Source organism: Chiloscyllium plagiosum, unplaced genomic scaffold (assembly GCF_037043375.1).
Source record: "Chiloscyllium plagiosum isolate Xiang-an unplaced genomic scaffold, Cpla_swu_hap1 HiC_scaffold_5, whole genome shotgun sequence".
NCBI lineage: Eukaryota > Metazoa > Chordata > Chondrichthyes > Orectolobiformes > Hemiscylliidae > Chiloscyllium > Chiloscyllium plagiosum.
Genome location: NW_028270143.1, coordinates 10,333,095 through 11,458,057, shown reverse-complemented (window position 1 = coordinate 11,458,057; position 1,124,963 = coordinate 10,333,095). Strand labels below are relative to the sequence as shown.

The 1,124,963-nt window shown below is 41.7% G+C and overlaps 6 protein-coding genes, 3 long non-coding RNA genes and 1 pseudogene across 23 annotated transcripts; 4 read left to right on the top strand and 6 right to left on the bottom strand.

Moving 5' to 3' along the window:
• Window positions 1–119,042: 119,042 nt before the first annotated feature.
• LOC122548194 (antizyme inhibitor 2-like) lies at window positions 119,043–244,471 on the bottom strand. 6 transcript variants are annotated; one of them, XM_087986993.1, is made up of 12 exons: window positions 244,315–244,471; window positions 243,095–243,191; window positions 180,600–180,727; window positions 175,045–175,218; window positions 154,638–154,810; window positions 135,408–135,542; window positions 133,500–133,581; window positions 132,977–133,060; window positions 125,400–125,562; window positions 123,219–123,331; window positions 120,557–120,771; window positions 119,044–120,401 (listed from the first exon to the last, which is right to left on the bottom strand). In XM_087986993.1, exons 3-12 carry the CDS (start codon window positions 180,696–180,698, stop codon window positions 120,287–120,289), a joined length of 1,353 nt encoding a protein of 450 aa, XP_087843119.1. In that variant the 5' UTR covers window positions 180,699–180,727; window positions 243,095–243,191; window positions 244,315–244,471; the 3' UTR covers window positions 119,044–120,286. The 6 variants fall into 6 exon arrangements, with proteins under 6 accessions (XP_087843123.1, XP_087843119.1, XP_087843120.1 ...); XM_087986994.1 differs by lacking the exon at window positions 243,095–243,191; XM_087986992.1 differs by lacking the exons at window positions 243,095–243,191; window positions 244,315–244,471 and adding an exon at window positions 204,672–205,605.
• A 39,612-nt stretch (window positions 244,472–284,083) lies between these two features.
• On the bottom strand, window positions 284,084–321,516 carry LOC122549713 (gasdermin-E). 3 transcript variants are annotated; one of them, XM_087986990.1, is made up of 10 exons: window positions 321,170–321,512; window positions 317,795–318,026; window positions 312,329–312,521; window positions 308,799–308,967; window positions 304,919–305,039; window positions 300,493–300,663; window positions 295,068–295,195; window positions 288,768–288,966; window positions 288,123–288,196; window positions 284,084–285,656 (listed from the first exon to the last, which is right to left on the bottom strand). In XM_087986990.1, the coding sequence occupies exons 2-10, from the start codon at window positions 318,003–318,005 to the stop codon at window positions 285,417–285,419; spliced, it is 1,506 nt and encodes a 501-aa protein (XP_087843116.1). In that variant the 5' UTR covers window positions 318,006–318,026; window positions 321,170–321,512; the 3' UTR covers window positions 284,084–285,416. The 3 variants fall into 3 exon arrangements, with proteins under 3 accessions (XP_087843116.1, XP_087843115.1, XP_087843117.1); XM_087986989.1 differs by having other exon boundaries at window positions 321,027–321,510; XM_087986991.1 differs by lacking the exon at window positions 300,493–300,663 and having other exon boundaries at window positions 321,027–321,516.
• A 39,905-nt stretch (window positions 321,517–361,421) lies between these two features.
• Window positions 361,422–580,330, bottom strand: osbpl3b (oxysterol binding protein-like 3b). Of its 3 annotated transcripts, none has more exons than XM_043689591.2 (23): window positions 580,138–580,330; window positions 530,676–530,891; window positions 500,839–500,955; window positions 493,672–493,725; window positions 492,837–492,950; window positions 492,579–492,749; window positions 482,137–482,269; window positions 478,449–478,552; window positions 478,196–478,288; window positions 476,876–477,032; window positions 473,613–473,746; window positions 457,035–457,142; window positions 426,075–426,212; window positions 424,368–424,461; window positions 421,884–422,131; window positions 416,969–417,106; window positions 415,511–415,574; window positions 412,381–412,459; window positions 402,042–402,186; window positions 398,418–398,562; window positions 386,430–386,556; window positions 372,040–372,162; window positions 361,422–365,064 (listed from the first exon to the last, which is right to left on the bottom strand). In XM_043689591.2, exons 2-23 carry the CDS (start codon window positions 530,772–530,774, stop codon window positions 364,959–364,961), a joined length of 2,691 nt encoding a protein of 896 aa, XP_043545526.2. In that variant the 5' UTR covers window positions 530,775–530,891; window positions 580,138–580,330; the 3' UTR covers window positions 361,422–364,958. The 3 variants fall into 3 exon arrangements, with proteins under 3 accessions (XP_043545526.2, XP_043545525.2, XP_043545529.2); XM_043689590.2 differs by having other exon boundaries at window positions 580,158–580,330; XM_043689594.2 differs by lacking the exon at window positions 457,035–457,142 and having other exon boundaries at window positions 580,158–580,325.
• Window positions 580,331–580,523: 193 nt separating this feature from the next.
• LOC148149871 (uncharacterized) lies at window positions 580,524–700,541 on the top strand. Its single transcript, XR_015757161.1, has 3 exons — window positions 580,524–580,674; window positions 599,343–599,663; window positions 700,446–700,541. It is a non-coding gene; the product is annotated as an uncharacterized LOC148149871 (long non-coding RNA).
• Window positions 601,477–607,510, top strand: LOC148149872 (uncharacterized; annotated as a pseudogene).
• On the bottom strand, window positions 633,984–642,370 carry LOC122549711 (cytochrome c). 2 transcript variants are annotated; one of them, XM_043689588.2, is made up of 3 exons: window positions 642,236–642,370; window positions 640,162–640,343; window positions 633,984–636,532 (listed from the first exon to the last, which is right to left on the bottom strand). In XM_043689588.2, exons 2-3 carry the CDS (start codon window positions 640,328–640,330, stop codon window positions 636,384–636,386), a joined length of 318 nt encoding a protein of 105 aa, XP_043545523.1. In that variant the 5' UTR covers window positions 640,331–640,343; window positions 642,236–642,370; the 3' UTR covers window positions 633,984–636,383. The 2 variants fall into 2 exon arrangements, with proteins under 2 accessions (XP_043545523.1, XP_043545524.1); XM_043689589.2 differs by having other exon boundaries at window positions 642,258–642,280.
• spmip4 (sperm microtubule inner protein 4) lies at window positions 658,260–718,506 on the bottom strand. Of its 2 annotated transcripts, XM_043691013.2 has the most exons (9): window positions 718,252–718,506; window positions 701,333–701,512; window positions 696,811–696,882; window positions 693,657–693,686; window positions 687,130–687,320; window positions 678,843–678,925; window positions 671,775–671,949; window positions 671,352–671,443; window positions 658,260–661,829 (listed from the first exon to the last, which is right to left on the bottom strand). In XM_043691013.2, exons 1-9 carry the CDS (start codon window positions 718,392–718,394, stop codon window positions 660,960–660,962), a joined length of 1,836 nt encoding a protein of 611 aa, XP_043546948.1. In that variant the 5' UTR covers window positions 718,395–718,506; the 3' UTR covers window positions 658,260–660,959. The 2 variants fall into 2 exon arrangements, with proteins under 2 accessions (XP_043546948.1, XP_087843114.1); XM_087986988.1 differs by lacking the exons at window positions 671,352–671,443; window positions 671,775–671,949.
• On the top strand, window positions 683,422–687,631 carry LOC122550263 (uncharacterized). Its single transcript, XR_015757162.1, has 3 exons — window positions 683,422–684,026; window positions 685,339–685,529; window positions 687,172–687,631. It is a non-coding gene; the product is annotated as an uncharacterized LOC122550263 (long non-coding RNA).
• Window positions 718,507–748,963: 30,457 nt separating the features above from the next.
• LOC122549710 (uncharacterized) lies at window positions 748,964–767,984 on the bottom strand. 3 transcript variants are annotated; one of them, XR_015757159.1, is made up of 4 exons: window positions 766,214–767,984; window positions 765,391–765,519; window positions 764,106–764,222; window positions 748,964–749,230 (listed from the first exon to the last, which is right to left on the bottom strand). It is a non-coding gene; the product is annotated as an uncharacterized LOC122549710 (long non-coding RNA). The 3 variants fall into 3 exon arrangements; XR_006311646.2 differs by lacking the exon at window positions 748,964–749,230 and adding an exon at window positions 759,761–760,698; XR_015757160.1 differs by lacking the exon at window positions 748,964–749,230 and adding an exon at window positions 759,761–760,541.
• Window positions 767,912–1,074,365, top strand: LOC122549709 (dual 3',5'-cyclic-AMP and -GMP phosphodiesterase 11A-like). 2 transcript variants are annotated; one of them, XM_087986987.1, is made up of 20 exons: window positions 767,912–768,899; window positions 877,638–877,796; window positions 923,850–923,939; window positions 927,462–927,602; window positions 934,094–934,158; window positions 938,449–938,569; window positions 964,650–964,725; window positions 966,366–966,433; window positions 969,050–969,142; window positions 984,202–984,252; window positions 993,074–993,220; window positions 999,702–999,809; window positions 1,000,945–1,001,054; window positions 1,013,172–1,013,262; window positions 1,040,978–1,041,078; window positions 1,042,124–1,042,201; window positions 1,043,457–1,043,520; window positions 1,045,589–1,045,663; window positions 1,055,401–1,055,484; window positions 1,074,157–1,074,365. In XM_087986987.1, the coding sequence occupies exons 1-20, from the start codon at window positions 768,144–768,146 to the stop codon at window positions 1,074,190–1,074,192; spliced, it is 2,514 nt and encodes an 837-aa protein (XP_087843113.1). In that variant the 5' UTR covers window positions 767,912–768,143; the 3' UTR covers window positions 1,074,193–1,074,365. The 2 variants fall into 2 exon arrangements, with proteins under 2 accessions (XP_087843113.1, XP_043545520.2); XM_043689585.2 differs by lacking the exon at window positions 1,074,157–1,074,365 and adding an exon at window positions 1,070,547–1,072,419.
• The last annotated feature ends 50,598 nt before the right edge of the window (window positions 1,074,366–1,124,963 follow it).

The following is a 1,124,963-nucleotide window of genomic DNA, read 5'->3' as shown; positions in this document are numbered from 1 at the left end:
GGCATGGCCCTGTCCTTTTAAATAGCCCAAGCAGGGGTTTGTGGTCCGTCACTATTACAAATTTACATCCTTAAAAGGTATCGCAGGAACTTTCTCACACCAAAGACGACTGCCAAACTTTCCTTCTCTATCTGGGCATATTTTCATTTAGCATTATCCAACGTCTGGGGAGCGTATGCTATCAGGCATTCCTGTCCATTGGTCCACCAGCGAGCCAATACTACCCCAATATCATATGGGCAGGCATCACATGACAACACCACATCTTGCTTGGGATCATGTGTGCCAACACCTTTGATGACACTAGCAGTTTCTTCACTTCTGTAAAGACTCCACCTTGGCTATGAGACCATTTGTAAGAGTGACGTTTTTACAATAGCAGGTTTCAGGGTGCCACGATGCAAGCCAGGTTACATGTGAATTTTCTGTAATAATTCACCACCCCAAGGAAAGACCTAAGCTCCAATACAGACGTGGGAGCTGGGAACCTTTGATCAGCTTCATTTTATCTTCCAACGAATATAGCCCAATGTGGTCGACTGTGTAACCCAAGGAGGTCATTTCAGTGTCCGGAACACACAATGTTTCCCTTCTAAGGCATATGCCCGCTTGGGACAATCATTTAAGCACCAACTTCCCCAAGTGGCCTTTAGTGGTCTTCCCAGTCATTAGCGCATTGTCCAGCAAACTAGTTACCTGGGGTTGACATTGTAAAATATTCACCATCATCCCGTGGAAAATGGCACAGGTTGATGATATCCCAAAAGACAATCGCTTGCACACTGGTACAAACCCTTCTGGCATACTCTTGGGAATCCTCCTCGAACTGAAATTACAGGCACACAAGGCACCCGTCTAGCTTTGTGAACAACAGGCCCCCAGCTAGGTTTGTATATAAATTATCCAGGTGAGGGATTGGGTATTTATCCAACTGCGAAAAGTAGTTTACCGTTTGAAATCCCCACAAAAGCGAACCAACCCATCAGACCACACAATCAGTAAGAGACAGTGCTGTCCATTCTGCAAACTATACTGGTTTGATGATTCCTTCGCTTTCCAGCCTTCTGATTTCTGCCTCTACTTCTGCACATAAGCCAAATGGCACTGTGTCGGCCTTGCAGATTCGTAGTATTCTTTTTGGTCAACCAAACTTGAAAAAAATGGTGTCCCATCAGAGAGAAGCGAAAGAACAATTGAGGCCATTGAACATTATTTCAAAAGGGAAGATGGTTAAAAGTAGGGGCGGAGCGCGGAGGGGGGGTTTGTGAGGCTCACAAATTAGGGAAGAAATCCAGAAGTAAGGGATATCCCCCAGGCTGTGAGTTATAATCAACTGTAGTCTGTGCTTATGGGGGTTGTACAGTTAGAGATCATTCAGATAAGGTACAGCAAGGCCATAAGAGGGATTTGAAAATGAGGAGCATTACCTTAAGTTCTGTTTACGGGACACAGCTAGCAAGTGTAGAATACATGAACTGTTCAAACTCTGAATATATTACTGAATTTGTTAACAGTAACCTCTCACAGGAAGAGCATAAAGGAAATCACTCCTTGAGACGAAACTGGGTTTGACAAGTGGAGGTGTGAAAGTGACAAAATCATCTTAAGTAAATACAGACATAATTCTGTCAATGTCACTTATATAGTATGGGAAATATTATACTATGTGAAAATAATGTAGTTATCAGACATACATTTCTGTAATTTTCTAAGCTTTTGACCCAGTCCTACCTTACTGGCACAGTCAAAGCCGAGTCCCATTTGAGCAAGAATCTGAGCCACTGGTTTGCTGTTGTTACATTTCACAGCGTAGAAAGGTTTCACTCGGGGCAGAGCCCTCTGCCATCGGAGATGCTGATGTACAAGATCACCCAGATCAGCAACAGAGAAAGCATCTGTGTTCTCCTGTCATAACAGAAACTTCACTCAACTCAATATGATACACATACTTCTTCAGTGTTCCTGTGTTCTTCAATGGACATCATAATTTCAATGCAAAGTATTGAGTAGGTAATGAGAACATAATTATTCAATTCAGCATTTCAATGGTTTTATTAAAATCATTCCAGATGCTCGTTCCAGGACTTAGCTTGTAAATTTGTAAATTTGCTGCTCTTCAAGGAACTCAACCAAAGGTCGGAATGGTGATAAGATAAATCTGTGAGCTGTTCTGGACTATACTTTATCATTACTAACTTGTTAATATTCTAAAATAGGCTGCCTTGAATTAACCTGTGGATTATGGCAGGTTTATAAACTTGACATCCGGAATACTAAATGAGACACAGCCTGTGACGAAGGTTGCACAGTAGAAATACTGAGAGTACAATCTTTCAAGATGGTAATTACAGTCAGAATACACTCCTCTGTTTTACTCATCCTGTTTGTCCTTTTGTGTAGTTTCTTCAGTATTGTTGGACCTGCACTAACACATGAGTATTCTACAGAATTCTCATCCTCTTAACTGTTGTTGTCAACATAGAATATATGTAACTGTTAAGTTCAGTTTCTGGTGAATGTAACCTTCAGAATGTTGATAATGACATTTTCTTTGCGGAATCCCTCACTAAATGTCACAGAACATCCAGGTCTTGTTGCATATGGATATGGACTGCTAATCAAATCATGGATGGTGTTGAACATTGTGTAATCATCAAGTGAACATGCCCATTCCTGACCTTATGATGATGAGAAAGACATTGATGAAATGGCTGAAGATGGTTGGGCTGAGGGCATTACCCTGAGGAGCTGACATGACTGACCTCCAACAACCACAACTATCTTCCACCTAATTTCCATTGATTTCACTTTTGCTAAGATGCCTTGATGACACATTCACAAAACTGACGTAAATAGGAATCAAAGGGAAAGCTCTTTGTTGTGGTTTGGGCAAGAGATGCAGGCGAAATGTGTAAGAGAAAATTTTATACAGGGGCAGTAATAATCTTGAACCTACTGCCTACAAAGCTGGTGGCTGCCAAAAAAATAAGAAATCAAACATTTGAAGAGGAAATCTGATGGTCACTTGAAAGAAATAAATGTGCAGGGCAATGGGGATTGAGAAGCACAGTGGGACTGACTGGATTGCTCCATGTACAGCTGCCATGGATTGAACAGGATGAATGGCCTCTCCTTCTTTGCCATAAATTACTCTAAGATTGAATGCCTTATTTTTTAATTCACTTGTGGGAATGTGGTCACTGGCTGGCCAGCATTTATTTTCCATCTCGAGTTGTCCTTGAGAAGGTGGATGTGAGCTGCCTTCTTGAACCACTGTAGTCCATGAGCTATAGGGTGACCCATAATGCCTTTAAGGAGAGAATTTCACCATTTTGACACAATGACAGTGAAGGAACAGCAAAATTTTTCCAAGTCAGGATGGTGAATGGCTTAAATGCAAGCTTGCAAGTAGTGATTTTTCTATGCATCTGTTCCCTTGTCCTACTGGATGGAATTGGTCGTGGATTTGCTATCTAAGGATCTTAGGTGAATTCTGTTGTGCATCTTGTAGATAGTACATAGTAATGCTACTGAGCGTTGATGCTGGAGAAAGAGAGTACTTGTGGATGTGGTACCAATCAAGCATGCTGCTTTGTCCTGGATGGTATCAAGCTTCTGCAATGTTGTCAGAAAGTGGGGATTATTCCATCACATTTGTGTCTTGCAACTGGTGGACAGGCTTTCAGGAGTCAGGATGTGAATTACCTGCCACAGTCTTCTTCTGCTTCTGACCTGCTCTTGTGGCCACTGTGTGTATGTGATGAGTCATTAGTTTCTGGTCAATGGTATGTTGATTATGGGGTATTCAGTGGTGGTAACACCATTTAAAGTGGTTAGATTGACTCTTATGAGATAGTCATTGCCTGGCATTTGCGTGGCGCGAATGTTACTTACTATATTTCAGTGCAAACCTGGATATTATTCATATCTTGTTACATTTGAAAATGAACTGCTTCAGCACATGAGGAGTCACAACTGATGCTGAACAGCAAGCATTCATTGTTGAACATCCTTATGATGGAGGAAAAGTCCCTAATGATGCAGCTGAAGATGGTTGGGCTTGAGACACTATGCTGAGGAATGCCGGTAGAAATGTCCTCGAGCTGAGATGACTGACTTTCAACAACCACAACCATCTCTCAATGTGCCAGTAGAGAGTTTACCCCCTGATATAAATTGATTCCAGTTTTTCTGGAACTCCTTGATATAACACTGAGTGAAATACAGCCTTGATGTCAATGACTGTCACTCTCACCTCACCTGCAGAATTCAGCTCTTTTACCCAAGTTTGAACCAGGGCTGGAAATCAGGAGCTGAATGGCCATGACAGAACTCAAACTGGAAATCACCGAGTAGGGCATTGGTGAACAGGTACTACTTGGTAGCATTATTGATGACACCTTCCATCACTTTACTGATGATTGAGAACAGACTAACGGAGCATAACTGGCTAGGTTGGATTTGACCTGCTTTTTCTGTACAGGACATACCTGGCCACCTTTGAACATTGTTGGGTTGATGCCAATATTGTAGCAATACTAGACAACTTGATTAGGGGAATGGCAAGTTCTGGAGCACATGTTTTCAGTACTATTGCTGGAACTTGATCCAGGTCTATTGCTTTTGTAGTATCCATTACCCCAACCATTTCTTGAAAACGTGAAGTGAATCGATTTGGCTGAAACCTGGTATTTGTGATGCTGAAGACCACTGAGAAAGATCCATCCACCTGGCACTTCTGGTTGATGACTGCTGCTGAACATGGTCATTCAGTTGGTTAAGGGCACCATTTGGTTTCGAGATGTATGTTCTGATATCTCCCTTAAAAGTGGCATCCCTAGACTATTTCTGTGACCTGAGATCAGGGCTGTTAATGGTTATTTCTGGTCCTTCATAATCTCTGTTTGGTGCAGTTTGAAATGTTACTTCAGTCTTGGGGAAATTGATATGGAATCTGATGTTTTTGAGAGCCTTTGTGAATCTCTCTGACGTAGTCTGGATGCCTTCACTGTTGTGAAAAGCTAAGGGACAGTAACCTGTCTTCAGATTGTCTGTCTTTGTTGCCTCTGTGACCTTGGGGGGACCTGCAGAGATTGAATAGCTGCCTTGGACCAAATGTAATGTTGACTGCTGTAGGTCTGTCATCAGTGTCATACATGTTACAGCAAAGGAGAGGTTCAATGAGAATTTAATTAGAATATGGAAAGAAAGAGTATAACTGAAATAAATGCTAGTCACTTAAGAATGGGGAATTAATGTGAAACAAAGACAGGGCAGCAAACTAAGAAAAACATTTTGTCGAGTTTTACAGTGGAAGACACTGAAAGTGTTTCAAAAATAGTAGATAATGTGAGAGCAAAATGGAGGGTGAAATTGAAAATAATAATTTTCACCTGAGAGAAAATGTGAGATAAGTTCAGAGACCAAAGGCTGATATTTCCCTGGTTTTGATGGCTTGCTTCTCAGGGTCTTAATGTGGCTAGAGAGATAGTGGATGCTTTGGTTATAATTTCCCAGAATTCCCTAGAGTCTGGAAAGATCCCTGTGGACTGTAAAGCCACAAGTATAACATCTCCATTCAGAGAAGAAGGAAAAAACAAACCAGAAAACAATAGACCAGTTTGTCTACTGAGAACAGTAACCACTGCTATTCACCACTGAACAGTCTGCAGAGAGCTCAGGAGGACACGAGTTACCAAGTCAAAGAAGAGCTTCATGTGAAATAGGATCCTCAGACTTCAATGTTGCGACCTCCAGATGAGTGACTGCCAGAGTAGATGATGCCTCACGATGATCCATGTCTCTGCCAAATGCTAGTCAAAGTGCAGTCCCTATCTGGTTACCCTAAATGTAACACTGCCCTTTGCTTCGGAAGCTGCTGGGGGCCTCTGTAGCAATTGGTAGATACCACCTCTTTCAGAGCTCACTGATTCTCTCTTCACAAGAACTGACTACTGAATTTATTTTAAACAAAAATAGAAGTTGCTGGAGAATGTCAGCAGGTCTGGCAGCATCTGTGCAAAGAAAGCTTCTGATGAAGAGACACCATACTCCAAACGTTAACTCTGCTTTCTTCTAGGACATTCTTGCCAGGGCACTTTTATAGCTCAGAATTAGTGATACTGATTATTCTCAATAACTGTCATCTTGTAAAGTGCATAGCTTGATTATATTCATTAGTTTGTGATGTTTTATTAATTTAGCCACTCAACTCATCTTTTTTAAATGCTTCTTGGGCCATTGCAATTCATGAATTGTCACTTCCATGTCAACCATCATTTTTGGATTTCGAGGTTTGTTTTTAAGCTGTATGCCCTTCTTGCTGCCACCCTCCTCATTTATACATGGACTCGAACTGATTCACATTGGTTTGCCTGCACTCAATTTGGACTCTGTCCCAACCAACAAGTCCTGGAGTCAGACTTGAGTCTGAAGACATCTGGCTGATAGGCAAGAAAGTTACCACTTTAGTTCCTGCTTCTTTAGTTTCGACATAAAGCTAAGTGAGTTAATGATTAGCTAACTGATGAATATTTATTGTTGTATATGTAGGTATTACTTTTTTGATACAAAGCGAGATGTTATATAGTTATAAAAGGAGTCAGGAACTGTACTGTTATGTCGATGTAAAGATATATCTCCAGAATGCCACATTAAGACAAGCAGGCAGCAGACAGCATACCAAACTTGCATTGTCCCAAACACGTGAAGAGTTCCGAAGAAATACACTTGATAACAGCTTCAATATTTGTGTCTAAAAGTGTGATTATTTTAACCTTCTACCATAAGACATAACACACATTACATTGACAGGATTATGGGACCTCTGTTCAGAAAAGTACAGAAATTTTAAACAACTGTTTGCTTCCATTGAACTAATGAAACAAATTACTTTGAAAAAAGTGTTAATACTGTGCGTAGAAGATCATTTACTTTCTCAATATTTATCTTTTCATCAACATGCTGCAAATCTCTGTAATTTCAAACATTGCAGAATATGATTCAAATAAAGATTTTGGGAGGAAAGAAAAGCTACAATGAGGAGAAAGAAAGAAGGCAAAGGGTCTGGCAAGCAGAGGAGCCCTGACTGAAGCAGCGTACTCTGCTGCCATCTTGAAACTACTAGGCTATATTACTGGAATTTCAGATGTTTCGATACAGTTGAATGAATATTAATCAACCTACTGATCATGTCTAACAATGAAAACTAATAGATTACTGCCAACAATTACCATTGTATCAACACTCACCCTAAGCATTTGCTCTTTGATCTTCTGATGAACGACATCCATTATAGATTAGATTAGATTACATTACAGTGTGGAAACAGGCCCTTCGGCCCAACAAGTCCACACCGACCCGAAACCCATACCCCTACATTTACCCCTTACCTAACACCACGGGCAATTTAGCATGGCCAATTCACCTGACCCTGCACATCTTTGGACTGTGGGAGGAAACCGGAGCACCCGGAGGAAACCCACGCAGACACGGGGAGAACGTGCAAACTGCACACAGTCAGTCGCCTGAGGCGGGAATTGAACCCGGGTCTCAGGCGCTGTGAGGCAGCAGTGCTAACCACTGTGCCACCATGCTGCCCACATTATAGTGACACCTTTCTCCAAAATGACAAATTCAGATCCATTAATGATGTTTTCCATTTCTCAGCTTGCAAAGGTTTGACTTCAGACTGTAAAAGAAATTAGAACTTCTGAAAAATCCAAAACCATTTGTAGTATGACAATAGGGAACAGAAATAAATGTATACTAAGCATCTAGCTTTACATTCCAGATAAAGCTTCTCCCTCCCACTGTTTAAAGATTGATATGGAATACAGTGCATTTTCATTTCAGAACATTTGAGTGGTAGGGTCCTGTGAGTGTTGCCAAACAAATTGACCTTCGAGTCATTGGTAGACGTGGTGATGAAGAAGGCATTTGGTACTTACCTTTATTGGTCAGTGCGTTGAGTTTAGGAGTTGGGATGTCATGTTGTGGCTGTATAGGAAATTGGTTAGGCCACTTTTGGAATATTGCATTCAGTTCTGTTCTCTCTGCTACAGGAAAGATGCGAGACTTGAAAGGGTTCAGAAAATATTTACAAGGATATTCCCAGGGTTGGAGGTTTGAGCTATAAGGAGAGGCTGAATAGGGTGAGGCTATTTTCCCTGGAGTTTCAGAGGCTAAGGGGTGACCTTATTGAGGTTTACAAACTCATGAGAGGCATGAATAGCCAAGATACTTTCCACTGTAGGGGAGTCCAAAACTAGAGGGCATAGGTTTAAAGTGAGAGAGCCGTCAGGGGCAACTTGTTAATGCAGAGGGTGGTGCGTGTATGGAATGAGCTGCCAAAGGAAGTGGTGGACGCTGGTAGAAGTACAACATTTGAAAGGCATCTAGATGGGTTCCTGAATTGTAAGGGTTGAGATGGATGTGGGCCAAATGCTGACAAATGGGACTAGATTAATTTAGGATATCTGATCAGCATGGACAAGTTGGACTGAAGGGTCTGATTCTGTGTTATACATCTATGACTCTAAATGATCTCTTCTCAACCAGAATATACAATTGTATGCATGACAGCATTTTAGATACAACATAATTATTACAAGAGGGCTTAATATATCCTCTTAATTCCATGGAGTCTATAGCAAGCAATTTGTGCTGTCCTATTAAAACTTGTTTGAAATTATCTAGAGAGTTTCAGTCCAACATAAGGTTCAAGGTAAATTGTTATCAGAAGGAACACCAGTTACTGATGCTTCTGCTTTGATCTTTTTTGTAAACATTTATGGAATGTAGGTATGAGGAATGCCCATGTCTGAAGTCAACATAAAATGGCTGAAAGTGGTTCTCAGTTGACATAAGTGCCTGGGGAAGATTTTTGGCTGAAACAGCAACTCGCTCATTCTGCTGTTTCAAGCTAAACTGCTGGGAGTATATACTTGGTAATAAGATTAGAATAACATTCAAAGGGTCTTATGAAATGCATGCAATGAATTTTGTTGAAACAAAAATAACCTGCTGCCTGTATAAAGGCTGTTTGATAAGGTATAACCTTGAAAAATGCTGATAGAAACCTTCATACCAGGTTGGTCCAAAATTGAGATCCCCCCACCCCTGAATCATTGCCACAGGTGATATATTTTTAAAAATGGAGTTTTAAGTATGCAGGCATTAAGAAATTTGACTGCATTCTCATGGATTCTCAGACTAGGGTAGAGAAACCCCCTTTCATTGAGCAGGTGGGTACTGAATAACTGGTGCAGAAGCTACGGTGGCACAGTGGTTAGTACTGCTGCCTCACAGCGCCAGAGACCTGGGTTCAATTCCCGACTCAGGCGACTGACTGTGTGGAGTTTACACTTTCTCCCCGTGTCTGCGTGGGTTTCCTCCGGGTGCTCCGGTTTCCTCCCACAGTCCAAAGATGTGCAGGTCAGGTGAGTTGGCCATGCTAAATTGCCCCTAGTGTTAGGTAAGGGGTAAATGTAGGGGTATGGGTGAGTTGCGCTTCGGCGGGTCGGTGTCTCTTAAGCTTGTCCCAACCAAACATTCCCAGAACAAGTACAGCACAACATTAGCTACCCTGTAAAGCTCCCTCTGCACTGTCCCCATCAATCACTCCCAGGACAGGTATAGCATAGGGTTACATAAAAGGTTTAACACACTGATTACCTTAATGGCATCAGTTCAATGAACAGTGTCAACCATTCCGCTGCAGAGATGTCATCAGACCAGTTGCTTTAATGTTTCAGAAATATTTTACTATGATGCAATTTGTGATCATGAAGTTCTAGATCAACCAATTGGCTTTGAGGCTGAGACAGAGATGCAAAATGTATGTATCCACACTCAAGATAAAGTGATTCATTTTACCAGAGCCCATAGTCTACTGAGTCACAGTGCCTTGCACTAATGCAGTCTGTATTCCAGTAGAGACAGCACTGGCACTAACACAGTCTGTATCCCATTGAGAGATAACACTGGCACTAACACAGTCTGTATCCCATTAAGAGATAGCACTGGCACTAACACAGTCTGTACCCCGGTGAGAGATGACACTGGTGCTAATACAGTCTGTATCCCAATAAAAGGTAATACTGGCACTAACACTGTACTCTCGTGAGAGACAGCACAGGAAGTAACACAAACTGTACTCCAGTGAGCGATAACACTGACACTAATGCAATCTGCACCCCAGTGAGAGAGAAAATTGGCTCTAACACAGCCTGTATCCCAGTAAGAGACAGCAATGGCCCTAACACAGTCTGTAATCCAGTAAGAGATAGCACCAGCACTAATACAGTCTGTACCTCAGTGGGAGATGGCACTGGCACTAATACAGTCTGTATCTCAGTCAGAGACAGCACTTGTACTAACACATTCTCTATTGCAATGAGAGACAGCACGGGCATTAGGGCACCCTTTATCCCAGTCAGGAACAGCACTGGCATTAACACAGACTGTATTTCAGTGAGAGACCGTAATAGCACTAACACACTCTGTATCCCAGTGTGAGACAGAACTGGCATCAACACAGTCTGTACCTCAGTGGGAGATGGCATTGGCACTAACACAGTCTGTATCCCATTCAAAGACAGCACTGGCACTAACACAGTCTGTACCCCAATGAGAGACAGCACTAATATGAACATATTCTGTATTGTAGTGAGAGACTGCACTGACACTAACACAGTCTATATCCAAGTGAGAGATAGAACTAATATTAACAGTCTGTATCCCAGTGAGAGATAGCACTGACACTAAAACACTGTATCCAGTGTGAGACAGAACTGGCACCAACACAGTCTGTATCCCAGACAAAGACAGCACTGGAACTAATACAGTGATTATCCCAGTCAAAGACAGTACTGGCACTAACACATACTCTATCCCAATGAAAGACATCACTGGCAGTAACATAGTCTGTACCCCAGTCACAGACAGCACTGGCATGAACACACCCTGTATCCAAGTGAGAGACAGCATTGGCACTAACACAGTTTATATCTAAGTGAGAGACAGCATTGGCACTAACACAGTTTATATCTAAGTGAGAGACAGAACTAGCATTAACAGTCTGTGTCCAAGTGAGAGACAGCACTGACACTAAAACACTCTGTATCCCAGTGTGAGACAGAACTGGCACCAACACAGTCTGTATCCCAGACAAAGACAGCACTGGAACTAACACAGTCAGTATCCCAGTGAGAGACAGCACTGGCACTAACACAGTTTGTATTCAAGTGAGAGACAGAACTAGCATTAACAATCTGTGTCCAAGTGAGAGACAGCACTCACACTAAAACACTCTGTATCCCAGTGTGAGACAGAACTGGCAGCAACACAGTCTGTATCCCAGACAAAGACAGCACTGTAACTAACAGTCAGTATCCCAGTGTGAGACAGCACTGGCACTAACGGACACTGTATCCCAGTGAAAGACAGCACTGGCCATAACACAGTCTGTACTACAGTCTGAGACAGCACTGGCACTAATGCAGTCTGTGTCCCAGTCAGAAACAGCACTGGCACTAATGCAGTTTGTGTCCCAGTCAGAGACAGCACTGGCACTAATGCAGTCTGTATCACAATGAGAGACAGTACTAGCATTATCACAGTCTGTACCCCAGTGAGAGGCAGCATTCGCATTAACACAGTCTGTACCCCAGTGAGAGACACCACTTGCTCTCACAGTCTATCCCAGTCAGAGTCTGTTCTGAAATTAGGGACAATAAATAAACATGAAACCAAGGCTGAGTTCAGTGATTTTCAAAGGCTAGGCAGTTTGAAATTTCCCTTTTATAATGCAAAAGACCGGAAAATAAGGGCAATCCTGGGAGCACTGTTTCGAGATGGTATCAGCAACTGGTATCTCATGGCATCAGCAATTGGTTCCAGATGGTGTCTCACAACCTAGGAATCAAATCAAAGCTCTGTAGGCTGATGATTGAGAGTAGACTGATGGGAGATAATTGGCTGGGTTGGATTTGTCCTGCTTTTTTGTGTGCAAGTCACACCTGGGCAATTTTCTACAGTGTCAGTTGGGTGCCAGTATTGTAGCTGAACTGGCACAAGTTGCCTAGGGGTGCAGTATGTTCCAGAGGACAGGTCTTCAGTACTATTGGAGTGGCACAATGGCTCAGTGGTTAGCACTGCTGCCTCACAGCACCAAGGTTCCAGGTTCAATTCCAGTCTTGGGTGACTGTCTTGGGAAATCATGCTTGACTAAACTTCTGGAATTTTTTGAGGATGTAACTCTGAAGATGGACAATAAATTGTGGGCAGCACGGTGGCACAGTGGTTAGCACTGCTGCCTCAGAGCGCCGAAGACCTGGGTTCAATTCCCGCCTCAGGCGACTGACTGTGTGGAGTTTGCACGTTCTCCCCGTGTCTGCGTGGGTTTCCTCCGGGTGCTCCGGTTTCCTCCCACAGTCCAAAGATGTGCAGGTCAGGTGAATTGGCCATGCTAAATTGTCCGTAGTGTTAGGTAAGGGGTAAATGTAGGGGTATGGGTGGGTTGCACTTCGGCGGGTCGGTGTGGACTTTTTGGGCCGAAGGGCATGTTTCCACATTGTAATGTAATGTAATCTAATCTAATCTAAAATGGACGAGGGAGATCCAGTAGATGTAGTGTACCTGGACTTTCAGAAAGCTTTTGATAAAGTCCCACATAGGAGGTTAGTGAGCAACATTAGGGCGCATGGTATTGGGGGCAAAGTACCAACTTGGATTGAAAGTTGGTTGGCTGATAGGGAACAAAGAGTAGTGATAAACTGCTCCATTTTGGAATGGCAGGCAGTGACCAGTGGGGTACCGCAGGGATCAGTACTGGGACCGCAGCTTTTTACAATATATGTTAATGATATAGAAGATGGTATTAGTAATAACACTAGCAAATTTGCTGATGATACTAAGCTGGGTGGCAGGGTGAAATGTGATGAGGATGTTAGGAGATTACAGGGTGACCTGGACAAGTTAGGTGAGTGGTCAGATGCATGGCAGATGCAGTTTAATGTGGATAAATGTATGGTTATCCACTTTGGTGGCAAGAACAGGAAGGCAGATTACTCCCTGAATGGAATCAATTTAGGTAAAGGGGCAGTACAGAGAGATCTGGGTTTTCTTGTACACCAGTCAATGAAGGTAAGCATGCAGGTACAGCAGGTAGTGAAGAAGGATAATAGCATGCTAGCCTTCATAACAAGAGGGAATGAGTATAGAAGCAAAGAGATTCTTCTGCAGCTGTACAGGGCCCTGGTGAGACCACACCTGGAGTACTATGTGCAGTTCTGGTTTCCAAATTTGAGGAAAGACATTCTGGCTATTGAGGGAATGCAGCGTAGATTCACGAGGTCAATTCCTGGAATGGCGGGATTACCTTACACTGAAAGACTGGAGCGACTGGGCTTGTATACCCTTGAGTTTAGAAGACTGAGAGGGGATCTGATTGAGACATATAAGATTATTAAAGGATTGGACACTCTGGAGGCAGGAAACATGTTTCTGCTGATGGGTGAGTGCCGAACCAGAGGACACAGCTTAAAAATACGGGGGAGACCATTTAGGACAGAGATGAGGAGAAACTTCTTCACCCAGAGAGTGGTGGCTGTGTGGAATGCTCTGCCCCAGAGGGCAGTGGAGGCCCAGTCCCTGGATTCATCTAAGAAAGAGTTGGATAGAGCTCTCAAGGATTGTGGAATCAAGGGTCATGCAGATAAGGCAGGAACAGGATACTGATTTAGGATGATCAGCCATGATCATATTGAATGGTGGTGCAGGCTTGAAGGGCAGAATGGCCTACTCCTGCCCCTATTGTCTATTGTTCTGTGTGGAGTTTACACATTCTCCCTGTGTCTGCGTGGGTTTTCTCTGGGTGCTCTGGCTTCCTCCCACAGTCCAAAGATGTGCAGGTCAGGTGAGTTGGCCATGAGAAATTGCCCGTAGTATTTGGTGCATTAGTCAGAGGGAAATGGGACAGGGTGGGTACTCTTCGGAGGGTCAGTGTGGACTTGTTGGGCCTGTTTCCACACTGTAGGGAATCTAATCTAATCTACAGAATGCTGGCAGGGCCTTAAGGCCTTTGCTGTATCCAGTGTCTTCACCATGTGGACTAAATCAAATTGGGTGAACACTGATTTCTGTGATACTGGGGATCTTTGGAGGAAGCCAAGATGGATCATCCACCTGGCACTTCTGGCTGGAGATTGTTGTGAATGCTTCAGCCTCATCTTTTGCACTGACATGCTATTGAGGATTGAATGGTTTGCGGAGTCTACCCCTTCAGTAATTTGTTTAATTGCCAATCAGCAGCAAGTTTTGTTGTCATGCTTAACGTGATGTCGTAAGACTTCATGGAGTCCAGAGTCAATGTTGAGAACTCCCACTCATATTGGTAGCCTGGTACACTCCTTCACTCCCAACACGTGCACACAATCAAGCCCAACCCCCATCACCACCAATGGCACCTTCCACTGCAATCACAGAAGGTGTAACCCTTCTTCCCTCCTCATTATCCAAGGGCCCAAACACATTTTCCAGCTACACTTCACTCAATCTATTCAACTGCATTTGCTACTCACAAGGTGGTTTCCTCTACATTGGAGTGACTACTTTGCAGAACACGTATATTCTATATTCTGTCCAAAATAAGACCCTGAACTTCCAGTTGCCTGACATTTCAACACACCACCATGTTCCATGGCCAACATCTCTGTTTCAGGCTTGCTGTAGTGCTCCAGGGAAGCCCAGTGCAAGCTGCAAGAACAGCACCTCATTTTCCACTTGAGAACTCTACGACTTCTGGACTCAATATCGAGTTCAACAACTTTAGGACATCAGGCACCTTCTCCCTTGCCCTTACTGCAACCCTAACACACTAGGCCTTGTTATCACATGGTCTGCTATTTCACACAACTCAGCCCCCAGTAGTAGCTATTCATCCTCCTACACTGATTGTTATACACTCTTTTGTCTGTCCAACTGATCTTCTCTCTCTTTGGCTCTATTTTCACCCATCCTTTACACCTTACCCCTCCTCCCACTCTACCTTCTGCATAAAAACACATTTTTTTCCTCACTATCATCAGTTCAGAGGAAGGGTCTCTGGACCCAAGACATTCACTCTGATTTCTCTTAACAGATGCTGCCAGACCACTGTGTTTTCCCAGCAGTTTCGATTGTTGTTCTCTCCTGATTTTCTATGTTAGTGCCACCAGGTCTTCAGGGATGGTGTTGGCGTTGGTCTGGAATGTTTTGTGCCAGGTATAATTCTGTAAGTATGCCTCTTCCAGACTGTTGCTTGACTAGTCTGTAAGGTGGGTCTCCCAATTTTGGCACCAAATCCAGGGGCTAGTAAGGAGAACTTTGCAGGTTCAACAGAGCTGTGTTTGCATTTGTCATTTCTGATGACAGTTGATCAGTTTTTATTTTTGTTTTTTCCTTCATAGAGTCATAGAGATGGAGAGCACAGAAACAGACCCTTCGGTCCAACCCGTCCATGCCGACCAGATATCCCAACCCAATCTAGTTCCATCTGCCAGCATCCAGCCCATATCCCTCCAAACCCTTCCTGTTCATATACCCATCCAAATGTCTTTTAAATGCTGTAATTGTACCTGCCTCCACCACTTCCTCTGGCAGCTCATTCCATATACGTACTACCCTCTCCGTGAAAAAGTTGCCCCTTAGGTCTCTTTTATATCTTTCCCCTCTCAACCTAAACCTATGTCCTCTAGTTCTGGACTCCCCCACCCCAGGGAAAAGACTTTGTCTATGTAACTTATCCATGCCTCTCATGATTTTGTAAACCTCTACAAGGTCACCCCAAACAGTCCCAGCCTGTTCATCCTCTCCCGAAAGCTTTCCAATAGGAAGGAGACCAGAATTGCAGACAATATGCCAACAGTGGCCTTACCAATGTCCTGTACAGCCGCAACATGACCTCCAACTCCTGTACTCAATACTCTGACCAATAAAAGAAAGCATACCAAACACCTTCTTCACTATCCTATCTACCTGTGACCCCACTTTCAAAGATCTCTGAAACTGCACTCCAAGATCTCTTTGTTCAGCAACACTCCCTTGGACCTTACCATTAAGTATATAAGACCTGCTCAGATTTGCTTTCCCAAAATGCAGCACCTCGCATTTATCTGAATTAAACTCCATCTGCCATTTCTCAGCCCATTGGCCCATCTGGTCAAGATCCTGTTGTAATCTGAGGTAACCCTCTTCGCTGTTCACGACACCTCCAATTTTGGTGTCATCTGCAAACTTACTAACTGTATATCTTATGCTTACATCCAAATCATTTATGTAAATGACAAAAATTAGTGGACCCAGCACCGGTCCTTGGGGCACTCCACTCGTCACAGGCCTCCAGTCTAAAAAACAACCCTCCACAACCACCCTCTCTCTTCTACCTTTGAGCCAGTTCTGTATCCAAATGGCTAGTTCTCCCTGTATTCCGTGAGATCTAACCTTGCTAACCAGTCTCCTATGGGGAACCTTGTCGAATGCCTTACTGAAGTCCATATAGATCACATCTACTACTCTGCTCTTATCAATCCTCTTTGTTACTTCTTCAAAAAACTCAATCAAGTTTCTGAGACATGATCTCCCATGCATAACTGAGTGGTTTCCTCAGCCATTTCAGAGACACATAGGTGGGTCTGAAGTCACACGTAGGCAGTTTGTTGGTATCAGGTAATGAGTTTGTTTAAAGTCCACATAGTTTGGCCACACACGTAGTAACCATTTCACATCAGCAACTTGTGGGTCTTTGTACGTCCTGAACTATTACAGCCTTGGGAATCATTTACATTTGAATTGTTGTTTCTTTAACTTTGGGAATAAACCGATTAGATATTTTAAAATAACGAGCTCCCTCCACAGTTGTGGCAATGTACTTTAGCTTTTAAAGTCACAATGTCCATGTTACACAGCAGCTTGAATGATTAAATCTCGGTAACTTCCCTCAAGCCTGGATCTACATTTCTGAAGTTTCGATTGATCAGGTCTCTTCAAACATCTCGCTACTTGTTTATCTTTGGAATCCAATTCTCCTGTAATGTTTGTTTCTAAATCACAATGAGCAGCATCTGAAATTAAAATAAATCCTCCCAAATCTCTGAACAACTGCCCAACTCTTTAAATCCTTAAACTTTGCGACAAATTTTTAACCCCAAAGTCTGTCCAACCAATGCAGAATTCGTTACAATTACTCCAACATTTAAACACATTCATTTGTTTCACACAGAGGTGGAAAAGCCGAGCATGTGCTTTGAAAATAAATGAAAATAGACAAATCAATCGTGACAGCCGAAGCAGCAAACTGCTTTAAAACCACATCCACAATGTCCCAGAAAGGGAACACACTTGGAAGTGACAGACGATGACACGCAAAACACGAAACTACAGAAGCTGCTTCTCGCTCTAAATGATTTTAACGGAGTGTTAGAGATTCAGCAGCAGCATGTAACAGTCCGTCTCTGGCGCGTATTCACCGAGAGTAATTGATTTCTCTCTGCTCCTGTAACTTGTCTTTACAACTACCTGGGATTCAGTCACATCATGCATGTCTTGCCCTGAACTCGTCTTTCGACTGCAGACCCCGGGAGGTGGTCTCTTTCTCTCTCTCTCTCCTGCTCTATTTGAATATTTTCTCATTCAGCTCCCTCCTTTCATCGATATTGCAGCACTTCAGGAACCTCACTTTGCCAGCTCATTGATCTGTTCGGCAGTTCTGAATTGCGCCTCGTTTATCCCTTCCTTTCTGGAACAGATCCTCCTCAAAGAGACAAAAATCGACACAGAAACACACAAACTAATCTTCCTCTTTTGCCTTTTCCAAAGTACTGAGACAGCCGCGGTAGTTGCATGAAGATAATTTCTCCCAGTCTTTGCCAGACTCCTGTGTGAGTTTGTTTTGGCTCCTCTTCACCCGCTCCCCTCCCCAGATCTGTTGCTTTTCTCACAGGACCCTGAGATTCCAAATCGTTTTCTTCGTTTTATCTATTAAAGTTATTCTTTAATCCACCCTGAAATGTAGTTACTCAGACCTTGGCTCTCCAACTAAAGGTGTCATCTTAGACATGGCTCTCATTTCGCTCCTTAACCACCACCCCAAAAATGTCCTTCATCTCCGGCTCTGTCCCACGACGATTCTCGATCCTCTTAGGTTCCTTTTAAATCTTTCCCCTTCCACCTTCAACCTGTATCCTCTAGTTTTAGACTCCCCTACCCTGGGAAAGATTCATCTTGTTCATGTCCCTCATGATTTTCTAAACCTCAATAAGGTCAAGGCTCAGCCACCGATGCTCCAGGGAAAATAGCCCCAGCCTGTTCAGCTCCTCCCTATAGCTCAAACCCTCCAACACTGGCAACATCCTGGTAAATCTTTTCTGAACCCTTTCAAGTTTCACAACATCCTTACTATAGCAAGGAAAATAGAATTGAACACAGTATTCCAAAAGTGACCTATCCAATGTCCTGTAGAGCTGCAACATGACCTCTCAATTTCTATACTCAGAGCCCTAGTCAATAAAGGCAAGCATGCCAAGCGCCCTCTTCACTATTTGCTCTGCCTGCAACTCTACTTTCAAAGAAATATGAGCCTGCACTCCAAGGTTTCTTTGTTGAGCTTATCACTACATGTATAAGCCCTGTACTGATTGCATTTCCAAAATGCAACACCTCATATTTATTTAAATTAAATTCCATATGCCACTCCTTGGCTGATCAGCCTATCTGATCAAGGTCCTATTGTACTCTGAGGTAATCTTCTTTGCTGCCCACTACACCATAAATTTTGGTGTCATCTGCAAATGTAGATGTACCTACTAGAGAAGGTGCAAAACTTGACTTAGTGTTGGGAAGTAAGGCAGAGCAGGTGAGTGAGGTGTAAGTGGGGGAGCACTTTGGGGCCAGCGACCATAATTCTATTAGTTTTAAAATAGTGGTGGAAAAGGATAGACCAAATCTAAAAGTTGAAGTTCTAAATTGGAGAAAGGCCAATTTTGATAGTATTAGGCAAGAACTTTCAAAAGCTGACTGGGGACAAATGTTCATAAGTAAAGGGATGGCTGGAAAATGGGAAGCCTTCAGAAATGAGATACCAAGAGTCCAGAGACAGTATATTCTTGTTAGGGTGAAAGGAAAGGCTGGTAGGTGTTGGGAATGCTGGATGACTAAAGAAATTGAGGGTTTGTTTCTGAAAAAGAAGGAAGCATATGTCAGGTATAGACAGGATAGATCAAGTGAATCCTTAGAAGAGTATAAAGGCAGTAGAAGTATACTTAAGAGGGAAATCAGGGGGCAAAAAGGGGACATGAGATAGCTTTGGCAAATAGTTAAGGAGAATCCAAAGGGTATTTACAAATACATTAAGAACAAAAGGGTAACTAGGGAGAGAATAGGGCCCCTCAAAGCGCAGCAAGGCAGCCTTTGTGTGGAACCGCAGGAAATGGGGGAGATACTAAACAAGTATTTTGCGTCAGTATTTACTGTGGAAAAGGACATGTAAAATATGGAAGCTCAGGAAGCAGATGGTGACATCTTGAAAATTGTCCATATTACAGAGGAGGAAGTGCTGGATGTCTTGAAATGCATAAGAGTGGATAAATCCTCAGGACCTGATTAAGTGTAACCTAGAACTCTGTGGGAAGCTGGGGAAGTGATTGCTGGGCCTCTTACTGAGATATTAATATTATCAATACTCACAGTGAGGTGCCGGAAGAGTGGAGGATGGCCAACGTGGTGCCACTGTTTAAGAAGGGTGGTAAGGACAAGCCAGGGAACTGTAGGCCAGTGATCCTGACATCAGTGGTGAGCAAGTTGTTGGAGGGAATCCTGAGGGACAGGATGTACATGTATTTGGAAAGGGAAGGGCTGATTAGGGATAGTCAACATGGCTTTGTGCATGGGAAATCAAAGTTTTTGAGGAAGTAACAAAGAGGATTGATGAGGACAGAGCAGTTGATGTGATCTATATGAAATTTGATAAGGTGTTTGACAAGATTCCCCATGGGAGACTGGTTTGCAAGGTTAGATCTCATGGAATACAGGGAGAATTAGCCATTTGGATACAGAACTGGCTCAAAGGTAGAAAACAGAGGGTGGTGGTGGAGGGTTATTTTTGAGACTGGAGGCCTGTGACCCGTGGAATACCACAAGGATTGGTGCTGGCAGGTGGGACTAGATTGGGTTGGGATATCTGGTTGGCATGGACAAGTTGGACCAAAGGGTCTGTTTCTGTGCTGTACGTCTCTATGACTCTATGAGTCTACTGAACATACTTCCTATATTCTCATCCAAACAATTTATATAAATGTTGAAAAGCAGCCAACCATCATCAATCCTTGTGGCAAACCGTTGATCACAGCCTCCAGTCTGAAAAGCAACCTTCCACCACCATCCTCTGTATCCTACCTTCGAGCCAGTTCTGTATCCAAATGGCTAGTTTTCCCTGTGTTCCATGTGATCTAACCTTGTTAACCAGTCTACCACATGGAGCTTTGTCAATGCCTTACCAACGTCCATATAGATTACTTACACCACTCTTCGTTCATCAATTCAATTTGTTACTTCTTTACAAAACTCAATCAAGTTAGTGATACATGATTTCCCATACATAAAGCCATATTGACTATCCCTAATCAGTCCTTGCCTTTCCAAATGCATGTAAATCTGTCCCTCAGGATCCCTTCCAATAACTTGCTCACCAGTGATGTCAAGTTCACCAGTCTATCGCTCCCTTTACCACCTTTCTTAAATAGTGGCATGATGTTAGCTAACCTCCAGTCTTCCAGCATCTCACCTGTGGTTATCGATGATAGAAACATCTCATCAAGGGCCAAGCAATTACTTCCCTTGCTTCCCACAGAGTTTTAGAGTAACCTGATTAGGTACTGAGGATTTATCCACCTTTCTGCATTTTAAGACCTCCAGCATGTCCTCCTCTGTAATATGGACATTTATCAAGATGTTGCTATGTTATTTCCCCAAGTTCTCTAGCTTCCATATACAATATTCAAAAAGGGAGGTAGACAGAAACCAGGGAATTATACACCAATTACCCAAACATTAGTAGTGGGGAATATTCTCAAATCCATTATACAGGAGTTTATAGGAGAGCATTTAGAAAATGGCAGGATCAGACAGAGTCAGCATGGATTTATGAAGGAGAAATCATGCTTGACAAATCTGTTGGAAATCTATGTCAGGAGTGTGGTGCTGGAAAAGCACAGCAGGTCAGCCAAATCCGAGGAGCAGGAAATCGACATTTTGGTCAAAAACCCTTCATCAGGAAGGACTTTTGCCTGAAACATCGATTTTCTGCTCCTCGGATGCAGCCTGACCTTCTGTGCTTTTCCAGCACCACACTCTCAATTCTAATCTCCAGCATCTGCAGTACTCACTTTCGCCCTGTTGGAATTCTATGACAATGTGTCTAGTAGAGTCGACAAGGGGGAACCAGTCAATGTGTATATTTGGACTTTCAGAAAGTGTTTGACAAAGTCCCGCATTAGAGATTATTGTGCAAGATTGAGGTTCATGAGATTGAGGAAGTGTATTGAGATGGATAGGAAACTGATTGGCAGAGAGGAGACAAAGAGTAGGAATTAATGGGCCTTTTTCAAATTGGCGGGCAGTGACTAGTGGAGTGCCATAAGGATTGGTATTGGGATGCCAGCTCTCTATATATATAATATCACAATATATATTAAAATGTTTGGAACAAAATGTAACATCTCAAAGTTTGCAGATGACACCAAGTTGGGTGAGCGGATGAACTATGATGAGGATGCAGAGATCCTTCAGCATGGTCTGGACAAGTTGAGTGAGAGGGCAAATCAATGGCAGATGCAATATAATTTGGAAAAAAATGAGATTATTCACTTTGGAAGCAAAAACAAGAAGGCAGATTACTACCTGAATGGCTGTAAATTGGGAGAGGGGAGCATGCAGCGGGTCCTGGGTGTACTTGTACACCAGTCACTGAAAGGTGCAGCAAGCGGTAAAGATGGCATATGGTATGTTGACCTTCATTGTAAGAGGTTAGTAATGCAGGAGCAGGGATGTGTTGCTGCTTTTATACCGGGCCTTGGTGGGGCTACACCAAGAATGTTGTGTGCAGTTTTGACTTCCTTTCCTGAGGAAGGATGCCCTTGCACTCGAGGGAGTGCAGCGAAGATTTTCCAAGCTGATTCCAGGGATGGTGGAATGCTGAGGGACTGACGTAGGAGGAGAGATTGACTAGGCTTTAATAAGCTGTTCTGGACTTCTGATGAATGAGGGGGGAATCTCATAGAGACTTATAAAATTCTAATAGGACTAGACAGGGTAGATGCAAGGAGGATGTACCCAGTAGTGGGTGCATCCAGAATCAGGGGTCACAGTCTGAGAATTCAGGGTGAACCATTTAGGAAGGAGATGAGGCATTTCTTCACCCAAAGAGTGAAGCCTGTAGAGTTCATTATTACAGGAAGTAGTTGATGCAAAAATATTGAATGTATTCAAGACGTGGCTAGATTTAACACTTAGGACAAATGGGAGAAAGCAGGATTAGTTGGATGATTTGCTGTTGAGTTGGATGATCTCATGATCATGATGAATGGTTGGAGCATGCTCCAAGGCCCAAAAGCCTCCCCTTGCTCCCATCTTCCATGTTTCTATTTTTCTCCACAGTAAACACTGCAGCATATTCATTTAGTATCTGCCCCAACTCCTGCAGTTCCACACATAGGTGGTCATGCTGATCTTACAGGGGCCCTATTCGCCCCCTAGTTACTCTTTTGTCCTTAATGTATTTGTAGAATCCCTTTTGATTTTCCTTAACCCTATTTGCCAAACTATCTTATGTCCTATTTTTGCCCTGTTAAGTATACTTCTACTACCTCACTCTTCTAAGGATTCACTTGATCCCTACTGTGTATATCCTTTTTCTTGACCAAAATCTCAATTTCTCTACAGCCATAATGTTATCCCTCATCAAAAAGAATATTCCCCCTTGGCTCTTGGTCCCCTTTCTATCCTTCCTATTGCCATCCATACCCTGGAACATTAAGCTGCCAATCCTGTCCTCTCTGATACCCCAGTCCAATGTTCCCAACCATGCCCTGAGTTCACCTGCCTTACTTGTTAGGTCTCTACCATTGAAATAAATGGAGTTTAATTTATCAGTCCTACCTTGTTCTCAACTTTGTTCCTGCCGGACTGTTTGACTTGCTCCTTTTCCCACCTGCAACACTCTCAGACTGGTGCCTTTTCTCAGTATTTCCTTGGGTATTTACACCCCCTCCCCCCCACACTAGTTTAAATCCTCTCGAGCAGTTCTACCAAATCTCTCCGCTAATATGTTAGTTCCCTTCCAATTTTTTGTGCAACCTGTCTTTCTTATTCTGGTCACTTCTGGCTCAGAAGAGATTCCAATGGTCAAAACATGTGAATCCTTCTCCTCTGTACCAGCTCCTCAACCACGCATTCATCTGCTCTATCTTCCTAGATCATGGCACCAAAAGTAATCCAGATATTACTACCTTTGAGAATCTACTTTTTAACCTCCTGCATAATTTTCTATATTCTCTCCTCAGAAACTCATCATTTTCTTTTCCTATGTCATTCATTCCAATGCATACAATGACCTCCTGCTGGTCCCTCTACTCTTTGAGAATATTCTGCATCCTCTCCAAGATATCCTTGAACCTGGCACCAGGGAAGCAACACATCATTCTGATGTCTAATTATTGGCCTCAGAAACATCTGTCTGTGCCTCTGACTAGAGAGACCCCCATCACAATTGATCTAGGAGAATGTGAGGACTGCAGATGCTGGATATCAGAGTCGAGAGTGTGGTGCTGGAAAAGCACCGCATTCCTGACCTGCTATCGTTTCCAGCACAACACTATCACAATTAATCGTTTGGAACCTAACGCACCCCTCATGATGGTAGAGCCAATCTCAGTACCAGAAACCTGGCTATCAAAGCTACATTTCCCTGAAGATCCATCTTCCCCTACATCTTCCAAAACAGAGACGGGGATAGCCATAGGAGACTCCTGCACTACCTGCCTTACTCTCCTATCTTTCCTGGAGGTAACCTATCTACCTGACTGTATCTGCGGTTTTTCTGCCTTCCTGAAACTGCCACACATCACACTCCAGCTCCTATAAATTCCTTCTTGCTTCCAAATGAAGTTCCAACCCATCCATGTGATCTGATAGGCTTCACAACCAAACACTCTTCTTGCAGACATAAGCCTCCGGAACATTGAAATGTTCCCTAATCCTCACATCTAACAGGAAGAGCAAATCATTGTTCTAAAGGCTATCTTTGTACCTTAACAATCTACAATCCAGAAAATAGCACTATCTTATTGCTCTAAAAACACTGCTCAAGAATAACTTAGAACTTATGTTTTATCTTTTCACTGTTTAATCAAGCTATAGAGCTCAATAAACCATATGATCAAACAACCCCACTTTACATGCTGTGGTGAACTTACAAAATAAAAGTAAGGTTACACTCTATAGAAAAGCCATTTAGCTGGTCCCCTGCTGTGAGCTCTCCAAGGTTTCTCCAAGGTCAGCTGTGAATGTTTGTTTAACTCTATTATCCAGAGAGACTTGAAACTATCAGCAAAGGCAGTCAGCTGTGGAAGTTCACTGCTCAGTCAGACTCCTATGTAGGTCCACTGATCTTTTTCTCACCTCCCAAGTGGTATTTGCTCTCTCTTCTTTTTTAAAGTGCCATTGTTTTGATCTCTTTTTGTCCCAAAGTTCCAAAACAATGCAACAACTCATAAAAGTGTAATTACTGCTCTAAGAATTCAAGGAAATAATCTCTAACACTTAAAATCCCTCAAAAAAGGAGCAGCTCTTACAACCACAATTTTTCCCATCCTCTATCTTCGATTGCCCAGAATCCTTTATTCCCATAACCATTGATTCTGTGACTGATTATTGAAAGCTGTAGCAGTCACCTTCATCCCCAGGTTAAATATATCCTTTCACTTCCAAACATTAGTGGGATCCCTCTTCCAATTTGTTGCAAAGGAATTTCTCTTTGACTCATCTTTCCCTATAGCCCTCCAGTAAATTACAATTAGTACCTAGCAGTTCATGACAGAGTATTCCAATCACAATGCCTCTTTTGGACTTGAAACATTAACTCGAGCAACTTCTGCAGAGTGAGAGACAGGCCTGCTGTGTTTTTGCAACACATTCTGTTTGTGGTACATATTCCAGCATCCACAGTTCTTTGTTTTTATTATGGTGTCTCTTTGCGTGTGTAGAATGATTATCTTTCTTCTTATTCTTCTTATTACTCTAATGTTAAATGAATCAATTACAACATACATATTCAAGTTCTCTTACCTTCTTGTTGGTATCGTTAGCTTTGTGACATTTATTTGAGGCTTAATTTCTTTGTCTATTCTTTCTATGTTAACTGTTTGACTGGTCAGAAAGGTATGGGAGGAGAAAGTGAGGACTGCAGATGCTGGAGATCAGAGCTGAAAATGTGTTGCTGGAAAAGTGCAGCAGGTCAGGCAGCATCCAAGGAACAGGAGAATCGACGTTTCGGGCATAAGCCCTTCTTCAGGAATGAGGAAAGTGTGTCCAGCAGGCTAAGATAAAAGATAGGGAGGAGGGACTTGGGAGAGGGGCGTTGGAAATGTGATAGGTAGAGGGAGGTCAAGGTGAGGGTGATAGGCCGGAGTGGAGGTGGGGGCGGAGAGGTCAAGAAGAAGATTGCAGGTTAGGAAGGCGGTGCTGAGTTCGAGGGATTTGACTGAGACAAGGTGGGAGGAGGGGAAATGATTTAGTGTATGAATTCTTCTGTGGATGAAGAAGAGTTTAGTGTATGGATTCTTCTGTGGTGAAGAAGAGTTTAGTGTATGGATTCTTTTGTATGGATTCATTTCCCCTCCCCCCACCTTGTCTCAGTCAAATCCCTCGAACTCAGCACTGCCTTCCTAACCTGCAATCTTCTTCCTGACTTCTCCGCGCCCAACCCCACTCCGGCCTATCACCCTCACCTTGACCTCCTTCCACCTATAGCATTTCCAACGCCCCTCTCCCAAGTCCCTCCTCCCTACCTTTTATCTTAGCCTGCAGGACACACTTTCCTCATTCCTGGAGAAGGGCTCATGCCCGAAACGTTGATTCTCCTGCTCCTTGGATGCTGCCTGACCTGCTGCGCTTTTCCAGCAACACATTTTCAGAAAGGTATGGGGTAGAGACACTGCTGCCCTTCCAACACCTGCATCCACGAAGTTCCAGGTAAGAAGGATAACAGCAGTCTTCCTCCCCAGAGCCAAGATAATGCTCTTGAGTAATCACTTCAGTTTCTCATCATGACCAGTGATTAATGAGGATCTCAAAATCCAGGAGACAACCAAGCAAAGTCTTCAGATTTGGCAGCATCTTAAACAAGAGGGAGGGCCATGGCATGGAGGGCATGGTGCCTAGCTGAGGGTATTTTATGTCTGACTGATGGGCTTGGCATTGAGAATCCTGAAAGCCATTGTTCCTGTCCTTGTTTCCTACCCCCTTAACTCCAACATGCTGATGCATCATTTAAATATGTTGCCTGGACATTGCCCTATGAGTTAGTGACAGGGTCACTTATTTCCTGACCAACCCCTACCCAATTTGCCAGGCACCTCTTCCATGGCAGTATGATTAAACATGTCCAGCCTTCCTGCCTACAAAGGAAGTTTTACCCACTTACAGCTGTGCAATTGTATCATTTCAACTGTCCTCTATATCTAGTAGTTAATTAATGAATAACTACTAATTAAGTACTTTATAACCAGTACTTACACCTCCACAAAAGCTTTAGCATTGTATTGTTCAAATCCTGATAAAGTATGCACTTTCTAATAATAGCAGTTATTAGTGCGTTTGGAGAAGATTTGTGACTCAGGTTGAGTTTCTGGATGCAAGTTTGCTCGCTGAGATGCAAGATTTCAGATGTTTCCTCGCCATACTATGTAATGTCATCAGTGAGTCTCCATTGAAGCACAGGTGCTAGTGACCCGCTTTCTATTTATGTGTTTAGATTTCTTTGGTTGGTGATGTCATTTACTGTGATTGTGTCATTTCCTGTTCTTTTCCTCAGAGGGTGGTAGATGGGGTCCAAATCAATGTGCTTGTTGATATGCCTGCTTCCAACTGGAATTCTATCAACAAACACATTGATTTGGACCCAATCTCGCACCCTCTGAGAAACAGAGCAGAAAATTACATCATCACAGCAAATGACATCACCACTGGAACTAAGGTCACCACAGGAAATGGCATCATCAACCCAAGGAAACCAAAACACATAAATAGAATGCACGTCCCTTGCACCAGTGCTTCACTAGAGGCTCACTAATAATGTCTGGTGATTGTATGGTGATGCAATGTCTGAAAACGAACCTTCTAGCTCAGCGAGCAAACTTACATCCAGAATAGCAGTTATTGATTTACCTGCTCCATTATATGGATAAAATTGGGAATCAAATGGTGGAGGCTGAATAAAAAGTTGGAGAAAAAATACCTCCTCTCTGTCCTTCATCCAGGACACTGCTTATTGCTGAAAACATTATTTAAAGAACCTCTTTAGTCTATGGACTAAATTTGCACTTTGAACTCAACTCCTAAAAATGCTCACTTGGTCTCTGTCTTGCATGAGCAGCATCCCCTTCACATTGACTTCCTATTCTTGTTATGTTTAGAGTTCAAGCATTCAGCAAAACATTTGATAAATATCTGTACAGACAACTGCTCAGAATCACTTCTCCACTGGTCCCACAAACCCTGGGTTTCATCCCATATTCAAGGTACATTTGTGTGGTATTCTGTGTTAAAAGATGCTGCCACCATTATTCTGTCCTTAACAGGGCTAAAGGCCATTTGAATTATGGTAGCGGAGGAACAAGGTAAAATGAAAGCTTAACAAGAAGAAATTCTTGACTGATCAAGATGAAATTTACTGCATGATAGCAATTAGGTGAAACTTATATTAGAATTTGTTATTTACACTTTTGGCAAACATTTATGATACATCTGGAGCCTACAAGATCTAAAACTATTTTCCCAATTTTCCCACTTAAAAATGTATGACATTGGGAGACTATATTATGCCCCGCGCAGCCTCCAAGATCAACCCTTTCAGAATCACTACCTTTTACAACTTTCCCCCACCTCCACCACTTTCTTTATCCCTAAAGTTAACATTTGTACAATCATGAATCTAATTGCATTTATCTCTACCCCAATTCTTCCAAGATCTCCAATTTCTCAAATTCAGGTGATCTGGAGATCTCACAATTCTTCCAGATACATTTGCTTCCAACTCTATCAACAAACACATCTATTTGGACCCAATGGTTGGTTCTTGGGTTGAGGACTGTTGATCCTGATTCTAATGTTGGTGATGGTTCTGATCTCGACCTCCCATGTTCTATAAAATGTCTGTTTTTTTGGATAAACTTCTATCTTTTGGATATACTTCACAGAAAATATCACACCTGTTAACCCAGGGAGTTGTTGCATTGTCTAATCTGGAGGATCTGTAATCTATTGAATGTCTTTCATAGGGGAACCTTTCCCTGCTGAATCAAGCAGTTTCCCAAGACAACTGGGGGACCTTAATCTCTTGAATTTCCAACATGAAAGTTGGTTGCTCAGTGGAAAGAAGTACTTTATTCCTTGCATTATCATGTATTTAATAACTCAGTTTTCTTTTTCTTCCGTTTGACTATATCCCAGAAATCTGGAAATATTGGTCATGCTTTGCTGGACTTATAGGCAGCTAATCTTCAGTTTGTGCAAGTTTATTCTCAATCTGTTGCTAGATCTGTGTTGAAGTAAATAATCTCCTTACTTCAACCTGTTGCTGAGGTTGGACATCTTCATTCCCTTTTTGTGGTTGTTATATTGATGTATCATCATTTTCCTATCCTCAGTCATGACACTGAGGATTGCTGCCTTTTCTAGCATGACCTCTATCACTGGTACTGATAACGCTACTTTGGAATATGAGAAATTGAAATGGATCTTGAATTTTTTTGTTATCTCATTATATAACACCAAAATCAAATTTGCAATAACAATTTGCTCTGCAAACAAATTCTATTCCCGATCCCTCGATGAGTTCACCTGGATGTACTCTTCATTTTTATTGTCAGTATTTGCTTCAGCTTGCAAACACCTCCACCATCTGAGAGTTCATCAGTGATGATAGGAATCAAAAATATTGCCACCAATGATGTACTTCTGACTGTTAGCAGTTTGCATCAATTCTCTCATGCCAACATGGGTAATGTCTTTGGATTGCGTCTTTTTGCATTTTGCTATGAGTCTGTGAGGCCCAGTGAAATCTTCTATCAGTTGCCTGTTAACCTCTTAGATGATTAGAGTTTGTTCCTGACTGGTTTCTCTTTGTGGAGGAGCAAGCGAGGGCTGCAGATGCTGGAGATCGGATTCGAAGGGTGTGGTGCTGGAAAAGCACAGCAGTTCAGGAGCATCTGAGCTTCCTGATGAAGAGCTTACGCTTGAAACGTCGACTCTCCTGCTCGTCGGATGCTGCCTGACCGGCAGTGCTTTTCCAGCACCGCACTCTTCGACTCTGGCTTCTGTTTGAATCGACTTACCATAATTATGGTTTCCGTTGATTTATTCTCTCTCGTTTTGAACTTGCTGAAGAGCTTCTGCTCCCTTGAGGACGTTGAGGTCAAAACGTGTTCGCTCAAAAGTGGAAGTAGTTTTTGTAAATTATATGTACATTCTTAACTCTCTTACACTCTGTATGGCAGACGGACGTGTACAAAACTTGAGAGTAATAGTTTCATACCTGTTGACTGTAAATTTTATTTCTTCAAAAAAATTTTGGTCTTATAAGATAGAGACAAACACCCGAATATAAAGTTTAAAATGAATAAAACGTTATTGACAAACAGGTTCTGTTGAACTCAAATCTCTTGGAACATGAATTTGCCGAAAAGTGGTTTCTTTTTTTCTAATTTTCTAATGCATATGGGGTGGGGGGTGGTGAGTGTCTGCGAGAGAGAGTGTGTATGTGTGTGTGTGAGAGTGTAAAGTGGTCTAAGTCTGTGAGAGGATGCATGTGCGAGTGTGGGAGTGTGTGTGTCTGTGTATATGTGTGTCTGTGTATATGTGTGTATATAGGAATGCATGTGTGTGTGTGTGTATAGTGCAATGGTGGTCACCTGTAGTGTGACATGAACCCAAAGTGCCAGTTAAGGCCCACCCTATGGAACTTAGCTATCAGCCTCTACTCAACCACTTTTCACTGCTGCCTGTCCCAAAGTCCGACTTGGAGAATGGTCACCCGAAGGTCCGAGGTCGAAGTTCCATACCCATAGGGAGGGCCTCAACCAGGACTTTGGGTTCATGTCACACTACAGGTGACCACCATTGCACTATACACACACACAGACACTCCTACACACATGCGCGCACATACACAGGTACTCCTATACACACACATACACACAGACACACGCACACAGACACTCACATACATTCCTACAGTCACACACACTCCCACACTCAAACATGCATCCTCTCACAGACTTAGACCACTTTACACTCACACACACATATACACTCTCTCTCACAGACACTCAAAACCCCCACCCCAGACACACACATTCCTGCAGACACACACACTCCCACACTCACACATGCACCCTCTCACGGACTTAGACACTCTACACTCACATACACACACATATACACTCTCTATCACACTCACAACCCCCCACCCCAAACACACACACACACCCACACAAAAACCCACATGCACACATATACACACACGTTTGTGTGGTGAATTTGTACTTGCAGAGTTACATTGTACTTTGCTCAAAAACTGCATGAATCCATGTAAGACTCTGTTAACTCACTTTTTAGATTAGAATCAGTCTAAACATTATGGCACAGACAGGAAACACAGGGGGCTAACACCTTCAACATATTGTCTGGCTGACACCAATAACCTGAGAATGTAACTTTTAAAAAAAAAGTTTTGTGATTTACATATGAAAGAAGTGACACTATCATGGTATTCTAGCAGATGAGAGACTTAACAAACAATCAAGATATTTTTCAATGTATAATTTCAGTTACATCACACTGTAAACTTTTGCTATAAATTCTGTGTCTTACAATTGTGTCCTCCACAACCACCTGATGAAGGCACGGCGCTCCGAAAGCTAGTGCTTCCAATTAAACCTGTTGGGCTATTTCCTGGTGTTGTGTGATTTTTAACTATATGTCTGTGATATCTCTAAACATCTCTTGAAAATCCTATAGCTTTACAAACTTAGCATTTCGTGGTCACAGTGGACACTGCTTGTGCTTGTGAGGTTTATGCTGTTCCAAAGCACTGACACTGACATTTAGTATATGTTGCCTGGTATAGTCTTTGTGTTGTCTTGTCTTGTCACATGCCTTTTTTTAAGTATTTAAACCTTATAAAGTGAACAGATTGTGATGCTGTCCTTTGATAAGTCTGCCATCATTTCAACATTTGTTTGTGATTTTCCTGGTTTCAGTTACCAGCACAATCTAAATAGTTTTCTCCCGTGTGGTATGTTGAAATGTAATAATTCTGACAAAAACCTATTGATAAGTTCATCATTAATTCTCTCCCTTGTGAATTTTGATTTCAAACCTCTCTCGTCATAATCTTCCACTAATCATTAATCAAATTATAAATGATTCCCCAAGATGCTGACCTCTTCTTATAAATCTTGTTTTTCTTTCAAGACTTTAATTTATTTTCAGATTAAAGTAATTGTCATTGTTCTGTAGCATCTCTTTAAAGGTATTTGTGAATTGTTTATGTTTTGGTGATTTATAATGTTAAGAACTATAGGTCCTGTTGAATGCAATAGTATATTTACTTTTTCCATGTAATTGCCAGATGTGACTAATCTTTAAGCTTCTTCTGGTTCACTGTTGGAAAAGGCTGAAAATAACAGGAATTGATAAGAGGCTTTTCAATGTACTGTTGTGTGAATGGAATTATGCTGAGTCATTCAGGTCTGCTAAGAGCTAAGATTGCAGGAATTTAGGAACTATTGTTACTTGTAAATAAGGCATAAACTGGATGAAACATTCAGGATTGGTCCTCAATTGAGGAGGTCACATTTGCAGACAAGGCATCATTTGCAATTCCCATGGCCTTTGGCCCAAGTCACACATTCTCTGAAATTTGCAGCAGATCTTCACAGAGTTCATGCTGAACCTCCATCATCTGCTACCTCATGGATAACTCTGGAGTCATCAGCCAAGGACTCAGCCGGAGCCTGACTTTCCATGTCAGCCCAGCCACATCCAGTTGTGAATGATGGTGGACAATTAAATGACTCACTGGAGGGGGAGACTCCATCTTCCGCCATTTGAATCAAGTTGTGGATCCATTTTAGACTCCATAGGCAATGTGTCAATCTTTAGCCAATTCAATTCACTCCACATTATATCAAGAAAGGACTGAATGTGCTGGGTTCTGCCAAGGCTAAGGGCCCTGACAACACTCTGACAATAATACTGAGGATCTGTGCTTTGGAACTTGGTACACCCCAAAGCAAACTGTTCTTGTTATTTCCATGGAGTCTGGCTTGGATTCAGATTGTGAAGGTGAGAAATCCTAACTAGAAACTGAGGTCAGAGCACAGATCAACTAATACAAAACAAGAGATCGTCTGGTGGGCTTCATGTTTGCAACACTTCTCACAGGGCCACAGGCCCTAAACTCAGCTCAGCATCAACATTTCTAAAATGCTCCAATGAAGAAGAGATGAGTTTTCATAGCATTATACATTTTACTACAGAGGATAATCAATGGAAGATCGATATAACATAATACCTCAGAAATATCAGAATTCCTAGCCAAGTCACTAGCATTACAATTATAAAGTACTTGTAAATTTGAACAAAATGTTAAGAAGTTACAAATACCGGTGCACAATCCTTTATCCGAAAGGCTCGGGACCAGCTGTTTTTTGGAATTCAGAATTTTTCAAATTTCAGAATAAGTGGCAGTTTCATGGTGAAATTTGAAAAGTATTTCCAAAGAACAGACTTACTGTGAGTAAAACAGGCCCTGAAACAAAATTGAGGCCAGCCAGTGCTGGGTCACGCCCCCACAAGTCACATCTGAGTGACACACATCGAGTTGGTTTGGAGTTGGGTTTCCTGTTTGCACGCCAAACAACCTTGTTAATGAGAAAAAAAACTTCACAAAAAAGCCTTCAGACTTTGGACTTTTTCAGATTTCGGGATTTTGGATAAAGGTTGTCTACCTGTATGTGAATCAGGAGCAGGAGTAAGAAATTTATCCCATCAAGTGTGCTTCACCAGTCAATAACATCACTGATCTGGTTGTAATCTGATTGTAACCTGAGAGAAGATATTTCACTTAATCTCCATTTTAATGAGTTGACTCTATTTTTAAAAAGTGCACCCTTCTTCTAGATTTATCCATAAATGGAAACATCCTCCTCTCATTTACCCTTTCGGGCCCTTCAGAATTTTATGTTTCAATCAAATCACTTCTTATGCTGCTAAAATCCAGCAGAGACAAGCCCAACTTGTTCAAACCTTCCTCCTCAGAAGATAACACACAATTTCCAGGTATTAGTTCCAAAAACCTTCTCTGAATTGTGAAATTATTCAACAGAGGCCGGTATCCCCAGTCACCATGTCGCCCTTCATATGTATGTGGAGAATCCTTGACACTGATTCAGCTTGCTCAGAGCCAGCTTTCAGTGATAAGGATATCTGACACTCCTGCCTATGTCTGTCAGCCAGATCTTCATGATTGAACCCATTTAACAGCCCCAGTCAAGGAACTCCTATTCTATGACGTCGACCTGGCTGACCTCATTACAATGAGTACAAACTTCCCCCAGAAAGTTAATCCTTCCATAAATAAGATGACCAATATTGTTCATGAACTCGAGATGTCAGTTCCCCAGTGCACTGCAGGTAATATAGAGGAACCTTGATTGTCCAAACGAGCTGGGTGGGCACTATTTTGTTCAGATAACTGATTATTTGGATAATCTCTTTTTCTTAAACATGGGAAGCCATACTGATCTAATGCTGTGCTCTACCGGAGAGTCAGTTTAAATCTATAATTTTGATGAGTCTGCTATTTAACCAAACTAATTTTTGCATTCTGCAAATTGCAGGTTAAACAGAGAAGGACTAAATCCTTACCATCACATAAATATATGAAATCTCAGCATTAAACAAGGTCCCACACAGCTTCTACAAACACAAGAGCGTTTGTCAGTTTCTGTGAACTCCGTGTTGCGATAGAAAGACAGAAGCACAGCCTCACACGTGCATTTACTTTCTCTGCCATTTTTTTTCATGAATTCAAATAATGATCTGCCTTCCTGTTTTTGCTACCAGTGTGAATAACCTTACATTTACCGACATTCTCCTTCATCTGCCATGCATTTACCCACTAACTGAACTTGTCCAAATCACATTGAAACATTTTTGCAGCTTCCCACTTGACTTCATGTCATCTGCAAGCTTGGAGATATTACATTTAGTTCCCTCATCTAAATCATTAATATATTGTGAATAGCTGGTGGTCTTAGCACTGATCCATGTAGTAGCCCACTGGTCACTTGCTAGTATTCAGAAAAAGACCAACTTATTCCTGCAGTTTGTCAACTAGTTCACTATCCATGTCAGTTACACTATCCTCCAACCCCATGCATTTTAATTTTACTTGTTAATCTCTTACAGTAAGCTTTCAATAAGGTATCATATGTAAGTCCAAATAAACCACATATACTGGTTCCACCTTATTAGCTCTGCAAGTTACATTCTTGAAAAGCATGTTCTCCCTTTCCAATCCAGTCACTGTTTACCAAGTGCTCTGTTATTAAATCTTTTATAACGGACTCCAGCATTGACCCCACTATTGTTGTCAGGCTAAATGACCTATCACTCCCTGATTTCTCTCTACCTCCTTTATTAAATAGTGAGGTTACATTAGTGACCTTAGTGTAAATCCTAAATGATGATGCTCTAATTTTATAAGATTTATGACCTCTTGTTTTAGATAGATGTGCAATTCCACCTTTGATTAGGTTGATCAAAGATATTTGCCAGTGAAATGTCAATGCATTGGTTTCTATAGCTCTTTAATTGTTGTCTTAAATGGAGCTGTTCGCCAAAGAAAATCCTGTGGTACACAAAGAGTATATACAGTACACAATGTCCTCTGGATTAACACACGGCTACCTTTATTTCTGCAGAATGAGTATTTATCCACTTCAAACAGTTTCTAATGCCACATTTTACTATGTTTAGCGTAGAAATTTATGTATTTGATGATGAACAGCTCAAAAAAATCACCATACAAATTGAACCTGGAATAATTTGTTAAATGCGTTTGCACACACCTATTCCCTAATATCATCTGCACTCATTGCTTTTGAGTAAATAAGGGCAAGAAAGATCATTTAAAAGATAGTAGAACTTATGGATATGTTTGGCATATAATTTCATGATTGAAAGTGTATTTTTCAGCAGTCTTTAAGGTCAAAAGATTTGAACACATCAAAAAAAGGACAATTTTACTTACAATAAATTTTTGAAGCTCAGTTTCAGACAAAGTGCCATCAATTCGACACCACCTTCAATTTAAAATAGCATATTATTCTTTCCTTTGAATGCATATGCTATGGTAACAATCCTGTGAAACAGAATATGCAAATTGACACATTCAATTAGCTGTTTGAATGGAATGCCCAAAATTAGGTTGGGCCAATTAGTGAAATGTTACACAAATTTCTGGAATCCAATACATAAAATAAAAAGAATTAGGCTGTAGGGCCAGGAATGGGAGAGGGGTGATAGAAAAAGACACCTGTTAACTGCTGTATAATTGCAAAAGTTCCAATTGCAATCAATTCAAATTTTCTTTTTGGGTAAAAAAAAGGTACTGTCCACGAAGATTCAGTTACAATGGTAATTCAATCTAATTTTAGTTACATTAAGTCATGTGTAAACAAATATTTCCTCTACACCTAATGATTGAATTGAAAATTCAATTGAAAAAAAACAATTAATTTTATGCAGTCAAAATTTTATGCAGGGTGGCACAGTGGCTCAGTGGTTAGCACTGCTGCCTCACAGCACCAGGACCCGGGTTCAATTCCAGCCTCGGGCGACTGCCTGTGTGGAGTTTGCACATTCTCCCTGTGTCTGCGTGGGTTTCCTCCGGATGCTCCGGTTTCCTCCCACAGTCCAAAGATGTGCAGGTTAGGTGAATTGGTCATGCTATAATTGCCTGTAGAGTTAGGTGCATTAGTTAGGGGGAATGGGTTACACTTCGAAGGGTTGGTGTGGACTAGTTGGGCCGAAGGGCCTATTTCCATACTGTAGGTAATCTAAAAAAATATTAATTTTACAATAACATGTCTAAAGCATGAATGCTTTAGTAGGACTTGTGTTGTCAGCTGGGTCTTAAAGCCAGGCCTCCCAGTTCATTCCTGCAAAAAATTAATCAAATAATATAACCAGTCTCCAATTTATTTCAGCTAATAACACATTTGTTTTTTTTACAAAACCTGTTTAAGTAGACTAGGCACCCCTGAGCCTTGTTTTTACAATGATAGTGAGTAGAGTCTTAGCCACTAATAGGAATAACCTGCACGGACCATTTATTAAAGTTTTCCAAACAGTTAGCACATTTCAGTAAGCCTGTGATTGCTGTTTGGAAGGTGTTGTTTCTGAATCAATCACAAGATGTTTAGTTTTCCATTGTCTAACCCACAGGACTAACAGTGTCTCAGAAAATGATAACTTGCAAGTAATTTGCCACATTTACTTCACAGTTTCAGGTCTTGGCCTCCTGCTCTTTCAAATCTGCAGAGTCTCCAATGCTTCCCAGTGAATTGTACAGCCATGCTATTGGAATATTTGCAGCTGGGAGGCACATGTAAAATAGGACGATGGCTAAGCGTCCCAACTTTCTTCTCAATCCAGGACCCCCACGCCCCCCATATCAAATGTAACACTTTGGGAAGGTGGAGCATCGTGCAGCCTGTTCCCTCACAAACCAATCACTAGCCAAATTAAACGTCTGTATACAGACCTGCTGTAATACAAAGTATGGCTGAGAAAGTTGCAACAAAAAAGGCAAGCCCACCATTTTATCATCCCAGCTATAAAAATGGGAAGGAAGGGCGTAATCTCCACTAGTGGCTGCTGTATTCCAGTTGAGGTTCCCCATACCCAGGACATTCCTTCCCCTTTCACTTTAGCCTCCTAAACCTCGCTGTGCCTCCCATTCTTCTCAGGCTTTCTAAAGTCTCTGATCCCTTCTTGACAATAAAACATGAACTCACTGTAGACTGGTATACATGTTGGTCTTCCTTCTCAAGATGTCTTGTAGTCTCAGCAGTAGCCAGTGCTAAACCTGACACTGCCAGGACTGTTCAGAAAGAAACTTTGAAGATTAATTCAAGAGTAATAGGGAAAATGGAGCATAAAACAGAGATTTGCTGGGATGTGAGGTTTAAGAGAGCAAATGTGTGTGTATATGTGCTTGTGTACACACGTTCAATTTCAAATATAAATAAAAGAATATTATTGCATCTTCAATATTAATTTAAAGCATTGTCTTGTGTGATGAAATGTATGTTTTTTTTGTTAGTGCTTAAACTTTAAACTAGTGATATTTTTGTGTAAGGTTTATAAATTAATTCGGTCAATCTTTCCAGAACCATGAGTTTTAAACCATATGTGTCAGGGAGCAGGTGACTGCAAGGATGTCAAATGTTAATAGGAATCGAGAGTGTGATGCTGGAAAAGCACAGCAGCTTAGGCAGCATCCGAGGAGCAGGAGAATCGATGTTTTGGGCATAAGCCCTTCATCGTGAATCAGCCTCATTCCTGATGAAAGGCTTATTCCTGAAACGTCTATTCTCCTGTTCCCCTGATGCTGCCTGACCTACTGTGCTTTTCCAGCAGCACACTCTCAATTCTGATTTCCAGCATCTGCAGTCCTCACATTCTCCTCAGTATTAATAGGAGTTTGCTGACACTGAGGAAATTTACAACGAGAGAGAAAACACCAAGCCATCAGAATCCAGATTTTGTAAGTATCTGTTTTGATATTGTCAAATGCTTTGGTTCAGTTTGATGGAGACTTGATTGGGATTGGAAGTTTGTGCAGTTTATCCGAGACAAGAATATTGTTCAAAGCAATTAAAGAGAGTAAATGCCCCCAGTGAAAGAGTGCAGTTTGTGAATCATCCATTCCAGCAATGTTTGTTTAGAATTCTGCAATAATTAAAAGTTGAAGAAAGTTTAGTCTCTCAGTTGTGGGAGTATTTCAGAAAAAAGACTTCACAATCCACAGGGCAGGAAGTGAGAAGAAGCAGTTAAGTCAAATCTATAGATTGAATAGGAAGAAAAAGGTTCTTGATGAAGTGTGAAGGGATGGTTAAAAGATTGGACTTTGTTTTGCTCTGTGTTTTCAATCTTTTGAACTTTATTGTGTTTGGATCACTTGGTTTGTTTTATTTTATCTTTATTTCTTTGCGTAATAAATTTCTGTTTTATTGTTAAAATCATATCTGCAGCCTTGTGTGCTTATGTTTCAATAAAAGCATAAACAAAATATGAGCAATCAAGCCAGGTATCATTTTGGGATCTGGCATGTCCACTAGTAACATTAGCAGGGATCATAACTGTTCTACCTCTTCAAATGTAACTTTGTCTTCTGCAGTTCCTGGAAAACCACCTCCAATATCAAGTAAATACATCTGAAATCCAAGATGAATCTGTAAAATAGGGAAATAGGTATCCAATTTTGGCATAATAAATAATGATCAAGCATCAGATTTTCTGTGGTTTCTCATGCAATTATACGCCACGGTTAATGGGGTTATCACAATGCTGATGGTTATTGCAGTTTGTTGTCCTTCCTGTTGCTAATACTCTTTCATTTACCTCAGCTGGGTTCAGCAACTGCAATATAATCACCTGGATTTATCTTTAATGTAAAATTTACTGTTTTTATCCCAACCACCAAGTGTAGTAGTCTCAAAGTTCAAGAGTTATGAAGTTTTTTTTATATAATTGTAACAGAAGGATCATCTTTATGAAATAAATGCACTGATTGCTAAAATGACACAAATTGTTTTCGGTCTCATCATAAACGTATCATTAAAAATTTCTTCTTGTTCATCTTTCAAATGAAACTCCAAGTAAAACATACCCCAATATCAAAGACAGCACGTGCATCAGCTATAGCCTGAGCATAAATCTTTGGATCAGCACAGCCACTTCCAACATGAAAACTGTGAAAAGAAGACATGATTTGGAGATGCTGGTGTTGGACTGGGGTGTACAAAGTTAAAAATCACATAACACTAGGTTATAGTCCAACAGGTTTAATTGAAAGCACACTAGCTTTCGGAGCGACGCTCCTTCATCAGGTGATAGTGGAGGGCTCGATCGTAACAGAATTTATAGCAAAAATTTACAGTGTGATGTAACTGAAATTATACATTGAAAAATTGATTGTCTGTTAAGCCTTTCATCTATTAGAATACAGTAATAGTTTCACTTCTTTCATGTGTAAAAGGTTACGACAACGGATGAATGGGCACCGCAAAACAATCAACAGACAGGAGAGTTCCTTCCCAGTTGGGGAACACTTCAGTGGTCCAGGTCATTCAGCCTCGGACCTTCGGGTGACCATCCTCCAAGGTGGACTTCGGGACAGGCAGCAGAGAAAAGTGGCCAAGCAGAGGTTGATAGCTAAGTTCGTACCCATAGGGAGGGCCTCAACTGGGACCTTGGGTTCATGTCACATTACAGGTGATCACCATTGCACTACACACACACACTCTCACATACACACGGACACAGGTACACACAGACACGACACAGACATCCACACACACCCTTATAGACACACACATTCCCACACTCACACATGCACCCCCTCACAGACTTAAGACACTCTGCACTCACTACACACACACACACACAATTTCTCACACTCACAACCCCCACCCCAGACAGACACACACACACAGACAGATAAAGACCCACATGCACACATCTATTTTGTGGGGTGAATTTGTACTTGCAAATTACATTGTACTTTGCTCAAAAACTGCTTGCATTCATGAAGAACTCTGAGCTCAAAAGCTGCATGAATTTATGTAAAACTCTGTTGTCTCACTTTTTAGATTAGAATCAATCTAAACATCATGGCATAGACAGAGAACACAGGGGGCCAAACCTTCAACATATTGTCTAGCTATCACCATTGTTAACAGCTAACCCAAGAATGCAACTTTAAAAAAAGGTTTTGTGATTTACACATGAAAGTAGTGAAACTATCACTGTATTCTAACAGATGAAAGGCTTAACAGACAATCAATTTTTCAATGTATAATTTCAGTTACATCACACTGTAAATTTTTGCTATAAATTCTGTGTTGCGATTGAGCCCGCCACTATCACCTGATGAAGGAGCGTCGCTCCGAAAGCTAGTGTGCTTCCAATTAAACCTGTTGGATTATAACCTGGTGTTGTGTGATTTTTAACTGTGAAAAGAAGAGATATCATCAAGCTCCAACTGAAATCCAGGACTTTTAAAATTTGTTTCATGTGATGTATTGTTGCTGGCTTAGCCAGTATTTATTGCCCACCCCTAATTACCCAAGTGCTGACATGGGCTTGGAGACAAATGTAGGCCAAGCTCGGTAAACATGGCAGAGTTCCTTACCCAGATTTTGTGAATTAGATAGGTTTTGCAACAATCAATAGAGTTAAATTGTCAGCGTTAGACGAGCTTTTTTTATCGCAGAATGTTATTGACAGCAAACGTCATTCTCTGTCAGAGTGAGATTCAAAGCCGTGTATCCAGAACATTAGTAAGAAGTTCTGGATTAATTGTTCAGTGACTATGTCACACCTAAGGAATATACAGACATCCATTTTCTATAAATTTGTTCAGTAACTGGAACTCTTAGCCACACATATCATTTCGAAACTCAAATGTAGCTTGAACCTACCAGCAGTGCAACCAAAGATGCCCAATTTTCTATATTTCATAATATAGCACACTGTTATTTGACCTCAATCCTCTCTGTCTATTTTAGAATCCCACTTCCCTCTAACTGCATGGGCTGCATATCAGTAATAGAGAGCTGCATTTTCTAGACAGAGTCCAAACCCGACCTCAAGTAGTTTTCTGCATCCAAGTTTGCTCATGGTCCTCATACAGGAGGCACCCAATTACTGTGTCATCTCTTCAGTCATCACCCAGCTCAGGATGGAAGTCACATTCAAGAGCAAAAGCGTTATTGGCAGGCCCTATTTAATGGACCTCCATCAGCTGTCAATGTGGCTGTCGGCAGATTGATTAATAACTGATTGTACAAGACCCTAGAAACCCTAACCACCCTACCATACATCAAAAAAGTTTCAGAAATGACAGCCAGACTACTAAGACCCCTCGGAATCCTAGTAGCACACAAACCCACCAACACTCTCAAACAAAAACTAACAAACTTAAAAGACCCAGTACAACCCATGGACAAAACCAACGTTGTCTACAAAATTCCATGCAAGGACTGTCACAAACACTACGTAGGACAATCAGGAAGAAAGTTATCCACCAGGATACATGAACATCAGCTAGCCAGAAAAAGACATGACCCTCTCTCCCTTGTAGCCCTACACACGGATGAAAAAAAAATCATCATTTCGACTGGGACAACACATCTATTCTGAGACAGGCTAAGCAAAAACATGCCAGAGAATTAGATTAGATTACTTACAGTGTGGAAACAGGCCCTTCGGCCCAACAAGTCCACACCGCCCCTCCGAAGCGCAACCCACCCATACCCCTACATTTACCCCTTACATAACACTACGGGCAATTTAGCATGGCCAATTCACCTGACCTGCACATCTTTGGACTGTGGGAGGAAACCGGAACACCCGGAGGAAACCCACGCAGACATGGGGAGAATGTGCAAACTCCACACAGTCAGTCGCCTGAGGCGGGAATTGAACCTCCTAGAGGCCTGGCACTCCAACCACAATGCCATAAACAAACACAGAGATCTAGATACCATCTATCAACCCCTCAGAAAACAAACAGGAAATGACATCACCACAAACCCCAGGAACCCCATCCAGGACAAACATATAAATAGAAAGCAGGAGACAACAGCTTCGCTTCATTTGGAGGTTGCCACTGATGATGTTACCTAGCCAGGTAATGAAACGTCTGGATATCAAACCTACAGCTCAGTGAGCAAACCTATACCCTAAACCCTAGTGCATGGTTTGCGGTCACGGAAGTGCAGATCAAAGAAGCAGCATAAACTACCTCGAATTTAGGAGGAGTAAAAATCAAGAGAAATGTATAATTTCTGGAGAACAGCAGGAGGAAGCTGCTCTGCCGGAGTAGGCACATATGACGAAAGGATGTTAAAGGGGTGAGAGGTTACAGTAAGTGATCAGTATCTGCATTGAGTACAGGAAGTCCAGCAAATCCTCTCTGATGTAAGATGCTGGGCCCAGCTGACAGCCATGAAGTAGCTGCATGATCTGAACCTCACCACCTAACAAAGGAGCAGTTCTTGGAAAGTTTGTGACTTACATAATCCTGTTGGACTGTAACCTGGTGTGATGTGACTTCACTGAGCACAATTGGATTTCAAAACAGCCATTGCTCAGGAAAGCTGAGGACATGTGTGACCATGTAAACCTCACCTGGGGGAAGGTCTCACTCTGCTGCAGCTTTTTGAGAACGTTGACTACTTGCTTGAATTAATACATGCAAATGTGTCTTGTGATGATCAGTTAGAGATTATTGCAGCCTTAAGGACTCTTGATCTTTACATAACAAGGATAAAGAGTATGCAATACCTGCCAGAGGAGTGGGAATGGGCAGCTTCCCTCACAATTTTAATGCTAAGAGAGAAAGAGTGTTTACCTGTCATTGGCTTCTTGTAGTAGTGCCTCATGTCACAAAGCAATAAAATAAATAATTTTGTAGCATTTGCACATTATCATTGTAAATGGTGCAAATCTTGCAATTGAAGCAGCATCTTCCTCCGAAGAGGGAATAATAACACTGATAAACTCTTACCTGGTGCCTGAAGAAGGGCTTATGCCCAAAACGTCAATTCTCCTGTTCCCTGGATGCTGCCTGACCTGCTGCGCTTTTCCAGCAACACATTTTCAGCTCTGTATGTAAAATCATTAAAGCGAACCAGTCAATTCAAGAGTAAATACAGATAGACAATCAATGCTTGTTTTGCCAGCAACTTCACTTCCCATGAAAAAGAATTAAGAATTTAAAAAAAGTATTTCCGACCTAACACCAATGGTGTCCAAATTCAAGGCCTTTGCATATTCCATTAGCTGTCCGCACTCAGTTATTGATGCTCCAAACTTTTCATTCAAGGGCAATTGGGATGTAAAATCATTTACAGCAATGTGTAGAACCATTCTGAGACAGCTGTAGGACAATGAATTTAGCATTGCTGAATAAAACAGAATTGCAAGAATCATCTCAAACATGGAGATGAAACCAAAGTAAACGACCATGTTTATTACCTACCATGCCTCTGTAATGTCTCTCATATGTGATTTCTGCTCATCTTACAATGTGCATTCCTGAACAACTTGCCTGTCCGACAAAATGTTGGCACCTCTTATATTTATGCCATGTTTAGAAAGCCACTGTCCACCTGGATGAGCACTGGCAATCCAAATTTGCGCAGCTCAAACAGAGATGCAGTGGTAACATGGCAGAGAAGAGTTATTAAACTGGAGAGGGCTTAGAAAACGTTCACCAGGATATTGCTGGAAATAGAGGGTTTGAGATATAACAGTAGACTGGAGGGGATGGGACATTTTTTCACTGGAGCTTAGGAGGTTGAGGTGTAAGACCATAAGGCACAAGAACAGAAGTTAGGCCATTCAGCCCATCAATTCTGCTCTGCCGTTCAATCATGGCTGATAGGTTTCTCAACCCCATTCTCCCACTTTCTACCCATAACAATTGGTCCCCTTGACAATCAAGAACCTATCTGTCTCAGTCTTAAATACACTTAATGACCTGGCCTCCACAGCCTTCTGTGGCAGTGATTCACCACTCTCTGACTCAAGAAGTTTCTCTTCATCTCCGTTCTAAAAGGTCTTCCCTTTACTCTAAGGCTGTACCCTTGGGTGCCAGTCTCTCTTACCAAAGGAGACATTTTCCCAGCATCCACACTGTCCAGGCCATTCAGTATTGAGTTTTTGATTTTATTGAGTAATTCAGTTTCAATTAGATCCCCCCTCACTCTTCAAGAATAGACCCACAGTCCTCAAATGTTCCTCATATGTTAAGCTTTTCATTCCTGGGACCATTCTCGTGAACCTCCTTTGAACATGCTCCAGATCCAGTGCATTCTTTCTGAGAGATGGCACCCAAAACTGCGCACAATGTTCCAAATGTGGTCTGACCAGAGTCTTATAGAGCCTCAGCAGTGCATCCCTGCTTTTATATTCAAATCTTCTCAAAATTAATCACATCATTACATTTGCTTTCCTAACTACTAACTCACCCTGCAAGTTTATGTTGAGAGTCCTGGACCAGAACTCCCAAGTCTCTTTGCACTTCACACTTCTGAATTTTCTCCCCATTTAGAAAATAGTCCATGCCTCTATTCTTCCTATCAAAGTGCATGACCTCACACATTTCCATGTTGTACTCCACCTACCACTTCTTTGTCCACTCTCATAACCTGTCTAAGCCCTTTTGCAGCCTCTCTGCCTCCTCAATGCTACCTGTCCCTCTACCTATCTTTGAATCTTCTGCAAACTTAGTCAGAATGTCCTCAGTTCCTTTATTTAGATCATTAATGCATAAAGTGAAAAGTTGTGGTGCCAACACCAAGCCTTATGGAACACCACTTGTCACTGGCTGCCATCCTCAGAAAGACCCCTTTATCCCCATTCTCTGCTTTCTGCCAGACATCCAGGCTTCTATCCATGCTGGCACCTTGTCTCTAACATCATGAGCCTTTATGTTACTGAGGGGCCTCCTGTGCGACACCTTGTCAAAGGTCTTTTTGAAGTCCAGATAGATAACATCCTTGGTCTGACATGCTCATTACTTCCTCAATGTTATGGTCCTGTTACACAATCACTTGATGAAGAGGTTGCACCTCAAAAGTTAGTGCTTCCAGATAAACCTGTTTGAATATAAGCTGGTGTTGTGTGATTTTTATCTTTGTCCACCCCAGTCCAACACCGGCACCTCTAAATCAAAGAATTCTATCAGATTTGTCAGGCATGATCTCTCCATGATGAAACCATGCAGACTTTGCCCAATTTTACCATATACTTCCAATTATTCAGAAATCTCATCCTTCACAATGAATTCCAGTATCTTACCTACGACTGAATTTAGGCTAATCAGTCTGTAATTTTCCATCTTTAGCCTTACTCTCTTTTTAAACAGGGTTGTAATGTTTGCAATCTTTAAACAGGGTTGTAATGTTCGCAATTTTCCAGTCCTCTGGGACTGTCCCTGACTCTTACAATTCGTGAAAGATCACCACTAATACTTCCACTATCTCTTCAGCTATCTCCCTTAGAACTCTGGGGTATAGTCCAGCTGGTCCATGTGATTTATCCACCCTCAGGCCATTCAGTTTTCCTAGCACCTTCTCCTTGGTGATGGCCACCATACTCAGCTCTGTCTCCTCAATCTCTTGAATGCTTGGGAAATTACTCATGTCTTCCACTGTGAAGACTGATGCAAAGTAATTATTTAGTTCCTCAGCCATTTCCTTGTTCCCCACTAATATTTCTCCAGCATCATTTCCAGCAGTCCAGTGTCCATTTTTGCCTCTCTTTTGCACTTTATATAACTAAAGAAACTCTTACAGTCTTCCTCTATATTACTGGCTAGTTTACCCTCATATTTAATCATTCCCCTCTTTATTTTTTTTTTGTTGCTCTGTTAGTCTTTGTAAGCATCCCAATCTCCTGGTTTCCCACTGCCCTTTGCAACAATGTATGCTTTCTCGTTTGCTGTCATGCTCTCCCTGACGTCCCATGTCAGCCATGGTTGCTTCATCCTCCCTATACCGTGCTTCTTTTTCATGGGGATGAGTTTCTGCTGTGTCTCCTGAATTACTCCCAGAAACACCTCTCATTGCTATTCCACTGTCTTTCCTGCTTGGCTCCTCTCCCAGTCAATTTTACCCAGCCCTTCCTTCATACCTCTATAATTGCCCTTATTCAGCTGTAATATCGTTATCTCTGATTCTGTCTTCTCCCTCTCAAATTGCATCATAAATTCAATCATTATTATCACTGCCTCCTAAGGGTTCCTTCACTTCCACTCCCTTATCAAGTCTGCCTCATACTAAATGTAGTATTCCCTGTGTCCTGGTTGTCTCCACCAAACTTTGCTCAAAACCAGTCTTGTAGATGCTCCACAAATTCCTTTTCTTGAAATCCAGTACCAACCTGATTTTCCCAGTCCACCTGTATATTGAAATCCCCCATGATTACTGTAACTTTGTCTTTCCTATCCATCTTTTCTATCTCTTGGTGTATCTTGCGCCCCAGCTCCTGACTACTGTTTGGAGGCCTGTACATAACTCCAAGCTTTTTTTCACCTTTGCAGTTCCTCAATTCTACCCACATAGATTCTACACCATCTGACACTACTTCATTTCTTAATACTGATTTAATTTCATTTCTTACTAATAAGGCAACCCCACCCCGGCTGTCCACCTGTCTATCCTTGAATATTCAGCTCCCAATCCTGATCTCTTGCAGCCATGTTTTTGTGATGCCCACCATATCGTACTTGCCAATTTTGAACCATGCCACAAGCTCATTTACCTTCTTCTTTATACTTCATGCATTCAGAGAAAACACATAGAATATAGAACAGTATAGCACAGTACAGGCCCTTCAGCCCTTGATGTTTTGCCTTTTATCCTATTCTAAGATCAGACTCACCTCCATACCCTTCATTGTACTATCTTCCATGTGCCTATCCAAGAATTGCATAAATGTCTCTAATATATCTGACTTGACTACCACTGCTGGCAGTGCATTCCACACACCCACCACTGTGTAAAGAACCTACCTCTGACATCTCCCTTAAACCTACCTCCATTACCTTAAAATTCTGCCTCCTCGTGACAGAAACTTCCGCCATGGAAAAAAGCCTCTGGCTATCCGCTCTATCAATGCCTCTCAACATCTTGAATGCCTCTGTCGAGTCACCTCTCAATTTTCTTTGCTCCAGTGAGAAAAGCCTCAACCTTTCTTCATGATACATGCCCTCCAGTCCAGGCAGCATCCTGGTAAATATCCTCTGCACCCTCTCTAAAGCTTGCCTATAATGAGGTGACCAGAACTGAACATAGTATTCCAAGGGTGGTCTAACCAGGGCTCAAAAGAGCTGCAGCATAACCTCACAGCTTATAAACTCAATTCCCTCTAATGAAAGCCAACACACCACACACCTTTTTTTTATATAGGTATTTTTATTGAAAATTCAACATATTTTTACAAGCTTACAAATAAAAAAAAACCCCAAGTATAAACATTGATATACAATTAAATCTTAAGTAAATAATAATCAAAATTTATCGAACAGATAAAAAAGGATACCGAGAGAAAAAAAACAAAACTCAACTAACTACTAATCTAACCTACAACTAACCAGAGTGTATAATTAAGTCTGTTACATTATTCAAAGAAGAGAAAAACAAAACGACGGATTACACAGAAATTGGGTAATGAGATACATGCTCGGAATGTATTAACATCAAATCGTAACAAAACCCGTATTCGTACGGGATTCCTCTTCCAAGTGGCCCCGGACCAGCCAGGTTCGCCATCTCAATTAAATAAAAGCTCTTGTTAGAATGGCTGAAATATCTGTATTTATGTAATTCAAGAAAGGCTGCCATATTTTATGGAATAATGCAGTCTTTTGGTGCACCATATTTGTAAGGAAGTCAAGGGGAATACATTCCATGATTAATCTGTGCCAATTTGAAAGTCCTGGGGGGCCCTCAGCCACCCAGTTTACCAAAATATTTTTCCTTGCACAGAAAGAGAGATTAGAAAATAATCTCTTCCCGTGCATATCCAGGGAGGGTAAGTTCGAAAAGCCCAAAAGGAGAGATACAGGGTCCACTCTAATTTCCATTCCTAAGATTTCTGTCAGAGCACTTGCTACTTTAGTCCAATATCTACGGATCTTATAACAGGTCCATAAGCAATGTACAAGAGTGCCCACCTCTGTTTTACATTTGGGACACATTGGAGATGCTCCTGCCTTAAATTTTGCCAATCGGTCCGGTGCTATATGGGCCCTATGAAGTATCTTCAACTGAATGGCCTGAGTTCTGTTGCAGATGGTGATTCTTCTGGCGTTTTCCCAAATGTCATTCCACGTTTCTATAGAGATTTCCAGTCCCAAATCTTGATCCCATGTTTTAAGCAGATTGTCCATATCTCCCGATACTTCATCATGTAATAAATTATAAATAGTACTGACGGAAGATACCCCCATTGGCCATAACACTCTACGTTCTCTATCTGATTTATAAAGACTATCTAATAACGTAGTCTTCTTCTGTATGTAATCTTGAATTTGGAAGTATCGAAAGAGGTCTCCATTAGGTAATCCAAATTTCTGATGCAGCTGTTCAAAAGACATCAGGGCCCTTTCTTTAAACAGATCCCCTAAACATGAGATACCCCTGGATCTCCAGAGTTTGAAAGTGGCATCTGTAAGCCCTGGTTGAAATCCCCATGCTCCCACTATCGGAGCATAGAGGGATGTTTTATGTGAGTTGCCCTCATTTTGCTGCATTATATTCCAAGCTTTAATTGTGTTTAGTATTATAGGGTTTTTACATTGATCCGTGATGATTTTCCTCTTGTCTGAAAATAAGAGATTAACAAGTGGGCATTTTACTTGAGAAGCCTCGATGTCCAACCAGATTGATTGTGGGTCAGACAAGACCCAATCGGCTATGTAACCTAATAGGGAACTTAACTGATATTTCCTAAAATCTGGGAAATCCAATCCTCCCCTTGCCTGTGGAAGCTGTAGCTACTTCAGCTTAATGAGGGGCTGTCTATGATTCCAGATAAAGGAACCCAACCAGCCATATAATTTACGTAGTGCCAGCCTCGGCAACATCACCGGAAGCATTCTCATAGGGTATAGGAGACGGGGCAGGACATTCATTTTAATTAGTGCTATTCTACCTAGCCAGGAAATTGGAATGTCTCTCCATTGCTGGAGGTCCTGCCTTATCCTTTCCAGTAAATGCACAAAGTTAGCCTTGTATAACTGACCAAATACTGGGGTAATAAAAATGCCTAAATATAAGAAACCCTCCAGGGACAACCAAAAGCGAAAGTGGGATCCATCCAATAAGTGGGGCATACTAGCAAGGCCACCCATTGGCATAGCCTCCGATTTTGAGAAATTAATTTTATAGCCTGATAATACACTCAATGTATTAATAACATGGATTAAGCGAGGCACGGACTTCAAAGGATTACTGAGAAATAGAAGAACATCATCAGCATAAAGGGTAATTTTATGTTTACCTGTACCAATCCTCGGGGCCGTTATATTAGGGTCAGCCCATATAGCTTCTGCTAGTGGCTCAATTATAGCGTAAATAGCAATAGCGAAAGAGGACATCCCTGACGGCAGCCCCTATCTACACTGAAGCTGTCTGAGCCTAGTCCATTGGTAATCACAACTGCTTTGGGATCACTATACAGTGTTGAGACCCATTTGGTAAACACCTTTCCAATGCCAAACCTTTCCAACGTGTAAAACAAATGTGACCATTCAACCCTGTCGAATGCCTTTTCCGCGTCTAATGGGACTACTACTCCTGGTATCTTTCTCTGGTGGCAGGCTTGAATCACATTCAAAACCCTTCTAACATTATTGGATGATCTATGGCCCTTAATAAACCCCGTCTGATCCTCCTTTATGATATGTGGCAATACCTTTTCTGGCCTCAATGCTAACGTTTTAGAGAGTATTTTAAAATCTACATTTAGCAAGGATATTGGTCTGTATGACGCGCAATCTTCTGGGTCCTTTCCTTTTTTGAGGATAAGAGAGATATTCGCCTCTTTCAGCGAAGGCGGGAGACAACCCTAACTGTATGAATAGTTATACATGTCCATAAGTGGGCCAGTCAATACTCCTGTAAATTCTTTATAGAATTCAGCTTGGGGAGATACTAAATGAATATTTTGCATCAGTATTTACTGTGGAAAAGGATATGGAAGATATAGACTGTAGGGAAATAGATGTAAATTCTTTATTGAATTCAGCTTGAAAGCCATCTGGGCCAGACGCTTTACCGCTCTGAAGTTGCCTGATTGCGTCAAGTATTTCTTGGATTGTTAGAGGAACATTCAAGACCGATACCTGTTCCGGAGTTAAGTCCGGAAAGGTTAGGTTTTTATAAAATGACTGCATCCTCCTAGTTCTATCTTCGCAATCCTGCAATTTATATAAATTAGAATAAAATTTCTAAAGATTGTGTTAATCCTTTTATGATCATGAGTCAGAATACCTGTACTTTCCTTGATAGACGTGATAGTTTGAGGGGCCTTCTTTTTCTTTGCGAGAATTGCTAAGTATCTACCAGGTTTATCGCCAAATTCATATAACCTTTGTTTTGTTTTGTAAATAATATTTTCCTCTTAGCCGTTTGGGTAAGCATGGTGTTTACAGCTGTCCTAAGGGCTGTTATCCTTTGTAATTTGATAATAGGAGGTCTGTCAGCATATGCTGTTTCAGCTGCTTTTAAGCGAGCTTCAAGCAGACGCTGTTGTTCTCCTTTAATGTTTTCTGGGTTGCTAAGTATGAGATGATCAAACCTCGTGCGTAAGCTTTGATGGTCTCCCACATCATTGATGGGTTGCTAGCCGTACCTGAATTAATTTCTAAAAAATTTTTAAATTCTTGAGGAAGGGGTCCATTGGCCAATGACGGGGGGATGTCTCATTGTTCCTCGCCTTGATTTCCATATATACAGCAGTGTGATCGGAAATTGCTATACTGCCTATTTTACAGGATGATATGGAATTTTAAAAAATTGAGGGGGCAAAAAACGTATCGATTCTGGTAAGGCAGCTATGTGGATTGGAGTAAAAAGAAAAATCTCTGCCCTGTGGATGAAGGCATCTCCATACATACACTAGTCCTAATTCTTTATTCAAATCCATCAATTGTCTAGATCTGGGAGATACTCCTGCAGTTCTCTTGGGAATCCTATCTATTTCCGGATCCATAATACAATTAAAATCTCTCCCAATAATTGTGTGACGAGTACTGAGTGCCATCAATTTTGAGAAGGCTTCCATGATAAATTTAAAAGGATGTGCCAGGGGGCAATACAAATTTAAGATCCCATATTCCTCTCCATTTATAAGGGCTTTAATCAGAATATATCGTCCAGATTCGTCTTTTATCTGATTTAGGATTTTGAAAGGGAAATTCTTCCGAATAAGAATAACAATCCCCTACTTTTTGAGCTGAAAGAAGAAAAAAAGGCCTGATCAAATTCACCCTATCGTAATTTCAAGTGTTCTTTATCCAATAAGTGTGTCTCCTGTAGGAGAGCTATATCAACCCTTTCTTTCTTGAGGTTTGATAATATTTTCTTCCTTTTGACTGGTGAATTACTCCCCTTGACATTCCAGGTGCACCACTTAACCGACTGATAGGAAACCCTATCCAGAACATCCCGAGCATAGAGCATATAAAATTCACAAAAATAAAGGCTCTTTAATACACTCACATCAATATAATAAAAAACTATTTCTCAATTAAAAAAATATAAAACGTATTTAAATGGAAATTTTCCCCCTTGTTCCCAGGGCGTATCACTTCCTTTCCAAAAGTCCATCATATCCTCTCCCAACCAGTGCCCCACTGTTGACACCCCCAATCGATAGGATGAAGAAAATTCAAATATACTACAGAGCTAGAGTTAACAGTGAGCACCTTACCACCACCCACACCAACACCTGGATATATTTGGTAATGTTAATACCATGTATAAACATATATAACTATAAAATTACAGCTTCAACAAGTAATAATTAAATATAATAATACAAAATAACTGGGGAAAACAACCCCACTCCTAAAGACAGAAATAAAATAGAGTAAGGTAACCACCTCCCCCCACCAACATTAACCAGACCCCCCGGCCTTTCTATATATATAAAAAAAGGGGAGAAAATCGCTAAGTAGAGAATGAATAAATAAATCCCTCTCCCTACCCCCCTAAGATAATATTAAACAGTAAGGTAAAACAAGGGATTAATATATAAAAAAAGGAGGGGGGGATGTAAACCGGAGTGGGGGGACAGCAAAACAACATCAATCAACTCTTACAATTTATCTAAGAGAGTCCAAAAATTCCTTGGCCTTTTCCGGCGATCCAAAGTTATACACGGACTCTTCATGGTTAAAGCGTAGCGTCGCTGGGTAGCGCAAGGAGTACTGAATATTTAAGTCCCTTAAACACTTCTTTGCTTCATCAAACGCCTTCCTCTTTTGGACCAGAGCTGGGGAAAAGTCCTGGAATAACATAATTTTGGATCCTTTATAAATCATAGTTTGGGGATCTTTCTCAAGATTTCTGGAAGCTTCTAAGAGCACCTGCCTCCCCTTATAGCTCTGCAGCCAGAACAGGACCGGGCGGGGGTGCTGGTTTGAGCCAGGCCCGCGTATTGCAACCCGGTAGCCCATTCCACCCTTACCTGGCCTGATCCAGCCTCCAGATTTGAAAGCTGTGGAAGCCAGTGTTGGAGAAATGCTGTAAGCTGGCCTTCCTCTTCCCGTTCGGGAAGGCCCAGCAAACGAATATTTTTTCGACGACCTCGATTCTCGCTGTTCGAGAGTCCGGACCCGACCCACAGCCGATTCTGATATGGTCTCGGAGGTCGTGGCCTTTAGCTCCACCCCGGCGCTCAATTTCCTGGATGTCTTGGTCGTGCTTTTGTAGTGCAGCCGAGAATGAGTCCCATCGGCTCCGAGACTCTTCGATGAAGGCGTCGATCTTCGCATCGAGTTTAGAGATTATTTCCGCGAGGCTCGCCACTGTAGGTATGTCACCCGGGGCAGCTGCGGATGCCTCTGCTGCAGCTGGAGAGGGTGGGAGATGGGTTCCTGCCTGCAGAGAATTGCGGGCTCCCTTCCCTTTTGTCATTTTTACTGGAGATTAAATTGTTTAAATTCAGTACTGAGCAACGAATTACATTAAGTAAAAACTATTTTAAATGATTTGGTGAGTGTGGTGGAAGCGGGTGACCCACTTTGCCCAAGTCTTGGGAGGAGCACTATAGACTCAGACTTGCTGGGTCGCCGCTATCTTGGATCCCCACCACACAACCTTATCAACTTGGAAGGATCTATGGACATGGACCCCAAGATCCATCTGTTCCTCCAGACTGCCAAGAATCCTGCCTTTAACCCTGCAATATGCATTCAAATTTGACCTTCCAAAGAGAATTCCAGGTTGAACTCCATCTGCCACTTATCAGCCCAATTCTGCATCCTGTCAATGTCCCGTGCAATCAGCAACAGCCCTCCACACTATTCACAATTCCACCAACCCTAATGCCATCAGCAAACTTACTAACCCACCTTTCCACTTCCTTGTCCAAGTCATTTATAAAACTCACAAAGAGCAGAGGTCCCAGAACTGATCTCTGCAGAATACCACTGGTCACTGAGCTCCAGCCTGAATACTTTCCACATACCACCACCCTCTGTCTTCTACAGACCAGCCATTCTCTGTCCAGATAGCCAGGTTTCTCCATCTCTAATCAAACTATGCTTTTCCAAGTAATCCTAAATCCTGTCTCTCAGATTCCTCTCCAATACTTTGCCCACCACTGAAGTAAAACTGACTGGTCTATAATTCCCATGATTATCCGTAATCCCTTTCTTAAACAAGGGAATAGCATTGCCACCCTTCAGTCATCTGGTACTACCCCAGTGGACAGTGAGGGCGCAAAGATCATCAACAAAGGCACAGGAATCTCTTACCTCACTTCCTGTAGTAACCGAGAATACATCCCGTCTGGCCCAGGGGTTTTATCTATTCTGATGTTTTTCAAAATTTTCAGCACATCCCCCTTCCTAACGTCAATCTGTTCTAGCATATCAGTCTGTTTCACGCTGTCCTCAGAAAAGTCAAGGTCCCTCTCAGTAGTGAATACTGAAACAAATTTATTCATTAAGGACCTCTCTACTTACTCTGACTCCAAGTGCAACGTCCCTCCACTATCCCTGATGAGTCCTGCCCTCACTATGGCCATCTCTTGTTCTTAGGGTTTTCCTTCATCCTACCTGCTAAAGCATTTTCATGCCCCCTTCTAGCTCTTCCAAGTCTACTCTTCAGTTCCTCCCTGCAATCCCCATTCCTGTCCACACCGGGAGCAAAACTCTTGAACCTGTTGAGCACCTGTTGGTGAGCAACTCATGTTTTGCTGGGTTGCCACCATCCAGGAAGCTGTTTGTCCTGAAACCTAAGCCACAAAATTTTTGATATGTTCATATTCATCTGTGGCAATTTTCCCTGGTGGTTTACTCCCCTTTATCCAGGGAGGTGGCATATATCTCCCAATCCCAATACTGCAAGCTCCAAGCCCAGGCCATCTTCACTGCTATTTTACGTTTGCCAACTTACTGCCTCTCCAACTTGCTGTTCTTAAGGTTCATCAAGCACTGCCCACCCTCATCACGCTTCTCTCATTTCCTTCCCTTTGCTCCCCCCTCATCCAGCTCTGCCAGCATTGCTCCTGCCGAGCCAACTTCTCTAAAAGACAGACAGCTGTCTATCACCATGCTCAAAACTGCCAAACTCTCTCCAGCCCTTCTGCTTTCACATGTCTGCCACTCACCCCCCACTATCAACCCATCCCATACATGCTGACATACCAATTTTAATGGCAAGGAACCTTGAAGTTATTTGTCTGAGACTTAGTCACCTTGTGTCTCCTCAAATCTTTGCTGTTCTTATAATAATAAATTGTTTCCCTTATAGTTTTATACTCAGTGATAGTAGAGTATCACATTAAGGTCATATTCCCAGTTTAGGGAGAGAGTTGAACAGACAAACTAACTTTCACTCCTAAATTCAAAGCAGCAAATATCTCAGATCATAGAAACCCCACAGTGTGGAAACAGGCCCTTCGGCCCAACAAATCCACACCGACCCTCTGAGGAGTAACCCACCCAGACCCATTATCCTACCCTATTTTTCCTATATTTACCCCTGACTAATGTGCCTAACCTACACATCCCTGAACACCATGGGGAATTTAGCATGGCTAGTTCAACTAACCTGCACATCTTTGGATTGTGGGAGGAAACCAGAACATGCAAATACAGGGATAATGTGCAAACTCCACACAGACCTTTGCCTGAGGCTGGAATCAAACCACTGCGCTGTGAGGTGCAGTGCTAACATTTGAGCCACTTTGCAACCCCAGTGCGGAGGATTTGGAGTGGAAGATTTTGGTGAAATGGCAGGAAGCATTTGAGAAGGGTTTAAGCAGAGGGGGAATGTCATGAGACACAGAGTTTACAAGAAAGAATTCTAAAAATGGAGCAAGACAACTGATGTTTTCTGCCACTGGTGACAGAGGGAATAGAGAACTGTGCCCACAAGATTGGAGTTGAAGATGTGGAGGCTCGTGTGACTGGGATTTTTTTCATTTGCAGCATGGTGGCTCAGTGGTTAGCACTGCTGCCTCACAACACCAGGGTCCCAAGTTCAATTCCAGCCTCTGGCGACTGTCTGTGTGGAGTTTGCACATTCTCCCCATGTCTGCGTGGTTTTCCTCCGGGTGCTCCGGTTTCTTCCCACAGTCCAAAGATGTGCAGGGCAGGTTAAATGGCCATGCTAAATTGCCCGTAGTGTTAGGTGCATTAGTCAGAGGGAAATGGGTCTGGGTGGGTTACTCCTTGGAGGGCCGGTGAGGACTGGTTGGCCCGAAGGGCCTGTTTCCACATTGTAGATAATCTAATCTAATCTAATCTAATCAATTCAAGTGTGATGACTATAAGACCATAAGATATGGGAGCAAAATCAGGATGTTCAATCCATCTTGTCTCCTCCATCTTTTGTTTATGACTGGTATGATTCTTAACCTCATCACCCTGCCTTCTCCCCAATAACCAATCTCTCTCTCTCTCAAATACACTCAATGACTTGGTGTCCACATCCTTCTGCAGCAATAAATTACACAGATTCACCACCACGTGGCTGAAGCAATTCCTCCTCATGTTAGCTGTAAGGGTCATCCCTTCACTTTGAGATTGTGCCCGAGGGTCCCAGTCTCTCCTACTAATGGAAACATCTCCACATCTACTCTATCCAGACCTCTCTATAAGTTTAAATGAGATCCCCCCCAACCTTCTAATCTCCATGAAGTACAGACCAAGAGTCCTCAACTATGGCTCATATGACAAGCCCTTCAACCTCGGGATCATTCTTGTAAGCTTCTCTGGAGCCAGCACATCCTTCCTTCAATACAGGGCCTGAAATGGCTCACAATATTCCAAACATGGTCTGACCGGAACCTCAGCAATACATTTCTGCTCTTGTATTCTCGCCCTCTCAGAGGTGAATGCTAACATTATATTTGTCTCCTAATTGCCAAATGAACATAAGTGTTAACCTCAAGAGAATCCTGAACCAGGACTCACAAAGTCTTTTGTGCTATAGTTTACCCCCTTTTCGGAACCACAGTGTATGGCCTCAAACTTTCCAACATTGTCTTCCATCTGCCACTTCTTCACCCACACGCCTATCCTGTCCAAGTCCTGTTGCAAAGTCCCTGCCTCTTCAACACAACCTGCCCCTCTACCTGTCTTTATGTTATCTGCAAATATAGTGACAATGCCCTCAATTCCTTTGTCCAGATCATGAATGTATAATGTGAATAGTTGTGGTGCCAACACGTACTGCTGTAGAACTCCACTTGTCACCGGCTGCCATCTTGAATAAGACCTCTTTATCCCCACTCTCTGCCTTTTGCCATTCAGACAATCTTCTGTCTATGCCAGTATCATGCCCCTCACACCATGGGCTGTTAGCATACTAGGGAGCCTCCTGTGCAACACCTTGTCAGTGTGGTGAGTGAGTTCCAGTCTATCATTGTCCTGAACAAAGTTTCTCACACATTTCTTTAGTTTTCATCTATTTTAATTATGCAACTGAGCTATTGTGTACAATTTACAGGGAACCCTGTGATGGGAAGACAGAAGTCCTCAGCAATGGTGAGACCTCCTGTATTATATGCCTCTGGGGCATGTCTAATGCCTAGCTGCATTGCATACCTAATGCTGGAAGCCAGACACTACCTCTTCAACTGCAGTGCAGAATTTAATAATGCTGTAGATGAAAGGCAAAGCAGCTGCTGCTTCCAGGTCAGAGATCTGGAGGTGCTGGAGAGGAGGGCTATCCTTGTTCCTGCAGACTGATAAGGAAACCATGTCAATCGACCCAGCCAGGCTGGACCCAAACAGCAGCATGTGTCAGTGACAACATCACTGATGTCCTGCCCTCTCTAAGGGTATCTTCTCTTTAACTCTGCCAATGCACATCTTAACTGGTTTGGCCAAAGAAGAGCCCAGTCACTCATTTGAATATCAGGACAGTCCAGCAGGCAATCGACCCACTCAGTCTCATTGTGATGTGCTGTGCAACTCTACCATTACCACCAGTATTAAGCCATTCTAAAAATGCACAATCTTTCATGCATCTTCTACAACTAAACCCCCTTCTTACGAAACAGCACTGGCATTCAGTGAACTGCTGCTTAGATGTGTCCTGCACTGAACAACCTGAGCTCCGACTCCAGCTTGAGCAGGAAGCTGATGAATCATCAGAGGATGCACTGGGAAGGCTTTCACCTGCATCTTCCAAAAGCTGAGAGAATTTCACCTCAGAGGGTCCTCTGAGGTGTCTAGACAACACAGTCTGGTGATCACACCATTGATATCTCTCAGCAGCTGGTCAAGGAAGGTCTCTGACTTTCAGAGACTGCCAGAGGATTGGTACCTGCTCAGCAACAGGCAGAAGACACGCCCTTGTCCTTCCCAGAAATGGCTTGGTCAAAGTACAGTGCCAGGCACAGGTAGATCAAGTGGTTTTAATAAAGGTACTCAGTAAACCGAATGAAGACTGGAAGAGTCTATCAATGTTATCAGTGCTGTGCTGGCTTTGTCATGCAGACACCTTGCTGTCTCCAGGAATTGGTTGGTGGCCAGGTCCAGAAATGCAGACTGCATCTGCCGATATGAACACAGACTTTCATTTCATCAGGCCAGATGTGGATGCTCAGCATTGACAGCAAGGCAAGAGGGACTGGAGGTACCTTGATCTCCAGGAGCGCCTTCCTCTTGGAGACAGAGTGATGCTAGCAGACATTCTCAGTGAGGAGGAGTGACAGACAGATCTCCGAGGGGCTTCTTCTTGGCCACTGCACCTCCCCTCTTGCTGCTGTTTCTATAGTCTATATAGCGACAAGGGTGAGCTATAGCCTATATATCGAAAAGGATGAGCCTATAACTGGCCAGGAGACTGTTAGCATGCCTGGGCAATCTCGGCTGAAAGGTATTAGTGGATGACCTCTAATATCATCCAGTCCAATAGGGTCAACCACATTTGAAACTCCCTCCGTGCTGGTACACATGAGAGCATTCAGTGCAATTAATCCACATCAGTAGAATTGAGGCTGGCCTTTGAACCCTGTCCTTATGTATTCTTCAAAGTGAAAAACACAATGTGCCCATATTTTGGAAATATATTCTGCAGGAAATGGCTTATTATCTTTGTAGTCTCAAGACAACAGACTAGTCTGCTTTGGATTTCCTCTTTCACCTTTGAAGGAACATTATTGGAAATTCCTTTCACATGCATAGGTGTGACATTTTGTGGGTATCTCTCTCTGCAGACAGCTACGTATTTTACATCTACAGGCATTTTTGGCTGTACCAGCCCTCTTTTAAAAACATATTTGGAATTACAAGTGAAAAATATCCCCAGCACTTCAGGGCTGTGATCCATGGTCATGACAGTTGCTGAGCATTGCTTATCTCTCAAAAGTAACCAGCATATAAAGGGCAGCAAGCTTCAAGCGTCAGGTATCCTTAACTACTGCATCCATGTGCGGATATTTGAAAGCAGGATCAGATGAGTGGCTCATGCACTCAATCAGATGGATATCAAGGCATTTATTCAGCAACATGAAACATCAAAGATCACTAAATAATAGCAGCAGTGGAGCAGGATCTCAGTGCTTAGGCTGTTTGACTCTCTTCAACAAATGAGAAGAACTTGAACAGCCTGGGGATCCTCTGATCAATGAAGTTCACCTCCATTATCCTGACTTTGGTCTACATCCCACCCAATACTGTAGTGAAGAGTTCACTTGATAAACTATACAATGCTGCAAACAGTCTTGAGATGGAATTGCTTGAAGCCTTGTTCATCGTAGTCAGTGACCTCAACCAGACCAACCTGAGGAATGTGCTACTAAACTTCCACCAACACCTCTCCTGTCCTACCAGTCATCCAAACATCCTTGACCATTGCTTCACAACCATAAAAGATGCCTACCCTCTATTTCCTGTCCGCATTTTGGAAAATCAGAGCACAGTGCTGTGCTCTTCCTCCTGACTTACAGCAGAAATTGAAGCCTGAGGACACAGTACAGAGAGTATTACAGTGCAGGTCTGAGGAAATAGGAGGACTTCTATGGGGCTGCTTAGAGTCAGTGGACTGGACCTAAGTCAAGAATTCAGTGGCCAACCTAAACGAGTATGCCATTACTGTTACAGAATTCATTAGGTACAATGTTCATAAGTCCATCAGGAATGCCAAGAGGCAATAACAAACTAAGCTTGAGATCTAGACTAACCACGTGGACACCGACCATTTTGTGCCTAGGCTTATGCATCATTGCAGCTACAAAGCAAAATTAAACAGAATGATGGGCATCAGTTCATCCCTACCTGAATGCATTCTACGTTTACATTGAACTGAAAGACAGTGAAACAATGTCACCTGTCCCACCAACCTTGGATGCACCTGTTCCTATTAGATTGGCCTTCTACAGGGTGAACCCACAGAAAGTGACCAGCCCAGATGAGGTGCCCTACTGTGCATTCAGGCCTTGTGTGGACCAGCTGGCTGGAGTATTCGCAGACATCTTCAACCTTTCAATAATACTATCCTTAGTAAATCCTCACCTGCTTCAAGAAGACAACCATAATCCCAGTGCCAAAGAAAAATTGTAAAGCATGTCTCAATTACTCCCTGAATATTACTCTGACATCCATAATTATGGACTGCTTTGAGATGTTGGTCATGGCTCACATCAACCCCAGCCTCCCAGATCACCTTGATCCTTTGCAATTTACCTATTGGCGCAACAGGTCCACGGCAGACATTATCTCCCTGCACTTACACTCATCCCTGAAACATCTGGGGAACAAGGATACCTAAGTCAGGCTCCTCCTAATTGACTACAACTTCGTAATCAATACCATTATTCCAAACAAACTCACTTCCAAACTTCTTCCTGTAATTGTATTCTTAACTTCCTGACCAACAGACCTCAGTCCCAAATAATCTTCAACATCAGTGTCTGCCAACAAGACTGTGTACTCAGCTCTTTACTATTCTCCTTATGGACATATGACTGGGGAAATTCCGCACCAACTCCATTTACAAGTTTGCTGACAACATCATCATTGAAGGCTAGATCTCATACATCGAAGAGACCAAGTACAGCACATAAATAGAGTGCTTAACAGCATTGTAAAAAAAACACAAATTTCTCCATCAATGTCAGCAAAATAAGGGAGCTGGTCACTTACTTCAGGGCATGCTTCTGTATGCATCAAGAATGCTGAGGTGAAGGTGGTTAAGAGCATCAAGTTTCTGAGAGAAACCATCACCAACAATCTGTCTTTGTCCATCCACGTTGACACTATAATCCAGAAAGCACAGCAATGCCTCTACTTCCTCAGGAGTCTAAGGAAATTTGCAGGTACATAAAGACTCTTATAAATTATTTGTAGGTACACTATAGAAAGTATCCTGCCTGGACACGTCACAGCATGGTATGGCAACTGCTCTTCCCGAGACTGAAAGAAACTACAGAGAGTTGTTTCAATCCATCACACAAACCAATCTCCCATCCACTGACTTCACCTATACTTCCCACTGCATTGCTAAACCAAACAGCATAATCATAGGTCTCTCGGCATCCGCTTATACACTCTTCAACCCTCTTCCATCAGGCAGAAAATATAAAAGCTTGGGTACACATTTGAAAAGATTCAAGAATGGCCTCTTCTCCACTGTTATCTAACTTTTAAATGGACATCTTTAATGATAAGTTATAGGCATAGAGTCAAAGAGATGCACAGCATGAAAAGATCATGCTGACCAGATATCCTAACCCGATCTACTCCCATTTGTCAGCACTTGGCCCATATCCTTTTAAACCCTACATATTCATTTACCTTTTAAATGCTATAATTATACTAGCCTCTATCACTTCCTCTGGCAGCTCACTCCATACATGCACCACCCTCTGCGTGAAAAAGTTCCCCCTTAGGTCCCATTTATATCTTTCCCTTCTCACCCTAAACCTATGCCCTCTAGTTCTGGACTCCCCCATCCCAGGGAAAAGACTTTGTTAATTTATCCTATCCATGTCCCTCATGATTTTATAAACCTCGATAAGGTCTCCCCTCAGCCTCTGATACTCCAGGGAAAAAAGCACCAGCCTATTCAGCCTCTCCCTTTAGCTCAAATCATCCAAACCTGGCAACAACCTTGCAGACCATTTCTGAACCCTTTCAAGTTTCACAACATCCTTCTGATAGGAAGGAGACCAGAATTTCATGCAGTATTCCAAAAGTGGCCTAACCAATGTCCTGTACAGCCGCAATATTACCTCCCAACTCCTGTACTCAATACTTGAACAAATAAAGGAGAGCATACCAAATGCCTTCTTCGCTATCCTATCGACTGGGACTCCACTTTCAAGGAGCTATGAACCTGCACTCCAAAGTCTCTTTGTTCAGCAACACTCCCCAGGACCTTGTCATTAAGTGTACAAGTCCTGCTCTGATTTGCTTTTCCAAAATGCAGCACCTTGCATTTATCTAAAATGAACTCCATATGCCACTTCTCAGTCCATTGGCCCATCTGATCAAGATCCCATTGTACTCTGAGGTAACCTTCTTCGCTTTCTGCCAGTGAGTGATCCTGGTGTCACATAGAAATGTGTCCATCTCCTGTCTGACTGTTTAGTACTCCCCACAGTCACAAGCTGCTTTCGTTTCCATCTGTTCCAAAAAGCTCCAATCCACACAGAGAGGCTGGGAGCCTGTAACTGAGTTCCAAAGACCTCATGCACCAAAACATAATGTGACCTCGAGAGATTGTCAGCCCATTGGCTCGTGCTGATGTCGGATTGCTCTAAGAAAACAATGTGAAATGGATAGTCTGGCAACTTTCAAATAAGCACTGAAGTTGTGAGTGCTAAGAAGACAACGAGACAGTAAATGCATGACCATTTCAACCAGAGAATGTCTCGCCAAAAATCTTTGTACACTAACGCGACAGACCATGAGGGGACAAGCACACTAGAACGAGCCATCAACATCAAAAAACAGCAGACCAAGAAAAAGAAAAGTCTAGCCCTACAAGAAAAATTGGACAAGCTCATTCAAAAGAACACCACAGAGAATTCAGAAGCTTGGAATAAGAACCTATCAGACGACCACTAACAAAAACGGAAAAAGCCATCCAAGTAAGAGGGATGAACTACAACCACAGGGATGCAGACAAAAAAGGACTTCTTAGCAGCATTACTTGATAAACACAGTCAGCCGATTCTGAAACAACAAGCCTAATAAGTAAACACAACATAGGCAGTAACTCTAGGCGCACATCTCAGAAATGAATACCAGACTACTCTGATCCCTTGGCATCATGGTAGTCCACAAACCTACCATCACACTGAAACAGCTACTGATGAACCTAAAGGTCCCTATACCCACAACCAGCAAAATGAATGTCATTTTCAAAATACCCTGCAAACAAACACTACATCAGACAGACAAGCAGAAAACTAGCTACCAGGGCACATGAACACCAACTAGTCACCGAAAGACATGACCCACTATCACTAGTATCCTTACATACAGCCAAAGAAGAACACAACTTCGACTGGGACAACACATCCATACTAGGACAGACACGACACAAATTCCTAGAGGCCTGGCATTCAAACCGGAATTCATAAATAAACACATCGATTTAGACCCTATTTACCAACCTCTGAGAAAAAGAACCGGAAATGATTTCACTCACCTTAACAGACCAAGACACATAAATAGAAAGTGGGACATACCACCAGTGCTTCACTTGAGGCTCACTGATGATGTTACCTAGCATGGTGACAAAACATCTAAAAACAAACCTGCCACCTCAGCAAGCAAACTTAAAACTTGAACCTCAACCTGAACTACAATCTTATCAAAAATCACAAATGACCATTTCAGCATGAAAGATGAATGACTGTCCCTGTGTACAAAGCGACCTGTCAGACATTCAAGTCATTGTTGTCATTGAACTCCAAAGTGTTTAAGGGGTTATGTAGTGTGTGAGTTGGTTCCACAGCAGGCATAATGAGGTGGTGAGATTGATGGTTTGTGAATGCAACTTGCATGGATGTAGATTCAAGGAAGATGGTGGCCATAAAGCATGCAGAAATGTAGTTCAGTAGTAGTTCATGATAGCCAAGGCAAGCATTCTACAAGCAGGAGTCACTCGGTACCCGTCCCGAGTTATCTATTGAGAATTTGCACTGATGATTCCTTAGTGGAGGAGAGGAGGATTGGAAGTGAGGTCTGAATAAGGTGGGATTTTAATGAGGTGCAGATGTATGGAAATATTTTCCCACCTTTCATATCACTGATCAGGCCACAACAGAGAGGAAAGCTTCACTAATAGTTACTGTTTACTGACTCAAGGTGTTGCAGCGATATATAAATAAGAATGATTACAATGCATTTAACATGTTCTGCACAAAGACCAGAGAAGCTATGCAAGAACAGGCATATATCAGAGAACTATACTGAAATTGCTGAGTTTAACATGCAATTCAGGCAGAGAGAGAGATGCTGCCTACTTACTTGGCAGTCGGATGGATCATTGCATCTTTGAGCAGTTCGTCTTTGTTATCGAATGTCATCATCTGCTCTCCACGGCTGACAGCATATTTAATATGAGAGACCTCCTTGCAGGGATTTGCATAAATGATTCTCTCTGCTGGTACACCAATATCTAGTATTGTCACAATTTCATTCTGGTTAGGAAAGAAAAGCAAGTTAGTTTACACAGTAAGCAGTGTTGTTCCAAGTTTTGAATGTGCATTTGCCACATATTAGAGCCATAGAAAATAATTTGAAAGGGATGTGGAAACAATAGACTCAGCACTCACAATACGGTGATCTAAATGAGGGACCACATGGGGCCTTGCAGTCATGCACCATACAACACCTCAGGGTCTGCTTTACTGTGGTAATTCCTTTTGATGAAATGTAATGAAAGGGATATGATGTGAAGCAAGTATTGGAGATGGTATGTAATCGATTGTTCTTCTGCATTATATATCCACCACACACTTAGACCCATGACTTTAGGGAATGGTTGAAAGTTTCCTGGAAAAAAAGGTCATGCTTTGCACAGAACTCTTTGTAAGGAAAAAGTCAGCAAATTAAAAATAACCAGGCAGCATCTTTAAAAAAAAATTTCAAACTTAGAAAGCCAATCAGGCACTGTAATCTTTTTTTGATTGGTAAGTTTATCCAGGATTAAACAACAACCTTTGCCACTATGATAACTGTAGTGATTGTAACGAGGTGAGTCAGGTGGGTTTCATAGAATGAGTTCCCCCGATTTTGGCTGTTAACCTGGTTAATCCAGGAGCCCTGTCTGATAGATAAAATCAGGAGTGTTAAAGGTTCTGTTCACTCTGAAAGCTGTCTCTAAGGAAGCTGGATCAGTGTCAAGGACTCTCCACATGTAAATGAAGGGTGACTTGGTGACAGGATACCAGCCTCTGCAGAGTTATTTCAATAAATTTCTTTAATAATTTCAACAATAGATGTGTGAACTTTTGTTTTTAATTCATTCATGAGATGTGAATGGTGGTGGCCAGGCTAGCACTTATTGACATCTCTAATTGCAATGAAGAAGGTGGTGGTGAGCTGCCTTCTTAAACTGCTGCATTCCTTGTGGCGTTAGCACACATTATTCATACTAGTAGGAAGAACACTGCAGGATTTTGACCCACTCACAGAGAAAGAACAGCAATGTACTTTTAAGTCAGGATGGTGTGTGGCTTGGAGGGCAACTTGGAGACAGTGGTGTTCATAAGCTTGTTGTCTTTGCCTGTATCGATGATACAGGTTGTGAGTTTGGATATTGCGAACTCACCGAGCTTTTCCTAATCTATACATTCTTGTAGACTGTAAGATTGTGTGATTTAGACTTTGGCCTGCAAGTCAGGCTAATTAAAAGTTACAGTGAAAATTTTATTTGATTAAAGAATCTCAAACTTATACCTTCTCGATAGAAAAGAAAGTAAAATTCTGACTCTTTACTGACTGTTTTAATCGTAAAACCCAACCAAGAAACATTGTATTATGTATTCACACAGTTTCAACCATCAATATAAATTATAGTCTATCTCTTGATGAGCTGAGGTGAACTGATGATTTGTTGGATTTGCTGCAGTTGAGGTCACTCCTTCAAACATTATCTCCTTAAGGCAGGGGACTTCCCATAACCTGGCAGATTGTGTTACACCAAAGATCACAGGGTCATTTCTGGGGTGACCATGTTCATTCCTGGGCAAATTTGGGAGTACTCATTGAAACCCCTGCATTGAGAACTCCAGCATGGATAGAAGGATACCTCAGGACAGCTGGTCTGAATGGTAGGGATGTGCTCATAAATCCTTTTTCCACTCCTTACAGGATGGCAGCATTTGTGCTCCCATACCAGCCACTCCATACTGCCTTTGTTGTTTGCCAACCAACCAGTACAGACTGCTGCCACTCACCCTGAGGTGGTGCAACAAATACATTACACTACAGAAAAGAAACTGAATTAACTTTTAGCAGGACAGAAAATCCCATGTCACACCATTATTTCCATCCTGCTCTTGGCATTATGACAATTTTCACAAGAACAAGGACAAAAACATCCCAAGTTCTGATCGATTTACTCCTCCCCAAATAAATTGAGTTGTAACACCTTATATTGTGACAATCACTTTTCTGATGGAGTCTTTTGGTCTTTAGTCCACAGGATGCATCTCTTCAACCAGAGTACATCCCCCTTCCACAAACTGCTTCTGTGGTTTGCATAGAATTTGCAGTTTCTTCTCTCTGCTAAGCACACTGGCTGTTTTCCTTATCCAATATATACAGGTACTCAGTATACAATACACACTCAGCTCAGGCAGGAACTTCAAAAAATTGCCTCTGATTGAAATGTCATTTTTCATTATTTATACATTTTTGATCTGCACTGACTCATAACACTCGGCAACGCTGACATAAGAACTTCAGGCTCCAGCAAAGACCGAAATTTGACTGACCGACTACCAAAGCCTAGAGCATTTGCAATCATCAGCATGCTATCACACCAAATATACTGTGGGACAGTCACCTCATCGCATCACCTCTTCATCCACAGAATTTGTTTCTATTTGGTCATAATTTATACTCAAATTTCTACAGAACTGTCTATGCTGTCTGTGCTATTTGCAAGTGAATTAATGCATGATGGATTTAAAGGGGATTTAAGTCTGCATATTAATAATTAACAATTCATTTTTCTACTTGTTAAAGAATAAGATTTATTTTCTTCTTTATTGATGAAGCCTGACTCTATCCTAGTCAGCAAATAACATCTTAGTTATTCAATTGGTCACGTATATATTTGTGGTAGATCATGGAATAGTGGAGCATGATTATCAGCACACTCTTACCCCCAGCATATTGCCAATCCACGACATATACATAACCTGGACATGGTGCACAGAGCGTGATGGCATGGGGTGAGGGCCAAAGTTCAGTCTCCTCACATACTGAAGGACCCCTTATCTATAGCCAGCAAGACCTAGACAACATCCAGGCTTACAATGATAAAATTGTGAGTAATATTAATGCCAGGTAATAAACATCTCAAATAAGGAGTTTAAATTATCACCCCTTGACATACAATGATTTTACAAATACTGAATCATCCATTATCAACATCCGAGAGGGGTTCCTATTGACCAGAAGCTTACTCATATTTATATGGGCCTGATGTGAAGATGCCGATGTTGGACTGAGATGGACAAAGTCAGAAATTTCACATCACAGATTATAATCCAATAGGTTTATTTGAAATTACAACCATTTGGAGCATTGCTCCTTCATCAGGTGAAATTCACCTGATAAAGGAGCAGTACTCCAAAAGCTTGTGATTTCAAATAAATCTGGAGGGGTATAACTTGGTATCATGTGATTTCTAACTTTATATGTACCAGTTATGTTCAGACTGTGGCTACAAAGAACCGGTCAAAGGCTAGGAATTTTGTGGTGAACAACTCACCTCCTGTTTCCACACTGCCTATCCACCATCTAAAACTCTGGAGTCAGGTGTGTGATGGAATACTTTCCACTTATCTGGAAAGTTCCTCCATCATTTCAAGAAGTTCATCTCCATCCCAGATAAAGCAGCCCACTTGTCTGGCCCCGATTCCATTACATTACATTCAGTCTCTTCACCACAAACACATAGTGGCAGCTGTGTCATCTACAAGATGTACTGCAGTAATACAACTTCTGGCAGCATCTTCTAAACCTCCTAATCCCTATCCTTGGAAGGGCGTACCAGCACCTGCAAGTTGGCTTTCAAGGTATGCATCACCCTAATGTGAAACTATTTTATTATTCCTCAATACTGCTGGGTTAGCACCCTGGAATTTTCTTCATAGCACTGTGTGCATCTGTGAATGAATAAAAGAAAATTCATGATTTTAAAGTCCTCTATTTAACGTTTTGTGTTGAATCTTATGACTTTTTAGCTAAGTCTGAGTTGTGCTGAATTTTTTGGGGATTTTTCGGCATGAGGCTCTGCTCGTGTTTTGTTTTATTAAACTAAGCATGTTAATTGCCTTATAATGCTTCTAATACCTGATTTCTGTTCATCTTACAACTCACATTCTTACAATTTACCTGTCTGTGCTTTTCTGCCAAAAAACTGGCACCTCTTACATCTGTGCCATCTCTGAAAAGCCACTGTGCACCTGGATGAGCATGGGCAGTCCAAAGCTGCCAAACTCATTCAAAGACAGAGTTGGAACATGGCAGAAAAGGAAAGGATATTATTCAACTGGAGAGGGTTCAGAAAAGATTTACCAAGGTAATGCCAGGAATGGAGGGTTTGAGTTAGGAAAATAGGCTGGATAGGTTGGGACATCTTTCACTGGAGTGTAGAAAGTTGAGGGGTGACTGTTCAGAGGTATATAAAATCATGAGGGGCATAGATAAAGTGAATAGCAAAGCTCATTTCCCTAGATGAGGGAGTTCAAATTAGGGGTATATTTTTAAGGTGAAAAGAAAATGATTTGAAAAGGACATGAAGAGCAACTTCTTTTACACAGAGTGGTTTGTGTGCGGAATGAATTGTCAGATGCAGGTATAGTTACAATGTTTAAAAGATATCTGGACAAGTACATGAATAGGAAAGGTTTGGAGGGATATGGGCCAAACACAGCTAGGTGGAACAAATTTAGTAGAGGAAAATGGTCAGCATAGACTAGTTGGACAGAAGGATCTTTTCCCATGCTGTATGACTGTGTCTCTAAAAGTAACCTGGAGGTCTTAGTGGTCGAAAAGAGAAGTGTCGCCTTTCCAGAGAGCTGGCAGAGGAGGCTGTACCACCTGAACCTGCCAGCTTATTCCATAGTTGCCACCTCAGAATTGCATTAAACATATTCTCTCATTTGTTCTCACCCTTGAACCTCCCACATCATCAACATTGTATGCCCTCAGTGCTGCCTCCTCATTGCTTTGGGAGACCTTGTTTTTCCTTTATTCATTCACGGGATGAGGGCATCACTGGCTAGACAGCATTTATTGCCTAGGCCTAATTGTCCAGAGGGCAGTTAAGAGTCAATCACATTGCTGTGGGTCTGGAGTCACACATAGGCCAGATCAGGTAAGGCTGGCAGCTTCCTTCCCTGAAATACATTAATGTGCCAGATGGGTTTTTCCCAACAATTGGCAAGGATTCATGGTCATCATTAGACTCTTAATTCCAGATTTTCATTGAATTCTAATTCCACCATCTGCTGGGGTGAGATTCGATCCTGGGTCCCCGGAACAAGAGCTGGATCTCTGGATTATCGGCCCAGCAACAATACCACTAGGTCACCACCTCATCATCATTGGCCCACATGCACCAGGACAATCAACCATCTCACTCATTCCTCCTCTTTCTATTGATACAGAATACAGCCCACAGCTGAACAGCATAAACCCATATGGGTGTCCACATCCAGATCCACACCCTTTATGACAAGAGAATCCTTGTCCTTGCAGGAGATGATTGGGACCATTCCCCTGTCATTGAGATGGCCATATCCTGCCCAATGAGTAAGTATCACTCTTCATTCCTTTGCCATTCTCACAGTAACAATGCTGTCAGTCTCATTCACTGCACATCACTTTCAAATCACTGGCCATGATACCATCTTTCTCTTGTTCTACAAGTACAGTTTCTGCTGATCTTCCCATTAACTCTGCAGAAAAACAGCCAGATCCTCTGGAAGTGCCATTCTGGAGCTCTGAAAATGGAATTATTTAAGCGTCTGAGGAAGCTCTCTTCTGAAGGAATGCTCAGGGGGAATAATAATCAGACAGCGTGTGGGAGCACAATCTGGTGAACACATCACAGCAACAGCTCTACAGAAAGTGGAGCTCTAGATGGAGGTCTGTGCTGCGAGTCTACTACTGCATCAATTGGAAGTAGGGAGGGTACAATGTGTAGGCATGGCTTCATGCCATGATGAGACCTTTGACCCTCCTCATACAACATCCCAAACAGTCCCTCTGTGCATAAAGGTGTACCCATCAATGAATCAATGCTGAGGGATATCCAGGAGGTAGGCAGCCTGCGTACTTGTGTGCTGTACATTGTGAGGGTCTATGAACAATGTTCTCTCCCTTTCAGAGCCCTATAATTGGTGGTTGCAACAGACCTTCCCTCACAGGTGAGTCACATCCAGGTGGGTTCACAGCCATTTTCTTCCCATTGAGCAGTTGCCAGCACAATGTGAGGTGACATGGAGTGTTCGTTTACCTCAGCCTGAATGTGTTGGTGAGCTGCAAAACATGCACATCCCCTTTCTAATAGCTCATCCTGAACACCCGCAGACTTTACATTGCTGTAAACATCCACTCCAACTTTCACATGCCCCTACACCTGCCTATCTTTCACACCCAGATACTGGCATATGAGGTAACCATACTAGGTGCAGTCAGACATTGCTTCTCCCACTGAAACCAGGGTGTTCCTGACTATGGATGACATCCACCTCCCACATTACACTCTATCCAGCCATATTTTAATGCATTCCCCTCACCCAACCTATTGTTCTACTACCATTCACAATTGTACTTGAAATAACTCCACAGAGGCTGGTATCCTGTCACCAGGTCACCCTTTGATTACACGTGCATAGTACCTGACACTGACCTAGCTAGCACAGAGCTAGCTCCAAGGTTGAGCAGATATCCTGTCAATCTTGTTTATGTCTGTCAGCCAGGACTCCGTTATTGAACCAGGTTGACTGCCCCAATCAGGGAACACATATTCTATGAGGGCCACCTGACTGACTTTGTTCCAATCACAATAGCCGCCCTTCCTCTATATTCTGGGACATAGGCCCATTCTTTTTCCAGTGACATCCCCATGGGCATTTTCACACCAATCTAATGCCCCTCACTCTGCCTTAGATACTGGGGGCATGTATCAGACTTTAGCCCACCTCTTGCACCCAGAGAGCCTCAGCCAAATATCATCTTCTTCAGGCAATAATAGTGTCAATATTGCAACATCTGCCATGTCGCTCTGGTCCTCGGAGGTTTCTTTGATGCTTGGCAGACAGGAAGAACCCATGGGTTCTCTCAGTCTTGCCAGATGTTCAAGGGGTCAGGTGTGTTTTGCTTCTGCCGTATTTGTGTGGTTACCACTTTCATGTGGTCTACGTGTCTGTTCAGGTCTGTCCCCCCTGCCAGAATTTAAGCTTGCATTGACCATCCCTCTTACCCAAGCAGGGTATGGTTTTTACACCAACTTTCATCCCCTGAAGAAAACTGCCTCCCTCACATAGATGGGTCTTGTGTCCAGCACTGGCATTCCTGATGGTGTGGCACTGTCCGCCACCACCCACACAGGTCCAGGAAGATTAGGTTTGACCTGATGCGGAGTCTTCTCCCTATTAGTAACTCTTCTAGAGCTATCCCTGTAGTTGAATGACATGTATCCTAAACAGAAATCAGGAGAATTTGGCTTCTTTAATCCTCTCAAAGTTTGGACTTCTCTTTCTGCCAGACCTTTGGAGAATGGATGGTATGGAGGTGTCCTTGAATACCTTTAGGAAATAATTGAATTCTTTGCTCTTAAATAATGGCCCGTTTTCTGTGACCAATACATCTGTTTGTCTATGACAAAAGATGTTAATGGTGACTGAAAACATTAAGGTCTCGAAAGGACTTCAAAGTTGACATGTAATGGAATCTAAGGTTTACCTGGCCATTACAACGAATATGAGGGAGCTGCTGGCAGTGATTTTTGACCATGTTGAACTCTTGGCACTGCCCCACGCCACCCTTGCAGCTCTGTCCACATCTAATCGTGACCACTAGGCATAACCTCTCAACAACATCTTCATTTTGGAAACACCTCAATAACCCTGATGGAGTTCAGCCAGTACCTGGTGGTGTTCTTTGCTTGGGACAATTATTCTTGCTCCTAATTATATGCAGTCTTCTATGGTGATCTCGTCTCTCCACGTCCAGAAAGGTTTCAGTTCTAGTTGCGATGGCAACTTCTGTTTCCCCCAACAAAACTAGCTAGTTTAGTTTGGCTAGAACAGAATCTTTTGTGTCTACAATCTAATATTGTCAGCAGTGACCGGAAAGGAGTCCAGAAAGTTTAAGACCAGACTGGACTCTTCCAGTGGTGTCACCAGCGTTGGTGTATCTGCCAGTGGAAAGCAGCTCAAGGCATTTGCCACTTGGCCATCTGGATGGTGTTCCAATTTGTAATTGTAAACACTCAGAATAGGAGTTTCCCACTGAATTTGACCTGAAGCTATGGGCGGCATGGCCCTGTCCTTTTAAAGAGCCCAAGCAGGGGTTTGTGGTCTGTAACTATTACAAATTTACATCCTTAAAAGGTATCAGAGGAACTTTCTTACACCAAAGATAACTGCCAAACTTTCCTTCTCTATCTGGGCATATTTTCATTCAGCATTATCCAACGTCTGGGGAGCGTATGCTATCAGGCATTCCTGTCCACTGGTCCACCAGTGAGCCAACACTACCCCAATATCATATGGGTAGGCATCGCATGACAGCACCACATCTTCCTTGGGATCATGTGTGCCAAAACCTTTGACGACACTAGTTGTTTCTTCACTTCTGTAAAGACTGCATCTTGGCTATGAGACCATTTGTAAGAATGGCTTTTTAACAATAGCAGATTTCAGGGAGCCAGGATGGAAGCCAGATTATGTATGAATTTTCTGTAATAATTCACCAACCCAAGGAAAGACCTAAGCTCCAATACAGACATGGGAGCCGGGAACCTTTTATCACCCTCATTTTATCTTCCAATGGGTGTAACCCAATGTGGTCGACTATGTAGCCCAAATTGGTCATTTCAGCATCTGGAACACACATTTTTCCCTTCTAAGGCATATGCCCACTTGGGAGAAACATTTGACCACCAACTTCTCCAAGTGGTGTTCTTTGGTCTTCCCAGTCATTAGCACATCATCCAGCAAAATAGCTACCTGGGGTTGACATTGTAAAATATTCACCATCATCCCCTGGAAAATGGCACAGGTTGATGATACCCCAAAAGGCAATCTCTTGCACATTCGTAAAATCCCTTATGAATATTAATCGTAGCATACTTTTGGGAATCCTCCTCGAACTGCAATTTTAGGTACACAAGGCTCCCGTCTGGCTTTGTGAACAACAGGCCCCCAGCTAGGTTTGTATATAAATTATCCAGGTGAGGGATTGGGTATTTATCCAACTGCGAAAAGTAGTTTGCCTTTTGTTTGAAATCCCTACACAACAGCGAACCAACCCATCAGACCTCACAATCGGTAAGACAGTGCTGTCCATTCTGCAAACTATACTGGTTTGATGATTCCTTCGCTTTCCAGCCTTCTGATTTCTGCCTCTACTTTTGCACATAAGCCAAATGGCACTGTGTGGGCCTTGCAGAATCATAGTATTCTTTTTGGTCAACATGTTCGGTGGCCTTGGCCCCTTTCAAAATCCCTCGACCTTCCTGAAAAGCCTCCTGCTATTTATTCTGGACTTTACACAGGCAGCCATTTTCTAATCAAATAATGTTGAGCCAACGAAGTTGAATCTTTCTCAATCAATTCTGCCCAATCAAGGTTGGGCTGAGCCTTTTACTACAATCTGTGGTAACTGAACTAGCTGCTTCTCATAAGAGACCGAAACCAGAGTTGTACTGTTAATGTGTCAGGGCTCCCCAGTGTAGGTTCTCAACCTGCCCGAGGTCTTACACAAAGTTAAGGGTTGGAGTCCAGACCAAATTTTGTTAACGACTTCTTCTGTGATCACTGAAATGGCAGCACTGATATTGACTTTCATTTGCAGTGGGTAACCATTTGACCAGATGTTTATTTTCATTGGCTCTGATTTGAATGTGGTGAAGCAATTTAACTGTTTAGACCAGCTGGAGGTGGACTTTCAGGATGTACACTCTCCTGGATATCACCCTATGAGATCTCTTACTCAATTCAGGCTGAGTGGGACTCTTTTGCTGTCTCACATCTGCATACCAGCAGCAATTACAATGGTCTGCCAGCCTGGTCCTGAAGAAAATGTTGACTGTTTGGCCGAGACTTGGCTTTGTTTTGGGGTTTTGCTGTGGGCTGACCTAGAGTGCCTCTATACAGGATATGTCCTGAGTGAGGCTGCGCAATTGCCTTCAGCCACGTGGTGTCCCTCAAGTTGACCTGAGGAAGGTGTCCACTTGCATCAGAATACCCTGCTCCACCTGCTGCATTATCTTTTGACAATGCCAGTTGTAATGCCCACTTGAAGTCCAGTTGGGCTTCAGCTTGTAAGTGGTTACATCAATAATCACACAAACTAAACAGTCTCTCAGAATCTCAACATGGTTAAATCAAAGGTACGTGCTTCTGCTAGGCATCTTAACCTCGTCAAAAGTTGCAAACCGATTTCCGCAGTTCTTGAACTGCTGAGTAAAACCAATAGTGTGTCAGAATTAGTGGTGGCTTTGGGCCACAACATTTCTTAACCATATCCACCAACTCTTGAAAGATTTTCTTATCTGGTGCCTCAGGAAACATTAGACCCCCGAATAATTGAAAAATAGCAGGTCTACAAGCTGTCAGGAGAATTACTTGTTGCTTTTCATCTGCCCAATGCAATTTGCCTGGAAAAAATAACATCTTTTCCATCTACTGAGCCCAGTCTTCAAGAGCAGGATTGACTGGGTGAAGCTTCCTAAGTTGCAGCATGATGCCAGAAATTCTTACCCCAACTCAAAGATAACTGTTACATGCAAAGTTCTTCAGGGACATGTTTTTCCTCTCATCACCAATGAAATAACTCCCCAGAGGCTGGTATCCCGTCACCAAGTCACGCTTTATTTAAACATGCAAAGTACTTGACACCGGTCCAGCTTGCACAGAGCCAGATCCTCGATTGAATGGAATGCCTGATATTCCTGTTTTTTATATATTTTGTGAAACAATTTACAGTTTACAAATCAATTAAAGTTCAGAGCTGCTTACAGAGAAACAGCAATTTTATAAGGGTGAGGGACAGCAAAGCCAGGCCCAAAACCCTACCGTTCTACCAGTTTTCAGGGAAATGAGGACAAACCTCAAATCCCAGTTTCAAACATTACAAAACAGTAACAATGACATTTGTACATACAAGACAGTTTAATTACATAAAAACCAGTGCATACAATACAGACCCCCAGAAAACCCAGCAAGCACCCTCATCCCTCCCGCCTTCCAGCCACTCTAAGGCAGCCCGCCCCCACACACATTCCGGTTCTCGGTCCACCCCATGCCCCTTCCAGTTCCCACTCCTGTTTATTTTATTTTTTTTTTTCTTTTTTCTCCCATAAAAGGACAATGCTGTGTGAAATCCCCTGTTTATATTTTTTAATTAATTTTATCATTTTTAAAAAAAATTTTCCCCAGATCTCCTGCTTTTTTTTTAAACCCCCCCCCCCCCCGCCTAACCGCGGTAGTGCTTATTTTTTCCCCAGCACCATGGTGTGTGTGTGCAGGTGTGAGACACAGTGAAAGACACAAAGTGCACAAATCTTTATTCAATTTCCACCACCAGGGAGATAGGAAAACACGCGGATGGCCAGTGACAAGCAGTGCCCTTCACATCAAAGGGCAATGCTGTGTGATCAAAACAGTGAAGGGGAGGGTAGGGACTAAATCAAAATAGAGTTGGAGGGAGAAATAATGCACTCCACTCACTGCGGCGCCCACCTCTCCCTGAACAACTCCAGGGTGTTGGTGGACACCGCGTGCTCCTTCTCCAAGGACGCCCGGGCTCTAACGTAACCGCGGAAGAGTGGCAGGCAGTCGGCCCTAACGACCCCCTCCACGGCCCGCTGCCTGGATCTGTTGATGGCCAAGCCCTGTTGATGGCCAGGCCCAGGAGCAGACCCACGAGGAGGTCTTCAGACCTGCCCTCCCTCCTCCGTACCGGGTGCCCGAAGATCAGGAGCGTGGGACTGAAGTGCAACCAATAGCAGAGGAGGAGGTTTTTCAGAAAATCAAAAAGTGAGTGCAAACGCCCACCCACTCCTGTTTATATATTTTTTTTCTTTTTTCTCTTCTTGTCAGAACCTCTGACACTCCTGTTTTTTTTAATTTAAACGCCCCCCCCCCCCCCACTACCGCCTAACTGCGGTAGTGCTTATTTTTTACCACAGCAGCTTATCCTTTTTTTTAAATTAAACCCCACACTACCACCTAAGTACGGTAGTGCTTATTTTTTCCCCAGCACCCATGGTGTGTGTGTGCGGGTGTGTGACACAGTGAGAGACACAAGGTGCACGAATCTTTATTCAATTTCCACCACCAGGAAGATAGGAAAACACCCGGGTGGCCTGTGACAAACATTGCCCTTCACATCAAAGGGCAGTGCTGTGTGATCAAAACAGTGAGGGGGAGGGTAAGGACTAAACCAAAATAGAGTTGGAGGGAGAAATGATGCACTCCACTCCCTGCGGCGCCCACCTCTCCCTGAACAACTCCAGGGTGTTGGTGGACACCGCGTGCTCCTTCTCCAAGGACACCCAGGCCCTAACTTAACCGCGGAAGAGGGGCAGGCAGTCGGCCCTAACGACCCCCTGCACGGCCCGCTGCCTGGACCTGTTGATGGCCAGTTTGGCCTGGCCCAGGAGCAGACCCACGCGGAGGTCTTCAGACCTGCCCTCCTTCCTCCGTACCGGGTGCCTGAAGATCAGGAGCGTGGGACTAAAGTGCAACCAAAAGCAGAGGAGGAGATTTTTCAGAAAATCAAAAAGGGAGTGCAAACACCCACCCACTCCTGTTTATTTTTTTTTCTTGGCAATGCTGTGTGATCAAAACAGTGAAGGGGAGGGTAGGGACTAAATCAAAATAGAGTTGGAGACACTCTTATTTTTATTTTTTTTTATTTTTATTTTTTTAAATATTTTTTTTCTTTTTCCCTTTTTTTCTTTAACCCCCACACTACCACCTAAGTGCGGTAGTGCTTTTTTTTTCCCAGCACCCATGGTGTGTGTGTGCAGGTGTGAGACAGTGAAAGACACAAAGTGCATGAATCTTTATTCAAATTCCACCACCAGGAAGATAGGAAAACACCCGGGTGGCCAGTGACAAACACTGCCTTCACATCAAAGGGCAGTGCTGTGTGATCAAAAACAGTGAAGGGGAGGGTAGGGACTAAATCAAAATAGAATTGGAGGGAGAAATGATTCACTCCACTCCCTGCGGTGCCCACCTCTCCCTGAACAACTCCAGGGTGTTGGTGGACACCGCGTGCTCCTTCTCCAAGGACACCCGGGCTCTAACGTAACCGCGGAAGAGGGGCAGGCAGTCGGCCCTAACGACCCCCTCCACGGCCCGCTGCCTGGACCTGTTGATGGCCAGTTTGGCCAGGCCCAGGAGCAGACCCACGAGGAGGTCTTCAGACCTGCCCTCCTTCCTCCGTACCGGGTGCCCAAAGATCAGGAGCGTGGGACTGAAGTGCAGCCAAAAACAGAGGAGAAGGTTTTTCAGAAAAGGGAGTGCAAACACCCACCCACTCCTGTTTATTTATTTTTTTTGACTCCTGGTTTTTTTTTTCTTAATAATTTAACCCTCACACTACCACCTAAGTGCGGTAGTGCTTATTTTATCCCCAGCACCCATGGTGTGTGTGTGTGCAGGTGTGAGACACAGTGAAAGACACAAAGTGCACGAATCTTTATTCTATTTCCACCACCAGGAAGATAGGAAAACACCCGGGTGGCCAGTGACAAACACTGCCCTTCACATCAAAGGGCAGTGCTGTGTGATCAAAACAGTGAAGGGGAGGGTAGCGACTAAATCAAAATAGAGTTGGAGGGAGAAATAATGCACTCCACTCCCTGCGGCGCCCACCTCTCCCTGAACAACTCCAGGGTGTTGGTCGACACCGCGTGCTCCTTCTCCAAGGACACCCGGGCTCTAACGTAACCGCGGAAGAGGGGCAGGTAGTCGGCCCTAACAACCCCCTCCACGGCCCGCTGCCTGGACCTGTTAATAGCCAGTTTGGCCAGGCCCAGGAGCAGACCCACGAGGAGGTCTTCAGACCTGCCCTCCTTCCTCCGTACCGGGTGCCCAAAGATCAGGAGCGTGGGACTGAAGTGCAGCCAAAAACAGAGGAGAAGGTTTTTCAGAAAATCAAAAAGGGAGTGCAAACACCCACCCACTCCTGTTTATTTTTTTTTCTCCTGTTTATATTTTTTTCTTTTTTTTTTTTAAATTTTAACCCCCACACTACCACCTAAGTGCGGTAGTGCTTATTTTATCCCCAGCACCCATGGTGTGTGTGTGCAGGTGTGAGACACAGTGGAAGACACAAAGTGCACGAATCTTTATTCAATTTCCACCACCAGGAAGATAGGAAAACACCCGGGTGGCCAGTGACAAACGCTGCCCTTCACATCAAAGGGCAGTGCTGTGTGATCAAAACAGTGAAGGGGAGGGTAGGGACTAAATCAAAATAGAGTTGGAGGGAGAAATAATGCACTCCACTCCCTGCGGTGCCCACCTCTCCCTGAACAACTCCAGGGTGTTGGTCGACACCGCGTGCTCCTTCTCCAAGGACACCCGGGCTCTAACATAACCGTGGAAGAGGGGCAGGCAGTCGGCCCTAACGACCCCCTCCACGGCCCGCTGCCTGGACCTGTTGATGGCCAGTTTGGCCAGGCCCAGGAGCAGACCCACGAGGAGGTCTTCAGACCTGCCCTCCTTCCTCCATACCGGGTGCCCAAAGATCAGGAGCGTGGGACTGAAGTGCAGGCAAAAACAGAGGAGAAGGTTTTTCAGAAAATCAAAAAGGGAGTGCAAACACCCACCCACTCCTGTTTATTTTTCTTTTTTTTTATGCTGTGTGAATCTCCTGGTTATTTTTTTTTTTTGCTTTTTTTTCCACAAAGTGCACCAATCTTTTTTTTTATATATTTTTTTCCTTTTTTCTTTTTTTCTATTTATTTAACCCCCACACTACCACCTAAGTGCGGTAGTGCTTATTTTGTCCCCAGCACCCATGGTGTGTGTGTGCAGGTGTGAGACACAGTGAAAGACACAAAGTGCACGAATCTTTATTCAATTTCCACCACCAGGAAGATAGGAAAACACCCGGGTGGCCAGTGACAAGCACTGCCCTTCACATCAAAGGGCAGTGCTGTGTGATCAAAACAGTGAAGGGGAGGGTAGGGACTAAATCAAAATAGAATTGGAGGGAGAAATGATGCACTCCACTCCCCGCGGCGCCCACCTCTCCCTGAACAACTCCAGGGTGTTGGTGGACACCGCGTGCTCCTTCTCCAAGGACACCCGGGCTCTAACATAACCGCGGAAGAGGGGCAGGCAGTCGGCCCTAACGACCCCCTCCACGGCCCGCTGCCTGGACCTGTTGATGGCCAGTTTGGCCAGGCCCAGGAGCAGACCCATGAGGAGGTCTTCAGACCTGCCCTCCTTCCTCCATACCGGGTGCCCAAAGATCAGGAGCGTGGGACTGAAGTGCAGGCAAAAACAGAGGAGAAGGTTTTTCAGAAAATCAAAAAGGGAGTGCAAACACCCACCCACTCCTGTTTATATCTACCAGCTAGGGCTCCCTGATTGGACCAGAATAACAGCCCCACTCAGAGAATTCATATTCTCTGATATCCACCTGGCTGCCCTGGTTACAATCTCTACAGTTTGTGTACTCCCCAGTACCACATCTGCCTCTCTGCATGTTCCCAACATCTCTCAATGCGTTTGGACCTTTCCACATCAGCCTTCTCTGAATTGACCTATCAATGGCCATGGCAGGGATGTTTCACATCTTCAAGAACGTTTTTAGGATATTCCTAAATAGTTTCTACTGTCCTCTTCAGTGTCTCCTGGAGTGACTATTTTCCAAATAGAGCAGTCATTTAGAGATTCTGTTATCAGGGACTGAACTACACGACCCTTACACTTGGACTGGTTTTACGTGATTTGTGCTTCAATGTTAAACAATTCGATTTGGGAGACAATGCTGTTGACTGGATCAATTTTCTTGTCTGGGATTTGGAGGATCTTGTGAAGTAACCACTCACAATAATACTCCAGTGATTTGATGTGCCTGATAAAGTTGTCCAAGTCTCCAAACATATATAGCAGTGCAGGGATCAGTACTTAATGATTTGATTCCCTACAGTATGGAAACATGACCTTCGGCCCAACCAGTCCACACCGACCCTCGAAAGAGTAACCCACCCAGGCCCATTTTTCTCTGACTAATGCTCCCAACACCATGGGCAATTTAGCGTGGCCAATTCACCTGACCTGCACAACTTTGGATTGTGGGAGGAAACCCATGCAGACACAGGCGAATGTGCAAACTGCACAGTCACCAGAGGCAGGAATCGAATCTGGGTCCCTGGTGCTGTGAGGCAGCAGCGCTAACCACTGAGCCACCATGCTGCTTAATCTTGGGTTTAGGATCTTGATCCTCAAATATACATTTTCTCAGTCAGTAAACCTCTGGCACAATGGAGTCAAAGAGTGTGGCACTGGAAAAGCACAGTTGGTTAGGCAGCATCCGAGGACTAGGAAAATAGACATTTTGGGCATTCGCCCTTCATCAGAAATGTAGGGATGTGGAAGGGGGCTGAGATATAAATAGGAGGGTAGGGTGGGGGGGAGGGGTAGCTGGGAAGGCAATAGGTAGATGCACATGGAGGGGGTGACAGGTTGGAAGCAGAACAGTTCAAGAGAGCGGTGCTGAGTTCGAGGGTTGGATTTGGGATGAGGTGGGGGGAGGGGAGACAAGGAAATAGGTGAAGTCCACATTGATGCTATGTGGTTGGAGGATCCCAAGGTGGAACGTAAGGCGCTCTTCCCCTAGTCGTTAGGTGGCCGGGATTTGGCGGTGGAGGAGGCCAGGACCTGCATGCCCTTGGCAAGTGAGAGGGGGGTGTTGAAGTGATGTTTAGATGTGCAGGAAAATCTCTGCTGGATGTGGAAAGATCCTGTGGGGTCTTGGAAAGAGGTGAGGGGGGAGGTGTGGGTGCAAGTTTTAACCTCTTGCAGCGGAAAGGGAAGGTGCCGAAAGTGGAGGGTGGGTTGGTGGAGGTGAGGACCTAACAAGGAAGTCACGGAGGAAATGGTCTCTACGGAATGCACATGGGGTGGGGAGGGAAATATATCTCTGGTAGTGGGTTCTGACTGTAGTTGGCAGAAAGATAATGCGTTGCGGCTCCCTAATTACTTGGCATCTGAATGGTTCATTGCAACATTGAGTTATTCATCTTCATTGTCAAATCTCATTATTTGAACCCCTATCATATTTAATATGATAGACCTCCTGGCATAATTTGCATAAATGATTCTCATACAGGGATGCAAATGTGTTGTATCACTGCAATTTAATTCTGGTTAGGAAATAAAAGTGAGTTAGGTTACACGTCGGATGGAGCTGTCTTTTATCTTTACTCACCACACATTATAGACATGGCACAAAGCTGGACAACTGCTGGGGAAACAACACACTGAGTAGGCACATTATAATGATATAATTGAATGGTGTGATATGTGATCTCCAAGCTCTGCACCATGCAAAATGCCATGTTGAAACTAAAATGAGAGTCACCTCTTCCTCAAAAACTAATGATTCAGCATCAAAAATCTGCAGATTATAATAACATGTTAATTATTATTAATGTTAAGATGCATAGTTTGATTAACTACCTTGAACACATTATAAAGAGAGACCAATAGGAAACTGGGTCATAGAGAGACATTTGATATTTGTGATGTTGCATTGCGTAAATAAATCTGACATTAAGTAAAAAATATTAGTGCCTGGTGTCTTACTTCATTATCTGACTTCAGAATGAATTAATAAGGTAGCAGAGGATAGTTGCTTAATTGTGCAGTTTGGAAACTTAAGAACATTTTTATCGGACTCTAATGATTTCCCTCTTTTTGTAAGCATTTCTTTGTGTTACAGAAGACAGCATTCTGTGAGAATATAATGTTCAAGGCACATTTCATTCCAGGTTATTACTTTTGGCTGCTTCAAAATATTAATTACACTCAATTCTGCTTAGAAATAGATGTAGGATTAATTGCAAAGTTTTCGACAGGTCACTTAGGCCAGTTAAAGGTCATTGAAGAGAAGTTCAAAGGAGACAGATGAAGTCTGGCAGTTTGTGAATACGTCAGGGAGCGAGAGAGAAGACTCCATGTCTGGTGCTTTCATTCTGTACCTCTGGGAAGATAGCTGAACTACACACAGATTCTGTGCAGGGAATTCAATAAGGATTCCCAAGAGCTGTTGGATGTCTCTGTGCTGTTCGAATTCAGGCAGAGTTTATGGAGTTAGCAGGCAGCAATATGTCATGTACTGGAAGCTGTGGGGTCTCAGAAGAATCTGTGTGCCATGAATAGTCCTGTACAGCTGAAAATAGAGGTTTAAAAGCCACAAGTGCTACTTACTCGGTGCAGCTGTAAAAATGAGATCTCAGGGTGATATTTCCTGAATCCAAATTTTATGGTCAGTGGATAACTGACGTAATGATATGGACATGAGTTATGTACTTATTGAGCAGAAAGTAAGAAATGGATTTGGAATCGCTGCTGTCTCTCCACAGATGCTGGAGACCACCTACATTTTTCGAACAATTGTTGTTTTTGTCTAGGAATAGACAAGTCTTTTTTCAAATGGGAGGTAGTCTCTAGTGGGGTATCAGAAGGACCAGTGCTAGAATCCCAACTACTCACAATATACAACAATCAGTTAAATGAAGGAACTAAATGAAATATCTCCAAAGTGGCAGATGACAAAAAGCTGAGTGCGAGAGGGAGGTGCGCAGAGGTTGCAGAGATGCTTCAGCAGTGTTTTGGGCAAGCTGAGAGGACAGGCAAATGCAGTATGATGTGGATAAATGTGAGGGTATCCATTTTGGTAAAAAAAAACAGGAAGGCAACTATTATCTGAATGGTCATAAGCTGAGAGAGGGGAATGTGCAACAAGACCTGTGTCATACATCAGTCAATTAAGGTGCAGCAGGCAAGAGGATTGAAGTACACGACAGGAGTGTTTTGTTGCAATTATACAGACCACTGATGAGACCACACCTGGAATAGTGTGTGCAGTTTTGCTCTCCTTATCTGAGAAAGGATGTTCTGATTATACAGGGAGTGCAGCAAAGATTTACCAGACTGATTCCTCAAATAGCAAGAATGATGAATGAGGAGACATCTTGGTTAAGATTATATTCACTGGGTTCAGACGAATGAGGGGAGATTGCACAGAAACCTACAAAATTCTAACAGGATTAGACAAGGTGAATGCAGGAAAGATTTTCCCAATGGTGAGAGAATGCAGGACCAAGGGTCACAGTGTATAAATATAGGGTACACCATTTAGGATTGAGAGGAGGAGAAATTTCTTCACTCAGAAAGTGGTGAGCCTGTGGAATTTGTCACCACAGGAAGTTGAGACCAAAACATTGTATGATTTCAGGAAGGAGTTGGATATAGCACTTGGGCCTAAAGGCATCAAAAGATGTAGGGAAAAGGCAAAAACAGGCTATAGAGTTGGATGATCAGCCATGATCATTATGAGTGGTGGAGCAGTAACAAAGGGCTAAATGGCCTACTCCAGCTCGTATTTTCTGTGTTTCTATGGATTCCATACAAGCTGAACATTTGAATCTGAATTAGGTTTATTGTCACACGTACTCACATGAGTACAGTGAAAAGTTTACAACTTGCCACTTACAGCGTCATCTTAGATACAAAGGTACTTAGGTACATTCCTGAAGAAGGGCTTATGCCCGAAACGTGGATTCTCCTGTTCCCTGGATGCTGCCTGACCTGCTGCGTCTTTCCAGCAACACATTTTCAGCTCTGATCTCCAGCATCTGCAGACCTCACTTTCTCCTACTTAGGTACAGAGTCTTAGTTTCAAGGAAAATAAGGAAAACAAAATTAAAAGGTTAAACATTACAGTCCTTTTCACTAAAAAGTAGAAAAACAAAGAAACACAGTTAATAGTTCAACACCACATTCCATAAATGCCTGGCTATGCTGGGCTCACAATCCTCACAAGGCTCAACTTTGCCCCCACCTGCACCCCAGGCTGCCTGCTCCTGCTCTCGCCTCTGACCACCCCAGGCCACCTGATTCTGCTAATGCTGCCTTCAATCATCGTTGCCGCCTGTTCGGGCTGCCCATATCTGAGAGACACAAAATGGCTAACAGTTAAGCTGTCCCTCGAGCCATGCAGAAAATAGCTGACAAGTGGTTAAACAGAATGAAAATTCTGATCCAGCATTTAAGTGAGATCATGAGTTGACACAATGGTATTTTTGAACAGGGGTTATTCCAAGGTAAAGAGAGTCTTGCACAAAACAACAGCTGTAAAAGGTTTGTGAGAGACAGTTTGAAGATTTGTAACATTGAAGGGAAACACAAGTGAACGAATGGGTTTATGGTTCCTAAAAATCTAGAGGATCAAACAACTGCATTAAATTATATAACAGTGATTGACTCCAGTCTCCCTCATGAAAGGATATTGTCCTATTAGGCGAAAAGAATTAGTTAGGACAAGGGGTGTAAATCTCATCCCAGAAGACAGCATGCAGTCAGCCTAGGTCACAGTATGGCTGCGAAAACAATGAGTAACAGCATTTTGCAGTAGTTAGCTGTTTCTACGAAATTATTCACAATATTAAGAAATAGGTTCTAGTCAAAGATTCTTCGGATAATCAGAGATACATATTAACATGATTATAAATACACATATATAACAATACAAAGATCACTAAAGCCATTGGGGAAAAGATGCAAATATAGATGTGAGTGTTAACTGGTCTCAGATGACTTTCCCTTTATCATTAAAGGAACGCTTAGTGCACACTGAGAAACAAATTGCTCACAACTCATTAGCTAAAGATTGCTAACAGGAGGGGTAGATATAAAAACTGTACATACAACTAAATTTCTGATAGAACTAGTAGTATGAATCGTATAGCACTTCGTAAGAACCAATTATCTTTTATATCTTTTATAATTAGGACAGTGGGAAATATAAGAGGAGTAATACATTTGATGGAGATAGCAAATGAATATAATGAATAACAGAATTCAAGCAGTCCTTAGAGATAAGCAAGTCTGGGACATGTGCGAAGGAGTATAGCTAATAACTTTAAAATGCAAATTAATAGATGCATTGAAAGATCTCAAGACCTGGTGATTACAATGTCTGTTGAACATCATCAGATTACGGGGAATTTAGGGCTGTCCATCAGAATATGACTGAGTACTATTGACAAAGTACTTCACAGGATTGGATGTTTAGAATAAGGGGAAGGGCACGGTAACCATGTTGTATGTGATTAGTGTAAGAGAAAATGTATTTTAAAAACTATGTCTTATTGGGAAAATCAGAGCATCATTGACCTCTCTTCCGGTCTTAGCCAAAGACTACAGGAATAATTGTAGCCTCACATTGAGGCCAGATGTGAGAGTGGTCTTTGGCTCTCTCCCTGCATGACCCTGTGACTGCTTGAATAAAGACTGCCATTTGCCTGAATTCTGCCTGCCTCCTGCGTCTTTGTCCCAGTAGGGGTTTTCTTTCCTTTCCCTCAGAAAAGATGATGATGAAGAAAAAAAGAGAAAAGAAGAAAAGGAGAAATAAGGATGCGGGCAGCCTGCTTTTGGGGAGTGGATGGGCTTAGGTGTCAGAACGCTGCCTACCCTGCTGCGGCCGTCCTGGCAAGTGAGAACATAAACTCAGTACTTTTAAAATTTATATGTATAAAATTAAATCCCAGTGAATTTTAAGCATTTTAATTGCTTTCCTAACCTGCAATTCTGCTTTTAATGACCCACTAATCTGCATTCCTAGAATCCTTTGATCTTCTACCACATTCAGTTTCTTATTTTCTGAAGTATAGGTGGTAACAGGACATGAGGAAAAACATAACACATTGGGTGAAGTTATTATGGATTGGTCAAAGCTGTTAGCATGTTTGAGGTTATTGGTATGGGTTAGGGTTCGCCATGGAGTGGATGATTGCGCCATATTCTGGTCTGTCCTTCTCAAAGGCTCAGTTTGTGTCTCTCCCCAAAATTTGGCTTTGAGAGATTAGGGGTTTGAGTTTTTTTTTCATACTTACTTGAGAAATTAATGGGGATGTTGTGGTGGGATTAGCTGGTTGATAACACAGTGTTTCACATTATGAGTCCTTCCATGGCTAACAAGTGCTGGAGTGAGACTTAAACCCAGAAAGGAGAAAGTGAGGTCTGCAGACGCTGGAGATCAAAGCTGAAACTTTATTGCTGGAACAGCACAGCAGGTCAGGCAGCATCCAGGGAACAGGAGATTCGACGTTTCGGGCACATGCCCTTCTTCAGAATTGGGCATGTGCCCGAAACGTCGAATCTCCTGTTCCCTGGATGCTGCCTGACCTGCTGTGCTGTTCCAGCAATAAAGTTTCAGCTTAAACCCAGAAAGCCAAGGTCAGTGGCAGGGGCACAACCTACAGAAACACAAGATGACCACTGTTTTGGGGGTAACACCATATCGCGGATTGAAGTTGGTTAAAGGAATAAGAATACATGAATCATTTTTGTGTTGGCATGATATAACTAATCAGATTTTTTGAAAATCCAGAGATTAGAAGATGGCCCTAAGAGGAGCAATTGAGTACTCATACCCTATGTTCCTCAAAGATGACCTCATTAAAATGACTAAAACGCTTTAAGAGCCTCTGTAGGTAAATGCTCAGGAACATTTCCTTTAGCCAGAAGTCTAGAACCAGGTGGGGCCCATGTATCAGAATAAGGAATTGGGTAATTCACACTGAGATAAAACATTTCTTCATCAAAACTGTTGCAAACCTTTGGATGCTCATTTGAGTACATCAAAGACTACAGATAATTGATTTTTGGATACTAAGGGAACCAATGGATAAGGGGATGATGTGGGATGATAGCAATGAAATAGGAGATCAGTCCATCATTCCCCCCTAGCTGCTATGGTCCCTGCCACCTAACTTGGTATCAGTTGCACATATGAATATTGAATTAAGATCCTAAATCCAGATTCGGATAACAGTAGTCCCAGCTCTGACCTTTGTGGAAGACCACTTTCTACCTTTGCAGTTTATGGCTTGGTAGCTTTATCCTGAAGCGAGAGCACATCAGCACTAACATCAGATCAGATAGAACTGGAAACTAAGTGAAGACATTGCCACAGAAGTCTAGGCCTCGACACATAGTGTAAATAGTTAATAAATGTTTATCAGTGTGGTGTCCAGTCCTCATCTTTCAATGGCTCCTCTAACTTGCCTGTGATATTAATATATCTTCTTCCAAGTACCATTACTTTACTCTGTTTTCTACATTTTTCCATTTGGATTTTGAACCTCGTATCAGCGGAAATTAAGCAGCTTCTTTTTCCCATACAAAATTAAACTTCCTGAGGGCTGCTGTACCTGTAATCAACCAGTTCCATGAAATTCCATCAGCTTTCTGATTGGAGGTTCATAGATGGTTAAGAGCTTTGCAAACCCCGAGCCAAGTGACATTAAAAGTAATAATTTCTGCCATTCCCTTTTCACCTTTTAATGATTACTTGGGACTACAGATTTAAGAGGGAATTTACTGATGTTGGTGCAGTTGAAATTCAGTATTGGGGTAGGTTTTCTCTTGTATGAGGTGGTCATTATGACAATTATGTGGCAGGAATATTGCTTAACAACCCAAGACCAAGTACATCCAGGTTCTCTTGAAGGTTGCATGGGCTGTTTCAACCTGATCCATTTGCTCTCTTGATTCCCCTATGTTAGTTCACAACAAAAATGGCATAAAACCTCCGGGAAAACTAACTCTCCTTGAATTTTTTTTAAAAAAGGACAAGAGCATATAACAAGCCTATTTGATACTGACCTGGAAAGAGCAGATGTGTGAAGGAGTAAGCAGAAAATGAGCTTAGGCTAGATGCTGAGTGGAAGGTTCAGCTCAAGCTGGAGTCGTTGCAGCTGCTCTAAGTTTAGCCTAACACGGCAACTGGAAAAATTGGAGGACTCAAAGTCGATTTAACTTTGGAAGGAAATAAATCTCTGTAGGTACACACTCTCAACTTTTAAAATAAATGTGCAAGTGCTTTTTAATCATTGTCACATTGCAATACATGAAAAATTTTAAGACTTTGATAAAATACCATAGTTTCATGTACACATTATTAACAATATTAGCGGATATAAATACATGTAGGTTTCTGATAGTTTTTCACCCAATCCTACCTTAGTGGCACAGTAAAAGCAGAGTCCAATTTGGGTCACTGGTTTGTTGCTGTAACAGTTTAATGTAGAATAGTTTCACTCAGGAAGCACTGACGAAGGAGCAGTGCTCCAAATACTTGTGATTTTAAATAAACCTGTTGGACTATAGCCTAGTATAATGTGACTTCTGAATTTGTCCACCCCAGTCCAACATCAGCACCTCCACATCATATTAATTTTGAAGCAAAGTATAGAGCATAACATGCAAACATTATACAATTCAACATTTCTATGTCTTTATTTGGGGGGTTTTGTTAAGCAGGAGTGTATGCTGACTTGGTGACTGATGGACAGCCTCACAAAACCACATCATGGATTCATTAGAACCTTTTATCTACCATGTAATGTAGAACGTATCCATACTGAGTAGTCTCATTTGGCTAAACTGGTGTGTGGTTTGCTTGCCTCGTAGAATATCTATCCATCATTGAAGGTGTTGACACCCCATCAGTCAACTCTGTCCACACTAAGGTGGTGTGGAAATCTACTGTGGCTGGAGGACACTCATATGGATGAAATATTGAGGCAATGGTTTGGTTTGGCGGTTACTTCCAGATCATGTGGAGTTATTGCCAATATCCTATGGTATGGCCATGTTACCAGTCAATACAGGATCTTTAGCGGAGTATGTGCACTATGAACTATCAACTTGCTGAAACCAGGATGTAGGTGAAAAGCTGATGGCCCAGAATGTCTGGCTGACAGGTATTTCTCATCAAATAAGTAGGTTCAGACAGGAAGCACTTTTCTCCGAATCACTTTGCAAAATATAGGTGTGTAACGTTTTAGTGTAGCACCAACTTGTTCAGGGTTGGGAGCAATAAGACATGCTGTCTGGGCAACAGCTCTTTTCTGCTGTATAGTCTCCTCACTGGATTTTTGAGTCCATTCCGACTAGACTTGGTCACCACAGCCTTTATGTGGTGTCTAGGGTTGTTTCCAGACATTGAAGAATAAAAATCCAATGATCCTCCACTAGCCCAAGGAAGGAAGATTGTGCAGTCTTTGAGATAGGCAAAGGCAGGTGTTGAATAGTCTCTTTTCTGTGCCCACCAGCGCTAATACCAGATGAACCAACGTGGACACCCAGGAAGGTTGGTGATCCCATATTAGCCACGCTTTTTGTGGATGAGCTTTAAACCCAGCCTTCCGGAGTGACTGCAGTCATTCCTTCGCGAGGATTAAGTGTTGGAGGCAGTCTTCACTGGTTTTGAGGAGGGGGTGGCCCATCAAAGTAACCAGGAGAGCCGATAAATTTACGTAAGACTGGATGGGTGTTAACAATCTGGCGGCAAGCTTAACTTGGTGTATCTCTGGCCTTCAAAGGTAAAAGCAAACTTAAACTGGTTCTTGTTGTTTCACTGAATATATTTCAAAGAACATTTCATAGAGTCATAGAGATGTACAGCATGGAAATAGGCCCTTCGGTCCAATCTGTCCATGCCGACCAGATATCCCAACCCAATCTAGTCCTACCTGCCAGCGCCCGGCTCAAATCCTTCCAAACCCTTCCTATTCATATACCCATCCAAATGCCTTTCAAATGTTGGAATTGTACCAGGCTCCACCACTTCCTCTGGCAGCTCAATCCATACATTTCACCAGAGATCCTGATATAGTGACAGTGTAAAAAACCTGGAATAATAATCTAGTCTAATAGCAACATCACACAGTTTACCATCATTTTAAAAATCTGGTTCAGTAATACCCTTCAGGAACTACTATCCTTACCTTGTCTGGCCTACAGGTGACTCCAGACCCACAGCAATATGATTGACAAGTGCCCCCCTCCCAGGTAATAAATGCTAGTCTAGTGAGCAACATCTGCATCTAATGCATATATTTGAAAAACATTGGTCAATGACTACTTTTTTAAGACAGTGCTCCCTACTAAGTCCAAGACCAGGAGCAGCCCATTCAGCTGTGCACCTGCTCCATTATTCTATATAACCAATAATAACTGGCGAATTGAAGATTTCAAAGCCTTTACCCACACTGCCTCCGTAACCCCTTACCATTGGTGATCAGAGATCTACTAATCTCTTACTTTAACTATACACACAGACTGGGCTTCCACAGTTCTTTGTATTAGAGAATTCCAAAGATTCACAACTCAGTGACTTAAAAAGAACATTCTCTTCATCTCAGTCCTAGATGTCATCACTCATTAAATTCTGTCTTCTGGTTCCTTCTCAACACCTTACCTGTCTATCCTTAAATATCTTTGTGAATACACAAAGTAAGTGTGTTTGAAACAATTTGTAAATGTCATGGTTAGGAGTAGTAGGCCTTAGAGAATATTGTAAACAACATTTTGATTATATTAAACAAATGAAATGAATTACGTTGTCATAATATTGATACTTTGAGCACAAACTCATTTGTCCCCCTAATTCCCTTGTGAAAAAAAAACTATATAATTATTTTCATTTCAAATTTTCCTGACTCCCCTTCCAAATATACCATCAGGTGAAACACAACTTCTCCAAAACCTGAATTTGAGATATCTTTATCAGGTTGAATCAATCATTTTAACTCTTTAAAACCGTTGAGCAATGAAATTGCTTAATTTTCTGCCAGCAATTATCATCACATGGACACTCATACGGAGCGTTTAAGAATTCATTCTTAGGATAAAGCAGGATAGGTATCAGTGGGGGAACACTTTGGGGCCAGTGACCATAATTCTATTAGTTTTAAGATGGTGGTGCAAAGGATAGGCCTGATCTAAAAGTTGAAGTTCTAAATTGGAGGAAGGCCAATTTTGACAGTATTACACAAACTTTTAAAAAGTTGATTGGGGGCAGATGATTGCAGGTAAAGGGATGGCTGGAAAATGGGAAGCCTTCAAAAATAAGATAACGAGAATCCAGAGACAGTATATTCCTGTTAGGGTGAATGGCAAAGCAGGTTGGTGTAGGGAATGCTGGATGAGTAGAGAAGTTGAGGTTTTTAGTTAAGAAACGGAAGAAAGCATATGACAGGTATAGACTGTAGAGATTGAGTGAATCTTGAGAAGAGTATAAAGGCAGTAGCAGTATACTTAAGAGGGAAATCAGGAGGGCAAAAAGGGACACGAGATTGCTTTGGCAAAGGAATTCTATAAATACATTAAAGGCACAAAGGTAGCAAGGGAGAAAATAGGGCCTCTCAAAGATCAGCAAGGCAGCTGACATGTGGAACCGCAGGAGACTGGGGAGATATTAAATGAGTAGTTTGCATCAGTGTTTACTGTGGAGAAGGACATGGAAGATACAGAATGTGAGGAAATAGACAGTGACATCTTGAAAAATGTCCATATTACAGAGGAGGTAGTGCTGGGCGTCTTAAAATACATATAGGTGGAAAAATCCCTGGGACCTGATCAGGTTTACTCTGAAACTCTGGGAAGTTAGGGGAGTGATTGAGGTGGTTGAAGACTGGAGGTTGCTATCATGGTGCCACTATTTAACAAAGGTAAAGAAAAGCCAGGGAACTATAAGCAGGTGAGCCTGACATTGGTGGTGGCTAAGTTGTTGCAGGGAATCCTGAGGGACTGGATTTGCGTGTATTTGGAAAGTCAAGGACTGATCAGGGATAGTCAACATTGCTTTGTGCGTGGGAAATCATGTCTCACAAACTTGACTGAGTGTTTTGAAGATGTAACGAAGTGGATTAATGAGGGCCGAACAGTGGACGGTGATCTGTAAGGACTTCAGCAAGGCTTTCGACAAGGTTCCTCATTGTAGAATGGTTAGCAAGGTGAGATCTCATAGAATATAGGGAGAACTAGCCATTTGGATACAGAACTTGCTCCAAGATAGTGGAGACCTGTGACCAGTGGTGTGGCACAAGGATTGATGCTGGGTCCCCTGCTTCTCGTCAGTTATATGAAGGATTTGGATGTGAACATAGGAGGTATAGTTAGTAAGTTTGCAGGTGACACAAAAATTGGAGGTGCAGTGAACAGTGAAGAAGGTTCTCAGCGTACTGAAGAAGGGCTCATGCCCGAAACGTCGATTCTCCTGCTCCTTGGATGCTGCCTGACCTGCTGCGCTTTTCCAGCAACACATTTTCAGCTATCTCAGTGTACAATGGGATCTTGATCAGATGGGTCAATGGGCTGAGAGGTAGCAGATGGAGTTTAGTTTAGATAAAAGTGACATTCTGCATTTTGGAAAGGCAAATCAGTGACTTCTATACTTAATGGAGAATGTTGCTGAACAAAGAGACTTTGCAGGTTCATAGGTCCTTGAAAGTGGAGTCACAGGTGGATAGGATAGTGAAGAAGGCATTTGATATGCTTTCCTTTATTGGTCAGAGCATTCAGTATAGGAGTTGAGAGGGCATGTTGCAGCTGTACAGGACATAGGTTAAGCCATTTTTGGAACATTGTGTGCAATTTTGGTCTCCCTCCCATCAGAAGGATGTTGTGAAACTTGCAAGAGTTCAGAAAATATTTACAATGATGTTGCCAGGGTTGGAGGATTTGGGCGATAGGAGGAGACTGAATAGACTGTGACTGGCACATCAGAGGCTGAGAGGTGACCTTATTGAGGTTTATAAAATCATGAGGGGCATGGATAGGATAAATAGACAAGGTCTTTTCCTTGGGGTCGGGGAGTACAGAACTAGAGGGCATTGGTTTACTGTGAGAGGGGAAAGATATAAAATGGACCCAAGGGGCAACTTTTTGTTTACACAGAAGGTGGTGCATGTATGGAATGAGCTGCCAGAGGAAGTGGTGGAGGCTAGTACAATTACAACATTTAAAAGGGATCCGCATGGGTATATGAAAAGGGTTTCGAGGGATATGGATGAAATGCTAGCAAGTGGAACTAGATTGGGTTAAGATATCTCATCAGTGTGGACGAGTTGAACCGAAGGGTCTATTTTTGTGCTATACATCTCTATGACTCTATGGGCATCGCTGGCTGGCGAGCATTTATAGCCCATTCCTGATTGCCCTTGAGAGCTTTACTCTTTGATGTTCTGGTCAGTGACATCCTTTTTGTGACACCTCCTCCAAAGTGAGGAAGTCAGATCCATTAGTGCTGCTTTCCGTTTCTCAACTTGTGAAGGCTTGAATTCAGACGAGAGATGTAATTTTAATAACGTTAAAATGTCAGAAATATCCTGATAGGAACAGAAGTCCATCTCTAGTAAACATTTAACTTCGCATTTCATATAAACTTCTTCACCTCCCTACTTCCAAGATTTATATGGCAGGCAAGGCACTTTTGTCTTAGAATATTTTCACAACACAAGGATAGTTTATTTTCAAATAGAAGATATAATCTGAAACATAGCAGCATGTTAGCCATTACACAATTGGACAAGAGGATCCAATACATTCATTCAACTCCAACGGATGACGTGAAACTGCAAAAAAGCCTCGTGGTTCATTAATGTCCTTTAAGGATGGAAATATGTTATCAGTGACTGGTCTAGCCTACATGTGATTCACGATCTACAGTAATGTCATCGACTTTTAATTACGCTCTGAAATGGGCTTGGAAGTCACTTTCCTGTTTAGCAGTTGATATTTTAAAAAAAGGATCCAGACAGACAACCTGGCATTGACTAAAGCACCAAAAATGACAATTTCAAACACAGCCCTGTTGACCCTATAAAGTCTTCCTTTCTAATATTTCAGGGCTAGTTAGAAATTTGGGGTGATCTGACTACCAGTGTAGTTAATCAATAGCTTGACATAGTCACACTCGCTGAATCACACAGATTACACCATCATCATTCTGTGGTATGTCCTGTTGCAGGCTGCAGTGGTATGCAGTCAGGAGGGTATTGCCCTCGGAGTCCTCAACATTGACTCCGGACTTCATGAAGTCTCATGACGCCAGAACAAACATAGGTGAGGAAAGTTCTGAGTGTTACTGCATTCCGTTACACATTCCAGCCCTTCCCGGTCGATAAATCTTTCTCTGTGCTGAACATCTCTTGGAGGAAGCACTGAGGGTTGGAAGAGCACAGAATGTACTATGGGTGTGGGCCTTCAAATTCCATCATCAAGAGCGGCACCACAACTGACCAAGCTGGTCAAGTCCTACTGGACATAGTTGCTAGGTTGGGTCTGAGGCAGGTGGTGAGTGAACAACATACTTACCTTATCCTCACCAAACTGCTTGCAACGGATGCATTTGTCCATAGTTGTACTGAAAAGAGAGACGGCTGCACAGTCCTTGTGGCGATGAAGTCTTAGCTTTACATTCAGAATATCCTCAATCATATTGGGATGCACTATTGTCATATTAAATGGGACTTGGAATACGTATAGTCACATGGGGAGGTGATGGCCTAATGGCATTATCACTAGACCATTAACTCAAGAGACCTAGGTAATAGAGTCATAGAAATGTACAGCAAGGAAACAGACCCTTTGGGCCAACCCGTCCATGCTGACCAGATATCATAACCCAATCTAGCCCCACCTGCCAGCACCTGGCTCATATCCCTCCAAACCCTTCCTATTCATATACCCATCCAAATGCCTCTTAAATGTTGCAATTGTATCAGCCTCCACCACATCCTCTGGCAGCTCATTCCATACACGTACCTCCCTCTGTGAAAAAGTTTCCCCTTAGGTCTCTTTTATATCTTCCCCCTCTCACCCTAAACCTATGTCCTCTAGTTCTGGACTCCCCGACCCCAGGGAAAAGACTTTGCCTATTTTCCCTACGCAAGCCCCTCATAATTTTGTAAACCTCTATAAGGTCACCCCTCTGCCTCCAACACTCCAGGGAAAACAGCCCCAGCCTATTCAGGCTCTCCCTATAGCTCAAATCCTCCAATCCTGTCAACATCCTTGTAAATTTTTTCTGAACCCTTTCAAGTTTCACAACATCCTTCTGATAGGAAGGAGACCAGAATTGCATGCAATATTCCAACAGTGGCCTAACCAATGTCCTTACAGCCGCAACATGACCTCCCAACTCATGTCCTCAATACTCTGACCAATAAAAGAAAGCATACCAAATGACTTCTTCACTATTCTACCTACCTGCGACTCCACTTTCAAGGAGCTATGAACCTGCACTCCAAGGTCACTTTGTTCAGCAACACTACCTAGGACCTTACCATTAAGTGTATCAGTCCGGCTAAGATTTGTTTTCACAAAATGCAGCACCTCGCATTTATCAGAATTAAGCTCCATCTGCCACTTCTCAGCACATTGGACCATCTGGTTAAGATTCTGTTGTAATCTGAGGTAATCGTCTTCGCTGTCCACTGCACCTCCAATCTTGGTGTCATCTGCAAACTTACTAACTGTATCTCTTATGCTCACATCCAAATCATTTGTATAAATGACGAAAAGTAGTGGACCCAGCACCAATCATTGTGGCACTCCACTGCTCACAGGCCTCCAGTCTGAAAAACAAACCTCCACCACCACCCTCTGTCCTCTACCTTTGAGCCAGTTCTGTATCCAAATGGCTAGTTCTCCCTGTATTCCAAGAGATCTAACCTTGATAATTAGTCTCCCATGGGGAACCTTGTCAAACGCCTTACTGAAGTCCACATAGATCACATCTACTGCTCTGCCCTCATCAGTCCTCTTTGTTACTTCATCAAAAAACTCAATCAAGTTTGTGAGACATGATTTCCCATGCACAAAGCCATCTTGACTATCCCTAATCAGTCCTTGCCTTTCCAAATACATGTACATCCTGTCCTTCAGGATTCCCTCCAACAACTTGCCCACCACCGACGTCAGGATCACTGGTCTATAGATCCCTGGCTTGTCCTTACCATCCTTCATAAACAATGGCACCACATTAGCCAACCTCCAGTCTTCCGGCACCTCACCTGTGATTAGTGATAATACAAATATCTTAGCAAGAGGCCCAGCAATCACTTCTGTAGCTTCCCACAAAGTTCTAGGGTACACCTGATCAGGTCCTGGGGATTTATCCACGTTTACACGTTGAAGACATCCAGCACTTCCTCCTCTGTATTATGGACATTTTGCAAGGTGTCACCATCTATTTCCCTATATTCTATGTCTTCCATATCCTTTTTCACAGTAAATACTGATGCTAAATGCTCGTTTAGTATCTCCCCCATTTTCTGCGGCTCCATACAAAGGCCGCCTTTCTGATCTTTGAGGGGCCCTATTCTCTCTCTAGTTACCCTTTTGTCCTTAATTTATTTGTAAAACCCTTTGGATTCTTCTTAATCCAAATACAGTCATAGAGATGTACAGCATGGAAACAGACCCTTCGGTCCAACCTCCGGGATACAAACAGAGAGCCTGAAGGGTGGAGTGGTGGAGACATCTCTCCACCCTTCAGGCTCTCTGCTTGTATTCCTGATGAAGGGCTTTTGTCCGAGACGTCGATTTTACTGCTCCTCGGATGCTGCCTGAACTGCTGTGCTCTTCTAGCACCACTAATCCAGAATCTGGTTTCCAGCATCTGCAGTCATTGCTTTTACCTTCGGTCCAACCTGTCCATGCCGACCAGATATCCCAACCCAAACTAGTCCCACCTGCCAGCACCTGGTCCATATCCCTCCAAACCCTTCCTATTCATATACCCATCCAATTGCCTCTTAAATGTTGCAATTGTATCAGCCTCCACTACATCCTCTGGCAGCTCATTCCATACACGTACCACCCTCTGTGTGAAAACGTTGCCTCTTAGGTCTCTTTTATATCTTTCCCCTCTCACCCTAAACCTATGCCCTCTAGTTCTGGACTCCCCAACCCCAGGGAAAAGACTTTGTCTATTTATCCTATCCTCATAATTTTGTAAACCTCTATAAGGTCACCCCTCAGCCTCCGACGCTCCAGGGAAAACAGCCCCAGCCTGTTCAGCCTCTCTCTGTAGCTCAGATCCTCCAACCCTGGCAACATCTCATGTCCCGTTTTTTCCCTCCTGATTTCCCTCTTAAGTATACGCCTAATTCCTTTATACTCTTTGAAGGATTCACTCGGGTATCCTGCCTTTACCTTACATATGCTTCCTTCTTTTTCTTAACCAAACCCTCAATTTCTTTAGTCATCCAGCATTCCCAATACCTACCAGCTTTTCCTTTCACCTTAACAGAAATATACTTTCTCTGGATTCTCGTTAACTCATTTCTGAAGGCTCCCCATTTTCCAGCCGTCCCTTTACTTACGAACATCTGTCCCCAATACCGTCAAAATTGGCCTTTCTCCAATTTAGAACTTCAGCTTTTAGATCTGGTCTATCCTTTCCCATCACTCTTCTTGGGACCTGGATTTGAATTCCTCCATGGCAGATGGTGGATATAGACGTTAATTCCAATTTTTATTTCCTTATTAAGAGTCCAATGATGATCATGAAACCATTGCCGATTGTCAGGGAAAGTCCTTCTGGTTCAATAATGTCATTTAAGGAAGGAAACTGCCATCCTTACTTGGTCTGGCCCACATATGATTCCAGCCAATTCTTAAAGAACAACGACACTTAAGACTCCAACAATACTTAACATCTTGAAACTATTCAAGACAAAGCAGCACATCCACAAATATTTACTCCCTCTGCCACTGACACCCAATAGCAATAGTGCATACCATCTACAAGATTTCCTGCAGAAATTCACCAAAACTTCTCAGACAACACATTTCACCTCACAACTGCTACTATATAGAAGGACAAGGGCAGCAGTTACAAGGGAAATCCATCAGCTGCAACTTCCCTTCCAAACCTCTGATTTGGAAACATATCATCGTTCATTCAGTGTTGCTGGGTCAAAATCCTGGAGCTCTCTCTTTAACAGCATTGTGGGTTGATCTGGACAAATGGATTATAGTGATCAAGAAAGAACTCAGCACCACTTCCTCAAGGGCAACTAGGAATGGGCAATAAATGCTGGCTCAGCCAGTGATTCCCACATCCCACAAATGAGTAAAACCAAATGTAGTCTATAAGAAATAATTCATGTTGGTCCTAATTAACAACATGCTTTTGCAATTCCCAATGTCAACTTCAATCCGAATATGAAATTCAAATGTAATTAGTTTTCGGAAGCATTAACATTTTTGTTGCTGTAATAAATGTATCAATCTTCAAATGTTTGCCATTTACAACTCCAAATACACATGCAGCCACATTATAGGCGGTAAATGATGTTTCCTTCTGGGTTCCTTAGACAGTAAACACATGGAAAATTATACCTGTGAAGAAGTAGCTACACAGTTTTCCTTGCCAAATTGTTTTAGATTTGATAAAGAAAACAGTAAGGGACTGGAAGGTTTGGTATTTGCTGTGTTACATGAGGACAAAGGATTAGGGAGCCTGAGGCATTACAGGCCTGGATGTGACTTGTGGGACCTCGAACAACTTGCTCCTTCAAACCCCAGTATATCAAGGATTGTTAACCTACAGAATGTAATGAAAGTTTTTTTTTAATCTATACTAAATTTTGGGATTTGGATTTTAAAATAGATGCGAGTCAGTTATGTTAAGGTTGTTTTTAAAAAGAAAATCAGAAAGTCCTTTGTATCAATAACCTAAGTGCATCAATTCAAAGAAACCATATGACTGCAGTCAAGAACCTGCATGTCCATGTGTGGCAGCAACTTTCACAAGTGACAGCCATTATGTTGGCATGCCGATCAACATGGATCCCTGTCATGTTAACGCATGGAATGTTTATACTGCTGAGTTTATAGACCAGGAACTCATTCATTTCATATTTTGAGTTTTAGTTTGGAAGAAGCAAGAGTTCAGTTCAGAATATTGAACATTTTCTTCCATTAGGATGGTCAAAGTTTCAGTTCAACTTATCACGCAAAGTAAATTGTATTTTGTATGTGGAACTTCCATGCCAGGAGAGTTTGGATAGAACCAACATTCCTAGAGTCATGTTTTCGAATGCACAGACCTCCAAGGTCCGTGTGCTGCAGCGGCTTCTACATGTGGAAGCCAATATGGGTGAGATGAAGTAGGGAGGGAGAAGCTTGTGAAGATCATAAAGACCAATATTGAAAAATTAGACCAAATGGCCTCTTTGAGCACTTGTAACTTCTCTGTAGTTTGATGCAATTCCGTTTCCATCAAAATTATGTTGCCCCCTTTCAAAATTTAGTGAATAAGCTCCAGTTCTGGCTTAACCAGCATATTATACAGTTCTAGCGTAACCTCTTTGCTCTTGTATGCTGCAGCTAACAAAAGGAAATATCCCATGTGCCTGCTTAACCATTTTGTCTCCTCACCCTGCTTCTGTCAGGCCTCAGTGGATATGCATACCAATGTCCCTCTGATCTTCAGTACTTTTCAAGGGCTACCATTCAATGTAATCCCTTGCCTTGTTAGACCTCCACAAATCCTTTCCATCTCAGTTTGCCACCAATCACCCACATGGCCAGTCCACTGATATCCTTCTACAGTTTACAGCTGTACCCTTCACTATTTATCTATGTTACCAGTTTTCATATCATCCACAAGCTTTTTAACATTTCACCCTACAGTCAAGTCCAAATCATTAATGTACAGCACAAACAGCAAGGACCCCAGTACCAAGTCTGTAAAATAGACTTCCAGTCACAGAAAAAAAACATTCTACCATCTTTCTATGCTTCCTGTCACTCAGCCAACATATCATGCTGCCTTGGATCTTAAGGGCTCTTACCTTCCTAACCAACCTGTCACAAGGGACCTTATCCATCTGTGTCTTTCTTTATCACCACAAAGTGAGCATTATGCCCAAGTCTTTTGGGTCCATTCAGGGACTATTTCTGATTCTTAATGGGCTCTACTTTTTCCCTATTCTACTCAGCAATGCTTTCACTTTTCTCCCCAACTTTATTTTTCAATTTCCCTCCCTATACTTCTCCAGGATCTCTTCTATACTGAGCCCTCCAGCATCTGCAGTCCTCACTTTCTCCTTTTCCTCAGATTCCTCCTGTATCTCTTTTGCACAAAATCTGAATCCAGTTGCCCTTGTACCAGCAGCCAATGGAACAGCTTCTCTGTCTACCTTACTTAAAAATGTCATAATTCTGTTCACATCTATCAGATCTCTCCTTTATCTCTTTTGTTCTAAGGAGGGATAGGGTTGGGAGAAAGCTCTATGTAGGATGCTTTTCGGAGGATTGGTGTGGACTCGATGGATCAATTAACCTGGGATTCTATGATTCTGATAAATCTCCTCTGCCCACTCAAAGATTTTGATATCTTTACTAAAGCGTGGCAACCAGTACTAGGCACAATACTGTCATTTATTTTTAAGAGTTTGGCACAATCTCCTGACTTTTGTACAGAACAGCATTACATATGAAACCTCTCCTTTTATCTTTCTGCCTTTGCTAACTACTTTCTCAACATGTTCCAACTGTCTTCAAAAATTGGTACAAACAAAACCCTAGTTCCCTTCATCTCAACATCTTTAGATCTGTGTCATTAATCATATATAGGCTCTCCTTACCCCTTCCGCCAAAATGCATCACTTCATATTTGTAGGTATTAAATTTCATCTAGGCGAAAGTGAGTACTGCAGATGCTGGAGATTAGAGCCCTGGGCTTTTGCCCGAAATGTCGATTTTCCTGCTCCTCGGATGTTGCCTGATCTGCTGTGCTTTTCCAGCATTACTCTAATCTGGACATTAAATTTCATCTGCCAGTTATCTTCCCTTTGTAATTTTACTCCTTATTCCAATATCTGAATCATTCCTAGTACATCCTTGTGTAAAAGACAAATTGTTGAGACCAACATTTTTGGTCAAAAGTCATGAAGTTGACATTTACACAGATAATGTCATTGAGCTATTTACATGCATGCTTGATTTGATCTTACAAAAGACCTTCACAATTAAATCAAATAATATATTTACTTATTTTATAACATTACAGACACTATACATTTCATGCACGTTGCATCCAGAGAATAGTATGCATCAATCACTTGGCATTGGATGTATGGCGGAAACACTAATGAACTGTATTTACACACTTAATGGTAAGGTCCTCGGGAGTGTTGCTGAACAAAGAGACCTTGGAGTGCAGGTTCATAGCTCATTGAAAGTAGAGTCGCAGGTACATAGGATAGTGAAGAAGGAGTTTGGTATGCTTTCCTTTATCAGTCAGAGCATTGAGTACAGGAGTTGGGAGGTCATGTTGCAGCTGTACAGGACATTGGTTAGACCACTGTTGGAATATTGTGTGCAATTCTGGTCTTCTTCCTATCAGAAAGATGTTGTGAAACCTGAAAGGTTTCAGAAAAGATTTACAAGGATGTTGCCGAAGTTAGAGGATTTGAGCTATTGGGAGAGGCTGAACAGGCTGGGGCTGTTTTCTGTGGAGTGCCTGGTCTATCCTTTTCCATCACTATTTTAAAACGAATAGAATTATGGTCGCTGGCCTCAAAGTGCTCCCCCACTGACACCTCAGTCACCTGCCCTGACTACCTTGAGTTTCAGGTATTGCAGTTGTTATTTATCTTTTAGTGATTGTGAACAGTTCAATGAACTACTGGGGCCTGCATTTCAGAACAGTTCTCCATTTCAGTTTTGCCAGGACAATAGATAGTAACTGTTAGTAATTCCTCTGGGAAAACTAGTCTCCCAAATTGCAGTCCTGTTAGGGATTCTTCTTTGATTAGTTAATATACTGATCACTCGTGTCAATGTGAGTTTAATATAGAGGCACAAAAATACACTAATTATTCTGTTTACACAATGAGATTGTGGTTTCTTAACGACATATTGTGATAAGATTTGACTTTTGGAGGCATTTATCTTCAATTTGTCTAGGAGCTTTGCCAGCAGACCTTTAATGTCCTGGGGAAACCTTATTTAACCCTTTTCTAAAATCCAGAGCCTTGCACACAAGATGTTAAATCATCACCTGATGTTCAACGATATGTACAGACTTCAGGTTATACTACAGTGGCTATTCCAAAGACAAATTAACAGTAAATATCATTGCTATACTTATCCATTAACACTTTCCACCTAACCATTGTTAAAGCCAAACTACAATGATTAAATCTATGCACGCTTGACAAGATTGAGTTGTGAACACATTAAAATGGATAACTTGACACAAAGCTAAGAATAATTTGGTTTAGAAATATAGCAAAGCAGATTTAACAGTATTGTAACCTCCAGGAAACACCATAGGATTGCGTGTTTTGGCACTCCAAGAAGGTTCATCAGTACTGAAAAACCAGTGTGTGATTCTTGAATATTTTAACATTCCTATCATGGTATGGCCATGGCATATCTCAGCCTCTGCAGCTTTATTGCTGTAACACATAGCATCTTGAACTGATAATTCCCCGTGCATCCAGGGCTTCACTCAGTACTAATCCAAAAAGACAAGAAACTTATTTTTATTCATATGCAACATGAGGATGCTGTCATGGCCAACATTAATTTCCAATCTTGTCCATGTTTTGGACACTTCAACAAGTTAATGTGTTAGAAAACTTCATCCAAGCACTCTTGTTGGCGAGGCAGACAAAAGGGCACAAAACCCGATTTGTGGCTCAACGTGACTTTATTAACAAAACATTCCTTATTAGAAACACCTTGTATGCATTTCCCAAACTGCCACATTTACTCTCTATCCATCTGAAAAAAGATATTACCTGCAATGATCCATGTGTTGGAGCTGGGCTTTTGGAATATCCTGCCTCTCCAACATGAGACTGGCTCTCTTCCACAAAGGTAAGTCTCGCAGGTTAGGGTGGATCTTTTCTCTCTCCAGGTGTGAGAGCTCTGCTGCTGGGCCAGATTGTGCCTTCACTGTGAGTCTTCACAGAGGGGGTGGTTGCCAGGTGTGTGTTTTTATCCACCTCACTCCAAACCTTCCAGAATGTTCTGTGGTCTTTGGCCAATCGGGTCATGAGTTGTGTTTGAATTATCCAATGGGGTTGTGCTGACACCTTCCCTGTTGCCATGTCATGCGGTGTAAAGTACATGTCCTCAAGCAGTCAAGATGCCAGAAAGTCTGACTTCTCCAATACACAGCCATTAGGTTGGTTAAAAGTGTTATCCTGAACGTTTGTGACATCGGTGACCTTGCTTTCCACTCTTCTCTCTCACCAATAGCTGCTGGTTGCTATTTAATTTAGTTCAGACAATTTTCTGTCAGACCCGATTTCTCTAGCTGTGGGTCAATTTAGAATATTCCCAGTAGTCAGTGGGAAATTGTGGATCAAATGTGTATGGAGATTGCATAAAAATAATAGGGTTATAATGGGAGGGGATTTGAACTTTCCAGGCATAGATTGGGACAGCCAGTGTCAGGGGCTTGGATGGGCGGGAAATGTGTTAAGAGTGTTCAAGAAAAACTCTCTCAATTAATATGTAGATGGTGCTCCTAGAGAAGGAGCAAAATTAAATCTCCTCTTCTGAGGTATGGTCAGGCAAATGACTGAGATGTTCTTGGGGGAGCAGTTTGGGACCAGTGACTATAATTCTATTAGTTTTAAAATCATTATCATAAAGGATAGCTTGGTCCCAAAGTTAAAGTTCTAAATTGGGGCAAACCCAATTTTGATGGGATTGGATAGTAACTTTCAAAAGTTGACTGGAGGAGGCTGTTCACAGTTGAAGGGATGTTTGGCAAATGTGAGGCTTTCAAAAGCGAGTCAATAAGAGCTCAAAGAGCATGTTCCTGCCAGTGTTAAGTGCAATGCTGGCTGGAGTAGGAAACACTGGATGAATAGAGATATTGAAGCTTTGTTCAAGAAAAAGGAGGTAAATATCAGGTCTGGACAGCTGGGATCAAATGAATCCCTTGAGGGGATTGTAGGGTGTAGGAGTACCCTTAAGAGGGAAACCAGGAGGACAAAAAGGTGCACATGAAATAGCTTTGGCAGATATGAGGCCATCTATGTGTGGAACTACAGGAGATGGGCAAGATTCTAAACAAATATTTCTCATCAGTATTTATTATCGAGAAAGACATGGAACTCAGGGAAATAAATACTGATGTCTTCAAAAGATTTCATTTTACCAAAGAGGAGGTGCTGGAGGTCTTAAAATGCATGAAGGTAGATAAATCCCTGGGAACTAATAAAATGTAACCCTGAACATTATGGGAAGCTAGGGAAAAAATTGCAGGGCACCTACCAGAGAAAGTTGTATCATCAACAGCCTTGGGTGAGATGCCAGAAGACTGGAGGGTGGCTAATTTAAAGAAGTCTACAAAGAAAGCCAAGGAACTTTTGACTGGTGAGCCTGACATCAATGGTGGATAAGTTGCTGGAGGGGATTCTGAGAGACAAGATCTGGTAAAGCAAGGACTGATTAGGAATACTCAGCATGGCTTTGTGCATGGAAACTTGTGTCTCTAAACTTGATTGGGCTTTTTGAAGTAGTGCATAAGAAGCTAGATGGAGACAGAGTGGTAGATGTTGTCCATGTAGACTTCAACAAGGCCTTCCACAAGGTTCCACATGATGGACTGGTTAGTAAAGTTGGACCCATGGAGAGCTAGCCAACTAGATACAAAATTGGCTTGACAGTAGGAGACAGAGATTGGTGGCAGAGAGTTGTTGTTCATACTGAAGGCCCGTGACCAGCAATGTGCCACAAAGATCGGTGTTGGTTCCACTTTTGTTTGCCATTTACACAAATGATTTGGATGAGAACATAGGGGGCATGGTTAGAACGTTTTTGAATGACTCCAAAATTGGTTCGATAATGAACAGTGAAGAAGGTTATCTAAGAATACAACAGGATCTTAATCAGCTGGACCAGCGGGCCAAGGAACAGTATATAATTTAATTTAGATATATGTGAGGTGTTGCACTTTGGTAAGACAAACCAGGGCAAGACTTACACAGTTAACTCTGTTTCTCTTTCTACAGGCTCTACCAGACCCGCTGAGTTTCTACAGCATGTTCTGTTTTACTTCTGATCTGCAGTACTTTGCTTTTTTTTTAAAGGATGTTTTGGGTGGCTCTCAACAGACATGGGAGTCCCATGAGAGTTCAGTTCAATCCCTGAGCCTCCTCTAAACCCTGGCGCACTCACGGTAGTGCAGCAAGGTAATGTTTGGTAAGTGGATTCTGATTGATCAGTGCATTACCAAGAAGAATGTATCAAGCAACAATGAAAGCAAAAAAATGTTTATTTAAATTCAAACCAGGCATGGCAACTCTGAATGCTCAACGAATAGCCAGAGGAGGAAAATGTTATATATTATTTTGATATCTCCTTTCCCAACTGTAGCAGACATCTTTTCAGGGTGTTACATATTTTAATATAAGTTAACAATGATTGGGATTAATTGGGTTACTGGAATAGCCACTCTTAGTGAACAGGGTATCAAAATGCCACTTATAATTGATTCTGGGATGGAGGAGGGGAAAGATGGAGGAGGGGAAAGATTTCTGGCTGTAACAGCTGTTCCTTTTTTGAGGTATTTTAGGTGTTGGAGGTGATTTCCTTAAAGTTCAGGGGCAGCAATTACTGTTTTATATGCTGTTGCATTGTTTTGGAACTTTGGAAAAAAAAGACAAAATAACAGCAGTTTTAAAAGGGAGAAGAACAGACAAAGGAAGCACATGGTGAGGTCAGTGCACCACAGCGTAACTGCACAGTTACTGCCATTGCTATTTAAATTCATGTATCGCTGGACATCGGAGTGCGTCTGGGAAAATTACCACAGGATCTTGACCAGTTGGGCCAAGGGGCTGAGAAGTGGCAGATGGAGTTTAATTCAGATAAATGCGAGGTAGGAAAGCAAATCTTAGCAGGACTTGTACAGTTCATGATAAGTTCCTAGGGACTGTTGCTGAACAAAGAGATCTTGGAGTGCAGGTTCAAAGCTCCTTGAAAGTGGAGTCACAGGTAGATAGGATAGTGAAGAAGGCGTTTGGTATGCTTTCTTTTATTGGTCAGAGTATTGAGTACAGGAGTTGGGAGGTCATGTTGCAGCTGTACAGGACATTGGTTAGGCCACTGTTGGAATATTGTGTGCAGTTCTGGTCTCCTTCATATCAGAAGGATGTTGTGAAACCTGAAAGGATTCAGAAAAGATTTCCAAGGATTTGCCAGGGTTGGATGATATGAGCTATAGGGAGAGGCTGAACAGGCTGGGGCTATTTTCTATGGAGCGTCAGAGGCTGAGGGGTGACCTTATAGAGGTTTACAAAATTTTGAGGGGCATGGATAGGATAAATAGACCAAGTCTTTTCCCTGGGGTCAAGGAGTCCAGAACTAGAGGGCATAGGTTTAGGGTGAGAGGGGCAAGATATAAAAGATACCTACAGGGCAACATTTTCACACAGAGAGTGGTATATGTATGGAATGAACTGCCAGAGGAAGTGGTGGAGGCTGGTACAATTGCAACATTTAAAAGGCATTTGGGAGATCCAAGATGGCAGTGACCCAGCAAGTCTGAGTCTCCACCCAAAACTCAGGGAAAGTGGGCTACCTGCCTCCACTACACCTTCCAAACCATTCAAAATAACTGTTACCTAATTCATTTGGTCATTCTGCATCAGATGTGAGTAGTTTTGTACAGTGCTAAAATAATTAAAGGAAAGAATGCCCGCAGCTCGCAGGAGGCAGGAACCCCTCTCCCAACTCCTCCAGCAGCAGCGGAGACGTCCGCGGCCGCCCCGGGGGACTTAACTACGGTGGCGAGCCTGTTCTCTGTAATTAACAAACTGCAGGAGAAGATCGACACTTTCATAGAGGAATCCAGATCCAGGTGGGAATCGCTTTCGGTTGCACTGCAAAAGCACGACCGAGATATTGAAAAGCTCGAACTTCGCATGGGAGGGGCGGAGCTAAAGGCCGCGACCTCGGAAGTTGCTGCAGAGTCGGGCGTGGGCCGGGTCTGGACTCTCGAACAACATGTCCGGGCCTTAGAATCGAGGTTGCCGAACAAATATTCGTTTGCTGGGCCTTCCCAAATGGGAAGAGGAAGGCCAGCTTGCAGTCTTTTTGGAGCAGTGGCACCCTCAGATATTGAAGCTGGAGTCTGGGTCAGGCCAGGTGCGGGTAGAGTGGGCCCACCGGGTTGGTGTACGTAGGCCCGGGTCAGACCAGCCCCCCAGCCTGGTCCTGTTCCGGCTTCAGTGTTACAGAGAGAAGCAAATACACCTGGAAGCCTCCAGAATCCTCAGGAACGATCCCCAAGCCATGACATATAAGGGATCTAGGATTATGGTCAGCAAGAAGAGGGCGTTTGATGAAACAAAAAAGGGTCGAAGGGACTTAAACATCCAGTATTTCTTGCGTTACCCAGCGACGCTGCGTTTTAGCCATGAAGGATCCATCTATAACTTGGGATTGCCGGATAAGGCCAAAGAATTTTTGGACTCTCTTAAATAGACTGTAAGAATTAATCCGTGTGGTTAATGATGCTGTTTTGCACCCCCCCGTCTCACCTATTTTTTCTTCTTATTTCCTTTTATTGTTTAATATCGTCTCCGGGGGGTAGGGAGGCGGGCTTATTTGTTCCCCAATATGCGATTTCCTTTTTATTTATATAGGCCGGGTGGTTTAGCTGATTCGTGTGGGGGAAGGTGTTTGCTTTGTCCTATCTCATTTTTTTCTTAGAGCGGGGTTTTCTTTTTCTGTTATCATACTTAATTATTACCTGCTGAGATTGTAACTTTATAGTTTTATATGCTTATGCTTTGTAGTGTCTTCACTAAATGTATCTCGGTGTTGGTGTAGGTGGGGATCTCACTTTCAACTTTCGCTTTATAGTACACTGGAATTTCTGTATTTTACTATGTGGTCCTGGATTAAGGGTGGGGCATTGGTTGGGAGAGGATACGATGGGTTTACTGATAGGAAGTGATGCCCCCTGGAAGCAAGGGGGAAAATCTCCTTTTAAATGTGTTTTATATTTTTCTTATTTCGAAATAGTTTTTCACTATATTGGCGTGAGTGCATTAAAGAATTTCTATTTTTGTGAGTTTTCTATGGTCTACGTTCGGGGTATTTTGGGTGGGGTTCTTCCTCCCGGGGGGGGGGTCTTGGACTTACCTGGACGATAATGGTTAGTCATTCGATTAAGTGGTGCACCTGGAATGTCAAGGGGAGTAATTCACCAATCAAAAGGAAGAAAATACTATAAAACCTCAAAAAAATGGTTGATATAGCTCTCTTACAGGAGACACATTTACTGGATATAATGATCAAAACCCTTATAAATGGAGAGGATTATGGGATTTTGAATCTTTATTGTCCTCCGGCACACTCTTTCAAATTTATAACAGAAGCATTCTCTAAACTGATGGCTTTCGGGGCTCGTTACACAATTATAGGAGATTTTTATTGTATTATGGACCCAGAGGTAGACAGGACACCCAAGAGTACTGCGGGTATATTTCCTACATCCAGACAATTGGCGGATTTGAATAAGGAGCTAGGATTAGTAGATGTGTGGAGGTGCCTTCACCCGCAAGGCAGAGATTTTCCTCTTTATTCTAATCCACATATGTGTCGCACTAGAATTGATATGCTTTTTTACTCCCTCTACCTTTCTGAATTCCAAACTATCCAGCAAAATAGGTAATATAATAATCTCTGATCATGCCGCAGTGTACATGGAAACCAAGACTAGGGACAATGAAACGACCTCCCGACATTGGCGTATGGATTCTTTCTTAATGAAGGATAGTAAATTCGTAAAATATTTTCCTCAAAAATTCAAAACCTTTTTGGAAATTAACTCAGGTACAGCCAGTAACCCGTCGGTGATATGTGAGACCTTTAAGGCCCGTTCGCGGGGTCTGATTATTTCATACTTGGCGACCCAAAAAAAAACAAAATGGAGAACAATAGCGTCTACTCGAGGCTCGCTTTAAGGCAGCTGAGATAGCTTATGTTGATAGGCCCTCTGTTGCTAAATTACAAAGGATTACAGCCCTTAGGACAGCCCTGAATACTGCACGTACCCAAATGTCAAAGAGGGAAATATTATTTGCAAAGCAAAGATTATATGAATATGGCGATAAGCCTGGTAGATACCTAGCGTATCTTGCAAGGCAAAAAAAAGCTCCTCAAGCTATCACTTCCATTAGGGAAAGTGCTGACACTATGACTCATGATCATAAAAGGATCAACACAATCTTCAGGGAGTTTTACTGTGATTTGTATAAATCGCAGGACTGTGAAGACAGAGCTAAGAAGATGGACTCCTTTTTTTAAAAGCCTGGCCTTTCCGAACTTCACCCTGGAACAGGTGTCGATTTTGAATGCTCCCCTGACAACCTAGGAAGTACTTGACGCAATCAAGCAGCTTCAGAGCAGTAAAGCACCTGGCTCAGATGGATTCCAGGTTGAATTCTACAAAGAGTTTACAGGAGTACTAGCTGGTCCACTCATAGACATGTATAATTACTCGTATGGTTAGGGCTGCCTTCCCGCCTTCATTGAGAGAAGCGAATATTTCTCTCATTCTCAAAAAAGAAATGGCCCCAGAAGATTGTGAATCATCCAGACCAATATCTTTGTTAGTTGTAGATTTTAAAATTCTTTCTAAAACATTAGCATTGAGGTTGGAGAGGGTGTTACCACACATCATAAAAGAGGACTAGAGGGGGATTATCAAGGGCCGTAGATCATCTAATAATATTAGAAGGTTTTTGAATGTGATTCAAATCTTTCATCAGAAAAGAATACCGGGAATAGTAGTCTCGTTGGATGCGGAGAAGGCATTTGACCGGGTTGAATGGTCATACCTGTTTTACACACTGGAAAAGTTTGGTGTTGGAAAGGTATTCGCTAAATGGGTCTCAATATTGTATAATGACCCCAAAGCAGCCGTGATTACCAATGGTTTCGGCTCGGATAGCTTCAGTGTGGGTATGGGCTGCTGTCAGGGTTGTCTCCTCTCACCGCTGTTATTCACACGAATAATTGAGCCACTAGCGGAAGCTATACGGGCTGATTTTAATATAATGGCTCCGAGGGTTGGTACGGGTAAACAAAAAATTACTCTTTTTGCAGATGATGTTCTCCTTTTTCTTAGTAATCCTTTAATGTCCATGCCGTGCCTGATCCAAGTAATTAATTTATTTAGTGCATTTTCAGGTTACAAAATTAATTTCACAAAATCGGAGGCCATGCCGATGGGCGGCCTCGCTAGTATGTCCCACTTATCGGACAGATCTCACTTTCCCTTTCGGTGGTCTCTGGAGGGTTATTTATATTTAGGTATTTTTATCACCCCAATATTTGGCCAGCTGTATAAAGCCAATTTTGTACAACTATTGAAGAGGATAAGGCAGGATCTTCAACGTTGGCGAGATCTTCCAATATCTTGATTAGGCAGAATAGCTCTAATTAAAATGAATATCTTGCCCCATCTCTATTCCCGATGAGAATGCTCCCAATAATGCTACCGAGGCTGGCATTGCGCAAACAATGTGGTTGGCTTGGCTCTTTCATCTGGAATCATAGACGGCCCCTTATTAAGTTAAGGAAGCTGCAGCTTCCACAACCAAGGGGAGGGCTAGATTTTCCAGACTTTAGGAAGTATCAGCTGAGTTCTCTATTAAGCTACATAGCTGATTGATTGCAGGTCACCTGAGACCCAATCTGGATGGACATCAAGGCCTCTCAAGCAGTGTCCCCTTACTATTCTCCTATTTTTAGATAAAATGCAAGTCATTATAGACTACTGTAAAAACCCTATTGTATTAAACACAATTAAAGCCTGGAGAATAATGCAGCAAAACGAGGGCAACTCACAAAAAACCTCCCCTTATACTCCTATAGTGAGAGAATGGGGTTTTCAACCGGGGTTCACAGACATTTAAACCTGGAGGTCCAGGGATATTTCTTGCTTAGGGTATCTGTTCGATGGGGAGGTTATGATGTCTTTTGAACAGCTACACCAGAAATTTGGACTACCTAATGGAGACCTCTTTTAGTACTTCCAAATTCGAGATTACATACAGAAGACTACGTTATTAGATTGCTCTTATAAATCAGATAGGGAACGAAGAGTGTTGTGGCCAGTGGGTTTGCCCTCGGTCAGCACTCTCTATCATTCACTACATAACGAAGTATCGGAAGACATGGAAAGATTGTTTAAAACATGGAATCAGGAATTGGGGTTGGAAATCTCTTCAAAAATGTGGGACGACATTTGGGAAAATGCCAGAAAGATCTCGATCAGTAATAGAACCCAAGCTACTCAATTAAAGATACTCCATAGGACTCATGTAGCACCAGAGCAATTGGCAAAATTTATGACAGGAGCATCTCCAATGTGTCCTAAATGTAAAATAGAGGCTAGCACTCTCACACATTGCCACAAGATCTCCAAATACTGGGTCGGAGTAGCAAACGCTCTGACAGAAATCTTGGGAGCAGAAATTAGGGTGGATTCACTATCTCTTCTCCTGAGCTTTCCGAATCTGCCCTCGCCGGATGTACACAGGAAGAAATTATTCTCCATTCTCTCCTTTTGTGCAAGGACAAATATCTTAGTAAACTGGGTAGCTGAGGGTCCTCCAGGACTTTCGAATTGGTATAGGTTGGTCGTGGAATGTATTCCCCTTGACTTCCTTACAAATATGGTGCACCAAAAACCTAAATTATTTTATAAGATATGGCAGCCCTTTCTGAACTATATAGATAGATATTTCAGCCATTTTGTCAAGGGCTTTTTGCTAGTTGTAGTAATGGTTCTGGCTGGTCCTGGGACCCCCGCAGGGGGGAGGAATCCCGTACGAATATGGATTTTATTATGACTTGATATTAATTTGTTCTGAGCATGTACCTCATTATTTAATTATGTTTTTTTTCCCTTTTAAGTAATGTAAGATATTTTATTATACGTACTAGTTAGTTATAGGTTAGATTGGTAGTTAGTGGAGTGTTTTTTGTCTCTTATCTTTTCTCTTTGCTATGTTTTGGCCATTATTTATTTAATATTTAATTATGTATTAATGTTTGTATTTGTGTGTATTATTTTGTAAGTTTATAATAATGTTATAAAACATTTTCTTTTCATCAATAAAAATATCGAGCAATAGAAAAAGAAGGCATTTGGATGGGTATATGAATAGGATGGGTTTGGAGGGATATGGGCCGGGTGCTGGCAGGTGGCACGAGATTGGGTTGGGATATCTGGTCAGCATGGACAGGTTGGAAGGGTCTGTTTCTGTGCTGTATATCTCTATGACTCCATAATCCAGCGCAAATCACAATCTTGCATCATAATGTTTAACATTTATTCAGTCAACATTGTAGCCGAATAAGGGAGGTCTGGGACGTCTCCGAAACAGTTTTTTTTGTTTCATCGTCCACGTTGTCCCGTTGTCAGGCTGGGTGGTGGCGGGGCTGGTTAGGGTTAGGTTTAGGGGATTGCTGACTGAATTCCCGCTCCTTACCGCGGAGAGAGCTCATCACTTGCTGCTCGAGGACAATCCCAACTCCTCACAAAACATGACAACCGGATACTTCCTTTCCCCGATTCAAGATCCTCTACAAATCCAAGAGCGTGTCCACAAGACTGACAACAACAACCTGCGTGGACCTTACACTCTCTTTACCGCAGGGAACGGTCCTGCTCCGCGGTGCAGGTGTCTCGAGCGCCTCGCGGACGCACTTACACCCCGAAGCGCGAGATGAGTTTACCCAGGTACCTTTGCGTGCCACGAGCCGGCAGTTAGCCTAACGGTCGCGGCTTTATTTGAAGACAGCACAGGCAAGAAATAAACTTTAACATTTTTACACCTTTATTTACAAGAGACCTATTCTTTGGGACTGGTGACTTTCGCCGTTAGTCTCCCTCCACGGGTTGATTTTCTCTCTCTGGTCTCTACCCTGCCCCAAAGTGCCACGAGGTCCGCTGGAGAGCGGGTACCTTCTCGAATTTTCCAAGGACTTGACCAATCAGAGTCCGTGCCGAACATAATCCTCGAATCCCGACTATGGGGAAACAGGCCATTCGGCCCAACAGGTCCACACTGACCCATTCCCCATCCCTATTACACTGCATTTACCCCTGACGGGGAATGTAGTAATTCTAGCATGAACAAATAGACCTTGGAGTGCAGGTTCATAACTCCTTGAAAGTGGAGTCGCAGGTAGATAGGATAGTGAAGAAGGCGTTTGGTATACTTTCCTTTATTGGTCAGAGCATTGATTACAGGAGTTGGGAGGTCATGTTGCGGCTGTACAGGAAATTGGTTAGGCCAATGTTGGAACATTGCATGCAATTCTGGTCTCCTTCCGATCAGAAAGATGTTGTAAAATTTGAAAGGGTTCAGAAAAGATTTCCAAAGATGTTGCCAGGGTTGGAGGATTTGAGGTTGAATAGGCTGGGGCTGTTTTCCCTGGAGCGTCAAGAGGCTGAGGGGTGACCTTATAGAGGTTTATAAAATCATGAGGGACATCGATAAGATAAAAAGACAAGATATTTTCCCTGGGGTGGGGGCCTCTAGATCTAGAGGGTATTGGCTTAGGGTGAGAGGGGAAAAATATAAAAAAAGTCCTAAGGGGCAAATGTTTCACAGAGAGGGTGGTATGTGTATGGAAGGTGCCAGAGGCGGAGGCTAGTACAATTGCAACATTGAAAAGGCATCGAGATAGGTATTTGAATAGGATTTGGAGGGATATGGGCCAGATGCTGGTAGTTGGGACTAGATTGGGTTGTGATATCTGGTCGGCATGGGCCAGTTGGACCAAAGGGTCTGTTTCCGTGCTGTCCATCTCTTATGACACTATGACTTATTTACCTGACCTGCTCGTTTGGATTGTGGGAAGAAACTGAAACACTCAGAGGAAAACCATGCAGTCACAGGGAGAATGTGTTAACTCCACACAGACAGTCTCCTGAGGAGGGAATTGAACCCAGGTGCCTGACGCTGTGAGGCAGCAGTGGTATCCACTGAGCCACTGTGCCACCCAAATTAAACTAGTACCACCGACCTGCCCCTGTCCTGAATCCCTCCAAATCTTTTCTATACGAGTATCTTTCCAAATGTCTTGTAAACGTAATTGTGTCCGCACCCACCACTTTCTCAGAATGTTCATTCCACATGTGAATGACCCTCTGTGTTTGGATGTACAGGAAAATCTCTGCTGGAAATGGAAAGAACTTTTGGGGACTCGGATGGAGGTGAGGGTGGAGGTATAGGTGCAGGTTTTACTACCTCCTGCAGTGGCAAGGGAATGTGCTGGGTGTGGAGGGTGGGTTAGTGGGAGGAATGGACTTAACAAGGGAGTCATGGAGGGAATGATCGCTGCAGGTAGAAGTGGGGAGGGAAATATATCCTTGGTGGTGGGGTCTGACTGTCGGTGGCTAAAATAGCAGTTGTACAGGGTGACCCTTGTGTCCATGGGTCCTGTTATCGCGATTTCAGTTACCCGCAGTTTACCACAGCCCAAACATATTACAGGGAACATTCCAGAACCAGGGGCTGCCGAGAAGGTAAATTTCCCATTTAAATGAATGGGTTTGCTACGATTCGTGGTTCTGTGCTTTTGGAACGTATCCCCCACGAGTACAGGAGGGCTTGTCTCCAGACTGAATTATCTCTGTGTTTGTATGTCTTGGACTGAGGTGTTCCCAGCAAACCTTGCTTTTTGGCAGATTTCTGAGCCCTGTTTATTTCAGTTGCTTTGCCTGTATTTCTTGCTTTATGGTTGTTGTTCGTGGTTACATTTTAATTATTTTATTTTACTTGAGCAGTCACAGGCTGCTACACCACTCCTCCTTCAATGAAAAGAGCAGTAGTGGATGTTATTTGTTATCTAAAGGTACAAAGCTGAGTTGGGCTTGTCACGAGAGAGAAGTGTTTATGAGGTAAAGGTGATCTGTAACATAAGCCATTGTAGATGTGAATCAGGTACTTAAATGAGCATGTAAAATAAGTGTGGCACATCACAGCTACACACAGTAATTTTACATGGTTACATGTAGCAGTAAATCATTGCGATACTGCACATTATTGTAATACAGTATTCATTAAAAAATCACACTATAGTGTACATAATTTAGAATTTAAAAACAAGTAACATAATAGGAAGGATTAAAAAAAACGAGGGAGTTCCTTGAATCCTAGGATCTCCTGACTTTTGGCGTACACATTGCCCATCGTGATTGTGCCCATGGTGATTGTGTCAAGCTTATGGGATATCTTTTTTTTCTCGTTATTGATCTTAATGTTTATAAATATCAAATACACTGGAGTAACTGTAATTATAATGACAACCAGATGGGAGAGGAGATGGGTTTGAATATCTGCATTCATTGATGAATCATTTGAAGATGGTTGTGCCTTTGACTGTACCCTGAGGAACCCCTGGAGAGATGCCTTTCAACAACCGCAACAATTTTTTGTGTCAGGGATGACTCCAACAGTGGAGAGTTTGCCCCCAATTTCCATTGACTCTGGTTTTGCTAGGGCCCCTTGATGCCACACTTAATCAGTGCAGCCTTGGTGTCAAGGGCTGTCACTCTTCCCTCACCTCCAGAACTCAGCTCTTGTCTATGCTTGAACCAAGGGTTCAAAGTTTGTGAGAAGATTTGCAGCTCGAGTGCTCATTGTTGTGGTTCTGTTCGTCAAGCTGGGAATTTGTGTTGCAGATGTTTCGTCCCCTGTCTAGGTGACATCCTTAGTGCTTGGGAGCCTCCTGTGAAGCGCTTCTGTGATGTTTCTTCCGGCGGAGGAAATGCCGGTGGATGATCCATCTTGGCCTCCGGCGGAGGAAATGCCGGTGGAAATATCACAGAAGCGCTTCACAGGAGGCTCCCAAGCACTGAGAATGTCACCTAGATAGGGGACGAAACGTCTGCAACACAAATTCCCAGCTCGGCAAACAGAACCACAACAATGAATCGAGAGTGTAACGAGGTCAGAAGCTGAATGGCCCTGGCAGAGCCCAAACTGAGCATCTCTGAGTAGGTTATTGCTGAGTGAGTGCTGCTTGATAGCACTGTTGGTGACATCTACCATCACTTTACTGATGATTGAGAGTAGATTGGTGAGGTGATAATAGGTTGGATTAATTTGTCTTGTTTTTTTGTGTACAGGACATATCTGAGCAACTTTCCATATTGTCATATGAATGCCAGTATTGTAGCTGAAGTGGAACAAGTTGCCTTGGGGTGCGGTACGTTCTCGAGTACAAGATTTCAGCACTATTGCTGGAATGTTGTCAGAGCCCACAACCTTTGCAGTATCCACTGCCTCCAAGCATTTCTTGATATCACAGAAATGAAGACTGGGATCTGTGATGCTGGGGATCTTTGGAGGAGGCCAAGATGGATCATCCACCTGGCACTTCTGGCTGAAGATTGTTGCGAATGCTTCAACATCATCCTTTGCACGGACATACTGGGCTCCCCCATTATTGAGAATTGGGCTGTTTGTTGCACGCACCCCTTCAGTGAGAGAATTGGTGACTAGCAACAAGTTTCCTTGCCCATGTTTGTCATAATCCCATGAGGCTTCATGGGGTCCAGCAGATGGAGTTTAATTTAGGTAAATGTGAGATGCTGCTTTTTGGAAAGGCAAATCAGAGAGGACTTATACATTTAATGCTAAGGTCCTGGGGAGTGTTGCTGAACAAAGAGACCTTGAAGTGCAGGTTCATAGTTCCTTGAAAGTAGAGTTGCAGGAAGATAAGGTAATGAAGAAGGCATTTGGTATGCTTTCCTTTTTTTGAACAGAGAATTGAGTGTAGGAGTTGGGAGGGCATGTTGCAGCTGTACAGGACATTAGTTAGGCCACTTTTGGAATATTGCATGCAATTCTGGTCTCCTTCCTATAAGAAGGATGTTGTGAAACTTGAAAGGGTTCAGAAAAGATTTACAAGAATGTTGCCAGGATTGGAGGATTTGAGCTACAGGGAGAGCTGAATAGGCTGGGCCTATTTTCTCAGTAACATTGGAAGCTGAGGGGTGACCTTAGAGGTTTATAAAATCATGAGGGGCATGGGTAGGATAAACAGACAAGGTATTTCCCCTTGGGATGGGGAGTTCAGAATTAAAGGGCATAAGTTCAGGGTGAGAGGGGAAAGATTAAAAGGGACTTAAGGGGAAAGTTGTTCACGCAGTGGGTGGTGCGTGTATGGAATGAGCTGCCAGAGGAAGTGGTGGAGGCTGGTACAATTACAACATTTAAAAGGCATTTGGATGGGTATATAAATAGGAAGGGTTGAGAGGGATATAGGTCAAGTGCTGGCAAATGGGACTAGATTAGGTTAGGATATCTAATTGGCATGGACGAGTTGAACCGAAGGGTCCGTTTCCATGCTGTCCATCTCTATGACTCTGACTCTTGCAGCAGTTCCCTCTTTACTGTCTACCAGGTCAGGACGGATGGTGATGGTGTAGTCTGGAATGTTTTGTGCATCATATGATTCTGTGAGTATGACCATGTCAGGCTGATTGACCCCCTTGTCATCCAAAAAAAAGTCTATCTCAGCATTGAAAATATTTTCAAGTCTCCATTGCTCACGGAGAGAGACAATTCCAAACTTTAACAACTCTCTAAGAGAAATTCGTCCAAATACACTACTCACTTGCTATATCTGCATGCTGACTTTTTGTCATTAGCATACAAGACAACCCAGATCTGTCTATGACGCAGGACTCTGTAGTCTTTCTCTATAAATAATGTTCTTCTTTACTGTTCTTCCAAGCAAAATAGGCCATCTTTCACTTTCACACATTTCACTTCAGCTTGCACACTCACTTAACCTATCTTTGTTCCTTTGCAGACTCTGTGAACCTCCTAATGTTCAGACCTTTTTTTGCATCATCAGAAACTATGGTTACAATAAAGTTGGTTCTTTCATTCAAATTATCAACTTAGATTGAACGGTTGAAGTCCCAGCGCTACAAGAATTCAGATCAATTGGTCAAGTATGACTCCCTTTCATAAAGCTGTATTGACTGTTTCTAATTTTCGAAATGTTCTACTGCTACAACTTTAATTTGGAATTCTAGTATGTCTCAATGACAGACATTGGGCTAAATGACCTATAATAGAGATGATACATTTGCAATTTTCTATCTGTGTGGACCTTTTCAGAGAATTTTGGAAGATTACTAATGCATCCACCATGTCAGCAGTCACTTCTTTTAAGAGTCTAGAATGTAGGTCGTCAGATCCAAGGGATGTGGCAGCTTAATATCCAACAGTTAACCTGTTACTTTTTATCTGATGATAATGGATGTTTTAATTTCCCTCTAAATCTCCACTACTCTTGAATAGCATCTTGTGTTTTACTGTGAATATGAAATCAAAGTACTTATCCAAATCCTCTTTTATTTCCTTGTTTCCCATTAATGCCCACAAAGGAAAGAAAAATGAGTAAAATTTAGGTAACATTGTTACCTAATGAAAACCTAACAACATGATCTTCCTGTCTGAGCCCAAAGCACAAGGTTTCTGTGTGGAACTGAGGCACATTGTGCTTTTCTGGAGCTAAAATATGTACCAGATTTTAGAAATCATCTCATAAAGCCTTCATAAATATGACAAGCAGCAAAAGACGTGCAAACATGAATATTTGTTTTGCCAATTATAACACTTTGATTTGTATAAAACAGATGCAAAATACTTTCTTTAATGACATGATTTAATACAAGAAATTATGAGAACGATAAGTTATTGAAATCTTTACTTCAGTTGGTCAACAGGTTACGAATCACCTCGTAGATTTAGATTATGATTAATATACAGTGCACTACGGGGAGTAGGAAAATGCACAGTACTATCCTATTGACATAAGCACAATCTTGCACAAGTGTTTCTTTAAATGATGATAAATGATAAATTCTAAACATTTAGTAAAATCCCGGAATTGAATGCTTGATGATTAAAATAATCACTTTCACCTTACAACGTAATAGAAGACAAGAGAATACTAAGCTGGGAAAATGTTGGAGAAAGCGTAATTCTTTCCATTAGTTTGTTGATGATTAAATTATCCTATTAAATTAACTTGTGTCCATTAACATACATTTAATTTTGAAAACCAAACAGTGTAGCAGAAGAAAATTTATTTTTAGAACTGCTTTTCTGGCTTTCTGACGATTCATCTGGATGGTATAACTCGGAAAGTGAAAAATTGTCATAACAATGAAGCTAAACATTTAACATTGATTGTTAGCAATTTAATACATCACAGTATATCAGCAAGGTGTAAATTAAAGCCAAGCTAATGTATGTTTATACAAATGTTGGAGGAATAAGAATTATTTTCATCACTCATATTGATGATAAAAGGGATATGCATCACTGTTTCAAAAGAGAGAATTCTTGTTAAAATGTTGCAGATCACACCTAGAATACTCTGAACCGTTTTGATACCCTTATCTAAGGAAATATACATGGCATTGGAGGCAGTGCAGACATTCACAACGCTTATTGCAGGTATGGAAGAGTCACAGATTGAATACATTGAGTCTGTACTTATTGGAGATTAGAAGGAATGGAGGCCTTATTTAAACAAAGTTCTTTAGCAGACTTGACACAGGAAATGTAAAAAGGTTGTTTTCCCTTGTGGGAGATTATGGGAACAGAGGGCATAATCCCAGACTATGGGACATACATTTAAGACAGGGATGAGGAGGAATTTGTTTTGTCAGAGGGGAGTAAATTTGTGGAATTCTTGATCACAGGCTGGATCATTAAGAGTGTTGAAGGCTGGGAAAGACAAATTTTAGTCAGTAAGGGAGACAAGGATTTTAGGGAAAAAGCAGGCAAATGGAGTTAAGGATTATCCGATTAGTCTTGATCGCAATAGGTGATAAAGCAGCAACGACGGGCTAAATGGCTGCTTCAATCCTAAATCTTATTGTCTGATGACCAGATTGAGTGTCTACATCATCCTGTTCTTCCACTGGAGATTGTATTTCTTTCCTTATATTCTGAAGGGTTTCCCTGTGTGGAAAATTTCACAGATTAAATCCCAAATATCACTAAACATATCTGTGTAAATAAACTGTGCAAAGGAATCTATTTGCAACAATAAGATGTAACATAATATCCAGCATCACAGTTTCTAAAATTATGGAGTGCCATTCTCTTTTCCTTACCAGGCCTCCTCTGATATTGCATAGTACGTTGGGGCTGCATGAAAACCATTGAACATGGTTGAGATGCTGATGGTGTATGCTCCATTGTTTTTAAAGAGCAACCAGTCTCCAATCTCCAGTTCAGGCAGCATCCAGGCATCGGAAATATGATCCCTTGCATCACAGGTGGGTCCCCAAATCCTGGTGTTATACAGCTTTTGGTCCAGGGAGTATTTCTGTGAGAAATAAATACCAGGTCAACTTTCTTAAAAATGTAATCTGTGGGGAAGTGAATGGAAATATAATGTGGAGAGATGTAAAACATAAGGCTGATTGACTACCACCCATTTTGCATCAGCACGCAAAGACAAGATCCTGTATGTGTTGGTCATTGCTATTTCCTTTCTCATTGCTATAAATTTATGGGTTCTCATTCCTTTGTTAATCACTGTATGAGCATGTTTAAGTTACAAAGCTAAATACAGATGGCAAAGGCTGTTTCCCAGCTGAGTTCAACTTTACATGAGGCCCCATGTCACTTGAGAGCATTCTCCGAGCTCCTGAATACTCCAGAGTTTTTTTTATGTCCCAGTATCTGTTCATTGTTAAGATTATCATGAATCATTTTCACATATAGATAGGGTGATTAAGAAGGCCTTTAGCACGCTTGCTTTCATTGCTGAGACCTTTAAGTATAGAAGGTGGGACATTACGTTGCAGTTGCACAGGATGTTGGTGGTTGGTGAGATCTTTTCTGGAGTACTGTGTCCAGTCTGGTCACCCTGTTATAAGAGGGATATTATTAAGCTGTAGAGGGTTCAGAAGACATTTGCCAGGATGCTGCTGAGAATGGAGGGCTTGAGTTATATGGATAGGCTGGGACTTATTTCATTGGAGCATAGGGAGTTGATTGAAGTGAGAAAGGTTGATAAAATAATGAGGGGTACAGATAAGGTGAATGGCAGGTTTCTTTTCTATATGAAGGGGGATTTTGAGATGAGGGGGATTATTTTTAAGGTGAGAGAAGAAATATTTTAAAAAGACATGAGAGGCAATTCTTTTCCACAGAAAATGAAGCATGTGTGGAATGAACTTCCAGAGGAGGTGGTGTGTGCAGATATAATACAGCGTTTAGAAGTCTTTCAGGTAAGAACATGATCCGGGCCAAGTGCAGACCGGTGGGAGTAGTTTAGTTTGGGAATATAGTGAGCATGGACTAGTTGGACTGAAAGGACTGTTTCCTTGCTGTATGATTCTGTGACTCTATCCTTGCATACTGCGTTCTTGCACTGAAGTATTTTGTGCTTAGGTTCCTTTGTCCATCGTTGTTGAATGCAATAAGCTTGAGAAGCAGAGGTGGGCCATTCTGTCCATTTAGTCTGCTGCATCATTCAGCATGTCCGTGGCTGATCTGATGATCCTCAGCTCTACTTTCCTACCTTGTGCCCATAACTCTTGGTTTCCTTTTTGGTCAAAAATCTGTCTGGATCGGACTTGAATATACACGTAACAATCTAATCTTGACCTGTGTGGTAAACCTTTCCATAGATACACCATCCTCTGACAGAAAAAAAATTCTTCCTCATTTTTGACTTACATTAAGTCTCCTTACTCTGAGATTCCACCTTCTGGTCCTAGACACTCTCACAAGGAGGAAGAACCTCTTCATGTTTACCCTGCCAATCTGATATGCTCCGATGAGGTCTCCCCTTATTCATCAAAATTGCCAAGTATTAGTGTCAAAATTGATGCCTTGGCAAAATAGCCCTCACCCTGACGCATTGCCCTCCACGCCTTGACAGTATTGATGACTGTTGGGCTCTGGCAATCTTCATTAAGTGTCCTCATTTTTGTCTAAGAACAGCAGGCTAATAAGGGGGCATCTTGCCTGAGATGTGGGCCTGAATAGTTTTAGGGTTAGGGCTAACCTCTACCTTTACTCCCATTATCACAGCCTTTAAATTGCCCTCTGAAAAATATTCCTAAATATCAGGGAAGCTTCTACAATGCAATGTTTTTATGTTATTTCTATGGTCCTATATGTGATCCAGCACAACATCAGAGGTCTATTTCTGTATTGGACCAGTTCATCTTCTACTGCAACCACCGTCCATATCCTTGTTCTCTTGACTATTTCAACACTGTCCTAGCTGGTTACTTCCACACTCTATAAATGTGAGCTATTTCAACACTCAGCCTCCTGTTCATCCTTCACACTGGGCCTACATTGGTACCTAGTCCAGTAATGTTTTGATTTTAAAATCTTCAACATTGTTTTCAATTCTTCAATGGCCCAATTCTTCCTCATTTCTGTAACCATCCAGCTTTGCATCCCTCACTGATCTCTGAGCTCCTCGGATTCTAATTTCCTTTTTTATGTTCTTTCTTTCTTACATAAGTCTGGTTTTAATTCTTCCAATATTTTCAGCTGGAACTTCAGCTACCTTGGACTTAAGCTTTCAAAGTCCCTCAACAGCACAAATTTCCCAATTTCTCTATTTTAATCTCTTTTAAGAAGCTTCTAATAACCTAAGTCTTTGAACATGTTTTTGTTCACTTCTTGTTGGTGCTAAATAATTAGAAATAATTGATCTTCAGTAGGCTGCAACGATTTACAGCAATAAAACATCATTCTTATATTATGCAATGCTTATATTATAAAAGTCTTTTCTAAAACTCTCACTTTATAGAGGATTGGCTTCAATAGGTCACGATAGTTTGCAGAGTTACAGAAAGAACCATACAGCCCATCATTTAAATAATACATCATGGTCTTCTCATTCCCGGCCTCCTCATCTAAGGAAAAAAGAATTGAAAACTTATTGAAAGACTCACAAATAGATTTCTAAATTGCCATTGTGATGGTCAAAAAGGATTATGAAGGTAAAGAAGAAAGTTCTTCTTCTTTGTTGACATTTGTGCCACCTTGTCTCCCACAATCAGGAAAGATAATTGGTAGAACAGGTGCCTGATTTCATTTTAGTTTCTAATGTTTTCCATTTCTGGAAGGAATTGTCTGCTTGAGTGCTGCCAAGATGCAGCATCACTTCTCAGTTGTCATTGTTTACATGGGCTGCATGTGTCCAAATTACTGGATTGTGAACTAGAAAGATTTAATGACAGTAACAAATAAGTGGAAAAGGACTTTATTGGTTCATTTTGATGTTGCACTTAACAAACAGTGCATACTCTTACCCTCAGCTGACACGTCTTTTCATGCGAATTACAACAGGCTACATTCATCTGGTGTATACAGTTTGAAAGGGTGGGGGAAACAATTTTCATTGTTAGTTTGACAAAAAAATTGGATAAATACTTATAAAGAAAAGAATTATAGGGTTATGAAGAAAAAGAACAGTGGGGAATGAAACTAATTAAAATGTCAGCACAGACTCCAGTGGAGTGAATGGCCCCATTCTTTGCTATATAATTTTATGCTGGGTGCATCAGATGCTAGTCTGATCCTGTCTGTTTCAGAAAACACATAAAATAAGTTACTGAACAACAATCAAGGAGTAAGAGCCTGACCAATTTTATAATCAGATTGCTATCCCTTGTTAGTGATTCCCACTATGACGAGGCACTGCATTTTTGACCAAGATTTCTGAATCCAGCCTCTTCAGAAATGTGGAGCAGACCAAATATCAGCATCCCCCTTCGTCACGGAAACCAAGCCTGCACCCTTATGGCACTAGATGGCATATTCTGGTATTGGTTCAATCACCAGCATATTCGAATACTTTGGGATATTTAAACAGTTTTCCAGTGTGTTAGTGAATGAATGTGAATTGGTGAGATGGCATGATGGTGGAATGGCAGTTTGGCAGCTGGATGGTTTGGTGAAGTGTTTGGCAGTATTGGGTAGAGTGGCAGTGAGTTAGGTTGAGTTGAGGAAGATGGGATGAGACATATGGTCAATGTGAGGTTTTGGAGGAGGGCCCATAGGGTTGGAAGGTCAAGAAGGCAGAGGTTTGAGGAATTTGTTGGGTCAGAGGGAGCAGGTGGATGGACATAAATCAAGGTTCAGGAAACGGGTGTTGGGTTCAGGAATGCAGGTTATCGTAAATATGATTCTTTTCTTCTTATACTGATGTCCACCTAATTCTTTATTCATGCAAAAGTGACTGTGGCAGTGGCAGCGGGGTGGCTGGTGAGCTCGGAGCGGGTCTGTAGCAGCAGTGTCTTGGGGGCATCTGGCAGAGGAGCAAGGACACAGCCGAACATCAGCTGCATTAATCCTCACCCTTGATCTGCTCTTTTCCCTATTGTATTTAGTTTACTTCCTGGAGAAAGGTCAGTGGACCCAAATTGTTATCTGTGATTTCTTCCACTGATGTTACCAGACCTCCTGAGTGTTCCCAGCAATTTCTGTGTTTGTTTCTAAATATCAGGTAAGTAAGTTAGATCTCTCCCAAAACTCACTAACTCAGAGATGGAGACGTTTGCACAGATCCTGGCACTGTGGCTCAGTGGTTAGCACTGCTGCCTCAGAGCGCCAGGGACCTGGTTGTGATTCTAGCCTCAGGAGTCTGTGCATACTCCACATGTTCTCCCTGTGTCTGCATGGGATTCCTCTGGGTGCTCTGCTTTCCTCCCCCGATCCAAAATTGTCCCTGAACACCATGGACAATTTAGCATGGCAGGTTAGGTGATTCGGCCATGCTAAATTGTCCATGGTGTTCAGGGATGTGTAGGTTAGGTGCATTAGTCAGAGATAAATATAGGATAATAGGGGAGGGTCTCAGTGGGTTACTCTTTGGAGGGTCGGTGTGAACTTATTGGGCCAAAGGGCCTGTTTCCATACTAGGGATTCAATGATTCTATGATCCTAAAATTTTCATCTTTTGATGAAGATGAAAATTACCATTGGAGTTGGGTTGAGACTTTTCAACTATTTTTCTCGCGATGATATTCACAACCAGTGTGAAAGGTGAGGTCACATAATACCGGCCTGGTTCAGCGATTATCTGCACTTCAGTTTTGTCAGGAAAATAAATATCCAATGCAGGATTGATCTCTGCTGCTACCTAAAACGAGGAAAAGAATGAGAGATTATGGTCAGATAACTAGCGTTTGGATTTAATTTAAAAATCACATGATACCAGGCTATAGTCCAACAGGTTTAATTGGAAGCACTGCTGCTTCACCAGGTGGTTGTGGATAAAGGAGCACCACTCCAAAAGCTAGTGCTTTCAGTTAAATCTGTTGGACTATAACCTGGTGTGGTGTGATTTGTTTTAACTTTGTACACCCCAGTCCAATACCGGCATCTCCAAAGCAGGATTTAATTTAGTTTGATTTAATTTATTATTGTCACATACCGAGGTACTATGAAAATTACTGTTCTGCATGCTAACCATACAAATCATACCTTACATAAGTACATCAGGATAGTAGAGCAGAATGCAGCACATAGCATTCCAGCGAGGGACAACGTACACAGAAAAATTAACTCTAATATGTGAGAGGTCTGTTCATAAGTATGATAACAGTGGAGAAGAACATGTTCTTAAATCTGTTGGCTTTAAGCAAATTAATAGGGATAGCATAAATGAAGTTCTCATGAAATTTAATGAAGGATAATGGATTCATATATTCCATCATTCATAATTAATTATTATTTGACAAAGTGTGACATTACTTTTCAGAATGATCTCTTAAGAGCACAGAAATGACCTTTAAGCTGTTATTTTGTGTCACAGCCAATAATGGGAGCAGGACAAAGGTGCAACCTGCACGACAAGAAACATACTGCATTAATATTGCTGGGAATTCCTTAAATAAAACTGACCTAAAACTGACAATAATCAACTACCGACACAAACAAAGTTGTCTCCAAATGCTGAGACTATGCCACATTTTGCTGGAGAAAATAAAAATTTGCAGGGCTAAATGAAAAAAAAAGTAAGGGGTTCACCGAATTGTTCTTATAGTAAGCAAACACATGCAACACAAGCTGAATGACCTCCTTCTGCCCTATAGTCATTCTGTTTTATAAGAAGCTGCTTTTGAACGGATGAAACTCACTGTCAAGGGATATACCGCATAGATTGGAGAGGCACTGTGTTTCCTTTAACAGCCTGGACGACCTCGATAAATGCAGTGGCTACAAGAGCAGATCAGAGCCTAAGAATACTGCCTCTGTGACGTACTTCTGACTCCCCAGAGCCTGTCCTTCATGGACAAGATACAAGTCATGAATGCGATGGAATATTCCCCACTTGCCTGGATGAGTACAGCTCCAACAACTCTCAAGAAGCATGACAGCATCTAGGACAAAGTATCCTGCTCGATAGGCATCGTCTCCACAGGCATCTACTCCCTGAAACATGGACTCTCTGCCGTAGAGTATATACCATCTACAAGATGCAGTGCAGAAATTCATCAGCAGATACATGGGAACACTACCAGCTGCAAGTTAACCTCCAAGCTACTCATGGTCCTAATATGGAAGTATATCACTGTTCTTTCAGTGTCACTGAGTCAAAATCCTGGACTTCCCTCCCTACCATCATTGTGGGTCAACTTACAGCATAGGACTATAGTGGTTCACGATGGCAGCTAGGAATGGGTAATAAATTCTGAACCAGCCAGTGATGCCCATATCCCAGGAAAGAATAAGGAAAAAGTGTGGTGCTGGGGTTATGGTTGTAAGGAAAGTCAATGGTGATGTGGATTGCGTTTAGAGCTGAAGGCTAAACCTTCATGGGTCAGTCTTTTTCAGTTAGAATCCTGGTCAAAATATGCATTGTCACCATTACCTTAACTATAGGTTGACCTGTACATTGTGAAAGTGGAACCAAACTGCTTCTTCTAGGTCTCATCTAATTCGCAGTTTCTATCTTTGAAATGAGATAAGAAATGTCTCTCCAGTCAGTATACTGTTCACAACAGTGACAGGGATACAGACACCTGTAGGCATTGTTGGTTAGAGATAAAACATCTTTGTTGCTGAAATTGGTAATCTGGACGGGTACCCAACTTTTTCTCCCACAATGATGAGGGCAGCTTCCTGAGTTATACCAACTGGGAGTTCTTCCACATGTGGCAAAGCCTGATGTCAACCAATTGGAGACAGCTGGCATGAGCCTTTAGACGTAATTGTTGCGTGGGTGAGAAAAGAATGTGCAGATTTGCTGCTATTTGAATACTTCTAGCAACCTGGATAGGCCAAGTCTTTGACCTTGCCAGTGCATGTTTTCCAACGACTCACAAATATCTCTTAATGGGTACTCTCGTACTCTCCGCTTCCTTACTTCCATTGGAGTATTATCTATTAAAAACCTCAGGCTATGAAAAGGGTAATAAAAGACAGGCAGGGTCAGTTTGATGTAGCCATGATAAGGAATGTTTGACCCTGTTGAAGCAGAGATATGGATGCCCTCAAGGCTCTGCAATGAGACGAAATATGCCCATTGACTCATCAAAGACTCTGGCTTTTTACTGACTAAAATGGAGAAGGTTTATTCAAGATGACAACGACCACATTGAGAGGTTGAGAAACCTTGTTGAGAATATGCACCGTGAGGATGGAGTATCTGGGAGGAGAGAAATCTTCAAACAATCCGTCTCCCCAACCTTTCATGCCCCTCCTGCCCTGTATATGGCTGAATCTACAGATTACACATCTGAGTAATTGATCATTCTAGAAGGGACTGAACAGGAATGGAATTGAATTATCTACAATTCTGAGGAATTGCCTACAAAAGAATGGTTCTATCAGAGACTGGTTGAAAGGGCAGGTGACCAGTTCCTTTCAGGAGGCATGGCAGAAATATTTGTGCCCTCAGTTTAACTCTATTTATATTGTTTAATCTGCTGAGGCCATACTCAGTCACAGGAGGCAAAAGGAGGTGCAAACAGGCCAAGACATCAGCTAAGCCTCCAAAATGTTTTTATCAATCTGCTCAGAGATCATATTATCCCTACACTGAGAAAGCAGGCCATTTAGCCCATTGAATCCATGCTGGCCCTCGAAAGATTGTCCCACCCAGACAAGACCCCCCTCCCCCTTTCTTGTAACCCAGCATTTCCCATGGTTAATTCACCTGCCCTGAACACTATGGGCAATTTAGCATAGGCAATCCAACTAACCTTACACCTTTTGAATTATGAGCTGAAACTGGTGCACTAGAGGAAACCCACTGAGACACTGGGAGAATGTGCAAACTCCAAACAGCCAGTCACCCAAGTCTGGAATTGAACCCACATCCCTGGCACTGTTGGAGCAGCACTAACCCACTGAGTCTCTGTGCCACCCATTACTGCCATCACAGGAATCCACCTGGTAAACTTTGCTGCACTCACAGCCATAATCACAACCTCCTTTTTCAGATAATTAGACCAAAAGTGCAAACAATACTCCAGGTATAGTCTTACCAAGACCATGTAAGATTGCAGCAAGACATCCCTGCTTGTGGACTCTCACCCCATTGCTAAGGCCAACATATCATTTGCCTTCTTTATCCGGCTGTGCCTGCAGGCTTACTTTCAGCAACTGGTGGACAAGAACACCTAAGTCTTGTGGCACTTCCCTCTTTTCCAATCTATCAACATTCAAATAGCGATCTGCCTTCCTGTTTTTACTACCAGTGTGAATAACCTTACATTTTCCCACATTCTCCTTCATCTGCCATGCATTTACCAACTCACTGAACTTGTCCAAATCATACTGAAGCATTTCTGCAACTTCCCACTCAACTTTGTGTCATCTGCAAGCTTAGAGATATTACATTTAGTTCCCTCATCTAAATCGTTAATATATTGTGAATAGCTGGTGGTCCTAGCACTGATCCATGTCGTAGCCCACTGGTCACTTATTGGTATTCAGAAAAAGACCAACTTATTCCTCCTGTTTGTCAACCAGTTCATTATCCATGTCAGTTACATTATACTCCAACCCCATGCATTTTAATTTTGCTTGCTAATCTCTTTCAGTAGGCTTTCAATAAGGTATCATGTAAGTCCAATTAAACCACATACACTGGCTCCCCCTTATTAACTCTGCAAGTTACAATAAAAGCATGTTCTCCCTTTCCAATCCAGTCGCTGTTTACCAAGTGCTCCATTATTAAATTTTTTTATAGTAGACTCCAGCATTGACCCCACTATTGTTGTCAGGCTAAATGACCTATCACTCCCTGATTTCTCACTACCTCATTTATTAAATAGTGAGATTACATTAGTGACCTTAGTGTAAATCCTAAATGGTGATGCTCTAATGTGATAAGATTATGACCTCTTGTTTTGGATAGATGTGCAATTATACCTTTGATTAAGTTGATCAAAAAATATTTGCCAGTGAAATGTCAATCCATTGGGTTCTATAGCTCTTTAATTGTTGTCTTAAATGGAGGTGTTCACCAAAAAAAAATCATTGTGGGTCACAAATAGTTTATACAGTATACAATGTCCTCTGTATTAACACACAGCTGCCTTTATTTCTGCAGAATGAGTATTTATCCACTTCAACCAGTACCTAATACCACATTTTACTATGTTTAGCATAGAATTTTATGTATTTGACCATGAACAGCTCAAAAAAAAATCACTGAACAAATTGAATCTGGAATAATTTGTTAAATGCATTTGCACACACCTATTCCCTAACGTCATCTGCACTCATTGCCTTTGAGTAAATAAGGGCAAGAAAAATAATTTAGAAGATAGTGGAACTTAATGGATATGTTAGGCATAAAATTTCATGATTGAAAGTGTATTTTTACAGCAGCCTTTCAGGTCAAACACATCAAAAACAGGCCAATTTTACTTTCAATAAATTTTTGAAGCTCAGTTTCAAATGAAGTGCCATAAATTTGACACCGCCTTCAATTTAAAACAGCATATTATTCTTTACTTTGGATAAATATGTTATGGTAATAATCCTGTGAAACAGAATATGCAAACTGCCACATTCAAATAGCTGTTTGAATGGAATGCCAAAATTAGGTTGGGCCAATTAGCATAAAATAAAAAAAATTAGGCTGTAGGGCCAGGGATGGGAGAGGGGTGATGGAAAAAGACTCCTGTTAACTGGTGTATAATTGCAAAGCTCCAATTGAAATCAATTCAAATTCTCTTTTTGGGTTAAAAAAAGGTACTGTCCGTGAGGATTCAGTTACAATGGTAATTCATTCTAATTTTAGTTGCATTAAGTCATGTGGAAACAAATATTTCTTTTACACCTAATGATTGAATTGGAATTTCAATTGAAAACACAATTAATTTAATGCAGTCAAAATATTAATTTTACAATGAAATGCCTAATGCATGAATGTTCCAGCAGGACTTGTGTTATCACATGCCTCTGGAGCAGTTGGGTCTTGAAGCCAGGCCTCCCGGTTCATTCCAGTAAAAAATTCATCAAATAATATAACCAGTCTCCACTTTATTTTAACCAATAACTCATCTACTTTTTCTTACTGAAACCTGTTTAAGTAGACTAGGCACCCCCAAGCCTAGTTTTTATGATGATAGTGAGCAGAGTCTTGGCCACTGATAGGAATAACCTGCACGGACCATTTATTAACCATTTATTAAAGTATTCCAAACAGTTAGCACATTTCAGTAAACTTGTGATTGCTGTATCAGTAGGTGTTGTTTCTGAATCAATCACATGACATTTAGTTTTCCATTGTCTAACCCACAGGACTAACAGAGTCTCAGAAAATGATAACTTGCAAGTAATTTGCCATATTTACCTCGCAGTTTCAGGTCTTGGCCTCCTGCTCTTTCAAATCTGCTGAGACCCCAATGCTTCCCAGTGAATTGTACAGCCATGCTACTGGCATATTTGCACCTGGGAGGCACATGTAAAATAGGACGATGGTAAACGATCCGACTTTCTACTCAGTCACAGCCCCTCGCCCGTCAAATGGAATACTTTGGAAAGATGGAGCATCGTGCAGCCTGTTCCCTCACAAACCAATCACTAGCCAAATTAAATGTCTGTATACAGACCTGCTGTAATACAAAGTAAGGCTGAGAAAGGTGCAACGAAGAAGGCAAGCCCACCATTTTATCATCCCAGCTATAAAAATGGGAAGGAAGGGCGTAATCTCCACTAGTGGCTGCTGTATTCCAGTTGAGGTTCCCCACCCCCAGGACATTCCTTCCCCTTTCACTTTAGCCTCCCCTTCTTCTCAGGCTTTCTAAAGTCCCTGATCCCTTCTTGACAATCAAACATGAATTTGCCGTAGACTGGTATACATGTTGGTCTTCCTTCTCAGGACTACTCAGAAAAAACTTTGAAGATTAATTCAAGAGTAAAAGGGTAAATGGAGCTGAAAACAGAGGGTAATGTGAAGTTTAAAAGAGCAATTGTGTGTGTATATGTGCTTGTGTACACACATTCAGTTTCAAATGTTAATAAAAGAATATTAATGCAACTTCAATATTATTTTAAAGCTTTGTATTCTATGTTGAAATGTATGTCTTTTGTGTAGTGTTTAGATTTTAAACTCGTGATATTTTTGTATAAGGTTTACAAATTAATTAGTTTAATCTTTCCAGAACCATGAATTTTAAAGCAAATGTGTCAGGGAGCAGCTGAGTCCAAGGATGCCAAATGTTAATAGGAGTCGAGAGTGTGATGTTGGAAAAGCACAGCAGTTCAGACATCATCCGAGGAGCAGGAGAATCGAAGTATCTGGCATAAGCCCTTCGTCAGGAATAATCCTCATTCTTATGCCCAAAATGTCTATTCTCCTACTCCTCAAATGCTGCCTGACCTGATGTGCTTTACCAGCACCACACTCTCGACTCTGATCTCCAGCATCTGCAGTCCTCACTTTCTCATCAGTGTTAATAGGAGTTTGCTAACACTGAGGAGGTTTACAACGAGAGAGAAAACACCAAGTGTCAGAATCCAGATTTTGCAAGTTTTGTTTTGATATCGTTCAAATGTTTTGGTTCAGTTTGATGGAAACCTGATCGGGATTGGAAGTTTGTGCAGTTTATCCTAGACAAGAATATTGTTCAAAGCAGTTAAAGAGAGTAAATGCCCCCAGTGAAATAGTGCAGTTTGTGAATCATCCATTCCAGCAATGTTTGTTTAGAATTTTGCAATAACTAAAAGTTGAAGAAAGTTTAGTCTCTCAGTTATGGGAGTATTGATGGAAAAAGACTTCACAATCTACAGGGCAGGAAGTGAGAAGAAGCAGTTAAGTCAAATCTATAGATTGAATAGGAAGAAAAAGGTTCTTGATCAAGTATGAAGTGATGGTAAAAAAATTGGACTTTTTTTTGCTCTGTGTTTTGAATCTTTCGAATTTTATTGTGTTTGGATTGCTTGGTTTGTTAAATTTTATCTTTATTCTTTGTGTGCCTTGCGTGCTTATGTTTCAATGAAAGCATGAACAAAATATAAGCAATCAAGCCAGGTATCATTTTGGGATTTCGCTTGTCCATCAGTAACATTAGCAGGGATCATAACTGTTCTACCTCTTCAAATGTAACTTTGTCTTCTACAGTTCCTGGAAAACCACCTCCAATATCAAGTAAATACATCTGAAATCCAAGATGAATCTGTAAAATAGGGAAATAGGTATCCAATTTTGGCATAATAAATAATGATCAAGCATCAGATTTTCTCTGGTTTCTCATGCAATTATACGCCACGGTTAATGGGGTTATCACAATGCTGATGGTTATTGCAGTTTGTTGTCCTTCCTGTTGCTAATACTCTTTCATTTACCTCAGCTGGGTTCAGCAACTGCAATATAATCACCTGGATTTATCTTTAATGTAAAATTTACTGTTTTTATCTCAACCACCAAGTGTAGTAGTCTCAAAGTTCAAGAGGTTATAAAGTTTGATTTTTTTTTATAATTGGAGCAAAGGAATCATTACAAAATAAATGCACCAATTGCTAAAATGACACAAACTGTTTTCGGTCTCATCATAAACGTATCATTGAAAATTTCTTTTCGTTCATCTTTCAAGTGACATTCCAAGTAAAACATACCCCAATATCAAAGACAACGCGTGCATCAGCTATAGCCTGAGCATAAATCTTTGGATCAGTACAGCCACTTCCGACATGAAAACTGTGAAAAGAAGAGATATCATCAAGCTCCAACTGAAATCCAGGACTTTTAAAATTTGTTTCATGTGATGTATGGTTGCTGGCTTGGCCAGTATTTATTGCCCACCCCTAATTACTCAAGTGTTGACATGGGCTTGGAGATAAATGTAGGCCAACATGGCAGAGTTCCTTACCCAGTTTTTGTGAATTAGATAGGTTTTGCAACAATCAACAGTGTTAAATTGTCAGCGTTCGACAAGCTTTTTTATCGCAGATTTTTATTGACAGCAAACGTCACTCTCTGTCAGAGTGAGATTCAAAGCCGTGTATCTAGAACATTAGTAAGAAGTTCTGGATTACTTGTTCAGTGACTATGCCACCACCTAAGGAATGTACAGACATTCATTTTCTATAAATGTGTTCAGCATCAGCGCACAGTGTGACTGGAACTCTTAGCCACACATATCATTTCTAAACTCAAATGTAGCTTGAACCTGCCAGCAGTGCACACAAAGATGCCCAAATTTCCACATTTCAAAATATAGCGCACTGTATTTGCCCTTAATCTTCTCCATCTATTTCAGAATTCCACATTCCTCTCAGTACATGGGCTGCATATCAGAAATAGAGGGCTGCATTTTCCAGACAAGAGTCCAGAACCTGACCTCAAGTAGTTTTCAGGATCCAAGTTTCCTCATGGTCATTGCACAGGAGGCACCCAATTACTGGTTCATTTCTTCAGTCATCACCCAGCTCAGGATGGCAGCCACATTCAAGAGGCAAAAGCTTTATTGGCAGCCCCTATTAAATGGACCTCCATCAGCTGTCAATGTGGCTATAGGCAGATTGATTAATAACTGAGTGTACAAGATCCTAGTGCATGGTATACGGTCATGGAAGTGCTGATCAAAGAAGCAGCATAAACTACCTCAAATTTATGTTAGGAGGAGTAAATATCAAGAGAAATGTATTCTTTCTGGAGAACAGCAGGAGGAAGCCATCCAGCCCAAGTAGTAGGGCACACATGACGAAAGGATGTTAAAGGGGTGAGAGGTTACAGTGTGGGAACAGTATCTGCATTGAGTACAGGAAGTCCTGCAATTCCTCTCTGATGTATCACAAACTGAGTGAGATGCTGGGCCCAGCTGACAGCCATGAAGTAGCTGCATGATCTGAACCTCATCACCTAACAAAGGAGCAGTTCTCAGAAAGTTTGTGACTTACATAATCCTGTTGGACTGTAACCTGGTGTGATGTGACTTCACTGAGCACAATTGGATTTCAAAACAGCCATTGCTCAGGAAAGCTGAGGACATGTGTGACATGTAAACCTCACCTGAAGGAAGGTCTCACTCTGCTGCAGCTTTTTGCGAATGTTGACTACTTGCTTGAATTAATAAATGCAAATGTGTCTTGTGATGTTCAGCTAGAGATTATTGCAGCCTTAAAGACTCTTAACACAACAGGGATAAAGAGTATGCAGTACCTGCCAGAGTAGTGGGAATGGGCAGCTAACCTCACAATTTTAATGCTAAGAGAGAAAGAGTGTTTACTTGTCATTGGCTTTTTGCAGTAGGGTCTCGTGTAACAAGGCAATAAAATAAATAATTTTATTTCACTTGCACATCATCATTTTAAATGGTGCAAATCTTGCAATCGAAGCAGTATCTTCCTACGAAGAGGGAATAATAACACTGATAAACTCTTACCTGGTTGATGTAAAATCATAAGAGCGAGCCAGTCAATTCAAGGGTACGTACATATCGACAATCAATGCTGGTTTTGCCAGCAATCCTCACTTCCCATGAAAAAGAATTAATTTTAAAAAAGCAAAAATATGTGTCCTACCTAACACCAATGGTATCCAAATTCAAAGTCTTTGCATATTCCATTAGCTGTCTGCACTCACTTAGTGATGCTCCAAACTTTTCACTCAAGGGCAATAGGGATGTAAAATCATTTACAGCAATGCGTAGAACCATTCTGAAACAGCAATAAGAAAATGAATTTAGCATTGCTGAATAAAACAGAATTGCAAGAATTATCTCAAACATGGAGATTAAACCAAACTAAATAACCTTGTTTATTACCTACCATGCCTTTGTAATGTCTCTCATATGTGATTTCTGCTTATCTTACAATGTGCATTCCTGAACAACTTGCCTGTCTGACAATAGGTTGGCACCTCTTACATTTATGCCATATTTAGAAAGCCACTGTCCACCTGGATGAGCACTGGCAATCCAAATGTGTGCAGCTCAAACAGATGCAGTGGTAACATGGCAGAGAAGAAATATTAAACTGGAGAGGGCTCAGAAAAGTTCACCAGGATGTTGCTGGGAATAGAGTGTTTGAGTTATAACAATAGACTGGATGGGATGGTAGGTTTTTTCACTGGAGCTTAGGAGGTTGAGATTTAAGATCATAAGACACAAGAGCAGATGTTAGACCATTCAGCCCATCGATTGTGCTCTGCCATTCAACCCCATTCTCCCTCTTTCTACCCATAACACTTGATCCCCTTCACAATCAAGAACCTATCTCCCTCAGACTTAAATACACTTTTTTTCACTGGAGCTTAGGAGGTTGAGGTGTAAAACTATAAGGCACAAGAACAGAAGTTAGGCCATTCAGCCCATCAATTCTGCTCTGCCATTCAATCATGGCTGATAAGTTTGATAAGTTTCTCAACCCCATTCTCCCACTTTCTACCCATAGCACTTGATCCCCTTGACAATCAAGAACCTATCCATTTCAGTCTTAAATGCACTTAGTGACCTGGCTTCCACCAGGTGATTCACCATTCTCTGACTGAAGAAGTTTCTCCTCATCTCTGTTCTAAATGTCTGACTTTTACTCTAAGGCTGTACCCTTAGGTCCTAGTCTCTCCTACCAGACACTTCCCAGCATGCACTCTATCCAGCATTCAGTATTGTGTAAGTTTCAATTAGATCCCCCCTCATCCTTCTATACTCCATCACGAATAGTCTCACAGTCCTCAAACGTTCCTCAGATGTTGAGCTTTTCATTCCTCGGACCATTCTTGTGAACCTCCTTTGAACTGCTCCAGGGCCAGTACATTCTTTCTGAGATATGGCACCCAAAACTCCACACAGTATTCTAAACGTGGTCTGACCAGAGTGTTATAGACCCTCAGCAAAGCATCCCTGCTTTTATATTCAAAATTAATGCCATCATTGCATTTGCCTTGCCAACTACTAACTCAACCTGCAAGTTTACGTTGAGAGAATCCTGGACAAGAACTCCCAACTCTCTTTGCACTTCACACTTCTGAATTTTCTCACCATTTAGAAAATAGTCCCTGCCTCTATTCTTCCTACCAAAGTGCACGACCTCGCACTTTTCCATGTTTTACGCCATCTGCCAGTTCTTTGCCCACTCTCCTAGCCTGTCTAAATCCTTCTGCATCCTGCCTGCTTCCTCAATGCTACCTGTTCCTCTACATATCTTTGAATCTTTTGCAAACTAAGCCAGAATGCCTTCAGTTCCTTCATTTAGATCATTCATGCATAAAGTGAAAAGTTGTGGTCCCAACACTAAGACTTGTGGAACACCACTTGTCACTGGCTGCTATCCTGAGAAAGACCCCTTTATCCCTACTCTCCGCTTACTGCCAGACATCCAGGATTCTAATAATGCTAGCACCTTGTCTCTATCACCATGAGCCCTTATCTTACAGAGGAGCCTCCTGTGCGGCATCTTGTCAAAGGCCTACTTGAAGTCCAGATAGATAATATGCATCGGTTCTCCATGGTCTGACATGCTCATTACTTCCTCAATGTTATGGTCCTGGTTCGCAACCACCTGATGAAGAGACAGCACCTCAAAAGCTAGTGCTTCCAAATAAGCCTGTTGGAATACAACCTGGTGTTGTGTGAATTTTATCTTTGTCCACCCCAGTCCAACACTGGCACCTCCAAATCAAAGAATTCTATCAGATTTGTCAGGCATGATCTCCCCTTGATGAAACCATGCTGACTTTGCCCAATTTTACCATATACTTCCAAGTATTCAGAAATCTAATATTTCACAATGAATTCCAGTATCTTACCTACAACCGAATTTAGACTAATCGGTCTGTAATATTCCATCTTTTGCCTTTACCCTCCCTTTTTAAACAGGGTTGTAATGTTTGCAATTTTCCAGTCCTCTGGGACCCTCCCTGATTCTAGCAATTCCTGCAAGATCACCACAAATACTTCCACAACTCTTCAGCTATCTCCCTTAGAACTCTGGGATGTAGTCCATTTGGTCCAGGTGATTTATCCACCTCAGGCCATTCAGGTTTTCTAGAACCTTCTCCTTGGTGATGGCCACCATACTCAGCTCTGTCCCCTCACTCTCTTGAATGTTTGGAATATTACTTGCGTCTTCCACTGTGAAGATTAATGCAAAGTAATTACTTAGTTCCTCAGCCATTTCCTTGTTCCCCACTAATATCTCTCCAGCATCATTTCCAGTGATCCAATGCCCACTTTTGCATCTCTTTTGGCCTTTATATATCTAAAGAAACCTTACAGTCTTCCTTTATATTACTGGCTAGCTTACCCTCATTTAATTATCCCCCTCCTTTTTTTTTGTTGCTGTGTTGGTCTTTGTAAGTTTCCCAATCTTCTGGTTTCCCGCTGCCCTTTGCAACAATGTATGCTTTCTCGTTTGGTTTCACGCTCTCCCTGACGTCCCATGTCAGCCATGGTTGCTTCATCCTCCCTGTATCGTGCTTCTTTTTCCTGGGGATGAATTTCTGCTGTGTCTCCTGAATTACTCCCAGAAACACCTCTCATTGCTATTCCACTGTCTTTCCTGCTTGGCTCCTCTCCCAGTCAATTTTACCCAGCCCCTCCCTCATACCTCTATAATTGCCCTTATTCAGCTGTAATATCGTTATCTCTGATTCTATCTTCTCCCTCTCAAATTGCATCGCAGAATCAATTTTTATCACTGCCTCCTTAGTGTTCCTTCACCTTCCACTCCCTTATCAGGTCTGCCTCATTGCACAACACTAAATCTAGTATTGCCTATGTCCTGGTTGTCTCCACCAAACATTTCTCAACAGCAATCTCTTAGATATTCCACAAATTCCTTTTCTTGCAATCCACTACCAACTTGATTTTCCCAGTCCACCTGTATATTGAAATCCCCCATGATTACTGTAACTTTGTCTTTCCTATGCATCTTTTCTATCTCTTGGCATATCTTGTGCCCCAGCTCCTGACTACTGTTTGGAGGCCTGTACATAACTCCAACTATGTTTTTTTTACCGTTGCAGTTCCTCAATTCTACCCACACAGATTCTACACCATCTGACCCTACTTCATTTCTTACTATTGATCTAATTTAATTTCTTTGTGATAAAGGCAACCCCACCCGGCTGTCCACAAGCCTATATTTCCGATAGGATGTATATCCTTGAATATTCTGCTCCCAATCCTGATCTCTTGCAGCCACCGCATCATATTTGCCAATTTCGAACCATGCCATAAGCTCATTTACCTTAATCCTGAAACTGCGTTCATTCAGAGAAAACACATAGAACATAGAACAGTACAGCACCGTACAGGCCCTTCAGCCCTAGATGTTGTGCCTGCCTTTTATCCTACTCTAAGGATACCTTCATTGTGCTGTCTTCCATGTGCCTATCCAAGAGTTGCATAAATGTCCCTAATGTATCTGACGACTACCACTGCTGGCAGTGCATTCCATACACCGACCACTCTCTGAGTAAAGAACCTACCTCTGATATCTCCCCTAAACCTTCCTCCAATTAACTTAAAGTTATGACAGACGCTTCCACCATGGGAAAAAGCCTCTGGCTATCCACTCTATCTATGCCTCTCAACATCTTGTACATCTCTCATCTTTCTTTTCTCCAATGAGAAAAGCCCTAGCTCCTCAACCTTTCTTCATGAGACATGCCCTCCAGTCTCTCTCTAATGGTTCCACATCTTGCCTATAGTGAGGTGATCAGAACTGAACACAATATTTATTCTATGTGTGGTCTAACCAGAACTCAAAACAGCTGGAGCACAACCTCACAGCTTATAAACTCAATCCCCCTGTAATGAAATCCAACGCACCATACACCTCCTTAACAACCTTATCAACTTAGGTGGCAACTTTGAAGGATCTATTGACATGGACCCCGAGATCCGTCTGTTCCTCCAGCCTGCCAAGAATCCTGCCTTTAACCCTGTAATCTGCATTCACATTTGACCTTCCAGAGAGAATTACTTCACACCTTTGCAGGTTGAACTCCATCTGCCACTTATCAGCCCAGTTCTGCATCCTGTCAATGTCCTGCTGCAATTAGCAACAACCCTCCACATTATCCACAATTCCACCAACCTTTATGCCATCGACAAACTTACTAACCCACCCTTCAACTTCCTCGTCCAAGTCATTTATAAAAATCACAAAGAGCAGAGGTCCCAGAACTCATCCCTGCAGAACACCCTGGTCACTGAGTTCCAGGCTGAATACTTGCCATCCACCACCACCCTCTGTCATCTATAGACCAGCCATTCTGTGTCCAGACAGCCAGATTTCCCTGTCTCTTATCAAAGTATGGTTTTCCAAGTAATCATAAATCTTGTCTCTCAGAATGTTCTCCAATACTTTGTCCACCACTGATGTAAAACTGGCTGGTCTGTAATATCCAGAATTATCAGTAATCCCTTTCTTGAACAAAGGAATAACATTTGCTACCCTCCCGTCATCTGGTACGACTCTAATGGACAGTGAAGACGCAAAGATCACCATCAAACGCGCAACAATCTCTTATCACACTTCCTGTAGTAACCGAGAATACAGTCCATCTGGTCCAGGGGATTTATTTAACCTGATGTTTTTCAAAATTTTCAGCACATCCCCCTTCCAAACATCGACCTGTTCTCGCATATCAGTCTGTTTCACGCTGCCCTCAGAAAATTCAATCCCCTCTCAATAGTGAATACTGAAACAAAGTATTCATTAAGGACCTCTTTACTTCTTCCAACTCCAAGTGCAAGTTCCCTCCACTATCCCTGATCTGCCCTGCCCTCACTCTGGCCATCTCTTATTCTTCACATAAGTGTAGAACGCCTTAGGGTTTTCCTTCATCCTACCCGCTAAACTATTTTCATGCCCTCTTCTAAGTCCACTCTTCAGTTCCTCCCTACAATTCCCATTCCTGTCCACATGGGGAGCAACGCTCTTGAACCTGTTGAACAAGGACAGGGGAGGACGCTCCTGTACCTCTATCTCCTGGATTCCTCTACCTGCCTCTCTCACAGCCACACCATCCTGTCCTTGACCACAGGCTAATTTGGTATTAGTTAGTCTAAGGGGTGTGACTGTCTCCTGAAACGCAACATCCAGGTAACTCCCTGATATGTCACAATGTTTGAAGCTCAGACTCCAGCTGATCGACTCTGAGCAGGAGTTCTTCCGGCAACCAAGATTCACGAGAGAGCTGGTCACTGGGAACCACAATGGGGTCCACCAGCTCCCACATCACACAGAAACAACACATCACGTGACCCTCCATCTTTTTTTTAGTTTGGAATCTTGAAAAAACACTTCACTGTTTTTATACCTCTGCATGGGTGACCCTGTAGAGGTTTATAAAATCATGAGGGACGTAGATAAGATGACTACCAAAGGTCTTTTCCCCAGACTGGGGAGTTCAAAGCTAAGGAGCGTATTTTTAAGGTGAGAGAAGAAAAATTTAAAAAGGACATGAGGGGCAACTTTTTTGACCCAGAGAGTGGTCAGTATGTGAGATGAACTGCCAGAGGAATGGTAAATGCAGGTACAGTCACAAATCTTAAAAGACATTTGGTTAAGTACATGAATTGGAAAGGTTTGGAGAGAAATGGGCCAAATGCAGGCAGGTGGAATTAGTTTAGTTTGGTAACATAGTCAGCATAGACTGGTTGGATTGAAGGATCTGTTTCTATGCTGTATGAGTCTATGGCACTCTGTGTAGAACATCAATACTTCTTGGTCTCTTGGAGAATGGAGAAACAGAGTGGTTTGGATATATCAGACTCTCTGGATTCTTGTGGTGCAGAGAGGAATTGGCTGCTTCCAACTGTCTCTGCACGTTCCAGCTAAATGGGGAGAGGTAGAGGAACGAAGGGTTACGATTCCATCAAAGTGTAGCTGGTGAGCAACTATCCCATAAATTCATGATTTGCTGGGTTGCCACCATCCAGGAAGCTGTTTGTCCTGAAATCTACGCCGCCTAATTTTGATATGTTCATATTCATCTGTGGCAATTTCACCTGGTAGTTTACTCCCCTGTCTCCAGGGAGCTGGCATGTATCTCCCTACCCCAATACTGTATGCACCAAGCCCATGCCACCCTCACTGCTATTTTAAGTTTGCAACTTACTGTCTCTCCAATTTGATGTTCTTACAAGTTCATCAAGCACTGCCCACCCTCATCACGCTTCTCTCATTTCCTTCCCTTTACTTCCCCCTCATCCAGCTCTGCCAGCATTGCCCCTGCTGGCAGAGCTGGATGAGGGGGAAGTAAAGGGAAGGGTGGATCCCATTGTGGTTCCCAGTGACCAGCTCCTCTCACACCCCAGCATCTCACCATGCTCAAGTTTGCCAAATTCTCCAGCCTTTCTTCTCTCATATGTCTGCCACTTAGCCCCACTATCAATCCATGCACATACTGACATACCAATTTCAATGCCAAGGAGACCTTTAAATTATTTGTCATCTTGAGCATGTCATGTCAGTGAATTTTACTCGGAATCTGGAGGCTACCTTGGAACAGGAGAAAGAGGAGGTGGGGGAAAACGTAAGAAGCAGGCATTCACTCCTAACAGACTGTTCAAGAGGGCTTGTGGAAACTCTGCTCCTTATGTAATAACTTCACTTTGCCACTCTCACTCTATCCTTTCACTGTTTTGATGCTTGTAAATTTCCTTGCATGTTGGCTGCCAGTGTCTTCTCAAATCTTTTCTTTGCTGTTCTTACAATATTATACTGTTTCCTTATATTTCTATACTCAGTGATAGTGGAGTATCACATTAAGTTCATATTCCCTGTTTAGGGAGAGAGTTGAACAGTCAAACTGAACTTTCACTCCTAAATTGAAAGTTTTCATATGGGCTTTGATGGACATCATCTGATCATTCGCACTCACTGTTCAGGAGCAAAAGTCAAGAATGATAATTTGACAAGTGTCATAACTTGCAATTACATAATGCCTTTCAAAGCAGCAAATATCGCAAATCATAGAATCCCTACAGTGTGGAAACAGGCCCTTTGGCCCATCAAGTCAACACCGACCCTCTGAAGAATAACCCGCCCAAAATCCATTATCCTACCCTATTTTACCTATATTTATCCCTGACTAATGCACCTAACCAACACATCCCTGGACACCATGGGCAAATTAGCATGGCCAATTCAACTAACCTGCAGAGAAAATGCTGGAAAATCTCAGCAGATCTGGCAGCATCTGTAAGAAGAGAAAAGTGCTGACATATCGAGTCTAACTGACCCTTTGTCAAAGCATTTTCTCTTTTGGTTTCAGATTCCAGCATCCGCAGTAATTTGCTTTTATCAACGAACCTGCACATGTTTGGATAGTGGGAGGAAACCAGAGCATGCAGACACAGGGATAATGTGCAACTCCACACAGACGTTCACCTGAGGCACAGAGACATTCGCCCGAGGCTGGAATCGAACCCAGGTCCCTGGCACTGTGAGCAGCAGTGCTAATGACTGAGCCACCACGCGATCCCAGTGTGGAGGATTTGTCGTGGAAGATTTTGGTGAAATGTCAGAAAGCATTTTGAGAAGGGTTTATCAAGAGGGGGAATGTCGTGAGGCACAGAGTTTACAAGATAGAGTTCTAGAAAATGGAACAAGTCAACTGATCCTTTCTGCCACTGGTGACAGAGGGAATGGAGAACTGTGCTCATGAGATTGGAATGAAGATGTGGAGTTGAGTGTGATCTGGATTTTTTCATTTGCAGTTCAAAACTATAAGATATAGGAGCAGAATTAGGATGTTCAGCCCATCTTGTCTCCTCCATCTTTTATTCATGACTGGTATGATTCTGAACCACATCACCATGCCTTCTTCCCGTAGCCTTTGATCCCCTTACTAATCAATAACCAATCTATCTCTGTCTCAAATACACTCAATGACTTGGTGTCTACATCCTTCTGCAACAATAAGTTGCACAGATTCGCCACCACTTGGCTGAAGCAGTTCCTCTTCATGTCAGTTCTAAGGGTCATCCCTTCACTCTGAGGTCATGCCCGTGGGTCCCAGTCTGTCCTACCAATGGAAACATCTCCACATCTAATCTAACCAGGCCTCTCTATAAGTTTAAATGAGATCCCCGCTCCCCCCAATCCTTCTAAACTCCATGAAGTACAGACTAAGAGTCTTCAACTATGGCTCACACCACAAGCTCTTCAACCGCAGGATCATTCTTGTAACCTTCCCTGGACCCTCTCAAACGCCAGCACATCCTTCCTTAGATACAGGGCCTGAAATGGCTCCCAATATTCCAAATGTGGTCTGAACACAACCTCAGCAATACATTTCTGCTCTTGTATTCTAGCCCTCTTGAAGTGAATGCTGACGTTATATTTGTCTCCTAACTGCCAAATTAATGTAAGTGTTAACCTTAAGAGAATCCTGAACTAGGACTTGCAAAGGCCATTGTGCTCTAGTTTGTCCTCATTTAGAAACCTCAGTGTATAACTTCAAACTTTCCAACATTGTCTTCCATCTGCCACTTCTTCACCCACACGCCTAACCTGTCTAAGTCCTCTTGCATTGCCCCTGCCTCTTCAACACGACCTGCCCTCTACCTGTCTTTATGTTATATGCAAATATAGTGACAATGCCCTCAATTCCTTTGGCCAGATCATGAGTGTATAATGTGAATAGTTGTGCCAATACATACTGCTGTAGAACTTCACTTGTCACCGGTTGCCACCTTGAAAAAGACCTCTTTATCCCCACTCTCTGCCTTTTGCCATTCAGACAGTCTTCTGTCTATTCCAGTATTATACCCCTCACACCACGGGCTATTATCTTATTGAGCAGCCTCCTGTGCAACACCTTGTCAGTGCGGTGAGTGAGTTCCAGTCTACCATAGTCCTGAACAAAGTTTCTCACACATTTCTTTAGTTTTCATCTATTTTAACTGTGCAACTGAGCTGTTGTGTACAATTTACAGGAACCCTGTGATGGGAAGACAGAAGTCCTCAGCAATGGTGAGACCTCCCATATTATATGCCTCTGGGAGCATGCCTAATGCCTAATGCTGGAAGCCAGGCACCACCTCTTCAACTGCCGTGCTTGACCCTGAATTTAACAATGCTGTAGATAAAAGGCAAAGCAGCTGCTGCTTCCAGGTCAGAGATCTGGAGGTGCTGGAGAGGAGGGCTATCCTTGTTTCTGCAGACCGATAAGGAAACCATGTCAACAGACCCAGCCAGGCTGGACCCAAACAGCAGCATGTGTCAGTGAGAACATCACGATGTCCTGCCCTCTCTGAGGATACCTTCTCTTTAACTCTGCCAATGCACATCTTAACTGGTTTGGCAAGAGAAGAGCCCAGTCACTCATTTAGATATTGGGACAGTCCAGCAGGCAATCAAACCACTCAGTCTCATTGTGATGTGCTGTGCAACTCTACCATTACCACCAGTATTAAGCCATTCTAAAAATGCACAATCTTTCATGCATCTTCTACAACTAAACCCCCTTCTTATGTAGGCAGCACAGGCATTCCGCGAACTGCTTAGATGAGGCCCGCACTGGACAACCTCAGCTCTGACTCCACCTTGAGCAGGAAGCTGATGAACCCGCTGCTGGGAAGGCTTTCACCTCTAAAAGCTGAGAGAATTTCACCTCAGAAAGTCCTCTGAGGTGTCTAGACAACACAGTCTGGTGATCACACCATTGATATCTCTCAGCAGCTGGTCAAGGAAGGTCTCTGACAGTCAAAGACTGCCAGAGGATTGGTACCTGCTCAGCAACAGGCAGAAGACATGCCCTTGTTCTTCCCAGAAATGGCTTGGTCAAAGTACAGTGCCAGGCACAGGTAGATCAAGTGGTTTTAGCAAAGGTATTCAGTAAACCGAATGAAGACCGGAAGAGTCTATCAATGTTATCAGTGCTGTGCTGGCTCTGTCATGCATACATCTTGGTGTCTCCAGGGATTGGTTGGTGACCAGCGTGAAGACTCAGGTCCAGAAGCACAGACTGCATCTGCCGATATGAACACAGACTTTCATTCCATCATGCAAGCTGTGGATGCTCAGCATTGACAGCAAGGCAAGAGGGAGAGGATGTACCTTGATCTCACTCCAGGAGCTCCTTCCTCTTGGAGACGGAGTGATGCTAGCAGACACTCACAGTGCGGAGGATTGACAGACAGATCTCCGAGGGGCTTATTCTTTGCCACTGCACCTCCCCCTTGCTGCTGTTTCTATAGTCTTTCTATCAACAAGGATGAGCCTATAGACTACATATCAACAAGGATGAGACTATAACTGGCCAGGAGACTGTTAGCATGCCTAGGCCATATAGGCTGAAAGGTATAGGTGGATGACCTTTAATATCTTCCAGTCCAATAGGATCAACCACAGAGGAAACTCCCTCCGTGCTGGTACACATGAGAGCATTCAGTGCAATTAGTCCACACCAGTAGAATTGAGGCTGGCCTTTGAACCCTGTCCTTATGTATTCTTCAAAGTGAAAAACACAATGTGCCAATATTTTGGAAATATATTCTGCAGGAAATGGCTTATTATCTTTGTAGTCTCAAGACAACAGACCAGTCTGTTTTGGATTTCCTCTTTCACCTTTGAAGGAACATTGTTGGAAATTCCTTTCACATGCATAGGTGTGACATTTCGTGGTTATCTCTCTCTGCAGGCAGCTACGTATTTTACATCTACAGGCATTTTTGGCTGTACCGGCCCTCTTTTAAAAACATATTTGGAATTAGAAGTGAAAAATATCCCCAGCATTCAGAGTTGTGATCCATGGTCATGATAGTTGCTGAGCATTGCTTATCTCTTCAAAGTAATCAACATATAGACTGCAGGAAGCTTCAAATGTCAGGTATCCTTAAATACTGACATTGAGGACAGCAGCCAAGGTGTTTAATTTTCATGTAGAAATCATGGAAGCTAAACACAATCAGCAGAGACTTTACTGGGGCTTAGCCTGACATATCAGCATTTACACCCATCTCATGAGTGAAAATATAGAATCAGTAATGATTCTACACATATCTGCAGTGGAGAGTACATTTTCTGTCACAGTTTTTCAAGGCAGACCACTGGCATTCAAGGTTGGGAGATGTATTATGGGCAGTTCACAGATCCATTCACCTCAGTACAATTGTCAGCCAAGAGCAACTGCACAAGCTGCTGCATCTCACAGGTTTAACACTGCCCTGGAGAATGCTCAAGCATTTCAAATTTAGCAGTCTACACAAGATGTAAAATCTGAAGGGTTACTGATGATGGAAGAGACAAAACAAGATTTCTCAGGATTGCTGACAACGTGGTGGCAATGATTCTTGAAATGATACTCAAATCTCATAGCCAAACAGATGTGAGAGCTACATATACTTAGATCCATGCAATGTTATTGAACTGTCTTACTACTTTTCCATAATGTTCATGCAATGCATCTATGTGCGGATATCTGAAAGAAGGCTCAGATGAGTGGTTCATGTCCTCAATCAGATGGATGTCAAGGCATTTTTTCAGCAACATGAAAGGTCAAAGACGGCGAAATAATAATAACAGCAAGGATCTCAGTGCTTGGGCTGCTTGACTCTCTTCAACAAATGAGAAGAACTTGAACAGCCTGGGGATCTCTGGTCAATGAAGTTCACCTCCATTATCCTTACTTTGGTTGACATCCCATCCAATACTGTAGTGAAGAGTTCACTTGATAAACTATACAATGCTGCAAACAGTCTTGAGATGGAATTGCTTGAAGCCTTGTTCATTGTAGTCAGCAACACCAACTGGACCAACCTGAGGAATGTGCTACTAAAATTCCACCAACACCTCTCCTGTCCTACCAGTCATCCAAATATCCTTGACCATTGCTTCACAACCATAAAAGATGCCTACTGTTTCTTTTCTGTCCGCATTTTGGAAAATCAGAAGACAATGCTATGCTCTTCCTCCTGGCTTACAAGCATAAATTGAAGCCTGAGGACACAGTCCAGAGAGTATTGCAGTACAAGTCTGAGGAAACAGAAGGGCTACTATGGGACTGCCACCAACATTGGATGCACCTGTTCCTATTAGATTGGCATTAGATTGGCCTTCTTCAGGGTGAACCATCAGAAAGTGACCAGCCCAGATGAGGTCCCAGCTGTGCACTCAGGTCTTGTATGGACTACTGGCTGGAGTATTCGCAGACATCTTCAACCTTTCCTTAATACGATCCTTTGTAAGTCCCCACCTGCTTCAAGTAGACAACTGTAATCCCAGTGCCAAGGAAAAATTGTACAGCATGTCTCAATTACTCCCTGAATATTGCTCTGACATCCTTAATTATGGAGTGTTTTGAGATGTTGATCACGGCTCACATCAACTCCAGCCTCCCAGATCACCTTGATCCTTCGCAAATTACCTATAGCTGCAACAGGTCCACGGCAGACACTATCTCCCTGCCCTTACACTCATCCCTGGAACATCTGGGGAACAAGGATACCCAAGTAAAGCTCCTACTTATTGACTACAACTCCATGATCTATACCATAATTCTAAACAAACTCACTTCCAAACCTCCCCCAGTAACTGGATTCTCAACTTCCTGCCCAACAGACCTCAGTCAATAAGAATAGGTGACAACACCTCCTCCCAAATAATCTTCAACACCGGTATCCTGCAAGACTGTGTACTCAGCTCTTTACTATTCCCCTTATGGACACGTGACTGTATGGGCAAATTCTGCACCAACTCCGTTTACAAGTTTGCTGACAACATCACTGTTGTAGGTTGGATCTAAAACATCGAGGAGACCAAGTACAGGAGGTAGTTAGAGTTCTTAACAGCATTGTGAAAAAACACCAATTTCTCCATCAATGTCAGCAAAATAAGGGAGCTGGTCACTGACTCCAGGAAGCGGAGTGGAGGGCATGCCTCTGTGTGCATCAATGGTGCTGAGGTGAAGATGGTTAAGAGCATCAAGTTCCTGGGAGAAACCATCACCAACTATCTGTCTTTGTCCACCCACGTTGACACTATAATCCAGAAAGCACAGCAATATCTCTACTTCCTCAGGAGTCTAAGGAAATTCGCAGGTACATAAAGACTCTTATAAATTTTTATAGGTACACTATAGAAAGTATCCTGCCTGGACACGTCACAGTGTGGTATGGCAACTCCTCTTCCCGAGACTGAAAGAAACTACAGAGAGTTGTTTCAATCCATCACACAAACCAGTCTCCCATCCACTGATTTCATCTATACTTCCCACTACATTGCTAAACCAAACAGCATAATCAAAGGTCCCTCTGCGTCCACTTATATGTTCTTCAACCCTCTTCCATCAGGGAGAAAATATGAAAGCTTGTGTACACATTTGAAAAGATACAAGAACGGCTTCTTCTCCACTGTTATCTAACTTTTGAATGGACATCTTTAATGTTAAGTTGCAGGCATAGAGTCAAAGAGATGCACAGCATGGATAACTCATCCACGCTGACCAGATATCCTAACTCACTCTGCTCCCATTTGCCAAAACTTGGCCCCTATCCTTCTCAGTTCTGGATCAGTGGTGCTGGAAGAGCACAGCAATTCAGGCAGCATCCGGTGAACAGCAAAATCGACGTTTCGGGCAAAAGCCCTTCATCAGGAATGCTGCCTGAATTGCTGTGCTCTTCCAGCACCACTGATCCAGAATCTGGTTTCCAGCATCTGCAGTCATTGTTTTTAAGGAGAAAGTGAGGTCTGCAGATGCTGGAGATCAAAGTTGAAACTTTATTGCTGGAACAGCACAGCAGGTCAGGCAGCATCCAGGGAACAGGAGATTCGACGTTTCGGGCACAGGCCCTTCTTCAGGAATTCCTGAAGAAGGGCCTGTGCCCGAAACGTCGAATCTCCTGTTCCCTGGATGCTGCCTGACCTGCTGTGCTGTTCCAGCAATAAAGTTTCAACAGTCATTGTTTTTACCCTATCCTTCTAAACCCTTCCTATTCATTTACCCAGGCAGATGCCTTTTAAATGCTGTAATTGCCTCCATCACTTCCTCTGGCAGCCCATTCTGTACGCGCACCACCTTCTGCATGAAAAAGTTGCCCCTTAGGTCCCATTTATATCTTTCTCCTCTCACCCTAAACCTCTGCCTCATCCAGGGAAAAGACTTTGTTTATTTATCCCATCCATGTCCCTCATGATTTTATAAACCTCTATAAGGTCTCCCCTCAACCTCTGACACTCCAGGGAAAACAGCCCTAGCCTATTCAACCTCTCCCTTTAGCTCAAGTCGTTCAACCATGGCAACAACCTTGTAAATCTTTTCTGAACCCTTTCGAGTTTCATAACATCCTTCCTATAGGAAGGAGACCAGAATTGCACACAATATTTCCAAAAGTGGCCTAACCAATGTCCTGTCCAGCCACAACATGACATCCCAATTCCTGTACTCAATGCTCTGACCAATAAAGGAAAGCATACCAAACACCTTCTTCACTATCCTATCTACCTGCGACTCTACTTTCAAGGAGCTATGAACCTGCACTCCAAGGTCTCTTTGTTCAGCAACACTCCCGAGGACCTTACCATTAAGTGTATACGTCCTGCTAAGAGTTGCTTTTCCAAGATGCAGCACCTCGCATTCATCTGAATTAAACTCCATCTGCCACTTCTCAGCCCATTGGTCCATCTGGTCAAGATCCTGTTGTAATCAGAGGTAACCTTCTTTGCTGTCCACTACACCTCCATTTGCAAACTTACTAACTATACCTCTTACTCGCATCCAAATCACTTATATAAATGATGAAAAGTAGTGGTCCTTGTGGCACTCCACTGGTCACAGACCTCCAGTCTGAAAAACAACCCTCCACCACCGTCCTCTATGTTCTACCTTTGAGCCAGTTCTGTATCCAAATAGCTAGTTCTCCCTGTATTCCATGTGATCTAACCTTGCTAACCAGTCTCCCATGAGGAATCTTGTTGAATGCCTTAATGACATCTATCTGGATCACGTCCACTGTGTTATTGCTTCAAAAAACTCAATCAAGTTCTTTTGACATGATTTCCCACGCACAAGTCATTCTGATTATCCCTAACATTCCTTACCTTTCCAAACACATGTAAATCCTGTCCCTCAGTTTCCCTCCAACAACTTGCCCACTGCCAATGTCAGGCTCAACGGTCTATAATTCCCTGGCTTTTCCTTACCACATTTCTTAAATAGTGGCACCACATTAGCCAACCTTCTGTCTTCCAGCACCTCACCTGTGACCATCGTAGATACAAATATCTCAGCAAGGGGCCCATCAATCACTTCTCTAGCTTCCCACAGAGTTCTTGGGTACACCTGATCAGGTCCCGTGAATTTATCCACTTTTACGCATTTTAAGATATCCAGCACCTCCTCATCTGTATTATGGACATTTTTCAAGGTGTCACCATCTATAATCCCCATATTCCATATCTTCCATGTCCTCTTCTGCAATAAACATTGATGCAGAATACAGCGTGACCACCCCTGTATCCACGGGTCCAGTTACTGCGGTTTCAGTTACACGCAGTTTATCATGGCCTGAACATATAAAATGGAACATTCCAGAACCAGGGACCAGGAGGCTGCCGGGAAGGTACGTTTCCCATTTAAATGAATAGGTTCGCACCTGTCCGCGATTTTGGGCTTCTGCATTAGGTCCTGGATACGGGAGGGACTGCTGTACTCGTTTAGTATCTTCCCATCTCCTGTGGCTCCACATACAGGCTGCCCTTGCTGATCTTTGAGGGGCCCTAATCTCTCCCTGGTTACCCCCTTGTCTTTAATGTATTTATAAAATCCCTATGGATTCTTCTTAACTCCAGTTGCCAAAGCTATCTCGTCCCCTTTTTGCCCTCCTGATTTCCTTCTTAAGTATACTTCTACTGCCTTTATACTGTAAGGATTCACTCGATCTCTCCTGTCTATACCTGACATATGCTTCCTTATTCTTAGCCAAAACCTCAATTTCTCTAGTCATCTAGCATTCCCTACACCTACCAGCCTTACCTTTCACCCTAACAGGAATATACTGTCTCTGAACTCTCATTATCTTATTTTTGAAGGCTTCCCATTTTCCAGCCATCACTTTACCTGCAAACATCTGTCCCAATCAGCTTTTGAAAGTTCTTGCCTAATACCATCAAAATTAGCCAACTCCAATTTAGAATTTCAGCACTTAGATCTGGTCTATCCTTTACCATCACTATTTTAAAACTAATAGAATTACGGTTGCTGGCCCCAAAGTGCTCCTTCACTGACAACTCAGTCACCTGCCCTGCCTTATTTCCCAAGAGTAGGTCAGGTTTTGCACATTCCCTAATAGGTACAGCCACATACTGAATCAGAAAATTGTCTTGTACACACTTAACAAATTTTGATATCTCTCTCTGCACCTTCCCATTGGCTCTAACATTGTATCCTGTCCTCTGTTCAGTGAACCTGTTGGACTTGTACATTGTGATCTGCCTGTAAAGCATGTAAGACAAAACTTTTCACTGTACCTCAGTACAAGTGACAGTAATAAATCAAATTAAATCAATTGTGACCTTGACATCCTTCACTCGTTTTGATCTCCCTGTAATATATTGCAAAGTTCAGCAATGATGGGACGGGGTATTCTTTACCTTGACCTGCACTAGACAATTGAAGAAAATGACAATGGGGCTTATAGATTTGGGATGACCTCATTCTCCTCTGCTTCCTCGGTGGATCTTCATTTGCTGTTTCTTCCTCTGCTGCTGGTTGCTATTCTTGCTGGATTGCTGGCTCAAAGATGTGGGTCTTTTTCAGTCTGGAAAAATGTTGTGACTGGTGTGCCATAGAGATTAGATTACTTCCAGTGTGGAAACAGGCCCTTCGGCCCAACAAGTCCACACCGCCCCACCGAAGCGCAACCCACCCATACCCCTACATTTACCCCTTACCTAACACTACGGGCAATTTAGCATGGCCAATTCACCTGACCTGCACACCTTTGGACTGTGGGAGGAAACCGGAGCACCCGGAGGAAACCCACGCAGACACGGGGAGAATGTGCAAACTCCACACACTCAGTCGCCTGAGGCAGGAATTGAACCCGGGTCTCTGGCGCTGTGAGGTAGCAGTGCTAACCACTGTGCCACCGTGCCGCCCATTGAGATCTGTGCTGGGATCTCAACTCTTTACAATTCATATCAATAATTTGGATGAAGGGACCAAAGTATGGTAGCTAAATTTGGTGATGACATAAAGATAGGTGGGAATTTGTGTTGTGAAGAAGACATAAGGAGCCTAGAAAGGGATATAGCTAAGTTAAGTGATTGGGCGAAGATCTGCCAAATGGACTACAATGTAGGAAAATGTGAAATTGCCAATTTTTTCAGAAAGAATAAAAGAAGAAGCATATTACATAAATCATGAGATGTTGCAAAACTTGAAATGCAGAGAGATCTGAGTATATTGGTGTATGAATCACAGAAGGTTAATATGCAGTTCAAGCAAAGAATCAGGAAAGCTGTGTTATGTTTTATTGCAAGGATTAGTGAATGTAACAGTAGGTTATGCTTCAATTGTACAGAGCATTGATGAGACTGCATCTAGAGTATTGCATAAAGTACTGATCACTGCACATAAAAGAGTGATCTTAATTCACTGGAAGCAGTTCAGAGAAGGTTTATGAGACTCATACCTGGAATGAATGAAATGGGAACAGAAAGTGCTGGAGAAACTTAGCAGGTCTGGCAGCATCTGTGTAGAGAAAGCAAGTTAATATTTTGAATCAGGTGACCATTCTGCAGAAATGAAAATGAATGGATTGGCTCAAAAAGAAAGGGTCCACATGCTAGGCCTCTATCCTCTGGGGTTTAGAAGAGTCAAACTTGATTTAAATGAAACTTATATGACCCTGAAAGAATTTGACTGGGTGGATGTAGAAGGAATGGTTTCTCTTGTGGGAGAATCTAGAACATTGCCATTTGTTTGAAGTACATCCATTGTATTAGCCACAAACTGCCAGCACATTCTGCAAGTCTGCCAGTGAGTGATCCCGGTGTCACACAGAAATGCGTCCATCTCCTGTCTGATTGTTTAGTACTCCCCAAAGTCACAAGCTGCTTTCGTTTCCATCTGTTCCAAAAAGCTCCAATCCACAGAGAGAGGCTGGGAGCCTGTAACTGAGCTCGAAAGACCTTGTGCACCAAAACCTAATGACCTACATAGAGATTGTCAGCCCATAGGCTCGTGCTGATGCCAGTGTGCTCTAAGAAAATAATGTGAAGTGGATAGTCTGGCAACTTTCAAATAAGCACTGAAGTTCTGAGTGCTAAGAAAAAACAGCAGGCATAATGAGGTGGTGAGACTGATGGTTTGCGAATGCAACTTGCATGGATGTAGATTCAAGGAAGATGATGGCCATAGAGCATGCAGCAGTGTAGTTCAGTAGAAGTTCATGTTAGCCAAGGCAAGCATTCTACAAACTGGAGTCACTAGGTACCCGTCCTGAATTATCTATTGAGCATTTGCACCGGTGATTCCTTCGTGGAAGAGAGGAGGATTGGAAGTGAGGCCTGAATAAGGTGGGATTTTAATGAGGTGCAGATGTACGGAAATATTTTCCCACCTTTCATACCACTGCTCAGGCCACAACAGAGAGGAAAGCTTCACTAATAGTTACTGTTTACTGACTCAAGGTGTTGCAGCAATATATAAATAAGAATGATTACAATGCATTTAACATGTTCTGCACAAAGACCAGAGAAGCTATGCAAGAACAGGCATATATCAGAGAACTATACTGAAATTGCTGAGTTTAATATGCAATTCAGGCAGAGAGAGAGATGCTGCCTACTTACTTGGCAGTTGGATGGATCATTGCAACTTTGAGCAGTTCGTCTTTGTTATCAAATGTCATCATCTGCACTCCACGGCTGACAGCATATTTAATATGAGAGACCTCCTTGCAGGGATTTGCATAAATGATTCTCTCTGCCGGTACACCAATATCTCGCATTGTCGCAATTTCATTCTGGTTGGGAAAGAAAAGCAAGTTAGTTTACATAGTCAGCAGTGTTGTTCCAAGTTTTGAATGTGCATTTGCCACATACTAGAGCCATGGAAAATAATTTGAAAGGGATGTGGAAACCGTAGACTCAGCACTCAGAATACGGTGATCTAAATGAGTGGCCACATGGGGCCTCGGAGTCATGCAGCATACAACACCTCAGGGTCTGCTTTACTGTGGTAATTCCTTTTGATGAAATGTAATGAAAGGGATATGATGTGAAGCAAGTGTTGGAGATGGTATGTAATCGATTGCTTTTCTGCATTATATATCCACCACACACTTAGACCCATGACTTTAGGGAATGGTTGAAAGTTTCCTGGAAAAAAGCTCATGCTTCGCACAGGACTCTTTGTAAGGAAAAAGTCAGCAAATTAAAAAGCTCGGTGAGTTAGCAGTATCTTTATGAAAACAATTTCAACTTAGAAAGCCAATCAGGCACTGTAATCTTTTTTTTGATTGGTAAGTTTATCCCGGATTAAACAACAACCTTTGCCATTATGATAACTGTAGTGATTGTAACGAGGTGAGTCAGGTGGATTTCATAGAATGAGTTCCTTCAATTTGGGCTGTTAATCTGCTCAGTCAAGGAGCCCTGTCTGATAGATAAAATCAGGAGTGTTAAAGGTTCTGTTCACTCTGAAAGCTGTCTCTAAGGAAGCTGGATCAGTGACAAGGACTCTCCACATGTAAATGAAGAGTGACTTGGTGACAGGATACCAGCCTCTGCGGAGTTATTTCAATAAATGTCTTTAATAATTTCAACAATAGATGTGAACTTTTGTTTTTAATTCATTCATGAGATGTGAATGGTGGTGGCTAGGTAGCACTTATTGACATCTCTAATTGCAGTGATGAAGGAGGTGGTGAGCTGCCTTCTTAAACTGCTGCATTCCTCGCGGTGTTGGCACACACTATTCATACTAGTAAGAAGAACACTGCAGGATTTTGACCCACTCACAGAGAAAGAACAGCAATGTACTTCTAAGTCAGGATGGTGTGTGGCTTGGAGGGCAACTTGGAGACAGTAGTGTTCATAAACTTGTTGTCCTTGCCTGTATCGATGATACAGATTGTGAGTTTGGATACTGCTAACTCACCGAGCTTTTCCTAATCTATACATTCTTGTAGACTGTCAGATTGTATGATTTAGACTTTGGCCTGCAAGTCAGGCTAATTAAAAGTAACAGTGAAAATTTTATTTGATTAAAGTATCTCAAACTTACACCTTCTAGATAGAAAAGAAAGTAAAATTCTGACTCTTCACTGACTGTTGTAATTATAAAACTGAACCAAGAATCATTGTATTACATATCCACGCAGTTTCAACCATCAATATAAATTATAGTCTATCTCTTGATGAGCTGAGGTGAACTGATGATTTGTTGGATTTGCTGCATTTGAGGTCACTCCATCAAACATTACCTCCTTGAAGGCAGGGAATTTCCCATAACCTGGCAGATTGTGTTACACCAAAGATCACAGAGTCATTTCCGGGGTGACCATGTTCATTCCTGGGCAAATTTGGGAGTACTCTTTGAAACCCCTGCATTGAGAACTCCAGCATGGATAGAAGAATACCTCAGGACAGCTGGTCTGAATGGTAGGGATGTGCTCATAAATCCTTTTTCCACTCCTTACAGGATGGCAGCATTTGTGCTCTCATACCAGCCACTCCATCGTGCCTTTGTTGTTTGCCAACCAACCAGTACAGACTGCTGCCACTCACCTGAGGTGGTGTAACAAATACATTATACTACAGAAAAGAGACTCATTAATTAACTTTTGACAGGACAGAAAATCCTGTGCCACACCATTATTTACATCTGGTCTTGGCATTATGACAATTTTCACAAGAACCAACATAAAATCACTCCAAGTTCTGATGATTCACTCTTCCCCGAATAAGTCACAGAGTCATAGTGTCATAGAGATGTACAGCATGGAAACAGACCCTTCAGTCCAACCTGTCCACGCCGACCAGATATCCCAACCCAATCCAGTCCCACCTGTCAGCACCCGGACTATCTACCTCCAAACTCTTCCTATTCATATACCCATCCAAATGCATCTTAAATGTTGCAATTGTACCAGCCTCCACCACATCCTCTGGCAGCTCATTCCATATACGTACCACCCTCTGTGTGAAAACGTTGCCCCTTACGTCTCTTTTATATCTTTCCCCTCTCACATTAAACCTATGCCCTCTAGTTCTGGACTCCCCAATCCCAGGGAAAAGACTTTGTCTATTTATCCTATCCATGCCCCTCATCATTTTGTAAACCTCTATAAGGTCACACCTCAGTCTCCGACGCTCCAGGGAAAACAGCCCCAGTCTGTTCAGCCTCTCCTTATAGCTCAAATCCTCCAACCCTGGCAACAACCTTGTAAATATTTTCTGAACCCTTTCAAGTTTCACAACATCTTTCCAATAGGAAGGAGACCAGAGGTGCACGCAATATTCCACTAGTGGCCTAACCAATGTCCTATACAGCCGCAACATGACCTCCCAACTCCTGTACTCAATACTCTGACCAATAAAAGAAAGCATACCAAACAGCTTCTTCACTATCCTATCTACCTGCGACTCCACTTTCAAGGAGCTATGGACCTGCACTCCAAGATCTCTTTGTTAGCAACACTTCCACTGACCTTACCATGAAGTGTATAAGTATTGCTAAGATTTGCTTTCCCAAAATGCAACACCTCGCATTTATCTCAATTGAACTCCATCTGCCACTTCTCAGCCCATTTGGTCAAGATCCTGTTGTAAACTGAGGTAACCTTCTTCGCTGTCCACTACACCTCCAATCTTGGTGTCATCTGCAAACTTAATAACCGTACCTCTTATGCACGCATCCGAATCATTTATGTAAATGACAAAAAGTAAGGACTCAGCACCGATCCTTGTGGCACTCCACTGGTCACAGGCCTCCAGTCTGAAAACAAACCTCCACCACCACCCTCTGTCTTCTACCTTTCAGCCAGTTCTGTATCCAAATGGCTAGTTCTCCCTGTATTCCGTGAGATCTAATCTTGCTAATCAGTCTCCCATGGGGAAGCTTGTTGAACGCGTTACTGAAATCCATATCGATCACATCTACCACTCTACTCTCATCAATCCTCTTTTTTCCTTCTTCAAAAAACTCAATTAAGCTTGAGAAACATGAACAGTGGACAGTGATCTGTAAGGATTTCAGTAAGGCGTTCGACAAGGTTCCGCATGGTAAAATGGTTAGCAAGATGAGATCTCATGGAATACAGGGAGAACTAGCCATTTGGATACAGAACTGGCTCGAAGGTAGTGGAGGACTGTGACCAGTGGTGTGCCACAAGGATTGGTGCTGGGTCCACTGCTTATCGTCAATTATATGAAGGATTTGGATGTGAACATAGGAGGTATAGTTAGTAAGTTTGCAGGTAACACAAAAATTGGAGGTGCAGTGGACAGTGAAGAAGGTTACCTCAGTGTACAATGGGATCTTGATCAGATGGGTCAATGAGCTGAGAGGTAGCAGATGGAGTTTAGTTTCGATAAAAGTGATGCGCTGCATTTTGGAAAGGCAAATCAGAGTGATTTCCACACTTAAAGGAGAGTGTTGCTGAACAAAGAGACCATGCAGGTTCATAGGTCCTTGAAAGTGGAGTCGCAGGTAGATAGGATAGTGAAGAAGGCATTTGATATGCTTTCCTTTATTGGTCAGAGCATTGAGTATAGGAGTTGGGAGGGCATGTTGCAGCTGTACAGGACATAGGTTAGGCCACTTTTGGAACAGTGTGTGCAATTTTGGTCTCCCTCCTATTGGAAGGATGTTGCGAAACTTGGAAGGGTTTAGAAAAGATTTACAAGGATGTTGTCAGGGTTGGAGGATTTGAGGTATAAGGAGGAGACTGAATAGGCTGTGACCATTTTCCCTGGCATGCCAGAGGCTGAGGGGTGACCTTATTGAGATTTATAAAATCATGAGGGGCATGGATAGGATAAATAGACACAGCCTTTTCCCTGCCTGGGGGAGTAGAGAACTAGAGGGTTTAGGGTGAGAGGGGAAAGATATAAAAGGGACTTAAGGGGCAACTTTTTTTTTACACAGAAGGTGGTACATGTATGGAGTGAACTGCCAGAGGAGGTGGTGGAGGCTGGTACAAATACAGCATTTAAAAGGGATCTGCATGGATGTATGAAAAGGGTTTTGATGGATATGGATGAAGTGCTGGCAAATTGAACGAGATTAGGTTTAGATATCTGATCGCCGTGGACGAATTGAACCGAAGGGTCTATTTCTGTGCTGTACATCTCTATGACTCGATGACATGGGTATCGCTGGCTTGCAAGCATTTTCAGCCCATTCCAATGGAATGCCCTTGAGAGATATGCTCTTTGATGTTCTGGTCAATGATATCCTTTTAGTGACACCTCCTCCAAAATGAGGAAGTCAGATCCATTAGTGCTGCTTTCCACTTCTCTACTTGTGAAGGCTTGAATTCAGACGAGAGATGTAATTTTAATAACATTAAAAATGTCAGAAATATCCTGACAGGAACAGAAGTCCATCTCTAGTAAACATTTAACTTTGCATTTCATATAAACTTCTTCACCTCCCTACTTCCAAGATTTATATGGCAGGCAAGGCACTTTTGTGTTAGAATATTTTCACAATACAAGGATAGTTTATTTTCAAATAGAACATATAATCTGAAACATAGCAGCATGTTAGCCATTACACAATTGGACAAGAGGATCCAATACATTCATTCAACTCCAATGGATGATGTGAAACTGCAAAAAAATCCTCATGGTTCACTAATGACCTTTAAGGAAGGAAATCTGTTATCAGTGCCTGGTCTGGCCTACATGTGACTCCCAATCTACAGTAATGTCATTGACTGTTAATTGCTCTCTGAAATGGGCTTGGATGTCACTTATACTGTTTAGCAGTTAATATTTAAAAAAAAGGAACCAGACAGACAACCTGGCATTGACTAAAGCATCAAAAATGACAATTTCAAACACAGCCCTGTTGACCCTACAAAGTCTTCCTTTCTAATATTTCAGGGCTAGTCACAAAATTGGGTGATCTGACTACCAGTGTAGTTAATCAATAGCTTGACATAGTCACACTCACTGAATCACACAGATTACACCATCATCATTCAGTGGTATGTCCTGTTGCAGGCTGCATAGAGGTATGCAGTGAGGAGGGAGTTGCCCTCAGAGTCCTCAACATTGACTCTGGACTTCATGAATTCTCATGACACCAGAACAAACATAGGTGAGGAAAGGTCTGAGTGTTACCACATTCCGCTACACATTCCAGCCCTCCCCGGTCGATACGTCCTGCTCTATGCTGAACTCACTTGGAGGAAGCACTGAGGGTTTAAAGGGTACAGAATGTACCTTGGGTGTGGGCCTTCAAAGTCCATCATCAAGAGCGGCACCACAGCTGACCAAGCTGGTCAAGTCCTACTGGACATAGTTGCTAGGTTGGGTCTGAGGCAGGGGGTGAGTGAACAACATACCTTATCCTCACCAAACTGATTGCGACAGATGCATTTGTCCATAATTATACTGAAAACAGAGACCGCTGTACAGTCCTTGTGGAGATGAAGTCTTCGCTTTACATTCAGAATATCCTCAATCATATTGGGAGGCACTATCGCCATATTAAACGGGATTTCGAATAGGTGTAGTCACATGCGAAGGTGATGGCCTAGTGGTATTCTCACTAGACCATTAACTCAGAGACCCAGGTAATAGAGTCATAGAGTTATACTGCATGGAAACAGACCCTTCGGTCCAACCTATCCATGCGGACCAGATATCATAACCCAATCTCGTCACACCTGCCAGCACCCGGCCCATATCCCTCCAAATCCTTCCTATTCATATACCCACCCAAAAGGCCTCTTAAATGTTGCAATTGTACCGGCCTCCACCACTTCCTATGGCAACTCATTCCACAGACCTCTGTGTGAAAACGTTGCCCCTTAGGTCTCATTTATATCTTTCCCCTCTCACCTCAAATCTGTGCCCTCTCGTACTGGACTCCCCAACCCCAGGGAAAAGACATTGTCTATTTACCCTATCCATGCCCCTCATAATTTTGTAAATCTCTATAAGGTCACCCCTCAGCCTCCGGCACTCTAGGGAAAACAGCCCCAGCCTGTTCAGCCTCTCCCTATAGCTCAAATCCTCCAACCCTGGCAACATCCTTGGAAATCTTTTTCTGAACCCTTTCAAGTTTCACAACATCTTTCCAATAGGAAGGAGACACGAGGTGCACGCAATATTCCAATAGTGGCCTAACCAATGTCCTGTACAGCCGTAACATGACCTCCTAACTCCTATACTCAATACTCTGACCAGTAAAGGAAAACATACCAAATGCCTTCTTCACTATACTATCTACCTGTGACTCCATTGTCAAGGAGCTATGAACCTGCACTCCAAGGTCTCTTTGTTCAGCAACACTCCCTAGGACCTTACCATTAAGTCTGCTAAGATTTGCTTTCCCAAAATGCAGCACCTCGCATTTATCTGAATTGAACTCCATCTGCCAGTTCTCAGCCCATTGGCCCATATGGTCCAGATCCTGTTGTAATCTGAGGAAACCCTCTTCGCTGTCCACTACACCTCCAATTTTGGTGTCATCTGCAAACTTACTAACTGTACCTCTTATGCTTGCATCCAAATCATTTATGTAAATGACAAAAAGTAGAGGACCCAGTAATGATCCTTGTGGCACTCCACTGGTCACAGGCGTCCGGTCTGAAAAACAACCCTCCACCACCACCCTTTGTCTTCTACCTTTGTGCCAGTTCTGTATCCAAATGGGTAGTTCTCCCTTTATTCCATGAGATCTAACCTTGCTAATCAGTCTCCCATGTGGAACCTTGTTGAATGCCTTACTGAAGTCCATATAGATCACATCTGCCCTCATCAATCTTCCTAGTAACTTCTTCAAAAAATTCAATCAAGTTTGTGAGACATGATTTCCCACGCACAAAGTCATGTTGTCTATCCATAATCAGTCCTTGCCTTTCCAAATACATGTCCCTCAGGATTCCCTCCAACAACTTGCCCACCACTGAGGTCAGGCTCACTGGTCTATAGTTCCCTGGCTTGTCTTTACCACCCTTCTTAAACAGTGGCACCACGTTTGCCAATCTTCAGTCTTCCGGCACCTCACCTGTGACTATCTATGATACAAATATCTCAGCAAGAGGCCCAGCAATCACTTCTCTAGCTTCCCACAGAGTTCTCAGATACACCTGATCAGGTCCTGGGGATTTATCCACCTTTAACCGTTTCAAGACATCCAGCACTTCCTCCTCTATAATCTGGACATTTTGCAAGATGTGACCATCTATTTCCCTACAGTCTATACCTTCCATATCCTTTTCCACAGTAAATACTGATGCAAAATATTCATTTCGTCACTCTCCCATTTTCTGTGGCTCCACACAAAGGCTGCCTTACTGATCTATTCTCTCCCTAGTTACCCTTTTGTCCTTAATGTATTTGTAAAAACCCTTTGGATTCTCCTTAATTCTATTTGCCAATGCTATCTCATGTCCTCTTTTTGCCCTCCTGATTTCCCTCTTAAGTATACTCCTACTTCCTTTATACTCTAAGGATTCACTTGATCTATCCTGTCTATACCTGACATAAGCTTCCTTCTTTTTCGTAACCAAACCCTCAATTTCTTTAGTCATCCAGCATTCCCTATACCTACCAGCCTTCCCTTTCACCCTGACAGGAATATACTTTCTCTGGGTTCTTGTTATCTCATTTCTGAAGGCTTCCCATTTTCCAGCCGTCCCTTTACCTGTGAACATCTGCCCCCAATCAGCATTCAAACGTTCTTGCCTAATACCGTCAACATTGGCCTTTCTCCAGTTTAAAACTTCAACTTTTAGATCTGGTCTATCCTTTTCCATCACTGTTTTAAAACGAATAGAATTATGGTCACTGGCCCCAAAGTGCTCCCCCATTGACACCTCAGTCACCTGCCCTGCCTTATTTCCCAAGAGTAGGTCAAGTTTTGCACCTTCTCTGGTAGGTACATCCACATACTGAATCAGAAAATTGTCTTGTACACACTTAACAAATTCCTCTCCATCTAAACCTTTAACACTATGGCAGTCCCAGTCAATGTTTGGAAAGTTAAAATCCCTGACCATAACTACCCTATTATTCTTACAGATAGCTGAGATCTCCTTACAAGTTTGTTTCTCAATTTCCCTCTGACTATTCGGGGATCTATAATACAATCCCAATAAGGTGATCATCCCTTTCTTATTTTTCAGTTCCACCCAAATAACTTCCCTAGATGTACTTCCAGGAATATACTCCCTCAGCACAGCTGTAATGCTATCCCTTATCAAAAATGCCACTCCCCCTCCTCTCTTGCCTCCCTTTCTATCCTTCCTGTAGCATTTGTATCCTGGAACATTAAGATGCCAGTCCTGCCCAACCCTGAGCCTTGTTTCTGTAATTGCTATGATATCCCAGTTCCGTTTTCCTGAGTTCATCTGCCTTCCCTGTTAGGCCCCTTGCATTGAAATAAATGCAGTTTAATTTATTAGTCCTACCTTGTCCCTGCCTGCCCTGACTGTTTGATTCACTTCTGTTCTCAACTGTACCAGTCTCAGATTGATCTCTTTCCTCACTATCTCCCTGGGTACACCCCCCCCACCCCCCACCCCCACCTTACTAGTTTAAATCCTCCCAAGAAGTTCTAGCAAATTTCCCTTCCAATTTAGGTGCAATCCATCCTTCTTATACTGGTCACTTCCAACCCAAAAGAAATTCCAATAATCCAAAAATGTGAATCCTTCTCCCATGCACCAGCTCCTCAGCCGTGCATTCATCTGCTCTATCCTCCTATTCCTGCCCTCACTAGCTCGTAGCACTGGGAGTAATCCAGATATTATTACCCTTGAGGACCTCCTTTTAAAATTTCTGCCTAACTCTCTGTAATCTCTCTTCAGTATCTCAACCTTTTCCCTTCCTTTATCGTTGGTTCCAATGTGGACAATAACCTCCTGCTGGCCCCTCTCCCCCGTGAGAACATTCTGCACCCTCTCTGAGACATCCTTGATCCTGGCACCAGGGAAACAACACTCCATTCTGCTTTTTCTCTGCTGGCTACAGAAATGTCTGTCTGTACCTCAGACGACAGAATCCCCTAACACAATTGATCTTTTGGAAGCCGACGTACCCCTCGTTGCATTAGAGTCAGTCTCAATACCAGAAACTTGGCTGTTCATGCTACGTTCCCCTGAGAATCCATCACCCCCTACATTTTCCAAAACCGCATACCTGTTTGAAATGGGTATATCCACAAAAGACTCCTGCCCTAGGTGCTGACCTCTCTTACCCTTCCTGGAGTTAACTCATCTATGTGACTGTATCTGAGACTCGCCCCCCTTCCTATAACTACTATCCATCACATACTGTTGCTTTTGCAAATTCCTCATCGCTTCTATCTGCCTCTCCAACCGATCCACTCGATCTGATAAGATTCGCATCCAACAGCATTTATGGCAGGTATAATCCGCAGTAACCCTTAAACTCTCTTTAAACTCCCACATCTGACAAGAAGTACATATCACTGCAAAGGCCATTTTTGCTCCTTCACAATCTACAGACCCAGAAAATAACACCGTCTTATTCCTCTACAAAACACTGCACCAGGTTAAATTAAGAGCTATGGCTTATATTTTAAGTTTAATCAAGAGAATTATCTCCACAAACATATAATCAAGAAAGAACCCACTCACTAATACAACCTTTCTCTTGGACAGACTTAAAACAACAATTAACTTATCTGATTCTGTGTTGTGAACTTCGCCCAAACTGGTTCCTCCAAGATTAGTTGTGAAATTCACTGTTTGTTAATTTTCCCAGATGCACTCCGATGTCCAGCGACACATTAATTCAAAAATAGCAAAGGCAATAACTGTGTTCTCTCTCTCTCGGTCTCTCTCTCTCTCTCCTGCACTGTCCTCACCATGTGCTTCCTTTGTCTGCTCCTCTCCCTTTTAAGACTGCTGTTGTTTTGACTTTTTTTTCCAAAGTTCCAAAACAATGCAACAGCATATAAAACAGTAATTGCTGCTCCTGGAATTCGAGGAAATCACCTCCAGCACCTAAAATACCTCAAAAAAAGGAGCAGCTCTTACAGCCAGAAATTTTTCCCGTCCTACATCTTGGATTACCCAGAATAAATTGAGTTGTGACACCTCATATTGTCACAATCACTTTTCTGATGGAGTCTTTAGGTCTTTTGTCCACAGGATGCATCTCTTCAACCAGAGGACATCCCCCTTCCACAAACTGCTTCTGTAGTTTGCATAGAATTTGCAGTTTCTTCTCTCTGCTAAGCACACTGGCTGTTGTCCTTATCCAATATGTACAGGTACTCAGTATACAATACACACTCAGCTCAGGCAAAAATTCCAAAAAATTACCTCTGATTGAAATGTCATTTTTCATTATTTATACATTTTTGATCTGCACTGACTCATAACACTCGGCAACGCTGACATAAGAACTTCAGGCTCCAGCAAAGACCGAGATTTGACTGACTAACTACCAAAGTTTGGAACATTTGCAATCACCAACAACATGATATCATTGCAAAAAACAAATGAACTGTGGGACAGTCACCTCATCACATCCTTCTGGTTTAACCTCTTCATCCACAGAATTTGTTTCTGTTTGGTTATACTTTATACCCATATTTCTGCAGAACTGTCTATGCTGTCTGTGCTATTTGCAAGTGAATTAATGCATAATGGATTTAAAGGGGATATAAGTCTGCATATTAATAATTAACGACTCATTTTTCTACTTGTTTAAGAATAAGATTTATTTTCTTCTTTATTGATAAAGCCTGATGTGAGTCGCTTTACCCTTGTCAGCAAACAACATCTTAGTTATTCAATTGGTCACGTATATATTTGTGGTAGATCATGCAATAGTGGGGTGTGATTAACAGCACACTCTTACCCCCAGCATATTGCCAATCCACCAAGTACACTTAACCTGGACACGGCACATAGAGGATGACCACATGGGGTGAGGGCTGAAGTTCAGACTCCACACATACTGAAGGACCCCTTATCTATAGCCAACAAGACCTAGACAATATCCAGACTTACGATGATAAAATAGTGAGTAGTACTCGTGCCAGGTCATAAAAATCTCAAATAATGAGTTTAAATGATCACCCCTTGACATTCAACGACATTACAATCACTGAATCACCGATAATCATCATCCTGGAAGTGTTGTCATTGACCAGAAGCTTACTATATTTATATGGGCCTGCTGTGGAGGTGCCAGTGTTGGACTGAGATGGAAAAAGTCAGAATGTTACACAACACAGGTTATAACCCAATAGGTTTAGTTGAAATCGCAAGGTTTTGGAGCATTGCTCCTTCACAGGGTGAAGTTCATTTGATAAAAGAGCAGCACTCCAAAAGCTTGTGATTTCAAATAAACCTGTTGGGCTGTAACCTGGTGTCTTGTGATTTCTAACTTTATATGTACCAGTTATGTTTATACTGTGGCTGCAAAGAATCGGTCAAAGGCTAGGAATTTTGTGGTGAACAACTCACCTCCTGTTTCCACACTGCCTATCCACCATCTAAAACTCTGGAGTCAGGTGTGTGATGGAATACTTTCCACTTACCTGCAATGTTCCTCCATCATCTCAAGAAACTCATCTCCATCCCAGATAAAGCAGCCCACATGTCTGGCCCCCATTCCATTACATTCAGTCTCTTCACCTCTAACACAGAGTGGCAGCTGTATCATCTACAAGATGTACTGCAGTAATACAACTTCTGGCAGCATCTTCTAAACCTCCGAATCCCTATCCTTGGAAGGACATACCAGCACCTGCAAGTTGGCTTTCAAGGTATGCACCACCTAATGTGAAATTATCTTGTTATTCCTCAATACTTCTGGGTTAGCGCCCTGGAATTTTCTTCATGGCACTGTGTGCATCTTTACCGCTAGAACTGCAGCAGATCAAAATGGCAGCTCACCACCACTTTCTCCTGGGTAATTAGAGAAGGACAACAAACACTGGTCCAGCCATTGATGGCCAGTCACATGAATGAATAAAAGAAAATTCATGATTTTAAAGTCCTCTATTTTAAGTTCATGACTCTCATGACTTTTTAACTAAGTCTGAGTTGTGCTGAATTTTTGGGGGATTTTTCACTATGAGGCTCTGCCAGTGTTTTTTTTATTATACTCACCATATTAATTGCCTTATAATGTTTCTTATACACAATTTCTGTTCAACTTACCTGTCTGTGTTTTTCTGCCAAAAGACTGACACCTCTTACATCTGTGCCATACTTAAAAAGCCACTGTGCACCTGGATGAACACGGGCAGTCCAAAGCAGCCCAGTTCAGTCAAAGACAGAGTTGGAACATGACAGAGAAGGGAAGGATATTATTAAACTGGAGAGGGTTCAGAGAAGATTTACCAGGATAATGCCAGGAATGGAGAATTTGAGTTATGAAAGTTGGCTGGATAGGTTCGACATCTTTCACTGGAGTGTAAAAAGTTGAAGGGTGACTGTTCAGAGGTTTATAAAATCATGAGGGGCATAGATAAGATGAATAACAAACATCATTTCCCTAGTTGATGGAGTTCAAAATAGGGGGTATATTTTTAAGGTGAGCGGAGAATGATTTGAAGAGGACATAAAGGGCAACTTTTTTTACACAGACTGATTTGTGTGTGGAATGAATTGTCAGATACAGGTATAGTTTCAATGTTTAAAAGACATTTGGATAAGTATAAGTATATGCATAGGAAAGGTTTCAAAGGATATGGGCCAAACGCAGCTAGGTGGAACGAATTTGGTATAGGAAAATGGTCAGCATAGACGAGTTAGACAGAAGGATCTTTTCCCATGGTGTATGACTGTGTCCTTATAAACGTTACGTGGAGGTCTTGGTGGTCAAGAGGAGAGGTGTCGTCTTTCCGGAGAGCTGGCATAGGAGGCTGTACCACTTCACCCTGCCAGCCTATTCCTGATGAAGGGCTTATGCCCAAAACGTCAATTCTCCTGTTCCTTGGATGCTGCCGGACCTGTTGTGCTTTACCAGCAACACATTTTCAGCTCTATTCTGTGGTTGCCACCTCAGGATTGCATAAAACATCTTATCTCATTTGTTCTCACCCCTGAAACTCCCACACCATCAACCTTGCATGCCCTGAATGCTGCCTCCTCATGCCCTGGGAGACCTTTTTCTCCTGTATTCATTCACGGGATGAGGGCATTGCTGTCTCGAGAGCATTTATCGCCTAGGCCTAATTGCCCAGAGGGCAGTTAAGAGTCAATCACTTTGCTGTGGGTCTGGAGTCACACGGAGGCCAGACCAGATACGGTTGGCAGCTTCCTTCCCTGAAATACATTGTTTTTCCCAACAATTGGCAATGGATTCATGGTCATCATTAGACTCTTAATTCCAGATTTTCATTGAATTCTAATTCCACCATCTGCTCGGGTGAGATTCGAACCTGGGTCCCTGGAACAATGGCTGGATCTCTGGATTATCGGTCCAACAACAATACCACTAGGCCATACCTCATCACCATTGGCCCATATGCACCAGGACAGTCAACCATCTCACTCATTCCTCCTCTTTCTATTGATACAGAATACAGCCCACAGCTGAACAGCATAAACCCATGTTGTTGTCCACATCCAGATCCTCACCCAAACGAGTCCTTGCAGATGATTGGGACCATTCCTATGTCATTGAGATGGCCATGTCCTACCAAATGAGTAAGTATCACTCTTCATTCCTTTGCCATTCTCACAGTAACAATGCTGTCAGTCTCATTCACTGCACATCACTTCAAACCACAGGCCACGGCCCCATCTTTCTCTTGTTCTACAAGTGTAGTCTCTGCTAGTCTTCCCATGAGCTCTGCAGAGAAACAGCCAGATCCTCTGAAATTGCCATCCTGGAGCTCTGAGAATGGAAGTATCTAAGGCTCAGAAGAAGCTCTCCTCTGAGGGAATTCACAGGGGAAATCATAGTCAGAGAAAGTGTGGGAGCATAATCTGGTGAAAACGTCACAGCGACAGCTCTACAGAAAGTGGAGCTCTAGATGTAGGTGTGTGCTGAGAGTCTACTACATCAACTGGATGTAGGGAGGGTACAATGTGTAGGCATGGCTTCGTGCCACAATGAGACCTTTGACCCTCCTCACACAACATCCCAAACGGTCCCTCTGTGCATAAAGGTGTACCCATCAATGAATCAATGCTGAGGGATGTCCAGGAAGTAGGCAGCCTGCGTGCTTGTGTGTTGTACATTGTGAGGATCCATAAGCAATGTTCTCTCCTTTCAAAGCCCTATGATTGGTGGTTGCAACAGACCTTCCCTCACAGGTGAGTCAAATCCAGGTGGGTTCAAAGCTATTTTCTTCCCCATTAAGCACTGTCAGTTGCCAGCACAATGTGAGGTGACATGGAGTGTTCCTTTGCCTCAGCCTAAATGTGTTGGTGAGCTGCAAAACATGCACATCCCCTTTCTAGTAGCTCATCCTGAAGACCCGCAGACATTACATTGCGTAAACCTCCACTCCAACTTTCATATGCCCCTACACCTGCCTATCTTACACACCCAGGCACTGACATATGAGGTAACCACACTAGGTGCAGTCATAACTGCTTCTCCCACTGAAACCAGGGTGTTCCTGACTATGGATGACATCCAAGTCCCACGTTACACTCTATCCAGCCATGTTTTAATGTATTCCCTTCCCCCAACCCACTGTGCAGCCACCGTTCACAATTGTACTTGAAATAACTCCACAGAGGCTGGTATCCTGTCACCAGGTCAACCTTTGATTACACATGCATAGTACCTGACACTGACCTAGCAAGCACAGAGCTAGCTCCTAGGTTGAGCAGAAATCCTGTCAATCTTCTTTATGTCTGTCAGCCAGGACTCCGTTATTGAACCAGGTTGACTGCCCCAATCAGGTAACTCATATTCTATGAGGGCCACCTGATTGACCTTATTCCAATCACAATAAGCACCCTTGTTCTACATTCTGTGACATAGGTTCATTCTTTTTCTAGTAACAACCCATGGGGCATTTTCACACCAATCTGATGCCCCTCACTCTGCCTTAGATACTCGAGCATGTACCAGACCTTAGCCCACCTCTTGCACCCAGAGAGTCTCAGCCAAATATCATCTTCTTCAGGCAATAACAGTGTCAATATTGCAACATCTGCCATGTCCCTCTGGTCCTCGGAGGTTTCTTCATTGCTTGGCAGACAGGAAGAACACATGGGTTCTGTCAGTCTTGCCAGGTGTTCAGAGGAGCAGGTGTGTTTTGCTTGTGCCCTGTTTGTGAGGTTAATGCTTTCATGTTGTCCTCTTGCTTGTTCAGGCCTGCCTCCCTTTCCAGAACTTAAGCTTGCATTGATCTTGCCTCTTATCCATGCAGGGCTATTCCCATGGTTTCTATACCAAATTTTATCCCCTGAAGAAAACTGCCTCCCTCACATAGATAGGTCTTGTGTCCAGCACTGGCATTCCTGATGGTGTGTCACTGTCCACCACCACCCACACAGGTCCAGGAAGATCAGGTTTGACCTGGTGCGGAGTCTTCTCCCTATTAGTAACTCTTCTGGAACTATCCGTGTAGTTGAATGACATGTATCCCCAATAGAAACCAGGACAGTTTGGCTTCTTTAATCCTCTCAAAGTTTGGTCCTCTCTTTCTGCCAGACCATTGGACAATGAATGTTACGGTACAAAGCTGTTATTGAATGCCTTTAGGAAATCATTGAATTCCTTGCTGATAAATAATGTCTGTGACCAATACATCTGGAAGTTTGTCTATTACAAAAGATGTTCATGGTGACTAAGAACATTAAGCTCATGGAAGGACTGTCAAAGTTGACATGTAATGGAATCCAAGGTTTACCTGGCCATTACAACAAATATGAGGGACCTGCTGGCAGTGATTTTTGATCATGTTGCACTCTTGGCACTGCCCTACCCCACCCTTGCAGCTGTGTCCGCACCCAATCGTCACCACTAGGCATAACCTCTCAAGAACATCTTCATTTTGGAAACACCTCAATGACCCTGATGGAGTTCAGCCAGTACCTGGTGGTGTTCTTTGCTTGGGACAATTATTCTTGCTCCTAATTATATGCAGTCCTCTATGGTGATCTCGTCTCGCCACATCCAGAAAGATTTCAGTTCCAGTTGCGATGGCAACTTTCTGTTTCCCCCATCAATACCAGCTATTTTAGTTTGGCCAGGACAGGATCTTTTATGTCCACAATCTGATATTGTCAGTAGTGACCAGAAAGGAGTCCAGAAAGTTTAACATCAGACTGGATTCTTCCAGTTGTCACCAGCGGTGATGTATCTGCCAGTGGAAAACAGGCACTTGCCACTTGGCCACCTGGACGATGTTAGAGCTTACCACTGAACTTAACTGAAGCTATGAGCAGCATGGCCCTGTCCTTTTAAATAAACCAAGGAGGGGTTTGTGATCTGTCACTTTTACAAATTTATATCCTTAAAAGGTATCAGAGGAACTTTCTCACACCAAAGATGACCACCAAACTTTCTTTGTCTATCTGGGCATATATTCATTCAGCGAATTTTGAGAAGATTTTCATTCAACATTAGCCAACGTCTGGGGAGCATATGCTATCAGGCGTTCCTGTCCACTGGTCCACCACTGAGCCACCACTACCCCAATACCACACAGACAGACATCACGTGACAGCACCACATCTTGCTTAGGATCATGTGTGCCAACACTTTTGATGACACTAGCTTTTTCTTCACTTCTGTAAAGACTCCACCTTGGCTATGAGACATTTCTAAGAATGACTTTTTTACAGTCACAGATTTCAGGATGCCAGGGTGGAAGCCAGGTTACGTGTCAATTTTCTGTAATAATTCACCAACCCAAGGAAAGACCTAAGCTCCAATACAGACGGAGGAGCCGGGACATCTTTGATCATCTTCTCTTTATCTTCCAATGGGTGTAACCCAATGTGTTAGACTGTGCAGCCCAAGTAGGTCATTTCGGTGTCTGGAACACACATTTTTCCCTTCTAAGGCATATACCCAATTGGGAGAAACATTTAAGCACCAACATCTCCAAGTACTCTTTATTGGTCTTCCCAGTTCTTAGCACATCATCCAGAAGAATAGCTACCTGGGATTGACATCGTAAAATATTCACCATCATCTCCTGGAAAATGGCACAGGCTGATGATACCCCAAAAGGCAGTCTCTTGCATATTGGTAAAATCCCTTATGAGTATTAATTGTAACATACTCTTGGGACTCCTCGTCAAACTGCAATTCCAGGTGCACAAGGCTCCCGTCTGTGTTTGTGAACAACAGGCTCCCAGCCAGTTTTGTAGACAAATTTTCTACTTGAGGGATTGTGAAAAACGGTTTACCATTTGTTTGAAATCCCTACACAAGAGCAAACCAACTCATCAGGCCTCACAATCGGTAAGACAATGCTGTCCATTCTGCAAACTATACTGGTTTAATGACTCCTTCGCTTTCCAGTCTTCTGAGTTCTGCCTCTACTTTTGCACATAAGCCAAATGGCACTGTGTGGGCCTTGCAGAATCATAGTCAGCATGTTCGGTGGCCTTGGCCCCTTTCATAGTCCCTCGACCTTCCTGAAAAGCCTCCTGCTATTTAATTGGGACTTTACACAGGCAGCCATTTTCTAATCGAATAATGTTGAGCCAACCAAGTTGAATTTTTCTCAATCAATTCTGCCCCATCAAGCTTGTGCTGAGCCTTTGACTACAATCTGTGGTAATTGAACCAGCAGCTTTTCATAAGAGACCAAAACCAGAGTTGTACCATTAATGTGTCAGAGTTCCCCAGCGTAGGTTCTCAGCCTGCCCGAGGTCTTACACAAAGTTAAGGGTTGGAGTCCAGACCAAATTTTGTTAAAGATTTCTTCAGTGATCACTGAAATGGCAGCACTGACATTGACTTTCATTTGAAGCGGGTAACCATTTGACCAGATGTTTATTTTCATTGGCTCTGATTTGAATGTTGTGAAGCAATTTAACTGTTTAGACCAGCTGGAGGTGGACTTTCAGGATGTACACTCTCCCGGATATCACCCTATGAGATCTCTTACTCAATTCAGGCTGAGTGGGACTCTTTTGCTGTCTCACATCTGCATACCAGCAGCAATTACAATGGCCTGCCAGCCTGGTCCTGAAGAAAATGTTGACTGTTTGGCCAAGGCTTGGCTTTGTTTTGGGGTTTTGCCATGGGCTGACCTAGAGTGCCTCGATACAGATATGTCCTGAGTGAGGCTGCGCAATTGCCTTCAGCCACATGGTGTCCCTCAAGTTGACCTGAGGAAGGTGTCCACTTGCATCAGAATACCCTGCTCCACTTGCTGCATTATCTTTTGACAATGCCAGTTGTAATGCCCACTTGAAGTCCAGTTGGGCTTCAGCTTGTAAGTGGTTACATCATTAATCACACAAACTAAACAGTCTCTCAGCATCTCAACATGGTTAAATCAAAGGTACGTGCTTCTGCTAGGCATCTTAACCTCATCAAAAGTTGCAAACTGATTTCCCCAGTTCTCGAACTGCTGAGTGAAACCAATAGTGTGTCAGGCTTTGGGCCACATTATTTCTTAACCATATCCACCAACTCTTGAAAGATTTTCTTATCTGGTGCCTCAGGAAACATTAGACTCCTCAATAATTGAAAAACAGCAGGTCTACAAGCTGTCAGGAGAATTACTTGTTGCTTTTCATCTGCCCAATGTGATTTGCCTGGAAAAAAACCCATATATTTTCCATATACTGGGCCCAGTCTTCAAGAGCAGGATTGAATGGGTGAAGCTTCCTTATTTGCAGCGTGATGCCAGAAATTCTTACTCCAACTCAAAGATGACTGTTGCATGCAAATTTCTTCAGGGGCATGTTTGTCCTCTCATCACCAATGAAATAACTCCCCAGAGACTGATATCCCGTCACCAAGTCACACTTTATTTAAACATGCAAAGTACTTGACACCGGTCTAGCTTACACAGAGCCGGATCCTAGAGTGAACGGAATGCCTGATATTCCTGTTTATATCTGTCAGCCAGGGCTCCCTAATTGGACCAGGTTAACAGCCGCAATAGAGAATTCATATTCTATGAGGTGCACCTGGCTGATCTCATTCAAACTATTACAGTATTGTGCCCTTTCCCAAAGCCTAAAAGTCCTAAGTGCCAAAGAGAAACCTGCTGAAATTCAGTACCATGACAAAACTGCCTTTTCCCCCTCCCACCCTCAACCACGCACTCTTCCTTCCTTTTTTTTGGACAGATAAAATTTAGGCTGTGGCCCATTCCCTTGATTTGAAATGGAATTATAATGGAATAACTTGACCCCATTGCTTTTTTGGCACTTCCAATCATCCTGTTGGTCCATTTTATAAGCAGAGCAAATTGTTCACTCAATGGGAGATATTCATCTATAGGTCTCTTCATATAATACAATACTGACAACAATATGTAACAAGAAAATATCACACTGAACCTGAAGAAAATGGTGTCCCGTCAGAGAGAAGTGAAAGAACAATTGAGGCCGTTGAACATTATTTCAAAAGGGAAGATATTTAAAAGTAGGGAGGGTGCTTGTGAGGCTCATAAATTAGGAAAGAAATCCAGAAGTAAGGGATATCCCCCAGTATTGCAACTGAGACAGGAAGGAACCAGGCTGTGAGTTATAATCAACCGTAGTCTGTGCTTGTGGGGTTGTACAGTTAGAGATCATACAGATGAGGTACAGCAAGGCCATAAGAGGGTTTGAAAGTGAGGAGAATTACTTTAACTTCTGTTTACAGGACACAGCTAGCTAGTGTAAAAGACATGAACTGTTCAAACTCTGAATATATGATTGAATTTGTTAACAGTAACCTCTCACAAGAAGAGCATAAAGGAAATCAGTCCTTGAGACGAAACTAGGTTTGACAAGTGGAGGTGTGAAAGCGACAAAATCATCTTAAGTAAATACAGGTATAATTTTGTCAATGTCACTTATATAGTATGGGAAATATTATACTATGTGAAAATAATGTAGTTATCAGACATACATTTCTGTAATTTTCTAAGCTTTTTACCCAGTCCTACCTTACTGGCACAGTCAAAGCCGAGTCCCATTTGAGCAAGAATCTGAGCCACTGGTTTGCTGTTGTTACATTTCACAGCGTAGAAAGGTTTCACTCGGGGCAGAGCCCTCTGCCATCGGAGATGCTGATGTACAAGATCACCCAGATCAGCAATAGAGAAAGCATCTGTGTTCTCCTGTAATAACAGAAACTACACTCAACTCAATATGATACACATACTTCTTCCAGGTTCCTGTGTTGTACAATAATTGCTCTTCACTGGACATCATAATTTCAATGCAAAGTATTGATTAAGAAATGAGAACATAATTATTCAATTCAGCATTTCAATGGTTGTATTAAAATCATTCCAGATGTTCGTTCCAGGACGCAGCTTGTAAATTTGCTGCTCATCAAGGAACTCAAACAAAGGTCGGAATGGTGCTAAGATAAATCTGTGAGCTGTTCTGGACTATACTTTACCATTACTAAATGGTTAATATTCTAAAATAGGCTGCCTTGAATTAACCTGTGGCTTACGGCAGGTTTATAAACTTGACATCTGGAATACTAAATGAGATACAGCCTGTGATGAAGTCTGCACAGTAGAAATACTGAAAGTACAATCTTACAGTCAGAATAGACTCCTCTGTTTTACTCATCCTGTTTGTCCTTTTGTGTAGTTTCTTCAGTATTGTTGGAACTGCACTAACACAGACGAGTGAAGAGTATTCTACAGAATTCTCATTCTCTTAACTGTTGTTGTCAACATAGAATATGTGTAACTGTTAAGTTCAGTTTCCGGTGAATGTAACCTCCAGAATGTTGATAATGACATTTTCTTTGCGGAATCCCTCACTAATTGTCACAGAATATCCAGGTCTTGTTGCATACAGATATGGACTGCTAATATCCAAGGAATCATGGATGGTGTTGAACATTGTGTCAACATCAAGTGAACATGCCCTTTCCTGACCTTATGATGATCAGAAGGACATTGATGAAATGGCTGCAGATGGTTGGGCTTAGGGCATTACCTTGAGGAATTCCTACAGATTTGTTCTGGAGCTGACATGACTGACCTCCAACAACCACAACTATCTTCCACCTAATTTCCATTGATTTCACTTTTGCTAAGATGCCTTGATGACACATTCTCAAAACTGACGTAAATAGGAATCAAAGGGAAAGCTCTTGGCTGTGTTTTGGGCAAGAAATGCAGGTGAAATGTGAAGAAGAAAATTTTATATAGGGGCAGTAACATTCTTGAACCTACTGCCCACAAAGTTGGTGGCTGTTGAAAAAAAATCAAAGATTCGAAGAGGAAATCTAATGGGCACTTGAAAGAAATCAACATGCAGGGCAATGGGGATTGAGAAGCACAGTGGGACTGACTGGATTGCTTCATGTACAGCTGCCATGGATTGAATAGGATGAATGGCCTCTCCTTCTTTGCCATAAATTACTCTAAGATTGAATGCCTTATTTTTTTTTAATTCACTTGTGGGAATGTGGTCACTGGCTGGCCAGCATTTATTTTCCATCTCGAGTTGCCCTTGAGAAGGTGGATGTGAGCTGCCTTCTTGAACCACTGCAGTCCATGAGCTATAGGGTGACCCATAATGCCTTTAAGGAGAGAATTTCACCATTTTGACACAATGACAGTGAAGGAACAGCAATATTTTTCCAAGTCAGGATGGTGAATGTCTTAGATGCAAGCTTGCAAGTAGTGATTTTTCTATGCATCTGCTCCCTTGGCCTACTGGATGGAATTGGTCGTGGATTTGCTATCTAAGGATCTTTGGTGAATTCTGTCGTGCATCTTGTAGATAGTACATAGTAATGCTACTGATTGTTAATGCTGGAGAAAGGGAGTACTTGTGGATGTGATACCAATCAAGCATGCTGCTTTGTCCTGGATGGTATCAAGCTTCTGCAATGTTGTCAGAAAGTGGGGACTATTCCATCACATTTGTGTCTTGCAGCTGGTGGACAGGCTTTCAGGAGTCAGGATGTGAATTACCTGCCATAGTCTTCTTCTGCTTTTGACCTGCTCTTGTAGCCACTGTGTGTATATGATGAGTCTAGTTAGTTTCTGGTCAATGGTATGTTGATTGTGGGGTATTCAGTGGTGATAACATCATTGAAAGTGGTTAATTTGTCTCTTATTGGAGGTCGTCATTGCCTGGCATTTGCATGGCGTGAATGTTACTTACTATATTTCAGTGCAAGCCTGGATGTTATTCATATCTTGTTGCATTTGAAATTGGACTGCTTCAGTATCTGAGGAGTCGCAACTGATGCTGAACAGCAAGCATTCATTGGTGAACATCCTTATGATGGAGGAAAGGTCCCCAATGATGCAGCTATAGACGGTTGGGCCGAGGACACTATGCTGAGGATCGCCTGTAGAGATGTCCTGGAGCTGAAATGACTGACTTTCAACAACCACAACCATCTCTCAATGTGCCAGTAGAGAGTTTACCCCCTGATATAGATTGATGCCAGTTTTTCTGGAACTCCTTGATATAACACTGAGTGAAATGCAGCCTTGATTTCAACGACTGTCACTCTCACCTCACCTGTAGAATTCAGCTCTTTTGCCCATGTTTGAACCACGGCTGGAAATCAGGAACTGAATGGCCATGGCAGAACCTGAACTGGGCATTCACTGAGCAAGTTATTGCTGAGCACGTGCTGCTTGATAGCATTATTGATTACACCTTCCATCACTTTACTGATGATTGAGAACAGACTGACGGGGCATAACTGGCTAGGTTGGATTTGTCCTGCTTTTTCTGTACAGGACATACCTGGCCACTTTTGAACATTGTTGGGTTGATGCCAGTATTGTAGCAATACTAGACAACTTGATCAGGGGAATGGCAAGTTCTGGAGCTCATGTTTTCAGTACTATTGCTGGAAGTTGATCCAGGCCCATTGCTTTTGTATTATCCATTACCTCAAACATTTCTTGATAACGTGAAGTGAATCAATTTGGCTGAATCCTGGTATTTGTGATGCTGAAGACCACTGAGACAAATCATCCACCTGGCACTTCTGATTGAAGACTGCTTCTGGACATGGTCATTAAGTTGGTTAAGGGCACTGTTTGGTTTCTAGATGCATGTTCTGACATCCCTGTTAATAGTGGCATCCCTAGACTATTTCTGTGACCTGAGATCAGCGCTGTTAATGGTTATTTCTGGTCCTTCATAATCTCTGTTTGGTGCAGTTTGAAATGTTACTTCAGTCTTGGGGAAATTGATACGGAATCTGATGTTTTTGAGAGCCTTTGTGAATCTCCTTGACATAGTCTGGGTGCCTTCACTGTTGTGAAAAGCTAAGGGACAGTAACCTGTCTTCAGACTGTCTGTCTTTGTTGCCTCTGTGACCTTGGGGAGACCTGCAGAGATTGAATAGCTGCCTTGGACCAAATGTAATGTTGACTGCTGTAGGTCTGTCATCAGTGTCATACATGTTACAGCAAAGGAGAGGTTCAATGAGAATTTAATTAGAATATGGATAGAAAGAGTATAACTGAAATAAATGCTAGTCACTTAAGAATGGGGAATTAATGTGAAACAAAGACAGGGCAGCAAACTAAGAAAAATATTTTGTCAGATTTTACAGTAAAGTGTTCCAAGAATAGTAGATAATGAGACAGCAAAAGGGAGGGTGAAACTGAAAATAATAATTATCACCTGAGAAAAAGTGTGAGATAAGTTCAGAGACCAAAGGCTGACATTTCCCTGGAATTGTCGGCTTGCTTCTCAGGGTCTTAATGTGGCTAGAGAGATAATGGATGCTTTGGTTATAATTTTCCAGAATTCCCCAGAGTTTGGAAAGATCCCTGTGGACTGGAAAGCCACAACTATGACATCTCCATTCAGAGTAGAAGGAAAAAACAAACCAGGAAACAATAGGCCAGTTTGTCTATTGAGGTATTATCCCACAAGAACAGTAACCACTGCCATTCACTACTCTACAGTCTGCAGAGAGCTCAGGAGGACAAGAGTTACCAAGTCAAAGAAGAGCTTCATGTGAAATAGGATCCTCAGACTTCACTGTTGCGACCTCCAGATGAGTGACAGTCAGAGCAGATAATGCCTCACGATGATCCATGTCTCTGCCAAATGCTGGTCAAAGTGCAGTCCCTACCTGGTTACCCTAAAGGAAACACTGCCCTTTGTTTCGGAAGCTGCTGGGGGCCTCTGTAGCACTTAGTAGATACCACCTCTTTCAGAGCTCACTGATTCTCTCTTCACAAGAACTGACTTAATGAATTTATTTAAAACAAAAATAGAAAGTGCTGGAGAAACTCAGCAGGTCTGGCAGCATCTGTGCGAAGAAAGCTTCTGATGAAGAGTCACCATACTCAAAAAGTTAACTCTGTTTTCTTCCAGGATATTCTTGCCAGGGCACTTTTATAGCTCAGAATTAGTGATACTGATTATTCTCAATACATGTCATCTTGTTATGTGCATAGTTTGATTATATTTGTTAGTTTGTGATGTTTTATTAATTTAGCCACTTAACTCATCTTCTTTAAATGCCTCTTGGGCCACTGCAATTCATGAATTGTCACTTCCATGTCAACCATCATTTTTGGATTTCGAGGTTTGTTTTTAAGCTGTATGCCCTTTTTGCTGCCACCCTCCTCATTTATACATGGACTCGAACTGATACACATTGGTTTGCCCACACTCAATTTGGACTCTGTCCCAACCAACAAATCCTGGAGTCAGACTTGAGTCTGAAGACTTCTGGCTGATAGGCCACTTTCAGGTTCACGAAAAGGATACCACTTTCATTCCTGCTTTTTCAGTTTCGACATAAAGCTAAGTGAGTTAATGAATAGTTAACTGAGGAATATTTATTGTTATATATGTAGGTATTACTTTTTTGATACAAAGCGAGATGTTATATAGTTATAAAAGGAGTCAGGAACTGTACTGTTATGTCGATGTAAAGATATATCTCCAGAATGCCACATTAAGACAAGCAGGCAGCAGACAGCATACCAAACTTGCATTGTTCCAAACACGTGGAGAATTCCGAAGAAATACACTTGATAACAACTTCAATATTTGTGTCTAAAAGTGTGATTATTTTAACCTTCTACCATAAGACATAACACACATTACATTGACAGGATTATTGGACCTCTGTTCAGAAAATTAAAGGAGTTTTAAGCAACTGTTTGCTTACATTGAACTAATGAAAAAAATTACTTTGCATAAAGTGGTAATACTGTGAGTAGAAGATCGTTTACTTTCTCAATATTTATTTTTTCATCAACATGCTGCAAATCTCTGTAATTTCAAATATTGCAGAATATGATTCAATTAAAGATATTGGGAGGAAAGAAAAGCTACAAAGAGGAGAAAAAAGAACGGAAAGGGTCTGGCAAGCAGAGGAGCCCTGACTGAAGCAGCGTACTCTGCTGCCATCTTGGAACTCCTAGGCTATATTACTGGAATTTCAAATGTTTCGATACAGTTGGACGAATATTAATCAATCTACTATGAAAACTAATAGATTACTGCCAGCAATTACCATTGTATTAACACTCACCCTGAGCATTTGCTCTTTGATCTTCTGATGAACGACATCCATTATAGTGACACCTTTCTCCAAAATGACAAGTTCAGATCCATTAATGATGTTTTCCATTTCTCAACTTGCAAAGGTTTGACTTCAGACTGTAAAAGAAATTAGAACTTTTGAAAAATCCAAAACCATTTGTAGTTTGACAATAGGGAACAGAAATAAATTTATACTAAGCATTTAGCTTTGCATTCCAGATGAAGCTTCTCCCTCCCACTGTTCAAAGATTGATATGGAATACAATGCATCTTAATTTCAGAACATTTGAATGGTAGGGTCCAGTGAGTATTGCCAAATAAATTGACCTTGGAATCACTGGTAGACATGGTGATGAAGAAGGTGTTCGGTACTTGCCTTTATTGGTCAGTGCATTGAATTTAGGAGCTGGGATGTCATGTTGTGGCTGCACAGGAAATTGGTTAGGCCACTTTTGGAATATTGCATTCAGTTCTGTTCTCTCTGCTACAGGAAAGATGTGAAACTTGAAAGGGTTCAGAAAATATTTACAAGGATATTCCCAGGGTTGGAGGTTTGAGCTATAAGGAGAGGCTGAATAGGCTGAGGCTAATTTCCCTGGAGTGTCAGAGGCTAAGGGGTGACCTTATTGAGGTTTACAAAATCATGAGAGGCATGAATAGTTAAGATCCTTTCCACTGTAGGGGAGTCCAAAATTAGAGGGCATAGGTTTAAAGTGAGAGACACGTAAGGGGTAACTTTTTCATGCAGGGGGTGGCGCGTGTATGGAATGAGCTGCCAAAGGAAGTGGTGGACGCTGGTAGAAGTACAACATTTGTAAGGCATCTAGATGGGTTCCTGAATAATAAGGGTTTAGAGGGATGTGGGCCAAATGCTGACAAATGGGACGAGATTAATTTAGGATATCTGATCAGCATGGGCGAGTTGGACTGAAGGGTCTGATTCTGTGTTGTACATCTGTGACTCTAAATGATCTCTTCTCGACCAGAATATACAATTATATGCATGACAGCATTTTAGATATAACATAATTATTACAAGAGGGTTTAATATATCCTCTTCATTCCATGGAGTCTGTAGCAAGCAATTTGTGCTGTCCAATTAAAACTTGTTTGCAATTAACCAAAGAGAGCTTCAGTCCAACATAAGGTTCAAGGTAAATTGTTATCGGAAGGAACACCAGTTACCGACACTTCTGCTTTGATCTTTTTTGTAAACATTTATGGAATGTAGGTATGAGGAATGCCCATGTATGAAGTTAACATAAAATGGTTGAAAGTGTTTCTCAGTTGACATAAGTGCCTGGGGAAGATTTTTGGCTGAAACAGCAGCTTGCACGGTCTGCTGTTTCAAGTCAAACTGTAGGGAGTATATACTTGGTAACAAGATTAGAATAACACTCAAAGGGTTTTATGAAATGCATACAATGAATTTTGTTGAAACAAAAAAAAAACACTGCTTCCTGTATAAAGACTGTTTAATAACCCCTGAATCATAGCCACAGGTGATATATTTTTAAAAATGGAGTTTTAAGTATGCAGGCATTAAGGAATTTGACTGCATTCTCATGGATTCTCAGACTTGGGTAGAGAAGCCCCCTTTCATTGAGCAGTTGGGTACTGAATAACTGGTGAAGCTAAAGCCTGGAATATGGTTGAATATGATGTATTGTGGAGGCCCAAAAGTAAAAGATAAGCCTGTCTTGTAAACATAAAACCATGGGAAGTGCGAGAACTGTCCATCAACAGATTACATTGTCACATGATTAACCTGATGGACCTATATGTAATCAATTAAAAATATGAGTGGTTTCTAACTACCAAAGGCAGGCTAAAAACAAAAGAATAAAAAGTATGTTTCCCTTTGTCCAGGGGAGAATTGGTTCTGCACTGCCAGAGGTATCTTCCCACTGGTGTAAAATGATAAAACTGTCTGTCAATCGAAGTGGACCTCTGAGTTGAGTGGTTCATTTCGTCATTTTGTCCTCAAAGTAAGTATCACTGGAGAGGTCAACATTTATCGCCTATCCCTAAACTAACTGGATTGCTAGGTTAGATAAATAGGAACTGAGCTAATTACATTGTTGCTTGTCTGGACTTACATTATGAACAGACTGAAGTGAACATGTTCACATATTCTCACGTTCTACTCCATCTGTCAACACTTTCCTTCTCACGTAACTATCTATATCCATTGTAGACTCCATGTATTGTCCTCCATACTTTTGTGTCATCAGCAAATTTCGCATCTATGCATCAATCCTTCCTTCCAGGTAATTTATATGGACTATAAATTATAGCAGTCCCTGCACTGATTCCTGTGGCATTCGACTTGTTACATTTTAGCAGCCTCAACATGAAGTATATATGCTTACTCTCTGTTTCTTGTCAGCTAACCAATCCTCCATCAGTGTGAGCATTTTATCCAGTATACCATGAGCTTTTACTTTATGTAGTGACCTTTCATGTGGAACCTTATCAATTGTATTCTGGAAGTCCACATCTACACATTCCCCTTCATCCACCTTGCTTGTTTACTATCTTGCTATCCAACAGTCACAATGAAATCCAACAAGGAATTCAGTAGTGACATCTTCATCCAAAGAGTGGGAAGAATGTGGAACTCACCGCCAAGAGAGTAGCTGAAATGAATAATGTTGATGCATTTAAGGAGCAATCAAACCAATATTCGAGGAGGAAGGGAACAGTTGGTTAACGATAACAGATTTAGATAGGAAAATGATGGGAGAAGACCCAACTGAAGCTTAAACATTGGTGTGGACAGACGGACCGAATAGCCTGTTTCTGTGCCATATATCGTATGCAGTCCTGAGTAATCATAAATCAAAGCATCTGCATTACAGTGCAACAATCTTCAACAATCCCCAGTTCAATTCCCAATAAACATGTTAGCAATATTTCTTGCTGCATTCCTGACACAGCACCCATAAATGAACTGTACCTCAGCAGAAGTGACTTTTTTTCTCACCAAATCAATTTATTTGGGGAAAGAATCCAGAAAAATGTTTTAACAGCCAGGCAAAACTTTTTTTTTGAGTTACAGAGCTATAGAATAGTGGGATCCTGGGGTGTCAGATAACATAGGAACATAGAAGTAAACGATTCATCCCCCTCCATGGCTGGTTATCCAGCGCAGTGCCATATTCCTACACTAGCTCCATATTCCTTGATGTCGTTATTAAGTAGGAATCTATCAATCGCTGTCTTGAATTTACTGAATGATTGAGCTTCCAGACTCCTCTGGGATACAAAATTTTAAAGATTCTCCATCCTCTGAAGTTCCTCCACATCTCAGTCCTAAATGGCTTACCTTGTATTCTGAGATTGTGTCCTCTGTTTCTAAACCCTAATGGTCTGGGGAAACATCCTTTCTGTATCTACTCTGTCCAGTACTTTAAGAATTTTGTAATTTTGTCTGATGTTGTCTTACCTTTATTTTTGAAATCCAGAGAATATAAGCCCAGATTCCCCAATCTCCTCCAAGACAGACTCACAATCCCATGAGTCAGTTTGATGGATCTCTGCCCAACCCTGCCTATCATAAGAACATCTTTCCCTATTCAAGGGAACCAGCACTGCACACATTCTCCAGGGGCAATCTAACCAATGTTTCAGGCAATTGAAGCAAGATTATTTTGCTCCTGTACTCAAACTGACTTGTAATAAAGGCTAACATACCATTTGTAGCTCTAAGTGACTTATAAACCGAGGTCTCTTTTGACATCAACATTTCCCAATCTCTCACCATTTAGGAAATACCTTGCAAATCCATTCCTTCTTACAAAGTGGATAATCTCAATTTACTATATTGCATTCCTACTTTTGTACACTTAGTCTGTTAAATCTCCCCAAATCTTCTTTGCATCCTCCTCACAACTCATATTTCCACAAAATTTCGTATAAAGTTGAACATATTGCAATTCATCCCCACATCCAGATCCCAACAGACTGTGAAAACTGGACCCATGCATTTACCCTTGTAGTCCACTTGTGATCACAGCCTGCCAAACTGAGAATAACCTATTTGCTCCTATCATCTATTTTTGCTGCTTAAACAATCCTCAATCCATTCTAGTACATAACCACAAACTCTGTTTACTATTCTCATCATCAAAAACTTCTGAAGATCCAAATGCACCACATCCATTGGTCCCTCTGCCTGTCTCTGCTTGTAACATTCTCAGAAAACTCATCAGTTTTGTCAAACACAATTTCCCCTTCATTAATCCATTTTGACTAAGTGTATTCAGAAAATTATTTTCTAACTTCCAGTAATTACGGTCTTTGCAATAGATGAAAGTATTCCTCGCTCCCATTCCATTCCACTCCCTCACCTTTGATGATCTGCATTGTCATTAATGGTCTTTGCACATAAATTAATCAATTAGGAAATATGGGCAATTTACTGGTGGTAGTTAAAGGAAGGCAAAAGAACACCATGGATGATTTGGTGATGAGGAAAAGAATGTTCAGTTGTGTGTACAAGCACTTCTGGATATAGAAAAATGATACGTTCCTAGTATTTTTCATGCTACCGATGTCAGGCTAATAGGTCTGTAATTCCCCCTTTACTCCCTACTTCCTTTGGTGTATTGCCAACCTTCTAATGCATAGGCACCATTGCAGAATAAATAGAATTTTGAGGAATGATTACAGATGCACTCATTAACTCTCGCCATCACTTTCCGCGTCTAGGCTGAAGGTTATTTGGTCTCAGGGATTTTTAACTTTAGTTTCCATTCATTTCTTACTAATATTAATTTTTCCAGTTCTCAACTTCACTACACCCTCCAATGTTGATTATTTCAGAGGGACTTTTTGGGCTGCATCCTTCATTTTTTTGACGATATGAATGTACCTCACAATGAGGCCTAGTAAGATAAATTGCTGTACCTTAACAAAGTTGTTAAGTACCTACTTTGCCCTCATATTTCGAATTCCTACTGCTCTGGGTTGCAGTTCAGACTTGTCATTCAGAAACAAATTGAACCAGCTTGATTTTACCCAGATGACATCAGTCACTGTACTGATTTATTTGTGGGAGCATGACAGAGAGATCCCACACAGGTCACCCATCTTTCTCTGGAAGGCACGAACAGACAGGAGTTCAGACAGCAGTCACCTTCACTGAAACGTTAAAGGATGGCTCCCCATTCCTGCTGCCCTCAGGTCCCACTCCAGCATCTGACACAGTTCCATCATAGTGTTCTTAGACATATGGAGTCTGGGCCAAAAAGCTCTGGTCCTCCAGCAGATCTTGTGAGGCTGTGACCTGTCCCTGAACTGCTCCTGGAATTGTCATTGGCCCTGATCCCCCTGCATCCACCCTCACCTTCCCATTAAGACAGCAAGTTGTACCTAGAGCAATTCAGATTTAAGTCAGAGTCAGACAGATATATCTGATGAAGTGGAAAGTTCATTTGAAGGTTAAGGACAAACACCACCCTTTACAAGAAACCTTCTCCTCAGTCTTAGACTTCACCACATTCTGAAAGTTTGAGTCAAGCAGGGAGGTACCTCTAAGAAACAGGTTAATTCCAATTTTTTAAGTTAGGTTTGCAAATAATTGGAAAACAAAATATGTATTTAAGTTGTAGTTAAGATACTTACTAATCTTTAGCTTCTGTGCATCAGAGGAAACCTTCTTTTCCCCATTCTACAGCCATTCTAAAGTGAATGAATTACTGGAATATCTTTTTTGTGAATTGCCCATAATTATGTGACCAATATTATTATTGGATCGAAATTAACAGATAAAATATCTTTGCTTTTTCAATATGATGAATATTAAGGTCCTCTTTTGATCGTAAGCTTGGGAAGTGCATTTTTCTGGATTGCAATCAGTTCACAATTGACCTTTCAATTTGTGTCAAACTTATCATTTTGTTTAATGATTCTGAGATACAGAATTAACAGTTTTGCTACATTACTAGGAACATGATATTAACTTCTAAGAAAACAAATAAAGCATTTGGTATTAATAAAATATAAAGTAAATAAAACTTTTATTTTCAAATGAATTAGCTATCATGGACTCCTTATTTAGATTATACTGTAAACTCATTAAATATTAGTACTTGTGAATGTACCATTGAATGGCCTCATGAAATATTGCGAGGGCTCCTCAGTGTCGTCATCATTAATGTGATTGACAACATGCAAAGTTTAATCCTACAAAGGTTAGCTAAGTGTCTTCTGACCAACAGTGCAGCAGGATGGCTCAGTGGTTTGCACTGCTGTCTCACAGTGCCAGGGACCCAGGTTCAATTTGAAACTCAGGTGACTGACTGTGTGGAGTTTGCATGTTCTCTGTGTCTGTGTGTGTTTCCTCTGGGTACTCCAGGTTCCTTCCCACAGTGCAAAGATGTGCAGGTTAAGTAGATTGGTCATGCTGAATTGTCCATAGTGTCCAGTGATGTGCAGGTTAAGTGGATTTGCCATGCTAAATTGCCCGTTAGATCCAAGGATGTGCAGGCTAGGTGGACTAGCCATGGAAAATGCAGAGTATATGGATAGGATGGGTTTGGATGGGATGTTGTTCAGAGGATGTGAACCCAATAGGCCAAACTGCCTGATTCTACACTATAGTGATTCTATGATTAAATTCACTCCAGCACACTTTCCTTCTTGTTGGCATGGGATTAGATTTGTTCATTCCTTTTGAGAACATGAACATTGTTTCAGGTGCAATCCTGCATTGCCTGGTTCCCCATTGCAAGATTCTGTGAGTTTCAGAGATTTTTCCTCTACCTCTGCTGTTTACTAACCTGCCTGAAATACCACTAATAAGCTGCCTGCCAGGTGTGGTATTTCATTCAATAGGACAGCATTGGCAACAACAACCTCAGCCTTTGTTTGTGTCCAGAAAATCAATGTGGCCTCAAACAGTGAATACTTCAATTTAAGTCATGTACCTCAAGATCCCCAAGATATCCTGACAAATGCACATGCGCAGACTCACACAATAATTTTGCCTTCCTTCTTGGACCCTGATAATGTCAAACCTGTCTCTCTCTCCTTCCATCATCTTGGCGCATTTCTGATCCCCTGTGCACCCTGAAAAATATTCACACCCTTCCTCACCTTCCCAAAAATGCTCATCACATCCTGCCCTTGAAAATTGCTGTTACTTGCTGATTTTCAGTCCAAACCAGGATTTTGTCCAGGTCTTGCTATGTTTGGGCATTGACTGCTTCAGTGTCTGAGTGTCACAAAGCTGTTCTTTTTCTCAAGGATAATGTGTCCTTGAATTTTTTTCAGAGGGGTCGTAAACGGGCTGGGCTCCGTTTAGACTAGTTTGTGCAAAGATTGAAGGGTATTGAGAGGCTTTTTTTGTTTGTATGTAAACAGTTGAAACTTAAGACCAAAGTGGTCATGTTTTGGAAGTGACCTGTATAATGGAAGGGGAATGGTCAGCTCTCTAGCTGAGCAGTTCAGGCCAGAGCTAGTTGGAATTTCAACAGTAAGCTGTGTGGAAACAGGTTCTCTCTCCTTCTGCCCTTCTAGCTTCAACCTGTAAGCATTTGTTCCCTTTGTACATGTTTTAAAGGGGTTTGCTTATTGGGACTGTTGCATATATTCGGAACAGCATAATTAAGTTTGGTTTGGATGGACTGAGTTCTGTAGGGGTTCTTTATTCTGTTATTTGTGTTTCATTGTGTAATTTTGTGAATAAATTTTTGTCTGTTTTAAAACCTGGTAGTCAACCTTCCAACTTACTCCAGGTAAACATTGGGCAGCAAGGGGTATATCTTGCATGGGTGATTTATTTGAGGGAGATGTAATGATGTCCTTCGATCAGTTAGTACGGAAGTACGAGTTATCTAATAGAGACCTCTTTCGTTTTTTTCAAGTTGGGGATTTTATTCAAAAAAGGACCACACTTTTGACTGATCCCTACAAATCTGACATAGAAAGAGGGGTACTAAGGGCTAACAGTACACTCTCTGTCAGTACTCTATATCACTAATTGGGGGATGCCACCTCAGATGAGTCTGATCGACTCTGCAAGATGTGGGAAGAGAGCTGGGCATTGAAGTTTCTTCAGAGGCATGGGAGGATATTTGGGAGAATGCAAGGAAGATATCAATTTGCAATAGGACCCATGCTTTACAGTTGAAGATTCTCCACAGGGTCCACTTAGCCCCAGACCGTTTGTCAAAATTTAAACCAGGGGTATCTTCAGCATGCTCCAAGTGCAAGATCTGTTCAGGTATTCTTACCCATTGTCTTTGGTCTTGTGACAGGCTTCAAACATATTGGAGCGCTGTGGTGGGTGCAATGGAGAGGATTTTAGGTGTAGGGGTGGAGAAGGATCCTATTTCACTCCTTTTGGGCCTATCCATTGTATTTCCTGCAGACTCGCATAAGGCAAAACTTTTCAATATTCTTACATTCTGTGCAAGGAAGAATATCTTGCTAGGTTGGATATCAGAAAACCCCCCAGGCCTGTCAGGTTGGGGAAAGATTGTTATGGAGCATATTCCCCTGGATTTTCTCACAAATACGGTACACCACAAAACTGAGAATTTTTACATGACATGGCAACCCTTTTTGAAATACCTGGACACAGATTTATCTGCCATACTAACAAGGGCTTTTATATAGCTGTAACGATTGTGTTTCATGAGTCCAATATCCAGGGAGGAGGAACTGTGAATGTTTGGCTGGGCTGAGTTATTACTATTTATTTGTTTGTTGTTAGGTATTTATTTATTTAGTTAAATAGCTCGTTTAGGTTTTTTTTTAATTTTATACTTCTCTATATATGTTTATACATTCGTATAGGAGGGTGGGTTGGGGAATTTTTTTTATTATTTGGGTTTAGTTTTGTACTATTTTTGTACTGTTTTGAATTGCATTGTTTTGTATTTGTTGTAATATTTAAAAATCTATTTTTCTTCACAAAAATATATTATAAAAAAAACGACAATAGTAAATGAAATCTCATGACCCAGCTGCGAGCAGTCACCATCTACCCTTTTATTTAATGCACGTACAATTTCTCACTTATTTTAACTTTAAAGTCAAAAGAACAAACACTTCTTAGTTATGCAAGTTCATTCTAATCCAATCAGGAGTAACAGCCAGCATTTAGCAAATGCTTAAACCATCTCCTGCTTCCCCAGGATAGATGTCATGCAAGCTTGTGTACAATAGATGCAACAATGTGACACCATACTGTTAAAATTTTAATGTACATAAAAGCTGTGCATACACAAGACTACTGTAAAACTGTACTTCGGATTCCATTGCTGCCTCGAGCTGTGCTACTGTGGATGCTCAATATAGAGGCTAGTTTTGCCACTCCCTGATCTCAGTTGTTATTGAACATGATCCCACAGGTCCAACCCATCCATGCCGACCAGATATCCTAAATTAATCTAATCCCATTTACCAGAATTTGGCCCATATCCCTCTGAACCCTTCCTATTCATATACCAATCCAGATGCCTTTTAAATGTTGTAACTGTGCCATCCTTCACCACTTCCTCTGGCAGCTCATTCTATACATGCACCACTCTCTGTGTAAAAAAGTTGTTCCTTAGGTCCTTTTAATATCTTTGCTCTCTCATCTTAAACCTATGCCCTCTAATTTTGGACTCAACTACCCTGGGGAAAAGACCCTGCTGGTTGTTACGTTACAAATTTCTGGATGTCAGTTGGGATTAAATTGAACTCATTTGCATTTTCAAGACATGAACACATCAAGGAGGGGTGTCAGAAATGAGGAATTTCAGTTATATGGTAAATAGGAGTAGGTGAGACTGTTTTCTTTGGAGACAGAAGACTGAGAGAATGAAAGGAGATTTGATCAAGATGTTCAAAGTCACAAGGGATACTGGCAGAACAGAGAGGGAGAAAGTGGTCCCACAGTTGGAGGGATCAAGTTCGAGAGGACACATTTTTAAGTTAATTGGTAAAAGAAACAATGAGGAAATGGGGAAATCATTTTCAGGGGACATGAGTGGTTTGGATCTGGAATGCACTGTCCAAGGGTGAGGAGGCAGCTTCAATTCAGGCTTTTGAGAGCAAATTGGATTATCCAAAGGTGAGGGGTTACACAATGAAGGTCAGGAACTAGCCTAAGGTGAACTGATCATTTAGTAGAGTCAGTGTAGACATGCTGGACTGAATGGCCTCCTCCTGTGCTGTAACCATTGTGCGATTCTATAAGTCAACATCTCAAAAGCATTACCTGCAGGAGAGTCAACTCTGTGACGTTTGATCTAAACAATGGCAGTGAAAGTTTTATTTTTAAACAGCTATATATGGTAAATGGAAATCTTTATACCCAGTTTATGTTAGCAAGTGTGGAATTGTGGCTGGGACAACCTACCATATGCACCCCTCACAAAGGCAGCACAGTGGCTCAGTGGTTAGCACTGCTGCCTTACAGTACCAGGGACCTGGGTACGATCCCAGCCTCGGGCGACTGTCTGTGTGGAGTTTGCACATTCTCCCCATGTCTGGGTGGGTTTCCTCTGGGTGCTCTGATTTCCTCCCACGGTCCAAAGATGTGCAGGTCAGGTGAATTGGCTATGCTAAATTGCTCATAGTGTTAGGTACATTAGTCAGGGGTAAATATAGGGGAGGGGAATGGGTCTGGGTGGGCTACTCTTTGGAAGGTCGGTGTGGACATGTTGGGCCAAAAGGCCTGTTTTTTCGCTGTAGGGAATCTAATCTATACAACAGGCGAGAACACACGCTATTCTGCAAGGAAATGTGCCTGGCTTGACTGAGCACCTGTCAATGCAAAGAAGCTCAGGTCAGTGCACAGGACAGTATTTAGCTTGAACTATGAGCCCAGTTCTCTTCAAGTATTTTGCATCAGATGCAGCACTTCTCTGTGTCTCAAGTCTAAATGTCAGAGCTATCTAGTTATTTTCATTGCTTACACTTCATTTACATGATATAAAGCACTTTTATCAAAATAAATGAGATATTTTATCCCTGTTACTGTTTTCAGTTCTAATGTCAGACTCCCTGATGGTGAGAGATACAGGAGAGAGAGTTGCATTCACTGCACATGATCACCACCTACAGGTCACTACTGATCAGATTCATTGCCTGGTTTGAGCTGTCAGTATAAACCCTTCTGAAGGCTCCATGTACAAACTCTTAGGATTCAGTCACCCATTTGCAATCACCTACTGTAGTACTCTCATTGGTATTCAGTCAATCAACATCCATCCACATTCCAGGGCAGGTACAGCACGGACAGAGAAACTAAATTAAAGAAGTAACTGCCTGCTTATGATAGTAAACGTGATGGAGAATCAAGCCAAATGCAGAAGGTTTGGAAGGGAGATGTCAAAACAAAAAAAGAGAGGCAAAGAGGGATTATGAACAAAGAGTGTCAGTTAAGATAAAGGGAAATTGAAAAATCTTCTAGAAGCACATAAATAGTAAAAGGTTGATAAAAGGAGCATCATGACTGATCAGGGGATCAAGAAAAGAGATTTACATCTAAAAAGACTGCGGTGTTAAATTAATATGTTGCATTTTTCTTGAACATACAGCCTGGGTAAAGCTCAGTCATTAGAACGGTTTAAGATTGAGAAGGGAATATTGGTTAGCTATCGGTATTTAAAGTGTTCCTTATTCATTCATGCGATGAGAGCGGCACTGGCTAGATCAGCATTTATTACCCATCCCTAATTGCCCAGAGGGTAGTTAAGAGCCAACCACATTGCTGTGGGTTTGAAATCACATGTTGGCCAGATCAGGTGAGGATGGTGGTTTCCCTCTCTGAAGGACTTTCGTGAATCAGATGGGTTTTTAGAACAATCGACAATGGATTTGTAGCTATCATTAGACCTTTTCAATTCCAGATTTTTACTGAATTCAAATTCCACCATCTGCAATGGCAAAACTGGGTCCCCAGAACATTGCCTGGATCTATGGATTAGAACACTCGGCAGTTGTCTTCCCCCATTGAAAAGGCATTGGGACTGGGTGAGATGTATCCAAGGATACTGAATGGAGTGAGAGTGAAAATTTGCAGAAATACTAGTCATTACCCTTTAATCTTCCCTGGATTCAGAAGTGGTGCTGGAGAAATGGAGAATTTGAAACATTATGCTCTTATTCAACAAAGCTTATAAATACCAGTTCAGCAATTACAGACCATTCGGTCTAACTTTAGTCACGGGAGGATCTTCTGGAAACAGTTGTTCAGGATAGAATTAAGTGCCACGTGGAAAAATGTGGTTTAATTCAGAAATGCCAATGTTAAGGAAAAATTGTGTCAAACTAACTTACTGGAGTTTTTGAAGAGGTCACAGAGAGGGTTGATGAAGACAGAGCTGATGATGTGATGGAGATGGGTTTTCAAAAAACATTTGATACAATGCCACAGACCAGATTTATGAGGAACTTTACAGATCATGGAATATAAGGAACATTAGCAACATGGATATAAGATTAGCTCAGTGATAGGAAAACAAGAGTATTGGTTAATGAGGTTTTTTCCAGGCGAGTGGAAGATTTGTAATAGAGTTTCCCAGAGGATTATATCAGGACCCTTTCTTTTTCTGATGATACATACAGATGACATAGATCTTGTTACGCAGCGAATAATTTCAAAGTTTGTAGTCAACACAAAATTTGGGAACATTCTAAACTGCGATGACCACAGGACTCCAAAAGGATGTTGAAAAGTTGGTAGATTGGGCAGATAGGTGCCAGGTCAAGTTCTTTGCGAAGAAGTGAATGGTGATATATCTTGATACAAAGTGCATGGAGGGACAGTATAAATAAATGGACTCTTTTTCAAAAGGGAGCAGAGAGATGTGGGTGTATATGTGCATAATGGAAAGCTTGAGTTATAAAGAAAGCCTGGATAGGCTGGGACTTACTTCATTGGAGCGTAGGAGATTGAGGGGTGACCATACAGAGGTTTATAAAATCATGATGGGTATAGATAGGGTTAATGGTCAGGCACCTTTTCCCTACAGTAGGGGATTTCAAGTCGAGAGGGCATATTTTTAAGGTGAGAAGAGAGAGATTTAAAAAAGACATGAGGGGCAAATTTTCTACGTCGTGGTTGGTTCATGTGTGGAATGAACTTCCTCAGGAAATGGTGGATATGGGTATAATTATTATGTTTAAAAGACATTTGGATAAGTACATGAATAGGAAAGGTTCGGAGGGATATGGGCCAGGAGCAGGAAGGTGGGACTAGTTTAGTTTGTAATTATGTCAGGCATAGATGGGTTTAACCGAAGGGTCTGTTTCCATGTTTACTCTATAATGGGTAAAGAGAGCTGTAAATAGAGCAGACAGTATTGTAGATTCCATAAATAGGGGCACAGAATACAAGTGCAGAGAGATCATGAAGAACTTGGATAAGACAGTCCCATTTGACCTCAGTCCCGTTCAAGGCACCACACATTGGGAAAGTTACAAATGCGATGGAGAGACAACAAAAAAGGTTGGTGTGATTTTTTACAGGGATGAGAAACTTCGACGGTGATAAGAGATCGAAGAAGTTGGGTGGAGAGGCCAAGGCTGAGGGAGACGTGATTGAAGGTTTCAACATCGTAAGCATTGAGATGGAGTATCCAGAGAGAAACAGGTGGGGAACCAGAGAGCGCCATTTTAAAATGTTTTACAAAAGAAACAAATGTGAGGTGCGAAAAAAACATTTTCACACACTGAGTGGGTCCAGGTTTTGACTATGCTGCCTAAGATTATCGTGGAAGCAGGTTCATCAAGTTATTCAAAAGTCCCTTTCGATAATTATTCAAACAGAAACAATAGAACGTAGAACATTACAGCGCAGAACAGGCCCTTCAGCATTCGATGTTGCGCTGACCTGTGGAACCAATCTGAAGCCTATCTATTCTACACTATCCATTTTCATTCATACGTTTGTCCAATCACCATTTAAATGCCCTTAAAGTTGGCAAGTCTACTACTATTACAGGCAGGGCGTTCCACACCCCTACTACTCTCTGAGTAAAGAAACTACCTCTGACATCTGTGCTATATCTATCAGCCCTCTATTTAAAGATACATCCCCTCGCGCTAGCCATCACCATCCGAGGAAAAAGGTTCTCACTGTCCACCCTATCTAACCTTCTGATTATCATATATGTCTCAATTTAGTCATCTCTCAACCTTCTTCTCTCTAACGAAAATAGCTTCAAGTCCCTCAGCCTTTCATCATAAGACCTTCCCTCCATACCAGGCAACATCCGAGTAAATCACCTCTGAACCCTTTCCAAAGTTTCCACATCCTTCCTATAATGCGGTGACCAGAACTGTACGCAATACTCCACGTACGGCCAAACCAGAGTTTTGTACAGCTGCAACATGACCTCGTGATTCCAAAACTCAATCCCTCTACCAATAAAAGCTAATACACTGTATGCCTTCTTAACAATCCTATCAACCTGGGTGGCAATTCTCAGGGATCTTTGTACCTGGACACCAAGATCTCGCTGCTCATCCACACTGTAAAAAAACTTACTATTAACCCAGTACTCTTTATTCCTGTGTGTGAAAAAGGGGAAATGGCAGGAAATTGGCACAAAGTCCAAATGTTCAGAGTGCCAGTGCAGACACACTCCCGGGACAAACACAGCACCAGGTCAGAGACAGGGTAAAACTCTCTCTACTCCTTTCGATAGAAATTAACACTCCCTCAAACTTTCCCAACCAAACATTCCCAGAACAGGTACAACACAACTTTAGCTACCCAGTAAAGCTCCCTCTGCACTGTCCCATCAAACACTCCCAGGACAGGTATAGCATGTGGTTACATAAAAGGTTTAAAACACTGATGACCTTAATGGCATCAGTTCAATGAAAGGTATCAACCATTCCGCTGTAGGGATGTCATCAGACCAGTTGCTTTAATGTTTCAGAAATATTTTAATATGATCCAATTTATGAACATGAAGTTCCAGATCAACCAATTGGCTTTGAGGCTGAGACAGAGACACAAAATGTATGTATCCACACTCATGACAAAGTGATTCATTTTACCAGAGCCCGTGGTCTACTGAGTCACAGTGCCTTGCTCTAATGCAGTCTGTATTCCAGTAGAGACAGCACTGGCACTAACACAGTCTGTATCCCATTGAGAGATAGCATTGGCACTAACACAGTCTGTATCCCATTGAGAGATAGGACTGGCACTAACACAGTCTATTTCCCAGTGTGAGACCAGAACTGGCACTAACACAGTCTGTATCCCATTGAGAGATAGCACTGGCACTAACACAGTCTGTATCCCATTGAGAGATAGCACTGGCACTAACACAGTCTGTATCCCATTGAGAGATAGCACTGGCACTAACACAGTCTGTATCCCAGTGTGAGACAGCACTGGCACTAACACAGTCTGTATCCCATTGAGAGATAGCACTGGCACTAACACAGTCTGTATCCCAGTGTGAGACAGCACTGGCACTAACAGTCTGTATCCCATTGAGAGATAGGATTGGCACTAACACAGTCTGTATCCCATTGAGAGATAGCACTGGCACTAACACAGTCTGTATCCCAGTGTGAGACAGCACTGGCACTAACACAGTCTGTATCCCATTGAGAGATAGGATTGGCACTAACACAGTCTGTATCCCATTGAGAGATAGCACTGGCACTAACACAGTCTGTATCCCAGTGTGAGACAGAACTGGCACTAACACAGTCTGTAGCTTGGCGAGAGATGACACTGGTGCTAATGCAGTCTGTATACCAGTAAGAGGTAGCACTGGCACTAACACCGTCTGTACTCTGGTGAGAGACAGCAATTGGCAGTAACACAGCCTGTACTCCAGTGAGCGATAGCACTGATGCTAATTCAGGGACAGAAGTGGGTCCTGCAGATGCTGGACATTTGAGTCAAGATGAGAGTGGTGCTGGAAACGCACAGTAGGTCAGGCAACATCCAACGAGCAGGGAAAATCGACATTTCAGGCAAAAACCCTTCATCAGGATGCTGTCTGTCTTTTCCAGCACCACTCTAATTCTGACACTAATTCAGTCTGTACCCGAGTGAGAGAGAGAACTGGCTCTAACACAGCCTGTATCCCAGTCAGAAACAGCACTGGCACTAACACAGTCTGTATCCCAGTGAGAGACAGCACTGACACTAATGGACACTGTATCCCAGTGAAAGACAGCACTGGCTGTATCCCAGTCTGTCTCCCAGTCAGAGACAACACTAGCACTAATGCAGTCAATCGTAATGAGTGACAGCACTGGCATTATCACAGTCTGCACCCCAATGTGAGTTGCACTGGCCCTAATATAGTCTAGATTAGAGTGGTGCTGGAAAAGCACAGCAGTTCAGGCAGCATCCGAGGAGCAGTAAAATCGACGTTTCGGGCAAAAGCCCTTCATCAGGAATACAGGCAGAGAGCTTGAAGGGTGGAGAGATAAGTGAGAGGAGGGTGGGGGTGGGGAAAAAGTAGCATAGAGTACAATAGGTGAGTGGGGGAAGGGATGAAGGTGATAGGTCGGGGAGAGGGGTGAGTGGATAGGTGGAAAAGAAGATAGGCAGATAGGACAAGTCATGGGGACAGTGCTGAGCTGGAAGTTTGGAACTGGGGTGAGGTGGGGGAAGGGGAAATAACGAAACTGTTGAAGTCCACATTGATGCCCTGGGGTTGAAGTGTACACCTCCAATCTCCTCTCACTTATCTCTCCACCCTTCAGCCTCTCTGCCTGTATTCTTGATGAAGGGCCTTTTGCCCGAAACGTCAATTGTACTGCTCCTCGGATGCTGCCTGAACTGCTGTGCTTTTCCAACACCACTCTAATCTAGACTGATGGGAGATAATTGGCTGGATTGGATTTGTTCTGCTTTTTGTGTGCAGGTCACACCTGGGCAATTTTCTACAGTGTCGGTTGGGTGACAGTATTGTAGCTGAACTGGCACAAGTTGCCTCAGGGTGCAGTAAGTTCCAGTACAATTGCCAGAATGCTGGCAGGGCCTAAGGCCTTTGCTGTATCCAGTGTCTTTACCATGTGGACTAAATCAAATTGGATGAACACTGATTTCTGTGATGCTGGAGATCTTTGGAGGAAGCCAAGATGGATCATCCACCTGGCACTTCTGGCTGGAGATTGTTGTGAATGATTCAGCCTCATCTTTTGCACTGACATGCTTGGCTCTCCCATAATAGAGGATTGGATGGTTTGCAGAATCTACCCCTCCAGTAATTTGTTTAATTGCCAATCAGCAGCAAGTTTTGTTGTCATGCTTAACATAATGTAAGACTTCATTGAGTCCAGAGTTAATGTTGAGAACTCCTACTCATACCGAACAGCCTGATACACTCCTTCACTCCCAACACGTGCACACCATCAAGCCCAACCCCCATCACCAGCAATGGCACCTTCCACTGCAACCACAGAAGGTGTAACCCTTCCTCCCTCCTCATCATCCAAGGGCCCAAACACATTTTTCAGCTGCACTTCCCTCAATCTAGTCGACTGCATTTGCTACTCACGAGGTGGTTGCCTCTACATTGGGGAAACAAAGTGTAGACTGAGTGACTGCTTTGCAGAACACCTACATTCTGTCCAAAAAAAGACCCTGAACTTCCAGTTGCCAGACATTTCAACACCCCACTGTGTTCCCTCAGCAACATCTCTGTTTCAGGCTTGCTGCAGTACTCCAGGGAAGCCGAGAACAAGCTGCAAGAACAGCACCGCATTTTCCACTTGGGAACTCTACAGCTTCTGGACTTAATATCGAGTTCCACAACTTTAGGGCATCAGGCATCTTCTCCCTTGTCCTTACTGCAACCCTCACACACCAGGCCTTGTTATCACATGGTCTGCTGTTTCACACAACTCAGCCCCCAGTAGTAGCTATTCATCCTCCAAGGCTGATTGTTATCCATTCTTTTGTCTGACCAACTGATCTTCTCTCTCTTTGGCTCTATTTTCACCTATCCTTTACACCTTACCCCCTCCCCCCACTCTATCTTCTGCATAAAAAAACATTTTTTCCTCACTATCATTAGTTCTGAGGAAGGGTCTCTGGAGCCAAAATGTTAACTCCCGATTTCTCTCAATAGATGCTGCCAGACCACTGTGTTTTTCCCAGCAGTTTCTATTTTTGTTCTCTCTTAATTGTCTTTGTTAGTGCCACCAGGTCTTCAGGGATGGTGTTGGTGTTGGTCTGGAATGTTTTGTGCCAGGTATGAATCTGTAAGTATACATACGCCAGGCTTGTGCTTGATTAGTCTGTAAGGCAGCTTTCCCAATTTTGGCACCAACATCCAGGGGCGAGTAAGGAGGACTTTGCAGATTCGACAGAGCTATGTTTGCATTTGTCGTTTCTGGTGACAGTTGATCAGTCTGGTTTTTTGTTTTTTCCTTCTTAGCAATTTGATATAACTTAGTGGTTACCTCAGCCATTTCAGAGACACATAGGTGGGTCTGAAGTCACACGGAGGCAGTTTGTTGGTATCAGGTAATGAGTTTGTTTAAAGTCCACATAGTTTGGCCATACAAGCAGTGACCATTTCACATCAGCAACTTGTGGGTCTTTGTACGTCCTGAACTATTACAGCCTTGGGAATCATTTACATTTGAATTGGTGTTTCTTTAACTTTGGGAATAAACCGATTAGACATTTAAAAGTAACGAGACCTCCATCCAAAGTTGTGGCAATGTACTTTAGCTTTTAAAGTCACAATGTCCATGTTACACAGCAGCTTGAATGATTAAATCTCGGTAACTTCCCTCAAGCCTGGATCTACATTTCTGGAATTTAGATTGATCATGGCTCTTCAAACATCTCGCTACTTGTTTATCTTTGGAATCCAATTCTCCTGAAATGTTTGTTTCTAAATCACAGTGAGCAGCATCTGAAATTAAAATAAATCCTCCCAAATCTCTGAACAACTGCCCAACTCTTTAAATCCTTCAACTTTGCGACATTTTTAACCCCAAAGTCTGTCCAACCAATGCAGAATTCGTTACAATTACTCCAACATTTAAACACATTCATTTGTTTCACACAGAGGTGGAAAAGCCGAGCATGTGCTTTGAAAATAAATGAAAACAGACAAATCAATCGTGACAGCCTCAGCAGCAAACTGCTTTAAAACCATATCCACAATGTCCCAGAAAGGGAACACACTTGGAAGTGACAGACGATGACACGCAAACCACAAAACTACAGAAGCTGCTTCTCGCTCTAAATGGTTTTAACGGGGTAGAACATAGAACATAGAAGAATACAGCGCAGTACAGGCCCTTGGGCCCTCGATGTTGCGCCGATCCAAGCCCACCTAAACTACACTAACCCACTATCCTCCATATACCTATCCAATGCCCTCTTAAATGCCCATAAAGAGGGAGAGTCCACCACTGTTACTGGCAGGGCATTCCATGAACTAACGACTCGCTGAGTGAAGAACCTACCCCTAACATCTGTCCTATATCTACCCCCCCTTAATTTAAAGCTATGCCCCCTTGTAATACCCGACTCAATACGCGGGAAAAGGTTCATACTGTCGACCCTATCTAACCCCCTAATCATCTTGTACACCTCAATCAAGTCACCCCTAAACCTTCTTTTCTCTAGTGAAAACAGCCCCAAGTGCCTCAGTCTTTCCTCATACGATTTTCCTTCCATACCAGGCAACATCCTGGTAAACCTCCTCTGCACCCGTTCCAATGCCTCCACATCCTTCCTATAGTATGGCGACCAAAACTGCACACAATATTCCAGATGCGGCCGTACCAGAGTCTTATACAACTGCATCATGACCTCAGGACTCCGGAACTCAATTCCTCTACCAATAAAAGCCAGTACGCCATATGCCTTCCTCACCGCACTATTTACCTGGGTGGCAACTTTCAGAGATCTGTGTACATGGACACCAAGATCCCTCTGCTCATCCACACTACCAAGTATCCGACCATTAGCCCAGTACCCCATCTTTTTGTTATTCTTCCCAAAGTGAATCACCTCGCACTTAGCTACATTGAATTCCATCTGCCACCTTTCTGCCCAGCTCTGCAGCTTCTCTAGGTGTTAGAGATTCAGCAGCAGCCTGTAACAGTCCGTCTCTGGCGCGTATTCACCGAGAGTAATTGATTTCTCTCTGCTCCTGTAACTTGTCTTTACAACTACCTGGGATTCAGTCACATCATGCATGTCTTGCCCTGAACTCGTCTTTCGACTGCAGACCCCGGTAGGTGGTCTCTCTCTCTCTCTCCTGCTCTATTTGAATATTTTCTCATTCATATCCCTCCTTTCATCGATATTGCAGACTTCAGGAACCTCACTTTGCCAGCTCACTGATCTGTTCGGCAGTTCTGAATCAGTCTGAATCAGTTCTGGAATAGATCCTCCACAAAGAGACAAACATCGACACAGAAACACACAAACTAGTTTTCCTCTTTTGTCTTTTCCAAAGTACTGAGACAGCCGCGGTAGTTGCATGAAGATAATTTCTCCCAGCCATTGCCAGACTCCTGTGTGAGTCTAGATGAGAGTGATGCTGGAAAGGCACAGCAGGTCAGTGCAGCATCCGAGGAGCAGGAAAATCGACGTTTCGGGCAAAAGCCCTTCATCAGGAATAGAGGCAGGGTGTTTGCAGAGTGGAGAGATAAATGAGAGGGGGGTGGGGGGTGGGGAGAAAGTAGCATAGAGTACAATGGGTGAATGGGGGTGGGGATGGAGGTTATAGGTCTGAGAGGAAGGTGCGGGAAGGGAGCAACGAGTACAATGGGTGAATGGGGTGGGGAAGAAGGTGTTAGGTCAGAGAGGAGGGTGGTGTGGATAGGTGGAAAGGAAGATAGGCAGGTCGGACAGGTGCTGAACTGGAAGTCTGGAGCTAGGGTGAGGTGGGGGAAGGGGAAATGAGGAAACTGGTGAAATCCACATTGATGCCATGGGGTTGAAGTGTTCAAAGGCGGAAGACGAGGCGTTCTTCCTCCAGACGTCGGGTGGTGAGGGAGCGGCGGTGGAGGAGACCCAGGACGTGCATATCCTCGGCAAAGTGGGAGGGGGAGTTGAAATGTTGGGCGGTGTGGTTGATTGGTGCAGGTGTCCCGGAAATGTTCCTTAAAGCGCTCTGCTAGGAGGCATCCAGTCTACCCAATGTAGAGGAGACCGCATCGGGAGCAACGGATACAATAAATGATATTGGTGGATGTGCAGGTAAAACGATGATGGATGTGGAGGGCTCCTTTAGGACCTTGGATGGAGGTGAGGGAGGAGGTGTGGCCGCAGGTTTTGCAATTCCTGCGGTGGCAAGGGAAGGTGCCAGGAAGTGGGGAGGATGGATTGTTGGGGGGGCGTGGACCTGACCAGGTGGTCACGGAGGGAACGGTCTTTGCGGAAAGAGGAAATAAGTAGGGAGGGAAATATATCCTGGTGGTGGGGTCCGTTTGGAGATGGCAGAAATGTCATTGGATGCTGTGGTTTATGCGAAGGTTTGTAGGTGAGCACCAGAGAGTTCTGTCCTTGTTAAGGGTGGAGGGGTGGGGTTTGAGGACGGAGTGGCGGGATGTGGACGAGATGCATTGGAGGGCGTCTTCAACCATATGGGAAGGGAAATTGCGATCTCTAAAGAAGGAGGCCATCTGGTGTGTTCTGTGGTGGAACTGGTCCTCCTGGGAGTAGATACGGCGGAGGTGGAAGAATTGGGAATACGGGATGGCATTTTTGCAGGAGGTAGGGTGGGAAGAGGTGTAATCCAGGTAGCTGTGGGAGTCGGTGGGTTTGTAAAAATGTCAGTGTCAAGTGAGTTGTCATTAATGGAGATGGAGAGGTCCAGGAAGGGGAAGGAAGTGTCAGAGATGGTCCAGGTAAATTTAAGATCGGGGTGGAATGTGTTGGTGAAGTTGATGAATTGCTCAACCTCCTCGCGGTAGCACGAGATGGCGCCAATGCAGTCATTAATGTAGCGGAGGAAGAGGTGGGGAGTGGTGCCGGTGTAACTATGGAAGATGGACTGTTCTACGTAGCCAACAGAGACAGGCATAGCTGGGCTCCATATGGGTGCCCATTGTTACCCCTTTGGTCTGAAGGATGTGGGAGGATTTGAAAGAGAAATTGTTAAGGGTGAGGACCAGTTCAGCCAAACAAATGTCGTTGGAAGGTTAGTGTTGGGGACGTTGGGAGGAGAAGAAATGGAGGGCTTGGAAGCCCTGGTCATGGCGGATGGAGGTGTAGAGGGATTGGATATCTATGGTGAAGATGAGGCGTTGGGAACCGGGGAAGCGGAAGTCTTGGAGGAGGTGGAGGGCATGGGTGGTGTCTCGAATGTATGTGGGGAGTTCCTGGACTAGGGAGGATAGGACAGTGTCAAGGTAGGTAGAGACGAGTTCAGTGGGCAGGAGCATGCTGAGACAATGTGTCGGCCGGGTTGGTCAGGCTTGTGGATCTTGGGAAGGAGGTAGAACAGGGCATTGCGGGGTTCCTGGACTATGAGTTTGGAAGCTGTGGGTGGGAGATCTCCTGAGCTGATGACGTTCTGTATGGTCTGGGAGATGACAGTTTGGTGCTGGGGTGGGGTCATGGTTGAGGGGGCAGTAGGAGGAAGTGTCTTTGAGTTGACATCTGGCTTCAGCAGTGTAGAGGTCAGTGTGCCAAACTACCACTACACCCCCTTTATCTGCTGGTTTGATGGTGAGGTTGGGATTGGAGCAGAGGGAGTGGAGGGCTGTGTGTTGTGAGGGTGAGAGGTTGGAATGGGGGAGAGGGTAGATAGGTTGAAGAGGTTAATGTCTCGGTGGCAGTTGGAATGAAGAGATCGAGGGCAAGCAATAGGCCAACACGGGGTGTCCAGGTAGATGGATTAAGTTGGAGGTAGGCAAAGGGGTCCTCAGAGGGTGGGCGGGAGTCCTGATTGTAAAAGTAAGCACGGAGGTGGAGGCGGCGGAAGAAGTGTTTGATGTCACGGCGTGTACTAAATTCTTTGATGCGTGGGCGGAGGGGGATAATGGTGAGGCCTTTGCTGAGGACTGATTGTTCCTCCTCAGTGATGGGGAGGTCAGGGAGAATGGTGAAAACTCGACAGGGCTGGGAGCTAGCACCTGGTGTAGGTGTGGAGCTGGGAGTGAGGGTGAAGCCTGTATCTGGAGTGGGCGTGGTGTTAGGGTGAATGGGGGTGGAGTCATGAGCAGGGGTGATTTCCCCTCAGGGTTCTGTGGGGCAGGGATGGTGACAGTGGGATCTGTGAGGGGTGTGTCAGCAGAATGCAGGTGAGTGGTGTTGGTGGGGCCAGAAGTGGTGGAGAACATGGCAGGAAGGGCTGAAGTCACTGAACGTGTGACATCAGCGATGATGTGAGGTGTGGAAGTGATGTCATGTGTGGTGCATGAGGAATAGTGAGCGGCGGAAGTGGCTGTGGAAGCGGCCATGATGAGGGCAGAAGTGACGTCTTTCAACACCATCTCAAACATCAAAAACTGTAAGTACAACAAACTTTTATATACACCCTTTCATAACCAGCACTCCTCAAAAATTCCAGAGGATTCCTCCGGCCTCTGGAACTGCTCAGACGCCATTAGCCATGTGGCTGCTGCATCTACCATCCCCACGGTGATGGATGACCCAATTCCCAATATCCCCGCCTCTGCCGTATCTGCTCCCAGGAGGACCAGTTCCACCACAGAACACACCAGATGGCCTCCTTCTTTAGAGCCCGCATTTTCCCTTCCCACCTGGTTGAAGATGCCCTCCAACGCATCTTGTCCACGTCTCGCTCCTCCGCCCTCAAAACCCACCCCTCCAACCGTAACAAGGACAGAACCCATCGGTGCTCACCTTGCACTCCACCAACCTTTGCATAAACCACATCGTCCAAAGACATTTCTCCCACCTCCAAATGGACCCCACCACCAGGGATATATTTCCCTCCCCACCCATTTCTGCCTTCCGCAAAGACCGTTCCCTCTGTAACTACCTGGTCAGGCCCATGCCCCCCAACAACCCATCCTCCCTTCCTGGCTCCCTCCCCTGCCACCGCAGGAATTGCAAAACCTGCGGCCACACCTCCTCCCTCACCTCCATCCAAGGCCCCAAAGGAGCATTCCACATCCATCAAAGTTTTACCTGTACATCCACCAATATCATTTGCAGGACTTTGCAGGTTCGACAGAGCTGTGTTTGCATTTGTCGTTTCTGGTGACAGTTGATCAGTCTGGTTTTTTGTTTTTTCCTTCTTAGCAATTTGATATAACTGAGTGGTTTCCTCAGCCATTTCAGAGACATATAGGTGGGTCTGAAGTCACACATAGGCAGTTTGTTGGTATCAGGTAATGAGTTTGTTTAAAGTCCACATAGTTTGGCCATTCACGTAGTGACCATTTCACATCAGCAACTTTTGGGTCTTTGTACGTCCTGAACTATTACAGCGTTGGGAATCATTTACATTTGAATTGGTGTTTCTTTAACTTTGGGAATAAACCGATTAGACATTTAAAAGTAACGAGAGCTCCCTCCACAGTTGTGGCAATGTACTTTAGCTTTTAAAGTCACAATGTCCATGTTACACAGCAGCTTGAATGATTAAATCTCGGTAACTTCCCTCAAGCCTGGATCTACATTTCTGGAGTTTAGATTGATCATGTCTCTTCAAACATCTCGCTACTTGTTTATCTTTAGAATCCAATTCTCCTGAAATGTTTGTTTCTAAATCACAGTGAGCAGCATCTGAAATTAAAATAAATCCTCCCAAATCTCTGAACAACTGCCCAACTCTTTAAATCCTTCAACTTTGCGACATTTTTAACCCCAAAGTCTGTCCAACCAATGCAGAATTCGTTACAATTACTCCAACATTTAAACACATTCATTTGTTTCACACAGAGGTGGAAAAGCCGAGCATGTGCTTTGAAAATAAATGAAAACAGACAAATCAATCGTGACAGCCTCAGCAGCAAATTGCTTTAAAACCATATCCACAATGTCCCAGAAAGGGAACACACTTGGAAGTGACAGACGATGACACGCAAACCACAAAACTACAGAAGCTGCTTCTCGCTCTAAATGGTTTTAACGGAGTGTTACAGATTGAGCAGCAACCTGTAACAGTCCGTCTCTGGCGCGTATTCACCGAGAGTAATTGATTTCTCTCTGCTCCTGTAACTTGTCTTTACAACTACCTGGGATTCAGTCACATCATGCATGTCTTGCCCTGAACTCGTCTTTCGACTGCAGACCCCGGTAGTTGGCCTCTTTCTCTCTCTCTCTCTCCTGCTCTATTTGAATATTTTCTCATTCAGCTCCCTCCTTTCATCGATATTGCAGACTTCTGGAACCTCACTTTGCCAGCTCACTGATCTGTTCGGCAGTTCTGAATCAGTCTGAATCAGTTCTGGAATAGATCCTCCACAAAGAGACAAACATCGACACAGAAACACACAAACTAGATTTCCTCTTTTGTCTTTTCCAAAGTACTGAGACAGCCGCGGTAGTTGCACGAAGATAATTTCTCCCAGCCTTTGCCAGACTCCTGTGTGAGTCGAGATTAGAGTGATGCTGGAAAGGCACAGCAGGTCAGGGCAGCATCCGAGGAGCAGGAAAATCGACGTTTCGGGCAAAAGCCCTTCATCAGGAATAGAGGCAGGGTGTCTGCAGAGTGGAGAGATAAATGAGAGGGGTGTGGGGGGTGGGGAGAAAGTAGCATAGAGTACAATGGGTGAATGGGGGTGGGGATGGAGGTTATAGGTCAGAGAGGAGGGTGGTGTGGATAGGTGGAAAGGAAGATAGGCAGATCGGACAGGTGCTGAACTGGAAGTCTGGAGCTGGGGTGAGGTGGGGGAAGGGGAAATGAGGAAACTGGTGAAATCCACATTGATGCCATGGGGTTGAAGTGTTCCAAGGCGGAAGACGAGGCGTTCTTCCTCCAGACGTCGGGTGGTGAGCCAGCGGTGTTGGAGGAGACCCAGGACGTGCATATCCTCGGCAAAGTGGGAGGGGGAGTTGAAATGTTGGGCGGTGTGGTTGATTGGTGCAGGTGTCCCGGAAATGTTCCTTAAAGCGCTCTGCTAGGAGGCATCCAGTCTCCCCAATGTAGAGGAGACTGCATCGGGAGCAACGGATACAATAAATGATATTGGTGGATGTGCAGGTAAAACGTTGATGGATGTGGAGGGCTCCTTTAGGGCCTTGGATGGAGGTGAGGGAGGAGGTGTGGGCGCAGGTTTTGCAATTCCTGCGGTGGCAAGGGAAGGTGCCAGGAAGTGGGGAGGATGGATTGTTGGGGGGGCGTGGACCTGACCAGGTGGTCACGGAGGGAACGGTCTTTGCGGAAAGAGGAAATAAGTAGGGAGGGAAATATATCCCTGGTGGTGGGGTCCGTTTGGAGGTGGCGGAAATGTCATTGGATGCTGTGGTTTATGCGAAGGTTGGTAGGTGAGCACCAGAGGGTTCTGTCCTTGTTAAGGGTGGAGGGGTGGGGTTTGAGGATGGAGTGGCGGGATGTGGACGAGATGCATTGGAGGGCGTCTTCAACCATTTGGGAAGGGAAATTGCGATCTCTAAAGAAGGAGGCCATCTGGTGTGTTCTGTGGTGGAACTGGTCCTCCTGGGAGTAGATATGGCGGAGGTGGAAGAATTGGGAATACGGGATGGCATTTTTGCGGGAGGTAGGGTGGGAAGAGGTGTAATCCAGGTAGCTGTGGGAGTCGGTGGTTTTGTAAAAATGTCAGTGTGACGTGAGTCGTCATTAATGGAGATGGAGAGGTCCAGGAAGGGGAAGGAAGTGTCAGAGATGGTCCAGGTAAATTTAAGATCGGGGTGGAATGTGTTGGTGAAGTTGATGAATTGCTCAACCTCCTCGCGGTAGCACGAGATGGCGCCAATGCAGTCATTAATGTAGCGGAGGAAGAGGTGGGGAGTGGTGCCGGTGTAACTATGGAAGATGGACTGTTCTACGTAGCCAACAGAGACAGGCATAGCAGGGCTCCATATGGGTGCCCATTGCTACCCCTTTGGTCTGGAGGATGTGGGAGGATTTGAAGGAGAAATTGTTAAGGGTGAGGACCAGTTCAGCCAAACAAATGTCGGTGGAAGGGTAGCGTTGGGGACGTTGGGAGGAGAAGAAATGGAGGGCTTGGAACCCCTGGTCATGGCGGATGGAGGTGTAGAGGGATTGGATATCTATGGTGAAGATGATGCGTTGGGAACCGGGGAAGCGGAGGTCTTGGAGGAGGTGGAGGGCATGGGTGGTGTCTCGAATGTATGTGGGGAGTTCCTGGACTAGGGAGGATAGGACAGTGTCAAGGTAGGTAGAGACGAGTTCAGTGGGCAGGAGCATGCTGAGACAATGTGTCGGCCGGGTTGGTCAGGCTTGTGGATCTTGGGAGGGAGGTAGAACAGGGCATTGCGGGGTTCCTGGACTATGAGTTTGGAAGCTGTGGGTGGGAGAGCTCCTGAGCTGATGACGTTCTGTATGGTCTGGGAGATGACAGTTTGGTGCTGGGGGTGGGGTCATGGTTGAGGGGGATGTAGGAGGAAGTGACTTTGAGTTGACATCTGGCTTCAGCAATGTAGAGGTCAGTGCGCCAAACTACCACTACACCCCCTTTATCTGCTGGTTTGATGGTGAGGTTGGGATTGGAGCAGAGGGAGTGGAGGGCTGTGTGTTGTGAGGGTGAGAGGTTGGAATGGGGGAGAGGGTAGATAGGTTGAAGAGGTTAATGTCTCGGTGGCAGTTGGAAATGAAGAGATCGAGGGCAAGCAATAGGCCAACACGGGGTGTCCAGGTAGATGGATTATGTTGGAGGTAGGCAAAGGGGTCCTCAGAGGGTGGGCGGGAGTCCTGATTGTAAAAGTAAGCACGGAGGTGGAGGCGGCGGAAGAAGTGTTTGATGTCACGGCGTGTACTAAATTCTTTGATGCGTGGGCGGAGGGGGATAAAGGTGAGGCCTTTGCTGAGGACTGATTGTTCCTCCTCAGTGATGGGGAGGTCAGGGAGAATGGTGAAAACTCGACAGGGCTGGGAGCTAGGACCTGGTGTAGGTGTGGAGCTGGGAGTGAGGGTGAAGCCTGTATCTGGAGTGGGCATGGTGTTAGGGGGAATGGGGGTGGAGTCATGAGCAGGGGTGATTTCCCCTCAGGGTTCTGTGGGGCAGGGATGGTGACAGTGGGATCTGTGAGCGGTGTGTCAGCAGAATGCAGGTGAGTGGTGTTGGTGGGGCCAGAAGTGGTGGAGAACATGGCAGGAAGGGCAGAAGTCACTGAGCGTGTGACATCAGCGATGATGTGAGGTGTGGAAGTGATGTCATGTGTGGTGCATGAGGAATAGTGAGCGGCGGAAGTGACTGTGGAAGCGGCCATGCTGAGGGCGGAAGTGACGTCTTTCAACACCATCTCAAACATCAAAAACTGTAAGTACAACAAACTTTTATATACACCCTTTCATAACCAGCACTCTTCAAAAATTCCAGAGGATTCCTCTGGCCTCTGGAACTGCTCAGACGCCATTAGCCATGTGGCTGCTGCATCTACCATCCCCACGGTGATGGATGACCCAATTCCCAATATCCCAGCCTCTGCCGTATCTGCTCCCAGGAGGACCAGTTCCACCACAGAACACACCAGATGGCCTCCTTCTTTAGAGACCGCATTTTCCCTTCCCACCTGGTTGAAGATGCCCTCCAACGCATCTCGTCCACATCTCGCTCCTCCGCCCTCAAACCCCACCCCTCCAACCGTAACAAGGACAGAACCCATCGGTGCTCACCTTGCACTCCACCAACCTTTGCATAAACCACATCGTCCAAAGACATTTCTCCCACCTCCAAATGGACCCCACCACCAGGGATATATTTCCCTCCCCACCCATTTCTGCCTTCCGCAAAGACCGTTCCCTCTGTAACTACCTGGTCAGGTCCATGCCCCCCAACAACCCATCCTCCCTTCCTGGCTCCCTCCCCTGCCACCACAGGAATTGCAAAACCTGCGGCCACACCTCCTCCCTCACCTCCATCCAAGGAGCATTCCACATCCATCAAAGTTTTACCTGTACATCCACCAATATCATTTGCAGGACTTTGCAGGTTCGACAGAGCTGTGTTTGCATTTGTCGTTTCTGGTGACAGTTGATCAGTCTGATTTTTGATTTTTCCTTCTTAGCAATTTGATATAACTGAGTGGTTTCCTCAGCCATTTCAGAGACACATAGGTGGGTCTGAAGTCACACGTAGGCAGTTTGTTGGTATCAGGTAATGAGTTTGTTTAAAGTCCACATAGTTTGGCCATACACGGAGTAACCATTTCACATCAGCAACTTGTGGTTCTTTGTACGTCCTGAACTATTACAGCCTTGGGAATCATTTACATTTGAATTGATGTTTCTTTAACTTTGGGAATAAACCGATTAGACATTTAAAAGTAACGAGAGCTCCCTCCACAGTTGTGGCAATGTACTTTAGCTTTTAAAGTCACAATGTCCATGTTACACAGCAGCTTGAATGATTAAATCTCGGTAACTTCCCTCAAGCCTGGATCTACATTTCTGGAGTTTAGATTGATCATGTCTCTTCAAACATCTCGCTACTTGTTTATCTTTGGAATCCAATTCTCCTGAAATGTTTGTTTCTAAATCACAGTGAGCAGCATCTGAAATTAAAATAATTCCTCCCAAATCTCTGAACAACTGCCCAACTCTTTAAATCCTTCAACTTTGCGACAATTTTAACCCCAAAGTCTGTCCAACCAATGCAGAATTCGTTACAATTACTCCAACATTTAAACACATTCATTTGTTTCACACAGAGGTGGAAAAGCCGAGCATGTGCTTTGAAAATAAATGAAAACAGACAAATCAATCGTGACAGCCTCAGCAGCAAATTGCTTTAAAACCATATCCACAATGTCCCAGAAAGGGAACACACTTGGAAGTGACAGACGATGACACGCAAACCACAAAACTACAGAAGCTGCTTCTCGCTCGAAATGGTTTTAACGGAGTGTTACAGATTGAGCAGCAACCTGTAACAGTCCGTCTCTGGCGCGTATTCACCGAGAGTAATTGATTTCTCTCTGCTCCTGTAACTTGTCTTTACAACTACCTGGGATTCAGTCACATCATGCATGTCTTGCCCTGAACTCGTCTTTCGACTGCAGACCCCGGTAGGTGGCCTCTTTCTCTCTCTCTCTCTCTCCTGCTCTATTTGAATATTTTCTCATTCAGCTCCCTCCTTTCATCGATATTGCAGACTTCTGGAACCTCACTTTGCCAGCTCACTGATCTGTTCGGCAGTTCTGAATCAGTCTGAATCAGTTCTGGAATAGATCCTCCACAAAGAGACAAACATCGACACAGAAACACACAAACTAGATTTCCTCTTTTGTCTTTTCCAAAGTACTGAGACAGCCGCGGTAGTTGCACGAAGATAATTTCTCCCAGCCTTTGCCAGACTCCTGTGTGAGTCGAGATTAGAGTGATGCTGGAAAGGCACAGCAGGTCAGGGCAGCATCCGAGGAGCAGGAAAATCGACGTTTCGGGCAAAAGCCCTTCATCAGGAATAGAGGCAGGGTGTCTGCAGAGTGGAGAGATAAATGAGAGGGGTGTGGGGGGTGGGGAGAAAGTAGCATAGAGTACAATGGGTGAATGGGGGTGGGGATGGAGGTTATAGGTCAGAGAGGAGGGTGGTGTGGATAGGTGGAAAGGAAGATAGGCAGATCGGACAGGTGCTGAACTGGAAGTCTGGAGCTGGGGTGAGGTGGGGGAAGGGGAAATGAGGAAACTGGTGAAATCCACATTGATGCCATGGGGTTGAAGTGTTCCAAGGCGGAAGACGAGGCGTTCTTCCTCCAGACGTCGGGTGGTGAGCCAGCGGTGTTGGAGGAGACCCAGGACGTGCATATCCTCGGCAAAGTGGGAGGGGGAGTTGAAATGTTGGGCGGTGTGGTTGATTGGTGCAGGTGTCCCGGAAATGTTCCTTAAAGCGCTCTGCTAGGAGGCATCCAGTCTCCCCAATGTAGAGGAGACTGCATCGGGAGCAACGGATACAATAAATGATATTGGTGGATGTGCAGGTAAAACGTTGATGGATGTGGAGGGCTCCTTTAGGGCCTTGGATGGAGGTGAGGGAGGAGGTGTGGGCGCAGGTTTTGCAATTCCTGCGGTGGCAAGGGAAGGTGCCAGGAAGTGGGGAGGATGGATTGTTGGGGGGGCGTGGACCTGACCAGGTGGTCACGGAGGGAACGGTCTTTGCGGAAAGAGGAAATAAGTAGGGAGGGAAATATATCCCTGGTGGTGGGGTCCGTTTGGAGGTGGCGGAAATGTCATTGGATGCTGTGGTTTATGCGAAGGTTGGTAGGTGAGCACCAGAGGGTTCTGTCCTTGTTAAGGGTGGAGGGGTGGGGTTTGAGGATGGAGTGGCGGGATGTGGACGAGATGCATTGGAGGGCGTCTTCAACCATTTGGGAAGGGAAATTGCGATCTCTAAAGAAGGAGGCCATCTGGTGTGTTCTGTGGTGGAACTGGTCCTCCTGGGAGTAGATATGGCGGAGGTGGAAGAATTGGGAATACGGGATGGCATTTTTGCGGGAGGTAGGGTGGGAAGAGGTGTAATCCAGGTAGCTGTGGGAGTCGGTGGTTTTGTAAAAATGTCAGTGTGACGTGAGTCGTCATTAATGGAGATGGAGAGGTCCAGGAAGGGGAAGGAAGTGTCAGAGATGGTCCAGGTAAATTTAAGATCGGGGTGGAATGTGTTGGTGAAGTTGATGAATTGCTCAACCTCCTCGCGGTAGCACGAGATGGCGCCAATGCAGTCATTAATGTAGCGGAGGAAGAGGTGGGGAGTGGTGCCGGTGTAACTATGGAAGATGGACTGTTCTACGTAGCCAACAGAGACAGGCATAGCAGGGCTCCATATGGGTGCCCATTGCTACCCCTTTGGTCTGGAGGATGTGGGAGGATTTGAAGGAGAAATTGTTAAGGGTGAGGACCAGTTCAGCCAAACAAATGTCGGTGGAAGGGTAGCGTTGGGGACGTTGGGAGGAGAAGAAATGGAGGGCTTGGAACCCCTGGTCATGGCGGATGGAGGTGTAGAGGGATTGGATATCTATGGTGAAGATGATGCGTTGGGAACCGGGGAAGCGGAGGTCTTGGAGGAGGTGGAGGGCATGGGTGGTGTCTCGAATGTATGTGGGGAGTTCCTGGACTAGGGAGGATAGGACAGTGTCAAGGTAGGTAGAGACGAGTTCAGTGGGCAGGAGCATGCTGAGACAATGTGTCGGCCGGGTTGGTCAGGCTTGTGGATCTTGGGAGGGAGGTAGAACAGGGCATTGCGGGGTTCCTGGACTATGAGTTTGGAAGCTGTGGGTGGGAGAGCTCCTGAGCTGATGACGTTCTGTATGGTCTGGGAGATGACAGTTTGGTGCTGGGGGTGGGGTCATGGTTGAGGGGGATGTAGGAGGAAGTGACTTTGAGTTGACATCTGGCTTCAGCAATGTAGAGGTCAGTGCGCCAAACTACCACTACACCCCCTTTATCTGCTGGTTTGATGGTGAGGTTGGGATTGGAGCAGAGGGAGTGGAGGGCTGTGTGTTGTGAGGGTGAGAGGTTGGAATGGGGGAGAGGGTAGATAGGTTGAAGAGGTTAATGTCTCGGTGGCAGTTGGAAATGAAGAGATCGAGGGCAAGCAATAGGCCAACACGGGGTGTCCAGGTAGATGGATTATGTTGGAGGTAGGCAAAGGGGTCCTCAGAGGGTGGGCGGGAGTCCTGATTGTAAAAGTAAGCACGGAGGTGGAGGCGGCGGAAGAAGTGTTTGATGTCACGGCGTGTACTAAATTCTTTGATGCGTGGGCGGAGGGGGATAAAGGTGAGGCCTTTGCTGAGGACTGATTGTTCCTCCTCAGTGATGGGGAGGTCAGGGAGAATGGTGAAAACTCGACAGGGCTGGGAGCTAGGACCTGGTGTAGGTGTGGAGCTGGGAGTGAGGGTGAAGCCTGTATCTGGAGTGGGCATGGTGTTAGGGGGAATGGGGGTGGAGTCATGAGCAGGGGTGATTTCCCCTCAGGGTTCTGTGGGGCAGGGATGGTGACAGTGGGATCTGTGAGCGGTGTGTCAGCAGAATGCAGGTGAGTGGTGTTGGTGGGGCCAGAAGTGGTGGAGAACATGGCAGGAAGGGCAGAAGTCACTGAGCGTGTGACATCAGCGATGATGTGAGGTGTGGAAGTGATGTCATGTGTGGTGCATGAGGAATAGTGAGCGGCGGAAGTGACTGTGGAAGCGGCCATGCTGAGGGCGGAAGTGACGTCTTTCAACACCATCTCAAACATCAAAAACTGTAAGTACAACAAACTTTTATATACACCCTTTCATAACCAGCACTCTTCAAAAATTCCAGAGGATTCCTCTGGCCTCTGGAACTGCTCAGACGCCATTAGCCATGTGGCTGCTGCATCTACCATCCCCACGGTGATGGATGACCCAATTCCCAATATCCCAGCCTCTGCCGTATCTGCTCCCAGGAGGACCAGTTCCACCACAGAACACACCAGATGGCCTCCTTCTTTAGAGACCGCATTTTCCCTTCCCACCTGGTTGAAGATGCCCTCCAACGCATCTCGTCCACATCTCGCTCCTCCGCCCTCAAACCCCACCCCTCCAACCGTAACAAGGACAGAACCCATTGGTGCTCACCTTGCACTCCACCAACCTTTGCATAAACCACATCGTCCAAAGACATTTCTCCCACCTCCAAATGGACCCCACCACCAGGGATATATTTCCCTCCCCACCCATTTCTGCCTTCCGCAAAGACCGTTCCCTCTGTAACTACCTGGTCAGGTCCATGCCCCCCAACAACCCATCCTCCCTTCCTGGCTCCCTCCCCTGCCACCACAGGAATTGCAAAACCTGCGGCCACACCTCCTCCCTCACCTCCATCCAAGGAGCATTCCACATCCATCAAAGTTTTACCTGTACATCCACCAATATCATTTGCAGGACTTTGCAGGTTCGACAGAGCTGTGTTTGCATTTGTCGTTTCTGGTGACAGTTGATCAGTCTGATTTTTGATTTTTCCTTCTTAGCAATTTGATATAACTGAGTGGTTTCCTCAGCCATTTCAGAGACACATAGGTGGGTCTGAAGTCACACGTAGGCAGTTTGTTGGTATCAGGTAATGAGTTTGTTTAAAGTCCACATAGTTTGGCCATACACGGAGTAACCATTTCACATCAGCAACTTGTGGTTCTTTGTACGTCCTGAACTATTACAGCCTTGGGAATCATTTACATTTGAATTGATGTTTCTTTAACTTTGGGAATAAACCGATTAGACATTTAAAAGTAACGAGAGCTCCCTCCACAGTTGTGGCAATGTACTTTAGCTTTTAAAGTCACAATGTCCATGTTACACAGCAGCTTGAATGATTAAATCTCGGTAACTTCCCTCAAGCCTGGATCTACATTTCTGGAGTTTAGATTGATCATGTCTCTTCAAACATCTCGCTACTTGTTTATCTTTGGAATCCAATTCTCCTGAAATGTTTGTTTCTAAATCACAGTGAGCAGCATCTGAAATTAAAATAATTCCTCCCAAATCTCTGAACAACTGCCCAACTCTTTAAATCCTTCAACTTTGCGACATTTTGAAACCCAAAGTCTGTCCAACCAATGCAGAATTCGTTACAATTACTCCAACATTAAAACACATTCATTTGTTTCACACAGACGTGGAAAAGCCGAGCATGTGCTTTGAAAATAAATGAAAACAGACAAATCAATCGTGACAGCCTCAGCAGCAAATTGCTTTAAAACCATATCCACAATGTCCCAGAAAGGGAACACACTTGGAAGTGACAGACGATGACACGCAAACGACAAAACTACAGAAGCTGCTTCTCGCTCTAAATGGTTTTAACGGAGTGTTACAGATTCAGCAGCAGCCTGTAACAGTCCGTCTCTGGCGCGTATTCACCGAGAGTAATTGATTTCTCTCTGCTCCTGTAACTTGTCTTTACAACTACCTGGGATTCAGTCACATCATGCATGTCTTGCCCTGAACTCGTCTTTCGACTGCAGACCCCGGTAGGTGGTCTCTTTCTCTCTCTCTCTCTCCTGCTCTATTTGAATATTTTCTCATTCAGCTCCCTCCTTTCATCGATATTGCAGACTTCAGGAACCTCACTTTGCCAGCTCACTGATCTGTTCGGCAGTTCTGAATCAGTCTGAATCAGTTCTGGAATAGATCCTCCACAAAGAGACAAACATCGACACAGAAACACACAAACTAGTTTTCCTCTTTTGTCTTTTCCAAAGTACTGAGACAGCCGCGATAGTTGCACGAAGATAATTTCTCCCAGCCTTTGCCAGACTCCTGTGTGAGTCGAGATTAGAGTGGTGCTGGAAAGGCACAGCAGGTCAGGGCAGCATCCGAGGAGCATGAAAATCGACGTTTCGGGCAAAAGCCCTTCATCAGGAATAGAGGCAGGGTGTCTGCAGAGTGGAGAGATAAATGAGAGGGGGGGTGGGGAGAAAGTAGCATAGAGTACAATGGGTGAATGGGGGTGGGGATGGAGGTTATAGGTCTGAGAGGAAGGTGCGGGAAGGGAGCAAAGAGTACAATGGGTGAATGGAGTGGGGAAGAAGGTGTTAGGTCAGAGAGGAGGGTGGTGTGGATAGGTGGAAAGGAAGATAGGCAGGTCGGACAGGTGCTGAACTGGAAGTCTGGAGCTGGGGTGAGGTGGGGGAAGGGGAAATGAGGAAACTGGTGAAATCCACATTGATGCCATGGGGTTGAAGTGTTCCAAGGCGGAAGACGAGGCGTTCTTCCTACAGACGTCGGGTAGTGAGAGAGCGGTGGTGGAGGAGACCCAGGACCTGCATATCCTCGGCAGAGTGGGAGGGGGAGTTGAAATGTTGGGCGGTGTGGTTGATTGGTGCAGGTGTCCCGGAAATGTTCCTTAAAGCGCTCTGCTAGGAGGCATCCAGTCTACCCAATGTAGAGGAGACCGCATCGGGAGCAACGGATACAATAAATGATATTGGTGGATGTGCAGGTAAAACGATGATGGATGTGGAGGGCTCCTTTAGGACCTTGGATGGAGGTGAGGGAGGAGGTGTGGCCGCAGGTTTTGCAATTCCTGCGGTGGCAAGGGAAGGTGCCAGGAAGTGGGGAGGATGGATTGTTGGGGGGGCGTGGACCTGACCAGGTGGTCACGGAGGGAACGGTCTTTGCGGAAAGAGGAAATAAGTAGGGAGGGAAATATATCCTGGTGGTGGGGTCCGTTTGGAGATGGCAGAAATGTCATTGGATGCTGTGGTTTATGCGAAGGTTTGTAGGTGAGCACCAGAGAGTTCTGTCCTTGTTAAGGGTGGAGGGGTGGGGTTTGAGGACGGAGTGGCGGGATGTGGACGAGATGCATTGGAGGGCGTCTTCAACCATATGGGAAGGGAAATTGCGATCTCTAAAGAAGGAGGCCATCTGGTGTGTTCTGTGGTGGAACTGGTCCTCCTGGGAGTAGATATGGCAGAGGTGGAAGAATTGGGAATACGGGATGCCATTTTTGCAGGAGGTAGGGTGGGAAGAGGTGCAATCCAGGTAGCTATGGGAATCGGTGGGTTTGTAAAAATGTCAGTGTCAAGTGAGTCATCATTAATGGAGATGGAGAGGTCCAGGAAGGGGTAGGAAGTGTCAGAGATGGTCCAGGTAAATTTTAGATCGGGGTGGAATGTGTTGGTGAAGTTGATGAATTGCTCAACCTCCTCGCGGTAGCACGTGATGGCGCCAATGCAGTCATTAATGTAGCGGAGGAAGAGGTGGGGTGTGGTGCCGGTGAAACTATGGAAGATGGACTGTTCTACGTAGCCAACAGAGACAGGCATAGCTGGGCTCCATATGGGTGCCCATTGCTACCCCTTTGGTCTGGAGGATGTGGGAGGATTTGAAGGAGAAATTGTTAAGGGTGAGGACCAGTTCAGCCAAACAAATGTCGGTGGAAGGGTAGTGTTGGGGACGTTGGGAGGAGAAGAAATGGAGGGCTTGGAACCCCTGGTCATGGCAGATGGAGATGTAGAGGGATTGGATATCCATGGTGAAGATGAGGCGTTGGGAACCGGGGAAGCGGAAGTCTTGGAGGAGGTGGAGGGCATGGGTGGTGTCTCGAATGTATGTGGGGAGTTCCTGGACTAGGGAGGATAGGACAGTGTCAAGGTAGGTAGAGACGAGTTCAGTGGGCAGGAGCATGCTGAGACAATGTGTCGGCCGGGTTGGTCAGGCTTGTGGATCTTGGGAAGGAGGTAGAACAGGGCAGTGCGGGGTTCCTGGTCTATGAGTTTGGAAGCTGTGGGTGGGAGATCTCCTGAGCTGATGAGGTTCTGTATGGTGGGAGATGACAGTTTGGTGCTGGGGGTGGGGTCATGGTTGAGGGGGCTGCAGGAGGAAGTGTCTTTGAGTTGACATCTGGCTTCAGCAATGTAGAGGTCAGTGTGCCAAACTACCACTACACCCCCTTTATCTGCTGGTTTGATGGTGAGGTTGGGATTGGAGCAGAGGGAGTGGAGGGCTGTGTGTTGTGAGGGTGAGAGGTTGGAATGGGGGAGAGGGTAGATAGGTTGAAGAGGTTATTGTCTCGGTGGCAGTTGGAAATGAAGAGATCGAGAGCAAGCAATAGGCCAACACGGGGTGTCCAGTTAGATGGAGTGTGTTGGAGGTGGGCAAAGGGGTCCTCAGAGGGTGGGCGGGAGTCCTGATTGTAAAAGTAAGCACGGAGGTGGAGGCGGCAGAAGAAGTGTTTGATGTCACGGCGTGTACTAAATTCATTGATGCGTGGGCGGAGAGGGATAAAGTTGAGGCCTTTGCTGAGGACTGATTGTTCCTCCTCAGTGAGCGGGAGGTCAGGGAGAATGGTGAAAACCCGACAGGGCTGGGAGCTAGCACCTGGTGTAGGTGTGGAGCTGGGAGTGAGGGTGAAGCCCGTATCTGGAGTGGGCGTGGTGTTAGGGGGAATGGGGGAGGAGTCATGAGCAGGGGTGATTTCCCCTCAGGGTTCTGTGGGGCAGGGATGGTGACAGTGGGATCTGTGAGGGGTGTGTCAGCAGAATGCAGGTGAGTGGTGTTGGTGGGGTCAGAAGTGGTGGAGAACAAGGCGGGGGGGCAGAAGTCACTGAGTGTGTGACATCAGCGATGATGTGAGGTGTGGAAGTGATGTCATGTGTGGTGCATGAGGAATAGTGAGCGGCGGAAGTGATGTCTTTCAACACCATCTCAAACATCAAAAACTGTAAGTACAACAAACTTTTATATACACCCTTTCATAACCAGCACTCTTCAAAATTTCCAGAGGTTTCCTCCGGCCTCTGGAACTGCTCAGACGCCATTAGCCATGTGGCTGCTGCATCTACCATCCCCACGGTGATGGATGACCCAATTCCCAATATCCCCACCTTTGCCGTATCTGCTCCCAGGAGAACCAGTTCCACCACAGAACACACCAGATGGCCTCCTTCTTTAGAGACCACATTTTCCCTTCCCACCTGGTTGAAGATGCCCTCCAACGCATCTCGTCCACATCTTGCCCCTCCGCCCTCAAACCCCACCCCTCCAACCGTAACAAGGACAGAACCCATCGGTGCTCACCTTCCACTCCACCAACCTTTGCATAAACCACATCGTCCAAAGACATTTCTCCCACCTCCAAATGGACCCCACCAACAGGGATATATTTCCCTCCCCACCCATTTCTGCCTTCCGCAAAGACTGTTCCCTCTGTAACTACCTGGTCAGGTCCATGCCCCCCAACAACCCATCCTCCCTTCCTGGCTACCTCCCCTGCCACCGCAGGAATTGCAAAACCTGCGGCCACACCTCCTCCCTCACCTCCATCCAAGGCCCCAAAAGAGCATTCCACATCCATCAAAGTTTTACATGTACATCCACCAATATCATTTGCAGGACTTTGCAGGTTCGACAGAGCTATGTTTGCATTTGTCGTTTCTGGTGACAGTTGATCAGTCTGTTTTTTTGTTTTTTCCTTCTTAGCAATTTGATATAACTGAGTGGTTTCCTCAGCCATTTCAGAGACACATAGGTGGGTCTGAAGTCACACGTAGGCAGTTTGTTGGTATCAGGTAATGAGTTTGTTTAAAGTCCACATAGTTTGGCCATACACGTAGTGACCATTTCACATCAGCAACTTGTGGGTCTTTGTACGTCCTGAACTATTACAGCGTTGGGAATCATTTACATTTGAATTGGTGTTTCTTTAACTTTGGGAATAAACCGATTAGACATTTAAAAGTAACGAGAGCTCTCTCCACAGTTGTGGCAATGTACTTTAGCTTTTAAAGTCACAATGTCCATGTTACACAGCAGCTTGAATGATTAAATCTCGGTAACTTCCCTCAAGCCTGGATCTACATTTCTGGAGTTTAGATTGATCATGTCTCTTCAAACATCTCGCTACTTGTTTATCTTTGGAATCCAATTCTCCTGAAATGTTTGTTTCTAAATCACAGTGAGCAGCATCTGAAATTAAAATAATTCCTCCCAAATCTCTGAACAACTGCCCAACTCTTTAAATCCTTCAACTTTGCGACATTTTAACCCCAAAGTCTGTCCAACCAATGCAGAATTCGTTACAATTACTCCAACATTTAAACACATTCAAATGTTGAGCATGTGCTTTGAAAATAAATGAAAACAGACAAATCAATCGTGACAGCCGAAGCAGCAAACTGCTTTAAAACCATATCCACAATGTTCCAGAAAGGGAACACACTTGGAAGTGACAGACGATGACACGCAAACCACAAAACTACAGAAGCTGCTTCTCGCTCTAAATGGTTTTAACGGAGTGTTAGAGATTCAGCAGCAGCCTGTAACAGTCCGTCTCTGGCGCGTATTCACCGAGAGTAATTGATTTCTCTCTGCTCCTGTAACTTGTCTTTACAACTACCTGGGATTCAGTCACATCATGCATGTCTTGCCCTGAACTCGTCTTTCGACTGCAGACCCCGGGAGGTGGTCTCTTTCTCTCTCTCTCTCCTGCTCTATTTGAATATTTTCTCATTCAGCTCCCTCCTTTCATCGATATTGCAGACTTCAGGAACCTCACTTTGCCAGCTCACTGATCTGTTCGGCAGTTCTGAATCAGCCTGCGCCTCGTTTATCCCTTCCTTTCTGGAATAGATCCTCCTCAAAGAGACAAACATCGACACAGAAACACACAAACTAATCTTCCTCTTTTGTCTTTTCCAAAGTACTGAAACAGCCGCGGTCGTTGCATGAAGATAATTTCTCCCAGCCATTGCCAGACTCCTGTGTGAGTCTAGATTAGAGTGGTGCTGGAAAGGCACAGCAGGTCAAGGCAGCATCCGAGGAGCAGGAAAATCGACGTTTCGGGCAAATGCCCTTCATCAGGAATAGAGGCAGGGTGTCTGCAGATTGGAGAGATAAATGAGAGGGTGGGTGGGGAGAAAGTAGCACAGAGTACAATGGTTGAATGGGGGTGGGGATGGAGGTTATAGGTCTGAGAGGAAGGTGCGGGAAGGTCGCAAAGAGTACAATGTGTGAATGGGGTGGGGAAGAAGGTGTTAGGTCAGAGAGGAGGGTGGTATGGATAGGTGGAAAGGAAGATAGGCAGGTCAGACAGGTGCTGAACTGGAAGTCTGGAGCTGGGGTGAGGTGGGGGAAGGGGAAATGAGGAAACTGGTGAAATCCACATTGATGCCATGGGGTTGAAGTGTTCCAAGGCGGAAGACGAGGCGTTCTTCCTCCAGATGTCGGGTGGTGAGAGAGCGGTGGTGGAGGAGACCCAGGACCTGCATGTCCTCGGCAGAGTGGGAGGGGGAGTTGAAATGTTGGGCGGTGTGGTTGTTTGGTTCGGATGTCCCGGAAATGTTCCCTAAAGCGCTCTGCTAGGAGGCATCCAGTCTCCCCAATGTAGAGGAGACCGCATCGGGAGCAACGGATACAATAAATGATATTGGTGGATGTGCAGGTAAAACTTTGATGAATGTGGAGGGCTCCTTTAGGGCCTTGGATGGAGGTGAGGGAGGAGGTGTGGCCGCAGGTTTTGCAATTCCTGCGGTGGCAAGGGAAGGTGCCAGGAAGTGGGGAGGATGGATTGTTGGGGGGGCGTGGACCTGACCAGGTGGTCACGGAGGGAACGGTCTTTGCGGAAAGAGGAAATAGGTAGGGAGGGAAATATATCCCTGGTGGTGGGGTCCGTTTGGAGGTGGCGGAAATGTTGTTGGATGATGTGGTTTATGCGAAGGTTGGTAGGTGAGCACCGGAGGGTTCTATCCTTGTTAAGGGTGGAGGGATGGGGTTTGAGGGCGGAGTGGTGGAATGTGGACAAGATGCATTGGAGGGCGTCTTCAACCATATGGGAAGGGAAATTGCGATCTCTAAAGAAGGAGACCATCTGGTGTGTTCTGTGGTGGAACTGGTCCTCCTGGGAGTAGATATTGGCGGAGGTGGAAGAATTTGGAATACGGGATAGCATTTTTGCAGGAGGTAGGGTGGGAAGAGGTGTAATCCAGGTAGCTCTGGGAGTCGGTGGGTTTGTAAAAATGTCAGTGTCAAGTGAGTCGTCATTAATGGAGATGGAGAGGTCCAGGAAGGGAAAGGAAATGTCAGAGATGGTCCAGGTAAATTTAAGATCGGGGTGGAATGTGTTGGTGAAGTTGATGAATTGCTCAACCTGCTCACGGGAGCACGAGATGGCGCCAATGCAGTCATCAATGTAGCGGAGGAAGAGGTGGGGAGTGGTGCCGGTGTAACTATGGAAGATGGACTGTTCTACGTAGCCAACAGAGACAGGCATAGCTGGGCTCCATATGGGTGCCCATGGCTACCCCTTTGGTCATTTTTTTTTTAGATTACCTACAGTGTGGAAACAGGGCCTTCGGCCCAACAAGTCCACACCGACCCGCCGAAGCGCAACCCACCCATACCCCTAACCTAACACTACGGGCAATTTAGTATGGCCAATTCACCTGGTCTGGAGGAAGTGGGAGGATTTGAAGGAGAAATTGTTAAGGGTGAGGACCAGTTCAGCCAAACAAGTGTCGGTGGAAGGGTAGTGTTGGGGACGTTGGGAGAAGAAGAAATGGAGGGCTTGGAGGCCCTGGTCATGGTGGATGGAGGTGTAGATGGATTGGATATCCATGGTGAAGATGAGGCGTTGGGGGCCGGGGAAGCGGAAGTCTTGGAGGAGGTGGAGGGCATGGGTGGTGTCTCGAACGTATGTGGGGAGTTCCTCGACTAGGGGGGATAGGACAGTGTCAAGGGAGGTAGAGATGGGTTCAATGGGGCAGGAGCATGCTGAGACAATGGGTCGGCCGGGTTGGTCAGGCTTGTGGATCTTGGGAAGGAGGTAGAACAGGGCAGTGTGGGGTTCCTGGACTATGTGTTTGGAAGCTGTGGGTGGGAGATCTCCTGAGCTGATGAGGTTCTGTATGGTCTGGGAGATGACAGTTTGGTGCTGGGGTTGTGGTCATGGTTGAGGGGGCAGTAGGTGGAAATGTCTTTGAGTTGACATCTGGCTTCAGCAGTGTAGAGGTCAGTGCGCCAAACTACCACTACACCCCCTTTATCTGCTGGTTTGATGGTGAGGTTGGGATTGGAGCAGAGGGAGTGGAGGGCTGTGTGTTGTGAGGGTGAGAGGTTGGAATGGGGGAGGGGATAGATAGGTTGAAGAGGTTAATGTCTCGGTGGCAGTTGGAAATGAAGAGATCGAGAGCAAGCAATAGGCCAACACGGGGTGTCCAGGTAGATGGAGTGTGTTGGAGGTGGGCAAAGGGGTCCTCAGAGGGTGGGCGGGAGTCCTGATTGTAAAAGTAAGCACGGAGTGGAGGCGGCGGAAGAAGTGTTCGATGTCACGGCATGTAGTAAATTCATTGATGCGTGGGCGGAGGGGGATAAAGGTGAGGCCTTTGCTGAGGACTGATTGTTCCTCCTCAGTGAGCGGGAGGTCAGGGAGAATGGTGAAAACTCGACAGGGCTGGGAGCTAGGACCTGGTGTAGGTGTGGAGCTGGGAGCGGGGGTGAAGCCTGTATCTGGAGTGGGCGCGGTGTTAGGGGGAATGCGGGTGGAGTCATGAGCAGGGGTGATTTCCCCTCAGGGTTCTGTGGGGCAGGGATGGTGACAGTGGGATCTGTGAGGGGTGTGTCAGCAGAATGCAGGTGATTGGCGGGATGGGGGCACAAGTCACTGAGCGTGTGACATCAGCGATGATGTGAGGTGTGGAAGTGATGTCATGTGTGGTGCATTAGGAATAGTGAGCGGCGGAAGTGGCTGTGGAAGCGGCCATGATGAGGGCGGAAGTGACGTCTTTCAACACCATCTCAAACATCAAAAACTGTAAGTACAACAAACTTTTATATACCCCCTTTCATAACCAGCACTCTTCAAAAATTCCAGAGGATTCCTCCGCCCTCTGGAACTGCTCAGACGCCATTAGCCATGTGGCTGCTGCATCTACCATCCCCACGGTGATGGATGACCCAATTCCCAATATCTCCGCCTCTGCCGTATCTGCTCCCAGGAGGACCAGTTCCACCGCAGAACACACCAGATGGCCTCCTTCTTTAGAGACTGCATTTTCCCTTCCCACCTGATTGAAGATGCCCTCCAACGCATCTCGTCCACATCTTGCCCCTCCGTCCTCAAAGCCCACCCCTCCAACCCGTAACAAGGACAGAACCCATCGGTGCTCACCTTCCACTCCACCAACCTTTGCATAAACCACATCATCCAAAGACATTTCTCCCACCTCCAAACGGACCCCACCACCAGGGATATATTTCCCTCCCCACCCATTTCTGCCTTCCGCAAAGACCGTTCCCCCTGTAACTACCTGGTCAGGTCCATGCCCCCTAACAACCCATCCTCCCTTCCTGGCTCCCTCCCCTGCCACCACAGGAATTGAAAAACCTGCGGCCATACCTCCTCCGTCACCTCCATCCAAGGCCCTAAAGGAGCATTCCACATCCATCAAAGTTTTACCTGCACATCCACCAATATCATTTATTGTATCCATTGCTCCCGATGCAGTCTCCTCTACATTGGGGAGACTAGACGCCTCCTAGCAGAGCGCTTTAGGAAACATCTCCTGAACACCCGCACCAATCAACCACACCGCCCTGTGGCCCAACATTTCAACTCCCCCTCCCACTCTGCTGAGGACATGCAGGTCCTGAGTCTCCTCCACCGCCACTCCCTCACCACCCAACGCCTGGAGGAAGAACGCCTCGTCTTCCGCCTTGGAACACTTCAACCCCATGGCATCAATGTGGTTTTCACCAGTTTCCTCATTTCCCCTTCCCCCACCTCACCCCAGCTCTGGACTTCCAGCTCAGCACCTGTCCTCATGACCAGTCCGAGCTGCCTATCTTCCTTTCCACCTATCCACTCCACCCTCCTCTCTGACCTATAACCTCCATCCCCACCCCCATTCACCCATTGTACTCTATGCTACTTTCTCCCCACTCCCCCTCTCATTTATCTCTCCACTCTGCAGACACCCTGCCTCTCTTCCTGATGAAGGGCTTTTGCCCGAAACGTCGATTTTCCTGCTCCTCGGATGCTGCCCTGACCTTATGTGCCTTTCCAGCATCACTCTAATCTAGACTCACATAGGAGTCTGGCAAAGGCTGGGAGAAATTATCTTCATGCAACTACCGCGGCTGTCTCAGTACTTTGGAAAAGGCAAAAGAGGAAGATTAGTTTGTGTGTTTCTGTGTCGATGTTTGTCTCTTTGAGGAGGATCTATTCCAGAAAGGAAGGGATAAACGAGGCGCAGGCTGATTCAGAACTGCCGAACAGATCAGTGAGCTGGCAAAGTGAGGTTCCTGAAGTCTGCAATTTCGATGAAAGGAGGGAGCTGAATGAGAAAATATTCAAATAGAGCAGGAGAGAGAGAGAGAAAGAGGCCACCTACCGGGGTGTGCAGTCGAAAGACGAGTTCAGGGCAAGACATGCATGATGTGACTGAATCCCAGGTAGTTGTAAAGACAAGTTACAGGAGCAGAGAGAAATCAATTACTCTCGGTGAATACGCGCCAGAGACGGACTGTTACAGGCTGCTGCTGAATCTCTAACACTCCGTTAAAATCATTTAGAGCGAGAAGCAGCTTCTGTAGTTTTATCGTTTGCGTGTCATCGTCTGTCACTTCCAAGTGTGTTCCCTTTCTGGGACATTGTGGATATGGTTTTCAAGCAGTTTGCTGCTGAGGCTGTCACGATTGATTTGTCTGTTTTCATTTATTTTCAAAGCACATGCTCGGCTTTTCCACCTCTGTGAAACAAATGAATGTGTTTTAATGTTGGAGTAATTGTAACGAATTCTGCATTGGTTGGACAGACTTTGGGATTAAAAATGTCGCAAAGTTTAAGGATTTAAAGAGTTGGGCAGTTGTTCAGAGATTTGGGAGGATTTATTTTTATTTCAGATGCTGCTCATTGTGATTTAGAAACAAACATTTCAGGAGAATTGGATTCCAAAGATAAACAAGTAGCGAGATGTTTGAAGAGACATGATCAATCTAAACTCCTGAAATGTAGATCCAGGCTTGAGGGAAGTTACCGAGATTTAATCATTCAAGCTGCTGTGTAACATGGACATTGTGACTTTAAAAGCTCAAGTACATTGCCACAACTGTGGAGGGAGCTCTCGTTACTTTTAAATGTCTAATCGGTTTATTCCCAAAGTTAAAGAAACACCAATTCAAATGTAAATGATTCCCAACGCCGTAATAGTTCAGGACGTACAAAGACCCAAAAGTTGCTGATGTGAAATGGTTACTACTTGTGTGGCCAAACTATGTGGACTTTAAACAAACTCATTACCTGATAGCAACAAACTGCCTATGTGTGACTTCAGACCTACCTATGTGCCTCTGAAATGGCTGAGGAAACCACTCAGTTATATCAAATTGCTAAGAAGGAGAAAACAAAAAACCAGATTGATCAACTGTCACCAGAAACGACAAATGCAAACATAGCTCTGTCGAACCTGCAAAGTCCTCCTTACTAGCCCCTGGATGTTGGTGCCAAAATTGGGAAAGCTGCCTTACAGACTAATCAAGCACAAGCCTGGCGTATGTATACTTACAGATTCATACCTGGCACAAAACATTCCAGACCAACACCAACACCATCCCTGAAGACCTGGTGGCACTAACAAAGACAATTAAGAGAGAACAAAAATAGAAACTGCTGGGAAAAACACTGGTCTGGCAGCATCTGTTGAGAGAAATCGGGAGTTAACATTTTGGCTCCAGAGACCCTTCCTCAGAACTGATGATAGTGAGGAAAAAATGTTTTTTTTAATGCATAAGATAGAGTGGGGGGAGGGGGTAAGGTGTAAAGGATAGGTGAAAATAGAGCCAGGATAGAAGAGTGGATAACTCTCTGACAGAAGAGTGGATAACAATCAGCCGAGGAGGATGAATAGCACCACTCTAATCTCGACTCTGGTTTCCAGCATCTGCAGTCCTTGTTTTTACCCAGACTCCTGTGTGAGTTTGTTTTGGCTCCTCTTCACCCGCTCCCCTCCCCAGATCTGTTGCTTTTCTCACAGGACCCTGAGATTCCCAATCGTTTTCTTCGTTTTATCTATTAAAGTTGTTCTTTAATCCACCTGAAATGCAGTTACTGAGACCCTGGCTCTCCAACTAAAGGTGTCATCTTAGACATGGCTCTCATTTCGCTCCTTAACCACCACCCCAAAAATGTCCTTCACCTCCGGCTCTGTCCCACGACGATTCTCGATCCTGTCCCACAAAGGTTTCTTGATCCAGCCGCTGCTGATTCTGGATCTGAATTGTGGACGTGGGTTCACTGAGATGGCGGATCCGCCCAACTATGTGTTTGTCTCCTGATATGCCTCCGCCTTCAATTTCACTGCCGACTGTCCTCAAATCTCGCTGCCTGACAGACTTCAGCCTTCCTTTGTGAAGGAAATAAAGGCACTCCTTCCTTTCTGCGTCTCCTCGCTTCAAAGTGCCAGCTCCGAGAGCTCTATCCTGTTTACTCTGCCAATTGGTGGATTCTAACATGATATTATAGCCAGAGGCAGTTTACTGAAAAAAAACAGGGCAACGGATCTATCCTCCACCGACCAACAGACTGTCTCCCTGAGCTTCATTTGAGTCACATATTACTGCACTTTACATTGTGTAACCTGGTTATAAGGTTTCTCTGGTATCATAATGTGCAATGAGTACACAGTTTGCAAAGTCCTTAACATATATCTGCTTAATGTGCTGTATTCTCCTATCATGATGGACTTTCCTCAGCCCTGACTCCCTCTTTGTCCTGATAATGGAGCCCCTGAAAGTGTGCATTCCACAACAGTTGGCATCCTGAGTGTTTTAGACAGCACCCCACCCCACTCATAATGAAGACCATAAGACAGAGCAGAAGTAGACATCCAACCTATTGAGTCTACTCTGCGATTAAACAGTTTGTACCTGATGTGATAATCCTCAACTCCACTTTCCTTTTTGAGTCATAGAGTCGTACAGCTATACAGCATGGAAACAGATCCTTTGGTCCCACTCGAATTTGCTGACTAGATATCCAAAATTCATCTAGTCCCATCGCCAGCATTTAGCCCATATCCTTCTAAAACCTTACTATTTGTGTACCTTTCCATTTTAAATGCTGTAATTGTACCAGCCTTCACAACTTTCTCTGGCAGCTTATTCCATATACAGACCATCCTCTGCATGAAAAAGCTGCCCCTTGAGGTTCCTTTTAAATCTTTCCCCTTTCACCTTCAACCGATATCGACTCCCCTATCCTGGGAAAAAGATCTTGGCTATTCATCTTGTTCATGTCCCTCATGATTTTCTAAACCTCAATAAGGTCACGCCTCAGCCATCGATGCTCTGGGGAAAATAGCCCCAGTCTGTTCAGCCCCTCCCTATAGCTCAAACCCTCCAACACTTGCAACATCCTTGTAAATCTTTTCTGAACCCTTTCAAGTTTCACAACATCCTTACTCTTGCAGAGAAAATAGAATTGAACACAGTAAAAGTGGCCTAACCAATGTCCTGTACAGCTGCCACATGACCTCCCAATTTCTCTACTCAGTGCACTGGTCAATAAAGGCAAGCATGTCAAGTGCCCTCTTCACTATCTGCTCTACCTGTAACTCGAAGGTTTCTTTGTTGGGCAACACACCACATGAGCTTATTACTACATGTATAAGTCCTGTACTGATTGCATTTTCAAAATGCAGCACCTCATATTTATTTAAATTAAATTCCATATGCCACTCCTTTGCCCATCAGCCTATCTGATCAAGGTCCTGTTGTACTCTGAGATAATCTTCTTAGCTGCCCACTACACCATACATTTTGGTATAATGTGTAAATGTGGATGTACCTACTAGAGAAGGTGCAAAGCTTGACTTAATCTTGGGAAATAAGGCAGGGCAGGTGACTGAGGTTTCAGTGGGGGAGCACTTTGGGGCCAGTGACCATAATTCGATTAGTTTTAAAACTGTGATGGAAAAGGATCAACCAGTTCTAAAAGTTGACGTTCTTAATTGGAGAAAGGCCAATTTTGACAGTATGAGGCAAGAACTTTCAAAAGCTGATTGGGGGCAGATGTTTGCAGGTAAAGGGAAATGGGAAGCCTTCAGAAATGAGATAATGAGAGTCCAGAGACAGTATATTCTTGTTAGGGTGAAAGGAAAGGCTAGTAGGTGTTGGGAATGCTGGATGACTAAAGAAATTGAGGGTTTGGTTAAGAAAAAGAAGGAAGCATATGTCAGGTATTGACAGGGTAGATCGAGTTAATCCCTAGAAGAGTGTAAAGGCAGTAGAAGTATACTTAAGAGGGAAATCAGGGGGCAAAAAGGGGACATGAGATAGCTTTGGCAAATAGAATTAAGGATAATCCAAAGGGTTTTTACAAATACATTAAGGACAAAAGGATAACTAAGGAGAGAATAGGGCCCCTCAAAGATCAGCAAGATGGACTTTGTGTGGAGCCGCAGGAAATGGGGGAGATACTAAACGAGTATTTTGCATCAGTATATGCTGTGGAAAAGGACATGTAAAATATGGAAGGTCAGGAAATAGATGGTGACATCTTGAAAATTGTCCATATTGCAGAGGAGGAAGTGCTGGATGACTTGAAATGCATAAGAGTGGATAAATCCCCAGGACCTGATCAAGTATACTCTAGAACTCTGTGGGATGCTGGGGAAGTGATTGCTGGGCCTCTTATGAGATATTTGTATTATCACAAGTGAGGTGCCGGAAGACTGAAGGTTGGCTAATGTGGTACCACTGTTTAAGAAAGGTGGTAAGAACGAGCCAGGGAACTGTAGACCAGTGAGTCAGACGTCGGTGGTGAGAAAGTTGTTGGAGGGAATCCTCAGGATATACATGTATTTGGAAAGGCAAGGACTGATTAGGGATAGTCAACATTGCTTTGTGCATGGGAAATCAAAGTTGTTGAACAAGTAACAAAGAGGATTGATGAGGGCAGAGCGGTAGATTATATCTATGTGGACTTCAGTGAGGCATTTGACAAGATTCCCCATGGGAGACTGGTTAGCAAGGTTAGATCTCACAGAATACAGGGAGAACTAGCCATTTGGATACAGAACTGGCTTGAAGGTGAAAGACAGAGGGTGGTGGTGGAATGTTATTTTTCAGTCTGGAGGCCTGTGACCCATGGAATGCCACAAGGACCTGTGCTGGGTCCACTATTTTTTGTCATTTATATAAATGATTTGGATGTGAGCATTAGAGGTATAGTTACTAAGTTTGCAGATGACACCAAAATTGGAGGTGCAGTGGACAATGAAGAAGATTCCCTCAGATTACAATGGGATCTCAAGAAGATGGGCCAATGGGCTGAGAAGTGGCAGATGGAGTTTAATTCAGATAAATGCGAGGTGCTGCATTTTGGGAAATCACATCTTAGCAGGACTTATACCCTTAATAGTAAGGTCCTGGGGAGTGTTGCTGAACAAAGATATCTTCTTGAAAGTGGAGTCGCAGGTAGATAGGATAGTGAAGAAGGCATTTGGTATACTTTCCTTTATTGGTCAGAGCATTAAGTACAGGAGTTGGGAGAGCATGTTGCGGCTATAAGGACATTGGTTAGGCCACTGTTGGAATGTTGCGTGCAATTCTGGTCTCCTTCCTATCGGAAAGATGTTGTGAAACTTGAAAGGGTTCAGAAAAGATTTACAAGGATGTTGCCAGGGTTGGAGGATTTGAGCTATAGGGAGAGGCTGAATAGGCTGAGGCTATTTTCCGTAGAGCATCAGAGGCTGAGGGGTGACCTAATAGAGGTTAAAAAAATCATGATGGACATGGAGAAAATAAATAGACAAAGTATTTTACTTGGGGCGGGGAAGTCCAGATCTAGAGGTTTAGGATGAGAGGGAAAAGATATAAAAGAGACCTAAGGGGCAACATTTTCATGCAGAGGGTGGTACACATATGGAATGAGCTGCCAGAGGATGTGGTGGAGACTGATACAATTGCAATATTTAAAAGGCATTTGGATGGGTATATGAATAGGAAGGGTTTGGAGGTATATGGGTCAGATGCTGGCAGGTGGGACTGGATTGGGTTGGGATATCTGGCTAGCATAGACAAGTTGGACTTGTCTATGCTAGCCATATTGACGATCCCTAATCTGTCCTTGCGTTTCCAAATGCATGTAAATTTGCCCCTCAGGATCCCCTCCAATAAGTTGCTCACCAGTGATGTCAAGCTCAACTGTCTTTCGGTCCCTGCCTTTTCTTTACCACCTTTCTTACATAGTGGCACAATGTTAGCCAACTTCCAGTCTTCTGGCACCTCACCTGTGGTTATCAATGATACAAATATCTCAGCAAGGGCCCAGCAATTACTTCCCTAGCTTCCCACAGAATTCTGGAGTACACCTGATTAAGTACTGAGGATTTATCCACCTTTTTGCATTTTAAGACATCCAGCATTTCTCCCTCCATAATATAGATATTTGTCAAGATGTTGCTATGTTATTTCCCCAAGTTCTCTAGCTTCCACACACAATATTCAAAAAGGGACGTAGACAGAACCCAGGGAATTATAGACCAGTTAGCCTAACATTGGTATTGGGGAAAATTCTCAAATCCATTATACAGGAGTTTAAAGCAGAGCATTTAGAAAATGGCAGGATCAGACAGAGTCAGCATGGATTTATGAAGGGGAAATCATGCTTGACAAACCTATTGGAAATCTATATCGAAAGTGTGTTGCTGGAAAAGCACAGCAGGTTAGGCAACATCCGAGGAGTAGGAAATCGACATTTCAGTCAAAAGCCCTTCATCAGGAAGGACCTTTGCCTGAAACATCGATTTTCCTGCTCCTCGGATGCAGCCTGACCTTCTGTACTTTTCCAGCACCACACTCTCGATTCTAATCTCCAGCATCTGCAGTACTCACTTTCACCCTGTTGGAATTCTATGACAATGTAACTAGTAGAGTTGACAAGGAGGAACCAGTGATGTGGTTTATTTGGACTTTCAGAAAGTGTTTGACAGGGTCTCGCATAAGAGATTATTGTGCAAGATTAAAGCTCATGAGATTGGGGAAGTTTATTAAGATGGAGAGGAAACTGATTGGCAGAGAGGAGACAAAGAGTAGGAATTAATGGGTCCTTTTCAAATTGGCAGACAGTAACTAGTGAAGTACCATTGGGATTGGGATTGAGATTCCAGCTATATATATCACAATATATATGAAAATGTTTGGATGAGGGAACAAAATGTAGCATCTTAAAGTTTGCAGATGATACCAAGTTGGGTGAGTGGATGAACTGTGATGAGAATACAGAGATCCTTCAGCATGGTCTGGACAAGTTGAGTGAGAGGGCAAATTAATGGCAGCTGCAATATAATTTGGATAAATGTGAGGTTATTCACTTTGGAAGCAAAAACAAGAAGGCAGATTACTACCTGAATGGCTATAAATTGGGAGAGGGGAGCATGCAGCGGGTCCTGGGTGTACTTGTACACCAGTCACTGAAAGGTGCAGCAAGCGGTAAAGAAGGCATATGGTATGTTGACCTTCATTGTAAGAGGTTATGAAGGCAGGAGCAGGGATGTGTTGCTGCTTTTATACCGGGCCTTGGTGGGGCCACACCTAGAATGTTGTGTGCAGTTTTGGTTTCCTTTCCTGAGGAAGGATGCCCTTGTTCTCGAGGGAGTGCAGCGAAGATTTTCCAAGCTGATTCCAGGGATGGTGGAATACTGAGGGACTGACGTATGAGGAGAGATTAACGAGGCTTTAATAATCTGTGCTGGACTTCTGATGAATGAGCGGGGGGATCTCATAGAGACTTATAAAATTCTAATAGGACTGGACAAGGTAGATACAAGGAAGATGTACCCAGTAGTGGGTGCATCCAGAATCAGGGGTCACAGTCTGAGAATTCAGGGTGAACCATTTAGGAAGGAGATGAGGCATTTCTTCACCCAAAGAGTGGTGAGCCTGTAGAGTTCATTATTACAGGAAGTAGTTGATGCAAAAATATTGAATGTATTCAAGAGGTGGCGAGATTTAGCACGTAGGACAAATGGGAGAAAGCAGGATTAGTTGGATGATTTGCTATTGAGTTGGATGATCTGTCATGATCGTGATGAATGGTTGGAGCATGCTCAAAGGCCCAAAAGCCTCCCCTTGCTCCCATCTTCCATGTTTCTATTTTTCTCCACAGTAAACACTGTAGCATATTCCTTTAGTATCTGCTCCATCTCCTGCAGTTCCACACATAGATGGTCATGCTGATCTTAAAGGGGCCCTATTCGCTCCCTAGTTACGCTTTTGTCCTTAATGTATTTGTTAAATCCCTTTTGATTTTCCTTAACCCTATTTGCCAAAACTATCTTATCTCCCATTTTTGCCCTATTAAGTACAACCTCACTCTTCTAAGGATTCACTTGATCCCTACTGTGTATACCTGACGTATGCTTCTTTTTTTTGACCAAAATCTCAATTTCTCTAGTCATCCAACATTCCATACACCTACGTGTCTTTCCCTTCACCTTAATAGGAACATACTGGCTCTGGATTTCTGTTATCTCGTTTTTGAAGGATTTCCACTTTCCAGCATGACCCTCTACTTGCAAACATCTGAACCCCCCACCCCCACCAACTTTTGAAACTTCTTACCTTATACCATCAAAATTGGCCTTTTTTTCAATTTTTACACTTTAAGATCCGGTCTATCCTTTTCCATCACTATTTTAAAACTAATCACTGGCCCCAAAGTTCTCTCCCGCTGACACCTCAGTCACCTGCCCTACCTTATTTCCCAACACTAGTTCATGTTTTGCTCCTTCACTAACAGCTGGATCCACATGTTCAATAAGAACATTTTGTTGTACACACTTAACACATTCCTCTCCATCCAAGTCCTTAACACTATGACAGTCCCAGTTTATGTTTGGGCAGTTAAAATCCCCTGCTATAACTACCCTGATATCCTTACAGATAACTGAGATCTCCTTACTTCACAATTTCCTGCTGACTGTTGGGGGATCTATAGTACAATCCCAAAAAGGTGATCATCCCTTTCTTACTTCCCACTTCCACCCGAATAACTTCCCTGGATTTATTCCCAGGAATATCGTCCCTAGGTACAGCCATAATGTTATCCCTCATCAAAAAGAACATTTCCCCTCTGCTCTTGATACCCTTTCTATCTTTCCAATTGCCACCGATACCCTGGAACATTAAGCTGCCAATCCTGTCCTCTCTAATACCACAGTCCCATGTTCCCAACCATGCCCTGAGTTCACCTGCCTCACCTGTTAGGTCTCTACCATTGAAATAAATGGAGTTTAATTATCAGTCCTACCTTGTTCTCAACTTTGTTCCTGCCGGACTGTTTGACTTGCTCCTTTTCCCACCTGCAACACTCTCAGACAGGTGCCTTTTCTCAGTATTTCCTTGGGTATTTACACCTACCCCCACTTACTAGTTTAAATCCTCCCGAGCAGTTCTCGCAAATCTCCCCGCTAATATGTTAGTCCCCTTCCAGTTTTTGTGCAACCTGTCCTTCTTATTCTGGTCACTTCCGGCTCAGAAGGGATTCAAGTGGTCCAAAAATGTGAATTCTTCTCCTCTGTACCAGCCCCTCAACCTTGCATTCATCTGCTCTATCTTCTTAGATCATGGCACCAAAAGTAATCCAGATATTACTACCTTCAGGGATCTACTTTTTAACCTCTTGCATGATTTTCTATATTCTCTCCTCAGAAACTCATTTTCTTTTCCTATGTCATTAATTCCAATGCATACAATGACCTCCTGCTGGTCCCTCTGCCCTTTGAGATTATTCTGCACCCTCTCCAAGATATCCTTGAAACACATCATTCTGATGTCTAATTGTTGGCCTCAGAAACATCTGTCCGTGCCTCTGACGAGAGAACCCCCATCACAATTGATCTAGGAGAAAGTGAGGATTGCAGATGCTGGAGATCAGAGTCGAGAGTGTGGTGCTGGAAAAGCACCGCATTCCTGACCTGCTATCCATTTGCAGCACAACACTATCACAATTAATTGTTTGGAACCTAACGCGCCCCTCATGATGGTAGAGCCAATCTCAGTACCTGAAACCTGGCTATCAATGCTACATTTCCCTGAAGATCCATCTTCCCCTACATTTTCCAAAACAGAGACAGGGACAGCCACAGGAGACTCCTGCACTACCTGCCTTACTCTCCTATCTATCCTGGAGGTAACCCATTTACCTGACTGTATCTGCGGTTTTTTTTTACCTTCCTGAAACTGCCACCCATCACACTCCAGCTCCTATAAATTCCTCCTTGCTTCTAAATGAAGTTCCAACTCATCCATGTGATCTGATAGGCTTCACAGCCAAACACTCTTCTTGCAGACATAAGCGTCTGGAACATTGAAATGTTCCCTAATCCTCACATCCATCAGGAAGAGCAAATCATTGTTCTAAAGGCTATCTTTGCACCTTAACAATCTACAATCCAGAAAACAGCACTGTTTTATTGCTCTAAAAACACTGCTCAAGAATAACTTAGAACTTATGTTTTATATTTTCACAGTTTAATCAAGCTATAGAGCTCAATAAACCATATGATCAAACAACCTCACTTGCGATGGAGAATTTATAAAATAAAAGTAAGGTTACACTCTATAGAAAAGCCACTTAGCTGGTCCCCTGCTGTGAGCTCTCTAGGGTTTCTCCAAGGTCAGCTGTGAATGTTTGTTTAACTCTATTGTCCAGAGAGACTTGAAACTAACAGCAAAGGCAGTCAGCTGAGGAAGTTCACTGCTCAGTCAGACTCCTATGTAGGTCCACTGATCCTTTTCTCATCTCCCACTGTTATTTGCTCTCTCTCTCTTCATCCTTTTTTAAAGTGCCATTGTTTTGATCTCTTTTTGTCCCAAAGTTCCAAAACAATGCAACAACTCATAAAAGTGTAATTACTGCTCTAAGAATTCAAGGAAATAATCTCTAACACTTAAAATCCCTCAAAAAAGGCGCAGTTGTTACAGCCACAATTTTTCCCATTCTCTATCTTCGATTGTCCAGAATCCTTTATTCCCATAACCATTGATTCCATGACTGATTATTGTAAGCTGTGACAATCACCTTCATTCCTAAGTTAAATATATCCTTTCACTTCCAAAAATTAATGGGATTCCTCTTCCAATTTGTTGCAAAGGAATTTCTCTTTGACTCATCTTTCCCTTAAGCCCTTCAGTAAATTACAATTAGTACCTAGCAGTTCATGACAGAGTATTCCAATCACGATGCCTCTTTTGGAATTTAAACATTAACTCTAGCAACTTCTGCAGAGTGAGAGATAGGCCTGCTGTGTTTTTGCAACACATTCTGTTTGTGGTACATATTCCAGCATCCACAGTCCTTTGTTTTTATTCTGGTGTCTCTTTGCGTGTGTAGAATGATTATCTTTCTTCTTATTCTTCTTATTACTCTAATGTTAAATGAATCAATTACAACATACATATTCAAGTTCTCTTACCTTCTTGTTGGTATCGTTAGCTTTGTGACATTTATTTGAGGCTTAATTTCTTTGTCTATTCTTTCTATGTTAATTATTTGACTGGTCAGAAAGGTTAGGGGCAGAGACACTGCCGCCCTTCCAACACCTGCATCCACGAAGTTCCAGGTAAGAAGGATAACAGCAGTCTTACTCCCCAGAGCCAAGATGATGCTCCTGAGTAGTCACTTCAGTGTCTCATCATGACTAGTAATTAATGAGGATCTCGAAATCCAGGAGGCCACCAAGCAAAGTCTTCAGATTTGGCAGCATCTTAACAAGAGGTAGAGCCATGGCATGGAGGGCATGGTGCCTAGCTGATGGGTATTTTATGTCTGACTGATGGGCTTGGCATTGAGAATGCTGAAAGCCATTGTTCCTGAACTTGTTTCCTACCCCCTTAACTCCAACATACTGATGCTTCTTTTAAATATGTTGCCTGGACATTGCCCAATGAGTTAGTGACAAGGTCACTTATTTCCTGACCAACCCCTACCGAATTTGCCAGGCACCTCTTCCATGGCAGTATGATTAAACATGTCCAGCCTTCCTGCCTACAAAGGAAGTTTTACCCACTTGCAGCTGTGCAATTGTATCATTTCAACTGCCCTCTATATCTAGTAGTTAATTAATGAATAATTACTAATTAAATACTTGACAACCAGTACTTATACCTCCACAAAAGCTTTAGCATTGTATTGTTCTAATTCTGATATAGTGCACACTTTCTAATAATGGCAGTTATTAGCGCATTTGGAGAAGATTTGTGGCTCAGGTTAAGTTTCTAGATGTAAGTTTGCTCGCTCAACTGGAAGGTTCGTTTTCTTATGTTTTGTCACCATACTATGTGTCATCAATGAGCCTCCATTGCAGCACTGGTGCTAGTGACCCGCTTTCTATTTAGGTTTCTATTTAAGTGTTTACATTTCCTTGGTTGGTGATGTCATTTCCTGGTTAACATTGTTGTGGAGAAAATGTAGAGAATCACCAGGAGACGCAGAGAGTTCTTCAAGAAGTAGGTCTTTTATTTGCAAACAAAAAACCTTGACACTGAGAAAGCAGATTCTCGGATGCCCACGAACCTCAGGGTCTGTGGATTTTTATATCTATTTTTGTCATGTTTCTGTTAGCTTATCAGCATGTCCAACTATATTAATCAAAGTACCTCACTCTAGCTACACATTAAACCAGTGATGTTAGTTCCCATTATCTCTTTAGTTGTACATTCTACTTAATGTTATTCTAATGTCTCGGTTAGATATTTAGTGCTAACTCTTGCAACGATGGTCTTTCATTCCAGACCCTACTTAATATTTTCCTAATGTCATGATTAGGTATTTAAAATCACCTCTGCTACAGTGATCTTCTGTTCCAGACTAACCTGTCATGATAGATATTTAGCTATTCCATCTATTACAATAGTCTCCTGTCTCAAGCTGACTCTACTAACTATTAATTAGATATTTAATGTCATGTCCCAAATATTTATGGTCCCAATCTTGTCATAATGAAACTTAACAGGGAAACTAGCTCTACTAACTGTTATCTCATCTCGCCACAGTGACCTTTCAGCTTCAACCTTACTCTGCTAATTGGTGTAAGAGCATTCCACTATTCTTATCCCATCCTGTCTTTCACAGACCACAGATTGCCAGTAGTCTTCATACTTTAACCCTTCCCATGCTTTCCATAACATCAGGTTATGTGGTGATGTCATTTGCTGTGATGTCATTTGCTGTCATTTCTTGTTCCTTTCCTCAGAGGGTGGGAGGTGGGGTCCAAATCAATGTGTTAGTTGATATGTCTGGTTCCAATCGGAACTCAATCTACAAACACATTGATTTCCTCTGAAAAACAGAGGAAATTACATCACCACAGCAAATGATATCACCACAGAAACTTGCGCCACCACAGGAAATGGCATCACCAACCCAAGGAAACCAAACACATAAACAGAAAGCGGGTCGCTAGTTCCAGTGCTTCACCGGAGGCTCACTGATGATGTTAGCTAGAATGGCGAATGCAACATATTGAAAACGAACCTTCCAGCTCAGCGAGCAAACTTACATCCAGAATAGCAGTTGTTGATTTACCTGCTCCATTAAGTGCATAAAATTGGGAATCAAATGCTGGAGACTGAAAAAACAGTTGAAGAAAAAAATGCTTCCTCCCTTCCTTCATCCAGGACACTACTTTTTGCTGAAAACATTATTTAAAGAACCTCTCTAGTCTATGGACTAAATTTCCACTTTGAACTCAACTCCTAAAAATCGTCATTGGTCTGTGCCTTGCACGAGTGGCATCCCCTGCACATTGACTTCCTTTCTTTGTAAGGTTTAGAGTTCAAGCATTCAGCAAAACATTTGATAAATATCTGTGCAGACAACTGCTCAGAATCACTTCTCCACTGGTCCCACAAACCCTGGGTATCATCACATTTTCAAGGTACATTTGTGTAGTATTGTGTGTTAAAAGATGCTGCCAACATTATTCTGTCCTTAACAGGGCATAAAGGCTATTTGAATTATGGTAGTGGAGGAACAAGGCTTAATGAAGGCTTAACAAGAAGAGACTCTTGGCTGATCAAGATGAAGTTTACTGCATGATAACAATTAGGTGAAACTTATATTAGCATGGCAGAATTTGTTACTTACACTTTTGGCAAACATTTATGATACATCTAGAGCCTACAAGATCTAAAACTATTTTCCCAATTTTCCCATGTAAAAATGTATGACAACAGGAGACTGGATTAAGTCCCACACAGTCTCCAAGATTAACTCTTTCAGAATCACTACCCTTTACAACTTTCCCCCACTTTCACCGCTTTCTTTATCACTAAAGTTAATATTTATACATTCATGAATCCAATTGCATTTATCTCTACCCCAATTCTTCCAAGAAATCCAGTTTCTCAAATTCAGGTGATCTGGAGATCTCACAATTCTTCCAGATACATTTGCTTTCAACTCTATCAATAAAGACATCGATTTGGACCCAATGGTTGGTTCTTGGGTTGAGGACTGTTGATCCTGATTCTGATTTTCTTGATGGTTCAGATCTTGACTTCCCATGTTCTCTAAAATGTCTGTTTTTTGGATGAACTTCTATCTTTTGGATGTACTTCATAGAAAGTATCACTCCCTTTGACCCAGGGAGTTGCTTCACTGTCATATCTGGAGGACCTGTAATCTATTGAATGTCTTTCACAGGGGAACCTTTCCCTGCTGAATCAAGCAGTTGCCCATGACAGCCTCTGGGGGACCTTAATCTCATGAATTTCCAACATGAAGATGGCTGCTCAGCGGAAGCAAATACTTTATTCCTTGCATTATCATGTATTGTATAACTCAATTTTTTTTCTTCTGTTTGACTATATCCCAGAAATCTGGAAATATTTGCCATTTTTCGCTGGACGTAAGGCAGCTAATCTTCAGTTTGTGCAAGTAAATCTTTATTCTCAATCTGCTGCTAGATCTGTGTTGAAGTAAATAATCTCCTTACTTCAACCTGTTGCTGAGGTTGGACATCTTCATTCCCTTTTTGTGGTTGTTGTATTGATGCATCATCATTTTCCTATCCTCAGTCATGATATTGAGGATTGCTGCCTTTTATAGCATGACCACTGTCACTGGTACTGATAACGCTACTTTGGAATATGAGAAATTGAAATGTTTCTTGAATTTTTTTGTTATCTCATTATATAACACCAAAATCAACTTTGCAATAACAATTAGCTCTGCAAACAAATTCTGTTCCTGATCCCTCGATGAGCTCACCTGGATGTACTCTTCATTTTTATTGTCAGTATTTGCTTCAGCTTGCAAACACCTCCACCATCTGAGAGTTCATCAGCGATGATAGGAATGAAAAATATTGCCACCAATCATGTACTTCTGACTGTTAGCAGTTTGCATCAATTCTCTCATGCCAACATGGGTAATGTCTTTGGAGTGCGTCTTTTTGCATTTTGCTATGAGTCTGTGAGGCCCAGTGAAATCTTCTATCAGTTGCCTGTTAATCTCTTAGATGATTAGAGTTTGTTCCTGACTGGTTTCTCTTTGTGGAGGAGCAAGCGAGCGCTGCAGATGCTGGAGATCGGATTTGAAGGGTGTGGTGCTGGAAAAGCACAGCAGTTCAGGAGCATCTGAGCTTCCTGATGAAGAGCTTACGCTTGAAACGTCGACTCTCCTGCTCGTCGGATGCTGCCTGACCGGCAGTGCTTTTCCAGCACCGCACTCTTCGACTCTGGCTTCTGTTTGAATCGACTTACCATAATTATGGTTTCCGTTGATTTATTCTCTCTCGCTTTGAACTTGCTGAAGAGCTTCTGCTCCCTCAAGGACATTGAGGTCAAAACATATATGTTTGCTCAAAAGTGGAAGTAGTTTTTGTAAATCATATATACATTCTTAACTCTCTTACACTATGTGTGGCAGACAGACCTGTACAAAACTTGAGAGTGATGCCACTGGAGTAATAGTTTCATACCTATTGACTGTAAATTTTATTTTTTCAAAAAAATTTTGATCTTATAAGATAGAGACAAACACCCCAATATCAAGTTTAAAATGAATGAAATATTATTGACAAACAGGGTCTGTTGAACTCAAATCTCTTGGAACATGAATTTGCCTAAAAATGCAGTTTCTTTTTTTCTAATTTTCTAATGCTTATGGCTTGTGGTTATCCATGAGGTTGTAGTTCTCCCACATTAAAAGCATTACAAAAGTTGGCATTTGACATTTTACTGCTCTATATGTCTACGATATCTCTAAACATCTTTTGAAAATCCTATAGACCATAAGACATAGGAGTGGAAGTAAGGCCATTCGGCCCATCGAGTCCACTCCGCCATTCAATCATTAGCTTTACAAACTTAGCATTTTGTGGTCATAGTGGACACTGCTTGTGCTTGTGAGGTTTATGCTGTTCCAAAGCACTGACACTGACATTTAGTATATGTTGCCTGGTATAGTCTTTGTGTTATCTTGTCTTGTCACATGCCTTTTTTTAAGTATTTAAACCTTATAAAGTGAACAGATTGTGATGCTGTCCTTTGATAAGTCTGCCATCATTTCAACATTTGTTTGTGATTTTCCTGGTTTCAGTTACCAGCACAATCTAAATAGTTTTCTCCCGTGTGGTATGTTGAAATGTAATAATTCTGACAAAAACTTATTGATAAGTTCATCATTAATTCTCTCCCTTGTGAATTTTGATTTCAAACCTCTCTCGTCATAATCTTCCACTAATCATTAATCAAATTATAAATGATTCCTCAAGATGCTGACCTCTTCTCATAAATCTTGCTTTTCTTTCAAGACTTTAATTTATTTTCAGATTAAAGTAATTGTCATTGTTCTGTAGCATCTCTTTAAAGATATTTGTGAATTGTTTATGTTTTGGTGATTTATAATGTTAAGAACTATGGGTCCTGTTGAATGCAATAGTATATTTACTTTTTCCATGTAACTGCCAGATGTGACTAATCTTTAAGCTTCTTCTGGTTCACTGTTGGAAAAGGCTGAAAATAACAGGAACTGATAAGAGGCTTTCCAATGTACTGTTGTGTGAATGGAATTATGCTGAGTCATTCAGGTCTGCTAAGAGCTAAGATTGCAGGAATTTAGGAACTATTGTTACTTGTAAATAAGGCATAAACTGGATGAAACATTCAGGATTGGTCCTCAATTGAGGAGGTCACATTTGCAGACAAGGCATCATTTGCAATTCCCATGGCCTTTGACCCAAGTCACACATTCTCTGAAATTTGCAGCAGATCTTCACAGAGTTCATGCTGAACCTCCATCATCTGCTACCTCATGGATAACTCTGGAGTCATCAGCCAAGGACTCAACCGGAGCCTGACTTTCCATGCCAGCCCAGCCACATCCACATGGTGGACAATTAAATGACTCACTGGAGGGGGAGACTCCATCTTCCGCCATTTGAATCAAGTTGTGGATCCATTTTAGCATCAACATTTCTAAAATGTTCCAATGAAGAAGAGATGAGTTTTCATAGCATTATACATTTTACTACAGAGGATAATCAATGGAAGATCGATATAACATAATACCTCAGAAATATCAGAATTCCTAGCCAAGTCACGAGCATTACAATTCTAAAGTACTTGTAAGTTTGAACAAAATGTTAAGAAGTTACAAATACCGGTGCACAATCCTTTATCCGAAAGGCTCAGGACCAGCTGTTTTTCGGAATTCAGAATTTTTCAAATTTCAGAATAAGTGGCAGTTTCATGGTGAAATTTGAAAAAGTATTTCCAAAGAACAGACTTACTGTGAGTAAAACAGGCCCTGAAACAAAATTGAGGCCTGCCAATGCTGGGCCACGCCCCCACAAGTCACATCTGAGTGACACACATCGAGTTGGTTTGGAGTTGGGTTACCTGTTTGCACGCCAAACAACCTTGTTAATGAGAAAAGAACATCACAAAAAAACCTTCAGACTTTGGACCTTTTCGGATTTTGGGATTTTGGATAACGGGTTGCCTACCTGTATGTGAATCAGGAGCAGGAGTAAGAAATTCATCCCATTAAGCGTGCTTCACCAATCAATAACATCACTGATCTGGTTGAAACTTGATTGTAACCTGAGAAGAAATTTCACTTAATCTCCATTTTAATAAATTGACTCATTATTTTTAAAAGGTGCACCCTTCTTCTAGATTCACCCATAAATGCAAACATCCATTTCACATTTACCTTTTCAAGACCCTTCTGAATTTTATGTTTCAATCAAATCATTTCTTATGCTGCTAAACTCCAGCAGAGATAGGCCCAGTCTCAGAAGACAACACACCATTTCCAGGTATTAGTTCCAAAAACCTTCTCTGAATTGTGAAATTAGTCAACAGAGGCCAGTATCCCCAGTCACCATGTCACCCTTTATTTATATGTGGAGAGTTCTTGACACTGAGAGCCAGCCCTCAGAGCCAGCTCTCAGAGTGATAAGGATGTCTGACACTCCTTTTTATATCTGTCAGCCAGGGTTTCATGATTGAACTCAATTAACAGCCCCAATCAAGGAACTCCTATTCTATGAGGACGACCTGGCTGACCTCATTACAATGAGTCCAAAATTCCCCCAGAAAGTTAATTCTTCCCGAAATAAGATGACCAATCTTGTTCATGTACTTAGGATGTCATTTCCCCAGTGCACTGTAGATAATATAGAGGAACCTTGATTGTCCAAACGAGCTGGGTGGGCACTATTTTGTTCAGATGACTGATTATTTGTATAATCTATTTTTTTTAAACATGGGAAGCCATACTGATCTAATGCTGTGCTCTACCGGAGAGTCAGTTTAAATCTATAATTTTGATGAGTCTGCTATTTAAACAAACTAACCTTTGCATTCTGCAAATTACAGGTTAAACTGAGAAGGACTAAATCCTTACCATCACATAAATATATGAAATCTCAGCATTAAACAAGGTCCCACACAGCTTCTACAATCACAAGAGCGTTTGTCAGTTTCTGTGAACTCCGTGTCATGATAGAAAGACAGAAGCACAGCCTCACACATGCATTTACTTTCTCTGCCATTCTTTCATGAATGCCCAGTAAAGTGACAGGAATAAAGCACTTACTTTTGTAAAGGGCTGTGTAACTAATCTTTACGTAAAAAATATCCAGATTGAGGTGATTGTGTTCCTTTATTTTTGCCAGTGTTTTCACATGTTCTTCAGTACAGTTAATCCAAATCGACTTACCTCTTTGATGTAACGTTTTTGCAGGACCTTGAGATCTTCTTTGGATAATCCGAAATTCGGATAATTGATATTCTGATAATCGAGGTTCCTCTGTATTCTTCTTTGTTATACTTGCTTCCAAAATGAATGATTTCACATTTTCCCATAGTATATTACATTGCCTGATCTTTGCCCACTCACTTAACCTATCAATATATTTTTTAGCATCTATGTGCACTCTTCAAAGCTTATTTTCTGACCTATCTTTGTGTCATCAGCAAAATTGGCAATCATATCTTGCAATCCTTTGTCTAAGTAATTTACATAAATTATAAACAGTTGAGGTCACAGCACCAATCCTCAAGGCTTGGAAATGCCGGTGTTGAACTGGATTGTACAAAGTTAAAAATCACACAACACCAGGTTATAGTCCAACAGGATTAATTAGAAGCACACTAGCTTTTGGAGAGCTGCTCCTTCATCAGGTGATTGTGGGTTTTTGGGTCTGAAACTCTGTCAATTAGATATTGCAGGTGGAAATTAAATGCTTTCCTACACAATAGTTGTGGTTACATTTCAAAATAACTCACAGTATAATTGCATGCTTTGAGGCATTCCAGTGAGCCAAGGGAATGATCATGCTCTGATTTCAAATGTTCTTCAGTATGAAAAGCTTGTTGGGCAAGTTTTCCTGTGTCTGTTCTCTATCAATAATGCACTGAGCTCAGGAATTTACTATTCTGCCCTGATATCAGAAACAAGTTGTTCAGCATATTTCCCTCCCATTCAATGCATATTTCATGGGAGTCATCCTAAAAAGTTACTATTGATTCAAAGTTTCCAACTATACAGGAATCTTAACCTTGCTCGAAACTTAAACCACATGCCTTCAGCAATTTTCAAAGATATAGAATGCTATGAAAATAAAGTCCTATATAAGTAGATGAATGCTTCTGCATTCTTGATTTCTCGCATTGCTCAGATACTAAGAGGAGACGTTAATCTAATTTTAAAGGGTTTCACCCTGTGTAAATGTTTGTTTTATTGTGCAAGCAGCAGATACAGAAAAATATCTGTTGTCTAATGGCAGACACACCTGTCATATTATAGTGAATGGCACAATCCTTCCCTGACCCTTTTGTTCCCAAGATAGACATCCTAACACCATTTGGTTTATCAGCTGGAATTCATTTAAATCATCATATTAAAGCAGACCCAGCAAGGTCTGATACAATTATAGCCACTTTGAACCCATTCGATTGAATTTCAACCTGAATCGTGCAAAAAATGAAAGCTATTCCCTTGTACATCTCTTCAGTTTTTTTTCACAGTGATCAAACTCCTTTTGGATAGACGTAGGCTTGGACTGAGATTACCCTCTAATCACTTTTCAGAATAGTTGTGGGGGCAAAATGGGGGCATTTTTTTCTGTACAGACTCTCCACAAGGTTTTGAAATAGCCATCTGACACACTAATATGATATATGCATACTGTAATGCACACAGGAAAAATATACAAGTGACATAAATTATGGCATACTGACAATTATATTTAAAAAGCAAATTTTATAGTGATATTGAAATAAAATTTGAACATGTCCTAAAGTTACCCAATTTTACAATGTGTAGATTTAGTTAAAATTGAAACTACCAGCTATTGTGGGCGCATGTACAAATCAAATCCTAATTGTCATGTAGGGAAAGGGTTAAGACAAATATTATTGGAAAACCTTTAGTGCTATAGGCAATACAATCATAAAAGTAAATTTCTTCAACACTGACCCAATAAGACCTGTTTGTAAAATGGTTATAAAGGTTCACCCTACTGGAATTTTGACTCAAAGTCTGGAGCAGCTCCCAAGCTTTGATGTCTGTGTAGTTGTCACTTGTCCGACACAAAGGGCTTGTGTGCTGATAGCTATTCCAATGTCCTCAGCAGTGCAAAGATCTTTAACTAAAGTGTATCATCAGGCTTTGCTTTGTTCAGAAATGTCTGCTTGCAAATTGCGGAGAATGAGATTCAAGTTGTATCATTGTATGTCCATTAGATATATTATTTTGTTGAACCGTAATTCTGCCAACACATATCCCTGACTCCATGCTGAGAAATTGTCCACTAGTAAGGGGATGGCTGAAATGAACACAAATGATGCATATTCCTAACTCCCTACCAACTTATTCAAAGGACTGCAGCTATCAGAACAGCATAATGCAGAAACAACGTAAATCAAAAGACACTGCAAAAAAACAACTGACCAAGTCATCCTTGGAAGAGAATCTGATCAAGCAACAGATTTCATCAGCTGTGACTGATTAAAACAAGCAGGAAGAGAATTAATTGATTTCACCCTGTCACCTCCTGAGTGCACAATGAGATGTCATCCCATCCTTTAAGGATAAGATACAGTGAATCTCACAAACATCCAGTTCAGGCTTCAAGTAGCTACTTTAGGCTTCCCCCACATTATGACATACTAGATGCTGCGATGATACTTACTTGCTGAGTGCTATTAGATGCAATTATGTGTCAATGGTTTATGCATAATTTGTCAGAACCTTACATATCTTGTTGACGTAGGATCCCAACATCACCTTAAAGATTTTCAGTAATACATAACACATTTATTCAAACCTATTTTATTATTTGCGGGAACTCTGAATGATAATATTGACATGGTCAACATTCAGCACAGCTGGATTAAGAATTTGTGGGCTCATAGATCTGAAGAAAATTTGGGACTTCACTGCAATCCCGCATACACAGGAATGTGGTAAAATGTCTGAAGGAATAAGCTGGAAAAATGTTTAATCACTGCACCAGTAAGGAAAATTGTAGTGAAAGTTCAATATAATGTGCATCAATAAACCACAAATCCACTCAGAGCACAGCGATCCCATGGCTTATTCCAAATGGAATAGGAATGGCATTCCAAATTACATTTGTATATCTTCCTTTGATATCAGAAAGATTTCAGCATTGCAAGGTAAATCATGAAATACATGTACAATCCTAACCTTTCCACTACCAAACAACTTCACCAAATATGTGCAAGGGCCACATATTCTCACAATTCATTTTGGTAACCACTACATTCACTCATGATGATGTTCTTTCACCTTCATCTTTAGGTTCTGCTTCAGACTCACTCTACTCCTACTCTTTCTGTCAGGGCTGTTTCCTGTACTGATTGTGCTAAATGTGGCCTCAGCAATGAAAGTCTTATCTTTGGCTGTCTCGAATGTCCTTTACTCCTTTCATTTCCATGAATTTTATGAAATTTTCTGTCATCAGTTGGTCAGACATAATTTCCTCTGGGAACCCATATTGAGTGAAGAAACTAGGCAAAATTTCTTGGGTTTTGCTAGCTGTTTGATTCATGAGAAATCTCTCAACGTATTTTGAATGGCTCTGTATGACAACAAAAACTATGGCCCTTTTTATTTTACAAAATCTATGTGTCTTGGATAGCAGAGTGCATCCAAGCAGTTCTTTTGAATTTGGTTAAACGTAGTTAAGAGAAGAGTTGACAACAGTAATTTGCTTAAATATGATCATTTATTGGGTAATAATAAAAGATGAAAAATGAAGGAGAAATAAAAGACTGAACTATGACCATCTATTAAGTAATAAACAGAGACGAAAAGGGAAGGAAAAGAGAGCAATGAGCCTCATGCTATCCTGCACATCGGGGACCCCTCTATCGATGGCTGGCCTGGAGGCTTAGGTTTTTTGGTGGCACCATTCCCAATCCAGGTAGATTAGATTAGATTACTTACAGTGTGGAAACAGGCCCTTCAGCCCAACAAGTCCACACCGACCCGCAACCCACCCAGACATGTTCCCCTACACCTAACACTACGGGCAATTTAGCATGGCCAATTCACCTGACCTGCACACTTTTGGACTGTGAGAGGAAACCGGAGCACCCGGAGGAAACCCACGCAGACATGGGGAGAATGTGCAAACTCCACACAGTCAGTCACCTGAGGCAGGAATTGGCGCTGTGAGGCAGCAGTGCTAACCACTGAGCCACCGTGCCACCCATGGTCTGAGGTGAAGTCCAATAACTTGGAACAAAACTTTCTCGCTCTTATATAAACAGCCAGTACAGAAAACAACACAGGAAAATAACATTGATTGTGCTGTCTTTGACACGTACAGGAATGTTCACAGGACTCATTCGAAGTCATGCAGATGTTGAATATCACCAACAGGCTTAGCCCTTCAGCTGATCTTATACACTATGTATAACCTCTGTCACATTCTAGCTAGCCATTTCCAGTGTTACAAAGGTACCAATGGTGACTTCTTTCCTACTGTCTGAGGTATCTACACTTTTTCACTGTGTCTTCTATGTCTTTATCTTAGTCTGGCCATCAAAAATAGCTTCTTGCTAGACTCTTTGTCAAGCTCATCCCTACGTGTTCATCATATAAATCATATAGTAACAAGAATCTATATTCTTTAGGAGTTTAAACTTTGGTTCCCATGAAGATGGCTCATTCTTATGCATAAAATATGGATGGATTTCTAAAACCATTATCTGTGTTGACCATCATTTATGAAATAGTTGAACATCCTCCTGACTGGGCTCTATCTCTTATAGACTTGGTAATCTAAATATAGCATTTGCATTACAGTAATCTTTTTCTCCTGATCATCTGTATGTAATGTTGTACTGATCAACAGACAAAAATCAAAGCCTGTCTCCGCATTTAATTTGCAACGAAAGTGAGTTCATAGCGTTTGGAGTCAAAATAACTTTCAGTGACTTCAGATCAGTTTCTAATGTAAGACTATGACTGGATAAGTCTCTAAGCCAGGAGACTGCACCAGAAGTGTGAAATAACATCTATGAACAGGTTGATTTAAAATAATTATGACTACACAAGTAGAATTCTTATTCCAATGAAATCAAAAAGAAGGCTTCACTGTGTATCAGGGCATCATTTTACTCATTGGTGCTAAGGGTGCATGCACCAAATACAATCCATCTCTCCTCACCAATATTGACATGAGAGAACACAGCACCCACACCATTTGGAGAGGCATCATGTGCTAGACTTTTCTTTTAGGACACGCCATAATGTAGAAACGTTGTACCATCTACTAATGCATGCAACCGGAATGCTTTGTTACACTACCTTGTTCAATTTCATAGACCATCCTTCTTCAAAAGTTCATTCAACGAATGCAATAATTTTTTAAAATTTTGGATGAATTTCCTATACCAGTTCATTAAACCCTAAAAAAGATCTGAACTCAGATATAATGTGAGCCTATAAAACATATTTAATTGCTTAATACTGACTTATTCCTGGTAGAATGCAATCCATTCTTACCTAACCTATAAGCCAACTACAGAATTTAAAAATACGGATTGTAAAAATTAAAGATGTATTAATGGTCAACTATGACCTTGACTCATCACTAAACTGCAGATAGACATCTTTCATACCTAAGATTGACAAAACCTGGTCTCCTGACGAAATTGTGAGGAGATATTCCATATTTGACAAAGTATCAGATGGACTATATTCTAGGACCTGAGTTGTTTTTTTCCTATAATCCCTATATAATTCCTGCACTACCATCTGAACGTGATGCTACACTATGGGATTACTGGTAGTTCTCGTATAAAGCGTGTTCCAGCAGTACAATTTGGCTATAACGTCGCTGAAGAATTAGTGAATAGTATTTTCAAGAATGCATACCTCTGTTCACAACAGCATAATTCCAGCAGTGATCATTTCACACACTTCAATCTGAGCATGAGCATGAACCCCATTATTTCTATTAAGCGATGTTCTAGTAAGCAAGGTTATAGGAGAACTATGGCATTATAGGAGAACTACCTGTATCTCCGCTTTTATACATTAGACATAATGGGCAGAATCTTATTGGGGTCTGAACAACATGGACCATGGTGGGATGTGTGACAGAATTGGGCAACAAGTGTGATAATGCTCATCTCCATGTCAGGAACAACTCACGCCATCAATTTACTTTTCACAGGTGGCATGGTGGAGTTCTCACTAGGTAGCATTGAGTTGGCAGTTGATGGTGGTTATCATAAATTAAACACCATGTTGAAAGCCCAACTTGCCTCTTTAGTGTGCAGCCTCCCATCTAGCCCAACTTGCCAAAGAAGCTTGATGTTGGGTAAACTCAACAAAGAAACCAAAGTGAGTACCTGGCAAGTTCAGCTTGGCACATGTTCTAAATAGGCAAAACTGAGGACTGCAGGTGCTGGAGATTAGAATTGAGAGTGTGATGCTGGAAAAGCACAGCAGGTCAGGCAGCATCCTAGGAGCAGAAGAATTGATGTTTCAGGAGAAAGGCCTTCATCAGGAATGAGGTTATGAGCCGAGGGGATGGTGAGATAAAATGCTCTGAATAATTTCCATGTTGAACACTGGGCACTGACATTTCAGAGCATACTCCCTGGGCACCTGCAATATGCACACCACATCCACATTGGTATTCAATATATACCAGCCTCTGAGAACCCTCATGGCACATCTCCGATAGATTGCTTCTGCATTCAAACACTACACCTGAGGCTGCATGGGCAACTATCATTGTAATGCTGCAGCAAGCTCAGGGGCATGCACTCAGCTCATGGACTGGATCCAACTGCATTTCTGGGCTGCAACAACCCAGTGCTCTTTCACAACTGTATGCCATGTTTGTATTCCCTGCAGCCAGCGTTTTCTTTGTTTACATTTTTTTGATGTGCCTTAGCAAAATAACCTTTATCTTGCTGCCACAGTATTCTTCCTTCTATCCCCAAATTCACAATTCTATCCCCAAAAGCAATAGAAGTTGTTGGAGAAACTCAGTAGGTCTGGCAGCATCTGTGGGAAGAAAACAGAGTTAATGTTCAAGTCCAGTGATTCTTCATCAGAGCTGTAGAACAGAATTTTATCATCCAATATTGGTCTAAGTCCTGGCAACAGGGTTTAGTAGTTCTATAGCTGCTAACTGCAGCTTACTCACTTCCAGCTTATTATCTTCACCAGATGACTGGTGGCTGTTATGACTTCTTTTAAGTCAAGTTCTGCCATACCTTGGCAAATTAAGTTTGGCAAACTATGTCAAAAGTAACCTTGGCAATATAAATAGCTTACAATGAATTATTTCACGTTTTAAATCACACACAGATCTGTCCTGAACTTCCCTCTCTGCAAATTACAATACATGAACAACCTGTTCAAAATCACAATAAATTCTCCAATGTCCTCAGTATTCAATTGATTTTTAGTGCAAGTCAATAGCTTTCGGCAATCTTGCGTTCCTCTGTCTCTTTTAGTTCCCGATTTACAGAATGCTACTTGTATCCTGGCTAGTGAAGACTGATGCAAAAAGATAGTGTCTCCCAACACTGACATTGTGGGGCAACTGCAAATGCACGCTTACTCAGAAACGTGCCCACACATGCTGCCACACCCTCTAAAAGACCAGATGAATGGACGGGGTTAGAACGGAGGTTCTACCATTTTTCCACTACCTGGGAACCACCCTCTCGTCCACCTCCCACCACCAACCAATCCCCCACCTCACCTCTGACCACTCTGGTTCTCTCCCCCAACAAGATCAATGTCTTCCTTACTGAAACAGTTCCCGAATTTGTTTATGTGCAAGGGTGTATTTACGTAGAACAGCGCCCATGCTCCATGATATCAGCACATGTAACCTTACTTGTTACTTTCTAAAGTGTAAAATGTAGGCAGAGTTTATTAAAACATCAGTCCAACTTGCTATCTTTAATAATATGAGGTTTGTGTCTCCTGAGTTAGGGCTATGTGTCAGGGTTTGGGACGAGGGCAGGCTGAATTCCTGACCTGCTAGAAGTCTGCTGAAAAGAGGAGAACCCCAGATTAGCTCTTCCCGTTTTTGATGTTATTCTGTTATCACCAGAACCGAGGTGAGGTTCCCCAATTGCTTATGGTTTCAGATGGGATACCCCAAACTGTTAAGCTTAGTTGCTTGTAGTAAGGCAATTTAGAAAGGATATCTTCTCTTCTGGACAATATTCTCCCAGATCCAAATGAACTTATTATTTAAAATGGTACCCCAATTTAACTCAACCTTCTTGATTTAAGGGAGTGAATCTATTAATCAAAAAATTTAAGAAGAATTAGTAATGTCATACAAATACACAGATTAGAAATAACAGGTGAGATTGTTTACCTGGAACACCAGGGGACTAGAGAGAATTCATTAACTGTGGCGTTCATAGTGTACTGACACTTAAAAGCAGTCTGGTACACATGAGAGTATTCACTCCCACTAGCCTATTCCAATAGAGTTAAAGATTTTACAAAGTTAATCTCCATTTTGTATTGTCCTGGAGAGTATATACAAGTGGTGACTTTCTGCTGACAGGGGACAGATAATCCCCACCTCCCTGTTTGAAGTGTCCGTGTTAATTGACATGTGTGATATTCCATGGACTTCATGCTGGACAGTCATTGAATTTAAATCCACAGCTTTTCATGATAAGGCTGCACAGATCGGGCGAAACCGTTCCCACATCTAAAAGAATCAAGAACAAGAAAGATTTGAGATGATTATGAATCGTAATTCATTTGGAGAGAATAGGAAAGACAGGGTAAATCCAGAGTCATTTTTCCACAGCTTGGGGAACTTAAGGCCAGACCATTTTGGAGAGATGCTAAGATGCACTTTTACACACAAAGGTTGGGAGAGATTAGATTTTCCACAATGGCAGTTGATGCTGTAGATCGTTGTTCATTTCAAAAATGAGATAGATAAATTCTGTTAAGCAAAGATATTGATTGATATGGGCCAAAGGCAAGGATATGGAGTTAGGCCACATATCAACCATGATGTCATTGAGTGGTGGAACAGACTCAAAGGACTGAATAGCCCGTTCTAGTCTTCCTATGTTCTGTTATTGACTAGACCAGACCCTCTCAAAATATATTAAGAGGATAGTCTACCTCTAAGTTTTCTTATTTTAAAGGTAAGTATAAGGTGCCACATTCCAGCTGCAATTTGATTAGTCAGCCTAATCGATGTTATTCAAAACACAATTTATTCATACACTGTAGTTAAAATACAACCAAAGAAAAAGAAAAGAATTGGCTGAGCTGTAACTCTATTCAAATGCTTAACAAAATAATTGATGCAGCAATTATAAATAATTAACTGTTCCATAAACACACACAAAAAAAACAGAAGTTGCAGAAAAAGCTCAGCAGTTCTGGCAGCATCTGTGGAGAGAAATCAGACTTAACATTTGGGTTGATTGGCCTTTCCTCAGAACTGATGATGTGTAGGAAAATGTCAGTATATATGCAGACATATTGGGTGGAAGGTAAGGCATAAATGATAGGAGGGATAGAGCACAAAGAGAGAGAACAGTTGGACTGACAAAGGAGTGGATAATAATCTGGCTGGGAAGGTGAATAGACTATTAACGAGATTGTTTGTGGCTAACAATGGGTTATATGTAGAAACAGACGATGTGACAACAACTGATGAAGGGCTTATTCCCGAAACGTTGATTCACCTGCTCTTTGGATGCCGCCTGAGCTGCTGTGCTTTTCCCCCACCATGCTTTCGACTCTGATCTCCAGCATCCGCAGTCCTCGCTTTCTGTTGATGTGATAACAAGGCCTGGTGTGTGGAAGTTGGGATAAGGACATAGGAGAGCTCAAGCCCTAAAATTGTTGAATTCGATATTGGTCCAGAAGGCTGCAGGGTCGCCAAGTGGAAAATGAGGTGCTGTTCTTCCAGCTTGGACAGGTGGACATTTTAGAGGCTTCCTTGTTGAAGATGGCATCATTGGAACAGATGGAACCCAGATGGAGGAACCGGGAGAATGGAATAGAGGCTTCATAGAAAGCAGGGTGTGAGGATGTGTACTCAAGGTAACTGTGGTAGTCAGTGGGTTTATCATGGATATTGGTGACCAGTCTATCCTCACAAATGGAAACAGACATCTCTGGACCAGATGAAGGTGAGAGCTGGGTGGAAATTGGAAACAAAATCGATTAACTTTTCCAATTCTGATGAGAGCAGAAGGCACCATCAATGTATCATTGATATACTGGAGTAAGAGTCGTGTGTGGGGGACGGAATAGGACTGGAACAAGAAATATTTCACACATCCCACAAAGAGACAGACATAACTGGAGCCCATGTGGGCACCCATGGTCACACCTCACTGCATCTGGGAAATTAAGGGACCCTCTAAAATGTCCACCATCTTCTTCAGCACTGTTGTTGACAGGGCCCTTAGCCGGGTGCAAACAATCTCCTGCACATCAGTCCTCACCCTCTCTCTTACTTCCCACAACAGCAGAGATCCCCCTCGTCCTTAATTACTATCCACTGGCACCCACATCCAGAAGATCAGTAGACACCATTTCTGCCACCTTCAGATGAAGATCTAAAATCTGGAGTTAGACCGTTGTCAGGAGTAATCATTTTTATGCATGCTTTTATTAACCACAAAATAGCTTCTTAATACAAAGTAACATAACAAAATGGCTTAACCATGCAAATTAATACTGTATTTAAAATGGTGTCTCAAGGCTGCATTCTTGCATTGCTGGGCTAACTGAATTAACAGCTTCCAACCTCATAGTCCGGGAACCCCGCACTGCCCGGTTCTACCTCCTTCCCAAGATCCACAAGCCTGACCACTCTGGCCGACCCATTGCCTCAGCATGCTCCTGCCCCACTGAACTCATCTCTACCTACCTCGACACTGTCCTATCCCCTCTAGTCCAGGAACTCCCCACATACGTTCGAGACACCACCCACGCCCTCCACCTCCTCCAAGACTTCCGTTTCCCCGGCCCCCAACGCCTCATCTTCACCATGGATATCCAAACCCTCTACACCTCCATCCGCCATGACCAGGGCCTCCAAGCCCTCCATTTTTTCCTCTCCAGACGTCCCCAATAGGACCCTTCCACCGACACTTTCATTCGTTTGGCCGAACTAGTCCTCACCCTTAACAATTTCTCCTTTGAATCCTCCCACTTCCTCCAGACCAAAGGGGTAGCCATGAGCACACGTATCGGCCCCAGCTATGCCTGTCTCTTTGTTGGCTACGTAGAGCAGTTGATCTTCCGTAATTACACCGGCACCACTCCCCACCTCTTCCTCCGCTACATTGATGACTGCATTGGCGCCACCTCGTGCTCCCGCGAGGAGGTTGAGCAATTCATCAACTTCACCAACACATTCCACCCTGACCTTAAATTTACCTGGACCATCTCTGACACCTCCCTCCCCTTCCTGGACCTTTCCATCTCCATTAATGACGACCAACTTGACACTGACATTTTTTACAAACCCACCGACTCCCACAGCTACCTGGATTACACCTCTTCCCACCCTACCTCTTGCAAAAATGCCATCCTGTATTCCCAATTCCTCCGCTTCCGCCGGATCTGCTACCAGGAGGACCAGTTCCACCACAGAACACACCAGATGGCCTCCTTCTTTAGAGACCGCAATTTCCCCACGAGGTTAAAGATGCCCTCCAACGCATCTCGACTACATCCTGCACCTCCGCCCTCAGACCCCACCCCTCCAACCGTAACAAGGACAGAACGCCCCTGGTGCTCACCTTCCACCCTACCAACCTTCCCATAAACCAAATCATCTGCCGACATTTCCGCCACCTCCAAACAGACCCCACCACCAGGGATATATTTCCCTCCCCACCCCTTTCCGCCTTCCGTAAAGACCGTTCCCTGCGTGACTATCTGGTCAGGTCCACACCCCCCTACAACCCACCCTCCCATCCTGGCACTTTCCCCTGCCACCGCAGGAACTGTAAAACCTGCGCCCACACCTCCTCTCTCACCTCTATCCAAGGCCTTAAAGGAGCCTTCCACATCCATCAAAGTTTTACTTGCACATCCACTAATATCATTTATTGTATCCGTTGCTCCCAATGCGGTCTCCTCTACATTGGGGAGACTGGGCGCCTCCTAGCAGAGCGCTTTAGGAAACATCTCCGGGACACCCGCACCAATCAACCACACCGCCCAGTGGCCCAACCTTTCAACTCCCCCTCCCACTCTGCCGAGGACATGGAGGTCCTGGGCCTCTTTCACCGCCACTCCCTCACCACCAGACGCCTAGAGAAAGAACGCCTCATCTTCCGCCTCGGAACACTTCAACCCCAGGGCATCAATGTGGACTTCAACAGTTTCCTCATTTCCCCTTCCCCCACTTCACCCTAGTTCTAAACTTCCAGCTCAGCACTGTCCCATGACTTGTCCGGACTTGTCCTACCTGCCTATCTCCTTTTCCACCTATCCACTCCACCCTCTCCTCCCTGACCTATCACCTTCATCCCCTCCCCCACTCACCTATTGTACTCTATGCTACTTTCTCCCCACCATCACCCTCCTCTAGCTTATCTCTCCACGCTCCAGGCTCACTGCCTTTATTCCTGATGAAGGGCTTTTGCCCGAAACGTTAATTTCGCTGCTCCTTGGATGCTGCCTGAACTGCTGTGCTCTTCCAGCACCACTAATCCAGAATCTGGTTTCCAGCATCTGCAGGTCATTGTTTTTACCTCGGAATTCAAGACAAAGCAGAACAATGGACTCTTCACAGCATGAAATTAACTAAAACTAGATAGGACATTACTAACTGTTTTAATTAACCTTGAAATGCAGGTGGGAAGAGATAAATGTGTGGTAAACAACTTTGTTTCCACAAAATACCTTTGGGTTAATCTGCTGTCCATTATGTCATTTGTTACATTTTATTGGATTTATTCTGTAATTAAAGCTGTACTATTTCTTAAGAAACATATAAAAAATTGCCTGATTCTAGTGAATGTGCGCTGCTTTTCCAGCAAACACAGGGGAGTTTAATCTCTGTGTTGCTGGATAATCTAATAAATTGTTCAAACTTGCTGAAGCACACCACAAGCAGACACAGACCATGATTATTTGACCGATCGCAGAGCCGAGAGACCCCTCTCCCGCGGGGTCGAGATCTACACAGCAAGATACCACCACCAAACACACACTCCCTCTCTCTTGTCACTTCAGGACACACTTGTCAATTCTTCCTTCACTTCCAACACCCATCCCACAGCATTACTGCACCTTTTCCTGCAACCGCAGAAGGTGTAACGCCTGTCCATTTATTTCCTCCCTCCTCAGTGTCCAAGGGCTCAAACCCATCTTCCAGGTGAAGCAGTGCTTTCACCTCCATTTCACATAATCCAGTCTATTGCATTTGCTGCTCACAATATGGTCTCCTCTACGTTGGGGAAACAAAGCATAGATTGGGTGACCGCTTTGCAGAACGTCTACTTTCTGTCCACAAAAAAGAGATCCTAAGTCTCCAGTTACCTGCCACTAGTGACCTGTTGTTCGCCACTAATATCTATTAATAGCTATTCACACTCCTAGCCAGATCGTTATCCTCTCCTTTGTCTATCCAACTGTTCTTCCCTCTCTTCGGGCTCTATCCCAACCTAGTCTTTACTCCTGGCCCCATCCACCCATATTTACCTCCACCCTATCTTTTGCATACATACTGATATTTCCTGGACACCATCAGTTCTGAGGAAACCTTCACACTGATTTCTGTCTGCAGCTGCTGTCAGACCTGCTAAGCTTTTCCAGTAATTTCTGGTTTTGTTTCTGATTTACAGCATCCACAGTTCTTTCAGTTATTACTCCATGAACACACCTCAGGCAAAAGGCAAGTTCATGAAACTGATTGTCTCATGTGCAACTGCAGCAGCTCAGGAGGAAAAACATCAAGAGACCTGTATGAGAATGTAGCAGGGAGAGATATACTGCAGCAACAACTGCTACTGAAAAACTAAGAAACTAAAAATCCTGATTCTGTGAGAGTTCGACCACAACCATTCAGGTTGCTTCTGTTTTCAAAAAATACTGGAGGCCTCACAAGCTGTTTATGAGTTTTCAGTAGACATCTTGGCACCTTTCTCCTGAAGTCTTTCTATTAAAGAAGGATGAAAAAGACCTCCTGAAGTCATAGTATCGACGCAGTTCTTATGAGAGACAGAAAAGTGCATGATGGGCTGAATGGACCTCTTCTATGCCATGACACTGCTGTGGTTCAGTCCTTCTTTTAAAAAGCAACCATTTTAAATTAAAAGTAAGCAATATGGTATAATAGCAATAATTGTATTCAAATAGTGTCAATAAATACTTTGGGGTTCTGATTCATCATCATAACTGTTAGATCTTCCACCCTCACAGCCCCCCTGCTCCCTCCAACCCCCACTCTTGAGTCCTGATGTTCCATTGACTTGTGAAGCATTGTTATTATCTCTTTAAGTTCTAGCTTTTTTGACTTCCTGCTTCCAGCCGTGTATGGCTCACTTGTTTTCTGTCAAATTTAACTGTTCGATCAGTTTTATTATATTGCCAGCTGCACTTGTAATTTAAATACCACTGAACTCAGCTTCTGCAGCACTGTAGCAAGGTTGGTTCAGAAGCCTTGCCTTTAACAAGGTTTTAGTGAGTAGTTAGGGTATGGACTGCATTCCCTGGAACCTTGCCAGGATGCAGGTTAAAGTGACACATTCAAGAGGGCATTGGATGGTTGGGTGAAAATAAGGTTCAAATCATAGAATCCCTGCAGTGTGGAAGCAGGCCATTCGGCCCCTCGAGTCAACACCAACCCTCCAAAGAGCATTCCACCCAGACCCAGACCCCTGGCCTATTCTTGTAAACCCACGTTTAACATGATTAATCACCTAGCTTGCACATCTGTGGATACTATGGGCAACTTAGCATGGCCACACACACGGGGAGAATGTGCAAACTCCAAACAGCCAGTCGCCTGAGGGTGGAATTGAATCAAGGTTCTTTGTTCTGTGAGACGGCAGTGAGTCACCATGCTACTCACAATATATGGGAAAAAAAGCTGGAGATTGATACTACTTAATGATACTCATTTAACAAGGTGGTGCAGGCACAATTCTACTGCCTTCTCCTCGTAACCTTTGATCCCCATACTCATCAAGAATCGGCTGCCATCCTGAAAAAGATCCCTTTATATGGTGAGAAATTCCAAATGAGTGCATAAGCAGGCAGGGTCCATGTAGGGGTTAGTCGTGTATAGGATTTGGTGACTGAGAGCAAGTGAGGGAAAATGTTAAGTGCAATAGTGAGAGTGGTAGAGCAGGAGCCTTTGTGGGAGGTGGCTGTAATAACAAAGATAGAATTAGTGTGACACAGAAGCGAGAAGATGGTGGTATATTATAAGACTATAAGACCATAAGATATAGGAGTGGAAGTAAGGCCATTCGGCCCATCAAGTCCACTCCACCATTCAATCATGGTTGATGGGCATTTCAACTCCACTTACCCGCATTCTCCCCGTAGCCCTTAATTCCTTGTGACATCAAGAATTTGTCAATCTCTGCCTTGAAGACATTTAGTGTCCTGGCCTCCACTGCACTCTGCGGCAATGAATTCCACAGGCCCACCACTCTCTGGCTGAAGAAATGTCTCTGCATTTCTGTTCTGAATTTACCCCATCTAATTCTAAGGCTGTGTCCACGGGTCCTAGTCTCCTCGCCTAACGGAAACAATTTCCTAGCATCCATCTTTTCCAAGCCATGTATTTTCTTGTACGTTTCTTTTAGATCTCCCCTTAATCTTCTAAACTCCAATGAATACAATCCCAGGATCCTCAGCCGTTTCTCGTATGTTAGACCTACCATTCCAGGGATCATCCGTGTGAATCTCCGCTGGACACGCTCCAGTGCCAGTATGTCCTTCCTGAGGTGTGGGGACCAAAACTGGACACAGTACTCCAAATGGGGCCTAACCAGAGCTTTATAAAGTCTCAGTAGCACAACGGTGCTTTTATATTCCAACCCTCTTGAGATAAATGACAACATTGAATTCGCTTTCTTAATCACGGACTCAGCCTGCATGTTTACCTTTAGAGAATCCTTGACTAGCACTCCCAGATCCCTTTGTACTTTGGCTTTATGAATTTTCTCACTGTTTAGAAAGTAGTCCATGCTTGTATTCTTTTTTCCAAAGTGCAAGACCTCACATTTGCTCACATTGAATTCCATCAGCCATTTCCTGGACCACTCTCCCAAACTGTCTAGATCCTTCTGCAGCCTCCCCACTTCCTCAGTACTACCTACCTGTCCACCTAACTTTGTTTCATCAGCAAACTTCGCTAGAATGCCCCCAGTCCCTGCATCCAGATCATTAATATATAACGTGAACAGCTGCGGCCCAAACACCGAACCCTGCGGGACACCGCTTGTCACCGGCTGCCATTCCGAAAAAGAACCTTTTATCCCAACTCTCTGCCTTCTGTCAGACAGCCAATCCTCAATCCACACCAGTAGTTCACCTTGAAAACCATGGGCCCTCACCTTGCTCAGCAGCCTCCCGTGTGGCACCTTATCAAAGGCCTTTTGGAAGTCCAGATAGACCACATCCACTGGGTTTCCCTGGTCTAAGCTACTTATCACCTCTTCAAAGAATTCCAACAGGTTTGTCAGGCATGACCTCCCCTTACTAAATCCATGTTGACTTGTTCTAATCCGACCCTGCTCTTCCAAGAATTTAGAAACCTCATCCTTAATGATGGATTCTAGAATTTTACCAACAACTGAGGTTAGGCTAATTGGCCTATCATTTTCCATCTTTTGTCTTGATCCTTTCTTGAACAAGGGGGTTACAACAGCGATCTTCCAATCATCCGGGACTTTCCCTGACTCCAGTGACTTTTGAAAGATCTCAACCAACACCTCCGCTATTTCCTCAGCCACGTCCCTCAGAACTCTACGGTGTAGCCCATCAGGGCCAGGAGATTTATCAATTTTAAGACCTTTTAGCTTTTCTAGCACTTTCTCTTTTGTAATGGCAACCATACTCAACTCAGCCCCCTGACTCCCTTTAATTGTTGGGATATTACTCATGTCTTCCACTGTGAAGACTGACACAAAGTACTTATTAAGTTCTCCAGCTATTTCCTTATCTCCCTTCACTAGGCTTCCAGCATCAGTTTGAAGTGACCCAGTGTCTACTTTTGCCTGTCGTTTGTTTCTTATGTATTGAAAGAAACTTTTACTATCATTTCTAATATTACTGGCTAGCCTACCTTCATATTTGATCCTCTCCTTCCTTATTTCTCTCTTTGTTATCCTCTGTTTGTTTTTGTAGCCTTCCCAATCTTCTGATTTCTCAGTGCTCTTGGCCACTTTATAGGATCTCTCTTTTCCTTTAATACATTTCCTGACTTCCTTTGTCAGCCATGGCTATCTAATCCCTCCCCGGATAATCTTTCTTTTCTTGGGGATGAACCTCTGTACAGTGTCCTCAATTTTACCCACAAACTCCTGCCATTTTTGCTCTACTGCCTTCCCCGCTCGGCTCTGCTTCCAGTCTATTTTCGTCAGTTCCTCTCTCATTCCCTCATAATTACCTTTATTTAACTGTAACACCATTACATTCGATTTTGCCTTCTCTCTTTCAAACTGCAGACTGAACTCTACCATATTATGATCGCTGCTTCCGAAGTGTTCCCTTACTTTAAGACTTTTTATAAAGTCTGGTTCATTACATAGCACTAGGTCCAGAATAGCCTGCTCCCTTGTGGGCTCCATGACAAGCTGTTCCAAAAAGCCATCCTGTAAGCATTCCATGAATTCCCTTTCTTTGGATCCACTGGCAACATTATTTACCCAGTCCACCTGCATATTGAAGTCTCTAATGATCACCGTGACCTTGCCTTTCTGACATGCCTTCTCTATTTCCTGGTACATGTTGCGCCCTGGTCCTGACCACTGTTAGGAAGTCTGTACATAACTCCCATTATGTTTTTTTTGCCTTTGTGGTTCCTCAATTCCACCCACACAGACTCCACATCATCTGACGCTATGTCATTCAGTGCCATAGATTTAATTTTGTTCTTAGCTAACAAGGCAACCCTGCCCCCTCTGCCCACCTCCCTGTCTTTTCGATAAGTTGAAAATCCTTGGATGTTTAACTGCCAGTTTTGACCGCCCCTGTAACCATGTCTCTGTGATGCCTACCACATCATAATCATTCATGATGATCTGTGCCATTAGTTCATCTGCTTTGTTACGAATGCTACGAGCATTCAGGTAAAGTGCCTTAATGCTAACATTCTTATCATTCGAGATATTGGAAGTCATAAGATGTCCTAAGTTATCCTGCCTTTTTGCTGCATTCCCAGTCTGCCTCAAGTTTAAATCCGCCTGCACACATGCTATCCTGCTGCTTATCTTTCCATTTAACTCCATACTCCCTGTCGCTTTCACTTTCCCTTCCCCCCAACTCAGAAGTTTAAAGTCCTACTGACCACCCTATTTATCCTCTTCAATAGACAATAGGTGCAGGAGTAGGCCATTCTGCCCTTCGAGCCTGCACCACCATTCAATATGATCATGGCTGATCATCCTTAATCAGTATCCTGTTCCTGCCTTATCTCCATAACCCTTAATTCCACAATCCGTGAGAGCTCTATTCGACACTTTCTTAAATGAATCCAGAGACTGGGTCTCCTCTGCCCTCTGGGGCAGAGCATTCCACACATCCACCACTCTCTGGGTGAAGAAGTTTCTCCTCATCTCTGTCCTAAATGGTCTACCACATATTTTTAAGTTGTGTCGTCTGGTTCGGCACTCACCCATCAGCGGAAACATGTTTCCTGCCTCCAGAATGTCCAATCCTTTAATAATCTTATATGTCTCAATCAGATCCCTTCTCAGTCTTCTAAACTCAAGGGTATACAAGCCCAGTCGCTCCAGTCTTTCAGTGTAAGGTAATCCCGCCATTCCAGGAATTGACCTCGTGAATCTACGCTGCATTCCCTCAATAGCCAGAATGTCTTTCCTCAAATTTGGAAACCAGAACTGCACACAGTACTCCAGGTGTGGTCTCACCAGGACCCTGTACAGCTGCAGAAGAATCTCTTTGCTTCTACACTCATTCCCTCTTGTTATGAAGGCTAGCATGCTATTATCCTTCTTCACTACCTGCTGTACCTGCATGCTTACCTTCATTGACTGGTGTACAAGAAAACCCAGATCTCTCTGTACTGCCCCTTTACCTAAATTGATTCCATTCAGGTAGTAATCTGCCTTCCTGTTCTTGCCACCAAAGTGGATAACCATACATTTATCCACATTAAACTGCATCTGCCATGCATCTGACCACTCACCTAACTTGTCCAGGTCACCCTGTAATCTCCTAACATCCTCATCACATTTCACCCTGCCACCCAGCTTAGTATCATCAGCAAATTTGCTAGTGTTATTACTAATACCATCTTCTATATCATTAACATATATTGTAAAAAGCTGCGGTCCCAGTACTGATCCCTGCGGTACCCCACTGGTCACTGCCTGCCATTCCGAAATGGAGCCGTTTATCACTACTCTTTGTTTCCTATCAGCCAACCAACTTTCAATCCAAGTTGGTACTTTGCCCCCAATACCATGCGCCCTAATTTTGCTCACTAACCTCCTATGTGGGACTTTATCAAAAGCTTTCTGAAAGTCCAGGTACACTACATCTACTGGATCTCCCTCGTCCATCTTCAGAGTTACATCCTCAAAAAATTCCAGAAGATGAGTCAAGCATGATTTCCCCTTCATAAATCCATGCTGACTCTGACTAATCCTGTTACTACTATCCAGATGTGTCGTAATTTCATCCTTTATAATAGACTCCAGCGTCTTTCCCACCACTGAGGTCAGACTAACTGGTCTATAATTTCCTGCTTTCTTTCTCCCACCTTTCTTAAAAAGTGGTACAACATTAGCCACCCTCCAATCCGCAGGAACTGATCCCGAATCTATTGAACTCTGGAAAATAATCACCAACGCATCCACGATTTCTCAAGCCACCTCCTTCAGTACCCTGGGATGTAGACCATCAGGCCTTATCAACTTTCAGACCTAACAGTCTCTCCAACACCAATTCCTGGCAAATATAAATTCTCTTCAGTTCAGGTCCTTCAACCACTGTTACCTCAGGGAGATTGCTTGTGTCTTCCCCAGTGAACACAGATCTGAAGTACCAATTCAATTCTTCTGCCATTTTTTTGTTCCCCGTAATATATTCCCCTGCATCTGTCTTCAAGGGCCCAATTTTAGTCTTAACCATTTTTTTGCCTTTCACATACCTAAAAAAACTTTTACTATCCTCCTTTATATTATTGGCCAGTTTACCTTCGTACCTCATTTTTTCTCTGCGTATTTCCTTCTTAGTAATCCTCTGTTGTTCTTTAAAAGCTTCCCAGTCCTCCGTTTTCCCACTTAGCTTTGCTATGTTATACTTTTTCTCTTTTAACTTTACATGTTTCTTAACTTCCCTCGTCAGCCACGGCCACCCAAGCCTCCTCCTAGGATCTTTCTTCCTTTTTGGAATGAACTGATCTTGCATCTTCTGCATTATACACAGAAATATCCGCCATTGGTTCTCCACTGTCATCCCTGCTAAGGTAGGGGGAGGGGGAAGGGGAGGATCGCTAGAACATTGGTACCTGATCGGTTCAGGTGGAGACCGTCCCAATGGTACAGATCCCCCCGGTTCCAAAACTGATGCCAATGCCGCATGAAATGGAATCCCTCTTTCCCACACCAATCCCTTAGCCACGTGTTTACTTCCCTAATTTTCTTATCCCTATGCCAATTGGCACGTGGCTCGGGCAGTAATCCGGAGACTATGCCTCTTGAGAACCTGTACTTCAATTTCCTTCCCAGTGCTTGATAATCCCCAAGCAGGTCCTCCACCCTAGCTTTGCCTACGTTGTTAGTCCCAACGTGGACCACAACAACTGGATCCTCCCCCTCCCGCTCCAATATCCTTTCAAGCTGGTCGGAGATGTCCCGCACCCTGGCACTGGGCAGGCAACACACCATGCGAGACTCCCGATCCGGCTTGCGAAGGATACTATCTGTCCCCCTAATTATAGAATCCCCTATAACAACTACTTGTCTTTTTGCTCCCCCCTCTTGAATGGCCTTCTGCACCATGGTGCCGTGGTCAGCTGGCTCATCCTGTCCAGAGAGCAAGAATCTCATACTTGTTGGACAAGGTCAAGGGCTGAGGCTCCTGCACTCCTGAACTCAAGTTCCCCCTGCCTGCCTCACTTACAGTCACACTCTGATGTCCCTGATCACTAACTGAATGTGAATTACTTAATCTCCCAGGTGTGAATGCCTCCTGAAACAAAGCATCCAGGTAACTCTCCCCTTCCCGGATGTGCCGCAGTGTTTGAAGCTCAGATTCCAGATCATCAACTCTGAGCCGGAGTTCTTCCAGCAACCAACACTTGCTGCAGATGTGCTCACTGCCATTCACAATGGGATCAGCCAGCTCCCACATCATACAGCTACAGCACATCACCTGCCCAGCCATCTCTGCTTAGTTAATTACTTTATTACTTTGTATAAATTTGAGTTAAAACACTTTCTGATACCTCTCTGCTATAGTCTTTTTCTAAAAACCAATTAATAGGTAAACCAAAAAAGTAAATTTTTAACCAGTCGCTGATAAAGAAATAGAAAATACCTTAACAAACCAGAGTCCTTATTAACTGGGTTAGAGGAGGGGGGCGGGTGGGAGACACTACAGTTGGAGAGTCTCGGGTTTAGCCACCTTCCTGATTTATATACTCTCTGCTTATGGAGTGGAGAAGGTCTTGACCTTCTTGTGGAAGGAAAAGATCATTTGTCCCATCGAGTCTGCAGCAACCCTCTGAACAGCATCTTGCCCTGATGCAGCCCCCTACCTTATCCACGTAACCCCACATTTTCCCTGGCTAATCCACCTAGCCTACACATCCCTAGACACAATGGGGCAATTTAGGATGTCGAATCCACCTAACCTGCACATCTTCAGACTGTGGGAGAAAATTGGAGCACCCAGTGGAAATCCATACTGACAAGGGGAGAGCATGCAAACTCCACCCAGTCATCCAAGGCTGTAATCATACCCATATGAATCAAATTTAAGAGGTTCCTGGCACTGTGAAGCAGCAGTGCTAACCACTGAGCTAGCATGCCCTCCCCATCTCGACTGTGAACATTGGACCAGGTTTGGAGGGTCTGTTGCTGTGGTCTCTTTTGCGGGTCCTGGGGGAGGAAGATTGCCTTCCTCTATCAATCTGCTTTCACTCCACCCTCTCCATCAGTACCTGCAGGTTTGTATCAACAAAGTCAGGTGTCAGTTGTCCCTTGTCAGATGCGTTCTGGATATTACAGACTGTGCAGATCTTGCATAGTGACTCGAAGTGTGCGTGTTATCAATCTTGGTCATAATGCCTTTTCAACTCCTCTTCTTTTCGAATTCAGCCCAATTCCCTCTAACAGCAGTGTGCACTCAACCCAAGTTCCATGGGCACAATCTTCCCTAAAACTGGTATTGTTTGCAGCACCTCCGTCACCTTAATTATGACAGTCTAGATTGTGGATATTCACCAGTTTTATCGACAAATGTATAGAATAGCATCAGCAATTATATCCGTGCTTCCTTTCAGCTTCTGGAGAAAACCTCTGCTTCTTTTGCCTGTCTGTGCTGCACCACTGGAAGTATCATCATCAATGGAGCTCAGAAGGCTCTCTGATTTTTTTAATATATTTCACTAGTTGCAGTGTCTCCAGAAGTTTTGATTTTTGATCTCGATTTCCGTCTTGGTTTCCATCAAAACTGGAAAGGTCGGCCGCCTTTCTTAGGTTCTCTTCCTGGTTTGCAGTTTTTCTTAGAGTGTATCACAATTTTTAAAAAATGACCAATTACTTCAGCTTTCAGCTGCTTTCTGAAAATAAAAAGAGAATTTATCCCAATGATTTGGGCTTTTCTGACAAGGCTGTTTTTGAGAGGGCAGACAAGTAATGTATGATCGGAGCCATCAAATGGTGATTTGATGAAATACCAAATCTTGCTGGACGACTCATTTCCATTATTCTCCCACCAACACCATTGGCTTCAACTAGTTTTTTTCAATTACAAGCAGAAGATTTGAATGAAGCAAATTAGATGAGGTATCAGTGAAGTGGAAGCTTATTTGATCGCCAATGGATACCTCAATAACGAGAGGTCACGCTTTCAAGGTGAGAGGTGAAAAGTTTAAGGGGGATACATGCGGCAAGTACTTTACACAGAGGGTGGTGGGCATTTGGAACGTGTTGCCAGCAGAGATAGTAGAGGCAGGCACAGCAGATTCATTTAAGATGCTTCTGGACAGATGCATGAATAGGTGGGGAGCAGAGAGATACAGATGCTTAGGAATTGGGCGACAGGTTTAAACAGTAGGTTTGGATCGGCTCAGGCTTGGAGGGCCGAAGGGCCTGTTCCTGGGCTGTAAATTTTCTTTGTTCTTTCCTTTGTTTTTGTTTTTATCAACTCCATTAACTGCTCTGAAACTGAGTATCAGATTATACAAAATAGATTATACAAGTGAGAGAGCAAACAATTGGCAGATTTAGTTGGAATTTCATTGGAATTCATCTTTTATTTAGTTCTTTGCAAAATCTGAGAGTGTAAATCAGAAACATCCAAACATCCTGTTAGGGCGAGGAGAAAGAACTGCAAAGTTGAGTTCGGATGACAGAGATTACCTTTTTAAAACATTTCTGCTCTTGTATTTCCGTAGTTGAGCTCCACCTGCTGAAAACACCAAGGAACAGCTTTAATATTGATGTGACATCAGTTGTGCAAAACTGTTTTAAAAATTGAAAAGGAAAATTTAGAGCTGGGGGTCTGAAATCCCCTCCTAGGAGATGATGGATGAGTTGGTGAAAAGGGGAAATAATTAGGAGAGTTAGCATGGAATGATAACTCTTTCTCCTCAGCAATTAATTGCTGGATGAAAAGGTACATGAGGGTCCATCACAACTTGTCACCAATTAATGCTTGTCAGTGATCACTTAATGGGCACCGAGGGAGCTCAACTCTAAACGTAGGCTTTAAACTTTTATTAAATTCCTCTTTTGTAACAATGTCCAGTTTTAAATTTAATCAACTGATTTAGATCTTTGAAGCAGATAGGTTACTTATGTGGTAACTGGCAACCACACCTGCTTAAATAATGCAATGCCCTTCCAAGCTCAGTGCTATAAAAGCTGTTGAGAATCAGTTTGTGGCTCTTTGCCTCAGGATGACTTACACATGATTTGAACATCTCAGAAAGGATTTGTTGGAAAATCAAGAAACAACAGCAACAGAGACACCGAGGAGACAGTAAGTACTCAAAGGAGGGTGAGGTTAGAGTCTTCATAATTTCTAGCAGTTCCTGATTTACCTTCAGCCCTCTTTTTACTGGCCAAATGCTTGTCATTTAACTTTAAATAAAACACAAAAACACCCAATTTATTGATTAAACCTTTGCTCAGAAACCAGTTGGACCAGTGTTGGAGCAGTTAACAATTCTCCATCTCCTCCAAAGCCAGTGTGAATAGCCAGGTGCAGAGCACAGAATATGTGGGTGTGAAAGACACTTCCAAAATGACATTTGTATCTGAACTCAAGAGACCCCAATAACAACACAAATTCTGGTGCTAAGGTGCATCACTGGGCCAGGGTAGACATTTTGAAGTCAGATTGTAGTGATTGTAATGAGGTCAGCCAGCTGAACCGCATAGAATATGAGTTCCCCGATTGGGGCTGTTAATCTGGAGGGCTTTCTTCCCGACCTCTCCGCCCCCACCCCAGTCTGACCTATCACCCTCACCTTGACCTCTTTCCACCTATTACATTTCTGACGCCCCTCCCCCAAGTCCCTCCTCCCTACCTTTTATCTTAGCCTGCTGGACAAACATTCCTCATTCCTGAAGAAGGGCTTATGCCCGAAACGTCGATTCTCCTGTTCCCTGGATGCTGCCTGACCTGCTGCGCTTTTCCAGCAACATATTTCCAGCTGTTAATCTGGTCCAATCAGAGAGCCCTGGGTGACATAGGAGTGTAACTATTAGAGATGTTGAGCTGGAATTCCTGACTCAGTGAGAGGCTATACTGTTGTCAAGGGCTAAGCACTTATAAATAGAGGTGATTGATGATAGGATGCCGGCCTCTGAAGATTTATTTCAGTGATACAGCACAATCCTGAAGATTCTCGCTTCAGCAGTCATTTTGAAGTTGAGGGCAAGCATTTTCTTACATTGTGCCTCTTTGGGGGGCTTGACTCATTCCATCGAGGATAGGGCTCAGCTTGCGGAAAGATTACATTATATGTTTGGAGCCAATGATATTATGGCAGATGAAATAACATAATGCTCCTGAAAGCCTGTTGAGTTGCAGCTTTTTCTGTCATTAGCAATCTAACTTTTCCTGAGGCACTAGACACTAAAACCTTTTCAAGAATTGATTGATATAGTTAAAGAATATTATGACTTCAATCCCCAACTCCAATTCTGAGATTCTATCATTCTTATTCAGCAATTCGAGAACCAGCAGAATCCAAATAAGGGTTTTTAACTACAGTTAAGATGACTGGTAGAAGCATGAACATTAGGTTTAACCCTTAATGAGATGTTTAGAGACAATCTGGTATGCAGGATTAATGCTGTGACTACGCAAAATCATCAGCTGATTGAAGCTCAACTGAACTGTCATTGGAAAATGTGGCAAGTGGAGCAATTGAGTTGCAAGGTACACCAAGTGAAATAAGGATCCTGGCCAGTTCACCTGAGCTTGGGGAACACCACTTCAGTGCAGATAACTGCGTAGTCTCACTCCATAAATACCCAGATAAGAGTAACATTAGGCCAGCCCACGGTAAAACCTCAAAACAAAACCAAGTTTCGACCAAAAAGTTACAGCTTTCTTCAGGAACCTGCCCGGTAAGTCATTATAATTGTTTTTGATATGTGGATTCAGGAGAGCAAAACAGCCCTCGTAGATTTAAATGAAGTAAGTTAACTCACAGGAGGGTGTCATGGATAGTTCAGACCCTGGAAGCTCCACCTGTATCTGATTTGGAACAGGTAAATTGCTTAGCAACATCCAAATCAGAACTAATCATGACAAATGTCTGGTTAAATGGCCATCTAGTTCATATGATCAGTGTGGCCATATCAGTGATCCAATTACCAGTTTTTAATAAAATCCGCTTTGGACTCCAGTCTTTAAATTTGCACAAAACGTCAACTAAGTTGAGAATCTACACCGTGGAATCTTTGCAGATTAAGGCTACAACCTCTGTTCCACTCTCTTATAAATGGCAGCTGGTTTGTTTACTGGTGATTGTAGTAGAAGTCTCAGCCAAACCTTGTTGGGGCAAAATTGGTTGCAGGAGATTTATGCAGTTTAGTTAAGCATTTTTTGATTAGAAAATAGCTACTTGAATATCCGGAGGTTTTCCAGGAAGATCTGGGGACTATCAGAAGAGCCAAAGTGATTTTGCATGTTGGCCAGAAAGCAATCCGTGATTCTGCAAGACTCATCCAGTGCCATTTGCCTTACAGGTCAAAGTAGAGGCAGAACTCAGAACACTGGAAATACCTGCCCATATGGCATTAGGTGGTATTAGCTTGTAGGTGGCCACTGGAGTGGAAAATCCAATAGCTTATGCATCCAGGACTTTGGCTAATGCAGAACACAAATATGCCCAAATAGAAAAAGAAGGATGGTGATCATGTTTGGAGTCAGAAAGTTTCATCAGCACCATTATTGGCACAAATTTGTGATAATTATGGACTCCAAACCCCTACAAGGTCTGCTTAAAGAGGTCAAGGCAGTGTCACCCATAGCTTCAGGCTGCATTCAGCAGTTGCCTCTAATATTAGGTTTATAATTGCAAATTGGATCATCATCTGGAAGGCCAAGTTGCATCAAGCTGCCTTCAGTTAGAAGATACATCATCTGTGGTAGCCCCAATGGAAGAGTCAGTCATGACATTATAATTTCGGGACTCACTACTGGTCACAGCTAACAATATCAGGCATTGAACACAAAAAGATCCAGTCCTTTCCAAACTTGAAACAATTGGTATTAATGGGGGAAACCAAATGGCCATCACGGGTAGAATTAAAACCATTTTGGACCCTGGGAAATCAGTTCACAGTAGAAGATGGCATATTGTTATGGGGAGTGAATATGATACCATGCTTGTTTGATTATCGGACCATCCCACATGCACCTACAGAGATAGCTCCAGCAGTGTTGCTAATGGGTAGAAGTCTCCATACCAGATTAAATCTGATCTTCCCAGACTGCTGTGGAGGAGCAGGATTTGAAATAGCATCAGGAAATCCAATGCCAAACCCAAGGTTCCACCAACTGTTCGATACAGGGGACAAAGTTTAGTGCAAGTTTGGCCTTGCATGGGTAAGAGGCATGATCGACATGAGATCAGGACCAGTGACTTATAAAGTTTGGGTATGTGCAATGGTCCTGAATAAGTATGTAGGCCATTTGAAAACTGGAAATTCACAGATGTATGGGAGTAAATCTTGCCCTGCGCCTCGGAGCTTTCAGAAATACTTCAAGGACCCATTGATTCACCCTCTCCATCAAACATTGTTGAGCCCTCTGAATCAGACATGGACATGATGGAAGTAGCTGCCTTGATGCTTCTACTTCTGAAAGAAGGGAGTGAAATTCTACCGAATCACTCCAAATGCATGAAATGTGCTTCCGTTCATCACATGCCTCCTGTGTTGGATTCTGAGTTGGAGGAACCTGACCCAGTGTTTAAGTACCCCAGGAGGCTCTCTAAGGAATTGGATCACCTTGTGTCTGTGGACCTGGAAGGGGAGGGATATCGTGATTGTAACAAGGTCAGCCAGCTAAACCTCATAGAATACAAGCTCCCTGATTGGGCTGTTAATCTGGTCCAATCAGGGAACACCCCCAGTCCTGAAGAAGGGTTACATCTGAAATGTCGACTCCTCTACCTGCTGATGCTACCTGGCTTACTGTGTTCTCCCAGCCTCCTGCCTGTATATAAAAGGTTGAATGTCAAGGATATTGAGTTGGAATACCTGATTCAATAAGAGGCAGTGCTACAATCAAAGGCTATGCTTCTGTAAATAAATGGTGATTGGTGATGAGATGCTGGCCTTTGAAGAGTTATTTCATAGATATTCTTGTCATTTGTTCTAACGTGATTCCTCCTTCGGTTGACATCCTACTGTGCAAAGATGTTCACGCACTGATAAGGCACCATCCAAAACTTTATAATATTTGAGCCATTACACCTGAATTGAGTCCTGGTTTCCAGATTCTTATGAATGACCATGGTTTATCACCGATGCAGTTTGAGACCATGGACTCAAGTGCAAAGAAAAATATTGCTGGGGAATGAGATGTTTATCATTTTGTTGGCAGTAATTATATGTGTCTGTTCTTATAGTATTCCTGGTGCATAAATAATTTTTTGTTCTCAAGAGGACATTGGGAACACATTTATCTCTGCTGAAATCGATCACTTTACTACTTGTTCTCTTTTGAAACAACAGAAATTGTTATAATGCAATGATTTTTTTTGTTCTTTATGAGAGGTCAAATTCATTCAGAATTGTCAAAACAATTGTTGATTCATCTACAAATCTTAAAATACCTGTGAAATAATTGGTTACTATTATGTTGGGTTGAGTTGCAGTATATAATGTGTATCTTATTTGGCCTGCTGTGATGGTCTTCTTATAGGCTCCTGAATGGTGTGCACTGTGGCAAGAAATGTGGCAGGATAGTGCGAAAAATCCAGTGACTATTCTGAACAGTGGAAACTCTCATTAGGTCGCAGGAAGTTGTCTATTTAGGGGAATTATGCATGGTAACAACCTTATTAACTGCACGTCTTGATCATTAATATGCAGCTTTCTAAGTTTGTGAGAAGATTTGTAGCTCGGGTGCTCGTTGTTGTGGTTCTGTTTGCCGAGTTGGGAATTTGTGTTGCAGATGTTCGTTCCCTGTCTAGGTGACATCCTCAGTGCTTGGGACCCTCCTGTGAAGGGCTTCTGTGTTGTTCCCTCCTGCATTTATCGTGGTTTGTCTCTGTCGCTTCCGGTTGTCAGTTCCAGCTGTCCACTGCAGTGGCCGGTATATTGGGTCCAGGTCGATGTGTTTGTTGATAGAATCTGTGGATGAGTGCCATGCCTCTAGGAATTCCATGGCTGTTCTCTGTTTGGCTTGTCCTATAATAGTAGTGTTGTCCCAGTCGAACTCATGTTGCTTGTCATCTGCGTGTGTGGCCACTAAGAATATCTGGTCGTGTCGTTTCATGGCTCGTTGGTGTTCATGGATACGGATCGTTAGCTGTCTTCCTGTTTGTCCTATGTAGTGTTTTGTGCAGTCCTTGCATGGGAGTTTGTACACTACATTGGTTTTGTTCATACTGGGTATCGGGTCCTTTGTCCTGGTGCGATGTTGTCTGAGAATGGTTGTTGGTTTGTGTGCTGTTATGAGTCCTAGTGGTCGTAGTAGTCTGGCTGTCAGTTCAGAACAGCTGGAACTGACAACTGGAAGCGGCAGAGACAAACCACTATAAATGCCGGAGGAAACATCACAGAAGCGCTTCACAGGAGGCTCCCAAGCACTGAGGATGTCACCTAGACAGGGGACAAAACGACTGCAAAACAAATTCCCAGCCTGGCAAACAGAACCACAACATGCAGCTTTCTATTGTACCACCCATCATGAGTAAACTGGATATTGAAACATAGAAGTGGTACCTCATGCTTTCAGCTCCAATTTTTATTAAAGGATTACCCACGTTGGATACTGGACCCCAACATCTCAGGGCATACTCCGTAGGTATTGTCACATGCACCCAACGTAGGCATTGGCATCTGACAAATATCAGCTTCTAAGAACCCACATGGCACCTCTCAGATCTGTGTACGTCAAAGCTGCACTTTGAGGCTGAATGGTAACTAGCATTGCCATACCCCAGAAAGTACACTGTGCATTCAGGGACACACGCCCAGCTAATGGATTGGACCAGGCTGCATCATTAAGAGCACCTTCCAAAAACAGGCCAGGAACTTGGACTTGGCCAGTTAGCTGTGCAGAATGGTCAGAGTCAGGATCCTCTCCTCAAAAGGGGTTGAGGACCCAAATGTCAGGCTGCCCACCATCCATCTTAAGTCTTTCCGTCCTACTGAAGCTGCTTTCCTCCTGCAATGAGAGAGAGGCTGGTATTAAGAAATATATTATTTTTGGTGCAAGTGAGAAGTTTAATGAGTGAGTGAGTGAGGAGGCATTGTAGAGGGTGTGCAGAGTTGGTGCTGTCAGAGGTTCAGGGTGGATGAGAGTGGGTGAGGAAAGATGTTGCAGGTAACAGTGAGAGTCATAGAGTAAGTGTTGGTGGGAAGTGGGTTTAGTACTCGATATGTGAGGGATTGGAGAGAGGATGAAAGCACTTACACTGGCGGAATGGAGATGATCATTGATGTCCTTCTGACATGCAACATGTTTCTCCAGCCAGCTGAGACTGAACTGATCCAGGTGGCAACCTTGGACCAAGTTGACGTGGTTTGCTGTCATGGTCACTATTATTGGTCCTTGGAGAAAGAGTGGGCCATCAAAGCAGCAGAGTCATGCTACAAACAACTTGCAATCTCCGGGTCTGGCATATCCCCATATCAACTATTACCATCAAGCTGGGGATCAATCCTGATTCAATGAACAGTGCAGGAGGGCATGCCAGGAGCAGCACTGGGCATATGTAAAAATGAGGTATCAACATGATGAATCTCCCAAACAAGATGACTTGCATGCCAAACAGCATAAGCTGCAAGTAATAGATAGAGCTGAGCAATTCCACAACCAGTGAATCAGATCTAAACTCTGCAGCCTTGCATATTAGATTAGATTACAGTGTGGAAACAGGCCCTTCGGCCCAACAAGTCCACACCGACCCGCCGAAGCGAAACCCACCCATACCCCTACATTTACCCCTTACCTAACACTACGGGCAATTTAGTATGGCCAATTCACCTGACCCTGCGCATCTTTGGACTGTGGGAGGAAACCGGAGCACCCGGAGGAAACCCACGCAGACACGGGGAGAACGTGCAAACTCCACACAGTCAGTCGCCTGAGGCGGGAATTGAACCTGGGTCTCTGGCGCTGTGAGGCAGCAGTGCTAACCACTGTGCCACCGTGCCGCCCATATCTCGTTACGAATCGTGATGGACATTTAAACAAATCACTGGAGGAGGGCACTTTGAAAAATCCCTATTCTCAATGATGAAAGAGCCAAACACAACAGTGCAACGGACAATGCTGAAGCATTCGCAGCAATCTTCAGCCAGAAGTGCCAAGTGGATGATCCATGTTGGCCTCCTCCAATTGTCTCCAGCATCATAGATAACAGTCTTCAGCCAATTTGATTCACTCTACATAATGTTAAGACACGGTTGAAGTCACTGGATACTGCAAAGGCAATGGGCCTGACAACATTCCGATGATTAATTAGATTAGATTTCCTACAGTGTCGAAACAGGCCTTTCGGCTCAACTAGTCCACACTGACCCACCGAAGATTAACCCACTCAGACCCATTTCCCTCTGACTAATGCACCTAACACTATGAGCAATTTAAGCATGGCCAATTTATCTGACCCACACATCTTTGGACTGTGGTAGGAAACCGGAGCACCCGAAGGAAACCCACACAGACACAGGGAGAATGTGCAAACTCCACACAGACAGTTGCCTGAGGCTGGAATTGAACCTGGAACCCTGGTGCTGTGAGGCAGCAGTGCTAACCACGATAATGTTGAAACTTGTGCCCCAGAATTTGCCACTCCTCTAGCCAGGCTGTTACAGTACAGCTACATCACTGCATCTACCCAACAATAAAAAATTGCCCAGGCTTGTCCTGTATGCAAAAAGCAGAATAAAACCAACTTGTCCAATTATTGCCCTTTCAGTCTTCTCTTGATCAACAGTAAAGTGATGAAAGGTGCCATCAGCAGTGCTGTCAAGCAACACCTGCTTAGTGATAACCTGCTCAGTGACACCCAGTTTGGGTTCTGTCAGAGCCAATCAGTTCCTGACATCATTGCAGACTTGTTTGAAACATAGAAGAAACAGCAGAATTCCAATGGTGAGGTGAGAGTGATAGCTCTTGACATCATAAAACAGTACAGCACAGGAACAGGCCCTTCAGCCCTCCATGTCTGTGCCAACCATAATGCTATTCCCATTTGCTTTCCCACAGTCCATATCTCTCTTCTTTGCAGCAGTAACGTTGTATCCCACACTCTGTTCTGTTACCCTGATGCACTTGTATAGTACGGGGTAAAAACAATGACTGCAGATGCTGGAAACCAGAGTCTAGATTAGAGTGGTGCTGGAAAAGCACAGCAGTTCAGGCAGCATCCGAGGAGCAGTAAAATTGATGATTCGGCCAAAAGCCCTTCATCAGGAATCAGGTATCAGGTATAGTACAATCTGCCAGCAAAGCACATAAGGCAACAGTTTTCAGTATGCCTTGATACACGTGACAATAATAAATCAAACCAAATCAAATCAAATCTGTTCCCTGCTTGTTCATATGCCTGTTTAAATGTTTCTTAAACAGAGAGCAGCGCGAGCTGGGCAGAAGTGAGGTTGGAGCGCAGAGCTGGTCGGGAAGGTAAGTGATTGATACATAAAGAACTTACCTCGACGCCAAAGGTCTTTTCACAGCAGAGAGCGGCGCGTGCTGGGCGGAAGTGAGATTGGAGCGCAGAGCTGGTCGGGAAGGTAAATGATTGATATTTGAGTGGGTATGTTGGGGGGGGATGGCCTAGCAGGGGTAAGCTGCAGTGACCGGGTCTGTGGCGTGAGATCTGGCTCTGAGACTCAGAAGGGAAAGGGGGAGAGGAGGAGAGCGCTAGTTATAGGAGACTCTCTAGTTAGAGGGACGGACAGGCGATTCTGTGGACATGGGCGAGACTCTCGGATAGTTTGTTGCCTCCCGAGACGTCTCGGACCGTGTCTTCAGAATCCTTAAGGGGGAGGGTGTGCAGGCAGAAGTCGTGGTGCACGTTGGCACCAATGACATAGGTAGGAAGAGAGGTGGAGAGGTCATTCAAGAGCTTAGGGAGTTAGGCTGGAAGCTAAAAGCTAGGACAGACAGAGTCGTCATCTCTGGGTTGTTGCCGGTGCCACGTGACAGTGAGGCAAGGAATAGGGAGAGAGTGCAGTTGAACACGTGGCTGCAAGGATGGTGTAGGAGGGAGGGCTTCAGGTATTTGGACAATTGGACTGCATTCTGGGGAAGGTGGGACCTGTACAAGCAGGACGGGTTGCACCTGAACCAGAAGGGCACCAATATCCTGGGGGGTAGGTTTGCAAGCACTCTTCGGGGGGGTTTAAACTAATTTGGCAGGGGGATGGGATCCGGACTTGTAGTCCAGCAAGTAGGCTAGCTGTTTGTCAGGATGTCTAAGAATGTAGGGAGGCTGTGAAGAAGGTAGCACTGACAGGGAATACTTACGGACACAGAGATGGGTTCAAGTGCATATACTTCAACGCAAGGAGTATCAGAAATAAGGTGGGTGAACTTAAGGCGTGGATCGGTACCTGGGACTACGATGTTGTGGCCATCACGGAAACGTGGATAGAAGAGGGATAGGAATGGTTGTTGGAGGTTCCTGGTTACAGATGTTTCAGTAAGATTAGGGAGGGTGGTAAAAAAGGAAGGGGGGGTGGCGCTGCTAATTAGAAATGGTATAACGGCTGCAGAAAGGCAGTTCGAGGGGGAACTGCCTTTGGAGGTAGTATGGGCTGAAGTCAGAAATAGGAAAGGTGCAGTCACCTTGTTGGGTATTTACTATAGGCCCCCCAATAGCAGCAGAGATATGGAGAAACAGATTGGGAAACAGATTTTGGAAAGGTGCAGAAGCCACAGGGTAGTAGTCATGGGCGATTTCAACTTCCCAAATATTGATTGGAAGCTCTTTAGATTAAATAGATTGGATGGGGCGGTGTTTGCGCAGTGTGTCCAGGAAGCTTTTCTAACTCAGTATGTAGATTATCCAACCAGAGGGGAGGCCATAATGGATTTGGTACTCGGTAATGAACCGGGACAAGTGATGGGCTTGTTAGTGGGTGAACATTTTGGTGATGGTGACCACAATTCTGTGACTTTCACCTTGATTATGGAGAGAGATAGGGGCATCCAACAGGGTAGGTTTTACAATTGGGGGAAGGGTAATTACAATGCTGTAAGACAGGATCTGAGGAGCATAAGTTGGGAGCATAGGCTGTCAGGGAAGGATGTGGTGGAAATGTGGAACTTTTTCAAGGAACAGATACGACGTGTCCTTGATATGTATGTACCTGTCAGGCAGAAAAGAAATGGTCGTGTGAGGGAACCTTGGTTGACGAGGGAGGTTGAATGTCTTGTAAAGAGAAGAAGGAGGCTTACATAAGGTTGAGGAAACAGGGTTCAGACAGAGCAGTGGAGGGATACAGGATAGCCAGAAGGGACCTGAAGAAAGAGATTAGGAGAGCTAAGAGAAGGCATGAAAAATCTTTGGCGGATAGGATCAAGGATAACCCAAAGGCATTTTATGCATATGTGAGAAACATGAGAATGACGAGAACGAGGGTAGGTCTGATCAAGGACAGTAGTGGGAGACTGTGTATTGAGTCGGAAGAGATAGGAGAGGTCTTGAATGAGTACTTTTCTTCAGTATTTACGAACGAGAGGGACCGTATTGTTGAAGAGGAGAGTGTGAAATGGACTGGTAAGCTAGAGGAGATACTTGTTAGGAAGGAAGATGTGTTGGACATTTTGAACAATTTGAGGATAGACAAGTCCCCCGGGCCTGACGGGATTTTTTCCTAGGATTATGTGGGAAGCAAGAGAGGAAATTGCAGTACCGTTGGCAATGATCTTTTCGTCTTCACTGTCAATGGGGGTGGTACCAGGGGACTGGAGAGTGGCGAATGTTGTGCCCCTGTTCAAAAAAGGGAATAGGGATAACCCCGGGAATTACAGGCCAGTTAGTCTTACTTCGGTGGTAGGGAAAGTAATGGAAAGGGTACTGAGGGATAGGATTTATGAGTATCTGGAAAGACACTGCTTGATTAGGGACAGCCAGCACGGATTTGTGAAGGGTAGGTCTTGCCTTACAAGTCTTATTGAATTCTTTGAGGAGGTGACCAAGCATGTGAATTGAGGGTAGAGCAGTGGATGTAGTATACATGGATTTTAGTAAGGCATTTGATAAGGTTCCAATGGTAGGCTTATGCGGAAAGTCAGGAGGCATGGGATAGAGGGAAATTTGGCCAATTGGATAGAAAACTGGCTAACTGGTCGAAGTCAGAGAGTGGTGGTAGATGGTAAATATTCAGCCTGGAGCCCAGTTACAAGTGGAGTTCCGCAGGGATCAGTTCTGGGTCCTCTGCTGTTTGAAATTTTTATTAATGACTTGGATGAGGGAGTCGAAGGGTGGGTCAGTAAATTTGCAGATGATACGAAGATTAATGGAGTTGTGGATAGTGAGGAGGGCTGTTGTCGGCTGCAAAGGGACTTAGATATGATGCAGAGCTGGGCTGAGGAGTGGCAGATGGAGTTCAACCCTGCCAAGTGTGAGGTTGTCCATTTTGGAAAGACAAATAAGAATGCGGAATACAGGGTTAACGGTAGGGTTCTTAGTGAGGTGGAGGAACAGAGGGATCTTGGGGTCGATGTTCATAGATCTTTGAAAGTTGCCACTCAGGTGGATCGAGCTTGTAAGAAGGCCTCTGGTGTATTAGCGTTCATTAGCAGAGGGATTGAATTCAAGAGTCGTGAAGTGATGTTGCAACTGTACAGGACTTTGGTTAGGTCACATTTGGAGTACTGTGTGCAGTTCTGGTCGCCTCACTTTAGGAAAGATGTGGAAGCTTTGGAGAGGGTGCAGAGAAGATTTACCAGGATGTTGCCTGGAATGGAGAATAGGTCGTACAAGGATAGGTTGAGAGTGCTCGGCCTTTTCTTGTTGGAACGGCGAAGGATGAGGGGTGACTTGATAGAGGTTTATAAGATGATCAGAGGAATAGATAGAGTAGACAGTCAGAAACTTTTTCCCCGGGTGCAACAGAGTGTTACAAGGGGACATAAATTTAAGGTGAAGGGTGGAAGGTATAGGGGAGATGTCAGGGGTGGGTTCTTTACCCAGAGAGTGGTGGGGACATGGAATGCGCTGCCTGTGGGAATGGTAGAGTCAGAATCTTTGGTGACCTTTAAGCAGCAATTGGATAGGTACATGGATGGGTGCTTAAGCTAGGAGGAGAAAGTGAGGTCTGCAGATGCTGGAGATCAAAGTTGAAACTTTATTGCTGGAACAGCACAGCAGGTCAGGCAGCATCCAGGGAACAGGAGATTCGACGTTTCGGGCACAGGCCCTTCTTCAGGAATGAGCTCATTCCTGAAGAAGGGCCTGTGCCCGAAACGTCGAATCTCCTGTTCCCTGGATGCTGCCTGACCTGCTGTGCTGCTTAAGCTAGGACAAATGTTCGGCACAACATCGTGGGCCGAAGGGCCTGTTCTGTGCTGTATTGTTCTATATTCTATTGCTATTGTATCTGCTACTACCGCTTTCCCTGGCAGTGTGTTCCAGATACCTACCACCCTCTGTGTATAACTTGCCTTGAACACCTCCTTTATAATTTCCTCATCTCACCTTAAACCTATGCCCCCTTGTATGACACATTTCCGCCATAAGAAGAAGATTTGACAATCCACCTTATCCATGCCACTTATAATTTTATATAATTCTATTAAGTCACCCCCCGCGACCCCCCCCCCCCCCTCCGATCTTCTAGCGAAAACAATCCAAGTTTGTCCAACCTCTCTTTAATAGCTATTACACTCCATTGCAGGTAACATCTTGGTAAACCTCTTTTGCAACCTTTACAATGCTTTCACATCCTTCCTATAGTGTGATGACCACAACTGTACACAATATTCCATAACATATGTTTTATATAGCTGCAACATAACTTGTCAACTTTTGTAGTAACTGCCACAACTGATGAAGCCATACACCTTCTTTACCGCCTGATCCATTTGTGTTGCCACCTTTGACAAAGGGTCAGTTAGATTCGAAATGTCAGTTCTTTTCTATCCTTACAGATGCTGCCAGACTTGCTGAGATTTTCCAGCATTTTCTCTTTTTTGGTTACCCCTCCACAACTACCCTCTGCCAATTTTGTATCCAAATTACCAACTCACCATGGATCCCATTTGATTTAATCTTCTGCACATGCCTACCATGAGGGACCTTGTCTTTAGTAAATTTTTAAAAAAGTTAATGGAGACAGCAGCCGCCACTGCCCTACTCTACCCTCATCAATCATTTTCATCATTTCCTCAAAAAACTCAATAAAGTTGGTGAGCTAGGACTTCTCCTACATAAAGCCTTGCTGACTATCCCTAGTAAGATCATTCTTTTCCAAATGTGAATAAATCCTGTACCAAAGAATCTTCTCCAGTAATTCCCCTACCACTGATGTAAAACTCACAAACCTATTGTTTCCTGGGTTATCCCCCTTGCCCTTCCTCCAGTCTTCTGGAACCTTGCTTGTGGCTAAAGAAGATATGAAGATCTCAAGCAATCTACTCCTTTGCCTCAGTATCCTGGGATAGATCCAATCAGGCCCTGGGGAATTATCTACATTAATGTTTTGCAAGATACCCAACACCTTCTACCTTTTTAATATCAACATATCCCACAATATCAACGTACCCCTTCCTAATCTTGCCATCAATATTCTCTTCCTTTGTGAATCCTGATGCAAATGCTTTATTAAGGACCTCATCTACTTCCTCTGCTTCCATGCATAAATTCCTTCATTGTCCTTGATGGACCTAATCTTTCCCTAGCTACCCTCTTGCTCCTAATGTACATATAAAATGCCTTGGGATTTTCCTCAATCCTACTTGCCAAGGACATTTCAAGCCCCTTTTAGCACTCTTTGCTTAACTTCTTTCCTACTTCCTTTATATTCCTCAAGGGTCTTGTCTAATTTCAGTTTAATAAACCTTCAACTTGCCTTCTTTTTTCTTTTTGACTAAATATTCAAGATCTCTAGTCACTCAGGGTTCCAGAATATTGCCATCCTTATCTTTCATTATGACAGGAACATGTTGATCCTGAACTCTGATGGCCTTTAAAAGACTCCCATATCAGATGTAGTTTTACCCTCAAACAGCCACACCCAACCTAATTTCTCTAGTTCCTGCAAATAACGTTGTAATTAGCCTTTCTCAAATTCAGCACTTTCACACTTAACCCATAACTATAAACTTGCAGAACAGTTTTGGAATCCCTCTTTCTGTAAAACTGATTGCATTTTGCAATTGTATTATCGTTACTGCTATCTAGGGGTGCATTCACTGAGAGATCATTAATTAATCCTATCTCATTGCACAATACTAGGTGTAATATAGCATGTAACCCCTTTTCTTTAATTTCTCTTGTGGGATATGAGCATCAATGGCTGATTCAGCATTTATTGTCCAAGCCCAGTTGCCCTCAAGGAGGAGCTGCCTTCTCGAGCTGCTGTGGGTTGACCCACAATGTCCTCAGAAAGAGCCTTCCAGGATTTTGACTAAAGGCACAGCAATACATTTCCAAATCAGGATGGTGAGTGGCTTGGTGGGAAACTTGCAGGTCGTGGTGTTCCCATGCTCTCATTCTTCTGGATGGAAGTGATCTTGAGTTTAGAATGTGCAGTCTCAGGATCTTTATGGTGAATACATCTTGTCAGTAGTACAAGCTGTTCCTTCTCTGAGTGTCAGTGTGGAGAGAGTGGATGCTTGTGAACAAGATACCAATCAGGGGGCTGTTTTGTTCTGGATGGTGTCAAGTGTAATTGTTATTGGAGCCACACCTATCCAGGAAATAAGGGAGTATTTCATCATATTTCCTGATCTGTGCCTTATAAGTGGCAGGCAAGCTTTGGGAAAGCAGGAGATGAGTTACTTAATGCAGTATTCCTAGCCTCTGACCTGCCCTTGTAGCTGTTGTTTATATGGCAAGTCCAGTTGAGTTTGTTAATGATTACCCCACTATCAACATCTGAGGAGTTATTAGGGAGGGCATTAACATTGTCTATGATGGGACGTGTCATTATTCAGCATTTGAGTAATGAGAATGTTGCTTGTCACTTGTCCTCCCAAGCTTGGATACTGTCCCAGATCTTCGTGTATTTGAACATAGACTGCTTCGGTATTTGAGGAGTCACAAATGGTGTGGAACACTGCACAATCAATCAATCGGAAAACATCCCCAATCCTGACCTTACGATAGAGAGGAGGTCATTGATAAAGAGCTGAAGATCGTTTTGGCTAGGATACTACCCTGAGGAACTCCTGCATAGCTAAAAGCAAAAGCTTTTTAGGGTAAAGCATAGCCCAGTTAGATTACTTTGTGGTTTAATTTTACCTGCTAAATTTACTGTATTGTTAATAAATGTGCAGTCCTTGCTTTAAGATACAAACAGGCATCTACAATTGATTATGCAGAGTCTGGGACTGGTTATTTAAAAAGACTGGTTGGAAATCATTGGTTGTCAATCTTGAGTCTTTGAAGGTTTTAATTTTACTGTGTTGCAAATATAGAGATAGGAAGACTGATTCGGTTCTGCAATCTGTCTCCATGTTGTAACCCTGTGTAATCTGAATTACCAGACCATTCAAAAATCAAGTTGCGAAGTTGATCAACACGTCTCCTCTGTATGGAAAAATCAGGCGACCAAATAATAGGAATCAGGTGGGCATGTAGCAAAAATTTTAAAATATCTTTTTCAAATTCACAATATTCTTAAGAACCCAAATTTATATTTATTTAAAGAAGGAATACATACACCACAGCAGCAAGTATTTTATTAAGCATCAATGACAACAGCTATCAAATATGTCTGATTTTAAGCAATGTCTCCACATTTAGACATGTACGTGTAAACTGTTGAAAATACTATTGTTACAAGATAAATCAGCCTAAATATAGAGGTTGCAGTACCAAGCACAGAATGATTAGTGAAGAAAAATACTGTTACAAATTATTTTTCGATCGTTTTTGCTGAAATGTCTACTTCCACTCAGTGGGCATTCTATACATCTTTAGTAAACATCAAGAACTGTCCTCCAAACTGTAGATTCCATGTGCGATGGGTTATTAAATTGTGCAGTTAGTTCTCAGGTTAGTCGCATCAAGATACACTACTTCAATACTAATTTTAACATGTCAAAGTTAATGACCTCAACAATCATTATTTGTTTGTCAGATGCTAATATTATTAAAGCTACTAAGAAAAAATACATGTAAAAACTGAAAAACAAACTTCATGTTTACAAATATCTGTAACGCTACAAATTTGGTATAAATTACTATTAGTTTTTCAAACTATTGAATGTTAAATTTGTAGTATATTCTTCTTTTAGAAATATAAAATTACTTTTCAATAGAACAGTGTTTAGGCTTAGTGGAATTATACTCCTTTAAAATTAGTCAGAAATTCATATCAATACTCAGCAAATGCAAACATGGAGTATTCTGGTAATTAACCATTAGTGTTTTCAGCTGAAGGTCTTATTAATTCTAGTTTAACTTGGAAATGAAAGATATAGATCAGCGTTCCAGATTTTGAATATGGAACTAATGGCACAGGGGATATTGACACCACTAAACTATCAACTCCTTATCATAATTCAACTACAGTGTCATGAGGATTAAAATGTTTTTCTTCTTCCCGATAATGTTAGTCTTATTCAGTCAAGGCTATTTTGTTTTGCTTAATTAAACTAACTAACTGATAATACTGATGTTTTGCTGACAACTTTCAATCTCTCCAAGGGAACAATTCCACTGACCATCTATAATTTGGCACCACAAACTTCATACATTGTAATTTTCTGCAAGATGGAATATATTGTATAAGCTAATGGAACATGATGTACATCATGTGCCAGCATGATGGGCCAAATTACCTCCTTCTGCACTGTAATAATTCTGAAATTCTGTGATTCATTTTTCCATTGACTGGAATTCACAATTAAATTTTCCATCTTGTTCCTTTGCAAAATATTAATCACATTCCAGAAATCTTTACAAGACAACTATATTGAAGGTAATGAAGTATTAAAAGTCATAAAAAAAAAACAGACTTTGAAACACATTCAAGCCTGAAGATTTGGACTGTTTACGCATCTCTTCTGATCCCACTAAGAATGGCAAATCCCTGCAGAACTATGCAAAGGCACACTGGAAGCATACCAGGTTGATTGCCAGTCACAACATGGATGAATGATTCTTTCTTTTCCAGGCAGATATTTGATAAAGCAAATAGTCGCTGAGTTACATAAAAATGATCCTCTTCTTTTAAGAGCAGCAGGTCTGGATTATCAGCAGGAAGCATTCCATCGTCAGGGATGTTATTAATCTGAAAGCAGGAAATAGACTATGAAAGAGTGGTATAAGCCTGTGTGCCTTTGTCCAGGGGACATACTGAAAACACAACTGGCAGTCTGATCCTCTACATCTCAATTTGCATAACACAACAATTATAATCCTTTCACCTCTCTGGACAAAGCATTTCAGATAGTAATGGTCAATTAATGAAAAATAAATAAAAACAAAATAATGAAAAGAGATGTGCATTGTGGCATTGAAGGAAATCCCAAGCCAAGTTCTCAATGGTTCAACAATAATTTGTATTTATATGGTGTCCCTTAATGTAATATAGCAACCCAATCTACTTCACTGGAATATTACAAACCAGAATGCAACGGTAAACCACCGAAGGAGATAGATATTGGGGCCCATGACCAAAGTTTTGGTGAAAGAGGTTGGTTTTAAACAATGGTTTTAATAGATGGGAAAATGTAGGGAGGCTGAGAAATTTAGTGAAGGCATTCAAAACTCTAGGGTCAAGGCACAGCCACAGCTACCAATCACTGCAATTTAAATCAGAGATGCTTAAGCAATCAGAATCAGAGAGCACAGATATGTTTTGTGGAGCTTGAGGAGATTATAGAAATATGGAATGGCAAGACGAGAGAGAAAACAAGCAGAGAACTTCAAAGTCAAGGATGTAACCAATGCTTGACCACGAGCCATTGCAGATCAGCGAACATGGGTGAAAGGTTGGATAAGGTCAAGTTTACAGAATGACAAAAGCCAACCAAATGTAGATTAGAATAGTCAAGTAATGAAGATATATTAGAAATTAACTCAAGTTTTAATACCCTCAAAACAAAACTATTGGAATGACAATACTTGGATGGGATAACAGTGCCTAGCCTTGGAAGAAGCTAATGGACAGAGGAGGTCAGAGTGTAACTCCGATATCCAAAACAAACAGCAGTTCTACAAAGATGTGCTAGCCTAGGAGAAAGCGAGGACTGCAGATGCTGGAGATCAGAGTTGAAGAGTGTGGTGCTGGAAAAGCACAGCCAGTCAGGCAGCATCCAAGGAGCAGGAGAATTGACGTTTTGAGCATAAGTCCTCAGCCAGGATGCCTGCAGACTTACGAAAGTTCAGTGTGCATCAGAATAAATGCTGTTTCATCAAATAACACCACGGTTCAACAGCTGATAAAGAATAAAAACAGGAAATGAATATTGTGAATAACTTGTTAACAAGTCCCAAAAATAACTGCTTAGACATAAAGATGTGATGGTGGAATCAATACAAATAACCAAACTTCTGAGAATTAAATCTGGTAGCAAAAGTTGCTAGCAGAGAGAAAGCTTGAGATATGCAAGGGTAAAGGTGAAGTAAGAATGATTGCACGCAGAGTTTGGCCCTGATCAAAGCTCAACAAGTTAACAAAGGCAAATGATACTACCAGGTGGGGAATTTCAACCCAAGATTGAAATTAAAAAGTTGATGCTTTACAAGGTGTTTTGAAATGAACATTTATCAGACGCTAACTATCAACAAAGTATTTATCCTTGGGGAAGAAGGGATATAAAATAAGAGACATTGAGAGAGCTCAGTACAGTAAGAAGTGGAAAATCACTCTCAACGAGGACTCCAGTAAACACTCTTGGTGGTTTCAGAGGACTTGGGCACTGAGAAGAGGAGTGAAAGAACAGCACGCTGTTGAGTGACCAACCTTTCTCTCTAGTCTGGACCAGGGTACAGGTTACTTGACAAGATCATACGTTTTTCCAGATAATTACTAAGTCATATCCATTTGTAAACTCAATGTCCTACAATTTTAATTACATTCAATTTTGACTGAATGACTAGATAGGGATAACTCTCAGAAATGTATCTGCAAAAATTATAATTATTCCCATTTAGGATACCAGTCTGTACTTTTGAATGCGAGAGAGGAAGGGAGTGAGAGAGGGAGGACAGCACGAGAAAGAAAGATCTAAAGCACTTTCAAATCACTGTGTATAAGTTTTGGCACAGATGCTGATTGAGAAAAACCGTGAAAATAGCTCAGCAAATAGTTAACATTTTGAGTTCAAAAGTGATTCTTCTTCAGTTCCAAAGAAGAATAGTCTTTGGTCTCTTATTTACTCCACAAATGCTGCCCGACCTGACTTTCTCCAATTTCCAAAAACTGCAGGATTTTGCTTTTAACTAAATCTTTCATTGTGGTAAAGGAAGGATTCAGATCAAGAAGATGCCGCTGTTCCACTCTGAATTACACAACTGTACAAGCAGATATAGGACTGTGAAAGTCAAAGTTCAAGAAATTCAACGTCTGACAGTTGAAAATGAATAAATAATGTCACTGAAACAAATGGACATCGAGGCATCAAGGCAAGAGTGACTGAATGTCTTATGATGCTCAAGCAAATAATAACCCCATCCAGTCCACAACAGAGGGAAAAGTATTGTAAAACATTAGACAGTCCACTGTAAGCTGTTGATTATTACATGAACTTACCAAATAAAGCAATGTTGGAAGAATTTGAATTTCGCAGCAAATACCCAAAACTGCAAGACTTTCTTCAGACAAAGCTAAACAAATAGAGGCATGTTAGATACAAAGTAATCCAAATACAGTTTTAACTGTAGCTTTGTAATCAATAACAAAGCTTGGTAAATTTGACAAAATTGAAGATTATTTTAAGGAAATATTGTTCCCATCAATAAAAGCTTCACTTTAGTAATTATACCATACAAAAATAACTTAAATTAAAAAATTGAGGTAATTCTTTGAATTTTCTGCCAAAAGTTTAAACTAATTCTGTCTAAACACAATCCCACGTTCAGCAGCTTATAGTTTTTGACCAAAGATTGACTAGTTTTGACAGAAGCCAATAGATAAATTATGATAACTTACTGAGTGAGAATTGTTATTTACAAAGTTATTTATTTGCCTGTAAAATCTGTAGTTCACCCAATCCCTCAAACTCCACGAGAAACAGTTAAAAGGAAATTACATTGTTTCTCCAGGAATTCTTCTAATTTCCAGTCAGGGAACACCGAGAGCAATTCCAGACCAATAATCTACAAAAAATATCCACGATGTTTTTATTTACTTGTCAATATTTCAGAAATATTTTGAGGCATGAAATGTCTTTCTTACCATCCAAAGCACTAAAAAGGTAGAATGCAGCTGTAAATAGCTCAGATCTTGCAGCATCTTTATTTTCTGAAGAGCCATCCTCATTTGGGCAAGTATAACCCAAAATGTGTAGCAGATCCTTGACATTTTGAGCCTCAGTTGCCTCCAGCTCTTGCAGTCCTATTAGATTTGGATGTTCCTCTGAAGAAAGGTTATCCAACTACAGAATACCAAACAAAAAAGAAAAAAATTCTGGTACAAAGCCAAGCACTTTCTGACCAGTGATAGGTACAATCACTTTCATTGTTTGAAAGTTGCTTACTCTCATACCATCTCACCTGGCCAAATGACGGTTAGCATTGTATCAAATGGGCAGACTAGAATTTGCCTTTACAAAGCCTTCACATCCAGCACTTTCAGGGGGAGACTTTACGAAATCGAAGAAAATGATTAACTTAATTATATTCTACAACCCAGAGCATTGCTCATGCAGTTCTTGCTGGTCAGTAAAACATGCACACTGGCTCCACTCTTCAGAAATAAACACGTTAAAAACACTTCAGATATTTGCTGTTGTAAGTTATGGTTCTTGGTTAGTTTGCAGTCAATGTGATCTCCTGCCACTTGTGTTATTTGACAGAGTTCAGGCAGGCCACTAAAGCCTCAAGAGGAGTGGGATATTGTCACACAGGATTGATGGCTGATGTCAGTTTTGCAAGAGCTCCACGAGAAAGAGGAATGTGCTAAGGAGGCAAAACTGGTTGGCACAAGAGACATGGGAAGGAATCACTTATCCCCTGCTCCTTCTTTGACTGACCAGCAGCCCACAGGAATAAACTTCGTGCGAGGCTCTGGTTTCAGGGCTGTCCTGGCACCCAATAAATTGGAGCAAGGATGGGATGGGCCTTCAATTGGGTGCAAATTATGAGTGGAAGGGAGCCAATGGCATGGCACGGCACGCTAATTCACTTGCCTGCTCACCCCCATGAATGGCTCATCATTCTTTTGGATTTTTCTATTTTAGTGAGCTGTGGTTACTCAATCCTAAAATATATTTCAGGTAAAAGTGGATTAAGCATTAACCTTCCACTTGCAAATGAAGATTTCTCTGCAATGTGATTCACCCAATAACCAATATACTCCAATCTTGCCCCTAACTCAGGTTACATCCAACATCTGAAAATTATTATCATTTCCAACCTTCTGTGGTGACTATGGGTTGCAGTTTACCAGTGAGACCGAAAATGGGTTTGGAGGCAAGCATGTGGGCATGCCAGTGCCTAACATAATCCTACCTTAGAAACAAATTTCCCACAGGCAGAATTTCAAGGAGGAGGATAACCTGAAAAAGGTCAGGACCTCAAATAGTCTCTTTAATTCCATTGCACTCCCCAAGTCATGGAATTAACAGACCACAGCCATCCTGTAGACATACTTAATTTCTGCAACAGTGGCCTGCCAGCCATATTCACTGTTTATTTTAAGCATATTAGAAATCAGAGACCATTTACATCTTGTAGTACCTTTGATGTTCCATGCCTCATCAATATCATCCATCTATCTCATGCAGTGACATAGCCACTCACCCACAGTCTCTGATCCTCCAATCGAAACTCCACCTGCACGGCCCACACAAAGTCCCGAGTGGGACAGGCCTTACCAGGGGCCTCCAACATCACGCAGGCAGGAAAGACCCAGACATAGTCTAAGCTGGGATGCGTTAACAGGTCCCGATGTTCAAAGGAAACTTCAGCCCTGTATTTTTGACTACAACACAGTCAAATGGGTACCATGCTTTACCAAAATCTTCAAGGAGTACAATTCAATGAATATTCACCTATATAATTTTTAAAAATTCTCAGACAGTAAGCACTTAAATAGAAATGATGGAAATGTTCCAGTAAGTATGGGAGGAAGTTTAGCTCCTTTCAAATCCCAAGAACATTAAAAAAGAGAGAGGGGTTTTGAATAGGCCATTCTGCACCAATAACCAATTATGGCTGATCTTGTACCTCAACTCCAACTTCCTGCACCATCCCATATTCTGAAACTTCCATTAATACTTAATCCACATTTACCTGAAATATATTTTAGGATTGAGTAACCACAGTTCACTCGGATAGAAAAATCCAAAAGAAAGTTGAGCCACTCATGGGGGTAAGCAGGCAAGTATATTAACGTGCCATGCCACCCCTACTCCAATTTATTGGGACAGGGCAGCCCTGAAACCAGAAGTTAGCAGGAGGTTTAATCCTGTGGACTGCTGGTCAAAGAAGGAACAGGGGTAAGTGATTCCTTCCCAGGTCTCTTGTGCCAACCAGGAGTCCTCTCTTGTTTTGCCTCCTTAGCACATTGCTCTCAATTTGTCGATCAACTTGGCCCACTGGCAACATCTCAGAGTTATCAGAGATTGGAAGCATCCATGGGTTCTCTTTCTCATGGAGCTCTTGCAAAACTGGTATCAGCCATTTATCCTGTGTGACACCAAGCTGCTGGTGTCCAATTGACTGGGAGCTTAAAGACAGGCTTCAGATTTTATACTAATAAAGGGTATTGGCTCCTTAATTGAAGTGGGGGAACTATTCAGAAGTTTGTACTGTGGTGTGGGGAGCCAGTGCTCAGCATATCATCCAGCCCACAGTATATTATAGTGCATGGTAGCACAGGAGACATCCATTTGGCTCCCCATAGAATCAAAGGATCTTGCAGTGTGGAAGCCGACCATTCAGTCCATCAAGTCCACACTGACCCTCCAAACAGCATCCCACTCAGACCCACTATCCTATGCTATCCCTACATTTCCAGGGATATGCAGGCTAATCCACCTAGCCTGCACATCCCTGGACACAATGGGCAATTTAGCACAGCCAATCTACCCAATCTGCATGTCTTCGGACTCCTGGCTGTGCTGGCATGGGAAGAATAATTTACCTACAATCCCACTCCTCTGCTCTTCCCCACAGACCTGCAAATTTTCCTCTCTTCTGATGATCTCATTCCCTGTTGAAAGCCCTAACAGAATCTGTCTGCGCCATACTCTCAGGCAGTGATTTCTGATCCTAGCTACTTAATGTCATAAATTGGAGGTTTTCCTCATTCCACCAAGGCTTCTTTTGCTCATCACCTTAAATCTGCACACTCTAATTCTTGACTTTTCTACTAATGAGACTTTTTTCCCTATTTATGCTGACAGATCCCTCGTGATTTTGAATATTTTTGCTGAACCTCCTCAATCGTCCCTTCTCCAAGACCCTCCAATTTCTTCATCTGTGAGGTCATTTCCATAAACCTTATCTGTACTCTCTCCAATGTCTTTGGATCCTTCCCAAAATGTAGTGCCTAGAACTACATAGAATACTCCAATGGAGGCTGAAGTATTTTGTTTTTAAAAAAAACAGAATTGACGTAAGTTCTTTGCACCATTATAAATGTGTTATGCTTCCCCGCGCTCACAACATGTCCTACCTCTTTCAATGATTTATGCAGAAATATTCCAAATTTCCTCTGCTCCTGCAACCTCTTTAAAATGTTTGCTTCATTTCATATTGTTTCTCCATATTATTCCTGTTGCAATAAGTCACCCCAGACTTCTGTGCATTAAATTTTTTCTGGCACATGTTGGCAATTCCACAAATCTACATTCTTTCAGAAGTTTAACACTACAATTCTCAGAGTTAACAATTGTTCCAAGTTATGGCATTTATGTCAGAAATGCAGGGATATACCTGGGAATGCTTCTTGAAAATCCAAAGTACCCTTCATCCATTGGATCCCCCTTATTCGCCTTAGTAGTTACATCATCAAAAAATTTAAACAGCAAAGTGAACTGGAAGGATAGTAATGGCATCTTTGACATGCTGATGGAAAGCGTGGCATGTAAAACCCAAAATTTAAAAAGAAGAAACAAAGTGATACATTTTTGCAGGGGGGGGGGATGAGAAAGGCAATAAAGTAGCAATCCCTTTGCATGAGTAGGGGCGCCTGGGTTTTCTACACATAATCATTAAAGCTGGCAGGGCAGGTTGAGAAATTACAGTCAGTTCTGCTATAACATGGTAGTTCCATTCTCGTGCAATTCAGTATTATATGAAAATCGCGTTATTGCAGCACCATTTAAGAGCGGAAATGCATTATAACCAATACACACTTTAAAACTTGGTGCTTTAGAACAATGCCTCCAATTTGTCAATTGTGTTGTAACGAATTTGTGTTACCAAAACACACATTCTAGCAGAACGACCTGACATTAATAACACAGATTTCAACTGCAAGTTATGGTCAACCTTTACAAAATATTGGTTAAGCCCCAATTAGAGTGCTGTGTGTAAGTCTGGTTGCTGTACTTTTGAAACAATGTAAAGACATAGGAGAGGGTACAGACAAGATTTACAGTAATGATTTGGGCATAAGGGGCTTCAGTAACTGAATAGATTGTCAAAGCTGAAGATGTTCTCTATGGAGAACAGAAGGTTTAGAGGAAATTTATTTGAGGTGCTCGAAATCATGAAGGGTTTATATAGAGTAGGTGGAAAGAATTCTTCCCATTGGTAGAAGGGTTAAAAACTAGAGGATCCTAATTTAAAGAGACTGGCAAAATAAAGAGGTGATAAGAGGAAAGTGTTTTTTTAAACATAGTGATGAATTATGATCTGGAATACACTTACCTGAGAGTGGCTTTCAAAAGGATAATTACACATTTGCAGAGCGATAGGAAAGAAGATGGGATATTGGGGTAAGGGAATTTGCTTTCACATAGAACTGGTGTGGACAGCATTGAGCTGGAGTGGCCTCCAGCTCTGCTGCAACCATTCCATGTTTATGAGTGTAGGTTCATGAAAATGAGCTACACTACTTTTCTTTCAGAAAAATATCAACTTTGTTCAAACATGTGATGATTTTTTAATAATTTTAAGAAATGTTGAAGAAATCTTTCTTTGTCGTCCTTTTTAAATGCCCGGTGATCCCATAATAGATTCTACCATTTTATCTCCCCCTAATGTTTGACTAAATGGCCTGAAGTTCCTAATTTTCTTTTAATACCAAGTAGTGGGATTTGTTTGCCATCTTCCAACATCCTTGGGAAAGTTTCCAGAATCCAAAGATTTCTGGAAGATTAACCCCACGACAAACCCTGGTTGTGGGTCATCACAGGCAAGGCATTTGACCACATTTCATGCTATTAGTTTCCCCCGTACTTTCTATTTATTGTCATTAGCTTCTACTGATTAGAGAAGACCAAGCCTTCAATAAGTAGTCTAACATCCTTTCAACTTTATATATAAATTAGTGGTACAGTAATGTAGTGACACTAAGGACCTGCTTCTTCATGCCTGGTTTGAGATTGTCTGTTCTTCAGAGTTACCAAGATTGAACAATAAGAATGAACATTACTCTAGACCACTGTCTTGCACATTATGTTGAGGGGACTGTCCACATGTTGATCTAATGCTTGACCAGTATACAATGACAGTAAAATTGCTATAATCTACCTCATTATAAGGGGGGAGGGGGGAAGAGACAGGCAGAGAGACAGACAGACAGACAGTGTGAGAGGCACTCACGTTCTTGGCATTACAAACCAGCCATCTCACCAACTCCTCAATGATAGTAAATTCTAGCTCTGCTAGGTGACCCTGACTCTATATTGCCGCAGTGTTGATATGCCTCACTAATTAATCCGCTCACAACACAGATTCTAGGGAATAATCAACATCTTACATTGATGAAATTCATTCATCCTATTTATAATCAAAGGTTGCTTCACTGGATATCACTATTTCATTAAAAAAGTGACAACGGTGCTGGTCAATCTAATTTCATGATAATTTCCTGAGAAGATTGAAATTCCTCAATACTACATTACTCTAAACACAACACTGTATGAAAGCCATGCTGGGTTGGAGGAATGAGAAAATAAGGGGGTAGGTTTTCAGTTCCCTTCAATGTATTTATTTGGAATGGTTATAGGCTCATTCTGTTTATCTTCAGGTCTGAGAATGGATGAGTCTTTGACAATTGAAAATGAGACAATAAGTGCTATCCCGTTGCTGGCTACTTCAATACTTGGGGTCTTATGAACTAGCTCTGGCATTGCATCTCGTTGTATGGAAATGAAAAGAGGGGATCATCTAATTTGCAAGACCAATACATGAACAAAAACAAAACAAAATTTACTTCCATCATGGACAAACAATTGTTAGTGTTAGTTATTTCTTAGATATGCTTCTGGGTCATGTTCCACTACTTCAAACTATAGACTTAAAATGATTACTGTATTTCACTGCAGATAAGGATGCCAGTCACCCAAAATATTATACTTACAACATTTTCAAGAAGGGTAATCACGTCTTCGTGGTACAAGAACTCACAGTAATATTTAAATAATTGCTGACATTTGTCCTCAGAAAGTTCACAGAATGGCTGCAGCTGTTGCTGAGCCTCTTCAATAGCTGTGAAGATATGGATGTCACTATCATCGTCAATGTTAAATCAATTTGCATCAATATTTAGATTCCATTCGTAATTACCTAAACTTGTCTAGAAAACACTTAATATCAATAGTGAAATCCAGTACCATTATTTCTTTGAACATATTTACCAAACTTATCGTTAAACGATAACTGCATAGACTTCCCAAAGATCAGTCATTAATCTCTAGTTTTCATAATCAGACTACTTGAAATTTAATCGCAGGAATTCTAAGCAGAAGCAAATGAACTTCTCAATCAAATGGCATAAAGCATAAACAGGCAATAGAACACAAATTCCTATTTTCAATGAAACAAATTTGATGTTTAGCAAACGGACATGATTCACATTACACCAGGAAAGTGCTATCCAAGACCTTTAAAATTTTAAATGCTTTGATAAACTCCAACTCTTGGTTATCACACTGCTCCATTCCATCTAAGCTCTCACTATTTTATAACTAAAGGTAAAGTAACCACAGCCTTACCAGATGATAGGGCAATTCCCTCATCAGAGAGAGGGAGGACTGATGGTGATTTAACCGGAGGTCACCATACCTCACTGAATTGCAAACCAGTCATCCAGCAAATTAAACTAACTGACCCCCATTGTATAGCTACCTGGGAAAGCAACTATTAAAGCAGAAGATAATGTATAAATTAAACTGCATATACAGCTTGATTTCAATGAGATTTGTGAACAAACATTAATACCTGAATTAGGGTTTACACCATTGTTCAAGAATCCATCAATTGGATTGGTTTGTTGAATTAAAGGTAGACCAAGTAAAGTTTAAAACTCAATTTCAACTTGAAAGTACAGTTACAGATCCATTTTTGAGAGAATCTTCACTTTACCTCATACCAGTGAGAACAATCATCCTGGAAATGCCAGAGCTAATCAATACTATCATGGAGATAGAATTCCTAACTTATCCTGGCCAGGACAGGCTAGGTTTGTGTCTGCATGAGTTTAGAAGAGTAAGAGGCAACTTGATTTAAACACAAGATTCTGAGGAGAGTTTACACATTAGATGCAGATAAGATGTCTCCTATTCTGGAGAAATCCAGATCTGGAAGTCACACTGTCAAAATCAGGGGTTGTTCATTTAAAATAGAAGGATTGAGTTTTCTTTCTTTTTATCGTGGCATGATTCTTCTGAGACTCAATTCCTAAAAATATAGTGGTAGCAGAGTCTTGAATATTTGATTGCAGAGATTGTATAGATTCTTGGTAAATAAGGGAATAAAAAAGGTAGTTGGAAATGTGGATTTGAGATTACAATTAGATCAATCATGATCATACTAAAATTGCTAAATGATCTACTCCTGTTCCTCGTTCAAATGTATATTTTTAAATGCCAAAGGTGAAGCCAGAAGTTACTTCCAAACCACACCACCAACATTTGGAATGTTTTCACAGTTTGTGGTCTCTGTAATACAGATAAAAATCCACAATATGGAAGTCTTTTTTACCATCTGGAATCCAATTTGTCTTTCAGTCAGATAATGTGCTATTAATACCTATGTTGCCCAGGAAACTACCAGAAACCAGCTGGTTACTCACATCAGTAAATATTATTTTCAGTCATAAGCACATTTTTCTATATAAACTGATATTATCCTCCCAGAAATAAATACTAATCGTTTATTGTTCCACATTAGATTTGAAAGTTGTATAATAATGTAGCACACCACATGTGGATTAATTGCATGCATATCACAAATATTAATCGGGGATTTACAACATTCCTATAGTTATCAATAGGAAGAAACTATAGTGGCTGGTTGAGAGGTTAATGCTGGTGTGTCTCCCTCTGAAACTGGCTTCTATGCTACCCTTATGAGTATTTGAATCATGGGTTGGCCAATCAACCCCTTGAGCCTGCTCCACACCATTTAATGTAACTGTGGCTAATCTGATTGAAAGCTCAAATCCACATTCCCACCTATCCCAATTATCTTTCAACCCCTGGCTTAACTATGCTAGAATCTTCTTGTTCAGATGCTTTTGGTATTTTCTTTAGTGTGGAATGTTCGGTTTCATTTAGTGGGATCTTGTTCTAGACTGGTAGTGTCCATATCTCTGAGCAAGGAGGCATGGGTTCAAGTTCCAACTACTCCAGAGATGTATGATAACATCTACAGCTTTAGTGGATCTAGCTATTACAGAAAACAAAATTTAAGCACCAATAATACTTGAATTAATCCAAGAAAAAAAAGATCAGTGCTTTGGGTATGATTATAAGTACAGTATTATTTTGCCAATATCTACTCAAAACACCAAGACCCTGGAAATGATCAAGTTCTGGAAATGTCCAAGAAAGCGGATTAAGATATTGCCTGATAGGCTGTGCTTTTCCAGCTTCACACTCTTCAACTTATTGCTAAATGGAGACGAGAGTTTGAAGCTTTTCATTTTACACTCAGAACAATAATGCAGAAACAAATATGAAATAAAAAGATACCACTGAAGAGTTGGTTGGGTCATTATTGGCATGGAAATGCAACAAGGACAGTTAACTGTCAATTTTTCTTCTCCAATCAGGCAGATGGATTCTGATTAGTCAGAGACTGTTGCTATTGGCTGTCTCCATGCACATTCTTTTTTTCCAAAGGTGCAGCGTATGCACTAATTACATTTGCCCACATGAAAAAAGGGTTCCGAGTACTTAGATATGCAAGCTTCAAGCTCGTGCAAATGTATCACACTGTGATCCTGGCTGATTATCTAAAATGCTGAAAATGTGTTGCTGGAAAAGCGCAGCAGGTCAGGCAGCATCGAAGGAGCAGAAGAATTGATGTTTCTTAGCTTGCTGGACACACTTTCCTCATTCCTGAAGAAGGGCTTATGCCTGAAACGTCGATTCTCCTACTCCTTGGATGCTGCCTGACCTGCTGCACCTTTCCAGCAACACATTTTCAGCTCTGATCTCCAGCATCTGCAGTCCTCACTTTCTCCTAGATGATTATCTAAAATGGTTTTCCGGTGTAACTGTTAGCACAATCCAGATTATTAAATAAATGATTTATGATAACACGATCACATCTAAATGGTATTTATACATTTAAGGTTTACAAGCATGAGCTACTTGAGCTGCCAGCTGTGAATGGTCAACAGAAGATATTACTTGATAGGGCCCACCAGTTGTTAGAATGCACAGCCAACACACCTCTTCTCACTCCATATAATTCCGTTTCTTCAGGTCTATTTCTTACATCCTCATTCTGATAACTGCAAAAGGAAAAGCTTCAACTTAAAGTCTCCTTTCAGCAAGATTTAAGTTTTGTACTACCAAAGATGAAGATAAGTTGTTCAGATTCATTATTATACTAATCAAAAGGAGTTTTGTTTGTATGAGAGAGTGAGATTGTCAGCGTCTCCTTTAATTACGTGAAGCTAAATAGTGTTTGTACATCAACAGTCTGTGGAACTGCCCAGATAAAATGTCATCTTGATTGACCAAGTAGCTAAGGGAGATAAAATTAAAAACTATATAAATATACTTCTTGCCTCAGAGTTGGCAAAGATAAAAAAAACTGTGGTCACTATTGGGAATTGTAATTTCATGTAAAATAAGTGGAATAAAAGTTTCATGGAATTATCATCTTAGTGGGATATCTATTCCATTCAAAAACACAAATGAGAGAATAAAACAAACCAGTTACTTTTAGGAAGTCAACTGATCTGCAGTTTACCCAGTTAGGACATTCCTGAAGAGGAGCTTATGCTCGAAACATCGACTTTCCTGCTCATCGGATGCTGCCTGACTGGCTGTGATTTTCCAGCCCCACACTTTTTGCCTGTGAGTTCCAGCATCTGCAGTCCTCACTTTCTCCTAGGACATTATGTTCGTCCCCTTAACAAAACCTGATGATTGTCAGAGGATTGAGTAAGTAATAATGGCATCAGATAGCAAGTTAAAAACTACTGAAGGATGTGGCGTGTCCGACTGCAAGGATTACGTTGTCTTACGACCTTAACTTTCAGATTCTTGGCAAAACCGAAACTAAATTGATATCTTCGTTTTCTGATCTGCAGACTGGATGGCTAATCTCATTCAGTAATATTAAATAAGGGTTAGTATAAATGAAAATCACAAAAGAAGAGGGAGCGGACATGTGACACTAACAAAAACATCTGACCTGATAATGGCAAGTTCAGAAACAAATCTGAAAATATGAAGGTGATCACAAACACTGCAGCTGAAAGTTGCTTAAGCACTGAAACCTGAAAATAATTACAAATCACAGATATGAAAAGGTTTGGGGGAAGTTATGAAATCAGTAATGGGGAAACAGTAGAGGAAAGAGATAAGGGAGAAGTGATGAAGAGGATTGATGAAGGCGGAGTGGTGAACATAGTCTATATGGACTTCAGTAAAGCATTCAACAAGGTCCCAGATGGCAGACTTGTTAACAGGGTTAGATTACATGGAGTACAGGAAGAACTAGCCATCTGGATATAGAACTGGCTCGAAGGTAGGAGACAGAGGGTGGTGGTGGAAGGGTACTTTTCAGGCTAGAGATCTGTCACCCGTGATGTGCCGTAAGGATCGGTGCTGGCTCCACTGCTTTTTGCCAGTAATATAAATGCTTTGGATGTTAATATAGGAGGTAAGGTTAATAAATTCACAGATAACACCAAAATTGGTGATATAGTGGACATCAAAGGTTACAACAGGATCTTGGTCAGATGGGCTGTTGGACTGAGGAACAACAGATGGAGTTTAATGTAGCTAAGTTTGAAGTGCTGCATTTTGGAAAGGCAAATCAGGGCAGGACTTATACATTTAATGGTAAGTTCTGAGGGAATCAATTACGTTGCTGTGGATCTGGAGTCACATGTAGGCCAGACCAGAAGAACGGCAGATTTCCATCCTTAAAAGGCATTAGTGAAACAGATAGCTATGACAATTGACATAGTTGTTACTAGACGAGCTTTTTATTCCAGAAAATTATCAAATTCAAATTTCACCATTTACAGTGGCCGGATTCAAACCTGCGTCGCCAGAACATTAACATGGGGTCTGGATTACTCATTCAGTAATGTTGTGACTTCATCACCTTCCAAACCAATAAAACCATATTGATTGCATTCAATCCTGCTTAGTTGAAATAACAAATTGTGCTAAATTACAAACTGAACACCACAGAAGACTCACTACTATCCCAAAGAAATACTAAAATGGATACAGAATTTGACATCAATGGCCAAAAACTCTGGGATAAAGCACATGGTTAGACAAATATTTCAAATTGCTGTGATGTTCATTTACCTGGTTTTAAAACACTTAGCGAAGTTTCACTTGGGACATTCATCATACACTGCTGATGTTTATGTTCTCCATCAACACACGTTAAAGAAGTGCACACTGAAAATTCTTTTTTATTTTTGCCTACTAGGACTTTATCAAACCCTCCACTTTTTTCAGAAAGTAGGCAGAGATCTGGCATTTAAAAAAGTGAAAATATCAGTAACTTTTTCAGAACTATATGTCAGAACCATGTTAGCTAAAACTATATTGTAAATGTTGAAAGACTCAACTAATAATGGAAATGATTTAAAATCAGACAAGACAATAAGAACATATTGAATATTTGTCAATTACATTCTGATTTTGGAGATTAGTTGAATCTTTCAAATTAATTGAAGACAGACGAACATGCGTATAATTTCATCCCTTATCCTATAACCTGTTCAATTAAATTTTGATTGCATCCTTACAAAGTCTTCACAAAATTTCTATTTTGAAAAAGAAAGTAAATCTCTCAACCATTATGTTCCATTGAGCAGCAGAGACAATAAATTCTTGGGTTGGGGATGGTCATTGCCAGTCACTTGCATGGCTTGAATGTTACTTGCAACTTACCAGTTCAAGCCTGAATGTTGAGTATGGTGATGGATGGATATTTTTTGGACTGGAGCCTGTTAAAAGTGGTGTTCCACGGTGATAATTGCTGGGTTCACTTTCGTTTGTTATTTATTTAAATTATTTAGTTGAGAATATAGGAAGTATGGTTAGTAGGTTTGCAGATGACACTAAAATTGGTGGTATAGTGGAGGTTATTTAAGATTACAAAGAGATCTTGATCATTTGGATAAATAGACTGAGGAGTGGCAGATGGCGTTCAATTTGGATATTTAGTGACGTATTGCATTTTAGCAAAACAAATTGGGGCAGACGTTATACAATTAAAAGTAGAGCCTTGGGTAATGTTGTAGAACAGAGACCTAGGGGTACAGGTACATAATTCTTTGAAGTTTGCATCACATGTAATTGTTAAAAAGGCACTTAGCACACTTGTCTTCATTGCTCAGACCTTTGAGTATAGAGTTGGGAAGTCATGATGAGGAAATACAGGATGTTGGTGAGGCTTCTTCTGGAGTACTGTGTCCAGATCTGGTCACCTTGTTATAGGAAGGATATTATCAAGCAGGAGAGAGTTCAGAAGAGATTTACCAGGATATTGCTGGGTATGGAAGTTCTGAGTTAAAATGAATTCTGGTTAGACTGGGACCTTTTTCAGTGGAGCATTGAAGATTGAGGGATAACCTTATAGAGGTTTCTAAAATAATGATGGGTATAGATAAGGTGAATGGCAGGTGTCTTTTACCTATGGTAGGGAATTTTAAGAAGAGGGCATATTTTGAAGGTGAGAGGTGAAAAATTTAAAAAGGACATGGGGGCAACTTTTTTTTTAAAAAAAGAGTGGTTTACATATGGAATGAATTTCCAGAAGAAGTGATGTATACGGATACAGTTACAATGTTTAAAAGACATTTGGTTAAGTGCATGAACAAGAAAGGTTTTGAGGAATATGGGTGAAGCACAGGCAGGCAGGACTGATTTAGTTTGGGAACTTGGTCAACATCGACTAGTTGGAATGAAGGGTTTGTTTCCGTACTGTATGACTGCATAACTAACTTTTCTTAAAACCCATCTCACATTCTGACACTATTCTGAAATCATTAAATATGCAAAGGGGTATTAAAATAATATTGGATATTACATTAGTTTTAGACATCAATATTGGAGAATTTTGCAGCACCAAAACAAGCCATTTGCCATTACATTTTGCAGTATTTTGTACCTCACCTAGTTCTACTCCAGATCCCTGCTTGCTCCTTATATTCATCAATGTTCTCTTTGTCAAGAAACTACTCAATTCCTTTTTAAAAGATCTTATGAAATTGGTTCAAACAGTTTTATCTGGATCTTTTCCAACCAAAACACTTATTTCCCAAGAGTATTTATCAGAAGAAGAATTGTATAAGGCAGAGCAGGTAACTGAGGTGGCAATGGGGGAGCACTTTGGAGCCAGCGACCATAATTCTATTTGTTTCAAAATAGTGATGGAAAAGGATAGACCAGATCTAAAAGTTGAAGTTCTAAATTGGAGAAAGACCAATTTTGACGGTATTAGGCAAGAACATTCGAAAGCTGATTGGAGGCAGATGCTCGCAGGTAAAAGGGACAGCTGGAAAATGGGAAGCCTTCAGAAATGAGATAAGAATCCAGAGAAAATATATTCCTGTCATGGTGAAAGGGGAGGCTGGTCAGTATAGGGAATGCTGGATGACTAAAGAAATTGAGGGTTTAGTTAAGAAAAAGAAGAAAGCATATGTCAGGTATAGACAGGATAGATCAAGTGAATCCTTAGAAGAGTATAAAGGAAGTAGGAGTATACTTAAGAGGAAATCAGGAGGGCAAAACGGGGACATGAGATAGCTTTGGCAAATACAATGAAGGAGAATCCCAAAGGGTTTTTACAAACATATTAAGGACAAAAGGGTAACTAGGGAGAGAATAGGGCCCCTCAAAGATCAAGCTAGGCGGCCTTTGTGTGGAGCCACAGAAAATGGGGGAGATAGTAAACGAATATTTTGCATCAATATTTACTGTGGAAAAGGATATGGAAGATATAAACTATAGGGAAAATAGATGGTGACATCATGCAAAACGTCCAGATTACAGAGGAGGATGTGCTGGGTGTCTTGAAATGGTTAAAGGTGGATAAATCCCCAGGACCTGATCAGGTGTACCCGAGAACTCGGTGGGAAGCTAGAGAAGGGATTGCTTGGCCTCTTGCTGAGATACTTATATCATCAATAGTCAAAGGTGAGGTGCCGGAAGACTGGAGGTTGGCAAACGTGGTGCCACTGATTAAGAAGGGCAGTAAAGACAAGCCAGGGAACTATAGACCGGTGAGCCTGACCTTGGTGGTAGGCAAGTTGTTGGAGGGATTCCTGAGGGACAGGATGTACATGTATTTGGAAAGGCAAGGACTGATTAGGGATATCAACATGGCTTTGTGCATGGGAAATCATGTCTCACAAACTTGATTGATTTTTTTGAAGAAGTAACAAAGAAGATTGATGAGGGCAGAGCAGTAGATGTGATCTATATGGACTTCGGTAAAGCGTTCGACAAGGTTCCCCATGGGAGACTGATTAGCAAGGTTAGATCTCATGGAATACAGGGAGAACTTGCCATGTGGATACAGAAGTGGCTCAAAGGTAGAAGACAGAGGGTGGTGGTGGTGGAAGGTTGTTTTTCAGACTGGAAGCCTGTGACCAGTGGAGTGCCACAAGGATCGGTGCTGGGCCCTCTACTCTTTGTCATTTACATAAATGATTTGGATGCGAGCATGAGAGGTACAGTTGGTAAGTTTGCAGATGACACCAAAATTGGAGGTGTAGTGGACAGCGAAGAGGGTTACCTCAGATTACAACAGGATCTGGACCAGATGGGCCAATGGGCTGAGAAGTGGCAGATGGAGTTTAATTCAGATAAATGCAAGGTGCTGCATTTTGGGAAAGCAAATCTTAGCAGGACTTGTACACTTAATGGTAAGGTCCTAGGGAGTGTTGCTAAACAAAGAGACCTTGGAGTGCAGGTTCAGAGCTCCTTGAAAGTGGAGTCGCAGGTAGATAGGATAGAGAAGGTGGCGTTTGGTATGTTTTCCTTTGTTGGTCAGAGTATTGAGTACAGGAGTTGGGAGGTCATGTTGCGGCTGTACAGAACATTGGTTAGGCCACTGTTGGAATATTGTGTGCAATTCTGGTCTCCTTCCTATCGGGAAGATGTTGTGAAATTTGAAAGGGTTCAGAAAAGATTTACAAGGATGTTGCCAGGGTTGGAGGATTTGAGCTATAGGGAGAGGCTGAGCAGACTGGGGCTGTTTTCCCTGGAGCATCGGAGGCTGAGGCGTGACCTTATAGAGGTTTACAAAATTATGAGGGGCATGGATAAGATAAATAGACAAAGTCTTTTCCCTGGGGTCGGAGAGTTAAGAACTAGAGGGCATAGGTTTAGGGTGAGAGGGGAAAGATATAAAAGAGACCTAAGGGGCAACATTTTCACACACAAGGTGGTACGTGTATGGAATGAGCTGCCAAAGGATGTGGTGGAGGCTGGTACAATTGCAACATTTAAGAGGCATTTGGATGGGTAAATGAATAGGAAGGGTTTGGAGGGATATGGGCTGGGATATCTGGTCGGCATGGACGGGTTGGACCAAAGGGTCTGTTTCCATGCTGTACATCTCTATGACTATGACTCTAATTCACGTTTTCTACCTTATCACAAGTATACTTTCTAACATCAGAAATTGGAAGCTCAATTGGCTGACTGAACTAGCAGCATATTCACCAGATCCACGATTATATTACTTGGCTTAATTGTTATAATCAATGCATACCAAACTGCCCATGCTGGTTTATAAAAAGCTCAGTGACACCGTATGCAATAACCGTTCGAGGTGGGATCTCCAACACAACCTCTGTATCTTTGGATATAGTACCATCATCATTTGCTGAAACCTACAAAACACAAGCAGCTCAGAAATCTGTTCCAATTCACAAAGAAACATTTTTCAACAGAATAACATTTAAAACCACTATTGCTACTCATGACCAATAAATCTGTAAACTAGTTTTTTTTAAATGCGTTTTGGAGCCTTGCTTTCACTTTTATGCCAAACCTCCTTTTACAGATTAATGTTTGGAGCAAAGATATCATTTTACATCTGCTGGTACCACCTTCTGATCTCAACTAACCAGACCCCTCTGAGGTCTCCTCATGGCTACATGGGATCAGCTTCAATTTTGTTGCGTGCTACGTTGGAAAGGTGTTAGGCTGAGGGCAGCAATATGGCTCAACAATTTCCCTCATTGTATTTAGAGCATCAGGTTGAGTATGGCGGAAGGAGAGAAGAGGAGAAAGCATCTTTCCTCTTATCTAGTGAATCTACATGAGAAAAGGGCATAAAATGGGATGACATTTCAGGTGTGGAAGCAAAACATGGATTTGCATTATTGATGCATAAAGGATGGATGCAAAGTGCAGGGTCAGAAGGCAGTGAGAATCTGCGGAACCACAGTTAAAATGAAAACTTTCAGGGTGCAGGGGTGTTGGTCAGAAGGGGAGAACAGCTGGAAGCAACACCTAATACATTCCCATCTCCATTGCTTCATGCCTTTCATGATTGGTCCCTTGACAGGGATATGGGCAAAATGGTATACAGCAACTTGGTATGATCTCAATAGAGACGAGAAGCAGGCATTTACTAAAAGTATGAAATCACAAGTTACACTGATTTAAAACAAAGGAAGAGAGTTTTATTACACAGAAACCAAAGAATGTGAATCTTACTTACCCATGTTAAAATATTGAAAGCACATAAAATGCAATTACTTTTAAGCTAGTGATTGCTGGGCCCCTTGCTGAGATATTTGTATCATCGATAGTCACAGCGGAGGTGCCAGAAGACTGGAGGTTGGCCAACGTGGCACCATTATTTAAGAAAGATGGTAAGGACAAGACAGGGAACTATCGACTGGTGAGCCTGACGTCAGTGGTGGGCAAGTTGTTGAAGGAATCCTGAGGGACAGGATGTACATGTATTTGGAGAGGCAAGGACTGATTAGGGATAGTCAACATGGCTTTTTGCGTGGGAAATCATGTCTCACAAACTTGAATGAGTTTTTTGAGAAAGTAACAAAGAGGATTGTTGAGGGCTGAGCAGTAGATGTGATCTATATGGACTTCAGTAAGGCATTTGACAAGGTTCCCCATAGGAGACTGGTTAGCAAGGTTAGATCTCACGGAATACAGGGAGAACTAGCCATTTGGATACAGAACTGGCTCAAAGGTAGAAGACAGAGGGTGGTGGTGGAGATTTGTTTTTCAGACTGGAGGCCTGTGACCAGTGGAGTGCCACAAGAATCAGTGCTGGGTCCACCACTTTTCATCATTTATATAAATGATTTGGATATGAACATAGGAGGTATAAGTAAGTAAGTTTGCAGATGACACCAAAATTGGAGGTGTAGTGGACAGTAAAGAGGGTTACCTCAGATTGCAATGGTATCTTGATCAGATGGACCAGTGGACTGAGAAGTGGCAGATGGGAGTTTAATTCAGATAAATGTGAGGTGCAGCATTTTGGGAAAACATATGAGAGCAGGACTTATACACTTAATGGTAATGGGGAATGTTATTGAACAAAGAGACCTTGGGTTGCAGGTTCATAGCTTCTTGAAAGTAGAGTCGCAGGTAGATAGGATAGTGAAGATGATGTTTGGTATGCTTTTCGTTATTGGTCAGAGCATTGAGAATAGGAGTTGGGAGGGCATGCTGTGGCTGTACAGGACATTGATTAGGCCACTGTTGGAATATTGGATGCAATTCTGGTCTAATTCCTATCAGAAGGATGTTGTGAAACTTGCAATGGTTCAAAAAAGATATACAAGGATGTTGCCAGGGTTGGACTTGAGCTATGAGGAGAGGCTGAACAGGCTGGGGCTGTTTTCCCTGGAGCAAAGGCTGAGGTTTATAAAACCATGAGGGGCATGGATAGGATAAATAGACAAAGGCTTTTCGCTGGGTTGGGGGAGTCCAGAACTAGAGGGCATAGGTTTAGGGTCAGAGGGGAAAAATATAAAACGGACCTAAGGGGCAACATTTTCATGCAAAGAGTGGTGCATGTATGAAATGAGCTATCAGAGGAAGTGGAGGCTGGTACAACTGCAACATTTAAAAGGCACCTGGATGGGTATATGAATAGAAGGGTTTAGAGGGATATGGACCAAGTGTTCCATCTGGGACTAGATTAGGTTGGGATATCTGGTTGGCATGAACAAGTTGGACTGAAGGGTCACGATTTATTTATCAAAAACTGGAAGATTCACCGCTTAGTGTCCTGGGCCTTTCATAAAATAGAACAGAATCCCTACAGTGTGGAAACAGGCCCTTTGACCAAGCAAGTCTACATCAACCCGCTGAATATCCCATCCAGACTCATTCCCCTGTTACTCTACATTGACCCCTGACTACTGCACCTAACCTATACACCCCTGAACACTGAGCAATTTAACATGCACATCTTTGGACTGTGGGAGGAAACCGGGACACTCAGAGGAAATCCACACAGACACAGCGAGAATGTGCAAACTCCACACAGACAGGTGCCTGAGGCTGGAATCGAACCTGGGTCCCTGGCACTGTGAAGTTGCAATGCTATCCACTGAACCACTGTGCCACCTTCTCATAAGTCTGTCCCTTCAAACCTCGTGCAACCTTCCTAAAGTTCTAAAATGCCACCAGTATCTGAAGCATGGCCACCTCAGTTCAGAACTCTAGGTTCTAAGAATCTTAAATTCTGGAGGTTTGCATTTAAAACACTCAACAGTTTGGCTGTAGAAGAAGTTCAAATCACTGTTATCAGAATAATTAAGTTAAGAAGAGAGCTTTAACCTTATTAACTAGTACCCAGAATTTCAAGCAAATTGTGCTGAAAGAGAAGTTTAGTTCACTACAACTTGTTCTAAATTCAAACTAAATTGCTGCAACACAATCACCACCCCCAGAATATACGACCTCATGATCAGTTTGTTGACTCTCACGCCCCCCGCCAACCCCTCCCCCCCAGAGAGACCTAGTTCTTAAAAAGGAACCGTCACTCCAAGATAACTGTTTTTAAATAAAACACATAGGGTGTCACAATATTTGCAAAATTACAGAACAATTATTCATGTACTAAATGGTAATAATAATATTTTAAAGTTGCATCTGCTTGGGAAAAAAAATTCTAGCTGCACTGATTTTTCATGTTAATATTAATAGCACATTCCATAGGTCTGCCTTTCCCTTCAGTTTACTTTTTTGTTTAAATTATACTTTTGTGAAGTAAACTTGTGAATTTTACAAAGCAATTTCCTTTTGAGGCACTAAACCTAATTTTGTACATTGATGCAATAAAGTATGGAAGTGCGCCTAAAATGTTTACTACCCTGGTTTAGACTATGTCACACAAAAATGATTAATGTACCCGTGTCACAATACAATAAGTAGCAAAGGCTCACATTATTTTACAATTTCATCTTGTTGATCCAGCTTATACAAGTTACTCACATATAAATTTGTAAATGCATTTTCAATTCAGCCAATTCTTGAGTTTTAAAAACCAATGCAGATGAAAAATGTCATTGAACAAGCTCCAGAGATCCATGCTATATGCAGCTAAAATGTTATGGCAACTACAGTGAGATACAAGCTTGTATTTCAGCGAACATACACACCTTCAATATTTTTGTTTTAAGTCCCAGCGCTCCACCACACTTTTCTTCAATTTGCAAATGTTCGGAAATGGAGCACTTTTGGGAGGTGATAATCTTTTCATTTACCACACACAAAATTTCTCTTTTTTCACGGGTTTGCTGGACAAAAGGGTGATCCAAATTTAAAGGCCTGAAAAAGCAAGTAGGGGAAATTACTTTTTTTTCTTTCGTTGCCACTAACCTTTATAGTAGTCACATGTAGATGTGAGCAAGTATCAAAAGTATTCTGGAAAGCAAGTCAGACACTGGAAATTCTGCAATGGATGTTGCATCTTCAAACCCCCCTGACCAGAGCTATAAAGCAGAAGTGAGGAGTGTGATGCAACATTCTCCATTGCCTGGACATTGCAGCTTCAACAACACAAGAAGCTTGAAATTATCCAAGTGGAATGCAGTACACATGATCAGTCTCCCACACAACATTTTAAACATTCAATCCCTCCTCCATCAATGCACAGCGTGAAACATCTCCAAGATGAAGTACAGAAAATCTCAGTCTCATTAGAATGCACTGCTCCTTGACTATTACCGGGCCAAAAACTTGGTTTCCTAACAACACTGTGGATGTAAATACCAAAAGTACCACAGCATTCAAGAGGGCAACTCTGCAGCATTTAATCGAGTGCAATTGGGATGGACAACAAATGCAGTTCTTGCTAGCAACCCTTTTATCCCCAAAAACAAGGTGAAAGTTGACTGTAAAGATTGTCTCGAATACTTTATGCTATATTACATAATGCCCAATGTAATAGTTAGGGAAGAGGCTAGCAAACAGCAGTGAGAAAATGCACTTTACACAGTCTTAGGGTGTCTCAATGTAATGAAGTACTTTGGACGTGTTGTGACTGATGTAATATAGTATTATCAGCAACCTTTTTGCGCCCAGCAAGATCCCAAAAAAGGCAATTAAATAAAATAACCAGATCATATGTTTTTGAGTGTTGCTTGAGTGATAAATATTGACCTGGATACTGGGAGAGCTCTCCAGCTTATTTTTAGATGAGTGTCAAATGATTGTTTATACCTGCACAAGATGGCAGAAGGGACATTTTGATGTCACATCCAAATGTCAAACAACATGGCGCTTTTTCAGTACAGCATTACACTGCTCACCTAATTTAGGGGGGTCAAGTACCTGGAATGGGGATTAAGCCCTGAAACAAGAGGAGCAAGCACTATTACTGAGCTCAACTTATGCATGTAGACCAGCCAAAAATTGATGGAACTTTAGAAAAACTTAAAGTTTTGCCTTTATTTGTGTAATAATTTATTTTGAAAATGAAAGACTTTAAAAACATTACAATGCACTAAATCAGAAGATTAACATTGTTACAAATGAGGTTTACGGAATTGTTTTCATTACTGTGTCTTTAATGTAGGTTAAAACTGAAGGAGTCATGTAACTTGTTCCAAAACTTGCCTACCGGAGACCTCAGTAATGTAGCTGTTAAAGGTTGTACTGCTAGACTGAGGTGCAAGGTGTTCACATGAGGAGACAATGACAGTAGCATCTATATTTACAATAGTTTGGCTGTATCATGTCCACAAGACATGAAAGAGATTACAACTTATTTAAAACAAAAAACTGTACTTCATTTTAATAATAGACTTAGCAGGACTTTAAATGGCTACCACAGACCACAGAAATGTAAGCAGATACTTAAGAGTCATAGCGATTTATTGTATTTAGATTGCAGAGCAGAGGAAAATTGAGGGGATTTGAAAGGCAGATGAATGATTTGCTAAATTTAGACGAGAGGGAGAATATTTAGGAAAACCCTCAACATGAACCTACAATGCTAGGGTAAAAATTACAAGGGTGGAAAAAAAGTAGAATGGGGGTAAACCATCACAGCTAGATATCATTTTGAACTGGGTCTGAGAAATCAAAAGTCTCCCTGAGGGACACTGCAAAGTACAATTGTGAAGTGGGATTTTTGATTATATTTAAAGTAGGAGAAAGCTGTTCTTAAGTTTAACATTAAGACTGCTTACAAAATAATATTGAGTCACTGTTGCTTTCGGTGTGCTTCTTACAATCGGTATCTTGAAACAGGAAATCTTGTTGTGTCAACTGGAAGTTTGAATTTCCTTTTTTAAAATTAGAGGAATTACAACATTGATAGCATTATGACCAGTCTATTCCACCCGATAATTCTGAAATATTTGACCAGTTTTGGAAATTCTGGGGACAAAATGCTAGATTTTAAAAATTACGTTCGCAATTTATTAAGATGGAAGGTGGCGAGTATATTTATCAGCACGTTTCTCCCACAAACAAAACAATAAGTTATTCACTAGTATATCTGGGTATTCAGAAAGACACCCTTAATTGTATGAGAAAATCAATGTCAATTGGTCTGAGACAGGGACAGGGTTCCCTGACACCAATTGAGAGGCTTTAGAAACAGAACACAGAAAAAAACAAAACTGTTGGATTTCTGGATAAGATTCTGTACAGGCAGGCACATTGTTGCAAGGCATGATAAACATGGTGATGTAGGGAGAGCATCTCTATTCAGTCTATTGAACAAGAGGCAGGAGAGTTATTTAAATAAAGTAAGGCCGCCCACTGGTATGGGGATAACATGAAACATTGCTGAGTTTATACCATTAGAGAAACTTAAGCTGTGCAACTTAACAAATTGGATCTTATACCCTGCTCAGTATATTTTATTATTGAAACCAAACTTCATATCATCTTGGTGTTCAGTTCTCTTTTAAACTAATTAAAGAGGAAACCCTGAGAGAGCATACATTCCAGAACTCAAGGATTGATTTTCCTCCAGTTCAGGTTATGCTAATTCACAAGGAGATATGGATATAGACAACATAAGGGAGTGACTACTACCAATGATACTGAAAATGTGCCCATGGAAGACCAACCTACACATGTAGACAATCACATTTAAATAACACTGGAGTCTAATATTACCCAAGAATGAAATTAAAATAATTCCTGATCCTGAATTGACTATCCAGGAACAAATCCACTGTGGTAATGCTGGAGAGATAGATATGGAGAGGAACACTTTCATTACTATTTCATTCAAATTCATGCAATAACATCGACAGAAGAATTCCAAAGTATAAGAAACCATGATGAAGATTGCATGTCATCGAACAATTAATGTCAGTGTAACTACTGTATAGCATCATGCAAACTATTAAGTTAAATTTGGAAATTTACACCTGTTACTTTATTATAGAATAGGGCATGCCTTAACAAATTGCTGTATCAATTTCAGTATAAGTGAATTTTTTTTAATGTTCTGAAGGGTCACTGAACTCAAACAATAACTGTTTACTCTCCACAGATACTGTAAGACCTGCTGAGATTCTCTAGCAATTTCTGTTTTTGTGTGTTTCAGATTTCCAGTAACTACAATTCTTGTTTTGTGTTATTAATAACTGTCAACAACTGTTAAATTGGTTTTGTCTCATATTGTTTTATGGCAACACAAATAAGCTATGTACCTGTTGTCATTTACCTTTTCTCAGCAATTTTTAAAAGCTGACTCAGATCAATTTCTTGCTTCTTCAGATTTCCAAAAGAAGATTCCAGTGCCACCGAGTCCTGACCTTCCAGGCTGAAGCTTAAATTGGCAATCTCAGCTTCCGTACCTGCCTCCACATTGTCTCCAAATTTTCCTTCATACTTGAGAAAGTCCGATTCAGTGACAGCTGCAAAACAAGGACCTTTTCAGCACAATTACTGAAAAGGACAAGTGAGCATTGTAGCAGTTACTAACACATGACTGGTTCCCCAGCATGCTTTCAATTAGTCGTACATAAGCCAATTGTTCTGGTGATGCCTCATGAATTTATGGTGACATTATTTGCTTATGAAAGAATATGACAAATAAATACAAAACAAAAATCAATTCAGTAAATCCATTTAGTTATAGGGAGAGGGGACATAATGGGAGTCTGCTATCTTGGGTTAAAGTAAATAAGAATTGTTAGGCCTTACAATAGAATCACAGAACAGTCACAACACAGAATGAGGCTATTTAGTCTGTCATGCCCTCCCGGGTTCTCTGAAGGAGCAATTCAACCAGTACCTAGCTCCTTCATAATTATTGTGTCAAAATCCATCCATCAAAAGCTTTTTTTGCTAATAACACTGAATTATACCTGAAACATTGCAACAATTCAAGAAGGAGGCTCACCACCATCCTCTCAAGGGCAATTACGAATTGACAAAAAAATGCTTTCTTTGTAAAACAAACAACACCCACAAACCATGAATGAACAATAAAAATCACTCCCATAATCCTTCACTTTCTTCTTTCTTCAGATAATGATCCTCTAATATTTAGACTGCCACTATTCAGTTAATCTGCACTCCTCTCAACCTTGGGTAGTGCATTCCAAATTGTAACCAAACCCTGCACTAAAAATAGCTTTAACCTAATTACCATTGCTCCTTTTTCCAATTACACAAAAATCAATGTCTTCTCATTTTCAATCCTCCCACTAACTTTACCCAGATCCCCATGATTTTGAATACCGCTATCAAATCTTCTTTCACACTTCTCTTTTCCAAAGTAAACAATACCAACTTCCTCACCTCTATCGACAAAAAGTCCCTCATTACTGGAAACATCCTCATCTTTTCTTCAAACGTCATCTTCTAGCTCACCACTTGATAGTGAGCAAAAAGAGTCAGGAAATCCTCACACTCCGAGTTTGATCGTAGAAAATGTTCAAAGATTGGTTGAAGTACATTTTTGAAAAAGGTAACGATCAATACAATTTTTAAAAAGGGGTTTAGCCCAATACTTTATTCCTAATCAAGTATGCAATATACGATCTTAAATTCTTTACAACCTAATAATAAATTGTTTTAAAATCAAGCCTTTTGATCCATCTTACTTTTTCTTTTAACTTCACATCATCCTATTATAGTGTAAGGATTTGGTTACATTCTTCATTTTGTTACCAACAACGTCTCTTCTTCCTCAGGCAACTGCCCTTGGGCTTATGCCCGAATCATCGATTCTCCTGTTCCCTGGATGCTGCCTGACCCGCTGCGCTTTTCCAGCAACACATTTTCAGCTACAACACAGGAATACTTGTATGCCCCACAGCATTTGCAGGAAATGATAGAAGAAACTAAGCAATTCCACAGCATTGGATTAGATCAAAGCTCTGAAGCCCTATCACATTCCAATTGTGAATGTTGGTGGACAATTATATGTAATGGACAATCAAGAGGATGAGGTGGTGACTCCCCAAATATCTCCATCCTCACCCAACACATCAAGGCAAAAAAACAAGGCTTAAGTATTTGCACCCATATTCCAGAAGGGCCAACTGAATGGTCAGCTCAACCTCTTCCTGAGATTCCCAACAATACAGATATGAGTTTTTAACGAATTGGATTCTTGGTATCACTTGGAATGAAATAGCTGAATGCAGAGATCCTGAACCCTGACGACAATAGTATTATAAAAGTAGCAATAAGTACTGAAGATGTGCTCCAGAAGAAGCCGTATGCCGAGACAAGATGTTCCGGGGAGGCACACCAGCATTGCCCTGGCAACAAGGATAATTGCTGAGTGTGGTGCTGGAAAAGTACAGCAGGTCAGGCAGCATCCAAGGTGCAGGAGAATAGACATTTCAGACATAAGCCCTTCATCAGGAATGATACATCTACAGTCCTCACTTTCTCCTAACAAGGATAACTGCTCAGGTTTGTCCTTTGTGCAAAAAGCAAGACAAATCCAACTTGGCCAATGACCACTCTCCAAAGTGATGAAAGGGGTTGTCAATAGTACTATCAAGTGGCACTTCATAAGGGAGGCAATGGCCTAGTGGTATTATCGCAAGACTATTAATGTAGAAACACAGCTAATGGGGACTTGGGTTTGAATCCCACCAAGGCAGACGGTGGAATTTGAATTCAATAAAACATATCTGGAATTTAAGATTCCACTGATGACCTTGAAACCATTGCCAATTGTCAGAAAAACGAATCTGGCCTATCATTTGCCTCAGAGAAGGAAATCTGCCATCCTCACCTGGTCTGGCCTTCATGTGACTCCAGACCTACAGCAATGTGGTCAATTCTCAACAGCCCCCCAAAATGACCTAGCAAGCCACTCACAGTTGTATCAATCACAACAAATGTCTTAAAAGTGAAACCAGATTGTCCAGCGGACATTGAACTAAGCACAGAAAATACAACAACCAGAAATAGTCCTGTCATCCTGCAAAGCTCTCCTTACTTTCATCTGGGATCTAGTGCCAAAATTGGGGGAGCTGTCTACTAGACCAGTCAAGCAACAGCCTGACATTGTCTGCAAGGTATGATTCCATGAATGTGACTATGTCCCACATACCACAGTCACCCTTCTGAATGCATCCTGTTCCATCTGCAGGATTAATCCAGCACAGTGGTAAAACGTCAGCAGGGCACTGACCTGGGAATCCTCAATTTGACTCCAGAGCCCAGGAAGTCTCATGGTTTCAGGTTAAAAGAATGCAAGGAAATCTCCTGCTGTTTGCCACATACTATCATCCCTTGGCTGATGAATCTGTATTCCACTATATTGAACAATGTTTGGAGGAAGTACTGGAGGGTGACAGGGACGTAAAGTGTACTCTGGATGGTGGATTTCAAATTCCCAGCACCAAGAGTGGGCCGGCAACTGCACTACTGATCGAACAGGTCGGGTCCTAAGGCCATAACTGCCAGGCTGGGTCTGTGGCAAGGGACCAACAAAAGGGAAAAACATGCTTGACCCCATCCTTACCAAATCTGGCAGCTACAGATGCATCTGTCCATGACAGTATTGGTAAGAACAACCAATGCACAGTCCTTGTGGAGACAAAGTCTCGCCTTCACATTAAGAATATCCTCCATCATGTTGTGTGGCACTATAACCGTGCTAAATGGGACAGACTTCAAACAGATCTAAAACAGAACCTGGGTCTGTCATGAACATGTGGCTTCTGATCTCATTACAGTCTTGTTCCAAGCATGAACAAAAGAGCAGAACTCCAGTGGAGAGGCAAGAGCAACTGCCCTTGTCATCAAGACCACATTTGACTGAGTGCATCAAGGAACCCTCAATCTTGAGTCAACAGTAATCAGGGAAGAATTCTCTACTGGTTGCAATTGTATTGAATACACAGCAAGATGGTTGTTGTCGGAGAAAGTGTGGACTGCAAATTCTAGAGTTCAGTCCAAAGGTGCGGCGGTGGAAAAGTACAGCTGGTCAGGCAGCATCTGAGGATCAGGAGAGTCAACGTTTCAAGCATAAGCTCTTCATCAGGAATGTTGTTGTGGTTGTTGGAGGTCAGTCAGCTGAGATGACAGATCAGGTCATCTTTCCAGGACCTTCTCAGGATAGTGTTCTCAGCCTAACAATCTTCAGCTGCTTCATTAACCTTCCCTCTATCATAAGGTCAGAAGTGGGAATGTTCACTGATGATTACACAATGTTCTGCAACACTTGTATCTCAACTACTGAAGCAGTCCAAATGCAACAAGACGTGGACAACATTCACACTAGAGTTAACAAGTGGCAAGTAATATTTGGCCAAACAAATGCCAGGCAATGACCATCATCCAATGATATTCAAAGTCATGCGTGTGTATGCGCATGCATCCGGGGGAGGGGGGTGGAGATGAGGCTGTATGACAGCAGGACAGAGGCTAGGAAAACTGCAAGTGACTCACCTGCTGACTCCCTAAAGCCTGTCCACCATCTACAAGGCACAAATGGAATGTTAAAAGTAATCCCACTTACCTGGACCAGTGCACTTCCAATAACACTCCAGTAGCTTGATACCATCAAAACAAAGCAGACCACTTGAGTGGAAACTCATCCATCACGGACACGCAGTAGCAGCAGTGTGTACTATCTACAAGGCGCACTGCAGAATTTCATCAAGGCTCTTTCGGCAGCACCTTTCAAACTCATGATTTTTACCACCAAGAAGCACAACAGCAGGGAATACATAACCGCTGTTCCTTCAGCGCTACTGGCTCAAAATCCTGAAAGTATCTTCCAAACAGCACCGTGCCCCAACACTCAAAGGACTACAAGTCACGTGCAGCTCAGCACCTGCTCCAAGGTAATTAGGAATAGGCAATAAACATTGGCCTTGCCAGAGACACCCACATTCCATGAACAAATGAAAAACTATTGTTCATATTAATTCCTGTTATTTTAGTGCTCCTGTTAGCAGTGTTCAGCTCATAAAAACATTTCTGGTCAGTGTTTGAAATAAATAAGCAGAAGCCACAAACTACCTTACTTGCTCGGTCTCAAGAGTTGTCACAGCCCTCTCCAACCAATTAAACATCAATTCAGGAAGCATTGGCTTTAGAACAGGATTCCCAAGAGGACAGCAGTGTATAGTCTCCAAAGAGGATATTTGTACTTTGTACTGTTTTCAGATGAATGGCTTGATTGAAATTCAGCCAAGGTGAAAATTTGGAGTGTTACTTGTTTTAAAATGGCAGTGAAGAATATAATGATAGATAATTGTTTGATAACACACAAGTGAGAGGAAGGTACAAAAGGAGTGTTAGAATAGGTGCTTCAGAATTTTACAACAGCCCAGTTGAGTTCTATTTTCGCTCAGACATGAATCATGCCCTATCCACCTTTCCTTCTGTATCTGTCAGGTAGGAGGGCAAAACTTCCAAAGCTGACTCTGCCTGCCATTTTCAAAGTTCCACAGCACTGCCTCAAATGTACAAAGAAATTTCCACTTCTAAACTCGATCAATTTATTTTTCAACCTTTTCTACTTCCTGAAACTCATTTTTAAATAAAACTTCACGCAGCATGTATTCTTCTTTTTGCTGTGAATGAAGTTAAGGCCTCAAGTTTGTTCTGCACATATCAGAAAATCTACGGCCACAGAAAGGAATCACTTTCCTCATGCCCAACATTTTACTCGACACAAAGTACTTGGAAATCAACCAAAAATCCATACCAGGTTTGATGGAACTGTCACCCATCAATATGTCTTGAAGGGTAAACGTGGATGGATAATATTTTGGTTTTTGCCAGAACCATCCCTTCTTCCTTTTTGTTACCAGATTCAGAAGCTGCAGTTTGTCAGAATCATTCAGGCTGTGAACAGGGATCAGGTCACCACTGCTCTCAATCTGTTTCACAAAACTGCTGGTCGCTTTTGCAAACATCTTCAGGAACTAACCACAAGCCTAAAACAAAAAAAAGACAATTAAAACTCTTGTTGCCATAGACTTAATCATCATTTAGCAGAGGACCTGTGCTCAGGCCCATGAAAGTTACACCTTGGGGTGGTTCAAGGCCACGAAGCAGTCCTGACGTGTATTCTGTCTCGAGAGAGAGAGAAAATCAGGCCCAGGCCATTTGAATGCAAGGGCCCTACAACAAAACCTAGTCCTACTTTTGCACATCTGTGCGCAACGTTCTTGCAGTATTTGTGTAAGCTTGAACGAAAAGTAGAAAATTAACCATCTTTCAAAATGAAATTAGAAGCCGTACATTAGGTTAAATGATAATTCCTATCCTACATAGACCTGATCTAAAACTTAAAACTAGGATCTAAATTGGAGTAATTTCAATTTTGACAGTATTAAGCAAGAACATTCAAAGATTGATCGGAAGAGGCTATTTGCAAGTAAAGGGATGGTTGGAAAGTGGGAGGCCTTCAAAAATGAGATAATGACTCCAGAAGCATTATGTCCCTGTTAGTGTGAAATGTAGGGAAGGCATGCGTCAGGTACAGACAGCTGGGATCAAGTGAATCCCTGCAGCAGTATAAGGGCAGCAGGAGTCTATTGAAGAGGGAAATCAGGAGGGCAAAAAGGGGACATGAAATAGTTTTGGCAAACAGGATTAAGGAGATCTTACAAATATATTAAGGACAAACAAGTAATAAGGGAGAGAATAGGGACCCTTAAAAGATCAACAAGGCCATCCATGTGTGGAACTGCAGAAGATGAATGAGATACTCTGAAGTATTTAGCATCAATGTTTACTGTGGAGAAGGGTTGGAAGCTGGAAGACTTGGAAAAATAAATAGTGATATCTTGAAAAATGTCCATATTACAGACACAGTGATGCTGGACACCTTAAATGTCCACCTTGCCGATGATACAAAGTTAGGTGGACAGGCAGGTAGTACTGAGGAAGTGGGGAGGCTGCAGAAGGATCTAGACAGTTTGGGAGAGCGGCCCAGGAAATGGTTGATGGAATTCAATGTGAGCAAATGTGAGGTCTTGCACTTTGGAAAAAAGAATACAAGCATGGACTACTTTCTAAACCATGAGAAAATTCATAAAGCCAAAGTACAAAGGGATCTGGGAGTGCTAGTCTCTAAAGGTAAACATGCAGGTTGAATCCGTGATTAAGAAAGCGAATTCAATGTTGTCATTTATCTCAAGAGGTTTGGAATATAAAAGCACCGTTGTGCTACTGAAACTTTATAAAGCTCTGGTTAGGCCCCATTTGGAGTACTGTGTCTCCACACCTCAGGAAGGACATATTGGCACTGGAGCATGTCCAGCGGCGATTCACATGGATGATCCCTGGAATGGTAGGTCTAATATATGAGGAACGGCTGAGGATCCTGGGATTGTATTCATTGGCGTTTGGAAGATTAAGGGGAGATCTAATAGAAACTTACAAGATAACACATGGCTTGGAAAGGGTGGACGCTAGGAAATTGTTTCGGTTAGGCAATGAGACTAGGACCTGTGAACACAGCCTTAGAATTAGAGGGGGTAAATTCAGAACAGAAATGCGGAGACATTTCTTCAGCCAGAGAGTGGTGGCCTGTGGAATTCATTGCCGCAGAGTGCAGTGGAGGCTGGGACGCTAAATGTCTTCAAGGCTGAGATTGATAAATTCTTGATGTCACAAGGAATTAAGGGCTACGGGGAGAATGCGGGTAAGTGGAGTTGAAATGCCCATCAGCCATGATTGAATGGCGGAGTGGACTCGATGGGCCGAATGGCCTTACTTCCACTCCTATGTCTTATGGTCAAAATGCATAAAAGGTGGACAAAACCCTGGGACTTGATCAGATGTTGCTCAGAACTTTGTGGGAAACCAGGGAAGTGATTGTTGGGCCCCTTCCTTAGATATATGTATCAATAGTCAAGGGTGAGGTGCTGGAAGGCTGGAGGGTGAGTAATGTGTTGCCATTATTTTAGAAAGGTGGTGAGGAAAAGCCATAGAATTGTAGACTGGAGAGCCTGACATTAGTGCAAGGTGAGGCGTTGGAGGGGATTCGGAGGGGCAAGGTTTACATGTATTAGGCAAGGCAAGGACATTGCTATGTTTTACTGTATTAAATCGCCCTTGTACATCAGTATCTTAGGGACGTCACTGGTGAACACTGCTGCCTCACAGCGCCAGGGGCCAGAGTTTGATAACCGCCTCAGGCAACTGCCTGTGCGGAGTTTGCACATTCTCCCCGTGTCTGCGTGGGTATCCTCCAGGTGCTCCAGTTTCCTCTCACAGCCAAAGATGTGTGGGTCAGGTGTAATTTGGGCATGCTAAATTGCCCAGAGTGCCAGGTGCATTAGTCAGGGGTAAATATGGGGTAGGGGAATGGGTCTGAGTGGGTTACTCTTCAGAGGGTCAGGTGTGGACTTGTTGGGCCGAAGGGCCTGTTTCCACACTGTAGGGAATCTAATCTGAAACTGTAACGGTTCCAGTTTTGAATTGTGCTATATATAACATGAAGTGGTTCTGTGGAAGTGTGGCTGCCACAACACAGACGGAAAGTCTTGGATACTTAACGGATCATACGAGATCTCTGGATAGAGGTTTAGGGGTTCAGGTCGGCGACCTTAACTTTAGATTTCAGCATCAGCGTAATTTTACTTCTGAATTACTACAATTTGTTTCATTTGCAGATCGTTGTATTTACACGTTACCCTCTATTTTTTAGGATCTGCGATGTTGTATCAACATAAATCATGGGTTCAATGCCCTTGGAGGACAAGATCCGCCAGAATCAGGGCGCGGTTCAGTCAGTCAGTCCTGAAGCTACGCAGAAACCCGGCAAAGCAAATTTCTACAGACTCTCTGAGAACTAACTGTAAGCAGATGTTTGCTGTTTTGGAGCCAGAAATAAACCGCGCTCTAGTTATAAAATCCTAATTCAGCAGATTCAAAAGGAATGATACACAATACAGCGAAATACATATCTGTAAGAGGAAATTCACCAAATGCCAGTGAAATCTCCCGAGTGCAGAGTCGACCTTCCACTCCTTCTCCCAGACGTTAATTTTGTGCAAAGTCGCTCTCACCGTATACGCTGCCCTGGGTGTCGCTGAATGTACAAGACCACGGCAAAATGTTATCGCACCTCACAAAAGCCAAGAAACCCCAGCGGTAAGGAGCACAAAGGAAGATGTCCGGCGCTGAGTCACCGACAGCAGCTTGTCGCACTGCCACCCACCTGCTCTCAGGCCGCCACACTCACACACAAAGAGCTCAGCTTTGTGAACTTGCCCGCTTCCTGAAGATACTGGGCGGACCAGAGAGAATCATGACATGGTAATTGGGAAGGGAGTGTCCTCTTTGGCTGTGCAAGACAGCAGCTCAGTCGGTGCTGACCACCCTGTATATCTCTCTTTGTCTACTCAGATGTTTACTCACTTGAAACTGCTTCACCACAATATAAAGCCCTTTTTAAAATTTATTAAGCATATTTACATACATAGTCACTAAAGCAGCTCGGTTCTGTACAGTAGCATATGAGCAAACAAACATTGAAATTTGACTGTATTCAGTGAACAAACCAAAAGCATTTCCTACTTGTACATTAATATATATACATAGATTTGAGGCACTGAGAGGGTATGATAACTGAACAAACCACAATATGAAGCAGTGCATTACACTTCATTGGATAAATGCTCTACTCAAACTTCCGGTCGCTAGTGAAGATTTGGGTCAGAGCATTGTACACGCCCTGACATCAGGGTTACACTGACAGCCAGAAGAGAGACCATTTCCTCCCCAAATTCCATGTTATCTTCTACTGACTCCCTACTTTCATTCTCTAGGTATCCAACACCCACTTTTCTTAGTTTAGCTTTCTAAGTACCTGGAGAAATTCTTGCTGTCTGATTTTACATTGCTATCTAGCTTCCTTTCACTTTAGTTTCTTCCTCCTGGTGTGTGATATATATCCTCCCTTTCGAATTTCTCCTTCTGTTAGGTATTTCCCATTAAATGTCTGCCACTGAGTTTCTGCTAATCTTTGCCCTAACTGAGTACGGACGAAGTTAAAAATCACACAACACTAGGTTTATTTGGAAGTACAAGCTGTTACTGTGTGATTTTTAACTTTGTCTACCCCAGTCCAACACCAGGACCTCCACATCCTAGCTGACTATGACAGTTCATTTCAGATAATTCAGGTTTTAGGCCCACCTGTTTGCCCTTATTTAGGTTTAGAATACTAGTTTTAAATCTAATTTTCTCCCTTTCAAACTGGATGTAAAATTCAGTTATATTGTGGATAATGCTATCTCGGAATAGCTTAACCCTAAGGTAATTCATTCATTTTAATTAACAATTTCAAAAGCATTCTGTGAGTTCTTTATCCAGGCTGCTATTGCCAATCTGATCTTTCACGTTTGCATTTGAATTAACGTCATTTGTGATTATGGGTGTCTCTTTATCACAAGGACCCTATATTTCTTCTTGTATACTTTATCCCATACTATAGTTCCTGTTAAAAGGCCTGTGGACCACACCCATTTGTGACTTCTTTCCTCTAGTTTCTTCATCGCCACACAAACCAATTCCACATTGAGATCTCCTGAAGCAAGGTCTTCTCTGACTATTACACAAATGCCAGCCTTGATTAAAACTGCTCCCTTTTCATCTTTACTAACATCTTCAAAATCACATACATCCTCTATATGCAGGACCCAATCCTTGTCATCCTGAAACCATGTCTCCACAATGGCAATCAGTTTGCATTTAGTTATTTTTATATGAATTATAAATGAATGTATCTTGTTATGAATGTGACATGCATTAGATACATGGCTTTTAGTTTTGAATTTTGGTTACCTTTGTAACATTTAGTCTTGATTGTTGGCACCTTCCTAGATATTTTGGCTCCATGTTTCTTTCTAACATTCTCTAACTCTCGGATGGTTTGTTGACTCCCGGGTGCCAGGGTCCGAGATGTCTCGGACCGTGTCTTCAGAATCCTTAAGGGGGAGGGTGTGCAGCCAGAAGTCGTGGTGCACGTTGGCACCAACGACATAGGTATGAAGAGGGGTGGGGAGGTCATTCAAGAGCTCAGGGAGTTAGGCTGGAAGCTAAAAGCTAGGACAGACAGAGTCGTCACCTCTGGGTTGTTGCCGGTGCCACGTGACAGTGAGGCAAGGAATAGGGAGAGAGTGCAGTTGAACACGTGGCTGCAAGGATGGTGTAGGAGGGAGGGCTTCAGGTATTTGGATAATTGGACTGCATTCTGGGGAAGGTGGGACCTGTACAAGCAAGACGGGTTGCACCTGAACCAGAAGGGCACCAATATCCTGGGGGGTAGGTTTGCTATCACTCTTCGGGGGGGTTTAAACTAATTTGGCAGGGGGTTGGGATCCGGACTTGTAGTCCAGCAAGTAGGCTAGCTGTTTGTCAGGATGTCTAAGAATGTAGGGAGGCTGTGAAGAAGGTAGCACAGACAGGGAATACTTGCGGACACAGAGATGGGTTCAAGTGCGTATACTTCAATGCAAGGAGTATCAGAAATAAGGTGGGTGAACTTAAGGCGTGGATCAGTACCTGGGACTACGATGTTGTGGCGATCACGGAAACGTGGATAGAAGAGGGATAGGAATGGTTGTTGGAGGTTCCTGGTTACAGATGTTTCAGTAAGATTAGGGAGGGGGGTAAAAAAGGAGGGGGGGTGGCGTTGCTAATTAGAAATGGTATAATGGCTGCAGAAAGGCAGTTCGAGGGGGATCTGCCTTTGGAGGTAATATGGGCTGAAGTCAGAAATAGGAAAGGTGCAGTCACCTTGTTGGGTGTTTACTATAGACCCCCCAATAGCAGCAGAGATGTGGAGAAACAGATTGGGAAACAGATTTTGGAAAGGTGCAGAAGCCACAGGGTAGTAGTCATGGGCGATTTCAACTTCCCAAATATTGATTGGAAGCTCTTTACATCAAGTAGATTGGATGGGGCGGTGTTTGTGCAGTGTGTCCAGGAAGCTTTTCTAACTCAGTATGTAGATTGTCCGACCAGAGGGGAGGCCATATTGGATTTGGTACTCGGTAATGAACCGGGACAAGTGATGGGCTTGTTAGTGGATGAACATTTTGGTGATGGTGACCACAATTCTGTGACTTTCACCTTGGTTATGGAGAGAGATAGGTGCGTGCAACAGGGTAGGTTTTACAATTGGGGGAAGGGTAATTACGATGCTGTAAGACAGGATCTGAGGAGCATAAATTGGGAGCATAGGCTGTCAGGGAAGGATATCGTGGAAATGTGGAACTTTTTCAAGGAACAGATACGACGTGTCCTTGATATGTATGTACCTGTCAGGCAGGAAAGAAATGGTCATGTGAGGGAACCTTGGTCGACGAGGGAGATTGAATGTCTTGTAAAGAGGAAGAAGGAGGCTTACATAAGGTTGAGGAAACAGGGTTCAGACAGAGCAGTGGAGGGATACAGGATAGCCAGAAGGGACCTGAAGAAAGGGATTAGGAGAGCTAAGAGAAGGCATGAAAAATCTTTGACGGATAGGATCAAGGATAACCCAAAGGCATTTTATGCGTATGTGAGAAACATGAGAATGACGAAAACGAGGGTAGGTCCGATCAAGGACAGTAGTGGGAGACTGTGTATTGAGTCGGAAGAGATAGGAGAGGTCTTGAATGAGTACTTTTCTTCAGTATTTACGAACGAGAGGGACCGTATTGTTGAAGAGGAGAGTGTGAAACGGACTGGTAAGCTAGAGGAGATACTTGTTAGGAAGGAAGATGTGTTGGACATTTTGAACAACATGAGGATAGACAAGTCCCCCGGGTCTGACGGGATATATCCTAGGATTATGTGGGAAGCAAGAGAGGAAATTGCAGTACCGTTGGCAATGATCTTTTCATCTTCACTGTCAACGGGGGTGGTACCAGGGGACTGGAGAGTGGCGAATGTTGTGCCCCTGTTCAAAAAAGGGAATAGAGATAACCCCGAGAATTACAGGCCAGTTAGTCTTACTTCGGTGGTAGGCAAAGTAATGGAAAGGGTACTGAGGGATAGGATTTATGAGTATCTGGAAAGACACTGCTTGATTAGGGACAGCCAGCACGGATTTGTGAAGGGTAGGTCTTGCCTTACAAGTCTTATTGAATTCTTTGAGGAGGTGACCAAGCATGTGGATGACGGTAGAGCAGTGGATGTAGTATACATGGATTTTAGTAAGGCATTTGATAAGGTTCCCCATGAAAGTCAGGAGGCATGGGATAGAGGGAAATTTGGCCAATTGGATAGAAAACTGGCTAACCGGTCGAAGTCAGAGAGTGGTGGTAGATGGCAAATATTCAGCCTGGAGCCCAGTTACGAGTGGAGTTCCGCAGGGATCAGTTCTGGGTCCTCTGCTGTTTGTAATTTTTATTAATGACTTGGATGAGGGAGTTGAAGGGTGGGTCAGTAAATTTGCAGATGATACGAAGATTGGTGGAGTTGTGGATAGTGAGGAGAGCTGGGCTGAGGAATGGCAGATGGATTCAACCCTGCCAAGTGTGAGGTTTCCATTTTGGAAAGACAAATAAGAATGCGGAATACAGGGTTAACGGTAGGGTTCTTAGTGAGGTGGAGGAATAGAGGGATCTTGGGGTCGATGTTCATAGATCTTTGAAAGTTGCCACTCAGGTGGATCGAGCTTGTAAGAAGGCCTATGGTGTATTAGCGTTCATTAGCAGAGGGATTGAATTCAAGAGTCGTGAAGTGATGTTGCAACTGTACAGGACTTTGGTTAGGCCACATTTGGAGTACTGTGTGCAGTTCTGGTCGCCTCACTTTAGGAAAGATGTGGAAGCTTTGGAGAGGGTGCAGAGAAGATTTACCAGGATGTTGCCTGGAATTGGAGAATAGGTCGTACGAGGATAGGTTGAGAGTGCTCGGCCTTTTCTCGTTGGAACTGCGAAGGATAAGGGGTGACTTGATAGAGGTTTATAAGATGATCAGAGGAATAGATAGAGTAGACAGTCAGAAACTTTTTCCCTGGGTGCAAAAGAGTGGGACATAAATTTAAGGTGAAGGGTGGAAGGTATAGGGGAGATGCCAGGGGTGGGTTCTTTACCCAGAGAGTGGTGGGGGCATGGAATGCGCTGCCTGTGGGAATGGTAGAGTCAGAATCTTTGGTGACCTTTAAGCGGCAATTGGATAAGTACATGGATGGGTGCTTAAGCTAGGACAAATGTTCGGCACAACATCGTGGGCCGAAGGGCCTGTTCTGTGCTGTATTGTTCTATGTTCTATGTTCTAACCCTCATTTCCTACATTAGGATTTTCCTCTCTTACCTTGTCTATATACTTTTAATATACTGTACCACCTCTTTCCACATTTGATCTCTTGCTACCACCATTTAGTTTAAAACCCTCTCTACATTACTAGTTACACAGTTTGCAAGAACCTAGCCCCAATACCTCATTCATCTTGAGGAAATGGCAGGACAATGGGCTCTGGGCCTCCTGCACATCCCTGACCATATACAGATAGCTCTGATTGATGACTGACCACATTTCAGATCCATGTGTAATTCCCTCCTGACTTACTGTGTCTCCCAGACTGGTTCCACTGGACTTGGAGGACAGACCATAGTCTACTACCTGAACTGTAGTGATACATTACATCTATTCTTGGATGCATCAGGTGACTGACTGATCATGTCCAAGTCCTTGGACTGATATTGGATGTCCAAATTGAAGTTAGGCTCCCTTGGCTTGATCAAGGACTACTTCCTTTCGACTTTGAGGCATAACTATATGGTTGAAGTGCAAACAGTATGTTTGCCACATAATTGGTAGCATATAGCGCTGTCCACCCCCTTGAATGATCACTACTGTCAACTATGTTAAGCTGCCTGGCTTTGTGCCTGCTCTAAACAACAAGGCAAGAACAATGTTCTGTGATACTTTAAGCTCTGGCTGAGGTGGCAAAGTGAAAATAGGCAAAGTAAGACAAAGATGCTGTGTGTGTCCAAGTAGGCACAAGGTGATTGGACATGAGGAGAGTAAGGGAGGACTCCATGAGTGTGCAAGGAGGCCTGGGTGCAGCAATCCACTGAAGGTTGACAGTGCATTTCAAAGTGTAGCATCAAAGTGCAGAAGCATATTGGAGATGTACCATCAGGGCACAGAGAGGTTGGCACATATCCAATGCCCATCAGTGGCCAGAGTGGGGAGTGGGTGGAAGGGCAGTCACTGCCTACAGAATCTATCCTGCGAGGTTGGGAACTGATGCCCAAGCAAGTTGGAAGCAGGAATCACCAGCTATCTGGTCTGAATTCCATGTCAGGAATTTTCACAGTCTAATTTCTGTCAGCTGGGTGGGAGAATGGGAACCTGCACATCAATGAGGCAAGATTAGGTGATAATGACAAGTTGATGCATACAAATGGATGCAAATAGAACTCATTTTTGACAACTGCACCCAATTTTCCATACAGACTCATCAATGCCAATTTTCCTTAATTAATTAATTTTTGTTCATGAGACTGTGTTGATTTGGATCTTGATTATTGTATCTAAAAGCTCTCCCAACACCAAGATTAAACTGATTTCCATATAGATGCTGGGCTCGTCCTTACATATTCTTTTGAACCATTATTTACAATTCTCCAATCCTCTAGCACCAGTCCTGAATTTTAAGGAATGTTGAAAAATTATGGCCAGAGCCTCACAATTTCGACTCATACTTCCCCCAGTATCCTTGAATGCACATGATCCAGTCCTGGTGAATTATTAACTTTCTGTTTAGCTAGCCTTACCCATCGGTCATCTTTGAAAAAGTGAGCACTGCAAATGCTGGAGAGTCAGAGTTGAAAAGGGTGACACTGGAAAAGCACAGCAGGTCAGGCAGCATCTGAGGAGCAGAAGAATCGACGATTCGAGCATAAGCCCTTCATGATGAACATGGAGGGGGAAGGGGAACTGAGAGATAAATATGGGGGTAGGGGTGGAGCGGTGGGGAAGATAGATGGAATGGCGATAGGTAGATGCAGGCAGGAGGTGACTGTGATAGGTCAGTGGGGAGGTGTGGCGGAAGGGTGGGAAGGAAGATGGACAGGTAAGACAGGTCAAAAAGGTGGTGCTGAGTTGGTGGGTTGGATCTGGGATGAAGTGGAGGGAGTGGAGATTTGGAAACTGGTGAAGTCAATGTTGATGCTGTGTGGTTGTAGGGTCCCAAGGCAGAACATGAGGCATTCTTCCTCCAGTTAGTAGGTGGCTTTGATTTGGCGGTGGAGAAGGCCCAGGATTTGCATGTCCTTGGGGGAGTGGGAAGGAGAGTTGAAGTGGTCAGCCACAGGGTTATTTGGTGCATGTGTCTATGAAACACTGTGCGATTTGGAGCTCTGTCTTTCCAATGTAAAGGAGACCACATCGAGAGCAATGGGTGCTGTAAATGAGGTGGGGGGATGTGCAGGGAAATCGCTGCCAGATTTGAAATGCTCATTTAGAGCTTTGGATTGAGGTGAAGGGGGAGGTGTGGACACTGGTTTTGCACCTCATGCAGTGGCAGAGGAAGATACTGGGTGTAGAGGGTGGATTGGTGGGGAGTGTGGACCTAAAGATGGACTCACAGAGGGAATAGTCTCTGTGGAATGCAGATAGAAATGAAATGGGAAAGACATTTTTGGTGGGGTCTGACTGTAGGGGGCGAAAATGGTGGAGGATAAGGTGCTGTATCTAGACATTAGTGGGGTGGAATATGAGGACCCAAGGGTTATATGCTTGTTGTGGTTGGGGGAGTGGGGTTTGAGGATGGAAACTGCGGGAAGTGGAGGAGATCCAGACTTCCTATTTCAAAGACCACAATATCGCTTCCCATGTGATCAACCATGCCCTCCATTGCATCTCCTCCACATCCCGCACCTCCATCCTGGAACTCCACCCTTTATCCACTCAATCCTCCTCACCGACCTATGACAATCATCTCCTACCCGCATCCACCTATTGCCTTCCCCAACCTTCCCCCCAGCCACACCCTCACCTCCCCTAATTATCTCTCAACCCCCTTCCCTCTCCACATTTCTGATGAAGGTCTTATGCCTGAAACATCGACTCTCCTGCTCCTCTGATGCTGCCTGACATGCTGGGCTTTTTCCAGCATCACACTTTTCGACTCTAATAGGTCATCTTTGTTCATTTTTAGGTCAATCAATGTCTCATCTAATTCTTCTTTTGTTATGTCTTTTGTAATACCTTCCTTAATAAGGATGGATGCAAAGTTAAATTTTGGAAGCAGCCATGCCCTGTGTCCAGGCACAAATTCCCTTTTTGATCCCTATTTGTCTTCACTCCTTCTTTTGCTGCTTTTATGCTTATCTAAGAATTTTCCATTCCCTTTTATGCTAACCGTTAGGCTTTTCTCCGACTTTCTCTTTGTCTCTCGCATTTCTTTTTTTTTTGTTTTTCCTCTGAACTTTGAGCTGGTTGTGATTTCAATCTGACATCAGAGATATGCTTTGACTTTACATGTTCTACCCATTGTGAGATTGCATCTCAAATATACCTGAATGAGGATGTTGAGAAAAATAAAATTGAAAGTTGCAGAGATACTGGCTGTAATCTGTCTTAGATGCACCAGAAAATGAAATAATTGCAAATGAACACCTTTAGTCTGTCAGGAGAAAGTGAGGACTGCAGATGCTGGAGATCAGAGTCAAAACGTGTGGCACTGGAAAAGCGCAGCCAGTCAGGCAGCATCCAAGGAGCAGGAGAATCGACGTTTTGAGCATAAGCTCTTCATCACTCAGTACTTCAGAAGCTAGTGCTTCCAAATAAACCTATTGGACTATAACCTGGTGTTGTGTCATTTTTAACTTTGTACACCCCAGTCCAACACCGGCTCCTCCACATCATTAATAACATTACTTCTGAAGTCAGGATAATTGACTCTTCTCTCTGTGCACGCCATCAGCTGCAGCTGGCAAATGACAAACTCAAAAGGCACCAACAAATCTAAAAATGCATAGGAATTAAACCACAGGCCAGTCGTTTTTTCAAAGATATCGGGAAAGCTTTTAGTATTGGAATAGACGTATAAAGGAATGTCAGCATAGATCTGTGAAGGTAATTTCTGTTTAACTATCTTGATTGAGTTTTTGATGAGTTAACAGTTGGTAAAATAATTAATGTGGTATATGTGGACCTCCAAAAACATAATAGAAGAAACTTTCCCTTTTTGGTGCCCAACCATCTGGAATTCTCATGCAATCAGCAAAACTTTCATAGGAAATTGGCCATTTTTATGAAGTTTCATTAGCTACTGCTCAAGATGTAAGTGCTAGTTCTGTTGATGATCCTAACTAAAATACGTTCAGAGTTTCCAAAACCCAGAAAGTAAATTGCACTGCCCTTTTGACATGTAGATTTAAGATTTTCCATTCAAATGATTACTAAAGTGTTGGGTTTCTATAAGAGTATTTCTCATGTAATGGGCAGATTCATGTAACTGGCAGCAGCTCCTACACGCCAAATGGGCCAGATAATGGGGAGTTTACTGTGGACTTGTCAGCAAACCTGGAGCCCATAGAATAAGAGAGACAGTGCTAACATTGATACAAATTTGGATGGGTGACGGCAAGCAGAGATTAGTGATGAATAGTTATTTTTCTCAGACCAGAGGACAATATTGGTTCAGATACTCCAGAGATCAGTATGAGGAATATGTGTTTACTTGATATCCACTAACTACCTAGATTTGGGAGTTTGTTAATTTCTGTGTACCATGTCTGAAGGCAGCTCCCTGGCTCACTGCTGATGCTTCATCCTAAAATATACTTCTTGGCAGTTTTTTTTGTCAGTGGTGATTTGTCATTTCCTTTCATTGTCAGGGAGGAGCTGGGTTCCATGCCCTGCTCAGCTGGAGTGGAAATTGAATCTGCACCATTGACAATATTCTGAACCACATACTATCCATCTAATCAAGTGAGTTAACCAGTCACTTGTGGATGTGCAGGGCACAGTTTCAATATTTACAGATACCACAAAACTTGAAAGTATTGTGAACTGTGAGCAAGATCGTCAAAGAAATCGCACAACAAAAACAAGCAGGTGGATGGTGGTTATTTGAAAAAGGTGGCAGGTGAAATTTATACAGAGATGCATGAAAACAGCATTTTTCATAATTTTGGAAGTCTCTTCCCTAGAAAGCACTACAGGCAGGGTCGTTGAATATTTTTAAGGCACTTGTGATGCGTTCTTGAATATCAAAAGCATTGCAAGTTGTTGAGAGCTAAGGCAGGAATTAGATTTGAGGCCACAATCACATCACATCAAATCGTGAAGCAGCTTGAGGGCCAAATGGCTTACTCTTGCTCCTAACTTGTCTGAACCAGTTTAAATGTAGCACGTCCTTTTTAAAGGTAGCTCATTGACCTTTGACAGTTTTGTCTGACACTCTTTGATTCCATTTACCTAGACCAAATCCATTCTCAATCACCTTATTGAAGTTGGCCCTCCTCCTGTTAATGATTTTCACTCTGAAGAGTGCTTCTTCCTTTTTCATAGCTAATTTCAACCTTATGATACAATGGCCAGTGACCTTAAATGTTACGTGTTGACACTTAATATCATTCCTCCACCTCATTCCCCAGAACCAGATACAGCAATGTCTCCTTCCATATTATGACGGAAGTATTTTGGTTGAAAATATTTGCCAGAATACCTTTAAGAAATGTTATCCCTCTCTCTTCCTTTACATCAATCATCCTGATACAGACTGAAATAGTAATAATGTCCCCTGTTATAACTACTCTATAGTTTTGACCTCTCCGAAGTGTTTCTGTTCATTTATTCCTCTATGTCTTTTTCTCTCAGTGGTCTATAGAGTCCAGAATCAGGAAAAAAAACACCATGTTAATATTGAATTTAACTTAGCACCAAACAAATAGCTTCTGTCCTTGATCCCTCCAAGGCACCCCATAACATTCTCCTAAACCTACCTTTCCTCCTTCCTTATAGTTTTGATCTTTCCTGAACACCTTGTAGCCAGGTATGTTTACCAGTCCTGTCTGTTTTGTTTTCCTGACTCTGGACTCCACTGTTTGGCTATGTGCATCTGTAGCTCAGCAACCTTATTTACCACACACTATGTGTTCACATATATGCAATTTTAAACTTCATTTAGAACTTACTGCATTTCCTTTTACTCTGAACCGCCCACCCCACTACTTCACTGCTTTTCACATTAGTGCTCTCTTTTTCTTACTTTGTGCATCTTGTTCTTCCTTTCTGATACATTCTGGTTCCCATCCATCTGTCAATATAGTTTAAACATTCCTTCCTACTGTTACAACATGGAGATAGACAGCCAAATTAGTCTTTCAACCTCTATATTCACAACACAGTGAAATAATTATGTAATGCATGGTTCCGAACCAGACTTTCGAATAATAGATCCTGGAATCATGAATAATTAATTCCAGACACCGATTTTGTATCGCAAACAAAAGACCTAACCATTTATTAAATATGCAATAATTTTAGTAGAGGAGCAACTAAATAACAAGATAAGCTAAGGGATAGGCTTTAAATCCCCAAAACATTTGTTTTCAACCCTGTGAGAAACGAAGCTCACTCACTTCAATAATTTCAGTCTGAGACAAGATCTGAATCAGTAGTGTCATTTATTTTACTCTTGCAAGAGGGTGTAGTGTCCACTGTCCACAAGGCAGGGACACACACACACTGAATTCAACTAGTACATGATATTTATATAATTTGGTTCCTATTCTTTCATCCCATTGCTCCTCCCCTGTTTACATCTCCCACTTGTCTAAGACCGGCGCCCATTACTCTTGTTTATCCCTTGCCTTATCCGGCCTTGTCTGTGACAAAATGTTTTTTTCTGGTCTCACAAGGCCATTTGACCACATCCTGCTATAGGCCATTGTTAGGTATATCCTTCTTCACTACCATCTATATTTCCCTCACTTGTCGTGACCTTATGACCTCATGACTTCTTGACTGTGGTTTGTTCTTGGTTTTGCAGAAGCGGGAAACAGATGCTTAAAACTACTGTTTGTACAGGCATACCTAGCTTAACCTCCTCCCCTCACAGCACCTTATCTGTTTGTCTGTAACATCTACCATTGTTTGCAGGCACATTTCATTCTTGCATGCACATTTTAGCTAATACAAAAGCAATTATGTATTTCCTTCACATAGTTTTCATTCTTGTTGACTCAGCTCTTGGCTGAAACAATTATACACTGGTGTGAGTTCATTTACCTTGCATAAGTAAATATGATTGCAGAAGTAACACTACTTTACCTCTATCCCACAACCCCATTTACACAAACAATAGACAAACAAACAAACAAACACAGTTAAGAGATAAATAAAAAGAAAATAACAAAACTGCCTGGATTATTTAATGGCCTTCAAAATGCATTATTTCTTTCACAGGCATAAATGTGGACACCTTAGTTTCTTATTTGAAATATTGATCAGGGTTACGTTCTCAGTTCACCCAGGCAAAGGCAGCAATATCTCCAAATTAGCTTTCTACTCTCTGGGATTCTAGAAGCTGGTGTATCAAATTCGGTAGGGAGCTGTCAAGTCTTCATTGGCTCAGCAAAAACCATCCCTCGGAAAACAAAGTTCAAAAAACAACTTTAATTCTGGTTCCACACTAACAGACTTATAATTCTTCCTGAAGCCTCAATTATCATTCAACAACTGTCATCAGCTTGAACATAGAGTCTCCAGACTTGTCGGGACCAATTTCCCAGGTACTGACCTTGTTACTAGCCAGCCTCTGCTGTTTAAACATAGTGCTCTTCTTGGGGTCACTGTGTCTGTTAGTATCTTTTAAAATCAATTAGCCTCCAGAACTGGCCTCACAAACCAACAAGGTAAAAACAATGACTGCAGATGCTGGAAACCAGATTCTGGATCAGTGGTGCTGGAAGAGCACAGCAATTCAGGCAGCATCCGAGGAGCTTCGAAATCGACGTTTCGGGCAAAAGCCCTTCATCAGGAAAGGGCTTTTGCCCGAAACGTCGATTTCAAAGCTCCTCGGATGCTGTCTGAATCACAAACCAACAAAGCTAGTTTGGTCTCTGCCATTAACAAGCTGCCCTAAAGTCCACAAGTCATTACCAGCTCACAATTCAAAATTGATAGAAGAATAAAAGTAAAAATAATGAAAAGACAGCAAGGTTACAAACAGTTCCCCAGCTCTCTGACTGCACATTCATCTGCTTTATACTCCTATATCTATGCTCACCTGCTCATGGTACTGTGAGTAATCCAAAGTTAAAAATCACACAACACCAGGTTATAGTCCAACAGGTTTAATTGGAAGCACACTAGCTTTCGGAGCGACGCTCCTTCATCAGGTGATTGTGGGGGGCTCGATTGTAACACAGAATTTATAGCAAAAATTTGCAGTGTGATGTAACTGAAATTATACATTGAAAAATTGATTGTCTGTTAAGCCTTTCATCTGTTAGAATACAGTGATAGTTTCACTTCTTTCATGTGTAAATCACAAAACCCTTTTTTTTAAAAGTTGCATTCTCGGGTTAGCCGGTAACAATGGTGATAGCTAGACAATATGTTGAAGGTGTTAGCCCCCTGTGTTCTCTGTCTATGATCTGATGTTTAGATTGATTCTAAACAACACCGGCATCTCCAAATCGTGAGTAATCCAGACATTAAGTCTAAACATTATGGCACAGACAGGGAACACAGGGGCCAACACCTTCAACATATTGTCTGGCTGACACCAATAACCTGAGAATGTAACTTTTAAAAAAGAGTTTTGTGATTTACACATGAAAGAAGTGACACTATCATGGTATTCGAACAGATGAGAGACTTAACAAACAATCAAGATATTTTTCAATGTATAATTTCAGTTACATCACACTGTAAACCTTTGCTATAAATTCTGTGTCTTACAATTGTGTCCTCCACAATCACCTGATGAAGGAGCAGCGCTCCGAAAGCTAGTGCTTCCAATTAAACCTGTTGGACTATAACCTGGTGTTGTGTGATTTTTAACTTTGTACATCCCAGTCCAACACCGGCATCTCCAAATCATGACTACCATATGTGCATAAAGTGATAGCGTTGCCATGGGATCTCATAAACGTTTTTTTTGGACTCCATGAGAAATGTGTCTTCCATGGAATTACACCTCACCTCCAAAGTCTCACATTTATCTGATGTGTAGTCAATACAGATATTTTATTTGAATTCACAGCTATATATAAGAATTTCCTTACACATGTTGATGACCTCCATCCTGAGTTCTATTTGAAATGGAACAGTCAAATGTGCTTTTTCCTTGAATCCCTATTTTAGAAATTAACCAGATGACTCTCCACCACTAACTTATTTTCAATGTTCAAGAAATACATTGGGATTCCTGCACTTCCAGGCAATGTAAGATTGGACTTAACAATGTTGTAAACAAGGTAAAAAAAAAGGACTGCAGATACTGGAAACCAGAGTCTAGATTACAGTAGTGCTGGAAAAGCACAGCAGGTTAGGCAGCATCCGAGGAGCAGGGAAATCAATATTTCAGACAAAAGCCCTTCACCAGGAATGAAGTGCTTTTGTCTGAAACATAGATTTTCCTGCTCCTTGGATGCTGCCTGACCTGCTGTGCTTTTCCAGCACCACTCTAATCTAGACCCAATGTTGTAAACAAGGCCTAAGCCATTGTTGATTGTGTAAGTTTGATGCTGAAATAGGACACATCAAAACCATTCTATGGGATAATGGCTTCCCTGATCAGATCATTTCTTGTTGTATATCTGAGGCCATCGTGTTTGGTCCTGAAAAGTGCCTAGACTACTACAAATGATCCTGTAAAGATAAAGTATTTCAAAGGTTTGAGCAACATGAGAAGCAACAATGTGATAGCGATACAATTGGTGCTCACCCCTTATAGCATGCTGTCATCAAACCAATAAGACATTCTGGCTATCACATAAATGAGTCACGTGGTATTTGGAGTTTGTTATGCAGCAAACAAGACACTGAATGTGTCCAGCTGATCTATGCTTGCAAAATTCAAAATACTGTGTTCAACATTAGACGTGATTCCATGATTACTAACATGGCTTAATAATCCCAAATGTGTTAAGAATTTACACTGACAACTAATTTACAATTGTCAATTAAAGTTCACAGCACGGGTGTACTGTCTATACTGAAAGCTACATAGATGAATATATAGTGCTCTGTTATTCAGAGACAGAAACAACAAGTAACACGCACTGCGCCTGATTCAACACAACAAAATTGGTGACAGCTATTACAAAATAAAATGAAACTGCAGATGTTTCAAATCTGAATGAAACACACTAAGTGTTGGACAATTTCGGGGGGTGTGGCAGCATCTGTGGAGAGACAAAGAGAGTTAACATTTGAGTTCAATGATAAAGGTGGCAGGTATTCAGGGCAATGCCTTGACAAGAGTCAGGGAGAAAGTGAGGACTGCAGATGCTGGAGAGTCAGAGTCAAAAAGTGTGCCCAAATGTCAACTCGCCTGCTCCTTGGATGCTGCCTGACCTGCTATGCTTTTCTAGTGCCACACTTTTCGACTCTTGACCAGAGTCAACCTGCTTGGTTTAAAATTTAGAAAAGCAGGAGGCTGAAGGAACTCAGCAGACCAGGCAGCTGGTGAAGAAATTGATGTTTCGGGTATAACCCTTCTTCAGGAAAGAAGACGTATACCCGAAATGTCGACTTCTCCACCTCCTGATGCTGCCTGGCCTGCTGGGTTCCTCCAGCCTCCTACTTGTCTACTTTGGATTCCAGCATCTACAGTTTTTTTCTGTCTCTAACTAGTTTAAAATTTAAGCAATGCTTGGCAGTTAACTGTCATATACCAACCAACAGCACACTTCTCTCATATAGTATAAATGTTGATTTCCTTTATTATTGACGTTCTCTGTATATTGTCAAGATGAGTGCAAGATGAAAAGCTTTGACAAAATTGAGTTTTTTTGTCGCGGTATTCAAGTGCTTTCTGAAACTATTAGAAATACACTTTAAACATAAATAAACACTTGACAGATACTGAGCGCTTAGACACTTCCCTTGTGCTTAAGTTACTTTATCTAATGAACTTAATTTATATAAAATATAAGGCTTATTTGGACTTATGCCTCTTAAATATACAAATTATAAAACTTGCCAAATATTAAAAATAAACATTTCTGTGTTTAACCCACTGCCCTGACTTAGCCTTTTAAAGATTCCCAAATCAATCATCTACCTGTGGCCCTGTGCATCACTCCTCCTACTTACTAGAATGGACTCTGCCACTACTCAGCCCTCCTTCTGGTGTCCAGGACATTATCTCCTACTCTATTTATTGCTGTTGCTCACACTCTAAAGTTGGGATGGGATGAAACCAATAATCTCCAGTCAGTGAATATAAACAGCCTTTGAGTTTTCCCAACCAGAAGTTGGTACAGTTCTGATTGAACATGAAGCGCTCAGACAGAGCACAGATCTGGAGGAATCCAAGCAACTACAGGCACACTGGAAATTCTTGACAGAGTTCAAACTGTTGCTAAGTGTATTCTGAGGATTTAACCCTCTATGGAGGGTTACCTACTCTGATTGGAGGCATTCCTGGAGACTACATTACATGATGTACATGATATTAGCCATGGCTAATCAGATGTGATCAAAGGATTTTATTGCATTGATCTTATAATGGTTTACAGGGCTGCAGTTCAGTATCAATGTCCTTAGTGTTTGCAGCTGTTATGGAGGAGGTCGCACAAGCCAGTGAACAAACAAGTGAAGACAGGAACTGTAAGGTGAAAACCATTTGCAGAGTAGAAACCAGAGCTGGGAGTGTGTTTGATTCCACAACTGGCTAATAATAACATTGAAGGTGTACTGATAACTTGTAGTAATAGTGCTTGCTCAGTTATACATGACATATCCTGCATATTAATCAGCCAAATTCAACTTCTTTCATGATCGGACTCTGAAACATTTTCTATCAGCCCTCATTTACACAAAGCAGTTGCACCCTCATATACACGTAGACTCCAGAGAGAGTAGGGTGTGGAAGAAAGTGGAAAGGAGGCCTGCTGAAACCTTGTTCCTTTGCTGAACGTGCGTATTAAAGGTGTGACCCCAACATTGACAAATATACACATCTGGATCAGGCTAGGCCACTATCATTCGTAGCACCACCATTTAATTTGCCTTTGGACACTACCAGCAATATTCAGCTATAATCGCATAAGGATACCAAGTACTTTACTCTTCACTGGCAATGTTGGCCCTTGTTTCGTCAGGGCAGAGTTTTCGCTTTTGAAGTTAACGAGTTAGCGGTGGATGTGTTGGATGCTGTCACATTTGTCAATGCTTGTACTGAGTTATTGCACATGATTTCAGGTTCTTGGCTCATTATCAGCACAGGCCAGATGTTGCACAAGTTACTTGACAAAACATGTGATGAGCATACTGAAAAATTGTTGAGACCTTCTGCTTTTGAAGGGTCTAACACCATATCTAAAGATCAGCTGGACACCACTTCTCATGTTGTGAACCAGGAGCTTCCTCTCGTCTGTGGTTGCCCTTACAACAGAAGATCCCTTATAGCAACAAGGCCTGTGTTAGCTCCCAACTTCACAGAACATGGCCTGCAGGTATTGCTAGATGGTCTCACAGAAAGACAGGACACCCTCTTCACTGTGAATACAACAAAGAGAGCATCAAATCATATCTATCCAGACTGGGTACAGAAGGCAGCGCAGATCAATGCTGATGACCACAGAAGATTGACGCCAAAGAATGTCATTTTTATATTCAATTATAGTCTATGGGCATCGTTGGCTGGTCCAGTATTTATTGTCCATCTCTAGTTGTCCTTGAGAAGCTCATGGCGAGTCGCCTTCCTAAACTGTTGTAGTCTTGGAATAATAGAATCATAGAGGGCCTACAGTGCAGAAAGAGGCCATTTGGCCCATCAAGTCTGCACCAACCCTCCAAATTGCTGTCTCTGTTTTATAGACAGATATAACAGCCAACTGAGCATCAAGATCCCACCAACACCAATTGAGAGGACTCAATGGCATTTGGCAATGTTGCTTGAGAGAAGGTGGTGTTCGTCAGGATAAATCCCGTGTGTTTCTTCGAAGACAGACTGCATCAGATCTGTAAATTGACCAGGATCCATACATCAGAATGACAGCACTATTCCCAAGCAGAGCGTGACTGAATGTGCCTCATTCTCAAGTGCTGGAGTGAAGATGACTCTTAAGAGTCATCTAGACTCAAAGCAATAGCTTGCTCTCTCTCCACGGATGCTGTCAAACCTACTGTAATCTCCAGCACTTGTTGTTTTGAATCTGCAGCTGCCTGTCAACATCAATAATGATCAGTGGTAGCTACTGGTACAGTTGGCAAGTTGTTTTCCTGCAAGATCACAGTAGTGATTCATGATTTCCTAATAGTTGAACTACAGTGTTTCAGGATCTAGGTAAGGCAGGGCAGGGTGCAAGGCAACATGCTTCAATAAACCCTATTTCTGGTTGATTCTGTAATCCAGGTACATGTGAGGGGGCGATGGATCGATCCACACCTTCAATTACATTTGGTTGCATGTGGGTAGAAAGGACTCATGTACCTTGCAGATAATTATGCAACCCTATTTTAAGGAGATTTTAGCTAGAACTGTCAGTCAAAGTGGAACATCCCAAGCCACCTCCTTGTGGAGAGGAGATTTAGGTGAAAGTAAAATACAACAGATGGTGGCCATTAGCATTAGAATAAAATGGAGAAAGCAGATGTCAGAGATCTGAAACAAAAACAGAAACTGCTCAGCAGTCTGGCACCATCTGTGGTTCTGGCGGAGAGTTGTACTAGACTCAGTGTTAACTGGGGTTTCTCTCTCCGCAGGGGCTGACAGAGCTATTGATATTTGACAACATTTTCTGATTCGATAGAAATGTTCAGAACCAGGCAAAGCCTGAACAGTGTAGAAAAAAAGAGGAACTATTCTTATTGGTGCTAGGGTCAGGAACCATGGGATGAAGACTTAAAGTGATTGACCAAAGGAAACCAATGCCTGAGGGAATCCTTTTCTCAGCAGGAAAGGATCAGCTACTGAATGTACTGCTGGAAAGATTGGCAAGATCCATTTCAGATGGATCTGGGTGAACAGCTGAAGATCAAAGTTTTGCAAGGCTCCAGGGGAAGGCCAGTTCAGTGGGACTAACCAGATCGCTTTTACAAAGAACCAACATTAGGCTTAGGGGATGAAAGGCCTCCTTCTGTACAGTAACTATTCTATGATGCACTGTAAGCATCAAAGACAGATTTCATTCCAGCTTGGACACAGGCATTTGACCAGGTCTGAAGAAAATTGGCTCAAATATAAAATATGCTCAAAGTTCTGAGCAGGAGAAATGTTAACAGAGTAAACTTTTTAGCTAAATGACCTTACATCAGAAGCTGAAACATGAACTTGCTTTTTCTCTCAATGGATGCTTCCTGACCTAATGGATTGTGTCCAGTGTTTCTTTCAGATTTCCAGCACATCCTCAATATCCTGCTTTCAGGTAAAATATCCTAATTTCTTGTTGGGGAACTCTCTACCGCAGCCTCCCAGTAATTCCAGTGACCAGATTTAAATACGAGGCTGTTAAGAGTTCTTCAGAAGATTTGTAGCTCAGATTGTGGATGAAGTGGATTCGCTCGCTGAGCTTGTTTGGTTTTTTTTGCAAAACCACCACACCAGCTCAGTGAGTGAATCCACAAAGGCAAGGCTTACGGTCATTCAATTTTATACTGCTTACCCCATTATGTATGTTGCCACCACTCTGTCGTGCTGCACTTGCACTATCTTTTGCTCACTAATAGCAGAAGCACTTATTATTGGCAAGACCTTTGCCTCCAGTGCCGTAGTTAAAGGGACTGCAACGACCAAGTCAAACGTTGTCAGCCACAAATTGCCCTTTGCAATCTATGTAGCTGGAGGGAAGTGAAAAAGAAAAGCTTCTGAAGGCACTTTGGTAGCATGGGTCTCATTTCATTGTAAATTGAAGCTCATATTCGTAAATGTATTGCTACTTTACATCATTGTCTAACTGTCACTGGTTAGTAAGTTTGCAGATGACACCAAAAAAACCACTTGTTGAAGGAGCGGTGCTCCGAAAGCTAGTCCTTCCAATTAAACCTGTTGGGCTATAACCTGGTGTGTGATTTTTAATTTTGGACACCAAAATAAGTGACATAGTAGACAGTGAGGAAGGTTTTCTAAGATTACAAAGGGATCTTGATCAAATGGGTTAATGGGCTGTAAAATGGCAGATGGAGTTCAATCTGGATAAATGCGAGGTATTGCATTTTGGTACAACAAACAAGGGTAGGGCTTATACAATTAATGGTAGGACCTTGGGTAGCATTGTAGAACAGAGGGACCTAGGGGTGACGGTACATAATTCTTGAAGTTTGTGTCACATATAGACTGGGTGGTTAAAAAGGCATTTGGCACACTTGCCTTCATTGCTTTGAGTATAGGAGTTGGGAAGTCATGTTGAGGTTGTGCTGGACATTGGTGAGGCCTCTTCTGGAGTACTGTGTCCACATCAGGTTGGCCAGTTATAAGAAGGATATTATCATTCTCGAGAGGGTTCAGAATAGATTTACTAGGATGTTGCCAGGAATGGAAGGATTGAACTGGAAAGAAAGGCTGGATAGGGTGGATTTATTTCACTGGAGCGTAGGAGGTTGAGAGGTGATCTTATAGAAGTATATAAAATAACGAGGGGTATAATTAGAGTTAAAGGTGGTTGTCTTTTCTCTAGAATGGGGGATTTCATGACTAGGGGCCACATTTTTAAGGTGAGAGAAGAGAGTTTTAAAAAAGACATGAGGGATTTTTTTTTTACACAGAGGATGGTTCACGTGTGGAATGAGCTTCCAGAGGAAGTTGTGGATCTGAGTACAATTTCAAAGTTTAAGAAGACATTTGAATGGATACATGAATATAAAAAGTTTGGAGGGATATGGGCCAGGAGCAGGTAGGCGGGACTAGTTTAGTTTGGCATGGACGGGTTGGACCGAAGGGTCTATTTCCGTGCTGTATGACTCTAGTGATTGGAATGAAGTCAGCTTGGTTGACCTCATAGAATATGAGCTCCCTGATTGGGGTTGTTAACTTAGTCCAACCAGGGAGTCCTGGTTGGCAGATATGAACAGGAATGTCAGGGGTTCTGCTTACTGTAGGAACTAGCTCTGTGCTAGCCAGGTCAGTTTCATGTACTATGCTCATGTAAATAAAGGGGGCCTTGGTGGTTGAACACCTGCCTACATGGAGCTATTTCAGTGGCAACAAGAGAAAAACACACCCTTGAAGAGGTTCACTTGCAGCGGTTGTCTTTGAGTTGGGGTAAGCATTTCAGGCATCATGCCATTATTTGGGAAGCCTGACCCGTTCAATCCTGCCATTGAAGACTGGACCCACTATGTGGAAAGAATGGATTGTTTTTTCTGGGCAAATGCCTTTGGGACAGATGAAAAGCAATGAGTAATCCTCCTGAAAGCTTGTGGACTAGCAGCTTTTTCAGTTATTAGGATCCTAACATTTCCTAAGGCACCAGATACTGAAAACTTTCAAAAGTTGATGGACCTAGCTAAGGAATACAACCCCCGTTTGCTCTAATTCTAAGACGCTTTTGGTTTTGCTCGGCAATTTGAGGACCAAGGGAATCTGAATTGGGATTTTTGATGAGATTACGACAACGAGCAGAGGCACGTGACTTTGGCTTAACTCTGAGAGACTATTTGGTATGTGGGATTAATGATGTGACCATGCAAAAGTGTCTACTAGCTAAAGCCCAACTGGACTTCAAACAGGCACTACAACTGGCTTTGTCATTAGAAAATGTAGCAAGTGGAGCTTATGAGTTACAAGGCATGCCGATGGAAGTTGACACCCTCCTCAGGCCGACTGAGCTTGAGGGACACCACTTGACTGAAGGCAATTGTGCAGTCTCTCTCAGGACATATCCTGAATAGAGGCACTCTCGGTCAGCCCACAGCAAAATCCCAAAACAAAGCCAAGCCTTGTCCAAATGGTTAAAATTTTCCCGAGGATCCAAGCCGATAGGCCATTGTAATTGTTGCTGGTATGCAGATTTAAGACATCAGAGGAGTCTCGCCAGACCGGAATTAACATCAAAATCAGAAGCAATCATAATAAACATCTGGTTAAATGGTCACCCCGTTCTAATGGAGATTGATACCAACACAACCATTTCAGTGATTGTGGAACCAATCTTTACCAAAATTTGCTCTGGACTCCAACCTTTAGGGTTGCATAGGACCTCCACTGAGAAGCTATATTAGGGAGCTGGCACAGATTAAAGGTACAACTTTGGTTCTGGTCTCGAATGAGAAGCAGCTGGCTGAGTTACCACTGATTGTACTAAAAGGCTTACGCTGAAGCTTGATGGGGCAGAATTGGTTCAGAAAGATTCGACTTGATTGGCTCAACATTTTTCAATCAGAAAATGGTTGCCCAAGTAAAGTCCTAATTAAATACCTGGAAGTTTATCAGGAGGGTCTCGGGATGATCAAAGCGGCCAAATCATCTTGCATGTTGATCAGAAAGCAATCCCACAGTTCAACAAGGATTGCCCAGTGCCATTTGCCTTATGTATGTAAGTACAGGAAGAAATCTGAAGGCTGGAAAGTGAAGGAATCATCAAACTAGTTCAGTGTGCAGAATGGGCAGCAAAGATTGTAGCGATTCTGATGTCCGACAGGTTGGTTCACCTTTCTCTGGATTTTATCCAGCTTTTTGCAGCTGGATCAATACCCAATCTCTCGCATCGAGGATTTGTACACAAAACTGGTGGGGGTCTGTTCTTCACAAAGCTGGAGATGAACCATGCATACTTGCAATTGCAATTTGATGAGATTCCCAGAGATGTGCTACAATTAATACCCATTGAGTTTGTACGAATATATGATAACATTTTGAGGTATCATCAGCCTGTGCCATTTTCCAGTGGTTGATGGAGAACATTTTACAAGGTCTACCCCCAGGGTCATCATTTATCTGGATGATGTGATAATAACCAGGAAGATCAATAAGAAGCATTTAGAGAACTTAGACATAGTACTTAAACATCTCTCCAAGGTCAGAACAATGTGTGTTCCATGTACCCCAAGTGAACAACTTGCGCCACAGAGACCGGGTTACACCTGTTAGAAGATAAAGTGAGGGCGATCAAAGGTGCCCTGGCTCCCATGCCTATACCGGAGCTTAGGTCTTTCTTTGGGTTGGTGAATTATTATAGAAAATCCATACATAACCTGGCCTCTGTCCTGGCACCCTTACATTTTCTATTGAGAAAGGGTCATCCTTGAAAATGGTCTTGTCGCCAAGATGTAGCCTTTATGGAAGTGAAGAAGCAGCAAGTGTCATCTTTGTTGGCACACTATAATCACGAGTGAGAGGTGGTGCTGACATGTGATGCCTCTTTGTATGGTATCAGGGCAGCGTTGGCTCACCTGTGGTCCAGCAGAGTGGGACATCTGATAGCATAGCTTCCCAGAGTTTGGCTCACGCTAAATGGAGATATGCCCAGATAGAGAAGGAAGGTTTGGTGGTCATCGTTGGTGTGAGAAAGTTCCACCAATACCTTTATGGACATACATTTGTAATAGTAATTGTTGACAATCTCCTGCTACTTAAAAAATTTCAGTGGTGGACCCTTATTCTGAGTGTGTGCAATTACAAGTTGGAACACCATCCTGGTTACCTCCAGCAGCTCCTCAACATTTGTGGGATTGGCCGGGCAAACACCACACTTGGTTACATGTCGACTTTGCCTGTCCTTTCATGGCCTCTATGTTCTTTGTCATTGTGAGCATCTTTTGCAATACATGGACTCTTGGAAGTGTTGGTCACAGACAACAGGCCATCATTTACCAGCAGGGAATTTGAGTATTTCCTAAAGTTGAATGGCATTCAGTACATAAGGACACATCCAATGGTCTGGTGGTAAAAGCAGTCCAAACTTTGAAGATGGCTTAAAGAAACAGCCTACAGCTTCACTCAATACCAAACTGTCCTGCTCCTGTTTGATTATACGACCATCTCTCATGCAACTACAGGAATAGCTTTAGCATAGTTGTTAATGGTGGGGGGGGGGGGGGTGCAAATTCCATACCATGTTAAATCTGATCTTCCCAGACCTCTGATGGTGAAATGGCTTCAGGAATGCCAATGCCGGACAGAAGACTCCTCTAAGGGAGAGAAACAGTTTATTTTAGGAGATGAAGTTTGGTGTTAAAACCATGGGAATGGCCCTGCATGAGTTAAAAGCCATCGTTAACACAAGGTCAGGTCCCATGATGTACAAAGCTCTGGTAGGAGAGGTGGACCTGAACAAACATGTGGATCACCAGCAACCAGCAAATCATATCTGGACCCCTCAGAATGTCCAGCAACGCTGTCAGAACCCTTGGGTTCTTCCTCTCCCCTTAGCTTTGAAGAAACCTTTGAGGATGAGATGGACATGGCTGCTGTTGCAGTCTTGACGCCATTACCGCCTGAAGAAGATGAATTTTGGACAAGATGCTCTAAGTAAAAGAGGCTGGCTACAGTCCAGTACATGCCTCGGTATCTGAGGCATAGATGACAAACCAGACCTGATGCGATAACAGCTTAAAAATGTGTTGCTGGAAAAGCGCAGCAGGTCAGGCAGCATCAAAGGAGAAGGAGAATCGATGTTTCGGGCATAAGCCCTTCTTCAGGCTTATGCTCGAAACGTCGATTCTCCTTCTCCTTTTGATGCTGCGTGACCTGCTGCACTTTTCCAGCAACACATTTTTAAGCTCTGATCCCCAGCATCTGCAGTCCTCACTTTCTCCTCCCTGATGCGATAACAGCTCAGGAGAAGCTGTAGCAAAAGGAACAGGCCTACATTGCAGGACCTAGAGGGGGAGGGATGTGGTGATTGGAATAAGGTCAGCCAATTTTGTGTCCGGTGTCTTGGGAGATGTTGAGACCGAGGACATACAGTAATTATTGAGTTGGTGAATGAACACATATACCCTCATTGTAAGATCTCTGTGAAGCAGCGTGTCTTTCTGAGTCTCCTAAATCCCAAAGAATTGGTGCACATCTATTCAAATCTCCAGATGCACTACTGCGATGACAGCACGAGGAAGAGCAAGAAATGGGGTGTCTCTGCATCATGCTAAAGATGAGGATGATGATGAAAATATGAGTGGGGAATTCAAGGTCAAGTTTCATACAAGATCATACAAGATACTCCTCTTTTGTCAAGATCTCACATTCTGCATTTCTATCACCACAGTAGCTCTGGCACTGTTTCAATTAAGCGTAGGTCAATTAGATAATGGGCTGGAATTGGATGGAGCAAGTATGCACAGATAATTAGTAATGTAAAGTATTACAGAGCAGGAATTCTGAGGGATAGAATTAATTGGCACTTGGAGAGACAGGAATCAATCAGGAACAGTCAATGTGGTTTGTTAAGAGGAGATCATGTCTGATCAACTTGATGAACTTTGCGAAGAGGTGACCAGACCTGTAGACGAGGGCAATGCTTTTTGTGTAGTCTAGTTGGGATCCTATCAAGAGCCTTGCTGAAATCCAAGTGGAAGACTGATAGCAAAATTAAGAGCTCATGGGATCCAAGAGAATTTGGCAAATTGGATCCACGATGGTTGAGTTGCAGGAAGCAGAGGGTAATGTTTGAGGGGTGTTTTTGTAACCGGAAAACTGTGTCCAATGAGTTTCCACAGGGATCAGTGTTGGGGAATTTGCTGTTTGTGGTACATATAAATAATTTAGACTGGAATGTAGGAGGGTTGATCAGTAAGTTTGCGGATGATATGAAATTTTATGGCAACATCAACAATGAGGGGGATATCCAAGGAGCAGGAGAATCGACGTTTCGGGCATGAGCCCTTCTTCAGGAATCCTGAAGAAGGGCTCATGCCCGAAACATCGATCCTCCTGCTCCTTGGATGCTGCCTGACCTGCTGCACTTTTCCAGCAACACATTTTCAGCTCTGATCTCCAGCATCTGCAGTCCTCACTTTCTCCTAGTGAGGGGGATAGCCTTATATTCCAGGAGAATTGATGAATAGCAAATGGAATTCAATCTGGATAAATTATTCTGGATGGATGATTTCTATGATTCTTTGAAATGTGAAGTGCTGCATTTGAGCAGGACAAATAAGACAAGTGAATACATGATGAGTGATGTGACCCTGGGAAGCAATGAAGATCAGAAGGACCTTGGTGTACAAGTCGACCAGTTCCTTTAAGTATCAGGACTGCTGCATAAAGTGGCTAAGAAGGCAAATAGTACTCTTGTCTTTACTAGTTAAGGCATAGAGATTAAGAGCAGGGTGGTTTTACTGGAACTGTGGAAACAACTGGCTGGGCCATAACTACAGAATTGCGTGTAGCTCTGGAATCCACATTATAGGAGGAATGTGACTAAACAGGAGAGAGTGCAGAGGAGATTTACCAGAATGTCAACTGAGTTGGAGAGTTTTAGTTATGAAGAGATTGTGTTCCTTGGAGCAGGAGATTCAGAGAGGACATGATGGAGATGTGTGAAATTATAAGAAACATAATGATGTTGCCATGGTTGTAGGATTTGAGTTAAAGGAAGAGGCTGAATAGGCTGGGGCTGTTTTCCCTGATGGGTTGGAGGCTGAGGGGTGACCTTATTGAGGTTTCTAACATCATGAAGGGCATGGATAAGGTAAATCAGACAGCCAATCCTCAATCTAGGCCATTAGCTCACCTCAAGCACCATGGGCCCTCACTTTATTCAGCAGCCTCCCGTAAGGCACCTTATCAAATGCCTTTTTGAAGTCTAGGTAGATAACATCCACTGGGTTTCCCTGGTCTAACCTACTTGTTACCTCTTCTAATTCTAACAGGTTTGTCAGGCACGATCTCCCTTTACTAAATCCATGCTGACTTGTTCTAATCCGACCTTGCACTTCCAAAAATTTAGAAACCTCATCCTTAATGATGGATTCTAGAATTTTACCGATAACCGAGGTTAGGCTAATTGGCCTATCATTTTCCATCTTTTGTCTTGATTCTTCCTTGAACAAGGGGGTTACAACAACGATCTTCCAATCATCTGTGACTATCTCTGACTCCAGTGATTTTTGAAAGATCACAGTAAGCGCCTCCACTATTTCCTCAGCCGCCTCCCTTAGAACTCTCGGATGTAGCTCATTTGGGCCAGGAGATTTATCAATTTTTAGAGCTTTTAGCTTTTAAAGTCCTTTATCTTTTGTAATGGCTACCATACTTAACTCTGCCCCCTGACTCTCCTTAATTGTTGGAATGTTACTCATGTCTTCCACTGTCAGCACTGACACAGTATTTATTAAGTTCTCCAGCTATTTCCTCATCTCCCATCACTAGCCTTCCTGCATCAATTTGAAGCGGCCCAATCTCTACTTTTGCTTCTCGTTTGTTTCATATGTATTGAGAGAAACTTTTACTATCATTTCTAATATTACTGGCTAGCTTGCCTTCATATTTGATCCTCTCCTTCCTTATTTCTCTCTTTGTTATCCTCTGTTTGTTTTTGTAGTCTTCCCAATCTTCTGATTTCCCAGTGCTCTTGGCCACTTTATAGGCTCTCTCTTTTTCTATGATACATTTCCTGACTTCCTTTGTCAGCCATGGCTGTCTAACCCCTCCCCGGGTAATCTTTCTTTTCTTTGGGATGAATCTTTGTACTGTATCCTCAATTACACCCAGAAATTCCTGCCATTGTTGCTCTACTTTCTTCCCCACTAGGCTCTGCTTCCAGTCGATTTTCAACTATTCCTCTCTCATGCCCCTGTAATTACCTTTATTTAACTGTAACACCATTACATCCGATTTTGCCTTCTCTCTTTCAAACTGCAGATTGAACTCTACCATATTATGATTGCTGCCTCCTAAAAGTGTTCCCTGACTTTAAGATCTTTTGTAATGTCTGACTCATTACATAGCACTAAGTCCAGAGTAGCCTGCTCCCTTGTGGGCTCCATCACAAGCTGTTCCAAAAAGCCATCCTGTAAGCATTCCATGAATTCCCTTTCTTTGAATCCACCAGCAACATTATTCACTCAGTCCATCTGCATATTGAAGTCCCACATGATCACTGTGATCTTACCTTTCTGACATGCCCTATCCATTTCCTGGTACACCTTGTACCCTTGGTCCTGACCACTGCTGGAAGGTCTGTACATAACTCCCATTATGTTTTTTTTAACCTTTATGGTTCCTCAACTCCACCTACACAGACTCCACATCATCTGATCCTATGTCATTCAGTGCCATAGACTTAATTTCATTCTTAACTAACAAGGCCACCCCGCCCCCTCTGCCCGCCTCCCTGTCTTTTTGATAGTTGTAAATCCTTGGATGTTTAACTGCCAGTCCTGAACCCCCACTTCTGTTGATGGGGCTGCTCAGTTAGAGTGTGCTGGAGGATCTTCACAGGGAACATCCTCAAAATGTATTGGGGTATTTGCGTGGCTTCTCAACTCTCAATTTGTCCCAACTGCAGGATCAGGACCCACAAACAAACATTCAGCAAGAGGTAAACACTAGAATGCTAGCAAAACTCCACAGCTTGTTCAGCATCTGTGCAGACAGAAACAGGAGTTAATGTTTCTAGTCTGATATGACTCTTCTTCAGAACTGAAGAACTGTGTTCTGCCTTTTCCTCCAGCATTTTCTGTATTTGTTTCAGATTTCCAGCCCCTGCAGTATTTTGTTTTTTGTCAGCCTGAAGTGTCCAGAAAATATAGGTAAATAATGAAAAGCAGAGAGATGACCACAAATAAGAATCTTTCCCAGGATGTGTGTGGCACTATTTGGGCCACAACTTTATTACTTCTTCAAAAAGCCCAACCAAGAAGATTGATGAGGACAGAGCGTTGGACGTGATCTATATAGACTTCAGTAAGGCGTTCGATAAGGTTCCCCATTGGAGACTCATTAGCAAGGTTAGATCTGATGGAATACAGGGAGAACTAGCCATTTGGACACAGAACTGGCTCAAAGGTAGAAGACAGAGGGTGGTTGGTGGAGGGTTGTTTTTCAGACTGGAGGCCTGTGACCAGTGGAGTGTCACAAGGATTGGTGCTGGGTCCACTACCTTTCATCATTTATATAAATGATTTGGATGTGAGCATAAGAGATATAGTTAGTAAGTTGGCAGATGACTCCAAAATTGGCGGTGTAGTGGACAGCAAAGGTTATCTCTCAGATTACAACGGGATCAGATGGGTCAATGGGCTGAGAAGTGGCAGATGGAGTTTAATTTAGTTAAATAGGAGGTGCTGCATTTTGGGAAAGCAAATCTTAGCAGGACTTGTACACTTAATGGTAAGGTCCTAGGGAGTGTTGCTGAACAAATAGGCCTTGGAGTGCAGGTTCATAGGTCCTTGAAAGCAGAGTCACAGGTAGATAGGATAGTGAAGGTGGTGTTTGGTATGCTTTCCTTTATTGGTCAGAGCATTGAGTACAGGAGTTGGAAGGTCATGTTGCAGCTGTACAGGACATTGGTTAGACCACTATTGGAATATTGCGTATAATTCTGGTCTCCTTCCTATCAGAAGGATGTTGTGAAATTTGAAGGGGTTCAAAAAAGATTTACAAGGATGCTGCCAGGTTTAGAGGATTTGAGCTATAGGGAGAGGCTGAACAGGCTGGGGCTGTTTCCCCTGGAGGGAGGCCAAGGGGTGACCTTATAGAGGTTTATAAAATCATGAGGAACATTGATAAGATAAATAGACAAAGTCTCTTCCCTGGGGTGGGGAGCCTAGAACTAAAGGGCACAGGTTTAGGATGAGAGGGGGAAGGTATAAAAGAGACATAAAGGGCAGCTTTTTCATGCAGAGGGTGATATGTGCTGCCAAAGGAAGTGGTGGAGGCTGGTACAATTGCAACATTTAAAAGGTATCTGGATGGGTATATGAATAGGAAGGTTTGAAGGGATATGGGCCAGGTGTTGGCAGGTGGGACTAGATTGGGTTGGGATATCTGGTTGACATAAGACCATAAGACATAGGAGCGGAAGTAAGGCCATTCGGCCCATCGAGTCCACTCCGCCATTCAATCATGGCTGATGGGCATTTCAACTCCACTTACCCGCATTCTCCCCGTAGCCCTTAATTCCTTGTGACATCAAGACATGGACAAGTTTGACCGAAGGGTCTATTTCAGTACATCTCTATGACTCTATTTACAGCTCATCTTTAATTGAACTTGAGAAGGTGATAGTGAGCCATCTTCTGGAACTGCTGCAGTCCGTTAAGGAGATCATTGGAGTTCTGGAGAGAGATAGATATAGAATGTTCTGGATAGGTCAAGGGTTGGAGAGGTCGATGGTGGGTTGGTTGAAGTTGAGAAATACTAAAGGTGTCATTGTACTACTGAATGTATTCTACATGTCACCACTAGATAGTAGTGTAGAGCAACAAATTTTCATTCAGATGAAAGGAAGATGCAAGTCTTACAAAGTGCTGATAATGGAGACTTCAGTTAGCATCATGGGATAGTAATAGTTCCAAAGGCAAAGAGAGGGAGGAGAGTTTCTGAAGTGTGTTCAGCACCACCTTCCTAACCTGCAATCTTCTTCCTGACCTCTCTGCCCCCACCTCCACTCCGGCCTATCACCCTCACCTTTACCTCCTTCCACCTGTCGCATTTCCAACACCCCTCCCCCAAGTCCCTCCTCCCTACCTTTTACCTTAGCCTGCTTGGCAAACCTTCTTCATTCCTGAAGAAGGGCTCATGCCCAAAACGTCAATCCTCCTGCTCCTTGGATGCTGCCTGACCTGCTGCGCTTTTCCAGCAACACATTTTCAGCTCTGATCTCCAGCATCTGCAATCCTCACTTTCTCCTCAATGAACATGGTCAAGTTGGGAACTCATAGTAGATGTGATGCTGGTATCATAAGGTTACATTAACTATGGAAAAAGTCAAGGTGCTATCCAGAGCAAAACTATTTAATTGGAGGAGGCTAATTTCACTCTCAATAAGAGCTGAAATAAAAGATTAATGCGATTGTAATGGAAAAATGGTTAATTTTAAACAGAAAACAGTTGGGGTACAGGGATAGTACTTTCTCACCAGGGGAAAAATAGGCCAAAAAAGCCACAGTTCCTTGGAAGATAAATCTCATAGACAGTGAGGTGTAAGAGAAAGTGAGGGCTGTTTTCCCATTTATAGTAAAAGTGTAGTGAGTGAGTTTCATGGTGCCATGGTCCAGAGTGATTTTTCTGACTGGTCTTCCATTTTCTAACTCTGCAAAGGCCTCATAAGCACCTTCAAGGCAAGGGCAATTAGGGATGGGCAAGAAGTGCTGGCACAATCAGCAATGCCGTTATCCTACCAGCTAATTAACAAGAAAATTACTCAATTAAAATGCTGGGTAGGTATACTCAAGGAGTCACATGGTGAGGGAGCTGCAGATGCTTGCCACTGCTGGCCCTCCCAGTTTGCAGGCCTCTAGCACCATATGTTAAACCTAGCTGCTTTCCACTCCCGGAAATCAGGAACAACGCTGGATGGTACTGGCAAGGTGGCTCAATGGCTTGTTCTGCTGCCTCACAACGCTAAGGACCCAAGTTTGACTCCAGCTTGGATGAGCATCTGTGTGGAGGTTACGCAATCTCCCCTTGTCTGTGGGGGTGGGGGTTCCTCCAATTGCTGCAGTTTCCTCCCACAGTCTGAACATGTGCATGGATTAGCCATGGGAAATGAAGGGTTATAGGGATAGGGCAGGGGTTGGGTCTTGGTGGGATGCAGTTGGAGGGTTGGTATGGACTTGATGGGCCGAATGGCCTGCTTCCACACTCTATGACCCCTCAATTTGCAATGCTCAATACTGGAAACACCAGAGGAAAAGCAATCTAGCTCCTCACTTCCAGGACAGAGATCTGGAGATGATGGTGGACAAGGTGGGGCAGTCTTTTTCTAACTGACCATCGAAAAGAGGCCATGCCAATAATCCTAATGATTCAGGACAGATGTTGAAGCACAGGTCAATGCTGAATCCTGAGTCAAAGCAGATGCATAGTAATACCACAATAGGTTAATGATCTGTTTCGTCCTCAAGAGCTAATCTCACTCTAAGTCTAACACAGCAGTACATCTCACCAAGGCTCACAACAAGGACTATCACTCCCACTATTACATGCATCATGGCCATTGAAAGGCTCACACCCAGGGCATCCTCTTAAACTACTAATCTCTCCTGCCCCTCTGTGCTTCCTACTCACATACTGGGGACACCCCATCACTTTGCACGTTCATGCATCACCACTAACTGTTCTTCCATCCACCTCCATCAGCTTCAATCCTTCCCTTTATCACACTGCAGGAAAAACTGGGCCACCCACTGGATTGAATGACAGCAAGCAACACCATTACTTCCAGACTACTTGCATAAGCTCCATGTCTGTGACAGTGGCCAACCTCCTGGACTGGAATAAGACAAACTCCTCAACTAACATGGCAGATCGCCCTTGACTGATTGGAGTCCACTTTCACCCTAGTAAGGACTGTTCCCCCTTTGACTTTCACACAGGTTTATTTGCTTGAAATGCATAGAGTGCCTACTATATACGCTGCTGACACCTGCAATAGCTTTGATGTTAATGCAGCATAGTGCTGTACAATGACATATCTACCCTCCTTGCATGGTTACTCACTGCTGCTCACCATCACAAGCTACTGAAACTCATTGTAAATGATGTACACATGGATGCTTTGTTCAACCAGTATGGGAGGCTGGTTACATTAGGGGTTGTGTACAAAGTGAGATTTGGCTGGCAACAAATAGCTAACCATGTCTCGATTACAAAAGCCAATAGCCTGCCAATAATTATGTGATTGGCTCCTAGGCAGTTGAACAGCTAGTGGGTGTGAACAATGTGGACAGAAGTCTTTGGAGTATACAACTCTTCCTGCAGCTAAAAAAGAAAACCCTAAGTTTGAAGAAAGCCAGTTATTTTCTCCCACCAGTTATTTTAGGTTGGTGCTTATTTGTGCACTTTGCTATGTGCCTCCTGCAGGTAAATAAAACATGCCTGGAGAAGAGAGATTTAAGACCATGTCCCGACAAGCAATATTGATAATTTCAGAGAACCTTGGACGGGAGCCATAGAACTAACTTCCCAGGAGTTTTCCCCTCCATCTAGAACCCCAGTGTTTTTTTTTTGTCTGTGTATATATGGGGAGTTCTAAGGGGATTAGATTTTAAATAGTTATAGTACACAGTTCATAATTATTTCCCTGGAACTAGAATCTGTTCATTTGTAATAAATAATGATTCTTGTTAATTACACTGACCTGTCCTATATTTTCTGTTAACTTGGGTTTACAAAGACAGGTAAATTGATGTCTGTGTACTTTAACTTGTGTGACAACTCTGGAAATAATGGGGCTTCATTTCCTGTCTGCTACTCCAGCGAGAAACTGCTCCCATCTAGATTCAGGCTATATGCATCTGCAGTTCCACACAAACATGGCTTCTTTATCAAACTAAGCTTCTGTAAGTGAGAACTAATTTGGTCATTGACATTACTCTGAGAGCAGTTTTCCTACCACTAATGACTGACAGGTCTATGTTCTCTAGTTCTTGAATGGGTATGTAACATTGCAATACTCCAGTTCTTCACCATTTCCAAAGAGTTTAAACAAATGTGGTCAGACTGTTCTGTACGCCTTTAGCCCAAACATTTTGCCCTGTAGATTGCTGGAAGCTTGAGCTATTAATGGCAGAGCAAAGACAACAGGAAATTGGAATCTGCTGAATGACAGTGTACATTGTTAACCAACATGATTTGGGGAATGGAGAAATAATGGGGGGGGGAACATTATGGGTAAATTCAGTGTTAAATCATATGCAGAAAAAAAGAAGGGATTATGAGAAAGACATTAAAAAAAATTAAAAATCTTAACTTACTTCCAAATGAAACGTAAGACCATAGTTTTAAGTGTTCACCTTGTGTTACAGAGACTGCTGGCAGCCATTAAAATGTCATTAGCAATTAAAAGGAGATACATTTGTAAATTTTACTTTTAGGTGTAAATTTAATGGCAAATAAAGGCCAATTGCAGCAACCTGGTTGAAAGACAATAGACAAGATGCTATTTAGCAAGCTCCCACAGCACTAACTGTCCGACTACTTAAGGCAATCTGTTATGTGTAGGCTGTACGAGCTTTACTGGTGGAAGCACACAATAAATTCTCCCCACGCTGTTCTTTTTGCCAAACTCTGGCCTGATGTTACTGAGCTTGTGGCATGTACTAATTCATAGAGAACCTGGCAGATGGGAGCTGTTCAGGCTGAGCATTGTGAAACCCAGATCTTGTGGGTACCCAATCAAAAGGTAAGATGTTTGAGCAGTATCATATTTGTATGTAAGCTCTGATCTTCAAGCACGAACAGCAATGATCATCTTGAAAAACAGAATCTACACCTCTCACGTGAGGCGATCTCAGCCTTTTCTGTCAATGCTGGCCTCACCGAAGCATGTGGCAGCTTCACGCAAATCTGAAACCAATCTCCATCCAAGAAGCTAAAAACGCCAATCAGCATGAATGATTGTGACAGACAAGAGAGAACTGGTGCAGGATTGGGCACAAGGAGTTTGGATAAACCAAGGTTTAGAGGATGGAGGATCTGAAGTGAGGCGGTGAACATACGAATAATTGAGTCCACCGTTGATGAGACGTGGACGATGTGCTCAGTTGGAGAAGCAGCAATAAAGTCAATCATTTTTATGCAGGTGAAAAACAGTAGCCTCTGTGCTGCAAGAAATAAAATGTTCACCTTGCGACTAAATTTTCTGAATCTACATCCATGATCAGGGAATTCATGCCAACCATAACTGTTCGTTGGAAAATTGAAGGTAATATGTTGGCTTCCTGTGTTGGCACAGCTATCAAATGTTAGTCTACCATGAACACAAAATTCAACTGCTTATACCAGTCCTGGAAGAATAAAAATCAAGAATATAATTCTATTAGAATAATATACTCAGAAAAGGTGATTTGTTGACGGAGAACTTCCAGGGTGTAAATTGGCTCATACCTAGCTCCTAAGAAATGGGAAAATCATATACAGCTATGCCCAAGATTACTGGCTGTGTTTAGCTGGATGTCTGAATGCATACCACCACAAATACAGGAGAGATTGTGGCCACACTCTCTCATAGAAACTAAGTAGACTCCTGTATCCTGACGTGAGCCAGCCTGGGAATATATGTACTATGGAGAAGCTGTGGTGGTGCTGTTGTGGTGTTTCTTCCTCTGAACTAGAAGATATGGGTTAAGATCCACCTTCCACTCAGTGTCATAACAAATCACAGAAGGCTGATTAAAAATAACTGCACTCTGGCATACATTGAATTTTGATGGCACTGAGTAAATCTGTTAACCTGGAAATTATCTGTTGCTGCTAGCAAGTACCATGAAAAGCAATGTCAGCCGGATCCTCTTTTCCCGCTCTGTCAGCCAGACGCAGCCTCCTGCCCAAAACTGGCAAGCAGCTGACTGGCAGCATTTAAATGTGGGCCAGTGGTTCACAGCTACCAGAGCTCTGACAAATGCTCGAGTGAGCAAACTGCTAGGAGTTAAATTGGACTTATAAATTCCAGTTGTGCCTTACCACTTTTTAAGCAAGTGAAGTGAGCTTCTTTCCACTCCTCAGGAACCTCTCAGAACCTAGCAAGTTTACAAAATTGTTAATTAAAGCTTTAATTATCTTGGTGCTCATCCGAAACCTGAATGCATGATGTCTGGAACAGGATGCCTCTATGACCTTGTGGATTCTTTGACAGCATACATGAAATTAATTTACCCAGGTACCTTTGCAGATATTAGGGGAAAGATGACACAACATGAGCCAGCAGTAGGTGAACCAGGTCGCAATCTTATTTGAAGACAACAAAGGTAAGAGTTAAACTTTTACAATTTTAATTTTAACAACCTTACTACATAACTACATGATTCTTTAGAAACTTGAATACTTCCCAGATACTCTTACCTTTTGCCAGATTATCAAAATTTTTATTCTCTTTCTCTGTCTCTCTCTCTCTGGTTGAAGGAAAGCTATCAGTTGCTGTGCTTGTATTTTTGGCTTTCCTTCTTAATGGTTTTTATTTTATTTGAGTAGTTGCAGGCTGCTACAAATTTAAAAAATGGATTTATTTATAACCATGTAAATACTCTTCTTAGATACTATTTCTTTGCTCTCAGGTTCCCATTAAATAATAGTTTTTCCAGAATAATAATTATTTTTGTGCTTGGCAATCTTTCTGTTCACGTGTTAATTTTCCAGTTCCTTTTGCTCGTTGTTGACCCTATTGCCAATGTTCTGCCTTCCATAAATCGTTCTGCTCATCCCCAGTACAACTCTTTTCATCAAAAAATGTTAACATGCAAGTACAGAAGTAGATATGGCCCAATTAAATATTGGTCTTTTTGCAAGATATAAACATAGGGAGGCCTTGCTAAACTGTGCAGGGCTTTGGTGAGACTACATCTAGACTGCTGCATACACTTTTGGCCTCCTTAAGGAGAGATATATGTATTGGATGTTCAGAGAAGGTTCACCAGGCTTATTCCTGGGATATAGAGGTTGTCTTATGATGAAAGGTTAAGCGAAAGCCCATTGAAGTTCAGGAAAATATGAGAGATATTATTAAAATATACAAGATTATGAAGAGATGGTTCATTTCATAGAAAATCTAGAAATAGGGAGCACAGTTTCAAAATAAGGAACATCCCATTTAAAATTCCTCTCCCAGGTTGAAAGTGGAGTCGCAGGTAGATAGGACAGTGAAGGTGTTTGATATGCTTGCCTTTATTGATCAGTGCATTGAGCATAGGAATTGGATGGTCATGTTGTGACTCTGCAGGACATTGGTTCGGCCACTTTTGGAATATTGCATGCAATTCTTGTCCCTCTGCTATAGGAAGGATGTTGTGAAACTTGAAGAGGGTTCAAAAAATATTTACAAGGATGTTGCCATGACTGGAGGGTTTGAGCTATAGGGAGAGGCTGAATAGGCTGGGGCTATTTTCCCTGAAGCATCGGAGGCTGAGGGGTGACCTTATAGAGTTTTATAAAATTATGAGGAGCATGGATAGGATAAATAGACAAGGCCTTTTCCCTGGGGTGGGAGAGTCCAGAATTAGAGGGCATAGGTTCACTGTGAGAGGGGAAAGATATAAAAGAGACCTAAGGGGCACCTTTTTCACACAAAGGGTGATGCATATATGGAATAAGCTGCCAGTGGAGGCTGGTACAATTACAATATAAAAGGCATCTAGATTGGTGTATAAATAGGAAGGGTTTAGAGGGATATGGGCCAAGTGCTGGCAAGTGGGACTAGATTAGGTTAGGATATCTGGTCGGCATGGACAAGTTAGACAGAAGGGTCTGTTTCCAAGCTGTACATCTCAATGACTCTAGTTTGGGGTATATGAACAAGTAGCAATAAAAGTACTACTAGGAGCCTATCAGCTGCATGGGAATCAGAACACAGCGAAAATGGCAGTGTGCAACCTGTTTTGCTAGTTTATCAAATCCTAACTTTTGTCTCCTGGCTACCAACTTGTAATGGAAAATGGCTTTTATCTCTTATTTTGGAAGTTAAAAGTTATTTCTCTGGAGCATTGGAGGCTGAGGGGTGACCTAATAGAGGTTTATAAAATCATGAGGGGCTGGATAGGATAAATAGACAAGGCCTTTTCCTGGTGTAGGGGAGTCCAGAACTAGAGGGCATAGGTTTAGGATGAGAGGGGCAAGATATAAAAGGGACCTAAAGGGCAACGTTTTCACACAGAGGGTGGTGCATGCATGGAATGAGCTACCAGATGAAGTAGCAGAGAATGGTACAATTGCACCATTTAAAAGGCATCTGGATGGGTATATGAATAGAAAGCGTATAGAGGGATATGGGCCAACTGCTGGCAAATGGAATTAGATGTATTTAGGATATCTGGTCAGCGTGTACGAGTTACACTGAAGGGTCTGTTTCTGTGCTGCACATCTCAATGACTCGACGTTTGTTAGTCTACCCCAGTTGCAGTGGAGACTAGGTCATTGAATATGTTCAAGCCTGAGTTAAACAGTATTTTGATACACAAGGGTGTAAAGTTCTAACAAAATCTGGTTAGAAATCGAGGCTTGACTGATAAGTCTAATGAATTAGGTCAAACACAAATAGGAATTTAAAAACATTTTTAAAAGATTCATTTAGGGCAGCATGGTGGCTCAGTAGGTAGCACTGCTGCCTCACAGGACCAGGGTCCCAGGTTTGATTCCAATCTCTGGCGAATGCCTGTGTGGAGTTTGCACATTCTCCCCGTGTCTGTGTGGGTTTCCTCCGGGCGCTCCAGTTTCCTCCCACAGTCCAAAGATGTGCAGGTCAGGTGAAGTGGCCATGCTAAATTGTCCATAGTGTTAGGTGCATTAGTCAGAGGGGAAATGGGTCTGGGTGGCTTACTCTTCGGACGGTCAGTGTGGACTGGTTGGGCCAAAGGGCCTGTTTCCACACAGTAGGGAATCTAATCTAATTTAGGACTTAACCGTGGCAGTCCCATTGTAGCTCAAGAAAATATACCTAAAAATGGATATGGAGGCAAAATAAAAAAACTAAATAACTAAATTAGTGCTCAGCACAGACAACAAAAAGATGTAGACCAAAAAGGAGGCCTGCAAAGATGCACAGCAACATCACAACTGGGAATGATGGTAAAATGTTAATCACAGGAGAAACACTGGAACAATACAACTGATAAGAATGGCAACGATCCTTATCACATTAATACCGTAAAGAACAAGGATTAGACAACAACCACAAAGAAATGAAACATTTTTACTTAGGCTTTTAACAAACAATTGAAAAAATGAGAGTAAAAAAATAAGATTCAAAAAAATGAAACATCTTCACTGACAAACCATTAACAAAGGGTTTTTAAAGACTGAAAGAATTCAGAGAGAGATGAAAGGGGTGTAAAACATCATCAATCAATTGACGAGAATGAAAGCTCACCATTTCATAAAGAAAGTCTCAGCAAATAATTCAGGAAGATTTTAAATGATGCAGTGTTGCATGCAAATGGGAGGAACCTATTCACAGGGTTACACCAACATTTGCAAAATGTGAGAAGTTAAAATAATATCAAAAAGTACAAGGCCTTTTCCTAAAATTTCAGAAGTATGACAAATTTTCAGGTAATAGTTCTCAAAAGGTATTTCCTCCCACAGGGAGTCGATACCTTACTTGCTCAGGGCTTTATGGTAAAACTTGCTTTAAATATTGATGAATATTCTATTAGATATTTTATTCTTAAATATGCTTAGGTGTCTTTATATATTTTGTAGTGGTTCTAAAATAATGCCAAATTGGATTCTATTAGAGTCTGTATTATACATTTTGATAGTTGTTAGCACAGCCATTGTCTTATGCACTTAAAGTGTATTGCTTATTAATTCCTGTTAATAAATTGAGCAAATCATCTTAAGTTTTTCTGTTACAACTGAAATAAACTCTTGTACTCTTCCTTATGTGGGGACATGTATTTTCTGAAGAAAGAATCTCAGATCCTTAAAATATCTGGACATTATGGCATAGTTAAGCCCTCTTCACATGAAACATCTCTCAGGCATTCTGAGGCAGCTTCTTCTCCTGTACAATGTTAATCCACATCTTACAAACACAAATATTTGTAGAATTATTCAGTTTGAACTTAGCAGACAGAACTTATCAAGAAAATACTCTGGTCCAGTTTAGCTCTAAAGGTGGCAGTAAACAACTTTAAAGTATTGTGCGGTCCAGTCAGGAAAGTGAAGCTAAGACCGTAATAGACAGATAAGATGGGCTTTTGCCCGAAACATCAATTTTACTGCTCCTCGGATGCTGCCTGAATTGCTGTTCTCTTCCAGCACCACTAATCCAGAATCTGGTTTCCAGCATCTGCAGTCATTGTTTTTTACCACAGATAAGATGGGCCAAATGGCTAACTCCCACTGTCATTTCTTTTGATCTCTTTAATCTTGCTGGCCTTTCCCACTAATCAATCAGGATGGCTGAATTGTAGAAATACCAGTTCAAAACTACAGTGATATAACTTTTGTAAAACAATTAGCTTGTCTCTGTTAACTTGGTAATATATGCATAGGTCATCGCTACAGGCTATTCCGGGGAATATAGCATACAAATAATGCTCATGTTGGAGCATTTAAAGCTTTTGCATTTTAATGTATCAAGTTAACAAGTTACACCCCATTAAAGAGCATGATACACAAAGGTCTCATTCATACAGAACACATTAGATCATATTCCAGTAAAACCAGTTTATTTTTTAATAACTTAGATACAGAATATATACTGAATTGTAGCCATCTTCCTCTTACAAAAGCATAATGAATTAAATCTACAAATCAGTTTCTGCATTTTAGTTCCTTCAAATGGAATCAGTGTACACAACTCCTCTCCCACCTCCTACAAGCTTCAGACTTTTTTTGGTGCTTAGAACATCTGAATAACAAATGTTGACATACAAATTGTAAACAAAAAATGTAAATATCTCCTTAAGGTGAGCAATATTTTATATTGATGGTTTGCAGAATTTACAATGGGAGTTATAAGCAATTCGGACGTAAGCCTTTGTTACCTTTCAGAGGATAAGTTCTGTAACACAATCTTGAGATCACTTGAGTGAGCAGCAAGAGTACTACTAAATAAGAGTCAGTTTAAAAACCTAGTAAAAAGTGCAGTCTGGCAATAAGCTGCTGATATCCTCCATCGGTAAATTAAACTGCAGCGCAGTAAAATTTCAACTTTCTGAAATGTGAATGCAAGAGGGCCATTAAACTCTGCATTGCTGAGAGAAACTGAATGTGTTCCTTTTTAGGTGGAATTAAGTTTAGAACAAAAACAATTCTCATCCAATATCAGTCCTGAAAATATGAAAAATTAGTTTGAGACCTAATTTGCATGTTCCTGACAGGGAAGTACAAGGCAGAATTGAGGAGGGGAGGATGAACAAATAAAAAGCAAGGAACCAACAGGTGGTGTTTAGTAAGTAGTGCAAGACTGGGAACAAGTAACTAATCTTCAAATTTTGGAAATGTAGTATAGTGCAAGAAACGATTTAAAACCATAAAAAGTACAATGTTTGGAGGTGGTCATCCAATGTCTTGGCTGGCCATCATAATTCATATTTATGCACTGATTTCAAGCTACACAAACTGACAACTAATGTTACTTAGAAAATGACTGTGTTCAGAAGTACTAATCCTATTTAAAGAATTCATCTATTTAAGTAGTGAAGTGGAATGAGAAGGGTGATCCCCTAACTGAATACTCACATTAATTGGTGCCCTTCCAGGTGATTATTTGTTATGACAAATTGCAGGGTTACTAATGACAACAAATGGACTCATCAAAAACACTGAAAAACTAACTACCTGGAACAGTTAATTTTAGGCACTTACATTAACATCTGAATTCTCCTGTAATGAAGCTTTATAACAATCCTTTGACAGGCAATCAGAGAATAGTGGAAACTGCCAAATTGTGGTTTTATCAAAGTTATTGTGCTGTACAGCGCTGTGAAGCAATATTGATCAGTTAGAAAATTATTTCCTATCTTATAAATGATTCAACAACATAAAATGGAGAAAAGCAGCATCATATGTAAACATAAAAAATCTACACAAGTTGTTTGCACGAATGCACTCAAAGTATCACTTCAATCGTACATTTCAACTCATTCAACACATTGTAAACTGCTATATTTTTGAAAAGATGTTACATTTTAATGGCACTATAACTCAATTATACCGCAAAGAAAACTTCCATTCCATTACTTTAAATCCAATATTGTAGTTTTTGACTTAAATATTGCATACCTCCCATAGAATCACTAGCTCATTTTACATGAGAGAGCTGGAGACGCAATAAACTTAAACTGACCTGCCACTAGATGGCATTTTACACAAAGTTACCACATAACTATCATTCTGTCTTTGAGATGTGGGAAAGAGAAACTAAAGCAGGCTCAGTGAAGTAAGGTAAAACAGATTAGCCCCAAGTAGAGTTCAAATGTTGCCAGCAACTCGTGCGCATTACCATTGCTACTACCTTGCTGATGATAAATTGCAGGTCAATTCACAGCAGACAAGACAGGAAGCCGAAATAGAAGGAAACAGTTTCCCCTTCTGATAAGCTTGTGGTTTGAGGATTGTACTGTCATCATATCAAAAAGGCCACAGTTTTCTCGAGGAGTGATTTAGTTTAAGGCAAAAGGGGATTCACATGCAGCATTAAGAGCCTGACAAGATAAAATTATTTGCTTTCTTGAAAGAGGTAGAATGTGTACAAAAAAAAATCCTGCACATTTTCAGAATGGTAAAACCCATCAACAGCTTTCCAGGGCCTACTTTATGTGCTGTAACAGACAAGTTTATATTTGATACAGGATCAGTTGTACATCAATATATTAGCAACTGTGATCAAGCAGAAGTATCTACAAATTTAAGTGCTTCTTCTTAGGTTGTCTTGTAGACTAATAACCAAACTCCACCAACATTTTAAAAAATGTGCATGTGGCTAACAATGTAATAATAATGTTTTAGGAACGTTGATTGAGCAATAGATATTGGCCTGGACAGAAGAAGTAACACTCCTGCTCTTCTGCAAAATAGTGCCATGGGAACTTTTACATCCACTTGTACGGGCACATGGAGCCTTAGTTATAATATTTAATCTGAATGACAATGTAGTACTCCCTCAGCAACACTATGGAATGTCAGCCTTTGGTGTTGTGCATTCAAGGCATGAACATTAACATAGAATCATGCGGCTCAGAGATGAGGGCACTACCAACTGAGCTGTAGTAGACACAGGAAAAATTGTGAAAAAAAATCCAACATTTACACCTCAGCATTCATGGATCATTGACCTTCCTTAAACCGGGTGTGCATTCAGCAAATCTTAATTAGATAGGTTTAAAAACGTATTTCCACGCATTGACAAGATTTTGTTGGGGTAAGATTCATGTTTCCCCTAGGGTTAAAAATAGACATCGGTACAAATTTTGAATCTGTTTCCAGTTACTAGGCAAGGGTTAAAATCACTTGCATCAAGCTCTCTTTTGGTTTTTCAACATTTTTCCACAAGCTCAGGCACACTTTTTCCGAATTGGTGAGGACAGGGAAGGAAACAAGCAGAAAGACCAGGACAAAAAATGTTTTAAATGTAGTTTTGTGCTGATGTCAGCATTGGTCTGAATGTAGCAGAAGGTTCATGGTCTTCATGACAATTTTTCATCATAGGAATGTTTTATTTGAAGGATCTTAGAGTGTTCTATTTTCAAAGCAGGTACATTATATAAATACATCTGACTATTAATGTACCTTGGATGCATGCCATTGCCATTCAATGATTCTGTACTTTGTTTGGAATAAATTCAGTATTGGAAGTATGCTACGTACCTTAGTAAAAGGAACACCACAATAACATGTTGAGATACTAGTTTATAGAGGGACACTTGTTCATTCTCTTTGCAAGCAATAAATATTTATATATTATGCACCTACTGTTTGTGCTATGTATCTTGTAAATAATCAAATTCTGCAATGCTTAAAGTTATATTTGAAGCAAAGATTGCACAAGTTTTAGATTCTGCAGTTTGTTAAGGCATCAAATCAGTCAGAGCTAAGTTTTAATACCTTTCCAAATGTAGAATGAATAAATAGAGAAATGACCACATATTTGAAGATTACCGAATGAAGATGGTACAGATATATTAGTAATAAATAAATGACAATACCCATGAAACATAGAATGAAGCAAAGTGTTACAATGTCACCAAAGTATCGGGCTGTCAAGCTTGTCGAAGCCTGGATCCTTCCGAAGTTCCCAGTAGGTTCCTGTGCTCACCCACATTTCCTTTTCACCTTCGCAAGATAGTCTGTAAAATATTGAATTGCCTTCTGAAATATTGCAAGTGAACAGTGCACAGAAATACATTATTGGGGAATAGTGGCCTGAAATGGACTTAAACTAATAACCACACCTTCAAATCCTATTAAGGTACAAAAGTAGACTTCAATAAATCTGATAATAATGGATAACTATCAAAAAAATGAACTGAGAGGTCACTCGTTGTAACATTAGCACATAAAAGTGGAACAGAATTAGGGTAGATTTGGAACAGCAAACTGCATCATGAGATGATCCAGGTGATCAGCAACCGAAAAGGTACAGATCACAAGTTCCAATCCTTTTTCATTATCCATAATATATACATATTATCACACACAGATATCGCATACTACTAAACATCTTCAGTTACATTATCAAGTACCTTGTTTGTCATAAGATAAAGTTCTTCACAAATTATTTTAGTTGCTGTGGTTCTGTTCGCTGAGCTGGAAGTTTTTGTTGCAAACGTTTCGTCCCCTGGCTAGGCGACATGATGATGTCGCCTAGCCAGGGGACGAAACGTTTGCAACAAAAACTTCCAGCTCGGCGAACAGAACCACAGCAACGAGCACCCGAGCTACAAATCTTCGCTCAAACTTTGAAATTATTTTAGTGTTTAGATCCATATACAACAAGTAGGTAACAAAGCAGCTTCCACAAAGACTTTGCTTAGATTGATACATGGCAAATAATATCCATGCCACAATACCTGCCAGGTAATAATCATGACCAATAAGAAAGAGCCCTGCATCCACCCTCCAAATTTTCAATCACACCATTCTATCTTCATCTACCAGAATCCTGGCGTTCACCAGTGACTATTTTGGGAAAGCATTTCTTAGCAGAACTTATACACTTAAAGGTAAGGTCCTAGCGAGTGTTGCAGATCAAAGAGATCTTGGAGTGCAGGTTCATAGCTCCTTGAAAGTGGAGTTGCACGTAGATAGGATAGTGAAGAAGGCTGGATGTAGGTTTGCTCGCTGAGCTGGAAGGTTCATTTTCAGACGTTTCATCACCATACTAGGTAACATCTTCAGTGAGCCTTCAGACGAAGCACTGCTGACGATTCCTGCTTTCTGTTTATATGTTTGGGTTTCTTTAGGTTGGTGGTGTCATTTCCTGTGGTGATATCATTTCCTGTTCTCTACAGGAAACGACACCACCAACCCAAAGAAACACAAATATATAAATGGAAAGCAGGAATCATCAGCAGTGTTCGTCTGGGGGTTCACTGAAGATTTTACCTCGTATGGTGATGAAATGTCTGAAAATGAACCTTCCAGCTCAGCGAGCATACCTACATCCAAAACCTCAACCTGAGCTACCAATCTTCTCAAAACTCGCTAAATGAAGAAGGTGTTTGGTATGCTTTCCTTTATTGGTCACAGTATTGAGTACAGGAGTTGGGAGGTCACGTTGCAGCTGTACAGGACATTGGTTAGGCAACTGTTGGAATATTGTATGCAATTCTGGTCTCCTTTCTATCCGAAAGATGTTGCAAAACTTGAAAGGGTTCAGAAAAGATTTACAAGGATGTTGCCAGGGTTGGAGGATTTGAGCTCGAGGGAGGGGCTGAACAGGCTACGGCTGTTTACTGTGGAGCATCGGAGGCTGAGGGGTGACCTTATAGAAATGTATAAAATCATGAAGGGCATGGATAGGATAAATAGACAAAGTCTTTTCCCTGGGGTTGGGGAATCCAGAACTATAGGGTATAGATTTAGGGTGAGGGGGAAAAGATATAAAAGGGACCTAAGCGGCAACGTTTTCTTGCAGAGGGTGGTACATGTATGGAATGGGCTGTCAGAGGAAGTGTTGGAGGCTAGTACAATTGCAACATTTAAAAGGCATCTGGACGGGTATGTGAATTGGAAGGGTTTGGAGGGATACGGGCCGGGTGCTGGCAGATGGGATTAGATTGGGTTGGGTTATCTGGTTGGCATGGACGGGTTGGACCGAAGGGTCTGTTTCCATGCTGTACATCTCTATGACCAGACATTTTACTGGACCATCAATATCAATACAGTATTTGTCCTGCTTTTGTAGGTACACAGTATTCTGTGAGTAGTAGTTTCTCCTTGACATATGAATGTCTCTTACAGGACAAGAACATAGTGGAGCATTCACAATTCATCTAGATATGTAAAGTATTTTGCATTTCGCTTTATAGTACACGACACTCAAAGAACTGTGAGCACAGTAAAGAAATATCAGGGGGCAAAATGGAGGGCGGAACTTTGAGCAGTTACCACCACTGGAGGATGTAGTACTAAGATTATAAATGGGACTAAAGGCTGACGAGTCCCCTGGATCTAATGGCTAGCATCCCAAAGTCTGAAAGAAGAGGCTGCAGAAACGCTGGATTCATAATGGCTGCATTTTTCTGAAATTCCCTAGATTCTGGAATGGTCCCAAATGATTGGAGAACTACAAATATTAAACCTATATTTCAGAAAGAAGGGGAACAGAAGCAAATGTCAGTTAGCCTGTCATGTGTCATTAGGAAGATGGTGCAAACCATTACTAAGGAAGTAATAGAAATGTAGGGAAATAGATGGTGACATCTTGCAAAATGTCCAGATTACAGAGGAGGAAGTGCTGGATGTCTTGAAATGGTTAAAAGGTGGATAAATCCCCAGGACCTGATCAGGTGTAACCGAGAACTCTGTGGGAAGCTAGAGAAGTGATTGCTGGGGCTTTTGCTGAGATATTTGTATCATCAATAGTCACAGGAGAGGTGCCGGAAGACTGGAGGTTGGCAAATGTGCTGCCACTGTTTAAGAAGGGCAGTAAAGACAAGCCAGGGAACTATAGACCAGTGATCCTGACGTCGGTGGTGGGCAAGTTGTTGGAGGGAATCCTGAAGGACAGGATGTACATGTATTTGGAAAGGCAAGGACTGATTAGGGATAGTCAACATGGCTTTGTGCATGGGAAATCATGTCTCTCAAACTTGATTGAGTTTTTTGAAGAAGTAACAAAGAAGATTGATGAGGGCTGAGCAGTAGATGTGATCTATATGGACTTCAGTAAGCCGTTTGACAAGGTTTCCCATGGGAGACTGGTTAGCAAGGTTAGATCTCATGGAATACAGGGAGAACTAGCCATTTGGATACAGAACTGGCTCAAAGGTAGAAATCAGAGGGTGGTGGTGGAGAGTTCTTTTTCAGACTGGAGGCCTGTGACCAGTGGAGTGCCACAAGGATCGGTGCCTGGTCCTCTACTTTTTGACATTTACATAAATGATTTGGATGCGAGCATAAGAGGTACAGTTAGTAAGTTTGCAGATGACACCAAAATTGGAGGTGTAGTGGACAGCGAAGAGGGTTACCTTAGATTACAACAGGATCTGGACCAGATGGGCCAATGGGCTGAGAAGTGGCAGATAGAGTTTAATTCAGATAAATGCGAGGTGCGGCATTTTGGGAAAGCAAATCTTAGCAGGACTTCTACACTTAATGGTAAGGTCCTAGGGTGTGTTGCTGAACAAAGTGACCTTGGAGTGCAGGTTCATAGCTCTTTGAAAGTGGAGTCACAGGTAGATAGGATCGTGAAGGCGGCGTTTGGTATGCTTTCCTTTATTGGTCAGAGTATTGAGTACAGGAGTTGGGAGGTCATGTTGCAGCTGTACAGGACATTGGTTAGGCCACTGTTGGAATATTGCGTGCAGGTTATTTAGATTACTTACAGTGTGGAAACAGGCCTTCGGCCCAACAAGTCCACACTGACCTGCCGAAGCATAACCCACCCTGACTAATTCCCCTAACATGACCGGGCAATTTAGCATGGCCAATTCACCTAACCTGCACATTTTTTTTGGATTGTGGGAGAAAACCAGAGCACCCAGAAGAAACCCACGCAGACACGGGGAGAACGTGCAAACTCCACACAGAGAGTCGCCTGAGGTGGGAATTGAACCCGGGTCTCTGGCGCTGTGAGGCAGCAGTGCTAACCACTGTGCCACCGTGCCACCCACAATTCTGGTCTCCTTCCTATCGGAAAGATGTTGTGAAACTTGAAAGGGTTCAGAAAAGATTTACAAGGACGTTGCCAGGGTTGGAGGATTTGAGCTATAGGGAGAGGCTGAACAGGCTGGGGCTGTTTTCCCTGGAATGTCAGAGGCTGAGGGGTGACCTTATAGAGGTTTATAAAATTATGAGGGGCATGGATAGGATAAATAGACAAAGCCTTTTCCCTGGGATCGGGGAGTCCAGAACTAGAGGGCATAATTATAGGGTGAGAGGGGAAAGATATAAAAGAGAACTTTTTCACACAGAGGGTGGTACGTGTATGGAATGAGCTGTCAGAGGAAGTGGTGGAGGCTGGTACAATTGCAACATTTAAGAGGCATTTGGATGGGTATATGAATAGGAAGGGTTTGGAGGGATATGGGTCAGGTGCTGGCAGGTGGGACTAGATTGGGTTGGGATATCTGGTCAGCGTGGACAGGTTGGGCCGAAGGGTCTGTTTCTGTGCTGTACATCTCTATGATTCAGTAGCGGCAGCACATTTAGAAAATCATAAAACCATCATGTAGAATCAACGTGATTTTAATGAAGTGAAATCATATTTGATAAATTTAGTACAATTCTTCAATGATGTAACAAGCAGGGTGGGTAAAGCGAAACCAGTAGAAGCAGTGTATCGGGATTTCCAAAAGACAGACAATAAGATGTTACATGAAAAGCTACTCGCTAAGGTAACAGCAGCTCATTGTGATAAAATTAATACTGTATATTAGTGTAGACAGAGGACTGACTAAATCCCAGGAAACAGAGAATCAAGATAATTATCATTTTCAAGTTGGCAAACCAACTAATAGCATGCCATCAAGATTAGTGCTGGCACTGAGCTATTTTCAATCTACATTAATGACATGGAAAGAGGAACAGTTTGTATTGTAGCTAACGGTCGGCGTAACATCGAGGGCCGAAGGGCCGGTACTGTGCTGTAATGTTCTCTGCTCTAAGTTTGCTGATGATACAAAGATAGAAAGGCAAGCAAGTTATGAGGAAGTGTCTGTAAAGGGCTATATAGTTACGTTAAATGAACTGGTAAAAGCTTGGCAATATATTGCAATGGAGAAAACAGGATGCTATCCAGTTTGCAGAGAACAACAAAAAAAATTGAAATATTGTAACGCAGAGAGACTGCAAAATGCTTCCACACGGAGTATTCTGGTTGTGCTCATACATCACAATGGAGAAGCAGTGAAGAGGAAGGCAAATGGAATGTTGACCTTTACTGTAGAGGAATAGAGAGTTTTGTTAGAATCACACAGAGCATTGCTGAGACCACACTAAGAGAATGTTTTTTGGCTCCTTCATTATGGATTAAAGTACATGCCTCCAACACTTGGAGGTAGTTCCAGAAATGTGCACAATTCTGATTCATAGGTTGAAACAGTTTCCTAAGAAAGGATGAGCAAGTTAATTCTATACACTCACCGGAGTTCAGACAAATGAGAAATGGTCTTGGTGAATCACAAGATTTTCAGGAAGTTTGACAGGATAGACACGGAGGATGTGAACCTAGAAGTAGAAGCTCTGTTTCAAAATATGAGGCGCCCTGACTAAGATGGAGGTGAGCAGGAATTTCTTTTTCCAAGGAGTTATTAATTTTTGGAGTTCTCTATTCTGCAATGCAGTGGAGCCTGGGCCATTGAATAAATTCAAGACAACAGTTGGACAGATCTTTGATTGATAAGGATTATGGGGAGAAGGCAGGGGTCCAATCAAGGTGGAAGTTAATCCATGACCTTACTCGATAGTGGGGCAGACTTAGTGAGCCAAGTGGCACATACTGATCCTTTTTATGCTACTGAACTGAATTTCCACAAGCACTGTACTGATCCACTTTAGCTTTGAAAATATACTACTATCTCCTGGATTCACCACGAAAGCAACACCTCATGCCTCTCTACCATCAAGAAGGATAAAAGTGGCAATGCCAAGGAAATACACCAAGTCAAACACTATTCTGATTATAGGGACAGTTGTGTACTATTGGTGTGTGTGTGTGCATGTGTGCGCTTGAAAAAATATCCTGGCAGCATTATGAAATAAAACTCTGTGAAAGCTCCGAGGATGCATGCAGGTAAAGGAAGTCAATCATAGTTCAAAGCCTACCAATGCCACACTTTCAGATTAGTTAACTGGCCTGGCCTGAAAAGCCTATATCCAGAGAAGAAAGATCTTTTTAAAAGCTAAGCATATGAGAAATACTTTAATAAATTTGATCAAAGAACCACATAAAATTTCACATATTTTCTTCACCCCAATAACCCAAACTACTGTTTTTGAACAGACAGTATAAACGTTTCTATATTCAAACACCTCATGATGATTGTATCATTTATGTGCAGAATAGAAATGCTGAGCCAACTTCTTAACTATACAATCCAAAATAGCAAATTTTTGTGTAAATAAGTAATTTGATCATAAGGGTGACACTTGGTTTTTGATTATATTATTAATAAGGTCACATCAAATTATTCCTCTTACAACTGAAGTTTTTAACTTGGACATAATTTGATATAGAAGTGCAGCTCAGGCCAACTCAACTGGGTTCAAACTGTATGAACTTTGGCATTACTCATGTGCACATGAATTAACTTTACCCAATGTTCTGACCAAGTCTTTAACTATCCTCTTTAAAATGAATGAAATACCTTCATTAAATCAGTAGACTGAAACTCTCTTGAACAAGTTAATTTGTTGAGATTTCTACCCATTGACATTTGGTTATGATTAAAATTTCACAAATTCCTGTTGGTTCATGCACAGCATAATTTTAGTTATCAAGGAAAAAGCAAACTTCTATATTCTTCCATGATTATAAAATTACCTCACTTTAACAATTATTGGAGGAGATTCCATGATAATATGTTTTGTTGTTAGTGCTAAGGATAAATTAACAAATGATACAAATGTAATTTACATGCACACACTCAAACTCATACCTAAAAAAATGAGGTTGATGTGTCATGTTGTTTTCTTCAAGAATTCTCCTCCTTTCTCTTTGAAGCTGCTCAATTCTTTCTTTCTGAGCTTCTGCAGCCTCTATGTTACCTTCTTCCAAGCATCTAGGGTAACATTTCAAAACAGAAGAAGTTTATAAAAGTGTATTGAGAAAATTACAACACAATGTAAAGTAAAAAGGAAAGCAAGTTAATTGATTATTTTGTGGATTTGTCAGCAGGGTTACATAGTTGTAATAATTCAGTTCATTCATAACAATCTTCAAGCACTTCAACAATCATGGCTACATTTAGGTAGTGACCAATTCTCTCCAAGATGTTTAAGAATCATTTTTTTTCTAAACAGAGCTAATTTGATCCCCCATAAAGAATAGGAATTAATTCTCATAACATAACAATTTCAGCCTGAACAAATTTCAAAGACACAGAACCATTGTTGCATACAGAGATGATGGGCTGCATCTTACCAGAAATCACCTACATGCCATTTTTCAATCATCTACATGCCATTTTCCTGGAGAGCTTCTCTCTGCAAAGCTGAGCACAATTTTCTCATTCCAACATCTCTCACTCATTTCATTAACTAGATACCGGGGTCCTCGGCCGTCTCCTCATCCAAAGCTAGCCTAAATCGTCCATTTGCCATAGGCACCTTGAGACTAGATGGCCAGTCTGGTTCAAGGTTGCCACCTACTATAGTGTGGTCTTGACCATCTGAAGGAATGCTGAGCAATGTCACAAGGTGGTCAATGACCTTCTTCTGTTAGCCAAGGTAAGTACCATCATCTCTCTGCTACCTCACACTTACCATCTCTGCCACTGAACCTACCAATGCTCATAGTCTACCACTCCCACTGTCACATGCAACATCTCACATTTGGTCTCACCTTCCCAATTCCCCAAGGCATCTGACCCTGTATGCCCTGTGTGCTGCATACCACTCCTCTAGAACACATCACCTTTCCCCCACTTGTACTAGCAATAACAGCTGCAGCAGCCATTTTCATTACATTCAATCCCTCCCTTTGTCTTATTCCAGGTTAAAACAAAAATGTCAAGATAGATATGCCGTGTCTGACATTCAGTTCTTTGCTCCCTTTAAAAGGATACTGATGGTGACCATATATGGTCAGATAGCTAAACTCCTGGACGGATATCAGATGATGCCCTTAACTTGCTGTGCTAAGGAGGTCTCTCTGGACTTGACTGAGAACTACTCCCCTTAGACTTTGAGACGTGACTATTTGTTTGAAGTACATGCAGTACCTTAAGCGGAGTGCTACAGCAATATGTTCACCCCATTGACTAAGAACTGCTGACAACCTGTCTGGTTTTATGACTCACTAAAGGTCAAGTTAAGGTCTAAGTCCTGTGACACTGTTACCAATGGCTGAAAGGGAACAGTGCAAGAAGGGAAGGAAAGGCAAGGCAGTAATGCTGTGAGCATCCTCGTAGGTGCAAATAAGTGAGCACTGACAATGCAAGCTGGTGAGGACCTTGGAGAGCAGTCTGGTTGAAGCCATGAAATGGATGCATGCCTCTGGTTGCAAAGCATCCTGGCAGCATTGCTGAGAGAGATGCTGGTGTCAGATACCTACATTGATGGACATAGCTGCATTGGTAACTCCCCATGAAGTGTGCCCACAGATGCTGGTGACTGGTATTCAAGATGGATATCTAAAAGAGCAAGTGGATAGCGGGAATTTTTGGCATCTAGTTTCTATCTGGCCAGGGTATTATTGAGGCAAGATTAAGTACTAATGAGGATGATAATGATCAATAGACCATGTGAATAGGCCCTTTTCACTCACAATGAGAATTTCATTGCAACATCTTGGATTTGGTTGGTTGGAAAATTAACCTTTTTGGTTTAGACATCAGACATTGAAACTGAACGCGATAGACCTCTCAATCGAATATCCCAATTTTATTGTCACAGTTCATATCATAGATAGAATGTTCCCAATCAGTCCGATCTAAATCTTTTGGGTCACTTTATAATAAGACTCTCTCAGGAAAGTACTTGTACATTATGATATTATTCCTTAGTTGTGTTTCCATCAATTCAAAAGGACGAAAAGTAGCAAAATAATCAATTCTAGCAAAGTGGAAGATATTGTGTTTTAGGTTATCTTTGTTAACTCACTCACCAGCTATATTCATTAATACGGAGTTCCTGTTCATTCATTCATAACTCCTTCACTAACCCACTCACAAGTGAATACCACATTCCCGTTTCATTCATTCGTAACTCCCTACTATACTAAGGTTTCATTCATAAAACCGTGGTTCTGCAGTATATTTTACTATCATAAGGTAGACCAGATTTAAAACAACCCTTTCAACCCGATTACTGCATTTTCACACCTTATCAGCCCTTGTTACTTGTGAATAAGTGTAGCATACAGAACAATACCATTCCCACCATCATGTCTACACAAAACATAGTCATATTAATCAGCCCTTACCAAGCATCTCCTGGACTGAATAGATTACAGAATACAAAACAGTTTCCCCAGTCAGCATGTACTTGTTAAATACTTTTTAACTGGGCCATTATCCTTTGAAGAAACTAACTGACAAAACAGCTTTTAAGTGAAATTGCATGAATGAATGAAACTCACACCAACAAATAGTAAACAAATCTCACAATCCAGCTGTGGTAATCAGTTTAATATCCTTTATTCTTCTATTAAGTGTCTAGCTTATTTACAGCATATAGGCCCAGTATTTTACTAACATTTACTAACTTAACAAAACACGGCACGGTGGCACAGTGGTTAGCACTGCTGCCTCACAGCGCCTGAGACGCGGGTTCAGTGCCCGCCTCAGGCGACTGACTGTGTGGAGTTTGCACGTTCTCCCCGTGTCTGCGTGGGTTTCCTCCGGGTGCTCCGGTTTCCTCCCACAGTCCAAAGATGTGCAGGTCAGGTGAATTGGCCATGCTAAATTGCCCGTAGTGTTAGGTAAGGGGTAAATGTAGGGGTATGGGTGGGTTGCGCTTCGGCGGGGCGGTGTGGACTTGTTGGGCCGAAGGGCCTGTTTCCACACTGTAATGTAATCTAATCTAATCTAAAAAAAAAAGGACTAATACGTCTTAATTATGCAAGCTGACTGGACAGACAGACACTCTTAATCCCATCAGAAGTAGCAGCCAGCATTTAGAACATTTTAACCCATCTCCTTTCTCCCTGGTCAGAAGCCGCTCTAATGTTTGTGTACTATAGATTAAGCAATGTAACACCATAATAATGGAATTTTAATATATGTAAGAACTACGGATAAAGTGGCTCTTGTAATCACTGTATTTTGGGATTATACTGCTGCCTCAAACTTGCTGTGCTACTGAATAAGAGGCTATTTTTGCCCTTTACCAAATTCAGTTGTTATTTGAACTTGATCCCACAAAGGACAATAAAGGCTTACCAAGAACAAAATGATTATTGTACCTGAGAAAATTATAAACAGTGCAATACAAAGAGGGAGGCTTAGTACAAAGAGAATTTTAACATTCTCACTAATGAGCAATACATCTACATCCTTGGACTCAAAAATACCAATATGAACAAATATGATAAATCTCGCCTGGCTTGCTGTGTTCTTCCAGCCTCCTGCCTGTTTACTCTGGATTCCAGCATCTGCAGTTTTTTGTCTCTAGGGAAGCATACTGTCCAGGTGTTGTAAGATGGGCAGAGCATCTTTCCTGTATGTGGCATATCAGCTGAGTTGCACAATAACCATGGGAGGAATTTATGAGTTTACCCTTGACTAGAAAAGGGAGATAGCGGCCATATTTACATGACAAACCATAAACTGGTGGAAATGAAGATGACTCTAACCACACCGTGTACCTACTGCCTTCCTGGTTCTCTCTCTTGCTGCTGCTTCTTAACTGTACATCAATGTCCTTTCCTAGACATTCAAATCATGCATCAGCCCATCCCTGAGGCACAGAGCCACAAGTTGATTTTCAACAGTTCTTACAGCACTGAGCTTTGGAAGAATGTTGAATTAATAGAATAAGTATCTTTGGCAATTACTACATAAGTGAACTATCTGACCTGGAGATCAAAATCAGTTGTTTCAAATTGAAACTGGATATTGTTACTATAGGAGAAATTAATAAAGGCCTAAAAGCCAATCTACACCCTAATTTTATGGTACGTCCATATCTCTCTTCTTTCGGTTTCAAGGAACCTTTCCACTAATTGTACCATAAACTAGCTCAGCCACTAAATTCTCATACGAGTATGTATATGCCCAAAAATTCCTCAAATTGTTATAATCATCATCCTGCTGGTCTGAGAGAAAATGGAGCCTTATAATCCAAATCAAGTATAAATTCAAATTAAGACAACTCCATTTGTACCAGATACTAAAGACATCCATTCTTTCACATGGGAGATTTTGATTAGTTCTGATCTTCTCCTTTCAATTTTTAAGATAGTTTTGTGTAATTGCTACCTGTGATCGTAACCTGGTCACACAGCTTTGTTTAGCATGCTCCTTGGAGGTTTCTGAAGGTGGAGCTAAACTACAGAAATACAACAATAAAACTTTGTTAGCCCCATACTAAGGTCACCTGGGCTCTACTTTTCATATATTCCACTGACCTTATTGCCAGATATTGCATGGAATGACTTTCTAAAAATGATTCACTCTGATAAATATCCAGCCAAAATGCTGAAAGATTTCTCTTCATTGATTCATCTTGTACAATCTAAGTTCAGTTTGAGAACATTCAAAAGAGTCAATAAATGCAGGCATTCCACCTAATGTTCTTCATCCAATTCTCCTGTTCATTGGTTATCCTTCTGGGAGTAATGTGTCTCTGTTGTAGGCTTTCATGTCCCTGAATCAGACAATTTTTTACCACAAATCTTCGAGCAGGATGCTTCATGAGGCAATGGGATCAGGACTGCAGGATTTGCTTTATTTATTTTTTTTGTATCTCTGCCACAACTCTGCCTTATCATTAAGGCATTAAATTCAGTGTGATGTACGTTGGAGGATAAATTTTAAATGACTGGTTGCAATGTCTTCCCCAAATCTTACTGACAATAGTGCCATACTTCACAAAGACCATCACAATGTCTTTAAAGTGTTTTGTAAGAGAAGAGGCAGCAGGTTCAAAAACAGCACAGTGAGCAATGAGGGGATATTCTAGTCAATCTGGAGAAATGAGCATGAATGAACAAGAATCAAGAGTGCCATCACAGCAAAGCAGTTAAGTGATTTCTTGGTCAGAATTTTGAAACTTGTATAATTTATGAATGATTGTACAATTTTATTACTGGTAATTTTTTCTGGCAGTGACAAATTTAATGAAAGTGTTTAAGTATAAATTAAGAAGAGAAATTACTTAATTAAAATCGAAATAAGGATGTCAAGGCAGGTGATGTATTGTAACTGCAGGATGTGGGAGCTTCTGAATGCCAGTATGATCCAGGACGTCCACATCAGCAAAGTCTCTGGCTTGAGGAGCTCAATCATTGACCTGGATGTCATATTGCAGACAGACATAGCAGCGAGGGAGAAAGTTACCTGCCTGCTTTGTTCCACGAGGCAGTCTCTTAAGATAGGTCCTTCAGATTTAATAAGCGATCTGAGACAGGAGGCTATGACTGGGAGGGAGGCAGTACACACACCCAGAAGGTATAAATGGAGGAACTTCAGTCCTTGCAAATTTCCAAAAGGTTTGAGGCTCTTGTAGCCTGTATTGATGAAAACAATGGTTGTAGAGTGGGTAAACTAACTGACCATGGCACTACATTACAGCAAGCCACTCAATCATGGGCGAGTTAATAGGAATGTAGTGGTAGTACAGGACAGTATAGTCAAGGGAACGAGCATCATTCTGTGTAGGTCAAGAATGAGATTCCTTCCTGATGAAGGGCTTATACCTGAAACATCAACTCTCCTGTTCTTCGGATGCTGCCTGACCTGCTGCGCTTTTCCAGCGCCACACTTTTCGAACTCTGTTCCAACATTGGCGGTCCTTACTTTGTTCATGAAATGCTAGATGCCTGTGTTCCTAGCTAAGTGCCACGGACATCTGCTCTGTGCTGGAGATTAACCTGCAGTGGGAGGTGGTTGATCCAATAATTGTGGTCCATGCTAGTACTAATGACATAGGTAGAACTAGAAGAGCGGTTCTGCTGAAGGAGCATGAGCAGCTAAAGTTTAAATTAAAAGGCAAAACTTTTTTAAAAATCTAAGCCACAAACAGATTGGCACAGGTAACCAAGACTATACATCTACGAGTGTCATTTAGAAATGAGTGTGGAAAAACAGAGTTTTAACTCATCGGACACAACACCAGTAATGGGGAATTTGGGAGCTGGATCATTGGGATGGTCTTCATCTGGGCCACACTAAGACCAATATTCTGGTCAATTATAGAACTAGGATGATACAGAATTCTGTAAACTAAGTAAAGGATGGGTAAAGGATCAAATTTTGGAAGATGTGATAAAATAACAGAAGACAAGACAAGAGAGCAAAGTTATTAATAAGGGAAATGATAATCAAGGAGCTGCAGGAAGGGACACAGTGAACAAACCTAAGAGTGCACCAGCAGACAAGGATAGAGGTTACAAATAATAAAAAGACAAAACTCAAGGCTTTTTATTTGAATATACATAAAATTCATAACTAAACAGATGAATAAAAAGTGTGAATAGAAATAAACACGTTTGATCTGATAGCCATTACAAAGACCTGGTTGCAATAACACGAAAGATTGGGACCTGAAACTTCAGTGGTAAATGACATTAATGAAGGACAGCTACTACTTAAAGTTGGAAGGATAGCTCTGTTAATTCAGGATGATACTGACACAACACAGAGAGGTGACTATTTCAGAAGCTCAAGATATATAATCAGTTTGCGTAGAGATGAGGAGTTGTAAATGCCAGGAGTTGTAAATGCCAGAATTTACCCATGGGAATCATTTATAGGACCTGAACAATAAACAGACTGTCGGATGTGATAAGAAACTCTTGGGTGATTGGAATCTTCATGGAGATTGGCACTGGATAAATCGGATTGGGAAATGTAGTTTGGATGATTAGTTCATGGAGTTTTCTGGGACAGTTTCTTAAAGCAGCATATTCTGGAGTCACGCAGAAAACAGGCTATGCTAGATCTCAATGGGCAATGAGACAGAATTTACTCATGGCCTCATAATGAAGGTGCCCTTAGGTAGCAGTGATCATAACATGATTGAGTATCACATTCAATTTTAGGGAGAGAAAACGAGACCTAGGTTGAGACAAAAAAACTGCAGATGCTGGAGTCCAATTTAGATAGGTAGGAGGCTGGAACAACATTCTGGATTAGTGGTGCTGGAAGAGCACAGCAATTCAGGCAGCATCCGAGGACAGGCAAAATCGACGTTTCGGGCAAAAGCCCTTCATCAGGAATAAAGGCAGAGAGCCTGAAGCATGGAGAGATAAACTAGAGGAGGGTGGGGGTGGGGAGAGAGTAGCATAGAGTACAATAGGTCAGTGGGGAAGGAGATGAAGGTGATAGGTCAGGGAAGAGAGGGTGGAGTGGATAGGTGGAAAAGGAGCTGGGCAGGTCGGACAAGTCCGGACAAGTCGAGTTGCTGGAGGTTAGAAACTAGGATGAGGTGGGGGAAGGGGAAATGAGGAAACTGTTGAAATCCACATTGATGCCCTGGGGTTGAAGTGTTCCGAGGCGGAAGATGAGGCGTTCTTCCTCCAGGCGTCTGGTGGTGAGGGAGCGGCGGTGGAGGAGGCCCAGCACCTCCATATCCTCGGCAGAGTGGGAGGGGGAGTTGAAATGTTGAGTCACAGGGCGATTTGGTTGATTGATGCGGGTGTCTCTGAGATGTTCCCTAAAGCGCTCTGCTTGGAGGCGCCCAGTCTCCCCAATGTAGAGGAGACCGCATCGGGAGCAACGGATACAATAGATGATATTAGTGGATGTGCAGGTAAAACTTTGATGGATGTGGAAGGCTCCTGATGAAGGGCTTTTGCCCGAAACGTCGATTTTGCCTGTCCTCGGATGCTGCCTGAATTGCTGTGCTCTTCCAGCACCACTAATCCAGAATCTGGTTTCCAGCATCTGCAGTCATTGTTTTTACCTGGCTGGAACAACATAGCAAGCCAAGCAGTATCAGGAGGTGAAATCAACGTTGACTTCGCCACCTCCTAATGCTGCCTGACTTGCTGTGTTCTTCTAGTCTCCTGTTGTAAACCTAGGTTAAGCAGTTTAATCTTAACTATGGGCAAATATGACAACATGCAAACAAAGCTGCCAAATGTGAACTGGTAAATTAGATTTAGAGAGAGCTCAGTAGAGGTTCAATTGCAGGCATCTAATGAGCTATTTCAGTGTACTTAGAAAAGTTACATTTCAGTGAGAAAGAAAATTTTGAGGGAAGAATGCATCCTCTGTGGCTAATAAAGGAAGTTGAAGACAGTATGAAATTGGAAAAAAAAACATGCAATGAAGTGCCAGATAAGTGACAGGTCTGAAGATTTGACAGAATCTAAGAAACAGGATAGAAAGGATATTAATAAAATATTAATAAGGAGGGAGAAATTAGTGCACAGACAGCTAGCTAGAAATATAGACTGAAAGTATGAGTTTCTAAAGGTATTTGTAATGGAAAAATAAAACACGAAATGACTGTTGGTCCTCTAGAGAGTGAGACAGAGGAATGAATAGAGTCAGAGTTATACAGCACAGAAACAGACCCTTCAGTCCAACTTGTCCACACCGACAATATATCCCAATCTGACCTAGTCTCATTTGACCACATTTGGTCTGTATCCCTTATAACTCTTCCAAATTATGTACCCATCCAGAATCCTTTTAAATGTTATAATTGTACCTGCCTCCAGCACCTCTTCTGTCAGCTTGTTCCATATATTCACTACCCTGTGTGAGAAAAAGTTGCCCTTCAAGTCCCTTTAAAATCTTATTGCAAATGACGAAATAAATCAATTACAATCACGAGAAAAAAATACCAAGGATACACCTAACACCTAAAACCTGACAAGACCCAGGAGGTCATTGCCAAAGTTTAAATGAAATACGTGCTGAAATAGTAGGTACATTGGTTTTAATTTAAAATTCTGGAGATTCCTTTATTCAAATAATGAGGGACACAGAAAGCAGGAAACTAGACGAGTGACCTCACCATCTGGCAATGCTAGAGAAATGTTATTAAGGAGACTATATTAAAATGTTCTTTACATCCTGATCTAATCAGACAGTGTGACAGCAAATTTGTGATTGACTAATTTACTGGAGTTCTTCGACGAAATGACAAGATGAATAAAGGTCTACCTGTGGATGTGCTGTACTTAGCTTTCTTGAAAGCATTTCTGAATAAATACATAAGGTCTTTTCCTTAGGATGGGGGAGTCCAGAACTAGAGGCATAGATTTAAGGTGAGAGGGGAAAGCTTTAATAGGGGCAATTTTTTCACGCAGAGGGTGGTGCATGTATGGAATGAGCTGCCAGAGTAAGTGGTAGAGACTGGTACAATTACAACATTTAAAAGGCATCTGGATGGGTATATGGATAGGAAGTGTTTCGAGGGATATGGGCCAAGTGCTGGCAAATGGGACTAGATTAATTTAGGATATTTGGTCTGTGTGGATGAGTTGGATCAAAGGATCTGTTTGCTGTACATCCGTATGACTCTATCTGACAAAGTTCCATATCAAAATTTACTACACAAAGTAAGAATTCACATCACGAGGAGTAACATATTAGCACAGATAGAGGATTGTTAGGTAACAGGAAACAGTTGGAATAAATGAATCATTTTCAAGCTGGCAGGATGTAACAAGTGATATGCCACAGGGATCAGTGCTAGGTCGTCAACTGTTTGCAATTTCTCTCAATGACTTGGATGAAGGGACCAAATGCATGGTTGTTAAATTTGCAGATGGCAAAAGATAGATAGGGAAGTAAGTTATGAAGAGTGCACTATGGTCTGCAAAGGGATATAGATAGGTTAAGCGAGTGGGCAAGAATTTGGCAGATGGAATGGAGGAAAATGTGAACTTGTCTATTTCAGCAAGAATAGGTGAGCAGCAGATTAGCTAAAGGGAGAAAGATTGCAGGCCACTGAGGTATAGAGGGAGCTGGATGCCATGGAACATGAATCATCAAAATTAGAATGAAGGTACAGGAAATGATTGGGGATAAATGAAATGTTGTTTATTGTAAGGGGAATAGAATATTTAAGAAGGGATGCTTTGCTGCAGTGATACAGGGAGAATGATCTGAAGGATATATACAGATTTGGTCTCCCTAGTCAACAAAGAAAGGAAATGTTTTTCAAGCAGCTCATGTAAGTTTATTCAACTGATTCCTGAGATTGGGGAGATTAAGAAAAAGGAATTGACAGGTTAGATGTGTAGCTACTGGAATTTAGATGAAAGAGGGGCGATCTTATTGAAACATTTAAGGGATCCTGAGCGGAACGGACAGGTTGGGTGCTGAAAGGATATTTCCTTGTGTGAGGAACCGGAGATAACCCATTTGAGACCGAGAGGAGGAAAATTATTTTCTCTAAGACAGTCTTTGGAACCTTTTGTCACAGACAGAGTTATCGGCAGCATTATTTAAGGAAGGAGACAAATTCTTGACTAACAGGGGAGTCAAATATCAACTGGGATCTGTCAGATCATGGAGTTAAGGATACGGTTAGATCTGCCATGTTCATACTATGTGGTAGAGAAGGCTTGATGGCCTGATGAACCTACTCCTACTCCTAATTCATCTTGATATGTCTGTTCCTATCTTCTCCTGGAACATTTAGTAATCAGGACGTGAAGAAGACAACAGTGTTCAAGCATCCACTCAGTGGCCAGTGCACTGCAGGTGATTTTGCAGATTTGCCCAAGTGTTTGTGGATCTGGCTTCAAGATGGACAATAGCACATTTTTGATTTCCATTGAATCCAGGGGAAGTGGCAGAGGCATTGGTGTGGAAATTCAGTGCTTTGGCAATCTTATGCATCACTGATGCACAGTCTGTGTTTCACTTCAGTACAGGAGTGTGGTGATGACATTTGCTATGTACATTATGACTTTTGGTGACTTAAGATTTTTGTTGTCAAACATGTGCTCTTGTAGATTGTGGAAGGCTGATCTGATGCAGCTGTGTTGGATTACCTCATTAACAACTGTCTTTTGAGAGAGAGAGATGGCTGCGAAGGTATAAAAAGTACTCAACATGTTCTTACAACATATATAGGTGGAATTCTTGGCTTACTGGGTGTATGGTACTGCATAAGTTTTGTTTTGACAGCTTTTAACACAGTTGCTGTATGCAGAATTGAAGAAGTCATGAACGACTGATAAACTGGCGCAATCTGAGCCATAACACTGCATTATCCCCAAACTATGGATCACATACACTTAAGGTGGTCAGTTTAATTTTGGCATTGACGGAGGTTAAAGTGATTTCTGGATATACAATATTTAACATTAACATCAAAGGCCAGTTGATCTTTGATGATGAGATGAATGATTTCAATCTCACTGCCTTGCTTGACCCTGGTCTAGATTCAGATCTCCCACTCACGATAGTTGTAGTCATATCATCCTAAATTGTCGGGTACAAAGGGGGAAATGGAATGAATTTAAATTATGATAACTTTTCCCCTCAAGTCCAAGACATGGAAGTATTGCTTGATTTATTCATTTCTCTTTTTACTCCCATCGCTTTCTGAGGTAGGCTGAACAGTGTCCCCCTAGTTTTCAAATTGCAATTATTAAAATAAACCCACAGCAAGCACCTTCAAGATTGGGCTTATTAACGAAACATAGGAAAATTGTTTTCCTACTCCATCCGCACACATAAGCACTCAAGAAATTAAGAAAGACAGGATAGAAGAGAAGTTATAAGTTACAAGTTTTGGTAAACCCACAGGTTTAAATCATTTCATGCAAACTATAACGTCTTGGAGGTCAGTGTCCAATAATAGTTTCCTGTCTTACAGGCAAAGTGTGGGCTTCTTTCCAGCCAGGAACTTGGAGGCAATGACACAGGGTCTGAAGCAGGCTGCCAACTCAACATGAAATCACACACTCCCTCTGAAGGTCAAACAGCAACCAACTTAGAATCCCAGACTAGTACACTGAGGTAGTTCAACCAACTCAGATTTCAGTCTTGCAACAATGTCGGATATTTCAGGTGCCGTGAATCAATCCAATTGGAAGTTGATTTAGCCAACAGCTAGGGAGCTAGTTTTACTTTACCATCAGAATTTCCATTACAAGGTGAAGAGGTAACTAAAAGTATAAAATCAGCAGCTACTTTAACACATTGGGTTTTGAGGCATTTTTTCAGTCCCCGTCTGGCTGCAAGCAGACAGACAGTCAATGATTTGGATTCCTCTTGTTGTTCCTGACACTTTCCTAGTCTTTGTCATCAAGTAAATCCACGTCACAGGTTCCATTGGAAGACTGAAGGTCATATTTTGTCTCAAGAACGAGTTCCTCAATCACTTGCCTGGCTGTAATCAAACACCTAATTGATTCCAATGGTGAGTATTAGAGCTCGGGACAGGTGGTGGGGTTTTTTTGCACGGGGTGGGGAGGAGGAGAAAGCATCTCTTACTTCTGTTGTGTCAAAACGTAGTAGTGTCTCAAGTAACATAGAACCACCTTGTTGTCCAAACTTAATTGCCCAATGAAAAATGGACTTGTCAGAACGCCAACACATTCTTAAATTAAATTCTGATTTTTGAGACTTAATTGATAGACTCAGCACATGTACAGAAGAATTACAGTGAAGACTATCATATACGTTTAACACAAAATACAAATGTAAACAAAATATAGGGAACATTATGGTATTGGTAACAATTTCCTGATATATTAGATACAACAGTGGGCAGAAAATCAAATGAAAATGTGATACACAAACACTAACATTATCAAACAAAAAGAAATCTTTTATTCAAAAGGTACCAGATTTTCAAAATTGTAAAATCTGTGAACAAACCCAGTCTATTGTAGATTACTACTATGGAGGGACTTTATCTGCTAGAACCTATCATTATAACATCTATTAACACGGCCTATCACAATAATTTGTCTGAGAAGAACAAATTCTTTAAATTCAATGTAAGAAATCCACTTGGACACAATCATGCTACTTGTCTTTCACAAACAGAATGGTTGCTGTTACATGTAATATTTCATTGTGTAGGAATTCAGGCAATTATGGGATGAGGCAAGGCATACACCCAAGTGCAAATAAAATGGATTTGTAATGATTAATTACAGAGGAATGTGTATTTGGGTGTGTGTATTACCAATTCCTGGGGCATAAACAAAATGTATTTTTTTTTGATGGAACTGTTTTATGTAGTTACTGAAGTAACTATTTTCTACCAATGTTATGTTGTAGACAACACATGCACAAAGGGATGTTCAAACATGCAAGTTTCAACAGTTTTGAATTGATCACGTAGTGATTCAGCACTTGAGCAAATATGCATTATTTAGAAAGCAGGAATGGGCCAGTTATGTCTAATCTGTTTTTTGTAAAGATTATGATTAAGGTAAAAGGGAGCGTTTATGAGTGTTATCCATACAAACTTCCAGAAGGCATTTAATAAGGTTGATACAGATTGAAAGTAAAATGCTCTGAAGTGGAGGTAGCCTTTAGAGTACGATTGGAAATTAGATGAAAAGTAAGGGCCACATCATAGGAATAAAGGATATGCATGGAGTTCAATTGATGGGTGGGCCAAGTGATCCTACGGATCTGTTATCTAGTCTCAATTTTTCACAAATTAATGGCTAAAGAAAGAACAGAGTTGTGCATCCAATTTTATGGATGATCCTAATTCTGGGAGTAAGGGTGGATGCAGATACAGTTACAATAGTTAAAAGACATTTGGATAAGTACATGAATAGGAAAGGTTTGGAGGGATAAGTTTCAGTTTTTCTCTGGTTGGATCGCTCAAGATTTTGAATACCTTCATCAAATCTCCTCTTAACCTTCTCAACTCAAAGAAGAACAACCTCAAACTCACAAATCTGTCTAACTAACTGAAATCCCTGACACCGTTGTCATTTTTCTCTCGCTCGACTAAGGCCATCTCATCTTTCCTAATGCATGGTGCCCAGAATTGAACATCATATTATAGAAACCCATTGCAAAACAGCACTGACAGCACATTGAATGAATTTGCAAATACAGTAGTTTGAAGAACTTGTTACAAAAATGATGGACCTTTGAAACTCTCTGGATTCATTAACAAATATGGGCTGAATGGTCTACTTTGATCATAACTTCTTGCAATTGGGAGTCCTGTGCTGGACAAGTAACAAAGCTGACTGAGGTGTTGCATTCATTAAACAACATACCTTTGATCAGGTCTGAATCTTGTATCAGTGCGTGGCAGGTATAACTTTTCATCAGGTTCCATTTCATTCAATCCTAGTGCATATTTGGTGAGACCGTAGTACTGCTCAAAATCTTTTGGCATGGCATCTACAAAGATGAATCAATACATAAATCTTAGGGACATGCCACACACAAATGTCAAACCAAAATGGAGTATCACATCAGCTGCCCAAGTTATAATAATCAAATCAATCATTTGCAGAAAATTAAAAGGAAAATGCTCAGAAAATCACTTTGAACTAGATAGAGAAGTCTGTGCAATTACATTTTAAATGGTAAATGTGAGTATTTTCCAATTTTAAAGAAGTATGAATAGAAACTTTGAGGAGAAAGTGAGGTCTGCAGATGCTGGAGATCAGAGCTGAAAATGTGTTGCTGGAAAAGCGCAGCAGGTCAGGCAGCATCCAGGGAACAGGAGAATCGACGTTTCAGAAACGTCGATTCTCCTGTTCCCTGGATGCTGCCTGACCTGCTGCGCTTTTCCAGCAACACATTTTCAGCTCTGAATAGAAACTTTGTTTATTGAAGTTATTGATTCCTAAAAAATTGACATCTCTTCTCCCCTGCATCCATTACCCTAGCCAAATAGTTTACTCAACACAGGTTTAGTTGAATTTTCATTAATTTTTCATAGGTTGTGGGTATCACTGACAGGATCAGCATTTGCTGCCTATCCCTTATTGTCCTTGATTGAGTGGCTTGTTCAGGTATTTCAGAGGGCAATTAAGGGTCAACAGCTTTGCTGAGAGTCTGGAGTCACATATAGACCTGATAAGCAAGGGATGGCAGATTTCCTTCCCAAAAGGATATTAGACATATGAAGACAACTGCAATGTCACAAGCACTGAAACAAGCTTTCAACTCCATATTTATTAACCGACTTCAAGTACTACCAACTACCATGGCAGGATTTGAACCCATGTCCCTATAGTATTAATGAGCCTCTTATTTACTAGTCCAGTGACATTACTGATACACCCTGTGAACAGTGCAATTTTTATTTGTATAAATCTTTTACACTTGCCATTAAATTTTTCCAAAATATGCCTGAAAAAATTATGATTCAACAAATGTTTGATTCTAATTAAAATAAATTGTGGGCATTCACTCAACAAATTTAGCATTTTGTCAGAAAAACTAGACAGCGATCTGAGTAAGCTTTGAATTTTGATATCTATGTAAACACTGTGCAAGTGATTATAGTTTGCGTAATCGTCTTGTCTGGAAAGAGCAATCCTGCTGATGGAATCTTCAGTGGAAATGCAGAAAATGGGCTCTCAAAGCTGAGTTTCCAAAAACAGGCTTAATTACACCATAAATTTGCAGTTTCAAATGCCAGTACAAATTTTCTTCATAAGTATGAGAACATAGAAATTCAAATGCAAAGGGCGAAAGACCTTGATAAACCTCATGCCCGAATCTCAATAATTTAAAAGAACTTTGCTAGATGTTCTGCTTACTTACCAATCAATAAGCTAATTTATTCCTTCAATTAGTCATGAACAGACTATTAAAAATATATAAATTGTCACGATGTACAGTCACTATCGACCAATGTCTTTGCACCCCAGGTGCTCTGGATACTAGAGTTTTGCTGTTCCAATACTCCTACAGTACTGAGCCTGCATTTCGTTGACATCAGAAGCAAATTTCAAAAGTTTAGATAAAACCACAGGTTATACAAGTAATAAGCCAAATATAATTTGATACTAAACAATGCTAGCTATCCTTTCATACTGCAATTTAAAAGATTAAAAATGAAAACCGAGCAGAAGGATTTTAAACACTGCAGCATCTTCCCACAACTCAGCAAGTGGTCCCATCTTGACACATCATGTGCATCAATTTTCTTACAGGCCAATCCTTCAGAAAATGGTGCTTTTAAAAAAAAATGGAGCTCTTCGCTTCAGATTCAGAAACTGTGAAATCAAACCCCCCAGAGTCCTGAACACATGTGCGATATGTGGAGCAGAGATGACAACTTGCCAAATTTAGCACAAAAATACAAAACACTTTATAGAAAAATCCGATGCTCTAGTTTTTTCCAGGTTTCTCTGTTTCAACAGAATGTGTTGAAAATCCTTGCTATGAGTTTAGCTCTAACATCATTAAAGACAGAGGAGGCTTTCCATGCAGAATCACCCTTCAAAATCACCTTCGGCAGAAGAATAATGTTGTAGAACACAGCTTCCTAAAAGGGTTGTTGAGACAACAAGAGGGATTAGGAGCTGACATTTTGTGATTATTATCCTCAAGGCAGAAAGAGAGTCCTGCAGCAAGGAGACAGGTCCCTAGACCCAAATTGGTCCATGCCGAACAAAATATCCATCCATGCTAACTCCATTTCCCTACACTTGACCTACATTTTTTCTAAACCTTTCCTATCCATGTCTTTGTCCAAGTGCCTTTTAAATGTTGTTTAATGTATGTGCCTCAACCACTTCCACTGGCAGCTCATTCCATATGCTTACCACCCTCTGAGTAAAAAAGTTGCCCCACAGGTTCCCTTTTATTCTTTCCCCTCTAACCTAAAATTAATGTCCTCTAGTCCTCGATTCACAAATCCTGGGAAATAGACTGAGTACATTCACCCTATCCGTGTCTCTCACCATTTTAAACACCTCTATAAAGTCCCCCCATAGTCTCCTAGGCTCCAAAGAGAAAAGTCCTAGCTTGTCCAAGCTCTCCCTATAACTCAGATCATTAAGTCCAGGCAACATCCTTGTAAATTTATTCATCACTCTTTCCAGTTTAATAACATCCTTCCTATAACAAGGTGACCAAAACTGAGCACAATACTCCAAGTGCAGCCTCACCAACGTCCTGTATGACTGCAATATAACTTCTCAACTTCCCTGACTGACGAAGGCCAATGTGCCAGAAGTCTTCTTCACTGCCCTGTCTACCTGTGACTCCACTTTCAGAGAACTGTGAACCTGAACTCCAAAATCCCTCTGTTCCACTACACTCCTTAAAACCCTACCATTCATCTTAAACTCCTACCTTGAAATGATTTTCCAAAATGTAAGACCTCATACTTATCCATATTAAACTCTATTTGCCATTTCTCGGCCCACTTCCCCAGCTGATCAAGGTCCTGCTGCAATTTCTGATAACCTTCCTCACTGTCCATGATAGCGCGTATTTTAGTGTCATCAGCAAACGTACCAATCGTGCCTTGCACATTCTCATCCAAATCAGTGATATAGATAACAAACAGCAATGGGCCCAGCAACCCCTGAGGCACTCCAATAGTCACAGGCCTCCAGCATCCTTCCACTATTACTCTCTGCTACCTACCATTAAGGGAATTTTGGATCCAATTTGCCAGCTTGCCCTGGATTCCATGTAATCTAAGCTTCCAGAGCAGCCTACTAAGTGAACCTTATCTTAATGTTTCCGTTGATGGGTGAGTGCCGAATCAGAGGACACAGCTTAAAAATACGGGGTAGACCATTTAGGACAGAGAGGAGGAGAAACTTCTTCACCCAGAGAGTGGTGGCTGTGTGGAATGCTCTGCCACAGAGGGCATTGGAGGCCCAGTCTCTGGATTCATTTAAGAAAGAGTCGGATAGAGCTCTCAAGGATTGCGGAATCAAGGGTTAAGGCAGGAACAGGATACTGATTAAGGATGATCAGCCATGATCATATTGAATGGTGGTGCAGGCTCGAAGGGCAGAATGGCCTACTCCTGCACCTATTGTCTATTGGCTATTAATGGTCACTCTCCTTCACCTGCTCTCACAAGACTTCTTGCATCCACTAACAGGAGGGGAAGATGTTTGGGATTGTTGGAGGTCAGGCAATCTCTGCAGAAGTTCCTCAGGGCAGTGTGCTAGGCCCAAACACCTTCACTCACTTTATCAATGACTTTCCCCTCTATCATAAAGTCAGAAGTGGGAATGATCATCAATGATTGCACAAATGTTCAGCCTCACTCATGACTCCTCAGATACTAAGGTTGTCCACGTTCAAATGCAACAAGATCTGGACAATATCCAGGCTTTTGCTGAAAAGTGACTAGTATCATTAGCACCACAGAAATGCCAGGCAATCGTCACGTCCAATAAGAGACAACCTAACCACCACCCTTTGACATGCAATGGCTCTACCAACACTGAATCCCCAACCACCAACATCCTGAGAAACCCAACTGCATTTGCCATAAAAACAGTGGTTACAAGAGCAGGTCAGAGGCTCGGAATCCTGCAGTGAGAAACTCACCTCCTGACTCCCCAAAGCTTGTCCAGCATCTACAAGACATAAGTCAGAAGCGCGAAGGAATACTCCCTACTTGCCTGGATAGGTGCAGCTCAGGTGAATGACCTGATGAAGGAGCAGCGCTCCGAAAGCTAGTACTTCTAAATAAATCTGTTGGACTATAACCTGGTGTTGTGTGATTTTTAACTTTGTCCACTCCGGTCCAACGCTGGCACCTCCACGTCATGGCTATCCAGGACAAAGTAACATTTTTGATTGGCACCACATCCACTTTCGCCACCACCGATGTTTGGTAGCAGCAGTGTGCCATTTACATAATGCACCGCCGAAACTGTCCAAAGATTCTTAAACAGCACTTTGCAAACCCATAACCACTTCCATCTAGAAGCCCAAGACCACCACTGACAAGTTCACCATCAAGGTACTCATCATCCTGACTTAGAAGTATATCACCATTCACTGAACTGCTGCAGTTCAAGAAAGCAACTCACCCCCATCTTCTAAAGGCAACTAGGGACAGGCAATCAATGATAGCCAGTCAGAGACATCCACAACCCATGATTGAACAAAAAAGCACTGTAACTGAAGTTCACTGCAGGCTCTTGTTGTAAGACAGCTGGCCTGGTGAAATAGCAATATTACACTGCATAAACTTACTGAGTAACAAGTGATCAATCAATCATTCAATTTATTTTGAGATGACTTATCATCTAGGCAATTCAATGCAATTTGTGCACCATTAAATTATTTCATGAAAATAATGTTCACCGATAGCTAAAAATTCTCATCTCATTCCATCTGCTCACTGATTTTGTAGCAATGTAGAGGTTATCGATAATCCAAACATGACCACTTTCACACATTTTAACAAAGAATGCAAAATATTCAGCAATTCCAATTGAGTAAAGTGCCAGAGGAAAAATGCAAAATCAGTGTTTTAAAAATATTTAATCAGATGATTTTAAAACAAATGACATTAAATGAAGAGTAAATTGTAAGTATCAAGTACAAATTTAACTTCACAAACTCAGTTCCAAAAAGGTAGAATTTTGTTTGTTCAAGATTAAGTGTGGAGGAGACAATAAAAGTGGCAGATATTTCCACTCAGGGTCCAGTTGGCTTTTCTTGTGCAAATATGTTCTTCTCAGCTCATTATATATATGTGCATTGATAAACTGCCAAATTATATGGCAGAGATTCAGGAATTCTGTTCCCAGACAGGACTTTCTGGGCACTATATTTAAAAGACTTCCAGACTGTGTTGCACTCTCTGCAATCCAGTAGCATCCTTAACCTCTGCTCATCATCCCCACCCTCCCTAGAGATATCAGAGACCAGGCAAAAAGTGGAGCCACCTTTTAACAATACAGCTTGAGAGATTCTCCTAAAAGCTGCCCAGAAGTAACGGCAATTTTGTTTTCTTGGGATTGTAACAGGAGGCCAATGAAACTGATGAAAGAAGCCATGGCAAAGGTGGCAACAGAGGTCAGCAATTATTCATGGCTCAAACACCTGACTCCTGTGCCACAAGAGGAAGAGTGATCTGCTCCACTCTTAAGGTATGTACTACTATCTACTCCATGCTTCATGCCCCTGTAAGTACACATTAGCATTGTCAAGTTGCTACTGCAGAGGACTGTAAACATGGCAGGCATCACTATCAGATGTTTCTCGTGCAAATTTCATTGCAGCTACCAACCCACTTGCACCACAATGGTATTACTTCTCACACATCTGCCAAAGTTTACACTTAAAGCAATAAAAAGGAGCTCCAACACTCAGCAGCTCACTGACTTCTTTTCACATGTAGGAGAATGTTCATATCTGGTAACTTTTCATGAAACATTTGTATGGAAACAAAACACAATTAGAAAAAATGGCTTTAATATGAGCACCTCAGGCAGCTCAAGTACAGACATCATAAAATGCTTCACTGTTTTTGCCAATACCTTCATTCAGGACACTTTAACATTCAACTTTCCCATACTACATTGCGAGTAACCGGTTACTCACAGTCCAGCACAGAATCATCTGGACGCCAGACTATCAGAAGTTGCTCACCAAAGTCATCTAATGAAGCAGGCTTCCTCTAGCACTGCTACTACCCCTGTCATCAAATGGCATCAGGATTACTAGTCGGAAAAGATTAAAATGCTGAAGTCACTTTGGACACAAGGGTATCCTTCTGTCGAACTTGACACAAATATAGCACTTGGTACAACAGTCCGGTGGTGTCTTTCAATCAGTTAAGGCTTCTAACTATCTACATTTTCCTTGCAGACTACTTTGATTATTCATGCACATGCTCTCACACATAGTCCTCTTTGCACTGCTCCAGAGGATAAGAATTAACTACTGCCTCTAGAAGGAAAATAACCGCTGGAAAACAGGAACTTAATACAGATATTTGGGTTCTGAGAGTTAAATTGATATAGCTCAGGCCCTCTATTTCTGTAACAGATGAATGTCTCTTGCAAAATGATGTGTGAATCACATAAATGCAGCTCCCATGTAATTCTATCTAACTCCACACTGATACTCTGGCCTGCAAACTGATTAGAACATTATTTGTGCCAAGGGAACAGACCAGTTTACAATTAACGACAACAAAGTATTTTAACATTTTAAAGGTAAAAAGCAAGCATTCTTTTAATGGAGGAATACCTCTGCACCCATCACTGATGTGTAGATGCTAATGCAAAAGGTTATTCATCCTCAAATTTAGACACTAACAGGGTTTCTCAGGCCTGTCTGCTTCATTGATATACTGCCTTGGCCATCTCAGCATTTTCATCATCACTGGTTCCCTCAACATCTTAACCAAACTGCCCTTCTTCTAGGTTCTTACTCCATTGCAGAGCTGTGCTGTGTAGGTTTCTGAAAACAATCACTCAGATCGTGTCAGGTGAGTGCTCCTTCTATTGTCTGGACACCCTCCGCAGACAATTTACTGATGGCTCTAAAGCAGACCTGGGCATTTTACGGCCTGCGGGCCATATCCGGCCCTTTGGTCATTCCTGTTTGGCCTGCATGAGGTCAATCTTAAATTAGAACATAAATGAAAAAGTATTTATGCCATGCACGCAATACAACTGTGTTGCTTTTGTTTTGAAAAGGTTGTTTTTTTTTATTTACATATGGACTCACACACGCGTGTATGTGCGTGTGTGAACAGCTAAAAGTGATGCTTGCTGGCTAGCCCTCAAAATGTCAGCTCACGCCAAGACAAGTTATGTCATATCCCACAAAATCGCCAGAATCAGTAAACTGTTTTCTCTTGAAGAGTTTATTAAGGAGTGCTTGTTGGACTGCCTGGAGAAAAAGGAGGCATTTGAGAATGTGCCCCTCTCCCGACACACTGTAACGAGAAGGATTGGGGACATCGTGAGAAATCTGGAGCTTCAACTGCAGCACAGAGCGGTTAACTTTGACTTTTTTCCCTTGGCTTTGGATGAGAGCTGCGACATACGTGACACAGCCCAGCTACTCATCTTCGTACATGGGATAACTACGGACTTTAAAATCACGGAGGAGCTGGCAGCCATGCAGTCAATGAAAGGAACAACAACTGGTAATGATTTGTTCATGGAGGTAAATGCATGTTTGGACACGTTGGAACTAAAATGGGACAAGCTGGTGGGTGTGACAACCGATGGTTGCCCAAATCTAACGGGAAAAAATGTTGGACTCTTAAAGAGAATGCAGGATAAAGTGACAGAAATTGACCCTGAACAGAAATTGGTATTTTTGCATTGTATTATACATCAGGAAGTGTTGTGTAAGTCAGTGTTAAAAACTAACCATGTGGTTGATGTTGTAACTAAAATAGTTAATTTCATCAGGGCAAGAGCTTTGAATCACAGGCAGTTTATTGCGCTTTTGGAGGAAAATGAGACTGAATATCGTGACATAGGCTACCACACAGCTGTCAGGTGGCCCAGCCTGGGCAAAATGCTGAAAAGTGTATGGAAGCTGAGAGAAGAGATTCAAGATTTCTGTGTGAAGAAAGGGAATGGCATTCCTCAGTTTTCAGATGCAGACTGGATTGCAGACCTTGGTTTTGCTGTTGATGTGACTGCACTTATGAATGAACTAAATGTGAAACTGCAGTGCAAGGGCCTTTTTGTGCGTGAAATGTACAACTTGGTGACGGCTTTTATGAGAAGGTTGCAGCTTCTCTCAAGCCAAATGGAGGACACCATTCTCACCCACTTGCCAACACTGAAGGAAGCCGCACCTTCAGCTGATCACCTCCACAGGTACTCATCCATGTTAGAAGTACTGCATGGTGAATTTTCAAAGCGATTTCAAGACTTTAAAACGGTTGAGAATGAAATGCACATGATTTTTTTCCCCATTTACATGCAATGTGGAGAATGCACCTAGTGATGTTCAGCTTGAACTCATTGAGCTGCAGTCTGACACACTTCTGGCAGAGTACTTTAGGTCAGTCTCACTGCTTGATTTTTACTCTTCCCTCAAAGAGGAGAACTTTCCACACATGAGGAGGCATGCTCACAAGATTCTAGTCCTCTTTGGATCTACCTATATATGCGAACAGACATTCTCAGTGATAAAGTTCAACAAATCCAAATACAGATCCTCTATCACTGATGATCACCTCTCAGCTGTCCTTCACAAATCCACCTCAGACATTCAACCAGATTTCAGTGCACTTGTTCAAGCCCAAAACAGACTGGATTTTTCTCACTAAACAAGTAAAATTAACTGAAAAACATCAATAGGACTTATTGCTTTTTGTATAGAGTTGTTTATTGTTTGTAATACTGAACAATAATGAAACAACTTTTCATTATTGGTTTGTGAGATTAACATGTTAAAAATAAAATGAAATACTGAAATTATTGTTTTTACTGTTTATTTCTTCTATATTTGACCTACTCCACAATTTCATATCTTTATTGTAACAGAATATCCTTATTCTTAAGTTTCAGTGCAAAACTATATCATTTAGTACTTTTTACAATGGAAGAAAATTAATACTGAGCAGAATTATGTTCAACTTATTGTTGGTTCGGCCCTCCAACACAACTCAGGTTTCTCATGTGGCCCCTTGGAAGAATTAATTGCCCACCCCTGCTCTAGAGGATGCTTGGGCAGCAATAAACTGCAGCTCAGTATCAATCTAAGGGTTTCACACTGGGGTTATTAGAAGTGTCTTCAAGGGTACTAAGAAGGCAGTTCTAGTGACAATAAAGGAAGTGAACAGTTGAGGAACCTGGGAGTTGTGTACAATTTAAGCATCATGGAGTGTGTTCTGGATTGATAGCATACTCCTACATAACCATCGCCTAGCCAGACACCCGAGGGAATGAACCTAAATGATACATTTTTGCATTCTTACAATTCAATTTGGATTCAGTATCAATTTTATTTTCGCAGACTTCATGGCTCCAATAAACCAGAGAATTTCTTATAACACCCCCCCAAGTTTCTTATCACATCTTTGTGCAAGTTACTTGGGGGAAGCAACCAAAAATGCACTTGAGTACTAACCAACCTTCAGGCACAATGATGATGCAAGTCTAAAGTCAAAAATTTGCTTATTTGACGCTCTCAAAGCATTACTGAGTAAAATAGTACACAATTCTGCTTTTTTTTCTTTTTTTTCTTCTAGAAGACACACTGACTGTGTGGACCTGGCAGTTCAGAGGACCGTCTCCTCCTCTCCCTAACACACAAAAATGGAGAGTCCTTCACACACTGATCCAGCTTCCTAAGAACCAGCTCTGAGTGGTCAGGATGACTGACTCTCCTGTTTTTTTTTTTAAATTTCCCCACACTACTGCCTAACAGCGGTAGTGCTTAATTTTCCCCAGCACCAAGTCGCGTGTGTGCGTGCAGGAGTCGGACACAGTAAAGAACAACAAGTGTGTAAATCTTTGTTTATATTCCCCGCCACCAGGAAGAAAGGAAACACCCAAGTGGCCAATGACAAGCAGTGGAGAGCCCGAAATGCCAATTCTCCTGCTCCTCGGATGTTGCCTGACCAGCTGTGCTTTTACAGCACCACACTATCGACTCTGAGCTCCAGCATCTGCAGTCCTCCTTTCTCCCAGTGACAAGCAGTGCCTCTCTCATCAAAGGACAACGATTCTGCTTTAAAGTAATAAAGGGTTGAAGATCACTTCAGGCCCATCAATTGATATAATAAAAGTTACTCAGATTTTCTGAAGTAAATGGATCTCCAAGTAAGATGCAGGCATTTGCAATGTGAAATCCTCAGTTCCATTCACATCAGTTGTTGGCAAAGCACAGACCTTCATGTATAAGCAAGTCTAAACAGACTCAGTTCCCATAGCAGCTCAGGAAAGAAGCCCTTGAGGCACAAGGTAGCTGTAAAAACAACCTGGCCACCTGCTGTATTTCTCGCAATTATAAACAATCTTTATGAAGCTAATTCAGTTAAATATATCAATGTGCACCTATAAATATTAGAAACATTCAGGTAATAGTTAATTTACAGTAGATTTAAATACCTATCAAATATCCACAATTATAGAGATAAAACTAACTGATGGAAACTATTAAGTATCAACTTTGAATCCTTCCAAGCTATGTCAAAGGGCAGCATTTCAAGAACCATACATCACTCCCACTATGTACAAGTGGCAAAATCACTGCCAAATAAGATACTAATCATGAATTCTTCAGATCTTCAGAGGTTTAGATCAATGTCCAAGTTATTCCCTGGTGTTTTTTTTAATTGCAGAGAAGGGGGAGCTCAGCTGGCAGTACATTCAGTTCTGTCAAAACATAATGCTCTAAGATGCCATTACAGCCATAAGCACATATCCTCAGTTGAAATTTTATTGAGGAACTGCAGGGGTCAGTGGATCTCATGTTTTATTTTGAACAAACATCCTTCTCAACTTGCCCTCTTACCCTCAAAGATTTGTCCATTTGTCCATCTGTTTTTACATTCCCTATGAAATGGATTTTTTTTAAACATTGTCTCTTCCTCTTTCTTTGTACAAAACCCTACCACTTTGCACTTCACTGCATTAAATTTCATCTTTCTTGTTTCTGGCCAAACTGTATAATCCTGACAAAAGCAAAATGCAGATGCTGGAAATCTGAAAATAAAAATAAATGCTGCAAATATCAGTAAATGAGCAAGTAATGGTTCTGGACACAAAGAGTTAATGGTTGACGTGCCTATCCTTGTTTAATAGCATGCTTGGAGGTGGGGAGGGCACTTAGTTGGTGGAAGAGTGAAGTTCCCACATTTTCCACCCTCCATACCAATTAGACTGCTGTCAGAAAGACTCATAGATGACCTTGTCACCCCACTGCCAATTGAAGCCCTTAACTGGATAATTATTGACATACAAAAGACATGCTGTTCATTTGAGGGACTCAACATGGACACAGACAGATGATTTCATCTGGCAGGTGAGACATCTATCATCCCCACAAGACTCTGTTCAATGTTTCAAGTGATACAGCATTTCATCAAATGTGTGTTCTGATTGACTAAACTTGAAACTTTAACACTGTTTTTCTTCACAATGATGTCTGACTTGCTGAGCATTGCCAGCATTTAAAATTCATTACCGAAGGACTAGAGTCCTTCCTCTGAAAGGCACAGAGTAAAGTTACCGTATTTCAAAAATAATGCCACACAGAATCAAACTTCATAAATTACAGTGGTCTTAATGTTAAAATGTTCAGTGTTAAATTATGTTTGACACTAAGTCCCTTACTTGGTCTCCAGATGCAGGTTGCCGATGGGGGTTTTCCACAATATAAACCTTCATGCCATCTCCCAAACAGTCGATTTACTACCTTTCCACTGTCGTCCATTATTGTCCCCTCAACCTCATTAACATTTGAATTCCAATATTTTGCCTAAAATATCAATGATAACTTGTTAACTGCAAGAAAGCCCTTCGACAGAGAACTCTGAACATCCACCAATAAGCATTCGTATACTAAAAATAGCAATGATTATTAAAAGTGGATCTTTCACGATGTGGCATATTTACATTCAAAATAACTTTACAAGTTATTATATTAATCCCAAACTTAAGATTACATCAACTTCAATTAATCGCAGACATATCAAAGCAGGTACAATAAGGTCACAATTCACTGTTTTGTGACTGACAACCTGATATTTGCCTTACAAAATTTAGGCCTAAATTTTCCAGGCATGGAGATGATCTCTGCCTTAGCAAAAACAGCAAGAGAGCCCTGAATCTGAAAGTCTTGCCCTCTGTCTCACCGTGCAGCATTTCCAACAAGGTGGGAATGTGGGCAGGTTGTACTTTGCACATTTATGGTTCAGGGAGGATACAGATGCTTTCAAACCTTCAGTGACCTTTCTGATGGTCAGAGCCAATGAGAAAATGATCTAAAGCCGGCAGTGTTCTTTAGAGTGTACCCTAGTGGGGAGATCCAGGGTCACGATTGGGACAGGTCAAGTACCCTTTGGAACTGTGAAAAGCAGACATGAATGTCCATTTAAAAAGAGTGACAACACAGTTGAACATCAAGCTGTCAAGGTATTTAAGATTTTTTTTTGCCATTTAAGTTTTTGAAAACAATGCAAAAATAAAATCAGTTTTTCCATTACATGCTGTCTGCTGATACAAATCTGAGGGTTATTATAGGATTTGTACTGCTTAACTGATGTCACACCTATCACAGTGGGGTGCCCATCAGTTTCATATTTGGTTGACAGTTTTGACTATTTATAAAAGAATCTTTAACATGGGATTTTGAGTCCAAGTGCTTATTTTTGCAAGGACTTTAGTTAAAGAAAATTGAATCAATTGAATGGGTTTTTTCCTTCACAATTAGAATGTTATTTTTAAACTAAGAACTTAATTTCATTTCATCTCAGCACTTGTTCTGATTTCTGGTTATACAAGACACCTGGTGCGTTAGCCTGGAGGTTGCAATTATAAAGGCATATGGTTGGGTAGCATGGAGGAGAAAGTGAGGTCTGCAGATGCTGGAGATCAAAGTTGAAACTTTATTGCTGGAACAGCACAGCAGGTCAGGCAGCATCCAGGGAACAGGAGATTCGACGTTTCGGGCACAGGCCCTTCCTCAGGTTGGGTAGCATGGGTTGGCAGAGGGGTTATAAAAAGGCAAGGGAGTGGTTCAGGAGTGTAGGATGGTATAGTAGCTACAAGGCCTGAAAACTTTGGTTGGCAGGAATCAAACACAAGGAGAGTAAGTTGTTGGAATGACAGGATATGAATGGAGAGTGTTGGTGGGATTTTTATTTTATTGTTTTTTTGTAAAGCTGGGATAAAGTGATGGAGTGCCATGACATCTCACTGCAACCCCTCAGGTCGTCTCCTCTGCCCTGAAGTCTCTCAGCTACCTTCCACAAGCCCCCACCCCCACGGCTCACAGCCTCACTCCTGATGAAGGGTTTTGCTCGAAATGTCGATTCTCCTGCTCCTCAGATGCTTTTCCACCACCACATTCTCTAATCTGCAGTCCTCACTTTTGGCTAGTCATTTCAGACAGTCCACTTCTATAACTGGCAATCTGGAGACTGCTTTTAATATCATCCCTGGGCAATAAGCCCCAACTCGAGTTACCACTCATACCATCATCTCGTCATCTCCCAAAAAATCTGATTACCTGGGGCAATTATTCCTAAATCAGCTTTGCAGAGTCAGGCAAACTTCAGGCCTAAATCTCGATCATTCCAATTACTTTAAGGGAATTATTTTAGAGGTCTAGTCTTCAATCTTCTTGTGAATCTGTTCTGGTCATACTAGGTTAACACAAAATAGCAGAATCGCGTGGTTATTGTGGAGATCTTTGAATGTTGTTTTAATATATTTTTATTAAATTTAAAACTAACTTGATCATTTTTCTACTTAAAAGCTGAAAGAAACATATTTTGCTAGAATGCCTGGATGATCTGCACTTTACTGTACATAGAGGCTATTTGGCCCATCAAGTCTGCACCAACCTTCCAAACACCATCCCACACAGAACCCCTCCCCTCCCACCCTATCCCTGTAATCTTGCATTTACCACAACTAATCCACTTAGCCTACACATCTCTAGACATGATGGGACAATTTAGCATGGCCAATCCACCTAATCTAGAAATCTTTGGATTATGAGAGGAACTGGATCATCCGGTGGAAAACCAATGAAGACACAGGGAGAATGTGCAAACTTCAGACAAACATATAGTCACCCAAGGCTGAAATTTAATCCAGGTCCCTAGCGTTAAAACGCAGCGGTGCTAAGCACTCTGCTGCAACTTTATCCTGAGCATTTTGTTTTAAGCAAAATGGTAGTTCAATATTCTGAAATCTGGAATCACCAGTGTCATAGAGATGTACAGCATGGAAACAGACCCTTCGGACCAACCCATCCATGCCGACCAGATATCCCAACCCAATCTAGTCCCACCTGCCAGCACCCGGCCCATATCCCTCCAAATCTTTCCTATTCATACACCCATCCAAATGCCTCTTAAAATGTTGCAATTGTACCAGCCTCCACCACTTCCTCTGGCAGCTCATTCTATACACGTATCACCCTCTGTGTGAAAAAGTTGCCCCTTAGGTCTCTTTTATATCTTTCCCCTCTCACCCTAAACCTATGCCCTCTAGTTCTGGACTCCCCAACCCCAGGGAAAAGACTTTGCCTGTTTACCGCATCCATGCCCCTCATAATTTTGTAAACCTCTATAAGGTCACAGTGGTTTGAGAATGAGGCAGCAGAAAACCTAAATGTTCGTGATATGGTGACATTTTCTTTATATCCTCAGGAAACATAGGTACAATGATGTTTGGGCAGGTATTGTCCATTTCAGATGCATTGCTTGTGCACAAATGAGATTAGACTGGTTGCTTTTTTAAGAAAATCTGTGGAAATAAATAAAACACTGCTGACAAAATGCTAAAACTTAACCTGGTCTTAAAAGTCCTTGACAGTGGGCTAGAAGTAAGGTCACATGATTAAAACCACTATACAGTGTTAATTTCAAATCAGCCAAATGATTCTTCTCCTCCAGAATTTCTAATTTGCTTCAAGATTATTCAATGAGGAATGATTTTCATATCAGCACACAGTTCTCTCACAAAAATGCTGCACAATTTTAAAGTTCTCCTTCAGCTAACAAGGTAGTTGCTTGAAAAAGTAGGCCAATGTCAGCTATGTGGTGAGTAACAACTAAATATAGATTTGACACAGTAAACGCTCTGGGCTGATACTTCACATTTTAGTTAGATGTGTTGTAGCATGATTATTAAAACATAGAAAATGATCTATAGAAATTTGAAACTGTTTACATAAAACATCAGCTTGCCTCCATTCAATTCTTTAAGGAAAACAATCTTTCATACCTTCACAAATGTCAACTTGCACTGGCAAATGCTGTTATTTGTATTTTTAATGAGAATATCTCCATAATGCTCTATCCACCTCTGTCCACTCAAAATGTTGTGTACACAAGAGGTTACTTTACTCCATTCATAATGATCTCCATACCTGAGAAGCAAACAATTTGTTTATTGTTTTGTACAGACATACAGAAATAAATAGCAGATTTATTCCATATCAGCTTGCTAACTTAAAAGTAATGAATCCATTTTATAGTACGTCCTAATGCACTTTGAGAGTTAAGAGGAGCGCTAAAATAGCTCCAAGTTATTTAACATAAATTTGAGAATTCCATTGTAAAAATCAAGGCCATGTTTTAATAGCACAGAACCTATACTAATCCAAAGGACTCTTGGTCCTCCATGAAAATCATCTAAATTCCAGCCTTTCGAGCTTCTATCTGATGCTGACTTTTAACTCCAAGGGACAATGTTGTTATTTGCTACTAGAATTCTTGAACTGAAAGCAGTTATGGGATATCATGAATTTCCACCCATTATATATCATGACCATTGGTTATCAGCAGACAGAGGATAGTAGTGGCAGAAAGGGTTAAATTCACGATACAAACTTCATAAACTGTATGTTGAAGGAAGAGAAGTGCATACATGAAAGGGATAGAAGGACAAGGACAAGAGTGGCTCTAGGCTCTATGGACAAGGAAAGGAAGTAAACAAATGTGTCAAAATTGATACAAATATGCAGTAGCTCACAATGAATACAGTAAGATTTTGTTAATGAATACATAGCATCAGCACGGGTATGATAGACCAAAAGACCACTGTCTGGACTGGAATTGTCAAATTTCCCTGCAACTGCAATTGAAATTTCCCAGTCAGAAAATCCAAGTACATTGACAGAACCTGAAGAGGAAAAAAGATCAAAGTGGGTTCAAAGAATAGTTATTGATTTAAACTTAAAGGGATTTTTAAACGTAGCCATGTTGGAGAAATAAAAAACTTACAGTACCAGTTATAACATGTATCAAGAATCCTGAACAAGGCCAATAATTTTCACACAAACACCGATGGAATGGCAAGAATTGGTCACAAAAGCACCAGGATAATCCCAAAATAAGATTGCAAAACAAATAGAATTTCACTTAAATAGCAGTCTTGATCATCAGATGGGCATTAAAGATCAGTGCATTTCTTTCCAATTTCAAGTGTTCTATGTTATTAATTCTTCAATTCTGGGCTTATTTATGTTTCCAAGTAGGTTTCTTTATATTAATTACTTTTACAGATTTCTAAGTGTTCACTTTTTGTTGGCGAGAGGTATTTTCATAACCACAAACAAATTGAAAGGAAACAGCCTATCGAATCCTTATTCAGTATGCTGACTAGAGCTCATGACATCACTGACCAGGAATCTGCGAGACTCCACTCCCCACCCCCACCCCCCACAAGAAATCAGACCAGGCTAGGACCACTCCCCGCACTTAATGCCATGAGAACCCTCACTCCCCAAATTGTCTTGCACCATTCTCATCCTAATGCTCGCTGGTAGCCAACAGCCACAAAACTATCCAGTAGTTTGATTGGAAAGTTGTCTTACTATTGCAAACATTACTGCTTCAACTTGAGAAGCAAACCTGTGTGAGATTCTAGTTCAACACCAATGCACATGGCATGTAATTGCCTTTTCATGTAGCCAAGCAAACCTCTCAGTTTTAGCAATCACTGGTGTACTGTGGAAATACATTCATCATACAGCTACAGTTGTCAAAAAGTTGGCTCACTTAGCAATCTTCATTCGTACACAAGCATAAGGGATAAATAGTAGTCTTACTAATGACTCATACAACCGGAGAATGAAGTTTTTTGAAAATCAGATTTAAATTATATTATAGCACTCTTTTCTGTCTGGAAGGTGCTATCAAAGTGGCTTTAGAGAGTCATAGCAGTGCAGCTGCTGGGTGACATACATTGCTGACACTGTATACTGCTAGTGCAATTGGTGTCTTTTATGATATTGTTAGAGGAAGAAGAATAAATGATTGGAATAGATTGTGAGGGTACTCACTGCAAAAGAAAAAGTGCTGCTAATACTGAAAGAGGGATAGAGACATAAGTGAAGATGTGAAAATGTCCACTCTGCTGTGTGTGTTTGTCTATCTCATGCTTTGTACTTGTGAAATTCAACACTGAGTTCAAGAGGCTGTTAAGTGCTAAATAGAAAAAGAGGTGTTGGTCCTCCAGCTTTTACTGTGTTTTGTTGAAACTCTGTAGTCAGCCCAGGTGGAAGTTTTAGCCTGGAAGCATGGTGACCTTTTGAAATGACAAGCAATTGGGTCATTTCTACAGACAAAGTGATGGTGGTCTGCAAAATGGTCACCCTGTCTGCATTTGGTCTCACCAATGTAACGACCACTTCATTGTTAGCAGCAAGTACAACACACCCAATTTTAAGTAGTAGTAGTAAAACTCTGCTTCACTTGGAAGATTTGTTTGGAGCCTTGGACAGTGAAGTGGGAGGAGGGGAATCACCAATTGTTACATCTTCTGCAACTGTATGGGAAGGTGCCATGGTGGCGTGAGGAAGAATTAGGAATGATGGAGCAGTGGACCTAGTTGTCACAGAGGAACCAGTCGTTGCACAATACCGACAGTGGAGAGTAGGGAAGAGGTGGCATCCTGCTGGAGGTGGAGGAAATGGAAGAGGATGAACTTTTGAATGTGAAGACTAATGGAATGGAAAGTGTGGATGGTAAAGGGAACCATGATATTGTTCTGGGATGGAGGGGAAGGGGTAAGGGCAGAAGTGTGGGAAATCGGTTGGACATGGTTAAGGACCGTGTTAGATACAGGGGTGATGGTGGTGTTTGGAATTCTTCGGTTGGATGACAAAACCGGTCATGTCGCAGTGGAAGCTGGCATCTTTTGGAACAGTTGTGACAGAGAAATTGAGAGAATGGAATAGAGCCCTTATCGAAAAGCAGGGCAAGTAGACGTGTAGCCAAGATAGGCTTGTAATGAAGATTAACAGACAGCCAATTCCTATAAACAGAAATGAATAAGTCAAGAGTGGAGAAGAAAGAAAGTTTGAGATGGACCAAGTAATAGGAGGATGAAAGCTGGAAGTAAAGGTGATGATTTTTTTCCAATTCTGGAGGAAAGCAGGAAGCAATACTGATTACACCACTGTATGTTATTAAAGAAAGAGGTGTGGATAAGTAGATGTCCAACATATCCCACAAACAGACAGGCATAACTGAAACTCATGTGGATACCAATAGCTACATCTTTGACTTAGAGAAAGTGAGATGAGATGAAGATGACATTGTTCAAAGTGAGAACAGCCAATTGATGGGGGGTTGTGGTGGATGGACTGTTCAGGTTTCTTTTCATGGAAGCAGAGAACCTTCAGACCATCTTCATAAGGGATGGATGCACAGATGGATTGCACATCCATGGTGACTACGGCCAGATAACTGGAAATCGTGGAACTGGTAATAAAACATGGATGTAAGTGGAAAGACTGAACAAAAGGAGAAGAATCAAATCAAGATAGGAAGAATTAAGGTCAGTGAAGCAGGAACAGGCTGAAGTGATAGGTCTGCCAAGGTACACCCTGCTTGTGAATTTTATAAAGGAATTAGAAGTAGGCTGTTTATAATGTGGTCTCCTCTAAATTGGAGGACTGAAGCGCAGAGTGGGTGGCCACTTCACAGAACACCTCCGCTCTGTCCACAAAAAAATGACCCAGACTTTCCACTACAGTGTTCTCTGGCCAACATCTGTGTCTCAGGCTTGATGCAATGCTCCAGCGAAGCTCAGTGCAAGCTGGAAGAACAGCACCTCATTTTCTGCAGCCTTCCAGACTTAATACGGAATTCAACAATTTTAGGGTTAAGTACCTTTCCCCCATGCTTCTCTCCACCTCCACACACCAGGCCTTGCCATCACATGAGTTGCTACAACACACTACACATTGTCAGCTACTAATAGTCCCCATTAGCAGCTATTCATTTTCCTTGGCTGGTCTTTATCCATTCCTTTGTCTGTCTGACTGTTTTTCTCCCGCTCTCTGGGCTCCATCTCCACCCATCATTAACTCTTCCCCTTCCCCCACCCTATCTTTTGTATGAAAAAAACTCTTTTCCTAGGTGCCATCAGTTCTGAATAAAGGTTGCCTAACCCAAAATGTTAAGTCTGATTTCTCTCTGCAAATGCTGCTGGACCTGCTGAGACTTTTCAGCAATTTCTGTTTCTGTATCTCCCTAGTCAGATTGAAGAACAATTAATGAACTATGCAGAGTTTGAACAAGAAGAATCAGTTTAAATTGTGCATTCAATGTGAAATCAGATCAGAGTCTCAAATGAAGAGAATGTTGATTAATAAAGATAAAATAGACAGAAAGAAAATCAATTCTCCAAATGTTAACTTCATTTGCAAATTAACTTTCAGTGCCAGAGTGTTTGTTAGGCAGCAATAAACAAGCCCCAATGTTTTGTAGCGGATTTAGTCTATATCCATGATGTCAGTACTGTGACTTGACACCCCATTCAAGTTTACAGTTCTTGAGATGCTGTGTTTGTGGAGTTTACAGAAGAACAGTGCATCTCAGCAGCTTGGGGTCTTTTAAACACTCTAGAATTTGCTGTTAAACTTAGGTTTAAATGGGGTTTAACATTGCCAGTCACCCATTATTTTTAATGGAAGTTATTTGGCTATAAAAGCTTGGCCTCATTTTGTTTGCGATCTTTTAAAATGAAATAGATGTTTCAAGATGAAGGCGGCGGCTTATGTTGAGATATGAAGACTCAGTTAGGACACTTGAGAGTTACAAGTTAGCCAGGAAAGACCTAAAGAGAGCTAAGATGAGCGAGGAGGGGACATGAGAAGTTGTTGAGAGATAGGATCAGGAAAGACCCTAAATGAAAATGAAAAAAGACAATGTTGTCGAGGTGAATACTGAGAAACAGGCTACAAGACAAGATGGGATTGAGATTCACAAGGAGGATGTGTTAGAAATTCTGGAATGTGTGAAAATAGGTAAACCCCATGGACAGGATGGGATTTATCCTAGGATTCTCTGGGAAGTCAGGGAGGAGATTGCGGAGCCTTTGGCCTTGATCTTTATGTCGTCATTGACTACAGGAATAGTACCAGGAGACTGGTTGCCCTCTTGTTCAAGGAGAGTAGCGACAACCCTGGTAATTATAGACCAGTGAGCCTTACATCAGTTGTGGGTACAGTGTTGGAAAAGCTTATAAGAGATAGGATTTATAATCATCTTGATAGGAATAAGTTGATTAGGAATAGTCAACATGGCTTGTAAAGAGTAGGTCGTGCTTCACAAACTTCATTCAGTTCTTTGAGAAGGTGACCAAACAGGTGGATGAGCGTAAAGCCGTTGATGTGGTGTATATGAATTTCAGTAAAGCATTTGATAAGGTTCCCCACAGTAGGCTACTGCACAAAATACGGAGGCATAGGATTGAGGACGATTTAGCGGTTTGGATCAGAAATTGGCTAGCTGAAAGAAGACAGAGTGGTGGTTGATGGGAAATGTTCAGTAACTAGTGATGCACCGCAAAGATGTGTTTTGGGTCCACTGCTGTTTGTCATTTTTATAAATGACCTGGATAAGGGGATAGAAGGGTGGGTTAGTAAATTTGCGGATGACACTAAGGTTGCTACAGTTGTGGATAGTGCCAAAGAATGTTGCAGGTTACAGAGGGACATAGATAAGCTGCAGAGCTAGGCTGAGAGATAGCAAATGGAGTTGAATGCAGCAAAGTGTGAAGTCATTCACTTTGGAAGGAGTAACAGAATGCAGAGTACTGGGTGAATGGTAAGATGATGTAGATGAGCAGAGAGATCTTGGTGTCCATGTACATAGATCTCTCAAAGTTGCCACCCAGGTTGATAGGGCTGTTAAGAAGGCATATGGTCTATTAGCTTTAATTAGTAGAGAAATCGAATTTCAGAACCATGAGGTCATGCTGCCGCTGTACAAAAGCCTGGTGCGTCCGCACTTGGAGTACTGTGTGCAGTTCTGGTCACCACATTATAGGAAGGATGTGGAAGCCTTGGAAAGGGTTCAGGGGAGATTTACGAGAATGTTGTTTGGTATGGAGAGAAGGTCTTATAAGGAAAAGCTGAGGGATGTGAGGCTGTTTTCGTTAGAGAGAAGAAGGTTGAGAGGGGACTTACTGAGACATATAAGGTAACCAGAGGGTTAGATAGGTTGGACAGTGAGAGCCTTTTTCCAAGGATGGTGATGACTAGCACAAGGGGGCATAGCTACAAATTGAGGGGTGATAGCTATAGGACAGATGTCAGAGGTAGTTCCTTTAGTCAGAGTAGTTGGGGCGTGGAACGCACTGCCTGCAACAGTTGTAGTCTCGCCAACTTTATGGACATTTAAATGGACATTGGATAGTCATATGGACAAGAATGGAATAGTGTACGTTAGATGGGCTTCAGATTGGTTTTAGATTAGATTACAGTGTGGAAACAGGCCTACGGCCCAACAAGTCCACACCGACCGCCGAAGCGTAACCCACTCATACCCTCTACATTTACCCCGTACCTAACACTACGGGCAATTTAGCATGGCCAATTCACCTGACCTGCACATCTTTGAACTGTGGGAGGAAACCGGAGCACCCGGAGGAAACCCACGCAGACACGGGGAGAACGTGCAAACTCCACACAGTCAGTCGCCTGAGGCGGGAAATGAACCCGGGTCTCTGGCGCTGTGAGGTAGCAGTGCTAACCACTGTGCCACCGTGCCACCCACAGGGTGATGCAACATCAAGAGCTGAAGGGCCTGTACAGCGCTGTAGTGGATTTTAAATGAAAGATTGCAATAATTAGTGGACAGATGAATAACTCATACCATTGGGATATGCTTCTAGATTAAAGGATATGTTGAATATGAATTGATGCAGATATGAAATAATGTTCCACCGTCCAGTGCATCATTGCACAAAATAAAATGTTTTACAAAGGTGCAATTAATCATACAAAAATTATTTCTAAGACATTATTCCTTAGTATCTGGAGAAAATGTTCCAGTCACATTAAATGCATCAATAAGATACTGGTACAACATGAGTAGGTAAACAGTGAGTAATCAGGAGATAAAGTAAATGACGCATTAGCCCACTACACCCACTTTGCATATGCTCATGGGTGAAGTTTGCAATTTGGCAAGGAACCTAAATTGTATAATGTTGAATTTTTGACCAATAATACTATTATTCATCATAGTGCCAACTGTGCAAAAGAACAAGGCTTGGTTAGCTTTAAAAATTCAACAAATGGAACTTGTTTGATAGAATGTTTCCAACAAAACAAATTGAATTATACATCAGAAGTACGCAGGATTAAAGATGACTTCTTTATCCACCACGCTAATGACTAAGCCAGTGTTTCGTGAATTATTTAGATTTTCCAGGTTTTAAGTAAAACATACATAGATATTCCTGTTAGGGTAAAAGGAAAGGCTGGTAAGTGTACGGAATGCTGGTTTGGTTAAGAAAAAGAAGGAAGCATATATCAGTTATAGACAAGATAGATTGAATGAATCCTTAGATGAGTATAAAGGAAGGAGGAGTACACTTAAGAGGGAAATCAGGAGGGCAAAACGGGGACATGAGATAGCTTTGATAAATAGAATAGAGGAGAACCCAAAGGGTTTTTACAAATACATTAAGGGTAACTAGGGAGAGAATAGCAGCCCTCAAAGATCAGCAAGGCGGCCTTTGTGTAGAGCCGCAGGAGATGGGGGAAGATACAAAATGAGTATTTTGCATCAGTGTTTACTGTGGAAAAGGACATGGAAGATATAGAATGTACAGCAATAAATGGTGACGTCGAACGCCTTACTGAAGTCCATATAAATCATCTCCACCGCTCTGCCCTCATCAGTCTTCTTTGTTACTTCTTCAAAAAACTCAAATCAAGTTTGTGAGACATGATTTCCCATGCACAAAGTCATGTTGACGATCCCTAATCAGTCCTTGCCTTTCCAAATACATGTACATCTCCTGCGGCTCTACACAAAGGCCGCCTTGCTGATCTTTGAGGGCTGCTATTCTCTCCCTAGTTACCCTTAATGTATTTGTAAAAACCCTTTGGGTTCTCCTCTATTCTATTTATCAAAGCTATCTCATGTCCCCGTTTTGCCCTCCTGATTTCCCTCTTAAGTGTACTCCTCCTTCCTTTATACTCATCTAAGGATTCATTCAATCTATCTTGTCTATAACTGATATATGCTTCCTTCCAAATTACAGAGGAGGAAGTGTTGGATGTCTTGAAATGGTTAAAGGTGGATAAATCCCCAGCACCTGATCAGGTGTACCCGAGAACTCTGTGGGAAGCTAGGAAAGTAATTACTGGGTCCCTCGCTGAGATATTTGTATCATGGATAGTCACAAGTGAGGTGCCAGAAGATTGGAGGTTGGCTAACGTGGTGCCGCTATTTAAGGGTGGTAAGGACAAGCCAGGGAACTACAGACCAGTGAGCCTGACATCGGTGGTGGGCAAGTTGTTGGAGGGAATCCTGAGGGACAGGATGTACATGTATTTGGAAAGGCAAGGACTGATTAGGGATTGTCAACATGACTTTGTGCATGGGAAATCATGTCTCACAAACTTGATTTGAGTTTTTTGAAGAAGTAACAAAGAAGACTGATGAGGGCAGAGCGGTGGAGATGATTTATATGGACTTCAGTAAGGCGTTCGACAAAGGACCATGGGAGACTGGTTAGCAAGGTTAGATCTCATGGAATACAGGGAGAACTAGCCATTTGGATATGGAACTGGCTTAAAGGTAGAAGACAGAGTGTGATGGTGGATGGTTTTAGACTGGAGGCCTGTGACCAGTGGAGTGCCACAAAAATAGGCATGGGATCCACTACTTTTTGTCATTTATACAAATGATTTGGATGTGAGCATAAGAGGTATAGTTAGTAAGTTTTCAGTTGACACCAAACTGGGGAGGTGTAGTGGACAGCGAAGAAGGTTACCTCTGATTAGAATGGGATCTTGATCAGATGTGCCAATGAAGTTTAATTTAGATAAATGTGAGGTGCTGCATTTTGGGAAAGCAAATCTTAGCAGGACTTATACACTTAATGGTAAGGTCCCAGGCAGTGTTGCTGAACAAAGAGACCTTGGAGTGCAGGTTGATAGCTCCCTGAAAGTCGAGTCGCAGGTAGATAGGATAGTGAAGAAGGCGTTTGGTATGTTTTCCTTTGTTGGTCAGAGTATTGAGTACAGGAGTTGGGAGGTCATGTTGCGGCTGTACAGGACATTGGTTAGGCCACTTTTGAAATATTGCAATTTTGGTCTCCTTCCTATTAGAAGGATGTTGTGAAACTTGAAAGGGTTCAGAAAAGATTTAGAAGGATGTTGCCAGGGTTGGAGAATTTGAGCTATAGGGAGATGTTGAAAAGGCTAGGGCTGTTTTCCCTGGAGCATCAGAGGCTGAGGGGTGACCTTATAGAGGTTTATAAATCATGAGTGGCATGGATAGGATAAATAGACAAAGTATCTTCCCTGGGGTGTGGGTGTCCAGAACCACAGGGTGTAGGTTTAGGGTAAGAGGGGAAGACATAAAAGAGACCAAAGAGGCAACCTTTTCACGCAGAGGGTGGTATGTGTATGGAATGAGCTGCCAGGAAGTGGTGGAGGCTGGTACAATTGCAACATTTAAAAGGCATCTGGATGGGTATATGAATAGGAAAGGTTTGGAGGGATTATGGGCCAGGTGCTGGCAAGTGGGACTAGATTGGGTTGGGATATCTGGCCGGCATGGACGAGTTGGACTGGAGGGTCTGTTTCCATGCTGTACATCTCTATGACTCTATCTTGAATTTTTTTTTTCAGGAAGCAGTTACACAAGAGGTAAATTATGTAGGTAACACGATGGACTAAGAAATAAATGGAAGTTCTTTTTCCAAAGTTGCTGAAGAAAGATATACGTTAAATTTTTGGGTGCTATTCTAAGAACTGTAGAAGCCTGTTTATTCTTCCACATTTAATGCAATCTTGAAACTAAAGTATGCATGTCAGTTTTATGGCTATACTCATTATAAAATATGAAAGTTTGGTGGATCAATTTAGATCAATCATATATAATTACGTATGAAGTTAGTCCTTCCAATTGGACAGAAAGTTAATGAAAAACCTGGCACTGAATAGGATAGTTAGACAGTAATGGGAGAAAACATAAGAGCTTTTCTGGAATACATCAAACTGGCTTTATCAGTCTGAAACCTAAGTCAATATAAACTTTCTTATTTCTTTTTTCTGTAGCAGCATTCATTCTTTAGCAGTACTTACGCTGGTAGAGTTACATGAATTGTACCAACTGGAACAATCTCCATTGATTTACCCCAGAACTTGTTCTTCCATCTCACATCTAAAGCGAAAGTTTAAAAAACTCCATAAATATAAAATGACACTTACAGACTGATCAGAAATTATAGTTGCATAAGAATACTACATTGCAATTAAAGCTAATTAGTAATTCATTATTTTAATTTAGTTACTCATCCACACTTCTCTTCATGTGCAATATTTATAGCTGCAAGTATTCTGCTTATCTGGAGAATATACATCCCCCCCAAAAAATCCTAATTTGTTTCTGCTTTCTGATAAATTCATTTCTTACTGTAGTTCTTCCTATTCAATTCATTCTAGATTAGAGTGGTGCTGGAAAAGCACAGCAATTCAGGCAGCATCCGAGGAGCAGGAATATCGAAGTTTTGGGCAAAAGCCCTTCATCAGGAATACAGGCTTCAACTCATTGTCAACAATGTTCCAGATAGCATTGTTTCTGTTTTCTGATGGATTCATTTCTTACTGCATTGTAAGGCATTATAGGATACATTCCCGATAAGTCTGACATGAACAAGTCAAACATTTTACAAATTATTTGTGTTCACAGAACACAGCACAGCAGATCATTCAGTTTATCATAACTGGCATTCTGAAAGATCGATCCAATTTATTTTATATCTCACTTTCCTAGATTTCTCCCACCTATAGTCCTCCAACACAAATTGGGCTTCTCTTCCAGAAACAGGAGTTCATTCATCACAATAATTAAAAAAAAGAGCAGTAACTATTGAAAAAGAAGAAAAATGTATTAATAGAAAGGGAAATCAGTAGAGGGATGGAACTAAGTAGATAACTCTTCCAGAGAACCAGTTTAGGAACCATGAGTCACAGGTTTACAAAGAGGTTGAGACAGAATGACAGGGCAGCAATTTGGATAATGAAGTTCAGACTGGACAATGTGTGCAACACACAAAAACAGAGCTAAAGAGGGTCAAAGTGAGTAATAAATGGTTAAAAGGCAACATTAATGATTCTTTATTTAAATGCACATAGCATTTGAAACAAAATAAATGAACTAACAGCACCAATACATGTAAATAGCTGGGATCCTATGGGTATTATGAAGAGTGCTTACAAGGAGATCAAAGCAGTGAATTAAATAAATAAAGTATATGACTTTTTGAAAGGATAGGCAGAGAGAAAAAAGATTGGCGGCATAGCATTGCTAGTATAGGATGGAATAAACTGGATAATAAAAAATCATTTTGGATCAGAATATGTTGAATCCATATCAGTGGAGGTAAGAGGTGGGGTGGAGGAAATAATAAAAATAGAGAACAAGGAAATGAAAGAGGAATTGAATAAATACTTTACATCAGTCTTAACAGAAGACATTAATAACATTCCGAAATCCCTAAATAATCAAGGGGCAAAAGGAGTAGAGGTAATAAATGCAATAATTAACATCAGAGAAAAAGTACTAAGGAAACAAATGGAGCCAAGACTGATAAATAACATGGAACTGATGGGATGCATCATAGGCTACTAAAAGAAATATATCCACGGATAGTGGAAGCACTGATCGTAACCTTCCAAAAATCCTTAGACTTTGCAAAGTCTAGAAGAATTGGAAAACTGCCAAAGTAATTATCTTATTTAGAAATGGAAACAGACAAAAAAAAATGTAGTGATAACCCAGTTAGTTTGATGTCTGTAATTGGTAAAATGTTAAAGTCTGTCATAAGGGATGCAATAATAGAGCATTTAGGAATACATAAACCAATCAAGCAGAGTCAGCATGGCTTCACAAAGGGGAAATCATGCCTGACAAATTTATCACATTTCTTTAAAGTAGTAACAAGTAGGAGAGATTAATGGGATGCAATGTAGTTGGATTTTCAGAAGACATTTAATAAGGTACCACACATTAGGCTACTAAATAAGATAAAAGCCTATTGCATTGGAGGTCATATATTAGTAGAGATTGAGAATTTACTAACAGGGAAAAAAAAGATTGAGATAAAAGGGCACTTTCAGAGTGGCAAACTGTTAACTAGTGGAGTACCTCAGCAAATCAGTGCTGGGGCCACATTTGTTTACAATATAGATTAATGAGTTGAATGAGGAAAGTGTAGACACAATAGTCAAATTTGTCATTGCCACAAAATAGGAGGGAAGGCAGGTGGTGAGGATGACATGAAGCATCTAAAAAAGGATTGTAAACAAGTAAAGCAAGTGGGTAAAAACTTGACAGATGTATATAATGTAGAAAAATGTGAGATTGTGCACTTTGGCAGGAAAAGAGAAACTGAATAGTATTTCAATGCAGTTGGCCTTTATTTCACTAGAAATGGAATACCAAAATAGAGAAGTTTTGTTCTAACTATACTAGCACCAGTCTGACCACAGCTGGAATACACTGACAGTTTTGGGACCCCTATCCAAGTAAAGATATACTGGCATTGGAGACAGTCCAGTGATGGTTCACTCGGCTGTTACCAAGTATTAAAGGACTCTCTCATGAGGAAGGGTTGAGTAGGTTGAGTCTAGACTCATTGGAATTTAGAATAATGAGGTGACTTTATTGAAACATACATGATTCTCGGGGGACCTTACTGGGTTGGTGCAGAAAGGTTGTTTCCCCACGTGGACGAGTCTACAACCAGCTGTCATAGTCACAAAATAACAGGTCGCCCTTTCAAGACAAAGATGAGGAGGAACTACTTGTCTCAGAGGGTAATGAATCCATGAAATTCTTTACGACAAAGGGCTGTTGAAAGTGGATCAATAAGTACATTTAAGTCTGAGATGGACAGATTTTCAAACTCCAAGAAACCTCGGTTTATAGGGAAAAAGCCAGGAAAGTGGAGTTGAGGATTATCTGATCAGCCCATGATTTCATTGAATGATTTGCTTCTCCATTTTACAGACAGTCCATTCTATTCTGCAGCTCGAGATTCATACATTTCCCATTTCCAACCTAGTATGCATAAAAACTTCCTTTCTGACTGCTACTCCACAATGAAATTTCCAAATTGCTATTATTGCTGAGTATTACAAAACCTTCATTTCATAAAAGTTCTTCGGGTCCTTAGCAATGACAACATTCTCCATTCCAACATACACCTACCTTGCCAGAAAGTAAAGTTTTTTGATTCAGCGTGACATGCAGATATTGGAGGATGGTGGCTGACCTAAAACAAAACATTGTTGGAAAGTGAAGTACGTTACAATTTAAAAAAAATTAGATTCCCTACAGTACGGAAACAGGCCCTTCTGCCCAACCTGTCCACACCAACCCTCCGAAGCGTAACCCACCCAGACCCATTTCCCTCTGACTAATGTACCTAACAATATGGGCAATTTAGCACAGCCAATTCACCTGACCTGCACATCTTTGGATTGTGGGAGGAAACCGGAGCACCCGCAGGAAACCCACGCAGACACGGGGAGAACATGCAAACTCCACACAGTCAGTCACCCGAGGCTGGAATCGAACTGGGTCCCTTGCGCTGAGGCAGCAGTGCTAACCACTGAGCCACCATGCCGCCCATTTTCCTCCATAAGTTTGCTATTTAATAGTTACCTTTATTTTTAATCTTAAATTTAAATAAAAGTCCAAAATTCACAAATATACTTTTGTCTTTAATTGTCAATTTAATGTGTTTATTGCTATTAGGGCCTTCATCTGCCAGGGACACAGAAAAGTCCCAACTTGATGGCGAGAGTATCTATCCCTTAACTTTGATGGAGTTAACTCACCTGCAACTTGCCAAAAGCCTGCATTCATGGCTCTTTTAACTTAATTTGTTTCTACTTCTGTAATGAAACCCTTAAATATCAATAGGTAGAAGCTTCAAATTCAGAGGATTGGAAAATTGAACAGAATGCGGTTCCACCAAACTTCTGCCAAAATTGCACCCTTTGGATAAACACAATAAGGAGCAATGCCTTAGCATTTCCTGGGCAGCCCTCGGAGCTTTAGACACAGTGCTTTAAAGACCTTTGTGGAAATCACATCACCCAAGAGGTGTTGACATTTTGGCGAAGATACCAAAGCTTAACAATCTCGTCACTCTCAAGATAAACTGATGTCTATGGAATCAATTACTTTTGAAAGATGTACTTCTGCTCCACCTAGAGTCTAACTTATCAAGAGTCCTTATTGCCATTGCAGCAGCATGATATTACTGATGCACCAGTTGCAGGTATGTGGTGAATAACCCTGGCCCATCTTCAAATGATATGTGTCTAACTGGATGGATGTGTGGCCCACACTGCAATACTTCTACATGTGGAACAGGCCAATTGCCATCGAACAGCTTGACTGTATAAGACAAAAACCGCACTGGAAACCACTTAAGGTGTTCTTTGATAAAATCTGTTGTAATGTACATAGAATTAACCTGTCTCTTAGAAATTAGAAGAGAAACACTTCTGAATTACAAGGTATGTATTACAAACATAATTTGCTTAACTACAAACGTTTTTTCCCAGTTTCCCCATACGAGAACCCGTTCAGGAATCCCAGTTGTTCAGTCACTTTCTTTATACTTGTATATACTTGTTATGCAGCAAGAGCCATTACCTGTTCAGCAATAAACCAGAAGCCTTGTTCTTTTCTTATGCATTCATATGTCTCCCCTAGAACTGGGTTAAATGGCTTACTTCCAGCTCTGTAATATGAAGATGCATATGCTGAAACTGCAAAAGCTGCGACAAACACCTATGGGAATACAAGAGATGAATGACTGTTCTTATTCCATCACTTTAACTGCTTAACGGAATATTGGGCCCATTAGATTAGAAAACCTGAACCATTACCAATCCATTACATGCATATCAAATGTAGGGATGTTCATTAGACATGCATTTCTCCATTGAAAACAAAGAACGAAGAAAACTTAATAAATCTAAATCTGAGATTGACTTTATAAATTCTATTATCATTCATTGCTTCAAAGTAATTTGGACAAAACAAAACAAATCTCAAATATACATTTTCTTATCTGTGTTTTTTTTTGCTGTTTATAAAAGCTGGCAAAGGAAAAGAATTTTACAATAATCCTTAGTACAAAATTTAAATGTGTGCAATTTTACACTCCTCCAAAATATAACAATTTTATCAAAATTTTGTAATAGCTACATTGAGGTAATGGATTTGTTATCACACGGATCGGCTCAGAAGTCTAATTCTTGATCTTTCCTGGAAATTTTAGTGAAATTGCAGTACTCAGGCAACAAAAAAGGCAGAAGTGAATGATTGTCACAGAATGGATTGTTCAATCCAGCACCAGCTTGGCTAGGGTTATTAAAATTCTTCTGAAAGGTAATAAGCAGGATAGATAAAGGGAAACAGTGGATACAATACATTTGGATTTTCAGAAGACATTTGATAAAGTAGATGTCAGGGTACTTAAGAATCCAAAGAGGAGAAAGTGAGGACTGCAGATGCTGGAGATCAGAGCTGAAAATGCGCAGCAGGTCAGGCAGCATCCAAGGAACACGAGAATCGACGTTTTGGTCATAAGCCTGAAGAATTCCTGAAGAAGGGCTTATGCCCGAAACGTCGATTCTCCTGTTCCTTGGATGCTGCCTGACCTGCTGCGCTTTTCCAGCAACACATTTTCAGCTACTTAAGAGTCCATGCTATTGGAGATAATATATTAGCATGTATAATGGACTGGCTAACTAACAAAAGACAGAGTATTGGAATAAGGGGGAGCATTTCAGTATGGCAACCAGTAACTAGTGGACTGGCACAGGGATCAGTGCTATGGTCATAATATTTTATAATATATTGTAATAACTCAGATGAGGAAAGTACATGTACAATTGCCAAGTTTGTAATAACAAAAACAGGTGGGAAGGCAAGTGGTGAGGATTACAAAGAAAGTACAGAGGGATACATGCAGGTTAAGCGAATGGACAAAAGCTTGGGAAACTGAATTTAACGAGCAAATTGTGAGGTTGTGCAGTTTGGCAATAAGAATATATGAGGGGAATATTAGTTAAATGCAGAAAGACTGTAGAAAGTTACAAGACAGAGGGCTTTGGGAGTACTTGGTGGGCGGCACGGTGGCACAGTGGTTAGCACTGCAGCCTCACAGCGCCAGAGACCCGGGTTCAATTCCCGCCTCAGGCGACTGACTGTGTGGAGTTTGCACATTCTCCCCGTGACTGCGTGGGTTTCCTCCGGGTGCTCCGGTTTCCTCCCACAATCCAAAAATGTGTAGGTTAGGTGAATTGGCTATGCTAAATTGCCCGTAGTAGAACATAGAACATAGAACATAGAAGAATACAGCGCAGTACAGGCCCTTTGGCCCTCGATGTTGCGCTGATCCAAGCCCACCTAACCTATACTAACCCACTATCCTCCATATACCTATCCAATGCCCGCTTAAATGCCCATAAAGAGGGAGAGTCCACCACTGCTACTGGCAGGGCATTCCATGAACTTACGACTCGCTGAATGAAGAACCTACCCCTAGCTTCAGTCCTATATCTACCCCCCCTTAGGTAAGGTGTTAGGTAAGGGGTAAATGTAGGAGAATGGGTCTGGGTGGGTTACGCTTCGGCGGGTCGGTGTGGACTTGTTGGGCCGAAAGGCCTGTTTCCACACTTTGGTAATCTAATCTAATTCAAATCTAAAAAAATCTAATACTTGTGCATAAATCACAAAAACCTGGCATACAGGTTCAGTAGGTAATAGAGAGGGCAAATGAACTACTGGCTTTTATTTCAAAATGAATGGAGAATATAAAAAGGGAAGTCTTGCTAAATCTACTCAAGGTACCAGCTTAGCCAAATGACAGGTGGCATTCTGAACAGTTTTGGGCCCTTAATCGAAGGAAAGATATAATGGCATTGGAGGCATTCCACAAGGTTGATCCCAGGTATGGAGAGATTATTTTATGAGGTGAGGTTGAGTAGGTTAGGTCTGGATTCACTGGATTTTAGAAGAATGAAAGGTTACTTTATTAAAACACTCAGACTTTTAGGGACTTGAAACAGTAGATGCGAAAAGCTTATTTTCTGCTTCTGGGGCAGACGATGACCCAACAGCATAATATCTGAATAAGAAAATTGTCCTTTTAAGGCAGAGAAAAAGAAGAATTTCTTAAGGCAGTTAATTTGTGGAATTTTTAACAAAGAGGGGTCTCGAGGTTAGATCATTCAGTATATTCAAGGCTGAGATAGACAGTTTTATTTTAATTAATAAGGGAATTAAGAGTGATGGGGAAAAGAGAACAAAGTGGAATTGAGGGTTATCAGATCTCATTAGAGTCAGAGATGTACAGCATGGAAACAGACCCTTCGGTCCAACCCGTCCATGCCGACCAGATATCCCAGCCCATATCCCTCCAAACCCTTCCTATTCATATACCCATCCAAATGCCTCTTAAATGTTGCAATTGTACCAGCCTCCACCACTTCCTCTGCCAGCTCATTCCATACACGTACCACCCTCTGTGTGGAAAAACTTGCCCCAAAGGTTTCATTTATATCTTTCCCCTCTCACCCTAAACCTATGCCCTCTAGTTCTGGACTCCCCCACCCCAGGGAAAAGACTTTGTCTATTTATCCTATCCATGCCCCTCATAATTTTGTAAACCTTAAGGTCATACCTCAACCTCCGACACTCCAGGGAAAACAGCCCCAGCTTGTTCAGCCTCTCCCTATAGCTCAAATCCTCCAACCCTGGCAACATTCTTCTAAATCTTTTCTGAATGCTTTCAAGTTTCACAACGTCTTTCCGATAGGAAGGAGACCAGAATTGCATGCAATATTCCAAGTGGCCTAACCAATGTCCTGTACAGCCGTAACATGACCTCCCAACTCCTGTACTCAATACTCTGACCAATAAAGGAAAGCATACCAAACGCTTCTTCACTATCCTATCTACCTGTGACTCCACTTTCAAGGAGCTATGAACCTGCACTCCAAAGTCCCTTTGTTCAGCAATACTCCCTAGGGGGATCTTACCATTAAGTGTATAAGTCCTGCTAAGATTTGCTTTCCCAAAATGCAGCACCTCACATTTGAATTAAACTCCATCTGCCACTTCTCAGCCCATTGACCCATCTGGTCAAGATCTGTTGTAATCTGAGGTAAACCTCTTCACATTAAATCAGACTCTATGCTGAATGACAATGCTCCTACATCCTTATGGATAAGCAATACATTTTATTCTGTAGGCACAGGCAATATCAATGTTTCCAAAGAATAAAAGAACCTTTCAGTTAGGAATACTTTACTTACCCATGAATGAGCCACAAATATTGGCCTCGTCAACGACACCCACTTAAATTCCCGTGAACAAACAAAAGAAGTTTCATCTTGTAAGCAACTTTTAGTAAACAAGGGAATGAGTAGATGAAAAGGAATGGGAGTTAAAAGCAGTGCAAGTTATTCTTTTTCAGCACATCGTCACTGAGAATTCTAGGATTTTGACCTAATGACATTGAAGGAACAGTGATAATTTTCAAATCAGGATTGTGAGTGGCTTCGAGGGGAATTTGCAAGTAGTAGCGTTCCCTTGTATCTGCTGCTGTACACCATCTTGAGGGTAGTGCTCATGATTTGGAAGATGCTGTCTAAGGAGTCTGGGTGAATTTCTGCAGTGCATTCTGTAGATGGTACATACTGATGCTTCTGAGCATCAGGGTTAGGGTTGAGGAGTAAGAGGAGAAAGTGGATGAAGCTGAATGAAGAGCAGCTACCCTTTGGGAAGAGGGCGCTGCTCTTCATCCGAGGCCAATAGCAATAGATCCAGATTGTATTTGATGAACTGAGGGTCTGTATTGTCCTGGGTGCCATGTCTCAATCTTCTATGTTTCATTTTGCTTTCCTCTGATGTAATAGAGACTTTGGCATGAACTGCAGATTCTCTCATCAGACAATTAGTAGCCTCAGTGATGGCTGTTCGGAGATATATTTAGTCTCACATTTCACCTCACCCAGCTCCAATCCCATACCCACTGGTCCCAAACAGACAGGCAGCCTGTCTTCTTTATGAGAATCTAAACTTAAATCAGCTTCCCACCAGATATGGGTTATAAAACAGACCCATCTCCTGTTTGCCTCCTGGTGAAAATTATGTCTTTGCTTCCCCCTCCACGGATGTTATCTGACCAGCTCTGCACTTAAAGCATTTTCAGCCTAAACTGTACATGGAAATCATTGCAAACATAAAGGTAAGACAGAAGGGCAGATCAACTCAAAGATAGACACACATCAAGAGTAGAAATAGGTAAGAATCTAAGAGATGAAAAGCATTGTTGGAGGAGGATATGAACCATATCAATCTACAGTTCGAGATTATTGCCAGGCAGGTGCAAAACTAATTGCACTGGAAATTCATACTGATTTATCATGAGCAACAGAAAGTCAATAGCTCTTAATTTCTCACTAACAAAACAATATACATGAAGAAATTCAAACACGTATCCTGGATCTAGTGCAGACCTTGCATGTGCAGATGAAATAAAATATTCATTTACCATCCTTTCAAATGGGTCATCAGTTTGAGATGCCGTATCCAGTAGCTCACTGTATTCCAGCTCTTCACAGAGGCGCTGGAGCGTGTTCACTGGTTCGTTTAACTGAACTGGCATGGAAACTTTAGAAAGGTCTTTCCCTATGTTATTCCTTAGAATATTCCACAAGCTTATGTTACTATTGGTTGGTCCGGGAACAGGCAGGCATGATCTTCTTCTAACATTGTGACTTGTACCATTTTGAGCAGGACCTGTTTTATTTAAGTAAAAGAAACACTGCTTAAGATCATGAAGACTTGGTCATAAAATTACAGTGATTGTTACAGTTTGTTTTGCACAGATAATTTAAGTACTCACTTTTCCTGAAGAATACCACTAGGGTAAGACATACAGCAGTTAAACATTAACTGAGCCATCACAGTCAAATTTGATATAGTTTACAAATACATTGGGGGAAATGTTCATCCCATTCAATCGATAGGAAACAAACAGGATCAGACAGAATGCAAGGTTAGCATTCTGCCCAACATTCTTCTCCAGTGGGCTGAACCTTACTTTTTTTGGCCAAGTCGGAGTTGCATGGAGTACCTTTTGAAGGGCTTGTCGCCAGAAGTCCAGTGAGTTCTCTTGTCGCATCTTTTCCAAACATGGCTCATTAATCACCTATCCTGTCTCAATGACATCCTCATGTCCAATTTTCACCCCATCTTACCATGCTTTTTTTCTGGAACAACTTGCCACTCAGCAGGTAGCCACTAAAACACAACCATCCCTTGCACCCATGCCACCATAATGCCACCAGTTACACAAGTACTGGCATTTTGAAGCTGCCCTGCTCAGTCACAGACAATGTCAGAAGATATCAGAGGAGGAGAAGATAGCATCACAATTTTCTGATATGGTTCTGGTGGACTTGGGAGTGCAGAGGAAGCCATTCCCTTCCTGGAGGACACTGCCAGCCTGGTGTGAAACTGATACCTGGGTCAATGCCAACTCAACTGTGGAGGAATGGACAATGGTGCTATAAAAAAAAAAGGGTCAAGAACCATCTCTGCTCTGCCAAGGTAAGTGTCACATTCCTCTCTCTGTCACCTTGCACTTAACTCCCACCAAGACATTTACTGTACCATCTCACTACTGCCTTCAACACCTTCGCTCTCTTACTCTTCCCCTCAACATCCCAAAACACTAACCCTTCTGTGCTGCTTCCTCAATTTTCAACACATCTCATCACTTTACCCCCACATGCACCAGGAGGAATACCACCCACTGTCATCTCACTTATTACCCCCAATTACTCATTACAGAAGACAGCTCATAATTGTTTTTAGATTAGATTATCTACAGTGTGGAAACAGGCCCTTCAGCCCAACAAGTCCACACCGCCCCTCTGAAGAGAAACTCACCCAAACCCATTCCCCTACCCTTTATTTACCCTTACTAAACCAACTAACACTGTGGGCAATTTAACATGGCCAATTCACCTGACCTGCACATCTTTGGATTGCGGGAGGAAACTGGAGCACCCGGAGGAAACCCACGCAGACACAGGCAGAATGTGCAAACTCCACACAGACAGGCGGAAATCGAACCCAGGACCCTGGTGCTGTGAGGCAGCAGTGCTAACCACTGAGCCACCGTGCCGCCCACAGACACATCTCAAATGAGTGGAGATGTGTCCAATACCAGGATCTCAAACTCTACCAAGGAAGATTTCAGGCCCTCACAGAAGACTGGAACAGTTCCTGCAGGGATACTGAAACATTTATGTCACATCAAACAAACACTTAATTCCACTGCAACTTTCTCATCAACCTCACTGTCTCTCCCCATCGTTACACAACACTTCCCTCTCTCTTGTCTTGCAGTTTTTGCAAACCTATCCTTGATCTCTGCAGAGAAACACCCGGTTCCACCAGAAACCCCATTTTTTATCTCTGAGGATGACCGTACCAAGGCTTCAGAGGAAATTATTAGCAGTCTCAGTCAAACCAATGGTTTAGCATTCTCTCTGGAAGTGGGGGTGGGAAGAAAGCTTCAAGATTCCTAATTCTAAAAGGCAACTCGCCAAACATGTGACTGTGATGAAACATTCCATGCTCCTTGTGACCAAATCCTGAACATTTGAAGGCTGCCAATGTTCACAGTCATGCCCCAATATTCTATCTTCAGCAGAAAAGGAATGAAAACTGCATAAAAATTGGAAGGAAGGTGATATAGTTTACAATAAGTGATGCCTTATTCAACAGAGAGCAATTATATTCTAATTATCAGTCTGACAATTTTGAAAAGAGTTATTCACACCTTGGATGATGGAGAAGAGAAGGAAGCTGCCTCCTCCATCGTATATTTGTAAATAGCATTTTCAACAAAAATATACCTGAGGATAATCCCCAATTTCAATGAGAATTCACCCACCAACACTCCTGGCACACATTTGTATACAAAGTGAAAGCCGAAAGCAGAAAATATCCTGAATGATCTTACATGTGTTCTGAGCATTTGTTTCTGCGTCGGTGCTCAAGTTATCCTCTGAAACATTGTCACTTATGTCACTGACATATGAATCATCATCTGAGGCCTACAACAAAAATAAAAACAAATTATTCACTCTTCTCAAAAGCACCCAAATCATATCCACCAAAATAGCAAGCATTGTTAATAATACAGGACAGAGTGATGCTGACAATACACACACAGGACATTAACTCAGCACTGGCAAACTTCTCACAATAACCGGTCATAGTTATGAGCAGAAAATCTCATTCACATACTAAAAAGGAAGCAGAAAATGAAGCCACACATGTTCTTCTACAGAGAAGACAACAGGTCTAAAAGATTTCATGCAAAAAGAAAATTTCCCATGAGCTTTATACCCATCCTCATTTTCGGAGTTTTTTTTGAAAATGTTCTCTCAGGGAATCGAAGTGTGGCTGACGAAGCTAAGATTTATGGCTCCTCTCTTAGCCTGCTCATGCTTGAATCACTACAAGATAGCATCCAAGTTCAGTGGTAATAGGGAAGACAAATTATTTTAAAGGCAAATGGAGTCTAAAATTAGGGAGCTCTTACTAAAACAATACAAGACACTAGTTACACCACACCTGGAATACAGTCAATAATTTTGATGCATGATAGACTAGCATTGGAAGCAGTTCAGATAATATTCCCTAGTTGGATTCTATTTGTGGAGGGATTTTCTCGTGAGAGGAGCTTGAGTAGATTGGGCAGGTTGGGCCTGTACTTACTGGATTTTAGAAGAATGTCAGGAGACCTTATTGAAATATAAGATTGTCAGGGGCCTTGACAGGATAGATCCTGAGAGTTTGAATCCTCTTGTGGGGAGGTCTACGGCCAGTAGGCATAATTTTAGAGTAAGGCAGAGATGAGGAGGGTTTTTATTCTTTCTGAGGGTATTGAATCTCTGGGATTCTTTACTGCAGAGGGCTGTTGAAGCTGGGTCATTAAGTGTACTCAAGGTTGTGATAGGTTTTTAATCTGTAAGGATATCAAGGGTTATGGAGATAAAGCAAGATTACTTATGGACAGAAATTGAGGAAGAGTAGGATCAAAGAAGGTACATGCCCCAAGTGCAGCTGATGTTGGGCACAACGAAGATTTGGCAACTTTAGCAATTCTCATTAAATTCCATGTGGCTGAACTGCATCAAGTATCCGATGTTATGACAATGAAAAAAACATGCAACATTCAGCATCTTTGACACTTTAGTTGACATATTAACAGTTCCCTCTCTTAAGGGACTGCCCTTCACACAGGTTTAATACTGTCATTATCCACCTTCTCAGAAAAACAAATCAGCTTTCCGCTCTTTCTACAGCATAAAATTGTTTTTATCCCAATACATTATGCATTCCTAATCACCTATACATCAGGCTTTTCCATTGTGTTGGGCATAATCAAGACTTAATGTATTCTCAAATACCATCCAACCTAGGTACACTCCGAGCAACTTCAGAACTGCCACAGGTTCCATGACAAAAGTGAGAATATTTTTTATTGTTTTATTTTTTCAACTCACATGGACTAAACCCACCAATGACTACTGAAATATCAGTCGAGAAAGGGAAGTCATGCTCAGGCCAGATCATACTCTGATAGCTGCTATGACCTTACAGCCCACAATACATCCTGAATCACTTTACAAGTGAATAACTTCCTCAGCAGCACACCAACCTCATTCTCTGATGAGCTCGCTGACAGCAAGACTTCCTGTGCATCAAAGAACTCACAGAGAGAGTCTGCTCGGGAAACCCTGCTTTCATTTGAGAGTTGATGGACCAGAGGATTGGTTGCTTCAGCAAGATCTTGCTGCTGCAGGACAAGGAAAGAGAGAGTGAAATTGTAATAACTGGATTCTAATGCATCAGAAATTGGGAATTAAATTTAAAACTGCTTCTTTCTACATATTAAAAATCCTGAAAATGAAAAACCATTCATAAATATCTTGTAGAGCAAGTTATTTTTTAAAACAGATCACACTTGAATTTAGAGCATCAAGAATGACATGCACAACATATTGCTAGCCACTGCAGCACTTGCTGCTGACAACAATGTAAATCAGTCATTAATTTACTATAAAATAATGCAATAGAAACACAAAGTGCTGGAGATAATCAAATCTGGCAGGAACCCATATTTAGCAACTCCCCATACACTTTGAATAGTGAAGGGGTCGCAGGTTTAATTCACGATTTGGGACATAGGGTCTATTTCTGTGCTGTATGACTCTTTGGTCCAGCTTGATCATGCTGACCAGGTTTCCCAAACTAAACTAATTCCATTTGGCTGTGCTTGGTCCATATCCCTCTAAACCTTCCAGCTAAGACCATAGTCAGGATTTCCACAGATAGCCTGGGACAGGTGTATATAAGTCAGCCAAGTTTAATATGACTGATTGATATCCTGAAATGCTTCCTGCAAGGATCAATGGTAAAAAAACAAATAATTAGTTAAACACAGGACATCTGGGCTCATGTAAAACTAATGAGTAAGGAGCAAAGGCGACCAGAAATGAAGCTGAACAAAAGTCAGTGCATCCATAGAGGAGTATGGAAAAACTCTAAAGAAACATCCAATGTTATATTAGATTAGATTAGATTACATTACATTACAGTGTGGAAACAGGCCCTTCGGCCCAACAAGTCCACACCGACCCGCCGAAGCGAAACCCACCCATACCCCTACATTTACCCCTTACCTAACACTACGGGCAATTTAGCATGGCCAATTCACCTGACCCTGCACATCTTTTGGACTGTGGGAGGAAACCGGAGCACCCGGAGGAAACCCACGCAGACACGGGGAGAACGTGCAAACTCCACACAGTCAGTCGCCTGAGGCGGGAATTGAACCCGGGTCTCAGGCGCTGTGAGGCAGCAGTGCTAACCACTGTGCCACCGTGCCGCCCACGGTTATATATGCCATTATTAAATATGTAGCTAACTTTTGCCTTGCCCTAACAGTTATAGAGTATGTTTGCTTCAACAATGCAGCACTACTTAAAAGAAAATCTACTTTATTCACAAATAAACAATCAAATAAAAATGCAATTATCACTAGTAAAACATTACACTACTACGTTAATTAGACTTTTTGCCTTTTACAGCTAAAATTCCATTTGCATCATTTCACAACAACTTGTCAGGACTGAAAAGGTCAAAACTAATATAAAAATTGACATCCAGTGTTGAATTTTTAAAAATAATTCAAAAGGTATAGACAAGTTCTGTGAAGAATTGAAAACATGTTGAGTGCCCAATCTCAATTTTGTAATTGGTGTGTAAATATGTATTTATTTTGATTTAATTAATGAAATAATCTCTACTGAGAAAATACACTTAATTTTGAGCCAAACTGAAAGTAGCAGCATTTCAGAGGGTGCAAACAACAGATACAGAAATTCAAGTTTGTAAGAGAAACATGGACAAAGTGCCCTATCTTAACACAAAGGAAAGTATTATTGAAAGGTAGTCATTTCCAGAGGAGTTTAAAAATCTATTTAAGTGGTAGGTTGCTGACTTGTGAAGATTGTGACCCAGAATTTCAAATGTTAGAAAATCATTTCTGAAGTGTAGGTAGGAGTTGCCATGGCAACCCTGAGGAATTCCTATCACAGCAGACTCATAGGAATTGCCAAGAAATTGAAGATGTCACTTCGAAATTCCACTAAGCCTGGAACCCTCCAAAAGTAACCATTTAAATCAGAGAATTCACAAGGTTCTGTTGCGTTAACACATAGTTACACATAAAAAGTTAGACTACAAAATACCTGCCCTAACTCTCAAGTAACTAGCCAACTGGCCCCAACTCATCTCATGCGCACCCAACCACATCTTCCTTACACCCTCACGCTGACCCAAACACCCTACCTCAGAACAGACATCCCAACATATCCTCTCCCCTACAGCCAAATCTGACATCACCATTCCCATCCATCCCAACCTCCTCTAAACATACAATTACTTATCAATGACTCTTGTTAACTTGCACCTTGGCACTGTACCTATCTGGCATCCTCCTCTCATTCTTACTGTAAGTACTTAGCATTTCAAGGCAGCTGTCAAGGTGGTTCTCTGTGAAACTGGATCTTTAAAATTTTAGAATACAGCAACTGACTACTGTGGAAAAATGGGCAGTGTAATGCCTTCCCCTGACTGCTTTAATGTTATGGAGGGATTTGTAAAAATGGAAGTACAATGCCACATTTCTGAAGGAGTCCTGATCCAAATATACTGTCAGAAATGAAGAGCTTTTCTATTATGTAGAGACATGTTCCAGCAATTTGAGTACCAATCCTGAGAATATCCAGTCCTGTGCTTACTAATGGCTGGGTTTCACTGGAAAGGACATATGGCTGCACCTGTTCGAGTCTTTCTTTTTCTGTCAAATGATTAAATGTGTTACCTAAAATCAAATACGCTTTGATTTATACATGCTTAAAACCACCCTTCAAAAGCATAATGATTGCATTTCCAAGTAAATTAAATGTCTAATGATCAATAACAAATTATATGCCACATAGTTCATTACAAAATACTTGCACACATAAGTTGACAAGGTCACAAATGATTGACATAGACCCGTCGCATATTCATAAAAAGAAACATTTTCTCTAAAGAGCAAGTCCACTTGGATGAAATGCTTAGTAACGAAGCAGGAGAATCTCATTTTCTCTATGACCTTTTAGCAAAGTTTAATTTCCAAATTTACACTTATTGCATAAAAAAATCATATGTATTAAATAATTTAATACAGAAAGAACACTGCTTACTTTGCATTGAAGTTTACAACATAACCTGTGCTCAAGGCAAGAAGCATTAGCGCCAAACTGCTATTCCAGTCATTCCTCAACCACATAGTCAAAGAATCTTCACTTGAAACCACTCAAGGATCAGAGCACAGCCCTTTAACTTCTTTCAGGAGTTATTACATTTTAAAATATATACAGATAATATCCTGATGTTTAACACTGTATGGTGCCAAAAAGTAATTATTTTATCTTTTAAGACTTAGCTTTAATTCAGTCAAAACATGTGCAAATTGCTTCAGTATGACTTTTATTTACAGTAGCTGAACAAACTGAAAACAGTTCGAATTGTTTGAGTAAGAATCGTTCTGATTTTGTAAGTTGTAACAAAGGGTTTGATTGGATCTTTTGAAATTGCAGGGGTTTTTCTGCATGATAATTACATAAGCATATCTATTCATCCATAAGCACATCCATCTCTATTCATCAAGCAAATTTGATAAGTAATTGTGTTAACTTTTATCTACTTAATTATGAAAGTATTTTATATTATGGGGTTTCAAGCTAAAAGGCCTTCATCAGTGCCAAAATGAGTTTATTGGCTTAGATTTTCTTTTCCCAAAAGTGACAAGTGCTACAAGTGCTGTCACTCCGGTGATGGTACTTAGGTTAAATCGCTCAAGAGCTCCAGGTTCACACTCTAGGTGGCACATAATTGGTCAATGATTGTTAGCGAGTTCGTTAACTTAAAGATCTGTTATCTTTAAAGCTACTCTCCAAAGGTTTGTACAAAATTTTATATGTAAGAAGTTACAGTTAATAATCACAGCTTAAGTTAGCAAAGACTAAATTAGTAAACAGTTAACTTACAGCAGGTAAATCTAATGGAAGTGTTTAATGACAGAAAGTGCGTGTGTGTAATAGTCATGGCTTAAAAACTCCAAATTCATATTAAAATCATTGCATTTCATCATTACCTATGCTTTAGGAGGTGGTCTTTGGCATATGCACCTTAAGATTGTGATTACACCAAGAACTCAGAGAGTTAGGGAGGATTTTACCTAAACAAGTAAAACACATGTTGAAATGACTAGTTGTTTGTGATAGATGGTTGTTTGAGATAGATCTGTTATGGCAGATATCCTTTAAGTGTTTAACATTTAACATTCATTAATTCATTCAGATGACGAGGGTATCACTTGCAAGGCCAGCCACATTGACCCTAATTGCCTTCAACATATTTATGTTGCTCATCCAGTTTAGTTTCTGGTCATTGATGTTTTGGCATAGCAGGGAATTTGACAATAGTAATGTCACTAAATGTCAAAGAGAGGTGGTTAGGCCCTCCCTCCTTCAAGTTGGTTATTGTCTCATACCAATGGGCAAGCATCATTTACACCACACATCAGCCCAAGCCTGGATATTATGGAGGTTTTTAATCCATATAAAGACATGGATTGCTTTGCTATGAGAAGAAATCCAAATGGAACTGAACAGTGTGCGATCAATTAACATGCTTATTTCAAACTTTGAGAAAGGGCAAGCCTTTGATGAAGTAGGTGAAGACGGTCAGGCCTTATACACTGTCCTGCCTCCAGCAAACATAACAAAGTTCCTTTCTGCTGGGTATGGCGCCTGTCATTAGACAGCCATCTCACCCCACCCAAGCTTCAATTCCCATGAACTTTAATTATAGTACAGCTCCTCAAATCCAGACCCAGTCAAATGCTGCCTTGATGTCAAAAGCAATAACTCCAACCCACCCCTCTGGAACTAAGTTACTTTGTCATCACTGGACTAAGGCTATAAATGTGGTCTGGAGCTGAGTGATCTGGGAAAAAAACCAGCAGACAATCTGAAGAGTTTCTGCTGGTTAGTAGCACCAAGCACAGCACTGAAAGGCAATAATTTTCTGTGAACTGGATGTGTCATTTTCTAGTGGACAGGACATTTCTAGATAATTTTCATTAACCATGGCATCTGTGATAATGTCAGATGTGTACACCTTTGATTTGATCTGCTGGCCGTGGAATTGCTACTGCATGCTGTTAGCATGAAATGTACATGTGTAGCAGCTTCACCAGGTTGGTAGCTCACGTCCAAGCATTTCTGGTAATACTCCTGGCATGGTGACTTCATTCCTCATTGCAGCCAAGTCAATGGTCCTTGTTGACGACAATGGTACAGTGAGATGGCATGCAAGACGAGGAGGTTTCCAGGGGCATTCAATTCTGCTACTGATGGTCCACAGTGCTTCGTGGATGCCGGGGTCTGATCTGTTCAGAATTTATCCCATTTAGCCATAACGTAATGCCACACAGTACAGTGAAGGGTGTAAAGACTGCCAAAGTGTTAAAGGTTTAGATGGAGAGGAATTTGTTAAGTGCATACAAGACAATTTTCTGATTCAGTATGTGGATGTACCTACCAGAGAAGGTGCAAAACTTGACCTACTCTTGGGAAATAAGGCAGGGCAGGTGACTGAGGTGTCAATGGGGGAGCACTTTGGGGTCAGCGACCATAATTCTATTTGTTTTAAAATAGTGATGGAAAAGGATAGACCAGATCTAAAATTTGAACTTCTAAATTGGAGAAAGGCCAATTTTGACTGTATTAGGCAAGAACTTTTGAAAGCTGATTGTGGGCAGATGTTCGCAGGTAAAGGGATGGCTGGAAAATGGGAAGCCTTCAGAAATTAGATAATGAGAATCCAGAGAAAGTATATTCCTGTCAGGGTGAAAGAGAAGGTTGGTAGGTGTTGGGAATGCTGGATGACTAAAGAAATTGAGAGTTTGGTTAAGAAAAAGAAGGAAGCATATTCAGGAATAGACAGGATAGATCGAGTGAATCCTTAGAAGGGTATAAAGGAAGTAGGAGCATACTTAAGAGGGAAATCAGGAGGGCAAAAAGGGGACATGAGATAGCTTTGGCAAATAGAATAGAGGAGAATCCAAAGGGTTTTTACAAATATATTAAGGACAAAAGGGTAACTAGGGAGAGAATAGGGCACCTCAAAGATCAGCAAGGTGGCCTTTGTGTGGAGCCACAGAAAATGGGGGAGATACTAAATGAATATTTTGCATCAGTGTTTACTGTGGAAAAGGATATGGAAGATGTAGACTGTAGGGAAATAGATGGTGACATCTTGCAAAATGTCCAGATTACAGAGGAGGAAGTGCTGGATGTCTTGAAACGGTTAAAGGTGGATAAATCACCAGGAACCTGAGAACTCTGTGGGAAGCTAAAGAAGTGATTGCTGGGCCTCTTGCTGAGGTATTTGTATCATCGATAGTCACAGGTGAGGTGCCAGGAGACTGGAGGTTGGCAAACGTGGTGCCACACTTTAAGAAGGACGGTAAAGGCAAGCCAGGGAACTATAGACCAGTGAGCCTGACCTCAGTGGTGGGCAAGTTGTTGGAGGAAATCCTGAGGGACAGGATGTACATGTATTTGGAAAGGCAAGGACTGATTCGGGATAGTCAACATGGCTTTGTGCGTGGGAAATCATGTCTCAATTGAGTTTTTTTGAAGAAGGAACAAAGAGGATTGATGAGGGCAGAGCAGTAGATGTGATCTATATGGACTTCAGTAAGGCGTTCAACAAGGTTCTCCATGGGAGACTGATTAGCAAGATTAGATTTCATGGAATACAGGGAGAACTAGCCATTTGAATACAGAACTGGCTGAAAGGTAGAAGACAGAGGGTGGTGGTGGAGGGTTGTTTTTCAGACTGGAGGCCTGTGACCAGTGGAGTGCCACAAGGATCGGTGCTGGGTCCTCTACTCTTTTGTCATTTACATAAATGATTTGGATGCGAGCATAAGAGGTACAGTTAGTAAGTTTGCAGATGACACCAAAATTGGAGGTGTAGTAGACATCAAAGAGGGTTACCTCCGATTACAACAGAATCTGGAGCAGATGGGCCAATGGGCTGAGAAGTGGCAGATGGAGTTTAATTCAGATAAATGTGAGGTGCTGCATTTTGGGAAGGCAAATCTTAGCAGGACTTGTACACTTAATGGTAAGGTCCTAGGGAGTGTTGCTGAACAAAGAGACCTTGGAGTGCAGGTTCATAGCTCCTTGAAAGTGGAGTCGCAGGTAGATAGCATAGTGAAGGAGGCTTTTGGTATGCTTTCCTTTATTGGTCAGAGTATTGAGTACAGGAGGTGGGAGGTCATGTTGCGGCTGTACAGGACATTGGCTAGGCCACTGTTGGAATGTTGCATGCAATTCTGGTCTCCTTCCTATCAGAAAGATGTTGTGAAACTTGAAAGGGTTCAGAAATGATTTACAAGGATGTTGCCAGGGTTGGAGGATTTGAGCTATAAGGAGAGGCTGAATAGGCTGAGGCTATTTTCCCTGGAGTGTCGGAGGCTTAAGGGTGACCTTATAGAGGTTTACAAAATTATGAGGGACATGGATAGGATAAATAGGCAATGCCTATTCCCTGGGGTATGGGAGTCCAGAACCAGAGGGGGCATAGGTTTAGGGTGAGAGGGGAAAGATATAAAAGCGACTTAAGGGGCAACGTTTTCACACAGAGGGTGGTACGTGTATGGAATGAGCTGCCAGAGGATGTGGTGGAGGCTGGTACAATTGCAACATTTAAGAGACATTTGGATGGGTATATGAATAGGAAGGGTTTGGAGGGATATGGGCCGGGTGCTGGCAGGTGAGACTAGATTGGGTTGGGATATCTGGTCGGCATGGACGGGTTGGACCGAAGGGTCTGTTTCCATGCTGTACATCTCTATGACTCTACGACATATTTGGAGACCACATTTGGAGTCTTGTGTGCAGTTTTAGGCTCCATATCACAGGAAGGATATACTATGACTCTACGACATAAAATAATAGAAGGGATGGAGTGTGAAGATTTGTCAGCGTTGGAATTATGCATCGTAAATTGGATATTTCTAGTATTTTGTAAAGAGATTGGAGTCTTTATGCAGATCTGTGTTCTGTTCAATGAAGGCCTTTTGTTTTCAATGCAATTTTTTTTGAGGGCTTACAGTGGATATAAAACAAGAGGATACAGAAAAGGCAGCTGAGAGCATTTATTAGATGTTCCACTGTGGCCATAAGCCAATGCAACAACCTGCAGTTCTCAATTATTCTACTCTGCTTGCTACTCCTCATTTAATTACACAGGTCTGGAACTTGTGTTCTCTGTAACCACACCATGCTGCCTTGTCCTCACCACCAAGGATGGTATTGAAGCCCACACCATTAGTTCTGAAGAAATCATACCAAACTCGAAATGTCAACTCTCTCTCTACATAGATGTTACCAGAAGTGAGTTTCTCCAGTATTCTGTGTTTGTTTGAGATTTCTAACAACTGCAGCATTTTTCCTTTATCGCTTAGTTCACATCAGTTTTATCCTTGGCTTTGTTTGTGTGTGCATGAACAAGAACTTGTATTTGTGTAGCACATTTAACAATTGGGGTGACCATCGTTCTATGAGATAGATTCTCCACATCAGCATTCTCAATGCATCTAGCAGCATCAGCACCGAGGCCATGATCATCTGAAACCAAATCTGCCAGGCCGGATTTGTATTCCAATGCCTGAGTTCCGATGATCAAAGTAAATCTTCTCTGCCCAGCTCAAGGAAGGTACTCAAATGAGAGGACTCAAAAACTTTCTGAATGCTTCCCTCTAGAAATGCAACATAGAGGTCAACAAATGAGACTCTTGTTCAGAAGAAACTGAATTTGAGGAACCTACTGTTTGAAGGGACACCATTCTTTGATAACACCTGCAGGCAAGAGGAAATACTGAAAAGGAACTGAAGAAAGGAATGCCAACAATATTAAGGCCAAGGACCAATTCCACCTCTCAGAAACGCATACCAAAATGTGTGGTCAGAGGTACAGCCTGAGGATCAGTCTTATCAGCCACACAGGACGAAGGGAATCCATGACCAGCGACATGGAATTTCCTAGGTGGACAATCATACTGGCATGTTATCAATCACTAACATTGATTGAGGATTGGTTAACAGGCAGAAAGCAGAGAATAGAAATACAGAGGAACCTTGATTATCCAAAGGACATGGGTGGGGAGTATTTCATTCGGTTAATCAAATGCTGGATAATCGATTGCCCGATAACATAATTAGCCAAGCATCAGGACCTTGCGATCTTGTTCGGATTATCTGAAATTCGATTAATCGAATGCCGGATAATCGAGGTCCCTCTGTAAGTAGGTTGTCAGACTGAGACCAGGGGTGTAGTCAGAAGGATCAGTGTTTGGATTCCAGCGGTTTATAATTTATATCAATGATTTTGATGTGGGACTGAACGGGCTCTTGTGGTGCAGCGATAGTGTCCCCATTTTTGAGCCAGAAGGGCCAGGTTCACGTCCCACCTGTTCCACTGATGTATAATAACTTCTCTGAACAGGCTGATCAGGAAAATACTGTGTACGTGGGACCAAGGAGGCTGTTGTGGTGCAGCGATAGTGTCCCTAACCTGAGCCAGGAGACCTAGGTTCAAGTCCTATCTGATTCAGAAGTGTCTAATAACATCCGTGAACAGATTAGAAAATATTTCGTTGGGAGCACCACATAGAACATTTCCATATTTGCATGATAATACAAAACTTGGTTGGAATAGGAGATGTGAGGAGAAAGCAAACAGACCAAGAGCATGGCAGATGGAATGTAATGTAGACAGGTATATGGTTACCACTTTGGTAAGAGGAATGAAGGTGCAGAATATTTCTTAAATTGTGAGAGATTGAAGGTGTTGATGTCCAAAGGGTGTCCTTGTTAATAAGTCACTGAAAGCTATCACGCAAGGTTAATAAGAATTCAGAAGGTTAACTGTATTCTTGCAAATGACTCTCAGGACAGGAATGAAGTTGTGTTGCTTCAATGTCACTGGATATGAATATTTTCTGACAAGATTTTGATGGTCGGGTTTCTTATTTCTGCATATTGTTAGAAGGTGTATTGTAATATGGAGGATGAAATGGAAAGGGACACAGTGGTGACTGGCAAATCCAACGTGGGCTGGTGAAGTTGTTTGAGGTGGAACTGGAGACTCACAATTCACTGTCAATTGTTTCAGCTACCCAAGATCCAGGATGCCTCCTTCTGGACTTCTCTTCTCTTCCTCCTCAGTGAGCTAAGCCTCGCTACTTTCTTTAACCCATTCTCTAGTGCTATTGCAAACAAAGGAGCAATAAAAAGGCTCTACCCGACACAAGTCAAGTAGTCAGTCACCTGTCATGCATTGCACCTAATGTTAAAGCAGTACAAAGGAATTCTAGAAAATCCAAGTCAGGAGCAGTTACTGAAAACCTACCTCACCTGCAACTTGTATAGTGCCCCTTTAGTTTACTCAGCTTCAGTGTCCTTCTTGAACCTGCACAGTTGAGCTTTGGGGAATTGATGTACGAATGTCTGGGCTGAAATTTCATCATTAAAATTTCCATTCCTGGCTTTGCATCATCAGTTCAGTTGTATGGCTTGAGGATCAAATGACTCTGAAACCGGATGGCAATGCACCTGTGCATGCTACCCTCCTGCCCTCTTAAGACATAGAAAACACACATCGTGCCACTACAATCTTTAGCCCTTTGTCCCAACAGGCAGTGCCTGATGACCATTGACTAATACAGACATGATATAAGCATCTATGACAAATTGACCTGACAAAGCCTTAGTTGAGGTGTAACTGGAATATTATGTGCCTTTTTGGTCCTTTTGCGTAACAGACGATAAAGGTCACGAAGTCCAAAGTAGGCTGACTAGAACGCTACCAAGTCTCAGAGCTCTTGCAGATTAAGACCAGCTTGCCAACCAATCAGCAACCATTTATTTATTGGTTTAAATTGTTATCATTTGGAATTCTTGCCTTTTATTCTGATGACGATGTAAAAATGTTTCAAGGGAATTCAGCCAGGCTGGGTAAATGAGCAAGAACATGACGATTGAAATACTATGTGAAAAACATGAAGTTACCTCCTTTGAAAAGAAAAACAGCAATACAGAGTACTTCTTACATGGTGAGAAATTGGGAAGCTTTATGTTGAAAAAGGGACTTGAATAACATTGTTCATAAGTCACTGAAAGCTAACTTGGTGCAGTAAGGAATTAGGAAGTGAAGTGGGACATTGGCCTTTATCCCAGAGAAACTACATGAATGAGTAAAATAAGTAGAACTGCAATTGTAAGGAGCCTCAGTGAGATTGTGCCTGGAGTGTGGTATACAGTTTTAGTTAACTTAACCAAGGAAGAACATGCTTGCCACAGAGGGAGTGCACCGGGCTGATCTCTGAGATGGCAGATTGTTACATCAGATATTGACAAGACCGAGCCTATATTGATCTCATTGAAGCATACACAAATCTTACAGGACTCAGATGTAGGCAACCTGCAGAAGACACATCACACTAGAACCAGGGGTCAGTCTCAGAAAGAAAGATCAGACATCAGAGATTGAGGAGAGAAGGCATTTCTTCATTCAGATGGCAAATCTTTGGAATTCCCTGTCTCAGAATCTGTGAAGGATCAGTCATTGAGTGTGTTCAAGACAAAGATTGATATTAAAAGGTATCGAGGAATATGATGATAGAAGAAAATGGCATTTTAGAAGATTTAGGAGATAAGCTATGATTTGCCTTATTTAGGTGGCCTTGTAGTTGGCTAGAAACATGTCTAGTGTAAGAAAATATCAAATCAAGTCAGCTGATTTGAATTTCACCACCTAAATGTAGACCTAAACCAGGTCAGTATGCATCCTGCAACACATATAGCTTGAACACAGATCAAACTTACTCTGCTAATGAATATTTGATTAAACTTGGATAATATTAATCTCGGTGTATTATAAAAACATACCTCCGTTGTTTCCTTTTCAGTCTTGTAAACTCAGAAAATTAAGTCAAATCAATAATTAGTAATTACTGTGGCATAAAACTGGGAATTCATTCATGAAAATACACTAATTAAAAGCACAACTTCACCGATTTCTTTTCTAACCATTTGGAACAGTATTTGCTATGAAGTCTGTAGTGGGCCAGGACTCAAAAGGTGGGAGAAGAGCAATAAAGAATAGAGAAAAATTTTAGCATTATAATGAAATCCTTTGGTATTACTCTGATTTTCACTACAGGATATAATGGTGCCAAAATAAAAATCATGAAACGTGCCTTAATGACTACCGTCTGGTGGCTCTGACATCCATCACTGTGATGTGCTTCGAGAAGTTAGTGATGGCACACATCATCTAGCCTCCCAAATAGTCTTGATTCAGTACAAGTCGCCTCAATAGGTGACAATAGGCCCACTGCAAATGCCATCTCCCTGACCCTACTCATCCTTGAAACATGGCCAACAAGGACACCAAAATCAGACTTCTTTTTAATGACTTTAGTTCTGCCTTCAGCACCACGATTCCAAACAAACTCATCTCCAAACTTCAAGACTTAGGACTCTGCTCCCACCATTGCAACTGGATCCTGGACTTCTTGACCCGCAGACCACAAACAGTAAGAACAGACTATACCTCCTCCACAATAATCCTCAACACCAGTGCCTCGCAAGGCAACGTACCCAGCCCCTTACACATTCACAACTGTCTGGCCAAATTCAGCTTGAACTTCATTTACAAATTTGCTGATAACACCATGGTAGTGAGTCAGATCTCAAACAACAATGAGACAGGGTATAGGAAAGAGATAGCCATCCTAATGGCATGGGGTAAGGACAACAATCTCTCCCTCAAATGTCAGCAAAACAAAAGAGCTGGTCATCAACTTTAGGAGCGGATTGGTGGACATGCCCCTGCCTGCATCAGTGTTACTGAGATGGTCGACAGCTTTAGGTTCTTAGGAGTAAATCTCACCCAAAACCTATTCTGGTCCACCCACACTGATGCTATAATCAAGAAAGCACATCAATACTTCTACTTTCTCGAAAGGCTAAGGAAATTCAGCATGTCCACAATGATGCTTCCTATTTTTTTTTTTTAAACAGATGCATCAAAGAAAGCATCCTAGCTGGATGCATCACAGCTTGGTATGGCAACTGATCTCCCCAAGACCAAAAGAAATTAGAGTCATGAACGTGGTCCACCCCATCACAAAAACCAGCCTTCCACCCACTGACTCTGTCTACACTTCCCATTGCTTCTGCAAACATGCCAATATAGTCAAAAATCCCTCCCACCCGTTACACACTCTTCCCTGAGGCAGAAAATATGGAGGTTTGAAAAGAATGCACCAACAGATTTAAGAATAGTTCTTGGCCACTGTTATCAGATTTATGAATGAACCTCTTATGTTAGAGATGATCCTTCTGTGCACCTTCTCTGTACCACTATATTCTGCATTCTGTTCTACTATACCCTGATGTACTTAGGTAAGGTATGATTTGTCTGGTTCACCTGCAAAACAATACTTTTCACTGTGCCACAGTACATGCAATAATAAATCAAATCAAATCATTAAGCTTGGTTATTCCCTATTATTTCCTTATATTAAGGTGAAAGGTTTTAGTGTTACATCGATCCTGAGAGTTCTCAACCATGACATTTAAGATTTTTTGAGGGGGGGGGGGGAAGAAGAGAGTTGTTGGAACCAGACCAAGTGCTATCCAAACTGGTGATCCAGACAGAAGACACGCACATGATACAATCAGCTGTGACAGCAGATAAAGGCTGTAGGCCGAGGGTGATCCCTAGTTGTTGAGGCTTCTTTGCCATGGGAAATGGGTCTACTTTCTGCCGAGGACCTTGCGTTTACTGATGTGCAACAGTATTCCCGCATTAAAGGAAGTTCTGCACAAGATGCTTACCTAGAGGAATTCAACCCACCTCCCACCACTGACTCTCAACACAAGCCCTGCAGCAATTAGTGAAAGATGACAGGGACAGGATTGAGAGATCTCAAAGACCCTAACTTTTGATTGGCACTTAGACAGTGGAGTTTGATTCAGTTTTTCATTCTTGGAATAGGAAGAGGAGAGTATTTCAGCAGCTTACTTCACAATTGAGCAGCCATCTTCACGATCGACGCTGCTCACCCAGCCTGGAGAGGGGACTAGAAAGATGTCCTAAAAATAGCCTGTCCTGTCACCAACCTGGCTAACAACCTGGATTTAGAGGGCTCATTTACCTGTGATCTGAAAACAAGCAGGAAACTCAAACTCAGAACCTGGCAAATACAAACCCTCAAGGACAATGAGCAAAATAATCAATCCATCATTCAGAACAAAGAACTGCCCTTGTTGGTGTGAACTCAGACATTTCAACAGAGTATCCTGCAGGGCAGCAATATCAAAGAAAGAAAAATGGCAGCAGAGAAAAGGTGGTGGTGATTATACCTTCCTCTGGAGAGGGAAGCCCAAGGATCAATCCAGGACACATGGAATTAGATTCACTATTAAGAACCAATTCGTCAACCGACTCTCAAAGCTCCCTGCTGGTATCATTGATTGCCTCATGACTCTCTGTCTACAACGTGCCAAGAATCATCAGGCAATGGTCATAACTGCCTGTGCTCAAACTCTTGATACCAATAACGAATCCAAAGACGACTCCACTCTGCACACCATACACATCAACATCCCGAAGGAAAATAAAATTATCCTTCTTGAAGACTTCAACACCAGGAATGGAAAGGATTTGCAACTCAAGAAAGGGACCATCAGAAAGGAAAGAGGAATTGTAACTTCAACAGGATTCTCCTGCTCACCAAATATGTGGAAGCTGATCACCACCAACACATTATTCCACCAAAAAGAGAGGTTCAAGACTTTTTGGAGGCATCCACGATCAAAGCACTGACACGTGATCAACTCCATCACTGCGCCATCCTGAGATCAAAAGGATGTCGTCTTTACCAAAGAGATGACCAGTGCAGATGACTCATGGACAGACTGATCAATGTCTATCAAATGCCACCAAAAGCAGCTGAAGATAGCAAAGCAGTTCAGTAAAAAAGCTCAACACTGACCAGCTTTAACAGCCAAGCAGACCAGCAAACCTCCAATAATGTCTTCACCAAAATCTCCAATGGGTCCATTTTAATGGAGTGGAAGAGTTGAAGATAGCCATCACTGCATAGTGTGAATAACCATCAGCTACAATGCCAGGAAACACCAAGACTGGTTCGACGAGGATGACAACATCATCCAAGACATCATTAACATCAAGAAAGAAAGCTCTCTATGCCTGGTAAAACAACATCAGCATCAAGACAAAGAGGAGAACACACCAACAGCAAATGTGGAGTTGCAAAGAACAATTAGGGAAACGAAGAACCAATGATGGACTGAGAAAGCCAAGGAGCTGTGATTCATTGGTGACAAGCAAGACATCCGAAACTGGCTTCCTTTTCAGAGACAGAGGAAACAACAACTCTAAAATTGAGTTCTGAGGAAGGGTCAGTCAACCCAAAAACGCTAACTCTGATTTCTCTCCACAGATACTGCCAGACCTGAGCTTTTCCAGCAATTTCTGTTTGTTTCTGATTTACAACATCCATACTTCATTTGGTTTTTATCTGACAAATGTTAAAATATGACTGAAACAAAAACATTTTATTCTTGCAAATCGTAGCCTACTTTTCATTGACTTTGGTGTCTCCTTAGCCCAAAAATTGTGGCGTGCAGCTAATCTTCTCACACATATCTTTTGAGTCAAGAGCAGCTTGCTATAATAGAATCATAGGTGCTACTCATTAATGCATCACCTGTATCTGATTTACTGTCACCTCAGCAAAACATGGTTTGGAATGGAGCCAAAGAAATTTGCAAGGTGGATTTTTAATTTGCTGCATTACATAATAATAGGAAATTAGTTCAGGGGTTTTAAAAAATAAATTCTTGCATGGAATCCAAGTATTTAAACTGACAAAATTAAGAATCTGTTAAAATTTCAATTTCCTATTACATGGATCACTGATTAGGCATTAAAAATCTTTGCATCTTGTTCCTTGCTGCAGTAACAAGACCATAGCAAGGCAATAGCCTTAAGGGACTGCAGGCAGCAGCAGTCTGTCACAAATGGCCAACAGAATGCCCTGGAGGTCACTGTCACAACATTATTACTCGACTTCAGAAATACTTAGCAGTGTCAATTTCAAAAGGAGCTGAACGGACACCCACACTTTCTCACAAATATTTAATACACACATGTAAACGTCCACTACATTTCAGAAAACTGTCAATCTGAAGTAGTACAGACTTCGAACCTGTTGGTAAAAAAAAAACACAATCTTTTGTCAATAAAAACAGTCACCAGTTTAATGTCTGAAATTTATGTGCACCATTCACTGGTAATATCTAAAGTCTAAATATGGCATTCTCCAGAATTCAATAAACTTGAAGCTTTTTCATAAAAACCTTGCTTCATGATCATAAAACAGAGAAACTCATTGCACAAAGCTGGAAATCAGCAAGCAATTGATTGAAAGAGAAAATAGGCAAATGCATCTGTTGAGAGAGAGATGGAGTGGGGGCTGGCGCACGATGAACACTGATTAGAGTTCAGAATGGCTCCCTGTGGAGGTCCCTACTGTTTCTAATTTACATTAATATTGGATGCAGAGCTACAATGTAAATTACACAATTTACAGATAATACCAAGCTGAAATAAGTCATACAAAATATGAGAGAGAGTAAGGCAGCACCAAATGAAATGTGACACAGCCAATTGTTAATTATTTGGACATATGGAGAAACATGAGCAATGTAAGCACGCTGTTAAGGGGGTCAAAACAGCCATGACATCTGGTAGGAGAGAAAGTCCAGCAATGTCATCACTTAGCTACACACAGCAACCGAGACAATGTTACACAGACCTTGTCCCACTTAAATAATGCCATTGTGTAACTTCACCAGTAAGGACAAAAACAAACGAAGCTACGCTGATTAAATTTTAAAATGAAATCCGGCATTAGTCATTGCTGCACTACAATAAACAAATAAGTACAGTTCTCTACACGATCAGTTGGGTACCTGCACAAATGTCAGAGGGAACATTTCTTCATACGGCATGAACAGTGTGGCATTCTCCAATAGCAATTGAGAGATCTTCAACGATAAATAACTTTTAAATTCAAAAATAAGAGATAAAAGCCATCTTCCATTAAAAGTTGATAGTCAGGAAACAAAAATTAGGATTTGATAAACTAGCAAAACAGGTTGCACACTGCCATTTTCCCTATGTTCTGATTCCCATGCAGCTGATAGGCTCCTAGTAGTACTTTCATTGCTAATTGTTCATATACCCCAAACTAGAGTCATTGAGATGTACAGCTTGGAAACAGACTCTTTGGTCTAACCAGCACTTGGCTCTTATCCCTCTAAACCCTTCCTATTTATATTCCCATCCAGATGCCTTTTAAATTGTAATTGTACCAGCCTCCACCACTTCTGCTGGCAGCTTGTTCCAAACGCACACAATCCTTTGTATGAAAACGTTGTCCCTTAGGTCTCTTTATATCTTTCCCCTCTCACCGTACACCTATGCCTCCTAGCTCTGGATTCCCCGACCTCAGGGAAGAGACTTTGCCTATTTATCCTATCCATGCCACTCATGATTTTATAAACCTCTAGAAGGTCACCCCTCAGCCTCTGATGCTCCAGGGAAAACAGCCCCAGACTATTCAGCTTCTCCCTATAACTCAAATCCTCCAACCCTGGCAACATCCTTGTAAATCTTTTCTGAGCCCTTTCAAGTTTCACAACATCCTTCCAATAGGAAGGAGACCAGAATTGCATGCAGTATTCCAAAAGGAAGAGGGCATACTATGTATGAAAAATGTCCACCTCCTTGGGGGTATCTTCAGAAATAGAGACAAAAATTATTTTTTTTCTTGAAATCTTGGGACTCCTGTACACTGGAAATTCACACGACCCATCTAACACTAATGCACTGTATTAGACACACAGATCTTTAAGCTTCACATCGTTTTGACTGACCTCATGCAATACTTCAAGAACGCAACTGGCATCCTACTTGGCAGAATCAAGTTGCAAACAGGCTAGACTATTCCTCACTGATACTGTCTTAGGCACATTTGCCGACAAATCTGGGGTCGCAATTTCCAAAATGCTATGTGGGTGAGTGTGCATTGGGGTTTGATGGGGAACATAGTCAACAAGCCAGTCCAATGGCTCCATTTCAAATCGAAAAGTCTCGCCAAAGCAGAAACTGTAAATCTTCACAAATCCAACATACTTAAGTTGACCATGGAAGTTTAGTCAGGACACATTCTAATCAAAATATAATCAATCAACAAAAGAATGCTGTTGTTACACATGGATGATTTCACAGCAACTGCTAACTGGCATGATATACAATATTCGTTGTGTCATTATTTATGGCTGAGTAAATAGTCCCGATTTCAGAGGCCATTGGATCACAAATAACTGGAGAAATATTTTGTTCTCATTTGTTATGATTTCTGGTTTTCTATCTAAAATGCAAGCTGTGCATAGTTACTGGAAATTCACACCATCCATCAAACAATAATGCATAGTGAAGGACTAGGAAAATATTTTCAGCCAAATGTTCAGTTACATATCAAGCTGCAGAAGAAACTCGTTCTTTAAAAGAGAGAGCAACTGAATTCCTTATTTCTTATTCTGCTGATTTCATTTGATCGTATTTAGTCTCATTATTTTGCTGGTTTTATTATTGATTCTGAAATGGGCCATATCAAGCCATCTTGCGAGATAATGATTTGTCAAATCAGAGCATCTCTCTCCACCCATCACATAAATTCATGAATGGATCTATGACTACAAACTTTGGGCTTGAAAAGTGCCCAATCTACCTTACCTTTCCCTTCCAGTGTAACCTATCTCAAAACTTTGCACAATAGCAAAGATTGCTTTTTTATTATTATTCTTCATTCACAGCATAAGGCTGAGACAGCATTTATTGCCCATCCCTAGTTGTCTTTGAGAAATTGAGTTGTATTCTTCAACTACTGCAGTCTATTTGCTGTAGGTATACCCACAATGCTGATAGGGAGTTCGAGAGCTTTGATCCAGCAACACTGAAGGAACTAGATATATTTCCAAGTCAAGATGCTGAGTAGCTGAGAGGAGAATTTGCAGGTGGGTGGTGTTCCCTTGCATCTTGTGCCCTTGTCCTTTTACTTGGTCGTGTTCCTGGTTATGGATGGTGCTGTCTAAGGAGACTGGCTGAATTTATGTAGTGCATCTTGTACACACTGCTGCTACTGAGAGCTGATGGGAGAGTGATTACTTATGGATTTAATTCATGGCCTCTGACTTTCTCTTGTAGCCACAGTATTTATATGGTTAGTCCAGTTCAGTTTCTGGTCAAGAGTAATGCCCAGGATGTTGATGGTGGGAATTCAGCGATGGTAATGCCATTAAATGTCAAAAAGGTAATAAATAGATTCTCTCATTAGGGATGGTCATTGTTTAGCATTTGTGTAGCACAAATGTTGGGATTGGTTAGCTCAGTCGGTTGGACAACTGGTTTGAAATGCAGAAGGGCGTGGGTTCCATTCCCACACTGGCTGAGGTTACTGTGAAGGGCTCTCCTCTGCAACATGTTCCCTCACCTCTCGGATTAAACCTCCAACAGTCACGTCTCTAACAAGAAAGCGACTGTTATGGACCGGACCAGACCAGACCCCTCAAAGTGTATTAAGGAAATAGCCTAGACACTAACTTTTTATAAGGCTCCAATGCAATTCAATTGGTCAAACTACTCGATTTAAAATAAAACACTATTTTTACACTATAGTTAAAATACAGACAAAATAAAAATAAAAGAATGCATAACGGTAACTCTGTTGAAATTCAGTAAAATAATTTGTCTCACATGCAATCCTAACAGCATGAAGAGAACCCTTGCTTTTAGCTATGAGAGGGGAATAAAAGCTTCCACATGCAGCTTCAAGATTCCTAATTATCCACTAAAAATCCATGTTCTGTAGGAGCTTGACCTCACCCATTTAAACTGTTTCTATTGTTCCCACTTTTAAAAAAAACCCAAAGGCCCACAAGCTGTTTACTTTATTTGACTTTGAGCAGACCACTTATCAGCTGTCTCAACCTTTCTTCATTAAAAAAGCAAGACAAAGTACACCTCTTGTAGTATTCTCACAAATGCAAGACGGACTTTTTTTTAATTTGCTACATCTTAGCTCAAGCCTGAATATTATCTAGGTTTTGCTCATTTTGACATGGACTGCTTCATATATCAGAGGAGTCACAAACAGTGCTGAACATTGTGCAATCTTCGGTAAGCAGCTGATGATGTTTGGGCCTGGACATTAGCCCGAGGAACTCGTGCAGAGATGTCCTAGAGTTGACATGACTGACCTCCAACAACCACAGCCATCGTCCTATGTGCCAGGTATGACTCCAACCAGCAAGGAGTTTTTCCCAATTGTCATTTACTAGCTTTGCTCGACTGACTTGATACCACACTTGGTCAAATGCAGCCTTGATGTCAAAGGCAATCACTCCATCTCACCACTGGAATTCAGCCCATTTGTTCAAGATTGACCTAAGACTGTAATAAGATCATGAGCTGTGTGACCCTTGCAGAACCCAAACCTAAATATCAATACGCAGGATATTGCTAAACAAGTACTACCTGATGGCAATGTTGATGATAAATGCATCACTTTATTGATGACTAAGAGTAGACTGATGGGACAGTAATTGGCCGGGTTTGATTTGCCCTGCCTGTGCATCCAGGACATGCTTGGGCAATATTTCGCTTGTCATGCCGATGTTGAGAGTATACTGGAATAGATTGGCCAGGAATCCAGCAAGTTCTGGAGCACAGATCTTCAACTGCAGTACTATTGCAGGAATGTCATCAGAACCCATAAGCTTTGCAGTGTCCAGCATCTCCAGCCATTTTTTGATATCATACGCGGTGAAACGAATTGGCCGAAGACTGGCACCTCTGATGTTACAGACCTCTGGAGGAGACCAAGACGGATCATCCACTCGCTACTTCTGACTGATTCCAAATGCTTCAGCTTGTCTTTTGCAGATGTGTGCTAGGCTCTTGCACCATTGAAGGTGGGATTTTTATGGAGCTACCTCCACCAGTTTGTGGTGTTATTTTTCCACCACTAACCACAACGGGATGTTTACTGCAGAGCTTAGATCTTGACCATTGGTTGTGGAATTGCTTAATCCTGCCTATTATTTACTGCTTATAGTATTTGGAACACTGAGTCCTATTTGGTAGCTTCACCAGGTTGACGGCTCATTTTCAGGTATATCTGGTGCTGCTCCTGCACGTTCTCCTGCATTCTTCATTGCATGCTGCTACTATATCAGTGGCAGCCATCAAGCCAAAGCGTTTTTCTGCCTATCGCAAAAGTGAATAGCGTAGTACAGAGGAACCTCGATTATCCAAAGGACACGGGCGGGGAGTGTTTCACTCCGTTAACCAAATTCCAGATAATCGAATGCCAGACAACATAGTTTAGCCAAGCATCAGGACCTTGCGATCTTGATAATAATCCAATATTCAGATAATTGAGGTTCCTCTGTATATGAATTTCAGTGCTAGTGTGATGCTAGGTGTGCAGACAGTATATCCCAAAGACCGTCAGATCATATCAAACAACACGTACCTTTAGTTGCTCACATCAGGCAATTTATTGAGTGGGTGCAATCAGCCTGCGATTATAAAGCTCACAACAAAATTCAACATTTAATCTGATTCTGTGATTCGACAACACTTATTAAGTAATCATAAATGCACAAAGAATGACACTGACAACCAATTTAGGATCGTCAGTGAAATTCACAATGTGGTGCACATGCATGAACTGGAAGATATATATATATACCCACCCTCCTACAAAACTGCGATCGCATAGACATAAATCCTCCGACTTCGATGCATCTGCTCCCAGGATGAAGGACTCCACTGCAAGACATCCCATATGTCCTCCTACTACAAAAACGGTAATTTCCCCTCTCCCATGATTAATAATGCCCTCAACCACATGCCCTCCATTTCCTGCACCTCTGCCCTCAAACACCCTCCTCCCAATGAGGATAATGCGCCCCTGGTCCTCACATACCACCCCACCAACCTCCAAATCCAGTGCATCATCCTCCTCCATTTTCACCAGCTGCAGTCAGAACTCCACCAAACAGATAATTCCTTCCCACCCCTATCTGCTTTCCATCGAGCCTGCCCACTTTGCGACTCCCTTGTCAGTTCCACAATCCCCTCCAACTCCTTCTTCCCACCCCGCACCTTTCCCTGCAAATCGCATGAAGTTCAACACCTGCCCCTAGACCACCCCCTCACCTCCATCCAAGGCCCCAAACAATCATTCCAAATCTGGCAGAAATTCCCCTGCACCGCTAACCTGGTCTACTGCATCCACTGCTCCCGATGTGGGTCTCCTGTACATCGGAGGGACAAAGTGCAGACTCGTGGACCAGTTTGTGGAATGTCTACACTCTATACACTCCAACCAACACTACCTTCCATTTGCCAGCCATTTCAACTCCCCCTCCCACTCCCTTGGTGACATGTCCATCCTGGGCCTCCTCCACTGCCAAACTAAGGCCACACGCAAACTGGAGGAACACCTTATATTCCACCTTGGGAGTTCACAGCCCAATGGCCTTAAAGAGTTCATCAGTTTCAAAATCTCCCTAGCCCCAACCTCATCCCATGTCCAGCCTTCCCTCTTCTCTGTGCCTCCTTGACCAGATCTAACCTGTCCATCTCCTCACTCACCGACCGCTCCACCTTTCCCATGGACAATAACCCCCTACCGGCATCCACCTATCACCAACCCACCTAACTTTCCCCCACCTCTACTTATATCTCAGCTCCTTCCCCCTCCCCAGTCCTGATGAATGGTCCTGACCGGAAACGTTGACTTTCCTGCTCCTCAGATGATACCTGAGCTACTGTGCCTTTCTAGCTCCATATTTTATTGGCAGCCTTTCGCTGCTTTATTGAAGGAAATACCTTGACAGATCAGAGTCAACCTGCCTCGTTTAAAATTTAAACAAATCTTAGCAGTTAACAGTCATTCAGCACTGAAAAGAACCATGGGATTATGTGGATTCTGAAAAACCTCCACTATTGGAAGGAAACATCATGTGAACTTTATTATAGAGATAGATTGAAGTCATTTAGATTTTAAAACCTGATTATTTGAAATATTTCTGAAGTTAAACTTCCATATTACACAATGATAAAATTATAGAAGGACAAGAAATGATTAACATGCATGGAGAGGTGTGGTAGAATACCAACAACTAACTGTTGCCACTTGTCAACACTTAATTCTCATACAGCATAAATTTGGTTATCCCTTTGCAAATTGTCCTCGTGAGCAGGATGAACAGAATCACAGAACATCCACAGTGTGGAAAGAGGCCATTGAGCTCTTTGAGTCAGTATCATCCCTTCAAAGAACACCGCACCCACCCTACCCTATCCTCCAACCCTGCATTTACCACGGTTAATCTACCTAGCCTACACATCCCTCGACACAGTGGACAATTTTGCATGGCCAATCTGTACGTCTTTGGACAGAGGGAGAAACCCATGCAGACATAGGGAGAACGTGAAAACTCCTCACAGACAGTCTCCCAAGGGTGGAATCAAACCTGGGTCCCTGACTCTGAGGTAGCAGTGTCATCGCGCTGCCCTTTGACAGCCTTTTTTTCCAGCATTCCTCAAGTCTGTACACCGAACAACTAAATTAATAGTAAGACTAAATCATTCTATGATTAGACCAAACTTAGTCTACTACATCCAATTTTGATCAAATAAGATAGATCCAACACAGGAAAGAACTAAGAGGAGATTACCTGGGTTCTGAAAATCTCTACTATTGGAAGGAAACATCAGAGATCAATTAACATCATTTAGATTTTAAAACATGATTACTTGAAATATTTCTGAACTTAAACATTTATATTACACAACGATAAACTTATAGAAGGACAAGAAATGATTAACATGCATTGAGATTTTGTGGTAAAATGCCAAAAACACGGGAAACTGTTGGATTCTGTAATGTTGGTGATTGTAGAAGGGAACAGCTGCAGTTTGTGTATGTGAGTAGTTGGTATGGTTTGAAAGGTCTTCCACAACCACATTTCAGTCATTTGGTTCTTATGTGCCCAAGCAGAAAACAGAACAAAAACAATTGGTACCTAATAAAACAAACCTAAGTGATTTTCTTCACAAAAAGTGGAGTTTCATCCAATTCTCATTTAGATTTTAATTGCGATCCTTATTTGTCAGATTTTTTTTTATTTTCATATGTGCTTCAGCTTACCAACACACTCAGTAATAAGAATATTCAATGTCTGCTGATTAAAACAGAAACATATTCAAACAGTAAAGTTGATACTAATAGCATACAGAACACTCCACTGAACATTTTCATCTTTTGAAATCCACATTTACCTGGAACAAAGTGACTCTGTACAAATCTATTTTTCTGCAAATACGTACAGGTTGATTTGCCATACTTGGAGGCAAACTCTGTGTGGAGTTTGCACATTCTCCCAGTGTCTGCGTGGGTTTCATCTGGGTGCTCCAGTATCCTCCCACAGTCTAAAAATGTGCAAATTAGGTGAAATGGCCATGCTAAATTGCCCATCGTGTTAGGTGAAGGGGTAAATGTAGAGGAATGGGTCTGGGTAGGTTGCTCTTTGGCGGGTCGGTGTGGACTTGTTGGGCCGAAGGGCCTGTTTCCACACAGCAAGTAATCTAATCTAAAAAGAGAAAGCAAAAGCAGAAACTTCACAGAATTATCGGTGAAGGTGGCGGCCATTTGGTCCACTGTATCTACACTGGCTCTCTGAACAAGCAGCGTTGCTTGGTGCCAGTCTCCTGTCCTTTCCCCATAATCCTGCAAATTATTTCTGTTTAAATAACCTTCTAATACCCTCCTGAATGCCTTAATTGAAATGGTCATCTCCACACTTCCTGGTGGTGCATCCCAGACTGAAGGCACTCACTGCATGAAAAAGGCTTCCTCCAATTTACTTTATTTGCAAATCATTTTAAATTTGCGCTCTCTTGTTTAGGTATAGGAACCATTTCATCTATTCTGTTCAGACCTGTCATGATTTTGAAAACTTCAATCATTTCTCCCCTTAGCCTGTGATTGCTGGTCCAGATTCCTAATCAGTGGAAACATTCTCCCTGCATCTACTTTGTCTAGCCCAGTTAGATTTATGTATGTCAATCAGAACCCCTCTCATCCTTCTAAATGTGAGTGAACACAGGCACAGGTGAACCAACCTCTCCTCATAAAATAGTCCTACAAACCTTGGTATCAATGTACTGAACATTCGGTGCATTCCCTCTGTGGCAAGTATATATCTTCATAGGTAGGGAAACCAAAACTAAAAACAATATTCTAAATGCAAAAATGTGTATTCAAGAAAAAGAGCGTTATATTTTTAAGTATTAAAGGAATCCAGGGCTATGGAAAGAATACAGGGCTATGGCACAGACATGGAGGATCAACCATTATCATACTGAATGGCAAAGCAGACTCACAAGGGCCAAAGAACCTAGTTCCTGTTGTTCTGTTTCATTTTGCATTTTTCTGCATAGAATTTCATCAGCCAACTATTCTCTGACTCTACTAAACTGTCAGTGTCCTTTTGTAGTTCTCCTCAGTGCTTCCAGGTTTTGCACTTCCACAGTGCCCTCAAGCATTCCAAGATCTAGATAATTTATATAAATTAGGAAAAAGTACTCCTGGGGAAATCCCACTGCAAACATCCCACCAGCCTTGAAAGTATCCATTAACCACAACTCTGTTTCCAACACAAAGTTTTTACATTGCTACGATTCACTGTATTCCATGAGCTACAACTTTCCCAGAAACTTGCATGGCATTGTATTCAAAACCTTTTGGAAGTTCACGTACACATCAGCAATATTATCCTTAAAGAACTTAAGCAACTTAGTTAAACTAGACTTTCCCTTAAGAAATCCATGCTGGTTCTAATTAACCCATATTTGTCCATACAACTTTGTTTCTAGAAGTTTCCCTACTACGGAAATTCAAATGACACATCTATTCATACAGAATCCCACCTGCCCAAATAAACCTCACTAACCTTTTAAAACAATAGAAAACATAAGCAGGAGTAGGCCATTCAGCCCGAGAAGCCTGCTCTACTATTCAATACGATACGGCTAATCGTTAAACTCAACAGCACGTTCTCACTTTCTCCCCATACTCGTTGATCCCTTCATCCTGAAGAACTATATCGGACTCCTCCTTGCAAACATTTGGCCTTAACTTTTTTCTGTAGCAGAGAATTCCACCAACTATGATGTATTACTAATGTTTTTCACAACCTGAGATTATAATTAAAGATTTCTTTTTACTATGTAGAAACTGGAGTTGTAATAACAGAACATTAAAATAACCTAAAAAACAGGAACCATTTACCCTTAATTCTGTTATTCACTTGGACAAGATTCATTTTCTTACATTATCACTCATCCCTTGATATTCAATTTTTGTCGTAGGTATGGTTAGTAAGTTTGCAGATGACACCAAAATTGGATGTGTAGTGGACAGTGAAGATGATAACATTGGGTTACAATGGAATCTCAATCAGATGAGCCTATTGGCTGAGGAGTGGCAGATGGAGTTTAATTTAGATAAATGCGAGGTGCTGCATTTTGGGAAAGCAAATCTTAGCAGGACTTACACACTCCAAGAGACCTTGGAGTGCAAGTTCATAGCTCCTTGAAAGTAGAGTCGCAGGTAGATAGGATAGTGAAGACGATGTTTGGTATGCTTTCCTTTATTGGTCAGAGTATTTGTACAGGATTTGCGAAGTCATGTTGCAGCTGTACAGGACATTGGTTAGGCCACTGTTGGAATATTGCGTGCAATTCTGGTCTCCTTTCTATCAGAAAGATGTTGCGAAACTTGAAAGCATTCAGAAACAATTTACAAGGATGTTGCCAGGGTTGGAGGATTTCAGCTATAGGGAGAGGTTGAATAGGCTGGGGCTGTTTTCCCTGGAGCGTCGGAGGCTGAGGGGTGACCTTATAGAGGTTTACAAAATCATGAGCAGCATGGATAGGGTAAATAGACAAAGTCTTTTCCCTGGGGTGGGGGAGTCCAGAACTAGAGGGCATAGGTTTAGGATTAGAGGGGAAAGATATAAAAGAACCAAAGGGGCAACGTTTTCATGCAGAGGGTGATGTGTGTGTGGAATGAGCTGCCAGAGGAAGTGGTGGAGGCTGGTACAATTGCACCATTTTAAAGGCACCTGGATGGGTATATGAATAGGAAGGGTTTGGAGGGATATGGGCTGGGTGCTGGTCAGTGGGACTAGATTGGATCGGGATATCTGGTTGGCATGGACAAGTTGGACTGAAGAGTCTGTTTCGGTGCTGTACACCTCTATGACTCTAGGTGCCCAGTTCTAAATATAGAAGTTAACTGCAATGAAAAATATACTAGCTATCACAACTTCATTGCCAGTGATCAATTACTAAGGTTACCAGGCTGTTAGAAAAACAGTAGTCATTTTATTGTTAAAGAACACCGAAACTGGAACAACAATTATCTTGATGTATGTGGAAAGTTTGACGAGGTTATGATAGTTTTCGGTGAAAGAGAGGACTGCAGATGCTGAATATTAGAGTCGAGTGTGGTGCTGGAAAAGCACAGCCGGTCAGGCAGCATCCGAGCAGGAAACTCAGCATTTTGGGCAAATGATGATGAAGGGCTTATGCCCAAAACGTCGAAGTTCCTGCTCCTCGGATGCAGCCTGACCTGCTGTCCTTTTCCAGTACCACACTCTTGACTCTAGGCTTGTTTTAGGACTAGATGGGGTTAATGCAGGGTGCAAGTTCCCGTTAGTGGGTTTGTCCAGGACCAGGGGTCACAGTCTGAGGATTTAGGGTGGACCATTTAGGATGCAGAGGAAGTGACATTTCTTCACCCAAAGAGTGGCGAGTCTGTGGAATTCATTACCACAGGAAGTAGTTGATGCCAAAACATTGAATGTATTCAAGAGGTGGCTAGATATTTCATTTGGGGCAAATGGGATCAAAGGTTACAGGGAGAAAGTAGGATTAGGCTATTGAGTTGGATGATCACCCATGACCGTGATGAATGGCGGAGCAGGCTTGAAGGGCCGAATGGCCTCCTCCTGCTCCTATCTTCTATGTTTCTGTTCACAGATGCGGCCAGACCTGTTGAGGTATTCCAGCACTTTGTGTTTAACAACAATTCGTTATTTGGCCCATTAATCAATTGAGGTTTGTTTTCTTGATCGGTTTCAGATAATCACATCCAAGCTCACTCTCATATTTATACACGCCCCTTCATTTCAAATAAAGTGTTTACCTATTAATGTATTTGACAAACTTCACATTTGATGATAAGTTGATTACTGTTAATATATAAGCACACACAAGTCAAATTATTTTGTAGTTATTACAGCTGACTTGCACTTTTATCCTCAACAATGTTTCCAATAAGAATTCTCGTCAATTTCCTAAACTTTGTGTAACTATATAGAATTCCTGTTGTGTAAACAGAGACAGTTTCCAAATGCATAATTTCAAGGTGACACCTCAATCACAAAGTACATCTCTGTCACAACCCTCAATTTCTAAATATTTCTGTTGTATTTAATTATTTATGTTTCATATTGTGTGAGGCAGCATTTCCTATAATTCACCCTCTGACTCTCCACCTTCCCCTGACCCCACTACACCGCCCCCCCAACTCCTCCAGAAATTCTCCCACCTGCCTCTTCATACACCATCTGATTTTTGACCAAATATCTCCTGAACCAGAGCTCAGCTTAGGTTGAATTGATCTGAACATCTGTTATCCATCACTTATTCATGACCTGGCCATGGGCAACTGACTTCCTGTTCTACTAATGTACTAGCATTAAGATTCTTGTAATAAAAGGCTGCTGTAATTTCAATTGGCTGGGTTTATAATATGTACCTGGAAGCTTCTATAATGATATTAATTCGGTGCCAAATCCATAAAAATATTTTTTTTTTAAAAAATGATCACAAGGCTATAACTTAAACTTACAAACTTTGCACGCACTGACTGATTTTTGAATAGCAGAGATATTAACGACAGGCATACTGTTCCTGGAAAGTAAGTCTCCATTTTAATCATTCTAAAGAAAACATTTCAGGTAAGATTCAGGTCAGAGAACTGTTAATGCATCTTTTCAAATAACGTCAGAAATAGTTGTTTCTTTGCTGTATGGAAAACTCGCATTGGGAGACCATGCAATGTTGTGGAGCTGTGATATGAAAATTGTTATGCATATTACAAACAAGTATTCTAGATACCAAACAAGCCACTGAAAATCCAATTGCCTTCTTCCCACATCTTTTTCATAAATTGCTGATAAGTTGCTTACAAGGTCAACAGTACTGTGTTTATACTTAAATTGAAACAAAGACACAAAAGGTAAATCAGTTAATCACTAGATTTCTATCTTGTTTAACAAGATTTACTTAGAGCAACTATTTCTAATTAGATTCTTGGAATGCGGCTGCTGCTGGTTTAGGCAGTTATCTATTGTCTCTCCTCAACTGCACTGAGGTGACACTGGTAGGCTTTCCTTTTACAGAATTTATGAAAGCACTCCCACCAGGTTTTGAAGCAAAGATTCCAGAACTTTGATCTAGCATCATTGAAACAAAAGCAATCAACATCAAAGTCTTGATGACATGCAATTTGGAGAACCGGGAGATGGTTTTCCCATGCAGTTGAAGCCTGTGGACCAAGGAGGTACACAGACAGCCCATTTGTACATTGATCTCTGTCAGGGCTTTTCTGAGTCTGAGAGTGGACATCACGCCCCCCCAGTTTTTCTTTCTATCGTGAAAGCCCCAATACATTGTACCATAATGATTAGGAATTTAGCAAGGACAAAGAAATGTGTTTGTCCAGGGGCCTGGCACTGCATGATGATTCAACACACCGTGCATCTGTTTAGTACCAAAGGCAGATCAGAGGATTTTGAGGTACAGTGGCCCATATATAAATGTCATCTGGGTCAGACATTAAATTCAGACAAGGGCTGATTCAAGAACCACCGTCCCAAAAGCACCAAAAAGCAAACTCTCAGTGCTACACTTCCCAAGTAAGAATTAAATGTAAAGGCCTTTCTAGTTACCAGTTTTATAAGTTAGTGATCAGCTTCATTACTATTTGTAGCATTGTAATTGTGATTTCTTCCACAAACTACTGGAGACCACTTGCATTTCACAATGCAGTCTAATAGTGTGGTAGCTGGCACATTTAAAACGATAGGCATCAGAATTGGAAATGGCACACTAGAAGAGATGCTTCATTGAGACGGAAATGTACCACTTCAAAATATAAGTAGAATGGGTTTCACACTGCAACTAAACCAATTTATACCCAGATCTCTCAGTTCTTAGTGAGCCAGAGAAACTAAATGAAATGTGGAAAGTAGATGCCATTCCTTGAAGCCACCTTTGGTGTACTAAGTTCATTTTCAAAGTAGTTTACTGGCAAGCATCCAGTCTCTGAAGCAGAAAATAGTCTAAACACCATTTTAAAAAATGTTTCAGCAAGGTTTATAAAAAATCAAATTCTTTAAATTGGACATCTGGTCATTGTCTCAGCTACAGTAGTTTTAAGTAGCCTTTCATATTAAGAACAGTGACCAACATCTAATGCAGCAAGAAATTGAATTTTTTTTAAAAAAAAGAATGCTACAAACAGCAGGAACAATGGAGTTACAGATGAAGTTGAGGTTTACGATAACACATTTATCACTTAACTGCACCATTTGCAGGCATTCAAACTATTTCAGTGATGCATGAACATTCAGTATGAACATGATGGTTATAATTGTAATCATTTTCACAGACCCACCTTAACTGAACCTGGACTTGAATATACAGTGACAGCTGGGTCTACCAGTCTAGACTCAGCATGTATCCTGCACAGCCGGCCTTTGAGCTCTGCATTCTGAGCTAAAGCCTAATAATAAAAGGCATTAAGGAAACACAGAGTATTAATTATTAAAAGCAGACAATCTGTACTACAAACAGACTGTGTGTGTTAATTGCTGAAGAGTTGCAGACATTATCCCAATAGAACGTAACATTTTTTTCTAGTCTTCTTAAACTCAATCACAACTGCAAAAGACAAACGCAGGATTGCAGCACAAAGTTGAAACTGTAAGCTTAAAATCTTGGAATTATTATTCGTATCGAATGCAATAGAAAGTGAGAGTGACAATTTGCTGATAATGCTGCACTTTAATATTTTACATTCTTAAACTGTGTTTAGTTTTATACTTTTGTTGCAGTGCTTAAGAACAACCATAAAGACAAATTCAACTCGATTGCTTCGTCAGGAGCAGTGCTTCATGAGAAGGGAGTGTGGAAAAAAATCAGTCTGAAGTACTTTAAAAAAAATCACTAACTTTCATATAGCATTCATACAGCAATTTTAACATAGCAAAGCCAGGGCACTTCACAGGAACGTCAAACAAAATGTGACATCAAGCCATATGATAAATGATAGCATTTAGAGGTAGATAAAAAGGAAAAAAATTCCAAACACTGTAAATCTGAAATAATAACAAAAAATGCCAGAAATAGCAGGTCATGCTGAGAGAAAACTCAAATGATAATGCTTCTGCTGAGAGACTGGAAACAGACCTTCTGAGTTTCTCCAGCATTTTCTGCATTTATATCAGCACTGTTAAGATAAGAAAACTAGAAAAATGGAGATATTAAGACAATAAGTCAGGAGATTTATAGTCTAGGCAGCTGAAGTACCAGCCATAAATGGGAAAGTGATTGAAGTCAGGGATGGGGTCAATCATAATTGGAGGAGTGCACAGAATATGAACACTTAGGTGCTGAAGATAATTATAGAGTAAGGAGTAATTGCCAGCAATTTAAGAACATATGAAATAAGAACAGGAGTAAATCTTGAGCCTACTCTGCTATTGAACAGTACATATTTTTCTGCCTTAAATGTCATTTGCATGCCCATTTTCCCACCATAGCTCTTATATCCTCCAGAGGCCGGTCTTGTTTATCTCAGCCTTAAAAATATTCAGTTATGCAAGATCCACCACACTGGGGTTACAAAAAATTCAAAAGATGTATAACCTTAGGAATGATGGAATTCCTCCTGTGCTAAACGGTTGGCTTCATATCCTGAGTCTGTATCCCATGTGTTCTAGATTCTCAAGCCAGCAGAACAACTCTGTCTCAGTGTATACCCATCTTAACCTTGTGTTTCAATTTGATCAACTTTAATTCTTCTCAACTACAAATAACATGAGCCCAATTTGTTCAGCCTCTTATCGTAGAGTAACCTTAGCTCTCATCCCAGGAGTCAATGTCGAGAAGCTTTTCTCTACCAACATTCATGCAAATATTTTCACCTTTAGGATGCAATGATCAAAACTGTGTACGCAGGTGTGATCTCCTCAAAGTCCTATACAAATGCAGCAAGACATTTCCATTCTTGACTCTAACCCTTTTGCAATAAATGTCAATTTACAAGTTGCCTTCTAAATTGTTTGTTGTACCTGAATTCTAGGTTTCTGTATTAAAGCCACTGTGATTATCAAAATCTACAAATTTCATGCCCTACCACAATCGTGGTATAATACAATTAATAATTTTTCAACTTCCATCATTTGATTTTTCAGACCTGGAACTTATATGGACTGAAATAGTTGCAAACAAAATGCCATTAAAATGGCCACAGTGCTCATTCCCTCCACTACACTTGAGCCAAGCTTCAAGAAATCATCAATAAGGAGGAACCAATATTTTCATTTGAAATAAATATTTTCATCGAACTAGACTGAACCAGTCAACTAGACCTCTGCCTCCTGCTTGACTTACACCATTATAAACACTCACTTGTAGATTTAAAAACATTGCCTACAATTATCTCGCTTCAAAACAAGGAACACAGACATGTAATTCACAAACCAGCTGAATTTTAGGGAGGTGCTTTTGGCAGAAGCGGACAGGATGGATTTATGGACTGTAACTGGAGAATGATCTCTCTCCTGGTGATAAAGCAAGTTGAAATAAGTTAACTGTATGCTAACACAAATATAAAATCTTTGTTGGCCAACTGAGGAGGTTGAAACAGGAAGGAGGAGTGGTTGCATTCATTACTGCTCACCTGGCCACCTGCTAGCTTGCTGCCCATGCACCTAACCTCTCTATATCTCTTTGCAGCCTTTGTGTCCTCCTTACACCTAGCTTTCTATCATCAGATAATTTGGATACATTGCATTTGTGTCTTCATCTAAGTTATTAGTGTAAATTGAAAATATTTGAGGCCCCAGTACTGATCCTTGCATATTCCACTAGGCACAGCCTGTTAAATGGAAAATGCTCAGGTTATCCCAATACTCAACCTCTTATCCATTAAAAAATCCTCAGTTCACACTAATAGATTACCCCAAATTCCTTAAGCCCTTATCTTGCCTATTTACTTTTAAAGTGACACATTATTGAACGCCTTTTATTGGAAATCCAATTCTACTATATCAAAGTGATATCCTTTCATATCCATCTAAGTATTGGATTGGTCAAACACAAGTCCCTTTTATAAAAGCATGCAGATATTGTTTGATTATGCTGCAAGTTTCTCAGCTCATTAAGACTATTAGAGTTGTAAAATGATAAACTGACACACCTGTGAAGGGAGATGAACTTGATGGGAATTGGGATATGGTCAGAGCTCTAGGTAAGCTCAAATTTACGAAGGATGTGAGGCCAGCTAGGGGAGTGCTGAAACAGGAAAAAAGGGTGTGTAACCTCTCAGGCATGCTCTGCTATTTAATTTGATTAAGGCTGAACTTTTTAAATCACTTTCCTGCCCAATCCCAAACATCTTTCATTTCTTTGATACCCACAAGTCTATCCATCTCAGTCTTCGCATCTAAAGCTTGAAGAATTAGAAAGGAGAATGGAAATTTCCTACTTCAATCCTAAATGGCCATATGCCTTATCCTGAGAGTAAGCCCGCAATTTACATATTCCAGCTCAAGAAAAGAATCTCTCAGCAATGGCCTGTCCTCTATTAATTTTTTATGTTTGTATGAGACGACTTTTTAAATCTTATTAAAGCCCACAGAATGCAGCCTCAGCCTGCTCAATCTCTTCTCATTGGACAGACAGCTCTCTCATTCCAGGAATCAATCTCAAGAAGTTTTTTTGTTGCACTTGCTTTGGAAGAGTTGCATACTTCCTTTCTTAAGATGATCAAAACTGTACACAGTAAACAAGACATGATCCTATACAAATGCAGCAAGATAATAAAACAAAACTCAGTGGACACTGGAGATCAGAAACAAAAACAGAAATTCCTGGTGAAACTCATCAGGTCTGGCAGCATCTGTGGGAAGAAAGCAGAGTTAACTTTATGAATCTGAAGAACAAATGAAGAGTTAAGGATCTCTGTCTATCAACTCTGCTTTTTTCCTCACAGATGCTGCTAGACCAGCTGAGTTTCACCAGGAATTTCTGTTTGTGTTTCATAATTGCAGCTATCCTTGATTACATGAATACTCCAACCCTCTCACATCAAAGTTGAACACATCTTCTCCACTGTTTGCTGCACCTGCATATTAACTTCAGATGACTTGTGCAAAGGGAGCCACAAATCCCTCTGAATACCAGCATTCACAAATTCCTCACTTTAGAAACAAAAACTTTCCCAGTTTTCATAACAAGACAGATAATTTTACACACCATATTCCATCCGCTACCTTCTCACCCAATCACTTGTTTGGTCAATAATCCCCTTGCAGCCTCTCTTCATCCGCTGCACAGCTAAGTTACCTGTCTAAGTATGCTCTGTCAGCAAACTGAGCACACTCACCCAAATTGCTACAGACTATAAATAGCTGAGACCCGCGTATTAATTCTTGCATTCTAGCAGTTAAAGCCTGTCGTCCTGAAAATATTGTCTTCCTATGCAGTATCTTTCCTTTCATCAATGCTCAATTCAAGATATAATTTAGCCTACTCAATACTGTGAAACTCGATATACATTAAAAAGGTTGGCAGCTCAGAGTATAAAAATCACAAAATGTAGTTATGATGCATCAGAGGGCCCAAATATTTGCATCGACAGGGAGGCTTTGCATCTTAGAGAAAATGGTGTCAAAGGCATAAATCCAGAAATCTTGCCCCTGAATGGGGGTGTGGTAGGATACTGACAGTTTGTATTTTGCAAATGCATGGCGTACAAGTGTCATGTTCACATGTTAAATAGGCAGCTACAAATTCAGTCAGATCAGATTTCCCAGTGGAATGCTCAAAACATAATTTGTGTACTTCAGACTTTGTTGAAGCTATACAATTTCTGGAGTACTTGAGAGAGTCATAGTCATAGAGATGTACAGCACTGAAACAGACCCTTTGGTCCAACTCATCTATTCCGACCAGATATCCCCACCCCAATCTAGTCCCACCTGCCACATCCCTCCAAACCCTTCCTATTCACATACGAATTCAAATGCCTTTTTAAATGTGGCAATTGTACTAGTCTCCACCACTTCCTCTGGCAGCTCATTCCATACACGTACCTCCCTCTGTGTGAAAAAGTAGCCCCTTGGGTCTCTTTTATATCTTTCCCCTCTCACCCTATACCTATGCCCTCTAGTTCTGGACTCCCCCACCCCAGGGAAAAGACTTTGTCTATTTATCCTATCCATGTCCCTCATAATTTTGTAAATCTTAGCAAGTTTTGAGAAGATTTGTAGCTCAAGCTGAGCTTCTGGATGGAGATTTGCTCGCAGAGCTGGGAGGTTCGTTTCCAGATGTTTCGTCACCCTACTAGGTAACATCTTCAGTGCACCTCAGGCGAAGCAGTGTACATGATTTCTGCTTTCTATTTATATGTTTGGGATTCTTTGGGTTGGTGATGTCATTTCCTGTTCTTTTTCTCGAGGGATGGTAGATGGGGTCTAACTTGATGTGTTTGTTGATAGAGTTCAAGTTGGAATGCTACGCTTCTAGGAATTCTCGTGCGTGTCTCTGTTTGGCTTGTCCTAAGATGGATGTGTTGTCCTAGTCGAAGTGGTGTCCTACCTTATCTGTATGTAAGGATACTACGGAGAGTGGGTCATGTCATTTTGTGGCTCGTTCGTGTTAATGATTCCTGGTGGTTAGTTTTCTGCCTGTTTGTCAATGTAGTGTTTGTTACGGGTCTTGCACGGTATTTTGTAAATGACGTTAGCTTTGCTTGTTGGCTGTACAGGGTCTATCAAGTTCATTAGCTGCTGCTTTAGTGTGTTGGTGGGTTTGTGGGCTACCATGATGCAGGGATCGGAGTAGTCTTGCAGTCATTTCCGAGACGTCTTTGATGTAGGGGAGAGTGGCTAGGGTTGCTGGATATGTTTTGTCTGCTCGTTTGGCTTTGTTACTGGGAAATCAGCGGACTGTGTTCATTAGGAACCCATTCTTTTTGAATACATGGTATAGGTGATTTTCCTCTGCTCTGCGTAGTTCCTCTGTGCTGCAGTGTGTGTTGGCTCATTGAAATAATGTCCTGATGCAGCTTTGTTTGTGCATATTGGAATGATTGCTCCTGTAGTTCAATATTTGATCCGTATGTGTTGTTTCCCTGTAGACGCTGGTTTGAAGTTGCCCATTGGCTGTTCGCTCTACTATGACATCTAGGAATGGCAGTTTGTTGTTGTTTTCCTCCTCTTTAGTGAATTTTATGCCAATAAGGGTATTATTGATGTCTTGGAGGTTTCCTCTAATTTGTTTCGTTTAGTGATGACAAAGGTGTCATCCAAGTAGCTTGGATTGAATGGTTGGCAGAGATGTTTGTTCGAGTCTCTACATTATAGCGTCTGCTAAGAACCCTGATATCGGAGATCCCATGGGTGTTCCGTTGGTTTGTCGGTAGGCTTTGTTGTTGAAGGTGAAGTGTGTGGTAAGGCATAGATCCAATAGCTTGACGATACTGTCCTTGTTGAAGAAGTAAGTGGTGTTTGGTGTATGTGTCTTTGAGTCTTCTAATAGTGTAGTCAGCGCTTCCTTGGCCAGGTTAATGTTGATTGATGGAAACAGGGCTGTTATATCAAAGGAGACCATTATTTCATCTTCTTCTAAGTGTCTTTGATGGTCTTCAGGAATTCTTGGGTGGAGTGGATGGCGTGGCATGAGTCTTCTACTAAGTATTTTAGTTTTTGGTATAGCTCCTTGGCTAATCTGTAAATTGGTGTTCCAGGTAGCGAGACTATGGGTCCGAGGTGGGGCTCCTGGTTTGTGAATTTTGGATAATCCGTAGAAGCATTGTTGGATCCGTCTGGTTTCATTTTTTGGAATTTGGTCTTATTTATTTCTCCAGATTTCTGAAGTTTTTTGAGTAAGGCTGTGATTTGGTTCTCCAGTTGTGGGATTGGGTCTATCGCCACTTGTTGGTGAGTGTTGGTATCTGTAAGTAGTGTGTTCACTTTTTCAATGTAGTCTCTTCAATTTAGAATGACTGTCAAGCATCCTTTGTCTGCAGGTAGGATAACAATGTTTTTATTTTTTTTAGTCTTTCTAGTGCTTTCCTTTGTGTATTGAGTGTGTTTCCTTCCTTTTTTCTGCTTAATGTTGGTGCGACTATCTGTCTGTTGGCTTGCTGGGTTTCTTCTGTGAGTTGGTTGTGTTTCAGTGTTGTTTCTAATGCTGCTAAGAAATCTTTGTCTGCATTCTGGTAATTGTAATTTAATCCTCTTACTAAGACGACTTTTTCAGTGTCTGTTAAGGGTCGGTCAGATAAGTTTTTTATCCATGCTTCTGTGTTGTCAGTGTTTTTACTTTGTGTAAGTTTGTCAAGTTTCTTCTGCAGGTCTAGTTTTTTTCATTTTCTGTGTTTGTCGCTGTCTAATATCTGTGGCTTGTTGTACTGTGTCTGTCCATTCATGGTCTGTTGCATGAGTGAGTAAAGATTTTTGGTGCAAAATTTCCCGGTTGTATTTACGGAGTCTGTTGTGGGCATCATGAATCATTTCTCTAAGCATTCTGTGGCTGTTTTGCTCTGCTATTCTTTTGGCTAACGGGGTGTTAAGGGGAGGTTTGTATTTAAGACATTTGGTAGTACCTGTTTTCTTAGGCATTCATGCAGGAAGTACAGCTATTCGCGGGTGTCACTCTGTCGGATGGCATTAGTTTCCCATTTTCGGGCCATTTGTAAACCTCAATAAGGTCACCCCTCAGCCTCCGACACTCCAGGTAAAATAGCCCCAGCCTGTCCAGCCCCTCTACAGCTCAAATCTTCCAACCCTGGCAACATCATTGTAAATCATTTCTGAACCCTTTCAAGTATCACAACATCCTTCTGAAAGGAAGGAGACCAGAATTGCATGGAATATTTCAAAAGTGGCCTAACCAATGTCCTGTATAGCCGCAACATGACCTCCCAACTCCTGTACTCAATACTCTGACCAATAAAGGAAAGCATACCAAACACCTTCTTCACGATCCTATCCACCTGCGACTTCACTTTCACAGAACTATGAACCTGCACTCCAAGGTCTCTTTGTTCAGCAACACTCACTAGGACCTTAAGTATACAAGTGCTGCTAAGATTTGATTTCCCAAAGTCCAGCACCACACATTTATCTGAATTAAACTCCATCTGCCACTTCTCAGCCCATTGGCCCATCTGGTCCAGATCCTATTGTAACCTGAGGTAACCCTCTTCGCTGTCCACTACACCTCCAATTTTGGTGTCATCTGCAAACTTACTAACTATACCTCTTATGCTTAGATCCAAATCATTTATATAAATGACAAAAAGTAGTGGACACAGCACCGATCCTTGTGGCACTCCACTGGTCACAGGCCACCAGTCTGAAAAACAACCCTCCACCACCACCCTCTCTGTCTTCTACCTTTCTGTATCTAAATGGCTAGTTCTCCCTGAATTCCATGAGATCTAACCTTGCTCACCAGTCTCCCATGGGGAACTTTGTCGAAAGCCTGACTGAAGTCCATATAGATCACATCTACCGCTCTGCCCTCATCAATCTTCTTTGTTACTTCTTCAAAAAACTCAATCAAGTTTTTCAGACACGCTTTCCCACGCACAAAGCCATGTTGATTATCCCTGATCAGTCCTTGCCTTTCCAAATACATGTACATGTACATCCTGTCCCTCAGGATTCCCTCCAACAACTTGCCCACCACCGATGTCAGGCTCACTGGTCTATAGTTCCCTGGCTTGTCCTTACCACCCTTCTTAAACAGTGGCACCATGTTTGCCAACCTCCAGTCTTCCGGCATCTCACCTGTGACTATCGATGATACAAATACCTCAACAAGAGGCCCAGCAATCACTTCCCTAGCTTCCCACAGAGTTCTATGGTACACCTGATCAGATACTGGGGATTTATCCACCTTTACCGTTAAGACATCCAGCACTTCCTCCTCTGTAATATGGACTTTTTTTCCCCAAGATGTCACCATCTATTTCCCTACAGTCTATATCTTCCATGTCCTTTTCCACAGTAAATAATGATGCAAAATACTCATTTAGTATCTCCCCCATTTTCTGCGGTTCCACACAAAGACCGCCTTGCTGATCTTTGAGGGGCCCTATTCTCTCCCTAGTTACCCTTTTGTCCTTAAATGTATTTGTAAAAACCCTTTGGATTCTCCTTAATTCTATTTGCCAAAGCTATCTCATGTCCCCGTTTTGCCCTCCTGATTTCCCTCTTAAGTATACTCCTACTTCCTTTATACTCTAAGGATTCACTCGATCTATCCTGTCTATTCCTGATATATGCTTCCTTCTTTTCTTAACCAAACCCTCAATTTCTTTAGTCATCCAATATTCCAACCAGCCTTCCCTTTCACCCTGACAGAAATATACTTTCTCTGATTCTCGTTACCTAATCTCTGAAGGCTTCCTATTATCCAGCCATCCCTTTATCTGCGAACATCTGCCCCACCAATCAGCTTTCAAAAGTTTTTGCCTATTAGCGTCAAAATTGGCCTTTCTCCAAGTTAGAACTTCAACTTTTAGATCTGGTCTATCCTTTTCCAACATTATTTTAAATCTAATAGAATTATGGTCACCAACTCCAAAGTGCTCCCCCACTGACACCTCAGTCACCTGCCCTGCCTTATTTCCCAAGAGTAGGTCAAGTTTTGCACCTTCTCTGGTAGGTACATCCACACACCTCATCAGAAAGATTTCTTGTACACACTCTAACAAATTCCTCTCCATCTAAATCCTTAACACTCCGGCAGTCCTAGTCTATGTTTGGAAAGTTAAAATCCCCTACCACAACCACCTATTCCCTCAGATAGCTGAAATCTTACAAAATTTTTTCTCAATTTCCCTCTGACTATTAGGGGCTCTATAATACAATCCCAATAAGGTGATCATCCCTTTCTTATTTCTCAGTTCCACCCAAATAACTTCCCAAGTAATTTCCAGGAATATACTCCCTCAGTACAGCTGTAATGCTAAGCCTTATCAAAAATGCCACTCCCCCTCCTCTCTTGCCTCCCTTTCTGTCCTTCCTGTTGCATTTGTTTCCTGGAACATTAAGCTGCCAGTCCTGCCCTTCCCTAAGCCATGTTTCTGTAATTGCTATGATATCCCAGTCCCATGTTCCTAACCGTGCCCTGAGTTCATCTGCCTTCCCTGTTTGGCCCCTTGCATTGAAATAAATGCAGTTTAATTTATTAGTCCTACCTTGTCCCTGCCTGTCCTGACTGTTTGACTCACTTCTGTTCTCAACTGTACTGGTCTCAGATTGATGTCTTTCCTCACTATCTCCCTGGGTCCCCCCCACCACAAGTTTAAATCCTCCTGAGCAGCTCTAGCAAATCTCCCTGCCAGTATATTAGTCTCCTTCCAATTTAGGTGCAATCCATCCTTCTTGTACAGGTTACTTCTACCCCAGAAGAGATTCCAATGATCCAAAATTGTGAATCCTTCTCCCATACACTAGCTCCTCAGCCACGCATTCATCTGCTCTATCCTCCTATTCCTGCCCTCACTAGCTCGTAGCACTGGGAGTAATCCAGATATTACTACTCTCGAGGACCTTCTTTTTAAATTCCTGTCTAATCTCCCTTCAAAATCTCAACCTTTTCTCTCCCTATATCATTGGTTCCAATGTATACAATGACCTCTTGCTGCCCCCTCTCCCTTGAGAACATTCTGCAACCTCTCTGAGACATCCTTGATCCTGGCACCAGGGAAGCAACACACCATTCTGATTTTTCGCTGCTGGCCACATAAACGTCTGTCTGAGCCTCAGACTAGAGAGTCCCCACACACATTTGATCTCTTGTAACCCAATGTACCTCTCATTGCATTAGAGCCAGTCTCAATACCAGAAATATGGCTTTTCGTGCCACGTTCCCCTGAGAATCCGTCACCCCCCTACATTTTCGTAAACAGCATACTTGTTGGAGATGGAGATAGCCACAGAAGACTCCTGCACTACCTGCCTACCTCTCTTACCTTTCCTGGAGTTAACCCATCTATATGACTGTATCTGGGACTTTTCACCCTTCCTGTAACTGCCATCCATCACATACCCTTGCTGTTGCAAATTCCTCATTGCCTCTAACTGTCTCTCCAACTGATCGAGGCAAGGAACCCATTTAGACATGGATCCAGGTTACCTTTGGGAGAAGTCAGGTGCCTTTTCATATTATTTAAACTTCCCATGAATGTGAGAGAGAAGTGCATAATTAATTAAAACTGTCAAGCACATTGAAATTCTCTAGAGAGCTATCAAGGCATTTAAATCTCCTGCCCTTTAAATATGTCGGCAAACTGTCTGCCACATTTTTCAAAAGTTCAGTGTTTTCTACTTCAGTTTGTCTGTTGACAGTAGCCAGGATTATTATTTTGATTAGCATTATATAATTAGTGCTTTATTACTTCATTCATGAGCTATGATATAGTGGGGTGCTTTGAAGTGGGTCCATAAATACAAATGTGATTTTTCCACAAGGTATTTGAAGGAAGTTAATTAAAGTAAAGGGATTTTTCAAAAACAATTACAGGCTCATCATAGGCACAAGAATTTTATTTTATCTGAACATATCTCCCAAGGCCTGCTGATAGAAGATACCAGATAAGTTGGCATGGAAGATGTCAAGGCAAAAGGTGATGAATGGGGGAATAATTTGACATATACGATGTGGTGACCGAAGTTGGCACGGAATCTACAAGAGACCATGTAGGGTCCATGGGTAGTAGCATGAAATAACACAGAAGTATAGGGAACTTTAGGATGATATGGGCACGTAAAAGATTCGGGATGAAGGAATGATTTTCGCTATTTTTTTTTTACAGCTGGGTAAAAAGTGAGAGAGCATCAAGGTCAGTCTTTCAAACAGCCCACCTCAGCACCCAGCCACGTGTGGGGCTGTCTCCAAACCCTATCCAGGGTTAGTTTGCCCGACTCCCACAAAAACCCAAGAACGATGATTCAAAATTCAGTGACAGTTATTTTTCCCTCAGGTCAAGTTTGCAGAGTCAGTAATTGTCATAATTCTGGGTTCCCAATCCAGGCATGAAAATTCAGACCCAGGTTGCCGATGGAATTAAGTGTCCCACAACAAATGCTCACACAAAACCATTCTCCAGTGGGAACTGGGAAAGCAGTGAGCATTGAGCCCCAATTCGTCTTGGAGAAACTTGACCAGTCCCATTAAGACCATAAGACATAGGAGCGGAAGTAAGGCCATTCGGCCCATCGAGTCCACTCCGCCATTCAATCATGGCTGATGGGCATTTCAACTCCACTTACCCGCATTCTCCCCGTAGCCCTTAATTCCTTGTGACATCAAGAATTTATCAATCTCTGCCTTGAAGACATTTAGCGTCCCGGCCTCCACTGCACTCTGCGGCAATGAATTCCACAGGCCACCACTCTCTGGCTGAAGAAATGTCTCCGCATTTCTGTTCTGAATTTACCCCCTCTAATTCTAAGGCTGTGTCCACAGGTCCTAGTCTCCTCGCCTAACGGAAACAATTTCCTAGCGTCCACCCTCTCCAAGCCATGTGTTATCTTGTAAATTTCTATTAGATCTCCCCTTAATCTTCTAAACTCCAATGAATACAATCCCAGGATCCTCAGCCGTTCCTCATATGTTAGACCTACCATTCCAGGGATCATCCGTGTGAATCTCCGCTGGACATGCTCCAGTGCCAGTATGTCCTTCCTGAGGTGTGGGGACCAAAACTGGACACAGTACTCCAAATGGGGCCTAACCAGAGCTTTATAAAGTTTCAGTAGCACAACGGTGCTTTTATATTCCAACTCTCTTGAGATAAATGACAACATTGAATTCGCTTTCTTAATCACGGACTCAACCTGCATGTTTACCTTTAGAGAATCCTCAACTAGCACTCCCAGATCCCTCTGTACTTTGGCTTTACGAATTTTCTCACCATTTAGAAAGTAATCCATGCTTCTATTCTTTTTCCCAAAGTGCAAGACCTTGCATTTGCTCACATTGAATTCGATCAACCACTTCCTGGACCACTCTCCCAAACTGTCTAGATCCTTCTGCAGCCTCCCACTTCCTCAGTACTACCTGCCTGTCCACCTAACTTTGTATCATCGGCAAACTTCGCTAGAATGCCCCCAGTCCCTTCATCCAGATCATTAATATATAATGTGAACAGCTGTGGCCCCAACACTGAACCCTGCAGGACACCGCTTGTCACCGGCTGCCATTCCGAAAAAGAACCTTTTATCTCAACTCTCTGCCTTCTGTCAATCCTCAATTCATACCAGTAGCTCACCTTGAAGACCATGGGCCCTCACCTTGCTCAGCAGCCTCCCGTGTAGCACCTTATCAAAGGCCTTTTGGAAGTCTAGGTAGACCATATCCACTGGGTTTCCCTGGTCTAACCTACTTGTCACCTCTTCAAAGAACTCCAACAAGTTTGTCAGGCATGACCTCCCCTTACTAAATCCATGTTGACTTGTTCTAATCTGACCCTGCTCTTCCAAGAATTTAGAAACCTCATCCTTAATGATGGATTCTAGAATTTTACCAACAACCGAGGTTAGGCTAATTGGCCTATCATTTTACATCTTTTGCCTTGATCCTTTCTTGAACAAGGGGGTTACAACAGCGATCTTCCAATCATCCGGGACTTTCCCTGACTCCAGTGACTTTTGAAAGATCTCAACCAACACCTCCGCTATTTCCTCAGCCACCTCCCTCAGAACTCTAGGATGTAGCCCATCAGGGCCAGGAGATTTATCAATTTTAAGACCTTTTAGCTTTTCTAGCACTTTCTCTTTTGTAATGGCAACCATACTCAACTCAGCCCCCTGACTCCCTTTAATTGTTGGGATATTACTCATGTCTTGTGAAGACTGACGCAAAGTACTTATTAAGTTCTCCTGCTATTTCCTTACCTCCCATCACTTGGCTTCCAGCATCAGTTTGAAGTGGCCCAATGTCTACTCTTGCCTGTTGTTTGTTTCTTATATATTGAAAGAAACTTTTACTATCATTTCTAATATTACTGGCTAGCCTACCTTCATATTTGATCCTCTCCTTCCTTATTTCCCTCTTTGTTATCCTTTGTTTGTTTTTGTAGCCTTCCCAATCTTCTGATTTCCCAGTGCTCTTGGCCACTTTATAGGCTCTCTCTCTTTTTCTTTGATAGATTTCCTGACTTCCTTTGTCAGCCATGGCTGTCTAATCCCTGCCCGGATAATCTTTCTCTTCTTGGGGATGAACCTCTGTACACTGTCCGCAATTTTACTCACAAACTCCTGCCATTTTTGCTCTACTGTCTTCCCTGCTAGGCTCTGCTTCCAGTCTATTTTCGTCAGTTCCTCTCTCATGCCCTCATAATTATCTTTATTTAACTGTAACACCATTACATCCGATTTTGCCTTCTCTCTTTCAAACTGCAGACTGAACTCTACCATATTAAGAACCATTCATTGTCTCTTTCACATCAATATTAAACTTCCTGAACAACAGGTGGGAAGCTTGACTTCAAAACACTCCTAAAAATTATAATTAAAATATCCCCATTTATTTCAGAACCATTAATCTAACCTCTTCAGAATGATCACATGTCCCTCCTTGGCTAAATGGAAAGTAGGGTTGTTTGACAAGATGGAGGTGGGCTTTAGATTTTGTCAAACAAACATTCCATGACTGATTTGCAACTGTCAAAGGGAAAGGTCTTAAAATTCCCTTTAATAATTTTGTACCTATATGAATAATCATTACTGATTTATACAATGTAAGAACATGAAGGCCAAGTTCTAGATATGAACAGATTTGAAAAACTAGTTTTTGATTCATTATGACAACTTATAGGTAGTGAAAGCATTCTCATGAAGCCTCTGCAGCTAATTGTGAGTGAATAATATGTAAAAAGGCATCATCAAATACAGGAGAACCACAGCAGGATACCATTCATATATTTTGAGAAAAATATTTTAAACTCTGCACAGTTTGATAATAGAAGTCAGAATATTGAATAGGCTAAAACAATTCAATTTAGTGCAACTTAATGCTCTTGTGCTGCTTATTTCAGTTCAGCACTCATTATTGTATAGCAGCTTTTTAAACTTGAATGATTCTAAAAATACATAGTTCCTTTGGTAAAAATAGCAGAAAATGACAAAACAGAGAGGGTTTATTAAATTCTAAAAAGAGGGCAGAGTGTAACTTGCAGAGACTACATATCATTAGAATATTAGGCTGTTGATTGTCAGATGGAAGATTAGACAAACAGAGGAAAGAAGTGTTTTATATAGAGAATGCAAAGCAATAAATTTAATAAAAAGGATCAACAATAGCCATAATGTAAAAATGTATAAAAGAAGATACACTTTAGGGGCTCCGACACGTCTTCAAATTCGGACAAACAAGTTGACAATTATGCATAATTAGCAAAAGCTTATTTAGCACAGGCATAAATCTCCTTCCAGATATCACACTTTGTTATAAATACAGAACAATTTTTAAAAAAAGGTTAATTGCTGATCTGAACTGCATAAGTTACTAACCGTTACCTCATTACCTCAGTTTTAAAAGCAAAAACTTAGCTATAATTACCTAAACAGTGACTTTAAAAAGAGACTGACCAAATTAGCAGCTCAGTGTCACTCTACTTCTGAGCAACATCAAAGCAAACACATTGCATTATACTGTAGGACATGTGGAACTCCAATTTAATGTCCACTTTAAAACAAATACTTTTTGGAACAAACTTTAACAATCTGCAGAAAAATATAAAGGCAGATTAGTCAAAGAACTTGCATTTATCAAATACCTTCATATATCAGAGAAATATCTTAAAACACTTGTCAAAAAATCAATTTTTAACCAAAATCAATAGACTGAAAAGCATACCAAAAGAATATTGGCCTGAATGCCAACTCTTGTTCAAAAACATGATGGCAACTTTAATATCGAACTGTAACAGGCTGCTCCAGCATCTCACCCAAAGGATGTTACTTCAGATAATCAACACTGCCATAACTGCAACTGAGCGTCAGGCAGCTAACAAGACCAAATCTCTTCCAAATTAAAAGCAAGGCTGCTATTAATAAAGGCAAGTATTTATTATGAGGGAGACAGTGATTTAGTGATCAGCTCAGAGGACTAATAAAAGGTTAAGGTTTGGTTTCTGCAGGCATGGGTTTAAAGCCAGCTAAATTCCTCAGCAGCTACTGGAATTTCAACTTATTAATAAATCTGGAATTGAAAGTAGTCTCATGGTCATCAGTACAGAGACCAATCAGCAATTGTCATAAGCAGCCATCTGGTTGGGCTCTTATAGTGCAGTGGCAGTGTCCTTACCTCTGGGTCAGGAGACCTGGGTTCTAGTCCCACTTGCTCCACAGATCTGAGCAAGTTGATTAGAAAGTATGTTTTTAAAAAAAAAGGGCACCTGGTTCACTAATGTCCTTTACATGGTCTGGCCTGCAGGTGAATCCAGATCCACAGTAAAGTAAATAACTCTTAATCAATCCATCAAAGGTTGAGCAAGTCATTTGGCTCAAGGGTAATAACAGTTGGGCAACAAATACTAGCTATGCCAGCACTGCTCACGTCCAATTAAAAATAAATGCAAGTAAAAGAATTTTCCTTTTCCCAAAGTTACTTACAAAATCAGTAAATGGCTTATGGTAATAAAATGGATTGGGGTAGAATTCCACCACCTGAAAATTTTCAAGACCAAAATCCTTTGAAACATTAAGTCATTAGCAAAAAATATGTTCAAATTAGTAAAGTACAATGAAGAGAACCTTTCCCATCAATAAATCACAAACTTGGAATTATTCAAAATAAATTTCATACTCGAGAAGCCTGATTCTGTTAAACTAAAGATTAAAAAAAAAATTAAACTTTAAGAACTGCTTCTTATTTATATTTTTCTAAAAGTATATTTTTCTAACAGCATATTTGTTACTGTTGCACTGACTCAAAAACTTACCGAGGCTAAGGCAGTCTTCAGACCAATTATCTGTGCAGATGGTGCGTGGCAAGCATCATGTTCTGATATCAACTGTTTGAACTTTTCTTTTTCAATTACCAAGGAATTGAACACAGACTTTAAAGCAGAGTGAACTAACAAAGAGAGAAAAAAACAACTTTATACAGAACTGGGTTTCAAGAATTACTAAAGTTTCACAGGTAAAACTGAATCAGTTTTTAAATAATGGCTTTTGACTTGTACGTAGAAATTGACACTGAGAAATAATCTCATTTGTAGATCCAGAGGTCTCCTCAAACCAGCAAGAATGAAGCTCAAATAGATTACCCCACACACTGGATCGTTTATGGGCCGAGGCTATTTCAGCCTTATGACTTCTCTTAAGTACTTTGATGTGGATAAGAAACTTGGTGTTTCAGAGGAACGTAGGTTCAGTACATGGATACTTTTTTTAAAATCAGCTGACAACATGGATTCTAGCGATCTTAAATTGAGTAACTGTTAATGTTACTATGTTGTTGTGTTTCTTAATACATCTATAGCTTAGGGGAAAAAAAAGCGATTTCCTATAGTAATCTTAAAAAAATGTTTAGAACTAAATCCGACACGCCAGGTACATGTATTGGAAAAGACCTTAACAGTTATCGTAGGACAGAGTTACCCAATAGGCCTGCTCAGCTTCATACACAAATTTCAAGTGTGTCTTCCATTTGGGCAACACTCCCCAATTTTGAGATCAAATTTTATAAAATTGCTGTTACATATTTAAGTAATAGTGATGGTAATGTATCAAGTAATAAAGAACAGGCATTCTACGGTCTTTATTTCACTAATACAGGACATAAAGTCGTTGTCTCACGCCATTTGAGTGCATTCAGGGAAATGTATTCTCAACCTACATCAAAGCTTATTATTGGCATTAAGGCTTTTCCAGGCTTACCTACAGCATATTAATAAGGGACCATATACTGCTGAAAACTTCAAGGCTACTAGGCTGCAAACCACATATTAAAACTGTGCTGATCAACCACAAGTTCCTGTACAACGCACTAAGCAAGTTAGCAGACCTTGATTACTGAACAACAGGCTCCCCTGTTGTGCAGTCTTGAGACCATTGAGCTTTATAAGTGACATTAATTCTCTGAGCCAGTAATGGTAATCTGTAATTAAAGGAAGACTTGAATCTATTTATCCACAATACTCTGGGACCATCTGGAAAGAAGTTCATACCATGAAGAAAGCAACTTGGCCCTAGTTTTATCAGCAGTTGAACATTCCACACAGGTATGGGCAGGAAATCCGCACATAAAATTCGGTGACATATAACTGAACACCACAGATAATTATCATGACGATGGAAATCATCAACAGACTGCTTCCCCAGTCTCATGCATTCTGTGCTACAACCTCTCAAAAGAAAAGCAGCCATAATCAGAAACCAACTACGCAGCCAGTTCAAGGCTGCCCATTAATGAAGATATGCAAAAGATTCTGAGGTGCAACCTTTAGCCCTGGAATACCTTCTGGTTAAGAGTTCAAATCTCCTAAAACCTTAGAACGCTTATTTGAGATACACTGGTGAAAAATGTTGGGAAACAAACAGGATTAAGAATCAGGGTCTGATCACGACAAATACTCATTACATTTAAATAACTACATCAGAAATTCAACTACCTGCTACTGGGAGAGAATAAGATAGCTCAAACATTGTGAAGTTAACCAAAACAGAGAGCACCATCTGAACCATTTTTGCTCAATTCTTCCCTATAGAATAAATATAAATGTCACTGAAGGGCATAAGCTGGACAAACATAAAATGTGGACATGGACATCTTTCTTTCCCCTCTCCAAATTAAGTTTACGACAAACAGAAAATCTGATGAAATGCATGTAAAATATTATTCAGTCCATCTTTTTTCTGTCCGCTCACTCCCCTCTACCATCTTGCAACAAAGACATTTGGCACTTATACAATCAACAGTATGTATTGCAGCAATGAGCATTTAATTCAATCTGGTCAAAGATTAGTTCAAAGCAATTGCTTTACCTAGGTAATACGGTCTCCTTTTTGTGGTTATTGGGATTACTTAAAAATTTACATGTGTTCAGAAGGTAACACAAGATGATTTAAACAGAGGACAACTATTTATTTACCTCATTATACACACAAGCATACTATGGAAATAACTAAATTAGACTGACCAGTTGAATGCTGTTCCCAAACACCGCACTGAGAAAGGTTTTCCTGCTCCTGGAGTGGCAGGTTAGGAAGCAGGAGCATCAACAAAATAATGGGAACTTGGGTCAGGGCAACTCCTGAATGTATGCTCACCACTGGGGTCTCTTCTTCATGTATGGCAGTCATCAGAGACACTGCGCGCCCCAGAGGCAGGTAGCTAATGAAACTCATTAAGCTCCCAAAAACGGGCAGTATTAGCAGCTGGCTAACAGTTTGCTGATAGCAGAGCAGATCCTCTCATGTAGAATCCCATATCCACTTGGAGCTGACCTCCCAGAAGGATCAAGGGGGGTGGCTGGAGGTCTTTGAAATCAAATTACACAACACAACTGGGGAGTGCAAGCTGGAACTAACTCATCTGGAGGGTTTCCCTTCAAATTAAAAGGGGCCTGTTTGTTTGGCCCTTCTGAAGTTTTCATTTTTCCCTTAACTCAGAGGGCTCCTCCATATCAATCCCACCCTTGCTTCAGACATGCCACATCGGTCAATGGATTGCCCAAGATTTCACAGTTGTCATCCCTCTCATGGAGCCAGCAGTACACACATACACATGTGCACAATGTTTTAATTGCCCTAAGGTGGGCAACGTGGAGGCCATCTCTGGGGAAAATAAATCTGGTTCCCAGCAGACATGGACCCAGGATTTTTATCTGGTCCCTACATCAGGGTTCAAAGCCCATGGTAAAATTCTACTGCGTCTCAAAACTGATCCAAAACGTTATTCACTCTTTCATCTCAGTCCAAGATTAGTTCTAAATCATTGCTGTAAATGGGCAACTGTCTCTTCAATTTATAGCAGTCATTATTTGAACTTGCTTACACTACCATAGTGTAAGCTTATCAGTAATGTAGCATCAATTTTCCTTTCGACAGCATAAAATGAACCTTAGAAAATGCTTTTACTGTATTGTTGAAGTATCAAAACAGCACAAAGACTTCCTGTTAGTATCTGTGATCCAAAATATGTTCAAAAATAATGATTTCTACATTTTAGTATTCTGTAAATACAGAAAGTCATTACTACCTTCATGGGCAATGTTGCAGAAGTCTTCTTGCAGTTTTGAATAATCTGAAGGCAGATCTGAACCATCTGAAAAAGGTTTGATTTCTCCTTGAAATACCTCAGAGAGGTTAGGATTTGATGCATGCAATCGCATTGGACTGGCCGAGATAGAAGGAACCTAAAGAATAAAAACATTACATCTCACAGAATACATTTTGGCTGAAAAGAATTCTCTTCAAAGCAATGTTACCTTAATGAAATTGCATTAATAGTATTGTGCATTAGCAAAAACAGAATCAAATGTCCAAAAAGCATAACAAGTTTTTTAATTAAGTGGTGATAAACTAACCACTTGACCTACAAGTAGATTAGATTAGATTCCCTACTGTGTGGAAACAGGCCCTTCGGCCCAACAAGTCCATACCGGCCCTCCGAAGAGTAACCCACCCAGACCCATTTCCCTCTGACTAATGCACCTAACACTATGGGCAATTTAGCCTGACCAATCCACCTAACCTGCACATCTTTGGACTGTGGGAGGAAACCAGAGCACCCGGAGAAACCCATGCAGACACGGGGAGAATGTGCAAACTCCACACTGACAGTTGCCCGAGGCTGGAATCGAACCTGGGTCCCTGGTGCTGAGAGGCAGCAGTGCTAACCACTGAGCCACCACGAGTACTGAAGTATAAAATCTCTACCCCCAAATTAAGCCTCAGCAAATGTTGCTACCACTTAGAATTGATTTAACATTGAAATAGACACCTGGACCACAAGTAATAAATAATTAAATTCTATGCAAAAATGCCAGGTCATAATCTTGAAAGTCAATTGCTACAAGTATTCGTGCACATGCACCTGTGGAAGCATATGTGCATGCTCCTTGTTTTAGTCTGGGGTTCTCTGTTCAGATAGGCACAGGCCAGACCACAAGGTGTTTCTTCACACAGCATCCATGAAGATCGTGCAGTTGGTTCCTCTGTCCTAATCTACTCTAGACCCAAACTTCTAGCAGAGTCTCTCATCACAGAGATCACTGTTACATCACAGCATACTGTGGACGTCTCAACATATTCCTTAAAACATGTCACTACACTTATAAGAAAGGGCAATTATATAAGTGGGGGTTAACGAGTTAAAAGGTGAATGTAATTAACACAGAGGCATACAAACATATTAATTGACAAATTAACTTGCTTTGACAGTTAATCACTACCAATTTTGTTTCCAATATTGATAATGGCAAGGTAGATGGTGACTAGAACTACTGTTCAAGAAGTTATAACATTAGCATTATAAACTAATACTAAAAGTATAATCTTCACTTTAATGGTGCACTACCTGTAGTGTTGATTTAGCATCTTTCCCAAAACTCTTGGTGCGCCACCTTCTCTGAACAGGTTTTTCCTCTTTGGGACTTTCAAAAACATATCCCTTTTACAAAGGAGAAAGAAAATGAAAATGCCATTTTATCACAAAACAACTCTTAAATGCAAGAGCACTTATTTGAGACCCTAATTCACACTTTGCATTCAAAAGCAGTGTTTATTTATTTCTGGGTCACTAGATGATCAAAATTACCTAACCGACATACCTGAATAGCATTTATAACTGGTGCTGAGTTTGTCCTATGAATAACTTCCATACTTTGTAAAAGCTGTGTTAATTCTGTTAAATTTGAATGACACTGAGAAAGATCTAGAAGGAAAAAAATTCAAAAAGTGAGCATTAAAAAAATTACACATTCCAGATTCTCAAGCTCTCCGTGCAGGGACCTAAACCTTTTGCAATTACATCAATGACTTACTTGAGGGGCACAAAGGCATAGTATCCAAATTCACAGACACCACTAAGATAAGTTGGAAAGAACATTGTGAATACACAGGGAGCTGCACACAGGGAGATACAGATAGGTTGGGAGAGTGAATAAAAATCTGACAGATGGAGTATAATATGTGAAAATGAGAAGTGTTATTTAATGGACAACTACAGAATTCCAAGGTGCAGAGGGATTTAGGCATATTAATGCATGAGCCACAAAATGTTAGTATGCTGGCACAGCATTTACTCAAGAAAGCCAATGGGATCCTACCCATTGTTACAAGAGGAATTAAACATAAAAGCAAAGGATGTTACATTTCAATTACACAAGGCATGCTGTGACCACATTGAATTGTGTGCACACTTTTGGGTGTCCTTAAGGAATAATGTAAATGCATTGGAGGTAGATCAGATGAGATTTACTCGACGAATACAGTGAACAAGCAGGTTTTTCTATTAAGGAAATATTGGACAAGCTGGGCTTGATTTCACTCGGAGTTTAGTAGAGTGAGGGTTGATTTGATTCAAGTTTAAAGATTCTCAATGGTCTTAACAAGTTAGATCTGGAAAGGACATTTCACCTTGTGGGTCAGTCCTGAACTGGGCTGAAATGTGTTGCTGGAAAAGCGCAGGTCAGGCAGCTTCCAGGGAACAGGAGAATCGACGTTTCGGGCATAAGCCCTTCTTCAGGAATGAGGAAAGTGTGTCCAGCAGGCTAAGATAAAAGGTAGGGAGGAGGGACTTGGGGGAGGGGCGTTGGAAATGTGATAGGTGGAAAGAGGTCAAGGTGAGGGTGATAGGTCAGACTGGGGTGGGGGCGGAGAGGTCGGGAAGAAGATTGCAGGTTAGGAAGGCGATGCTGAATTCGATGGATTAGACTGAGACAAGGTGGGGGGAGGGGAAATGAGGAAACTGGTGAAATCAGAGTTCATCCCTTGTGGTTGGAGGGTTCCTAGGCGGAAGATGAGGTGCTCTTCCTCCAACCGTCGTTTTGTTGTGGTCTGGCGATGGAGGAGTCCAAAGACCTGCATATCCTTGGTGGAGTGGGAGGGGGAATTGAAATGTTGAGCCACAGGGTGGTTGGGTTGGTTGGTCCGGGTGTCCCAGAGGTGTTCTCTGAAACGCTCCACAAGTAGGCGGCCTGTCTCCCCAATATAGAGTAGGCCACATCAGGTGCAGAGGATGCAATAGATGATGTGGGTGGAGGTGCAGGTGAATCTGTGGCGGATATGGAAGTTTCCTTTGGGGCCTTGGAGGGAGGTGAGGGGGGAGGTGTGGGCGCAAGTCTTGCACCTCCTGCGGTTGCAGGGGAAGGTGCCGGGAGTGGAGGTTGGGTTGGTGGGGGTGTGTGGACCTGACGAGGGAGTCACGGAGGGAGTGGTCTTTATGGAATGCTGATAGCGGAGGGGAGGGAAATATATCCTTGGTGGTGGGGTCCGTTTGGAGGTGGCGGAAATGACGGCGGATGATGCGCTGAACATGGAGATTGGTGGGGTGGTAGGTGAGGACCAGTGGGGTTCTGTCCTGGTGGCGGTTGGAGGGGCGGGGCTCAAGGGCGGAGTAGCGGGAAGTGGGAGAGATGCGGTAGAGGGCATCGTCGACCACGTCGGGGGGGGGAAATTGCGGTCCTTGAAGAAGGAGGCCATCTGGGTTGTACGTTTTTGGAACTGGTCCTCCTGGGAGCAGATGCGGCGGAGTCGAAGGAATTGGGAGAATGGGATGGCGTTTTTACAGGGGGCAGGATGGGAGGAGGTGTAGTCCAGGTAGCTGTGGGAGTCGGTCGGTTTGTAGTAGATGTCCGTGTTGATTCGGTCACCTGAGATAGAAATAGAAAGGTCGAGGAAGGGGAGGGAGGAATCTGAGACTGTCCAGGTGAATTTGAGGTCGGGGTGGAAGGTGTTAGTGTAGTGGATGAACTGTTCAACCTCCTCGTGGGAGCACGAGGCGGCGCCGATACAGTCATCGATATAGCGGAGGAAAAGGTGGGGGGTGGGGCCAGTGTAGTTGCGGAAGATGGATTGTTCCACATATCCTACGAAGAGGCAGGCATAGCTGGGGCCCATGCGGGTGCCCATGGCTACTCCTTTCGTTTGGAGGAAGTGGGAGGAAGTGGGAGGATTGGGAAGCGAAGTCCTGAACTGGGGCACGGCATTTTAAAATTAGCAGCTGTGCTCTGAGGACAGATGAGCCGAAATTCTCTCTCCAAGGTTTTGCAAATTTGGAATCATTCCCTCAGAAGGTGGTGCAGCAGGATCATTGAATATTACTCATACAGGTGTGGATAGATTCTTGTTAGACAAGGGTAATCAAGAATTAACCAATCACATTTAAGTAAATGGCAATGTGAAATTTGAAAAACAGATTATCCAATAACTTAGTGAATGGCAGAACAGGTTGGAAAGGCTAGATGGTCTAGGTCTGCTCCAATTTCATGTGTTTGTATGCTTGTGGAGAAAGTTTTGCATCCTGTTCAAAAGTGAAAGACTCCAGATATTCTGGGAATCAGACAACCAATTGGTCCATAGCTCTTGTTGGATGGGACTAATGCTATTACCCAATTAGAAATTGGCAGTTCTAGCATTTGGCAGTGCCACAAAAGAGGTTGTGGCTACTACTGCTACAACATCCCCAGGATTCCTATCTGGAAGGCAACCAAGGTATTCTGAAGAGGTATTGCAAGTAAGGCCAAATGATGGTTTGCAGCAGCCACACCGCCAATTGTGCACACATTAGTACAGATCAAGAGATCCTATCCCCAGCTAACAAGTTGCCTGCAGAGATAAGTCAGCAAACTCTCATCCCATCTTGAGCCAAGATATTTGAACATCAGGTGGAAAGAGACCTTAAGTGCCCATTACTTGACCACTTAAGGCCAAATCTCACCTGACAACAGGGCAGGAATGTCAAGCTTGCCCCTTCTCGAACAAACCTCAATTTCGGTGGAAATGGGAAGGTGAAGCGGTTCTGGTACATCACCATCTCACCTTGTAGTTAGGTTCCCTTCCCACTTCCAGGATCTGAAGGTTCCACCCACAATGCAAAAGCTGCTCGGACACATTTCAATCTGTATTCAAAGTCACTGTAGTGTTCCTGAGGTAATAACCTCCAATGGTTCTGAAGAAGGCTCACTGGGCCTGAAATGTTAACTCTGCTTTCTCTCCACAGATGCTGCCAGACCTGAGTTTTTCCAGCAATTGCTGTATTTGTTTGATTTCCATAGTTCTTTGGAATTTTTAACAAGGTTAGAATGTACTCCACTGGCACCAGCACAATTTGCATATGTGGCTACGCACATTAATTTTACGAGGGGGAGAAAAGGGTATTGGTGGGGGAGGAGGGAGGGGGGTTTATAGTGAGGAAAAAGAAATTAAGGGTAATTTAAATGAAAGTCATTAACCAATTCATTCTTCATTAGGTTTTTGGTCAACTTTTCTATTCCATCGAAATAAAAATGGTTTTACCTTTTGAACATTTATCTATATCTTCAGAACTTTGCAACCATGCTGCCACCTTAGACTGGCTGTTGGGATAAGCCAGGGGAAAACCCGGACTGGTGTGGAATGAGATCTGCTTAGTTAGGCTGCCTCTCTGCAACTGGGAAAAAAAAAATCAAAATTCATTACTGCTTTGAAAATGAAGATAGTGATTTCTTTTGTATTAATATAGTATAGCAATTGGATTTCAAAAAAGATAAACTTTGTGCAAAGCATTTGCCTTCAAGGGTAACTGCATAATATGCTGAAATTGTGTTGCTGGAAAAGCGCAGCAGGTCAGGCAGCATCCAAGGATCAGGGGAATCGACGTTTCGGGCATAAGCCCTTCTTCAGGAATGAGGAAAGACTGCAGAATAACTGCATAATATGAAAGCACAAACTTTAAAAAAAGACATTAAAGCACATCAGGTTTGACAGAAGCAAAACGTACTCTTAATAAAGCAGAGATTCAACATTGTTCGTAATTCTCTCTTTTTGTAAATGAAAATTAGTTTGGAAACACACATTTGGTGCACAGTTGTCAGAGGTTTTGATTCAATTTGATTTTCAGTATTTCTGACATTTCCTGGACTTGGCCAATAGCTTGAACCGGAGCTATCATGCATTATTCTCCTTTAACCTCTCATTCTTGAGACACTACATTCCTTCGCAATGTTTTACTGTGGAACTACTGAAATCCGAAGCTCATTCGATGGATAACTACATCACATGTAAATCTTTACATTAGCATACAAAGTGCTACTGCTAACATGCATCTTTTTTCTACCTTTACTTTTCAGCTTTCATTCTTAATTGTCCCATATTTTCTTATAAAACTGACAAAAAAGTCACTTGTTCCAAATCTAACAATTTTAAAAAATTGTCGTTCTCTTTCCATTTGGAAGAAACAATTCATTGCTATGTCGAAATATAATGAAAAAATATTCGTTACTCTGGGCCCAAGACTCAACCAACTATTTCTCAAGTCCAACTACTATATCACCATCAGGTAGTGCCCTTTGCTCCACAACTGCACTTTGGTTCCTTTCCAATTACTCTGGAATTTTCTCACCTTCCACCATCCTTCTCTCCTTTCTACCCAAGTACCATATCAAGTTGCTCACTAACAAACACTCAATGATCAGTCTTTCAAATTCTACTGAGCAATTTCACATCCTCTGTAATTTCAATCTCAATCTCAACTTGTCACACTGTCTATCCTGAGAGTTTATCATCTTCTGCACTCCCAGAATCTTGCCTTTCAAACAAACAATGCCACCCAGATTCACAGCCAACCCTGTGACCTTGTGAAACATGTTCATTTTATATTAGTCATGTCAGTCACAGAAAAGGTCATCCCTCAACATTTCCTCAGTGTTAAACTTTGCTTGATAAATCCTGTGAAGTGCGTGGGATGTGTGTTCCAACATAAAAAACAGTATACAAACACAGATGTTGGGTGATGGCTGGATACAGGCAAGAACGCAACTTCCTTCAAGATGTGCGCTGGTGAAACTAAGTACATCAAGAAGTGCTGCACTTTCAAGGTTCATAGATTAGTATACATGTAGAAAAGAAGCAAGGTAGGGACAGAAGTCAGCCATCTTCGAGATAACAACAAGAGATAACTCTTTGTTATAACCTGGTGGAGGAAGTGCACAACAAGTAAAAGTGGATTCCGTTTTATGCTCCACGTGTGTGTGTGAGTGCGAGAGTGTGTGCGAGAGTGTGTGCGAGAGTGTGTGCGAGAGTGTGTGCGAGAGTGTGTGCGAGAGTGTGTGCGACAAATATATATTATATAAAACATATATAGCAACTGAGAATATCGGTAGAGTCAAGGACAAAGTAACAAGTGTTTGCTAGACCAACACTTATCCACCATTTACTGCAGGAAATTTCAGTTCATTCAATTCTTAAGTGGTAGATTGGTACTTGGTGTGCACAGTAACAATTCTTTGGGTCAATTGAGGCAGTGGGGTAACATTGCCAGCCTAACTGTAAAAGCCAACTTTGTAATTTAATGGAAAATAAAACTGGTATAGAAAGTCATGTTTACCCTGATCCCATAGGCTCCCCAAAGTTGGTGTTAAACTAAAATTATCACTTGCATTTTTCAGCGATGTCACAGATGGTGCATAAGTTAAGGTAAAAATATTCAACAACAGAACCTACGGTAGATTAGAGATAACTATGCAGACAATGGAAAAGAAATAAATTGTTTCATCCCTAGTAACTGCTGTATGCTTGATGCAAAAAAGATGTCATAAAACAGTGAAATGAAACACACTGCATCAACCTGCCCACTAAGACCTGTTGCAGCAGATCACTCATTTCTCCACACAACACGGGCGGCACGGTGGCACAGTGGTTAGCACTGCTGCCTCACAGCGCCTGAGACCTGGGTTCAATTCCCGCCTCAGGCGACTGACTGTGTGGAGTTTGCACGTTCTCCCCGTGTCTGCGTGGATTTTCTCCGGGTGCTCCGGTTTCCTCCCACAGTCCAAAAGATGTGCAGGGTCAGGTGAATTGGCCATGCTAAATTGCCCGTAGTGTTAGGTAAGGGGTAAATGTAGGGGTATGGGTGGGTTTCGCTTCGGCGGGTTGGTGTGGACTTGTTGGGCCGAAGGGCCTGTTTCTACACTGTAATGTAATCTAAAATCTAATCTAAAACATCCCAATTTGCTACTGAAATGATTGATCAAACTAAGCATCTCATCATAAACCTTTCTAATCATTATCCAAGTGTATCAACTCTTAATCCCTTATAATGAAACAATTACATTGAAATAAATGGAACCCAACCGCTCTTCACTTACATTTTGGTCACTTATTAAATATTTAGTAAATTACAATGTAAGTTACCCTCAACTTGCAGAAGATAATAACGGATGTTACCCTTGTGTTATATTGTGACGAATGAGGAAATCAAATCAATAATTTAATACAGGCAGAAAATTATTTGCCTCCTTCATTTCCATCTCTGCCATTTCCTTCATCGATCCTTCAATCATACAAACAGACAAACAAGGAGCAGTGACAGACCGCATGGTCATTCAATCTGCTTTACAAAATTATGATAGGTCTGACTACAAGCTCAAATCCACTTTCCTGCCTACCTCTGATAACCTTTCAGCTCTTGCTTACCAAGAATCTATCAGTATCTGCTTCAAAAATAGTCAAAGACTCTAACGATATCTGCTTTAAAAAAAAAACAAACTTTCAGGAAGAGTTCCTATTGCTCACAGAGACAATTTTGTCATATCTGTTTTGAACATGCAACACTTGTTTTTGAAAAGTGCCACCACATTTCTAGATTCTTATAGAAGAGGAAACATCCTCTCCATATCCAATCAAGAACCCCCCCCCCCCCCTCAGGATATTATATTTGAGATAGGTCTATTCTTCTTACATATAATTCACCTTAAATTTTATACATATTTTTAAAAAGTTGCAAAGTTCTAAACACATCACATCAAAATGATTAGCAAAACAGTGATATTAAAATATCCAAGGCTTGTTTTACTCTAAGATCAGCTATCAGTGGCAATTGTATGGAGCTGTTTATTACTATAACAACAGATGAATTCCAACACAAAACAAATGCACTTTTTGCACAAGATGTAGAGAAAAGGCACAAATGAAGGCCAAAGAATTTAATTTTCTTAGCTTATATTCATTTATGGTGTTTGTGTAAATTATGGCGAACTGCCTTCTTAAACCATTGTACACATCTGGTTTAAGAGCACCAACAACACTGTAGAAGAGTGAGTTCCAAGCTTCAGGTCAAAGCAATACAGGAACAGTTAGGACAGGGTGTGGTTTGAAGGAGACACAGAGTTCTCATATCTGTAACCTTTGCCCTTTCAGGTGATACAAGGTCACAAACTTAGATGAAGACAGTGATGACATGATACCTACATTCACAGACAACACTGAAATACTGAACAAGACAAAAGGAAGTTGCAAACAGCTATAAGAAGGTTCAGATTAGGGGGAAAAATATCTGACAGATGGAGCATTATGTGGAAAAATGCAAAATTTTCATTTTGGGAGGAAAAATAAAAAGGCAGAATATTATTTAAATTGAGAATGACTACAGAATTCCAAAGTGGAGAAATGCACAAAATGCTAGTATGCAGATGCAGAATGTAATCAAGAAAGCTAATTCCTTTTTAATGGACAGGAATTGAACATAACGTGAGAATGTAATTCTTCAGTTGGACAGGGAATTGGGAAGACTACATCTCAAATATTGTGTGTAGTTTTGGCCTCCTTACTCAAGGGTGTAAAAGCACTGGAGGCAGTTCAGAGGAATTTTCCTTGATGGATGCCTGGAATGAGGAGTTTGTTAACCTTCAGCCTGAACAAAGATTAAATAGGCTGGATTTGTTTCCAATGAGGTTTAGAGGAGTGAGGAGTGACCTGATTAAAGTGTATAAGATCCTGAATGTGTCAGTCCAAATTAAGGGATCACAATTTAATGATACACAGTAGGCTATTTAGGACTGAGATAAGGAAATATTTCCTCATCCAGAGAGTGGTGAGGCTGTGGAATTCTCTGCCATAGAAAGCAGTTGAGGTCAAATCATTAAATATTTTTAAGAAGGAATTGGATATAGTAGTCATAGAGTCAATAGAAACGTTCAGCAAGGCAACAGACCCTCTGTCCAATTCGTCCAAGCTGACCAGATATTCTAAATTAATCTAGTCCTATTTTTTGGCCCATATCCCTTCAAACCCTTCCTATCCATAGACCCATCCAGATGCCTTTTACATGTTGCAATTGTACCAGCCTCCACCACTTCCTCTGGCAGCTCATTCCATAGATACACCAACCTCTGCATGAAAAGGTTGACCCTTTGATACCTTTTAAATCTTTCCCATCTCACCTTAAACCTATGCACTCTAGTTTTGGACTCCCTCACCCAGGGGAGAAAATCTTGTCTATTTATCCTATCCATGCTCCTCATGATTTAACTGGTATAATGTCCTTCTTTAGCCTCCGACACTGCAGGGAAAATCACCCTACAACTCAAACACTCTAACCCTGGCAACATCTTTGTAAATCGTTTCCGAACCCTTTCAAGTTTCATGATATCCTTCCAAAGCAGGGAGGCCAGAATTGCATGCAGCATTCCAAAAGTTGCCTAACCAATGTCCTGTACAGCTGCAACACGACCTCCCAACTTCTATACTTAATGCCAAGAAATGTAGTGCTGGAACAGCACAGCCAGTCAGGCAGCATCTGAGGAGCAGGAGAGTCAATGTTTCGAGCATAAGCTCTTCATCAGGAATGAGGATGGGGGCCCAAAGGCCTCTTAGAAGCCTCTTCCAAGGATGCCCACTTTGAAACAATTCTCTTCCTCCTCTACAAGGATCTCAATGAATCACTCTCTCTCTCTCACTGCACCCCCAGGTCATCTCCTCTGCCCTGAAACTCTTCAGCCACGTCCTGAAGCAAACCCACTATTACAGCCATCTCTCCTTCCTGAGCACCTGCCTCCCTTGGGGGCCCCCCCCCACATTCCTGATGAAGAGCTTACCCTCGAGACATCAACTCTCCTGCTCCTCGGATGCTGCCTTACCAGCTGAGCTTTTCCAGCACCACACCTTTTGACTCTGATCTCCAGCATCTACAGTCATCACTTTCTCCTATACTCAATGCATTGACCAATAAAGGCAAGCATACCAAATACTTTCTTCATTATCCTATGAATCTGCTACTCCAAGGTCTCTTTGTTCAGCAACACTCCCCAGCACCTTTCCTTAAGTGTATAAGGCCTGCCCTGATGTGCCTTTCCAGCACCTCACATATATCTAAATTAAACTCTATCTGCCACTCCTCAGCCCACTAGCCAACTGATTAGGATCCTGTTGCACTCTGAAGTAATCTTCTTTGCTGTCCACTACACCTCATCTGCAAATTCAGTAACCATACCTGCTATGTTCACATTCAAATCATTTACATAAACGACAAAAAGCAACAGACCTGTGCCAATCCTTATGATACACCACTGGTCACAGGCCTCAGTCTGAAAAGTAACCCTCCATCACCACACTCTGTCTTTTACCTTCAAGCCATTTCTGTATCCAAATGACTAGTTCTCTCTGTATCCCACGTGATCCAACCTTGCCAATCAATCTACCATGAGGGACCTTGTTGAATGTCTTACTGAAGTCCACATAGATCATGTCCACTACTCTGCCCTCATCAATTCTCTTCATTACTTCTTCAAAAAAAAACCTCAATCAAGACACAAATTTCTCACACAAAAGCCATGGTGATTATCCCTAATTAGTCCTTGCCTTTCCAAAAACAATTAAGACCTGTTCCTCAGGATTCCCTCCAACATCTTGCTCACCGGTCTATAATTCATTGGCTTTTCCTTACCATCTTTCTTAAGTAGTGGCACCACATTAACCAACTTCCAGTATTCCGGCACCTTACTTGTTGCTATCTCAGCAAGAGGTCCAGGAATCGCTTCCCTAGCTTCCCTGACAGTTCTAGGGCACACCTGATCAGGTCTCAGGGATTTATCCACCTTTATGCAATTTAAGCCATCCAGCACCTCCTCCTCTGTAATATGGACATGTTTCAAGACGTCGCTATTTAATTTTCCCACATTCTATATTTACCCATATCCTTTACCACAGTAAAAACTGATGCAAAATACTCATTTAGTATCTCCCCCATCTCCTGCGGTTCCAACCACAGATGGCCTTGCTGATCTTTAAAAGGGTCCTATTCTCTCGCTGGTTACCGTTTTGTCCTTCACATATTTGTAGAATCCCTTTGGATTCTCCTAAACCCCATTTGCCAAAGCTATCTCATGTCCCCTTTTTGCCCTCCTGATTTCCCTCTGAAGTATACTCCTACAGCCTTTACTCTCTTCTAGGGATTCACTCGAATTCTGCTGTCTGTACCTGACATACGCTTCCTTTTTTTTCTTGACCAAAACTTCAATTCCTCTAGTCATACTGTATTTGGACTCTCATCATATTTTTGATGGCTTCCCATTTTCCAGCCACCCATTACTTGCGAACATCTGCCCCCCATGAACTTTTGAAAGTTCTTGCCTAATATATTTAGAGCTAAAGGGATGGGGAGAAAGTAGACACAGGATACAGCCAAGATCGTACCGAATGGTGAAGCAGAGTTAAAAAGGCTTTCTCCTGCTCGATTTTCAATTTTCTGTTTTAAAATTAAGCACTTTATGAACAGAGAGAAGAACATATTTTAGTATTGTGAGTTTTTGAAACTCTGCCTCAGAAGGTGGTGAAGGTGGGTCATTGAATATTTTTAAGACAGAGGTGCTTGGATTATTGTTAGGCAGAGGAACCAATGTATATCCACGGTAAATGAGAATACGGAATTTTGAAAACACAAACAGCCTTGACCTTATACAATGATGGAGAAGACTCAACAGGCCAAATGCTCGCGGTCTCCTCCTATTTCTGTGTATAGATTTGAAAGCTGCTTCTGAAAGTAGATGTGGAGCACAATGCTGCCACTGTGCCTCAGTGGTGATGGAACTGAGCAGTGAATGCAGATGGGCCCCGTCAAGCATACCACTGTGCTTTAGATGGTGCCAAGTTTCTCAAGTATTGTTGAAGCTGTAATCATTCAGGCAAATGGAGAGTATTCCACCACACCCTTAATTTATGCTTTGTAATAGTGAACAGGCTTTTGGGAGCCACGAGTTAAGTTACTCACAGCAGAATTCTCAACCTCTAACTTGCTATTGTAACTACAATATTTATATGGCTGGCGCAGTTCAGTTTCCAGTAAATTGGAAGCCCTACAATGTTGATAGTGGGGGATGATAGTGCAGTTGAACTTGAGGGCAGATTGTTAGATTCTCAATTCCTGGAGTTTAATATTGCCTGGCATTTGTGTGATACCACCTGCATCCACCAATCGGCATTTACCAGTGCAAGCCTGAAAGTTGCCCAAGTGTATCACATGTGGGCACGAATAGTTTCAAGACCTGAGATGGTCTGAATAGTGCTGAATGTTCTGCAATCATCAGCGAACATCCACACTTCTGAAGAAGTGATGAAGAGACGATCATTGATAAAGTAGTTGAAAAGAGGAGAGAATCTAGTACATTACTCAGAGAAATTCCTGCAGCTATATCCTGGAACTGAGCTGATGGATTTCCAACAATCTTCCTTTCTTCTCCTCAATACTATACTTGGTCAAATTGTGCCCTCATATCAAGGATAGACAGCCTCCCTCTCACTTATCCTTTTTTCCATGTTTGAGCCCAGAGTGTTGAGAAGTTGGGAGTCAAATACTGGAGCAGAATGCAAACTAAGCATCAGTGTACAGGATGTTGTTGGCTAAGTGCCATATGACAGCACTATCAATGGCATTTTTCATAAAATTCCAGATGATCAAGAATAAAACTATTGGGCGTAACTGGTCAGACTTGATATTTGTAGACAGGACATATCTGGATAAATTCCCAGATTGTTGGGTGGATACAAGTGTTATAACCACACTGGGATATTTCACAAAGGGCACCACTAGTTCTGGAGAACTATTGCTGGGATGTCATTACGGCCCAATATCTTGATGTATCTACTGCATTCACCCATTGTTTGATACCCATATGGAGTGACTCAAACTCACTCAAGGCTGGCAAGTGATGGTAGGAGCCTCATGAGAAGGCATACATGAATAATCTATTGGTGCACATCTGGCTGAAGATGGTTACAAATGCAAATTGACATAAAATAGGGTTTTCCCTCCTGTTAGTTCTCTTACTATAAGACCATATAGCATAGGAGAAAGTGAGGACTGTAGACATTGGAGAGTCAGAGTCAAAAAGGGTGGCACTGGAATAGCACAGCAGGTCAGGCAACATCCAAGGAGCAGGAGAGTCTATGGTTCGGGCATAAGCCCTTCATTAGGAATATGGAGAGGGAAGGGGGATTGAGAGATAAATTTGGGGGTAGAGGAAGGGCTCCTTGACGAAGCTGTGCTGACTCAGCCTGATTGTACCATACACTTTGCTGAAAATGTGTTGCTGGTAAAGCACAGCAGGTCAGGCAGCATCCAAGGAACAGGAGAATCGACGTTTCGGGCATAAGCCCTTCATCAGGAATGATTCCTGATGAAGGGCTTATGCCCGAAACGTCGATTCTCCTGTTCCTTGGATGCTGCCTGACCTGCTGTGCTTTACCAGCAACACATTTTCAGCTCTGATCTCCAGCATCTGCAGACCTCACTTTCTCCTGTACCATACACTTTACCAAGTACTCTGCATCTCATCCCGAATAATGGACTCTAAAATCTCACCAACGATCAAGATCAGGCTGACCAAACTATACTTTCCTATCTTCTGTCTCATCCCTTCTTAAATGCGGGCTGTTACATTAGCCATTTTCCAGTCCACTGCAACCCTTCCTGAAAGTTACCACCAATGCCTCCACACTATCCTTATCTATCGCCATCAAAACCCTGGGGTGTAGCCCATCTGCTCCATGTTATTTATCCACCCTCAGACCTTTCAGCTTCCCCTGCACTTTCTCCTTAGTCCTGACCACTACACTCATGTTTGACGCCACCTCCTGAACTCATACCTGCTGCAGTTGGAATCTGGCAGATACATCATTCAGGGCTTAATCAGTGATCATGCTTCTGAGCCACTCTAGGGCAATTTATATTTAAGGCCCTGATTCAGAGTGCATTCTGCACACTTGCTATCTTAGTGTTTCTTCTCAATTGTGTGCAACATAGACGAGTATTAATTCAGTAACTGAACAAGTGTGGTAAATTGGAATCAGATGGAGGTTTGTTTACAGTATACGATAAAATCAATAATTATAAAAATTAAACGTATTTGCAGTTTCAGTAAGCCAAAAACAGAGGAAATCATTCCTCCTGTGCGGGATCAAACTCTGGGAGTTATCAGGGACTTTGAAAGGGACATTGCAGTAAATATCCAAGTCTGAGTGGCTTCCTGTCACCACAAATATTAGGCAAAGGTCTTTTGGGCCAGGTAGCATATAAGGACCACATATCCAACTGGGACAACACAACCATAATAGGACAAGCCAAACAGAGGACAGCGTGAATTCCTAGAAGCTTGGCACACATCCACAAGGCCAAACTGTGCCATAGCATAAAACAGCAAGGGCTTAACATTGAACCTAGGACTTTGGAATTTGTACAACTATGTGTAAATTTACAACCAATGAACAAAACTTTTGATTCTAGCTGCATGGTTAAGTTCAGTCAATTCTCAGCTAATCCGTTGAATGGAACACCAAGTGAAAAGGAATGAAAATAATTATATTATAACAATTTCAAAATCACTCATAGGATCCAAAAAAAATGTCACATACAGTATTTTCTCATGAAACTTTAGATTAAATTTCCACTTCTTACATTTGAGAAAAACAAATTTTAGTTATTAGATTACCTTTCTAAAAGAAGGGGAGTCCATAGTGCTGGGTGGGGAGTCTGCAGTAGACGAGATTGTGAAGTAGTGATTAGACACATCATGTGGGAACTTGGCAATTTCATTTTGGCGGTACAGTCTGTGATGATGTAACTTTGCTACCCAGTCATCAAAGGACTCTTGGAATTTCACCTAAAGACGCAAAATTTATTAAAAAGTGTGAGCCATCAGAATAAAAAAAAGTAGCAAGTATAACTTTAGGAAAAAAGTATTGAGTACCTTCAAATGATATATATGCTCTTCTGTATCTATATCAATGCATTTTGCTTTTTTCTTTATTGACATCACAGACAGGCCAACATCAATACATCCATGAAGTTTTCCTTTCTCAATCTGAATAAAAACAGCATTATTTCAAACCTCACCCTGAGATGCAGGTACAGAATTAGCAGATCCCCATTTGAAGTGATCGAATGATTCCAAATATTAATTAACAATTTATATAACATATTTTTCATGCTAAGGTACCCTTAGAGAAACAAAGAACATTTCTGAAGTCAATTCAGGAAGGTTTTTAAGTCGCAGTGATCTGAGGCAAAGCAGCTTAGAGTATGGAGTTGGATGCACCGAGATATCAGAGGAGTTCAATGAGATTAAAATAAGGGTGAAGGACACAGAGTTGTACAGAACCTGAGCATCACTTTAAAAAAAAGCAATACAAGATTTCTGAAGCACGGAAAGATTTGAATACAGGAATTACACTTTTCAAAGTCAGGTGGCTCAAGCCCCAGTGCAGGTCAACAAAACACACGAGTTATGGATGAAGAGTAGTTGGCGCGAGTTTAAAAACTTTTCTACTTCTTTTGAACTCAAGCTTGTAGAGGGCAGAAAATAAACAAAGTATACAAGGCAACAGTTAATTCTATTTATGTTAAGAATTTAGTCTGAATATCCAGAGTTGCAAGTTCTGAGCCACAATCTGAAAGTGGAATATAAAAGTTTATTGTTGTTACTCAAACAAAATCTAGTAAATGCATTGATATTCCTATACAGTTTACAACTAGAACAGCATTACAAAAAAAAGTCTTCAAATGTGATTTTATTTTATACTTACATCAGAACGAGATTTTGAGTACTTCATGATCCCTTTATCTAAAGAGAAGTATCGCTGGAAGTGAAAACGAGAATATTTACTCAAGACTTATCCAAGTCAGAAAACGGTTTGTGTACTAGAATAACTCCATAACAATCTTGGTTTCGTACCTACAAAGTATCAACAAAAAGACCCTGCAGATAATTAGATTAGCTCTCACTCCAGTACAAACCATACATAAAATCTAAACCCATATGTATATCTGATGTTAACCATAATTCTTAAAGCAGCATGCAATTTATGGAGTCTTAAGCAAACTTTGCACCTGTACTGGAAATAGAGATTCACAACTAACCATTATTTTGAGTACAATGGTCATTGAGATTTACAGGATAAAAAGGCCCTTCAGACCATCAAATCTGCACTAATCAAAAACAACATATTTATTCTAATCCCATTTTCTATCACTTGGCCTATAGTCTGGTATACTTTGCAACTGCAAGTGTTGAGGGAGTTTCTGATCTAACTCCCTTCCAGACATGAGCTCCACGTCATCACTAGTCTGTGAGAAAGATTTTTCCTCACATTTCCTCTAAACCTCCATCCCTCTACTTTACATCTGTGCCCCCGGGTCTGTGGTCCTTCCATCAATGGGAAATGTTCCTTCCTGTCTACCCTATGTCCTTCATAACTTTTCACATCTTAATCATGGGCCCAAGTCTCCTCTGCTCCATAAGCTGCACTTAGGAGAGTCAGGAATTAAACAATAGCAGTCATCATTATTTTGTTAAGGGGAGGTCATGTCTGACCAACCTGATCTTAAACTTCTTTTTCAAAAAAAAATTAACATTGTTTTACTGGAATCATGCACCATTTCTCATATCAACTGAGGAATGCAATAGGAATATTCTATTGAATGAGGAAATTAGTGGACTTATGAGGGATTAATGCCTATAGACGGGTAATTAAATCATAACATTTGCAATATTAGATCTACTTTAAAATCAGTGGCAAAACTATTCCAACTAAATATAATAAACAGTGAAGATGATAATAGGAACCTTAGGAGTTGACTGAAATGGGCAAACACTTTGCAGTTAATCTTTATTGCAGGAGAGCATGAGTGAATCACTTAATAAGAGGCAATATTAACTGAAATGAAGCTACAGGTATACTTTGAGAGAGTTAAAACCAGCAGAACTACCAGACACAGCACCAAGTGTTCTCAATAAGGCAACAGTGTAACACTTGGTCGAATAGCTCGATTAGTTCATTGCCTGGAGACAAGAACAAATTTGAATTCGGCCAATCAGTCTAAATTATATCCCAAAAAATGTCAAACTCCAATCCAGTTTGAATCGAGTATAATGACAATTTTAAAAGCCAATGACATAATCTGATGCTCTGGAGTGTAAGATCGGGGAAAATTGAACAGTTGAGAGGAGAACTACCAAGCCCAGCCTGTAAATAAACTTCTTGAAAAATAGCTCTCTTAAAAGTACCTTTTCCATTAGTAACCTGTGACACAGAAATTCCTAAGAAGAAAAGTCACAGGAAGATCCGAATAAAAGCACAAAAGCTGCCTGGTCTTTAGAGAAGGAAGTGTGGTTTTGTAAATCTTAACTGGGAGTTTTATCGTACTAGTATTATAGAAAGGAAGGTAACAGATAGGTTAGAGGAAGGAATAGTAAACAGTTGTTTGTTATTCTCTGTTATACTTTCATAAATAAAGTTAATAATTTTTACTTTAAATAGGTCTTGGCCATTCTGATTTTTTACAGATTACTGCAAGGGGTAGACCTTTTGTGTGTTGCTGGTTTTAAATGAAGCAGGAGGGTTTACCCCATGCCATAGCATAACAAACAATACAATTCTGAAGGACTGTTGGAACAGACTTCTTTGAAACTAGCAGGGCAAGTTGAGATTACAAAACAGAATTCTTGACTTTAAAAATAGGGGTATAGGAATCTGGAAGAGGGGATTTGAGGAAAAAAAGTGTGCGCAGCATTAGACAAAGTCCTGGTTTCCATTATAATCGTTGGAAAAAGGCCTCATTTTTTGAGTCGAGAATGCATATGAATGGTAAAAAGGAACATAATCCCCAGGAAATAAAGTGGAATGATTTTAAAGGAATTTCAAAGCACAAATAAAGAATTAAAAATTAAAAGATTTGAGTAAAAGTGTTGATGGTAATATTTCAAATGTGTCTAAGTTTCTTCCAGAATTTCTTTAAAAATCAGCCTATTTTGTTGCATGTGCACAGAATGAAATAAATGAAAGGGAAGCATGAGGGGCCAGAAATTATCAGCAGACTGCTGGTGTTAGCAAAGCACTTACAGAAATGGCCTGAAATTTGTGGTCAGCCAATGAAGGGTGTGCTCAACACTGATTTGAACAAAGCTGCCCTAAAAGTCAGTAATCTCTGTGGCATGAATCTCAGCATTCCCAACATTACATTGGTGTGAAGTATACAGGATCTCCAAATATCCTGGAAGGGTTAGGGCAATCAACGTTGTATATTTAAGTATATTCACAGGCAATAAATATTATGAATATTCTTCAACTTTCATAAGTTTTACAGAAAACAGAAGTTTAAGAATTGCACAGTAGCAGTAGAACTATATTAATACACATTTTTATAATGCTTTTATGGTTTATCAAGAAATAAATATTATCTGAAGCTATGAATTGTCATGCTGGTAAAACGTCCTCTTTAATAAAGGCATAACATTCATGTTGCAGCTACAATTGTGAGAGAGTGTGTGTGTGTGTGTGTGTGTGTGTGTGTGTGTGTGTGTGTGTGTGTGTGTGTGTGTGAGTGTGAGTGTGAGTGTGAGTGTGAGTGTGAGTGTGAGTGTGAGTGTGAGTGTGAGTGTGAGTGTGAGTGTGAGTGTGAGTGAGAGGGAGAGAGAGAGAGAGAGAGAGAGAGAGAGAGAGAGAGAGAGAGAGAGAGAGAGCCTGAGTTTGGACTGAGGTTCTTGTAAAATCAGTGAACTCTAATTGATTATTATCCACATAGAGTTCAACATCACATTCTGTGGAGGAGCACACCATCACTGACAGCAACTTGATTTTCTCATTTAACAACGCACAAGCTGACCCCAGAAATTGCTGTCAGTTTCAGACAAGTATTGACAGATGCTGACAGTTTCCTGTCATTATTACTGCAGAATCCAGACCAAAGCAGTTGAATAATCATGGACGGAAGAGGTAACGGAGATCTGGAAAGATAGGTTGGAGAATTGCAAAACAAGCATAGTCGGAAACAAAGCAGAACACTAAAGCATCATTTGGAGTGGCTGAAGGGTGCGAACAGATCTTAGCTTGCTAAAAATAGAGAATGAGGAAGTGATGATTGTAGATTAAAGAAATTACTTCAGAAACATTGCTGGAGTGCTCAACGGCTAATTTTCAAAACTGTTCACAAACAAAATGACGGAAGAGTACCAGACGTGGTAAAGTGAAGTGAACTGAAATCATAAATTAGTTAATTTGAAGAGGTTGTTCAAGCTCAAGGTAAACAAGGCTCCCAGTTGACAGGTTTTATGCCAAAGTTTTGAAGTATGTCAAACAATTGAGCCCATGCATATCTTTTCAGAAGTGACTGAAAACAAGTCAAGTGGGGTATTGAACAGTATTAAAAAAAAACAATGGGGAGGGGGGATAAGTAAACTAAAGATTGGTTAGCGTTACATTCACTATACAGGATGTGTCAAGCAAAATACAAGGAAGCATTCTAAGAAGTATGATCTCATAATAGTTGCTCAACATGGATTTAAACGTAGGACAGTTATAGAGAGTCAGAGATGTAGAGCATCTTCGGTCCAACTCATCCACGCCAACCAGATACCCTAAATAAATCTAGTTCCATTTGCCAGCACTAGGCCCATATCATTCTAAACCCTTCCTATTTCATATACCCATCCAGATGCCTTTTAAAAGTTGTAATTGTCCCAGCCCCCATCATTTCCTCTGGCAGCTCATTTGCCCTTCAGTTCTGGACTCATCCCACCCCAGGGAAAAGACCGTGTCTATTTACTCTATCCATGCTCATAATTTTATAAATCTCTGTATGGTCACCCCTCAGCCTGGGGGTGCTCCAGGGAAAACAGCCCCAGCCTATTCAACCTCTCCCTGTAGCCCAAACCCTCTAACCCTGGCAACATCCTGGTGTTTCTTTTCTGAACCCTTTCAGGTTTCACAACATCCTTCCTTTAGGAAGGAGACCAGAATTGCACGCAATACTCCAAAAGTGGCCTAACTAATGTCCTGTACAGCTGCAACATGACCTCCCAACTCTGATATTCAGTGCTCTGACTCAAAAGAAAGCATACCAAACACAACCTTCACTATCCTACCTACCTGCGACTCCACTTTCAAGGAGCAATGAACCTGCTCTCTTTGTTTCAGCAACACTCCCCAAGACCTTACCGTTAGTGTATAAGTCCTGCTCGGATTTACCTTTCCAAAATGCAGCACCTCACATTTATCTAAAACTAACCTCCATCTGCCACTCCTTTGTTATCAAATAAAAGAGCTTGAGGACGAAAAAGTAGCTCCTGAAATTTACAAGATAGCCTTCAAGAAAACATCAAGGGAATATAGTCTGACTCTTCATTGAGACTCCCATTTAATCGTGATGTTGGGATCCCCAAATCTATTGGAAAACCCAGCTCAGCAATCTGTTTGCAACTTTGGAATTAACTTCCAATTATGTATCAGCTGGTCTATCCCAGAAACCATCTATTTCCAGCTCCATGACATTGCTGAGTCTGCTGATTGACGGTCTCCTGCCCTCTTTCGGCTCTACTTCCTGCAGCCTGGCACCTTGCTTGCGGCTGCCACTAAACTAGATGCTGCTTCATTCAACAAGCTGCTCCTCTCCCACTATCGCTCCTGTCCCAACTCATTGGCTCCTGAAGTTCTCATCCAAAACCCTGAACTCACACCAAGTTTCATTTCCCTTCACCTGTGCTCACTAAGCTGCGTTCCCATCCAGATAAGCCAATTTCCCTTCCCCAATTTTAAATTCCCTCATCCTTGTTTTCAAATACCTTCATAGCCTCAGCTACTCCCTATTCATCTCCTCCAGCCCTTTAATGCTCCAAAGTATCTGCACTCCAATGCTGAACTCTCAAACAGCAGTGCTTTCGTATGGTAAAGCCCTGTGCGCTGAAATTCCCTCTCAATCTCTCCACCTTACTATCTCATTACCTTTCCCCCACCCGAAGACGTTCCTTAAAATCTACTTCTTTATCAAGTTTTTGACGATCTGTCCTAATAGCTCCAGTATTTCTCGATCCACAGAGGCTGCCCATTCTGCCAAGTTTCTGCAGCAATTTGTCTTTTGATTCATTTAATTAAATTTCTCCAAGGAGATGACACAGCTGGTAGGTAGAAGAGAAAAAATAGATATGCAATAGTCGTACAATATAAACTGAAGTCCCTAGACAGCTATCTGGTTGGCAGAAGCTGTCAATTAAGTCTCACAAAGTTCAGGGATGACTCTACTGTTTTACACAAGACTTATGGAAATTTAGAGACAAGTATTACAGAAATTTGTAGACGATGACCTCAAATTGGACAAATATCAAATTCTGAATTTCAATATACAAATTACAAAAGTTAAGAAAATTGCTCCCGAGTATGCTATGTACAAAAGGCATCAGGGCTCAAATTTACATAAGAAAATTGGAAACTCAGGAGGGACTTCTACACTTAAAGTGTAGCAATATGGGCAGTGTTGTAAGAAATCAGGATGAGTTTCAAAAAGGAACTGCAGCGTTTGTGTTAACAATTGTGCTTCACGAGTATTAGAAGTGCACCAAAACAATAATATGGATCAGTTATATCGCAGCCTACACACTGGAGTCTTCACACCCAAAGGGATGTGCAGAGAATTGCCACGTGGTTCTCTAGTCCTTACTGAAGGCAGCAGGCCTTGTAAGTGGCCAAGTGAATAGGGGAACAGGCAGACTTAAGTTCTTAGAGTCCCAACAGTGTGGAAACAAGCCCATCAGCCCAACAAGTCCACACCGACCTTCTAAAGAGTATTCCAATCCCCATTACTCTCCATTTACCCCTGATTAATGCAACTAACCTCACATCCCTGAACACTATGGGCAATTTAGCTTGGCCAATTCACCTAAACTGCACATCTTTAGACTGTGGAAGGAAACCGGAGCATCTGGAAGAAACCCACGCAGACACAGGGAGAATGTGCAAACTCCACACAGACTGGAGAGGCTGGAATTGAACCTGGGTCCCTGGTGCTATGAGGCAGCCGTGCTAACCACTGAGTCACTGTGCCGCCCCATGGTGTACGAGGCAGGAGCAAAAAGATACACGACATGTGCAGCACAGCCTAAGTTAGCTACATCAGTTGGATGGAAAGCACAGAGGATTTGAATAGCAGCATGATGATCATCATACCAATTCCACTTTTAATTACAGGTTCAGTGCAAGTTAATATTTGCAACCCTAAAGGCATATTTTACACGAAGCACTTGTACATCATGGCACACTTGCATGGTGGCTCAGTGGCAAGCATTGCTGCCTCACAGCACCAGGAACCAGGGTTCAATTCCAGCCTTGGTTGACTGTGTGGAGTTTACATGTACTCCTCGTTCTGCATGCGTTTCCCCTGGGTGCTTCGGATTCTTCCCACAGCCCAAATTTGTGTAGTTTAGTGGACTGGTCACACTAAATTGTCTGTAGTGTCCAGAGATGTGCAATTTAGATGGATTAGCCATGGTAAATAAGAGGTCAAGGGGATAGTGTGAGATGTTATTCAGTGTGCCGGTGCAGACTCGCTGGGCTAGAAGGCCCCATACCGCACTGTAGGGATTCTATAATTCATCAATGTTATATAGGACAGTTTAAATTTTTTTTATAAAAGTTTGCGTTGGGATGGGGCAGCTGAAAGGGAAGTGGTCCTTCAATTGAAACTGGTTTGAGGGTCTCTTGTTTAGGTGGACCAAATGTCAGTTCCTACCTAAAACTGACAATGTATTGCTCATAACACAGAAATGCAGACGTACGCTTGCTATATACAAGTAATACACAGAAACACACAAATACAATACACTCACGAATCTACTGACATATCAATGCTTATTTTTAGAACTTATATTTTTATGAGTTCAATTGCCTTACCACAGTAGTGCCTCAATTATACACAAAGCATACCTTATGCCAGCCTTTGAGGGGCCACTTTCTCTTCTTCAGCAAGTAGCCTTCTTGCTTCGGAGGTTCTTGGATATAACTCATACTATCTCGAAGTCCTTCCACAATCTCCCAGCTATCCTGCTCAAGAAAAATATCAAAGCATTCAAGATATTTTTTGAAGTACGAACATTTCACAGTAGGCTATAGAGAGCTGCACATTTTAGTCCCTTCTAATAATTTATTAATCTGCGAACTCAGTTGACTTTTGATAATTCATTCTGCTCTGCAAGTGCCTCTGCAGCTATTTAATGCACAGTAAAATACATGATAAACAATGAGCTACTGGTTGTCCACAACATGAAAGAAAAACTGATGGGGAAACAGAATCATAAGTTATAACATGATTAAATATTTGCTGAAGGATACAGTCCAAGTGACTTGGGATATCCATTCTTCGTGAAGTTACTGAACAAACTTAAAAGTAGTGGAGTGTAATTACTTTACAGCGATAAGTTTAAAGAGCCAACTCATTAAAATGGAAGTCAGAACGCAAAGAGATAGTGACACATTGGAATCAGAAATTTGTAATATAGATTTAGACCTACAGTCAGAACAAGAAAATACATATTTTCAAAGAACAAATGATCAAAGCATATTTAGAAGTAAACACAAACTCTCAAACACACTTTGCAGACCATTAAAAAGCATTTGTGTGTTTCATCAAAAGCTAATTGATCTGTTGCTGAATCATGACACTGCCACTCCAGGTGTGAGATTTATCCAGAGCTTTTATGTAGTCCAAAGCAATAAGCACCAGGCTAGAAGGAGGATCAGATATTTTTAAAGTCAAGGAGTATAACAACACTGTGTACTATCACTAGGATTATTCAATCTATACACAGAACAAATATTCAGAGTCAGATTACTTCAGAGATAAATACTGGAGGCCAGAACATTAAGTCACGGTCCTCTGACAACACAGCACAACTGGCAGAAACAGAAGAGGACATACAAAATACCATTACTCAAGTCCAAATCTGTAAATTCAGAATATGGGATGTGTATTAGCATTTGAAAGACAAAAATAATGGTAGTTAGAAGGAATATGTTGGAATAAACTAGAGGAAGAGCTGAAGTGGATGGAGTCACCTTGGAACAAATTGTTTTAGGAGAAGTTACAACAAAAGATGTCAGATTAAACACAAGACTTTGGTATTGTAATCAAGAACAAAGAGAATGCTATGAAGTGATCCGAGAGAAGAAAATCAGTACTTCTGCTGTTTGATTTAAACTAAAATTCTACAGAGATTGCTTCTAAAAAAGCAAATAGAGGCAGCAGAAACAGGGATTGATGTAGGATTAGTCGGATGACTGACCGCACTTACAGTGGATGAGAGAGGATGGTACAAGATACATAAGTGGGCGGCACGGTGGCACAGTGGTTAGCACTGCTGCCTCACAGCAACAGAGATCTGGGTTCAATTCCCGCCTCAGGCGACTGTCTGTGTGGAGTTTGCACGTTCTCCCCGTGTCTGCGTGGGTTTCCTCCGGGTGCTCCGGTTTCCTCCCACAGTCCAAAAATGTGCAGGTCAGGTGAATTGGCCATGCTAAATTGCCCGTAGTGTTAGGTAAGGGGCAAATGTATGGGTGGGTTGCGCTTCGGCGGGTCGGTGTGGACTTGTTGGCCCGAAGGGCCTGTTTCCACACTGTAAAGTAATCTAAAAATAAGTGACATATATCCTGACAGGAGAAGCTACAAGCAGCAGCTGCAGGATTAATAAATTATAGAATATGGTAGAAATGACTGAGATATTGTCCTGATCAGCCAACTAGTCTGCTCATACTTTTTGGGAATAAAAATTGCCATCCTTACCCAGTTTGGGCCATGTGACTCCAGTCTAACAGAATGGTTGACTTCTAACTGCAAAGCAAAATGGCTAAACAAACCACTGAGGAGAATAACTTGAGATTTTGTAAGCCTTCACTAACTGTCCTGCTGGCTTTTTGTTATTAGGCAACAGGATGCATAAACAATGCTATGCTTTTAGCCCGCATGTAACAGCACAAGTGTTACTGGTTCACTATGATCTCGATCTAGGTACTGGTCATGTGGAATCTGGAGCATAATTCCCACAAACAGAATGTTAGCTCTATGATCTATACCAAGCGCAGACAGAAGGGATTAGTTTAATTTGGCACCATGTTTGGTACAACATCATGGGCCGAGGGGCCTGGACCTGTGTGAGGTGAAAGTGAGTATTGCACTTGCTGGAGATCAGAGTTAAGATTAGTGTGCTGCTGGAAAAGCACAGCAGGTCATGGAAGCATCCGAGGAGCAGGAAAACAACGTTTCAGACAAAAGCCCTTCATCAGGAAACATTCCTGATGAAGGGCTTTTGCCTGAAACATCATTTTCCCTGCCCCTCTGATGCTGTCAGACCTGCTGTACTTTTCCAACACAACTCCAATCTTGACCCCGTACCTCTGCTGCACTGTTCTAAGTTCTAATTTTATACAGTAAACACTTTCAGTACTTAAAGCAATTTGCATTTATAATGTGTACGCAACACCACACAAGGTGCTTCTCAGAAATACTACAAAGTTTGACGTAAAATCACATGAGTTATTAGGTCAAATGACCAATCACTTGGTCAAAGTGATAGGTTTGAAGGTTTACCTTAAAAGGAGAAAAATGAGGTGGAAAAGTTGAATGAAGGAATTCCAAAATCTAAATAGCCAAAGACACGACCAACAATGGTGGAGCAATTCAAATCAGGGACGAACAGCACAGAAATATCAAAAGTGCTCGAGGAGGTTGAAGAGATAAGTAGGGTTGAGGCCATGGAGGGTACGCAAACAAGGGTGACAACTGCAAGTATCACAGCTTTGTTTAAGCTGCAAAAGACATTTTGTTAATCGAAGCTGACACTATGAACAGACACAGAAAGTTCAATTTACAGCAACATAAAAATCAATACTCTCCCAGTTACTGCATTTACAGACATTGAACATATATGCTGCCTGCACAAGCTTTCTATTCCTTCAAAAAAAAAAATAGACTTTACACAGTGGCTTCAGTGCTGAGAAGTACTGAGCTAGCTTTGGAACAAGTCAATGGCAACAAAGGAAAATGAGTACGGAGAAGTTTATCAGAAAGTTAGAGGGCAAAATTTGTCTCAGGCAATAATTGCCGATAGCTATTTGGCAGCCCTTTGAACATTGCCTATTGACCTCAATGGAAATTTAAAATTAAGTAGTGTAAAATGGACATGCAAATCATTATCACTCTTGAGAACTGCTGTCAAAAAAAAAGAAACATCCATAGTTTTTGAACAAAGGCAGAAGTCGAACACTATTTAGCAGCAGAAATACAAATTAGCATTTTCAATCAAAATCTTCCTCTATCAGTCCTCTTCATCTGCTTATGAGTAACTTACATCAGCAAAACCAAAGTCATCCATCAGTCATCCTCAGTTCAAACACCTACATGTCCAGATATTGCTTTGCTGGGAGACTTCAGAATTTGATGAACATTTTCAATATACCCAGTAGCTACCTATCTCAAGGATCACCTTTTGGAAAGCAGATCCAGCACAGAATCAGTTGTATGTCTGGACGAGAGCTGTTCAAACCATTCAAAAACTTCGATCTCGGACAAAACAGTCCGTGTTATTTGCACCATATCTGTAGTGCCCCACTGACGTGCATAACTGATGGTAAAGCCACTTGCCCGTGCTCCAGCTTGGAGAGAAGACAATGAAGTATGGTTTCATGATCAATGGTGACCTCCCAGACGCAACAAATGGCAAATTAAAACATTTTGCTGATGTCACTGGTTCCAGCTGAGAAGGATTCTCTGGAACAGCAATTGAGGACTAGAGTCTCATTAATAATCATGGTCAGCCCCATCTTTACCATGCTGGGGAAGTGGCAGAGTCCAAGTGTAGCCACCACAGATGCTGCTTGGGCCCAAAGTGGACAGAGCAGTACACTCTTAAGATCGGAGTTGATCAAAATCTTTAATCAACCCTCTTCTCTCTTTGCTCTATTGCCACATTATGCTGTAGCACAAAGTTCTACAACTATAGCCTCCTTGATAAGCAGAAAACATTCTGTTTAGCTGTTTTCCACATTTTGAAGTTATAAAACAAATCAAGACCCTGTCTGTTCTTCAACTAACAAAAATCTCATTGTTTCATTCCAGGAATAGGTTGTTCTCCCAGTGCCATGGCCAAGAAATACATTTACTGATTCATTTACATCAGAACTATAACACATCTGGGATGGTTGTTACAGCACAATCAGCTCCAGGATATCATTAGGCTCCTTGCACAATAAAAACTTTGGCACAATAAAACTGACTAGTTCTATGCACTCTGCTAATGAGGGGACAAGGAAACCCTGTCTCCTCTCAGACTCAATACACAAAAACCCTATGTACTGCTAATAAACTGGAAGGGAGGGTAGCGCATTTCTAAAGAAAACTATATCAATGGCTCTTACGAATGCACATGTACCAAAAATATAATAGATATGTGCAAACAGAAAAACTGAAATTCAATACTAAAAACGTAAGCTGCTGATGCTTACGCAAAAAAGATTAATTAAAATTTGTACTCAGTTTAATAAATCACAATTTGGGACTGTTCGATCCTGATTATTGCCATAAGTACACTGTTCTCTATTACTGCTTAGCTCCTGCTAAACAATTATTTCACAGTCATAGCAGATGTTTCTCAATTATTACTTTGGGATTAGCACTTGTTATTGCAATTCAGAAACGTGTTCAACACAATCTAGTTGATAAATAGTTTGACAGCATATTGCAGAGTTGTTAATTATCATTTCAGATTAGTTTGACCTATTTTTGTAAAAACAATTATGACAGTTATGCTGCCACAATTATTTGCTGATAGTTTCAATAACTAAGCAACATTAAAATTTAAACAAGAAAGACAACAGGAATCAGGAATTTAAATTAACTTATTTCACTTAATTAAATCCACGAATTCATAGTAAAGTTAATAATCCAAAATTGACAAAAATATTAATAGGTTTGAGAATAATGATACAAAAAAGACAAAAAAAAAGATTCCAATTTAATATTCTAAAATAAATTTTTGCTCAAACCAGCAGCATTAAACCAAAAGATCATTTTACTTATTTTCCAATTTCAAACTATTTGCTCCCTTAAACTGAAAAAAAAGATACAATCCTATCCATCCTATAGATTGTTCTCTGCGCATTTCAATCCCACAGGTCCAAGCAAAAGGTGATTTGTTAACTTGATATAGCACATAGATAACATTAAAAGTTAAAAATCACACAACACCAGGTTTATTTGGAAGCACTAGCTTTCGGAGCGCTGTGCCTTCATCAGGTGGCTGTCAAGGATCAACGCTCCGAATGCTAGTGCTTCCAGTTAAAACTGTTGGACTATACCTGCTGTTGTGCGATTTTTAACTTTGTACACCCCAGTCCAACACCGGCATCTCCAAATCATAAATAACATCGAGTCTGTCACACGTTAACTGGATATATTCTACTTCTCAATTTATGAAATATACTTTTTCAATAACTAAATTTACAGCACAAAAGAAGCCATTTCCCCCAAGTGATCCAAGCCAAATTTGTGCTCCACGTGGACCTGTCATGAGTAGCAATTCTCACAACAGACTGCTTTATTGACTGAGACCACCTGCACTACCACTCACCAGGATATGGGTTTACTACCACCAAGTGAATCTCAAAAGTTCATATGATTATCATCATAATGGGTACTTAAACATTCCTCAGCAATAACCTTTTCAAGTGCGACATGCTAATATAACTGCTTCCCAACCTTTTCCCAATTATTTAGATTATAGATTTGTTTTTCGGATAAATCTTAGCACTCTCTCATCTCCCCACTCAGTCTTGCATTTCACAAATTCACGTGGTCTGGAGTTTTCACTATTATAGGGTCATCGAGATGTACAGCATGGAAACAGACCCTTCGGTCCAACCCGTCCATGCCGACCAGATATCCCAACCCAATCTAGTCCCACCTGCCAGCACCCGATCCATATCCCTCCAAACCCTTCCTATTCATATACCCATCCAAATGCCTCTTAAATGTTGCAATTGTATCAGCCTCCACCACATCCTCTGGCAGCTCATTCCATACACATACCACCCTCTGCGTGAAAATGTTGCCCCTTACGTCTCTTTTATATCTTTCCCCTCTCACCCTAAACCTATGCCCTCTAGTTTTGGATTCCCTCAACCAGGGAAAAGACCTTGTCTGTTTACCCTCTCCATGCCCCTCATAATTTTGTAAACCTCTATAGAAGGTCACCCTTCAGCCTCCGACGCTCCAGGGAAAACAGCCCGAGCCTGTTCAGCCTCTCCCTATAGCTCAAATCCTCTAACCCTGACAACATCCTTGTCAATCTTTTCTGAACCCTTTCAAGTTTCACAACATCTTTCTGATAGGAAAGGCTAAGAGAAAACGTAGGGAGGAGGGACTTGGGGGAGGGGTGTTGGGAATGCGATAGGTGGAAAGAGGTTAAGGTCAGGGTGATAGGCTTTCTAGTCGTTAATATTTGCTTGAAAACATTGACCTGCAATCTTCTCCCGACCTCTCCGCCCCCACCCCATCTCCGGCTATCACCCTCACCTTAACCTCCTTCTACCTATCGCATTCCCAATGCCCCTTCCCCAAGTCCTTCCTCCCTACTTTTTATCTTAGCCTGCTTGGCACACCCTTCTCATTCCTGAAGAAGGGCTTATGCCCGAAACGTCGATTCTCCTGCTCCTTGGATGCTGCATGACCTGCTGTGCTTTTCCAGCAACACACTTTTCAGCTCTGATCTCCAGCATCTGCAGTCCTCACTTTCTCCTCCCAACTCCTGTACTCAATACTCTGACCAATAAAGGAAAGCATACCAAATGCCTTCTTCACTATCCTATCTACCTGCGACTACAGAACAGATCCCTTTCAGACTTGGAAAACTGTTAGGTGGCTGGGTTGAAGACTGTTGACTTTGACTCTTTCCTGATAGTCTGTATCCAAAAGTCCCATGAATCTCATGAACTACCTTCACAGAGGTGATGATGAGATGAAGTGATCTCAGCAACAGCAGTGATTGCATTATGGGTATCACCAACATGTTCACTTTCTCTGTTCTGCAATTTGAGGATTGCTTCTTGCTTACTATGATCTGTGACACTGATACAGAGGGCTCTTCCTGCGAAGATGAAAAATTCTCTGTTCCAACCTTTGCTTCAGAGTCATCTCAGAATCCAATATCAGACTTGAATCTGGTATTACAGTTTGTTTACCAAGCTGCATTGCACTCAGTTACTTCAGCTGAAGTTGTTTCAATCTGTTTAAGTGGGAAATTCTGTTCATTCGCTTTCTAGTCATTAATATTTGCTTGAAAACATTGCTTACAGTCCAAATGCCTTCATTGATTAGGTTAGGTTAGATTCCCTACAGTGTGGAAACAGGCCCTTTGGCTCAACCAGTTCACACCGACCTTCTGAAGAGTAACCCACCCAGACCCATTTCCCTCTGACTAATGTACCTAACAATATGGGCAATTTAACATGGCCAATTCACCTGACCTGCACATCTTTGGACTGTGGAAGGAAACCGGAGCACCCGGAGGAAACCCACGCAGACACGAGGAGAATGTGCAAACTCCACAGTTACCCGAGGCTAGAATTGAACCTGGGACCCTGGTGCTGTGAGGCAGCAGTGCTAACCCAACAATGGAAAACATTTCTGACAACTCTGTATAGTTTCACAATGGGTTATGCTTTCTTCATTGTCTTAGGAGATCCAAGTGCAGTATATCGCTGACCAAGCTCTAGCTATGAACCTGGTGATCCCCAAGAATCCCTATCTTCTGCTGAATGACTTCCTGAAGGGAACCTGGATAACTAAACTCTGATAGTATGCCAGTAATTTGTCCAGGATTGTGAACAACTGTCAGTGTTCAAAGTATGTTTCTCAACCTTTGACAATACCAATGAATGGTGAGATGTTCTTGGTCTCTCTCCAGTCTCTGTGATATCAAATTGAGCCAATTGTGGCTTGCTAGTCATCACCTTTTGTTGTAGCACAAAACAAATTTACTATGCCAACATAGCCAATCTCAATAGATGCTCTCTTCTGTTGGGTTCTGTCATGAGTCTAAGAGACCCAATGAACTCATGTAATGGTCGAATGGTTGTTCCTTGACTGGCTATGCTTTATTCCTGATGAAGGGCTTTTGCCCGAAACGTCGATTTTGAAGCTCCTCGGATGCTGCCTGAATTGCTGTGCTCTTTCAGCACCACTGATCCAGAATCTGGTTTCCAGTATCTGCAGTCATTGTTTTTACCTCGTATTCCTTGGTCTGTTAATCCATGACGAGTTGCTTCTGGAACTGTTATTCTTGACCCCTTTAGTCATTTAAAGAAAAATGGAGAGCAAGACAAGTATTCATTCAAGAGTGAGAATTCTTTACTACAAAATATGTGTCAACTATCTGCTGCCCTTCTGATGGAGAATGGCTGGAAGCATTAGTGCAATCTTCAGTGCTATACACCCTTTAGTTGATACTGCACACACACAGCTGTCCACAGTTGCAGAATCATGGTTGAAAATACATTCTGATAATATAGCCATGCTCACCCAGCTCCAATATCAAAATTGAAATTAGTGAGATAAATATCGACATAACCATCTTCTTGCCAAAAGGCAGAGATCTAGATCACCCATATCTCACAGGAACAGATTAGGTTTTCCTTCTACTATAGACTGTTCTACACCATTAATTTCTGAGGGCAATTATTTGATTTCTTCCTTTTTTGACTGGAACTTTCTTTGATGCATTTCTGAAAATGACCTATTATGTTACAGATAAAGCATTTTTCTGGTGGTGCCTGCTAATGTCTGTGAAGATTCCTTGCTCCAATACACAAGGTATCTGGTACCTGTCCGACTCATGGCACTGCTTTCGCACATCTCTTTTGTATTTTTGACCTTAAGAACCAAGGTGATGAATTACTATTGATTCCCCTGGATGTTAAAGTCTTTGGAGAAATTTTGTGATTGATAAAATAAAGTAGTTTGCATTCAACACAAATTTAAAGTTTTCAAAACAGAGAGTTAACACATCATCCCATCAATCCCAAAAACAGCCCTTAACAGGACTTACATCAGAGATACTTCCCTTCTATGTCATCACTGCAGGACTTAATTTAACTGTGACTTCAATTCCCAAGCTTCAGAATCTGATATTCTTACTCGGGAACATTGAAACAACTGAGCTTAAAGTTTCTCAGCTTTAAATACTGCCGTCAGGATTTTAATCAAACTTTTCCAGTCTGCAAATGTTACTAAACGCCTTACACTGAGATAACCTACTTTAAACAATTCTGAACTATCATTTCCCTTTCTCAGGAGCAGCTACTTTACACATCCAGTTTCAGGTAAGTACCCTGCAGAACTGACCAAAATGACACAAAGAAAAGCTACTTTACCCCAATTAAAAGAAACCAAAATAAATCAATCGCTGGCCCTCTAAACTGGTGCCTAATTCTCAGTTGCTTACTTTGCTTGCAAACTTATCCCATTGTAAACAAAACATCCATTACACTCCTGGAAATCTCTCTCAAACAAAATGTCTTAAAGGAACTTTGAATGATGCTTGGATCACTGGGTCAGCTTCTGAAGTGGGACATGTTCAAGCTGAACCAGTTGCACCTGAACTGGAATGCGTCCATTAGCTTTGCTAGGTTTCTTTGTGCTGTCAGGGAGATTTAAACTAATTTGGCAGTGAGATGAGGCACGGAGTAAATATCAAGTTAGAAGCAAGATTCAATCAGATAAAATCCTAGAAGAAAGTAAGTTTGCAGATGACACCAAAATTGGAGGTGTAGTAGATAGCTAAGAACGTTACCTCAGATTACAACTGCATCTTGATCAGGTGGGCTGAGTACTGGCAGATTGAGTTTAATTTAGATAAATGCGAGATGCTGCATTTTGGAAAGACAAATCAAAGCAGGACTTATACACTTAATGGGAAGGTCCTGGGGAGTGTTGCTGAACAAAGAGACCTTGGAGTGCAGGTTCATAGCTCCTTGAAAGTGGAGTCGCACGTAGATAGGATAGTGAAGGCAGCGTTTGATATGCCTTACTGGTCAGAGTATTGAGTACAGAAGTTGGAAGGTCATGTTGCGGCTGTACGGGACATTGGTTAGGCCATTTTTGGAATATTGTGTGCAATTCTGGTCTCCCTCCTATCGGAAGAATGTTGTGAATCCTGAAAGGCTTCACAAAAGATTTACAAGGATGTTGCCAGGGTCGGAGGATTTGAGCTATAGGGAGAGGCTGAATAGGCTGGGGCTATTTTCCCTGGAGCGTCGCAGGTGGAGGGGTGACCTTACAGAGGTTTATAAAATCATGAGGGACATGGATAAGATAAATAAACAAGGTCTTTTCCCTGGGATCAAAGTCCAGAACGAGAGGGCATAGGTTTAGGGTGAGAGAGGAAAAATTTAAAAGAGACCTAGGGGGCAACATTTTCACAGAAGGTGGTGCATGTATGGAATGAGCTGCCAGAGGAAGTGGTGGAGGCTAGTACAATTACAGCATTTAAAAGGGATCCGCATGGGTATATGAATAGGAAGGGTTTAGAGAGATATGTGCCAAGTGCTGGCAGATGGGACTATATTAGGTTAGGAAATCTGATTGGCACAGATGAGTTGGATCGAAGGGTCTGTGTCCATGCTGTACATCTCTAATGACTCTAAATGCCAGCACAGTCCACTCGGCAGAGAAGTCATGGGCAGCGTAAGGCACATGGGAGGTCCAGAAAGCGGGTAAGATGGATGAACTTTATAGCATTAATCAGCATGTAGAATATGTTGTTGTTGCAATCACTGAAACATGGTTGAAGGAGGGATAGGACTAGCAGCTTAACATTCCAGAGTATGGAAATTTCTGGTGTGGGAGTTAACTCAATGGACTTTGGTCTGAGCGTCCACTGTAGCAAACAGACTTTTGGTTGAACCTACCTGCATTGCCATGGAAACTGATGGATCAATCGGATGCGGCATGATGGGGTGGAGCCACAAGAATGCTCACAAGATGGTACCATTTTTGTGCTGCAGAGGAGGAGTAAAAGTAATGATCCATGCCAAATTGTTATCGTCTACTCCATGCTCCTCGACACAATGCTGGCTTGCAGATCACCTTCCTAGCAGACAGCACAATGTCATCGTGTGGCATCATCAGCAACCTTCTGAGCATTCCTTCCCTTAACCTTCCCACATCATCTTGTTTTCCTCCTTTTTTAAAATTCTCTGAAAAATAATCGAACATTTGTTCTTTGTTCCTTCTTTAATTTGCGCTTGGTTTTATTTGAAAATCCTCCTGTAGCAGGTTAGCTGCTGGCCAATTTCTCAACCATCTTAACTCTGTGCAACATTGCTGATTGGCCACATGTATTTGCCAGGGCCCATAATGGTTGCTTCTCAACCCCCAATTAAAGGTAGAACTTGTATTGCTTAAAGCTGGCCAACACCTATGAAAGGGCTGGTGCATTGTGGTTGAACGAGATCTTCATAATTATGCAGGAAGTGAATCTGACTCAAGAAACATTGAAGAATGGTACAGCTTGGGAGAAAATGGCCTTCAAGGTTTTTGAAACTGCCAATGGATGCTGTGTTGGAGGATGGAGAACAGAGGAGAAACCTTCCCTGGTCATCTAGTGGTTAGAATTCAACACTTGCACCACTGTAGCCCAGGTTCAGTTCTCAGTCAGGGTTGGCATGGTGCCTCAATGATTAGCACTGCAGCCTCACAGCGCCAGGGACCCAGGTTCGATTCTATCCTCAGGTGACAGTCCATGTAGAGATTGGATGATTTCCCTGTGTCTGCATAGGTTTCCACTGTGTGCTCCAGTTTCCTCCCACATTGCAAAAATGTGCAACTTCGGTGGATTAGATTAGATTAGATTCCCTACAGTATGGAAACGGGCCCTTCAGCTCAACAAGTCCACACCGACTCTCTGAAGAGTAACGCACCCAGACCTGTTTCCCCCTGTCTCATGCATCTAACACTATGGACTATAAGGATGGCCAATTCACCTGGCCTGTAAATGTTTGAATTGTGGGAGGAAACCAGAGCATCCGGAGGAAACCCACGCAGACACAGGGAGAATGTCTGTGTGGAGTTTGTACAGTCGCCCAAGGCTGGAATTGAACCTGGGTCCCTGGCGCTTGAGGCAGCAGTGCTAACCACTGAGCCACTATGCATGCTTTGACCGTGCTAAATTGCACATATTGTCCAGGGAAGTGCAAGCTAGATGGGTGAGCCATCGGAAATGCAGTGTTGCAGGGATTAGTGGGGGTGTGTGGAATGAGTCTGATGGAATGCTGTTTAGAAGATCGGTGTGGATTCATTGGGTTGAATGGCCTGCTTCCACATGGTAGGGATTCTATGGACCTGTACCTGCAGAGGTCAGTAGGCTCTCCAGACATGAGCTCAAGGCAGTGGACACATTGTTATGGGGATTATAGTCAGTAGTTTTACAGTATGTTGCCATACTGCAGAATGTTTAATAATTTCATGTGAATGGTCAAGGTCCGTAAACACATCTCATAAATCCTAAATCTCAGGTACACCATAATTCATCACACCACTCATCACTAATTTTCTGTCAGTTTTGATCAATTAGGAATCATACCTGACATGCATAGATTCTGCCGCATCTTCATATTTTTAGCATTTTCAGCAACCCCACAAGCTCATTCCTGAGTTTGCAACCACTGCTCGTACAAACATGTGACTCAAAAAGATTTCCCCGCAGTTACATTTCTTGGAGGCACTGTCGCCCACAATCAGAGGCAGGAGGAGCTACGTGGAGGGGGACCAATGCTACATCTCCTAATCCACACGGCAGAAATTGTTCTGACCATTCCTGGATTGACCACTGTTGAGACTGTACCAGCAAAGGGTCTTAAGTCATCCATTTAAGCTGACAGGCAGGATTCTCATACTTAATTCTTCTTTTCAATTTTCAACATCCTCCTCACCCCCAATCTACATCTCTTATTCTTACAGCTGCACCCTCCTCTGCTGGAACATAGCCTTGTGCCTTTTACCCCAATACCTATGCTGTTCCAGCTGGAGGAAAACCAAGGTGACAGTGGTGATGAATACACATTGTCACTGGGTATTTGCAGCCACCAGCTTAGATACACTGTAATTATCTTAGAGAGTAGCATAGAGGGAGGATCAACACTAGCAAGCTACAAAGCCAATCAAAGCAGAGTGTAAAGATGGCACAAATACGAGATTACCAGAAGGCAAATGTTTAAGTTTTGCAAAGGACTCAGATTCACTTCCTGCATAATTATGACGATCTCGTTCAACCACAATACACCAGCCCTTTCATAGGTGTTGGCCAGCTTTAAGCAATTCAAGTTCTACCTTTAATTGGGGGTTGAAAAGCTACCATTATGGGCCCTGGCAAATACATGTGGCCAATCAGCAATGCTGCACAGAGTTAACATGGTGGAGAAATTGGCCAGCAGCTAACCTGCTACAGGAGGATTTTCAAATAAAACCAAGCACAAACTAAACAAGGAACAAAGAACAAATGTTCAATTACTTTTCAGAGAATTTTAAAAAAAGGAGAAAAACAATATGATGTGGGAAGGTTAAGGGAAGGAATTCCAAAGTTTAGAGCCTTGACAGTTGAAGGCATGGGCAGCATGGTAGAAAGATTAAAAAATGGAAACACATTAGAGGTGTACACTTACGCTGGAGGCTTGAGGGGCTGGGTGAGATTTCACAACTATGGAGTGACAAAACAATGGATAGATTCAAAAAAATTAGCTTGAAAATTTAAAAAATGCTTAACTGGGAGCCAATGTGAGCGAGTGATGACAGGCACTATGCGTGAAATGAAACTGACGGCAGGTTTGAGGTTTATGGCACCTCAGGTTTATGAAGTACCCAAATGTGGGGAGTTGGTCAGGCGTGTGTTGGGACAGTCAGGTACTGCAAACCTCCCTTCTGTGGTCATTATACATCCGGGAATTCGTACAGTGCAATGTGCTACAAGATTGGTTTCATCAGAAACCTTGTAAATAAGGCCCCTGCCACCTGTTCACTGTGCAAATTTGATGTTGAGATAAGGTGCATTGAAGCCATTCTGCATGATGATGGCTTCAATGATAAGATCACTTCTGTCTGACTGTATGAAAGCTGTACGACTCATATCAAATAGAACATCCCTTGGCTTTTTGCAGCAAACAAAGTAGTGATCACACTGAACCAGCCCATGCTCCTGTCCAACATTAGAGGAGATTCTTTAATTTAAGAACATTTACTGGCTAATCCTCACCATGCAAAGAAATACACCGTCAATCAAGTTAGGATTGTCAATCAGGCTTGCAATTAGATGTGCAATGGAAACTATGTAAATTAATACAACGGGCCGTGTTTTTACAGAGACAACATGGTAGCTTTCAATACCATACGATACATACATTCCCCACAACAAACAAAGTCCACAAGACAACCAATCAGTATAAATATTGACTTTCCCCTTCATTTCACATTCTTTTAAATTGTCCTTATGAAGTGCAAGGTAAAAAGCTGAAATAAAAATGTCTTTTTCCACAATACTCAAGTATTCTCCTACCAAACAACCAACTATTTAAACAAAACTAGAAAATACACAAAAAAGATTAGAGAGATGCAACTTACATACTTCATAACATATTTTTCAATTTATATTCAAATTCATGATTCCATAATCACACAACGTACAATCAAATTACAAGTTGACATCACTAGCATTTGTGAAATATATAAACAATATTCCCAAACTCAACATACAATGAAGTTGTGTAAAGAATTAACAAATAAATTGAATAAACAAATAAATTAATATCAATTAAACTGATGGGATACATTTCTTCGACATGAATAAATACTTCCTCCAAGTTTATTTCAGAAATAACAGTGCCATTTGATGTGACAAATCTCTCATTGTGTTCAGATTCTTTTCTCACATATATAATGCCAGTACCAGCAGCACAACGTAATATTGGAATTATCTGCATAGTTCCAAGTGCACTACAGCTAGCCATAGTTGCGCTCCAACAAAACTTCGCAAGTAGAAAATTGCTTAGTAGAACAAATGAGGCCTATGGGAAAAATAGAGTTGGGGCACGCCAGGAAAAACTATCACTCATGATTGCCCAAAAATCTCTAATAAAGTATAGCACACTTTGAATGAAGGTACAAATCATATTTACCAATGAAACAAAAGTAGTTTAACATAGCACATTTTAAAAAATTGTTAATGCAGGGGCAGACGGACATCATGGTAAGATAGACTCCCTCATTTCTGTTAAGCGAGCTATATCACATATTCTCTCCTGACACTCAAATGCTTTATAATATCTCACTTCTCTTCCACTGTTACAGTCTTTCGTTTGCGTTCACCACCTGCAATTCTATCACCAAGATACTTCTTGCTAACATTCTTGTCACTATTCTCCCCATGTTTTTCTTTAAAAAAAAGGGATAATCTAGGAGTAGAGTCATAGAGGTGTACAGCACAGAAACACACCCTTTGGTCCAACTCATCCATGCCGACCAGATATCCCAACCTAATCTAGTCCCACTTGCCAGCACCTGGCCCATATCCTGATGCGGGGCTTATGCCCGAAACATCAATTCTCCTCCGCCTTGGATGCTGCCTGACTTGCTGTGCTTTTCCAGCACCACACTCTCGACCCTGGCCCATATCCCTGCAAACCCTTCCTATTCATATACCCATCCAGATGCCTTTTAAATGTGGCAATTGTACCACCAATTCCTCTGGCAGCCCATTCCATACACACACTACCCTCTGTGTGAAAAAGTTGCCCCTTAAGTCTCTTTTATATCTTTCCCCTCTCACCCTAAACCTATGCCCTCCAGTGCTGGACCGCCGCACCCCAGGGAAAAGACCTTGTCTATTTATTCCATCTACACCCCTCATGATTCTTTAAACCTCTATAAAGTCACCCCTCAGCCTCCGATGCTCCAGGGAAAACAGCCATAGCCTAATTAACCTCTCCCTATAGCTCAAATCCTCCAATCCTGCAAATCATTTCTGAACCCTTTCAAGTTTCACAACATCCTTCCGATAGGAAGGAGACTAGAATTGCACACAATATTCCAAACGTGGCCTAACCAATGTACTGTACAGGCACAACATGACCTCCCAACTCCTATGCTCAATATTCTGACCAATAAAGGAAAGCATAGCAAATGCTGCCTTCACTATCCTACTTACCTGTGACTCCACTTTCAAGGAGCTATGAACCTGCACTCCAAGGTCTCTTTGTTCAGCAACACTCCCTATGACCTTACAACTAAGTGTATAAGTCCCGCTAAGAATTGCTTTCCCAAAATGCAGCGGCTCACATTTATCTAAATTAAACTCCATCTGTCACTTCTCAGCCCATTGACCCATCTGATCAAGATCCCGTTGTAATCTGAGGTAACCTTCTTCACTGTTAACTACACCGCCAATTTTGGTGTCATCTGCAAACTTACTAACTATACCTCTTATGCTCACATCCAAACCATTTATATAAATGATGAAAAATAGTGGACCCAGCAACGATCCTTGTTGCACTCCACTGGTCACAGGTCTCCAGTCTGAAAAACAACCCTCCACCACCACCCTCTGTCTTCTACCTTCAAGTAAGTTCTGCACTCAAATGGCTAGTTCTCACTATATTCCATGAGAACCTTGCTCACCAGTCTCCCATGGGGAACCTTGTCGAATGCCTTACTTAAGTCCATATAGATCACCACTCTACCCTCATCAATCCTCTGTTACTCTTCAAAAATCTCAATCAAGTTTCTGAGACATGATTTCCTACGCACAAAGCCACGTTGACTATCTCTTGCCTTTCCAAAGACATGTACATTCTGTCCCACAGGATTCCTCAAGATCTCCAGCACTTCCTCCTCTGCAATATGGACACTTTCAAAATGTCACCATCTATTTCCCTACATTGTATATCTTCCATGTCCTTCTCCACAGTAAACACGGATGCAAAATACTCGTTACATTTCTACCCCATCTCGTGCGGCTCCACACAAAGGCTGCCTTGCTGATCTTTGAGGGGCTCTATTCACTCCCTAATTACCCTTTTGTCCTTAATGTATTTGTAAAAACCCTTTGGATTCTCCTTAACTCTATTTGCCAAAGCTATCTCATGTCCCCTTTTTGCCCTCCTGATTTCTCCCTTAAGTATACTCCTCCTGTCTTTATACTCTAAGGATTCACTCGATCTATCCTGTCTATACCTGACATATGCTTCCTTCTTTTTCTTAACCAAACGCTCAATTTCTTTAGCCATCCAGTATTTCCTACACCTACCAGCCTTTCCTTTCATCCTGAAGGCTTCCCATTTTCCAGCCGTCCCTTTACCTGCGAACATCTGTCCCCAATCAGCTTTTGAAAGTTCTCGCCTAATACCGTCAAAATTAGCATTCCTCCAATTTAGAACATCAACTTTGAGATCTGGTCTATCCTTTTGCCATCACTATTTTAAATCTAATAGAATTATGTTCGCTGGCCCCAAAGTACTCCCCCACTGACACCTCAGTCACCTGCCCTGCCTTATTTCCCAAGAGCAGGTCAAGTTTTACACTTTCTCCAGTAGGTACATCATATACTGAATCAGAAAGATTTCTTGCACACACTTAACAAATTCCTCTCCATCTAAGGAGAAAGTGAGGACTGCAGATGCTGGAGATCAGAGTCGAAAATGTGTTGCTGGAAAAGCGCAGCGGTCAGGCAGCATCCAAGGAGCAGGAGAATCGACGTTTCGGGCATGAGCCCTTCTTCAGGATTCCTGAAGAAGGGCTCATGCCCGAAACGTCGATTCTCCTGCTCCTTGGATGCTGCCTGACCTGCTGCGTTTTTCCAGCAACACATTTTCGGCTCCTCTCCATCTCAACCCTTAACACTATGGCAATCCCAGTCTATGCTTGGAAAGTTAAAATCCCCTACCATAACCACCCTATTATTCCTACAGATAGCTGATATCTCCTTACAAGTTTGTTTCTCAATTTCCCTCTGACTATTAGGGGGTCTATAATACAATTCCAATAAGGTGATCATCCCTTTCTCATTTCTCCGTTCCACCCAAGTAACTTCCCTGGGTCTATTTCCGGGAATATCCTCCCTCAGTACAGCTGTGATGCTATCCCTTACCAAAAATGCCACTCCCCCTCCTCTCTTGCCTCCCTTTCTATCCTGCCTGTTGCATTTGTATCCTGGAACATTAAGCTGCCAGTCCTGCCCATCCTTGAGCCATGTCTCTGTAATTGCTATGATATCCCAGTCCCATGTTCCTAACCATTCCCCGAGTTCATCTGCCTTCCCGGTTAGCCCCCTTGCATTAAAATAAATGCAGTTTAATTTCATCAGTCCTACCTTGTTCTCTGCTTTGTCCCTGCCTGCCCTTACTGTTTGACTCACTTCTTTTCTCAACTGTACCCTGTCTCAGATTGATCTCCCTCCTCATTATCTCCCTTGGTCCTACCCCACCCTCTACCTTACTGGTTTAAATCCTCCCGAGCACCTCTAGCAAATCTCCCTGCAAATATATTCATCCCCTTCAATTCAGGTGCAATCCGTTCTTCTTGTATAGGTCACTTCTATCCCAGAAGAGATTCCAACGATCCAAAAATGTGAATTGTTCACCCATACACCAGCTCCTCAGCCTTGCATTCATCTGCTCTATCCTCCTATTCCTGCCCTCACTAACTCATAGCACTGGGAGTAATCCAGATATTACTACTCTTGAGGACCTCCTTTTTTAAATTCTTGCCTAACTCTCTTATACTCTCTCTTCAAAATCTCATCCTTTTCCCTTCCTAAATCATTGGCTCCAGCGTCTACAATGACCTCCTGCTGGGCCCTCTGCCCTTGAGAACATTCTGCACCCTCTCCGAGACATCCTCGATCCTGGAAACAGGGAAGCAAAACACCATTCTGATTTTTCGTGTTGGCCACAGAAATGTCTGTCTGTACATCGGACTAGAGAGTCTCCTAACACAATTGATCTCTTGGACCCCAACGTACCCCTCATTGCAGTAGAGCCAGCCTCAATACCAGAAACTTAGCTGTTTGTGCTACATTGCCCCGAGAGTCCATCATCTCCTACATTTTCCAGAACAACATACTTGTTTGAAATGGGGATAGCCACAGAAGACTCCTGCACTATCTGCCTTCGCCTGCTTACCTTTCCTGGAGTTAACCCATCTATGTGGCTGTATCGCAACATTTCTCCCTTCCTTTAAGTGCCATCAATCACACCCTCTTGCTCTTGTAAACTCCTCACTGCCTCTGTCGTTCTGACTGATTCATTCAATCTGATAGCATTCGCAACTAATGGCATTTATTGCAGATATAATCCTCAGTAACACAAACTCTCCCTGAACTCCCACACCCAACAAGAGGAGCATATCACTCTACTCAGGGCCATTTTTGCTTCTTCCAATCTGCAGACCCAGAAAATAGCATCATCTTAATCCTCTGCAAAACACTGCTCCTGACTAACTTAATACTTATAGCTTATATTTTTAAGTTTAATTAAGAGACATATCTCAATAAAACATATAATCAAGGAAGAACTCTACTCACTACTGTAGATTTACAGCAAGGTCATGCTTAAAACTATTCACTTATCTGTCTCTGTGCTGTGACCACTCCCAAACAGGTTCCTCCAAGATCAGTTGTGAATTTCACTGTTTGTTAATATTCCTGGATGCACTCCGATGTCCAGCGATACATGAATTCAACAGCAAAGGCAGTTACTGCGTAGGTTCACTGCTGTGTCAGTTAGCAGTGTGGGTTTTTCTCTCTCCTCGTTCTCTCCCTCTCTCCCCTGCACTGACCTCACTATGTGCTGCTCTTGTCTGCACCCCTCCCTTTTAAAAGTGCTGTTATTTTGACTATATTTCCTCCAAAGTTCCAAAACAATGCAACAGCACATAAAACAGTAATGGTTGCTCCTGGAATTTGAGGAAATCACTTCCAACACCTAAAATACCTCAAAAAAAAAGGAGCAGCCTGTTACAGCCAGAAATTTTTCCTGTCCTCCATCATGGATTACCCAGAATCCTAGCATACCTTTCACAGGAAGCTGCTCAATGTATCTCTTTCAGAAAGCTGCTCTGCCAACAGCTGACAATGGCACATGCACAGAACTGCACTGACATCAGCACATGAATGGCGCAGAGACTTTGGCGCGGATATCGGAGCACATGCCAAACAAAGCTCGTGAAACGATCACCGCAGGAATCACACTATTGTGGACAGAGGTAAGCGAGGTCGAAAATACTGTTCCTTAATTCCTTGGCGACATTATAAGCAAATTACTCTGCTGGAATGCATGTTATCTGAGAACTACCTGTACAGATGTTTTATAACCAATTAATAACTTTTTTTATGTCGTTACAATTGTAATCGAAATAACTCTAACAAATGTTTCAACTTACCATAAACAACATTCCTAACAGGAATGCAAACAGCGATAAGTGACTGAGTTCCACATCTATGATCAGTTTCCTGGTATCCTGGCTATGCTGTATATTTAGATTAGATTAGATTCCCTACAGTGTGGAACGGGCCCTTCAGCCCAACAAGTCCACACCGACCCTCCGAAGAGCAACCCACCCAGACCCATTACCCTACATTCACCCCTCACTAATGCACCTAACACTACTGGCAATTTAGCATGGCCAATTCACCTAACCTGCACATCTTTGGACTGTGGGAGGAAACCCACGCAGACACTGGGAGAATGTGCAAACTCCACATAGACAGTCTCCCGAGGCTGGAATTGAACCTGGGACCCTGGCGCTGTGAGGCAGTAGTGCTAACCACTGAGCCACCGTGCCGCCCATCATATTATTTGTGTTTCTAATCTAGTCACAGATAACCTTACTCAATAAAAAAAGCAGTCTGCTATTGAAGTTTCACTTGATCTCCCCCCAACATTCACAGTCCTTCAATGAGCAAGAAAAAAAGTTTCCAGCATCAAGTTAAAACATGTTGCTCAATTTTACTCCTGAATGACCTAGCTGTAAGCTGACAAGTTCTTGCAAGTCTGTCAGAGAGAATCTCTTCTCTGCATCTTCTTGGTTTGTAATTTTAACCCCTTCAGCCATCCAAAGACTAGGGAATATAAGACCATTCATGAAATTCATTCTCACTACCTTTTACCTCTGGTATTATTCTGTACTGCTCCATAGCTAGAGAAACCTATCTGTACTCAGGCACTGTGCCCAGAACAGAACACAAGACGAATTTGTTCAAAAGTTCTGTACAACTGAGGCATAACTTTCTCTTTGTATTTCAATACTTGAGATAAGGGTCAACATTCCAATAGGCTTTTTACTTAGATTACTTACAGTGTGAAAACAAACCCTTCCACCCAACAAGTCCACACCGACCCGCTGAAGCGCAACCCACCCAGACCCATTCCCCTACATTACCCCTTCACCTACCTCTACGGGCAATTTAGCATGGCCAATTCACCTCACCTGCACATTTTTGGACTGTGGGAGGAAACCCACGCAGACCGGGGGAGAATGTGCAAACTCCACACAGTCAGTCAGTCTCTGGCGCTGTGAGGCAGCAGTGCTAACCACTGTGCCACATTTTGTACTAATCACTTATGCATCAGCTATTTCTAATTTGTGTACTTAGTCACTGTGTCCATTTTTTCATCATTTGAAAATTCTAATTCATTTATCTCAAATCCAAAGTGCGTGACCTCACTTCTCTACACTGAATACCATCTGCCATGGTTCTGTAAACGGAGTAAATCTGGCCACAGCCCTTTGAGCTTCCTCCCTACTTACACAATATGCTGCTCCGCAGTAAAATCTGCCTATAGCAAAAACCTGGAGAAAGCATTCGAAGGTTAAATATCAGTGAAAAGCTAAGGACACAGTACAAATCGCTGGGAAACACCATTTCCCACATCTTACCAACATAACACGCACACACACATCAACGGAGTACTGAAACTACAGTGATAGCGGTTAGGAAAGGGATTCTTTTCCAAAAGTATCATTAAGATATATTAAGATGGGTGACGTTTAAAAGACCAGAATTAGGGGACCACAGTTATCTTGGAGGCCTGTAAAGCTGGATGAGATTGCAGAATTTGGGAGGATCAAGACAATGGAGGGATTAAAAAATGAGCATGAGGAGTTAAAACTGACTGAAGATTTTAAAATGGAGACATTGCCGAACTAGGTGCCAATTTAAATCAGTGCATGCAGGCATAACTCATGGACGGAGACTGCTGCAGATTAGAATTCAAACAATAGAGTTTTAGGTGACCTCAAGTTTATAGAGGACTGAACGTGGGAAGTTGATCAGCAATGTGTTAAAACAGTAATGTCTAGAGATAGCGAAGGATCAGTGTTCCAACAGCAGGTAAGGCTCTGAACAGGCAGCGTCAGACAACATTTTCCAGTGCAGGTCTGATTGGAAGCTTATCTTGGCATCAAATACAACACCAAAAGTTATGTATAGTCTGGTTCAGCATCAGATATTTACCAGAGAGGGGTTGTGGTTGATGGCTAAGCAACATAGCATTCAGCAGGGTCAAAATAAATGGTTTCAGTTTTCCAATAGTCAATTTTGCAGGGAACTTTGTCTGATGTCCATTATAGTGTAAAACAAACAGTGTGACAGTGTACAGACAGCACAGGGGTCATGAAAGGCAGTAGTATGGTAGTGCTAGGTGTCAATGTGATTGGAAATATGAGATTAGTTATTATTGAAAGGTATCTTAAAGAGGAATGCAATGAAATCTCAACACTATTAGTTACAGGATTTTCAGGGAGAATAGTTACAGGATTTTCAGTGGGAGTAGAAAAAGGAGGGGTGATTGTAAAATTGGTCGAAGAAACAAAGCATATCATCCCTTCTCAGATAATAAGTAAGAGGAGCATCAAATGAAACTACACAAGTTGAACTGAGTAACAAAAATAAGCAATAATCAGACTGATGTGATACAACAAATCCCAAATTAGTCAGAGAGAGGTGGAAGAGCAAATTGCTGAGAAGGGAAGGAACGTAAAGGATTGTATTGGTAGGGAATTTCAACTATCCTCACGTTAACTAGAATAAATTGAATATGAAAAAAAGATGGGGCAGTGCTCTGGGCTTCATTTTAGGACAAAAACTAGTCAGATGGAAGGTGTTATCAGGAGAAAAAGATATTTTAGCGACAGTTATATTTAATATAGTTGCAAGAAAAGATATAGATAGACCAAGAGTGAAAGTTTTGCACTGGGGAAAAGCAAATAAGACAGTGGCACAACAATAGTGAAGCAGATTCTGAACAAATATGTCACCACAAAAAAAAGGGTGCGACACTCTAATCTAGACTGGCCAAGCAGATGTATGCAAGAGGAGGTTGGATCTCCTGCATACCACAAAGGTAATAGGCACCTCTGACTCACTGCAAATGGATAAGATTAAAGATTAAGGATATTAAGAATGTCACAAAAGATCTGACTGGTTGTGCAGCTGGAGAAGATTACACAGGTAGAGAAAGGAAACCACAGAGGAGGTGTGAAAACAAAGATGAGAATTTTAAAAGTTAGACTTTGTTTAACCTGGAGCCAAACATAGGACGGTGACTATGTGGATGCCAAAGGGGACAGAATCTGGTATGAATAAAGACAAAGATACAGCTTTAGGCTACCTCAGAGCATAGAGACCAGCCAAAGGCACACTGGAATATTCAAGACAAATGGTAACATAAGGCTTAGAAGAAGATTCCAGCAGATGAGTTGGTAAGGGTGAACTTCAGCAGCATGTGAGAAGGAAGTATGCAGTCTTAAAGATGATGCAAATACAGTCAGAAGATCTCCTTGGGTTCAAATATAACATCAAATTTACAAATTATCTAGGTTCATCTCACACTGTTGCTTGGCAGATGAACATAGGAACAGGAGCAGGCCATTCAGCCTCAGCCTGTACCACCATTCAGTGGGAACATGGCTGATCTGTGGCCGAACTCCATATCTCTTTGGACCATATCCCTTAATATCTGTGCTTAACAAGAAAGAATTATCTATCTCTGACCGAGAACTAACTACTGATCCACTGTCATTTGTGGCAGAGAGTTCCAAACATTTACCAGCTTGCATGTTAGAAGTGCTTCCTAACATCGCTCCAGAAGCATCTGGCCCTAATTCTCAGACTATACTCCCTCGTTCTAGAATCTCCAGCCAGTTTATCTTTATTTCTCCTGAGAGGTATTGAGTCAGTAGCGAAGGAACGGAGTTTGGAGCAGAGATTGAAAACAAAAGCTTCAGTCTTTCCAATATTTAACTGGAAGAAATTTCAGATCATTCAGTAATGGACATTGATAGGCATTCTGAAAATGTTTCAACAAGGAGAATTCAACGGAAACAGTTGTGAGGCAAAGCCGGTTACCATCAATGCTCATTTGAAAACTTATCTCTATGCTTTCAGATGATGCTACTGAGAAGTAGGAAAATAACATTGATGAGAAATAAGAGCTGGCCATGGGTTAGATTCTTTTGGGATACGACAGGTAGTGAATGGTACAGAAGCAGGAAGAGAAATCATTGCAAGTTATATTCTGAACATGATTAGACAGCATTCTCATTTAGTTGAATGACAGTAGAGGAGAATCATTTGCTTATTTCTATCAAAGGCTTCAGGCAGGTCAAGAGGATGAAGAGGGATAGTTTACTGCTGTCACAACCAGACTGGAAGCATTTGTGTCTTTGATTAAAGCTGTTTTTGTACTGTGACAGACACGAACATCTGATTTGAGGAATTCAAACAAGGAGTTTCGGAAGAGATGATATGCCAACATGCTCAAAGACTCTGTAAAGGAAAAGAAGTTTGGACATATTGCAGCTTTCAAAAATAATGGAGTCGGGGTTGTTTTTGAGGAGAGGGTGATAGTAGTAGATTGAAAAGGTGTAAGGAACAACATTTCCTGCAAACACACAAGCTATATTCTGTAGTAAGCTTCTATTTGCAAGTAGCTTGCTAAATTAGCAAAAAGAACTGCATTCAGAAAATTCCATCCTAATGCAACCTGCTAATACTGATCAGAACAGGTAGCCTACTCTAGCTCAACATAAATTCACATTTGTCAAGTGAAGCTAATTTAAGTAGAGGAACTGGAAAAATCAAACATTTTTTTGTTATACATGCCTTAATGGTTCAGTATAATTGAGGACAAAAAAAAACACCCCTTTTTAATGATGAAGAAAACTGTAAAGACAGTACCTAAAATTAAAGCATGGGGTATAACCATTGAATACAATCCCTTGGTGGAAATTATAGGCTGGGAAGTCTTAAATCAGTGATAGGGAAATTGTGCAAGAAACTTGCACTCAAGTTTCTTGGCTCAAACATCATTGTCTCTTCCTCAAAAGAAGTTCAAAGATGATAGGGCAGTGGATGGCATCAAATGGACATTACTAAAATATTTGACAAGGTCCCTCATGGTAGGCTGATCCAGAAGATCAAATTGCATGAAATCCATGGGGAGTTAGTAACTTGGATACAAAATTGGTTTGGCCATAGATGTCAGAGGGGTGTGCTTCTGACTGGAGGCCTGTGACCAGTGGTGTTCCAGAACAATCAATCAGTGTTAGGATCTGGGATGTTTGTAATATATAAATAACTTAGATGAAAATATCGGAGAGTTGATTAGTAAGTTGTAGATGACAAAAATTGATGGAATTGTGGATAGTGAGAAAGGATATCAAAGGATATCAAAGGATGCAGTGGGATACAGATCAGCTAGAACATTGGATGGAGAAGTGACAGTTGGAGTTTAATCCAGACAAGCGAGAGGTGATGCATCTTGGGAGGTCAAATGCAAGAGAAAAGTACATTGCAAACATCTGGACACTTCAGCATAGGGACCTTGGGGCGCAAACTCCCTGAAAGTAGCAAAACAAGTGGATAACGTATTAAAGGACAAACACTGCATGCTTGCCTTCATCGTTCGTGATGTTGAGTAGAAAATTTAGCAATGCTGCAATTGTGTAAGATTTTAGTTAGGCCACATTAACGTACTAGGTGCAGCTTGGAGTGTAATAGCTATTAAAGAGAGACTGGAAAAACTTGACTGCTTTCACTAAAGCATCAGAGGCCGAGGGACAACTTGCTAGAAGTATATAAAATTCTGAGAGGCATGTATTGGGTGGATAGCTGGGAGTAGGTTTCCCGGGATAGACATGTCAAATACAATGGGACATTGCTTTAAGGTGAGGGGGGAACATTTTAAAAAGGAGATGAGAGAGGGAGGTTAGACCATAAGACACAGGAGCAGAAATTAGGCCATTCAGCCCATTGAGTCTGCACTGCCATTCAATCATGGCTGATAGGTTTCTCAACCCCATTCTCCTGCTTTCTTCCCATAACCTTTGACACTCAAGAACCGATCTCTCTGTCTTAAATACACTCAATGACCTGGCCTCCATAACCTGCTGTAGCAGTAAATTCCACAGATTCACCACTCTCTGGCTGAAGAAGTTTCTCCTTATCTCTGTTCTAAAACATCTTCCCTTTAAGGCTGCGCCCTCGAGTACTAGTCTCTCCTACCAACGGAAACATCTTTCCAACATCCACTCTGTCCAGTCCTCAAACATTCCTCTCATACATTAAGCTTTACATTCCTGGGACCATTCTCCTGAATGTTCTCTGAACACACTCCAGGGACAGAACATCCTTCCTGAGATATGGGGCCCAAAACTGCACACAATACTCCAAATGTGGTCTGACCAACGCCTTATAGAGCTTCAGAAGTACAGTGCATTTTCCTTCCTAATTATGGATTCAATCTGCATGTTTACCTTCAGAGAATCCAGGACGTGAAATCCCAAGTCCCTTAGCTTCTGAATTTTCTCCCCATTTAGAATATAGTCCATGCCTCTATTCTTCCTCGCACAATACATGACCTCACACTTTTCAACACTGTCTTCCATCTGCCACTTCTCTGCCCACTCTCCTAACCGGTCTAAATCTTATTGCAGCCTCCCTGCCTCCTCAATGCTACCTGTCCCTCTACCCATCTTTGTATCATCTGCAAACTTAGCCAGAATGCCCTCAGTTCCTTCATCTAGATCATTAATGCATACAGTGAGACGTTGTGGCCCCAAAACTGAGCCTTGCGGAATACCACATGTCGCTGGCTGCCATCCTGAGAAAGACCCTTTTATCCCCACTCTCTGCTTTCTGCCAGACAGCCAAGCTTCTATCCATGCAAGCAACTTGCCTCTGACACCATGGGCCCTTCTCTTACTCAGTAGCCTCCTATGCGGCACCTTGTCAAAGACCTTCCTAAAGTCCAGATGGATAACATCCAATGGCTCTCCTTGGTCTAACCTGCTCGTTACTTACTCAAAGGAATTCGAGCAGATTTGTCAGGCATGGACTTCCCCTTGATGAAACCCTGCTGGCTTTGCCCTTCTTTACCATACTCTTCCAAGTATCAGAGAGGGTCGTAGGAACCGGGAATGCATTGCCAGGAGAGGTGGTAGAAGCAAATATTATAGCAATGTTTAAGAGGCATTTAGACAGACACATGAACAGACAAAGGATAGAGGGATATGAGCTATGTTGAGTTAGTACAGAATATCATCACAGTCAGCACAGACATGGTGGGCCAAAGGACCAGTTCCTGGTGTATACTGTTCTATGACTGCACCTTCAAGGGCAGTCGCTGCAGCTGAGACTGCCACTCCCACATGGGCCTCTACAGCCACAACAGACGCTGCTCTACCCACAAAGACTGAAGCAAGACTTCCCAGGTGCAGATCCATGGTCTTGTGAGACTAACACATACCACTACTACTGTTCTATGACTGTTATTTAGAGGTATAAATTTAAAAGGAAAATACAGTCATGAAATGTCTGTTTGTAAAGATATTCCTTATTAAACTATATCAAAGAACAGGCTAAAATATGGAGTACAGTGTCTTAGTTTTCTCAAAGACCACAGAAGTAACAACTATGTTTTCAAACTTAAAGAACATAGAACAGTTGTAGTGCAGTCGCAGTTAAAAAGCAGACTACACATGGACATTTTACTCAAAATGTTTTGTTTTGGTTGAATGTACAAATCACATTTTTTTTCAGTAGTTATTCTGCATTCAATCTGGACTAGTGTAGTAAATAACATTAGAATACACAAGAACACTTCTGAAGAGAAAAAAAAAACCTGAGTTGTGAATTTAAAAGAAGTAACAGAGGATTGATGAGGGCAGAGCGGTGGACGTGATCTATATGGACTGCAGTAAGGCATTCAATAATGGAAGACTGGAAAACTGGTTAGCAAGGTTACAGCTCATGGAATACAGGGAGAACTAGCCATTTAGATACAGAACTGACTCAAAGGTACAAGACAGAGGGTAGTGGTGGAGGGTTGCTTTTCAGACTGGAGGCCTGTGACCAGTGGAGTGCAACAAGGATCAGTGCTAGGTCCTCTACTTTTCATCATTTATATAAATGATTTGGATGTGAGCATAAGAGGTATAGTTAGTAGGTTTGCAGAAGACACTAAAATTGGAGGTGTAGTGCAGAGTGAAATAGGTTACCTCAGATTACAGCGGGATCTTGACCAGATGGGCCAATGGGCTGAGAAGTGCCAGGTGGACTTTAATTCAGATAAATGCGAGGTGCTGCATTTTGGGAAAGCCAATCTTAGCAGGTCTTATACACTTAATAGTAAGGTCCTAGAGAGTGTTGCTAAACAAAGGAGACCTTGGAGTGCAGGTTCATAGCTCCTTGAAAGTAAAGTTGCAGTTAGATAGGATAGTGAAGGCGGCATTTGGTATGCTTTCCTTTACTGGTCAGAGTATTAGTAAAGGAATTGGCAGGTCATGTTGTGGCTGTACAGGACATTGGTTAGGCCACTTTTGGAATATTGCGTGCAACTCTGGTCTTCTTCCTATCAGAAGGATGAAAGCATTCAGAAAAAATTTACAAGGATGTTGCCAGAGCTGGAGAATTTGAGCTGCAGGGAGTGGTTGAATTTGGCACTGTTTTCCCTGGAGTGTTGAAGGCTATGGGGTGACCTATGAAGGCAGATAGGATAAATAATCAAGGTCTTTTCACTGGCGTGGGGGTGTCCAGAAGTAGAGGGCATAGGTTTAGGGTGAGAGGGGAAAAGATATAAAACGAGAACTAAGGGGCAACTTTTTCACGCAGAGGGTGGTGCGTGTATGGAATTAGCTGCCAGACGAAATACTGGAGGCTGGGATAATTGCAACATTTAAAAGGCATCTGGATAGGTACATGAGTAGGAAGGGTTTGGAGGGGTATGGGCAAGTGCTGGCAAGTGGGACTAGATTGAGTTGTGATATCTGGTCTGCATGGATGAGTTGGACCGAAGGGCCTGTTTCTGTACTGTACATCTCTATGACTGTAAAATATTGTTGCTCTATCCATAAATGCTGCCAGACCTCCTAAATATTTACACCATTGTGTTATAATTTTGTATATTTACAGGTTTTTAGCTAATAATATACAGACTACTACATTCTATTGCACAGTCACTCACAAATATTCTGCAGTTAGCGATATGGCAGTAAAGCTCTTAATGCAATTTAGAAAAAAAAAGTCAAAAAAAAACAAATAAGCAAACATTACCATTTGAATTAAAAGTGTGGTAATGGTCTGACGCCATCCTTTATTTTTCCTTGAGGATATGGGCTGCAGATATGACATTTAAATAAACATCTATTAAAAATGAGTAAAGAGAATGTTCTGTACCTGGCGAATATCTGGTCTAAGAGAGCTGTTGGAACTCCGACTTGGACTTAATAACTTCTGTGGCGCTGTGGCAATGCTTTGCTCATTGCTGTTCATCATGATATTTGTTTGGATGTCCTCTGGAACCAAGTTAGGTCTAAGCAGCTCAACTTGAAATACTCGCAGTTCCTTTCATCCCACAGGAGCTCTGTTTGTGACGTTTATCATCATTTTATCCTAAAAAACAATGAACAGGTTACATATATTCATATTATCTTCAAAAGTGTCAAAATACACAAACAATTAGTAAGTCATCTTTCTAAAATGCTAGTCAGTAGAATGTAGACACTGCAGTAACGGATATTTCAAATAAATTTTACAATTTTTTCAGCCGCTGTAGCTGATATTACAGAATTAATGAGATCAGGCTAACTGCAATGCTAATTCAGATAGAAGATCGAATCACCCCCATATCCACATTCCCAAGAGCATGAGTAACCCTGTCCTTTCACACAGTTACATACAGCATGAAGGAATTGCAGTGTTTTGCAGAAGACATACTAAAGGTCCAAATCCCCATAAACAGTAAAACCTCAAGTTATACTGGGATTGCAAGTCATTTAAATCAGCTAGAACAGATAAAGTACCATTTTTACAACATCAAAATGAACATCAACTTTTTATCTGAAAATAGATTTTCTTTCCTGAGATTCCAAAAAGGTGCATATACTGCAGTAAGATTGACTTTTCTATGTTAAATCATCAAGATATGTTGCTGTAGAACACAAAACATTCTTTTGGTCAGATTGCCAACAGACATTCTTGCTTACCTGGTAACAATTTTTATTGGAATAACGGGTTCTCAGAATTGTTCTTATATTTGAAATAAAGAAGTTATATATTCAATAGCTTTTTTCTAACTATCTTGACTGGTTTGAAGTGGACCTGAAAAGTTGATTAAAGTCTCAAGCTAAACACACTGAATTATTGCCCCTTCACCTCCACAGTATACCACCTAATCAGTTATTGCCAGCTATGTGACAGACCTTGCACTGGGTACATTGCTGGCAATATTTCCTAATTCTGGAAATGCTTCATTGGTTGGAAAAAGCTTTGTAATGTCCCAAGGTCATGAAACGTACTAAATGCCAATCGCAACTTCTGGTAAACAACAAGTAAAATAATAAAATCCACAGGAAAATTCATTCATATTTCCAGTCTCACCAAATAATCACAGACATGAAACATCAACTTTGCTCACCAGATGCTGCCTTATCCAAAAACTCATTAGACCACTTCCCCACAAACAGGCAAAAAGCCTACCCTTTGGCAACACAGCTCAAACATGAAGTTGTAATATTGAAGATATCTTGTGTTCAGGTCAGGCTACACCTCGTGTGCGGTGTTCAATTCCCAGCACTGAGTCACAGAATGATATAACATTTACAGCACAGCAGGAGGCCAAACAGCCTGCAGTGTTTAAAGTGGTAATTTACCTAGGGTCACTATCCACCTTTTCCTGTGGCCCTACAACTTTTTCCTTTTAAGATGATGATATAATTTCCTTTTGGAAGATCACAGATATTCAAGAAGCAACAATAAACCCAGCAAAAATGGACTATGTCAGAGAACTGAATTATGTGGGAGATACATTTGAATACATCAGCCACAAATTTGTGTGAATGAAATTGAAACTTGGAGCTAAATGCAAGTAGCAAAGAAAACTTGAATCCTGAACATTGGGAAAGTTAAGCAACAACTGCAGAGTAAGAGAGCATTGATACACATTGACACAAACATTACTGAGAACGGAGAGCTGAAAGTCACTCACAATAAACTATTTCATTGAAAATTATCCTGTTGTACAGCAACAGAAGCAAACTAATAGTCACTTCAAGCTGAAGTCTGTTTTTCCTTTCTCTAAGAAGTCTTAAAATGCATAAAGATGGATAAATCCCCAGAACCTCATACAGTGCATCCTAGAACTCTGTGGGAAGCTAGGAAAGTGATTGCTGAGCCCCTTGCTGAGATATATGTATCATCAATAGCCACAGGTGAGGTGCCAGAAGCCTGGAAGTTGGCTAACATGGTGCCATTATTTAAGAAAGGCTACAAAGGAAAATCTTGGGAATACAGACCAGTGAGCCTGACATCATTAATGGCTTGTTGGAGGGGATCCCTGAGGGACCAGATTTACATGTATTTGGAGAGGCAAAGACTGATTGCTGATCGTCAACATAGGTTTGTGTGGGAGAAATTGTGTCACACTAACATGATTTGAGCTTTTTGAAGTAGTAACAAAGAGGACTGATGAGGGCAGAGCAGTGGATGTGATTTATATGGACTTCAGTAAGGCATTCAACAAGATTCCTCATGGTAGACTGGTTAGCAAGGTTAGATCCCATGGAATACAGGGAGAACCAGCTATTTAGATACAGAATTGGCTTGAAGGAAGACGACAGGTGGTGGTGGTGGTGGAGAGCTGCTTTTCAGACTGGAGGTTTGTGACCAGCATTGTGCTACAAGGATCGATGCAGGATCCACTGGCGATTATCATGTATATAAATGATTTGGATGTGAACATAGGAATCACAGATAGTAAGTTTGCAGATGACATCAGAATTGGAGGTCTAGTGGATAGTGAAGGTTACCTCAGATGCACCGGGGTCTTGATCAGATGGGCTAATGGGCCAAGGAGTAGCAGATGGATTTAATTTAGATTAATGGGAGGTGCTGCATTTTGGAAAAGCAAATCAGAGCAGGACTTATACACTTAATGGTAAAGTCCCGGGGAGCGTTACTGAACACCTCGGAGTGCAGGTTCATAGCTCCTTGAAAGTAGAGTCCTAGGCAGACAGGACAGTGAAGGCGGCATTTGATATGTTTTCCTTCATTAGTCAGAGTATTGGGTACAGGAGTTGGGAGGTCATGTTGCGGCTGTACAGGACATTGGTTAGGCCACTGTTGGAATACAGCATGCAATTCTGGACTCCTTCCTATCAGAAATATGTTGTGCAACTTGAAAGGGTTCAGAAAACATGAACAAGGATGTTGCCAGGGTTGGAGGATTTGAGCTATAGGGAGAGGCTGAACAGGCTGGGGCTGTTTCCCCTGGAATGTCAGAGGCTGAGGGGTGACCTTATAGAGGTTTATAAAATCATGAGGGGCATGGAGAGGGTAAACAGACAAGGTCTTTTTCCTGGTTGGGGGAATCCAAAACTAGAGGGCATAGGTTTAGGGTGAGAGGGGAAAGATTTAAAAAGGACATAAGGGGCAACTGTTTTTATGCAGAGGGTGGTGCACAAATGGAACAAGCTGCCAGAGAAAGTAGTGGAGGCTAGTACAATTACAACATTTAATAGGCATTTGGATGGGTATATGAATAGGAAGGGTTTAGAGGGATATGGGCCAAGTGTTGGCAAATGGGACTAGACTAGGTTCAGACATCTGGTCAGCCTGGATGAGTTGGACCGAAGGGTCTGTTTCCATGCTGTACAATTCTATGACTCTCTCTCATGTTTTATTAGAATTTCTTCATGTTAAAAATACAAAGTTTTTTTTATTTAGAGGTGCTCTGAAAGCAAGACCTTAAATGAGACCAAGTGCCAAAGAGCAATTCACAATCCACGGTGACGTGGTGGCTCAGTGGTTAGCACTGCTGCCTTATAGTGCCAGAGACTTGGGTTTGATTCCTGCCTCACGCAACTGTCTGTGTGGAGTTTGCACATTCTCCCTGTGTCTGCATGGGTTTCCTCCGGGTGCTCTGGTTTCCTCCCATAATCCAAAGACGTGCAGGTTAGGTGAATTGACCATGCTAAATTGCCCACAGTGTTCAGGGATGTGTAGGTTAGGGGTAAATAAAGGATAATATGGTAGGGGAATGGGTCTGGGTGAGTTACTGTTCGGAGGGTAGGTGTGGACTTGAAGGGCCTGTGTCCATACTGTCGAGACTCTATGACAAAGCATGATATACAGATGATAAACACAGAATTCACCCCTGAAAATGTACATTCCATTGAACACACTTAAGTAAAAGTTGACTAACACTGAACTGAGATTAACAAAGAGTAAACATTACTTTGTGGAAACCTTATAAGCCATTAATTTAATAAAGTGACTTTCTTTTGAAAAAAAATCTTCATCAGTATTCTCCAATGTTAGAATTACAGATTTATTCTTAAAGAATTCAAGTTCAAGAATGCTAGATTAATTCTATTTTCAAATTACCTGTCTTCAACTCATCTGGAAAAGTCTTTTGTCAGCTAACAAAAGCTGAAAGAAACCTACCTGCACATTTGATATGCCATATTCCTCTAAACTGAAAGGGATATTTTGCCATTTTTTGATGACGGTATTTCAAAATTCCATAATATCTAAACTGAATCTCAATATGAAATCTTTAATGTCATAAACAATGAAAGATTGTGACACATTTGACAAAATGGTATATTTTCTGAACATTTCAAGCTATGTAAATGATAAAGGATCCTCAGTTTGAATTTCATCAGGTTATTTTCCAGCTGTAGTATATCTTTTCAGATCAATGAACTCATTCAGGTAAAATGTGAATAAGGTTAGTGATAAAAACAACCAAAGTTAGTTTGAGAAATTTTTGTTTTGGTGTGATTGGGGAATGGGTGAATGGTGGTGAGAAAGTCAAAGTCAAAGTCAATGGAAGCAAGTTCAATCACTGGAAGGAATGCATTTATACATTCTGTACTGGCCACCTTGCAGTAATTATGTGACCTCTAATTCTGCTGAATTTGCTTTCACTTTGGTTTGTGTCAGCCTTTAAAATGCATGACTTGAAAAATGTTATCAAGTAGCGTGACACAGATTTACTGAATGTTCGAGAGAGCGGTTGAGAGAAAGAGGGCACGCAAGAGAGAGAACCAAACATTCAGAGCATCCATATTCTAAAGTTTTTGAACAAGTAATAATGACATGCTTCAGCATTAAAAAGCATAGACATCCCTAAAATCAATAGTTATGTCTATTCTCAAGTAGGATTTCCATGAAATTTCTCTCCTTTTATAGCTTTTACTTGTTTAGATCTCAAACACATTGCAATTCACTTTTCAATCATGTGCAAACCATTTTCCCCTCATTCACACAAGTATTTCCATGAAAACATGACCCTTTTAAATGGTAAAAAAATGTAAACTCAGTGTATGATATCCAATACCTTCAACACATAGGTATATGAAAAGAATGCATACTGCATTTACTTGATTTTTTTTAGTTTTCCCAACACCTCAAACTACCATGCTTCCAGGTCAGATAATTTACCAACTCCCAAGCCATTTGTATACGGTAACCAATAAGTAACTCCAGAGTGCATCCTGTTTAAAGCTGTACACGAGGTATCACTTACACAAATCACAGTGAATACGGCTGGTGTGCTAAGTAGCCATGTGAGAACATGAGGTAGCGACAACAAGAGAAACACTGCCTACAAATCGTGAGAGCTTGAAGCTTAATATTCAAGGATGCAAAGTATTGAGGATAGATAGAGAATGAAAGAAGCTGGAGTAGCAGTGTTGATTAGGGAAGACAAATGAGACATTGGAAAGACATTCCTGAAGGAGCACCAAGAGAATCCGTTGCTTAGTGGTGAGAAGTGAAAAAAAAGGGTGATCATGCTACTGGAGGTTTCTATAGTCGTTCAAATAGCAATTTTGTTTTATTCTTTCGTGGGGCATGGACACCACTGGCAACTATAGCAACTGTTGTTTGACCTTGACCTTAATTGACCTTGAAATGTGTAACTTAACTACCCTGTGAAATGGTTTAGGAAGAGCCAACCACATGGCTGTTTCTCTGGAGTCTCATGTAGACCAGGCCTGGTAAGAACATTAGTGAGGAGAAAGTGAGGTCTGCAGACGCTGGAGATCAAAGCTGAAACTTTATTGCTGGAACAGCACAGCAGGTCAGGCAGCATCTAGGGAACAGAAGATTCGACGTTTCGGGCACATGCCCTTCTTCAGGAATGAGCAGAGAGTGTTCAGCAGGAGAAGATAAAAGGTAGGGAGGAGGGACTTGGAGGAGGGGCGTTGGAAATGTGATAGGTGGAAAGAGGTCAAGGTGAGGGTGATAGGTCGGAGTAGGGTGGAGGCGGAGAGGTCAAGAAGACGACTGCAGGTCAGGAAGGCGGTGCCGGGCTGGAGGGATTCGGCTGAGACAAGGTGGGGGGAGGGGGGATGAAGAAACTGGTGAAGAACATTAGTGATGCATTTTATAACAGGCATTGATAGGTTCATGCTCATCAATACTGAGAATAACTTTATTAAGATCTGACAACCAATGGGTGAGATCTGAACCCATGCCTAAGAGTATTAATCTCTGGATTACTAATTCATTAGCACTATGCCACTACCTCTCTCAATGTTCAAAACAGTAAGTACAAAACAGGAGTAAATTTTCAGGGGAATTAAAGAAATGTTCATGAACTATAGATTGACGATATTGGAGGGCTTTAGCTCCACAAATGTTAACTGGAAGAGCATTAGATTAAAAGTGCAAAGGTGGGGTGGAATTTCTTAAAGTTGAGGAGAACTTCCCTTGGCAACTGAGAGTTTGGAAAGAGGCATTGCCAAATCTAGCGCTGAGGCATCAGTTAGGCCAAGGGAATCAAATATCTGTTCGACAACATCTGGGGGAGAATGATCATGGTATCGTATGATTTTGATTAGTAATGGAGAAAAGCAAGGAAAATCCTGAGCAGAACTTCTAAACTGCAACAGGGCAATTTTCAATGAGATGAAGAGAGATCTGGACAGGATACAATGCAACCAAAGACTTACCGGAAACATTTTAAAGCAAACAGGTCAGGCACATACTACATACTAGTCGACTCTCCTATTCTTGGATGCTGCCTGACTATGTACCATGCTATCTCAACTGATATCTACAACTCTACTTTCAGGAAGCTATGAACCTGCACTCAAAGTTGTTCAGCAACACTCCTGAAGACCTTACCAGTGTATATGTCTTGCTAAGATTAACTTTCACCACCTCTCATTTATCTAAATCAAACTCTAGATGAATTGAAGATTGACTAATGGGATGAACTGGAAAGAGTAGCTGTTCCCACAAATGGAATTTGCTGCCTATGAGGGCAATGGAAGCAAAGAATGTCAATGATTTCAAAAGGAAATTGGATGTACAAAATTTGAATGGCTATGGCGATAGAAATAGCAAATGGAACCAACCAGATGGATCTAGATGGTATGGAAGTAATGGGCAACAGCCAACTTGTTTGTCACTAAAGCTGAAAAGTATCATCAATTTAATGCTTGCAGAAACTATGCACTTATCACTAACACATAGGCTGGCCATTGAGCTCAAAGGGCATCAATTGCTTCACACTTCACACATGCTGCCACTTTCTGTTTTTCAATCAGTTCATTCAGATTTCCTGTGTTCACAGCATTTTGCTTTTACATAAGAAATCAGGGCAGGAGTAAGCCATAGTGCGCCTTGCCAATTAGAGTGCCATTCAAAAAACATTCACAACTCCCTGCCTAAAGCATTGTGGGTCTACCTGCAGAACATGGACAGCACCTACAGTGCAAGAAGGCAGCTGACCACCACCTTCTCAATGGCAACTAGGGACAGGCAATAAATGCTAGCCAGACAGTAACACTCACCCCACGAGAATAAAAACAAAGAAATACAATCTTCTATGTCAACCGCACTTACATAAGCTATGTCAAATGTCCTTAAACCTCTTATACCCAAAGATTATCAATTGGAGTCTTGAATATACTCAGCAAGGTCCACAGACTGCTGGGGAACAGCGCAAAAGATTCACAATTCTTTAGGTGACATAATTTCTTTCCCTGTCAGTGTTAAAGAACTGACCCTTAAGCACAAAACTGTGGCCCTGAACTTAAGAGTCTCCTGTCAGGAGAAACAACCTCTCAATACCTAACCTGTCAGGCCCTTTAAAAATACTTTATGCATTTCATTGACACAATGTTTCATTCTTCTAAACTCCAAAGAATATAAGCTCAAAGAAATTCCTAAACATTAAAGAAAGAAAATTCCTTCTTTCAAGGTTGAGAAAGATTACCTTTGTACCTTTCAACTGTAGCATTAATATCAGAAAAAAAATATTTTCTGAAAGGCTATGTTTAACAAAATTACATTGTCTTCCTTTTTACAAGATTAATAATGTAATATACAGGTTTGCTGTCGTCCTTCTTTGTTGACTACAAACATGCAGAGTGAGCTAGTTATGCAAAACAATGACATCATTCTAGTGCAGGCTGGGCTAAACCTGATTCAGGAACACTGTCATCTCAAGGAGGTCATGATACCAAGCTTCAACTTCATACCAACTGAAATACAATTGCATCTAATTGAGAGAAAACCTTCAAATGTCATTTTAAAAGGACACTTTGGAGCTCTGTCATTTTGTTGGCCCGTTTCCGCATCAGTCGAAGCAAACACCCAGACACTATATGGCTCTACCTTCTTCATCTTTATTCCAAGCCCCGGAGAGAGTGTGATCGCCCATGTATACAAAGACATGAGTTCTTGGGCTTCTCTTGAACAGCAGATTCTTAAGGAATTATATAGTGACTGACAGGGAGCGGCATCCAAATAAGGCAACATCTATACTGATTGGGTGCCTGTTGCAATTAGCAAGCTGCAATAGTAAACATTAAGCCATCTGGTATTACACAATAGATGTTCCTCACCTCGTTAACTGGCATTACACAATGGGTGTTCTTTACCTTGTTAAACCACTACCCTTGCCTCCAGCACCTCAGTGTTTACTGCAAGTTCTTATCAAGTCAAAGTCATGTTAGCTGAGCCTTTGTCAAACAACCCTAAACTTAACTCTTGCCCTACCTGCTCATACACTTTCTCAATTTCTCCATCATTAAAATTTAATCAGTGAGCTGTATTTCTTCTAACAATTGGAAAGCTCAATTTTCCTCAAAATGATCAGCAGCTAAAAGTGACCTGGGCCCTTCAATCCCATATTACTAAGTGAGTATTAGTTTCAAATTGATACTTGCATATTAACAGGCATCTTAATTATGACAGGAGGGCAGAAACAGGATGAAAACACAACCACCAATGAGGAAGCAATTCAAATTGGGAATGATCCAGTCAAAAATTAGGTAAGTGTAAATATCTCAGTGGGCTGAAAGTGCTTACAGAATTTGTGAAGGATTTAAAAACAAATTTGAGAATTTACTCATCAAGACTTCAGCTTGACTGGAAGTTGATGTTTGTCAGCTTGTACACAGGAGTTAGGGCAGAGTTTCAGCTGGCTGTGGGTTTAAGGGAAGCAGAATGTGGGAGGTCAGCCAGGAGTGCACTGCCATAGCCACATCTAGAAAGGTGAAAGGCACCAAAGGGGGGGTTCAGCCAATGTCCTGAGAACTTAATTGAGTTTTTTGAAGAAGTAACAAAGAGGATTGAAGACAGAGCAGTTGGACGTGATCTATATTGACTTCAGTAAGGCTTTTGACAAGGTGCTACATAGTAGACTGGTAAGCAAGGTTAGATCACATGGAATACAAGAATCATAGTGAAGAAAGTGTCTGGTATGCTTGGTCAGTGCATTAATTATAGGAGTTGGGAGGTCACTTTGAGGACACTGGTTAGACCACTTTTGGAATACTACATGCAATTCTGGTCTATCTGGTATAGGAAAGATGTTGTGAAACTTGAAGAGGGTGCAGGAAAGATTTACAAGGATGTCGCCAGGTTTGGGGGGTTTGAGGGAGGGGCTGAAATAGCTGGAGATATTTTCCTTGGAACGTCAGAGGCGGAGGGTGACCTTATAGAGGTTTATAAAATCATGAGGGACATGGATATGGTAAATAGTCACAGTCCTTTCCCCAGGGTAGGGGAGTCCAAAACTAGAGGGCATAGGTTTAGGGTGAGGGGGAAAGATTTAAAAAGGGATCTATGGAGCAATGTTTTCACGTGGAGGGTGGTACGTGTATGGAAGGAGCTGCCAGAGGAAGTGGTGGAGGCTGGTACAATTATAACATTTAAAAGGCATCTGGATGGGTGTATGAATAGGAAGGTTTTAGTGGGATATAGGTCAAATACTGGCAAATGGGACTCATCTGGTCAGCATAGACGAGTTGGACTGAGGGGTCTGTTTCCTCTGAGCCTATGACAGGTGCAAAGACATGACTGAGAAATTAGGCAGTCTGTGTGTTAGCACAGACATGTCAGCAGTTTATCTCAAGATCAAATATGACCTCAAGACGTCTATAAACTGATAATCTTACAGACAAGGGTGGAGTCAGCAGCTGGAAGACCATTTCAAGCAGGGACCAAAAACAATTGCTTCGACTTCCCAATGTTAAATCTTAGGAAATTTCTGTTCATTCAACAATAGATGTCAGACAAACAGTCTGAAGACTTAGCAACGTGACAGGGTTGAGAGCTATTCTGGGGAGGAAAAGCTGCATGTTGTCAGAGAATGGAATCTTAAAAGAGATCAACCCATGTTACTACTTGCATGCCTGCACACTCACAATTATGTCAGGCACACCCAGGGTTTGGCACACAGTTAATGTGATCACACAAGGTTTTATTGAGTTTTGTGTTTTACCTCTGGCTTAGGGGTTGTTGAATTGCTGCTATCAGATGTGTTTCCTTCGTATTTCCAAAAGGTACAGGGTCAAAAAAAAAAAAAACAGGTTACTTCTTTACAATTAAAATGCACCCAAATTAACAAAATGTTGTGATGGAAGAAATCACAACTTTTTATTTTTCTTTACTATGAACTGAAATGAGAAAAATGATTGTTGCTTTTGAAAATAGAAGAATTTAAAAGGAGTTACTTGTAACAAGTTAAGGTAACTGATTGCACAAAACAATGTTAATTCTAGAGACAAATTGGCACCAGGTGGGTGTGTTCAAATTCTGGCCAAAGACAGTTTTTGATCGGCTTTCTCATCGCTCCAATTGTTGTGGGTTCAGGAGAGCTCACCATAATAAACCTGATCGTTCAGATTGCAGATTCTACAAGGGGGAGTGAAAAAGAAAACTTCAAGAAGCTAGGGACAACAATCATTCTCTCTCAGTGCAGCACGGTGGCTCATTGGTTAGCACTGCTGCCGCATCGCACTAGGGATCCGGGTTCGATTCCAGCCTTGGGCGACTGCGTGTGTGGAATTTGCACATTCTCCCAGTGTCTGCGTGAGTTTCCTCCGGGTGCTCCGATTTCCTCCTACAGTCCAAAGATGTGCAGGTCAGGTGAACTGACCAGGCCAAAGTGCCCATGGTGTTCAGGGAGGTGTAGGTTAGGTGTATTAGTCAGGAGAAATGCACCACAATAGGGTAGGGGAATGGGTCAGTGTGGACTTATTGGACAAAATGGTTGTTTCCACACTGCAGGGGTTCTATGAGCTCTATGAGTATTCTTTGTAAAGTTACTCTCTCCTACCTTCTGCTGCAAGAGCAAGAAAAATAAATAAATTCAGAAATGCTGAAAGAAATAGTTTCAGAAGACAATCACATGACCTGGGATACAGTCAAGCAATGGGAAGCTAAAGACTGATCAATGCTCTTCATATAACTTAAGGCATCATAAAAAAACATTGAGTATAGCAAAGCCAACCCATTTGGTATCATGATTTTGTATTGGGAATGCAGAATTGTCAAAGGAACACAACTCTTTTCCCTCCACTCACTTTTGTGTTCTGTCTGCTTTCCTTAGTCTATCTATATGGAATGATGAAATGAGGAGCAATTTTAAAAAGGAATAAATTTAAAGTTCCATACATTATAAATCCCATTCTTTTACTCTTAACTTTAATAAGAATAGTGTTACAATAAACAGGCATTTATTTACATTTTAAATGAAGAAATCCTGCTGTGGCTTGATTTTATCCTGGATAAGCGATAGAGGCAATTGGGATTTTCAATAATTTCAGTAACTTGCAACATATGTAGTAATTCTGAGAATGGTGGGGCTTGATTGCCAGTGTACTACATACATTCATTACCATTTCCCCCCACTTTGTCCCTATTTACTGCCATTTCTTTGTGTTGCACACTCACGGTCTTCCTCCCATTCTGGGCATTGTTGTCCCTATGGATACACTATTATACTGCCATGGCCTTTTGCTTTGTAAGCTTATATTTCACCCTCCCAAACTCTCCCTACTCTAATTACAGCTCTACTTATTCTAATTTCTGTTGACACATTGTCCTGGAGAATGTTTTGAGAGATGCCTGCAGCTGGTACTTTGTGTAAGGGGGAACTTAGCTAGACGCTCACCTTAAAGATGTGGGCATAAGCTGGCATCAATCTCTCTTGTAATCATACATTAACAAACAGCAAAATTCACAGCTGACCTTAGAGGAACCTGTGTGGGAGAGATATTGGAGGACATAGGTGTAAGGGAGAGAAGGAAAAATTTAGAAGGGACCTAAGAGACAACTTTTTAATGCAAAGGGTAGCATATGTATAGAATGAGCTGCGAGAGGAAGTGATGGAGGCTGGTACAAATACAACATTTAAAGGGCATCTGGATGGGATATGAATAGGAAGGGTTCAGAGGGATATGGGCCAAGTGCTGGCAGATGGGACTAGATTAGTTTAGGATATCTGGTCAGCATGAATGAGTCGGACCGAAGGGTCTGCTTCCATAGTGTTCATTTGTGTGGCTCTGCAACAACTGAAACAGCATTGGGCAGCTAGAAGCAGTTTAGGCAAAAATAGTCTAGCACAGTCCCTGATGTAACTTCTCCCTTGTTAATAATATCTCACATGCATCAGAGGTGTAATAAATCATACCAAGTTAGCTAAGACATGAGTATATTCTGCTCTGACCGAGTTGTGGTCCAGTCTTTACCAGAGGCAACAAGGAGGCCAATAGAGGTGGCTGGCTGTACTCTATCCTGGCCACTAACTGCTTGTGGTTGATACCCACCCATCAGATCATACTGCAACAAAGTGACAACAATGACTTTCTCATTATTGCTGCAAGAGATCATTCTATGGCAGTACTTGCATGCATGTACACTGCCAATTATGGTCAAGCGTGCCCAGAGCTCGGCACTTATTAATTGAGGCTTTGATATGCAAATAAAATACATTAACAAAGAATAGAGACAAATGAACTATTTCCTGATGATAAAACCGAAAATAAATTAAACGTGATGCTGTGGTCAAATGCCGTAGGGAATTAAGTCCAATTCTACGAATTGTGGTTTGAAATTTGATGCAAAAGTCCTACATTGGTAGTTATGCAACAGCAAGGTTGTCAGGCTAGAATTTGTTGCAGCAGGGCATCTTATAACATGACAGCGTGTCAGATTCCTTTCCTCACCTTTCAGCTGAAAAACATTTGAACCACAAATTGCCAGAACTGTGTGCTGATTAGACACACAGAAGACATCTGAATAATGGGGCCAACAGTTTATCATCACATTAAGCAAGAAAATTACAGACAAGGAACTAACAAAGCAATGACCAAAGAAACAGAGCAAATTTCTACTACTTATAGAAAAGACTCTCCAGCTTCAATTCTTTCCTTTCTGCGTTTCAGACATTAAGCAGAATGCAATGCCATAAAAATCACAGCATTGACATGGTTCTTAATCAGTGAAGCACCAGCTCTCATTTCCTGCAATAAAGATTTATATACAGTATAAATGCAGCAATTTTTGAATTTCATGTAGAGATTGACAGCGAGGTTTTATTTTGTTAAACAAGGCTGATAGGCAAATGCACAAATTTGAGGTGATTCCCAACTTACACTAGATATCCCACATGCCACAAACTGATAAAAAAAAATTTATGTAAATGCACCGATTTCGCAGTGCACAATTAACTCATCCAGGTGTACCCAGCAAACCTGGGAATTTTAAGTGTAACATACACCATTTGTTCCTCCAATGGCTGCACAATATCAGGTGGATGATCGAATCATGCAGAACCTACACAATCCACATGCAGCAGGTGTGAAGTCAGGTGAGCTCAAATACATTGGCAATGGGGCACGGAATGATTATCTCTAACATCTACAGAATGGGGCAAAAAGATAGAGCATTTATACACACTGAGGGTTATACAGTAACTTCCCTCATCAAAGCATGCCTACAGAATTCAGGTAAGACCCCTTTTCCAAAGCATTATGATTTCTCAAATGTTTGCTACCAGCTCCATGGATCACAAGATTCTTCAAAGCCAGAAGCAAGGAAAGGAGTCAGTGACAGGACCCTTTCCCAAGCCAATTTGCCCAACATTAAAACAAACTTGGTGGAATTACTGCCTCTCATTTTCTGCTTGGGACCCCCCCAGCTTTCACGACTCAAGATCTAGTTCAATCATTTCACACTTTCTTCCATGTCCTTTACTCACCCCCATGTCATGAGCTGCTTTCATCACAGCCAACCCATTCTCACCAATTGATGGTGCCTATTATCAGCTTCTTTCTTTCTCCCCAGTGCACCATTATCCACTCCTTTGTCTGCCCAACTGCTGTTCTCCCTCTCCAGGCTCCATCTTCACCTATTGTCTAATTCTTTCCCTCCCACCCCTTGTCTTCCGCATATATATACACACCACCTTTTCCTAGCCATTGTCAGTTCTGAAGACTGGACCTGAAAATTTGTCTCTGCTTTCTCTCCTCAAATGATATAGGATCTACTGAGTTTCTCCAGAAATTTCTGTTTTGGTTTCGGATTTCCAACACCCACAGTTCTTTGCTTGGTCTTAGCCCAGGTGCTTATCAAGCCAGTAGTGGCCTAGTGACAGTATCTCTAGATGTTGAATCCAGAGATTCTGGTAGTATCCTGGAGACCCAGGTTTGAATGCTGCCAGGGCAGACAGTGGGATATGAATTCAATAAATATCTGTAACCAGGAGTCTAATGGCGACCATGAAACATTGTCGACTGTCAGGAAATGCCCACCTGGTTCACTAATGTCCTTTAGATAAGAAAGCAGGTATCCTTATCTGATTTGACATACATGTGACTCTAGGCCCATAGCAATGTAGTTGACTCTCAACTGCCCTCTGGGCAATTTAGGAATGGGTAATAAATGCCGGCCTGGTCAGTGACACCCACATCCCACGAATGAATTTTCTTTTTAAAAAGTCACTTAATACCAGGAGAGCTATGTCACCAGTAAACCTGCAGAAGTTGGAAGCAACTTTGATTCCCAGGAATCCAGTACAAGTACTACAGAAATGTTCTTGAAACATCCCTGAACAGGTTACATATATCTGGGATTCACTGCCTGTGACCAGACTAAAAGGAGGTTCATTCATGAAAGAGTCAAACGCACAAGAGATGTAATCAAGCACACAACGTCAAAGTCAAGTGGATACAAGCCTCCAAACACCACACTGAAATGACCCTTCAAGCAGCAAACTTCAGGTCACACACATATGGATTCCAGGGTGACTGACACATCCAAACAGAAGAGAAAGCAAGTGAGCTTCAATCCAGAGTCACTGTACAAGGAGAATGGACTCAAATCAGTTTGCAAAGACTGGAGCACAAACACGTAGACTGACATTCCAGTGTAGTACAGGAGGAATGCTATAGGGCTGAATTTCCAAAGAAATATTGAACTAAGGCCCTGCATGCTTTCATAGGTAGACATAAAAGTATCCACTATTTCAAAAGAGTCTGGCAAGTTACTCCAGTGTTCTTGACAATGTTTATTCCTCAATCAACATTACAACAAGATTACCTGCGCTTTATTATTCTGCTGTTTGTGAGAGCTTGCTGCACTTCCTAGAATTTATTTCAAAAGTACATAGAGTGTGAATTCTTCGGGACATCCTGATGTCACGAAAGGTGCCAAATAAATGAAAAATCTCTTGTTTAAATCTAGTTTGGAAAGATTTTATTTGCCATCCTTTTGATTAATGTACTTTAATTTAAATTAAGCCTTGAAATGACACTATAGTAATTTCATGAGCAATCTTTATTTAATAAGTAATAGACTAATTGCTTTGCATTGTAATTACACATTCAGCTTCCCTTCCTCACCCCCAGATGACTTTTCAAATTAGTTCATTAGTTTAAGCAGAATCTTATCCTACTTTTAAAATGTAGACAAGCTAAATGGAGACTATTTATATCAAAATTCAATTTCAAAAAACCTTCCCATTAAAAATTACGCTCATTAAAAATATTCAAGGTAACAAAATACTTGCTTTGCATTTTTTAAATGAATTACAAAGATGATGCAAGATGTCAAAGCATTCAATTGCACAATAGAGAAAATAGCTAAATTCTACCAAATATCAGCTAAGTGGCAATTTTGGAGAGCTGCAGGGAGGGATTCTCTGTGTGATTTCTAGGAAGTAATCTCTCACAATTCTCTGCTGCTTACCTTATTATGTAGATTCCACACATCCAAGGTGCCACACTTAAGTATTTATTGCCGCTAGGACCTTCTGAAATTTCTGCCGGTAGCACCGGATTTAAAGTTCAGCTGCGCACCAGGTCAAACACTGCCAACCACACATGCAGTGAAGGAAATGAAAAGAAAAGCTTGAGACCACATCGATGGAACAGGTGACACCATTGGAAATAGACGCTCACTTTGGCAAATGTATTGCTAATTATCAGCTGTGTGGTCCTTGTTACATTGATTGTCTGTCCTTAACCCACACCATGCCTAAAGGTAGGGCTAGTCTTTCTCCAACACTCAACATAGCATAACATCCTCTCATTATCCAGAACTCAAAGTGGCCCACATCACTGACTGACATAAATGGACAGCTCAGACTGATGAATGATCAGATCCCTGACTGAGCTCTGCACACTAAAGGACTGGTGATGGCCCCCTCCTCAGACTATAAAGATATGGAATTCCTGACTGGCCAATTGATTATGTCCTAATCTCTGGACTGATAGCAGGCAACACCATTGTCTTCCTGTGCTGGCACCTATAATTGATGATAGCTCCCTTAGACTTTGAGGCTTGGCGATTTGGTTGAAGCGCATGCAATGTGTTTTTCATATAAAGCTGCTGGAACATGCCGCATGGAAAGACTGACAGTGTGCTGTACAGAAACATGCCCACACCTTGACTACTCACTGCTGGCAACTATGATAAGCTTCATGCCTCTCCGCCTGCGCTGCAAGGTAAGGTATAACCAAAGTACTGTCAGTATTTAGGCTCTGGCTGAAGGAGCAGAGTGCAAAAAGGCAAGGCACGCTCTGAGCAAAGGTAATGATGAGCACAGAGTCCTAAGAAGCATTTCAATCCAATCCATGCAACAAGTGCTTGTCCTGCAAGTATCCTGGCAGCAGTACTACAACGAAAAGCACCAGCGGGTTCCAGAGTGCAACACTGAACTGTAGAACCATATTGTCAGCAGATTTGGGATTTAATTTTATTTCAAAAACATACCTGATGTATATCAAGATTTCGGAGAAGATTTGTAGCTCAGGTTGAGGTTCTGGAAGTCGGTTTGCTCACTGAGCTGGAAGGTTCATTTTCACACGTCTCATCACCATACTAGGTAACATCTTCAATGAGCGGACGACACCACCAGTGCTTCATCCGGAGGCTCACTGAAGATGTTACCTAGTATGGTGAAGAAACATCTGAAAACTAACCTTTCAACTCAGCAAGCAAACCTACATCCATTAAGATTTCTTTTTGAACAGTCACTAGAGTGGTTCAACTGTGTACAATCTGCTACATGCTAACCACTGCCTGATGGACTTGTGGTCAAAGGTGTTTTTCTTTGCAAATTTCTCTATGAAGGACAGGTGATACAGTATGGTCCAACTACTTGAAGCTTTCCATGGCGAGGCCAGTCCCATCCTTCGAAACAGCAGGAACAAATAGAACTTCAATACGTAATGATACTTGGCGTTTGTGTACCGAGGGTCCACACACAGCCTGATGCAGCCACATACAAAGGAAGCCATCTGAATGAGGGTGGCATTGGCGATATTCCTCACCCTGTTTATCCCGAGTTTTATACATGCAGACCCAGCAGACATGGTCCATCTTGGACTTGAAGTGGAAGATGGCAACAGCACAGGTTCGGAATATGGGCCAAACTTGTGTCACTTACAACAGAGAGTGTGCCTCACACCTGATGTCCAGGTTTTTACCCACAAATGGAGAGGGAGTAGTGCTCCCAAAAGCTTAGTTTCTGCCTTACTTTGGCATATAGTCCTCCCAGATTTTTCTGCAAGTCCTAGCCCCTCTGAACCATATTCCCAGCAACATCAATAATCTGTCCTGACTTTGAAGGCAATAAAAGGATTGGTCAGCCCAGTACTCATAGAACACACACTCAGTCTTGCCTTAATTTACCGGCCTGAGACCAGTTCGAACTGGTCACAGATGCTCATGGGTCTGTGCACTGGCAATGGATTAGAGCAGCAAATGGCTTTGACCTAGAGGCCTCCCCTCAGGATTGCATCCTTTCTGATGGACTCCATAAACAACGCAGCCCGAACTGACTCTGGATCTGATCAGGATACATCCCGATTCCCACCCATTGATTGAAACTGCAGTAACGATGTTGGTATGGAGCAGTTGGATCCAATTTCAGATTTGCTCCCCAAAACCCATTTTGGAGAGCAAATCCCACATGTAGGTATGCAATACCCTGTTAGCTGCCTTCTTCTAGTCCAGGCTGATGAGACAGGCATCCATCCTACTGTTCTGCATGTAGGCAATTGTAGTGCGAGACTCTTGGACACCATCCTGCCGGTAGAGCAGAGGGTTGATTAGGGTGAATCACCGATCCCAGAGAAGGCCTGCCCTGGATGGTGATGACCTTTGACAGGATCCTGTAGTCTGCATTCAGCAGGAAAATTGGTCATCGATTACTAATTTCTACCCTCTCCCGCCTCTGCTTGTAGATGTGGATGATGATATCTTTCCTCACGGATTCACATACGTAACCTGTCAGTAGCATTCCATCGTACACCTCCAGCAGGTCCTGGCCAATCAAGACCCACAGAGCTGAACTACAACTCGGCCAGTAAGCAGTCACTTCTGGTAGTTTTATTCTTTTCTAAGGACTCAAGGGCTTTGGTTAGCTCATCCAGAGATAACGGTGGGTCCAGCCACTCCCACATGCTATTGTCCAAGACCTCTCTCTGAAGGCTGTGTGTCATACAGTCAGGCATGAAAAGATTTGCTGATCCTCAGGATGTCAGACTGAGATGACATTACCGAGTCATCTTCTCCCTTCATGCTGCTGAGCACAGAGCTTTCCCTGTGCACTTTCTGGCAGATGAAACACGAGCACATTTCATCTTGCTCTATGGTGTGGACCCTAGAACTGAAGATATCTTAGGAGGCCTCTGAGGAAAACAGCAATGCTCGCTGGCTCCAATTCCTGGAGATCCTCCTTGACATCGACCCCCATTATCTGTAGCAGGAGTAGGATCTGCATGTGCTTCTGGAGTTTGGGCAGTTTGCCCAGTCTCTCTCTTTCACCTTTTGAACCCTTTAAGGGTAAAGAACATCTAAATGTTCTCCTTGACTATTTCCCGCCAGTCCGCTGGAGACTCAAAGAGGGGCTTCACAGTTCTCCAACTGGTGTAATCCCTTTTGAGATCCTCAATATGTTCTAGGTCAACAGTTTCACATTTAGCTTCCATGTTCCTTTGCCTGCCGACTGGTCATCCTGTAGGTAACAGTTTGTTAACAGGAGACTACACCAGTTTGAGGTCGGTGGATCAGACAAAGAACATTTGGAACCCAAACTGGAAATCTATCCTGAGCAGGTGTATCTACACTGCACTCCATCTGCAAGGGTGAAGATGTTGTGCAGCTTGACGACTTTAACAATTCCAACAGGAATCCGGCCGTGGCATCCAGTTTGCTGTCAGCCAATCCGGATTGTCCATCCGCATTGATGATGCAGTTGAAGTCTCTGGCCAGAATAACCAACCTGGACATTGCCAGCAGCAGTGGGAGCTGCTGCAGGATGGCCAGCCATTCACGGTTTGTCACTGGGGCTTTCACATTCACTAATCTCAGGAGGGGGTTTGGTATGTAATGCCTGCTACAAGGAGGCATCTGTCCACCATCTCCTTGAAGTTACCGCCTTGTAACAGAATATCCAGGCCGGAGGAACCCTAAGCCAAGAAGATCCGGTTCAGAGTCCAACTAAGGGGATGTCTTGCTCTGCTCCTTAGGCACAGCGTCACTGCTCCTGGTTGCCTGGGACTGTGTGGCATTAGGTTTCCCTTGGCTCGGATAGCTGGAGATGGAGTTTCACCAGGTTCCTCATGACGTCCAGCATTTGTGGGTTGGGGGTTCTCCTCTCCTTCCCCTAAACAGATCTACAATTTATCATGAGAGTGCAGTGAGGCTGATCCAATGCTGATGTCCATGGGCAGGAGTGTGCAGGGGATTGCTATACATGGAAAGTGCCCTGAGATAGTGTTGATTGCTGTCTAAGATAGAGGGCCAGAGGAGCAAGCAGCAGTTGTCAAGTATTTACTGACTTTCATGTTGGGAAATGTTGACATCTAATTTCCACCTATGATGCAGGAACATGGGAAACTGCATATTCATAATGAAATTAGATAATGAGATGCTAATACTTGCAAATACCCCTCTAACTACTCACAAGTAGGAATCTCCTCTTCCTGTTTGTTGTAAAATGGGATTTTCTGCTCTTGATTTTGAGAAATTCTTTGGTCATCTCAGTCTATTTTCCCAAACTTTCCTGCCAATGCTCAGTGCCTTGAAAGATTCTGCCAGAAACCTCACCACTCAGGAAGCACAGAGCACTCAGATTAGTACTACAAAAAGGAATATGATGTGCCCATGTGTTACTTTGAGAAGAAAGTGAGGACTGCAGATGCTGGAGATCAGAGCTGAAAATGTGTTGCTGGAAAAGCGCAGCAGGTCAGGCAGCATCCAAGGAACAGGAGAATCGACGTTTCGGGCATAAGCCCTTCTTCAGGAAGCATGTGGTACCATGTGGTACTTTGCCAAGAAATTAAAAACACTATAAAAATTTGGCATTTTTCAACAGCAAAAATTCTTGAAACAAAGAAAGTTATCATCAATAGGTATTACTTGCTCTATGGTGTTTCCAGTTCCTGTTGAGTATTGATCCACAGTACATATTGCCCCATATGAGTAATCTTCATATCAAAGTCACATGGTAAAATGGAGAATGGCCACTTGTAGGAGATGCTTTTCTGCTTTAAGGCTGAGGGACTTGGTTGGAGCAGAGTACAGCGTGGCTAGCTTCCAACATTAAGCACTAAGCATCCTTAAATGCAAATATAAACTTGCATTTCTCAGTCCAAATTTAGAATTGGAAAACACAACAACAGTTTTATATTCAAAATTCACACTTTATACAGTTGCCCACTTAGGTTCACGTTTATAGCATGGAGCAAGTTTTAGTTTGAACTTCCTTTAGCAGTGGAGAGAAATAGGTTCATCAATGAAAAGTACAGGCATCCTGTACTTCATAACCCCTTGAAATGAACTGTGCAGCACTGACTTGTTGTTAATAACAAATACTTAATGTAGCCAACACAATCACTTACAACCAAACACAAGTGTGGTCACTTATTCAAATCAATTTACCCATGTGCATTTTGAAGCAATGGTCTGCAGCACTAGTCAACAGATTCAGAGTTATTTTTTTAAATTAAGTCCCAGAATGTGGAATTACTGGCCGCCCTAATTACTAAGAAGGCAGTTGAGAGTCAACCAAACTGCTGTGGGTCTGGAGTGAGGATGTAGGCCAGAACACACAAGGATATCCGATTTCCTCCTCTAAACAACATTAATGAACCAGATGAGTTTTTCCCTTACAATCAGCAACAGTCATCATTAGACTCTGCTTCCCAGATTTTTCTTGAATTCAAATTTCACAGTTTACCATGGTGGGATTTCAGTGTGGGTCCCCAGGTGGTTATCTGGGTCCAGTAATAATACTACTGGACCATCATGTCCACTACAGCACAGAATAAGGCCCTTCGGCCCATCACATTCATGATTGGCAAAAATGAACATTTTAATCCCATTTTCCAGCACATGGCCCATAGTTTTGAATGCCTTGGCATCAGAAGCGTCCATCTAAATATTTCTTAAATGTCATGAGGATTCCAGCTTACATAACCATTACAGGTAGAGATTTTCAGATTCCCACCACCTTCTGGGTGAAAAAAAAATTTCCTCATCTCCTCTAAACCTCCCGCTCCTTACCTTAAATGTATTCTCCCTGGATATTGATCTATCAAAGAAGAAAGCTTCTTCCTGTTTACCTTATTTAGGCCCCTCAACTTTATACATCTCAACTGCCACTACTCTAAGGAAAACCACCACAGAGTGTTCAATCTTTCTTCATAGCTGAAAGTCTCCAGCCTAGTCAACCTCCTGGTAAATCTGCTCTGCATCAGATCTAGTGCTATCACATCCCTCCTATGGTTATAATTAGCGATGAGAATTCCAACAGAGATTGCCCCCTCCCTTAGCTACACCATTTACAATATTACTTCTGCTACAACTAATGTGATTAATTCCATATTAACTAGGAATCTAACCAAATACCTCAAAAAAGATTTTCAATGTTTAGAATCACATTACATGGTCAAATTAGCCAGGATGTTATTGCAGAATCAGGAGAACATTCTGAACAGTAAGCTACCTGATGTAATGCCAGAAATATGAACCTAAAAGCAAAAATGAAGGCAAACATGAAACCAAACTATTTAATTGTGAATAGCGAAGTGAATGTGTTTCCAATAACGAATGAGAACATTGGCTTTTGTTCCCAGAACATTCCTTTGCACCTTGCCTTTGCAGCATTCCTTGCCACTTTTGAATCCAGTACAAAAAGAGTTAAGTAGTTCAAATCCCTTATTGACCCAAAATGACAGACAATCTCCAATTTCTGATAAAATAAAATACCATTAGCAATATGGAAACATTATGATGAGATTTGAGGCATCAGGATGCAGCCTAACAGCTACAAATAATTCAGCACTGATGGATTGGCAAACAAATTAATACATGCAAGAACTCAGCAGGTCTGGCAGCATCTGTGAAGAGAGGAACAGTTAACTCTTCAAGTCCAATACAGTTCTTCTTCAGAATGCCTCCACAGATGCTGCCAGATTTGCTGAGTTCCTCCACATTGACTTATTTTTACTTCAGATTTTTAGCATCCACAGTATTTTGCTTTCATTAAATTAATTCATGATTCAGGAGAAATACAATGCAAGTTATGCAAATGTAATTATGATTAGCATACCTACAAGGCATTTTGATTTAAAAGATGCCTTTACAACATCTCTTTTGAAATCAACCAGTCAAATTTATAGATGGTGTCGAGAATAAATTAGAATTTGATCAACAATACTCTATTAATCATTAAAGAGAAAGATTATTTATTGGTTGTAACCTTAATTTCTTGCAAAAACAGCACTTATTCAGACTAATCACTTCCCTGATAAATTATTGCAAGCCGCTTTATTACTCTGGCTGTACTGAAACATTTCAGCAATCATGCAAAAACAAAACCTAAAAGTGGAAATTTTCCACCCCCTTAAACAAGTGAGCAACGGTGACACAATTGGGAAAATATCGCAAAAAGAAAAAAAAACAAAATTAAGATTGTCATCCTAAGAGAAAAAAAATCTCTGGTTTTATTTTAACGTTTAAACAGTGAAATTAGAATTTTACGAATGAGCAGCAACTACTTTGTTTCCATGCACTTGCAAAGGCAAAAACATAGGAATAACTTAGATGACGAGGTGAATAAAAGCCACTGAGTGGACACAGGAGCATAAAAACGAGTAGGCAATTCAGCCCTTTGCACCTACTTCTCCACTTAATACGATCACAGCTGATCTCATCTCAGCCTCAACTCCACCTTGCTGTCCACTCTCCAATCCCTGAAACCATTATAAATTAAAAATATCTCTCTCTTCCTTAAATTTGTTCAGTGTCTCAGCATCCGCCACACTTTGTGTAGTGAATTCCACAGATTCATGACACTCAGATGTAACTGTTCTCTTCTGCTTTAAATCCATTAGACTGAAACTATGATCGCTCATACTAGATTGCCCCAAAGAGAAAACATCTGCTCTATATCTACTTTGTCAATTTCCTTCAGCATCTTGTATCTCTCAATTAGATCTCCTCTCATTTTTCTATCTTGATTATCGACCTTAACTGCTCAAAGAGTCGTAGAGTCATAGTATGGAAACAAACTCTTCGGTCCAACCTGTCCATGCCGACCAGATATTCCAACCCAATCTAGTCCCACCTGCCAGGCACCCGGCCCATATCCCTCCAAACCCTTCCTATTCATATACCCATCCAAATGCCTCTTAAATGCTGCAATTGTACCAAGCTCCATCACATCCTCTGGCAGCTCATTCCATACATGTACCACCCTCTGCGTGAAAAAGTTGCCACATAGGTCTCTTTTATATCTTTCCCCTCTCACCTTAAACCTATGTCCTCTAGTCCTGGACTCCCCGACCCCAGGGAAAAGACTTTGCCTATTTACCCTATCCATGCCCCTCATAATTTTGTAAACCTCTATAAGGTCACCCCTCAGCCTCTGACGGTCCAGGAAAAACAGCCCCAGCCTGTTCAGCCTCTCCCTATAGCTCAAATCCTTCAACCCTGGCAACATCCTTGCAAATCTTTTCTGAATCCTTTCAAGTTTCACAACATCTCTCCGATAGGAAGGAGACCAGAATTGCACACAATATTCCAACAGTGGCCTAACCAATGTCCTGTGCAGCCGCAACATGACCTCCCAACTCCTGTACTCAATACTCTGACCAATAAAGGAAAGTATACCAAACACCTTCTTCGCTACCCTATCTACCTGTGACTCCACTTTCAAGAAGCTATGAACCTGCACTCCAAGGTCTGTTTGTTCAGCAACACTCCCTAGGACCTTACCATTAAGTGTACAAGTCCTGCTAAGATTTGCTTTCCCAAAATGCAGCACCTCGCATTTATCTGAATTAAACTCCATCTGCCACTTCTCAGCCCATTGGCCCATCTGGTCCAGATCCTGCTGTAATCTAAGGTAACCCTCTTCGCGGTCCACTACATCTCCAATTTTGGTGTCATCTGCAAACTTACTAACTGTACCTCTCATGCTCGCATCCAAATCATTTATGTAAATGACAAAAGAGTAGAGGACCCGGCACCGATCCTTGTGGCACTCCACTGGTCACAGGCTTCCAGTTTGAAAACGAACCCTCCACCACCACTCTTTGACTTCTACCTTTGAGCCAGTTCTGTATCCAAATGGCTAGTTCTCCCTGTATTCCATAAGATCTAACCTTGCTAATCAGTCTCCCATGGGGAACCTTGTTGAACGCCTTACTGAAGTCCATATAGATCACATCTACTGCTCTGCCCTCATCAATCTTCTTTGTTACTTCTTCAAATAACTCAATCAAGTTTGTGAGACATGATTTCCCACCCACAAAGCCATGATGACTATTCCTAATCAGTCCTTGCCTTTCCAAATACATGTACATCCTGTCCCTCAGGATTCCCTCCAACAACTTGCCCACCACGTAGGTCAGGCTCACCGGTCTATAGTTCCCTGGCTTGTCTCTCTTCAAAAAGGCAAGCCTTTTGTCTATGGAATTAATTTAGTGCATCCTTCCTCAATAAGGGGACTAAAATGTAAACAGTATTCCAGTTGCAGTCTTACCAATACCTTGTGCAGAGGGAAAATAATTACTTACCTTTAGAGAATAAAGAAAATCATTTATCACCTTCTTGCAATGTTGAGTCTGTCGTTTAAAACAGGGACACAGCAATAACCTAGATCTGTATCACAGTCCAGGCTGGCTGCCACCACCACCAGCACCAAACCCCAAAACATAAATAACTTAATTGGAAGTTTATAGACAAATCATCACTTGACATGTACAATGATATGCTCATACATATTCACGAAGACCCAGTTTGTACATGTACACTGAAAAATCTCGGTTCTACGTCACCGCCTGCTCTCATCTGCTCTACCATACTTAAGCTATTAGACTGCTTGTTTGACATCCAGTACAGGGTGAATCAAATATTTAATCAATTAAATATCAGAAAAATCTTATCTTAGTTCCACATTATAAACATAACTCAATAGCTACTGACTTCATCCCCATCTTGTCAAATTTCTGAGCCTGAGCTGGACTACTCGCAACTTTGGCATTACACAACTACTCACCTATACCCAGGATAAGCTCCCAACCATACATTTTGTATAAAGGCCATGTATTGTCACCCTAAGCATCATCCAACTCCAGCCCTCCTTAGCTCAACAGCTACTGAAATATTCATTCATGTCCTTGTCCCCTCTGGCTTTGACTATTCCAATGCACTTCAATCGGTTCTCCCATATTTTCCCTCCATAAATTGAGGCTACGTAAATTTGTACTGTCCATGCTTTTATTCAGCCAAAGGCCTGTTCACTGTTAATATGCAGTGGTTCTCAATTGGGCATTGCCTCAAATTTAAAACTTTATACCTGGTTAGTATTTTAACAACCTCTCTAGCCCCACAATCCTTCAACATAGTTGTTCAAATCTAAATCTGACCACGAGTATTCAATATTAACATTGATGTCTGTATTGTCTTTTCCTCCCTAAATGCAAGGATCTCTCTACCTCACTATCCTCCTGTAAGAGAGTGCTTAAAATCAACCTCTGACTAACCTTTTGTTGAGTGGTCCTAATATCTCCACATGCAGCTTGAGGTAACCACTTGATGTAGGAGCAGCACTCCGAAAGCTAGTGTTTCCAAATAAACCTGTTGGACTATAACCTGGTGTTGTGTGATTTTTAACTTTGTACACCCTAATCCAACACCAGCATCTCCGAATCAGCTTGAGGTTAAATTTTACTTTCACAATACTCCTGTGAAGCACTCAGCACTGGAGCACACCAGAAGCTTGCTTATGTTTTAGTATTATCATTGAGGACATGACCTCAAAGGCACACTAGTGGGATATTTTATTGCAGTAAAAGCCATTCTATAGAATAAGTTACTTTTAACTAGTGTCAACTTTCAAAAAAAAACAGGTTTGTGACTAATTTGAGAAATTCATCATCACAAAGTCAGTTAAGTCTGCTTTCTTGCCACAGCTGCTGCCAGACCAGCGTAGTTTTCACAGCAATTGCTGTTCTTGTTTCTCATATCCAGCATCTGTGGTTTATTCGCTTCATTTTATGCAAGTTCGGTTGTGAGTTAGGAAGACAAATGCAGTGTTAACATTTATTTCAAGAGGGCTAGAATACAAAGAACAGAGACATATTGCTGAGGCTGCATGAGGCACTGGACACACCGCAGTTGGAATATTGTACACAGTTTTGCACCCCATATCTCAGGGGGATGTGGTGCTGGCAGGCATCCAGAGGTGGTTTACAAGAATGATCGTGAGGAAAAAGACTTGTCATATGAGGGCAGTTGAGGACTCTGGGTTTGTACTTGATGGAATTTAGAAGGATAAGAGAAGTTCTGATTGAAACTTACAGAATAACGGAGAGGCCTGGAGAGACTTGGACCCAAAGGCACCGCCTCAGAATGAAGGGAGGACCCTTTAGAAGTGAGATGAGCAGGAATTTCTTCAGCCAGAGAGTAGCTAATATGTGGAACTCATTGCTACAGAAGGTATGTGGAGGCCAAGTCATTGAGTGCATTTAACACAGATAGATTCTTAATTGGTAAGAGGATCAAGGGTTGTGAAGGGAAGGCAGGACAATGGGGTTAGAGAAATGCATCAGCCATATCAAAATGGCCTAATTCTGCTTCTATATCTTATAGTTTAATAGTACCTAGAAGTTCATGTCAAATTGACCACATTTAATGAAGCAAGCATATTTTTCTGACAAAGACATGACAATCTTTCTGATATAAAACATTGACACTGTTTCTCTCTCCACAGACAGTTCCAGACATGATGCATATTTCCATTATTTTGAGTTTATGAACTGACCACAATTTCAGCATTTACTTATATCTGCATAAGGGGATGAATTTCTACTCTTTTCAAAAAAAAATATCGGTAAATTGGCCTTGATGACTGGAGAAAAATGCTTTAGTAATCACTTAACACTGTTCTTTTTTTTGGTCAAATCACAATAAACACCAATTTGGCAGTATCATAAAACAAGCAAGACATTTGATGCTTCTGCCCTAATGTTTCTACAAATCCCGTACAACAAATATCGGTTGTATTTTGCAGTTCCACTCCACAAAGAGGTTCTCTTTGACCACAATGCCTAAAATGAAAGCAAATCCAATAAGTAGCTAACAACAACTTGCATTTATGTGGTGCCAATACCCCGAGGTATTTATCAGGACCAATTATCAAATAAAACTTAGAGATAATCCCAAGAGATAGGAGGATAGATGGCCAAAAGCCAGGTCATGGAGATTATTTTCAGCTGCTCCCAATCACTAAACGTGCAGAGGTTGAGAGGTTCAAGGAGGAAATTTAAGAGCTTACACAGACAGAAGGGAAGTGTTCAAAAGGAAATGCTAGAGATGCACAATGTTACTGCTGCACAACAAGCCAAACTGGAAGCTTGAACAGAGAAGCCTATACAGATTAGGTATATAACGAACATTATCTGCAACTCTCCATACCTTTGATTATTGTGTTTTACTTGGCATGACATTTTCATGTTTGAAGCATTTCTGGCACCATTACATTCTTGATATACAATTATCCATGCCTGCAACTACCTTAACACTTTCCATCTTGTTACATCATCAAATAGTCATCCAATCTTTTGATTTAAATCCATCATTTGTTTTGGCTCAACTATGTTAAAACAGCTTTTGCCTAGTGCAAGGAGAGTATGGAGAGAAAAGAATCCCTTAGTTTTGTTTAAAATGTGCTTACACATCATCACGCTGCAATTGCATAATTGTCTTACATTCTCTTTATCCATTTTCAGATGGCTTTGTACAATGTTCACATTGCTTAATGATTCTGTCTATTTTACCAAAAGGTATAGCTATGGCTCAGAAGTGGGGTGAAAGAAGAATAATTGATGGTTTATGCTTAGAATATTAAGAGAGCCGAAATACTTGTGTGGAATGCCCTCTCCAAAAGTCACATACATGGTGTAAAACAATTTACAGAATTTTTTTACTACTGCAATTGCATTGAAACTCTACTGTCAGGTAAACCAAACTATAATTTAAAACTCAGTCAGGGATTTTATTAAATCTGTAATTAAGTATTGATTATTAATCTGCCAATTTACAAATCACCAGTACACACAGTTTGTTCTCCTTATGAATATAAACCAACTCTAGCTGTGCATTTCTGATTAATAATACACAAATAGAAGATAGGATTGACACAGAATGCAATGCTTCCGACTGGCATTTTGGTTTTGCTTAGAGAAAACAAAAGTGGCACAAAATTATCCAAAATAATCTCCTGTCTTCAAACAGACAACAAATTGTGGATTTACTGTTTCTGCTGGCAAGATTAACTGGCACTGCAACAGCTGACTTGCCAGTTTCACAGCTGCTGAGTGCACCTGCCTATGTTCTCGATGATATGTAAAAAAGATATTCCGTGTCACAGCTGATGGGTTTTGAAGCAAAACCCCCTTAGATAATAGAGTATCACAATCATAAACTGAACTCACAGTAACACTTACAGATGCAATACAGCATTAATTAAAACATCCAATATCTCTAGCAAAGAATTGAATTTCTGTGTTAAAGTGGTTTATACCACCACCGACGGATGATTCTATTTATGGAATGTTAACAACAGTTTATGGATCTTGCACATTCCAGCTGTGCTCCTCTGCAAAATGCTTCACATCTCGGACACTTGTTGCCTTTTCCATCAATTTATTCCTCTGTTTACCTGTTAATCATTCCCCCTCATTCAGACACAGGCTGGTTTTGAGGCGATTAACTATTTTGACCATAAAATTATAGAAAAATAAGAATTAGCTTCTATCACACTTTTTACTGGGTTTTTTAAAAAAATAATTCAATCTGCCTATCACAGATTGTTCACCTTACTCTAACTGCACTTCCCCATTTTCCCCTGCTCAACACTTAACTCAAGTTCTGACATATCTCTGACATTTCCCAATTATGAATAAAGGTCATTAACTGGAAATATTAGTTCTGTTTCTTTCTTAACAAATTCTTCCAGACCTGGTTTTCTGTTAAAACCTCAGCTTTGTTTGATAAGGAGGCACGTTTGTCAGGACATGTGCAACACCGACAATGGTGTCTTTGATGCCCAGATTTTTTTTAAAAATGAAAACAATTCACAGGATGTGGGTGACACTGTGTAGGCCAGAGTCTATTACCTATCCATAACTGCACTGGCGAGGGTGGTGGTGAGTTGCCTTCTTAAACTGTTGCAGTCCTTGGTCTGCATCAAAATGTTCACTTCTTGATTCACTACAATCTTAGCAACAATATTATTGCACATTATTGCAAAGGGATGTGCTAGATCATTAAAAATTTATCATATTGTAAACTAGATCCAAGTATAAAGACAGGATAGCAAATTGCCTTCCCTAAAGGGAGTTAATGATTTTTGTTAAAAAAAACTATGTAAAATATTAATCTGGCCTGTTACCAGATTTATTGAATAAAAACTCATTCCATCATGTTGGCATTAAACTCTAGTACCAATGCAGTACTATGGTTACTATATTGCTGCACCATCTGTATGTGCAGTGAGTCAGAGGGGAAACATTCTTCCATTTCATACAGCCACCAGAGCATTGTTAATCATATATTTTTTAAATGTACACTTCATTTATCCACGAATAATGTTTTTGCATGTCAGCTTCTAATCTGCTAGAATGTGAAGCTGCAACTCAGCAGTAAAAGCTTTAATGGCTGCTGCACACAGAGTTTTAGTCAAACTCGCATTTCTTTCATCAGCAGGAATTTCTATACATGAATTCTAAATTCAGCTCACAGTATGAAAAGAAAATATCATAATTAGATACTCAAGTGCAGTAGTCTGGAGTATATAAGATGATGAATGAACTGAAGAGAAAAGTCACCCTTTGAACTCTGTTGCCAATCTGCTTCCATGTATGAAGACTCCTACTGCCTTCTATCAAATAAAATAAACTCAATTCAAAAGTTACAGAAGAATCTGGTTACAATTAATCTAGTAGGATAGAATGGAAGCTATTTAAAAACAACTGTTCACCTTAACAAAACTACGTCACTTAGCTTACTGCCAATAAACGACAGAATGATCACGTTTTCTGCCTCAAAACTGGTTAATATAAGAGTTTCATTCATTCATTAGTACAAAAATAGCATCATATGCATTTCAAAGTATTATTTTATAAAGGCATTGTTTTAATTTGGATTAAGACTGTGAAATAGTCAAATTCAATGAAAGACAAGAATTTTTTCACTAAATATTACAGAATGATTAGTCATTAGGGATCTTATAAATAGAACATTTTGACCAAATTAGACTGCTGTAATTAGAATTTACAATAATTAAATCAACACAAAAATTGATTCAGATCTACAGCACTGAAAAAAAAAATGAATTTGCCAGCACAGTTAAGGAAGTTAAACTTTATTTTGCATCAGCCATTAAAATGGTAACTGATCATTTGAAGACACTATCATAGCTAGCATGACAAATCCATGCAGTGTTTAGAATGCATAGATCTCTGCATAAACCTCAAAGAAAGAAACTCCCCCTCCCTTAATTATCTAATCTTGCATTTAATGGAATAAGAACAGAAATTGCTGGAGAAATTCAGCAGGCCTGGCAGCATCTGTGGGATGAAAGCAGACTTAAACTTCAAGTCCAGGGACGCTCTTTCATAACTTTTATTACATTTAAAGGTTTTTTTCTTCCTTTCCCCTTAAAGTCCCCAGTGACTTATAATGACTGATTTTCTATAGAATTAACATCAAATATGAATGTTTCAAAGAGAATACAGAAGTGGATAAAGTTGTAGTCTTCCTATTCAAAAACTAAACCATGCAGTGATTTATTAAAATGTAAACCTTCAGTACTAAATAATAAAAGCAGCTCATCCAGATACATTAACCAGCATAGTTCATTACCAAACATAAAAGGAAACACTAGTTATTTATTTTAAATTTAACTGTAATCGCTCCAATACTTACACAGTTTAATTGCTCATGAGAATCTGAATTACTGTCAAAACCTTAAACAGAACTTACCTTTCACTTTCAAAGGGCAATGCCAAGCTTAGTACAACTAAGGCCTGTTTGGTCTTCGACGACTCTCAACACTCAAGCATCAAATAATACATCCATTTTATAGATCTAAGAAATCACACATTTCCCTACTTTCCAACTTTAAATGGATTTCAAATTGATTGGAACATTTCATTCCTGAGCTATATGGCTGTAGGATCATGGTTCTGCTTTGAAAAATCAGGAAAAACTGGCTGACTAAAGTACAATTATGACACTAATGTCTTCAATGACATTAACCCTGTGCAATAGTTGTATACAATTATTGCTACAAACATCAAAGTTGAGTTTAGTTTAAAATTACATTTTAAAAACAGAGCTTGTTTGTGGAGGAAAGAATGGTGCACGAGTTGTGTGTCATTTTGACACGCTCTAATGCGCCATTTTGGACTACTCATCAGTTAAAGAAAAATGAGCAATTTTATTACAAGGTTACCGTGAAGATTTCTGACTCAAGAAAATTTTAAATCGAGAATGGCTGCAGCCCCACAAGGTGTATTAAGAGCATTTAGTGCCAAGTCTACTAACTCACTACCATTAAAGCAACAGGAAGCTAAGCTTTGGATTGCAATTTCCTCTTATACATTATTTAATATTTCGAAGGTAAATATTCTCTCACAAAGTCACCATGAAATTGGCATGCATCATTCGGCAATTGATTTTCATAACAATACCACGATGGTATAGGAGGAGGTAACCCACATGCCAAATCACAATAGATTATGTAACGGAAATTCAAAAATGAGGAAGGATGGAGGTTTCTTTTAAGTTCTATGACTCTAAGATTTATCCTTTTCAGTTAAACTTGATTATCTTTGTAAACTGTCACTAATGTTACTGCCCACTTTGTTTACATGTCTCGTACCTGCTTTTGAAACTATTTTCTTTAAATTTTATGTTAATTTGAAAAAACCAGTCTTTTATACAATGTTCATTATTTCCTTCAGACTGCTATAAGACCATAAGACCATAAGACATAGGAGTGGAAGTAAGGCCATTCGGCCAATCGAGTCCACTCCGCCATTCAATCATGGCTGATGCGCATTTCAGCTCCACTTACCAGCGTTCTCCCCGTAGCCCTTAATTCCTCTAGACAACAAGAATCTATCAATCTCGGCCTTGAAGACATTTAGCGTCCCGGCTTCCACTGCACTCCGTGGCAATGAATTCCACAGGCCCACCACTCTCTGGCTGAAGAAATGTCTCCGCATTTCTGTTCTGAAATGACCCCCTCTAATTCTAAGGCTGTGTCCACGGGTCCTAGTCTCCTCGTCTAACGGAAACAATTTCCTAGCATCCACCTTTTCCAAGCCATGTATTATTTTGTACGTCTCTATTAAGTCTCCCCTTAATCTTCTAAACTCCAACGAATACAATCCCAGTATCCTCAGCCGTTCCTCATATGTTAGACCTGTCATTCCAGGGATCATCCTTGTGAATCTCCGCTGGACACGTTCCAGTGCCAGTATGTCCTTCCTGAGGTGTGGGGACCAAAACTGGACACAGTACTCCAAATGGGGCCTAACCAGAGCTTTATAAAGTCTTAGTAGCACAACTCTGCTTTTATATTCCAACCCTCTTGAGATAAGAGACAACATTGCATTCGCTTTCTTAATCACGGACTCAACCTGCATGTTTACCTTTAGAGAATCCTCGACTAGCACTCCCAGATCCCTTTGTGCTTTGGCTTTATTAATTTTCTCACCATTTAGAAAGTAGTCTATGCTTTTATTCTTTTTGCCAAAGTGCAAGACCTCGCACTTGCTCACGTTAAATTCCATCAGCCATTTCCTGGACCACTCTCCCAAACTGTCTAGATCCTTCTGTAGCCTCCCCACTTCCTCAGTACTACCTGCCTGTCCACCTAACTTCGTATCATCGGCAAACTTCGCTAGAATGCCCCCGGTTCCCTCATCCAAATCATTAATATATAATGCGAACAGCTGTGGCCCCAGCACCGAACCCTGCGGGACACCGCTCGTCACTGGCTGCCATTCTGAAAAAGAACCTTTTATCCCAACTCTCTGCCTTCTGTTAGACAGCCAATCCTCAATCCATCCCAGCAGCTCACCTCGAACACCATGGGCCCTCACCTTGCTCAGCAGCCTCCCGTGTGGCACCTTATCAAAGGCCTTTTGAAAGTCTAGATAGACCACATCCACTGGGTTTCCCTGATCTAACCTACTTGTTACCTCTTCAAAAAATTCCAACAGGTTTGTCAGACATGACCTCCCTTTACTAAATCCATGTTGACTTGTTCTAATCAGACTCTGCTCTTCCAAGAATTTAGAAACCTCATCCTTAATGATGGATTCTAGAATTTAACCAACAACCGAGGTTAAGCTGATTGGCCTATAATTTTCCATCTTTTGCCTTGATCCTTTCTTGAACAAGGGGGTTACAACAGCCATCTTCCAATCATCCGGGACCTTTCCTGACTCGTGACTCTTGAAAGATCTCAACCAATGCCTCTGCTATTTCCTCAGCCACCTCTCTCAGAACTCTAGGGTGTATCCCATCGGGGCCAGGAGATTTATCAATTTTAAGACTTTTTAACTTTTCTAGCACTATCTCTTTCGTAATGGCAACCATACTCAACTCAGCCCCGTGACACCCTTTAATTTTTGGGATATTACTCATGTCTTCCACTGTGAAAACTGACGCAAAGTACTTGTTAAGTTCTCCTGCGATTTCCTTATCTCCCATTACTAGGCTTCCTGCATCAGTTTGAAGTGGCCCAATGTCTACTTTTGCCTGTCATTTGTTTCTTATGTACTGAAAGAAACTTTTACTATTATTTCTAATATTACTGGCTAGCCTACCTTCATATTTGATCCTCTCATTTCTTATTACACTCTTTGTTATCCTCTGTTTGCTTTTGTATCCTTCCCAATCTTCTGATTTCCCACTGTTCTTAGCCACTTTATAGGATCTCTCTTTTTCTTTAATACATTTCCTGACTTCCTTTGTCAGCCAAGGTTGTCTAATCCCTCCCCGGTTAATCTTTCTGCTGTCTGCCATGCTCTGCTTTTAGATGGCCTCTTTTGAGCAAAGGGCCCAAAGTGACACTCAACTTGATCAACACATTAAGTTGATATGATCTCTGTAATGCTACATCTACTTTCTTCTAACATAGCCAAAATAAGTCAGTTGTCAACTCCAGATTGCATTAATGGAGGTATAAAAATGCTAAACTGAAAAATTGAACTCAAGAAAAATCCAAATTACAAATCAACGACATGTGAAAATAAGTTATGTTATAGGTTGTGTGACATAATTCCAAAATTTCACCACGGAAGTCTGAAGCGGGAAATACAAAAGTCAAAACACCCAAAGTTGGTGCTGCAATTTGGGGAAAAGAAAGAGATGTGAGAAAGGCAAAGGCTCAATTAAAAATGTTGCATTCTGATTAACTTTAAGCATTTTCAACTTTACACAGTTTTTTTTGTTAAAGAAGTGGGGGAAAAAAGGTAGCATCTAGATTCTTTACAGAACCACCTTGAATATCACTTTTCCAAGTATTTCCTCAATGGATAATGTCCCACATGTAATTTTTCCACTCAAACAGACACTCTCCTCGTTCACCAATTACAATTCATACTCTTCCTTATTTGGCACTTTCTTTTCAAAAGGAACTTTCTTCCTTACAACTTACTCCACACAAGTATACTTCTATCACTTTACTTCATTCACACTGGCATACTTTGCCCTCCCTGCACATTTCATACTGAGAACCTTTACAAGTGCATACAACACCAGAATGCAATTGAAGCTATATGCATCTCATCGTGTGAATTGTTTAGACAGATGCAAAAGGTCTTCAGTTTGGTCCAGGCAGAATGTAATGGTTGGAGCAGGAGAAAGGGGTGTGTCACTATCTTCAACAGGTTGAAGAACATTACCAGCATACAGCAACTCAGCTCTTCCATGTCAAAATCAGAAATCACACAACCCAACCAAATTGCCACAGGTCATAAATCCAGCCCCTGACTCTATCTTCAGATCTAGGTAGGATCTTTTGAACTTTCACTGGTTTTATTCACTCCAGGTTCTCTAAAAATAAAAGACACTCATGTTTATGTAGACTTGGTATAGACAGATGATGCATTCTAAAATATTTCTATTTATTTCAAAGTTATTTTAGGATAACTTACTAATTTAACGTTTTCCTTAATCTACATTTTGCTGAATTAAGCAAAGACTACCTTCATCAATTGCATATGTTACAAACATTAAGTGTGTTCTTACAAAGGAGACACTTTTTCACTTGGGATTGGAGACAAATGCAAAAGTCAGCACACCCCAAAACCAAAGAACAAACAATGGAGAAATATTAAATAAGAGGAACTGAGTTTTCTATTGTTCTATATAAGAAGTATAGAAATAATTCCATGGAACATGGGCACTTGATGAGCCAGTGTTTATTGCTTATCCCTCGGTGTGCTTATGAAAGTGGATGTGCTAGTTTCTCGAACAGCTATAGTTTATCGTGCCATATGTAGACATGCAATGCTGTTAGGGAGGGAATTACAGAATTTTGACCACAGCAACACAATGGTAATATATACACAAATCAGATAGTTACTGCCATGGAGGGAACTTGAAGGCGATGGTTGCCCTTGTCCTTCTAGATGGAAGTGGTCACATGTTTGAAAGGTGCTATTTAAAGGAGGGTTGGTGTATTTCTGTAGTGCATCCTACAATTAGTATATTACTGCTACTGATCGTTCATGGTGGAGAGAGTGGATGTTTGTAGATGTGGTAATCAAGCCAGCTCTTTTGCTGATAGTGTCAAGCTTCTCAACTGGTACTGGAGGTGCACCAATCCAGGTAAATGTGAAGTATTCCATCACACTACTGAAAATGTGCTTTTGTAGGTGGTGGACAGGCTTTGGAAAGTCAAAAAGTGAGGCAAGAGCAGCAAGTTACTCTTTGCAGGATTTCTAGCTTCGGACTTGACAAGTCTTCACCTGATAAAGGGGCAGTGCTTCAAAAGCTTGTGATTTCAAATAAACCTGTTGGACTAAAACCTACCATGTGATTAGTGACCTTGTTCATCCCAGTCCAACCAATACCTCCACGTCATTGCTGCATTTGGACATGGATTGCTTCAGTAATGTGAAGAATTGCAAATTTGCAATCAGCAAACATTCCCTTCTGAGCTTATGATGGAGAGAAGGTCATTGATGAAACCTAGACACTAGTCAGGTATGACTCTAACCAGCAGTGGGTTTTCCCTAATTCCCATTGACTACAGTTTTGCTCAGGCTCCTTGAACCCACACTCGGTTAACTGCGGTCTTGCTGCCAAGGGTAATCACTCTCACCTCTGGAATTCATCAGTGTTTGGACCAAGACTGTAAATAGGGTGAGGCACTGAGTGGCCCTGGCAGAATCCAAACTAGGCATCAGTAAGCAATAAATTGTTAAACAATTTGTTGCTGTGGGTCTGGAGTCATGTGTAGACCATGCCAGGTAAGGACAGTTGTTTTCTTCCTAAAGGACATTATGAACCAGAACAGTTTTTCCAACAATTGACAATGGTTTCACAGTCATTGTTAGACACAATGTCAATTTTTTAAATTAAATTCAAATTCCACTATTTAAGTAACAACCACTTACAGTCCCCTTATAATACAAAGGGCACTTACAATTTAGATTTCAGTGACAGTACCAACAAATAATGAGAGCAAGCGAAGAGATACACAGTTATAGAAATAAATTTCAACAACTTGTGGAAAAGATTGACCCATGGCTTCTAAAAACAGACAAATTATCACAATAAATAAAGGAGAGAAAAATTGCAGCTCTAGCCAAGAGATGAACAATCTGAACTTTCCCGACATTTTTCGATCTGGACTCATGCTCAGTCAGAACTGGGAAAACGTACAGCCTAACAAAGAAATAAATGCAATTCTTGAATGGTGCATAGGCAATTCTTGTTCAGGCAATTGTTCCACATTAGTTGCCGATACGCGACATCTGACCTCCATTAGGAATGCAGCAAAATTGAGAACAATGTTGACCGCATTCCTCCCCTGCCTTTTAGCCTGAAAGTGAATGTTCAGATACATTATCAGACATTCTACCCAGAATTCATTTTCACCAGGTACATTACTTCTCCTTCCAAGTCAAATCTATATAAATGGTCTCCTTCAGGCTATTCTCACCTGAAGGTCAAAACGGTAAGGTTTAGAACAAAAGCAGCAGCATGTTAAATGGAGCGTCACAGCAGCTAAGACATGGGGAATTTTGCCAAAAAATAAGGGGCAGTTCTGATTTTTCAGAAAAGACGCTAAATAGCTTTTTGTCTTGCAGTACAACACAAAATACAATTAAACTTCATAATAAAGCAAAATACCATATATGGTGGAAATTTGAAATTTTGTAAAACCAAAAAAAAAACCAATCACCAACAGTTGATAGCTCAAAAGACTAGTGGTTAGCACAATTCTGAGCTGTGTGTCCATTACTTTTGCCACCACTTATTTAGCCAGGAATCTTTCTGTCAATCTCCCCTACCTCATACGTTTGATCCTATCTCCTGTCCTGCATTTTCATTTCTGCACTTCCCTGTGGCCTTTTACCCTAGCTGGATGCTTGCAGGATGACTTCTATCATCTCAATTCCTCAACTCTCCTTATTAACTCTAACCCATCTCCTAATCTGCAGCACTTCCATTCCCTCAGGTCCAACCCTAAAATGTTCAAACCTGCTGACAGTGTCATCTGGCAAACTAATCTCAACTTAACAGAGATCAAGCCTAAGACTGACATTTCCTCTTACCTTCCATTCTGCCATCCCTATCTATGAACATTTTGCTACAACTTTGCCATGGACATAATCTACTCTCCTCTTTTGTCTTGAATTTGCTTGTATTGTCAGTTATGAATTTACTTGTGACTTCTGTCATTAGTATAGGCACCATGGTAGGGAGATTTATAACACTTTTCATTGTATTTTTGTTGTAAACATGCACATGACAATAGATTCTAAATCTAAATCTCTTCAAAGTCTTGTACATTACAGATATCCACCTGGAAAAGCCTGCTTTTACGTCCTTGCAATATCCACTATTATGACTGCGGAAGCACATGCGAATGAATTTGCATTGCAAAATCCACATCTTTTATTTGGAAGCATGAGTGTTAGGAAAGGAGAAGCTGTTTACAGCAAGAACAAGTTCATCCAGACACAAGGAGGTGGTGCTGGAAATTTGTTGGACTCCAATCAGGAGGAGAAAGAGCCCTTACGTCATCCCTGCAGGATTGGAGTTGCAGAGAGATTGGACGTTTATGGTGAAAAGGAATCGGTCAGGTGCAGGAAGTGAAGAAAAGGCTGAACCAATGAATCAACCAAGCAGTCCAATTTAAGGATAAGTGAATTATTCAGAATTGGTGGTACTACACATTTGGAGTATGTGAAGGATTGATCTCCAAAAGAGGGCAGGTCAAGGAGCATCTGAAAGAAAAAGATGGTTTGATGTTTGAAGTAGTGATCGTGGTCCAGCGCAGAGGAAGAATTAAGAGTTGATATTCAATCTCAGCCAGGAAGAGAGTGGCTGCCCAAACAAGAGAACCACCCTTGTCAGGTGGTTTGACAATAATATTAGGGATGTATTGGAGATGATGGTGCACAGCAAATTCAAAGACATATGGGTTTGTCAAAGTAGGGGAACAGAGAAACTGGACTCTTGCTAGTCACTGAATGTCACAGGCACTGGTCACAATTTGGGAGAATTGCTTGAGATAGGAAGTGAGAAGGTTTCAGCCTCAAAGAGCAAGCAGTCCCATTGTACAACCATGCGCTGTAGCGGTGCAACTATATTCACACCAGTGAGCAACAAGTGGCTTTATATGCATGTGCCAGCATCGTTATTGTATTGTCATCACATCTCATTGATACGTAGTTTCACATGCTCGTCGATTGTTCCTGTGGATCTCCATCATCTCAAATCACACTCCACAACCAATGACCATATGTAGCACTCCCCTAACCCACCCAAGTGCGAATTAACCTCCATCTGACATGTCTGGGGCAAATAGAAGGAACGGTGCAGGTCAGCTGTAGTATGCCAGTGCTTGTCCAGTCGCACAGCTAGGCTTTAAAGATGGCGCTGGTATTTGAGTCCCAAGAGATCTAAGCAGTGGCTAGAGCTTCCACCGGTGGAAAGTAGGTGAGTATAGCATGCAAGGGTGCCATAGGGGTATACTGCATAGGTAATGAGGCTTTTATGGGAAGATAATGGAAAACCACACAATGGTGTGCAGAGAGCAACTGTCCATGAAACTCACTAAAACTGACACTTAGTCAATTTCTGCTAAGATTCAGCTCACAGATGTGATACCACACCAGCAGTTCTCACTGAAAGGATGCCAGAGAAATGGTCATAGTGAAACGAGGATTCAGTAGCGATGAGAAAGAGACAGCTGGGTGACGAGAAGTTTCCTGGTGATTTGCAATTATTTTTAGATTGTTTGGATAGTGGACAGTGGAGTAATCAGTCATGTAGCGTTAATGTGCTAACTGTAACAGGGCAGAGATGATGAAAGAAAGTTCAGTATCAAACCACGCTCAAAACTCATTGAGAGGAGGAAGTCTTGTTCAGTCTGAGATTTTTGGTGAGGATTAATCCTTTCATATCAAAGAAAGCAATAAGTCAAAACACAGTGACAATACAGCAACGAATGAGATGGGATGAAAAAACTGGAGTCGGAGGAAAGGAATACCCAGAGGGGCACTGGTATCAACAAAGTTCTGTGGTGTCCGCTACACAGGTAAGGCCAAAAGTGGAGCAGGTAATAACTTTCAGAAGACCTTCCTTCAGACCTCAACCTTCTCATCACCTGTCATTTTCATTCATTATATATGTCTCACTGTGAGCACTATGGCCTTGATCTCCTACAACGTTACAAACAATGTGAAGTTTTTGAACAACGTGAAGTTTTTGAACAACAGCTCACGTTTTACACTCTTGCTCGAGTCTTCAAACATGCCATTTGTTAAAAAGAAAAAGGGATTGGATAAAAGTCACATGGACATCAAACTCCGTTATATAAATCTGAGATTTTTGTAATTTTAACTCGTTAAGCTATGCATACTACCAACACAGATCCTTATCTGGTGTCACTTTATTGACCCAAAGACAACTTCAGTGCTGACCATAGTTACTCTCAGAAATAACCACAAATGTCTGAAGAGGCAAGTACACTGACGACAAATCAAATGTACTCCAGTGACCTGCTCAACTTTCCTCAGTCACATTCGCCAAATACAGTTTTTGAATATAGGCTTAAAAACAACAGGATACTTGCAATTATTTTTAGACTGTTTGAATAGCGGACAGTGAGTAATCAATCAGTCATGTAGCATTAATGTGCTAACTGTAACAGCGCCAGGAGCCTTACTCTGTGTGGCAGAACTATTTCCGAAAACAGCTGTGGAATATAAACATCCTAAGAAACAGAAAGGCAACATACATCCCTTTACTGAACTTGATAATAGCTACAGGAATTAATTCCTCCCTCCGCCCCCATCAACAGCAAGCTATCTTTATTTAGTATAATTTTCTGTACAAAATCAAAGGCCACTGCATTTACACAAAAGCCCACTAATCTCTAATAGGTTATTATTGGTGTTACTGTATCAAAAGTCCTACACATGCACTATTTTTAAAACTGTCAAATGGGGTTTTGACTCTACTGATGCGCTACTTAAAAAAGTGAAAATAGTAGTGCCAATAACCTTCCCACAAAAAATATCAAGAAACACCAATCTTAATAGGATTACAAACGTCAATGTTTCCTTCAGTCACTGATCTAAAAATGTTCAACCACTTCTGCAGACACGGACGTCAGGCAACAGTGCAAAAACAAAATCATAAGAGTCATCTTTTTATTAGAATCATTGCTGTTGAGGACCATGGAGCAAATTTAGCAAATCACAACTTAATTAGCTACATTTATTAAAATTAAGTTTAGTCAAAGTCTTAGTAGGACTTACACACTTAATGGTAAGGTCCCAGGGAGTGTGGCTGAACAAAGAGACCTTGGAGTGCAGGTTCAGAGCTCCTTGAAAGTGGAGTCGCAGGTAGACAGAATAGTGAAGGCGGCCTTTGGTATGCTTTCGTTTATCAGTCAGAGTATTGAGAACAGGAGTTGGGAGGTCATGTTGCGGCAGTACAGGACATTGGTTAGGCCACTGTTGGAATATTGTGTGCAATTCTGGTCTCCTTCCTATCGGAAAGATGTGAAACTTGAAAGGGTTCAGAAAACATGAACAAGGATGTTGCCAGGGTTGGAGGATTTAAGTTATAGGGAGAGGCTGAACAGGCTGGGGCTGTTTTCCCTGGAGGGTCGAAGGCTGAGGGGTGACCTTATAGAGGTTTACAAAATTATGAGGGGCATGGACAGGGTAAATAGGCAAAGTCTTTTCTCTGGGGTCGAGGAGTCCAGAACTAGAGGGCATAGGTTTAAGGTGAGAGGGGAAAGATATAAAAGAGACCTATGCAATAACTTTTCACACAGAGGGTGGTACGTGCATGGAATGAGCTGCCAGAGGAAGTGGTGGAGGCTGGTACAATTGCAGCATTTAAGAGGCATTTGGATGGGTATATGAATAGGAAGGGTTTGGAGGGATATGGGCCGGGTGCTGGCAGGTGGGACTAGATTGGGTTGGGATGTCTGGTCGGCATGGACGTGTTGGACCAAAGGGTCTGTTTATGTGCTGTACATCTCTATGACTCTACAAGTCAACAATGGAAAGCAGGAGAAGCTAGATGCAGAATACAAAAGTGAATATGAAAAATCATCACATACTTTATCCAGCCCCAATTTCCCCAAATAGTCCATCTGCCAGATTTTTGCAAATCACAGCAATCTCAACACTGAAGCCCAAATCTGATTTTTGGGGGATGCAACAAATTGAGTTTAACAAAGATTGCGCAAATATTGCAAGTCCAAATTGGAGTCACTGATCACCAACATCAAACATTTTAGAATGCATTAAAATTTCAGAACAGCAGTCAAATTACCGATAATCAACTCCACCTAATGCAGCAAGAAATTTTATTCATGCATTACTTCCTGAAGTGCTTTACATGAGTTACTAGAATAATGGGAAATAAAAAAGTCAATAGAAAGTATTTAGGGTGATTGAACATTTGTATAAAAATGATTTAAACTTCTAAAGGAGGACCATAAAAATGGTAAAAGAGTTCAGCATGCCAGATGGATCTACTGAGGCAGCTGAAGCTTTGCTCTAAATAATGAAATAGAAGAAAATGAGATGCACAGGAAATTGCAAGTACATGAAAAACAAATTCAAGTATGGATAAGAATGCAGAGGTGCTTGGAGCAAGGTCACGTCTGGGACAGATAGCACTTGAACCTGGAGGTTCTGGCCAGAGACAGGGACACTACCACCATGCCACAGAAGTTACGTGCTTGGCTACCAGGCATTTTTGGTTACAATTCGAAATAAGAATTCCATGATGTGTTGGACTGGGGCGAACAAAGTTAGAAATCACTTCAACTGATGAAGGAGCAGTGCTCTGAAAGTTTGTGATTTCCAATAAACCTGTTAAGTTTATAACCTGGTGTGTGATTTCTGACTAAGAATTCCACTATCAAGCTGAAAAACATTAAGCTAACTCTATTGTCAATTGAATTTCTTCCAGTACTCACCTTATCTGTCAATTTTACATTATCTATAAGTTTTATCAGATTTTTATTGATTCAACTTATTCTCCCTATCATACCTAATCCAGTTTAAAAACTGGGTCCAGTCCAAACCTTATCACCTTCCCTAGCAAATACTATGCCAAAGTAACAATTTAATATTTCTCTTATTTCCCACGAGGTTAGACTGTGCATTCCTTACTGGCACTCATGTAAGCAACTCAACTTCTTGGTGCAGAGGATATCAAGCTTGACGCATTGTGTATCACCTGCCTGTCGATCACCTGCCAACATACCCCAATGAGCATACTGGCTTAATATTCTTACTCCTTTAATGCACAAGCTTTATACCAAATACACTAATTATAATGTATATATAACAATCTCTTAACAGCACTACTCACTATTCAGGTGATAGATGAGGCCATAGAATCATAGAGATGCATAGCATGGAAACAGACCCTTCGGTCCAACCCGTCCATGCCGACCAGATATCCCAACCCAATCTAGTCCTACCTGCCAGCACCCGGCCCATATCCCTCCAATCCCTTCCTATTCATATATCCATCCAAATGCCTCTTAAATATTGCAAATGTACCAGCCTCCACCACATCCTCTGGCAGCTCATTCCATACACGTACCACCCTCTGCGTGAAAAAGTTGCCCCTTAGGTCTCTTTTATATCTTTCCCCTCTCACCCTAAACCTATGCCCTCTAGTTCTGGACTCCCCCACCCCAGGGAAAAGACTTTGCCTATTTACCCTCTCTATGCCCCTCATAATTTTGTAGACCTCTATAAGGTCACCCCTCAGCCTCCGACGGTCCAGGGAAAATAGTCCCAGCCTGTTCAGCCTCTCCCTGTAGCTCAAATCCTCCAACCCTGGCAACATCCTTGGAAATATTTTCTGAACCCTTTCAAGTTTCACAACATCTTCGTTTGTTTGAATTTACATTTGAAGAGACAGAACCAGTTTTCAGTATAATGGGCTCACTCTCTCTCTCTGTTCACCAATCTATGCATCTTTAAATTGTCTCAAACCTGCATGCGTGGTCATCTCTTACTAATCTCTTCTTCGATGGCCCACACCTCTACAAGCTTTCATTTGATAAGGTATCAGTGAAACATTGCTGAAAATCTGAAATAACAATAGAGAGGCTGGAAGAACTCAGCAGGTGTGGCCGTATCTGTGGAGAAAAGGAATTAAGACTTCAAGTCAATGCCCCAAATCATGAGGGGCATGGACAGGGTAAATAGACAAAGTCTTTTCCCTGGGGTGGGGGAGTCCAGAACTAGAGGACATAGGTTTAGGGTGAGAGGGGATAGATATAAAAGAGACCTAAGGGGCAACTTTTTCACACGTAGGCTGATGCAATTGCAACATTTAAAAAGACATTTGGATGGGTATATGAATAGGAAGGGTTTGGAGGGATATGGGCCGGGTGCTGGCAGGTGGGACTAGATTGGGTTGGGTCTGGTCGGCATGGACGGGTTGGACCGAAGGGTCTGTTTCCATGCTGTACATCTCTATGACTATGACTCTATGACTATAACTTAATGTCGTGTCCAGAGGACTATAGAGAACAGGGCGAAAAGACAAGGTGCTCTTCATCTATCTTATCCTATTCCTTCTAGCCTCTCTGATCAGTGCTTAGAGGAACAGGCCCCCAACATTTATATTTCACTTTCCCCAGGGATGTAAACCTGGAGATTGGAAGTCTTCCAGAACCTGCGACAGAAACTGAACTCAACAGTCTGAAGCATTCAACTTCTCCAAGTCCAATGCTATGTCCCACATACCTCTGGGAAACCGCCAGCTTGTTGCTTCTCCTCGTAAAAGGGGAAGGTGAAAAAAATCAGGTAAATGCAAATGATAGTCTCCTGTTCGCCAAATGTCCCTGCTGACTCCGTACTTGAAAGAGTAAGCCATGGAGACCTTTGACTTGCTCGAGGAAACTCAAGTAGTGATCAAATAGCACTAAAGCCTGTTTCCCTGGGATAAACTCTGCAGCTGCCCCTGGTCTATGCTGTATGCCCTTGTCTTTGGGACAGTTAGTCAAACTGACAAATGATTTATTGGAATTGACTTATTTGTTCACATATGCACAATGGTGGAAATGAAATGGATTGCTTGGGTTAGATCTTATCAGCAGTTGATAAGTTTTTTCCCTTGTTTTGAATCCCCTCATCGCCTTCCTCACTCAATATGCCTACAACAGTTTAGAAATTCCTAATGAAGTCTGATTGTGGACCTTGACCACTTAAACTTCAAACAACTTAATATACACCACACTTCAGTTAATATTTTTGCATCAATTCTCACCTATCAAACTCTTGTTAGTGCATTTTCTTCCTTTCAAAAAATTATGATATCAGATCCTTATAATTCTCTCAATTGCAAGATAAGTTGCCTGCATTCCAAAATAAAAAGCTAGGATTCTGCCTCACTGGTTATCATTTCAGACTTCATGCACACCCATTTCAAATCCACTTGCACATTTAAACAAGTTCAGTCCCTCATGTCATTCCACAATGCTCTAACCAACAATGTAATCATACTACCTCCTTTGTAATAAGATACCTGCATCAATTCAATCTTTCTTCACAACTATGGCTGCACATAATTGTTCATTTTCCTCTACAGCATGCATATAAAGTTACAACTCAGAGGAAGCTGGCAGAGGCCATTCCACATTGAATTACATTGTGCAGCCACCAAATTTGTTCCAACACGCAATTTACAACAAGATTCATTCAGGCCATTGTACTCAAGCTTTTATCATGTATACCACTGGAAAAGTATCAAGTTCCTGTTCGTGTCTTTTGGATGAGATGTTAAATCAAGACCCGCCTGCTTTCATAACTCAACATAGAAGATCCCATGATACTATTTTAACAACTAACAGAGGAGCCATCCCTGGTATCCTGACTCTCAGTCAACAAAACAGATTTCATGGTCAATTGTGTGTAGGTGCTTGCTGTATACAAATTAGCTGCTGCACTTCTGCCTTTACACAGTAACAGCATTTGAAAATATTTATGTACAACACTTTGAGATGTCTGGTGGTCACTAATGGCATTATACACTTAAGACTGAGATAGGTAGGTTCTTGAGTATCAAGGGGATCAAGGGTGACAGGGAGAAAGCGAGAGAATGGAGTTCAAAAATTTATCAGCCATGACTGAATGGTGGAACAGACTCAATGGGCTGAATGGCCTAATTTCTGCTCTTGTGTCTTATGGTCTATATAAAACATAAACCTATCTTTACCATCCAAAATGTAAACAGCACTGAATCATGCCACTATCACATAAGGTCTGGAACCACGCTATTTAACCAAACAAATGATTGTATGTTATCGGTTATTTACTATTTTATATGAACAAAGAACTGCAGGTGGATATCACAGAATCTCTCTGGTGTGGAAGTAGGCTATTAAGCCCATCAAGTCCACACCAACTCTCCGAAGAGCACCCCACCCAGACTCCTCCCCATCCTACAACCCTGCATTTCCCATGGCTAACCCACCTAAGCCTGCACATCCCTGTATATTGGGAAACTTAGCGTGGCCAATTCACCTAACATGCACATCTTTGAACCATAGGAGGAAACTGGAGCATCCAGAGGAGACCCACGCAGACATGGGGAGATTGTGCAAACTCTGCACAGAGCCATCCCAGAGTGGAATCAAATCCAGGTTCCTGTGAGGCAGTGCTGCTAACTACTGAGCCACCTTGCCAGCCTTTTTAAAAATTCAAATAACAATCCAACAATAATATCACTTGAACATTGCCTCTTCCCCCCGAAACATAACTAAAATTGCTGGAGAAACTCAGCAGTTCTGGCAGCGTTTGTGGAGAGAAAACAGGATGAAGAAGGGAAACCGTTCTGAAGAATCACTGGATTCAAAACATAAATTTTGTTTTCCCCCCACCGATGCTGCCAGAACAGCTAGGTTTCTCCTGCAATTTCTGTTTTTGTTAGTATGTTATATATCATCTTTGTAAGCCTTAGTATTACACATTTGAATAACTTTTACGTGCAATCTATCTTGTAAAGCTCTGGGGAGACTGAAGGAAATAAAGGAATTTTTATCATTAGCAGCAAAGCTTTCAGCTTCCTCGGCTCCACTTTCCAGAATGACCTGCCTGCATGATTTTCCATAACTCTCTTCCTCCAAATAGATATCTCTTGGACCAAGTGCTTGGTAATCTATTCAACTCTACATACCTGCCTTAACAGCTGTATTCCATTCTGTTATCTGAAGCACTCAGGGATGTGAAAGGCATTCCTATAATAAGCAACGATGTGGAGTTGCTGGTGTTGGACTGGAAGTACAAATTTGTACTTCCAAATAAACTTGCTGTTGTGAGATTTTTTTTTAAACTATAAAAAGCAAGGTGCTGTTCACACCAGGACAAACCTTCTTCCCTTAATATCCTCTTCCACAGCTGGAAGCAAATACCTGCCTCAAGCACTGAATCTCGGGGAAAATGAGCATGTCCAAGGACTCAGCCCTCCTAAAACTCAACTACAGTTGTGTTGAAAGTTACATTAAGTTAAAGCAGTTTTTTCCGCAATTAGTTCAGATGACAAATAATAGTCGCTGGTTGTTCCATCCGTTTTCTCGATACTGAGGTCATGCATGACACCATTCAAGGAATGCTCAGTATCAATGATTTGGACCTGGTGTTGTGTGATTTTTAACTCAGTATCAATGGTCACAAAGCCAGATTCATGCAAACTAGGCTCCTACTCAACAACGGAAATCCTTGCTCAGATCTTGTCGATCACGCTCGGAAAGGAATAGCCACAGTTTGCGGGCAAAGCACACCTAGAAGCAGAAAGCACATCTGCTCGCTAAAAAAATATTTGTGGCATTGTGTTGCAATCCCTACTGCCCTCAGCCATTTCCTGCAGCCCTCAATGACTAGTTACGCTACGATCTCGTTTGACTCGTTTCACAAACAGTTGGTCATTTTTAAAAAATCTCCAACTGGTTATTACTAGGCTCCCGCAGCGTGTTCAGTTTGGGGGAAAAAAAACAAACTCAGGTCTCTCCGGCGGGAAAATAAACGAAGCGATTTCCTCAGCAATTCGCAAACACACATTTCCTATACACACATTATATGAATAAAAGTCATTTCTTTTTTTAGAAAAAAAGGGACACTTCATCGCCGCTGAGCACTGTGCGTGTTAAAAAATTACTTCAGGAAATACTTTTTCAAATAGGGGCTTGAAAGTAATTGACATTAAGCAGTTAATGGGCGATATATGTTTTGCTTGGAATCTCTCTCTCTCTCGGAGTGTAACATAATCTGGCGCTGACGTTTTGAAAGAAAAGTTCTCCTGCTTTCGCCAGGTTTCGTGTGGGAGACACAGGTTCTGACTGACTCCAGAGGGCGCAGGAAATCTAGAAACAGGGTGCAGGAAATCTAGAAACAGGGTGCAGGAAATCTAGAAACAGGGTGCAGGAAATCTAGAAACAGGGTGCAGGAAATCTAGAAACAGGGTGCAGGAAATCTAGAAACAGGCTGGCTCATCACAACCCTATCCCCTCACCTGCAGAGGCCACCTTCGCTCCCTCCCTCCCTCTCTGCCTGACTTCACCACTCACCTCACAGCTCTGCAACTTACCCACTGAAGGGCTCAGCTCCCGAGATATCACTGTTTCTCTGGAGAAGAAATTAGGTCGATTCCGCTCCCCGCCTGTTTACAACGCACGCGAGAGGGAACGCAAAAAGAAAAAACCCAAAGAGTCGAGACAGAAACTCATTCAAATTTTAACCAGACCCAAAGACGCCCAGCATCCACTAATGAGACGGAAGCGGCTGCAGCAGGAGTTCCAAACCCGCCCTCTCCCACAGCATTTCCATGACGCGATCTTGTCAATCAACACGGTCCTTTCAAGTTGCTTATTGATGGCAGCTTCTTGGGAGGTAGAGAAGGCGCTGGTGACTCGAGTGCTTGGAGATGCTCTCCTGAAGAATTTTTTTTACGCAATGGGAACATGTATGCAAGAATACCCCTTATTGCCTTTGGGCTCATCGTGTCTGTCTAGATTGGAGAAATTGCCCTCTACATTTCGATCAATGCCGTTTTCTTGCATAACGAACAAACACGGAATTACAAGAAAAACCGAATCAGTCGAGAGGTAACTTAATCAGACATTAGTACTTTGCCAACAGTGCAGACTTAATCTTCACAGTTTATATATATATATATATATATATATATAAAAGTGCGACACAAATGTTTTCCAATCTATTTTCTTCTTGCCAATGTGCAGAATGTATTTCAATGACTTTGGGACATCCTGCAGTCTCGAAGGGTGCTACGTAAATGCAAGTGTTTATTTAAACGTTTAGAAATAGCGCTTCCTACTGTCAGTGAATGGAACAAAGTCTCCCTCACGGAGTTGTGAGCAATGTAAAGTGATGGGCAAATGGGGCTTGTGTGGCAGGTAATAGAAATTTGGATAAGTTGGTGCTTAGAGTGGGTGGAGCTCAGGGGGTTAGAAATGAGAATATGTATCAAATCTAACCTGTAAGTGACAAAGGCATCGATAAGGGTGTGATTGTTGTCGAGCGCTATTGGAGAGGCAGTTGTAAGCAAAGTTGCTGATAGTTACTTTGCACTTAGCTTCGAGCGTTGGAACACACAATCTGGTTCAGCCTGAATGACCATACCAAGAGAAATATGGACATAATAGCAAGGATACAGATGATGCATGGCGACGGTATAAACTTTTCACTGCATTTTATATAGAATACACGTGTCAATAAATCATTTGATTCAATTCAAATCAGAAAATAGTAGCATCAGTGCTCCTCTGGTTAATCTTAGGGAATTTAATCTTATCACTCACGATAAGTAGTTTACTGGACCAGAGATGGAGCCAAGCCACGCTAAGTGGCGGGAATGATGTTTGTTGTCAGCATAACAACAAGTTGCACTAATGTAGTTTCTCGTAAAAAAAAATTCCAAGGAAATTCGAAAAAAAAATCACACAATGAATATTGAAATGGAAGAGGTTGAGTAGGTTGATTCTGACAAGCCCAAGCGATTCAATCTCTTCTCATACGATCTCCATATTTAGTAATAGCGTTGTGAACTTCCTATGGACTGTGTCCAGTATCAATATTTTTTTTTCTTCAATAAGGAGCTCAAAATTGTTCATGGAATTCGAGCTGTGATCTGACTAGCTTCTTGTATAGTTTTAGCAAAACCTTCCTACTTTTATGTTTGAAATAAAGACCAATATTCTATTCCCCTTCCCTAATACCTGCTGAACTAGGATGCTAGCTATTTGTGATTCATGGATAAAGGATAATAAATCTTTCTGTTCTGTAGCTTTCTGCGGCATTTTATGTTTAAATAATATTGAACTCCTTTATTCTTCCTGCCAATGTGCATAACCTCACTGTTTCCCACATTATATTCCATCTGCCCAAATCTGGCCCACTTGCTTAACCTGTTTACATCCTCGTGCTGACTGATTGTGTCATCTTCACCAACTGCCTCCCCACTTATTTTTATGTCATTTTCCTTATCCAAGTCATTAATATTGTTATGGACCAGGCCAGACCCCCTCTAAACATTTCAAGGGGATAGCCCAGACCCTAACTTTTCTAGTTGTGTTAAGCAGGTGTAAGGTGGATATTCCAGAAGTGATGCAGCTGGTCAAACTACTCAAGTTGAATTAAAACAGACTTTATTTACAGACTACCAAATGAAACACAAGCAAAAGAAAACAGAATTTAGAATAACAACTATTTGAAAATCTGACTTACACATTATCCCCTACAACTTAACAAAGAGCTGTTCTGATTTCCTGCAACATCCCATAAACACACTGCTTGGCAAAAAGGTAAATTTGAACACAGGTTCTTACAGGAGAGAGACATTGCAGAAAGGGATCATAGGCTGAAACATGGAACCTCTTTTTCTCAGCAGCTTCTTGGGTCTCTACCTAAAACTAGACTAAACCAGAAAAATCCCTGAACTGGGAGAACTGGCCACTTGCCTTTCATTGTACAAGTGTTTTTTAAAAAAAAATCTAAAAGATCTTTTTCCTGATTATTGCCTTAGGCAGTATCTGTTAGCCATAACCAAAGTGTCCGAATCCCAGACAAATTAGAACCTCTGTCTTTTACAACCTCTTTTTGAAAAAAAAACAAGGACAGCATAACCTTGTTAAAGGAGCAGCATCTTCACAATATATATATATTGAAAATAATTATGGCCTCAGTGCTGACCCTTGTGGCACACCATCCTGAAAATGTCTCCCTTGTCCTAATTCTATTTTCTATTAGTTAAGAAATCCTCTATCCCTGTTAATGTGCTACCTCCAATGCCATGGGCACCTAGGGAGCAGCCTAATGCATCATATCTTATCAAACACCTCTGAAAATTTAAATAGATTTATATCCACTGTTTCCCCTTTATCTGTTCTGCTTGTTACCTCATCAGAGAATTCTTGTAAATTTGCCAAGTTACAAAACGGAGACATCTTAAATCAAATCAGCCTCCCTATCTCTGTATTTATAACACAGTAAAATTAAGATACTCGACAACCCTCAAAATTGACCCCAGTGGTTCCTAACCAGACTTTTTGAATAACCAGTACCAGACTCAAATAATTAAATAATACAAAATGCTTGAATAATTTAAATAATCAATATCAAACATCCAGTTTATAGTTTAAACGAAAAACTCAAAAATGTATTAATAATACAGTAGCTTTAGCAGAGCAAAGTTAAACCACAAGGTAATCTAATTAGTGTATACGATTTAAACTCAATCTCCTTTGATTCTAGCCAACATCACTCAAAGACAGACAGACAAACAGGCACAGTTAAGGGATAAAACAGTGAAAAAATAAATGAGATATTACTGGCCAGTTGACTTAAGCAGTTACTACATCATAGGCACATTGTATTGTATCTTGCTTTGTTACTGAAGACACTGATGCATGCAGATAGCTTCCAGTAGGCTCCAAGCAATATTCATTTAAATCTTATAACTGAGATTGTACCCTCTCAACTTTCAATAAGATTGGTATTGAGAGGACATCCGGGGAGCAATCAAACCTCCATTCTGTAGCTGTGGTAGTCATAATCCTTCTGACTTAAACACAGTTCAAAATCCAATTCAAACTCTGGTTTTGCTTTGTTAGACTGGTTGTCTGTCTATGAGACGCCTGTTACCATTCAAACATCTGCCATCTGTCTCAGCATAATGCCTCTTCAGAGTCAAAACACCTATTGAACAGTTTTAACAAGGTTCAACCTATAGTTAACTTTCAGGCCCGGCCTCATGCACAATGATCAGTTTATTTGTTGTTTTTAAAAAAAGACAACCTGTTGTTCACAGCCCAAATGTCATTTTCAGTTCTCAGCCCACAATTCACAGCTCCAAACCAAAAATGTAAAAAAAAAGTAATGAAAATCTCATCATGGGCAAGAAGACATGCTGACTGTACTTAATCGTATATATCTTTAAATGCCCTGCTATTACATTTTTTATAATAGACTCTATCATTTTTGAAATAACAGATTTTAAGTTAACTGGCTTGTAGTTACCTCTATATTCTCCTTCCCTTTTTAAATAAAATGTTACATTTGCAGTTTTCTAATCCTCTGGGAGATTTCCTGAATCTAAGGAGTCCTGGAAGATTATCACTATTGCATCAACTATCTCTATAGCTACTTCCTTCAAAACCCTAGGATTTATCCCGTCAAGTCCTGGGAATTTATTGGTCTTTAGCTCCCAATAGTGCAGGGTTAGATGCGAATAAGCTGACAACATGACAAGAAACAAATCTGGATGACACGGAGGAATGGAAAAGTGGTAGCACAGGACCGAGATAGGACTAACAGTGTGCAATTTTGTGAAGGTGAAAGTGAAAGGTATTATCCCTGAGTAAAATAGGATCTGAGGTTTAAACTCCATCCCAGGGTAAAATAGAGCCTCAGGTTTATGAATGATTTTCTTTAGCTTTAGAAAGGGCCAATGTTAGTGACAAAGGAATGCAGTTTGTAGCATAAGCAAAAATTGATGATCTTCCTGATGTTGAGCTGGAAGCAATTTTCCCCCTGACTGATAATGCACAAGCAGTCTAAGGTAAAGGAGTTTACCTTTGAGTGATAACCCAGGTATGCTCTGGCTATGATTGGCTAGGTAAGAGTGAAACCAAACAAAGGGAAGAAGTGGATGCATAAAACATTTCATTGTATTTTTCATGTAAAAGTACAGATAAAAGTACCAAATTAACTTGAGTAGAGATGGCTGGGCAGGTGATGTGCTGTAGCTGCATGATGTGGGAGCTGGCTGATCCCATTGTGAATGGCAGTGACCACATCTGCAGCAAGTGTTGGTTGCTGGAAGAACTCCGGCTCAGATTTGATGATCTGGAATCTGAGCTTCAAACACTGCAGCACATCCGGGAGGGGGGAGGGTTACCTGTACACTTTGTTTCAGGAGGCAGTGACACATGGTAGATTAAGAACTTCAGGTTTGATCAGTGTCAGGGAACAGCAGGATGTGACTGCAGGCAAGGCAGATAGAGGGATCCTGCAGTCAGGAACAGAGGGCCCTCAGCTCTTGACCTTGTCCAACAGGTACAAGGTACTGGCTCCCTTTGTGGATGAGGAAAAGGGCTGCAGGGAGGATGAGGCAACTGACCACTGCACCGTGGTGTGGGAGGCCATTCAAGAAGGGGGAGCAAAACAGACTAGTAGTGGTTGTAGGTAATTCTATCATGAGGGAGATAGATAGTATCCTTTGTAAGCAGGATTGAGAGTCCCGCATTGTGTTGCCTGCCTGGTGCCAGCATACGGGATATCTCTGACTGGCTTGAAAGGATATTGAAGAGGGAAGGGGAGATCCAATTGTTGTGGTCCATTTGGGAACAAACAACGTAGGCAAGACCAGGAAAGAGGAGCTGCTCGGGGATTATCTGGAGCTAGGAACCAAATTAAAGAACAGGTATTCAAGGGTTATAATCTCCAGATTACTGCCCAAGCCACGTGCAAATCAGCACTGGGACATGAGAAGTAAACACATGGCTAAAAGAATGGTGTGGGAAAGAGGGGTTACCTTTCCTGGGGCACTGGCATCAGTATTGGAACAGAGGGGTCTGTATTGCCGGGACGGTCACTACCTAAACAGAGCTGGGACCAATGTTCTAGTGAAAAGGGTAAACAGGCTGGTTAGCAGGACTTTATACTAGAAAACTGGAGGAGAGAAGGGTAAAACTTCAGTGGGAAACAAAGCAGCAGGTTAACATATGTAGGGGTGGATTCAACTGAGTGGAAAAATATGAAAGAAATGACTGGGAAGGAGAACTCAAGAGAGGTTAGTAAAGTCTTGAGCATAGATGCAAATAGGACAGAGCGTTTGAAAGGGTTAACAATCAAACTTCAAGCACACCGGACAAACAAATGACAATGAGAAGAGGGACAGCTAATACAGGACTGAAGGTGTTATATCTGAACATAGATAGTATAAGAAATAAGGAAAATGAGCTTGTGGCACAGATCAAAATTGGCAGGTAGGACATAGTGGGCATAGGGATCAGGATTGGGAGCTGAATATCCAAGGATATCCTTCCTATCGAAAAGATAGGTAGGTGGGCAGAGACGGTAGGGTTATCTTATTAGTAAGAAATGAAATTAAATCAATAGTAAGAAATGAAGTTGGGTCAGATTGTATAGAATCTGTTTGGGTAGAATTTAGGAATTGCAAAGGTTAAAAAAAAAACACAGTTGGCATTATGTACAGGCCTCCAACAGTAATCAGGAGCTGGGGCGCAAGATACACCAGGAAATAGAAAGGGTGTGAGGAGCAAGGCAAAGTTACAGTGATCATGGGGGATTTCAATGTGCAGGTAGACTGGAAAATCAGGTTGGTGGTGGATTGCAAGAAATGGAATTTGAGGAGTGTCTATGAGATTGCTTTTGGGAGCAGCTTGTGGTGTAGCCCATGAGCCAACAGGCAATACTGGATTTAGTGTTATGCAATGAGGCAGACTTGATAAGGGAGCTTAAGGTGAAGGAACCCTTAGGAAGCAGTGATCATAATATGATAGAATTTACTCTGCAATTTGAGAGGGAGAAGATAGAATCAGAGGTAATGGTGTTACAGCTGAATAAAGGAAACTATAAAGACACGAGGGAGGAGTTGGGCAGAATATATTGAGAGGAGCCAAGCAGGAAAGATGGTGGAACAACAATGGCAGGAGTTTCTGGGGGTAATTCAGGAGACACAGCAGATATTCATCCTCAGGAAAAAGAAGATGATACAGGGAGGAGGAGACAACCATGGCTGACTAGGTAAGTCAGGAATAGCATAAAAGCCAAACAGAAAGCATATAATATGATGAAGGGCAGGGGGAAACCAGAGAATTGGGTAGCTTTCAAAGACCAACAGAGGGCAACAAAGAAAGAAATAAAGAGGGAGAGGATTAAATATGAGCATAGACTAGCCAGTAATATAAAAGTAGACTGTAGGAGTTTCTTTAGATATATAAAGGGCAAAAGAGAGGCAAAAGTGAAAATTGGACCGCTGGAAAATGACGCTGGAGAGGAATTAGTAGGGAACAAGGAAATGGCTGAGGAACTGAATAATTACTTTGCATCAGTCTTCACAGTGGAAGACATGAGTAACAACTAGGATAATTAATGACTACATATAGTTGACAGCATAGTCTAAGAGACAAAACTGAGAAGAGTTTGACTGCTTTGGCAGATGATTGACAAAATTACTACTATACGAGCTTAAATCAAAACAAATGCAGAGATGGCAAAACTTTTATACACTCCTTTATATGCATGATGCTTAAAATTAATGCAATACTAGAGTAAACTGTTTTAAAAATATAAATTCAAGAAAAATTATCATGTGGGTTGGAGAATATATCATTTAAACATTTGCATTTCACGAAATGGATAAAGATGAATGTTGCCAAAACAATTGTTTGGTTCTTAATGTTACAATCATCAAAGCCCATTTCTGAATATTAATGTCTACCCAATCCCTGGAGAACAAATACAGCAAGTTGATCAATAAAATTACTTAGAATAAATGCCCAGTATGTGGAGTAAAATATTCATAATTCTGCAGGTAGAAGACTGGCCGGGAAGTGTGACAAAAGTATGCAAAAATGTGTGGAAAGAATCATGCATTTCAAACAATGCTCCATTTGTTGCAAAGCTAACATAACAGGATAGAAATCAAGGTTCATTCCACTGTCTAAATCCAAACGTGACCATATGCAAAATTAATTCACAACAAAGTGTTTAAGCAAGAACAGCAATGGCGAGAAGAACAATGTCTATAATGGCTGAAAAGCAGAAGCTGTAAAACCCAGGATTGATCCCAACAATGTGATATTCCATTAAATAAAAACATATTCTAAATAAATTGAAGTAAAAACTGGTCATTATTTAATATGATATTATGTTATTAGTAACATTAGTGATAATTGCAGATTACGCAATATTTGATAAAAGATCAATCTTCAATTGTGAGGCTTTTGTAGGTTATATAAATTCCTGAAGAAGGGCTTATGCCCGAAACGTCGATTCTCCTGTTCCCTGGATGCTGCCTGACCTGCTGCGCTTTTCCAGCAACACATTTTCAGCTCTGATCTCCAGCATCTGCAGACCTCACTTTCTCCATATAAATTAATAAAAGAATTCCCTCTTTTTCAGTTTTTGGTTATTACTACAGTGATGTGAGTTGTGCTGTGTGGCAAGTAGATTCTGGTAAAGAGATTGTTTAGTTCTGGAAACTCATGTCACTGATGTTTGATTATTTTTAAAACAAATAGTGGATATGTTCCAAATGCCTATACATTCCTGCTGATGGATGGATAGCAGAGAAAAACAATTGGATCCATCATAGCAGGTCTATCATAAAGTTATTGCATATGTATTGTTGGATAAGCTTTGTGAGCATTACCAGTTGTCTTGCAGAAAGAATTGGGTATTGAGCATTTAATGGAAAGCAATACTTTCACTTGTCCTTGAAAGATGGGAAACGCTTGAACATGTTGTTAAAATTATTTCATTTCAAAGTTATAGTAAAATTTATCAGTAATGAATTACAAGTTATTTTTAATACAATGATATAACAGTTAGTGGACAGATAGTTATCATTTTGAGTCTTATAAACTGACAATGGTTTATGTTGCAATACTTTTTCGTGAAGGTGGTAATAATTGTTGATATTTAGTACAGTTGATATTTAATTTCTCAGTGATTTAAATATACAATGGTAAACTCATGTACTTTCAGCTCAGTTCCCAAGGCAAAGAAGACATTTAGTTTGAGCTTTACCATAGATGTCAGGACCTTGGTGTAATGATGCAGAGCAAATCTGGAGGCCATACTTGCAAACAATGGGATTCCTCAGCAACTTTGCCACAGGCACGTTCTTAATTGTCTGCCTGCAAATCCACTGTCCAATTATGATTGGCAGGTAGGCTCCTGATGCTGCAAGCCCGATGAAAAGAATGGCAACTTGGAAGCTTCAGCATTGGTACTGGGAGAGGTAGTCACTGCTGAGCCGTGCAGGAGATTTTTGGAGACTGCTGGGCGAGGCTACAGTAAGTGTCAGACAGAGTCCCCTCCACTGAGATCAATGGGACCTCTGGGTCTGCTCTCCCTGTCCACAGCCCTCTCTTTTGGCCGTGGACTGTCGTAAGGTGGCAATGCTCGTTTAGCTGATAGTGTCTTATGTAATGGGGAAAGATTGGGAATTCACCCTGCTATCAGCCAGTGGCCCTATTAAATGGCTCTGAATTGGATCTTTAGTTATTTAATTGGTTGTGTCCTGCACTGGATAATGCAGGTCCTCCTCAGCTTGTCCCACTGCTATAAAACCCCAATGGGAAGTCCATGTTAAAGATCCAAACGAGCATGGCTCCTCATTATTTTACTGACCTGCCCCAAAATCCCCCCCATCTCTTGGTTTATCACCCAGATGTTCGCAAACTCCTGGCCTCAATTTCTACTCTCTGATGAAGGGTTTATGCCCAAAACATTGACTCTCCTGCTCCTCGAATGCTGTCTGACCTACTGTGCGTTTTGACTCTGACTCTCCAGCATCTACAGTCCTCACTTTCTTCTATTCTCTGTTACTCAGATAACAACAATCCTTGACACAGAATATTCAACTTCTGTTTTGAATCAGTTCCCTACCTGGCCTGTAAGAATATATGAGCAGTTATAGAAAAATATTATTCCAAAAAAAAATCAGCAACATTTATTCCCTTGGGATGATGTATTTGCTGTTACTGGAGAGAAATATCTCTCGCTATTCCCTAATAGCCCTCATCGCATACATCACTGTTTCCTCAACAAAGAATTTCTGAGTTGCTGTCCATGGCAAATTATAATTTCTGACATGAGTAAGAATTGGAAAAGAGAGGGCAATGTTCTGATCAGCAATTGTGGCAAATCTGGAACCTTACCATGAGCAAAGATTTATAAATATCTATCATAAATATACTGTATTTATTGTGCTTCCTATAAACAGCCCAGCTCACAAATCCCTTGATTCCCTTGATTGACTAACAGCTCTTTTTGCAGATATTGCCATCTTTAAGTTTTCGTTACACATAATGAGTTGAATTCTTTCTCAAATATTTTCTCATTGCGTCTCAAGAATAATCAGGCAATGTAACCTATTCCTACTTCACCATTCCTACTAACACCAACCTCAGGTTTCCACTCCCTGGTGAACAGGGCTGGTGATGACTCCATAATCAATGTGTAAGTGACAACCGGAAGACATGGCCCATATTCTTGCCTCATTTTCTTGTCTTGTAAAGACTGTATCTTTTTACTTTTGAGTACTTTTGATCGTGGACTGAAATGGGAAAAAGGACCATCTTAAAAACCAAGGAATATGGAAGGGATTGCTGCAGTTTTTAAAAACCAGCTACCAGCACTTACTGTAAGTGCTGCTAACACAGTTGTAAGTTCCCCACTAATTGCAGATGTGGAGTGATGACCAGTTGCTGATGACAAGGCCTCCTGCCTGCCAACAACTAGGTGTCTGAACAGCTTGTGGGTATGAAGACGGTCAAATGCTTTTGGGCCTTTAGAAATGAAATTGCTGCCTTTCCCTTTGCAATAAATAAACCTAAAGCCTGAAGAAAGCCAGTTAATTTTTCCTCACTAACTGCTTTAAGCATTGTTGTTCCTAAGCAATAAGTCAGATATTTTATATGAACCAGTCACGTTGCATCTCCTGCAAGCAAGTGAAAGTATCTGAAGAAAAGAGAGATCATTGAACTGCAGGTCCTGGCAGATCAAAACAATCATCTGAATGAACCATGTAGACAGGGACAGTTTTACCCTCCACCCTTAACCTCTATGCTTTTTCATCTGTCTGTGTGTGTGTCATGGAGTTTATAAGAGAAGGTGTTAGAGATTTAACTAGTAATAATTATGTGATTTATTGTTGTCATATGTACCGAGATACAGGGAAAAGTGTTGTTTTGTGTGTTCTACAATCAGATCATATCATACAGAGTGCATCAGATAGGAGAACAGAATGCACAATATAATGTTAGACTCACAGAGAAGGTGCAGAGAAAGATCAACATTAACATTCAAAAGTCTGATAACACCGGGGAAAAAGCTGTTCTTGAATCAGTTCTTTCATGTCATAGTCATAGAGATGTACAGCATGGAAACGGACCCTTCGGTCCAACCTGTCCATGCCGACCTTATATATTGACAGGTCTCCTGAAGCTAGAATCTATTTATTTGTAATAATTAGTAATTCTGGTTAAGTACAGAAATCTTTTCCATGTTTTGTTGTTAACCTAGTTCTAAAGGCAAGGAACTTTAGGAATTTTGTATAGTTTGACGAAAACTTTAACTGTTTTTTGATGACTCCAGAAACAATGAGACTTGATTTCCATTGTGTTACCCAGTTAAGTCATGACATCTTCCATTGCTATTGCTACTGCCAACCCCAGAGTCATAGAAAAGTGCAGCCAAGGAATGTGGAGCTAAGTAATGATTCCCCTTTTTTTTTCAGTGTGAAATGAATTTTATGATATGCACCAATATCAAGCTAATGTACAGATGTGCCCCACCATCTACATATATTTCTCTGCCACAGAGATGGAAAAAGAGTATAAAGACTGGAGATAATTAACAATGTTCAATGGATGATAATGTTAGATGAAATCGAATAAAAAGAACATTAACAATGCATTTTTTCAGAAACCTTATGTAATCTTACAGGCATGCCTTCCTCAAGCATAAAATTAAAAATTACATCCCTTGACCACTAATCACTGTCACTGGAATGAATCCCTAAGCTAAAAGCGTGAAACATTAATTACAGTGGGTATAAATATAGAGTTATAAATAACTGCAGAACAAGCAAATCATAACCCGGGAAAGAAGTGCTGTATTTTCTTGTGACGTGCAAGTCAGGATTCCTGTCTCCCATCCATATTATGCTGTCATACATCCCTAAAACATACTATAACATAACTGTCATATAATTTCTGTCTAGATCTGCTGATATTTTGTCATTGGTGAAATAAAAATGATATTTAATTGAAAAATAAGTCTTCATTTCACTAAATAACTGCATTGAAAAATTGTGTTTTGCATCAGTACACAAACTTAACTGCAATTCAATTTTTTTTAAAAGCTAAATATACTCCTACACACCTAGTTTAAAAAGTAATTCCAAATTAAAATGATTTATTCTGCTTTCATAAGATATCCAACTACATTCCTAAGCCTTATGTACAGTTTATTTGTTAAGGCACCATAACATGCTTGGTTATTGCAAGATGTTAATGATTCCTCACTTACCTCTCGGCTGGACAATTAGCGGAGCTAGTTACACTCGAGCATTCTGTCTGCGTTCTCCTGCTGCCAAGTGTTTCTGCTCTCTTTCGAAGACACTAAGCTAGTTAACGGATTTCATCCTGGGCTTGGTACTGTCCAAAGACTTGATGCTATTTTGATGAGAGCAGGGTTCATCCAGCAGCTGATCCTGGGAGCTGCTCCTCTCCTTTCAGGCGAGCTGTGGTGGCAAAAGCTCACTGAAACTCTCTTTTGTTGACTCCCCATGGTCTTTCTCTTTCTATGGCTCAGTAACGTACACAGTTTCTCTCACTATTGTTGCTCTGCTTCTCAGGTTAATGCACCATCCCAGAACAAACAGATCAGTTCTAAGCTCTGCAATCTTAAGAGGCATAGAACCCCTACTGTGTAGAATCAGGCCATTTGGCCCAACAAGTCCACACTGACCCTCCCCCACCCAGACCTATTCCCCAACCCTATTACTCTACATTTACCCTGCACATCCATGAACACTATGGACAATTTAGCATGGCCAGTTCACCTAACCTGCATGTCTTTAGATTACTTACAGTGTGGAAACAGGCCCTTCGGCCCAACAAGTCCACACCAACCCGCCGAAGCGCAACCCACCCATACCCATTCCCCTACATTTACCCCTTCACCTAACACTAGGGGCAATTTAGCATGGCCAATTCACCTGACCTGCACATCTTTGGATTGTGGGAGGAAACTGGAGCACCCGGAGGAAACCCACGCAGTAAAGGGGAGAATGTGCAATATCTACACAGACAGTTGCATGAAGCTGGAATCGAACCCAGGTCCCTAGTGCTGTGAGGTAGCAGTGCTAACCACTGAGCCACCGTGCCACATCCAGTGGTAAATGATGGGAGTCTGAATTTTAATTAAGTTAGTTGGGATGTTAACAAGCCATGAATCCTTGTTAATTGGTATCTTGCCACTATGTAGCGAGAAGCTTGCCATGTTGTTTGTGAAAAGGATATTGGATGGAGTTAGACCTCTCTACACTCGTCACCTGATTCTGCTATATATTTAGCCATAGCCCACTTCACTCAAACTCCTTTAAGATTCTGCTTAATGTTTTGGAATTGATGAAGGGTCACTGAGCTGAAATCACAAGCTATTGGAGCAGCTTTAGGTCATTTGGCCACTGTTTTCAGCTTTCTTTTGATCTTATTCCAGATTTCCAGCATCTTCAGTATTCGTATCTCATTATGCATTATATGTGCTCTCAGAGTCTCCTCAACTGACAAATGCCCTGATTGCACTCTCCCTCAGTTTAACAACAGCTGCTATGACAAACATTGTTCTCTCTCTGCAAAGTTTTATTTCTCAATTGAGTGCTGTGAGAAGCATCTAAAGGGAACATAAAGCAAGACATCAGGGGCCTCTCTACCTGATTTTTCATTCTTTAAAATAAACAGATAGAACACCTTTGGTCTCCAATTTCCTGACCTGAATTCTCTGTGAGGATTATACTTTTCTGGCTGTACCTAGGAACTGAATGAACCGATATATTCATAACACCTATGGCTCCTTTGCTACACATGAAGAGTTTTTTCGATCTGGATGGGGAAGTGATATTACGTGCTCTGGATCAACTGAGAGTGTCTTGGGAGTTCCACAAGTTAATGCTGGAAAAGAGTTTTAAAAAGGGCCTCGGCATAATTTATGCTGACTGAGAGCTGATGTGAATATGACTGAAAGTGGTGTTGAAGGAAGCTATCTGGCTGGTCACATTTGCACCAGCTTTCTGAGCATTTTTGACTTTGTACAATCTCCTTATATTGATCATTTTGAATTGAATTGAATTGAATTTACTGTCAAGCGTACCGAGGCACAGTGAAAAGCTTTGCCTTGCGAGCAATACAGGCAGATCACAGAGTTAAGTAGCATAGATAAGCAAATAATAGGTAAACAGTGGCAAAAACAAAAACACAGGTACAGGCGAATGTTAAGAGTTTGTGAGTCCATTCAGTATTCTAACAACAGTAGGGTAGAAACTGTTGCGAAACTGGCTGGTGCGTGTGTTCAGGCTTCTGTACCTTCTCCCCAATGGTAGAGGTTGTAGAAAAACATTGCCAGGGTGGGCTGGATCTTTGAGAATGCTGATGGCTTTCCTTGACAGTGGGCCTGGTAGATGGATTCTATAGATGGGAAGTTGGCCTTTGTGATTGTCCAGGCCGAGTTCACGACTCTCTGTAACCGTCTCCGATCTTGAATGGTACAGTTGCCATACCAGTAGTGATACATCCAGACAGAATGCTCTCGATGGCATACCTAGAAAAATTGGCAAGGGTATTCGCCATCATGCCAAATTTCCTCAGCTGCCTGAGGAAGAAGAGACGTTGTTTTGCCTTTGTAACCAGTGCGTCCACATGAAGAGTCCAAGAAAGCTTGTTGTGGATGATCACTCCCAGGAGTTTGACACTGTCCACTCGTTCCACCTCTCTGCTGTTAATGTGTAGGGGAGCATGAGTAACATCCCGCCGAAAGTCAATAATGAGTTCCTTGGTTTTGCCAGCATTGAGAGCTAGGTTGTTCTCAGTGCACCATTTTACCAGGTCTTCCACCTCCCATCTGTTTCGTCACCATCTGAGATTCGACTGACTATGGTAGTGTCATCAGCGAACTTATAAATGGCATTAGTCTGGTATTTGGCAATGCAGTCATAGGTATACAGCGAGTACAGTAGGGGGCTGAGTATGCACCCCTGGGGGGCTTCAGTGCTGAGTGTTGGTGAGGATGAAATATTGTCCCCAATCTTCACTGATTGTGGCCTGTGGGTCAGGAAACCAAGGAGCCAGTTGCAGAGTGGGGCTTAGTCCGAGATCACTAAGTTTAGTAATCAGCCTTGAGGGGATAATAGTGTTGAAGGCTGAACTATAGTCAATGAGTGGGATTCTAACGTAGCTGTTCTTGGTGTCAAGATGTTCTAGGGAGGAGTGAAGGACAAGTGATATGGCATCTGATGTGGATCTGTTTCCCAATAGGCAAATTGGAGTGGGTTGGGAGTAGTGGGAGGCTGGAGTTGATTAATGTTGAAAAGTGTGGTGCTGGAAAAGCGCAGCAGGCCAGGCAGCATCCGAGGAGCAGGAGAATCGACGTTTCAGGCATAAGCCCTACTTCAGGAGTTGATTAATGCCATGACCAGCCTTTCAAAGCACTTCATGACCGGGTATCTGTCTGAGTCTCTAGTTTGGATCGATATTGGTCCTTGGCTGTCTTAATGGCTCTGTGAAGGTCATACTTGGATTCCTTATATTTGAGTGGGTCTCCTGATCTGAAGGCCTCACGCCTGGTTTTTAGCAGATTCTGTACATTCTGATTCATCCAGGTTTTCCTGTTGGGGAACACCCAGATTGACTTCCTCAGTATGCAGTCCTCCGCACACTTGCTGATAAAGTCAGTGATGGTGGTGGCGTACTTGTCCAAGGTACCTGCGGCCTGTTTGAACATGGCCTAATCAGCCGATTCCAGACAGCACCGGAGCTGATCCTCTGCCTCCACCAACCAGCACTGGACCTTTATCTGCGAGGGGTCTCCTGGTTGAGCTTTTGCCTGTAAGCCAGGAGAAGAAACACGGCATTGTGGTCAGAGTTCCCGAAATCAGGGTGGGGGTTGGGAGTAGTTGGCATCTTTCACATTTTGATTAGAATAATTGAAGGGGAATTGATCACATGTTTATAAAATGGTGTGTAGATTCCAGAAAAATGTAATCTTTTGTAGTTTCTTTAACCTTCAGTCCAGGTTGGCCGTTGGAGTACCTCTTTCAATCTGGCGAACACTGGGACAGGCAGCATTGAAGATCCATTGCAGGTGGATGCAGTGCATCTTCCTGACCTTGTTAGTGACCAAACCTGTATTCTGAGCCAGGATTTACAGTGAATGTGGATTTTATACATTTGCATCAGCCAAGTGTGCCCTGAGAATTTTGAGAATCACAGAACCCGCCCCCCCCCCCACCCTCAGAAGAAGGCCATTCGGCCCAACTAATCTTGGGCATAAGCCCTTCATCAGGAATTCCTGATGTGAAGGGCTTATGCCCAAAATGTTGATTTTTCTGCTCCTCAGATGCTGCCTGACCTGCTGTGCTTTTCCAGCACCGCACTCTCGACTCTTATCTCCAGCATCTGCAGTCCTCAGTTTCTCCTGGCACATCAGGTCTGCACTGACACTTTGAAGAGCATGCAATCCAGACCCAGCCACCTACTCTCTCTGTATTTCCCATGGCTAATCCACCTCGCCTGCACATCCCTGGGCATTATGGGCAATTTAGAATGGCCAATCGGTCCAACCTGCATATCTTTGGACTATGGGAGGAAATTAGAGCAGCCAGAGGAAATTCACACAGACATAGGGAGAACGTCCAAATTCCATGCAGACAGTCACCCAAGGTTGAAATCAAACCTGTGTCCCTGACAATGTGAGGCAGCATTGCTAACCACTGAGCCACCGAGCACAATCAGGAGGAGAAGAGTAGTTATTTAAGTAAGGAAATGTGATAATAGTCAATGGAGAATTTGTTCAATAAAACAGAAGAGATTGTGTTTTCACCTGTGATTTTGATCATAAATGAGATTAGAATATGTTACAATTTACAATAATGGATGAAAACCACACGTCTGATCTCATTTTCTGACGTGTGTACTGGTGGATGGGGACAATATTTCTGTTTGGAACAAAACTCTGCACCTGCAAATGTACAAGAGTTATTTTTGAACAGAACCTTGCATATGGAGGAAGCAACTTACTGCAGATGCTGGAATCTGTACTGAAAACAAAAACTGCTAGAAATCACAGCAGGTCAGGCAGTTCTGATGACGAATCATCGAGACTTGAAATGTTAGTTTGCTTTCTCTCCATGGATGCTGCCTGACCCGCCAAGATTTCCGGCATTCTTTTGTTTTTTTGCATATGGAAGCTGGTTTCCAACATACCTGACTGTTCCAGCATACTTCAATGAAATTTCCCTTGTCCCAACAATATGAAGCACCTACACTGCCAGTTTGTATGTGCACATAAACAGAAAAAAAAACTTAAAATATTTATAACCAACATTAATTAGTGTTGATCAGTGGACAGAGTTTATTCTTTGAGGAGAAAGTGAGGTCTGCAGATGCTGGAGATCAGAGCTGAAAATGTGTTGCTGGAAAAGCGCAGCAGGTCAGGCAGCATCCAGGGAACAGGAGAATCGACGTTTCGGGCATAACGTCGATTCTCCTGTTCCCTGGATGCTGCCTGACCTGCTGCGCTTTTCCAGCAACACATTTTCAGCAGAGTTTATTCTTGTCATCCTTAATGTGATCTCCATCGTATGCACAGCTTTACAGACCACATCCTGGAAGCCACTGTTCGAGATACCAAGATGGAGCTTATAAATTAACCACTGCTGGTAAACATACTGCAAACTGCACTTGAAATTGCCACTCAAGTTCATAATCACAAGCATAAATCATTTCTTGAAACTGCTCAGCCAGACAACATGGAATGACCAGATTAACAGCCCAGTCACGGAACTCTTATTCCATGAGGTCCATCTGCCTGACCTCATTACAATCAATACATTGGGAGTAGATGGGATTTTGTGTTAGCATGTGTTTTGAAATATTTCTTACTGTAGGGTTACCTTCAGATAGCCTGATCTATTTTACTTTAACTCTTTTGTGCAACATCATTCTGATTTATTGTTAAAAGCCAACCTGCAACGCATGTGATTATTTTTCAGTAAAATATTGTAATGTTAAATTAACTAAAAGCAAAGTATACTCTTATCAACAAAGATTTGCTGCTGTGATATGATTGGCCAATAGTAACATCAGCTGGGCTCAAATAGCAGGACAAACCTCTCATCCACAAATCAACAAGTAAACCTTCACTCCACCATATCCAAGGCCAGTATACCAATTCTTAGATAATGAGACCAAAACTGTTCCAGAAATCCGTTCGATCACACCAAAGTCCTGTTTATGTTTAAGAAGGGCGGTAAGGACAAGCCAGGGAACTATAAACAGGTGAGCCTGACCTCGGTGGTGGGCAAGTTGTTGGAGGGAATCCTGAGGGACAGGATGTATATGTATTTGGAAAGGCAAGGACTGATTCAGGATAGTCAACATGGCTTTGTGCGTGGGAAATCATGTCTCACAAACTTGATTGAGATTTTTGAAGAAGTAACAAAGAAGATTGATGAGGGCAGAGCAGTAGATGTGATCTATATGGACTTTAGTAAGGCATTCGACAAGGTTCAATATCTGGTCGGCATGGACGGGTTGGACCAAAGGGTCTGTTTCCATGCTGTATATGTCTATGGCTGTATAATTGTAACAAGATTTCCTTACTTTTGAACTCTAAATTATTTGCAATAAACGTTAACATGCCATTTGTTTACATAATTATTTGCCGTATCTCATACTAACTTCGTTTTTCTTTTCTGTTTGAAATTTCTTTGAATTTAAAAAATCGTAGTTAGTGTTCCCAACACAGGAAATGGGCACCACTGCTAAAATACACACTTTGACACATCTGCCCATGTGCAGTTGTACCTGTGACTTCAAGTCTTTTGTAAGACAAACACCAAAGAACTGTTAAAGAATTGCTTGTGAGATGGAAGTTTTCAGGAACACTCTCAAAACATTTAATTCACAAATAGTATTGTCTACACAGCATGTATTAAATGAAGCTTTCAATTCAGAACTATTTTCTCTCATTTGTTTCCTTAAATGTGGCGAGGAATGGAAGTGTTCAGGTGACTTGAGTGTCACGATTAAGCTGTGGAAGTAATATGAAGGTGTTATTAATGTCTTCAGGTAATGTCTTCTCCAGTTTTGTGATTGGTGAGGTTAGTGTGTTACTCCATCTAGTGGTAGTATTGGCTACAAGCAACAGCCTTAAAACTACCTTAGCATTTTTCAAATATCTTACAAGATGAATGAAAGGTGCTATTGTGATTGAGTTTCAGATGGGGCAAATGAAGTACTTATCAGAAGGAAATCATGATCAACAAACAAAGTAAGGGACAACTTGAAGAAAATGCATACAAAAGTACAAAATAGTGAATGGCACAAATCTTGGAGACAGCGAGGGACACAACAAGAGTTTATAAAATAAATATTAACAGCTACAAAAAGAGAATATGAAAAGAAATTTGCACAACATATCAAAAGCAACACTCAAATGAAAGCAAAATACTGTGGAACCTGGAGATTTGCTCCAGCAAAGCCAATACAAATGTACATTTTTTTCAAGATGATTAAAGAGAACCAATTTGTATTTGCAAAAGGTAGGTCATGCCTAATAAATCTGTTTGATTTTTTTGAAGGTGTGACTAAAATTTTGGGAAGAGAATATTAATAGATATTATATTGGTCTGTGTGGTCAATGGTGGTTGTGTGATCAGTGGTGAAGTGATAGCACTTGCCATCATATTAACATAGTGATCTTTGTGGTGTTGATTACCATTCTCTAATGTCAGTTTAAAACTGGTGCCAAGTCAAAGGAACCTCCAGGCATCCAGCAATAGTGACTATGATGGCAGTCACATATTCATTTCCTCACATATTATTATTTCTCATTATGTACGCACTTCCTAGTATCTATTTCTATGACAGCAAAATAAATTATTAGGACACCTATGTTGAATGAAGGCTGAAACTAGATATTAGGAAGTGCGTACATAAGTGCGTACTTTAAAATATTGATTGTTTATACCATAATAATTATACCATAATAAAGTTGATATTTCAATATAAAAATAGTTTTCCAGTCAGGTTGGGTGTGTTCAGTGGGAATCCTTGTTCATACAAGGATTTCAGTGAGTCCCTCTCTCACTGCACTGCCCAGAAGCTCTTCGTCCGCCTAGGAACCCTCCAACCACAAGGGATGAACTCAGTTTTCTCCAGTTTCCTCATTTCCCCTCCCCCCACTTTGTCTCAGTCCCAACCCTCGAACTCAGCACCACCTAAGGTGAGGGTGATAGGCTTTCTAGTCGTTAATATTTGCTTGAAAACATTGACCTGCAATCTTCTCCCGACCTCTCCACCCCCACCCCAACTCCAGCCTATCACCCTCACCTTAACCTCCTTCCACCTATCGCATTTCCAACGCCCCTTCCCCAAATCCCTCCTCCATACCTTTTATCTTAGCCTGCTTGGCACACTCTCCCTCATTCCTGAAAAAGGGCTCATGCCTGAAACATCGATTGTCCTGCTCCTTGGATGCTGCCTGACCTGCTGCGCTTTTCCAGCAACACATTTTCAGCTGTGTTCAGTGGGAAGCCTGGATGTAATACATTGTTAAAAATTCAGTTATACCTCTTTTGACCAGATGTAACTCTTTTCAAGGCCTTTTACAATGAGATCGACATCATAAAATGTCATGTTCTCACCCATTTACTGATTTCTAATGGATTCCAACCTGTGAGAGTTTAACAGTGCAGCCTGTGGGGAGTTCAGAATTATTGATAGTGACTTCTGGAATTGTTATTTCAAGACATTAAGGGAGCATCTAGAATAGATAAAGAGACACTATTTCTGTAGTTGGGGTGCCTAGGGCTAGGGAACATAGGTCTGGAATTTACATCGAGTGAGGGGCAGAAGTGGAAACAAACATATCTTCCACTTCCACTCTGTTCTGTGGCAATTTACCATCTGTTGGGAAGTTTAATTACTTTGGAACTAGGCTTTCATCTCTGTCTGGGAAGGAAGTCCTGCCTCCGTGAGCTGACTGGACCCTGCAGTACAATTGAATCTGGTTCCAGAAGGGTCTTTCCTTTAACCCCTAAACGTGGTAAGGAAAATGCAACTGGCTCCCCTACTTTATTTGACCATCCTATTCGATTGGTTGCAACAAGGTTAATTTTGAAATGAACGTTGCTTTTAAAAGGAGCCAGGATTCCTTGAATTAACAGTGAGTTTATCAGTTACTATATGTTAAAATAATTAGTGATGCAGCACATATTTGCACATTATAAATATGAGGTAAATCTAAAGAAGTTATACATGATCAGTCTCTGAATTGTTTTTAAAGAGTGGATAGTTGGGGATCCAAGATGGCGGCAACCCAGCAAGTCTGAGTCTATAGTGCTCCTCCCAAGACTTGGGTAAAGTGGGTCACCCACCCCCACCACATTCACCAAATCATTTAAAATAGCTGTTTAATTTAATTAGTTGCTTAGTATTAAATTTAAACAATCTAATCTTTAGTAAAAATGACTAAAGGGAAGGGAGCCTGCAGCTCTCAGCAAGTAGGAACCCCTCCCCCACACTCTCCAGCTGCAGCAGAGGCGTCCACAGCCACCCCGGGAGACCTACCTACAGTGACAAGTCTTGTGGAAATGATCTCCAAACTGGATGCGAAGATCGACGCTTTTATTGAAGAACCCCGAAGTCGATGGGACTCACTCTTGGCCGCGCTGCAAAAACACGACCGAGACATTAAGGAAATCAAGCGCCGAGTCGGAGGGGCGGAGCTAAAGGCCGCGACCTCCGAAACTGCAGCGCAATCGACCGTGGATCAAGTCCGGACTCTCCAACAACGAGTCCGGACCTTAGAGAATCATATTGATGACCTCGATAATCAAGGTCGCCGAAAGAATATTCGTTTGCTGGACCTTCCCAAACGGGAAGAGGAAGGCCAGCTTACAGCGTTCCTCGAGCAGTGGCTGCCACAGCTTTTAAATCTGGAAGCTGGATCAGGCCAGGTAAGGGTAGAATGGGCCTACCGGGTAGCAATACGCAGGCCCGGCTCGAACCAGCGTCCCCGTCCGGTCCTGTTTCGGCTGCAGAGCTATAGGGAGAGGTAGATACTCCTAGAAGCTTCTAGAAATCTTAGAAAAGACTCCCAAGCTATGATCTATAAAGGATCCAAGATCATGTTATTCCAGGACTTTTCCCCGGCTCTGGTCCGAAGGAGGAAGGCATTCGACGAGGCGAAGAAGCGTTTAAGGGACTTAAATATTCAGTACTCCTTACGCTACCCAGCAACGCTACGCTTTAACCATGAAGGATCCGTATATAACTTCGGATCGCCAGAAAATGTTAAGGAATTTTTGGACTCTCTTAGATAAATTGTAAGAGATAATGGATGTTGGTTTGCCTTTCCCCCACTTCAGTTTATATCCCCCACCCCTTTTTTTTCTTTTTTCTTTCCTTACTGTTTAAAATTATCATGGGGGGTGGGGAGAGGGATTTCTCTACTTGTTCTCTATTTAACGATTTCCCCCCACCCACCTTGGGATTGTTTTCTTTTATTATTCTATGTATATATGTGGGTATGTATGTATGTGTGTGTGTATGTATATATGTATGTGTGTATATATATATATATATATATATATATATATATAAGCCGAGGGGTTTAGTTAATGTTGGTGGGGGGAGGTGGTTACCTTATTCTATTTTACCTCTATCTTTAGGAGGGGGGTTGTTTTTCCCTTGTTATTTTGTATTATTATATTTAATTATTATTTGCTGAGGTTGTAATTTTATAGTTATATATGTTTATATATGGTATTAACATTACCAAATATATCCAGGTGTTGGTGTGGGCGGGGGGTGGGTGGGGGTAGGGTGCTCACTGTTAACTTTAGCTTTGTATTATATCTGAATTCTCCTCATTTTATTGAGGAGCGCCTGGGTCAAGGGTGGGGCATTGGTTGGGAGAGGATATGATGGACCTTCGGAAAGGAAGTGACACCCCCGGGAACAAGGGGGAAAATCTCCATTTAAATACGTTTTATATTTTTTTTATTATTTAGAAATAGTTTTTTATTATACTGTTGTGAGTGTATTAGAGAGCCGTTATTTTTGTGAATTTTATATGCTCTATGCTCGGGATGTTCTGGATAGGGTTTCCCCTCCCGAGGGGTCTCGGATTTGCCTGGACGATTATGGTTGATCAGTCGGTTAAGTGGTGCACCTGGAATGTCAAGGGGAGTAATTCGCCAGTTAAAAGGAAGAAAATATTATCAAATCTTAAGAAAGAAAGAGTTGATATAGCTCTTCTACAGGAGACACACCTGTTGGATAAAGAACACTTGAAATTACGACAGGGTGGATTGATCAGGCCTTTTTTTCTTCTTTTAGCTCAAAAAGCAGGGAAGTTGTTATTCTTGTTCGGAAGAGTTTCCCTTTCAAAATCCTAAATCAGATAAAAGACGAATCTGGACGATATATTTTGATTAAAGCCCTTATAAATGGAGAGGAATATGGGATTTTAAATTTGTACTGCCCCCTGGCACACCCCTTTAAATTTATAACGGAAGCCTTTTCAAAATTGATGGCTTTTGATGCCCGTCATACAATTATAAGGGGAGACTTTAATTGTATTATGGATCCGGAAATAGATAGGATTCCCAAGAGTACTGCAGGAGTATCTCCCAGATCTAGACAATTGGTGGATCTGAACAAAGAATTAGGATTAGTAGATGTATGGAGATGTCTTCATCCACAGGGCAGAGATTTTTCTTTTTACTCCAATCCACATAAATGTCATACCAGAATTGATATGTTTTTTGCCCCCTCGATTTTTTAAAATTCCATATCATCCTGTAAAATAGGTAGTATAGCAATTTCCGACCACGCTGCTGTATATATGGAAACTAAGGCGAGGAACAATGGGACATCCCCTCGGCATTGGCGTATGGACTCCTTCCTAATGAAAGATAGTAAATTTGTAAAGTACTTCTCTCAAGAATTTAAAAGTTTTTTAGAAATTAATTTAGGTACGGCAAGCAACCCATCAATGATGTGGAAGACCATCAAAGCTTATGCGCGAGGTTTGGTCATCTCCTACTCAGCAACCCAGAAAAAATTGAAGGGAGAACAACAGCGTCTGCTTGAAGCTTGCTTAAAAGCAGCTGAAACAGCATACACTGATAGACCTTCTATTATTAAATTGCAAAGGATTACGGTTCTTAGGACATCTCTAAACACTACGCTTACTCAAACGGCTAAGAGGGACATATTATTTGCAAAACAAAGGTTATATGAATTTGGCGACAAACCGGGTAGATACTTAGCATTTCTTGCAAAGAAAAAAAAGGCCCCTCAAACTATTACGTCTATCAAGGAAAGTACAGGTATTTTGACTCCTGATCATAAAAAGATTAATGCAATCTTTAGAGAATTTTATTCTGAGTTATATAAATCGCATGATTGTGAAGACAGGACTAGGAGGATGCAATCATTTTTTAAAAATTTGAGCTTTCCGGGCCTAACTCCGGAACAGGTATCGGTCTTAAGTGCTCCCCTAACAGTCAAGAAATACTTGACGCAATCAGGCAACTTCAGAGGGGTAAGGCACCGGGCCCAGATGGTTTTCAAGCTGAATTCTATAAAGAATTTACAGAAATATTGGCTGGTCCACTTATGGACATGTATAAATGCATATCGTCAGGGCTGTCTCCTGCCTTTGCTGAAAGAGGCAAATATCTCTCTTATCCTTAAAAAAGGAAAGGATCCAGAAGATTGTGCATCATACAGACCAATATCCTTGTTAAATTTAGATTTTAGATGCCTTTCTAAAACGTTAGCATTGAAACTAGAAAGGGTGCTGCCACATATCATAAAGGAGGATCAGACGGGGTTTATTAAGGGCCGTAGATCATCCAATAATATCAGAAGGGTTTTGAATATGATTCAAGCCTGTCATCAGGGAAAGATACCAGGAGTAGTAGTTTCACTAGACGCGGAAAAGGCATTTGATAGGGTTGAATGGTTATATTTGTTTTACACATTGGAAAGGTTTGGCGTTGGACAGGTGTTTACCAAATGGGTCTCAACATTGTATAGTGATCCCAAAGCAGTTGTGGTTACCAATGGATTAGGTTCGGATAGCTTCAGTGTGGGTAGGGGCTGCCGTCAGGGATGTCCTCTTTCGCCGTTGTTATTTATGCTAATAATTGAACCACTAGCAGAACTATACGAGCTGATCCTAATATAATGGCCCCGAGGATTGGTACAGGTAAACATAAAGTTACCCTTTATGCAGATGATGTTCTTCTATTCCTCAGTAATCCTCTGATGTCCGTATCTCGCTTAATCCAAGTTATTAATACATTTAGCGCATTCTCAGGCTATAAAATTAATTTTTCAAAATCGGAGGCTATGCCAATGGGTGGCCTTGCTATGATACTCCACTTAGTGGACGGATCCCTTTTTCCCTTTCGTTGGTCCCTGGAGGGCTTCTTATATTTAGGTATTTTTATTACCCCAGTATTTGGTCAGTTGTACAAGGCTAATTTTGTGCATTTACTGGAGAGGATAAGGCAGGACCTCCAGCGATGGGGAGACCTTCCAATTTCCTGGCTGGGTAGAATAGCACTAATTAAAATGAATGTCCTGCCCCGTCTCCTATATCCTATGAGAATGCTTCCGGTGATGCTGCCGAGGCTGGCACTACGTAAATTATATGGCTAGCTGGGTTCCTTTATCTGGAATCATAGACGGCCCCTCATTAAGCTGAAGAAGCTACAGCTTCCACAGGCAAGGGGAGGATTGGACTTCCCAGATTTTAGGAAATATCAGTTAAGTTCCCTATCAAGTTACATAGCTGATTGGGTCTTGTCTGATCCACAATCAATCTGGCTGGACATCGAGGCCTCGCAAGTAAAATACCCACTTATTAATCTTTTATTTTCAGACAAGAGGAAAATCATTACAGATCACTGTAAAAACCCTATAATACTAAACACAATTAAGGTTTGGCATATAATGCGGCAAAATGAGGGCAATTCACATAAAACATCCCCCTATGCACCGATAGTGGGAGCATGGGGATTCCAACCGGGGTTTACAGATGCCACTTTTAAACTCTGGAGATCCAGGGGTATCTCATGTCTAGTGGACCTATTTAAAGATGGGGTCCTGATGTCTTTTGAACAGCTGCGTCAGAAATTCGGATTACCTAATGGAGACCTCTTTTGATACTTCCAAATTCGAGACTATATACAGAAGAAGACTACGTTATTAGATAGTCTTTATAAATCAGATAAAGAATGTAGAGTCCTACGACCAGTGGGGGTATCTTCCGTCAGTACTATTTATCATTTACTACATGATGAAGTATCGGGAGATGTGGACAATCTGCTTAAAACATGGGATCAGGATTTGGGACTAGAAATCTCTGTAGAAACATGGAATGATATTTGGGAAAACACTAGAAGAATTACTATTTGTAACAGAACCCAGGCTATCCAGCTGAAGATACTTCATAGGGCCCATATAGCACTGGTTCGATTGGCAAAATTTAAGGCAGAAGCATCTCCAATGTGTCCTAAATGCAAAATAGAGGTGGGCACTCTTGTACATTGCCTATGGACCTGTCATAAGATCCGTAGATATTGGACTAAAGTAGCAAGTACCCTGACAGAAATTTTAGGAACGGAAATTAAAGTGGACCCTGTATCTCTCCTTTTGGGCTTTTCGAACTTTCCCTCCCTGGACATGTACGGGAAGAGACTATTCTCTATTCTCTCTTTCTGTGCAAGGAAAAATATTTTGGTGAACTGGGTGGCTGAGGGCCCCCCTGGGCTTTCAAATTGGCACAGATTAATTATGGAATGTATTCCCCTTGACTTCCTTACAAATGTGGTGCACCGAAAGACTGAATTACTTTATAAAATATGGCAGCCCTTCTTGAATTACATAAATACAGATATTTCGGCTATCCTAACAAGGGCTTTTATTTAATTGAGATTACGAACTTGGCTGGTCCGGGGCCCCTTAGGAGAGGAATCCCGCACGAATACGGGTTCTATTACATTTGATGTTAACACATTCCGAGCATGTAAGAGACTTAAATATACACTGGTTAGTTGTCGGTTAGATTAGTAGATAGTTGAGTTTTTTTTTTTCTTTCTCGGTGTTTTTTCTTTTGTTAAATTTTGGCTATTGTATATTTGATTTAATTGTATATCAATGTTTGTACTTGAGAGTTTTGTTTATTTTTGTAAACTTGTAAAAATGTTAAATTTCTAATAAAAATATCTATATTAAAAAAAAGTGGATAGTTGGAAGTTGCAGTTGTTGCAGTGGAAACTAATGGAAGGGTTGACGCTGGTATTTGAACAGTCGTTTTACTGGAATTCTTATTCTGTAGGCTGATAGAAGTTCCTTTGTCCTGATTTAAGAGTGAGGGATTGTCTGTTATGACATGGTGTAAACCCTCCTGCTTCATTTAAAACCAGCAACATAGAAAATATTTATCCTGTGCAGTAATCTGTAAAAGTTCAAGTGGCCAAGAACTATGTAAAGTAAAATTAACAACTTTAATTCCTAAAGTATAACCGAGAATAATTAACTAACAACTATTTACAATTCCTTCCTCTAACCTATCTTTTACCTTCCCTTCTATAATACTAGATGGATTAAAACTCCCAGTCAAGATTTACAGAAAAATCCAAATTTTAAAACCAGCCAGTAGTCGAATCTTCTCTTGATCTTCGTCAGTAGGTTGGCTCTCCAGGTCAGTGTTGGGGGGTTTCTCTGTGCAAACTCCTTCTCTAGACAGGTACCTCTCACAGAGTTCTGATTAGCAGCCTACAGCTGTTGTTCTGGTGGCAGTTCTCCTCCCAACTGTTCAATTTTCCCCAGTCTTCTGCCCCAAAACATCAGATTGTGTCATTGGCTTTTAAGATTGTCAATATACTCAATTCGAACTTGATTGGAATTAGATATTTTTCAGGGTATAATTTAAACTGATCGGCCTAATTCGAATCTGTTTTGTCGTTTCCAGACAACCAGCTACCCCAGTAGCTGGATCACATGTTACATTGTGTCTTATTGAGAACACTTGGTGCTGTCACTGCTAGCGTTTACTCTCTTAAAGGTATATTACACCCACATCTTCATAACAAATCTTTACCTGAGACATTGGGTATCTAAAGAAGTTATTTAATTGTGACCTTCAAGGCATACAAACATTCAAACCCAAATGGGCACATATGAAAGGGTTCAGTCTCACTAGTACACTCTGGCTGAAGCTGACTTTTTAATCTCTACAAATGTGGTGTTTTATCAAAAGGAACAAAATTGAGTCTGCTGTCTGGGACATGATCTGCAGGGTGATGGCTTATCAGCCACCCATTATATGTGTAGTCACACAAGGCATCACAGTTCAGCATGTTTCTTTGACACTTTAAGTGATACATTCCATCAGTGAGTCTATCTTTACAGACACCTCATTTACATCAAGAACCATGTTCGGCCGTAAAGCTTTCTTTTAAGAAACACATTTTGGAATTACAAGTTAAAAATGTTCACAGTACTTTGGGGTTCTGATTCATTGTTGTAACATATTCCCCCAAAGATATTCACTGCTGGAACTGGAAGGGGGTAAAGGGGGTCACTGGGGGGTGGTGGGAGGTAAAAGCCAACATTGGGCTATATTGGTGGATCCTGTTTTCGGGAGGGAAGAAGAGGAGGCAAAGTAAGAAGGCATGATGGAAATGCAGGATCTAGTGGACAATGTGGGGTGAGGAGATATCTGTGGGTATTTCAAATTGGAATGGGCCTTCAATCGAAACAAGAGGCACATAAAGGAAGCTCTTTCCTGCACACGCAGTGTTAACTGCTGAGTTCCAGCCCATCACAGCCTCAAAAATACAGGCACAAGGTGGGGAGTTCCCCTTGTATGGCCCTGGGATCTTTTCCTGCCTGAGCAAGAAGATTTAACATTCATCCAAAAGATGGCACATTTAACAACACAACACAACCTCCCCTCATACCTCCCACTACCTCAACAAGCAAAGCACATTAAAAATGTTTGTAATTTGTTCAATCAAATATCATTACCAGTATTGTCAATTTACATTCTAATTTTCTTTTAATGACTGCACCAGTATAATATTACATTAATGAAATATATTTGCATAAAGAAAATGAATTGCTGAAAATTGCAGTGTGTATTTGATGTTTGCATTAAGTTGCCCTAAACCCCATAAGCACATAATGTGCACATTATTGTATGAGGACATATGGTGGTTAGTATTTGTAATCACTAGTAGTCAGTGCTTTTGCAAAAGCCAAGGTTAGCTTTGGTATAATACAACCAATGGCCATACCTCACATATATGACATAAATATCTGCCTATTCATTTAATTAAATTATACATCCATCTTATAGCTAAATTTAAATCATAGCAAGGTAATAAATAACATTGAAATTGCATCTTTCACAGTTCAAACATCCCAGAGAACATTACAACCAATGTGAGGCTCCCAGGAATGAGTTCCTAAGCTCTCAGGTGCATTGATCTCTCCAGCTACTGTTCTGATGGAGTGTGCGTCTTTGTATTCATTGTATCAGCTCTGTGAAGTGCAGCTAGAACAATACCTGGGAAGTTAAAAATTACGCAACACTAGGTTATAGTCCAACAGGTTTATTTGGAAGCACTAACTTTCAGAGCATTGCTCCTTCATCAAGTTCCTTCAATACCTAATGAAGGAGCAGTGCTGTGAAATCTACTGCTTCCAATTAAACCTGTTGGACTATAACCTGGTGTTGTGTGATTTTTAACTTTGTACACCCCAGTCCAACACCGGCTCCTCCACATCATAATACCTGGAAAGATCATCTTCTTCTTCTAAACAGGATGTGACTGGCTTATCCTGTTCTGTAAATGAGAAAAGAGGCCAAAAGACAGTGATTTCATGTCTACAAAATATATATCATGGTGTTGTAGGGTGCACAGTTTTGCTAATGTTTTTGATATCACTGTCTGAGCCAGCTCATTTACAAAATATAAATCCAGCACAGCATATTTACCTCTTCGAGAGAGAAAATAATTACTGTGTGAATTGCCCTTGGTCACTCTGGTACAGCTCCTGTGGTTTTATAAAATGTGCCAGTGGTGGGAAAGGCACTGAACAGGGAAACACAATGAAGGAAGAACATTAAACCATTGAACTGGGAGAAGAATTATAATAACATTTGGCGTACAACAGGAGTGAATCAATAAACAATATTATGATGCATGTGAAGTATTGAACTATATTCTGTTTGAATGCAATTTTAACGTTAGCAATTTTCTACAATGTTTCCCATATCTTATACTTAATCAACAAACAAGTGTAATTGAGAAGACTTCTATGGATTTTCAAGGAAGTGAATACTCAAGCAGGAGTGGACAGACCTAACAGGGAGTACTATTCCACTTCCTCAGATGGTCACTTTATGCTGCATGGGGCTCTATTTTGTTTAATGATCTATAATCAACTCCATTGAATAATGCTTTCCACTGAAAAAACAGGATTACAAAACACTAAAAATTGGTAAAAATAAAACTTAATTTCTTCAGTAATTAAACATAAGTGTCTGACTATAATTTCAATAGTCCCAGAATCTGAGCTCAAACTGGTTTGTAGTCCAATGGTTCTATGAATGTTACTAGACTTCAACTATCAATAAGAAAGTGAATACTGTATCTAAGTCTAAAGGCAACGCAATGGCTCAATGGTTAGCACTGCTGCCTCATAGCACCAGGGTCCTGGGTTTGATTTCACCTATCGGTGACTGTCTGTGTGGAGTTTGCATGGTCTCCCTGTGTCTTTGTGGGTTTCCACCAGGTGCTCTGATTTTTCTCCCACAAATCTGTGCAGGTTAGGTGGATTGGCCATGCTAAATTATCTGTAGTATTTAGCGATGTTTAGGTTAGGTGGATTCGCCATGGGGAATGCAGGATTACAGTGTTAGGGATGAGTCTGGGTCGCATGCTCTTCAGATTGGCAGTGTGGAATTGTGGGCCATAAAGCCTGTTTCCACACTGTCGGGATTCTTTAAATATACCAACAAAATTGGTATTCCAGCAGGCTGTAAATTAGTAGTTCTTCTATAACGCCTTGGGTTGCCTTGTTGAGCAACCCTGCATTATAGAAAAAGCGCACTTTAGAAACCGGGCTTAAAATGTTGGTGATGTAATTGCGTTACTGCCAACACACATTATAAAAGTTCATGCTTAAGAAACAGTTTCCCCAATTCATCGATCATGTTACAACAAATTCACGTTGACGAAATGCGCGTTAAAGCAGAACGGCTCTTTTATGGTATATTGCAAGCTTCAAGCTGTGAAACAACACTTTTAATTATTTACTAATAATCAAACAGGATGAATAGGCAAAACCATCCCTACACTGTAAATGCTTATCTCACTTGGATACATGCTAAAAAAAAGCCAAAGTTTTAAACAGTACGTACTGATAGGATATCTACAACATTTAGTTCTATAAGATGATGATATTGACAACAAAGTATTATTGTATTTTCAATTATCACAATTTTGGGTTCAATTTTCTGAAAATAAAAGAACAAGCAAGTGATTTAGTGGTAAAGAATAGCAGGCCATCTTTTATTGAAAGTCACCTGGTTTTGTGATTCAGTTTAAGTGCTAGATCATGGTGGAAGAAGCTAGCCTTGCAATTTTCAGCCAAAACCAAATGTCTCTGCTGACAATGCAAAACAGTGAATTGTCAACATCTCAATGACAAAGCTGTTTTCTTTTGTTACTCACAGGTAGCTTTGTAGCTTTTTGTGAGTCAAAATCCTTTGAAATCCAAGAATTATATTAATATTAAGTATGAAATACAAAAGAAAACAAAATTATAATGTGTTTCCATTCATTTTTTTCAGTCATTAAGGAACATCTACGGAAGACATATACTTTTCCTGCTCTTGTTACGCTATATCTCATGGTCAATATGTCAGTCCACCTTGAAGAAAAATGTTCATTATTATGATATCATGTAAGCTGAGGGGAAAATGGTGTCACACTCTATCTTACCTCAGATCACTTGAAGAATGACATTCTACTGGGAACATGCTGCTCTGATGAATGTTAATAGCTTAATGTTAGCCCAGATATGGGCGTTTGTACATAACAGTTAGAAATAATGAGTTTCTGTTGGATTCTTCAATACCAGAATATCCATACTCAATTTCTATAACATAAGTATTAACCATAGGTAAAACAACCTGCGAGAGGCAAAGTTTCACCATTCTCACTTACTTACAACCATCTAAGTTGCCAGCATGGGCTGTAGACACAACCAGATTTGCATCAAAACTAATTAGTTTCTGGTGCACATAATTGCAAAGGTTGGTAACATCTGAGCAGTACGTCTCAGTCAGACATGTAGGACAGAATTTAATCCCCAACATCATGGTCAGCACTTAACCAGAAAGGAGGGTAGCAGCAGGGTCCCTGCCACATTCTGGTGTACACCCTGATTATATGGAACTGCCAGTATACATCCTTCACTCTGCTATCAACTGAGGCCTTAGACTGGGCAATTCTGCTGTCAGTTTAAGGTCATAACTTCTATTCCCTTTTAAGTAAGGAATTTGTTTTTCGGGGAGAATTTATGTTCATAGTTTCAGCACTGCCATCTCTCCCAAACATCATTTATATTCCATTCAGTTACTTGTCTCTTCATCATCAAGAATGATGATGCTCTTCTATGAAATTTAAAAACTAAACAGTTTGCAGATTTCTATATATAATAGTTTCTTGCTGCTATATAAAGAGGAATTTTAGCTTTGAAAATATTGTTGATCATATTTGCAGATGAACATTTAGTGTATTAATTTGTCTTACTTCAACAGAAGCATTCATCTATGAGTGAATATCTGCACTAAAATTACAAAGTCTGATTTTAACCTATTCAAAATTCAATTAACGTAAAGCAATTGCGCCCTGAAATTGGGTTGTTTAAAAGGGCATCTGTGAATATCAGTGAATATCACCAAATTGCACTTTTACATTTTTCTTGTTATATTTATGTTAGACAATTTTTTTTGTGTGATTGTACTTGATGTTCAAATGGCCTCAAATATCTGTGTATTCACTTTAGTGGAGAGAAAATTGAGCTCCAAAGACAAGGATTACTATTTCAATTTATTTTGCTAACCTCGTATTATAAATAAATTTTTCGAGGCAATCGAGCATTATGAAGGACAGGTAGAAAGTCCAGTTAAAAGTCACCTATAGATTGCCATTGTCTTATTGAATGGTTGAGCAGAATCAATTGGTTGAATGGCTTACTCCTGCTCCTCCCTCTTAGAATCTTAGTATTGACAAGAAAATAAAACCTGTTGGATTGCATGTTCATAACTTATTGCTGACTCAGAGATTGTTTCGTTTAAATTGCTACTTCATCAGCTTCTGTTACATCCAAGAATACTTGTGACAGGGAGAAATGTGGATTTCTGGGCCTTGAGCACAGGCATGTTTGAAAAGCAGTACAATCAGCAAACAGTTTAATTTTACATATAATTTAAATGATAGCACTTTTTTAAACAGTAATGAAGCATATTTAATTATTTACTGAAAATTTAACATTCAGTACAAAAATAATTAGATCTTCATAATAAATGGAATAGTCCAAATTTTATTTCCTTATGTAACAAGAAAATAAACCAACATAATGGCATTCCTCAAACTGAATCAAACAATATTAGATGGATTCTCGTATAATAATTGAGTTATGAAGGAGGAGGCAAGCCCACTGACTTGTGTCATATATTAAACAATCTCTGCTGTGGTTACAAGTAGAAATACATTGGGAAAGTGTAGATGTTTCTCTTTCTTTAAAACAAAATTAATATCATTTGGATATATTAAAAAACCTTGAAGTCTTCTTTTCAGTCTCTCACAGAATGTAGGAATTGTCAATTAGCCCAACATTTGTTACCCACCCCTCATTGCCCTTGAGAAGGTGGTGGAAAACAGCCTTCTTGAATTTCTGTGGTCTGTGGAATTTAGGCCCATTCAGAGTGCTCTTCACGAGTGAGCTCTAGAACTTTGACTCAGTGTTCAGTTGACTCAGTTAACTCAGGCTAAACCAGGATGGCGAATGGCTCAAGGGAAACCTGAAGTTGGTGGAGTTAAGACCTTTGACCTAATGACATAGGACTTCATGGGCTCCAGAGACACTGAGCACTCTCCGGGCAACTTGTTATTGACAATATGGCACTATGCTGTCACTTCTGGTGGATCTGTCTTGTTGGTGGAACAAGACATACTTCGGGATTGTGATGGTGGTCTTCATTAGGTATGATTCAGTAAGGATGACTAGGTCAGGCAATTGCTTGAGTATGTGGGGCATGTATGCCAGACCAGGTAGGGATGGAACATTTCAACCACTAAAGAACATAAGTGAACCCGCCGAAAAAAACAGAAGCACTATCAAAGGGATTTATGTCTCCATTGGATCAATGATTAGATAATTATAAAGTTGTACAAAACTACCTCAATAAAACATATCATTTTTAAGTGTCTCCAAACATCCTAGTGGCATTTGATTGTACATATAGATTGTTTGAAATTTTTACAGTTGACAAAATGCAACTCTGAAAACATATCTTCAGCATGGAGAGGAGAACTCTGAGGAGAACAAATAACCTCTTCTTTCCTAGGACACACATGTGGTAATCTATTAAGACACCCCACACAAAATTAAAAACTTATTTTTAAAATAAGTTATTAAAGCATAATGTATTTAATGTTATGCATTGCAAAAAATACACTGAACCACAAGTTTTAATGCATTCAAACATGAGAAGATTTAGGAAGTGGCCATTCAGCCTTTTAAAGCATGTGATTTTATTGCACCCAACTCCCCTCCACAATAACAGTATAAAAATAAATCTCGGTAATTTATATTGTCAGTACATCTCTATGACTCTATGACTATGACACTGTCTTCCAGAAGACATGGGGAACACAGTTGCACAGAACACAAACACAGAGACTAGCCAACTGATTCCAGTGGTACTCCACCCCTCTCATTACTCACAAATTTAATGGATGTTGAAACATTTAAGGTGCAGGTAGTGTCTTTAATACTGGATGTAACCCATATTTTAAAGTAGGAGTCTCAGCAGGAGGCAGTTAGCCACAAATAGGTATTTGACCTTGTAGGAAAATAGAATTTCAAAGAATCTATACTCACTACCAAATACCACTTGTAGGTTTGAAGACACTTAGAAATCATATGTTTTATTGAGGTAGTTTTGTGCCAATTTGTAATTGTCTAATTATTTATTCAATGTAGACATAACTCCCTTTGATAATACTTCTCTTTTCTGACTATGTCAATAAAGAATTCCCATTATGTAGCAACATAATCATTAATTAGTGCTTGATGTTTGAATATTTATTCTCTCATATATTAAATAACCTGAACTCAGTACATTTTTATTGATCTGTATTTCATCAACAAACTGCTGATGCTCTGCATCGAAGTTCTTCTCAAGGTCGGCAGAGGATAGACGATAAAGCAAAAGCTGTAATTATTCTGAAATATCAGGAACGCATCATATGTTAAAAGAGTAATGTTGGGAGATCCAAGATGGCGGCAGTCTGAGTTATCTGCTGTGTTGGGCTATGTGCCATACCACTGGGAAAGGTGGACCTTTACCCCCCTGTTACCAACCACCCCCAGGAGTAAAAACTACTAATTTAAACTTACTGACTATTTGGAGCTGCTGAAATTGTATGTGATAGCTTTGAGGCCAGGATGAAATTGAATAAAGGAAAGGGGCCTGAAGGAGCACAGCAGACAGGGCACTCCCCTACTGCACCAGAGGTGCCTGCAGCCAGCGTTCAAACTCCCAGGTCGGCCCCTTTGAATCCAACAGGACAGCAGCATTTACTCTGGAAGTTTGCCTAACTCCGAGAGAAGATTGAAACAGCAGTTGAGCCACTAGCTGCCATGCTGATAAAGCATGAACAGGAAATCCAGCTGCTGGACCAAAGAATGGAGGCAGTGGAGGAGAGGACGGCAGCATCGGGGACCATGGCGGAGGTTGCAGAAGACCAGGTTCGGGCCCTTCGGGAACAAGTCGACGAACTGGAAAATAAAAATAGGAGAAACTTACGGATCGTTGGTCTTCCAGAAAGCGAGGAAGGTGAGGTCCTCGTCAGCTTTCTGTAGGGATGGCTCCCAGGAGTTGAAGTCAGGCCTGGTAAGCAGGGAGTGGGCCCACCGGATCGGAGTGTACAGGTCCCGGCTGGATCCGCGCCTCTGCGCGGTCCTAGTGCGGCTCCTGCATTTTAAAGAAAAACAATTAATAGTTGAAACAGCAAGAAGACTGGGAAGGAATTCACAAGCTTTAATGTACAAAGGCTCAAGGATAATGTTTTTTCAGGACTTTTGGGGTGCCCTGATTAAGAAGTCAAGAATGAATTAAAGGACCTGAACATTCAATACTCCTTGAGGTACCCGGCCGTGTTGCATTTCGCCTTTGGGGGGACTCCGCAGAAAAGGCGAAGGAATTTGTGAAGTCTTAGTATTGAAGGACCTGAGTCTGGGTGGGAGGGGAAGGGACATTATTGCGGTCAGTGGTTTGGGGTTTTTTTATTTTTTTTACTTCTATCTCTCCTTTCTTTTTTGTGGTTATTGGTTTTATATGCACAGCTTTGTTGTAAAATTGGAATTATTTTATGTATCGGTCAGTTGGGTATTATCTGGGGCTCCTTTTTTTTATTGCAGTCCTTTTGATTTTATATTGGGGGTGGCTATATCTGTGGTTAAGATGAGTGGCGGGGGGGGGGATGAGCAGCCATTGTTAGCTTTCAGAATGTAAATAACAGGCTTTCCTCATTTGTGAATTGCTTAGGGCACAGCCTCAGCTAGTGGGAGTTAAGATGGTAGTAAGGATTGGGAGGGGTGCCCCCTATGGGCAAAGGGGAAGTTCTCGAGCGAATTGGAGGTTATTTGGGTATTCGTTTCAATTAGCTGTAGTGTTTTTTTAGTTATAGCAGTTTTTATAGGAATAGTTTTTAGATCTCATAGTGTTAATGTCTTTGTAGCTCATTGCACCTCAGATGAGCTCCCTCCTCCTGGATAAAGACAGGCTGCCCTTCATGACAATGGCTAGTGATTTGTTCAGGTGGTGCATCTGGAATTTAAAAGGGAGTCATTCTCCTATTAAAAGAAAGAAAGTCTTGTCAAGCCTTAGGAAGGAAAGGGTGGACATTGCCCTGTTGGAGGAGACGCATCTAACTGATAAGGAGCATCTGAAACTGCAGCAGGGGGGTGATGACAGGGTATTTTTCTCCTCCTTCAGCTCTAAGAGTAGAGGAATGGCTATACTGATAAGAAAGAACCTCTCTTTCCCTGTCCAACACCACCCCCACCTGCTCCCCAACCCCATCCAACACCACTCACCGCTCAACCCTGAAACCCATCCAACAACACCCCCCCACCTGCCCCCTAACCCCGTCCAACAGATTATGGATGAACCTGGACGGTTTATCATTCTTAAAGCCCTAGTACATGGAGAAGAGTACGGTGTCTTGAATGTATATTGTCTCCTGGCGCACCCTCTTAAATTTCTAATTGATGCAATGGCGAAGTTAGTGAATCTTGGGGTGCGCCACACGATTATAGGAGGGGATTTTAATCGCCTAATAGATCTAGAGATTGACAGGGTGCCAAAAGGCCTGGCAGGTATGCCCACGCAGTCTAAACAGTTGGTGGACATGTGTGAAGAGTTGGGCCCAGTGAATGTGTGTAGGTACCTCCATCCTAATGGGAGAGACTTCATGTTCTATTCCAACCCCACATATGCCATAGGTGAATTGACATGTTTTTCATGCCAGATGACAGTTTGGACAGAACATTGGCAAAATTGGGAATACAGAGGAACCTCGAATATCTGAACGAGATGGGCGGGCACTATTTTGTTCGGATAATTGATTATTCTGTCAATCGATTCAATGCCTTTCCTCTGTGGGGTCAGAGTTTTCTATTAAGTCTGCCCCTGCCCCCCACACGCCCCCCCCCCCAAAGCCATCCACCCCATGCCCACCCCAAACCCCGTCCAACACCGCCCACCGCTCGCACTCCCGACCCCATTCAACACCGCTCATCGCTCCCCCCCAACCCCATCCAACACCGCGCACCGCTCACCCCCCCAACCCCATCCAACACCGCGCACCGCTCACCCCCCCAAACCCCATCCAACACTGCCCACCACTCGCCCCCCAACCCCATCCAACACCACCCATCGCTCGCCCCCCGACCCCATCCAACACCGCCCACTGCTCACCCCCCCAACCCCATCCAACACTGCTCACCCCCCAACCCCATCCAACACCGCCCACCGCTCGGTCCCCCAAACACGTCCACCCCATGCCCACCCCAAACTCCATCCAACACCGCCCAACTCTCGCCCTCCCACCCCATCCAACACCGTCCACCGCTCATCCCCAACCCCATCCAACACCGCCCACCGCTCACCCCCCCAACCCTATCCAACACCGCCCACCGCTCACCCCCCAACACCATCCAACACCACCCACTGCTCGCACCCCAACCCCATCCAACACTGCCCACCGCTCACCCCCAACCCCATCATACACCGCTCACCTCCCCAACACCGCCCACCGCTCCAACACCACCCACCGCCCAACCCCCAAACCCATCCAATACTGCCCACCGCTCACCCCCCCAACACCGCCCACCGCTCCAACCCCATCCAACACCACCCACCGCCCAACCCCCAACCCCATCCAACACCACTCACCGCTTTCCCCCCAACATCATCCAACACTGCCCACCGCTCACCCTCCCAACCGCATCTAATACCACTCACCGCTCACCCCCAACCCCATCCAACACCACCCACCGCTCGCACCCCCAACCCCATCCAACACCGCTGACCGTTCTCCCCACAACCCCATCCAACACCGCCCACCGCTAACCTGCCCAACCCCATCCAACACCACCCACCGCTCGCCTTCCCAACCCCGACCAACACCACCCACCGCTCGCCCCCCCAACCCCGTCCAACACCGCCCACTGCTCGCCCCCCCCCAGCCCCATCCAACACCACCCACTGCTCACCCCCCCAACCCCATCCAACGCCACCCACCGCTCACACCCCCAACCCCATCGAACACCGCCCACTGCTCACCCCCCAAACCCCATCCAACACTGCCACCGCTTGCCCCCCAACCCCATCCAACACTGCCCACCGCTCAACCCCCAACCCCATCCAACACCGCCCACCGCTCACCCCCCAACCCCATCCAACACCGCCCACCGCTCACCCCCCAACCCCATCCAATACCACCCCCACCTGCCCCCAACTCCGTCCAACACTGCCCACCACCCAACCCCGAAAACCCGTCCAACACTGCTCCCGCCACCGGGGGCATTTAGAGACAGTCATTTAGAGACAGTGCCTGTGCTCCCATTTGTCCAGGACTATTCTCGGCAGCACTTTTAATCACTGTAAATAAAAGACATGATCAGTGTTGGACACTTGTCTTTGATGTAATGTTTCTGCTGGGACCTCGATATCTCCTTCAGATAATCCGATTTTGGATAATTGGTATTCGGATAATCGAGGTTCCGGATAGCTGTTTCGGATCATGTGCCGGTGTATCTAGATGTTAAAATCAAGGATAGTGGAATGGATGCATGTCACTGGTACATGGATCCTGTTTTGTTAGGGGATAGCAAATTTGTTGAGTATATTAGAATAGAGTTCAGGGTCTTTTGGGATATCAACTCAGGTATGGCTAGTAATCCGGCAATACTTTGGTAGGCCACTAAGGCATATTTACGAGGCCTGATCATCTCATATTCGATGACTAGAAGGAGGCAGAGGGAAGAGCAGCAACGGATGTTGGAGACCCGGCTGAAGGTAGCTGAGAAAACATATTATAATAGGCCGTCATTGGATAAGCTGCAGCGGGTGACAGCTCTCCGGGCTGCTCTCAATTCACTGCACACACAAAGAGATCTCCTTTGTCAAATGTTTGAATTTGGAGATAAGCCAGTAGATATCTGGCTTATTTGACTAGGAGAAAACAAGCTTCCCAATCTATTACGTCTGTGAGAGAGAAGGCAGGTACGATTACCCGGGAATTGAAGAAAATCAATATTAGGTTTAGGGAATACTTTGCAGAGCTATATTGGTTGGAAGGACCTGAACACCATACAATGGGAATGCAGTTCTTTTTTGAAAATCTGGACCTCGCCAATATTAATACAGAACAGGCTTCCCTTTTGAATGCGCCTATGACAGTACAGGAAGTGCAGGAAGCAATAAGGCATCTCCAGGCTGGCAAAGCACTGGGGCCAGATGGATTCCCAAGTGAATTCTATAAGGAATTCACAAATGTGTTGGTGGAGCCACTTCTGGGGATGTATAGCAACTCATATGCACAGGGTTGTATGCCGCCTTCTCTTAGGGAGGCTAATATCTCCCTCATTTTAAAGAAAAGGAAAGACCCCAAAGAATGTGCTTCATATAGGCCAATTTCGCTGTTGAATGTAGATTTTAAAATTCTATCCAAGATGCAGGCTCTGAGGTTGGAGAAGGTCCTGTCCCAAATTATAAATGAAGACCAGATGGGTTTTATCAAGGGCCATTGCTCCTCCAAGAATATTGGGAGGGTACTGAACACAGTACAGATATGCCAGCAAAGATTGATCCTGGGTTTGGTGATCTCCCAAAGGTGTTTGATCGGATAGAATGGCCGTATCTATTTGGGGTCCTAGAGCACTTTGGTTTGGGGTCCTAGAGCACTTTGCCAGATGGGTAGCAGTATCGTATAATGCTAAGTAAGATAACTTTAACATTGGGAGAGGTAGTCGACAGGGGTGTCCTTTATCACTGTTGTTAGTTACCTTGGTGATTGAACCATTAGCTGAAACCAATAGGAAGGATCCTGAAATAGTAGTGCCAAGGGTGGGAGTGGGGGAGCATAAAATCACCCTACATGCTGATGACATCCTCTTGTTTTTGACCAATCCGGAGAATTCTGTTCCTCGATTGATCCAAACGATTAATTCATATGGTGGTTTCTCAGGATACAGGATCAATTTTACAAAATTGGAAGCCATGCCGGTAGGGGGATTAGTGGAGGTGCCTAATCTGAAGGATGGAATGCAATTCCCATTTAGATGGTCATCAAACGTTTTTTGGTATTTGGGAATTTTTATTATCCCTTCCTTCCACCAGCTGTATAAAGCTAACTATGTACATTTACTAGAGAGGATAAAACAGGATTTGCAGTGATGGGAGGCTTATGTTATCATGGTTGGGCCGAATAGCCCTGGCTAAGAAGAATGTTTTTCCTCGACTGCTATACCCCATGAGAATGCTCCAGTAGTTGTTACCTAGACGAGTATTATGGAGGTTTAATGGTTGTCTAGGGTCCTTTATTTGGTGCTACAGGCGTCCTCTAATTAAATTTACTAAATTCTGCTTTGGCAGGCTGAGGGAGGGGTGGACCTTCCGAATTTGAAGAAATGCTGAAAAATGTGTTGCTGGAAAGGCGCAGCAGGTCAGGCAGCATCCAAGGAACAGGAGAATCGACGTTTCGGGTATAAGCCCTTCAGGCATAAGCCCTTCTTATGAAGAAGGGCTTATGCCTGAAACGTCGATTCTCCTGCTCCTTGGATGCTGCCTGACCTGCTGCGCTTTTCCAGCAACACATTTTTCAGCTCTGATCTCCAGCATCTGCAGTCCTCACTTTCTCTGAATTTGAAGAAATGCCAAGTAAGTGCCCTGTTAACATATGTTGGTGACTGGGTACAGGGGAATTCGGAGTGGATTTGGCTTGATATTGAAGCCTCACCGTCAAGATGTCCTTTAATTAATTTATTATTTTTGGATAAGATGAAATCCGTACCCAGCAGTGTAAGAGCGAAATTATTTTAAATACGGTGAGAGTCTGGAGGATAATGAGGTAAGATGAGGGCAATTGGTCTAAGACTTCACCATTTATCCTGTTTGTGGGAGCCCAAGGATTTAAAATTGGGGCAATGGACTCCGGCTTTAAGGAATCGGAGAATAAGAGAATCTCCTATCTGGGAGATTTACTTGAGGGGGAGGTCCTGATGTCATTTAGTCAGTTAAGTTAGAAATATGGCTTGGCTAATAGGGACCTTTTCCAATACTCTCAGATAAGCGACTATATACAGACGAAGACCACACTCCTGGTCCAGTGTTACAAATCAGACAGGGAGAAAAGAGTACTCTGGTGTACGGGTGCTCTTTCACTCAGTACTTTATAACATTTACAGAAAGGTCGTGCCCTGGGGGACATGGAAAGACGTGGAATTGAGAGTTAGGAGAGGATATTTCATCGGAGAAATGGGAAGATATATGGGGGAATGTAAGGAAAATTTCAGCGTGTAACAGACCGCAGCCCATGCAATTGAAGAGCTTACGCAGGGTTCATATGGCACCGGAGAGGTTAGCTCCGTTCAAGAGAGGAGCATCACCAGAGTGCCCCAAATGTAACATTAGTATGGGCACTCTTACACACTGCTACTGGTCATGTAGTAAGATCCAGAGATACTGGAATGCTATAGTAAGGGAACTAAAGGGCATTCTGGGGATTGAAATTAATGGGGATCCGGTATTGCTTCTTCTGGGGTTGCCAAATTTGCTCTTTCTGGGGGACCACAGAAAGAGATTGTGTAACATTCTTACCCACTGTGTGAGGAAGAACATTTTAGTGAACTGGACATCAGAAAAACAATCAGGTCTTATGGGATGGTAAGGGCTAGTGATGGAGCATCTCCCCCAAGACCACCTCACAAATATGGTGCACCGCAAAACAAGCAGTTTTACAAGACGTGGCGGCCCTTTCTAAATTATATTGATGCTGACTTATCAGCAATATTAATTAGGGCCATGGTATAGCTGTGGGAATGAGTATGAGTGCCCGTAGGGCACCGGGACGAGGAGACTGGGTAAAAAGAATACGGGTAATGTAGATGGAGATCCCAGGGATGGGAGCCTCAGTGGAGATGTGGTGAGTGAGATAGAATAAAGTAGTGAGGTATTATTCAATTTAAGTTATTTGAATTTAGTTTAAGTTAGCATTTATTTAATATGTTTATAGTTTAGTTTAAGTAGGTATATTTGTTCTGGCCGTTCATTAATAATAATACCGCGTTATGGCTTTGTTGTACTGCTTCTTTTTTTCTGTTTTGATGGTGTTATTCTTTTTTTGTATATAGATGTTTTATAAAAGATTTAAAAAGATTTTCAATAAAAATATTATTTAAAAAAAGAGTAATGTTGAAGGGGTGAATTATTGTCAGATCTTCAGGCAATGATTGAGATGAGTGGAACACCCTGGAATAACTCCAGATAGGCATTATAGGCCTTAAACAATGATTGTTTTATTTCTAACAGATGCACTGTGTCTCTTCTCAACCCTACTACTTTTCTATTTAAACTATGAGGGCAACTCATTATAATATAATTTAATGTCATTTCAACACAGGGGTAATTTGACATTGTTGATTGAAAAAGTAGCTTAAATGAAAGAAGAACCTTCAATTAATTTTTTCAATATATTAGTGAATTTTCTATCCATCTATTTATTGTACTGGAGGATCACAGAACAATGACAGATGAAGTCAGAAGTCACATGACACCAGGGTGCAACCCCTTCATCAGGTAAAATGAAAGAATAAATACTCAAACCTCAAGTACTAGCCGGTAGTTATATCATTGTCAATACTACATAATGGGACTTCTCCACCTCCTGATATTGCCTGGCTTGCTGTGCCCTTCCAACCCAAAACGATCCAAGATATAAACCATTTTGAATGTCCAACAGCTAATACTGTGACCCAGAATTGGGTGGCTCTGAGCTGACAATCAGACTGATCCAAAGTTAAATTCATGTGAATAATTCCACCGCGTTTCCGATCAGTAGCCTTACAAATCAAACAAGCATATAAAGGCCCAAACATGTGCAGAGTCATTGTTTGTTTTAAAGTTTCACTTTTTAAAAAATAAATGTAATTCACAGTGAGTTAGAGGCTCACTGGATGATTACAAATGAGGAATAGCATTCAGCCTTTATTAGTTCATCAATCCATTATGACCCTGCAGTGTCATGTTTAATCATCCAATTGGTTCTTAAAGGATTCCAGAGCTTTTAAGCTTTATTGTTGTTAACCAAGCGTTCATTCAATTTATTTGTTTCCACATTGTGAAAAACTTCTCGGTATCAGTCCTGAGTTCACCTTTTACGAATTTGAATTTATGGCCATTTGTCCTACATTTGAAATTTAATTGAATGTAATATTCCAGATTGACACTTCTCATTTAACTTATTATATTCTATTTACGTGTAAGATATCAGCACCCAGGTTGGTTTGCATGTGAAAAGCTGTTTTATCAGTCTTTCCTTGTGAGCTGAATTTTCATGACTCACCGGCCACAGGAACTGCGATCTATTATCCTGTAAATCATTCACACAAAAACTCTACTGAAACCAGCCATGACATGGCAAGCCTTTTTGGACTATTTGTCCCTTCAGCCATGCTCCATCATCAATAAAATCATGGCTAATCTTTATGCGTTCCAAATTACACATTTTCATCCTTCGCCTATTACCTTTGGTTCCCTTGTCTAACATGAATCTATCTACCTTTGCCTTAAAAGTCTTCAATGATCCCAACCTCCATTGCCTTCTGAGGCAAAATGTTCCAAAGTCACACGTGCCTCAGAGAGAAAAACAAAATCCTTTCAGCTCTGTCATTGAAGGGCAAATCTAATGTTAAAACAGTGCTCTCCAGACTGTACTCACCCACAGTAAGAAACATTCTTTCAACATCCACCTCATCAAGTCCATTCAGGATCTTATACACTTCAATGAAATCATGCCTCACTCTTCTCCGATGTTTTAGTCTAGCTTATCAGTCAATGGGAAGCTGAAGCATTGCACAAATTGGAAGGAAATACAGCCGATAGTTGGAAGCAAAAAAAAAGGCAAGTGAAATTAGAAAGCTTTTGTGGAAACAACCCCAACCTGTTCAACATATTTGCATAGCACAACCAGCTCATTCATTCATGGTGCAATGGAATAATTGCCACATGACTAAACATGATGCAACATTAGTGGACTGGCAAGATTGTTAATGTACGATCAGAGGTGACAGGATCTAAGAAGCATTTTAACAGAGAAATGAGAACAGAAATGCATTGGACAATTTTGAGAAGCAAAGGGATGTTGAGACTTGCAATAAAAGAATGAACCCCAGATATATGAAGGATGGTAGTCAATTGATGTTTCAGGTGTGATTCAAAGTAGCATTACACTCTGACCTGGCCCAGGTGGTATAATAAACATGGAAGAGATGACTCTCTGTTGTGAGATGCCCAGAGCGGGGATTCCAGGGATTGGTGAGGCAGCACTGGTGTGGTATACCCAGAGTGGGGATCCTCGGTGTCACAAGTCAGTGACATCAGCAGAGCTAGGGTCTCCTGGTTGCAGTAGCCTGCAGCAAGGTCTCCTGGTTATCAGTGTGGTGGTGACAGTGACAATGGGGCTGGGGGATTCTGGTTGTGGGAGGGTGTGAGTCCAGTGACAAAGAGATGGTGCATGAAGGATGGCAACTCTGATGTTGGTGGGTCTGGCACAGTGTAGTTGGTGAGCTGGCTCAGGGCTCCGGATTCATGGTGGAATGAAGATGGACTTTCTTTCAGCTTTACCTTTTTATTCTTTAATTCAAATGGTGCCAGATTGTGGAGATAGTTGAAGCTTTTCACTGTATTTTGCTGTGTTATTAATTGAAGAGTACAAGTGATAATAAATCATCATTTATCATTCATTCAATTCTTTAATTGTGCAGTATTAGAATGCAGATACATGTCTGTGGTATGTGGAATACACTGGCTGAAACTGTACCTTGACATTGAGTAATAATGATAGGAACAAAGTTAAGGAATTAAAATGTTTCAGGTTTAGGGATGGTATAAGGTAAAATATTTTTTAAAAAACAGTAATTCTTCATAAAACAGCAAGGTAAAGCATATTATTAGCATGGATGAAGTATCCAGTGAAATGCTGTTGTATTTGAGGAATCTTTTAAGTGTGCAATTTACACAATTGGGAAACTATTCTATTCAAGAAGGGGTTAGAGATAGTCCTTAGAGCTAAAGGAATCTAAGGGTATGGGGAGAAAGTAGGCACAGGGTACTGACTGATCACCCATGATCATATTAAATTGTGAAGCCAGCTCAAAGAGTCAAATGTCCTCCTCCTCTATTTTCTTTCTTTCTCTGTCGCCACATCCTAAGCTCAGTTGATATTTGCCTTCCTTTCAGCTGCTTTCTATTTCACTTCCCCATTTTTTTGCTTCCAACTATCGGCTGTATTTCCTTCCAATTTGTGCAATGCCTCAGGTTCCCATTGACTAATAAGCTAGACTAAAACATCTCAAGCTAATCTCCCAGTGAGGATTTCAAACCCAGTCATGTTTACTTGTTAACCATTCAATTTGCACAGGTTCCAACTGCCCCAGAATCTGTCCTAATGCCTCAGAAATCCAATGTCCTCCCTCGCACACTAGTTCTCCAGCCATATGTTCAATCGATCAAGCCTCACTGGGACATGGTACTAGAGGTAATTCAGAGATCACTACTCTTGAAGTCCTGCTTTTAGTTTCCTTCCTAACTCCTTAAAATCTGCTTTCAGAACATCATTGCTTTTCGTACCTTAGCCTTCATCAATCCTCCCACAGAAGGATGTTTTGCAACATCCTTGACCCTGGCACAAAGAGACAACATTATCCTGAAATCACATTTATTCCTGCAGAAACACTGATCCCCATCACTATAGATTCCCATCACAAATTCTTTTCCACTCTTCTTCCTCCTCTCCAGTATGGCCGAGTCACGTATAGTACCACATATTTTGCTCTATCTGCACTCTGCTGAGAATCTATCACCTTCACCAGCCTCCAAAATTGAAAACTGATGAGCAAGATAGTCTCAGTGGGATCCTGCCTGGTTCTTATACCAGTTGGTGGGATCAAGTTCATAACTACTTATGGAAAAACTCACTGGCTCTGCAGAACTAATCATGTACTTGTACAATGTCAGGTTTTTCATTTATAGAGATATAGTTATTTATGACACCAAAGATAACCATTTCACCCATTAGGACCATGCTGTTTTCCCACAGAGCGATGCAATCAGTTACGTTCTCCCTCTGAATTCCCATGGTCCTGTCAATTTATGTCCCTTAAATGTCCATCCATTTTTCTTTTGAAATGAAGGAATGGAGTCAAAGGTTTGGCATCCACGCAGGAAAGAGGACGTCTCTGTTCTGGTGGGTAACAGGAGGAAGCCATCCTATCACATAGGAGTGACATCAGTCTCTTTACATCGTCATCTTTCACTCTCTAATGGTATTTCAGAGAGACTACCTGACTGCTCTGGGCTCTGACCCCAGTGTCCTCAGTCAGCAAATGCACCAGTTGTAATTTTGATGTATTAGTCAACATCAGTAAAGAGGACATGGGTCAGTTGGAAAATGCACTGGTTTGCACACACCAGAGGTGTGCAGCTAAGGAGGGGAATGATTACATTTGTGGCTATCCATCACAAGAGCTGCAGTTCCCTTTGCTACTGTCAATCATGGTCACCTCACTTCTGCTATAGATTGTTTTGTTTGTGGCCCTTATATCTCTTGCCTGGAGTCCTGAAGCCTGCACTCAGTCTTGTGTACACAGCTGTTAGTGCAACCATTTCCACTTTCTGCCACCTCGTGTTCAGGTGGAGTTAAATTAATCTTGCCCATTGCTTCAATGCCCAAGTGATGCCAGGAGGGAGTTAAGTCTCCCAATTATGGCCTACCATGACCTGAAATTGACCATTGTTAATTACTTTTTAAAACTCTTTCTGCCTCCATGGTTACCTAGAAGACAAAATATAAAGAAAATGTGTGCTAATGACTGGTGTAAAGCAGAAAATGTAATGGAAATCTCAACCAGATGACCAAAGATTTAGGAAAACGTGCAGAAGCAAAGAGAAACTATGAGAAAATATGAGCAGCAAAAGAAAAGGGGGAATCTCAGTCTTCTACAGGCATATAAAAAGCAAGAGTGCTCAAGCGTATGGGTGATGAGAGGGGCAAGGGACATGGCTGAGGTGTTAAATGAATACTTTGCACCCATTAGGAGGCATGCAATTAAAGTGAGAGGGAAGTTGAAAAGAGATGTGAGGGGCATGTAATCCCCCACCACCTCCCAGAGCGTAGCAATCTGGAACACACTGCTCGGGGTGGTGGGGCAGGCAGATGCAATAGGGCCGTTTAAGGCACTGTTAGGTAAGCACATGAACATACAAGAAATGAACTAAGAACAGTCAGAAGGGATTAGTATAATTTGGCCCAGGTTAACAATCCCAATCAGGGAGACCTGGTTGAGATATAAACAGGGGATTCAGAAGGTCTCCTCACTCTAGGGATTGTCTCTGAACTAGCTGGTCAGAGTCCATGTGTACATAAAACACAACTTGTAACAGGACACAAACTTCCATGGAGTTATTTCACCAACATTACGACTTTTCTCAAGAAAGGCTGTAAGCATAATCCCAGCAATTACAGACTAGTTTAACTTCAGTGGTGGGAAACTTATAGAAACAATTATGCAATAGAACTAATAACCACATGGAAATAGATGGTTTGATAAGGAAGACTCAGATTTCTAACAAGAAAATTCTGTTCAACTTGGGAGTTTTTTTTGAAAGGCGAAGTCTTGGGGACAACACTGTTGATGTGATATAAATGAGCTTGTTAAAGGCATTTGACACAGCCACACAACAGACATGAGGAAAGTGATGGAATAAAAGGGATAGTAGCAATGTAGTATAAAACTGATTGAGTAACAGGAAACTGTAACAGTCAATGGATATTTTTCCAGGATGAAGGGTGTTTTGCAGTGGAGTTCCCCAGGAGTGAGTATTGGGACCTTTGCTTTTCTAAATACTGTACATAGAAATGAGCTGGATCCTGTTGTGCAGTGGACAGTGCAGAGCTCCAAAAGGTCACTGACAGGTTAGTGGAATTGGTTGATACATAGCAGCTGAGGTTCAATGCAGACATTTGAGATGATCAAATATTTCTGACTAAACGGTGAAACCATATAAAATTGGAGTATACAATTCCACAGGGGGTGCAGGAACAGAGGATCTTTCTATACACATGAACAAATCATTAAAGGTAGCAAAACAAGTGGGGAACAGCAGTTAAAGCAAAGCAGTGTTCTCTGCTTTATTAATAGTGGGCTTGTGTAAGGGAGAGATGAAGAATTGTACAAGACACTTTTTGGACCTCAACTGCAGTATTGGATACAGATGCAATAGGAGAAAGTGAGGACTGCAGATGCTGGAGATCAGAGCTGAAAATGTGTTGCTGTAAAAGCGCAGCAGGTCAGGCAGCATCCAGGGAACAGGAGAATCGACGTTTCGGGCATAAGCCCTTCTTCAGGAAGGGCTTATGCCCGAAACGTCGATTCTCCTGTTCCCTGGATGCTGCCTGACCTGCTGCGCTTTTACAGCAACACATTTTCAGCTACAGATGCAATAGCACCTTACAGGAAAGAGTACAGAAATAATTTACAAGAATAGTGCCAGGACAGAAATTTAAATTGCGGATAGATTAAAGCAAAGAACAAAGAAAATTTACAGCCCAGGAATAGGCCCTTCAGCTCTCCAGGCCTGTGCTGATTCAAATCCACTGTCTAAACTTGTCATCCAATTTCTAAGGATGTGTATCCCTCTGCTTTCCACTTACTCCTACATCTGTCCGGATGCACCTTAAATGAATCTAACATGCCTGCCTTTACTACCTCTGCAGGCAACGCGTTCCAGGCACCTACCACCTTCTGTGTAAAGTACTTTCCATGTGTGTCCCCCTTAACCTTTTTCCTCGCACCTTGAATGCGTGACCTCTCGTTATTGAAACCCTGACCCTAGGAAAAAGCTTATCTCTATCTATCCTTTCTACACCCTTCATGATTTTGTAGACCTTAATCAGGTTCCCCCCTCTACCTCCTTTTTTCTAATGAAAACAATCCTAACCTACTCAACCTCTTTCATAGCTAGCACCTTCCATACCAGGCAACATCCTTGTACACCTTCTCTGTACTCTCTCCAAATCGTCCACATCTTTTTGGTAATGTGGCAACCAGAACTGTTGCTAAATTCTAAATGCAGCCCACAATGGGATTTAAGATTTTGGCAGAAAATGTGAAGAACATTCTATTAGATTTAAATTAGTGATGGGAAAGGATAGATCAAATCTAAAAGTTGAATTTCTAAATTGGAGAAAGGCCAATTTTTACAGTAATAGGCAAGAACTTTCAAAAACTGATTGCGGGCAGATGTTCGCAGGTAAAAGGATTGCTGAAAAACAGGAAGCCTTCAGAAATGAGATAACAAGAATCCAGGGAAAGTATATTCCGGTTAGGGCGAAAGGAAAGTCTGGTAGGTATAGAGAATGCTGGATGACTAAAGAAATTGAGGGTTTGGTTAAGAAATAGGAAGCATATGTCAGGGACAGATAGGATAGATTGCATGAATCCTGAGAAGAGTATAAAGGCAGTAGGAGTGTACTTAAGAGGGAAACCAGGAGGGCAAAAAAGGGGACATGAGACCATGGGCAGCACGGTGGTTAGTACTGCTGCCTCTCAGCGCCAGAGACCCGGGTTCAATTCCCACCTCAGGCAACTGACTGTGTCGAGTTTGCACGTTCTCCCCATGTCTGCATGGGTTTCCTCCGGGTGCTCCGGTTTCCTCCCACAGTCCAAAGATGTGCAGGTCTGGTGAATTTGCTATGCTAAATTGCCCATAGTGTTAGGTAAGGGGTAAATGTAGGAGTTGCGCTTCGGCAGGGCGGTGTGGTGTGGACATGTTGGGCCGAAGGGCCTGTTTCCACACTAAGTAATCTAATAGCTTTGGCAAATAGAATTAAGGAGAATCCAAAAGGATTTTTACAAATACATCAAGGACAAAAGGGTAACTAGGGGGAGTATGGGGCCCCTCAAAGATCAGCAAGGCAGCCTTTGGGTGGAGCTGCAGATACGAAACGAGTATTTTGCATCAGTATTTACTGTGGAAAAGGATAGGGAAGATATAGACTGTAGGGAAATAGATTGTGACACCTTGCATATTACAAAAGAAAGTGCTGCGTGTCTTGAAATGCATAAAGGTGGATAAATTCCCAGGACCTGATCAGGTGTACCCAGAACTCTATGGGAAGCTAGAGAAGTGACTGCTGGGACTCTCACTGAGAAATTTGTATTGTCAATAGTCACAGGTGAGGTGCTGAAAGACTGGAGGTTGGCAAACGTGGTGCCACTGTTTAAAGAAGGGCAGTAAAGACAAGCCAGGGAACTATAGACCAGTGAGCCTGATTACGGTGTTGGAGGGAATCCTGAGGGACAGGATGTACATGTATTTGGAATTGCAAGGACTGATTAAATTAGATTAACCTACAGTATGGAAACAGGCCCTTCGGCCCAACAAGTCAACACCGCCCCGCCGAAGCACAACCCACCCATTCCCCTACATTTACCATGGCCAATTCATCTGACCTGCACATCTTTGGACTGTGGGAGGAAACCCACACAGACACTGGGAGAACGTGCAAACTCCACACACAGTCAGTCACCTGAGGTGGGAATTGAACCCGGGTCTCTGGCGCTGTGAGGCAGCAGTGCTAACCACTGTGCCACCGTGTCAACATGGCTTTGTGCATGGGAAATCATGTCTCACAAACTTGATTGAGTGTTTTGAAGTAACAGAGGATTGATGAGGACAGAGTGGTAGATGTGATCTATATGGACTTCTGTTAGCGTTCAACAAGGTTCCCCATGGAAGACTGGATGGCAAGGTTAGATCGCTGAATACAGGGAGAACTAGCCATTTGGATACAGAACTGACTCAAGGTAGAAGACAGAGGGTGGTGGTGGTGGAGGGTTGTTTTTCAGACTGGAGACCTGTGACATGCCACAAGGATCGGTGCTGGGAACTCTACTTTTTGTCATTTACATAAATGGATTTGGATGTGAGCATAAGAAATAGTTAGTAAGTTTGCAGATGATGCCAAAATTAGAGATGTAGCGGACAGCAAAGAGGGTTACCTCAATACAACAGGATCTTGACCAAATGGGCCAATGGGCTGAGAAGTGGAAGATAGAATTTAATTCAGATAAATGCAAGGTGCTGCATTTTGGAAAATCAAATCTTAGCAGGACTTATACACTTAATATTAAGGTCCTACAGAGTGTTGCTGAACAAGGATGTTGCCAGAGTTGGAGGATTTGAGCTGGGGCTATTTTCCCTGGAGCATTGGAGACTGAGGGGCGACCTTATAGAAGTTCACAAAATTATGAGGGCATGAACAGGGTAAATAGACAGTCTTTTCCCTGGGGTACAGGAGTCCAGAACTAGAGGGCATAGGTTTAGGGAAGAGAGACCTAAGGGGCAACTTTTTCCACATGGAGGGTGGTATATGTATAGAATGAGCTGCCAGAGGTGGGTACAATTGCAACATTTAAGCAGCAGTTGGATGGGTATATGAATGGGAGGGGTTTGGAGGGATATGGGCCAGGTGCTGGCAGGTGAGACGATTGGAGTATCTGATCAGCGGAGGGGGTTGGACTGAAGCATCCATTTCCATGCTGTACATTTGGCTATAGTTTTAAGTATTAAGTTAAATTGACCAAGATATTGCTGCTTATGCAGAGAAAAAACCTCCATTTCAAAATAAAAAAAGGACACTTAAGGGACATAAATTGACAGGACCATGGGAATTCAGAGAACATAAGTGACATTACTCTATGGGGAAATAGTATGGTCCTACTGCACTCAGTGGGGAAAATTATGGACTCTGCCAGCTTTGTCTTGAAGGACACATCTTCCACATAGCCTACCACCTGTATGGGCAGAAAACTCATTTTAACAACTCAGAAGCTTAAAAAAATCCACAAGAATCAGTACATTTCATCTACTGACCCACTACCCAAGAGGGACTGTATTCATGCTGCTGGAAATCCAGAGAGATTCCATTCACTTCAGTTAAACTGACCACCGGGGAGGATTCTGGATCAGTGGTGCTGGAAGAGCACAGCAATTCAGGCAGCATCCGAGGACAGGCAAAAATCGACGTTTCAGGCAAAAGCCCTGACCACGGGAGGTCAGACCTCCAGAATGTGTCAGGCGTTTTGGTTCAGTGGCAAACACTACTGCTTCACCAAATGAAATCTCAGGTAAATAAAAGTTGCATATGTATTAGAAGCCCATTGAAATATTCAAACATTTGCTAGCACCATAGGTTCAAGCTGTTAGATGCAGAGCTGGGGGAAAGTGCACACAAGTGAAAGAATAAGATTTGAACATCCACAGCACTCCACTTAAATTTATTCATGGACACTTACAATAAACTGACTATTTTGTTAGCCATTTCCTCAGGTTTGTTTGAGCAAAAATGTGGAAGCACAAAAGAGTGATGAGATCCAGTGGTCAGTCACATTTTGAAGTTGCTCTTTTGTTTTGCTCAAGATTTTGTACAGTAAGTCCTCAACAGTAACAGGTCTAAAGGTGAGTTTGAGCCAAAGCTGACAGATGACATTTCTAGCCACTTTTAATTTTGATCGTGAAACTAGATTTTTAGCCTCTATGCCAAAACAAAGCCTGCAAGGGATCATTTGTAATCTACATACTAGATGTAGCACAACATTGCCCCATTAGAATCATACTTTTGTACATTGACTGTGGAGATTTAGATACATGTTTCAGTCAATTACCATTAAAAACAACAATTAGCAAATTTGGATCAAATGTTTAATGCCCAATCACATGAACAAAATTGAAACATTCTGGTAAATACACTGTTACAGTATGAAACATTAATCTATACTCATACCTCCAATGTTTATCCAATGAACCAGAGGCAAAGCATGAGCTTTTCCAGTTAGGCAGCTACATTTCAAAATCTGAGGTCCACCTTGTCCTCACTGGCAGGACACACAAACCCATGTTTTGCTTTCAGCAGTTGGGAAATGCAAATTTACAATGGGGGAAAATTTGGCCAATTAAATTGCTGAGAGTTAGCATATGAAAGCATTCTTCATAGCCAGTTCATGAATTATCAGAGCTCCTTCAAGCTGCTGTATGAAATTTCAGGTAAGTACATCTTACATCCTGTAATTTATATTGATCAAAAAAACCAAATCACAAGTGCAGTTTTGCTTTGCTGAAATCAGTTAAGTTTAAATACCAAGTTTAATGTTGCATATTTGAAATCCAAAACTAGTCTAACACAAGGGATTGGACAATAGCAGTAAAGGAATTTAGAAATGAGACTATTTCAACTTGTACATAGTTAACACTGGCTACCTGTCCTTTCACCTTGCTCAACATTGCACAAGCAGAACTTTCTACAATCCAGATCAGTGAAGAGTCAAAAAGGTACTAAAAGACCCATTACAATGCCAAAAGGCTAATGCTTCACAATACAAAACAGTGAACAAGCAGACCAGAGAGTCTTAGGGCATTTAGAACAGCAGCCCCCATGGTGATGTAATGTTTTGCCAAAAGCAGCAATGGATTTTAATTTGCATTCAGTGTAAGAGTACACATCTGACATTGCATTTGGGGGTTTTTAAAATCAGACACTCAATTGTCTAAGTAGGGGTAATCAAAACTGGAGGTATCTGGACCTGAGGTGCTCACTGTCGTGTGATTAAAGAGATCAATGATAAAGTGACATAACCAAAATGTCTAAAACAAACTGCAATATGTAAATTAGATGAACTGCTGACTTGATTACAAAAGTGAATTGAAATTGGATACTTATACTGTTGTGATAAAAATCTTAGTATTCAGGATGAGAAGTCAGTGTAACTCAATCTGACTAGAGATCAAAAAATGTGGAAGTATAAAGTGAACTAGTAATTGGTTCAGTGCCATAAGTGGTAACATTTAAATTGAACATACCACAGTACCATAGAAAGAGCCACTTGAGAATAAGCCTAGTCATTAGGAAGGGCACCAAGAGTTAATATAATCAATAGCAATAATGCAAATGAGAAACATCTATACATGCAAATGCAAGTCAAGAATAAATCCAAAATGATTGATACAATTTTCCCATGAAATTTAGGAACCTGATTTGACTTAAAACATGCATAGCTGTTCAGCACAAATCTAAAATGGATTAGAAGTGATAAAGTTTAACCAAATATTAAGATACAAGTGTGGAATTTTATTAGGTTCACCGACCTCTACCTGAAGTCAGTTAGTAGACAAGAAAACATAACTCATTCAAAATCCAAGAACAAATGCCAATTTGGTGTCAAGAATAGTGCAACTGGTAGCTCAAAGTTAAGCTTAACATGTGCCACACTAATGTCAATTTTGAGATTGTGTAATCAAAAACTACAGTTCACCATTTGTGGTGTCATCAGGCAAAGAAGTGCTCAGATTAACACTTCAATCTCATGTTGCATCTTTAGGGCACTGAAGATGCTGGACAAATTAAAATCAATCCTTTGACATGATATATACTTCTAAACCTGCCTTTGTTAACTGAACATTTTCCATGATGGAAGTGCCATTGTTGGACTGGGGTGGACACCCGGCCATAATCCAACAGGTTTATTTGTAAATACTAGCTTTTGGAGTGCTGCTCCTGTCACAGCTACCCGATGACCAAGCAGCACTCTGAAAGAGTACATACAAATACAGCCATTGGACTAGAACCTAATGTTCAGGTTTTTAAACTTTGAAAAATTTTCAACCATTATTGCTTGGAAGTCAAAACTGCCCATTTAAAAAAGGGTAATACTTGTTCCAGAGACTGCCAATATATTCTGAGGGCAGTTGATTCAGCAGAACCACATTTAGCACTTAACTGGGAATTGTGGAAGCCTGAGAAAATCTAATAAAACAGCATATTTACAAATCTTCCCAATCACCAATGACAATATTAGTGACAATGCAATGAAAAGAAAGTGGTTTGACAGTCCCTTTTATTCTTACTAGTTGAAAGGATCAATGATTTCCAAATTTAAAAACTAAACAATGCAGTGTTACAGGGTGGTAGAGAATGCCAGAATTAGACACGTGATTAAAACCATACAGTTAAAAATTCAACTGCAACACTAACAGAGGTTGCTCAATCAGGAGTCAAATCTAAACTGATCAATAAATAAGGCAACAGACTTAGTTATTTGGCTGTGGCAGATTTCAGATAAGCTATCAAGTCTTCACGTTCACTCTTCTTCTTGAGACCTGCAAAGATCATTTTTGTTCCTGGAATATATTTCTTCGGATTTTGCAAGTAGGTGTCTAGTGTCTCCTCACTCCAGATAATACCTGGAAAGAAAACATAAGCACTATCTTCAAATGGAAGACAAGTTTCTCCTTCCTATAGGAAAACGCTTGCTAAGCAAAGCGTTCCCAGTTGCTCAAATCTAAAGCACAGGCTTTGTTGATCTAGGTCTTAGGAGGGAATGGGAGTACAACTGAAATTCGGTGTTCCTAGCCTAGGTGGCCATGGTCAGAGATGTTATACTTGATTACCAGAAAGTGCTGAAAAACATGACAAAGTTACTTAATTTCACAATCTAGGTTCAAATTATAACACCCTGTAAATTAATCACTATTTATGGAAGGTGAACACAGGGATGCATTCAGTTTTATTCAATTAGCACACATGCACACTCCCTTCCTATCTGCAGAGGGCATTTCACCAAAAAAACAACAAAAACTAAGGGGAGTACCTCAAATATTGGAGAATTGCAGAGACAAGCAGAATAGATTTAACAACCAAAAAACAGGAAAATCCTATGAGTTGGACTATAGACTTCAAGTTGAAGAAACATTAGGCACTATTTTAACCTTAAATTCCAGCCCATAGTCCAAAAAACTGTTTCATGCAGAGCTCAACCAGCTTTTAAAAGTCAATTGTTAAGCAATCTCAAGTATACATACGACTTGACATCCTTCAAAATTTGGACAGTCTTGAACTCAATGTTTGAGTAAAATGCATTAGACTTCTGGGATGGATTTCAATGGTCTAGTTACTAGCCCATCTTATCATTTGCCCCTTTAACATTAGAACTTAAACATGTTTTTTCACCATTCCACCTTTTAAAAAAGTTAAATTTAACTAGATCAGACCAAAAATGTTTCATTAATCCAGTTTGTCTTAGTTGGAAGACAAACCATACCTAGAGTTTAAAAGGATTTTTGTAGCCCAGTGGTAGCATCTCTACCTTTGAGCTAGAAGGGGACAAGTTCCAGCTGCCTCAGTGGTCATAACATTTAAACAAATTGATTGAAAACATCTAAAACTGGCCCTTAATGCCATAAATTGGGCTTGTCTGGAAAATTAAACTCAATGTGATAATATTAGTACAATCCAAAACTGGCCAAGAGATAAAGTTGTAGTGAATTAAATTTCATGAGAAGGAACTCTTGAGTAATACTGAAACAAGGCTCAATCTGTTTTGGATATACATTGGTTTGGACTGGAGACCAGCAACAGGGTATCACTTCAAAATTCATAGTGCACTAACTTTGAAGTCTGCATCATTGGACTGGTGGTTCAGGAGTATGATGAATTAGATTGATGAGCTGGATGTCCTCCTTTATCTTTGAGCGTTCAATTAATGTGATGTATAGCAGTATTTTCTGACATCAACCCTCAATTGCTCTCATCTTAATATTGCCAGTTAATGAGGAAGAAAGTTCTTTGCAGAGACCATCTTCAAGCACCTAAGTAGATCCCCTTTTAATCTCCTAATTCATAACTTCTCACTCCACTTTCATTATATTCCACCTGGATGCAATCATTCCAAGGCAGATACCTCCTTCCTGGGCTGCATTGTCTCGGATAGAATGTAGTGATTAAATAACTAGGATACATTCCATGGCTGTAAGATTGCAACATAACATTTTTTGTGCAAAGCAAGTTCTTATTCTGGAACTAATTAGTCAGCACTTAAAGTGCAACTTTAATAAACACAAGGTGTATAACCAGTCTTTGGCTTCACAAACTCAATTGATGAAATTTTCACAATTTCTTAAACTATCAAAATTCCAGTCTTCACTTCAAAATGCTTTAAGCAGCAAGTAAAATCAAATTAGAGTTAGATAATCTGCCCCATTTGAGGAAGTGCTGCACAAAATAAAGATGCAAGACATTACTGGCAATGCATTTGCATGGAGTGAGGATTGGTCAACCAACAGGAAGCAAAGGGTGGAGATAAATGAGTACTTTGCTGGTTGGCAGCAGTTAGTGGTTTGCCTCAGGGTTGGGACTGAAATTATTCACAATTTACAGATGATTTAGAGTCGTGGACACATTTAGTGTCAAAGTTGGTGGATGACACCAAGATGAGTGGTATAGCAAAGTGTGCAAGGCTTTGCAAAGTTTGAGTGGGCAGAGGTCTGGCAGATGGAGTAAGTTTGTAAATGTAAAGTCATCCATTTTGGTAGGAACAAAGGACTATTACTTGAATGGTAAAAATTGCAACATGTTTCTATACAGAGACACCTGGGCGTCCCTGTGCATGAATCAGAGGCTGGCCTGCAGGTACAATGTGTAATTAAGGCAAATGGAATTTTGTCCTTCGTTGTTCAAGGGATTGAGGTTATGTTACAGCTGCACAGGGAGAGAGCACACCTGGGAGTACTGTGTGCAGTTTTGTTCTCCTTTAGAATGTATGGCACTAGAGGGGGTGCAGAAAAGGTTCACGAGGTTGATTGCAGAATGGGGGGGGTTGGCTTATGGAGAGAGACTGAGTAGACTGGGTAGACTGGGATTATATTCACTGGAATTATATTCACTAGAAAAGAAAATTATGGAGATAGATAAGATGGAAGCAGACAGCATGTTTCCACTGGTAGTTAAAACTAGAACAGGAGGGCATAGCCTCAAAGTCAGTGGGATAAGATTTAAGGTGAATCAAGAGGAAGCTTCACCCAGAGAATTGTGAATCTATGGAATTCCCTGCCCAGCAAAGTGACAGAGGCTTCCTTAGTAAGTGTATAAGCCAAGATTGAAAAGTTAAAGGGTTATGGAGAGAGGGTGGGTAAGTGGAGCAGAATCCACGAAAAGGTTGGCTATCTACTGAATGGCAGAGCAGGCTCAAAGACCCAGATGGCCTACTCTTGCTCCTAGTTCTTGTGCCATGTTCCTCGACTTTAGGAGAGTGTATTGCTCGAGACAATCCTCAGTCTCAAATGGTCAGCTCAATTTCATTCATTACCTATAGAACCTGCTCATAGGCAAGATTCAAACTGACACTGTTTGAAACTTAAGTCAGAGATAGGATTGAAGTGCTTCTGACCACCAAGCTAGGCTATTCAAGAGTTGTTTCCAATTAGTTGATAGCAATATTTTACTGGTAATCAATACAAGGCCAGCAAATGATTATTGCTACCAAAGTAATCTAGTTACTTAGTATTTGCTGCCTTCAGATGCAGCCAGATGAGAAATATGCCACATTGAGTTTGGAATCATGAGTGCATGAATAGGCCAAATCTAGACAGTCAGGCATGGAGGAAAGCCCAAGACAAGTAAATTTGTGGTGAATTGGAAAAAGCCAACAGGTCTCAGTTGTCTCCACTATCCAATGTGACTTATCAGATTAAAACTTCAGTTACGCAAAGTCAATTTGCAGGTTTTGCTTACTACAGTCTTAAAACATTTGCTCATCTCAATCTTAAATCTTTTTGTAAGAGCATTAAGCAAACTTAGCTTTGCAGATTTGCTTAATGTTGTGGTAAAAATTTCAATTAACCACCCATGTTATGAATGTCTGAATTACACTGTTTACTGAAAGGAATTATTCAACTTGACATTTCCAAATCCTTTGGAAAGGTGAAGCCCCACTTAAGCTACCTTCAAGCCATGTTATTTATGCAACTATAGATTCAATATTCACAAGTTGAAAAGTTAAAGTTTCTCAGGGTACCATACAAAAAACATTACACACCTTTGTTTTTGTTTGCATCAGTATAAGAAAATCCTTCAGCTTGTCCAGTCTTGCGTCCAAATAAACCACAGAGATTTGGCCCAGTCTTGTGCTTGCCTCCACACTCAACCGTGTGACATTGTGCACACTTCTGGATAAAGATCTTCTTGCCCTTCTCTACGTCACCCATTTTGCTTTAGTTGCTTAGGAGGAAGCAAAGGCAAGCAAAACGTTAGGCTTTAGCACTCATTTACTAAGTTTCACAAAATATCTATAGCACCACCTTCAATTTATGGATATTTAACCATAAAAAGCACTGCATGTAAATATGTTGCTTTCTAAACAGTATTAGTATACTAAGAGCATAAAACCTACAACAATAATTAATCTTCATGCTTTGAAGCAGCCAGTCTATAGCTAAAAAAGTGTCACAAAAAACATGAACATAAATCTGAAGCACAAAGTAAATTAAAACAAAGCAGAATGAGATCAAATAGCTGGTCAAACTTTACGTTGAGGTCTTCATTTTGACTGAAGAGTTAATGCACATTAACATCAAAGTGATAGGGACTTAGTGTGCATTTTGCCAACAGCAACCCATGCTATAGAGGAACTACATTCATGGAAGACTGAAAATAAGACTGTCCAGAAGAGTTTGAGCAGTTAAATCCTCAGAACAAACAAGGTCTCAGCAAGTGCCCAAGGAAGGACAGAAAGACAAAGTTGAAATAGATCAATTGAATTAAACAGAACCTTATCCCAAGGTCAAACAGAATGGAAAGTCTGAAATTCCACTTCATAACTGCCACACTATGAACTGTGGCATGGCCAGAGGCAACATCTACTGATCTCATACTGAAGGTAAAATCAGATCCTCCTGAACAATTTCATTAGTGCAGAAACAGGTGGAAAGAGTATGGAGAAAGACTAATTCAGCATGGAGGTCATGTAACTGAGTCCCATGCAGCATTAACAGGATTTCAATAAGTTGTTGCCTTCTTCCGCCCCCACCACTTTATAAACTCATTCCATCAACTTAAATCATTGTGGCGAAACGGCTGGCTCGTTCTGAGTCATAATTTCATCACTGGTGTGTGTGTCTGCTCCACCTATTCCGAGCTGCGAGGCGGAGAGAGAGTGTGTGTCAAGGACAAACCGGAGATCGCACTAAACCTGGAGACAAGTCTGACGAGTTTACTTTAAATTTTAAAAAGAGAGTAGAGAAAGAGAAAGCCCACAAGCAGTTTTTAAAAAAGGGGAAATAGAAAAGGGAGGTTGCGGTCCCCCTCCTGCGCTGGGGGGGGTGGGGGGGAAGGTTGCCCCAGCGATTCTGGGAACCCCCGGTGAGGCAGTAAAACCGAAACTGATAGCAGGAGAAAAGTGAGGACGGCAGATGGAGATCAGAGCTGAAAGTGTGTGTTGCTGGGAAAGCGCAGCAGGTCAGGGCAGCATCAGGGGAGCAGATCCCTGAAGGAGGGCTCCTGCCCGAAACGTCGATCCTGCTGCTCCTTGGATGCTGCCCTGACCTGCTGCGCTTTCCCAGCGAAACTGATAGCAGAGGGGGGTCACCCAGCCACCTCCACCCACCCCCACCCAGCCACCTCCACCCACCCCCACCCAGCCACCCGCCACCCCCCACCCCAACCCCGTTGGCTGTGGAGACCCACGGGAGTCAAACAACGTGAAATGAAGCTCGGAGCGGTGTCTGGTCCGACCCTGGGATCAGGGTTAACTAGAAAGCCCCCCCCCTGTAGGAGATGCTCAGGGACACTCGGCCGGACCCGGACCCTGCCCCCAGGCTCAGGGACACAGACAGTGGGGGAAGGGGAGAGAGCGGCCACGTTGCTGGGATACAGTCATGGCCCAGAACACCCTCCTCCTCCCCCAGAGACTGCCGGCTCCTTTCGGAGGACATTCGCAGCAAAACCGCCAAGGGACTGGGAGCGGGGCCCACCCGGGCAATGCAGGGGGAGGAGGTTCCCGCCCCCCGGCTCCGGGAAGGTCAAACCGGTGACGGGCCGAGCGGACAGCTCACCCCGAGAAAACAACCGCCGGGGAGGAAGGCAGGAGAGCCCGCCGCCGCACCGAGGCCTACCTCCTCAAGCTGACGGGCTCACCTTCCTCCCAACGGCCAGCTCCCGCACTCAAGGTCGTCCCTCACGCCGGCCGCGTTCCCGGCTTTTATATCCGCGGCAGCCAAGAGCGTGTGAGAGCGCACGGGAAGTCCCGCCTCCCCCGCCCGCTCATTGCACGTCGTGACCAGCCGCGGCGCCGTCCCCGCCGCCGATTGGTCGACAGCGCTGTCAAATGGCACGGCCCCTCCAAACCCCCCCCCCCTCTCCCACACACACGCGCACGCATCAGGGTTAGGGTGATCGCCCGGACCACAATGCATCGCCCGCGCTGACGTTGTCATACGTCAGGAAATCACTGGAGAGGTGTGTGGGAACAGACTCAGGTTCAGAACCTGTCATCTGCGTGCACTATGCGCTTGTTAAAGGGCTCTCTCCAACTGCATATACTCTGTTCAAGGGCAATCTCCAACTGAATGCACTATGCATTGTTAAAGGGCAATCTCCAACTGAATGCACTATGCACTGTCAAAGGGCAATCTCCAACTGAATGCACTATGCACTGTCATAGGGCAATCTCCAACTGCATACACTGTACCCTGTTCAAGGGCAATCTCCAACTGAATGCACTATGCATTGTTAAAGGGCAATCTCCAACTGAATGCACTATGCACTGTCAAAAGGCAATCTCCAACTGCATACACTGTACCCTGTTCAAGGGCAATCTCCAACTGAATGCACTATGCACTGTCAAAGGGCAATCTCCAACTGCATACACTGTACCCTGTTCAAGGGCAATCTCCAACTGAATGCACTATGCAGTGTCAAAGGGCAATCCCCAACTGCATACACTGTACCCTGTTCAAGGGCAATCTCCATCTGAATGCACTATGCAGTGTTAAAGGGCAATCTCCATCTGAATGCACGATTTTTTTTATTTCAAAAATATACTTTATTCATAAAATACTTTGATGGTCTGTACGGTTGGACATGCCATACATATGTAAGCATTCCATTTGTTTGCATACCGAAACAGAGTAATCATTCCTATTTACAGGTCTGTACGATTACATTTTTAGCTGAGGCGTCAGCAGAGCCCAAATGACTGCGCTGGCCCCCTGTTCTTCTTTAGGCAGGCAGACGTTACACGGTGGTCTTTCCCCACCGCGCCTTGGCGGCAGCTGCCCCAAGCTTCAGCGCGTCCCTCAACACGTAGTCCTGGACCTTGGAATGTGCCAGTCTGCAACTCTCAATCGGGGTCAACTCCTTCAGCTGGAAGATCAACAGGTTTCGGACCACCCAGAGAGCGACCTTCACCGAGTTGATGATCCTCCAGGCACAGTTGATGTTCGTCTCGGTGTGCGTCCCGGGGAACAGACCGTAGAGCACGGAATCCCGCGTCACGGCACTGCTCGGGACGAACCTCGACAAACACCACTGCATTCCTCTCCAGACTTCTTCTGCGTAGGCACATTCCAGAAGGAGGTGTGTGACAGTATCCTCCCCCCGCAGCCGCTTCGAGGGCGGCGTGCAGTGCGGCTGAGAGTCCGGGCGTACATAAAGGATCTCACAGGCAGAGCCCTTCTCACCACCAGCCAAGCCATGTCTTGGTGATTGTTGGAAAGTTTTGACGATGAGGCATTCTGCCAAATGGCTTTGACAGTCTGCTCAGGGAACTGCTCGATAGGATCCGCCCTCTCCTTTTCCCGAAGGGTCTCACGGACACTACGTGCTGACCACTTCCTGATGGACTTGTGGTCAAAAGTGTTTTTCTTCATAAACTTCTCCACGAAGGACAGGTGATACGGAACGGTCCAACTACTCGGATCATTCTGCGGCAGCGAGGCCAGGCCCATCCTTCGCAACACCGGGGACAGGGAGAACCTCAGTACGTAGTGACACTTGGTGTTTGCGTACCGGGGATCCATGCACAGCTTGATGCAGCCACACACAAAGGTGGCCATCAGGGTGAGGGTGGCATTGGGTGTATTTTTTCCCCCGTTGCCCAGATCTTTGTACAGCGAGTCCCTTCGGACCCGGTCCATCTTTGACCTCCATATAAACTGGAAAATGGCCCGGGTGACTGCAGCGGCACAGATTCTGGGAATAGGCCAGACCTGTGCCACATATATCAGTACTGACAGTGCCTCACACCTGATGACCAACCAGGTTTTTTCCCGCGTTGGAGAGCGACTGTAGCTTCCATCTGCCCAGTTTCTGCCTCACTCTGCTGATACGCTCCTCCCAAGATTTGGCGCATGCCCCAGCACCCCCGAACCAAATACCCAGCACCTTCAGGTGGTCGGTCCTGATGGTGAAGGGGATCGAGGATTGGTTCCCAAAGAGCATGGCCTCGCTCTTGTCTCGGTTTACCTTGGCCCCCGAGGCCCGTTCGAACTGGTCACAATTGCACATGAGTCTGCGCACGGGCAGCGGATCCGAGCAGAAAACGGCGACGTCATCCATGTACAGGGAGGCCTTAACCTGCAGGCCCTGCTGCCAGGAATAGTCACCCCTCTCAGGCTCGCATCCTTCCTGATGGACTCGGTATATGGCTCTATGCAGCACACAAACAAGGCAGGAGAGAGAGGGCATCCCTGCCTGACTCCAGATCTGACTGGGAAGCTATCTGATTCCCACCCATTGATTGAGACTGCACTGACAATGTTGGTGTAGAGCAGTCTGATCCAATTGCAGATTCCCTCCCCAGAGCCCATTTTGGAGAGAACATCTCTCATATATCTGTGTGATATCCTGCCAAAGGCTTTCTCCTGGTCCAGGCTGATCAGGCAGGTGTCCAACCCTCTGTCCTGCACGTAGGCGATCATATCCCTGAGGAGTGCGAGACTCTCAGCAATCTTCCTGCCCAGTACAGCACAGGTTTGGTCAGGGTGAATCACTGACACCAGAGCAGGCCTGACCCGGTTGGCGATTACCTTTGACAGAATTTTGTAATCCATATTCAACAGTGAAATTGGTCTCCAATTTTTGAGTTCCTCCCTCTCCCCATTCCGCTTGTAGATGAGGGTGATAATGCCTTTCCTCATGGATTCACTCATGGTACCTGCCTGAAGCATACTGACATACACCTCCAGCAGGTCCTGGCCAACCAAGTCCCACAGAGCGGAATAGAGCTCGACCGGTAAGCTGTCGCTTCCGGGAGTTTTATTCTTTTCGAAGGACTCGAGGGCCTTGGTTAGCTCGTCCAGAGATAGCGGCTGGTCCAGCCTCTTGCGTATTCTGTCGTCTAAGACCTCGAATGCATGATGCACTGTTCAAGGACAATTTCTATCTATATAAGCTATACTCTATTAAACAGCAATCCCCATATATACATTACATACTAATACAGGGCAATCTCCATCTACATATATTATACACTGATATAGGAGTACCTTCATCTATGTACACTGTACAATGCAGGGGAATCACCATCTATCCATCATAGACTGATACAAGGTAACTGGCATACATATGCTGTTGCATTACTGAAAGACTATTCAGGTTGTGCACTTTTCTTTGGTTATCCAAACATACCCTAACTAAGTCCACCACACTATGCTAATTATGCCCAGTGAGAGCAGCTCCATAGCATAGTCATGGAGTCAGAGAGACGTACAGCACTGAAACAGACCCTTCGGTCCAGCTCATCCATGCCCACCAGATATCCTAAATCTAGTCCATTTACCAGCATAGCTTATATCCCTCTTAAACCCTTACTATTCATATATCCATCCAGATGCCTTGTAAATGTTGTAATTGTACCAGCCTCCTACACTTCCCTAGTTGCTCCTTAAGTCCCTTTTAAATCTTTCCCTTCTCACACTAACCTATGCCAGCTCGTTCTGGACTCCCCCACCACAGGAAAAAGACCTAATCTATTTACCCTAACCATGCCCCTCATGATTTTTTAACTTCTGTGAGGTCAATCCTCAGACTCTGACGATCAAAGGCAAATGGCCCCAGTCTATTCAGTTGGGAGGCCATGTTGTGGCTGTACAGGACATTGATGAGGCCACTTTTGGAATATTGTGCGCAATTTTGGTCTTCCTGCTATTGGAAGGATGTTGTGAAGCTTGAAAGGGTTCAGAAAAGATTTACAAGGATGTTGCCAGGCTTGGAGGGCTTGAGCTATAGGGCAAGGCTGAATAAACTGGGACTATTTTCATCGAGCATCAGAGGCTGAGGGGTGACCTTATAGAGGTTTATAAATTAATGAAGGGTAAATAGACAATGTATTTTTCCTGAAGTGGGGGAATCCAGAACTAGAAGGCATAGGTTTAGGGAGAGAGGGGAAAGATTTAAAAGGGACCTAGTGGGCAACGTTTCCATGCAGAGGGTGGTGCGTATATGGAATGACCTGCCAGAGGAAGCAGTGGATGCTGGTACAATTACAACATCTAAAAAGCATCTGGATAGGTATATGAATAGCAAAGGTTTAGAAGGATATGGGCCAAATGCTGGCAAATGGGACTAGATTCGTTTAGAATCTCTGCTTGGCATGGACGAGTTGCACTGAAGGTTCTGTTTCTGTGCTGTACATCTCTATGACTCTATGAAAACTTGCCCACCACCAATGTGAGGCTCACCAGTCTATAGTGCCATGGTGTTTCTTTATTACTTTTCTTAAGTAGTGGCACCACATTAGCCAACCTCCAGTCTTCTGGCACCTCACCTGTGGCTATCAATGATACAAATACCTCAGCAAGGGGCCCAGCAATCACCTCCCTAGCTTTCCATGCTGTTCTAGTACATCTTTTAGATTATAGTGGTGCTGGAAAAGCACAGCAGGTCTGGCAGCATCCGAGGAGCAGGAAAATCGGCCTTTCGGCCAAAAGCTCTTAATCAGGAATAGAGGCAGGAAGCCTCCAGGGTGGAGAGATAAATGGGGGGGTGCGCTGGGGAGAAGATAGCAAAGAGTACAATAGATGAATGGGGGTGGGGATGAAGGTGATAGGTCAGAGAGGAGGGTGGGGGAAGGTAGCAAGGAGTACAATAGGTGAATGGGGGTGGGGATGGAGATGATAGGTCAGAGGGGAAGGTGGAGTGGATAGGTGAAGGGAGATTGGCAGGTAGGACAGGTCATGAGGACAGTGCTGATCAGGTCCTGAGGATTTATCCACCTTTATGCATTTTAGGATATCCAGCACCTCCTCCTCTGTAGCATCTATTTTCCTACATTCGATATGTTCCACTTCTTCTCCACAGTAAACACTGATGCAAAATACTTGTCTTCCCCATCTCCTACGGTTCCACACATAGGCTGCCTTGTTGACCTTTGAGGGGCCCTTTTCTCTGCTTCGTTACCCTTTTGTCCTTAATGTATTTGTAGAATTCTTTGGATTCTTCTTAACCCTATTTGCCAAAAGTGTCTCATGTCCCCTTTTTGCCCTCCTGATTTCCCTATTAAGTATACTCCTACTGCCTGTACACTCTTCTGAAGATTTACTTGATCTCTGCTGTCTATACTTGACATATGCTTCCTTCTTTTTCTTGACCTAGTCAATTTCTCTAGTCATACAACATTCTCTACACTTAACAGCCTTGCCTTTCACCGTAACAGGAACTTACTGTCTCTGGACTCTCATCACATTTTTGATGACTTCCCATTTTTCAGCTCTCACTTTACCTGCGAACATCTGCCAATCAAATTTTGAAAGTTCTTGCCTAATGCTGTCAAAATTGGCCTTCCTCCAATTTTGAACTGCAACTTTTAGGTCCAATCTATCCTTTTCCATCACTATTTTAACACCAATAGAATTATGGTCGCTGACCCCAAAGTGTTCCCCCACTGATACCACAATCACCTGCCCTGCCTTATTTCCCAAGAGTAGCTCAAGTTTTGCACCTTCTCTGGTAGGTACATCCACATACTGAATCAGAAAATTGTCTTGTACACACTTAACATATTCCCCTTCATTCAAACCTGTAACACTATGGCAGTCCCAGACTATATTTGGAAAGTTAAAATCCCCTACCATAACCATCCTATTATTCTTACAGATAATTGAGATCTCCTTACAGTTTCCCTCTGATTATTGGGGGGTGGAGGGGGCTGTCTGTAGTACAATCCCAATAAGGTGATCATCCCTTTCTTATTTCTCAGTTCCATCCAAATAACTTCCCTGGACATATTCCCTAAGTACAGCCATAATGTTATCCCTTATCAAAAACGTTACCCATTCGAATCCTGTTTTGTCCCCTTCCTATCCTTCCTATGGCATTTGTATCCAGGAAGATTAAGCTTCAAGTCCTGTCCATCCCTGAGCCACATCTCTGTAATTTTTATGATATCTTAGTCCCATATTCCTAATCATGCCCTGAATTCATCTGCCTTCCCTGTTGGGCCTCCTGCATTGATATAAATGCAGTTTAATTTGTCACTCTTACCTTGTTCTCTGATTTGTTCCTGCTTGCCCTGAGTGTTTGACTTGCTCTCTTTCCCAACTGTACCAGTCTCAGATTGATCTCTTTCCTCACTGTTTCCCTGGGTTCCCCCCCCTCCCCCCCACCACCTTACTAGTTTAAATCCTCCCAAGCAGCTCTCACAAATCTCCCTGCCAGTATATAAGTCCCCTTCCAGTTCAGGTGCAATCTGTCCTTCTTGTACAGGTTACTTCTACCTCAGAACAGATTCCAATGATCCAAAAATGTGAACCCTTCTCCCCTGCACCAGCTCCTCAGCCATTCATCTGCTCCATCCTCCAATTCCTACCTCACTAGCTCGTAGCACATGGAGTAATCCAGGTATTACTACCCTCAAGTAATACCTTTTTAACTTCCTGCCTAACTTTCTATATTCTGCCCTCAGAATTTCATCCTTTTCCCTTCCTATGTCATTGGTATCAATGTGTACAATGACCTCCTGCTGATCCCTCTCCCCTTTGAAAATATTCTGCACTCTGTCCGAGACATCCTTGATCTTGGCACCAGGGATGCAACACACCATTTTGATTTCTGGCTGTCAACCGCAGAAACGTTTGTCTGTTCCTCTGACTAGAGAGTCCCCTATCACAATCAATCACTTGGAATCTGATGTACCCCTCATTACATTAGAGCCAGCTTCAGTTCCAGAAACTTGGCTGTTTGTGCTAGATTGGGAGAAAGAGAGGATGCTGGAGATTAGAGTCAAAGAGTGTGGTGCTGGAAAAGCACAGCCAGTCAGGCAGCATCCGAGGAGCAGGAGAATCGACATTGCAGGCATAAGCCTTTCATCAGGAATGAAGTTTCTGGGCCAAGAAGGCTGAAAGTAAATGGGAGAGGGGTGGGGCTCATGGGAAGATCCCTTGAGAGTCCATCACCCTCTATAATTTCCAAAAGAGCAGACTTGTTTGAGATGGGGATAGCCACAGGAGACTCCTGCATTACCTGCATACCTCTCCTACCTTTCCTGGAGGTAACACATCTACCTGACTGTATCTGTGGTTTTTCTCCCCTCCTATAACTGCCATCTATCACAAGATTGTTCCAGAACTTTAATGCTCTTACAAAATAGGACTTTGGTTACACAAGAACGGAGTGGTGGTCCCTTTGATCAGTCCTGTCTGGGACAGATGCACTTATACCAATAAATTGGTAAAGATGAGGTTAAGTAGGTTTTATCCTCATATCAGTTCTTTCACCTAAAGCAGACTCAATCTGACAGATTTGTCCTTGAGAACGTTTGATAGTGTCACTGCATGATTTTTATAATGGACTTTGAAGCCTACCCTCTTCCAAAGTATATTCTGATTTCTTGCTCACTGCTTCTTCCAAATGCTGTTCAACATTGAGTGTTATTGATTTATTCGCTGAGGGAGTGTGGGAAGGGCAAATTATCAGGAGGCGTGCCTTTATTCAACAAGACATCAAAAGTTTGGAGACAATGCTGTGGCCTCACTTTCTCATAATAGTAGTTTCTCCAGCTAGTGGGACATATAGCAAATTTCCTTTCCTAAAAGACATCAGTGAAGTACATAAGTTCTATGCTGACCATTACTACGACCATTATATAAATCCAGAATTATTTAATTGTATTTAACTTATCCACCTACTGTGATAAGATTTGATCTCACATCACCACAGCTACTTTCAGCTACCAAATTACTTGTCTAGTAATGTAACTGTTATGCTTTGGTTACCAATTCTCCAAGACAGCAACATATTGAGCAATTGAGTTTCTCCAGCACCTTCTGTTTTTACTTCAGATGTCCAGCAGCGGCAGTCTATTCAACAACTATTTATTGCTTCTAATGCATGACAGGTAATGATATCAATTGCATATTTTGTATAATTTTACTTCATGGTGCTGAACTATGTTTTGAACTGTATCTCACCATTCATGGGGGAATCTCCCTTTTCAACACTAGACTATTTTCCAGCATTAGACAATTTTGTATATACTGTCAAATCTTTACAGCATCTCAATATTAATATCTAATGGCACCTGGTGACCCTCGTGGAATAATTTCAGCTTTAAATCTTATTAATATTGCATAACTGTCTTAGTCCATTTGCTCATTTCATGTGCAATTTCTCAACTTTGTTGTTCTTGAGGAGCTCTCAGTGTTCGAAAAATTCCATGGAACACTGGTAACACAGCACAATATTTTTTCCAGCACTTGCAGTATTTTGCTTTCATGTGCATACCTTAAAAACATAATGACTTCTCCCCTCTTTAGAGCTAGAATTCAAAATAGCAATATCTTATTGTGGAAGGAGAATAAAATTATATAATAAGGAGATTGCATGCAATCCCATGCAATGACAACGAGTCACTCATGTTGGTTTAAACGTGACTGACTGTTAATGTCATTGATGATTGATGAAGTTTTGTTTTATTAATTCACAGAATGTAGGATCACTGGCACACCACTAATTATATCTGTCCGTAATTAACCTTGAGAAAATAATGGAAACTTGCTTTCTTAACAACTGATGAGCTTTTGGTGGACAGTTAAAAATGAACCACTTTATCAAAGATCTGGAATTATTTATTTGCCAGACCAGATAAGGATGCCAAACCTCCTTCCTTAGAGGATAGTAGTGAACAGATGTGTTTCTTTGACCACCTCATAGTTTCATGTTGATCGCCACTGATGCTAACATTAGTCTACTTGTTTTTTTTTTGTATTCCAGATTTAGTTAAATAACTTTAATTTAAAACATCTAGTTGCTGTTGTGGTATTTGAGCTGAGATGCTGGATTTAATGCTGATACTCACCGAAGGACCTGAAAACAGAGTATGAACCTGGTTTGGAGGTCTGTGGGACTCAGGGCTGCACCCTTTAAGGAATTGCTGCCTGCCCCAAGAGCTTTCAGACAACCAGATGGCTGAAAGCTCAGTGACCTCAGCAGCACCACTGCTATCAGTGGCCATGACTGAACATGTGTACTCACGACCAGCTAACTGGAGTTGAAACAACTCAACAGAGGCTGATATCCTATCACTAAGTCACCCTTTATTGACACATGGAAAGTCCTTAATACTGATCCAGCTCCCTCAGAGCCAGCTCTCAGAGTGAACAGAAACACTGATGCTCCTGTTTTTAAAAAAAAAAATTATTAAACAATTCACAGTTTACAAAACAGTTAACATTTACAGCTGTATACAGAGAAACAGCAATTTTACAAGGGAGAGGAATGGCAAAGCCAAGCCCCAAACCCTGACATTCAACCAGTTTTCAGGGAAATGAGGACAAATCTCAAATCCCAGTTTCAAACATGACAAAACAGTAACTGTGACATTTGTACATACAAGACAGTCTAATTACATAAAAACTAGTGCATACAATACAGACCCCCAGAAAACCCAGCAGGCACCCTCGCCCCTCCCACTTTCCGGCCACTCTAAGGCAGCCCGCCCCGACACACATTTCTGGTTCTCGGTCCACCCCATGCCCCTTCCAGTTCTCAGTCAGCCCAGACACACCTCGCACTCCTGTTTATATCTACCAGCTCCGTGATTGGACCAGATTAACAGCTTCAGTCAGGGAATTATATTCTATGAGGTTGACCTGGCTGACCTCATTGCGATCAGTTTATCCATCCACCTCCGAATCTGACGACACAGGCCAGTTTTTGTTTGGTCACTCCTCCTGAGACGTCTTTGCACTGGGTCAGGTTCCTCCCACTCTGCCTCTGATACAGATAGTGTGTAATGCACAGTAGCTCACCTCTTGCATCCGGAGTGCTTGGAAGAAATACATTCTCTTCTTCAACTGGAAAAAGTGTTGAGGCGGTGACATCCACTATGTCCATCTCAGATTCCGAGGTATCCTCAACACTTAGTCATAGAGTTATAGAGATGTACAGCACGGAAACAGACCCTTCGGTCCAATTCATCCATGCCAAGCAGATATCCCAACCTAATCATTTGCCAGCACCTGGTCCAAATCCCTCTAAACCCTTCCTATTCACATACCCATCCAGATGCCTTTTAAATGTTGTAATTGTACCAGCCTCCTCCACTTCTCTGGCAGCTCATTCCGTACATGCACCATCCTCTGCGTGAAAAATTTGCCTTTTAGGTCCTTTTTATATCTTTCCCCTCACCCTAAACCTATGCCCTCTAGTTCTGGACTCCCCTACCCCAGGGAAAACGCTATGTCTATTTATCCTAAACATGCCCCTCGTGATTTTATAAACCTGTATGAGGTCACCCTTTAGCCTCCAATGCTCCAGGGAAAACAACCCCAGCCTATTCAGCCTCTCCATATAGCTCAAACTGATGGAAAAGGAGAACCCATGGGTTCAAGAACGGCTGGAAATGCTGTCAAGGAGCTAGCCAGGTGATGTTCCTGCACTTTTGCTGCATTTGCTGCTTTCATATGGTCCACATGCTTGTTCAGGGCCGACGTACTTACCTGAACTTTGTACGTCACTGGATCTGACCTCACGTCGACCATATCGCTTATCCATGCAGGGCCATTCCCATGATTCGGACTGCAAACTTCATCCCCTAAAGTAAACTATCTCACTCTTGCTTAGTCTTCTATCCAGCTTTGGCGTTCCTGATGCTATTTCACCCTCGTTACAATCAATGGTAACTGAACCAGCTGTTTCTCATAAGAGATTGGAACCAAAGTCGTACCCTTAATCTGTAAAGGATCCTGGTTTTCATTCTTTCATGGGATGAAAGCATTGCCTGCCAAAGTAAATATTTTTTGTCCAAGCTTAGTTGCCCGTGAGAAGGTAATTGGGAGAAACCTGGAGCCACATTTAAAATACAGTATTGTTAGTGTCTTGAAAAATGTTCATATTACAGAGGACGAATTACTGGATGTCTTGAAACGCATAAAAGTGGATAAGTCCCTAGGACCTGATCAGGTGTACCCTAGAACTCTCTGGGAAGCTAGGGAAGTGATTGCTGGGCCTCTTGCTGAGATATTTGTATCATCGATAGTCATAGGTGAGGTGCAGGAAGACTGGAGGTTGGCTAATGTGGTATAATGGATAGTGATGGTGGAGGCTATATTTTCTTTCCATCACACAGAAGACCAGGAATTTCCCACTTTTACTGCTTACCACTGGTCAATATTGGAAGGATTAACAAGTTGGTACTCAATGTGTCAGTCTGTGTTAGGAGTGCATTTCTTTGGCCATTTAAGGTTTGGAAGGGAACTTGAACCCAGAGCTTCTGGCTCAGAGACAAACATGCTACTCGCTGCACTATAAGACCTCCCAAACCCCTAGTCATTCATCCATTTTGAATTATCCATGGACTACGTGCATCTTTCTCAACCTCTCAATCTACATTTTATAGGACCTTAATCATTGGTGTTGCTGTCTTGGTTGGGTAGAATGCTTGAAGATATGATAGTGTCTGTTATAATGATTGCTGTGTCCGTTATAATGATTGCTATGTCCCTTATAATGATTGCTGTGTCTGTTATAATGATTGCTATGTCCTAATTATCTTGGAAGAAATTATAGGAAGAATCAGGATGGCCACCAATGGTCAAGATAAAGAAAGGCAAGATCATAAAACAGACCATGCACTTTCTGAGCAAGATTAGTCATGCCATAAGGATTTGCAAAGCAAGCCAGTGTAGGAAGAACACTATTAAATCAAGGAGATCTTTTGAGTGGCAGCAGGTCTCCAACCTTATACTAATTAATGTTCTTCCTGGTTTAAACTTCAAGTTGCATCATTGTGAGATGAATATTTGAACTGTGTGGCTGGCTCCTGTTGTCTGTGGTTGCCTTGGACTTGGATGGTGGCTTCCTGAGCCAAGCTATTTCAAATGAGGCCTTTATGTTAATTTTTCTGGTCACATTCTGTTAATTGAACATCAAGCTTTGTGTCGCAAATGCAAAGTTTTCCAATGGAGTTGTGTTTTTCAGTTTCAGTTGTTTTTGAAAAGAGCTGTTTCTCTGTAGGCACAGTCAAAAAATATTTTGGCCGGAACAATGCATTCAGTTGATATAAAGGAACCATCATGTGGAATTTCCAAAGGTAGCTATGGACCTCTGGAGAAATACTGTAGATAGGGAGTTAAACACTCACACATTCTCTAGAGGTTCTTCAAACATCCTACTGCAGAATGAGTGTTGCAAAGTTATTGTCTGTGATATTCATGAAACAGAGACATCTCCCTGTATCACCTTCAAATTGTAGTATCATTGTGTTGGACTAGTAGGGAGATTAATATCTCATGATTAGGTTAATTTACTTGTAATCATGCAATCAAAGTATATAGCAACAAACCTAAACTGGGTGGCATGGTGGCTCAGTGGTTAGCACTGCTGCCTCACAGCACCAGGGTCCCAGGTTCAATTCTAGCCTCAGGTGACTGTCTGTGTGGAGTTTGCACATTCTCCCCGTGTCAGTGTGAGTTTCCTCTGGGTGCTCCGGTTTCCTCCCACAGTCCAAAGATGTGCAGGTCAGGTGAATTGGCCACGCTAAGTTTTCCATAGTGTTAGGTGCATTAGTCAGAGGGAAACGGGGATGAGTGGGTGACTCTTCGTAAGGGCGGTGTGGACTTGTTGGGCCGAAGGGCCTGTTTTCACACTGTAGGTAATCTAATCATTATGTGATTTAATTGTAACCTATGTAAAGCTGCTGTTGGACAGAGAAAGCACCTGAATGATACCGGCGCTGAAAATGTGTTGCTGGAAAAGCAACCTGAATGATACCCTCCAGTGCCTCACTGGCAAAGTGTGGCATTCTCACAGACACTTGGGAATCACTGGCTCAACACTGTCCAAAGTGGAGGAGGAGTGGCCGCGAGGCACCGAGGACCTTGAGACGTGCCCCATCGGGAAAAAATGGAAGCCAGGCAAAAACAGCGAATGGAGTTTGCTGCCACACCAATACCTCACCCACCCCTTTGTGTGATGCCCCAAGTGTAACAAAGCGTGTGGTAGCTGCATGGGTCTGTAGAGCCACCTATGTACTCACCCGGAGAGTGTAAAAGAGTCATCCTCATCTGTGAGGGACCACCAGTGGTAGTGTAGATTTTAGTACTTCATTAGAAGCTGACTCTGCTTGGTCTCAGGTGACAATAAAGTGCACTGTGGGACTTCACTGAGCTACATTGCAGGAACTTTCAACCTTCAATGCTGAAGATGCTCAAAACTCAGTCTGTTGAATTCTTATTAAAATACATGGTGTTATCAATAAATAAACACTAACAAGGATTTATTGCGGGAAGGGAGGGAGGAAAAAATTAAACAGTTGTGTTTGACATTAACTTTGTTTAATTTGTAACACTTTAGAACATGAACAATTTCATGTGGCTAAATGTAATTTAGTATTTTTGTATCTTTGTATTAGAGTTAACCTTGTAACATGTGCTCAGGTTTGTAGCTCTATAGTACTTTAGACTTTTATCACATGATTATGTAATGACTGAATGTATAAGGATATTTCTTTATTTCACCTTTTATGCATTGTTCACATTATACACATTCTGTTTAACAGAAATACTACATCCTTTGTAATCTTTAATGTGAGTAATCTGTGATTTTTTGTATTAGCTCCATATAGTTTTAAGTTTAAAAGCAACATTTCCACTATATCCTGTTTTATAAATGAATAAACTCGTTCCAGGTAACCACAACCACCTCACCTAGCAGATGGCCTCTAAAACCAGTCACTGATAAGGTGTTTACTTTGTTAGTAAGGTAATTTGTTTTAACTCTTACCAATTAAGGAAAATTGAGATGAAGAGCTTGGATGAACAATCACAAGGACATGACACTGTTGTGCCTACCACACTGTGTGTTTTAACTCTAATATCTGGCAAAAAAAAACTGAGTCGACTCTTCATTGTAATAAATGATAACATTCACTCAACGCAATTAATATTATAATAATAAAATGCACAATAAACTAACAATTTACACCATAAATCTAATCAACTACCTTGTGCTTTAACTTAACTCCAGATGATCACTGCCACCACACGAGACCTTGGCTTTGATCCACGTGACCATGATCATCTTTTGCTGACAGTGCTCCCAGGGGTATCTTCTCTTCATGGTGGTTGGTCTCGAGATACCATCCCTGAGGATGGTTCTGCAGTGATACCTTGAAATCTTTGTGCCCTTTTGGGAGGGTCTTTGGTGTCCACCAACACATCGATCAGGGCCCAAGTATCCTGATCAGTCAGACCAAACCAGGCGTTGATATGTCAATGGCAGGGTGGTCCTTGAACATCCATTCCTGGAGATGTTGGGGGCACATAGGTCAGGTCGCCCCTTTCCAAATAAGACTGTGAGGCATCCTTTTGTCTGATGAACAACTCAATGTTTACGATTGTCCTGGGGATTTGAATTCAATTCCATTCAATTCAAATTCAAGTGTATATTGTGTTGCCTGCAATAGTTAAATCAGTTATATACTGTCTGTCTGTAGCTGCAGCCTGTCTGGATTCTGCAGCTTGTTTATTTCAGTGTCATTGAGCACAGTCACTTCGGTCAAAGTTTGTCTCAATTTCTCAACATGCCTCATGAATTGTCCTTTTTCTCATAAGTCCATCATTTTGAGCAGCCCATCTGGCCACAACACCATGCAACCTCCTATCATGATGGCTCAGTGGTTAGCACTGCTGCCTCTCAGTGCCAGGGACCTGGGTTTGATTCCACCCTTGAGTGACTGTCTTTGTGAAGTTCGCATGTTCTCCCCGTGTCTGCATAGGTTTCCTCTAGGTGCTTTGGTTTATTCCCACAGCCTAAAGATGTGCAGGTGAGATAGATTTGCTATGCTATGGTGTCCATGGGTGTGTAAGTTAGGTAGATTAGCCATGGGAAATTCAGGGGTAGGAGAATGGGTCTGGGTGTGCTGCTTTTTAGAAGGGTGATGTGGACTTGATGGGTGGACTGGCCTGCTTCCACACTACAGGGAATCTATGAACAAATGGGCAAGGCAGCTATCATAAATACCCTTTTGGAAAAATAATGGGTGGGGGTATAGATAATTAAAATCTTACCAAACAAATCAGGAGATAGTGGGAGGTCACACCCATCAGGGTTCCTTAAAACTTCAAATCCAACCACCAATTGATCATGCCCCATTTAAATCAATTAGAAATGAGCATTGCCTCACCAAGAATTAAAGATGTCGTACATTTTGCAATGGCCATGAAAGGGTTAATAAGCAGATTTCAGGGGTCACAGCTCACATATCAAGTTTGAAAAGGGAATAAGAGAGCCTGCTCTCTTGTTGGAAGCATAATACACCGGTGGTGTTGGAGACAGATCAGTGTCTGAGTGTTGACTGCATGTCCTAAGCCAAAGTAGAAAGGAGAAATCATAACAAGTCTGCAAAATCATCATCCTGTTTGACAGGTATGCACTTTAAGTAATGTCATCTCAGTTACCACCTCCTGTTGCCTTAGTGGTTAAATTCCCAAAGGAACAATCAGATGTTTTGTTTTCAGATTAAATTGTGACTTATACCTTACAACTGCACTAAAGCCTCAGCGGGTCAGTGTGGACTTGTTGGGCCGAAGGGCCTGTTTCCACACTGTAAGTAATCTAATCTAATCTAATCTAATCTATGTCAAAAGGACAGCCAACAGAAAATTTCACCATTCCTCCAGCTGTGATATTGATAAACTAAATGTGTGTTAGTAAAGAGTGAAGAGATTGTGTATACAAATTATTCCTTTACTGGTATAAATATAACAATTTGCGTGAATTCAGATTCCTCTTTACTCATTATTTTTCTATGTCTAATACATACAAAATATCAATGATGCTCACTTATTTTCATACATGAAATCAAAACAACATATACAATTGTAAACAAATGTGTAACTTTGCACTGAAGAAAAAAATCCACCCAGTGGTTATTTGTTATTCTGTGGCTGTAGAAGTATTGACAGTACATCACCAGAAGTTATTTTCATTGTAACAGAACAAAATATTACTTTTACACGATGCTAAAAGGCTTCATGGCTCGACAGAGACAGGATTTGATTAGAAATGGACGTAAATGAAGCAGGACATTTTAGGGAGAATGCACAAAAGCATGGTGAAAGTGGTGAGCTTTTCAGGAGGAGCTCAAAGAAGGAAATGAGGGAAGGTTGTATGGAGAGGCCCAGTTGCAGAGGGTGGCACACAGATGGCTAAAATGTCAACTATATCAATGGCGGGTTGAAGTGAATGAGTGATACACAAATGGCCAAATAAATGGAATGTTTGATGTTGGGTGGCTCCAGCAGGATAAAGGCAGGTACAAGACTATGAAGCAGTTTAAACATGCGGTTGAGACACTGAGGGATCTGAAGCAACTAATTAGATGGCTCCAAGAACTTCCTCTTCCTCATTGATCAGTCTGTGTGCAAAAGACAAGGCTGAAGCACTTGCAAATATCTTCGGCCAGAATTGCTGAATTAATACTCCAACTTGGTCTTCCCTTGAAGATCCCAACATCACAGATGCCATTATTCAGCCTGACTTAATACATGCAAATCCAAGTAAAGGTTAATTGCACTGGATATGACAAAGACTACAGGCTGTGACAATAGCCCAAATGTAACTCTGAGGGCTTTTGCGCCAGAGATAGCTGTGTCTCGAGCCAACTTCTAGATCAGTTGTTAATTTTAAATCTGAGATAGATAATTTTTTTTTCAACAAAGTATTAAGGGATATGAGCCAAAGACAGGAAAATGGAGTTAGGCCATAGATCAGCCATGATCTTATTGGATGGTGAAACAGAATTGAGGGGTTAATGTCCTCCTCCTGTTTCTGTGTTCCTAGCTGTTCCAGTACATCCACAACACTGGCATCTACACAACAGGATGGAAAATTTCCTTTCATTGTATTTTCTTTCTTCAAAAATAGGTCAAATCCAATCCAACCAATTAGCATTTAATATTCTACTCTCAGTCAGGATGAAAGTGTTGGAAAGTATTTTCATCAGCCCATTAAACAACATTTACTCACTAATAACCTGTTCACTAATGCTCAGCTTTGGTTCCACCAGCAGATTTAGACCTCAGTATACCACTTGTCCAAACATGGGTAATTGAGTTGAATTTCAGAGGCTTGATGAGAGTGACTGCCCTTGACAGGAAAGCAGCATTTGACCTAGGATGGCATCACGGAGCCCTAGCAAAACTGAAATAATTGTTGAGCAGGGGAAACTCTCCACTGATTGGAGTCATGTCTGCCACAAAGGAAGATGGTTCTTGTTATGAGAAATACTTATTTGAGTCACAAGATACTACTGTATTAATTTTCCAGGGCAGTGTCTTCTGTCCTAGCAACTGCTTCATCAGCGACTTTCCCTCTATTATAACTCATGATTGCACAATGTTCAGTTCTATTTGACAGCATAGTAAGTGGTGTGCCATGTGGTCAAGGTAAGTACAAAGAGATCATCAGAAGGGGGAAAATATTGAGGAATGTGTATTTAAAATGGGGGCAGGAGGGACGTTGAGAGGGAACTCTTATCGTGAGGGCAAGGCGAAAAGGTGAAACAGCAGAGATAGCTGAATGATGGCCTCACTCTTTGATAAAGTAGTTCACAACTTCCTCCTGGTTATTGTTAGCTGTGACAATTGAGGGGGCAGGAAATATCAGGATAAGCAGGCAGGCATTAGTGAAGAAAGGGTTGTTTTTGCAAGACCAGATGATTCTGGAATACTGGATGGCTTTACCAAAGGAAAGAAGCTAAAACATGCATGTTTCCTCCACTCAAATCTCTGCCCCTTGAGGTTGATGGACTGAAGGTGAAAGAGAGTCATATTATTAATAGGGACAATGACATCAGAATGGGATGGACAAATACGTAAGCAATCCCTGGAGGAATAATGGCAAATCCCTGGAGGAATAATGGCAAATGCAGCGCTAAACACTAGGAAGTTGGTTTTTAGAAAATTTAGTTGTAAGTTATTTCAGGACAGACATAGAAGGAAATGATGTTGTGAAGATGTGAATCTTCAGAAATACAAGGAAATTCATTGTAAGTGGCCTTGATTTTGACAGAGACCAAGGGAGCAGATAGGCCACAGGAGACTGCAAGGCTGTGGTTGTATGGAGATAATCAGGGAAGTATAAATAGAGGAACAGGTTTCAGAACTAAAGGAAGCCAGTGAATTCAGGGGAGGGAAAGCAAAGTGGGATGAGAAAAAAGATTGAAACCACTGAGAATGAAGAGTTAATGCAGAATCATTAAGTGAAGATTAATTTTCTATTTGATCCAATGCAATTTGTGTACCAAAATTCCACAAAGTTCAGACATTAAACTACAGTAACTTAAAAGGCAAATCATTATTACCTTTAATATTATCAGAGGTTCAGAAAAGCCATGGGTATTTATAAAGTTCCATTATGGAAATAAGAAGAATTTAATCCAAAGAAAGTGTGTCTCCTCCCTGAGTAGATGTTATCTCGATAATCCAGTGTTTTTTCAGGAGCTTCCTCATGTAATCGCTTATGTATTTCTGTTTTATTGAATGCATAGGGAAATTTTAGCTGCGAGACTTGAAGCCTAGGGTTGTCACAGATCAACATATTACACCTTTCCAGCTGTGGCATTTCCTTATTCTCTGAAGCATATGATGTATGTATGGGCTGCATATCGCCAGATGCAAAATTGAATTCTCTACCACATTCAGGATCTTTAATCTCAACCCTATTTGGTGAAGGTGGTTTGCTCAGAGATATCTGGTTCTGTTTTGTTGTAAAACCGGCTAACTTACTCTGTGGTAAATCTACATAGCTAATGTCATGTTGGACTGACTTTCGTCTCTTCCAAAGGGGCTGAGCATTCTCAGAATCTGTTATTTTGCAAGCTTGGTCCATATTGATAACCGGAGTTGCCCAACAATCCATCACCCTTTCTTTCTGATGTTGGTTAAATGCAGAGGGTTTTTCGGAATTTTTCATTTGCTGAACTTTGTATCTTAACAAACGGATGTCATACTCAGGGCAGGAAGCACTGGATATAGCTGTTTGGCAACGCCTATTTTGCCAAGAAATTGGTTTCTCTTCCCTACATATTTTTACCTCATCAACTGGTTTTGAATCAGTTTCACATATGGGCGTTGGTGACTTGGCTTCGTGCACTGGTACACTTGGAGATTGATAACCAATGGCATCATCTGTGGAAACCTTACTGCTTTCCTTTTTCTTCATGGGCCGCAACGGTGGATTTGGCAAAAAGGCTGGATGAGACTGTTCTTTCTGTTGGAAAATTTAAAATAAAGTAAGGCAGTAGAACAAAATACCCAACATTTAGGTTGCTAGAAGATAGTTATTAATATTCATATCTACTGGTTTTAATTTTCTGCTCATTTCAAACAGATCGGACTTTACATTTTTACATGTCTAGATAGCAAAAACTTGTGGCTGGTTAAAATAAGGTAATACATGATAGATCAATCACATATTCAACTCTATGTTTGCTAAGAACTCTAAAACTGAATAATTTACTCAATGGATATCAATGAGGAACAAGTAAACCATTCAAAACAATGCAACCAAACATCAAATAGTTTGTTTTATGTTGGAAAACTGTTTATCTCAAACTAATAATATGCAGGAAATCTCAAAGTGGGAATTGTGGAGATGAGATTTAATGAATATGTAGATGAGCTTCTGAGATATCCTTAGCGGTCACTGAGTTCTCAGTACTCCTGTGATAACAGTCTGCAAGAAGAGTGAGATTTGGACAGCTCACAGCATGGAGCTGTGCAACTCTGTCTTCATGTACATATTGTCAACATTGTTATCTAAAAGATTGTTACCAAAAGTCTGCACTGGGCTTGTATGAAGAACCAAAAAAACCGAATTAAAACAGTATTCAACTTGAAATTTACTGAAAACACTACAAGGTTGGGGGAAAGAGCAGGAGAGTGAGATTGTTTAGAGCTAATTTATTAAGTCAAAGAGTTGGTATCAGGCATGACAGGCTAGAATGGCCTTTTTCTATGCTTTTTAATTCTCTTATGCATCTTCTAGTTCCTGAGTGAATAGACTTACATTATTAGCCACTGGTTACTAAACCTCCTGCCTCTTTCCCAACTCTATTACATTCCTCCATAATTTTAGAAAGTTCAGTTACAGTTTCCTTTAACTTCCTCTATTCAAAGTACAACCTACCAAGTTTCTTTAGGCTCTTGAGTTAACTGAAGTCCCTTTTCCCTGATATTAATAATTCTTCTCTGCATTGTTCCCAAGGCCTCAATTGTTTGCCTGACATTGGATCCAATCCCACAGCTGGGGCCTAACCAGTGTTTTAAAAAGGCTTATCATAATCTCCTTGCTTCTGTGCTGCCGGTTTATAAATCCCAGGAAACAGTATGACATTTTAACAACCTTCTCAACATTAAATCATTCTTCTGTGTGGGCTTTGCTGGCTAAGCCAGCAGTTATTGTGTTGTCAAATCCCACTGGACAAGCTGGTGGTGAGCTGCCTACTTGAACGGATGCAGTGATATGGAGATAGAGACACAGATAATGCTATTTGGAACTCCATGATGTGCACCCAATGCCAGAGAAGAAATGGTGATATAGTTCCAAGTCAAGATAGTGTGTGGCTTGAAAGGAACTTGCCTTCCATGCTGCTGCTGCCTTGCCCTTCTCGTTGGTAGCAGTTATGGTGGTGGTGAAGATGGTGGACAGGATGCCAGTCAAGTGGATGCTTTTTATTGGACAGAGTCAAGGATATCTTGAGTGTTGTTGGAGCTGGACCCATCCAGGCAAGTGGAGAGTATTTCATCACACTCCTAAATTGTACCTTGTAGATGGTGGGCAGACTTTGGCAAGGCAAAAGGTGAGTTACTTGTTGCAGAGTTCCCAGTCTCTGGACCTCATCCAAGTCATAAATCACGAATAGCTTCATGGCCAAACACTGATCCTTGCAGCACCCCACTGCCTGCTACTCAGAAAAAGACCCATTGATTGCCATATTGTTTCCTGTTTGTAAACCAATTCTCAGACCATGTTAATATATAACCCCTGTCTCATGTGTTTTAACTTTGCCCATTAATCTCTTATGTGAGACCTTATGAAAACACTTCTGAAACTTCAAATTCATCACACCCATTGGTTCTCATTTGTCTAGTCTACTAGATTCATCCTTAAAAAAAATTCCAATAGACTTGCTAAGCCTTTCATAAACCTATGCTAGCTTTGTTCAATCTAATTAATGCTTTCCAAATGTTCTGCTTTCAGTATTTTTTAACTCTTCCATCAACCCACGCACCCCTGATATCAATCTCTTCAACCTGTCTGAATTGTTTCCAATACATTTCAATCCTTCTTTAAAATTAAAAGAAAACTAAAACTGCACACTGGAAAGGTGCCTCCTCATCCAATGGCTAATGGAGCTGCTTCTGGGGCCAATTAAGGGCCTTATCCCACTGTCAGTGCATTATAACCAGCAGCAAACAGGGCATCAACTTAATAGATGGACAACTGATGAACCATAATCTTTATGTAGCCAGGCATCAAATTTGTCAGAAACACATCTATAAAGTGCCCTTGGAAGCAATGGTGTTATTATACTATTAGTACTAGTGTAGCTGTGTATAAAATGTGTTATTAAACTCAGGGTAAGCCAGGAGCCTTGCAATCTTCCTTGCAATCCCCCCTTCCATGCAGTCAGGGGAGGGGTGGGGACGAGGGTATGGAAAAGGTAAGGGCTTTTTATTCAGGCACTTTATCTATAAAGGGCCCCCTGTCAACAATGATATCAATCCAGCCATACCCTTAATGCCTTCATCCATCACCCCCACTCCTCAGTTGCTGTGGCAAATGCAGACTCCACTTACCTTGTTGATGGGGTAGGATTTTCCCATGCAATTCTCAGTTTCATCCCTCACTACTCCCAAACCACTGTTCATAACATGTAATTAGGGGTTCCACACTGCTGAGATAGACTCTGCCCAGTATTTCAACTATCTTCACTATCCCCAGTACCAGCGTAAAATTCTACGCAGTGAAAAGAGACAATGAACTGAGGTTATGTAGATGAAGAGAAGTATCTCTGCTTGGATTTAGGGGAAATAAACTTGGAGACTGCATCGACATAGATAAGATGAGGCATGGTGTTCTAAAAATGCTACAAACAGCTTTGTCTTAAATTGTCAACAAGGGAGTTCACATGATGGAAGACCACTGAAAGAAAGCTTAATAAAAAAAACAACTTTCTAGAGAGGTTCAAAACCTATGACTTAAACAAAGAGCTAAGTGTATGATTCAGCGTTGCACTTTTAAGAGAATCTTCATTTCAATACAGCAACACAGGTCAGTGCCTTAAAAAGGTTATTAAAGAGAGAGCACAGAGGAGACCTTTTTTGCAGTCGGGAGCTGAGATCCCTTACTGATCCTCTGAAGAAAAATCTGCAATCAACATAAGCTGGGCGCTTCAAATTTCCTTCCACACCCATCAGAAATTTACCTGTACCTCTACCAATGTCATCTACTGCATTCATTGCACCCGGTGTGGTCTCCTCTACATCTGGGAGACAGGACGCCTTCTTGCTGATCATTTCAGAGAACATCTCTGGGACATCCACACCCACCAACCCAACCGCCCTATGGCTGAACACTTCAACTTCCCCTCCCACTCCGTCAAGGACATGCAGGTCCTGGGCCTCCTCCACCGCCAAACCCTTACCACCGACGCCTGGAGCAGGAACGCCTCATATTCCACCTTGGGAGCCTGAAACTATATGGGATAAATATGGATTTCAGCATTTCCCCTCCCCTCCATATTATCTCAGTCCCGAGGCTATAACTCAGCATCGCCCTCTGGACCCATACATCACTCCACCTCCTAACCTATCACCTTCTCTCTCACCTTCATCCACCTATCACTTTCCCAGCCACCTTACCCCCACCCCCTCAACCCCACCCTCCTCCCATTTATCTCTCAGCCCCGACCCATAAGCCTTATTCCTGATGAAGGGCTTATACACGACACATCGATTTTCCTGCTCCTCAGATGCTGCCTGACCTGCTGTGCTTTTCCAGCACCACACTCTTGACAATTCAGATGACTGTATGAGTAAACCCCTGAAAGCTTATTGGAACATTTTGATGCCAGATATCATTGAAGTATGTATCTGCTGCATGGAAAGTACCAAAGAATTTCATATTTATCATTATTTTTCTTTTGTTTTTCTCTGTCTGGTAAATCTGCGATCATTTTGCATACCATTTTGAAATCTTGCTCATCTTAACGTTTTGAAAATCGGAACAAATAAACTAATGCCTTGAAGTATAACAACGTTTTGAGTAAGCCATCAATTTTTTCTCTTGTAATTCAATGTCAAAATTACAAACCAGAGTGTGTGTTTCAAAATGTAAAGACTTAAATCTTATAAAAGTTTAAATCTGCTTCCACCACTTTTCAGGAGCATATTTCAAATAGATAGAAAACTCTCCTGTAACTCATAGATAGCTTGCCATTATCTTAAATCTGTCATCTGGGTATTAAATCTCCTGACCATTAAAACAGTGCCATTTACTTTATCAAATTGCTCAGAAGTTTGAATATCTCTATCAAATCACCCTTTATAACTCAAGGAGAACAATACTAGCCTCTCTACTCTTCTACATAAAGTCCTTTATCCAGGGTATCAATCTTGCTAATCTCCTCTGCACCCTCCTCAAAGCTTTGATATTCTTCCTAAGGTATGCGGCCCAATATTCTAGACGTTTACATTTGGCTTCAAGGAGATTTGTTGTCATTGGGAAAGGTTCATAGTTTAAGATTTGACTAGTTCAAAAGTCAGAGAAAATAGCAAAATGCATTAGGACTTTCAGAGGACTACAGGATTGGAGAAGATATATATGGTGACTTAAAACATGAAGAGACTTTATTGGGAATGTGGAGAGATGAAGCCCAGGCAGCAGAGGAAGTGCACAAATCTCCAAATAACTCATTAAACCAACTTTTCAAAATCTTGCCCAAATGGGGAAATCTGCAAGTTGCACATTAATTGGACTATCAACCAGCTCAGTATCCATCAAATCAAAGAGGAACAAGTCATCGTCAATCCCAGGGGACTGTCTGAGAAGAAAGCTGATTTTTAAGAGCATTCAGCTGAGGCAATATTAAAGGAGTTGCGTTTATTACATTGGGCTTCTCGAAGGGAAGATCTCATATTGGACAAAACAAATGGCAGCACCATCAATATTCTCCAACCATGCCTTTGGAAATGAGTGATGAAGGTATGGTGTTCTTAGGAGGGCAGCTGGGTGTATGAAGTTGTAGGACTAATCGAGGATCAAGCTCCTTTCTGACATCTCTGAAACAAAGCTGTTTTTCTCCTGAAGAATTAATTTCCCTTTGAATTTGTTCACTTTTTTGAATTTCTTTATCTCTATACACCCACCCAAATTGAATTCAAATTAGAAGCTAAAGTTAACATATTTTAACTGCTGTTGACTTGGAGGAAACACGATTACAGAAGAAAACATTCTTTTTTTGTTTGAAGCTAGGCGTTAGGCATCATCGAGGAAGACAGCAAAACGCAAAACGGAGAGAAGAGGATTATATGCCTGTTATGGAATATAAAAGGTCTTCTACGCTGTATTCCATCCAAGCAATATCTAAGTATGAAAGACAAAATCTTATCTCATTACTGTCACAGTGAAACAAACCTGAATGTGAATTTTCCTGAGAGCATAGATAGGGCTGCCATCTAATGGCCACACTGCAACATCACAGCTCTCTGTGTATTTATCAGGTGATGATGAAGATCTCTTTCACAGCACAAATGGATTACTGTGACACATATTGAGTGTCAAATTCTGATTCATTTTCTATGTGTCTATACTGCATAAATTCTGCAGTGCACAGCATACTGTTCATTTCAAGAGCTCAATTGCAATTCAGTTGAAGCAGGGTTACTTGTAAATATATCTCAGATTAGAAAGAAAACGTTTTCTGGAAACAGTCTTAAAAACTGTTCAATAGTGAGTGAAACCAAACTTCGGGCTCAGATATTTTTTGTCACTTATGGAATCAAATCTTAACGTTCAGTCAGGAGCTTTCCTCACACCATTTAATAGTGCAGGTACCTAATCTTGAAGTGGTTTAGTTTTAATTGGTTATCAGGCAGGGTCAACTGACCAGAAGCATTAACTCTGATTTCTGTTCACAGGTGCTGCCAGAAATGCAAAGCTTTTCCACCAGTTTCTATTTTTGTTAGTTTTAACATTCTGATTTGGATAAAATCAAAGAAGATTGCAAGGCCCTGGCTTACCCTGAGTTTAGTAACAGACTTTGTACACAGCTACACCAGTACTAATACCATCGCATCCAAAGGCACTTTATAGATGTGTTCTCTGACAAATTTGATGTCTGGTTACATAAAGATAATTTAGTACAGTAATCAAAAACACAGTCAAAGAAACAGGTTTTAAAAAATGACTTCAAGAGGGACACTCCTCAGATATTGAAGCAATTCACATCTAAATGCAGCAAGACCAGGACAAATGGCAAGTAACATATGCACCACACAACTAACAGGGAATGGGAAAACTGAGACATTGTTCCTTGACATTCAATGGCATTACCAACATTCTGGGGATTACACTGACCAGAAACTGAACCATATGGCATACAAAAGAAATTAGGGATAGTATTACATCCAAAGAGGAGATATATGCAATTGACAGAAAAAACAGCAAGGCTTCAGGGTTGGAAGTATTTTAGAATTCACCAAAAAGGCCAAAAAGTTTGATCAAGGAGGGGAAAATACAGTATGAAAGTAAAATTTCACAAAACATAAAAACTGATTGTAAAAACTCTGAAGAGTGAAAGATTAGTACAAACAAATGTAGATCCCTTATAGTCGAAACCTGGGGAAATTATAATGGGGAACAAAGATATGGCAGACAAAATGAATGCATACTTTGGTTCTGCTTTCATGAGACAGGGCACAAATAACCTCAGAAATGTTAGGAAACCTACAATGTAGAAAGAGGTGAACGGTTAAGATGAATTTCACAGCTGAGAGCTTTAACGCACAAATATCATTGCAATTAAAATTAGGAAACTAGAATTACAAGACTGCAGGTACGTCTGAGGTTTTTAAGAATGGAGATGATTGCAAAGATAATGAAGGCTGTTGAAAGACAGGAATCCGATATAGGACAAGCACACTGATGATGGATTGTGGGGACGTGGTCAGCGTTAGGGTACAGGCAGCAGAGTTTACATTTACTGGATTTGGAAGATGGGGTGCACTCTTATCTTAGTCAGGACATTCTGACTTCCAATCACAATGGAGAACTTTGAGCACAAGAATGTAGGTTGAGGGAACACTGCACTCTCAGAGGTGCGATCTGTCAGATGATATGTCTACTTGCATTTCCAAAATATCACCCATCTCCATCCCAATCTGACTCCCAATGCTTCAAACTCTTACTGACCTCTTTGCCTTCTCTAAACTAGACTTCCTGCTCTGCTCACCTACATTTTGAACTTGTGACTGTGACATACATTGAGAAATATGCTAAATTGAAGGCATTGTATAAACATCATTATTATAGTTCTGCAAACAATTATTCTTACATGAAGGCAAAACACAGAAAAGTTTCACCATGCAGAATGTCACCATATTGCTTACCAAATGCTCAGGTAAAAAGATAATTTTCTTTTTGGGTCAGGTCTCTGATGTTGAGACCATTCCTGGGTTCTGAACCTGTGTTGTGTTGGGGGCTGAGGTCAATTTGTCACCTGAATCTCTACCTGCCATTAAAATAAGGATGGAGGAAGGTTCTGGAAGCTCCAGGGTCGCTTTCCAGCTCAAAGAGATCAGCAGACCCATCAGCAGAGGTGGGAGTGGCCACTTTAAATGGGAAACAGAAGACTCCTCATGAGGCAGATATTTCTTGAGACTTGGTAATAAAAAATCAATTTTGCTGGACACAAGGATCAGACTTTTCTTTGAAGGTGAGGACAGCTAGTGAAATGAGTTAAGTCATACAGACCACTGGCTATTCCAATGTCACCTCCATGCATTGGCTGGGCTTTGGAAAACATGTGTCCCAACTATGACTACAGACGTCTAGTTGATGTCTCCCCAGTGTCCCTAATAGGCCACTTAAGGGCCTTTATTTGTTTATCTGTGGGAGTTTAAGCATCACTTTACCACCGCCCCTCTCTCTACCCATCCTCAATCATTCAGTTTTAAAATTGCCCAGAGAAGGGACTGCGTCAGAATGGGTTATGCCAATCTCCGGGGCCAATTTTCCAGTCCTCCTGCCTCTGTCTGCTCCCAGCTCTGACACAAATCAAAAGTTATGCTCAACGTGGCGACATAGAAATTGGATATTGGGCTGTAATGCTTGTTTTTTTTGACAGATGTTAGCCCAGGAATTGCACAGTTTTGGCCAGCGAGACCAGGAATTTGAGGTAGGATGGGCTCTGCTCAATCCTCACCAGGTGGTGGGTGTTGCTGCTTCTCATGACGGTTAGAGAAGACATTGGACTTGATAGGATAATGTCAGCTGGTCTAAATCCTTTCAAACTTTCAATGTGAATTTCCATGGAGCAAAGTACAGGATACGTTAGGTTTAAGTCCCAGTGGAAGTGGGGCATGGCAGCATTTTAAGAGCTGATTCCTCTTGAACTGCTGTTAAAAAAAAATGGAAAATCCAAATGTTGTTCTTTAAGTCTTTCATTTTTTTATGTTAGCCAATTTAATTACCTTCATGATAGTGGAGTAAATCACTTGAATTACATTTGTCCCCCTCTCCCAAAGTGCTGGAAAGGCTTCTCCACCTGCTTGAATCACTTGAATTTGCTGCCCTTGGATATGTCACTGAGTCAGTACTGGGCCTGGTTGCTTCAGTAGCTTGGTGTTCCTACCATTACATTTTTTCTCATCATATTGTTCAATCCATTCTCTGGGCAAGAAATGCATCTTTTTTTTTTTCGAGACACACTTAAATTCCATTTCAAAGGTCTTTCTGATATTTCATGTGGATGTTTTGGCTAGTAGACGTTTTTTGAATAACTTCTAACTGGTTTGGTGAGTAGACATTTTTATGAAAAACTTGTAATTGTGCAACATTTGATGATAGTACTCAGGTGTTCATCTTTGTACACAGTTGTGTGTTTCTGTTTCCTATTCAGTCCGTCAGCTGCTGAAAGTCTCATTCATTTTTTGTTAACGCCTGTCCTGACTACGTCAACGCCCTTGGGGTCAACATCCCATCATCCACCCTCCAAGAAATTGAGCTCATCTAAAACTCTCTTGCAATGTCCTAGGTTGCACCAAATCTGCCTCATCCAATTCCCGTGTGTGCACTGACCTGTGTTATCTTCTGGTCTCAAATTGACATCCTTCTGTGCAAAATCACCCCTCATGTCTATCACTTCCTTCAGTCCTACAACACTTTGTGAACTCTTGGCTCGGGTAAATTTGGTCTCTTGTCCATCTTCACTCCACTACTGGTAGTCATACTTTCAGCTGCCCAGATCATAACACCAGGAATTCCTTCCCTCAATATTCACCACCTCTTCAATTCTCTCTCATCATTCAACAACCTCGCCTATCATCTTTTGCCTACCTCTTTTTCTTTGCCTGTTGTGAATTTTTGTCAGATGATGTCCCTGGAATATGCTTTCTGATGCCGTGCCATGTTACAGGGACTTAAAAGCTAGCTATTGTTGTGTACACACTCATTAAGTCTCGTATTATTATGTCAATGACTATTCCCTGAAATTAATAGGTTACTTACCAGCTCTGAGAAATAGGTGTATTTTCCTGTCACTTGTGCTATTGCTTTCTCATGGTAATCATCTAACTGAAGGGGATTCATTGGTCCACTGCCTAATGACAAAATGCAAGAAACAGTGAATGCTAGTTTTCTTGTAGGTTGTAGTTTATAAATCATTTGTTGAATGAAATAAAGACAAAAGACTGTCATCGCTGGAAATAAGCTAACTGGCTAGCAACTGTAAAAAGGAGATGGTTCATTATAATGTTCCAGATGACATTTCCTCAAAATCAATAGCTGATGTTTGTTTATGGTCCATGACGTGGGTCACCTCATACAGTAATAATTAAAATTCATTTGTTGTCAAATAAAGTAAGAATTAAAATTAATTTGTTGCTGTGCATAACACAATGAAATGATCTTTCAGTTAGCATTGTTTCCTACCTGTGAAGTCCCTCTTGTAGGAGGACAGCCAGTGTGATTTGTCTATATTTTTCAAGATTGTAGCAGTTCTCTCAGAAACAGCATGCTCTAAGATTGGCTCTGACTTGTTGGGGGCAATAAGCTTCGGCGGAGTTGGATAGATTGGTGTTTTACGATCTTTTTCTGTTTTAGGATGCTACAATGAAAGAGAAGTGCTACGAAGTTGTATTTAAAATAAACAATAAAATTAAGTATTATGCTGCTTTTATAGCTCCCCTCATCAGGGCTTACAAGTGTTTACAGGTTTCAGATACAACCATATACTATACTGATTTTGTTCAGAATACCCATTGCATTCATCTGTAACATTAGGATGAACGACACAATTCTCATGAATAAACGTTTACATTAATTTTGTCAATGTTTATTGTTGAAAATGTAGCTGAAGATTGTACTCAATAGGACAAATGCAAGAATGCCAAACTTCACAGGATCACGACAATTTATATGAAAATAAAAGGGTGCTGATTGATTGGCAAGTCAACTCTGACTGGCAGAAGCATTGCCACTGAAGAAAATAATGGGCAAATGTAGGGTCCCCAAACTAACAGCTAGTTGAAAAAGTGTGCAAGGCCTTTTTCCTGTCACAGGGAAGGTGTTAGAATTGATAATTAGCACGGTTAAAGCTGTGCACTTTGAAAAATCCAAGGTAATCGAGAAGACTCAGCGTGGCGCAAGTGAGGACTGCAGATGCTGCAGATCAGAGTTGAGAGTGTGGTGCTGGAAAAGCACAGCAGGTCAGGCAGCATCCAAGGAGCAGGGGAATCGACGTTTCAGTCATAAGCCTCACATCAGGAATGAAGCTTGTGGGCTGGGGGAGCTGAGAGATAAATGGGAAGGGAGTGGGGCTGGGGGATAGGTAGCTGAGAATGTGATATGTAGATGAAGATGGGGGTGAAACTGCTAGTTCAGAGAGGAGGGTGGAGTGGATAGATGGGAAGGACAATGGTCAGGTCAAGAGGGCGGTGCCAATTTGGAGGCTTGGGATTGGCATGGGGGGGGGGGGGGAAATGAGGAAACTGGTGAAATCCACATTAATCCCATGTGGTTGCCAGGTTGCAAGGTGGAAGATGAAGCGTTCTTCCTCCAGGCATCGAGTGGTTAAGGTTTGGCATTAGAGGAGGCCCAGGACCTGCATATCCTTGGTGGAGTGGAAAGGCAGTGGGGTTGGTTGATTCAGGTGTCCCAGAGATGTTCTCTGAAATGATCCGCAAGTTGGCATCCTGTCTCCCCGATGTAGAGGTGACCGCATCGGGTGTAAAAGATACAGTAGATGATGTGTATGGAAGTACAGGTAAATTTCTGTCGGATGTGAAAGGATCCTTTGGGGCCATGGACGGAGGTGAGGGGGGAGATGTGGGCACAAGCCTTGTATTTCTTGCGTTGGCAGGGGAAGGTACCAGGTGTGGGGCTGATCGGAGGTGTGGATCTGACAAGAGAGTTGCGGAGGGAATGGTCTCTCTGAAACACTGATATATACCGAGTGGTGCTGTCTGTTTGTAGGTGGCAGAAGTGGCAGAGGATGATGCAGTGTATATGGTCTTTGTTGGGGTGGAAGGTGAGGACCAGTGGGGTTCTGTCCTTGTTGCGGTTGGAGGGGCGGGGTTCAAGGGTGGAGGTGCAGGAAGTGGAGGAGATGCGCTATAGGGCATTGCAGAGGGAGGGGAAATTGCAGTCTTTGAAGAAAGAGGCCATTTGAGATGTTTTATGGTGGAATTTGTCCTCCTGGGAACGGATGCAATAGAGGTGGTGGAATTGTGAATAAGGGATGGCATTTTTACAGGAGGCAGGGTGGGAGGAGGTGTAATCCAGGTAGCTGTGAGAGTAGGTGGGTTTGTAATAGATGTCCATGGTTAGTCGGTCGCCAGAGATGGAGATGGAAGGGTCCAAGAAGCGGAGGAAGGTTGCTGAGATGGTCCAGGTGAATTTGAGGTTGGGGTGAAAGGTGTTAGTGAAGTTGATGAACTGTTCAATGTTCCCGTGGGAGCACGAGGTGGCGCCGATACAGTCATCAATGTAGCAGAAGAAAAGGTGGGGGATGGTGCCAGTGTAGCTGCGGAAGATGGATTGTTCCATGTACGCAACAAAGAGGTAGACATAGCTGGGACCCATGTGGGTGCCAATGGCTACCCCTTTGGTTTGGAAGACGTGAGAGGATTGGAAGGAGAAGTTGTTGAGGGTAAGGACCAGGCGGATGAGGATGTTGGTGGAAGGGTACTGGTTGGGACGGTGTGAGGGGGTGAAATGAAGGGTTTGGAGACCTTTGTCATGGCAGACAGATGTGTATAGAGACTGGATGTCTATTGTGAAGATAAGGCGTTGGGAGCCGGGGAAACGAAAGTCTTGGAGGAGGTGAAGGGCATGGGTGGTGTCCAAACATAGGTGGGGAGTCCCTGGACTAAAGGGAACAGGACGGTGTCAAGAGATGAGTTCAATGGGACAGCAGCAGGCTGAGACAATGGGTTGAACAGGGCAGTCAGATTTGTGAATCTTTGGTAAGAGATAGAACTGGGCAGTGCGGAGTTCCTGAACTATGAGGATGGAGGCGGGAAGATAAAAAGTAGGGGGCCGGGCAAACAAAAGTCTTGGAGAGGTGAAGAGCATGGGTGGTGTCCCGAATGTAGGTGGGAGAAGATAAGGCATAGGGGCCTGGAGAAATGAAAAGACTCAGCATAGGTTTGTAAAAGGGAAATCATGTTTAACCAACTTATTAAGAGTTTTTTAAAATGAGTACCGTCTTCTGTGGATAAATTAAGCCAATGGATGTAATGTACTTGGACTTTGAGAACACAATTGACTAGTGCCAGATAAAAGATTACTGCACAAAATAGAAATATGATGGAGGAGATAATACATAAAGATAGATACAACATTGGTTGGTGTGCAGAAAACAAAGTAGGCATGAATGGACATTTTCAGCTGAAAAATGTGTTGCTGGAAAAACACAGCAGGTCAGGCAGCATCCAAGGAGCAGGAGAATCGACGTTTCGGGAATAAGCCCTTCTTCATGAATGGACGTTTTTCCAATTGGCAGGATGTGACGATTAGATTTTTGCAGAGTTTACACAATTTACAGCAAACATTTTATTAACCTATGGGACCAGGAGCATTCCAGCTAATCAAAACTTTCTGGATAATCAAGAGGTTCACATATTCAGTGTAAAAACATTCACTATCTTATGAAAATGTAATGTACGGGATACATACATCACTTTAGGATGTAGGTTTGCTCGCTGAGCTGTTGGTTTGATACCCAGATGTTTCATTACGTGGCTTGGTAACATCATCAGTGGCGACCTCCAAGTGAAGCAACACTGTTGTCTTCTGCTTTCTATTTATATGTTTGTCCTGGATGGAGTTCCTGGAGTTTGTGGTGATGTCATTTCCTGTTCGTTTTCTGAGGGGTTGATAGATGGTATCTAGATCTATGTGTTTGTTTATGGCGTTGTGGGTGGAGTGGCAGGCCTCTAGGAATTCTCTGGCATGTCTTTGCTTAGCCTGTCCCAGGATAGATGTGTTGTCCCAGTTGAAATGGTGATTTTTTTTCAACCGTGTGTAGGGCTACGAGGGGGAGAGGGTCGTGTCTTTTTGTGGCTAGCTGGTGGCTAACTTTCTTGCTGTTTGCCTACATAGTGTTTGTGGCAATCCTTGCATGGAACACCTTACACGAACACCGGCTAGCCACAAAAAGACACGGCCCTCTCTCCCTTGTAGCCCTACACACGGTTGAAAAAAAAACACCATTTCAACTGGGACAACACAGCTATCCTGGGACAGGCTAAGCAAAGACATGCCAGAGAATTCCTAGAGGCCTGGCACTCTAACCACAACGCCATAAACAAACACATAGATCTAGATACCATCTATCAACCCCTCAGGAAATGAACAGGAAATGACATCACCACAAACCCCAGGAACCCCATCCAGGACAAACATATAAATAGAAAGCAGAAGACAACAGTTTCGCTTCACTTGGAGGTCACCACTGATGATGTTACCTAGCCAGGTAATGAAACGTCTGGATATCAAAACTACAGCTCAGCGAGCAAACCTACACCCTAAACCTCAACCTGAGCTACAAACCTTCACAAACTTTGCATATATATCACTGTTACACAATATTTACAGATAAATCACTAAACAACAATGCAACGTTGCCTTAAATAAACCTTACTGGCAGAGATCCTTCTCACTTGCACCCTCAACTGATGACTCGGACATCACAATAGATTGCGGTGTTGGAGGATGAATTGACTCAAAATTGAATGAACTATTTATGTTTTGTGTGGTCATGCATGTGAACAACAGGTATATTTACATAGAGGTAAATAAATTTAAAAAGCTGTAATAATGGGACAGAATAATACAGTAAGCTATATGTATTTGAAATATACCTTTTGCTGATATATCATGAGTGTCAGTTTGTAAGGTTCACAAGATATAGGAGCAGTATTAGACCATTCAGCCCATTGAATCTGCTCTGCCATTCGATCATGGCTGATATGCCCCTCACCCCCATTTTCCTGCTTTCTCGCCATATCCCTTCAACTCATTACCAATTAAAAATCTGTCTAACTCTTGCATAAATTTACTCAATGTCCCAGCCCTTTGGGGTAGTGAATTCCACAGATTCACAACCCTTTCCTCAGCCCTGTTTTAAATTTGCTACCCCTTATCCTAAGACTATGACCTCTCACCCTAGAATGCCCCACAAGAGGAAGTATCAGCTCCACATCTATTTTATCCACACCTTTTGTCATCTTGAATACCTCAATTTGATCTCCCCTCATTCTTCTAAATTCCAGAGAGTATAGGCCTAAAAGATGCTGTATATCAATGACTTAAATGAGAGAAGCGAAGACATGGTATCTAATTCTGCAGATGACACAAAGATAGGTGAGATTGTATGTTGTGAAGTGGACCTAAAGAGGATGCAGATAGATATAGATATGTCGAGTGAGTAGGGAATGAACATCTGGCAGATGGACCATATTATAGGAAATGTGAAGTTGCTCCTTTAGCAGAAAGAATCAAAATGCAGAGTATTACTTTAACAGAGAATAATGGCAGAATCCAGAGATGCAGTGGAATCTCTCTATTCTTGTCCTTCAGTTAAAAAAAAAGCTTTCTTTTAAATATCAATCTGTTTGGACATGTGATGTCATACCTCTGGACAGGATGGATTTCAACCCAGATTTTCTATTACTGTGTCACAAGTATCCCAGAGTCAGAAGAAAATAACCTGTTGTTCACATGCATGGACGTACAGCAAATCTTGAAGAAAGCTCATGGAATGTTATCCCCTACTATAGGAGGAACTGAATATGTGTCATACAGACTCCATTTAATCTCTGAGACAATGACAAAACACAGGCTTCATGGACAATGTCAATAGACTCGTTTTTGTTATTCACTCATGGGACGTGGGGTTTGCTGGCTGGCCAGCATTTACTGCCCGTCCCTGGTTGTCCTTGAGAAGATGGTGGTGAGCTGCCTTTCTGAACCACTGCAGACCATGTAGTATAGGTAGACCCACAAGGCCCTTAGGGAAGGGGTTTTGACCAAGTGACAGTGAACGAACAGTGATGTATTTCCAAGTCAGAATGGCGAGTAGCTTGGAGGGGAACTTGCAGGTGGTGGCGTTCCCATCTACCTGCTGCCCTTGTCCTTCTGGATGGAAGTGGTCATGGGTTTGGAAGGTGGTGGTGAATTTCTGCAATGCACCTTGAAGATATGCACACTACTGCTACTGAGTGTGAGTGGCAAAGTGAGCATATGCTTGTGGGCGTGGTGCTAATCAGGTTGGTTGCTTTATTCTGGATGGTGTCAAGCTTCTTGTGTTATTGGAGCTGCACTAATCCAGGCAAATGAGGAGTATTCCATCACACTCTTGCCATGTGCCTCGTAGCTTTGGGATGGCCAGGCTTTGGGGAGGCAGGAGGTGAGCTACTCACCGCAGTATTCCTAGCCTCTGTAGCCACAGTATTTATGTGGTGAATCTGGTCAACAATAACCCCAAGGATTTGAGAGTGGGGGAATTAATGAATCTAAATGATATCCTATCACTGTCAGCTAGGAATCCCGCAGCAGCCCTATTTGCCTGCTCTTTGACTTAAATTAGAAGATGGGCAGGGGAGGGGGCTTTGCTTTTGGTGGGAGGCCCACACGTGGCCTCTCCCTGAGTAAGTTTCCCATAATGCCAAGCTGTACTAAATCCAGCCCAAGACATAATATTGAGCGAAGGCCTACTTAAACATTCTTATAGTTGTTGGCTGCTAATACATGTATTCAGTAAATATTTATTTTGGTCTGACACAACATTCAAATTGAAAACAGTAATAAGATATTTAAATGTAAATGCAAATTACAACATGTTGGGAGAGAAAGTGCATTGAGTGGTGGAATAGAAGTTGAAAAAGAACTGGGGTGTTGTTAGACTCAAGCTTTACATGTACTGAAGGGCATTAATTGAGAAGGTAAAGCAGAATGCCAAAGTCACCATGAAAAAAAGTGCCCAACATATAACTAAAACAGATCAGACAGTGGATGGGGAGGCAAGATAGGGAGACAAATCAGAGGTTAGGCCCTAAGTCGGAATTTCCTCTTCAAAGTTATTAATCCATTGACTCAACTTTAAGGTGGAGGGAAAACTATATGATTATTAAAGTATTAAAGTAATGGATAGGATAACTATACATTTGTTTGGATAGATAATCTAAGATGAATCTAAATGGTCTTCCTGATTCATTTCTATCTCATTATATTATCAAAGAATGAGCAAAGTTGACATGTTCCCTTGGCTGCTCCTTGAATCAAAGAGGAATACTGGTCAGATTAATACTTTATAGCTGGATAATAATTATAGTACTGGCCAATTATTTGGGATACCTTGTTGCAAATAAGATTTTCACATGAAAACGTAAGAAATATTAATTAAGTATATTGCAATTTAACTAATATATAACCTAAATTTATTAAATGTGAGCAACTGAAACACAGAAAATATCACCTTTGACCACAGGTACTTACCTGAGTAAAACCTTCTTGTCCTGGCCAGGCTAAACCTTTCGGTGTGATGGGTATTTCCTGGGTTTCAAATCTATATGGAAATCCTGCAATTTAACGGTAAAGAGTTTGGAATTAATTCCACAGATTATAATCAAGCTTTTTATTAAGGTAGCCCTGTCATTGAAGATTTTGACAATCTATTGTTCAAAGTTATTTCAATTTTTTATGTAGTTAATACGAATGATTGACAGAATTAAATGAAAATACACAAATTTATGCAGCTGCTCTGTATCAACTGACATTTACTCAATTTCATTATCAATGTTCTGTAGGTTATTCAACCCAATGATGTTTTTGTTACTCAACGTTTTTTTAAAAACTCAACAATAGTTACACGCTCGTTACGTGAAAGGTGCAAGTGTTGGAATGAAATATTTATCTAGTTTATAGTGCGACATGGCTAGATAGTAGGCACTCTGGTTAACAACTTGACTTCGAACAACAGCCATTTAAAAACACCGTATACCTCAAATATTTCTTCTGTAGCTTGTCTGGGGTGAGACTGTTACAAATTGAGACTTTCCCTGTAGCCAGAAAGCAACGCACCAGCTTCATTATGCTCTGCTGTCCCCAGTGAAGCCCCTGGTATTAGTTGAATTAAAACATATTTGGTATATTCCCAGCAAAGTTGGTTGGCTGTGCTGGTGCCCAGAAATACATTCCAAATCAAACATTAATGATAATTGACTTAAGGCGTCATGGTTTCTGAGATCATTAGCTTTGTAACTTTGACATTAACAAAGTTTGCAAATGACCAATATTGCTCTGAGCAGAAAAGACTATTTAAAATTTAAATAGTGCTCTACAATGAACATTTTTAGCTGTGAAATGATTAATTCACCGTTCCTACAACTGGCAGATTTTGCTCATGTTCAATGGACACAATCTTTGTTCTTCCAAGAGGCTGCCAGTCCCTTGTTACAAGACCTCATGCTCCTACAACATACCAACTTCGGCCAGCTTGCTGGTTGGCATGGGCATCCCTGGCAGCTTTCACTGTGCGAGCTGATGTTGGGTAAGAGGTGAGGGGGGAACAGTGCATTCCTTTGGGAATTCTCTGCAGGCACACTCCCACAAGGTGGTACTGCTTTCCTTTAACCCTCCCCATCAATCTCTCAAACCTGGTCCCTCCCTCCTACTGCTGATACCTCGATCTGAGCTGTAAATCCAGGTTCCACAGTCTCCACTTCTTCTGCCTCTGGTCCCAACTGCGGATGCCACTCAAACCTTGTGCAGTGGGGCTACAGAGCTGCCAGCTAATCAGATTTGTCTACAGATTTCTAAAGGAGGGCTTTCACACAAAACTGGGTAGAAGTCTCACCCCTTAAAGCGATTAATGGCCCACCGGCTGACTTTTCAGTTAAGTGGGGAAACAGGAAACACAGCACCCCACAAAATTTAGCCCATAATGTACAAAAATGTACCTTGACATTTTTCTATATTTTTCATTATGGACAGAACTATTTTGAAACTAAGGAAGGATTGTTGAAGGATTGCTGCAATGTTTATACACCTGCCTATACAAGGTTTACAGATGAGCTGGAACTAAGAGGGTGTACAATTGAAGCTTCAGCTGGCAACAAGTTGCTGATTGGTCTGTGCATTATTAACTGGTTACTGATCAGAAAGGTCTTCTGCCTGCTGACAACTCTGTGATTGGCTTTGAGATAGCTGTACAACCTGGAGATATTAACCAATGGCTGTAAAGTCTCTGGAGGAGAAGGAGCTGCTTTTGCTCTGCAGTAAAAAGCATCTCAAACCTGAAGAGAGCCAGTTTAATTTTCCTTTCCAGTTGTATAAGATGTGACTTTTAATTGATTAGTCAAAGACCTTTATGAGTGGGAACCAATCTCTCTGTGCTTCCTGCAAACAGGTGTAAGTATCAAGTGGCAACATTCTGATCACTACAAGAATCACCTCAGCAAACCCTGTGGACTGAGACCACTGAATTGCTTTCCCAGTTTTTCCCTCCCATTTCTTGGTGTGTGTAGAGGAGGAGTTTAAAAGAGATTTAAACTTTTAACCAGTAGAGTTATATGACAACAGTTCATAATTGTTTATGTGGCTAGAATTATTTTCTTTGTAATAAACAGGCATCTTTGTTAAGTACAGAAACCTGGTCTGTGCTTTGTCAACCTGTGAGTTAAAGTTAAAGGAATTCTGCATATTTAAAAAAATCTTTAACTGCCGCAACAACTCCAAGAATAGTAGGGATTGATTTTCTGCAGTTGAGAATAGGGTGCTGGAAAAGCACAGCAGGTCAGGCAGCATCCGAGGAGCAGGACATTTGATGTTTTGGGCAAGAGCCCTTCATCAGGGATGATTTTCTGCAGGCTACCCCAGAAAGGCATAACATTAGGAATACAGACAAGTACAAAAATGATAGACAATGCCTTATAATGGCACAGTCTGTTTGTAGCCATCTCTTTGAGCCAACAACCTCTTGTCACTGTAGTCTTAGAAAAGCAGATACTTGTACAGGTACTGCCAATGATCCTGAACAAGACACCTGCAGCCTCTGCATAATTGTGGCTCATAAATGTTTGCAAGCAAAAACATACCTAATGAAGTCTTGGATGATGCAGCTAATGAGCTTGTGGAGGGAATTTCGAGTGAGTCAGCGCACAGGTTGTGGAGAATAAGGGATTCAGTCTAAGGTTTCAGAAATCCAACAGTGCAGTGAAATTACGGAAGGAAGCAGGGGAAGGTAGGTTACCCGGTATTATCAGGGCAGCAATCTACAGAGTTCTATCAGAATGATAGCAGCCTTTGATGAATGTGACCATCTACCAGACATTCTATCAGTGGCCAGAGTAAGACTACGTGATCAGAACAGTGGCACTGAAATTGCAAGATTTCACTCCCAGGGCTGAGTCCTGATGGAGTGGAGTACTGCTGGGTTAGTTATTACTAAGCATAAATATTACAGGGGGGAGGTTCTGTAACTTGCAGTGAGACACCTTGGTATTCACTGCATTGGACTGGATACTTGAATTCTAGCAGCTATTTTACAGACTCATTACTCGTGAAGGATCTCCTCTTCTGCTGAACCTTCAATGTGGGTTGCAGCATTTCGGACTGGCTGCTGAGTGGTAGCAACATGGGGAATGTTGTCGTGACAATGGTTAAAATGTAAATGTTGTCACCCCTGACACAAGACACATGATCCTCGGTGCTACTCCACTTCAGAAATCCTGTAGCAGCTCTGTCTGAACAGCGTGGCTCCCCTTTAAGAGGTACAGGCTGCCTTTAAGAGGAGCAGGTGAATTGGAACACCTATGCACTATGAGCTCCCCTGTTAAGCAATCAGCCAACCAGAAGCGAGAGTTTCATTCCATTGAATGCTACAATCATTGAAATGAGGAGCCAGCAGAAAGTTTGCTTGTTTCCTGCCTCAATAGGATAAGGAGGGGATGATGCTGAAACCATAACAGGCTTTCGAATTTCTAGTCAGAAATACCTTAACACAAGCAGCTATTGAGGTAGAATCGGCAATATAATTTGAAAGGAAATCCAGTCAATACTTGAATGAAAATATAAAAGAACATGGGACTGGCTAGGCCCCTGTGAAATGCAAACACTAACACTGGGCTAAATAGCCTCGATTCATTCCTTATATAATCATGGGATAATAGACCATAAAGGAGGCCATTCGGCAATTCTCCTAGTGCTCTCTCTTTAAAACAGGTGCCCAATTATATTCCACTTCCTGTGTATTTTCAACAACTCTGTAGCTCTTTCCTTTTCCAGTGAAAATAAATCACTGGAGAATCGTCCCCTTCAGCTTCAGGCTGTGTAATCTAAAACACGTACACGCATGAAATAAAGTCCTCAATCCATGTCCACGGGCCAGTACAATTTCTGCCAGTGGAAACTGTTTCTTCATATTAACTCCATCAAAGGGCCTCCAAGATTTTCATAGCTGCTCTCAACCATCTCTCTTCTCGTGAGAATAGCTCCAGCCTCTCTAATTTCTCCACACAACTGAAGTCCAAAATTCATAGCACCATTCTAGAAAATCTCCCTCTCTAAAATCTTAATAGCCTTCTTGCGTGTGGTTCCCAGAATTGCATACAATTCTCCATCTAAGAAAAGTGTTTTAAAAGGGTTCAACATTATTTCCTTGGTTTTGTACTCCATGCCTTCAAGTTATAATGTGAACAATTCAATACACATCTAATTATTCCAATCTATTGCATCATTACCTATGCAATGTTAAATGCAAAATTTAAATGCTTGCCAAACAATGAAGCTTGTTCTCAAAGCTAATTGATAGGAATTTAAGTGACAAAATCAATTTAAACTAGAATAATTGAAAATATATTTTGTTCATAGTCTGTTTAGCTGACTGATGAAAATAGTTAAAAAATGATTGATGAACTCTCCATCAAATAGTATCTAATTATTATTAAATGTCTGATTTCAAAGAGCTTGATTTACATCTGAAATGAGAACCAGGAGCTGGGGTTTCCTGACGTCACCATTTTCCCTCTACCACCAGGGCTACAGGCCGTACCTTCATCAGAGGTGGGGGGAAAGAGGTGGGATTCACTGGAGTTAGACCTGCTGCCTCCCACAATTGAAGATACAATCAATCAGTGATAGGAATGGATTCAAACACGGACTGGCATCTATCCCACCTTGAGGCTGATAAACATCTGCCTCCACTGCAACAAATTGTATGAGGTTTGTAAGGAACTCGACATCAACTCTGCAACTGCTGCTTAAACTTTGACCTACGAATACTGACTGTCACTTATAGCCAATAGCTTGCTGGCCCTGAGAAAGGTGGTCCAACATGAAGAAACCTTCAGTCAACTCCCAAGCCATTGCATGATCCGTGGCTGACGTTCTGCTACATTAGGAGTCCGTTAGCCCAAGACATTTTGATTCTAAGGCATCTGTGAGCACTGCCACACACTATCAAAGTTTGCCACCCTGTCACACCACAGCAATTATGAGGCCAGCAAGCTAGTATGTAGCAAATCCATCACTACGATTCAGACCACAAAGCAAAACTTAAGGCTCTGCTACCATTTCAGCCATGGAACAACAGCACAAGCATACGGCCAGACAAATTAACATGGAAAACACCAACATCCGAAATCAGCTTCTGGAATCTTCAAATTAAATCATAAATTTATCGTAAGTCATCCAAATGTTTACAGAAAGCATTCTAGCCCATTATCTGCAAAAAAAGGAGCTCCTCTGCTCTCATTTGGGAATAAAATTGTACATGATTCTTCAAGGTCCATATTACTCCTATTCTTATCACCCCTACATCCAAAGCAATAAGTCCAAAAGCCCGGTATCTTCAGGTTAATGAAACTCCAAGGGCTTCAGTGTTTCCACTGCAGAGATTTCTCCATGATCATTATACTATCCTACAGGGCTAATTGGCAAAAACCTGTTGATTTTATCTTAGACCATTGGAATGAAGACGTTTGCACTCCAGGTTGGTGCATAGTACCAAAATCCTCCGTAGGTTTCAGTCAGCAGCTTTGTCCCAGCGTTTACGCTGCATACAAATTTCCTCCCAGCCTTCCTACCAGTGTATCCTTCATTTCTTTCTCCTTCACGTAGTGATCTTATTTTCCCGGCCATGTGTGTATGCTATTTACTTCAACTCCATTTGGTAGCAAACCTATGTTCTAAACAAATCACTAGATGAAGAAGCTTCTCCAGAATTCCTTGCTGGATTAGCAGTGACTACCTTATGTTTAAGAACTCCCGTTTCAAACTCATCTACAAGTGGAAATATTTGGTCTCATTTTAGTGATGACTGTTAAGTGCTACCTCCAGGGCTGGAAGTGGGAGCCACCTTGCTTTGGCCGGCTCTGCCTGCATCATGAGTAAGATAGTGTACCAAAGGCAGAGTGCCCTTCGAGACAGGTTAGTGTTGCAGAGTCATGAAGCCCAGCCCTGGGGAGTGGTTGGGCACACAGGAATGTGATGGCTCAGGAGCACAAACACCATAGAAGGGTCAGAAATGGCAAGAGGCAACCACCAAGGAGGGCACCTCCTGCAGAATTCTCAGGGAGGTCACAAGGGCTTAACTAAGCTCTTTCAAGGCTGCAATGTGAGCAATTGAGAAATAGCCCTTAACTGGCACCAAAGTGAATCCACTGGTCAGGTAGAATAGAGCCAAGCTGCTACCTTTCCAGTCATTAGCAGTATGGCCTAGCAGCAGTAAGCTGTTGGGCTGCCCACCTGAGGCCTTCTCCCACTATACAGAAAGCCCACCCAACTCCGAGCCCATCAGCAAAAAACTGAGAAAATTATCCCATTTTTCCTCTCAAATTGCCTCATAATTTATACCTGAATCAGGTAACCCATCAGCCTTCATTTTTCTAGAGAAACATCTCTTGGCTGTTCAGTCTTTAGTGATGATTATAACCAGTCAAGCCCTTCCTGTGTCTCTCCTCGCGCATTCTGTGATTATTCTGTCATCTTTCAGAAATTTGGTGAATAGAACCACGCACAGCACATCAAGTGCATCCTATATAAACTGTCACTGAAAAAAAAGGAATCAAGCAGGAAAGACCCAAATCGGTATTAAGAAATGTGTTGTTGACAGACAGTGCAAGATGGCCCATCAACATGTTGTTCCTAGTCTTTGGAATGGGACAGCTTCCATGTAACACTGAGGTAAGCAGAAGTAACCAATAAATAAAATTGTTGCGATGTGTGAATTGCAATGAAAGCTACAATACAGTTGATGATCTATAACGTTAGACGTTACCTCTCCTTCAATGAACTACATCAAGAATGACTTTGAAATTCTATTGTTTTTTTCAGAAGCTTGCAGCATTTCCTTCCTAGTTTCCTGAAACATATTTAAAGGAATTTAAATTGTTTTGCCTCATATGTTTCTAGGATGGCCAAATATTTATAGTCAAGTATGACAGAGCAACGTTACAGGAAGCTCTTAGGGTTAGATCTTCAATTGAGTGCTAATGTTGAATACCGGTCCATAAAAATGTCCTCATGTTTAATGTGGATTTTCCAATAATCAGGATTATTTAGAAAATTACCTCGATTGCAAATTTAAAATGTTTCATGTAATTAAAAAAAAGAAAACAAAACCGAGTCATGGAGTCACAGTCATAGAGACGTACAGCACGGAAATAGACGCTTCGGTCGAATTAGTCCATGCCAGCCCGATATCCCAATCCAATCTAGTCCTATTTGCCAGCACCCAGCCCATATTCCTTCAAACCCTTCATATTCACATACCTATCCAGATGCCTTTTAAATGTTGCAATTGTACTAGCCTCCACCACTTCCTCTGGCAGCTCATTCCATACGTGCACCACCCTCTGCATGAAAAAGTTGCCCTTTAGGTCTCTTTTATATCTTTCGCCTCTCACCCTAAACCTATGGAGGAGTTTTGGACTCCTCCACCCCAGGGAAAAGACTTTGTCAATTTAACCTATCCATGCCCCTCATGATTTCATAAACCTCTATATGGTCACCCCTCAGCCTCCAACACTCCAGGGAAAACAGCCCCAGCTTATTCAACCTTGCCCTACAGCTCAAATCCTCCAACCCTTGTAAATCTTTTCTGAACCCTTTCAAGTTTCACAACATCCTTCTGATAGGAAGGAGACAAGATTTGCACACAATATTCCAAAAGTGGCCTAACTACTTCACATGAAAAATAAAACTAATTTGCCCCTACATCAAATGTCTTCTACTTACAGCAAGTTTGAGATTTAAATCCTTAAGCATAATTCTGCCTCAAACAGTAATTTTTGTTTCAGTGACACTACCTTTAGGAACAATTTCTTGTAGTAGCCATTGACCTTTCAGACTTTCAGAAGACGTTATATCAGGAATTAATGAAAATATTTGCTGATATTGTTATCAGTGTTTAAGTTTTATGATTCTAGACCACTATTTTCCTTGGAAAATATATTTTAAAAACTATCAGAATGGATAACTTGGATCATTCTTGAAAGTACAGTCAGTATGAGGAGCATTGTCTGTTAATGGGGATAATAATAGACAAAGCCTATTACATGGTGGAGAAAGGGAACATTGCCTGAAAGAAATATCATCAATGTTGTTGAACAATTCTTACAATTGGTGTTCTGAAGCTATTGCAGTGGCCTTTCAAAGGTGGAAGTGCACTAGGATAACTTAAAACAATTTCTGTGGCCGATACAACTATACAATTTTAAGATAATTAAAGTGTAATTGATTTTAGTATTATTTCCTGAACTACTGTCACGAGTATATATGTTACCTTTAATTTTCTTAGCCACAATCACATCATAACTTTTTGCAGGCATATCAGGATTAATGGGCAGCAACTGTCCAGCTCGTGTCCCAGTATGTGGATCGCTTGCTGAGATGAAGTCCGGGAATACTGCAAACTTGGAAATGTGGGAAAAGTATGGGTGTTCAGTTGGAAATGGCGCTCGTATCTGCTTCTGACTAAAACATAAAGATACAACACATCCTATGAAGAAATTAGCGAAAATAAAATACAGGAAGTCTAAACAAATGTAAAAATATTGCAAATGCTTAAGTTTGGTTAACTTCTGGAGGATTAAGAGGATCCTGCAGTTTGCTTAAGTTCCCACCTGAAGATTTAAGATCTCTTTTTCTCTGCCAGCCTCTGACCAATGTGTTGTGTACTTTTAATATTTTCTGTTATGTTACAAACTTTAATAAACTTAGTAATTTTTCTAGCATTGCACTGTATTCCACAGGTGAAAAAAGTCAGTTCACTCTTAGGTACTAAAATGTTCCATTCTATTTCTGAACTGCGACTGATCCTTTCCAAAAGAATGGATTTCATTGCATCCAGAGGCATTTATTATTATCAAGCCTTGCTCACAAACATTACAGAATTTCTGTGGCCGATACAACTATACAATTTTAAGATAATTAAAGTGTAATTGATTTTAGTATTATTTGTGGGTGGCACGGTGGCACAGTGGTTAGCACTGCTGCCTCACAGCGCCTGAGACCCGGGTTCAATTCCCGCCTCAGGCGACTGACTGTGTGGAGTTTGCACATTTTCTCCGTGTCTGCGTGGGTTTCCTCCGGGTGCTCCGGTTTCCTCCCACAGTCACAAAGATGTGCAGGTCAGGTGAATTGGCCATGCTAAATTGCCCGTAGTGTTAGGTAAGGGGTAAATGTAGGGGCATGGGTGGGTTGCACTTCGGCGGGTCGGTGTGAACTTGTTGGGCCGAAGGGCCTGTTTCCACACTGTAATCTAATCTAGAACCACTTTAAAGCAATTCCGTTATTTAATGTTTTACACAATATACATAAACTACCACATCATCGATGTGACTTGCAGAAAATGTTACTTTATGCTGCACACAGAAGCAAGATCTACTTCATTTTATTGTGAGAAGATACAGATTACTCAAAGAAATCTAACCAGGTTCAACTTTTAATTGCAAATATGCAAAGAAATGGTGATAATTTGGAAATAAAACAATTTACATCTTCCGCTGATCACCCCCAATCTCAAGGTGCATTGGAAAGATGCCAACAAATGTTGAAGACCACATACAGAGTTAATTGCAAGGAATTCCCTAATGACTAGAATAAGGGTATGCTGTGGTTCTGTTAGCCGAGCTGGAAGTTTTTGTTGCAAACGTTTCGTCCCCTGTCTAGGTGACATCCTCAGTGCTTGGGAGCCTCCTGTGAAGCGCTTCTGTGGTGTTTCCTCCGGCATTTAGAGTGGCCTGTCCCTGCCACTTCCGGTTGTCAGTTTCAGCTGTCCGCTGTAGTGGCCGGTATTTTGGGTCCAGGTCGATGTGTTTGTTGATGGAGCTTGTGGATGAGTGCCATGCTTCTAGGAATTCCCTGGCTGTTCTTTGTTTCGCTTGCCCTATAATGGTAGTGTTGTCCCAGTCAAATTCATGTTGCTTGTTGTCTACGTGTGTGGCTACTAGGGATAGCTGGTCGTGTCGTTTCGTGGCTAGTTGATGTTCGTGGATGCGGATCGTTAGCTGTCTTCCTGTTTGTCCTATATAGTGTTTTGTGCAGTCCTTGCATGGGATTTTGTACACTACATTCGTTTTGCTCACACATAGACGACAAGCAACATGAATTTGACTGGGACAACACTACCATTATAGGGCAAGCGAAACAAAGAACAGCCAGGGAATTCCTAGAAGCATGGCACTCATCCACAAACTCCATCAACAAACACATCGACCTGGACCCAATATACCGGCCACTACAGCGGACAGCTGAAACTGACAACCGGAAGCGGCAGGGACAGGCCACTCTAAATGCCGGAGGAAACACCACAAAAGCGCTTCACAGGAGGCTCCCAAGCACTGAGGATGTCACCTAGACAGGGGACAAAACGTTTGCAACAAAAACTTCCAGCTTGGCGAACAGAACCACAGCAACGTGCACCTGAGCTACAAATCTTCTCACAAACTTTGAAGAATAAGGGTATTCCTTTGTTACTATCTGTCATTAGCTAAGCTCATAATGAGTCCACAAGTTTTAGTCCTTTAAAACTAGTGGGTATGAGGTGAGAGGATTACTTCAAACAATTAAAGAAAAATGCGTAAACTCGGAAATCAAAGAAAAATTCATGAACTTGGAAGCTCAGAAACAATTTTTCCAATCTATGGTTTCAATTTCAGAAAGAAACTGATCAGGGGTATATGAGGTGGCTAAAAGTATTGAAAGATGCTCAAAAATAATGAAAACTAAAGCAAATAAAATGGCCGAAGTTTAAGTTTTTTTTGCTGATGTCACGGTATTAGCTGTCTCTGGGGAACCATTAAACACAAGATTCACTGAATATTATCCAATCAACATGAAACTCAATTATGTGATTTAAATAGATAGGAGAAGGAATCAGCATGTATGTTATGTCAGCATGTTAAAAAGATATTATGACGGGGATGATAGTCAGGAGAAAAGTGTACTTTCAATATTGAAAGAAATGGGGAGTGAAATAGAAGTACGAGATCAATTGGAAAAAAAATGAATTAAAAACTAGAAGCTTGACGTCCTGACAATCAGATTGGAAAACATGGAGGTACTTAAAAGTTTAGAAAGCATCACATTTTATTTACCAGAATAATATTGCATTGACTTACAAAGTGTGTTGCAGAAATATGAATCAATTTGTGGGATATTGTTTTGACTGTTTGGGAGATTAGCTCAAATGAGAGAGGAGATTCAGTTCATCATGGATAATGCCATTACTTAAATGAGCCACAGGAGCTGAAACTCACCTATCATGATGGTGCCAAACCTGGGCGGCTCACAAAGATTCTATATCCATTAATACCAAGTCAACATGGTAATTAAAACAGTTGGATCCTATTCAAAGATTGGACAAATTCGACATGCATGATTTATCACAAAAAATTACTTGCCGAAAGGATGCTGGCAAATTCTAGAGCCAAAACACTGGCTAGATTTTCCATACTTATGACAAACGTGAAAGTTTGTATTAAGTTTGTATGAGTGGATTCTATTGCAAGTTTGTTCCAAACTTCAGCTTAACGATACACCATTCATGAACTTATTGAAGGAAGGCAGAAAAATTTGCAATGGATGCAAGAATGTCACATTGTGGAGAAGTTGAAAACTGTGCTGACAAGCACTGAATTATGAAAGGCCATTCGAACAGCTTGTTGAAGCCAGCATCATTAGTTTGGATAGGCGTGGGGTGCTTTATTGCTGCAAGATGATGACTGACTGACTGGGCATGTAAGGCAGGGTGGGACTTCACTGAGTGGGGGACCTGCTAAACTGGAAGCCTGGCAGTCAGCGCTTTCTGCCTAATTATTGCTTCACCTTGGGGCCTTTCTCATTAGTGGACATGATAGGTTAGTCTCCTCTAAAGTGCCCACTATCACATTTACTGCATTTATATTAAGATTCACTATCTGATACATTTTTATTAAGTAATGTTATTACAGAACACAGAACAAAAATGGTAAATAGATTTGAGTCAATTTATATATGGGTCTGAAAGGGTAAATACAGAGGAATATCATAACAACCACTTACTGTGGTGATGTCATATGGACTTGTGCATTCTTAGGACCTGAGTTTTTGAAGGAGTCAGACATAATGGCTAGTCCTCTTCTGTGACAATGCCCATCATATCAATGTAACCTGTAACATCGCCACCATGCAATAAACAACCAGCTATAGGAGACTTAGACCAAGAAGTGGTTTTCCTTCACCACATTAGAAAAGGGAGTTCTCCACACTTAAAAAGGATGGTGGGAGTAACTTTCGTTGAAAGCAGTAGCTCATACTGCATAGTGAGCTGGCATGCTCATTTAACCTGGGACAGATCAGGTTGTGTAATAGAACAGACTAAAAACAATCTTACAACGGAGAACCAGAAAAGCATACATATCTAGTACTCCCTGAATGATGAAAGATTAACAGATTAAAATGAAATAGTGAAAGGAGACTGATGATAAGTGCTAATTGTAATTCATAATGCAATCGAGAACCAAACTGAGTACAAAAATGAAAATTAATAAAGAGAACCTGAAAATCATTGATACTCACAGGAAAGGGAACATAATACTCTTTCAGAAACATGCAAGTAAAATAAGAGTAGAGCAGAATCAGGGCCAGAAAGGAGTTCTTCCAGAGCTAGCGAGCATGTTAGATATGCTAAATTAAAATTTTGAACGCAGCTTTGAGCAAAAGAAAAGGATGCTTTCAATATCACAGTAAAGGTGGTCACAGAGCAATTGGATAAAACTGAACTGGTGCATAAAAGGATGATCACAATCAAAGTAGAAACGCTATCTGATCTGGATTGGATACAATTTTGTTTGTTTGCAGAAGTAAGGAGAGACAGGATTATTTGCAAATGAAAAAAGTAACTCGAACAAAGACTTGCCGAGGCAAATTGTATAACATATTAAAACAGAACAAATAATTGTGGATGCTGGAGATCATAAAGAAAAACAGAAGTTGCTGGAGAAACCTAGCAGGTCTGGCAGCATTTGTGGGAAGAAAGCAAAGTTAACGTTTCAAGTCCGGTGACTCTTCATTTGTACATGCAAAAAGGCAAATTGTGTCTGAGTAACTGGATTGAGGTCTTCATAACGTAATGGAAATAGTTGACGATGTGTTTTCAAAAGGAATCTGAATACCATTAGCAATATCAAAGCTCAGGGGAAACCAAAGGGTGGTAGCTGTATGGATACAAAATTAGGTCATGGACAGGAAGTGAGAATAGTTGTGTAAGGATGTTTTTCAGACTTATATTTCCTGTGGGTCAGCATGAGGGGCACTGCTCTTCTGAATGGGTATTGATGATATAAAATTGAGTTTTTCGGGCATTCAGATCATAGAAAACCTGGAAATGTTGTAAACTGTTAATGAGCACATGGACTGGTGAAATGAGCAGAGACATACAGATACAATTTAATGCACAGATGTGTGAAATGATGAACTTTGGTAGAAATAAAGATGATGGAAAATAGAAACTATATGGTTTAATATCAAAAATGGGTGTAGATCCAAAGACTCTTTTGGGATGTGGATACATAAGTCTTTGCAGGTGGCAGGACAATTGCAGAAAATTATTAAAACATAATTCAGGAGGCTTGGCTTTAATAATAGAGGAATAGAAACAGAAGCAAGAAGTTTACACCAAAAGTTTAGACAATACTGGCTGACTTCAGGTTGATGACTGGCCGATGATGGGCAAAGGTGTCAAGTTATCAGAGGAGGTGCACAGAAATTTTACTGGAGGCTTTATGTACAAGATAATGTCCTTGCGTTTGAGTCAGAAGTTTGGTAGTCTCATAACATGGTAAACCAGATTAAGTATCAACATTTAATCCTTCCAACACAGGCCAGTGGTATGACCAGGAGAGATTCCTGGCCGGCTGTAGAATGGAAATAAATTTGGAGCCTCTATCATCACTATCTATAGCACCAGGCTATAACATGCATGGACAAATGTCACAGCAGTTTGGACGCCTCAGGGTCTGGTTGACTTGGTTGGCCAGTAAGGATCAGATTGGTGCCAACTGCATTGTTTCACCTCAGGTCAATACCAAGGTCTGCCTCCTTGCCCTAGCAGAATGCCATACTGCAGGCCAGATTTGTCTCTTTGGGCAGAGAACAGGAAGGACGAAACAGAGGCTTTATTTAAATGGTATGGAGATAAGGAGATTAAAGATTTCATTTACCCAGAGCAATTAATGAAACTGAGGTTGTCTGAGAACAGAAAAAATTAAAGGGAGATTTGGAAAATGTGTGTAAAATTATTATAAACAGCGATCACATGTGGAAAATGAACTTTACACAAAGAATTGACATGGTATGGAATACACTGTCTTAATAAAAAGTAGATTCAAATATTAAGTTTAATTAAATAATTAAAACTGAAATCGAATAAACACTTGAAGATTTAAAATTTGCTGAGTTGTATGGAAAGAACAGGAGTTTAACCCTCTCAAAGAATTGGCACATGCATGAAAAGGTGAATGATCACCTTCTGTCTTCTATCATTGTTTGATTCTGCTGAAGCATACAATCAGTATGCTTTTTAACTTCTCATGTTTAAGTTGCTTCATTCAAACTATGTGATCAATTTCCTCACATTAAATTTCTAACCTGCGGTGTTACTTACATTGCTTAAATGACTGGATAGTCAAACATTTTTTATACATGAAAAACTGTCACTGAATGATTAAATATAAAGTATACACATAAGCAGTTCCTAAAATTAAATCTAAATAATATATGGAAATGGCCATCAGCTAGATCAAACTTTGGCCAGCTCAGTTTACTTACTTTAGCGCAAGCTCTGCAGAAGATGGAATTCTGAAACAAAACATACAGAAACGCAACTTTAGATCTCGGGTCTGCAAGAAAAGCATGTATGTTCAGTGTAAGTGCATGGATCAGTGTAACCATATCATGTCGGGATGTTGACAGCTAGTATTTCTACTTAAATGTTTTAATGGATGCAAAAACCAGTTCTGCTTGCTGACCTCTCTGCCATGATTACTGACAAGTCTCTAAATTTACCAAGAATAAAATGAAAACTTTCCACTTGACTCACATCATCTTGTGCCAAGGCAAGAAAAATCAAAATTCGCAATAAGTTGTCACTGGGCTGAACATGAAAACAAGCAATCAACTCATGACCAGATAAATGCTACTTATTTTATGGATTATTTAAAATTACAAATGTGATTTCATTTTAAAATTAAAGACATTTTTATCATTATTTTTAATTTTACAGAAACAGCAGTGTATCTAACAGTTGTGCGACCGCCATTTGATAGTTAAGAAGTAAATGTTCAGTCATACTGTAGAATACTGCACATTATTTATGTTTTAAAAAAACGTGTCAGTGCTCCACTTGTTGTTCATTAGTACTAATGAAGAAGATTGAATAGACTATTCGCTCTGCAGGTCAGGGTGTTGGAAGGGGTCATGGAGAATGATCATAAAGTAATTGATTTCCGTAAACCCACCAATTGGTGCAGGAAACAAGAACTTGTTGATCTCAATATATCAGCATTTTGTGTGTTCCATGCTCCCAAAATAACCTTCCTAATGACTGGTGATGGAAGAACTCCACAGTCATTTAGGAAACATTACAGCCAAACCTTTATTTATTATTTTAAGGGTATACAAAAATACGTTTAAAAGGAGCATATTTTGATAAAGCAATGATTTTACTGAACCATGGAGTTTTTTACTTGCTCGCAGAAAGTAGACATCACTGTTGGACCAGCATTTATTGAGCATCACCAGTTGCCTTTGAGAAACTAGTGGTGAAGTACGTTTCTTGAACTGCTGCGGTCCAATGTTGCTAATAGGGAATTCCGGGGCTTTGAATCAGATGCCTAAATATTTGTGATTTGGTTTCTGGATCTCAGGGACATAGGATCAGATAGCAACTTATACTGTAGTGTATCACCTAGTCTTCCACTGTAATGTGGAATAATTTGACCATTCATCCTATTTCTCTCAGGATTCCTCTGGTCTCCGGGCCCCTACAACTTGAGGCTGGGAGTTGAGTAGCCTCAGAATTTAGGATAATCTTTACCTTCATCTGTATCTAAATGAAAACCATTTTAAAAAAATTACTACCAGTGAAGATACACATTACATGTCCTTTTTTTTAATGCTGCCAAGTCATAGGCTCACTAAAGAAGTTTGGAATCATTAGATTTTGTTATGTAAAACATACAAACAAGGAGCAGGAGTAGGTCATTTGGCCTCTTGGGCCTGCTCTACCATTTAATTGATTCAATTCCTGTCTTTATCTGATAACCTTTCACCATCTTTTCAGGATAATATACTAAAGCCTCACAATCTTCACAGAAAAATTGTTTCATCTGTTTTAAAATGGTGACCACTTATTTTTAAACAGTGACCCCAATTCTAGTTTCTTTCATAAGAAGAACCACCCCCTCCACACCCACACTGTCAAGATACCACAAGGCCTTATTTGTTACAATCAAGTTGCCTCTTTCTCTTCTAAATTCCAGTGTATCCAAGACTGGCTGTGCAAACATTCCTCAGAAAACAACCTGCCCATTTCAGATATTACACTTCACATATTACCCTTACCTTTACATCCTCTCTTAAATAAGGTGACCAGTACTGCACACAGTCCTCCAGATGTGGTCTCACCATTGCCTGTATAACTGAAGCATAAGCTCCCTCCTTTTGAATTCAGTTGCTTTCATATTAAACAATAACATTCCATTTGCTTTTCTGATTTAGTGCACTTGCATATTAATAATTTGCAATTCAAGCACTAGAACACCCAAATTCCTCTGCAACTCAGAGCTCTGCAATCCTTCACCATTCAGATAATACGTTTTTTATTCTTCTGGCCAAAACGGACAAATTCACATTTTATCGTATTATACTTGATTTTCCAGATCCTTGCCTACTCATCTCACCTATCTATAGAATCATAGAATCCCTACAGTGTGGAATCAGGCCCTGCAGCCCAAAAGTCCACACCAACCCTCTGAACAGTAACCCATTCCCCTACCTTACTATCCTATATTTACTCCTGACTAATGCAACTAACCTACAAATCCCTGAACACTACATGCAATTTAACTTGGCCAATTCACCTGACCTACACATCTTTGGATTGTGGGAGGAAACCAGGGCACCCAGAGGAAATACACGCAGACACAGGGAGAATGTGCAGAGGCTGGAATCAAACCTGGGTGCCTGGCAGTTCTAGGCAACAGTGCTAGCCACCGTGCCACCCCCAAATATATGTCATGTAACTCCTTATGTTCTCTTCACAACTTACTTGCTTATCTTCCTTTGTGTCACCAGCATATTTGGCAACCATACCTTCTGTTCCTTCAACAAAGTCAATTATATAAATTGTAAATAGTTGAGATTCCAGCGCTGATCACTGTGGCACACCACTCGTGACATCTTGCCAATCAGCAAAGGTCCATTTATGCTGATTCTCTGCTTCCTGCTACCCAGGGCAATATGCTACTTCCTACACAATAAGCTTTCAATTTCCGAAATAACATTACTTCTCACTCTTAGTCTATCAGGAATTCAAACTCATAACCCAGCCCATGTATCCATTTATTATGGCTAGAAAATTGAGGTGCACAGACTGAATTCTTGATATGCACTTCCAATAAGCAAAACAGAATGGAACATTTTCTCTTCATTAATAATGTAAAGATGGTACAACATTAGCTTTTCAGAAATGGGGAACAGACACACTATAAAGGAGATGATACTTTTGTAGCCTTGTATTATAGCATAGCAGAGAAAACAGTCTTTCCAATGAACTTAAATGCAACTCACCTAAAAATGCTTCATGCTGACCTAAACATTGAAAGTTATTTAATTACTCAGTGTAAGACCCCCTCCATATGTTTCAAAGAAAAATAATTTATATTCATTGTGACAGCACTTTATACAAATCAATGAAACTTACAGCTGGTCAGTGGCGCGAAGCTGACTCTTCTTCAATTGGGTGAGATCGTAATATTGATCGATAACAACATCACTACACAGAAAACACAGTTCAGCACATTATTAATAGAGACTTCCAAGAAGACACAATGAATTTGACTGCAACCTATTATTCACTACTATGGTACATGCTTCAGTTTTGTAAAATACAGAAAAACAACAGTAGCAAGTTGTCAGTAATGCTCTTCTAATAATAACCAAATACAGAGGTTTATATGTAAATATCTTTTTATAAATTAATTAGATTACCTACAGTGTGGAAACAGGCCATTTGGCCCAACCAGTCCACACTAGCCTTTTCAAGAGTAACCCACCCATACCCATTTCCCTCTAACTATTGCACCTAACACTATGGGCAATTTAGCATGACCAATTTGCATCTTTGTGAGGAAACCCGCACAGACACGGGGAGAATGTGCAAACTCCACACAGACAGTCACCCGAGGCTGGAATCAAACCTGGGTCCCTGGCGCTGTGAGGCAGCAGTGCTAACCACTAGGCCACTATACCACCCTATATTTAGGTGTGAGAAATAGAAATGTCTCCAATGCTACACCAGTAAACAATATTTTTGGAAGGAATGAATAAGGCTGCCACGAGACAACAGGTTTATACCCTCCAAATTGGAATTTCAAAACTCCTCAAATCCAAATCTCACAGTTCCATAAAAGCGAGACTGTTGTTAGGAAGTAGCAGGTTTCAATTGAACATCATACATATATTTAAATAGATGTTCTACAGCTGATCCAAGGAGGCAAACAGCTAGATTCAGACACGGTAAAGTATTAAGCGGGTCAGAGTTGCTGAGACTGACAGAGGTCATGCTGGCGAACTGCACAGTGTGGTAAATTGGTTTGGTTGAGCTACAGACACAATAAGCATGATGGAATATGCTGGTATGGCAATAATAGAGACAATGGGACCAAGAATGTAATAATGGGGTCAAGGACAGAATCTATTTGATTAGCACTCAGAAGTAATAGATATTATTACACAACTCAGTGCATTCCATAAATGACCAATAAATGGCTAAGGAACAAATGATGGGTATTACAGGAACTATAATTACCCTAACCTATAATGGGGCAATAATAGTAACGTACAGGACAGTGAGGGGAAGAATCTCTTATCTGTGAAGAAAGTAGACATCGTTGAATTTGGTTCAGAACAAAGTGAATCAAGTGGATCGTGTCAGTGGGAGAACATTTAGTAGACAATAATGACCGAAACAGTGTATTCAAAAAGACCGGGTACCCAATGAACACAGTCCGCAGGTTTCTCAGCAACAAACCCAAACAAGCAGACAAAACACGTCCAGAAAACCTAGCCACTTTCCCCTACATCAAAGACATCTCGAAAATGACTGCTAGACAACTCAGACCCCTCGACATCACGGTAGCCCACAAACCCACCAACACACTAAAACAGCAGCTAATGAACTTGAAAGCCCTTATACAGATAACAAGCAAAACTAATGTCATTTATAAAGCACTGTGCAAGGACTGTAACAAACACTACATTGGACAAACAGGACGAAATGTCTGAAAATGAACCTTCCAGCTCAGAGAGCAAACCTATATCCAAGACAATAATGAGTATTAAAATGCTTAGCTAAGTATAGAATAGGACAAGGAACATTCTAGCATAAAAATAATTAATTGGGAAGGGCCAATTTCAATGGCTGAGATCAGGTCTCTGGGTAAGTTGGTATCAAGGATTGGCTAGAATATTTGTTGACAAACAATGGGTTGACTTTAAAGTAGAAGCTTGAAGGGCCATTGGGTTTATTTGTTTCAAAGTTTTTGTGTTCATATGTTCTGGTACAGTTCAATTTTCATGAAGGGGAAAGATTGGACAAAGATGGAGCCCCCCCAGATTATAAAAGGGATACGGATTAGCATAAACAGAAAAAGGTGCATGTGGCAGATGTTACATTGGTAATAAACAGAATCAGACTGGATAATGTAAGTTCAGAGGCAAATGGGTGAGGAAAGAACCACCAATAGACAATACCAGAAACGTCTGGCAGGTAACATAATAGGAAAACAAGCAACATTATTACTTATGATGAAGTGAATTGAATATAAAAGTAGGAAGCAATGATTAAGTGATACAGGGCAGTTGGGTGAAAACAATTTGGAGTACTGTGCACAGTACTGATCTCTTTATTTAATGAAGCATGTAAATACATTGGATGCAGTTCAGTGAAGGTTTATTAGACAAATATCAGAAATGGGCAAGTTGTCTTCTCAGGACAGGTTGGACAAGCAAGGCTTGTAAATGAGTTTAGAATAAGAGGTGACTTGATTGAAACATAAGATCCTGAAGAGTCTTGACAGGTTGGATGCGGAAAGTACTTTTCTTCTTGTGGGAGAATTCAGAACTGGGGGGTCACCATTTAACAATAAGTGGATGCCCATTTGAAATAGATAAGAATAACTTTTTGCCCTTGTAGAGGGTAGTGAATCTTTGAAACTCTCTTCCCCAGAGCGGTGACGGAAACAGAGTCTTTGAATGTCTTTTAAGACAGACATGGATAGTCTTTTCTTAAGAAAGCAGGTGAAAGGTTATCCAAAGCAGGCAGAAATGTGCAATTGTGCTTATAATCAGATCAGTTATGATTTTCTTTACTGCCGGAGCAGCTCAAGGGACTGTATCGCCTATTCCTGCTTCTGACTTAAAAGGTTTGTATCAAAGAAATTCAAATGTCATTAGTAGGCATAAAAATAGCAAAAGGGAAGTAACAGGGGGAATCAGCCAATTAGGCACCATTAAAAAAGGATTCACATATAGAGGCACAGGGAATAGCTATAGTACTAAAAAGAGTGCTTTACATTCTGTCTACCAAGAATGAACATAGTGTCAAAATCACCATGCAACAGTAGGAACTGAAACACTGGATGGATTAAAAATTGATAAGAGGAAGCATTATAAAAGCTGGCTATACGTAAAGTTGATAAGTCACCAGGACCAAGTGAGATACATCCGAGGATACGGAGGGAAATAATGCACTGTCTACAGTTATCCAACACTCCTTCAATACAGAGGTCATGCCAGGAGAGTCAACAATTGCAAATGTCTCACCATTGTTCAAGAATTAAACATAAAGCAGTTTAATCTCGGTCACGGGATTTCTTTTACAAATCATAATCCAGAAAAAAAATTATCAGTCAATTATACACATGTGGATGAATTAAAGAAAGCCTGAATTTATTAAGGATTTGGTAAAGACAAATCATGTTTAACTAACTTGATTTTTGGTATGATAATAGTGATGAAGATAAGACCGTTGATGTGGTATACAAAAACTTCCAAAAGTTTTGATAGAGTGCCATATCCTAGGCTAGCAAAGTTGGCAGAAAAGGGCAATGCCCCTTTATGAAATTGTGTTTGGGGAGTTGTGAACCTTAGAGCTTAGTTGACATGAGGGGAAGGTGAGGTCAGGTTAAAATGCACAAAAGTCCAAAGGGCATTGAGAAGCTACAAACTTTCAGACTTTTATTAGGGATGGGCAGTCAACAAATGCCTAGATTCTGGGGGTTGGCATTATTGAGCTTTCATTTAAACCATTTTTCAGATTTAACTGTTGCCTTCCAGGTTTCCCCATTCTCAGGAAACCCAGCATTTGAAGTGAGGTAACAGCAGGCTGGGTAGGAACAGAAAATATCTTCACACAGAGGAGCCACAATGTTTCCACACTCCACCCCTCAAGGTAATATACTGGAGGTACCAGGTCCTGCAAACTCCTTCAGCATGCTCCCTGTTAACTGCAAACGGAACCTGCCAAGCAGCCTGCCTTCCAGTTGGGGAATCGCTCATGGTCAAAAGAAACATCCCGTGGAATTAAAACTGAACGGCATGAGGGAAATACAAAAGCTCCAGCTTGCCTATGTGTGTGGTCAGAACCCTCTCATTCCTGCACAACTCCCAGTATGTCAGTAAATAAGAAACTCCCCTTAATGCATGCAACCAGTCATTATAAACCCTTAAAAAAACAATTAGTTATGTGCCACAGTAATAGGGTCAGAACCGAACTAAATTTGCAAAATTAGCTGGGCACATTTTGGCTTTACAGATCAGGTTGGTGCTCACTGTTCTTGAAATGTATATATTAGAAAAATAAATCATAAAAACTAGAGCAGAATAAAACAACGATGTGCTGGGTTTTCACTCTAAAACAAACAATCACAGTAGGAAATGTCCTGCAATAATTATGTTGTGCCAGTTTTTCGGGCATAACAAGCAAAAGGCATATCAATTCAGCACTGAGACAGGCAGAGTCAAAGCTACGTTTTGAATGTTTCACAGTAATCCCGGTTAAAACAAGAGTTGAACGTATTTTCAGCTACTGTCTCCACCTGTTTATTCTCTCTGTCTTTTAATGACATTGTAGCTTTCACCAGATTAGAGCTGCGACAAACTAGTTTTTAAAAGCATAATTAAAACAGTTCTTTTAACCATAACAAGTTAAATTAGCAACAAACCTTGGAAGAACGTATCCACCAAAGCCAAAATGTCTGTGTCCCTTTCCCATTAAAACGGGAGGCTCAATCCTTGCTCTGAAAGTATCAGGTAGATTCATGATTCCAGCACCTCCATATTCTCTCTCAACGCCCCAAGGGGTTCGAGGAACCTTTGGAGCAGTTTCCAAATATTGATCATACCTGTGACAAAGAGAAAGTATACTCTGTTCAGTGTATTAGAATGATAAAATATCGCATTTATTTAAGCAAAAAGGATCAACTGTAAATTGAAGTTCCACAAGGGACATCAGGTTACTTGTAGACGGAGAATGCATCTGTGTGTACACCTTCGTTGCATGGAAATGCAAATGGTTGAAATTAAGCAGGTAACTTATTAATAAAGAAACCACAATTTTGTTGAATGACAAAGCAGACTCAATGGGCTGAACTGCCTACTTCTGCTCCTACACCTTACGGTGGAAGCATCAGCAAAAACCGTCAAACTGTCTTAAACGCAGTAATCCTCAGGACTGGGATTACACCCTCTCACAGTATTGGTAGTTTTGTCTAACGAAACTAAACATTTTTTCCACATTTTGCCATTTTCTGTATTCTTGTAAATGTATATAGTAATCTGTCTTTTGGTTAGTAATTTAAACTTTGCTTGCTCGACTCAAATGAAAGAAAACAGATACACTCAGTGCAGTATTTGAGAATTCCATCAAATAACTTTGACATGCATCCCCTAACATACCATTACCACCATCTAGTGGGCATTATAGGATACACATTAGGTCTGGCTATTTTGCATTGATGATGTGTTTTACCTTGTTCATTACCCACTGAACAGTTTCCAACATTTGTGGAGATTGATGAATATAATTCTAAACATTTATTTCAATTTGTATTTGAATAATGAAGCAGGAATGCATATTTGCTTTGAAATTTTCAATAGAGAAGCTTTTGCAAGAAATTGTTGTCACAATTGAAGAACTGACCAAGGAGAAAGTGAGGTCTGCAGATGCTGGAGATCAAAGTTGAGACTTTATTGCTGGAACAGCACAGCAGGTCAGGCAGCATCCAGGGAACAGGCCTTCCTGAAGAAGGGCCTGTGCCCGAAACGTCGAATCTCCTGTTCCCTGAATGCTGCCTGACCTGCTGTGCTGTTCCAGCAATAAAGAACTGACCAAGGAAAACCTACTTTAAAAATGATTGTGTAAAAGATAACAGGGTAGTCAGTATTTATTTTAAATAAAGAACACATAGTGAATAACTCCAGTGCAGAACGGGATTTATTTTCAAAATTGCAAAAGACTCATTATTTTCCATTATTCCAAATCGTGATGAACTGGCAGCTTTTCTAATAAGTGAAATAAGCCCTGCAACACAACTGGAGAAGTATTCTGGTGGATATCTTGTCAGGTACTCAGTAAAATGCAAACACAGTGTAATCTTAAAACTACTGACCAACTTATTCTGTGATGCTAATTTGCCTTAAAGGTTTGTATTCACACCAATGGCAAAGAACTCAAACGTTTACCCTCGCGGAACAGGCCATTCGGCCCATTGTGTCTGTGCTGGTCAACCAGGATCTGCCTACACTATAATCTCATTTTGTCAGCTCTTAGGTTTAGAAGCTACGACAATGCAAGTTCTAAATTCAGCTTAATTGTTATAAGAGTTTCTGACTCAACTACTCCCTCAGGCAGGGAGTTCCAGACTCCCATCACTCTCTGGGTGAAAACAGATTCCAGAATTTTCCTCTTCTACCTTTTACCTTAAGACTACGGCCCCTGATTGTTGACTGCTCCACTTATGGAAAAAATGCTTACCTGTCCACTCTAGCTATGCAAATAAAAACTGAAAGAACTGCAGACTCTGTAAATCCGACACAAAAACAGAGGCTGCTGTAAAAGCTCAGCAGGTCTGGCAGCATCTGTGAAGAGAAATCAAAGTAAACGTTTCAGGTCCAGTGACCTTTCCTCCGAAACACTGACTTTGATTTCTCTTCACAGATGCTGCCAGACCTGGAGAGCTTTTCCAGCAACTTCGGTTTTTATTCTAACTACGTCCCTCATTATTTTGCGCATCTCTATCAGGTCCCCTCTCCCCAAAGAAGGCAACATTGGTCTGTCCACTCTTTCTTCATACATCAGACCGCCCAGCCCAGCAAGCCACTTGGTAATTCTCTGCACCCTCTGTAGTTCAATCACATCCTTCTTGCAGTGCGATGATCAGAACTTGCAGCAGTACTCTACTTGTGACCTAACCAGCGTATTGTATAGATCGGACACAACCTCCCTTCTTTTGTATTCTGTGCATCAGTTAATAAAGGAAAGTATCACAAATGTCTTCTTAATCATCTTATCTCCCTGCTCTGCCATCTCCAGAGATCTGTGGATATGCACTACCTTACACTTTTCTGGGTTGAATTCCATTTGCACTGCTCTGCCCATCTGACCAGTCCATTGATATCCTCTGACAGTTTACACCTGACCAATTTTTGCAACCAGCACAAAAGATTTGATCACATCCTCTACATTTAGGTCCACACAATTAAAGTACACCACAATCAGAAAGGGCCCCAGCACTGAGCCCAATGGTACTCCCATGGAAACAGACTTCCAGTCACAGAAACATTCCTCCAACATCGCCCTCTACTTTCTGCCTCTAAGCCAATTTTGAATCCAATGTGCCACTTTGCCTTGAATCCCAGGGGCTCTTATTTTCTTGACCATTCTGCCAAGAGGGATCTTACCTCAGGTCTACATAGACCCCATCCAATGCATTATTCTTGTCAACTCTCCTAGCTACCTCCTCAAAATATTCGATCAAATTTGTCAAACACAACCTTCCCTTAACAAATCCATGCTGACTGTCCCTCATAATCCATTTTTCTCCAAGTGGGGATACATTCTGTCTCTCAGAATTCTTTCTAATACTGTCCCTCCATTGAGGTTAGATTGACTGGTCTGTAATTTTCTGGTCTATCCTTTCCTCATTTTAATAATGGGACAACATTATCAGTCCTCTCGCACTCTTGCACCTCACCTGCAGCCAGGCAAGATTTGAAATCTGTTGCCAGGAACCCTAATATCTCCTCCTTTGTTGCCCTCAACAGCTTGGGATACATCTCATTTGGACATGCAGATTTACTCACCTTTAAATCTATTAAAACTGCTAACACCTCCATTCTATATTAATGTAGAGAACCCTTGATCTCCCTGTACAGACTGTTAGTTCTGTGTCAGCCTAGTCAATCTCACTTCCAGCAATATTGCTTGTAGTAAACAGCTTGTCAATTTCACCCGATCAACACTTCTGTGATCTTTGTTCAGTTGGGTAATTTCTCCGACAGCGTGCAATTCTGGTCTCCTTCCTTTCGGAAAGATGTTGTGAAACTTGAAAGGGTTCAGAAAAGATTTACAAGGACGTTGCCAGGGTTGGAGGGTTTGAGCTACAGGAAGAGGCTGAACAGGCTGGGGCTGTTTTCCCTGGAGCGTCGGAGGCTGAGGGGTGACCTTATAGAGGTTTACAAAATCATGAGGGGCATGGATCATGGATAGGATAAATAGACAAAGTCTTTTCCCTGGGGTGGGGGAGACCAGAACTAGAGGGCGTAGGTTTAGGGTGAAAGGTGAAAGATATAAAAGGGACCTAAGGGGCAACTTTTTCACACAGAGGGTGGTACGTGTATGGAATGAGCTGCCAAAGGAAGTGGTGGAGGCTGGTACAATTGCAACATTTAAAAGGCATCTGGATGGGTATAGGAATAGGAAGGATTTAGAAAGATGTGGGACTAGATTAGGTTGGGATATCTGGTTGGTGTAGATGAGTTAGACCATAGGGTCTGTTTCCGTGCTGTACATCTCTATGACTCTAATATTACACAGTCCTCCAAACTGATGCATTTACCTGGGTCATTCTTTTCTATTGTGAAGACTGATGCAAAGTAACCAACATAACATTTACAGTCTGCATGCATTAGAAATAACTGCATGTGTGAGATGCCAAGATTACTTCAATCTTCATGAAGGGGACTGGAGCTGATAGTAAAGCACAGCTTTACTCTACATCCCAGGCAAGGTGTTTGCCAGAGTGCTACTGGACCAGCTTGTTTCTCTTGGAGAAACCATTCTGCAGAAATCCAAGGTCAGAGCACAATTGGGCACAAAACCACCTTTCCCATTCAGCAGATCCAAGAAAAATACCATGAGCAAAACCAAGCTCTTTCTCTCCAGCCTTCATCGACTTGCCAAAGGCTTTCGATTCAGTCAACTGGGAAGCTCCCTGAAAGATCCCGGGCTGCAGACAGACTCGACGCTGATGTCTTTCCCATCGCAAGAACATAAGAACCAGGAGCAGGAGTAGGCCATCTGGCCCCTCGAGCCTGTTCTACCATTCAGTAAGATTTTGGCTGATCTTTTCATGGCCTCAGCTCCACTTACCCGCCCTCTCACCGTAACCCTTAATTCCTTCATTGTTCAAAAAAAACTATCTTAGTTTTAAAAATATTTACTGAAGTAGCATCAACTAGTTCACTGGGCAAGGAATTCCATAGATTCACAATCCTCTGGGTGAAGAAGCTCCTTCTCAATTCAGTCCTAAATCTGCCCCCCCCCCCCCCCCCCTAATTTTGAGGCTATACTCTCTTGTCTTAGTTTCACCGGTGAGTGGAAAAATCCTCTCTACTTCAACCATACCTAGTTTTTCATAATTTTATATCTATATGATCCCCCTCATTCTTCTAAATTCCAATGAATATAATCCCAGTCTACTCGGTCTCTCCTCATAAGCCAACCCCCTCAACTCCATAATCAACCTAGTGAACCTCCTCTGCACCCCCTCTAGTACCAGCATATCCTTCCTCAAGTAAGGAGACCAAAACTGCCCAGAGTATTCCAGGTATGATGCACCAGCACCCTATACAGCTGCAACATAATCTCCCTGCATTTAAACTCAATCCCTTTAGGACAAAATTCCGTTTGCCTTCCTAATTACCTGTTGTGCTGAAAATGTGTTGCTGGAAAAGCGCAGCAGGTCAGGCAGCATCCAAGGAACAGGAGAATCGATGTTTCGGGCATAAGCCCTTCTTCAGGAATTATGCCCGAAACGTCAATTCTTCTGTTCCTTGGATGCTGTCTGACCTGCTGCGCTTTTCCAGCAACACATTTGCAGCTCTGATCTCCAGCATCTGCAGCCCTCACTTTCTCTCAAAGATAATTACCTGTTGTACCTACAGACCAATCTTTTGTGATTCATGCACAAGGCCACCCAGGTCCCTCTGCATCGCAGCATGCTGCAACTTTTTAAATGTTCAAGTAATAATTGTTTTTACTGTTACTCCTACCAAAATGGATGACTTCACATTTATTAACATGTATTCCATCTGCCAGACCTTTGCTCACTCATTTAAACTATCTATGTTCCTCTCAAGGTTTCAGTCTTCTGCACACTTTGCTCTGCCACTCATCTTAGTGTCATCTGCAAACTCTGATACACTACACATGATCCCCAACTCCAAATCATCTATGTAAATTGTGAATAACTGAGGTCCCAACACTGATCCCTGAGGCACACCACTAGTTATTGATTGCCAATCAGAATAGCACTCACTTATCCCCAGGCTTTGCTTCCTGTTAGTCATCCAATCCTCTACCCATGCTAATACTTTACCCCTAACACCATGCATCTTTATCTTATGCAGCAGCCTCTTGGGCAGGACCTTGCTGAAGGCCTTTTAGAAATCTAGGTACACCACATCCACTGGGTCCCTGTTGTTCACCTTGCTCGTAATGTCTTCATAGAATTCCAAAAGACTTGTTAAGCATGACCTGCCCTTCATGATTCCATGCTGCATCTGCCCAATGGGACAATTTCTAACTAGATGTCTTGCTATTTCTTCCGTGACAACAGACTAAAGCATCTCCCCCCACTACAGAAGTTAAGCTAACCGGTCTATAATTCCCTATCTTTTATCTACCTCCCTTTTTAAACAGTGACGTCACATTTGCTGAGTTCCAATCTGCAGGAACTGTCCCAGAATCCAGTGAATTTTGGAAAATTACCACAAGTGCACTTGCTATTTCAGAACTAGCCTCAGCACAGATGAATGTTTATGTCCATTATTTTTCCATCGTTGTGTCATGGCCAGGGATTGCTCCCTAAACCCAAAACCAAGTACAGGTTTGACAGGAAGCTCTTCAATCTCCAAAAACAAAAGTCTCAAACATAAAGATAACACATCTTTTTCCTTTTTATTCTTATGCTGGAATTTTAGTTATTATTCTTTCAATTTTGTACCAAATATTTAAGTATCTTTACCTAGGTATCTTGTAACTAAGATGGTGGCATAAGCAGCGATATTGCAAACTTTTCACTGCACTCATTCGAGTGCACGTGACAATAAAGCTATTTCATACCTTCATTCAGATCTCCTGTCATGGATCCCTAGAGTAGAAGAACTATAGAGCACCCATGATTTGTTTGAGGAGACTTACTGAGCCCTTGGGTTGCATCGAAATGCTGATAAAACAAAGGTCTTACTACAGCCACACCTATGGCTTGGACCAAACCAATCTTCCTATGCCCAGTTTCACAGCTATGAGCTGCCCGCTGGAGGGAGTTGATCACATCTGCTGTCATGGTAGCCAGGTGTCCCAGTTAAGATCAGAAACCTACAGATCCTATCTGACATAGGACCCAATCCATGGGCACTTCCTGTGGGAGGCTGCTCAGACAAATCTTTATTAACGAATTCCCTACAGACTGACATAAAGATTTCAGACGTTTTCTCAACACTCCTCTCTGGCTGCAAATCCTGGGAGATGTAACATTGACACACAAGAAGCCTTGAGATATGCCAGCAGCACTGTCTACAGAAGATCCTGCGTATCAACTGGACAGATCACCACACCAATTTGAGCTTTCCCCAGAAAGCAGACATCCTGAGCACAAGGTGACCATTCTGGTGTGACCATCTGACGGACAGGTCACTGCCTCAAAATGTTCAACACTCATCTGCCAACTTATATTCTCTACTCCCAGCTCACAACGTCAAGAATCATAAGGCAGCCAGTGAAAAGATTTCAAATGGACTGTGAAATCCCACTTTACAGCTGGGAAGAGAGTGTACTGAACCATCCCTGACTGACCTACTAATGGTTAATGATTCGCCACTAATATAGATTTATTATTTTATTCTGTTTCTCCTGCAATATTTTATTTTCTCCTTCTTCCAGTTCGTTTAACTTTCATTGACTTCGCCACTATCTGTTACAACATTCATCTCTGTTTCTCCTTACTCAGGGATTTCATGACAAACATGTTCCTTGCTTCAAGGGACTGCCAAGTATTAAAAAGATGTTGGAAACGCACTGTTAATATTGTCAATGAACACAAAAGAAGGTTCCTCACCTCTGGTACAAAATAAGAAAATGTAAACTCTCCTCTTTTGGTGTCAGATAGTTCACTGCACATGCTGGCTTAATTCCTCAATTCCATATGTGTTTCTGTCATGTACAAATCTGCATTGGGAGTGCAAGGTCACATATTGCCCTCTTTTAAATCTCACCTTCCTTTCCCGTTTCAGTAAAAATAAAACTTTTTATAAATAATTATTAGCTGGTTTAATTTTTAAAAATACTGATATCAAGTTCTGCAAGAGCTGTAGACATAATCTTACAAATCCAAGTGTGGAGCCTCACTTACATGGTGCACAAAATTAGCTTTGTGTGTTTTGCTGTATGGTGCTGGGTGCAATGCAACATGTGTAGAAGTCAGTGCACATGTTCAGAAAACACAGGCCAAGAAAAATGATTCAGTTATGGTGTCAGAAAATTCTTAACTTTTGCTGGGTTTCAATTTTTGGAGCTTTGGTATAAATGCAGATTTCACGTCAAACCTACATCAGACTTTTCATCAATGCAGACTTGAATTTGTTCAGGGTTCCACTGTCCCCTTTGTTTGTGCAATAGGAGAACAGCACAGAAATATAATAGGAATGATATCTAATCGCACGGATGGTAAACTCTTTAGTACTGCTTCAGGATTAATAAGCTTTGTTTCTTGTATAGGTTACTAGGCTCCAAAAGAAAACCAAAACATTTAACATCATGGTATATATGAAAGATTAAAGCAATAAGGGTGACAAACTGGGCTTGTTTGCACTTGTCTTTGGGGAGCTATATTGCTCTTACAGATTCAAAAGGCATGCACACACACGTGATGAGTTTGTCTGGATATCACATTAGTGAAGGCGTTAGCATGTTGTTGTGAATGTCTGCAAGAGGTATGCGCAGAAGGGAGGTCACTTTGTTAATCGGCAGACAATGCTAATTTGGAGCTCGTATTGTCACTTTGGAAATCAACACTCTTGCCAGTGCCCTCTCTGAACTGTGCAAAGCTGAACCTACATTCCCCATAAAGAGGAATCACACACCCACCCCAATGACATTGTGGGTCTACCCACAGCACTCGGACTGCCAAAAAGGCAACTTAACACCACCTTCTCCAGATCAGACTGACTCCTGGGATGGCAGGACTGAAACCGACTTCTAACAGGACCAGACAGGGTAAAGATGGGAAGGATGTTTCCTTATGGGCTGTGGAGACCATAATCAGGAGTCAAAGGATAAGGGGAAGGCCATTTTGGACTGAGATGTGGAGCTGTTTCTTCACCCAAAACTGTGGAATTCTCCTCCTCAGAAAACATTGGAGCTAAAACATTAAATGTTTTCAAGAAAGTGCCAGATATAGTTCTTAGGGCTAAAGGGGTCAAAGGGTAAGGGGATAAAGCAGGAACAGGGGACTGAGTGGGATGATCAGCCATGATCATATTGAATGGTGAAGCAGGCTCAAAGGGCTGAATGGCCTACTCCTGTTCCTATTTTTTAATGTTTCTAAGTAACTAGACACAGCGCAGCCAATGAGACCCATGATGCTGTAACAACATCCTCAAATCTGTCTTCTGCCTTCATCAACAATGAACGAGCAATAACAAAGTTGCCCAACAATTGTTCTCTCAATGACACCTCCACACTTTGTTGGAAACAATGAAAGCAATCACACCATGTTCGCCATCACTCTATCCAGGTCTCTCATTATTCTGGAAGTTTCAATGAGATCTCCTCTCATCCTTCTAAACTTATTGCGTACAGACCCCGGAACCTTCTGAACCACTGGGAGCAGGATCTTGATCAGGATCTGCTGCCAAAGATTCAAAACAGTTTCCAAAAAGATTAAGTAACCACTGGGATGAGGTATGCTGTTAAACAGCTCTGGGAGAATGCCAAGAGCAGGACATGTATTTCCTCACCACACTGATTGACCTGGCCAGAGGGCCTTCAGAGGTGGATGAAGAAATGTGGCTGCCATTAGAAATTTTGCACAATGACAGCCCGCCGACACATGTCCTTGCTGACGGTGAGTCTGTTGAACCAGGCCCTGTCTCTCACACAGTGCTATGTGACAGTACCAAATGTCTTCAGCACTCTTTTTCCATTGTGCTCTCCAAATACATTCCAGGATGGTGATCCTGGGATCACTGCATGAGGGAAACTGTTTAATCTCCAATGGCTTGCAGAAAAGATCAAGATCGCCAAGGACAAACACTGCGATTTTCTGAATTAAAAGCTAAAGAACTGTGGATGCTGGAAAACAGAAACAAAAACAGGAATTGATGGAAAAGGTCAGCAGATCTGGCCGCATCGGTGGAGAGAAATCAGAGTTAACGTTTTGGGTCCACCAATCCTTCCTCAGAATTTGGAAGGGTCTGAGGAAGTTGTGAGGAAAGATCACTGGACCTGAAAAGTTAACTCACATTTCTCTCCACAGTTGTTGCCAGACCTGCTGAGATTTTCCAGCAATTTTTGTCTGTGTCTTTGCAATTTTGTATTTGCTTATGGCTGTACACTGGCTGCTAGTTCAGATTGAACATGCACTATAACCTCCCAATGCATGTGATATCTTTGGCCTAATGATAAGCATTTAGAAAGCTGAAGCAATTTACCAGCCAGCTCCCGAAAAGCCCAATCTCAAGCCTTTAGTAACAATCGATGTTCAGAACAAATCAGCAAACATAAATGCACTTATCTTGTGAGCACAGTCTTTGGCGCTGTTTGGATTAATGGTAAATCACATGCAAGGTCTTCCAAAGGAAGAGTATCCTAAGGCAGACCTCAAATTTCAGTCTGAGAATGTAAGTCTGCCAAACAAATTGAAATGGTCCGACCAACTCTGCTGAATGCATGCAAAATTTGGACCATGTATCAATGTCATGCCAAGGAGCTCAATTACTTTCATTTGAGTTGACTTGCGAAACTCCTGAAGATCAAATGACAGAGTAAAATGACAGAACAAAATACCAAACACTGAGGTGCTCACTCGCACTGGCAAGCCAAACATCAATGCCATATTGAGACAGTCAGAATGGAGTCAAGTAGCCAGAATGCTCGATGCTCACTTATCAAGGCAAATCTTCTGTTAACAGTTTGAGCTTGAAGTGTACTCTCAAGGTTGCCAGATATATTCTACAAGGACAGGTTTGGCCTGGAAGCTCTGATATCAACTCCACATTCTGGAAGGTGCTCACAGAGGATGGCTGCAGCTGGTGCAAACAAACTTCTTTTAAAAATGGCCTCCTTTGAAAGTAAGTGTGTATTGGAGAAATCATTTTTAGCAATTAACAAACATCAAGTTCCAAAAGACATTTGCTACTCGAATCTCATGTAGGCGATGTGTCTCAGCGGCAAAACACATGCTTTTGTTGTTTTGTTTTATTTACGACAGCTCACTTTCATTGCAATTACTTTTTTCTTTATCTGAATCTGATTGCACACTAGCAAATCAAACAGCTGGATGTTCATGGCTTTCCCCTTTCCAAACACTCAAAATTTATATCGAAGGGTTTTAGAGTGATGTAACCTTGTGCAAGATTACCATTTTTCATTTGTAAACACCGACTTGCATGTAATTTGTTTGGCCTCTGTCATTTTGGTTACAACAGTACAGACTCCAAACAAAAGACATATGTAGGATTGTGAAGGAGACTAATAAAATATGAATAGTACATGGAGTTGAGAGCAGGGGGAGGAAATTGGAGAGAGATGTTACAAGAGGAATTCATGAGCCAGCAACTTGTCCAAACCTTGCTCATCTGTGGTACCCAGCCTGAACTGTACCAGGATGCTGAGGATGCAGATTGACCTCAGCAATTACCCATACATATATTAGAACTCTACCAAACAGTCCAAATGACGAACACGGTCACCTTCACTTCAAAGGATTTACAGAACAACCATTTGGGAATCAACTGCTTTTGTATTGGAATTTTACATAACTGTTCATCAAATCTTAACAGTAATAATGGGCTGCCCAGGTTCAAAGTTCATGGAACAGATATATCTTCCACCTTGCCTTCTTTCCCAGTTACTATTTTGCAATACAGGTACTTAAATTCTTACACTAATTGTTGACTATGTTGATAACATAACTAATGACTTTAATTCTTGAACTGGTGGACTAAATTATTTTCAAGTTCCCACCTTTTGTGATAAACTTGTCATCTCATGGTCGAGAGTACCCACTTTGGTTCAAAACTGCATTACGTTTTCCTGGTTTTTATCCACTGTGTTCCAGTTTTCAGTTGGCTCAACAAATTGGATTTGGAACTGATTTCAGCCAAAAAAATCTATATTTTAAGATGCAAGTATCAGATTTTAAATAAAGGGTGTGTTCTGGGAATTGAAAGGAAGAACAAGCTTGCTTTTTTATATTGCTCCATTATGTCACCAGGCCATTTGCAAAGTATTCACCATCAAATCAATTATTTCTGATAAACCATTAGCGTTATTGTGTGGGCAATTATGCACACAGCAGAGACTCATAAATACAAAGTGAATGAGTAATCAGTCAAACTACAATCTATAAATCAGTTAACTACATTGGTTTGGCCACTTTTGGAATACGGCGTGCAATTCTGGTCTCACTCCGATAGGAAGGATATTGTGAAACTTGAAAGGGTTCAGAAAAGATTTACAAGGATATTGCCACAGTTGAAGGGTTTGTGCTATAGGGAGAGGCTGAATATGCTGGGGCTATTTTCCCTGGAGCATCAAGGGCTGAGGGGTAACCTTGCAGAGGTTTATAAAATCATGAGGGGCATAGATAGTATAAATAGACAAGGTGTTTTCCTTGGGGTGGGGAGTCCAGAATTAGAAGGCATTAGTTTAAGGCGAGAGGGGAAAGATATAAAAAGGACTTAAGGGCAACATTTTCACACAGGGGGTGGTGAGTATATGGAATGAGCTGCCAGAGGAACTGGTGAAGGCTGGTATAATTACAGCATTTAAAAGGCATCTGGATGGGTATATGAATAGGAAGGGTTCAGAGGGATATGAGCCAAGTGCTGGCAAATGGGACTAGATCAGTTTAGGATATCTGGTCGACATGGATGATTTGGACCGAAGGGTCTGTTTCTGTGCTGTACATCTCTATAATTCTAACCGGATTTGTTTTCTTTTAAACTTTGAACCTCAACATCCAAAATACTGAGAGTTGTTGAAACTTCCCTTACATTGTTCCACCCTCTGGTTGGGAGACAGTGGGAGAGTGGAAAATCAGGTCGGATAGTGAATGCTTATCATCTTAGGCCAATTCAGGCTGTTCTGTTACTACTTCAGTGTCTCTTCCTGTCACCACTGGTATTTACCAACTGTGGATGGGATGAGTAAAACATGGCAGCCTCTAAGACAGCTTTGTGAGGTGGTTCCTCCTGAGGACCCACTCTCCAATCTTGCAGCAATAGACACCCCTGAGGAAAGGTCCTCTCCCTCCATGATCAACACGCTCCTCAAGGGCCTTCATCACTTTCCACCCCACTTGGAGGGTTTGCCTGATTATCTCCAACAATCCCTAACCCCACTTAGCGTTACCTTCCTGAGAACTACTGCAGTCCCATGAGTAACAACTGCTCCCATTGGTGCTGTGGGGATGTAAGGCCAGTCAGCTATCTGATTGTCTCACCTGCAAGAGCCATCCTTCCTCAGCAGAGCTGAAGAGACAATCTTTATTAACTACCTGCCTGAAAATAAAATTCACTTATGGCTTCCAATGCAAGCCCTAACCTCCCAGTTGGTGAGCAGAATCACCTCCTCCATGGGAAATCTCATCCAATGTTTCAATTTTATGGAAGAGCACAAGTACAGACCATCAATGTACAGACCATGCTACAGCAAGGAGTAGTTAAGATGAATGATATGGATGCTAGAGAAGCTGGGTAAAAAGATAGTAAGGTTATGCTTGATAAGAATTTGATGAGGAAGATCAGAAGAAGCCTTGAATGGAGCGTTAACACAAACATGCACAGGTTGAGACAAGTGCCCTGCTTCTGTGCAGTACATTCTACGTAATCTATGTAAAAACTCCACTTACCCACAAAATGTCATGTGCATTATTAACTGGTGTCGAAAAAGTGTGGTGCTGGAAAAGCACAGCCGGTCAGGCAGCATCTGAGGAGCAGGAGAGTTGATGTTTCGGGCATAAGTCCTTCATCACCGAAACGCCGATTTTCCTTCTCCTTGGATGCCGCCTGACCGGCTGTGCTATTCCAGCACCACACTTTTCAACTCTGATTTCCAGCATCTGCAGTCCTCACTTTCTCCTCATTATTGACTGGCACCTTCCAAAGGATTTCGTTTTAAAAAAAAGACACTCATCTACAAACCACTTAGGACCTCAACTGACTATACCTTGGCATCCTTATGTCAAATAAAGAGTTGGGATGTTGGAGTGGGGGGGTTGGGGGTGAACCTGCAACTAATGACTGTCACAGTGATCAAAGCTGGGGCCATTATGAATGACATTAAGAGGTAGGAAGGCAAGGGGTGATGAATGACAAAAAACAGTGTGTAGAGGATTATAGACACCTTAAGTAAGTGGGCAAAGCTTTTGGCAGATGAAATATAATGTAAGAAAATGTAAGGTCATGTATTTTGGTAGGAAGAATGGAAGAGCTGAATATTATTTTGACAGAAAAACACTGCAGAAAGCTACAGCACTGAGAGATTCAGAGGTCCTTGTGCATAAATCACAAAAAAGCTAGTCGGTAATAGGAAAGGCACCTGGAATGATGGCCTTTATTTCAAAGGGAATAGAGTATACAAAGAAGAGAGTCTTGCTAAAATTGTACAAAGGAGAAAGTGAGGTCTGCAGATGCTGGAGATCAGAGCTGAAAATGTGTTGCTGGAACAGCACAGCAGGTCAGGCAGCATCCAGGGAACAGGAGGATCGACGTTTCGGGCATAAGCCCTTCTTCAGGAAGAAGGGCTTATGCCCGAAACGTCGATTCTCCTGTTCCCTGGATGCCGCCTGACCTGCTGCGCTGTTCCAGCAACACATTTTCAGCACTAAAATTGTACAAAGCACTGTTTAGGGCACGCATATGAGACAGTGAACAATTTTGGTCCCTTATCTTAGGAAAGGTACACTGGCATTGGAGGCAGGCCAGAGAATGTTCACCAGATTGATCCTGAGTATGAAGGGAATTTCTTCCAAAGAGAGGTTGAGTGGATACAAATTGGAGTTTAAGAGAATTAGAGGTGACCTCATTGAAACACATAAGATTCTTAGGGAACTTGACAGTGTAGATGATTGTTTCTTCATGTGGGAGAGTCTAGAACTGGTGAGCATACTCTCATAATGAGGGTCATCCAGTTAAGATGCAGATGAGAAGGAATTTCTTCTCCCAGAGGGTAGTGAATCTATGGAATTCTTTAATGCCAAGGGCTGTCAAGGTTGGATTGATAAGTATATTCAAGGCTGAGATAGGAAAAGTTTTAATCAGTAAGGGAGTCAAAAACAAAGGGGAAAGAGCAGGAAAGTGGAGTTGAGGATTATTAGATCAACCATGATCTCATTGAACAGCACAGCAGATTTAATGAGCCAAATGAGCAAAACCTGTGCCCACACCTCCTCCCTCACCTCCATCCAAGGCCCCAAAGGAGCCTTCCACATCCATCAAAGTTTCACCTGCACTTCCACACATTATTTATTGTATCTGTTGCTCCCAATGCGGCCTCCTCTACATTGGGGAGACTGAATGCCTACTTGCAGAGCGCTTCAGAGAACATCTCTGGGACATCTGCACCAACCAACCCCACCGCCCTGTGGCTGAACATTTCAACTCCCCCTCCCACTCTACCGAGGACATGCATGTTCTGGGCCTCCTCCATCACCACTCCCTCACCACCCGATGCCTGGAGGAAGAACACCTCATCTTCCACCTCGGGACCCTTCAACCCCATGGCATCAATGTGAACTTCACCAGTTTCCTCATTTCCCCTCCCCTCTCCTTACCCCAGTTCCAACCTTCCAGCTCAGCACCACTCTCATGACCTGTCCCACCGGTCAATCTTCCTTCCCACCTATCTGCTCCACCCTCCTCTCCAACCTATCACCTTCACCCCCACCTCCATCCACCTATTACACTCTCAGCTACCTTCTCCCCAGCCCCACCCACTCCCATTTATCTCACCACCCCAGAGGCTCCCAGCCTCATTCCTGATGAAGGGCTTTTGCCCGAAACATTGATTTTCCTGCTCCTCGGATGCTGCCTGACCTGCTGTGCTTTTCCAGCACCACACTAATCTCCAGCATCTGCAGTCCTTACTTTCACCTTAATGAACCGAATGGTCCACTTGTGCTCCTATGTCTTATGTTAGCAGCTGTCATGTCAATACAACATGAAGATAAATCATCAATTGTTAATAAACTGTACTCTGAACTAAAACTGCCTCAAGTCTAAGTAGTCCTTATTGAAACCCTAGTTCTGAAACAAATCTCACATTTGACTGAAAATTGAACTTATATATCAACAGTCTCTGTACACCAACCTTATATTGCTGAGCCTTCATCAATATTCAGAGTAATTTTACAAGTCCTGCCTTAGCAAACTGCTTGAACCTGAGCTCCTACAGAAAATAACCTTCACTATACACCAACTTTCTATATTGACAATTATCAGGCTTAATATCCCTGTGTCCTTTTTAAAGTTATTCTTAACTGTAATTTTTTTCCTTGTAATGCTTTTACATGTTGTGATTTTCATCTTCCACGGGGTTGAATATATAACTGAACTATATGCTTGATTTAACTCTAAAGAGAATTCGTTGAGAGTCACTTTAAAAATTGGACTTCACAAAATACAGATATGGGGAAAGCCTGCCACAGCCTGTTTTAAAACGTAGAAAAAAATAATCACCCCTGCTTGGAACTGGGAGAGTAGGGTAATAAACCAGTTCAATTTGTTTCTCTCTCCTGTCCACAACAATTACCCCCTGGATCTCTGATTCTTCCTCTTTCTCATGATGTGGAGGTGCTGGTGTTGGACTGCGGTGGACAAAGTTAAAAATCACACACCAGGTTATAGTCCATTTGGAAGCATTAGCTTTCAGAGCGCTGCTCCTTCATAATTATGATCTTGCCCCATTAGCTACCTGATGAAGGAACAGCGCTCTGAAAGCTATCACTTCCAAATGAACCTGTTATGACTATAACCCGATGTTGCGTGATTTTGAACCTCTCCCTCTTTCAGTCATGCATCCTTCACTTACCTACGACGTACCTCCCAAACTTTTGTTCCTGACTATCTCTGTTCCACTTTTAAAAATACGCCTTTTGCACCAATGATTTGTGTCATTTTCTGCAGACTAGGGTTGACTCACAGAGCCCGAACTTTGGACAGCCTTTGCAAGTGTTCCTCTGGGGGAAAGGCTCTATCTCGATGCAGATTTTTATACAGATGACATTCCTAGTTACAAGCTCTTTGAAATGAATGACTAGCTTGAGGGAAAATCCGTTTCATTGCGCGAGTTTTGTGTCCCCCCACCCCCCCCCCCCCCGGTCCCGACTTAAAGTGGCGACTGTGCAATTCCATGTCTCACCTGGCGGCCGATACAGTGGGGCGGTCGAACTGCGCGGGAGTGATCTGCTCGCTGGACTGGAAGGTCGGGCGCAGGATGCTATGCCCTTCAGTTTGGCGGTAATGCTGAAAAGGATCGCCAGCGGACAGCTGATCAACCTCCATGGCGGAAATCGGGAGGGGAAGGAGGGGGGAGAGAACAAGTCTTCCTTAAGTGTAAAGGACAGCAGGCGGCCGCTGGCTCCTTGTAGCAAACAAACAGGGGCCCGAGGGCAGGCCTGGCCGCATTGGCTGGTGGCGCTATGACGGTGATCCATGACAATGGGGCTGACTCACCGGCTCAATAATCGGCGGCAGCGGCGGCGGGAGGATCAGCATCTGCAGGGGAGCAGTGGCTGGGAAAGGGGCCCTCCCCATTCACACCCTCAGGGACAGCCCTCCCCATTCACACCCTCCCCATTCACACCCTCAGGGACAGCCCTCCCCATTCACACCCTCTGGGATAGCCCTCCCCATTCACACCCTCAGGGACAGCCCTCCCCATTCACACCCTCAGGAACAGCCCTCCCCATTCACACCCTCCCCATTCACACCCTCAGGGACAGCCCTCCCCATTCACACCCTCAGTGACAGCCCTCCCCATTCACACCCTCAGGACCAGCCCTCCCCATTCACACCCTCAGGGACAGCCCTCCCCATTCACACCCTCCCCATTCACACCCTCAGGGATAGCCCTCCCCATTCACACCCTCTGGGACAGTCCTCCCCATTCACACCCTCAGGGACAGTCCTCCCCATTCACACCCTCAGTGACAGTCCTCCCCATTCACACCCTCAGGACCAGCCCTCCACTTCACACCCTCAGGACCAGCCCTCCCCATTAACACCCTCAGGGACAGCCCTCCCCATTCACACCCTCCCCATCCACACCCTCAGGGATAGCCCTCCCCATTCACACCCTCTGGGACAGTCCTCCCCATTCACACCCTCAGGACCAGCCCTCCCCATTCACACCCTCAGGACTAGCCCTCCCCATTCACACCCTCAGGGACAGCCCTCCCCATTCACACCCTCCCCATTCACACCCTCAGGGATAGCCCTCCCCATTCACACCCTCAGGACCAGCCCTCCCCATTCACACCCTCAGGGACAGCCCTCCCCATTCACACCCTCAGGGACAGCCCTCCCCATTCACACCCTCCCCATTCACACCCTCAGGGACAGCCCTCCCCATTCACACCCTCAGGGACAGTCCTCCCTATTCACGCCCTCCCCATTCACACCCTCTGGGACAGTCCTCCCTATTCACACCCTCCCCATTCACACCATCAGGGACGGCCCTCCCCATTCACACCCTCCCCATTCACACCATCAGGGACAGCCCTCCCATTCACACCCTCAGGGACAGTCCTCCCCATTCACACCCTCCCCATTCACACCCTCAGGGACAGTCCTCCCTATTCACGCCCTCCCCATTCACACCCTCTGGGACAGTCCTCCCTATTCACACCCTCCCCATTCACACCATCAGGGACGGCCCTCCCCATTCACACCCTCCCCATTCACACCCTCAGGGACAGCCCTCCCCATTCACACCCTCAGGGACAGCCCTCCCCATTCACACCCTCTGGGACAGTCCTCCCCATTCACACCCTCCCCATTCACACCCTCCCCATTCACACCCTCAGGGACGGCCCTCCCCATTCACACCCTCCCCATTCACACCCTCCCCATTCACACCCTCAGGGACAGCCCTCCCCATTCACACCCACAGGACCAGCCCTCCCCATTCACACCCTCAGTGACAGTCCTCCCCATTCACACCCTCAGAACCAGCCCTCCCCATTCACACCCTCAGGAACAGCCCTCCCCATTCACACCCTCAGGGACAGCCCTCCCCATTCACACCCTCAGAACCAGCCCTCCCCATTCACACCCTCCCCATTCACACCCTCAGGGACAGCCCTCCCCATTCACACCCTGCCCATTCACACCCTCAGAGACAACCCTCCCCATTCACACCCTCAGCGACAGCCCTCCCCATTCACACCCTCAGGACCAGCCCTCCCCAATCACAACCTCAAGGGCCCTCCCCATTCACACCTCGGGAACAGCCCTCCACATTCACACCCTCAGGGACAGCCCTCCCCATTCACACCCTCGGGGGCCCTCCCCATTCACACCCTCGGGAACAGCCCTCCCCATTCACACCCTCAGGGACAGCCCTCGCCATTCTCACCCTCGGGGGCCCTCCCCATTCACACCATCGGGAACAGCCCTCCCCATTCACACCCTCAGGACCAGCCCTCCCCATTCACACCCTCAGGGACAGCCCTCCCCATTCACACCCTCAGGGACAGCCCTCCCCATTCACACCCTCGGGGGCCCTCCCCATTCACATCCTCGGGACCAGCCCTCCCCATTCACACCCTCGGGAACAGCCCTCCCCATTCACACCCTCGGGAACAGCCCTCCCCATTCACACCCTCAGGGACAGCCCTCCCCATTCACACCCTCGGCAGCTCTCCCCATTCACTCCCTCAGAGTGCCCTCCGCATTCACACACTCCCCATTCACACCCTCAGAGGGCCCTCCCCATTCTCACCCTCAGGACCAGCCCTCCCCATTCACACCCTCAGGGATAGCCCTCCCCATTCACACCCTCGGGGGCCCTCCCCATTCACATCCTCAGGGCGCCCCCCCCATTCACACCCTTAGGACCAGCCCTCCCCATTCACACCCTCGGGGGCCCTCCCCATTCACACCATCGGGAACAGCCCTCCCCATTCACACCCTCGGGAGCCCTCCCCATTCACACCATCGGGAACAGCCCTCCCCATTCACACCCTCGGGACCAGCCCTCCCCATTCACACCCTCGGGAACAGCCCTCCCCATTCACACCCTCAGGGACAGCCCTCCCCATTCCCACCCTCGGGGGCCCTCCCCACTCACACCCTCGGGAACAGCCCTCGCCATTCACACCCTCAGGACCAGCCCTCCCCATTCACACCCTCAGAGACAACCCTCCCCATTCACACCCTCAGGGACAGCCCTCCCCATTCACACCCTCAGGGACAGCCCTCCCCATTCCCACCCTCGGGGGCCCTCCCCACTCACACCCTCGGGAACAGCCCTCGCCATTCACACCCTCAGGGGCAGCCCTCCCCATTCACACCCTCAGGGACAGCCCTCCCCATTCACACCCTCAGAGACAACCCTCCCCATTCACACCCTCAGGGACAGCCCTCCCCATTCACACCCTCAGGACCAGCCCTCCCCATTCACACCCTCAGGGATAGCCCTCCCCATTCACAACCTCAAGGGCCCTCCCCATTCACACCTCGGGAACAGCCCTCCCCATTCACACCCTCAGGGATAGCTCTCCCCATTCACTCCCTCAGGGATTGCCCTCCCCATTCACAACCTCAAGGGCCCTCCCCATTCACACCTCGGGAACAGCCCTCCCCATTCACACCCTCAGTGATAGCTGTCCCCATTCACTCCCTCAGGAACAGCCCTCCCCATTCACACCCTCAGGGATAGCCCTCCCCATTCACACCCTCCCCATTCACACCCTCAGGGACAGCCCTCCCCATTCACACCCTCGGGAACGGCCCTCCCCATTCACACCCTCGGGGGCCCTCCCCATTCAAACCCTCGGGAACAGCCCTCCCCATTCACACCCTCGGGGGCCCTCCCCATTCACACCCTCAGGGGCAGCCCTACCCATTCACACCATCAGGAACCGCCCTCCCCATTCACCCCCCCAGGGGCAGCCTGATTAGATTAGATTAGATTACATTACATTACAGTGTGGAAACAGGCCCTTCGGCCCAACAAGTCCACACCGACCCGCCGAAGCGCAACCCACCCATACCCCTACATTTACCCTTTTAACCTAACACTACGAGCAATTTAGTATGGCCAATTCACCTGACCTGCACATCTTTGGACTGTGAGAGGAAACTGGAGCACCCGGAGGAAACCCACGCAGACACGGGGAGAACGTACAAACTCCACACAGTCAGTCAGCCCTCCCCATTCACACTCTCAGGAGCAGGCCTCCCCATTCACACCCTCAGGGACAGCCCTCTCCATTCACACCCTCAGGGACAGTCCTCCCCATTCACACCCTCAGTGACAGTCCTCCCCATTCACACCCTCAGGACCAGCCCTCCCCATTCACACCCTCAGGGACATCCCTCCCCATTCACACCCTCCCCATTCACACCCTCAGGGATAGCCCTCCCCATTCACACCCTCTGGGACAGTCCTCCCCATTCACACCCTCAGGGACAGTCCTCCCCATTCACACCCTCAGTGAAAGTCCTCCCCATTCACACCCTCAGGACCAGCTCTCCCCATTCACACCCTCAGGACCAGCCCTCCCCATTAACACCCTCAGGGACAGCCCTCCCCATTCACACCCTCCCCATCCACACCTTCAGGGATAGCCCTCCCCATTCACACCCTCTGGGACAGTCCTCCCCATTCACACCCTCAGGACCAGCCCTCCCCATTCACACCCTCAGGACCAGCGCTCCCCATTCACACCCTCAGGGACAGCCCTCCCCATTCACACCCTCCCCATTCACACTCTCAGGGATAGCCCTCCCCATTCACACCCTCAGGACCAGCCCTCCCCATTCACACCCTCAGGACCAGCCCTCCCCATTCACACCCTCAGGGACAGCCCTCCCCATTCACACCCTCAGGGACAGCCCTCCCCATTCACACCCTACCCATTCACACTCTCAGGGATAGCCCTCCCCATTCACACCCTCAGGACCAGCCCTCCCCATTCACACCCTCAGGACCAGCCCTCCCCATTCACACCCTCAGGGACGGCCCTCCCCATTCACACCCTCCCCATTCACACCCTCAGGGACAGCCCTCCCCATTCACACCCTCAGGGACAGTCCTCCCCATTCACAACCTCCCCATTCACACCCTCAGGGACGGCCCTCCCCATTCACACCCTCCCCATTCACACCCTCCCCATTCACACCCTCAGGGACGGCCCTCCCCATTCACACCCTCCCCATTCACACCCTCAGGGACAGCCCTCCCCATTCACACCCTCAGGGACAGTCCCCCCCATTCACAACCTCCCCATTCACACCCTCAGGGACGGCCCTCCCCATTCACACCCTCCCCATTCACACCCTCAGGGACGGCCCTCCCCATTCACACCCTCCCCATTCACACCCTCCCCATTCACACCCTCAGGGACAGCCCTCCCCATTCACACCCTCTGGGACAGTCCTCCCCATTCACACCCTCCCCATTCACACCCTCAGGGACGGCCCTCCACATTCACACCCTCCCCATTCACACCCTCCCCATTCACACCCTCAGGGACGGCCCTCCCCATTCACACCCTCCCCATTCACACCCTCAGGGACAGCCCTCCCCATTCACACCCACAGGACCAGCCCTCCCCATTCACACCCTCAGTGACAGTCCTCCCCATTCACACCCTCAGAACCAGCCCTCCCCATTCACACCCTCAGGAACAGCCCTCCCCATTCACACCCTCAGGGACAGCCCTCCCCATTCACACCCTCAGAACCAGCCGTCCCCATTCACACCCTCGGGAACTGCCCTCCCCATTCACACCCTCAGGGACAGCCCTCCCCATTCACACCCTCAGGATCAGCCCTCCCCATTCACACCCTCAGGATCAGCCCTCCCCATTCACACCCTCAGGGGTAGCCCTCCCCATTCACAACCTCAAGGGCCCTCCCCATTCACACCTCGGGAACAGCCCTCCCCATTCACACCCTCAGGGATAGCTCTCCCCATTCACACCCTCAGGACCAGCCCTCACCATTCACACCCTCAGGGACAGCCCTCCCCATTCACACCCTCGGGGGCCCTCCCCATTCACACCCTCGGGAACAGCCCTCCCCATTCACACCCTCAGGGACAGCCCTCGCCATTCTCACCCTCGGGGGCCCTCCCCATTCACACCATCGGGAACAGCCCTCCCCATTCACATGCTCAGGACCAGCCCTCCCCATTCACACCCTCAGGGACAGCCCTCCCCATTCACACCCTCGGGGGCCCTCCCCATTCACATCCTCGGGACCAGCCCTCCCCATTCACACCCTCGGGGGCCCTCCCCATTCACATCCTCGGGACCAGCCCTCCCCATTCACACCCTCAGGGACAGCCCTCCCCATTCACACCCTCGGCAGCTCTCCCCATTCACTCCCTCGGAGACAGCCCTCCCCATTCACACCCTCAGAGGGCCCTCCGCATTCACACACTCCCCATTCACACCCTCAGAGGGCCCTCCCCATTCTCACCCTCAGGGATAGCCCTCCCCATTCACACCCTCAGGGCGCCCTCCCCATTCACACCCTCAGGGGGCCCTCCCCATTCACATCCTCAGGGCGCCCTCCCCATTCACACCCTCAGGACCAGCCCTCCCCATTCACACCCTCGGGGGCCCTCCCCATTCACACCCTTAGGACCAGCCCTCCCCATTCACACCCTCGGGGGCCCTCCCCATTCACACCATCGGGAACAGCCCTCCCCATTCACACCCTCGGGAGCCCTCCCCATTCACACCCTCGGGGGCCCTCCCCATTCACACCCTCGGGAACAGCCCTCCCCATTCACACCCTCGGGACCAGCCCTCCCCATTCACACCCTCGGGAACAGCCCTCCCCATTCACACCCTCAGGGACAGCCCTCCCCATTCCCACCCTCGGGGGCCCTCCCCATTCACACCCTCGGGAACAGCCCTCGCCATTCACACCCTCAGGACCAGCCCTCCCCATTCACACCCTCAGGGACAGCCCTCCCCATTCACACCCTCAGAGACAACCCTCCCCATTCACACCCTCAGGGACAGCCCTCCCCATTCACACCCTCAGGACCAGCCCTCCCCATTCACACCCTCAGGGATAGCCCTCCCCATTCACAACCTCAAGGGCCCTCCCCATTCACACCTCGGGAACAGCCCTCCCCATTCACACCCTCAGGGATAGCTCTCCCCATTCACTCCCTCAGGGATTGCCCTCCCCATTCACAACCTCAAGGGCCCTCCCCATTCACACCTCGGGAACAGCCCTCCCCATTCACACCCTCAGGGATAGCTCTCCCCATTCACACCCTCCCCATTCACACCCTCAGGGATAGCTCTCCCCATTCACACCCTCCCCATTCACACCCTCAGGGACAGCCCTCCCCATTCACACCCTCGGGAACGGCCCTCCCCATTCACACCCTCGGGGGCCCTCCCCATTCACACCCTCGGGAACAGCCCTCCCCATTCACACCCTCGGGGGCCCTCCCCATTCACACCCTCAGGGGCAGCCCTCCCCATTCACACCATCAGGAACAGCCCTCCCCATTCACCCCCCCAGGGGCAGCCTGATTAGATTAGATTAGATTACATTACATTACAGTGTGGAATCAGGCCCTTCGGCCCAACAAGTCCACACCGACCCGCCGAAGCGCAACCCACCCATACCCCTACATTTACCCTTTTAACCTAACACTACAGGCAATTTAGTATGGCCAATTCACCTGACCTGCACATCTTTGGACTGTGGGAGGAAACTGGAGCACCCAGAGGAAACCCACGCAGACACGGGGAGAACGTGCAAACACCACACAGTCAGTCAGCCCTCCCCATTCACACTCTCAGGAGCAGCCCTCCCCATTCACACCCTCAGGAACAGCCCTCCCCATTCACACCCTCAGGGATAGCCCTCCCCATTCACAACCTCAAGGGCCCTCCCCATTCACACTCTCAGGAACAGCCCTCCCCATTCACACCCTCAGGGGCAGCCCTCCCCATTCACACCCTCAGGAACAGCCCTCCCCATTCACACCCTCCGGAACAGCCCTCCCCATTCACACCCTCAGGGATAGCCCTCACCATTCACACCCTCAGGGACAGCCCTCACCATTCACACCCTCAGGGACAGCCCTCCCCATTCACACCCTCGGGAACAGCCCTCCCCATTCACACCCTCAGGGGCAGCCCTCCCCATTCACACCCTCAGGGACAGCTCTCCCCATTCACACCCTCAGGGACAGTCCTCCCCATTCACACCCTCAGGGACAGCTCTCCCCATTCACACCCTCGGGGGCCCTCCCCATTCACATCCTCGGGACCAGCCCTCCCCATTCACACGCTCAGTGTGTGGGTTTAATTTGCAGCGTCCTGAGTGGACCCTTGCGATATCATTTCCGACCTGTCTGCTCGCGGTCCCTCTTGCCCAGTTCGGCCCAAGGCGACACTTTCTTTCGGTCGGTTATTGGCCGAACGGATGGCGAAGCGATTTGGAAGGTTTCAAGGAACAAGACAGAGATGGCCAAAGCGTGGCAGTGCGGATCTCCACATGGGTTCAGTGTAAGGTAAAGGGCACCGTGCAGAACCAGGAGCGGGGTAGTTCCGGAATGACCCTACTTTTTTTTTTACCAGTCCATAAAAACCGTGGCTGAAAGTTTAGATTAATTCAATTTTTCCACCAAATCTCCCAATCCTTTGTTCCTCTTAGCATCCGGAATCTATCGATCCCAGTCTTGAACAAAGCAACTGACATGCACAGCCCTTTGGACTGAGGGAATGTCAGATTCACAACCCTTTCAGTGAAGAAATCTCTCATCTACAGTGTCCTGCATCTCTGATCTCTACTTCCCGACTCTCTGAACAAGTGAAACGGCCCCTCAGCATTTCCCTTCTCCAGCTCTCTAAATCCTTTTACGGCTGCTGTCTCCCAACGATGGTAAATGCTGAGTGCTGCAGATTTGCACTAGAGCCCCAAACTTCTGTCGCACCAGGAAGGTCTCCACAGGCATCCTCGCGGATAGTTCTCCAGGACCTGAAAGCATGCTCTGTTTGTCTGAAGTTAACAATCACACAACACCAGGTTATAGTCCAACAGGTTTAATTGGAAGCACACTAGCTTTCGGAGCGACGGAGTGATGAAGGAGCGATGCTCCGAAAGATAGTGTGCTTCCAATTAAACTTGTTGGACTATAACCTGGTGTTGTGTGATTTTTAACTTTGTCCACCCCAGTCCAACACCGGCATCTCCAAATCATGTCTGTTTGTCTGTGCTTTCTAGTTTTATGGCGTGATTTAATCGCATTTAAAACTTACTTGGAATGCAGCTCATTAAATTAGGAGCATCAGACCTCTCCTACCTTCGAAACTGCACTGCTTCCCTCTCTCAAAACGGGTTGGCTACTGGAGGGGATTGCAATGTCAGAAGTGGCATTGAGCAGCATTAGGGCTACAGGAGAAGGATAGACAGTGTAAGATGGGGGAGTGAGCAGGACAGTGAGAGGAGAGCAGCAGTGGGTGGCCACTGATAGGAATGGAGTGAGCATTTATAACCAGCCAAATTTCCTGAACTGAATGCACACCTCAGGGGGTCTGTCCTCAACCCTAATATGAGAGTAAATGTCAATGTGAAATTGTTGGAATTGTGTATCTATTCGGTCTCACAGCTTGATGACTGAACCCTCCAGCTTTAAAAGAACACATGGCGGTACTCTCATCCCAGGAATCCATGGAAAACATACAATGTGTATATAGTGAATTTGCAAAAGCCCCATTGCACACAGATACATTCCTGACTGTCTCGCAGTGAAAGGACACCACTAAAAACTAGGGAGGGTGACAGAAAGGAAGTTATTTTATAGGCAAACTTAGTGAAAGTTAAAGTAAAGGTATCATAATACACTGATCAAAGGGAGCAACCAGTTGAGAGATAAGCCACAGTAGCCTATATTTCCAGTTATAGTTGTAGTTTTGAACAGTATAACTTGAAACAGACTATGTTTATGACCAAATATCAGCTGTGGTGGTTCTTTTACTGTAAATTTAAGATGTAGGATCAGAACTAGGCCTTTCAGCCATTTGATATAAGTCTGCCATTCAATTAGATTATCGCTGATCTGATAATCCACAATTCCACTTCCCTGACTTTTCCTCACAACCTTTGTTTCCCTTACTGATTACTAATCTGTCAATCTCAGCCTTGAATATGCTTAATGATGTAGCCTCAACAGTGGTCTGTGGTAAAGAATTCCATATGTTCACTATCCTCTGAGAGAAGAAATTCCTCCTCGTCTCTGTCTTAAAAAGGTGACTTATTCTGAAATTATGCCGTCTGTTATTATACTCTTTCATCAGGGGAGACAGCCTTTTCATGTGTACGTGTCACGATGCCTAAGAATCTTGTATGTTTCAAAAAGGTCGCCTCTCATTCTTCTAAATTACAATGAATATAGGACCAACCTACTCAACCTCTCTTTATAGGACACTCCCTTTGTATCCATGATCAGCCTAGTGAACTGTCTTTGGACTGCCTCCAACAAAAGTCTATCTTTCCTCAGATGGGGCCCAAACATGGGGAGGCAATGGCATAGTGGTATTGTCACCAGACTATTAATCTGGAGACACTGGTAAAATTCTGGGTACCCATGTTTGAATCCTGCAGATGATGCAATTTGAATTTGATGAAAAAAAAGTCTAGAATTATGAACCTAATGATGATGACAAATCCATTGTTAATTGTTTGAAAAAACCAATCTAGAAACTGCCATCCTTACCTGGTCTGGCCTACATATGACTAACTGCCATCCTTACCTGGTCTGGCCTGCACAAGACTCCAGGCCTACAGCAATATGGTTGACTTTTAACAATTGGGGATTGGTATTAAATGCTGGCCCAGCCAACAATACCCACATCTCATGAATGAACAAACAAAACAAAAAATGTTCACAATAGTTCAGCTGTGGTCTGACCAGGCTGTGACCTTATATAGTTTTAGCAAGGCTTCGTGATTTTTAGATTCCATTCCATTTGAAATAAAGGCCAACATTCCATTTACCTTCCCTTTGACATGCTGAACTTGGATACCAGCTGTATGAGACTTATGCAAAGATTCCTAAGTCCCTCTGTGCTGTAGCTTTCTGCAGTCTTTCTCTATTTAAATAATATTCAGCTTCTCAACTCTTCCTGCCAAAGTGCGTAACCTCTCAATGTAATGGATGCTGAGGAACTTGGGAAATAGAGGCAGTCTTCGAAGAAGGGGGACGATGACATTGGGGAAAAGGAAGCTGTCCTTGTCCATGACAGAACTGAGCTGCATCAGATGCTACAAGCCAGCTGGAGGCTCATTGACATCTACTTCCAACAGAAGTGAGCTAAATATTGTGAAATGTAAAATATTCGTTGGTTATGATATAGAAATATGATTTGCATTATTGGGACAAATTTTGGTCTCAATATGGTTTGCCTACATTTATGTCTTCTTTTGTAAATAAAAGCTTGAGTTTGGATTTGTCCGATTTCTCCCTGTATGTAATGTTCCTGTATTAGATGATGACAAACTGCAGGTGTATGGTGGATATTGATTATAACGTAGCACTGAATTAGAGGGTGTTCAGATGGTGTTTAGTTATGGAAAATTAAAGACTGTGGTGTGGTAATTGAAGCCAGAGGAGTGATCCTTGTGGCACATGATGAGTTACAACATCTTTTCAACCTGAAAGAGACCCATTACCCCCAACACCCTGTATTCTGTGTGCTTATCAACCCTCAATCCATGCTAATACATTAGCCCCAATACCGTGAGTTCCTATCTTTCATAATATTCTTTTATGTGGCACCTTATTACACAAGTTCTGAAATCCAAATATCCTACCTCTAATGACCCCCCTCTATCAACTCTGTTTGTTATAAATCAAATAACTAGAAAATTTGTCGAACATGGTCTCCCTTTCACAAAACCATGTTGACTCTCTGTTTATGCTAACCTTTTCTAAATGCCCTGCTGTTAACATCGGAAAAGGAATTGTTTTCCTGAGTCAGCAGGGGAATTCCACCAGATTTCAGTGAATTCCAGGGAACAAATTCGTAGTCTGAAAGCCAGAAGCTTTGAAATTCTTATTGCCATGGTTGCTACCAAGCATTTAAATGCACCCATTTCCCGTCAGCGTGATATTGCTACACCTCTAGGTAGCTTGCAGGAGTAGAGGATATAGTAACGTTCCAGGTCGTAATTCAGCACTTGGCAGCAGCCAAGCACCAGGTCATGGTGGAAGTAGATTGAAAGCTGGTCCAGGTACCTCTCAAGGAGGTAGAAACTAAAGTTGATGTTATTGAACAGGAAGCTCAAGAATGTACTCATAGAGCAAGAGAAACAGCACATTGAAGATGAGTGTTTTGGTTGGGCTTAAGATTTGAATCCAGCACCTACAGTAGAAGTGGAAGTCAGCTGTATAACTGGTGCAACTTCAGTTATACAACTGTAGCAGCATCTATTATCTCAGAAGAAAAGTACACAAAATCCTTAATTCACATTCCATTATGCATTACAAAAAGACTAATGTGAAGCTTACTAGTTTTTCCAGTGTTTGGTCAAGTTAGTTAGGGTGGAATATGATGATGCACCCTATTACTGGTTATTAGTAGTTGCAGGAGTGAAGGTTTCTCTGATGTGGAAAAAAAGGTGGTTTAAGATATAGTTAAACTGGGGTGAACAGTTTACAGATCAGGAAGCGTATACCTGACATGGAAAAGGTGCTGAGTGCATAAAGTGATCTTTAAGCAAGGAGGATCAATTATAAAATTAGACTTCACAAAGGAAAGGCCAAAATAAAAGACCATGTGCAGTCAATAATTTGTAAGACCATGCCAATCCCTTGCTCACAGTTAAAGGTAGTAAGCAAACAGCTGGGTAGATTGGAACAAATGGAACAGGAGCAATTAACCAGCGAAGATCAATGAATGCGCATTGCTATTGTGATTATTCAAAAATCAGACAGGTCCATTCAGAATAATGAAATGGTCAATAAAGTGACTCTGAATGATACCCATTGCCTACCAGTAAAGACTTGTTTTCTAATTTGGTAAATGGAAAGGCTTTCAGTTGGATAGAAATGTTGAATACATATGTTCAATTAAAGTTAACTGACAAGAGCAAGGAACTACTTACCGATCATATACACTAAGTATTGTGCCACTTTGAAAAGTAGCCTTATGGGGTGTGTGCTGCTCTGGGCCAGTTCCAGAACATCATGGATCAGGCGCTAATTGGAATGAAGTGGGTGGACTACTTTTTAGATCAAATTCTAATTCAACATGAGACAAAGAAAGAGTACTTTGTAAGGTTGAACAAAATTCTAGACTGATGTCAGAAGTGTGACATTAAGGCTAAAAAGCACAAATGATATTTTGTGGTGTCCAGTGTTACATTGCTGAGTTGTCAATTACCATATTTGCCCTACACAAGTGAAAGGTGAAGTGATCTTATAACTCTAAAAAGACCAATAGGAGAAGAGCTTAAAAATTGAAAGGAATTATTCATATTCTAATTCATCCCTGACTTAGATAATTCATTTGGTCTGCTGTACCAACTTCTCAAAAATTAAAAGTGCTCTGTGAAGTTGAGAGCATTTGGAGAAGAAAGTACTGTCAAGTGATGTTGTTTTAACTTACTATAATTTCAAGAAACAATAAGTTTTAGTATGTGCTGCCTCACCATAGGAGGTAGATGTGGTATTATCTCACATAATGGAAGATGTTGTGGAGAAGCCAGTAGCTTATGTTTCACAGACACTAACAAAATCAGGGCAAAATTAATCAAGTTGAGAAAGAAACATTAACAAGTATATAATGTTCCAAAATGTTCCACGAATACTTGTACAGTAAGAAGTTCACTTTTTTTAAGTGACCATCTTTCCTTCAAAAATGAGACATGTTTTCTGGTGCCTGCAAGACTCCAGAGATGGGCACTGATTTTGAAAAATGAATGGAAGACAAAACCTACACAGGATGAGAAATAAGCCAGATTGGTTAACTGAAATGTGTATTGGAAAGAAGAATAAGTTATTTTCATGGACACGATACATTGACACTGCTTTCTCTCCACAGATGCTGCCAGATCAGCTGAGTTTCTCCAGCTATTTCTGTTTTTATTTCTGATCAACCTGTTCAGACATGGTATGATACACTTCTGCAGCACTTGAGGCCAGATTTTCTGGCTGAGAGGTAGGGACAATACTGCATGAGTTCTACTACAGCTTAATGTACAATTTTTTTTAAGGAAGGGGAATAGTTCACTGTACAATTGATTCTGCCCTCCCTACTTCTCTGGGGAGGAGTTCAATAAACTTTGTTCAATATGGCTACTTACCATCAATCTTCATGGCTAGTTTATTCGCTGTATTGTACACAATAATGAGGTACTTCAAATATGTGGCAAAATTGAAGAAGCTGAGATTGTTCTCCTTGGTGTGAAACAATGCAATGATAAAGACATTCAAGATAATTGAGTTTTTATAGAACAAGTAGAGACAGGTTGTGACCTCTGGCAAGGGGTTGATAACAGCATTCATAAATTTAAATTAATTGACAAAAGATGTAGAAGAGAAATTAAGAGATTTTTTTCACAGGGTTACTATCTGAAAAGCACTATCAAAAGGCAATTAGACGTGTACATTAAGATGACGAATTTGCAGGATTCTGGGAAAACGCTGAGGTATGGAGTTAAAGAGATAGCTGTTTGAAGAAATGACACAACATGATAGGAGAAATGGTCTCCTTCTGTGCTGTGAGATTCTATGATCCTAAATCTCATGAAAATTTAAACTCATCAACAATGTAAACATTTTGTGCTATTCCTGCACATGTTATTGTAGGTGTCATTAGATGGAAAAACAACAAATTAGTACCCCTTTCCAAATTTTCTTTAAAATAATTTGGGCTGAGCAATGGCAGATGGAGTTTAATTTAGATAAATGTGAGATGCTGCTTTTTGGAAAGGCAAATCAGAGCAGGACTTATACGCTTAATGGTAAGGTCCAGGGGAGTGTTGCTAAATGAAGAGACCTTTCAAGGCTCACAGTTCCTTGAAACTGGAGTCGCAAGTAGATAGGATAGTGAAGAAGACATTTGGTGTGCTTGCCTTTATTGGTCAGTGCATTGAGTATAGGAGTTGGGAGGTCATGTTACAGTTCATTGGTTAGGCCACTTTTAGAATACTGCGTGCAATTCTGGTGTTCTTGCTATAGGAAGGATGCTGTGAAACTTGAAAAGGTTTAGAAAAGATTTACAAGAATGTTGCCAGGGTTGGAGGGTTTGATCCATAGGGAGAGGCTGAATAGACTGGGGCTATTTTCCCTGGATCATCAGAGGTTAAGGGGTGACCTTACAGAGGTTTATAAAATCATGAGGGGCATGGATAGGTTGATTAACTATGATCATTTCCCCTGTGTAGGGGAGTCAAAAACTAGAGCGAATAGGTTTAAGGTGAGAGGGGAAAAATTTAAAAAGTACCTAAGGGGGTACCTTTACACACTGAGGGTAGTGCGTGTATGGAATGAGCTGCCAGAGGAAGTGGTGGAGGCTGGTACAATTACAAATTTAAAAGGCACCTGGATGGGTGTATGAATAAGTAAGGTTCAGAGGGATATGGGCCAAATGCTGGCAAATAGGACTAGATTGATTTAGGATAGCTGGTCACAATGGATGAATTGGACCAAAGGGTCTGTTTCCATGCTGTACATTTCTATGACTCTAATGTTCATGAGTATCCTTCAGTATCTCAGGGCCCAATATAAAGTGATGCAATTGGGTTCCTCTTCTACTTCGCACTGTGACACTGTAATCTCATTCTGCAATGTCTCTCCCAATAAATATTCAACATATTTAAAGAAGTGACAGGCTGGTTCACATATATTTAGTGTAAACTCTATGTATTTGTTGTTAATTATGAAAATAGATGCAAAATAGATGAAATTAATATTTAAGCAGAATATTTAAAAGAATCCGAGAAACAGAAAATTCTGAAAACACTTAAAACGTTATAAGACATCTCAAAAGAGAGAAACCAAGTTAGTTAGCTGGATTTTCTGTAGAGTGGCAATTCCAGTCAGATTGCCACTCCATTCCTGTTTTTCTCCATTAACACATTCTTGACAGAAAACTCTAATCACGTCTCCTGCAGAAATCCAAACCAAACATTTAATATAATAGGTCCCTTATAATGCAGGGTGATTGGCAAAATCAAACAATGCTCCCTTTCCCACAGCAATCGACTACCATATTCTGTGGTTTAAGTGTCAAACAGCAAGGCCAGATACTGTAAAAGTGTAAGTATATACAGTAAGTGTGGGGATACGGTGCGAACTTGGTAAGGTGCCAAGTGGGTTTGATATCATTGTCAAAACCAAAAGAACTGTGGATGCTGTAAACAAAAACAGAAGTTGCTGGGACTGCTCAGGTCTGGCAGCATCTGTGAAAAGAAATCAGAGTTAGTGTTTCAGGTCCAGTGACTGTTCCGAGGAAGGGTCACCGGACTGAAGATGTTAACTCTGATTTCTCTTCACGGATGCTGCCAGACTTGCTGAGCTTTTCCATGATATCACAGTGCCAGGTTGCCAGGTAGATGGGCACCAGATAAGTGATGGAGTGTTTAGGATAAGTTGGGGTACTGGGATTAGTGGGAGTGGGGTGTGGCAAGGTGTGGGGGTGGTTGTGAAGGGCAGATATTGCATTCAGGGTGTCAGGTCTTGTCGAGATGATGAAGTGTAGGACACTAGGGTAGGGTGTGGGTGTCAGATCTGAGGCAGGTTAAGAGATGGATGCCAGGTCGGGGAAGAGCGGTATATCAAGTCCTCTTGGGGATGGGATGATGGTATTGAAGGGGGTGGTTGGGCCCAAGGGGGTGAAAGAGGTTGTCAGGGGGTGAGAATGTTGTGTCCCGGACAGTAAGAATGTCAGGTCAGGGTCAGTGAGATGGTGTACTGGGGAAATGAATGGTGGGCAGTGGGGGGAGGGGCGGTGATGGAGATGGTCAGTTTAATAGAAGTTACCTTAGGTTTTTATCTCCTGGGTCACCTAACTGCAATAGAACACTCTGAAGTCTCTGATTCACTTTTAAAGGATACTTTCAGAGGACTCCAAATATGGGAGTATGGCCCAATGGAGTCTTCAGTTTCCTGGGCAATTCCCTTAGAGTCTCCAACTTTGGGGATTCTGCAGGATTCGTATGCATAATTCCTATCTACACTGTTGAAATGACTCTCTGGCTGTCAGAAAATCTTGGCCAGCATTTTGGGATGTTGAGAAGACAGCTTTTATTTTGCTGTTGAGTAATATAATGCTGAGGAATATGCACACTTCTGTTTTTTTTTGCTGGCATTAATTTTATTGCAGCTGACTGCAGATAATCTATCATTGTGCTCAGTGTGAATGGTTAGTGTTTTCATGTATGTCAAGAGTTTGTGTTTCAAGATGACAGCCAGCATTCACTGATTGAAATCATCACCTGTCACAGCTTAAATCAATTTTTATTAAAACCAACTCAGAATTTTCCTAGTTTATTTGCAATAAGCAGCATAAACTTGCATTAATGAGAAAAACTGGAGAAATAAGTGGAACACAAGCACATTGGAAATAGGAACAAGTCATTCGGCCTTTACAATCTACTTCAGCATTCAACTAGTTTGTGGGCGGCACGGTGGCACAGTGGTTAGCACTGCTGCCTCACAGCGCCTGAGACCTGGGTTCAATTCCCGCCTCAGGCGACTGACTGTGTGGAGTTTGCACGTTCTCCCCGTGTCTGCATGGGTTTCCTCCGGGTGCTCCGGTTTCCTCCCACAGTCCAAAGATGTGCAGGTCAGGTGAATTGGCTATGCTAAGTTGCCCGTAGTGTTAGGTAAGGGGTAAATGTAGGGCATGGGTGGGTTGCGCTTCAGCGGGTCGGTGTGGACTTGTTGGGCCGAAGGACCTGTTTCCAGCTGTAATGTAATGTAATCTAATCTAGTTCATTCCTGATCATCTAACTCAATGATGTTTCCCACATCATCCACATACTCCTTGATATCTTCAACATCTAGAAATATATTCATCCATGTCTTGATAATGCTCAATAACTGGACTTCTGCAGCCCTTTGGAATGGAAAATTCCAAAGCTACACCACACCCTGTGTAAAGAAATTCCTCCTCAATGTAATCCTAAATGGCCAATCTCTTACCTTGAGATTGCGTCCCCTTATTCTGGACATCCTTCTTTCTTCTACCCAATGAAACCTGTGAGAATTAGGTATGATTCAATTAAATCACCGAATCATTAAAAACTTTAAAGAGTTTAGGCTCAGTCTCTTCAATGACTCTTCAGAGGACAATCATGTCATCCCAGGAAGCAGTTTGGTAAATCTTCATTATATCCCCTCTATGACGTGTATATCCTTCCTTAAGTAAGATGATCAGAATTGCACAACAATACTCCAGATGTGTTCTCACCAAAGCTTAAAATAACTGCAGCAAGACTTTTCTACTCTTGTACTCAAATTCTTCTGCAGTAAAGGCTAAATTACCATTTGCCTTCCTAATTGTTTACTGCACCTGCACGCTGGCTGTTAGTGATGACTGAGGTACCTATAGACATCAACACTTTGGTGTGACTGCAAGAGTGGTAATCTCGTTGCCCTGCTGAATTATTGACATTTTAACTATTTCTGTATGTTTCCAGGAGATGGATGCTACATGACCTATGGACACATATGTGTCAGTAGGGATCCTGTCAACTTGAAATAATTGTTCATGTGTGAAGAAATTGCGAGTGGTATTTTTGGTCTGGAATTTGTAGGAGGATTAGAGTATGAAAACTTTGGAAGTTAAACTCTGCCTTTGAAGCTTATGGTACAATAATTTTTTTTCTTTTGAATAATAATGCATTTTGTCATTGGAATGTATCATGGCAGATGTGAGAGAAGACAAGAGGCTCTTATGATCAAATAAATTGATTTGAACTGAAATGCTATTGGGCTTTACTTAACTGTCAAGTAGAGGAATAGCATATTGTATAATACAGTAAAATGAATATTTTATGTAATATTTTAATATAATATTAGCCTTATTGATGTTGTTTCCCTCTAGTGGTAGCACTGTACAAAGCATTTCAGTGATCAAATATTTATGAACACACCAGATGTACAGAAATTCTTGTATCAATGAATTATTTAGCTTGCGGCTTACTTCATGCTTTATTCAACATTTGCAAAGGCTGTAGGCCAAGTAGACCTGGTTTAAATGCACTATTTAAATTTAAGCACTTTCACAATTATCCATGGGGCCAATAATGCTTAGTGTCTACTATCAGGTTCCAGTGGCTCATGTTATCAAGAACTGAGATTTGTTTAGCATCTGTTGGAAAGTGCATTTTCTAAGTCGGTTTCCCAATTGCAGTGGCAGTGAAACACGTAAATATGCGAATGTAAATTATGCCGTATAGGTAGAGTACCTGAACAAGGTTCAGATTTTTCATGGCCATTTAAAATGAGCCTACATTGAGAGATGTTACTTCCATCTTAAGTACTTTCCCTCAAATTTTATGCTGCCTTTTTCACATTGTGCCACTGTCTACTTTGTTTATTTCCATTGGTTTTATAGGAACAGAGGAACAGGAAAAGGTCACTTAGCCCCTTGACCTTATTCACTCTTTCAAAAAGACCAATGGTCTAACTTCACAAACCCATTCCCCCCCAATCTCCACACCACTTATCCTTAAATATTATTGGTTAACAAATGTATTTGGAGGTTGGATTTAAAATTCACAGTTGATCTAGAATTAACTGTCATTTGTAGAAGTTGCAGTGGTTCCAAACTTGAGCCATCCTTTGCAAGCAAAAGTGTTTCTCTGCAAGGCTTGGCTCTGATTGTGAGGAACTAGTTAGTTTTTAACCACCATAGGATAGAGAAACTGAATGCGTGGCTGAGGAGCTGGTGTAGGGGAGAAAGGTTCACAATTTTGGATCATTGGAATTTCTTCTGGGGTAGAATTGATCTGTACAAGAAGGACGGATTGCACCTGAATTGGAAGGGGACTAATATACTGGCAGGGAGATTTGCCCAGAGCTGCTCATGAGGTTTTAAACTAGTAAGGTAAGGGAGTTGGGGGAGGGGGGTGCGGGGGAGGTGGGGGGAGGAGGTGGTGGGAAAGCCAGGGAGATGGTGAGGAAAGAAATCAGCCTGAGACTGGTCCAGCTGGGAAAAGGAGCAAGATAAGCATTCAGGGCAGGCAGGAAACAAAGCAGAGAATGAGGTAGGACTGATAAATTAAACTGCATTTATTTCAATGCAAAAGGCCTAACAGGGAAGGCAGATGAACTCAGAGCATGGTTAGGAACATGGGACTGGGATATTATAGCAATCACAGAGACCTGGCTCAGGGATGGACAGGACTGGAAGCTTAATGTTCCAGGATACAAATGGTACAGGAAGGATAGAAAGGGGGCAAGAGAGGAGGGGTGGGGTAGCATTTTTGATAAGGGATAACATTACGGCTGTACTTAGGGAGGATATATTTTCAGGGAAGTTAATTGGGTGGAACTGAGAAATAAGAAAGGGATGATCACATTATTGGGATTGTACAATAGACCCCTCAATAGTCAACAAGAAATTGAGAAACAAATTTGGAAAGAGATATCAGTTATCAATAAGAATAATAGGGTGGTTGTGGTAAGGGATTTTAACTTTCTAAACATAGACTGGGACTGCTATAGTGTTAAGGGTTTAGATGGAGAGGAATATATAGATAGAGAAGGTACAAAACATGACCTACTCTTGGGAATTAAGGCATGGCTGGTGACTGAGGTGTCAGTGGGGGAGCACTTTGGGGCCAGCAATAATGATTCTATTAGTTTTAAAATAGTGTTGGAAAAGGATAGACTGGGTCTAAACGTTAATGTTCTAATTTGGAGGAAGGCCAATTTTGACAGTATTAGGCAAGAATTTTCAAAAGTTGATTGGGGCAGATGTTTGCAGGTAAATGGACATCTGGAAAATGGGAAGTTTTCAAAAATGAGATAACGAGAGTCCAGAGACAGTATATTCCTGTTAGGGTGAAAGGCAAGACTGGTGTAAGGAATGCTGGATGATTAGAGAAATTGGGGCTTTGGTCAAAAAAAAGAAGGAAGCATATGTCAGGTGTAGGCAGCAGAGATTGAGTGAATCCTTCGAAAAGTATAAAGCAGTCGGTGTATATTTAAGAAGGAAATCAGGAGCAAAAAAGGGGACATGAATAGCTTTGACAAATAGGATTAAGGAGATTCCAAAGGGATTTTATAAATACATTAAGGACAATAGTGTAACTAGGGAGAGAATAGGGTCCATATTCTTTGGAAAGTGATTGCTGGGCCCCTAGCTGAGATAGTTTTATCATCGAAGTCACAGGCGAGGTGCCGGAAAACTGAAGGCTGGCTAATGTGGTGCCACTGTTTAAGAAAGGTGGTAAGGACAAGCCAGGAGACTATCGACCGGTGAGCCCGATATTGGTGGTGGGCAAGTTGTTGGAGGGAATCCTAAGGGATAGGATTTATGTGTATTTGGAAAGGCAAGGACTGATTAGGAATAATTAACAGGGCTTTGTGTATGGGAAGTCATGTCTCATTAACTTGATTGAGTTTTTTGAAGAAGTAACAAAGAGGATTAATGAGGGCAGAGCGGTGGACATGATCTATATGGACTTCAGTAAGGCATTCGAGAAAGTTCCTCATGGAAGACTGGTTAGCGAGGTTAGATCTCATGGAATACAGTGAGAACTAGCTATTTGGATACAGAATTGAATTGAAGGCAGAAGACAGAGGGTGGTGGTGGAAAGTTGCTTTTCAGACTTGGAGGCCTGTGATCAGTGGTGTGCCACAAGGATTGGAGTTGGATCCACTTCTTTTCATCATTTATATAAATGATTTGGATGTAATCATAGGAGGTATAGTTAGTAAGTTTGCAGATGACACCAAAATTGGAGATGTAGTGGACAATGAAGAAGGTTACCTCAGAGTATCATGGGATCTTGATCAGATGGGCCAATGGGCTGAGGAATGGCAGATGGAGCTTAATTTAGATAAATGTGAGATGCTGCATTTTGGAAAGGCAAATCAGGGCAGGACTGATACACTTAATGGTAAGGTCCTGGGGAGTGTTACTGAACAAAGAGACCTTTGAGTGCAGGTTCATAGTTCCTTGAAAGTCAAGTCGCAGGTAGATAGGATAATGAAGCAGGCGTTTGGTATGCTTGCCATTATTGATCAGAGTATCGAATATGGGCGTTGGGAGATCATGTTGCGGCTGTACAGGTCATTGGTTAGACCACTTTTGGAATATTATGAGCAATTCTGGTCTCTCTCCTATAGGAAAGATGTTGTGAAACTTGAAAGGATTCAGAAAGATTTACAAGGGTGTTGTCAGGGTTGGAGGGTTTGAGCTATATGGAGAGGCTGAATAGGCTGAGGCTGTTTTTACTGGAATCTAGGATGCTGAGGGTGACCTGGCAGAGGTTTATAAAATTATGAGGGGTATGGATAGGGTAAATAGACAAGGTCTTTTCCCTGGGGTGGGGAGTCCAGAACCAGAGGACATAGGTTCAGGGTGAGATGGAAAAGATTTAAAAGAGACCTAAGGGGCAATCTTTTCACACAGACGGTGATACGTGTATGGAATGAGCTGCTAGAAGAAGTAACGGAGGCTGGTACAACACCTAAAAATACCTCAAAAAAAGGAGCAGCTCTTACAGCCAGAAATTTTTCCCGTCCTCCACCTTGGATTGATTAGGCCACTGTTGGAATATTGTGTGGAATTTTGGTCTCCTTCCTATCGGAAAGATGTTGTGAAACTTGAAAGGGTTCAGAAAACATGAACAAGGACCATTGCCACGGTTGGAGGACTTGAGCTACAGGGAGAGGCTGAACAGGCTGGGGCTGTTTTCCCTGGAGCGTCGAAGGCTGAGGGGTGACCTTATAGAGATTTACAAATTTATGAGGGACATGGTTAGGATAAATAGACAAAGTCTTTTCCCTGGGGTCGGAGAGTCCAGAACTAGAGGGCATAGGTTTAGGGTGAGAGGGGAAAGATATAAAAGAGACCGGAGAGGCAACTTTTTCACGCAGAGGGTGGTACGTGTATGGAATGAGCTGCCAGAGGATGTGGTGGAGGCTGGTACAATTGTAACATTTAAGAGGCATTTGGATGGGTATATGAATAGGAAGGGTTTGGAGGGATATGGGCCGGGTGCTGGCAGGTGGGACTAGATTGGGTTGGGATATCTGGTCGGCATGGACCGGTTGGACCTAAGGGTCTGTTTCCATGCTGTACATCTCAATGACTCTATGGTACAATTGCAACATTTAAAAAGCATCTGGATGGGAAGATGAATAGGAAGGTATATGAATAGAGGGATATGGGCCAAGTGCTGACAAATGAGAGTAGTTTAAGATATCTGGTCACCATGGATGAGTTGGACCGAAAGGTCTGTTTCCATGCTGTACATCTCAATGACTCTATATCAATGCCCCTTGATATCTTGTAAAATTTGATCAAAATGTTTCTTAGCCTAAACAGCAGGAAATAAAACTCTAGTGTGTATGATCCTTTTTTGTGAATTAATCCTTGAAGTCCAGTACATGTTTACTGTTCTGCTGTATTTTGACAATTAAAATATAACCACCTCTTCATAAAAGTTGGATTTTTCTAAAAATAGAAACTTGTTGTTTGATTATAGCTATTCTCTATTTGTAGGCTTTAGATGAGGATTAAATGAGCCATACAAAACAGAATTTTTTGAAGCGTAGATTCTCTGTTCTGCTATTGCCTTGGTGAACCATAAAGAAAGTATGCCTGAATATGGTCAAAGAAAATCCATTAGGTTATTCAGTATTCTACATTAACCCTGCATTAGACACAGAAACAGGAATAATGACAAGGTAATTGATACCATTAATGTTTATGCCAAAGGGTGATTCCAAGTGACAGCAGGGGATTTGTAACATTTCTCTCAAAATAGATTCCCATACCAATCATGGCAGACATTATTACAGTTAATATCCAACATGAATGTGTCTTTCACCTTTATCAAATGTGTACCATCTCCAAGGTGTACTGCAGAAATTCACCAAAGATCCTTAGAACACCACTTCCATCTAATTTAGGATATCTGGTCAGATGGACGAGTTGGACCAAAGGGTCAATTTCTGTGCTGTACATCCCTGTGACTCTAAGACAAGAGCAGCAAGGTTCATTCCAAGACACTTACCATCCTGAGTTGAAAATGCATCACCATTCTATCACTGTCACTGTTTCAAAATCCTGTAATTCCCCACCAAAGGACATTTTGTATCAAACTATAGCATTTGGATTGCATCAGTTCAAGAAGGTAGCTCACCACCATCTTTGCAAGGACAACAAAGGGATGGGTAATAAATGCTGACCACCCAGTCACACCCAAGTCACACCAATGAATAAAAACAAACAGCTGCATTCGCCAAAATGTAAGCTACCCAATGTTGGCATAAATGTAATTTTTAATGACATCTTCTTTTCAATTATATTCTCAAAATGGTTGCCAAGATAAATACAGGTCATTCTGTTATAACACGTGTTTCGTCAACGTGAATTACTGGAACACGATTGATGAATTGAGGATGTTGTTTCTAAAGTGTCAACGTTTAAACATGTGTTGGCTGTAACGCAGTTACAGCATCAACACTTTAAGCACTATTTCTAAAGCACGATTTTTCTGTAATACGGGTTGCACAAGAATGTAGCCACCACTTTATAAAAGAACTGACTGTCCATCTTTTATTTTATTCTGCTTGGTAATAACACTCCACTGTACAGTGGGATAACATCAAGTTGGATGCTTCAGAACGCATTCTAAATATCCAGATTTCAAAAGAATATGGTTTACTGATGCCTTGACTGCATTTTCTTTGTGCTAAATCATTTGCTTTTAATACTTAAACACGTTGTTAGTAAAGAAGAGGGTGTGCATATTACTTAAGATCATTGTGACAACTGAGTGATACACCGTTCTCATTTCCTTATTTCAGCACATGAGCTTTTACAAGCTGGTTGAAGGAAGTAAATTGCTCTTCAAAATAAAACACAGATTTTGTACATTTTTGTGATCCTGTGAATGAGACGACAGGATATTTAGACTGTTACACCTAAAATGTATTGTTTTCCTCACTGACTCTTGATAGTCATGGAGATTACAATATCCACGCTTATGTTCTTAATGTTAAAGATGATCATGAGTTGCAAATATGCAATCATCTGAACAATGACCTGCAAGTAAAGACCTTTTGATCCTTCCCATGTCTCACACAATAGTGAAACCTTGTGCATTACAACATATATTCTTTACCCACCTGGTACTATGAATAGAATTTTCTGCTCCTTGGGTGGTGTAAGGAGTAACAGGAATGCAGAGTACTGGGTTAATGGTAAGATTCTTGGTAGTGTAGATAAACAGAGAGATCTTGGTGTCCATCTACATAGATCCCTGAAAGTTGCCATCCAGGTTGATAGGGTTGTTAAGAAGACATATGGTGTGTTAGCTTTTATTAATAGAGGAATTGAGTTTTGGGATCACGAGGTTGTGCTGCAGTTGTATAAAACTCTCATGTGACTGCACTTGGAGTATTATGTACAGTTCTGGTCACCGCATTATACGAAAGATGTAGGAGTTTTGGAAAGGGTTCAGAGGAGATTTACGAGGGTGTTGTCTGGTATGGAGGGAAAATCTGAGGGACTTGAGGCTGTTTTGTTAGAGAGAAGAAGGTTAAGAGGTGACTTAATTGGGACATATAAGATAATCAAAGGGTTAGATAGGATGGACAGTGAGAGCCTTTGTCCTCGGGTGATGATGGCTAGTATGAAGAGAGATAGCTTTAAATTGAAGGGTAATAGATATAGGACAGATGTCAGAGTAGTTTCTTTACTCAAAGAGTAATAGGGGCATGGAACGCACTGCCTGCAACAGTAGTAGACTCACCAATTTTAAGGGCGTTTAAATGGTCATTGGATAGACAAATGGATGAAAATGGAATAGTGTAGGTTAAATAGGTTTCAGATTGGTTTCACAGGTTGGCACAACATCGAGGGCCAAAGGGCCTGTACTGCGGTGTAATGTTCTTTGTTCGATGTTCTATGTAAACAATGGCAAGAAAAATTGGAAAATACATTGAGAATGAAAATCTCCAATTCTTGAGAAAAAAATTCCTGACTTTCCTCTCAAGCCCTAAGCAATGACTTCAGAATCTGCCACTGGGCAGCAATAACTATATTTACATGCATTTGCATCTCATTAAATCTCCATTCTCACATTATTGATATGCTACTTCCAAACAGCCCCTCACTTACTGAGAAACTGGATGGTGAAAATTCCCAACATGTAAATCAGATTCTGAACATGATGCTTGAAGCTCACCAAAGGCTTGTTCCAGTGATCATTCATCTGCTTTTACAGAATAACTTTCCGGCATGTTCCTTGGACACCATCGTCCTTGACTCTTTGTCCATCCAAATTGGCGTAAGCAAGCTAAGCAGCCTTGTCATTTCACCATAGCTGCTCTCTGACCAATTCAGTCACCGGTTCAGGCCTACAACACTTTGGAGCTTGGGTAATTTTGTGACCTACATAGTTCTGCCAAGTCACTTTGTGTACTGGGGCACACACACATTGTGTGCATCCACACAGGATGCATCTTAGGTTTCTTAACCTGATTTCTTAACCTTGACTCGATTGACCAGCCACTATAGACTTCACAGTGCATTTTAATATATTACAGGCTGACAGCCTTTATGTGACTTGCAAAGTTTTTTAGTGATTGATTGAATAATTTATTGTCACTAGTATTTAACAAATGAATATAATGAACAGTATAATATATTGCCATGCTCCAGTACCATTTTGTGTACAGTAGATATTAAGATATAATTAAAATATAACTAAAAATTGAATTCTTCCTCCTTTCTTGTGCTCCACTTGCCATCGAGCAGGTGGGGTCTATCTACAATGGACTCCGGGCTGACCAGTGCCTCCGTATCAAAGTCCATTCCAGGAGTCCAGCTCCAGGGCCACCATCACCGCTACCTACCACTGCCACCAGGAACGCCACATTGTCAATGCAATCGCCATTCCCGTTAATCTGATTCAGGCCTACTGCATTGCCATGGCTGAAGCCCGATGTCCTGATTCTGACACTGACTGCAGATGCCACCTTCCCTGCTGGTCGCAGAGGCCGCACTGCTGTCAACTGCCATCTTGGAAACTGGTAACACCGCCACCACCTCGGGTCCTGTGCCAGGCCCACCAGTGTTGGAGTCACTGTGTTCCCACGCCATCTCTCACCGGTGGGCCCACACTCGCTGCTGTTGCCAAGGCCGCCGGTTCCACCACTGCCAGGCAAAAGGTAAGAGAAAACTGTAGCGAAAAGGAAAGTGGAAAATAAAGAAGGAAAAAAGAAAAAAGAGAAATGGATGGAAGAAAGCAGTGGATGAAGTGCTATTTCTCTGCCACTGCCATCTTGTGGGCAGGGTCTTTAGTGCTCAGGTACAGAGTTCCATCCTCCGTAGTTTGCATTACTCTTTAATGGAGTGGGAGAGGCAGATCTCCCACTCCATCAAAGAGTAATGCAAACCATGTAACAAAGCAAACTGTAAGTAAAATCATGAGTAGATGCAAATAGCTACCATCCATTGTAAAGCAATGGCTTCAAACCCCAATTCTTTCTGGCTGGGCAGTAGAAACATGATTGAAATTATCTTCAAATACCTCATCTTTCTTCAAGCACTAGGAAGAAACCTGTCAGGTTGCAGATAATAGCAACAGGCAATGGGAGCAAAATCTATGCCTTGCAACTCAAGACGTAACATCTTAAAGTCTCTGAAACTCCTTCTTCTCAAGTCCATTAAGACAAAAAAACTGACCCCTGAGTAATAATGCTGCAAGCAATTAATAATGTGATGTACAAAAAAACACTTAGAACAGCGAACAGTACTGCACAGGCCCCTTGCCTCACCATGTCTGTACCAACCATGATGCTAATTTGAACTAATCCCATCTACTCTATTCCCTGCTTGTTCATGTGCCAATCTAAATGCCCCTTAGACTTTGCTATTGTATCTGCTTCTACCACCTCCTCTGGCAGCACATTCCAGGCACTTACCATGCTCTGTGTAAAAAACTTTCCTTGCACATCTCCTTTAAAATTTCTCCTCTCTCCTTAAACATTTGCCCCTGGTATTTAACATTTCTACCCCAGTAAAGAGACACTGACTATTCATTGTACCTATGCCTTTTCACTGTACCTATAACTTATATACTTCTTCAGAGGAATCCTGCAATGTCTGATATACAACTTTGATTATCAAATTTTCTTAGCTACACTTCAAGTGTGATGCAGAACCCCATTCTCACCAGGATCATATCATCTGCTTCTTCTCCAAGGTGAGATAAATCAGATGATTTAAGGACTATTTCCTTGTTTATAACTTGTAAAATTCACTATCCTATATAATTATATTTATCCTCAAGTGGGCGAGTGGTCATTGAATTCTACAGTGTTAGGTTTCAGGGTGAGTATGTGAGTAACTAATCCTCTTTGTTCAACCCATGAAACTCTCACTGCTAGTTATTCAATTTGACTATATGCTATTCCACAATATCTCAACATGCAACATCATCAACATGGTCTGACTAGTACCTTTTGTATAGTTTTAGCAAGAGCTATCTATTTTTATGCTCCATTCCCTTTGAAATAAAGGCTATCATTCTACTCACATTCCTTATTAACCACTGCACTTAAATTCTAGCTTCTTGTGATTCATGCACAAGGACCTCTAAGTTCTTTTGCACTGCGGCTTTCTGCAGTCTTTCTTCATTTCAATAATAGTCAACTCCTCTATTCTTCCAGCCACACTTAACACATTATGTTCCAACTGCCAAGTTTTTGCATATTTATTTAACCTGTTTATGTCCTTCTGGAGACACTTTGTGTCATCCTCACCATTTGCCTTCCAAGTTATTTTTGCCATCCACAATACATTCACTTCCCTCATTTAACTCATATATAGAGTAAATAATTGTAACCTAGCATTGATCCTTGTGGAACTCCACCAATTATAGGTTGCAATCCTGAAAATACTGTCCACTAGTCCCAACTCGCTGTCTTCTATTCGTTAGCCAATTCTCTATCTATCCTAACATATTGTGATGTAAATTGTGAGATTTATATATATTCTAATATCATCTATATTAGAATTAGGGTTTATTGTCAGTACGGGAGTACAGTAAAACATGCACAATGTCGCCACACATGGCCATCTTAGGTACAAGGTACGTAGTTTAGAGTTTAGATTTGAGCTTATGTAATATGAGTTTTAGTCTGTGTCTGAAGGGTTTAATGATTAACTTGTCAGGCTTTCTGTAGCCATGATGATTTATTTTAAAAACAATATGGGAGGAATTCCTGGTATATAATGAGTTTTTTCCTTCATTGGGCGAGTTTAAGAGCAAACAAAATAAACATTAGACTTTTGGTTTAAAATGCAGGGATTAAGTTTTCCTTATTTTGATGAGGGAAAACACCCAAAACCTGAAAAAGATCTGGTTTCAGTATGGAAGGTTTGCACAGGTGCTTACTGAAGCTTAATGAGTAAAATAGTTGCTCTTGTGAAAGGGAGATAGTTTAGAAATGTTGGGAAATAGATTATTTCAGTGTAGAGTGGGAAGATTACTTGAAATTGGAGAACTCAATATTAAATCCTCTGGGCTGTAGGCTGCCCCAGGCAGAAGATAAGGTATTGTTTCTCCAATTTGCAGTTTGATTTACTTCAACAATGGAGGAGGCCAAGGATGGACATGTTGGAGGGGGAATTGGAGGCAGAATTGAAATGGGCGGTGACCGGGAGGTCAGGCTGGCTGTTTCAGGCCAGGCGAAGATCCTTGGTGAAACAGTCACCTAGCCTTGGGAAAATGGGATGGGGTTTTTGCAGGACACAGGGTGGGAGGAATCTATTGCATCCGGTGCTCCCAATGTGAGCTTCTCTACATCAGTGAGACCAAACATAGACCAGGTGACTGTTTTGCATCTTCACTTAGCCTGAAACGGTCAGCCTGACTTCTTGGTCACCGCCCATTTCAATTCCCCCTCCCACTCCCCCTCCAACATGTCCATCCTCGGCCTCCTCCATTGCCACCATAACTCAGACCTCAAATTGGAGGAACAACTCCTCATCTTCTGCCTGGGCAGCCTACGGTCCAGAGGACTTAAAATAGAGTTCTATAATGTTCTGTAAATGTTTCCACCCATCCCACAGTTCCTTTTCCAGCTTGTCTCTTCCCTTCCATTCCACCTGCTGACCCCTCCTTCCAGCTATCGACTGGATCATCCCTCCCATCAACTAACTGGGTCTACCCACCTAATACTACCTCACTATTCCACTATTCTTCCCACGCCAACTGTCCCCTGCTTTATCTGTAGCTCCCCACACCCCCAAATCTAGTCCTGAAGAAGAGTGTATACCTGAAATGTTGACTTCTTCAATTATCTGCTGTGTGTAAACTCAAAGACTGATCAAATCCATAATCAAAAACTGATGCTGCCTGGCTAGCTGTGTGCTTCCATTCTTCCAAATTTAAGAACCTGGAACTAATTGTATCAAGAAGGCAACCAAGCACAAACCTCCAGACTCCTGGTACAAGCAGTAAAAACTTGCTGGAAAATTGCCACAAAAATGATGGTAGAACTGATGTTGCGGAAGAATGATTTAATCAACAACAACACATTTGGTTACTCTTTTAACATTGTAAAAGTTCTCAGTGTGCATTGCAGGAGCATTATCAGACACAAAAATTGACATTGAGGTGAAAAAGGAGGCAAGAAGACTGGTGACCAAAAGTTTGGTCGAAAGACTAAGTTTTATTGAGAATATTTTTAACAAGAAAGGGAGACAGAAATATTTTGAGGGAGGGGCTAGATACATGAAGGCATGGCTGACAATGGAGGGGTAAAGAACACTGGAGGCGTATTAAGTTCCTGGAGAGTTGTGGATCTGTTTGATGTTACAAATGCTATGATCCCAGCCGATGTCACTCCTGGAGAAGTCAGATCCCAAACTGAAATCTGGCTTGATAGATCCAATTTTGCTTTTCTTTGGTTTTAAAGAGGTGGTCTTTTACTGAAACACAAACACGCAATTCAATTTTAACAATAATCCAAAGTTTATTAAGCAAAAGAAACTAAACTAAAATAGAATAAACCAAATGTTTCCTCATAAAATAAATTTAAAGGTTTCAAAACACATAGTAAAGTATAATCCCATTAGTCACAAAAAAGACTCCTTTATAGATCCAAAGACCCTCTTTCCAGTATTCACAAAGACAGCAACTGTATCCCCTCCACAGGCTCAAGTTGACTGTGATTTTAACTCCTAGTCTGGAGAACCTGGATGCAAGCTACACCTAAGCTTAAAATTTCCCAGCTCTTAACAATCCCATCAGAAATTTACCCAAAGGTTTCTGACTGGGAACTATTATTAAACTCCTTATACTGAGGTCATTTTTAAAAACAAATCTGAACTATCATCCCCTTTTCGTAGGACCAACTGCTTTATGCATCAATCCTGAACCCTGCAGAACTGTTCCAAAGTGGAAAAAAACTGAAAGGTTTCTCTCCAAAGTATGGATATTTCCATACATAATCTTAACCAAAAGTCCAGAATTTTACATAGAAGTCCTGACATACCACACTGTGTACTTTGTTTACTCATAAACTCACCCATTGTAAAAAAAAATTACAGGGTGGTTCTTGGAGGCTATCTCTCTCAAATTATTTTAAAAGAAATCACCTTGGCTTCATAAATACTTACATATTTAATATTAAAACCCTCCATAATTATTCAAAAATTCAAAAATCCAATCCGAAAGTAAATAACATTAAAATATATATAAATCATACAACCTACATAATGCAAATATAAGAAATGGCAGACCACGGAAATACGTAGACACATAGACAAGAATTTTAAACTTGAGGGCTTAATCAGCACATTGCTTACTAAAACCCTGACGTGGTTTTTGTTATTTACCAAACTCCCACTGGCGTCAAGCATTTTGATTCTGTGCAATTTTTGTACATTCTGTTCTAGCCTGTGTTTCTGTCAAGTAATTGTACACCATTGTACAGATTTTGTCTTCTTTGCAATCCCCATTAGGTTCTTATGGTGAGCTTTATGTATTCACAAGTATCTGTAGGAAGCATTTCTGCTTCAAGTACAATCTGTCTTTACACTGATTCTTGCTATGCATTTCCTTGTCTTGTTTCAAGATGAATTATAATAATTTGAAAATTGATTAATAGTGGGTGTTAAAGTATTCTTGATACTGTTGTGCTGCTAAAGAATACTTGTACAATTTGCTGAGGTAAGGAAACATTAAGTTTCTTTAAGAAACCTCTTATTTGATTGCATCTTACCATGAGGCTGCAAGAGAAAGCAAGATCATGAGACACGATATTACTTCTTGTGATGATGTGTACTGTCTCATTAGCATACCACACAGTCAGACTTAGAGAGCATCTACCCCAAAGTCTTTGATTCCACCCATTATGTTCCAGCCCACCTCAAGTGTCTGACTTCAATTTATTTTTTACAAGGAAAATAGCTGTGGTGCCTTAACTAATCTACCTGAACAAGTTTGCAACTTCTTTGGAGGAGATTCAACACGACTCCAAAATGCTTTTGCTCCATGTGAACTCTTCATGGAACAGAAGGCTGACAACTCAACTCCTTACTCTTTCACATAGACATATGCCATGTGTACAATACTTGTAAAAGGGAAGAAAGAAAGGAGATGAGTACCATTCCAGCCAGAGTGGGACTCTGAAAAATGTCACAATCTGGGGAGCAGACATCACATTTATTGGTCCTACTTCATTTAAACCAAGAATACAACAGAACTATGTGGGTACTTGCACCCACATAGTAACAAACGTATTGCACAGTCAACGCAGTCATTAAGACAGTCAAACAAACTAGAGATACTGTGCTCCTTGAGGGATCCAGATTGCTGAACTGGAATCACCTCAATGCTCAACAAAGTTTGGCACATGAAAAGGAGGAACTGAATTCCAGATCTCCTCCAAAGGAGTTGAAAACATGTTGAGGCAGCCTAGTGAAACTACCACAGTTGTTAACATGCAGCTAAATGCTCAGAAGGACATGTTAGATATTATCATTCCTTTTCAGCAATTCTTTTACTATACACATTCTTCTTCCAGCTTCACAGTTGACCAAGGAGATCTGATAAGTTGGTAGTTTGGAAAAATCTACACATTGCTATTAAATCTTGAAGTATTCACTGGCAAACTGTGGACAATTGTCTGAGATTACAACATTTGTGTTTCTATGTGTTGCAAAGATCTTCCTCACCGATGCTTTAGATATGTGACCCTGCAGATGCTTATTTGAATTAACTGGATTAATACCTTAATACTACCAAGAACATAATCCTTCCCAACATGCATCTGTGGTTTTGATAGAAGGGAAGATGACATCAATAATTCTCTTGTCTCCTGATGATGAACAACACAAGTCTGTTAGTATCATCTCTTCCAATGATTTTGAGATACATAGCTACAAAACAGAACATCTTACTCAAGGTTTTGTGATACCCAAATGTTGGTGAAATTGTTGCAGCATAGTAAGTGTCAGGACTCTCAGAATAAACTATTCATCATCATAAATGAGTAAATGGTAAACTACACTGTAGTGTCCTCTCTGTTCATAGTCCTGTTACTGTCTGAGGATGAGATTGCGTGGATGTATGTTGGACATCTTTTGATGTAGTACTGTCGTAACTGAGCACATTCTTCGGATTTCTTTGCATCCCTGATTACATTCAGTGGCTGAATTATTGCCCGTTGATATCAGTATAATTTTTATCGAAGATGTAGAAGACTTCACATCAGAAGACACAGAATTGAGGTGTACAGTAGCATGGGGATGCACAGAAAGGAGGAAAAGTCAAGTCAATCTGGATGACAGGATGAATGTAGTCAGGTGAAGGCAGAAGGGAGCATTGCAAGGCTTGATGGCATTTTAATGCAAGGGATGTTGTTGGTGTTGGTAAACACATGAGAATAATATATAGTTGGCTATTATGAAGACATGTTTAAGAGAGGGTCACTGCAGCTCAGTGTTCTGGGGTATTGAATCTTCAGACAAGACAGGTTGGGAGTGATATAAAAGAAGAGGTGGTGTTGCAATATTGATCAGGGATTCAATTATGTAATAAGTAGAAGTGATACCTTTTGAACTTCTTCAATTTATAATTCATACACTAGAACATCCAAATCCCTCTGTTCTACATCATTCTGCAGTTTCTCTTGATCCAATAATATTCTGCCATGGGCAGCCTCACATTTTTCTGTATTTGTAGATAAATCCACAGATAATTTTGCCCACTCACTGAACCAATCAACTCAGAACTTCTGAACTACTTATTTCTCTATTTTCTAACGTATTCCTACAATCTGCAATGCAGAACTTTTTATTTCTTTATTTTCTAATTGTTTTTCCTAAGAACTTGGATGGAAGAATCTGTACCTAGGGATCTTTGTACCTAAGATGGCACTATAAGTGGCGACTGATAAACTTTTCACTGTATGTGACAATAGAGCTCATTCAATTTAATTCGATCAGCTCATTCATGTTTTGCCTTAGGGATAGAAGACAAAACATCTTCAGTATTCTGCTGGTTTTCCACTCTTTCTCTATTGTATCATACCTCTTTAGCCCCAGTTTGCATTGTTGAGCTCATGGAGGCAGTTTGCTAACTCTTTAGGGTTTATGATGTGGAAATACCGGTGTTGGACTGAGGTGGACAAAGTTAAAGTTCACACAACACCAAGATATAGTCCAACTGGTTTATTTGGAGGCACTAGCTTTCGAAGTGGTGCTTTTTCATCAGGTGGTTATAGTTCAACCACCTGATCAAAGAGCAGCGCTCCGAAAGCTAGTGCCTCCAAATAAACCTGTTGGACAATAACCTGGTGTTGTGTGACGTTAATCTTTAGGATTTAGTAGTTGTCAGTAAGAGTTTGTGGTCTGTTTCTAACTTGAAGTGAAGATCTAGAACATAGTCTGCAATATTTTTATATGCCCATGAAGCAACTAATACTTATTTCTCTATCATTGCATATCTATCATTAAATAGGATATATAGTAAACTGGTTTATTGGGCTTTTGTCTGATTTTCCTGCTCCTTGGATGCTGCCTGACCTGCTGTGCTTTTCCAGCACCACTCTATTCTTTACTCTGATCTCCAGCATCTGCAGTCCTCACTTTCGCCTGGTTTATTTATTCTATCTATCTGTATCTGAAAGGGTACAACTCCCAGTCCTGTACACAATGCATCTGTTACAATGATAGTGTGCAGCTCTGGGTCACATTGTGAAGTTAATCACATTGTGAAGTTCATTAATGTCTTTATTTAAAGTTAAGTAGGAACAAATGGTGATGATGAAATATTTGAGCATATACATACCTGCAATACTAGGAGTTGGAATGAGCTGTGGGACTACATTATCAATAAATTCTCCCCACAAAGGAAAGTGTATTAATATTCTGTCTCATTAACTGGCCATGTTGTAGATTGACATTCATAGCACAGGATAGTTGACTATATGTGAAGATTAGAAACTAACTTACATATGTTTTGGTTAAATGCAAATTTCACCAAGTTGTTTGGAGTGTTTTTTGTAAGGCTTTGCAGAATTTCTCACCATATCTTATCAACTTACTTCATTTATCGCCTACCCTGCCGCTATATTATGTGGCATTCCCAGAGAATGTGCCACTCAGAAGATATCCGTCAACCAACTGGTATTCCTTGTGCTGAGACTATCCTTAAAATGCGGCTGTGCACCCAGACAGGCATTACTACTTACCAGCCCTATAATATATAATAGTCATAAAGTCATACTGCTGATATGGCTGACACACTCTCACACATATAAACTCATTTCCTTACCTTACTCACTGTATAATCACCAGGCCATACAGTTTACCTGTACTTAGCTCCATTTCATCTGAACATCCTCTCTAGCTCTCCACTACTCTGTCCCCTGTGCCCACTGCAAACCTACAGCTTGCCAATGGGAGAAAGTGAGGACTGCAGATGATGGAGAAGTCAGAGTCAAAAAGGGTGGCACTGGAAAAGCACAGCAAGTCAGGCAGCATCCGAGGAGCAGGAGAGTCGATGCTCTGGGCATGAGCCTTTCAGCAGGAATGTGAAGGGGAAAGGGGGCTGAGAGATAAATAGGGGGTGGGGGGAAGTAGGTAGGAAGGCGATAGGTGGAGGCAGGTGGGGGGTAATTATTGAAACCAGGTGTCAGTCATGTCATAAGACCATAAGATATAGGAGCAGAATTAGGCCATTTGGCCCATCAAGTCTGCTCTGTCATGCAATCGTGGCTGTTAGGTTTCTCAACCACATTCTCCTGCCTTCTCCACATTTCATTTGATCCCCTTACCAATCAAGAATCTATCTATTTCTGTCTTAAATATGTTCAACGACTTGGTCACCCATATCCTTATGCAGCAATGAGCTCCACAGATTGATCACCCTATGGCTGAAGAAATTCCTTCTCCTCTCAGTTCCTCCCTTCACTATGAGGCCTTGCCCTCAGGTCCCAGTGTCTCCTACTTGTGGAAACATCTTCTCCACATCCACTCTATCCAGGCCTCTGTAAGTTTCAATGAAATCTCCTCATATGCTTCTAAGCTGTATCGAGTATAGACTGCAAGTCCTCAACCGCTCCTTATATGACAAGCCTTTTATCCCAAGGTTCATTCTTGTAAACCTCTCCAGATCCCCTCCAAGACCTTCCTTAGATAGGGTATCCAAAAACTGCTCACAATATTCCAAATGTGGTTTGACCAGAGCCTGAAACAGCCCTAGCAATACATTCCTGCACTTATAGCTCTCTTGAAGTGAATGCTAACATTGCATTTGACTTCCTAACTGCCAACTGAACCTACATGTTAACTTGAACAGAATCTTGAACTAGGACTCCTAGGTCCCTTTGTGTTTCAGATTTCTGAAGCCTTTCCCCATTTGGAAAATAGCCTATACCTCTATTCTTCCTACCAAAGTACATAACTCATACTTTTGCTCAATGTATTCCATCTGCCGCTTCTTTGCCCACTCTCCTAATCTGTCCAAGTCGTTCTGCAGCCTTCCTGCTTCCTTAACACTACCTGCCTGTCCACTACCTTTGTGTCATCTGCAAACTTAGCAACAATACCCTTAGTTTCTTCATCCAGATTATTCATTTACAACATGAATAGTTGTAGTCCCAACAAGGAGCCCTGCAGAACTCCACTGGTCACCAGCTGCCATCCTGGAAAAGATCCTTTTAGCCCCACACTCTGCCTTCTGTCAGTCAGCCAATCCTCTACCCATGCCAGTACCTTGTTCCTAACTGCACAGACTCTTACCTTATTTAGCCTCCTGTGTGACCCCTCGTCAAAGGCCTTCTGGAATTCCAAATAGATCATGCCCACTGGCTCTCCTTTGTCTAACTTGTTCATTGCATCCTCTAAGAATTCTAATAGATTTGTCAGGCATGACCACCCCTCGACAAAGGTCTGCTGACTCATCCCTATTTTATCATGCATTTCCAAGTACTCTGCAATCTTATCCTTAATAACAAACTCTTAAATCTTAGCAATGATCGAAGTCAGACTAACCAGCTTGTTGCGCCCAATGCAGCTGAGTTCTGTCATGCCCAAGGAGTGCTTCTTCTTTCTCAATAGCCTTATCCTCCTCCTTGGAAGACTGCTCCTGTTCTCTCAGTTCCTCAGTGTCTAGCAATTGCCGCATCGCCTGCTCCAGTTGTGCAGGGCACAACACACCAGAACTATGTCACACACTCTGTCCAGAGTATACTGGAGGACCGGCCACAGCCTGGTCCACTCAGTAGAACTGTATCTTCAGCAGCTCTAAACTCCACTCCACCACAGCTCTGGTCGAGTCATGAGCAACATTAAGCCTGTACTCTGCATCAGTCAGGGGATTCTACAATGGCCATGGTTGCATTGGGTAGCCCTTGTCCCTCAGTAACCAGTCTTGCAAGTCACCTGGACTCTTGAATGCAGTAGTACAGGAGAGTGCTCAAAGATGTAAGAGTCATGGCGACTACCAGGGTAGCGGGTGCACATCTCCAGGATGTGGTTACAGGGATCACAGATCAACTGAACATTAATGGAAAGGAAGTGCTTCCTGTCGATGAATTCCACAGTGATGTGATACGACCCCCTCAGCGTCATGTGTGTGTCGTCAATGGCACTGTGCACCTAGGGGGACCTAGCTATGGTTCCGAGTCCTAATGCAGCGCTGACCTCAATGTGGGGAATTGAAATGAACTGGTGTGACCTTACACAGTTGGCATCAGTCACTGTCCTGATGCATTTGTGGGAGCACGACTCAGAGATCCAACACAGGTCACCCCTCATTCCCTGGAAGGAGCCAATCACATAGAGGTTCAAAGTGGCTGTCACTATCACAGCCACTGGGAGAGAGTGTCCTTGCACTGCGGCAGCCCTGAGGTCCTGCTCCAGCATCCAGTCTAGTTTCATCAGTGTCCCAGGACATCCTCAGCCTATGCCAGCACTGCACCACACTCATGTCTAGGAGAAGGATTCAGAGTTGAAAATCTCTGGTTCTCTGTGGGATACCCACATCCTGAGCACCCTTGGAGCAGCAGCCTCTCCTGAGCTGGGTGCTTCTCATCCTCCATGGAGACCTGCTCCTGAGTCATTGGTAGCAGATGAGGGTTGAACACACTTCTGCACATAGTGAAAGATACTGCAACTTGATAGATGGCTCTATCTCCACCATTCATTCAGCTTCACTTGGTGGAGGTGCCGCACTGGCTGAGTGAGTTATACATGATATCAAAAGGGAGTGCATGCTGCACTCTGATCCCCTTCCCATTGCAGGCACATATCAACTTCTCATTGCATTCAGTACAGACCATCATTACACTTGCATGACAGGTGATGAAAATTAGAAACATAGAAGATTGGAGCATGAGTAGGCCACTTGACCCTTCAAACCTGCTCCACCATTCAATATGATGATGGTTGATCATCGAGGTCAATACCCTAATCCCTCTATCTCCCTTGATTCCTTTAGCCAAAAGAGCCATATCTACCTCCTTCTTGAAAACACATAACATTTTGGCTTCAACCACATTTGTGGCAGTGAATCCCACAGACTCGCCACTCTCTGGGTGAAGTATGTTCACCTCATCCCAGTCTCTAAAGGGTTATCACTTTCCCTTAAACAATGACCCAATTTCTGAATTCATCTACCATCGGTAACAGCCTTTCTGCATTTAACATGGCTAGTCCTGTTAGAATTTTATAGGTTTCTAAGCAATTCCACCTCATTCTTCCAAACTCCAGTAAATATAATCCTAAACAACTCAATCCCTCCTCAGACTTCAGTCCTGGAATTAATGTGGTAAGCCTTTGTTGCACTCCCTCCATAGCAAGAACAGCCTTCCTCAGATAAGGAGCACAGTACTCCAGATGTGGTCTCATCAATGCCCTGCATAATTGCAGCAACACATTCTTGATCAAGTACTTGAATCCTTTCACTGTGAAAGCCAACATACAATTTGCCTTGAAAGTTGCACAAGAAGCATGTCACCTTTTGCCAGCATTAGCCTCATTGAAATCATTGCTGCTAGCCTCAGCATCATTGAGATACCAATGTACAATTTGCAAGGACCAATGGAATGGTGCAAATTGCCTTGACCAGCATTTCACTCCCTCAGCTCATTCATGCAGCGTGCAAATGGACAATGAAATGGTCTAATGATTTATTGTAGTTGGATTTTACAAACACCCGCTTCATTATATGCCCCTTAAATGTCCTAGTGTCCAGCAGAAGGGGATCCCATGCTTTCACTGACCAAAACAGTCAGTGACTTTTCCCACCTTGGCTGCTGTTCCAGCTTTCTTTATTGTTACATTTGACATTCAGAGAGTAGCAAGGGATGGCAGTGAATGCAGCTCATGGTGAACACCATCAGTGTCAGACTGCACCTGGTCAGCAGGTATCCCTCTCCCGAGAACCTTTACCTCACAACACCTGAAACTCATTTTCACCATCTCCTCTATGTGGAGACCCAGTGCGTTTGGTTTTTTCTCCAACTGTCTTCCCTGCACCCTAGCCCTGATGATGCATCTTAATTAACCCACCCTTGTATTCTACACTTCCCCCGTGGAGGACATTATAGAGGTCACTATCAATAACTTGCCCTCCCATTCCTCTGATGTACCCCCTGGTAACCTGAGCTCCCTTCCACCATCACTGTCCTTATCCCCATCTCTACAAATGCTTCTGGTTACCTTGACTTCCTTACCTGCTATGGCAATAATTCCACCCTCATCACTACCCCAACAGGATCCCTTGTAGCTCATTGAATGATCAGTGGACTGACCCCCAGGACGGTATTTGCTTCAGACCTTTGACGAGCAACCCATTGGATCAAGCCACTCTCTTTGTGGATGATACATGACTCCTCTGACTGTTGGTGATACTGGCCCTACAGGGCTGCCCATTGCCTATTCTCGGATCATAGCTGAACTTATCCATGAGCAGTCCAAGTTGCTAAGCTGCTGGACTGTGTGCATTCTGTGCCCAGGAACCCCTAATGGACAGTGACGCAGCCCTTGACTTTAGTAGGAAGTAGAATGGATTTTCTATCAAAGAATATGTAATGAGATTTAACAATTATATGCAAAATCACAAAGATTCTACCTGGATATTCCCAGCTTAGTGCTTGTCTTTAAATTGTTGGACTGTGATATAATTTGGAGTTGCCGGTGTTGAACTGGGGTGTACAAAGTTAGAAATCACACAACACCAGGTTATAGTCCAACCGGTTTAATTGGAAGAAACACTAGCTTTCAGACTGCCCCTCCTTCATCAGGTGATTGACATCAATTGACAACCACCTGATGAAGGAGCGGTGCACCGAAAGCTAGTGCTTCCAATTAAACCGGTTGGACTATAATCTGGTGTTGTGTGATTTCTAACTTTGGACTGTGATAAAGTGTCAAACATGAGTAGACTCCCAGTATTAACTGGAGTTAGATTTTCTGACAGAAAGCTTTGGAACAGACATCACAAGCCTTCAAAACATTCTGGGAAAACATTCATTCGCAGCAGCCTTCATTACTGAGATGTGATATTCAGAAATAACATAAAGAATGGAGGATTCCATAGAAGCAACAATGTGAGACTGTCCAAAAAGCGTTACTACGAAAGGAGAAACTCAACAAATATAAATGAGGATAGAGATAGATCTAGCAATTATAACAGAGATTGAAATAAGGGTAGTGCTGGAGTGGTATTGTCACTAGCCTAATAATCTAGAGACTCAAGCTAATGTTCACTGCACGTGGGTTTGAATCACTCCATGGCAAATGGTGAAATTTGAATTCAATGATTATCTGGAACTAAAAGCTAGTCTACTAGCAACCATGTAACTGCTGCTCCTTGTCACAAAGGTTCACTAATATCCTTTAGGGAAAGACATCTAGGTGGTCCTTACCTGGTTTGGTCCATATGAGATCCCAGAACTACAGCAATGTGGTTGACTCTTAACCGCCCTCTGAAATGGCCCAAGCAAGCCAGTCAGTTCAAGTGGCAATTAGGGATGGCAATAAATGCCAATAAAATAAATATAGGCCATGTCCCATTATTGTTAGGAAAAATTTAGGAAATGAATGCCCAGAGTCTGTTCAGATTTTGTTTTTTAGTGATTTATTGTCACTCTATGATAATCCAATGATATGTGTATAAATCACCATAATCCGGCACCATTTTAATTACAGAAATTATAAAAATAAATAATTGAGACAAAGTTAAGACAAAGTTCACCTTTTGTTCCCTCCACAGCTCCTGGGTTTCTAAAGTGGCTATGGGACACTGCTGCCGAAGCTGCTCCTGAAGGAGGGTTCTTCCTGAAACGTCGACTCGCTTGTTCCTCAGATTCCTTCAATCCTGAGGCTGCCAAAGTGATGATTTCCAGGCTGGACCTACCAGGCTGCCATCGCTGAAGCCAACACCACTGAATCGCCATCATCGTCAGGAGGAACAGACCGGACCTAATAAGTTGCCAGCACTGAAGACATCACTCAAGCCGTTGCCACTTCAGTTGCTGCTGAAACCACCACATCGCTGCCATAGCCATGAGGAATGAACTGGGACCACCGTGCTGCTACTGCTGTAGTATCTGCAGAAACCACTGTCCTTCTGCCAGGAGGAATGGACCAGAGTTCTGCTGAGCCACTAGTGATAGAGCCTTTCCTCAGGCCACAGCCACCATGGCCATGAGGAATGGACATCCGGATCCATCATGCTGCTGCTGCCCTAGCAGGCTCTTGCTACCGCCTTCCCGCACTGTAGCCACTGAAAAAGGGTGAATTTTGATGCAAAAGAGAATTTTTTAAAAAAGTTTGTAGGCAAACAGGAGTGTACAGGTTCAGGAGCCCAAATGTTTCCTATTCTGCTCCCGCCACCATCTTCTTTAGATATGATTAGAAATACCATTCTGCAGTTAATTGTCCTGAATGGAATAACAAGGTTTTTGAAATTAAACACAACATGGAAGGATCAATTGGAGAAATTGGTGATGCTGATCAAGGAAAAAGCTACTGAACTGATTACAAAAAGCTTGAGCATAGTAATGACTCTTAGTTCCAGTCTTATTCAATTATGTTAGGTAATACATTCATGTTCAAACTATGTGAAGTAGACTGATTAAAATGTTACTGAGATTGTTTAAATAATAAGGACCAATGTAAGATTGACATATTTAAAGGAAACTTTAAGGGAAGTTCTACTTTCTTCAGGTTTGAGGATGACAATGTGCTGAAATCACTGAAAAGTGTGGTAATTACAGTGTCACATAGAGTCATAGAGATGTACAGCATGGGAAACAGACTCTTTAGTCCAACTTGCCCATGCCGACCAGATATCCCAACCCAATCTAGTCCCACCTGCCAGCACCCAGCCCATATCTCTCCAAACCCTTTCTATTTCATGTACCCATCAAGATGCCTTTTAAATGTTGCAATTGTACTAGCCTCCACCACTTCCTCTGGCAGCTCATTTCATACTCCTCTGCGTGAAAAAGTTATCCTTTAGGTCCCTTTTATATTTTTCCACTCTCAGCCTAAACCTATGCCATCTAGTTCTGGACTCCCCCACCCTTTGTCTATTTATCCTATCCATGCCCCTCATAATTTTGTAAACCTCCATAAGGTCACCCCTCAGCCTCCAGCGGAAACAACCCCAGCCTATTCAACCTCTCCCTATAGCTCAAATCCTCTAACCCTGGCAACATCCTTGTAAATCTTTCCAGAATCCTTTCAAATTTCACAACATCTTTCCGATAGGATGGAGACCAGAACTACAAGCAATATTCCAAAAGTGGCCTAACCAATATCCTGTGTAGCCACATCATGACCTCCCAACTCCTGTATTCAATACTCTGACCAATAAATCTGAGGTAAACCTTTTTCAAGATATTTTCAGGACAGATGTAGTATCAAGTGAAATACTCTTACTGTTGAACAGGCCATCTATCATAAAGCGTCAAATGAAACTGGACATGGTATATGACAAGACAATTACTTTTGGGAAGTCACTGGATTTACAGATTGCACAATCTAGATATTATTGTATTCCCTGAACAAATCCTAACTTCCCAAACAAAAATAGAGAGTAGTTGGTGTTGTTGGTGTTAAGAGGGAGGTGTTCAAAGGGAAAAAGACAAATTATTTTAAAACTACATTAGACGTTTGCTCATCTATCTTCTCAAATGTTAAAAATCCTCCTAAAGGATGCAAGACAATGGTTGTGTACTCTAGACTTACAGAAGTGATCATCAATAAAGTGTTCTATATAAGAAGTATAGGAATAAATCATCACAGCGCATTGTGAGTCTCTCATTAGCAACAGACTTTAGCAAAACTGTAGCAGTGGACATGAATAAAGAACAAGGGAAAATATTTCATCTTGCAATTTATTGACATGTCGATTACATTTAGTCATCCTATAACAATATATAGCAAAAAGAAAAGAGCATTAGTCATCAAGATGATGGAGAAATGGATTGCAATTAGACTGGGATCACAGGCTGAATTCCTTACCGACAACTGGATTGGGGTTGGGAATGTGGGGGGAAAAGGTGAAGTGTTTGCTAATGATTAGGGATACAAAAACATGTACATTTGTGGCAATGAATACTGGACCAGAGAATCGCTTTAGCATTGGAGTGTGTGAAAGAAATCACATCATAGGTGAAATGCTTCATAATATTCTAGTGAACAAACCAAGTTATAAATTAATACCTGCACTGGAATGGATAGTTAATGCAGATAACCCACTGCAAATGGTTGAGGTCTACAGTCCAATCAGTTTAGGAGAAAATTCAAAATATTCCTTCGGTAATGTGAGATCAACTCTGGTTTGACAAAAATCATGAAGAGAAAGAGCTTTCATTAAAGCTCAGGTTTCATAGAAAACTCAGCAAACTTTAAAACATTGCAATAAACCATCAGAAATAAGTTTTGATCCAAGGAACATAATATATCGGGAAAGAACAGGGCCAAGTGTAAAACACCAAGGTGTGTTAGAGGTAGCGATCAATAAGCACTCATTTTACCAAACACTTAGCATGCATTCCTTGCAGTTAATTGGCCCTGATTCCCACAATTAAAGAATCTATGCAAGTCATAGTAAATGATAAGACACACAAGTTGACAATTCTGAGGATCATTTTATGACAGCTGAAGGTCTTACTCACAGATGCCCTATAATATTCCTAGTCTTGCTGATACAAAACTTGAGTATTAATGATACTTTACACATACTGATTAGTGGAGAGTGCTGATTCATTGGTAAGTGGGCTGTGATTGGTAGAGGGGTTGACAGGGAGAGTGCATTCCGGATCAGTGGTGCTGGAAGAGCACAGCAATTCAGGCAGCATCCGAGGACAGGCAAAATCGACATTTCGGGCAAAAGCCCTTCATCAGGCTTTTGCCCGAAACGTCGATTTTGCCTGTCCTCGGATGCTGCCTGAATTGCTGTGCTCTTCCAGCACCACTGATCCAGAATCTGGTTTCCAGCATCTGCAGTCATTGTTTTTACCAGGGAGAGTGCATTAGCTAATAATGATTGCCAGTTAACTGCCAGCACATATTTATGTTTTAAAGCAGGTAAGTTACCAATGAATCTGTTTTCTTCTCTCATGCAGTACAGACGTTGGTTGACTCTTTAATTGATATTCTTGCAAATTGTCCTCATGAGTGCAAGACAAAAGCTTTGATAAAATATATCTTCACTCTTGGTCTCATTGTGCTGTTAAGAATATCTACAGAGTTTCTGAAGTAGGGAATCATTAATTTTATTTAAGCACAATTTACTTTGGAGTCCTCTTTCCCTAAGACTTCAAGTATAGAATCATACAGTACGGAAACAGACCCTTTGATCCAACATGTCCATGTCAACCAGGTTTCCTGAAATAAACTCAACTAGTCCCATTTGCCTACATTTGGCCTATATCCCTCTAAAGGTTTCTAATACATGCACCTGTCCAAATGCAAGCAGGACTACTGTCTGCTAGCACTCACATTTAGCTGACATTAAGCAAGGTCTGGGACTCTGTTTTCCCAAATAAGAGAGTGCTGTCGGAATAACTCAGTTTTGATGTCATTGTCATTCTCAATGAATGTCTTTGTCACATTGATTGCATGAATGAAAATATCCTTAACAGTAATTCAATTTGAATGATAAAATCATATAAACAGAGAACCAATAAAAGAAATTCCTTCCCTTTACAATATAGCAAACTGGTCATTATTAACTTATCTAAATATTACAAAGAACTACAACATAATTTCCAGAAACTAAGAGAATGGGTTCATTACAGATATAGTGAATAGATGTAATAGGCAGAAAATGACTGACCTTTAAATTATTTCTTAAGTTTTTCCATATTGAGTACTGAAGTTGGGACATCATGTACCAGCTGTAGAAGACATTGATACAGCCACATTTGGAGTTCCACATACAATTCTGGTTGCCCTGCAATTGAAAGGATGTTATTAAACTGGAAAGGGTGCAAAAGGATTTACAAGGAGATTATCGAGTCTGAAACATTTGAGTTATAAGGTGAGGCTGGATAGGCTGGATCTTCTTTTCCCCTGGAGCATAGGAGGCTGAAGACTGAACTTATAGAGGTTTATAAAATCATGAGGGACATAGATAAGGTGAATAGTTAAGATCACTTCCCCAGGTGAGGGGAGTCCAAAACTGAGGGCATAGGTTTAAGATGAGAGGGAAAAGATTTAAAAGGGACATGATGGTCAATTTTTTCACACAGACTATGGTGCATATATGGAATGAGCTGTCATAGGAAGTGGTAGAGGCAGCTACAATTACAATACTTAAAAGACATTTGGATAGTGCATGGTTAGAAAAGATTTAGAAGGCTGTGGGCCCAACGTAGGTAAATGGGACTAATTCAGTTTTGGAAACCTGTTCGGTATGGACAAGTTGGGCTGAAGGGTCTATTTTCATGCTGTATACCTCTATGACTCTATAATTAAGCAATATGATTAAGTAATTTTGTCATTTATTTTGTTACACATATTTGAAATTATGTTATTAATAAAGAAAGTATTTGATGTCAGAATTGCAACTTTATTTCCAAATGCAAGTTTAGTAGTATGTAACTTATTTAATACACACAATTCTCCACTTTAGGTTGCTTTCAAAATTGGTCAGTCATGGATAATTTACATGTAACAGATTTGAAAATAGTAATTGCTCTCTATTGTAATTCTTATTTTGTACATAGATCAGTCTTCTTCCAAAATCTTACTTCTGTTCGTCATAGCATGCAGTTTGTTATGTTTTTAGAACAGTACACATTATAAGATATTTAATGTTACTGTTAAATATTTTGCTTTTGGATAAGTAGTCTGGAAGTTGTGAATTAAAGTCAGGTTTTGAAACGGAATACAGTAAGCATGGCTATCTGTAGGATTGTACCGTGAAGGACACCAATTTTACATCCAGGTCTATCTCCTAACACTGAATTTGAACAGGAAATCAGTGCATACGCCATCCACCCATGCATGTGTCATTTACACTGATGTCCTTACTGTGCTCCCATTGAGTGGTACCCACGTCCCCTGCCACTCCCAAACCCTGGTCATATCACTTGCTACTCTATTATGACCATTCATACCTGAGTCCCTTGCTGCTCTGCTCAGCTTAGAATCCACCTGCTAGCTCCATTGGATGTAAAAGAATCCATGAAATTATTTTGAAGAGCAGCAGCGGAGTTATCCCTCATGTCCTGGTCACATTTTTATACCTAAGTCAACAACACAGGAAACAAATTATTTGATGGATATCACTTTGCTGTTTGTTGGAGTTTGCTGTTTATTTATTTTCTTATTCTTTCACAGGATGTCAGCATTACTAGCTAGGCCTGCTGTTACTGCTGTTCCCTAATTGCCCTTCAGAAGGATGAGCCGGCTTCCTGAATCACTGACATTCATGTCCTGTAGGAATACCCGTAATGCTGTGAGAGAGGGAGTTCCACGACTTCATCCAGTGGTTGAACAGCAATATCATCCCAATTTAGGATAGTGTGTGACTTGAAAGAGAACTTGTAGGTAACACTCTTGTGGTTTTGATCTTCTAGGTGGTAGTGATCATGAGTTTGGAAGGTTCTATCAAACAAATTGCGGTAGAACAATTGTGGAGGAGGGATGGAGAGAGCAAATGTTTTAAGGTGGTGGATGGGATGCTAATTTCGTCCTGATAGCGATCAGCTTCGTCTGCATTGTTGAAACAGCACTCATCCAGGCAGATGGGGGAGTGTTCAGTCTCATATTTGATTTGTGGCTTTTTTTTTGCATTACAACATTTACTACAATTCAATCCTACTTAGTTGGCTGCAAAGCACTTTGCGACGTCCAAAGGTTTTGAAAAAATGCTTTACAAATGCATGTCTTTACTTATGTTTAGAACATGAACGAGATTAACAGCCGACAAAGACTCACCGAATTTACTTAATGTTAGAACGTGACCACTAGCATAAACCAATCCTGGTGATCCGCAGGCGGTTCCCTTATAATTTTCTCGGGATACGTGACTTTTTTTCTTATCACGGAAGGCACGATTTGTTTGTGTACAGAATAACCGATCGGCATATCATTAACCAAACAGTCTTGTATCAACATTTGCGTTGCACTTGTCAGGTTAAAATCTGCAGGTCAGGTCAGATCACTTGTGACCCGTGCGTGTACCTGGTGCCAAACAGTGAAAAGAGTGGATTGTTTGGTTCACAAGCTCAAACATATTGTGTGTAGTAAAGTTACTGCGGCCTTAACGGGCTAAATTTTAATTAGTTTTAATTAGCCATACAGTAAGAAATTAAAGAGGTCATTACAGAGATGATGAGGAAGCTTGAAGTCCTGGGAAAAAGGGGAGGGGATTTATTCAAATATTTGAAGGGCAGAATTTAACAGCGGTCAATACATCTCAGGGGAGTCCGTCTGACGTGTAAACAGTGGGAGAAAATCGATAGTAATTAAAGAGAGTTTAGATCAGATTTAATGATCCTGAAGTGGCTGAGTTTCACAGCTGATAGAGGGAAGGATCTCTGGCGATTTACTTTCCCACCATCTCCTCAATCTTCACTGACGCCGCAATGTATTTTAAATTGCTCTGTCCTCAGTGAAGTGCGTCAGGGTCTAATAACACCCTCCCCTGGGAAATGTGACCAGTCCATTCCATTGAGGTGGTAGTTCTGTAACTTTGCTGAGGATAGGTAGAAGCGGTTTTCCTGACCCACTATAGTAAAGTCTTGACGTCAAGTCACGGTATCTCATGGCAACCTGGATCGTGCCTATTAATAACAGGCAGCCCGAATCTGGGAACAGGAGCAGCAGTGTTGCCCAACACCCAACTTTCCAAAAGGACATCAATCCTGATTGTAATGAATGGCAAAGTGCAATGGGCTCAATAGACACCAGTGCCGCCATCTACTCCCGTCCAGCTTTTGAGGTCACTTCTTGGTTTCAATGTTAAACTTGCTGCTGTTGAGGAACTGAATGATCGGAGTCCCATTTTCCCCTTTTGTGAATTCCAGCTTCGACAACGTCAACATCCCATTAAAGTCCATAATCACCAAAACTTAGTATTTCACTCTGTAAACGGCCCAAATGATGAGCCCATTAGATACATGTCCTGCAACTAAATAATTAAATGAACATTTCTTGCACCCAGTGTGCACATTCAATTTAAAAACAGGTTCACTTTCGCTATGAACGAGTAAATTCAAAGTTGTCAAGGACCCTCGCTGTCCTTTATCCTATAAATACCACAGGCAGCTGTTTGATTGCATGGGCAACACTTTATAAAGACAATTCAAATCCCCAGTTGGATGGGCTGCCTGAGATTCTTAACGGCGTTGGAATCGCCCTCTCTATAAACTTTCCAGTCATGGTTTAGTTGGTTGACGATTTATGAGTCTCACAGCAGTTACATCGCGGTCAGAGCTCGGGTGCAATTTCTCCTCGACTCCTGGTCTCGTAGTACAGCCTGGGACAATTCATGGCCAATCTGGTTCGCCCAATCTGGACTTGGGTCCGACTTGGGTGACAAATGACCCAAAGCGCTGCTTGGGTTAAGTCCGGAGGCAGCGGATTGGCCCCTGGCAGGGCTGGAATTGGCTCCTGATAAATCCCTCGCTGCTTCCAGATTAATTTACAGCGCGGAACTGGCAGGACTGCAATCTGTTTGCTATCGAGTCAAGCGTGAAACGGCGATGTCACGTTCAGCGAAATAAATAGACAGCATTTATGGTTTGGATGATGCTCTAAGTTTGTTTACTCTCGTGTGTTGGGTCAGTTCAGGGTCGGGTCTGGCCGGACGGGGAGGGGAGGGGAGGGGAGGGGAACTTTTCCCGCTCCGAGAGCTGGAGCTGCCATGGCCAGCCTGGACTTCTCGGAGGTGGAAGCTTTCCTGGACCGGCACCCCGACCTCTTCGAGGATTACCTGCTGAGGAAGGGCAGGCGCGAGTCGGTGAGCAAGTGGCTGAGCCAGCACAAAGTTCGCGGCTGGGCGGCCGAGCAGCAGCAGAGCCTGGCCCGGGAGACGGGCTGCAGTCCCCGCCGCTCGTCCCAGAAGGAGCTCCGCGGGAGTTTCGCCCGCTCCAGAGCCATGGCATCGCACCGGACCTACGACGAGCACGTCCCCCCGCGGGGCCCGGAGCCCCCGTCCTCCGGCAGCGGCAGGAGGGCTCTCCTGAGGAAAGCCAGCTCCTTGCCCCCGACCGCCGCCCACCTCTTGAGTGCGCTGCTGGAATCCAGGGTGAACGTCCCGCAGTACGCCTCCGCCGCCGCCGGCTACAAGTGCAAGCTCAAGGACTCCAGCGAGCGCGAGTTCTTCCTGGAGCTTGTCAAGGACATCTCGAACGACCTGGACCTCACCAGCCTGAGCTACAAGATCCTCATCAACGTGTGCATCATGGTGGGCGCGGACCGCTGCTCACTCTTTCTGGTGGAGGGGCCGCCCCACAAAAAAAAGTTGGTCTCGAAGTTCTTCGACGTTCACTCGGGGACCACGGTGGTGCCTTCCTGCAGCATGGAAAACTCCAACGAGGTGCAGGTACCCTGGGGGAAGGGAATCATTGGCTACGTGGCTGAACACGGAGAGACGGTCAATATGCCTGACGCCTATGAGGTAAATCTTCCCTTTTCATTGCCGAAAATTGTCACCTTTTTTTCTACTCAAGGGCCAGGGCTGGGTTGTTTGGTCAACTATTTTCTGCCCTTGGTTTTCATACCACCTATTCTAACACTGCAGCCAGAGTTTTGTTCTCTTGCTGCCTTGGCCAAAATAAATTGACATAAATCGGTATGGGTTGGGTCTGGTGGGATATAAATACATTTAGATGTAAAACGGTTCATTTTCGTTTTTTTTTAAAAAAAGATAGGTGCCAGGCCGTCAGTATCCTTCTGGGAGGTAGGAAGGCCATTGCAATGTTTTAGTGTGGCTCTGTGTCTTAAATTTGATTTCCGTTTCAGTAGTTTGGCTGGACAGCTAATTTCCACAGGATTTGGGCAACCTGAAAACTAAAGGGAGATATGGGAATGCTGAAAGAAAGAGGTAAATTGGTTTCCAGCACTGCTTCTGGCCAGGAGGTGCAGGGACACCCGTTCCCACTCAATAGTTGGATAACCCTTACAATTGGGACACAACATGATCAAGCACACTCTGCAGTATTTGTACCTTAGTACCTTCTCACCGCCCCCCCCCCCCCCCCAATAATTGAATCCCCCATTGTCACTTTCTCCCATCCTACAATAAAACTTTGATCAATTCTCCTATTTGTTTGTTCCACCCATCACATCCCCAAAGCCCCATGATTAACTCCAGAGCCTAGAAACCACTGTGTATGGTCTAAGCTCAAATTCGCAGGAGCCTTCTTGCCCAACAAGGAGCTGAGCTGGTCAGTCAGTCTGACATCCTGGAGTGGATTCTGTTTGAAATTTTAAAAAAAATCTCTTGGGATTCAGAGAAAAGTGGACTTGCTAACTCTACCAGCAAGGAAGTGCTATCTAAGTAAATATCCAGGCTGTTGAGTCAGGAAGGAATTAATGATTAAGTGATGATGAATAATGCTCACAGTGACAAAATTGTTTGCTCATTTTCTGGACACATTGAATCTTGTTTGTGTGGGAATATTAATAGATCTTAACTTGGGATGCAAGTCCTTCAGAATTGTCTGAAAGGGACCCAACATTTTCATGCAGTGGGTGGTGCATGTATGGAATGAGCTACCAGAGGAAGTGGTGGAGGCTGGTACAATTACAACGTTTAAAAGGCTGGGTATATGAATAGGAAAGGTTTAGAGGGATATGGACCAAATGCTGGCAAATGGTACTAGATTTATTTAGGATATTGGGTCTGCATAGACGAGTGGGACTGAAGATGCTGTACATCTCTATAGCTATGAATCTATGTTGCAAAAACTGAAATGAATCTTTAGGTAACTGTAGGAAACAACCTGAGAGATAAAAGATAGGGTCAATTTTTAAGAGTGCTCTTTTAATTTTCTTGGAACATTTGCTTATTAGTTATAATATGAAGAGTTAGAGGATAATATACTGCCCAAGAACTGAAAATCAAACAATTGAGTCATAATGAGCCTGTTCCTTTCCAATTTGTGTGGGAAGGAGGTGTCAGAAGGATAGATGTGTTGAGAAATGAGCAGCAGCAGTATGGGAGTGGGATTGTTGGAGACATAAAATGATACTTCTATGAAAGCATCGAAATACAGTTAGCAACCCTATCCTGAACATTCTTGGGTTTAGCGGTAAGCACAGGTTAGCAATCTCATTGGGATACTAGTGAAAATCCAGCCCCTTTGCCATTTTTGATGCTTTCTTAGTTGTCATTTAAGGGCAAGATGTTTAATTTTTCCCTTTTCAGATAAGTTGCAAGCCAGGAATAGCATTATAGTGGTGGGGCTGGGGTGCTGGATTTTCTCTGGTATCCAAATAATGTTACCACACTGCCCTTACCTCTAAACACACCTGGAAAAGTATGATTTGTAGATAGGTTCCTAACAACCTTTGTAAAATTTGAATGCAGTGTGCTAACTGTCATTTAGGGAAAGAACTTGCAGATTATTTTTCATTCTGTTCATAGAATCCCTACAGTGTGGAAACAGGCCATTTGGCCCAACAAGCCCACACCGACCCTCTGAAGAGTAACCGACCCAGGGCCTATTCCCCTACCCCATTACTCTATGTTTACTCCTGACTAATGCTTCTAACCTACACATTCCTGAACACTATGGACACATTTAGCATGGCCAATCCACCTAACCTGTACATCTTTGGACCATGGGAGGAAGCCAGAGCACCTGGCGGAAATGCGTGAAGACACGAGGAGAATATGTAAACTCCACACAGTCGCCTGAGGCTGGACTTGAACCGAGGTCCCTGGTGCTGTGAGGCAGCAGTGCTAACCACTGCCTTGATACATAAAAATATTTCAGGTCACAACTACCCTGATTACTTCCCCTTTACAGAATTTTATGAATGGTGATGGATGAAGTTACATAATACAAAAGGACTGAGGTATCTGGCCAAGCATTAGTGTATCAATTGATACTGGGTCTGGTGTTCTGCTCCCCTAACTGAACCAATGTTCAGGTTCTCTTCTTCCATGACCAATGCTCGTATCTAACACTCCAGATTCTGAAATCCCCCTCAACCCAACAGTCAGATTCTGCACCTACCTGAATTTGACTCTCTGCCTCTGCCTGACACCTGCATCCCTCAGACCCTTGCTCTGTGTCTTCTCCCTCGACAGTGTCACTCAGGCTCAGAACCAGTGGGCACTTCATGAAGACAGCTGTTCCAGCCTTCTGTTACTCAGGTGCATAGTGGCTAGAGTAACACCCACCTTCAGCTCCTCCAGTTATAGGTTTCTTCTCACTAACGTTTGCAATTGCTCTCGACAGAGATTGTGTCTCTGGAAGTGCAGCAAGAGTGGGAAGGCAGGAACCTGAGATTGGTGGAATTGGAACAGCACCAGGAGACAGGAACAATAATTGGAGGAGCAGCTCCTCACAGATTCTGCATCTCCCACATAATGGGAAGGATTTTCCTTCAGTTTTCTTTGTGTTTTTAAAGGCATTTGAGACTTTTTGAGAGAGAGAGTTCACCTCCCACATTGATTGGAAATAGTGGAGGGAGGGCAGATGGGTTGGTGAGGTGACTCATTTGTGCAACCATTCACCTCAAGGGCAGAAACTCATTAGATTTTGATAAGTGCATACATGGGATGTACTGATCACAACAACAAACAGCTTCAAAATGGTGCCTCATCTTCCCTCTGGTACTTCTGCCAATTACTTGGTTACTAAATCTCTTGCCTTTGGAAACAGTTTCATTGTAACTACTGTTAAAACACCTCTTAATTTTGAACACCTCAATGAAATCTCCAATTCAACTCTTATTTTATGAATAATCCCAGTTTCTGTAGCTTCTTCACATGACACCCCTCACAGTTGGTACTCTTCTTGTCTAACTCCTCTTCATTTTTTCTGAGATATTCCTTGAGCTGTAGTACCTGTGATCATAAAATACTCGAGCTGAGGCCTAATCAGTGACCTTTTTTTACAGTGATGACAACTGTTCAGGTTGAGGTGACAGAACTATGACAACAGGTAATTTGGGATCAATACCTTATCAAATGGCCCCAGCCAATGGAAAAATAGTTGTGCAATGTTACAGTGTGAACTTACATTTCATAGGATGTTGTTGATTTTTACAGCATCTATGCTGCCATCATTAATTAAATGCATTGAAACTGCAGCTAACCAGCAGTTTATACATTACAGAGAGTTTTGATAGCTTAAAAGTCAGCAACAATAATTTAAAGTGGGAGAATTTCTTAGTTTTCCAAAATGTAGAGATAATGTAAATGATTAAGTAAACTATTTTACTTCATTGCCATACAATGACCAGAGAAATTCTTTCCATCAAGTGATAAAATTATTTATTCAATTAATTTTGGAAGAAATGTGTTTGTGCAGTCTTAAGACATTTTCTTATGAATGTTTGGCAGCCATAAATATATTCAAATAAATATTAATACATTTAATGAAAAACTGGAGGCTATAACAATCTGAGGCATGCATACGTTGGGAGTGATACAGTGCTCGAGACTATCTTGGTGTAATTTCAGTTCTGACAAATTGCTGGACCCTTATTTGACATACTTTGGAAGGATTAATTATTATCCTTAGATTCTGAGTTCTAATGTATCAAAAATGTCAATTTGCATTTAAGTAGGAACATTTTAAAAATAAAAGCTGGCCAGCATCTGTAAATAAGAGGCAGCAGTTGGAATTCTCATCATATGCTAAGAACAACAGTGAAAGTAATAGTTTTCTATTTTTCAGTACAAAGAAATAGAATACTTTCATTTCAACATAAGACCAGCTAGCACATGGGAATATGTATTCATAAGTTTATTCATAAGATTATACTTTTATTTGGAAACAAAAACACAGCCAATTTTAATGCACCAATAAAAATGATAAATGAATATTGCTTGAATGAGCAATGAATGAGGCACATAACTGATACAAATAGACAGACCCGAAGTATACAAAAAAGGCAATAAATAAAGCAGTATGTTACTGAGAAAATTAATATAATCTAAAGGCTTGGAGCAGTCGGCAGTAAGTCTTGAAGTTGTGTGACTTAAGATAACACATAAGAGACCAGCATTAATATTAGTGTAAGGCAATGTAGAGAATATAGATGGGCTCTATTACAAATAGTTAGGTCAAGAACAGAGGTTAGCTCAAGAGTTGAAGCCTTTAGTAAAGAGGCTGTGTAAGAGATAATTTCTGTTCTACGATAATTTGAGATCGAAACAATAAAATGTTGCAAAAGTTAGACACCAGGCCAGTAACAAAGTTCAGTAATCTTCTGACATTTTGAGATTCTATTTGTTTACTTTTCATTAACATTACAAAAAATAACTCATGGACCCAGAACAGAAATTTTAAAAATCCACCATAACCAATTACAGAGTTCCTGCTATCTCTGAAGTAACCTAATGTGTGTATTTTGTTAACCTTCTCAATAATTTTTGTCCCATCTGAAGGGCTTTGTAAAACCATAACCAACCCTATCGCTTTATTCCTGATGAAGGGCTTTTGCCCGAAACGTCGATTTTGCCTGTCCTCGGATGCTGCCTGAATTGCTGTGCTCTTCCAGCACCACTGATCCAGAATCCATAATTAATGTCTAAAATATGGAATAGGTATACAGCTATTATTGTGAGCATTTTATTCTCTCATTGTAAATTGCTAGTGGTAAGAATGAGAGAAAAAGGTTTATCATGTTTATTGGTAAAGTTGATTTTATATATTAATTGTATTAGCCTTCTTAGTAAATAACAGACATGATCCCTCCACAAACCTACATTGAATTTGGTATATCCTTCAAAAACAGAATAAAGCCACCCCTGAATTCAGAGCTGCCAGTAATTATAAAATATTGGAGAGCCGTAATCTTAGTTGCTATCATTGTGTAGTGATATCACATTAACTTCTCTAATGGGATTAAGAACCATCCAAAATGAGGATTGAATTGACCCCTCTTCAGTCACCTGGTGAACATCATCACTCAGTGGAACCCTGAAATATAATTTCTAATGATTTCATGAAACTCTCATCTCCCGCGAGATCTTGGAAAATGTTGCTCAAATTTCAGGAAATGTGTTCTTTATTATCATTTTCAAATACACTTGCAGTATACTTTCTCACATCTTAGTTTCAACAAATTTAGAATATATTTGGTCCCCAGTAATGTTTTCTTTTGTAAACAGTGATGTACTTGCTATGAAACCCGAGAAAAAGCTATTTATCCTGTGCTATTGACTATCCCCCTCTCTTTGATTTCTCACCTTTTATTTCATTTCTCTTTACGTATATCTGACACCTTTTTCTTCAAAGCACATCACCTGATTAGTTATTTAGTATTCTATAGTTATAATTGTAGGACAGTTCAGCTCAAATGAATCTGTCTAATAATCACAGGGTAATTGCAGAGGACAAAATATGTTTAGTCCAGAAAGATCCTAATCTTAAATCCCTACCCTCTCCTATTTGATGTGATTTGATTTACTATTGTACTGAGATACAGTGAAACATTTCAGCAATCAGTTGATGTTAATAAAAAAAAGTCTTCCTCTTAATCATTGTTCTGCTCCTCAGAGGGGGTGGATCTGTGGGTGCCCAGCACTGTTCTCTTCAGGGCTGAGGTTCACTTGGACAGGAGAGAGAATCAATTCTGTAAGAAGAATGAAAGCTTGAGCAGGTTAAGAATGCATTAGTATTGATGGTTTTTCGAGAGCAACACAATGAAGCTTACTGGGTTGATTGCCCATTCAGGTCTTCCATGACCAATCGTTCATTCTCTGGCCGAATCTGGAACATGTTCCTCATGCGGTGTGAGGAACCTCATGTCCACAAACCACCTCGTTGTGGGAGAGTTTTGTCCTGCCATAAGACAAAGGGAGGGTGTGAGTGTGATGACGGGTGGATGGAAGACCACTTAGTGGTGATACAGGAATGGGGCTGGTTTGTTCCCAGTGAGTAAGTAGGAAGTGCAGAAGGCAGGATGTGTTACTAGTTTCGGAGACTGAGGTGGGTGAGAATTGTTGAGTGGGCATGCTGCAAAATAGTGAGAGAGTTGTCCACGAAACTCAGTGAGAGATGTGTGCATTAGCAGAGTTAGCGAGTGGTGGACCTGTGAATGCGATACAGCAGACAGATGATAGTGGCACTTAACCGTATGAATTTAGAAGATCATTCAGCTTCTTTCTGCAATCCTGAGCATTGTGCTTTAACTGGGTTACATCACTGACTCAGGGAGCTACCCAGCATGGCTGTGTTTAGTGGCATGTTTTCAGTCAGTTGCTCACATTTTCCCCACCCAATTCACCAGCACAACCAGGTCCATGACAGTGAATTGATATCCCTTTCTGGGCCATGTCCTGAATGCAGAGCTTTGAGTACTGGAGTGCGAAGGACAGCTTCTAGCTTTGAATGTCAGAAGTGCTTTGCGGCTGGACTCTAAATGTGGCACGAGCTGGGTGAACACTGGAAGGTGCTGGCAATGTGAGCATCTCTACTCTCATCCTATGTAATTCCATGAAATGGGAACCATAGAGCTCAGAAGCATAATTTAAGGAGGTGAAGAGTGGAACATTATGTGAGTAAAGCTTGTGTGCCATGGTGGAGTGGACACCAGGAATCTCATTAATTGCAAATGAAAGAATTCTGCCCATAGTCAATGATGTATGTTTAATATGTACTTACTGTTGTAATGTCAAAATATATACAGTACGATTCCACAAATGGGAAATTTTTTTTTTTGTTAATTACAATCTTATTGATTTTTCTTTTACTTTATCTCTGGCTTTTTCAAATGGAAGTAATTTTGATGTCCATTATATTTTTCTGATGCACTTTCTTCCCTCAAGTCCGTCCTTCCACCTCTGACAAAACTTGTAGTAACATATTTATGCAACTTTTAAAGATTCTACCAAGTTTTCCTTTCTCTCCGCAGTATTCGTAGATTCTTTTCTATCCATTCTCATTTGTTGTATTTATTAACACATTGAGGCTCACATTGATTTAACCTTGAGCTTGTGATTTTAGGAATAAACATATTTATATTTCTGGCCCATATTTATTCTGCATGCTTAACATTATATCTTTAGATGTGAGCTGCTTGGCCCCTGGTTGATATTGGGCTGGATTCAATACACTGTCACGATTGGTTAAAAGGTTGGTGGGAAGGCGTGCGAACAATTCTTTCAACCATTTTACTGCTGTTGAGCTCTAAATTGCGTTGAGGTGGGACTTCTGCTCCTTGGCATTGGCAAACTGACTCTAAGTTCTGCTGGCCAGTCAGAGGCCAGCAGTGATATTCAGTATGGTGGCCACTGCCAAAGCTGCAGTGAGGCCCATGAGGGTGCATTCATTGTCGGAGCCAGTATTACAGGTGAGTCTGGGGTCTTCTGAGGGCACAGGTGAGGGGCATGGGTTTCTAGCATAGAATTGCCAGAGGAATGGTTGAGAAGTAGTATATTAAACCTTGTGAAATCCCTCCAATGGACCTGGGAAATCCATTAATGACATTGTTCCCTCAAGCTGACAAAGCTGTTTAAACTTGGTGCCGGGTTGAAGCAAACCCCATGGGGTGTTAAATAGCCCTCCTGCCCATCATCTTAGCGTCGGTGTCACACACTTTAAGGTGGAGATGTAAATGCTGATGGAGAGGGGAGAAGAGTGTTTCGAATTGTAAAAATGTTAAACTGATTTCAAGCCTCTGCTTTTGAAAAAATAAATGTAGAACAGCCTATATGTGGCAGTGACAGTTGAAAAACTGATCAGTTCTCGGAGTTGCAACACCTGTTTGTTAGATTGCCCCAAGAGTTATCATTATTATTTCATTAATAATGGCTGGCTACCTTCCTCAACATACAGTTATCTCAGTGGGGTCAGAAGAAAGTGAGGACTGCAGGTGCTGGAGATCAGAGTGAAAGAATGTGGTGCTGGAAAAACACAGCTGGTCAGGCAGTATCGGAGGAGCAGGAGAATCGACATTTCGAGCATAAGCTCTTCATCAGGAAGGGGACTGAGAGGCAAGTGGGAGAGGGGTGGAGCTGGGGGAGCAGAGGTAGCTGGAAAATCAAAAGTTTGATGAAGGTGGGAGTGAAGGTTTAGGTCGGAGAGGAGGATGAAGTGGACAGGTCAGAATGAAAATAGACAGGTAGGACAGTACAAGAGGGCGGTGCTGATTTGGAGAGTTGGGTCTGGGATAAGATGGGGGAAGGGGAAATTGGTGAAATCCACATTAATCCCGTGTGGTTAGAAGGTTCCAAGGCGGAAGAGGAGGCGTTCTTCCTCCAGTTGTCGGGTGATCTAGAGCTCGGCCTGTCTGTCCATCTTCATTTCTACCTATCGGCTCCACCCTCCTCTCTGACCTATCACCATCACCCCCACCTTCATCTCCCTATCGCATTCCCAGCCCCACTCCCTTCCTATTCATCTCTCAGCCCTCTTGGGCCACCCCCTCATTCCTGATGAAAAGCTTATGCTCGAAATGACAACTCTTCTGCTCCTAGGATGCTGCCTAACCTGCTGTGCTTTTCCAGCACCACTGGGTAAGAGAAGAGGGTGGTTATAAGTTCACAGCTTGATTGACAGCTGATGTAGTTTAGCTGTCATTGATGTGAGGGTTATACTTGTAAGTCCATTTGTTTTGTTAGGATTAAGTATGGAGGGCATTTTGAAGCTTATAATTTTGTTAATATGATTGCTTAATTATAAGAAGGAGTACAATATATTGTTAGATCTTTATTTCATCTCAGTATGTCTTCCAAGGTGAAAACTAGATGAGTTTGACGTGGATGGTGTAAGGACAGGGGAAGTCGCTGGAAAGGCATAGTTTGAGATAACTGAATTAAATCAGCTGAGAGGCTGTGACTTACCACAGGAGTAGGTGAGGGCATGAGTATTAAGTTGACATTGAGACTATAAGTGTCCAGTGTGGAGTTAAGAGTTGTCATGGAGGCTGTGAGGGGCCATAGTGGGTACATGGAGTCATGCATTGGTATGAAGGCTATATGGAGCCATCAGGGTGAATGTCAGGATCAATGTGTGTTGGAGAGTGAGAACTAGATGGTGGCATATTAAACAAAATGACAGACTGTAAGAAAACCAAAATGGACCTTGGCACTCGGCAGGTCTTGTAGCTGCCTTCAAAGTATACTTGGTGTTCTGACATGAGCTACCCCTCTTGGGAATGAAAATCCAGCTCCAGGATATCCAGACCCTCAAAAACGTGCCAAGAGGTTGACATGCTAAGGGGCATTAGATTTCCTCAAAGAACAAAACTAAATGTGGCCTTCAGACAATGAAACCTGCCTCTGGACCCAAATGTAAATAAATTTTGTCCGATATGTTGATCTATTTTATACTTGTGGTATTCCTATATGTACACTTTGTTAAAGATTTGCCTGCCTCAGTGTCTGCCCATTTGTGGTTTCCAGTTCTAGTATATCATTTTCTGCACTGATATGGATATTGCTGTTACCTAACTTCTGTACATCTACCTGAAATCTTGTTTGCTTCATCTCCCCTCTCTTCTCATTTAGATAAATCAAAGCTATGTTAGACAATTTTGAAAAATTTTATCATAAGATAGCAGAAAATAATCCATTATAGTCACTCAGTCTCACTGAAGTATCATTCCTACTTTCACTCTTAAAATTTCTCACTCAACTTCAGAGATTGGAGGTGAAATAACTGCACAGAGGCCAGTATCCCATCACTGAGTCACCCTTTATTTACCATGCATAGTACTTGTCACTGGTCTGGCTTTCTCAGATCCAGCTGATTAAACATTACCTCTGACACTTCTGTTTTTTTTCTGGTTACAATATTTTATAAAACAAATTACAAAACAGTTTACAAAAAAAAAGAGTTAACATTTACACTGTATACAACAGCAATTTTACAAGGGAGAGGAGCAGCAAAGCCAGACCCCAAACCTCACCGTTCAACCAGTTTACAGGGAGATGAGGACAAACCTCAAATCCCAGTTTCACATATAAAAGACAGTGACAATGACATTTGTACATAAAAGGATGATCCACTGACATAAACGGTGCATATAATACAGACCCAGCAAGCCCCCGTCCCTCCCACCTTCCGGCCACTCTAAGGCAGCCCGCCCCTACTCACCTTCCGGCTCTCTGTCCACCCCATGCCCCTTCCAGTTCTCAGTCTGCCCTGACACACCTTTTGACCACCTCTGGGGCAGCCCGCCCCGGTACCCACCCGGGGTGACAGCAGGCAGGATGGCCTATCCACCTTCTAGCTTCACTAACCACCCTCAGCACCTTTCGACAACCTCGGGGCAGCCCGCCCCGGTACCTGCCCGTGGTGATGGCGCTGAGGATGGCTACCCGGCTTCTGGCTCTCGGTCTGCCCCTATGTAATCTCCTGTTTATTTTTTTTTCTTTTTTTCAGTGACAAGCACTGCCCTTCATATCAAAGGGCAATGCAACCATTCCCCTTCTTTTTTTCTTCTTTTTTTTTAATGGTGTGTGTGTGTGCAGGTGTGAGACACAGTGAAAGACACAAAGTGCATGAATCTTTATTCAATTTCCACCACCAGGAAGATAGGAAAACACCCGGGTGGCATCTCCTGTTTATTTTTTTTATATCTCCTGATTATTATTAATTTTTTTTCTCCCCAATTATTTTTTAATTTAACCCCCATACTACCGCCTAACTGCGATAGTGCTAATTTCCTGGTTATACCTTTTTTTTCCTTTTTTTTTCTTTTTTTTTAAACGCCCGCACTACCACCTAAGTGCGGTAGTGTTTATTTTTCCCCAGCACCCATGGTGTGTGTGTATACGTGTGAGACACAGTGAAAGACACAAAGTGCACGAATCTTTATTCAAATTCCACCACCAGGAAGATAGGAAAACACCCGGGTGGCCAGTGACAAACACTGCCCTTCACATCAAAGGGCAGTGCTGTGTGATCAAAACAGTGAAGGGGAGGGTAGGGACTAAATCAAAATAGATTTGGAGGGAGAAATGATGCACTCCACACCCTGCGGTGCCCACCTCTCCCTGAACTCCTCCAGGGTGTTGGTGGACACCGCGTGCTCCTTCTCCAAGGAAACCCGGGCCCTAACGCAACCGCGGAAGAGGGGCAGGCAGTCGGCCCTAACAACCCCCATCTCCTGTTTATTTTTATTTCCCCCTGCGGCGCCCACCTCTAATGTCCCATTTATTTATTTATTTTTTATTTTAACCCCCACACTACCACCTAAGTGCGGTAGTGCTTATTTTATCCCCAGCACCCATGGTGTGTGTGTGTGCAGGTGTGAGACACAGTGAAAGACACAAAGTGCACAAATCTTTATTCAAATTCCACCACCAGGAAGATAGGAAAACACGCGGGTGGCCAGTGACAAGCACTGCCCTTCACATCAAAGGGCAGTGCTGTGTGATCAAAAACAGTGAAGGGGAGGGTAGGGACTAAATCAAAATAGAGTTGGAGGGAGAAATGATGCACTCCACTCCCTGCGGCGCCCACCTCTCCCTGAACAACTCCAGGGTGTTGGTGGACACCGCGTGCTCCTTCTCCAAGGACACCCGGGCTCTAACGTAACCGCGGAAGAGGGGCAGGCATCTCCTGTTTATTTTTTTTTCATTTTTTTTTCTTTTTTTTTAAAGGAGAGTCCTTGCACATACACTCACAATAGGCAAACAACAGGGTGGCCAGTGACAAACACTGCCCTTCATATCAAAGGGCAGTGCTGAATCTCCGGTTTACTTTTTTTTTTCTTTTTTTTTCCTTTTTTTTTATTTTAACCCCCACACTACCACCTAAGTGCGGTAGTGCTTATTTTATCCCCAGAACCCATGGTGTGTGTGTGCAGGTGTGAGACACAGTGAAAGACAAAGTGCACGAATCTTTATTCAATTTCCACCACCAGGAAGGTAGGAAAACACCCGGGTGGCCAGTGACAAGCACTGCCCTTCACATCAAGGGACAGTGCTGTGTGATCAAAACAGTGAAGGGGAGGGTAGGGACTAAATCAAAATAGAGTTGGAGGTAGAAATGATGCACTCCACTCCCTGCAGTGCCCACCTCTCCCTGAACAACTCCAGGGTGTTGGTCGACACCGCGTGCTCCTTCTCCAAGGACACCCGGGCTCTAACGTAACCTCGGAAGAGGGGCAGGCATCTCCTGTTTATATCTGTCAGCCAGGACTCCCTGATTGGACCAGGTTAACAATCCTATTCTGTGAGATCCACCTGGCGGACCTGTTTAGAATCATTACAGTAAACATTTCTGCTCACTCACCAGATGTGAATATCTTAATAATTCACTCTTCCCAAGACACTTAGACATTCGCTAATTTATTGATTGTTCTTGTTGAATTGTAACAAAAATACTCAGGGCTTTTTTTAACTACCTTGATTGTTTTTAGACTGTAAAATTGCACATCTACTGGTGTGGAAACCATCTTTCCCAGCTCAAGGAAAGCAGATGAATGAGGGGAGGACAACGGAAGCATTTCAAAGACTCTCTGAAGGCTTCCTTCATGAAATGCAAAATAGATGTCGACGAATGGGACACTCTCATTCTGAAGAAACAGATACGGGGGAACCTACTGTCATGTCCCTCCAGACGCTTTGATAATACTTGGTGGCAAGAGAAAGTACGGAGTCGGAACTGGAGAAAGGAATGCCAGCGATTTCCAAGGCCAAGGGTCAATTCTACCTCTTTGAAACACCTGCCAAATACCTGATTGGAGATGCAGCTATAGGATTGGGCTCATCAGCTGCACAAAAACTAACAGAACCCAGGACCAGTGACACAGAATTTCCGAGGTGGACAGTCATATTTGTTAGTGATGTGTTATGACATGCATAACCCCCCCCACCCTCTGCTTAATTTAAACCAGCAACACAGAAGATTTATCCCGTGCAGTAATTTGCAAACATTCGAGAGGCCAAGAACTATCCCAAAGGTCACTATTAAAGTAACAATTAACAACTTTATTTCTTAAATTACAACAGAGAATAATTAACTAACAACTATTTACAACTCCTTCTCTAATCTCTTTTACCCTCCCCTTCTACAATACTAGTCCGATTAAAACCTTCGATTGAATTTTGGTAAATCTTAAATGTCAAAACCAGCCAGCTGTCGAATCTTCTCTTTATATCTTCCTCAGTCTTTTTTTCTTCTCAGGGATTTCTGTTTCACAGGTCACTGATCGATAAAGGTACCTTTTAAAAGAGCTATTCTCTAGACAGTCTGCACGTGTTGGTGGCTTGGCAGTTCTCCCTCAACTGTTCAATTTTCCCAGGTCTTATACCCCCAAAGCACCGGATTGTGTCATTGGCTTTTAATATTGTCAATATATTCAATTCAAACTGGATTGGAGTTTGGTATTTTTCGGGTGTAATTTAAACCGATTGGTCTAATTTGAATTTGTTGTTTTTTTGTCACCAGGCAACCAGCAACACTAGCTGCTGAAGCAAAAAGTTACATTGTATCTTGTTCAGAACACTTGGTACTGTCAGCTAGTTCTGCTAGCTTTTAACTTTCTTAAAGGTATATCGTCACAACAGATTTTACACTAATAATTGATATCCATTATATAGTTTGTTACTCACCTATATGTCCTCAGGTTTACTCACATTTCTTATTAAAATTTACAAATCATTCCCATTCCCTTTCTACCCTCTGCATTTGTCACTATTTCATGACTAGTGTCCTTGACTATTTTGATAGATATCTCCAGCTCTAAGGTGACAGGCTTGGCTTTTTTTTTAGTTTGGACATTTTACTTAACGATGGTTACTCATTTATGAAGTTTATGGTAGTCCTTTACCTCAATTATCCCTTTAATTACATCTCACTTTTAAATTCACGTACATTTCCCAAGAAAGTCACAACCCATTTTGTTAACCATATTCAGCAATAATCAAGTTTTTGTGTTTTCAGAAAGGTGAGGGCTTAGGGGTGTTGTCACTGGCCTAGAAATTAAAAGAGCATGGTAATATTCTGGGGATCTGGGTTTGAACCCCACAATGGCATATGATGGAATGTGAACTCAATTCAGTAAATGTCTGGAACTAAAAACAACAGTGAAATCTTTGTCATTAGTGAGTTTTTCATGTTCTTTTATGGAAGGAAAACAGCTCTGGCCTACATCTGACTCCAGACCTTAGCAAGCCATTCAGTTGTATCAACCACTAAACACCTGGCATTAACTAAGGCACTGGAAATGACACTGGCAGATTCAACCCTGTTAACCATGCAAAGCCATCCTCAGTAAGATATAGAGGTTAAGGTCAACATTTGGAGAGCTGTCTAATGAGATAGTCAAGCAACAGCTTGATATTGTCTGACAGGTATGCTTCTGAGTTTGTCTCTATCCCAGACAACACTAACATCATCATCCCTGGGTATGTCTGAGCCGACCAGCAGGACAAGGCCAGCAGAAATGGCGGCACAGTGCTAAGCAGTCAGGATGGAGTTACCCTGGGAGTGCTCAACATTAACTTGGAACCCGATGAAGTGTTATGACATCAGGTCAAACATGGGCAAAGACCTATCCTGATTACTCAAGAATGTACTCAAGTTGGAGACTTCAATTTTTCTCAAGTGGATTGGCAGTACCACTATTAACTGCGAGCTGGTCAAATCTTAAAAAATGTAGCTGTTAGACTGGGTCTATGGCAGGTGGTAAGGGAACCAACAAGAGGAAGAAGTTTATTGATCTCATCCTCACCAATCTGCTGGTTAGATGCATCTCTGATAATGACAATATCAGGAAGAGTGACCACCGTATGGTCTTTATGGAGATGAAGACATCTCTCCACATTGTCGATCCATCCATGTTGTGGGTATTATCATCATGCTAAATGCTTAGTCTTTGAACCAATCTAGCAATACAAGACTGGGCATCCACGAGCTGCTATGGGCCATCAGCAGCAGAATCGTACCAAACACAATCTGCAACCTCATGGCCTCGTATATCCTTCACTCTACCAGTACTGGATCAATCCTGGGTCAATGAGGATTGCAGAAGAGCATGCCAGGAACATCGCCAGGCGTAAAAATGAGATGTCAACCTGGTGAAAATGTACAGCTGGACTACTTGCATGCCAAACGGTATAAGCAGCAAATTATAGATAGGGCTAAGCAATTCCGCAACCAATGGATCAGATCTAAGCCATAGTATAGGAAGGACGTGATTGCAATGGAGGGGTACAGAGATGTTGTTGTCTGGGTTTGGAGTTTAAAAGAGAGGCTGAATAGGCTTAGATTCTTTTCTTTCAAGAAGAGGAAGAGGCGGAGGTCCAAGCATGCTGAAGGTGGATAGGAACCAGCTGTTCCCCTTAGTTCAAGGGTCAGTAACAAGGGGGGATAGCTTTAAGGTGAAGGGCAGGAGGTTTAGTGGGTTTTGAGAAGTTTTTTTTCACCTGGAGGTTGGTTGGGATGTGGAGTGCATTACCTAGTGAGAAACCTCTGGGCCTTTAAAAAGATACATGAATGAGCCCATGAAATGTGATAATAGTCAAGGCTAGTGACCAAGTGGTGGAATTTGGAATTAGTGTAGATATGTCAGTGCAGAATGGCTTCTTCTGTTCTGTATGATTCTATGACTGTACAAGTCCTACTACATCCAGTTGAGTGATGGTGGACAATTAAACAACTCACTAGAATAGGAGGCTTCAAAAGCATCCCCATCTTCAATGATACTGTGTTGAAACAGGTCATTTGGCCCAACAGTCGAGAGTGTAGTGCTGGAAAAGCATGGCAGGTCAGGCAGCATCTGAGGAGCAGGAGAATCAATATTTCTTCATATTCCTGATGAAGGGCTTCTGCCTGAAAGGTTGATTCTCCTGCTCCTCAAATGCTGCCAGACCTGCTGTGTTTTTCCAGCACCAGACACTTGACTCTGATCGCCAGTCTTCACTTTCTTCCACTTGGCCCAACAAACCTACACCAACCCTCCAAAGAGTATCCCACCCAGATCTGTTCCCCTACCCCATGAGCTTGCATTTCCCCTGACTAATGCATCTAGCTTACACATCCCTGAACACTATGGGCAATTTAGTAAGGCCAATTCACCTAACCTGCACACCTTTGGACTGTGGACTCCGGACTGGAATACCGGAGCACCTGGAGGAAACCCACACAGACGTGAGGAGAATGTGCAAACTCTACACAGACAGTTGCCCGAGGCTGGAATTGAACCCGGGTTCCTGGCGCTGTGAGGCAGCAGTGCTAACCACTAAGCCACCTTGCCACCCTTGAGCCATTGTGCCCACCTATCAATTGTAGGTGAAACAAGCATATCCGTGCAAAAGATAAGGATGAAGCATTCACAACAAGCTTCAGCCAAGTGGACAATCCATCTTGGCCTCCTCCAGAGGCTCCCAATGTTACAGATCCTAGTCTTCAGTCAGTTGGATTCATTCCAAATGACAGCAAGAAATTGCTGGAGACACTGAATACTGGGCTATGGGCCCTGACAGCACTCTGGCAATAGTAATGAAGCCAGATGCTCCAGAACCTACTGCACTCTTAGCCTGGCTGTTTTAAAATAGCTACCTAACAATGTGGAAAATTGCTCAGATATGTCCTGTACATGAAAGCTGGATAAATTAAACTCAGTCAACTATTGCCCCATCTGTCTACTCTTGATCATAAGTGATAGAAGATGCCATTAACTGTGTGCTATTAAGCAGCACTTGCTAAGCAATAACCTGCTCGCTGACGCTGAGTTTGGGTTTTGCCATGGCTGCTCAGCTCTTAATCTCATTACAGCCTTCGTTCAAACTAGACAAGAATGCTGCATTTCAGAAGTGAGGTGAGAGAGACTGCCATCAAGGCTGTATTAGACCCATTGTGACAACAAGGCGTTCAAACAAAACTAAAGTCACTGGGATTTAGGGGACAGCTCTCTCCTGTTTGGAGCCAAAATTAGCACATAGGAAGATGGTTATGTTTGTTGGAGGTCTGTTATCTCATTCCAAGTTCGTCTTTGCTTGAGTCCCTCAGGGTAGTGTTCTGGACCCAACCATTTTCAGCTGCTTCATCAATGACCTTCCCTTCATCATAAGGTCAGAAGTGGGGATGGGTCACTGATGACTGTACAATGTTTGAACTATTTGTTACTTGTTAGATACGGAGGAAGCCCATATCCATTTGCAGCAAGACATGGACAATATACAGGTTTGGGCTGACAAGTTGGCAACTAATATTTGTGCTTGGCAATGACAGTTTCCAAACAAAAGAAAATCAAACCATGACCCTCTTGACATTCAGTGGCATTTCCATTGCTCAATCTGTCACCGTTAACATCTTGGAAGTTATCACTGGCCAGAAGTTGAAGTGGAGTGGCCATGTAAATATATGGGTCCAAGAGCAGGTTAGAGGCTTGGAATCCGACAGCAATCTGACCCCCCCGCCAAACCCCCAACCCCCAACCAAACGCTGTCCACTATCTACAAGACACAAGTAAGGAGCGTGATGAAATCCTCCCCACTTATCTGGATGAGTACAGGTTCAACAACATACACGAGGTTTGACACAATCCAGGACAAAACAAGCTGCTTGATTGGCACCAAATCGACAAACATTTACACATTCCACCACCAAGCCAGAACCACCCATATTCCATGAATGAATATAAAAAACAGCACCCTGCAGCAAACACACTTTCTTCTTATTCTCCTTTTACTATCTTTTAAAAACTCCTATTTTCAATTGAAAACCTTTTAATTACCTAATAAATATGTTTCTCTAGGTTTTCTTTATGATATTCTTTGTCTTCTCAACCGTCAGGTTCCTTGTAAAGTTGAATCATTATGGGGATTCCATTTTGATTCATTTTTCTTTCCTGGTTTTCCTTTCATCTTGATTTCTTTGAAGTGATTTGTTTGTAAAACATGAGGACAGCACTGTCTTTAAAGTTCTTCCTTCTCTGTTCAATCTCTCACGATTGAACTGAAAATTCTTGCAGCTTCAGAACCTATAGAGATTAGTGCTTTCTCAATCGCTAAGCAGTTACTTTTTCATAAATCCAAGTTCAAGAGCTCCCAATAGAGTCCATCAAATTTTTATCAAAATGAATCATCTTTCATGCCTGTCTTAGCGCAATGTTGGCTGATTGCTGTGATATCTTCTGATCAAAGTAAAGTATTCCAATGTTGGAAGGATGCAAGAAGATGGATACAGAGAAGCTATTTTGACTGATGGGTAAAACTAGAATGAGGAGCCAGAGAATCATAGAATCCCAACAGTGCAAAAGCAGACCTATTGAGTCCCACTGACCCTCTGAAGAGCATCTCACCCAGACCCACCCCCTCCCGTATTCCTGTAACCCCGCATTTTTTATGTCTAATCCACCCAGCCTGCACATCTTTTGACATAATACTGAAAATTGAATCCAGTCATTTAGGAGGGGAATAGGAAGAAGGTTTTGCAGACAGAAGCGGTGCAAATTTGGAATTCTAAGTGCAAAATGGCTGTGGATGGTAAGAGCTTTCAGCATCAAGATTTATAGATTTTTATTTAGGTCACAGTAAGTGGGATATGGTTCAAAGATGAGGAATTGGTACCAGGCTGCAGTTCAGCCATAATAGTACTGAATATTGAAGCAGATTTGAGGGGCTGGAAGGCCTTCGCCTGTTCCCATACCATACTTAGTAAAGATAAAATTCAGTCTGATGCTTGAAGCACTTTGATCCTTCTTGACATTCTTGAAAACCTGCAGGGTGCTTATGGAGTCGGTACGATGCTGCTGGATTAATGACTTAATGTAGTAAAGTCTTTCTTCTACGCCTGGAGCATGAATCTGTGTTGCACTAACAAGATCATATGTGAATTCCAAAACCTTTATATACCAATAATTCATTGCCGTCTTGTCTGAAGTAACAGGGATATGCTGGAGAAAGCATTAAATTAGAATTTCAAAGAGCTGTGTTGTGTTCTGAGTTTTTAAGGTTACAGGCCCTGAATATCTGAAACCTCTAACCTCTGATAGTTGGGCTGGCATTTGCAGCTAGATCCAAATATGTTAAACCTCTATTTTTCCCATTCTCTGAAATTTTAGGTCCATTCAGGAGCAGGTGCACAAAATTCCATTCCCAGTGCCATTGACGTTAATAGTATTGACCATTGGGGAATCTTTCATATTCCTTGTGCCTTAAAAGCTTTGGGTGTATTTTCCTAAATCAATTGTACATCAAAACCGACTTGTCACAGAAGTGGCCCAAATGTTTCAAACATTTTCAAGTGTTACCTCAACAACATTGTGATTAATAATCTCCCATCCCAGTTTGCCATTAATGTGCTCTAGTGCCCATACACCTGATTTTTAAAATCGAACCAGCATATTGTGAGAAAGTGAATGTTCTGTCTGTGTAGGTCTGATCTCGAGTAAGCCCCAAGAAACTTCAGCCTCCTGTTCTTTTTTTAAACAGGACAGATTTCAATTAAGCATGAAGCTGTACATTATAGTCTGGCTTTGAAGACATTGGATAACTGGTAGCCCCAGGTTACACAAAGTGAAATCTGCAGATGCAATCAAATATTTTCTTACCATGCTTTTGATGAACTCTATATAATAAATATAAAGGCATAGACCAAGGTTTTTTTCAAAGCTAAGGTGAACAAAATTGATATTGCAAATCAAACTGCACAAAAATCTACATTATGAATGAAGGATTATTTGGACTGTATGGTAATGAGGCTTAAAATCATCTGCAAGTTTTAATATAGAGTCATAGAGCTGTACAGCATGGAAGCAGACCCTTCGGTCCAACTCATGCTTTCTGACCAGATATACTAAATTAATCCAGTCCTATTTACCAGCACGTGGCCTGTATCCCTCTCAACTCGCATATTCATAAATGCATCCAGATGCCTTCTAAATGTTGTAATCGTACCAGCCTCCTCCACTTCTTCTTGCAACTAATTTCATACACACACCACCCTTTGCGTGAAAAAGTTACCTCTTAGGTCCCTTTTAAATCTTTCCCTTCTCACCCACTCTAGTTCTGAATTCCCCAAATCCTGGGGAAAAATCCTTGTCTATTTACCCTATCCATGCCCCTCGTGACTTTATAAACATCTATAAGGTCACCCTCAGCCTCCGACACGCAAGGAAAAACAGCGCAGCCTATTCTGCCTGCCCCCTCCAAAGCTCAAACCTCCCAACCCTGACAACATCCTTGTAAATCTTTTCTGAACCCTTTCAAGTTTCACAACATCCTCCCTATATGAGGGAGACCATGTCAACTACCTTTTTGAAACTTCTGATGAGAAAGATCACTGGAAAAAGCTTTTCGACATGACGCTACAGCAAATCCTTTTCTTTTTGTCGTAGCAGTGAATGACTTTTATGACTTTTGATAACAGCATTTTTAAATGTGGTTGACAGTAACACTGAGGTCAGCCAAAGGTGACACTACTTTCTGGAAAACGTTCACAACTGGCAGTGATAGGCCCTTTGACACAGAAGTAAATAACTTTTGCACTTACTGAATTATGTGGAAAATGCCAAATGCAATAGCTGATAAGAGGCTGAAAATATAAGTATGATTTTAAAAAAAAACTCCTTTCTCCAAAAGAAAAGCTTTTCCAGATAACCAATAGCTATTTTTTAACATGTGGATTCAATTGCGCAACATCGTCATGACTCCAGGGATAGAAACATTAACCCAATGACATTATTTAAAAACAACAGCTGGCATCTGGATACAGAGCCACAATTAGCATTTCAAAATAATGAATGGCCTTACATCTGAAAAGAGGTTTCAACCAGGTTACAATTAGCCAACAATGAACTTGAAGAAATGGTACATAAATTGAGTTTGCTTTGGTTTTCAGATAAAGTAGACCAAGGCATAGACCAAGGTTTTTTTCAAAGCTAGATTTTATTAAAGCTTTCCTCTTGCATTTATTTTAGAAGCTATTTCAGCAAATGAAAACTAGCTTCCTAAATTATAAAACTGTTTAAATGTTCACTGATTTCCCACCTATTTAGCTTATCTTAATTTGCCTTTTCCAATTTAAATTCTCTGCTTTATTCTCCTATTTATTGTTCTTTCTTTCCTGTTTTCCTTCAATGCAGTCCACATATAAAGATATTCATCAAATCATTGAAACATTGGTTATCTTCAGAAACCTTCGTATTTTTTCATGAGTTCTGTTTTTAATCAGCTATCTTTCACCTAAATGCTTTTCTTGATCATTCTTTTTAAGTTCTTCTTTGTTTTATCCTGTATTTTAAAGCTAACTTTACTCTTCCTTTTGGTTGCAAGGTTTTGACCCTGATCATTCTGATACCTAAGTGATGTTTTTGTGTTTTTTTTCACCTAATGTTTCATGTATAATACTGCATTTTTAACATTTTTTTTGTTGGCCTCAGGAGGTCAATCCATATTAGCATCAGTGCTGCTCTAACTTTTCCTTTTCATTTTAAAGACCTCTATTTCCTTATCATTCCAACCTCTGAAGTATCATTCTACATTCTCACATAAGTATAGCTGTTCATAAATCAGTCAAATATCTGCAGAGTACCCTGAAACTGCCATTAATATCTTAACTGCCAGCTCTTATTGTAGCTTGACTTTTCTCTTTGTCTCAGAAAACATTTGTGATTGATTTCTCTTCCTGAGAATGACATTACTATCTCTTGTGATAGTCAGTTCAATGACAGCTGTCAGATCCTTAGGCTTCAAACTAACCTGGATATTTCTTGGTAATGAAAAATAATTCATGCCACAAAGCTCATTCTTTTCAGCAGACCTGGCATAATTTGCATTATCTAAATTCTTTTCTTCTGCTTAACGAAGTAAAGCAAATAATCACAGCTATAAATTTTATAAAGATCAAAGATAAAAACATAATGGGATGTTTGTAAGTGATTATATTTAACTGTAATTGATAGATGACTCTCTATTATGGGTTTAATTGATGGTGGTAGGTGTAATTGAGGGTAGTGATTTTAATTGATGGTGGGTGGTTATAATTGGTTGAAATTGATGGGCCATTATAGCTGATGGCAAATGGCTATAATTGATAACTGCAATTGATGGTGAATGGTCATAATTAGTGAACAGTTGTATTTGATGAATAGTTGCAATTGGAAATGGCTGTAATTGATGAATTATTGTAATTGATGGTAGATGGTTGTAATTGATTGTTAAATAATGGTTGTAATTGAAGGCTGTTACAAATTTTGGGATCACATGCTAGATCATTATTCAGGTTCCACATGACTGGTCAGTATTGTAAGTAATCTTCATATTCCCCTGTAATCTACTGAGCACCTTTAGTTCTCATATTTAATAAGATGATAATTTGATATGAAGTTACAGTGACTAACTAATGTACCTTATTTTGATTATACCTTTAGTATGAGTGTCTTTGGTCATTTTTCTATATTTGTATTTACCAGCTGACTCGTCACTACTGCCTCACATGTGCCTCAATGATCTTTTTTCTGCTTTATAGAGAAAGTGTGTTATGGTGAAATGAGACATATTTATAAACCAGCAATGCTGTTCATTTTGTACAAGATGCATCAGTTAATCTGAAACAGTACTCCTTAGCAAACTTCATTAATTCCCTGCTTCTGTAAGTACCATTAAAATAATATGTCACCTGTGGAAAAGCTTGAACTCACTTTCAAGTTAGTTCATCCAAAGATGCTGTAGCTAAATTGACATTTTAATGGAATATTAATGTTTATTCTTAACTTTCTTTATGATGAGGTTATAGAATATTATAGCTGTGTAAAATTGTAAATTTAACTCTAACATGATGTAAGCTTAGGTCACTATTTTTAAAGAGCTCATCAATATCTGGATAAGTGAACTTGGCACAAATAAGATAATGTTGCAATTCACTTGTTGTAAGTGCTGAACTTGAGTGTAGACCTGTGGTTGCAAGGCAGAATGTCAGTGAGAGGGAAATAATGTATTAGCCCTACGGTAGCTAATGCTCAGTGGTGCTATTTGTAGGGACACCTGAGTGTTAATTCCACAAAGAGGAGCCAGCTATTCAAGCAAGTGCAATAATCTATATGTAAACTTTAGAAACAAGGGGCAACTATCATGTGGAATGATCAGCAACATTGCAGAGAGAGAGGATTGATTCAGCGCTCTGGTGGATTCTCCACAGAAGAAAAATGCCTTGGTTGGCAAAGATCTCAAGACCGAGATAATCACTGTTCCAATTGATTAATGTGTGTGATGTCCCAGTGAGCATGTTGATGCATTCCTGTTGTGCAGAAGGCGGCCAACTACAGGATCATGACAGTCATTATTTTTCCACTTTCTGGAGTGGCCTTCAAGAGGAGGAATGACTCTATAAGGTAAATTTACCCATCAGAAATTATCTTGTCTGGCAGCTCAGTGATTACCCCTACAGGATAAGTGGGCACCTCATGGCAAGGATATCAGCATGCTACTATCATCATGCTCCTACACTTGAGGCAACAGACCAGGACCAGGAAAGATACTAAACTGACTTGAGCAAATTCTAGCCTGAATTGAAGCAGTTGACAAACAGGTTATCATCTGATCTTTCAATGCCAGATCAGAAAGGACATTAATTTCTGGATCGGTGTTTTTGGCAAGGAAGGAATAAGAGAAAAGCAAACTTCAGGAATCCTCCGAGAAGACCATTAAACATAGGAGTGGAAATTGAGGCCATTCAGCCCATCGAATCTGCTATGCCATTCAATCATGGCTGGGAAGTTTCTCAACCTCATTCTCTCACTTTCTCCCCGTAACACTTGATCCCCTTGATATTCAAGAACCTATCTATCTCCGTCTTAAAAATACTCAATGACCTGGCTTCTGCGGCAGTGAATTTCACTGATTCACCACTGTCTCTGGTTGAAATAGTTTCTCCTTATCGTCATGCTGAAAGGCCTTCCCTTTATTCTAAGGCTGCACCCTTGGGTCCTTGTCTCTCCTGCCCAACATCTACTTTGTCCAGGCCATTCAGTACTCTGTATATTTCAATCAGATCCTCTCTTTCTCTTCCCCCCACCCCCCCCCGCATCCTCTCTTTCCCCCCCCATCCTCTCTTTTCCCCCCCCCGCATCCTCTCTTTCCCCCCCCATCCTCTCTTTTTCCCCCCCCATCCTCTCTCCCCCCCCATCCTCTTCCCCCCCCATCCTCTTTCCTTCCCCCCCCCCCATCCTCTTTCCTTCCCCCCCCCCATCCTCTTTCCTCCCCCCCCCCCATCCTCTTTCCCCCCCCCCCATCCTCTTTCCTCCCCCCCCCCATCCTCTTTCCTCCCCCCCCCATCCTCTTTCCTCCCCCCCCCATCCTCTTTCCCCCCCCCATCCTCTTTCCCCCCCCATCCTTTTTCCCCCCCCCATCCTTTTCCCCCCCCCATCCTTTTCCCCCCCCCCATCCTCTTTCCCCCCCCCTTCCTCTTTCCCCCCCCCCCATCCTCTTTCCCCCCCCCCCATCCTCTCTTCCTCCCCCCCCCCCATCCTCTCTTCCTCCCCCCCCACCCTCTCTTCCTCCCCCCACCCCCCCTTTCCCGGGACCAATTCTTGTGAATCTCCTCTGAACACACTCCAGCACCAGTAAATCCTTCCTGAGATATGGGGCCTAAAGCTGCGCACAATACTCTACTCTAAATGTGGTCGGACCAAAGCCTTATAGAACTCAAATACATCACTGCTTTTATATTCAAATCTTCTCAAAATAAATGCCACCATTACATTTGCCTTCCTAATTACTGACTAAACTTGCAAGTTTACCTTGAGAGAATTCTGGAATAGATCTCCCAAGTCTCTTTGCACTTCAGACTTCTCAGTTTTCTCCCCATTTAGAAAATAAAGCCATGGCTCTATTCTTCCTACCACAATGCATGACCTCACCCTTTCCCACGCTGTACTCCATCTGCCACTTCTTTGCCCACTCTCCTAACCTGTCCAAATCCTTCTGCAACCAAAAGAGAAAATGCTGGAAAATCTCAGCAGGTCTGGCAGCTTCGGTAAGGAGAGAAAAGGGCTGATGTTTCGAGTCTAACTGACCCTTTGACAAAGGGTCAGTTAGACTCGAAACATCAGCCCTTTTTCTCTCCTTACAGAAGCTGCCAGACCTGCTGAGATTTTCCAGCATTTTCTCTTTTGGTTTCAGATTCCAGCATCCGCAGTAATTTGCTTTTACCCCAATCCTTCGGCAGCCTTCCTGCTGCCTCAGTGCTACTTGTCACTCTTCTAGATTGTTAATGTATAAAGTGAAAAGATGTGGTTCCAACACTGACCCTTGCGGCATACCCGTTGACACCAGCAGCCAATCTGAGAAGGACCCTTTTATCCCTACTCTCTGCTTTCTGCTAGACAGCCAAGCTTCTATTCACTTTGCCTGTAACAGCATGGACCCTGATCTTACTCAGTAGCCTTCTGTGCAGCTTGTCAAAGACCTTCTTGAAGTCCAGGGTAGGCAACATCATTGGCTCTCCTTCATCTAACCTGCTCATTACTTCCTCAAAGAATTCTAGCAGATTTGTCAAGCATGACCTCCTCTTTATGAAACTATGCTGACTTTGCCCTATTTTACTGTACACTTCTAAGTATTCAACAATCTCATCCTTCACAATGGATTCCAGGATCTTTCCCATGGCTTGTAATTTTCCGTCTGTTGCCTTACTCCCTTTTTTTAAACAGTGTCACGTTAGTGATTTACAAGTCCTCTCTGACCCTCCCTGATTCTAGTGATTCCTGAAAGATCACTACTATCTCTTCAGCTATCTCCCTTAGAACTCTGGGGGTGTAGTCCATCTCATCCAGGTGACTTATCCACCTTCAGGCCATTGTTTTTCTAGCACCTTCTCCTTGGTGATGGCCACCATACTCCTCTGTGCCCCCTCACTCACTTGAACTTTTGAGATATTACTCATGTCTTCCACTGTGAAGACTGACACAAAGTAATTATTCAGTTCCTCAGCCATTTCCTTGTTCCCCATTCCTCTCTCCAGCGTCATTTTCCAGCGTCTCAAGGGCACTTTATGCCTCTTTTTTTTCCCCTTTTATATATCTAAATAAATTCCTACAGTCTGCCTTTATATTACTAGCTAGCTTACCCTCCTATTTAATCTTTTTTTGGTTGCCCTCTGGTCTTTGTCAGCTTCCCAATCCTCTAGTTTCCCATTCCCCTTTGCCACATTGTATGCTTTCTCTTTTGCTTTTACACTTTTCCTGACGCACCATGTCAGCCATGGTTCCCTTCTCCTCCCTGTACATTGCTTCTTTTTTCCTTGGGATGAATCTCTGCTGTGTCTCCTGAATTATTCCCAGAAACTCCTATCGTTCCACTGTCTTTCCTGCTAGGCTCCTCTCCAAATCAATTCTACTGAGCTCCTCCCTCATACCTCTATAATTACCTTTTATTTTACTGTAAAATCATTGTCTCTGATTCTATCTTCTCCTTCTCAAATTGCACAGTAAATTCAATCATTATTATGGTCACTGCCTCCTAAGGGTTCCTTCACCTTAAGCTCCCTTATCAAGTTTGCCTCATTACACAAAACTAAACCCAGTATTGCCTGTTGGCTAGTGGGAGCACCACAAGCTGCTCCAAAAAGCCATCTCATAGACGCTCCACAAATTAGCTTTTCTTGCAATCCACTACCAACCTGATTTTCCCAGCCCACCTGCATATTGGAAATCCCCCATAATCACTGTAACTTTGCTTTTCCTACACGTCTTTTCTATCTCCTGGTGTATCTTGTACCCCAGCTCCTGATTACTGTTTGGTGGACTGCACATAACTCAAGCTATGGTTTTGTTTTTACCTTTGCGGTTCCTCAATTCTACCCATACAGATTCTGCACCATCTGACCCTACTTCGTTTCTTAATATTGATTTAATTTCATTTCTTACTAACAAGACAACCCCACCCCCTCTGCCCACCTGCCTATCTTTTCGATAGGATGGATATCCTTGAATATTCAGCTCCCAATCCTAATCTCCTTGCAGCCACATCTCTGTGATACCCACCACTTCATACCTGTGAATTTTGATCTGTGCCAGAAGCTCACTTACCTTTTTCCTTATGCTGTGTGCATTCCAATATAACACCTTCAGTCCTGTATTAGCTGTCATTCTTCTCATTGTCATTCGTTTGTCCAGCTTGAAGTTTGATGAAAGAACATGTTTTTTCCATAACTAATGCCTGTTATTGCCAGTAGGGTAAGTGCAAGAGTGCAAGAAGCATGGATGGGTTGATGGTCTGAATCTTTTTCCCCAGGGTGGAACTATTAAATGCTAGGGGCAATATGTTGAAGGTGATAGGAGAAAGGTTTAAGGAAGATATGAGAAGTTTTTTTTTACACAGGCCATGGCAGGTGCCAGGAACTGCTGCCAGGGAAGGTGGTAGAAACAGATACATCAGCAATGTTTAAGAGGCATTTAGGCAGATGCATGAACAGGCAGGGAGTAGAGTAATATGTACCGTGTTGACAGGATTAGTTTAGAAAGGCAGCATTGTTGACACAGGTATGGTGGGCTGATTGGCCTGTTCTTGTGCAGTACTGTTCTAACTACAACGATGTCTACATCACTATGCCACAGCAGTAATCATAGAATTCCTATACTGTGGAAACAACATTTGGCCATTTGGCCCACCAAGTCCACCCTGACCCTCTGAAGAGTAACCCACCCAGACTCATTCCCCTACATTTACCCCTGACTAACGTGCCTAACCTACAAACTCTGAATGCTATGGGCAATTTAGCATAGCCAATTCACCTGACCTGCATATCTTTGGACAGTGGGATGAAACCGGAGCACCAGGAGGGGACCCATGCTGACTCTGGGAGAATGTGCAAAATCCACACAGACAGTTGCCTGATGCTGGAATTGAACCCGGGTTCCTGGCGCTGTGAGACCTCAGTGTTTACTACTGTGCCACCATGCCGATCCTGTAATGATGATGACTACTTTAACCTTTTCTAACATCTCCGTCAGCCTGGCCTCTGAAAACAGCAAAGATAACAGAAGCAATGCCACACAAAAGTAGTATCAAATGGCTCCAAGGTCCTGTCCACCAAGTTGGCCCTTCTCAATCAATGTCTCACTGCCAGTATCTCAACCTCAAGCCATTGTACCTATTATATCTCTGCAACTATAAACTCCAACAAAATCATGCCACTGCAAAGAGTTTATTGGCCTCTATATCAGAGAGCATTGTGATTGATTTTGTGAAAATGGTTGAGAGACACAGAATGTAAGTGAAAAGCTTTCATAGAAACGTAAACCTCACTGGCTCTAAACAAATTTAGCAGTCCTACAGATGGTTGAAAGCAATGATACAGCATAAAACACAAAATATGAGCAGATGGTGGATAGAAAGAGTTTAGGAGATCGGAAATTCTTGGATACCAATGACAACACTGTCTTTGGCAATCTATGGCCTAACCACTCCAGGGTACACCTACTGAGAGTCAAACATGAAGGCTAGGGACATAGTTGGAGCCTGGTGGAGAGAAAAAAATAATAAACCTCTCAACTGGACTTCATCTGGAATTCCTAACTATCCGATTTTCGTTTAGTTTCCATGTGACCACAGTCTGGATCAATAATAAACAAAGCCATTTACACCTGAGAAACAAGAGCTTATGGAGAAGATGTATCTCTGCACAACATCTGAAAAACAACACATATAATTCTGACAAGATGGCACGCTCTCAGAATCTTCATGTAGCAAGAGGAGCACACAGTCATGATCACAGTGTCCCGGAGATCCCTTGTTATAGTCAAGAAAGAAGACCAGCCAATTGCAATACATGTAGAGGCCTCTTTCTCCTGTCTGCTACATTGTAAGGATCATCCTCCGTCATCCCATCCCAGGAGTCGAGTAACTGTTTCCATGGCCACAGTGGGATTTTGACTCATCCAGAGGCACCACAGACATCATTTTCACTGTGCAGCAAATAAATGAAAGAAACAGCACCAACCACGATACACAGCTTTTTTTCAATTTTATAGAATTTGATTTGAAGGTTATGAAAAATCCTCCAATGATTTGACCAAGTTCAGGTAGTTGGTCACCATTCTCTACTTACTTCACAATGACAGCCAAGTCGTGATGCTCATCAGTGGAGCCATCATGACACTAAGGTTCATTGCACAGAGGTTGATCTCCAATTTCCTAATGGTGACATTTCACCTCAAATTGTTCACAAATGAGGAGATAGTCAACACAACAGACAGTTATTCAACCTGTATTGCCTTCAGTTCAAACCCAGAGTCAGCCCAGCCTCAGCCATTCAGCTCCAGTATGCAGATGATGCTGTATGTACACTCACTCAGAAACTGAGCTCCAGGTTATTGTCTGCTTCTCCTCTCAAACCTGTGAGAAAATGGACCTTTCACTGAACACCCAAAAAGTCCTTTTTCCAACCAGTTCACAGGGCTCAACAAGATCCCCATCCTCCACCCCATTATGATCAATGGTGAAATACTAGAAAATGTCAACCCCCCCCCCCCCCCCCGCTTCCAAATCTTAAGAGCCTCTTCTCAAGGAAAGCAGACATAGATGATGAAATTTGTCATCAACTCCAATGTGTCAGGTCAGCCTTTGGCAACAGACTCGGGATAAAAGTATTTGAGGACTGGGATATAAAATCTGAGTCTAAGGTCGTGCTTTAGCCGGCAGCAGTGACCTTAATGCTCCATAATTCTCAGTGACTTGGACACCCTATCGCAATACCCTCAACACACTGGAGAGATTTCACCTAGTGATGCCTTCAACTGATACTTTAAATTTGGTGGTAAGTGAGGTGGTCCAGCAACAGCATCCACTTCCAAACCAACATACCAGCATTGAGGCACTAATCATTTCAAACCAACCACTTGAGAAGATGGAAAACCACCTTGTTGAACGACTGCAATCTGTATGGTGAACATATGTACAACATGCGGTCATGTAGTCAGCTCCAGGAGTGTGAGCCAATGACAATAGTTATGCTACTAAATTTCAGAGGCCGATGTTTATAACCCCTCACTTTTGAGTTGTTATACTATCTGATGTAGATTATAAAAAATATTTAAGTTTACATTTTGGACTTTGGGTTAGTGACATATGGATTTTCCATGTATCTGAAGTTAATAGCTAACTTGAAATCCCTTTGGCTACATAAATAGTTACTTTTAAAACATTTGTGAGCTATCTTGACCGTAGGAATGGATTTTTGTTTTATTTAGGATATTTTATGATTTAACAAGATAAACCATTGTGCTTTAAGGTCAGTTAAAAATTTCTAGGCTGAGTTCTTCAGATTAGAGAAGCCCCCATAATTTAAGGAGAAAGACTATTTTCAGTTTTATTCTGTGAAGGTCTTGGAATGAGATTGTTGTATGAAACAGTGTTCCCAAGAAGGAGAAAATAGATTACTTTCGAGAAGGAGTTAATGATAGTTTCACACTACAAGTCTTGGAATAAAATTCTGAAGAGGTTGTTTGAAGTTGAATATGTTGAAGCTTCTTCTTGAAGCTCAAGTGAACGATAGCTATCAGCAATTCCAGCCTAGGAATTAATGTTACTGTTACCTCAAGCCTATTGAGATGTGAAGAAAATACTTTTTTCCCCTCTGGTGTAAGTACTGTTTCTGAGGTGTTTTTGAGTACTGACCAAGGATTTTTTTTTTTTTTGAAATTTGTGGAGGAGTGAAATGGGACTAATAGGCTTCTATTTCTGCTCTGTTTAAAAATCTTTAAATTTGTATTATGAGCAAATAGTTTGATGTATTCGATTTTATCTGTATGATTTGGTTAATGAACTTCTGTTTTATTGTTAAAACAAATTCTGCAAAATTGCATGCTCATGTGAGAGATCACCTCGTTAAAGCCAAAATAAAACAAAACATGATTTATCAAGCCAGGGTTCAGACTGTGATTTTTGACTTGACTAATAATGACATCAGCTGGGGTTTTAACAGGTGGTCATTGCCTCGCATTTGTGTGGCACTAACGTTGCTTGCCACTTTTCAGCACTAGCTTGGATGTTGTTAAGGTCTTGCTGCAGAACGACACAAGTTGCTTACAACTTGCATTCTCCTTGTGGTGAAGTTAGTCATATTGAAGGTGCTGGCTAAGAAGACTTCATGACTTGATGGAATGCAGCCTGTAGGTAATACATGCTGCAGACACGTATGGCGGCACTGTGGCACAGTGGTTAGCACTGTTGCCTCACAGCACCAGAGACCCGGGTTCAATTCCTGCCTCAGGCGACTGACCTGTGTGGAGTTTGCACATTCTCCCCATGTCTGTGTGGGTTTCCTCCGGGTGCTCTGGTTTCCTCCCACAGTCCAAAGATGTGCAGGTCAGGTGAATTGGCCATGCTAAATTGCCCGTAGTGTTAGGTTAGGGGTAAGTGTGGGGGTCTGGGTGGGTTGCGCTTCGGCGGGTCGGTGTGGACTTGTTGGGCCGAAGGGCCTATTTCCACACTGTAATGTAATCTAATCTAATGGTGGAGAAAGTACTGGATATCTGAGGTAGTACATGGGCTGCCAATTAAGCTGACTGCTTTATATTGGATACTGTTATACTATCTAAGTGTTGTATACCTCCATCTCTCAGGCAAATGGGGAGTGTTCCATTGAAACCTTGACTTAGAGTCAATGGTCTTGAAAGGGAGGCAGCGAAGCAGAGAGGTTTAGGGAAGAAATTCCAGAGCTTGCGTCCAATAATAGTTGAAGGATTCAATTCAGGAGATGCTCAGGAAAACGAAATTAAAAGTATGAAGAGACCTTGGAAGTGCTAGAGATGAGAGAAATGAGGCCTTCGATGATGAGAATTTTAAAGCAAAGATGTTACTTAACTGGAAGCCATTATAGGTTAGTGATTGGTGTGAGTGAGGTTGTGAGCAGGAGAGTTTTGGAAGGTCTCAATTTTGAAAGTTAAACTGGCCAGCAATACATTTTAGAATAAAAAAAGTATAGAGGTAACAAAGCGTTATAAACAGGAAAAAGATCTGTGATAAGGTCTCCCTTTTCTCCCCTTGCAACTAATTGCAACTAGATGTACTTACAGAAATCTATGTTTAAAACCCTTCAGTGTTGTGGCTTTTAAGAACAGACATAAAGCCAGTTTACTAGTAAGTTTAAATGTGAAGAAAATATACAAGTTTATTTGGACAACACCTGAGCTTGTAATTGCAACACCTGCACTTCACTCGAACAAGATACATGTGTACACACTCAAAAAAAATTGTCCTTAAGATGTTTCATGCACTGAGATAACAAAGTCTTAAAAGTCAGTATTACTCTATATTTGTCCAAGAAGATTGTTAGACACATTGAAAGCCTGAAAATATCTCCTTTTTGGTTCATTAGGAACAATGAAGGGGAAAAGTCTCTTGTGATAAATTCACAACTTTACTCCAGTCAAATCTGTACTTGAGCATAAGGAAGGTATAATTCTTGCAGGTACAACAAAAGCCTAAATCTGTCCTTGAGTTGATGTTTTGAGGCAGGTTTTTCTTTTTGCTGAATGGGATCTCCATGGCGGATCTCTGCTTTTCCGTAGCGTTGGTTCCAGAATGATTTGCCCTGTCCTGCCTCTGTAGAATAATGAGATATTTCCTGTCACAGGCCAGTTTCAGATATGTGACCTTCGAATCTATTCTTCCTTTATCCATACAAATGATTTGATAGTGAATATACTTGTCACACGATAGGGAATAAATGACAGCCATTCACATATTCTTGTGAAAAATTATTCTTTCACACCTCTGTATTAGATTTCAAGTTTGCAGATTCCAAGGAATAAATATAATGGCCCCTTGGGAGTGTTTCCAGCAGTGATGGCCTGGGAGATCAGGGGCTCACCTGTGTAGTCCCATAATATGGGAGGTAGGTATGGTGCCATTAGGCTGTCTGCACTCAGTCAAATAGAGACCCTTCAGTATCAAGTAAAGGCCTCAATCCACCTTCTCTGCCAAAAAATATGGGCTAGTGGCAAATGGGCTAGAGCACAAAGGCTGTCTAAAACTTGCCCTCTCAACCCCTTCAGCCCCTCTCCCTGGTGGTCAATTCAATCCTACCTAAAAGGCCTGGGACCTAACTCACTCTGATTGTCATTTTTGTTCGTTGTGCAGATGTTCACAGTCCTAACAGTGCCCAGTAATGATTTCTGGTGCTGCTAGAACTGTTAGAGCCGGATATCTCATCTTAAGTTGCAACACTGGCATTACATTAGTTCAGCATGATCTGCCCTTCATGATCCCATGCTGCATCTGCCCAACAGGACAACTTCTATCTAGATTTCTTGCTATTTCTTCCTTGATAATGTACTCAATTCATCTTCCCCACTACAGAAGTTAAGCTAACTGGTCTATACTTCCCTATTTTTTTTGTCTACCTTTTGTTTTTAAACAGTGGCAACACATTTGCTCTTTTCCAATCTGTGGAACTATCCCAGAGTCCAGTGAATTGTTAAAAATTACCACAAGTGCATTTGCTATTTCTTCTGCCAACTCTTTTGGCACCCTGGGATGCATTCCATCAGGGCCAGAAGACTTGTTTACTCTTAGCTCCATTAGCTTGCCCAACACTACCTGTTTTGTGATGATTGTTTCCAGGTCCTCACCTACCTTCGTCTCCTTGTCAAATACTGGCATGTAATGTGGTGCCTCTGTTTAAGAAGGGTGGTAAGGACAAGCCAGAGAACTATAGACCAGTGAGCCTAACACCTGTGGTGGGCAAGTTATAGGAGGGAATCCTGAGGGAAAGGCAAGGATTGATTAGGGATAGTCAACATGGCTTTGTGCATGGGAAAACATGTCTCACAAACTTGATTGAGTTTTTTGAAGAAGTAACAAAGAAGATTGAGGGCAGAGCAGTAGATGTGATCTATATGGACTTCAGTAAGGCGTTCGACAAGGTTCCCCATGGGAGACTGATTAGCAAGGTTGGATCTCATGGAATACAGGGAGAACTATCCATTTGGATACAGAACTGGCTCAAGGGTAGAAGACTGAGGGTGGTGGTAGAGGGTTGTTTTTCAGACTGGAGGCTTGTGACCAGTGGAGTGCCACAAGGATCGGTGCTGGGTCCTCTACTTTTCATCATTTATATAAATGATTTGGATGTAAGCATAAGTATAGTTAGTAAGTTTGCAGATGACCCCAAAATTGGAGGTGTAGTGGACAGTGAAGAAGATTACCTCAGATTACAACAGGATTTTGATCAGATGGGCCAATGGGCTGAGAAGTGGCAGATGGAGTTTAATTCAGATAAATGCGAGGTGCTGCATTTTGGGAAAGCAAATCTTAGGAGGACTTATACACTTAATGGTAAGGTCCTAGGGAGTGTTGCTGAACAAAGAGACCTTGGACTGAAGGTTCATAGCTCCTTGAAAGTGGAGTCACAGGTAGATAGGATAGAGTCATAGAGATGTACAGCATAGAAACAGACCCTTCGTTCCAACTCATCCATGCGGACCAGTTAGCCCAACCCAATCTAGTCCCACCTGTCAGCACCCGGCCCATATCCCTCCAAACCCTTCCTATTCATATACCCATTCAAATGCCTTTCAAATATTGTAATTGTACCAGCCTCCACCACTTTCTCTGGCAGCTCATTCCATACACGTACTACCCTCTGTGTGAAAAAGTTGCCCCTCTCACCTAAACCTATGCCCTCTAGTTCTGGACTCCCTGACTTTGCCTGTTTATCCTATCCGTGCCCCTAATGATTTTGTAAGCCTCTATAAGGTCACCCTGCGGCCTCTGACACACCAGGGAAAACAGCCCCAGCCTGTTCAGCCTCTCAAATCCTTCAACCCTGGCAACATCCTTGTAAATCTTTTCTGTACCCTTTCAAGTTTCACATCATCTTTCCGAAAGGAAGGAGACCAGAACTGCACGTAATATTCCAGCTGCAACATGACCTCCCAACTCCTGTACTCAATACTCTGACCAATAAAGGAAAGCATACCAAATGCCGCCTTCACTATGCTATCTACCTGCGACTCCACTTTCAAGGAGCTATAAGCCTGCACTCCAAGGTCTCTTTGTTCAGCAACACTTCCTCGGACCTGACCATTAGGTGTATATGTCCTGCTAAGATTTGCTTTCCCAAAATGCAGCACCTCGCATTTATCTGAATTAAACTCCATCTGTCAATTCTCAGTCCATTGCCCAACTGGTCAAGATCCTGTTGTAGTCTGAGGTAACCTTCTTCGCTGTCCACTACACCTCCAATTTTGGTGCCATCTACAAACTTATTAACTGTACCTCTTATGCTCGCATCCAAATCATTTATGTAAATGACAAAATGTAGAGAACCAAGTACCAATTCTTGTGGCACTCCACTGGTCACAGGCCTCCAGTCTGAAAAACAACCCTCCACCACCACCCTCTGTCTTCTACCTTTCAGCCAGTTTTGTATTCAAATGGCTAGTTCTCCCTGTATTCCATGAAATCTAACCTTGCTAATCAGTCTCCTATGGGGGACCTTGTCGAACGCCTTACTGAAGTCCAAATAGATCACATCTACTGCTCTGCCCTCATCAATCCTCTTTGTTACTTCCTCAAAAATCATTTGGATAGTGAAGAAGATGTTTGGTATGCTTTCCTTTATTGGTCAGAGTATTGAGTACAGGGCATTGGTTAGGCTACTGCTGGAATACTGCTGGAATTCTGGCCTCCTTCCTATCGGAAAGATGTTGTGAAACTTGAAAGGGTACAGAAAAGATTTACAAGGATGTTGCCAGGGTTGGAGAATTTGAGCTATAGGGAGAGGCTGAACAGGCCAGGGCTGTTTTCCCTGGAGCATCAGAGGCTGAGGGGTGACCTTTATAGAGGTTTACAAAATTATGAGGGGCATGGATAGGATAAATAGACAAAGTCATTTCCCTGGGGTGAAGGGAGTCCAGAACTAGAGGCCATAGGTTTAGGGTGAGAGGCGAAAGATATAAAAGAGACCTATGGGGCAACAGTTTCACACGGGGTTGTACGTATCTGGAATGAGTTGCCGGATGAAGTGGTGGAGGCTGGAACAATTGCAACATTTGAAAGGCATTTGGATAGGATATCTGGTCGGCATGGACGGGTTGGACTGAAGGGTCTATTTCCGTCCTGTACATTTCTATGACTACAACACCTGTACTGTGAAGACCGACACAAAATAGCTATTCAATGCCTCAACCATTTCATCATATCCCATAACGAAATCCCCCTTCTCATCCTCTGAAGGAACAATGTTTACTTTAGCCACTTTTTTTTTGTTTGGAAACGTTTTTGCTATATGTCTTTATATTCTGAGCTTTTTTTTCCCCTCGTAATCTATCTTTCTTTATATCTCTTTCTGTGGCTTTCTGTTTTAACCTTTTTAAAGCTCTCCCAATCTTCTAGTTTCCCGCTGATCTTGGCCACTTTGTATGCCTTCTCTTTCAATTTGATAGCCTCACTTATTTCCTTAGATATCCTTTTTCCTACAGTATTTCCTTTTCACTGACATATACTTTTGCTGAGCACTTTGAAAAATTGCTTTGAAAGTCCTCCATTGTTCGCCAACTGTCCCACTAGGAAGGTTTTGCTTCCAGTCTGCATTTAGCCATCTCCACCCTCATCCTATTGTAGTCTGTTTTGTTTAAGCACAGGACCCTGGGAATGGATTTTATCTTTGCACTTTCCATCTGTATTTTAATTTGAACCATACTGTGATCGATCCGTACAAGAGGATTCCTAATTATGAGGTCATTAATTATTCTTGTCTCATTACACAGAATGAGGTGTAGGATAGTTTGCTCCCTGATTGATTTCTTTGCATACTGTTCAAGAAAACTATCAGGGATACACTCAATGAACTCCTCCTCAAGGCTATCCTGACCGACCTGGTTTGACCAATCGACATGTAGATGAAAATCCACCATGATAATTGCCGTACCATTTTTACAGGCACTAATTATTTTTTGTTTAATGCCCACTCCAATATAATACTATTATTTGCCCGAAACGTCGATTTTTGCCTGTCCTCGGATGCTGCCTGAATTGCTGTGCTCTTCCAGCACCACTGATCCAGAATCTGGTTTCCAGCATCTGCAGTCATTGTTTTTACCTTTTAAACCTATCAGTGACCTTTTCTTCTTAGAATTTCTAATTTCCACCCAAATGGATTCAACCTTACTCTCCATAGAACCTATATCATCTCACCACTGCCCTGATGTCATCCTTAAATATCAGAGGTACACCACATCCCTTCCCTCCCTGTCTATGCTTCTGAATAGTCTGATACCCAGTTGTGACCATCCTGTGACCATGTCCGCAATGGTTACCAAATCATATTCCTTTGTGATAATTTGCACCGTTAACTCATCCACCTTGTTACGAATGCTATGAGCATTCAGGTAAAGTGTCCTTGTGATGGATTTTGTGCCCTCTTTATGAATTCCAGCAACTCCAATAATAATATCTCCTGAATTATCCATCCCTTTTAATTCTTTCATAGTCTGCAATGTTATTAAACCCTCCTGCACACATGCTAACCTGCTGCTATCCTCTTTATTTGCCACCTTACTTCCTGTCGTTTACCCCTTCTCTTCCCTCTGACTCACTAGTTTAAAGTCATTGTGAACACCCTATTTATCCTTTTTGCTAGAACGCTGATTCCAGATTGGTTCACATGGGGACTGTCCCATTGGTGCAGGTGCCTCCTGTTCCAAAACTGTTGCCAATGTCCCATGAAATGGAACCCCTTTTTCCCACACCACTCGCTGAGCCATAAGTTTACTTCCCTAGTTTTCTTATCTCTAAGCCAGTTTGTGCGTGGCTCAGGTAGTAATCCAGAGATTGTAACCCTTGAGGACCTGTTCCTTAATTTCGTTCCTGGTGCTTGATATTCTCCAAACAGATCCTCCTTCCTAGCCTTGCACATGTTGTTTTGTCCCAACGTGGACCACAACAACTGGATTCTGACCTTCCCACACCGATATTCTTTCAAGCCTGTCAGAGATGTCCTGCACCCTGGCACCAGGCAGGCAGCACACCATGCGGGACTCTCCCCCTATCTATCCCCCTAATTATCTATCTCCCACAACCACCATTGTCTTTTTGCTCCCCTCCCCCCCGAATAACCTCTTGCACCATGGTCAGCTGGCTCATCCTGCCTGCGGCCCTTTTCTTTATCCACACATGGAGCAAGTACCTCATACCTGTTAGGCAAGTTCAAGAGCTGAGGCTCCTCTGTGCCTGACCTCAGGATCCCCCTACCTGTCTCACTTGCAGTCACAGAGCTTAAGCAAAGCTAGAGTCACTGTAAATCAAAGGGAAAGCTCTGCTGGTTGAAGTCATACCTAGCGCGGAGGAAGATGGCTGTGAGTGCTGGAGGTTAATTGCCTCGAGCCCAGTATCGCACTCCAAGAGTTCATGAGTGTAGATATTTCCTGATCGACTTGTTCAGAGATGTTATTACACACCTCTGGAACAGATGGGACTTGAACCTGGGCCTCATTGCTCAGAGATAGGGACACAACCATCTCGCTCCAAAAACCGTAAAGCTTTTCACTAGATGTTTCCGAATGAATCTGTTCATGGATTATATAACACCGCTCTGGAGCAAATAAGACTTGAACCGGGGCTCCTGGCTCAGAGGTAGAGACACCACCATTGTGCCATAGCAGTTCAAAAGTTCCTCATGCTAAAGTCCTCATCCAAATTAACTTAAGATGCTTCATCCACGATCTTCTCTATGCTACAAGGTCAGCATTCGTTTGTTGATTTGATGATTGCACAGTACAGTCGGTTCTGTTATAACGCATGTTTCTTCAACACGAATTGGCTTTAACGGCATTGAAGAATTTAGACTGTTATTTGTAGAATGCAAACTTTCCTTGCCTATATTGGCCATAACACAATTCTGGCCCCATTAGTTTAAATGGTATGCTACTGCACCATTTTCTTATAACATAGTTCTGTTCTCATGCGATCTTATCGTGTTATATCAGACATAACTGTATTCAGCACCATTCGTGTATCGTCAGAAAATAAAATCATCCATGTCTGAGACAGACCTAGGACAAGATCTAGACAACTTCTGGCCTTGATCTGGTAAGTGGCAACTCACACCACACAAGTGCTAGACAATGGCCATCTCAATAAGAATGAATCTAAGCATCAGCCCGTCACATTCAGTGACATTACCAGTGTTGAATACCCTACTATTAACATTATCATTGACCAGAACCTATCATATAAATACTGTGGCTACAATAGCAGACCATAGGCTAAAAATGCTGCACTGATTGTTCATCTCCTATCTCCTAAGTGACTGTCTACCATATAGAAGGCCCAAGTCAGGAGTATGATGGAATACTGTCTGCTTATCTGGATCTCCAACAACCCTCAAGATACTTGACACCATCTGGACAAAGCAGCTGCTTGATTGGCACCGCATCCACCATTTTTCGCATTCACTCCCTTCTCCATTGAAGCACAGTGGCAGCAGTATATACCTTCTCTAAGATACACTGCAGCAACTCACAAAGGCTCTTTTTGAGGGCACCTGAGTTGAAAAATGTGGTGCTGGAAAAACACAGCAGGCCAGGCAGCATCCGAGGAGCAGGAGAATCGACGTTTCGGGCATAAGCCCTTTTTCAGGAATGAGGCTGGTGTGCCAAGCAGGCTGAGATAAAAGGTAGGGGGGAGGGAATTTGGGGGAGGGGGCTGGGAATACAATAGGTGGAAGGAGGTGAGGGTGATAGGCCGGAGAGGGGGTGGGGGCGGAGGGGTCAGGAAGAAGATTGCAGGTCAAGAGGGCGGTGCTGAATCCAGGGGTTGGGACTGAGGTAAGGTGGGGGGAGGGGAAATGAGGAAGCTGGAGAAATCTGCATTCATCCCGTGTGGTTGGAGGGTTCCTAGGCGGAAGATGAGGCGCTCTTCCTCCAGGCATCATGTGGCCAGGGTCTGGCGATGGAGGAGGCCAAGGACCTGCATGTCCTTGGCAGAGTGGGAGGGGGAGTTAAAATGTTCAGCTACGGGATGGTTGGGTTGGTTGGTGTGGGTGTCCCACAGGTGTTCTCTGAAACATTCCGCAAGTAGGCAGCCTGTCTCCCCAATGTAGAAGAAACCACATCGGGTGCAGCGGATACAGTAAATGATGTGTGTGGAGGTGCAGGTGAATTTGCGACGGATATGGAAGGATCCATTGGGGCCTTGGAGGGAAGTGAGGGGGGGAGGTGTGGGCGCAAGTTTTGCACTTCTTGCAGTTGCAGGGGAAGGTGTCGGGAGTGGAGGTTGGGTTGGTGGGGGGGTGTGGACCTGACGAGGGAGTTGCGGAGGGAGTGGTCTCTACGGAATGCTGATAGGGGTGGGGAGGGAAATATATCCCTCGTGGTGGGGTCTGTTTGGAGGTGGCGGAAATGATGGAGGATGATACGATGTATCCGGAGGTTGGTGGGGTGGAAGGTGAGGACCAGTGGGGTTTTGTCCTGGTGGTGATTGGAGGGGCGGGGCTCAAGGGTGGAGGTGTGGGAAGTGGAGGAGATGCGGTGGAGAGCATCGTCGACCATGTCGGAGGGGAAATTGCGGCCTTTGAAGAAGGAGGCCATTTGGGTTGTTCGGTTGAGAGAGCACCTTCCAAACATGCAAGCTCTATCATTTAGAAGGACAAGGGCGGCAGATGCATGGCAACGCTATCGTAACACATTTAGGAAGAGTGCATCGATAGACAAGCCCCACTATTCTCCACACCCATCTGAGATGTATAATTACAAAATTAATGATGTGTCCTGCCAATTTGTCTGTCTACCTTATCCAGGACCAAAGTAATTTATTCCGGGTTTCGTCATTAATAAGAAAATAACTATTTATTGTAAGCAAACCTATTCTTACAAACCAATGATGAACAAAAATGGATCACTCTTTATTCTGTTACAACTTAAGCTATATCCCTTTTAAACCACAAACACCATTCATTCATGAATGAGACAAACAAAAGTAGATGGTTTGCCACAAATATTATGGACGAAAAATATGGGTAGAGATAAAGAACTTCTGTCACTCAAGAGTCCAGATGACAATGATGGGATAGATTATATCTCACAGTTCTTTTGATTTTTGTTTTAACGATAGTGGCACAACATTGTCTATAGAGTGATGATTGATCTTTGATTCAGTAGCTGATTGGGTGGACTGAGGTCTTGTATTAGAACTCGTTTTTTCAACGGCTTTGGGTTTTGAATTTTTCACACTCCGAGACATAATGAGAGAAGCTTCTTCTTTACAACCTTTTTGATGTCTCAGATGTGTCACAAGTCTGTAACAAACTTAAGCTGAACTAGTCTGAAGGCTGTTGAGACCCTGTTTATCCTTAATTCAAAGACTGCTGGTGCTTCTCTGCCTAAAATATCTACCTCACTTCTCCAAAGAGTAAAAGAATCTTTTGCAGCTAAAGTGATCCCATACAACTCCAAAGTCTTGTGTTGCAAAAAAATCTCCTGTTACCTTTACCTGTATGGCAGTCCAACTCCCACTTTGCAGTTTATATACCAAAACGAAAGAACAATGTTGTCCCACAACACCACCAGCTGCAGGTTCTTCTCTAAGCCACACAGCATCCTGAGTTGGAACTAAAAAAGTTACTGCAAAGTGACGATAGAGTTAGCTAAAATGGAGTGGGTGGATAAATTAGCAGGGGTGATAACAAATAAACAGTGGCAGACATTTTAAGGAGGTAATTCATGATTCACTGCAAAAAGGCATTCCAGTCAGGAGTAAAGACTCTAAAAGAGGGATGAACTTACCATGGCTAATCAAGGAAACTAAGGAGAGCATTAAGTTGAAAGAAAAGCATATAAGAAGGCAAAAGTCAGTGATAGTCCTAAAGACTGGAATAAATTCATATGACAGCATAAAAAGACTAAGAAGATAATAAAGCCAAGGAAAATAAATTACTAGGGCAAACTAGTGAGGAATATAAAAATTGACAGTAAGACCTTGTTTAAATACATAAGAAGAAAGAGAAAGGTAAAAGTGAACAGACCAGTGCAGTTGCAGACCAGCGTCTATAGGAAAGCGACTCACACAGATCAGCGACTCCAATATAGGAGCAATCATCCCAACACTCCCAAACAGAGCTGCATCAGGGTTATTATTTAAATGAGCCACAACACATTGCAGCACTTCGAAAAGCTGAGGAAAACCACCTATACAACGTATTCAGGAACAGCAGGTACCTGATAAGTGTAGTCCGCTGATTCCTACACAACAAACCTAAACTAAAAGAGACAATACACCCAGAGACTGTATATTAAAGACATCTCTGAGATGACGACCAGACTACTCCGACCCCACACCTCCCACCACACCGAAACAGCTCCTGATGAATTTGAAGGACCTGTGCCAACAACTAGCAGAACAAACGTCATATATAAAATACCCTGAAAGGACTGCAACAAACATTACGTTGGATGGATAGGCAGGAAACTAGCCACCAGGATGCTTGAACACCAACTAGCCGCCAAAAGACATGACCAACTATCACTAGTATCCTAGTGATAGGGACACCAGTTTGACTGGGACAATACACCCATCCTGGGACAGACTAGACAAAGACATGCACAGGAATTCTAAGAGGCCTGGCATTCACACCAGAACCCCATCAACAAACACAACAATTTGGAACCCATTTAGCAACCTCTCAAACAGAACAGGAAGTGATATCACCTGCCACAACGGACTAAGACAGATAAATAGCAAGTGGGACCAAATACCAGCACTTCAACGGAGGCTCACTGATGTTACCAGTCATGGTGATGAAACGTCTGACCACAAACCTACCAGCTCAGCAAGCAAACTTACAACCTGAGGCTACAAATCTTCTCTTAAAATTGCAGTTTGAAGTTATTCCACAAAGTGGCCATCAAATCTGTGTTTGGTCTCGCCAACATAGAGGAGTCTGCAGAGTGAGCAGTGAATGCAGATTGAGTGAAGTACAAGTGAAATGATGCTTCACTGCAAGTTGTGTTTGGCTCTTTTGACAGGGAGGAGGACGTAAAAGGGCATGTACCATCGGTGATGAGAAGGGAATTTTGGAGAGATATGTATCTGAGCAGGAAAGATCCTGCAGAATGCTGACTGGGGAGGTGCATTGAAGGCCGTATGTGTTTGCTTAATTGTAGTATCCTACTGGAGGTGGCAGAAATGACAGAGGATAATCCTTTGAATGTAGAGGCTAGTGTAATGGAAAGTGAGGACAAGGTTCATCCCATTGTACTGAGAGGGAGGGACAGGGGTGAGGGCAGGAGCAGTTGGGTATGGCTGAGGGCCCTGTCAGCTATGAGGAGGGAAACTTTTGCTTGAGTAAAAAGGCGAATATGATGAAAGTACCCCTGTGGGTGATAGCATCATTGAAGCAGATGAGAAAGGAGACAGCAGAATTGGAAGAATGGAATGGAGTCCTTACAGGAAGCAGTGTGTGAGGAAATAGTTAAAGTGACTGGAAGTCAAACATGTGTGAGGAGAAGTGAACTAGCTCCCCTTCTTTACTCATCAAATAGTTTTGTAAACTGATTGAAGTTCCTTTGTCCTGATTCCTTTTAAACTGGTTTGCAGAATGCGAAGTAAGAGAGGATCTTCCTTCTGTCTGGCTGCTAACCAGCTGACTTCTATCAGTCAGACTGGCAGAGGGTCTTTACTTACACCATAGGGGTACAGAGGGAGCTTTGGCTGTTAGCTTCACAACATGTCAATGTGGGAACCCTGGCTGACACATGCTAAAGGGTTCGGGCTCATTAATATCCTTTAGTAGAGTGCAAAAAGAATTTTTAATCTCTCTCCTTGCGTATTCTTAAAAGGGAAAAACACAAAATGTGTCTGCGGTTTAGGGCATATTTGGCAGAGGATGGCTTGTTGCTGAGCATGGGGTTGTCAGTCCATCATTATCTTTGTAGTCACAGGAGATACAGTGAGAACTGTTTTTTGACTTGCCCCATGCCCCTTTAAAAGAGCTGTTGTTTGAAGCTGCTTCACAATAATGGATCCCTCTCTCCCGATCGCCACTTAATTTATATCCTCAGCCATTTTTAGTTGTATTAGCCCTCTTTTACAAATACATGTTTGAAATACCATTAAAAATATCCACCGTACTTGAGGGTTCTGATCTATATTCATGACCTGCAACCAAACAATGACTGACATGAGATTCAGTCTAATTTCATTACAAAGTTTGATAAAGAATGAAATGTATAAGCAACACACACATTCACACACATCCCCCTTCCCAACACAAACACCCACACAACGCCTTTCTAAAATAAAAACCTTCTGCTTCTTTGCAGTCTGTATCCCTTTATTCTCTGTCTATTCACATACCTGTTGCAATTGTATCTGCTTCTACCAACCCTGCTGGGAGTGCATTCCAAACACTTACTACCCCCATATAAAAAATCTTGCCTCTCACATCTCCTTTAAAGTTTCTTCCTTTTCCCTTAAACCTATGCCCCTTTGATGTGGAGGTTCTGGTGTTGGACTGGATTGTACAAAGTTAAAAATCACACAACACGAGGTTACAGTCAGCTGTACAGCTGTGGAGCAGGGTCAGAAGACACAGAATTTATAGCAAAGGATGCAACTGAATTGATCTGTTTAACAAACTTAGATTGCTGTTAAGTCTTTCAACTTTTAGAGTGGGTAGCAGGTTTCGGTTTATTTATATATAAATCCTAGAACGTCTTTTAAGTCACATTCTCAAGATAACTTAAGGTTTTATTAAAAAAAGTGACATCTCAGCTTAGTTAAAAATCACACAACAACAAGTAACAGTCACACAGGTTTATTTGGAAGCACTAGCTTTCGGAGCACTGCTCCTTCAGGTGGTTATGGAGTGGGATCAGAAGACAGAGAGACAATGCATTAAAGATATGAGGTTAGAGTCTGCCTGTATCCCAATCTTGCATCATACTGGTTCTATTTCCAAAGTGGACTTTATACATTGTTATATGGATTGCCTGCCTACAAATTGTGTGTTTTTTGAGCAAAATAGAATGTATATGCACATATAATCCTGCAAATGCAAATTCACCCCATAGACTTGTGTCTGTGTGTGCGTGCGTGCATGCATGAGAGAGAGGGAGGGAAAGAGAGAGAGGTGTATGTGTGTGTGTGTGTGTTTGTATACTGTAGTGGGGCCACGTGTAGTGTGACATGAACCAAATGTCCTGGTTGACGCCATCCCTATGGACAAACAGTACAGACTACAGATTCAAAAACACCAGCAACGGTTCTCCTTCAAGATCCTCCGCTCCACGCTCGCAGCAATGCACCGGCACCTAACCTTCTCTACTCTCTCAGAATTGCAAAGGATCCATTCTGTCCTACATCCTTGGGAGAATTCATACTCTCAACAAACAGTATTTCAATTCCATCTCAAACATCAAAAACTGTAAGTACAATAAACATTTATCTGCCCACCTCCATAACCAGCGCTCCTCAAATATTCCAGAAGATTCCCCTGGCCTTGGAAACTACTCAGATGCCATTAGCCATGCGGCTGATGCAGCTGCCACCCCCCACGCTGATTGATGATGTCACATCATGGCCACTCCCACAACCACTTCCGCCCCTCACAATTCCTCATGCATCACACTGACATCACTTCCACCCCTCACATCATTGCTGATGCCACACGCTCAGTGACGTCCGCCACCCCTACTGCCGTGGTCACCACCACTTCCACCCCCACCAGAACCACTCACCTGCATTCTGCTGACATGTCCCCCCGCAGACCCCAGAACCCCGAGGGGAACACTACCCCTGCTCATGACTCCACCACCATTCCCCCCACCATCACACCCACTCCAGTTACAGATTCTGGCCCCACTCCCAGCTCCATACCCACACCAGATCCCAGCTCCCAGCCCTGCTGAGTTTTCACCATCCCTCCAGACCTCCCCCTCAATGAGGACGAACGATCAGTCCTCAGCAAAGGACTCGCCTTCATCCCCCTCCGACCACGCATCAATGAATTTAATACACGCCTTGACGTCGAACAATTCTTCCGTCGCCTCCGCCTCCGAGCTTACTTTCACAATCAGGATTCCCGCCCACCTTCCGAGGATCCCTTCACCCACCTCCAACACACTGCATCCACCTGGACACCCCGTGCTGGCCTATTACCCGCCCTTGACCTCTTCATTTCCTACTGCCGCTGGGACATTAACCGCCTCAACCTGTCCACCCCCCTCCCCCACTCCAACCTCTCACCCTCACAACGCGCAGCCCTCCAATCCCTCTGCTCCAATCCCAACCTCACCATCAAGCCAGCAGATAAAGGGGGTGCAGTGGTAGTCTGGCACACTGACTTCTACACCGCTGAAGCCAAACGCCAACTCGAGGATACCTCTTCCTACTGCCCCCTCAACCATGACCCCACCCCCCCATCACCAAACCATCACCTCCCAGATCATACAGAACCTCATCACCGCAGCAGACCTCCCACCCACAGCTTCCAACCTCATAGTCCGGGAACCCCGCACTGCCCAGTTCTATCTCCTTCCCAAGATCCACAAGCCTGACCACCCTGGCCGACTCATTGTCTCAGCATGCTCCTGCCCCACTGAACTCATCTCTACCTACCTCGACACTGTCCTATCCCCCCTAGTCCAGGAACTCCCCACATACGTTCTAGATACCACCCTCGCCCTCCACCTCCTTCAAGACTTCCGTTTCCCTGGCCCCCAATGCCTCATCTTCACCATGGATATCCAATCACTCTACACCTCCATCCGCCATGACCAGGGCCTCCAAGCCCTCCGTTTTTTCCTCTCCAGACGTCCCCAACAGTACCCTTCCACCGACACTCTCATTCGTTTGGCCGAACTGGTCCTCACCCTTAACAATTTCTCCTTCGAATCCTCCCACTTCCTCCAGACCAAAGAGGTAGCCATGGGCACACGTATGGGCCCCAGCTATGCCTGTCTCTTTGTTGGCTACGTAGAACAGTTGATCTTCTGTAATTACACAGGCACCACTCCCCACCTCTTCCTCTGCTACATTGATGACTGCATTGGCGCCACACATTGTGTGTGTGTGTGTGTGTGTGTGTGTTTGTACTGTAGTGGGGTCACGGGTAGTGTGACATGAACCAAATGTCCTGGTTGATGCCATCCCTATGGACAAACAGTACAGACTACAGATTCAAAAATGCCAGCAACGGTTCTCCTTCAAGATCCTCCGCTCCACGCTCGCAGCAATGCACCGGCACCTAACCCTCTCTACAGTCACCCCTGCCTCAGCTGAGGGCCATACTCTCTCAGAATTGCAAAGGACCCATTCTGTCCTACATCCTTGGGAGAATTCAACTTGAGCAATTATCAACTTCACCAACACATTCCACCCTGACCTTAAATTTACCTGGACCATCTCTGACACCTCCCTCCCCTTCCTGGAGCTCTCCATCTCCATTAATGATGACCGACTTGACACTGACATTTTTTACAAACCCACCGACTCCCACAGCTACCTGGATTACACCTCTTCCCACCCTACCTCCTGCAAAAATGCCATCCCGTATTCCCAATTCCTCCGCCTCCGCCGTATTTGCTCCCAGGAGGACCAGTTCCACCACAGAACACACCAGATGGCCTCCTTCTTTAGAGACCGCAATTTCCCTTCCCATGTGGTTAAAGATGACCTCCAACCCATCTTGTCCATATCCCGCACCTCTGCCCTCAGACCCCACCCCTCCAACCGTAACAAGGACAGAACGCCCCTGGTGCTCACCTTCCACCCTACCAACCTTCGCATAAACCAAATCATCCGCCGACATTTCCGCCACCTCCAAAAAGACTCCACCACCAGGGATATATTTCCCTCCCCACCCCTTTCCGCCTTCCGCAAAGACCGTTCCCTCCGTGACTACCTGGTCAGGTGCACGCCCTCCTACAACCCACCCTCCCATTCTGGCACCTTCCCTTGCCACCGCAGGAACTGTAAAACCTGTGCCCACACCTCCTCCCTCACCTCCATCCAAGGCCCTATAGGAGCCTTCCACATCCATCAAAGTTTTACCTGCACATCCACTAATATCATTTATTGTATCCATTGCTCCTAATGCGGTCTCCTCTACATTGGGGAGACTGGGCGCCTTCTAGCAGAGCGCTTTAGGGAACATCTCCGGGACACCCGCACCAATCAACCACACCGCCCAGTGGCCCAACATTTCAACTCCCCCTCCCACTCTGCCGAGGACATGGAGGTCCTGGGCCTCCTTCACCACCGCTCCCTCACCACCAGATGCCTGGAGGAAGAATGCTTCATCTTCCGCCTCAAAACACTTCAACCCCAGGGCATCAATGTGGACTTCAACAGTTTCCTCATTTCCCCTTCCCCCACCTCACCCTAGTTCCAAACTTCCAGCTCAGCACTGTCCCCATGACTTGTCCGGACTTGTCCTACCTGCCTATCTCCTTTTCCACCTATCCACTCCACCCTCTCCTCCCTGACCTATCTCCTTCATCCCCTCCCCCACTCACCCATTGTACTCTATGCTACTTTCTCCCCACCCCACCCTCCTCTAGCTGATCTCTCCACGCTTCAGGCTCTCTGCCTTTATTCCTGATGAGGGGCTTTTGCCCGAAACGTCGATTTCGCTGCTCCTTGGATGCTGCCTGAATTGCTGTGCTCTTCCAGCACCACTAATCCAGAATCCACCATCCCTATGGGTACCGAACTTGGCTATCAGCCTCTACTTGGCCACTTTTCATTGTTCCATACCCCCAAGTCTGCCTTGGAGGACAGTCATCCGAAGATCCAAGGCCGAATATCCCTGACCGCTGAAGTGTTCCCCGACTGGGAGGGAACATGCATGTCTAGCGATTGTTGCGCAGTGTCCATTCATCCGTTGTAGCATCTGCTGGTCTTGCGAATGTACATGCCTTGGGGCATCCTTGCCGACAACTTATGAGATAGACAACGTTGGCAGAGTCATATGAGTACTTGTAGTGTACATGGTGGGTGGTGTCCCTACGTGTAATGGCAGTATCCGTGTTGGCACTCTGACATGTCTTGCAGTGGTTGCCGTGACAGGGTTGTATGGTGTCATGGTCGAGATTATCCTGAAGGCTGGGCAGTTTGCTGTGAACGATGGACTGTTTCTGGTTTGGCGGCTGTTTAAAGGCAAGAGGTGGAGGAGTAGGGAAGGTTTGTTCAATATATCATTTCAGTTGCATGACACTGTAATCCTTTGCTATAAATTGTGTTTTATGGTCCTGCTCCACAGCTACCTGATGAAGAATCAGTGCTCCGAAAGCTAGTGCTTCCAGATAAACCTGTTTGACTATAACCTGGTGTTTTGTGATTTTTAACTATGTCCCTAGTAATTGACAACGTTTACGCTTGGAAGAAAGATTTGGCAACTATTCATTTTCCAAGCTTCTCAATTTTGTAAACTTGTATCAGGTCACCCCTCAGCCTCTGACACTCTAGTGAGAAAAGACAAAGTTTGTCCAATATTTCCTCATAGTTAATACCTCCAAACCAGACAGCATCTTTTCTGTTCCATCTTCAAAGCCTCCATATCTGTCTTGTAATGTGGCAAACAAAACTATACAAAATATTCCAAATGTGGCTGAGCTAAAGTTCTTTACAGCTGCAATACGACTTGCTAATTTTCTACTCTGTACCCTGTCTGATGAATGCAGCATGCCAAAGGCCTTCTTAACCACCTTGTGTTGCCACTTTCAGTGGACCTGTTTGTCTAGATGCCACAGTACGTTGTTGCTTCAAGGGTTCTGCCATCTTCTCCATGAGATCTTCCAAAATGCATCCCTTCCCATTCGTCTGGATTAAATTCCATCTGCCATTTCCCTGCCCATTAGGGTCTGGGAACTTGTCTACATTTATGCTTTTCAAACACCCATCATTTTTATTTCTATTGCATGCCGAGAATATTAATATACCTCTCTCTAGACTCACATGTACCCTGTCCTTTTCCTTTGTGAAGACTGATGCAGAGTGTTCATTAAGGACCTCACCCACTTCTTCTGGGTTGATGCATAAATTGCATCCTTTGTTCTTGAGTGGACCTACCATTTCCTTAGTTGCTCTGCTGCTCCGAATATATGTCTAAAACATCTTGGGTTTTTCCTTAATCCTGTTTGCCAAGGATGTTTTATGGTCCCTTTTAGCCCTCCTAACTCTTCATTTAAGTTCTTTCCTGCTTTCTTTACTTTCTTTTGAGGGCTCTGTCTATTATTAATTTCCTAAGCCTTACATTTGACTCCTTTTACTTTTTGGCTAAGCTCACAATTTCTCTTGTCATCCAAGCGTCCTGAGTTTTGCCACCTTTAGCCTTCATTTTCACAGGAACACGCTGGTCCTGAACTCTAATCAACTGGTCTTTAAAAGATTTCCACTCGACAGGTGTGGATTTACCCTCAAACAGCTACCTCGAATCGACCTGATATTGTAGTTGTCAGCTTCCCCACCCCCCCCCCCCATAAAAAAACTATAAACGTACAGAATTATGATCACTGTTTATGAAATGATCCCTGAGTGAAACGTCGATTGCCTGGCTGGGCTCATTCTCCCACACTGGTCTCGTATGACTCCTTCCCGCTTTACAGATTGTTTCAGGAAACCCTTCAGGAGACACCTAATAAAATTCCTCTCAATCCACTAACTGCTGATTTATCCCCCCTCAACACTCTTGCCCGTACACATGTGTACGGGCACACACATTCTTAGACTCGGTAAATGTCCTCTTTTCAGTTCTAACTGGGTCCCGCTAAGTTCTCAACAGAGCATCTGCAATCACCTTTTATTTTCCTGGCTGTGTAGGTGATTTTCAGGTGGTACAATGGGAATAATAAACCTCAGTGATTGTGTTTTCCAGAATAACGGCTTGAAGTTACTCAAAGCCCATTTCCCAGATGTCACTATGCTAGGAGATCACCTGTGCACTACAGAATTAGATAAGCCTGCCACTTCCTGGTTCATCAGCCTTTAAGAGCTGGATGGGGTATTTTGGAGTCCAAATGGCTTGATATGACACTGATATAACCTGCATATTATGAAGGTGAAGATTTTCTTCACATGGGCAGGTAAGGGAATCTTTTATACCCCTTTAGTAAATCTGTTGTGGTAATGTGTGTGGCTTTATATACTCTATCCATGCAGTTTTCCAGCAGGGCTATCAGATAGGAATTGGCTCTAGTCAATTCAGAGCTTTATGGAGCCATCAAGCATTGGCACAATCACGAATAGGGATCTCGAGCCACTGCTGCTGGGCTCCGTTATGGGCTCCAGAATGTGTTCCTCTTGTAACATGCAGATGTGTTTCTCAGAGCAGCACGTTCTTGGAAATGGGTAGACGAATTAATGATGGTAAAGGTGTACTGGTAGCCCCCTTTTGTTCTGTGCACGGGTCCCATACAGGCCAATATTCTATAGAATGACTCGCGAGCATGGGAATTGTAGCTGCAGGTGTGGTTACACCTCCGAGTTTTCCTACAATCTGGCAAGTGTGACAAGTTCAACAAAACCTTGTTACATTGTGAAGCAGCAGCCTGTAAAAATGTTGGCTGATGGTGGACTTGGTTTTTGCAAATACCAGTATTTTCAGCCATCGGAAATTCATGAGTTAGCCGCAGTAATTTAGAATGATCCATCAGTGGCATCACGACCTGGTGAATCAGAATCTATTCCTGATTTTTTTTTTGCTCTGGGGGCGGGAGTGCAGTCACCATTTCCTCATCAGCACCACATTTTCCATGCAGTTTCAGGGACTGCTTCTGCCTCAGCTTCAGTGTGACCAGTCTGAGGTGGGTTTTAATTGGGTAAAAATGTTGTGTTGCTACCAAGGAAGTACAACTTATTAACACCAGGGGTCTTCTAGACTCCAGAACAAGGTTTTGATAACCAGACTAGAGGGTCTGCTGTTTGCAATGCCACCTCAGCACCCATTGGATGAACGTGTCTAATCATAGAGCGCATGACCACGCAATCAAGGAAAACGCATGGCACTTTCTCCTTCCACTGTCTGGTCCCCTGACCTCCCTGAGCTTCTTCCACGTCTACAGAGGATGCTGTAATATTTGATCCCACCAATGCAAGGAGCACCTTGTTCCCATCAACAAGGTACAACTATCACAGTCACTGGTTCCGACCTGAGAGAACCGTGTGCAATAAGTTCAGAGGGTGACGGGTTAGAGTGGGTAAGGGGAGGAGAGAAACAAAGGTGGACAATGTCATGGCAACAGTTCTCAATGAAGAGATCACTGGCAGGTAAGAGATGGAGGATGAGGTTTGAAGATGGAGCACAGAGAGGAATCCTGGACAAAGAGAGCCAAATTATCAGGTCCCAACTTGGTAGGGGATGAGGTTGGTCGAAGTGATGGACTGTCAGGTGCTGAGGTGACACAGGAAATGGTGTGAAATCCCTTTTGGAGCTGTAATATGCCCACAAAGAAGGCATACTTTCTTTGCTCGGCCAAGATGCTGCCAGGTTTGCCAGGCCACCTAGACACTGGTCACTGGCACCCCCAATGTAGGAAAACCCTATTCATTGATTACTTAAAAACCTCAATTGTTCCATGAGTGAAGGGTCACTTGACATCTCTACCTAGCATGAATATAATGCCCATAGAAGTGGGCAAAAGCTGTTTGGTAATAGGCACAGTACTGCTGCTATGGCACTCATTTTTGTTTCTCCATCTGCCACTTTATCGACTTGAGTGAAAGTGGTGTACAATTCCGGCTGAAGTGTGTGAAGATGAGGTACAGCTAAGAATATTAGGTAAGAGCCTGATTGATATCAGTAGTTGGGAGCTAAGCGTTAGGTTGTGTTACATTGTGTTAGTATGAGACGAATGCCACATTTGATGGCAAATAGCATTTGATGATGCATTCACTGTAGTGAGGTCATTGAACTTATTGTGTCACAGCATCCAGATCCAGAGGGTTTAACTCTGGCCATCAGTCAGCACAGCTACATGGGCATTGGTCTGGGCAGCTTCCTGATTTCCTATGGATATCGGACCTCTCCTGCTTTGCAACTGTTTCAAGGCCTCAACAGGAAGTCCAAAATGGGGCATGATCTATCTCATTTGTTATGATTCAATCATTTTATACATCTGAGTGACTTGAACAAGGATTCAGTACAGCACTGTCCTGTGTGATGTGAAACCTGGATTTCAGACCAAGCTGTCTGTCTGTCTAGTTTCTTCCATCTCTGAGGCCTGGATCTTGAGTTTTGGGTGTGCAGTGATCGCTTGCTGATCCAGATTGGTGATGTTCGAGGTGACCAGGATTTTGGATCTTAATCCCCAAATAGGTTGAACAAATACAAGCTGGCAGCAGGTGAAGTGTGGTTAGCGAGCAGATCATAGCATCCATCACTGCAGCCTTTATACAGGTGATGAAGAGGACGGAAGGATCAAGGAAGAGGGCAATGGTAGCAATCAGTGAGAACTAACTGAACCTAAGCTTGTTACCTCACCAACCTTTAGTTCGGCTCCAATGTGAAGTCTTTGTTCCTAATGCGTAACATTTTGGCATTGAACTCTAACAATTAGTCACTTCATCCTTTGCTGTACTCCTTGAAGAACAGTTACATTATCCACATTCCTGAAATCAGTTCCTTGGCTCCTTAGGATCGCAGTAAAGCCTTCTCCAGATGAACATTTTAAGACTCCCTGCCTGATAAATAAAGCTCCAACTGACAGATGCTTCATCGTTAACGGTCAATGAAAGGTTCATGTGATAAATGCTGTAACATTTTCTGATGGATATTCAAAACAGCTTCTGTCATAAGCTCTCACTTGATGGATGCAACAGATGCTTTGCATTCTTTGGTCACCATTTTCCTTTGCACCATACATTATTCTCCCTTAAAATAGGACAAACTAAGTGTTTAATCCTTTGCTAGTGATGAAATTTTCTAGCCAATTCAGATAGAAAGGATCAAAGACAAAGTTCATTTCAATGATGTCTGAAATAAAGAATTGGTTATTGAAATCTGCCTGGTTTACTGACCTAATGATCCAGAACTGGAGGTTGGGTAATTTGATGCCATTATTTGTAAAGATGGTATGGAAAAGTCAGAGAACTTTAGACCGAAGAGCCTGATGTCAGTGATGGGTAAGTTGTTGGAGGGGATTCGGAGGGACAGGATTTACATGCATTTGGAAAGGCAAGGATGATTAGGGAAAGTCAACATGGCTTTGTGCATGGAAAATCGTGTCTCACTAACTTGATTTGAGTTTTTTGAAGAAGTGACAAAGAAGATTAGTGAAGGCAGAATGATAGACATTGTCTATATGGACTCTCAGCCAGTTATTCAGCAAGGTTCCGTATAGGACTGACTATCAAGGTTAGATCACATGGAATCCAGGGCAGCTAGCCAACTGGATACAAACTGGCTCAAAGGCAGAGTGTGGAAATGAAGGGGTTGCTTTTCGGACTGGAGGCTTGTGTCCAGTGATGTGCCACAAGGATTGGTGCTGGGTCAACTGCTTTTCATCATTTCTATAAATGATTTAGAGGTTAATATAGGAGGTACGGTTAGTAAGTTTGCAGATGACACCAAAATTGGCGATGTCATGGATAGTGAAGAATGTTTTCTCAGACTGTAATGGGACATTGATCAGATGGGCTGATGGACCAAGGCATAGCAGATGGAGTTTAATTTAGATAAATGTGAGGGTTGCATTTTGGTAAGACAAACCAGGACAGGACATATGCAGTTACCGGTAGGGTGGGATATGTTGCTGAACAAAGAGACCTCCGGGTACAGGTGCATATTTCCTTGAAAGTGGAGTTGCAGGTAGACAGGGTGGTGAAGAAGGTATTTGGCATGCTTGCTTTCATTGGTCAGTGCATTGGAGTACAGGAGTTGGGAGATGATGTTGCTACTGTTCAGGATATTGGTTAGGCTACTTCTACAATACTGTGTTTAATTCTGATCTCCTTGCTTGAGGAAAGATGTGAAACCTGAAAGTAAAGTTTTTCAAGGATGTTGCCAGGATTGGAGGGTTTGAGCTAAACTGAGAGGCTGACTAGGCTGGGGCCTTTTGCTCTAGAGCATTAGAGGCTGAGGGGAGAGTTTATAGAGGTTTGTGAATCATGAGGAGTGTGGATAGGGTTAATAGCCAAGGTCTTTCTTCCAGGGTAAGGGAGTCCAAAACTAGAGGGCATAGGTTTAAGGTGATAGGGGAAAGATTTAAAAGGGACCTAAGGAACAACGTTTTCTCACGAGGTGGTGTATGTATGGAAAGAGGGAATGGTGGAGGTGGTATAATCAGAACATTTAAAAGGCATCAGGACGGATACATGTTTAGGAAGGGATTGGTGGGATATGGGCCAAATGATGGAAAATGCAACCAGATCAGTTTAGGATATCTAGACGGCATGGATGAGTTGGACCAAAGGGTTGACTTCCATGCTATGTAATTCTGCCTTCTGATGGGTGGATAGTTGTTGCAGCATTGTAGACAGGAGTTATATATCAAGGTCATCTGGAAATGTATCTGTCTTTCCATTGTGATATTCTTCAAATAAGAAACTACTGTGCAGCTGACTCTGTGGTAGTTGCCCAGGAAGTGGTGTCTGCAGCATATGACTGAGTCAGAGATAGCAAGAGGACTCTGCATTGTAAATGGGCTGTCTTCACCCGACTCACTGCTGATAGCCTCACTCCCACTACCATCCTTGCAACACCATAGATATATAACCCTGTCTTCTGACTCCCAAAAGCAGCCGCTCCAACACCCCCAATTCCCCATCAATTCCCCAAACCCTCATGGATACCTGATCCAACCCCTTCAATTTCCGAGGATTCTTCTCCCTCTCCTGTTCCACTGCTCCTCCTGACAGCCTTCACCTCACCCTGATATCCCTGACTACCTTCGACATTATTTTTTGTAAATATATTTATTTGCAATTTTTTTAACTTTACAAACATATAAAATTATTGAAAAATACAATCAAGAACAAATATCAGTATAATAAAAACAAAAAAAACCAAATTACAATATAACTACTGTCTACCAACTACTAACCTACCCTATCATACAAAACAAACCCTAACACTGTGCAAAGCAACATCAAAAAAAGAAAGAAAAGCAAAAAAAAATTTTAAAAACCACAAAATACAGAACAGCTATGCGTCGCACAAGGCTCCCAAACAAAGGAACGGGAGCAATGTGTATATATACCCATATTAACTCAGGAGACTCCCTGCAGGGCTTAGGGCTTGACAAATCTACCCAACCTGGTTAGACAAACGCCCTAGTTAGGACAACTGACAAATCTATATCTAAATAACTCAAGTAGGGCTGCCATGTCTTATAAAAATGGTGTATTGTGTGGTGCACCATGTGAAAAAGTCCAAGGGAGTGTGCTCCATTACTAATTTCTGCCATCCCAGCAAGCCCGGCGGGTTCTCAGACACCCAATTCATCAGAATATTCTTCCATGCACAGTATGCAAGAATATTAAATAGTTTCTTCCCATGCCCGTCTAAAGGTGGTAAATTTGGTAGACCTAAGAGGAGAGATATCGGATCTACTTTGACTTCGGTCCTCAATACCCTCCTATCTCTCCCGCCACAGCGCTCCAGTAAACACGGAGACTGTGGCATGTCCAGAAGCAATGGGTTAGAGTACCTACACTTATTTTACATTTGGGGCACACTGAAAATGCCCCCTTTTTAAACTTCGCTAGATGGTCTGGTGCCAGATGAGCCCTGTGCAGAACTTTTAACTGCGTAGCGCATGTCCTATTACAGACTGAGATCTTTCGAGTACTCTCCCATATGTTCTCCCATGTTTCAGAAGAGATCTCCACTCCCAGCTCTTGCTCCCAGACCTCACATAACCGTTTAATATCCTGCCACACCCTGCAATAGAGGGCACTAACTGAATGGGCGTTTGTGGAGTGTAGCAACAACCTCTCCGTATCGGGCTTATAGGGCTTAGTGAGAAGCGTTGTCTTCTTCTGGATTGAAATCCCTAACCTGAAAAAAATGGAAAAGATCTCTGCTGGCCAACCCGTATTTGCGGCTCAGTTGCTGAAAAGACATCATAACCTCCCCCTCAAACAAGTCTAGAAACTCCTCTTGCTACCCATAGTTTGAACCTTGAGTCCATCATCCCTGGTTGGAACCCTGGCATGCCAACTATAGGTGTAACTGGCGAAGTCTTGGATAAACAACCCTCACTCTGACACATCACCCTTCAAGCCCTGACTGTACTAATGACAATGGGGTTCTGGCAGTGGTCCATAACTGTCTTCATCTTATCCATGAACAACAGGTTAATAAGAGGCCTCGATATCCAGCCATATTGAGTTTGGATGTTGCCGACCCAATCGCAGACAAAGGACAGCAGGGAACTGAATTGATATCTTCTGATGTTAAAAAAAACTCAAAACAACAGCAGTTTAAAAGGGAGAAGAGCAGACAATGGAAGCACATGGTGAGGACAGTGCAGGAGAGAGCGAGAGAGAGAACCTGCAGAGTTACCGCCTTTGCTGTTTGAATTTGTATATTGCTGGACATCGGAGTGCATCTGGGAAAATTAACAAACAGTGACATTCACAACTAATCTTGGAGGAACTGTTGGGCGAAGTTCACAGCACAGAATCAGATAAGTTAATTGTTGTTTTAAGTCTGTCCAAGAGAAAGGCTGCAGTAGTGGGTACAGTGGATTCTTTCTTGATTATATGTTTTTGGAGATAAGTCTCTTGATTAAACTTTAAATTAATAGCTATGGCTTATATTTTACCTGGGGCAGTGTTTGTAGAGGAATAAGACGGTGTTATTTTCTGGGTCTGTAGATTGTGAAGGAGCAAAAATGGCCTTTGCAGTGATATGTACTTCTTGTCAGATGTGGGAGTTTAAAGAGAGTTTAAGGGTTACTGCGGATTATATCTGCCATAAATGCTGTTGGATGCGAATCTTATCAGATTGAGTGGATCGGTTGGAGAGACAGATAGAAGCGATGAGGAATTTGCAACAGCAACAGTATGTGATGGATGGTAGTTATAGGAAGGGGGGCGAGTCTCAGATACAGTCACATAGATGAGTTAACTCCAGGAAGGGTAAGAGAGGTCAGCACCTAGGGCAGGAGTCTTTTGTGGATATACCCATTTCAAACGGGTATGCTGTTTTGGAAAATGTAGGGGTGATGGATTCTCAGGGGAACGTAGCACGAACAGCCAAGTTTCTGGTATTGAGACTGACTCTAATGCAACGAGGGGTACGTTGGCTTCCAAAAGAACAATTGTGTTAGGGGATTCTGTAGTCTGAGGAACAGACAAACATTTCTGTGGCCAGCAGAGAAAAAGCAGAATGGAGTGTTGTTTCCCTGGTGCCAGGATCAAGGATGTCTCAGAGAGGATGCAGAATGTTCTCACGGGGGAGAGGGGCCAGCAAGAGGTCATTGTCCACATTGGAACCAACGATATAGGAAGGGAAAAGGTTGAGATTCTGAAAGGAGATTACAGAGAGTTAGGCAGAAATTTAAAAAGGAGGTCCTCAAGGGTAGTAATATCTGGATTACTCCCAGTGCTATAAGCTAGTGAGGGCAGGAACAGGAGGATAGAGCAGATGAATGCACGGCTGAGGAGCTGGTGCATGGGAGAAGGATTCACATTTTTGGATTATTGGAATCTCTTTGGGTTGGAAGTGACCTGTATAAGAAGGATGGATTGCACCTAAATTGGAAGGGAAATTTGCTACAACTGCTTGGGAGGATTTAAACTAGTAAGGTTGGTGGTGGGGGGGGGGGGGGGCGGGGGGGGGGGGGATGGGACCCAGGGAGATAGTGAGGAAAGAGATCAATCTGAGACTGGTACAGTTGAGAACAGAAATGAATCAAACAGTCAGGGCAGGCAGGGACAGGGTAGGACTAATAAATTAAACTGCATTTATTTCAATGCAAGGGGCTAACAGGGAAGGCAGATGAACTCAGGAAAACGGAACTGGGATATCATAGCAATTACAGAAACAAGGCTCAGGGATGGGCAGGACTGGCATCTTAATGTTCCAGGATACAAATGCTACAGGAAGGATAGAAAGGGAGGCAAGAGAGGAGGGGGAGTGGCATTTTTGATAAGGGATAGCATTACAGCTGTGCTGAGGGAGTATGTTCCTGGAAGTACATCTCGGGAAGTTATTTGGGTGGAACTGAAAAATAAGAAAGGGATGATCACCTTATTGGGATTGTATTATAGACCCCCGAATAGTCAGAGGGAAATTGAGAAACAAACTTGTAAGGAGATCTCAGCTATCTGTAAGAATAATAGGGTAGTTATGGTAGGGGATTTTAACTTTCCAAACATCAACTGGGAATGTCATAGTGTTAAAGGTTTAGATAGAGAGGAATTTCTTAAGTGTGTACAAGACAATTTTCTGATTCAGTATGTGGATGTACCTACCAGAGAAGGTGCAAAACTTGACCTACTCTTGGGAAATGAGGCAGGGCAGGTGACTGAGGTGTCAGTGGGGGAGCACGTTGGGGCCAGTGACCATAATTCCATTCGTTTTTAAATAGTGATGGAAAAGGATAGACCAGATCTAAAATTTGAACTTCTAACTTGGAGAAAGGCCAATTTTGACGGTATTAGGCAAGAACTTTCGAAAGCTGATTGGAGGCAAATGTTCGCAGGTAAAAGGGACAGCTGGAAAATGGGAAGCCTTCAGGAATGAGATAACAAGAATCCAGAGAAAGTATATTCCTGTCAGGGTGAAGGGGAAGGCTGGTAGGTATAGGGAATGCTGCATGACTAAAGAAATTGAGGGTTTGGTTAAGAAAAAGAAGGAAGCATATGACAGGTAGAGACAGGATAGATCGAGTGAATCCTTAGAAGAGTATAAAGGAAGTAGGAGTATGCTTAAGAGGGAAATCAGGAGGGCAAAAAACGGACATGAGATAGCTTTGGCAAATAGAATTAAGGAGAATCCAAAGGGTTTTTACAAATATATTAAGGACATGAGGGTAACTAGGGAGAGAATAGGGCCCCTCAAAGATCAGCAAGGTGGCCTTTGTGTGGAGCCACAGAAAATGGGGGAGATACTAAATGAATAGTTTGCATCAGTATTTACTGTGGAAAAGGAATGGAAGATATAGACTGTAGGGAAATAGATGGTGACATCTTGCAAAATGTCCAGATTACAGAGGAGGAAGTGCTGGATGTCTTGAAATGGTTAAAAGTGGATAGGTCCCCAGGACCTGATCAGGTGTACCCAAGACCTCTGTGGGAAGCTAGAGAAGTGATTGCTGGGCCTCTTGCTGAGATATTTGTATCATCGATAGTCACAGGTGAGATGCCGGAAGACTGGAGGTTGGCAAACGGGGTGCCACTGTTTAAGAAGTGCGGCAAAGACAAGCCAGGGAACTACAGACCAGTGAGCCTGACCTCAGTGGTGGGTAAGTTGTTGGAGGGAATCCTGAGGGACAGGGTGTACATGTATTTGGAAAGACAAGGATTGATTCGGGATAGTCAACATGGCTTTGTGCATGGGAAATCATGTCTCACAAACTTGATTGATTTTTTTGAAGAAGTAACAAAGAAGATTGATGAGGGCAGAGCAGTAGATGTGATCTATATGGACTTCAGTAAGACGTTCGACAAGGTTCCCCATGGGAGACTGATTAGCAAGGTTAGATCTCATGGAATACAGGGAGAACTAGCCATTTGGATACAGAACTGGCTCAAAGATAGAAGACAGAGGGTGGTGGTGGAAGGTTGTTTTTCAGACTGGAGGCCTGTGACTAGTGGAGTGCCACAAGGATCAGTGCTGGATCCTCTACTTTTTGTCATTTACATAAATGATTTGGATGCAAGCATAAGAGGTACAGTTAGTAAGTTTGCAGATGACACCAAAATTGGAGGTGTAGTGAACAACGAAGAGGGTTACCTCTGATTACAACAGGATTTGGACCAGATGGGCCAATGGGCTGAGAAGTGGCAGATGGAGTTTAATTCAAATAAATGCGAGGTGTTGCATTTTGGGAAAACAAATCTTAGCAGGACTTTTTCACCTAATGCTAAGGTCCGAGGGAGTGTTGCTGAACAAAGAGACCTTGGAGTGCAGGTTCATAGCTCCTTGAAAGTGGAGTCACAGGTAAATAGCATAGTGAAGAAGGCGTTTGGTATGCATTTCTTTATTGGTCAGAGTATTGAGTACAGGAGTTGGGAGGTCATGTTGCGGCTGTACAGGACATTGGTTAGGCCACTGTTGGAATATTGCATGCAATTTTGGTCTCCTTCCTATCGGAAAGACGTTGTGAAACTTGAAAGGGTTCAGGAAAGATTTCCAAGGATGTTGCCAGGGTTGGAGGATCTGAGCTACAGGGAGAGGCTGAACAGGCTGGGGCTGTTTTCCCTGGAGCGTCGGAGACTGAGGGGTAACCTTATAGAGGTTTACAAAATTATGAGGGGCACGGATAGGATAAATAGGCAAAGTCTTTTCCCTGGGGTCGGGGAGTTCAGAACTAGAGTGCATAGGTTTAGAGTGAGAGGGGAAAGATATAAAAGAGACCTAAGGGGCAACGTTTTCATGCAGAGGGTAGTACATGTATGGAATGAGCTGCCAGAGGATGTGGTGGTGGCTGGTACAATTGCAACATTTAAGAGGCATTTGGGTGGGTATATGAATAGGAAAGGTTTGGAGGGATATGGGCCGGGTGCTGGCAGGTGGGACTAGATTGGGTTGGGATATCTGGTCAGCATGGACAGGTTGGACCGAAAGGTCTGTTTCCATGCTGTACATCTCTATGACTCTATGTCTGGGAAATCAACTCGTCCTCCTCCTTGAGGTAACTGCAATTTAATAAGTTTGATGAGGAGCCGCCCACAATGCCAGACAAAGGAACTAAACCACCCCATAAGCTTCTGCAGCGTTGACCTGGGAAACATTATAGGGAGTATACGCATGGGATAAAACAAACGACAAAGTACATTCATCTTAATGAGAGATATTTGGCCCAGCCATGAAATTGGAAGAGCCTCCCATCTCTGGAGATCTCGCTTAATATTGTTGAGCAAGTGAGGAAAGTTAGTCTGAAATAACAGGTCAAACGTGGTGATAATAAAAATGCCTAGGTATCAGAACCCTGCCCGTGACCACTTAAAAGGGAACTTAGCACCACCTTCAACCTCTGGCACATCCCTAAGGTTCCCCAAAGGCCTACCCTCTGATTTTGCAAATTTAATCTTATATCCTGAAATAGCCCCAAATGAATTGATACATTATATCAAATGGGGTACGGAGGTCATCGGGTTCGATAAAAACAGAAGGACATCATCCGCATACAGTATAATCTTGTGTGCCCTCGATACCACTTCTCGAGCAGTTATGTGGACATTCTGATGAATGGCATCTGCCAGCAGCTCTATCACCAGTGTAAACAACAATAGTGAGAGGGGGCAGCCTTGCCAACAACCCCTATCAATCCTAAAATTCCCAGACTTCACCCCGTTGGTGATGACCACAGCCAGAGTGTGGCAATATAAAACCTCTATCCATCTAGCAAAGACTCCACCCAACCCAAACTGTTCTGAGACATAAAAAAGATACGGCCATTCCACCCAGTCAAATGCTTTCTCTGCATCTAAGGAAATCACCAATCCCTGAATCGATCTTTGCTGACAAACTTGGACCATATTCAGCAATCTTCTAATATTATTAGAGGACCTACGGCCCCTTATAAAGCCTGTCTGGTCCTCTTTGACAATATGGGGCAACACCCTTTCCAATCTCAGCGCCAGGATCTTAGACAGAATCTTGAAATCTGAATTTAATAGAGAGATTCACCTGTATGAGGCACAATACTCAGGAACCTTCTCCTTCTTCAGAATTAAGGAAATATTAGCTTCTCTTAAAGATGGTGGTAGGCATTCATGCATATAGGAGTGATTGTACATCTCCAACATCGGCCCTGACAGAATCCCGATAAACTCTTTATAAAACTCACCCGGGAGACCATCAAGGCCAGGCGCTTTCCCACTCTGAAGTTGCCTAGCTGCCTCCTGTATTTCCTGATGGAAATGTGTTGCTGGAGAAGCGCAGCAGGTCAGGCAGCATCTAGGGAACAGGAGAATCGACGTTTCGGGCATTAGCCCTTCTTCAGGAATGCCCGAAACGTCGATTCTCCTGTTCCCTAGATGCTGCCTGACCTGCTGCGCTTTTCCAGCAACACATTTCCATCTCTGATCTCCAGCATCTGCAGACCTCACTTTCTCCATTAAGGAGAGAAGCCTGTTCCAAGGTTACCCCTGGGAGGTCCAGGTTCTTAAACAAGGCCTCCATTTTAGCCCTCCTGTCCTCGCAACCTTCAGACCGATACAATTCAGAGTAAAAACTCCAAAAAGCCCCATTAATCTTTCTAGCATCGTATGTAAGGACCCCGGCACTGTCTCTGATTGCAGTAATGGATTGGGGAGCACGCTTTTTCCTAGTCAGGTACGCTAAATACTTCCCTGGCCTATTCCCATATTCGAAAAGCCTTTGTCGAGCAAAAGCAAGTTCTTTCTTTGTGTTTTGTGTCAGTATTGAATTCAAGGCAGCCCGGAGGGCCGTGATCCGCTGTAGCTTAGTCACCAAAGGCCGCGCGAAATGTGCTGCCTTGGCGGCTTTCAATCGCGTCTCAAGTAGACGCTGCTGTTCCTCCTTCTGTCGTTTCCGGCTAGCCGAATAGGAAATAGCTAATCCCCTAGCAAAGGCCTAAGCAGTCTCCCATAGCATAGATGGACTACTAGCCATGCCTGAGTTGATAGTCAAGAATTCCTGAAACTCCTTCAAAACGTATTCCACAAATTTGGAATCCTAAAGGAGAAAAAGGTCCAAACGCCAGTGCCGCAAACCTAGCCCTTCACTTTTGGCCTTAACCTCCAAATATACTGCCGCGTGATCAGAGATAGCTATATTCCAAATTTTACAACTCACAATCGAATCCAGAAGGGCCAAGGGAGCCAGAAAGAGGTCAATCCTCGTGTGACATTTATGTGGGTTTGAGAAAACGGTGAAGTTCCTGCCGGTAGGGTGAAGACATCTCCAAATATCCACCAGCCCCAACTCCTCGCATAAGTCAACCACCTGCTTGGCCTGCGAAGAAATAGCTGGGGCCCCCAAGGCATCCTGTCCACTGTCGGATTCAAAAGACAATTAAAATACCCCCCTATAATAATGTGCCGTGTTCCAAAAGCAGTCAACTCAGAGAAATCATTAATCAAAAGTTTGAGGGGATGCGCTGGAGGTCAGTAGACATTTAAAATGCTATATTCCTCCCCATGTACCAGGGCTTTAAGTATCACAAACCATCCCTGCTCATCTTTCACCTGCTCTCATAATGTGAACGGCAGATTTTTCTGGATAAGTACCGCCACTCCCCTACTTTTAGTAGTAAAGGATGAAAAGAATACCCGGTCATAACCCCCCTGTTGTAATTTCAGGTGTTCCCCATCATCAAGATGGGTTTCCTGCAACAAAGCGATATCAACCCTTTCCCTCTTATGCCCGAAACATCGATTCTCATGCTCCTCGGATGCTGCCTGGCCTGCTGTATTTTTCCAGCATAATATTTTTCAACTCTGGTCTCCAGCATCTGCAGTTCTCACTTTCTCCTAGTTGATCTTAACCTACTGCAAATCCTCTTGCAAGGATGCCTACCTTGAAGAAGCTCTCGTCCTCCCTCTACAAGATTCCTGAAAAAGGGCTTATGCTCAAAACGTCGATTCTCCTGCTCCCCGAATGCTGCCTGGCCTGCTGTGTTTTTCCAGCATCACATTTTTCAACTCTGGTCTCCAGCATCTGCAGTCCTCACTTTCTCTTTTCCCTCTTAAGGCTAGAAAGCACTTTTTTCCTTTTAACAGGCAAATGACTTCCCTTAATGTTCCGGGTGCACCATTTAATAAGACACTTGGCCATATCCCCTTTCAGAGACCCTTGAACCCCTCGGAGGGAGAACCCTGCTTACAAAGCACCGAGCATAAGTAAATAAAGACTTATAGAATCGAAAAACTATATATACAAAAACTACTCTATCATAACTATAAACAACTATTACTACCAAAAAACTACAAAGAAAACCAACTATAAAACCTTGAATGGAAGACTCTTCCCCCTGCCCATAGAGGGCACTCACCCTACCCATCCCCTCCTTCACAGCTCCTTCAAACCCGGACTGTGCCCCAGCCTTAGGCCAGAAAAAAAACAAGGAGAGAATCCTTAAATCAACAGAAAAAAGACAAAGTTAGGATGAGCACTCCACCCATCCCTGGCTTCATATCACCCCTATTTGTGACTAAAAGAGAAACAGAACAAACAAAAAAGAAGGGGAGAGACAACAAAGAACATTCATAAAAATTCCCATCAGAAAATCCAGTTATTAAAAAAAAGTAGGAGCAACTTATTCCAAGGTCTTTTCCCCCCCTTTCCAAAAAGGAGATTATTAGGGAAAAAGAAAAGAATAAGAAAAAGAGAAAACATGGGGAAAGATAGAAAAGAGAAGAAACATTAACTGTATTCTTCAGGCCAAACCGTCTATTTTAAAGTGTCCACAAAGTTTTTAGCTTTATCTGCCGAGTCAAATGTATAAACTGAGTCCTCGTGGCTGAAACGAAGCACTGCGAGGTATCTCATGGAGTACTGGATGCCCAGGTTCCTCAGCCTCTTCTTGACTTCATCGAAGGACTTCCTCGGCCTTACAGTTGCGGAGAAATCATGGCAAAATATGATTTTTGACCCCTTGTACAGCAGTGCCTGCGGACCTTTTTCCAGGGGTCTGGAAGTTTCTATGACCTTTTGCTTGTCCTTAAATGAGTGCACTAGGACCGAGTGGGGGCACTGCACTGGGCCTGACCTGTGCACTGTAACCTGATAAGCCCTTTCAATCTGTAGCCTGATGGACTCAATGTGAAGGCTCAAAAACTTCGGCAGCCAGTTTTCAAAGAAGCTGACTGGCTGCTCACCTTCGGGGATCCCGTCAATTTGGAGATCTATCCTCCGACCTCGATTTTCGAGGTGGTTGATATGGTTCAGCAAGGCCCGCACCTCTCGCTCCAGCACCTGGATCCGACTGGATGAGGACTCCATCACAGCTTCCGCAGCCTTAGTTCGACCCTCCACCTCCTCCAGCCTCTCCGAGAGGCCCTGGATCTCCTGCAGCATGGATGCAATAGGTTGGACCTGGGCACAAATCTCCCCATGGATTTCCTCAATCGCAGCTCCAACTTTCAAGGTAAGTCTCTCCATCGCCGCAGCTAATTCCTGTGAGTCTGTCAGGTCCCTGAGGTGTTCAGAAGAGGCTGCTGCTGCAGTCTCTTGTGTGGTAGGTGCTGCAGGGGAGTGTCCTCCCTGCTGCTGTTTGCTTGCTCTTTTTCCCTTTGGTATCCTTCTCACTCCCAAATATTAACAAATATGTGTTCTGTAAGGTTTTAAACTAATAATTCCACCACATAAGTTGGCTAGGGATGGCAAAACCAAAACACCAGTATGCCTTGGCTGTTAGGCAGAGCTGTCCACAGCAGTTCTACAGAATCGCTGCCATCTTGTTGAGTCCCTTCGACATTTCTTAACCCCTCATCCTCTTGTTGCCTATGCACCCACCTGTCTACCCACCTAACACCTTACTCCCCTACCATCCGGCATGCCTGCTACCCTCATACATTTACATCACCCCCACTGTCTTCATCAATGTTCTCACTCACACTCACACTCACACTTTATCTAGAAATCATTAAATAACCTTAAATGTTGAAATAAATAAGAGTGAAACTAATTAATGGCCAGCTATATTGTGTAATAATAAGCCAGATAGGTAGTCCTAAATATGGCAGCATAACCTGATATGTGAATATTGAAGATATTGAAATTATTTTTTGAATTTAATGAACATGGTAGGCTATTATTTGAATTCTAAGTACATGTTGAATTTTTTTATTTTGTAACCCTAGCAAAGCAAAAATACGTGATAGCAGTTGTTAGCCAACATACAGTTTTCATGGTAAAGTGAACTAAACAGAATGAATGGAACAGCATTAAACTTAATGCATATTTGGGGTTAATCAGCGAAGCATTTTTGGAAAGAATGTTTTGTAAAGTTTAATATGCATGATTAAGATGTGCAGTTTTCCGCTTTCATTGCTTCCTGTCCATGAACCTGTCCAGTTATTTATGATAGCTGGTGCTAGTCAATTAGCCCAGTTATTTGGATGGCTGGTTTGTGATGCAGAGAGATGCCAGTAGCATGGGCAATAGGTGCACTGGGCAAAGTTGCCATGAAGGATTCTCCTTCTCAACCTCTCCCCTTACCTAAGGTATGGTGACCTACTGGTTAAAGCACCACAAGTCCTCTCTCTCTCTCTCTCTCTCTCTCTCTCTCTCTCTGTCTCGCTGTCTCGCTGTCTCGCTGTCTCTCTGTCTGTCTGTCTGTCTGTCTGTCTGTCTCTCTCTAACGAGAAAGCTACCTATGGTCTGAGAGGACTATGGCAACTCTACCTCTCATATTTAGAATACAGTGGACTTGGATTTTGTGAAGTATTGCCACAATTTTGAAATTCTCTAACTATAAGACCTCATGCTACTTTTAGGACTTCATTTAACTCTTCACAAGAATATTTCATGAAGGTGACGTTTTCACCTATGCCACAACAGTAAGCGTGTGCACAGCGTAGGCCATGAATTGCAGTTATATAGGTTGTTTAGCCTGCTTGATTTGTTTGGGTGTTCCAATTTAAAAACAACCAACAGCAAAGCTTTTGTTTTAAATAAGAGCAAAGGTTAATTTATTGTACACCTATTGTCAAAAATAGCTAAGTAAACTACATTTATTGGGAAAATATACATTCAAGGATTAAAAGTAGGTATCCATAAATGGTACATAAAGATGACAATAAGATCAGTCTAGACGTATTGCCCATTAGTTACTTGAAGATTCTCTCTCCTGAAGTGAAAGGGATTAAAAATCTGAAGGCTGAATTCAGCAGTTGTGATGACTTCTTTACTGGAGGTTTCTTCCACAGATCAACTGATAGAACATGTTCTGAACTGTCCAGTGGCTCTATTTACTCCATGTTTATAGCCCTGGGTAACCAGATTGGGCATAGCAGTCCTCACAGTATGTTTGCATTTTATTCCCTCTCCCTGTTGAAAAATTTCCCTCTGATACAGTCTATCAGACATCTTCTTGGAGTTCTGCTTTAAAATGACATCTCACAGACGTACAGATCAAACTAAAGATGCTTTGAATTCTCATTTCTTTAAAAGAAGAGTTGCGCTTGTCTAAGAGTTAATTGAACCTGAATGGCTCTCTTTGGTGGTTGGTGCTGAGATAGGTTGGTGCCTTGCTGGGTGGAGTGAGTCAACAATGGACAGTCATATGATCGCTGGGAGACCTCCTTTAAGTTATTATGTCTATTTTAAAAAGTCAGATTTTCTATCTTTGCCAAAGATATAACAGAATTGCATGGTCATGACACATAATACTAATATAGTACTAGCAATTTTTCCATTATGTAATATTATTGCTCTGTAGCATTCAAAAGAATTTGTTTCCCATTGCTGGCATTTTTGTTGCAACAAATAGAAACCATTCTACTATGTAACTAATGGCCTACTGTTCTCTTGTCTGAAAATGGCAGCTGACAGTGGAAGATCAAGTGAACGTCTGAGCTACCCTTGAATGCCCAATGAACATCATTAACAGTTTTTACATGGTGTAAGATTCTGGTTTGCAATCAGTTATTCTCTGATTTTTACGTGGTTTGAAGCACCCCCATATCCCTGGTTCTACACAAATGCACGCAACTTCCAAAGAAAATTGGATATGTAATTGAAAAGGAAAATGTTGCAGGACTATGGGGAAAAGAAAGGGAGTGGAACTAATTGGATGACATTTTCCATGAGCTAGTACAGGCGTGGTATGTTGAATGGTATCCTTTTGTACTAAAAGATTCTCTGGCTTTAACATTAATGGGAAGATGGAAATAGGTGGCCTGTTATTCTGTGTAACAGTTCTTCCTTACTCCATATTCAGATGGGCACCACACTGGAGACTTCATACTTGTTTCAGATAGAATTTAAATATATGCCTTGATATTGTTATTCATCATACGAATGGGTAACCACTTCAGTTTTATGATCTATGAGAATTTGGGGCCATGGTCAATATTTCACACCTGTTTTGTGTCCATCTTTTATATTCTAATGAAAGACAATTTGAAGAAATAACCAGCGATAAACCTTCTGACACAGAGTTGAACTTTCCCACTGTTGGGGGTAAATTTGCTACTGCATTTCTGGAGGGTTTAAACTAATTTAGCAGGGGGCTGGGAACCTAAAATTGCAGTTCCAGTGTCCAGGCGATTGAGAATAGTGAGGTCAGAAATGAGGTTTCAAGGTCGCAAGAGTTCATCGGCAAGCAGGAAGGTGTTTTGAAGTGTACCTACTTCAACGCAAGGAGCATCTGGAACAAGGTCGGTGAACTTGCAGTGTAGGTTGTACCTGAGACTTTGGTATTGTGGCCATTTCGGAGACATGGATAAAGCAGGGACAGGAATGGTTGTTGCAGGTTCTGGGATTTAGATGTTTCAGTAAGGAGAGGGAGGTGTGGTATTGTTAGTCAAGGACACTATTACGATGACAGAAAGGATGTTTGAAGATTTGAGGTAGTATGCACTGAGGTTAGAAACAGGAAAGGAGAGGTCACCCTGATGGGAGTTTTCTACAGGCCTCTACAGGAAAGGATAGCAAAGATAATTCTGGATAGGAGCGAGAGTAACAGCATAGTTGTTATTGGGTCTTTAACTTTCCAAATGTTGACTGGAAATACAATAGTTTGAATACTTTAGATGGGTCAGTTTTTGTCCAATGTGTGCGGGATGGTTGGCCTGACACAATATGTAGACAGGCCAACAAGAGGCAAGGGCACATCGGATTTGGTACTGGATAATGAACTCAGCCAGGTGTTAGATTTGGAGGTAGGTGAGCATTTTGGTGATAGTGACCACAATTCTGTTGTGTTTACTTTAGTGATGGAAAAGGATGGGTATATACTGCAGGACAAAAGTTATAGCTGGGGGAAAGGCAATTACAATGCGATTAGGCAAGATTTAGGATGGGCAAGGAAACCGCAGGGGATGGGCACAATTGAAATGTGGAGCTTATTCAAGGAACAGCTACTGCATATCCTTGATAAGTATGTACCTGTCAGGCAGGGAGGGAGTGGGCAAGCAAGGGACCCGTGGTTTACTGAAGAAGTTGAATCTCTTGTCAAGAGGAAGAAGGGGGCTACTGTTAGGATGAGATGTGAAGGCTCAATTAGGGTACTTGAGAGTTACAGGTTAGCCAGGAAAGACCTAAGGAGAGAACTAAGAAGAACCAGGAGGGGACATGAGAAGTCATTGGCAGATAGGATCAAGGAAAACCCGAAAGCTTTCTCTAGGTATATCAGGAATGAAAGAATGACAGTAAGATTAGGGCCAGTCAAGGATAGTGATGGGAAGTTGTACTTGGAGTCCGAGAAGATGGGGGAAGTGCTAAATGAATATTTTTTGTCTGTCTTTTTCCGGTGTGAGTACTATGTTGTCGGGTAGATGATTGAGATACAGGCTACTAGACTAGACGGGATTGAGGTTCACAAGGAAGAGGTGTTTGCAATTCTGGAAAGTGTGAAAATAGGTAAGTCCCTGAGCCAGATGGGATTTAGGTAAAAACAAGGACTGCAGATGCTGGAAACCAGAGTCTAGATTAGAGTGGTGCTGGCAAAGCACAGCAGTTCAGGCAGCATCCGAGGAACAGGAAAATCGATGTTTCGGGCAAAAGCCCTTCATTTATTCCTGATGAGCTTTTCCAAATGGGATTTATCATAGGATTGTCTGGAAAGCCAAGGAGGAGATTGCTGAGCCTTTGTCTTTGGTCTTTGTCATTATTGTCTACAGAAATAGTGCCAGAAGACTGGAGGATAGCAAATGTTGTCCCCCTTGTTCAAGAAGGGGAGTAGAGACAACCCTGGTAATTATAGACCAGTGAGCCTTACTTCAGTTGTGGGTTACGTGTTGGAAAAGGTTATAAGAAATAGCATTTATAATCATCTCGAGAGGAATAAGTTGATTAGGGATAGTCAACATGGTTTTGTGAAGGGTATGTCGTGCCTCACAAAGCTTATTGAGTTCTTTGAAAAGGTGACCAAACAGGTGGATGACGGTAAAGTGGTTGATGTGGTGTATATAGATTTCAGCAAGACGTTTGATAAGATTCTGCACAGTCGGCTATTGCACAAAATTTGGGAGCATGGGATTGAGGCTGATTTAGCAGGGCCAAGGCCAATTATATCAAAGTTAGGCAGGTGCTGGGAAATGTGGATTGGACACAGCTATTTGAAGGAAAGTCCTCATTTGACATGTGGGAGGCTTTCAAAGATAGATGTAGATAGTGCAGGATAGGCATGTCCCTTTTGAAAACAAGGGATAGGAAAGGCAAGATTCGTGAACCGTTGATGACAGGAGAAATAGTGCAAGTGGCCAAGAGGAAAAGGGAAGCGTACATAAGGTCCAGGCAGCTAAAAATAGAACAAGCTTTGGAGGAATATCAGGAGAGTAGAACTAACCTTAAATGAGGAATCTAGTGGGCTAAAAGGGGTCATGAAATAACTTCAGTGAGCAGAATTAAGGAGAATCCCAAGGCTTTTTATGCTTGTATAAGAAGCAAGAGAAAGGGTTGCAATAACCAGAGAAAGGATTGGTCCGCTAAAGGATAAATAGGAAGATTGTGTGTCGAACCTGAGATAATGGGTGAGATTCTCAATAATTACTTTGCATCAGTGTTCGCTGAGGAACGTGAGGTGCTGAATGCTGAGATTAGAGATAGAAGTTTGTTTACTCTGGATCAAGTTGACATAAGGGTAGGCTAAAGGATATTAAGGTGGACAAATCCCCAGGACCGGTTGGGATCTATTCCAGGTTGCTGAGGGAGGCAAGAGAGGAAATAGCTGGGGCGCTGACAGATATCTTTGTAGCATCCTTAAACACAGGTGAGGTGCCAGAGGACTGGAGGGTTGCTCATGTTGTCCCCCCCCCCGCTGTACAAGAAGGGTAGTAGGGATATTTCAGGTAACTACAGACCAGTGAGCCTGACGTCAGTGGTGGGAAAGTTGCTGGAGAAGGTACTGAAGGATAAAATCAATTTATATTTGGAAAAAAATGGGCTTATCAGTGACAGGCAACATGGTTTTGTTGGGGGGGGGGGAGGGGTGGAGATCGTGCCTTACCAACTTAATAGAGTTCTTTGTGGAAGTGACCAAGTTGACAGATGAAGGAAGGGCTATAGATGTCATATACATGGACTTTAGTAAGGAGTTTGTAAGGTTCCCCATGGTAAACTAATGGAGAAAATGAAGCCACATGGATGCAGGGTGTTCTAGCTAGGTGCATAAAGAACTGGTTGAGCAACAGGAGACAGAATAGTAGTTGAAGGGAGTTTCTCGAAATGGAGAAAAGTGACCAGTGGTGTTCCACAGGGGTCAGTGTTGGGGCCATTGTTATTTGTGATATACATAAATAATCTGGAAGACGGCATTGTTGGCCTGATCAGTAAGTTTGCAAATGACACGAAGATTGGTGGAGTAGCAGAAAGCATAGGGGTCTGTCAAAGAATACAGGAGAATATAGAGAGACTGGAGAGTTGGGTGGAGAATGGCAGATGGAATTCAATTCAGGCAAATGTGAGGTGATGCATTTTGGAAAGTCTAATTTTAGAGCGAACTATACAGTAAACAGAAGAGCCTTAGGAAAAGTTGATGAGCAGAAAGATCTAGCAGTGCAGGTCCATTGTATCATGAAGGTGGCTAAACAGGTGGATAGAGTAGTCTATGCTTGCCTTCATCGGACGGGGTATTGAGTATAAGAGCTAGGAGGTCATGTTAAAATTGTACAAGACTTTGCTTTTGCCGCCACGTTAGCAAAAGGATGTGGACACTTTGGAGAGGGTGCAGAGAAGTTTAGGAGGATGTTGTCTGGTATGGAAGGTGCTACCTATGAAGAGAGGTTGAGTATGTTAGGATTATTTTCATTAGAAAAGAGGTGATTAAGGGGGGACCTGACTGAGGTCTACAAAATCGTGAAGGGTATAGACAGGGTAGATAGATATCAGCTTTTTCCCATGGTTTGGATTCAATGAGAGGTCGCGCATTCAAGGTGAGAAGTGAAAAGTTTAAGTGGGATATACGCAGCAAATACTTTACGCAGTGGGTGGTCGGTGCCTGGAACGCATTGCCAGCAGAGGTGGTAGAGGCAGGCACGGTAGATTCATTGAAGATGCGTCTGGTCAGATGCATGAGTGGTTGGGGAGCGAAGGGATACAGATGCATAGGAATTGGGTGATAGGTCTAGACAGTGGATTTGGATTGGCTCAGGCTTGGAGGGCCGAAGGGCTTGTTCCTGGGCTGTAAATTTTCTTTGTTGTTTGTTCTAGTGGTTTGGATCAGAAATTGGCTAGCTGAAAGAAGACAGAGGATTGTTGTTGTTGAGAAATGTCCTTTCTTGAGGTCAGTTACTCGTGGTGTACCGCAAGGATCAGTTTTAGGGTCACTGCTGTGTGTCATTTTTATAAACGAGCTAGATGAGGACGTAGAAGGATGGGTTAGTAAATTTGTTGATGGCGCTAAGGTCAGTGGAGTTATGGATAGTGTTGAAGGATGTTGCAGGTTACAGGGGGACATAGGTAAGCTGCAGAGCTGGGCTGAGAGGTGGCAAATGGAATTTAGTGTGGAAGAGTATGAGGTGATTTACTTTGGAAGGAGCAACAGGGATACAGAGTACCGGGCTAATGGTAAGATTCTTGGTAGTGTCGATGAGCAGACAGATCTCGATGTCCATGTACATAGGTCCCTGAAAGTTGCCACACAGTTTGATAGGGTTGTCAAGAAGGCACATGGTGTGTTAGCTTTTTTTAGTAGCGGGATTGAGTTTCAGAGCCATGAGGTCATGCTGCAGCTGTACAAAACTGTGGTGCGGCTGCACTTGGAGGATTGTATGCACTTCTGGTCACCGCATTAATGGAAGGATGTGAAAGGGTGCAGAGGTGATTTACGAGGATATTGCCTGGTATGGAGGGAAGGTCGTACAAGGAAAGGCTGAGGGACTTGAAGCTGTTTTTATTAGAAAGAAGAAGGTTGAGAGGTGACTTAATTGAGACATATAAGATAATCAGAGGGTTAGATAGTGTAGACAGTGAGAGAGCCTTCTCCTTGGATGGTAATGGCTAGCATGAGGGGACATAGCTATAAATTAAGGGGTGATAGATATAGGACAGATGTCAGAAGTAGTTTCTTTACTCAGAGTAGTAGGTGTCTACTACTGCCAGCAACCGTAGTAGACACACCAACTTTATGAGCATTTAAATGGTCATTGGGTAAACATATGGATGAAAATGGAATAGTGTAGGATAGATAGACTTCAGATCGGTTCCACAGATCGGTGCAACATCGAGGGCCGAAGAGCCTGTACTGTGCTGTTATGTTCTATGGAGTTTGTAATTCATGTTTCCTAAGATTCTTGCTAAGTTGATAATGAACGTAGTGGATTACTAACTCAACGATTAGACAGTGGGCAGGAGTGGATTTGCCATCTTTTTCTGGAAGATGACAGACATCGAAGCTGCTTTCCCTGTGTTAAATTTTACAGACTGAACCTGGCCTTTACTAGTTGTAGGCCATTTCTCCTGGAATGATGGTCCCTGTGTCAGCAACATGGATCCAATGCGTTTGTGTCTTTATCGACATAAAGTATATTGGGAACATAAAGGATGGATCCAGTAAGAGAAAATTACTGGACCTAATTTCCAAGTAATCGCAATCAGATTGCCACTTTGCAAATTTTTTTCTTTCATTTGTAGTGAGCTTTGTATTTCTTGCCAGATATTCTGGTGCTTGCTACTTTAGAAATAGGGAGCACAACTGAAATCAACACAGTTCTCTTGTCGTGCTGGATGCCTGGGGAAGTTAAACCATATACCCAATTACAGCAGCTATTCCTCTGTGATCTGAGATTTAAATGCCAGAAAACACTACCAGCCACTTGGACAAATGCTGCGAAAGGGGAAATATGCTAGGTCAGTTTGGAGTTTGGGTGTGGGTAGTAGGTGGCCATGGTGTTCAGATGCCAGGTAGGTAGGGTGCTAGATATGTATGTTGCCAGGAGTATTGGATGCCAGGTAAGCAAGGCACCAAGTGGCAGCTTGCCAGATAAGTGATTGAGTGCTTAGGGTAGATTAAGGGTTGGGGGAGCTAGATGGGGTGTGGGAATGTTGGTACTGGCAGGGGGCATTTTGGAGGTGGCGGTAGTTAGAAAGGGTATTTGAGCTGGATGCTGAGGAGGATGTTGGGCCAGCAGATGGGGGAGTTGTTGATGCTGGCAACAGGAGGGGTGTTGGGACCCAAAGGGGGGTGGTTGTTGTCAGGTATCTGGGGGAGGGTAAATGTTTGGAAGAGGTGTCATTAGGAAGACTGTCTAGTCAGTTGTCGAGTCAGTTTAAGAGTTAACCTCGGGATTAGATGAGGTTTTTAACTGCCTAATTTTTCCAAGTCATTTATTTGAAGTTAAAGCCTCTGAATTCCCTGACTTTAAGAGTTTTTGTTTTGGGAGAGCTCCAGAGGCAGGGGAACTGTAATCTTCATATTTTCAGGCAATTCTCACAGTGTCAGCTGTGTCAGGGAGTGCCATAGTCCTGACATATAACTGCAGTCTGTGCTGCTCCAGCAACTGCCATTGTAATATATGGGCCCAGGGCTTGACCTTTTCCATCCCTACCACTTCCTCCCTTTTATGATCCCAGCCTGTTCTGGGCCCTTGAGAAATTGTTTATTCCTCGCATTATTTCCTATTACCAGCAAGTATAAAAATCAATGTTCTGCAGAACAGAGTCAGACTTTGAGAGAGTGGTGGTGGTGTTACTTTGGTGCACAAAATTGATTTAGTCTTAATCACTTTTTGTAGCATTATGCCCACTAAACAAAAAAAAACAAAATGCTATAGATGCTGGAAATTTGAAATGAAAAGAAAAAATACTAGAAACACTGAGCGAACAAGGCATCAGCAGTCTTCATCCATTCCCACAAGGTTACAAAATTGTAAAACAGAATTGCTTATAAAGGAGGATTTTAACATTTTTAATTTGTCAGTTCACAGGGTGTGGATTCCATTGACTTGGCCAGCAATTATTGCCCATCCTTAATTGCCCTGGAGACTTACCCTGATATATTTCCAAGTCAGACTGGTTGGTGGTATGAAGGGAAATGTGCGGGTGTTTCTGATCAATGGAAACCCAGAGGGTGTTGACAGTGGGGAATTCATTAAGGGAGAAAAGTAGATTCTGCCTTGTTGGAGACTGATATTACAAAAGTATCAGACAGTGTTACTTATCAGTCTAAGCTTGAATGTTCTGAATGTCTTAGTATGCCGATAATTCTGCAGTATCTGAGGAGTTGCAAATGTTGCTAAATGTTTTACTATCGTCCAGGAAAATATCTTACCTTATGATGACTAAAGGTTGGTCAAAGAGTTTACTTTTATGGACAGTGTTAAAAACACAATGACTTTCTTTGCTAAATAATCCTGATAACACTAAGAATTATGCTGACTGTCGATTTTGGATTGTTATTTGGGCATTCGGTGTGGCATGTTTGTGTGCTAGAAGTCACATATACACAGCACCTTTTACCTTGTAGACAGAAAGATGTACACACATTGCATTGTTTGAACTGAATGAAACAGATGACAGCCATTGTCTGGTTCATGTCTCAGGCAATGGTATGACCAGGCTGAGCCAACCTACCTGATTGAACTTGACAATTAACAGTCAGACATCATCCATCTGGTGTACCGTCAATGGTAATGCCTTGACTAGTCAAGAGTCCAATTGCTAACCTGTCAGCTCTCTATTTTAATTTAGGTAAAAAGGTTGTTTTCCTTTTACTTTACTTTATTATGAATTGCCCTGATGAGTGCAAGATGAAAATGTCTTTTCTCAGCAATACTTAGGTTCTGCACTACTAAACATGATAGATACTTAATTCCAATGCTCTTTTGGGATAAAAATGGGGTAGAACCGGTTGCTTCTGACCTCTGCTATCTACACAGTCTTGACATTTGCAGAGCTTTCCCAGACAGATTGTATAATACATGTTTAACAAAACCATTGAAATTATGCCATTTCTACCCTTCCCACAAGAGCCTGATGAAGCTGGTGTCAGGTATTATACTCAGGGTCCTCTCATATTAACAGTTTCGTGGAAGGCAGACAATAGGTGAGAGAAATATAAAAGAAAGCACTGCTTTTCCCTTCCAAGTCCCTCATGGATCTTTGGGCTTCAGCTCTCAGGCCTGCAACTATGCCAATGATTCCAGACTTATTGTCTGCTGAATGGCTCACCAAGTTTGGCAATTCTGATGCTTGGATACTGCCTCTGACAAAAGGGCAGTCTTTTTTTGGCCATATATCTATCTTACAGATAAATACAGGACTGAAGACATGTTAGAGTAGGAATTGTCTCTCACAGAACATTGTGAATTGTCAGTTTTCTAATGTTATTTGTTTTACAACAAAGTAGATATTACTGAGATACCTACTCTAGTTTATTAGATTAGATTAGATTACTTACAGTGTGGAAACAGGTGCTTCGGCCCAACAAGTCTACTCTGACCCGCCGAAGCGCAACCCACCCATACCCCTACATTTACCCCTTACCTAACACTACGGGCAATTTAGCATGGCCAATTCACCTGACCTGCACATCTTTGGACTGTGGGAGGAAACCGGAGCACCCGGAGGAAACCCACGCAGACATGGGGAGAACGTGCAAACTCCACACAGTCAGTCGCCTGAGGCGGGATCAAAGGGCTGTGTCCACTCTAGGTTATTCATGAAGCAGCTAGGTTAGTGATGCAGGAGCAGTTGCAGAATTATACATGCCTAACACCATGCACAGAATACATTAATATGGGAGAAGAGTCAACGAGATGTACAGCATGGAAACAGACCCTTCAGCGTGCAATTCTGGTCTCCTTCCTATCGGAAAGATGTTGTGAAATTTGAAAGGGTTCAGAAAAGATTTACAAGGATGTTGCCAGGATTGGAGGATTTGAGCTACAAGGAGAGGCTGAACAGGGTGGGGCTGGTTTCCCTGGAGCGTCGGAGGCTGAGGGGTGACCTTATGGAGATTTATAAAATTATGAGGGGCATGGATAGGGTAAATAGGCAAAGTATTTTCCCTGGGGTGGGGGAGAACTAGAGGGCATAGATTTAGGGTGAGAGGGGAAAGATATAAAATAGATCTAAGGGGCAACATTTTCACGCAGAGGATGGTACAGGTATGGAATGAGCTGCCAGAGGAAGTGGTGGAGGCTGGTACAATTGCAACATTTAAAAGGCATTTGGATGGGTATATGAATAGGAAAGGTTTGGTGGGATAAGTGCCGGGTGCTGGTAGGAGGGACTAAATTGGGTTGGGAGAAGTCTTGGGCATTAATCATATAATCATAGAAAAATGGTATGGTTACAGCTCAGAAACAGGCTATTCTCCCTGTCAAGTCTCTGCTGACTCTGCACCAGCTTGTCCAACTTGCTATCTTTTCCTCATAGCCCTTCAACAATTTCTTCTTAAAGTACTGATGTGGTGTTTGTCCATTGTAGCTGAAGGTGACCATGCGTCAATGAGAATTCTTTGAATTATATTATATATATATGATCAGTTTGAGCATGACTAATCAATTCAGTTCGAGCCAGAAAAGATCTATTGCATGTGTTGTTAGTTTGGAAAAGGAACTTTCAAAGCTTACATTTTCTGTTGGACAGTGTCACTATTCTATTTTTAAGAATGGACAGCATGGATATGAGACTGCACCTTATAAAGCAATTCTCTGTGGAGTTCTCCCATATTTCAGGCTGATGTTGAAACTCTTCAATAAAATCTTCTGGGTGTTTTTCTAGGTTCCATATCAATGTTTCCCCTGAACTAGCTCACGGTGGAAGAGCATTTTTGGCAGATCTTAGGCACATCCTGCCATGTTATCGGAGCTTTCTTCGCTGGTATGGAAAATATTTAATATTAGGTACCTTATCTCACCACTTGATCTTGTCTGTGCAAGCCGGTCCTGTGAACTGGTACATGTCCTAAAAAACTGTCTATGCCTCACAAGTTTGCAAGATCATGGAAGGCACAACCACTTAGCTTTTGTTGAGAGATTAATTTCTGTTTGCAGAAAGACAGTGCTTGTCTTAGCTAACGCTGGCGTTCATTTTGTATTCAATGTTTGAATTTGCTGCTGAGGTAAGTGTTGACTACTTCAAGCCTTTGATCATGACTATAGTACTTGCTTCAAATGCTGCTTTTGTAGGACAGTCAGTAGATTTCAGCCTTGTTGCTGCTGACTTGAGCATGAGGGCTTTTGCACGTCGATGAGATGCTGTGTTGCATTTCTTGTTCTGAATAGACTTTTTAAGGCAACACAATCAGCAAAAAGAAAGTCAGAAAGCACAGCTTCATGCACTTTAGTTTTGGTTCGCAGTCTTCTCAAATTGAAGACTTTGTATGTGTGATATCTAATGTGAATACCGCTCTTGCTAACATAGAATCCTTCAGGAAGTAAGACAGCAAACATCATGCTGAACTGGTTAGGAGAGAACGTCAGGGTCCCACAAAGCGGTCACCCAGACTGTGTTTTATCTCCCCAGGGTAGAAGAGACCATATTGTGAGCAACAAAAATGGTAGACTGCATTAAGTGAAGTGCATGTAAATTGCTGCTTCACCTGGAGGGTGTATCTGGGGCCTTGCATAGTGAGGAAACAGGAGGGAAACAGGCAGGTGTTACACCTTCTGTGATTGCAGATGAAGGAGCTGTGGGAGTGAAGAAGGAGTGGACCAGTGTACCCCTGAGGGAATGGTCCCTGCTGAAGGCTGACACGGGAGGGGAAGGGATATGTGAATAGTGGTGGCAAAGATGGCACCTAGTATTCCTTTCAATGTGGATTGGGAAGGGAGGACCAGGAGTTCGCTATCACTGTTGTGGGAGGGAAGAGAAGGGTGAGGGCTGAAGTGCAGGAGGTGGGTTACACATTTGAGATTCCTGTCAACCACGGTGGACATTTTGGATGCACCCTTGTGGAAGTTGGCATCTATTCCTACATTCTGTCCACAAGAATTGTTACTTGGTATTTCAACAGACCACCATGTTCCCTGGCCAACATCTCTTTAGATTAGATTAGATTACAGTGTGGAAACAGGCCTTTCGGCCCAACAAGTCCACACCGACCCGCTGAAGCGCAACCCACCCATACCCCTACATTTACCCCTATACCTAACACTACGGGCAATTTAGTATGGCCAATTCACCTGACCTGCACATCTTTGGACTGTGGGAGGAAACCGGAGCACCCAGAGGAAACCCACGCAGACACGGGGAGAATGTGCAAACTCCACAATTCCCGCCTGAGGCGGGAATTGAACCCGGGTCTCTGGCGCTGTGAGGCAACAGTGCTAACCACTGTGCCACCGTGCCACCTATCTTGGGCTTGCTGCAGTGTTCCAATGGAGCTTCAAGAATAACATCTCATTTTCTGCTTGGGGACTCTGCAGCCTTTAGGACCCTATACAGAGTTCAATAATTCTAGGGCCTGAGCACTTCCTCCCATGTTCTTAACCCAATTCCCACACAGCAGGCCATGTCATCACATGGGCTGCTACCACACTCCTCTTTATTTTGCTAATCAACCTATTCAGAGATGTTATTACTTATCTCTGGAGCAGTGGGACTTGAACCCAGGCCACCTGGACCAGGGATAGGGACTCTACTACTCTGCCACAATTGGGCCCCTCCTACAACCATCCGTTATCAGCTATTAATGATTGCAACCGCCAACAATTGATTCCCATAACACCTTTTATTTTGTCACTTGCATTTGTGTTGAGCTCTTCCACCTGGTCTGCTGGTTAACACTTTGCATGCAAAGACAAACAAATCTAAACGCATTGATATTTGATGCAGCACCTGTCCTCATATGATTTTGTTTGTCTGTCAAGATGATTTACTGGGGTGTTGATGCTATTGTGCCCATTATCCAGCATTCTCTTGCAACCTTTAACAGGTGGGATTCGATTCCTCACTCTGAGAACTGATCATTTTGACATCTGCATCCCCCCCCCTTCTGATTAAACCTCAGTGATGGAATTTATGAGCAGTCCTGGTTGTAACTGCTATATTCATGTAGCTGGAACCCCCCCCCCCTCAGCATTCCCCAAGCATCACGCATACTATGTTTGCAGTCACACGTAGGTGCTAATGAGGACGAACAAAAGATGAGCTATGCAATACTTTTAAAAAATATTTTTTATTGAAATTTTTCTTTACAAAATTATAAAATTGCAAAAGTATGAAATTTATAGCAACAAAAACAACAATAAACAACATACCAAGTCTTATACTACTTTACAAAAGAACTCACAACTACATTCATTACACACCAATAAATAAATAAATAACGCTGCTCAGTGTAACAAGGCGTCAGCTCTTAACCTTTGAGAGCATCAATTTATTAAACCCACGTTTGCTTGAAATTCTTCCTCTCAGGACATTAGGCTTATTAAACCAAACCACCATGGCTAGACAAAAGCCCTAATTAAAATGGCGGACAGATCTGCTTCCAAATAATTCAAAAAGGGCTGCCATGTCTTATTAAAAATGTCCGTTTTCTGGTGCACCATGTTTGTAAGAAACTCCAAAGGAATGTGTTTCTATAATTAACTTATACCATCCCGATTGACCTGGGTTCTCAGAAACCCAGCACATCAGAATCCCTCTTCTCGCACAAAAAGTGAGATGCTAAAAAGCTTTCTCCCGAGTACATCTAAGGGAGACAAATTCAGCAAACCCAGGAGAAGAGAAACCGGGTCCACCTTGACTTTTGTCCCTAAGACCCTCTCTATTACTCCTGCCACAGGACTCCAGTACGTATGGAGGCTGTGGCAGGACTACAGACAATGAGTGAGGGTACCCGTATTTATTTTACATTTGGGGCACATTGAAGATGCACCCTGCTTAAATTTTGCAAGACAATCTGGGGCCAGATGAGCCATATAAAGAATCTTTAACTGCATAGCATGGGTCCTCTTACATATTGAAATGTTTCTCTCACTCTCACAAATGCCCCCCCCCCCCCAAGTTCTGGAGTGATCTACTCCCCTAAATCTCTCACACAGACCTCTCGTAATCACTCGATGTCACCCGAGGAACCTCCCCCTAACAAATGATAGAGAGTACTCACTGAAAGAGTGCTCTTAGCCTGAAGCACCCTCTTTTCCATGTCAGACCTATAACCCTCAATCAGAAGTGTAGTCTCTTTTTGGATAAAATCTCTGATCTGAAAAAAAAACTGAAGAGGTCCCTACTCGATAATCCATACTTACGAGTTATTTGATGAAACAACATTAATGTTTCATCTTTAAGCAGGTCACCCAAACAAGAGACTCCCCTATCCGCCCAGGACTTAAACCCGGGATCCATTGTCCCTGGCCAGAAACCTGGCATACCAACTATGGGAGTATGGAAAGATGAGACCCTCCATCCGTCTCATTGCCCTCCACACTTTGGCAGTATTAATAACTATTGGATTGCGGCAGTGTTCCGCATCTATCCTCATTTTGACAAGAAACAACTGGTTAATAAGAGGACACTTTGCCTGGGAGGCCTCAATATCCAACCATATCGACACCGAGTCCTCACAGGCCCAGTCACTCTCAAACGATAGAAGGGAACTCAACTGATACCTTCTGACATCTGGGAGATCCACTCCTCCCAACCCCTGGGGCATTTGCAATTTCGGAAGCTTGATAAGGGACTGCTTATGGTGCCAAATAAAAGACCTAAACCGACCATTTAATTTCTGAAAGGTTTGTCTAGGAAAAAGCAAGGGAAGCATCTGCAGAGGGTATAATAAGCGAAGAAGAATATTCATTTTAATAAGAGCAACTCGACCTAGCCATGATATTGGAGGGGCTCCCCATCTTAGAAGATCTTGTTTAATCTTGTCAACAAATAAACAAACTTAGCCTTGAATAACTGACCAAAACTAGGGGTAACAGTGAGGCCCAAATAAAGAAAGTCTCCCTGTACCCACTTAAAGGGGAACTCACCTTCAACATCTGGTATTTCCTGAAGGCCTCCCCTCCCCAATAAGTATAGCCTCCGATTTTAAAAAAATGATCTTGTAACCTGAGAAAAAGCCAAATGAATGAATACATTGTATCAAACAGGGCACCGAAACTGCCGGGTTCGAAAGGAAAATGAGAACATCATCTGTATATAATGTAATCTTATACACCTTTGACCCTATCCTTGGGGCAGCTGTATTAGGGTCCCCATGAAGGCCTCTGCCAGCGGCTCAATCACCAATGTGAAGAGCAAAGGTAAGAGCGGACAGCCTTGCCGACTGCCCCTACCAATGTTAAAATGATCAGATTTTATACCATTAGTGAGAACCGTCACCATAGGATCATTGTAAAGGACCCTTACCCATCTAGTAAACACTTCACCCAGGCCAAACGGCACCAGGGTATAAAAAAGATACAGCCATTCCACCCCGTCAATTGCCTTCTCCGTGTCCAAGAAACCGCCAACCCTTCAACCAACCATTGCTGGCACACTTGAATCATGTTAAGCAGTCTCCTAACATTATTAGAAGATCTGCAATCCTTTATAAAGCCAGTCTGATCCTCCTTAACAATAGAGGGCAGCACCCTTTCCAAACTCAATGCCAGAGTCTTTGATAAAATTTTAAAATCAGTTAAAAAGCGTGATGGGTCTGTAAGAGACACAGTCTTCCGGGGCCTTCCCTTTCTTGCGGATAAGAGAGATACTAGCCTCTCTCAAGGATAGTGGGAGACAATCCTGACTATATGAATAGTTATACCAGGCTAGCATCAGTGTGTTTACAAATTCTTTATAGAACTCACTGGCAAGCCATCAGGGCCGGGCGCCTTTCCACTTTGAAGTTGCCTCACTGCCTCCTGTATCTCTTGGACCTATTAATGGAGCACGAAAGAGAGATGCTTTTTTCAGCAGACACACCAGGAAGATCCACATTCCTAAAAGAAGACTCCATCTTTTCCCACCTGTTCTCACAGCATTCAGACTGGTAAAGTTCAGAGTAAAACCTCAGAAACACCTCATTGACCTTTTTAGCATCGTACGTAAGAGTCCCATTCCCTTCCCTATTAGAAGCAATAGACTGGGAGGCATTCTTCTTCCTGACCAAATATGCCAAGTATTTACCTGGCCTGTCACCATGCTCAAACAGCCTGTGCTTTGCAAAGGAAAGTTCCTTCCTTGCTCTATGCGTTAGCATGGAGTTGAAAGTGGGTCGGAGAGCTGTGATCCGCTGCAGCTTAGTCGCTGACGGTCTACTGTAATATGCCATCTCAGCTGTCTTCAGTCGTGCCTCAAGCAGGTGCTGCTGCTGTACCTTCTGTCACTTCTGGCTGCCAGTGTGAGATAATTATCCCTCTAGCATAGGCTTTAGCAGTCTTCCAAAGAATGGATGAATTACTAGCTGTACCTGAGTTAGTGGCCAAAAAAGCTTCAGATTCCCCAGAGAAGTATTCTACAAACTTGCTGTTTCCTGAGGATGAAGGGATCCATTCACCAGTACCGTGAGCCCATTGCATCACCCTTAATCTTTTTTTTTATTTTTTAATAGATATTTTTATTAGAAATTTAACATTTTTACAAGTTTACAAAAATAAACAAAACTCTCAGATATAAACATTGATATACAATTAGCTCAAATATACAATAGCCAAAATTTGACAAAAAAAACAAAACAACAAAAAAAAACTGAAAAAAAAAACAAACAAACAAAACTCAACTATCTAACCTACAACTAACCAGGGTGTATATTTAAGTCTCTTACATGCTCGGGATGTGGTAGCATCAGATATAACAAAACCCGTATTCGTGCGGGATTCCTCCCCCGAGGGGCCGCGGACCAGCCAGGTTTGTAATCTCAATTAAATAAAAGCCCTTGTTAGGATAGCCGAAATATCTGTATTTATGTAATTCAAAAAGGGCTGCCATATTTTATAAAATAATTCGGTCTTTTGGTGCACCATACTTGTAAGGAAGTCAAGGGGAATACATTCCATAATTAGTCTGTGCCAATTTGAAAGTCCAGGGGGGCCCTCTGCCGCCCAGTTCACCAAAATATTTTTCTTTGCACAAAGAAAGAATAGAAAATAGTCTCTTCCCGTACGTGTCCAGGGAGGGAAAGTTCGAAAAGCCCAAGAGGAGAGATACGGGGTCCACTTTTATTTCCATTCCTAAAATTTCTGTCAGGGTACTTGCTACTTTAGTCCAATATCTACGGATCTTATGACAGGTCCATAAGCAATGTACAAGAGTGCCCACCTCTATTTTGCATTTAGGGCACATTGGAGATGTTCCTGCCTTAAATTTTTCCAATCAAACCGGTGCTATATGGGCCCTATGAAGTATCTTCAGCTGGATAGCCTGGGTTCTGTTACAAATAGTAATTCTTCTAGCATTTTCCCAGATATCATTCCACGTTTCTGTGGAGATTTCTAGTCCCAGATCCTGATCCCATGTTTTAAGCAGATTATCCATATCTCCCGATACTTCATCATGTAGTAAATGATAAATATTACTGACGGAAGATACCCCCACTGGTCGTAGGACACTACATTCTCTATCGGATTTATAAAGACTATCTAATAACGTAGTCTTCTTCTGTATATAATCTCGAACTTGGAAGTATCGAAAGAGGTCTCCATTGGGTAATCCGAATTTCTGACGCAGCTGTCCAAAAGACATCAGGACCCCATCTTTAAATAAATCCCCGAGACATGAGATACCCCTGGATCTCCAGAGTTTAAAAGTGGCATCTGTAAACCCCGGTTGGAATCCCCATGCTCCCACTATCGGTGCATAGGGGGATGTTTTATGTGAATTACCCTCATTTTGCCGCATTATATTCCAAGCCTTGATTGTATTTAGTATTATAGGGTTTTTACAGTGATCTGTAATGATTTTCCTCTTGTCTGAGAATAAAAGGTTAATAAGTGGGTATTTTACTTGAGAAGCCTCGATGTCCAACCAGATTGATTGTGGATCAGACAAGACCCAATCAGCTATGTAACTTAATAGGGAACTTAATTGATATTTCCTAAAATCTGGGAAGTCCAATCCACCCCTTGCCTGTGGAAGCTGTAGCTTCTTCAGCTTAATGAGGGGCCGCCTATGATTCCAGATAAAGGAACTCAGCCAGCCGTATAATTTACATAAAGCCGTCCTCGGCAGCATCACCGGAAGCATTCTCATAGGATATAGGAGACGGGGCAGGACATTCATTTTGATTAATGCTATTCTACCCAACCAGGAAATTGGCAGGTCTCCCCATCGCTGGAGGTCCTGCCTTATCCTTTCCAATAAATACACAAAATTAGCCTTATACAACTGACCAAATACTGGAGTAATAAAAATGCCTAAATATAAGAAACCCTCCAGGGACCAGCGAAAGGGAAAAAGGGAACCATCCGCTAAGCGGGGTATCACAGCAAGGCCACCCATTGGCATAGCCTCCGATTTTGAAAAATTAATTTTATAGCCTGAGAATGCACTAAATGTATTAATAACTTGGATTAAGCGAGGTACGTACATCAGAGGATTACTGAGGAATAGAAGAACATCATCTGCATAAAGGGTAATTTTATGTTTACCTGTACCAATCCTTGGGGCCACTATATTAGGATCAGCTCGTATAGCTTCTGCTAGTGGTTCAATTATTAGCGTGAATAACAATGGCGAGAGGGGACATCCCTGACGGCAGCCCCTACCCACACTGAAGCTATCCGAGCCTAATCCATTGGTAACCACAACTGCTTTGGGATCACTATACAATGTTGAGACCCATTTGGTAAACACCTGTCCAACGCCAAACCTCTCCAATGTGTAAAACAAATATGACCATTCGACCCTATCAAATGCCTTTTCCGCGTCTAATGAAACCACTACTCCTGGTATCTTTCCCTGATGTCAAGTTTGAATCATATTCAGAGCCCTTCTAACATTATTGGATGATCTACGGCCCTTAATAAACCCCGTCTGATCCTCCTTTATAATATGTGGCAGTATCCTTTCTAGTCTCAGTGCTAACGTTTTAGAGAGGATTTTAAAATCTACATTTAGCAAGGATATTGGTCTGTATGATGTACAATCTTCTGGGTCCTTTCCTTTTTTAAGGATAAGAGAGATATTTGCCTCTTTCAGCGAAGGCGGGAGACAGCCCTGACTATATGCATAGTTATACATGTCCATAAGTGGACCAGCCAGTATTTCTGTAAATTCTTTATAGAATTCAGCTTGAAAGCCATCTGGGCCCGGCGCCTTCCCATTTTGAAGGTGCCTAATTGCATCAACTATTTCTTGGGGTGTAAGAGGAGCATTTAGGACCGATACTTGTTCCGGAGTTAGGTCTGGAAAAGTCAAATTTTTAAAAAATGACTGCATCCTCTTCGTCCTATCTTCACAATCCTGTGATTTATATAACTCAGAATAGAATTCTCTAAAGGTCGCATTAATCTTTTTATGATCATGAGTCAAAATACCCGTACTTTCCTTGATAGACATAATAGTCTGAGGGGCGTTTTTTTTCTTTGCAAGAAATGCTAAGTATCTACCCGGTTTGTCGCCATATTCATATAACCTTTGCTTTGCAAATAATATTTCCCTCTTAGCCGTTTGAGTAAGTGTAGTGTTTGGAGCTGTCCTAAGAGCTGTAATCCTTTGCAATTTAATAATAGAAGGTCTATCAGTGTATGCTGTTTCAGCCGCTTTTAAGCGGGCTTCAAGCAGACGCTGTTGTTCTCCCTTTAATTTCTTCTGGGTCGCTGAGTAGGAGATGATCAAGCCTCGCGTGTAAGCTTTGATGGTCTCCCACATCATTGACGGGTTGCTAGCTGTACCTGAATTAATTTCTAAAAAAGTTTTAAATTCTTGAGAGAAGTACTTTACAAATTTACTATCTTTCATTAAGAAGGGGTCCATACGCCAATGCCGAGGGGATGTCCCACTGTTCCTTGCCTTAGTTTCCATATATACAGCAGCGTGGTCAGAAATTGCTATATTACCTATTTTACAGGATGATATGGAATTTAAAAAAATCAAGGGGGCAAAAAACATATTAATTCTGGTATGACATTTATGTGGATTAGAGTAGAAAGAAAAATCTCTACCCTGTGGATGAAGACATCTCCATACATCTACTAATCCTAATTCTTTGTTCAGATCCATCAATTGTCTAGATCTGGGAGATACTCCTGCAGTACTCTTGGGAATCCTGTCTATTTCCGGATCCATAATACAATTAAAGTCTCCCCCTATAATTATATGACGGGCATCAAAAGCCATCAATTTTGAAAAGGCTTCCGTTATAAATTTAAAGGGGTGTGCCGGGGGGCAGTACAAATTTAAAATCCCATATTCCTCTCCATTTATGAGGGCTTTAATCAAGATATATCGTCCAGATTCGTCTTTTATCTGCTTTAGGATTTTGAAAGGGAAATTCTTCCGAACAAGAATAACAACTCCCCTGCTTTTTGAGCTAAAAGAAGAAAAAAAGGCCTGATCAAATCCGCCCTGTCGTAGTTTCAAGTGTTCTTTATCTGACAGGTGTGTCTCCTGTAGGAAAGCTATATCAACTCTTTCCTTCTTAAGATTTGATAATATTTTCTTCCTTTTGAGTGGCGAATTACTCCCCTTGACATTCCAGGTGCACCACTTAACCGACTGATCAACCATAATCCTCTGGGCCAATCCGAGACCCCTCGGGAGGGGGAACCCTATCCAGAACATCCCGAGCGTGGAACATGTAAAATTTACAAAAATAAAGCCTCTTTAATACACCCACAACAATACAGTAAAAAACTATTTCTAAATAAAAAAAATATAAAACGTATCTAAGTGGAGACTTTCCCCCTTGTTCCCAGGGGGCGTCACTTCCTCTCCAAAAGTCCCTCATATCCTCTCCCAACCAATGCCCCACCCTTGACCCAGGCACTCCTCAATAAAATGAGGAGAATTCAAATATAATACAAAGCTAGAGTTAACAGTGAGCACCCCACCTCCACCCATACCAACACCTGGGTATATTTGGTAATGTTAATACCATATATAAACATATCACTATAAAATTACCACTTCAACAAATAATAATTAAATATGATAATACAAAATAACGAAGGGAAAACAACCCCGCTCCTAAAGACAGAGGTAAAATCGAATAAGGTAACCACCTCCCCCCACCAACATTAACCAAATCCCCCAGCTTTTATATATATATATATATACATACATACACACACACACATATACATACATCCCTCATATATACATAAAATAATAACAGAAAACAACTCCAAGGGGGGGGGGTAGAAAATCAAATCCCTCTCCCCACCCCCCATGATAATATTAAGCAGTAAGGTAAGAGAAAAAAAAAGGGAGGGGATATAAACCAAAGCGGGGGGGGGGGGGAAAGGCAGACCAACATCCATTATGTCCTACAGTTTATCTAAGAGAGTCCAAGAATTCCTTAGCCTTAAACGCTTCTTCACCTCGTCGAATGCCTTCCTCTTTCGAACCAGAGCCGGGGAAAAGTCCTGAAATAGCATGATCTTGGATCCTTTGTAGATCATAGCTTGGGGGTCTTTTCCGAGATTTCTAGAGGCTTCTAGGAGTATCTGCCTCTCCCTGTAGCTCTGCAGCCGGAACAGGACCACCCTTAATCTTAACCATTAAATACACCGCTGCATGATCAGAGATGGCAATACTCCCAATCGAGCAGAATACCATTAAATCTATAAAAGCCGTGGGAGTTAGGCAATAACCTAATCCTTGTGTGGCATTTATGAGGATTGGGCGGCACAGTGGCACAGTGGTTAGCACTGCTGCCTCACAACGCCAGAGACCCGGGTTCAATTCCCGACTCAGGCGACTGACTGTGTGGAGTTTGCACATTCTCCCCGTGTCTGCGTGGGTTTCCTCTGGGTACTCCGGTTTCCTCCCACAGTCCAAAGATGTGCAGGTCAGGTGAATTGGCCATGCTAAATTGCCTGTAGTGTTAGGTAAAGGGGTAAATGTACGGGAATGGGTGGGTTACGCTTCGGCGGGTCGGTGTGGACTTGTTGGGCCAAAGGGCCTGTTTCCACACTGTAAGTAATCTAATCTAATCTAAATTTAAAATCTCTGCTCGTGGGGTGTAAACATCTCCAAATGTCTACCAACCCCAGTTCCACACATAGATCACCCAACTGCTTCGATTGTGAGCAAAGCTTTGGGGGGGCCTTTGGCCATTCTATACAGCGCAGGATCCATAAGGCAATTAAAGTTTCCCCCCCCCCCCTCATAATAATATGCCATGGCGCCAAGGCCATCAGCTTAGATAGTGCATCAGTCAAAAAGTTAAGAGGGAGGACAGTAGATATTCAAAATACCATATTCCTCACCATGTATAAAGGCTTTAAGAATAACAAACCGACCATAGTCATCTTGAGCACAAATCTAGTAAATTAAATGGGAGACCCTTTCAGCGGAGTATTGTCACTCCTCTGCTCCTAGTACTAAAAGACAAGAAAAACACTTGATCAAACCCACCCTGCTGCAACTTCAAGATGAGTCTCCTGTAACAGGGCAACATCCACCCTTTCCTTTCTTAGGCTCGACAACACCTTTTTTTTACTTCTAACTGGTGAATGAATCCCTCTGACATTCCAGGTGCACCATTTCAGAATGATGCTAACCATGATCATTTACAATCACCTTTGACCTGCCGAGAGGAAGAATTCATCTCGCGACATGCTGAGCAAACACAAAAGGAGACTCATAGAGCCTATTTACAAAAGAACAAAAAAAAACTAACTACAAAATACAAAAGGCACTTAATGGGGGTCTCTACCTCCCTGCCCATAGAGGGGGCTTACATTTCCCAGACACACCTCCATCCCCCTTCTAGCTCGAACTGCACCCCAAACTCAAGCAATGGAAGAAACCAAGCAAATAACATTTTAAACACAAAGGTATAACAAAAACAGTGAGTACTCTGCCCACCCCACACTATATATATTAATATCACTCCAGCATGGAGAGAAAAACAAACCCACCAACACCAGCTTCTTTGGGAAAAGAGTGACAGTACAAGAAATAAAAGCAAGACGAAAAAAAGACACTATTGTCCGTGTCCACAAATACATCTACATAATTTTAAAGTGTACAAGAAGTTTTTGGCTTGCTCAAGGAATAAAACGACTATACAGTCTCCTCGTAAGTAACATGAAGCGCCGCTGGGTATCTAATCGAATATTGAGTACCAAGGTCCTTTAACCTTCTCTTCACCTCATCAAACGATTTCCTCTTGAAGATCTCTGCTGCAGCAAAGTCCTGGAAAAACATTATTTTAGTTCCCTGATAGGTCAGGGCCTGCGGATCTCGAAGTTTCCAGACTCTCTCTGCTTTTCCCTGTAGCATTGAAATTGTGTCAGAACTGGGCGGGGGCGCTGACCCTGACCGGATCTGCACACCACAACCCCGCGAGCTCTGTCAACCTTCACGTGGTCCGCCTCAGCATCCCAGCCAAGAAATTGTGGCGACCAGTCTTCAAGAAAACTTGCTGCCTGCCCACCTTCGACTCCCTCCGGCAGGTCAACGACCTGGATACTTTTCCCCCTCCCTTTATTTTGCCGGTCATCGACTTGCTTAGTCAGGGCCCGAACCTGTTTCTCAAGAGCGTGGATCTGTCCCACGGAGGACTTGACCTCAGTCTCCGACGCAGTGATCCGCCGCTCAACCTCTTCAACTCACTACCTGAGCCCTTCCAACTCCTTCTCGTGCTTTTCCAGCATGGCTGAGATGTCTCTAGTTGATTATGAGTCTCTTCCCTCATCTGGATCAGCTGCTGATCGCTCCGGGTTCCTCCATGATGTTCTGCTTTGCAGGCGTTTCTTTCGCAGCTGCAGTGGGAGCTATAGCTGCTTCTCCAGTTGCAGTCTCTGGTTTGTCCGATGTTTTTGAGTGTCCTGAGGGTTGAGATTTGGCCTTTTGCTTCCCCATAGTCATGCTCGCATGTTCGAGAAAGGATTTGAACGGTTATATTAGTGTTTAACAATAATCTTTTCCATGGGGGTGGGTGAAAAATATTGCTACCCTGGGTTGGGGTGCAAAGCTCAGCAAGGCTGTTTTATTCAGATCGCTGCCATCTTTAATCCCCCCGAGCAGTGCAACCTTAAAGGGGAGTCCACTGTACGCTCTTTATAGACATTTTCTAATTAATTTATTCAAAGATGTTGTGACACCTCTGGAGCAGAATGGGCTTGTACCTGGGTCTTCTGGCCAGAGGTTGGGACATTAACACTGTGCTGCAAGAGCCCAACACCCGTTATTATACGCTTAGCTAAATCCCTTGTAGAAACCATGATTGAAACCGCTTCCACCGCCATTTCAGACAGTGCATTCATATTTGGGCACCTCCTGATGTTGACCATCTTTATCAAAACTCCTTTTGACCTTTTATCTAAATTGAAGAAGTTAAATTTGTTCCCTTTATCTACACAAATCAAACCTCTCACCACTGGAGCCGTTCAGGTATATCTTTTTGACAGGACAAAAGCAAAATACTGTTGAAGGTGGCATTCTGCAAGAGAAACAGAAAATGCTGGATGTAGTCAATAAGTCATACAACATCCGTGGAGAGAAACAGAATGCTTGAGATTTGTTGAACGGACTTTTCAATCTTTCCTGTACCCTGTCTAAACTTTTCACGTATGTAAGTGTGAGTTCCAGAATTGGACATAAAGGGCTAAATCTTACGTTTCCTGGCTAATTGCAAGTTCCATCAAGTCTTTTGGAGGGTTTTTCACCTACACTGTATCTTACCAAACTTTCTTCAGTAGCTACCTTTTGTCCCCTTACATTCAAATCCAGTCCCAACTTACTGCACCCTGATCCCAGAACAGCTAGCCACTACAGGTACGCATCAAAACTAATCAACTTCCCCTGCATCTCTGCCATCTTTAAACAACTTGTGCACATGGACAAATACTGTCAACCCGGAGCTGCCAAGCACCATTCCTGACATTTGCCCCAGTAGTGGCTGATGGGGGATAACAGCACCCAACTTTGTGGACCAGGATATGGAGGTTCTAGTGAACCCATGACTTTGTCCTCTCTTAAGACCTGCAGTGGAGACTCCAACACCAGGCCATACCAGCCTGGTTGGAGGTTGCACACAGCTGAGAGCAGTCTCAGCCATGTGGAGAAATGTCCAGCAGTGCAGGAAGAAAGTCAATGACCACCTCCACCCTGTCAACATAAGTGCCATCACCCTCTCTTCGATACCTCCAATTTGCTCTATCTCTGCTATTGTACTCACCTCTCAAAGATCATGCTCTATTACTGTCACCAATGCTTGCAATATCTCCCCTCACTTGCTATCACCCACCCCAACCCCTGACAGCACTAACCCTGCAAGCTCTCTGTGCTGCCTACTCACTCGCTCAGGAAACCTCCCCACCTTCACCAAAAGTAACGCTGTGCCACCGACTCTCATTTCTCTTTAATACCCATGTATCTCATTCCTGGAGGACACTAGCCCACAACAGGGCAGAAGGAGTTCAGACAGGTGATGGGCTGCTCAACATTTGGCTCTTCACCCCTCATATGGAGAAGATCCTGACACTGACCACCCCAAGAGGCTGACTGACCGTGTTCAAGCCGCTGGACTGATATTGGAGGCTCCTCTTAATTTACTGTGCCAGGATGCTCTGACTAAAGGCTGTCCTTCTTGACTTGATTAATACATGCTCACGATCATGGCAGGGTTCCTAACTTTGTGTCTGCAAGGCGAGACTGGTTGAGGGTTCAAAGCGCACAGAGGCAATGTGATACAATTAAGGGATGTTGCAGCTCAGAGTGAGTGCGATGACAACATGAAGAGCCCAGAGATGCAGCCTGGTCTAGTCCATGAGCTGAGTGTGTGCCTTTGTGCGTTTAAGTGTCCTTGCTGCAATGTTACAGTCATGATTGTCAGTGCAGCCCGAGGTGCAGTGTTTAAGTATAGACGTGTCCTGTGAGTGGATCAGAAATACATATGAGTGTTCTTATTAAACACTTGCCCATATCAGATGCCAAAGTGCTTAGATGTGAGGTGTCGGTGGCTGGAGCATGCTCAGTGATGTTGGTGCTAGGTATCCAATGCAGAGGTTGTTTAGAATACACAGTGAGCTGAATCTGTCAGTATCCACACTAACTTCCATATTGAGATTTCTGAATGACTAATTTATTTGAGGCTTTCGGTAGTTTAGGAATCTGACTACAAATTAACAAGGAGTTTAGTGAGCAATAATCCATTGTAATTGGCATTCTCATCACTCCTTTCGATAGAGTGTAATGAAGGAATAAGATGCTTCTGGTGCCATGATGGATCTTGCTGGACTTAGTCTAATTCTGTCACAAGTCTTGTTTTAGGCCCTATAACATTCCACTCAATGTTCCAGATATGGCTGAGTAAGTATTTTATAAATAATAACTTCCTTGATTTTATACTCTACATGTATAAAGCCCATGATTCCACATTTTTAACCACTTCCACAGCATGCTCTGCCATTTTCTCATATACTTTCCGTCATTTCTCTGATCTTGCGCCACCATTACAATCATGTCCCTCAGCTTCTATTGCATCGACTCTTTCTTCCTATCAAAATATATTGATATATATTTTGCATTAAATTTTATCTGCAATGTGCTGACCCATTCCATCAGCCATCAGCCTATTGAAATCCATCATAATTTTCAATTAATTCACTACATTCCCTAATTTGTAAATTTTGTACACCTAATTATAGGTCATTAACGCATATTATGAAGTTGTCAGATAACCACTGCTGAATAACTTCACAATAAACCTTCCTCCAGTCTGGAACAAATAACTCTCTGGCATCATTGTTCTATTTCAGTTTTGCCTGTCAATGTTTGGTTCTGAATTATCTGGGACAGACCATTGTTTCCACACTAAAATTGGCATTCCTCCAATTAGGTGAATTTACTCTCTGTTGCTCCTTGTCTTTCTTACTGATTAATTTTTAAATTTTCTCATGGGGATGTGGGCATCGATGGTCAGGCCAGCATTTATTCCCCATACCTAATTGCCCTTGTGAAGGTGATGGTGAGCTTCATTCTTGAACAGCTGCAATCCATTTGGTGCAAGAATGTTGCAGTGTGGTTATGGAGAGAGTTGCAGAATTTTGACCCAGTAACAATGAAGGAACGGTGATATAGTTCCAAGTCAGGATGGTGTGCGTTTGGAGGAGAACTTGCAATTAATGGTGGTTGCATCCATCTTCCCTTCCTAACTACTTATTTTCCTTGAGCATCTTATCTCCAGGAAGATTTACTCGTATGTACTGCAAACCAATTTTACACCTCCTAGTATTCTGTCATGGTCAGATCCCATCTGCTGCTGCACTATTTTCTAGCAACAAAATATTGAAATTGGGCAACGAAATACTCTTGGTATGAATACATGACTGAATTTCTGTCATCTGGAAGGTAATAGAATTTGCAATGTGCAAGGAGATATCATTTGCATCTACATCTCTCTGAGGATGTTGCAACTCTGTCTTGAAATTGCAAGTGATATTACTCCCTCAATGTGTACTAGGTGCATGATGATGAAAAGAGAATCCTGTTGCAGAATATTCTGACAGCAGCCATGATGCTTTTCTTCAGCTGTTACTGTCACACCAGCTATGAATCAGAGCCTGGTTACTTGGTGACAGGATTATCCACTGTCTGGATGTTTCATGACGTCTGTCTGCCACTTGACCACATGCGGACAGCATTCCTAAAATAAGAACCATACTGCTTCCAGGTTTGTTGTGGAGCAAAATTCTGGCATTCAAAACCTTGCTTCTGCTGCTTGAATCATCGAGGGGAGCACCATAATGTGCCTTGGGTTCATGATAGCTTGCTTCATCCTGCACGTTCTCATGAAAATGCAGTCCTCACTCCAGGCCTTTGGCAAGGAGCGGCTGGAAGAGGCGAAGGTAGAAGGTCGGGGTTATCCGGGACTTCATTGCTACATACAGATTTTCCATGAGCAGCTATTAAGATTTTGGTTCCCACAAAATCATCCTTGCAGCGCTGCTACTGCTGCACCATTTCATACATTTTCCACATCTCTGATTCAAACCATCAAACTGTCCTCTTATCCAAAATCCTGAAATAAGAGAAATTTTAAAAATTGCATTCCTTAACATCTCTGTGCAATAATCCATAAAAATAAAATAACGTATACCTTTTAGACACCCTTATTCTCTGACCTGTGCATGCCTTTGCCTACCAGAACTTCTACCTTGTTTAGTGTTACTGTTGACTTTAGCAAGAGAGGGGGATGGGGGTGCGGTTGTGGAGGAGAAGGCAAGTGAATTACGGTGAGATGTTCAGTGAACATTACACCTACTGCTGTCAATTTCCTGACTGACAGCATTGATTAAAATTGGCTTCATTCGGTTAATTATATCAGCATTCCATCGAATCCCATGTATACCCTGTCTGGTGAGTTATCTTAAAATTGTCCTCATTGTAAACAATATCATTGGAGATCTATTGGTTGTGAATGTACTGATAACCCAATTAGGTAGAAATATGCACTGAATGTAATAGTCTCAGAATCTATTCTAATGACCAGACTATTAGGAGCGCTGCAAAGTGAATGTTGTGTCTTCACTACTAGATTCTCAGTTAGCACTTCCATTCAGTAAGACTTCTCATTGTGATATCTCTGTGAAAGAATAGTGATGAGGAGTAAATGTAAATGTTATATATTGCATCCAAAAATAGAAGTATTTAGTACACTCTTGTACTTCTGTCCTGAGAAGATTCATTTAGGAATCTTCTTGATTATTACACTGCACACACGCGCGTGCACGCACACACACACACCAAACCCTTGAAGTCAGCAATGTAGCTATATGCGTTGGCCAAGAGAAGGAAAGAAAAGTTAACTCGTCATGCTATGGAGGTCCAAACTTTGAATCCTCTATTTCCCATTGAGGCCAAGTTGAATGCTTGCATTGTGATGCTGCATTCATTTAGGTAAAATCAAGTGGGGAAAGAAATTATGGAGGATTCCATTTGTCACACTTGCAGGGCACTCAGCTCTTTATATACACTGAGAAGGACATTGCTGTACAAGATAATGGTTCTGAAAGGGTTGAGATCCTAGTGGAGAAAGATGTGTCATGAGTGTCCCCTGACAGTTTTGGTAGTAATGTCTAACTAACCAACATATTGCTGTTTTGTAATAAATTGCATCTTGTTAAGGCCAGTGTTTGTTCTTGTCAAGATTCACCAATGGTGCTCCATTTCTGTGAACTAAATAGGCCCTTGGACTCAGTATAGAAAGTTGGATTGGTAACAGCAGTACATTCCAATTAGTAGTTGTGGCTAATACCACAACATAAATAAAGTGGAGTGGTGACCAAATGATTCAGACTTTCACCACAAGAAAAACTGCCATTAAAATGTCCTGAGATCCATTAATAGTTTTAAGTTGGCTGGAATGAATCCACTATGACTGCGTGAATGAAGGGGCATTTTTGATTTATCAACATTTCATGTAGAAAGCATATTTTAACTCATTTTACTTAATACTTCACAATTACCAAGCATTCTGTATTTTGACCGTATACGTTGTCCACAGTGCAATGGACTGCTTAGCTAGGTTTAACAGCATGCTGCAAAATTGGCTCCATTGCAAAGATACAAAATGACCTTATCTTCCAATTTATGACTGCTTCTTTACAGCCTAAGGCTATGATAGAATCTGTGAAAGAATTTGTATAAAGTTTTGTGATAGTTCTATATGCAACATCATGGCAATATGTGTTATTGAGATGAAGGAAGAGAACACACTGTCTGCTCAGCAACTCCACTCTTTTCAGAATGATTTGTGAAGAGTCTGCTGAAAGCACAAGCTCAGTGAAGAATGATGAAAAAGAAAGGCCTTTCAACAAATTTTAGTTCCTCAATGCAAAAAGAACCTTCATTCACAGATTAGATTAGATTCCCTGCAGTGTGGAAACAGGCCCTTTGGCCCAACTAGTCCACACCGACCCTCCGAAGAGTAACCCACCCAGACCCATTTCCCTCTGACTAATGCACTTAACCCTATGGGCAATTCATCTGACCTGCACACCTTTGGACTGTGGGAGGAAACCGGAGCACCCGGAGGAAACCCACGCAGACACGGGGAGAAAGTGCAAACTCCACACAGACAGTCGCCCAAGGCTGTAATCGAAAGTGGACCTCAGCTAACCACTGAGCCACCGTGCCACCCTTTACCCAGAGATTAACCTTTATTTTGCAGTTTACTTTTTTTAGTATAAACTAACCTAATCATTCCATTCAATTATTCTATTTCCTGACATCAAATCTGACTTGTCCTTTTCTAGGTTGAATCTGTATTCCTATTTGTCTGATTTTCATAGTTCAGATTGAAAACATGTTCTGAGTCATCTATTTTTCTGAACCATTTACTGTGCTACATTTGGTACCTATCATGTTGACACAACCTGTATTATCAGTTGCATGGACCATATTAAACTGTTTTTCTGCAATCCAAATTGTACTGATTTATGTCTAGGACTTTTCTACCTTGATGTCAATTTGATTGCTAAGAAAGGAAAGTTTCTATGGTCATTTGCCTGTGATGGTTTTTACAAGCTATTTACCTAAATCAGAAGGCAAACTCTTAGATCAGGAGTAGACTCATCAATACAGGAGGATCTGGTCTACATTCAGGTGTGTGAACACTAGCAGGGTTTATTGAACATAACTACTGTCATGACCAAACCAATCATGTGCCCTGGATGGCCCATGAACTATGAATTTGTATAGCTTTATTAAGCTACCTTTTAATTTTTGAAGTATTTCAGTTTTTAAAAAACTGCAGCAGTTATTTTCTTTAAACAGCGTAAGGTTTAAGTTATTACAGCACTGTTGTTGTAATTAGAGCAAGGAAACAGACCCTTCGGTCCAACTTGCCGGCTCCAATCTGACCTCGTCCCATTTGCCAAGGTAGAGTGATAAAGTTACATAAAAATGCAAATACAAAGATTACTGAACTAAATCTTCTATTACTGCTGAATATTATATAATGTAAGTACAGAGCCATGTCCTTGATTAAAAGGAATTTTATTTCCAAGCATCCATACATTTTGTTAGCTGAAGTTTACATTAAAACTATAAAGTCATAAAATCATAAACCCATGACGTTATTTTTTGACCTGGCCATCTGTCTACTTGTCCTTACAGATAGTGCTTTACAACTAACCTTGATTACGCACAATTTAATTCCTCGTTTGTTTAATCAGGTTAAATTATTGAAAAATAACTCAATGCTGCTGTCCTACCTTGAGTTGGAAAAATGCCTGAGTCAGTTTCTCATCTAGTAATTTTCCAGTTCCTCCCTCACATGTATCCATACAGTAAATATTCCCAATTGTTTCCTAACCCTTTAATTACCTAACACAAAAAAGTATCAAAGAAGATTGATGAGGGCAGAGCAGTGGACGTGATCTATATGGACTTCAGTAAGGCATTCGACAAGGTCCCCCATGGGAGACTGATTAGCAAGATTAGATCTCACGGGATACAGGGAGAACTCGCCATTTGGATACTGGCTCAAAGGTAGAAGACAGAGGGTGGTGGTGGAGGGTTGATTTTTAGACTGGAGGCTATGACCAGTGAAGTGCCACAAGGATCGGTGCTGGGTCCACTACTTTTTGTCATTTATATAAATGATTTGGATGTGAGCATAAGAGGTACAGTTAGTAAGTTTGCAGATGACACCAACATTGGAGTGTAGTGGACAGTGAAAAAGGTTACCTCAGATTACAACAGGATCTTGACCAGATGAGCCAATGGGCTGAAAAGTGGCAGATGGAGTTTAATTTAGATAAATGCGAGGTGTTGCATTTTTGGAAAGCAAATCTTAATGGGACTTATACATTTAATAGTAACGTCCTCAGGAGTGTTGCTGAACAAAGACACCTTGGAATGCAGGGTCATAGCTCCTTGAAAGTGGAGTCGCAGGTAGATAGGGTAGTGAAGAAGGCATGTAGTATGCTTTCCTTTGTTGGACAAAGCATTCAGTACAGGAGTTGGGAGTTCATGTTGTGGTTGAACAGGACATTGTTTAGGCCACTGTTGGAATATTGCATGCAATTCTGGTCTCCTTCCTTTTGGAAAGATGTTGTGAAACTTGAAAGGGTTCAGAAAAGATTTCCAAGGATGTTGCCAGGGTTGGAGGATTTGAGCTATAGGAGGAAACTGAATAGGCTAGGGCTGTTTTCCCTGGAGTGTCGGAGGCTGAGGGGAGACCTTATAGAGGTTTATAAAATCATGAGGGGCATGGATAGGATAAATAGACAAAGTCTTTTCCCTGGGGTGCTGGAGTCCAGAACTAGAGGGCATAGGTTTAGGGTGAGAGGGGAAAGGTATAAAAGGGACCTAAGGGGCAACTTATTCACACAGATGGTGGTGAGGGTATGCCATAGGAAGGGGTGGTGACTTGTACAATGGCAACATTTAAAAGGCATCTAGATAGGTAAACTAATAGGAAGGGTTTGGAGGGATATGCTGGCAAATGGGACTAGATGAGGTTGAGATATCTGATTGGTATGGAGTCTGTTTCTGTGCTGTACATCTCTGACTCTAACTCTTAATTTTGTTCTATTCCTTTTACTCTCATTGCAAATTTTAACTTAATTATTATAAAATCAATTTCTCTACGTGGTATATGTCAATGCCTTAATGATCTAAAAATTCCTCCATGTTATATCAACCACCTTAACCATGTCATGCTATTGTCACGAAGCTAAATATTTTTGGACCCATGTATTTTCACAAGTTAGTCACTCTGTATGTTTGTGACACACACTTCTCCAACCATAATTGTACACTTGCATTTAAATATTTCATATTGGTGTGTGTGTGTGTGTGTGTGTGTGTGTGTGTGTGTGTGTGTGTGTGTGTGTGTGTGTGTGTGTGTGTGTGTGTGTGTGTGTGTGTGTGTGTGTGTGTGTGTGTGTGTTGAGGTGGGGTGGCAAAGTTTTTGTTTACCTCTCCATTCATGGGTGCAGCATGTTGACAAGTGTGAATTCTCAAAGCCAATAACTAAAGTTTTGAGAATGAGGGCTCAACAGTAGGCTCACAGAAACAGAAGCCATCGGGACCCTTCTACCACCCAGACATATTACAGAACTGCAGTAGTGTATGTGCGTGGTGAACTAGCTAGCAAAATTCTTGATCCATTTAGCCCAGGTTAGTGATCAGGTGTGGTGCAGGGTTAAGTATCAACAGCACTCGTATGACAAAATCATGGAAATACTTATTTCACTTGAGGTGCCTCGACATCACGAACTTGATCTTCCAAAATGAGAACACTGGCAGGTGCATCATCCACAACTCTGGAAACCGTTTCATTTCAAGTTCATTGTAATGAACCAATCTACCTCACTTCCAGATCTCTGCCTGACATGGAACAAAGATGTGCCATAATTGAAGAAGAAAATTTAACAAACTGGGCTGTGAGAATTTTTTTGCATACGTCTTATGATTACTGGTTAAAATTGAAACTGACCATGAGCTTTTCTTAAGACTCTAGTTACCATGTAGTCTGCTTCAGCTTTCATGGACCCATGGATGAGGATGTTATCTATATGGCATATGATATCTTCCATACCATCAAATATGTTGGTGTGGATATTGTCTTTATTTTTTTCCCCATGGTTTAATTGCGGACTGAAATGAGAAAAAAACAAATTTAAAATCAAGAATTGCTATCGGATTGATGCATTTTTTGAAAGCACATAAACTGACGCTCATTGCAAGCATTGTTTACACAGCAGCTTGTTTGAGCATGGTTAAAACATGATTACTGATGTGCTGGAGCCAAAGGGATGTGTGCAGATGAAGCTATGGTTCGCAGCAAGAAGCTGATTGGACTCTATATTAGTGACCAGTTATCTATGGCGAAGCCCTTCTGCTTGTCAACAATTACATGATTGGTTCTAGGGTAGCAGTTTTTTAAAACAGCTTAGGGCTTTGAACAAGACATAGAGAGAGAAAACTAATCTGGCAGAGGGTGGGACTGTAAGCAGTAGTGAGACAACAGAGAAGGTTAAGGCTGGTGTAGAAGTTAGAGTGGATAAAGAGTAAAGCTGGAAAAAGCACATCAGGTCAAACAGCATCAGAGGAGAAGGGGAATTAATGTTTCAGGTCGGAACCTTTCATCAGGATGCAAGATTCTGACCTGAAATGTCAACTCCCCTTCTCCGATGCTGCTTGACCTGCTGTGCTTATTCCAGCTTTACTCTTTATCCACTCTAACTCTCCAGTATCTGCAGTTCTCACTATCTCCTGGAAGTTAAAGAGTTCAAGTTAGATAGACAAGGCAGACAAGAGCATGGCAGGGAATGAGGGAAAACTGATAACTTAAACTACATTTATTTCAAGGCAAGAGACCTGACAGATAAGGCAGATGAACTCAGGGCATGGATGGAGGCATGGGGTGGGGATACCATAGCTAATAGAGAAACATGGCTGAGGGAGGGACAGCTCAATGTTACAGGGTACGGATTGGAAGGATAGAAGGGGAGGCAAATGCCATTTTTAACTAGGGAAAACATCACGTCAGAACTGGAGAGGATATTCCTTAGGGATCATCTGCTGAAACTGTAATGGATGGAAATGAGAAAAACAAGGGAGTGATCAGCTTTGATGGGATTTGATATAGGTCCCCTAATAGTCAATGGGAAATTGAAGAGTAATGTTGGGAGATCACAGGTAAGAGTAATAGAGTTGTAATGATGGGGGATTTTAACTTTCCAAACGTAGACTGGGAGTGCCATAGCATTAAGGGCTTGAATGGAGTGTTGTAAGTTCAAAAAAAATTTCTCAATCAGTATAGAGATGGCTGTCCTCGAAAAGGGGTAAAATCTGACCTTCTGTTCGGAAATAAGGCAGAGCAAGTCTCTGAGGTGTTAATGGGGGAGCTTTTGACATTCTATTAGTTTTTAAATTGTTATGGAAAAGGATAGCCCTGGTCCACAAGTTAAAGTTCTAAATTGGGACAAGGCCAATTTTAGTGGTGGTACAGTGGATTGTTAAGTTTATCTAAGAGTACAACAGGATCTTGATCATTTGGGCCAGTGAGCCAAGGCGTGTCAAATGGAGATTAAATCAGATAAAGCTGTTGCATTTTGGTAAGACAAAACAGGGCAGGGCTTACACAGTTAATGGTAGGGCCCTGGGGAGTGTTCTCAAACAGAGATGCCTGGAGCTGCAGGTACATAGTTCCTTGAAAGTAGCATCACATGTAGGCAGTGTGATGAAGAATGCATTTTGCATACTTGCCCTCATCAGTCAGAGCACTGAGTACAGGAGTTGGAACATCAAGTTACAGCTCTCTAAGACATTGGTAAGGCCATATTTGGAGCACTGCATACAATTCCCCCATGCCAAAGGAAAGATATTATTAAACTGGAAAGGGTGTAAAAAGATTTACAAGGATCCCACCAATTCCTTGCATTATAGGGAGATGGTTGTACAGGCTGAGACTGTTTCCTTGGAGTACAGGAGGCTGTCTGATAACCTTACAGAGATTTACAGAATAATGACAGGCGCAGATAAGGTGTGTAACCAAGGTCTTTCCCCCAGGGTAGGGAACTCTAAAACTAGAGAGCATGTGTTTAAGGTAAGAGGGGAAGGATTTAAAAGGGACCTTGCATTTATCTGAATTAAACTCCATTTGCCATTCCTTTGTCACTGGTCCAGTTGATCAAGATCCCATTGTACTCTAAGATAACCTTTTTCACATTAGAGGGTGCTGCATATATGGAACGAGCTGCCAGAGGAAGTGGTAGAGGCAGGTACAGTTATGGCATATATAAAACATTTGCACAGCTACGTTGAGAGGAAAGATTTAGAGGGATATGGGCCAAACACTGGAAAATGGGACTCAGTTTAGGAAACTTGGTCGGCATGGACGTGTTGGGCCAAAAGGCCTGTTTCCTAGCTGCATGACTCTGACCCTTTATCAGATCTCCACCAGCTCAGGAATTAATAGAGTAAACCTTTCAAGTTCAATATCATTTCTCTTTGAACAGTGATATCAGACTTGAAACATTAACTTTTTGTTTCTTTTTCCACAGATGCTGCCAGATCTGCTGTGTTTCTCCAGCATTTTCTGCCTTTATTTTGAATTTCTAGCATCTGCTGTGTTTACTTTAAAATTTGCTCCAAAACTTAGGGCTGGACTGCTTTAATTACAAAGCATTATCTAGAGATCAGCTTTCCAGCTGTAACAGTGGGGAATATGCAAGAAGGCAGTGAAAAGTTTTGAATATCAAAGCTCGCCTCCCAACACAAGGTCAGCAGTGGCATCAAATTTTGGAGGATGTTTGTGCTTGTGGAAAGCGAGAGTCCGGAGCATAATAGGCCAAATCTTTCCTCAAGATGCCCAGAGTGTGATTTAGGCTACTCATGATCTCACAATGGCAAGAACTATATCTGTCCTTGAATCATAAAATCGTACAGTATAGAAGAAGCCCTTTGGCCCATCAAATCTGCACAAAAGATATCTGCTCTAAATCTGGACTAATCCCACTTTACAGCAATTGAAGGGACGGTTCTTGCCCAAGTAATGTTTAAAAGGAGTGAAGTTTTCCCCCTCAGCCATCCTCCCAGGCAGTGCATTAGAGATTCCCACCACCCTCTGGGTGAAAATATTTCTCCTCATGTGGGATTGTGTTCAAATAGCGACTGAAATCGTTGAGTGATGAAAATAGCCTGTTTTATTCAGCAACCGCAAGTAGCGCAAGTTCGAGCCGGCTATAGAATCCCAAAATACAATTCTTTCAATTACCCTTTTGTTCACACTTCTTACCTACAATTAAGTTAAAAATCAAACACCAGATTATAATCCAACAGGCTAATTTGGAAGCACTAGCTTTCGGAGTGCTGCTCCTTCATCAGGTGGTTTCAACACTATGAAAGCTAGTGCTTGCAAATAAACCTGTTGGACTATAACCTGGTGTTGTGTGATTTTTAACTTTGTCCACCCCAGTCTAACACCGGCTCCTCCACATCATGACTCACATATATTAGAATTCCATTACTACGGTGCTGCACCTTTTATCTATAGTACACAAAGGTTTGAGGGGCTTCTGTCCTGGGAGACACGAAGTGGGTTATAAACATAAATTAAGTGCTGGCTGTTATTTTTGTTGGATTAAGTGTGTCTGTCCAGTCTGCTCTTATAATTAAGAGGTGTTAGTCCTTTTGTCTTTTAAGTTAGTAAATGTTAGTAAAAATACTAGGCCGAGATGCTGTAAATAAGTTAAAAATCACACAACACCAGGTTATAGTCCAACAGGTTTAATTGGAAGCACACTAGCTTTCGGAGCGACGCTCCTTCATCAGGTGACAATCACCTGATAAAGGAGCGTCGCTCCGAAAGCTAGTGTGCTTCCAATTAAACCTGTTGGACTATAACCTGGTGTTGTGTGATTTTTAACTTTGTACACCCCAGTCCAACACCGGCATCTCCGAATCGTAAATAAGTTAGACATTGTACCTGAACTTAATAAGAGAATAAAGGATATTGAACTGATGACAGCAGCAGGAGTGTGAGGTTTGTTTACTATTTGACAGTGTGAGTTTCATTCATTCATTCAATTTCACTTAAGCGCAGTTTTGTCAATTAGTTTCTTAAAGGGATAGAAGGTATTTAACAAGTACATGCTAATTGGGGAAACTGTTTTGTGTTCTGTAATCTATTCAGGTCCGGGAGATGGTTGGTTAGGGCTGATTAATATTACAGTGTTTCGTGGAGACATGATGGTGGGGATGGTATTGTTCTGTATGCTAGACTTCTAGCAAGGGCTAACAAGGTGTGAAAATGCAGTGATGGGTTTGAAAGGGTCCTTTTGTTTAGAAAGGGTTGTTTTAAATTTGGTCTATTTATGGTAGTAAAATATACTACAGAACCACTGTTTTATAAATGAATGAATGAAACCGTGTTATAGTAGGGAGTTACGAATGAATGAAATGGGAACGTAGTGTTCGTTTGTGAGTGAGTTAGTGAAGGAGTTATGAATGAATAAATATGAAGCACTTGAGAGTGGGTTATTGCAGGGACTTAGAATACAGTATCTCACACTCAAATCGACCTTTTGCTTTTCACCTTAAAATTATACTCCCTAGTTATTGACCCTTTGACTAAAGGATACGGCTGCTTTCTATCTACCCTTCATAAAATTATATACATCAACTGGGTCCCCTCTCAGCCTTCTCTGCTTTAAAGGGAACAATCTGAGCTGAGCCTCTCTTCATAACTAAGTTATTCCATCCCAGACAACATGTCAAGATTAGAGTGGTACTGGAAAAGCACAGCAGGTCAGGCAGCAGCTGAGAAGCAGGAAAATCGACGTTTCAGGCAAAAGTCCTTCAGACGACATCCTGGTGACTCTCTTCCTTCCTATATTGCAGTGACCAGAACAACATGTGGCCTATCCAAAGCTTTGTACAGCTCCATCATAACGTCCCCACCCTTTTCAGCTGTGCCACAATTAATGAAGGCAAGTGTTCCACATGCCTTCTGGACTAACCTAGGCGAAAGTGAGGACTGCAGACGCTGGAGATCAGAGTCAAGATTAGAGTGGTGCTGGAAAAGCACAGCAGGTCAGGCAGTATCTGAGGAACAGGAAAATCAACGTTTCGGGCAGGAGCCCTTCAATCTGAACTAACCTGGTAACCTTTCAGCTGCTGCCTTCAGGAATCTGTGAACAAGCACCTCAAGATCCCTCTGTTCCTCTGAGTTCCCTAATGTCTTGCCATTCATTGAATACTCCCTTGTCTTGTTATAACTTCCAAAGTGCATCATCTCACACTTTTCAGTGTTAAATTTCATCTGTCACGGATCTGTCCATCTGACCAACCTATCTGTGTCCATAACCAAATGACCTTAAGAAATAAGAACAGGAGTAGGCTGTTTAACTTCTTGAGTCTGCTCCACCATTCAATAGGATCATGCTGATCTGACAATCCTCCTGTAACCTAAGACCTTCTTCCATTGTGTCAGAACTAACTTGCATATCAAACCTCCCCCTTTGTTCTCTTCTATATTTGAAGGTGCCGGTGTTGGACTGGGGTCTACAAAGTTAAAAATCACACAACACCAGGTTATAAGACTCAACAACCACCTGATGAAGGAGCACCCCTCCGAAAGCTAGTGCTTCCAAATAAATCTGTTGGACTATAACCTGGTGGTGTGTGATTTCTAACTCTTCTATATGTATCACGAACAGCAAGGCATTCAGCACTGATCCAATGTTACCCCAGTGGGCACTGGCTTCCAGACACACAAACAGCCTTCTACCGTTGTCCTCTGCCTCATACTTCTCAGCAAATTTTGTATCCAATTTGTCGGGTTACCATGGTTTCCATATGCTTTTATCATATTTATCAGTCTCCCATGTGGGATCTTGTCAAAGGCTTTGCTGAAATCCAGATAAACTACATCAGCTGCACTGCCCTCATTTACACAACTTTATCACCTCCTTGAGAAATTATATGTTAGGCATGACCTTCTTCTGACAAAGCCATGCTGACTATCCCTGATCGAACCTGGCATTTCCAAGTGGAGATTAATTCTCTCCTTCACAATTTTCTTCAGTAGTATCCCTGCCACTGATATGAGATTCACTGATCTGTCATTTTCTGGTTTATGTCAATCATTTTTCTTGAAAGTGGAAGTGCACTAGCTATCCTCCCTCCTGACACCTTCCCAGTGAGCAGAAAAGAATTAAAACTTTGTGTCATAAGGCCTGTAACTTCCTCCCTCATATCCCAGAGCAGCCTGGGAAAAAGCTCTTTTGGACCTGAGGATTTGTCCACTTTTAACCCACCAGCATCTCTAATACCACCTCACTTCCTAGGTCAATCTGATCTCTCTTCCCCTTGTCTGAATATGATTCTCTTCCAACTTGGTTCAACCTGGCATGCAATGAAGCAGGCCTTTAATCGGATTTCAGTAAAATGATATAGAATCGTGTTGTTTAATGGCTGCATCTTCAGATTGATTGAACAATATTGTTGTAAAGAATTAAAAAATGGCTTTTATTGTTGTTGCTGTTGGGATGCAAACAAATAATCTGCTGGTTTTCTTTTTGAAGGATCATCGATTTAGTGATGAAATTGACAAGTTGGCGGGTTATAAGACAAAGTCCATTCTGTGCATGCCGATCCAGAACTGTGATGGGGAGATTATCGGGGTAGCACAAGCCATCAACAAAAACCCTGCAGGAGTCCCTTTCACTGATGATGATGAAAAAGTAAGAACTCTACCTGGCACAGGTCCAATTTTTCATTTGTAATAAGTGTCTATGTTGTAAATTGTTTCACTTAAATTTGGGGCACTCAAGACATTAACACCAAAAAAAATGTCCTTTTGAATTAAAAACTAATGATGTTTGGAAGAAAAAAAATATCAAGTTTGCTATTTCATTATAAGTGCTTTCATTCTACTGTGCAAATATTAGCCACATTTATTTCAAAAGGGTATTTAAATGCTAATATTCTTTGATGTATTGGATAGAACTTTAAGGAAGTTCATTAATTGCATGACTTCGTATTTAGTTTATAGTGCCAAATTCTGGAGTTACATGACTTATTTGAGAATAATTACAATATATATTTTTACGACAAGGTTTACTGGAAGTTTCCATTGATAATTTTGTTGATGTATTGATCTTATCTCAACAAAATATGCAATTATCAATCAGTTGTTATGACTGGAAGATACGGGCAACAAAGTGTAGGAAGGCAAATTACATGTAGGCCTTTATTGGCTGAAGGGTCTGTTTCCATGCTGTATGAGTCTCTGACTCTATTATTAGAAGCTGGAATTTAAACATAGGGCTGTTTCGCTCCAACTGCACAGAGAATTGCAAAGTCCACACTTGAGGCACTGTGTGCAAATTTTTGTTTTCAAATTTAGAATAAACTGGCATTGGAGATAATACATCTCCTGATCTACTAAGCTGAATCCAAGGATGGAGAGCTTGCCTTATCAAGAACAGTGATCTTATTGAAACATGCAAGATTGAGGGGTTTTAACAGAGTAGATATTGAAAAGATATTTCTTGAACAAGCAAGATAGCTACAGAATTACGGGACACTCTTGAGATGTGAAGGAGCTTTTTCTCTGAGGATAGTGCACGTCTTGAGTTCTGCACTCCAAAAAGTTGTGGAGACTGGATCAAGGAAAGTATTTTAAAATGAAGTAGATTTTTGTAATATCGAGCAGTTGAGAGCTCTGAGGAGCTGGCGCAAAAGAGGAGTTGAAGCCTGGAGCAGATCAGCCATGATCTTATAGAATGGCTGGGCAGACTCGAAGGGTTAAAATGTCTACCCCAGCTGTTATTTTTAATGTTCTTAGCCTAAGATGGATAGCTCAATGAACTTAGGATCATAACTAATATACTGACATTAGAAAATGAATAAATCATAAGATCAAAAAGATGTACAGCATGGAAACAGACCTTTTGGTCCACCTTGTCCATGCTGACCGAAATTGGAGGTGTAGTGGACAGCGAAGAGGGTTACCTCAGATTACAACAGGATCTTGACCAGATGGGCCAATGGGCTGAGAAGTGGCAGATGGAGTTTAATTCAGATAAATGCGAGGTGCTGCAATTTGAGAAAGCAAATCTTAGCAGGACTTATACACTTAATGGTAAGGTCCTCGGGAGTGTTGCTGAACAAAGAGACCTTGGAGTGAAGGTTCATAGCTCCTTGAAAGTGGAGTCACAGGTGGCTGGGGCTGTTTTCCCTGGAGCGTCGGAGGCTGAGGGGTGACCTTATAGAGGTTTACAAAATTATGAGGGGAATTGATAGGGTAAATAGACAAAGTTTTTTCATGCAGAGGGTGGTACGTGTATGGAATGAGCTGCCAGAGGAAGTGGTGGAGGCTGGTACAATTGCAATATTTAAGAGGCATTTGGATGGGTATATGAATAGGAAGGGTTTGGAGGGATATGGGCCGGGTCCTGGCAGGTGGGACTAGATTGGGTTGGAATATCTGGTCGGCATGGACGGGTTGGACTGAAGGGTCTGTTTTCATGCTGTACATCTCTATGACTCTATAACTAAATATCCCAATCTAATCTAGTCCCATTTTCCAGCACTTGGCCCATATCTCTCCAAACCTTTTCTATTCATATACCCATCCAGATGACTCTTAAATGTTGCAATTGTACCAGCCTCCACCACATCCTCTGGCAGCTCATTCCATACACATACCACCCTCTGCGTGAAACACTTGCCCCTCAGTCTCTTTTATATCTTTCCTCTATCACTCTAAACCTATGCCCTCTAATTCTGAACTACCCCATCCGAGGGAAAATACCTTGTCTGTTTATCCTATCCATGCCCCTCATGATTTTATAAACCTGTATAAGGTTGTGGGGCTGGGGTGAAGGTAGCTGGAAATGTGATAGGTAGATGAAGGTGCAGGTGGAAGTGATAGGCTAGAGGGGAGGGTGGAGCAGATGGGTAGGAAGGAAGGAAGATGGACAAGGCACAGTGCTGAGATGGAGGCTTGGGACTGGCATAAGGTAGGGGGAGGGGAAATTAGGAAACTGGTGAAATCCACATTGGTCCCATGAGGTGTTCTTCCTCCAGGTGTCGGGTGGAGGGTTTGGCGATGGAGGAGGCCCAGGACCTGCATGTCCTTGGTAGAGTGGGAGGGGGAGTTAAAGTGTTCACCACGGGGCGATGGGGTTGGTTGATGCAGGTGTCCCAGAGATGTTCTCTGAAGCGTTCCACAAGTTGGCATCCTGTCTCCCTGATGTAGAGGAGACCACATTGGATGCAACGGATACAGTAGATAACGTGTGTGGAAGTACAGGTAAATTTCTGTTGGATGTGGAAAGACCCTTTGGGGCCTTGGATGGAGGTGAAGGGGAAGGTGTGTGGGCACAGCTTTTGCACTTCCTGGGGAGGTTAGTGGGTTGGAAGTTGAGGGCCAGTGGGGTTCTGTCCATGTTGCAATTGAAGGGGTGCGGTTCAAGGGCAGAAGAGCAGGAAGTGGAGGAGGTGTGCTGGAGAGCATCATCAACTAGAAAGGAGGGGAAATTGCAGTCTTTGAAGAAGGAGACCATCTGATATGTTCCATGTTAAAATTGGTCCTTCTGGGAACAGATGCAGTGGAGGTGGAGGAAAAGGGATGGCATTTTACACGCCGCAGGGTGGGAGGAGGTGTAGTCCAGGTAGCTGTGGAGGTCAATGGCTGTGCAGGAAATTACCATGTTTCGTCTGTCGCTGGAGGTGGAGATGAAGAGGTCCAGGAAGGGGAGGGAGGTGTCGAAAATAGTCCAGGTGAATTTGAGGGAGGGCTGATTCCTGATGAAGGGTTTATGCCCAAAATGTCGATTCTCCTGCTCCTCAGATGCTGCCTGACCTGCTGTGCTTTTTGAACACCACATTCTCGACAGGTGAATTTGAGGTCGGGTGGAAGGTTTTGTGAGTTTGATGAACTGTTCAATTTCCTCGTGGGAGCGTGAGGTAGTGCCAATATAGTCATCGATGTAGCAGAGGAAAAGGTGGGGAATGGTGCCGGTGTAACTGCAGAAGATGGACTGCTCCACATACCTGATAAAGAGACAGGCATAGCTGGGACCCATTCCAGTGTCCATGAGCCCTAGCACTCAATGCCTTATCTTCACCATGGACACCCAGTCCCTCTGCACACTAACCCACCACGACAAAGGACTCCCAGCCTTCCGATTCTTCCTCTGACGCTGAACCAACAAGTACCCTTCCACTGACACCCTCATCCACCTGGCTGAACAAGTCCTCACCCTCAACAACTTCTCCTTCCAATCCTCCCACTTTCTCCAAATCAAAGGGATAGCCATGAGCACTCTTATAGGCCTATGAGCCTCCGCCCTTGAACCTTCCACCCCACCAACCTCTTTATACATTGCATCATCCTCCGTGACTTCTGCCACCTACAAACAGTCCAGGATATATTTCCCTCCCCAACCCGATCTGCATTCAGGAGAGACAATTCCCTCCGTGACATCCTTGTCAGATCCACACCATCCCCTACCTTGGCACCTTCCTCTGCCACCGCAGGAAATGCAAAAGCTGCACCGACCCCAGGGAAAAGACTTTGCCTATTTATCCTGTCTATGCCCCTCATAATTTTGTAAACCTCTATAAGGTCACCCTCAGCCTTTGACGCTCCGGGGAAAACAGCCCTAGCCTGTTCTGCCACTCTGCCCTCATCAATCCTCTTTGTTACTTCTTCAAAAAACTCAATCAAGTTCATGAGACATGATTTCCCACGCACCAAGCCATGTTGACTTTTCCAAAATCAGTCCTTGCCTTTCCAAATACATGTTCATCCTGTCCCTCAGGATTCCCTCCAACAACTTGCCCACCACCGAGGTCAGGCTAACCGGTCTGTAGTTCCCTGACTTGTTTTTACCGCCCTTCTTAAACAGTGGCAGCACATTTGCCAACCTCCAGTCTTCCGGCGCCTCAGCTGTGAGTATCGATAATACAAATATCTCAGCAAGAGGCCCAGCAATCACTTCTCTGGCTTCCCACAGAGTTCTCAGGTACACCTGATCAGGTCCTGGGGATTTATCCACCTTTACCCATTTCTAGACATCCAGCACTTCCTCCTCTGTAATCTGGACATTTTGCAAGATGTCACCATCTATTTGCCTACAGTCTATATCTTCCATATCCTTTTCTACAGTAAATACTGATGCAAAATATTCATTTAGTATCTCCCCCATTTTCTGTGGTTCCACACAAAGGCCGCCTTGCTGATCTTTGAGGGGCCCTATTCTCTGCCTAGTTACCCTTTTGTCCTTAATATATTTTTAAAAACCCTTTGGATTCTCCTTAATTCTGTTTGCCAAAGCTATCTCATGTCCCCTTTTTTCCCTCCTGATTTCCCTCTTAAGTATACTCCTACTTTTTTTATACTCTTCTAAGGATTCACTCAATCTGTCCAGTCTCTACCTGACATATGCTTCCTTCTTTTTCTTAACCAAACCCTCAATTTCTTTAGTCATGCAGCATTCCCTATACCTACCAGCCATTCCTTTCACCCTGACAGGAATATACTTTCTCTGGATTCTTTTATCTCATTTCTGATGTCTTCCCATTTTCCAGCCATCCCTTTACCTGCGAACATTTGCCTCCAATCAGCTTTCGAAAGTTCTTACCTAATACAGTCAAAATTAGGTTTCCACCAATTTAGAACTTCGACTTTTAGGTCTGGTCTATCCTTTTCCATAACTATTTTAAAACAAATAGAATTATGGTCGCTGGCCCCAAAGTGCTCCCCCACTGACACCTCAGTCACCTGCCCTGCCTTTTTCCCAAGAGTAGTTCAAGTTTTCCACGTACTGTCTCAGGAAATATTCCTGTACACACTTAACAAATTCCTCTTCATCTAAACCTTTAACGCTCTGGCAGTCCCAGTCTATGCTTGGAAAGTTAAAATCCCCTACCATAACCATCCTATTATTCTTACTGAAATCTCCACACAAATCTGTTTCTCAATTTCTCTCTGACTACTATGGCAGCGGGCGTCTATAATACAATCCTAATAAGGTGATCATTCCCTTTCTTATTTCTCAGTTCCACCCAAATAACTTCCCCGGATGTATTCCCAGGAATATCCTCGTTCGGTAAGCATAAATGCTATCCCTTAACAAATACGCCACTTCCCCATCTCTCTTGCCTCCCTTTCTATCCTTCTTATCGCATTTCTATATTGGAACATCAAGCTGCTAGTCCTGTCCATCTCTAAGCCACATTTCTGTAATTGCGATGATATTCCAGTCCCATGTTTCTAACCATGCCTTGAGTTCATCTGCCTTCACTGTTAGGCCTGTTGGATTAAAGTAGATGCAGTTTAACATCAGTCCTACCTTATTCTCTGTTGTGTTCCTGCCTGCCCTGACTGTTTGACTCACTTCTTTTCTCAACTGTACCAGTCTCAGATTGAACTGTTTCCTCACTATTTCTCCTAGTCCCACCCTCCCACCTTACTAGTCTAAATCCTCCCGAACAGCTCTAGCAAATCTTCCTGCTAATATATTCGTCCCCTTCCAGTTCAGGTTCAATCTGTCCTCCTTGTACAGGTCACTTCTACCCCAAGACATCTTCCAATGTTCTAAAAATGTGAACCCTTCTCTTCTGCACCAGCTCCTCAGCCATGCATTTATCTGCTCTTTCCTCCTATTCCAACCCTCACTAGCTCATAGCACCGGGAGTAATCCACGTATCACTACCGTCAAGGACATCCTTTTAAAATCCCTGCCTAACTTTCAATATTTTCCCTTCAGAATCTCATCCTTTTTCTATACTATGTTGTTGGTACCAATGTGTGCAATGACCTCCTGCTGGTCCCTCTCCCCCTTGAGGACATTCTGCATCCTCTCTGAGATATGCTTGATCCTGGCACCAGGGAAGCAACACACCATTCTGATTTTTCGCTGCTGGCCGCAGAAACGTCCGTCTTTGCCCTTGACTAGAGAGTCCCCTATCACAATTGATCGGTTGTAACCCGATCTACTCCTCATTGCATTAGAGCCTGTCTTGATACCAGAAACTTGGCTATCCGTGCTACATTCCCCTGAGAGTCGATCATCCCCTACCTTTTCCAAAGCAGCATACTTGCTTGAGATGGGGTCCTGCACTACCTGCCTACCTCTGCTACCTTTCCTGGTGTTAACCCATCTACCTGACTGTATCTACGGCTTTTCTCTTATAACTGCCATCCATCAGACCCACTAGCTCTTGTAAATTGCTCATTTCCTCTAACTGCTGTTTTAACTGATACGTGCAGTCTGATAGGAGTCGCAGCCAAAGACACATCCTGCAGTTCATAATCATCAGTAACATTGAACCTCTCCCTAAACTCCCACATCTGACAGGAAGAGCATATTACTCAACTAAAGGCAATCTTTGCTCCTTCACAACCTACAGACTCAGAAAATAGCACCATCTTTTTATTCTAGAAAAAAAATGCTTCTAGCTACCTTAGTACTTATGGTTTCTATTTTAAAAATTAATCAAGAGACAGATCTCAATAAAACATATGATCAAGAAAGAACCCACTCTACTCACTCCCGTAGACTTACAGCAAGTTACATGTTAAAAACTATGCACTTATCTGTTCCTGTGCTGTGAGCTCTCCCACACAGGTTCCTCCAAGGTCAGCTATGAATTTTGCTGTTTGATAATTTTTCCTAAACACACTCCGATGACCAGAGATACATGGACTCAAACAGCAAAGGCAGTAACTGTGCAGATTCACTGCTGTGTCAGTTAGCAGAGTAAGTTTCTTTCTGTCTCTCCCTGACTGACCATGTGGTCACTGCCTTTGGTCTGGCTTCCTCCTTTTAAAAGTGCAGTTGTTTTCATCTTTTTTCCCCAAAGTTCCAAAATAATGCAACAGCTTATTAAAAAACAGTAATTGCTACTCCTGGAATTTGAGGAAATCACCTGCAACACCTAAAATGCCTTAAAAAAAGGAGCAGTTCTTATAGCCACAATTATTTTCCCCATCCTTCATCTTGGATTACCCAGAATCCAAGGCTTTTCATTTTTGAATTAAAGCATGGTGGTGAGCGTTATAGATGGCATTGCATCGACTGTGGTGCTGTGCCTGCGCTACCCAGAGATACCTGCAAAGTGCTAGAAGGCGATGCTCCCTATCAGAAGTCTCACTGAACCACTGCTCAAGGCAGTCTCAGCCTGAAACAAACATTCTCTTCTGATTTGTGAAGGAAGCCTTTCAGTTCGACCCAGGCAGCCTGGGGCCAATGCACTTGAAGGCAGTGCCTTGAGCAGGAATAAAAGAAACAGGATCCAATGTCGAATGTAGTTGAATAATCTTCCGCACTCTGCAAGGTTAAGTGCCTCTACCTTCTCACTGCAACCTCCCTGGATATCCTGCACTGATTTGCATCATCTGACTGTTGTGATAGGGTTAGAGTTAGAGTGAGTGATGATCTGCACATTCATGGAGTGGAAACCTTTCACTGCTGATGGGGTGTTCTGATGGTTATGTGAATGTCACCGAATGAAACTTGTACCTCCAATGGCAGCAAAACCAACTGTCCTGGCTGCCTGACTTGCAGCATCTAATGGGACATTAATAAATTGGTGAGCTGTAGCAAATAGAACATGAGTGACTGCCCTGATCCATATCTGAGTTAATGCCTGTGAGATTTCACTTCCCCCATGACTCTCTGGCATGATCCATTGGTGTAGAAGTTGAGGGTTGTTGTTACCTTGAAGGTAACCAGAATTGAATTCCCTCCTAGATTTGCTGATACTTGTATGTTTCAGTCAAGTGTAACCTATGCTGCTGGCTGAGTGAACACTCTGAGCGCCCTTCAGAATGTTTGGCAAGCACGACTTTCAGCTTGCTTATATCTTTTAAAGGGGAGTTGCCTTCAATACTCAGAAGCAACCAGAGACTGTCTGTCTGTAGTATAGGTCCCTGTAACAAGATGCACCCCATATGGCACAATAGGCAAGACAGAAGGGTTCCCAGTGGTAATAGTACCATATGAAGTTCAATAACTTTAGGTGAGAGATCAAGGTCACTGAATGATTCTCTGCATTCTTTCGTTGGGTGCGGTACATTGTACAAGATGCAATCAGTCACTCATCAGCTCTTCCTGGAGGTCAGGATTTAGGTTTAATGTCCAGATATGTCTCAGAGCCCTCATGCCCCAATTCAACCGATCAGTTTTACACCCATCACTCATAGCATGCTTTCCAATTTCTGTGATGAATGAGGTCTTTCGTCCTCTTCGACAGGGCAAGGAATGAGCTAAGCAGAATCAAAGCAGTATAAGAGTGCATCTAACCCCACTGGAGCAGACTGCCCAGCATCAAGGGCTGGCTGTTCTGGGAGCTGTAGTATCTGGCATCACTCAGAATATTCTGTAAGTGCGCTCCTGCTGTCTCTCCCCTCCCAAAATCAATTTCTCCCTCAGCTGCTATCTGACATGAAATACAGCATTGGATACAGATTGCTTTCCACCTCAACTACCTGACCCCTCACCATTTGATCTTCTACTTTTTGACATCCAAAAATTACTACTTGGGCCCCCACTCCAGTCTCATGAGAACGGGTGAGCGATACATCATATTTCTGATTAAGTAATACCAGCACTTGATCTGGTACTGGTCATGATCCGTTCAGATAGATAGTTACAACTTACAAATGCAGATGGTGAGTCATTGGGCACAACTTGGCAGAAGCCAGACTGGAGGGACAGGGTTAGTTCATTTGCCAAAAACAAGCAAGAAAGGAAGGAAGAAATATTGGTTCAGCGTGAACTTGATTAAAGCATAGGTTTCTGGGGGTGTCTTGACAGGGTAGATGTGGAGAGGATGTTTCCTCTTCTGGGAGGATCGAAATCTGGAGATCACTGATTCAACAGAAGGGGTCACAGATTTTAAACAGTGATGTTGAAAAATGCTATTTCATGGAGGGTGTGAGTCTTTGTAATTCTCCTCCTGAAAAGACTATGGTCTTTAAGTATTTTTTAAGTCATAAGTGAATAGATTCTTGGTGAACGAGGGTGTGAAATGTTATCGGGGCAGGTGAGTTTGCACATTTGAGGTTGCAGTCACAGTAGCCATGACGTTATTAAACAGAACAGTCTCAAGGGGCTGGATGCTTTCCTTCTGTTCCTTCGTATGCTCATTTTTTAGAAAAAGACACGTTTGGTCAAAGCTTTTTGTCTTCTATTCTTTAGATCAATTCTTAAATACATTAAAAGGAAAACACATTTTTAACTGTAAGAGAGAAAAATGCTGATTGGTTGGCACATGGACTTAATTAGTAGAGATTATTTTTTATAGAGAATGCCCCAGTTTATGATGATTGACAGTTAACTGCTTAGACTACATCAGAAATTGCTGGTGAAGCAGCAATTTGGTAGCATCTTTGTGAAGAAAGCAGTTAAAGTTTAAAGTCCAGTGACTCTAGAATCACAGATGCCAACAGACCAGCTGAGTTTTGCCAGAAATTTCTGTTTTTGTTTTAGAGCTCCAGCATCTGCAATTCTTTGTTTTATTTAAGTTAACTGTCTAACCTTATCTAATTTTTAACCCAGGCACTTTGATCGATCAAAACATTGCCCTGAGAAATGATGCAGAGAATGCTTTTCACCTATTTTGCTGAGTGAGAAAAGATGTAGTGTGTGTACATATGTTTTTTCTATCTGCAAAGCACAGAGCCCTGTGTGTTATGTAAGTACACTGCAGAATAAATATTGGCTCTTCCTCTTCAAAATTCACACCTTGAGAACTTGATGCATCTTGGACACTGCTCATTGAAGCAAATGCAATGTCGGCTTGGCACTCTGTGCTCAAAGTTTGGAGGGGTGGTGGTTGGAGTGCTGAGGTAGAACGGATGCTGACAGTTCAGATTAAGTGATCAGAATGTGAGAAAGGCAGAACAATGGTTTGTCTAACTGCAAGGCTAGAAAGAACAAATGGTCCCACTCAGGGGAGGGGAGGGGAGGGGAGAGGAGAGATGGTGACAGAATGTAACAAGACAAACTAAAAGAAAGGGAAGGAATGGATTTGCAATTTGAACTCAATGACTACCAAAGGTTGTAAAGTGCCTAGTTAAGTTGAGATGTCGCTCCCCCAACGAGCAAGATGCTGTGTCAAAATGACCGGCTTCGGGCTGGTCAGGGTGATGCTTGTGCACGGACCTGAGCTATTCTGCAAAATGGTCACCCAGTCTGCGTTTAGTTTCTCCAACACAATCAGCCATATTGGGTGCGGTGAATACAAAGATTGAAGGAGGTAGAGGTGAAATGCTGCTTCAGCCGGAAAGACTGTCTGGGCCCTTGAATGGTGAGCAGGGACAAGGTGAAAGGGCGGATGTTGCACCCTCTGCAGTTACATGGGAAGGTGCCATGGGAAGTGGATGGGGGGGGATGGGAGAGCTAGTTTTTGTAGCTCAGGAATGGACTAATGTGTCCACGAGTGAATGATCTCTGTGAAATCAAACAGGGGAAGATGTGTTTGGTGGTGGAGTTCTGCTGAAATTGTGTGAAATGACGGAGAATGATCCTTTGAATGCGAATGCTGGTGGGTGAAAAGTTATGACAAGGGGGACCCGATCACGCTGTTGTGAGCGATGGGAAGGGGCAAGGGTGCAAGCACGGGTGATAGGTCACATGCGGTTGAGGGCCCTGTCAACCACAGTTATATAACAAGGAAACCATGTCAGCAGTGCTGCTTTGGAATGTGGCATTGTCCAAACAGATATGTAGGCAAAGGAACTGGCCAAATGGGATGGAATCCTTTCAGGACATGGGGTGGGAAGAGCTAAGGGAGTCGGTAGCTTTGTAGTAGATGGCAGTGGACAATTTATTCCCTGAAATAGAGATGCATAGGTCAAGGAGATGACGGGAAGTGTTTGAAATGGATGGTGAAAGTTAGAGGGGTTGGAATTGGAGGCAAAGTTTTTGAAGGTCCAGGCGGAAATATAAAGCGGCACTGAAACAGTCATTGATGTACCGAAGAAAGAGGCAGGCATAACTGGAAACAGGGTGCGCAGAGCCACTCCATTGACAGGGCAGAGGTGAGATGAATTAAAGGAGAAATTGTTCAGTGAGAGAACACGTTCAGCCAAGTGGTGGAGGGTGTATGGTTGAGGAAAAGGCTGCCAGCTCTGACCATCCCAGTGGGGAATGGAGCTATAGAGGGATTGGACATCCATATTGAACAGGAGGCAGATAGGGCCAGGGAACTGAAGTTGTCAGTACAGTAGAGGGCATCAGAGCGATCACAGATGTAATTGGGTAAGGTATGGACAAGTGGACAGAGGGTGGAGTCAAGGTAGGAGGAAGTGAGCTCAGTGGGGCAGGAACAGGCTGATGTGATGGGCCTACCAAAGCAGTTTGGTTTGTGGGCTTTGGGAAGGAGGTAGAAGCAGGCTGTCGGGGGTTGGGACAGTATACATTTGGAGGCAGTTGGGTAGTGGGAAGATCTCTGGAGGTAATGAGGGTGGTGACAGTCTTGGCAACAATGGCTTAATGTTCAGATGTGGGGTCATGGTCCAGGGAGAGCTAGGAAGATGTGTTGGCATTGAGCCTCTGCAGTGTAAAGGTCAGTGCACCAGACTACAACAGCACCACCTTCGGCAGGTTTGATAACAAAGTGAGGGTTGGACCTGAGAGAGTAACGTGCGGCAGTTTCCGAAGGGGACAGGTTGGAGTGGGTGAGAGGAGCAGAAACACTGAGATGGCTGATGTCACGCCAGCAGTTTTCAATGAAGAGATTGAGGGCAGATAAGAGGCCAGGGGAAGGGGGCCAAGTAGAGAATACTGGATCAGTGGCAGTGGCACGGGGTGTGAGTGGAGTTCCTGCTCGAAGTGAGCACGGAAATGGAGGCGGTGTCTTGACAAGTTTGAAATTCATTAAGGTGTGGTGCAGGGTATGAAGCTGAGTCCTTTGCCGAGGACAGGACATTCAGCCTCAGAGAGGGGAAGGTCAGGAGGCCGAGTGAGCACATGCCAAGGGTTTGGGTTGGGTTGGGGAGGGAGGGTGGGAAGGAGTAACTTCTGGAGGACAAAAAGGGATCTCAGATGAGGTCTGGGATGGTAAGGGACAATAAGGCCCCTACCCCCCACAAACACTATAACATAATTGTTGCCCACTCCATGCTTCAGCCCTGACGAAGAGTCGTCTTGATTCAAAACTTTAGCTTGCGTTCTCCCCCGGGTGCTGAGTGACCTGCTGTGATCTCCTTGTCCAGAGCAATTAGAGATGGACCATTCTGCTGGTCTTGTCAATGATGCACATATCCCATGTACAAAAGATGATGCAAGCAATGTAATTTTGTAATTCATCTGTATAAGCCGAATCACCATGCTGTCATGTCACTATCTTAAGTCACAAGACTGTGAGATGTTTCCACACTGTGGGAATTCGAATTCTAATTCGAATAATGTTTTTCGTCTTGACTGTTGAAGAAGAATCCTTTTTGTATCACATGCTCATGAATCTGATGAACTGTCACTTTGTCCCAATACTGAAATCACACCAATAAATAAATTATCAGTCTTGGTTGGACTTGGTTGTAAAATGTTAAGTTTTTTTTAATGATCTGTAGATACAATAACGTTAGTCCATGACACTAAATCCTGAATGATGACAAACAATTTTGGCCATAGTGGCATCACAACTGAACATAACAATTCATCAACTTTACCAACTTAAAGGTGACTCATGTCTCTGCTTTTACCAGAGAAATTAATATCACCGTTAATATGGCATGATGTGTATTGTCTGTGCATTCAGAATAAAAGGTATTTGATCAATAATTCTTCCAAGTAATGCAGTATTGTTGGCATCTGTCATATGCAATTTGCATTCCCAAATATAGCATTGGGCTGTAATAATTAAGTTGTACCTCTAATTTTCTTAAAGGATGTGTCCAAGTTTGTGATTAATCAGGCATCAGTTGGGGCTTCCCATAATGGCTGTGTGAATGTGGAATGGTCACTTGCAATCGGTACTGGTGGAAGATCAAATTCTTGCATGGTTCAATACATCAGGAGGAGGGAAGCAGAGAAAATTTGCAGTAAAAGAATCATGAAAATGATCACTGCTACTACAGGTTGCCCACAAATTAGTCAAATTGCTTTAGTTATTTGTGTTGGAAGGAATTAAATGTTTGGTATAAAATTTCTAATAACTGTTAGCTACCACAGGATGGCAGAAGATACTTTTACATCTGAAAATAGAGTTCACGTTGCTGCTGTGCATGTTCGGAAGATCTCAAATACTGCCACCATAGGGAATTCAATAGAATTACCCTTTTTTCAGTGACATGACACAGACCTGCAATTGCAGTTGTTTTCTTAAGTAATATTAAATCACATGCCTGACTCATTGAAAATCATGCAACCCATAGTTTCCTTGAAATCTGTAGTGAAATTAAGGCTTTATATCATCTTGAATTTGCTGTTTTGCAAAATGATAACTCAGTATATTAGTCACACCATGATTGCTCACAGGGTGCTAACCTCCAGTTTGTTTGGTTGCAATTTAATGCTGACCGGTTTGGAAGTGAGAGTGTCTTTCATTGGACAGGTAGGAATCCTTCCCTTTTCTGCTTTTGTCTTGTGAAGTTCACGACTGAATGGATAGTTCCCGGACAGATACAAAATTGCCAATTTCAGGGTCTCAATCATTGCTAACTTACGCCTGAACCCAGCTTTTTCGGTGTTCTACCTGCAATTGGTGGGGATGACAGAGAACCTGAAGAACAGGCTTTTAAGATGGTCCCTCATGTGAAGGCATTGTGAAGAGGGTAAAGGGATCCTGCTGAGAGCTCCACTGACCCTTTCTTCCTCAGCCCTCCAGCAAACAGAGACCCCCTACCTGCCACCCCCCTCCATTACATGTATACACAGACCTTTTGTGATCTTAGGCCAGCTCATCCTGAGGTTGGATTGAAACCCAGATTTCTGGTTCAGAGGTACGGATGCTACCACTGCACCCTAAAGCTCCCTTCAAAAAGGATTTACTTACATTTCTATTAACCAAATTCTGAAGTCAATTTCACCCCTCCAGCAAATTCCAAAACTGCAGCAATTAATATTATTAGAATTTCTTTGGATAGATATGGGGAAGGACTCCCTTCAAAGACAGAGGTAAAAGTTGGTATTGTTTCTGGGTTCTGAGTTCGATGAAGGAAGAAACAGTTCCAGTCCCTGTTTTTCCTGGAGGTGTTTGCCAGCCTTGGGGGCTCAATGGCCAATTAATGAAGGCAGTTGGGTTCTCTAACCTAGAGGGCCAATTACAACTACTGACTTGAAAGAAGCAGCAGGTTAAAATCAAGTATAAAGGAAAGGAGAAGGTGCTTTAAATTGGACTTGCTCTCCGCAGGCAACTTTGCAAGTTGTGTAACATAAAACTTCAAAAGCCAGCCTAGCACTGTGGTGCAGCCCCTCTATCTGCAGCATCTTGAGTCAGCTCTTGCGTTCAGGTGGCCTGTGCCTGTAAGCCTACCTGAAGTACTGACTACCTGCACCCATCCCGACCTCAGTCTGGATGCCACCTCAGCCAGTTGTAATTGCAGCCAGGTTGGGTATCTACTGCTTGCGGGCAGGGTAGCCTGCCACCCTTCCACCTCACCTGAGAAAGATAGGGAGAGGATGGAGTGGAACAGGCGTTCCATTGGCTCATCAACTGCTAGGCTATTTTCTGTCGAGTTTAATTCTGGTGCTTGGGGCTAAACCTGGTCTCTTTGTCTTATAGTCATAGTCATAGTCATAGAGTCATACAGCACAGAAGCAGACCCTTTGGTCCAACCAATCCAGACAGAACATAATCCTAAACTAAATTAGTCCCACATTCCTGCACCTGCCCAAATTCCTTTAAACCTTTCCTACTCGTGTATCTATCCAAATGTCATTTAAGTGTTGTAATTATACCCATATCCACTGCTTCCTCAAAGTTGTTTCCACATGTGAATCACCCTGTGCAAAAATGTTGCCTGTCACTTCTTTTTTAAAATCTCTGTCCTCTCACCTTAACAGTGCCCCCTAGTCTTAAAATCCCCCTTTCTAGGGAAAGGCAACTACCATTAACTCTGCCTATACCACCCATTTAAAAACTTTTATCAGGTTGCCTCGCAACCTCCAATGCTCCAATGAAATAAGTTCCAGCCTTTCTGTATAACTTAAACCTTGCATAACCTGCATCATCCTGGTGACTCTCTTGTGAACCCCCTCCAGCTTAATAATGTCCTTCTTATAACTGGGTGACAAGAATTGGACTCTGTATTCCAGAATGTCCTGTACAACCTTAACAGAACCTGCACAGTTACCGCCTTTGCTGTTTGAATTTGTGTATCGCTGGACATCGGAGTGCATCTGGGAAAATGAACAAACAGTGACATTCACAACTAATCTTGGAGGAACTGTTGGGCGAAGTTCACAGCACAGAATCAGATAAGTTAATTGCAGCAAGAGGTCATTGTCCACATTGGAACCAACGATATAGGAAGGGAAAAGGTTGAGATTCTGAAGGGAGATTACAGAGAGTTAGGCAGAAATTTAAAAAGGAGGTCCTCAAGGGTAGTAATATCTGGATTACTCCCAGTGCTACGAGCTAGTGAGGGCAGGAATAGGAGGACAGAGCAGATGAATGCACGGCTGAGGAGCTGGTGTATGGGAGAAGGATTCACATTTTTGGATCATTGGAATCTCTTTTGGAGTAGAAGTGACCTGTACAAGAAGGATGGATTGCACCTAAATTGGAAGGGGACTAATATACTGGCAGGGAAATTTGCTAGAACTGCTTGGGAGGATTTAAACTCATAAGGTGGGGGGGGTGGGACCCAGGGAGATAGTGAGGAAAGAGATCGATCTGAGACGGGTACAGCTGAGAACAGAAGTGAGTCAAACAGTCAGGGCAGACAGGGACAAGGTAGGACTAATAAATTAAACTAATAAAGGGGCCGAATAGGGAAGGCAGATGAACTCAGGGCATGATCAGGAACATGGGACTGGGATATCATAGCAATTATGGAAACATGGCTCAGGGATGGGCAAGACTGGCAGCTGAATGTTCCAGGATACAAATGTGACAGGAAGGATAGAAAGGGAGGCAAGAGAGGAGGGGGAGTGGCATTTTTGATAAGGGATAGCATTACAGCTGTGCTGAGGGAGGATATTCCTGGAAATACATCCAAGGAAGTTATTTGGGTGAACCTGAGAAATAAGAAAGGGATGATCATCTTATTGGGATGTATTATAGATCCCTGAATAGTCAAAGGGAAATTGAGAAACAAACTTGTAAGGAGATCTCAGCTATTTGTAAGAATAATAAGGTAGTTATGGTAGGGGATTTTAACTTTCCAAACATCAACTGGGACTGCCATAGTGTTAAAGGTTTAGATAGAGAGGAATTTCTTAAGTGTGTACAAGACAATTTTCTGATTCAGTATGTGGATGTACCTATGAGAGAAGGTGCAAAACTTGACCTACTCATGGGAAATAAGGCAGGGCAGGTGACTGAGGTGTCAGTGGGGGAGCACTTTGGGGCCAGTGACCATAATTCTATTCATTTTAAAATAGTTAATGGTAAAGGATAGACCAGATCTAAAAGTTGAAGTTCCAAATTGGAGAAAGGGCAATTTTGACGGTATTAGGCAAGAACTTTCAAAAGCTGATTGGAGGCAGATGTTTGCAGGTAAAGGGACAGCTGGAAAATGGGAAGCCTTCAGAAATGAGATAACAAGAATCCAGAGAAAGTATATTCCTGTTAGGGTGAAAGGGAAGGCTGGTAGGTATAGGGAATGCTGGATGACTAAAGAAATTGAGGGTTTGGTTAAGAAAAAGAAGGAAACATATGTCAGGTACAGACAGGATAGATCGTGTGAATCCTTAGAAGAGTATAAAGAAAGTAGGAGTATACTTAATAGGGAAATCAGGAGGGCAAAACGGGGACATGAGATAGCTTTGGCAAATAGAATTAAGGAGAATCCAAAGGGGTTTTACAAATATATTAAGGACAAAAGGGTAACTAGGGAGAGAATAGGGCACCTCAAAGATCAGCAAGGCGGCCTTTGTGTGGAGCCACAGAAAATGGGGGCGATACTAAATGAATATTTTGCATCAGTATTTACTGTGGAAAAGGATATGGAAGATATAGACTGTAGGGAAATAGATGGTGACATCTTGCAAAATGTCCAGATTACAGAGGAGGAAGTGCTGGATGTCTTGAAATGGGTAAAGGTGGATAAATCCCCAGGACCTGATCAGTTGTACCCGAGAACTCTGTGGGAAACTAGAGAAGTGATTGCTGGGCCTCTTGCTGAGGTATTTGTATCATCGATAGTCACAGGTGAGGTGCCGGAAGACTGGAGGTTGGCAAACGTGGTGCCACTGTTTAAGAAGGGCGGTAAAGACAAGCCAGGGAACTATAGACCAGTGAGCCTGACCTCAGTGGTGGGCAAGTTGTTGGAGGGAATCCTGAGGGACAGGATGTACATGTATTTGGAAAGACAAGGACTGATTCGGGATAGTCAACATGGCTTTGTGCGTGGGAGATCATGTCTCACAAACTTGATTGAGTTTTTTGAAGAAGTAACAAAGAAGATTGATGAGGGCAGAGCAGTAGATGTGATCTATATGGACTTCAGTAAGGCGTTCGACAAGGTTCCCCATGGGAGACTGATTAGCAATGTTAGATCTCATGGAATACAGGGAGAACTAGCTATTTGGATACAGAACTGGCTCAAAGGTAGAAGACAGAGGGTGGTGGTGGAGGGTTGTTTTTCAGACTGGTGGCCTGTGACCAGTGGAGTGCCACAAGGATCGGTGCTGGGCCCTCTACTTTTTGTCATTTACATAAATGATTTGGATGCGAGCATAAGAGGTACAGTTAGTAAGTTTGCAGATGACACCAAAATTGGAGGTGTAGTCGACAGTGAAGAGAGTTACCTCCGATTACAACAGGATCTGGACCAGATGGGCCAATGGGCTGAGAAGTGGCAGATGGAGTTTAATTCAGATAAATGCGAGGTGCTGCATTTTGGGAAAGCAAATCTTAGCAGGATTTATACACTTAATGGTAAGGTCCTAGGGAGTGTTGCTGAACAAAGAGACATTGGAGTGCAGGTTCATAGCTCCTTGAAAGTGGAGTCGCAGGTAGATATCATAGTGAAGAAGGCATTGGTATGCTTTCCTTTATTGGTCAGAGTATTGAGTACAGGAGTTGGGACGTCATATTGCGGCTGTACAGGGCATTGGTTAGGCCACTTTTGGAATATTGCGTGCAGTTCTGGTCTCCTTCCTATCAGAAAGATGTTGTGAAACCTGAAAGGATTCAGAAAAGATTCGCAAGGATGTTGCCAGGGTTGGAGGATCTGAGCTGCAGGGAGAGGCTGAACAGGCTGGGGCTGTTTTCTCTGGAGCGTCGGAGGCTGAGGGGTGACCTTATAGAGGTTTACCAAATTATGAGGGGCATGGATAGGATAAATAGACAAAGTCTTTTCCCTGGGGTCAGGTAGTCCAGGACTAGAGGGCATAGGTTTAGGGTGAGAGGGGAAAGATATAAAAGAGACCAAAAGGGCAACTTTTTCACGCAGAGGGTGGTATGTGTATGGAATGAGATGTCTGAGAATGTGGTGGAGGCTGGTACAATTGCAACATTTAAGAGGCATTTGGTTGGGTATATGAATAAGAAGGGTTTGGAGGGATATGGGCCGGGTGCTGGCACGTGGGACTAGATTGGGTTGGGTTATCTGGTTGGCATGGACCGGTTGGACCGAAGGGTCTGTTTCCTTGCTGTACATCTCTATGACTTTACGACTCTATGACTTCTGAACTCCCATATTGAAAGGACTGAGCAATGAAGGCAAGCGTGCCAAATGCCTTTTTAACCACTCTGTCTATGTGTTAATGCAAACTTCAAAGTATTATGTACCTGCACCCCCCCACCCCCCCCCCAGGTCCCTCTGTTCTACAACACTACCTAAGGCCCTACCATTAATTGTATACGCTCTACCCTTGTTTGTTGTACTAAAATGCAATACCTCGCATTTATACAGATTGAACTCCATCAACTGTTTTTCAGACCATTGACTTGTTTGATCAAGATCCCTTTTTCACTTCCCACTATGCTGCCAATTTTGGTGTCATCTGCAAATTTCCAAATCATGCCTTTTGTATTATCATCCAAATCATTTATACGAATGTCAAACAAAAGAGGACTCAGAACTGATCCCTGTGGAACACCGCTGGTCACAGGCCTCTAGTCTGAAAAGCAACCCTCCACCTTTTCTGTTTCCTGCTAATTATGTATCCAATCGGCAAGCTCATCCTGAATCCCATGTGACCTAACTTTACTCATTAGCTTACCATGCGGAACCTTGTTAAAGGCTTTACTAAAATCCAAACGAAAATCATCTACTGCTCTGCCATCAAGCTTTTTGGTAACTTCTTCCAAAAACTTCAATCAAGTTTGAGAGACACAATTCTCCTCACAAAACCAAGCTGACTAACCCTAAAATCAATTTTTGTCTCCCTAAGTGTCCATAAATCCTAACTTTTATGATCACCTCCAACAATTTACTCATAAACAAAGTCAGACTCACTCCCCAGTTTCTCCCTACAGACTTTCTTAAACAAAGGTACGACATTAGCAACCCTCCAGTCATCAGACACCTCACACGTAGTTATAGACGATGCAAATATTTCTGCAAGGGTCTCGTAATTTCCTCCCTTACTACCCACAATGTTCTGGGATACATTAGGTCAGGTTCCAGGGATTTATCCCCCTTTATATTCTCTGAGACCTTCTGAACTTCCTCTTCTGTAATGTGAACTGTATTTTAAAGCAAAGTTTATTTCTCTACATTCCATTTCCTTCTCCACGGTAAAAACTGACACAAAATATTCATTTTGTATCTTTCCATCTCCTCGGGTTCAACACAAAGGCAATCTCCCTGATCTTTAAGAGGCCCAGACCTCTCTACAATTACCCTCTTGCTCTTAATATATTTGGAGAATCTCTTTGGATTATCCTTATCTGCCAATGCTGTCTTGTTTAACTTGTTGGTTTTAATGGATGCACAATCCGTGAAAATAAATGATCATTTGTTCTTGATGCTACAGTGATCAGTTCAGAGTTATTAGTTGATTTAATTGCAGTCACATCAGTAAAATCATCAAATACACTAATCATCAAATGCAACATGTGGCAATTTCATTAATGTAACCAAGAAGATCTACTCATTGTTATTGTTGATGTTCTTTGTGAGCAGATACATTTCACTCGCAGCGCAACCAGAGAAAACTTCAAAATGTATCCATATACAGGTAGTTACCATACAGCAACTGTGAAGGAACAGTGTCAGAAACAGAACAAAGAAGTGCTTGTGTGAAAAGTAGAAATTTAGCAAAGTAAAAGATATGTAGTCATGCAGCATTGAGAGTTTGCAAAAAGCCCTTCGTAAAGTAACGATTGCTCATGGTTAGAGTGTTTGTTTAACTACCATGGTCTTTCCTGAGCCCACATTTATTACTATTTTGCATTTGTTCAGTACTAGTCTCAAGAACAGTAACCATTATTACAGCTTCCGACACTTATGAACATCTTTAAAATATAAATGCAATCCACAATCAGATATTTTAACGTATTACATTATTTATCATCCTGATGTCATCATTTCTTGGAATTTCACCTTACTCAAAATAGTGTACAAAATGCTATGCTTCATCACTTGTTAGTTGATTGTTTCCCATCTTTTTACCAAATGTTACATTGCATAGAATGAAGCATCTGGCAAAATTGCATATATTGTGTTCTTGTAGACAGTGTAATAATGCTGAACCTTGCACTCACAATGCATTAGGTGTCAAATTCCCAAGTGCTGTGCCCTTGTTTCCTTTGAGTTGCCACATTGTACATCTTTATTTTTCTTCCAAGTGGAAGTTGAACAAATAACTTATGGATAGTGGACTGAGTTTTGATGTTCGTTTTTGAAATGCAGTATTCCTTTTTGTTATTTTGTAATGGGATTTGGACATCATGCGAAAAATCTGCATCTATTCCCAATCTCAATTGGTCTTGAGAAGGTGGTGGTACGGGAATTCTTGAGCCACTGCAATCCATGTGGTATAAATACACGCAGTGCTGCTTGGGGAAGAAACAATGATAATGCTTCAAGTTGAAATATAGAGGAGGGCTCGTGATATTCTCATACACGCTTGTTCCTCCCGGTGTTAAAGTTTGAGGCTTTGGAAGGTATTATTTGGAAGGCAAGCTGCTGCGGTGTGTCTTGTAGATGGTACACACTGATGCAACGGTGTGCCAGTGCTGGAGGGAATGAATGTTTGAAGTAGTGGATGAAATTTCAGACAAATGGGCTATTTGTCCTGTGGAGCGTATTCCAATGCACTCCTGACTTGTGACTTGTAGATAATTTGAGATTAAGAAGATTTAAATAGCTCCACAGAGGCTGGCATTCCGGCATCAAATCATCCTTTATTTGCATGTGGCAAATCCTTGACAATGGTCCAGCTCCCTCTGCTTGTTCTTGGAATGAACAGGATGTCTGACAGCCCTGTTCTTATCGGTCTGCCAGGGCTCTGATTGGGGCTGTTAATCTGGTCTAAATCAGGGAACACATGTTCGATGTGGTCCACTTGGCTGACCTCATTACAATCACGACATCCATCCCCCTGTTAGTCTGAGGACATAGGCCAGTTCTTTTTCTTGTAACTTCTCCTGGGACATTTTGACATTGGGTCAGGTTCCTCCAACTGTGCCTCGGATATGGGCGGCATGTAATGCACAGTAGCTGGCCTTTTGCGTCCGGAACATCTTGGAAGAAATTCATTCTCTTCTTCATGTGGCAGAAGTGTTGCAATGGCGGCATCTGTAGTGTCCATCTCAGATTCTGCAAAAACTTCAACACTTGGAGAGGGAGAACCCATGGGTCCTGAAATAGTTGGAAAGGCCGTCGAGGAGTTGAGTACATTTTGCTCCTGAATAGTTTGAGTGAATGCAGCTTTCATATGGTCCGTATGCTTGTTCAAGACTGTCGCACTATATACGTCACTGGACCTGACCTCGTGTCGATCGTGCCTCTTATGCACGCAGGGCCATTCCCGTGGTTCCTACACTAAACTTTGTCTTCTGAAGTGAACTGTCTCTCTTGCTTAGCGGAGTCTTACGTCTGACATTGGTGTTCCTGATGTAGTTTCATGCTCCTCTACCCCAGGTCCGACAAGATCAGATTTAACCTGGTGCAGAATAATCTCCCCATTAGTCACTCTCAGGAGTTATCCCACAATAAAATAGGAACTGGGACAGTTTGGCATCTAGTGAAGCTGTAGGCTGTTTTCTTAAGACTGATCCTAAAGTTTGGATTGCTCTTTCTGCCTGACCATTGGATGATGGATGGTATGGAACTGACCATATATGTTGAATACCAAAAAATGGTGTACCATTTGTTTATAATGCCCACAAAAGTGAACCAGCCTGTCGGGTTTTACAATCAGTATGACCAGTGTGGCCCATTGCGCAAACTAGACTGGTTTGATGATTCCTTCACTTTCCAGCCTTCTGATTTTTTTTAGATTAGATTACTTACAGTGTGGAAACAGGCCCTCCTGCCCAACAAGTCCACACCATCCCGCCGAAGCGTAACCCACCCATACCCCTACATTTACCCCTTACCTAACACTACAGGCAATTTAGCGTGGCCAATTCACCTGACCTGCACATCTTTGGACTGTGGGAGGAAACCGGAGCACCCAGAGGAAACCCACGCAGACACGGGGAGAACGTGCAAACTCCACACAGTCAGTCGCCTGAGGCGGGAATTGAACCCGGGTCTCTAGCACTGTGAGGCAGCAGTGCTAACCACTGTGCCACCGTGCCGCCCACAAAGAGTCCCACGAGAGCTAAACTAAATAGCAGAACTCATAGACTGGTATTCAACAAAGTGCACTGGATTTCTGCCTCTACTTTTGCCCAGAAGACAAATGGCATTGGGCAGGTCTTGTAGAGTTGTGGAATTGCTTCCTGGTCAACATGCAAGTTGGCCTTGGCTCCTAGATCTTCCAGAAAGCCTTCTGGATATTTCATTAGGATTTCACTCAGGCAGCTATTTTCTAATTGAAACATGTTGAGCCAATCCAGGTGAATCTTTCTCAACCAATTTCGTCCCACCAAGCTTGGGCCTGTGCCATTGACTACAATCAGTGGGAACTGAACTAGCTGCTTCTCATAAGATACCGGAACCAAAGTTGTACCATTAATGCGTAAGGGTTCTCTGATGTAGGTTCTCTGTCTAGCTGAGGCTTTGCACAAACTTAAGGGTTGGAGTTCAGAGTGAATTTTGTTGAAGACTGATTCTGCGATCACTGAAATGGCTATCCTGATAAAGACCTCCATTAGAACTAGGTGACCATTTAAACAGATGCTTTTTTGGTATGGTTCTGATTTGGGTGTTACTAAGCAATTTAACTGTTCCAAACTGTTCCAAGATATAGGTGGATATTCCAGTGCACTTTGTTGAATACCAGTCTATGAGTTCTGCTATTTAGTTTAGCTCTAGTGGGACTCTTTTACTGTTTTGAGTCTGCATACTGGCAGCAACTGCAATGGCTTTCCCGCCCAGATCCTGAAGAAAATTTTAACTGTTTGGTCAAGGCTTGGCTTTGTTTTGGGGTTTTGCTGTGGGCTGACCGAGAGTCCCTCAATTCAGAATCTGTTCTGAATGAGGCTATGCAATTGCTTTTACTCAAGTGATGTTCCTCAAACTTAGTCAGATTGCTGAGGGTGACCGCTTCCATTGGAATACCTTGCAACGCATATACTCCACTTGCCACATTTTCCAATAATATAGCCAGTTGTAGTGCATGTTTGAAGTGCTGCTCGTAGACACGTTTTCATGGTCGCATCATTAATCCCACATCCAAATGGTCTGTCAGCATCTCATTCAGAGTTAAACCAAAGTCACATGCCTCTGCCAGTCATCTTAACATACTCTGAAATCCCGATACAGATTCCCCTGGTTCTTGAATTGCCGAGTAAAACCAATAGCATCTCAGAATTAAAAGGAGGCATGGAGTCATAATATTCCTTAAATAAATTCTTGAAAAGTTTAGTATCTGGTTCCTCAGCAAACGTTAGGCTCCTAATAACTGAAAAAGCTGCTGGTCCACAAGCTATCAGGAGAATTACTCATTGTTTTTCATCTGCCCCAATGACGTTTGCCCAGAAAGAAAATAACAGATTCTTTCCACATACTGGGCCCAGTCTTCAACAGCAGAGTCGAATGAGATAAGCTTTCCAAATAACACCATCATGCCAGAAATGCTTACCCCACATAAAGACGACTGCAGCGAGTGAAGTTTTTTCAGGACCTTGCTTTTCTTTCACCGCCTGTGAAATAACTTGACAGAGGCTGTATCCCGTCACTAAGTCATGCTTTACTTACACAAAGAGAGGCTTTGACTCCAATCCAGCTCCATCAAAGCCAGCTTTCAGAGTTAACAGAACCCCTGACATTCCTGTTTATTTCTTTCAGCCAGGGTTCCCTGATTGGACCAGGTTAACAGTCCCAATCAGGGAACTAATATTCTTTGAGGTCCACCTGGCTGACCTCATTACAATCACTACAGAAGTGAGTTGCTTTATATCTTTTATTGCCAAGATATTTAATTGGTTGGTCACGTTTGGTTTCTAGTCACTGGTCATTTCCAAAATGTTGAAGTATTCAGCAATGATAATAGCATTGAATATCAAGGGAAGATAGTTTGTCCAGCACTTGTCTAGTGTGACTGTTACTTGCAGCTTATCAACCAAGGCCTGAATTTGCCCAAGTCTTGCTGCATCTGGGCATAGGCTACATTACTATCTATGGAATTGAATGTCAAACACTACCCTAAGAAGCTCCTGCAGTAATATCCTACAGGTGAAGTAATTGGCCATCAAAAACTATCATCTCTCTTGTGCCATGTGTGACTTCTATCGAGTGAGCATTTTCCCCATGATTTGCTAGGGCTCCTTGATACTACATTTGATCAAATATTGCTTTAATGTCAACAGCATTCACTATCAGCTCTTGAGCTCAGCTGTTTTGTTCATGTTTGGAGTAAAGCTATCATGAGGTTGGGAATTGAGCAGCCCTGGCAGAACCCAACGAAGCATTCTTGAGCTGGTTGTGCCTGAAGAAGTGTTGCTTGAAAGCATTGTCAGTGACACTTGCAAAGATAGATTTTTGAACAGTAAAAAGACAAGTATTTGCAACTACCTACAGCCAGGTGTGCCAAGTAAAGGATCCATCTCAGTCTCCTCCTAACGTCGCCAGTATTATAGATGACAGCCTTAAAACAACAAGGTTAATGCATAGAGGCATAAAGATCTGCAGCACAGAAGAGGCCCTTCAGCCTATTCAGTCTGTGCTGATCAAAACAACCACATAACTGCTGTTTTCAACTCAGTATTAATGTTAATAATGAGCAATGAAGTCCAATATCCTGTGTACATGCTGTGTACTTAGTACTGTCAGTGCTTCTTCTAAGCACTGTTCAACATGCTGGGAGCACTGATCCATCAACTGAGGGAGAGTGGTAGTTGATAATCAGCAGGAAATTTCATTGTTTCTGTTTGACCTGATGCTTCAAATTTGATTAAGTGTTAAACGGTTGCCAATTCACTGTGACGTTTTGGCCTGGTGATAAATATTACAATGGTTGTCATTAAAAAAAAAAGGTTGTCATTGCCCATATTTAGATTGAGACATGGTGGGTTCTGTCCTACCAAAAATCTTTTTATAAACCTAAATTCGAATTTAAAGAATTAGAGCAAATTAAAGATCCTAGCTTCAAGGAGACAGAAATTTAAAGAATAAAGATTGAAAGAAATGTCTTTTATGAAGTGAGTTCCAATTATAATTCTCAGATATAATATGAACAAGTTAGAAAGTAAGAGCTTTGTTGGGTACTTGTATAAGAAATAATATTTACGTGATTTGCATATCATCTTTCAACAAAGGCCTATGCTGGAAAATACACATTGCTAGTAGTTCTTCATGCTGGGATTATCCCAGTGTTTACATCATGTTTAATCTAACCCTCGGACATCTATTTGTTGGTCTCTTTGCCAAATGTTGTGTGATATTGTATTAACGGATGCACATATCATGTTTTATTTATCACTTTGGGGGTGTTGAAGATGATTTCAAGATCCTTTGCTCACCTTTTACTTTGTGTGTTTCTCTTAATTAATCAGGGCAACCTCAGAAGGCAGCAATAGGAGAGAATGAACAAAAACAACCGAGCCATGCAGTCTCAAAAGTGAACTTAAAATAAATTGTTAGATACCAAACTGTATCAAGTAATGCCATGTATATATCACAACTGGGACTGTTTGGATATGTTCCCTTTACCCACTGATTCTGGCACCTCACCTAAATATTTAGTCCCTTTCAAACCGAAACATTAATTATTTAGTTATGTCGAAGCTCAGTCCTAATAGATCACTTCATTTCTTTTATAATTCTCCAGTTGATTTTTTTTTCAGAAAGGAATGTTCTGAGATACAGAAGGTCTCTTCTACATGTTTTTGCCTTTCCTGCCCAGAGCCTGATGGGATGCGATAGTGGGAGTGGTTTCACCGGATGTAGTTTGATGCTGCTTCTGGTTTAGCTTCAGAATACTAGCTTGTTTACTGCACAATTTAGGATTTTGTCTTGCCATGTCGCAGTAAACAAAATGAAAGATCATTATATTTCAAAACTATTAATATTCTCTGTTGAACAGTATTGTGTTCTAGCATATAATTTATTCGTAAACTGACAGTCGCCTCTCTCTATCATAAATATCAACATGTAGAAGGGGAAAATTTAAAAAATGAAAAATTAAGAAGGAGTGGACATCTAATTGTTTAAACTAAAACTACCCTAGTTTATGTGCACAAATACCTGGAAGATAATAACCTTTTAGCCAGTAGTAGTTCAATTGGAGCAAAGTAATTGGATTGCAACTTAAGAACAATCTAAAATTAGCACTGTGCAACATACACTAAAATCATAGCCATGGAATCATGATAACATTGAGATGGACTATTTATCACATCTATTCCAAACTGTCTATTGCGAGGTGCTGCATTTTGGGAAAGCAAATCTTAGCAGGACTTATACACTTAATGATAAGGTCCTAGGGAGTGTTGCTGAACAAAGAGAACTTGGAGTGCAGGTTCATAGCTCCTTGAAAGTGGAGTCGCAGGTAGATAGGATAGTGAAGAAGGTGTTTGGTATGCTTTCCTTTATTGGTCAGAGTATTGAGTACAGGAGTTGGGGGGTCATTTTGCGGCTGTACATGACATTGGTTAGGCCACTGTTGGAATATTGTGTGCAATTCTGGTCTCCTTCCTATCAGAAAGATGTTGTGAAACCTGAAAGGGTTCAGAAAAGATTTACAAGGATGTTGCCAGGGTTGGAGGATCTGAGCTACAGGGAGAGGCTGAACAGGCTGGGGCTGTTTTCCTTGGAGCGTCGGAGGCTGAGGGGTGACCTTATAGAGGTTTACAAAATTATGAGGGGCATGGATAGGGTAAATAGGCAAAGTCTTTTCCCTGGGGTCAGGTAGTCCAGAACTAGAGGGCATAGGTTTAGGGTGAGAGGGGAAAGATACAAAAGAGACCTAAGGGGCAACTTTTTCACGCAGAGGGTGGTATGTAAATGGAATGGGCTGTCAGAGGAAGTGGTGGAGGCTGGTACAGTTGCAACATTTAAGAGGCATTTGGATGGGTATATGAATTGGAAGGGTTTGGAGGAATATGGGCCGGGTGCTGGCAGATGGGACTAGATTGGGTTGGGATATCTGGTCGGAATGGACCGGTTGGGCCGAAGGGTCTGTTTCCATGCTGTACATCTCTATGACTCTATGGTCCTCTTAGAGCAATGTAGTCAGTTCTGATGAAAGGTTACAAACATTAAATCTGTTTTTCTCCCAACAGATGTTAAGTTTTACTAGCATTTTCTGTTTTTTTAAAAACTAGCTGGTAGTAAGGACCACACAGTTGCTGAAGATCTCCAAATAGGACTGTTCATCATCTACCTTACTAATTGAACACACGTTTAGTAATACAATCCTTCATTAGGCCTACTACCAGTTTTATTTTCCAAGGGGTCTGGTGTCTGATTGTGATGCTCTCAAACAGACCTTGGAGATACAGACTCCTTGAATGAAGAGAATGTGCTATCCTGCTGATAAAGTGGGTGTGGAGCATACCAGTTTAATCAAGAAACATTGAAGCAACTTGGTATTGCCAGGGAAAAACAGTAAAAATATTTGGGAAGAGGGTTCAGGCTCTGGAATGAAAAAGATATGAGTGTTATTTGTGTCACTCCTCAAACAAATGATGAATGTAAGCAATTAAAATTCAGCTATAACAACTTCAAGCTTTTAATGCTAGTTTAGGTGACAGCATGCAAATTGTGTCATGTCTTTTGAGTCAACTTGAATAAATCACATTAATTTATTAAGACAGTTGTGCATTATATCAAAAGAAGGAGCTACTTGGTAAATTCATTTGACTTGTCTCAGAATTAAATTGCAAAATGAAAATAAAACAGCAATTTATTTGAACCAAGGAACATAACAGAAAAACAAAGACAGAAAAGTTCAATTGAAAGTCACTGAAAGTCACTATTTAAAAATCACTGAAATGATGAGGTACAAGAATAAAGTTAGTCTAGCAGAATTCTGCCAAGTGATTTGTAGTTAATACAAAGAGGAGGAATTACTCCAAAAATAAATCCATCTCTTTTCAAACCTGGATGCGTCATTTTGTTGATTTCAGGCTGGTCATTAGAATTTAATTTAGTAATTCGCTGAATCATCAAACTGTGAAATGAAGACCTTTTGGAATGCTCTTGTAGCAATGATGTGGCTCTTAAGTTGAGCCCAGAGGATTCAGATCAAATTCTTAAGCACGCCTTTCAGTGAGACTAGTTTTATTGTAATTGACACAATTTTGCAGCTTGCCTTGGCTAAATTGCAGCTCATCTCTGCTCAGATCAACTTGAAACTGTCAACTTGTTATCAGAAGTATCCCAAGGGAATAGTTTCCAGTTTCTACCTGCAGTAATTTAATATGTACTCAGTAATCAAGCATACCAAATGGATTTACTTTAGAAATAGCAGGCAGCTTTACTTCCTGTGACCAACTTAATCTGTTTGGATTGGTTATATAGGGTGTACAAAGCGTGGAGCATGTTTTACTCTTGAACTGTGAATGTTGATGGCAAGGCTAAAATTTATTGTCCATCTATAATTTCCTTTCAGAACACGGTGATGAGCCACTTTGGAGTCATACAGTAAGGAAACAGAAACTTTGGCCTAACTCATCTGTGCTGACCAGGTTTCCTAAACTGAGCTAGTCCCATTTGCCTGCATTTGGCTCATATCCATCTAAACTTGTCCTATCCTTATAGCTGTCCAAATGTATTTTAAATATTGTAATTGTACTCAGCTGTACAACTTCCCATTGGCAGCTTGTTGCATATACGCGCAACTCTTTGGCCTTCAGGTCCCTTTTAAATTTTTCCCCTCTCACCTTAAACCTGTGCCCTCTAGTTTTGGACTCACCTACCCTGAGGAAAAGACTTTGGCTATTCACTTTATCTATACCCTTCTTGTACAGCCACTGGCTACGTGACTTAGGTAGGGGGCTAGGTAAGGAGTTCCAGAATTTATATCTAGCAACAGCAAAGGAGCAGCAATTGCGTTCTAAGTCCCAGTCCCTTTGTGACTGACAGGGATACTTGCAGGGGATAGTGCTTCCATGCGTCTATTGCCCTTCTTCTAGGTGGTAGAGTTTGTTGGATTGGAAGGAGCTGTTAAAGGACCTTTGGCAAGATTTCAAAGTGCATTTTATAGATGGTGTGCTCTACTGCTACTGGGCATTGGCTGCAGAGGAGATGGCTCTTTAATGTCAGTCAAGCTGCTGCTATGTCCTGGATGGTGTTAAGCTTCTTGAGTGTTGTCAGAACTGTACTCATCCAGGCAAGTATGGAGTATTCCATCATGCTCATTATTTGTACCTTGCAGACCGTGTGCGCAAGGTTTAATGAGTCAGGAGATGAGTTACTTACCACAAAATTTCTAACTTCAGACCGGCTTTTTAGCCATATATTTGTATCAGTGAAAAGAAAACAGGAAATTCTGGAAAGACTCAGCAGTCAGGTAGAATCTGTGGAGAGAAATAATTGCAGTCTAACCTGCTAAGTACTTTCAGTTTTTATTTCAAACTCCTAGCATCCTACAATATTTTCCTTTTGCATTTTATGTTTCATCCATTACTTCTGGTCACTGGAGACACCAAGAACATATAAGAAATAGGAGCTAGAATAAACCATGTTGCCCTTTGAATCTGCTGCCATTTTGAACATAACCATGGCTGATGTTAGCTTCAACTCCAGTTTCATGATGGTTCATCATGTTCCTTGATTCCCTGAGAGAAGCAAAATCTATATCAGCCTGAAAGACATTGCTACAATCTCCACATAGAGCAGTAAACTTAAAACAAATAAATTTAGTGAACATTCTCAGCAGAAGAAACGATGGATAAGATTTCACTTTTGCAACCTTTATTTTACAAGATAAGTAGCTAATACTAACATAGATTGACATGAATTAATAGCAAATTACATTCAATATAAACAGTAAAATACATGTAATCAACAATGTAACAATGATGGAGTTTGTGGAATTATTAGCAGTCCCTTTCACATAACTGGTACCATATTCCACCATGACGTCCTTCAAAACATTGTCATCCTCAGTCCTTCCTGATTCTATTCCATGTAAGCTTCCAGCGCCTGACTCTCCTACAGCAGTTACTTTAAAATATGCTAAGTCTCATGGGTACAATATTGACTGTAATTATTGGCTTTCACTAATTAGTCCTTTAAAAACAACTGAAGCAGCAGCAATAACTTAACTTTTCTTATCCTTGCTGCTAATCCTGACTTTAGGTTTCTTTTTAGCTGTTTATATTTCTCAGAAAAACAGCCAGAATCCAAAGTCTCAGCCCCTTAATGGACCACAGCTCTCACACACTTCCCCACATGAGAATGTAAAGAATAGCAAACACAAAAAAGGAACATATGACATGGCGTGCATTTGTAATGCTAAGTCATTATTGATTTAATTTCCAAATTATTTTCAGGTATTGTCTGTGCAAATGAATTTGGAGATAACTGAAAAAAACAAACAGTAACATTTATATAGATCCTTTAACAGGATGACCGAAAGTGCTTCACCATGAAGAAAATGATTTTTTAAATTAATTCGTCAGATGTCAGGGCAATGGGACAGTTTTGACCTGACAGGATGCATAAACCGATTCTATGGGACGTGCAGTCTTGGCCTGGTTTATTTCATTGGTAGGCATAGTTTCAATGGGTCTGCACATGTGTAATAGTCTGCCAGAGATAACCTGTTGTGTTTGGTGCAGTGTGAAGTGGCCGAGTGGCTGCCTAGTTACCAACAAAGGAACCAGATGAGGACGGTGTTGGATATAATATCTGAACGTTTTGAGGATATAGAAGTGGATAGATTTGGAAGGGGTGCTTAAAGTGATAGTTGTTCAAACTATATTTGCAGAGACCAGCGGAAGGCACAATGATCTGCAAGATTGTTTAGTTAAAATGCTGTCATATAAATGGAGAATTCTCATTTGCTGATACATCTCAACTATTGGAAAATTATATTCTGTTTGACTGACATTTTTCTGGGTGTGTTAAGTGTAACAAAAGTGCAACAAGAAAGAAGTGATCTCGTGTGTTCGACCTGGGGCTACTAATGCTTAATTATTTAAATAAAAATATTTTCACATACTAATTATCATAGCTGTTGGGATTATTAGACAGCGTGTTTGTAAAATCATTGACTTCTCTTTAAACTCTATGATTAAGATACATAATGCTGCTCCTCCAGATGGAATTTTTTTTTTCTGCAGTACCAGTCCTTGTAAGTGCTGCATTAATAAATCTTTACCCCAAGCTTCATGGTCCAGTGGAAAAGCAAAACCTCACAGTAAATGGAATTGGAACCAAAAACAAAGTGCAGCAAAATCTTAGCTTAAAATGTGACACCTATTTTTTACTTTGAGTTAAATACAATTGCAAGTTGTTCAATGATCTTCTCACTCACTGTGAACAGAAGAACAAATAAATGAGAATTTTAAAACATTGATAGCAGTGGAAATTTTCCTAATTTAAGAACTGTAATTGCCTGGAGGAAAATGAGTTTTATTTTAAAGTGTAGAAATACAATTGATTGTTCTGTATTTTTAATCTGCATCTATTCTACGGTGAATGTGTGTCCACACAACGTACACAATGTCCTTTATTGGGAATGAGTTTAAAATTATGTTACTTAGAGAAAATCAGTCATTGAGATCTGACAATGTTAAAAAAATGTACCTTGCACATAAACATCAACTCAAATGAGCTCATGTCTGTAAATAATAATGCGTGCAAAGTAGATTATTCTGTCAAGAAACACAAAAAATCACTAATATCAAGGGCCATGTATTGAGTGAAAGGGAGAAGGAAGTTCAAAGTACCACCTGTATGCTGTGAAGTATGTATAGTTATGGACAATGTCCATAATTAAAGTTAAAAATCACACACCATCAGGCTATAGTCCAACAGTTCTATTTGGAAGCACTAGCTTTTGAAGCACTGCTCCATCAGGTGGTTGTGGCGTAATTAAAAACAGTTCTGACTCACTGAAAGTATTTGTAAATCTCAACAGTATTAGAAGTATGAAAAACAAACAAATGTTGGAAATCTGAAATTAGAACAGAATATAATTTAATGTGCAGTTTGCTGATCAAAGCTTTAAAACATAAGTTAATCTTCTGGGTGCGAGTCTTTGCAGTAACGTATAGGCATTGTCAGTCTAAAATCTTTACTTCTGGGTCAAAAACTGCAACTGGAAGTTAAGAGCATCATAGCCAAGAAAGAAATACACTTTCTATTACAGTATTATGACCAAATCATAAACATACAGTCCATCCACTTGCGTAGCTGAATACGTAACATGTTTGGAAATGGAAACTTTACTGTAAGCATGCAGCTGTCCCATAAATGGTCATCCTAAGTAACTGAGACAAGAAAACTGACATGGGTCTGGATAATGTTGATTGGCACTGACTTAATTAAGTAGGAAAGGTGGGCAAGGTGAAGAAGCACAAAAAGTCTTATAACACTGCAAACATAGTGGTTCCAATGATGGAAGTTGGTAAGAAATTTTCACTTTAAGTTATATACATAGACTTTCCCTATATCTTTTTATAATTTTCCATTTTATTTTTGTACTGACTTGTGAGCTGAAGAAGGAGACTGGAGGAATGGGCATTCTTAGAAATGCAACGATCTCACTTAGCAACCTTTATTTGTACCTTGCTTACATGGTTTGTCACTAGCCTTAGACCACATGCTTCATGACTAATTTTTTCTAACAGCCTCAGGCTATCCTGTTTTCAGATTCAGGCATTGGTTCCCTTGCTCGCCGCCTTCTTGCATTCTCTCCGCAGCATCTATTACTTGTTATAATATTCCAAATCCCTGACTATTATAGCTACTTTAATGCATATGTAATAATTAGAATACTGTTCTGAATGTATAGTTTTATATGCCATTTTTAACATTATAAATATTGATTATTAATCTCTTCAAATCAGGGCAGTTTAAATAGTTCACTTGAAAGGTTTAACCAATCCACAATAGTACAATTATCATAAATAAGAAATACTACTTTTCTAAAGAAACATTCATGTCTTAATTCCTTGATAATTATTTCTTTTGCATAGACAAAGGTTGGAGAGAACTAGGGAAAATCTGACATACACCTATATGTATATGTGAACACACACTCAAAGATTAATGCTAATTGTGACTGAAAAGCATGAAATTTTTCTGAACTTTAGCACAATGTCCCTTACTGAAATTTGCAAGAGATACATACATATATTTTTTAAAATAATCAGAGTTTCTTGAGGGAAATCGTATTCCATGACTGAACCAGCAATCATGGGATTTCTTTCACATAGTCCTCTCCAATGTAACATTAGCTTCTCATGACCGTATTTGCAGAATAGCAAGATACCTGCATGCTGGTGGTACAGAGCAGAGTCAGTCAGCCTTTTTGCATGATCTAACCTTATGGTACAATTCACAGTGACAAAAAAGAAATGGCTGGATCAGTGAATAGTGCGCCAAGAGAATTATTTTAAGTAAAATATTTCATTGTATTGCACTGGACAAATGGAAACCCAGTGCTCTGGAAGATCCCAAACTGCCAGCAGCATCGCTGCTTCCTTTCACAAACTGAAATGAGTTGTTCATGTGTTCCATTTGGGTGGTTTCAAAGATGCAAAGGAGGTCATAGACTGGTTATTTGTAAATGGGATGTATTTGGAATAGTGGAAATACTAACTTCTTGTCATTTTATTTCAACCTAAACACGCAAGGAAATTGCTTTTAAAAATCAAATGCTTATGTAGAACCGTAATTAACCTTGATATATTTTTGTTTTGTTCTGGACATTTGGGTTGGTGCTAATTTAAAGACGCATCATCCTTTTGATTGCTTGGATATCCAACTGAGCCAAAGGCATTCTGTTAACTTGAGGCTATGATGAAGTCGTGGGCAAGTGATCCAGTGATGTCTTTCAATATATGTGTCATTGTGTCAATTATTTGTACACAGATCAATAAATGTTTCACATATGTTTATTATGAGCACAGTGTTCTTTTCAAGGGGAAGCATTTATTATGTTCTTAAGAATAGTAGAGAATGACTGAGTCAAAATTAGATTAGATTAGATTAGATTACAGTGTGGAAACAGGCCCTTCGGCCCAACAAGTCCACACCGACCCGCCGAAGCGAAACCCACCCATACCCCTACATTTACCCCTTACCTAACACTACGGGCAATTTAGTATGGCCAATTCACCTGACCTGCACATCTTTGGACTGTGGGAGGAAACCGGAGCACCCGGAGGAAACCCACGCAGACACGGGGAGAACGTGCAAACTCCACACAGTCAGTCGCCTGAGTCGGGAATTGAACCCGGGTCTCTGGCGCTGCGAAGCAGCAGTGCTAACCACTGTGCCACCGTGCCGCCCAAAGAAACAAGGGCTCGTCTGGGATCGGACTTAAGATGTGTATCTCTAAATCTCACTGAAAATTCACTTTTAACATAGAACATTACAGTGCAGTACAGGCCCTTTAGCCCACAATGTTGCACCGACCTGTGGAACCAGTCTGAAGCCCATCTAACTTACACTATTCCATTCTCGTCCATATGCCTTTCCAATGACCATTTAAATGCCCATAAAACTGGTGAGTGTACTACTGTTGCATGCAGTTTTGTTACATGCCTGCGTTGGTCTGTGGACAGTTCCTTACATTTCAATGCTGACTACACTTTTAAACTACTTTGTCAGCTGGATAACACTTTGTGGCAGCAACAAGTTCTGCAAGGGGCCATATAAGTTCACTTTCTTTATTTCTGTCTCACCTACTTTATAAAAATATAGCCTAATAAAGCAGATAGTATTTTCAGGTATGTACAGTATTCTGGTCAGTCAAATGAAACTTTCTACATGCCTGATTAATTAAAAATAGACGCAAATAAAATGAGTATAGGCATATGTGAATAAGAATAGGTCATTTACTGTCTTCAGTGTGCCCCGCAGATCTCTGCTCACCAGCACTGGCTGTATTTTTAATATCAGCAAGCAGTCGACAGGACTGATCGGGTCTATCTCACCTTTAGAAAGAGTTTGAATTTGGTTTAGAGTTAGGCTACAGCTATGGAACATTGAAGCAATGTGAGACTAATGCCTCCAGGTGGCCTCAAACTATGGTGGTTTCAATTTGGTGATGTTATCATTGAGTGTTTCCAGCGGTGAACATTGTGGACAACAGAGCAAACAAAAGAACACTTTGTTGATTTTCAGGAGGCTTTGGGTAATGTTTCAAAAGATTTTGGAACATAATGCTTTCAGGATAAGCAGTTAATTAGCAACACAAATTCTAAAGTGGCCCTATTCGCATTCTTTGCAACGTAGAGGAGAAAGCTTCTTTTAAAATTAAAAACCATGTGACACCTGGTTATAGGTTTATTTGAAAACACAAGCATTTGCAGATCTGCTCCTTCTTCAGGTGCTAGTGAAGAAAGGAGCAGAGCTCCAAAAGCATATATGTTCAAATAAGCCTATGTCCTGGTGTGATTTTTGACTTTGTCCACCCCAGTCCAACACCAGCACCTCCACATCTTTCAAAATTCAGTAGTTTACAGCTCCTACCAATTTTTCAGCAGAAGTAATGGTGAGGTTATGCATAGTAACCATTATTTATGAGGGAATTGGGCTGTTAGTGCCCATTTAAATGAGGAAATCCAGAAATTTCTGTCTAAGTAAGTCTGCTCCTCTAGAAGTTTCACTCTAATGGTATCTTGCTGAGATTCAGCGTTCAAATGTATGGAATTGAATGTTGTGATAAAAATAATGCAAAATACCAACTAAACACAACAGAAAAAGTTAGGACTTGTCCATTCAAATCCATATGAAATTTTAATGGATTCTGGAAAATGCAGTTGAACGGGCTTCAGTGAGTTGCTCTAGTATATCTTAGAAGCACTGCTGCAACTGTGAACCAGTGATGAAGGGACTGAATGTTTAGGATAGTGGTAAGTATATTGATGGGCTCCTTTCTTCTTTTCTGAGCTTCTTGAGTATTTCAGAAGCTGCACGTTCCCAGGCAAATGGAGAGTTTTCCATCACGCTCCAGGATTGGCTCGAGGGAGGGTCAGAAGGTGAATTGCTCACCTCATAGTTCCCAGCCTCTGACCTGCTCTAGCATGGTATTTATAAGCCTGAGCTAGTTAAATTTCTAGTCAGTGGCAACTCTTGGGAGCTGATTGTGGGGGATTCAGCAGTGGTAATGCTGTTGAATTTCATTGGAAGGCAGTTGGATTCTGTCTTGTCAGAGAGGGTCATTCTCTTGTCCTTGTGTGGAGTGAAAGTTAATAGCCAATTATCAAGCCTAAATGTTGTTGATGTTTTGGTGCATGTAGACAATGGTCTGTTTCATTATCTGAAGAGTTACCAATGGTACAGAACTCAGCATTCCCTCTAAGTTTCTTACTGGCTGCATAGGCCTCCGTGAACTAGAGTCAATGCTATGATTGACACGCTGATACAGATTGTCATGTGTGGAACATCAGATGGGATAGTGTGGTGGGAGAATGTTAGTTCATGGTGCAGACTGGAGAGGGGTTGTTAGAGCCAGGAAAAGCCACTCTAAATCAGAGGGTTATTTACAATTATACCCACTTTGAGCTTTGCAGGTGAGTGAAACACCCTAACCAAGCTGTCAAATGAGTAATTTCAATCCTGAATTAACTCAGGATTTAGTGTTGCATTCTGGCTTTGACAGCCTGTGCATGGGTTTCCTGAGCTGTCTGGAATCTGCCAGAATCAACCGGGTGAGAGCACAGAGGGGAACGCTCCTGCAGTGTAACTGGACAGCTGCAGCCCTGCGAGATGGAAAGCTGCTGCTCACAGCGCTTCTCAGAGTGTGCTTCCATTGCTGGACAGGTGACTTTGGAAGTAATTTGGTACTTCCTTGACTTTATCAACTTTGATCTGTCTTCTCTGCACCTTCAGTGCACCATGAGAACAGCTTCTTGTTCCGTTACACAGTATCACAGTTCTAATTCCTGTTTGACTTCTCACCCTCGAGTTGTGTGCTGTCTCGCTGTAAGGGGAGAAAGCAGGAAGTTCTGAGTGTGATAAGTGGTTTGTATGGAGAAGAAGAAACAGCGCCATTTGCAGAGAATGAGTGTGAGGTGGTACAAAGATATGGTGACTCAGAATGTTGGCTGTTTGATGGGGATGCAATTGCCTGGAGAGACAGAAATGAGTGGAGCTGCTAGGTGTGTTGGTTTGGATTATACTGTGCAGAAAAATACTGGAAAAGTCAGAATGTGGGATTTTGTATCTGAAAATACTGTCCAATAACCAGTCCTTCCCTCTTGAGATCCTTTAAGTTCTTTGAGCACTGTCACCAGTTAAAGGAATCACTACTGGCGGCACGGTGGCACAGTGGTTAGCACTGCTGCCTCACAGCGCCAGAGACCCGGGTTCAATTCCCGCCTCAGGCGACTGACTGTGTGGAGTTTGCACATTCTCCCCGTGTCTGCGTGGGTTTCCTCCGGGTGCTCCGGTTTCCTCCCACAGTCCAAAGATGTGCAGGTCAGGTGAATTGGCCATGCTAAATTGTCCGTTGTGTTAGGTAAGGGGTAAATGTAGGGGTATGGGAGGTTTGTGCTTCGGCGGGGCGGTGTGGACTTGTTGGGCAGAAAGGCCTGTTTCCACACTGTAAAGTAATCTAATCTACTCATTTTCTTGGCAGCTTCTGTCTATGGTTTGAGAAGTTGACCTCGTCTTCCCATCCTTGGGAGACATCTCCTTATTTCAGTGCTTCAAGCCCAACAGTGGAAACTCCAGGATTAGAAAGCAGTCTTTCTTTGTGGGCACTGAAGTATCCCGAGTCGTTGCTCCCCCATTCTGACCTACGGCAACCTGTCTTCAATTAGAAATCTTTCCTTTGACAAGATGGAACATCATCCACCCTCTGTGATTGGCCAGGAAACTTGAAATTGAGATGAATGCGCAATTAAAGTTTGCTTCAGTTACAAATGGGCTCTTAACCTGCTACCCCTCAAATCTTATGCCAAGCAATGTTTAGATAAAATTCTTCCGAAAGAGAAGGAAGGCAAGATTGGATTAGAAGACTAGAAGGAAATGAAATAAAGGAAGCAGGAAAGAAAGTGAGTGAAAACATTTTTTGAAACAAAGCTTTTTTGAAACAATTCACTATCTGAAGGAATTAGACTCCACACTTTAGACCACAGTATTCACTTTCTGGGTCAGACAGGTTGATGATAAGTCATCAACAATGATTATATCATTAAAGTGTACATAACGCTCTGAATCGCTACACACTGTGTTGTAACAACAATGGACAATACGTGTGAAAATGCAGCAACTTTATAACATTCATAAAGTAGTTAAATTTGCACTGTGGTTTGGTCAGACTATATGTGGGTTTGCATAAACCATCCAATAAGTAGTGGAGATTTGCAGTGCATTGGGTATATCTTCCTTGCCAAAAGTTGTTAGTCTGTGTTGTTAACACTGTTACTTCAAAAATCCCAGCAGAATTTATTTTCTTTTTACTTGCCAGAGTTTTCTCTATCTATCCCATCTAAGGTGCAACTCCGCAGAAAATAGCCATTCTCGTACCCTTGATTTTTAAATTTAATTCTTGGTTCGTTATCATTCTTAAAAAAGACTTGGCAGTAGGTATCAGCAAACTTCTCAATCATAGGGTAAGGCTGATCCTGGCCTCACTCAATATTTACAGGTACTTTTCAAACAAAGATCACAAGTTATTAATAGGAGCAGAATTCTCAGACGATATACCACCTCCAATGCTTGAGATGGATGCTGCGACCCAATTACAAGTGTGTAGTCATCAACCTAGTTGAGATCATAGTACAGTTTGGGATTTCCAAAGACCTGGGCGACTTTGTATCTGTATGGTTTGACAAAGGTGCTAGGACATGAATGCATTCATGGGTGCAGCAGTAAATGGACTATAAAGTCAGCAAGTGCAGCGCAATACATATTAGAAACAGCAAATTGTGTGTGGTTTGAAAGAAGTTGCAGTTTAAAATAAAACTAATAAATGCCAGTAATTGGTATCATCACAAATAAAGGGACATTTTGATATTTGTCATTACAAGGAACTAAATGTTGATTAGAATATGTTGTAGGTGAACGATTGTATGAAGCAGTTTTTGCTGGTTTTGGATGAAGTTTTAATGATGTCATATATTGAGACTGAATCTTGCTAGAACTAGTCATATCCTGTTCATTAGTGGCAAGAAAGGTGATAATGAAAAATAACAACTTCGCATGTCATAAGTGTTCAGGATTGAGTTGATGGCTCAGTTGCAAAGGTGTCAGTGGAAACATCATGCAGGATACTGCTGTAAAGTTTACATAAGTCTGGAGAATAATGTAGTCAACTCAAAAATATCTAGCGCTACACAAAAATAACCCTAGGATCCATGAAATTATTTTTAAAAATCAGACTGAACTGCCAGAGCTCGAGGAAAGTAAAGTATAAGCAGTTGACTCATTAAATGTACTCACAATCATCCTCTATAGTAAAATAACAAACTGAAATGCATGATACATCCATCAGCAGTGTTTTCCCATTGGTGCAAGGATAGTGTAAAATGCCATACATCAATCTTTTAGGACAGCGATCAAGTTACTGAATATGAGTTGTTTTAACAACTCTTTCTAGTTCTGATGATAGGGTTTAACTCCACCGGTGCCAGTTGTCCTCTGGTATCTCACCAAAGTATCCATTATTTATGCACAAGTTTCAGTGAGTGTAAGCAGGTTTTTTGACTGAAACATCACATCCAAGTCCAGTGTGTCCTTCACTCAATATCCGTACGCAGACCTCCAGCAGACATCACCGTTCGGATTTTTGGGACCACAATAACATTTAGACTCATCTTCATCCACTCATCCATTCACCATTCATTGTCTGACTTGGCTTAATGGAGCAGCTGTGGCATCCCCAGCCTCTGCTGCTCCCAATGTTGAACTTCGTCCATGTGTACCCACTGACCCCAAACATTGAGGTGAGGCCTATGATTAGATGTGAGGCCTATGATTGTGCTGGGGCCCTGAGATAAGTGTAATACAAAATCTTCCCATCATCTGCTGAAATGTGCACCTGTTAAAAATCATCCTGAGATCTGTAATCTTGGTTCAGCTGTTGTGGCAGGCATAACAATGAGGTTGCCTGTATCCCACCCTGCTGTCAATATGTAAATAATCAGTCAATTCCTGTGATTGCATGTATACATGTAAATATAGAAATCAAACAATTACCACCTATGGGGACCTGCTCTTCCAAAAGCTTTGCTCCTGTAGCATCTCACTGAAACACTTAAATTCAATTACATGAAGGGCATGAAATTGACTGCCTTTTTGATAAACACACTAGTGTTCATTCAAGTGTAAGTGAATTTTTTTAATGGTCTGATAAGTACTAATTACTCTCAAGCAACTTGTGGAGTTCGGAAAATTGCCTGTTACAAGTGTGGCATCATAATCCATGAGATTTCAATTATTGGAGATCATAAAAAAAAGATTTTTTTCTCTCTTTTACATCTCTTAACTTCATCTTTTTTTCTGCTGTTCACTTTCTTTATGTACATAGTTTTAGAGTAAATTAATAACTCTAACTAACCACTCCTACTTCACACTGACTGCTGTTGATTGACAACTATGCAGTCAATGAGGTAAGGAAATTCAGCACAGCTTGCCCTGCTCACAGAAGTCCCAAGTCACCTGTAGCAGACACTGTCACCATCACGTCTGTAATTGCAGCAAGGTTTAATACAAAATTTGGAAGAAATTCTGTGGATAAGGCAAGTGTAATGAAGAGCTGGTGCCGTTGTTCACCATTGACATCAAAATTTAATTCACTATTGTCCTGGTTGCTTAATTAGCTTCTTCTTCAAGGGTCTCTTGATCTCTCTTATTTGCATTCTCAATTTTAATTCTGCTTCCCAAAATGGTTTTGCTGCATTGATGCTTTATTTACTAAATCTTCCTTCCTCCCCTCCATTACACTCCCTATAGAAACCAATGACCTGAAGTGACTGAAATCTGCAAAGACCTCACTAAAAGGCATGCATGGACACTGTTTGATTATTTTAACACTTTTTTGTAACAATTAAACCAAAATACATCATATAAATAGACATACATAATTAGACAAATGGTATTTCAGTGGAAACAGTGATATTCGCTTTCAGTAGAGCATACAACAAAGGTTTGTCTCAAAAATATTTTCAGTTTCCCTATTATCATTTGTGACATTGCATAGCTGCAAATTCCCACAGCTGTCTTTTCCCAGGTAAGGTTCAGATCCTATTTTCAAGCAGAATTGGTTCAGGAGTCCCATCAAGTATTTAACGAGCATGTTGCCTTTCAAAAGGTACATTTTCAGCACTTGTGCATACTTGTTCCCAGTAACAGCATGCTTTGGTCTGCTTCACCAGCTGCACAACAGCTTTCCACCTGAACGTCCTTGCATCTAACTGTTCCTGTCCTATTCTCCAAATGCTGGAAAACCCATTGTCATACTGAAGGCTTCATTTCATAGCCTGTTCAAACTAGTCCTTTAGAGAACACTCCTGTCTTCTACAACGGGAGCTCTGTCCTTGTGTTCAATGGCAGCTCAAAGCCAAAAACATGATGGTCCCCAGGTGTCTTCTATTTGCCTTTTTTGGTTTTATCACTAAAGCAAAGTCATCCCTGACTCACCACAGAAATGACCCTGTGGCTAGGAAATCCAAATGCACATATTTCAGTCTCACTTTGGTGAAAGACGTTTCTTGTAAAGTGCTTCTTGTAAAGTGCAGTGTTATGGAGACTTCCTCCCCAAAACTTTCTTTCTATCAATGTCCGTAGCAAAAATATGTTTTTCTTACTTTCCATATTTCCAGAGTGTCCTTATTGTTATTTCTGAAGCTATCATTGTTGTTGCACTCCACTTGAGACTCCCATGTCTAGCATGTTTAGGAGTTCATTTGTTCCAGTCTCAGTTTAGCTGAAGCTCTGACTCAGGGGATCGTAGGATTAAATCCCATCTCCTCCAGGAGTTCACCTTACAATACATACAGTAGTGAGGTAGTGCTGTATTTTGGATATGTTATTAAAATTTAAGATCTTTATTGTGAAAGCTTTTTTGATACTATTCAAAGAAGAGTACCACTTTTTTTTACTTCAAGGACATACTTTATTCATAAAAATGTCTTTATTTGCATGTATAGTCATGAAAGCAGTTCAGTACTGTACAGTAGCATATGAAGAAACAAACAAACATTGGTGTTTGACTCTATCCAACAAATAAACCAAAGGCCAATATACAAGACTATATGTAGATACGTTTGAGGCCCTGGGGTGTTTGATGACTGAACCACAGAAAGACCTTTTTCCCCACTGTGCCTTGGCAGCAGCTGCCCTGTGCTTTAGTGCATCCCTCAGCATATTGTCCTGGACCTTCGAATCTGCCAGTCTGCAATTCCTTGCTCGAGAAGACCAATACGTTTCGGGTAGACTAACGAGTGTTCTTCAACAAGTTGATGGTCCTCCAAGCGCCATTGATATTTGTCTCGGCGTGCATCCGGGGAACAGACCGTAGAGCACAGAGATGCTCGGGACAAACCTCAACAAATACCATTACTTCTCTCTCTCTCTCTATACTCTCTGCTTAGTACTTTTTTGTTATTTCAAAACATACTTTATTCATAAAATAATTTGATGGTCTGTACAGTTGGACATGCCATACTTACGTAAACATTCCACTTCTTTGCATACCCAAACAGAGTAATCATTTCTATTTACAGGTCTGTACAATTACATTTTTAGCTGCGGCGTCAGCAGAGCCCAAATGACTGCATGGGCCCCCTGTTCTTCTTTAGGCAGGCAGACGTTACACGGTGGTCTTTCCCCACCACGGCAGCTGCCCCAAGCTTCAGCGCGTCCCTCAACACGTAGTCCTGGACCTTGGAATGTGCCAGTCTGCAACACTCAGTCGGGGTCAACTCTTCAGCTGGAAGATCAACAGATCCTCAGCTATGAGCAACAAGACTGTAGAAAATATTGGTTAGCTGCAAATGGAGTATTGTGTGCAGTTGTGGTCACCACACCATAGAAAGCATGTGATTGCACTAGAGAGGGTGCAGTGTAGATATACTAGGCTGATACCTGGCCTGGAGGGTCTGTTTCATGAGAAAAAAATTGGATAGGCTGGGGTTCCTTTCTTTGGAGCAGTAAATTTGAGACAGGAACTGGTGGAGGTTTGTAAAGTAAGAGCATATTGATAGGATGGGTAGAAAAACCAACTTGCATAACGTTTCAGCAAACATGTCTGGGTCACATGCACCAATCAACCCCACTGCCCTTGCTGAACAATTCAACTCCCTCTCCCACTCCGCCAAGGACATGCGAGTATGTAGCCTCCTCCACCGCCAGACTCTAGCCACCCAACGTCTTGGAGGAAGATGTCTCATCTTCCGCCTTGGGACCCTCCAATCACACGGGATCAATGTCGATTTCACCAGTTTCCTCATCTCCCCTCCCCCCACCTTATCCCAGATCCAACCCTCCAATTCAGCACTGTCCTCTTGAACTGTTCCTCTTCCTTTCCACCTATATGCCTCACCCTCCAGTCTGGCCTATCACTATCACCCCCCCCTCCCACCTTTATTGACCTATTGCATTCCCAGCTATCTTCCCCCTAGCCCCACCACCTCCCATTTATCTCTCAGCCCACTTACCTCCCTTCCCCCACATTCCTTCTGAAGAACTTATGCTCAAAACGTCGACTCCCCTGCTCCTCAGCTGCTGCCTGACCTGCTGTGCTTTTCCAGCACCACGCACCTGGACTCTGATCTCCAGCATCTACAGTCCTCACTTTCTCCTGGCAGAATCAGTGAGCCTAGATTTAAGAAAAGAGAAAGAAGACAAAAAGGAGAGTTGAGAAATTTGGGAGTCTGGAACTACTTGTCTGAAAGGGTATTGAGTAAGAAATGATTGCGACACTTAAGCAGTATTTAAGTACTCACTTGTGTTGCCATAACCTCCAGGGATTAGTATAGCCTGATCTTTGTTGACTGGCACAGACATGATGAGCAGAATGGCCTCCTTTTGTGCTATAAATGCCTTTGAATCCATCATTCTGTGAAGACTACATTTTTGTTCATTCACTCTTTGTGGGATGTTAGTATGAGTTTGAGAATTGGCTGTTTAGATTTCCTACTAATTAATAATGGTACTGCACAATTAGTTCATTAGAAATGCACTGGGAGGTATTGAGAACCTGAAAGGTACTGTATAAATGGAACTTCTCTTTTTGTTTTAAGCTCAGGGATCGAATTGGCTTACACACATGAGATTTGTCAGTAAAACAGTAAATCCCCACTTAAAGCTCATGTGACATTTGTAACCCTGAAATCGAGGCATATCTCAATCCTTGATCCCTCACTCAGGCAAACTAAAGGACCTCAGAAGGAGAAACTTCTTCCAGGCATTCCTCTCATCTGTGCAGCAATTCTGTGGGGGGATCTAACTAATTTTTGAAACTATTTATTTTTGTATGTGCCTGTTGCATGTTGTTATGTTTATCTGTAAACACACTTCTGTGAAAAAAGCACTGGTGACAAAAACTGTACAAAAATCTAACTGGATTGGTTCAGAATTTTCTTTTGATTTGTTTGTGATTTTTTTTCTGGAGTCTGTTTATTGCAAACTGGAAGGTTTTCTGTGGACTGGCACATTTTATTGCTTTATGTTTAGTCAATGGGATACTTGTGTTCATCATCATGCCCAAAGATAGAGTTAAAATAAACAAATCACCATTCATTTCCTCTTCAGAATGTACCATGTTTTTAAGGTGTGTTATATTTGCTAACTGATACTACAAGGTGTAGCAATTTTAAGAAATGTCTTTTAATTAGAAAAGGATATTGTAAAAGTAAATTTATAAAAGTATTCATCCAGTCCAGAGTCCAGACTGGAAATTTGCTCACCATGCTTTTGCAGACCCATGCTTATATCTTGCAAGGAATGTGATTATGTTTCTGTTTTTTTCCAGGTGCTGCAGATGTACCTGCCATTCTGTGGAATATCCATTTCGAATGCAAAACTCTTTGCAGCATCCCGGAAGGAATATGATAGAAGCAGGGTGTGTGTCAATGAACAATATTATTTCATAGTCCAGTATTTGAACTGAAATGATGAGGACTTAATTATGATGGAATGGTAATGTAAAGTGTATAATCAACTGCCTACCATACACCTTCCCTCTTCCGTTGGCAGAAGATAGAAAAGTTCAAATGTATGTATGAATAGATTCAAGAACAGCTTCTTCCCCAATATTATCAGACTTTCGAATAAACATCTCTCTCTCTATCTGTCTGCATCTTCTCTGTGTGTGTAACACTGTATTCTGCACTCTGTTCTGCAATCCTGATGCACTTTGTGTGGTATGATCTGCCTGTATAGTATGAATAACGATACTTTTCACTGTATCTTGGTACATGTGACAACAATAAATCAATCAACATTCAACCAACAATCAACATCTCTCCCAATTTTCATTTCTGTTGAAGCGAATGGAAATGAAATAGCAAAGAAATTTAAAGCAAGTCCAGCCCATTTGATAGTTTTGCTTTATGTTGAATTATTTGCCAGAGGGAGCAAACATAGCTTCTTTCTGCTCAAAGTAATTGAGGCTTAAATATTTATTAGTAATACTTGTTTTAGACCACAAGACAAGGAAATAAGTTTTTTCATTGAATTCATATTTCTGTATGCTTCAAGTGGATTATTATATGAACAACAGCAAGACACCATGTTAATGCTGTGATTGCTGCAGTATATTCAAGCTTACAAGTAAATTTGTGTAGCTAAAGTGTCCCACCTTAGTACCATGCTACAATTACTAACATTTTGTGATGGGGCGAAAGAAGGTCAGAACTGCATTTTTTTAGTGCTGGAATGAGGGAAAAAGTAGATCATTAAGACTCTATGTTGAAAGATACAGGTGTTGCACTCCTTTTTACACTCTATAATATGGTTTATAGTTACTCATAATAGGCAATAGTTCTAGTGATGAAAAGTAACAATGGCCCAACCAAAAGTTAGTAAATTATAGTTGTCAGCTTGTAATCAACACGACAGTCTAGTATAATTTGGAAGGAGCATTGCAATGTCAGAAGTGTTAATCAAACACCCCACTGCTTTCTGTTTTGGTCAACATGAACTTTGAAACATTTCAGCGTGCTATTGAAAAAAGAACAGCATGTTACCCCAATATTCTGGTCAATATTTCTTTGTCAGTCTACCACTAAAAGCTGAAAAGATATATCAATCATCTTAAAAACAGTGTATCTTTAAGGTAGTTACATTACATCAGGACAATACGTGTTCTGGTATAAAGGTACTTGTCTCGCCTTCAGACTCTCAGTGTAATAAAGTCAGTATTCAGTCAGTCATTTAGGTATATTTAATATACAGTAACATCAGTAAGCACAGACCCTAGACTATGAAAAGGTCTGATATATCATAGCAATGTAAATATTTAATATTGTTAATAACTTCAAGACATGTCTCAACACAAACCTGAACTTTGTTGCATATGTTATATGGGTTAACACATAGGGCAGAATTAGACCATATCATAATGGAGTGGTGTTCCACTCAAGAAACAACATTACAGTGAATTTGTGGTTATATTTAGTCTAAAATAAGTTTTGCTGTTAAACACTTCAGCCTTGATTATTTTGAGGAGAAAAGAGCTATTTTTAGGCTGTTTGGCAGAAAATGTTGACATTGCAATGTCTTTTGAGTTGCTGTATATAATGAACAGAACACTTGATTTGATTTGATTTATTATTGTCACATGTATCTAAGTATAGTGAAAAGTTTTATTTTGCATGCAATACAGGCAGATCATAACGTACAAAGACATAAAGATCATAGGTTGATTGAACAGAGCATGGAGTACAAAGTTTGGTTGCAAAGATGATGTACAAAAAGCAAGGTCAACATTAGATTTGAAATTTGACACGTCCATTCTGAAGTCTAATAACAGCAGGGAAGAAGCTGTTCTTGAAGCTGTTGGTATGTGTGTTTAAGCTTTTGTGTCTTCTGCCTGATGGAAGAGAGTATAACCGGGGAGGGGCCTTTGATAATGTTGGCTGCCTTTCTGTGGCAATGAGAAGTGTAAATGGTGTCCATGGATAGGAGGTTGGCTTCTGTGATGGTCTGGTCTGTGTTCACAACTTTCTGTAGTTTCTTATGGTTCCAGGCAGAGCAGTTGCCATGCCAGGCTGTGTTGCATCCAAATATAATGCCTTCTGTAGTGCATCTATAAATGTTGGTGGGGGTCCTTATGGACATGCCAAATTTTCTTAGCCTCCTGAGGAAGAAGAGGTGTTGTTGTGCTGAAATATAATTCACTCTAATTAACATCTTAAGATGTTTTAACAGCATAAGGTGATATATAGAGGAAAATATCTTAGTGTCATAGAGGTGTACAACACAGAAACAGACTCTTCGCTCAACTTGTCCATGCTGACCAGATATCCTAATCTCGTCCCATTTGCTAGCACTTGGCCCATATCCCTCTTAAACCTATCCTATTCATATACCCATCCAGATGCCTTTTAAATGTTGTAATTGGACCAACCTCCATCACTTCCTCTGGCAGCTCATTCCATACATGCACCACCCTCTGCATGAAAAAGTTGCCCCTTAGCTCCCTTTTAAATCTTTCCCCTCTCACCTTAAACCTATGTTCTCTAGTTCTGGACTCCCTTGCTCCAAGAAAAAGACTTTGTCTATTTACCTTATCCATGCCCCTCATGATTTTATAAACCTCTATACAGTCACCCCTCAGCCTCCGACGCTCCAGGGAAAACAGCCCAGCCTATTCAGCCTCTCCTATAGCTCAAACCCTCCAACCCTGGCAACATCCTTGTAAATTGTTTCTGAACCCTTTCAAGTTGCACAATATCCCACCTATAGGAGGGAGACTAGATTGCACACAATATTCCAAAAGTGGCCTAACCAATGTCCTATACAGCTACAGCATGACCACCAAATTCCTATTCTCCGTGCTCTGACCAATAAAGGCAAGCATACTAAATGCCTTCTTCACTATCCTATCTATCTGCGGTCCGCTTTCGAGGAACTATGAACCTGCACTCCAAGGTCTCTTTGTTCAGCAACACTCCTCAGGACCTTACTGTGAAGTATATAAGTCCAGCTCTGATTCGCCTTTCCAAAATGCAGCACCTCACATTTACCTAAATTAAACTCCATCTGCCATTCCTCAACCCACTGGCCAATCTGATCAAGATCCCATTGTACTCTGAAGTTACCTCCTTCGCTGTCCGCTACACTCCGATTTTGGTGTCATCTGTAAACTTATTAACTATACCATCATTTATCCTAGATGTTTAGAATTATGCACGTCATACTGACAAAATAATGACCAGCTACTCTTCTTTAATTTGGAATGGAGGCCACGATATTTTCTTTATCCAAACAATTCTGCCTCTTCGATGATGTACTTTAGGTTCGTGTATGTTTTGTTGAATTTTAAATCAAGCTTTTTTTTAGCTATTGTATGTTTGCTACAATCCTATTGACCTAATATTTGTTGCTGCTGTTCAATTAATCCTGTTATTGATGGTTTCAGGCATTGCTGGAGGTTGTCAATGACTTGTTTGAAGAGCAGATAGAGCTAGAGAAGGTTGTTCGGAAGATCATGCAGAGAGCTCTGACCCTGTTGCAATGTGAACGATGTTCTGTCCTCCTGCTGGAAGATATTGAATCTCCTGTAAGTGTTTTATTGTTTATCTTTTATCAACCTAAAGTAACTATCATATCAAGAGAATTAGTGTTCTGTAGATTTAACTGCAAATTCATTTGCATTGATCAAAATTAATTTCTTTCCTTCCACAAACTTTTATATCTCATGTGCAGATTCAAATCCAGCTCAGATTGACGCAATGAAGGCTTTGACCTTCTTTTGGTGTAAAGAACTTATATATAATATGAGTTTGAACAATTTCAAGTTAGTTCTTAAAACATTAATTCTTAAAAGGTCAGTGTTCGCTGTGGAGTAGGATATGGAAGGTAGAGAACGTGGGGAACTAAATAGCAACATTGTGAAAAATATCCACATTACAGAGGAGGAGGTGCTGGATATCTTAAAGCATGTAAAGGTAGATAAATCCCTGGGCTGTGATCAGGTATACCCGAGAACTTTGTGGGAAGCTAAGGAAGTGATTGCTGGGCCACTCTTGAGATATTTGTATCATCTGTAGGCACAGGTGAGGTGCCAGAAGACTGGAGGTGGTTAACTATTTAAGAAAGGTGATAAGGAAAAGCCATGCAACTATAGACCAGTGAGCCTGCCATTGGTGGTGGGTAAATGTTGGAGGGACAGGATTTACATGTATTTAGAAAGGCAAATACTGATTATGGATAGTCAACATGGCTTTGTGCTTGGGATATCGTATCTCACTAACTTGATTAAGTGTTTTGAAGAAATGACAAAGTGGATTGATAAGGGCAGGGGTGAGTGGTTGATGTGATCTTTATGGACATCAGTTAGGCATTCAACAAGGTTCCTCACAGCAGACTGGTTAGCAAGGTTAGGTCACATGGAATACAGCGAGAAGTAGCCATTTGGATACAGAACTGGTTCAAAGAAAGAAGTTTGAGGGTGTGGTGCAGAATTGCTTTTCAGACTGGAGGCCTGTGACCAGCAGTGTGCCACAAAGATTGGTGTTGGGTCCATTGTTTTTCGTCATTTATATAAATGATTTGGATGTGAACATAGGAGGTATAGTTGGTAAGTTTGCAGGTGACACCAAAATTGGAGGTGTAGTGGACAGGGAAGAAGGTTAGAGCTGAAAATGTGTTGTTGGAAAAGCGCAGCAGGTCAGGCAGCATCCAAGGAGCAGGAGAATCGATGTTTCGTGAGCCCTTCTTCAGGAAGAAGGTTACCTCCGATTACAACAGGATCTTCATCAGATGGGCCAATGGGCCAAGGGATGGCAGATGGAGTTTAATTTAGATAAGCGTGAGATGCTGCATTTTGGAAAGGCAAATCAGGGTCAGACTTATACATTTAATGGTAAGGTCCTGGGGAGTGTTGCTTAACAAAGAGACCTTGGAATGCAGGTTCATCGTTCCTTGAAAGTAGAGTCGCTGGTAAACAGGATAGTGAAGAAGGCATTTGGTATGCTTTCCTTTATTGGTCAGTGCATTGAGTACAGGAATTGGATGTTTTTCCTCCACTTTATTCAAGTTTCATGTGATCCATGTTTTACCACATTATTGATAACGAATGATTAAAACTCCTTCCCCTGAACCAGACATTGGAAAGCTACCAAATTTAGAATGATTCTAGTGACTTGAAAATTTTCATCTGATTAAAGACCCCTCACTTTGCATCAGAGAACGATTCTGTTGTGACTTTTTTTTTGTTGTAGCATGTGGTGAGATGAGACAATCATATTAAATGCACAGATGAGAGATTTGTGTATATAGGGCACAGTGTTCCCTTTCCAGAGTTGGCAAGTGTAGTGGTGAGAATGATGACTTAGTTGGCTGACAGCTCAGAAATCACATGTTACCATCGAGTTAATCTGTCACAATTAAGATATACCTTGTTAGATCAAGATCAAATTCTCACCATCAGGTGGTCGGAAGCTTATTTGTGTGTATTTGTATCTCATTAATTATACTGTCACCATATTAACTATCTCCTTCCTGATTAACTTCTCCTGAGAAACTCGATGCTTCCAAGATGTAACAGTAAAATCCAAACAGATTTCTGTTGCATAGTGTCCTCCGTCATAAATCTTGGGAGTTCATTGCTTTGCCTGCCAACTTTGTTCTCTTCAGTTTGGATAGAATCACTCCCAACTGCTGCTGGTGCCTCCATGGTCAACGAGTATGATATCTCCCTGGACCCTCGAACCACACAATTGGGCATCAGCAACACAGCAGCCTCAGAATATGAAATGGATCAGGCAGCATTTGTTCTCTCACATGTAGCTTTTGCAGTCAGGCTCAGGCAGTAGTCTCTGGATCTGAGGGAAAGCTTTAGCACAGAGGGAAAGGCAACTAGAAGTCTCTTGCGCTGAGAGCTGAATTCTAGCACAGGGGAAGTGGCCGCCAGCAGCTTCTGACTGAGAAGTAGAACTTTCGAGCAGAGGGAAAGGCAGGCAGCTTGTGGTAGTAGGAAACTGTGAAGAGAACAGATAGCAGTCAGGGGATGGGGGATGCACGGTATCACTGTATGGCGTGGTGTTGCATCAGTGTGTTCGAAGTTCAGCATGTGCTGGCAGCCATTGTGGCAAACACTGCCTGAGCTTCAGGAGAATGGCAATGTGTGGAAGAAAAATGTGGAAGTGTGTTTAACTTGGTGAGGGTGGACCCCAGTTAGTCAGGAAATAATGCCAGAGAAAAGTTAGGGACTCGGCTGTTTCTAGTCCAGGATTTGGCCATAGTCAGTTCCATAGTTGGCCCACTGCAGTTTTCTTTAATTAATTCATGGTAAATGGCAGCTTCTGGTTGGGCCATCATTTATTGCCTATCTATTGTTCCCCTGAGAATGTGGGGGTCCGCTGCCTTTGTGAACTGCTGTTGTCCATTTGATGTCAGTACCCACAATGCCTTTAGGAACAATGTTCCAGAGTTTTAACTAATAACAACAGAACAGCAGCAATATATTTCCAAGTCAGGAGATGGGTTATAGCTGAGAAGCTGTGGCAAAAATGTTATTTGCTGCTTTTCATGACTAAACTGGATATTTTGCTTCATTTGGACATGGTCTGATTCATTGTTTGAGGAGTCACAAATGGGCTGAACATTGTAAAACCATCAGCAAACATCACCATTTCATGGAAGAAAGATCATTGATGAAGCAGCAGATGATTGAGGATCTGTGCTATTGCAGTCTGGGGAGTAGGCCACAGTTCATCCTTGCAGTCAAGTATAAGCAGTCCAAACCTTGCAGGCCAGTCACTTGGAGTGCTGCTGAAATTTCAGTGTAGGTGGGTCAACCACAGTCAGTGGAGGGTGCGGGCTGTCCTGTTAAGTCATTCTGGCTATGGGCCATGGTCAAGCAGGGATTGGGAGTTTGGGGTGCAGTGTGGTGTACTTGAGACAGTGGGCAGCTGATATATGGGGATTGGCCTCATTATTTTGGGTCTCCAAGAGTATGGTGACAAGGACTAGGGGCTATTGCATATAGTAGGTGGGACTGGTAGTGTAATGGAGGGGACTGTATACTCTTGAAGTGGGCTTTAAAGCAATTCATGGACACTCTGGCCTTGGAATGGGGAGGGTAAAAGGCCAGCAAGGATATAGGCATTTTGAGAATCATGGGCTCTGGGATAAAGCAAGCACATTATTTGTGATATAATTTGACTCAACCAAAATATGGGTGTGAAGGGTCAGGGGGACACATAGGTTGCAACAGAATAGGGGCATGAGGAGTGGTATGTCGAAGAGAGGGGGAGATTGTTATAAGTGGTATGCAGAAGGGAAGAGGAGATTGTTATAAGTGGTATGCAGAAGGGAGGAGGAGATTGTTATAAGTGGTATGCAGAATAGAGGGGGAGATTGTTATGAGTTGTATGTAGAAGAGAGGAGGATTTTGTTATAAGTGATATGCAGAATAGAGGGGGAGATTGTTATGAGTGGTATGTAGAAGTGAGGAGGAGATTGTTATAAGTGGTATGCAGAATAGAGGGGGAGATTTTTATGAGTCAAAGTGTTACAATTCGACCCTGGCTCCACAAATTATTACAGTTGCAGACGGAATATCCAAATTGTCAAACTTGAGTTTGGGGGAATGAACTGGCTCCTCCTGATCCACCCACTCGCTCATTTGCTCTTGACAAGATTAATTCACTAACGATCTTCTCCCTTGTGGATGCCTATATCCCAGACGAATGAATCTACATTTTAAAAGGAGCCAATTTAATCAGATTTTCTTATTTTGACAAACGTGTGAGTTAATTTATTACTAAAAAGGAAAAAAAAATAATAACACAACACACATGCACAGATTAGAAATGAGAAGCTAGTCTACTAAAAGATAAAAGCTGAAAGATAAATAGTTCAGTATCTCGGGATTGATTGTGAAGAATAGATAGTGGAATGTTGATAGTTGAACAACTGATTTTAGGTTTCTTGGCTTTGCAGGTTATTTGAAAATCTTTGGTCCTGTTTGGTATTGTTTAGATTTTTCTTGCACTTACAGCGAGAGAGTTCCTTACCAAGGGAAGACTACTGGGTTCTTCCCCATCTGAGATCTGTACAATACACTACTGCTTGAAGCTTAAACACATGAATACCTCAACTCATACATGAGTACTTCAGCTCACTAGCATATTTCTTCCACTGGGTTGAACTGGTTTTTAACTGCTGTCCTTGTGTATTTTTGGAAGTGGAAGACACATAACCTGTTTCTCACGCAGACTGCTTGCTTTTCTTCCATCTTGTAAGAGAAAGATTATTAAAGACACGTCTGAGCCCTGACATTCTTCACAATGAAGTGGAATACTGTGTCCCCACAGAGGGTAGTATGCCACTGAGGAGTAAACCAAATGTAATCCACTGATTAAAGGTTTAGAGTGATGTTTTCTTACCTTTCGGAAAGTGGCTAAACAAGTGTCATTGTTCCCTTCGTATTAAGCAGCTACCTGGAGAAGCCAACTCCACCCCCTCCCTATTCTATCACCACCCCCATTCTATCACAATATTCATAAACTAGCAGGATACCTGTTGTGTGTGAGGATATGGCAGGCATAATGTGTAAAGATTGTGTCCTTTTATTATTGCTGACACCAGAATTGGAGGTGTAGTGGACAGCGAAAAGGTTACCTCAGAGGTCAATGGGATCTAGATCAGATGGACCAATGAGCTGAGGAGTGGCAGGTGGAGTTTAATTTAGAAAAATGCGAGGTGCTACATTTAGGGAAGCAAATCAGGGTAGGATATATACAAGATTCCTGAAGAAGGGCTCATGCCCGAAATGTCGATTCTCCTGCTCCTTGGATGCTGCCTGACCTGTGCTTTTCCAGCAACACATTTTCAGCTCTGATCTCCAGCATCTGCAGTCCTCACTTTCTCCTAGGACGTATACACTTAATGGTAAGGACCTAAGGAGTATGGCTGAACAAACAGACCTTGGAGTGCAGGTTCATAGCTCTTTGAAAGGATAGTTGCAGGCAGATAGGAGAGTGAAGAAGGTATTTGGTATGCTTTCCTTTATTGGTCAGAGTATTGAGTACAGGAGTTGGGAGGTCATGTTGCGGCTGTACAGGACATTGGTTAGGCCACTGTTGGAATATTGTGTGCAATTCTGGTCTCCTTCCTATCGGAAAGATGTTGTGAAACTTGAAAGGGTTCAGAAAAGATTTACAAGGATGTTGCCAGGTGTGGAGGATTTGAACTATGGGGAGAGTCTGAATAGGCTGGGACTGTTTTCCCTGGAGAGTCGGAGGCTGAGGGGTGACCTTATAGAGATTTATAAAATTATGAGGGGCATGGATAGGATAAATAGACAAAGTCTTTTCCTTGGGATGCGGGAGTTCAAAACTAGAGGGCATAGGTTTAGAGTGAGTGGGAAAGATATAAAAGATGCAGAGGGTTGTACATGAATGGATGAGCTGCCAGAGGAAGTGGTGGAGGCTGGTATAATTGCAACATTTAAAAGGCATCTGGATGGGTATATGAATAGGAAGGGTTTGGAGGGATATGGGCTGGGTGCTGGCAGGTGGGACTAGATTGGGTTGGCATAAATGGTCAGCATGGAACGGGTTAGACCGAAAGGTCTGTTTCCATGCTGTACATCTCTATATCTCTATGACTCTTTGACACACCATCTAAATTTATGCTTTTCTCTGTACTTTAGCTTTGTGCCTAAAAGTGAGTGGCATTAAATGAGCATTCGTAGAAGTCTGGAAGGAATACCTTCCTTCTGATATCAGAGAACAAGAATTCAGGCAGACCAAAGACAAAAATACATGGCTGATGTAAATAACTTGAAAACAAGGAAAGCTTAATCTTTTTCAGCAGATTCAGCTGCTATTTGGCTCTCGAAATTTAATTCATGTATGAGAGATGATGTCAAAACATGTGCCTGTTTCGGAGCTTGGTGAGGTTGGTGTGTTCCAGAGTTGTCTGATCTTTGTGCTGTTTGGCAGAACTACTTTCCAAGCATAGCTTAATTAACTTCTCTCAAGCTTCAAGATAAAACATCTCTGTGGAAAGATGACAGTGTCACGTTTCATTGTTGACCAGGTGGTGAAGTTTTCAAAGACCTTCGAACTGATGTCCCCACTGTGTTGTGCAGTCAGTGAAACCAGGTGAGGAACAGAATTGCTTTTACACTTACAAGAAAGATATTTAATTATAGCTTCCTTACACAAGTGTGAGAAGTTTATTAGGACTGTGCTGCTCTCATCAACACAAATTATACATTATCCAAAAGATGCATGCTAGCGTATCGCACTGCACTGGGATAGTTTACAATCCTGCAGAATACTGTAATAGTTTCATTTAATTGCAAAACAAACTATAACATTAATAGATTAATTGGAAAATGTCCTAGCCCTATTAGTTAATAGAAAATTTTAAAAAACATTTTAGGAAGAACACCTTTATGTTTGTAACTTTGGTAAGAGGTGGACACAATGTTCAGATCAAAGATGAAAACAGATACAAGTGGTGCAGGGGTTCCACTGATTCCTTACTGAGGTTCCACTGATTCCTTACTGAGGTAAAGGTATGAGGCCAGTGCAATCCTACAGAAATTCAGGACCAGCCTGCATTATTCACTGTGAGATACAAGTCTATTTCAGGGTAATATTTGGTTCTAATCAGACTATAGAACAAAAACAGATTATGATGCTTTGGACGTGACCTTCACACAAGGATTCAAATTAATTGCGGCAGCACTTCATGTCATTTCAATAAAAATTCACTTTTGAATCTTAAATGCATCAGAATGATGTGCAGATTTTTCTTCCTATTGATATTAGCACGTTTTTAGTACACCATCAGGACATCATATAAATACAACTGCACAGTGGTCTGCTATTAGCAATGGAAGGTGGCACGGTGGCTCAGTGGTTAGCACTGCTGCCTCACAGTGCTAGGGACTTGGGTTCAATTCCAACCTTGGGTGACTGTCTGTGTAGAGTTTTTACATTCTCCCTGTGTGGAGTTTGTACGTTCTCCCTATGTCTGCATGGGTTTCCTCCGGGTGCTCTGGTTTCCTCCTACAGTTCAAAGATGTAGAGGTTAGGTGGATTGGCAATAATAAATTGCCTGTAGTGTCCAGGGATGTGCAGGCTAGGGGAATTAGTCATGGGGAATGTAGGTTTAAAGAGATACGCTAGTGGGGTAGGTCGGGGTGTGATGCTCTTCGGAGGGTCAGTATAGACTCGATAGACTGAATGGCCTGCTTCCACACTTAGAAGTGTGAACCTCACGATCCAGGACTAAACAAGCCTCTCATGTTACTATCCACTTGGGAAAGTGCACTGATTCTCTAGTCCCACTACTCCCACTGTCATCAAACATTATGATCCAATGAAAGCATGCAGACATCCTGATTTACTTGTTTGCAGCAATGGAGTTAACAGAAACCAAGTTTCGATACTTAACAAGAACTACTAATTATTATAGATAAGTAACTTCTAATCACAAAAGTTAGCAGCTATGAGCTGTCAACATTTGTCTCTGCTAACAAAAATTCCAACCCCCTTTTTAAAATCCTCTACACATATACAGATGAACACAAACAAACAAAAACACGGTGGGCTGAATCTTACTTTTTTTGCCTACGTGCAAGTTGTGCTGAGATTTTTGGAGTTTTTATTTGCCTCAAGGTTTAGTGAATTTTCTCAACGTATTTTAACAAAGGCACTATATTAACTACCTACCCCATTCCTAAGGCATCCCTTATATGTAATTTCAGTCCCGTCTTAGTCTATACCATTACCTGAACAACTCACCGCTGCCAGGATATCTCAGAATAAACTGGCGTCCCTTGCGCCTGTGCCATCTTTGAAAGCCCATTGCACACCAGGACAAGTACTGTCAGTCCAGAGCGGCCTTGTGCCATTCCTTACATTTGGCAAGGACACGGCAGACAGGGGGAAATCATTATGATGCTGTCCAACCATTGCCCCAGACCTCCTGCTGGACAGGATGCTGTACAGGCAGGACTTCTCTTCCAACAGGACCAGCAGTGGAGGTCAGGATACCAGACCGTGCAAGCCTGGCTTCTGGTTGCCACGAGATTGAAGTAGTCTTAGCTACTTCTCCACTGTCCTTCTCCACTTTGCCAGCGTAAATGCCAGCAACTTATCTCCGATACACCATGCTCACTTCTACTGGACATAACTCTCACAAAGGCTAATACTCCACTGCTCTCGCCATTGCACGCAAACTTATCCCTCACTTGCTGTAACTCACCCCAACCCCTGAGAGCACTAACCCTGCATGCCCAATGTGCTGAGTGTGTGTGGTGCTGGAAAAACACAGCAAGTCAGGCAGCATCCGAGGAGCAGGAGAGTTGACGCTTGGCTGCCATCTCATTTCCTCAGCACGCTACCCAACTGAGATGGAAAATAACAACAGTGCAACATATGTTCATCCCTATAGTATCTTGTTCTTTCTCATTCTAGGAGGCAAATATACCCCAACGTTGCAGAAAGTGTGGGTGTTGGGCTGTCCATATTTGGCTTCTCTTCATTTATGTGGAAAGCATCTTGTCTCTGACATTAGTTTTGTTTGTTTTTGCTTGCACAAAATACCATGCAAGAACTGTAACAAACACCACATTGGACAAACAGGCAGAAAACTAGCCACCAGGATACATGAACACCAACTAGCCACAAAACGACATGACCCACTCTCACTAGTATCCTTACATACAGATGAGGAAGAACACCACTTCGACTGGGACAACACATCCATCCTAGGACAAGCCAGAGACATGCATGAGAGTTCCTAGAAGCATGGCATTCTAACCAGAACTCTATAAACAAACACATCGAGCTAGACCCCATCTACCACCCCCTGAGAAAAATAACAGGAAATGACATCACCACAGGAAATGACATCACCAACCCAAAAAAACCCAAACATATAAGTAGAAAGCAGAAATCATCAGCAGTGCTTTGCCCAGAGGCCCACTGAAGATGTTACCTAGTGGGGTCTGGAAATGAACCTTCCAGCTCGGCGAGCAAACGTACATCCAGAATTCAAAGATATTTGAAATATTTAAGACGGCCACTGATGCAGGGCATCCCTAACCAATCTTGGTCTCAGATTAAAACTCACAAGTAGCACGTGGCCCAATGGTTAGCATTGTCGCCTCACAGCACCAGGGACCTGGGTTCAATTCCAGCCTCGGGTGACTGTCTGTGTGGAGTTTGCACATTCTCCCCATGGGTTTCCTGTCAGCGCTCCAATTTCCTCCCATAGTCCAAAGGTATGCAAGTTAGATGAATTGGCCATGTTAAATTGCTCATAGTGTCCAGGGTTGTGCAAGGTTAGGTGTATTAGCCATGGGAAATGGAGATAGGTTGGAAGGGTGGGTCTGGGTGGAATACGTTTTGGAGGGTCAGTGTGAACTTGATGGGCTGAATGGCCTACTTCCACATTGTAGGGTTCTGTGATTCTGCGCTCTCAGGAATGCCTAAGGTCTGAAAACTGCATATTTTTTCTTTCTTTTTAGAGCAGACAGTATCCTCTACTCAACTTAGTGTCTGTGTTCATGTAGATCTTTTAATATACGTGATTGATGTTTCATCTAATTTTTATTCTCGGAGTTAGTGAATCGTAAACTTGCTCTTCTTTTTTCAGTTGCTCAAAAAAAAACAGGTAATTGGCTCTTTATTTGTTTCTGGTATTTGGAGTGAAGTGTAGCTGCATGCAAAAACTAATATGAAAGTTTTTGTTGCAGCCAGATGAGAAAATTGAAAAGAGTGGAGCTGATTCAGCTCGTCTCCCTGAATGTGACAATAGGTTGATGTTTCAGGCACTGTCTTCTTCCAAATTTTATATTTTGCTTTCCTCCATAGATGCCGATTGACCTGCTTTATATTCCTGGAAGATTTCTTCAATTCGGAACAGATGTCCAGATGTTACGTTTTTGTTTGATTTTAAAACATCACTTTCATACTTACCCAAGTCATGGGATGATCTTCCATTTTAGTGTTGTATTTAGTTCCTAAAATATCACAGCTTAAAAGTGAACGATTTCCAGATATGTGCTCCTGACATATGCAAGTAGAAAGTCTTTCACAATATTTATGTACAAATAAATACCATGGTTACATAGTCAATAAAAATGTTAACCATTAAATGTTCTTTTTTGAAGTTTGAGGGATTGGAATGTATCTCAAGGTATTTTCTTGCAGTTATTTTGCAGTTATTTTGTGTATTTATGTAGGTTACCAATTACAGTCTTATATTCTGTCAATTACAGATTTTCTAAGGTACCAAAGTCTTAATTGTCCAATTATGATTTGTGGGCTTTAAAGTTGTCAGTGATTTCAGAAAGTAAAGCATTGTTAGTGTGGGACTTTTTAATCTAGGTGAAATTCTAATTTTGATATTGATTTAATCCTTGTCAAAGCCAGCATGGAGAAATTATCCTGCTCTGATTGGTTGGTAAACAACAGCATTGCAGAGCTGGTCGCATCGACAGGCCTGCCGGTGAATATCAGTGATGCTTATCAGGATCCTCGTTTCGATACTGAGGTAAGAAGTAAATTAACTAGATCCTTGTACAAACCATGCTAAATAATTGCACACTCAAAGACCCATTCTAATTTCCATGAGTTTAATCTCCATTCCATGAGTTCATATTTCCAGAGCTGACTTCCTCCAGAAGCAAATTTCAGTACCACAGTAACCGTATAATATTAAAAAAAATAAAATTCCATTCTGTGCAAAGTGGTTTTGTTAGTGTTAGCTGAGGGAAAAATGTAGGACATGGCTTTGCTTCTTTAATAGTGCTGCAAGGACTATAGCACCTCTTGAACAAGAGTGACAGAGTCTCATGTGAAGGTTTCTATTCTTGACAGTACAAAACTGCCTCAATATTGAATTGCATTGTGCCTCAGACCCACACCATCTGATACTAGGGTTTCTGACCATGGGTAATGACTGTTACCAATTGAGTCAATTTTTATTTATTTTTCATGGTTGTAGGTCATAGACTGAAGGTGATAATTTCTCTCAGAAATTATGCCTGCGGCTGTCAGAAAGAGAAAAAAATAAGTCTAGTGGACTCTGGTTCACCATACCACCTGCAGGGCAATTAGTAATAGGTAATAAATATTTGCCTAGTATTATACCCATATCCCATGAAAGAATAAAAAACATTAAGGGACAACAGAACAAACTATATAATACATGGAAGCCATATTACATTTGATGTAACCATTCATAATTCTCATATAATATGTTAAATCTTTGCATGTTCCATTTGACAATTCTAATATATTTCAACATTGAGTATAAAATGTATTAATTCAAGAACAAATTTAAACAAATGTAAGTATACAATATCATTGAATTTACAAAGACTCTTGAAAAATTTTTCTTGTTGCTTAATTTAGATTTGGAATATCACAGAACAAACATTAATCATTTGTAATCATTGGCTGCAGAACCCAGACATGATATTTGTGACTTCTATTTGAATGAAATTAGAAATATGAAAAGAAATGGGATATCATGACCTAGATTTTGCAGCATCAGTGAAGGTAAATTTGATAGTGTTTTCTTATCAATAATCCTCTAAACTGACAGCAACTTTGTACAGAATAGTGCATTAAAAAATTCAGAAATTGCTGTCACCTATTCGGCACTTTTCCAATGATTGCACTGTTATACTCCATAATGTTAGACAGCAATTCCTAAAAACTCAGTTAATACATGAAAATGTTCACTTCTTTGCTGTTGGCCTTGTTGGAAATGATTTGGATTTGCTGGTGTTGGACTGGGGTGGACAAAGTTAAAAATCACACAACGCCAGGTTATAGTTCAACAGATTTATTTCCAAGTACAAGCTTTTGGAGCACTGGTCCTTCATCAGGTAGCTACCTGATGAAGGAGCAGCCCTCTGAAAGCTTGTACTTGGAAATAAACCTGTTGGACTATAACCTGGCGTTGTGTGATTTTTTACTTTGGAAATGTTCCACCCTATTGAGTGGGTCCAATTGATATTTTAAGAATGTATTAACCTCATAATTATTGGTAATCACCTTCAATGGTTCTGAAAATCTGATGCTATACTTGTGAAATATCAGTTTGCAGTGTTGAGACAAGATATCTGCATATATTTTCAAATGTATTTATGTTGATAATTTTGCATCTATCTAAATTCAATGTTGATCTAAATACTTGAAATAAATGTGAAGTATCAAGTGATTTTAACTTCCTGATTTGCTGTCTGAGAATACTTCAGTGTGATTGACCACTCTTTGCTTGCTGACATTACTGTTGATGGATGCTGGAAAGTTCCTTCTCATGGCATCAGATTTAAATTGTTATCAGAAAAGGGGAGACAGAGATCTTCTTACGCAGTTATTTTTTAGGATCAGCAACAAGCATTGTGGCCTTGCTGCTGGCCTTGTTGTAAATGATGTGAAGGTGTTGGACTGGGATGGACAAGTACTGCAAATTTATGCTAAGAAAAATCAGCAATCCAGTATATATTACAGTCGGTTAGCTCAGTTAGCTGGTTTGTTGGTCTGCAATGTCGAATGATCTCAACAGTGTGGGTTCATTTCCTGCCCTGGCTGAGGTTATCTCTCCTTCTTAGCCTCTTCGCTCACCTGAGGCATGGTGATCCTCTGGTTAGACAACAACCAGCCGTCTCTCTCTCTAATGAAAGAGCAGCCCTTTGGTCCAGTATGATTATGAAAATTCTACAGTAAATATTTTATTAGTGTGTCTGATTTTCATGTTTTTTGTTTGTAATCAATGTTATTTCTCTTTGGCAGGCAGTATTTAATGAAGCAGCATGGTGGCTCAGTGGTTAGCACTGCTGCCTCACAGCACCAAGGTCCCAGGTTCGATTCTAGCCTCGGGCAACTGCCTGTGTGGAGTTTGCACATTCTCCCCGTGTCTGCGTGGGTTTCCTCCGGGTGCTCTGGTTTCCTCCCACAATCCAAGGATGCGCTGGTCAGGTGAATTGACCATGCTAAATTGTCAATAGTGTTAGGTGCATTAGTCAGAGGGAGGTGGGTTACTCTTCGGAGGTCGGTGTGGACTTGTTGGGCCAAGGGCCTGTTTCCACACTGTAGGGAATCTAATCTAACCTATAAAATGAATTGGGTTCTTCTAAGTACTTCTAGTAACTCACAGTGAACAAATTTAAAAATTAACCATTTAGACCTGCATCAATCATTTTTTTTAGCAATGCTTAATCTTAATAATTTCCTTCAAATACTTTCCTTAAGTTAACAATTGATAAAACAGTTCAAACCTGCAATCTTCTTCTGGATGTTATCCTCTTTTGGAGGTAATTCAAATATCTGGAATTTGTATCAACTTACAGTCAATTGCTTTTGAACAAGAAGACTATTTTGTTCATTATTTAGGAGAAAAAACATACCTAAATTAGTTTTAGTAGTGAATTAGGATTGATTCTCTTTGTCCAGAGCAGACTTCAAATCTCAATATTCAAAAATATTATTTATATTTCTACTAAAGGTATACTGACAGCTTAATTTAACATGTGTTCTGGAAATGTGTTAAATGTTAGAAATATGGTATGAAGGGAGCAAGGGACATTTTGAAACTAACTTTTCCAATTTTGGTATATTTATAATCCAAAGAATTCGAGTGATTGCCTGCAGGGATGTGTTAACAGAGTGATATAGTTCATCCCTAGTTGCATTGTACCTGTCAGTATCGCAAAATAAATTAAACATAACTGAAATTGGTTAAAACTTTGTCATATAAGTACCTGCTTATTAGATGCAAATCAACATAGTAACACAAGAGAAAATCTTGACTAATTCTCCCACTTTCAATCACTGGGCAATGTCTCATTTTTAAATCTTCTTCCTTTCATTGAACACCACAGATTAGCAGGCTGCAGAAGGAGTGTTATGTTAGACTCTGCAAAATTACTGCCTGTAATTAATCTGTGTGTTGATGGACACTATGTTTTGTTCATGAGTCTCAAGAGATAATCTAACAATCACCACAAAGCAAGCTGTTCAAGGTAATAATGCAACTGTGGAATTGTAGACTAGTCACTGTAAATTATGTTAATTACACAGGCAGAGTTGTCATGATTATACTGTAGCACAAATGGAGTGCACCATTGGTTGAAAGGGATTTCTTTACTATTAGATTTTATTGCAGTCAACTAGAGGATGCTTCATGTTGTTAGTTAACGTTCAATGGCATTACTAAAAGCTGTTTGCATAATGTTTGGGAGTGAAAATCATGATATACTTCAGACTGAGGGTGGTCTTTAGAAGTTCTGTATTGAAGAAAATTCATGTAGCATCTCTATAGGAGAAATCCATTAAGACACGGTCTAGTTTCTTGGGAATTTCCAAAATAAAAACCCGGTTTCTAATAATGGTTCTTGTGCATCAGGTCCAACTTCGGTTTCTTTGGTGTCTGGCTGTAATGCCAGAAGTATTTTCAATAGAGTCAAAATGTCATATTTTCCAAAGGAACTAATTTCAAATCAAGTGAAGTGGTTTATAGCTTTTATATCTTATTTAGAGCTAACTTAGACTGGGAGTATTTTCTTGATAACCTCTTTCTGCTGAGTTCAAGAAAGTTGATTCCACAAATGCTTATGTTTGGGTTTGTTAAATTATACAACCGTCTAGCGGGAGAACAAGCTGCTTCCTCCCAATAATTTTAATAAGTCTTAGCTATACCTCAAACATCCCAGGCATTCTTTTAAAAATATTCCTCCAATGAATGCTGCTGCCAGGTGTTGACCTGCTGTGGCCATAGGTGGGATCATAGGTGGGCTGACACTGCCAACTTTTTGCCTTGGGTGGGGTGTAGCAGGGAATATGTTGCTTCATAAAGTCCAGCCCAATGAAAACAAGAACACAAAGAGTGACAAAAATCCCAGGTTTCCATCTTTGTAATTTAAAGGAATAAGTGAGAACATTGCAGATGCCCTAAAGTTTCTCAATTTGGGAACTATTCCTTTAAGTTGGAAAATTGTACATGTCAGTCTGCTATTTTAAAGAAGTTGGGAGAGGAATCTCAGGGTAAGCTAGTTAACCTAACACCTTTTGTCAGGAAATTACCATCATTTATTACAAATGGAATGATTGAACACATCAATAACTTTCAGCTAATTTTTTAAAAAATGCATGAATTTATAAAGAGTAGATCATGACTAATGTATAGGGTTACTTTTTTGAAGAGGAGGCAAAAATAATTGTTTAGGGCTGTTTATTGATTTAATTTTTATATTTTGACTTCCAAAAGATATTTGATGCAGTGCCTCCTTAAGATACTAGTTGCTAAAGTTGAATACAAGTTATTGACCTGGTGTAGGTGGGATGTTTCCCAAATGAGTGAGTAGCAGATGATTTTAGAAGTAATATATTTGCAAGGATAGAGGATTGGCTAACTAATAGAAGACAAGGAGTTGGGAAAAGGAAGCAGTTTCAGGATACAACCTGTAACTAGTGAAGTTCCACAACGATCAGTGCTGGACCTACAATTATTTACAATATACATTAATGCCTTGGATGAGGAACGTGCATATGCAATAGTGACGATTGAAGATAACATAAAATAGGAGGGAATGCAAATGGTGATGACTACAAAATGAGGCTGTAGAGGATAAGGCTGTTTAAGTGAATGGCAAAAACTTGGCCCATGGATCATAATATGGGTAACTGTGAGGTTGTGCACTTTGGCAAGAGGAGTAGAGGAGCTGAATATTATTTCAATGGAGAAAGACTGCAGAAAGCTACAGCACAGAAGGAGTTTGGAGTCCTCACTTAAATCTCAAAAAGCTAGCTTGTAATAGTATGTTCAGCAGGTAATAGGCCAGGCAAATGGAATGTTGGTCTTTATTTCAAAGGGAATGAAATATATAAGTAGAGAGATTTTGCTTAAACTGTACAAGGCACCAGGTAAAAACAATGACTGCAGATGCTGGAAACCAGATTCTGGATTAATGGTGCTGGAAGAGCACAGCAATTCAGGCAGCATCCGAGGACAGGCAAAATCCGAGGACAGGCAAAATCGACGTTTCGGGCAAAAGCCCTGATTCCTGATGAAGGGCTTTTGCCCGAAACGTCGATTTTGCCTGTCCTCGGATGCTGCCTGAATTGCTGTGCTCTTCCAGCACCACTAATCCAGAATCTGTACAAGGCACCAGTCATACCACAGCTGGAATCCTCTGAACAGTTCTGAAAACCTAATATAGGCTTTAACCCATGCCCTCTTGTTAGAGTCATCAAGATGTACAGCATGGAAACAGAACCTTCGGTCCAACCCATCCATGCCGACCATCAATTCTGCATTAATCTAGTCCCATTTGCCAGCATTTGTCTCACATCTCTCTAAATATACCCATCCTGATGCCATTTAAATGTTGTAATCGTACCAGCCTCCACCATTTCCTCTGGCAGCTCATTCCATAAATACATCACATTCTGTGTGAAAAAGTTTCTCCTTATGTCCCTTTTAAATTTTTCCTCTCTCCCCTTAAACATATGCCGTCTAATTGTGGACTCTCTTGATCCTTCCAGTAGCTGGAACAGTTTCATCCTGTGTAGTCTGTTCAGACATCTCAAAAGTTTGAGTATATTTGTTGAATTTCTCAATTTTCCTATCTGTAAGGAGCACAGTCCAAAATTCTCTAACCTTTCTTCAACACTGAAGTTCATCGTTCCTGGAACCATTATTACACAAACTTTGTCACATCTTCATATCCTTCTTAAAGTGTTATGGCCAGAAACAGATGTAATTGTTCATTTGTTATAAAACCAGTGTTTCACCAAAGCTAGCATCACTTCCTTGCTTTTTTTTATTCTATGTCCTTATTCTTAAAGTCCAGGATTACATTTGCTTTATTAACTGCCCTCGCAACCTGTTCTGCTTCATTTAATGATCCATGCACAGATACACTTAAGTGTCTCTGCTCACCCCTTAAGAATTGTGTCCTTTAATTTATATTAGCTTTCTTTGTTCTTCATACAAATCTTTCTTCATGCTTCACTGCATTAAATTTCATCTGCCACTGGTCTGACTATTCCACTAAACTGTCCCTCCCTTTCAAGTTCTGTACCATCATCCTAATTGTGCAGATTATTTCCAAGTTTCAACTCATCCACTGATTTTCAAATTTAGCCTGATATACCAAAATCTTGGTCATGAATAAATATTAGGAAATGAGGAGTCCTAACATCCAACCTTTGAGATCTCTATGACAAACTTCCCTCCAACCCCAAAAAACTATTCACCATATTTTTTCACCCGCTGTCACTCGACCAAGGCTGTTGCTCCCAATCTTTCCTGACCATGAGCTGTAACTTTGCTCATGTCTGTGTGCGATACCTTGTCGGATGCATTTGGAAGTCTATATCAATAGTATTGCCCTCATCAAACATCCCTGTTTCTTCAGCGAAAATCTCAAATAAGTTAGTTGAACATTATTGGCCCTTAACAAATCTCAGTTGTCTTTCCTTAATTAATGAAAGGTTGCCCAAGTGGCTATTAATTTTGTCCAAAATAAATTTTTTAAAATGTCCCCACCACTGAGGGTAAACTGAGTAAAACTTTAAAACTAAAACTTAACCCTTTGATTGCTAGGCTGATCTTTCCTGAAGAAGGGCATGTGCCCGAAACGTCGAATCTTCTGTTCCCTAGATGCTGCCTGACCTGCTGTGCTGTTCCAGCAATAAAGTTTCAGGCTGATCTTTACACCCTTTTTAAAATAAGGATGGTGAATTTGCAATTCTCCAGTCTGCTGACACTATCCAGAGTTTAAGGAAAACTAAAAAAAAAACTGGATGTAGTGCTCTGCAATTTCTGTTCTGAATTCCTTCAGGGTCTTTGTTTGCACGTCATCTGATCACGGTACCTTGTTAATTTTAAGTGAAGGCAGTCTTAATGTCAATTTTAAGCCCTTCAAATATTTGACTTACTCCTGTTTTACCATGACCTGCATAACACTATCTTCCTTGATGTGGAGGTGCCAGTGTTGGACTGAAGTGGACTAAGTTAAAAATCACACACCATCAGGTTATAGTCCAACAGGTTTATTTGGAAGCACTACCTTTCGGAGCGCTGATCCTTCATCAGGTAGATGATACTGATGAACGAGCAGTACTCCGAAAGCTAGTGCTTCCAAATAAACCTGTTGGACTATAACCTGGTGTTACGTAAACTTCTTCTTTGACAGAAGCAGATGAAATATATTTAGTTACTATCTCAGCCATGTCTTTGACACACTATGTAAATCCACTTTTACATCCTTAATCAGCCCCACTTCTGCACATGCCACGTTTTTGAATAGATATGTCCGTAGAGAGTTTTGGATTCCTCTTTGTAGTATTGGTCAGTAATTTCATATTATTCATATAGTGAATGTGGGCTTCACTGATTGGGCCAGCATTTATTGCCCATCTCTAGTTTCTATTGAGAAGGTGATGGTGAGCTGCCTTCTTGAAATGTTGCAGACCACATACTGTAGGTTGACCCATAATGCCCTTAGGTAGAGAATTTCAGGTTTTTTACCTAGTGACTATGAAGGAAGAGCAATGTATTTCCAAGTCAGGATGGTAAGTGGCTTGAAAGGGAACATACAGATGCTGGTGTTTCCGTGCTGCCCTTCTCTTTCTTGATAGAAAGTGGTCATGGGTTTGGAAGATGCTATCTCAGGAGCCTTTGTTAATTTGTGCTTAGCATCTTCTAGATAATACACACCACCAAGACTAAGCATCAATGGTGGAGGGAGAGCATGCTTATGGCTGTGCCAATCAAGTGGACTGCTTTGTCCTGGATGTTGTCGGGCTTCTTGAGTGTTGTTGGAGTTGCATCCATCCAGGTAAGGGGAGAGTATTCCATCACACTCCTGATTTGTGCTTTGAAAATGGTGGGCAGCTTTGGAAGTCAGGAAGTGAGTTACTTGCCATAGTATTCCTAGCCTTTGACCTGCTTTTGTAGCCAGTCTGTCTATGTGGTGAGTCCAGTTGGGTTTCTGGTTAATGGTAACCTCCAGGATGTTGTTAGTGGGGGATTCAATGATGGTAACATCGTTAAACATCAAGAGACAATGATTGTATGGTCTCTTCTTGGAGATGGTCATTTCCTGGCATCTGTGTGGTAACTTTCCACTTGTCAGCCTATTCCTGGATATTGTCCAGATCTTGTTGCATTTGAAGATGGACTGCTTCACAGGAACTGTGAATGGTGCTGACCATTATGTAATCATTGGTAAACGTCCCTACTTCTGAAATTATGATGGAGGGAAGGTCATTAATGAAGCTAATGAAGAGGTTGGACCAAGTACACTACCATGAGGCACTCCTGCTGAGATGTCCTGGAGCTGAGATGACTGACTTCCAACAACCACAACCATCTTCCTGTGTGCCAGGTATGACTCCAATCAGTAGAAAGTTTGCCCCCAAAACCTATTAATTCCAGTTTTGCTAAAGCTTCTTAATGGCACAGAGCCAAATGCAGCCTTTATGTCAAGGATCTAGAATTGAGCGAAAATCCTGTCATTCAAAATACTGGGCCAAAACCCTAGACTTCTCAAAAGTTTTAAAAGTGAAAAAGCAGCTGGGCTATGTTTTGGGCAAAATACACAGAAACCGGGATAGCTGCCTGGAACCATTGTTCAGCCTGGAAATCCAATTCACACCTTGACTGTAAAAGAAAATAAACCGGACCTGACACTCTAGGCTGAAACTAACTTTTACCCTTTGGGCTACCCCAACCCAGACATTATGGGGCTTAGACAAATACCAAGACATTCCAACTTTTTCAGTATTCATTCAGGGAGATAATGGGTATTCAACCTCAATCAAAGTACACTCACACATACTCCTAACTGTCAGGAAGCCAACTGACCTCCAAAGGGAACACCAGTAACATAATGGCAAGCGCAGATTTGGCGTGAAGATAGGAGCGCTAAAACTCCAAAAAAACCAAAAGTTTCCAACCTAGCTAACAGGAAGAGGAAGATTGTTGGTGACATTGCAGGAACCCAAGGTTAGGAAGTCTGATTAAGGTTTCTGTGATTAAAACTGCTGTTTAGCTTCTAATAATGTTTTTACCTCTGTTTAATTTGATACTGTATCTAATTACCATCCTCTGTATAGTTAATTGCATTAATTTTGCTGATTATTACATTTGTCTTTATTTCTTCTTTTATATTTACCCTTTGTATTTATTAAACACACAGATTCTTTTGCCCTGAAACACTTTTCTACTGCCTTCTTCATTTTACATTCCTTAATGAGTCCACTTTCAGAACCAGGGATCTGGGGGTGATTTGAGCCACACAAAAAATCAGCAAATTACTGATCATGAGCCAGAAATCATACAAGGGCTGTCACTCTAACCTCATCTCTGGGGTTCATTGCTTTTGTCCATGTTTGAACCAAGGCTGTAGTGAGGTCAGGAGCTGAGTGGCCATGGCTTAACCCAAACTGGGTGTCAGTGAGCAGCTGTTGCCTAGCTAGTGCTGCCTAATAGCACTGTTGATGACACCTTCCATCACTTTATTGATGATCAAGAGTAATTGGCTGGGTTGGATTTGACCTGCTTTTTACAGGTCATATCTGGGTAACTTTCTCCATTGTTGGGTCAATACCAATGTTGCAATTATACTGGAACAGCTTGGCTTGAGGAGTGGCAAGTTCTAGAGCACAAAGTTTCAATGCTATTGTCAAAATGTTGACAGGGCCCATAGCCTTTGCATTGTTCGGTGCCTTCAACCATTTCTCGACATCACCGTGGAGTGAATCAAATTGTCTGAAGGTGTTGCTGAGATCATCCACTCAGCAATTCTGGCTGAAGACTGTTGCAAATGCTTCAGCCTTATCTTTTCACTGATGTGTTGGGCTCGTCCATCATTGAGGATGGGAATATTTGTGGTGCTGGTGTATAATTATTCACCAACATTCATGACTGGATATGGCAGGATTGCAGAGTTGATCTTATCTGTTTGTTGTAGGATTGCTTGCCTCTGCTATCAATTGCTGCTTATGTTTTTTAACACACAAGTAGTCCTGATGGTAGCTTCCCACCTCAATTTAAAGTATGCCTGCTACTGCTTCTGACATGTCCTCCCACATTTTTCGTTGAACCAGGGTTGATTCCCCCGGCTTGATGGAAATGGTTGAGTGAGGGATATGCCTTGCCATGAGGTTACAGATCGTGCTGGAGTACAATACTGCTGCTTGTGATGGCCCATATTGCCTCATGGATACTTGGTCTTGAATTGCTGGGTCTGTTTAAAGTTTGTCCTATTTTGCACAGTGATAATGCCACATAGTACAATGGAAGTTACTTTCAGTGTGAAGGCAGGACTTCGTTCCCACAAGGACTGTGCGGTGGTTACACTTATAGCCGCATCTGCAGTTGGCAGATTGCTAACGATGAGATCAAGCTAGTTTTTCCCACTTGTTGATTCCCTCACCACCTTCCACAGTCATTCCTTAAAGACCCAACCAGCTTGATCAGTTCTGCTGTTGCTGAACCAGTTTTGTTGGTGGACATTGAAATCCCACACCCGGATATATTTTGCATCCCTCGTCGCTTGGAGGGGATCTTGCTAATGGTGGAGTCCACATTGCCCTTGTCCTTCTTGATGATAGTGATAATGCTTGTGGCCGATGCTGTCCAAGAAGTCTTGGTCTCTTGAGTCTCTTCTCATAATCTTCCTTTTCGCTATTTGCTTTCCACTCCCAATCTGATTCTTTTTACAATTGGTCTAGTTCTCAATGATATCCATCTCATATCTGTCATAAGTATGTAATTTCTGCTTTATATTTATGTCTTTTCCTTTCATCCTCCAAGTGTTTTGGATTTGATTGCTCGACTTTTCCCCTTTGTCTCTCAACTGTACCTGAACAATCACTTCTTTAAAGCTAGCCCATTGTTCAGTTATAGTTTGATTCCATTCCTTCTGGGCCAGATCCATTCTTACCCCATGAAGTTGGCTTTCCCCCCATTAATTACTTTTTTGCTCTGAATTGCTCCTTGTCATCTTCCATAGTCAACCTTATCCTTATGATTCAATCTTTGAAGTACTGTCCCCTTCTGATACCTGAGCCAGTTGGCCCACTACATTCTCAAAAACCAAGTCGAAGAACACCTCCTTTCTTTGTTGGACTGGATTTTCTACTGCAATATTTCTGCAATTACCTTACAGTTTTGTTCCTCTACATCTTTCCCACTAATTGCTGGCCGATAGACTACACCAAGTAATGCAATTGACTTTTTTATGGTCCTTAACTCTCATCAAATAGATTTAATCCTTTACCCCACTGGGATGTCTCTTCTCTGTAACATTGCAATGTTCTCCTTAATACTGTAACACCTCCTGATTTCTTTTCTTCACCACATGCCTTATATCCAGGAGTAGAGAATTCCCAATTCTGTCATTCTTTGACCCATCTCTGCTATCATAATGCCATGCTTCCATTGTTATTATCTGCAACCTCATCATTCCTATTTACTATATTTCACACATTCCCACAGAAGCAATGAAATCCAAATTTAGACTTTATTCCATTCCCTCTTACCAGTAATTAGGTGCTATCTATCTTTCCCGGTATTCTTTGCACATTATCTAATGTTGCTTCCTGGCTTTCATTCCCTCAAATAGTATGCCTTGGAATTTAGGAAGTTAATTGGTGATCTGTTCAAAGTTTCTTAGGTACTTAAGGAAACTGAAATGTTAGAGGGATTCAATTTTTGTTGGTTGAGGAATTTAGGATTGTGAGCATAGTATAGAAGCTGGAGCCACTTTCAGTAGTGAAATTAGGAAACACTTTTCTATAACGAATGATAAAAGTTTAGAATTCTGTCTGTAGTGGCACTAAGTTAATTGTAAATTTTAAATTTAAAAAGATGTATTTATTGACTAGAAGTATAAGGGGTGTGATATATTGGAAGAATATGGAGTTACATCACAGATTATTCATGATCTCAAAGATGGGTGGAACAAGCTTGTGAGCTTAAATTGTTTCCTCCTGTTCCTATGTTCTTATATTTTCCTAAATTGCAGGAGTGATTTTCCAAAGGTTCCTTTGCATCATCAGCTGTGACTTTGAGTAATTTTAAACATTGTTCCTACTGTTTTTGAGATCTGTTTGTTTAATTTTACCCATTTGAACTTGATGCAGTTCCCAATGCTCATTGAAGTATTGGTATGGTTTTCCTGTTACCTGCAAATATTAAGATAAAGTTGCCATTGTTCCTGGTGGGCTGCTCTCCCATTAGAGAGAGAGGGAGACAACTGGTGGTGAGTTTATCCTGAGGGTCACTACACATTGGCGAGGGGTGTGATTGAGAAGGCAAGACCTTCATGGTAACCTCAGCTGGTATTGGAAATTCAATCCACGCTGTTGGCATCACAAACCAACCATCCAGCCAGCTAAATGAGCTAACTGACCCCATCTTCAACCATTCTTTGCTTGGAATATACAGTATACAATGACATGTGATCATGGGTGAGTTTATGAATATTTGAAGCTTATATCTTTAAAAGGCTGCTGAACACAATGGTTACCCTCTGGCAGTCTTTTAAGATTTGCATTTGCATTCTCAACTCACTGACAGTTTTTTTGTGGATTTTTTAGTATAACGTCCTCACTTATCTGGCCTCTGTTTCAGTGTTGAGCTCTCTGCAGGAGATCTATGGAGTCTGTGAGCAGGGCGAGAAACTGTGAAAGTCTTCTTCCAATCCAATTGCAGTGTCCTCACTGAGACACAGAATCCAAAGCAGGAAGTTTAAAGCAGAAAATATAAATTAAATTTAAAGTATGCAGGCAAAGCGAGTTAAAGATTGTGAAACAAGTTCGGGATTAAAGAAGAAAGGTAAAAAGCACAGATGGAAAACACAACAAATATGTAGGCAAAAGTGGGGACTGCAGATGCTGGAAATCAGAGTCTAGATTAGAGTGGTGCTGGAAAAGCACAGCAGGTCAGGCAGCATCCGAGGAGCAGGAAAATCGACGTTTCAGTCCGGGGTGGAGAGGTAAATCAACTAGGTTGATTTTAACTAAGGTTAAAATCAATTCTCCTCCTCTCTCTACAAGAATCTCAGTGAGTGTACTCTATGCTACCGTCTCCCCAGCCCCACCCACCCCCCTCCCATTTATCTCTCCACCCCGGAGGCTCCCTGCCTTCATTCCTAATGAAGTGCTTTTGCCCGAAACGTCGATTTTCCTGCTCCTCGGATGCTGCCTGACCTGCTGTGCTTTTCCAGCACCGCTCTAATCTAAACAACAAATATGTAGTTAAAAATCACAACACCAGGTTATAGTCCAACAGATTTATTTGGAAGCACCGGCTTTCGGAGCGCTGCTCCTTCATCAGGTGGTTGTCAAATATGTACTCATTTTTTAAACTCTGCAACATTAACTTTCTGCTCAGGAAATGACAGTCCACAATTGTCATACTATTTTTGGGAGCTGAAACTTGTTCCTCCGTCATTTTTATTTATTATTAAAATCTTATTTAACCCTTAACATTGTCAGCAATATTTAGTTGATAAGTGATCCAAATACAATCCATCGCAGTCATCTCAATGATGAGTCAATTGGCAGTAATTGTGGTCGTGTCCATTGTGCGCAGTTTTCTCTGACAGCATGTTCTGAATTTCTCAGTACAGCTGTATGTGCAGACTCCAGAAGTCAGATTTACCATGTAATAGAGTTGTTACGGTTAGACGAATTCTGGCCATTCTGTCAGTATATCTGAACAGATTCATAAATTAATAACAGTGATCTGAGGTATTAAAGCAAAAATGACCTTGATGATATGCATTAAATTGTGATTAGTTCTCTTCCTTGGATAAATGGCTTTAACCTTTACATTAGGTCTAATCTTTAATTTGAAGTTAATTAAATTAATTCGTCATTAGATCATTAATTTCAGCTTTCAGCCTTAACACAATGTAATATTCAGGTCTATTTCTATGAATGTATTCAGGTGTACAGACCATTGAATAATGTGCCATTAATTCACGTCGGTGCCATTCAGTGTACATCAGTTAATTGTTACTGCTCGAGTAAATACTGAATCTTTCATCGGCACAAAATAAGCTCCTATCAATGTACATTTCCTTAATTACATCCACTGCTAATCAGAGAGGTCCATTCAAATCTCAATTTCTTGTTGTTTGTCCATATTCTTTAAATATCTTGCGTGCTATGTTTATCTGATTCTCTGCCAAATGCCATAACTGATCTTGTATTAATAAACACCCAGTAGATTTTTGATATAAACTTAGGAAATAGGAACAGAGGTAGACCATTCGGCCTGCTTCAAGTCCTAATAACATTCTATTTCACATTATACCTTCCAGCTTCCCATTTATGCTTAATACAAATCCTGTATCTGCTGCAAAGTTTCAATTTGAAATATGCATCAGGATGATCTCCCTATTATTCAATTTATAAAATCAGTAATTTCATTGTAAAGATGGACCTAGAAATGCTCCATCTACTGCTGTTTTTTAAAACCGATGTAAACAAGTAGTCAAATACTAATAGGTGAACAGATTGAGAAAGCTAAGCCTTACAAATGACATCTTACATCTTTAACGTCCATTAAAGATGAAAGCCACAATATTTGAAAATACCCCAAAGGTATTTGGTTAAATGGTTATAGTGAGCTGCCAGCTCATGATGCTGTGAAATGGCTGAACACCTGAGCAGTAGGTGCAAAATTCAGAGAGACTAGCATAAGTTCAGGTTATTTAAGTACTACTTAAACACCAGGTGCACTGCAGTTGAAATGTTGGAAGTTGTCATAACATGTCTGAACAGGTTGATTAAAATTATCTTCACTGTAAAAGTGAGTTATACCTAGGAATGATACAACACACTAGAGATAGGGGGTAAGATTTGTTTTTGACACTGCACTGAGGGCAAATGCAGAGGACAAGAGATATCACCTTTCCACAGGAAGCCTGGAACACCCAGACAAACTCTTAGGAGCCAATGTGACCAGATAACTTATTATTGAATATCAGGAGTCTTTGATGAAATGGTGACGGAAATTTGGTTACCTCATATGAGTGGTCAAGGTCAGTGAATGATGTTGAAGTGCTATCAACTGGCATGCACTCTTCAGTACACTACAGCCTCAACATTCACCTATCCACAGTTTATACCAATCACCACTCATAGCCAACATAACACTTGGTCTCACCATCACAACTTGTACTCTGCCACAAACCCATGTTTCACAGCTTGTACACACACTTGCAGCTTTTCAACCCCCAACAGCCATATTGCTTCGACATGTTACACCATTCTGACTGACACATTCTGGCAAGGGGAAGTGAACATAACTGGCATTAGTGGCATTGAATTGGTGAGGTGGGGTGGAGAACAGCCTGGCTGTGTGTCTTCTCCTGAATGGGGCAAGATGCTGCTCATTATTGGAGCAGCCATCACTGAGGTAGTGGCTAGCAATGAGGCTGAAACAGTTGAAGGTGACAGGGTCCTCCTATCCAGTCCTCTTCCTCACATGCTATTTCCCACTTAGCCCACACTCCTCTCTAATTTCCAAGATTCAGACTGTATAAGTATAGACCTCTACCTCCCCTCACCATAACCCTACTCTTGTTCCTTCTCCATTCAGTCCCCCAAAACTGCCATCAGGGTCAAGCAGTATTGGAAAAGAAAAGGCTGAAAGAGCAGGATGACAGAAACAATAAAGCAATACCAAATGTGCTCTCACACTTACAGCCACCAGTTCATATCCAAACAATGTATGTATTTTAAAAGGAAATTTTGGACAGGATCTGCAGTCGGTGAGTCATCTGTGATTCGATGCCGAAGGAGACAGAAAGGTTCGCACATGTGTTGCCTCTCTGGGAGGTGAGACCTTACATGAAATCTGCTGAAAGTGAGGATCTTGGTGGAATGGCTGACAGCATCAGTGATGCATATGCACAATTATGCTTGGTGCATTGTCAGACCCATCAAAAAACCTGCAGAGAATGTGCAGGAATACAGGAGTCAGCTTGGCATAAGGCTTTGCTCAGAGCTTGGAGCCCATCCTCTGTCACATGGAAATGCCAAGTGTTTTGTTGAAGTGTAGAACATTAGCGACCTCCCTTATACAACACTTTCTGAGTCCTATAAAGACCAATAACTTTTTAAAAATGTTTGAATTTCCAGTGACTGGAAGGCTCACATGACAAGATTTCAACATTTAAGACGTCTACTGTAACAAAGATGGGAGAGACCATGGTATTGTGGTAATGCCACTGGATTTATAATTCACAGCCCAAACAAATACTCAATGGACAGGATTCAAATCTCAAACTACTGTTGGTGGAATTTAAATTCAAGCAATTAATAAAATCTACAGTCGAAAGATAGTTTCATGGCAGTATTACTGAGACTTTCTTCAATAATTATAAATGCCTACCTGGTTTACCAATGTCCATTTCTTTTTATTGGGGGAGGAGTGGCCTTACCTGGTATACATGTGACTCCACATCCACAATGATGAGGTTGACTCTTATCTGCTCTCTGAAATGGTCGAGCAATCCACTCAATTCAAGGGCAGTTGGGAATGAGTAACAAGTGCTGGCCTTGCCAGTATGCTCACATTCCAAGAATGAATAAGAAAAGCAACACTGACTAAGTAGCATTTAGCAGGCAAGTAACACACTAAATGTCAGAAAACGTGTCCCCCTTCTACAACTCTACAGCATACCTGAAAACCCCATAATTATAGGTATTTTCCTCATCAATCTATTCATCACAAATGTTCTTACGCACTTCTGGAGCAGATGGGACTTAAACCCAGGGCTCCTGACTCTGAGGTATGGACATAATCACTAACCCCGTTATATAGTTCACTGCCTTCTATTCGTAAAATTGCAATTTTTACAGGAATCCGTTCAACATTGCTCACATTTTCCAGTGGCTTCCCTTCCATCCTTCTATTGAGTCATAACGCCAAGTGACCATCCAAAGGCATTTCTCACAGATTCCAGCGAAGTCTCAAACCTAATATTGGGAAGGCCCAATCTGGCAGTACATTTCCCCCTAACCAGTACAAGTCTTCTGAATTCGCTATATTGCAAGAAAATGTAACAAATGATAAGACACCATCTTTCCTTCCAGATTTCTGCTTGGAAGTTCACTTTCCTCTTTGCTAGCCATACTGTCTGCAGTCTTTTGTCTTTCTCTGTGACAGCTCCCTCTCTCTTTCTGTCCAACACCTTGGAGATTGATAGTCTGTCTACAGTGAACACACTTGCTTTTGCCTTATTATTTAAGGTGGTGTTGTTTTGCACTATGTTCTGAGTAAATTGCACCCTGGCCCTTCCTGTTCCCATAGTCACCAAGTTTTTTTTTGGTTCTGTCTTGTTGTCAGGGAGAATTTGAAGCAGATCATGTGACCTGCACCACTGTGCTATTTCTTCGAGAATTAAAGAGAGAATCTCAAACTGTAATATGTTATAAACTTGGATTCATAACAAACATTGGATGGCAAACTGAGAGATGTTACTTTGCCTGCTCCAGCCCAGAAGGAGCCATACGCATAAAGGTTTATGGCCAATTTACCTTCACAACACTTGGGCATGCTGCTCTCCCTGTGTTTTGACACTGTTGTCCTTGCAGTGGGTGGCAGATTTCAGGAGAATGTCCTTAGTAAAACAGAGATATCACACACACTGTTCCTTGCTGAGGTTCAGGTCAGAGATTTGCTTCATAAACTCTCTGGGTGGGTCTGACCACCTGCTGATACCTTTTCTTACTCTCCTTCTCCTCATCTTTTTCCATTCCCTGCCATGTGTTGAGTTACATCCTCTCATTCTACATGTCATGCTGCAAATAAAGTGGGTGGATATGTAATTCAGCACCATCTCTGGGAGAACTCGGTCTCTACAAAATCCTTGTAGTCAAGACCAAGCCCAAGTGACATATCATCCCTTTGGACTTCAGCGATTTTTCAGAAAAAAAATTCTAGAAAGCAACAAGCACTTCTAAAATTAAACAAAAAACTGAAATGTAGGTGGTTGATAATCTCTTGAAAGAAGAATGATGGGCTCCTTCCTGCAGCTAAACATGTGGTCAACCGTATCCGATTACAAGAGGGTGGAAGCTGAAGCTTTGAAATGGGAGTACTGGTGTCATACCGATATCCTAATAGAAATTTGCCCTTGTCTCTTTTAGGTAGAAAAGAAAGGGTACATCTTACCAGCATTTGTAAAACTGAGGATGTTTTCTTCCTCCTCTTCCTGAAAAGCAATATGACATTTATGGCGTTGCTCGATGCCTGACATCCCGTTGTAGTTCCCCAGATGCAAGCCATGTGTGAGTCTTAAACCTTTCCTCGCTGCACATGCACTGCAACCTCACTTATTTATATTCCTTGTATCCTCTATGATGACGGCTAGTGCAAAATACCTGATCAAGTTGTATACCATCTTTTTTAAAACATCAACAGAAACTCCTGCTATCTGCTTTTGTTAATATTTCTATGTAACTTTCTCTTTTTTTCTCTCCTTATTCTAATTATTCTTTTTTAAATATATATTCTTTCAATCTTCTCATCTGCTTTTTCTGTAAGTTTGATATTATCTTTAATCTTTTTATTTAACCACATATTATGGATCTTTCCTTTGCATTTTCAAAATGTGATAAGCTGTGTAATCTGAAATATCCCCTCAAAGGCCTGCCACCTCTAAGCTGTCCTTCATGCCCTCATAATTGCCTTTTTTGTAAGTTTAAAAAACAAGTCTTGGACCAACCTTGCTCTCACTCAAATTGGAATAAAATTTAAATATCTTATGGTTACTGATACCTAGGAATTCCTTCATTGTAATCTCATTAATTAATTCTATTTTGTTATAAAATATCAGGTCTAGTATAGTTTGCTCTATGGTTGGTTCCTAAGCAGTTATTACTGTTCTAAGAATCAATCATGAAACAATCTATTAACTCCTCTTTCTCCTGAATGCCATATGCTGCAAGCACTGTTTATCTACATTACAAAGGTAACTACCTTTCAAAAGTACATAATTTTCTGTGAAGTGTTTTGAGACTTCTTGAAATCAATGGATGCATTATGTACATATCTTAATGTACAATATTCTTTATGGATTGTGCAGTTCAGTTATACATTGATCGATCAACATTTCATATTTTTACATGTGACTCATCCACATTCAAACGCTTCTGAAACTGTACTATTTGGTTTTGCTGAGCTGCTCAAGACCATGTCAAGATTAGTTAATCAAATGCAATTTAGAATATAAGAGTGAATGGAGAGCATTAACATATTTTCACCTCACAAAAAGCCAACAAAATTCCTTCTCATTGTTTTGGGATCTAACTGTTACGGCCATTCTAAGAAACATTGAATTATAGAATGGTGACAGCAGAGAAGGAGGTGAGTCCACCCAATGCATCTATGCCCGTTCTCTGCATGAGCAACTCACCTAACTTCACATCCCTGCTTTCTCAATAGCCTTGCAAATTTCATTTCTTCAGATAACTGTCAATGATCTTCATGCCTCAAGCAAGGGGTGACATTGAGAAGACAGGGTCTTCAGGTTAATCTGAAGAACTATCTACTTTGTTCAGAATGCTCATGATTCCTGACAGTTCACTCTTTTTAAATTTATTCTTTTAAAGAAAATGGTCCAATTTCTCCAATCTACCAATGTATTTCCTCCACATCTAGTTTAACAAGGGTGTTAGATTTTAAAATGTAATCCATTATTTTCATTTATATAATTTACCTTTTATATTAATAATCAAAGCTGTTTAACCTGGTTATCTTTTGTTGATCCCCCTAGAGAGTGATCTCACTCACCCTTATTGATCTTCAAAGAAAATAGACCTGGATAGGCTTTGGAATGATCAATCGGTGTATGAGTATGGGTGTTTGAGGATGAACCTCTCAGTATTACCATTTCAAAAAGTGACGTTTTAAATCTAGCTTGCTAAAAAGATGCAGTCTGCCAGATGGATTTTTAAAATAGAAATAAGCTGTTGAGTGATTAAGAAACATTCAACTATGATAAATTAAACTGTTTTGTCACTCAATGCTACAAAATTGGAGCAGAAAATGTGTTGCTGGAAAAGTGCAGCAGGTCAGGCAGCATCCAGGGAACAGGAGAATCGACGTTTCGGGCATAAGCCCTTCTTCAGGAAACGGACCCCACCACCAAGGATATATTTCCCTCCCCTCCCCTATCAGCATTCCATAAAGACCACTCCCTCCGTGACTCCCTCATCAGATCCACACCCCCCACCAACCCAACCTCCACTCCCGGCACCTTCCCCTGCAACTGCAGGAGGTGCAAGACTTGCGCCCACACCTCCCCCCTCACCTCCCTCCAAGGCCCCAAAGGAAACTTCCATATCCGCCACAGATTCACCTGCACCTCCACACACATCATCTATTGCATCCTCTGCACCCGATGTGGCCTCCTCTATATTGGGGAGACAGGCCACCTACTTGCGGAGCGTTTCAGAGAACACCTCTGGGACACCCGGACCAATCAACCCAACCACCCTGTGGCTCAACATTTCAACTCCCCCTCCCACTCCACCAAGGATATGCAGGTCTTTGGACTCCTCCATCGCCAGACCACAACAACACGACGGTTGGAGGAAGAGCGCCTCATCTTCCGCCTAGGAACCCTCCAACCACAAGGGATGAACTCGGATTTCACCAGTTTCCTCATTTCCCCTCCCCCCACCTTGTCTCAGTCAAATCCATCGAACGCAGCACCGCCTTCCTAACCTGCAATCTTCTTCCTGACCTCTCCGCCCCCCACCCCAGTCTGACCTATCACCCTCACCTTGACCTCTTTCCACCTATCGCATTTCCGACGCCCCTCCCCCAAGTCCCTCCTCCCTACTTTTTATCTTAGCCTGCTGGACAAACTTTCCTCATTCCTGAAGAAGGGCTTATGCCCGAAATGTTGATTCTCCTGTTCCCTGGATGCTGCCTGACCTGCTGCGCTTTTCCAGCAACACATTTTCAGCTCTGATCTCCAGCATCTGCAGACCTCACGTTCCCCTACAAAATTGGAGCATCTCACTGAGTTCTTGATTAATTTAATATTTAACTACACTCTTCAGCACAATTTATATTTTGCCCTCCAAGTTGCTGGAAATTGCAAAGCCAGGGCATGGAGTATATTGAAATGAATTGGGAAATAAATGGAGGAGGTACTAAGTAGAGGGTAGATAAATAGGAATGAATTCAATTTCTAATCTGGTCCTTAAAAAATAGTGGAAACAAATGATTTGATTAAGTCAAAGAAAGACAAATCTCTTTTTTCAACAATAATTCCATGCTAAATTGCCCGTAGTATTAGGTGTAGGGGAATGGGTCTGGGTGGGTTGCTCTTCGGAGGGTCGGTGTGGACTTGTTGGGCCGAAGGCCTGTTTCCACACTGTAAGTAATCTAATTCACAACTCCACACTATTAGTTGTTCACTTTCTGGGCCAGAGGAGTTGATTGGAAGTCATTAACAATTACCACATTGTTGAAAGTATACTCATGTTACTAATCCCTAGACTTAACATTGTGTGATGAATTTATTCAGCAGCTCATTTCCAAATGCGGCAACGTCATGAAACCTGTAGGGAGGTTAAAGGTTCAAAGTCATTTATAGGAAGGCAACTATGAAGCTGCATAAATTGTTCAGCAACTTGCCATGATGTGCAAATCAGAAGTAATTTCTCCTGGCCACACATTGTTGGCTGTTTAGCACATTAATACTTATCATTCATGTGATGGTGCCCTTTTTTAGAATAAAGGCTAGCCAATTACAAATCCTAATAAAATGTTTACTGGGGAATTCCGCACAGCGGAACATTAGAGTGATGAAAAGGAGGGAGTCTAGTCTCCTTTTTGCCTCCAAGATCATAGAAACCTCAGATGGACAGAATAGACTGACTTGCTGCTCATTTATGCTAAAATAATAGGAATCAATCAAGAGAACCACAAAGACCATTCTTGGTGTATATGACATAAGAACAACATGTGGGCGGCACGGTGGCACAGTGGTTAGCACTGCTGCCTCACAGTGCCTGAGACCCGGGTTCATTTCCCGCATCAGGCGACTGACTGTGTGGAGTTTGCACATTCTCCTCGTGTCTGCGTGGGTTTCCTCCGGGTGCTCCGGTTTCCTCCCACAGTCCAAAGATGTGCAGGTCAGGTGAATTGGCCATGCTAAATTGCCCGTAGTGTTAGGTAAGGGGTAAATGTAGGGGCATGGGTGGGTTGCGCTTCGGCGGGTCGGTGTGGACTTGTTGGGCAGAAGGGCCTGTTTCCGCGCTGTAATCTAATCTAATCTAATCTGTCACAATATTCTTATACTTCAGTTTTAGTGATTTGTATCTTTTTCTTCATTCAGTTGCAGCATAAATTTGACCTGATGTTACAGTAGAATCAACTTAAAATCTCGGCTGTGTCTCCAAGCAACAAAAGGTGGCAGTGTGATGACACAGAGTCGGCATTCTCTGTATAGCTGAATTGAAGTTCAGATATATGCATCATTGTAAAAATTGCAGAGCCTGAGTCAGTCAGAGTGCCACTGTAAATCTAGAAACTAATAGCTACAGAATGAATCTCTTCTCATAATGAATCAATGCACACTGAAAGCTTCTTCCAGATGCTCAGCACTGTGATATCATGCACAAGTAAATGTATTTGACATGTTGTTTTATTATGTGCAGAACAATTTGTACCCGTAAAAAAAAAACAGATCGCCATAGTAACAAAGGTTTTTCGGAATCCAGGGTTCAAAGGCTGTCTCTCAGATTTTCACATTTATTTAGTGCACAGCTGAGCACCTCTCGCTCACTCTGGATGCAGTAAGAGTTCACAGGATATAATTTATAGTAATGCCACTTGCATCAGATCAGTACTTCCGCAATTGCAAGAGATAGAGCAGTGATCACAAAAAGAGATGTCAGTAGCTGTGCCCCAATTCCTCCTCAAAATCCTGATGCCAGGTTTTACAACCCTTCTGAGACTTGACTGCTGCAAATGAAGAAAAATCTATGTAATATTAAAGCAGCTGCTCTGTCTGTGATTAAAGCCATACAGTCAGCACGAGGAGTTCAGTCAAAAAGAATTACTGAACCTCAACCTAGCTATTCTGCATAAATATCAAATACGAATCCATCTCTTAAATATAGTTTTACATAAAAATGGAAAAATTTGGACAAGGTATCTCATTATTATACAAGCAGAATACAAACAATAAGAGAATATGCCGTCCACACAAAGGGAATTCACCATGTGTGGAATGACAAGGATAGATTTTGCCAGTCCCCCACAAATGGATAATCACACCAGTGATCACCAGCATGTTCTAATGATGAGGCAGATTCCCCTATAATTGGATAAATATCTCTATAAATTTCTCCTTTAGCAAAAGAAACATTCAAAAATGTCTAATTTTCTGCACACTTACTAGCCTTGAAATGAAATCACAGGAATAGGGGTTCAGTTTGACAAGTAGGGGTTCAGTTCTTAGGTGATGTAGACTTTACTGCAGTATTAAAGGAGATCTGTATTGTTAGATATTGCACAGATATAGGTGAATGAGAAGTCAAACCAATGAATCCATTATCAGAACTGGTGGATGTCAGAGACCTTGCAATACTATCTGTAGTATACTAGCCTTCCTTTGACCAACACAATAGATTCACTAATTGTTTGTTTCTGTTTGTGGGACATTGTTACACAAAGAAAAAGGTCTGGTGTGTTCACCTGCAGAACAGTGACTGCGGTTCACAGTGATTCATTTTGTACTGAATAATTTGGGATGTTTTTGAGAGATGTGATGAGGCTCTGCATATTTGTAATTTTTTTCTTTTTTGTGTGGCTGGGGTGAGATTGTAATGAGCACTGAGCATCAACTTTATTACTGAACTAATGCCAAATTCGAACTGGTCCTGATTCCAAATAGTCTGTGTATTTAAAGATAATGATAATGCAGTTATAAGGAACCACAGTTTTCCAGTTGAGACTTCATCTATGGCATTACCTAACTTGTAGCAAAAGTTTTTCTTAGCATTTGCAATAGTATCTGTGGGGGACTGACTTTGTTAGGAACAAAAATCATATTTTTCTTCATATGGTGTGAATTTAATCGGGTTGGGGAAAGGCAGTGTTTAGGTTTTGTTGTGCTTCAGCAAGGTGAGGGCCGTCTGCTCAAGTAATTCCAATGGTGGGGGTGGGTGGGTGGGGAGTGAGGGGGGAGGTGGTAGAGATGAGACTTGAAGAGCTCCCTGATAGTTCTTAACTTTTTTCCATCTTTTTTTAGTGAGTTGCCCAATTTATTCATTCAGTTTTGAATATCCACATTTTGCATTTTTAAAAATTCAAATGAAAATGCTATTGGAATTTCAGATGAGCTAATTTATAGTGTAAAGTCTAACAGTATAATTACAGCATCAAATGATCTGTTGAACTAGTCTGTGGCTGAGGACTTCTCAAACCACAGGGGATATATAGTAGTGTCCAGTAAATAGTTAGTGTAATGTATATAAAGGTATTTGGGGAAACGGGATACAATTAAATCAAGAAATAAAATGATGTAGTTGTTTGTAAAACTTGAGTGGATTTTAGTTGGATTCAAATATGTCTGTAGTTCGCAACTCTTGTTTCAGATTTGAAATAATTCCCTATAAGTGAATTAGAACTGTAACTTATAATAATTTTATTTAATTTTTTAACTTGTATTACAAGCAGTTTTAACTTGATTCAATTTATAATATATACATAATTTATAATCTGTAATAATAACCAGGATTTAGATATGTATCCTAGGCTGGCATGTCTTTGTGGATACGCATTTTTGTAAGTACTGTATTTTGGTAAAAACAAGGACTGCAGATGCTGGAAATCAAATTCTAGATTAGAGTGGTGCTGGAAAAGCACAGCAGGTCAGGCAGCATCCGAGGAGCAGGAAAATCGACAGGGGGGAGAGATCCCCGCAGGCACTCTGCGTCTATTCCTGATGAAGGGCTTTTGCCCGAAACGTTGATTTTCCTGCTCCTCGGATGCTGCCTGAACTGCTGTGCTTTTCCAGCACCACTCTAATCTAGTACTGTACTTTGGAAAAGACATTAAAACTGAGTTCCATCCTATGATTTGTAGCATTCTGGTGAACATTAGAAATTATGTGACACCATTTGAAGAAAAAAAGGAAACAGTCCTGTTTCTCTGTTAACCACTGCCACCTAAAAACATTTATTTCGTTATTTTTGCAATCTTGGTGACGTTTAGTGCTGCTTTACTTGCCTACAGAACAGCAGTTACTGCACTTGAAAAATACTTCATCGTGTTTTGAAATGTTTCATATGATAAGGCACCATTATCAATACAAGCCTTATGATTACCTGCTTCACAGATAGTGGCTAAACATGCTTCACCTTAATCACAGACTTTGATCCCATTAACTAAGAAAGGAAGAAGACAGTGTTAAACATCTTTGCCATCCAATCAATATTTTTAAATAATCAGGCTACATTGCCATAGAATACATTTTGTCATGAAGATAATGCAGTATCTTTCATGTTCTGGAAAAAAATAAAAATGTTAATGATCCTCATATTTTCACTGCCTGTTTACTTTTCAGGCAGACCAGATGTCTGGTTTTCACATTCGCTCAGTGTTGTGTGTTCCCATCTGGAACAGTAATCATCAGATCATTGGTGAGTGGAGACATAGATATAAATTTAACCATGTTTTTATCGACAAAAAAAAAACCCTTTAATGCTGATTTCCTCCTCAGCATGTGCATCTGGGAAAAATCTGAATCAGTATGTAGCTGTATCTTCCCATCAGATTCAACACGCAATGCAAATGTGCACTTATAGGCCGCACTTCGAAAACAATTTTGTTTTGAGTTTTTTTGCACAAGAATGTTGGTTCCAAACAACATCCAGAAACACCTGGCCTCTGTTTCAGTTTGGATGTTGGTGAGAGATCATGGTGGGGGAATAATGTATTTCCAAGTTAGTTGCTCAGCTGTTCAGTTGGAGATGATGCCAGGTTTAGTTGGTGCAGATTTAACTGATTGAGTCTGAGTGCTGAAGTTGAATTAGCATCTATGAATAAGTTGAAGGCTATGCATGGAATTTGTGTCATAAATAATATCTTTTAGTTCCATATGCATAGGCAGCTAATTTTTTTTATGAAATGTGGGAATGTCATTTAATACAGTGAATTATTTTTCACAACATCTCTGCCTAAGTGGAAAGAGACCTTGACACTGATAATCATCTATGAAGATATATATCAAAAGGAGAAATCACACACTCAGAATGGGTAGTCAATGAAATGTCTACAAATATAACAAGCAGGATAGACTTGACAAATAGTGATGAGGGGCTTCTGCTGTACAAGCTGGGTTTCTTGAAGCTTCAGTGTGAAGTCTGCACTGCTTAAATGTTTTTCTGCTGGTGAGTATTCAAATGATTGGAGCCAGTTTGCACTCTTTTTCATGATGAGGAGCACTATCATTACTTATCATATCGTAGGGTGTTTTACATTATTAGCATAGTTGTCCACATTTTCACTCTAGTCTTTGGGATGGTATTGATCTGTTAACAGGCAATACTATTTTCCTTAACCATTGCAGTTCTTCTGGTTTACCACAGTTCTCATTCTAGTTTGTACAGCAGTGAAGGCACTGTTACTAGCTCATTTTGAATTCTGGACAATCTGACACTCTTAAATTTGAAGAATTAATGTGAACGCAGAGTCAGAAACTGTTTAGATCTGAGATAGTTTGGGACGAATGTCTATGTGACTAATCAAACAAGTTTAGAATTAAACTTTAGATTGTGAATAACAAATGTGAGAACTTATAAATCAAAATGCAAATTCATAGTAAAATTGTTCCCAGTACAGTCTTATACTTGTTTCCAGCTGAGCCATATCAGAAAAAATTGTGCATTAAGGAAAGAGCATTATTAAGTAGCCATGGAGTCTGAGAACTCTGAAGCACTGTACAGAGTTAAAAAGGCTGAAGCTTTATAATGTATCATTACATTGTCTTGACTATATTTTCTTGCTGAAATCCAGAAATTAATATTTTATTAACTGTTGATTAGTGTGGCTAATCATCTCTATAAAATTTGTTGATGGTGACTGATTTTATTTTGCATTGTAATATTCAAAATATGAGTTATTTCACGTAATGTACAATGATTGGGAATAGGTTATCTATAATCTCTCCCAGTGTGGTATAGTAACGAGCTTTACCTGCTCTCATATAAAGTCAAGGTGAAAGTCCTTCAGATCCTAGAAACAATACCAGTGGATCATTTAAATTTATTTTCTGCTATAGGAGTTGCTCAAATTCTTAATAGGCTGGATAGAAAAACGTTTGATGATGCCGATCAAAGGCTCTTTGAGGTGAGTTTATTACTTTTCCTATACTATATTATCATAGCTGTTCAAAAACGCAATATTTATCACATTCTGTGGCATACAACATGATGTTGGCACTTTTCTAATGTAAGACTTAACATAAAGCTGTTAAAAAAGCTTTTGGAGTTCGGATATTATTTGTAAAATGTCCCTTAATGTTAATCTCTGTTGTTTATTGGTTGAATATGATTGATTGTTTGTATGACGATGTCTATGAGAAGCAAAGTAGTTATAATGATTCCTTGTACTAACTATATAAATACCGTTTTTTTTAAAAATCAGAGGTCCAGGACTTCTAGAGAAATACTGATATTGGTTCACTCATTCATGACTTAAACTATTTAAAGAATGACAGTTGATTGAGATAAGCCTTATCTCTCCAAGTTTCTGGTGATTTTAATGCATTGTAACTTTTATGTCATTAAAAGAAAGGAATGTTATGTCATGAGAGGTGACTCAGTGGTTTCCTCACAGCGCCAATTCCACCCTTGGTTGACTGTGTATAGTTTGCACATTCTCCCTGTGTCTAAGTGTGTTTCTCTAGATGCTCTGGTTTCCTACGACAGCCTAAAGGTGTGCAGGTTAGGTAGATTGGCCATGCTAGATTGCCCTGTAATGTCCAGGGTTGTGATAGGTGGGTTAGCTATGGTAAATGTGGGGATATGGTAGGATGCTATTTGGAGGGTCAGTGCAGACTCGATGGGCTGAATAGCCTCTAACTGAATTCTAGAGATTCTATGAGCTATGACCAAATAACCACACTGCTGTAAAAGAGGGTATAGATTGATCATTACCAGAATCAGAGCTGTAATCTTTTTAGTGCTTTGGTTGTGATACCATATGAATATTCAGTATGTAGCGTAATTGCCTTAAAGACGGAGCTTTTATAAATCAATAATAAATAATTATGGGGGAAGGTTTTCCCTGTGTGCCATGTGCAAAATTTGTAAACCAGTGAGAAACAGATTTCTAATTTTATTGTGATTTGAATGTTGAGGGACCATTCTTCATCAATGTGCTATTACTGTACTTTGTACTGGCATAGCAAAATTCTAGTATGATGAAAGAGCCTCAAAAGCCACAGACAGACTGATGTCTTTGTTCACATGGGTCATGGAAATTACTTATATCCCATCCAAAGGTAGATCAGTATTGGTGATTTTGACGTGGGGCACAATGCGTTATTACAATTCCTTAAAAAGCAAAGAAGTAATTTTGCAAATATATATTCCGGTGAAGCATTTACTCATGTCAAAGGGTACAAATATGGTGTTTGGAAAAGTATAACATCTGAAGAGAGAGTACCTTTTAATGCTTGATGGAGATTATGAAGCACAGTTCCTTCGGAAAAGAATATATTTCTTCTGTCCAGTAACTTGTTTCGTAACTTATGGAAATATGAAGCAAATTGTTTGAGTATATGAGCTAGCCATGTACAAAATGAAGGAATTGTGTGGATAAGATCTTAGGGATGAAGTAGAAAAAAGTAGACTTTATGCTTATTGAGATCTGAATGCTGATTTTAGGCAATTGAAAATATTTTTATCTTTTTGAAACCAGTGTTAGCATTAAACTTTTCTGATCAGTTTCAGCTTGACCAGATATAATTAAATAACCATAGTTCATTTTCTTCGTTAGCAGGGAGCCATTGTTAGGCAGTGATCCCTTTAATGAAGAAAAACAATGACCATTCATTGCATGCCTTCTTATGCTTCTTTATTGTTTCACAATCAAAACTCCATCAAGTTCCCTAAGTTTACCTCCCACCATAACTTCTGTTCAAATCCTGTACCGACAGTATTTAGACCGTGTCATTAACAGTTCCAAGAAACACCTCTCAAAGTTGTGAGGCTGGGCAAATCTTTGAGGAATTTCCAGGTGTATATATTGTATACTACTTCAAGTGGTGATTTTCGGATTGATTGTATTTTCCTATGACAAATAACCATGAAAAATTAATCAGAATATTATTAATGCATGGTGAAACTAAAAATCTAAAGTCTGATAAAGGTAGTTGTAATTGTTTGCATTACTTTAAAAGGGAACATGATGTTGAGATTCTTTTTCTAAGTGAAAGAAATAAATTGTACTCCATTTACATTAGAGCCAATTTATCCACACTTAAACAATTTACTCAAACCAACACACTAAAATTAATGCACATTTCATATGTTGCAGTGTGCTGGAATAGCAATTTGTCCAGCTATTTTCTTCAATTGATGACAGTTGCAGATAATGTCAGTCCATTAGTCACAATCTGACAAGATCCGGACTCACTGTGCTCTCTATGGTACCAGTGAAATAATACATATTGCTTACTTCTGGAATTTGAGTTCTTAATCAGAATCTGTGCAAGCAATCTATGGTTTGTTCACTCAGAATCTGTGATTCAATCGTTACATGAGAAATTAACTTGCTAACCAAATAAAATGACAAGGAACTTCATGAATAAAGTTGTGAGATAAATTACATATTTAGATTGGTGTTCATGAGACATACTTAAATGACGCAAGTAGTTGAAAGTCTCTCACCTAGTTGCTACAGTAAATTTGTTTGTGATTTTTTATTAAATATTCCTGTGTTTTCTTTTGCGGGTTCTAGGCCTTTGTCATCTTCTGTGGTCTTGGCATCAACAATACAATAATGTACAACCAAGTGAAGAAATCCTGGGCAAAGCAATCAGTGGCTCTTGATGTGAGTCTGATTGTTAAAAATATATTTTTCAAAGGTTTCATCAAATATGGAAAATTTTGAATTAAATGAATAATTAAATGTGTGATTATTTATATATTGTACGTGGAATTACATTTTGAAAACTGTGGTTGTATATTCAGAGAAAATCTAGACCGAGAGATGAATGCAGTAAAGACCTATACTCTGATCTCCTGCTCACTCCTTGGATGTCAATGGGGAGTATTTGTTGTGTAGCATCACTACACAGACAACATCAGTTCTCTAGGGTCAGATAATACTGCCTGCAGTCATGTGCTTGTCCTTCATTGCTATCAATGACAAACTACATGCATGCCAAGCAGCTAGAAGCTTGTGGTGCAGCGTTCTCCCAGGGAATCTGTGGATGCTTGCCTAACATTATTCAAAGCAGCACAATGCAAATAAATTTCTCCCTATAACACTTTGACAGTCCCTGACAACTGTCTGCCACTTAACCCTACCCCACTGTGCCTGCTTGCTTACTTCCAGTTTTCAGTGCTCAGCCCTTGAGCTACATTGTAGTAGCTTTTTTATTGATCATAATTTATTTGGCCTCCGGATGGTTAAAAATTATAAAATGGAGCTGAACTTATTGTGGGTATAAATAATTCAAGGCACAGGATGTCCTGACAGTGTAATTGTGGTATGGTCTTGTGAGGTGAGGAAAGATCACAGCAACTGTGCTTCTTTAACCTTCTCTTGTACACACAACACAATAATTTTGTTGTGTTTTCCTTTTTTGGTATATAGCGATCGCAATTCAACTAAACCAGATCAAAAATGAAGGACTGCCAATTGCTAGGTTTTCTTGAGTGAAAGAGAGTGAAGTTTTATTAACAAATACCTCACAAAACAATAAAATAGAACATCCAATCATCAAACACACAAATACAGGTAATGAACCTATAAAGGAGGTGTGTCTGGCACAGGCAGAAAGGTAAAGGCAAACGCAGTTATAGATCTTAACAGTCCTTGAGATATGTGAATTAAAAGGCCTGGGTCCAACAGCTTAGCTGTTGCTCTTATTTTGAACAGGGGCATATACTGAGTTCACAATGAATACCTATTTTTACAAACAAAAAATCAAAAGAACGGAGGATGCTGGAAATCTGAAATAAAAACAGAAATTTCTGAAAATCTCAGCAGATCAGGCAGCATCTATGGAGAGAAATCAGAGTTAATGTTTCAGGTCCAATGACCCTTCTTCAAAACTGGTGATAGCTAGGAAAAAGTTGTTTTTTTATGCAGAGGTTAGGGTGGGTGGTGTAGTGATTAGAATGAGGTCAGTCAGATAGACTTCATAGAATATGAGTTCCCTGATTGTACCAGGTTAACAGCCCCAATCAGGGAGTCCTGGTTGACAGATGTAAACAGGAGTGTCAGGGGTACAGTTCACTCTAGGAGCCAGCTCTGGGAGTTAGCTGAGTCAGTGTCATGTACTATGCATGTGTAAATGAAGGATGCCTTGAGCCACATCCCATTAACAGTAAAAACCATAAGAAGAGTCTGTTCTGGTTTTAAACTTTTTGGACATCCTTTTGGTCACCGCTGACATTATCAGACTGTGAACACGAAAAAGATCTGTACTGGCAAAACTAAAACAGCTGGTGGTGATGGGAGAAACAAAAGAGCCATCCCAGCCACAATTGAAACCTTTCTGGATCCGGCAAGACCAGATTGCCATAGAGGATGGCATAATATTATCAGGAGCAAAAATGATAGTTTGAGCAAAGGGCACCATTAGATACTGCCTGAACTTCACCAGGGATTCCCAGAATGAAGATGCTGGTGAGAATGTTCGTGGCCAGAATTGGATGCTGACATAACCACAATGTTGGGACAGTGCCCAAAGTGTCAACAAGGACAAAGATTACTGTCAGCAGCTCTCCCAGATTTGTGGGAATGGCTGGGTAAACCCTGGACTCAGTTACACTTCGACTATGCTGATCCATTCATGGGCTGTATGTTTTTTAGTCATTGTGTATGCCTATTCAAAGTGTGTAGACGTGCATAGAGTTCATTTGTCAAACATGATTGAAAGGTTCTGAGCAAGTGTGGCAGCACGGTAGCTCAGTGGTTAGCACTGCTGCCTCACAACACCTTAATGCTGTTACCGCCTGACGCTGTGGGCACAAGAGGTGGGCTCCAGTCTGGTACACGCCACTAGTAACCGAGGCAGAGTCTGAGGAACCAGACCTGGTGTGAAAACTCCCCAGGAGAAGCTACAGGAAAAAGAACAGGCCTATGTCTTTGAACATAGAGGGGGTGGGATGTAGTGATTGAAGTGAGGTCAGTCAGGTGGACCTCAGAGAATATGAGTTCCCTGATTGGGGCTGTTAACCTGGTCCAATCAGGGAGTCCTGACTGACATATCAAAACAGGAATGTCAGGGGTTCTGTTCAGACTTGGAGCCAGCACTGAGCTAGCTGGGTTAGTGTCATGTACTATAGATATGTAAATGAAGGGCGACTTGATGGCAGGATACTGGCCTTTGTTGGATTATTCACAAAAAAGGTGAAGATAGAGCTCAAAGAGAGAGAAGAACAATTAGGCAGACAAAGAAGTGTATAACAGTCAGCCTAGGAGAATGAATAATTGCTAATGGGAAGTATTAGTGGTTAACAATTGGTTAAGTGTAATAACAGACTATGTGATGACAAGGCCTGGTGAGTGCGATAAAGTTAATGATTCCTGGTGAAGGGCTTATGCCTGAAACGTCGATTTTCCTGCTCCTCAGATGCTGCCTGACCTACTGTGCTTTTCCAGCACCACACTCTTGGCGATAAGGTTAAGGACATGGGAGAAGGTGCCTCAATCCTTAAAGTTGTTGGAATCCTTATTGAATCCAGAAAGCTGTAGAGTTTCTAAGTGGAAAATGAGGTGCTGTTCTTCCTGCTTGTGCTGAGCTTGCCTGAGACAAAGATATTGGATGGGAACAGCGTAATACATTAAAGTGACAGACAGTTAGACGCTCAGGGTCTTTTTGCAGACAGAACATTGGTGCTCTGCAAAGCGCTCACCCTGTCTACTCTTCATTTCCCCATTGTCGAGGAGACCACATTGTCAGCAGCGAATACAGATTGATTAGATGCAACAACTCAAAGGTATGCACCCCTCTGGAACCTTCCTACCCTACCCTCACCATTGACACCATTCCATCTCCTAACCCCAACTCCTGTTACATATTTACTATCCCTTTTGACCTTCCACTGTCCAATGCTGAATATTCTGTACTCAGCAAATATATCCATTTTATCCCTCTGCATTCCCACTTAAATAAATTTCGGGCATGATATGAAGTTGAACTCTTCTTCTGTCACCTTCGCCTCCGTGCCCATTTCTTTGGACAAAAGTACTCTCCCCGTCCCATAGACCCCTTCACCCAGCTCCAACACACTCCCTCCACGTGAAATGACTGCACTCTATACTCTCGAATCCAACCCTGACTTGTTATTAACACTGCTGACCAGGATGGTGCTATTGTTATCTGACAGACTGACATCGACATTGCAGAGGCTGAGTGCCAGCCCTCAGACAACTCCTCCTTTCTCCCCCTGGACCATGACCCCACTATGCAACATCAGGTCATTGTGTCCACAATAATCACTAAGTCCATTTCATCTTGTGATCCCTCAACCCCCCCCTCACCACTGTCTCCAAGCTCATAGTCTCCCAACCCCACACAGCCTGCTTCTACCTTCTTCCCAAATCCCACAAGCAGGTCTGCCTGGGCAGACCACCTGTCTCTGCCTGCTCTGCCCCAAAGAAGTTATCACTTCCTACCTTGACTCGATTTTTTTCTTCCCTTGCTCAGTCCCTTCCCACTGTATCTCTGATTCCTTTGACACTTTACGTCAGTTTCAGAATTTCTAGTTTGCAGCCTCCAGTAGCCTCCTCTTTACCATGGACATGCAAACCCTTCGCAAGGCCATTTCCCCTTCAGGATGGTCTCAGGGCCCTCTGTTTCTGTGGGAAAAAAAGGCCTGAACCTTCCCCATCCTCCATCACTCTCCTTCACCTAGCCGAGCTCGTCCTCACCCTGAACAACTTGGTTTTTAACTTCTGTCCCTTTCTTCAGGTCAGAGGAGTTGCCATGGATGCCTGTCTCTTTGTGAGATACGTAGAACATTCCTTGTTCCAGATCTACCCTAGCCTCCACCCGCAAATCATTCTCTGGTACATCAGTGCTGCCTCCTTCTTGCATCCGGAACTGGAAAAGTTTATCCATTTCGCTTCCAATTTCTATCCTGCTCTCATCTTCACCAGGTCCATTTCGGATTCCTCCCTTCCCTTCCTCGACATCTGTTTCCATTTCTGGGGATTGGCTGGCCACCAGTATCTATTCCCCATAACCCATTGTTGGTAACTAATTGTGCCCATTAGCAGTTATATATTTTCATGGGCTGATTGGTCTCCACTCCTTTGTATGTCTAATTGTTTTTCTCTCTTTTCGGGTTCTATCTCTATCTATCATTAACTCCTTAACCCCCACCCTACCCTACCTTCTGCATAAAAAACATTTTTCTGGCTGTCATCAGTTCTGAAGAAGAGCTTACTCGACTTGAAATGTTAACTCATTTCTCTCCACATTTTCCAGTAATTTCGGGCTTTGTTAGTGATTTTTTTTTCCCAAGTTGTTTTCTCAACAGCACTTTTTTTTAATGATTTTGGCAGAAGGTGATAGAGAGATACAGTTCAAAGTTTGTGCGAAGATTTGTAGCTCGGGTGCTCGTTGTTGTGGTTCTGTTCGCCGAGCTGGAAGTTTTTGTTGCAAATGTTTTGTTCCCTAGGACCCCTAGGACTCATAACGGCACACAAACCAACAGCCACGCTCAGACAACAACTCACCAGAACGAAGGACCCGATACCCAACATGAGCAAAAACTCATGTAGTGTACAAAATACCATGCAAGGACTGCACAAAACACTATATAGGACAAACAGGAAGACAGCTAACAATCCGCATACATGAACATCAACTAGCCACGAAACGACACGACCAGCCACACACACAGACAACAAGCAACATGAATTCGACTGGGACAACACTACTATCATAGGGCAAGCCAGACAGAGAACAGCCAGGGAATTCCTAGAGGCATGTCATTCATCCACAAACTCCATCAACAAACACATCGACCTGGACCCAATATACCAACCACTACAGCGGACAGCTGAAACTGACAACCGGAAGCGACAGGGACAGAGCACTATAAACACCGGAGGAAACATCAAAGAAGCACTTCACAGGAGGCTCCCAAACACTGATGATGTCGCCTAGCCAGGGGACGAAACGTTTGCAACTAAAACGTCCAGCTCGGCGAACAGAACCTCAACAGAGATACAGTATCTTTGCTGTTTCAGTCCATGTTGCTTCTTCTCTCCCTTTCTGCTCAGAAGCTGCTGTTGATCTACCTTCATGGATTCTGGTGTCTGCTTCATTGTTGCATTTCAAACTGGATAGTTGTAAACAAATTTTCATCTCTCAGTATGTGCAGTTGTCATGCAAGTGTGAGTTAAGCAAAAGATGCATACACCTTGACACCTCATTGAGTTTCAGTGTCTCATTTTTTCCATGCAGGTTGACAGGGCTTGTCATTTTAGGTCAGCAGTGTCCTTTTTGAAACTGTTCTTTGTCCGTGAACATCTTGGAATTAAAGTCAGATGAGGAAAGTTTAATAGTGATAGTCCATTTTCATTACAATCTGAAAAGTCTGCAATTGGCATTGCTGTGGGTGAAGTGAGTTAAAGTGTCTAATCTACAGCTGCGGATAGTGGTTGCCAAGGAAACATTTCTTGTTAAATTTTCTCTGTTTTGTAATTTAAAGGTGGTCACACAGAAATAAGCATTGGAGTTTAGCAAGGCAGCAGGTTCTATTGTTCTGATATAACAAGTGGAAGTAGATCAATGAAATACACTTATAATGTATATTACCTCAGGACCTCAAGAATACAATCTTAAAAATAAATCTTTGATTTGAAATGGGGTATAGTTGACAATTATTGATGACTCTTATTTAGCTTTGAGTGGCTTCTGAGGTCAATTTGAGATTAATTGTCCACCAAGTTGGTGTGAGACTGGATTTAGCTACAGGATTGACAGGATAGGGGTGTGAGGCTTCTTTTACTACGAAATATTCTGAACATATTGAGTTTGAACTGCAATCCAACAGTTTTATGATTATTTTGCCAATGGCAACTTTTATTTCCATTTGAGCTTGATTTGTCTGGATTATTATTCCAGGTCTCGAGGTTATGAAACCGATAAGATTGATTGTATGATTCTAAGGTACCTTTATCCTGTTGATGAGTACTGTTGGTTAAAGCTTTAATTGTGTGTTCGCCAGTACCTGTACAAATAAAACAGACAGAGATCACCTAATGAGGCAGAGAATGGCTGCCTTCGGGAACCTTTCTTGCCAAATACAGTGAGTGTTTTTTTTTAGCTAATATACTGTTAAACATTGCTAAAACCCTCATCCACGACATTGTTGCCTCCAGACGTAACCTATCCCAATGCTCTCTTGGAAGTCCTACTTCACATCCCTAGGATCAGTGAACTTCAGCTCATCAAGAATTGTGCTGCCTCTGCCATTTCCCCACTCTATCACCCTCCAGCTGTAGAACTCTTCATAACCGTCCACTTCTTTCCTTCCAACCGCAGGTCCATTTCTCCTGCCAATTAATAGACAATTGTATGCTCTACCTTCAACTGTCTAAACCCCAGAGTCTTAAATTTCCTTTCTAAGCTCCTCCACACCTTTCATCATTCTATCATGCTTCACAAAGTAAGAGAATACAGGCTGTTTTCCCAATCTCTTCTCATAGGACACTCAATGATCCTGGAAATAAGTCTAGTGAGCCTTCATTGCATTCCTCCTACAGCAACAATATCTTTATAAGGGAAGGGAACCAAGAAGACACGCAGTACTCCGGATGCAATCTAACCAAGGTTCTAAACAAATTAATTGAGCCTTCACTATTCCTATTGCCATTCCTTTTGTTATACAGACCAATATACTACTTGAATTTCCTAATTATCTTGCCTACATACATGTTAGCCTTCAACAACTTATTGACAAGGACTTCTAGGTCCTTTTAGAACAAACAACGTAGAACAATACAGCGCGGAACAGGCCCTTCAGCCCTCAATGTTGCGCTGACCTGTGAACTAATCTAAGCTCATCCGCCTGCACTATCCCATCATCATCCATGTGCTTATCCAAGGATTGTTTAAATCTCCCTAATGTGGCTGACTTAACTGCATTGGCAGGCAGGGTGTTCCATGCCCTTACCACTCTCTGAGTAATGTATGTTCATTTTGTATGAATCTTCATTTTCTAACCTCTTGCCATTTACTCTGCACATCTGCTATTCCTACGAAAGTGGATAATCTCGTATGCTTTAATTGTGGCAAACAAACTACTGTAGGGAAAATCAAAAGGCTTCTGAAAATCTAAGTGCACTACTTCTACTGACTCCTCTCTATCAATTCTGCTAGTAACATCCTGAAAAATACCAACCAGTTCATCAGATGTGATTTTCCATTCATAAATCCATGTTGGTTATGCCTAATCAAATCACTATTATAGAGCAGGAGTAGGTCATTCCACACTTTGAGCCTGCACCACCATTCACTGTGCTTATGGCTAATGATCTCTCTTAATGCCATATTCCACCTTTCTCCCCATATGCCTTAATGCCTTTAAAATCTAAAAATAATTATTAATCTCTTTCTTGAATATATTCAGTGACTTGACTTCCAAAGCCTACTATGATAGGGAACTTCATATCTTTCAGTGAAGAAATTTTTTCCCATCTCAGTCGAAAATTCACTCCTGAGACCATGTCCCCAGGTGTAGACTCCCCAATTGGGGAAGACATCCTCCCTGCGTCTAATTTGTCCAGACCTGTTAGAATTCTGTACCTTTTAATCAGAACCCCGCTCATCCTTCTAAACTCTAGGGAATACAGGCACAGTCAAATCAATCTCTCCTCATAGGACAGCCCTGCGATCCTGGCTAGCAGCCTATTGAACCTCTGCTGCAATCCCTCTATGGTAAGTGAATTCAGTACTTCACTCAGTACTCCAGCTGTGAAATCATCACGACCCTATTTAACTGCAGTCAGTTACCTTTACTTCTAAACTCAGATCCTTTTGCCAGTCTACCATTGCCTTGCTGCACGGCAGTTTCTAATCTGCTTCCAAAGCCAATGGGCTTGCCTTTACGCCACACCAATAGGTAGAAAGGATGTAAGAGGAGTACAAACCATTTACAGAGGGAGATATTAATAGATTAAATAAGCGGGTAAAAAGTTCACAAATGGAGCATAATGTGGGAAAGTGTGAAGATATTCAATTTGAAAGGGAGAACAAAAGAGTGCTATTATATAATTGCAGAAGAACTGCAAAAAGATGCAACATAAAGGGACTTGAGTTTATTAGTGAAATCAGCACAGAAAGCTAGCACCCAGCTGCAGCAGATAATCAGGAAAGCTAAAGAAATGTCGTCCTTCATTTCAAGGAGGTTCGAGTGTAAGAGTAAGGAAGACTTCCTTCACTTGTCCAAGGTGCTGGTAAGATCATATCTGGAGGACTGTGAGTAGTTTGGTCCCCTTAATTAAGGAAATACATAATTTCATTGGAGGCAGTTTGAAGAAGGTTAGCTAGGATGATCCCTGGTATGGAGGGATTGTTTTATGGGCCAAGGTTTAAAGAAATTGGGACACTACTCTCTGGAATTTAGAAGAATGAGAGGTGATTATGTTTAAAACATGTAGGGCTCGCAAGGGACTTGACAGGGTAAATACTGAGAGGTCTCCCTTCCTGGGAGAATCTAGGACCAGAGGGAATAGTCTCAGTGTAAAGGGGCACCAATTTAAGACTGAGATGAGGAGCAACATCCTCTCTTAGAGGGTTGTGAGTCTTTAAAACTTCTTTCCACAGTGCTTACGGGGTTGAGTCCTTGTGTATATTTGAGGCTGGGACAAATGGATTCCTCTCAGTAGGCAAATCAAGGTTTACAGGCAAGAGCAGGGAAGTGGATTTCAGGAATGTCAGAATGATCCTATTGAATGGTGCAGCAGGCCTGAGGGGCTGAATTGCCTGTTCCTGTTCTATTTCTTATGATGTCACATCTCTCAATACCTGACCTGACAAAGTCAGAAGCAATGTTCTTTGAAAAAGCAAGGACACTAAGTCTCTGCCTATTTTATGAAAAAATGTGCCTGTTGTGAGCTTGCGTCTCTGTTGCTTCCTTCTCTGCTGACCACTTGCTGGTTCCACCATAGCATGTGGTTGCTACTATTCATGACCATCTTGCTGCTTATCTGATTTAGGTCAACCATAACACCACTTGATGCTGTGTCTCAAGGTCTGTAAAGTTCACAAAATATGCTAACGTATGCAAATTTATTTGAGAAGAAAGGAGCTGTGATCACTATATTTATTTTGTCTGCATTTGTGACTTTTCTTTAGCCTTGTCATTTGTTTTCTGTCTTCTTGACATTCTCTCAATTATCACTTTCAGCTAATGGTGTAAATTTAAACACCGACCAAAATCTAGTTGAAATTGTCCAATTTAAGTATTACGATCAGCAAATGTACTCCACATAGGCACCAATGACATAGGTAGGAAGAGAGATGGGGATTTAAGGCAGAAATTCAGGGAGCTAGGATGGAAGCTTAGAGCTAGGACGAACAGAGTTGTTGTCTCTGGTTTTTTGCCCGTACCACGTGTTAGTGAGGCAAGGAATAGGGAGAGAGAGGAGTTGAACACATGGCAGGAGGGAGGGTTTTGGATTCTTGGATAATTGGGGCTCTTTCTGGGATAGGTGGGACCTCTACAAGCAGGAAAGTCTTCATCTGAACCAGAGGGGTCCGATATCCTGGGGGGTATATTTGCTAAGGCTATTGGGGTGGGTTTAAACTAATCCAGCAGGGGAATGGGAACCAAAAGTATAGTTCGAGTATAGAAAAGGTTGAGAGTAGGGAGGTCCAAAATCAAGTTTCAGGGACGCAAGATGGCACCGGCAAGCAAGAAGTTGCTTTGAAGTGTTTTTACTTCAACACCAGGAGCATCCAGAATAAGGTGGGTGAACTTGCAGCATGGGTTAGTACCTGGGACTTCGATGTTGTGGCCATTTCGGAGACATGGTTAGAGCAGGGAGAGGAATGGTTGTTGCAGGTTCCAGGATTTAGATGTTTCCGTAAGAACAGAGAAGATGGTAAAAGTGGGGGAGGTGTGGCATTGTTGGTCAAGGAAAGTATTACAGTTGCAGAAAAAATGTTTGGGGACTTATCAACTGAGGTAGCATGGGTTGAAGTTAGAAACAGGAAAGGAGAGGTCATCCTGTTGGGAGTTTTCGATAGGCCATCTGAATAGTTCCAGAGATGTAGAGGAAAGGATAGCAAAGATGATTCTAGATAGGAGTGAGAGAGACAGGGTAGTTTCATGGGGGACTTCAACTTTCCAAATATTGACTGGGAACACTATAGTATGAGTTCTATAGATGTTTTTGTCCAGTTTGTGCAGGAGGGCTTCCTGACACAATATGTAGACAGGCCAACAAGGGGCGAAGCCACATTAGATTTGGTACTGGGTAATGAGCTCGGCCAGGTGTTAGACTTGGAAGTAGGTGAGCACTTCGGTGATAGCGATCACAATACTGTTATGTTTACTTTAGTGATAGAAAGGGATAGGTGTATACCACTGGGCAAGAGTTACAGCTGGGGGAAAGACAATTACGATGCAATTAGGGCAGATTTAGGAAACATAGGATGGGGAAGGAAACTGCGGGGGATATGCACATTAGAAATGTGGAGCTTATTCAAGGAAAAGCTCCTGTGTGTCCTAGATAAGTATGTATCTGTCTGGCAGGGAGGAAGCTGTAGAGCGTGGGAGCCGTGGTTTACGAAGGAAGTGGAATCTCTGGTCAAGAGGAAGAAGAAGGCTTATGTTAGGATGAGATGTGAAGGCTCAGTTAGGGCGCTTGAGGGTTACAAGGTAGCCAGGAAAGACCTAAAGAGAGAGCTCAAAAGAGCCAGAAGGAGACATGAGAAGTTGTTGGCGGATAGGATCAGGGTAAACCCTAAGGCTTTCTATAGGTATTTAAGGAATAAAAGAATGATAAGAGTAAGATTAGGGCCAATCAAGGATAGTAGTGGGAAGTTGTGTGTGGAGTCAGAGGAGATAGGAGAAGCACTAAATGAATATTTTTAGACAGTATTCACTCTAGAAAATGACAATGTTGTCAAGGAGATTACTGAGATACAGGCTACTAGACTGGGTGTGATTGAGGTTCACAAGGAAGAGGTATTAGAAATCCTGCAGAATTTGAAAATAGATACGTCCCCTCGTCCGGATGGGATTTATTCTAGGATACTCTGAGAAGCCAGGTAGGAGATTGCCGAGCCTTTGCCATTGATCTTTGAATCGTCATTGTCTACAGGAATAGTGCCAGAAGACTGGAGGATAGCAAATGTGATTCCCCTGTTCAAGAACTGGAGTAGAGACAATCCTGGTAATTATAGACCAGTGAGCCTTACTTCTGTTGTTGGTAAAGTGTTGGAAAAGGTTATAAGAGAAAGGATTTATAATCATCTAGAAAAGAATAATTTGATTAGGGATAGTCAGCATGGTTTTGTGAAGGGTAAGTCGTGCCTCACAAACCTTATTGAGTTCTTTGAGAAGGTGACCAAAGAGGTAGATGAGTGTAAACCGGTTGATGTGGTATATATGGATTTCAGCAAGGTGTTCGATAAGGTTCCCCACGGTAGGCTATTGTACAAAATGCGGAGGAATGGGATTGTGGGAGATATAGCAGTTTGGATCAGTAATTGGCTTGCTGAAAGAAGACAGAGGGTGGTGGTTGATGGGAAATGTTCATCCTGGAGTCCAGTTACCAGTAGTGTACCGCAAGGGTCGGTGTTGGATCCACTGCTGTTCGTCATTTTTATAAACGACCTGGATGAGGGCGTAGAAGGGTGGGCTAGTAAATTTGCAGACAGCACTAAGGTCGATGGAGTTGTGGATAGTGACGAAGGATGTTGAAGGTTACAGAGAGACATAGATAAGCTGCAGAGCTGGGCTGAGAGGTGGCAAATGGAGTTTAATGCAGATATTGTGAGGTGATTCACTTTGGTCGGAGTAACCGGAATGCAAAGTAATCTCCTCGACAATGGTAATGGTAGATTCTTGGTAGTGTAGATGAGCAGAGAGATCTCGGTGCCCAGGTACACAGATCCTTGAAAGTTGCCACCCAGGTTGACAGGGTTGTTCAGAAGGCATACAGTGTTATAGCTTTTATTAATAGAGGGATCGAGTTCCGGAACCGTGAGGTTATGCTACAGCTGTACAAAACTCTGGTGCGGCCGCACTTAAAGTATTGTGTATAGTTTTGGTCACCGCATTATAAGAAGGATGTGGAAGCTTTGGAAAGGGTGCAGAGGAGATTTACTAGGAAGTTGCCTGGTATGGAGGGAAGGTCTTACAAGGAAAGGTTGAGGGACTTGAGGCTGTTTTCGTTAGAGAGAAGAAGGTTGAGAGGTGACTTAATAGAGGAGAAAGTGAGGACTGCAGATGCTGGAGATCAGAGCTGAAAATGTGTTGCTGGAAAAGCGCAGCAGGTCAGGCAGCATCCAAGGAACAGGAGAATCGACGTTTCGGGCATAAGCCCTTCTTCAGGAATGAGGAAAGTGTGCCCAGCAGGCTAAGATAAAAGGTAGGGAGGAGGGAGTTGGGGGAGGGGCGTTGGAAATGCGATAGGTGGAAGGAGGTCAAGGTGAGGGTGATAGGCCGGAGTGGGGTGGGGGCGGAGAGGTGAGGAAGAAGATTGCAGGTTAGGAAGGTGGTGCTGAGTTCGAGGGATTTGACTGAGACAAGGTGGGGGGAGGGGAAATGAGGAAACTGGAGAAATCTGAGTTCATCCCTTGTGGTTGGAGGGTTCCTAGGCAGAAGATGAGGCGCTCTTCCTCCAACCGTCGTGACCAACCCAACCACCCCCGTGGCTCAACACTTCAACTCCCCCTCCCACTCCACCAAGGACATGCAGGTCCTTGGACTCCTCCATCACCAGACCATAGGAACACGACTAGTTTAGACTAGTAAGGCTATGGAATGCTTTGCCTGCAACGGTAGTAGATTCACCAACTTTAAGTACATTTAAGTTGTCATTGGACAAGCATATAGACGTTCATGGAATAGTGTAGGTTAGATGGGCTTCAGATTGGTATGACAGTTCGGCGCAACATCGAGAGCCGAAGGGCCTATACTGCACTGTAATGTTCTATGCTCTATGTATGGGGTTCACCAAAAACATCAAAAGCACCTTTTGAGGTAAACCTAAAGGTTAGCACATTGGATCCAGCTTCTGATTGTTACTTCATTTTTTTACAAACTTAGCAATCCTTCTGAAGCCCAATCTTCACAATTTTTACTATTAACATTCTGCCCATTATCTCAAAGGTATTTGTTGTGGGTCAAACTTTGTCCTACTATTTTTGCAGTCTAGTGTCTTTGAAGAAGAAACTGAGACTCTTACCTGACTATTTCGAACTCAAAGTAGGCACAGTGTCAATTGCTTGATTATTTGAATATGTTGGCCTGAATGTTTCTGCGTTCTCCCAGTCTCTCGGTGGGACCTTTGCTGGAGATCACCAAAACCCTCGGAGAACCACATGTTTAATTATTGGCATTAGCTTTTTCTAAAATTCTACAATATAAAATTATCATTTTATTCTGTTCTGCAGTTTGAAGTACTTTGATTTTGATCCACAAATTGATGCATTCATTAAACTTGGTTGCACTCAGAAGTGTTGTGTATGTCAGCACTGCCAATGAGGAGTGGTCAGCCATGTCTAGGAGGTTACTCCCCTTCCTTTCATGAGAAAATATTAGTTAAGATGTAATTAAAATATATTGAGTGGAACCATTTTAGTTTTTAAAGGTTCAAATTAATTAAAGGTTGTACACAGGTGACTATCTGTGATATTTTGTGTTGAGATATGAAATTATATCGCCATTGTTGGAAAGTCTATTTCAAAATTGGTATTTTTTGCTTTGTTATGCTGACAGATGAATTTCTTGCTGATGTTTTTGTGTACAAAGTATACTGCAAATAATTAAATTTAAAATTAGGTGCATTTTAAAATATATACTTTACTGTTTTCATAGTAAAAGCAAATTACATTATTTTCAAAAAAATTAAGAGAAAAGAATTAATTGGTGTATGAGATTTATTGCTCCATTTTTAAAATGCTCCTTAAAATCTAACCCTTTGAACAAGGCTTTGGCCAGCTATCTTAATATCTTCTTATACAGCCCAGTGTTACATTTTGTTTGATAATGCTTTTGTGAAACACCTTTAGGCATCCCATTATATTAAATGTGGAATATATATGGAAGTGGTTTTTGGAGTGTAAAATAATCTCTGCATGTGTTCAGATGTCTGCTAAGATTTTTCAATGTTATGTGTAGCCACCTAAAGCCCCATGCGTATATTTATAAAAGGTTATATGCGTTCTTAAGATCCCTCAGGAAATTACTGTGTGATGAATGGAGCAAGAGCTTGTTGTGGTTTGTTTAGGATTCTACAGCAGTGGAAGCAGATAAAAGGAGGAGAACTTACTTAACTCCAAAATCCTCAGAATTACACTCTTTACCAATTTCTACTCCAGTTGTGTACTCTCCAGGTCTCCTAACATCCCCTACCATTGCTGGCAGCTGCTGAGACTAAGTTTCAAGTTGCTGTTGATGAAATAAGCATTCAGCATTCTTTGCCTTCACATTTCCCAGCTGTCTTTGGAGGTGGATAGACACCAACAACACAAAACAATAATTTTAATAAGACCATTCAGTTTTGGGCTCTTAGCTGTTTGGGCCAAGTGCAGTCAGCCTGCCAGTGATTATGTACACAAGAATGGACAAAAATCAGTTCCCACCATTATGTGATTCATCATGATGTTAAATGGAAATAATACAATTATATATTTCACCTTTTGCAAAATTTCAGTATTTATTTGTTTCTTTTTATTATTTCAGTTGCTGTCATACCATGCAACATGCTCAAAAGTAGAGGTCGATCGACTGAAGGTAAACCTCTCCAATGTGGATCCAATGAAATATACTTAGCACAGTTCCAATTGTGCTATCATTTGGCAGGCACCTCTAATAACATTCTCCCATTATATCCTGGAAAACACATACCTCTGAAATAAAACCCTTCTTTATAGAGATACTAAATCAATACATGTGAGCATGCTATTGGTGTTTTTTTTACTCAATTGTGCTGAACTCTTGTTTAATAATAGATTGTCTTGGGAATTTCATTCACAAGATGTTTTATATATCAACATGCGTGACTGGGTTTATAAATTAGTAAACAGGTTGTTGATTATAAATCTAGAAGCGAGTGATTAAATGTAATGCATTCGCCTGCTGACTCTCTGCTGCCACATGAAGAATACTGAATACAAAAGAGTGGTCAGTGCAGATTATTTATTAAAGTAATAAAATCTGCTCACAGTGAAAAAAGCAAATGGATGAATTTAAGGCCTGCTCTCCCCTATTACACAAAGAATTACTGCATATTACCTTCCTTGTGCATGCTGTTGCTATAATGTCTATTTTATGCTCTATAGTAAAATGTTAAGTATTGTGGGAAATAAATTATGATAATTACAAAACTGATAAGTTATTGCAATTATTTTATCTATAGATATTTCCCATAAACAAGTTGTATATATTAGGTGCAAATGTTTAGTTATTGGCAATGTCATTTGTGTGGAATATACAAGTGCATGAGTGGAATGATGTATTTTAACGATACTCTCAATAATGTTGGTAGTGTTATGGATGCCATATTATGTGCTGTTTTTGTGGCTACAATTACCCCTCAGACTAGACACTTTATAACACTGTATCTGGAGATCATTTTAGTGGTGCATGTTGTAACAAAGGGTTGTGAGAAACTGGATAGTTTTGTATGGGTTTCTATTTGTCACTTCAGCCATGTTCAAAGATAAATATATGTGATCTTCCAATTGTGTCATTCCAGCAGGGAACCCTTCTCTTTGGGGAACAGGAATCTTGTGCATATTTATGTTGGTGTTTTCAATATGTGCTTCCAGTGGACAATGCTTCCTGTCAGGAGCACAAATCAAAAATGTATCCACCATTACACTTCCCATTTCACTTAAATGTGCACTCATTGACTGATTAAAATGTTGTCCCACTTGTCCCAGCTGTATTTTTCCCTTTTATGGTTAGGTCACTTGATCAGAGCCTAGAGTGAGCCAGCCATATAGCTGCTGTTCATGGTCAAATACTGGAAAGGATTGTTGAGTGACATTACCCATTCTGTTCACTCTGGGTTTCTTTTCTTTTATGGACATATGAACTGATATTGGACTTAGATATTAATACCAGACAGGTAATAGATTGCCAGTATAATACTGGACAGCCAGATCCAGTTATATGAGCTGATGGGTTTTTTGTTACAAGGTGAAGGAAATTTGTGCTGGGCGCTTCCACTTTCTAGGAATTGTGTTTAAACGCAGCACAAATTGATCGGTATGGAGGTCATTTTGACTTTGTGTCAAGGTGAAAGCGGATGATATTGAATATTGAACCACCTGCATAATTTACAGCCCTTTTTAATTTATTAACTTCAATTGAATCCAACCCTGGAAGAGATGCCCAAGTGGGAAGGGCTGGGTCGGGTGGGTGGAAGCAATGAGATACATCTGAAAAATGACAACTTGCTTAGTCCAATGCAGTGTTACCAACTTCCAATCACTTGCCCGCAGTTTGATCTCTTTGTGTTTCCACAACTGCTTTTCCCCTGTAATCCCTTCTTCCACTGTCTCTTCCTCAACCATCTCTCTCACCCTCAAGGCCTGTTGCCCCATGATCTCCTTCCCATTGTGACATGTTTCTCTCGTCACCTCTTTGCACCCCCAACACTTCCTCCCTTGACTTCCTCGTCCCCGCAACCTCTTGCCCCCGCCATTTCTTCTCGCCTGTCATAACTTTGCTGTATGATCCCCCCACTTCTGATGCGATCTGTTTTCCCCCGTGATTGCTTTATCTGGTATCTCCTCTGCAAGCCAACTCTTGACCACAGTGAGCCTCCTTTTCTCCTCAGTGTAATTTTAAAAAATTCTCTCGTGAGATGTGGGCGTCGGTGGCTGGCCAGCATTTCCTGCCCATCGCTAGCTGCCCTTGAACTGAATGGCTTGCTTGGCCATTTCAGAGGGTATTTGATAGTCAACCACATTGCTGTGGGTTTGGAGTTACATGGAGGCCAGACCAGGTGAGGATAGCAGATTTCCTTCCCTGAAGGACAAAAGATTTTTTTTCCCAACAATGGGCAATGATTTCATGGTCGTCAGAAGATTAGATTCTTAATTCCAGATTGTTTTATTTAGTGAATTCAAACTTCTACATCTCTGTGGTGAGATCTAATCCTGCATCCCCAGAACATTAGTTGAGTTTTTGGATTAAGAGTCTAATAATAATATCAGTAGGCCTTCACTTCCCCACCAGAATTATCTTCCTGCATGCTGATTCCACCTTACCACCTAAAGCTGCTCTGCTCCCTCCTTGCCTGCCCAAAAATGTCAAGCCCAGGGTGCTCAGATCCGATATAGTCACCTAATACTATGTTTGACCAAAGTACGGGTCGTTCTGCTATAACGTCACAATTGCATTCCTCTGCAACCCTGCCCTGTAGAGAATTGCACTATGGAAAACCGCTACAGAAAATCAGGCTGTACAAGATCGTGATAGATCATTGCTATACCAGTAAGTAAATGAGGTGGTGAACAGTCTTGCATTCTGTTTGTAATCATATTGCCTTTCTAAAACATTCAACTTAAACCACATTAGCAATCCACCATTATTCATCTATTAATTAATCCATTGTAGGAACTATACAAAATACCTAAAAATACCATCATGATTTATGAACAGTCAGGCAAACTTTCCATCTAGTTCTTCATGTGATAAAATAAATGAATATTAATAGGAAAAAGACAATGTTGAATTAACAGCTAGACCCCTGTTGTAACTTAGTGGAGTTTTGGACAGGGAGGTATTTGTTATATAAGAAGTTCAAATGTAAGGGGCACATGCCTATTTTAATCCAGATAACTCATTATTGTTTTATTTTTGGCCATCATTTTGTGGCAGAGAGTATAAGGCAGCCCTCATGACACAATTTGGAGCTTTTAAAGCATCAGTACAATGATGGAATTTAGGGGAGTTGTAATTTGGAAGAATATTGGAAATGAATTCAGAACAGTCAAACGATGTGTCATTGCTGACTGATGGGTCCCTTGTGTACTGCTGGAGACAAGTCGGAACTCCAGAGAAAGTTTCTACCACAACAACAGTAGCAAAAAAACTATTGTTGACTTAAAGAAAGCACTGTAGGAGGTAGCCCGGGAGGTTAACAGTGGGGTTGTTTATCCACATTTGTGAATTTAATATAGGAAACATTTTACAATCTAATCCAGTTGGGAAATGTGAGTAAAGTTGTGCATTCACCTACATTGTGCTGTGTGAATTTGTTAAACTCTACCTTGTCAAATCAACTCCATCATGCAATTTCTCACAGCCAGTTAGCTAGAAAGCACCACAATCCTTCTGTTTCAGTCCACTTCCTCTCAGCCCCATCTATCCATTCACCACTGAGATTCACTCTTATCCTTATGCCATCTGACGCACCCCGCTGAAAGTCACTCTTACCAAACGTACTATATCCTTTGAATGAATATACTCATTCACCAGTCTGTTTCCTCTCCCACTGCAATTAAAGAGTGTGTCAACTAATCAGGAGAACGAGTGTGTCTCCACACATCACATATTTGGCAACTAAAGAAAAGTTAGCATTGGACAACAGTGGCAGTTTTTGGTGTCCCTAGCCATCAGATATGGTGATGTGGCACCCCGGAGCTACCTGGATGTAGAATACAATTGTCATACTGCACCCAGTCATGTTGATTCCAGCAGTGAGTCCAGTTTCATCACCATTTTGACAATTTGCAATCATCCTACTTTGCCAGCTGTAATTTAAATCTGTTTTTTAGAGCAGAGTCTTCTTGGTCACAATCAATGATGACAAATGCTCAGAGGAGGTAATTTCTTCTGAGGATGCACAGGATTCTTAGAGTGTCCAGTGAGCGAAATAGTTGGGTTTTCACCTAGTGACTCGAACTTCAGAAATGAGCAAGTGAAGGTGGTGGTGGCAGAGACAGCTGTGAAGTGTCTACATTGCAGCCATCTCCAGGTTGTCCCCAGCTAATCATAATAGGGTATCCCCAGGCCAATCAAGGAAAAAGAGAATCATTGAAGACCACTGAAGAGATCATTGAAGAGAATGAGCATTGTACAGTCAGGACTTTGGAACAAGGTAACACATGGTCAATGGTCGGACCCTGGGAAGCACCAATGATCGGAGGTATCTTGTTGTGCGTGTACACCAGTCCCAGACAGGTGGATAAAGTGATTATGAAGGCATATTGGATCCATGCCTTTATTAGTCAAGGCATTCGAGTGTGTGAGCAGGGACGTTATCTTGGAACTGTGTAACTAAGTAGGCCATAGCTTGAGTATTGTGTACAGTTCTGGAATCTACATTATAAGGAGGAGTGTGATTGTACTGGAGAGGGTGCAAGGGAGATTTATCAGGATTTGACTGGGCTGGAAAGTTTCAGTTATGAAGCGAGATTGGACAGGCTGGGGTAGTTTTCCTTAGAGCAGAGCAAATTGGGAGGGACATGATAAAGTTATGAAGGGTCGGATAGGGTAGACAGGAAGAAACCGTTTCTCCTTGATGGAGGGACCAGTGACCAAGAAACCTAAATTTAAGGTAAGGGGCAGAAAGGTTTCGAGGATATGTGAGGAAAAAACATTTTCAGACTAAAGGATAGTCACTGCTGTAAGGGTGGTAGGGGCAGAAACAATCATAAAAAGTATTTTGATGGGTACTTGCAATGCCAAAGGCATACAAGGTTATGGGCCAAGTGCTGGAAAATGGGATTAGAATAGTTAGGAGGTTGTTTTTGATTGGGGTAGATGCAGTCAGCTGAAGGACCTTTCTCTGCACTGTGGATCTTTATAACTTTATGATTATATAAGCACACAGCCACAATTGCAGAGAAAATGAAGAAGTGCTCTTCAAACACGAATGGATTGATCAGGACACGCTCCTAAGTGTAACACGGCCTGCCCCATAGAACATCACTTATGGTAATCAAATAATTTTGTCTTCAATTAACTATGGCAGACTCTTGATACCAAAATCATTGGTGCCAAGAACAAATGAACAGAATTCAACCTTGATTTAGCAGTGCTGTGTTGATCTGCCACATGTTGCTTTCCAGCAGTGTGGCCGCAATGAAATAAGGCTGTCCATTTAGCTTGTTGGGCCTGCTGAACTTCTACATCAACTTCACTTTCCCACATTATTCTTATATGCTTTGATTCCCTGAGTGGCCAAAAACATTTCCATAGTTCTCAATGTACTCTGTGGTAGATAATTCTAAAGATTCACAATCCTCTGAAAGACTGACCACTTACCTTACGGCTATGACAACGATCCTCCAGTCAGGGGAAACAGTGTGTCAAGCTTACCCTATTAAGCTTACCCTGTTAAGCTCTCTTAAAATTTGCCATGTTTCAGAGAGAATCCACGTGTTATAAACCAGGACTTCACTTAAAACACTTCCACTTCTCTTTTTTTTAACTGCCTCCAGTTACTCGCCAATATGCTGCCTCAATACTTGACTGGCAAGTCTGTACCTATATGCTTCCAGGATTGTACCTGTTAGGAAAGATTCTAAATAAGTTCATATAAAAAGTAGGGTAGATGCATGGCAAACTTCCGAAATATCAGATATCTTCCATTTCTGAGCTACATGCTACCTCTCAGGGGTATCTCAGACCAAAACCTCAAGTGGATCCCCAGGTGCAGAGCTGGCATTTAGCTTTATCTCACCATTATCTTTCTTGGCTTTTCATTGTCTCTGACTTGTCACACTGCTTGCCCAGTATCCAGTATTGGATGAAGAGAAACTTCCTCCCAATAACTATAGGCAAGATGAAAGCTATTGTTAGCTTCCATCACCGATTCCATGCTCTGGCTTTTATTTCCATCCTGGGAACTGTGTGAAACTGAACCAAATATCATTTGTAATCTTTGACCAAAGATGAGCTTTCAACCACATATCAATAAGATTGTTTGCACCACCTCCATAATATTGTCTTATTCTGATCCTGTCTCAACTCATCTACTGTTGCTGTGACTTGGTAACCTCAAAAATTGGTAATCTCCCATTCTTCACTTCTGAAGGGTCACTCGATCCAAAATGTTAACTCTGATTTCTTTCCACAGATGCTGCTAAGCTTTTCCAGCAATGTCTGTTTTTGTCTCCACTTAAACTTCTACTCATCCCACATTCCAAAGTTAACGCTCTTCAAATTGTGTTAACCCATCCCCTGGTATTTGGTGATCTTCAGTGGCTCCCATTCCAATCACACTTCAATTTTACTTTCTCACCATCTCTATCACTTTTTCCATTATACAAACTTCCGATTGCCTCCAGTTCTGGCCTCTCTTATGTCCATGACTTAGTTCGCTGTTGATGTCTGTGCTTTCTTTCCTTAACCTTTAAAATTCTATTTTTAAGCTTTCCCTTCCCCTGTTAACACTCCACCCACATACACCGTGCACTTGTTCAGATTAAACTCCACACACTAGCTACCACTGCTCACCCCACTCGCTTTGCTCACTTCACACCTCCAACACTACCTTCAGGAACTTCTAGATAATAGCTGTAATATACTTTGCTGGTTGGAATCATACCTGGCACATAGGAAGATGGTTGTGATTGTTGAAGGTCTGTCATCTCAGTTCCACAACATCTCTGCAGGAGTTCCTCAGGGTAGTGTCCTAGCCCCAACTATTTTCAGCTGCTTCAGAAATTACCTTCCCTCCATTCATAGTAGGTGGAGGTGTTTGCTGATGATTGCACAATGTCCAGCACATTCGCAACTCCTTAGATACTGAAGCAGTCATGTTCCAATGCAACAAGTCCTGGATAATGTCTAGGCCTGGGCTGAAAAATGGCAAGTAACATTTATACAATACAATACAATACAGAACAGGAGACTTTACCTTCTGTACCATCCTGCCGTGAGGTACCTTATCAAATGCCTTACTAATGTCCTTGGAGACAACACTCACTGTCCTTCCCTCATCAATCATTTTTGTCACTTACACAAAAAACTCAAATGAAGTTGGTGAAACATGAATAAAAACAAACTTGATAAAAACGAATGATTATTCTTCCTGTCATTATGCTAAGACCAGAAGTTTTGACCAGAACAATGAAACAGAGTAAAACTTCCATGAAATCAAAACTTTAAGAACTTTGAATTTCTGACTGAGCATAGGATTCTCATATTTTCAGTTTAACTTATGAAACGCAAAATGATGTTATTTTCTTCTCTTCTCTTCTACTTTTCCAATTCTCTCCCATGTTTCGCAGCCTTCACCAATTAGCTTGTGCCTGAAAACGATTGTGAGTGTGGGTCTTTCATGCTTTTAAAAACATTTTAGAACCTTCCCTTATGCTGTACCTCCTAACAGTATACTTTGTGTTTTAGTTCATAAAATGAATATTCTGGATCAGAATTAACTTGATCATGGTGATTGCTAAAGTGCTGTAATCAGCTAGATGGAGATATAAGCTTGGATCTGGTATCTGGTTTTCAAGCATTGCATACGCATTCTGAAAAATGGCAGGCAAAAAAGTGTTTGTCCCACTCGGTCTTGTAAATACAAACACGAAACTCCCTTTATACATTGGTGCAGCAGATGTTAGCAAATAAAGAGCATCTGAGTTCCTGCTATAACATTACTTTGCCTTGAAATAGCAAATGCTGTTACTGGTTTTACTTGGGGAAACCAACGCCATAGGTTGCTTACAGAAAAGAGCTAAGTTAATCATCTACAAACTACTCTCTTGATCACACCATGTTCACCTTCAACCCCTTCCTCCACTCTACCCCCATGCAATCCTCAAGATCACTGACCCAGGCCCTGAGTCCAACCTACGATCACCCACACTCTCATTCCCACCTTGATACACACAATCCTCCAAAACCTTGATGTTCACCGGAAGTCCACAATCCTTCTGATGCCCTCCAAGGCTTTCAGTTCTGGGAGACCTGTAACCTCCTGATGTCTGTCATCTCTTGAGATCTCATTTCTTCACACACCACCTCCCACGCTGGGCTCATGATTAGATTAGATTCTGAACAGTGTGGAAACAGCCCTTCGGCACACCGAATTTTTGAAGAGCAACCCACCCAGACCCATTTCCCTACATTTACCCCTTCATCGAACACTATGGGCAATTTAGCATGGCCAATTCACCCGACCTGCACATTTTTTGGACTGTGGGAGGAAACCGGAGCACCCGGAGGAAACCCACGCAGACACGGGGAGAATGTGCAAAATCCACACAGACGGTTGCCTGAGTCAGGAATTGAACCCGGGTCGCTGGCGCTGTGAGGCTGCAGTGCTAACTACTGTGCCACCATAACGCCCTCTTATGCCTCCCCCACCCAAGACACCACAAGATCCTCGCTACCAATCTAGATCCTCACTAGCTCCCAAAACCTTGCTGTTGCCTCACACAAATCTTTGATAACTGTTATCGCATTCAAGGAAAGTATATTTGGGGGAATATGTTCTACCAGTTGTTCTGAAATATATGTTGTACTACTTGCCAGCAGGAGCAGGATAAAATAGGATTGTGTCAGCAGATGGAAGATCATAAAGTAAAGCCTTAAATTTGTCCCTCTCTCTTGATACAGGCTTTAACTGTTCTGCATTTCCATTCAGGCTGCAAAACTTCCTGCTGTGAGTGAACTGGGAATCGATAGTTTTCACTTCAGTGATTTTTCTCTCGATAATGATGGAATGATCACAGCATCATTAAGGATGTTCTTGGAACTAGGGATGGTACCGAAATTCAAAGTAGATTATGAGGTAAGAAAGGCGTATGTAGAAGATGTCCATTCTGTACTGCGATGTGCATTTAGCATTTTATAGAATGCATTTAGAGTCTTCAAACAGATTTCAACAGTGTCCTGTTTCTTCAATCCTAAAATACACTTATTTGTTTTTCACTTGAGAAATGGCATAGTTATTGTTTATGCCTATCTCCTTAAATTATCAAAAACAAGAACCTGATAGGAAGTCTCAAAACAAGGATCAACAATGCAGTCGAATACATTATTTACCCAGCCAGTTCCCTAAAGCAGCAGGTAAGAAGCAAAATAGCATTTAGCTACATGATTTGAGAGCATTGCAGGTTACTGGAGGTTTTTGGCCTCTCTGTACAGAAGAGTTTTTCCTTTGTTTGCAGAATCCCTTGTACAGCTTAAAAAAAGATTTGGGACATGTCACTTGTGAAATATTGGCCACTAAATTTGTTTCTATGAGAACTGGTGGTGGTTATGCCATAACCTGTGTCAGTGAGGAATACTCTGTGACTGCAATTTGTACCATTGACTTTCTCTCTCGGCAATCAACCACCTGCCAAGCATGAAACAGGGTATAAAACTGATAGCAGGTTCCTGCTGATAAATTCCTGGATTTCCAGTTTTCCTCTGCTCTGTCTGCCATACTGTTAATAACTTAGCCAATGTTTTCTCACGGCTGGAAGGAACCCATATGAAATGAGGTCCCACCATCATTAGCTCAGCTCCTACTGCACTAAAGCAGAGAGAGAGAGAGAGAGACCTAATTAATGTTAATTTGTATTAAATTGATTAGGAGTGCTTATTTAAGTTGAAGTTTAAATGCTTGTCTACATTGAGCAGAAGGAGCAGAGTAATGGGTGCACATACACTTTTTCAGTTGTTAAACGAGGTGAGATTCTGCACTGTCCTATCAATTAAGCACTGAATCTGTTTCAAAGCTCCTACTTGTGTTTCTCCTTTCCTTTGATTTTATTTCCGCCCAGCATCTCTTTTCTTTTTTACCCTGTCCCTGAACTTTGGGAATGCTGAGGAAACATTCCAGATGTGTATAATGAACTTCTGCAAAGAAAGGGAAAGCTGTCCATATGTGCAGCTACTTATAAGGAAGTGCGCATATTCTTTGACATTTAAGATACCAAGAACATTTTCCACATTCCCTTTTAAACAAGTTGCTGAGACAAGACCAAAGCTGGGCTGGAAGCCTGCACTAACTGTTCAAGTTAATTATCCAAATAATCTGACACTGCAAAATTACAGCGTGAATTTGCTGTATTGCAGACTAGCGCTAAACTGATAACCCCCAATACAAATATGCACAAAACACATAATCAGGTCTTATGTAGAGCTAAAAAGGAAATATTTAATATTCTGTTTGTTGACTCTCTTCCTGTTCTGTAAAATGCATTTTCTGCAATTTAACTGCGAATTGTAATTTTGAAACCAGACTTAATGTTACAATGTTCCTAACTGTTTAACTCTAGCAGAATGCCACTTTGAATATCTTTTGCAGAAGCACATTGCTTAGCAAACTCAATACAATGTAGATCTGATGTGTCAAGCTGCATTTTGTGATGTGAAAGTTTCTGTTAATTACCCACAAATTCTGTAATGGTTTGCTGAGAATTCCATTCTCATAAAACTGCTGTGAAGTGAGTGAGCAAGTGATAAGAAGGTGAGCAATGCTATCAGCTCCTGCGTTCTTTATTTCCCAGGGTGATAGTTCTCCTGTAACTTGTTCCAGACAGAAATCAGGTCATGAAAAGGTACTGGCAGAATAAACAAACAATCCTAAACCTCAATAATGAGTTCAATAGGGACTCTAAAGTCCAGTACTGTCAGAATTCATTCATTTTCAGTATATGTAGCCATAACCCCATAACCCATCCCTCACTTAACATTGTTTCTGGTGCACTTCAGATACCTATGAGGGACATAACTGTTACTATCAAGCTGTCTTTGAGCCTTCATATATCTCACTTGGTTCATGAACATTTGTTCTGATAGCTGATTCTCTAGGTAGTGGAACAATAAAGCAGGTCTAATGTGACCTTAACCAAGTAGCTAACTTTCTCACGTGAACAAACCAGACACCTGCCAATTTTCAACATTGTCAAAACATTGATATGGCTTCATATTCCAATGATACCACATACAATTCAGGCCCACTAAATGCATTAGATACATGTCCTTTTTTCATGTAGGATCCCTTTGGCTGAGAGCATTCTGTTTTGTTAGGTCCAGCATTCTGCCATTTTCATCATAAGGCTGAATCTTACTTGGCTCTGAGTGGAGTGGACTATGGCGCACTCGGTAGAGAGTCATCATGACATTGAGATCACCTTGATGCAATTTGAGTGCTTTATTCAAGTAGCATGCTGAAATTCTCTTCAGGGAGCAGTGAGCTTCCTATTGATGCTCATTATTGTTTGTTAAGCACCTTGTGAACAGTCCAACTTGCCACAGGTTGTGGATCTTAACAGACCTGCCATACAAATAAGCCATCAGGAAAACTCGATATGGAAGCCCAAGTGGGCTATTGGCAGGTTTGTTTTGTCGCTTGCTCTAAAAGGGCTGTATGTTGGACATCAGGCACCCACACTTGTACACACTCCATACTCATTCGCGACACACAACTCACAGCCATGGGCTTTGATGCCTAACATGTGCCAACCTCTTCTATGTTCCCTCATGGCACATAACCAATCCACTTACAGGAAACTTCTCCCTAAGTGTTGCACCTCAGGTTGCACCAGCAAAGTATCATTGTTATAAAAATGGAAAGAACTGCGGATGCTGGAAATCAGAAACAAAAACCAAAATTGCTGGAAAACAGGTCTAACAGCATTTGCGGAGTGAAGTCAGAGTTAATGTTTCCTCAGAACTCAGAATTATCATTGTCATGCTGCAACAATGACACTGTGCACTCAGGGACGCACACCCAGCTTATGAACTGGACTAGGCTGCATCTCTGGGCTCCTTGCTCACTGTCATAGTGCTCACTCATTGAAAAAGGATCTGTGCTGAGACCTCTGTTGTTTGTAACACATTTAAATGATTTGAATGAAAACGTAGGTGATCTGATTAGTATGTTTGCAGAAGATGTGAAATTTGATAGAATTTCTGATGGTGAGGAAGGTTGTCAAAGGATACAGCAGGATATAGACTAGTTGGAAAGTTGGGTGGAGAAATAACAGATGGAGTTTAATCCAGTCAAGTGTGACATGATGTAAGGTCAAATGCAAGAGCAAAGTATACAGTAGATGGCAGGACCCTGAGGAGTATTGATATACAGAGGGTTCTAGGGGTGTAAAGGCCATAGCTTTTGCTTGCCTTCATCAGTTGGGGCATTGTGTACAAATGTTGACAAGTCTTGTGTAGCTATGTAAGACTTTAGTTCGGCTGCATTTGGAACATTGTGTACAGTTCTGGCCGCCACTCCATAGGAAGCATGGAGCCATTCCTGGCACAAAGGAACATGATTCTGGTTGTCGGAAGCCAGTTATTTCTGTTGAGGGTTATCTCTGCAGGAGTTCCTCAGCGTAATGTTTTAGGCCCAACCATCTTCAGCTGCTTCATCAATGACCTTACCACCATCATAAGGTTAGCAGTGGAGATGTTCACCAATGATTGCATAATGTTCAGCAGTATTCTCAGATACTGACACATTTCATGTACAAATGTTACAAGACCTGAGCAATATTTCAGGCTTGGGCTGGTAAGTGGTAGATGACAATCATACCACAAAAGTCCCAGGAAATGACCATCTCCATAAAGAGAATCCAAACATTACCCCTTGATGTCCACTGACATTATCATCCAAACATTACCATCAACATCCTGGGTCTGAACTGGACCAGCCATATAAAGGCTTACAAGAAAAGATCAGAGGTTAGGAATTCTGCAATGAGGAATGCTTGGGTTCCCAAACCTTATCCACCAACTACAAGACACAACTCAGAGTTTGAGGGAGTGTTCCCCACCAGCTTGGATGAGTTCTGCTCCAACAATGCTGAACAATGCGCCATCCAGAAGAAAGCAGCTTGCTTGATTAGCCTCAATCCACTATATTCAATATTCACTCTTATCACTGCAACAACTCAAAGGCTCCTTATACATCAACGTGCAAACCCACTATCTCTACCACAGGAGAACAACAGGGGCAGAGAAAATGCATGGGGGCACCACCATCTACAAATTCCTCTCTAAGCGATATACCATCCTGACCTGAAACCATATTGTTGGTCCTTCACAGTTGCTGGATCAGAATACAGGAATTGCCTCCCTACTATCACTGTGGTATTATTCAAGGTAGCTCAGCACAAAATATTTATCTAGCCAGTGACACCCACAACTTGAGTGAATTAAAAAAGATTACATAAGGTTTTTGATTCACTCTAATGAAGTAACTCCCAATGGGGTTCAGAGAACTATTAGAAATCGCAATGCACCTGTTCAAAAGAACATTGATTTGTGAGGGCTCAAATCTGATTAATTTTAAATCACTGGTGCAAAATCCTTATTATCACTTTTCGATAACCACACTGGCAGGAGTCAGGTTACTGACTTGGGATATTCAGCTAGTCCTTGTGGTGTGTGTGCTGCAGGGAGCAGTTGTCCTTCTTGTTTATGTACAGAAAAGGACAGTGAGCTTCACACATTTGAAGCTGATTTTACTCAGAATGGTGATGTCCCCATCAACAAGCCCAAAAACTGGAGACAAACCTTCTTGGGATTTTCATCTGCATTTTAGAACAATCCAACAATGACTCCATTGCCATGAGGGAAACTGTCCCTTTAAAGCACAAGAAAACCCACTTCAGAGTGACAAGACAATCAGGAGCCCAACACTGCCCCCAATGCAATTTTGAGAGTGACAGGTTCAGTTTTGGATGGCTTTGCCTTACTATTGTCTAATTGAAGCCCTTAAGTAGACAATTAATGTCCGTTTCTGAACTGTATCCCACCATTGCTGGGATTCAGCAGTAAGAAGGAGGGACTAGCATTTGATGTGTAATCCTGCAAGTTGAACTTTGCTTGCTGCTGGCCAGATAAAGGGGGAGGGAAGATGTTTCTTGCTGGACCAGCAGTGCTAAACAGAGGCCTTTCCCCACATTTATAACCCGGTTAATACCCCAGTTTAAAAGGGTATTAACATAATAGCAGTTAGATACAAGTATTAAGCCAATCAGAGAGTATTTAAGATTTAACCACATCCCTGTGCAACTGGAGTCATACGTGCACCAAACTACGGACATTTCTTTTCATGAAAGAATGACGGGTTTGTACACCAATCAACAGTGGTTTCATTCAACCATCATTAGGCTAACCTTTTTAAAATTCCAGATTTTTATTTATTGAAGTTAAGGTTCTACCACCTGCCATTGTGGGATTTGAATCCACTTTCCAGAGTATTTTCTGGTCCATTGACATTACCAGTATGTTCTCACTACTGCCTCCTCCCTGTAAGGCAGGCAAACTTTCATCCCTCGAGTTGTAAACTCACTGTTCATCTCTGTTCTTGAACACTGTTCTTTACATCAATTCAGGTCTTTTTTTTCTTTTCTCTTTGGTCTGTAATGCTTATCTATTTACAAATAGTGGGTAAACATTGTACCACGTAATACTAGCATTTGAAAGCATTAGCATTTCCACAGGAAATTCTTTCCTTACAAGTTTATCAAATATTTTAACTTGATTTTATTTTGAATGCTCCAGAATCTAAAATATGTTTCCAAAGATTTCAAGTTATTATCTACCTTGTGAACATACTAGTGGTCAGAGGAGGAATTCCAAAATTGTAGTTGCTAAAAAGAAATCCAAGAGGTTCATGAAATGATTCTTTCTTCACCTATGATCAGAATTAAAGATTTCACTCCAGACTGTGTGTTGTACTCCAAAAATAGAAAAAAAAGAACTGTGGATGCTGGAAAGCTGAAACAAAAACAGAAATTGCTGGAAAGAATAACACATCTCGCCGCGTCTGTGGAGTTAATGTTGCAGATCCTGTGACCCTTCATTAGATTAGATTGCTTATAGTGTGGAAACAGGCCCTTCGGCCCAACAAGTCCACACCGACCCTCCGAAGAGCAACCCACTCAGACCCATTCCCCTACATTTACCTCTTCACCCAACACTATGGGCAATTTAGCATGACCAATCCACCTAACCTGCACATTTTTGGACTGTGGGAGGAAACCCGAGCACCCGGAGGAAACCCACACAGACACGGGGAGAATGTGCAAACAGACAGTTGTCTGAGGCGGGAATTGAACCCAGGTCTCTGGCGCTGTGAGGCGCAACTTGGATCAGAAATGTCAACTCTGATTTCTCTCCACAGATGCTGCTAGACCTGCTGAGATTTTCCAGCATTTTCTGTTTTTGTTGCTATATCAAGTCTGTTTTTAAAGTGGAAAGCAAGCTTGTTATGGTTATGTCTTAATTCCAATAAAATTAACCCATACACATAAATTTGTGTCATCTTGCAGGTTCTGTGTCGCTGGCTGCTCACTGTGAGAAAAAATTACCGTGCAGTTCCATACCACAACTGGCGTCATGCATTTAATGTTGCTCAATGCATGTTTGTAATGATTACAGTAAGTCAGAAGATCTGTTTGATAGGTCCTGTTAAACAGACATTAATTAAGACTGTGTGTAAATCACAACATAAAGTAGGTGACACCAGTTAATGAAGAAATGATTAAGAGGGAAATTTCTTTATTTTCTCAGGCTTCATTTGATTCCAGTGTGTTGAAATAAATAATGATGGGTTTTGTATAAAAGGGACAATTTGATAAATGGGATGATTTTGCTTCCATAAAGATCTCTTAATTGACTGGATGAATTATAATTGGTAACTGCTTTAATAATTAGAACGTTTGAATTTCAATGATAACATCACCAAAAGTCACTAATAACATCGTGTATAAATAGATCACTGATGTTATGGGGATATAACAACTTAGCCATTCAGACTAAGCAAAATTCTCATATTAAGCTGCAAGTATTAAAATACAATTGATACAATTTGGCAAATTTTCTTAACTATGAGATTCAGTTTGTCACTTACAATTACTTTCCTTCTGTCACTAGTCCAACTCGTTTTTCCATCCGTCTCTGATGCACTATTATATATATTCTGACTTGTGATGGCTAACCTTTAAGTACTGATCCACATGGCACAACATTTTTAATTGAAATCCAATTTCGTCTTAATTTCTAATTCTCTGGTTCTCTAACTTTACAGTTTTTACTTATGAGCAATATTCTCCACTAATGTGGACTAAAATCTGCTTGCCTTCATGGCAAATGCCATCATATCCTCATTAAACCTTATCTCCATATTGCTTTATCTCTATATCTCTGTTTGCACCTTTTTGACATTTCAAAGTGAATATGTATCTATATGTAAAATTAACACCATTGACAAAATAAAAATCTATTCCAGCCTACATCAAGGCTTGGAAAAGAGGTACATGATTATGATGGCTCCTTGTAGGAGACAGTTTTAGATTTGGTGGACAAATCCCATCATTGGAATTGTTATTTGTGAATATCCAGGTTAGCGTGGTCCTGAAGAAAATTTCTGGAACAGTGAAAAGCAAGATAATTTATTAAAATTACAAATTATCTTGCCTCCACAAATTGAGCCCTTTTGCCATCCCGTTGAACACAACTCAGGAATTATGCTGGTGAGCAAAAATATTAAAATTATGTCATATATTTCCTCAGACTGCTGATTTTCAAGAAATTCTGTCTGATATCGAAATCCTTGCTTTGATGGTGGGTTGTCTGTGCCATGACCTTGATCATCGAGGGACAAACAATGCTTTCCAGGAAAAGTGAGTGAAAAGATACCATCAATGCTTCAGTACCATATTAAATCAAAGCTAAGAAGTACATTAAATCTGAATTTGCCATTTTGAATTCTGCTGTAACACACGTTTCATTAGCACGAATTCGCTATAACGTGATTGATGAATAGGGGACATTGTTTCTAAAGTGTGAACTTTTAAAATGTGTGTTGACTGTAGCGCGAATACACCACCAGCACTTTAAGTGCTGTGTCTAAAGTGTGATTTTTCTAAAACATGGGGATGCACAAGAACGCAACCATCATGTTATACCTTTCTGCTGTAACCTGTGCTTCACCAGAGCGGGATAATGAGAGGTAATTGTAAAAATATATTTGGAGGTCAGTAAAATTTACTGTAAGGTGAGGAAGTCCCATTTAATTTAAATACGTTTTTCTCAAACAAATTACATGCAAAATACAAAAGGTCCTTCACATTTACAAACCTTCTTTAGACTTTATTATGTGTTGTATGTCGAAATTGGTGTTTGGTTCTAAGATGCAAGAGGCATTGCATCAGTAGATTTTACTGCTAAAACAACAACCCATAATCTTCTGTCAAAGTTATGTTGAAGCCAAAGGTGCTTATTATTTATGCACAAATACTACAGCAAGTTAATGTGATGGCACTTCAGTGTGGACATGCACCATTGTGGCAAGAGCTCCACAAAGCCTACCTCACCTTGCTATACCTCACTTTTGTAAAATATTGAACAGATGGAGTTTGCATAGTAACTAAACTTGTCAAAAGTTCACGAGTCAATGGACATCTTGTCCATTTCTGTTTTAAGCATCTTTTTGATAGCATTGTAAGTGTTCATTACTTGTTATCAGCCTCTGGCTCTGAAAACCACTTATTACAGTGTAGTCCCATTCCTCTTGGTTTTATTTTGTTTTGGAAATTAAAAAAAAATTCGAAGGGTTTTTAATTTGCTCTTTTTTCCTCTTACTTTAATCTTTCTTTCTCACCTTTAAATTATATCTCTACAGTTGATTTGACATTGAATTCACACATTATAATTTACTTGTCCCCCCAATCAATTCACTATTAAATTCACTATCCACCCATGTGATTGGTTAAAGAGGTACATGGCTTATAGTCTTGATCAGGTCCTCAATGCCCAGTTTTTCTCATTAGCTTGCACTTCTGTCAACTTGCCATTCAAAAACACAAAAACCTAAACATGCACAGGCAAATCTCTTGATAAACATTGTTCGATTCACTGCAACAAAAGCTTATAACCCGGTCTACATGAGTAATTGTGATTGTGAAAATCTTGCTTTCCAAAGTACAAGACTTCAAACTCCAGTTCACCTAAAGGCTATAATTGATCTTCACTCTCTCTGTGCGATGACACATGAAATTGACTGTAATGCCCAATTTTTCAATACTTGGAAATTATAATCATGTGTCCATTGTTTCAAATCAATATCATGATAAATTAATTTTAATACAAATAATAGTAATTACACATATCTATTTTGTAATAGAATATAATAAATTAATATTAGAATTAAAATTATGATGATAGCAGATTTTATTTGAAAGCCTATTTTCAGTTGTGATTTACAGAGTAATATTGGGTCATTTCAGTTGTTATGGAGAATAGGAAAGAATTGGCTAAGGGGTTTGAGTTGGTATTGAGTTGGCAAAGAGACGATAATGTACTGTGGGGCATGGCTTTGTAGGGGAGGTGTATGGATATAGCCTTTGACCATGTTCTTCCAAATAGAACTGACCATTGGTGTGCTAAAACAAAGAGCCCAGTACCTGAACTGTGCTGAAAGAACCCTGCAGTATTTGGACATGCGAGTCCTGATTCATGGTAGTCTGCTGCTTCCAGTGCAACCTGGCCATCATGTGGGCCACGCTAGTGCTACAGTGCGAATAGCAAGAAACTCGGAAGCAAGTTGAGGGAGAGGAGGAAATAGGGAGGAGGCAACAATCTTTTCAGTTTTCCAGTAAAGATGCCTGCAATCAACTCATCTGGCAATGGCTTCACTGAGCACATTGCCAAATCCCTATTATACAACAGTCATACATCTAACATTCCCTCTGTAATTGAGCACAACACCATGCTGTTGGCCACAATGCAGAAATAAAGAAAAAGTCCAGAAAACAACAATTTAAATAAACTTTATTCAATAAAAATCTAACATTCCATATGAAAGTTAGCCAATCATCCAGGTGCACTCACTTAGTCTTATGGGTGTGATTGAAAGGGGGCCTGTTATGGCACAGGTGTATGGTCCCTACCCCTGGTCCAGGAGGCCTGGGTTCAAGTCCCATCTGCTCCAGAGGGGTGTAATAACATCTCTGAATAGATTTACTAGGGGAAGGAAAAGGTGTGCTTGACTGTCCTAGTACATCTATTCAATGCTATCCCAGTATTTGCAGCTTTGCTGATAGAAGGTTATTGACTTTCAATGAGGGACCCTTTGAAAACAAAGTCCAATACCTTTGGGTCTAAGAACCAGTCTTCAGACTACACCATCTTGGCACGTTTGGGCTCATAGGCTGGCAGGCAACAGTAACCAGTCAGTGGAGTGGCATGCTGGGAGGGTGAATGCTGTCATCATGGAAGGGATTGGTAGTTTTGTTTGTCACTGAGCCACTCCCATATTTTCCCAGAGTGTCACCTCAGTTATCCCAGTAATCATGAAGAAAAAACTGTTGGATTGCCATGAGAATTTGTGAAAGCTCAGTGCTGCTTTGATATCTGTTGGCAGAATGGCAGCAGTTTAGGCCTGCATGACAGCGACCTGAGACTCAGTTTCCAATCCATTGCTCAGATCATGATAAATTAACTTCAATACAAATAATAGTAATTACACATATCTATTTTGTAATAGAATATAATAAATTAATATTTGAATTAAAATTGTGATGATGGCAGATTTTATTTGAAAGCCTATTTTCAGTTTTGATTTACAGAGTAATATTGGGTCATTTCAGTTGTTATGGAGAATAGGAAAGAATTGGCTAAGAGGTTTGAGTTGGTATTGAGTTGGCAAAGAGACGATAATGTGCTGTGGGGCATGGCTTTGTAGGGGAGGTGTATGGATATTACCTTTGACCATGCTCTTCCAAATAGAACTGACCATTGGTGTGCTAAAACAAAGAGCCCAGTACCTGAACTGTGCTGAAAGAACCCTGCAGTATTTGGACATGTGAGTCCTGATTCATGGTAGTCTGCTGCATGTTGCAATGGAAGCAGAGCATGCACAGCAACATGCTAGGGTCTGTGCATGTTCTCATGGAGTTGGCCACAACTTGCACACTAGAAAGGAGGATGTTCAAATCTGCATTAAGCCCTGTGTCAAAGGCTGATGCTGGACTCCTTTATTCTCTGTGACAGTGACATTAGGACTTGTGTGTACACACCCATCAGTGTTTTCTGCACGCTGCCTCTTGCAATTCTGATCTGAGTCCTTTGCAGCAAACCATGTATTGCCTGCATTGCAATGAACAAGCAAGGTGTAATTACGCTTTGTGGGCAAAAGTGAGGACTGCAGATGCCGGAAACCAGAGTTTACATCAGAGTGGTGCTGGAAAAGCACACAGGTCAGGCAGCATCCGAGGAGCAGGAAAATCAACATTTTGGGCAAAAGCCCTTCATCACTAATTACATTTTGTGATCACTATGCCTGTTATCAGACCTGATTTAATTACCTCATCCCCATCCTCTTTAGTTTCATTGCCTAGCAAATGAATGGATAGTGAGATCTTGACGTCATTTAGGATTTGTTAAACCAGAAATGTACATTTTTCTGGAATCAGTGTTATTTGTACTCACATTTTGCACCTCTTACCTGTCAGAGCATTTGTCATCGAACTATTGCAAACAATGATCTGTTGTTCAATTTACACTTGTAAATAATTTACTTAATTGACATGTCAATCACACTTCAACGGATTTCAGTGAATGAGAAAGCTGCTGGCAAGAGTGATTGAGATTCTAACTGTTTCTAGTAAAAATCAGACTGTGAGCTCCTTTTTTTCCCTGGTTAAACAATTATGAGACGTTAAAAAATAATGATGGTTGGGGAAGTTAGAACCAATGGATCCATTGGTCCTGTAATAACTCTTAAAATTCAATACAAACTTTGCTTTCTTTTATGTACACATTTTATTGGAGTTTGTTATAGCCAGAATATCCTGAAAAGCAATAGCTTAAATCGTTGTGCCTCATTCCTCCAGTGACAAATTTAGGCCAGAGTTTGCTGGTGAACTAGTTAGATTTGACCTCGGAGAGCACTGCAGTTAGTTAGAAACTGTGCTGTCCAAAACAGATCCAGCCAGGTGCTGTGGTCAGACAGAGAGTAATATAACGGTCTATTTAATGTGTTCCATAAAAATAAGGGAGCTAACAATTCATTCAGTTTTCTTATTTTTCTATTCTAAAAATTGATCGGTGTAAATAGAGTCATAGTATTTTTATTTTGTTATTAATCTCTTGTTGCTCATCATTATGACAGCTCAAATGGACATCAGAATGCTAAAACAAAGACTGCTCCATTGTTGTTGCAAATCCTGATGCCTGGTTAATTTCACTCTAACAATTTGTCTTGTCTGAGATATCTTGTTTTAAGCAAAGTTATTGCAGTAAGTTAAAACTTGTTAGAAAGTGAAGTACCAAAACTATTGTCTCCTTATATACACCACCATATAAGTGCAGCAAAATATAAGGATTCTGAGGTCTGTAATGAAAGCAAAGTCAAGATAATAGCTGAAATATTTCCAGGGGAATCCTTTTTTCCACCACGTTATACCAGCGACTTCACTCCTAATCTACTCAGGTAAGGTTATCATATTGACCTGACCCAATTTATAGAATCATAGAGCATAGAAACAGGCCCTTCAGCCCAACCCACCCGTGCCAACCAGGTTTCCTGAACCAAATTATTCCCAGTTGCCTGCGTTTGGTCTGTAGGCTTCTTAACCTTTCCTATCAATGTACACATTCAGATGTCTTTTTAAATATTGTAACTGTACCCGCCTCTACCATTTTCTCTGGCAGCTCGTTTCGTATATACATCACTGTCTGTGAGAAAAGCTGCCCCTCAGATCCCTTTTAGATCTTTCCCCTCCTCACCCTAAACTTTTATGCCTTCTAGTTTTGGACTCCCCTACCCTTGGGAAAAGAGCTTGGCTTTTCATCTTATCATGGCTTTCATGATTTTATAAACCTCTATAGGCTCACCCCTCAGCCTCCTAAACTCCAGAGAAAAAAGATCCCAGCCTATCTAGCCTCTTCTTTTAACTCAAGCCTTCCAGTCCTGGTAATATCCTTGTAAATCGTTTTGCACCCTTTTCAGTTGAATATCATCTGTCCTATAATAGGCCAACCAGAATTGTACACAGTACTCCACCCAGCCAAATGTTGTGCAATTATTTACAAAATGCATTTCCAACAAGTTACTTGGAACAACTTATTTCCTGATAAAGGATAGACTAGTATGAAAGGGATTTGTCCAATTCATCGAGGACTGATGTTAGGAAGCCTTTACATCTCCCATCAGTGGACATGCATTTTAAAGTAAATCAGTCCAATTAGTTCATGCGTCAATAAATGCTTTAGAGTGTGAATTCCTTTCAACATTGAATAACTCCTCCCTGAGGGAATCTCAGAAGCCAAAGGGTACTGTAGGATTGAACAGGGCGGTGCAGATTAGAGATCCTGTCACCTTCCTGATTCTCTCTGATTAAGTGCAAAGCAGGAAGACTTAAGAACAGTCTTTTTGCCTGAATGCCAACCAAGTCCCTTAAGTGGCCTCACTTTGCTGATGTTTGTATTGAACAGCAGCTCCCAGAGACTGCACCATGTGGCAGGGAGCATGGTGGGTAGATACCTGCTTGCTGGGAATTTCATCTAATGGAAACTTAAAATATATCATTTAAAATAATTAGGAGAAAATGTCCATTATTTTCGAATACTTGGCAGCATCCAACATTATTAAATCTGTGAATGCTTCTGTAATTAATTGAATGAGTTAAATAAATCAATTCTTCCCTTCCAAATTTGCTTCTCAGCAAGTGTGTAAGCGTTGGAGATCTGGATATTGTACTGATGAACACGTGCCTAAGAATAATTGTTCTGATCTCATAACGTGAAAATGAGCCACTATATGTGTAAAGAGAATGCTCAGGTTTGATTTGAATTAACTTGACAACTAGGTACTGAAGTCGGGGATCCAAACTCTGGGTGATCTGAAGCCATTTCTAACTGATTACAGTAATGTCTAGCCAACAAGCTCAATTACTATTAATCTAAAATTTTATTGGTTGGAGGAAAATCCAAATATGCTTGACTGTCAAAAGACTTGTTTTATTATTTAATTGAGCTTCAAGATTTCAATTAAAATGTTAGATTCAGTCAGTAAAAATGTTACCCTCAAGAATTCCTTTAAATTTAATACATTAAATTTGCAGGTTTGTGATCAAGATAGCAATATATTAAATATTTACCTTCGATAGAGACAATTTGACTGAACGACTGGGTACTAATTTTGACCACTCCAGCACATCTGACCACTTCTGAGCCAGCTTATCCTGCAGTAGCGATTAATGAATCAATATCTTTGTACACTCAGGATCACCCTTGATAGCAATGACGTGGAACTATTCGAATTTTCTCAGCAAGGTGGAGTGGCACTGAAGTATCAGGAAATTAAAGCATGCCATGAGTAATCCTGAAATTTCCCTGCCAATAAGAAAAGTGTAGATGCCATAATATTATTGCACAGATGTTATCAGGAAATGCCAGGCCACAAATTTGTAGTGATACTAACCATCCACATTTCATCTGGGATTTAAAAAAAATATTTTTTTTTCTTTAATGGCAGCAAACTGTCAGAGGTTAAACCTGTAAGAGAACAAAATCAAGATTCTGTGTTATCATAACTGATTTTTGTGAGCTTTGAGAAATTTTTATTTGATTTTTTATGTCCATCCAAAATTAAGGTTGGTTTAATATATTCCCTTGTGTGACTCGATCGCATTTTATAAAGTAACCAAGTTTGTTTTCTTTACTCTTGCAATGTATTTGGATTATCATAAACAATGATCAAGCTGAACTGTAACTTGGTTACGAAAGCTGCGGAAAAGATGGCTGCCTTTGGAGTTATGTGGTTTCTGTGCTGGAGGTTTGTGAAGGCATTTGCACAATTTTGGGTACATTAATGACAAATGAATCAATCAGTTCATCATAAAAGTAACATCTTTTGACCAAATTCTAAAACATTCCAAAATAATCTTAAACTGATGTGCGTAAGCACTTAGACATTGTTAACTGAACACTAGATGGGCGGCACGGTGACACAGTGGTTAGCACTGCTGCCTCACAGCGCCAGAGACCCGGGTTCAATTCCCGTCTCAGGCGACTGACTGTGTGGAGTTTGCACCTTCTCCCCGTGTCTGCGTGGGTTTCCTCCGGGTGCTCTGGTTTCCTCCCACACTCCAAAAATGTGCAGATTAGGTGAATTGGCCACGCTAAATTGCCTGGAGTGTTAGGTGCAGGGGTAAATGTAGGGGAATGGGTCTGGGTGGGTGCGCTTCGGCGGGTCGGCATGGACTTGTTGGGCCGAAGGGCCTGTTTCCACACTGTAAAGTAATCTAATCTAATCTAATCTAGATGGCTCACAATTGCATTTCTCCAGTATTATTTTTGGATTAAAAACACATAAGACCTGCCAAGTCTAGCATCATCTTTGAAGAGAAAAGCAGGGTTAATGTTGTTGAGTATTTCGAGTATTTTCTATTCAAAATTACACACCAGGTTATAGTCTGACAGGTTTACTTGGAAGCACTAGCTTTTGGAGCGCTGCTCCTTCATCAGGTGGTTGTGCAGCAGGACCATAAGGCACCGAATTTATAGCAAAAGGTTACAGTGTCATGAAGCTGAAATGTATTAAACAAATTTAGATTTTTAGTATATATATTAGTATATATTTCAGCCTTATGACACTGTAACCTTTTGCTATAAATTCTGTGCCTTATGGTCCTGCTGCACAACCACCTGATAAAGAGGTAATCCTTTCAAATAAACCTGTTGGACTATAACCTGGTATGTTGTGATTTTTAACTTTGTCCACCCCAGTCCTCCTGTTTTTATTTCAGGTTTTCAGCATCCTTACTATTTAGCTTGTACTTTCAGTCTTGCCAATAGTTTGGCAATATAATTGAGTTATTAGTTAATAGCACAGAAATAGAATGTTTTGTTGGGCATGTAACCAATTGTCCAATGTTTTTCCCATTTGTCCTTTTATCTGTAGAATCTGTTTGTGGGCTGCCTCTAGTCCTGTACCACCAGGGTAGCTGTTCTCTTGCCAATACCTTTGCCTCTGTTTTTCCCAGATCTGTTTTTAACTGCGGTTCCACCCTCAAGCTCTGTATTCCTACATTATCCCCTCACTCACTCCCCTCACCCAATCCTTCCCATTCAAATATTCATGCCATTTCCTTTTGAAGGTTAACTATCAAAGGTGTTTTCACCACTCTTTTAGGAAGTGCATTCCAGATCACCGTAACTTGCTGCATAAATGTTACTATCCTCTTGTTCTTTTTTTTGCTCTGGTTCTTTTGCATGTTCTGTGTTCCCTAGTTACTGACCCTGCTGCCTGCTGGAAATCATTTATTCTTCTTCACTCTATTGGCACAGAGATTTTGAGAATTCCTTTTTAGTGCCCATATTCAGTATGTTTATATGTAACGAGTGTGTGTTTTCTTACCCATGGAGTGGTTATCCCAATTAAATAATTCCATCAGCAAGTTTTTTTGAGTAAATAGAAAGGTAGTTTCCTCTCACACTCTTAGCTCAGATGTTTGAAGTTCGATGCTTCCCATGCACACACAAAGTTTAAACACATAACAAATACAAATTGATTTTTCTCAGTCAAATGCTTACAGTTTCATAAATGAATTGATGCTTTAGTTGAAGTGAAGATCTTGTAAAGCAGGGAATTCTCAATAAGGTGCAAAGTTTCTTGTGGGCACCTTTCGAGGAGGTTGGTACTCTGGTGAATGCTACATTGAAACAGGGAGTGGGCAATCATTCTCCTGCTTTCAAGTTATCGATGTTTATGACCTTGATTGATTCAGCTGGAAGTCATCTCATCGATGGCTTTCTTAAGAGTAGTTTCTTGCTACTTTAAAGGTTGTCCCTTTCCCAAATAACATGGGATGGTTACGTTGATTTATACTTCCTCTGTTGTGGATTTCGTACCTTCAGAGTTTAAGACAGCCACTTTATTTGTATTTGCAAGACCCATTCAGTTGATAATGCTCTTCTACAAACATAGGAACAAGTTACAAGAGTAGACCACTTGACACTTGCAGCCATTCCACCATTCAATAAAATCATAGCCAATCCAATTTTAACCTCAACTGTATTTTGCTGCATATCTCCTGTAATCTATATCCTTTGGATATAGGCCTAGCCAACCTAGCTTTTACTTTGACAATTTGCTCAATCTAGGTATTGTCTGAACTGCGTTTAACACATTAACATCTTTCTGTATGTATAGTGACCGATACTGTACACAGTACTTTAGATGTGGCCTTACTAATACCCTGTATAACTGAAGCATAACCTCCCTGTTCTTGCATTCAATTAGCGTCATATAGCACTGAAGCAGACCCTTCGGCCATGCCAACCAGATTTGCTAAACTGAACTAGTCACAATTGCCTGCATTTAGCCCATGTCAATCTAAACCTTTCCTATCCATGTACCTGGGAGAAAGTGAGGACTGCGGATGCTGGAGATCTGAGTCAAGGATGTGGTGCTGGAAAAGCACAGCAGGTCAGGCAGCATCTGAGCAGCAGGAAAATTGACGTTTCGGGCATAAGCCCTTCATCAGGATCATTTCTCCTGCTCCTCAGATGCTGCCTGACCTGCTGTGTGTTTTCCAGCACCACACTCCCCACTATCCATGTACCTGTCCAAATATCTTTTAAATGTTGTAATTGTAAATACCTCTACTACTTCCACTGGTAGCTCATTTCATAGACACACCACCCTTTGTGTGAAAAAAAGTTGATAATTACATTCTATTGGCTTTCTTGATTATTTGCTCAACCAGAATACTAATCTTTTGTGATTCATCCATGAGGCCATCAAGCTCTCTCTCCATCACAGAGCTCTACAACCTCTCGCTATTTTGATAGCATGCTTTTTTTTATTCTTTCTGACGAAATGGACAATTTCACATTTTCACAGTGTTGAGGCCCCAACACTGACCCTTGAAGCATGACATTCAGTCAGCCTGAAAAAAGACCCATTTACTCCTATTCTCTGCTTCCTGTTAGCAAACCTATCTTCTGTCCATGCCAATACGTTACCACCAACACCATCAGCTTTCAATTTTCGCAATGACCTTTAATGCAGCACCTCATCAAATGCCTTCTAGAAATCTAAATACAACATTTTGACTAGTTCCCCTTTATTCACAGCACAAGTTACTTCTTGAAGAACTCTAATAAATTAGTTAAACAAGAGTCCTCTTTGATAAAGCCATATTAGCCATGCCTGATTACTTTGAACTTATCCACATGCCCTTTAACAAAGTCTTTACTAATAGCTTTGAACAATTTCCTTATGACAGATGTTAAACTCAATGGCCTGTAGTTTCCCGCTTTCTGCCTCCCTTTTTGAATGAAGGAGTTTTAATAACTAGTTCCAATCTAAAGGAACTTCTTCTGAATCGAATGAGTTTTGGAAAATTAAAGCAACACATTAATTATCTCACTAGCTACTTCTTTTAAAGCCCCAGGACAAAATCCATTAGGACCTAGGGACTTGTCAACTTGCAATTTCAATGATTTACTCCATATGATTTCCCTGGTAACTGTACCAAGACTTACTTTGTTAACTGTGTTTTTAAATATCTGAAGAAACTTTTTAAAATATTTTTGGCTAACTTTCTCTTGTACTCTAATATTTCCCTCCTGATTAATATTTTAGTATTCATATTTTTTTTTGTATTCCGTACAATCTTCTGACCTGCCACCAATCTTTGTACAGTTATATATATTTTATTTGAATGTGATCCTATTTTTGGTGGGCCCATCCTTTAGAGCTTTCTGCAATTTGTTAGAATATATCTATTCTGTGCTTTCTGGAATATCCCCTTAAATGCTTTCAACTGTATCGTTATTATCCTATGCTTTAATCTAAATTTCTAGTTCATTTTATCTAGTTCTGCTACCACAGCCTCATAATTGCCCTTATTTAAATTCAAGATAGTGGTCTTGAATCCACTCTTCTCTCCCTTAAACAGCATGTGAAATTCAGTCATTTTTGCCTGCTTGGCTATCTTCTGTAACAAAGTCTCAGAAAACTGTCCCCAGTATTTGAACTGAGGTTTATCTTTCCTTGGAATGTTTGACAAAGTCACTGCAAATAGAGAGTAGAATCAATAATGTGCATTGTAGGAGCAAAACTGTATGAGCAAACTATTGCAACAGACACAAAAGTAGGAAAGGAATATAACTTCATCAGGAACGCAAGTTGCAGAAAATTAAATGAAAATCATGTCACTCTGCTTATTCCAAAAACTTCCTTTCATTTGAGTTTGTGTCTATTTGGATATTGCTCTACAGTTATGTCAGGGTGATCCCAATTTATGGAGAATTTTGGTTTTTCGATATTAGTGATTATATAGAATTATGAAGTGTACAACAGTGAAATGGATCATTCAGATGAATTGGTCTGTATGAGTGATTATGTTATGCACAACCTTAAATCTGTCTGACCCATTGAGTTGATTTTGTAATCATTTGTGAAATTCTAGAAGTACAATGGCATTCAACAGCATTATGTTACCCTACACTGCACTGGCCATTAGTACCTTTTCCTGAATAATTTAGCAAACTGCTGTAAACATTTAGCTTACTTTCAATTTTAAATTGGTAAGTGTGAAGAACTGTGAGTGAGAAATTTAACGCTGATGAATTCTTCTTCTTTGTGCATTCAGATTCACTACAACTACTGATTTAAAATTTATGATTTAATGAACCAGGAGATACATGTCTTAACATGAATGCAATTGGTTTAGCACTGTAGTTCTCACAGTCCCCACAGTTTTTACCATTTGCTTCTCTTCCAGGAGCGGATCAGCTTTAGCACAGCTATATGGGACATCAGCCACTATGGAGCACCATCATTTCAACCACGCTGTAATGATACTGCAGAGTGAGGTAAGCACAGCAGAAGCACTGACTCTAGGCAAAAATGAAGGAAAAAAGGCCGCTGTTTGCAAATGCAATATAAAGCATAGAAGGGGTATCGGTTTTTAATAAACATGGTTGCTGAACTGCAAAATACCATGGTTTATAAATTATTGTTTTATGCATTTATGGCATGAGAATTTATAGTGTGGTAATTATTAAGCCTAACTTTAATACCAAATAGATATGCATGACTGCCTACTCTATGCAAAACCCTAGGAAAGCTTGAGTTTTATTACAAATGAAAGTTTATGCTTACGAGGATTCTTTAACGGGAATCAAGTTGATTAGTGCCACACAATTGGTTTGTTATCCAATAATTTATGCTACCACATTTTTTAGGAAAGCACAGTGTCAGATGAATTGCTTTCCCCATATACTAGTAATCTTTATTCATGTATGAAACAGTGATACAAGTTCTAAGCCATTACTTCTTACAAGTTGTAATTTAAATAGATATTTTTATTATTGAAATCTATGTGTAAATTTAACTGATAAGAAGAGCATTCATTCTCACTCAGAACTTCACTTCCATCATTGCAGTAATGCCCAATTTCCATTCTTGCACGCTGGAATTTTCAAGAAAGACATATTAAACAATTTTTTAAAAAAAAACTGTTATTTGGGATCAACTTGGAGCTCCTCAAACCCAAAAACGTGGCAAGATCTTTAAATCAGAATTGTGGGATGGCTGATCATTTTCAACAGTTTGTCAAATTTATGTAATGAGCTTGTCAGCAAGCAGCAAGAAGTCTGCAATGTCGTCAAGTGGTGTGAACATGGATGATAGAGTCCCTTTTCATTTATTAGCTATGTTTAACTGGGAACTGAAAAAACTTTATTGCCAACCTTATTGGTCATGTGCAAAATGATACAGGGGCAGAACCTTCACCCACTTCCCCTGACCCTGGAACAATTTGGCATTGGTAAGAACATTAGGAGTATCAAATTAGATCAAAACTGAGGAGCTCTCTGCTGTTGAGAGCAAAATGTCCCATTTTTAAGTCATGTATTCAATGGTGAGATGAGATTCTAGCTACTGAACAGCGATAGGTCTGTGTTCCTGCATTAATGTTCTCATTGTTAGTAAACTCATCTCATTGATAATGCAGTTTCCCAATCTCAAACCTGCTGGACAGATTCTGACATGAAAGTCAATGTGGTAACCTGGTCTCCACCAACCACCAAAATCTCATGACCCTTGCATGGCAACACATGGGCAGCAACCACAAACACCCCTTTTAGATCCGGACCTTCAAGTCCCTGTTGGCAAAGCAAGGCAGTAATCCTTCTCTATCTATATGAGTGGGATGAATACAATGAACCATGCAGGGCAGCTGTGGAATGCCAGTGATTGACCAGATGCATGGCTGACCTTTAAAAAATGTTGCTGGTGCCAGTAATCCCAGAAGGTCCTGAGAGTAACTTTATTTCCATGAGTTCTAAGTGGGACCACACAATGAGCAGGGTGTCGTAGAGTTACTGTGGACAGTTAATTAAGTGAGTTTGAGAAGATGTGGGTAGTTCTTCTATAACGTGATAGTTGCGTTTTTGTGTAATTCCGCATGATAGAAAAACATGCTGTAGAAACAGCACTTAAAGTGTTTGCGATGTGATCGCATTGCAGACAACACACGTTTTAAAAGTTCGCACTTTAGAAACAGTGTGCCCAATTTGTCACTCGCATTACAGCAAATGTGCGTTATCGAAACGTGTGTTCTGGCAGAACGGTAACTGATTTGGATGTGAACATCGGAGGTATAGTTAGTAAGTTTGCAGATGACACCAAAATGCAATGGGAGCTTGATCAGATGGGCCAATGGGCCGAGGAGTGGAAGATGGAGTTTAAGAATAGAATAAAATCCCTACAGTATGGAAACAGACTCTTCAGCCCAACAAGTCCACGCTGACCCATTCCCCTACCCTATTACACTACATTTCACCTGACTAATGCCCCTAACCTATACATCCCTGAACACAATGGGCAATCTAACATGGCCAATCCACTTAACTTGGACTGTGACAGAAAAACTGGAGCAGCTGGAGGAAATCCATGCAGACATAGGGAGAATGTGCAAACTCCACATACACAGTTGCCCAAAGCTGGAATTGAACCCAGGTCCCTGGTGCTGTGAGGCTACAGTGCTAACCACTGTGACACCGTGCTATCCACATTAATTTAGAAAAATGTGAGGGCTGTGGTTTGGAATGGCAAATCAGGGCTGGACTTATACATTTAATGGTAAGGTCCTGGGAGTGTTGCTGAACAAAGAGACCTTGGAATGCAGGTTCATAGCTCCTTGAAAGTAGAGTCAGAGGTAGATAAGACAGTGAAGAAGGCATTTGGAATGCTTTCCTTTATTGGTCAGAGCATTGAGTACAGGAGTTGGGAGGTCATGTTGGGGCTCTACAGGACATTGCTTAGGCCACTGTTGGAATATTGTGTGCAATTCTGGTCTTCTTCGTATAGGAAGGATGTTGTGAAACTTGAAAGGATTTAGAAAAGATTTACAAGGATGTTGCCAAAGTTGGAGGATTTGAGCTATACGGAGATGGTGAATAGGCTGGGGTTGTTTCCCCTGGAGTGTCGGAGGCTGAGGGATGACCTTACAGAGGTTTATAACATCATAAGGGGCATGGATAGGGTAAATAGACAAAGTCCAGGACTAGAGGGCATAGGTTTAGGGTGAGAAGGGAAAGGTATAAAAGGGACCTAAGGGGCAACGTTTTCATGCAGAGGATGGTACGTGTATGGAATGAGCTGCCAGAGGAAATGGTGGAGGCTGGTACAATTACTAGATTTAAAAGGCATCTGGATGGGTATATTAATAGGAAGGGTTTGGAGGGATATAGGCCAAGTACTGGCAAATGGGACAAGATTAGCTCGGGATATCTGGTCGGCATGGACGAGTTGGATTGAAGGGTCTGGTTCCATGCTGTACATCTCTGTGACTCTATGACCTGTAGTATGAGAAAAGTTGTTACGGCTTTCAAAGAGAAATTGTTTGTGAAACTCTTAAAAAAATTACACTTGGCAGAGTTCTGGAAAGATTTAGCCCTGTTTCTATAAGATACTCTGCATCTCATGCCATGATTTCAGTAATTACCATAACTGATATAGAATTATTATAAATATCCTTTTTTAAAATCTGTTTCCACCTTTTCCCCAGGTTTCCATAAAAATCCCATCAGGAAACCTTGGTGAAAATTCAAGATGGCTCTTAGGGATCATGTATTTGGACTGAAGGTCTTCCTGTCATTCATCGTATAACTAATTCTGTGTTTTTTATTCCCCAAAATTGTACTCTCTCCACTTTGTTCACATAAGACTACTCCTCACAATTTTTTGTCCATACTGACAACTGTGTCTTCGTGATGTTTCTTGCTTCATCAACCTGTTTGACAAATCTCCTACGTTAGCCATATTAAAGAGGGTAGTTCATGTGTGGAGTAAACTTCCAGAGGAACTGGTGGTTTAAAAGACATTTATTTTAGCACATGAATAAGAAATATTTGAAGATCTGAACTAAGAAGAGCAGGTGGGACTAGTTTGGTTTGAGATTATGGTTGGTATGGACTCGTTGGACCAATGGATCTGTTTCTATTTGTATGACTCTATGAACAGTGGCCACTTCCCGGGGTTACACTGGGACATTATCGGGGATTGTTATGCCATCCATGGAGTAAATGTGAGCAGGGTAGAGTACGAGGGACGTGTGCACTGACAAGGGTTATGAGGAATTTTGGACCACAGATGAAAGAACAGGAGAGTTACTGGAACCGTGGGTTGGGTTGTGGATGCATTCTTGGAATTTGAAGAGAGGTCTTTGTGCTCACAGAGCACATTAAGAAGGGAGACTCCCTCTGCCTAATATAGGTCCATGCAGGAAAATCTGCTGAGCTCGCCACAGTGTGGGTTAAAAGTGGCTGTGGCTGGATGAGTCCCTCTGAGTGGGAAATGGTTGCATAAACAATGGATTCAATTGGCTTATTATCATGTTGCTCACCCAGCATCTCCCCCCAATTACAGGCTGCTTGGTGGATTTAATAAGAAACAATATTGGCAAATGATAATGTGGAACAACCATGGAAACCATTAAAACAACATTCAGTTAGGTGTTGTAATATATGTTCTGCTAAAAGAGCAACTTAAACATTAGTGTAATCTAAGGATTTATAACGAAGTAAGTAACAACTGAGAGTCTGAAAAGAAGCACATGGTAAGTACATTATTATGGACCTGGCTAGACCCCTCAAAACACTTCAAGAAGGTAGTCCAGATGCTAACTTTTACTATTTGTTTTAAGTAAGTGCACAGTGGACATTCTAGGAGAGAATTAGCTGGTCAGACTACTTCGTTTTTAAACAAAACAGAATTTATTTAAAAGATTGCTGAATGAAACATAAAGAACAGAAGACAGAATACCAAATAACTTATCCTGGCAGGCTATCCCGACAAAATGATGCTGTTCCAAAATACTTGCAACATTCCCAATAAACACTCTGTGGCACAAAAGCTAAAATTAAACAAAGAAACAAGAGAGAAAAGAGAATGACAACTTCTTGCACAGAACGCAGCTGAATTCAATTGACTAATCTAAACAAAGGCTAGTTCCGCAGCTAGCTGGCCACTCCCCTTTGATTATACAGGTATTGTTTTAAGACTCAAAAGCCTTCTGCTAGAGGCGCAGTCTGTTAGGTGTCAACAAAATGGTCCCAATAAACTATCCAAACCCTGTTTAGTTGGAGCCTGACCAATTATCCTCTCTCTGAAAAAAAACTCAAGGGCACTGTAATTTTGAGAAAGGACCAGCTTTGTCACAACATTTATAGCAGCAAAGTGCGTGGTTAAAAAACATAGGAGATTAAGAGAAACATTTAAAAAGTCACAAAGGAAGCTAAAGAGGAGCTATAAAATTATATTATCAAGGAATATTAAACAAAACAGTAATACAGTATATATTTTACAGGACGTAAAGCATATGGAAGAAGTAAGGGATAGCTGGATAATGCCACAGGTAATAATAGAGTAATGGCAGAAGTACTCAGTGATTATTTAGTTTTAGTTTTTAATCAAAGAGATTGAAAAAGTAAACTTGGCATTGAATGATGAGATGATCAATGAAATGAATTCATTGGGGAATAAAAGTGGAGATGTATTTAATAAAACAACAGAGTCAAAGAGGATAAATCTCCTGGTCAGAATTGAGCAAATCTACATATTTCAGAACCTGAGCAAGAGATAGCAGAAGAATGATCACATATCAAATAATTTGCTTGAAAAAAGATGTAATGTTTTTAATGGATAGCGAAAACAATTGCTATATGCAAGAAAGGGACAAGATATGACCCAGGAATTAAAAAAGTAAGTTTGAAATTGGTGATAGAAGTGACAATGGCAACATTACTAAAGGAGAAAATAGAAGATAATAGAAAAGACTAGAAATACAATAATGAACAGCCAGCATGATTTTCAAAAGGAAAGATCTTGAAAGACCAATTTGTTTTTATTTAAGGAGTACCAGAGAGAATGGGTAATGATAATACAGCAAATGTAATTGACAGAGTTTTAAAAGATCTTTGATAAGATGACCCAGAATGAACCAACAAATACAATTAGAGAATGTTTAGTCAGTGATGGGGCAAGTGAATAAATGGATTGTCAACTTCAAGACAGAAAATAAAGCTCCGAGTAAATCAGGATGGCAGATGGCAGGAAGTTGAGTTCCCAGGGACCAATACTGGGACCATTGTTGTTAACAGTTTATACTGACGATTTGAGTTTTTGAACTACATTTGTTGATGACATGAACTAATGAGTTATGGAATGAAAGAGAATGGAGAGGAGGAGTTGCATAGGCAACACTGAAAATGATTGAAAGAAATTACAGGAGTGCATTTATAAACTTGCAGAGTGGACAAGTAATTGCAAAAATAATTTTGAGAGATGAAGATGACATATTCTGGCGAAAAAAATAGAGCAGTCGCTTCTTATTTGGAACGTGAAAATATTCCTATAAAAGGAAATAAGGGAGCTCAGAGTATATCAGTCGCTAATGTTGCACTATAGCAGTTCTTGTCCATATGTAGCAACATTCAGGCTTGGACTGATAAGTGGCAAGAAATATCCATGTCACAGAAGTACCAAAAAATGACTATCTCCTCCTGACACAGAATTGCATTACCACCACTGACTCCCCACTATCACCATCCTGGATGCTGCCATTGATTTGAAGCTAACATTTACCAGCCAAACAAATATTGTGGCTACAAGAGTAGGTCAGATGCTAGGAATTCTGTGATAAGTAGCTCAAATCCTGACTCCCCATACCCTGTCTGCTATCTATAGGGTACAAGTTGAGGGTTTGATAGGATACTCTGCACTTGCCAATTAGGGTAATAGAGATGTACAGCATGGAAACAGACCCTTTGGTCCAACCCATCCATGCCCACCAAATATCCCAACCCAATCCAGTCCCATCTGCCAGCACCTGGCCAATATCCCTCCAAACCCTTCCTATTCATATACTCATCCAAATGCCTCTTAAATATTGCAATTGTACCAGCCTCCACCACTTCCTCTGGCAGCTCATTCCATACCTGTATCACCCTCAACTTGCTGAACACCATCCAGACAAAGCAGTCTGCTTGATTGGTACCAGATTCACCATCTTCACCATACACTCCTTCCACCACCAATGCTTGGTGGTAGCATTGTGTACTGGCTTCTCCATGGATCCTCAATGGTACCTTCCAAATCTTTGATCTCTACCACCTGAAGGTGAAAAGCAGATGATGTATAAGAAGTACAACACCTGCAAGTTCCCTTCCAAACCATACGCCATCTTATCTTGGAACGGTAACACCACTTCTTTACCGTCACTGAGTCCAGATCCCGGAAATTATGGATTTTGGGCACATCTCTGGTGTCAAGATGATAGTGGAGTAGGGCGCTCCAGCCAGAGCTCATTCTCTGCCTTTGTCTTCTTCTGGCCAAAATGGTGGCAGTTTTTATTTCACTTTTGTTGAGTGCTTTCTTTTGAAACTTTTAACTGTTGTACCTACCTGGAGAGGAATGGAGGAGGCGTGTCGTGGACCGGAGGCCATTGCGGGAGGGGCAAGGCCTCAAGTTTTGAAGCCCAGTGGGCTCTAGAGTCTAGGTGCTGGCACAGACTGAGGTGAAAGGACTGTAAATCGAGTACTCTTTTTCCTTTTTTATTCTTATGTTGTACTTCTATTTGTTATTCTTTCAATTTTATGCTAAATACTTACGTATCTGTACGTAGGTATCTTGTATGTAAGGAGGCGCTGTAAGCAGCGACATTGCAAACTTTTCACTGCACATGACAATAAAACTAATTAATTTATTCATTCCCTCACTAAAAGCATTGTGGATACGCCGTAAAGGTTTGCAGTGGTTCAAGAAGGCAGCTCACCACCCTACTTCTCAGGGGCAATTAGGGATGAGCTATAAATGCTGGCCTAGCCAGTGATGCCCACATTTAGTGAACAAAGAAAAGAAAGGTTAGAAAGGCCATGAGAAACACTGGGCTTTATTTCTGGAAATATAGAATTGCCAAAGGGGAACAAAAACATAAAAGGCTGTAGAAAATCATTGGGCTGACAACATCAACCCAATATTAGCATCAACACTGCTTTCTCTCTATTGATGCTGGCAGACCTGGTGAATTTCTCTTGCAGTTTCTGTTTTTGTTTCAGGCCTTCAGAGTCAGCAGTTCTTTGTTTTGTTTTGTGCAAACGAGGGAAGTTATGTTAAACCAAATCAAACCTTGCTTCGACCACACTTATGACGACTATGTGCGGTTCTGGTTGCCATATTATAAAAAGGATATAGAGACACTGGAGAGCATGCAGATAAGACTTATTAGAAATATATAGGTATACATATCAGAAAAGGATTGACAGTCTAAGCCTCTACTTCTCTTTGCCATATATCCTATCTAGCTTCTCACTATGTTTTCTTAGTTTTGTGTGATTAAAAAGGACCAAATTTGAGAGATTTACAACTAATGCAGCTGTTTCCTATAGTATGGACTGTCCTATCCTATAAAAATAATGCAAAATGAAACTTGCCTTTACTTACCATAATGTGGTAAAAATCCATGGTGTCAGCAAAATGGTTTGATGAGAAGCGCATGCACCAAGCAATTTGATTCCATCTGAGACTTTTAATGAAGCGAATGCAGTAGGGCTGTAAGTGAAAGTTAATTATCATTGAAGGCCGGTAGTGTAGAGGACATTGCTTTGTTGATAGTAAGCAATTCAAACACTTAACACTATTTGAGTGAGGTCACTATAGCTGGCAGACATTCTTAGCACAGTACATACTTGGCCCATTTTACATTGCCTGACCTGATAAGGGTATTAAGCTTCTTCAGGCACGGCTTGTGGCATTAGAATGAACTCTTGCTCCTTTTTATTACTTTGGTGTGAATTAGTTTTGCTGAATATCTAGCCCTTTAAGCTTTTATATATTGAGTGGGAGAAACTGTGGAAAAGGATGTCCCTGCAAGCAAGCATGAGATCAAGTATATCGGGCAAAATATACTGATAGATATTATGAAAGATAATATCAAAAATGATAGCTCCAAATATTATTTATATAGTGAAAATCTAGAAGTAATTGGAAGTTCCAAAGAGATTTAGAACTTTAGTTGTAAGGTATGAAAAGAAAATCAAAATGATTCATGAAAACTTGGCCATTATAATTAGAAGAGCAAAATATGAAAGGAAAGATGATTATGCGACAGATATTGCAAACCCCCAGTTAGACCATATCAGCAGTAATTAACCGGGTCTGGGCATTGTACGTTGAAAGACTACATTTGCCTTGGAAAGATTTCAGCTCAGAATTACCAGAATATTATTGGGGCTGTATGGGTTACAGTAAGAGGTGAGTTTAGATAAAGTGAAATGGCATTCACCGGAATAGAAGGTTGAGCAATGATTTGATCTTGATTTTTGAAAGCCATCAATAGGTTCAATGAATGGAATTATTTTCTGTTGGTGGGGATATCTAGGACAAAGGGGTATATCCTTAAATAAGAGTTGGGTCATGCAAGAAGAAATTGGGGGAACATTTCTTTATACAATGTTCTGCTCCATCCCAGAAAACCAGCTAATGAATGATGGGATTCGGGCCAATTTTGCTCACTTTTAAAGTTATTTACAGAATTACACATTACAAGCACCTAACCAAATAGCCAGAGTTTGAAGCTGTCCAATTGTAGGGGCGTAAATGAAAGCACAGTTAATACCCACTACCTGTAAACAAATTTAAATACTGCACGATTAATGCACAGTGAACACTGTCTTTCACAAAACTATGCTAGTTTAATTAATAATTTTAAATCTGAGATTGATAGCATTTTTCTGAACAAAGTTTAAAAGCATGTTGAGTTAAGGCAGATAGGTGGAATTAAAATTCAGTCAAGCAGTCTTGATTGCATTGAATGGCAGGAGATGTTTTAGGGATGTTATGACCAGTTGAGGATGGGCAAATCACCTTTATTTCCACCTCTCAGGTTGGCTGCAAAAAAGGTACTCGATTGAGGGTATCAGCAAAATAGAAATGGAGAAGTTGTTTCTTCTTATGAGAGAATTTTGTAAGCAACTAACAATCTGGGAATTCCCATTTAGAACAGAGATGCGTCAACATTTCCCTTTGAGGGTTGTGAACATTTGAAATTCTTCATGAAAAGATGGTGGAAGCAGATTCCTTGCATGTTTTTAAGGATGACATAGATAAATTCTTGTTAAAGCAAAGAAGTGAAATATGTTTTCGGGGTAGGTGAGGCTGCAGATTTAAGGCTAATATCAGATCAGCCACGATCCTATTAAAAGGCAGAACAGGCTCAAGGAGCTGAATGGCCTACATCTGAACCTAATGCATATGTTTGTATGTTTTCCCAGTGCATAGCTATACCTTTCTCCAACTAAGAGATAGAAAAAAGAATTACCTCCAAAAGTAAAGAGCCAATCACAAGGTTTACTGAGTTGAAAAAAAAGTGCAAATTCATTATTTGCTAACAGTGAGACAATAATAAAAATGCAGTATCACATTTAGTGCTTTTGTGCCTTTGAAGTAGGGCCTCACCCACAGATACATAGTTAAGAGTGGTTAATGACCTGTAAAAGAGGAAGTTAAAAAAATGTACCATCTAATGTCCTTTGAGTGTCCTTGATGTGTAAGGGTTTAACCTGAGACCACTCTTGGTTGGTTGAGTTCTAGTCAGTAGCAAATATTTATTTATCTTAAGAAGAAGAGAAAGAGAGTCCTTTCTGCCTTGTATGCATTCTGAAGTGTAAAGTCTATCTTTTCTGCTTCTGCCATGGAGAGAGCTCCTTGAAATAGTTTGTATATCCCATTTGTTATATTTGTGTCCAGGCTTGGTAACTTTATTTCATCTCTATCATGTGACGATTTTCTGTATTTCAATGATTTTCATGATGATGAAAATCAGATAGGAAGTGAAGACATTTTCATGCCTCCTTGTTTGGAATTGACTGGTTTCATTGCCTTTAGATAAAACATTAATTTTAGTTCAGGTGTGTCTTTTGTGTGTGATCTGTCTTGGTTTCATGAAACTGTACAAAACTATGTGGATCAGATGAATCCTGTAGCCAATTCAAATCTGTGTTCTTGACCCCTTACTAAAATTATTTCAGTCTGTGAATGTTCCTGATATTAAGTCAGATAATGGAATTCATAAATCAGTCTTCCGTGTTTTATATCCTTGTGACAGGGACTGCTTAGTCTAATCTTGTTCCTTCACTCCTAGTTCGTTAAATCCTGCAGCAATACATTATTTTCTGCTCCCAAGGAATAATTACAAATTAACAACAAGTTGAATTTATATAGTACCTTTGGTGTCGACAACATTACAAGACATCTCAGAGGCACAATCAAAAATATGGACAACAAGCTGAATTAAAAACATTAGTATCTCTGGAGCCTTCCAAATCTACTCCTTCCTATTATAGGCTGCTATAATAGCTATGATAATATGCTCAATTTATGCAACTGATTTCAGATTGAAAGTATTTTAATAGAGTGAATCTTTTAAGAATGTGTTTAAAGAAACCTGTATTACTACTAGTGCAAAGTGTACCTGTTACCCATTGGCCATGCATAGTAATCATCAAAATACTGTAATGTAGGTCCAAATTAAACACAGTCCATGAAGGACCATGGACCTACCTCACCATTAGCAAGAGACAATTGTTTATATAGCTAGAGTGGCATTTCTACACACATATGATGAAGTAAAGAAGAAGCTCTCCATGAACTACCATGGATAATACACAAATTGAACTCATTTTTGGTGTTGTTCTGCTCTGTGTTTTGGCCATCTAGTTAATTGAACTAACCACCAAGTTGCAACAAACAATATGAGAAACAAAACACTGTACAATAAATCATGAGGTCGTTGGATCATTGCTCTTTTGATGACCTGATGGGATCAGTTTGGTTCTTTCTGACTGGTTTCCAGATTCTGAACATCTGCCACAACAATTCAACCTCAGCTGAACCTTCTTTGTTTGTCTATTCTTCCTTTAAGATGACAGCAGGGCATTACAGCAGCATTATGCCTTGACTTCTAGGCCCAAGCAGTAAGTCTACAATTAGACATTCATAAGTCCTGGCTCCCTTGTTTACAGACACTGGTAAACAACAGCTACAGCATGTTACCATGCTGCCTTTGTTTCCTCAAAAGAAACAAATTGAAATGAATATATTATTGTGACCTTTAATTAAATTAGCCAATATATTTCAACTACTTGTGACAATCCTGTAAATGCTAATATCCTATTTACAGGAGTACTTTTGGGACCAAAGAGAGAGAAAGCACTGGCTCACATCTTGTCTTTGTTCCCTAAAATGCAAATGTGTTGAATCAGTGACTGTTTTACATTCACATAAAAGAGAAAAAAAATTATCCAGAATAATTAATGAACCCTGAGGCAATTGAACATTTCCAAACACAGACCCAATAGAAAGCAGTTTTCATCATTCATGTATCGTAAGCTATTCAGTGAAAGAAGATTAAAATATAAATCAGCTTCAATCTTCCATATCCATAGGGAACAACATGAAAAAGATCTGAGGAATTTTTAAATAAATAATAATCCTCAAACTCGTTTTCTCGTTTTTGAATTTAACGTCCAAATATGGCCCAGAGACACCATTAAAGCATTTTTTTGTTTTTTTTTTACTTTTGAACATTTTGAATTCTTAGTAACTTAAAAATAAAATACAGCACACGAGTCCTGTGAAGTTTTGCAGTTTAATAAAGACAAGTTGGCTTCAAAGAAGGGTGATGGGGGCATCCTGGCAAGTGAATTTGTATCACTTTGTAGTACAAAATGGTCAACCTAATTCAAATGTTTTTCTGAAGACATCAATGAGAATTCCAGTAAATTGGGCAGGGGCCTTATTTAAATGGAACAAACAAATATAGATGCTATTCATTCAACACCTTGTCAATTGGATTAAGGAATTTTCTACTCTGCCGAATGACCTGCAGATTAGTTCAGATTGCAGAGCTGTGGGCAATCTGAATAATCAACAGCAGCATTATTGTTATTTCTGGCTCCACAGAAGTAAAACGTTTAAATGTTTTTCTGGTAGGCTGAGTTGCTTGGTAGCTGCCATATTTTTCCCCACTTGTGAGTCTTGTGCTTTGCTGATCATTTTATTGCCCTCCCTGGTTGCCCTTGAGAAGGTGATGGTAGTTGCCTTCATGAACCACCGCATCCTGTATACTGTAGCTCCACCCACAATGCTGTTACGAAAGGAGTTTCAGGACTTTGACCCAACTACACCAAAGGAACGGTGACACATTTCCAAGTCAGGATGATCAGTGGTTTGGAGCAGAAGGTGGTAGTGTTCCGATGCATCTGCTGCTGTTGGCCTTCTAGATAGAAGTGGTCGCGGGATTGCAAATTACTATCTAAGAATCTTTGGTGAATTTCTGCAGTGCATTTTTCTGATAGTACACGCTGTTACTATTGTGTGTCAGTAGTGGACGTTTGAGGAGGTGGTAACAGTCAAGTAGCAGCTGGCTTGAAAATCATCCTGCTCTTGTTGCATTTGACGTGGTTAGCACTGCTGCCTCATAACACCTTGGACCTAGGTTCAGTTCTAGCCTCCGGCAACTGTCAGTGTGGAGTTTGCACATTCTCCCCGTGTCTGCGTGGGTTTCCTCTGGGTGCTCCGGTTTCCTCCCACAGTCCAAAGATGTGCAGGTTAGGTGAATTGGCCATGTTAAATTGCCCATAGTGTTCAGGGATGTATGGGTTAGGCGCACTAGTGAGGGGTAAATGTAGAGTAATGGAGTGGGGGAATGGGTCTGGGTGGGTTACTCTTCAGAGGGTTGGTGTGGACTTATTGGGCCAGAGGGCCTGTTTCCATACTGTAGGGGTTCTATGATTCTATGATGAACTGCTTCAGTATCTGAGGAATCAGAGTAGGCCTATGACACTATCCTGAGGAACTCCTGCAGAGATGTTCTCAAACTGAGATGGTAGACCTCCAACAACCAAATATGCTGTTTGAGACTCTAAACAGTGGAGAGTTAGTAACCTGTCATCTTTGAATTCTAAAGTTGAATTCAGGTTGAAGTCACAATCCAGAGTTTGAGCAAAGTATCAAGACTTACAAACCAATGTGTTAGTGCAAATGTGGTCCTGTGTTAGAAGTGCCATCTTTTGAATGAATTGTTTAAACACAGTCTCTATCGACTGCTTGGCAGTTGTGAAATATCTGATCACCACTTTAAAATAGAGCAGAAAAGCTATCCCTGTTTTCCTGGCAAATAATTAACATTCAATCAATGTCACTTTAAAAAAATATTTTGAATGGAATCTTTCCAGGCTCTCAACAACATGGGCTGAGAACTTGGGAAAATCAGGCCCTTCCTGATGTTGACACCAAGGAGTTGCATTTTCCAACCAACTCCTGGATGTTAACTTGAGATTCTCACCAGTGAGTGGCGGATTAACATGAATTATCACACATCACTTCCATGACTACCTAATCTCACCTCATTCGCATGCAGAATCCAATTCTGTAACCTGTCTGGTAGAAACTGGGTACTGAGAATTCCTGATGTAAAACTCAGAGCAACTTGGTGACTCCAGTTTGCCACTTGTTCCTCTGGATCTACCCCTTGTCCAACAGTCAGCTCCATCGGCAGTGCCCACATGAACTTCACACATCCATGGAGATTAGCATCTGACACCCACCAGCCTCACTGCATCATCATGGCACTGCATCATCCGATCCATTTTCAGTATATGCCTTCACTTTAATGCTGCACCTTCGAATGCACTGGCCCCTCTTGTTACAGGGTTACTACAAAGACACAGGGATAGGCACTCATCTCATGGATTGGTCCAAGCAGCAGGTCAGAGTCCTTGTTTGCTCTCTTGCACACACTTGCTTTAGGCCTAACTAGTTGCTTACAGCATCTCTGCTGAGCCTTGCCAGTTTGTACATGAGCCGACAATCAGACCTTAAAGACTTAGAATGCTTCTGTGTTGTCATGTTGTTCAGCACAGAAACAAAGCCAGGACCCTTGTCATGGTTGTCAGCACTGATCAGTCAAGGGTGTTGACATGTTGCTGTACAGCCCAGAGTTGTGTCAGTCTCAGACCTCTGGCATGTACTGGCAGACTGCATAGCAAACACACTGCATGTGCATCAACCAAATGCTTCAGCCAAGGGTGAGTGTTGTCAGTCAGGGGGTTCTGGAACACTCAGTAAAAGGCAGCATCTGCTCACAATTCACGGGCTTAGACACAGTCAGTCATTCTCTTAGGGCAGTCATTGTATGTGAGGCTCTGTCTCACTACGTCCAGGGAGTGGGCCACGATCAGTCTGGCAGATCCAGTGTGAGCAGTCAGAGAATTCACAGATCATCAGTCAGGAATCTGTATGAACAATGTTCCAGGAGAACAGATTTGACAGGAAAGAAATTTCTGTGCCATGAAATGCCAGGGGCACCCAGGAGTCAAAGAAGTTGATCCTGCATGCACGGCTAAGTACAAAATGAACTATTGTAGTAAGACTTTTCTAATAGGACAAAATATAAGTTTACACTAGGGATATGACACAGACTACCAAAGAGATAGAAAGGGCTTGAGAACTGGATAGTTATTTTAATAGGAGATTCTGATCATCCAAATGTATAGTGGGAAAAATCTAGTTTGGAACTAGAGAGGGTCATTTTCACTGTAGGCATGGACAAAGAGCTGGTTGTCCATTATAAACCCCATCACTTCTCGTTCTTCATAGGTTTCAAAGAAGATCAAACAAAGCCCCCAAGGAAAGCCAATGCTGCCACTTTGCCACAATCAACACAAGTTCATGTAATGCACAACAGGTTCCTGACAATATATCAAGCATCTTGGAGTACAGTAGGCACTTTGAAAATCATGAATACTCACAAACCATAAGTTGGATTTATAATACTATAACAATCAAATTCAAACCAAATGAAGTTAGAGTTCCTTAACAACACTTGAATAAAAGGCCAAATGAAGCACATTTAAAGATATGCTGAACATTGAGCATCCATGCACTACTAAAACAAGTTACTCTGATGGATTGAACGTAAGTAGGTTACTAAACAATTAGGTATAAACTAAGGAGGGAAGTTGATATCTCTAAATCTTGCAAGGGAAGGGGAAAGGAGATTATTGAAATATAGGAAAATGCAGAAATATGATAATAGATTGATCAAAGAGGATAAAAGAGGTACCATCACAGTAAAAAGAAATTCATGTACTTCAAAAACAAGAGGAAAGGTATAGATAGATCAAAAACTTCAGATGAGCTCCGAGGAAGAATGGTAAATATTCTGAAGGGTACCTTTCTGTCCAAGTATTTGCAAAAAAAACATAGTTAAAAATCAATGAATGATATAAATGAGATCAAATCTTAGGCAGATTACAAGACCTTAAGGCAAATGAGGCACAGCTGGCAATTATTCCAGAATGTTGAAAGAAAGTAGAAAGACACCTTATGAGCCAGTGACAACTGTAGGAGACCATGATCCCTGGGTAGTATCAGTCATTTTAAAATTGACTAACATGCTTCATAAAATGCCCAGAATAGACATGGGTAAACAATGAAGGTCAATCATCTTGCATCTGTTCTGTGTAAGCCAATCAATTGACGATCGGTTTTAACAACATTTATGTAAGGATTTAGGGTGTAGGTTTGCTCGCTGAGCTGTAGATTTGATATCCAGATGTTTCATTACCTGGCTAGGTAACATCATCAGTGGCAACCTCCAAGTGAAGCGAGGCTGTTGTCTCCTGCTTTCTATTTATATCTTACTCCTGGATGGGGTTCCTGGGGTTTGTGGTGATGTCATTTCCTGTTCGTTTTCTGAGGGGTTGATAGGTGTAAGGACCTTAGTGTAGAAAAATGCCCCAAAGTACTTTGAACAGGTATAAGAGACAAAGTCACACTGAGTAAATGAGAGAGAAATTAGGAAGGGTGATCAAAAGTTTGTGATAAATTGTGGGTCTTAATGGTGGCAAAGGAGAATGAACTGGGGAGACAGTGAAATTTAGAGAGAGTATTCAAAAAGGTGAAACATGACCACCAAAGACAAAATGGTTACAAGGCTATTGCTAGGGTTGGAGGGTTGAGCTGTAGGGAGAGGTTGAATATGCTAGGGCTGTTTCCCTGGAGTGACAGAGGCTTATGAGGTAAATAAAATCAAGAGGGGCATAGATAGAAAGAACTTTTCCTCTGGAGTAGGGGAGTCTAAAACTAGAGGGCATAGTTATAAGGTGAAAGGGGAAAGATTTAAAAGGGACCTAAAGAGCAACTTTTTCATGCAGAGAATGGTGCGTGTATGGAATGAGCTGCCAGAGGAAGTGATGGAGGCTGGTACAATTACAACATTTAAAAGGCATCTGGATGGGTGTATGAGTAAGGGTTTAGAGGGATTTGGGCCAAATGCTGGCAAATGGGATTAGATTAATTTAGGATATCTAGTCAGCATGTACGAGTTCCGTGCTGTACATCTTTTTGACTCTATGATCAAGATAAGGTTTCCCATGCGAGACTGATTAGCAAGGTTGGATCTCATGGAATACAGGGAGAACTAGCCATTTGGATACAGAACTGACTCAAAGGTAGAAGACAGAGGGTGGTGGTGGAAGGTTGTTTTTCAGACTGGAGGCCTGTGACCAGTGGAGTGCCACAAGGATCGGTGCTGGGTCCACTACTTTTCGTCATTTATATAAATGATTTGGATGTGAGCACAAGAGGTACAGTTAATAAGTTTGCAGATGACATCAAAATTGGAGGTGTAGTGGACAGCGAAGAAGGTTACTTCAGATTACAACAGGATCTTGACCAGTTAGGCCAATGGGCTGAGAAGTGGCAGATGGAATTTAATTTGGATAAATGCGAGGTGCTGCATTTTGGGAAAGCAAATCTTAGCAGGTCTTATACACTTAAGACTTAAGGTCCGAGGGAGTGTTGCTGAACAAAGAGACCTTGGAGTGCAAGTTCATAGTTCCTTGAAAGTGGAATCGCAGGTGGATAGGATAGTGAATGGTATGCTTTCCTTTATTGGTTAGAGTATTGAGTACAGGAGTTGGGACGTCACGTTGTGGCTGTACAGGATATTGGTTAGGCCACTGTTGGAATATTGTGTGCAATTCTGGTCTCCTTCCTATCGGAAAGATGTTGTGAAACTTGTACGAGTTCAGAAACGATTTACAAGGATGTTGCCAGGGTTGGAGGATTTGAGCTATAGGGAGAGGCTGAATGGGCTGGGGCTGTTTTCCCTGGAGTGTCGGACGCTGAGGGGTGACCATATAGACGTTTATAAAATTATGAGGGGCATAACTGCACCTTCTGAAAGTTAAGAGTGACTGCAGACACCCAGTGTCTGATTGAGGATCCAGACATTGTGGAGAGAGGGGTCACTAAAGATCACATCGCTGCCTTAGACAAAGTCTCTTCCCTGGGATGGGGGAGTCCAGAACTAGGCGGCATAGGTTAAGGGTGAGAGAGGAAAGATATAGAAGAGACCTAAGGAGCAGAGGGAGGTACGTGTATGAACGAGCTACCAGAGGAAGTGGTAGAGGCTGGTACAATTTCAACATTTAAAAGGCATTTGGATGGGTTTATGAATAGGAAAGGTTTAGAGGGATATGGGCCGTGTGCTGGTAGGTGGGACTAGATTGGGTTGGAATATCTGGTCGGCATGGACGGGTTGAACTGAAGGGTCTGTTTCTGTGCTGTACATCTGTATGACTCTAAGTGCACACAAAGCTTTGGCCACAACAGCAGGGAGCTCAGTGGAATGTGTTGTTTGGTTGGATGAGATGGTTGAAATTCAAGGCTGCAAATGTTAAATTTGATGAGTATTTCAGAGGTAAGTTATATTACACCATTGCAAATGAGCTGTTACAGAGATCATGTGGAAGTTAGGTAGGAGTGATTTGAGGATGATCAGTACAATAATAGCTCAATACACAGCAAGCTGCATGGATTCACAAGGTAAGATAATGTCTCAGCAAACTGTTATGGTGGAATTTTATATGGAGCTGAGTGATACAATAAAGCGACAAGTGGCAAAGTTCATTTCACCATGGTCATGATCACAAGCAGCAAGACAAGATTTTCACCAAGCAGTGGTGAGACACTAATGATTGATTATTCAATGTATTGTTAACGCCATAACTTACCTCATTCATATTTGCACTCCCATCTGGCCAAACTCACGAAACAGGATAGCTGCCAGGAAAACTGGACAAGAAAACCAAAGGATTTACTTGGAGGATTCAGCTCACTGCTTTCTCTGAACAATCTCAAAGCTGCAACTGAGCCACAGCCTGGGCATTATACATGGGCACCAACCCATATTCATTCCTCCTCCATGGACATTGGCATGTGTCACCCCATCATGAATAATAATAGTATGCTTGAAATACCTGCACCATATAAAAGAGTGGTGCAAAACATCTATTTAACTCCTGTGCCATTTCCTTGTTCCACATAACTGCCTGTCCAAATACATTTCCTGAGGAGCTTATATTCACTTTGATCTCTCTCTTTTTATGTATTGAACAAAAGCTCTTATTGTCAGTTTTGATATTCCTCACTAGTTTGCCCTGGTAGTTTATTTTCTCTGTCTTTGTTACCTTTTTAGTCCTCCTTTCTGAATTCATCGCAGTCTTTGAGGTGATCACTGACTTTCATCTCCTTTATGCTTTCTCTTTCAACTTTACACTCTCCTTAACTTCCTTGATTTGCCATGGTTGGTTTATCACTCTTCGAATCTTTCCACCTTACTGGGATGGATTGTTGCTGAGAATCATGAATTACCTCCTAAAATGTCTGCCATGGCTTGCTTACTGTCATTCCCGCTAATCTAACCACCCAGTTCATTTTACCTAACTCTATCCTCGTTTCATTGTAATTTCCTTTATTTAAGTAAAATTAAGTTGTTTCCTCCCCAAGTTTTCACACTTTCAGACTGAATATTAAATTCCATCATGGTGTTATATTCACGACTACGTAGGGGATTTTAAAATCTGAGGTCATTTTTAAAACCTGATTCATTAATCATTATGAGATCCAGGATAGCTTGCTGTTTGGCTGAATCCACGTGTTGATCTAGGAAACTATCCATAATGCATTCAATGAATTTGTTGTCATGTCTACCCTTTCCAATTTGCTTAACACAATCAACAAGTCTCCCAAAAATATTGCTCCATTTTTACATGCTCCTCTTGTTTGTTGATTTATAGCCTTTTCCTGAGAGTGCATATTTGCGGTCTGTACATTGCTGCTGCCAATGTGTTCTATCACTAGTTGTATTTTACCTTTGCCCAAATGCACTCTATATCATGCAAGTCTAGATCACCTCACAATTGTTCCCATTTCTTATTAGTAATGTTGTTCTACCATCTTTTCCAGCTTTCCTGTGTTTCCCAAAGATCAAATAATCCTAAAACCAAAAGAGAAATGCTGGAAAATCTCAGCAGGTCTGGCAGCATCTGTAAGGAGAGAAAAGAGCTGACGTTTCGAGTCTAACTTACCCTTTGTCAAAGCTTTGACAAAGGGTCAGTTAGACTAGAAATGTCTGCTCTTTTCTCTCCTTACAGATGCTGCCAGACCTGTTGAGATTTTCCAGCATTTTCTCTTTTGGTTTCAGATTCCAGCATCCGCAGTAATTTGCTTTTATCAAATAATCCTAAATGTTAAATTCCTAGTTTTGATCTCCCTGTAACAGTGTTTCTGTAATGGTGCTGCAATCATATTCACTTACCTCAATTTGTGCCATCAGGTCACCTTTACATTAAAATAGAAAGCCTTGAAGTTTGTTCTGTTATCGATTTTTTTCTCCACGTTTATAGTTCCTTGGTACAATGGCATTCACGCACTCTGTCCCTTTATATTGTTTTTTGGTGACAATCAATCCTATCACTAGCCTGCAGTCCTACCTTGATTTTATACTTTTCCGGGCAACTGAACACCTAACAATTTACTTCAAAGCTTTGTCTCCAGCATTAGGTATATGATTCCAGGATTCTGGTCCCAGCATGATTCAAGTGAAGCCCATCCCATTGGAATAGATCCTTCCTTCCCCAGTACTAGTGCCAATGTCCCGCAAATGTCTCCCTCACCAATGTATATTTACCTCTTTAATCTTGTCGACCCTGTGCCAACCAGTTAATTGTTCAGATGGCAATCCAGAGATTACTATCCTTTTCATTCTGCTTTTTAATGTAGTCCATAGCTGCTCATATTGCTTTGCTGGAACCTCTTTCCACCTATATCATTGGTACCTACATGAACTACGACAGCTAATCCTTTCGCCTCCCACTCCAAGTTCCTCTGTTACCCAGATGGGATATCCTGAAGCCAGGCACCAGGCAGGGAACATAGTCTTTGGGACTCTTGATCCTGGTCACAGAGAACGTTGTCCATTCCCCTGACTGTACTATCCCTGATTACAACCACATTTTTCTTTCTCTCCCTCTTGAATGGCTATGGTCAGTTTTCTCATCCTCCCACTCATCCTTCTGCTGCTCTCCAGACAAGGTCACGAATCTCAAACTTGTTGGACAATCCCAATAGCTGAGGCTCCTTCAGCACTACCTTCTGGATCCCTCTACCTGCCTCAGAGTCACATTTTCCTGTGCCAACCACTGATCAAATTTGAGGTAGTTAATCTAATCAATTCTGAACTTGAGCTCTTTAAGCAAAGGACACTTACTGCAGATGTGGTCACTGTGCATCACAGTGGGGTCCACCAGCTCCCACACAGGTACATCAGATTGTCTGGTTCTGTATCCCTTTTATTTACTTAATTTGTTCTTAATTTCCTTCTAGTCTTCTAGTTTGCCATGTATGAATATTTCTCCTGTTTACCTTCAACCTGAAAGTTAACTATAGTAGATAGTCAAAGTAGCAGCTATTACCAACCAGTGCAATTATGGTTTGTGTGATGTTTCTATTTGCATTATGCTAGGCCCAAGATCCTGGGCCTCAATTTATCCTGTTAATAAACACCTTACAAATTATTAACCAAAAATGCAAGCAAATTCCCACACTGTTGTAAAATCCCAGAGCTATATACTGACTTGGGCTGTGTCTCACTCTGGACGTGATCTCTCTTTCCTGGCTGTGCGAAGCTTACAGATTGTGCAATTTCAACAAACCCTCTCTTGGGTAGAACTGAGGTGAACAGAGATGACTGACACTAGTTAAACTTCAAAAGTAACCAACACCTAATGAGGACTTATTCAGGCTTCAGGTGATTGACTGATAACTGTCCCTCAGTCACGTGAGTTAGCTATCTTGTTAATATTTTAACTAGACTACTGAATTTTAAGCTTTTAAAATGGAGAAGGAAAGATTCACCGGTTCTATTCCCACACTGCTCCTAAATCCCTTAAATATATATTCATTCAGACTATGTCTCATTCCAGATGTGATCCCTCCTTCCTGACCATGTGATGCCTGCCTCCAGTTCTCCAAATCATCAGCATAGTTATAATAAAGACTGTTAGGTCCGCCAGTCTTCATCCCTCAACTCCACACTTGCCCTCCATGTCATCTTCATGAATCCTCATATTTCCCCATGCCCCTTCATTGCCACCTTCTCAGTATTCAGGAGAGCAGGCCACTGGAACCATCTAGTGATGAAAAAGAAAATAAACTTCTAACAATCTAAGTGAGCTCTTAATTCGAACACTTGAAATTTGAAAGAAGAATCTCATTTACTGAGTCCATACAGAAAAATTAAATCTCAAGTAATCATTATTTTGCAAAAGCAGCTAAACGTTTATTCACTGTCTACATCAAAGACATCATTTAATAACTTTCTAAAATTGCCCAACAAAATATGAACTCAGTTTCCTGTTGAGATAAGTGGTTTGAAGCTTTTGAAACTCAGCCAAACATATGTCATAGGCATAGTTGTAATAAGAACTCTTAGGAAATATAAACAATGAAGCCTATTAATACTGTAGGAAGAAATAGCTAATGTTATTTCTGAGCTACACTCAATGATATGTCAATCAGTGTACTCCAGCGGTGGGTGCCTACTTTTACACTTTAATTGAAAGTTGCAATTTGTTTTTTTTTTAACATTTTTAATGGATTTAAATCATTTCAGATCATATCATTCCAACAAGTGTTAGGTCTACCCTGGACAAGCAATTGTCCCTCCTCCATAAACTCTCAGCCTTCATGCTATGCATTAGTCCCTTGGAACAGCCTAAAGAGAATCTGTCTGAAGGGCCTGTTCCTGTGCTGCACTTATTCTAACCCAACACCAATTCCAAGTGGCCTAGAATATATGGATTTCCCACCTGTGCAATTCATGCCTACCCTCCTTCCTCCTTATGGCATAAATGGGGATCATCCATGGTAAATATATGGTTTAAGCATTTTTTTAGAAGAGTTGTATAAGAGTGGCAAAAATCTTCAATGAGTTTCTAAGGCTTAGTGTTGAAATCATAACAATTTCTAACTTGTGGAATGAGCTGAATTCAGAATCCTAAGTGGCTAAATTTGTACACCATGACAAATAAAGGAGTGCAGTGCAACTGAGGGAAGCAGCTTAAAAAGCACAGAATGAATTGAATGAAAATAGGAGGAGCAAAGGCTGATGCAATTTAATACAGGCAGTTGCAAAGTACATGTGGCATTGTGTCTTTTATTCTTAACTATGTTAAAGATTTTGGAAGTGCCAAAGATTAAAGGTGAAAACAACTTTTGTCTTTAATGCTGAACATGTCCAACTATTAATGCAGACTAGCAATCAATAAAACCAATAGAAGGTTGAGCTAAAGTAAAACAAAGAACTGCAGCTGCTGCAGATCTGAAATAAAAGCAGAAGTTGCTGAAGAAACTCAGCAGGTCTGGCAGCATCTGTAGATAGAAAGCAGTTTTATCATTTCGAGTAGCGACTTGCTTTCAGAACTGTTGAAATATCTAAGGCTAGGTAAGGGCACCATGAGCCACACCACATCTGGACAGCTTCTCATTGTGAAGGCATAAGAAGCTCAGGCAAGTGTTCACAACGATCAAGAAGATGCTGATGCTTGATGTAAAGGGAAAGCCGATAGACATGTGGACAATTCAGCCTGGAAATTGTATATGAAGGAAGCAGGAGAAGGGGATTAGACTGAATGATTCATGTAGAGTGGAAGTTTGATACCTTTTTTTGCTGCTGCAACATTCTATACTTCAGTTGATAGAAGTGTCACATTGGGAGGTGCTCCATAGTGTGTGTGATATGTTCTACTTTCACACTCAATGTAGAGATCTGTATTACAGAATCAACCATTTTAAAACACTACCTGCTGATTTATTTTTTGCTGATATTTCAACATGATGGATTGACCGATAGCCCTTTTTATTTAGGAAGAGCATGTCTGTAAGAAGCCACTGAATGAAGAAGTCCATGCTAGCTCTTGTGTTCAGTAGTAGTGTTAATGGAAAATGCAGTGATATTTTCATCCACTTTGCAGTTGTGAGCACCTTTCATTCAGGACATTTCTGCTTAGTCCAAGAAATGCCTTATGCAGTTCAAAGCAAGTATTATCACAGGGGCCCTGTAGCATGCTTCAGGGTTCATTGCCAGTATCTTCCAACTGCTGTGCACCTCCTGTTGCCTGACTGATTTAAGTACGTCAAGTTCCTGATTGAATTTTTGATGGTATATATTGTGATTTCATTTTGCCTACACACTGCCCATGTTTAATGCTGGTATTTGTCATTAAAAGTGGCATGTGAACATTGTTTCCACTATTGCAGCCCTCATTATGAGGTTAATTGGCTGTTAGTCACTCTGTAAACATTAGCAACACTCATTAGCGCTCAGTGGAAACTCTGTGCAAGTGATAAATACACCACTTATGTACATACAAAATCTCAGAGTTAAATCAGCCCAAACTTACTGCATGTAGGAGAATTCAGGCTAAACCATCTAGATGAATATAGTCACTTTGTTTTCACTGTTATTTAGTTTATAATATTTCTTTTACAAATAATTTATGATAATAAATTACAGATAATTTATAACAGTTGCTCAGTTCATGAATGCATTCCCAACTGCAGTAGTGAACCACAGTGGTCAATTTGATTCAGATGTAACAATAATAAGGATACTGCAATGTGACCCAGTACAACTTGGTAAAGGGAGGTGGGTAAGTCAACTCTGGCTCCTACTTAAAATTACTCTCCAGCAAGTCCTCTCAAAAATAAGTATATGTGAGTGTCAGATAGCGGAAAACTGCATTTCCTCTCAAATGATTTCTTCAGTTGAATAACCTGCAAATACTCATTGTCAGAGCTTGCTTATGCAGAACGGTAACTTTATCTAAACACCAGAGGTCAGCACAGACCCACAGAATCTATAAACTAGGAGCAGTTTTAGGCCACTCAGACCCTGAGCCTGCTCTGCCATTCAATAAGTTCACGATTGATCTGATTACTCCACATTCCTGCATATCTCCGTGAGCCTTTCACCCCCCCCTCACTTATCAAAAAATCATCTACCTCTATCTTAAAAATATTCCAAGACTCTGCTTCCACCTCCTTTTTGAGGAAGAAAGTTCCAAATACTTGTCACCTTTAGTGAGAAATACAACCTCCCCATTTCTGTCTTAGTTGGACGATCCCTTATTTTTAAACAGTAACTCCTAGTTCTAGATTCTTCCACAAGCAGAAGCATTCCCTCCACATCCACCTTGTCACGATCCATTAGTATCTTATATGTTTCAATCAAGTTGTCTTTTACACTGCTAAGGTCTAATAGACACAGGCCTAACCTATCCAGCCTTTCCCCATCAGGCACCCTGCCTATTTGAATGACTTCTCTGAACTGCTTCCAATACACTTACGTCCTTCCTTCAACAAGGAGACCAATACTGTAGACAGTACTCTAGATGTCTTCTCATCAATGCCCTATATAACTATATAACTGGGGCGGCACAGTGGCTCAGTAGTTAGCACTGTTAGCTCACAGCACCAGGGACCCGGGTTCAATTTCTAGCCTCAGGTGACTATGGAGTTTGCACATTTTCCCCGTGTCTGTGTGGGTTTCCTCCGGGTGCTCCGGTTTCCTCCCACAGTCCAAGGATGTGCAGGTTAGGTGAATTGGCCATGCTAAATTGCCCATAGTATTCAGAGATGCGTATGTTAGGTGCATTAGTTGGGGGGTAAATATTGGGTAGAGGGAATAGGTCTGGGTAGGATACTCTTTGGAGGGTTGGTGTGAACTTATTGGGCCGAAGGGTCTGTGTCTACACTGTATGGATTCTATTCTAATAACTTTAATGATTAATTCAAATTAAATAATTCTATTAGCTTCCCTTAGTTTCTATACCTGCATACAAGCCATTTGTAGTTCATGCAATCGGACATCCAGATCCCTCTCTGCATCTCAGCGCTTTGTAGTCTCTCACCATGTAGGTAATGTGTTTTTTTTTATTCTTCTGGGCAAAATGAACAATTTCACATTTTACCACATTCTTCATTTACCAAATCTTTGCATACTCACTTAATCTAACTCTATCTCTGTGTAGCCTCCTTATGACCTTTTAACAACCTGCCGACCCTACTGTCTGTATCATCAACTTTAGCGACCATATCTTCAGCCCCTTCAACCAAGTCTTTTAGATGAATTTTAAAATGTTGAGATCCCAGCACTGATCCCTGTGACACACCACTCATTACATCGTGCATATCAGAAAAAGACCACATTTATGCCTACTCTCTGCTTCCTGTTAGCATGACAATCATCTATTTGTGTCAATTTATTACCTCATCCAACATGTTTTTATTTTCCACAACTCTTAAATATACTCAACATGGTTGAGTATATTTAAGTGTTAAAATTCATCCAATAGATTTGCACATAGATTTTTCTTTGCCTGTTCTTTAGTTAAGACTGACGTAGAGTTTACATTCTTGTCTCATTCTGTTTCTGATATTGCCTCATGGATCAAACCTGGCAACAGCTTTAACCAAATCAACTTCAAAGTCAAAGAGTTCATGATTCCACAAATGAGAGGTCTACCGTCTCATAAGATATATGTCCGCTGGCCTTAGCTGTAATGTTCTCGTTTCTGGGACAAATTTCCTAGTCTGCGCTCATACCCTATGTTTATATTTCATTGCCATTCTGAAGGAATTGGGCATTGCTGAAATTGTCAAGTATTTTATGAGAATCTAAACTAGAGTTTGAGCTCCCTGTTCTGCCGGCGTACTCCCCTTCAGGATGAATTTCAGACACACTGACACATTTTTCCATTCTCTTTGATTCCACACAAATTCCAACCCATTTCCCTGGTTTTGTGATCATTCAGTATTCAGTTTTGGTCTCCTAGCAGGATGCAGTAACCTACCAGATTTTATGTTGTTCATATTTCCTGAGGTCCCAATGATCTGGATCTTGGAAAGATAGCAATGTTCAGGTCAGTGATGAGTAATTGTGGTGTCCACAGGGATACCTAAGACTTGGCCTTGGCCTGGAATAACAAGAATTTGACAAACACATGAAATACCTTAGATTTTCAAAGTTGACTGTTCTCAGTTTGTCTCTACGCTTTCTCTCCTGAGCACCTTTTGAGCATCACATCTGGAATAACTGACCCATCTATGACCCTGATTGCATTCATAGACAGGAGCAAGGCCCCGGTACACTGGGATTGTGACTGCAGTGCATTGACTACAGCAATCAGATCAGGACATCATAGCCCTGTTATTCATATTCCTTTTTGATTTTTTACCAATATCCAGATGTAAAAATGATGTATAATCAGTTCTTATTTACTTACTTTGATGACCACTGCTATGTCCTCAAGTTACATGACTAATTTGCTTCTTTCACATACACATGAAATAATATCAGTTACGAAATATCAGCTATTACTTATCCTCAATTTCTATCTTGAACAGTGAATAGATTGTGCTGGACAAATACAGCAAAATAGTTCCAAATAAGCAAATTGCTATAAAAATAAAGAAACCTAACAAAATAAATATGCAAGTCTTTTTGCTAAGTTCTTGTAACACAGAAATTGCAACTTGAATTTCACCTTTGAAAATGTAGCATGTATTTATCCAGTGGCTTTCACCTCAGTATGATTATCTTTCTCTTTACTTTAGGGACACAACATTTTTGCCAACCTTTCATCCAAAGACTACAGCAATTTGATGCAGCTGCTAAAACAAGCTATCCTATCTACTGACCTCACGCTTTATTTTGAGTAAGTTTTTCCATTACAGATTAAATGCAACACAAATATTCCATATAGGTTAATTATAATGCATGTTATTAATGTGCTACTATTTAGTGATTGTACCATTTTGCCGGTTTGATAGCCAGCTGTAAAGTTAGTAGCACTCTTGCCTGTCAGTCAGATGGTTCAGATCTTATTTCATCACATAATCTGGGCAAGCACTTCAACAAAATACAGATTGCAGTATTTGAAATGCTATCTTTTGGATAGGATCTTAAACTGAGACTCGACTCAGGGGGCTATGAATTATCTCCTGCTATTATCTTTTAATATCACTCGAGCATTCAATCTATTATTCCCCTCTCTGCACCATCATATTTCTCCCATGTAATAAGTGATTGATTTTCAAAAATAATCCATTGGTTTTAGAGTAATTTGCAAAGTGATAAGGTGTGGTATCAGCACAAGTTATTTCTTCATTCTTTGTGTGTGTTTTGTGACTTGTAAATTTGGACGTGTACAAAGTGGACCTATAGAAAGGTGAGAACCACTGGAACCACTCAACGCTCTATCAGTACCTATAACAATGCACAAACTCCCACAGAGAATTGGTGTCAAGGTGATTTGCATTGAAATTTGTTTCTCAAGCTAAATTTTAACAGTTATTTGAAAGCTTAGAATTCATTGAATTAAAGGTACTGAGGAGATTAGCAAGTTATTTGACCAAGTTTATTGCTGTACTATGTATGAACTTTATCAGATGCACTGATTATAATAGGCTGGTTAAATTTGGTCTGTATTACTGGTCATTTGTATTTTTAGTATGTTAAAGTAAGCATTTTAAAACCCGTTTCATTTAATCAAATAATTAGCAGATTGCTCATATATCAATATTTATTGCTGACTGAAGCTAATTAGATGCCAGCAGTTATATGGCATAGTCAGTTGTTGGTTTGTTGGAATGTGCTAATTTCCCTGAGTGTAGTATATCAACCGTGTATAGAATTGTAATGTTACATTGCTATCCAATACAGATACAGTAAAACATTTCCTTTATCTCATTTAAATGCAGGCAGCGCACAAAATTCTTTGAGTATGTAATGTCTGGGGAACTAAACTGGTGTCTTGAGAAGCACAGAGAAATGTTGAGGTAACTTAGGATTCTGAAATTGTTTTGTCTTTTGTTCATACAGTATGTGATTGCAATACTTTAATAAAATCTAAGCAATATGTCACTGTTGAACACAATTTTGTTTGATTTCTTCCTTGAAAGGCACCATATAAATGCAAGTTGTGTGTGTTGGTTCCACATCAAATGGTGCATTTGCCAGCAGGGGGATCAATGGAGAGACAGAATCCTATTATCCAGTTTCAGTAGGAACTTAATCAATTATAATTGTGAATAAAATGAACACTAAACCCAATCTGAAAACTTATGATGTCATTTACAATGCCTGAACATTAGGGTATTTCGAATTTGAAGAGATGCATCCATTTTTAGTAATTATTACAGCACATTTGCTCAATCAAGTCATGATACAAATGCTGTTCCATGAATATTTTGAATTTGGTCTATGTGTGTCATGGACATCTCCATCTTGATGGCCCTTATGGTCAACTTATTGAATGCCTGTCTAGTTGAATAAGTGACGCTGGTGGATGACTGTTAGGTTAACTAGTGAGCGGCAGGGAACACTATTTCCTGCAGTTGTTACCAACATTGCTGACTCTATCAGTTCCAAGGATTTATGTTGCTTTAGTGGGTTCTTTATGAGAATAGAAAACAAGTATCCATCAATAGTTCTCAAATAATTCAGTGAAAGAGTTCTTTTGACATCGATAAGCTATTTGAGTTTCATGCTGAGGGTACGTGATAACATTGGAACCACTCAATTACTTTAATGGTGATTGTTTCCCACCTATTATCATGTTTGTCATCTATGGAAAACTACAGGCGTTTTCAAAAAAAAAAGAAATTCTGGATGATAGTCAAGGTTGCTAAGAAACAAAATTAAGAATTATTTGCATGCTGTAATGTTCATTACATTATTTGGGAAATTCACTTGTGCAACCTGGTGCACAGTTTTTACTCGTGCCTTGCTCCCTGGATTCATCAACCAGCCATGCAGTGTATCCAAGAGGCAGCTAACTATAGCAACAGTAAAGTAACAGGATTCAGAAATAGTAGTTCAGTTGAACAGAAAATGTAATAAGAAATTCCAGAGGGGAGGGGAAAAAGGTACATTGTTCCAATAGAAAGGAGCAAATAAATTATAATAAAGCATTTAAAATGTTTTTGTAATGATCAAGCTCAAATTGTTCCAGCATTTCTTACAGGCACATTCAATTTCATTTGTCATGAGTAGCCATGAGATGACTACTGCATTTTATTTTGACAACATCAGATCTATGCTGATGACAGCGTGTGATTTAGGCGCAGTTACAAAACCTTGGCAGATCTCGCGGCAGGTGAGTACCAGAAGCCTTTCCCCATTATGATGTGGCATAAAAAGTGTAAGAAAGATGTTGTATTAATAGATTTAAAGTCATACATTGATTTTCAGTTTTCCTTTGATATTCTCAAGTTCCCTTGTTGCTTAAAAGTGGCTTCAGAATATAAAAATAGAAATTGCTGGAGAAATACAGCAAGTCTAGCAGCACTTGTAGAGAGAAAGCAGAGTTAACTTTTAAGATCTGGTTCTGAACAATGGTCACTGGACTCAAAACATTAACTCTGCTTTCTCTCCACAGGTGCTGTCAGACCAGCTGAGTTTCTCCAGCAATTTCTGTTTTCTTTTCAATTCCTAGCATCTGAATTCTTGGGTTTTTTTAACCTTCAGAATATCAATATCGAATTGGACAACATTGGACACTATGTGCCAAGAAAGTGACATGCATAAATTATGGAAGGAAAATGTTATATTTGAGTAGGAGTTCAACAATAATTGAGTTTAGCCCCAATTGTATACTGTTTGCAATATTGACAATTTATCATGGGCTGTTGTGCTGTAAGTACATTTTGCTCCTGCTGCAAAAGCTAATATTCTGGATAAGTTCTTATACTTGTGCAGTTACAAATGTTTTTTTTAATAAATGGTCTCTCAAATGTGGTGTGATCACTGTTATAGTGCAAATCTGCATTTTTTTTTTGTGCAACTAATGTTAGTTAACACTGCTTCACTGCTTTAATAAAGCAATATCGAAATTCCTCTCTTCCTCCCATGATTTGACCATGCACATAATGATGCCGACATTTGCAAAATGAAGGGATAAAATGTCCAGAAAGAGGCTGTTGTCCTCAATAAAGCAAATCTCCAGGAATCCATGAGTTTGCTCTGCTTTTGGAACGTGTACATTTATCATGTTATTTAAAGAATCTCAGGAACAAGATGAATGACCCAGATAAAGCTAAACTTTAAAACTTATATTTCAAGACTATTAATTCCCAACTAAGTATAAAAGCAACAAATGCAAATTAAATTTGAATATTAAATTGGGCTCTGATGAAAGTGCAATGTTTCACGCAGTGACAAAAAGTTTGCTCTTACTGCTGCAATGGTATACACATTAACCACTTTGGAACATCTTTTCTGAGATTGCCAAAGATTGTATATACAGCCTGAGCTCTTCCAGGAACCAACCCTGTTATGTTCTATGATATTTCAGGATTTTCATAGTGCCTTCGGCGTAAGCAATAAGCACCCACTCAACATCATGATGTGGACTTCAAGTACAAAAAATGTCCTAAGTTAATTACTGCACCCTGTAAATTAGATAAAGAAAAGTAATTGCTCTTTGAGATATTGCACCTAATCTCATTCAGGGTGACAGAAAAATGATTTATTCTTTTTGTGAATTATGAAGCAATCGGTTTAACTATACCAGAACCTATTTACATATGCAACATTGCACAGTCCTATTTACACGACTAGTGATTTCTGTGTGATAAGGTATTGATTTTCAAATGTTGCTCTTTATTAAAGGGAAATTATTATTGTCACAAGAAGGCATAAAGAACCTCACCACAATTTCATCACGAGTAACATGATGGCATTTTTGGAAGAGTTCAGCATAAATCACAGCCCTATGCTGTACGTTTGACAAACATGCATAACCATTGCGAGAAAACTGAGAGATTGGTTATATTTGCTTGTGTCTGCCAAAGTGACTATTAAGAACATGTGTTCTATGCACTGTTTTTTTTAAAAATAGTCCTACTTCATCACTAAAGCTTTGGGTCTATGACAACTGCCCGTCCTGAAGATCTGTAGCTCTTAAACAATTGAAGTTCCAGTTTCAATTCTGTCTCTGTGCCAGATATAGAAAAATTATACATGTAGTAGAATCCACAAACGACTGGACAAAACATAGGTCACTACTAATCTTATATTTCCTGGCCAGAAAAGGCAGGTAACATCGCATGGAGTGAGATAGTGTGTATGAACTTGGTTTGTTATTTTTAAACCATTATGTGGGTCTAGTCAATCTGAAATCAGTCCAAATAAATTTCTAGAGCATTTGCATTTATGTATTGTAGGTAGCTGAATTGGTAACCAGTGAATTCTTTGAACAAGGGGACAGAGAGAGGGTCGAACTGAAGCTAACACCAGCTGTAAGTATTACATTTTAAATTCAGGGTTTTTTTAAAGATAAACCTTGACTTTGGTTTTCTGTTGTCTCCAATCACTCATTCTATCAATGTCACACATTAATGTATCTGCAGACTTGCAACATTGATTTATGTTTCTCAAAATAATTAAAAATTGGTTGTATAATAATGACCCCAAATCTGTTTTTTTTTAAGGTTTTCAATAAATGCTTCACTTATTCTCCGTGGGGGATTTTGGGCTGAGTTTGACCAAAAATTGGTTGTGCCAATTTCAGGGAGTTTCACGGAGGGTTTTTCTCTGTGAGCTCTCGTGAGTTACCTCACACAGTTTTCCACTGCTCATCTCATTATGTATGCTCTATACTGCTATGATGCCAAACTTGCACTTGCCAGAGGTTTAAGTACTTATCACTGCCAGAATCTTGGGTGGTGCCATGTTTAAACCTGCTCAACCCCAGGCAAGAGAGGTGTACATCATTAAAGTCAAGAAGCAGGCAGAAGAACAGAAGATGTGTTTGTCAGTGGCATTCAGGAAACTAACTTGAAGGCTGACCAGCAACACTATCTGCACCATGCTACCTGAGATATGCGATCACCTGGTTGCCTCTGTGGATAGGTTGGAGGCTGTTATGAAGATGCAGGTTGAACACACTCTGTCTGGTGGATATATACACAGATTTACAGTCTATCATTCTACTCACTCCTACTCAGCAGAGGCAAAAGCACAGGCAAGTCCCCTAGAAGTCTCAGGACTCTCCAGGGGAACCTGGCCTCTCCAATCCTGCCTGAAATCCAGTGAATTTTATTATAAATAAGTTACTGCATTTATGAATAAATGTTAATTTTTCATCATGTGAGTGACAGTCATTTTAGCTGCAGCTACAGGAATGAAGATTGAGATGCTAGCCATTCTTCAGGCCATGCAATATTCTAATCCTGCCTGAATAACCGCTATCCTTTCCATAGTGACCATACTAACATGAAATTTCATGATGGCTGAACGAGAAAGCATCAGATGTTGTGAAGGCTTCCATCAACTTGTAACCTTACCTTTTGTTAAACAACAGGATGAACGTGAAAACTTCAACTGATGCACTGCATTTACAACTTGGATTACACAGGGGATGCTCTCTGCAAATCCCAGAAGTTTACAGTCAGTGAAAGAAGTTGTATGAAGTTCACAGTGAAATGCTGTGATGCTTAAGCTGATGCTGCTGCACAGTAGGATTCTGAAGGAGCAGTTCGTCTCGAGAACATTTCTCATGGTCTTAATCAATACAATCCCAAATCCTCGTTGACCATCCCGTAGCATTGTGATTCCTTCAATTGTCTGGAGCACCGAACCCAAGCGTGACTCAATTGAATAGTACTGCAATGAAACCCCAGACGTGACCTGCATGAGAAGCTGATGTGGAGGACACTTCTTATGGCCTTTGTCAGCCCCAGTGGAAGGACGGTGTGGAATTGCTGATACTCTAGACATTATGACATATTGCAACTGCTCCTGTAAACAGGGTATTGCCATACTGCCATTGCCTGTCTCTCAAATGCATGGCATTCCATTAAAGATGAGTGTCTGTGCCAATCCTGAATCATGAGTACACCAGTAGCTGGCAACTTCATGTTAGGAGGCTGCTCCAAATGCACTAGAGGTTAATGATGATCCTGAACACATTCTGCAGGCTCTGGAACCTCAGAAGGCAATTGTGATTGTTGAAACTAAGGTGAATATTTACAGCTCGTCCGACATTACTTGTGCTTCACAGCGATAGTAGGATTCATTTGTAATGGTGAATGAAATTGTCAAGATTGCTTGTGGTCAGTATTTTTAGTCAACAGGGTAAGTTGGTGGATGAGGTCCAAATACAGAGCTATATGAAAACAGATTTCTTGAACATGAATTGTATGAGTGTCTATTTAATGCAATTGTCTCTTGAAGGGCTTCGCATCACACAAAAGTAGACTGCGTCATCAGAGAGAGAATAAAAATGTACTCTTCCCATTCTAAGTGCGGTAGAAGCCATTTTCTATTTTGATGTAGTATTTGCATGAGGATGGAAGGGAACAAAGGAAGTATTATACAGAGGGTATTGCAGGCTCAACCTCTCAGTCTTGGTGACCTCTTAAAACTTCATGTTCCTTTCAGCATTACCATCCCTGTCAACCTCTTTGACTTTGATCTTCCTGATGTTCCCACCCAACTCTTCTATTGAACTATTAATCTCCTCATTTTATCCCCCAGGCCCCAGGAATACAACTCAGTATGCCGAACGTTGTTATGCACTGTCTCCTCACACAACCCCCTCCCTCATTGAAGGCAAGACGGTGGTTGAAAACCATCGATAACCAAATACACCCTCAGCAATGCCCCTTATAATGTAATGCTCTTATCATCTTCACCCTTTTATATGTTGAGCTGCCCTTAGAATGTGTTTTGAAATGTTGTGGTCAGCTGACCAAGATAGAAGCTCAAAGGATCAACTGGTAAGTTGGAACCATCAAGTACACATTCTGACTTTCTTGGCAGGAATTGTTGCTATCAAGGGCAGAGCCTTTCTAGGTTCTCCATAATGTGGACCATAACAAGGTAAGTGATAGAATTGGACAGAATGTTCAATGAGGCCCTTCTTGACATCAAGTTCAACTCACTGCATCTTGCAAAATATTCTCAAACAACATGGCAAGATTCTGCACTCCAGTGATGGACCTTGGCTGCGCACAGGTAACTTGCATTGTAAAGCAGCAGCAAGGACACCGTGCGCTCAGGGACATCTGCCCAGCTCATCAACTTGAGCCAGCTGCATCTCTGGGCTCTTTACTCTCTTCACTCACCATCATTGCACTCATTCACTTTGAACCCACCTGGATGCTTGCAGCTTCCTTACCTTGCATTGGCCTGCTTTGTCTTTTTGTGCTTTGCTCTTTCAACCAGAAATACCAGGCTGATATTACTGCTGTCTTGCTGTGCCACTTAGAGAAGATCAAAACTAGGAAGTAAGCTTAATGATTGTCAGCAAACCTCAATCCAGCCAAAGAGCTATGTTTAGGACCGTTACAGTCAAGTGAGGAGCCAGTTGAAAAGCAGCTGTCCATCCATCCCAACTCTTTCTGTACCAATGTGGACTATTCTCATGTATTACCATAGATGAAAGTGGATGTACAGATATTACTGTTGGTTCAGGTGGGTGGGGGTGATTTCCTGAGTGAATGAGTAGGTCACACACCCAGAGGGTGTAAATGATTAGTGGGATTACAGATTGGATTGAGTGAGGGTGAGCAGGGAGGATGTTGAATGGATTAATGAGAATGGTACAGCATGAGCCTGGGTGGGAGGTGGGTCCAGTATCAGAGAGAGATTTTCCACCCGAGCTTTCAATAGCAAGATGAGAAACTCATTAGAAAGCAGTGAGGGTTCCAGTTGCATGTATTTGCCTCTCACTATTATGTGTCCCAGTTCATTTGCTGTGCAGTTTGCCATTCTTCAGGGGCAGAACGAAACTATGGTTTTTAGAATACATGTGAGTCTGGTGGAGTGATTCATGTGGGTTTTATTGCTGTATCTTTAAAACACCACTGCATTAAGTAGTGTTTCTGTCCTCATGGAGAATATCACATCTGAATTTCACCCCATCGTACCACTCCCTGTTCCTGGAACAACTCACTGGAGATTTCAGAATTGACCAGCATCCCTGGCGTTTGCGCCATATTTAAGGGGCTGTTGTGCACTCAAATAAGCAATGTCAGTCCATGCACACTTCCTGTTCTTTGCTCTGAGCATGACAGACAAGAGAAATTGCACCTTGCTTTGTATCCTGGAGCTCCAGTTCAACAGAATGGTCACAGCTAGAACTTCTTCATCCCCCATAACCAGTCATACCAACAGACAGTGCCAAACTTGATCTGAGGTTGGTACCCAAGCTAAAGCAGTCTCAGCCAACTGGAGATTGCTCAGCATAGGAAGTAGGTGAACGCCTTTAACCACTCCGCCTCTCACACCTTGGGTTGAAAGTTGAAAACAAAAGTTCTTGACATTGAGAATCTCATTTCTCTGACCTCACCATATTATCCCAAGTGACGTGCTATTTCTGAGTCATTCAGGGGCTGGGAAAATTCTGCCCACAGGGTCACAGTTTCTACCTAAAACTCAAAGACATATTGGTTTTAAAAATTAATTAATTGACATACATTTGTGTTACTTCACCAAGGGACACATTTACTAAGAGATGTGAAATGTATTTTAGTTCATCAATCACTTTGAACTGAAAATAATTCAGAACTATTCAATCGTGCTGACTCGATTAGAGTGCTAACAATGAGACACAGCTCAACATAGAACTGGAATTTTAAAACATAGAACTGGAATTCTGAAATAAAAATTACTGGAGCAGGCCTGGCAGCATTTGTGGAGAGAAAACCGAGTTAATGTTTTGAGGAAGTGTCATTGAACTGGAAACGTTACCTCTGTTGCCTCTCCATAGACACCACCAGACTTGTGGAGTTTCTCCAGAAATTTCTGTTTTTGTTCAGTATTTGGTTAGACCTACTGCCCAGCCAAATGAAACCAGATTACCATTAGATTTTCCAGCTGGAAAACTTTTCTTGAAGATTAATGTCTGTTTTGTATCACATAAAGCTGATAGGTGTATTGTGCCACGATATCAAGCAAATGAAGCACTTTTTCTCAAATTGCAGTACAGGGGTTAGTCTGTTGTTAGTCACATCCCACTCATTTTGAGTATCCTGAGCAATCCATACCTCACCTGAGCTAAATAGTTACATCTTTAGTCTGAAAATTAATCCTTCTGTATCTAACAGCATAATGATTCCAGAGAAATATATAATGAATATTCTGTCCTTTTACTCAATTTATTGATGCAAGAAAACTTACTGAAATGGTAACACTAAACTATGGCTAGAAATCACAAAGTGCACCTTATGCCAACCATAAGAGAGGAGAGCAGTATCTGATATCCCACCAAATGCTTTGAATTCTCATGTGAAATGCAGTTTCGCCAGATTAGATTTGGCTTGAGTTAACAGTAAATCAACAATCTCTTATTTGACTCCTGAAGCCAATGTAAACTTCAGCCAGAGGAAGATTGATTCCATGGCTCCAGTTTGCCCAGTAGAGCTGAGAAAAATCTTGCCTGGTTGTTAATTCATCAAGTGTTTGGCACGATTGGGCTTGAAGCAGCTACAGTCCTAGATGACATTTCCTAACCTGGGTGCCAGCGGGTTACTTCAGATTTTAATCATTTCTATTTTACTTCCTCCGTTTGGACATACAGGAGAGTTATTATCTGACATCTCAGTTCTGTGTTTCGGCCCAGTGTGAAGAAGGTTTGCAGCAATATCCTTCCCATTGATAATAGTACAGCACATTGAAAGATCTGATATGGTCCAGCTCAGTGTGATACTGAGGATACTTGCCAAGTATGTTCCTGTCATGTATATGAATTCACAACAATCCCATATTGTGTCAAAATATTTAAAGAAGAAGCTTTACCTTCAGTGCTCATTTAAAACTCAAACAGGTCCAGGGAATTAAGATTAAAATTGACATTCATATGCTTTCCTTTGTCTACTTTTGTAATATTCTTAAATATTTTCATTTAACTGCTGAGTGCAAATGACATCACCTAGGAGCCAGGCTAGAAATTACTGCAGTGCTGAATTAATATCAGTGGCAGCAATTATTAACCTAGGATATTTCAGTGAAAGTGTCATGACTACTGTGTATATGAATTCAGGCTGTTCACCCTGTCATACGTAGTAAATCTTTGAACCTGGTCCCTTTATGTTCTTCACTTGCATTTAAAGCAAAAACACATCTTTATAGTACAGAACAATAGTGCAGCACAGTGGAGCTCCAAGACATTGTGATACAGTGATGGTTATGACCTGTGATTTTCCATTGTGAAAAGGGAACAACAATTTATTTACTTGTTATGTGTAATAATGTCATCAATAAACTTGAAAAGAACCTACCTTAAAGTCCTAGAGTTGTGTCTTTACCACTCAGCATTGCCTGAGATCAGAAAGGAAAATCAGGGAGGGTTACACACAGAATCCAACTGATTTTTCCTCCTGTCCTATATGAGAGTTCCCTTTCTATGTGGTGGCCAGGCCAGCCGAGGTGATGAATAATGTGACCCAGCATCTCCACTAGGAGCAAATAAAGGGTAACTCATTAGTTGGTTATCATTTCAACTCAGTTGAAAGGCCCCAGGATTTGAATGCGACTGTTGTACTGAGTGGGTAGTACATTATTGAAGTTATTAAACCAAGAGCCCATTTAGCTGTTCAGATCAGACAAGCAGTGTCACGTTTTGAGGAGCAAGTGCAAGTTGTTAACATTTACACATTTACAAAGTAGCATTCCAGGATGCTGCAACAACATTATACCACTGGTTCAGGTGGACATAAAAGGTCCTATGGCACCAACAAGTCTGATATGCCGGCAATGTTTAACCCCCACCATAAAGCAATGTATTTATTATTCAATGAATTGAAGTATTATTTATGTATTGCTTAAATGTAGGATCTTCCACGCACCGATTCGTTGTCACGTTTAATTATATGATAAGAGTAACCGCCCTTCAAATGCAAATTAATGACTAGGAAGCATAGAATCATAAAATCCCTAGTATAGAAGCAGGCCATTTGGCCAATTGAATCCAGACAGACCCTTCGAAGAGCATCTCACCCAGACCCCTGCCCTCCCCCTGCCAATCTATCCCTGTACTGCTGCATTTACCATGGTTAATCCACCCAACCTAGACATCCCTGGACACTATAGACAATTTAACATGACCAATTCACCAAACATTTTGAACAACCTAAAGACTCGAGACGCTATATAAATGAAAATGTTTTGTTCTTGTAAAACTGGTCTCTACTTTTGCTTTTGGAAAGCTTAATTTAGTAAGTTGATAACAGAAATCTGAACTCCTTGTTTGTATATCTTGGTGTTGCAAATAATCTACAGGCATAGCATGGGTGGAAGTTTATGGCTCTTAGCTTTATTTCTTTGTGCTTTCATGCACTTTGCGCTTCCTTGGAGGCTGTCAGCCACTATGGCTTACATTACTTTTTGGTGCAGAGGAAGAGGCAGCTGATGTCACAATGCATCACATTGAACTGTCAAGGGGGCGGGAGGTGTTAATGACACGTCAATATCACAGATGATGATGATGTAGATACGCTATATCTGTTTCAATCAAACGGCCATGTGTAAAAGTCAGAGGGGTTACTCCTTAGTGGGCTGAAGGTTACTATGGGATACTGCTACACTGAGTCAAGGGACTCCTCCTATTGTAGTCCAGGTGGTTGGTCAAGGTCAATCACATAATCCTATAAGAATCTAGAGTTATGTGTCCTTGCAGTCCAGCGATTAGGCCACAGTTAGTTCTACAGGTCAAGTGCAACCTATTTGAGGTGCAGTGGAGACATTGGTCCATGGGTGGCCCATTTTCTTACAATGGGTGGCACACTGGCAAGCACAGCACAGGTACCTGGGTTCACTTCCATCCTGGGTGATTGTCCATGTGGAATTTGCACGTTCTCCTCATGTCTGCATCTGTTTCCTCCAGGTGCTCTGGTTTCCTCTCTCAATCCAAAGATGTGCAGGTAAGGTGGATTAGTCACGGCAAATGCAGTATCATGGGATTAGGGTGTGGCATGGTGGATCTGGATGGGATGACGTTTGGAGGGTTGGTGCTGACTTGAAGAGCTGACTTGATAGTCTTTCCCTTTGCTTCATAGAACAAAAGAAGTGAGTATGAGAGAAGAGCTGTTAGTTGTGAAACACGAGCAGGAGAGATGGTGAGGTGTCCCAGTGAGCAAGTAGGAAGTGCAGGGGTCAAGAAGGATTGATAGTTTGGGAGGATGAAGTGGGTGAGAGCCCTTGAAATATGCAAGCGATTGAGAGTTGGACCCCGTGAGCCCTGGTGAGAAGCATGTGCAAATGTGGCAAGGTTAGAGTGAGTATTTGCCTTGTGAGTGCAAGGCAGCGAGAAGGTGATAGTGATTCTTACCCTTGTGAAGCAAAGAAGACCACTGGTGGTCTTCCTAAACTACTGGGCTTCCCAATTATCTTGGCACACCGCACTGACCTGTACTGTCATGTGGATCCAGGTTGACTTGGTCTGGTGGTATGGCCTCCTGTGAACCCTCTTCACTCTAACACCCTGCCCACCAACATTTTCAGGTCCCTGTTCATGAAATGGAGAGCTTTCCTCTGGGCTGTATATTCAGTACTGATTGAGCACCACACTGTGCCAGCCAATACCTGGCTCCGGTGTCTGAGGTGGTGCTAGCATTGTGAAAGCCTTTGCACCTCTCTAGTCATCCGGCTCCTCAAGAAAGGTACATGAGAGCCCAGTTGTGCAACTGAATGCAGTGAAGAGTGGAAGATTGTGTGAGAAAAGTCATTCTGCTTCTCACAGCCCGAACTGCAAATGGGAAAATTCCATCCAATGTGTTTGTTTGCTTTAGGGCACATGGAAGGAAAATACCATCTGTGGGTGCCAGAGAATAACTTTCATTAGAAATCAAAGGTTGTAAATAGAATATAATTTGCTTTAAAAATAGCTAATAATAATGTAGAAAAGACTCAAAATGCATAGTCACACTTTTATATGAAATACGTTTTTTTCCCAAAAACAACTTGTTTTTTTTGGAATAGATAGGTATGCAACTTTTACAATTGGGCACACATTTTAAAATGTAATTTCCATATAATTGTATAGGAAGCTTTCTGAATCTCACATCCTGGATGAAGATTCTGTAGAGTAGATTTATTTGACCATTCTCTGTCCTGTGATAATAGTCAGGACTCTTAAATCAGGTGTGACAATACTGGGCGGTCTATATATTACAATAAAATTGCATATCTAGCTGATTCTCAGAAGACCATCTTCAGCATTTTGGTACATCCAGTCTATTCCATACCCTCTGATTTCTGGATCAGCTGTTACAATTTATGATTGAGGAACTGGTCTCACGTTAGTGCTAAATCCTTAGCAGTTTTTTTGCTGTGATCCCACGTGTTCACTGGGGACAAGGCTAAGACGGCCAATTAAAGTGAGTTCTAATGTGACCTTTAACAGCTGTCACAGTGATTATTGTGCCAGCTATTTATATAGGCCTACTTTTAAACTTGCTGCATTTTTGGTGTTCACACTTCCACAAGAGTATCATTTTAAACAAGTCTTCAGTTACAGTAAACAAACTAGGGATTTGTCATTTTTCTGTGCTTCTAATGCAGTTTTTTTTTAAAAAGCCTATGCGAATTTAAATATTGTGGTCTGAGGCAACCAGCCTGCCTACAATAATGTCACAGCTGACACCGAGTGAAATACATTGATGTGTAGGCAAATGCATCCTGCTGAACTGCACTCATAATTTGATTATAAATTGCACACTAGGGATGGATGATTTATAGGTTGTCAACACCTTATTTGACTTGTGCTATAATTTCCCTTCATTAGGAGTCTTTCATTATTTTGTTTGCTTTTAACAAAATTAATGCATCTTCCTGCTCAAAAATCATACATGCATGGAGTGAGCAATGAATTAATCTTTTGACCTTGATAGTGAACATGCAAAATGTAGGTAAAAATTCATGAAAAACTCTGAGTTATTACTGCTATTAGCAATCCGTGAATGTCAGGTCCTGCAGTAACTGCACTCTTGGACGTGTGCTGAAACACAATTCTATCTTTGCAAATATTCTACAGGCTATCTTTGACCGAAACAGGAAGGATGAGTTGCCGGGGTTACAACTGGAATGGATTGATGGGATCTGCAAGCCACTGTTTGAGGTACTTTGAAATTTGAAACAAACTGTGCTTCTTTGTATTGTGCTGAGTTATTCCACCTCAGCCAGTTTTCTTAAAATGATTTTTAAAATAATTAAAATGTTGTGGAACATATCGTTTAAAGAAAATACAGGTATTTTTCAATGTGCATTTGAATCTTTTAGTTACGCGTGTTGAGTTTTGATTACATAATATTCTGACCCATGATTTGTCACATGACACTTGATCCTGTGATACCTGATCCCAAGACTTCGACAAAATATTATTGCATTTACCCAATACTATTTGGAGTGGATTACTTTGTGCCCAGTTTTATATCAGTGTGCAACAAGGTTCTAGGAGAACTCCAGTGAGCGGGCAAAGGTAGGAAGTTAAAGGTTGAGAGTATTTCACAGAGGAGAACCAGAGATGGGGAATACTTTGACCAGTAGCTAATGGTAACTCATTGAAATTACACTGGTAACTAATCATAAAATGGCAATACTCAAGATGCCACTCATAGCCAACAGTAACATGTATGTAAAATCACTAATAGGCTACATGGGACTGGTAATAGCCTGTCTGTAATTAGTAACAATAATCCTGTATCGTGCCATGAAACCACAGTCAGTTTCTCTCAGTACTCCACTATTTGCAGTTGACTGTGCCTGCCTGCACAGATTGTGAAGGTGACAACTCTGAACTGGAACACTTGGTAAGAACTGACCTTTGTTTGGACTTCAGACATCAATGCTAGGTAATACAGACCAACTGTACCAAACTAATGGGGCTTGATGTTTGTAGCCCTTCTCATGGGGCCACATCCTAAACTTAGCTAGGTACCAACAATTTTAAACAACCAGTAGGAATAAAGGAGAGTATTCAGAGAAGTGTAGCTATTACAGCACAAGAAGATCCCATACAACCTAACACATTAAGACTCTCTCCTGTAACTTGGATTTTTTAACCTCAAGACCTTTTTATATATCTCTTCTTTTTCAAATGTTTATCTTATTTCCTTTGAAGTTGTGTTTTAGACACTATTCGCCATGGTAAAATAGCCCAAGGCCAATTACATTATTAAGAACTTTCCTCCTTCCCTTCTGTTCCTTTCTGACAGTTCCTTCCTTGATATCCAGGACCTTGTTGCTTACTTGCCCACCAGTGGCAATCATCTTTTGCTGTTTACCCACACCAAGATCTCCAGGTTATAATCATCTTTTTATCAACTTTTTCTCTGTATCATTCAGTGTACTGCTGCTGATTTAGCACTGCAGGAAATCTAGGTTCCCATGTACCACCCAAGTTTTTATTTGGCTCCTCACATAAGCACCAATACCTAGCTCTTTTTAGGTTAGATTAGATTCCCTACAGTGTGGAAACAGGCCCTTCAGCCCAACAAGTCCACATCAGCCCTCCGAAGAGCAACCCACCCAGACCCATTCTCCTACATCCCTTCACCTAACACTACGGGCAATTTAGCATGGCCAATTCATCTAACATGCACATTTTTTTTGGACTGTGGGAGGAAACCGGAGCACCCGGAGGAAACCCACGCAGACACGGGGAGAATGTGCAAACTCCACACAGACAGTTGCCTGAGGCGAGAATTGAACCCGGGTCTCTGGCACTGTGAGGCAGCAGTGCTAACCTCCAAACCCACATCTCTTATCACTTAATGCCTAGTGTCTCTCAATCCCTAACTGCCCACTCTGTAGTCTCCCTCCCCTCATCTTTTGATCTATCCCTGGTTCCTCCATTTTGATCTCTGCTCCTGCAAGCTCCCCACTTTTCAGTCGCCTACTCTCCTCTCTAGTCTTGACACCCCGATTCCATAAAATGTCTAATTTAGCTCATTCATTCTCTTGTTCACAATTGCTAAGAACCCCTACCAAAGAGCTGACAGCCGAGATTTCTGGGTTATCCAAATTCCCAGCTTTCCAGCCTCCTGATGACTACGTTCATGTGGATGGTTCCCCAGCAACAGTTTGCAATGTTGTGGAGTGGGAGGATTGGAATGGCTGATACACCAAGGCCGATACATTGCAGCTGTTGACTTGCCAAGTGGTTGGAGGCGGTGCTGATAGGTGGAACCACTGGCTTCCAAGAAATGCCCTGTCATTCTGACAGCTTTGAGAATCCTAGTGTGTAGTAATTCATAACAATATTGAGTGCTGCAGGATGAGTCTACAGTCTGCTGTGAAATATGATCTTGCCAGGTATAAATTTATGTTAAAAGAAAACTGGAATAGCAGCTCAACCAACTCATCTTCAGAGCCTGTATTGCTCAGTGTATTTGTAGATTAGCACCATGGGCACATTTACCAAAAGGGCTGGATTTAGCTGTGCTCACTAAGGTAGACCCGTTAGTACATGAGAAGGTGACCCAGACAATTGAGCATGAGTACCTGCATTGAATTCCCAGAATCAGGAGAACAGTTGCCAATTCTTTTGGGGTGCCAGGGGTCCAATCCAGGAATCCTTATGTTGGAAAGGCAATGACATTCATTAATGAAGACCTTAAAGTTGATTATCTGTCAGTCCAGCAGAAGTCTGTGGTGTCTTAGGGATTTAACTGGACCGAAAATGCCCTTGCACCTTCTGAAGGTTAAGAGTGACTTATTTGCAGACACCGACTGTCTGATTGAGGATCCAGGCATTGGGGAGAGAGGGGTCACTAAAAACCACACCGCTGCCTTAGACAAAGTCTCTTCCCTGGGGTGGGGGGACAACATTGGTTTAGGGTGAGAGGGGAAGTATATAGGAGACCTAAACAGCAACTTTTTCATGCAGAGGGTGGTACGTGTATGGAATGAGTTGCCAGAGGAAGCAGTGGAGGCTGGTACAATTGCAACATTTAAAAGGCATTTCGATGGGTATTTGAATAGGAAGAGTTTGGAGGGATATGGGCCAAGTGCTGGCAGGTAGGGTTGGGATATCTGGTCGACATGGACGGGTTGGACTGAAGGGTCTGTTTCCGTGCTGTACGTCTCTATGTGATCCCTCTCCTCCCTGCCATCAAGCCTCTCAGCTCAGCTCCTACCCTGCCTTCATTCACCATGTCCTTGGGTTCATGGCTGGGCCTTAGAGCATTCTCAGCAGCAGCCATTCCAGCCAATGTGTGGCATTAGATAGCTAACAGATTCTAATTGGCACATAGCTCGCAGTTGGAATTTCCAGTCCACGCTGGGCTTAATCATGTGGAAGGCCTGACATTAGCCAGTTAAATATTTGATGGTCATTTAGCTGTTTTGGCTATTTGCTCAGAAGAAACATGAAGTTTTGGTCTGTTCTCTGACTAACTCTCCTTACTCATTTTTTTTTGCTGAAGACCAAAGTCAATGTGTCAGATTACTCCACCCTGTGGAAAGGGATGGAAAGGCAAGTCCAGGGAATGCAACAAAAAAAACATTTTCAACTAAAAATCAACAACAAATATGGTCCGAAAGCATTTATACAAACACACATACAGAAAAAGCAAATTTTTATTGCATTTTGAATCTACCTTGCTCGTCTCTCTCTCTCTCTCTCTCTCTATAAATAGCTCTTATTCTACTCTCAGCAAATGTCTAATCTGCATAGAAGTGCAGTACTAGCAGCTAACAGCAAAGAACAGACCACAAAGGTAGCCTTTGAGCATGATATGATGCCAGTCATTTGTACCGAGTGCAGCCTTCGATAAACCTAACACAAATTCTTTAATCGATTACCACATTCCATTGTGAATTGTTAGAAGGGAATGATAGATAAATGATATCATCAACATTTCCCCCTTGAATAAGATTACTGTGAAATATTCAGGGTCTGTGTATCATTGCAGACATTCAAAACATTCTTATTTTGCCAAGGAAAAGTTCCATTGGAGAAATTGATTACCAGGCTTTGATGAGGCAAAGAGATTTGAAACAATATTGTTATGACAATAATATTTAACCAGGTTTTTCTGGTCTGGTAATTGGCTGTTAGGGAGCAGCTTGATGTCATGTGTGAAGGATCATAAGTAAGTGAGGATCACATGTCGACTGTAGAGCACAAATGATTGTTTTGTTGTTGGTTCTGATTGAATGGGTGTGTGTTTCACTCCATTCAACGTTCTTCAGTGCACTTTTTGTCTCAGTGCAAATCTACTCTACAATGTCTTGCCCTTTATCACCCCTTTTATTGGATTGCAACCAACTACTGTTTGGTCCACATTCAAACCTGAGTGGCTGAGTGCAGAGGGAGTGAATTTTTCATTCTGACATACCATTTTATATCATTGATTTTATAACAATATTCTTATTTTCATCATGTTGTAGTAAAGAAATCTAAATTAATATAAAATACTTCACTTGATAAAAATATGAATTGAGCAAAAGAAAATTTAATACCAGCACTAGTTTAAGGGAAGTGCTTCTAAATGAGATCTCCCTGCACTGCTTCATGGTGGCTTTTAATGGATATTTTTGTGATTATAAATAAAACTTATACCTCACTTACAGCCAGAGAGGCAAGCAATAGCAAGCTGAGTTTTACTTATTAATTCATTTTTTTGTAAATCTCATGCAATAAAGAGTGAAATTGCACAGGATAGTGCTGTGCTTTATATTTTAGCACAGTGCAGTCATGATATGACAATTCTGCTGTAATAAGTGTGATTGATAATGATTAAAAGTCTGAACTCAGGAAGCTGTATAATGAAGCTACAGTTCAGGGAAAAAAATGACATTGTTCTCAATTTCAGTAATTCTCAATTGAACATCTAGATATGCACAAAATGCATTTTTTATAAAGCAATGGGTGTCGGGGAGCATTGGTGTACAGCACTTTTTAATCCTTTTCTAATGACATTTTAGAAATGGACTTTCTTATAATTTCACATTTCAGGACCAGATGCAGCAAAGCAGTATAGTATTTTATGAAGAGAGCAAATGAGAGAATGTGGAATGTTTGTTTTGATTTCTGCTTCAGCTGTGACAATATATACTTGCAGCCTAAATGATGAAAACTAGTATTTAACCCTTTGGAAATGTTTACAAATCTCCATAAAATAGATGTTCAAAATAATTCAATGATCTCAAACTCTGACATTATTTATCTGTAGAAGATGTTTATGAAGATGTATATACAAAATGTAGCATCTGATGTTGTGATAGATACTTCTTAAATATGATCCAGTCTTTAACCACTTCCAAGTATAGCAGAGCCTGTCTGTGAAGATTATTGGTGAATGCAGCTTAGCAGTGAACCAAATGTACACCCGACCCAAGAAGGAACAAATTTGTGTAGGTTTATTTATCCATACCTTCAGTCACCTGAGATGGTGATATTCATTTGAAAATGAATGTTTGATGAAGTATGTGTATGGGGACTTGTCTAGTGCTGTATGAGGGGTAAAGTGAAAGAAACACAAAAGACATGGATGGAGTACAAAAATAAATAAACTCTGCAAGGAAGTAAAGTGAAGAACATGAAACAAAAGGAATCAGCAAAATAATGAAGGAACGTAAATAAAACAACTGGATGCATGAATTTATAAGTGACAAAAGGCCTAAAGTGAAATACATAATTATAAAATCTTTCTCTTTTAATTTTTAATATCATCACTGTTTCTCCTCTATGTTTATCTTTAAGTCTGTAATTTATCTTTGTTCCTCTATCTATGTATGTTTATTTTTCTGTATTCATATCCTCACTATCTATCTCCACCTCAATTTATTTATTTCCCTATCTTATTATCCATTTCTCCAGTTCCACCTCAATCAGTAAATGTTTGTCTTGTGTCATGGCGAAATCATAACTGTTTTGCAATTTAATGATAAAAACACCTGAACCATACACATTTCTGATCATGATCTTCATACAATGTGCATTTGTGCATCTCATTTGTGGCTGTTCCTTTAAGGAGGGGGATGGTGATATTAGCATAGCATCTGAGGCATAGCAGACTTTAATCTTATCGGTCAAAGTACTCCTTGGGGGCAAGGGAACAGTGTGTGGTGAACCATATGTGGAACATCGCTCCAAAATTATTATTTCTATTTTCTATTCTTTAAAATTATTTATAAGAATAGTTCAATATTTTTAAGCTGCATTTGAACTGATAGCGACAACTTTCTTTTACATATGATTCCTCGTGTAAAAGATGATCCGGAGCTGCTTCCTGGTGGGTGCAGGGAGTAGTGAGTTAGAAACAAAGAAAAACAGAAGTAACCATAGACAATAACAAGGAAAAATTGTTTAGGAAAAGACTACAAGAGAAATGACTGAAGGACTGCGTTGGTCACAGAAGCAGAGGGTTGGGTATGAGTAGTAATCTGGACTCAGATAAACAAAGTGTCTAAGTGAGGCTAAAGAAGATTTCTGAAGTAGAATTGGGGATTGATTAGAGGGATTTGAAAAGAACGATGAAGCCTATGAAGTCAAATTACTAGGGTGTAATAAGTCAATAATGCTGGAAATGGTTGGGCTCGTAGTGTGCAGGATTTTGCACAAGAAAGATCTCAGATTATTAGGTTTTGGATTCACTTGTGATTATGAATAGCAAATGTGAAAATATCAGTGTGGGAGAAAATGAAAACTTGATTCCAGAAGTATCAACGGCAAAGGTGACAGTATTAGCTGTCCTACAGACTAAAGTAATCTTAACAGTGTCGAATACAACAGCTCAAGCAATCAGCCTTTGAGTCAAGTCCCACTTCTTTACTTCCAGGAGAAAAGCCTTGCAAAATTATGTCTCAAGACATATAACTAGACTAGAAATAATGTAACTGTCAACCTTAGTATTAAAAGAATTAGGGACGACTGCCAACATTTAAGAAACAAGAGCTGTTTTTCCCAATTTCATGTGAGCAATGAGGATGCTTAACCTTAGAGTGCAAATCTACAGCTTTCCAACTAATGGGTGAAAACATGTATGCAAAGCATCTGTTATTTGCTTGTATTTCTATTTGGTGTAACCGCTCCTCCATCCGTGAGCATAATCAATAAATTATCCCAAAATTATTGAAAATCATACAACAAACAGGGCGTCAAAAGGAAAAGCCTTTTTCTGCAGCAAATGGTCAGGTTCTGGATGACCCTGTCAGAGAGCATGGCGGTAGCAGATCCAACTCTGCCTTTCTAAAGAGAATCGAATAAGCACCTGAGGAGTAAAAGATTGGCATGGGTTGCAGGGAAACGACAGGGAGTGGAATTAGCTGGCTTACTTTTGCAGGGAACTGAGACTGAATGGCCTTCTTCAAAATGTGGTAGTCATTCTGGTTCAAATCCTGATCATATTTAACTTTAAAGGGATTAGGGTGAAAATGGTGGGGGTTGTAGTTCATTTCATGGTTTGGGCTCCTCCCAGGAAGCATCTCTTGGTTCTTTGATTTCGGAGATGTGTACTTTCATGCACTGCTCTGAACTGAGAGCACTGTGTCATAGACTTGACCCTGGAGACTTACTGAAGCAGGAGTCCCTAGCATCGCAGTGTGGCTGATAGACCATTCTTGTTGGTAAGCACAGGCCATCCATCCATCCATCCGAGGTGCAGACAAGTTCCACTAACTTGTCAACTTTTTATTTTGAGTTTCAGATTCAGGTTTTACAACTCTAATCTCAAGCATTTTGCGAGTTGTGAGGTTTGATCAGTTCCCTGAAGAGATCTATCACTGTGTTTACAGTCATGGATGGGATTTAATCAACCCGATGCGGCCTAACCCTTGTTAGGAGAACTGACAGGAAAAGGTGGGTGGCATGGTGGCACAGTGGTTAGCACTGCTGCCTCACAGCACCAGAGATCCAGGTTCAATTCCTGCCTCAGGTGACTGTTTGGAGTTTGCACATTCTCCCCGTGTGCGCGTGGGTTTCCTCCGGGTGCTCCGGTTTCCTCCCACAGACCAAAAATGTGCAGGTTAGGTGAATTGGCCGTGCTAAATTGCCCGTAGTGTTAGGTAAGGGGTAAATGTAGGGGTATGGGTGGGTTGCGCTTCGGCAGGTCGGTGTGGATTTGTTGGGCCGAAGGGCCTGTTTCCACACTGTAAGTAATCTAATCTAATCTACCTCTGTCAGTTCTGTAGGGTGCCCAATGGTATAAAGTATCTTCCTGGCATTTAAATGGTCACCATCAGACTTTGCTGCTATTCTAAACCCGAGCAGTAATGTCCTGTCCACTGAGTGCTGGCGCTGATACACCTTTGCTGCTGAGAATCACAATAATATATTAAAAAGTATAGTTCCACCCTTTCTCTTAAATTATTGAATTTTAATGTTCCAGTGCCTCCATTGCCAATAACCTTTTATTTGTTTGGTTGTTACATAATAAATTACACCAGTTAGAAAGTAGAAATGAATAAGACATGTTGAAATAATCATGGATTGTATTGCTTTGACTGGTTGTTGTAATTTCTAACAAGGTGACACCAATTTGCACCATTAATTCAGTGTTGCTTTGCAAGAGAATGGAGCTGTTTAAAGTTTTCCATTGAATCATTTACCAGTGCAATTCAAGTGCTAAGCTTCGTTCTACAGGATACATTAATTGTAAGTTTTCACTCATTTAATCTTCTTATATCAAAGTGAAATCAGCAGCTTACTGATACTGTAAGCTTATTATGAAATGATCATCTTTGCAATGTATTAAATTGTAAGGCCAGGTAGAGTGGACAGAATTTGATGAGTTTGGGAGACTGGGTTTTTCTTGGGCAGTAGTACTGCCCATCCCCCTCGGAAGAAATATCACTTCCTAAAAAATCTGATTAGCGGTCCAGCAGTCCAAGCCACACCAGAATGTAGGAACAGGTGTGGCTGAGACTGCAGGCTAGTCCACAGATGACGAGGACATGGTCTCTGGAAAAACCTAAGTTCACAGTTTTGATCAGGAGTGATCAAGGAGCCGAGGTAGGAATGAAAGATATTTGAGGGTTTTGGCTTTAATGGCCAAGTGGTAGGTATAGGGGGTTAGAGGTAATATCTTAGAGGGCTTTACCCTGATGTGCACAAATCATCTCTCAAAATAATGTTCCAGCTCTTACTTGCGATCTTTTAACCAGTTAGATCAAAAAACGTAACCTTTTTTACTCCTTCCTGTTTGTCCACAACATACATTCGTACTTTGAAGTACCCTGTTCAGACATGATATGATATACTTCTGGTACAGTTGGGTCTTGAAGGCAGACTGTCCAGTCCAGAGGCAGGGACACTACCACAGAGTCACAAAGCTCGATGACCAATCCAGTAAATCTGCATAATTTGAACATAATTTGATCCAGAATTAGATGCACTAACATTGCACCACAAGCTGAGTTATGCCACACCAACCATATTGGGGTGTAACTAAGGTAATATTCAAGTCCATTTATTTTTGAGTTCAATTGCATTTTTTTTTACAGAATGTTAGGTAGGCTGCTGATTTGAGTGTTTGTCCATCGAACTGATGGGGTTTCATGCCATGGGGGAAGGTTGAGAGTGGGATTAGGTGATGGGCTAGCCACCTGACATACTTTATGTGCTCTTGCCAACACACACCCACCAGGATGGCCGTAAAATCCAACCCCATGCCCTTCTAGTTTCAAATGCTTTTCTCCTCATGTCGTTTCCCTATCCCTGAAGGCTGTGACTCGTGATGTTGTAAAATTCTGGCACGACTAAATTTAATGGGGGGGCTGAAATGAAGAAATCCAGCAAGTTTCTTATCGTGCAGATCCTGCCAAATGTAATGGAAGGGATTCACTAATATTTTAATCTTAATTTCACACTGACCACAAGGACGGCCTAGTTGATGGGCAGAAGTGGGTGAAAAGGAAGTTGATGTGAAAAGGAATCATATCAAGGGATCCTGGTCTTCAGGAACCTGTGAATTGAGGGCTTCTTGGATAGGCCAGGAAGAGCTTCTACTTCTGACTCACAAGGCTCACATTAAATTTGCATACAATTAATCTTTGAAAACAAGATGGAAGGTAAATTTGAAACAAAAGTCACGTGTATGTTCAATTTAGCTTCAAAATTAGGCTTCTCATTTTACCATTATTACATTTGCTCACTTGTCGGCAGCTGTTTAAATGTATTTGTTTTATTTCACAAATAAGGAAACTTCATCTGACCTTGTTATTGTGTCATAAAAACCTTGTTGTTGGCAAATGGTGAAAATGAAAATGGCATTGACAAGCAAGCTTATAGAAAATTCATCGACTGTGTTGCAGAATGAGGTGTTCAAAGACCTTGCAGAAAGATTTAACAGATTATCATAGCTGTTACAATCCTGTGTCTCATGATAAACCTGTCATTCATGCACTTACAAGATGTCTGATGATGTCTCTGGTGAAAGCAATGACAGGAAATTATAGCTAGTATTCCAGATTCCCATCTCAGTAATCTTAAACAACACTTCTGTGCATCACAAGAACACCTGCTCAGTATTCACGCAGGCAGTTGTTTTCACTGACAGCCTTGGATAACTTGTGAAGATGAAGAAAACATGCGTAGCCTCTACCTAAAAAAAAAATCCCCATAAAGTGGAAAGGACACCTGTGAGTTTTACAAGACGACTAGAAAACCAGCTGGTCAGCTTTATTGCTTAACGTGTAAAGTTTAATATTTTTTCTATAGTTCAGTAATTTACCCTGCTCACTGAAGAGCCGTTTGATCTGCGTCCAAGCTTTCATTGTGGTTTTTAATTTCCATTTCTATTTTCAATATTTGGTTAACCTCAGCAGAATTTTCAGCTCCACATTACAGATTAAACAGGGATGAGCTCTGAGTGGGTTGTTGATGAGCTTGAACTCAGAGCCACAGACATCTTCTTGGCCTATTCAATTTACTCAGGAGAAATAAAACCTTCCAGAGCTGGTGAATTATATGGAGCTTCATAGTTCAAGAGCTTCTGGAAGCAAAGAAAAATGTCAGGATGACAGTCAGACTAGGATGCATAACATGATTTTATCTAGGCATTGTGAAATTTTAATTTTAGACCTATTTCTTAGATGCAGGAAACAACTTAGTATCATTCGTCCTCTAAGGGATTAAGTTGAGAGAAATCCATGGTAGAGTGAATGATATACAGCTTGAGGAGGTCGTCTTGAAGCCCACATGGTTTTACTCATTTCTTCCCATGGGGTACGTTAGCAGCACAGAATGCTGGGGCATTTACTGGAATGAGCAAAATGAGCTGGTTTGGTTGAGGATGGTGCTGTGTTGCCAGGATGACTACATTATATTTTGAAAATGCGCATTTGGGAAAATTGCTTCATTTAGATGAGACAGTGGGTGGGAAGGAGGCGATAGCAACTTTGTGCCAAATTTGCTGACTGGCTTTAAGGCAAATATTCCATCCAACCCAAACAGGACAATCGACAGAAGGGTTTCAATTATTCTGAATGCTCCCGCCTTGCACCTTCTCTGGAGCCCAATGAGGATATAGCTAGTGAAGGCAGCATAGTTTATCTATGTAAAGGAGATGGCAATCAACTGGACATTCAGGCAGGATTGAGACTTGCACCCCTGAAGAAAGCAGCATTGTTAAAAAAATGTTAGGAGGGGTATCTGTAAATGTTTTCTGGGTGTGCCAGTCACACACATCCTTCTCTCTTGTGTCATCACAAAAGAAGAGGGAACAAAGACAACACAAAGAAGTTATAGAATCCCTACAGTGTGGAAGTAGGCCATTAGACCCAATAAGGCGAGTGAGGAGTGGAGATGCTGGAGATTAGAGTTGAGAAGGGCTTTAGCCCAAAACGTCAATCCTCCTGCTTCTCGGATGCTGCCTGACCTGCTGTGCTTTTCCAGCACCACACTCTCGACATTAGGCCCAACAAGTCTACACCAACCCTCCAAAGAGTATCCCACCAGACCCATTTCCCTACACTATTACTCTACATTTACCCCTGACTAATGCACCTAACCTACACTTCCCTGAGCACCATAGGCAATTTAACATGGCCAATTCACCTAACCTGCACATCCTTGGACTGTGGGAGGAAACCCGCAGGTGTTCCCACTTTCAGTTTCACTCCTTGTGCAGTAATTTGGCAATACAGATTGCTAGCCCATTGAAATGACTGGAATGAAAAGAAACAGATCAGTCCAAATGGGTGTTTTGCTGCTCCAAGGTGACAGCCCAGGCAGTAAAGTTGAAAACCAATGAGACAGAAAACTAAAACAAACCAGAAAGTTAGCCAGCAGAGGAAAGAAAAACAGAGATGCAGAAATGGATAGCACACATTTCCTGTAGCTGACACATCTCCTGTCTATGACTTACCTCATCATTTTTTCTGGATAATAATCCTGATGTTATATAACTAACCCACTTTAAAACAGATGGCAATTCATAGAAGCATCTTTGAATGTTCGCACTTCAGGATATATTTATTTAATCTACTTAACTACAGGGAGTAGTGTCCGTAGGTCAGAGCAGTTTAAACAAAGCTTCATCTTACCATAACAGCTCTACATAACTGTGCTCAAGGTTCCAAATGACCAGTGAGCAATGCCATGAAAGATCAGTTTGTAAATATTGTTGATGAAATCATTGCAAATATTAGGACACCATAGCAAAATATTGAGAGAAATGGATTTCTACAAAATGCTGGAGAAACTCAGTACATTGGTAGTATGTATGGAGGGGGAAATAGAGTTAACGTTGAATCTGATGTAGCTCAAAATCAAAGGCTGGGTGAAGAATAACTTTTTCTCAGAACTGTTCTGAATTTACTGATGTCATTCAAGAGAATCATTTTGGTTCAGCAGACATAGGGTTCCTGAGGTCACCCATGGTCACCCTGCATAAAAAAAAACTTGATATTTCAATGTGGGGCATGTTCTCCCAGTATTCCACCCCAACTTCAGGAAAACTCCTGGAAAAATTGGTATACAAGACAAAAGATGCCTGTTCTTCAGTAGTTCAGGAACAATTTGTGGGAAGTGATAGAAAATACCTCAATGACATTTCATTTAAAGTATTGATTGGGAGCTTAGTACATGTGATAAAAGAAAGAGTATTCCTACTGCAGGCCACCAGATCATAAAACAGGAAAAGCAGATGCTAATGCTCTGAATTTCCTTGGGATTTTGGCTAGTCTACTGCCAATCCCAGTGAAAAACATTAAGGGCTGATTTTGCAGGGCCATGGTGTCACCTGCAGTTTTCATATCGCCTTCTTATAATACAAAAGCTTCACTCATCCCTCACACAGCAAGTAAAATCAGGAGGAAAATCTCAGAAGCAGCAACCTCTGAAATTGGGATTTCCTGCTTCCCTTATTAGGGACCCAGAGTTACACTGGAGAATATTTTGATGAGACTGACAGTAGGTACTAGATAGACAGAAATGAATCCTAAGCAGGGAGAGTTCAAAGTAATTGTTTACCTGAACTCCCAAAGATTGGAGAATTCAATTTCGTTGCCCAGGAACCAAGGAAGAAGATTTTTCCTGATTTCGGAGAGCCACGGGAATGTGACTCATAGACAGCGCAGAAGTCTGACTTCCAGCTATCTGGGGTAAGATGTGAGGCATCTGGAGTTTACTGTGTTTAGTGGATTTTAATGGATGAGGTGTTCCTGCCAGTACTGGCAAGCTCAGCAGTGGAGAATGTTGAGCAATATGGTTCCATTATACCTGCCAGGGTTAGCCCCATGACGTTAGAGGATTATGAAACAGCTGAACAGTCCCAGGCTTGACAATCTGTAGCCATTGCAGCGTCTTCCACTGCAATGTAAGTGCACACTTTTGTGGGGTCAGGTGGAGGTAACCACTGACCCAAACCCAATACCACAAGTGGTGAGCCATGGACGTTTTGGGCCCCTGTTTTCTATCTGATCATTAGATTAGATTAGATTAGATTACTTTACAGTGTGGAAACAGGCCCTTCGGCCCAACAAGTCCACACCGACCCGCCGAAGCGTAACCCACCCATACCCCTACATTTACCCCTTACCTAACACTACGGGCAATTTAGCATGGCCAATTCACCTGACCTGCACATCTTTGGACTGTGGGAGGAAACCGGAGCACCCGGAGGAAACCCACGCAGACACGGGAGAACGTGCAAACTCCACACAGTCAGTCGCCTGAGACGGGAATTGAACCCGGGTCTCTGGCGCTGCGAAGCAGCAGTGCTAACCACTGTGCCACCGTGCCGCCCACGGTGGCACAGTGGTTTTCATGTAATAATACACTGCAGCTCCCCCCCCCCCTTCCCATTTAATCTACATCAAACAAAGTGCTTGATTGTAGCATGGTGTTCAACAATCCTCTGCGCTCTGCCTCCTAAATGCTCAGCTTCCAACACAAGGCAAAGAGGAAAGGACAGTCAAAAGTGATTTTGATCTCACCCTGCCCCTCCCTGTGTATTCCCTGGAGATTCCCAGGTAGTGTCCCAAGAGAGCAAATCCATCCACTTGGATTGTATAGAGGTCCACTTGGTGCCTCAAAAAAAACTCCTGCTTTATTTATCTTGCCCATCGCTGGGCTGTCCACTTACTAAAAGTGCAACCAAAATAGCCAGCTGAAGAGCTGAGAGGGGTGCCATTTCGCTTGAAGGGTGGCACGCTAAATTTCAGTGGAGAAGCCCTCAACATGCTGTATCGCCATCACTGGCTGCTGAGGCCCACCGCACTGGTTACTTTATTGCCTCAGACTCAGCACACAAAGCTCTGCGAGAGTGAACTCTGTCTGATTTGTACCCAGGCTGTGTGGAGGTGGGGGGCCAGGATCAATTACACTTCATCGTGCTTTTCTTGTTTTTGTCATGTAATCCTTCAGATTTCATGAACTAGATTGCTTGAACTAGATCCCTGAATTAAAAGTTTGAAAAGAAAATTGCCACCTTTTTACATCGGAGGTTGAAAGCATTTGGAAAGTCAGATATCGAGTGAGGGGGAATGGAATAATTACAGAAATGGTATTTTTTTTAAGGATGGGCCAATCTAATTCAGGAGGCAGTGTGGTTCAGGTTCTAGAATAAAGTGTATGGATTTTAGCCTCCTGCAAATTATTTACTGGCTTATTTTAAACACTGCTCCAGTTAATGCTGTTTTTCTCAAATATAATAGAGACAGAACCGTTCACTTGATGTGACATAAGCAGCCTTATGAATTACTTATCATTTTTGTCTGCCCCTTGCATTTCAGGCACTGGCTAAGTTGAATGGAAAGGTTCAACCCTTGGTGAATGGAATCAACTCAAACAGAGCTAAGTGGGCGGAGCTTTACACAATGTACCGTCGGTCCCATGGTGCTGCAGATGCTGCTAATTGCACACTGAAGATTGAAGCAATCAACTAGTGCAATTCAGACCTTAACATGTTCCTGGCCTGACCTTACACTACATTAGATGGTTTGGTCCTCTGGCAGATGGATTGTTAATGATGCAAACTCTGAGAGTTATCAATATTACTTTGGTCACAGAATGAAGCTTCAGCGACATTATCATAAGTCCCATCTGCACAGACACTGAAGAAAAGGTGTAAAGTCATTTTGCTCTCTGTTTGGATGTTGCTTATTGAATGAAGATCAGCACTGCAACTATTCAACAACAAAAATTCACAAACACCAGATATGGACCATTTCACATGTGTCCCATCATACAGTGCTGTGTTTGATACCTAAGAGCATCCAGTAATTACAGCAGTGATTAAAATCATCATCTGCCATCTGCTGTGGCAACATTCTTTCGGTGCCTCGAAAAACTTATTGCCTAGACAGCTTTATTAAATGAATTCTAGTTAAATCTGTTGGCAGCAGGGTACGCTGTCAGACTGACAATAGCTTGCGAATGTTCCAGGCACGGTGCTAACCCAACAAGAAACTGCTGTCAAAACAGAGCATTGTGGGATAAATCCAAGGGGCTCCATTTGAAATGTCACCCTTGAGACACTTCTGAATGTTAACTGAAGCATCGTTTCTCATCAGTTTTCTGGGTCTTTGATCGTGTGTGTAAATTAATAGAGTACTGTAGTCTGTTATTGGTATGGTTCAAACTGCATGTATAAACTTACTTTTCAGGCAAAGTTGGAATTTGATGCATATCACTATTAGCTACTGCCTGTGCTAAGGGCTCATTGTCAGGTTGTCACATGATCCACAATCAATCTATTCATTTCCCATTGTTAAGGCAGTGCTTGTACATCACCAACAGTTATTTTTGAGCTTGCTTGTGGTAACTATGGATGACTGACCACAAAATTGATTATTTTAGTAAAAATAGAATAAAAGCTATCAATCAATGAGGCATAACTGGCATAATGTAAAGATCATTCAATATTCCAAGGCAACAGTATCTGATATTTTTAAACAAAACAATTTCTGCTCAATTTATCAGTGAAGTGAAGGCAGCTCTGTGTTTTGAAATGAGCTGTTGAGAACTGGAGGAGTAAATGTGACCTGAACTGGGCCAACATTGGTCGCATACCAATTTCATACATGTCGCACACCACACTCACTCGATGTGGGCTAGAGAAGGGAAGGAAGAACAGCAAGTGATGTTGCCTATGATCACTTCGATTTGTTCAGGTTCCAATAACAATTTATTTTCATGTGATTGCTACTGCAATACATTATATGAACCTGAGATGCATACAGTATCAAACTCACTTCCTTGTCATATTGCGTAGGTTGCTACTACTTGCGTTGGAAGATTGTAATGTTAGTGAAATAATGGAATAGCCCACAGAAAGGTGCCTCAGCATGGGAGAAAATTAAACTGAAGGAAGCAAATGTATAATTGTCAGTGCTTTGTTCTCCATGAGAAACACAAATCCTCCAAGTATACTTTATCTTTGAAAACTTTATTCCTTTTAGTAAAATTGTACACTAATTCAGTAGAGAACTTGTACAGTCAATCTGATCTTTGATCTTTTATTAAAGCTGTAATTCTCCTCTGTTGCATTCAAAAGAAGCATCAACGCTGACTTGGATTCCATTGTTTTAGTCCAAGTCCAAACCTACTTCAGGACCAGCATGACACTTTGACTAGGCTTGTGAGGAGAAGAACAGGAATGGGGAAAGGGGGTAATGATACTGGTGACTGCTTTAAGAGTTGGTGGTGTTCTACTGACCTTTGTGGTAATTGGGAGGATATTGGCCATAATGGTAGAAAAGGGGAATTTGCAGGATTGGATATTAGGGTGGGATGGGAGGGTGCATTCATTATTTCTACTATTTGTGGGTCCTTGATTGCTGCCTTCACTTACTATAAGATCGGTTGGAACCCAAAATGAATTGAATTGTTATTAAACATTATGTGCATGCTCCGGCACTATATCAATGCATCATCACCATCCTGTATGGAAATGTAGAAGGCCACTTTGTCTAATTTGTAGATTTAACAGCTGGAAGCGTCTTAGACAAACACAGTGAATAACACCAGTTTTATCTGCATAGTTAAGAATTTTGTATGCAGCTCTTCCTTCATGGGTTAAAGCCTATAGGATTTAGTTTTTGACATATCTGTAAATCATAAATAATAGTCAACTGGTCATAAATTCATAAATAAGCATAAAAGAATGATGCTCACAAACACTGAAATAATGATGTTTGTTGATCTGCAAGAGAATCGAATGATATACATGCTCACTGACAGTATTGCACAGCATTGAAAGCAGAAGAATTTTTCAAATCCCATGCATGATACATTATTAGTAGTGATTAAAATAGAAAAAAAATCAAAGAACTCAAGCAGTAAAAACAAAATGGCGAAGCCTTTGAAAAATAGCACGGTAGCTTTTCCTTCTAGCCTTTTTGAGGTCCAGTCTGAATTCCCTAGAAAAAAGCTGGTTAACCAGATCATGTGTAAACCACCAATGAGATGCATAGTGTGACCAGTCAGCTTCACACTCAACAGCCATTGCTTTTAACAAGATAGCCACAGCCAATTGTAGATTGGTTGTGTCAAATAAACCAGTGTAATTACTGTAAATCCTAGAATAAATATTCTAAAGTACTGTGTGAACGAATGCTACAACTGCTATGATTGATATAATTGACCACTGAAGTGCATTGGGGAAAGCATGCAATCACTATTATGCACATCATTGCGGAACCCAGCTGTTAACTGGGAGCAGAGAAGAGCAGTAACAGAAAAGCATTACAGTGTAATAAACTGTTAGAAGGGTTGCTTTTAAGAACGTGTGAAAGTCTGGAAGTCTGTGACGAATGAATATTGACAGTTTTGAAACCATTTATTTCAAAGAAGTCAAATTGGGACAGTAAAATGTTTTCTTAACCCATTTTATCTGCGTAAGGAATGTTTATAGTTTTAGGTTGTTGTGCATGTCTTAGACCTTTTAAAAATCTTGTCTGGACATTTTAAACTCACTGCATTTGCACAGTAATTGACAATACTATCTACACTGTACTAACTCTATAACCTGAATTGGCTGCAGCTATGTTTTAGAATATATTTATTCAGACATCTTTAATTCGAACAGGACAGTCAAATCTTCTGTTCCTTTTTATGTAACTATTGAATTAACACTTAATGAAACTACGATTAATTAATAGCATCCTCACACATGGCTGTTGCTTCATGTGACAGTTGTTTCCTCTTTTTGTATATTTACATTTACCAAATTCCTGAGTGTTCTAGCTTTAGAATCTACAGCATCATAACATGATGTATTTTGTTCATAACTGTGTACAACCAAACCAAGTATCCATGAAATCAGGATGCTATTTCAGGTCAAAAATATTTAAAAATGAAGGACTGTCTCATTTTAGTGGATGCCATTTGAATTATTCACAGATCAGAGTGAAAATCTTGGATCTTGCAAGTGGATAATAAACGCCAAGTGAAGGATCCATCTCAGCTATGGGTTTGACAACATCCTGGCCTGACTGTAAAAGACTTGTGTTCCAGCAAAGCTCCGACTATGCAGCCACAAGGCAAGTATCCATTTCAAACATAAAAGATTGCCCAAGTATATCCTATCACAAAAAAAAGCTTAAATCTAATCCAGGCAATTACCATCCAATCAAACTACTTATGATCATCAGTAAAGTGATGGAAAGGGAAAGACGATGGATATCAGAGAAATTATTTTCATTGACTTGCATGAAGGAAGATAGGTTGCCAGAACTAGAACCAACTCATTTTCAGAACATCGTTCAGGAGTTCCTCAGAGTAATGTCCTCTGCCCAACCATCATCATCTCCTTCAGCATTGACCTTCCCTACATAAAGAGGTCAAAAAGTGGAGATGCTCCCTGATAATTACACATTGCATAGTTCCATTTGGATCTCTCAAATAATGAAGCTGTTTTAACTGAATTAAGGAAGACATTCAGGCTTATGCTGATGTGTAGTAGTAATATTCACACCATAGACATTCCATAAAATGACTGACTAACTGAAATAAGAGTAAGTCTAAACATCACACCTTGACAATCAATGGCATGACCAAACATAATCACCAACCACCAACATTGGAAGGTTTACCATTGATCAGAAACTTAATTGTACCATCCATTCCTGCCTTGGACGACTGTCTGTGTGGAGTTTGCACATTCTCCCCGTGTCAGTGTGAGTTTCCTCTGGGTGCTCCGGTTTCCTCCCACAGTCCAAAGATGTCCAGGTCAGGTGAATTGGCCATGCTAAATTGCCCATTGTGTTCAGTGCATGAGTCAGGGTAAATGTAGGGAAATGAGTCTGGGTGGCTCCTCTTCGAAAGGTCGGTGTGGACTTGTTGGGCCGAAGGGGCTGTTTCCACACTGTAGGGAATCTAATCTAATCTAATCTATATACTTGTAAATTCTATGGCTTTTATTAAATTCATTCATGGGCTGTGGGCATCCCTGGCTGAATAACTATAAGCACCATTTTCTCTATGGCATTTAGAGATTGGCAATAAATGTTGACTTTGCCAGTGAAGGCTACCATAAATTAATAATGAAAAATATTTTTTTTCCAGCAACATTATATTATAAATTATAAATATAACATATTATAAATGATATGGGGGAAGTGATGGTGTTATCGCTCAACTGTTCATCCAGAGATGCAGGTTCTAGGGAACTGGGTTTGAATCCCACCATGGCAGATGGTGGAATTTCAATTCAATAAATACCTGGAATAAGAGCCTAATGATGATCATAAATCGATTGTCAATTTTCAGGAAAAAAACCATCTGGTTCACTAATGTCCTTCAGCAAAGGAAACTACCATCCTTACCTGGTCTGGTATACGTGTGACTCCAGTTCCACAGCAATGTGGTTAACTCTTAATAATTAGGGATGGGTAATCAATGCTGGCCTGGCCAGCATTTCATTAATGAATAAAAAATATATAGTATATAAATATTATAAATCTGCGTCTTATAAAGCAGTATCGATTTATAGATGAAAAACTTAGTTATAAGTCAGATCTGGTAATTCAGCATCCAGATTATGATTCTTCAATTAGCAAATAAAAAATATATTTTACATTGTCTGTGGTATAAACATGCAAGTTCAAACGACCTAAATTTTTGTAGATTTGTTGGTTAAATGATATGTCAAAAAGCAGATTTTGAAAATGGTTTTGGATTCCTGTACAAGTTTCATTTCCTTAGCTGCTATTGAATGTCTATTAGAATGGTGCACAGCTGGGTGAAAATCTTCAGCCCTATGGAAATCCCGTGAAGCCTGGACGCTGCCATTGTGGTTTAGCACAATCAATTGGTTAACTGCTGCAGAATAGCATAAGACAGCAAGACCAACCAATAAGCCTGACATTACACACAACCTATTTTTAGCCACTAATAGTCTCCATTAACAGCCATTAACCCTCCTAGTCAGATTGTTATCAACTCCTTGTCTCTCCAACTGTCCTTCTCTCTGTTTGGCTCTATCCCCCACCTGTTGTTTACTCCTTACCCCCTCCCCCCACCCTATCTTCTCCATATAAATCAACATTTTCCTACCATCAGTTCTGAGGAAGGGTCACTGGACCTAAAATGTGAACTCTGATTTCTCTCCACAGATGCTGCCAGATCTGCTGAGTTTTTCCAGCAACTTCTGTTTTTGTTGATGAGTATTATAACTTCAACATGCATGTCTTGGCAACAGGCCAGGATCATCAATTGCATTCTCAGTGGAGAGTAGGGACACATCTGCTACAGCCGTGAGAATCAATATTCTCAGAGATCACTGGTACTGCTCGCTACTACAAGGCAGAAACCTAGATTAGTGCATTAAGATGTGCTGCTCCTGATAGATTCCTGACAGAATTCTGAACTTCAGTGAACAAAGGAGGCTACAAAGTTTCAAACTGAATACTGATAGCAATTTGCCATGTATGTATGCACAAAGAATATTTATGCCTGCATTCAGTATTTATTTTCTACTGAAATTAATGCATATAGGTATTATGGTGATGTGATTTTATTGGACAACATTATCCCATTGGAACCTCTCTGAATGTCTTTGCTAGTGTCCAAAATGTGCACCTCTTTGAGTTCTGATGTAATTGTGATAAATGTAATACACTAACAATAAGTATAAATCAATATGTAAAAATGAAGGAATATTAGGAAACACTTCGAGAACGCCAGTCGGCTGAAGCAGAACTCAGAACCAGAAGCTGTCTGGCAAGGAGGAGAGAAGTCCAGTAGTCCCTTTTGCAGGCGAGCTGGAAGTAAAGAGTCTCGCTCAGCAGCTGGTGAGGGTGCAGTGTGCAGTTAAACAGGACAATAAGATGGGTCAGCAGCAGTTAAGATTATGGGACCACACGGAGGACTGAAATTTGTAACTCAAAGAGTTGTTGGTTAGATCAATCACACATAGTGTCAGGAGCAGGAAAGTGTGTGATTGGCATGCCAGTCATTAGCATACAAAAATATTGTCAAGTTCTTATAATTAAGACAGGACTGGTTTAAGGGGAAAAGATGTGGCCTCTGCCTATTACAGGTGAGGTCTGCCCACTATCAGGCCTGATTTGGGTGATCCTTGGTGGCAAATGGACAGGAGAATTTTTTTCTCTTAATTCTCTGCTGACTTTTTTGCCCCAAAATACACAATATTTGTAATATTTGTACAAGTACAACATATAATAATTTATGTGACAGAATTCAGTAGAGTTCAATATCATTCAATTTCTTGCTGTTACAGGTTATATTTACAATATGCTTTTATATTTCATGTCAAACATACACTGGTGCATATGATCCAATTCTTACTCTGGATGGTGGAGTAGGCAGATGATAAAATCAAACCCATTCAGTCTGAGACAGTCATAGCCAGCGCATCATTTCAAATTTGGTGATATTACAATGCTATATTTACTTATTACGTTTCTCCTTTTAAAGTCAAAGAGGGTACTCTACATGAGAGATGTTATTTAAATGCAAATTGTTATTTTTGAAAGTGCTGTGGCACAGAAGTCACTTTCCTCAGTTATCACTCCGCTGTACGCTGTGCTAATATTAATGTGGTTGTCTCCAAGATAACCTCCACAATTGAAGAAACTCTCCTACAACATTCTGTTTCATATTTCACACGTATAGCAGAAATATATTGACATTTGCAATAACTGTGGAAATGTTTTTAAAATGAATTGTTTAAACATTTAAAAATGACAAATATAAGTACAGAGCATAATGTTATAAATTTACAAAGTTTAATGATAAATAAGTTCAGATTCCAAGTGATAAACATTTTGATGAATTTATTTCACTTGAACTCCAATTTGCAAAAGCAAAATTGCAAAATCTGTGAATTTTCAACCGTACCAGCACAAGTTATACAAACAGTAACTGATAAAACATCAGCAACTTAGTTTTTAAAAGTTCTTTTGCTTCTAGGAATTACATGGCACTGCAGAATGATATACTAAATGATTTTGGAATGGTTAAGGTGTAAGTCTAATATTTTTTTTCAAGAAAAAAAATGTGCTGATTTGAATAAGTGAGTTAATTCTGGCAAAGACCATCATTCTCTTTTGGCCCCTGGTGTCAGTCATGAACCTCGAGGGCAGATGTACGTTTAGAAAACTGCTCACTCTACTTAACCCCAGCAACTTGCCTAAGACAGAGAATAACAATAATTGATCAGGACATTATTACCTATTTTTCAGAACCATTATCTTGTGAATGTTTTGAATGTGATTGTAATTTTGAGTGAACAAAACTATTTGAAGTTTTAGGAGATAGCAAATGCCCAGATAATATATATTAGATTTCAGCATTGAAAAGCTATTGCTCGCATACTGTTCAACTCTACCCACCCATAGTCAGTTCCAAATCTTAACCTGGCCATCTGCTAAATATCCTCCAAAATGCTTCACCAGGAAGGAAATTTTCAGATAAAGTGAACCAACAGAGCGGTTGAAAGAAATGGTAATCTGATTGAGGAAGATCCACTTTCCTGCTTTCTCATATAATTGATTGAACCCCTGGAATAGGTACAAGCTTATTCATAGACCATTTATATAAACTTTAGACATTTAACTCAAGTTAAATTTTACATTTATACTAAATATATTTTGCACTAGTCCTTAAAAATGGACACTATAATTGATGAAAATGTGAAGATTACTCAGGGTTCAGAGATCACTGAATTATAAAACTTACTTTGCTGCTTTTGCTGAAGCAAGCTGATCCTTAGAATAGCAAATCGTGATTAAGAGAATGCTAAAACACACTAGCTTGGTTTAATGCCTTTTCAATCTGATAAATGTAATCTTAGAAACCGTGAGTACCTGGAATGAGTGCCTTGAGCAAGGCTCCACACCAGGAGCACAGCCTCACAAACCCCTTCGTTAGAAGAAAATGCCAGACAATTCCATGACTTTCAGATGAAACATTAAACCAAGGTCCATCTTCCTTCGCAACAAGATATAAAAGATTCCAGACCACTGCTTGAGGAAGAGCAAAAATGCCCTTTAACTGCCTGGTCAACATTTTTCTTTCAACAAATCTCTTCAATAACACATTCTCAGGTAAAATATCTGATTGTTGTGTGTGTCACCTTGGTACATATATATTGACTGCTACATTTCCATGTATTGCAACAGTGACTACAATTTTCACATATTATGGAGCGACTTGGAATGTCGTGATATTATACAACTGGATATATAAATACAAGTTTAATACCAGTTGAGCAAATGTCAACTTGATGCCTCAGTACACCAGAAACATCATTATACTTTCATTCAAGGACTTACATTCCTCCTTGTGTCAATAACTGCTCATTGGAACTGTTTGCTGCACTGGTTGCTTTGAAATATTGATAATGTTTTCAATATTATTTCATGGAAATCATTTCTTTCTTATAAAGATCCAGTGTAAATATATAGCCCACAATGATTACAAGATTATAAAGAAATGAGATTATAGTGTAAACTAAGATGTTAAAATCCTAAGAAATTTGTAGGCATTATTTTGGCCTAAGATGAAATTTATATATATTTTCAAAGTTCTACACAACAAATTTATTCTGTTTCAGCACTTTATTTTTGTGGCAAGTCATTTCATGGTTGTTGATAACCAGGAATCCTCTAGGAAGTTGATACATGATAACATCTACCCTGAAGTATTATAAAATTGTCAAGGTAAACATATTGATTGATAATCCTTGGTTGGTTCCTTTCCCAGTACTTCTGACAATTACATTTTTTAAAAAAGGAAAGGATTTTAGCAGTGTAAAGCGCTTCAGAGCAGTGTTTAAACAGAGCTTTGTGTTTCATATGTTAACACAATAAATTGAAATGCATCTTTCCAGATATTTACACAACTTGAAGAGAAAGGGTTCAACCTTACTAAGAATGTCTCTGTGATATACAAGGAAGCAACTGTGATCACAGTGAAAGAACATTGCCATGTAGCGCTGTGTGCCACATACTAATTCAAAGCATAATTCTAACTTTATGACCACAGCAATGCAATATAAGCTTTATGGGGATTCTTGTTTTGTGGTATTGTCATTCCACTAGCTTGCGCCATACTAAGTAGGAGAAATCAAAATATATTGGCCGAACTTGATACCTGATCCATTTTGTATTTCAGCCCAAAATTGACATGAAAAATATCAGCAAAAATGTTCAAGCGTTCAAGGTCCTGTTCTTGAAATAACCCATTTCTGCAATTTTAAAAATGTAAACTTTAATATCAATTTAGTTTAATGTTAAAAAAATGTTTTCATTAACACCAAGCATTTATATTTGAAAATGAAATAAAATATAAGTACTGAAGCAGTCGAAAGCCCTGATCAGGAAGAAATGATTTCCCCTAATCCAGAAAACACTAGTTGGGCTCATGAGATACTCTTGTATTTATTGTACAATAACTTATTTAATGTCTCAGCAGAGGGATCATCCTATCTGCAGCTGTTCAGACTATCTCTCTCCATGGTAAATGCAGAGTAATTCTGAGCAGATACCAACCAACCGTTAAAATGCCAATTCTTGCTTTTTTGCATGTTAATTTACTGCTAATGGTAATGAAAGCCATCCAATGGAACATTAAGCAACTCAATAATGCAGAAATGACCTATTTGACCTTTCCTAAAATGTGTCTTATTTTGAGCTGCATTCAATAGTAACCAAACCTGTACTTTGTGCAATCTGTATTTAAATATGAACCATCAGTATGAACTGCCTGTTTGAGTGATGGAAGTCATCCCAATTAAAAAGGTTTCTACAAATTTATATAAAATTAATTTTGTGACAGAAGATAAGTTTTTTTTTTACAATTTTACGCCATCCCAAATATGTAAGATTTCAAAAATATAGTGGAACAGATTGGGACACTGATAGGAGAAAATGTACCACCAGGAAATCCAGAAAAAAAGAAATGGATGAAGCATTTACTACATCATGAGTAGAGGTCACAGCGACATGTCCCTTCTGACATAAATAAAATAAAGAACTGCAGATGTTGGAAATCTGAAAAAAAGATCAGAAAAGTGTTGGAGAAACTGAGCACGTCTGGCAGTATCTGTAGAGAGAGAAACAGAAGTCCAATTATCCTTCATCAGGACATTCTGATTCCATCCCTTGGCTCGACATTGTTGGTGACAGCCTGAATATCCAGATCCCCTTCCTGGTCACCCTTCCCATGAACCCCAAAGACTCCTCACCTCGCCAGGATTCACCCAACCCATCCAAGTTAAGCTGCCAACAAGAACATCACCCAGTCCTTGGCATATGAGGGGACCGTGCCAGGTGTGGCTTTAACTATCCTTTATAGAGTCATAGAGATGTACAGCGTGAAAACAGACCCTTCGGTCCAACCTGTCCATGCCGACCAGATATCCCAACCCAATCTAGTCCCACCTGTCAGCACACGGCCCATATCCCTCCAAACCCTTCCTATTCATATAGCCATCCAAAAGCCTCTTAAATGTTGCAATTGTACTTTGAAGCCAGGGTACTGCTGCATGTGGATGAATCTATGGTACATCCTATGTGTACATGAGGTTAGGTATCATGCTGGCACAGTTCCATTTGGAGTTTCAGAGAGATTCAGTACAACATTAAGACAAAGCAGTGAACACATACACACTTAAAGATTTATGTACAGGGTGGATAGTAACTGTGCCACCAAAGTGTCCTCCTGCATTACTCTCCATACAAATCCTGTTACCTCTACTTCTGTAATTGTTATCCCCCAATCCTTTAGAGTAGGTTCCTGAGTCTCCTTCTTGCAGTAGCAGCCTCTCTTGTCAACCTCCCCTACAGAACTTCTCTTTCTGTGGACAGAGCTGACAGACTCAGTCAGCCGACCTGCCCTCCCCCTTAAGCATCCCATTTGATGAGCCCTAAACAAGAAGTGTGCAGACCTCCATCTGGTGTATACATCTCCCCGAATGCATACACCCTCCATCCTTCACCCCCCACCAGACTGGCTACTTTGGAGACACAGGACTGACCATAACCTATCCCCAGACTGCAGAGGCACAGACCCCCTGACCAAGAACAGCCAACTGAACTCTTGACTGTGAACTGGCAAGGACGATGCCCTTACCTTTGTTGTGGGACCCCCTGACTGATGGTTGCTTTGTGGAATTCATTGAAGACTGGTCCCTAAGACTGATACATGGCAGCTTGCTTGCTGCACATGCAATGAACTTGCCATGTGAACTTGGCACATGGTGGACACAATGAGTTATGTATCCCCTTGACTGAGCACTGCTGACCATTAATCATGTGACTGTGCTAATTGGCAAGGCATGGCTGCTGAAGTCGGTGTTCAGTGAGTGAGTGCAAACATAGCGAGTGAGTGCCTCTGTGATATAAGCCAGTCCACACTGTAAGCTGGTGGTTTTTGGCAGCACAAAGTGCCCTTGCAGCAGCCTTTCAATGCTGTTTGCTGGTGCACCCTGCAATGCAAGCCGATCCTTCCAGATCGTCCTACAAGTTGAACAGGGAGATGCCATGATGGTCTTCAGAGGTTGACAAATGTTAGATGCCAATGTCTGTGATCAAAGGATGCATGCAGCTGGTGCCTGAGGATTGTGCCCTGAGATGCTGTTTGGTGTTGAGATCAACTCACCAGGTACTCACTGACTTCAGTGTTTTGATAAAATAGAAGCAGAGTATCAATGAGACAAGTTGCGAAGTTAACAAGGTGTTTAACAAGCTATAATACCCTTAACTGAGACAATACCACTCAGTAAAAGCATAAAGGATGCAGCGAGGTGCTCCCGACATGGAGATGGGATTTTTCATTTGATTTTGTCAAGATTTCACCACAGCCCACATCACTCAGACCCTCTCAGATTTTGTCCCTTGTCAGTGTTCACAATAAAAGACACAAGTTCAATACCAGAAATCAGGGCCACCTAGTGATAATAAGAGTGAAACAAGTAAGATTGAGCTCACTAGCACCTGATGAAGGAGCGGCACTCTGAAAGCTAGTGTTTTCAAATAAACCCATTAGACTATAATCTTGTGTCGTGTGATTTTTGACCTTGTCCAACCCAATCCAATACTGGCACCTCCACATTGTCATTAATATTAACAGAGAAAAAAGTAATAGAGAAACCCAAGGGACTAAACCTGACAAAATCCCCTCATTGCTTATATTCAAAAGGAGATAATGGCTATGATAGTGAATGTACTAAATATAATTATCTAAAACTCTCTAGCAAGATTGGAAGAATGTATTCTGAAGAGTCATATTGGCTTCCCCCTTCACAGACCTGCTACATTTCTCCAGCACTTACTGTTTTTTTAAAAGAGTAGGTCAATCCTTAGGTTGAGAGAGTTGTCCAATGGGGACAGGCTGTGTAATTAGGTCTACATCTTCTGGAGTTTGGAAGAATGAGAGGTGATCTCATTGAAACATTCAAGTTTATGAAGTGGATAGATATTGAGATACTGCTTTCTGACTGTGAAATCTCAGAAAAAAGGGCAGTTTCCGAATAAAGGGTTGAATTTTGGCCTGAGGGGAGGTGAAATTTGTTCACTCAATTAATTGCAAATCTTTCTTTGTCTGTATCCCAGAGGATTGTGGATGCACCATCTTTGAATATATTTAACACTGAAATAGATAAATGCTTGGTCTCAGTGAATTAAGAGAGATGGAGAGAGAGTGGGAAGATAGATTTAAGGCCCAAGATCATCTACTATCTTCTTGAATGGTAAAGCTGGCTCGATGGCTGATATGGGCTTCTCATGCTCCAAATCTTTTTCTGTTCTTTTATTATAAACTAAAAATAGAAGAAAATCAAGATAAATCTTGGATGTGAATGAGAAGTTGGATGAACAACGAACTAAGGCAACTTGCTCAGAATGTGTCAGGATATGGCATTTACTATTGGAAGTCCTGCTGTTCTAAATGAAGTTTGATTCAATTCAATCAGTGCACACTGAATTCATTTACACCATACTGAATTGAGAAGGATGAAGAATTTAAAACAGAGAAAGCAGTTAAAGACCTAAAAAAGGGAATAACTAAAGGGTTTAAATCGGGGCAGAGCAACAGCAGATGAAGTTAAAAATGGACAAACATTAGAAATAATAAAGTCATAACTACACCATTGTTGGTGTTGATGTAGGTCAAACTGAAGCAGAAAGAGATATGGGGACAACAGTAGATTTGGCACTTAACATGACAATTCACTGTGAAGCAGCAATAAACAGCAATGAATTATACTGCTGGGTCAACAGTGTCTAAGTCACAAAACATGGTATTAGAACCGTGGACGGTAGTTGAAAGAAAACAGCTTAAGGAAGAACTCAAAATATAAAGATATTAAATCGAACAGATAACAGAAACCCATTACCATACAATAAAACAAGCCACCAAAACAAAAATAAAATCAATGAAAGAACGATTTACATTGGCTGACAAGAAAACCTTCTTTGTGCAAAGAATAAATAAAACTTTCTTCCAGTCAAAGCAGTGGTGATAGTTTCATTCAAAATGCAGTTGGGTCATGCACCGAAGGTCCTATAATGTTTTCATTTTTGATGCAAGAGCTAAAACAAGCTGACTAGCTTCCCATATCTGCATTTAAAAGTCAGTTCTGCACACCCGAAAGGGGTGATTGCAGGGGGCACATCATTAGAAAGCATGGGCACAGCCTGTGATGGCTCACCCATTAAAACAAAATGGAAGAACACAAGATACATAGAACATGCAACAATACAGCGCAGAACAGGCCCTTCAGCCCTTGATGTTGTGCCGACCTGTGGACTTTCCTCAGTTCATCCCCTTACACTATCCCAAGTGTACAGTTTCCTGTCATATGCTCCATACTGAAGAAAGCAGACATGTGGAATAAGTATATATTTTAGACTCAGTTTGATATGGATGCCAATAGTAATCACACAGTGCTTAACTGTAAGTCAGAGCTCGCTGCTGTAACAAAGCCAAGGCTATCAATCACAGCTGCTGGATAACATGGGGTTAATATTGATTGTAACTGAGACCAATGTCCATACATGCACTGCTAAATGTGGAAATCTAGACGTTCCTGTGATTGGCACCTTGCTCCTCTACAGGGTGTATTGTTGCAGTCTACACAGATGGATTTAACACAGACACCACTGCAAACACATGAGATCTGGCTGATTACCCATCTTCATTGCACAAAAGACTAATGAAAGGTATAAACCTGGTTCAATCAGTAGTGATTGAGCTTTGCAATGACATAGTAAGTTACTACAGAATAATCTTGCTGGTCTTCAGAACTTGATTTTAGAAATTTGGAGCTTCTGAAGGAAATAACCATTGCAGAAAGAAATGTTTTTAATAATTTTTTTTTCATTAAGTTTTCTCCTATAATCCAATGTGAATGTATTAACCTCTATTCCGTTTTCTGTGCAACTATTTAAATATAAGTTTTATTCCCTTTTTTACGTACTGTGAAAATCCTTTAATCTGATTAGTTGTTCAGTTTTCTTGCTGCTTACCTGATCACTAGCCTGATTTGGACTGTCACAGCGTAAAAGCAGAAACCACAAAGACATGGGCAGATTTCTTGGTAGTGAACAATGTGTTCTGTACTAGGCGAAAGTGAGTACTGCAGATGCTGGAGATCAGAGTCAAGGTTAGAGCGGTGCTGGAAAAGCACAGCAGGTCAGGCAGCATCCGAGTAGCAGGAGAATCAACGTTTCGGGCAAAAACCGAAGGTGACCACCTTTGAGTGGTCACCTTCCTGATGAAGGGCTTTTCTGCTGGCTGCAAATCTGGGCAAATATAGATTGCCCACTTTAACCAACATATCCTAACACCATCGTCATCGAGGATCATCCATGATTATATTGAAAGGTGGAACAGGCTCAAGGGGCTGAATGGCCTACTCAAGCGCCTTGATTCTATGTTTTAAACATGTATTGTTATCAAGGTTCTTCTTGTGTGAAATGGCACTTACAGGGAGCATTACTTGGCTAATATTCACTGCTTATAGAAGCCTATAGAATTAGATTGGGAACAGCAATTGTATAATCTATAATCAAAATAATTCCTTTCTCAGAAAGTATATTCACAAATCCAAATTCCTCTGTCATTGGTGCATAGATTCTCAGTCCATAGTAACTAGTTCAAAAGAGGAATCAATGTTTTGTGTGTGTAAGAGAATAAAGATGAAAAACAGTGAAAAGGAAAGCACCAGCAATAATTGGAAAGTCATTTAATATCTAAGGAGACGTATTGCAGTGGAAGTAAAATAAGAAAACCTGACAAATAGCATTTTACTTGTGGGATATTTCGTAGACCACAACAAAAGGGATTTCCTTCATTAAACTTAAAGTATAGACAGAGCAATGTTGGTCAGGTCAATTTAACCCTCACTATCCCTGACCGTGAAGCAGCAAGAGAGAAGAAATCTTCCTGTTTTCAGACTAAGTCCATTTTTGTTCAGTTTGGAGCTGAAATAGTTACAATTCAATGTGGATGAGACCTTTGAGTGGTCATTAGTGACCACTAAGGGCTTCACTAAGGACAGGAAGGCTGAGCTAGGCCTACTTAGCTTCTGTGCAACTTCACTGAAGTCATCTGTTGAAAATTAAGCTCTCCAAATGTCAAACCTCACATCCCTTCCCAAGCCTTTATTAATTGGATGTAAACAACACTGGCTGGGCCAGCACTTATTGCCTGTTGGCACTTTAGCTGACCGACTTGCTGGGGTCATTTTAGAGGGCATTTAAGGAAGCAACATCTTTGTGAGTCTGGAGTCATATGCAGGTCAGACTGGGTAAGGATGACAGATTTCCTTCCCAAACAACATAGAACATAGAAGAATACAGCGCAGTACAGGCCCTTCAGCCCTCGATGTTGCGCCGATCCAAGCCCACCTAACCTACACTAGCCCACTATCCTCCATATGCCTATCCAATGCCCGCTTAAATGCCCATAATGAGGGAGAGTCCACCACTGCTACTGGCAGGGCATTCCATGAACTCACGACTCGCTGAGTAAAGAACCTACCCCTAACATCTGTCCTATACCTACCCCCCCCTAATTTAAAGCTATGCCCCCTCATAATAGCTGAGAACGTTAGTAAACAAAATGGGTTTCTATGACAATATCCCTCCATGCCAATTCATGCTCCTCTATATACCCTACTATCCCGTTATATCATTGAGGCCAATCCATGGACCTTTGACCACCCCAGCCACTTTCATTCATTCCATTCATGCCAGAATATTCCCCCTTAACAGAGGTTAATTGTCCCTTGTTCCCACACTGTCTGCCTATGTGCTCTGACCTATATCCTTCATCTTTACGTCTTTTATGCTAACACACCCAGTATCTACTATGGACATATCTCAGAAGCCATGCTGAAATAAAATAAAGTTCATACTTTATTTGAAAAGAGTTCATTGATTTAAAAAAAAATCACATTTATATCCCCTCAAGTATTTAATCCAAAAAATAACTTTGCATTATAGTACCATTTCAAAGATAGGCTAAACCTTTAATAACTTCCTGGAACTGTCAATCAAGCCGTAAACTTACAGCCTCTCATTGTAATAAAAATACAATTAGTAATATTATTATAATGATAACCCTCAGGTTAATGTAACAAGTAGCTATTAAAATTGCAAACAGTGACTTTTTATCAAAAGCAGGCTGTTTTTCCTTCAGAATTTAAAGGGCAGGAGATTTTAATAGTTTGACGCTGGTAGTTTCAGGGATCTCACCACCTTTAACCACCATTAATGTGAACTCTTAAAACTCATAAGGAACTCACTGCAGAAAATTGATCTTACTTCAGCAAAAATGGGTCTGTTTGAACTCAGCCCTGATTTAGATGAGCTGAAAATGTGTTGCTGGAAAAGCGCAGCAGGTCAGGCAGCATCCAAGGAACAGGAGAATCGACGTTTCGGTCATAAGCCCTTCTTCAGGAATCCTGAAGAAGGGCCTATGCCCGAAACGTCGATTCTCCTGTTCCTTGGATGCTGCCTGACCTGCTGCACTTTTCCAGCAACACATTTTCAGCTCTGATCTCCAGCATCTGCAGTTCTCACTTTCTACTCCCTGATTTAGATGACTATACTTGGTTTGCGTTTCACCGATGTGTGAAGCATAATCCATCCTCACTCTGCTACTAGCACATTGCCTCCTTATCTGCTCCCATTGTGCAGAACTCAGTATGCTGGGAATATGTGGCACCCTCTCTCTGGAATATAAATGGAGGAACCTTCCCTAGACCAGCAGAGAAACTACATCTTCCCTATTTTCTGTTCCACTGTGAGCCTAATCAGTGTGATCTTGCATCAATGGCATTGGCCACTGTCCTGATGTCCTGCACAACCAAGAGGTAACACACAGGTCATTTCTCATTCCCTGGAAGGTGCCACTGACACAGAAGTTCATAGCTGCTGTCACTCTCACTGGCAGCAGGAGAGGATGGTTCCCCATTTGTGCAGCCCTCAGGTACCACTCCAGCATCTGGCACTGTTCTGTCGCTGTGTCCTGGGACAAATGGAGCTTGCATTGACACTGCGCCTCACTGTTCCCAAGAAAATAGAGTTGAAAGGTTGCCACTAGGGTCTGAATTTTCCAGTGTTACCATCAGCTGGGATCATGATTTCCAGACATCTCATTGGTCATGGTAATATTTTACTTGCCATATGATTATAAGGCACAAATACTTTAGCTCCTCTCCTCTGAGGTTAACATAGCTTCTAGATATTTGTAAAATTCTAACAATCTGTTGCTTCCCAGATTGATCCACACAAGAGTCTCAATTCCAGAGGTGTTCAAGATCCAATCACATGCATGGTCTTTCTGGAGGCATCAAAGAACATGCCATCTCAGGAACCTTGTCCGATTTGGCACAGTGGGCAGACAGCACACTGAAGCTGAGAACAGCTGGCAAGCCCTCCAAGTAGAGGTGGGTGCTGCCAACATAGCTGGGCATTGCATAAGTGAGGTACATCCTGAAACATCTACATTTTTTTAAAAGGGATTGTGGCCACAACTTCCAGGCTATTAGTTGGAAGCAGGTTCACGAATGTCCTTTAGGGAAGAAAATTTGTCATCCTTATCTGATCTGGCCTACACTGACTCCAGATTCCATAGTATGGTTTACAGCTAAGGCTGCAGTATTCAATTTAAAGGAGAACTGACAGCATATCTGTCATTAGGAAAATCCCAGTGGCATAACCGATTTGCACCCATGGGACCTTATTTGATCTTAATAAGCACCATGCCGCTAAGACTCCATCTGAGGCGCGGTTCTTCAGTGGCTGAAACACACTTGGAAGTTGCTTGAAGGACGGATTCTCTAATTTTGCCTCCAGTTTCACCTTCAAACCCATCTCAAAGGACCAGGAAGGTTTAGTTAACAGATTTCAGAAAGAAGGATGATATAATTTTGATTTTTAACTGTGAGGAATACAATAGGAAATAAACCTAATTGTTATACAAGCATCGTATTATTAGGTATATAATAATTAGTCAAGCTAACTGGCAAAAACAAATCTAACATTCCTGCATAACTGTGACAGGGTTAGTGATAACAAGGCCTTAAGATTCCCTTATGCCACACCCTTTTTAAAAATGTAAGTATGTCGCCTGCGGCTATCACATTAGTAAAGGTTCTCCTGTCAGAAACAGACGTTAACCTCTTTGTCTATCATAATTTGGCACCCACTGTTTGACAATCTGTTCCCAAACTGGTACAGACCTGAACTCAACTGGGTGAGGCCATGGTCAAGGGGGCAATAGAAGGAGGTGTCTTCAAGTTGGTGCCTGGCTTCAGCGATGTAGAGGTCAGTGCGCCAAACGACTACTGCGACACCCCTTTCCTGATGAAGGGCTTTTGCCTGAAACGTGAATTCTCCTGCTCCTCGGATGCTGTCTGAACTGCTGTGCTTTTTCCAGCGCCACTCTCACAACTCTGATCTCCAGCATCTGCAGTCCTCACTTTCGTCTACTTTAACTCAAGTGGGATCAGGCCTAGTACATTCAGGGTAACTATGGCAGACAGCTGACCATAAAGGGATTGCTAGAGGCTGCCACAAGATTTTGTTTTAAGAAAAGAACTTGAGTGTGAAGTGGATGAAATGGAATGCTCCTTCCGACTTCACAGAGGACCTAAAGATGACTGCAAGCCTCCATTCAGCACTGTCCAGATTGGCTATCCCTCTAATTGCTCAGAATTTACTCATTAATTGGATACCACAGCAGTTTTCCTCACACTGTAATTGAAATGGAAAACAAATTGAATTGGAAATACATTGCTCCGTAATAACCAGATTTGTGTTTGATTTGTTCATGGAGTGTTACGTTATGGTGTTCTTCTGGTTCCTAAATAGATTGAAGAGCAACAGACTGCAGATGCTGGAAATCTGAAATAAAGACAAAAAATGCTAGAAGTGCTCAGCATTCGCGTCATCGAGTCATACAGCACCGAAACAGTTCCTTCAGTCCAATTCGTCCATGCTGATCTGATTCAACTGAAGATCGCTTTCTTGGATTCTTTACAAGAAAGCTTAACAAGATCATCCAACAATGAGAAAACTGACAGAAAAAGCATATTTCTTCCTTTCACACCACTCAACTGAACTAAACAACTAATTTGTTGGCTGTTAACTGCTGCAATGCTATCTTCAAACTCATATCACTGTTAAATGTTGCACAAGTGTACCATTATGAATGAAACTTGGGAGCAGTAGTTCACAATAACATCATAATTATAGAGAACTACATCACCCATTCTTCCCCAGCTGCTGCCCTCCAGATTAATATAACTGGCATGGGCTGAAATACATGTACAGATGTCAGATTTTTTTTAATGTACCCAAATGACTAATAAAAATAGCACAGAGTTACATTTTTATGATCTATAATACCTTTATTGTTCAGCACTAGCCTTTCTTGGCTGCATTAGATTGTTTAGGATTCAGTTGGAATTTAGTTTCTGAAGCTTTTCCATTGTCCAAAGTAAAATACATTTAAATCTTTTCAAGCTGGAAGGAGGTTGGCCAAGCTGAAGTAAACATATTCATTATCCTCTCATTTTGAGATAAAATCTTCAGGAAATCTGTGGCACTTGGAGACATAAAAGCATAATGCAGCCTGCACTTTCAATCAGACCATATTGGGCTGCAGACTCCATTCCAACTACAATACTAAAATGTCTGGCTTTCTACTTATTCATTTGTAGTTAAAAAGCACATTCCGTTGCTTATGTTGTTCCACTGACAACATATTACAATATCCTACAAATCATTATAATTCTAAATAAGCTGAAGAGATGCAAAAATTCTAATATGAGCCATTTTGAAAAATACCATGTTTATGTTTTAAAAAATTGTGATTTACAATTAATTTCAACACTTTTATTAACAAACATTACCTCACATAAAATGGTACAGAAATATACATTAAACCAAAACCTGTCTGGTCTGTGCAGCTAGGTTTACCACCAACCATGTTCACCAATTAAGCCTGATTTGAAATCAATCAGCAGAATGAGAATTCTGTGTCAGCTGAAAGTCTTTGGATTTCAGAATGTTGCAGCCTTCACCTATATATTAGATTCAGCTTTACTATCAACATTCCTCAGTATTTAAAGAAAATGTTAGCCTCTATGAAGGTAATACACACAAATGCAATTTTAAGACATTCAGGTCTAATTATCAATGGGTTAGCTGTTAAGTGAGCTGTATGCTCAATAGAAATGTGCTCCAGTTTTGTTTATATAATGCAACTCAAAATAGAGCCTCGTTAAATTCAAATACTGTACATCCAGGTGATAAATCTCTTGTTGTGAATCTCCAATTGCCAATTTTCTTGCCCACAAGGAAAATTGTAATTAAATAAAGAAACTTACAGTCAGACCTGGTTTATTTAATTACCACAAGACATTATTAGATTGATGGAAACTGCTTATGACGTGATATTATACATAATTCTGAAGAAACAGAATTGTAATGTCTTACATGCAGATAGAGTTGCAGCTCCCAGATGTGTAGATTTTTCTTTCACAACTGATCATCTCTGCATTTCTTGTAGGTAATAAAATCATGAGTACATTTCAGTGAGGCCCCATGAAACAGTATTGAATACAGAAATTTGATTGCAGTGTGCCTGTTTAAATCATGTAAATAGGATGCCAAATGGGCCGACAGCAGATGGTGTACATGCGCCTGTTTTTCACCAGATGTGTGTCACTTGACATTCAGGACCAGGCTCTTCTATAAGCATTCAGGTTGATGCCAGGGAGAATTAAAAACATTGATGATGTTTAATGAAGAGCCCAGTACTTGCTGTTGGTCTATTTTGTGATGTTAATCAGTCCCAATGCCTGAACTGAGGACATCACAGTGCAAACAAATAGTAAGGAATCCCAGAAACACTATATACGCCACTGTTCTCCTCTGCTCATATGTTAACTGTTGTTTTGTCCTTTGGGCTGCTGGTAAACTTCAGTGTCTTTTTGTTCCCCCATTTTCTGATCTCTACAGCTGTGCTATGTTATTAGCTGAAACATTTTGCTTGTGCAGATGTTGCATGAGGATGCTCTGCACATCAGGATATAAAGAACTGTTTCCGGGAGGAGCTAACCCAGTGTATTCAGTGGCTGTTGTTCTAGTGCCAAGTCTGTGTAGCAAAGAATAACGTGCACTTACTCTTAGGTTGAACCTGATGTCTCACTAGAGACAATCTTATATCTCAGATATAATGTATCCAGACATTTAGTAACATATAATTAATCAAAAACAAGTTCAGAAAATGTTGGAGCAATTTGGCAGGTCTGGTATCATTTGTAGAGTGAGAAAAACAGAGTTAATATGTTGAGTCTGATGTGACTCTCTTGTAATGCTAATCGTTTCTCTCTCCACATATGCTGACAGACCTGCTGAGTTTCTACAACATTTTCTTTATTTGTTTCCAGCAGTATTCAGCTTTTTGTGTTACAAGCCTGTGTATTGTTCATTAATATTCTACACAGTTTAGAGACTTGGAGAACTGCAACAGAACCACAACGCATTGAAGAAACACCACTACTGGTGCTTTGACAAGATCCCTCCAAAACTGGTGGCGAGAAAGGCAGTCTTGCGCCAGCATTCTCTCACAAGCCAGTTTGCCCTGTATCAAGGTGCAAAGCACTCCAAACCACCTCTGCTGGGTGGAACATATTGCTCGGATGCTTGACAACAGATTCTCAAAGGAACCGCACTTCATGGAACTTGCTCGTGGCAGTAGACTTCCAGGAAGACAATGGAAATGCTTAAATATTCATGAAGATACCTAACATCCCCATCAACCCATGGTTGTCCCTGGCTTTTGACTGATCAAAATATAGAAGGTTCATTTGGGAAGGCCCCAGATAAATGCAGAGACTTATTTGGAAACTAGAGATGAAGTTGAGATATCAAAGGAAGCTCATAAACATCCCAATAGTTCACCTGGCCAGCCCTTCAAGCTCCACCTCTGCCCATGTGCCTCAGAGTCTGCAAATCATATATTCAACTTACTAACCAACCAAGCTACAGGGGAAGCAACTCATCCTTATTCCATTGGGACTGCCAAAGAACAAGAGGAAGGAGGCAAGGGAGGGGAAGATGCAGAAGCAGTGGATATGTCTCGAGGGATGGTGAAGGAGGCTGAATAATGTAAAGGAAGACAGGAGAAAGCAGGAGAAGTAGGAAGCAGCGAGAGACCACTCCAACAAGAAATCTTCAGAGGCCTCATTTTCTGTTGAAGGTACAACGCCAATAATGGAGTAGCTACAATCAGGATGATCAGGAATCCAGATTGAGAATAGTGTAGGCAGCTGTGGACTTGAGGAAATTAAGGAGAGAGCAAACCATGAGCAAATTATAAAGCAAGACTGAGAGTTTTAAAAATGATACGTAACTTAAGCAGGAGCAAATATGGTCACAAGGAGATGGGAAAATGGGAACCGGCATAGAATGACGTTTTGTAGTGCACTAAGCCTAACACAGGCTTCACTGTAGGCAGCCATTTTTGAACAACTTTACTCATTCCCCACAGAGAGGAGGCAGGGAGAGCAATATAACAAAATGTCCTGCTACTACAATATACAACAGACTCAGGGAGAAGAATTTTGGATAATCCTAAATTTACAAGGATATTTACAGGGCAATATTTAACAGCATAAGTCAGCCAGGACTGTTGGAATAGTCAAGGCCGTAGACAACAAAGTCAGTAGAAAGATGATAAAGAGTTAATTGATGATTTCTATTTTAGATTACATTAAAAACATAACAGAGACGGATATAAATCAGGTTAGTGATGGAGAGGCACAAGAATAACTGCAGTGACAAATCTCCAACAGCTACAACCATCTTCCTTTGTGCTCAGTATGACTTCAACTAATGGAGAGGTTTCCCACTATTTTCTATTGACTCTAGATCCTGCGGTGGTCAAAAACAACCACCTCTTTATTCTAATACCTCGGCATTGCAAATATTTCTTAAGTGTTATGAGAGTTTATGTCTCCAACACCCTTACGGGCATTGAGTTCCAGATTCTCTCCACTCTCTAGGTGAAAAGATGCTTCCTCAAATCCCCTAACAGATTGGACAAATGTCAGAAGCAGTTTCTTTACTCAGAGAATAGTAGGAGCATGGAACACCCTGCCTACAACAGTAATTCCCCCAACTTTAAGAGCATTTAAATGGTCATTGGATAGACATTTGGACGAGAATGGAATAGTGTAGGTTAGATAGGCTTCAGATTGGTTCCAAAGGTCACGCAACATCAAGGGCTGAAGGCCTGTACTGCGCTGTAATGTTCTATGTTCTATGTTCTATAGACCTTGTGACCCTTATCCTAAATCTATACCCCCAGTCATTGATCGCTCCACCAAGGGAAAATGATCTTTCCTGTTGACCTTATCAATGCCCTTCAATATGTTATTCATCTCAAATCATTCCCCTCTCAATTTCCACTGCTCCAAGGAAAATAATGCCCGTCTTCATAACTAAAACTCTTCAAGCCGGGCAACATCTTGGTAAATCTCCTCTGCACCCTCTCCAGTACGATCACACACCTCCTATCATGTGAATTCCAGAACTGTATAGAATACTCTATCTGTGGTCTAACTAACTGTGGCATAATGTCCCCGTTCTTAAACTCTATGCCTTAGCTAATAAAGGCAGGTATCTCATTAAGCCACCACTTCTTCAAATGTGGCTTTGATGTCAAGTGTGGTTACTTTCACCTCACCTCTGGAATTAAGTTCTATTGTCCATGTTTGAACAAGTCTGTAATGACATCAAGAGCTGAGTAGCCCTGGTGGAACCCAAACTGGGTGACATGGCGCAGGTTATTGCTGAGCAGGTGCTGTTCAATAGCACTGTTGCTGACACCTTCCATCACTGCTATTCGAGAGTAGACTGATGGATTGGATTTGTCCTGCTTTTTATGCACAAGACTTAACTGGGCAATCTTCCACATTGCCAGGTTTGTAATTGTACTGGAGCAGCTTAGATCGGGGTGTGGCAAGTTCTGGAGCATAAATCTTCTGTAGTGTTGGCGGAATATTGTAAAAACCCATAGCCATTGCAGAATCCAGGCCTTCAGGCAATTCTTGATATCACATTGTGACTCTGCGGACCACTGTAAGATGGATCATCACTTGGCACTTCTGGCTAAAGGTTTTTGCAGATGCCTCAGCCTTACCATTTGTATCGGCAGGTAGGGCTCCCGCATAATTGAGAATGGGAATATTTGTGGATTTTCCTCCTCCAGTGAATTGTTTCATAGTCTACCACCAATCATGACTGGATGTGGCTGGGCTGCATTTCTTAAATCTGATCCAGTATTTGTTGAATTGCTTATCTCTGTTTAACTACTTGTTTGACATGCAAGTAGTCCCATGTTATAACTTTACCAGGTTGGCACCTCACATTTAGGAATGCCTAGTGCTGCTTGTGCCATGCCTTCCTGCACTCTTCCTTGAACCGGAATTGCTTCCAGGCTTGATGATTGAGTATGGGGGGATATGCTGGGCCATAAGGTTAGAGATTGTGTTAGAGTATGATTTTGCTGCTGCTAATGGCTCACAACACCTCACAAATGCCCAGTCTTGAGTTGCAAGGTCTGTTTAAAATCACAACAAAACATTCTCAATATGTCTCCATTGTCTCCACAAGGATTATGTGATGGTCACTTTTGCTGATGGACAGATGTATCTGTGGCTAGCAGATTAGGGAGGATGAGGTCACATATGTTTTTATCTGTGACAAACCAAATCCAGCAGCTATGTCCTTGAGGACACACATGACCATTAGATTAGATTACATTACAGTGTGGAAACAGGCCCTTCGGCCCAACAAGTCCACACCGACCCGCCGAAGTGCAACCCACCCATACCCTACATTTACCCCTTACCTAACCCTACGGGCAATTTAGCATGGCCAATTCACCTGACCTGCACATCTTTGGACTGTGGGAGGAAACCGGAGCACCCGGAGGAAACCCACGCAGACACGGGGAGAACTCCACACAGTCAGTCACCTGAGGCGGGAATTGAACCCGGGTCTCTGGCGCTGTGAGGCAGCAGTGCTAACCACTGTGCCACCATGCCGCCCACAAGTATGGTCAGTAGTGGTGCTGCTGAGGCACTCTTTGTGATGGGCATTGATAGCCCTCAGTTAGAATACATTCTATACCCTTTGCACTGTCAGTGTTTTCTTCAAGTTGTGTTCTATATGGAGTACTGATTCTGAGTACTGTGTGAGGATGGTACATGCTAATTGGCTGGGGTTTTCCTTTCCCAAATTTGACCTGACACCATAGAGACTTTTGTGTTCCTGAATTAATGTTGAAGAATCCAAGAGGAATTCCCATCTGACTATGTCCCATTGTGCCACAACCTGTGGTAGGTCAGGAAATACGCAGGGTTTATGATGGCAGAGTGTGGGCCATTTCTGTAAGGTATGATCCTACGAATATGACTATGTCAGATTGTTACTTGACTAGCCTGTGTGATAGTTCTCCCAATTTCTGTCTTATTCAATCAGGGGATGTAGTCTTTACTGTCTTGACCCAAGAGTATTACCTGTGTCTACTACCCCGGGGACAATACGAGAATGCTACCACCTCCCCAAAAATGCATCAGGGACAATCCAAATATGCTGTTCTATAAAAGAATGCTTTACTGATACATAATGAGTCAAACAGCTGTAACCTCTTCCATGTAGACTTTTTGTCCTTGGTTCCGATCCAATACAAGGACAAATTGGAATTCCGGAATAAGGGCAGGATCTGTACGCTCAAGGCCAGGTATTAGTTGAGCCATTTTGCTGGATTACTGTTGATGATATTACTGGAGTTCAGCAAAATAACAGAGTGTTGTCTTGAGAATTTGTGACTGAGTATATGGTGTAAGTGTTTTCTCAGCCAATTCATTCCAAGAGAACAAATGATATAGCAGTGGGGCATTTACTTTGAAACGTTCCAGGGAAAATTTCTGAAAAATGCAATTTCTATTCCAAATTAGTCCCACCTTGGTTCCAGCAATGTAAATGCGAAGGCACGTTTGACTAATGTGAATGCTGAATGTTCCAGCATATAATAAATCTTTTATACTGACCGTCAGAAAATGCTTCGGCTGATTTGAATTGTCATCCTGTCTCTGGAGTTGGCAGTGGGTCAGGAGGGAGATAGGGAGATAAGGTCACCACAAGGTTATGTGATTCAATGGTAATAGTGATCTGCAATTTGATTTTTGACTTTGGCTGTTTCTGCCATTATCGGGGAGAATGAAACCAGTCAAAAGCTGTGCTTTTGTCCCTGACACAACTGCTGTATTCTAACTGGGTTGAATATTGACTTCTATATTGTGGGAGTCATGCTATTAGTAGCGCAGTACTCCAGACATGTGTTGCTGCATATTCTTTTTTAAAAAACTGACTACCTATCACTTTAACAGCCTACAGGTATAGTTGCAACAATGCATCATATCCACTGGGTATTTCCTATACCACATGAAGAGAAACTCATTAAATCATATCGTATTGAGTTTCCCACTAGTGTCCCGTTCAGTAAACCCCATCCTGCCAATCACTGTGGTAATTTAACCTATTTTTTGAAGCTAACATATTGCCTGTCTTCTGCATATTAGAAGATCATATTTTGCTCTGTTACAATAGTTTTGGTTAAGTAGTCTATCCATGACTAAAAGTGACATGGAGAAGTCTTGCTGAGTTACTCATATTTCAGATATATAGATACATGCTAAACTGAAGATGTCAGAAAGTTGAAATAATCTTTCATCTAATGTTTAGGATTTAACTAGCTTTAAAAATTCAGGAAAAAATGTACCTGTTGTCATTGTTTTAATTTCTTTCTACTGGACTTTAAAAAAATGACTTACTATTAAATATTGACAAGAGATGATCAATTTGAGACCTCATTTGAATAAGTTGCATAAAGGTTCATTTAATTTGGGCAACTGAGAGTTGTGAGTAAGATGTATGATATTGTCTGTCAACATATTACAACTGAAGGACCCATTAAATATAATTGGCATCTAGTCAATAGTGTAGCTGTAGCATTTAAACCATTGCTGGATCAAAGAAGGAATGAAGGTGATGAATAAACGATATTAGAGGACAAAATGATGAATGATTGGACATGATGAGTTCATGCTTTTATTTGTTTGAGACATCATTACATTACTTACTGAGACCATGAAGTAACACTTTGAATGTCTCCAAGGATCTGAAAGATGAAGTAATTTTTAGTCAGCTTACAATGCTGGAGACATGTAAGTTAACAAAACTCATGGGAATGTGTTTGACAACGTCCGAAGAAACCGGTTATTTCTTAGCAAATGCAGCCAAATGTCACCAGAAAAAAAAATGAGGAGTAGGCTGAATTCTATCCACTGATGTGACAGCTGGATCTCTAAGATACCAAAAAAGCTTCCTCTAGTACAATCAAATATGCCCTTCTGAAAACAAGGAGAAATGCAGTAACATTTGTAGAAGGCCAGCAGAGAAGAACTAACATGAAGTGTCATTTCTGAGGATTGTTCAGAGTCTCTGATTACACAGCCAGTGCACAATGCTCCAGATAAATCAGGATGTTGCCATAGGAATCGGGTAATGTGATGTTTGTTTATGGGGAATGAAGAAATGACAGTGTCAGTGAATGACATTTCTATTCTGAGTGAAGATTTGTTCCTGTAAATGAATCTGGCAGCTCATCTGTTTCCCCTCAAACATGGGGCCTCAGTGAGAAACACACCGCCAGGTACTTGACACATTGAGTGTTTTTTTACACATTTAATGTCATAGAACTACTGTGGAAAATGAAAAAGGTACACATTAAATAGAAAGTATATTGGGATGCAGACAATATAGAATTTCTTTATACTGAAATCTTGTTCGCTGAGACAAAGGTGTCATTACATCTGGATTTCTCTATTTGAGAAGGAAGTTGATTGAAATCTGCTTGAACAGTTATTTTCCACTATACTCTGTGTCTACATTTGCTGTATAGGCTTCAAAGACACAACTAATTCTTGCTCAGAATTTTGTCTGTGTGATTTGTTCATTTTTGGAAAATAATATTTCCAGTTTTGCTTAGTAATTTCTTCCTCTTTAATCTAAATCTGTCTGCTTTTATTACAACACGACTTCTTTTTTGGAATCATACAGAAATCTTTCTGTGCAAAAGGACCAATAACTTTCATTCATAATTGCACTCGATTGATACTTGATTTCACGATGCGTTTGGCCATGCTTGTTTGTCAGTTTAGATGTTTCCCTGTCAATTTTCATTTCCATGGAGACAGAGGGAAGCACTCATTGAGAAGTCAGATGTAAAGTAGGAAGCCAGATGCTAATCCTTTATTTATTATTAAATTAAATTGCCATGGTATATCCTTGCCACAAAAAGTTGGACTGATCCAACCTGGCATATTATTTCCCCATCAGTTTAGTTTTAATCATAAGCAAAGTGACAGAAGAAGTTATCAACAGTACTAAAGAAAATGGCTCTTGCTCCACAATAACCTGCTGAGGAAACCTCACTTTGGGTTGTGTCGGGGTCTCCCAGCTCCTGAACTCACAGCCTTGGTCTCAACCTGGGCTAAATAGCGGGACTCCAGAGGTGAGATGAGAGTGACTGCTCTTGACAATAGGGCAATATTTGGTTAAAAACTGGAATTCATGGGAATCAGTGGGCAACATCTCTGCTGGTTGGAGACATACCTAGCAGAGGTGGTTGTTGTTGCTGAATGTCAATCATTTCAGCCTCAGCAGATCACTGGGTCCCTCAGGATAACGTCCTGGGTCCAGCCATCTGAGTTTCTTCATCAACAACATAACTTGCAACATATGGGCAGAAGTACAGATGTTTGAGGATGATCACACAATGCTCAGCAGCATTTGTAGCTTCTGACATACTGAGCAGACTGTGTCTATATGCAGCAAGATGTGGAGGACATCTGGGTTTGGGCTGTCCCACACAAATGCATCTGAATGACCACCTCCAACAAGAGAGAATCAAATTATTTCCCTTTGATACTCAATGGCATCATCACCACTGAATTCTCACTATCAACATGCTGGAGGTTACCACTGGTGAGAGTGTGGTGCTGGAAAAGCACAGCAAGTCAGACATCATCCAAGGAGCAGGAGAATCCACGTTTTGGGCATAAGCCCTTCATCAGGAATGAGGCTTGTGGGCCAGGGCTGAGAGATAAATGGAAGAGGGGTGGGGTTAGGGGGAGTGGAGCTGGGAAGGTGATAGGTGGATGAAGGTGAGGGAGAAGATGATAGGTCAGAGGGAGCAGTGATGGACAGGTCACAGGGCGATGCCGAGTTGGAGGCTTGGGACTGGGGAGGGGAATGTAGGGGGGAGGGGAAATGGGGAAACTGATGAAATCCACATTGATCCCAAATGGTTTCAGGGTCCCAAGGAGGAATATGAGGCGTTCCTCCTCCAAGCATCAGTGGTAAGGGTTTGGCGGTGGAGGAGGCCCAGAATCTGCATGTCCTTGACGGAGTGGGAGGGGGAGTTGAAGTGTTCAGCCATGGGGTGGTGGGGTTGGTGGGTGTAGGTGTCCCAGAGATGTTCTCTGAAATGATCTGCAGGAAGGCGTCCTGTCTCCCCGATGTAGAGGAGATCACACCGGATGCAACTGATGCAGTAGATGACATTGGTAGAGGTACAGTTAAATTTCTGTCAGATGTATTGCTTTCTGAGCTACCTACCCCGATGCCTGGAGGAGGAACACCACATATTCTGCCTTGGGACCCTGCAACCACACAGGATAAATATAGATTTCAGCAACATCCTCATTCCCCCTCCCCCCATATTATCTCAGTCCCAAGCCTCCAACTTGGCACCGCCCTCTGGACCTGTCCGTCACCCCCCCACCGACCTATCACCGTCACCTTCAGCTACCTATCACTTTCCCAGCTCCCTTCCCCCCATTCTCATTCCCTTCCCATTTATCTCTCAGCCCTGGCCCACAAGCCTCATTCCTGATGAAGGGCTTATGCCTGAAACGTTGATTCTCCTGCTCCTCGGATGCTGCCTGACCTGCTGTGCTTTTCCAGCATCACACTCTCGACTGTGAGCTCCAGCATCTGCAGTCCTCACTTTCTCCTCCTGGAGGTTACCATTGACCAGAGCCTGAATGGAACAGCTATAAAAATACTATGTGTACGAAATCAGGTCAGAGGTTGGAAATTTTCTTGCAAATAACTCACTCATAACTCCCCAAAGCCTATCCATCATCTACCTACATGGCATTTCAGGAGTATGATGGCATCCACTTGTGTGCTGTATGACTCAATGATTCTGTGTGTGCAACTCCAGCAAAACACAAGTGCCTAACACCATCCAGGAACAAGCAGGCCACTTGTTTGGCACAATATCCACAAACACTTACTCCCTCCACCACTGACACACAGCGACCGAGGTGTGTACCATCTACAAGCTGCATTGCAATAACTCCATAAGGTTTCCTTGACAACACCTTCCAATCATGGCTTCAACTTATTGAAATCTATGATGATCTTTCTCCCTACTTGCACTTAGTTTTGTATAATGTACATGTTTGAAATTAAACCTTCTACTCCCAAACCTATATCAGGAATGTCAAGCCAAAGCACAAATAATCCCGTTATTGAACCTTGCTGTTCAATATTTTACACCTCCCAACATTTAACAATTACCCCACTGTTTTCTGTCCCTTTGTTTCCTACGTTGTCGCTTTTGCTAACAAGCCTCACATTTGCTATTTTAATTAATGTGTAATAAAACTCAATGTATATACTTTTTATAAGGCTGTATAGTCTTTGAGCTCCACCCACTATATAAGGATGTGGTTAATACCTCCACAATTTCTACCTCAACTTCATTACATCCACCTACTGTATATGTATTTTTATCATATCCAACATCCCAACAAGCTCTTCAGTTACCGGAGCTTTGGAAAGGTCCTCTTCCTCAGATGCAAAGTATCAGATTTGTGTTCAATAACTATAATGGTAGCATTTCCTAGTCTAATGGAGAAAGACGCTGACAGTTTCCAGTTGTAGAATAAAAGCATTGTATTAATTGAGAATAATTTTAAATCTTCTGAATATATTAAAATTTTGTCATGACGCTACAGTATCATGTTTGAGAGCTGTTGATTAGAAATATCACGGGAACAGATTTGTTGTTTGGAGCTCTGTTCAGAATCATCTGTCACACAAGGTTCAAAAGGCATGTAGTGAGGTTGCAGGTAGAATAAAATTACAGGATCAATTCACCAAATCAGATGTGTGAACTCTTATTAAGAAGCTAATTAATTTTCTGGTTCATTGTATAACCTAAGGGCACAATGCATAAAACATTCGATAATTTTTAGCCACAATTAGTAAGAGCAAAGCCGTTAGAAATTCCTGCAGTAAACCTGCTTGTGGAATGAAATAATTGAGAATGTAATTCTGTCTTTAGCAGTTGTGAATAATTTTGATAAGAAGTGGAAGAATTTTTAATTGAGAGGCAATAAGGGTTTTGTTTTTGCCAAAGGTCATAAAAAGCTGATAAATCGATCTGAACAATGTTGCTTTTGTGAAGTAACCAATGAATTTCAAGGCAAAGCAATGTAACAAAATTTGGAACAAAATAATGCTATTCGATTGTCAAGACCACTCTAGTTGCGTCCTCAGTGAGCTGTGAACTGTGAATTTTTATACAGTAGCTTTTTTGTAGCTCGCTTTTAGTTTTAGAGTGGTTCAGCCTAAATAAATAACCAGCAGCAAAGCTTTATGTTTTAAATAGGATGAAAGGTTTATTCATTGATGTGATAGGACACCATGACGTGAAGTGGTGACATATATTGATGATCTGCTATTATCAGGCTGTGATACTTCTGTTAGCTCCCATAACGTAAAGAGGAGACATAGGTCACATAGCACTGAGGAATTCAATGAACTTTTATCAGAGCACCTGGTATCTACATGGGTCCACAACAATTTCTGGCACGTACATGTCTGGGATCAAATTAAGCAAGTCAGATGTACTACAAAACATGTCCTTCATTTCTTAAAGAGAACAGAGCTTAGTAAGACGGAAATTGCAAGCTTTATACTATTGGGCTACACACCATGACAATGTGGAACATCAAATATCTGCGGTAACACATTGCTAAATTACTACGCTAGCTATATAAGTAAAAAAGTGACAAGGTTCATTGGTAACAAAAACACAGTGATTAAAAGCAGGTAAAGATTAAAGATATTTGTAAATGTAAAAGTAAACTCAGTCTCTAAGATTGTTGTGGATGAAACTTGCTTGGAGATTCTGTTTCGATGTGTGAAAGCTTGAAGTCTGAATTCAGCAGCTACAGCGGCTTCGAAAGGTTTGCCTGTATTGGTTGCTGCAGCAATTCTGCAGGGTTAGGGGTAAGAGGCAAGACAGAGAAAGAGTCATCACGTGCATCTGTCTCGAGAGTGGGGTGCTGGAAAAGCACAGCAGGTCAGGCAGCATCCGAGGAGCAGGAGAATCGACATTTCGGGTAAGAGCCCTTCATCAGGAATGAGGCTTGTAAGCCAAGGGGTGGAGAGATAAATGGGAGGGGTGGGGCTGGGGTAAGGCGAGAGTGTGGTAGGTAGATGGAGGTGGGCGTAAAGGTGATAGGTCAGAGGGGAGAGGGAGCGGATAGGTGGGAAGGAAGATGGACAGGGAGGACAGGTCATGAGGCAGTGCCGAGTTGGAAGGTTGCAACTGGGATAAGGTGGTGGCCGGGGAAAATGAGAAAACTGGTGAAGTCCACATTGATGCCGTGTGGTTGGAAGGTCCCAAGCAGAAGATGAGGCGTTCTTCCTCCAGGAAGAACCTTTGTATATATTGCATCATCCACTGCCATTTCCGACACCTACAAATGGACCCCACCACCAGAGATATATTTCCCTCCCCACCTCATCCACTTTCCATAAAGACCATTCCCTCCACAACTCCCTTGTCAGGTCCACTCCCCCCAACAACCCACCCTCCCCTTCCTGGCACCTTCCCCTGCCACCACAGGAATTGCAAAACCTGCGCTCACACCTTCCCCCTCACCTCCATCCAAGGCCCTAAAGGAGCCTTCCACATCCATCAAAGCTTCACCTGCGCTCCCACACATGTCATTTACTGTATCCGTTGCTCCCTATGCAGTCTCCTCTACATTGGGGAGACTGGACGACTCCTCGCAGAGCACTTTAGGGAACATCTCTGGGACACCCGCACCAATCAACCCCACCACCCGGTGGCCGAACACTTCAACTCCCCGTCCCACTCCACCATGGACGTGCAGGTCCTGGGCCTCCTCCATTGCCACACCCTAACCACCCGACACCTGGAGGAAGAATGGCTCATCTTCTGCTTGGGACCCTCCAACTACGTGGACTCAATGTGGACTTCACCAGTTTCCTCATTTTCCACCCCCCCCCCACCTTATCCCAGTTCCAATCTTCCAACTCGGCACCGCCCTCATGACCTGTCTTATCTGTCCAACTTCCTTCCCTCCTATCTGCTCCACCCTCCTCTCTGACCTATCACCATTATCCCCACCTCCAGTTATCTATCACACTCTTAGTTACCTTCACCACAGACCCAGCTCCCCCTCCCATTTATCTCTCCACCCCCTCGGCTCAGAAGCCTCATTCAGATTAAAGACTTTTGCCCAAAACATCGATTCTCCTGCTCCTCGGATGCTGCCTGACCTGCTATGCTTTTCTAGAACCACACTCCCAACTCTGATCTCCAGCATCTGCTGTCCTCACTTTCTCCTACATGCATCTGTCTGACATCATTACCAAATATGAAATATGCATAGACAGAACCTGTGTCACAACTGGCTATGTTAAAGCTTCTCCTGTACATCCAACTTAATCTTAGAATGATACAATGTCAGCCTGGTCACAGATTGCCACCCAGGTTAGAGCAGTCTCTGCTATCTCACTAAATGAACAGGTCAACCGCCTTCTCTACTCCGCCAATCTAAATGCCACCATCCTCTCTCTGCTACCTCACATTCACTCTAATTCTGCTACCTTGCTCACCTCCCAACGACTCATGTTCTACCACTCTCAAAATTGTCGGCACCATCTTTCCCTCTTGCCTTCACCGTCTCTAATCCCTGACACCACTAAACCTGCATGCCCTCTGTGCTGCCTACTCACTTGTTTGGGACACCTCCCCACTGGCACCAAAGTAACAGTGGTGCTACTCAATTTCATTTCCCTTAATAGCTGCCTGGCTCTCATTCCAGGAGTTGAACTGCCGCCTATAAGGTTAGACTACTTACAGTGTGGAAACAGACCCTTCGGCCCAACAAGTCCACACCGACCCTCCGAAGAGCAACCCACCCAGACCCATTCCCCTACACCTAACACCACGGACAATTTTGTCTGACCAATTCACCTGACCTGCACATCTTTTGGACTGTGGGAGGAAACCGGAGTACCCAGAGGGGGGTCACACAAACATGGGGAGAATGTGCAAACTCCACACAGACAGTTGCCTGAGGCTGGAATTGAACCCGGGTCTCTGGCGCTGTGAGGCAGCAGTGCTAACCACTGAGCCACCGTGCCACCCCAGAGGGTAAAAGGAGTCAAGACAGGTGGTGGGCTGCCAGACATTCAGCTCTTCATTCCCCCTTTTGTGGAAAGCATCCTAACTCTGACAATACTGAGTTGGTGTCTGGGTCCATGCCCCGAGACTGGTATTGGAGACTCTCCTTGACTAGCTAAGTAAGGACCCTGTGACCAAATGCTTGACTTCACTAAGGTCTATGACAAGCTTCTTGACTTTGTGTCTGCATTAAACATCTAAACAAGACACAAGTAATATAAACCTGTTATCTATGGCTGAGGGGGCAAAATGGAATAACAATCAAGGCCAACCAATCCAAGGCAGGGTTGCTGTGTGCATCCATGTTGGCTCAGAGTGAGTGATTGTGCTTTTACAGCAAGTGGAGAGCCCGGTGATGCAGCCAAGTGGAGTCCATGAGCTGGGTGTGTGCCTCTGAGGGTACTGTGTCCATACTGCACTGTAACATTGATAGTTGCTAGTACAGCCCGAGGTGCAGATTAAAGTGCAAAAATGTGCTGTACATAGATCAGGGATATGTCATGAGGACACAGAGGCTGGCACATGTCAATGCCAATGTCCATGGATGTGGGGTGCAAGTGGCCAGTGCCCTTGGATCATGTCCTTCGATGTTGGACACCAAGCACTTTGGAACAAGCAATGAGTTGAATCTGCCTGGCAGCCCTTCTGGCTTCCACGTCGTGTTTTCTTGATGTCTAGCTTGTCTGGCTAATTTAGGAATCTAGGACACTGAGTGGCAATGAAATGAGATTTCACCTCCATTTCCTGCTGAATATGTGTGCACATCTACATTCTGTAGCTTTACCCATGGTTGCTCAGCAACAATGGCACAGCAAGAGGGGAATGAGAGACCTCAAGCTCATCTCCAGTGCCTCTTGCTCTCGGGGTGATAGTGCTGCCAATGGACACTGACAAACTGGAGAAACCACATAAACGACCCCCAGAAGTTTCCTCTCAGGCAGTGCAGAGGTGCCTGGCTCCTTCATCTCTCCTTGCTTGTGGTCCCCGGGCCCTGCAGCAGTACACATTGATGAGAATGAGTCTGGATCAGAGCAGAACCTTCCAGCAGGCCTGGGTTCTCTAGCCCGAAAGGCACCAAGGAAGTTGCCTAAGACTTACATGTCAATAAGGTCGACCACAGCACGGGATACCTCCATGCCAGCTGTGGAAATCGAGCCTGCATTCGGATGTAATGCGAGGCAGAGGATGAAGAAAACTTATTGAGGCAACATGGGTGGTATGGGTGACACATAATTATAAATATCCTGTCAACTTTGTTCATGAATTGTCAATTGAATTGTTAAAATATCTGCTAATTTTTGCTATTGAATTAAATCATACTGATGTGAAAGATGAGCAGCCTCTTCAGACATCCCAAGGATGAAAGAAGTTGTAATGGCTGGATAGAGTGGCATGGTGGCTCAGTGGTTAGCACTGCTGCCTCACAGCACCAGGGACCCGGGTTCGATTCCAGCTTTGGGCAATTGTCTGTGTGGAGTTTGCACATTCTCCCTGTGTCTGTGTGGGTTTCCTCCCACAATCCAAAGATATCCAGGTTAGGTGGATCGGCAGTATTAAATTGTCCTATAGTGGTTGTGGATGTGCAGGTTAGGTGCATTAGCCATGGGGAAAATGTTACCAGGATGGCAGGGTGCCCTTTGGAGGGTCGATGGGCTGAATAGCCTGCTTCCACACTGTAGGAAATCTAGAACACTGTAGCATATTATTCATCCCTTAAAACAACAGACTCCTTGTCTATAAATAGAATCAGGGATCCTTGAACCAAGATGTTCAGAACTACAGTCCTGGTGTTGCTCTTTAATGTGTACAATGATGAGGTTAAATGCAATGTACGGTCAATGTACTAGGGCCTGACCTGCAGATAGCATTCCACACAAACACCCACCTTGCGAGCGAGAGAACAGAATAATTATTGTTCCACACATCTTTGCGGGGATTACCATTTAAGGTTGGGAGAGGTTCAATGGGTAGTTCTTGTGTTATGGTCTTCCAAGAAAAGTTGCACAAAATGCTGCTTCTTGCAAACTCAACAAAATCCCAGAGCAACCTAACAGTTGATACGCACACTGAAACATTGAAGGGTTACAATGATGGAAGGGTCAAAAGGAGATTCCTCAGGATTTCTCTCAACCTGCTGACGATCAGGAGGCAATTCATTGTCCAACACTGAGATATCACATCCTATTGCTACCTACCTTCAGCATCATGCAATGTTACGCACCTCCCTATCACTGACCATTATTTTTCTCTAATAGTAATGCAGGGCAGTTTCACGCGTGGATATTTGATGTGGTATTTCCTAATGATAACATGCATACAGCCATTCAGGTAATAAGACAATAAAAAGGGTTGTAGAAATAACAAGGTCTACAAAAATAACGTGATCCACATGCCCGTTGCGCTAAACAGAGATTACTTGCCAGATCAGTGACACAACCACAAATAATTAACAAATACTAAACCCACCTCATTCATCTTGGAGTCAGATTGCAATAAGATTCCTTCTGGTCTGTCTAATACACTGCTCTGTCATACTATCTTGGATGGTCTTCCTTTTGAATGGCCCACAACCACATCTCCATTCTCAGAAGATTGTCAATCCCCCATTCATCCATATCCAGGACATCCCTCTTTCTCAGTCAGTTGTGAACAGCACAGCATGACAAATGGCGCAAGACACTATTTCTGGACTTGAATTCAAGAAGTTGCCAGAGCAGTTGAAGCACTGAAACCTCATCTGCAGGCCCATAGTCTACTCCACAAAGGCCCTTGTTGAAGCATAGATCACTGGATTAGTGGTGCTGGAAGAGCACAGCAGTTCAGGCAGCATCTGAGGAGCAGTAAAATCGACATTTCGGGCAAAAGCCCTTCATCAGGAATAAAGGCAGTGAGCCTGAAGCGTGGAGAGATAAGCTAGAGGAGGGTGGATGTGGGGAGAAAGTAGCATAGAGTACAATGGGTGAGTGGGGGAGGGGATGAGGGTGATAGATCGGAGGTGGGGGGAGGGTGAGTGGATAGGTGGAAAAGAAGATAGGCAGGTAGGACAAGTCATGGGGTCAGTGCTGAGCTGGAAGTTTGGAACTGGGGTGAGGTGGGGGAAGGGGAAATGAGGAAACTGTTGATGCCCTGGGGTTGAAGTGTTCCGAGGCGGAAGATGAAGCGTTCTTCCTCCAGGCGTCTGCCAGGTGGTGAGGGAGCGGCGGTGAAGGAGGCCCAGGACCTTCACGTCCTCGGCAGAGTGGGAGGGGGAGTTGAAATGTTGGGCCACGGGGCGGTGGGGTTGATTGGTGCGGGTGTCCCGGAGATGTTCGCTAAAGCGCTCTGCTAGGAGGCGCCCAGTCTCCCCAATGTAGAGGAGACCGCATCGGGAGCAACGGATACAATAAATGATATTAGTGGATGTGTTAGGTAAAACTTTGATGGATGTGCAAGGCTCCTTTAGGGCCTTGGATGGAGGTGAGGGAGGAGGTGTGGGCGCAGGTTTTACAGTTCCTGCGGTGGCAAGGGGAAGGTGCAAGGATGGGAGGGTGGGTTGTAGGGGGGCGTGAACCTGACCAGGTAGTCACGGAGGGAATTTGCATTGACCTGAAGGTTTCACAGAGATGCTGTGAGCCATGTTTGGCGGGGATACCATTTGTCTTCCAGCAGCCATCCCTGTGACAGGCAATACAATTCATCAGGATGCAGGGACCTGGGAGTTGTCTAGTACATAGGAGCCATGGCAGCTCCACAGTATCTGGTGCAGATCGACATCAATGGTCACAGATAATTTGAACATTCATGGAGGGGTAGCCTCATCTGTTGACAACCCCCAGTGACCAAACTGCTTGACTCTCACCATCATAGAGGCAAGATACGATGAGATGTGCTGTGGAGAAAATGGCAATAGTAATATTCTGGACATAGTTATGCATCAAGAATTGGAAGATGCCCACGGTAATTACCAGTTGCACCCTGAACCAAGCAACTGGAGTAAAACTTCAGTGAAGCTGTGACTGATTGGAACTGGAATGTGACTACTGCCCAGCCCTGTTGAATGCAAGTCTTCCTCCAGCAGATGGCACATTTCAGGGAGGATGGGGCAGCACATCAGATCCTGCATTGTCTTTCAGACAGTTGAAGAAATTAGCCTCTCCTTCCGAAGGCTTATGGCAGCAGCTGGAGGTTGCTGTTCTTGCTCATGTTATTCTAACATCTGTGTCCTTCTGCATTGTCTTAGGATTTGCACCAAGGCCACAATCACTCCAGCTACAATCTCCACCTGAACTCTGTGAGCACAAAGTGTGTGGGCCAAATAATAACATTTTATTGAAGCAACTCCTGAGCTTCACATCCATAAACCTAAGCCTGATATTATGCCCGTGCACGCGTGATATTGGGACCAACTAAAGAGTTAATAGCCATTAAATAAAACAAAGAACGTTGGATGCTTCATATCTGAAATAAAAGCAAACATTTACTGGAGAAACTCAGCAGGTCTGGCAATATCTGTGGAGAAAAATGGAATTAACATTTTGAGTGCAGTGACCGTGCTGCTGAGTTTTGGCAGCAATTGAGGTGGTGGCCAGGTGGGATAAGGAGTTCTGAGGTATGAGAACTTATTCCATTGTAAATTACAAAGCTTGCATACTACATTGGGTCTAGAATTCTGCCATCACGTCATCAGGAAAGTCCCCATCAAGATCAGTCCCAATTTTTCCCCACTTCCAAAAGAAAAGACTGCCTACATCTCCAAACATCATATCCATGCACACATGCAGTTCTGTGTAAGAAACTAGCATCTGTCTTCTAGAACTTTCAACGGACTGTGGTTGGCAGATGAGAACTTGACTTTTAAGTTCCTTGTTCTTATGAAACTGGTTTAGCTGTCATGACAAGGAGACAATTAGTGCTCCCAATGTAATACTCATGACTGCTTGAGCCCATAATTTTAATTCTGTACTCTAGGTCAGTGAGTGACTCACGAATGATTTGAAAAATCAAGGCAGAAGGATGGCATTATATAATCAGTGAGAATCTGATTACCTAATTACCCTTTAGAGGGCATCAAATCCAAGATTTTACTCTGCCTGCCAAAGACAACAAAAAATTTGCTTTGCCACTTTGCAAACTGTCAAAGCCACGTTGTGCAGTTATTGCACAGTTGACTTTTAACCCATCATGGGAAAGTTCCATCTTTGTTTCAGTGCGAATGACTTGCAGGATCCACCAGTGAAATTTAGCGAGAGTGGGGCACAATTGAGATGTGGTACACACATAATAAAGTGAACTGTAGAGAACTTCATGACATAACCTTGCTAGAGATCACTAAGAGAAATCCTCTATGAAAGTTCCTAAAATTGATAACAGTGCATCTAACACCTTGAGTTACTTTGGGAGTCTCTTTACTTCCCAGAATTGATACTGGTATCTACATGATGCAGTTTATTTCTGTTTAGAACTCCCAGTAACTTTTTCCAAATTTGGCCTACTATTTTCCTTTACTCCAGAATAGTACTGACTCTTACTGAGAATGATTTGGAGATGCCGGTGTAGGACTGGGGTGGACAAAGTTAAAAATCACACAACACCAGGTTAGTATCCAACAGGTTTATTTGGAAACACTAGCTTTTAGAGCACACTCCTTCTTCAGGTGGTTGTGAAGACTTGATGAAGGAGCAGCGCTCCGAAAGCTAGTGCTTCCTAATAAACCTGTTGGACTATAACCTGATGTTGTGTGATTTTTGGAATCTGTGCCCTCCCTCCAGTGCTCAGAATATACAAATGAGCTGGCTCAGAGTCAGCATCAAAGTTGGCTTGAACTTGCGAGACTCTGACTAGCAACTACTTAGTAATGCCTATTTGGTGGAGAACACTACTTTCCTACAAAATGTGACCTCGTTGGGTTTATGTTGAACTTCTAACCCATACTACCTGAAAGGTGAAACAAGTTAGCAACAGGGACTGTGTGATCTTGTGAATTTTTGTTTCTTCTTGTTGGGAGCTGGAGTTACTGAGGTTATTTGTGGTTCCTTCTGGCTGAGATGGTCTGTTCCACTATGTCATTGGTTTCAGCTAAAAGCATGGATTCACTTTTGCCATGGGCAGCTTTGAATATCTGAGAGGGGAACAAATAGAGAGCAAGGATAGTCAAGGTCTGGCCCAATATAAGGTTGATCAAGATACTGGCTAGATCTTCATAGCTGATAAGCCAAATCCATTATTTCTGCCGAGCTCTGAAAAAGGTCTAGTTACACTGTGAAAAAAGTAACAATGCATGAACAAGGATCCAGCAGAGAAACATTTCAAAACTCTGCAAAACTACCATCTTTTTACTTTCGAACAATATTCCTTGTGCATTAATGCTAGCAGCAGACTGGTTAATTGCAGATAAATGGGCTAATAAGCTTTAACAGAGGCCTACAATTCAAATAATGTTGTATCATTGCTTAATATTGTGCTGGTCTGGCAAATTGAATGAGATTCTGCTCATCTAACCACAGGCAAGATATTACTGCTTTTGGTAAAATGCAGAGGAAAACAGGAAAGGTGATTTTAGACATGAAGCATTTGAGGTATGAGAAATATTCAAAGGAATTGAAATTTCCTTCAGAAAAGTGGAGACATCACAACAATTCAATTCATACTTCCAATGTAATTCACTAAATTGATTCAACATAATTATCCATTGGATTAGAGTGGTGCTGGAAAAGCACAGCAGGTCAGGCAGCATCCAAGGAGCAGGAAAATCGACATTTCGGGCAAAAGCCATAATTATCCATTGTGCTGGTTGAATTAAGTTACAAGGATTACAAATAAGAGCAAATTAGTAATTTAGGAAATGGAGAGAGGTCTGGCAGAAATGCTTTCATTTGAAGGTAATAAGGTAAGTCCCCAAATAGTACCTTGAATTGGACAGTATAAATGCATCAAACAAACAGGAATTACATTTCTGGAACGTAAAGGAATATGCGCTGGCCAAGACTTGAGATATCAATCTTCTCTTGATAGTTGAAATGTTGAAGGTGTTGTTCTGCTGAGCTGTGAGAAAGGTCTAATATCATACCTAACACATTTAAAATAAACAAGACAATTACTTTGAAGTTACAGGTGTAAAGAAGTGCTGAAAAGGTGAGTAAGATCTTCAGAAACTGGAATTGGCTTGTTGGAATTAAAATGAAAATCTTATGTTTTTGGACCTGCCTCATTCTTGATTTTGAAAGTAGAAGCAATATCTGTGTGCCCTGTGAGGAGAAATAATGAATGCTCAGGCTTACTACATCACACTATCTCTCACAAGGGACATCTTTCTCAGAGACAGGCACATAACAGATATCAGCCAGAAATTGATAGGAAGAGTGATGGAGAGGCATCCAAAAGAGTATAGTTTTTGTTGCACAGCTAAATCTCCCTTTTTGTCTCTAAAGTTGGATTGCTGCATGTGATGTTTAAAACAGAAATATTTCAAAATAGTGACCACTGATTTAAATTAAGTTCAAAACTGTTGTCTTTGAAGCAAAAGGAGTCCATGTATCACTGATACTTAAATACGAGATTCTGAAGACAGTTAGCAGTAGTTTAGAATGATTTGAGGGGAATGGTTAAGACAGAGATCACTGCATTTTTAGTGGAAATTGGCTAAGTTTAAATCACTGAAGATCCTTAGCTATCCAGTGGACTCAATTTTCAAATTCTATAGTAGGCAGAGACAGGATGAGCTGAAATATGTATTTTTATACTGAAAATTTCTGTGGTTCTATGGTTGTACTCAGCATTTTAAATACTTGTCACCAAGGGTATTTTATCTGGTAAAGCTTAATGTATTCATAAGTATTAATTGTAATACAAAAGAAACTATTAAAAGGTGATTTAACAAAATAAAAGTACATTTAAACCTAAAGAAGAAAAAAAATGTCACTGACATATTTTAGTTACTTCAAGACCTCTTAGCTTTATGTGAAAATAATTTGCTTCAGTGATGCTCATGTTTCAAATGAATGTGTGTTCATTTTTAAATAAGAATAGTGGAATATTCAGTGTGCAATTTGCATGAGCACTGAGCCCAGTGTTAAACTGGTCAGGATTGGGACAGGGCTGGATTTTTAAGTATGTGCTATACTGTAGATAAGGCCCTTTAATAGACTTAACATTTACAATAGCTATCCAAGTAGCTTACTTTTTTTAATTTCAAGTAAGCGACCATTCTCAGAACCCTGTTGTGATTAATGATTTATATACCTCTCAAATGTAGATATTACATTCTCGCTAGGTTAAATCATAAGTTCCATAACCTTAATTTATTAAATCAAATATCATCAGTTGGAAAATTTTCATCTCCTAAAATATAGGTATATTAAATCTTTATTATACCACTCTTTATTTATTAAACAATTTTATGAAGGTTTTATTTAATTGTGGACATCCTTACAACATGACAGCAATGAAGAATTTAATTGAGTCCATTTAGGGCAGTAGTGCAGATCGAAGCAAATCCTATAATGTGCCATTAACTATTTGTATCAGTATTTGTACTATTCATAGTTATCTTTCTGGGCTGAGGAAAAAGACCATAAATTCATCAGAAGAAGATGTTGGTGAGTCACATATGAATATTATAAACAATTTTAATCTATTACTAGAAGATATTATTTGGATCAGCATTTGTCAAAGGGTCCAAAGGGGATATACTACAGAATCTAAATAAGGATTTATTAATCAAATGTAATTATTTAATCCTTCACTGCAGTCCATTTATGAATACAGTTTTATTCTCTTAACAAATTGAATTCTTATTTGCTTTTAATTGCTTTATGGTGCTGTATTTATCGTATGAAATGGAGAAATATAATCATGTTGAAATATAACCTTTCCTGAATGCTGGGTCATAACCACAGTGATAACATTAGAATCAAATCACAATCCATGCAGCTATACAGTTTGCAGGTTAATTTAACTTATTTCAATCAAAACAGCATTTTCATCAAAACATTATAACCATTTTTTAAAATATGCGATATTGAGTTTTGAGATATAAATGTGTTATAAATAGAATGGACGAGGAAGCACTGTGAATGGGTTTGATATGTTACTCTTGGACAACCTATAATTCATCTGTAACTTGGTTCCTTTGTGAGAAATAAATCCTGTCCAACTGTGAGATATAAAGTACAGGGTTCAAAATCCACTGCTTCTCTCCCAGATCTGGCATACCTCTGCCAGAAGTGAAACCTGGATCCTGGAAATGGGCCTATCTGGATAGGCTATGAGCGATCCTATGGCTGGCTGCTCAATGTTGCAGTATCCACACAAACATCCTGCTGGTGTCCTTAATGATGTGGTGCCCATGGCCAATATCCAAATGAGGCAAGGATGCCTACCTTGAAGAAGTTCTCCTTCTCTCTCCACAAGAATCTCAGTGAGTCTCTCTCTCTCTCACTGCAACCCCCAGGTCATCTCCTCTGTCCTGAAGCTCTTCAACCATGCCAGCTCTGCACTGTCCTCATGACCTGTCCTACCTGCCAATCTCCCTTCCCACTTATCCGCTCCACCTTCCCCTCTAACCATCACCTCCATCCCCACCCCCATTCACCTATTGTACTCTTTGCTACCTTCTCCCCAGCCTCCCATTTATCTCTCCACCCTGGAGGCTCCCTGCCTCCATTCCTGATGAAGGGCTTTTGCCTGAAACATTGATTTTCCTGCTCCTCAGATGCTGCCTGACCTGCTGTGCTTTTCCAGTACCACTCTGATCTAAACCTCAATATCCAAGTGAGGCTACCTTCTTCTGATCCCAGTTAGTTCAAGAGATCGGGACTGAATATCTGGAATAGGCACTCACTATACATACAGATATGATTCCACATATTTCCAAGGTCTGTATCCTTCTACTTCTCTTGTATATTCAGCACTTATATAAAAGCCCAATTCAGGCTAGAACACTGCATATAAGTGATGCCTGCTTCTTGAGTAATTTGTCTCTTTCTTCTATGGCAATAGTGTTGATGTTATTCTCTTTTCAGTCTGGTACTGAGATTCAGTGCCTCACAACCAATTGTTGTACCTCAGAAGATGTTGTTTTATGCTTCATTCATATTCAAAACTGTGGATTAGGTAGAATTCTAATCAACATCCATATTAGAATAAAAACAATAATGATTTTGTTGAATTGACAAAAAAACCCATTTCTATACATTTTTGCTGTACTAATTAAGGGTTACCAATATGATGTACAGCATACTAAAAGTCTCCTTAGCAAAGAACCTTGGGGAAAAGGAGAGTGCTCATGTGCACTGACCTTTAAAGATTGTGGGCACATTGAGAGAGGGATTGGCAAACAAATGTGACATTTTGGACCTCTTAAATAAAAGATTTGACTTCAAGAGCAATGTGGTTATGTGAAGCCTTCTATGCAGCTTTGGTTAGGTAACAGGGATCCTGTCCAGTTCTGGTCACCATATTTTTGAACAGAATATTGGGGTCTTTGTGAGAAAGCAGAGAAGATATCCAAGAATAGTTTTAGCAATAAGCGATTATAGCTACCAGATTAGATTGAAGACAATGGGTTGGCTTCTTTGACACCAGTGAAGAAGAGATGAGATTTGATAGAAGAGTTTGAGATTTTGGAAACTATATGTGAGGTAGACAAAGAAATGCTGAACTAGGGAACACATATTTATGGGAAAAAGGTGCAGCGGTAAGAAGAACCTTTTTACATAGTGAGCAAAATGATGTAGAACTCTTTGCCCATGTGGTTTATGGAAGTGAAGATAACCAGTAATTTTAATAGAAAATTGGATAAACAATTTTGAGAAACGCATCTTCATGATCACAGCGATAGAATGTGAAATAGTTTCAACTGGATCATTCTACTAGGATCTAACTTGGAGCTGTAGATCAGAGTGGCCTCCGTATGTGTTGCAATGACTCCCGAACTATAATACTGTAATACAAATCCCAGGGAAGTCCTTCCATCCGAGGTTTTCACAACAATCTGCTTTTTCTTCAAATCAGTGCTTGTCTGCAAGTTAACATTTTGTTTTGGATGATTTAAATAGAGGAAACTAGAATTAAAGAGCAGACTTTGTTGTTTTATTGCTTGTGAATTTTTCTCATTTGTGCTTTGGCTGTCATCTGATAATATGAAACATCAAGTCTATTTATTATCACCATCAACTCACAATCTTGGAATTTCTGAGGCTTTTTTGTGTAAATGAACATAAATAAATTAATATTGCTGTCCATCCTATCACACAAATGTCAAACTTAATGTACATGTAGATCTCCTCGGGGCATTAGAAGTGCATAAGGCAGGACAGATCAGTGACAGGTACCAATCAGATACCCCAATACAGGGGCATTTTCCAAAAAAGGGGTTGTTGGTGTATCACGCACAGGTATCCTCCTGAGATTGCCGGCACTGCAGGAGGCAAAGGATTGATTCAAATAGGGCATGGTTTTTCACCACTCTGCAGGATCTTAAAACTTTAATTCTTTCTGGTGGCTGTTGTCCAATAGCAACCAAAATAGGACCATTAGAATGGTGACCAGAAGGGTTAGTCCTGAGTTGAGAGTGTGTTGCTGGAAAAGCATAGCAGGTCAGGCAGCATCCAAGGAGCAAGAAAATCAACGTTTCGGGCAAAAGCCCTTCATCAGGTTCCGGCCCGAAACGTCGATTCTCCTGCTCCTCGGATGCTGCCTGACCTGCTATGCTTTTCCAGCAACACACTCTCAACCCTGATCTCCAGCAGCTACAGTCCTCACTGTCTCCAGGACTTGCAGTCCTTTCAGGCCCAGAACTTAATACTTGGTTTTGGCTGTACACAATTGTCAACACAAGGGTCCTCTGAGTTAATTGGTCACAATGAGGATTGCACCTGGGCTTTGTTAATGCTGCATGGCAATAAATTTAGGGGCATTGTAGATGTAAGTTATGTCAGACATGACAGGGCAAATGGAAGTGGGGGAGGGAATTCCATCCAAGTATCAACATTTATCTGAGTATTGCCTCACCAACCCACCAGTTCGATTCCACTAGAGAGTCATAGAATTAAACAACTCAAAGGGAGACCATTCAACCCATCATACCTGTGGTAACTTGTTGAAGAACTAAATTTTTTCCTCTTTCCCCATACCACTGCAATTGTTGTCTTTTTGTACTTATCTTCTGAATCTGCTTCTATCAGCTTTTTAATGGTACTTTCAGGTCAAAACTACTTATTTTATGAAAAAGCTTACCTCCCTCAGTTCATTTGCCAATCATCTTCAGTTTGAGTCCTTTGTTTATTGACCCTCTTGCAAATGAAAACAATAATTTCTTCTTTTGTTCGTTTACTCTTCAAAATCCACCGCCATTTTGAACACAGAAGCAAAATACTGCAGGTACTAGAATTCTGAAATAAAAATGTTAAATGCTGCTTGGACACAACAGGTCTGCTAGTGTTGGAGAGAGAAATAGAGTTAATGTTTCAGGTCAATAGTGAGGAAAATGGTGTTGAAATAAAGGATCAAGCATCATCTCAGTGATTGGCGTACTCCTTCCCCAAACACTTATGTTCTTATGACCCTTCTGAAAGGCCATCATTGACCTGAAATACGTGAAGGAATCTTCCCAGCCCCTGAATGACATAGGTATCGGCATGTCAATTGGAAAATAGCGTAAGATCAGCACAAATACGATTTTCAATGTCAAGAAGAAAATGTCTGATTCTTAAATCAGGATTTGAACAGTGATGTGGGAACCTGGTCTGTGATCTCTTGTAACTGCACATTTTGTAGTTTTCTCCTTGAAAACTATACAAGGGCAGGGGTTAACAAGTCAGTTTCAGCTTTACTGGAGTGTGTTGGTGAGACCGAGGGGTCTAAAGTACATGTGTCTGCTAGCCTGGTTTCAAATGTTAGTGTATTGTGGAAGTCATTCATCAATGAACAATCCACTAGGCACCCTTGTGTTGCAGAAAAAGGGATTCACCTTCTTTCTAATCTGTATGCTCATAGAATCTGTACAGTGTGGAAACAGGCCCTTTCGCCAAACATGTCCGCAGTGACTCTGTGAAGAGTATCCCACCCAAACCCATTCCCCATTACTCTACATTTACCCCTAACTAATGCACCTAACTTACACATCCCTGGACACTATGGGCAATTTAGCATGGCCAATTCACCTAACCTGCACATCTTTGCATTGCACGAGGACACCAGAGGGAAATCTGTGCAGACATGGGGAGAATGTGCAAACTCCACACAAACAGTCGCCCAAGGCTGGAATTGAACCTGGTTCCCTGGCACTATGAGGCAGCAGTGCGAGCCACTGTGCCACCCCAAAGGTACCATGCTGTTTTACTCTGTCCAATGTGAGAGCAACTTGTTTCCCACAGAGTCATACAGCACAGAAACAGATCCTTTGGTTCAAATTGTCCATACCGACCAAGTTTCTCAAACTAATCTAATCCTTTTTGCCTGCATTTGGCCTATATCCCTCCAAACCTTTCCCATTCATGTACCTGCCCAAATGTCTTTTAAATGTTGTGACTGTGCCTGCATCTACCACTTGCTCTGGCAGTTCATTTCACTCATGAACCACTCTCTATGTGAAAAGTTGCCCCCCAGATCCCTTTTAAATCTTCTCCCTCTCACCTTGATAACATGCCCCCTAGTTTTGACCCTAGGCAAAAGATCTTTGCTATTCACCTCGCATGATTTTATAACCCTCTATAAAGTCACCTCTCAACTTCCTAAGCTCCAGAGAATAAAGCCCCAGCCTATTCTTACAACTCAAAAACTCCAGTTCCTGCAACATCCTGGTAAATATTTTCTGAACCCTCTCTAATTTAATGATATCCTTCCTACAGCACCCTGGGGAGAACTGTTCACCATGCTCCAAAAGTGACCTCATCAACATCCTGTACAACCCCAACATGACATCCCAGCTCCTATACTCAATGGTCTGAGCAGGGAAGACAAGAGTGTTAAACACCTTCTTAACCACCCTGCCTACCTGTGATGTAAATTTCAAAAACTATGTCTCAACTCACTCAGCTGCCTGTCATTCATTCATAGTAATGAATGATTCAATAGTCAGGGACTCGATGGGAAATTCTGTGGTCATCAACATGAATCCAGGATGGTGTATTGTCTCCCCGATGTCAGTGTCAAGGACGCTACCTGAGGGCGGAGGGGAGGCAGCACCCCGTTGTGTTGGAGGTAGAGGGTGAACTAATTAATACAAGATCGAGATTTGGGAGACGGGGGTCATTTTCAGAATAGCAACCTGGTGTGCCACAGGAATCAATACTGGGCCCATAATTATTCACAATATATATGGATAACTTGGATGAAGAAAGTGAATTTACCATGAGCGAGATTAAGGATAACACAAAAACGCTTGGGAAGGCAAGTGGGGAAGATAACACAGAGTCTGCAGGGCAAGACAGACAGGTTAAGCAAGCTGACAACAAGTTTGCAGATGGAATATAATGTGGGGAAATGTGAGGTTATGCACTCTGACCAGAAGGGTTGCAGAGCTGATTATTGTTTAAACAGAGAAAGAGTGCAGAATGCTGTGGAACAAAGAACTTGAGAGTCCTCGTCCATGAATCATAAAAGGCTAGCTTCCAAGTCCAATAGGTAATAGGGAAGGGAAATAGAATGTTGGCCTTTTTATCAGAGGGAATGGAGTATAAGAGGAAAGCGGTTATTGCTACATCTTTGCAAGACACTATTGGACCACAGCTGGAAAGCTGTGAACAATTTTGGGCCCTTATTTAAGGAAAAACCTACTGGCGTAGCAGGTAGTTTAGAGAAGGTTCACTTGGCTGATACCAGGTACAGTGAGATGACTATTGGGGACAGGTTGAGCAGATTGAGCCTGTACCCATTGGATAGAGGAGACTGAGGGGTGACCTGGTTGAACAATACAAAGGTTCTTAGGGAGCTTGACAGGTTAAATGAGAACAGGTTGTTTCCCCTTGTGAGAGATGCTAGGACAAAAGAGCATATTCTCAGAATAAAGGTAGCATATTGGAGACACAAATGAGAAGGCATTTTTTCTCTTAGGGGTAGTGAATCTGCAGGGTTCTTTACCACAGAAGGCATTGATGATGGGTCATTAAGTGTATTCAAGGCTGCGATATATGGATGTTTAATCAGTCAGCGAATCGTAGGCAGTAGAATGGGGTTGAGGGCTATCAGATCGATTATGATCTCATTGAAAGTCAGAGCAGACTGGATGGGCTGAATGGCTTACTGCTGCTCCACCATGTCTAGTGGTCTTATGAGGCTTGCCGTCTGTTACTGGTAGAAAAAAGGATATGGTGTAGTCAGAATTTAGGGAACTGGTTAGGAAATTAGTGAGCAGGACGTGAAAAGTGATAATGTCCATATTGCAGTGCCACTAGTTCAGAGTGCATTAATTGGATATAAAGTGGATGAGTATGGCTGGAAAAAGAAGGCTTTAGACTCTTGGGGTCATTGGGACCAGCCTTCAAACTTTCTTCTTGTGTTAGAGCCATCAACACATCTACATTTTCCCTTTTGTGACTTTAAATAAATTCTGCGTCCTTTCCAATACTGCGCCCCCTCCCCCGGTATAAATTATTTTTCTGGCCTTTCCTTTCCTACACAGTCTTTGCACTGTTTTTTTAAGTTTGTTTCCCAAATTCCCTTTGAGATCTCTACATTTACTTCTGGAGCTTTAAAATGCCTTCCCCTCTTGCCCCAACCCATCCAGGATTCTCTACATCCTCTTCCCAGTTTTGCTCGGTGCAGCCTTTTTCCTAGCCCACACTATTTTCCTCACATTTCTTAACAACTCCAAGATGGAGCTCTTCTTCAGAAGGGCTACTTTCATTCTGACCCTACCCACTGAACTGTTGCTGTCAGTCTTTGCCTGTTTTGTGTCTTTTGAAAATGGTTATGTTCTTAAATGGAAAACTGACTTGGCTTCAGAAAATATTTTTTTCAGATTCAAATGGCATTGAAAACTGCATTGCCGTTCATTCCATAGAACATAGAACAGTACAGCACAGTACAGGCCCTTTGGCCCTCGATGTTGTGCTGACCTTTTATCCTACTCTAAGATCACACTAACCTACATACCCCTCATCTTACTATCATCCATGTGCCTATCCAAGAGTCGCTTAAATGTCCCTAATGTATCTGACTCTACTACCGCTGCTGGCAGTGAATTCCACACACCCACCACTGTCTGAGTAAAGAACCTATTACTGACATCTCCCCTATACCTTCCTCCAATCACCTTAAAATTATGCCCCCTTGTGATAGTCATTTCTGCCCTAGGAAAATATCTGTGGCTATCTACTCTATCTATGCCCCTCATCATCTTGTCCACCTCCATCAAGTCACCTCTCACCCTTCTTCGCTCCAATGAGAAAAGCCCTCGCTCCCTCAACCTTTCTTCATAAGCCATGCCCAGTCCAGGCAGCATCCTGGTAAATCTCCTCTGCACCCTCGTGAAAGCTTCCACATCTTTCCTATAATGAGGTGACCAGAACTGAACGCAATATTTCAAGTATGGTCTAACCAGGATTCTATGGAGCTGCAGCATGACCTCACGGCTCTCAAACTCAATCCCATGGCTAATGAAAGCCAACACACCATATGCCTTTTTAACAACCCTATCAACTTGGGTGGCAGCTTTGAGAGATTTGTGGACATGGACCCCAAGATCCCTCTGTTTTCCACACTGCCAAGAATCCTGCCTTTAACCCTGTCATCTGTATTCAAATTCAAACTTCCAAAATGCATCACTTCATACTTTCCCAGGTTGAACTCCATCTGCCACTTATCAGCCCAGTGCTGCATCCTGTTAATGTACTGAGCCATCCCAATCTGCCTCTCCGCTATGTTACTGTCCTCTAACCTCACATCCATCCATCCATCCCTCAAGGGAGCTAATGAAACTTTGCAAATAAAGAACAATTGTTTGTCTTCCAGTGCCTCGCGCACTCTTCACCTTGAGCAATCCTCCAAATACCAACCTACCCTATGTTTTCTTTCTCTCAGAGAAGCTGCAATGCTACGTCCAATCCTTAACAGACAGCAGAGTTATAGAAATTCAAACAAGAATGGAATGGAAGAACACATTGAAGAATGTAAATATAATGACGTGGAGGTGCCGGGGTTGGACTGGGGTGGACAAAGTCAGAAATCCCACTTTACCAGGTTATAGTCCAACAGGTTTATTTGAAATCACAAGCTTTCAAAGCACTGCTTCTTCGTTAGGTAAAGAAGGCGCGCTCTGAAAGTTTGTGATTTCAAATAAATCATTTGGACTATAACCCAGTATCGTGGGACTTTTGACAATGTAAATATATTCAGGTAGTGAAATTCTCTGTGTACCCCCCTTTAAAGCTTTCCTATCGAAGTATTTGCTTTGTTACAGCATTTCTGGCTGCTATTCTCGCGGCTCACAGAGGGGTAATGATCCAGGCAGTACACTTTGTCCCCACCAAGGCAGCTCATTACCTTTGAATCTTCCTTAAGAGATCAGGGAGAATCAAATCCAACAACTTGATGGAGGTAAATGACTGTATCACACAGATGCCTAGTTCTCTCCTGCCAAACTGAATGAGCTCCTCATTTTCCTCAGAATGGCCCGACAGATGTGTATGCCTAGGTGGCACCTGGGTGATATCACACAGAGCCCCTGTAGTTAGCTGTTTGAAATGTCTCTGTGTTATAAAAGTTGAGTGCCAGGGTAACTTTTACTGCCACAGTCCCAGATGTCAGAACAGATGATCTTGGCTGTAGTTTTCTGTTACCTCTTTGGTTATCTGCATTCTTCTGACACGAAGCTCCACATTAAACTCTTCATAAGATTTATGTAGCTTGTAAGTTCTTTGAGGGCAGGCTTACACCTTGTAGGGTACATCTGCCTCAAAAGCTGCTCCCTTACCTGCCTGCATTAGAGAGACTCTTAGTCTTCTTAAAATAAACCAAGCACCAGCATACATATTAAGAATCCCATAAATATCACGTTGCAGGCTCTCATGCTGCCAGAAACAAAATCATTTCTGCAAAACACTCTGTTCCAAAAACTCACAAGGCCAGCTGACACTGTCAAAAGTTTCTTAGGCTCCAGATTCCAAAGTAAAGTCTGCATAACCCTTCTTCCTTATTAGAGAGAGATGGCTGGTAGCGGTGGTTTAACCTGGGGGCCACCTCATCTCAGGTAAGGGGAACAATATAGAGACGTAAACTCAGCCAGTGCAGGAATTGAACCCATGCTATTGACTATGTATTGAAGACCAACCACCTAGCTAACTGAGTCCAGTGCTTTAAGTACCAGCTCATGCAACACCTTTTTGATCTCATTGTGAATTCCTTTTGTCTCAGTGGGGGAACACTCAATGTGACATTTGGGCAGTTTTACACAAGGAGTTCAGCTCTATACATGAATCAAACTCCCAGAAACACTGGTGCATACACTGTCAAAGGCTTTAGACATAACCTGTAAAAGCAGCATAGCTCTTTGGGGCAAGGAACTCATGAGAAATGTAAAACAGTGAGTGTTTAACTGAGAAGGAAACTTGGAAGTGATCGTTTTTCTACAATATTGCTTCTCCTGTGTTTCCAGTTAG

Excerpts from the sequence above, each read along its gene's own strand:
- LOC122548194 (XM_087986993.1), bottom strand. The coding sequence starts at position 180,698 with ATGGAAAACATCATTAATGGATCTGAACTTGTCATTTTGGAGAAAGGT. Across the intron at positions 123,332-125,399 it reads GTCTCAACCCAACTCCAATG|ATGAGGAGGCCGGGAATGAG; the intron begins GTAATTTTCATC and ends TTTTTTCCTTAG. Across the intron at positions 120,772-123,218 it reads TGAAGCCAATCCTCTATAAA|AAATACTCCCTGGACCAAAA; the intron begins GTGAGAGTTTTA and ends TATTTCTCACAG.
- LOC122549713 (XM_087986990.1), bottom strand. The coding sequence starts at position 318,005 with ATGTTTGCAAAAGCGACCAGCAGTTTTGTGAAACAGATTGAGAGCAGT. Across the intron at positions 312,522-317,794 it reads TGACAGTTCCATCAAACCTG|CTGTCACTGAATCGGACTTT; the intron begins GTATGGATTTTT and ends CTTGTTTTGCAG. Across the intron at positions 288,197-288,767 it reads CCTTTTTAGTGCTTTGGATG|CTTTGTCTGAAGAAAGTCTT; the intron begins GTAAGAAAGACA and ends CTATTTGTTTAG.
- osbpl3b (XM_043689591.2), bottom strand. The coding sequence starts at position 530,774 with ATGATGAACAGCAATGAGCAAAGCATTGCCACAGCGCCACAGAAGTTA. Across the intron at positions 500,956-530,675 it reads TTAGACCAGATATTCGCCAG|GATAGCTGGGAGATTGTGGA; the intron begins GTACAGAACATT and ends TTTCTTGAGCAG. Across the intron at positions 478,289-478,448 it reads CAGTTATAAATGCTATTCAG|GGATATGTTTTTGAAAGTCC; the intron begins GTATGTCGGTTA and ends CCTTTGTAAAAG.
- LOC122549711 (XM_043689588.2), bottom strand. The coding sequence starts at position 640,330 with ATGGGTGACGTAGAGAAGGGCAAGAAGATCTTTATCCAGAAGTGTGCA. Across the intron at positions 636,533-640,161 it reads TGATGCAAACAAAAACAAAG|GTATTATCTGGAGTGAGGAG; the intron begins GTGTGTAATGTT and ends TTTTCTTTCCAG.
- spmip4 (XM_043691013.2), bottom strand. The coding sequence starts at position 718,394 with ATGGAGGTTGATCAGCTGTCCGCTGGCGATCCTTTTCAGCATTACCGC. Across the intron at positions 671,950-678,842 it reads GACAAGAAGGTTTTACTCAG|CATCCTAAAACAGAAAAAGA; the intron begins GTAAGTACCTGT and ends CTTTCATTGTAG. Across the intron at positions 671,444-671,774 it reads CTACAAGAGGGACTTCACAG|GCAGTGGACCAATGAATCCC; the intron begins GTAGGAAACAAT and ends TTTTGTCATTAG.
- LOC122549709 (XM_043689585.2), top strand. The coding sequence starts at position 768,144 with ATGGCCAGCCTGGACTTCTCGGAGGTGGAAGCTTTCCTGGACCGGCAC. Across the intron at positions 877,797-923,849 it reads TCACTGATGATGATGAAAAA|GTGCTGCAGATGTACCTGCC; the intron begins GTAAGAACTCTA and ends GTTTTTTTCCAG. Across the intron at positions 966,434-969,049 it reads CCGATCAAAGGCTCTTTGAG|GCCTTTGTCATCTTCTGTGG; the intron begins GTGAGTTTATTA and ends TGCGGGTTCTAG.